This window comes from Phacochoerus africanus, chromosome X (genome assembly GCF_016906955.1).
Source record: "Phacochoerus africanus isolate WHEZ1 chromosome X, ROS_Pafr_v1, whole genome shotgun sequence".
Lineage (NCBI taxonomy): Eukaryota > Metazoa > Chordata > Mammalia > Artiodactyla > Suidae > Phacochoerus > Phacochoerus africanus.
The window spans coordinates 10,100,249-11,253,681 of record NC_062560.1 but is presented as its reverse complement, the minus strand read 5'-3'; the positions used below and the strand labels follow the sequence as shown (position 1 = coordinate 11,253,681).

At 43.3% G+C, this 1,153,433-nt stretch overlaps 4 protein-coding genes and 1 non-coding gene across 14 annotated transcripts; 2 read left to right on the top strand and 3 right to left on the bottom strand.

Annotated features, from left to right (window-relative positions):
- Positions 1-89,501: 89,501 nt before the first annotated feature.
- LOC125119067 (U6 spliceosomal RNA) lies at positions 89,502-89,609 on the top strand. Its single transcript, XR_007133021.1, has one exon. It is a non-coding gene; the product is annotated as a U6 spliceosomal RNA (small nuclear RNA).
- Positions 89,610-386,933: 297,324 nt separating this feature from the next.
- On the bottom strand, positions 386,934-402,888 carry MSL3 (MSL complex subunit 3). 4 transcript variants are annotated; one of them, XM_047764632.1, is made up of 14 exons: positions 402,614-402,846; positions 401,615-401,750; positions 401,251-401,333; positions 400,784-400,879; positions 400,342-400,442; positions 399,581-399,666; positions 398,595-398,717; positions 397,878-398,038; positions 396,921-397,079; positions 394,864-395,126; positions 394,114-394,223; positions 391,299-391,398; positions 390,610-390,694; positions 386,934-387,734 (listed from the first exon to the last, which is right to left on the bottom strand). In XM_047764632.1, exons 1-14 carry the CDS (start codon positions 402,784-402,786, stop codon positions 387,635-387,637), a joined length of 1,776 nt encoding a protein of 591 aa, XP_047620588.1. In that variant the 5' UTR covers positions 402,787-402,846; the 3' UTR covers positions 386,934-387,634. The 4 variants fall into 4 exon arrangements, with proteins under 4 accessions (XP_047620588.1, XP_047620589.1, XP_047620590.1 ...); XM_047764633.1 differs by having other exon boundaries at positions 402,685-402,814; XM_047764634.1 differs by lacking the exon at positions 401,615-401,750 and having other exon boundaries at positions 402,685-402,888.
- A 78,792-nt stretch (positions 402,889-481,680) lies between these two features.
- On the top strand, positions 481,681-1,018,455 carry ARHGAP6 (Rho GTPase activating protein 6). Of its 3 annotated transcripts, none has more exons than XM_047765256.1 (13): positions 481,681-483,129; positions 924,759-924,918; positions 951,697-951,768; positions 961,229-961,485; positions 964,289-964,484; positions 973,965-974,020; positions 975,734-975,884; positions 976,781-976,929; positions 984,648-984,827; positions 998,855-998,952; positions 1,010,750-1,011,018; positions 1,012,354-1,012,434; positions 1,016,429-1,018,455. In XM_047765256.1, exons 1-13 carry the CDS (start codon positions 482,554-482,556, stop codon positions 1,017,130-1,017,132), a joined length of 2,949 nt encoding a protein of 982 aa, XP_047621212.1. In that variant the 5' UTR covers positions 481,681-482,553; the 3' UTR covers positions 1,017,133-1,018,455. The 3 variants fall into 3 exon arrangements, with proteins under 3 accessions (XP_047621212.1, XP_047621213.1, XP_047621214.1); XM_047765257.1 differs by lacking the exon at positions 481,681-483,129 and adding an exon at positions 729,417-730,017 and having other exon boundaries at positions 1,016,429-1,018,453; XM_047765258.1 differs by lacking the exon at positions 481,681-483,129 and adding an exon at positions 807,583-808,037 and having other exon boundaries at positions 1,016,429-1,018,453.
- On the bottom strand, positions 864,645-872,493 carry AMELX (amelogenin X-linked). Of its 5 annotated transcripts, XM_047765262.1 has the most exons (6): positions 872,436-872,493; positions 870,629-870,694; positions 868,458-868,505; positions 867,062-867,106; positions 866,374-866,790; positions 864,645-864,799 (listed from the first exon to the last, which is right to left on the bottom strand). In XM_047765262.1, exons 2-6 carry the CDS (start codon positions 870,680-870,682, stop codon positions 864,794-864,796), a joined length of 570 nt encoding a protein of 189 aa, XP_047621218.1. In that variant the 5' UTR covers positions 870,683-870,694; positions 872,436-872,493; the 3' UTR covers positions 864,645-864,793. The 5 variants fall into 5 exon arrangements, with proteins under 5 accessions (XP_047621218.1, XP_047621220.1, XP_047621216.1 ...); XM_047765264.1 differs by lacking the exon at positions 868,458-868,505 and having other exon boundaries at positions 864,657-864,799; XM_047765260.1 differs by lacking the exons at positions 864,645-864,799; positions 872,436-872,493 and adding an exon at positions 867,163-867,204 and having other exon boundaries at positions 866,331-866,790; positions 870,629-870,682.
- Positions 1,018,456-1,034,615: 16,160 nt separating the features above from the next.
- Positions 1,034,616-1,046,416, bottom strand: LOC125118512 (holocytochrome c-type synthase). The gene is made up of 7 exons (XM_047765094.1): positions 1,046,262-1,046,416; positions 1,045,556-1,045,699; positions 1,043,165-1,043,316; positions 1,040,339-1,040,487; positions 1,039,263-1,039,382; positions 1,036,659-1,036,745; positions 1,034,616-1,036,061 (listed from the first exon to the last, which is right to left on the bottom strand). The coding sequence occupies exons 2-7, from the start codon at positions 1,045,665-1,045,667 to the stop codon at positions 1,035,863-1,035,865; spliced, it is 819 nt and encodes a 272-aa protein (XP_047621050.1). The 5' UTR covers positions 1,045,668-1,045,699; positions 1,046,262-1,046,416; the 3' UTR covers positions 1,034,616-1,035,862.
- Positions 1,046,417-1,153,433: the final 107,017 nt, after the last annotated feature.

Below are 1,153,433 nucleotides of genomic sequence, written 5' to 3'. Positions count from 1 at the left end.
TTCTTCCTTAAGAATTCACCAGTGAACCCATCTGGGCCTGCTGCTTCCTGCTTGGAAGGTTATTAATTATTGACTCAAAGTCTATAACAGTTATAGGCCTATTCAGATTGTATTTTTCTTCTTGTATGAGATTTGGCACATTGGGTCCTTCAAGAAATTGGTCCACTTCATCTAGGTGACCAAACCTGTGAGCATAGAGTGTTTCATAATATTCCTTCATTATCCTTTTAATGTCCATAGGATCTGTAGTGATGTGCCTTCCTTCATTTCTAAAATTAGTAATTTGTGTCTCCTCTCCTTTTTCTCAATTAGCCTAGCTAGAGGCTTATTGATTTTACTGATGTTTTCAAAGAAGCAGCTTCTGGTTTTGTTGTGGAAACCAAAATAAATTTAATGCAGTTCTGCTCGAAAGATACTCATACTTTAGAGTACTTGGAAACAACTAAAATACAATGCAATATGGTTGATCATGTAAAATATTTATGAAGGTCTATTATAAAATACATAGGAGTCAGGGAAGGTCCCATGAAAAAGTTACACTGGGATCCAGTTGAGAAGGACCTGCAGGAATAGCAAGAATGAGCAAGTGTATTCAAGGTGACAGGACCTAGGTATACTTCTCTCTCTCTTTCTTTTTTTTTGTCTTTTTTAGGGCTGCACCTGCAGTATCTGGAGGTTCCCAGGCTAGGGGTCAAATCAGAGCTGCAGCTATCGGCCTACACCACAGGCACAGCAACGTGGGATCCAAGCCGCGTCTGCAACCTACACCACAGCTCATGGCAATGCCGGATCGTTAACCCACTGAGCAAGGCCAGGGATCGAACCTGTGTCCTCACTCCATCTTTTCTTTTTCTTTGCCACACCTGCAGCATGACGAAATTCCTGGGACATGGATTGAAACTGCACCATGGCAGTGACCCGAGCCACAGCAGTGACAATACTGGATCCTCAATCTGCTGAGCCACCAGGGAACTCCTAAGTATATTTCTTGGTTACTCTCATGTGGTCAGTGTCTTCTAAAACAATCCCTCCAAAAACTAAATTTACTTATATTACTGCCACCTTCTCCACTCCGATATTTTCTTTCAACAACTGGGGGGGGGGGATTATGCTGTAATTTCCATACACAAGTAAGATAAACTCAGGTTTTCTAGATTTCTCCCCCACCCAACGCTCCTCAGTTGATGTCATCATACCCTCTGCTTTGCGTGGACTTGGAGGAGATACAAAGGAAAAGTTACAGGGAAAATATGAAGATGTGTTGACGTATCTGTAGACAGACTTTTCTCCCAAAAGTTGAAGAAAAAAATACTGCGCAGTGGTGCAAGTGGAGAGGGGGAACCACATAAAAAGACAGTCAGAACACAGTTGGTTTTTTCAGAATTTACTCTATGAATGGAAGCATTATTCTTTCTTTTCCTCTTGATGCAATTCTCTTTTTATCATCATGCCACATGCCAAAGACACATATAAGCCCGGGCTTTATTTACTACCTCATTGCTAGAAAGGCACCCTTAGCAATGCTGTATAGCCGAGGTATCAAAAGATGTTAAGTCCATCATCATCAAAAATGATGGAAGTCTTCTCTTTGGGATGCTACTGTCTTATTACATGACATAGAATAAGTAAGGCAGTAAGTAACAGCACCAAGAAGCACTTTGGGTGATTCTATTAAAAAATTAATAATTACATGGAGCCATTTTTTTAAACCAAAAGATCCCAAACACTCTCAAGTGAGACAGGAAGATGGTAGAACGACCTATGGCTGCTTTCTTTTTTTTTTTTTTTTTTGTCTTTTTGCTATTTCTTTGGGCCGCTCCCACGGCATATGGAGGTTCCCAGGCTAGGGGTCGAATCGGAGCTGCAGCCCCCGACCTACGCCAGAGCCATAGCAACGCGGGATCCGAGCCGCGTCTGCAACCTACACCACAGCTCACGGCAACGCCGGATCGTTAACCCACTGAGCAAGGGCAGGGACCGAACCCGCAACCTCATGGTTCCTAGTCGGATTCATTAACCACTGCACCACAACAGGAACTCCTGGCTGCTTTCTTACTTGATAACTGCTGCTGCTAGCTTATTAGCAAGAAGGAATCTAACTTCAGTTTTACAGTCAGAGTGTTGTATACAGTTGGTGAGATTTTTTTTTTTTTTTTTGTCTGGATCCACACCATGCACAAGTTCCCAGGCCAGGGATTCAGCCCATGCCACAGCAGTACCCAGAGCCACAGCAGTGACAATGCTGGATCCTTAACCTGCTGAGCCACCAGGAAACTCCAAGTTGCTGAGATTTTTTTTAGATATTCTACATGGAGTAGAGAGTTGACATGCCTTGGGGTGGAGGCAATTCAAGGAACTGTATGCAAACAATAAAAGACATAAAAAGTGCAAATTACTCGCCTTTAAAACTATTTATGACGTGAGACCCTGGAATTGTACCTATGGATTTCCTTCTACAATCAGTTCATCATCTTTCACATGTGAAGCAATAGGCAGCCAAAAACATCATCTCCAAGGTTGCAGATCATGTGTCATGCTTTGTCATCAGACTGGACTTGGCACTCATGATTTCTTCTTAAGAGAGAATTTTATGACCCCAGGTAATGGAATGCAAAAACTGCCAGAATGTAATGATTTCTGGTGAAGAGGCAGTGAAGTTAAAGAGATATCTGATGAATGGAGCTCCTGGGGATAAATCGAGTTCCTTCCACTATCTCCACCATTAGCATTCCATTTTTTCCCCCTTGTTTCTCATGTGAGGCCAGAAGTGTGATGACATTTAAGAAAAGGACTCAGTGAACAGTTTGCCCCTTGGAGATAGGTGTCTTCCACTCCAGGAGTTGTGAGAATGAGGAAGTCAAGGGAAAAGGAAAGAAGGCAGCGTGGAGGATGGAAGGAAGTCAAGGGAAAAGGAAAGAAGGCAGCGGAGTCCAATCGGAAGGAAGAGTCAGCTCTTCCTTAGGGTCTACCGGTGGGAGAGAAGACCTTGGCCTCATCTTGTTCCAGTCATTTCAAAGAGATTAACTTGTGGGTGTTCATTCTGTACCGTCAGAACACCAGCCCCAGAATTCCGGTGAGGTGGGCGTAGGCTGAGGGCTGGGCCCCTGTACTGTATAAAGTGTCCCCGACATGAGTTCCTTGCTTACCCGCGGAGGTCAATAACCACTACCATGGTGAATACACACACACACACACCCTTTATCTAAGACACGAACGAATCCTTTAAAGTAGGAGCTTAGGAGTTGGGTGCTGCCTCGCCTGTTGGGCCATGAAATACTCTTACACGTTGCAGATCTTCGTTTTGGCATGAGCATTTACTGGGGTAAATGGTCAATGCTCATGTGCCCTCGGGCTTGTGGAAGGAAAATGCATTGGCAGAAGTTTTTTTTTGTCTTTTTTTTTTTGTTGTGGTTGTTGTTGCTATTTCTTGGGCCGCTCCCGAGGCATATGGAGGTTCCCAGGCTAGGGGTCGAATCGGAGCTGCAGCCACCGGCCTACGCCAGAGCCACAGCAACTCGGGATCCGAGCCGCGTCTGCCACCTACACCACAGCTCACGGCAACGCCGGATCGTTAACCCACTGAGCAAGGGCAGGGACCGAACCCGCAACCTCATGGTTCCTAGTCGGATTCGTTAACCACTGCGCCACGACGGGAACTCCCATTGGCAGAACTTTCATTTGAGTATTTTTATAGATCTGGCTGAAGCCTTTTAGCACAAATTTGTTTCAAGGCTGAGCATGTAGTGGGGGGATTTATCCTTTTCAGTATTTGAGTGGATACCACCAAAGACAGAGGCTTGAACTTTGAAATCACTCTCCGTGGTTGTCTCCCATGCAATGTAGGTATGTCCAGGAATTCACAGGAAACTCAGTGACATCTCTACGTCTAGAGAGGCAAATATTTCTCAAAAGGCTTCCCTCAGGAGTTCTATTATGGCGCAGTGGGTTAGGGATCCAGCAGTGTCACTGCAGCAGCTAGGTTAGCGGCCGTGGCGTGGGTTCAATCCCTGGCTTGGGAACTTCCACGTGCAGCAGGGATGGCAAAAAAAAAAAAAAAAAAAGGTTTCCTTCAACTGTATATTTGTTTGTTCTTCAGGATTCTTATTCCTGTTCCCTAAAGCTGTGGTATATTTTAAATCAGCATAGTTCTGCTAGCAAAGATGGAAAAGCAGCTTAAAAAACATCCAACTGTGTTGCCGACTACTTTGCTAGTGAATACAAACATTTTTTTTTTTTGTCTTTTTAGGGCCGCACCTGTGGCATACAGAAGTTCCCAGGCTCGGGGTTGAACTGGGGCTGCGGCTGCGCACCTACACCACAGCCACAGCCACGCCAGCTCTGAGCTGCATCTGCGACCTGCACCACAGCTCACGGCAACGCCGGTTCCTTAACCCTCTGAGCAAGGTCAGGGATCAAACCTGCGTCCTCATGGATGCTAGTTGGGTTCGTTAACCACTGAGCCACGACAGGAACTCCTGTTTTCTTCTTTTTGTTTCTTTCACCCGTTTTTTAATCTACCCAGGTGCTAGGTTCCATTTTCAATATGTAAAGAATAATTAAAAATTATCGGAAAATTGTGCCCTTCTGATTTTCAGGGAATTTAAAGAGAACACTTCCTTGATTTGTCCCAGGAGACATGCCATTTCAGAGAAAACACCGCAAGACTTAATGAGCTAAATTCAGGCACCTCAGCCCAACTTTAATTTTTACCTTAGTTCAGGGAAGTCAATTTAGAAAGCTCTGCGAGTATTTTCAATGCTTCTATTTATATTCTGAAGAACACTAGACCAGTGTAGATGTCTTTAAAAGCCACGGACTGTGAATGCCCATCAGTGGAAAGACCTGCTAAAGACAGCAGGAGGGGGTTGAGCCCTTACACTCTACAATTTATATTAAGAATCAAGACCGAAGCTGAGCACAAACCTGTAAATGGGAAATATCCATATATTTGGGGGGGGATTATTTTATCTAATTATTACACCAGATTTCAATCAATCTCTAGGTGAAAGATCAGAAAAGGAAGTCTTCCCTGAAACAGCTTTTCCTTTTTTTCGGTGGTAGGGGGCGTACCCGAGGCATGTGGAAGTCCCCAGGCCAGGGATCCAACCTGCTGCATGGCTGTAACCAGAGCCATAGCAGTGACAACACTGGATCCTTAATCCACTGAGCCACAAGGGTACTCCTGAAATAGCTTTTCTTTTTCCTAAAGCTTTAGGACTTCTTTATTCTAGCAAGGACTTTTGTTTCAGATCACAAAAAGGAAGCAAAAAAAGACCATCCTCCTGGACTTTCAATTAATGTAAATTCACATCTCGTGGATTTGGGGAGGGTGTGCCCTGAAGGTTAAGGCCAGCTTGTGGATGGAAATCAACCAGTGTAAATATATATATTAATGTATGCTTGCCCAAGCATGTCACCAATTGATAATGTGTTTGTTTATCATTACCAGGATAGTCGTCAAGCCATCCCTTTCTCATTTTCTCTTCTGCCATCCTAGTGGAATGATCAGAAAAACATACCCTGTGAACCTCAGCAGGTGTGGGAAACCCAGGCAAGCGAGCACTTCCATTACGTTGATGGTGTGGGCTTAGACAGACAACAATGGCATTCCTACAGATGAGAAAAAGAAGCTCAGAGAGGTAAACTTGCCCCAGGAAACACAGCTCATGGGTGGAAGGACCAGGCATCCAACCCCAGAAGTCTCTCTCCAGAGATCTTGTGTTGATCTTTGGCCTCAGTACAGCCAACTTCAGAAAAGGGTTCACTGTGAGCTACGCGGAACCATGACAGAGCCCAAATGAAATTAATTTTCCCCTGCCTCCTCTGCTAAACTGACTGTAATAAAATAGTTAGTAATTCAGAGCCCCAAAAGGGTCACATTGGATGGGAAAAATAACGTCCAATCTCATTGGATCAGAATGAACATCTTGGCTGAACTGATGACCGCGGGTGGTCAATCCATTATAACTACACCTCTGCATGGTCCTGGTGCGACCTGATTCGCCTATGCTTTTTAGCCATTAGACTTATGATTCCACCAAAAAAGTCAAGTTCTGAGCAGAGCTTATCAAACAATATGTTGGTTCAGCAGAAGGCCTGACAGGGACAGAAAGTGATCACACACACACACACACACACACATTTCCCCTTCTGAGAAACCAAATAAAGTTTTGGATGAAAGGTGGGCCTGAGAAATATAATAAGGTTCCAGGGAACAATCTTTATTGCATTAAAAGAATTCTGAGGCAGGGCATTAAGTGTTGGATCTCAGAGTCTTGACAGTTTTTAAGTAGCTTGTGATAAGAACACAAACGCCATACTGAATATTCATGAGATAGGAAAACTCTCGCTTCCATACCTGAGAAAACTGAATTTGAAAATTTAGAAAACCCTTTAGAGTGAAAGGAATCTGCTTCCTTATGGGCACGATCTCTGGATGAAGACTTTTTCGTACTTCTTCATTATTGCTCATAGTTGCTGTTCGCTACATAACAAACAAGAGGAGATAGTTATTATTGCACTACGCTGTACCCATTCTCCCTTCGTCAGGTTCCTGCGGCCTGTTTTCCATTTTGAAGCTACCACTTTTCTCTCTTGGTCCTTACTGTTTGAGTAGAGCTGTTTCTATCCTTAGACACGTCACCCAGGCCTGGCCAAGAGGCGTGCCACTATGTATTTAGATTCAGAGACGAGAAAAAGCTTATTAGAAATTATCTGGTACCATGCGCTGGTGTCACCCGGGGAGAGGAACACTCTTTTCGAGCTGTAAAATACAGGTTTCGAGCTACCAATGAGGAAAGGGTGCCTGAAAGTAAACTAACTCAGAGAAAAAAGAGCTGAGAGGTAGAGAGACCATAACTTGACAACAGGATGGGCTTCATGGGCACGCAAACTGTGACACTTACAGGGCCATGTACTGGGAAGGGCCCTACCCTTGGTTTAAGGCTATACTGTCGCCATTTTGAAATTCTCGATAATTTTTGAATAAGGAGAGCTGTATGTTCTTTTTGCACTAGGCCTCACAAATCACATAGCCAGTCTTCCCTATAGACTTTGGTAAGACCTCTGGATCCAGCCATATCTGGGGCCCTCCAGTTGTGTGAGCCAACAGATTCTCTTTTTCACTTAAACTAGTTTGGGCTGAGATTTCCCTACATGCAATTTAGTTCTAATCTGATAATAAAACCACAATTTAGATGATCATCTTTCCAACCTTCCACCCAATTCTAGAACAAGTTCTTCAACCAGCTCATATTTATTCATCCTTTTTTCTAAAACCCTTCAGTTGTGGAAAACTAACTACATTGTAAGGTAGCCCATGTTGAAACAACTATAATATTCTTAAAGTTCTTCCTTTTATAAACTTGTACTTAGTACTTCTATTTCTACCCTCTGGAATTATTCAGATAAATCGTACCTCCTGCCACACTGTAGGACATCAAATACTTAAAGACAGCTAGAATCACTTCCCCCAATAATTCACTATTACTAAGTTAGACCCCAGTTTCTTCCATTCTTCTTTTATTCTGTTTCAAAATTCTTGAACATCTCGTGTACTATCCAGATTGTCAGCATCCAGACTGAAGGCAAACTCCTACTGTGAACTACAGTGGAATGTTTCCTTCCCTGACTTTGGATGAAGCATGTCTATTAACACAAACTAAAATGGCATTATCTAAGGCAAGTGGTTCAGGCCAAGCCACCAGCCAACTAAAGACCCCCTAGGACAGGGTCAAGCTGAGCTTCATCATATTGTACTTGAACAAATGACCAGGTGCACAAGTGAGTAAACTACGGTGACAAAAATCCAGCCCACTTCTTATTTTTTTGGTAAATTAAATCATACTGGAACACAGCCACACTCAATTTTTTACCTATTTCCTGTGGCTACTTTCATGTTCAATGGCAGAGTTGAATAGTTAGAACAGAAACTGGCTGGCCTGCAAAGTCAAAAATATTTATTATCTGGCTCTATACAGAAGAAGCATGTCAACCCCTGATTTAAACCAACATTATAAGCATTTACATTTGTTCTTGCTAGATTTTATTTCATTAGCTTTGGCCCCTCATTCCAGTTTGGTAAAATGCACTGTAACTCCACTAATATGCAACCTACATCTAAGCTTTTAAAATCCACAGGCAATTGGTCTCAAAATTGTGCCATATTCCCTATTCCTAGTCTCCTTCTAAAATCTATTTTAATTGATCCATAAGGCATTGCAACAGGTGTTTTAGATCACAAAGGAAATTACCCTTCACCCTTAATTCTAATCCACAACACAGAGATCTAACACAGGCATTACCGGTTTTATTCTGAATTGGACAAGAACTATTGGAGCAGTGCTACCCACTGCCACTCCACATTGATAGAAATGTTCTACACATCTGCGTCGTCCAAGATGCTAACAACTGGCCCTGTATAGCTATTGAGCACTTGAAATATGACTAGTTCAACTGAGGACGTCCATTTTTAATATGCTGTAACTCAAGGAATTGACAATTAAATATCAATATGCACATGTGGATAGTGGCTACCATATTGGAAAGGACAGCATTAGAGAGTTAAGAACGCTAAGAAATAGTAAAGTCCCATGCTCTCTAAGCAACATTTTCTTGTTCAGGCGCTTCCAGAGCTCTCACATACACATAACTGCCTCCCGAGAATTCTCTCATTTCTCCAGTATCCGATACCAACAGACGACTGGCAGGCTGAAGCCCATCTCGTCCATGACAGTTAATGGCAAATGAGGGCTCTGAAGCCAGCGCATGCTTGAAAGACTTCTGGGAAAGAACGAAATATACCGTAAAAAAAAGGACTAGGATAGCAAGGCAGCAGGCAAGCTAGAACACTACAGAAGTTATTTCGGATTTCATTAAGTTTTCATTTTATTACAAATTCTCTATCGAATATCATAAATCTCTGTGCGGGCACTGAACTTTGTGGTTAGGACTAGGAGTGAAAGGACTAGGAATGACCTAATTTACATGAAATCACTTCAGGAAGTAAGGCTGCATTCTTCTCTCCTTGGTATCCAGTAAATCTCACTTCCCTATGAAGCCTTCAGTGCTCTCCAGCGTTTTGAGGCATCTCTTTCTTGCATAAGAATTGCCATTATTGCATGTGGAGCATATAGAAAACTGTTCCCGTTCCACAGAGGAGTCCGATGTGCAGTCAGGATTTACAAGTCTCTAATCTAAACATTCAGAGTTTCCACTGTGGCACTGCAGAAAGGAATCCAACTAGTATCCATGAGGACACAGGTTCAATCCCTGGCCTTGCTCAGTGGCTCGGGGACCTGGCATTGCCATGAACTGTGGTGTAGGTCAGCAGCTGTAGCTCTGATTTGACCCCTAGCCTGGAAACCTCCATATGCCACGGGTGCAGCCCTAATATATATATATATATATATATATATATATATATATATATATATACATATTGATCACTTTCAAATATCTGTCTTCCATCCAATTACTCTTTTGAAATTCAGAAGCTTCTATGCAATGGTGGCAGATTACAAAACATGGCCACAGATTCTTCCTGTCCTATGTGCAAAGACCCTTTGCAAGGGGACTTTGCTGTTCTTCCCTTTAAGAGAATGAGTCAATTGCTCAATCCCACAAACATGGGCTGGTCTTGGGAAATGCTTGGCTGTAAGACTATGGCTGAAATGACATTATGCGTCTTCAAAAGCCAGACCTAAAAAAGGCCTTGCTTCTACCTCTGCAGCTTTGGGATGCTGCCCTGAAACCATGAAAGGAAGCCAGTCTAGTGTCCTGCAGGACCAGAGATCACGTGGAAAAGAACTGAGGTGCCCCAGCCAACTGAGGAGCCATGCCAAATAGGCACGTGAGGCTCTCTTGGACCTTCCAATCTAGCTGCTGTCCTGGATAGATGCAGCCGTGAGAGAGCTCAAGCAAAACCAGCAGTGGAACTATTCAGAAAACCCACTGAATTGTGAGCAATCATAAATTGTTATTTTAAGCCATTAACTTTTAGGATGGTTTGCTACGCAACACTAGATAACAGAAATGCCAACTCTCTCCAGGATGTCTCCACATGCAGGTCGGAAGCACATGAAATTTACAAGTCCCTAAGTAAATGCATCCCATCCCCATGCCCTTCTAGGTTCCACAAGCCTTCCTTGATTGCCCACCTGCAGCTTGATGAGGCGCCCTTGCAAATGCTTCTCCATCCAGGAGGAGTATTACAAACTCCTGTACCTACCCCTAGCTCTCAGGGCATATACCAACTAACATAGACCCTGTGATCCCAGCACCTAGAATGGTATTTGGCACATAGTAGGTGCTTAATGACTGTTAAATGCCAAATGAAGGAGTCGTGCATCTAGAGACCTCAGCGATCCAGAAACACAAAAACACAAATATAACTGGTGAGGCGGGGTAGGGGGGAGCAGTGGTCAGTAAGGCAAGACACGCCCAGTCACAACTCAGAAATTTACCCAAAGTCTAAGATAACTCATTTTCTATACATTTATAACAAACCTAGTGATCAAACCATGTAGATTATAGCAGCAATGACCTTTTTCTAATTTTTTTAAATTTGTATTAGTTGATTTACAATGTGGCACCAATTTCTGTTGTACAGCAAAGTAACTTAGTCATACACACACATATACACATATTCTTTTTTATTGTTATTATTGTCCATCATGCTCTATCCGAAGAGATTGGATGTAGTTCTCTGTGTTATACAGTAGGACCTTATTGTCTCTCCATTCTAAATGTAATAGTTTGCATCTATTAACACCAAACTCCCAGTCCACCCCATTTCCTCCCTCCTCCCCCTTGGCAAGCACAAGTCTGTTCTCCATGTCCATAAGTCTGTTTCTGTCTTAGAGTTTCATTTATGCCATAGTATATTCTACACATAAGTGACGTGATATGGCACTTGTCCTCTTTCTGACTTGTTTCACTGAGTATGATAATCTCTAGTTGTATCCATGTTGCTGGGAATGGCATTATTTCATGCTTTTTATGGCTGACTGGTATTCCACTGTATATATGTACCACATCTTCTTAATCCATCCATCTGTCCATGGACATTTAGGTTGTTTCCATGTCTTTGCTATTGTGAATAGTGCTGCTATTAACACAGGGGTGCATGTATCTTGTTTAATTGTAGTTTTGTCTGGATATATGCCCAGGAGTGGGATTGCTGGATCGTATGGTAGTTCTACATTTAGTTTTCTGAGGAACCTCCATACCGTTTTCCCTAGTGGTTGTTGTACCAATTTACATTCCCACCAACAGTGGAGGCAGTTTCCTTTTTCTCAACACCCTCCCTATTATTTGTAGATTTTTTAAATGATGGCCACTATTAACGGTGTGAGGTGGTACCTCATTGCAGTTTTGATTTGTATTTCTCTAATAATTAGTGATGTTGAGCATCTTCTCATGTGCCTTCTTGCCTTCTGTATCTCTTCTTTGGAAAAATGCCTAGTTTGGTCTTCTCGCCATTTTTTAATTGGGTTGTTTTTTCGTTGAGTTGTATGAGTTGTCTGTATATTTTGGATATGAAACCCTTGTCAGTTGAATCATTTGCAACTATTTTCTACCATTCTGCAGGCTTTTTGTTCTGTTTTGTTTGGTTTTATATAATTTTCTTTGCTGTGCAAAAACTTGTAAGTTTAATTAGGTCCCATTTGTTTATTTTTCTTTTTATTTCTATTGCCTTGAGCAACTGACCTGAGAAAACATTCGTAAGGTTGATGTCAGAGAATGTTTTGCCTATGTTCTCTTCTAGGAGTTTGATGGTGTCATGTCTTACATTTAAGTCTTTAAGTCATTTTCAGTTTATGTTTGTCCATAGTGTGAAGGTGTGTTCTAATTTCATTGATTTACATGCAGCTGTCCAATTTTCCCAGCACCACCTGCTAAAGAGACTTTTTCCCATTTTGTATTTTTGCCTCCTTTGTCAAAGATTAATTGACTATAGGTGTCTGGGTTTATTTCTGGGCTCTCTATTCTGTTCCACTGATCCATATGTCTGTTTTTGTACCAATACCATGCTGCTTTGATTACTACAGCTTTGTGATATTGTCTGAAGACTGAGAGGGCTATGCCTCCTATAGCAGCAATGACCTGAATGCTAGTCAAGAAGGCCTATATCGATTAATTAAAAAAATCACTCCCAGTAGGCAAACTGAAAGGTAACACAAGTGACAGCTGAGAAAGGGAAAGGCAATAAATGAAATTAACTAACAGAGAGGAGAGCCAGGAAAAGTGTAGGACTCTGAGCTATTTGGTGTCTCTTCTCATTCAAAGTCCTCACTTAAGCTACTCTAACCATCTCGACCACCACAAAAAAGTCAGGGCAAGGTAGGCAGGGATTTTTGTCTCCTTTGTTGAGCACTACACCCTCAACCTCCAGCCCACCGTCAGCACTCAGTAAACATCTGTGGAATGAATGAACAACCTTCAACCACCGGAGACGACACAGAACAGACTGATGTCTAAAGTGAGACTTGGCAGCTCCCTGGTGGCTCAGCAAGTTAAGGATCCATCATTGTCACTGTTGTGGCATGGGTTCAATCCCTGGCCCAGGAACTTCCACATGCCACGGGTGCAGCCAAAAAACTTTTAAAAAATCAAGTAGGAATGACCTTAGTCATCAGGAAAAGTTTCAGATATATTCATTACACCAAGTTTAAGAAGACAAGGCAGGAAGTAACGCATTGGAAAAAATTATACTAAAATTGCTCTTCAAAGTCTGGACACATAGAAGCAGTAACCTGCATTCATTTGAAAAATGTATGAACACGAACTGCCAGATAAGTGAATTAGAACATGTCTATTTTCCCCTGCATCTTGAGAGCTAGCCCTGTCTCTTGCATTTTTCTGTATTTTCCACTCTACCTAGCAAAGCAGGTATAAACAATAAAACTGTGATGAACATTTTAAACCTTTTGTTATGGAAAATATCAAACACATTAAAAGTAAAGACTACGTTAACATCTCTTCATGTGACTATCACCCTGCATCAATATCATCCACTCTTGGTCAACCTTGTTTCATGAAAACCACGTCTACCTCTCCTCCTCCACACTACGCAAATATTTTGGAATGAATAACTGGTTCAAGATCCAGTTAATTACTATCACCTATAATCCAGCAGGTGAAATTTCCAGATTTATTTGTATTTAATGGACACTAATTAATGGCATCTTTTCATTAGAGGTGATTTCATCTAAATATATGAAGAATAACCCCCTTATAATGGCTTTTTTATTTTTATTCATCCATAGAAAACCAAATGTCATACTAGAATAAATGATTCATTTTTACTTTAATCAATTTTTTATTTGTTGCTCTCATTAAGCCATTTTTCTTCCCAAGGATCTGAGAAACTGCATTTTTTCAAACATTACTATGGCAAGCCACATAAAAGGAGATTAGCTTATGGCTTACCTTTTTCCCTAGTACTAGATTTTTCAAAACCCTACATTTCTTTATATTTTCAGTGCCTTTTATGGATTATATATCCTACTGTCGTTTATTCTAATGTTGAGAATACAAAAGACTGCTGTTTTGTTCAAGTTCAGATATCACGTTAATTAAATATTGAGAATATTTGAAACCAACTTTAAAACACACGTAACACTAATCATTCTTGAAACACACTTGCACGGTGAGGAAAAATTACCTTGTTTTGAACGTAATATTTTATGATCTAAAAAAACTGTGATATAAATTATTGAAAATAAAGTAAATTTGACTCTATACAGATTTTAACAGCACATTTAGTCTTATACTTATGCAAACATTTTTTGAGAATAAGATTTGGGGGAATGCATACAATTATTACACATCTTTTTTTTTTTTTTGGCTTTTATTAGGGCCACACCCACAGCATATGGAAGGTCACAGGCTAGGGGTCGAATCAGAGCTGCAGCTGCTGGCCTACATTACAGCCAGAGCAATGCCAGATCCAGGTCACATCTGCAAACTACAACACAGCTAAGGGCAGTGTAGGATCCTTAACCCACTGAGTGAGGCCAGGGATCAAACCGAAGTCCTCACAGATACTGTTCGGGTTCGTTGCCACTGAGCCACAACAGGAGCTGCAACTTTTTTTTCTTGGTTTGAAAATCAGTGACTTCAATACAGAACCTGCTGTCATAGAATGGAAGAGACCAAACCAAACGAGCAGGAAGTATTCATGGCTGGGCAAGAGAATTAGATTCACTAAAAATTTACTTCATCAATACTCTACTACAGGGACTCTCAAACTTTGCTCCACACTCAAATCACCTGGGGCATTTCTGAAAAATCCTGATGCACAGGTCACAACCTAGACCAAATGATCTAGATCTCTGGAGAGACAGGACCAGTATGTGCTGAAGCCAGCTTGGCTCCCAGCAGCTTCTAAGAGCCCATATAATGCACATGTCTTCCCAAGCCTGTGTTCAGTGACACTTAGGTTAGTAGCCAGAAATTGGCAAAGGTGGGAGTATTTACAACACAGAAATGGGCAGACATTATAAATCAGGGCTCTTTGTCTTCCAGGGAGACAACTGTTAATCATTTACCAGCACATCACTGAAGTGGGGGTAGGTGGGTACACAAGCATCAATGTTTTTTAAAGCTCCCCAGATGGTTTCAATGCGCAGCCAAGTTTGAGAACCAATGCTCTAGACGTGGTGGTTGCTAAACTTCAGGGGTTATCAGAATCGCTTGGAGGACTTGTTAAAACACTGGCTGAGTTTCTGATTCAGTGGATCTGGGGTAGAGCTCCAGAAGCCGCATTTCTAACAGGTGAGGCTGATGAAACCTGTCCGTGGACCACATTTTGAGAACCACGGGTTCAGGGCATTCAATGAGCGTGAACCAACTACTGAGTGCAGCGATGAATCCTAGAAATTTAGAAGAGGCAAAATTAGCCCAGAAGGATCACTGCTCACAACAGAAGCTGGGAAACAAGACCTAATACTAGAAATCTCTACGTATCCATGTCTTTCATGTCCTGCCCATCCCTTAACACTTGTCCTCCATTCTCCGGGTAGGTACATTCATTCATTCTACCACCATCTTTTACTGAGTCTAATTATGTCTGGTAGAATAGGACTTTAGAAATAAGAGATCAGGGAGTTCCCGTCGTGGCGCAGTGGTTAACGAATCCGACTAGGAACCATGAGGTTGCGGGTTCGGTCCCTGCCCTTGCTCAGTGGGTTAAGGATCCGGCGTTGCCGTGAGCTGTGGTGTAGGTTGCAGACGCAGCTCGGATCCCGCGTTGCTGTGGCTCTGGCGTAGGCCGGTGGCTACAGCTCCGATTCGACCCCTGGCCTGGGAACCTCCATATGCCTCGGGAGCAACCCAAGAAATAGCAACAACAACAACAACAACAACAAGACAAAAAAAAAAAAAAAGAAAAAGATATAAGAGATCAAAGAAACAAGGTCCAGTCCAGAAGAGTACCTCCTGGCTGGGAGGACAAGCACCACGATATTGAAACAAAGTAAGGTCTGGTAATTGTGCCATCATAAAGCTGCTGCATATACGCAGCCTGCTTTAAAAACGCAAAGGAGGACAGAGACCAGGGGAGTCTTCCAAGAAGCACTACCAGTTGACGTACAGTTTTACAAGATAATTAAGGGTCAGGTTAAATGGACCAGAGGATAGCAGGAGATAAGCCAGCACAGGCGAAGAGAAAAGCTGGTTTAAGGGCAGGACAGCAGAAAACATACTGATGCCAATGGATCTCAAAATTGGGTGGGCATTGGAATCACCTGGGGAACTTGCTAAAAAAGACAAAGGATCAGGCCCACTCTAGAGGCCTCTGTGTCCTTTACTGGCTCTCCAGGGGGTCTGACACACACGAAAGTTGGAGGATCACCAACTCAGAGAATCGTGGCCAGATGTGATGCCCCAGAGTAGCATGAAGGGCCCTGAGGGAAGGAGGAGCTGGATTCAAGAGGAAGCCACGGCCAGGCTGCAAAGAGTGATTTGAAATCATGTTTTTTAAAAAATAAAGGAATGATTTATATCTTCTCCTGGCCATCTGGGCATCCACTATCTGGGAGAAGAGTCAAAAAAAAAGCTTGGGTTTTCCAAAGCAGGGCCCAGCAAACTACAGTCCTCGGGCACATGGGGCCTACCACCCACTTGTGTACCATGCATGAAGTGAGAATAGCTTTTATATTTTTAAATGGTTGGAAAAAATAAAAGAATAATATTTGTGACACATGAAAGTTATATGAAATTCAAATTTCAGTGCCCATGCAACAGTTTTATTGGCACACAGCCATATTTATTCATTTATGAATTGTCTGCAGCTGCTTGCTCGTGACAAGGGTTGAGTAGTTGCCACAGAGACTGCGGTCAGCAAAGCCAGCCTTTACAGGAAGGTTTGCTGACCCTGTTTCTAAAGGCTGAGCCCATGAAGGTCTAGAGCTGGAGAAGCCTCTAAAGGATGAGGAAGAAGTGAGTGACCCGGACCAGGAAGAGTTAGAGTCTCCCAGCTGGTGGCTTCAACATGTAATGGCACCCTGGAGACCCAGAGACTTGGTTTCAACCTCAGCTTGTGCCCCAAGGGTAACAGGTGTCTTCTGGGACCATCTGGGCAATGGCTTAGAGAAAGTCCATCAAGATCTGTGGCCTTGTGTGTGCTGCAAGGAAGGTGCAGAGGTCAAGCTTAACGGGAGGAAGAGTAGGCTGTCAGCAAAGGCACCCACGTTCAAACATCCACGTAGGCACCCTGCATCACAGCAGCAGTCATGATCAGCAGAAATGAAGACCAGAGGCCCAACGTGAATGGTCCTGGCCTCCTTCATCCCTGGAATTCTTTTTGTTTTTCCTTTTGATGGTTATACCTGTGGCTTATGGAAGTTCCCCAGGCCAGGGGTCAAATCGGAGCTGCAGCTGAAGCTCATGCCACAACCCCAGCAACGCAAGACCGTAGCCAAATCTGCAACCCATGCCGCAGCTTGTGGCCATGCCGGATCCTTAACCCACTGAGCGAGGCCAGGGATCAAACCCTCGTCCTCATGGATACTATTTTGGGTTCCTAACCAGCTGAGCCACTATGGGAACTCCCATGCCTGGAATTCTAAATGAACCTAAATGCAGGAGCAGGGCCCTCTCCCTTCCTCCTGTCAGGCAGGCGGTAGCTAAGGCAGGTTGGATTTGATTTAGGAAAATAGAGAAATGCGGCATTTCCTGATACACCTTAGTCCCCAACATTCTGTTCATACTTCAGATGCCCTTCTCTTTCATTGGCTCTCCTTGAATTTGAATATTAAAGCCATTTTTCTTTCTGGCCCCAGTGACATATGGCCAGAGGGGAAGGCTGGTGATCCCTGGAGCAAGATGTCTAAGCACACCTGTGGCCTGTGTCTCAGCACTGCACCCCACTGTGGTTGGTTGCAAGGAGGCTATGCCATGCTCCAAATATATCTGCTGGAGAACAGCCCAGATTTAATTTACTACTACGCTCTGGGTGCAGGATCTGTTAATATCTTCCAATTACCTGCCTCATACAACCATAGCTATTTTAAGCAGAAGTCACTTAAGGCTTCCTCACCATAGAAAACCTTCCCATTGCCAGAAACTGATGGTCAGAGAAAAGGTCAGAGAGACCTTGAGCTTGAGTTCAGCCCAAAGTTTGGATTTTATACCTTTGGAACCACGAGCGGGAGCAATCTGGTTCTACTGGGTAGAAAGGGAATACAGGCTTTGGACAGAGGCTTATTTTATTTGGCAAAAACTGCCTGAATGGACCATTTAGTTATGCAAATGCAAAGTGAAGACTATAATTAGTAAAGGCAAGGTTTGAAATGCTACAACTGCAATAGTGGCAAATAAGAAAGTGATTGTAGGTAGAGCTGCACCCCTGCACATAACATTTGCCTTAAAGACAGTTTGCTTTTCTTGTTTAGCCATGCCCATGGCATGCAGAAGTTCAAGGGCCAGGGAGTGAACCCACTCCACAGAGGCAACCCAAGCCATAGCAGTGACAACACTGGATCTTTGATCCTCTGAGCCACCAGGGAACTCCAAAAAATAGGTCTCTTATCCACGGTGGATTGGGCTGTCCTTTGGCCACAGATTCTAGTTTCAGCTTCTACAGGTCACCTACATTCCCTGCTCATGGCCCTTTCAAACCCAGCCACTGTGGGTCCTCTCTCACCTCCCAGTCTCTCACTCTCCTCTCTCCAATTCCTCCTCATTCTTTTCCTCTCGTTCTCCATTCTCCAAGTGTGGTCCTTAGAACAGCAGCATCAGCATTTTCTGGGAACTTGTTTAGATAACGGATTCCCAGGCCCCACCCCAGACCTACTGAATCTGAACTCTGAAAGCAGGCCCAAGCGTCTGAATGTTAACAGGCCTCCAATGTGACTTTGATGCCTTACAGGCCAAGGTCTCGTCAAAGCAGTTTCCAAGGATACAGCAGGAGTGAAGGTACTTGAGATGTGAACACCCTTCATTCTAGAGAAGAGACCTTAACAAAGGAACTGGAGCCTTCTGGTTCAGCATCAACCCAGACTATCCTAAAGATATCCTGAGTGTCGTTTAAGACAGGACTAACCCCAGGCATCAACCATGCATCTGTATCACACACCAGATGACCTGCTTGGGCAGCAGCTCTCTATGCCAGTAGGAATTCAAGGGAAGAGAGTAGCACTAAAGGGCATAGCCAGTGCATGTCTGTGTTTGGGGCGATGAGGAGGGAGTAATCGGCAATGAGGACTCACGGTATGACCAGGAGCGAAGTGGAGAGGGAGCCCTAGGGCAGGCCTCTTGAGCCCTGAGCATGGCCTTGGCCCAGACCCAGGCTGGATTTTGCCCTTGTTAGTCCCTTCTTTCATCTCCAAGTCTCTGCTAACTGCTCATAGGACCTTCTTTGTCTCCCCAAGTTGATGAAGCCAAGAAGCCTCTCTGGGTTACCCTTTGGCCATGGTGGCCAGGTGGTGTGAAGCTCTACACTCATCAGGTGCATGGAGAACAGCTCAACCAGGTTTTGGCTCCTGAGTGTACAACAGCTTCTGCTTGGATTTGTTGGGCTCTGAAAACTCAATCTGGAACCATTTCAACCCTGCAAACCTGCCTTTTATCTCCAGTATCTTGCCAAGTTGTAAAGGCAGCTCTTGAACAAGTTCGAAGCACACTCACCAAGCTCTCCACTAAAGTGCAAATGATTTTTCTGCTGTGTTTTTGCCGTGGGAAGTGGCCTCAGCTCTTTCAAAGGCCTTCAGGAGCCCACCAGAGCAGAATATAAGAAAATCAAAAGCTTTATTTCTCATTTTGAAAGCTGCTTATATAACAATATCTGACGTAAGGAAAAAATAGAACTTGCAGCCCAAATTGGGATGCATCATCAGTAGAAACGCCCTAAAGTCAATCCGCGGTCCTTCCGTGGCACATTTCAAGGCTTGGCCACTCCTGCTAGGCCCCTCATTGGCTTGACTCATTTGCCTTTTCAGTCTGCACGGTCTGTCTACAAGGACTATTAGAAAATGAGCAGCCCTTCCTCCACTGTACTTGGGGTTACATAGTATTAATGTTACTGTCCAGGGTTCTTGGCCTCCTTAATCAATAGAAACTAGTAAAGCAGACAAGAAAATTCAAGCAAGGCTTTACTGGGGTCCCTACTGCAGGGGGAGCCCAGGGGTGGGGGGGAAACAAGCAATGAGTTCCCTTTGGCACTCGCTCACAGAGCAGGGGTTGGGGGGCAAGCTGGTTCTTTATATGGGGGGAAGGCAGGGGCAGGTTGGGTGTAGGGCCAGGGGAGTAGCTCAGGTAGTTGGCCCACCCCTCTGGTGGTGTGTGCAGGGGCATACACAGTACCCTGCTTTTGCTCTTGGCTCTTCAGAAGCGCAGGGGGGGGGGGTTGGGGGGTTTTTTTTTTTTTGTATCTTCTTGTCCATAAATTGCTACAACTACCCATGCACACAGTTATTTTTAGCCCCTTATAGTTTCTTTGTATTTTGTTGCTCACAGAGATGTTTGTCCAGATGCAAGCACTGTAGCCATTGAAGCAAAGGGTCGCACTTCCCATTCTGTCTCATTATGACCCCAACTGCCCGGGTAATAAAAAAGGGGCTTCTGAACACCAAATGTTGGGATGCCCTGAGACTGAGAAGAACAGACCATCAGATGCCTTTTAACAAGCCATTCGCTGTGGGAAACTTCTCTGACCTGCAGCCCCATCAGCTAGAAATCTGAGACCGTGTGGAAACACCTGCTCATTAGGCCTAAGTCTTTTGAACCACCAGTGAATGGAAAGCCATGCAAAGAATGATCTCACCCTGTTAACCCAATAAAGGGTTTCTAGACATTCACAGGACACTGAAGCTATGCACAAGAAAGAGGAGAGGGATTAGTTCAATTGTGAAGTTCACAGTGGGATCCTGGGACTGACGAGGCAGGAGCCAGGTTTAGGCTCCAGGGCCAAGCTACCCAAGCCCAGGAGCCGAGTGCCCCTGTCGGAGCGGAGCCCTGCTGCCATCGATCTGAATTATTGCAGCCCCTGGAAGAGCAGGGTGGCTTAAAATCCAGGGACTCACGAGGACTATTTCTGGGCAGTTTCACTTTGAGCCTTGGTAAGAAGTCTATTTAGCTTGATAAAGTCAAGAATGAACAGAACCTTTCAAGTATACAGGTAATGCCTGGCTTATGAAAGACCTGCAGAAATCCATCACTAGATCCTTTTTTCCCTTCTCTCCCTTCAGTTAACCAGAAACCGAGCTGTTCTCCACCTGCTGGGAAACAAACCAGCTAACACATTTCGTGAGTTTTAAGAAGCACAGACTTTCGCATTTCAAACCTCCAGGTCCATCTTATAATGAATGGCATTTCTGAATCCCTGCCTTCTTGGAGGAAGCACAACTGGTTGATTATTCCCAGGGTCATGGCTGGACAACCACACTTCGTCCCCATTTCAGCCAAAATCTGTGCAAAGTCCATTTGAGGAAGGAAAGAGGAGACTTCATCATCACTGAAAAAAATTTCTGTTGAAAACTTCTGGGAGGATCAAGAAGGTCACGCAGGAGTTCCCATTGTGGCCCAGTAGAAACAAATCCGACTAGTATTCGTGACGATGAGGGTTCGATCCCTGGCCTCGCTCAGTGGGTCCGGATCCAGAGTTGCCATAAGCTGTGTTGTAGGTTGCAGATGCGGCTAAGATCCTGTGTGGCTGTGGCTGTGGCACAGGATGGCAGCTTTCGCTCCAATTCAACCCCTAGCCTGGGAACTTCCATATGCCGCAGGTGTGGCAGTAAAATGAAGAAGGAAAAAAAAAGAGGTCATGCAGAATGGGTTCAAGCAGCTTGGAAGAAAATGCTAGAAGCAATAACGAAGTACTCATTCAAGAAATGATGCATCACCAGTGCTTTCCATGGCACTGAGGAAAACATTTGGTGGAAAATCATGGACATCAATTACTGCATTGAAAAGTGATTCATACAGATCCAGCTCTGATTTATATGTACAAAAGTTTGAGGAGTAACTAAATTGTCTGCTTATTATTTCACTTTTTTGTATGCACCAGAGGATTATATGATTAAAATCTATGCCTAAGTCTAAAAGTTAGCTTAAGAAATACAAAAGTATAAAGGGTTGCCAAACTTTTTGTGTCAAGGGCCAGACGGTAAACATTTTCAGCTTTGTGGGCCGTTCATTCCACTGCTGCAACTACTCAACTCTGCCACTGAAGCAGAATGGCAGCGACAGTCAACACATAAATGAATGGGTGTAGATGTGTATCAATAAAACTTTATTTATAAAAACAAGCAGAGGGCCAGATTTGGCCTATATTCCAATTTGCCAACCTATGATCAAAGTGATAAAACATTATGTCTTCACTTCTGAGTGGACACATATAAAGATGTCTAGCAACTGATGAACCCTTAGATTGCATGAAATTGTATAATACATTATATATATATATATATATGCCAATGATACCAATTATTGCCCAGTTGAGAATAAAAACCCAACATCTTTGTTACCCACCACTTCTTTCCTTCGTATATAGGGGGATCATACATATAAAGTGCTTCCCCATTCTTCTAGATTTCACTAATCACTACTTACCTAAGCAATCTTCTCACATATCCATATTTCTAGCCTTCTTACTACTCTCCCTTCTAAACATTATTTTTTTTAAATTGAAATAGTTGATTTACAATGTTGCGTAGTCTCAGGTGTACAGAAAAAAGATTCAGTTATACATATATCTATATATATATTCTTTTTCAGATTTTTCCATTATCGATTATTACAAGATATTGAGTATAGAGTTCCCTGTGCTATACAGTAGGACCTTGTTGGTTTCTTCTAATATTCTCACACATTGGCTTTAGAAAGCTACCTCCATGAGTCAAAACGCAAGCCTTATCATGAACAATAAATTTAATAGTTGTATCAGGGATGTGCTTTGTCAAAGAAGATGAAAGAAACATTTTGAAGTGAAATAACATATATAAAGAATGTATTTACCTTCCACAATTCTCAAAAAGGTGTGAAATAACTTTCGGAAAGCTATGTCTCCCAATCCACAAAGAAAACCTCTTCTCCCTGCTTCAACATGAGCATTTGAAACGCTCTCTAAAATTTATTCTCACACTGTTTTGTCTCTGACAGCATCACGACGATTGTGTACCATTCATGTAAGTTGCAGGCACGTGGCATTGTGATCACACTGCAGGTTAGAGAGAAATTTTTTTCAATCTTTATCTACCTCTGAATCTCTATTACCAGGAGAGACTATTTGCCATAACAGAACAATCCCAAAGAATCAGTGGGTTAATTCAGCTGACGTGAGTTTTCACTATTCCAGTCTAGGAAATTACAGAGTGGTGGAGGAGGTGTGTCGGTATGGTTGGCTCTGCACAGTTGTTCATGGCCCCAGGCATCTTCTATCAGTGGGCTCTGCCTCCTCTAGGCCAGGATCTCTCAATTTTGGCAGTGCTGACTTTCCGGGCAAGATCATTCTTCATAGTAGGTAGCTGTCCCATACATTGTAGAATATTTACAAAGCCCTGGCCTCTACCCACTAGATACCAGTAGCACCCCCCGCCCCCATCCCACCGTCACAAACAAAAATGTTTCCAGATATTGACAAATGCGCCCTGGGGGCACAAGAGTCCTCCCTCCCCACATTGAGAAGAACCGTGACTTATTCAAAAACTTTACTATTGGAGTTCTGGTCGTAGCTCACCGGTCGTGGCTCAGTGGTAACAAACCTGACTAGGACCCATGAGGATGCAGGTTCGGTCCCTGGCCCTGCTCAGTGGGTTAAGGATCCAGCATTGCTGAGAGGTGTGGTGTAGGTCACAGACACGACTTGGATCTTGAGTTGCTGTGGCTGTGGCTGTGGCAGTGGCAGGCAGCTACAGCCCCAATTGGAATCCTAGCCTGGGAACTTCCATATGCTGCAGGTGTGGCTCTAAAACAAACAAGAAACAAAAAAACACCTTGGAGAGATTATGTGTTCTATTTATTTGTGAGAGACTAATTCACCTACTTTAAAAGTTTTTTTGAGGAGTTCCCACTGTGGCACAGTGGCTTAAAGATCTGACTCTAGGAGTTTCCATTGTGGCTCAGTGGTAACAAACCCAACTAGTATCCATGAGGATGTGGGTTCAATCCCTGGCCTCACTCAGTGGGTTAAGGATCTGGTGTGGCTGTGAGCTGTGGTGTAGGTCCAGACGTGGCTCAGATCTCGAATTGTTGTGTGGCTGTGGTGGATGCTGGCAGCTACAGCTCTGATTCGACGCCTAGCCTGGCAACTTCCACATGTGGCAGGTGTGGCCCTAAAAAAGAATCTGACTGCAGTGGCTCGGGTCACTGCGGAGGCACTGGTTTGATCCTGGGCCTGGCACAGTGGCTTAAAGGATCCCGTGTAGGTTGCAGCTATGGCTCAAATTCAATTCCTGGCCCGGGAACTTCCATATGTTGTGAGTATAGCCATAAAAAAATTTTTAAAGCTTTTTGAATGTGAAATTATCTTTGTTCATGTAGCACACATGGAAGATGATTCCAACAGCTGTTGGACACTAGGTGCTACAGCTAGAAAGTCCATTATATCATCTTCCTATAAAAAGCAAGTGTCCTGTCCTCCTGCCTTGAAGTATTTCACAAGCACTTCAGAACTTTTCCATTCACCGCAGGATCAACTTCTAGCCATGAGTCAGATAAGAAGCCTTTAAAAGCCTGAGTAAAATGGCTTCCGGTGGGAGTTTTTCCAGACCTCGGTAGGTACTCTTGACATTCATTTCCTCTCCCTTTAAAAATTCACGACCCTGCCTCCCACCTTCTCTTCATTGGGAAGCAAGAGTTGTTGTGCAAAACCACTTCCGAAGGTGAAAAAATATATAAAAATGACTCTTACAAGCCAAACACCAGGACTCCTGACAACTACTTACATTATCTGAATTTCCCTGCAATAGGACTACCTCTCATCTTGCTGACGCAAAGCTGCTAAAAAGCAATCAAAGGCAGGCCTGCGTCTTTTGCATGCACCCATCAACATTTCATGGTTACTGAGGAAAGAGTGGTATAATTACAGCTGACAGTATTTCCCCTACAACTGGCATGTGCTGGAGCCCTTGAATTCATTTTTTTGGCAAGTGCCATCTTACAGGAAAAAGGAACACGGCCTGGCCCTGGGCTCAAGCCCTCATGGCTACAATTCACCTGGGTCTAGAGAACTTAGAATGAAGGCTGCTATCAAAACCAAGCATTGAAACCACAAGGTCTCAAGCACCACTGTTTTCCTCCCCCAAGAGGTCCCTGGAATCAATAAATCCAATTGTGAAAAATTATGATAATCAAGAATGATCAAATAATGGGCACATAAGTGAAAACAGTAATAATAGAAAACCCTAAGAGTGGGAAGCATGGGGAGAAACACCACTCCAGAGAAGGAAAAGGCATAATTGAAATAGTTTATCTTGTTCAAAGTCCTGGGAAAAATCTCACCAACAAATATCATCAGATCCTAGATATCTCGGTTGCAGGCCACCCACATACTGGGGAGGTTCAAGTCCCTAATTGGAACCTAATGGCTCCATTTATCATTTGGAAACCATCTTCCAACAACCATCTATTTCATTTTCACCAGTGCACCAAAATGTGCCCTCTGTGCCCTCCCCTCTCTCTTCCTTTCATGATGGGACCCAAGGAGGAGGCACCAAAAGATGTTCCTAGTGGGAAATTTACAGTAAGATGAAGGGAAATTCGTACTTTACGCCATGAATCTAAGTGGTTCAGTAGTGGAGAAATTCACAAAGGTGAAGAGTGTAGCTGGATAAGGTCTAGGGCTCATTGTAACATCTGAAGTCAGCAGCAAAGAAATCTATCAAATATCACCATTTTGCAATATAAGGTCAAGAAGGCATCTCCCTGACCTGAAAATGCCATGTTCACCACAGGGACGGGGACATGCCACCCGCTAGGGATGGAAGCGGAGGAGTCTTCCCAGGTTTGCCTGGGACTAAATCCCAGATGCTGCTGCCAGGGTGTCTGTGGTGGGCAGTGAATCCCAAAGCATATGTTATCACCACTGTGACTCACTGTTACACAGACCAATTTTCCCTGGCACTTGTGGTCCTCAGTTTCAAGGGCACTCATTGTAAATGTCATCGAGAATGATAAACAGGAAGCAAGTCACCAAAAAAAAAAAAAATGCATCTGCTTATAGAACAGTCTGGATTCAATTTACTATTGCACTGTGAGTGGGGAAACTTACACGCCTCACAAAACCACATCTGTTCCAAGGAGAAGGTGCTGCAGTCATTTCAAAGCCTCTGTTCCTACAAGGCTCTTTATGTTGTTCTTAGAAACCACACCAGCACCTTTCCTGGGCTGGATATAGTGTTGCCCAAAACGGAGCGCGCAACTCCATCTAATTAATTCTGAGTTCTACATTATTCCCAACTGGATAAACACTGTTAAATATGAGAAACCTGTTCCCACTTTAAAGTTAATTATACATGCCACTGAGAATACTTAGTCAGACCCTCCAACAATTATTCCAGGAGGAAAATAACTAGTTTTACCTGTAATTTCAGGTTACCTCCACGATGCATACTTTTTTCTATTCACTGACATCTCATGACAGCTACTGTTCTTTTGAGTAGATTGCACTCATTTAGTTCAGAAACAAAATGTACAAAGGCAGTAGAGGTTCAAAAGAAAGAAGGGAGTGTGTAATGGGATGGTTATCTAGAAAGAGGGTTACTAGGGATTCGGGGCATGCCTAATTGCTCCATTTCCTTTGGTAGTGATGATAAACATCATACTGCATTAGAAGAGGGGGAAGGAACCACTTTCATTAATACCCACGTTGCTGGAAATGAGACTATTACCTCTGGAAATGTATAAAATACAACTAAGAATATACGTGTTTTTTCTGCCCTAAGATAGTATTATTTAAAAAGGCAGCTCCATGTGTGTGCAGAAGGTAAATGATGACAGCACATCAAAGTGGCCGGAGTTTCTGCCACAGACAAAGGAGGTGCAAGTGGGGACTCTGAAGCGGTGGTCAGATCCTGAGTCTGCCTCTTCCTTGGAGAAGTTAGTCGCTGATGCTCTCTGCCCCTCAGCATCCTCCTCTGCCAAGTGGGACCGACAGTAGAAGCTACCCCGCTGGGTTGTTGTGAAAAATCAAATACCTGAGCTACTACTGAGCAAATGCTTATCACAGTGAGGCCTCAAGACATTCTAGGTAGTGGTGGGGAACACAAGCAGCAGTGGTGGCAGTAGCAGTACTAGTATTAGTAAAAGCACTAGTAGTAGCAGTAGAAGACGACGGGAGTTGGGAATAATACTACCCATAGGTTTGGGAAGTGGTACAGTAATTAATAATACAACCTGTAAGATGTAATATTAGTAAAACTGCAGGACTAAGTAATAATATTAATGCCACTATTATTACTGGTAACAATATTAGGAATGGTCTTACTAGCATTTCTAATGGCATTGGTGGTTGGCAATACAAAGAGAATAGCTATTACCAGGACTCATAATTTTACTAATATTCTAGGTCCCGAAAATCACTGCATCATTGCACAGTCCATAAAAATAATGCAATATAAGACTGGTCTGTTTTGTACCAGAAATGATCACTTATTTTGGACACAGGGTAGTCTAAAGAGTGACACCCGTCCACTTTGCTTTCAAAGAAGATAAATGCACCTTGGAGCAGTATGAGGGAAAGAAAGAGTCATCTTCATGGAGATAAAGGGGAATGAAAGCCACAGAGGAGTCATTAAAGTAGGGATTATTTATGAGTTGTGTTGATTAAAATGAGGAGGAAAGGTCACTCTGAAAAGAATACAGCGGAAGACACCTGAAACTGAAAGAAATGAGCTTATTACACTATAGCAACAAGAGTTTCCAAATTACAGTTGATTCTTGTGGTTTTTTGGCCATGCCGGAGTAATTCGGAACTTGCCGGACCGGAGCTCAAACCCACGCCACACCAGTAACTAGAGCCACAGCAGTGACAGTGCCAATCCTTAACCACTAGGCCACCAGGGAATTCCCATGGTCAGTTCTTGATCACCTAGAAGCAAGGGACCTGGTTTGAGAACGACAGTGGTCAAAAACATTCTGCAGAAATACCCACGTACAAGAAGATAGGTACTACTGGGAATTTTCTTGCCAAGAACAGAGGCCACTTCGCATCTACCTGTTAACTACCTGCAGTATCCTGGTAGAGACGGTTCTGCCATTGCTCCCACTCCCTTTGTAAATGTGAGTTGGTTTCACTGAGACTGATGCATTAGAGAACTATTGGAATACAATGCAAAGTTCCTGTTTGCTGATGCACAATGTCATTGCTGACGAACTCAGAAAAATGCATCCAGCTAAGCAGAGCTGCACAGGAACAAACAAAATGTGTGTAGACGCACCCTCGAGGCCCAAACACCCTCAGTTCAGGAGTCTCACCCCCTGGTACAACCTCCTCCTTGATTTCAGATGGCATCGCCTCCTCCCCTGCCCAGTAACACACAAGCCGCAACCACACCCAACGCCCACTTCCACAAGACAACTTCGAGGCTTTTCAAGGGAAAGTGGCATCCGTATTGCAGTAGTTATGTATTTCCTAACCACTCCACTCGTGTAGGACGGTGCTAGCATTTTTATGAGGTTCTTATCTTTTTTTGATTGTGTCACTGACAACGTTTTTTAATATTCAAAGTGCCATGCCCTTCACCCATTTTCCCCACAGGCCTGGCGGGTTTTTATTACATGCCTTCGCGATCGTGCTGCAATTTCCACAACGCAGATGTCGCATTAGACCAGAAGGGACTGCATCTATCATCCACGTCTTCGGCAGCCTCCGAGAGACACACGACTGCGGAACATCTGTAAGGAATACAGAGCAAGGAGACACACTGCCGGGACCGAGAGCAACCGTCCAGGGGAACGACAGCCGTCTCCAGATCCAGATTTCCCACACCCCTCGGAGGAGGACAAAGGACGGAGACGACAGCGAGCGCTCAGAGGAGGAGGAAGAGGTGAGGACATGCTTGGAATTCCAGAGAGGAGTGTGCAGCAGAGACGGGGGGGGCCGGCCGGGCACCAGACGAGTGTCTCCGCTTCCTGAAACCCCCGGAACTCCGACTGCCAGCATCGGACATGGTGCGGTCAGCCTCAGCACCGCTTCTCACCACCGGAGCAGAAGGGCCACGTGTGCCCTCTCGTCCGCTCTGTCCTCCGTTCAAAATCAGCCTGTTTTAGGCACACAAGCGTGATGTCCTGGAAGCTGCATACTGAAGGTCACACTGAAGGTGACCAATCCAGAGACGGAAGGAACGTAGGTCCCTCTACCACTACTGAGAGGAGCCCTCAGGCCAGCAAGATGGACAGGATTTCGGTATTGGAGACACCTCACGTTCTGGAGTTTTTCTGTTACAGGGGCTGCACTGTAATGTATGACGTCCAGGCAGGCTGCTGACATGTCCCGTTCCCGATATATTTTTATGTATAACAGAATCACTGCGCTGTAAACCTGAAACTAATACAACATTGTAAAGCAACTATGCTTCGATGAAAAATAAAAGTAATTTTTTCAAAAAGAAAAAGAAAACATTGGCCCCCTTTAAAAAAATATTGAAGGGTTGATGCCGGAGCACTTACCAGAGGGTGTAAGAAGTCTGTGCCTTTGCTACGCAACATCTTTTCTACTAAGCAAAGGGTTTCTATAATGGTGAATAAGACCCTCTCTCCTTTCAAGGAATTCATAGTCTAGCAAGGTGAGAGGGAAACGGGAGTGACGATGAAAAGACAGTTACGGGAGTTCCCGTCGTGGCGCAGTGGTTATCGAATCCGACTAGGAACCACGAGGTTGCGGGTTCGGTCCCTGCCCTTGCTCAGTGGGTTAACGATCCGGCGTTGCCGTGAGCTGGGGTGTAGGTTGCAGACGCGGCTCGGATCCCACGTTGCTGTGGCTCTGGTGTAGGCCGGTGGCTACAGCTCCGATTGGACCCCTAGCCTGGGAATCTCCATATGCCGTGGGAGCGGCCCAAGACCAAGAAATAGCAAAAAGACCAAAAAAAAAAAAAGAAAAAAAGACAGTTACGGAGGCAGCAATTCTACTCTGAGGAATAGGTACCACAGAAATCTGTCCATCAGGTCATCATAGGGAGACACAAGAAGGATCAGGACAGCTCTGTTCAATAGAAAAACCAGAAGGTCCCCAGACAGCTATCAACAGTAGAATGGATACACCATGCGGGGGTCTTCATGTAATGGAACATTCTACGGCAGGGACAATAAGCAGACTACCACTGCACACGAGCACAGGTGAGTCTCGAAAACATTACTTGAGTGAAAGAAGCCAGGCGCACCCGTGTGATCCCATTTAGACTACGTTCCAAGACAGGCCAAACTGTGCTAGAGGTCAGGAGGGAGAGTGACTAACTTCAGGAAAAGGGTCCAAGGAGGGTTACTGGAGTTCAAGTTCTATTCTAATTCTGGAGTTCCCATCGTGCCTCAGAGGAAACGAGTGCAACTAAGAACCATGAGGTCGGGTTCAACCCCTGGCCTTGCTCGGTGGGTTAAGGATCTGGCGTTGCCGTGACCTGTGGTGGAGGTCGCAGACGAGGCTTGGATCTCGTGTTGCTGTGGCTCTGGTGTAGGCTGGTAGCTGTAGCTCTGACTGGACCCCTGGCCTGAGAACCTCCATAGGCCATGGGTACGGCCCTAGAAAGACCAAAAAAAAAAAAAAAAGTCATATTCTACTTCTTGAACCGGGTGGTTGTTACATGGTGTATTCAGTCTGTGAAAATTCACTGAGTCTACACACTTATGATTTAATTGTACAGAACTATGATGCTCAAATATACAGTTGTAAAAAATTACCAGTGTTACCTGGAGTTCCGCTGGGGGCGCAGCAGGTTAAGGATCCAGCACTGTCACAGGTTTGATCCCTAGCCCCGGAACTTCCGCACGTCTCAGGTATGGCCAAAAAAAATCCAAAGTGTTACTGATGCCAAGACAGAGGTTTGGAGAAGGTACCTCAGGGACTCAAAGATTCACTGTGCCCACAGAGTCAACTGCACTCATTTAGACAAGTGAGAGGCAAATAGATTTTTCCGGTGGGATGTTTACAACTGTTAGAACCTCTACCTACTTCCTCATCCTGCAGCCCCATCCAATAACTTTCAATTCAGACAACATTTTTTAAAATTTACTACCTAAGTACACCCTCAAGCCTTAGGAATCCTCAGGAGTCACATTTACACAGACACTACAAAGAGTCAAGCAGAATTACAGGGGAAATGGATTTCTCCGCTAATAAGAGCATTAGTTTGTTGTTGTTGTTTTTTTCAATAAATCTCTTCCTGTCTAGCTTCCCTCCTCTTCCCTCTCCCCCTCCCCATTTCTGCCCTGCCCCTCTCTACCTACACATATGAGCACATGCACATACATTCACACATACACGGTAGATTCTAATGCAGTCACACCTCTTGTCTCACTGAGGCAAGCAGTGGCTATAGGGTTCAACAGGCTGAGGCCACTCCAGATGCAAAAGAAGATTCTTTGCCCATCAGGTCCTGCTGTGGAATGAACACATGTCCATCTTGAGGGCTGACCACTTCCGTACTGGTTGATGTGTATTACTTAGTGCCCTTGCAGGACAGAAACCATCTAACCCTTGATTAAGGAAAAACGAAATATTGGCTTATGTTAGGTCAACCCACCAAGGTACACTAGCCTCTGGGATGGCTGGATTCAGAGCTCCAATTCTACCAGAGCCCTTGCTCCCAGCCTCTTCCTAGATACTGACTCGGGCTCTCAGCCAGAGGTCCCCTAGGACTGGTACCTATGACTTCAGGGAGCTCAAGGACTCTTAAAGGCTGTCACCACAGAAAAACAAAGCCCTTCCTTGTGGGCTCAAGTTCAAAAGACACTGGGCATGACCTCTCATTGGCTCAGTCTAAGTCATGAGGGCTGACAATCAGTAGCCCCTCCTACATATGACGCTTGGCGGAAAGAGAAGTTCCCAGAGAGAGAGAAGGTATGTTCCAAGAAGAGGGAAGAGTCCCAGGAGAGGAAAAAAAAATGACACAACCACAATCCTAGTGTTCTTCAAACATGGGCTGCAACGTATTTGCACGAGGAGGTCATGAAACTAATCCAGCGGATGCAATCGGCAGATTTTAAACATGAAAAAGGATAAAACAGAACAGAATTGGATTGTATCCAACTCAATATTATGTTGTGAAAATTCTGTTTTAATAGTGCGTGTGTGTGTGTGTGTACTGGGCAACAATGGAAAACAAATTTCTCCCATTATGGGTTCTGGTTTTAAACACCAAATAAATAAAAAATCAGAGCACTACAATACTCTAGGCAATCATCAAATATCAGGTGTGTTCCGTATGTATACCTACCCACTCAAGGGATTACTTAGTGTATATTTCATACCGATGAAGGTCTATGTCGTGCCTTCATTTAATGTGATTATGCCTAGAGATACACAGAAAAGTATAGCTGAGACATTTTTATTATGAACTATTACACCTTATTCAATTAATGAGAAAATGGAGTAAGAAATGCACAACTGTAGAGTTCTTTTCAACGACACCCAAACAAAAGTGCCTAATAAATTAACTGGTTTTCTCATAAACACTGAGAAAAATTACTTTAGATTTACTTAATTATTTATAATTATCTTTACAGACTTACTTTCAATCATACCATGAATACATTCCTGTTGGAAATAATGTGTTCATTACAGAACAGCATGAAAGGAAAGAGCTTTTCCAGCTCACATAAACTCAAATCCTGTAGTTTAAGAAACACAGGGAAGCACACTCCCCGCTCACGTAAAACTCCAGCCCTGTGAGCTGTCCTCATGAGGGCAACCACTGCCATCAGCCCAATGAGTCAGTCGGTAATTGCTAGGTATCCGTGAAACCATCCCTTTCTGGAGGTCAATTTGGCAAATCCTCTGTTCTCCAGAGCTGGCCTAACCAACAGTCATTTCCTCTCCTCCTTTCCTCCCAGAGTCTCAATTGTGCAGAGGTATCAGATGGCTCTGGGCTGGGCTGGGGGTGGGAGAGGGGTAGTGGGAACCTGGGTCCTCTCCCACACTGGAAATTGACTCACTTCATAGAAGCCAGTGTTCACCCCACTGCAGCTATTTTGAGTGGGGCGGCTCTTCACTATACACAACGGTTTTGCTCATGTTGGGATGCTTGGTATCCCCAGTCCTCTCCTGCTATGCTCACAGGATGCCATTCCCAACATCATCAACAGCTGCAACACTCAGGGGCATTGCCCAAGTGCTGCCTCCCAGTTAAGAACCACAGGACCGGTGGTGAGCACACTTCTTCTACAAAAGGCCACCCAGGATTTCCCATCGTGGCACAGTGGAAACAAATCCGACTAGGCGCCATGAGGTTTCAGGTTCGATCCCTGGCTTCGCTCAGTGGGTTAAAGATCTGGCATTGCCGTGAGCTGTGGTGGAGGTCGAAGACATGGCTCGGAACCTGCATTGCTGTGGCTGTGGTGTAGGCCAGCAGCTACAGCTCCAACTGGAACCCTAGCCTGGGAATCTCCATATGCTGTGGGTGTGGACCTAGAAAGCAAAAAAAAAAAAAAAAAAGGCCACCTGATAAATATGTTCAGCTTGTGGGCCATATGGTCTCTGGTGCAACTACTCGACTCAGTCACTGCAGCTCAAAAGCAGCCTTAAGTTATACGTAAATGAATGGATATGGCTGTGTTCTAATAAAACTTTATTTACAAAAACAGGCAGTGGGCTGCATTTGGTCCACAGATCAGAGTTTGCCAATGTGTGCAAGTCTAAACCAGCCACCATGGCGATTCCCCTCAACAGGTAGATTTAAGAAAAACAAGAGACACCGTGGTAACTCTGGACAACGCAAGACCAAGGGACTCTGCTCTGAGGTTTCAGGGCAAGTTTTCCACACTCTCAAATAAAGGAGGAACGAAGAAACCTATCCTGCTCCCTCCTCCTCATCCCCAGTCCTTTTTGTGTGAAGATATGATAAGTGGAGCTACACTAGTCACTTTGCAACCCCAAGAGGGGTAGCCTCCATGCTGAGATGGCACGTTACAAAAATAACAAAACCCAGAGCGCTGCAATCCAGTTAACTCACCCTGAAATGGCCTTACCTCTACTTTTCCTCTGTGACAGAGTAAACTGTCCTCTTCTTAAGGCTATTTTAATTGTATTTTCTATTACTTGCCGATGATAGCATCCGAACTCGTATGCTTTGAATTGGATCACAGAGCAGTAAGGGTCACACATTTCCACTGGAATGTGAGTAGGGTGTCCACATGGATATTTGTTAGCTACCTCCAAAATTCAAGTGTTTCTCTGGCAAACAACAGCCTTGCTGCTGTTTTCCAAATACAGCTCCGAATAAAAGAAAAAGAACTCCATGTTGAAGGCTCACTCAGCTTCTTTCTCCTTCTTCCTCCATGCATCTAGAACCCTGCTTCTGAGCATTTGGACCGCTGGGAAGGTAAGCCAGAAATGCACATCTCATTGCCCTCTGGTAGATGTGGTCGTGTGATCCATTCTGGTCAGGGACACTCTAAGGGAAGATCTTCAATTTCTGCAAAAGACATTCCTCCCTGATGGTTTTGTTTGTTTGTTTTTTTGTGTTTTTGTTTTTTTTTAAAGAGCAACACAAGGAAAATGCTCATAGTGCTCCAGCCATGTTCTGCTTCCTATCTCTGAACCCATATCTGAATCATATCATGTGATGATATGATGTCTGGAGCTGTGGCAACCACTTTATACCATGAGGCAATAAGCATGAAGCTGGTGAAGCAGGAAGAAGGAAAGCTCTTGAGTCAAAGAAGCTCAACCCAGAACTGCCTCCCTCTAGGAATCTATTGTTTAAGCCAGAGTTATCCAAGCACTCCTTTACTTGCAGTTAAAGTATCCTAACCGATAAACTCATATTAAGAAAGTATAAAGAGGATGACATTTTAAACCTTAAAACACAGACGCTATTTCGGCTATACATGAACTACTAAGTATGGGTGTCCCTAAATAAATTACCCATAGTATAGTGGCATTTTGATGTCCACTTCCTAGAGAGAAGACACAGGCGGATAACCCTGTAGGGCTGGCCCAGGGAGTCCACATCCTCTTCTGTTTCTTCTATCCTCTTAAGCAAGCCTACACTTCCCTTCAAAGCATCCACCCAGAAGAGAAGAGCAACAAGTGGACCAAGGGGAAAGACATCATCACCCTTTGGCTTCGAATCCTTTACTACACACCACTTAAGAGTGGTGCCATCTTCTTTGTGGGAAAGAAAGCAAGCATGGCAGGGGGACATAAACATTTACAACACAATTCCTATTCAAGTTGTTTAAAATCTATTTGGGAAGAAAAAAGACGTTTCACAGTCGGAATGTTTATACAAAGAATCGTCTCTAAGTGCAAAGTGATATTATCTAACTTTTATGCAGGATTTCCAAAAAATGCCCAGAAAGATAAAAATATTTCTATATCTAAATCTGTATCTACATATTCATTTGTGATTCTCTTCCCATCAAGAACCTTTTTTTTTTTTTTTTTTTGGCCATGCTCATAGCACACAGAAGCTCCCAGGCCAGGGGTCAAACCGGTGCCACAGCAGTAACCAGAGCCACAGCAGTGACAATACTGGATCCTTAACCTGCTCAGCCATCAGGGAACTCTTTAAAGAACTACTATTTTTTTTCTTTTTGGCTGTACCCACAGTGTGTGGAAGTTCCTGGGCCAGGGGTCAAACTCATGCCACAGCAATAACCCAAGCCACTGTAGTGACAATGCCAGATCCCCAACCCACGGCACCATAAGTGAACTCCAAAAACTACTTTTAATGATATTTGATGACATACGATGGGGTCAGAAAACTTTCTATAGAGGAGCACCTGTTTTCAGTTCTGTGGGTCATCTGGTTTCTGGAGCAACCACTCAACTCTCCCACATATTGAGAAAGCAGTCAAAGACAACACATAATGAGCGCGGCTGGGTGCCAATTAAACTTTATTTATGGGCACAAATTTGAATTTCATATAATTTTCACGAGTCATGAAATATTCTTCTTCTTTTGAGTTTGAGGAACCATTTGCAAACTTAAAAACCATTCTTAGCTTTATACACCCACAAGCAACAGGTTGAATTTGGCCCACAGGCTACAACCCATGATCCCTGAACAAGGACACAGGAAAAAATGTGAAATGACTTCTAGGTCAGCATTAAAACTAAGTTATGCCCAATGTAGTTTTTATTCACGTATCTCCTCATGTTCAGATCATCTTTTAGAAATGTTAACACGTATACCTATAATAGCCAGACTCTTTGATTAAACCCATCACCATATTCCAGAGAAATGGAAGTTTATGGAGTTATACATGACCACATTAGTACCAGAGTAAGATAAACTAAAATATTAACCAGTAGAGACGGACTAGGCACTTTATTGCCTCCTACGTGTGCTTCATCAACTTAGTTAAATAGCACTCTATTCTTCAGCCTGTCAACATGATCTCAACCGGAAAGCCGAATTATGAACTAATGGCATAATAATCAAATTACAGTCTTAATGGAAACATCCATCAATATATCCCCAGAATGTGGTTCTCAAAAGAACACAACTTGTCCTCTTTAGTGCATAGATTATCAGAGCACACAACTTTTAGGATTTCTGTCAAAATTTCATCAAATTTAAATTTTAAAACCATGACATATTCTTTGTTGGGTGGTAGGGAACAAAAGAAAAATATATTTTGTTTATATGCCTATCAGAGAAAGACTTACCTAACATATAAAAACTGAGGGAATTCTGCTTCAGAGTACTCACTTCTATCCGAAAAGAGATCATTTTTATGATGCGATCTTTCAGTTTTATCTTAATTTGAGAAGAAAAATTACCGTTAAAATTTTATAGATCTGAAATTTCTACTATACTTTTTGATATATATACTTAATACAGTAAAGTATTTCTTATGCTTCATGCATCCTAAACAGAGAAAACTAATTCTAGGTTAAAACCGTCTGAGTCAGTCATTTAAATTTTTATCCAGGGAAGATTTTGCAACGTTTCATCACAGTTTGAGGGATCATATTTACCTAATTTTTGTTCTTTTTTGTTTGTTGTTTTTTCTTTTCCCCCAGGTCCCCCTAATCTACACTTTTTTTTTGGCCCCGCCTGCAGCATGCACAAGTTGCTAAGCCAGGGATCAAACCTGAGCCATGGCAGTGACAATGCAGAATCCTTAACTGCTAGGCTGCTAGGGAAGTCCTAATAACGCTTTTATTAGTTTCTTATGTATCCTTTCAGTATTTTTTAATATAAATACAACTGTACTGTCATGTAATTTATGGCATGCACTTCACAATGGAGATGGTTTTGTACTGCTTCACAGAGTGTCCCCTTGTTCGCTATTTTTTATAGCTGCATAGTGTTTCATCTTATCTTAATCTATATTCTCATACTTAGACTTCTTAGATTTTGTTTATTCTATGGTAAAAGGATGGAGGCTGAGTAACGGCATTAAATTTACAGGGAATCTTGCATAATTTCCCTCTTTTACAAATGTGAGGAAACAGACATCTGACTTGCTGAAAATCCACCTGATATTCCAACCACCATTTCGCAAACCCTCCATCTCCAAAAGCCTCAAGTCTCGTCATTAGGCTAACTTCTATGACAAATGCTGCTTGTCAACTTTAATACCTTTGAGGAACTAGACTGCCCACAATTTTAGCACAGAATTTAAATATCATTTTAATGGCATCTCCAACTACCTTCTGACTTTTACGAGTTTTGAAATACTCAGTATGCTAATATTAATGTCATAAAAAATATGCTCATGAAATCCAAAGACTTCACTGTAAAGATTCACTTCATCGCATTACTATCCAAAGCAAAACACTGGGAAGGATCTAAAGGTTAATTAAACACGAAGTCACTCAGTAAACTGGTATATATAGTTGCTTATTTTATATTTAGAAAAAAATTTAATGATAAAAGAACATAATAGTTTAAAAATTAAGTACAGAATTGTGTATATAGGATATTAACTATGTAAAATAGATGGAAAGGTTAAAGACAATAGAGAAATAAGAGTGACTGTATCTGGCCGGTGGAATTCTGAATATATATATATTTTTTTCCTTTATCAAAACGTTCTACAATAAAGTTATCTTACTTTTACAATCAGAAAAATCACATCAAAGTCCTACTGATATTGTTATTTAAACCCCTGGACTTATGTGGGTATCCCATCACTTTTTTGATGTTCAAATTTATTTGCTAATACTTAATATATTCCTAGGGTTCAAAAATCAAAAGAAAATAAAAATACAAAGCATGGATGGGGGAGGGAGCGGGGAGGGAGTGGGATGGATGGGAGTGTGGGGTTAGGAGATGCAAACTATGACACTGAGAATGCATAAGCAATGAGGTCCTGCTGTGCAGCACGGGAAACTCTATCCAATCACTCGTGATAGACCAGGATGGAAGAGAATATGAGAAAAAGAATGTATTGTATGTATGACTGGGTCACTATGCTGTACAGCAGAAATTGGAACAACACTGTAAATCAACTATACTTTTTTAAAAAAGTGTGGATGGGGGCCTGGGGACCCCCCCTCCCCATATCTTCTATGTACCCGGTCCATCTCACGACATAATCCCTTGTACCCCTACTTTACAAAGTTAAGTACTCTTAGTTTTTTGTGTATCCTCCCAGTCATTTTTATGCAAACACAATAAATACATATATATATATTAAATACCCCTTCTCTTTTATATACTTTTATCTTTATTATTTTCACCAAACAATAAATATATCCAGAGAATTTTTTCTATCACTGCATATAGAGCAGTTCCTAGTTCTCTTTTCCCCACAGCCGCAATGCATTTCATGTTAATTTTTAAGCAGTTAACTCGTTCTTAAAACTTGCTCATTCAGTGTGATTTTTTTCTTATGGCCACATCTGCGGCATATGGAAGTTCCCTGGCCAGGGGCAGAATCGGAGCTGCAGCTGCAGCCTACAGCACAGCCATGGCAACACTGGGTCCCAGCTGCATCTGCAAGCTACACCGCAGGTTGAGGCAACGCCAGACCCTGAACCCACTGAGCGAGGCCGGAGATCGAACCCACATCCTCACAGAGACAACGTCAGGTACTTACCCACTGAGCCACAATGGGAACTCCCAGTGTGATATTTTAAAAGAGCAATATAAAAACCAGCCCTAGGTCAAACGTGTGCACTACCTTTCATTTAGTATAGTGTGGATTTCACGTTCTAGTTCTTTATCCCCTTCTCCCAATACTACATGCCAGACACTCTGGTCATGGGTTCTTTAGTATCACATTTAAGTACATAAAACTCTCATTATCAAATCTTTAAGTATGTTCCAAACATTATCTACAATTATCTGCTGGCAGTAGAAAAACAATGTGTGTATTTGGAGAAGACTAGGATATTCAGGACTACAAGAAAGGGAAAGAAAACAAATATGAGACACAGAGGATCTGGGCTCAGATGTAGGGCTGGGTCCCAGCCTGTTGGGTAGGGAGTGGTTCACTGCCAAGTGTCCCCCAGGTATAACAAACGAGCACTGGCACCCGATCCTAAAAATCAGGAGCCGTCTGATCTGCCGAATGACGTACGCAAGGCGGCCTATCTGTGATAACTGATACTTGACATCATGCGGAATGCAGTCAGCTTTCACTCTGATTCACTCATAACTCACCAAATACTCATCCAATATCTACTCTGAACCATCTTGCCCTCAAAGAGCTCATAAATGAGACACAATCCCAAAGTGGACTCAATTATGACATGTACCAGTCAACTACTGCCACAATAATGCTGCATAACAAACAAACCTCCCCAAACTCAGTGGCATCCACCAGTAAGTACCTGTTTTCATGCTCGCGGGTTTGCAGGATGGTGCTGTGCCATGAATCTAGCTTCTGGAACCGGGAGGCTACAACCCAGGCAGTTCTCCACACAGGAAGGTAAGAAGCAAAAATGAAATGCACTCTGCCTCTTAAAGCCTTCTACCAAAACTGATGCTCTGACTCCTGCCTGTGGTCTATTGGCCAAAGCAAGTCACCAGCCCAACGGCAATGGGCCAGGGAAGGACACTCCACCTCTAACAGGAGAAACTGTAATGGCACATAGAAAAGGCTTGGATCTTAAGACGTGGGAACAAAAGTGTGCTCCACCGCATAGTGAATACGTACTATTATAAGGGCAGAGCACATGATGCCGAGCACAGCTCCACTGAATTTCCCAGCCGTTCTGGCAGTTAGGTATGGCCAGGGTCTAAGGTAATGGAGTGTGAAGAGAATGATGTACTTCAGTTTCCAGGCATGGCCCTTCAAAGCCTCCCCCCCAGGCTTCCCCCATTTCTCTCTTCTTGAACCTTGATGGGCACGGCAACCTTGAGTCTCCTACTGAAGATGAGAGAACCTCCATCCTCCGGGGGCTCTGACTGAGTGTGTGTGGCAAGGCTCCCACACTCCATCAGGAGTGTCTGCTAGGGCTGCAAGGCAGCAAGAAATATGCCACTTTTTTTGGCCACACCCATGGCATATGGAAGTTCCCAGGCCAGGGGTCAAACTAGCACCAAAGCTGTAACCAGAGCCACAGCAGTGACAACACCAGAACCTTAACCCACTGAGCCACAAGGGAACTCATAGGCTACTTATTCTTAAATTGAGGGGGTACTCTGTTAAAGCAGTCAGAGTATCTTCACTAACAAAAGATGCTAGTCAGGCCAATGAACTCGGGATGGGGGTGTTTGAAAGGTTACATGGAACAAGCACAGATTATCAACTGAAACAAAAAAGACAAATGGTGGTTTTCCAAGCGAAAATGGGGCAAGGTAAAGATTGTTCCAGACGAAATGAAGAGTATATATAAAGGCTCAGAGGTGTGACACCATTTAGGACTTCTAGAAAAGTTTAACATAGTTAGAGGTAGGGAGGGTGTGTGTGTGTGTGTGTGTGTGTGTATGTGTGTGTGTGTGTGTCCCCACATGTCTGTTTGGGGGTTGAAGAGGAAGTTAACTAAGGCTGAAAAGGAGAAATAACAAGTTTCCAAAAATAAGATACCCAAAGGAAAAAGGGGCCAACCCCCAAAGGGTGGAGACGAAGGATGTGGATTTCTCCCGAGGGACATTAGGATGGACAGATGGCGAGGATCAGGCTTGGACCTTAGAGAGTTTCTAACTCCACCTCCAAGTGGCACAGTAAGTGGTAACAGGTCAAGATCCCAGAGGGGGTCCCCCAGCCACTTCCCCACTCCTCCTCCCAGCAAAGCAGGCGGAAACCCGGGGCACAGCTCTAGGCCCAAAGGGGAATTTGAGTACCGGGCAGAGAGCTCAAGGAAGAACAGTAAGCTGCTCCTGTCAAGTGCAGAGAGTAAATATTTCAGGTTTTCTAAGTCACATGACCACTGGCATCACTACGCAACTCTGCCAAAAGCAGCCAAGAACAACATGGAAGCAGATCAGCATGGCTGTGTTCTCATAAAACTTTATTTATCAAAACTGGCAGGAAATAAGCAAATAAAAGCAGAAGTAAACATATCAGGTGGGCTACAGTGTGCGAATCTGTGCCCTAGACCATGGAGGGGGGGGCACTGTCCTAAGTCACGGTGCCGCTGGGCATGGGAGGGGCTTGTGACAAGACTAATCCCAGGCTTTACCTGCTGTGTACCTGAGACGGCCCCCGCTTCCGCCCTGGGGTCAAAACTGGTGACCTGGACTGTGATTTTCCTAAGAGACAAGCACTCTGGACCCCAGTTAGAGGGCTGTTGTCAAACCACCATGGTTAGTTAGATGTATGAGCCAATGTAGAACATTCCTGAATCGGCCAGATGGCTTCATGCTCTCCACCACAGCAATATTCCACCAGCTGAATAGTCGTGCCAGTTAAATATATAAATACACTCCTTCCTACATTTGTTGGGCGAATTTTAACATTAATTTTAGGAACCCTGGCCTCTTGTGTTCTTTAAAGCTCATCTCTGTCAGATAATTATCACGTTCATATTTTCAGTTAAGCAAATCTCACACAGTCTAGGAAATATATGAAAACAACCAAAATAAACATTAAAACCCCACAGTAAATTGTAATTGTAGGCAAATTGCTTCTCCTTTTCAAATGCGAGAAACATTTCTTTCATTAAAATGACAGTCTTTGCCTATCATTCAAAAGGGACTTCCTAAAATAAAAACTTCCTGACATCGATAAAAACTCATTTTAGCATAATCATAATTTTGCTTGTAGAGCTTAGAGCACTAAAACACAGATTTCTTAGAAGTCCAAGTTGATGACTTTTTAGCTATTAATCATAGAAACAAACACTTCAAGATGTCAAAACAGAAATAAAAGTTGATCCTCTGAGACCCAGTCCAAGAGCAGGCCATTGATTTTTAAGTCGTACCCTCCTTTCCATTCCGGAGCATCATGGTCATTGTTCAGCTAAACAGATTCCAATAATTCATTTGCAAGACACATTAGAATGAGCTGTATCTGACTTTACGCACTTATTATTTAGTATGAAGTATTCGTCACATGCCAACGGCTATAAACCATACCTGAAAACATATTTCTAAGAGAAGAGCGCAGGAGGAAACCACCACATCTCTTTGCCAGGAAGCAATGGGAATGTTAACTTTGTTATCTAAAACTGAGGCTTTGATTTCTTCACGATACTCTGCAGAGCTTAGGTACGTAATGACCTAAATCGCTCCGACGCAAGGCCGCATACTTTGGGTACGTCTTTGCTGTGAAGAACCAAAGGCGGTCTACCGGTTTTCATTATGATGCTCTCAATCAGATCGTAAGAAAGCTGAGTTAAACTCACCTGCAGACTGGAGTTCCCGTCGTGGTGTAGCGGAAACGAATCCGACTACGAACCATGAGGTTGTGGGTTCGATCCCTGGTCTCGCTCAGTGGGTTAAGGATGCGGCGTTGGCGTGAGCTGTGGTGTAGGCTGCAGACGCGGTGGCTCGGAGCTGGCGTGGCTGTGGTATAGGCCGGGGCTACAGCTCCGATTAGACCCCTAGCCTGGGAACTTCCATATGCCATGGGGGCGGCCCTCAAAAGACAAAAGACAAAAAAAAAAGAAAAAAAAAAGAAAAAAAAAGAAAAGAAAAAGAAAAACTCACCTGCAGACTAATACAGCCTACCTCTGGCCCTCTGCCTACAATTAAATCCACTCAGCTAGTTTTCTTTCCATTTGGAAAAAGATTAATGAAGGTCATCAGCCACTAGGACCAGGTGGCTCAAATGTACTGTAAGGAAATACCAGGCCATCTCTGTGGACTTAGCAATTCTCGGCACACAACGGTTGAGGCTGTACAAGAACTGCTGCCCGTTCTTTTTCCATCCGTGTTAAACTAGAAGTTGAAAGGCTTATGGAAGGCGAGCATCACTCTAACAAGCATCTCTTTGGCCCAAAGAAAGTGCGCCAACTTAGTGACGAAAGAATAAGCACGCAAAATTGTCCCTTGTCCCCAGTGCAATACCACTAGGGCAATTATACTGGGGTTTTTTTTCTGCCTTTTAGGGCTGTACCCGCAGCATATGGAGGTTCCCAGGCCAGGGGTCTAATCGGAGCTGTAGCTGCCGGCCTACGCCAGAACCATAGAAACGCAGGATCCGAGCCGTGTCTGCAACCTACACCACAGCTCATGGTAATGCCAGATCCTTAACCCACTGACTGAGGCCAGGGATCAAACCTGCATCCTCATGGATACTAGCTAGCCAGGTTCATTAGCCATGACGGGAACGCCTGTGTTCACTTTTGATGCTCTATGTCCACAAAATTAAGTAAATAACCTGAGGTCAGAAGTTTAAATAAAGATAAGGGCTACATTAATTGTTACTGTACACTGGTGAAGGCATGTGTTTAATATGCTAAATGTAACATGTCAATACAGTTTCTCTCCTTAACCAAACTTTAGCCAGCCTCCTCTGAGCCACCCCTCCACTAGGCCTATAAGGACCTGAACAAACACCAACTACAAGGACCTCTAACAGCTCAAGGCAACATCCCCAGGATGACTCTAGCTCCCCTCAAAGTGTCTGTCTAAGAAAATGCAAAGCAGTAAAAGAATTGACTATTTTAGGAGTTCCCCAGTAGCCTAGCAGTTAAGGACTCAGCATTGTCACTGCTGTGGCTCAGGTTTGATTCCTGGCCCAGGAACTTCTGCATGCCGTGGTTGTGGCCAAAAACGGACTCTTCCTGCCACACCCGAAGATGGGCCCCTGTCTGCCAGGCGCTGGGGGAGGGCAGGAGCTGAACCCTGATAAGATTCAGTTCACAAACGCAGACGGCTTTCACATGGACCAACCCCCTTTCTGTTTGTTGTAATGTTCCCCTTCCTGCCCATACTGAGCCCCAGCTCTTTCTCTCCCCATCCCCTCATTCTCTCTTTAAAATGCCCAGTCACCTCTGCACAACTGGAAGTTGTGCCGTGTTCGCACATCGGCCTATTTCCCCTACTGCAAGAGTGTTTTACTGATTAAAATCTGGCCTTACCACTTGAACTAGTAGTTGGCTCTGGTGATCTTTGACAGTGTGTCTCTGGTTATACGTAAGTCCACATGCACATGCGGATAATGTAAAGAAGAGAATAGGAAAATGCACTGTTTCACCCAGGAGTCAGTAAACTGTTTCTGTAAAGGGCCAGATAGTATTTTGGCCATATTTGCCTGCCCTAAGGGCTCTGGAGCATCTACTCAACTTTGTGCTTGTAGAGCAAATGTAGCCACAGACAACATTCAAATGCATGAGCATAGCTGTGTTCCAATAAAACTTTATTTAGAGACACTGATATTTCATATTTTTCTCCTTTTGATTTTTGAACCATTTAAAAATTAAAAGAAAATTTAAAACCATTCTTAGTTCACAGTCTACATGAAAAGAGCCAGCAAGCCAGATTTGGCCCATAGGCCATAGTTTGTCAGTTTAACATATTAATAATTTTCTTTCTTTGCTATGATGAGTTTCCAAAGTTCAAGATCATTTGATGGTAAGAGCAGGAGATTTAAGGACTGTATTTCACAACAAACTAAAAAAAAATGCTCTCAATTTTTTCCCATTGAGCCAAGTATGAAATCAGTTTGTTTTTTTTTTTTTGTCTTTTGTCTTTTTTGTTGTTGTTGTTGTTGTTGTTGCTATTTCTTGGGCCGCTCCCGCGGCACATGGAGGTTCCCAGGCTAGGGGTCTAATCGGAGCTGTAGCCACCGGCCTACGCCAGAGCCACAGCAACTCGGGATCCGAGCCGCGTCTGCAACCTACACCACAGCTCACGGCAACGCCGGAACCTTAACCCACTGAGCAAGGGCAGGGACCGAACCCGCAACCTCATGGTTCCTAGTTGGATTTGTTAACCACTGCGCCACGACGGGAACTCCTGAAATCAGTTTTAAGTCCATTCCTTAAAAATAAATTTCTAGTTCGTCAATAATGGATATTCTCTCATAGCTAAACATCCATGGCAAACTCCAAATGGAATGATAAAGTTGCACTCTGTGTGTGTGTAAGTATGGAATTATTAGGGAAATGCAAGTCAAAACCACAATGAGCTATCACCTCACACTTGTAAGCAGGACTATCATCAAAAAGTCTACAAATAACAAATGTTGGCAACGATTTGGAGAAAAGGGAGCACTCTTGGTGGGAAGGTAAATTGGTACAGCCACTGTGGAAAACAGCATGGAGCTTCCTTTAAAAATTAAACCTAGAGCTACCCTATGATCCAGCAATTCCACTGCTAAAAATATATCTAGAAAAAAAAAAAACAACCAGTTATGCTAACTCGAAAAGATACATGCACCCCAATGTTCATAGTAGCATCACTTACAAGAGCCACGATAGGGAAGCAACCCAACGGTCTATTGACAAAAAAAGAAGGTGTGGGATTTCCCTTGTGGTGCAGCAGGTTAAGGACCCGGCATTGTCACTGTAGAGGCTTGGTCACTGCTGTGGCTGGGGTTCAGTCCCTGGCCCAGGAACTTCTACATGCTCGACCAAAAAAGAAAAAAAAAAAAAAAAGACGTGTGTGTCGTGCGTATGTTATGCACACGGCACACAAAATGGAATGTTACTCAACCATAAAAAAAGAAGAAAATTCTGCCATTTGCTGCAACATTCATGGACGTAGAAAATATTATGCTGTCGGATGCAGAAAGACAAATACTGTATGATATCACTTACATGCAGAATCTTAGAAAAATAAAACCAATGAATGTACACAGCAAAACAGAGACCCACAGATAGACCCAGTGGGGAGGGGTGAGAGAGGGGTATAGGATTGAGAGATACAAACTATGTGTAAAACAGATAAGCAGCCAGGACATGCTGTACAGCACAGGGAATTATAGCCATTACCTTGTAATAACTTTTAATGGAGTAAAATCTGTAAAAATACTGCATCACTACGCTGTACACCTAAAACTAATACAACACTGTAAATCAACCATACTTCAATGAGGGAGCGAGGAGAGCGGGGAAAGAGAGAGGGGATGAACAGCTGGAAGGTTCATAAGCAGAAAATGATCGTTTCCAAGTCATGCTTTTCAAGTATAAGTAAGTTTCACTTCGGCTGACAAGTGATATCAAATGCTGATAGCAAGAAGGTGAAAATGAACTTGCCCCAAACAGAGAGAGCGAGAGATGCTTGAAGTGGTCCATAGCCTGAGCCAGACTCCCTGCCCTGGAACTGCTAACGACTAGACTTTCACAGCTGCAAACTAGCAACCCCTGGCAAACCAGAGTTAAAAATTCCTAAAAGAGGAATCTAGTTCTGTTATGAAACTGTTCATCATTTCACCTCCTGACAGCCACGAACACCAACAGAACTCAGAAAGGATTCAGACGATGAGCAAGGAACATTTTTAATAACATTCAAATCCAGAGTCTTTGGGAGTTTTTTCGTCGCTAGCCTGCAGATCACTGTCATCAGCAACATTAACGCCATTACTTGGGTCAAAAGGGAGATGGGGAGAAAAACTGACCTTGGCATAGTTTCTTCCACTTCTCTTTTTCCCCGGGAAATATTTACTTCTGAGTAAGGTAAAGGCACAGAATAGAAGTTGAGAGGTCTCCAAAAAGGTTTTACACAAAATCTAAGGAAACTATAAATACATATTTTTTGTTCTTCTTCAAATGTAGGAGACTTGTAACAAAATCAGCACACTTGATTATTAGTCACTGCTATATACAAGATAACCCACGCGACTATAAGACAATCTAAAACAAAGCAGCCCTCCAATGTACCTACCACTACAAGGAATAATCTTCATATGAATAATTGGGACCCAATCATTACCTCAAAGTGTGCCATTTTGCTTAAAGAAATCTTCATTTTTTTTTTAATCCAAGAACACATTACTTAGTTTAACAACACCCCTTGGAGTGTGGGGTTTCCAATGACTTCCCTCAGGCAAAGGGGGCATGATCATATGTTTTTCCACCGAACTGCATTCTTCCATAAACATTTCAAAGAGTCCATCTGCTTTACAGATGAAACAGTTGATACAAAGAACAGTAACAATAAAAAAATACATATATGCCTATTTTTATACTATTACTGGTTTACAAGGCAATCATCTGTAATGCTCTCATCTACAAGGATGGGAAATGATATATAACTGTTACCAAGGAAACAGTGAAGTAAAATTGCATGTAAACTATCAAGCAGTTTAATAACCAGAAAATTAGAACAAGAAAAAGCATCTTCAGATAGAATCATGACACACTGTGCCACCCACGATGGACGCAATCAAGGGTCACAGCTCGAAAGATGATGCAAAGCTATTCCAGTGCCTGGTGGTGCTTTGTTTTGTTTTCTAGTCATGAGGGTAAGACGGGACTGGGTTGGCGAGGGGCAGCTGGAATTGTGAAGTCTCACAGGAGTAAAAGGGGCAAAGATTCTGGGAACAAGTGGTTAAATGCCGGTACGTTCAAAAGTCAAAACAGGCTGTGTATTAATTCCAGTGTGCATTAAGAGTCTCTTGGAATTCTCTGTAATTACCACTTTCTTTACTCACCGGTGGGACAGTTAGCAAATATCAGACAGCCAATGCTCTCTAAATTAACATTTAGAATCTCAAGTTCAACTCACTCTGGAACCAAAGGCAAGGCTACGGCCTGGGCTGTGTGTGCTCATCTCTAAACCGGGAGAATTTTAAGCACTCGAAAGTAACCATGCTGATCAAAGCTAAATCCTTTAGGAAGATTATCCATTCCGAAATCAGGAAAATCCTGCAGTGTAAGCACTTTTAGACTGCACCTTTGAGAAAAGAACTTGATTTCTGTAACAGTGTTTAAAACACACACACAAGACTTTATTCCTTCAAGGGCAGAAACAAGCAGCTGCAAACATGTGTTTTTGCATGCTGATGACCCTCTAAAGGTATTTCTATTTCAGCCTGGGGACCATCCTTGAGCTCACGCCGAGAAACAAGAAGAATTCTTATGGTTGGGAGATTTCTTAATCGGCACATAAGCTCAGAACATGTGCAGCTTCTCTCTTTAGAATAAACACTCTATTTGGATCACGTTAAGGATAGAAAGTGAAATTCACACTCATTTACTAAATTTTAACCTCTCTTTAAAATAAGATACTAATCACCCACAGCCTGGCTTGGGTTTTGCAAAAACTCAGATTTGTGAAAATCACGAAGGCATCCTAGAATTGAGGAAAAGAGAATGAAACATCTTTTCACTGATACCTAGCACTGTCTTCCCCCAAACTCCCAAGTTTAAGGACTGAACCTAGGCGCTAGGTGTTACCATCATCTTAACGTTTTCAGCAGCCGAGGCCACCGACATTCATCTTGGATCCTCTGAACCACCCTATCGGCTGAATTTCTCTTTCCCTTGGGCAAGCTCTCTGTCCATCCCAGATGGCACCAGGCAACCGCTAAACTATTACTCACAGCCGTTTCCCATCCATGGTTCGTGACTTGACAGCTGTTTATAATCCAGCCACAGGCAGCAGCACGCAGGAAAGTTAATAGAAGAGAGGTGTGAAGCCATGGCCCTCGATGATATCGGTGTAAAAGCAAACAACTGGCCACACTCCCATCATCCCCTGCTCAACTTCATAGTCTTCTGATGTGGGTGGCAACACCCCTTGGCGGGCTGCTCCCAGACAGACAGACTTACCCATCAGCGGTATGCCTCACGTCTATCCAGACTAGGTTACACTGGGGCCCTCGCCCTGCGAAATCTGCCTGTAACAAGTGAGTGGTGAGGGAAGACGGAGATGGGCAAGACCCGATCAAGACCTGTGGACGTCGGAGAGAAGCCCATCTGAATGACAACACCCCAACGCAAGGTTTCTGAAACGGTGACCGGGCAAAGTCCACATACATTTCTGATCAGGGCTACCTGAGGCTGCTCACGCTTGCCTGATGCAACTGACACCTCACCTGGCATGATTGTCTTAGGGTGGCAAGCAGGTCTAAAGTGCATCCCAAGGACCACTACAGTTCCCCTCCTTAGGGCCAGGCAGTAACTGCTGGAAAGAGCTGGGGAGGGAGGAGGGGGTGTGCGCTGAAGGCCAGGGCTTCCAGAGACTGGGGCAGAGAAGGGGGGGGCGCGGGCTTCTAAGAGTTCTCCTACCTGCCGGGCTCTTGCCTGTGAATGCCACACCGCCAGGAGCACAGACCTGCTTCCCGGGGTAGGGGTAGATGAAGTCTTCGGAGGTGTCACTGGGGGAGGAGACCTAGGAGGAGCGCTGGGACCAGGTTGCGCCTAGGCGGCCCCAAAGTGGAGGTGTTCCTGCTCTATCAACAGCGCCGGAGAAATCTGCCCGAACCGATGCTTTTTCTGGCGTTTCAACAACATGGCCACTTGGAAGCAAAGCTCCACAGCTCTCCAGGCTGAGAACTAGTTACCTCAAGAGAGGTTAAAGGTCTTTGTTTTCTGTCTCCAGGACTTCAGCCTCTGGGTCACTGCTGGGAACACCTGACGACGGGTTACCTGGATCAACCTACAAGCGGACTCTTGGGGGTGGGGGGACGGAGGCCTGATTTAGGGGCGGGGGGTCACTCTTGGTCCCTGCTGCTTGGAAAGCAGGAACCCAAGCTCTAAGCACTTCGGGCTTCCCGTAGCAGGCGCGATTACAAGCGTCTCTTAACCCAGAATCATACATGGGACCCAGGCACCACTGGGGCTTTTCCTAAGGCAAAACAAACTATCCAGAATGCTCGTCTGTGCCGGAGGGCGCGCGCATCTGTGTGTGTGTGGTCCACAGCCGTGGCTGCACAAGCCCCACGAACCAGTGGGAAAGAAGTTGAACGCGGCAGCCCCTGGCCACCTCGTTTCAGTTCTAGCTTAAGCCCCGCTCCTCTCTCCGGCTCCTGCTTCTCCCCGAGGCTCCCGAAAAATAAAGCCCCAAGTTGCCCGCGGCGGGGGCCCTGGGTGCACGCGAACCGGCGCGGCCCCTACCTCGAGAGCTTTGCAATCTTCACAAAGCTGAAGACATCCATGCAGGCAGCCGGGGACCCCGAGCGCGGCGGCTCCGTCGCCCCTTGTCACGCCAGCAGCAGCGGCAGCCTCGGCAGCCCCATGGCCGGCCGGGACCTCAGCGCGCCCCGGGGCTCGAGTGGCGGCGACGGCGGGTGGCGGCGGCGGCCCGGGAGAACCCGCACCTGGAGGCGGCGGCTGCTACCCCCCTCCGGCCGCGAGCTGCGTGTGCATCCCCGGGCAGGACCATGGATGGGCGCCGGTGTCGGGAAAACTCAACGGAGAGGGGGCCGGGCCGGGTGCGAGGGGCGGGGGCGGAGAGCGCGGCCCGGGGACCGCGGGGCGCCGCGGGGAGGCGAGGCCCGGACCTGGGGCGCTGCTCCTGCGCCCCGGCCCGCCGGCCCCAGCAGCCCCGCGTGCGGAGGAGGGCAGACTGAGCCGGGAGGCGGCGGGCGAGCCCGGCATACGCGCGCGCACCCCTCCCGGCACTGCAGCTGCCTCCCTGCCTCCTTCCCCGAGCCCAGTCCCTTCTCCTCTCCCCACCCCCAAGCCGCGGGGTTGTGGGGGGGGGGGCGCTCTTTGGGCACCCGCGGCGTGTGCCTCCAGATCCGAAAGATCTGATCCCACCGGCTCGGGCACACCGGGAACCGGGAACGCTACCCCCTCCCTCCCCAGACCTAGGGAGAGCCGGGCCACCGCAGATTGCCCAAAGCCTCGATGGGTTCCATAAACAAAACTAGCGACCGGGAAGGAGCGGGGATGGTCGAGGCTGGCTTGTTATTCCAGGGGAAGGGGAAGGGAGGGAGATGCCCAGCTCGGCGGGCTGGATTTGGAGAGCGCACAGTTCCCACTGCTCCCCACCGCACCGCACCCCCCCCCCCCAACCTCTGGAGCGAGACGTGACAGCTGGCTTGGCTGGGAAGGTGTGTCTTAGGACAGCAGCACCGGGAAAGAGTCGGAGAAATAAGAAAATAAGAACGGGAGGCATGGGGGGGAGGGGGCGGTGCACACGGCTGCTTCTTACTCGAGGGGCAAAGGCACGAGGGTCCCGGGAGCCAGCGGCGCGGAGACGATGAAGAACGGGATTCAGAATCGAAAGGCAGAGAAGGGACGGGAATGGGGGTCTGGCGGGCGGAGCAGCCGCCTTCGCCAGCTGAGCAGTGGGTGAAGAAGGGGGGAGAATAACCCATTCTCAGAAAACAAAAACACAAAACAAAAGCACAAAAACATAAACACTCACCTTAAGCAGAGTAAACTCCAAGTTGCAGCCATTTAGAACTCCTAGGCTTCTCTTTTACATAATTGTCTCGGATAATCACCCGTCTTCATTAACTCAGTTTTATCTCCCCGGAGGCTCCGGATTCTCCGGGGGGGGGGGGGGGGGGCTTTTCCTGTTTTCTTCTCTTGGAGACTCGAGGCCTCTTCTCCAAAATCCTTTACAATTTCTCCCCAGGCTCTCTGAAGGTCAGATGGCTGCCCAAAGTGTGCTCTCCCACCCAGAAGCGTTCACCTGCTGGCAGGGCCACCGCAAAGAAAAGATGCCACCCCCGAAATGTTGGAGGATCTGGCCAGCTCGCTGCTAGCTCTCCAAGGGGATTAGAGAAAAAGGAAATAGGTTTAAAGTTCCCAGACTTCTGCTCCTATGCTGGTCGGTTGCTGTATTTAAAGTCTTCAGTATTCAAGCCTAGCATTTCCACTTTTTTTTTTTTAAGGCGTTTCTTTCAAAAATTAAAATCAGTAAGAATCTGAGAAATCTAAATGACTTGAGACTCAGGCACACAATTACCTGATTTTAAAAATAAGGAGGATCAATTTTCCTTTAGCTTCTTATAGATAGGCTGGTTTAATTTCATGAATGGGCTACCACTCTTGATCAGAGGACCTTGGCTGTTGAACCCCCCTCTTGTTTGTGTAAAATAATTATAGTTTGGGTCTCCACGGTGCTTTATAATTTTGAAAGCGCTTTTGCATTTGAGTCTCATAGCAACCCTGTCATATAAGTAAGGCAACATGTTTAAAAAAGAGGAATCTTATTTTTACACGACAATCTATTCTCGAGGCGTTTTAATGTGGGTCAGGTAAGGTTACTGATCTAAACTCTGCGAGAACTCGTCCTTCTCTTTGGAGCTGAAGGAGCACTCCTCCAATGACCAACAAGGCCCTAGCGGCCTGGCCCCTGATCTCTCTGACCTCACCCATTGTTCTCACCTCACTCCCCGCAACAGGTTTACTAGGCCCCAGCAACACCAGCCTCTTTGTGTTCTTCAAACTCTGCAGGTATCCCCCCATCTCCCACCTTTGGCTCCTTGCAATGGTTGTTCCCTCAGCTTAGAACCATCCATTGCGCAGCCATCTCCTTCACCTCATCAAGTCTTTGCAGAAATAGCACTTCCAAAAAGCCACCTCTGAAAAGCCTATTTAAAATTGCAAGACCCCCACACCCGGAGACTCCAAGGCCTCATTAACTGGTTCTTCTCTTGTTTCCATAGCACTTATCACCCACTAGTATCTTATATAATTTATTTTCATTTCCGTTGCTTCTTGTCTGATTCTTTGGCTGGAATAAAAGCTCCACAAGGGCAGGGATCTTTTTTTGGTTTTGTTTCTTGGTTTGGTTGGGTTTGGTTTTTAGAACAGTTCCCTGGATGCAGAAGGACCTTAATAGATAACTGTTGAATGAATGAATTGATGCCTATTCGATTCACAGCCAAACCAACGCTGGCCAGGCATCCCCAGTGGCTACTGCTCCCTCTCTGCCCTCGTCGTCGTCGATGTTGGACCATCTGCCACCCCTCCGCCAACCCTAGCACCCTTCACCCTCCCTTAGAATCCTGAGGAGGACCGTGGAGGCCCTCTCCTCTTCTCCAGGGATTTTTCCCCTTCATCCCATCTTTCCCCAAGAGAGGGGCCCCCCAAACCTTGCCTCAGGTCTGAGTACACATCTGGCAGGACAAGACCAGCCCTTGATCAGGAAAGGGAAGTAAACCAGTGCCTCTGGAGAATGTGTTCTGAAAGAGCGCTACCTTCCTTCTACAGCAGAACTGCTGGGATGCCCTTTTAAAAAAGATACCCCTATTAATCAAGATTTCTTGCAGATAGCAACTAGCTAGTTACTCAACAGTGAAAGTGACAGGAAATAGGCATTGTGTTTACTTGCAGAGAGACAACCTCCCTTCAAGACATCTGGTCTACCTGGAACAGCTTGCTGTTGGGCTTTCAATCTGTGCCAGTTTGTGTGCTACAGTTATGAATGGTGCAGATGCCGACTCTCCACAGCCTAATTGCCACCAGGGGGAAATGACTGGCTTCTCCAGGTCTTTATATTTCTCTGGTACATTAATTATCTAGGATGTTTCCTAATGGATTGATTTTTTTTTAAAGCAAAGACATTCTCCTCCTCCTCCTTTGTTTGTCATGAACATAAAAATGGAAGACTCTGCTCCCTTGAAACGAACTAACACAGCCAGTTTATACCTTTAAGCTTTCTTGGCAGAAAGACAAAGATGTGAGCCGCTGGTCTCCAGGCTCTGTTCCGTCTCTGTGCCAGGTGTGCGCAGCAGAGGTTGGGATAGGTTTCTTTGTCTAGCATGGAATGGATCTGCCCCAAACAAAAGCCGCTGAGTGGCATTTGGGTACCTATGTGATTTTCTGAGGTTCTATCTTCAGCCTGGAAAAGCTCTAAGGCATCCTTCTACATCCTGTAGAGATTTACTCATTGAACATGATACTACCCAGCCTTGAGAATCTGTCGAATTTGCTTTATTTGGCTCCAAGTGACATTTCGTCACTCCTGAAAACAAAACACTTTCTTTTTTTGTCTTTTTAGAGCTGCACCCGCAGCATATGGAAGTTCCCAGGCTAGGGGTTGAATCGGAGCTGCAGCTGCCACCACAGCTACACCACAGCCACAGCAATGCCAGATCCGGGCCATGCCTGTGACCTACACCACAGCTCATGGCAAAGCTGCATCCTTAACTCACTGAACAAGGCCAGGGATCAAACCCAAGCCCTCATGGATACTAGTCGGGCTCATTGCCACCGAGCCATGATGGGAACTTCTGAAAACAAAACACTTTCACACACTGTTGAATATATTCACAAATAAGAGACTTAAGGGCATCAGATCCAGAGCAGTCATTTAACTTCTCTGAGACTCAGTTTCCCCACCTATAACATGGAAAGGATGATAAATTCCTACCTTACCTAGAATGAGCCCTCAGGTTGGACACCAATTCAGAGCTGAATACACGTGAACTGAAGCACATGGTTATTAACTCCAGAAGGATTTCTACAACTGGCTTGAGCCTTAGCAGGAAAAGTTTCAGCCTCTTGATCATTACTTTGAAGGTGAACACATTTGATTTGATTGATCAGAGGTGGGTGCTTTGCCTAAAAATCAATCTCGTTGCCTGGTCAGTCACCAAAACCCTAAGCAGTAGTATCTTTTCTGCTCTGAGGGCTTCTCAGGGAAAAGAGGGAGGAATTTCTTCGTTACTATCAAGACCTTATTTCAAGCTAGTGTCATGGATCTGCTTTGGGGCCAGATGTTCCACACAGGATGACAGCTGAGGATTCTTTTGCTGCAAATTACAGTAGAGAGAGCCCCATGCATTTCGCAGTTGGACTGTAGCATCTTGGCCATCTGGTCACAGTCTTGAACACAGAAGTGAGTAGGTAAAAGCAAGGTATCTGCTAATTCAATCATTATTTAAGGATTTTCTCCTATGAACCAAGCACCGTTCTAGGCACTGGGGAATATAGGAGGCAACAAAACAAGTTTCGGCCCTCATAGACTTTACATCTTAATAGAGAAGATAGATGATAAACAGCAAAATAAGAAAATAACATAAATAAGAAACACCAGATAGTGATGTGCCGAGAATTGAAGTCGTTTCAATTGAAAGGGAGTTCCCAGATGACTAAGAGGCAGTGGTCAAGGAAGACCTCTCTAAGGAGGTGCCATTTAATCTGAGATATATGACGAATAGGAAAGAGGCCGCCGTGCACATTCACAGGGAACAGCATTTCATATAGGAGGACCAGCAAGAACGAAACAAGAACTGAGTCTCCCAGTCCAGAACAACTCTTCTATGTTTGAAGACTCAGAATGCAGCCAGTGTGCCTGGAGGAGACAGTGTTAAATGGAGTAAGAGTGGGTGAACTTGCAGGGGTAGGCGGGGGCGCGGCCATGTGGGATGCGGTAGGCCGTGGTGAGCCAGCAGCCTCTTTCTGTGGGATGGGGATTCCCTAGGAGGCTTTCTAACATGGGAGGAGCGAGATCAGATTTAGGTTTTGAATGACCATTCCTGAGGGAAGTTAGCATGGGGACAAGGAGACAACCTAGGAGCCTAGGAGATGGCAGTGATCCAGAAAGGAACATTACAAGGATTTGGCGAAAAGTAGCCAGGCTAAGGATGTGTTTTGAACAGGATGTGTTAATGGATTGCATATGTGAAATAAGGAAAGAGACGAGTCAAGGATGACTCACTAATTTATGTTATTAAAAAAAAATACCTTGGTTCCCTTCCCTTTATTTAACATATAAAAACCAGAAGGGGTTGCCCTGCCTCTGGGCTCATGTACGCTGCCCTGCCTCCTGTTCTTCCCAGTGGTGTCTCAGGTGCTGGAGGGAGCCTCCCCTCTCTTCCCTGCTCAAGGCCCTCACTCCAGCACTTACCCTCTGTTTCTCCTGCATCAGCATTTTTCCTGAACTACTGGACAACTCCTATGTGCACTCAAACCTGCCGCTCTTTATCCCGTCTTTAAGAAAAGCTTAACACCTACCCCAGTCTCCCTTCAGCTATGTCCCATTCTTCTGCTTGTCTTTATCGCAATGATGCTTCAGAAAGTTATTTCTATTTGCTCTCTCTCACTGTATCAAATACACTCCATCTTGTTTTCTAACTACCCTTATGATCACCACTCCACTGAAACTATTCTTGTTGCCATAACCAGGGACATATATGTAGCCAAATCCAATGGTCAGTGTCTCATTTCTCACTGTACTTGACTCAGCTGATGACTCCTTCTTCCCTGAAACATCTTCTTCACTTGGCTTTGGGGATATCTCCTGGTTTTTGTCTTTCCTTGCGGCTTACTCCTTCTCAATATCTTCTCTGTTACTCTTCTGTCACTGTGCCTCATCTTGCCCAACTCTAAACATTGGAATGTCCCAGCACTGAGTCCTACACCTTCTTTTCGGACTGTCTATGCTTATTTCTAGGTGATCTCATTGGGTTTTACAATGTTTATACACTCTATATTCTGGTAACTCCCACATTTATATCTCTGGCCTGGATCCCTCCATTCCAGACCACCTACTTAACTTCTCCGTCTGATGTCTAATAGGCACCTTGAAACTAACATATCCTAAAACTAATTTCCATAGAGAGGACTCCTCCCTCCAGTGTTTTCCATCTCAACTAGTGTCAATTCTATTCTCTAGTTGCTTAGTTCCAAAACCTAGGTACCATTTTTGACTTTTTTCTTCCTCTCTTAAAGCTCACCTCAAATAAATCATCAAATCTTTCAGTCCTGCCTTCAAAATAGATCCATACGATTTACACATCTCACCAACTCCATCACAACCACCTATGTCCACGTCACCACTTCTCTCCTGGATAATTACAGTGACTTACTAACTGGTCCCCTTGGTTCTCCCATTGCCCCTACTCAACAACTAGCAGGCTCTTTTTAAAACAGCAGGTAGATCATGCCATTTTTCTGTCCACAACATCCAATAGCTTCTCCTCTCACCCACAAGGACATACGTGATATGGTTCCGTGATCCTCCCTGAATATATATCCTACCCCTCTCTGCTACTCACACCAAGTATTTCATTGCTCTAGTAGTTGGCCTTGGAGATCTTTGTACTTTTTCTCTCTGCCAGGAAAGTTCTTCAAGATATCAGAGAGACCTTCCAGAATAACACTCCATTTCAAGCAGAAATACCCTACCCTCCAAACAAAACTATTGACAAAACTTAGCGAATGGGAGAAAATATTTACAAATGATATGGCCAATAAGTGATTAATATCCAAATTACACACATAGTTCTTACAACTCTGTATAAAACAACCCAATTAAAAAATGGGCAGAAAACCTGAATAGACATTTTTTTGTCTTTTTAGGGCCACATCCACAGCATATGGAGGTTCCCAAGCTAGGGGTTGAATCAGAGCTACAGCTGCTGGCCTATGCCATAGCCACAGCAACGCAGGATCCGAGCTGTGTCTGAGACCTACACCACAGCTCGCGGCAATGCCAGATCCTTAACCCATTGAGCAAGGCCAGGGATCGAACTTACATCCTCGTGGATGCTAGTCAGATTTGTTTCTGCTGCGCCACGACAGGAACTCTGACATTTTTCTAATGAAGGTATGTATACATATGGCCAATAGGCACATGAAAAGATGCTCAACATCACTAATTATTAGAGAAATGCAAATCATAACTACAGTGAGGTACCACCTCACATTGGTCTGAAATGGCCATCATTAAAAAGTCTACAAATAATAATCACTGGAGAAAGTGTGGAGAAAAGGGAACCCTCCTACACTGTTGGTGAGACTGTTGGGGCAGCCACTACGGAAAACAGTATGGAGATACAGAAGGAACTGAAGTGCCCATCAACAGATGAATGGATAAGGAACAGGGGGGATATTAATCAGCCAGAAAAATAATGAAATAATGAAATTCTGCCATTTGCGACAATGTGGATGGACCTAGAGAATACTACACTTTGTGAAACAAGTTAGAGAAAGACAAATACTCTAGGCTATCACTTATATGTGGAATCTAAAAAAATAATACAAATGAATGTATGTAGCAAAACAGCAACAAACCCACAGATACAGAAAACAAACTAGTCGTCATCAGTGGGGAATGGGTCAGGGGGAGGGGTGAGACAGAAGTATGGGATGAAGACATAAAAAAACTACAATGAGTAAAATAAATAAGCAACAAGGCTATAGTGAATAGCACGAGGAAATACAGCCATTATTTATCTTATAATAACTTTAAATGGAAGATAACCTATAAAATATTGATTCAGTACGTTGTACACCCGAAACTAATATGATATTGTACATCAACCACACCTCAATAAAAAAAGAAATACCCCACCCTCCAGACTCCTCACTCCTCTTTTTTAGTTTTCTCCATAGCACTTTATTCCACAGGATAATTTTAATTTGTTTTTAATTTCCTATTTCCCCTACCAGAAGGTGAGCTCCATAAAGAGAGAAAAGGGATCAATAAATATTGTTGAATGAATCAATGGATGATTGATTGAATAAGCTAAATTCCATAAAGGTGGAATGTCCATCAACAGATGAATGGATTAAGAAGATGTGGTATACATACACAATGGAACACTACTCAGCCATAAAAAGGAACAAAATAATGCCATTTCCAGCAACATGGATGGAATTAGAGACTCTAATACTAAGTGAAATAAGTCAGAAAGAGAAAGACAAATGCCATATGAGAGCACATATCTGGAATCTAATATATGGCACAGATGAATCTATCTACAGAAGAGAAACGAACTTATGGACATGGAGAACAGACTTGGGGTTGCCAAGGGGGAGGGGGAGGGAGTGGGAGGGACTGGGAGTTTGGGGTTAGTAAATGCAAACTATAGCATCTGGAGTGAGGTCCTGCTGTATAGCACAGGGAACTATATCTAGCCACTTGTGATAGAACATGATGGAGGATAATGTGAGAAAAAGAGTGTATACATATGTGTGACAGGGTCACTTTGCTGTACAGCAGAAATTGACAGAACACTGTAACTCAACTATAATTTAAAAAATTTTTAAAAACACTCAGGGGCATGGAAGTATTGTGTGTGTAGGAATTGTGGGCAGTCTGGTGTTGCTTGGTCTTATAGTACGAAGAAGGGAGAAAGAGAGATGAACCTCGAGAGGAGGGCGGGTACCGGGTCATGGACTTTACCTTATGGTCAGTGGGCTTCCAATTTTAGCATCAAAATGCCTTTACCTAAAAGCAATTATTTCCTAGAATCTCAGAGCAGAAAGCAAATACAGAGTAGGCGCTCCTTGTTTGACGTGGGAACAAAGATCCCAGCTTAGATAGCAACGCCTTTGCCTTCTTCCACCTCTCCAGTTAAAGCTCCATATGAACTCCATGGGCTCCATATGAACCCATTTTGGGAACCATGGCTGCAGTGACGGGGTCATGGACTGGCCTGAACCAGGATATGATCTGGTCAGATAGATATTTTGAATGTATCCTTCTTGCCGATTTGGGAAGAAGAATGAACATAATAAGACTAGTTAGGAGAATATAGAGGGAGTCTATGGCAGAAGTGGAAGGGATAGAGAAATGTGTTTGGGATAAAACTACCAGGACTACATATTTGACCATATATGGGAGTAGGAAGGGAAGGGGTCAAGAAACTCTCCCAGATGTCTAATTTAGATGCCTGGGCCAATGGAGATGCACCTGAGACAGTGGTGCCCAAGTGGCAGTTTTATAAGAAAAGATGATGAATTCATTTTGTGACCTGTTGAATTTGAACGGATTGTAAAATACCCAGGAGATGTCCATAGGATGTTAGATGTACATGCCTGAACCCAAAAGGCAGTTGTGACAGGTCAAAGAGACACAAAAGATGATGAACTTAGTGCAAATGTTAATTCCCCTTCTCCAGGGGACATTGGGTGTAAATAACTGAGCAATGTTCTCAGAGATAGAGGGGCATGTATAAAGACAATGGAATTCTTCAGAAATGAGGTTTAAAAACGAATAAGAGTAGTAAAGGAAGACTTGCTTGTTTTTATTTTCTTTCTTCCCTCCTTTATTTTTTACTTTTTACCTTGCATGCATGTGAATTCTACAGAGGTGGGCAGTGGGACTAGAGGTCAGAAAGCAAAACAAACTGGGTTTTTTTTGGGGGGGGGTTGTTGGTCGCACCTGGGGCACATGAAGTTCCCAGGCCAGGGACTGACTCCAAGCCACAGCTTTGATCCACACCACAGCTGCAGCAACGTCTGATCCTTAAGCCACTGCATCAGGCCAGGGATCAAACCCACACCTCCACAGTAACCAGAGTCACTGCAGGTGGATTCCTAACCCACTGCACCATTGTGGAAACTCCAAAACAAGCTGGTTTTAAAGCTTATTATTTTTATTAGTATTAAATAAATGATGAATCATGCTGTACATTTGTAAGTTTTCATTTTTCTAAGTTATTTTGTACTCTTAGTTCTTAAAATAGTCCTGTAATTTAGACAAGAAAGTTATTCTCCCATTTGAGTGATGACAAAAGGTACGACCACAAAAGCAAAGCGATGACAATAATGTCTACAAAGTATGAGGATTATTATGTGAAGCATTGGTTCCTAGGGATAGGTCTGGCATCAGAAGGGTTATTTTTGAATAAAGATTTTGTGGAATAAAAGTCTCAAGTTCTACCACATTAATTCAATTTTTTCTCTCCTATTTGACTATCTTAAAGGAGATTCAGAAATTAAAGATGCCACATAGGGCACTAGAAAGAGCAGAAGACAAGGCACCAGAATTGCTCAGTTCTATTCCCAAATGTGTAAATGGAGATGACCTTTAAGATATCACTTAACTCTTCTTAGTGTTGACTTCCTCATCTGTAAGTTCCATAGGTTAAAATAAGCTTACGTGTTCCCATTCCCTTTCCCCTTTCCTGCAATGCAGATATACAAGTGCATCTTCCAAAAGGCCAAGAGAGCCCATCTACTTTGGTAATTCTGTAATCAGGGAGGCTAGGTTTTATAGGAACAAATTCAAGATCAGAGACTTTTGCCAGTCAATTGCAAATCTATAAAATAGAAAATTATTAGCTCATCCTCCTGTAAGCTGAACTTTATTCAAAGTTAAGAACCACATTTGCTACATGTACCTTCCAGTAGGCCTTACTAGGTCACTTAATTTCCTTTATATCTTTATCCCTGCCCTCTCTCATCCACTTTGCTCAGGCACATACCAAAAGTCTGTCAATGTAGGAAGGATTATAATTACTGCTTTCCCACTGAATCTCCTCCTGTCTGATACGATATGGGAAGAAAAGGGGGAGGAGGTCATTTAAAAGATGCTGCTAGTGTATAATTTTCAGACTATGAATTCTCACTGTGATATACCCTATAACAATATTTTGAATTCCTATGCAACTTTGTATAAAAGAAAACCATAAAGGCGCATATTTGTCAGAGACATATTTTAATATCTCAGACTCATTGTAAACCTTTCAGATCTGAACTCACTTTTATGCTGTCTTTCTAACATAATGTTCCTGCATCTTAGCCCCTGACTAGACAAAAACCAATCAAATCACTCTGAATAGCAGCACTTCTACTTGACGGATAAATCACCCTAGTTCTGAAAACCATCATGAGAGTGAACTTTAAGGAAGATATATGTATAAAAGTGCCTGAGTTGAGACTGGTTATTTCAGGTTTTTGAAATCTCAACAATTTATTCGTTAATTTATTAATTAACTCAACGAATATTTATTGAACAGCTACCATATGCCATCTACTATACACTAGGCGCTGTAGAAAAGAAATCAAGATGAACAAGACTTGATTCCTGTATCAAGGGCTGTAGCAGACACTTGCCTACTCAATATATATGCACTCTCTCTTTTCAATGCAAATGAAATCCCTTTTCAAGACCACCTGAGGGCCCGCCTCCAATCCAGTACTCCCCCCCCCAAAAAAAACACTGTTTCCTGTCTCTGAATGAGGTCATAAAGCCTTGAGCTGTGGCTATCATCTTGCAACTATGAGAAAAAAAGCATGAAAACAGAAAGTCAAGATATTGAAGGCAAACAAATACAACATTTTAAGTCAACTATACACCAATAAATACTGTTTCAATAGGGGAGGGATAAATTAGGAGGATGGAAATAACATACACATACTACCATACATAAATAGATAATTAACAAGGACCTACTATATAGCACAGGGAGATCTACTCAATAGTCTTCTTAATAACCTGTATGTGAAAAAATAGATATATGTACATTGCGGCTGATTCACTTAGCTCACCTGAAACTAATACAAAATTGTAAATCAACTACACTCCAATAAATTTTTTTTCAAAAATACATTGAAGACAGTGAGGTAGAAGCTGAAAGGAATTGAGTTGTAGAACAAACCCTGACTCCTGGCCTTCAAATTTCTTATTTTATGAAGTAGATAAGTCTCTTTTTTTGCTTAAGCCTGTGATAATTATGTATTCTGTTACTTGTACCTCAACACATGCCTAAGGATATAGGGGGTTAACACTGGTTGTGGGAGGATGGAGTAAAAATAAGTTCTCAAATAACTATAGTGTAGGAGATATTATAAGGCAATTATATAAATAACTAGAGTAGTAGATAATTGTTATGATATCCCACATTGGTATAATGCTTTCCAACTTAGAAAAAGTTTCTGTATATACTATCTTAGGGTTTACAACAATCCTAGGAGGCAAGGAATATTAGCTCCAACTTGGAAGATAATAATACAGAGGTCCTAAGAGGTTAAGTCATTTGCCAGAGATCACACACAAGCAGACTGGAAGCAGCAGCCCTCAAAGAGATGCATCCTAATTTCCAATGTACTGAGCTTTCACCTAAACCAGAGGAACCTCAACCAGCACGATGACCAGAGACCTGAAGAAACCCCAAGAGAGGTGGAGACAAGAGGGTAGGGTGCGGGGTTACAGTGCTAAAAGGAAGGAAACATACTGGGAGGGGAAATAAGAGAATCCTCCTGAAGAAAGGCCAACTTTTGTAATGGGCCTTAAAGGTTGGATGGGAATTCAGAAAAAGATTGGAGGGAAGACTCTTCCAGAAAAAAAAGAGAATATTATGAAGATGAAAATATGAAGATGTAACTTACAGTGAACAAGCATGTCCACTGAAGTATAAGCCCTGAGTTAGAGAGAAACTAAAGATACAAGGGATCTAAGAATTCTGAAACCAGGGCTTTGATTTCATACCAAGGATTCCATATTAGTAGGAGATGGGACTCCAGGAGCAACTCTAGAAGAGAGATCATGGAGGCAGTTACAATAGGAAACTGAGCTTTATCAGTAGAGCTCTGGGTAGATGAAGGAGAGGGAGAGCCCAGAGTGTAGAATCCAGGAAGAGGGCGTCTGCAATGGTTGATCCAGAGAAGAAAGCATGTGATGACCCAAACTAGGGTTGGGGCATCCAAAATAGAAGAGACAAGATGGAGTTGGAATGATGAGCAGACTTGCCTACTGAGTGAGGAAGACAGTATAAAATGGAGGAACCAAAGGAGACTTCGAAGACTTTAATAGAAGCTAGTTTAGGGGAATGATAGAGATGATTAATCCACTTTCTCCTTCACATCCCTGGAAGAATGTTTTAATTAATCAAATCAAACTCCCCCCTTCCCTGCCGAACCACTCAGGAGCTCAGAGTTTTGGAGCCATCGATCCAGTTTGCATATGTGAGGTGGGACCTCTAGCTCATGCTTCCTGGAATCACCACAAAAATTCTGGATCCATCCTTAGCTATGTACCTGGCTTTGTGAGATGCTAAAATCCACCTCTTACAGATTATCCTTCAAAGCAGGAGGAAGGAGGGAGATCCACATCCTCTTTCTTTCTGAGGCACTAGCTTTGTCTCTGATCAAGAAATGTAATCTTCTTTCTATGGCTTTTTGTTGTTATTATCATGGTGTTTTTCATTCTGGCTTTCCTCGGAATCCTTGCCATCATTGGGCAGACAGATGTCCTTCTGTATGGTTCTTCCCGTGTCCTGCTGTGTCACTGGCTAGTGACAAGCTGTGGCTAAGTTGTCAGCTCCCTAATTACAGGACAGTCTAATTACAGACATGTTACACTTGCAAGGTATTATTACTGAGGCCCTGTCTGCCATCACCCAGAAGTAATCTAGCAAAATGTCATCACAGTTGTTACGGGATGAGTATATAGAATGATGTAAATTCTCCCATGAATCATCAGTCTTGGGAATGCCCTTGGACCTTGGGGAGGGGACAGGAGCATGGGGAATGGAGAAAGGTCACTAAGCTGGATTCTTTAGGACTGTTCAGTGTGGCAAGGAAGAGGTTTCTGAGCCCCTCACTCTATTCAATCCATGTCCTCCTCACCCTAAGAGGACTTTTGTTTGTCTGTTTAAGCTTAATAGCATTTGAACTCATGTTATGAGAGGCTATCAATGTCAGCAAGTGGAAAGTTTGTCTTACGATCATTTCACTCTGAAGAGACTAAAGGACGTAAAGCTACACCCGTGGAGGACTTCACCCTCTCTGGACGGATGCACTGGATTCCTTTCAGAACAGAGTTGGGAAAGACAGCCTCCACCCACTTGACACCAAGGTGCTTGCCAGGAAGGCCCGAGAAAGGGAGCAGGGGGGGGAAATTAAGAGCAGGGTGGCCAGGGAGGGGAAAATTTTCAATTGTCCATCAGAGGCTGAGTGTCAAAATGGTAAGATTACTCAATAAGAAAAGTAATCTTGGGCACCATCCTTTGGGCTTCCTGTATATTTGAGATTAGCCAATAATGAGATTGCTTTCTTTCTGGTAACACCCTGGAAAGCCTTCCAGATATAGTTTCCTTCCAGTGTTGTAAAACCTAAGAGGTATCCTCCTAGGTCCAGATGTCTGATATCTCAGGGTTATGATGCTCTAGGAGGATCTTCCTGAAAATTAATACAAGGTATGTTGGTTCACAAACAAAAGCTATTGCCATAACGGAGGTATTAATACAGTGGAGAAGAGCTTTGGATACTCAGTATGGTTTTATTAGAAGGGCTGGTGTAACTTTTGTAAAGCCTCTGGGGCCCAGGGATGCTCTCAAGATCACGGATGCATCATTCACTCAATGATTTAAGAACCCAGGCAGGATGCAGGACTGCTCCTAGAGGCAACTACGTCTCAACAGAAATGAGGAAGAAAAGGTTCCCAGCCGACTTGAAGGCTGTAAAACATACCATGCAATGCAGAAATTAATTGGGCGGTGGGCCTTGGCAGTAGAGAACATTTGTTAATTTACTGATTCACTCATTCTTTCATTCAACAAATATTTATTGAGCATTTACTATGTGGAAGGCTCTGTGCAAGATGCTGTGACTACAACTGTGAGCCAAATAGATGCAGCTTCTAGCATTTTTACACTCCAGGGGTACTCTGCTTTGGAGCTCCACTGCCAACACCACCAATGCACATTATATCAAGCATGTTAAGATGTACACTCTTCATGCATTATATAGACATTGTTGCTATATAATTTTTGAAAAAAGAATTGAACAGCCCCTTTTAAAATTGCATCAAAAATTAAAATACATAGGAATAAACCTAATCAAGGAGCTGAAAGGCTTATATGCTGAGAACTATAAAACACTGATAAAGGAAACTGGAGATGATTCAAAGAAATGCAGAGATATCCAAGATATGCTCCAAGATATGCAAATATATGCTCTTGGGTTGTTAGAATTAATATTGCTAAAATGGCCATACTACCCAAAGCAATCTGCAAATTTGATACAATCCCTATCAAATTACCCATGACATTTTTCACAGAACTAGAATGAATAATCCTAAAGTTTATATGGAACCCTAAAAGATCCAGAATAGCCAAAGCAATCCTGAGGAGAAAAGAACAAAGCTGGAGGCATAACCCTCCCAGACTTTAGACAATACTATAAAGCTACAGTAATCAAAACAATATGGTAATGGCACAAAAATAGACATATGGATCAATGGAACAGAATAGAGATCCCAGAAATGAACCCACACACCTATGGTCAATTAGTCTTTGACAAAGGAGGCAGATAGTCTCTTCAGCAAATGGTGTTGGGAAAGTTGGACAGCCACATATAAATCAATAGAGTTAGAACACACCCTCACACCATACACAAAAATAAACCTGAAATGGCTTGACGACTTAAATACAAGATACAACACCATAAAATTCATACAGGAGAATACAGGCAAAACATTCTCTGATATAAACTGTACCAACATTTTTCTTAGATCAGTCTCCCAAGGCAACAGAAATAACAGCAAAAATAAATAAATGGAACCTCATCAAATGTATAAGCAGAGGAAACCATAAATAATATGAAAAGATACCCTGCATACTGGGAGAAAATATTTGCAAATAATGTTACTGACAAGGGCTTAATACCCAAAATATACAAACAACACATATAGCTCAACAACAAAAAACCAAACAATCCAATAAAAAATGGGTAGAAGACCTAAATAGGAATTTCTCCAAAGAAGGCATACAGATGGCCAGTAGGCACATGAAAAGATGCTCAATGTTGCTAATGATTGGAGAAATGTAAATCAAAACTACAATGAGGTACAACTTCACATTGGTCTAAAGGGCCATCATTAAAAAGGCTACAAATAACAAATGCTGGAGAGAGTATGGAGAAAAGGGAACCCTCTTACACTGTTGCTGGGAATGTAAACTGGTACAACCACTGTGGAAAACAGTATGGAGATTTCTTAAAAAACTAAAAATAGAATTGCCATGTGATCCAGCAATCCCACTGGGCGTATATCCAGAAAAGATGAAAATTCTAATTCAAAAAGACACATGCACTCTCAAAGTTCACAGCAGCACTATTTACAGTAGCCAAGACATGGAAGCAACCTAAATGTCCATTGACAGATGAATGGATAAAGAAGATGTGGTACATATATATACAATGGAATACTACTCAGCCATAAAAAGAACGAAACAATACCATTTGCAACAACATCAATGGACCTAGAGATTATCATACTAAGTCAAGTAAGTCAGAGAAAGAGAAATATCATATATTACTGCTTATATGTAGAATCTAAAAAGTAGTATAAATGAACTTATTTACAAAATAGAAACAGAGACATAGAAAACAAATTCATGGTTTCTGAAGGGGAAAGGTGGGGGAAGGATAAATTATGAGTTTGGGATTAACATATGCGTACTATTATCACTCAAGGAATAATATATTGTTCTTTCTTTCCTACTAAGGGCAGGCAATGATGAGAAATGCCACCGTGCATTGGATAAGTAGAAGTAACCAGGAAGAGGAACATTTAAAGAAAATCAAGCTATGACTTAATTACGTTTCCTAGGTGCATGCCAGTAAGACAGCTAGAAACCTGGGCTGAACTGTATTGACCAAAGGGAAGGAGTCCTTAGCCGGCATAAGGACAGGCCATCCTGGTACTCTGATACAGGACATGTACTGTATGATTTTAGAGGACATCACTCATATTATATTATTTATAGATATATATATTTGCTCAGAAAATTTTCTTGAACATAGCACTGAAGTGTCTTAGGAAAATAACATCTTTTCTAATTTTCACTAAGATGTTACATGGGCTGCTTAGCATTAGCTATCATATTAAAGTTTTTTGATTGTTAATCTCAGGCCCATATATACTTATATTTGAGGGCCTGGGCCCTGGAGGCCTTAAAGAAAGAACCTTCAGTGTCAGGGATATCGAATTATTGGGAGACTTTCTAGAGTATCAGGTGACCTGTGAGCTGAGACCCCAGCAATATTCCTCACATCTCCTCATTATTACTTAACCCAAAACCCTTAAGTGCTCATGGACAACTAGACCATATTTCCCAGCATCTGTCACCACTGGGCGAAACCATATGAGTGATTTAAGGCCATGAAATATAGAGGGAAATACTGACTTGGCCTATAAAACCCTCCTATATGCAGTTTTGCACTCTCCCCACCAACTGGCTAAAGAGAGAACTCCAAGGGCATAGAAGGATGGAGCCACAAGATGGAAAGATTCTGGGTCTCTCAGTGACCATATGGAACCCTCACCACCCCACGCTACACTGGAGTACAAAGGAACTACTTTGTATTATCTTTTGTAAGTTTTGGGTTGGTTGTTAGAGCAGTCAGTCTACCTTTCCTAGTACACTGGAAGAGGAAATTGTAGTCATCAAGCCTCTAGGGAAAGTGATACAATATAGTGTTTGATGCCTCAGAACCTGGAGCCAGAGGACCTGTGTTTGAATCTGACTCCTGCTACTTTCTACCTGTGAGCCCTTAACCACATTTATTTAAATGCATGCCTCAATTTCCTCAGACATAAAATTGTGGTGATAATTATACCTAACCCATGTGTTATAAGATTTAATACATATAAATCGCCTGGAACGACATCTCACCTGCCATGAACATCAATAACAGCTATTCTGAGGCTGATACTGGAACACTCTGATTATGTGTATGCTGAAAGACATACAGATGCTAATGGTACCAGACCAGGTTTTTGTCACCAAGTCCAGGTCTTCTCTAGGACCTTCCTTGAGCATAAAACGCCATCAATCTCTGACCCAGAGATGAGTAGCTTTGGAGAATCCATACAGCACGGGATTGGAATATGTTTTGAGGCTTGGATATGACGGTGTTGCCTAGGAAACCAAGCACACAGTTCAGCTTCATCTTGGGTCAGGTTGAAAGGGGTCTCAAATGTCTGCACTCTCTGAGGGATTGTCCCAAGGGACCATAAGACAACGGGAGAAGGAGGGAAATGCAAAGTCAACGTTACCGAGGTGAAGGGGTAGACCAGTGGTTCTCCCACAATTTTGTCTCAGGACTCTTATTATACTTTTAAAAATAATGAAAGACCTCAAAAATCTTTTCTTTCTGTGAAAAAATCTATTGATATTTACTGTGTTAGAAATTAAAACTGAAAAATGTTTAAGTATTTATTCTTTTTTTTTTTTTTTTCTTTCAGCCACACGAAAAGTTCCTGGGCTGGGGATCAAACCTGGGCTGCCACAGAGACAACACCAGACCCTTAACCTGCTGCACTACAGCAGAAACTCCAAATATTTATTCTTTTAAAATAAGAACAATAAACCCATTACATGTTAACATAAATAACATTTTAAATGAAAAAACAACCATATTTCCAAAAGAAAAAACTCAATAAGAAGAGTAGCACTATTTCATATTTTTGAAAATCTCTTTAAGATCTGGCTTAAAGAGGACAGCTGGATTCTCATATCTGCTTCTGCATTCAATCTGTTGAGATATCACACACCATGTAGCCTCCAGAAAACTCTACCAGGCATTCATGAGAAAATGAGATAAAAAAAGCAAATAAAGTCTTAGGATTATTAGGAAAGTAATTTTGATCTTGCAGTCCCCCTGCATGAGTTTTGGGGACACTTGGGATCCCAAACCACCTTTCAAGTAAATGTGGTAGCCCATGCCTCCGTGCCCAGGTCTTGCTCAGTTCTCATTGGTTCCTACCTTTGGGTGGTAGGAGTTGTGATCTTAAATTCCTATGTTTTCTTTTAAGTAATCATACATTATTGCATCCTGAAATAGAGGTATACACACTACCTTCATTTGAAGAAGAAATTAAGGAATAAAGAGTATCTGTTTATCCGAGCTCATATACTAAATCTCTCTGCAATCCCAATCTTGAGTTTTCTTCTACCCAATCAAAATTCTTACTTGGTCCCAATATTACATTGAAATGTCTATGTAGTTCCCTGTTGGGTTGATAAATACATATAATCTGAACAGGTTACACCTTCCACCGGTGACCTCAGCTCCAGTCCAATCCTACCTTGAGGCTATACTTAGCATCTTCTATGCATCCTAACAGAGATCCGACTCTCCGATTCGATAAGCAGAGACAGATATTTAGTGATGATTTTATGGAGAAATCTTTTTTTTTTTTTTAAGGCCGCGCCCACAGCATATGGAAGTTCCCAGGCCAGGGTTGAATCAGAGCTGCAGCCACCGGTGTACACCACGGCCACGGCAATGCCAGATTCGAGCCGCATCTGTGACCTACACCACAGGTCCTAGCAACGCTAGATCCCCTAACTCACTGAGCGAGGCCAGGGATCAAACTCGCATCCTCATGGACGCTAGTCGGGTTTATTAGCGCTGAGCCACAATGGGAACTCCTATTTTATGGAGAAATCTTGAGGGAGAGAGGTGGATCAAGATGACTCACACCACACACTACTTACAGGAAAGTTTGCTAACTTCTCTCACTGAAGTTTCTGCCATCTTTCCCCCATTTCTGGTCACGTCACCACTCCTTTCTCTCTTCTCTCACTGAGTCATGCAGGATGTCACTTCATTAGGAAGAAGAATTTAACTTTCCCCCTTAGTTTATAATTCCCACTCTACCAAGAAAAAAAACTCAGGGCTGACTACTGCTGCTCCTTTGAATGCCCCATAGAGAGCACAATTCATTTGGCCACATCTGGAATAATTCATTAAGAAAAATGTGATGACAAAATTTTTTTTTACTTCTGTCTTTCGTTTCTATTAAGTATCATAAAACTAACCCCAGGCTCATAGAGCCTGAGGCAAACTCAACAAAGTCCTCTAATTTATACTCCTGTGAATATGATACCACATCCTGCTCCTATAGAAACATTTCTGTATCTTATATAGAGAGTCCATGAATTTCTCCAAATGTGGCACTGCAGTCTAAAAGGTGGAATTTATGCTGTCATGAAAATCTCTATTCTGTTGCACATTATGTCAAGGCAATAGAGGGGAGCTCAACACATCCCTGTGTCGCCTTCAGAAGTTTGGGGAAATGCTCCCATCATTACTGTCCTCTCTTCTCCAGGCTAAAGAGCCGTATCACTTTCCTAAATTTGAAACTCACATTTTATTTGCTTTCTCTTTTATCATTTCCATAGCTTTGCAGAGACCCTTTCCAATGCTTCCATGTGCTCTTTTAGATTTTCAGGACAAAACTGCACCCAGCTTTTAACAAGGCAGACTTTGAGCCATGAAACATATGACGTATATGATTAAAAGAATTAATGCACAATTTTCCTCATTTCCTATTGATGACATCAGTAACATGGCTTTTTTGGGCCACGCCCGTGGCTTGTGAAAGTTTCTGGGCCAGGGATCCAACCCGAGCCACAGCAGTAATCTGAGCCACAACAGTGCCACTGCCAAGTCCTTAACCCTCAGGTCACCAGGGAACTCCCAGTAACCTGTTACCTTTAAGATTAAATTAACAATTCCTGTTCCATTATCATAGTGAACTAACTACTAAAATTAGAAGGTGGCAAAGCCATGGCCCGGGGATGTTATAGTGTCCTTCTTTTACACTACCAAACAGTGAATGTTAAATACATATGCAACATTGAACTCCTTAGAGTGGAAGCTTTGGGACCTATGTGTGACTCACTCAAAGCACCCTTGAAAGGACAAGACCAATTATTTACTTTTGTAGTATGTTCCCCCAATCCCAGACACAGTGCTGTGGACAAAGGATGAATACTTGGACTAAGGGCAATCATCATTACCAAGCCAAAGATTAGCCAAATCCTTTCCTTCAAGAACTTGAACTCACTGGAAATGCAGTCCGTCAACAGTGGGTGAGGGAGTAAGCCAGTAAGGTCCCATAAGTGGGGTCCTTTCGAGCCCTCTACAAGTGGCCAACATCTTTGGAGGGCAGAGACCAAGAAAAACAGAAATGGGAAAGGGTTTGTGGTTGTTAAGAGAAAAAGAGTTGAAGAGAGACAAAGAACTTTCAATCCCAGGATCTTCCCTTCTTCCCTTCTTAGGAAGCTCGACCACTTTTTTTTTTTTGGGGGGTCTTTGTTGTTGTTGCTATTTCTTGGGCCGCTCCCGCGACATATGGAGGTTCCCAGGCTAGGGGTCCAATCGGAGCTGCAGCCACCGGCCTACGCCAGAGCCACAGCCACGCGGGATCCGAGCCGCTTCTGCAACCTACACCACAGCTCACGGCAACGCCGGATCGTTAACCCACGGAGCAAGGGCAGGGACCGAACCCGCAACCTCATGGTTCCTAGTCGGATTCGTTAACCACTGCGCCACGATGGGAACTCCTCGACCACTTTTTAATTGCTGGGTCTGAGTGACTGCAGACTATACAGACACCACAACTCCCTTCTTCCCATGAGCTGGTTTGAGATTTCTACCTCTTACCACCAAATGGTTCTCAGCCAAGACCATCTTTGCCGTCTGACGACTCAGGTATGGGAGGCATGATGCTCAAGTCTGACACTACCCTGGCATCCAAGCCAACCCTGCCCCACCTCTTCTCCTCAGTGGCAGACATTCTCACTGAGCACCCCAGACACACAGAAGGCCTTTACGCTTCCACTGCCATGCCGGTGCCCCAGCACTGCCTTGGAAATGGTTTCGTTCGTCATGTGGTTTGTTAATAGCAGCAGTGACCTGCTGTGGATCTTCATATTTTCAAAACATAAAAAGTATTCAGCAATTTGGTATTTAAAAAAAGGGAAAAAAGTGGGGCAAGAATACTTGTCCTCTTTGCCATCCACTTAACTGCATACTTAGCAGATTAATTAATGGTTCTTGATGAAGAGAATTCCAGTGGATAATTCCACTTACTTGTATGTAGACAAGGCAATAATGGAGTGTAAGGATTAAAATTAGGAAACAGGGAGTATTTAGGTCAAAGAGAGTCAAGAAGGTTTTTGGAAGAAGGCAAACTTTGAAGTGGTACTAGGGATTTTAGAAATCCGTAACAATTAAGAAAAAAATTTGGGAGTTCCCGTCGTGGCGCAGTGGTTAACGAATCCGACTAGGAACCATGAGGTTGCGGGTTTGGCCCCTGCCCTTGCTCAGTGGGTTAACGATCCGGCGTTGCCGTGAGCTGTGGTGTAGGTTGCAGACGCGGCTCGGATCCTGCGTTGCTGTGGCTCTGGCGTAGGCTGGTGGCTACAGCTCCGATTGGACCCCTAGCCTGGGAACCTCCATATGCCACGGGAGCGGCCCAAGAAATAGCAAAAAAAAAAAAAAAAAAAAAAAAAAAAAAAAAAAAAAAAATGAACATTCTGTAATTTGCTGCTCGCTTATTTTTCCTAACCACTGTATGTGTGCTACATTGAGAACAAAGTATTTTAAACATGAAAAAAAGAAGAATTACCCAGATGAAATGTGATGTGGGGAACAGGAAAAGGGTATATCTGGAGAAAAAGAAGCAATGAATACGGCTTAATATGCTCAGGAAACAAGATGGTGGGAACACTGATATCGAGTGGAACATTTGGTAAGATCTGATCATTAATTTTTTTATGACCACACCCTTGGCACATGGACGTTCCCAGGCCGGGGATTGAATGTGCCACATATGCAGCTGTGGCAATGCTGGATCCTTTAATCCATTGCTCCTGGCCAAGGACCAGCAACCTGAACCATTGCAGTTGGATTCTTAACCCACTGTGCCATGGTGGGAACTCCCGGATAATGAATTTTTTTAAGTCAGTAAAATAGGGCGCAGCAAGGGAGGGGTGTTAGGCACAGCACAAGCAAAAGAGTTTCTACAGAAGAGCACTGGTTCTGAACGGAGTGAAGGGAAGCATGCTGGACAGAGAATACGGGGCCAAATTCAAATTCAAATAGGAAGACCTGAGTGTCAGGTTCATGCGTTTAACTTAACCCCAAAGCCAGTTGGTATGATACTTAGAAGTGGGATGATAAGGTGTCCTTCCTTTGCGGGAAAAATTGATCTGGGTTCAGTATCGAGTAAGGGGAAAAAGTGGAAGAGGTAAAGGCAGCATTTAGAGCTGACTACAGGGATGTGGGCTGAGACAATAAAAACCTAGGCAAGGATGGTGGGAGAGGAAATGCAAAGAGAGGGCCGACTCTCAGCGATGCTGTAAAGACTGATGTGTGTGGTAACTGATGGGGCGGAGGGGGAAAAGAAAAGGGAGACTTTTCAGTGGTGATTCATCCAACTAATTATTCAGCAAACATATACAACTGATGCTGTTATAGCAGAGAAGGGTCTTATTTGCTAGCAACCAAAACTGAATCTAGTTTTCTCAGGCACAAAAGGTATGGATCATAACGCCAGGTACTGGGAGTTGCCTGGTGGTCTAAGCAGCTAAGGATCCACCATTGTCACTGCTGTGGCTTGGGTCACTGCTATGGCACAGACTCGATCTCTGGCCCGGGGAACTTCTGCATGCCTCAGGCAAGGCCGAAAACAAAATAACGCTAGGTGCTCACAGCATCAGTGAGAGCTCGGAAGGTTAGGCTTAGCAAGAGGGCAGATCCAAAGACGCCCTGTAGCAGTCTTTCTAACCTGAGTCGCCCGAGAAATTGAAGCTCTACCCCCTGTAGCACGAATTACACATAATGATTCAACTTCTCTCCTATGCATCTACAATGGCACTAGTTATGCCATCTTGGGCAGAACTGAGAAAACTGTCACTCAAATCATTTTCCATTTCTGTAGTTCCAACGAGGTACCATAGCTGAGAAAGGCTGGCTAGGGGCTGAGCAGAACACACCGCACGATGCCCCTGGTCACACGCTATTCGTTGCCCTTATTCCCACATTATTGCTTCATTTGCTCAAGATGTAAAGTCCCAGGAGCATGAGGAGAGTTCAAGCAAAGCACCTGGGAGGGCTTTATAAAAAGATGCTTCAAAATAGATCTGGAAAAAAAAAAGTCAGTGGGGGCTTGTAAGTGCAGCGAAAAAGGGATCATCACGTGAAAAGCCAGAAGGCTGAAAGGGCTGGCTTGGCATGTCTGGCAAATGATAACAAGGGTGATGGGCTGAGGATGCGAGCCCGGAGGTCGATGGCAGAAGATGAGGTGGGAAACGGGAACACCCCGTGAAGGCCTGTTCTAACAGGGTCTGGACTTACCCTCTCGGCCTTGAAAAATCTCTGAAGTTAGTAAAGTTTGAGAGTGACAGGATCAGACTTGTTTGTCACAATAAGAATACTGATGAGGGCTAAGTTATAAGAAGGAAAGACTCGAAAAGTAAGGAAACTACTCTCTCTCGCGCTCTCTCTCTCTCTCTCTCTCTCTCTCTCTATAAGCTATGTCAGCAGCAATGGGCCATTCATCCATGAGCTTGGATACATAAATCAAGACTCAAAAATGTTTAAGAGGGAGTGGGAGGGATCGGGAGCTTGGGGTTAACGGATGCAAACTATTGCTCTTGGAATGGATTTACCATGAGATCCTGCTGTGTAGCATGGAGAACCACGTCTAGATACTTACATCGCAACACAACAATGGGAGGAAAAAGTATGTATACATGTATGTGTAACTTGGTCGCCATGCTGTACAGTGGGGAAAAAAAAAATGTTTCAGTGACCAGTGTAGACCAGCACAGCTTGTGAGGAAAGAGTGAGGATTGAAATCCCCGGGGAGCAAGGACACCAGCCAGGAATGAATTGAAATCGTCCAGGTGATAAATGATAAGGTTTTGCAAAAAGGAGGTGGGAGTGACAGCGGGGAGAAGACATTGTAGGAATGATAATAAGGTTAAGGGAAGGGTCATGAGTTCACCCCGAACCTGCAGAATTAACGGCTTATGTGCAACACAAAGGGGCAGGCTGAAGTAAGTGAGTGAGAGAGTGAAGAGGCCAGGGGATAAAGTGAGGGAAGGAGCCAGCAGAGGGATAGGGACAAAAAGACAAGGTCAAGGGTGAGCCACCATGGGGGCTGACACTGGAGGAAAGGGACACCTAAGAAAGAGAAAGTAGGGAGTTCCCGTTGTGGTGCAGCGGAAACGAATTCGACCAGGAACCATGAAGTTGCGGGTTCCATCCCTGGCCTCACTCAGTGGGTTAAGGATCCGGCATTGCGGTGAGTTGGGGTGTAGGCCAGCGGCTACAGCTCTGATTAGACCCCTAGCCTGGGAACCTCCATATGCCGCAGGTTGGGTCCTGAAAAGAAAAAAAAAAAAAAGGCCTAAAAAGGACCAAAAAAAAAAAAAAAAAGAAAAAAAGAAAGAGAAAGTAATCACAAAAGACCAGCAATATCCATGCCAAGGAGATACATCTTATTTCCTCCCCCCCAAATCCCTGAGATCCCAGTCTCATTAAAAACAAAAGAAAGCAAAACAAAGCACAAAACACTTCTTTAATTCTTGTTCATATGACAGAGAATAACCTCATCTCCTTGATTCTTCGTGCTAGCTCCCTTCCATCGAAATCTTATTTACTCTCCAGGGTTATTTATTCTGACAGCACTAAACGTAAACTAGAGATAATTAGTTATAACCATATTGCTTGGCCTGGTCTACTACCTTTAGGAATCTATCCCATGGAATCACTTAAAAAATGTATTCAAGACTGGTTCTAGCTGCAGTGTTCATAGTGCAAACAAACAAAGCAGAATAAAACCGTAAGAGATGCCCAACAAGGGAGCATGGCTGGGATATGATCCCATGCACGTCGCGATAACATTGTACTGCATTGTGGCTCAAGTAGATACGCAGAAAAATTTACATGAATTAAAGAAGCAGAAAATATAAACCCTGAATGTACCAGCCCAAGAACTGGAAATGGGTCATAGACACTTACAGAAAAATAAGATTACACTTTAAAGTTACTTGGTATTTTTACTGTCAACTACATGGCTATTTATATTTATTTTAAAGATGGCTAGGAGTTCCCGTCGTGGCTCAGTGGCTTACAAACCTGACTAGTATCAACAAGGATGCAGGTTCGATCCCTGGCTTGTTCAGTGGATGAAGGATCCTGCATTGCTGTGGCTGTGGTGTAGGTCGAAGATGCGGCTCCGATTCCACCCCTAGCCTGGGAACGTCCATATGCCGCAGGTTCGGCCCTAAAAAGAAAAAAAAAAAAAAAAAACCATGGCTAAATCGTGAATAAACATGAAATATAAACCCGTTATTTCTGGCATGTTAGTATAATGAGAAAAGAAATTTCACTTGTTGGATTAAGTTGCCATAGATAATACAGTTCAACGTCACTGAGTAAATAAGGGTCTTGTGCAAGGTACTTGACGGGGTTCAAACGCACTCCCCTAAAATATGGCATCTTGGCAGACCGAGCGGTTTAAGTGAAGGAATTTGAGCAAACCCTGGCAGCAGCAGGAAGGGCACTGTGACCTCCTCCCCCGGCCGTCTCCCCTGAATCTTTAGATCCTAAGACCCTCAGGTGAGAGATGCCTCTCCACGCCCTGGGCAAAGGAGCATCCTGATCTCCATAAAGCCAAGAAGAGTCTGAACAAACAGGCCTTGCTGAGGGTTCCAGTTTCCTGCCATTACCTGGTACCCCTGCCCGATTGTATTCCTCCACGACTGTCCACGCTTCCTCAGACCTAGCTTACAAATACACGGCTCTGCTTCTTTGGGTCTTCATGTCCTGATGAAGGCTGAAGCCTCATGTAAAACTTACATCAGAAGGCTCTTCTCTTGTTAATTTGTCTTTGTCAGTTTATTTTTCAGGCCCGGCCAGGGACATTCAGACGGTGATAGGAAAGCTTTTTCTTCCCCTATATCTATTCTTATGAGCACAAAGTCAAAATGCCCTGGTGAAAGCATATTTCAATTAAGGAAAAGAGAAGATTGAAATAGGAATGAATGCGTGCTTGAAGACTAAAAATACCATTTTATAAGCTTTTCAGGAAAGTACTATAGGGCTATGCTATTTACATAGAAACAGCAAAAAATAAGCACAGCTCTGGAAGCAAGAGACTTATTTATTCGTTTATTGTCAAATGGGAATTCTGTTTATTTGATACCAGCCATGAGAATGGTAACAAAACATTTTCTAGAACAACAGACGCACACAATTTTTTAAAAAAGCTTTTGGTCTATTTCCTGCCCCCAAGCAGATACAGAAAAAAAAAAAAATTCACAGAAACAGTGAACAAGGGAAAACAGTTTGAATTTAAGAAAGGCAAAGATGAATATTCTGAAAAACAAGAAGAGTGACAGTTGAGAGGAGAGAAGAAAAATATTTCAGAAAAGCTCTGGAGCATATAACAGGCTGTAGGAAGCAAGATATTTTAAAGGTGAACTTGAGTGAGAACAAGAGTATGTGAAAGAGAATTCCCAGTTGGTAGCATAACAAAAGTGAAAAAAGTATTTTAAAAAGGTACAAAGAGATTAAAGGACAGGAAAATATTGGAGTCATTTAAAGTTATACGTATAATTTAATGTTCTCTGTACAATTTTTTCATCTTTCAAAAATGCTTTATAACTCCAAATATCTATCTAAAAGGTCCTTAAATTGCTCCTGTATCTCATTTTCTTTAATACAATATTTTTCAAGACTCTTGGTTGCAAATAGCAGTATTCCAACTTAGACCAGCCTACACCGAAAAGGAATTAATTTGCTCATTGTGATAGGTCCCCAGAGAGGCTCGTGTCCTCATCCCCAGAAGAGGAAAATATGCTTCCTTACGGGGCAAGAGGGACTTCTGCTGATGTCATTAGGATTTTGAGATGGGGTGGTTATCTTAGATCATTTGGGTGCGTTCACAGTTATCACAAGAGGCCTTATAAGGGAAAAGAGGGAGGAGAGTCAGAGTCAGAGAAGGATGTGATGGCAGAAGCAGAGGCGAGTGTGATGAGGAGCCAGGAACCAAGGAAGGCGGGCAGCCCCCAGAAGGTGGAAAAGGAGAGCCATTTTAGACCTCTGACCTGCAAATTACAAGATAATAAATACGCATGGCTGGAAGCCATTACTTTCCTGATAAATCGTTACAGCAGCAAAAGGAAACTAATACACTCATGTAACCAAGAAGTTGAAGGAGGATAACGAACTTCCAGCCCATTCTAATCCAGTGACTCAGCTGATGCTGTGAACATATTACAAGAAGTTCTAAGCAATACACTCCTCTGCACTGTCTCATTTTCAGGCAGTTCCTCCTCACATCATAGAGAAGAAGATCACTGCTAGTTCAAGGCTTTCCTTGTCCTTAATAAATGAGGATTCCTTGAGCTACTCTGTATGGCACCCCTGCTCAAAACTAGCAACCTCAGAAGAAAAGCCAGAGCACCCTGCCTCAATTCCAAAAAAAGTCCACAAAGGGGAGATGACTGACTTGGCTCAGGCCACACCTTTTCCTCGAACCAATTATAGCTAGGGGTATGCAGTATTTTAGCCAGCTCTTGGTCCTCCTACCCTTGTGGGTTTTTTTGGGGGGAGGGGCAGCAGCAGGAGGGGTCAGCCCCATAGGAACCACGTGGACTCGAGTCCCTGCAAGAAAGATGGGTGCTGTGACCAGAAGAGGGGAAACGAAAGGATACTGAGTAAACAAGAATCACAGCTACCACTGAATATCGAACATACTATTTAAAAACCACATATTCAATATTGGATCAAAAATTTCACAAGTGATGACACAACTTCCCTTGAATACTGATTATAGAATTTTAAAAGCAATATTATAAAATTAAACAGGAAGTTCCCGTGTGGTGCAGCGGGTTAAGATCTGGCATTGCAGCAGCTGTGGTGCAGGTCATACCTGCTGCAAGGGTTCAGTCCCTGGCCTAGGAACTTCCACAAGCCATGGTTGCAGCCCCCCCCCAAATTACAATACTCCAAATTTTTATCACATGTCTGGTTTCATTAATGTCCTTGACCACGCCCCATGCCCCACGCCTAGGAACTTCTATATTAAGAAATGAATTTGGCAACTCAGCAGTAAGAAGGACAATTATTTTGTTAATAACAGGGAAAAACAACTGTAAAATGTAATGTCAAAGTGACATTGTACTCAACCCAGAGTGAGGCTGCCTCTACAAAGACATGGTCCCTGTTCAAATAGGGCTGGAGATACCAGGGTTTAAGAATTCCAAAGAGTTGGTGGTTGGCAGAATCTCACGGCAGAGTATCAGGACTCTGATTAGTGGGTCTCTTCCTTCATTTACTGATCTGTTATAATCACGTCTTCCCTTCCTGCTTTAAAGAGCCTAAATGTGCCTGAGGACAAGTGGCGAGGGTGGATCCAAGCAGATGAAGTGACTCCTCTGGATGCAGCACTCAGAGAAGTGTCTTAGAAAGACACCTAAAATGTGTTCACTCTTTCCACGATGTCTTTAAAAATCTCGGTGAGAGGATTTTGATTTAAAGACTTGCAGGGTGGCATGAAAGTTGCTCTGTCATCGGGGGGACCTCATCAGGGCACCGCGTCCCACTCGTGTCTTAGCACTCCGGAAGACCTCACTAACTAAGTACATCCCAGATGCATGAACTGCCTTCACAATGTTCCCCTTCCTGACTTGCTGAATATAAATTTAAGTCTCTACAAAAGGGCAAAACTCTTTTTTTTTTCTTTCTGGTTCTGTATTTTTACTATCATCAACGGGCATTTGATATTTGTTTCTTTCAGCTATTACATTTGCGTCAGGAGTCTGAAGTCAGGGGTTAAGCGAAAGATTAAGGGAGTTATACAGAGAGATAATTGTAATGTTACTACAACCACAAATAAACACACGCGCACACACACGAGGAGTATTCAAGTTAATGCAAATTCTCAATGTCTAAGATAATGCAGATTGGAATGCAGCCAGCAAAAATGTCATTTTCTGGCTTAATGGAGAGATTACTAAATCAAAACCATGAATTATATATGAAGTCTCAGCCAGGGTCTCGGGTATTTTTAGCACAGGAGAGTAACAGGACGCTGCAGGTATGGTCTGTGCCAACGCCATAACTGGAGGAGCAAGTACCAAGCAAAGCAGGGCTGCGATGTCTCAATCAACAAAAGCAGGGACAAAAACTCAGCATCCTCCAGAAGAGAGAGAAGGCTATTCTCCTGTGCAAGACCGAATGGCAAACGTGATGGAAGGAATCACAAGTGTGACGGGGGGGCTTCTCCAGCCTACTGACAACTGATGCAGAGAACTGACTCCGTCAAGTGTCTCTGCTTGTCAAGGGATGAAGGTAATTCGCGACTGGGATTTTAACCTCCCCTACACTAAAGAAGGCCACCGTCTGAAACAAAAACGAAGGCGGATAATTAGGACCAGACAAAGCTACATCACGTGTACAGAATGAAAAAGGGCAAGTAAGCCAGGAAAAAGACACCTATCATATGATAGTGTTTATACGTGGCTCTAAAAAAATGATACAAATGAACTTATCTACAAAACAGAAAGAGAGCTACAGAAATAGAAAACAAACTTATGGTTACCAAAGGGGAATGGGGAGGACAAGAAGGGATAAATTAGAGTCTGGGACCAACAGATACACACTACTATATATAAAAGAAGTAACCCACAAGGACCTACTTTATAGCACAGGGAACTATACCATACTCAGTATTTTGCTTTTTTTTTTTTTTTTTTTTTTTGCTTTTTAGGGCCACACCTGTGGCATATGGAAGTTCCCAGGTTAAGGGTCGAATCGGAGCTACAGCTGCCGGCCTACACTCCAGCCACAGCAATGCGGGATCTAAGCTGTGCCTGCGACCTACACCACAGCTCACGGCAACGCCGGATCCTTAACCCACTGAGCGAGGCCAGGGATGGAACCCTCATCCTCATGGATCCTAGTTGGGTTCGTTAACTGCTGAGCCAGGAAGGGAACTCCTATACTCAATATTTTATAACAACGTATAAGGGAAAAGAATCTTTCAAAGAATGTATAACTGAATCACTGTGCTGTACACCTGAAATGAATACAACATTGTAAATCTAGACTTCAACTAAAAAACAAACAAAAACAAAAAACAAAAAAAAAGAGGAGTCCACAGACTCAAGTTCAGATCCCTGGTCTCTGTTGTCCTGAACAAGTCATTCAACTTCCAGAAGCCTTAATTTACTTGTCTGTAAAATAAGAACAGTATGTCTAGATCATAAAGTTTGGGAAGGACCCAATGAAATGACATATGTACTGAGCGTGCTGTCTAGTATAGAGTAAGTGCTCAACAGTTAATAACTTTCAGACATATGTCTAACAAAATCAAAGATAAGTGCATATGTGCGTCTCCACATTAACTTTTAAAATCATTAAAATATCTATTTATGGATGCATATATAAAACGTAAGAGATGTGTGTTAAACGGTTTTAACAGATGTGCCACATCAGGAAATGAATCCAAGGCAGGCCCCATAGACACTGAATAGTTCTGGAACACCCAGCCTGACAATCACATAAGGAAGTTTTCGATTCAATGAAGAGAGAAGACAGCTCTGAGAGTAAACCTATAATATGTCATGTCACCGCCTCTCCCCTGGCCTGTAGTGCCGTGGGCACCAGACCCAGACAATAGTCCTACCCACTAATGACCATCATTAAACCTTAGCGTTAGGAAGGAAATCACTCCAAACTCCAGGAGGCCTCCAAAGGGAAGAGAGATTAAGAACATCTTTCTGCTGAAAGCATATTCATGAAATAGTCACCAAAATGTAAACTCTAGTTATCTCCGGGTGGTGGAATATAGTTGATTCTTATTTCTCAACATTTTTTTTGGGGGGGGGGTTTGCAGATAATCATACATTTTCTGATATATTCATACTTGCTTATGCATGAAGAACCAGAAGGTACTTAAGCAGTATCTCCTTAATTTACATAAAGGAGTGGGATTGGGGGGAGAGGCAGCGGCCTGCAAAGTACAGTCTGATGGTCCCTGTTTGTGCAAATAAAGCGTTGCTGTAACCCAACCACACCCCTTTGTGTGCTGTCCAGGGCGGCTGTGGCATCGCAATGGCCGAGGCGAGTAGGAGTAACAAAGACCTCAAGACCACAAAGCCTGACATGTTTACCATCTGGCCCTTTACAGACAGTTTGCTGACCTCAGAGTGAGAGAGTGCCAAGGAAATTCTTCAGCAGGGCCCACCCATTCTGCAACACTTATTACACGTGGGCCCCTCCCCACCTGTGATGGTTTGGACAAGTCATTAAACTCCGAAGTTGCCTTATTTGTAGAAACAAATAAATCAACATGAACCTTTATTGAGTGTTTACCATGCACCAGACACTCTTCAACTGCCTCCCATATATGAACTAACTCAGTCCGCATGACAGCCCTGAAACAGATTCTGTTATCATGATATACAGCAGCCAGTCACATTTGCAAATGGGCTTCTCCCCTATAGATTGATAGGTTAAACGTGCTCCAACGCTAAGGAAAAGCTTAAGTTGAAAATTAAGAAAAGTAAGTTAATTTCAAGACCTATATTTACATGTTTAAGAAAAGAAGCAGAGGCAGTTCCCATTGTAGCTCAGCGGGTTAAGGACCCGACGTTGGCTCCGTGAGGATGTTGATTCTATCCCTGGCCTCACTCAGTGGGTTAAGGATCCAGTGTTGCTGCAATCTGCAGTGTAGGTCTTAGATGCCATTCAGGTCCGGCATTGCCATAGCTGTGGCATAGGCTGGCAGCGGCAGCTCTGATTGGACCCCTAGCCTGGAAACTTGCCTATGCCACGGGTGTGGCCCTAAAAAGAGGAAAAAAGAAAAAAAAGAAAAGAAAAAGAGACACAGGACAAGGCAGGGGCCGGTGTCACTGCGGCTCTGCCACGGTTAGCTGAGCTTGGAACCCAGGAATGGCCTCTGTCAGTCACGCTTCAGAAAGGACCCAGATCAGTCCCCAGGTATCCATGTAACAGAGTGAAATGTGGGCATTGAGAACTATGTTCATGAATCTCACGGTAAACCCGCACTGTTCCCTCAGACACACAAAGCCTGGAACATTAAGGACTACAGTTTCTCAAGGATTTACCTGGGTAGTAGAACCGTGGGGTGATTTTTTTCTTTCTCCTTTCCTTCCTTATTTTCTTCCTTTCCTTTCTTTCTTTGGGATTGCATATCGTCCAAGGTTTTTACAATTAGTATTTGTTACCTTTAAAATCAGAAAAAAGGAGTTCCCGTCGTGGCGCAGTGGTTAACGAATCCGACTAGGAACCATGAGGATGTGGGTTCGATCCCTGGCCTCGCTCGGTGGGTTAAGGATCCGGCATTGCCGTGAGCGGTGGTGTAGGTTGCAGAGGCGGCTCGGATCCCGCGTTGCTGTGGCTGTGGTGTAGGCTGACGGCTGCAGCTCTGATTAGACCCCCAGCCTGGGAAACTCCATATGCCACAGAAGCGGCCCTAGAAATGGCAAAAGGACAAAAAATAAAATAAAATCATAGAAAAAGTTACACTTGGAAAAGAAAAACATTGCTGTACTGGAAGAAATCAATATAAGCAAACTTCACATAATAAAGGGTCAGAATCTTGTCTTAGGAGAGCCTTTTGCAGGGCTGTGCAATTTTCATCATGGAAAAAAAAATGAAGGCTTTGAAGGATGAGATAAGACTCCTCAAACACTCTGCAGAGCAGCCATGTGGAGGAGAGATGAGACTCTGTTCCTGGCAGTTTCAGAAAGGATGGACTTCCCTTTGTGGCTCAGTGGCTAACGAATTCGACTAGGAACCATGAGGTTGCCGGTTCGGTCCCTGGCCTCGCTCAATGGGTTAAGGATCCGGTGTTGCCGTAAGCTGTGGTGTAGGTCGCAGACACGGCTCGGATCCCGTGTTGCTGTGGCTGTGGTGTAGGCCGGCGGCTACAGCTCCGATTCGACCCCTAGCCTGGGAACCTCCATGTGCCGCGGGAGCAGCCCAAGAAATGGCAAAAAGACAAAAAAAAAAAAAAAGAAAGAAAATCTAGGACCAAGAGACCAAAAAGGAAAGGGAGGCTCACTACAGTTTAGTGGAGAGGAAACCCTTTCCCGTGAGGGTAGTGTGCCCACAAGCTTGACAGGGCTCCCTCTCTGTAGGTGCACCCGCAGAGGCTGGATGACTGCACTTGAAAATGCACTCTCGGACAGAGACCACATGATACCCCTTACATCTGGAATCTAATACACGCCATAAATAAACCTTTCCACTGAAAAGGAAGGCATGGATTTGGAGAACAGACTTTGGTTGCCCGGTGGGGGGGGTGGGGGGTGGCGGAGGGAATGGACTGGGACTCTGGGGTTAATAGACGCAAACTGTTGCATTTGGAGTGGATAAGCAATGAGATCCTGCTGTAGAGAGCTGGGAACGATAGCTGGTCACCTGTGATGGAGCATGAGAATGTGAGAAAAAGAATGTATGTATGTGTGACTGGGTCACTTTGCTGTACAGCAGAAAGTTGACAGAATACTGGAAACCAGCTATAATGGAAAAAAATAAAAATTAGTTAACGTTAAAAAAAAGAAAAAAGAAGAACCAAGAAAACGCACTCCCAGATGACAATGACCAGACGTGGAAATACACATCCAGGTGCCAATGAACAAAAAGGCACACACCCCAATGCTGAATGTCCTTCCTGCCCACAGTCCCTTCACTAGAAGGGACTGTGGGCAGTCTCTTGGGCCAGCAGATTAAGGATCCAGCGTTGTCACTGCAGCAGCTTGGGTTGCTCCTGTGGCACAGGTTTGATCCCTGGCCCAGGAACTTCCACAAGCCGTGGGTGCGGCCAAAATAAAATCAAAAAAAAAAAAGTGAACTGAAGTAGGTTTTCTACCCTTAAAGAAGCTTCTCAGGGCTGCAGATATGTCCTAAAATAATAAGCCATAAAGTCAGTAGTGGGTCTTTAGGGATGGCAGTGTTTTAATATGAAGAATACCTTAGAATTGGAGTTTCAGTTTTGGCACAGCGGAAACGCATCTGACTAGGAACCATGAGGTTGCAGGTTCGATCCCTGACCTTGCTCAGTGGGTTAAGGATCTGGCGTTGCCGTGAGCTGTGGTGTAGGTCGCAGCCTCGGCTCGGGTCTGGCGTTGCTGTGGTTCTGACATAGGCCAGCAGCAACAGCTCCGATTCGACCCCTAGCCCTCCACATGCCATGGGTGCGGCCCTAAAAAGACAAAAGACCAAAGAAAAACAAGAATGCCTTAGAAACAACAGCACTGGTGTCAATTAGCTACAGAAGAGTTGCAGGGTAATACGCGGCTGCTCCCTTCAACCACCTGCTTTATGGCTGCACAGGTGCAGGGGCTGCTCATTATCCTCTCACAAAAATGCTCTCAATGAAGAAAGGGCAGCTTCAAAGTGGAAGGATGGAAACACAGGATTAAAGAGGAGAAATGGGGGGTGAAAAAATATGGAGAACAAGGCAGAGAGCAACAGATTAATACAAATACAAAAGTGTTCAGAGAACAACCGACAGCAAACATTAAAAATAAATTTGCACTCTGGCCTTTGAGGTCTATTCACCTGCTTAAACCATCACCTACTTTTTTGAGGTGCTTCCAAAACTGTCCTGACAAAGGTCTTACAGGGTTATTTAAATGGGAGGAAGGAGAAAAACCAGAACAGCTGTGATGTTTATATTTTTATCACAATTCTCCTAATTAACTCCATGACCTGGAGGAAGTTGAAAATCTCTCTGAAATTCTGTTTTCCATAGACAAAATGAGAACTACCCCTACCTAGACTGTTGCAAGAAATAAATGTCTTCTTCCATGTAGGGATATACTCACTAGATGCTGAATGAATCCTAGCTTTAGTATTATTGCTGTTGTTTGAAAACAATTTACTGGGTCTAGAAGGGAATGGGTACTAACATTTTCCAAGATCTGATCTGAGATGAGATTTCCATATACGAACTCTATTTAAGTTCATCAAATCTTAGAGTTGTTGGTTGACAAACTCTTCGGTAAAGGGCCCAAGAGTAAATACTTTAGGCTTTGGCGACCTGCAGTGTCTGTCGAAACTACTCTGTTCTGCCTTGGTAGCACAAAGCAACTGGAAACAATATGTAGATGGACGAGCATGGCCGTGTCCTGATAAAACTTTATGTGCAAAAGCAAGGCAGAATTGGCTAGTGGGCAGTAGTAAGCCTGCATGGAAGCAAGCTAGCAGTCCCCAATTCCAAATGTAAAACTGGTTGCTCGAAGTGCTCAAGACACCTGTCCTGAGTCACTCGGCGTGTAAGGGGCAGGCCTGGGATCTCAATCTGGGACCGTCTGTCCCAGAACTCATGTTCTTGCCTCCAGGCTTAGTCATGTTTGGCATGGTACCTTGTGCAGTCATTTAAAAGCAGGATTCATGGAGTTCATCCCCACCCCCACTCCCCTGTGGCTCAGAGGAAATGAATCTGACTAGCATCCATGAAGACAAAGGTTCGGTCCCTGGCCTTTCTTAGTGGGTTAAGGATCTGGCGTTGCCCTGAGCTGTGGTGTAGGTCGAAGACACAGCTCCAATCCTGCGATCCTGCGTTGCTGTGGGTATGGCGTAGGCCGGCAGCTATAGCTCTGATTTGACCCCTAGCCTGGGAACCTCCATATGCCGTGGGTGCGGCCCTAAAAAGCAAAAAAAAAAAAAAAAAAAAAAAAAAAAAGCTGGATTCATGCTTCAGAGGAGAAACTGCGCTCAACTAAACACACAATTGCTCCATAACACAAACTGTGCCCAAATAACTCAAGCAGAACATATGTAGATCCCAGGCCCCATGCTCACTGTAAAATTTATAGTCTCCAAGGGCTTCTGGTATTATTTCAGTGAGAAGCTGATCTTGCTAAAATCAAGGGAAGAATTATTATAGGAATGTCAAAGAATAATTTAAACCTGCATTTCCTGGAAAACACGAGTAAACATTTTCTTGTTTGGGCTTTGATAACCCAGAGATTTGCCTCATTGTCACAGAGAGAGGAACTGAGTGACTGATTCTTTATAGAACAAGAAATGGGAATAAGAAAATAGCCACTCCTCCAATTATTCATCTTAAACATTAATTTCCTAAAAAGATGGGCCACAGGCATTTACAAAATACCCAGAGCCAGTTTTCAATTGGGTTGCAAAGAGAAGGAATGAAGAAACAGAGGAACAGAATCAGCTAGAGATCTTTATCACAAATACAGGGCCCAGCCATCACCCCCACCACCCCAAGACTCAGGACCCCCTGCACGGAGTCAGGGACTAACGCGGTACCTGCTTGTACAAAGCAAAATAAGGGGAAACCAACATTTCAAGTGATTCTAATTATTGCACCCTCAGGAGCATTGGTTAAAGCAGAGATTCTCCCGCTCAGTACTCTTGGCGCTTTGAGCTGGATAAGTCTCTGTTGAGGCAGACGGCTGTGCGTATCAGATGTACAGAAGCAGCCCTGGCCTCCACCCACTAGAGGTCACTAACATCCTTCCCCCATTCGGGACAATAACAAAGGTCTCCAGACATTGCCGACTTTGGTTCCCTAGGGGACCAAGGTCACCCTCTCTGAGAAGCACAGGGTTGGAACATAAACCATCTGATACTGACTTTATTTTAGCATTCAGTCCAAAAAACGGGAGAGGAGAAGTCCACATGAGATCAAGTCAAAACACTTTTCTTCTATTTTAAGGACCACGAGGCCACTCACAGCTCCACCTTTTTACTAAAGTGTAGCCATTATTTTGCAGCTTGGCTTCATCACAAACTCATGTGCACTAACTCAAATGTACTAACATGCATTTTTCATTCGTTGTAACAGGTTTGATATCAGTATTAATTCTTATTAATGTTACTCATATTAACTATTAGTAATAATATTATTAACGATAATATTAGTAAATATTAATGGATCAAACTTTCCCCTGACTTTTTCTTTTTCATTGTTTTTTACACATTTTAAGTGACCTTGAAATTTGCAATAACAATCTTGCAAAATTCATATCGCATTCAGCCTTCCATAACTAAAATTCAATTACCTGAAATATATAATAAAAATTAATCAGTCCTCAGTCATCAAAACAGTATGGTCCAGCAATCCTGGGCATCTACCCAGAGGAAAATCATAATTCAAAAAGATACACGCACCCCAATGTTCACTGCGGCACTATATACAATAGCCAAGACATGTAAGCAACCTAAATGTCCATCAACAGAGGAACAGATAAAGAAGATGTGGTACATATATACTACAAAATATTACTCAGCCATAAAAAAATGAAATCATGCCATTTACAGCAACATGGATGGGCCTAGAAATTATACTAAGTGAAGCAAGTCAGTCAGCGCTAAAGACAAACATTATATTATATCACTTATATGTGGAATCTAAAAAAAAAAAAAGAAGGACACAAATGAACTTGTTGTAGAACAGAAAGAGACTCACAGACTTTGAAAACAAATTTATGGTTACCAAAGGGGACAGGCGGAGGGGCGGATGGGCTGGGGATTTGGGACTGAAATATGCACACTGACGTATATGCAATGACTGGCCAATGGGGACCTGCTGTAGAGCACAAAGAACTCTACCCAATATTCTGTGATAGTCTATAGGCGAAAAGAATCTGAGAGAATGGATGTGTGCACATGTCTAACTGAATCACTTTGTTGAACGGCAGAAATTATCACAACATTTAAATCAACTACACTTCGTTAAAACTTAAAAAAGTGAAAAAAATTAATCAAATAAATGTCATTCTAGTGTCAATGAAAATATTACCTAGGTTTAGACAATAACAAATGTTGGACATGATGCAGAGAAATTGGAACCATCATACATTGCTGGTGAGATGGTAAAATGATGCATCTACTTTGGAAAATAGGTTGGCAATTTCTTTAAAGCTTAACATAATTTATCATAAGACCCAGAGATTCCACTCTGAGGTGTCTACCCAAGAAGAAGGAAAACATATGTCCACGAAAAGACTCATACCTCAAAACTAGCATTATTCATAATAGCCAAAAAGTGAACACGATCAAAATGTACCTTAACTGGTGAACAGAAAAACAAAATATGGTATTTTTCTCACACAACGGGATACTACTCAGCAATAAAAAGAAGTACTGGTACATGCCACAGTATGTATAAACCTTGAAAACATTATGCTATATGAACGAAGCCAAACACAAAAGACCACACACTTTGCTCACTTAGGCAGCACGCATACTAAACATTGAAATGACACAGAGACGACTAGCATGGCCCCTGCACAAGGATGACACACAAGTTCATGAAGGGTTCCGTATATTTTCATGACAACCACAGTCATATCATAATATAAAAATGTATCAAACAATACATTGCACACCTTAAACTTACACAATGTTACACATCAAATGTTTTTAATTTTAAAAAGACCACACCGTGCATTATTCCATTTATAGGAAATGTCCACAATAGGCAAATCTATAGAGGCAGAAAGCAGATTAGTTAGGGCCGGGAGTACATGGGGGAGGTGGGGACAGAGGAGAACTGTTAGGAAGTATTGAGCTGCTTTTGAGAGCGGATGAAAATGTTCTAAAATTAGAGCATGGTGACGGTTGCACAATTCTGTAAACAAACTAAAAACACGGAATTTCATACCTTAAATCAGTGAATTTTTTTTCTTTCTTTCTTTCTTTCTTTCTTTCTTTTTTTTTTTTTTTTGTCTTTTTGACATTTCTAGGGCTGCTCCCGTGGCACATGGAGGTTCCCAGGCTAGGGGTCCAATCAGAGCTGTAGCCACCGGCCTACGCCAGAGCCACAGCAACACGAGATCCAAGCCGTGTCTGCGACCTACACCACAGCTCTTGGCAACGCTGGGTCCTTAACCCACTGAGCAAGGCCAGGGATTGAACTCATAACCTCATGGTTCCTAGTCGGATTCGTTAACCACTGAGCCACGAAGGGAACTCCATAAATCAGTGAATTTTATGATTAGCAATTTGTATCTCATTAAAGCTACTAAGATATATATTGAACGCTTTCTTGAATGAAATTGAGGTTCACCTACCAGGCTAGAACCTTGGTTGGTAAGTTTCCACTGGCCTTCTGTTCATCAGAACTGAAAATGCAGGTCAGAACAATGAGAGATTTTTCCATAGTTCTATGTTCCCCTCTGTTCCAACGTTCTCTGCATCCTCAAAATTAAGGAGACTGAGACATGATATCAAGTTTACAAATAAGGATTCCATTGCTGCTATGACATCATGGAACCACAGATGAATTTACTCTTTCATATATGTGCATCTCAATTAGAAGGCAACCCTTTATTTTAGTAGAGTATGTGGTAGGTTCTCTCTGGAGGACTCAAGAGCACTTAAAGTCCTCAAACCTCATTGAGTTCCCCTTTCTGTTCCACCTCCAACTTTTGGCCTAGGCTTTGATTCTGATAGTTCCTGTCAAATGAATACTAAACCAAGTGTTAAGAGAAAGATTTGATCAAGATGGGGGCAAGATTCCAGTGGCTTGCCACAGGACCCTGTTGTCACCAACACCACTGAATACACAGACCTCCCCCTCAATTCAATTTGTTAGTTACTCAAGTATAGTAAGAGCAGAAAATATATTAGATTACAGAGGTAAGATTAAAAACTACCTCCATAAGCTGGAACAAGGTGCTGAAATGAACGAAAGTAAATAAGAATAGATATACTGGAAAAGTTCAATAAATCTATTTCACATGAACAGAATGAAGAAGACCTAGCTTCATAATCACTCCTTTAAGAGAAACTGGTGGGAGGTTAATTGGTATAGCCACTGTGGAAAACAATATGGAGGTTTCTCAAAACATTAAAAATAGAGCCACCATATGATGAAGCAATTCCAGTGCTGGGTACATAGTCAAAGAAACTGAAAACATTAATTTTAAAAGATACATGTACCCTGATATTTACAGCAAGCATTATTTACAAGAGCCAAGATATGAGAGCAACCTAAGTGTCTATCAACAGATGACTGGATAAAGAAGATGTAGTACATATATACAATGGAATATTACTCAAGCATAAAAAATGAAATTTTGCCATTGCGATGACATGGATGGACTTGGAAAGTATTATGCTAAGTGAAATACATCAGAAAGAGAAAGACAAATACTGTATGATATCACTTATATGTGAAACCTAAAAAGCAAAACAAACTAGTGGACATAGCAAAAATAGACTCACAGATCTAGAGAACAGACTAGTGGTTACCAGTGGGGCAAGGAGAGAGGGGTGGGGCAAGTTAGGGGCAAGGGATCCAAAGAGAGATGCAAAGTGCTATTACAAAATAAATAGGCTATAAGAATATATCATACAGCACATGGAATATAGTAAATATTTTATAATAACTACATTGGAGTATAGCTTTTAAAAACTGTGAATCACTATGTTATACACCTGAAACGTATAATATTGTACATCAACTATATTTCCATAAAATAAAGAAATTGGTGAGTTTTATATCCCAACAATTTTCATGTGAATAGGATACATTGTTTATTTATAAAAAGAATATTATGGTCATGGGCAGCAGTAGCAGAAGTGTAGAATTCAGCTGACATTTGAAGTATTACATTTCTTCTTTTTATTACTCAAAGCATTTATCACATCTGTAGTTACATAATGGTCATCACAATCCAATTTCACAGGATTTCCACATTTCTGAATGTAGGTTTTTTTGGCCTCGCCTGCAGGATCCAGAAGTTCCTGGGCTAGGGATCGAATCCATGCTACAGCAGTAACCCAAGCCATAGCAATGACAACACCAGGTCCTTAACCCACTGAGCCACCAGGAAACTCCTGAATGTAATATTTTAAGAGGTATATTATAGAGTGGTCATTTAACGACCTTCAACAAATAATTGAACCAGCAGCGTCAGACACTGTGTTTGCTACAAGAAAATATAGGAAACACAAGAAAATAAGGTCCTTGTTCTTGTGAAGCTTATAAGCTCTCAGGAAGGCAGGCCTTGAGTCAGTCCCTACCAACACAGCGAGTCCTATAGAGGGAGAGAGAGGTCAGCGCTCATGAGAGCAGGCAAGGGTGGACCTAGCCTGGATGTCCTTTCACAGGATGGCAACACAGATGGTGAAGAGTCTGGAAACAGCAAGGCATAGTGGAGACGTGTAGGGATGGATAATCTAGACAAGAGAGAATTGACGGGGTGTGGCTGAAGTGTAGTTATGTGGGTGAAGAATCAACCAGAGAAAAGAATTAGGACCAACAGGGAGAGATTAAGCAAAGGCAGGATTTCCTTGGGCAACAGAGGAGGTGACTGAATACGGTAGTGACCTCGCCGACACAAAAAGTGTTCAAGCTGATGACCTCGTGTCGGACTAGATCGGGGCCAGCAAACATCTTCGGTAAAGGGCCAGGGGGTAAATAAACATTTTAGGCTTTTCCGTCTCCACAGTCTCTGTGGCCACGCCTCAACTCTCTCCCTATATGAAGAAGCGGGTCACAGAGAACATGCAAATACGCGGCTGTGTGCTAATAAAGCTGTATTTATGGACCCCGAAATGCGGATTTCACATCATCTTCACATGTCATGAACCATTCTTCTTTTGATTTTTTTCCACAGCATTTTTAGCTTGTGGGCTGTGAAAACAGAGGCAGTGGGCCAGGTTCAGCCCACGGGTTGTAGTTTGCCAGTCTCTGGACAAGATGCTGTTGGCGTTAGTTTCCAGTTCTGTGACTTTGAGTAAAACCTAAGAAATACGGCACGCGCTTTTCAATCCTTCATCTCTTCCCAATAATGAGAACTACAGGTAACATCGACTGAGACGAGAGCATAGGGAATGCTTCCCAGCGATGAAATGGTGAACTTGGATTTGAAGCCACACAGCCTGGCCCCAGAATCATTTCTCCGTATATTCTTTCAGGTAATCTATGCGACAAACCCAGAAGGCAGGCACTGTGGGCAGATCTGTGCTGTAAGTGGAGAAACAAACACGGAGTCGTAATCCACCCAGATTCACAAGGAGGTAACTACAGAGTTCAATCTGACCCAGAGCCCCGCCCCTGGCTGCGAAGTTCCTCTAACAGCTGAGCTGCGTTCGTTCGACCACAGTTAGCGGAAAGATGGGCAGCTCATTGACTGGCCAGTCTGGGAAGTGGTGGTGGGCACATCATCGCCCCTCTGGAACTGGTGATACGGGGTGAATGTGGAAAGGCTGAATCAAAACGGGATCTTAGCACAGAGAATGCTACACAATACTCCGTAATCATCTATGTGGGAAAAGAACCTGAAAAAGAATGGATGTGGGTACGTGTGTAATGGAATCACTTTGTTGTACAGCAGAAGTCATCACAACATTGTAAATCAACTCGACTTCAACAAAGCTTTAAAAAGTGGGGAAAAAAAGGGAATCTAGAAAAGCAAGGAAACTCAACCATGCCTGTCCCCAAGTTTGGCCTAGGGAAGAGCCCTGCTTCAATTTCTCTTCTGTAAACTGAAGGAGAATATTAATATTCACCAGTCTTACCCAAGGGCGTTGAGTAAATTAATTAACACCAATAAACTGCTTGAGGTGTTTAGATGGGAACAAAAAAGTTAAGAACAAGTACAGCAGGGCAGTCGATTTGTACGTATTGTTGCATTTATTAAATCCTAACTCGCCTGGTCTTTGGGAGGCTTCATGAATAAACAACAATGTATTAATTATTCTCAGAACTCCTCCTTACCACTGTGAGAAAACCAAGCTTCAATGCCGGGAGGCAACGGCCACTGTGACAGAAGATTTGGAGAGGCAAAGAATTACAAACTTTGAAATCTCTTTACTATTTCTTTTGACCCATAATTCCATCACAGGACTGATAAGACCAATTTCCGCCTCTAGGTTGCCTTTTTCCTAAGAAACTGGCACATGAACTGCCTGCATTTAGGTGTTCTTATCACATGAAAGTAGTTTTCTGCCTCCTAGAAGGTACTATGTTGTAGAGACAGGGCTGGACAGAGGAGGCGGGAGAGCTGGTTGGGCTGAGGCCCTGGCATGGAATTTAAGCAGGACACTGATTTCTGGTCCCCTCGTCCAGGAGGTCTTCTCTGATTTCTAGGCTGAGTCGGATGTGTCTTTTCTGTACTTCAATCGTGCCAAGCGCATCTCTTATGATACTACATATGCCCTTCTGAAATTGCTGATTTGCTCATCTGGTAGATAGAACATTCCTCAACGGCAAGGCTTTTGGGTACGGTCTTGTCTGCAACCACTGCAACGCTGAGCAGATTGTGGGCTCCCAGTAAAGACTCAATGACAATAAACTGTCCTTGGTTTGCTCATCAGGAAGATGGGAGAATAGGATGAGGGGGGTGTTAATGTCTCTTCCAGTCTTGAGATTTGGATAAAGACCACTCTTCTGATGCCCAAACAGACTCTCATGAAGGTGGTTATTCTCTGGCTTGGAGGAAAATAAGGAAGAGAGTCTCAAAGGAGAATAACTGATATGACTAGACCCTTCTCTTCCTGTGGAACAGATGTTCCCTTCCCAACTCAGCATCCAGAGGGATCCATTTTCAAAGACTGCAGCTCTTATCATTCCTCTCTGCTCATAGCCCTCTGCACGATTCCCTATGTTGCCCAGAGTAAAAGCCAAATCCTCAGTCCATTGACAGAGGAAGGGATAAAGAAGATGTGGTACCTATACACAGTGGAATATTACTCAGCCACAAAAAATGAAGAAATGCCATTTGCAGCAACATGGATGCAACTAGAGATTCTCATACTAAGTGAAATGAGTCAGACAGAGAAAGCCAAACATCATATGACATCACTCATATCTGGAATCTAAAAATTGATACAAATGAACTTATTTACAAAAACAGAAGCAGACCCACAAATACAGAAGACAAACCTATGGTTATCAATGGGGCGGGGGGGAGGGAGGAATAAAAAGGAGTTTGGGATTAACATATAAACACTACCACACATAAAAGACATAAACAGGAGTTCCTGCTGTGGCACAGTGGGTTAAGAATCCACCTGCAGCATGGGGGTGGGGGTTTGATCCCAGGCCCAACACAGTGGGCTAAGGATTTGGCATTGCTGCAGCCTGTGGCGTATGTCACAGCTGTGTCTCTGATTCAATCCCTGGCCTGGGAACTTCCACATGCCATGAGTGTGTCAGAAAGAGAGAAAGAGAGAGAGAGAGAGAGAGAGACATAAACAGCAAGGACCTACTTTATAGCACAGGGAACTAAATCAATACTTGTAATAAACTATAATGAAAAAGAAAAAAAAAAAGCCACAAAATTCTTCCCATGACCTATAGACAGTGTACCGCTGATCTCCTCACTCACCTCTCCGACCTGTCCCCCTGTCTCACTCCAGTCTGGCCACACGAGCTTCCTCACTGCCCTACAACTTACCACGTGCCTTCCATCCTCAGAGTCTAAACTGTTGTAGTTCTCCCTCCTGGAACTTTTCCCCCTGAATATCCCAATAGCTTGCCCTCTCACCTCGTCCAAATCAGCCACAAGTCACCTTCACAGGCACACCTCTTCTGACCCCCTTACTGACAATTTGCAATCTTTCTTCCAGCACCGCCGTCCCCTTTGCTGATGTGTTTTTTTTTCCATAATGTTTGTTGCCTTTCATTCTACTATAAACGGTACTTTTACTTGATAGGCTCTATGAGTTGGTGCTTTTGTCCCTCTCATTGCTGCTGCATCCCAGCACCTAGAAGCCTGCCGGGCATGCAGCATGGGACTCAATGAATGCTCGTTGGATGAATGGACACAAGGCGGCACAATGAGACACGAGCGAGGCTCCAGGGCCTCAAGCCCCACTGATTTTTGTTTGGCCTTTGGGCTATTGCTCTAATCTCCTGTTTATGGCCTCCCCCAGAGGCCAGATTTGCTCTGTTCTTCAGCTCTCTTTCCCTTTTCCACCTGTGTCCACAGGTTACTCCCTTTCAGGTCAGCAGGAGCTCCATCCCAAGGCAAATTAAGCAGGAGGTAGAGCGCTGGAAAGGGAAAATGCCTGCATGCACTAATGGAAGTCAAAAAGCTATTATCAACAGGGAAGGCATGGGGTTGACCACTGACCTTGTTTCCTGACGTGGAAAAAGGAGACAAACATCAGTGTTTCAAGCCCAGACTCTCACAAAGGCTCTTTGTTGAGCTAATGATGGTTAAAAAGAAACTTGACACATAAGACTTGAAGACATAAATCTAACAGTGTTTTCTAGGCATAGCCGGTGTTCGTGGAGGCTGTCCAAACCTGGAAGTCCTACGTCCAGTCATATAATTCATTCTAAGAACTAGGAAGAGGCAGTGAGGTGGAATGGAAAGATCCAGGCTTTGAACATAGGCATGTGTATTTCTTCATGTGAAGAAACCAAATCACAGTCCCTGCTTCATGAGTTTATGTTAAGAGCAGCATCACTGTTCTTTGGAAGGGTTGATCTCTCTTGGGGGCAGCAAGGGAGAAGAGCACCATCAAGCTGAGAGAAAGAGAGAAGAGGGGACAGGCCATAGGCTGAAAGATGAATCTAATTCAACTAGTTGAGGGCTTCTCAAACTTGGCGCACTTCACCATTGGGATCACATAATTCCTTACTGTGGGGGCTACCCTCTACTTTGTCAGAGGTTTAACATTATCCATGGCCTACATACACACTAGCTACAGTAGCAACACCTCAGTTGTGATAAACCAAAATGCCTCTGGACATTGACAGATGTCCCCGGGGAGGCACAATCACTCCAGCCGGAGGGCTACTGATGTCTGACCAGGAAACAGGAAGTAGAAAGCAATAAAAAGCAGATCTGACTTAAAACTTCCACACACGTACCCTCATGTATCTTTGTGCCATTCATCTCTGTAGTTGACAGCAGAACTTGGCAAAACAAATCATGCTCCATGGGTCAAATCCATCCCATCACTCGTTTTTTATAAACAAAGTTTTGAAATCCTGTGAACCTGGATTGTTATGATCATTATACAGCTACAGAGGTGATGAATTCATTTGAGTAATAAAAAAAATAAATAACAAAGTTTTATCAAAACAGAGATATGTTCATCATTTACATATTATCTATGGCTACTTTCACACTGTAAAGACAGAGTGAAGTAACTGTGGCAGAGACAGTATGGCCTCCCAAGCCTAAAACATTTACTCTCTGGCCTTTTGTAGACACCGTTGCCGATCCTTGCTTTATGGCACAGATTGACTCTGGAGGCAGGATGCTTGCTTTTAAATCCAAGTTCAGCTAGTTATCACCAGGTGTTTTGCAGCAAGGTCCTTGAATCTCCTGATTCTTCGGCTTCCTAGTCTGTCATTGGGGCTGATGATAGTGGTGCCAAACTCACAGGGTTGTTGTGGGAATTAAAGGAAAGACATGGGACATGTCTGGCAATGTCGTAGGTACTCAGTGCATGTTTACTATTATAATACTCTTCAAGGGCAAGCCAAGAAAACATGGTGGTCTTCCCTTTTGAGGAACTGATGGATATATCTATAAATGCTCAGAAAAGAATAAAATCTCTCATGTCTTAGAAAACTTTTTGGTATCTGTTCTTGGATCATCTCTCACTAATATGTGATGAGCTAATTTCTTTCGTTCTTTTTTTTGGCCTGTGCCCATGACCATCAGAAGTTCCTGGGCTAGGAGATGAACCCGAGCCAGAGTGGTGACAATGCTGGATCCTTAAATGCTAGGCCCCCAGGGAACTCCTTGATTCTAATTTCAAAGAAAGAAAGAATCAAATGCCTTCGAAAAATACGAGTTTAAAGTATCTGACGAAAAACCCAGGAGGAGAAATACGAATGTGCAATGAAAATGATAGGGGCTTTATGGACGTTCTGGCCACGGCAGATTAAGAAAGGCTATGCTTTCTTTTTTCATCATCTCATTCCTCGTCTTATTTAAAAACCCCTGTAAAGGAAGACTCTCAGGTAACAACATACATTCCTGGGGGCCTGGATGTGTCTGTGTCCCCATCACCAATCCCCATCCTGACTAGACCTAGAACCTTACTGTACAGGAGCAAATGAAATTCTTGCCTGCCTTCTAGAATTAGCTCAGGTTGTTTCAACTTCTCCAACTTCTGTTTATTCCCCAGATGTCAGCATAAGTGCTTCTTTTGGCCTCATGGCCCTTGGCAAGCTCTCCAGACTGCTTCTTCAAATTCCAGAAGGACTCAAAGGACCTTACGTTTCAACAAGGCTTTTCATCGCACATTCACTGCAGCTGTTACTCAACTCCTGCTCATGCAGCTGCCTTGCTTCCCAACTGAATGTTAAATGAATGACTCGTGGCAAGGACCTTAACTTGTGTTCCTCATGTGGATCTCCTGGTGCACCATGCTGAGAGGGGGAGCTCTTGGTAAGCACCAAACTCACCAGGTAACTAAAAGTTATATTGCTTATAACGCACATATTGAAAGAAGGACTCATAATTAAATCGGGATCCTCACAACCCTAGGAGATAGAAAATACTATCAGACCAATGTAAAGATGAGGAAATTGAGGCTTACAGAGATCAAGCAACTTATCCAAGGCCACATTTCTAGTAGGAGGTAGAGCCAAGATCGGCACTCATGCAGTCTCTCTCCAGAAGTTGTACTTTTAGCCAATACATTATGCTACAATAAGAATAAATGTTCAGGAGCTCCCGGGTGGCTCAATGAATTAGGGATCCAGGGTTATCACTATTGTGGCTCTCGTTACTGCTGTGGCACAGGTTCCATTCCTGGCCCAGGAATTCTGCATGCTGTGGGCACAGCCAAAAAATAAATAAATGTTCAATGCAAAAAAAAAAATGACTGACATAAGTAGATACAGATATATAGATACGATCCTACAAATCAGTGAAGAAGCAAACAACATCATGGTTAAATGGATGGAAGACTTAAAGAGATACTTTACAAAAGTTTATCCAAATGGCCCACAGACATATGAGAAGATACTCAACTGCATGAGTTATCAGGGAAATGCACATGAAAACTTTGTGTTGCCATCATGACAAACCCACCAGAAAGTCTAAAATGAAAAAGACGGGAGAGTAAGGAGTAGAGCAACTGCAACTCTCACACACAAGAGAGGTTGCCACAGGTATTTTAGAAAATTGTTTAGCAGTATCTACAAAATCTCAACAGAAGCACATCCCATGACTCAGCAATTCCATTCCTCAGTTTGTTCTTCACAGAAAATGCATACAAAGGTTCATTAAAAGGCAAGTACTAGAATATTCATAGTAACACCATTCCTAATAGCCAAAAGCTAGAAACCACCTAAACGCTGATGGGCAGCAGAACGAATAAAGAAACATCAATATTCTTCTAATGGGATATGATACAGCAAAGAAAAGGTACAAAATATAATACTCTCGTCAATATGGATGAATTCTACAAAAGGAATGTTGAGTGAAGGAAGCCAGACAGAATAGGGTACTTAGCATATGATCCAACTGAATATAGCACAAAACCTAGTGAAACAAAACTCTGCTGTTAGAAGTTAAGAAAACAGCTATTCCCCAAAAAGGGAATATGAGCTGGTCTTCTCAGAGAAGGTTGCTAATATTCTGTTTTTCTAATCTGAGCATTGGCTGTGTGAATATGTTCAGTTTGTGAAGATTCATAGAGCTGTGCCGTTAACAAAATATATACCTCTTCAGTATGTAGATTATTCCTCCATATCAAGCTAAAACAATTTTCATTGACTTAAAAAGGAGTAAATTACCAATATTCTCTTTATTTCCGGGTACTGCTTTTTGTTTTGTACATCGTATGTAGATAGCAAAAGTCACCACTCCTGGCAGAGCGCAACCCATGATGAAAGAACCGTTTTTCTGCTCACGCTGTCACAAACCCTTCAATTCTCCGGCACCAGTTCACCACCTCCAGTCTTGCTAAACACACTAGAACATGTCATTCTTTACACAGAGCTTGGCATTTGAGAATTGGAAAGAACTTCATTTCACAGGCAAGCAAACAGACTCTTCAGAGTTGAGTGGTTGGCCTGAGACCACATGGCCAATGCACAGTTGAGGTGGGAGCGTGGTCCTGGAACCCCTCCCTCCCAGATGCACTCCTCTCTCCTCTGTTGGCCAGGAAGGAACAAAGCTCCATGGGCAAGGTCCACAGTTCACACTCTCCTGGGGCAGCTGACCATCTCTGGAGCACAAAAAAAGACATCTGCCTGCAGCCAGGGTACCAAGAGCTTGCCACCAACACTCTTTTCCATGAAAACTGGACAGGAATCTAATAGGAGAGGTCACATTTGTTTTCTTTGCAGCCAATTGTTTCTTTCAGACTATAAGTATGTGCTAATTTCTGAAGCTGAAGAACAGAATCATAACCTAGTACTTGGTTAGTAATTACATGGTACATTGTGCTGAAGGATTGATAACATGCTTTGGGGGGGAAGAAAGAGAATAATCTTACAAGTAGCAATTTTTTGCCTTGTCATTTTGAAAGCCAAAAAAAAAAAAAAATCCATATTTTGTATTCAAGGAAAACATGCTTAAATGAACGATGTGGGTATTTTTTGTTTCTCCTTGAACGCGGCTTTTGTATCTCCTCCCTGCTTAGTGCAGACTGATGCCAGGAGGAGGTGAAGCTACAAAAGAGGCCAAAGTATTACATAACTCAGCCTGGGTAAACAAACCCGTCTACCTGGGAGGCCTCCTGAATCTCGATGCTGACCCTGGGTGATATCAACAATGAGCAAGGAATTCTAAGAGGGGAACAGTGAGAGCATAAACTTGCACGTTAAATACAGGTTGCAGAGCAGGCCAGAAGCGAGCCCAGTTATGAAGGAAGGGAAGTTGGCTTGAAAAGCCTGGTGTGTTCTGAACGTCCCTCCTCTCTTTGATTTGCCCCCAGCCTCTTGGCCCCTACCCCTCACCCGCACCTCCCTTCCTTAGGCCCTTGGTGCTTTGGGGGGAGCCCTAAAGAGTCACACTTTTGCATAATCCCCTCCTTATGAGTGCAAGTTGGACTTGTGATTTTCTTCTAACCCACAGAATATGGCAAAGGTGGTGAGATGTCACTCCCTTAAGTTACATTACTTGGCAAATGTGATGGGATATCCGGTAAGACTCCATCTTAGCGGCTTGGAGTGAGAGATTGTCCCTTGCTGGCCCTGAAGAAGGAAGCCGCTCTGTTGTGAGAAGGCCTCATGGTAAGGCATGCAGGCAACCCCCAGGAGTGAGAGTGGCCCCAGCTGACAGTCAGCAAGAAACTTGAGGACCTCAGTTCTACAGTACCCAGAAACAATTCCATCAGCAATTAGGTGAGTCTGGAAGACGATCCCAGCAAAGTAAGGCAGCCCGGCTGATACACTGATTGCAGCCTTGGGAGACAAAGAGCAGATGATCCAGCTCAGCCACACATGGACTCTGGCCACAGAAACTGTGAGATACTACATGGGTGTTGTTTTAAGCCACTAAATTTGTGGTCATTTGTTACACGGCAACGGAAAACAAATACACAGTAACAGGAGAAAAGCTGTAAAATACACAAATACGTGAAGATTAAATAACGTGCTCCTCAACAACTGATGGGTCAGAGAAGAAATTAAAAGACAAATCAAGAAATATCTTAAAACAAATGAAAATGGAAGCACAACATATTATAACCTATGGGATGCTGCAAAAGCAGTTCCAAAAGAGAAGTTTACAGTGGTAAATGCCTACATTAAGAAAAAAATCTCATATAATAACCTAACTATACATCTCAAGGGACTAGAAAAAGAAGAAAGAACTAACTCCAAAGGTAAGAGAAGGAATAAAAAACAAAGATCAGAGCAGAAATAAATGAAATAGAGGCCAGAAAAACATTAGAAAAGATGGACAAAACTAAGAGGTTTTTTTTTTAAAAGACAAACAAAATTGACAAAATTTTAGTCTAACAAGAAATAAGGAGAGAGGATTCAAGATCCGAAATAAAAAAGGAGACAATTCAACTGGTACCAGTTGAATTGCAAAGGATCATGAGAGACTACTAATGAGGTATGTGCCTTCTATACCCAATCTGTTGAGAGTTTTTATCATGGAAAATATTGAATTTTATCAAATTCTTTTTCTGCTTCTATTGAGATGATCATATGGTTTTTACCTTTCATTCTATTAATGTGGTGTATCACATTTACTGGTTTTAATATGTTGAGCCATCCTTGTATCCCAGGGATAAATCCTACTTGATCATGGTGCATGGTCCTTTTAATATGCTGTTGAATTCAGTTTGCTTATATTTTGCTGAGAATTTTTGCATTGATATTCATCAGGGATATGTGGCCAACAGGGACATGAAAAGGCACTTGACCTCACTAATCATCAGGGAAAGGCATACCAAAACTACAGTGAGATATTATCTCACATCTGTTAGAATAACTATCAATCATTGAAAAGACAAGCGATAATGAGTATGGGCAAGGATGTGGAGAAAAGGGAATCCTGTGCACTGCTGGTGGGAATGTAAATTAGTGCAGCCACTATGGAGGACAGTGCGGAGGTTCCTCCAAAAATTAAAAATAGACCTGCCATATAATCCAACAATTCCACTTCCGGATATACATCCAAAGGAAATCAAAACAGGATCTTGATGAGATATTTGCATATCCATGTTCAATGCAGCACTATTCACAAGAGTCAATGTATGGAAACAACCTAAGTGTCCATCAACAGATGAATGGATAAAGAAGATGGAGTGCCATATATGTAAACACACATACATATAGACACACCTGGGAGATACTGAAGGTTTGGTTCCAGACAACAGCCGTAAAGCAAAGAGCGCAATAAATACGTCACAGGAATTTTTTGTTTCCCAATGGATATGAAAGTTATGTTTACACTACACTATAGTCTATTAAGTGTACAATAGCGTTAGGTATTTAAAAATGTACATACTTTAATTTAAAATACTTTACTACTGATAAGCAAAACACGGAAGCGACCTAAACGTCCACCGACAGATGCATGGATAAAGATGTGGTACGTATGTGCAATGCAATACTACTCAGCTATAAAAAAGAACAAAATACCATCATTTGCAGAAACATCGATGGACCTAGAGATTACCATACTAAATGAAGTCAGTCAGAAAGAGAAGGACAAATACCATATGACATCACTTTATGTGGACTCTAAAACAGGACACAAGTGAATTTATTTATGACACAGAAAGATAGAGAACAGACATGTGACTGCCAAAGGGGAGGTATGGGGAGGGAGGGATGGACTAGGAGTTTAGGATTAGCAGGTGAAAACTATTCTACCTAGAATGGATAAACAACAAGAGCCTACTGAATAACACAGCGAAATATACTCGATATGTTGTCATAACTTGTAAGGGCAAAGAATACATTTTTTTAAAGAATATATATATATATATATATATTCTTTTTCAGATTCTTATATGTATAATATATAAAACTGCATCGCTTTGCTGCACACCAGAAACACAACATTGTAAATCAACAAAAATTAAATATAAAATAAATTAAAAATTCTTTATTGCTAAAAAATGCTAAAACAATTACAATAGTAACATCAAAGATCACTGATCACAGATCACCATCACAAATATAAGAATGATAACAAAGTTGGAAATATGGTGAGGAGCACCAAAATATGACATAGCGACACAAAGTGAGCAAACGCTGTTGGAGAAGTGGTGCCAGTAGACTTGCTCAATGCAGGGTTGCCACAAACCTTCAATTTGTAAAAAAACACAGTATCTGCAAAGCGCAATAAAGTTCAATAAAATGAGGTATGCCTGCATAATGGAGTATTATTCAGCCCTGAGAAAGAAGGAATCCTGCCATTTGCAACAAATAGGATGAACCTTGAGGGCGTTACACTAAGCGAAGTAAGACAGAGAAAGACAGACACTGCATGATGTCACTTACGTGTAGAATCTAAAAAAGCTGAATTCAAAGAAACAGAGATGAGAATGGTGGTTACCAGGGGCCAGGGCTGGGAGAAATGGACAGATGTTGGTTAAAGGGTACAAACATTACTTAAAAGGTCAACAAGCTCTGGGAATCTAATGTGTAGCAAGAGGATTATAGCTAATAACACTGTATTATATACTTGAAAAGTTGCTGGGAGAGTAGATCTTAAGTGTTCTCAACACAAAAAAAGAAATGTGATTATGGGATGGGATGGAAGTGTGAGCTAATGTTATAGTGGTGACTATACATATCTAATATAGATATATAGATATATAGATACCTCTTTTTTTTGGCTGCACCTGCACCTGTGGCATGCGGATGTTGCCAGGGCAGGGACCGAACCCATGCCACAGCAGTGACAATGTCAAATCATTAACCACTAGACCACCAAGGAACTCCTTCAATGTGTTAATGTATCGACACATTGTAACACAATGTTATATGTCAATTACATACCAAAAAAGCTGGGGAGAAACAAATACAGTGCCTCGGGATTAGCCTGCATTTTCGGAGGCCCTCAAGTCACATCTGACCCAGACCTCCGTATCTTTGCCTCATCTTTGACACAGGCGCTCACATCTTTCCTCAAACATATAAGCTCTCTTATTTCTCCAGGGCCTTCAAAAGAATTGCTTGGAAGGAGAAGAAGTAAGGGGAGGAGAAGGAGGAGAGGGGAAGGAGAGGGGGAAGAGGAAGAATTGCCTGTTAATCTCTGATAGATTATTAATTAGACATTAATGACCCTGTCATCTCTCCACTCTGGGGATATAAACTTTTTAAAAGAAAATCACAGAAATTTTCCAGATAGGTTCCCTGAGTTATTAACTGCTGGAGAAGAAAACAAAACAAAACAAAGCAAAGCAAAAAAAAAAAAATCAGTTCTGTGCTCAAATACATTTGGGAAATGCTGAGCAAAGCAAAGTTAAGCAAGTTCCTTCATCCGTAAGAGGAAGATAAGCAGGTGGCGTTTCCATAACTTACTTAACTACAGAGCTATTTCCTCCTCCACCTTTCAGTGTGTGTGTGCATATGTGGCGTTTCACAGGATACCAACCCAGAGGGCAGACACACACACACACACACACACACACGATGAGAAGATACTCAAATAGAAAGTCTACAAATCATAGCAGATATAGCAGTAGTTATTCTATAATAATGGGCTTAAGGGTGTTTTCTACTCTATAATATTTATTGTTTGCAAAATTTTTTTTAAAGACAAAAAAGGTAAGGAGAATAGCTAACATGTATCCATCTCAACCCAGAAATTCTTTTTACAAAACTAATTAAGGGTTGATTACTCATAAAACAATCAGATCAATTAATTTTTTTCAGTGTTAAAAAGATGCCCACTGGTTCCTATAAAAGATGAATCTCCTCATATATTTAAACTATGTTTCAGCCTTTAAAAATTGAAACACACATGTTTAGTGTAGTAGCTGCGCTATGGTAGACCCACAAGAAGATTTCATTTAATTGAAATCTTCGAAGCTATGTTTAGTGGGTAAAATTTACCATCTGGTGGTATATCTGCTATTATGGGACATTCGTTTTCAGCATTAACAGAGTTAATTATTTAATTGAGATTAGCTGTCTCATGATTTCTTTGATCCCTGGCACTGAGTTTTAAACATACTGGGTGAAGACCACAAGCATTTCATCCATGCTGTTTTTATTTTAGTCTTTTAATTTTTTTGGCCATGGCACGCAGCGGCTTGCTGTGGGATCTCAGTTCCCAGAACGGGGTTTGAACCTTGGCCCCAGTGGTGAAAGTGCTGAACCCTAAATACTAGACCGCCAGGGAACGTTCTATTCATGCTGTTTTCAATTTTCTATTTTTTCATTATTTGTGATCTCCTGATGATATCCAACCATCAACACTTTTCCCCAAGTTTCTTCTGGCTCTACCTAAATTCAAGATGTCATATGTGAGTTTGTTTTAAGGCTCCAACGTTGCCCATCTGCATATCCTCCTCTCAGAATTTGTGGGCCACTGAGTCCTCCACACACAAGGGGAATCTCACGCTGAAGTCATTGGTCTTCCCAAAGATTCCACACAATGTGGTTTCTCTTTTCTGGCAGTTTTCTAAGCCAGAAAGAGTTGTTTTTATTTTGTTTTGTTTTTGTCTTTTTAGGGCTGCACCCGTGGCATATGGAGGTTCCCAGGCTCGGGGTCTAACTGGAGCTGCAGCTGCCGGCCTGCACCACAGCCACAGCAACGCCAGATCTGAGCCGCATCTGTGACCTACACCACAGCTCATGGCAACGCCGGATTCTTAACCCACTGAAGGAGGCCAGGGATCAAACCTGCAACCTCTTGGATGCTAGTCGGATTCATTTCCAGTGAGCCATGATGGGAACTCCCCAGAAAGAGATTCTTGAGTACCTATTATACCATTTTGCTTTCATTCACAGTAGAGAGGGAAGAAAAAAATTTAAATCCATTGCTTATTTGTTTTGTTTTTTTTTTTAGTTTTTATTAGAGTATAATTGATGTACAGTGTTGTGTCGATTTCTGCCTATTTGTTTTTCTGATATGTTGGATACTGTTCATTATTTTAGACAGAGAACCACCAAAAGGGCTAGCTCTCTTTGATGACCAAAAATAAGACTCAGTATTAACATCAGAAATCCCCCATCACTCCTTCAGAGAACTGAAATGATGCGAAATTTTCATATTTTTACTCATTGTGAAGTATAAGGCTTTTGCAAAAAGAAGAGTGCTTCAGAACACACACACACACACACACACGCACACAACCACATACAAAGACAATTAGATGTCCTCAAAGAAACAACAAATAATAAATAAGGAATTAATTGCATCTTTATCATTCCATGTGGTTAAAATTTCATTTTACTTTAACAATTAATTAGTCTCCTATAGAAAATGACTTGTGCTTGATTCCTGGAAGAAACAAATAAGAAATATCCTGAGTTGGGCTACATCATGTAATTTCAAAAGTATAACTCACCCACGGTCTGAATAATGTCACAATGAGAGGGAAGAATATTTACGGCAGCTCCTTCCTCGCATCATAAATTTCATAGGAATGAGGAAATTTGTCTCATACAGAGCAGAGAATACTGATGAAATTTTCGAAGGTAGGAGCTGTCAATTCTAGTGACATTAGGAGATTTCAAATGTAATAAAAAATGAGAAGCACAACTCCTAGGAGTCCACACACATATATTTCTCCCTCCCCATTAGTATCTAAAATTATATTGAAAGAATTAAATAAAAGAAACTGGCATTCTAAAAGGAGCAATCCAAGTGTCACGGGGCGTGGGAAAGGTGCGGGGCAGCTTTGCTGTTCCTTCTCAGCCTGTTACTGGATCTATGAGCTTCCTTCCTCTCTGTTAAGCACTTAGAAGTAGCTACGGCGATGGGCAAAATTCATAGCTGAGAAAGGAGCCCTGGAAAAGAGGAATCGCAAGCTGATCACCCAGAGAACTAAGACCAGAAGGCCCCTCTGCTTGCATTAAGCTGTAAGCCTTTCTGCAGTGGAGCTTCTGGGAAAATCTTGAAAAAATAAAGATACCGTTATTCTAGGGGGAAGAGAAATGGTGTCAGCATTAACCTCAACAGAGTTACGACATGCAGGTTGTGTCCACAAGCACGATAAAAATAACTGCAACAAAGCCAAGCTTATTTTCGTCCTCTGCGGTTTAGCATGTGAGGGGGCCGGGGTTTCACGCTGAGCAGCAGGCCCCGGTAGCCCGGAACAACTTCTCCTTCTGCTCATGGGCAAGTCTACTCCGTCTAAGGGGACATAAGGCATGAAAAGGAGGAAAGATTGGCTGGGATTAGGTTTCCTGTGGGTAGCTTTAAATAAGCAGCCATTTAAAAGGGAGGCAAGGCAAGCAAATAGGTAAATAATTCACAGGAGTTGAGTCTGACACATTTTCAGAAGGTAATAAAATGCAGTATTGATGCCTTTATAAAGAAATAATTCAGCTTTGCATTGTTTAGCTGGGTTGCTCAAGAAATCTATGACGATACTGCCTTGCTTTTGTACAATTACCTACAGAAGCAGCTGTAATCACCACTGGAAGGGAAATGCTCAGAAAGTGTCTTTGAATTATAATTCCCAAATAATCACACCATAAATAATTTCTGGAATTCTAGATGCTTCCTCTTATTTTTCTCTTAGCCATAGCTGTCTTCTGTTCCGTCTTCAGGCTCGGATATTTTCTGAGGTTTTCAGCAAAGACTGTGCTTTTATTTTTTGCTTCCAAGTTTTAGAAGTTCTTCTGAGAGCTTTGTGCCCAGCTGACGTCTTCTCACAGATATCCACGGGTTAGCTTCTCTTCTCTTTTTCCTAAAATCTGCCAGGAGAAAAAAAAAAACCTTCTCTAGCTGAGGAATGTAAGCCAGAAACAAGAGCACTCCCTGGTGGACATCCACGGCGATACCACTTAAAAAGAAACGTGGACCACTTTTTCTCCAGAGTCTCTCAATCAAGAAGGGATGGTTAGGCGAAGGAAGACCATATATATTATTTTTTTTTTTGGTCTTTTTGCTATTTCTTGGGCCGCTCCCACGGCATATGGATATTCCCAGGCTAGGGGTCGAATCGGAGCTGCAGCCACCGGCCTACACCAGAGCCACAGCAACGCGGGATCCGAGCCGCGTCTGCAACCTACACCACAGCTCATGGCAACGCCAGATCGTTAACCCACGGAGCAAGGGCAGGGACCGAACCCGCAACCTCATGGTTCCTAGTCGGATTCGTTAACCACTGTGCCACGACGGGAACTCCAGAAGACCATATATATTATTGCCTGAACTGGAATGCCTTTGAGAGTAAGTGGAGGCTTTGGAGATAATGATACCTGAAAAACAGACATAGACCAGGAATGTTCTGGGCAAACAGAGACGTATGGCCATTCCAGGCATTAAAGTTAAAAATAGGAGTTCCCACTGTGGCTCAGTGGATTAAGAACCCGACATAGTGTCTGTGAGGATTCGGGTTCGATCCCTGGCCTCACTCAGTGGGTTAAGGATCTGGCATTGCTGCAAGCTGCAGCGTAGGTCACAGATGCAGCTCGGATCCCATGTTGTTGTGGCTGTGGTGTAGGCCAGCAGCTGCAGCTCTGATTTGACTCCTAGCCTGGGAACCTCCATATGCCATGCGCGTGGCTATAAAAAGAAAAAAAAAAGTTAGAAATATTGAATTTGCCCCTTGGGTAAGTGAAGTGAAACAAGACACAGAATTTACCAACTTGTGGCAGGGAGAGGAAAGAGAGTCATCGCTGGCAAATAATACCGTCCTCTCCTCAACGGGGCAGGTGTGGTCATTCTCGCTGCACTCAGAGACTAAAGCATGTTGCTAATGAAGAGGATATAGTGCTCGAGCTCTAAGCTTTTCCAAAAGTCACTGTTTCAGTAACACCTGAAGATGTAAGAGCTTAATTTCGACGTAAACGCATTAATGATCCAAAAGGCACATTAAGGTATATCTTTGACTTCACTCTGTATTTCACTCTGGAATGTAAAGAGATACTCATGTTTCCAGCCAGTTTATATCGTAGCAACGGATTATCAGCAGGTCTTCTCTATCTTAAGAAGTTGGTTGCAGAATGCATTTCTAGGAACACAGCCGATAGAGCAGAATGATCTGAAAAGGTGGATCCAAGACCACAGATATTTACGAAATAAATGAAATCATCAGGTTATGTCTATAGAACTGACAGGACTTAATAATACCACAGCTGGAATGAAAAATATTACAGAATAAAACAAAATAAATGGAAATAATCTTTCATGAGTGCCAATAATTTAGATTTACAGGATCATCTACACAAATTGCAACTTCTAATGGATTGCCAAACATGTGTCTGAGGACTCTCATTTCCACTGATGTAGGTTTTATTATCATTTGAAGGGCTAGAAAATTGGAGTTTTAAAGGCAAAAATGGGGATATAAACAAACGTTTGGAAAATGAATCGTGTGCAGAGATTCAATAAGCAAACTGTATCTTTCACAAGAATTCTTTTTCTTTTTTTTTTACTGTTGTTTAATTATTTAAGTTGTGGAATTTCATTCTTTCTTCAGTTAAAAGAAATATCCCGAGACTGTAAAGGGTAAATATAGAAAACTGCCAGGCACATTGTTGAGGGGAAAGTGTTCAAAGGATGCAGCAGCACTTTCCAAATCCAAGTACCATTTTGTGATTACAATACCTATATTTCACAGATGTGTGAAAATACAGCTTAGTTATACAGGTGAAGTGACCTGGGCATAGAGACGTTAATCCAAACTAGGCCCAGAACCCTTTAGTCCTGCTTTAGGCTGCCTGCAGCATGACTGAATTTCCCACTGCCTTATATCACTAGTTGTAATGCAGCTGGATAGACTCACAGCTGTATTCATACTAATTCCATCCTAATTACGTTTCCATGAAATTACACTGCACGGATTTTATTGCAATCAGGAGATGCCCACTGTCTCCTTAATGGAAACTAGGGAAAGACTCCAGCTTAGTGGATCTCAACTGGGGTTAATTATACTCCCTGCAACACGGAACCCTTGGAAATATCTGAAGACATCTCCAGTTGATACAACCAGGGGCTGGGGGTGGGGGTGGGTCGGGTGCCATTGGCAACGAGTGACAAGAGGCCAAGGAGGCTGCCGAACACCCTACAACACACAGAAGAGTCTCCAACAATAACGAATTATCCAGCCTCAAATGTCAACAGTGTAACACTTAAGAAGTCCTGCCCTAGACATCAGCACGGTATTGTGAAGTGATTTCCTGGGCTGGAACCCACCATTCGATAACTCACCCGAGCCAATTTATGTGGAGGCCTATGGGCTATAAAATCAGATATAGTTATCATCAGTTTCCTGACTGTGGGGATGTGCTACATTTGGAGTTTGGTGCTCTCTATTCAAAAGGTTGCAACTTCTTTAGAAGGTTCCAGCACAGGAAGGGAGGGAGGAAACCTGAGGGTCCCAGCTACAAAGACATGGCAAGCCTTTCATTCTTTGTACCCTAAGGTGACCTCCAATGAGTCACACCCTTGTAGAATCCTACCCTTTTGGCGTGACTCGGACCTATGACTTGCTTCTAATTGATGGAAATTTGATGGGATGCTCTTCTCATAATTATATGCTACATTATAACAGACTCTGTCTTAGACTGGAGTGAGAAAGTGGCCTTGAAGAATGGAGCTGCCATGTTGCGAACTGTCTATGAAGCGGGTCACGTATCTAGGAACTGTGGGAGGCTTGCAGGGCATGAGGAGAGCCTCCAGCTGACAGCAGTAAGAAGCCAGGAACCTCCGTCCTACAACCACAAGGAGATGACCTGCCAACAAGCTGAGGGAGCTTGGGAGAGGATCTTGCCCCAGTTGAGCTTCAGATGACACTGCAGCTCTGGCTGACCCCAGAATCACAGGCTTATGGGGCCCTAAGCAGAGCACCTAGTTTAGATGGGCGCAAACATGACCCACAGAAATGGTGAGGTAACAACGGGTGTTGTTTTAAGCTGCTCAAATTGTGGTAATATGTTACACAGTACCAGGATGAACTCACCATGGAAGAGCAGTATCTGTGATGCTGAAGAAAAAGTGTGGGATCATGTGCTACTCTCGTTTATTGATCTGGCTTCCTAACGGGGGGGGGGGGGAGGTCTGGTGGTGATGCTTGGGATTAAAACAGCATCTAAAGGCCAACTGGCTGCAGTGGACCAAAGAGAGCTACAGAGAGAAAATTCCACCCTGTTTCACCATCAAAATTATAGAAAGACTCCAGATTTCACCTTCACCTTTTTGTTTTCTCCAAAGTGACCCGATCGGCCCTAAGTGGGTAGAAACACGAGATGCTTTTCCATGACAAACCGCCACGTGGTGGCCGGGCATAGGAAGCCCTGGGGGAGTTTTACCAGTGGGGAGGGAGATTTCAAGGAGATGGAAGACTCCATTTCCAGCTGCAAAAACCCCACACCCCTCCTCCTGTCCTTAGAAAACCAAGGAACTGAAAACACATGAACAAAGAGTAGTGTCCAGTTCCAAGAAGAAGAAGACTCAAATAGGGTTCAGGTAAAAAGAAAAGTGAATCAAGGAAACTCTGTCCGTGATACTTCCCGGGGGTGGGGGTGAGGAGGCATGGATGCAAGCAGAATTGTCCCAATTCAAAGCATGCATACACACACACACACACACACACAGACACACACACAGTAAAAAACCAATCGTGGCATTTAAACAAGAGTGCTTGTAATGGAAAGCATAAATACTGGATGGAGAAAGCAAATGATGTGGCTAATCAGGGGAAGATTTATTCAAGTAAACAACAGAGCATTTTAAGTGACTCAAACTCTGACAGAAATGAAAGAAAGCAGAGGTTCTGTAAAATCATAAGAAAAAATGAATTAATAAAAACACAATGAGAAGAAAAAGGTGCTGGCAGAGGTGAGGAAATAAATTAAGAAGAAAAACGATACACCGTGTGACAAAAAGAGAGCTAGAGGCATGGGTAGCAAGTGCAATGTTTACTGAGATAGCACAAGCGAGGTGACAGAAACTTATCCAAGGCCAGAGGCAGTGCAGATGGAAAAGGGTGAACACCGACTTAGGGGAGAAAGAAGGGATGCAGAAGAAAGGTCTGCTCAGAGAAGCAGGGAGCACATGAACACAGAGTCATTTTGCGGAATTCGAGCAAGGAGTTTCCAGATGCAAGCACAGTTAGGGTCAAGTGCTAGGTGCTAAGGAAAGGTCATCAGTGAGTAGACAAAGTAGGAGAAAACTTCCTCTCTACAAAGGCAGAAAAATCAGAGGACCTTCAATTGCATTGCCTCGAGGGTCCTTGATCTCCATGGCCTATCAAGGGGAAATCTCAACTTTCCAGATCAAGAGGAGAAGAGCAGGTGTCTGTTTGATCATCTGTAGTCTTCCATCGGGACTCTTAGGCTGCTAAGAGCCGCTCTTACCCAATCATCCTTCCTTCTGACATATGGACCTTGATTTAAGGGTAATTTTAGAGTCTTCTAGATAAGACTTCTGTCTTGATACAGTAAGCTTGCTTAGGAAGCCTGGCAACAGGTTAGGAGACTTCCATCCCTCCCTCCCTTCCTTCCCCCTCCCCCTTTCCCCCTCTCTTCCTCTTTCTCTTTCTCTCTCTCCCTTTCTCCTTCTTTCTGTCTCTCGCTTTCTCTCTCTCCCTCTTTCTGTCTCTTTCTCCCTGTCTCTGTCTCTTTCTCTCTTTTTAAGGATTTAAGGTACAGTTGATGCTTTCCTCAATATTATCCCATTTAAGGACTAGGAACCTGCCAATGGAAAATGGTACCTGGTGCTACTCTCTACAGGATAAAGGAGTCAGTGAGGAGGTACCAAATGCTTTATTTATGCATTTGACAGGCTTTAGCCACCCTCCGACAGAACTGAAAAATGTTCTTAAATCTCTGTATTCCTAATACAGTGCAGGGAAGAAAGCAGTGAAAAACATTCCTTGTGGTGATGTTTTTTTTTTTTTCCAAAAACAAAACAAAACAAAACAAGACAAAAGGCAAATGACAGTTTCAAAAAGAACTATTTTTTATGAAGCAGAAGGCAGAAGTTGGGGATAAAGTACTATTAGCAACTGGATAGGGGACGGAGAGAACTTGCCAAGTGGGAAATGTCTTATTTTGCAATTTCAGATTCAATCTCCCAGTGCTCTTTGCAACCAAGACCCACGGGAAGCTCAGTTTAGTCCAGGCAAATTAATTCTGCAACCACTGTGGTCACTGGCGGTTTTGCTGCTAATTTGCTGTTTTAGATAAAGTCTGAAAAGTGACTTGCTACTCTGCAATTATCATTTAGTTCTGGCCAAGAAAGCTAACTTTCCTATAAGGCTGGCCGGCTGGCACCCGTGGCAGCACCGTTGTACTGTGTGATACTTTACGTTGTACTGTATAGTGAGAGACAAATCTGGAACTGGGAGCACCACTAGCTCTGTTTCCTTTGGCAAGTCTCTTCAACGAAGTCTCCTTTTCCTTGCCTTTTGAAAACAAAGAGAGTAAAATGAAGGAAGAATAAAGTGGGATGTACCGCAGCATGTGCTTTAAAGCATGAAAGGATTAAAGGGCATACTTAAGACAGGACTGGGCAGATGATAAGTAGTTTAGTATATCAGTCAAAATTGTTGTTAATTCCATATAGAGTTAATTGTTTATGTTGATGATGTGACTGAGATTTTATTTTATTTTTATTTTTTTATTACTCAAATGAATTTATCACATCTGTAGTTGTATAATGATCATAACGATCTGATCCTGTGAAATCAGACTGTGACTGAGATTTGAAAAAGAAGACCATGGAGTTCCCATCGTGGCGCAGTGGTTAATGAATATGACTAGGAACCACGAGGCTGCGGGTTCAATCCCTGGCCTCGCTCAGTGGGTCAGGGATCCAGCATTGCTGTGAGCTGTGGTGTAACTCGCAGACTCAGCTCGGATCCCGCGATGCCGTGAGCTGTGGTGTAGGCCGGCGGCTACAGCTCCAATGAGACCCCTAGCCGGGGAACCTCCACATGCCATGGGTGCGGCCCTAGAAAAGACAAAAAAAAAAAAAAAGAGGAAGAAGAAGAAGAAAACCATGAGAGCTTTCAACACATCTTTCTAACCTGGCTATTTTGCCAATGGTAGGGTCTATGAGGAAAGAAGCACTTTTCAGGTGGGTGTGTAAGGTGGGGGCGGGGAATGGTTTAGAAGAGAGGGCAGGAGAAATCTTAGGAGCAAAGCCTGACAGTAGGCTCCTATCACAGCACCTGTCCCACCGGACTGGCATTCTGCGTTTATCTCCTCTTCCGGTCAGGGAGTTCACGAAGGGCAGGGTCTCAGGGACGATGTCTTCCTCTCCTTTCTTTCTCTCTCTCTCTCTCTCTTTTTTTTTTTTTTTTTTTTTTTTTGCTTTTTAGGGCCACATCTGCAGTATATGGAGATTCCCAGGCTAGGGGTCGAAATGGAGCTACAGCTGCCGGCCTATGCCACAGCCACAGCCATGCGGGATCTGAGACACATCTGCGACCTGCACCGCATCTCACCGCAAGGCCAGATCCTTAACCCACTGAGTGAGGCCAGGGATCGAACTGGCATCCTCATGGATCCTGCTTGGGCTCGTTACTGCTGAGCCACCACCAGAACTTCCTTTTTTTTTTTTTTTTTTTTCTTCCTCTCCTAACTTTCTTAATAATGGTGAGTCAGACAGACTGAATGGGAAGAAAGCCCAATTTTGGTGGAGGGTCAAGCCTCCATTTCAAAACCACATCTAATAATAACACTTGTGTGAATCATGTCTTTTGTTAAATCCCCGGATTACTAATAGAGGTCTTATCTTTCAAGGCACAGCTACCCTTTATGCAAGTTTCGGCAGCGCCGGTACTGTATTTCCTGCACAATGGAAGGTCTTGCCCAGCTTCCTTTGGAAATCATCCTTCGCCATCACCAATATCACCCACATTCTCACCATCAGAACCACTGGGAAACTGATACAGACATCACATCTAGACAAGGGAAAAAGCTTCCATTTCCATTTCTCTGACTTGTAACAGCCACTAAAAAGAGGACCTTCCTTCTTCCCCAGATCCTCAGATAGTTTTTGCCATTAACTTTATTTATATCTTGTTCAGATCCCTCCACCCAGGCTGCTGAGGCATCTGTGCGTCTCTCCTTTCCTTCGGGAACTCTCGGGCTGGAGAGTCTTGGTGTACTCATTCTCCGAGGTTGCCTGGTGGCATCCAGAACATCCTTGACCCATGAGAAGGAAAAAAAATCTCTCTGTATCTGCTTTTAGTTGTTTTCCAGACGGCCGTTCTTTATTCTCTCCACTCTGGGGTCCTGGGTTGTATTACTGCTCCTTCCTCAGGGGCAGAAAGTTACTTTAGAGTTTTCTGAAAGGTGCCTTTGGTTTCTTCCCCTGTCTCACCGTCACCTTCCTGTTTTCTTTTCAGAAACCTCCAGGTAGCAGCCTCTGAACTGTTCCCTGGCAGCCTGTGCCCTCCAAACCTGCATAGTGCAGTTGGTCCAATTTTTCTCCTCTCCGGAATTCCCTATATTTTGATCTCCAGCCACCTCTCAGATGCTCAGTGAACACGGGCATATAAAATAATAATTTCCAACCGAAAGGACGAAAGAGCAAAGTGAAGCACTGCCTGGTTCATTCCATGCCCAGGCAAAGCCGTGGACTGCCTCTAGGTCATAGCCATTCTCAGTCACTGGGCTCAAGGGTGGATGCAAATCACCGCCTGCGTAGGCATCACATCCACTCACTCCTCGGGTTCTGACACAATCTGGCCAACTGAATCGTCTCCTGCCTCCTGCAAGCTTCTTCCTCTTCAGTTTCTTTATCATTGGTTACAACCCTCTTCCCACACAGGCTGCAAACTCCTTCTTCCCTTTACAAACACTGCAGTTCTCTTTCAAGAGGCCATCATTTAAAGCATTTGGGGAAGAAGAGCTCTGAACACTGTGGCAAGAATTATAGGATAAAAGAGATTATCTTAATTATGTCACTCAACATGGTGCAAGATTCATGCAGAGCAAATATAGTTTCAATCTCTTGTCACTGGAGAAAAGCTAGCAAAACATGTAATACATTTTTGGAACACTTAACATTCTTATTATCTCAAATCTCATTAATAGACTATAAGAACCATATGTTGAATCAATAATGTGCTGTGTTGAAGGAATAATCTCATTTATCTTGCCCTGGTAAGGCAGGTCTATAGCCGTCTAACTTGCTTGATTTCGGGGCGTTAAGAAAATTCTTTTTTTTACTGACGGATGCCTGAAATTTTACACTATTCAATTATCCTTTTAGATTAATACATTGATCTCTTTGGAAAAAATCTCGAAGAAGGGGTCAGGGATCTGCATCTGAGTGGGGACCTGGGAGCAGGAGTTAATAGGACACGCAAGAAAACAGACACAGAGGGGTGGGAGGAAAGGGGCCATTCGGGGAGACGGGAACTGGAGGGAAGACACAAGTGAAAAATCCGGAGGCTGGGCTCGCCTAAGCCAAGTCTCGCCTCCCTCTCAGCTTGGGAGTGGGAGCTGTGGTAGTGGTCTTTCCCACTGACAGCAAGTCAGTTAACCTGGGAGTTTCTTCTACAGCCAGCACAACCTATCCATGAAATAGTGATGAATTTATATTAACTATTCCAGTCCGACAAAGACATGCCACAAACTGAAGACCTTTGCAATGTGGTGTTTCTATCTGTCAAAGGATTAGTATTCAGAATAGCTAAAGAACCCTACAAATTAGCAAGAAAAAAAAAAAAAAGGCAAACAACCCAGTAGAAAACTTGAAAAGGAAACAGACAGGGAAATCCATAGAAAAAGGAAAACAATGAGATATGGTCTAAAACCTGAAAGACTAAAAAGATGAAACTGCCAGTTTGTAGAAAAATGTCTATTGAAACAAAAGGGAGACAGCATTTCCCATACGTTGGATTGACAATACATTAAAAAGTCTGATAATACCAAGTGGAGGTGAGGCTACTGGGAAACGTGGGTCAGGCTACCAACTGATAGACCCATTTTGGAGAATAATCTAGCCTCACCTAGCAAAGAAAGAGTTGCACACCCCATCTGGTACAGTAAAGCCACTTCTACGTACAGGCCCTGGAGCGAGGGTCAGCAAATCATAATGAGGGCCAAATCAGGCCCAATGCCTATTTTTTTATGGCCCACAAGCTCGAAATATTTGTTGACATTTGTAAATGACCGAGGGAAAAAAACCAAACGACTAGTAATGACACATGAAAATGATGTGAAATTCCTATCGGCATCCACGAATACAGTTTCATCGGCACAGGGCCATGCCTGCTGTTTACATCCTGTCACGGGCCACTTTCTGGGCTTGGAACTCAGTGGAGTTCAGGAGTTGGGACAGAGGCCGTCTGGCCTGCAGAGCTGACAAGATTGACTATCTGGTGCTTTAAAGGAAAACAATTTGCAGACCCCGGCCCTAGAGAAACCAGGAGGGTGTGCAACAGTGTTCGCCAGAGTGTCATTTGTAAGGGAAAGAAACGGGGAGCTATGAGAATGTTCGGTAAGAAGTGACTGCCTATGGTAGCGCATTTGCACAGTGACCTCTGTTTTTGAAAAAGAAACCTAAATGTACAACTTAGCTAGAAACCTCAAAGACCTGATTCTGAATGAAAAAAAAAAGTACACCATGAAAGGATATGGTATAAGGCCACTTACATACATTCTGAAGAATACCCTAAATGATATGATAGATGATGTATGGATATAGACCGAAAGAGAGAGAATAAAAGTTGAAAACATGGGTAGGAAAAATACACATCCTCAGGATGCCAGTTATTTCTGCAGAGGTGAAGGGGAAAGAATGAAGGCTTTCACCTGCATCTATAATACTCTATCGCTCTGAAGGAAAAAAAGTCAGGGGAGTTCCCTGGCGGTCTAGTGGTTATGACTCAGTGTTTTCAACTCTGTGGCCTGGGTTCAAACCTAGTCTGGGAACTGAGATCCTACATGAAGCCAGTGTGTGCCAATAGACAAAAAAAAAAAAAAAAAAACCAACATCAGTAGCAAATGAAAAAGAAATTCAATGTGTTTAGTATATGTACACCCGTGTTTATTGCAATGTCCTCTAGATCTTTGAAATGTGTAAAATATTTTCATAATTTAAAATGATTATTTTGGAATTCCAACAGCTATTATATCTAATTGGTCATAGTTTCAGCTGACAGCAACCTCTTCTGTAAATGGCCTTTGAATTACTTAACACTTGGGAAAGGATGTCGAGCAGGAGGTTTGCTTAGTGTCAGCCCTGCATTGTCAGATGCTAGGAAATGCACACCAGTGGGCATGATTAATTACATAGTCCATAAACCTTGTTCTTTGACTATCCACCTAATTACCGTGACACTCATGGGTATGGGTGACAAAATAATTGCTGTAAGCTCAGACGAATGCCTTATGAATACTGGAACAGAGATGGAAATGGAAAAGAATTCGGCAGCAATATATGTCACGAGGAGTAAGCCATCTCCCAATGACCCTTCTGTTAATAGAGTGTGCATTTCCCAGACAGGCTGAGTGAAAAGCAGCTTCATTTCCAACCGAGGTATCAGGAAAAGAAATAGAGGCATGTTGTTCCGGACTACGAATCGAGAAGCGTAGTGCTATGAAGCACAATTAAATCCTAACAAGAATGATGTCAGATGCGGTGGGAAACTTGCACCATCTATCTTAACCCTGGGGAGTCTGAGGTTTGCTGCGGAAACCTCAGAGAGTGTCCATGGAAACTCCTACGCGTGCGTGATCCCTCACTACGAGGTCCCACACCTGCCTGATGGGTCTGTCCTTTGGCTCATAAGGGTGGAGGTGGAGCACTAGAAAAGTTTCCTCGTGCCTGTAAGGCAAAATTTATGGAGAAAGGGAAAGCAGGGAACAGGGACGTTTTGTCAGACTATCTCAGCTTCGTGTTTGTGTCTGTTTGCCTTCGCTGATGAGGAGGCAAGGCGGAATGGGGGTTACAGGGTATCAGAGCGAGCGTCTTAGAGTCGGGAGACCTGGATTTTGTTATCAACATGGCCACTTGCTCTCTGTGCAATCCTGGGTAAGCATCTTGTTCTGCCCAAGGCTGAATGAATGAAATTGTAAGCTAATAGAGGTAAATGTCTCTCTCACAGGATTGCGGAACGTTTTAAAGGAAAATTTCTACCAAAATGCTTTATACAGGGTTACTCTCTGTAAAGATATTAGCTGTTCTACCAGATGCTTTGATTTGTAATGTGCAGCTTAGTGAAACCACTTCCACTGATCTGTACAGTATATGCCTTGGTTTGTGGGATTTACAAAGGAGAGGGGATGGAGGGAGGCAGGCAAAATGCAGGAGGAAGGAATAGAAAGAGAAAGAGAGAGAGAGAGAGAGAGAGAGAGAGTGAGGAAGGGAAGGAGGAAGGCAGGAGAGAGGCAAGATAGAAAGGAAGGAGGGAAGCAAAGGGAAAAGAAGAGCCCAGACAGGAAGAAGGGAAAGCAAAGCCTGCCTACCACTCCCAAAGGAAAATCTTGACTCAGTCTCATCAGTACGAAGAGATCAGTTCTACCAGCACTGTGCATGGGTTCCGGGCAGGTAACTCAACCATCTTGCTGTTGTCGCCTCCAATGTGTAGATAATGTAACCAATGTCTCAAAATACTACAAAGTCATTTTCTAGGACAAGAAATTGACTCTCCAAAATATATCCAGAGCACACTCTCCCCTCTGAAAGGTCTTAATGACCAATACAGTCCAGGGCTGTGAAGAAACAGAATGGTTTGAAATGCAAATATCCAAGAAGCTCTAACACCAGCACTTTAAATGATTTAGTTCAATTGTATCTCATCTTTGAAAAGGCTGTTTCACTACACTTACAATATCAGTTTGACAATATATATCCATTTTTTGACCCAAAGGGCCATCTTTTATGTGAGCTAATGGTGCTGGCGCACTGTCATTGGACCTGTTTGGTTTTTTTTTTTTTTTCTTTCCAGCAGTAAGAAGGCTCCAACAACGAATCAGCTCCATGTGCTGATGCTCCCCAACTTTTCTTTACATGGATCGCATTAGTGGTGCAATCCACAGCTACAGAACAACTAGTTATCTGTTTTAGGGCTGGGAGAACTACACTGGCTTGGAGCCTTGAACCATGGCCTCAACTCAACACTCCCAACAACACGAGTTGAACAGATCAGATACAATTACTACTCAATTAGAGAGTTGCCTGTACAAGTGAGTTTTCGGTCCAAGTTAAAAAAAAAAAAATGTTCTGTCTTGTCCCCTCTAAACAATGAAAATTTCCCAATTTTTTTCCTATTTTTCTTTTTTTACATCAAAACCACATATTTTAAAATGCATCCCACACTAAAAAGTGCCATAAAAATTCTTTAAAATATATGTCCCTATCAATTGTTCAGAAAATATGTGAGCTGTTGATTTACCATTTTTAAGGCCAAGCTTTCCACAAGATCCTTGGGCCCCATGCCTCTTTTTGATCACTCGAGCACATCACATCAGCAATCACCACCCATCTCTCTTGGATCGTGAATCCCCACTTCTCCATTTGATCATTGCTATCCGAATTCCAACATCTTGTAATATCTCCAGTATCAAAAATAAAGCTTTCCTGGAGTTCCGAGGTGGCTCGGCGGTTTATGGATCTGCCATTGTCACTGCTGTGGCTTGGGTTGCTGCTGTGGCGCCTGTTCCATCCTTGGTCTGGGAACTTGTGGATGCCAGAGGTGTGGCCAAAGAAATACATTTTAAAAACACATAATGCTCTCCCGTGGTCCTACATCTCCTCCAGCTCTTGCCTAAATTCTTTGTTTTCACTTGCAGCTGCATTCTGAGAAAAGTATGCCTGTACTCATGGTCTCCACGTCTTGGCTACCCATTCTCTCTGGACCCACTGTGGTCAGGTCTTTGTCTCCATTATTCTACCTGAACTGCTCATTCAAAGACACCGATAACCACCCTGAGGCCAATTCCCAGAATCAACGCTCCCCTCCCATCTTTGTCATCTTACCCACAGATTTCACATGTAGCTCCCTCCCTGCTCTTCCAAATGCTTTCTTCAGAGTGGAGTGTAGGGACTCCACTCCTGGTTCTCCTCCCCACTGCCCCCCCCCCACCCCTGCCGTGGCAAATCGCTCTTGGTCCTTCCATTTCCTCTATTTCCAAATAGAGGGATGCGAGGGACCCAGACCTCTTCAAGCTGCACAATTACTCCTTGGGTCTCTGCTTCAAGCCTCTTGGCTTGGAACCCCATCTATCCACTGACCTTGCCAAAATTTAGGTCTTCGACCTGAACCTCATCTCAGAAGTCCAAACTCATATCCCATATTTGACATCTAATCCATAAGAAAATCCTGTGGGCACTTTCTTAGAAACACATCTCTAATACAGCAACTTTTCATCACCTTAGCCACAGCAAGTGGGATCTAAACTGCCCTCATCTCTAGCCTAGATTCTTATTCTCTCTGCTTCAACCCTTGCCGCCTACAGCCTAATTTCCATTTGGCAGCCCGAGTGCTACTTTGAGACTGTCAGATCATGATGCCTCCTGAAGCTTCCCATCACACTCAGGGTGAAAGTCCAAGTTCTAACCATGGCTCTCGGGACTGGCCCAATTTACCTCTCTGATCTGGCTGCCAACAGTCTTCTGTTTGTTTGCTGGGCTCTGTCCACAGGCATCTCTTTGTATCTCACTGAATATGCCAAACATCCTCCTGGCCCAGGGCTCTCAACCCTACAGCTGAGAGAGCGACACTGCTCACTTCCTCATTTTCTTTAGGTGCCACTCAAATAGCACCTTATTGGAGTGGCCTTCGCTGCTTCCCTACAGAAATAGCATCAACCCAGCACTCTCCATCTTCCATGCCATTTATTTTTCCTCAAAGTGTTAGTCACTGCCAGAAACACTGTATATTCACTCGTTTTGCTTCTTTCTTTGTTTTCTGAGTATCCCTTCCTAATGTAAGCACCTCAGGGCAGGAACTTCTTTATACAGTGCTTTGGATTGAGTCTGACACCCAATAGACATTCAGCAAATATTAATTAAATATTTCATTTGATACTTAATGAATATTTATAGAGTACTACATTTTATTTTAATAGCATTCCATCAATTAATCAACTAACCAATGAGTTCAGCAATTGCTGATTGTGGACTTCACTGTGTGTTAAGAATTTTGCTAAAAGCCAAGAGCTCGTAGTTAAGGGAATGTTAGAAAAATAAGCAGTCTAGTCCCATAGTTTAACTAAAATGCATTAGACTTTGACAGTAAGAAGTGAGGATAGGCTGAGGGTCAGAAGGTCTTGACGTAGATGGGTCTTCAGGAGGATGACTCTGTTCTCCAAGTGATGGTTTCTTTCCTCATTTTTTACTTTTCTGAAGAGTAAATATTTTTTTTTAATCTGAGCTTGTTATCACAATTAGGAAAAAATCAATCTCCCACTCTCTTGCTCTCTTTCTGTCCTGCCTCTGTCATGACATTTCCTTCTCTGACTCAGACCCTCATGCCTCCCTCTTAGTAAGAACCCTTGGGATTACACTGGGTCCATCCCGATAATTCAAGATAATCTTTCCATCTCAAGACCCTTAACTAAATCACTCTGCAGAGGCCCTTTGGCATCTGAGATAACATATTCAGGATTAGAACATCTTTGGGCATTATAGTGCCTAAAGCAGTTATTCACTATGAAAACAATAGGAAAAGATGTACTATTCTGAGTCATCAGATCAGGAACCTAGGCATGCCAAAACTACAGCAGAACTAGAAAATGTGGAAATTATTTACATAAAACATCCTTCACTTGGTGCTTGGCTTGGAGTGACCAAGGCCAGAAGGGGTGAACACAGACAGCCCTGACTGACCATGGGCCATTTCTCGGGCCTGGGCAATGTCTGCAAGCCAGGGGAGGGGGGCAGATCAAGGATGCGGGGCCACCTTCTCACCTCACACAAAAAAATTCACTGTGCAAGAAACATGTCACAGAGTTCAAGGCATCTTCGAAATCTTGAGGCCGCTGCTATGTTTGTGTTTCATTTTGTTCTGCTCCGTTTTTAAGGTTTTTGGAGTTATAAAATATAGGAACCAGAGTTTGAGTTTTACAATAGTGTTTCTTACTTTATGCTTCTTTAAAATTAAAATTATCCAGAATTTTAAAAATGACAATGAAATATTATTTGAGGAACTTAGGTAGTCTATAATATATGAATCCGTATCTTTAATGCTCTTCAAGAATCCTAAATATTGAAAAACTTACATGTTCCAAAATTAATTTTTCTGTCCCTATAAACAAGTCCGAAGTAGTTGTATTTGTTAAAGGTCAACTAGAACTCAAGTCGTTTAAAGGGCAAAAAGCAGAAAAGAAATGCTGACCATCTCATCAAATATATTTACTTAATTGATCCTTTCAATTGTTTCTGTGTACACCATGCTCACAAGACACATTCTTGGGAAGTTAAATTTCAAGGGTTCATCTCCAATCATGGACGATTATAGAAAACACAGTCTTAGAATTTGATTTGTTTCCTAGGTAACACCTCTTCAAATCTGGTATCTGCGCCTCATCATTTTGCTCCTACACATGGATAAAGATCCTGAAACTACATAGTGTAAATTTCAGGGACAGAGGATAATTTGAGCAGACATCCTAAAAGAAGGATCTGGGGTGGGTGTTATTCTTTGGAAGGAAATTTAATTCCTTGAAGTTAATAAAAATAGCAGGAAAAAGAAACAAAATTGGAAACTTGCTGAGACTTAATTCACTGCAAGATATTGTTATTCTAGCAGGTTAATCTTGGGCCCCAACCAAATGATCAACTTTCTGAAACCCATGAAATATCTCTTAGTTTAACCTGATGGCTGTGACACAATATAGCTCCCAGGGGAACAATACAGTTAGATTTAGTTAGATTTATATGTTTGAACAATTGTGGCTGATTTATGAACCTTAACAATGGGTTTAAGACTATAAATAGAGCAAAAATGAGATTTATGTAGACTGAAAAAATGAATAATCTCTCACCCAGTTTCAGCATACAAATGTGGATTACTAGACACAAACATCAAAATTACTTTGATACAAAGAGATCCATCCCTCCAGGTATGAGAATCAAGGGCAAAAAAACAAAACAGAAACAAAGAAAAACATAAGGTGTGTCTATGTCCTCATCTCTTACTGTAATATTAGTATTCAGGAAATACCTTGTTTCAAATCATCACCCAAAGTAGCCTTGAACCATTCAGCCAAAAGCAGAAACAGAGCAGCCACAGTAGGTAGCCTGCCGCAGCTATACATGTACAAATCGAGAAGGGATACTCACGTTCAATATGCTGCCTCGAGGGTGCGTATGGAAGTGAAGAGGAAGGAAGGAGTATCAGGAGCACGCAGCCAAGGCCTGATCCGTCTAGACGGCTGGCCTGCCCGATGGCACCTTTTGAATGGAACTGCCCAAGGTTCTGAAACAGGCGTTTGGACAACCCTTGATTCCCCTGATTCCAATATGAAATTGTCACCAGCCACTGCTCGGCGCTGGCTGAAGACACACTCTTTTTTGTCTTCTTCCACCATGAGTCACTGTGCATTTCCAGATACCTGCTTCTCACGGTGCCTCAACACCTGAACCTAGCCAGGGATAGCTCTCTTCGAAAGGGATAAATCAGAATACACGGAGTTGACACAGAAATCTGTTTAAAGGTTTAATAATTTCTTTCTTTCTAATATTCACTAGCTTTTTATGTCACAACACCCACTCAATTTGCCAATTGAGAATGATTTAAAATTCAATAGTATTTGCAAATAGGAATCATTACGGCCTTTTCTAAACTACAGAAGCCTAATTACTCTATTTTCATGTTAAGTGCCTAATCTTCATTTAGTAAATGGAGATTATTAATTATACACACCGACATTTAAAAACCATATGAATCCTCTGTACTTACTACTAACTTGAAGGGTTCAAACCATACCACTTCCACCACAAATTAGCTCATTTTTGTTAAGCCAAGCAGAAAAATTTTAGTAATCTGTATTAAAAACAGTTACGTTAGGAGTTCCCATCGTGGCACAGTGGTTAACGAGTCCGACTAGGAACCATGAGGTGGCGGGTTCGGTCCCTGCCCTTGCTCAGTGGGTTAACGATCCGGCGTTGCCGTGAGCTGTGGTGTAGGTTGCAGACGCGGCTCGGATCCCGCGTTGCTGTGGCTCTGGCGTAGGCCGGTGGCAATGGCTCCGATTCAACCCCTAGCCTGGGAACCTCCATATGCCGCAGGGGCGGCCCAAGAAATAGCAAAAAGACAAAAAAATAAAAAATAAAAATAAAAAATAAAAACAGTTACGTTAATCCACTGAGATGAACATTTTTTTCAAAATTTTAAGGGCTCTACTAATTACTATATCAAGACCTAGAATGTGTTTTCTCCCAGGATATACTGTCTGGAATGCCTATGATCGACTTGCACTTTTTTTAAAGCACTGAAGAAATCACCTATTAATGTGGATGATGGATTTTTTTATTCCTGGATAAATTAACCCCGTCATTCCAGACTTTTCATTCTTATGCACTTCACTTTGATGAACAATTCCAAACCTCCACATTCAAGTATCCTCAGTGATAGACTTAAAACATGCTTTGATTCAATTGGAGGAAAAGACACCTGACAAGTAATTCACACATCAGATACATTTCTTGGCTAGGTGTTTGTCAGGCTTGAAATAGGCCCAGGGAGGCGTATTCTGGGAATATAGTGATTTATCTAGATTCCCTAACAAATTCCATCACAATTAAAATCTGTGCCAGAGACATGGTCCTGAAAGGTACCAGATTATGCCACTCCAAAGTATGCCTCTTTGACTTATGGATTATTTTGAGCTAAAGGCCATTGAGAACCAGCCAAAGCTCTAGAAACAGGGCATACATTTTCCTTTTGTGGAAGAAATGTCCATTTATAAAAGAAGTTTCCATTTGTAGAGATGTCTCCCTCTGCCTAACCGAGAAAAGGGCTCTTAACAACACTTATGCAGTGAGAAGGCTCCGATTGACATCTGCATAACAGACCTTATTAAACAACCCTAGTTCACAATATTTTCCTGACCATCCTTCCTTAACTTGACTCCCACACAGAAGCCCCAAACTCCTCTTTCTTTTTTGGTATTTAAACACAAATTCTAACCACTCTTCTGGGTTATTCATAATTGAGTGCTCCTTTGTGTATACCACAAGGTAGATATTAATAAACTTTAAAAAAAAAATGGAGTTCCCTTTGTGGTTCAGTAGGTTAATGACCTGATGTTGCCTCGGTGAGGATGCAGGTGCTGTCCCTAGCCTCGCTCAATTCGTCAAGGACTGGGCCTTACCACTAGCTGCGGTACAGGTACAGGTCACAGTTGTGGCTTGGATCCAGCGTTGCTGTGGCTGTGGCGCAAGCCCCAGCTGCAGCTCTGATTCGACTCCCAGCCTGGAAACTTCCATATGCCATGAGTGTGGCCCTAAAAAGCAAAAAAAAAAAAAATTTTAATTAAAAAAATTAATTAAAAAAATCTACCCCAGGAATAGCAGGAAACTATTTTTATTTTCTTAGAGTATAGTTGATGTATAGTGTTGTGTCAATTTCTGCTATACAGCAAAGTGACCCAGTCATACACACACACACACACACACACACATATACATTCTTCTTCTCATACTATCTTCCACCATGTTCTATCCCAAGAGATGGGATATAGTTCCCTGTGCTGTACAGTAGGACCTCATTGCTTATCTATTCTAAAAGTCATAGTTTGCATCTACCAACTACAAACTCCCTGTGTACCCCACTTCCTCCCCCCTCCCCCTTGGCAACAAGTCTGTTCCCTACATCTGTGAGATTGCTTCTGTTTTGTAGATAGGTTCTTCTGTGCCATGTTTTAGCAGTCCTACTCCTAGGCATATATCTGGACAAAACTTTCATTCAAAAAGATACATACACCCGTATGTTCACTGCTATTCACAATAGCCAAGATGTGGAAATAACCTAAATGTGCATTGACAGATGAATGGATGAAGAAGATGTGGTATACATATACAATGGAATGCTACTCAGCCATAAAAAAGAATGACATAATGCCATTTGCAGCAACATGGACGCAACTAGAGATTCTCATACTAAGTGAAGTAAGTCAGAAAGAGAAAGACAAATGCCACATGATATCACTTATATGTGGAATCTAAAATGTGGGAAACTTTCTTAATTTGTGTCTACCAGAAAACTATAGTAAACTTCATTCTCAGTGGTAAAATATTGGCTGTATTCCCACTAAGCCATGAAAAAAAGCAATACTCTACTTTTTCATCTCAGCTAATCAATATTGTACTGGAAGTCCAATCTCATACAATAAATAAAGAATATAGGAAGCATAAATATTGGGAAATGACAAAAAAATCTGTCAACTATTTTTGTCATAACCTTCTGATATAGGAATATTCTAGTGGATCAATAGACAAACCAGTAAAACCACAAAAATCAGTAACATGCTGAGAGAAAAACCCTTATAAGACCAAAGTGCTTCTATATACCACCAATAACCAATGAGAAAATATAATTAGGAAAATTAGGGATGGCTTTTACACAAAGAAACCTCTGGTCCACACATTTATCCATATGCTCGCCCACCCACCTATATGAAGAAAAAGAAGAAACAACTACTAAAAAAAAAAGAAATTTGGAAGAAGTTTATGAACAAAATTATAAAATATCATTGAAGTACTTTTTAAAAAATTGTAGAGACTTGACCATATTCCTAGAAGACTCACTACTGAAAAGAATAGTTGCTTCTCACCAAAATAATCTATATTAATGGTTAAATTTGTTATATCCATATCTTGGAATACCATAAATCTACAAAAAACTAAAATAGATTTATATGTACTGACAAGACAAATAACCATGATATACTCTCAAGTAAAATAAAGTTTCCCAGAATGATTCTATTAATGCCCCCCCAATTGTTACATGCACGTTTGTATGTGGAGGTTGTATATAAACAGTAATATCACAGGGAGTAGAAGGGGTAGAATGAGGGCAGGGTAGCAGAACTGTATTTATTTTTATGACTGAACTCTTTGGATTTTTACAACAAGCTTTCTTTTTCTTTTTATATATACTTATAATGATTTTATTTTTTTCCATTATAGCTGGTTTTATTTTTCTAACTAAAAACTTTAAGGATATTAAAGACTTAATAGAACTTGTTTACTAGCTTCCAAATGCTTTCAAGTTCAAACTGTGTGTTTTTCATCTTTCTGAGTATAAGACCATTAATGTCCTCAAATTAGGTCAAAATATGTTTTAATGAAATCTCCCTAATCCAACAGCTCGACACACTTTGATTTATAATAAATGTATGTTAGACTTTGAGCTTTGAGGGGAACCAAAATGTTCCTCCGTACAATGGAACAGAGAAGTACATGAAAATAAGTATATTATTTTTATTTATTTATTTTAAATTTTTTTATGATAGTTGCAGGTATGTTATTTTTAAAATGGATTTTTCTTTGTCTTTTTTTTTTTTTTTTTTAGGGCTGCGCCCATGGTATATGGAGATTCCCAGGCTAGGGGTCCAATCAGAGCTACAGCCGCTGGCCTACACCACAGCCACAACAACGCGGGATCCAAGCTGCGATTGCGACCTACACCACAGCTCACGGCAATGCTGGATCCTTAACCCACTGAGCGAGGCCAGGGATCGAACCCATGTCCTCATGGAGACTGTGTCAACTCCTAAACCCCCTGAGTGACAATGGGAACTGTGAAATATACTATTTTAAACCAGATTCGAGATGAATAGAGAGAGGGGATGGGGAGTACACACAGCAGCTGAGGAAAGAGAAGGCAGAGGCTTCGTGGATTTACTTTCTCATTCCAGGCCCGTGATTGACTCAGCACCAACTTCTGTGTAAAATAATGGTCTTTGCTTAAACTTCGAGATAAGGGGGAAACAGTTTCATCCTTGAAAGACATATGATAGAGACAGCATGGAAAACAGGACTTTTTTCACTCTGTTGGAATCGTATTCAATATAAGTATGTACAATTACTTTCACTTCGGGCGCAGTTCCTACTGGCTTTGCCTTGTTAACTACTGGGCTGGGTAACTCTGTCGTGGAGTGACTGTCCTGCGCATCATAGGCTGTTCAGTGGTGTCCCTGGCCTCTATTCACTAGGGCCAGCAGCACCCCATCCCCTGGCTGTGACAACCAAAAAGGTCTCCAGACAGTGCCAAATACTTCCTAGCGATGAGGGGTATGTGCCAAACTGCTTCATTTTGAAACATCAGTGACTTATTGACATGATGAACATTCTCCTTTGTCATTAAATATTCTATAAATGCATCTCTAGTGATTTTAAAATATCACAACATGTAATAATTTCATTTAATCATTACAGATAATTAGACATTTTACTTTCATCACCTTTTATTTGTGTCACGATAAATAAGAAACACTTGTACAAAATTCTTTGGCTGAATACCTGGTGATTTCCTTAAGATGAAGTCCTCGGTTGAATTATTCAATCAAAGGGTATGATCATTTTAAAAATGCATCCGTGTGCTCAGCATCGCTAATCATTAGAGAAATGCAAAACTACGCTGAGGAGTTCTCACTGTGGCTCAGCAGTAACGAACCCGACTGGTAACCATAAGGACACGGGTTCTATCCCTGGCCTTCCTCAGTGGGTTAAGGATCCAGCGTTGCCGTGAGCTGTGGTGTAGGTTGGCAGCTGTAGTTCTGATTCAACCCCTGGCCTGGGAACTTCCATGTGCTAACAGTGCAGCCCTAAAAAGACAACAACAACAACACAACAAGCAAGACAGAGGCAGAAGAACTGACTGTCAACATAACTCAGAAGCTAATAACTAATAAATATTCATAATATTATGTGTGCATTTTCAGAAATATTAAATGAAGTATAATATGGTCTGTCTGAGAAAGCAGAATTCTAAAGGGGCCTCCATGACGGCAATGGGAGAGGCCCTGAGCAGAGGACCCAGCTAACCCACGCCTGGACTCCTGACCCAGGGAAACCAGGAGAAAACAAATGTGTGGTGTGTGAAGTCATTGCTTACAGTCACTCAGAAAAGAAAACTAACAGCGTTGCAGGTGACTAATACTGATTTAGGATAGCTTCCACTAAAATGGTTCAACGATGTGAGCCTGTGAAAAAGTAAACTTCAATGATCATATTTAGAAATTCATTCTCTTTGAATATCTCAGGCCCCAACAAAGGCTGGCTGAGAGGAAGACAGTTGTATTTCGCCACTCCTTAAAATATATCATTAATGCATAACCCAGGATAGTACACCCAAATCTATTTTTTTTTTCTTTTTAGGGCCGCACTTGTAGCATATGGAAGTTCCCAGGCTAGAGGTCTCGTCAGAGCTGCAGCTGCTGGCCTACACCACAGCCAGAGCAATGCCAGATCCGAGCCACATCTGTAACTTATGCCACAGCTTGCGGCAACGCCAGATCCTTAAGCCACTGAGTGAGGCCTGGGATCGAACCAGCATCCTTATGGATACTAGTCAGGTTCTTAACCTGGTGAGCCGCCATGGGAACTCAAATGATCTAAATATTCAAATATACTCCATTTACAACAAAGATAAGAAATGATACCAGAGAAATAACTAAAAGTAGTAATTCCGATTTTGACTCTTTTCAGGATGTTGATGAGACCAAATTATGCTCTGTTCAAAAACACCATCATCAGTAATGTAACTAATTGACAAATGAAAGCAGAAGGGACATCTGCCAAAATGTGGGTAATTAAAATAAACGCCTGTCTTCATTATGTACACATTAAATTTATCATACAATTACTGTATGGTGTTTGTATTCTTTGCTTCAAAGAACTTTATAGCATCAACATAGTTTTTCTAAAAATAAGCACTAGAAATTAAATTTATGCAGTGGCAAAAAAAAAGGAGGAAAAAAACAATTTACTCTCAAATTTTTCACTATTTTAAAGCATACTTTATAGAAGTCACTTGAATAGACATAAGCACATAATTGATAAAATATATAAGGATAACCATTACATTGTTATAATGAAACACAGAATCACGCCCATATACTTATCAATATGTGGATTGTTAAATATATTTTGGTATATTCATATCATGGAATGTTATGTAGCCCATTAAAAAGAATAAGTTTGTCACAATGTGCTGACATGGATAAACCCATGACATTTTATTGAATGAAAATGTTGTGATACAATACATGCAGTTGCATGTAGTACAATACATAGTTTTATTTTCTAAATATTATGTACATATTTATACTTTGTGCATAGAAAAAGGTTGTAAATATAAGGTTTGTGAAAATAAAATGACAAAGATTTAAAAAACCTAACTTCTAGAGTTCCCTGGTGGCTCAGTGGCTAAAGGATCTAGCATTATCACTGCTGTGGCTCAGGTCATTGCTGTGGTGCAGGTTCAATCCCTGGACCGGGAACTTCCGCTTGTCACGGGTATGGCAAAAAAATAAAAATAAAAACGGAACTGCTAAAAGAAGAAGAAAACCCTTGAGGAGAGGGGGGACTTCTTTTATTCACTATCATTCTTATGAATCTTGAGCCCACAAGGTCCACGCAAACAGAATAGTTTAGAAGGGTCTAAAATGGCTCACTTCTAATCTAATTGCCAAAACGTCTAATTATACCTCTTGCAAACATCAAGGCTGATTCAAATCCAAACTTCCAGAAAGGGAATTATACTCCCCTCCCGTCCTCTCCAAGTTCGCTACCCTTCTGCTCTGCAGCCTCTTACGGGCTGAAGGCAACCAGGCTGAGACAGATGGAGCTTCTTTTACCAAGCCTCTCCCTGCCCCCGTGCCTCAAGCCCTCAGGCCTCATCTCGTCCTCACTCTGGTTCAGTCCCAAAACTGCTAAGAAATTCTGCCAAGGGAGGCAAATTCCCTTCCTCTTTGAGTAAGCTCCGGCAGAGACTGGAAACATCTACACATTAATAAATGATGACTTGTCACATCACGCTTTCATATTTTTTGTAAATCAAACCTGTTCTAGCGAGGTGAATTTTTTTCCCATTTGCTTCTCGGGAGTGAGGTCTGTTCCATTTCAGACCTTTCCATTTTCATCTGATCGGAGTTAATTAAGCTTACTTGAACACGTTTTTCTTGACCACTTGGTGACCAAAATGAAGATGGCGACCAGATGAAGACGGATGGTCTCACGGAGACTGCATTCTAGGGAAAGGGGGCAAAGGCTTCGACAACGGACCTGATGACTCAGTAACTTGCATCAAGTGGGACGAGGGACAGGAGAGGGTAATGAGACGTGGGGGTGGGGAGTGCACAAGCCGATTAAGACTTTTAAGAACCTAGAGGAAGTGCTGAGGAGTCCAGACGAATCAAGGGCCCCCCACCATACTAAGAATGGGTTCAAGCTGCAGAGGGAGGGCGCTGGCCTGTGCGGGAGAGGAGATGTCTGCCATCCACTTCCACTTGCTTGTCCTTTATACCATTGTCTGTGGTCCTACAAGGGCAGACGGTAAGGTCCCGCACTGCAAAGCCCATAATTGGAAGTGAGTGGCAATTGGTCTCTGCTTCCCAAATGTCCTCATCAAGAGAGTTTGGAGAGGCTTACAATTAAGAACTGGCCACAGGAGTTCCCCTTGTGGCTCAGCGGGTTAAGAACCCAACTAGTGTCCATGAGGATGTGCGTTTGATACCCGGGCCCGCTCAGTGGGTTAAGGATCCAGCATTGCCACAAGATGCAGCATAGGTCTCAGATATAGCTGGCATCTCCCGTTCCCTAGCCTGGGAACTCCCTTATCCTACAGGTGTGCCCCTCCCCCCAAAAAAAAAAGAACTGGCCACAGTTAGGTTGCTCACCTAAACATTTTTCTTTTGGCCTTTTTCATTTGTAGTGTATAGGCCATGACAGAGCTTGCTCCCACCTGAAACTCTTTCCCACCTGAATCTGTAGCTTAAGCTCCATTCTTTTTTTTTTTTTTTTTTTTTTTTGCCACAGCATCCCACAGCTTTATGTGGGATTTCAGCTTCCAGACCAGGGACTGAACCCTGTACATCAGTGAAAGCACAGGGTCATAATCACTAGACCACCAGGGAACTCCCTTAAGTTCAATTCTTAAAAGACTGTTTCACAAGAATCTGCAATCAATCTTGCAATATGTCACAGATTTTGCTAGAGAAAATACAGTCTAAGTTTAGAATACCCTTATGTTGACAATCCTCTTAGACGAACTTTTCATTTCCCTTAAACATTCCTCTGTCTTCCTTGATGCCTAGATTCCTGGCCCTAAATACTGACATATGAGGGTTTTATTAATATTAATGCTAGGGAATTAATGTTAACTTATTATTATAGTTGACTTTTTGTTGGTGGTGGTTGTTTAAAGTAGTTGAGAGAACACCTAAGTGAGAGACTTGGAAAGGACTCCAAGTATTGGGGGGGGGAGTTCCCGTCGTGGCACAGTGGTTAACGAATCCGACTAGGAACGATGAGGTTGTGGGTTCGATCCCTGGCCTCGCTCCGTGGGTTAAGGATCCGGCGTTGCCGTGAGCTGTGGTGTAGGTTGCAGACGCGGCTCGGATCCTGCGTTGCTGTGGCTCTGGCGTCGGCCGGTGGCTACAGCTCCTATTAGACCCCTAGCCTGGGAACCTCCACATGCCGCAGGTGTGGCCCAAGAAATGGCAAAAAGACAAAAAAAAAAAAAAATATATATATATATATATTGGGGAAAATACTGTGTACATGGTAGTTGAGTGGCTATGGAATAAAGCAGATAAAGAGACTGAGACTCAGCGACTGCTTCGGGAGGCTGCTATCTGCCCAATGTCACAGACCAGTGGAACTAACCAGACAAGAGAATTTGTGTTGCTTGCTTTTCATTTTCAGTTCAGGGCCTTCCCACTTCGCCCATTTTGCTGTGGAGTCAGAGTATACATTCCTTGGCCCACCCAAGCAAACACCAAACATTTTAACTGTGGAAATCTGTAAAGACATTATTTGAGTACTCGGATGCCCTCTCCTCCTCCCCACTCCCTTCTGATTCTCTGGCTGAGTGAGATCAAAGCTGCAACCCCATAAATTTCTTTGATGTGTTGGTTAGACCATCAATACAGCAAGCAAGGCAGAAGACCAAAAGGGCATTTAATGACCACAAGAACCACTTTTACAAGCTTCCCTTCTCTATAAATCTGACAGTGATTTATATAGGACTCATTCGAATTTACCACCAACTAGCAGAAATAACCTCAAGAACATGGATCCTGGTAAAATCTTAATATCCTAATTTAGCATAACACATCAAAATGGAAAAATACCATTGGACCTTCTTGCTGTGTTTCTTCAACAAATCTTACAGGGTTCAAAACATTTGAAATATCTTTGCGGTATAACACCAAATATGTCTAAGTGATTAATGAACAACATCCCTGGCTCTATTTAATGCAAATAACTGTTTCGTATTCCCTACACAGCTGAAAACTGCCTCCACTGATCAAGTTGTTACTTGCTTCTTTTGTGCTCCTGGAGCATTTGGAATATATCTCTGCTAACATGGACACGTAACCACTTGCTTTCCTATATTTCTTCCTGCAAGACTTGGAGGAAAGGGACTATCATCCTAACCAACCCAGTGATTGAAGCTACACGGGGCATTTAATGGTTGTACGGTTGTGAGAGCTGTAATGTTTAACCACCACCACCATAAAAGATTTTATCCAACAGTTTTCCTTCTGAATTAGCATACACTTTCTCCAGCAAGGTCTCCTACGTTATCCAGTCTACCCCCCAAAGGTATGACGCATACGATAAAAAAATGCTTGTATAACCATCGCACACCTCAAAAAATATTACGAATATGTTTAAAGCTCTATATGTACACTTCTCCATATACCCCCTAAAATCTGCATTATTCTGAATGTATTGTTCACATTCCAGGCCCACCTTTATACTCTTTACTACACAGGGATGTATGCTGAAATCACGGTACTGTTTTGCATGATTTTAAACTTCATTCACCTCGATGGTATTGGACTATGTGGCTCTTTATGTAATGTGCCTTTTGTCTCTCAACATGAGATTTTTCCATGTTGATACATACAGTTCGAGCTCAGTCCTATTTCCTGCTGTGTAGTATCCCATTGTAGTAATATACTGCAATTTCTCCATTCTCCTCTTGACGGATATTTATGTTGTTTACACCAGGTGGCTCTGGCGATGTTAATATGAACATCTTGTAAAAGTAGTGTACTTGTGCACAAGTGTGAATCATTTCTAGGTAGGATTGAAACTACCAGGTCAAAGGAACTGAGTGCCTTTGACTTCACTAAATATCGCCACACTGCCCTCCAAAAGGACTGCACAAATTTATACACCCACCAGCTACCTGTGAAAGTTCTGATCATTCCACGTCTGCATCAAGACTTCATATTATCAACTTTAAATGTCTGCTCATCTCATTGGTATGTACTGCTACCCTTATTTTAATTTGCAATTATCTGATTACTCATAAGTATAAGCAGGGCTGTTGCCTTTGTAGCCTTCCTTTTTGTGAACTGCCTGTTTACACTCTTTGGTTATGCTGCATTGGTTATTTATGGTTTTATCCCATTAATAAATATATGCTAAATAATTTCTCAGTTTTATGTTTAATAAATATCTTTTCCAGGTTTGTGATTTTGCTCTTTTTTACAATATAATATCTTAATATTTAGAAGCTTTTAACATTCAGTGTAGTTAACACATCTATTCCTTTATACTTTGTGCTTTTTTTATCTTATTTAAGAGGCTCTCCCTACACTAAAGTCTCAAATCATGTCCCCTGTATTTTCTTCAAAATATAGAAGTTATAAATTTTAAAGTTTTGCTTTTTATATTGTAAAAACTGTTAAATTCTAAATGTTTTCCCTTGACCAATCTTACATGAATATATATATAAAATGTACATGCACATACACACATATATGTGCGTATATATATATTATAATATTTTGTGTGTGTTTAGTTTTTTTGAAGAACAAAATTTTGGTTTCGTTGATTTTTTTTCTACTGTATCTTTGTTTTCTCTTTCATTTCTTTTTATCACTAACTTTTTATTAGTTCTTCCTAATAGCTTTGACTTTATTCTAACATCGACTGAAATGCTTAGCTCTTTCATTTTTAGGTTATTTTTATTAGTATAAGAATTTAAGATTACTATTATTTAAGAACCACTTTAGCTATATCACTCAGGTTCTGAAATACAGTATTGTTTTGTCTTTCTTTAATTGTAATTGTTTTCTAATTCCATTATAATTTCTCCTTTGACCCATGGGCTAATTTAAAATGTGCTTTTAAATTTCCAAATGTACAATCCTCATAAATGAATGATTTATGGTTATGCTCCAATAAAAGCTTATTAATGGACACGGAAATACAAATTTTGTATCATTTCCAAATGTTGATAAATATTCTTATTTTTTCTTTCTTTTTTTCTTTTTTTTTTTTTTTTTTGGCCATGCCTGAGGCATGCAGAAGTTCTGGGGCCAGGGGACGGCAGTGATCTGAGCTACAGCAGTAACAAGGCCTGATCTTTAACCTGCTGAGCCACCAGGGAACTCCTAAACATCCCTATTTCTTTCTCAACATTTAAGAATGTAAAAAACATCCTTAGCTGTTAGGTTGTCTGAAAACAGACAGGGTACCAGATCTGGTCCATAGGCAAATGTTTGCCAACCCCAGGTTCAGAACATTTTCTAATACAAAGAAAGCAATGTCTATGTTTGCTATTATTATTAAACCAAGCAGCATTAATAACCATTATTTAATTTTCCCAGCAAACAAACTGGCCAAGAGAAGCCTCTTACTGTACCGTTTAGGGCAAAGTCAGAGTACTCATGGTATATGAGACCAGAGCCTCTTCTTTGTTGACTGAATAAGATGGTTGAGTCTGCATTGATCTGGGAAAGTAGAACTTTAGAACTAGAATTTAGATGAGTGAGGCTTGAAATGCTTAAGTGACTTAATCAGTTTGTGACACTGGGAGAGTAGCATAGAAAACTTCACTCATCTTTCAAAATCCAGCTCAATTTGCTCACCTCCTCACAGACCCCTCCCTTGAACTGTCAAGGTTAATGCTTCTGTCATCCGAACTCATTTTGCCCTTAGCACACACTCCCTGTAGCAATTCTCAGTGCACTGCTTTTCTCTCTCATTTGAGCATTCTTTATTTACCCTCCTATCTCTTATAACTAGACCTATGAAGCCAACACCTGGAAATGGCTCATTTAAAGATTATCAGATGAATGGATGTGGTCTCCATAGAGCAAAGCTTATGTATTTCCAATAAACAGGACCTAGCAACAGAGGAAGATGAACTTTTCATAGAATACAAGAAGAATGGAATGATACACAAATCTCTTGCATACCCATGCAAACCTCAGGATCTTTAGAATATAAGCACCGTGATAGGAACATAACAAAATTATGTGAGTATGACTCTGAATTGCTGATTACAAAGTCATCTAATCATTGCTAAATCAATCTTAAAAAGAAAGATTTAAGAACTATGGGTAAATTTCTTCCTAAGCCCAAATAAGATTTTATCATTCAGAAAATTGGTAAAAAAATTAGCTCGAATGGCTAAATTACACAGATGGGAAAGCAGTAATTCATTTTTCTTGTCAGTTATATAAAAAGCCTTTCTTATGAAGAACAAACTATATTCGAATATCATAAGATGATATTTTATTCTCTTAAAAAAAACTGTCTGAGTAAAATTGAGAAAAGCATTTAACTTCTCAGGATTTATAGTAAATTTCCAAAATGCTAGAGGATGATATGCAGTGGAAAACGTTCATTTTGCTGAATTAAGAACATGATGCAGCTACCCTTCTATTACTACTATTTCATAGAGGAGAAAGAAGACTTTAATACCAAAATACAGGAAAACAATGTTATGTTTATTAAAATATAGTCCTTTAAGTTAAATAGATTTAGCTTTCTTGAAAGCATGTTAAATTGTTACTATTTTTTAAACTGTGCTACATACTGGAGGAAAAAAAATTCACAGGTCCCAAAAGCCCTACTAATCTGAAACCCAGTGTTTGGGGACTCTGGATTAGAGATCTCTTTTAACTCTGATTTTTGAACATAATTAAATTCTTTTTTCTGCATCATTATATATTAAAGCTCACAATATATCACCAAAGATAATTCTTCCAGCGGCTCTTAAAATTCCTTTTATTTAAACTTGATATTGAATTTACTTTCTAATTTACATCTTTATCAATTTCAACTATCTTCCTGTTTGAATTACAGGCTTTCACCATTAGCTCACTAAATTAGCCATATATCATTTCTTTTATATATTTATCTATTTACACAACAGAAATGTATTGTTTCACATTTGGGGGGACAGGAGTCTGAGGTCAAGGTGCCAGCAGGTAGGAGGGCTGTGAGGGAGAAGCCTTTCCATTCGCCCTCCCCCGCCCCCACCCCGCTTCTGGTGGTTTGCTGGTGATTTTTGACATTTCCTTGGCTTATACCTGCATCACCCAGATCGCTGCCTTCACCTTCACAGAGTTATCAGTGTGTGCATCTCTCTGTCCAAATTTTCCCCTCCTTAAAAAAAATTCATGGATGTATAGCTGATTTACAATGTTGTATTGATTTCTGCTATACAGCAAAGTGACTCAACTATATGCATATATTTATTTCAGATTCTTATCCATTATGGTTTATCACATGACATTGAATATAGTTCAAGAAGATATTCTATAGTTTAAGAAGATATTCCAATGATAGACTTAAATGTAAGAGCTGAAACTAAATCTAAGAGAAAACATTAAAGAATATCTTTGTGAAGTTAAGTTAGGCAATGGTTTATTACATGTAGACATAAAAAGCACAGTATAATAAAAATCAGTAAATTGGACTTAATTGAATTTCTGCTGTATGAAAGGCACTGTCAAAAAAATGAACAACACTCCACAGATTTGGGAATAATATTTCCAAAATACTTCTATTAAAGGGTTCGAATCTAGAATACATAAAGAACTATTACAACTCAAATGAGTCGACAAGAAGACATTTGGATAGACGATTGTGGAAATTAATACCACAATGTTCCACAAATACACATCTCCTAGAATGGCTAAAATGAAAAAGACTGAAAATGTCAAGCACTAGTGTGAATGTGGAATAATTAAAACTCTCATTCACTGTGAATGGGAGTGCACTGTGGTGCAGCTACTTTGGAAAACAATTAACATGTGTTAAAATTTTTAATATGCATATATTAAATGTACACTTAATATATATCCCAGAAATCCCACTCCTAGATAATTACCTAAGAGAGATGAAATCATATGTCAAAAAGACTGGCATATGCATATTTATAATAAATGTATTCATAATCAGTCAAAAACTGGAAATGCAAGTACCCTATCAATTGGTGAATGAATAAACAAACTGTAGTACTTCCATACAATGAGATACTCTTCAGTAGTAAAAGGGAACAAATTACTGACATATACAGAAACATGGATGACTCTCAAAAGCTTTATGCTAAATGAAACCCACAGGTCACACACTAGATGCTTCCAATATTTTACACACTGGAAAACACAAGACAATAAGGACAGAAATCAGATCAGGGGCCAGAAGTGAGGAGGTGAGGAGATAAGGATAAAGGAACATGAGCAACCATATGACCCAGCAACCCCACTCTTGGGCATATATCCGGACAAAACTTTCCTTAAAAAAGACACATGTTCATTGCAGCCCTATTCACAATAGCCAAGACATGGAACAGCCTAAATGTCCATTGACAGATGATTGGATTAAGAAGATGTGGTACAAATACACAATGGAACACTACTTAGCCATAAAAAGAACGAAATAATGCCATTCGCAGCAACATGGATGGAACTAGAGACTCTCATACCAAGTGAAATAAGTCAGAAAGAGAAAGACAAACACTATATGATATCACTTATATGCAGAATCTAATATACGGCACAAATGAACCTTTCCCCAGAAAAGAAAATCATAGACATGGAGAACAGACTTGTGGTTGCCGGGGGGTGGGGGGGGAGTGGGATGGACTGGGAATATTGCCTTCAGAATGGCTAAGCAATGAGATTCTGCTGTATAGCACTGGGAACTATATCTAGTCACTTATGATGGAGCAGGATACTGTGAGAAAAAAGAATGTATACATGTATGTGTAACTGAGTCACCTTTCGTACAGTAGAAAATTGACAGGTCTATAATGGAAAAAATAGAAATCATTTTTAAAAAAAGGAACATGAGCAAGCTTTTTGGCATGATGGGACCGTTCCTTACCTTGATTGTGATGGCGGTTACATGTCTGTATATACTTGTTGAAATGCATCTTAAATAAGCACGTACAAAAGGGGAAAAAAGATTATCGACAGGAGTTCCCGTCATGGCGCATTGGTTAACGAATCCGACTAGGAACCATGAGGTTGCGGGTTCGGTCCCTGCCCTTGCTCAGTGGGTTAACGATCCGGCGTGGCCGTGAGCTGTGGTGTAGGTTGCAGACGCGGCTCGGATCCCGCGTTGCTGTGGCTCTGGTGTAGGCCGGTGGCTACAGCTCCGATTCAACCCCTAGCCTGGGAACCTCCATATGCCGCGGGAGCGGCCCAAGAAATGGCAAAAAGACAACAACAACAACAAAAAGAATCAACCAGCCCTGGAGGTAAACAGTGCCAAGGTGTGAAATCCTGCTCTAGGTAGTTTAATTCCATTATTTGATCAAGCTGAACCAGCAAATGCTGCATCCGCACACTGTATCAATTTAGCCCCCCATGGAATCAGAGTGCAGTCACTAGCTTTACCAATGCTTATTTTAGTGCTTGTGAATAGAGCAGCAATTATATTACAGCTGGACCATTTGCCTCTACCCTTCCTGGTTCTTTCACTGAGAACGTACACTCAGACAGTATTCTGGTAATTTATTCAAGAATTGGGGAAAAAAAAAAGGCACAATGGGTTAAGGATCTGACGTTGCTGCAGCTATGGTGCAGGCTGCGATGAGGGGCTGGCTCAGTCTCTGACCCAGGAACTTGCATGTGCCATGGGTGTGGAAAAAACAAACAAATGAACACAACAACAAAAGAATCAGATTAGATGAACACATAAAACAGCATGTAGACATTACTTAAAGGGGGTTCCAATTTGGTTAACTGATTTGGTTGGTTTTTGTTTTGGGGGGGTTTTGTTTTTTGCCAGACCATTGTGTGTATGCACGCATGCGCATATGTGCCCATGGTTGCACATGACTGATAGCAGTAGCCAGTGCTAGAGTGTTTCCCGTAGCCTTGTGTGTAAGCAGCTCTAGCATCACTGTAAAAGGTAAGCAGTAGGCTAACCCATGTCGGCAGCTGTTCCTCCTAAAACTGTCCTTCGCTCCCTGAAGTCAGCATGGCAAGCAGTCAGTCTCTTGAGCAGTTTATGCCTGGTTCTTGGCATCATTAAAATTCTGTTCTATTCAGTGTTTCTTCATTTTTTTACAGTCAGGATGCTCCATTTTCAGACATTTAAAACACTGGAAATTCTTGAATAAGTAGATTTTTATTTGGCATCAAATCCGAGTTGAATGATTTTTCATGTGGGAAATAATACCACTGTATTTTGGCTAACATTTGTAAGTGCTTTATGGTTTCCAGAGCTCTTTAATGCATGATAGATTTTCCTGCTTCTACAACCTCACAGAGTTGGTACCGTGAGCCCCACTTTGAAGATGAGTAAATTTTCAGAAAGGAAAGTGAGTTACCAAAGGCTAGGTTTACATGATGGGGTTAGGATAAAAACACTGGTTGTCTTCACCTGTACATATCTTTCTATTCTAACATATTAACTTTAAGCAAGTAGGGATTCTAGTGTTACCAGCTTATATTGTAACAAAGTATGTCCAAAGTGTGTCAAACTATATTTCAAGGTTAACGCTTTATAAATGGAACTAAATCACTGGAGCTTAGGCCAGGGCCTAGAAGTTTTATTTATTGATCCAGTCTGGCCTCGTGGACTTCTTGATATTTGGTGAGATGGTACATTTGTCAGTACATTGGAAAAGCATTTTGTTTCCTCCAGATGAAGAGCACTGCTCTTGAATTTTAAACAGGAGAAATGACTGCCCAACAGGACTCATGGGCACCAAGCATAAACAATATGCCTCATGTTGGTACAAAAGAAAACAGGCACTTTCCGTAGAGCGTTTCCATCAACATCTACTTAAAAATAACGCAAATATACGATAACCTCTGAAAAATCTGCATAGTAAGTAAATAGATCTTTCTCTTCCAAAACTGTATCTAGTGAGATTATTAATGGCTAAATGTGTTTATCTTAAAAGATATTATAATTTGCAATGGAACTAAGTTATGAACTATCAAAGTATGTCTACATGGGTTATTTGTTAGTTACAAAAGATAACAGATCCCTTTACCATAGAGAGCTCTGATGATTACGCTCTAAGCTAGTGATCCACACAAACGCCCCCAGTACCCGCAGGAAGGAACCTCCCCTTCTGATATGATATAGCAGGAAGGACAGTATGTCATGTCCGTGTGGGACCAGTCTAAAATGCTTAACCACGGTCTAATCACGAGAAATACCAGACACACCCTGACTGTTGTTTTTACAACAAAGCTGACCCTCCTCTTCAAAATGGAAATGTCATCCAAGAAAGGCAGAGGAGCTGCTCCAAATTGAAGGAGTCTGCAGAGACATGTTAACTAGAGGCAGTGAGTTATATCTGGATTCGAAAAACACAGTTGCCGTAAAGGGTATTATTAGGAAAATGTGCAAAATAAAAAATTGAACAAGAAAAACTAACAATATCATTGCAAGCAACTGAGAACGTTTTGACATGTCTTTAGAAATAATATGAATTAATTTGAATTTTTTGGAAAACAATCTAGAGCTAAGAAGTGAACAGCTTGCAGAGAAGCCTTTGAGTTTGCTTTATTATTACAAAATGCAATAAAAATATGAAATTCTGCCTACTTCAAGTGACACATCTGTCAGAGAACCTTATTTCAGCTCAGGCATTATCTAACTTACACAGATCAATTTTACTTGAATAGACTTTTAAGATTTGAGTAGACTTCTTTATTTGGATTCGTTTATCTGTTTTAATCCTTAAGTGAGTCATCTGAAAGTTATTTTGTTCTTTATACATGATCCCTCCTAAAGAGTGTTTATCTCTACTAATTTGTCAGTATGGTCATGCACAAAGAATCTAAAACAGTCATCCAGGTACCGTTGACAGGGTACTGTGGGCAATTAGATTAATTTATAGACTCCTCTGTTTTCACAGTTCACCATTTAATATTCTACCTCCACACCTGGCAGAGTATTTGAGTTTGGCCACGCATCTTTGTTAGAAACCACTTATCTGTCCATTTGTTATACCGATGTTTATTAAGAAGCCATGAGCGTATGGCACTTTGCTGGGCGCTGGGACTGATAAGTTGCACCGTGTCTTCCTCCTTACACAGGCAATGCACTGACTTCTGGAACTTCTAGGTAGTTCTCCAGTGTTCTCAGCTGGATTATTCAAGCTTTTAGTGTGAGAGGGTGAGGGGATCTATCTCTAAACCTTTCCTCTCATGAGGATATTTGTCGATAATTTTTTTTTTTTTTTGGTCTTTCTGTCTTTTTTGTTGTTGTTGTTGTTGTTGTTGCTATTTCTTGGGCCGCTCCCATGGCATATGGAGGTTCCCAGGCTAGGGGTTGAATCGGAGCTGTAGCCACCGGCCTACGCCAGAGCCACAGCAACGCGGGATCCGAGCCGCGTCTGCAACCTACACCACAGCTCACGGCCACGCCGGATCGTTAACCCACTGAGCAAGGGCAGGGACCAAACCCGCAACCTCATGGTTCCTAGTCGGATTCGTTAACCACTGCGCCACGACAGGAACTCCGGCTGGTTGATTCTTTTGTGTGGGAGCTGTCCTGTGCAACACAGGATTGTTGAGCAGCATCCTTGACCCCTACCCACTAGAAACCTATAGCGCTGCCTTTCTCCTCACCAGGTTATAATGAAAAAACAAAACAAAACAAAACTGTCTCCGCCTGAGGGGCAAATCCACCCCTGGTTGAGAACCAGTGACCTTGAGTAACTGAAAGAAAATGTCTCCTTAGCTTTCACCTTCTCAGTTCACCCTTTACACCAATCATTTCCACCCTGCACTGGCCTTGTGGGAAATTCATTATTAGGGACATTGCCACCTTCAACAATTTGAGCTTTCGCTGTTGACATCCCTCTGTCCCTCTGCTTTCCTTCTTAACCTGCCAAATACCTCTCGCAGATTTAATTTCAAAAGATTTTTATAAATAATTCTTTGCTCTGAATAGCATTCATCCCACAGACACAGATGATACAGGCTTTTTCTAGTCACTGTGTTTCCACCAGAAAACTGACCTCCCAGAGGAAAGGACAACTACCTCTGTGACTGAAAACTGAGCAGGCATGTGGAAACATGCTTTTCTACATCCACTTCTCCTCTCCCCAGTCCTCTCATAAATTACCGTGAATCCTGCTGTTGGTACCTTGTACTTTTTCCCTCTCAGGAGATCACGCTGTAGAATACTCAGGCTATTTCTTCTGCAACCACTGCAGGTTAGCATTTGTTATGTGCACTCATTATCTGCCAGGCATCATGGTAGGTACTTTACAAACATTATCAATGTTCCTCACCAAAAGGCATCTATAGCAGCATTAGTGGCATCTGTTAGTGTATCTTAGAAAAGCAGATGCTCAGTTGAATTTGGGGAGAGAAATAGTAGGCACTTGGCTGAAGAAGAAAATATCTACTGTCAACACGTAGCTTTCACTTCTCGCCCTTCTGATTCGTTTCAACTAACATTCTGGCTTTCCTTGTCTGGAGTGAGTCAATGGCTAGCTCCACCTAGATTTTTGGTTTCCTTTTCTTTTTCTCTCCTTCCTGGTGCAAATGAACAGTGCCCTCGCTAACAACTTTCACGCCCCTTTGTCTTAAGACAGTCCAGATTCCTTCTGGTTAGGTGACTGTGGTTTGTTGACATTTTCAGATTTGCCACAGAAAACATAAACTGTTTTCATTGTCTAATCAACGGGTGCTGGATTTGTGGAGACTTCAATGACCAAGAAATAAGGCCTCACTGAGTAGCTCAAGAGGAGGGTTTCCACGTTGACGGCCACAATCAAGAGGCTCCCAAACAATTAGAAAGGAAGAGGGGCTCACTTGGAGGATTACGCCATCATCTTGCATGTGGGTATCCTTTCTATTTACGGTGAGGCATCGTGCTGATGGTAGTGGCATTGAACAGGCTTTCTTAGAGGACCACGAAAGACACTGCAACGTAGATACTAACTTTTCCGGAAAGCCTATTCCTTTGAGATGATCTAGAAGATTAACATTCTCCTTCCAGGATGCCAGTGTGCCTCGTCAAGTCTGGGAAGTTTCCTATGATTCTATAAGTCATACTGGCTTCTATCTTTACCGCAATAGGATAAAGAGAAAGAGAGAGTTGCCGCTGGGAGTGAGGTCCTAATATCTAGAACAATTTTCATTTGATCTGTAACAATTTTCTTTTGACAGATGATCACAGGAGGCTCAGAAATATTAGGACCAGAAATGAGCAAATGGAATACACTAGGCTGAATTCTAAGACGACCCCCCACCAAAGGCTCCCACTGCACTGGTGTCCAAGTGCTATGTAATTCCCTCCCCTTAGATGTGGACATGATCTAGGAATACGATGGGGAGTTACTCCCATGATTAAATTACATTGTATGTATTACATTATATGTCAAGGGTGGCAGGGTTTTCAGATGCAATTAAAGCCCCTCACTAGGTGATGTTTCAAAAGGGAGATTATCCCGGGTGGTCCAGACCAAAAAGGTGAGCACTTTAAAGAGGGTCTAGAGCTCAGAGAGATTCTCCTGCTGGCTTTGGAAAAGTAAGAAATGGAAAAAAAAAAAAGAAAAGAAAGAAAGAAAGAAAAGAAAAAGTAAGAAATGTGAGAAAATCAAGACGGAAGGAACTTCCGGGGTCTCTAGGAGCTGAGAGCAGCGCTCAGCTGACAGCCAATAAGAAAACAGGATCGTCAGTCATACAACTGCACAGAACTGAATTATGTCAACAAACACACAAGTGTGGAAGTGGACTCTGAGCTCCAGAAAAGGAAAACAGCCCAGGCGACATCTTGCTTTCAAACTTGTGAGACACTGAGCACAAAACCCAGCTAAGCTGTGCATGGACTCCTGACTCATACAAACTGTTTTTTAAGCCATTGGCTAAGTTTGTGGCCATCTGATATGCAGCAGTTGAAAACAAATGCATCCTTAATGTTGAGAAGTAAAAGTCAATGTTTGGCAACAAAAGGAGACCAGTGGTCTACTTAATAAACTTGCTTTTTCCATCTTATGGGAACTTCAAAAATGTGGCCAATATTTAAACACCACCAATAGAAAAAAGATTATATAGTTTATAAGCAAGTGATTCCTATGTATTTAAGATGATGCTGACCATTAATCAGGAATAATTTTATCTGCACAGGTAACTTATCCCAGACATTAGCTTTACTAATATTTATTTTGACTGGAAAGAGAAGGCACAATTAGATACATACAAATGCATCACCAAGTCCAATGTACAAGAAGCAAAGCCTGAGATATGTCTGTTTGACCTTTTTTGCACTGCGACTATCTTTCTTACTTATTTACTGCTTATCTCATTTACATCCCAGCAAATATGTTTTCAGAAAGCAAGGACTAAGGAATGAGTGCTGACTCCCATGACCAGTCTTTGCTGATCATTCTGTCACACTGCACATAACAGGAAGGGATTGTTTCAGGCCAGTTCTAGGTTTCCTCACCTAGACTGCTTGTTCCCATTAGACGATTGCATCAAATGTCTATGTGATTGAGGAAATGATAGTTTTTCACAATTCCAGATTCGAAGATGTCTCTTGCTATAAAGAATCCATTGGACTGATGTAAGAGCGAATTGAGTTAACGTTGAGGACCTGAAAGTTATAAGCCATTGAAAAAGCCTTAGTCATGAGAGGTTTAAGTTTTGTGATATGAATTTACAGAGTAGCAAGGAACCCTAAGTTCCAATTACTCAGTTTTGCTAGAAGTAAACAGGCCCAAGAGACATAAATCAAAAAGACATAGAATTTGAGTCAATATGAGAGGTTACAGCAATCTCATGTTTGTAACAATTGAAAGAGCTGCCTTGTGCGATAATCATTTGCCAATTATTAGATATGATTATGCAGAGACTGCAAGATCACTGATCATGAAGGCTATAGGGCAAAATCTCACACTACACAGGAGAGTGAACCCAATGAACAAAAGAAGTCCCCATTTCAATTCTAAGACTTTTTATGATTCTAAAGAAAAAAAGACATAATAATTTAAAGAGATATAGCACATCATGACATGCCTGTATTAGGACATGATTTACGACATGATATGTATGTCACATATATTACAGAAACAAATATATGCCTTTTTTCCTTAGTATAAGGTAATCGTGACAATTTGCTTAAACTCTTTAGTGGTGAAAGGAGGAAAAACACCCAGTCGCAGTTTCCGGAATTTAACTTCCCATCCCTGGACATTCATAGATGGGGAGAGTAATTAAGGAAGAAAAGAGAATACTTAGTCAGATGATGGAATACAATGACATGTACATAAATTTATCAACCAGCACGTTTTGCATCACACTGGAAAATTCTGCCTCAAACAAGTTGGAAAGCACCTCTGATCAAGAATGATCCTCAAGGAGGCCCTTGGGGCCCCAGCGGTTAAGGATCCAGCATCGTCACTGCTGGAGGGAGGATTGTTGGGGACTATATTAGAAACTCTCTACCACAGATATAGACAGAAAAACTAGTTCCTCAAGATTGCCAAACAACCTGATTTAAAAATGGGCAGAAGAGGAGTTCCCATTGTGGGGCAATGGGATCCACAGCATCTCTGCAGTGCAAGGAGGCAGGTTTGATCCCTGGCCCAGCACAGTGTGTTAAGGATCCAGCACTGCTGCAGCTGTGGCACAGGTTGCAACTATGGCTCTGATCTGATCCCTGGCTCAGGAACTCCATATGCCACAGGGTGGTCAAAAAAGAAAAAAATTGGGGAGTTCCCGTCGTGGCGCAGTGGTTAACGAATCTGACTAGGAACCATGAGGTTGCGGGTTCGGTCCCTGCCCTTGCTCAGTGGGTCAACGATCCGGCGTTGCCCTGAGTTGTGGTGTAGGTTGCAGACGCGGCTCGGATCCCGCGTTGCTGTGGCTCTGGTGTAGGCCGGTGGCTACAGCTCCGATTCGACCCCTAGCCTGGGAATCTCCAAATGCCGCAGGAGTGGCCCAAGCAATAGCAAAAAGACAAAAAAAAAAAACCAAATTGGGCAGAAGAACTGAAGAGACATTTTTTTCAAAAGAGGAAATGCAGACGGCCAATAGGCACATGAAAAGATGCTCTACATCGCTACTCATCCAGGAAATGCAAATCACCTCACATCTGTCAGAATGGCTATCATCAAAAGGGAGGCAAGTAACAAGTGTTGGTGAGGATGTGGAGAAAGGGGAACCCTCATGCCCTGTTGGTGGGAATGTAAATTGGTGAAGCCACTTTGGAAAACAGTACGGAGGTTCCTTCAAAAACTAAAAATAGAGCTACCACATGACCTAGCAATTCCACTCCTGGGTATATAGCCAAAAGAAACCCCAATGTTCATAGCAGCATTATTTACAATTGCCAAGATATGGAAGCAACTTAAGTGTCTATCTACAGATGAATGAATAAAGACAATGTGGAATATATATACAATGGAATACTACCTGGCCATAAAAAAGAATGAAAATTTGCCATTTGCAGCAACATAGATGAACTTGGAGGGCATTATGCTAAGTAAAATAAGTCAGAGGAAGATAAATACTTATATGTGGAATCTAAGAAACACAACAAAAACTTGTGAGTATAACAAAAAAGAAGCAGACTTACAGAGAGAAGGAACAAACTAGTGATTACCAGTGGCGAGAGGGAAGGGAGAAGGGGCAATACAGGGTGAGGGAGGGGATTAAGAGACACAAACTATTAGGTATAAAATAAGCTACAAGGATATATTGAATAACAGGAGGAATATAGCTAATATTTTATAATAACTATAAATGCAATGTAATCTTTAAAAACTATATTATATAACTATAACTTACATAATACTATAAGTATTATGAAGTATAGTACTGTACAGAGACTATACTTAATTTTTAAGATGTCTTGACTATGAACTTGAGTGGTCTCTGAGATATCCATGAGGAGGTGTCAGTGGGCAACTGTCATGATTCATAAGTCTGGAACTCAAGACATGTGGGCAAGACATGGCACTTTGAGTATTGTCAGTTTCTATTTTAAAACAATTAAATAACGCCATTTGCAGCAACATGGATGGACCTAGAGATTATTATACTAAGTCAAGTAAGTCAGACAGAGAAAGACAAATATATGATATTACTTAATGTGGAATCTAAAATATAATTCAAATGAACTTATCTATGAAACAGAAACAGACCCACAGACAGAGACAAAAGACTTGTGGTTGCCAAGGGATGAGGGTGGGGGGCATGGATTAGCAGTTTGGGATTAGCAGAGGCAAACTATTACATACAGAATGGATAAACAAGGTCCTACTGTATAGCACAGGGAACCATATTCAGTATCCTATAACAAGCCATAATGGAAAAGAATATGAAAAAGAGTGTGTGAGTGTATATGTATATGTATATATGTATATGTATATATAATATATGTATATGTGTGTATATATATAATATATGAATATAAAAGAGTATACATATATCCAGTTATATATATATATATATATATATATATATATATATATACACACACACACTCAGTTTATAACTGAATCACCTGCTGGACACCAGAAACTAACACAATATTGCAAATCAACTGCACTTCAATTAAAAAAGGAACATGAAACAGTCCCAAAAACCTAATTTGTAAGAAGTTGAATATACATGTGTATATATTTTTCTTCCCTCAGATCTTTTTCCCTTACAGGTGATTACAAAATATTGAGTCTACTTCCCTGTGTTATATACAGTAGGTCCTTTTTGGCTATGTGTTTTATATATAATAGTGTACATATGTTAATCTCAAACTCTTAATTTATCCTTCCCTGCTACTTCCCCCTTTGGTAACCATAAGTCTGTTTTCTATGTCGGTGGGTCTATTTCTCTTTTGTATATAAGTCCATTTGTATCCATTTTTTTTAGATTCCACATATAAGCGATATCATATGATATTTTTCTCTGACTTACTTCACTTAGTATGATCTCTAGGTCCATCCATGTTGATGCAAATGACATTATTAGCTAACAGTCCATTGTACATATGTACCACATCTTTATCCAGTCCTCGGTCAATGGACATTTAGCCAAAAACATAATGTTGAGCTTAAAAAAAAGGCTACTGGAGGTCCCATCGTGGCTCAGTGGTTAACGAATCTGACTAGGAACCATGAGGTTGCGGGTTTGATCCCTGCCCTTGCTCAGTGGGTTAAGGATCTGGCATTGCCGTGAGCTGTGGTGTAGGTCGCAGATGCGGCTCAGATCCCACGTTGCTGTGGCTGTGGTGTAGGCCAGTGGCTACAGCTCTGATTCGACCCCTAGCCTGGGAACCTCCATATGCCACCAGAGTGGCCCAAGAGATTGCAAAAAAAAAAAAAAAAGGCTACTGTTACAAAGACAGATAATACTTAGATGTTTAAAAGAATCCAAGACTAACTACATATTCTTACAGATCCATTTGTATTTAGGAATAATGTAAAAGCAAGCATAGGAATTATTTCTAAAAATTCCCAAAAGCAGTGACATCTGGGGAGGGAGTAGGGGGAACGCAATCAGGAGAAAGTACACAATAGACACCTCCTCATCTGTAATGTATTATTTCTTTTTAAAGTTTGAAGCAAATATAGGATGATATATGAGTATTACTGATATACCTTTCTTTTTTGTCTATACGTTTTAAATATTTCATAATGAAAATTTTAAATCAACAACTGATAAGATGTGGCAACCTTTTAAGAGTAGTTTTAAATAGAGTAGGTTAAAACGGAGTAAAGAGAAAATGAGACATGAGGAAGGGTAAACTTTTCTTTTGAGAAATTTGACTTCACCCTCTGAATAGTCTTGGAGAAGTTATTTAACCTCTCTGAACCCCAGTTTTTTCATTGTTAAAGTGATGTATTTATGCGTATGTGCATGTGCATCATGAGTGTATATATGTGTTTATATGTGTACATATACACACATTCATACGTGCAAACACACACATATATATGCATACACCGATGAATGTATTGTAAGCAATAAATAAATCATAGCTATAACTCAACCTTCACAGTGAAGACTGAAAAAAGACAATCTTTCAGAGCTTAGCTAGAATGTAGATTACAGATAAAAGAAATGAAAATGGAAGGGGGAAAAAAATGGCAGGGAATACTGCCAAATGCTATTCAGATCTATCTGTGTCAGTACAAAGAAAGTAGAAAAAAAAGATCTTCAGAAGCCAGCCAAACTTTGTGGCCTGACTGCAGTTATGTGACTTTCAAAAGAAAGCAGTGTCCCAACCCTACCCCTTCCACCACTGCCCTCCCAAAAAAAGCACAAAGGAAGAAAGAGAGAGGGCATCTCTTCAGCAACCGCTTAACTAAAAAAAGACAGGCTGACACAGGAGCCTAAAGAAGATGATCATTGCAGTTGTGACTAGGATGGGAAAGGCAAACTAAAGCTTAGAGCCCCGGAACAGAAATTTAAAGGAAGTTGACACTGAAAAGGAGGAATGGGGCAGAAATCCTGAAGGTGAATTCAGGAGCACAAAGTCCTAAGAATCTTTTTCCAAGTACCACGTGTCCATCACTGATAGAGAGCCATTCAAAAACTCTTTCAAGTTCCTGACACATGCCAGGCAGGAGCATGTTGGTGCTAGGAAAACATGGCAGACAAGACAAACTCTATGCCTTCATAGAGGTTACATTCCAGTGGGAAGAGAATGAAAGAAATTATAAGCAGTGCTAATTTGGAAAAATAAAGCACATGGGCACTAGCGGGGAGGGGTTAGAAATTAAAAATCCCATGAGCAGGGACATGCTCCCTAATAAGGTGACTCATGACGTGTGATAAGTATGGGGATTAGATGCTAGGAAATGAAGGATGACTTGGGGAGTCTGAGCTTCTTTTGTAACTCCCAGTTCAAACAGGGATAAAGGACAAGATGAGATGGCTTCAAGACAGAATGATCGTGGCATCAAGCCATGAATGTGGCTCAAGAGCCTGGGGCTTAAGGCAGATGACCAAAGAGACAAAGAGATCTGGGCTTTCAGAGACATAATGGAGCTGATAAGGTCTGCAGTGTGCGTGAGAAGGCCTGGTGTGCCGTGTCTCAGCCCAGGTCCATGGTGAGTTAACCCCACAGACTGACCCAGGGGCAAGCTGCTCCTGGTAAGGGAGCAGGTGCTGAGTGAATCCACAAGGGTTTCATCTTCAGGTCCATTTCTGAGAGAAATTCCAGTGCTAAAAATCTTTGATATGTGTCTTTCAGCAAGGAATGAATAGGGCCTACCTACCAACCAAGGTTCAACTCAGCATTTCTCCTGTGCTACCAAATGGACTCATGACATACATGCTGCCAGCAGATGTCATGACTGCAGGTGGATTTTTAGTTAAAATAATAGCAGGCAATTGCTCAGTGCTTACATTGTACCAGACGCTTTCCAGAGTACTTTGTATGTATTGATTCATTTTTTTTTTTCATTTAAACATTTGAGAGAGGATTAGGACCTGCAGATTTGAATTTGAACAACAGAGAACCACATAATCCTTAGTTTCTATTCCCTAGGGACGGACGTATTGTCAATGGGAGATAAATTACAAAACAAAACAAAACAAAACCTAAACATATAAGATACTATACACCTATCGGAATGGCCAAAATCCATAACAGTGACAGCAAGGAATCCGGGCAAGGATATGAAGTAATAGGAGCTACCCATTGCTGTGAGACTGTAAACATTATAGCCACTGTAGAAGACCGCTCCTTATACAACTAAACACACTCTTGCCATATGATCCAATAATCATGTTCCATGGCATTTATCCAAAGGAGTTGAAAACTTATGTTTATACAAAACCTGTAGATGGATGTTTATAGCAGCCTTATTCATCATTGCCAAAACTTGGAATCCAACCAGATGTCCTTTAGTAGATGAATGGATAAATAAATGGTGGGGCATGCAAATAGTGAAATAATACTCAATGCCAAAAAGGGATGAACTCTGAAGCCATGAAAAGACATGGTGGAACTTTAAATGCATATCACTGAGTGAAAGAAGCCAGTCTGAAAAGGCTACATGCTTGATGACTCCAACTATGAGACATTCTGGAGGAAGCAAAACTATGGAGACAGAAAAAAGCTCAGTGGTTGCCAGGGGTTAAGAGGGAAGAATGGATGGACAGGCCAAGCACAGAGGATTTTTAGGGTAGTAAAAATACTCTATGATATAACAATGAAGGATACGTGTCATTATACATGTGTCCAAACCAAGAGTGAACTATAATGTAAACTATGGACTTTGGGTGATGATGACTTATCGATGTAGGTTCATCATCTGTTGGTAAATGTACCACTCTGGTGGGGATGCTGAGAATGGAGGAGGCTATGGATAGAGGGGGGATAAGGCAGGGGGTATATGGGAGATCTCTGTATTTTCCCCTCCAATTTGCTATGAACCTAAAATTGCTCTAAAAAATAAAAACAATAAAATTTTTTAAGAAAAATAGAGAAGAAGGTAATAGTTTTGTACCATAAACCTCTCCCTTATTTTTTGGCCAAGAGACCCTTGATCTTTCCTTGATGACTTATTTGGCCTGAATAAGTTCTTCTACGAAGGGCTGAGTTTGATGTTCTTTTGAGAGAAAAGTATTACAAGAAAAAAAAAGAAGAAGAAGAAAAGGAATCGATTGCTAAGGGCTTGAAATGTGGACATTTCAAATGAAACCTGTCCATAAAACCTGATTCCAGAAATTAACCAGTTCCTGACTCACTGAGAAAGGGATGCTCTGAACACAGCCACAGGCAGGAAGTGTGGTTTCTCCCACATGGCTGGGATAGGTGCAGGTTATGTGTTCACAAGAACTTCCTCCCTAACAGTCCATCTCTTCCTGCTTTTCTTCATTTAACCCTGCAAAAGAACTTGACAAGCTGTAAGGGCCTGGTCGAGGAACCGGGGATGCAGAGATAGAGTATCAGTTACTGATTGAACAAGTACTGGAAGTCAGAGCAGGGAGTGGACCAAAAGCCACAAGGTAAGCCAGTGAGGAAGTTTACACAATTATCCAAGATCAGGGCAAGTAAGGATTCCAAAGCTAGGTCAATCAGTGAGAAGCAAAAGGATATAAATAGTATTGCTATATGGGGCAAGCACTATTCTAAGGCGAACAATAGCCTACTGAACGGAGAAAATAGAGGAACAGCGTAAAACTCAGGAGGTTAGATGCCAGCTCTGGAGAAGAGAGACCAAAGTTTGCCTCCAATGAGGCTTTGGCCTGATTCATGGGAAGGCTGGGCCTTTTCCTAGTGTAGACAAATCTGGAGTCATTTGGGAAGATCTCTCCAGAGAGAGGAACTTGGGATACGGAGGAGCAGAGAGGGAGCCATGTTGTGAGCTGCTTAACATGGGTTGTGCTTTGGCCTGTAGATAGCTCACCTTCCAAGAGCAGAGTTTTCTGTTCTTTGGTAGTATACTCTATATATTTAGAAGTGGAAAAAACAGACCTAAATAGCTGATTTTGGAAGAACAGTGCTCAAGACAATTGTTCTTTTGAGGCAAGCCTTCCTTTGACTAATGGCCAAAAGAATAGTTGTCAAGGTCAAAGAAGTACACTAGGCAATCTATAACACAGATGAAAGGGATTCGGTAAAATAAATCTCCCTTCCCCAAAAGCTATTCCAGAGAAACACATTTGCAGGGTTGCATTAGTCATTATTTTGCTAAAAAGATGGCAGAGGATAGTTGTACAAAATCAATTCACTCCGCATTTAATGCACTCTGGTCTGCTTAATGCACCGCAATAAGTATACTAACCACACTGAGCCCCTCCTCCAGCTCAACCACACTTAATAGCAAGAACATTAGACGTCCCACAGACTCTCGCAATTTCCCTTCCACTTCCTTTGATTTGACTCATTCAATGAACCTTTCCCTTTCTCTCCAGTGGGGTCTTGACCTCGCCCTCAACTTCTTCTGCCTTCTTCAGTCACAAGTTCCCAGGAAGAAGCACACATTTTCCCTCATGCCACACCCCAGTTCAACGAAACTCAGCTCTCTTCTCTGGGTAAAAAGAGTCAACAGCACTCCTCCTTTGCTTATCCTTCTGTACTACTGCAAAAGAAATTGCAAAACAACAACAACAACAACAACAACAACAATGAACATCAGCAAAGCAGTTCTTTTTCTTGTGTTAAGGTCCCAAGGAGTATGGTGGCTCTGTAATGCCACTGGGGAAACTAGGCTGCATCTGCATTTTTGCTAAAACTAACATAACATGTGGCTTTCACTTACTGCTTGTTGCCTTATGGTCGCAAAGTGGCTGCTTCTCTTCCAGTATTCTAACTATGCCCTGAGTAGAAAAGAGAGAATGAGATGGACAAAAGCCACCCAAGTCAGCTGTGTCTGTTGCCATTTTAAAGAACATAGCTGGAGTTCCTATCGTGGCTCAGCGGCAACAAATCCAACCGGTATGCACAAGGACATGGGTTCGATCCCTGGCCTTGCTCAGTGGGTTAAGCATCCAGCGTTGCTGTGAGCTGTGGTGCAGATCGCAGATGCAGCTCAGATCCCGTGTTGCGGTGGCTGTGGTGTAGGCCGGCAGCTACAGCTCTGATGGGACCCCTAGCCTGGGAACCTCCACGTGCCAGGGGTGTGGCCCTAAAAAGCCAAAAAATGAAAATAAAAAATAAAGAACACCCCTTAAGCCTTATTGTATAACTTTACCTACATCTTAATTGTCTGTTTTCATGACCATCTATAATCACATGACCAGCTATAAATGCATGGGAGTCTAGGAAATGTATATTTTAGATAGGAAACTTTCTACTCCAAACAGAACAGAGTTATTTTAACAGAATAAAGAAGCAATGACACAAGCAACAGAAGCAAAAAAATCAAGCAGAACTACCTTAAACTAAAAAGTTGCTGCACAGTAAAAGAAGCAGTCAACAAACTTTAAAGGCAACCTATGGCATGGGAGAAAATATGAGCAAAGCAAACATCTGGTACGTGGTTAATACCCAAAATATATAAAGAATTCACATAACTCAACAGGAAAACAACAAACAATCCAATGTAAAAATGGGCAGAGGGACCGAATATATATTTTTCCAAAGAAGAAAAACAAGTGGCCAGCAGGTACATGAAAAAGTGTTCAACGTGACTAATCATCAAGGAAATGCAGATCAAAACCACAATGAGTCATCATCTCAAATCTGTTACAATGGCTACCATCAAGAAGACAGAAGATAACAAATGCTGGCAAGGATGTGGAGAAAAGTGTAAGAACCCTCCTATACGAGTGGGAATGTAAACCGGTGCAGCCGCTATGGGGAACAGTAGGCAGGTTCCTCAAAAATTAAAAATAGAACTACCATATATGATCTAGCACTTCCACTTCTGGATATACATCCAAAGGAAACAAAAACAGGATATGTAAGAGAAAACAGCACTCCCGTGCTCACTGTAGCACTATTCATAATAGCCAAGCTATGGAAACAATCTAAGCATCCATAAATGGATGAATGGACAAAGAAATTGTGGTATCTGGAAACAACAGAATATTACTCAGCCATGAAAAAGAAGGAAATCCTGCCATTTGCAACAACCTGGGTGGACCTTGAGGGCATTATGCTACGTGAGATAAGTCAGACAGAGAAGGACAAACATGGCATGATTTCACTTATATGTGGAATCTGAAAGAGCTGAACTCAAAGAGACAGAGAGGAGAATGGTGGTTACCAGGGCCTGGGGCTGGGGGACTTGGGTTGATGCTGGTCAAAGAGCACAACCTCGCAGTCAGAAGATGAGTAAGTTCTGGGGATCTAACATACAGCATGGTGAGCATAGGCAATGACACTGTACTGTACATTTCCAAGTTTCTCTGAGACCAGAGAGTAAATGTTCTTCCCACAAAAAAGAAATGACAGTTATGTGACATGATGGAAATGTTACCTAAGGCTGTGGTGGTAACCACATTACAATATGTAAACAGATCATATCAACACACTGTACACCTTAAGCTTATACACTGTTATGTCAGTGTATAGCCCAGCTTCTAAAAGCAGAGAGCAATAAATAGCAGCTACATGGTGACAGACCAAAGAAATCATTACAAAAATATACAACGACAAGCTTTGATAAATGGCAAAAAGAAAAAGGTCAACTTGATGCAAGAGCATGCCGTGAGGTAGAGTGATCCAGTGTGGGGAATATGAGATGACCACGAAAAACCTATTAGGTGAAACTTGAGAAATAAATCAGACGTAACTAGGTGAGGGGGCACTGGGTTCTCTCCTTGCTACCTTCAAACTTGGGAAATAGCCAAACAGCCCAAACTGGAAACTTAAGCTTTTAAAATGTACTACGAAATGAACTACAACATAGATGGGGGGAGCATATTTTTAAAATTCCTGAACTTGGAGCTGGCAATCTTTCCAAAGCTAGACTGCATCCAAGATCGATCCCTTTGTCTGAACTCGCTCTTGGAATTTAAAAAAAAGAAGCCAAGACTCTTTTTCTTCTTCTTTTTCCAAACCCAGCATAGCGCTGCTAGTTAGAGAAATGCAGCAAAGAAAACCCACGTACACTTGCTCTTCTTTGCATATCTCGGGGTTCAACCACAGAGCCCTCATTAAGCTAACGTATTTGTCCTTTACCATCTAGAAGGTGATTTTAGACTGTTACCTATTGGGAAATAAAGGGAGATTTGCAATTTAATCATCACAACGGCACCTTTACATCTTTTATCCCACTTCGCTGTCACAGCCTGCAGTACTCGTCCGGTTATTGCTTCCACGGAAGCTTACACTCAGTCAAATCAAAGATCACTTGATGCTGCATATTTGCTATTCTGGCCCAGGTCTCTCTTTCAAATTCCTTAAATGTGCCCATGCGTGTGCATGTGTGTGTACACAGCTCATAAGCACACCCAATTAAATACGTATACATTTCTTTTCTTGCATCTCTAGACTTTTGAAGTTCTGCTCTTTCCTCCTCAAAGTACTGAAAACTCTGATGGAAGAATACTACATTTTCTTGCTTTCTGACTTTCCATAACATCTGGCTTAATTCTCTGCAAAACAGACACCAGGCAGACAGGGAGGCCTATATCTTACCAGGCAAGGCAGACCTCGTCAAATATCTGAGATCGTAGATGTGAGCTTCCAGACTCACAGGATGACTGGAACGCAGCATCAAAAATAACTTGTACCTATTAAGCCAGGGAGCATCCACATGGCATTGTGACATCTCAGTGGTATAAAGACAGGACATTCACTACTCACAGGAGAGAATGGTGAACGCCCCGAGGGAGAGGGACAGCAGCACAGTCCCTCCTGGGCGGCAGACAGATGTCCTCTCTCTCATTTAAGCAGAGACTGACAGACCCTAAGGAGCCCCCTACTCCCACCCCCACCCCCATTTCCTCTGGCTACTCCTGCCTGTCCTGGGCAGACACCTTTCCCGGCTTGGCTTGGGGGACACGTGGGAGAAAAATGACCCCCGAGTCTAGGAAGATTTTTGATAAGGACATTCCATGCTTCTCAAAAAACTACGAAAACGATACATGTGATTTGATAATCATTTTCAAAGAAGTCCTACTACATGACCTGGATTAAGTCAGTTCTAAAAGGATTCGCTTTCAGGGCACCAGGGTGTTTTTTTGTGGATTTAGGTAATGGGCTGCAAAAGTATACTCACAGATTTTCCTACGTTGGAGGATGTTGCTGACAGCTAAAGAGAAGCAGCTGAAATAATTCTGACCAGTTGAAGAACTGCATGAGTACAAACCTGGTGCGAGTCGATGACAACTTATTTGGGTCAAATCATAAAGGAAAAAAGAAAACTAAGAACCTCAGAAATTGGCCTGTGGCAGGTTCACATACTATTGGTAATTGTAAATTGAGCACAGCAAATCCTGAAGAATTGATTTTATGGATTGTAAGGTTCTTAGCTGTTACCAGTGAGGATGCCCTCATGTTGAAGAATAGGCAGGAGTCTCCATGGGCAGAGCCAGGCGCAGCCTTGCTCCAAAATGTTGCCCTTGCTGCTTCTGCATATCTCTCCACCATCTGGAAGTCATTACATTGGAGGAGGTATTGTGCACTTGTATTAATCATTTATTTGTACATAACCCTTGCTTTGCTGCAAACACTGTCAGAGTTGGGCTTTTTTTTTTTTTTTTTTTTGTTTTTTTTAGGACCGCACCCGAAGCATATGAGGTTCCCAGGCTAGGGGTTGAATCTGAGCTGCAGCTGCCGGGCCTATGCCACAGCCATGCCAGATCTTAGCTGCATTTGCGACCTACTCCACAGCTCATGGCAACGCCGGATCCTTAACCCACTGAGAGCGAGGCCAGGCATCGAACCTGAGTCCTCATGGCTACCAGTCAGATTCGTTACTGCTGAGCCACGATGGGAACTCCAAGCGTTGGGCTTTTTGTGCTACAGACACATGAGCCTTTGCTTGAAAACAGAAGCAAATCACTAAGTCAGTCCTAAACTCAAGGGGAGGGAATCACACAAGTGAGTAAATGTTGACAGAGAGTTCACTGGGGGCCATGTCAGAAGCCGCCTACCACACTACTCCTTGCTGTCCTGTGTTAAACTGTGTGCACTCTGGGGAGAGATAACATAAGAAGCTCCTGGTAGCTTCGTGTAAGTACATTCATCAGGTTTCTTTGGAATCAAGTGGAAGCTACGTGAAGGCTGATACCCAGGAGGTAGAGGGAGCTGAAAAAAATGGTCAAAGTCTGCGAAAGGGGAGGTGAGCAACGCAGAGCGGAGGATCCTAGCCTTCCAGTGATACAGGAGTTAAAAGAATAGGTCTGATGCTGCCGGAGCTTGAGACAATAGTCTGGTCAAGTAAATTAAATATGAGGCAGCAAATTGGTACTGCAGCTAAAACAAAGGAAGTCTGACTCTGAGCTGGATAAAGAGGAAGATGATACATAAAGGTCCTGGAATGGTGCTTACTGGGTACTCCACAATGGTGAGATACTTGGGAGACTATAAAATCTCTCCTTGACCATGGATGTGAGGGGCTTGATGGCTCCTCAGACTGAAATGCAGAAAATAAGGAAAGGTAGGGGATAAAATGGAAAAACGCTACAGTAAAACCTGTTTATCTTTCTTGAAGAAAAGGGCTTTGAAACACTGAAATATACTGCTAACCTTGTGATTATAAAGAACTGGTGAGTTATTTTGTTTCTATTGAGAGACAATTTCCTTAGAATCCTAGACTATTTAATGACTCCCTCTCAACCAGGAAACCATTGTTTCCATGGGATTCCAGATCTAGAATTAGATCTGCCCACAAATTTAAGTTTTATGGGAGGACCTCTAGGACTCATGTGCTACCTACTTACGTTACAAAAACCCCTGATCTCATATACATAAGCTCAGTCTCCTCACTCACTATTCTTGAACATTCCATGATCATTTTCACTTCTATTGTCTCTGCTTACGGAGTTTCCCCAAATTCCTTTCCCACGCTTCATCTTATCTTTATTTTTTATCTTCGTCTCTTGTCTTCTTCTCCCCCATAGCAGACTATGACATAACAAATAAATTCCATTGTTTTTCATGCCAAAAAAAAATTATAAACATTAAGTGTATATGGTTCTTCTGTCAAGAAATAACATTTCCCACTCTGGTGGAACAAGAATTCTGCATTGAATCTCTAGCAGTAGCCTTAAAGTAGGTGCCATGGATTTGTCTAATGCATCCATATATTCTTGTCTGTCCTTCCTGCAAAAGAAATTCTTTAGGGGATGCTAGACACAGCCAGTCGCATAGCTGGTTTCCCCACCTCTAAGGAGCTAAGAGAGAAAACAATAATAAGTGAAGGAACTAAGAAAAGGTGATGAGCAAACTGAATAAGCATAAGGGAACAAGGGCCATCACGATTAAAAACAAAAAACCACCACCACCAACAACAAAAAAACCCTCAAGAAATTAGAAAAGAAGGGAACTTCCTCAATCTGATGAAGGACATCTGCAAATAACCTACGGATAGCTTCATACTTAATAGTGAAAGACTAAACTTTGCACTTAAGGTCAGAAGCTAGACATAAATGTCTGCTCTGTTTTTATTCAACACTGTACTGGAGATTCTAGTCAGTGCAATTGGGCAAGAAAATGAAATAAAAGGCACCCAGAATGGAAAAGAAAAGGCAAAACCATCTCTATTTGCAAATGACATGATTTTGTACATGGAAGCTAACAAGGAAAATAATGGGAAATAGCCTGAAGGCATAGAGGTGGAATCCTTGAAATAGCAGGAATGTCATATATATTTTTTTTCTTTTTAGGGCCACACCTGCAGCATATGGAAGTTCCCAGGCTAGGGGTTGAATCAGAGTGCAGCTGCAGGCCTATGCCACAGCCACAGCAATGTCAGATCCGAGCCTTGTCTATGACTTACACCACAACTCTTGGCAAAGCTGGATTGTTAACCTTCTGAGCGAGGTCAAGGATCAAACCCACATTGTCATGGATAGTGGTTGGGTTATTAACCTGCTGAGACACAATGGGAACTCTAGGAATGTCATATGTTTATGTACTGTTGTATAGCTTTCATAACCACCTATAAGATAAGTAATATAATTCTCCAGATCACAAATGACAAAATCAATACTTAGAAAGTGATGTATTTGTTAATGGAGCCAGTAGTTAAGTGTCGTAACTGTCACCCAAACCTCTAGCCCTAGGACTCTAAATCGATGTACAATCGTTGCTTGGTTTCTTATCTCTTAAGATAAGCATGGTGCAACAGAATTTTCTGTGATGGTGAAAATGCTATATATCTATATACTAGACACAAATGGGTACTGGACACTTGAAATGTGGCTAGCATGACCAAATAACTGAATTTTTAACTGTATTAAATTTAAATAACCACATGAGCCCAGTGGCCACCATGCTGGACAGTGTAGCTCTAAAGAGTTACTCTCTGTTTTGAATCAGACACTCCTCCTCATGGTTCTATCCTCATAGTGATCAGCCTTGGTGCAATTCTTCGTTAACTGATGAGGAATGTATACGGAAGCATGAAGACAGACAAACCACCCTTGGGAATAATTACAAGTTGCAGTATATCCTTAGAAATACCTAAAATGAATCTGCAACATAGAAACATGTATGAGTGCCCTCACCAACCAAAAATAGAAGAAAATCTTTCCCAACTAGGGCTTAGTATTCATTAAGGGGGTGGGGTGAGGTCAGAAACAATACAGCTTACGTTTAAGCGATCACATGTATTTTTCCTCTCGTACACCCACTCCATTGAATTCTCGCTTCTAAATCTACCACTACAGATCTGCCCCCCAAATTGCTTGTTTTTCTTTAAATACTTCCTTCAAGTTTCCATTTTATACCTTTTCTTAGGCTATCTTCTCTGCTGGGAATGTCTTCCATTTTACAAATCCAAACAGGACATCCTTCAAGGCCCAACTCAAATCTATAATCTCCTGGAAGACTTTCTCGTCTCAGCTAAATGATGTCCTCCACTCATCTATGTTGTCTGTAACACTCAGTACTCTGACTGCATATTATAGTTTTATGTGCACATTTTCTCTCCAATTAGACCCAGTGTAGGTAAACCACAGCTCATGGACTAAATCTGGTCCATTGCATGTTTTTGCAAATAAAGTTTTATTGGAACAGAGCCAAGCCCATTATTTTATATATTGTCTATGGCTGCTTTTGCCCTCTAACAGCAGAGTTGAGTAGCTGCAACAGAGTCAATCTGGCCCTCAAATTCTTATGTATTTTCTACTTGGCTCCTCAGCCAAGTTGATCCTGCATCACCGTAAGCTTTTGGAATGAACTATAGAAACCATATCTGATTTTTTTTTTTTTTTTGTCTTCTTAGGGCTGCACCTGAGGCATATGGAGGGTCCCAGGCTAGGGGTCGAATCGGAGCTACAGCTGACGGCCTACACCACCCATAGCAACGCAGGATCTGAGCCACATCTGCGACCTACACCACAGCTCACGGTAACGCTGGATCCTTAAGCCCCTGTGTGTGGCCAGGGATGGAACCCGCAACCTCATGGTTCCTAGTCAGATTCATTTCCGCTGAGCCATGATGGGAACTCCCACATGTGATTTTTTTTATTCCTCCCCAGACCTAGAATACTGCCCTACATATAGCTGTAACATCATAAATATTTTAAAAGAATTTTCTGTTTATAAACAATTAATAGTACTGTCTGCTTATGTATATCAATTTTCTATTTGCAAACATTATCCCATCCAATATCTCATTTACTCATCAAGATAACTTTCTGACACAGAGGAAATAAGTCTCATTATCTATATTTTACACCACAAGAAATCAAGGCACAAAGAGACTTTTGCCTATGGTCACAGTCAGTAAAGAGAGTTGCAAAATTGGTTTATAAACCCAGATCTTCTGATTTCTGTCTCTGAGCTACCTTACTCTGCCTCTTTGTGGTTACCTGCTTTCCCCTAAATTGAACGAAGATGCTGATGGAACCCCAAGTAAAAACATATAAATATCTACTTAGTCAAGTCATAATCACGACCCAGGTAAGTCATGTTTATTTTTAATAGAATTGCAACTAATTTATGAGAATTAGTCATTTCAAAATATTTTATGTTTTAAATCCAATAAATAATTTTAAAATTAAATTTAAAAACTCAATTAAGATGTGAAATGTTTCACAGAAAATAATTTTTTCCACCAAAAATGGAGGGAAAATTTTTTTTAAACTTTAAAAGATACAGAGAATATCTATTTCTCACGCTGGTCACACTGCTTCTTGCTGTTTGTCCTCCTCACATTTCATTCAACATATCAAAGCTACTAACTTCAAATTAGTAGATATCAGATTCAACTGTAAGTAAGAATCCTATGTCCACAGGTATGTGCAGCCCGCTCAGGCCAAGTTTACCTAATTCCAGTCCATTATCTGCTCAGCAACACCTCTTTATTATTCAGTATTGATTGTTTATGCAGCTGATATGAAACACTGGAATAAAGCAGAGTGGTGAGAATACGGGACATTTATTTTATGTCTTCCTGTAAAACCCTGTAACTTTATTCTGAATATGTTAAACACTAGACTCATGAATTTTTTAACAGTATTTGTAATGCCTTTGCACTTATATTGGATAACCACATTGTTTTTGATACACAAATAGGATTCTTTAAAGAAATATCCCTTTCTCTGAAATGGGTCAGATTCTTTACAGTTATAGAAAGCCTACTTATTTCTTCCCAGTGAGAAAAAATGGGTTCCTCTTTGAGGTGTTACAGTCAGCTTAAATTATGCATGCAATTTAATGCAAATGAAAGGTTTCAATATAAGCAGGTGGTTCTCTGAGCTGGAGGCTATCCCACTGGCAAAATATATATCATCAAGTATGCATTCACTTCTCTGCGGGCAGCCAATAAATGTCTATAAGACTAAAAAAACAAAACTACTTCTATTTTTTTTTTTAAAAAGCAAACATTAATATTTTGAAATCCACTGTAATCAGGGTTATCAGAATGTCTAGAAACTCAGGAGCACATGCCTAATGCAGATGTGACCTCATTTCCTGGTTCATCACCACAAAGACCACTGAGTTAGCTGGGTGATGGGCTGGACCCCCAAATCTTAATTCCTGATACACAGAGCTACTCTGTTGTCTTCTTTACATTTGCTTTTGGAACCTATCTTTGTGTATTTATTTATTTTTGCTCTGCCTGCTGAGAATGACTTCAAGCAGCCTACAAAGGCACATATGATATATTTGAGGTTAAAATGTGTTTAAAATAAGAAAGATGAATATAATACCTTTTAAAATTGCACCTCACAAAATCAAATACCTCGGAATACACCTGACCAAGGAGGTAAAGGACCTATATGCCGAGAACTATAAAACTTTAATCAAAGAAATCAAAGAAGATGTAAAGAAATGGAAAGATATTCCATGTTCCTGGATTGGGAAAATCAATATTGTAAAAATGGCCATACTACCCAAAGCAATCTACAGATTCAATGCAATCCCTATCAAATTACCCATGACATTTTTCACAGAACTAGAACAAACAATCCAAACATTTATATGGAACCACAAAAGACCCAGAATCGCCAAAGCAATCCTGAGAAACAAAAACCAAGCAGGAGGCATAACTCTCCCAGACTTCAAGAAATACTACAAAGCCACAGTCATCAAAACAGTGTGGTACTGGTATCAAAACACACAGACAGACCAATGGAACAGAATAGAGAACCCGGAAATAAACCCTGACACCTAGGGTCAATTAATCTTTGACAAGGGAGGCAAGAACATCAAATGGGAAAAAGAAAGTCTATTCAGCAAGCATTGCTGGGAAACCTGGACAGCTGCATGCAAAGCAATGAAACTAGAACACACCCTCACACCATGCACCAAAAGAAACTCCAAATGGCTGAAAGACTTAAATATACGACAGGACACCATCAAACTCCTAGAAGAAAACAGAGGCAAAACACTCTCTGACATCAACATCATGAATATTTTCTCAGGTCAGTCTCCCAAAGCAACAGAAATAAGAGCACAAATAAACCCATGGGACCTCATCAAACTGAAAAGCTTTTGCACAGCAAAGGAAACCCAAAAGAAAACAAAAAGACAACTTACAGAATGGGAGAAAATAGTTTCAAATGATGCAACGGACAAGGGCTTCATCTCTAGAATATATAAGCAACTTATACAACTCAGCAGCAAAAAAGCCAATCAACCAATGGAAAAATGGGCAAAAGACCTGAATAGACTCTTTTCCAAGGAAGATATACAGATGGGCAACAAGCACATGAAAAAATGCTCAACATCGCTGATTATAAGAGAAATGCAAATCAAAACTACCATGAGATACCACCTCACACCAGTCAGAATGACTGTCATTCATAAGTCCACCAATAACAAGTGCTGGAGGGGCTGTGGAGAAAAGGGAACCCTCCTGCACTGCTGGTGGGAATGTAAACTGGTACAGCCACTATGGAGAACAGTTTGGAGATACCTTAGGAAGCTATACATAGAACTTCCATATGACCCCGCAATCCCACTCTTGGGCACATATCCGGACAAAACTCTACTTAAAAGAGACACGTGCACCCGCATGTTCATTGCAGCACTATTCACAAGAGCCAAGACATGGAAACAACCCAAATGTCCATTGACAGATGATTGGATTCAGAAGATGTGGTATATATACACAATGGAATACTACCCAGCCATAAAAAAGAATGACATAATGCCATTTGCAGCAACATGGATGGAACTAGAGACTCTCATCCTGAGTGAAATGAGCCAGAAAGACAAAGACAAATACCATATGATATCACTTATAACTGGAATCTAATATCCAGCACAAAGGAACATCTCCTTAGAAAAGAAAATCATGGACTTGGAGAAGAGACTTGTGGCTGCCTGATGGGAGGGGGAGGGAGTGGGAGGGATCGGGAGCTTGGGCTTATCAGACACAACTTAGAATAGATTTATAAGGAGATCCTGCTGAATAGCATTGAGAACTTTGTCTAGATACTCATGTTGCAACAGAAGAAAGGGTGGGGGGAAAAATGTAATTGTAATGTATACATGTAAGGATAACCTGACCCCCTTGCTGTACAGTGGGAAAATAAAAAATAATAATAATAATAAAATAAAATAAAATAAGAAAGATGAAGCATCTCTTAGCCTGTGTGACATGATGTCCAACATGAGCCACAGACTAAAAGTGTATTACGGGAGTTCCCGTCGTGGCGCAGTGGTTAACGAATCCGACTAGGAACCATGAGGTTGCGGGTTCGGTCCCTGTCCTTGCTCAGTGGGTTAACGATCCGGCGTTGCCGTGAGCTGTGGTGTAGGTTGCAGACGCGGCTCGGATCCCGCATTGCTGTGGCTCTGGCGTAGGTCAGAGACTACAGCTCCAATTCAACCCCTAGCCTGGGAACCTCCATATGCCGCGGGAGCGGCTCAAGAAATAGCAAAAAGGCAAAAAAAAAAAAAGTGTATTACAAACTCCAACTGGGCTCACCAAAGCCTCTGTGCCTAGAGTTCTGATGTCAGCAGTGACAGATAACAGAGCCAGACCCCCCCACAACTGAATCCTGGCTCTGAATTCGGTTATGTGCTGCCATGCCATGTGACCTTGGCCAAGTGTCCTCTCCTCTCCAAGCCTCCATTTCCTTAGGCCTAAGCCAGGGATGCTAATAACACCCACCTTAATTCAAACAAGGTATTGCAACAGTCCCTGAGACAAAGAAAGCCCCGCCATACGATCCAGTGGAAAGAGCACTGGTATTAATCACAGTAATGTCTCAGCATCAGCCTAGCAAGCAGTGACTCAGAAGTACAGTCTCTCTTAGTCAGGGTAAGCCACCTAAGTGTATTTCTGAGGTCTTCCCCATTTCCTGTTTCCTTTTCGGTATCCTTCACCTGCCTCTTCTCAATGGTGAGTCTCCTCACCCTCCCAGCACTCTTTAGGGGGAGGGCCCCATCCTGTGGCCACTGACAGGTCAATATTGACTCCTAGCTGACTGTCGCCAATCCCTACTCAGAATTTAAAATATCACAGGTTTTAGCTACACTCTTAAGAGCATATTTATGTCCCCTAAGGAGGAGTCTAGAAGACTGAACACCTTTGAACCTTGATAAAATTCTTCTGTTGTTATGATGACTAACAGTGGATTGGAAATCTCCAGCTACTTCTGGCTCTTGACCCCAAACATGTTACTTGGTTAATCAGCAGGCTCTGAAGGAGAGAAGGCAATATTGTGTGGATGACAGAGCCGAGGGAAGGTACAGAGAGCATTCTGGACTACAGCACTGCCAGGGAAAAGAAGCAGAGAGACACATCCAAGGGCATTCTGGGTTTTGGAAATTCCAGCAGGACCCCTTCTGAAAGGCTCTGGCGTAGGAGCAATCGCCTTTTGAGAAAGCAATGGGAAGAAGTAGAAAAAGGAGATGCCACTTGTCCTGGATTGCCATGACTGCATAAGCAATGAGTTCAAAACTCAGCAGTTTAAAAATAATGACACTCCTTCATCTTGCCCCAAATCTGCAAGGTGGGCAGGGCCTAGCTGGAGGGACCGTCTCTGTACCACACAGTGGCAGCTGGGCAGTTCTACTGAAGCTGGGGGATCCCACTCCAACACAGCTTAATCATATGGCTGGAAGGTGGTGCCAGCCGTAATCTGGCCTCCGTTTCTCTCCATGAGAGCTTGCCACAGAACTGCTTAGGCTTCCTCCCAGCATGGAGGCTGGCTTCCAAGAATGGGTGTTCCAAAAGACAAGTTGAAACTTGTCTTCTCAAAGATTCAGGCCCAGAAACTGGCACAGCAACATCCTACTTTAGTCTACTGCTTGAGCCACCACCCAGCCCACCTGGGCATAAGTGGAGAGGACACAGAAAAGCCCTCCACCGGGAGGTGTGGCCAAGAACTTGTGGTCATCCTAACTGTCCTCACTCGAGTGAAGCAGAAGGGAAGACTGAGGCTAACATAATGGCTCTCTGCTCCTTCTCCACCACCCAAGCAAAGAGGAGGAGCTGCCAGTGGCTGCCTCAGGACAATGAGGCCCTTTTTCTAGCCTCAAGACCATAGAAACCCTGTGGATTTTGAATCACTGGATACTAGAATCTCTTCCCTTTGAGCTACTGATATCCCTTTGCAAAATCTACTTCCTGCTTTCCTAAAACTGATGGTCTCTGTTTCACTGAGTCAGATTAAATTGTAAAAACAAAATGTTATAGCTCTGGGGAGAGAAGGATGCAATGAAATGTATGGTGTCCCCCCTCAGGGGGTCCTGGGCCTGATCAGCCACCAGTGATGATGCATTTTTGATATGCTTCAAAATGGCGACCTTTTCAACTACATATTTACAGAGAGAACTTAATTAAAGAGAAATGGTGGCTATTTTGATGGCTTTTCTGGTAGTAAAACTCTCAACATGACATTTTTTTAGTCCAAGGCAATGGAAACATGTTAAAAGTTCTTGTAATAAAACCTTGAATTTAAAGCTATCAGAGAACTCTTGTTTTCAGTTATTTCTGCTTCAATATAGATTTGAGCTGTTAAATCCTTCTGTTCTTAAGTGAAAATGTGTACATACCTAAGCCAGAGGGCTATTTTGCTGAGAACCAACTTCCATTATGAGATTTTTATAATGGGCTTAAAGAGCAAATGTTCAGTGTATGATAAAATTAGCTTTTGAAATCCTGGGTTTGAAGGGGTGAGGAAATCAAAAGAGTCAGGGGGTTCTCAAATTAAGCTCAAAGATAAAGCTGATTTAGATGTAGGGACCAAGAGTGGTGAGTCCTATGAAAAGTCTGCCTTTGTCTGGCAGAGAGGCAAATGGGTTCATTGTACCAAGGCTATAATCATTTTACCATTTCATCTAACAGCCTGAAAATTTTCTTATAAAGCTCAGGTTCTTAAATTTTACCCAAAGGGAAAAAAGAAACACGAGAGAGTCTAATGACTAATGATTTCTCCTCTAAAAATAAATCCCACTTTTGAATGTGGCAGCCTGGAAGGAGACAGACCTGCTCCCACAAGCACGGAGGTAGGAGGCTTGAGTAATAGGGCCACAAGCCACCCCTTCCCTACTGTGGTACCAGCCACAGCGTTTTCTGGTGCACTTCTGGGAACCTGCCCAAGTCAGAGGTGCTGCAGAATGGGCATGGTGAAGCCATCGTTTCGTATCAGACCTAAAGGCATATCAATTCTTCCCTCTGCAGAGCTCAGAAGGATGACATAATGCATTTGGTGAAGGCTCACATGTCTGTTAAAAGATGATTCATCAGGGTAAAAACTAGGACAATAAAATTCTACAGAAGGCTCTGCATCTCCAGGTACTTAGGGATTAAAGGAAACATCAGAAACAAAATGGACACCGTCTACACTGTAAATATATATATATATATATACACACACATACATACACACACACACACACACACATATATATATATAGTGGTAAAATAAAGAGAATCAAGCAAACAATTAGCTTGTCACAAATTCTTCATACTGGGGAGCCTCAACAATGGTCAAGCTGAAGTTCAAATATAAAACGGTCAAGCCAAGATGGGCTGTCCATGATTTAGGCCAGTGCTATTCAAAGTGTGGTCCATGGGGCTAGCAGCATCAGCACTACCACATGTTAGAAATGCAAATTCTCAGGCTTCATCTCAGACCTCCAGACCCACAATCTCTGGGGGTGGGGTGCAGCAATGTGTGTTTTACTAGTCCTCCAGATGATTCTTAAGCACGTTATTGTGGGACAAGCCCCAGTTCAGACTATGGCTAGAGGAAAAACTATAAAATAGACATGTGGTTGACTTGGGCTTAGCTCTCAAGAATGCATAACAAAATGAGGCATAATTCACGTGTTCTTTAAATACTTGGGACATTGCTTAAGTTTGATAGGCTCTGAATAAATGCTAATACATGAGACATGACAAGTTCACAAATCAGTTACTAAAATTATTTGTCCCCAAATTACTAAGGGTATACTCCACACTGCAGGAAGTGGGGCTGCGGGTTTATATGTGGGAAGTTAAGGATCTGAACAATGTGAGGAAGAAGCCAGGCAGAGCACTGGGCCAGCAGAACACAGTTCTTGCCCCTGGCACGGAGCCCCAGGTCGCAGTACAGAGGCCAAGGGGCCTGGGTGGGCTAGATAGAACATGTCCCCCTGGCAGTGAGAGGCAGCAGAGTCAGGGGGTCCACAGAGATCACGGACAGCAAGCAGAAACACGCAATCAGAGGCTTCGAACCTAACCCATTCCAGTTTGGTCCTGTTTTTAAGTGACTCAACACCCGCGCGATAACCAATACAAAGATCTGGGGGCCTCCCTTTATGAGGTGCTGGTGCAGAATGCGGTGTGGGCCAGGCCTGAGGGGGACACAACCAGACAAGTGCTGTGGGTGCTGCATGGCGATTAAATGTGGTGATGCAAGCCCAAGGCCATATTGAAAACTGTTAAATAAGCCAGTGGCATGTTCAAAGTAAGGAAACTGCTCATCAGGCCCTCCACAACAGTGACTGGGCAAGTGCCAAGCACCAGCTGAATCATACCCCTACGGCACTGGGTTGGGAGGAAGCGTCACTGGATTACTCCAGCAGACCGTGGCTCCAGGAAGACGTTTTCCATCCACCAAGACCTAAATGGAGCTCCCCTTTAGGGAAGCGGCTCTCAGTCTATGGAGCTTTTAATACCTCATGTCCAGGCTCAGATCAATTGTACAGCAGAAGATGGGACCCAGGAGCATTTTCAGAAAGCTCACCCAGTCATGCTATTACAGCCAGAGGGGAGAACCAGAACCTAGGGGAAGGGAAGAGAGGGGAGCAAAAGCCAGACCTCGCCCAGCCTGTCTTGGGGAAGGTGGGGGAAGGAGGGATAGGACAGATGCAGGACTGGCACCTCAAGTGAGCTAATTAGGAGAGGTACCCACGTGTCTGAAATGCCCACACTCGGACATATGTCTGCCACCTGAGATAAAGGTTAATGCTAAGAACCTGTACATTTCATGTTAATGATGGATGTCTGGGTGACGATGGGTAGAAAAAAGGCCCAGTGAAAGGGGCCAGTATGGAGTTTCCATCGTGGTGCAGCGGAAACAAATCCAACTAGTAACCATGAGGTTGCAGGTTTGATCCCTGGCCTTGCTCAGTGGGTTAAGGATCCGGCATTGCCATGAGCTGTGGTGTATGATGGCAGCTGTGGCTCCATTTCAACCCCTAGCCTGGGAACCTCCATGTGCCACAGGTGCAGCGCTAAAAAGCAAAAAAAGGAAAAAAAAAAAGAAAGGAGCCAGTGTAAGGAACCAGGTGACAAATGGGATTGGGGACTAGCAGTTCCTCAGCAGAATCTCAATATATGCTTGTGGAACGAATGGAAGTGATGGATGGATATACACCAGGCTCTAAGTAAAGTGTAAGATAGCACCTTCCTCAGTCCGCTGACTGCTCCTGTTAATCCTATTATTCCCCTACTTTACAGATTAAGAAGCCAAGGCTCAAAGAAAATCAGTCCTTTCAGATCTCAGACCCTCTTGCACCATCTTGGGCTACAACACATAGGAGCGCCAGCGGTTAACTCAGCTCAAGCTGCTGCTGCTGCTCTTGGGCTGCTGCAGTTTAGGTTTTTGGGTTCGAGTTGCTGGAATGGGCCGGGGTGGGGGGGTCTCGATAACAGGAGTTTCATGTCAAAGCAGCTCCTAGAATAGTTGGTAGACACCTCTTCCATGCTTGATTATTTCACAAAAACTCTACGCAACAGTGTCTTAGGCCCTGGATCTCTGGGAGAGAACCTCCCATCCTCTTCCTCTGTTAGTGGGGCTGCTGAAATCTGAGTCTACCAGAGCAACTTTAGTAGGTGGATACAATGTCGACACATCTGTGTGTTCCAAGTCCAGCCTCTCTAGGCTTGAGAAACTCAAGCATGAAGGCCTCGGGCTTGCATCTCCAATGCCCAATGCTATGAGATACATAGTACCTTCTTGAGAGTGGTCTGTTGAATAACTACTGAGCTGACCCCACAGGGGATTCCTTCTCCAGTTTCCAAGGGATTTTTTTCATTCATTCAACACACATTTCTTGAGCACCTACTATGTACCACGCACAATTCCAGGAAGTGGGGATATAGCGATAAACACCAACAGGGGCTCTCAATTATCAACACTACCACACCCAGAATAAGGGCTTACAGAGTGGGCATGAGGTAGAGAGGAATAAGAACATACCATGACTGCTTCTGAATTCCAACATGATGCAATTTTCCTTGGCTTTTCTGTTACATACTTGCTTTAAATGAGCCCATCACATTGTCCTGTCATCAGAAAGGCAGACAGTTCTAGGAAAAATGCTATCGAGTTTCTTGGAATTGCTGACTTGATACATAACCAAAGCCGCCTGCCTATGAACAAATGTAGGAAAATAACAGATTCCCACACTCACATGAGCAGAAGCAGGCAGGCTACTGCTCCTGCGTATCATTCAAGCCACATAAAGTGGAGTGAGGGGCCCAAGAACTCAGTGGAGAAGTAGAAAGTAATTAAAACACATCCTTCATTGTCCAAAATGTGGGTAATAAATGCTTTATAAAATGCACTGAGAAGGAAGTCCAATGCTCTGCGGCCACATTTCGCATCTTCCTTTTCAGCATTATTAGAACAGGTCTCCAAGGAGCCACCTAATCCAGTATCTAACACGGAGCTTTGTATGTTGGTGGAGTCTCTGCTGGCCCTGGGAAGAATGAAAGCTACAGATATTACTATTCACTTCCTAGATCTGGTTACATGCAAACATTACATTCATGGCTCACTCCAGATCCCGTTTTCTGAAAGCCTAGGCACTGGTCCCTGTCTGCTAAGGATGGCAAGTCAATCTTTATTCAAAACCAATAATCTTTGGGAAAAAAGATGATGGGGAGATAATTAATTCAATGGCCATTCTGAACAATTCATTTACAGGGAAGACTTCCAAAAGTGTCATTTAATTACAAAGGTAAAAATGCATCAATTTTGCAGGTCAAGTCATTCCAGCAAGCCTCTAACTCAGGGGGAAAATTCAGAATTGAACATTGGTATTCCGAGTGTACTGGATGGCTTTCTCCCTCCTCTCCAATAGCTTGATTGTTGTGTTTGTTTTTTAACAACATCTCTGTGTTTGAGGCACTCTGGCCACGAGCACATGGTATGGCCCCACTGCTCTCCTAAATCAATATTTGTCCACACTCATGAAATATCTGAGAAATAGATGGTCATTTATATAGTCTCTTCTTTCTCCGGGTTGCCTTCTCTCTTAATGCAAACTATCTATCACCTAACACCTTCCTTTATTTCCAATTACGCTTCTGTGTGATCGCCAAGTAAATCATCAGAAAAGACAACTAACCGAAACCCATGCATTTCCAGCTCAGTTCAATTTCACGTGGTCCAGCTTAGAGGAATGTTAGGAGTCATATGCTGGACATGGTCGTCTCTCGGTCTGTATTACAGCAGCTGGCACAACCAATCTTAGCTAACGCAAATGCCTGCTCACTGAGTGCAGGTGCTATGCCAGGGAGCAGCGTGCTTGTAGAGTAAAACTGTTAGGGGTGGGATGCATGCCTGAAGTGATTCGTCTTCTGTTTTAGAAAGGCGAGCACTGCAAGTGCTGTTTATTACATAACCCATCAGGAGAGTCCAGAATGGCACCTGATCATTGAGCGTACACTTGTATTTCTGCAGCTAAATGCATGAATATTCACCCTGGGCAAGAGAAATCCAGACTTTATATAAAGAGATTTGGGTCAGGTTTTTAAATGTCTGATGAGTTACAAAGTGTCTCAAGGACAAAAGTAAGATTTACAGAACCATTCTTTCAACAAACTTTCTCGAAGCTAGGGGTTCGAGAAATGCAAGACAATTTCCCAGGGAAGGAATACCTCGGCGTGACAATGGAGCTGGGCAGAGGGTGTGAGAAGAAAAGACAGGAATCCAGTTTAGCAAGACTTTACAGGTGAGGGTGATGCCCAAGCTCAGTCTTGGAAAAGTGGGAACATAACCTGAAGAAGGGAAGAGGGGGAAGAATGTTCTGAGCAAGAAAATACACTCCGAGGCAGGCAATGTGGTCAGAAAGGACTGAGCAGAAAATGCTCAGAACAAGCTGAACTCAGCATCATGTTTGACAATTTCTCTACAAGCAAACCATCGGCTTTTGGTCTGTTAGGATACTGAACTTTTCTTCTGGTAAACACTGCTGTATATTTATGTCAAAGTTGCCTTTTATGAGGCTCTTACTGGACCTGATCTTTGCTTCTCCTGCATAATTCTAATCACTGCTCTGGGAATATTTGAAAGTAAGACTTGAAACCCAAATATGCTTCTTTGGTTTATGTGTCACCATACCTCCACGTAACTCAACATCTTCACAGATATTTTCACAGCTCTGCTCTATGCCAAATTAAGTGGAGAAAAATGATCCAAACTTGTATCAAAACCCACAGAAAAGATCTGATGGGGTAGGAGCAGAGAGAGGGCAGAGGATGGTCAAAGACCTCAAGTAGGCAAGATAAAAAGTAAAGTGAGGTTTTAAAACTATCATTGGAACATGTGGTTTGGTGTAATTCAAAAATAATAAATCTGAGGAGGCCTATCATTTTATCACTTCAAGCTTAACTCTCAAACATGGACCTTTTAAATGTCAGTAAAAGTTGAGTTCTTTTTCTCAAAGCAAAGAAGAGAATTCAAAGCATGGAACATCTTTTCAGGATGTGCTCTGAGTGTTGACAAGGAAAGGCTCATCTTTACCACTTTCTGAATATCACTGATGGGCTCCAAAGACAGACTCAGCCATCATCGGCGTGCACAGATGCTCATAATCATTTGAAGAAGAGGTTTTTAGTTGGGGGAGCTGGTGCACTCCATTTGCTAATTGCTTCCTCTGCCTGTTTCTCTTTAATCTCCCATTCAGATTTGCTTTCTGTCTTTTGAGCCTCTGATGTGATCAGCAGCGGGAGATGCAGAGCCAGTCCCGAGATTGGTACAGGTGTGCGCGTGACTTTGCTTGTGCTAACTCATCTGGCTGTGGTGAGTGTGTCAGGAACTTCTATAACTTCCGCCATCGAGTTTCCAACATCCTTTAAGGACATCTTGAGGCTGCAGTACACCTGATGTTATCTGTCTTCGTGTGCGTTCTTCCGTCAGTTGCTACAAGGACATTTACTGAACCTGAAAGTTCTCTGATCTAATTGCTAATGTTAGCGTTTCGTTATTCAAACTCGATGCTCATGAAAGGGTTGAGCCATTTCTGGATCTCTTTCTTCTCTGAGTTTCTTTAGAACACTTACCACAGAGAAGTTGCAAGGGAAACTACTCAGGTTTGGTTTGGTCCAGCTAGCAAAGTCTTTATTGCTTTTGTATTGAGTGGCAGGTCAGGGAAAAATATGGCGCCTTTCAAGGGAGCCTTGTGGACAAAGAGATGAAAGGCAGGTGGGTAGTTCCACAGGTGGCCAGCTCCTGAGGCCTCTCCAAGAAGCAGCAGGTAGAAGGACTTTTTAGATGAGATCCTTCTACACAAGCAGTCAGATGATCAACTGCTACTTACTGTGTGTCCCACAGACATGACATTATACAAGCTCGTGGCCCAGTTAGATAGGGAGCCTGAGCTATCCCTGCTGTAAAAAACCAAACAGTATATGTATGACTGTGTCACCTTGCTGTACAGCAGAAATTGGCACAGCATTGTAAATCAACTACATTTTAATAAAAAATTTTTTAAAAATTTAATTAAGGAAAAAGAAAAAAACAGGAGTTCCCTTATGGCACAGAGAGCTAAGCATCCAGTGTTATCACTGCAGTGGTTCGGGTCACTGCTATGGCACGGGTTTGATCCCCGGCCCAGGAACTTCCACATGCTGTGGGTGCAGCCAAAAAAAATAAATAAAAAATAAATAAAACCAAAACAGATTTCTCTTTTTCATTTTTTAAAAAAAGGAAAAACATCTTTCCACACAAACTGAAAAGCACTAGTCAACTAGCTCTTTGAAGTGACTGTGCAGCTGTTCCTGATGCAAGCTGTTTGGAAAGACAAGTTGTTTCCTGAAGAAACATTCAAAGTTTGCGTAACTTTTCATCAACACTAAGAAATAAAAGTTTTGGGGGTAGGATATATCAAGGTGATGAAACAATCATTTCTCCTCTGAGTATGAGCAATGATTTAGATAGGATGTGTGGATTGACCATAAAAAGGCTTTTTTTTTTAAAAAAAATCCCCTTTTATGGCAGAACTTTCAAAATTAGGATTTTAGATGCCAATTAGGCAGAAGAGATCATATTAGCGTAGTCAAGACTTCAATACAAGCTTAATACAGACGGCTGCCAAGTTGGATTTTCTACCCTAGACCTTTCGCCTTTGCTCCAGCTCCAGACTTTCAGCTACGGAGAGCCACCCAGATATCCTGTCCTCACCTCAAACCTGAAAAAGCCCAAAGGGAAAACTGCATTTTCTTATCCCTCATCCACTATGCAAAAACAGCAACAAAAAAACAAAACAGAGAAAACCTTTGGTTCTGCTTCCCAAGTTTCCAATTCCTTCTAAAGATACCTCCACTGGACTTCCCATCGTGGCTAAGCAGAAACAAATCTGACTAGCATCCATGAGGATGCAGGTTCAATCCCTGGCCTCGCTCATTGGGTTAAGGATCCGGCATTGCCATGAGCTGTGGTGTAGGTCACAGACCCGGCTCGGATCTGGAGTTGCTGTGGCTGTGGTGTAGGCTGGCAGCTGTAGCTCCAATTCGACCCTTAGCCTGGGACCTTCCATATGCCGTGGGTGCAGCCCTAAAAAGACAAAAAAGGAAATAAATAAAGGTACCTCCATTATCCTGGTCTCGTTTAGTCAACACATGCGAGGGAGATATAGATGGACAGGCTCTATGCTGTCCATCAACCTCTAGGGCACAGCATGAAAACGTGATAGGTGTTGTGACAGAGTTATGCACTAAGTATCAGGGAATGAGGATTAGCAGCATCGATCACAGCCTTTCAAGGAGGTCAGAAAGTCCTTTGAGAGAAGACAACACTCAGGTCGAGATTCGAAGGATTGAAATGAGAGGAGGCACATTTCGGGCCGAGGGGAACAATGTGTGAAAAGGAGGCATGAAATTTCATGGTGAATTGCAAATAGGTCAATGGAATCACAAGGCAAGACAGATGTGGGAACCTAGCAGAACAAGGCTGGGAATGTGAGGTTATGAAGAACTCTATTTACTATGAAGTTTGACTTTTATACCAGTAGGGAGCCACTTGAATGACTTGTCCAGATGCGTTTCAAAAAAATTACACCAGTTTTGAAAGTCTGGACTATTGCTCAGAAAATATTCAGTTAACCTCCCTTCTACTTGGAGTATTATACCTCCCTACTCCATTGCCTTGGGCTTTGTTGTGTGACTTACTTTGACCAAAGGAACATAACTCTAACAGAAGCTTCAAGTGTACTCTGCCCTGTGATGGCCATGAGAGGAGCATGTCCAAGGTAGCCTCTGTCCCTTCAGCCTGGGCCCCATGAGACCCTTGCTGTAGATATGAAGCCTGGAGCTCAAAGCCTGGTTCATGGACCTCAAAACATGGAACCACGTGCCACCATGTTGCAGCCTGAAAAAGAGCCACTTTAGCCAACCCAAAGACTTAAGGGCACAAAAAGTAGACACTTGTTGTTACAGACCAGTAAATTTGGGAATGATTTGTTACACGGCATTTCTCCAGCAACATCTGACTAATACATGCATATTAGGAAATATGACAAGAGTTTTTGCCTACCACTGAACTTTGTACCCCTTCCAAATCCAAAATACCAGGGAACTATTCTTTCAGGCCTTCTTTACAACCATATTCCTGGAACAGCCTCCTAATCAATATTCCTGAGTCTGTTTTGCTCAGTTCCCATCCATCCTGAACTCTACGTCTAGACTACTCTTCTTAAATACCATCTTCGTGTCATATCTCATCTCACAATCTGTAAGACTTCCCATTACACAGCATTTCAGATTCAAATGCAGATGTTTCCGAACACCACCAAATGGTCTTATTCCCTCACTGTTTGTACCCCAAATAATACTTTATGCCACATCTTTGTTCAGGCAGAAGAATCCACCCCCCTCGTCGCATTTAGAATATTTACTACTTCTTTTCATCTCATCTACAAAGCTTCATTTTAAGCCACCTTTCCTTCATGTAGTAATCACCTTTCCAGACTTCTTAGAGCTGCAAGGACTATGTGTTCCTATGACACTTTTAGTCCTCAGCCCAGGAGCATCTAGGATCAGTGATTTGTATATATGTGTATCTTATTTTCCCAACTACCTTGAAATCTCCTTGAAAGTTAGAACTACATCAAATTTTACTACATTCTTTTGTCTTCCCACCATTCTTTGCGAAAGAGCTAGACACAATAGGCAATGGATATCAGATACCCTAGAACAAGTTTTCATTTATTCAATCCACATTGATCAAGCCCTTACTATGTGCCAGGCACTGGGATAGGTCATCACAGGCTGAAAAAAGATGAATAACCATCAGCTATGGCCTCAAAAGCTTTACAATGTACAGCAACAAGAAATAAATATACAAAAGGAAGCGTTACTGTTTTCCTCTGAAGGAATTCCGTTCTATTTACTGCATATATTTTAAATGTTATATTAATTGGCGGACTAAAAGGATAAAAGAAGATCAGGCCAGATGTATTTCCTCAAGTCACAATCATGTCTTACCCAGAGAATTTTCTGAACCTAATTGCCACCACTCTGGGAACATGATTGTCAATCCTTATTTATTTTCTTCACAGAGGCAGTGAGGGAGAGCCAAAAGGGCATCTGGGGAGGGAATCTTCTGCTAAAACACACTATTTATAGTTTTCCAGTTTACCAGAAACAAATATTTAAATGCGTTTTCTTGATTTTCTCCTTGTCATCTATCTGACAGAAATGTAGCAACTTCCATAATTTATCAAAGAGGCAGGGCATCACTTTACAGAATCAATGCACTAACTAATGGAATTGCATTTTCTAGGTACACTGTCTGCTCTTTTCTTTGTTTCTTTTTCTTTTTCTTTTTTAGAAAAGGAAAGCATATCTAAATAACTGAATCTTCATACCTGGCACGTCTGGGGGAAATTTTAAAGTCTTATTATTGACTACAAAACAGAACTCAATAACAGAATTTAAAGCATCGTTGCCAAAAGATTCTGAAAAATAGCCTTGATGCATTAACGAAAAGTGAAATTTAATTGAGGACCACTTTCAGCCTCCAATACATCAGCCACATCTTAAAGAACAAAAGAGGTAGTGTGTTGGACATTTCAAAAGCAATTTGATACTAATTATGAGAGTGGATGTTTAACCACGTAAGTGAATAACTTTGCCCACACGTTTAGTCCAAGTTCACAATGGTCCCTGGGTCTGACAGATGCCAAATCAGAAGAGGAGTTGGTATCACCATCAGGTAAAAGCCTTCATGTGACCAAGAAGGATAATCACGTTAATTTACAGTGACAGACACAATGAGATTTTAATGAATTAAAGTATTAAGTTTCTCTTAACACTCAAATAACCGCATGTCTAAATATCAGACTGGTGAAAGAGCATCCAAGAATTCACTGTCTTCAATTCTCGATCTTTCAATCTGAAGGAGTATTTTCCAAGAAAAGTAGACTCTTCCCTTGCACCTGTTGGCGGGGGAAAGAAGTCTGAAATGTTGAGGACTGAACTCTATTTACAGATCACTGGCAACTAAAATAGGAAATCTAAGAAAATAAGGATAGCAAGACCCAGGCAAGAGTGGGAAAGATTGGGATGACAGAATTACATTTCTCTGGGACCTCTTCCAGGCTGATCTGTGACTGAAAAAAAAAAAATATCGAAGTGCTACAGTATGCCACTGTGAAGAAACAGATGTCAGGAAACCCAAATTTGAGGGGAAGTCAGGCCTCAAAGTACCACGCTAGAGTGTGACATCCTTGATGATCATCTTTGATCTTCCGATACTTCGGGAAGACTCTGCTAAACTCTTCATCAAATCCAACCTTCATTGTAAAGAACTGTAATTTAGCAGTGAGAAACATTTCAGTACAAAGACATAATCCAGGGGGAAGAGAAAAGGTCCAAGGACCACATATTCAAGCTGTTCTGAGAGAAAAAAGGAGAGCTATTGCAAGAATTTTGGAGTCTGAAGTGGAAAAGGGCCTGGGGAGAAAGGATTTTTTTTTAAAGTGATACCAGTATTTCAAATTATTCTGGGCCTACTTCAAAGCAGACATATGGCATTAAATATGCAATCATGAAAAGAAAGAACATAGACACAAAATGGGAATGAAAGATGAAGCATAGAGCTTCCTACAGAATTGATGTCTTCTAGATGTCTCTGAGCTTCTATGTAAACTGTGGGGTGCTTGAGTTATTGGGATGAGTATGTCCCACAATCACTCATTATCTGGAGAACTAGCAAGCACAGAATTCTTGATTTATACAAAAGATCTTTTAGATTTAATCTAAAATACGATTCCTAACACAAAATTGTAACTCAACTATACTTGGATAAAATAAATTAAATAGAACTCCTATCTACACACACACACACACACACACACACACACCACAGACACACCACAGACATACTCACACCCCACACTGAACACAGTTTGCCATTTTGTGTGTCTGTGAATTTAAGAACGCTTCTGAAAGCAATCAACCATAATGAAGCAACAAACAGAGTTCAACCTTCCAGACTCCATAGCTCCCTTCGGCAGCTGCTGTCTCATTTCACTACCGAACGCACTCCCCAAACAAAGGTGTATACTTGCTCTGTCCTGCCATCTTCCCATCATATGAGCAAATCCTCTGAGGGTTCTGACTATGTATTAGCACCTCCACATCTTACCTCTTCCAAGAGTATCTGTCTTTTAGAAGAAGAGAATGAGAGATGTATGCTAGATTCAAAGGAATGAACCCCATGAGCTAGGAGAAGAATTTGGGGGGGAAATAACTTTCCTGTGACCCTCCAGCCACCTTATGTAACGAAGCCCTCCTTTTCCATGTGTATGTGCCAGGGTCTCTCAACCTTGGTGCTACTGATGTTTGGGGCTGGAGCATTCTTTGTCATGGAAGACTGCTGTGCATTGTAGGATTTTAGCAGCATCCCTGGCCTCTACCCACTAATGCCAATGGCACCCCTTCGCTCAGTTTTGAAAATCAACAATTCCCCGATATGTCAAATGTCTCCCGGGTGGGAGGCAAAATCAGCCAGCTGAGAAGCGCTGGTCTGTGTGAAGACAGCCCTTACTTGCAAACACCAGTAATCTTAAATTCGACTCCTCAGATTTTGGTCTTTATCCCTGTTGCAACTGCTGTTAGAACATAACTCACTCTCTTGAAAAAAACAAAAACCAAACAGAAAACCTGTTCATCACAAAATAATTAGCAGAACTGGCCTCCAGTCAAGAGCTTTTGTTCCTGCTTTATCGAGGAAAAATCTACACATGAAACTGTCCTCAGGCAAGGACTCAACACATCATCACATTCTTTGCTCTCAGACTTATTTACAAATACCTACCTGAAAATATATGAAAGGGCACACGACGATATTCCTTTAGAGTCACTGTGGTTTCTGAAATCACTGCATTCAAAAAAGCAGATTGAACGAAAAACTAACTTTTAAGAACACACGAAGAAGCAGAGCTTTGTTTTTATAAAAATGCTAATATTAGATCCCCGACTTCTACATACATGTCTCTGGCTCAAGGTAGACACCTGTATCTATAGAACATGTTGATTTTTAAATAAATGGTTATTTTTCCTTAGCTTTTGGGGGCCACTCTCCATCTCCATTCCCTATGGTTTCCTGAGGTCAGGGGTACTCCACTGGGAGCAATTTTGCACCCCTGCTCTTGAGGGGGGTGGGTTTGTCAATGTTTGCAGATGTTTCTGGTTATCAGGACAGAGGTGGGGGAGGGAGGATAATGGCCGACATCTCGGGAGTGGAGGCCGGGCTGCTGCTAAACATCTTACAATGCACGGGACAGTCCCCACCACAAAGAATTATCCAACCACAAAAGTCAACAGTCCCGAGGCTGAGAAATCCCAGTCTAGACACACACTAAGAAAGCCCTATAGAGCCCTTGATTTGCTTACAACCTATGGGAAAGAGACGGTACTCGCATTTTCTCCATGTGATGAATGACCATGATGCCTAATGTAGGGCTACGTCTACTGCAGGTACCCCATTTAACGACTACCTGAAAAATGCAAATTTTTGGAAAGAGAAGACAAAGAAAGAACTTCATTCCTCTTGGTTAAAACATTCTTAGTAAACTAAAGAATTCAAGTATGGTTGGAAGAAAAGCCTATTTTGTTAATGGATGAACTGTAACATGTGCAAAAAACAGGGGCCATTTTGGAACACGGTATGTGTTGGTAATGCATTTAAACCTCCAGGGGGCGCTGAAGGCTCTTTTCCTCACCCGCTACCCCCTTGTCCTCTACCAAGACCAGGCAGCTCCCTGAGGGGCAATAATGCTGAAGGGCTTTCCCAGGGCACAAGGAGGCCACCAGGCTAGAGGGTGGGGACAGTGAGCAATAAAGAGAACACAGGTGAGGCTCGAATGTTCCTCCTCCTTTAAGTAAATCTCTTCGCCCTGAATTTCTTTTCTCTTTGCATCTCTTTTCAGGAATTCTAGCTAAAAATTTTGAATGAGAGCTCTGATCTGACTCAAGTTCTTTCTGAAGATTTATGTAATTGCATCTCATTGTTCCAAGTTTGCTAAAGGCAACAGAACTCAACAGCGGGCAATCAAGATAGTAAGGTACAAAACGCAGGTGGTGGTGAATATCCCACCAAATGCAGGCAATCTCCTTGGGACTCTGCGTAAGCCACACTACATTCCTATCCTGAGAGACTAAACACATGGCTACAGCAATAACATGTTGGTTTTTGTAATAATCCTTGAAAGTACATAAATAAACCAAACCTCTGCAAATAGAAATCCCACGAGCTCTTCTTACGATTAAGAATTTAAAGCACCAATCTTCTACTGGGCTTGGAGACTTTTAAAACAAAAAGTTTTAAGTGGAACTGGAAAACAGTTCTATATTACGGATGCATCCATATTGCTCATGGAATATTTATAAGCCTCAGAATGATCATTCTGATTATTCCCAGCTGATTTTAACAACAGATTTTTTTTCCCCCTCTCTTAATTAGGTGCCTGCGTGCAAACAAAAGCCTATTATAGAACGCAGAAAGAACACATTGAATAAAATTAGAGCAGATCTATCTTCTAAATCATTGGATAGTAGTCTAGATATAAAAATAAAATGGTTCCCTGTGATCGGAATGTGAGTGCACTTGCAATAAAACTGCAATACGATTTCAATTGCCACTCTCTGCAATCAGGGCAAGCAAAGGCAAAATCTACTCCAAGTCTGTATAATGCATCTCAACTGAGATACACGCTTTATCAGTATCAAAGGTAGAGTTGTCTCCTTTTCTGTTTAGAGGAGCAAATTTCTACACGTTCTCAGGTGACTGTAAGGTAAATGACTGAAATTTAAAGGAAATCATTTTTCCTATTGCTCAGAGCCCAGAAGAAAGATTTCAGATTCAAGAGGATGTAAGAAGGGTGGAACTTTTAGACGCAATTACTATCCTTAAGCTTGACTCTGATAGGCTATTCAATGGCAATTAGTGTCTAAATTTCAGTCCCTGGCTGTGGTTGGAACAGAGGTGCAAAGTGAGAAATTCTGCCGCAGTATGCACCTACGTGGTTTTTCATTGAGGCATCTTCTCATTTGCGTTTTGAGAAAAAAATAAAATAGATGCAAAGGCATGGGATCTTCGCAGGTAACAGTAAAAGTCTGGCTCCTTGTTTTACATGATCATTAGTTTACGAAATCGTAGCTCAGAAATGTTTACACTTGAAACACTGGACCTTATTTTGAAATGCTATCTATCAGGATTAGACCCTGTGATAGAGAGACCCTAAGGTGACTTCCAACGAGTGCCAACCTCCTGGTGTTTGCATATTTCACCATAATTCATTTTCGAAGATAGTAATAATTACCAAAGTGCTTAGTGCTACAAAAAATAAGGTACCATGGGAATAAAGAGGGACCTATTCCAGGGTGAGATGCTGGTGGGTGGGTGGAATGGAGAGAAGACGCAACAGGTCTATCTACACTGAGTTTCCAGAAAAAGCACTGATCCTAATATGAATGAAGATCGTGGAGATGTTCAAAGATGTTAGAAACAACCTAAGTGCTTACTGACAAATAAATGGATAAAGAAAATTGTGATACACGCACACAGAGACTTGTCCCTTGAACGAGTTGGAATTGCATGAGTCCACTTACACACTTTTTTCAATAAATATAAAAAAATACATGTAAAACATTGTGTGCAAGACGTATTAAATGGGAGAGTCCATTTTTACATAGAATAAGGTGATATTATAAAATTAAGTGTGGGAGTTCCTGTCGTGACGCAGTGGTTAACAAGTCCGACTAGGAACCATGAGGTTGCGGGTTCGATCCCTGGCCTTGCTCCGTGGGCTAAGGATCCGGCGTTGCCATGAGCTGTGGTGTAGGTTGCAGACGCGGCTCGGATCTGATGTTGCTGTGGCTGTCGTGTAGGCCGGTGTCTACAGCTCTGATTAGACCCTTAGCCTGGGAACCTCCATATGCCGTGGGAGCGGCCCAAGAAATGGCAAAAAGGAAAAAGAAAAAAAAAACATAAAAATAAAATAAAATTAAGTGTGTTAGTTTTCTTACTGTTTTATAACTTTGCTTTCAAAGAATTACATTACTGCACAGTCTGTCTGTCTCTCTCCTGTATCAGCCTATAACAAGTGGTTTTTTTTTTTTTTTTAATGTAAGAGGGTTCCAATACTGTGTTACGAATATGACTGTTGTACTGTGTGCCACAAAAATGGTATAACGGTTCATTCATTGCTGTACCGACTAAGCTACCGTATGGATGCAATCGAGCCATGGCATCGACTGCACGAGGCAACCATAAAGCAATCATATTGCTGCTTCTTTGTTATCAATTCATGAATTGTTATACCTATAAATAAATACAAATTTTTTCACATTGTCTTTTCAATGTGATGTTTAGTGTTAGTGAAACCACACAGGGCCCTGTGGGGCTTCTGGGCACCAAAGCCTATGTCCCCCATTGGTTTTTCAGGAAACAGGCCTCATTCAGCTTCCTTGAGCTTCCCTGAGTTCACACAGTTGCTAGTCAGGGAAGGGAGGGGAGGCAGAGACTGGGGAGGACCCCTCAATAGATTATAGCGCAGCCTTGGGGTGGGGGGTCCTGGCCCTCCTCAAGGAACATAGATAACAATATCTTTGAGTTCTTCCGCAGCACCAACCCCCCACCCCCCATGAAAGAAGGACCACCAGAACCAGTCCCGGGTCCGCTTAACACCAGCTGTGAAAAACAGTGAAAGTTTGCATCTACCCTGATCCTTATCTGTGGCCCTATCTGTCACTCCCCAAACTATAAAACCACCTCCTACTCTCTTCCAAGGTGGGGGCACAGTCTTCAGGGCATCAGTCTGCTGTGACCCTCCTTTGCTTAGCAAAGCAATAAAGCCATTTTTTTCTCCTTCACCCAAAACTCTGTCTCCACATTTCTATTCGATACCTGTGGACAAAGGCCGGGTTTTGACAATGTTAGTACTACGTATAACATCCAAGGTATTTTGTATCCTAGAAGACAATTCTGATGTAGGTACTGACAGACAATTCGTCTTGTAAACAGATGACATAAACTCAGAGTATCAATAACTATTGAAAGCATATTTTCTCTTATGATTTTCTTAATAACATTTTCATTTCTCTAGCCTTATTCTAAGAATATAGTATAAAACATATGTAACATATGAATTCTGTGTTAATCAACTGTGTTATCAGTAAGGCTCAACAGTAGGATATTAGCAGTTAAGCTTCGGGAGGAGTCAAAAGTTATATGTGGATTTTCGACTGCACAAGGCTTGGCACCCTAGTCTCCATGTTGTTCAACAGTAAACTGTACATACAATGGAATATTATTCAGTCTCGAAAAAGAAGGAAAGCCTGCTATATGCGACAATACAGATGAACAGAGAGGACACTAGGGTAAGTGAAATAAGCCAGACACAGAAAGACAGATACTAGATGATCTAATTGATATGTGGAATCTAAAAAAGTTGAACTCATAAAAGCAGAAGATAGAATGGCCAAGGCCTGGGACATGGCGGAGATGGGGAAATGTTGGTCAAAGGATATAAAGTTTCAGTTAGGCTAGCTGAATAAGTTCTGGAAATCAGATGCACAGCAGGCTAATGACAGTTAACAATACTGTATTGTATAGTACTTGAACTTTACTAAGAGTAAATCTTAAATGTTCTCACTACACACACACACACACACACACACACACACACACCACAAAACGGTAACTGTGTTAGGTGATGTATTCATTAGCTTGATTACGGTAAGAATTTCATAATGTATATCAAAATATCACACAGTACACTTTATATATACAGTTTTTATTTATCAGTTCTACCTTGATAAAGCTGGAAAAAAAATTTTTAATCTTAAAGATGTTCTTTTTGTCCCCTAGTTTTCTAATTGCTTCAAAACAAATTTTTGTATTTGTGGGATGTGATTTATTCTTTACAAACACACTCTACTCATTAAGATGCCATTTTTCCTAGTAGCCCTGACTTATGTTGCTCATAATAACCATTTCATTACTTCAGTGATTCAGCTTAGATTTCTCCTGCAGTAATTACCGGAAGGATTTCTTTTTCTTCCCCTTGAAGATGGATAGCATATACTCTTTGAATCAGTTTTCAATTCCAAATATATTGTTTCGCTTTGTTTTGTTTTTAAATAGGCAAAATGCCCTAGATATCTCAATCTTGCTAAATTAGCTATGCTGAACTATCTGTGGATACAGCTCTCTGCTTACTTCTCCACTTCACATCATTGAACACATTCTACCCTTTCGAATTACAGGGAAGGACGTCGGCTTTGGAGAGGTTTTCCAGGAGGAAAAAAAAAAAAAGCCAGTGAGAAGCCCCCAATGACATCAGATCATTCTGAGTACCCATCAGAGCCCCCAGAGAATAAAAACACAGGGGCTGACAGATGTCCTTGATTCTGCTCTGTCCAGAGTTTCCATTGCTGAGACTTAGGACCGCACCGGAATATTCTGGAAAGCAAATTTACACAAATGCAGCCATTTACTCAGTTTGTTTTCTGCTGTTCCAGCTCCTTTTTAATAAGAAGCAACAGCAAAATCTATTGACCTAAATGCCTTCCTGACATTTTTCACTCATCATACATGAGAGAAAAACCACTATTTGCTTGAGTTGAGTCCAGTTTGCCACTGTTTCCATGAACCAGGATTTACCCTATTTTGTTTTGTTGGCTTGCTTGATGAGAAAAAGCCCTCTGTGATAAATATGATCCCGTGCAATGGAAAATTAAAATAAAAATCTGATGCAACCCAAAAGAAAGGAAAAAACAAAGTGAAAATGATCACAGAACTGGTCCCATCATAGCTGATGAATCAGGGCAAATAAGGAGGAAATAACTGGGTCTAATGAAGATGCTGAATCATAGCTGTTCAGGGTCTTTTCTGAGCAAGGTCAGTCTCTTAAATTGGCTAGTCATTGGTGATTCTCATTAGGAAACAACGTGAATAGTGACAGGCTTGTTTGATACGGAACAGAAGTGTGTGATCTGAGGAACCACATTATATTTGGTCAATTGATCTAATAGTTAAAGCTATGTTTTCTAATTCCTTTGACAGTTGTAATTAACACATTCAAAGGTTCAATCAGACTGAGGCCCTTGCCGGAAAGTAGGTTTTCCTTTCCATCCAAATAAAAATCGGTTTACTGATCAAGGCCACAGCTTACCTGAAAATGGATGTACAGTCAAGAGTGTTGTGTTTTAAAGGTTTTTTTTTTTTTTTTAAAGGGAATCAGCACCAGATCAAGGCTGTATGATTTTTTTTAAAAGAAAAAATAGCTTTTAGAGGAAATACTTTTATCTTCTATGGTATTCACTATCAAAAGGCCAGTAGGCCCTCCTCTTTTTGTTCCTTACTTTTTCATGAAGAATCTGTCTTTACATTTTCTGTGTGATAAGCTACAGATTATTCAGATACCTCTGTTGCAAAACTTAAAATCTTAGGCCAGAAAACGGCTTGAGAAGAATCCCCTTTCCATCTCAACATCAGGGAAGTTTCAGATTAATTTGGCACGAGAAACATTCATCCAGAGAGGGAACATTCAGGAGTGCCTAGGAGAGGGATAGCAGAAAGTCCCCATGTTCCCAAACTGCTCTCCCATGGTTCTGCCACGGTGTCAACAAATTCCCAGGATAAGGGTTATTGCTTTGAACGGTGGCATTTTTCTCAGGAGACCCCTGTTAAAATCCAAATCATGTCTGGAAAAGGCAGGCTACTCACCTATACCCACCCATTAACTGCACATAATTCACCAAGGACATAGCAGCTCTTGGATTTAAGTTGAGAAGTTGGACAGCAGTCTATAGACATGGATTTTCAGGGCTAGCACCCTAGCTTCCCCCAGGCTCTGCACCCAGCTGTCAGGAAGCGAGTGGGAAATGAGGACTGATCCTCGTGCTGTACCATGAGCAGCTTCCAGGTTCAGTTCAACCTTCCTTCGATCAACTAGATTTTTAACCAGGATTACATTTGCCCACATTCATTACCCACCAGAAATAGAACTCTCATCTTCTTTGGGAGGTAAATGCCAAAAAAAAAAAAAAAAAAAAGGCAGTATCCCAAATGCAAAAAAAAGAACAAGGAAATGTCCATGAAGCGGCACTAGTGGGAAAGGGCTTGGGCAGCAGTGGGAGTGCTTTTTCTCTTCCCCAGAATGATGCAGTGGATCTTAGCAAGCCCCGTCCCCACCCCATCCTGTGCTCGGTGTTAGTGGGTTAGGTGTTCTACACGTTTTAAAGCTTTCCAACAAGCCTGCCTAGGAGGCAACATTTCCTCACTTTCATGGAAAAGGAAACTAAAGCTCAAAGATAATTTGCCAAAGTCCCAGCGTGTCTGACTGGTAGAGACAGCGTAGGCACAGGTCGTTGTAGAAGTCTCCACAAGGGACCACAGATAGAGAGGGAAACCTAGGGGACTGGGGGAGATCCCCATAAATTAATGACTACTCCAGAAGACCGGGAGAAGAAGGCAGGCATGCTTGACTAGTGAAGGCGCAAGATATGGCTCAGGTCACTGGGTGAGGGATGGGTGAGGCCTGCATTCTGGTTCTGGCCAAAGGCAGGAGTTGGAGGACCACCCTTCTGCTGATTTGAATAAGCACCTTGACCGGGTACCAAGGAGGGGCTACGACTCTGACAAAGAGGAAGAGGTGGTCTTTTCCGACCCTCACTCCCCTTGGATTAAAAAAAGGTGTAGCCCACTGAATGCTCAGGGCAGAGCCTCCCTGCCTGCCCGCTTGCATCTCTCACAAGCGTCCTATCTTAATAAATGTATTTCTTGCCTATCCTTTGTCTCTCGCTGAATTCCCTCTGCGCGGAGGCATAAAAAACCTGAACCTCAGTGAGTCCAGACACCGGGTGAGTGAGTCTAATTTAAAACTGTGGGTTTAAGTCCCAATCTGGGCTTAGGCTGGCTTCCAGTCCCGGCACGTGGGTTCAAATCCCAATCTGGGTTCTGGCTAGGTTCAAGCCATTAGTGCTATCAGTTTCATGACGGCAACGCCTGCAAATTTTCTTGCTGGCAGGCTTCCTCCTATATTCAGAATGGTATCTTTGGATGAAGACTTAAAACATCGGAAAATGCTAAGCTGAGGCGCAGAACCTGCTCTTGTTCTCTGCAAGCCTCTGCCCTCCTCTCTGATGGGATTTGTCCTCAGGGTCACCCGTGCCCATCAGGCTCTGTGACAGAGCAGAGAACCAGCGGTCAAATCTCAGCATCCCAGACCATCAGCCTCAGACACCTGACTCCTCTCACCATCTCTAGCTCAGCTGACCTCCTGCTGTGGTTTTCCGGACCCCCAACAACCCTTCGGGAACTCTGCTCCCCGGCCCAGCAGAGTGGGGAGACCAGGGCTCCTTCATGAGCCTACTCTGCCCTAGCTTCTCTAACCGCGGGAACTGCATCTTCCCCGCCCGCACTGCAGAGGTCGGCCTGGCTCATGAGCTCCCCGTCAGCATCAGCCTCTCTCTGTGACTCTCTCTCCTCACTCCAGCCAGGAGCACCCATGCAGCAACAGCCTGGATTCCTGGAGAAGAACACGCAGGACTCAAATCCTGCACTTACCCACAGCATCCCGCAGGCTCAGAAAGAGAGTCTCATTAGCAGCGCTGCTCAGAAGGCTACTGCCTCAGAACTCGCACGTGACTTTTCCTATCTCTTCAACTCCCACGGACCTCCCGGCTTCTGACGATCGCTTTGGACACTTGACCTTTGCCTTTGCTCTCTCCTAGGCCACTTGTAACTCTCTGTCTTGTGACCTCAGCTTTTTCTCTCTGCAAAGTTGTCACCTCCGAGCTGATCTTCCACTCCAGATCTCTAGTTCAAGCCTGACTCCTAGCTTCTAGCCCATCCGGGGGCCTGACTCTGTGCCAACCCCTCTGAGTTTTGCCCGGGGTCTGTCAGGCCCACCTGCCTTTCATCTCAGGATGTGCGGGAACTTTCGGTCACCGTCAGTCACTGACGGACTGAATCCTGATTCTCCTCAAGACTTGAGGCAAATTCCTTAGCCACCATCCTTGGAGCCTTCGAGCTTTCTTCAGCAGAAGACAAGTTCTACTGCCTTGTCCCTAGTGTTCTACAGCATTCCATACCACGAGTGGGTCGCTTTAGGCCCAGTTTCTTTCTTAGGGAGCAGCTAGCTTTCTCTCTTAGTGACAAAGGAGAATAATACAAAAGACAGAGGAAAAAATGAACACATCAGCCTCAATTCACACAGAGGCCTTCTTCCAATGAATGAGAAGACAGCTCTTCAGTCAAGTCTCCACCTTTATCCAGATGGGCTCTGGAGAGCTTCTCCAACTTTCGGAGTGTTGGAGACACCTGTTCAAATGCAGATTCTGCTTCAGTACTGCAGGGGGAAGGGTGCATTTCCTGCAGGCTCCCAGGAGATGCCCGGGCTACAAAAAGGCTGACAGAGCTCACAGCCTAAGAACCGAAGCCCCAGCTCTACCAATACCCGGCGACGGATTCATACCTGGCCTGCTCCTTAGGCAGTCCACGCAGGATTAGACCGTCCTGGTCTCTGACTCAAAGCACAGCCCTTTTCTTAGAAACATCACATTTTACAGAATACATTTAAGCAAAACCCAATGTTTTCAAACATAACAGTGATTTCTTTCTTCCTAGCTATGGATGGGAGCCTGAATTAATAGACACAGAGGGTGTTTCTTTCAACAAAGGGAGGAGAAAGGACAGGGAAGGTGCGAGTTAGCGGCACTGGAGCAGAGGTTACTGGGCAACCAGGCAAAAATAAAGTCACTGAAATTCTGCCGCTGAACAAATAAAAGAACCCCAAGGACAAGACCCCACGAGAGGGTGAGGCAATGTCAAGCCTTCATTTCAGAATGTTGCGCTGGGCCAACTCCGGAGAGGACATGACTGAATCTAGACAGATAAGAGTCTCACTTGTCTTATCTGTCTTGAGGTCTGGCAGCTTTTACTGGCTTAAAAGTCCCGCTCCCCCACCCTTTTTAATCAACCGAAATCCTTGAGCTTTAATATAAACTAATTTATCCTTACATACTCATAAGGCTAAGGCCACCTGATTACTATCTCTTCTGGATGTGGCAGATAATTGAAAATGATTTCCACATTTTCTCAATATCAATGACTAGCATTTATACGGCATTCACTATGCACTTTATGTGACTCCATCTCAACTAATTCTCTTAACAAAGCAAAGCGTAGTTTCTCTATCAGTCCCACTTGGCATCTGACTCTGGCCCGCAGTTTTCCACTATGCCATCCTGCCTCTTCATTACTACTTTTTTTTTTTTTCCCAAACTGGACAATTCCAACTTATTTTCTCATAAACGTTCCCTGCAAGACTTCTCTGGCATTCTAATGGAAAGTCCTCCAAGTGGACCCAAGAGCAGACACTAAGTATAATCTGAGAATCTAGCTCAAGTGGGAAGACAGAAGGGACATTTTACTCCACTTGCTGTGGTTCTTTCATCCACATGCTATTCCGTGTTATGGTTTGGATTTCTTTCCGGACAATTCTAACTGCTGCTCAGCGTATGGTCTCTCCTCTCTGAGCCCAGCATCCTTTATTAAAAGTCATACCCAGGATGCTTTAGGCTCTAAATTTTAAAAAATAAAACTGGAACTGGCTTAAATGATAAAGGGAATGTATTAATCCCCATAACTGAAGAACTCTCAAACTGGGGTAGGGGCAAGAATCCAGCGTCTTTTCAGTATTTCACATTGCCATTGCAACTCTTGGCCATATCTGGAGCCAGCCCCCGTCTGAGTCCTAGGATGTCGCTGGCCAGACACTCTCAGAGCTACTAGCTTCCTCATTTGCACTTGAGAGGAGGGCCAGCTCTTCCCCACATTATCAAAAAGAAGTCCTGACCTTCATTCTGATGGAATCAGCTCATTACTGGATCCATCATAAGATGCCTATTTTTTCACATTGTAACATCTCTGAGATAAAAATATATCTTAAAATAGATGTATAGTGATGCTGGGGGTTTTCCTCATTGTTTTCTTAGTGGTACCTAACATAGTATGCTCTTTTTGGTACCTCATACTGGGACAATAGGCCTACATCAGTCAGGAATTCTCCCCAGACTTAGGGCAGCCCCAATCTCTATAGCGAACACATTACTGTTACTTCCCATGGGGGAGGGTGGAGCGAATGTTGGGAAGACAATTGATACATTAAGTTACTAGGCACCAACTAGTAGGGAAAACCTAGTGCAAAGCCATCTTTTATCCCATCACTTATTTATTCATTAAACTGAAAGCGTCTATTGAGTTCCAACTACGAGCTGGGACTCTTCAGGGTGCTGGAATATAAATGATTGAGATACAGACCCTGCCACTGACCAGCTCATACTCTACACTGCTATTACCGTGCTAAAATTTATATATAGAAATGTTTCTACTTAAGTATTACAATTATAATCTTGTAACATCGCTGGAGTCATGTTCTACAAATAATATCCAGGTAACAAGCAGCTAAAGGAAATGGCTAGGCCATAGATAATATGTTATAAGGAATCTTATACTCAAAAAGCCTTGCTGGAAGTGCAGAAAGCATGTTTTGTTTCTAAGGCCCTAACAAAATGTGGGTCATGTGAAGCAGGAACTCAGATTCCGATTTTGGAGTAAGAATGGCAGCCTGGTCCATGGCTAAGATGCATTCAGTGACTCACAGATACCGGAAAGGGAGGAAATAAGGAAACACTGGGAATTAGATCATGACCTGCAGAAATTTAGGAAGCTCAGCGGAAAACAACCCTGACAAATTCAGCCATTATAAACCATGCGAGACACACAAATGATCTGGAAGAGGGAAGAACAATTGCCAATTACACATACTGACCACCAGATCAATACCACCTTTATTGGTAGGGGAGGCTTAAACCAGGGGACAATCAAACAGAACTGGATTGAAGCAAAGGATGATTAGCCAGTTTCTATGAGATTCTTGGCTGGGAATAAATTTTCTGCCTCAGCTGTGTGTAGTAGGAGATAAATAACAGGCATTTGTGACGAGAGCCCCAGTGAGGTCAAACCACATTAGCAAAACTAGCAAGTGCTTTAGGCAATCACCGAAACCTTCCGGGAAAAAAATCATTTCACCCAGCTGAAGTGGCAGAGATTTGCAGTCAGCAGAAATTTTACTCCTGACACCTACTCTTTCTGTTCCCCTGGTGGTTCTTATATAGCTCCTCTCCATGTGGAGCGGTGACATCCTGCAGCTCATCTGCTTAAAGCAGTAGTAGTTAATTTTTGTGATGGGGCCATAATTGGTTAGCCCTGAGACCACGTCCTTCTCCAGGCAGCCAGCGTGATTAGGCATTTACCCTGATTATGATGTGTGGATATTCGGCAATGGAGACACAGAAGTGATCAAACAGCTTGCACACGACGTGGCCACACAGACTCTATCTGGGAAGGCAAGTCGGATGGATGCAGTCATCCATGTATCACAAAGCACGAAGGGCCTTCGAGATCAGACCGCCAGATGGGCCCCAGGAAAAGCTCTCCTCTTTAGCCTCTCCTGATAAGCACTGCTTATCAAGGGATGAAGACTGTTATGGGGACAGGAGAGGTAAAGGTGACTGAGTTGAAAGGGAAATGGAGAAAAGCCCTGATAGACACATTTGGAAAAGCGTACCCCTTTGAGCGGGGCTGGAGACACAAACTGCCTACTCTCTTGGTGCCAATAGGCGTCATAAAATTAGCATCGTTTCCCTAAAGACAGCAGATCATCTCTCTCTCTGGTTTTGCTACAGTATCCTAGAAACCCCCAAACACCACAGCTATTGGATCTGAGGGTGGAGGAGGAATGTACTAGAAATAGTTGACTACTGTAACTCAGTAAGACTACTTGTACTTTGGATATTCCAGTGGGGGTTGATGGAGAGAGGCAGAAATGGGGGCGGGGAGCGGTGAAAGCAACTCTAAGTTTATTAAGCTGATTACCATGACGGATATTAGTAAGAATGAATTGACATGTTACATATTTTGAAATAACCAAGAAAATGATGTTTTATTAAATCATATAGATTCCAGGCTCTACCTCCCTAATCCCAAATTTAGCCAGCCTCTCACAGACCACAACATTTCACACAAATTTATCAGTGGGTTTATACCGAGATGGCCTTGGGCGTCTAACTGTTTGATCATCACCATCACTGCCATTTATCAAGGCAATTTTTAACCCAATCTCCAAGCTGTAGGACAAGCCCCTACACTTGGTTTAAGGCCACTGGGAATCTTAATGCCTATGATTTTTTTTATTCCATTTTCCAAGTCAGTGATAAAAGACTCCCAATTTTGAGATCTAAGGCCTAGCCCCATGGAAATCCAGCCCCACGGCACTGCCCCAACAGTAATGTTCTTGGGGCATGCCCCTTGGCAGCTGAATCCATCAACATGGACAGGAAAGTTCAATGATTCTGCCTTTACTTCAGTTAATGGATCGAGGCTGTGCTAGAGGTGTCACCCAAGAAGACTTTCAAGGCACTGTGCCATCCTGAGCGAGATGAGAAGGGACCCTCTTAGTAGCCCTGTCGCAAAGAGAAAATGTCCATGAGAAATAGCCTCTGTTTTCGGTCAAGTCTCCACTGACCCAATAGAGATGGAGATAAGATACCATTAGCCTGGTTGTTTGGGCCCAAGTTTACCGCCTTCACACCCAGTCACAGCCCGCCTGGCTGTAGACTTGACTTTGATAATAGACTTGCCTGAAATAGTCTCGTACACTGTCTTCCCACCACAGAAGCCTGTTAGAAGTTTCTTTACAACCGCAGGCTACTAACCACCCCCAAAACATGATGCCATCTCTTTGAGACTCTTGGTTGGGGATGTATGTCTCTGCTTCAATTATTGCAGTATGAGATAAATGATAGACATTTTGACCAAAGCACAATGAGTTCAAAACTAGCAAGTGGTTTGGGGAAAAATCATTTCAATTATCCTAAATTTCTTCATGAAACAGATGAGCTTTCTTTCCCTCAATAGGGCGCCGTCTCCTTCCTGCCAACAAACTCATGGTTATTTTGGTTTCCTCAGGACTACCTACAACATTTTAAAAAGAGTTCCCAGGAGTTCCCGCTGTGGTGAAGTGGGTTAAGGACCTGACTGCAGCAGCTTGGCTCGCTGCAGAGGTGTAGGTTCGTGCCCCAGCCCAGTGCAGTGGGTTAAAGAATCCAGCGTTGCCCCAGCTGCAGCTGGGATTCAGTTCCCAGCCAGGGAACTTCCATATGCCATGGGTGTGGCCAAAAAATAAATACATAAAAATACTTCTCAATAACAACTAAACAATAGTTTAATACCGCTTCCAGGAAACTTCCATTTATAGCAATATTTATGAAGGTAGCATGCATAAGTTGAAAGAACATCTGAATGAGAATGAATACAATACAGAAAGGAGACTAAACTTTAGCCTAAATATGTGAAAGTAAACCACCACTGATTCTTTATTTTCTCTGACCAGAGAATAAGAAAGGGGTTGAAATGGGTTTTGGAGTTCCCCTTGTGGCGCAGCGGAAACAAATCCAACTAGGAACCATGAGGTTGCAGGTTCGATCCCTGGCCTCACTCAGTGGGTTAAGGATCCAGTGTTGCCATGAGCTGGGGTGTAGGTCACAGACATGGCTCAGAACTGGCGTTACTGTGGCTGTGGTGTAGGCCGGCAGCTGTAGCTCCGATTAGACCCCTAGCCTGGGAACCTCCAAATGCGGCCCTAAAACGTCAAAAAAAAAAAAAAGCAAATGGGTTTTGGTTGGCCTATTTGTCAGGCCTCACGCAGCTGCAAATGGCAAAAATGAATAACAGCTCTATTGCTTCCCACGATGGACAGAGACGGCCTGTAACTGAAATGAGGGACAGCCATGTGGCTTTGTTATTGCAGATACCCAGCAGCCCTGCGCTGCAGCGTATCAGCTCTGGCGACAGCCCGTGGCTGTAGCGTACCAGCTCCGGCAGCTCTGTGGCTGCAGTGGATCAGCTCTTTTACCCCGCGAGAAACCAAGCCAGCACTCGGAGAGTTGGAGAACTCAGGTTTATGATGCCGGGGCTCAGACGAGATCGCTCTCCAGAGTCTGAGCCCGGAAGAAGGGTTTCACGAGGCTTTTATGGGCTACGTCTTCCGGGTCCAAGCTTGGCTGTTTGGACTGGAGTGACGTCAGGCAAGGGAGTAGATGCGGAAACAAATTTACAGAAGCAGATGCATGGGGGAGGACTGGTTGGGTCAGTTGGCTAGACTTTGCTTAGTCATCATGGCTGGGGTCTCTCCTTTCTACATTTTATTGGGACATTTTCTCCTACAGCTTGTTGGTTGAAATTGTGGGTGGTGGAGCCAGGCTGCCTGGGTTTGAATCCTCTCTGCCACCTATTACCCAGGTTTAAGCAAGTTACTTAACCTCTCCATGCCTTCCTTGACTTATCATGGAAAAAAGAGAGAAGAGGAGACAATTTTAACATCTCACTGGGCTGCTGCAAATACTACTACCGTGCCTGGCATAAAACAGTAGCTTTTATTGTGAACTAGACCCCAAGGCTCAAACAATGAGGGTTAAACCTCACACCCAAGCTACTTATTTGCTGAAGGCTGGGGAAATGGTGCCTGAAGTGAGCATAATTAGAAGAGAATCCGCCAGTGTAATCCGAGTAAGTGTAGCTATGCAGAATGTTTAACCTGTCCGACTTGAAAAAAACAATCAGCTGCATTCATACAAGTTAGTCTTTTAAAAATAAATGAAAGTGAACCAGCTATAAAGAAAAAAATAAAAATCATTATATTTTTGAAAAATAAATAAATGAAAGTGGAGATTTAAGGGATGATGCTTTCAGGGGGATTGTGGATCAAAGCAAGAGTCTGTGACCGAGTTCCCTGATAGCACAGTGGGTTAAGGACCCACTGTTGTCACTGCTGTTGCACAGGTTTGATTCCTGGCCCAGGAACTTTGGCATGCCGCAGGCACTGCCAAAAAAAAGGAGTCCGTGAGCCAAAGGAATTGTCATGTGGCATCACTGGAAAGGTTAAACAAGAGAAAGAAAGCAAAATTCAACTTAATGGGTGTTACTTACTGATTATGCTATAGAAAATACTAGCTTCATTAGGAAATTAAGTCTTGGTTAAAACATTTTGAATTCATGGATTATTTTTGCATATCCGTGCTATCTTTTCAACCCATTGCCATGGTAAATAGAGGCAAATTAAGGCTAAAATAACATCATGATTAGATGCAAATGTTTCCATGGCATAAAAAAAGACTTAATGAATTCTACTCTTTTTATAGAAGCTTCTTTCCTTCCACCTTTGTACATGTTTTTCACTAGATTTTAAGTCTCTTCTAGGTGGGATTTGTGTCTTAGATGTCTTTTGTCAAGCACAGTGCTTAAAAAATAATCCCTGATTGATCCACTAAATATAAAATAGGAAGCTGAGGAAGTATGACAATATTGTGAGAGACTGTGAAATAAATTTCATATTTTATGGCAAGACAAGAAAAATTTGTGAATAAAAAATGTTGCCTGCCTTATCAGTAAACAAAGGATGTCACAGCCATCAAGCCACAATAGCCACCCCCACAGTGAGCCCTGAGGGAACTCAGGGTGGAGACAAACGGGCTGCCAGCTGCCAAGTCTTCTGACCAGTGCACCCCGAGGGGACTCAGGATGGGGGAACAAACAGGATACAAGCCCTAGAGCACTAAGGTGCACATCAAAAGAATGACTTCACCGAGCCCAGACTCTTGCCTTGTCCGGTGTGTAGCAAAGCACTAATTTCATTTACTTGAGATGTCTGGTTTTCTTTTTTTTCAGGGCCACACCTACAGCATATGGAGGTTCCCAGGCTAGGAGTCCAATCGGAGCAACAGCTGCCGGCCTACACCAGAGCCACAGCAACATCATATCCGAGCCTCGTCTGTGACCTACACCATAGCTCACGGCAACGCTGGATCCTTACCCCACTGAGCGAGCGAGGCCAGGGATCGAACCCACAACCTCATGGTTCCTAGTGGGATTTGTTTGCTCTGTGCCACAATGGGAACTCCTGGTTTTCTTTCATTAACTGTAATCTTTGGATGATCTGACTACCTGGTCTTGGTCACAAAACTCCCATCTCTCCTGGCTCCTCCCTACCTTTTCCGAGCCTTCCCTTAGAGCTGAGAGGCTGTCCCCCAGCCTTAGGTCCCCAGAAAGTCTGCCGAACAAAGCATAACCCTCGGCTTTTCAATTGTGTACTTTTTCTCAGTTGACACATTTAAACATTAAAAATTTCCTCCGCCCCTTGGCCTCCTCTCTGCCCACACGGCGGATGTATATCTGCATTGGGCATCAACCAGAGCTCCCCAGCAGCAAACACCTGCCTAACCGGAAAGAGCAACATTCGCCAGCACCACCAAGACAGCTCCTTCAAAGATAACCTTCCTTCTCGACCTTGCAAGGGGCCACGATGACCCAGGACCCACAACTTGCTAGACTGTGTACGTCATTGAACATACAGCTCTCTGTCTCAAAAACCTATGTGTGGGGCTTTGGCTGCTAACGGGTAGAGCAGTTCTCAGAGCGTTGAGGTGCTGTTTCTAGGTTGTCATCCTCAATGTGGCTTGAATAAAATTTTCCATTTCTTTTCTTAGAGCGGATTTTTCCATCGACAAGATACAGGAAAACTACTATTTCCTCCTTGTTAGACAGGAAAGAACTTCTTGCCTTGCAAGACTGCAGAACAGAAGGTGGCTGCTTCTAGATAACCACCAAATCAAGATACTATTCAAGTTCCAAACGGGGGTGAAAACGGCTAATGCTATTTTCTTTTGTATTCATGTATTGTTTGATTTTTTTAATTTTAAATTTAAGGTGCTAAAGAGTGGAAAGCAACTGACAAGAACGATGTACAAGTGACACACGACTGCTGATTTCTATTCCCCAACGCATGGTTAAAGAAGAGGATGCTTTTGCTAGACTCGTCCTACCAAACACTGCAGGGACTCTGGAAGGAGTTAAACCTTTACAGCATGAAACAATGAGACGACTGTGTGGCCCCAGAGAAATGACAACAGCTTTGGTAGCACGTGAGTTGATTTAAATTAGCAGATAGGGGATCTTTTTGGACACTGAAATGAGTTACAGTGAGTCGATGAGTTTTATTCCGGGTTAAAATACACATAATAAAATTATTCTGGAGTATGAAGCAAGCAACAAAAAGGAAAAGAATCCTTTTCAGAGAAATAATACAACAAAATGAAGACACTTTCATTCAGCATTCAGCTCAATCCATCCAACCATTCAACAATTACTGAATTAATTACCTTGGCAAAACATCCTTCTAGTTTAAAAGAATAGTGTGTGATCCTGTCCTCTTGGGAATCTAATTTAGAGAACAGGACATGAGGTGGGCAGACAAATGTCCCCCGCAAAGATGTCCAAGCCCTACTCCCCAGAACCTGTGAATAGGTTACATTACACAGCAAAGGGAATTAAGGCTGCTGATGAATTAAATTTGCCAATCAGTTTACCTTACAATGGGGAAATTAGCCTGGGTTATCCAGGTGGGTCCAAATAGAATCACAACAGTCACACTAAGCAATTCTTGACACCAGCTGGGTGTCCTACAATTGAATTCAATTCTGACACTGAGATCAGATCCCACCATTTAAGGGCCTATGTCCCACCAGCCTGCCACCACTGCACCCGGTACCCAACCCTTGCACTTCAGACAAGTCCAGGCTGTCACCTGTGCTCCTGACGCGTTCCTTGAGTTGGGTTAATTTGCTAGAACAGCTCACAGGACAGGAAACCAGTTTTACTAGATTACTGGCTTATGACCAAGGATATTCAAGGACAAAAATAATGGGAGTTTCCTGATGGTGTGGTGGCCAAGGACGTGGCCTTGTCACTGCTGTGGCTCAGGTCTGATCACTGGACCAGGAACTTCTGCACGCCATGGGGGCAGCCAAAAAAAAAAAAAAAGAAAGAAAGAAAGAAAGGGACAAGAATAACAGCCAGATGAAGAGTTACATAGGGAAGGGTCCTGAGCACAGGAGCTTCTATCTTTGGGGAGTGTGGGCTGTGTCAGCCTTCAGACACTTGAATGCTTCTTTACCAACCTAAAAGCTCTCTGAGGCCTGCCCTTGTGGGTTTTATGGAGGCTTCATTACACAGGCAAGACTGAGTCATGAGCCAGTGATGACTGAACTCTACTCCAGCCCCTGATGGAGAGGTGAAGGGGGGCTGAAAGTTCCAGTTCTCTAATCGAGATTGGTTCCCCTGGCAACCAGGCACCCCCCCACCCCCGCCCCGCCTTAGGTTACCTGGGGCTTTCCAAAAGTCACTGCATTAAGATAAACTCAGGCATGCTTGAAAGGGCTTGTTGCAAACAATAAAAGACCCCTTTATTGCTCTAATCACTTAGGAAGTTACTAAGATTTTAGGAGCTCTGTGTCTGCAACAAGAACCAAATGTATGCAGTTTATATCTGACTGGGAAGGGGAGGGGGGGGATTCCAGCAAGTTCCAAAAAGCAAAACTTGAATTTGCCTCAAGCTGGTCACTAATTACATAATATTTACATTGTAGTGCAGTTACAATTATTTACATAGCATTTCCATTGTATTAGGTTCCATGAGTCATCTAGAGATCCTGTGTCTGTATGATATGCAAATCTTAGACCACTTATATAAGGGACTTGAGCATCCTCAGATTTTGGTATCTGCTGGCATCCTGGAATTATATACACATCAGGGGAGGATTGTGTTTCATATTCTAAATCACTAATGAGGATCAGGACATGCTACCCCCAAATATGGCATCTTGGCATACGGAGGGTGAAGGAGTTTGGGGAAAAGAAGCAGGATACTCGCTATCCTGGGGGGGGGGGAGGAGGTCGGGGAGGGGGACCAGTAGCCTTATCTCAGAAAACGAAGGGACAAGAAAGTGAACAGGCCTCGCTAAATCCCCACCCTCATCTAATACTCTGCTCTCACAGTTTCTTCAGGTCTTCATTTCCTTATGAGGGCATTTCTGAATCACAGAAAGCTTATGCTAAGTAAGTTTGGTTATGCTTTTTTCCGGTTAATCTCTTTCTCGGTTTCATGTTCAGACCTATTCAGGGACCCTAGGTGGGTGGAGGAAAACTTTCTCCTCCCCAACATCACAATATCATAAATACAACCTGTAATATTAAATAGTTTGGGCTTTTCATTTAGGATTTACTTTCAGGACACAAATCACAATTTTTTTTGGCATTATGATTTTTTTAATTGATTTTTTTTTTTTTTTTTGGCTGCTTGATGTGGGATCTCAGTTCCCAGACCCGGGATTGAACCTGGGCTCCAGCAGTGAAAGTGCCAAGTCCTAACCACTAGACCACCAGGGAACTCCCACATTATGATTTTTTAAGGCATATTTAATTAAACTTTAATGGAGACTAAAACTACCAAACATAATCTATATTTGCACACTGGGTTTTGGATATAGAATAGTATATGGGCAATAGAGAGAATTACATTCTATCATAAAATGCATCTTTCTAAAGTGATGCTAATGTTGGAAAAGCTATATTAATATGTCTTGATGACTTAAATATTGTAAACATGATAATGGCCTTACCACCATCCAACAAGTTGCTCAATGGCTGGACATCATCCTCAACTTGAGAAAACTCCTCCTCCTCCCCCACCATCCACTACAATATTCAATTTGTCACTAGGTCCCACCAATTTCACCTCAAAGATTCCTCTAGCTCAACACTCCCCTCCATCAAGACTGACATGGCCCCCTTTGGGGTCCCTTTGTTGCCAACCCAGAGTACATCCACAGACTCCTAATAAGAATTGTTGTTAAAGACGTATATGTCCTAAGGCTCCAATCCTTAAGAACTTGAATCAGAAAATCCAGAGAAGGGCCTGGGTGTCTGTATTTCTGAAAATCCAACTGGATGGTTCTATTCAATCAGGTTTGGGAATCAATGTCTTAAGTGCTTAATTTTAATTGCACAAAATAGCAATGGAGGGTTGCTTTTGTTTAAAAGAAATAACAAGTTCAAAATGGAGTCAACCCCCCCCCCCAACGACAGCAAACCATGATTTAATTGCAGTTCCAAGCCATTCGAGACGTGTACCTCAATCAATCTGAAGTTTCCTGAGGTAATGACGACAAGATACTGCCTTTCCCATTCCCCAGAAAGAAATGGCTTGGCCTGAAACAATCTTTACTTCCGTTAACACCTTCTTGTCCCACCTTCCTTCTGCCTATAAAACCCTGCCATTTTGCCCAGCCACTCAGAGCCCCCTTCTAGTTGCTAAATGGGATGCTGCCTGATTCGTGAATCACTGAATAAAGCCAATTAGATCTTCAGATAAACTCAGTTGAATTTTGTTTTTTAACACTTTAAATTTTAAAAGCTACTTCCTTAGGGTATACTGTTAAGGAAGCTTAGTTGGGAATGAAGAAGGGAGGGAAGAAAAGTATCTAAAGCAGACCGGGAAGAAGAGAGCAGGGCACAACCTTTAAAATAATGACACAGACATTGAGGAAAAACAGGATACAACAAAAACTGATTAGAACCAACTAGGTCCAAGATGGCGGAAGATTTGACTTCCAAGGGACCTTTAAGCCTCATTATGCATTCATTATAATACATTAACATGTTTGGTGACATGCCCACAAGCGCCATGACTGTTCTGAGGCTAACCCTAGAAGGCCAAAAAGAGGGCAGTGGCCTAATCCCTGGAAATCCCTGTTTCTTCCCCCAAATAGCTGGAATAATCCTTCCACTTGTTAATCTATGAAATTACCCAGCCCATAAAAACTAACCACCCCTACATCCTGGGGTCCACTTTCATTTTCTCAGATGGTCTGCATTCTGTCTATGGAATGTGTATCTCTCTAAATAAAGGTGCTTGCACTTTATTTTGGCTTGCTCTTGAACTCTTTCCTTTGTGAAGCCAAGAACCCTCTGCTTGGTAGTCCGCCCAAGGGCCCACACAGGTCCTGAGAGGTGGTATTTCCTTCTCCTGCACCATCAACACCAGGAGAAACCAGTTCTACAGCTGATCTTCAAGACAATGGCTGTCCATCGAAAGAAGGTATCAGACATGTTTACAAAAAAATATGGAACGATCGAAAAATATTACTGGGTATCTCCAATGGGAAAACTGCATTATGTATAACACCGCCTTCTGGATTATCCAATTTTAGCCTTTTATTTTCTTTGAGCTATTTTACAAGGGTAAATTCTAGATAACAGCAATGGAAAATAATTCTTGCCAACAGACACGCAAATAAATTGTATAATGGCAGTTGACCCCCGCAACCACACCCCTGGGGTAAAAGCCAGTTTTATCTCCATTTCTAAATTCACATTCACATTTTTTCACTCCATACAAATCAGTAGTTCATTAATCCTACTTGGAACTGGTTGTAACATCTTCCTGGGGCCCTCATTTAATTCATGAGTCACATAAAATATTTTATGTGCTCACTTTATATTTGTATGAGTCATGATTTTACCTTTTGTTAAAAATTATCCTTTAACAAGTTCTATCCGGGAGGTTGTTAATATCCAGGGACTCTAGAGGGAGATGATATCAGCCAGTGAGTTCATCTACCTCTTTTTTGTTCTGTTTCTCTGGCATGGCAAAACCCACAGCTTCTCTGTAAGGGAGAAAATGCAATACCAGATACAACAGGTATTCCAGTCTTCTTGCAAACTGGATTTCTCAGTGTGAACAAATAAATTATGCCTCTGATAATAAACCAGTGTCTGGTGGAGATGGTTGGGCTGACTGACATTGAGTGCCACACAATTTCCATTTCTGAAGCTCCAAACCTGAGGGTCAGATCCTTGAACATATGTTAGTACCCAGTCTGCCTCCTTCGGCAACAAGTCAACCTCAGTTCGCTAACTTTGACACAGGAAAAAAAAATTCTAATGCTCTTGAAACATTCTAAGTTTATTTTTTGAAGGGCCAAAGATGAAAAAGCTATTTTAAACTGGTACAGAGGAATGTTTCAAAGAGTTTTCTATACAAAAGAAAGCACAGTGATAGGAGAGGAATTGTTCGCAAGCAAGGGAGAGCTAGGTCACACTGGAGGCTAATTTAAAACCGTGCATACATGTACCACAGGACCACAGCACCCATGAATCCCACAAAGGGTTAATCTAACTGTACTAACAGTGAAGCAAGCTCTTGTTACTATATTTAGCATCTGCTGTGGAATGGCTTTCCTTTATTTTGCTTTATTTTTGCTTTTTTAGGGCCGAACCCCCAGCATATGGAGGTTCCCAGGCTAGGAGTCCAATCAGAGCAGTAGCGGCCGGCCTACACCACAGCCACAGCAACTCAGGATCTGAGCTGCATCTGCAACCTACACCACGGCTCAGGGCAATGCGGGATCCTTAACCCACTGAGCAAGACCAGGGATGGAACCCACATCCTCATGGATCCTAGTCAGGTTCATTACCGCTGAGCCACAACGGGAACTCGGGTTTTATGTTATTTTTGAGTAGCTCTCTGTCAGGTACATCTTTAATTGAACTTATTACACTATCGCCTTTTGGAAAGCAAGACATAGAAGAGTCAGGGTAGCTTCCAGTTCTGGTAGAGAAAAGAGCGTGTGAACAAGGACACTGAGTAGAACTGAGCAACGTGTTCTATGCACTCGGATTGCTGGGGAGGGTGGGGGCTTGGTAGACATGCCAGCGATCAAGCACATGGCAGGCAGTAAAAGTGCATCCTTCTTCCCATACTTCCCATCGGATGGGAAGAAAAATATCTTTTCCTTCTGCCCTTCTACTTTCTCAACTGGGGCCACCATAACAAAAGAAAGACAGATTAACAAGAGAAAAACACCCAAATCTGAGTTTTTTCTTGGAGGGGGGGGCACACCCACGGCATATTGGAGGTTCCCAAGCTAGGAGTGGAATCGGAGCTGTAGCCGTCAGCCTACACCACAGCCACAGCAATGCCAGATCCAAGCCACATCCGTGACCTACCCCACAGCTCACGGCAACACCGGATCCTTAACCCACTGAGCGAGGCCAGGGATCGAACCGGCAACCTCATGGTTCCTAGTCAGATTCGTCTCTGCTGCACCACAACGGCAACTCCCCCAAATTTAAGTTTTATGTGACCTGGGAGTCTTCACATGGAAATGAAGACCTGAAGAAATGCTGTCGAACCCAAGTTCATGGGCCCAACACATAAAGAAGCCAAACAAACCAAAGTGTCAGAGTGTGGCGCACAGAAAGGTTTATTGCGAGGGCCACGCAAGGAGAACAGGTGGCTCAGGCTCAAAAGACCTGAACTCCTCTGATGGGTGTCAGTGAAGAAGGTTTTATAGGAAAATCTGTGGGGAGGGCTGCAGGCCGTGTAACCCTCCTCTGCTAGGTGGGGAGGTAACAGGGCGATGCTCCAGGGATCACGACCAATAAACAGCCTTTTGGTCCCAAGCAGTCTGGGTCCAAGCACTTGAGCTCAGCTTTAAGTTACCATCCTCCACCAGGGTGGGGGCCTTAGTTCCAGCAGAAGAGCTCAGAGAGAGGCATCTGATTGTTAGGTTTATCCCTTGAGGCGGAACCAGGACGCTGCCCCGTGGCTGCACTATTGTTTCTTCCTGTGTTCTCTCCCTCTAATTAGCAACTGTTTGAATCGGCCCTTTGGAACTCAGGGAAGGTCTAGGAGGCTGAAATCTTTGTCCTACAAACAAGACTTGGTGGACACAGAAAGGCCTTTGTACTTGGGAGGGTACAAAGGGCAGGACCCACAGGGTCCTGCTCTGTTTGGGAAACAGTTATGCATTGCAGCCCTATTCACAATAGCCAAGACACGGAAACAACCCAAATGTCCATCACAGAGGATTAGATTCGGAAGAGGTGGTATATATACACAATGGAATACTACCCAGCCATAAAAAAAGAATGACATAATGCCATTTGCAGCAACATGGATGGAGCTAGAGAATCTCATCCTGAGTGAAATGAGCCAGAAAGACAAAGACAAATACCATATGATATCACTTATAACTGGAATCTAATATCCAGCACAAAGGAACATCTCCTTAGAAAAGAAAATCATGGACTTGGAGAATAGACTTGTGGCTGCCCAACGGGAGAGGGAGGGAGTGGGAGGGATCGGGAGCTTGGGCTTATCAGACACAACTTAGAATAGATTTACAAGTAGATCCTGCTGAGTAGCATTGAGAACTATGTCTAGATACTCATATTGCAACAGAACAAAGGGTGGGGGAAAAAATGTATACATGTAAGGATAACTTGATCCCCTTGCTGTACAGTGGGAAAAAATAAATAAAAGAAAAAAGAAAGAAAGAAAGAAAGAAAGAAGAAAGAAAGAAAGAAAGAAGAAAGAAAGGAAGGAAGGAAGGAAGGAAGGAAGGAAGGAAGGAAGGAAGGAAGGAAGGAAGGAAGGAAGGGAAAGAGTTAGGCTTGAGTGTTCTTGTAGTAGGTTTGATGAAGGGTGGAAAGTCATGGGAAATGTGATGGGACAAAGGGTATGAGCTAAAGGTAATCGACCAGCGGATACCCCCCAAGGCCTGTTCATTCCGACTCCCTGCAGTGTCCCTCCAGCTGCAGAGATAAGGATGCTGGTGTATGGATAGGGTACTTCTCACTCGAGGGTCTTCTGACCTGTCCCAGGGGAAGGTCAGAGAGTCCTTTTTGCATCTGCCATTTCTCACATTCCTTCAGCTTAAAATAGTCAATGTACCAAGGTACCCTATGTGGGGTAGAGCATCCTGAACCCCACAAGCATCACCACTCTGCTTACCTGCGTCAGAACTGATTCTGCAACTTGGCAAAGATGAGCCTAACATGCGAGGTCACTGAGGCCCACAGTGGAGAGAAGCTGTAAAGACCAGCCCTACCTTGACACCCTCCAGGACCCCTTCCTCATCCTTTAGAAATCTGGGCTCTTCTCTGCTAGACATTTTAGAAGTTTCCTGTAGTGCAGTGATAAGACTGAGACTAACCTTTCAGAAATTAAATTGTGCCATCTGTGGAGTGAAATAATATCCACCCAAAACACTGTGAGGTTTAAATGAAATTCAATTTATAAACTGCTATTTTCTCGGGTAAGGTAAGCTGGCTAAAGCTGAGTTGGAGGACTCTGATTAGTATTAGGTTTCCTGGACTGCGAGGCATTTCCTGTAAGTGAAGGCCGGCTTAGGTTTAGATTTGTGCCTGGGACCAGGCCACGAGGGTGGTCTCTATTTCGTGGGTCCCAATATAAGAATTAACTTTATCACTGCCTAAGAGCGTGTCTGGCTGATTCTTAATAAATTGCTTGCTTGTTACTGCTGTCATTACGGTTGTTTGGGAGGCATTCTAGACTTGTCCCTGGTGAGAAGACTTTCCTATGCTGCTAAAAAGCCCTCGAGGGCACCAACAAGGTACAGAACAAATCCTCAGTGGAAATCAGTAGTTCCTACAATCAGTTTATGATCCTATAATGAAAGACAGAAGGATAGAGAATGATGCCAACTGTAGAACCTATGGCAAGACTCCAGGATGATTTAAATAGAGGATCTGGGAGTTCCCGTCGTGGCGCAGTGGTTAACGAATCCGACTAGGAACCATGAGGTTGCAGGTTCGGTCCCTGCCCTTGCTCAGTGGGTTAATGATCCGGCGTTGCCGTGAGCTGTGGTGTAGGTTGCAGACGTGGCTCGGATCCCGCGTTGCTGTGGCTCTGGCGTAGGCCGGTGGCTACAGCTCCGATTCGACCCCTAGCCTGGGAACCTCCATATGCCGTGGGAGCGGCCTAAAGAAATGGCAAAAAGACAAAAAAAAAAAAAAAGAGGCTCTGCATTATTTTATAGAAGCTGTAGTCCGATGATGGTCAGAGTGGACCACGGCACTGAGAAATTTGGTCTTTAGAAAAATTAACCTTTTTTCCTCCCTCACCTCTACTTGACGATTCCCCTGCTCTTAGTTGGGTTTTTTGGTTTTTTTGTTAAAATTATTGAGCTTTCCACATAAAAAAAGCACTTCAGCCATGATGATTATTTTTAGGAGGTGCTAATGGGACAAGCTGTGAACCTCCTCTTAGCCACTGTTCTCTCATTACCCTAATTAATGACTTCCTAGCATTTGGTTGTTCGCTGAAGTCACATATTGGTGTATACCCGGATTCCTGACACAGGGAAAAATACATAGTATCTTTTTCAGTTGCAACTCTTCCATCCAGCTTTAAATAGACTCAACTCTATCTATCCTCAGAGTACGCTTTAAAAATCTATGCTATGTATTTGCATGTGTTTAATACTAAGTTTGGTTACCGGTTCATCTCCTAAAAGAGAAATTCAGCACTTATCCAAAAAAGCAAATTCTCTTTAATTACAAAACACATCAGTTAACCAAACTGAAGAAAACAAATGTGTTTTGTATTAAAGAGAATTTCTTTTTTTTTCCTTTCTTTCTTTCTTTTTTTTGGGGGGGTGGCCATACCTGCAACCCTAAAGTTCCCAGGATAGAGGCTGAATCAGAGCTATAGCTGCCAGCCTACACCACAGCTCACAGCAACGAAAGATCTTTAACCCACTGAGCGAGGCCAGGAAACGAACCCGCAACCTCATAGTTACTAGTCGGATTCGTTTCCGCTGTGCTGCAGTGGGAACTCCCAAAGAGAATTTCTTTATTAAAGAAATACTAAGAGGTTTGTGTTTCGTTTTATTTATTTATTGCTTTTTTAGGGTCACACCCGAGGCATAAGGAGGTTCCCAGGCGAGGGGTCAAATTGGAGCTATAGCTGCCGGCCTACACCACAAGCCACAGCAACGCCAGATCGGAGCTGTGTCTGTGACCTACACCACAGCTCACGGCAACGTCAGATCCTTAACCCACTGAACAAGGCCAGGGATCAAACCTACATCCTCATGGATACTAGTCAGATTTGTTTCCGCTGAGCCACGATGGGAACTCCAAGGTTTGTGTTTTTAAAAAATGCTCCAATGATATACAGTGACAAACAATGTTAGACTTTATCTGAACTCTGGGAACCTGGAAAACAGCAAAGGTTAAGAAATCCCTCCATCCTTTTGTATTCTGGGGAATGGCTTACTTGGGACAGAAGACTACCTTTCCCATATGACTTCCATAAGACTTTAGATTTACCCAGGACAAGGCCAGACACAGACCCTCCACATCCCGGCTCATGGCCATAAATGATTAGCTGGCCTGGTGGTACCCACTGACCAGTCTGGACAAGATGCCTGCTGACAGCATCAGAATGCCAAACAGCCATACTTCCTTACTGATGCCTCCTGAGAATCAGCTGACCCCATGCAAAGACATGTCCTGCTCAACAGCTGGATCCTACCACACGTTCATCTCTCTCCCTCATATTTGGTTCTCATATAAGAAAACTGCTTTCTCCCTGGCCTTGAGATGCTAGCCGATGTTATAGACAGACTGTTCTCTCTCTTGCTAAGTTCTTTCTCCTTAAAGCAATGGTTCCCTTCCCTTACTGCAATAATCTTTTTGAATAGACGTCTTTCCTTACCTAAGTCCGGATTTGGTTTTTATTTGACAATGGAAATCTGGGTAAAGTTTTTAACAGTATCCTGGTTATAAATCTTTGACTGCTAAATCCCAAGATACAAAAAAAACGTTTCTTTTCATGTTATGCCCTCCCCACTATTTTATTTTTCCTTTCTTAATGTAATCTATTTGCAATGAAGTTAACAATAAGCTTCTTGAAGGAAGAATATTAACACATAATAAAACAACAGAGGTAAGCAAGAGAGGTGAAGTCCTATGATAGAGAAGAACAAATGTGACTCCATATTAGATGGTTCTTTCACTTTAACCTTTGTATTCTATTGTTTTTGCTTGACTTAAGAATGTTGCCTATAGGAGTTCCCATCGTGGCGCAGTGGTTAATGAATCTGACTAGGAACCATGAGGTTGCGGGTTCGATCCCTGGCCTTGCTCAGTGGGTTAACAATCTGGCATTGCCATGAGCTGTGGTGTAGGTTGCAGACATGGCTCGGATCCCGCGTTGCTGTGGCTCTGGTGTAGGCCAGTGTCTACAGCTCTGATTAGACCCCTAGCCTGGGAACCTCCATATGCCGCAGGAGTGGCCCAAGAAATAGCAAAAAAGAATGTTGCCTATAGATACAGACTTCAGCCACAAGAGGGGCAGACACCAGAAGTAAGAGAGGCTACAATCTATTATCTGTAAAAAGGTCACTACACCAAAAACCTATAAAAATGAAAAGACAGAGAACTATAACTCAGATAAGGCAGAAGGAAAAACCCCCAGCAAAACAACTAAGTGATGAGGAGATTCTCAGCCTCCAGGAAGCAGACTTTAGACTGTTGATGCTGAAGATGATGCAAGACATTGGAAATAAACTGGAGGCAAAGATGGATAACTTACAGGAAACACTGAGCAAAAAGATACAAGATATAAAACTGAAACAAGAAGAGATGCAAAATACAATAACTGAAATAAAAAGTTCACTAGAAGCAACTAACAGCAGAATACAGGAGGCAGAAGAACGAATAAGTGAGGTGGAGGACAGATTAGTGGAAATTACGGATGCAGAACAGAAAAGAGAAAAAAGATTGAAAACAAATGAAGAGAGTCTCAGAGAACTCTGGGACAACGTTAAATGCACCAACATCCATATTATAGGGTGCCAGAAGAAGAGAGAGAGAGAAGGGGACAGAAAAAAATATTCCAAGAGATAATAGCTGCAAACTTCCCTCACATGGGGAAGGAACCACTCACTCAAATCCAGGAAGCACAACGAGTACCATATCAAATAAACCCAAGGAGGAATACACTGGGACACATATTAATCAAACTGACCAAAATTAAAGACAAAGAGAAAATCTTGAAAGCAGCTAGGGAAAAGAAACGAGTAACATACAAGGGAACCCCAATAAGGTTATTGGCAGATTTTTCAACAGAAACTCTGCAGGCCAGGAGGGAGTGGCATGATATACTTAACATGATGAAAGGAAAAAACCTCCAACCAAGATTACTCTACCCAGCAAGGCTCTTATTCAGATTTAAAGGAGAAATCAAAACCTTCACAGATAAGCAAAAGCGGAGAGAATTCAGCAACGCTAAACCAACCTTACAACAAATACTAAAGGAACTTCTCTAGGCAGAAAAGAAAAGACAGAAACAGGAAACAAAAATACCACGAATGACAAGGCTCACCAGTAAAGGCATATGTATACAGTAAAGATATGAAATCATCCATGCACAGTTATACCACCAAAATCAGAAATCATGAGAAGAGGTGGGTACAAATGCAGGACACTGGAGATGAACTTGCAATTAAGAGACCAACAACTTAAAACAATCTCATATACGTATAGACTCTTATATCAAAACTTCGGAATAAGTGCAAACCAAAAATCTACAATTGATACACAAACAAGGAATCTCTGAAGAAGAAATACATCTCATAGTAAATAAGTGCATAATCCACCATGAAGGGGGTCATTTGACATCATTCTTAGAATGCTGAAGTCTTCTTAGATCTGATTCTGATTTCCTCTCCATCAGAGAATTTATGATAATTACAATTAATTAATGCAACCGTACAATTAAATAATACAGCTCTACAATTGTATTATTAATAACCATTTCTCTCCATGGTACAATGTAAGGTCTATAATGTCTTGTTTATCACATCACCTAGAATGGTATAATGCCTATAGTGAAGAATCAATCAGATGTAACAAATTGTGAGGACATATTTATATAGTTACTCTGTTTTTTAATCAATTTATGCATTTTCTTTTTACTTATTTTCAGAGGGTGTATTATTTTTGTTATTCTTACCAGTTAAGTTATTCTTTTTATTATGCTATATAAAATATCTAATGGTATATAAGGCTTTCTTCTTTATAAATTTTAGTTGCATAATATACACAATTTTAATATAATGCTAATTTTTAAAGAAAAATTGAATGTAATAGATAATACTAAATAGCAAAGATGAAAGCCATACAAAATGGGATAAAGTATAGAATAAATTTCCTATTTGTCTCAGCATATTTTCCATTCCACTTCTCCAGAGGGAGTCACTTAATCTGTTTCTTAAGATCCAGGACATAATAATCTGTGTGAATGTAATTGTGTTTAAATATATGTATTTTATTCTGTAAAAAAGAATTAAAATTAAAAAAAATAAAAAAATAAAATTAGTGAGAATGTGGGGCTACTTCCGTCCAGGTTTCTCCCAGGAGTGGATGCGTTAATGACATCTGTAATACCTCAAGCTGAGGCAGGGAGGCAATGAGGTCTCAATCTCAGACTTCTATTGCCTCAAGTATGATTGCTAAATGAAACAGCTGGAGTTTTCATTGGTAAATTTGAGTTTGGGAAGGCTTAAAAAGGAAGTTATTCACTGATTATTTCTACATTTTCTTTTATCTAACACACTGAGAATGTAATATGTGGCTATAACGATATACCACTTACAGTGTTATTAATTTCTAAATAAGTGTCTATTCAAAACTGAATTTAAAACATGACAAAATGTAATAAATGTTATTGTTTATCTTTTACATTTTTTATTAAAGTTGAATTACCAAAAAAAAAAAAGGAAAAAGAATGTTGCCTATAGCCAGAAATATACAGGATAGCCCATTCTCAAGGCTCTGATTGTTAAGGGTATAACATTTCCCCATTCCTATAGGGAGAAAAAGGTGGAGAACAAAGAATTGTTGGACGTTGACAGGACCATCCTGACCTGACCTTTGTGGTCGGCGGCAAGAACAAAGGATTCTTACACCAAGACGTTTACAACAACCAAGCACAGCCCTCCCTCACCTTGCCTTTAAAAATGCTTTGCTGAAAACCTTCTGGGAGTCTGGGGGCTTTGAGGGGCATGAGACATCTGCTATCCTTGCATGGCCCTGCAATAAACCTTTCTCTGCTCCAAACTCAGCCATGTCAGTTTGTTTGGCCTTCCTGTGCACCGAGCACATGACAGTCTCATTCATTTTTAGCCTAGATGAAAATGGTACCACGTGCGGATATTTGTGGCCATGTATATACAAGCTTCAGAGGTTTGGAGTTGGTCACTTGACCTCTCTTTGTTGCTTTTGCACCAGCTCTCAGAGCCATCTCACTAAGTATGTCTTGTGTTCCGAGCCCCATCTGATCACGGTCTTCTCAATGTATTTCAAATTTTAATGTGCGCAAGAAAGTCCTGGAGGGTTTGTTAAAACACTGCTTGCTGGACATTATCCTCAGTTTCTGATTTTGGTGGAGCTTGAAATTTTGCATTTCTAACAAATTTCAGGGCAATGCTGGTGTTTGAGTCTATTCATTTTTCAGCCATCCTTGGCCAGGGAGTCCCTACCCCCCTGGCCAGGGAGTCCCTACCCCCCTGGCCAGGGCAGCCATCCCTAAGGGAAGTGCTGGTGTCAGGGGAGATGCCATATGACATGGGTAGGGTGGTGGCTGTAAATATGTCCTCAGAGTTAGCTTTTCCCCTTCTAGAGTCTCTAAGACAGGAAGAAATGCAAAAAAACCAGAGCCTTGCAAATACAATTCTTTGAGCTTTGAGTAACTGCTTCAATCTCAAGCAGCCACCTCCTGCAATGGGAGGAGAAAGGAGGCATTGGCTGGAGAGCTGCCAATTGCCACTGCTTTTCAAAGATTGCAATTGGGCTCTGGGGAAGGCAGATTAGGTTTTGCTCCCCTGGGATGCAAACTGCAGCATCTGCGATAAATTTGAGGAGGTGGTTACCCTGATAAACACGACTTCCCTTGTACAGCTCCAGCTGTGATTTAATGCTCCCATCCTGATGTACCACGAAGTGTCGATTTTGTAGCTTCAAGAAATAAAAGCACCAAGCTTAGCCTGACAGGGAAGGAGTCGTTATTCTCTCTCTTTTTTTTTTTTTTTTTTTGCTATTTCTTGGGCCGCTCCCGCGGCATATGGAGGTTCCCAAGCTAGGGGTCTAATCGGAGCCGTAGCCATCGGCCTACACCACAGCCACAGCAACGCAGGATCTGAGCCACGTCTGCAACCTACACCACAGCTCACGGCAGCGCCGGATCGTTAACCCACTGAGCAAGGGCAGGGAGCGAACCCGCCACCTCATGGTTCCTAGTCGGATTCGTTAACCACTGTGCCACGATGGGAACTCCAGTCGTTATTCTCTTAAAGCTCCCCTTAGGGGGATAAGGCTCCCATGGGCCCTGGGTCTACCCAAAACAGTGACCAGTGGCGGGGCTGAGTCACCCACTAGTCATAGAAGGCTTAGTGCCAAGAGCCAGATCTTGTGAACATATTAAACAGCACTGAATTGGACACTTTAAATGGGTGAATTTCATGGTATGTGAAATATATTTCAACTGGAAAAAAGAAACATTGCCTTTAATGGTTATATAGACTAAACAAAACAAAACAAACACACAAACAAACAAAAAAGCACTTTCTGGGAAGCTCAAAGTTTAATGTGACATTGTCTAAGCCAGCCGGCAACTCAGGAAACTTAAAGAAACCTCAGATTCTGCCAAGCCATGGCCCACTTGCCTCACTCAGATCTCGGGGTCAATATGAGTGTGTCTGTCCCTTCAAGCAACCATGTCTCTAGCCATTTAAAAACAGCCTAATTGGTAGCTTATACTTCTGTCCTAAACGTTACTTCATATGCCTTCCCTAGTGAGCTCCAGATGGAAAAAAACCCCACTTTTCTTAGCAGTTAATACCGAAGCGCAATACTGAAGAATCATACCCTAGAAAGAGTAGCCAAAAATTGGTTTGACAAACCAATGAAGCTTGATGTTATCGAACTCCACACTGAGGAGTCACGATTTCAGTGTTGTCAGGCACTAGACGTATCATCCACAGAATTACTACAATGGAACAGGCCATATTTTCAGTTGTATTTTAGACACGGTAATGATTTTTCTATGGGTGAGAAAAACAAATGGCAGAACTTGGCATTGGACATCCTGAGTTTAAACTCAAGTTTCTCATGTAGATGTTCAAAGTCACTTTCATCAACTATTATGTGGCAATGTTAATAATTACCACCAAAGAGACTTACAGTAAATAAGAGATGTGAAAATTCCTGTCACAGACTCCTTCCTGCATGGAACTGACTGCTTATTCCAAGAGTCCATTTTAAGCCCATTTGAGCCCAGGTTGCAATTTTCTCCATCTTATGATAATGTTGCATAAAGGGATCGTGGTCCAAGGCCAACCACAGTCTTCCCTGAGCCTATCCTTGACCTCAAGTAAACATTTAATGATACTGCTCTTGCTTAAGAATCCTGGAAATCAGAGACATTCTGGATATGAGAAAAGAGAAAAAGGAAAGAATTCCATCCTTCCCCTAGCTACCCTTCACCAACATATACGCACACACTTTTGCAGGGTTCACTCTCGAAATTTCGAAATAATCAGATATGTCTTTGGAAACTTGCCACCTCCTAAAAGTCTCTAAATTGGATGAGGTTTTCTAAGCAGCCCTTCTAACTCTCCCCCTTCTGAACAAATACTCTGAAAGTTTCAAGACTTTGTTTGTTTGTTTCCCCCATAAGGGCTCCCAGGAACAGGAATCCTTGACGTACTAATGACGAGGAAGGGTAAGGAGGAAAAGCACCTTCTAACGAGACCTCGCGCATCAGTCCGTCCAGGAGAGGACCTCCCACAACCCACACAATCCAAAAGCCAGACGGAGCTTTTGTTACGCAATGACATCATATTTATCACATAAATGGGGGACGTCAAAAATAGAATCCACTTAACAGCTTTTTCTCAAACTCCCTAACGACACCTTAAATCAGAACACTAATAGTGAGCCCTCCAGAGCCACTAATACGTGAGCCAAGGGGAAGATTCTAAGAGCTTTAAGCAATATCTCTTAAATTCTAGCTCAGCAGAGCTCCCTTGTGATTAACCTACAAATTCCAAGTCTATTATTTGATTTTTAAGGAGGCAGGTAAAAATGTTGTCAGGATCCACACGCGCATGCTTGCTACAGCAATAGATATTGTTTCAAATGTGATGTCAAAATGCTACATTAAAACCTCAATTAGCCAGAATACAAGGATACCATGAATAATTTGCGAATTCATTCATTCCAAAATGAAATTTACCAAAGAGCCTTGGTTTTCAACACTTGCTGTCAAAGGTCTCTCTAAAATGTGTGTGTGTGTGTGTGTGTGTGTGTGTGTGTGTGTGTGTATTTAATTAATTAATTTAAATTCCTTTGGCCACACTTGAGGCATACAGAAGTTCCTGGGCCAGGGATCAGAACTTGTGCCAGAGCAATAATGAGGATCACAGCAGTGAAAACACTAGATCCTTAATCCACTAAGCCACCAGTGAACTCTTTAATTTATTTTTAATTGAAATGTAGTTGATTTACAACATTGTGTTAGTGTCTGGTATAACAGCAAAGTGATCCAGTTACACATACAAATATTAAAGTCTATTATTTTAATGGCTTTCAAGGTTGTTTTTATCCATAGGACCCTTTCTTAAAACAAAATCCTATGTGGAAGCCAATCCATGATGGCTGCCAAGCAGACCTGTTGAGGTTGAGGTGGGTACTGATGATTCAGGCCCTACTCACTCAGCTGCCCCTTCTCCTCCCCAGGGCTCTGAGCTCCCACCCTGCAGATACTAAAGAATCCACAGAATACAGTAAACTACTATGTTAGCCCATTTCCCCTCTCTAATACAGTTTCAGGAGGATTGCTATCTATTTTTTAATTAATATTAATAATAGGTACACTGGAGCTCCGTTGTGGCTCAGCAGGTTACGAACCTAACTAGTATCCATAAGGACGAGGGTTCGATCCCTGGCCTCGCTCAGTGGATTAAGGGTCCGGTGTTGCTGTGAGCTGTGGTGTAGGGTGAAGCCATGGCTCAAATCCTGAGTTGCTGTGGGAAAAAAAAAAAAAAAAAGCTACGTTTACTACAGGTTAACTATAAACCAATTCTGTGCTGAGTCTTACTTGTTCAAATTACCTCAATTAATCCTGACATCCACCCATGAGCGTTTACTTACAGTCACTATATTGTCCTCTCAAACAGGATTTGCTCTGTCTCCGGTTCATTATTTGAACAAGGCAGAATCATGAACTAGATGCAATAGATAACTTTTGCCTTCACCTTCTCTATCCTCTTCTTTCACTCCTTCTCCTGGAGCCTCGAGCTCCAGGTATTAACTGCCTTTGTGCCATTAATTTTGTTTTTCATTGTCTATTTACCAAGTGTTCACTCCACATCAGGCATTGAGGCTACCAAGATAAATGAGACCATCTCTGACTTCCATGAGCTCAGTCCAGAGGACAATGCCCAGATGCTAGTTGACTCATTTCAGGGAATGGCTGTCCTCAAAGCAATGAAACAGTTCAAGTTTTCTTGGGGAGAAAACCCAATTTCAAATGTTTAAATAAAGATCCAGAGTCTCTCATCTGAAACCTTTGGTGCCAGATGTGTTTTAGAATTAAGAATTTTCCACATTTGAGAAAGGTAAGGTGGTACTTACATGGCTGTATCTATCAGGAGAGGCTAGACGATGCTCCGGGAACAAATAACTCCAAAATCTAAGCTGGTGGAGGCTCTGCTCTGCATCTCTTCCAGGTCCAGGCTGTCAGAGCAAAGACCTTCAGAAGCATTGCTGGTCAGAGTTCCAGAGGGAAAGAGCGAAAACTAATTGCAAACTGCTCCCTAAAACTTGTGCTCTAAAGTGACACAGATCATATCAACTTGCATTTTATTGGCCAGATCAAGTCACACGGGCAAACCCAACTTACAAAGGGAAGGGAAGCGCAAGCCTACAATGCGCCCAGAGAGTAGAGAGTAGGAGATATTTGGTACCTAGCCCTGTGGATTTCCAAAGCCATACATGATGTAGGAGTCCGCCACAGCAACAAGTAGGGAAACCCGATATGTGAATATTTACACTGGGGGCTGGTGGTGAACAGAGATGATGCATGAGCTCATACCCGTTCAGTTCAGGTCCTGTGCACAAATGAATTTGAGGGCCAAACTTACAAAACTCTCTGTTTTTCAAGCTTTGGGCATTTCAGACTTTAGATAAAGGACTGCAGACATGTACTATGGTCAGAGATTTCAATTTTGGCTCAGTTTCATATTTATTCTATTATAATTTGATCCTTTTCCATAAAGACATCATTTATTTGCAAAATTAAATGTAGAGGCAGTGTAGCCATGACCTTGAGCCCTGGAGATGCACTCCCCATTCCGCCACTTATTTCTTGGGTATAAAGAATCGGGGGCAAGGTCTGGGCATTAGGATTTTGTAAAGCTCCCCAGGCAACATGAATGTGCAGTTCCATTAGAAAGTTGCTGCTCTGATGGCATTTCCTGAAACATGGAACCAGCATTCTCTAATTGGAAAAAAAAAATGGATTTATTTTTCAGCTCTTTTTCCTTAGCAATAGCACACAAAACTTATGTTTTGTTCTAAGAGAGGAAAGGAGAGAACTTTGGCGCATACCCTGGTTTGGGGACATATGTGCTGCTACCTTTAGGTTATTGCGATGTGTTGGCTCAGAGAGTGGCTTCCTGTGGCTCAGGCTCAGGGTGCAAAGACTCGCAGTTGCTCTTGGTGGCCTGAGTTCTACCTCTGGTGGGTGGCCAGAGAAGCAGCAGCCTTCAGATTATCTGATCATATTCTGCTGGTACTGGCCTCTCCTTGGGAGAGTGGCTTTTCTCACCTGCCATTAGCAAGGCAGACTTACATATTGACTGCACCGCCTAAAATCTATGTTCTATTAATTTTACATGAAATTACAAACACAAAGATTCCACCAACTGCTGGAAATAGACTTCTGGATGAAAGCTGGAATGAGAGTGAGACTTGTATCACAGGAAAGGAAAACAATGATTAAAAGACGTAAATTAGAGGGCCCTGCAAAAAGCTGAAACAAGAAAAATCTTTTAAATGACCTACAGTGTCTGGGTCAAATTACAGAAATACGTAATGAAAACCCCTCACACTACCCTTCATTAATGCTTAATTGCAGTGTTCAGGTAAAGGTGATGTGATGGAAGAACAAGGTATTTATTTACTTTCACTCCTGAAACTCCAATAAAACTACTGTAAGAGTATTAAAAACATTTAGTCTCAAAATAACAAGAAGTGGACAGGGGGTGAACAAGAGGAACAAAATTGTGGAAGCTGGATAGCAGATGGGTAAGAAGGTGCAAAGTCAGCAGACCAAACGAAGCTGAATCCTAACTGACCGTGAGAAAAGCCACATCGCAGCTCAATTTATATCACAGACAAGGGGTCGGTGAAGTTTGATTGGAACATAGGTACGTCCATTCCTATCGGTACCGTCGACGGCTGCTTTCATGATTCAGCAGCGGAGTGGAGCAGGTGTGAGTAGTGGTGATTTTATAGTTGAGTGGTGGTATGGTCCACAAAGCCTGAGATGTTTATTATTTGGCCCTTTAGAAAAGTTTGCTGACCCCACTGTAGATTACTTCAAAGGTTCAAGTACGGGCAGTGTCAAGCACCTCAGCGAGGTGATGAGAAGGCGAAATCATAAAAATGGTGGTTGGTTAAAAGTATGTTTAAGAAGCAAACTAGATTTCCAGTTTCCCAGATGCTGTACAAAAGGAACATCCAGATAGTAAATACAAAAGCTAGGAGGGGGGATTTCATAGAAGTCAAAAATAAATAGCTCAATGAATGGGATGGAAGATAAGATTGAGCAAATGTCCCTAAACGAGGGGAAAAAATTACTATGGACCAGTCTAGGAGTTTAGTATCTGAATATAATAAGATATCTATAAAGTAAAAAGAAAATGGGAGACAGTAAATCATTGACGAAATTATTATATATATGTTTTTCGGCCTTTTTGTCTTTTTAGGGCTGCACCCACGGCATATGGAGGTTCCCAGGCTAGGGGTTAATTCAGAGCTGCAGCTGCCGGCCTACACCACAGCCACTGCAACACCACACTCCAGCCACATCTGCAACCTACACCACAGCTCACCGCAACGCCGGGTCCTTGACCCACTGAGTGAGGCCAGGGATCGAACCTGCAACTTCATGGCTCCTAGTCAGATTCGTTTCTGCTGCGCCATGACGGGAACGCCGATGAAATTATTTTTAAAATGCCAGGTACTGAAGAGCATGAATGTTGAGACTGCATTTGCCCAGTAAGTGCACAGCAAAACGAATGAGCCGAGACCCAAATGAAGGCCTGTCATCATGCAAGAGCAGAACAGAGATGATCCCTCCAGCTTCCAGAGAGAAAAACCAGGTCAAGGCAAGGGATCAAGAATCAGAGCGGAGTTCCCGTCGTGGCGCAGTGGTTAACGAATCCGACTAGGAACCATGAGGTTGCGGGTTCGGTCCCTGCCCTTGCTCAGTGGGTTAGGGATCCGGCGTTGCCGTGAGCTGTGGTGTAGGCCGCAGACGCGGCTCGGATCCCGCGTTGCTGTGGCTCTGGCGTAGGCCGGTGTCTACAGCTCTGATTAGACCCCTAGCCTGGGAACCTCCATATGCCGCGGGAGCGGCCCAAGAAATAGCAACAACAACAACAATAACAACAACAACAAAAGACAAAAAAAAAAAAAAAAGAATCAGAGCAGTTTGGGTTTTCTCAACAGTAGTGCTGGGACCTAAGAGATATACATGGAAGCAATGCCTTCAAAGTTCTGAAGGAAAATGGTTCCATCTGTTTGGCACAGAGAGATATTCAACAAATGTTTAAGAACTGCAACAAATTACCAACTTTATTCCAGATTCGTATTTTCTTTGTTTCCAAGTCCCCAAGGGGACCGTTATATGGACAACCTATTCCAGTAGCATGAACACCCATGCTCATTCCATCTTGCCTAGCACAACCGTAGGATTCCAGAGGTGATCACTGTAAGAACAGATGCATCTCCATCTTGCCCAGGCCGCCACTATCTTTTATGGGGACCTCTTCATTACCCTCCTATCTGGTCTCCCTAACTCCACGCTTGCCCCCTTAACCTTATCTTCTCTCAGCAGCAAGTAAATTGCATCAAGTCAGTCTCCTACCTGACACTGTCCAATGACTGGCCATTGCTTTTACAATAACTTCTACACCATGGGCTATGGTCTTCTACATGACTGGACCCTTGGCTAAGTTTCTGGTCTTTTCTCAGTAGAATCAGCTATGCTCCATCATGCCATAATGCCACTGCACATGTTCCAGGTTCCTTGGACCTGGAACTCTTGTGTACCACCTTCACACGGCTGCCTTCTTGGTATCCTTCAGCTCCTGACTTGAATATGACATCCTTGGAGAGGCCATTCCTGAACACTTCATCTAAAGGAGTTTTCTACAGCAATGATTTCTCACTCATACTATGGTGTTCTTCCTTCAAAACACCTGCAGCAGTGTAGCCACTTTTTTTTTCTTTTTAGGGCCACACCCATGGCCTATGGAAGTTCCCAGGCTAGGGGTCAAATCAGAGCTGCAGCTGCCAGCCTATGCCACAGCCACAGCAATGCAGGATCCAAGCTACGTCTGTGACCTACACCACAGCTCACAGCAACACCGGATTGTTAACCCACTGAGCGAGGCCAGGGATCGAACTCACACCCTCATGGATACTAATCGGGTTCATTACTCTGAGCCACAACGGGAACTCCTGTCGCTACTCATTTTATTGTGTGTCCACATGAGTGCAGACTCATGATGGCAGAGTTTATGCCTGTTCTGTACATCATTGTACATCCACAGTGTTGACCATACTATGTGCTCAATAAAAGCTTGCCTAAAAAAAAAGAGAGAGAAGAAGGAAGGAAGGGTAGGAGAGATACAGAAAGTTGCATTCTCACAGTTCAGCATGGGTAATTTCATGTCCCAGACTTAGGTCATCGTAACCATTTGAGATGCTACCGTGGAATTCTGTCCAGATTTCTGGCTTGGGTGCATAGGAATTCACCTGAAATTCTAGACTTTCATCTACAGTACCTAGGTATTCCAGTGTTGTTTTCTGCTCAATTATCAAGATTCTCTAGCTTGTTCTTTACTTCTGGCAGAAGGAAAGGTCCCAGATTGCAAAATCCAACCACTTGTTTCTTATCAAATGATGGCTATTGCTGGCCTAGATTTGAAAGATGGATCCCATTGATCTGAAATATTCAGAATAGGTAAATCCAAGGAGATGGAAAGCATATACTACTGGTTGCCTAAGTCTGATACTTGCTTGCAGGGGCTGGGAGGTAGGAGAAACAGGAAGGAACTGCTTAACAGATACAAGGATTCCTCCGGGGTGAAGAAAAAGTTATGGAATTAGCTTGTTCTGATGGTCGCACAGCAAGGTGAAGAGACTAAGTGCCCTTAACTGTGCCCACTTTAAAATGGTTAAGTTGGTGATTTAAAAACCCTCATTATTTATGAATTTTGCCACAATAAACTGATGCCATGCACTTTCCTTTTACTTATTCAAAAAAATAAGAGACCAGTATAATTGAAGACAACATAATCTTTAACATCCTTTGTTAGACACAAAAATCTGGTCCTAAATGGATAATAAACAACACAATGCTTGGGGGAAACTTCTATTTTCCCATTTCCACTTGATTTCATGAGGCGGGAGGTTACTACTCTTCCCTTAATTCTACCACAGCTAAAATTCGACTTGTGCTTCCTCTGTGCCTTAATTTTTGTTTAATGCTTTTTAAATTAAATACTGTTATTTAAGTAATGATACATTTTGAAATGTATCTTGCAACAACTAATCAACATAATTATCCAAAAGGTTGTCCATAGGATAAGAGTTTGAAGCAAAGTTACTATCAAAATGCAAAACCTAGCATAAATTCCTGCTATAACATAATTCTTTATTTTACATGCATCCAATCCAAAAGCCACTCTGCAATAGTGTTTAGCCTTTGTACCTCTCCAAAGCGTTAGCATTTGGATGCATCTGGCTGGCGTGCTTTCCTCACTTCTCCACTGCACACATCCTTCCTGGAAGCCCCAGGTCACAGCTGATGATTGGGGCTTGATGTTCAACAGGGTTCCTGTTGGCCCCACACGTTTTGCTTTAGAAAGGAGGCAGCACATGTTCTCAGCACAGGAGAAAAGCCGCCTCAACTTGCAGAGTGATAAAGATGTCCCTCCATAATTTTAACAGTGCTAAAAATAACTGCTATGGCTTCGATCTCCCTGGCCTAAGTCCTCTAAACCAGGGGATAAATCTAGAAGCTTGCTTGAAGCCAACTGGATTTCTTCAAACTTGGAACACTGGATTTATTCCAACAAAGGGGCTGCCCTCGTTCAGCTTTTAAATACTTGAGGCGGAAGTATTTCTTAAGCAAATGAAACACTGTCCATGCTTCCCATTTTGGAATGAGCTTTCACGTATGTGAGCTGTTTTTCCTTCTCAGAAGGGAGGGATGTGTAAGAATCACCTATGGATATGAGGTGGCATATGGCTAACTGTGGGGGAGAAAAGGCAGAATGCTTCTGTATTTCACTAAGTGCTGGGGGCCGTGGGGAATGCATTTACTAGCATATACCAGAATGGCCTACAGGTAAACATATGGCATTTCTCATAATAATCATCTCCGAAAACCTTCCGACAGTACTGTAAAACAAAAACAAAAATAAAAAAACACAAAACACCAACAGCTAGAAATTCAGTGTCACAAAGGACCAAAGTTTACTGACAAACTCGTATATATGGATGAACCTGACCTCAGCATTCACAAGAAAAGACCAATTGCCTATATTTGTCTTGCCCATGTTTCATCAGTCACATAATATAGAGATTGCTTTTCCTCTACAAAGAAATTAAACACCACCAACAAAAACTATCTTGGGTAATAAACTGCTACGAACTTCGAAGATATCATCCATCCCTTCATCTTTTAATCTATAAATATTTATTGACACTCTGTCATGTATCAGACTCTGTCATAGGTTGGGTCTATAGCAGTGGGAGAGGTAGACAGTGTTCATAATTTCCAAGAGTTTATAATCTTGCAGGAGCACAGATCTGTACGTAAGTAATTACAAACAAACGTTTTGGAAACGACAAAGCCTTCCTTCATCAAGCTATCATCTCAAAATACTAAATACTACCCAGTTACGTTTGGCAAGAACACATTACTTCCTCATGTAGGAACAGCAAACATTTCTCCGAATGCTCTCTTAACATTTATAATGAAGGTCGGTCTCCCTCATGAATTAGGTAAACCACCCTTACCAGGAAGACTTTCCTGGGAGGAGCCAGCAGTTTAGAAGCCGCTGTCAGAGGCAGCCAGAGAGATGCTTTCCATTTCTCATTAATTTGGAGATACAGAGTGTCAAGATGTTCCAGCGCTAAACCTCCGGTTTCTACGTAGGCTGCCATGCAGGTCGACAACTGCCATGCAGGTTGGCAGAGCCATGCTTATGCGTACACTCAAACATACGCTCCTATTTTACCAGTTAGGGAGGCCCAAGTAAGGCAAACAGAAAAAAATCCCAGCAACTTCGAGTCTTAGGACCTAGTGCAGTGACCCAATAAGCATGCAGTGGTCCTTTCATCTAGCCAGCACCGGAGACTAAATCCACATCGCTTGCGTGAAACCCTTTGAAAGTGAGATTAGCAGGTAGCAGACTGGTTGCCTGGCATTCTCATACCATCATGATAAGCTCATCCCCCTTTAAGTATGACTGGCAACAGGCCAGGAGAGCTGGGTGTATGCCATGAATAAGCCAGGACTGCTTAACTGAAATAAAAATTCCACACCTTAAGCTCTCTTCTGAAGAGTTTAATTTAAAAAGAAAATTAGCACAGAGGCAAACATAAACAAAAGGGCAAGGTTATTGCATGCTTAGCACCAGATTTATCAACTGAATCATAATTAGAAGCCCTGCCACCGAAATAATGCAATTTGATGCTACATTTATTCTAGCATTATATTGATTGTCCCTAAAGAAACAAAGCTAACCTCAATAATGTCACCAAATATTTTGGAAACTCAGTTTCAATCCTACAAATGCATACAATTATTCTCCCGGCCGAGAGGAGGTGGGTGGGCACAAATGGTTCCTGAAATAGAATTGACGGTGGAGGCCCTGAGAAATGAAGGTTTTGATCCTTTGGAATTTCTGGGCACTGATTTGGGTGTCGGAAGAAGTGAAAATCATTTTGCAGCAATAAAAAAATGTTTGATTTTCTGCTGACTTTTTCCTGGTTTACTGCAGCTCCACGCATCTGGAAAACTTTCAATGATCTAAATGAAAGATATTTCCAACAAATCATTTGAGGCTGCTGAGATGGCTCAGAGCTTAAATACAAAAAAGGAGAGCAGCCAGCGGGAGGAGAGGGGCCTGCCATGAAAGGCAGGAAGCCCGTTTTCATGAGGAGCTTCGCAAGGGTATGGTTAGCACAAAACAATAAATACTGCTGATGAGCCATCTTCCAAGAGGAAGAAACAATTCTTTTTTATGATCCATGAGTAATGAGGCCAATCTGAAACTGGCAGCCTTTTCCACAATTGGTGCAGATGGCTCCGTGTTAGAATCTGGGGTTGGGACTTCTGTTGGCAATGTTTATCTTTCTCTTTTGTGGAAACATGTACCTGACTTTGGAGTGTCTGACCCTCGACTCCTGTGCACTCCATCAAGCTGACATTTTGGGACTTGATCTTATGAATAATACATCAGTATTTACTGAGCAACTGCTATGTGCCAGGTAACATACGGTGGCAATGAGAAAGCAATGCCCCTGTTCTCAGTGGAGAGAGACAAATTATAAACAGGAAACCAACCACTCCATGCACATGTCAAAAAGAAATTTAGAATAATGGGGATGCTATTCTAGCAAGAGTGGTCAGGAAAAGTAACTCTGGTGAGGCAGAATTTGAGCACAGAATCAGGGGCAAGTCCTGCCGAAGATGGTGAGTTCCAGGCAGAGAATGCTATGGGGAAAGAGAAGGGTGGGCAAAGAGGTACCCAGGAACATGCTTCTCAAGGTCAAGTCATTTTTTTAATGCCTCACGTTGTATTCTTTGGTTCTTTTGAGATCTCCGTTTGTTCAAAGAGGACACCAGTACTTGCTTTGGGTATTTAACACCTGGCATGTGGTTTCAGACATTCAACTCAAGGCAGTTAGATATTGAAGAATTTCACTGCACATTATATAGCTGGAGATTTCTGCCTTAAAGTGACATAGTCATTTGGACAGTTGACCAATCTCTTAATCTGAATAACATTTTCCCAAAAAGTTATGAACGTTCCCCCAGCATTTTGATATACTTTTTGTATGCTGCCTGAATCATTAATATAATTGATAGTATTTCATTTATAATAGTAAAGAAATTACAGTATATTAAGTTAGAAAATCTCTGACTTTTAGGATTCTTATCATAGGAAAGAGAGAAAGGTAAAGGTCAGAAAAAAATTAAGCAATGGAAATAATATGACTTATGAAAGTGGAATTATTCAATAAAGATGAAACGTATATACTGATTTAAAAGCTTTTTAATTTTATGAAGTTTTTCAGTGAATAGCTCATCTTGACTTATGCCTATAATAATTTTATCTGCTAGACTGCAATTCATTTTTTAAAAAGGAACTAAATGCCATTAATATTTCTTTGTAACAAGTCTCCCACCTAAATGGCAAGGGACAAACAGTGTCTTCCTTGGGCTCAGCACTGTGGTACATACAACCATCCGGCAATTAACAACATGATTTAATTAATAACACTATTCCATGCTGATATTATACTCTTAACCAGACAAGAAGCTTTTCTCTTTTTTCTAATCTAATCCTTAAACAATATTTCTGGCCAATTTCATTACTATGTCCTTGCTATTATCAAATCTTCTTTTTAAAGTGATTTAGGAATTCTGAAACATCGCTGGCTGTTTGCATGTGTGCATTCATGTATTCATAAGTCTATTAATCAAACAGTCATTGAGTACCCACACTGTGCCTCTCCCACTCCCATTCGTTCTGCTTAAGGAAAATGACAAAAGCGCAACTTTTCCAAAAGAGCCTTGAGACAGATAAAAGATGGCCGCCGATTCTTTCTCTTCTCCCATCAAGAAATGGAAGGTTATTTCTCCTTCCCTGAAGCTGCTTTACTGCGACTGCTTTAAGCAACAGAATGCAGCAGAAGTTGGGCTGTCATGATCTCAGACCTGGCTTTTCAGAGCACTAACAGTTTTTATTTCCTCCCTCTCGGAATTCTGACATTTAGGACCCCCAAATCACCATGTAAGAAGTTGTTCCATCCTCCTCCTTGGATAGACCACATGAAAAAGCCATGTGGAAGGGAGAGGTACTGAGACCACATGGAGAGGGAGAGAGGCTAGGCCTCCTGGTGTCCCAGGTGAGCCTCCAGATGACTCTAGACCCAGTGTTCTCCGACTACAACCATGAGAAATCCCAAGAAAAGCCCACAGAAGAACTACACAGTTGAGCCCAGTCAACCCACAGAACTATGAAAGAGAATAGAAGGACTGTTATTCTAAGTCCCTGTGTTTTGAGATGGTTTGTTATATGGCGGTAAATAATGGAATAACCCTCAACGGAATCTGGGAACTCACCAGTGAGACACTCCCACACGTAGGCTGTACTCAGAGTATTTCTGAGGTCAGTATTCCAGAAGAGGCAATGTATAGCCAGATGATTACAAAATGTCTGCCTTTGACAGAAAGTAATCACTGAAAAGGATTCATTTCCCCTCCCTCTAGAAATGAACAAGGGTTTTTCTGGGACTAGATAAAGGCAGCCCATTACACATCCCTTGAGAGGGTGCTGGGGGAACTAACTGGTTGGGAAGAGACTAAGACCACAGGGCCAAGACACAGCTGGTGTCTCTAGGAGCAGATACCCCAACTTTAGCCCCACTGTACCTTAAGCTCACCCACAGCTCATCATCATTCCACTGCCCAAGCATAAGCAGACTGAGAGGCACGTCTGATACCCTTTAGAGCCACTAGAGGTACCTCTCTTTCTCTTATTGAGGTATAATTGATTTTTTTCCTTTTTGGGGTGCCTCCATGGCATATAGAAGTTCCCATGCCAGGGATTGAATCCAAGCTGGACCTACAACCTATGCCATAGCCATCGCATCACTGGATCCCTAACCCACCACACCACAGTGGGAACTCCAGAAGTATAGCTGATTTACAATGTGGTGTTAGTAGAGTTTCCTTTCTGATGTACAAGGCAGGCCATACCGGTTCCATCTTCGAGATTAGCAATAATGCCTTCCCTGCCCGTCCCCTCCTCCCAGGAGGATGTCCAAACTCCTCATCCTGGGAGGAGGGGATGAGGCGTGAGGACCTTCATATCCTCATGTATTAGTTCCTTTGGTTGTTATAACTAATTACCTATATATAAACTTCATGGATTAAAAACAATAGAAATTTATTCTTTCCCAGTTTTGGAGCCCAGAAGTCTGAAATCAAGGTATGTGCACGGCTGTGCTCCCTCCAAAAGCTCTAGGGAAAAATCCTTGCTTCTAGTTTCTGGTGACTCCAGGCATCCCTTAGCTTGTGGCTGCATCACTCCAGTATGTGCCTTTATCCTCACATGGCCTTCTCTGTGTATCCATGTTCTCTTCTTCTTAGGAGGACACTTGTCACTGGATTAGAGCTCACTTGGGTAATCCAAGATAATTTTATTTGGAAGTCCTTCATTTCTTTGCATCTGCAAAGACTCCTTTTCCAAAAAAGGTCATAGTCACAGGTTTCAGGTGAGCGTTTCTTTTTGGGAGCCACCATTCAACCTACTACACCACATTTCTCCATGGCCTCTCTTTCTCCCCCGTGTCCCTGGCCCAATGCATGCTGAGATTTGGGCACTCTTTGTCACCATGACACGCCATGCCCTTTCAGGTATCTGTATGCTAGTGATCATAAGACAATGTCCTTCTGACTAGAATGCCATCTGCTACCTCTCCTGGTGGAAAAAATTCTTTGGGGCCAGTTCAAATGTCACCTTTTCCATACAACCTTCTCAATACCTCACAGGCAAAATTAGTCACTTCTTGCTTCCCTTCCCACAGCATATGGTCCAGGGCACATGAGCACAGCTAAACCACTCAACCAGTTGGGTCTAGCTCGTCTTACAAATGGATACTTACAGGTTCTATCCCCATCTGTTAGGTAGACTACCAGAATTTTATTCCTTTGGGGTTCTTGAGGCTTTCTGATCTTTAAAGGCCCTTTGTTAAAACAGATGCGTATCCAACTATTTATGCCACAGTCACTTAATACCCTGGGGATGTTATTAACACCCGGAGGAAAGAACCTCTCTTAGGCATTAAATATTGAGGATTGGTGCTCAAGCAGAGGATGACAAAATGCATGCCAATATTTCCTTTACCTGGGCATTCTGGAAAACTATGTCTCTAAGCTTCCCATGCATTTAAGTTTGGATCATGAGATTACATCTCATCAAAGAAAGGAAGACATGGTGACATACTCCATTTCTAGGCTTCTCCACTAAAATCTCCCAAGAAATCATTGGCTTTTTCTTGTTTCCATTGTGTGTCTATAATTGAGGGCCTCAAGGTGACAGCACCCTAGGAACTTAGATTCTCGAGTCACTATTTGGAAAGAGTAATATAAAGGAGGGGTATCCAACCTTCATAGACTATAACTGAGTAAGAAATAAATTTTTACATTATTACATGTATCAATAAGTTTTCATTAGGTTATGCTGCGGTAACAGACAATTCCAAAAATCTTAATAGCTGGTGACAAAAAAAGGTTTATTTATAGTTCACATTATGTGATAACTGCTTTTTACTCCTTAAATATATATATATATATATTCCAGAATCCATGGGACATGCTGTTTTCATGGCACAGGGGAAAATGAACCAACAACAGAGACGCTATGCAAGGCTCTTAAAGCCTCTGCTCAGGAGTTCCCGTCGTGGCGCAGTGGTTAACGAATCCGACTAGGAACCATGAGGTTGCTGGTTCGGTCCCTGCCCTTGCTCAGTGGGTTAACGATCCGGCGTTGCCGTGAGCTGTGGTGTAGGTCGCAGACGCGGCTCGGATCCCGCGTTGCTGTGGCTCTGGCGTAGGCCAGCAGCTACAGCTCTGATTAGATTTCTAGCCTGGGAACCTCCATATGCCGGGGCAGTGGCCCTAGAAAAAGGCAAAAGACAAAAAAAAAAAAAAAAAAAGCCTCTGCTCAGATGTGACATCCATCATGTTCGTTCATGTTTCATTGGCCAAAGCCCATCATACGGCCAAGCCTCAGTTAGCTGAGTGGAAAACCCACTCACCCCCTATAATGGACTGAATTATGTTCCCTCAAACGTTCACTGGTTGATGCCCTAACCAACAATGTGACTGTATTTGGAGATAGGGCCTTTAAAGAGGTCATTACAGATAAACAAGGTCATAAAGACAGGGCTCTAATCCAATAAGACTGGTGTCTTTAAAGGAAGAGGAAGAGATGCCCAGAGTAGGCCCTGCAAAGACACAATGAGATGGTGGACAACTGCAAGCCAAAGAGAGAGGCCTCAGGAGAAACCAAATGTGCCAGCACCTTGATCTTGTACTTCCAGCTTCCAGAACTGTGAGAAAATACTCTATTCTATTCTATTCTAAGCAACTGGTCTGTGCTATTTTGTTAAGGCAGCCCTAGCAAACTAATACTCTTCCACAAAGAGGCATTGTAAGTTACATGGCAATGGGTGAGGGTGACAGTCTTCCTACACCGAAAGAGAGAAACCAGTGGGGACAATTAAACCGTCTATCACAGTATGCCATAGAAGTTGGAGGATGTTTGCTAGAGCAGTTGGCCAATGCTACCCTGACTTTTCAGATGCACTGGGCATGTCTAACTAGACACACGCAGAAAGGTAGTTTGGAAGGCACCAAAGATAAATCACCCTTCGTGTCTCCATTTGTCTTGGGTTAATGCTTCTCCTAGATTTCACAGAATGGGCAGCAGCTGGCCCCAGTGGAAGAGTGCCATAGCCAGCGCACTTTGTCCTTGGAACCTGGCTTTTAAATTATAGTGCTGTAGCCTTGGGCAAATTTCCTCACCTCTTTGAGTTTTACTTTGTCTGTCAAATAAGAATACTGATAACTGTGTCCCCGGGTTGATGGGAGAAGCAAGTGAGAGAAAATGCTAGCACACAGTAGGCTTTCATCAAATGTTATTTTGCTTTCTTCCCACATTCTTCTTAGGAACTGAAGAAATTCATCCTGAGGGGAATGTAAAGTTTAGCATGTATCAGTCCTGTCAAAAGAAACACTTCCTTTGTTCCATAAGTCATTATTTCAAATCAAAGCTCATCTTATAGGACTAATTATGGTACAGAAGATACGGTGATTAACTGTTGCAGAACTGTAAAGGGTGGAGATAGAAAAGGAAGAATGGAGGCTTCTGGGCCAACCTGCAGGCAAGAAAAAAGGTTCACTGCATTTATTTAACAGGGCCACCGTGCAGTCGACAGGAGTTTACTTGTCCTAACAATGCTGGCATTTAAATAAAGATATTAGCGTTAATCACCAATTTTGGTTAAAGCCCACAGTTACTGCAAAGGCAGAAAACAGATATGGCTTTTTTTCTCTCTCTTATTTTCCCCTTGGCCTTAGCAATGCAGCATTTCAGGGGTCCAGAAGAAAAATTCTGTTTTCACTAGAAACAAAATGAGGGTGGGGGTGGGGTGGTTAGAAATGAGATCAGGAATTTAGGTGGTAGCAGGGGGGAGAATTTGGTGTGTTCGTGTTTCATAAAAGGATGCCAGCTGTGTGGTTTTTAATTCAGGAATTATAGGGCTAAAAAGAGCTTTACTCACTAATAAATATCCACTTCCTTATGCTTCATTGCCATATTGTCCTTCAGTAATTCAGCACTCATTCCGGAACACTTTCATAGTTATCCAGCAGATCACACGCAGCGCGGTCACGGATGCTGAGCTCTACCATACACAAACCGACAGTCTCTGAGGAGGAGCAGGGAGGAGGAGGAGGAGGAGCAGGAGGAGGAGGAAGGCCTTTTTCTAAAGATGTTTTCTATTCAGGCTTTAAAACCCAGAGAACGGAATACAATGAGACAGCTTCGATTAATAGCTTTAAAGGGGAAACATACACTAGTGTTCACGGAGGAATTGCTTGATTTGGGCAGCACTGTCCTCATCCCCAATTTCAACTCTTGAACTAGGCAAGAACTGTCACTGGACCCCTCCAATGATACCTGCCAAGCATGCTTTCTTGGGGCCCGCTGTGGACCCTGACTCCCTGCGAGATTTCTGAAACATCCCACCAGCTCAATCATCCCTCTGTAGCACCCATGATGTCACCTGGCTCCCCTGTGCTCCTCCGTGGACCCTGTCCTCCCCACCATCCAGTCCTGTTTGATGGATTCTCACGTACTCCGCAGTGATTCATAACAGAGAGTTGTGTAGTTCTCATTATTTGCCCTTTAGATCTTGACATATAACCAAAGCATCTGTCTCGAACAGTGGTTCTCAACTGGGGCAAGTCTATTTCTCAGAGAACATGAGCAAGGGCGTATCTATTTAAAGGGGATATAAAGAGTCAGGGGAAGTAAGAGGAGAAAGGCAGTCCCTGCTTGGTCCAGGGCCTCAACAATATCAGGATTCAGTGTTAGTTTCCATGATCTATTCACACTTGCCTCATTGTGACAATATGGCGGCCATAATTCTAATTTCCAGGGAACAATGTTTTAAAGCAGGAAGCAGAGAGGAGCTTCCCATTTCAATACGCTCCTCTGTCAAGGAAGAAAGTTCCCGCCCAGCAGTTCCCTGAGTTCACCCTGGCCAGGACAGAGTCACACGCCCATGCCCATGGCCTTAGTGACAAGGGGAGCTGGGAAGTCAGGTTCTGGCATTGTAGTGGGAGGAGGTGTCTGCTGGCAAGAAAAAGGATGTGAGAGGTTCCACAAGAAGGTATGAAACAGTGTAAGGCTGGTGTCAGGGAGAATCTGATCAGCACAAGGCCGCTGCTGCCATCTAGAGCTAGAATGTAGGACCCACAACAGGAGCTGTCAGCACTGTCTGCAGAGGTCAAGGAAGGCTTCACAGGGAGATGCACGCCCAGCCTTTGTCCTGAAATCCCTGTTTTAGTAAGAGCATCTCCACCCAAGTCGGAAGGCCTGGGAGTTGTGTTCAAATCCCCCCTTTCCACCTCCCCACACGTAACTCTCCCTCAAGATTTGTCAGCCCTTCTGCCTCTCCTACCTCTATACCTTCTCAGCCTTAATTGGAGATCACAGACTTAGTTCAAAATCTCATTCCCCCTTTCCTTCCTGATTGCTGGACCTCCTCTTTCATCCATCTTCCACAATATCATCATGGTTATTGTTCCGAACCTTAGATATGGTCATGTCAAAATTCCCTGCTGGTTCTTTCCTTTTTTTTTTTTTTTTTTTGGTCTTTTTAGGGCCACACCTGAGGTATATGGAGGTTCCCAGACTAAAGGTCAAACTGGAGCCGTAGCCACTGGCCTACGCCACAGCCACAGAAATGCGGGACCCAAGCTGTGTCTATGACCTACACCACAGCTCATGGCAATGCAAGATCCTTAACCCACTGAGCAAGGTCAGGGATCGAACCTGCATCCTCATGGATAATAGTCTGGTTCGTACTGAGCCGCAACGGATTACCCTCCTTACTTTTTTTTATAAAATACAATCCTGCCACCTTAGTGTTGCGTGCAAAGCACCATAGTCTTTCTTCATCTCCCTTCCTAGCCTCACCTTCTGCTTTTCCCCCTTTCCACAGAGAAACAGGGAGATTGTGCCATTACCTAGATGGGCCACATAATGCCACGCCTCCATGCATTTGCACAGGCTAAATGCCCTTCTTCCTCATCCATGCCCCATCTTTACCTGTTAAAATTCATCCTTTTAGGTCCAACTTTTTTTTTCTTTGCATCTTTTATTTTTTTATAGTGAGTTTATTTTTTCCATTATAGCTGGTTTACAGGGTTCTGTCAATTTTCTACAAGGTGATCCAGTCACACATACATGTATACATTATTTTTTCTCACCTTATCATGCTCCATCATAAGTGACTAGATATAGTTCCCGGTGATTTTAGGTCCAACTTAAATGTCACCATTTTCATGAGGCTTCTTCAATCTCTTTGCGGCAGAATGAATTTGCTGCCTATTCCGAGTGCTCAGAATGTTCTGTTGAACCTCTGCTGAGGAATTCCCAACTGTATCTAGGAGACACTCCCTATGGGCCAGGGACACGCAAAAGGATTTTATAGGGGAAGCTCATTTAATCCTCACAGCAGCCCTCTTATAAGTATTGTCTCCATTTCACAGATGGGGGAAGCTGAGGCACAGTAATCTCAAGGAACTCTTCTTGGTTTCAAATGCAGTCAGTCTGACTCCGGAGGTGAGTCAGCATGTCTGCCACATTGTGCAATGGACGTGATGATGGACGGGTACCCTACCTCTGCTGTCCGGTTGGTAACTACCAACTACGGGGGCTACTGAGCGCTTGTAATGTGGCCAGTGTGACCAAGATACGGGATTTTAATTGAATTACTTTAATTTAAGCTTAAACAGCCACACATGACTGCTGGCTACCACACTGGGCAAAACAGCTCTGTACCATATTCCTCTTGTATAAGGGCAGGGACTATAGCCTGTTCACATGTACCCAGGACCCAGCTTCGATGCTTGTTACATTGAACTAGGTCTATTTCTTTGTCTGCCATAAAAATGTAGGGCAGCCTTTCCACCCTTACGACCGAGGGGCAAGACTCTTTTGCTGAGTTCCCGTTTTGTAGCATATGCTAAACAATCTCTATTATTAGAACATCTGGTTAACCACGCTAATCAAGCATGCTTCTCAAAAAATGGTTTTATTACTTTTGGATACTGCAAGCTCACAAAGCAACCTCATGCAGCTTGGAGGAGAAGCTGACCTCTGTGTTCAGAAATACGATTCAAGTTATTGACAATTCTTATTTATATTTACAGGTCAACGTCTAATAACATTTATAAGGTCAGCACACTGCACCAAGGAATAGGAAATAAAAGGTGACTGCAGTAAAGATGAGCATATCCTGAAAACGATTTGTTTCGTGTTGCTGGAAAGCTCGCTTGCACCCTCTCTCCCCCCCACCGCCACCCCTCTCTCTCTCTCTCCTCCCCGCCATGGAAATACATGCTTAACTTTGGCATATATCTGTATCAAGAAATTATACTAATTTAAATTTCTGAACACTATTCACAACTCATTGTGAAAATATCTAAGTGACAGAGGCAATGTATGTTTTGTCTACACCATGTTATTTAATGTATACACGAAAAAGGGTTCTTTTTCTCCCCCATTCAGCACAGTGCACAGAGAATAATAATATCCATAGAAACAGTTTTCCCCTATGTTTAGCTACAGTTTAAAGAACAGAGGGGGTTTCTTGTACGTTTTGAGCTTTCTTTTCTTTCTCTGGGAGAAAGGGGAGCCTGACAACAAAGTGGCTGTTAAAACTTGTAAAGAAGTTTCAAATAATTCAAAGGACTACGGCTTTAAAACTGTACAACATAAGCCTGCAACAGGTCGCTAACTGGTTTCGCTGGATCGGGGGTTATAAAGTAGTGGCCCTTGGATGGTTAGATATTTTATTCCGTCCACACAATGCTTTTTTAGAAATGTGTATTTGAATGCGTTCCAATTCACTGTTCACACCACTCCTTCTTGTTTTATATCTGCTCAGCACTCCAACTGAGTTTGCCGGCCTGGCCGCTGGGGGCATTTACGTTTGCAACACCTCGTTGGACAGTAATCCACTAACTCAGAGCACTCAGACATTTTCCTTCAAAGTCGTGTTCTTACCTTCTTATTCTTCAAATGAAATCATAACTGAAGGCCATGGTGCAGTGTGCTGTTTAGATGCAACACACCTTCAGTTCACCAAGGGAGAGGTACTGATACTTTACACAGAAAGGAAAAATTCACTTTCTGCATTTATGAACCTTCTCTAAAGCTGGAGGAATTAGTTCAGCCAGGAAATATTAGGGAATACAGAGCTGTACTTTATGGGACACAGAGTAGTAGACCCATGCTCTTCAAGTCACAGGTTCCCAGCAGAACTAGAATTCCAGGAAGTATCAGCAGCTTTCACTGTCTACCGTGGTTAAAATGACTATAATTCTCGAATCTACAAATACTACCATTCTCTTTCCTCCGTATCTGTTTTCCCCAGTGCTTGCTGAGAGTTTCACTGAAACAGGAAACTTGACCTGGGGTCTCATCGCCCCTCTGCTCACTCACTCTATTCACCACCTTCAGCCCTTGTCCTTCGCCTATTCTATTTCATAGCTTTGAAGAAATTCGTGATTGTTATTCTACAGGAAGTACTGAAACGAAATAAGATTTGAAACCTGCAAATATTGTTCTTCCTTATTTGCCAAAGGGAAAATGACACTACAATGTTTAATTCCAGAAAGCAACCGTATGTCCTATGTTTGGAATTTTTACTGAACAATGCACAGTGCATCCAGTATCAACTATGTAGTTTTCCTCTTGAAGAGATCTTAAGGGTAAAGTCCATGTATTAGTAAGGGTTCCCCAGAGAAAGAGAACCAATAGAACAGACAGAGATATATAGGAGAAGACTTATTACAGGAATTGGCTTATGTGGTTATGGCGGCCAAGAATTTACCCTTCCTCTTACCTTTTTGTTCCATCTGGGCCCTCAGTGGATTGGATGACACCCACCCACATTGATGAGGGTACATCCTCTTTACTCCATCTACTGATTCAAATGCTCATCTCTTCCAGAAACACCTTCACAGACACAATCTGAAATAATTTTTTACCAGCTATGTGAGCATCCCTTAGCCTAGACACAGAGAAGTAACCACCATAGTCCAGTGCCTTAGGAAGGGGCGAAGACTCTTAGTGATCGTGCACTGACTCAATGATGACACTGAGACCAGAAAAGGCTAGACCAGAGACTCACGACCTCCACTGTGCATCAGAATGATCGGGACTCAGAGGGGGCTGGACTTCACTTTTACATCCGATGCCTGCGCTCCACTCCAGAGATTCTGAAGTGAGGGACCAAGCATTGGTACTTTATAACCCTGGGTGATCAATGAGCACCCAGCATGGAGAACCTGAGGTCCAGACCAGCACTTCTCCAAGTATGGTCTTCACACACTCAGCATCACAATCATAGGGCATGCCTTGGAAAATGGGCATGTCTGACCCTGCCTCCAAAGGGCAACGGAATTAGGATCTCTGGGGTCAGGGTTGAGGAATCTGTAGATTCTCAGCTCTCTCTGGAATACACAGGCCCAATAAATATTGTGAACCACAGGCTAGGCAAGGGTAGAGAACTATAAGGCCCACTGGCTTTAGAGGCAAATATGGGTATTCTACTCATCTTGGCTACTTAGAAGCTATGGGCCCCCTTTAGTAAGGGTGAGTTTCTCTCAGGATTCCCTGGTGGCCTAGAGGGTTAAGGATCTGGTGTTGTCACTGCTCTAGCATGGGTTTGATCCCTGGCCTGGGAACTTCCACATGCCATGGGTGTGGCCAAAAAAAAAGGGGGGGGGAAGCTTCTTAACCTAATTTAGCACTAGTTTGTTTCTCTAAAATGGAGTAACGATAATAACCTCTGAATTAAATGAAATAATACAGAGTAATAAAACTACAGCATTGCAGAATTAGTGACCCATAAATTCTCTTCTCCGTTTTGCCACTATCTAGAAGCAGCCTCTTTTTTTGTAGTCTCCTTTATTCTGCTATAAATATCAAAAAATCAGCAATTTGTTGTCATGTTCTACAGTTGTGATTGAGCAAAAGAGTGCTTCCACATATAAAAATATTGCAAGACTTGATGGAGCATTTTAAAATTGTCTGTTTGACCAAAAGGAAGTCTGCGGGCAGAGTCCCAAATCCTGTTTTGTCATCATGTATACATAGGATTTTTTTCTCTCCGTAGGTCAAGATAAGTTCACTAGCTTGTCAGGCCAGTGGACTCATCTGTCAAGTGGTATTTTTGCCCTTGGAGGAATCTGAGCCTTTTTATTTCTTTTATGTGTTATTATCCCAGCAAGTCATTTGCTATCTAACCTAACAGAGCAGTAGTAAACTGAAATTGTCTGTCCATTGCGTCAATCATTTAGACATAAGACAGGAGGAAAACATCTTTCTGGTAAATGATCCCACTTTTGATCCTGAGAAGAGAATACCATTTGTCCGGTGTTGACCATGAGTTTCCCTTTCCAAGGGTAATGTTTTAAGGCTGAGCTACATATAAAGATGCGAGGCCAACCTGGTTACACTAAAACTGCCAAACTAAGAGGCAAAAAATAATAATAATAATAATAAGAGGCTGGGAGTGGTTTAGAGAAACTCACTTTCTCCTTAAATGTCAGCTTCAACTGAGAGGACCAAGGGGCATATTTTTGCTTTTCTTTGGTGGCTTCTGAGTAGGAGGGCCCAGCCTCTGCAGTTAATGTAGCCTGGGGAAGCCTTCCCCTCTCTGTATTGTTCATCCTCTTCTTGCTCAATAGCACTCATTTGTAAAGCGACTGGACTGAAGCCCCCAACTCTCCCTCCTGCCATTATCATCTCAGCACCTCTCAGTCCCATGTGTCCACAAAAATGTCTGCCAGCTACAGTCAATCCCAGATGTCAGCCTGGTCTTCTCTGCTCTTGCTAACCTGCTCTCCGTCCCCTGCCCACTGAGTCTCCAGGAGAAGCATCCCTTCCAGCAGCATGCATCAGACCCCATCTAAATTACGCCAGTTGCTCTCCAAGGGACCAGCTTTGAGTTGGAGGTCATTTAGAAGGATGGAAAGGCCCTTTGCCACAACACAGTGCCACACTTTGGCAGCTGGCCCCACAAAGCTTCTGTAATTGTGGTCAGGGTCTCCTAGAGTACTTGAATATTTCTGTTAACCTTGGCCTCTTTATTACTGCCACTGTAGGGAGTTCAAAACCGGGTCAAAGAGGAGTATATGGTTGAATTGCCTGAAAAATACGACTGAAGCTGAACCAATAAGGAATGTTTATGACTAAGGAATAGAATTATTAACAATGTGAAAATGAATATATTTTATTATCTCAATAAAAGAAGGTAGAGAGTTCCTGGTTTGATGCCTTAGATCAAGAAAATCACCAAGGCCCCATGATCATTTTTATCTTTCTAATTTGCCATCCTCGGCATTTGGCCTTGGTTTGTAACTTCATGGTTACAAGACGGATGCCACAAGTCAACCGTTACCTCTCAAAACCACATTCGATGCCGGAAGAAGGAGGAAAGTGCATGCAGAGGAGGTGTCTTTCCAAACTCCCTCTTTTGTCAGGGAGTAAAATGTCTCCTGGATATCCCTCAGCAGTCTTACCCTTATGTCTCATTGGTCAAAAGTCGCATGGCCACCTAGTTTGCAAGAGGGGCTGGGAAAGGGAGTATGCGTCCAAGAGAAAAGGAATTACCATGCACTTGTTTAGACCTATCTCCAGGTCTAAACCTATCTAAGTTCCTGGTGGCAAAGAAAAAGGGGAAATAGTATTATGAATACAACTAACTTTGTCTGCCACAGAACGTAATTGAAAAATAAACAGTCTTGGCTACTTGAGGAGTTACTTTCGTTATCGCCCAAAATAGATTTATTCTCTACACATCAATGTCAATAATACTGTTGTATCTTTAAACATAATCATAACATTAAAGTTCAAAAGCTATGAGGACAAGGTCAAGACTACAGAATCCTAACATTAAAATGAGAACAGCAATCAAGGATCAATTACAACTCTGTCCTAGTATGGTCAGTGTTGATATTTCTAAAAGGTGCTGATGAGTATTGACCTCCCATGGGAGTTGGAGGTCAAGACTGATGCCGAGTCAATTCCAACTTGCTTCCTGAGAGGGTGAAAGTGAGGACCAAGACAGGAAACTCAATATTGGTTTCAGCTAATTGTGTAAAACCACTTGACTTGATGTTGGTAGGGCAAAATTGAATGCTAAATTTAAAACCCAAATTAAGCTCCTGCCTCCCTTAAAGCCAACATTTTAAATGTTCCTTGTCCTTCAACTAAAAAGGTCAAGGATCAAGAGTATTTGATGAAAGAGATGTACACCCCCTTTAGCCTTGAGCTTAGTGGCAAAGTTTCTTGTTATGATTGGAGTTTAGCGAGATGAGTTCATGACATCTCCCTTTCATGATGGAGGGCTCTGCCTGGTTTTCACTGAAATTGACAGTGTAAAAACTAAAAATTTCAATGCTTTACAGCAGATAACTCTTTAAACCTACCCATTTGAAAGAGAAAGACAGAGGGGGATCAATGTGATCATTTCAAAATAAATTGACAATTGATCTTATCCAATGTGAATTTAGACTATATATCAAATGTGTTTTTAATTTGCCCTTCAGCCAAAGTTTCATTCAATTTTTCTTCAATAGGGGTGTCATATTAGCATAAATATTAAAGCTGAAATATTACAGTTTAGAAAACTAGGGCATTATATTCCATTTGAGGATTGACGTCTATGCTTAATACTGACACATAAACATACACCACTTATTTTGGCCAGCATTTTTCCTTTACTAGAAAGATATGGAAGACGTCCAGTGCTACATTAGACTAGTAATCACACTCAAAGACTGTAAACAAAATGAAAAATGGCAGCTGTCTCCTGCTCAATGCCACTTCATTCTTCCTGCCTTCCTCAGTTTCCTTTCTATAGACCTCCAAGAATGTCCTATCAACTACATTCTTCCAGTAATTGAGGCCAAAACCCTCAGAGTTATCTTTGACCCAAAACATATATTTATCCCACTGGCAAATCTTGGCGGGCCCATATTTAAACCACATCCAGAATCTACCCATCTTCCACCAGCACCACAGCCAGGCCAGTGGTGCCAGCTTCCCTATTCACTCCCCTGGATTCCTACAATAATCTCCATCCAGTCTCCTGGCCCTCCCGTTGCTCTTTTCTCAGCCACTCCTTTTCCTTCCAGCATTTCTCCCTCATAGTGGGTGTGAGAGAGAGGCAAGAGGCCATGGCCATTTCCACTGCAATTCCACTCTGAGAGATGATCTCCCATGCCAAGTATGAGTGGCCACAAGGACATTCCTACTAATTCTGTTTTTCTGGTGTGAGAGTTGGTTAACTAATCTCACTGAAAGGCAGTTTAATAATTTGTCAAATTATTATGCCTTTTACAAGAACATAAAATGGGAAAAAGAAAGTCTATTCAGCAAGCATTGCTGGGAAACCTGGACAGCTGCATGCAAAGCAATGAAACTAGAACACACCCTCACACCATGCACAAAAATAAACTCCAAATGGCTGAAAGACTTCAATATACGACAGGACACCACCAAACTCCTAGAAGAAAACAGAGGCAAAACACTTTCTGACATCAACCTCATGAATATTTTCTCAGGTCAGTCTCCCAAAGCAATAGAAATCAGAGCAAAAATAAACCCATGGGACCTCATCAAACTGAAAAGCTTTTGCACAGCAACGGAAACCCAAAAGACAACAAAAAGACAACTTACAGAATGGGAGAAAACAGTTTCAAATGATGCAACCGACAAGGGCTTAATCTCTAGAATATATAAACAACTTATACAACCCAACAGCAAAAAAGCCAATCAATCAATGGAAAAATGGGAAAAAGACCTGAATAGACTGTTCTCCAAAGAAGATATCCAGATGGCCAACAAACACATGAAAAAATGCTCAACATCACTGGTTATAAGAGAAATGCAAATCAAAACTACCATGAGATATCACCTCACACCAGTCAGAATGGCCATCATTCAGAAATCCACAAAGAACAAGTGCTGGAGGGGGTGTGGAGAAAAGGGAACCCTCCTACACTATTGGTGGGAATGTAAACTGGTACAGCCACTATGGAGAACAGTTTGGAGATACCTTAGGAAGCTATACATAGAACTTCCATATGACCCCGCAATCCCACTCTTGGGCATCTATCCGGACAAAACTCTACTTAAAAGAGACACGTGCACCCGCATGTTCATTGCAGCACTATTCACAAGAGCCAGGGCATGGAAACAACCCAAATGTCCATCCACAGATGATTGGATTTGGAAGATGTGGTATATATACACAATGGAATACTACTCAGCCATAAAAAGGAATGACATAATGCCATTTGCAGCAACATGGATGGAACTAGAGACTCTCATCCTGAGTGAAATGAGCCAGAAAGACAAAGACAAATACCATATGATATCACTTATAACTGGAATCTAATGTCCAGCACAAAGGAACATCTCCTCAGAAAAGAAAATCATGGACTTGGAGAAGAGACTTGTGGCTGCCTGATGGGAGGGGGAGGGAGTGGGAGGGATCGGGAGCTTGGGCTTATCAGACACAACTTAGAATAGATTTACAAGGAGATCCTGCTGAATAGCATTGAGAACTTTGTCTAGATACTCATGCTGCAACAGAAGAAAGGCTGGGGGAAAAATGTAGTTGTAATGTATACATGTAAGGATAACCTGACCCCCTTGCTGTACAGTGGGAAAATAAAAATAAATAAATAAATAAAAGGCACAAGGGGAAAAAAATTATTATGCCTTTTATATTGGATTGCTTACAACTGGAGGAAAAAAGAGAGAGAGAAATAAGGAACTCAGTTACTGTCAGATCTGAAAGAAACTAAAGAATATTGACCTCAAGACTATTGTTCAGAGGCTTGGACCCCTGAGCCACTAGTATTTCTCCAAAGACCAGGCATTCAGAAAATTCTTTCATATCCAATACTTTTGTATTATTGTGAGGTTATGGTAATAGCAGAAAATGGTTTAAGGAAAGATGATGCTATACTGAGAGCAAATAACAAATTGATGGGAAGGAAGTAATACTGTCCATTCGGAATTGTGCTCTCTATTATTGGTATAAAATGACCCATAAAAATTCTTTTTCATAATAGTCCATTTAAGTGAATGTGTACTCATGTTTAAAACTCCTCCTAAAAATGAGAGCATTATTGGATAACTCAGTGACTATAGCAAAATAGTCATTAACATATTACATTATCTATCATGTAAGCCTTAAACCTTGGCTCTCATGAGAAGAAAGAGAAAGATGTCAATGAGGTGACAATGAAAAAGCAAAAACAAAGAAATAAAAGTGGAGGGAGACAGCACAAAGTGTCAAGGGCCAAGAAAATCAACATCACTTCTGAGTCACAGCAAGTGAAAATAAGATTAGGATTGATATCAGGTTTTAGTCCACAATAAACTCTTCAGCCATTTTCTTCTGTCCTAATAAATTATTCTGCAATATTCCTCTTGCTACAGTCACCAGCCACAGCCTGGAAGGAAACAAATACATTCTCCATCACCCAGGTGCATTTTCGGCAGGAACAATTAGGGTGCCATACAGAGAAAGGTAGAGCATGATGCCGTTAGCTTCTGTATCATAGAAATGTCCTGCAGATTTATATTTCAGACTTCTCATATTCCTCAATACAATGCAAAAGCCATTTGTAGTTTGCATGCAGCTACTATACAAACAGAAGTCCATCTTTGGGGAAGGTAGATGTTATGTTCACTGCCGAGTGGCGGGTTTGACAAACGACTCTAAAGCTTTGCTCAGACACCCAAAGTGCTCTTTCCATCTCAAAGGCAACTCCGTCTTGCCCTTTACTCAAGCTCCAACCCTGGAGACCCCTTTGCTCACTGATCCCTTGATGGTCCCCACACTCAAGTCAGGAAATCCAGTCGGTCCTACTTTAAATTATTTCCAGAATCCGACTGCTTCTCCCTAACTCCAGAGCTTCCACTTTGTCTGACTCCCCCCACAGTCTCTGACCTGATTAGTCATGGGGCATCTTTGAGGCTCCTCCCAGGGGAGGTTGACGCTGCCGGGCCAGGGGCCACACTTGGGTAGCAAGGCTCTGCAGTGTGTTTTAAACTGCAGGACATTTGAGAGAGCGGAGAGACTGGAAAAGAGGAAGGTATCCCTCCCTGTGAATAATTGGATATGGAGCCATCTACATGCAGCACGAGAGAGAAGGCCCTGGGGACGGTCCAGTTGAGTGGAGTCACCTGCCTGCCTGTCCCACTTCCTGCTGCCCTTGCCCCCTAGAGTCTGCTCTCAACACAACACACAGGCGGCACCGCGCTCTGCTCCAAACCCTCCGGGGGGCCGCCGTCTCAGAGGAAGTGAACCATTACAAAGACAGATCTGGCCCCCATCTCTGGATCCTCTCTCTTCCTTCCTCCTCCCCTCCCCTAAAGCCCACTCCGTCCTTGCAAAGGGCCTCTTCCTTGTGGGTGTGAGCCTTAGGCTGCTCCCCCTGAGGCCTTCTCACCTGTTGTTCTTACCCTAGAATGCTCTGTCCCATTGTATGCGTGAGCAAAATGCTTCACATCTCCCAGGACTTGATGCAAATGTCCTCCTAGGAAGGCCTACCCGGAGCACCCGGCTCCTCAATGAGCCCTTCCCCCATTCGGGAGTCCCTGACCCTCTCCGAGTTTTCCCGCAGTACTTCTGTCTTACACACTCTGCAATCTCTTCACTTATTCATTACCTTAATTAGTTCCTGTCTGTTTTCTGCACCAGGACAGCAAGGACTTTTTTCGGCCGCTTCCTCCATTGACCGATCCCCATTATCCAGCACAGCGCAGGGCACAGAATACCTCACAGTGAACATATGTTGAGTAACTGAATGAAATAGGTTTTTTTTTTTGCCTTTTTAGGGCCACACCCGCAGCATATGGAGGTTCCCAGGCTAGGGGTCCAATCGGAGCTGCAGCTACTGGCCTACACCACAGGCACAGCAACGTGGGATCCAAGCTGCGTCTGTGACCTCAGCTCACGGCAACGCCGGATCCTTAAACCCACTGAGCGAGGCCAGGGATCGACCCCGTGTCCTCAGGGAGACTGGTCAGGTTCGTTACTGCTGAGCCACAACAGAACTCCAAATGAAAGTAGTCTTTGGTGATAACATCTCCTACATTTAGAAACAGCTTTTATCATGAGACAAAACATCCTAACGGAAAACACTGTTTTTAAAAAAGTTTGTGTTCTGGAGTTCCCATGGAGGCTCAGTGGTGATGAACCCAACTAATAACCATGAGGATGCAGGTTCAATCCCTGGCCTTGCTCAGTGGATTGAAGATCCAGTGCTGCTGTGAGCCGTGGTGTAGGTCTCCAGATGAGGCTCAGATCTGATGTTGCTGTGGCTGTGGTGTAAGCCGGTAGCTGTAGCTCTGATTCGATCCCTAGCCTGGGAACCTCCATATGCCGCGGGTGTGGCCCTAAAAGGCGCCCCCCCCCCCAAAAAAAAAGGCAAAGAAAAGGTAAAAAGGTTTGTGTTCTGAAAACAATCATATATATACAGAAGTAGAAAATAGTGCCATGAAGGCCATGTACCCAACAGCAGTTTCAACAATTATTAGCATGGCCCCTCTTTGTTTTAGCTTTACCTCCCACTCCCCCTCCCCGCAAGAGATTACTCTGAAGTTAGTCTTGGGAATTGTTTCACTTACTTGTAAATGTATCAGTGTTACCTCTACAACACAAGGACTATTATCACTTCTAACAAGTTCAGACAACCCTACCATCACCCCAGGCCCCAGCAACCACTGATCTAATGTCTGTCACTCCAATTTAGTTTCACCTGTTCTAGAATTTCATGTAAATGGAATCATGCTATATGTACTCTTTTGTGTCTGGCTTCTTTTGCTCAGCATACTGTTTTTGCAATTCATCCATGTTTCATATCACATCGTAAAGTAGAAAACCGGAACTGTCATTGTCAAGGTTTTCGAGGGAAGCAAGACGAGGTGAATGTAAAGTGACTTACACCCCTGATTAAGTCCGATGCTGAATTTTAGCAGCTTCTAAACCTCCAAGCGCAAGATGGGGTTAATCTTCACTATTCAATGTGGTCTGTCCTGGGGAGCATCAGCATTGGCAGGATCTGGGAGCTTGCTAGAAATGCAGAACCCCAGGCCCTGTCCCAGACCTGCTGAATTAGCAGCTGCATTTTAACAAGACACCCAGGTGAGTGGTGGGCCCATTCTGGTTCCGGAAATACTCTTGGGGGGAACAGGTCAGTGCCGCACCTGGACTGCTGTGTCGGGGCTCACTGCTGCTGGTCCTTTGATAGGAACTGAGCGAGGGCTCCTAATATTACCTTGGCCTCTGCGCAGAGAACAGTTTGGCAACCGGGGTGGGAGGAGGGGGTGTGGAAAGATAAGGAAGGAACCCTGCAGGAGAAAGCAACTAATGCAGTCAAGTTTGAATCCCCTTCTTAAAAGTACATCTGCTGCTGAGATGCAGGGGACGTAATTGGATTACCTAAAGAGCTCCAGAAGGGTGTCTGTGCAGCGACACAGGGGAAATCACTCAGAACTCAAGGGCTGGCAGCCTGAACTGGAGAAATCACATCCAAGAGCATCCACAAGGGACAGTTCCTTTACAGGAAAGACTCCCTCAACTCTTATATATTCATCTAAAGCAGAAGGGGAGCTTGATTACAGGGGATTAAAACAAAAATACCAGAGAAAGGATTGAGGTGCAAATATAAATAGTGACTTGTAAAATGGCTATAAAATCTCAGGGTGCTTACACAACTCTGTCAGAACCATAAACATCGACCCAGCTGTGGGAAGAAAACAACCTATGCGAGGTGGAACTCTCCCTATGACATGGTTGAGAGGTTTCTAGAACAACAAAGCCCGCAATCTCCGGGTAGTCACGAATGGAAGACTGAAAGGTAGAAGACGGCCCCCATCTTAACCTAGAGTCAAATGCACCTAGCTTCCCATCCACTGGTCTCTGCAATGCCACCAGCAGCAGCAGGCTATTCCCTTGTTTTGTTATCCTAAAACTTCCAGATTCTGAAGTTCAGACAAATTTTTGTTGATTTGAATAGGGTCATGCTTGTTAGGCTGGATGAATCCAAGGCCCTCCTTGACCAAGTGCTCCCCGTTCTCCAGGGCACTGATTATTGGATCTGTGATCATACATTCTCTCTTCCTAACAGTTTTCATCAGGTCTTAAGTATTTGATCTTGGAACCTGGTGCAAGAGCCCTGTGCTAACTTTCCGCCTATTCCAGCAGATATCAACTGGGGATGACTGTGTCCCTCGGAGCACATTGGGCAATTTCTGGAGACATTTTTGGTTGTCATAACTCGGGGGTGCTACGGGCATTTAGTGACATTTAGTGTAGGCTGCTAAACAGCCCACAGTGCACAGGACAGCCCTACAAAAAAGAATCATCTGGTCCCAAGTATCAATCAGTGCTGCTGTTAAGAAACCATGCTCTCCTATAATCTGTGGCTCAAGCAAGAGCAAGAATTGTCTTGTCCAAAAGAACCACCTGGGAATCTTGCTGGTCCCTTGAGTTCATACTTCTTGGACTGGAGTTGAACGTAGCCAAGTTGACACATCCAAAAACCCATGGCAGAGTTAAATGCCTTACCACACCCAACTCCCTGAGGACAGCACCTCACTCAGAGCTCGCACTCAAAAAGCATGACTATTGCCCTTATCAAAGCTGCAGAAGCTTATTTCACCAAAGACTCATATAGCAAAGTGCTTGTGCATAGAATGCCTTTTGATATTTTGAAATCAAAATCTCAATTTCAACTTTACATTGGCTTATATTAGCCCAAACATATTTTCATCCCTAACCAAAAATAGGTTGTTTGTCACCAAAATGGCATAGATCCTTGACAGGCAGTATGAAATTTTAGTAAAACCTTTAAGGACCCAGGGGAAAAATATATGCAAAATGAAATGTAAGCTCAAGCACCTGTATGGGGAGGCGCTGCTGAGAGCAGTGCCTTTCACAATCAGAGTCAAATGCAAACTTTTAACAAGTAAATACACTCCTGGCCAGGATTCCTCAAGACTCTTAAGGTCGTGGAAAACAAGGAAAGACAGAGAAACTGTCACAGACCAGAAAAGACTGGGGAGAGATGACAACTAAATGCAACGTGGTATCCTGGAAGGGATCCTTGATCAGGAAAAGGAGTAGGAGAAAAACTGGTGAAATCTAAATCAAGCCTGGACTTTAGTTCATAGAAATACCACTGCACCATGCAGATCTAAGAGGGTCGTTCACCTTGGGAGGAATTGGGTGCGGACCATATGGGACCTGTCTGGGCTCTCTTTGCCACTAGTTTGTAAATCTGAAATTATTCTAAAATAAAAGGGGTGCCTTAATAGGATAATAAATAAACATGCCCGGATGATCCTTCAGGAATTTTGATCCAAATTCTGAGATCCAGATATGTGTACAGAGCTGTCATGAATTCTGAAGCAAACTCCAGGACTGAAACACATCCGAGCTTCATTTCTTTTTCTTTTTTGGGGGGGGGGATGAGGGGTATGTCAGAGGCAGGCGAAGTTCCGGCAGCAGGGATTAAACTGTGCCACAGCAGTGACAACACCGGATTCTTAACCGGCTGAGCCGCCAGGGAACTCCCCAAGCTTCATTTCCGAAAGAGCAGATTCTATTTCAAGTTCTCGTTATAAAATCATCCCTTCAGGAATACAGAGGATACCTGAGGGACAAGAGAGCAACCACTGCTCAGGATCCTCGTTGGGCTCCCCTGACCTCTGACGAAAAGCAGCAGATGCCTAGGGAATGCAAGGCTAGTCTTCTCCTTCTTTCTTTTTTTTTTTTTTCTTTTTAGGGCCACCCCTGTGGCATCTGGAGGTTCCCAGGCTAGGGGGCCAATCGGAGTTGTAGCTGCCAGCCTACGCCACAGCCACAGCAACGCGGGATCCTTAACCCACTGAGGGAGGCCAGGGCTGGAATCTGCATCCTCACAGATGCCCGTCAGGTTCGTTAACTGCTGAGCCACGACGGGAACTCCTCCTTGGCCCTGTCTTTGACTGTGGAAAGGCCGCTCCATCTCCGCACCTCAGAACTTAAATATGGAGCAGAGCGACGCCATGCTCCACCCAGCAGATGTCTGTGCACTGATTCTTGGGCCTCTGGTTGTGTCCTCCTGCGCGTGTGTCTTTTTGCTCTTGCTGTCTTCCTTCCAGCACATGCAGGAGTGAAGGAGCAGGGGGCTGTCGGAGGCCCCCTCCCACAGGTCTCATTCACCCCGGGAGGGCTGCAGAAGGACGGCCCTGGCGCCTGGCTTGGATGACAACGACAGTAAGCACACTGCTGAAAAACCATCTTTAGAGCAGAAAGGTTGGACTGTTCCACTTGGCAAAGACCTTGGCTCTCTACCTGGGGTCCCCTTTTCTTCCCTGCTGTGAGGAGGAAAGCAATCTATTTAGCGATGCTCTGAGGCAGGATTTTAACGCCAAAGCCAAAATAAGACCAAGAAATAAAAAGGAAAGAGAGAAGGAGGGAGGGAAGGGAGGAAGGAGAGGAAGAAAGAAAGGGAGGAAGGAAGAAGGAGGAAGAGGGAGGGCAGTTACTTAGCTTCAGGAACTAAAAGCGGTATCCGAGTTCTCCGGTCGCCTAGCAGTTAAGGGTCTGGCGTTGTCACTGCTGTAATGCAGGTTTGATCCCTGGCCCAGGGACTATGGTATGCCATGGGCACTGCCAAAAATAATTTTAAAAATGCGGTATCATTTCTGACCAACTGAAGAGAGTCTGAAAAATCTGTCTATCCCATATGCATCCTAGATACACACACACACACACTGAAGCGTTCAACTGCCTACCTAAAGCCACTGAGTCCTCCGATCAAGCACAAAAATAACTGTTAGAGTATTATAGGATTTGGCCATTAAGTCAGTCATCAAATAATTCACTGATTTATCAAATAATTCGTACATACTATGTGCTAGAAACTGTCCCGGGAGCTGGGGCCACAACAGTGGACTAGTCAAAATTTCTACCCTCAGGAAAACTTCAGCATTACTATACAACATTGGTCAAATATATATTAAATGCCAGTTATTAGCCTATGTAATCCCTTTACATGTCTTTTCCCATTTATTCCTCACAGCAACCACGTGAGGAGATAAAATCATTATTACTCCTAGTTTCCAGATGAAAATCCTGAGGCTTATCAAGAGCTGGTAACTTAGCCAAAGGAAATAATAGCACACAGATTTTTAACCCAGAGAGGGTAACCACAGTGCCAGGGCTAATACCCCAGATCAGTGTTGGACGTCAGCTGCTAAGCTAGCCAGTGGTGGCATGAAGTGTGGCCGGGACCAAAGCAAAGATAAATGTTGCTCTCTTTACTGCGGGGTGGAAGGATTCTGGAGTTTTCTTTCTTGGCTCTCTCTTCCCACAGCTTCTGGGTCTAGGGAGAGGAGTGCCCTTGCTTGCACTTGGTCCGCATCCTTCATCCCTTCCTCTCCCGTCCCCGGACAGGGAACAGCAAGGAGGAAACTGCCTTTCCAGCCCACGCACAGCTGTTGGAGGGAAGCTCTGGCGGGCACGGTGCCCTCCCCAAGCGGGATTCCAGGAGGAGCGGCCCCTGCTCCCTGCCTTGGCTCGTCCACATTTGGATGAGCTGCATCCACCTGCCACCTGTTATGTGCAGCTCAAGGTCTGGCACTGGCTCCCAGCTGGAGCGCCAACAGGGCTCTCTGCTCCGGGCCCCGAGGAGCGGAAGGAAGACCCGTCGAAGAGGGAAAGTGGAGAAAAGGCTGGACGGCGCTCTCTGAGCAACGAGCCTTGGAGACACCTCAAGAGGCAGCAGCCCAACTGGCAAGGCCTGTGTCAGGCAGCTGTGCGCTCAGGAACGGGGAGCGACACACATATGGCAGAGTGGGGCTGCGCCATCTGTCACACGCCCGTGCCAGCCTCTTCACTTTAGGCAAGGTGGGAGTGGGCGGCATCAGGAGAAAAGCCACAGCTCACCAAGCCAGCCACACGCCTTGGCTCCCGGCTAACAGGCTCTTCCTCTAAACATTTAGACTCCTTCACTGCTGCTGTATGGCGGCTGCCAGTGGATACGCTCCTGTCGTCAAGGGGAGTTCGGAGTCAGCAAACCCGAGGTCTGAAAGCTGCTCCACCGCGTACAGCTACGGGTCTTGGAGCCTCCGTTTCTTCTTTGGTCAAACGCAAAGGATAATCATTATCCCTCCCGGTGCTCGTGAGGATCAAATTCAGGAGTGACTGTAAAACGCTGAGGGCTGTGCTTTAAAAAAAAACATAACACATATCAAGTAAACGAAGCCTTTTCCATGCTGAGTCAAGCCTCTGAGTGTAAAACATTCTTCTTTCGTAGGTGGTAGGTCTTCTGTCTCAGTTTGGGAAGTAAAAAGAGCAATGGTGCTTCTCAGCTCACTTCAGTGTGCATTCAGAGCCCCTGGGGATGGAGGGAAAAGGCAGATGCTGGTTCTGTGGGTGTGGGTGGGGCCTAAGAATCTGCATTTCTGATGGGCTCCCAGTCCTGTTGATGCTGCTGGTCCAGAGACCACACTTGGGGTAGCAAGGGGCTAGGAAACCAGCTGTGGTACCCTGGGAAAGCCATCTCACTTCTCTAGGCTTCGGCTTTCTCGGATGTAAAATTTTAAGTTTATCTGGACAATTTCACGTTCCTTTCATACTACCCTACTGTGATAGATGACCTGAAAACTGGCGGCATGCAGTTCCTCCCACACTACCTGCCCTTCTGCAATGTGACTTTGCTGTCCCTTTCATTGAGAGATGGAGTCCCTCCTCTTGAATCTGGCTTGGCCTGGAACTTGTTCGACCAGGAGAACGTGGCCCAAGGAAAGCTGTGTGACTTCCAGGTTCTGGCCTGAGTGAGGAAGCCCAGCAGCTTTCTTTTTTGCCTTCTTAGGACCCAGCTGCTATGCAAAGAAGCTCAGGTTAGACTGCTGAATGAGAAGATGGAGAGGGCCACTTGCCCCCAGCTTCAAGCACTGTGGCTGAGGGGCCAGACATGTAAGCATATCTGACTGGAACATTCTAGTCCCAGTTTACCACCTACCTTTATGCGGCCACACAAATGACAAGCTGAGATTCCATGCAGCAGATGAACCACCCTGCTGAGCCTAACCCACAGAATTATGAGAAATAACACATCCTTATTGTTTTCAGCCGTTATGTTTTGGAGGTGGCTTGTTACATAGCAGTTGATAGCTGATACACATATTTTACCCGCACAGGAGATAACAGAAACTTCAAAAGCCAGAACAGTTGGAAGAACTATGAAGAAACATCCCTACCAACTGGACGGTGGAATATACGCCAAGGATTCTTACATTTAGAGAGTTCTTAATAAAGATCTCTCTTCTGTACTCAATTCAATGTAATAAGTGCTTGGTCAGGGCTACTGTGAGAAAAATTGGAGACATAATTCCAAGAAACTTGCAATATATTTGGGAATGGTAGTATGTTACAAAGAAAACGGTAAGAAAACACACATCGTTTAATAATAGTACACTAAGCATATGTTTGAGAATCAAAATATTTTAACATCAACAATAAAATTCGATGGACACCTAAAAGGAATTCAATCAGTATATTCTGAAGTTATCAGAGAACAATTTATTAGAGGAAGCAAAACTGAGGCCTGGATAAATGGAGGAATAAAAAGAAGTATGTAAAAATTAAATTGTGGTGTTCAAACTTGCTACACTAAAATGAAAAACTCGGTCACAGTAGCAAATACATTCTAGAAAGTTCTCAAAGTCCTTTATACAGAGAATGACAATTTTAAATAGACTTTTGAAATCGTTATTTGCCATGGCACATGGCACACATATTTTCACTAAATGAGTAAATTGTGGAGATCCAAGATTATTATACAATGTATGTGACAGAATAGAAATAGTAGAATTTCCGAGATGTAATACAGGTAAAAGTTGGGAAGGTATAGTGTGAAAGCCAAAAGACGATGACATAGAACTTGAAAGGTGAAAAGCATACATAAAACCAAAGTGGGAAATAAATATAAAGATTCCATGTATGGAGTGATCATCTTTAGCCCTCTCATCTACATCCTGGTTAAAATGTACTTCATTTTGGAAAGTATCTTCTTTTTCTTTTTTTTTTTTTTCTCTCTTTGCCATTTCTTGGGCTGCTCTCACAGCATATGGAGGTTCCCAGGCTAGGGGTCGAATCAGAGCGTAGCCACCAGCCTACACCAGAGCCACAGCAACACCAGATCCGAGCCTCGCCTGCAACCTCCACCACAGCTCACGGCCACGCCGGATCCTCAACCCACTAAGCAAGGCCAGGGATCGAACCCACAACCTCATGTTTCCTAGTCGGATTGTTAACCATTGAGCCACGACGGGAACTCCTGCAAAGTATCTTCTATTTCGTGGTGGCTGCTGACAATGTGAAACTTTAGAATTTCAAAATTCCAATGATATTGCAATAAAATGATTCACGGTTAAGAATAAGATGTAAGAAAAATAAAATTACATGTACTTCTACAATATTTTTTATAAGCATTTTCTGTAAGAAAATCATGCACTTACAAATCAGGTTTTAACTGGATTGGATAATACATCAACCAATCCATTTTTTTTTTTAGAACAAGAAATTAATCTTGCAGGCACCTCCTCAAAACTCCATTTATCTACATTCTCATCTTGCTACCTCTTTTCCCATGAACAGCCACGGGGAAAGAACACAGTCCTGACATACTGGTAAGATGAGACCTCGGAAGAGGACTTATTTTAGGCGAAAGTTCTAACCTAAAATCATAGTCGAGTGTTCAAGTATTCACAAAGAGACCAAAGACTGGCTTAGTAAGGGCGTGATGTCACCTCCCACTAGCATATAGATGAGTGCCAGGTCCGCAGTTAGCACCCGACTGAACGTACATCAATGCACGCAAGCTTTCTCAAGGACAGCCTTGGAGAGAGACAGGGCTTTATTTTTTTCCACCTCTTGTAATTAAATCCTTTGAACATTCCTTCACTTCTCCATTTAACAATGAAGTTTTAACGGCTGATACTGCAAACGTTACAGTAACCTAAAATCTGAGCAAAGGGATGTTTATTTGTTGAGTACCTATAACCATCCTGAGGAAAAACAGACACTAAGCAAATACGCCGCCACAATGCTAGATGACTGCGAGTATTCTGAAGCGAATTCAAGCTGTGTCTAGAGGAGGGCAGCAGTGATCAGGAACAATTTTTAGGTAAGATATTCCGGAAGACTTTGTCTCTCGGAAGGATACACTTGAGCAGGGGCGTGAGAGGGGGAAACATTCCGGAGAAAGGGAGTCATTAGCATAAAAATCCTGAGTCAGAAAGGAGAGTTGCTATTAAGATATGATTAACAGATTGTCATACTAAAAATATTTTAAAACACTCAAAAAAAGAGATATAGAATAAGCCCCCCCCCCAAATTAAATTACAACAACCCAAAACCCCAGATGTGATTACCGCAGCTGGCTCTGTCTGTGAATGTGTGTGTACCTTCTCCGCTCTGGGGGTTTGAGTTCTGTATTGGGAGGGAGAGCTGGCATTCCTCGGGCAAAGAGATTAAAGACACAGAGCTTCCAAGCCATTAGCTTCAGTCCCCCGGGAGGATTCTGTTCAATCCTGTCAGCCATCATCTATAACACAGGATAACCGCCTTCACCTGAGAGCGGGCTCCGAAAGGGCAAAGCACAGCCCTGGCGGTGAAGGGTCCTTCAGTGCATATGCTGAATCGCCTGGGGAAAGACCTTCTGGCAACCCTGTTTACTTTTCAAAACAATGAGCTTGTGCTTTATAATCAGAAAAAAAAAAAGGGTTGACTAAATCGATAGCCTCTCTGTAATTCCAAAGTGTTCCCCAGCTGTTTCCTTCTAGAAATTCACTTTCTTGAGACAGTAGAAGACTCCCTAACTGTCATCTTAAAAATCTTCAGAAGTAGGGGTGCGTTTTGGAGAAAATTATGAATGGGGAGTACACACTGATTGTCTGAATTATTGATTACCACTGCATATACCTTCTTCATTCGTGGGGGGAGAGGTGAGAAACTAACACAATTCCTCAGGGCAGGTGCATCCTTGCAGAATAAAGCACCCTCTAAGCCGGGCATCTCACAGGGGCGCCTTGGTTTTATAGGTATTTGGCCATAAATTCATCCTAGCTACTGAAAGCGGAGATGGAATAATCAATCACGTAAATGAGCCTTAATAAGATTTTTCTTTATTTGAGTATATATTCAACTCAAAGCTTTGACATAATAGCTTTTGTGCACAATTAATTTAATAAAATCTATTGAACAGAGACAAGCTATTGGGCAGCACTTCTGAGCCTTTACTGGTGGAGAGGGAGCCCTATGCCTCTTTGAGAAACTGAAGAAAGCCATGGGCCCTTTGGCCCAGGGAAAAAAAAATGCTGTAAGCAAATAAGAATTTACATTAACTATGGAGGAGTTCATGGACCCCCTGGGTCTGTTGTTGGAGCCCCCTGTTTCAAAGACTCTGGAAGACAAAGAATGTCACAATGGTAGCAGCTCAGGTCTACTCGGCCCTAGAAGAGTTCTAATTTTATAGGTGATGTGTACACTGAAGCTGGATATGTTGACATACAGCTTTTCTTAACATCAAAAAACAGTTGTTTGTTAATTGTAAAATACATATAACATAAAATTTACCACCCTAACCATTTTTCAGTGTATAGTTCAGCAGTGTTAAGTATATTCACGTTGTCACACAAAAGATCTCCAGAAATTTTTCCTCTTGCAAAACTGAAATGACATACACATTAAACAGCTTCCCCTTTCCCCTCCCCAACTCCCAGCAATCACCATTTTACTTTCTGTTTCAATGAATTTGACTACACTAGGGGACCTCAAAGAAGAGTATTTATCTTTTTGTGTCTGCCTGATTTCACTTGGCATAATGCCTAGAAGTTCACCCTTGCTGGATCATGTGTCAGATTTCTATCCTTTTCAAGGCTGAATAATATTCCATTGCATGTATAGACCACATTTTGCTTATTCATTCACCTGTAATGGACACTTGGTTTGCTTCTACCTTTTGGCTGCTGTGAATAATTTTGCCATAAACATGAGTGTACAGACATCTCTTCGAGATCCTCCCTGCACTTCCTTTGGATGCACACCCAGAAGTGCAATGACACAATGATTTGGAGGGAGCCAGTTTTTTTTTTTTTTTGCCTTTTAGGGCTGCACATGCAGCATATGGAGGTTCCCAGGCCAGGGGTCAAACTGGAGCTACAGCTGCCGGCCTATACTACAGCAATGCCAGATTTGAGCCGCATCTGTGACCTACACCACAAGCTCACTGAGCTTAACCCACTGAGCAAGGGCAGGGATCGAACCTGCAACCTCATGGTTCCTAGTCGGATTCGTTAAACCACTGCACCACAACAGGAACTCCTGGAGGGAGCCACTTTTATGGGCCCCTTTGATGCAAGGAACCCTATGACTCAGCAATTCTTTTTTTTTTTTTTTTGTCTTTTTGCCATTTCTTGGGCCGCTCCCGCAGCATGTGGAGGTTCCCAGGCTAGGGGTCGAATGGGAGGTGTAGCTGCCAGCCTGTGCCACAGCCACAGCAACACAGGATCCGAGCCACGTCTGTGACCTACACCATAGCTCACGGTAATGCCGGATCCTTAACCCACTGAGCAAGGGCAGGGATCAAACTCGCAACCTCATGGTTCCTAGTCGGATTCGTTAACCACTGCGCCATGATGGGAACTCCTGACTCAGCAATTCTGAGTCAGGTCCCTCATCAAAAGGGACCCTCCAAAATGTGAGATCGGCTCCAAAATGTGAGATCGGCTTTTCATTACCAGGTTATGCAGATGACAGGCTTCCCTGATCTTTACTCCATCCTTAACCCCTCCTCAGTTATGTGAATTTCACTTTCTACTTTATTTGTTTCAGTTATTTTTTTAAATTTTTATAAGCATGTTTTAGCTTTATAATAAAAAGGCAATAAAGATCATTAAAAGTCTGTCAGAACTAAGTATATAGGGTATCTCAACTACTTCTTAAAACTATCAATTGCAAGGAAATTTATAATATGAACATTGGCAAATGAATTTTAGAGAGAGAGAATATATATATTATAATCTACATTAGAAGATCTGTTGGAAATATATTTGAAGACTTTCTATGCAGTACGGAGCTAAGAATAAGGACACAAATTCTTCGTCCTCTTTCCCCCTAGAGTCCAACACGACACTGCCCAATAAAAATTAGTATGCTCAAGAAGCCTTCAAATCCCAGATGTCTGTGCTTGAATTATCAATTGGATAAGGAAATAAGTTAAAATTTTAGTTGCATAAGTATAATTCTGGGCCGAATGTAAACGAGGAGAGCTATTGTAATTTTATAGGTGAACTTAATTAACATGAAGTGTAGACCATTCGAGATAGCTATGTTAGCTGTGGGAATGAGTGGTCACTCAGCTTACAATGACCTTTATGAGCTGAGGACAATAGCAGGTTAGCAGGTGACTCCCTGTTATGGGTGGTTTGCCTGCCAGAGGGTGCCCGAACCTACTCGTTACCTCCTTATTTCTAACTCCTACCTTCTCCCAAGCCCACCAGAGAGGAGGTGAGGCCCTAGCATGGAGAAAGAACATCCAGTGGTTTACTTCCTGGTTATCAGAACAGCTGGAATTTTAAGGATTTGGTCTTGGGGCCAGGTCAACATGGTGGCATCATTAGGTACCTAAGTCACAAGAGCTGTAAAAACACAGCTGGGTCAAAACTGTCTCACTAATCTCTTCGAAACACCAAGTGCTCATTTACATTAACCAAAGTCAAATCCAAGAACTTGGCTATGGCATTCCAAGCCCTTGTGGATTCAGGTCATCAATAATTGGCGTCAAAACATGCTGCTTTTGGAAGTGGCCTCAGTGATTGCTTTACAACTCTGCCTCTGCACTTATACCAGAAGATTCAGTCCCCTTAGCAACCAAGAATTTCTATTTGTTTGCTTATGGCTGTTTTCAAATACTCTGAGTATTTACAAAGGGTCCAAAGGCCCTCTCACCTTATAGATTCTAAGTGTTTTCAGAACAGATCCTAGGTCTACTCTGTCTTTTCCATCCCTTCCCTCCCCTTTCCGCCACCAGATATTAGTATAATGCTCTGCATGGCAAAGATATTTGTTCATTTTAAGACTTCATTATCTTCTAGAAAGATTAGAGAGCCCTTTACTAGGATGGAAAAAGGAATTGGATGGATGCATACCCTTGAGGTTGTGGCATTAGCTAAATGCATCTCTCCTTCTCTCACATAAGGACAAGTCCTGATGGCAAATCATAGAGAATTCGGGTGCAAAAATTAGATTTTTTTTCCAGCTTGATTAAGGGACATAAAATTAATTATTTAACCTATTTCTCAGGCTCCAACTTTCATCTTTGTGCCAGTGAGCCCCAATTTGTATTTTCAGCCCAGACTGCTCTTTACAGCTCCCATCTACTAGGTATGATTACCTCAGAGGTACTTTGCACTTCACAATTGTCCAAAGCTGAGCTCATTTAGCCTTTAAAATATCAGCTCCATAAGAGCTGGGACTTCTTTTTGTTCACTCCGGGATCCCCAGGACCTAAAATGGTGCCTCGCTTAATAAAGATTTGTTAAAGGAGTTGAAAATGAATGAATGAATGAAAATGAACGGATGAAAAGATCCTCCCAGAAGGTAGAGTCTCCCATTAATGCTCCACAGGTTCTACAGGACTTGACAGGATCAAACCCTATACCTCTTCCCATTATCTCATCCCTCCAGTCTCCTCTCTTACCAAATGGCCCTCTCTGCTGCCTCATCCACACTTGCCTCCCAATACGCTCAAAATCTACCATCATAAAACAGAATGTTCCTTTGTTATGCAAGGCTACCTATAAATCTGTTCACTTTGTACCCCTAACATCTTGAACACCCTAGAGCTCCCAACTTACACCCCACTCCTTCCCTTTCTTAGGCAAGGAATGGCTCCCTTGGAATGCCCTGAGAAGCCCTCCTAACTCTTTCCCTCCTACCCTTCAATTCCCACTGCAGGTATTATCTCCGCTGTGAAGCCCTTCCCAGTACCATCTCCTCCAGGCAACTAGGCAAAATGCTCTTTTTCTGTGTCTTCATAATACCCTAACCCAGGCCTTCCCAAACTTTTTCACATCATGATACACGTAGAAAATGCACAAAGCTGTGCATGGCCGGGTCTCATGTCATAATCTCTACATTCACCGTCCTGTACTATAATTATTTGTTTGTGTTTGTCCCTCGTTGCTCCTGTGAACCGCTCAATGGCAAGAACTCTGTATTCTCATTTTTTATGTTTTAAATTATCACATACTCAAATGGACTTTTTTGAATGTACAGCTTTAGAAATGTTATCACATGTGTAGATTCCCACAGCCATGACCGCAGTTAGGATACAGAATAGTTCCATCACACAAGGCACTATCACACCCTCCCTCTTCCTCTCACCCCTGGTCCCAAATGATCTGTTTTCTGTCACTCTACCTTTGTCTTTTGAGAATATCATATAAAGAGAACCACAGAGTATGTAACCTTTTGCAATGAGCTTCTTTCACTCAGCATAATGTCTAATATTCATTCAAACTGCTGTGCGTATCGCGAGTTTGTTCCTTTTTATTCTGAGCAGTATCTCATGGTGAGGACAGTGCGTTTATTCATTCATCCGCTGAAGGACATCTGGGTTGGGGCAATTTCGAACACAGCTGCTGTAAACATTTGTGAAAGGTTTTTCTGTGAACGGGAGTTTTCATTTCTCTAGAGTAAATACCTAGGAGTGGAATCATATGGGTTTTATGGCAAATGTATATTTAGCTTTATGAGAAACTAACAAACGGTCTCCAAAGCAGCTATACCATTTCGCTGCTACACTGTACGAGCAAAGTATATAAGACTTCCAGTTGTTCCACATCCTTCCTAGCACTTGGCATTGTATTTTTCATTTTTTACCTTTCAACTAGGTGTGTTGTGGTAGCTCACTGCAGCCTTGACCATTATCTCTGTACCCCAACACTCAGCACACAGGGAGATCCTCAATAAATATCTGTTGAACTGAAATAAATCTATCTCATTTTTGTCACTCGTATTTCAAATTCACTAATGTTTTCATTATACTTTTTACCAAGCTTTGCGTTTAAAAACTAAAGAAATCGCATAGACGTGCTAAACTCCCTCTTTCCCCAAGTCCTAAATGAATCACTCTTCCTATAAAAAGACTGATATAGCAATATAGTCTACAACTTTCACTCCAACTTAAACTGAACTTGAAGGCTTGAAAATAAGATTGTGTTTGAAAGGTGCTACTATCACTGCTACTAGTGCTAACAATAAGAATCACATCATGGGTAATTAGATAATTGGATGAGCCAGGCACAGTGCTAGGGACTGTTCCTACAGTAACTCACTTACCCCTCCAACCCCTCGAGGTAGGTATTACCCTTTTCTTTACAGACGTGGGGTCTTCGGTTTAATGAAGCTGATAAATGTGCCGAAAGTCATACAGCCAATAAGTGAAGGCACCAGGGTGCACACCCAGGTCAGGCTGGTTCCAGAAGCCATAGTCCTAACCATTCTGTGTGGCTGCTCTACTGGGCAAAGGAACCAGTTGCTCTTTAATCAGCAACAAAGACAATCTCAAGTCACTTCAATTTTGAAGGATTGCATTTGCAGTAACATGGATGGAACGAGAGACTCTCATCCTGAGTGAAGTAAGTCAGAAAGAGAAAGACAAATACCATATGATATCACTTATATCTAGAATTTCATATATGCCACAAATGAATCTTTCCACCGAAAAGAAAATCATGGGCTTGGAGAAGAGACTTGTGGTTGCCTGGGGGGAGGGAGAGGGAGTGGGATGGATGGGGAGCTTGGGGTTAATAGATGCAAACTATTGCCTTTGGAATGGATTAGCAATGAGATCCTGCTGTGTAGCACTGAGAACTATGTCTAGTCACTTATGAGGGAGCATGGTAATGGGAGAAAAAAGAATGTATACATGGCTGTGTAACTGGGTCACCATGCTGTACAGTAGAAAAAAAAAATTCGTAATGGGGAAATAACAATAAAATAATTTTTTTAATTAAAAAAAATTTTTGAAGGATTGTAAAACTGCAGGAAACTGAACTATTTTCCTCTTTACATTGGTCTTATGATAGCTCTTTCAGATCAGCAATGAACCGCATGGACAGGGGGTGGGCAGGGACCCCTAGGCTGGGAAGCCTGCACTGCCTGAATGGAGGACAGACTAAGAATTTTAGATCTTATTTCTGTGAAACCAGCAGCAGAAGTGGGACTCAACTGAGCATCACTTGTTGCTCTATGAAAAGTATCCCCATCCACTGAATCTTAAACCACATTTATATAGTCCTACACTTGAGAGCATCCTCCACGGAAGACATGAGCTGAAGTTACAATAATGCTTGCTTTTTACATTGAGTCATAAAAATAAAATAGTACTTTATAAACATATATAAAAGAAAATTAATAATATACTGACCTGAACTCTCTAATGACTAAGCACATCCAGGGATAACACAGAACTTCAGACTATATATCTACCACTAATTCTAATAAAACAAGACACACTAGACTTTCCACTGGATGTGTGGAGTAAAACTATGGCCAACCAACTGTCAAATTGGAATTCGGTGGTTTGGCTTAAGAATTTGATTTAAAATATTTCTTATCTCTTTTATTACCTATTTTCTCCCAAACTCATAAACAATATGCTTCAATGAGTGAGAAGGTGAATCTATTTCTTTTTATGTTATTGACCAGGCAAGCAAGAGACACAAGCCCCAGGACTCTATGTCTAAACAGGTCACTTTTCGTAGCTCAAATATTCAATCGTTTCATCCTTTAGGTACGAAATCAGAAGGCAAATGTGTGCACTAAAAAGTGAGTCAATGAAATTATGTCATAAGCAAACAGTAGTTTGGGGGGACTCTTAGTTGCTAGTTCCAAAATGGGTGTTTTGTACATTTTAGTCCCATAGAATGACAATATCCATTTCTAAATTTCCCTTACAATGAACTACACAACAGAAGGAGGTTTCATTTGCACTCATGCAAATGAGTTCAACTGTTTTAAAACAAATAGTGCCACCAAGTGATTACTGTCATCGAAAATTATGGCAACTCTAAAAAATATTTCACTCGAAGTCCCAAGTAGTGAAAGTCAAGAGTAATGAATTTTATCCATTTGGAGAGCTGCTTTTAACCTGTGGCTTTATACTGGGGCTTCCACATAATGTTCCTATCATGATGCTTAAATACTCAATAATCCTAGAGTCTACTGAAAGAATATCATTCAAACAAAGTCATAAGCAGCTTATAATACACAGTGCCAGTGATTAATGAGGAAGCATTAAGCAGCAGAATGGCTGGAAACTTTCCAATCGGCATTCCAAAATGTATTCATTACTGACAAATTTCTCATACTTGAAACTTCGACAACCTCGAGAAAGAATTCCCTAGTTATATAAACCGTAAGCCACTCAGCGACCATCTGAGCTTTCTGTAAAACTGTGGTTTTTCTCAAAGGAGGAAAACTTATTCAGCAAGACCACCGAACACAAAGAAGCAATTAAGCACAAACCAATCTGCACAGCCAACGCAGCATTTTCGGCTTCAACATCAAAACTTTTCACCCTGACAGATACATTTGTCTCTGAGAAGACACCATTTAAAAAATAAATAAATAAACAGCACAGTCCAACGTTCCTTGCAAAAAGCACAGTCAAAAGTTTCCTGAATGATAGCCTCTGGTAATATGTATATTAAGGATGAGCAGCTGAAATCAGGTTCTCTCTTCCCCAAAATGCCTCTGGACATTTAGTCTTCAGGAAATAAGCACAGTAGCATACAGCTGCGTACTTTTCTTTTACAGGATATTCCTGCCTCACCTCCAGTATTCTTTTTAAGTATTAGAATTGCCTGGACCGAAAACTCAGAAGCATCTCATCGCTTTTCCATCAAAGGCACCATGCTTGTATAATTCTGACACATGGCTTTCAATCCGTGTGCAAATGCATTCATCCAACCGAAAGCCATGAGCTAATCTCTGAAGCCAGTGATAAGACCCCTGACATTTGCACCGGAGGATGATTACTCACTGGCAGATGTGCGCTCCTTCATCCTCTACTGCCTTGCCGAAGCCCCAGGGAATGGAGAAGGTCTGCCAACTTTCTCCTTCGAGATCCTCATCCATGGTAGGAAGCCAAAACAGCCCACTTCTTCCTAAAGATGGAAAGAAAGAAACTCTGGTCTTGATTCTTTCATAAGACGAATGTGTGGATCCTAACAAACAACTGCTGGACAAGAAGAGTGAGAGAGGAAGGAGAGGGGGAATCGATGCCGAGAGGCCAATCATATTTCATCACTCGGCTACTTGGAAACCAGATATGTTGCGACAGTCACGTGCTCGGAGAGATTTGAGGATGCAAAAGAGGAGCGGCTTTGTCTTGTGTGAATTATTAACAGGGACTTTTCCCCTGACCGCGAGCAAAGAGTCACAGGTTACTCGTTTCAGAAAAAAAGCCATCAGGTTTGAAGGGGACATATAAATCGATGAGTCAAGAAACAAGATTTCTGATCCAAGTTCTGCCACTGACCCCTATGAATCAGGACAGCCTCGTGCAGGTAAAATCGAAGTGATGTTACACCGGGAATAAAGTGGCACTTTCTGAAGTGACCATAACTGCACCTTCAGCACTTGCCTCGGATGAAAACGAGTATTTGCTCCTCCCCACCTGGCTATCTGGCGCTATGAGCTGGCACGAAGCCACACCTGCCCACAGTTCTCACAGCTCTCCTAGATTTCCAAGTGCTCTGAACTTCTCTCATGGCTTTCTTGTATTTCATCAAATTTGAGATTTAACGTGTCTACCTGAAAGCCATTTGAAAGACGGCAATGTTAATGCCAGATCCACCTGAGTGGGAAAGTGCTGATCCAGAAAGCTTTCAGAAAGCATTGGCTTCCCATGGCACAGATGGGCACAAGTGGGGCCTGAAACTGTGCTGAGTGGTATGGAATGTCTCTCTCTCTCTCTCTCTCTCTCTCTCTAGAGCAGGATTTCTCAACCTCAGCCCTAGTGGCATTTGGGCTGCACACTTCTTTGCTACGGGGCTGCCCTGTACACTGGGGAAGATTTAGCAGCATCTCTGGCCTGTACGCACTAGATGCTAGCAGCATGTACAGTTGTGACAACCAAAAATGCCTCCAGGAGTTCTCTTGCTGTGCAGTGGGTTAAGGATCTGGTGTTGTCACTGCTGTGGCTCAGGCTGCTGTTGTGGCACAGGTTTGATCCCTAGCGTGTGAACTTCCACATGCTGCAGGTTCAGCAAAAAAAAAAAAAAAAAAAAAAAAAAAATGTTTCCAGACATTGCCAAATATCCACTGGGAGGTAGAATCCCCCCAGTTGAAATCACTGCTCTAGATCCATTTCTTTTCTTTTTCTTTTCTTTTCTTTTTTTCTTTTTGGCTACACCTGTGGCATGCAGTAGTTCCCAGGCCAGGGATCGAACCCAGGCCACAGTACTGACCAGAACTACACCAGTGACAACACCAGGCCCTTAACTCGCTGAGCCACCAGGGAACTCTTAGACCCATTCCTTTAGTGAGGTTTTTCAAAAGAGGAGGAATGTTATTTATACTTGAAATAGGCTTGTGCCAAAGACAGGTGGTAGGCAGAGTCAAAGCTGTGGGTGAACTCAGATTCATATGCTGGTGGCCAATTCAATTTGTCTAAATGATGACACATTTAAAGTGGGGAATCCAAACTCTCCATTGATATTTGCCAAACGGCTCACTACTTGAGATGGTTAATTTTATGTCAACTTGACTGGGCCAAGGGATGCCCAGATATTTGGTTAAACATTATTTTGGGTGTATGTGTGAGGGTGCTTCTGGGTGAGATTAACATCTGTCAGCAGACTGAAGAAAGCAGATGCCTTCCCCTATTCAGGTGGGTCTCGTGCAAGGGAATGGAGAGCAAAAGCTGAAGCAAAGTGGGATTCACCCTCCACCTGACAGTTTTCAAGCTGGGATATGGGCCTTCTTGAGCCCTCTGGAACTGCACCATGGGCTCTCCTGGGTCCCCAGCTTGCAGATGGCAGATCATGGGACTTCTCAGCCTCCATAATCATGTGAGCCAATTTCTTATAATCAAACAATCAATCAATCTCTCTGTATGTATACACAGACACAGACACACACACACACAGACACACAGACACACACACACACACACACCGGCAGACCTCAGGTATATTGTGAGCTTGCTTCCATATCGCTGCAATAAAGCAAATATCACAATAAAGTAAGTCACATGAATGTTTTGGTTTCCCAGGGCATGTAAGAGTTATGCTTACACTACTACTGTGATCTATTAGGTGTGCGATAGCATTATTTCTAAAAAAAAAAAAAAAAAAAGTACATACCTTAATTAAAAATACTTTATTGAAGAATTTCCACTGTAGTGTAGCAGAAACAAATCTGACTAGTATCCATGAAGATATGGGTTTGACCCCTGGCCTCGCTCAGTGCGTTAAGGATCCAGCATTGCTCTGAGTTGTGGTGTAGGTCACAGATGCAGCTCGGACCTGGCATTGCTGTGGCTGTGGCATAGTCTAGAAGCTGCAGCTCTGATTTGACCCCCAGCCTGGGAACCTCCATACACCGCAGGTGTAGCCATAAAAAGTAAAAAAAACAAACCACCCCAGAAAACCCCCCCCAAATTTTATTGCTAACCATCATCTAATAACACAGGGTTGCCACAAACCTTCTATTTGTAAAAAATGCATTATCTACAAAGCACAATAAAATGAGGTATACCTGTAAATACAATAATAACAGTCTATTTAAATTCAACACTGAGAAAATAAGGTGCATAGTTTCAAAAGCAAAAGTACAGATGAGCAAGTCCACAGGTGGTGGTGGACATCTTCTCATTCAGAAGAATGGCATACTATTATAGAAGACAGCACGGGGTTTCCTCAAAAAAACTAAAAATATAGTTGCCATATGATCCAGCAATCCCATTCCCAGGCAAAACTATAATGGAAAAGATACATGCACTCCTACATTCACAGCAGCATTATTACACAGCCAAGACATGGAAGCAATCTAGATGTCCATCAACAGAGGAATGGATAAAGAAGATGTTATAGACATATGTACATATACACACAACAGAACACTACTCAACCATTAAAAAGAAATAGATATTCCCATTTGAAGCAACATGGATGGACCTAGAAATTACCATACTAAGTGAAGTAAGTCAGAAAGAGAAAGACAAATACCACATGATATCACATTTGTGGAATCTAAAATACAACACAAATCAACATATCTAAAAAACAAAAACAGACTCACAGACATAGAAAACAGAGTTGTGATTGCCACAGGGAGAGAGGGGTAGGGGAGAGAAGGATTGGGAGTCTGGGATTAGTAGAGAGAGGCAAACTATCATACAGGATGGATAAACAACAAGGTCCTACTGTATAGCACCAGGAGCAATATTCAATATCATGTGATAAACCATAATGGAAAAAATATGAAAAAGAATACATATGCATAACCGAATCACTTGGTTATACAACAGAAATTAACACAACATTGCAAATTAACTATATACTTCAATAAATTTTTTCTTTCTTTTTTTTTTTTACTTTTTAGGGCTGCACTCATGGCATAGGGAAGTTCCTAGGCTAGGGGTCAAATCAGAGCTACAGCTGGCCAGCCTACACCACAGCCACACCCACATGTGATCTGAGCCACATCTGTGACCTACACCACAGCTCACGGCAATGCTGGATCCCCGACCCACTGAGTGAGGCCAAGGACTGAACCCACATACTCATGGATGCCAGTTGGATTCGTTTCCACTATGCCACAGTGGGAATGCCAATAAAATTTTTTAAAAAAGAAGACTGGCATGCCCAGGAGAAATCTTGCAATAGGCAAGATGGCTTGGGAGAAGGAGCAGCCTTCAGAGCCTCAGAATCTCGTTTCTGAGTAGGAGCAGGTGTGATCAAGAAGAAGGAGAGTTCTCCACATGGTACAGTGTGTCAGTACAGCTGTCTGTCCACTCCAGGGCTAATTTGGAAGTTAGTAAGGAGGGGGTCAGTCTCTGAAGGATTGAGGTTTGTGTTTCAAAGTTCCTATGAGAAAGGGTATTGAGTGGTCAGGGAAAGAGAAGTGCTGTATTCCATTTCCTTTGGAATAAGAAAGAGAAAGAGTTTTTAATAAAGTAGAACGGTGCTCTGAGATGGGTAAAATGTGTCCCCCTATATGGACTGCTCTATAGCAGGAGGATCTGTGTACCTTGGGAACTGTCCAGGGTGTTAAATGTGGCCTGCAAGGGGGAAGGGCCTTCCACTTGAGTGCTGGGTCATAGAAGCAGGAGCTTCAAGAAATAAAATATCTTCAAGAAATCAAAGAGGAGGTCAAACAATACACAGAGACAAATGAAAATGAAAACACAACGTTCCAAAACCTATGGGATGCAGCAAAAGCAGTTCTAAGAGGGAAGTTTATAGCAACACAAGCTTACTTCAGGAAATAATACAAATCTCAAATAAACAACCTAATCTTACACCTAAAGCTATTAGAGAAAGAAGAACAAGCAAAACCCAAAGTTAGTAGAAGGAAAGGAATAATAAAGAACAGAGCAGAAATAAATGAAAAAGAGATGAAGAAAACAATAGAAAAGATCATTGAAACTAAAAGCTGGCTCCTTGAAAAGATCAACAAAATTGATAAGCCCTTGGCCAGACTCATAAAGAAAAAAAAGGGAGAGGGCTCAAATCAATAAAATTAGAAATGAAATAGGAGAAGTTACAATGGACATCACAGAAATACAAAGGATCATAAGAGACTACTACAAGCATCTATATGCCACTAAAATGGACAATCTATAAGAAATGGACAAATTCTTAGAAAGGTACAATCTTCCAAGACCAAACTAGGAGGAAATAAAAAAAATGAACAGATTGATCACAAGTACTGAAATTGGAACTGTGATTTAAAAACTTCCAACAGGCAGAAGCAAAGTATTACATTTAGAATGGATAAGCAATGAAGTCCTACTGTAAAGCACAGGAACTATATCCAATCTCTTGGGATAGAACATGATGGAAGATAGTATGAGAAAAGGAATATATTTATGTATGACTGGGTCACTTTGCTATGTAGCAGAAATTGGCACAACATTGTAAATCACCTATACTTTAATAAAATAAATAAAAACTTCCAACAAACAAAAGTCCAGGACCATGGCTTCACAGGCAAATTCTATCAAACATTTAGAGAAGAGTTAACATCTATCCTTCTGAAACTATTCCAAAAAATTGCAAAGGAAGGAACACTCCAAATTCATTCTATGAGGCCACCATCACCTTGACAGCAAAACCAAAGATGCTACAAAAAAGAAAATTATAGGCCAATATCACTGATGAATATAGACACAAAAATCCTCAAGAAAATATTAGAAAACTGAATCCAACAACACACTGAAAGGGTCATATACCATATTCAAGTGGAATTTTTCCCAGGGATTCAAGGATTTTTCAATATCAAAAATCAGTGTGATATCCCACATTAACAAATGGAAGAATAAAAACCATATGATCATCTCAAAATATGCAGGAAAAGCTTTTGACAAAATCCTACACCCATTTATGACAAAAATCTTCCAGAAAGTGGGCACAGCAGGTACCTACCTCAACCTAATAAAGACCGTATATGACAAACCCACAGCTAATGTCATGCTCAACAGTGCAAAGCTGAAAGAATTTCTGCTAAGATAGAACAAGACAAAGATGTCCACTGTCACCATTTTTTTTTTTCTTTTTTGGCCATCTGTGGCATATGGAGTTCCCAGGCCAGGGATCAGGTCCGAGCCACAGCTGCAACCTATTCCCCACCTGCAGCAATGCCAGATACTTTAATCCACTGTGCCCAGCCAGGATTGAACCTGTGTCCTGGTGCTGTAGAGATGCTGCCAATCCTGTCGTGACACAGTGGAAACTCCTCACTCTCACCACTTTTATTCAACATAGTTTTGGAAGTCCTAGCCATGGCAGGCAGAGAAGAAAAGGAAATAAAAGGAACTCAAATTGGCAAAGAAGAAGTAAAACTGTCCCTGTTTGCAGATGACATGACACTATTTGTAGAAAATCACAAAGATGCTATCAGAAAACTACTAGAGCTCAACAATGAACTCAGTAAAGTTGCAGGATACAAAATTAATACACAGAAATCTCTCACATTTCTATATACTAACAGTGAAAGATGAGAGAGAGAAACTAAGGAAACAATCCCATTTACCATCACATGAAAAATAACAAAAAACCTAGGAACAAACTTACCTAAGGAGGCAAAAGACCTGTATTCTGACAACTCTAAGAAGCTACTGAAAAAAACAGAAGATGACACAAACAGATGGAAAGATATACCATGATCTTGGATTGGAAGAATTAATACTACCCAAGGCAAGCTACAGATTCAGTGCAATCCCTATCAAAGTACCAATGGCATTTTTCACAGAACTAGAACAAAAAAACCTTTTAACTTGTGTGGAAACAAAAAGACCCCAAATAGCCAAGGCAATCCTCAGACTATACTACAAAGCTACAGTCATCAAAAGAGTATGGTACTGGTACAAAACTGGAAACACAGAGCAACAGAAAAGTATAGAAAACCCAGAAATAAACCCACGGACTTTATGGTCAACTAATATATGACAAAGGAGGCAAGAATATACAATGGAGAAAAGACAGTCTCTTCAATAAGTGATGTTGGGAAAACTGGACAGCTACATGTAAAAGAATGAAATTAGAACACTGTCTAATACCGTACGCACAAATAAACTCAAAATGGATTAAAAACCTAAATACAGACCAGATACTTAAAACTCTTAGAGGACAACATAGGCAGAACACTCTCTGATGTAAACTGTAGCAGTATCTTTTCAGATCCACCTCCAAGAGTAATGAAAATAAAAACAAAAATAAACCAATGAGACCTAATTAAACATAAAAGCTTTACACAGCAGGAGTTCCCATCATGGCTCAGTGGTTAACGAATCTGACTAGGAACCATGAGGTTGCAGGTTCGATCCCTGGCCTTGCTTGGTGGGTTAAGGATCTGGCATTGCTGTGAGCTGTGGTGTAGGTTGCAGACGCAGCTCGGATCCCATCTTGTTGTGGCTCTGGCATAGGCCAGCGGGTATGGCTACGATTCGACCCCTAGCCTGGGAACCTCCATGTGCTGTGCTGCAAGAGCGGCCCAAGAAATGGCAAAAAGACAAAAAGACAAAAAAAAAAAAAAAAAAAAAAAAAGCTTTACACAGCAAAGGAAATCATAAACAAAGTGAAAAGACAACCCACAGAATGGAAGAATGCAATGAAGCAACTGACAAGGGATTAAGCTCTGAAATATACAAAAAAACTCATGCAGCTCATCATAAAAAAGAAACAACCCCATCAAAAAATGGGCAGAAGATCTAAACAGACATTTCTCCAAAGAAGACAGAGAGATGGCCAAAAAGCATGTGAAAAGATGCTCAACATCACCAATTATTAGAGAAATGCAAATCAAAGCTACAATGAGGTACCACCTTACACCAGACAAAATAGTCATCAAGAAGTCTACAAACAATTAATGCTGGCAAGGGTGCAGAGAAAGGGAAGAACCCTCTTACACTATTGGTAAGAATGTAAATTGGTACAACCACTGTGGAAAACAGTATGGAGGTTCCTCAGAAAACTAAAAATATAATTACCATATGACCCAGCAATCCCATTCCTGAACATCCATCTGGAGAAGGCTGTAATTCAAAAAGATACACACACCCCAATGTTCAGTGCAGTGTTATTTACAATGGCCAAGACACAGAAGCAACCTAAATGTCCACTGACAGAAGAGTGGATAAATAAGATGTGGTACATATCTACAATATCATTAAAAAAGACATTGTCCTTAAAAAAGTCATTAGAGGAGTTCCCGTCGTGGCGCAGTGGTTAACGAATCCGACTAGGAACCATGAGGTTGCGGGTTCGGTCCCTGCCCTTGCTCAGTGGGTTAACGATCCGGCGTTGCCGTGAGCTGTGGTGTAGGTTGCAGACGCGGCTCGGATCCCGCGTTGCTATGGCTCTGGCGTAGGCTGGCAGCTACAGCTCCGATTGGACCCCTAGCCAGGGAACCTCCATATGCCGCGGGAGCAGCCCAAAGAAATAGCAAAAAGACAAAAAAAAAAAAAAGTCATTAGGAGTTCCCATCATGGCTCAGTGGAAACGAATCTGACTAGCATCCATGAGGACGCATGTTTCATCCCTGGCCTCACTCAGTGGGTTAAGGATCCAGTGTTGCCGTGAGCTGTGGTATAGGTCGCAGATGTGACTAGGATCTGGTATTGCTGTGGCTGTGGTGTAGGCCAGTGGCTACAGCTCTGATTTGACCCCTAGCCTGGGAACCTCCACATGCCATGTGCGCAGCCCTAAAAAAAAAAAAAAAGTCATTAAAAAAGAATGAAATAATACCATTCACAGCAACATGGATAGACCTAGAGATTATTATACTAATAAGTCAGATCAAGAAAGACAAACATCTTATCATATTTCTTACATGTGGAATCTTAAAAAAAAAAAAAAAAAAAAGGGATACGACTGGAAGTTCCCTTGTGGTGCAGCAGGTGAAGGACCTGGCCTTCCTGCAGCTGTGGTACAGGTCACAATTGAGGCTTGGGGTCTATCCCGGCCTGGGAATGTCCACTTGCAGCAGGTGTGACCAAAAAAATAAACAAATTCAAATTTTAAAATGTAAAAGGATACAAACAAACTCATTTGCAGAATGGAAACAGACTCACAGAACTTAAACACAAACTTATGGTCACCAAAGGGGACAGGTCAGAGCTGGGGGGAGGGATGGATTGAGGGTTTGGGATTAGCATATGCACACGGTGGCATACGGACAGGTTAGCCAATGGGGACCTGCTGTACAGCACAGGGAACTCTACTCAACATTCTGTGATAGTCTATATGGGAAAAGAATCTGAAAAAGAATAGATGTGTGTGTATGTGTAACTTAATCACTTTGTTGTATAGCAAACATTATCAAGACATTGTAAATTAACTGTATTTCAATAAAACTTTAAAATTAAATTTTAAAATTTCTTTATTTTTACCCTATTTCTCATATTTATTTCTTGGCTGCATGCTGTGGATGTTTCTTTTCTTTTTTTAATTTGGAAACCTTCGCTGCTTCTTTTTTTTTTTTTTTTTGGCCATGCCCACAGAAGGCAGAAGTTGCCAGGCCAAGGATTGAACCCACACCACAGCAGTGTCCATGCCAGATCCTTAACCTGCTAGAGCACCCAGAAACTCAAACAATCACTTTAAAAAAAAAATTTGTTAGAGTATAGCTGACTTACAATGTTGTCTAAGTTTCAGGAGTACAGCAAAGTGAATACATACATCCATTCTTTTTTTCCCCATTTACGTTATTACAGAATATTGAGTACATTTCCCTGTGCTATACAGTAGGTCCTTGTTAGTTATATATTTTAATTAATGAATGAGTGAAATAAGTTTTTGGGCAGTGCCTGCAGCACGAAGAAGTTCCCAGGCTAGGGGGTAAGCCCATGCCAAAGCAGTGACAACACCAGATCCTTAACCCCCTAAGTCACCAGGGAACTCCTAGTTATCTATTTTATATACAGCAGTGTGTATACGTTAATCCCACCCTCTTAATTTACACCTCTCTCTCCACGGTATACCCGTTGTTGACCATAAGTTTGATTTAAAAAATCTGTGAGTTTGTTTCTGTTCTATAAATACTCTCTCGCTCTCTCTCTCTCTCTTTTTTTTTTTTTTTTTGTCATTTTAGGGCTGCACCTGTGGTATATGGAGGTTCCCAGGCTAGGGGTCAAATCAGAGCTGTAGCTGCTGGACTATGCCACAGCCACAGCAACGGCAGACCTGAGCTGTGTCTCTGACCTACACCACAGCTCACAGCAACGCCGGATCCTTAACCCACTGAGCAAGGCCAGGGATTGAACCTGCGTCCTTATGGATACTAGTCAGATTCATTTCCACTGAGCCACGACAGGAGTTCCTGTTCTAAAAGTATTTTTAAGAATGTCAGGAGCTACCAACTGAATTACTACACTTTGACATGATAGCTGGATACCAAGGATTCGTTAAACACCTACTGAATGGCCTGTACGATGGCAAATGCAAAAGTCTTAGATCACATGTTGCAACCCCCAAAGAGCTTATATTCTAGGATTAGAGAGAGATGATATATATCCAAGAACAGCAGATCTAAAAGATTTCATTGTACATTTTCGCTTTATGTCTTTACATGGAACTGGATAATTTTGCTTAGCTTAAAAACTAAAGGTACAGTTGAGTGACTTTAAAATTACTTATGAACATAATCACCTTTTTGACTAGCCAAGACACAAATAACACTCCTATTTTACAGTTATGCAAATAATTTTATAGTCCTCTGAAAGAAGGTGTTGAGAATTCTTTAAAGTTGTTCAGATGGTTCTTAACTCTGCATCTGACCTTCAAGGGCTTTGCCATCTCTTTCCAACCTTCCTTTCTGGCCCTGCCTCCCTTCTGCTCTTTCTCATACTCTCCATGCCAGTTATATTAAAGGATGCAGTGGGATCACTGTGATTTTCCACCTCCAAACATTTGGATTTTTTTCTCCCCCAGTCCCCGCATTAGAGCACCAACTGCCTTCTGTCTGACCAAAATCAATCTTTCCTTCCCCAAACACCCGAGTCACAGCTCATCTCCTACGATGCTTTCCATTTTCTCCAAGAGAATTAATCTCCTCACTTTGGTACTTCTAAAGGACAGAGTTCCCCAGTAAAAGCAGCTATCACATTCTGCCTTCCATTTCAGGGACTTGTGTTCAATTTGCTAAACTCACTGATCACTGCAATGCGCTTTTTGTAGCTATTTCAGGATTTTCTACACAGCTGATCTTGTAACCTGCAGATGAAATCAGTTTTACTTCTCCCTTTTTGAATTCTTCTCCCCACACCCTCAACTCCCCATATCCGCCCCCTTGCTTTAATGTACTGGGTAGATCCTCCGGTATCATGTGGAATAGAAGTGGTGAGAGTGGAAATCCTTGCCTCATTCCTGACCTGATGGGAAAAGCATTCTTTCTTTCTTTCTTTCTTTTTTTTTTTTTTTTTTTAGGGCAGCACTTGCAGCATATGGAGGTTCCCAGGCTAGGGGTCTCACCTGAGCTGCATCTGCGACCTACACCACAGCTCACGGCAACACTGGATCCTTAACCCACTGAGCGAGGCCAGGGATTGAACCCAAAATTTCATCCTTCCTAGTTGGATTCGTTTCCGCTGCGCCACGACAGGAACTCTGGGAAAAGCATTCTTAAGCAGTACAAAGAACTGACAAACTGAACTCTGTCAAAATGTTTCAAGTGTGGTCTTTGACCATGTGCAGTGTAGAGAAAATATTTTTCTGTTTCTGCCAAGTTGGGGATTTCTGAATACATTTCGCTGAAAACTTGGGATCCCAAGCTACAAGCAACCCTTGGGAAAGTATTTGGAACTATGTACACACTGAGTGAACTCCAGAGGGACAGACCTAACTCCGGAGGTATGTTTACATTTCAAGGGAAAATGAGGCACAGGGCCTTGGAGAGCCAGAGACATGCAGGCTTATCGGCTTCTTGAAAAGATGTCACTACATTTCAAAATGTTACACTTGAGAACCCAGGATCCTTTCATCCCATCTCCAAGGAGCAAAAGCTTTATTCCCTCCTTTTGAGACAGGAGGAGAAGGCAGCTGCCTCTTTCTCTTCTATATCAGCAGAGAAAATACCCGTTTTTCTCCCTTCTTCACCTATGGATTATCTGGCCCCTCACATAAGAGATTTTTCCATCTGGCTTTCCTTGTGATGCTCCAGGGGTGAGCACTGGGGCAAGGGGGCCACGTAGTGATGATCAGGTAAATAACACTAAGGATAGTCTGTCTCTGATTCCGAAAACCTCATTCGGATGAAATTAATGAAGAGGAATATTAGAAACCCAACAAAAAGACACTGGGCTTTGATTTTTGTCTCTCTCGCGGCAGGAAGCTGTAAAGACAACGTCCTACTTTTCTGAAAAATTGCACACGCCCTCAGGTCTAAAGCAGCTTCTGTGCTCAGATACCTCACAGTTCTCTCATTGTTTTTCCTTCACTTTTTTCCTCTTATTGTGGTAAAATATACATCACACAAAACTTACCATTGAAACCATCTTTCCGTTTACCATTCAGTGACATCAAGTACATTTACAATGTTGTACGACCATCCCTACTATCCATTTCTAGAACGTTTTCATCATGCCCCAAAGAAACTCTGTGGCCATTCAACCCTAACACTCCATCACCCTCTCCCCTCAACCCTTGGTAGCGACCATTCTACTTTCTGTCTCCATGAATCTGTCCATTCTAGGTACTTCATATAAGGGAGATCGAACAGTATTGGTTCTGCTGCCTTTGGCTTATTTCACTTAAGTAACATTTTCAGTGTTGATCCATGCTGTAACATGTACGAGAATTTCACTGCTCTTCATGGCTGACGATCGTCCGCTGTACGGCTAGACCACGTTTTGTCCATCCATTCATCTGCGGATGGACACGTGGGTTGTTTCCACCTTTTGGAGACTGCGGCTAAAGCTGCTAAGAATATTGGTGTACAAGCATCCATCTGAGTCTCTGCTTTCGATTCTTTTGAGTATATACCTAGGAATGGAATTGTTGGATCACATGGTGTTTCCATGTTTAACTTTGTGAGGAACTGCCACACTATTTCACATCAGCTACACCGTTTCGCATTCTCACCAGTAACGCCTAAGGGTCCCAGTGCTCCAACATCCTCTCCACCACTGGTGATTTTATTACATTTTTCTTCACTTTTGTGCTTGTGTCAGCTCTTCAGCAATTTTAAGCTTTTCAAAAATAGTTTATCCAGCGCATTTCTCTGAATAACTGACCCTGCTACTCTTAGAAGCGGGAGACCTCCTTTTACTTTAAAACAACAACAACAACAATAAATATTCATGACAATATCACACAGAGTCGGGAGAATAAATCTCAAAGTAATATCCGCAGCTCTTTAGCATCAGAGGAAACCTACAAGCACCTTTAAATTTACACTAAAACTTATGTTATTTTGAATTCTTAAGTTCATTTTTAGTACTTCTCCTTAGACAAATTTCTGCCTTTCTCATATGGCTGACATGGTGTTAACACAAAATGAACATGCTAACTCTAAAAATACATCATCTAAAAATACATCATAAACAGAATAAGTTATTCTAAGTTAAAACCACCTTTTTGGGGAGCAGCCTGCTTGGTGTTTTGTGGAAATGTTTCTCTCTAGTAACAATAAAAGCTGATTTTAATGAAAATTGAGGAAATGTGGGCACTACCTTTCTGTTATCTATATACTGTCATTTACTTTCCCATTTCCTTTGTTTTCTCTGTAAAAGCGCAAGGAAAGTATCACATGGCCTGCTGAGAATAAGACCAATCTTTTTCAACTTTGAACTTATAGTTAGAAATAATTGACACAGAATGAGATTTTATCCTTCCTGCAGAAAGAAAAGGAAATGTCATTAAAAACATAAATTGATGACAGCCTTTTGAAATTGAAGGGGAAATTTTCCTCCCAAAGCCTTTCTCTCCATTTAAATGCTCCCAGCAATATTGTTCTAGGTTCAGATAAGTTGGCTATTAAGTAAATTAGCTTTGAACATACAAGCGGCATTCAAAAACCTGTCTAGCCATGAAGGATTTAAGTTGAATTGTACCTGCGATGAAAAATGAGGGAAGGATTAAAAAAGCTCATTACTTAGAATTCACCTAGCAATTCATGTTTTCTATGCATCTATAATCAGATGCAAGTCATTCCTCAGAAAGGCTTTGTGCATTTTTCAGTGGGCACCATTCTCCATAAAACTCACAATGGCAGAATTTCCTATTTCCATCCATCTTCTTGCCCTATCATTCATTAGTCTACTGAGCACCAAGAGTGGGCCAGGCATTGTGTTAGGCTGGAGGGCTAGAGAAATGAAAATGTCTGGGCAAGTTCAGTGACTTCAGCAGCCCCCTCCCCACAATGTTGGAGGCTGCTGGCTCCAGTTTTGCCTCCCTGCCTCAGCCCTTTGAATTGACAATCCTTTATTCACCACCCCACATGCATCGGCTATTTGGTTCTTGACCTGGCTTTATCCCTGGCCACTGCTCTTTAGGTCTACCTCACTTCTTCCACATTCTGCATCTTTCAGGCCTGTCCCAATCACCCTCCACCTTCTCCCCAGATCTGGAATTCGGTCTAGTTGCAATGCACAATGTGCCCAATGAAAGCTGCGAGTAAGGATGACAGATAGGTGTTCCCATTGTGGCGCAGCGGAAACGAACCTGACGAGCATCCATGAGGATGAGAGTTCGATCCCTGGCCTCGCTCAGGGGGCCAAGGATCTGGTGTTGCCATGAGCTGCAGTGTAGGTCACAGATACGGCTCGGATCCTGTGTTGTTGCGGCTGAGGCTGTGGCTGGCAGCAGTAGCTCTAATTCGACCCTTAGCCTGGGAACTTCCATATGCCACAACTGCAGCCCTAAAAAGCCAAAAAAAAAAAAAAAAAAAGAATGACAGATAAAAAAGAGGACTTCTGACACATATGAATTTTTTATTTTAAGTATATCCCACAATATTTGGGATGGGGATACACTAAACAATTATTTGATATTATGTGAAATTCAGATATAGCAAGTCCTGTACTTGTATTTGCTAAGTCTGGCAACTCCAGTCAGGGCAGATAAAATACATTCCTCAGGAAACTGACCAGTGTAAATTAACACGCATGCTACTAGATGAATCCCAGTAGAACGTGTTCGTGATGGGTCCTAGGTTGGCTTCCCCTGGCAGCAGACCTTAAGGTAAGAATCTGAGTGCAAAGGGTTTGTTTGGGAGGTGACATAAAAGAGGGAAGGGAAGGAATCCAAAACAGCGTGCATTAACCAACAAGTTATTGCTGTGGAGACGTGAGAACTCACTTCAGAGATGTCTGCCCCAAGGGACAACAGTGCTGCGGTGCCTTTCTTCAGCTCACATTTAGCATTAGCTGAGGATCGCTCCTGGGGATTTTAACTCCCCTGCATTTCCAGCCAAGCATGTCTCAGCAGCCAGATGAGAGCCTCTGGCAGAGAGTGATAGGCACTTGCTGCAAAGCCAGCAGAGATGGTGGGTGCCAAGGAGATATGAACAGGCACTGCCGTGACAGCATCTGCTACAGTGATCACTCTGGATTGTGAGCCCCGTAGAAACGGAGTTAATTTGGGAACCAAATGTAAGTCCAAAAATCAAGGCAAGTAAAAATTGGGAAAGACCTCAAAGATAATCTAACTTATCCAAAGTCCAATTCCCTTATTTCACAGGTCAGGACGTTAAGAGAGTTTGTAATCTCTCGCAAAGAGAAAGAGTTAACCTTTTGGCAGATCTAAGATGCTGTTTCTATTGCTGTCAGGTCACCATCGACCAATGATGGATGATTTGCAAAGTATTTTCACAGTTCATAGACCCCAACCCTACCTCTCTACACCCAAAGGAGAGGAAGCTCTTGGAGTTTGGTCAGGATGGGTGCTGGGCAAGGACCAAAGATCTGGGTATGATGTCGACTCAGAAGGGGCCCCTCGCCGTGAGCTGAGAACCCCGCCTCCTGCTTGGATCTGGGAGACAGAGCAGGGTGTGAATTATGAATCAGTCCTCTTTTGGGCAGAGGTTGCCCTGTTCCAGAGCCTGCCTGCTTTCTGCTTCCCATCCTCAGGTCAACAAGGTGCTTGGCTTTCCCCAGATCACACTGAGATCCCGTATAAAGAAAGCTGCCAGCTTGAGCTCACCTATTCACTCTGTCATTCTGGAATGCCTTCAGAGGGATCTCACAGAAACCTCGGGGGTGGACAGAATTGTTGTTGATTCCCTCCCAAATTTGGGGTGAAAATCAAGTGGGATCATAGTGGGAAAATTCTATAGATTTGCAATCTATAAAGGATAACATAAAATAGATATTTTGGCTCTTGGCACAGAACTGCCACATAGTAGACGTTCAATAAATGGTTAATGAGTGAGGGACAGAGTCCCTGAATTGCAACTTACTGCTCACCCTTACTTAAAAATCAATGCATTCTACTTTTTGCTCAATTTGTTAGAAACCCTTGACTGCATGATTTGACAGTGATGTTCATATCCGGTGGCCTGGGATACAGGCTTTGGTCGACAGTATTAAAAGCAGCTAAAGAAAAGGATGGCAAGCATGGGAAGAAATAGTCACTGCAAACTTTATGACCTGAACAAAATTTTTACCGACCCAATGGTCTTTAAAAGGTAGCCAGGAGGCCTTTATCTATTTAAGCATTTAAACCAAAACAAGGAAACCAATCAAAACAATGTAATTGATTCTAACTTGGAATTTTGCTCCTGCCATATGTAGCAACTAATAATTTTCTTATCTGGCTCATAAATGACCTCAAAGAAGTTCAACTGAGATCTTAATGTCATATTGAATATTATTTTGTTCACCTCTTAACTCAATATGTCAGACCTATACTTAAAATATTACAGATTATAAACGAACCCATTGATCACAGTCACTTCACAAAATCTTTCCCTTGACTTTGGTAAAGTTGTTGAGGAAAAGCAGTGACATGGTACTAGGCAGCATAATAAGTGTCCAGGCACTTAAACATCAAACCATAGAAATGAACTCAACCCGTGATGCTGTATGTGTCTCCAAGATATCTGTGGTAATATAATCTTTGTCTATTTAAGGAGAACTTTATTTCTTGAAATCATATGTTTTCTAAGAAGACAGTAAGTGTACCCTTATTGCTTAAGGGTACCATTGCATTTTCTTTATGGGCATAGTATAAATTAAATTCCAGGGAATTCAGACATGAGCTCTGAAAAGGCTCTTGGACACCACTGAGTCCATTCAACTCATTTTACAAATGACACAATCAATGCCCAGAGAAGTTAAGTGATGATCTCTAGCCCAGGGGTCAGCAAATCTTTCCTATAAAGGGCCAGATGGTAAATATCTGGGCCATATGGTCTCCGCCACGCCTATTCAGCTCTGTCACTGTGGTGTGAAACACAATACAATTGGCCCTCCATATCTGCAAGTTCCACATCCATGGATTCGACCAACCACGGATCTAAAATATTCACACACATGATATTCCAGAAAGTTCCAAAAAGCAAAAAACTGAATTTGCTGTGCACTGGCAACTATTCACATAGCATTAAAATTGTATTGGGTATTATACGTAATCCAGAGATGACTTAAAGTGTATGGGAGGATGTGGGTAGGTGATACACAAATACTATACCATTTCATAAAAGGGACTTCAGCATCCTCAGATCTTGGTATCCTCAGGGAGCTTGAACCCAACCCCCCAAGGATACAGAGGGATGACTATACTTTGACAAATGAGCAAGACTGCATTCCAATAAAACTCTATTTACCAAATTTGGTGGTGCCTTGGAATTGGCCTATGAGCCAGAGTTAGCCAGATCCTGATCTAGATTGCACAGTTGAATAATGTCATAGCCAGGCTAGCTTCCATGACTGGCTCTGTTTATTTATTCATCTAATACCTATTAAGAATCTATTTAGGGAGTTCCCGTCGTGGCGCAGTGGTTAACGAACCCGACTAGGAACCATGAGATTGCGGGTTCGGTCCCTGCCCTTGCTCAGTGGGTTAACGATCCGGCGTTGCCGTGAGCTGTGGTGTAGGTTGCAGACGCGGCTTGGATCCTGCATTGCTGTGGCTCTGGTGTAGGCCAGTGGCTACAGCTCAGATTCAACCTCTAGCCTGGGAACCTCCATATGCCGCGGGAGCGGCCCAAGAAATAGCACAAAAAAAAAAAAATCTATTTAATGCCAGACATGAGGCAGGATGGTAGAGTACTCTGATATAGTTGAATAACTCCAAGTTAAAACCATAATATTTTTTTTACAGGGATAAAATTTAGCAGTCTCTACTAATTGTGTCTCAAGAAAACATCTTCAATTGGAGATCAAATTTCTCATCACGGAAATTGTCTATGGGGCACAAAAATTTGATCTCCCCTAGAGCTAAGAACATACTATATCTACAGTTGCAGGTCTCTGTTCCTCAAATGCTTAGGTGGCGTGATAATTCTATTTGCAGAAACGAGCCATTAGGATTTCCAGGATCAGCATCCCTACTCCACCACCGGATCATGAGCATTTCTTCCAAAGAGTCCTCTCAGCATTCAGCTCACCTACAGGCAACTCCTCCTTTCTAATACAGTGTCTCTCCCAAACGAGGTCAGGGGGAGGAACGGGTTTCATAGACCAATGAGAAGACTAGATCCAAAGGGACTGGCTCGGGAGGAGCAGAGGGACAGGAGAGATGTTAAGTCTTCTGCTTAATCTTCCCAAAAATACTTACCAGCCCCAACTATATTCTGGGCACATTGGGATGAACTATAGAGACAAAGTTCCATTCTAGAGGGGCTTATAGTAAAGTTGGGGGAGGCATTAAACAGATAGTGATAAGTTCTGTGAAAATAAATAAATAAACAAGAATAATGGAATAAAGACTAAATGGAGGTTATGGAGAAAGAGAAGGGAGCTATGTAAAATACAGTGATCACGGATAGAGAGAACAGACTTGTAGTTACCAAGAGGAAGAGGGGTTAGGAGAGAGATGGATTAGGAGTTTGGGATTAGCAGATGCAAACTATTATACAAGGGGTGGATAAACAACAAGGTCCTACTGAAGAGCACAGAGAACTATACTCAATATCCTGTGATAAACCATCATGGAAAAGAATATGAAGAAGAATAAATATATGTATAACCGACTCACTCTGTTCAGTACAGCAGAAATTAATACAACATGGTAAATCAACTATACTTCAAAAAAATTTGAAAAAATACAGTGATCGGGGAAGACCTCTTTAAGAGGTTATCTTTCAGGATAAGTCTTGCCTGATGACAAGGAGCCAGTCTCATAAGAATCAGGGAAATAAGAACTATGATTTTTATTATCCGGAGTTAATGTCCTAAAGCAGAAACTTGTTTGGTGTGTTCAGTGTGGTTAGGCTAGAGAAGGTAGGTAAGCCCAAGAATGGGGTGAGATGAGGTCAAAACAGAAGGCAGGGGTGGCTGCAACCCCTGGCCACCGTGGCTACGAGTCAGTGTCTACAAAGTAGGATACACACTCCACAGGGCATGACCCTTACAGGATCCACTGGGGTGAGGGATTAAAATATCAGCAGTTTAATTTAAAAGTATTTTTGTCAAAAATAATAAGGAAGAACTTAAACTTTACTAACAGGTCATATAAAGATCACCACTGGTGCTCTCTCTCTCAGGCAACATGCCTGAAGGTCGTGAGCCGAGTATGTTACTAGAAATTTCCCTAGGGAAAAGAACCATCAAAGAGTCTGTAGGGCACCTGCAATCTTTTTGTTCTGTTGCAGTTGATGTGTGCCTTGAGTGAATTTACAGATTACATTCCCCAGTTGTAACTAAATGGACTCTCATATAACACCTGAGCTCTGTGCAAAGGAACCAAGGATTGAAAGTAATACAAATAATGTTAAGTACAAAAGAAAAGCAAGAAAATGGTAAAGTTTACATTTCTCCTTCCCCTAAAATGAGCTCTTAAATAGCAACAACTCCTGGGTAAAAACAGTGATGACCTAGGGAGCTCCCTGGTGGTCGAGTGGTTGGGATTTGGTGCTTTCATGGCTGCAGCCTGGGTTCCGTCGCTGGTCTGGGAACTGAGATCCCACATCAAGGCCCTGCACTCTGTGGCAATCATCATCATCCTTATCAATTTTAATACTTCCAAAAGTGTGTGAATGCGACACTTCATATCATGGTTCAGTATTTAGATATCTCTATACAGACATGTAAATACAGATATATGGATATAGGTATATAACTGAAATAAAAGTTTCTCAAAACAATACTTATTAGTAATATACTCGGGCATTTTCTCATTTATTTTATTAAAAATATTAGTTATCATTCACATTATAAGCCACCAGGTTGTGATGTGCAGTTTGAAACATAGTGACACCATCAGATCTGAGGAGAAATCAGCCACACAAAATCGAAATTGAGACTATCTAAAAATGGATTAACATCCATTACTGTTAACCATCAATCTCACCACAAAAGCCTATTTTTCCCCTTAGAAGTTGGCTAATGGCAGCATGAAGTCATCAGAATTTACAAAATATTTAAAAAACTAAACATCCAGACCACAAAAACAAACCACTACCATGTTTTTCAGTAATATTAAAAACCATGAGACAACACTCATACATTACCTTACAAGATTTTACTAAAATGACAAATCTCTTTAAAGATCTCTTAGTAGATGCTTATAATCTATAAACATAGATAGATATACAAAGAGACAGGCATGTATGGACTGTCTTACCACTTTTTTGCTGAGGTGATATGTGAATAAGTTTGGAGACCACCATGATAGCTCACAGAATTTGTCTGTCCTGGATCTTCATTACCTGTCTATGGATTTCCAGGACCCTTGAACTAAGAACTATGCTTTTTCACCTTAATTCTTCTGCTACTATCTAAACGTCATCTTTGTACCCTGGAAATTGTCCCCACTTTGTGAAGTCCTTTACCCCAAAGCAAGTAATTGATGGACATAAGATACCATTAGACCAGGCCACATAGTAGTTGTTCCCATGCCAAAGCTTTGTGTTACTTGGCTCATTTTGATTCAACTTACTCTAAAATCTGGATATCGTTTTAGAAAAAATCAAATGTGAGAAAGGGCTTGGTATATCCCAATCACTACTCAGTTAACCAATTATACAATCTGCTCTAGTTAAGAGAGAACCTAGACTAGTCATAAAGGAACCTAGACTAGTCATATTAGATAGATGAATCAGTCAATGCCTTAGTGTTGAATATGGGACCTCAGTTTCCATATTCATAAAATGCTGAAAAACATACCTCTAATTAATCATCTTACAGGTATCCCCCACTTTCTGAAAGTTTGTTTTGTGCCACTTCACTCTTACTAAAAAACTACATTAGTATCTGGTTTCACTAACAAATAAATCTGAAGAGGATTTTTGCTTTTATGAAAAAAGCCAGTATGGTACTGGAACAAAAACAGACATATATATCAATGGAACAGTCATATATGGTCAATTAATTTATGACAAAGAAGCCAAGAATATACAATGGGGAAAGGACGGTCTCTTCAATAAATGGTATTGTGAAAACTGGACAGCCACATACAAAAGAATGAAACTTGACCGTTATCTTACACCATAGATAAAAATTAACTCAAAATGAACTAAGACTAGAGAACATAAAACTGGAAATCATCAAACTCCTAGAAAAAAACATAGGCAGTAAGCTCCCTAACATAGGTCTTGGTGATGATTTTTGACACAAAAAAAGCAAAAGCAACACAAGCAAAAATAAACAAGTAGGACTATGTCAAACTAAAAAGCTCTGCACACAAAGGAAAGTATCAACAAAATGAAAAGGCAACCCACTGAATGGAAGAAAATATATGCCCCTGATAAGGAGCTACTATCTAAAATGCATGAAAAAGTCAAACAACTCAATAGCATAAAATTCTCAGACAATCCAACTTTAAAATGGGCAGAAGATCTGAATAGACATTTTTTTCCCAAAGAAGACATACAGATGGCCCACAGGTACATGAAAAGATGCTTAACATCATTAATCATCAGATAAATGCAAACCTCGTCCATGAAATAGCACCTCACAACTGTCAGAATGACTTCATCAAAAATACAAGAAATAACAAGCGCTGGTGAGGATGTAGACAAAGGGAGCCCTTGTGCACTGCTGGTGGGAATGTAAACTGCTGGTGGTATAGTCTCTAAGGGAAACAGTATGGAGTGTCCTTATAAAATTAAAAATAGAACTACCATCTGATCCAGCAATTCCACTTCTAGTATTTAACCAAAGAAAATGAAAACACTAACTCAAAAACATACCTACTCCTCCATGTTTACTGCAGCATAATTTACAATAGCCAAGATACAGAAACAACCTAAATGTCCACGGATGAGTGAATGGATAAAGAAATTGGAATATAGGAGTTCCCATCGTGGCACAGTGGTTAACGAATCCGACTAGGAACCATGAGGTTGTGGGTTCGGTCCCTGCCCTTGCTCAGTGGGTTAACGATCCGGCATTGCCGTGAGCTGTGGTGTAGGTTGCAGATGCGGCTCGGATCCTGCGTTGCTGTGGCTCTGGCGTAGGCCGGCGGCTACAGCTCCGATTCGACCCCTAGCCTGGGAACCTCCATATGCTGTGGGAGCGGCCCAAGAAATAGCAAAAAGACAAAAAAAAAAAAAAAGAAAGAAAGAAAGAAATTGGAATATATATGAGATTACCAATACCTGGAACCTAGTAGAAATGATACAGTAGAACTTATAAAACAGAAACAGACTCAAAGATTTAAAAACAAACTGATGTTTACCAAAAGGGAAACACGGGGAGGGATAAATTGGGAGGATGGGATTAACATACATACACTACTGTATATAAAAGAGCTAACTAACAAGGACCTACTGTATAGCACAGGGAATCTACTCAATACTGTGTAATAAACTACATGGGAAAAGAATATGAAAAGGAATAGATATATGTATAGTATAAGTGACTTACTTTGCTGTACGCCTAAAATTAACACAACTTTGTAAGTCAACTATATTCCAGTAACATTTTTTTAAAAAAGAAACTGAAGTGTATATCCACAATGGAATATCATTCAGCCATAAATAAGAATGAAATCTTGCCATTTGTAACAACATGGATGGACCTTGAGGGCAGTAAGTTGAAAAAAAAAAGGCAAGAGAACAATAATAAATAAATAAATAAATAAGCATGTGTATCTATGTATATATACATGCATGAATTTAAATAAATACATATGTATATATGTTCGTAGATATAGGGGGTTGAATATTATATGAGTACACTATATATTATATAAAATATATAGTATACACATACACATACATTGAAGATTCTGGAGTCCTGGGTCCTAGCAGTGAGTAGGATCCCCAGCCAGCTGGGAGAGTTCAGTCTGTGGCACTCTGGTAGAAGGAAAGGCAGCAATGAGGTAGAGGAGGAGCAGCAAGTTCAGGGGCTGGGTAGGTGGAAGACCAGATAAGTGTGGCAGCCCACAAAGCCCAGAAGAGGCAGGGAAGGTGCAGCAGATGAGAGGAGAGCATGGCTGAGACAGAGAGTTCCCCTCTACTCTCTACCAAAGGCTCATGGAGGGGTAAGCCCAGGAGACCTGTGTCGAGACTGCCAAACGGGCTCACTGGCCTCCTGTCATTGGGGATGTAGCCCCATATCCCCCCAGCACACGGATCTGTACACTCTGTGTTCCATCCTTCAGAATATTGCAGCAAATGGCTCTCCTAAGGCCACGTACCATGGGAATGGGAGTGTCATATCTTGCCAAGCTGGTTTAATACAGTGTCCAGGCCAGGCAGCCTTCAGATAGATGGCCAGGCATTCACTGTGGGTGGTGAGGAAGAGGCAAGGACTGGGAAAAAACTCCCAGAACAGTTCGAATAAAGGAAGCATTGGCCATTTATTGCTGGCAAAATCCTACCCAGCCTGCCAACATGGCCCACCTCCTCCATATCCTCACCATTCTTCTTAGTTGTTGAGAGAAAAAAAAAAATCAAATCACAACGTTTTTCACATTCATGAATAAGAAAACAATACCATTCCAATTAGGTTGGCAAGAAAACTAAAACAATCTTTGCATCAGATCAGCCCTGCTGTCTTGGCCACTTTCCTGTTTCCACAGCCACCAGGTCAACTTTGAAAAGGATTCATAAACACTCACCTGTATTTTCCAAAGATGAAGATGCAATGAAAGGGCAGGGTTTGGAATCTTGCATTTTATTTTCCATTCTCTGGGTAAAAGTAGGTTATTAAGTTGCTTATTTTTTTCTCTTGGTCTCGTTTCCATCCACCTATAAGAGAAATGATCTTGTTTTTTACTATCTTTGCACAAAAATGCGTTATACAGTTTTAAAGAACAGTGTGATTCACTCAGTTCTACTCATTGGCAAGAATTCTCCTTCTGGGAAAGTCACAGATGGGTGTTCTTTAGACTTTTCTACTTCTACCACCCTCAGTTTAAATAATGATTAACTTTAGGAGACTACCGGGAACGATGACTTATAAAACTTCTTTCACATTTTCTTCTGAACAAGTACAAACATTTACTAGAGAAAAACCCATTTTACTATAAGCAAAAGTCAATATTGCCAACAACATCAAAGGGCAGGAAGGTCAATGGAAAGTGTCCATTAAACTCCTTCCAATTTTGGAATGCATCTTTGTTCTCAGGTAGTTAGCAGAGGAGAGGAAGTCTTCATGAATAAATGAGGCACCGATTTTCTAGAATATTCCCAGAGCAACAATGACAGGATAGCTGTATGTAGAAAGACAAGAGGCCCGACTGCTTTTGCGCTTGCTAAATAATCCCTCTGTCACCCAGGAGGAAGCACATCCTGAAGGTTGTTGAAAGCTTCTCTTCTCCAATAGTGCAGGCAAACCATACCCACTGCCCATTTGCCTCTTCCCTTCTACTTATCCTGTTCAAAGTGTTGGCTCACTCTCCCGAGCTCTGGATCCCCCGGGTGGCTTCCTCTGTCCTCGCCTTCTGGTGTGTCTCACCACCCATTTGATACTGTTAACACAATGCTCTGCGAGTGCCCTCCATCCGCACCCAGGCTCCTCCTGCTCCCTCATTCCCTCACGCTTGTCAACTCTCCAAGCAGTCTGAGTTTCGCTATTGCACGTATTCCCAGGATACATGATTTTCACAGATGCATATAATGCGTGCAGCTTGCCAAGGCTGCAGCCTGTGTGGGAATCCAGTTTTCCCTTCCCCCATTGCTGCCTGCCAGACTATTGTCTCCTCCCGTTAGCACCTGCAGCAAAGTCACAGCCTAAAGTTGTGACAGCACCGTGATATCCAAGGCAACCAGCGGCAAGGTCCTAAACATAGAATTATTTCAATGCAAGACAAGGCACAACACAAAATAGAGGAACACGCAAACAAAGCACGTGCTTTAATGTAGGTCTTTATTAATATTAAATTGAGTCAAAGTAATGTCTGGGTGTCACAAGAGTTCTTTCACAAATTATACCAAGAAAGAGTACTGTAAATTAAGAAATTGTATGGCCATGTCATAGTTCCTAATAAAATGTATTAAAAGCATACTGAGGGAAAAAGTTAAAGGAGAATAGAATTTCTAAGTTGTCTCTGTCAAATACATAAGACATCAGTTCTGAGTCAGAAGCACTGAACTAGAGGCAGAAATTATTATTATTCATTATTTTGAGTTTACACAAATTAACTAGAGTTGAAATAATGTTTTCTTCTGTCATACATAATATATATGACTTTAGTCATAGTTTATGACTGAACTATGAAATAATCTGTATCATCACTCCTGTAACAAGTCAAAAACGGTAAGTGACTCCCCACTCCCAACACGCAGGGTAGCCTAGGGGGTGCTACAGATCTCCATAACCTTCCTCGGTTCCACCAAAGTCTCCTCAAACACCCAGGAAATTGAAACAAAAACAGTGTGCTCGCCACATAAACACCTCTCAGAGACAATCTCCCTAACCACACACCTCCAATCAGGTGCACCTCAAGTTAATTCTGGTCCTTTCTCTAAGATGTAGACGTCAAGGTGAGAGTAAATGCAAAAGGATTTTATCAGTGAAAACACTTGTGGCAAGAGAGAAACATGGATGGATGGAGCCAGGCAAGGCTGAGAGAGTCGATGCACCCACCTTCACATAGGTGGAAGCATCCCAGACTCCCTTAAGGTCTACGGAAGGTTCAGTAAAGCCGTCTGGGAGTTCTTGAGCCAAGGGCAACCCACAAAGGCATTTGTGTCTCCTGGAACAGCATGCCTTAGTATGCCCACCCTGCTCAGACACCGTTAGGGGGCAGCCCATGGGAAGCAAGATCCACACTGTAGGAGCTGGGGGCCTGGGACAGCGACTCCTCAGTGTAGGAAGGTCTGCGAGGCGTATTCTCAGGGCTAACCCACCACTTCCACATAGAAACTCAAAAGCTTGTACCTATACAAGAAATCTTTAGTCTCATATCCAAAATTTCCTTGATCGCCACATAACCCGTATACAAACTTAATTTCCAGCATGTACTTTTTTAAGAAATTGAAGTACAGCTGATTTAAAATGTCATGTTAGTTTCTAGTGTACAGCAAAGTGATTCGGTTCATATATATACATATAATTTTTATTATGGTTTATTACAGGATATTGAATATAGTTCCCTGTGCTATACAACAGGACCTTGTTGTTTATCTATTTTATAAATAGTAGTTTGTATCTGCTAATCCCAAACTCCTAATTTATCCCTCTCCCACCCCTTTTCCCCTTTGGTAACCATAAGTTTGTTTTCTATGCATATGAGTCTGTTTTGTAAATAAGTCCATTTGTGTCGTATTTTAGATTCCACATATAAGTGATATCATATGGTATCTGTCTCTCTCTTTCTGACTTAACTTCATTTAGTGTGATAATCTCTAGTTGCATCCAGGTTGCTGCAAATGTCATTATTTCATTCTTTTTTATGGGTACGTAGTATTCCTTTGTGTCCATATACTACATCTTCTTTATCCATTCACCTGTTGATGGACATTTAGGTTGCTTCCATATCTTGGCTACTGTAAATAGTGCTGCATTGAACATTTGGGTGCGTGTATCTTTTTGAGCCAGAATTTTCATCATTTCTGCATATATGCCCAGCAGTGGGATTGCTGGATCATAGAATAACTCTATCCTTAAGTTTTCTAAGAAACCGCTATACTCTTTCCATAGGAGTTGTACCAATTTATATTCCCACCCACATTGGAGGGAGTTCCCTTCTCTCCACATTCTCTCCAGCATTTGGTATTTGTAGACTTTTTCATGATGACCATTCAGACCAGTGTGAGGTGGTACCTCACTGAGTTTTGATTTGCATTTCTCTAATAATTAGCCATGTTGAGCATCTTTTCATGGACTTATTGGCTATCTGTACGTCTCTTTTGGAGAAATGTCTATTTAGCTCTTCTGCCCTAGCACTTGCTTTTTTGACACTTGATAGGAGTCTAAGTGCCACCTTCCTCTGCATATGAGTCCCATAGGTGACCAAAATGCCAGTCCCTCCCTCTAACATGTCATCCACCTACAACCCTCTGTTCAAGATCCTACCTACTCTGTATGCCATTTGAACACTAAAGCTGTAGTCAAAATTCCTGCTCTCACTCCACCTGCTCAATACCCACCCTAGGAGACAAATTCTCTCCTGCCTAGGAACCTTCACAAAACTTCACCTACTCAGACATGGGCATTTACAGTATTAAGCACGACCCACTGTTTTACTTGTAAGTTTTATCTCCAGAGCACATCCCTGGAGACACTGCACATATTTCAAATTTGTATTCCTGTACTGTGATATAAATAGCAAATTAAATCAATGAATGAATTAATTAATGAAAGACCAATTCTGGCGTGGTGCATATGTATCAACCCAGGGCCAAAAATAAAGCTCAAATACCATCTTTATTCCTTATTTTCTTATTTTTCCTTTTGTGTAAAAATAAGATTTTTTTCTACATTATAAGAGAAATACAAACTATTAAGCCCAAAGTAATATTGATTCTAACATTTGAGGCAAAAAATCTTCACAGACCTGAGAAAGGACTGCTGTAGTCATAGAGAAAGACACTCAGTAGAATTCCCTGACACAGGAGGCTGACCCAGTAAATGACTGCTTTGTGAGAGATTTAAATATAGGATCCTGTTGAATTAATTAAACAAAGCCAGTAGACAGAGGTGGCTCTAATGCCGCAGAGCCCAATGTAAGCAAACTGAAATCTAAGCCTGTAAATGCCTCCAGGTTCCAAAATCAAAATGCTAAGAAGGACACATCACAAACAGCCAACTATGCTTGAAGCCACAGCCCAGCAATTATTTCCTTACTTGGGTCCCACCTTCTCTTTATAAAAGTCTCTCTCTGAGCTCCTGTCCATGGAATATTCCTAACCATTTCGGATTTGGCCCTGCCTGATTCAAACTGATTTGTGCTCAAAGAACCCCTACGAACGTTGAATATGCCTCAGTTTCTCTTTGAACAGTTCGGGTGTCAGAGCAGGGAGCCAAAGGAGCCCCCTGCCAGCCCCCAGGCGTCGGTACCTGAGGAGCCCCTCGACCGGCTGCTTGCCCGCTGCCTCTGCAGGTGGCGGGCGACTCCCTCGCGGATCCTGGGGTCCGGCTCCGGCTTCGGCGGGACGCGCTTTCGGACTCTTGAGCATTTCTGTTTCTGGGCCGGGCCTAGACACCGGCCCGAATCGGACTTGTTCCGACTTTAAAAACAGACCCGAATCTGTGTCCCACTTGCTGCCTGGACGAGGACCGGGACAGACCGGGTCCCACTGAGGAAACCGAGGCAGGTCCGCTGAGGAACTGGGTCCGACTTAGAAACCGAACCGGGTCCAGGGAAGAACTGGGTCCGAGTGAGAACGTGGACCTGGTCCCGGGACAAACGGGTTCCGACTTAGAACCCGAAGTGGGTCTGGGACGGACTGGGTCTAGGGTAGACCCTGGACCAGGGCCGGGACCGGACGGGCTTTGCCTTCGAAACCAGAGCGGGTCCAGTGTGAGGCCTCGGGTGAATGGAATGGTGTTTTAAGGTTATCCTTAGCAAAGATCACCTTGAATTACAGTGGCAGAGAACTTGGAACCCTCTTAGCTAACCTTATCCAGTTACGAGGTGCCCCAGAGGAGAAGGGGTCTCAGCCAGGCACTCACCATTGAGGGAAGAGAGAAAGTTATTTTTCCTCCCCTACAGTTGCCAGTGAACAGGGCGAGACCCACTGGGACACCGCGCTCGCTCTGAATTCTGCAGACAGCATCCTGGGAAAACTGGCAGACACCTGGCAAAGGGTAGGATTCCTTCCAAGGTCAGCTCTCCCAGATCTGTGGAGCCTGGGTGAGGGAGGAAGGTCAATTTTCTCGTTGTTCTTTCCTTTCCAAATTCACAATGGCAGGGAAACACATTGGTGATGGGTCCTTTCCCTCCCAGGGAGAGCTACTGCCTTCTTGTTTATCTCAATTTGTGTCCCGAGAACTTGGCTTGGCAACTAACAGGTTGCAGACCTCAAACATACAGCTAGACAGAAATACCAACTGTTGCCAACTGTCAAGGGAACTATCTAAATCTTTCTTTCTTTTGGTTATTGTAGGGAATGGCTCTGGATCCTGGAGGGTGGTGTTTTTGGTACCCTCTCTGAGACCTCCTCCTGCATCCATGTGGTTTTCAATACTGCCAGGAATGTTCACTGCTTGACCCAGCTGAAACTGGACAAGATCCTCAAAAGGATTTTTTTTTTAAGTAGCTGTATGGTTAGAAGCTGGCCAAATTGAAAGCTGATATTCAGCGCCTGACAGGCACTTTTTAAAGGCCTTCTGCACTAAGCACTATGCGCCAAAAGGGAAAGAAAAATATTCTGAAGCCATGGTGGAAGGGTTTACTAAAGTGTTCTGAAGACACAGAGTTCAAAATCCAGAACATAGCAATCTCTTGATTCCCATCTTAGTAGAAGATTTTCCCCCTAATGTAAAGATGCAAATCGAGGAAAATGTAGGTGGATGGCTGGGTCAAAGTCTAGATGCCATGCGGACTGCAACGCAATTCTTTGAGGAATTTAAAACAACTGTACTTGTCTTATAGATTGTGTTTTTACAAGAACGGAAATGCAGCTCTAGAAACAATTCAAAGCCTGCCTGGCCTTTTTAACCAATCCGCAGTCTCTCCTACTCACATCAAAAGGCTTGCAGATGCTCTAAAAAAAAAAAAAAAAAAAAAAGGTGGATTTGGAAAGTAAAAACCCTTCTTGGAGAAATGTGAGATATAAACGTTCTACCTGGTCTCTAGGAACCCAGAACCAAGTCATGGTATGCAAATTTGAGGCAGATAATTCTTATCAGGAGGAGGGGGAGGGGAGGAGAGGGAAGAGAGAGAGAAGACGAGGAGGAAGGGAAGGATAAACCGCTCTTTGGAACTGAGGTGAATGAAAAATCTTAAAGGTTTTCCCCACAAATATCAATACAAGCTTTAGCCATCTGAGCAGGTAAGCTTAACTTACTCTATCTGCCAGAAGTACAATTTGTATCCAACCATGCTTCTATAAACTAGTAGGCTTTGCATCACTGTATCTATCTCATGGCTAAAAATTTGAAAGAAAAGCTCTAAGATCTCTGCATCTGTCTGTCTTTTTATGTATGTATGTGACAGATGTGGGATATTTTTCTACCTCTGGATGGCACAGCTAAAATTAATTTGTAAGGAGCTCTATTTAATAGGCTTAAAAACAAAACAAATTATATACATCAAGTATATGCTCAGAAATACAAAAACCAACACTAATGTTTTTCAAGTTCATGTGATCTAGGACAATCTGTGATAAATGAAAGCTCGTTTAAGTTTGTTGGTTTCATTAAAACAGGCATGTCTTTAGAGTTATTACCATTAACTAGAATACTTTTATCCTCCCTAGGTTCACCAAAGTCAAATAAGGTCATATAATCTCTGTTACATAATTTGTCAGCAGGAAAGGTAACTTAAGATGACAGCTGGCTATTCAATGTCTCATGAAATTTTCATGAGTAATCTAAACATAATTGTTAAGAACAAGCCAATTAAAGCAGTGTTAGTAAGATAAAAGTTTGTAAATGTACTTTTCAGCAATAATCTTGCTTTATGGTATGTCTTCTTAAAAACAGTTTCCATAGTTACTGTGGAGAACACTATGGAGGTTCCTTTAAAAACTAAAAACAGAGTTATCACGTGATCAGCAATCCCACTCCTGGGCGTCTAGACAAAGAAAACTCTTAATTCAAAAAGATACATGCACCCCCAAGGTTCAAAGCAGCTACTTGCAATAAAGCAGCTACTTACAATAGCCAAGACGTGGAAGCAACCGAAATGTCCATTGACAGATGAATGGATAAAGATGTGGTACGTATCTACAATGAAATACTACCCAGCCATATAAAAGAACAAAATAATGCCATTTGCAACAACATGGATGCAATTAGAGATAATCATACAAAGTGAAGTAAGTCAGACAAAAACAAGTATCATATGATATCATTTATATGTGGAATATAAAAAATGATATAAATGAACTTATTTACAAAATAGAAACAGACTCATATATAGAAAACAAACTTAAGGTTACCAAAGGGGAAAGGGGTGGGGAAGGAATAAATTAGGAGTTTGGGATTAACAGGCACACACTACTATACATAAAATAGATAAACAACAAGGTCTGACTGTTTGGCACAGGGAACTATATTCAGTATCTTGTAATAACGAAAAATGGAAAAGAATCCAAAAAAGAATATATAGCATATACATGTATATACATATATATAATATCTATATACATATCTATATCTCTATATAAAACTGAGTCACTTGCTATACTCCAGAAACTAACACAACATTGTAAACAAACTATACTTGAATGGAAACGAAAAGAGAAAAAATAGTTTCCAAAATCTTTTTGGCAACTGAAAATTTTAAAGTTATACTGAGATTAGTTAAATGATGGCTATTCAATGAATATCTAGATCATTTCCAAGTAAGTTAAAATAGTGAAACGTTAATTACTGAGTATAGGTTTATCCACTTTGGGCTTTCTTTTATAGAGGAACTAAAGCTATTTGATTCTTTCAGTAAACATGTTTGTGCCACAATGAAAAATTACTAAGAGGAAGAATATACGTCTGGAAATTGTGAAACATATTTATAAATTTGCCAATCCACAGAAGGCTAGTGTAACAGACAGTCCACGCTGCTTACTTCTTAGTTTTCACTAGGAATAAAGGATTCCAAGGATTAAGAATTCTAATAAACATATGTGATGTAGTTAAAACTACTTGGAAATAATGGAGGTGAGAGGAAACAACTGTGACCCTGTAAACTGAACCGGGTCCCAAATTCTTCTGGTTTCCTCAAACATCTGGCTACAACTCTCCAAACTCGTGCTTCCAGTTTCCCCCCACCCTTCTGATGAGGCATCCGTGAAAACAACGGCTGCCCTTGAACCTCCTCGGAAGGGGTGATACCAGGTCCTTCTCACTATCCAGATGGCAGCCAGATTTTAGGGGACTGAACCTAGGTACGCATTCCCCATTTACAGAGGGCTTCTCCAGACCCCTGGAACTACCTACACACCAGCTGGAGATGTGACATTCAAAGTGACCAGGGAGGGTCCTCCCCGGAAGAGATGGCATCTTGAGGGGGACAGCTCAAGATCTTCATCTCCGGGATGAGATCGCCTCTTCATCTCGGGATTCCTTGTGCCTTCCCGCTACTGGCTTGTTCTCTCTGTCACTGCATGGGGAGGCAATGCCCCTTAACTCTGACAGTGATCGCTGCTAATGTCCTAGCTGCACAACGGAAGTCCCTGGACTTTCTTGCTGAGGAGGCTGAGACAACAGAATTGCTTTTGATTACTTGTTGGCTGAACAAGGAGGAGTCTGTGCCATAGCTAATACCCCCTGCGGTACCTGGATCAACACCTCTCATACCGTAGCAAATAGAGGAAATTAACAAACGAGCCACTTGGCTAAAACAGGTTGATGGCCCTTCAGGTGCATTCTTTGATTTATTTGACACTAACTGGTTTGATCCACGGGGCCCCGGTGAAGGAGTGTACTTTACTCTCTTGGTACCGTCCTCCTAAGAGTCATCACGGTCGACCCCCTGGCGTGCTACGTTCTCTCAAGGTCTCAAATGCATGTTCACGGCCGTCAGCAGTGCATCAGATGGTCTCACTGAGCTTAGAGAAACAGAAACAAGATAAAACACGAGGTGAGTAGCAAAAGTAATTCTTATGCAGATCAGACATCATAACCTACAAGTTTCACAATGAGACAAGAACAACTTAACTCTATCGGCAACTGAAAGTGGCACTAATACTAATTTTTTGGTCAGTATCTCACCTATGAGAAGATGATCAAAAAGGGGGAATTGCTGAATTAATTAAACAAAGAGGCCATTAGACTGAGGTGACTCTAATGCCTTGGCAACCGAGGTAAGCAAACCAAAATCTAAGCCTAAGGCTCTTACGTTCCTCAAGGGTATGAAATTAAAATGCTAAGGAGAACCAATCACAAACAGCCAACTAGGCTCTAACCAACAGCCAATAAATACTTTCTTTTCTCTGCGTCCCCTTTTCACTCTATAAAAGAGCTCCTGTTGGCGGAGTACTCCTAATCACTACCAGGTTGGCGCTGCCCTATTCCAGTTGATTTTTGCTCAAATAAACTCTTTAAAAATTTTAATATGCCTCAGTTTATCTTTTAACAATCCTAATAATATCTCTTCACCTATTTGTCTCTTTTTTCTCAGGAGTGCTGTAAAGTCAAAACTTTGCATATAACTTTACAGTCGGCCCTCCATGTCCACAGTTCCTTGTCTATAGAATCAACCAAGTGCAGATCATGCAGTACTGCAGTATGTATTTACTGGGGAAAATCCAGTATAAGAAGACCCACATAATTCAAACCCATATTATTCAAGGGCCAACTGTATATCCACAATTAATACCAAGAAATAAAATCATTAAATGTCTTTAAGTTGTTTGAGAGTCCCATGGCAGAGATTTAACTGTGAATAGAGAATCTTGTAAATTTTTCAATTTAAAAAAAAAAAAAAACCAGCAGTGAAAGATTAATCTGTTTTCATGCCCGAGAATAACCAGGAATTTGAGCTTTACAGAAAGCCCTTAAAGCTTATCCCACCTCACCTGCAGCAATGAAGAAAACATCAATTCCTGAGTTTCTTGAGGAAAAACCCAACTGACATCTAAAACTTTTATCTCTTTGGTGAGTTCATTTATCATCAGGTTTCAAGAACCTCATAAGATGCTTCCAAGACAGAAACATTTCTCCAAGACAATTCATCTCTTTTAAATATCATTAAAGTGTGACTGGCACAGAATCTTAAGGAGCTGACATCCAGAGGGAGAAGAACATATTACTAATGGCTACTCAGGTGCCAACTGACTCCAAGTTGCCAACTCTCTTTCCCAGGAAAACCAAGTATATCTAAGCAAAAGGAATTTTGATGATAATCAGGAGACATTCTCTGGCATCAAAAAAGCTGCCTGGCAAGAGATGACTCAGGATTGCAAATGTCACCTGAGTCAGAATGGCTTCAACTATGCAGTCCAGATACACCCTAAACAAAGGTGAACATCAGGCCAAGATCCCATAGAAAATTCTCCACCAAGAAGTTCTTCTCCTTACAACCAGACTTCAAAAGGTAAGTAACCCAAGAAATGGTAACCATGTGTGATCATTTGCTTAGAACAGACAGTCAAGAAACATGGCAATCTTTCCTAAACAGAAAACAATAAATTGAGAGACTATTCTTTTGAAAATACATGCCTAGTGTTGTAGGCATGTATGTGTTCTTAATTTTATTTTGTCCTGAGAAGAATCCCTGTTGCATTTAATTGCCAATTTCACTTATTTAAGTCAATAATAATTCTTGGAGAGACAAAAGACCTGTACTCTGAAAACCGTAAGATGTGGCTGAAAGAAATCAAAGATGACACAAACAGATGGAAAGATACACCATGATCTTGGATTGGAAGAATCAATATTGTCAAAATGACTACATTACCCAAGGCAATCTACAGATGCAATGAAATCCCTATCAAATTACTGATGGCATTTTTCACAGAACAAGAACAAAAAATGTTTCAATTTGTATGGAAACACAAAAGACCTCAAATAGCCAATCCTCAGAAAAGAAAAAAGAGGAATCAGACACCCTGATTTCAGACTATACAATAAAAGCTATGGTCATCAAAATAGTATGGTATTGGTACAAAATTATAGCTCAACAGAACAGGATATAAAGCCCAAAAATAAATCCATGCACCTACAGTCAACTAATCTATGACAAAGGAGGCAAGAATATACGATGGAGAAAAGACAGTCCATTCAATAAGTGGTGCTGAGAAAACTGGACAGCTACATGTAAAAGAATGAAATTAGAATAATCTTCTAACACATGCACAAAAATAAACTCAAAATGGAGTAAAGAACTAAATATAAGACCTAATTCTATAAAACCTTTAAAGGAAAACATACACAGAACACTCTCTGGCAATATCTTTTCGGATACACCTCCTAGAATAATGAAAATAAAAACAAAAATAAATCGATGGGACCTAATTAAACTCAAATGCTTTTGCACAGCAAAGGAAACCATGAACAAAGCAAAAAGACAATCCAAAGAATGGGAGAAAAATCTTTGCAAATGAAGCGACTCACGAGGAATTAATCTCCAAAATATACATACAACACATATAAGTGCCGGAGAGGGTGCAGAGAAAAGGGAACCCTCCTACACTGTTGCTGGGAATGTAAATTGATACAACCACTACAGAAAACAGTATGGAGGTTCCTCAAAAAACTAAAAATAGGACCACCACATGATCCAGCAATCCCATTCCTGGGCATCTATCAAAAAGCCATTAATTCAAAAAGATATGTGTATCCTGATGTTCAGTGCAGAGCTATTTACAATAGGCGAGACATGGAAGCAACCTAAATGTCCACTGACAGAGGGATGGATAAATAAGATGTGATACATATATATACAGTGATATATACAGTGATAAAAAGAATGAAATAATGGTATTTTCAGCAACATGCGTGCACCCAGAGATGATCATGTGAAGTAAAGCTAGACAGTGAAAGACAATCATCATATGATATCATTTATATTTGGAATCTGAAAAAGGGATATAAATGCACTTATTTGCAGAACAGAAGTAGACTCACAGACTTTGAAAACAAACTTATGGTTTGCCATAAGGGACAGGTGAGGGGGAGGGATGGGCTAGGGCTTTGGGACTGGCATATTCACACTGCAGTATGTCGAATGGTTGGCCAAAACAGGGACCAGTTGTCTATCAACTCTACCCAGTATTCTGTGATAATCTATATGGGAAAACAATCTGAAAGAGAATGGATGTGCGTATTTATACAACTGAATCACTTTGTTGCATACCAGAAATTATCAGAACATTATAAATCAACTATACATTGCTAAAACTTTAAAAATGAAAAAAACAATAATTTTTTTATTTTTATTTTTTTGTCATTTATTTATATATATATTTTTTCTACCATACAGCATGGTGACCCAGTTACACATAGATGTATACATTCTTTTTTCTCACATTAAGTGTGCAACACACAAGACAAAAGTTAAGCAAAGTTTTGTGGGGTTTTTAGTTTGGGGTTTTTTTTGGGGGGGGGTGTCCACACCCATGGCATGCAGAAATTCCTGGGCCAGAGATCAAACCTCAGCAGCAACCTGAGCCACAGCAGAGACAATGCCAGATCCTTAACCTGGTGAGCAACCAGGGAACTCCTAAGCACGGTCAATAGAAGTGACAATTCAAATTCTCAAGCGAAAAGACCAGAACAGGCACAGCTAACTATATATATATATATATATATATATATACCCAAAGTAGGAGAAGGGCACAGGCAGAGTGAAGACATCAGGAGCTGGAAATGAGGATTTCATTTGAAGTGGCAACAGCAGCTACTCTAAACCATGGGAAACCATTTAATATAACAAAGGCTAGAGGCAGGGTGGCAGAAAAGATAACCTCAAAACCAAACTCTTAAAACCTGTGAAGAAAAGAATTCCAGGAATTCCCCCTTGACCTTGAACCTCAACGTTATTTCCAAAACAGTGATAAACTGAATAATAAAGCAATCTTCATGGCTTAGCCTCTAAAACATGAAAAAGCATAAACTCGCAGTCTTGGAAAGAAGCCTCCCTTACTTTATGCAAAACAGAAGAACTCTATTGTTCTAAGACCGTTTTTACTTTTAAAAAGTTATCCTAGAAAATGTCCACCTCATCTCAAGATTCTGTCTCTAATGATCATTCCAAGTGCAAAAGAACGAAAGTAAATATATTTTGCAAAAAAACTTAATCATGTGAAAACCTGAAATTCCTTTTTAACGCGGCATAACGACTTCAAAACATTGCAAAATGCTGTACTTTGCTACTCTGAGCTTCCTGCTTTTAGCTCTAATCAACTTTGTACTAAAGAGAATAAAAATTGATGTCCCGAATAATTTTGCCCTTGTCTGCAAATGTAGTTCCTCCCATGTGCAATAAGTGAATAATTTTTTAATTAAATGTCAAATAGTTCAGTTCGAGCATAGAAATAGCCTTAATAAACTTATATTACTTACACAAATATTGAAGAACATAGTGAGGAAACAAATAATATTTTCACACCTTCAACTGTTTATTAGAACCAGGGATAGGAAAAAATAAATTATTTGACAGCTACATTTTAAAGGATTTCTGCAAGTATATTTGCTTTCTTAAAAATTTGCATTATAAATGTGCCTTAGCTTATTAAATTTACCTTAGGAGAAAAGGAAGATGCATTATTTACATAAGGTTATTATAAATGGATTCAAAGTACATTTCACAGAATGCTTCTTTTCAGAATAAACTTTTCTGTAAGTTTTCATAGTAAGTATTCTTTTTTTTTCTTTGTCTTTTTGCCTTTTTCTAGGGCCACTTCCGCAGCATATGGAGGTTCCCAGGCCAGGGGTCGAATCAGAGCTGTAGCCGCCGGCCTACACCAGAGCCACAGCAACACGGGATCCGAGCCGCATCTGCAACCTACACCACAGCTCACGGCCACGCCGGATCCCCAACCCACTGAGCAAGGCCAGGGACCGAACCCGCAACCTCATGGTTCCTAGTCGGATTTGTTAACCACAGCGCCACGAATACCACAGTAAGTATTCTTTTAAAGTACACATGGAACATCCTATAGGATAGACTATATATAGACTGGGCCGAAATACAAGTCCCCCAAAATTTGAAAACGCTGAAATCACCCAAAATATGTTCTCACCATAGACTCTGAGAAAGTACTACTGGAGTGTGTCCCACTTACTAAGGAACTTTGGTGCTTCCTCCTACTGCCACATAAATAATTCCCAAATGGAAGGTGTGATTGTGTGGCCCAGATGGCATTAAATGGCTAAACTGCAATAGCCCAAGGCCCACCTCATCCATCATCCATTTTTTAGCCTGATGGGCTAGACTCTTATTTTCAGCTAATCGCCAATGAAGAAACAAGTTTTGCCACCAAAACAAGGACTCTATTTAGGCATACCAAACAAAGGGATTTCATTAACTTCCTTGTGATAAAGTAGTAGAAGCTGGGAACAGAATCTCACTGTATATTAGAGAGGGTTTCTGGTATATATTTATACCTATGTTACTGTAGGTGAACTGCATATAATTCATATTCCAAGGTGTCAGTTTAGTTATGATCAAAAATTTCTAATGCCATCACTGTCATCATACCCAAGCTAAAGTCAAGTACTTCCCCAAGTCCTTTCTTAGCAAAATCCGTAAGAGGAGTTCAAAAATTAACAATTCCTTTCTTAGATGTTCACATCCAGAATAAAGAGCTCTTCTAACTAAAAAAATTAAAAGACAATCCACTTTTGGAGTTCCTGCTGTGGCATGGTAGGTTAAGAATCCAACTGCAGCAGCTCAGGCTGCTGTGGAGGTGAGGGTTTGAACCCCAGCCCAGAGCAGTGGGTTAAAGCACCCAGCATTGCAATCTATGCTGTAGCTGCGGCTCGGATTCAGTCCCTAGCCCAGACACTTCCATATGCCACAGATGTGGCCATTAAAAAAAAAAAAAGATAATCCACTTTTAAAAAATGAGTAGAAAACTTCAATAGACATTTCAGAAAAAAGATACACAAATAAATAATAGATGTATAAAAAGATACACATCATTAGTCATTTGGAGAAAGGAGAGCCCTTATATACTGCCGGTGGGGACGCAACATCGTACAGCCACTTTGTAAAATAGTTTGGCAGTTTCTTTAAAAATTAAACTTACCAGAGTTCCCGTTGTGGCACAGTGGTTAACGAATCTGACTAGGAACCATGAGGTTGCAGGTTCGATCCCTGCCCTCACTCAGTGGGTTAAGGATCCGGCGTTGCCGTGAGCTGCAGTGTAGGTCACAGACACAGCTTGGATCCCGCGTTGCCATGGCTCTGGTGTAGGCCGGTGGCTCCAGCTCTAGCCTGGGAACCTCCATATGCCGCAGAAGCAGCCCTAGAAAAGGCAAAAAATAAATAAATAAATTTACCATATAAACCAGCAATCCTACTTCCAGGAATCTACCCAGGAGAAATGAAACCATTATGTCCACACAAAGACTTGTATGCAAACGCTCATAAGAGCATTCTTCATAATAGTCAAAAAGTGAAAATAACCTAACTGTCCCTCAGCTGGTGACTCCACAAACACAATGTGATCTAGCCATACAATGGAATACTGCTCAGCAAGAAAAAGAAACAAACCACTGATCCATGCTATAAAATAAACGAACCGCAAAAACACTGGGCTAAATAAAAGCCAGGCACAAAAGACTGCCTATCATATGATTCCAGGTCTATGAAACCTCAGAAGGGCAAGTCCCTAGATATAGAAAGCAGATCAGCGTTTGCCTGGGGCTGGTGAGGTGAGGATGAGGGTGGGGGCAAAGGGCTGGGAAATGACTTGAAATGGCCTCAAGGGAAATTGTCTGGGTAATTCTAAAACAAGACTGGGATGATGGTTACATGAGTCTGCAAATTTACCAAAAATTAAAAAAAGAGGAGTTCCTGTTGTGGCTCAGTAGGTTAAGAACCCAACATAGTGTCCGTGAGAATGTGGGTTTGATCCCTGGCCTTGCTCAGTGGGTTAAGGATCCGGCAGTGCAGTGAGCTGCGGCAGAGGTTATAGATGTGGCCTGGATCCCACGTTGCTGGGGCTGTGGCGGAGGCCGGCAGCTGCAGCTCGGATTCAAGCCCTAGCCTGGGAACTTCGATATGATACAGGGGCCATTGAAAAAAGGAAAAAAAAAACTAAACCATTGGGTCAATTTAATCCAAAATCTTTATTTTAGAAATAAGAAAATGGCTTTCTTCGACCCATAAAAATGTATGTGTCTCATATTTGAACTCTGATACTGCTTTCTTTTTTTTTATTTTTTTTTTGATACTGCTTTCTAATTTTTCATGTTGAGGATCTTATTTCCCAAGGGATGAAGAATATGCCTTAGAATATAGGGCAAGAATTTGTGCTAGATTCTTGACGAGTGACTTTGAAACAAACTGACTTGATTTAAATTCATAGGAATCAGCTTGGCGAGACTGAGACAGTCTTCTGAATCAGATCTAACATAGTGGCTTTTCTACTCCTTAATTACTCAGCTTGTACTACTGCAAATTCCCCAAACATACACAAGGGGCAAACAAAAAATAGCCTCTAGGGTAAAAACAAAAACCAAACCACATACTCCTCGCACTGTGAATTAATGTTCCTTTCTGGTTTTTATCATTAGCGATATCAAGAGTCCTATACATAAAATGAGGGGACATGCCGGGCAAGCACTAAGATTCCTTCCAGTTCTAACATAAATCACAACCTCCTATTACTCCTGACTATTATTTATCATTTCTACCCACTATCACCCATTTCCGTAGTAGTTGAGCATGAGTCTATTTTTGTCACCAGCCTCTTCCACCACATCCTCAGGAAAGTAAGGTTTTTTTTTTTCAGATCCAGAATAGAAGAAACAAAATCTCAGCTTTGAAAAAAAAACTGAATCTAGAAATATTTCAAAATAATTTCTTAAAGATCCAACATCAATCTAAATATGAGATTACTAACTTAAAGAAATGACCAGTAGGATTTTTTAAATAAAAAAAGACATGCATTGAAATGCAAGTCTTTTTTTTTCAGTTTAAAAATGAAGTGAAATATAAGCTAAAATAAAACTAATGCATAGTCAGTAACATAATATATGGCCAGAAATATAATTCATAGTCAGAAACACAAGCTCAGCTCAACATGGCACTGAGCAGTCAGGATGCTTAAACTCTGTCTGGAAAAGCTATGAAGAAAGTGATGTATTATTCTAAGTATTAAATGTAGGCATTGTTGGGCTCATATCATTTTTTTAATATTTCCCAGTATTAAAGAACGAGTGAGACAGTGGGAAAATGGAAAAGTGATTCTCTCTGGGAAATGCTATTGAGAAGTTGAAAAATGAATGTGGATTTTGACTTTTCACTTTACTTTTTCAAACTGCCAGATATTTTTTTCATGAATATATATACATCTTTAACATCTCAAAACTCAATAAAAATTATTCAAGGAGTTCCCTGGTGGCTCAGTGGGTTAAGGATCTGGCATTGTCAGTGCTGTGGCTTGGGTCACTGCTGTGGTACAGGTTCGATCCCTGCCCAGGAACTTCTACATGCTGTGGGTGTGGCCAAAAACATTATTCAAGAACAAAGTAGGGCTTTTTTTTTTTTTTTGTCTTTTTGCTGTTTCTAGGGCCACTCCCACGGCATATGGAGGTTCCCAGGCTAGGGGTCCAATTGGAGCTGTAGCTGCTGGCCTACACCAGAGCCACAGCAACACGGGATCCGAGCTGCATCTGCAACCTACACCACAGCTCATGGCAACACCGGATGCTTAACCCACTGAGCGAGGCCAGGGATCGAACCCGCAACCTCATGGTTCCTAGTCGGATTCATTAACCACTGAGCCACAATGGGAACTCCAAAATAGGGCTTTTTAATTCCTCATATGCATTTCTCTTGGAAGAAGGGGAGTAGTTAACAGCAATAATGAATTTTTTAAAAGAAAAAGCCTAAATTTTGCTATCAAAAATATTAAGATTCAGGAGTTCCCATTGTGGCACAGTGGTTAACGAATCCGACTAGGAACCATGAGGTTGCGGGTTCGATCCCTGCCCTTGCTCAGTGGGTTAACGATCCGGCGTTGCCGTGAGCTGTGGTGTAGGTTGCAGACGCGGCTCAGATCCCGCGTTGCTGTGGCTCTGGCGTAGGCCGGTGGCTACAGCTCCTATTCGACCCCTGGCCTGGGAACCTCCATATGCCACGGGAGCGGCCCAAGAAATAGCAACAACAACAACGACAAAAAAAAAAATATTAAGATTCAAATTTCACAGCACCCCCAGCATATATTTGTCTTAAGCTTTCACCAGAGCATAACAATTAGGTTTATCTGTCTGCTACCTAGTGAGCAACACTATAGTTGGTTCTTGGTATTATTTACCATTTTCTGTCTTGTGCCTAGCACGCTGCTTGATATATACTAGTTGTTCAACAAATGTCCATTAAACTGAACTAATCCACTAATTTCCCGCCTCCTCCAACTCCCATCTGTGTAATCTTTGCTGAGTCAGCTTCCTCTATTCAAAATAGGAGTGATAATAATGACCTCACAGGGTTGTTCATTAAATGGCATGATGTATACACAGCACTGAGCACAGTGCCTGGTATGTAACACTCTCCATTCACCCTCACCTCTTTTAAAATATGTCTCTTCCTTGGAGTTCCTGTCGTGGCGCAGTGGTTAACAAATTCGACTAGGAACCATGAGGTTGCCAGTTCGGTCCCTGGCCTTGCTCAGTGGGTTAAGGATCCGGCATTGCAATGAGCTGTGGTGTAGGTGGCAGACATGGCTCGGATCCCGTGTTGCTGTGGCTCTGGCATAGGCTGGTGGCTACAGCTCCGATTAGACCCCTAGCCTGGGAACCTCCATATACCGTGGGAGCAGCCCTAGAAACAGCAAAGAGACAAAAAAAAAAAAAAAAAAGACACTTCCCAATGGGAAATGGTACCAATTTTCACAAGGTAAAAAAATCTAGTCAGTTATGATGGAGCATGATAATATTCAAAAATAGAATGTGTACATGTACGTGTAACTGTGTCACCATGCTATACAGTAGGAAAAAAAATCGTATTGGGGAAATAACTATTAAAAATTTAAAAAAAAAAATCTGCAGTCCTTCATCTGACTTTTAAATGCCACTTTAAAGGCAGCAAAGATGGGCCAGGAAAAACAGCCTTGGTTTGTGTATCAGGGGTCCCAAGACCACCCATCCATTCAGTAATTTGTTAGATGGGCTTGCAGGATTCAGAAGCAGTTGGACTCATGGTTATAGTGTATTACAGTAATCACCAAGAGGGAAAGACCCATCAGGAGGAATCTGAAGGAATCCGTGTCCAAATTTCCTCCATTCTTTCCCTAGCATCAGGAATGTATATGTTTCTTCCTCTGGCAATGAAATGCAGCAACAGGCATGCAGCATCCTGCCTAGCGAGGCCTGTCTGAGACTCAGAGTCCAGAGTTAATATTGGAGGTTTGTCACTTAGGCATAAGTGACCTTTAACAACTGCCAAACTTCTAGATTCCCAGAAGGAAATGGATGTTCAGTAGCCCACATGGACAAAACAACCTATTGCTTAGAGAGTGTTTCAAAGGCAAAGTGCCCAGGTGCCAGCTGAGGGCCAAGCTTGTAAAGAAGGCCATTTAAACACAGCAGCCCCAGGCCTGCTATGTTAACTCTTCCCTGTATGCATGGCAAGTGATAAAGTGGGAAAAGAGGGCAAAAGCTACAGAAAAGAAGAGTAATCAAAATTGGGGGTAGCAGAGAAAGGAGAAAATGGTTTGAAAGGAAGAGAGAAAATGCAGTAATGGGAGAGTGAGGAAAGAAAACAGGAAAAGGGGGAGGGAAGGCAGACAGAAGAGAAAGGCATCACCTGGCTGACCCAAGTGGCCTCTCCTCCGGCCGTCTGACCCTCTAGCACCCTTGCTCAATGCTGCTCCTCCCAACACTTTACTTCTCACTCCACTACATATGACGCCATGCCAGACATGCCTAGCTTTCATCTGCTTGGTTTATATACATATCCATTCCCTTGGTCCTGCTGCCTCCGTATAATCTGGCTGTTGTGATAGGAGAGAGAAGGGAGGTGGAGGGAAAGCCCAACAGTGATGAAAATAAATAGGAAAAGGCATTTGAGCTAAATGGAACAACAAGGCAAACACAGGCTCCCAGGGTCCCTCTGAACTTTGAAATAAATACACAGTCCTTCTTGTTAGAAGACAAGAAACACTGGGAAAATATCATGGCAAAGTAGTCTCTTCTGAGTGTATTTTAAATTACAGTGGCCTCTTTGATTTCTGAGAGGTCTTGGTTACTTCCCTCATTTAAATATCTAGAGTAAGTTGTTGTTTTTTAAGTTGAAAGGTTCTAGGGTTTTACTCTTCCTCTTTTGACTTTCTGAGTTCATGCAAAGGAAATGATGATAAAGGAAATATTCCTTGCTTTAGTGCTTTTGTAATTGAAAAAATATGACAGATCCTTTTCTCACATTCTATATTTTAAAAACTGCTGTCAGACTCGGGCTTTGCCAAGTTTCAACCCCAAGTGAAATCTAACCAAGAAAACTGAAAGATGTATAAAAAGCAGATGGGTTATAGGTATAATCATAAAGCCTATGCATGTGTTAGGGTTTTTTAGACAAGCTTCTCTTTCTTGCGTTAAACGTATAATATTAATTATAATGATATGTATATAATGAAGTATATATCTTTTTATCATTCCATTTTCTTACAATCAGGAAGGTTTCACTTTTGTGAAAACACATATATTTTCACCTGGATAAAATCCAACACCCTCGATAAGGGAAGAAATTAGGAGGAACATGAAGGCTTTCCATCCTCAGTGGCCTAGAAGTCTACCACACAGAAGGGGAAGATACATTCACAGCTCCAGATAATGGCAGTTGAATAAGTGCAAGATATTTGCATAAGGCACAATAAACTCACTTAAGGAGAAACGTGATGGCGGTCAGACCCTTCTAAAAATAGAATGTGCTGCCTCATTGAGTACTTGCCAAGTGAGGGGCACTGTTACTGAAGGAGCTCATGACTGGAGCCCTCGTGCTGGTGAGACTCTAAGAAACCAGTGGAGGGCCAAGGAGAGGCCTGGGTGGAAGAGCACACATAGATTCCCACCAAGTCCAAAGATGAAGAGTGAAGTGGGAGCCTGGGAAAGCTTACTGCCATGGGGTAGAGTCCAAACGCCTTATTGGGAGGGGTCCGGTTACCACATCTAACTAAAGACGTCTAAAGTTCTCATACTAGGTGAAGTAAGTCAGACAGGGAAAGACAAATATCACACGAGATCACTAAGAGGTGGACTGTTAAAATATGATACAAAGCAATGTATTTACAAAAAAGAAACAGACTCACAGACTTTGAAAACAAACATATGGTTACCAAAGGGGAGGGTGGTTGGGAAAAGATGGATTGGGGGTTTGGGATTGGCAAAGGCACACTTTTGTATGTGGAATGGATGGTCAACAGGGACCTGCTGTATAGCACAGAGAAATCTACTCAATGTGCTGTGATAACCTATTTGGGAATGGATATGTGTACACATACGGCTGAATCACTTTGTTGTACAGCAATTAATACAACACTGTAAATCAACTATATTGCGTTTTTCCAGGGCTGCTCCTGTGGCACATGGAGGTTCCCAGGTTAGGGGTGGAATTGAAGCCATAGCCGCCGGCCTACACCACAGCCACAGCAAGGCAGGATCCGAGCCACGTCTGTGACCTACACCACAGCTCATGGCAATGCCGGATCCTTAACCCACTGAGCAAGGCCAGGGAGCGAACCTGCAACCTCATGCTTCCTAGTCAGACTCGTTAACCACTGAGCCATGACGGGAACTCCAATAAAATTAAATTTTAAAAAGAGAGGTCTAAAACTCAAATTTAGCACAGGCATAGAAGAGAATTCAGACTGGGTGGGGAGAACTTGAAGGTTAACAAAAAGATGTGAACCAGTTAGTTTAGGCTAGACTATGTGGAAGTAACAAGTTAACCTGGAATCTCACTGGCTCAACACAACAAAGTTTCTATCTTTCTCAAAATACCCACATGTCTCAATGCATGTGGGTAGGGAGTCCTGGTCTACTCGGTCATTCCCGGCTTCAAGCTCACAGACGTCTGGCGCCTTCTAGCTGCTTCATCTGGGTCACGGAGGCTCAAAGTTCTCTGAAGATGAGGAACAGGGAAAGGCAAGGGCACGTGGACTCCTAAATAACTCAGACCTATAGTGAGGCTTCACCTCTTCTCATAACCCGTTGGCCAGAGCTCAGTCACATGTCCCAACTTCACTATGAGAGAGGCTAGGAAATCCAGGGGAGGGAGTGGATAGTTAATGTTGCAGGAGCATGCACTGCCCAAAGCCCAGCCAGAACTCTTTGTCCAGGAGGAGGTGCCACAAACATCCTTTATCTCAGTCCCCCAACCCTATAAGGTCTTCCTTGCCCAGGTATTTAACATGTTCTGAATTTTTTGTTGTTGTTGTTCTTTTTTTACGGCTGCATCCACAGCATATAGAGGTTCCCAGGCTAGGGGTCAAATTGGAGCTGTAGCTTCCAGCCTACACCACAGCCACAGCAAGGCGGGATCCGAGCCGCATCTGTGACCTACACCACAGCTCATGGCAACGCCAGATCCTTAACCCACAGAGCAAGGCCAGGGATCGAACCTCGTGGATGCTAGTCGGATTCACTTCCACTGAGCCACGGTGGGAACTCCTGTTCTGAAATTCTAAACTCCCCTTGTTTGAGGATTCAAGCAGAAGCCAGGGAACGGCCCAAATCCAGAACACTAACCACAGCACATGTGGGCAAGGAGGTGGAGCAACAGGTACTCCCCATCACTGCTGGTGGGAATACAAAATGGTGCAGCCCCTTTGGAAGACAGCCTGGCAGTTTCCTACTAAACCAAATATACTCTCAGGATACCATCCAGCAATTGCACTCCTTGGTATTTACCCGAATGAAATGAAAATTATGTTCACACAAAAGCCTGCATATAGATGGATATAGCAGCTTTATTCATAATTGCCAACACTTGGAATCCACCGTGCTGTCCTTCAGCAGATGAATGGCTACATTAACCATGGTACAGCCAGACAACGGAATATGATTTAGCACTAGACATAAACAAGCCATCAAGCCATGAAAAGAAGTGGAGGAAAGTTAAATGTGAACTCTTAAGTGAAAAAAGCCAATCAGAAAAGGCTACGTACTGTATGATTCCAACTAGATGACACTCTGGAAAAGGCAAACCTATGGAGACGGTAGAACAATCAGTGCCTGTCAGGGGTTATGGGAAGGAAGAGATGAGTAGGCAGAGCACAGATGATTTTTAGAGCAGGGAAACTGTTGTCTAAGACACTACAATAGTGGATACGTGTCATACATTTGTCAAAACCCATGAAGTCTGCGACCCCAAGCGTGAACCCTAATGTAAACTATGGGCTTTGAGTGATAATGATGCGTCAGTGCAGGTTCGTCAATTGTAACAAATGAGCCACTCTAGTGCAGGATGTAGATGGTGGAGGAAGCTGTGCAAGGATGGAGGAAGGGGGTTATGGGAATTCTCTGTGCTTTCTGCTCGGTTTTGCTGTGAATCTAAAATGGCTCTAAAAAATAAAGTTCAGGAGCTCCTATTGTGGCGCAGCGGAAATGAATCCAACTAGTATCCATGAGGATGCAGGTTCGATCCCTGGCCTCACTCAGTGGGTTTGGGATCCAGCGTTGCCGTGAGCTGTGGTGTAGGTCACAGACGCGGCTCAGATCCCGTGTTGTTGTGGCTGTGGTGTAGGCCGGCAGCTGTAGCTCTGATCCGACCCCTAGCCTGGGAAACTCCAATGTGCTACAGGTGTGGTCCTAAAAAAAAAAAAAAAAAAGTTCAATTATTTATCTTTTTGACTCATCCACAGCATGCGTTAAGTTCCCAGGCCAAGGCTGGAACCTCCACCACAGCAGTGACAATGCCAGATCCTTAAGTGCTTAGCTACCAGGGAACTACTAAAGTTTGTTCATAAAAAAAAAAAAAAAAAAAAGGTGGGGCATTTCGATCATGGCTCAGTGGTTAACGAATCCGACTAGCATCCATAAGGTTGTGGGTTTGATCCCTGGCCTCGCTCAGTGGGTTAAGGATCCGGCATTGCGGTGAGCTATGGTGTAGGTTGCAGATGCGGCTCTGATCCTGCGTTGCCCAGCCTGTGGCGTAGGCCGGCAGCTACAGCTCCGATTTGACCCTTAGCCTGGGAACCTCCATATGCTGCGGGTTCAGCCCTAAAAAGAGCAAAAAAAGGGGGGGGGGCTGTTCCTCTTCAATAAGGCAGTAGAAGGGATGTATTTTGGTGGGAAGTGAATCAGATGACCTATTCAAATCCCTTCTAACCCCGAGGATCTCTGATTTCTACGCTCTGTGATGTTGGGAGACCACTGAGTCTGAGGGCAGGAAAGGATTTTAAAAGTCATCAGACAAGAAGTTCCCATTGTGGCTCAGCAGTAACAAACCCAACAAGTATCCACGACAATGCGGGTTTGATCCCTGGCCTCACTCAGTGGGTTAGGGATCCAGTGCTGCCGTGAGCTGTGGCATAGGTCGCAGGGGCGGCTCGGATCCCACGTTGCTGTGGCTGTAGCATAGGCTGGCAGCTGCAGCTCTATTAGACCCCTAGCCTGGCAACTTCCGTATGCTCAGGCTGTGGCCCTAAAAAGGCAAAGAAATCAAGTCGTCAGACAAATGAACTCTCTCTTCAGCATGACCACTGAAAGGTCATCTAGTCTATGATGGAAGATCTTCAGAAAACGGAAATGTGGTGCCTCTTTGATTAACTCTTTATTTATTAAAAAACTTTTTTTTTTGGCTTTTTTAGGGCTGCACCCACGACTTATGGAGGTTCCCAGGCTAGGGGTCGAATCAGAGCTATAGCTGCTGGCCTATGCCACAGCCACAGCAATGCCAGATCTGTGACCTACACCACAGCTCACGGCAACGCCGGATCCTTAACCCACTGAGCCAGGCCAGGCTTGAACCTGCATCCTTGTGGATCCTAGCTGGGCTCATTTCCACTGCGCCACAACAGGAACTCCTGATTAACTCTTTCAATACCTCCTTGAACCACTATGTCTAAGAGTTAGCCTTGCAGTGAGGCAATCTGTCTTTCCAGAGTTCCCACCCTGTAGATATAAGCATGGGAATCAGCACAGTGGCGGGCACCTGGAGATACCAGTAACTGTGAAGCCCTTGCTATGGAGGGGGCACTGGAAGAGAATGAGGCGGGGATCAGGGACAGCCAGAAAGAACCAGAATGGATGGCAAGTCACTCAGTGGGACCCTGAGGTCCTGGAGGACAAAGGCAGGGGCTCCGTTTGGATGCTCGTGGCGTTATCACTGTGCAGAGCCAGAGGCAATTTGGGGCAAAGAGCACATTCATTGGTTTTTGCCAAGGTCATCATCCTCTTAGTGAATACCGAGTTGGTTTCAACTAAACATTCCTAGATCATGCCCTTCCCAAGATGTTCTTCTAAATTGTTTGCAGATGGAAAGATATCTATCTTCTAAAAGAGTTCACAGCCTTATTTAGGAAATCTAAAAGGATGTTGCTCAATCCAGTGGCTATTTCTCATCCCTTATTTCGCTTGGTAATCCTGTGAAATCTAGCACTACTAAATACTCTTTCCTTGACACCTGCCCCATCCCTGTCTTGACCTTCTTTCTCTCGCGCCCATTTCCGCTGAGCCTCCTGCAATGGATTCGCTCTCCTCCCTTCCAGCAGTGATGGTTTTGCCAGAGGCCAAGCCCTGTCCTTGCTATATGACCTCAAACACATTTGCTGGGCAATCTCTCTACTCCCGTGACTAGATGTACACGCTTATGTTGATGAATCCCAAATGTGCGTCTCTCCAAGAGCCTCTCTCCTAATGCTTTCACTTCTACCTAAACGGGCCACAGAGAGAGACAAGTAGGTGTGTTTCCAATGGATCCCATTGCCGTTCACTTACCTGTTCACGCATTGCCAACTTAGCACAATACTGGCTCAGTCTCCCAAGCTGGGAAACTAGAAGCCCCCCTGTACTCTTCCCTCTCCAGGAACTGCCATAATAGAGGCATGAGATCCCAACAACGCTACTTCCAGGCAGCTCTAAAATCTGCCCCTTACTTTACCAACGACATGGTTCAACAGCTCTCATTTGGATTACTGTAATATTCAGCTCTAACTTTCGCAATAATATTTTAAAGTATTTTCATAATGAGTGACAAATTTCTTGGCTCAGTCTTACCCTGTCACAGCCTAGCTTCCCATAAGCCACTAACTGAAACTACTACCAGTATTTGACCATGAAGTAGTTGCCTCAATATCTCTAGATAGTATGCTTTAGGTCACAATATTTTAGTTTATCCAAACCAAATTTCTATTAATTTTCTGCTACGGCAGATGAAGATTCAGCCTACTTCTCTCACCCAAATTTCCAGTAGCCCCTCTTCCCCAAATTCTGCATATGCCCAAACAGAAGGCAAGATTTTTCCTTAAAATCATCCCATCAAAAAAGAAATCCTCCATGCCAGTCAGAATGGCCATCATTAACAAGTCCACAAATAACAAGTGCTTTGAGGGGTTGTGGAGAAAAGGGAACCCTCCTGCACTGCTGGTGGGAATGTAAACTGGTACAGCCACTATGGAGAACAGCTTGGAGATACCTTAGAAATCTGTACATAGAACTTCCATATGACCCCGCAATCCCACTCTTGGGCATCTATCCGGACAAAACTCTCCTTAAAAGAGACACATGCACCCGCATGTTCATTGCAGCACTATTCACAATAGCCAGGACATGGAAACAACCCAAATGTCCACTGACAGAGGATTGGATTCAGAAGATGTGGTATATATACACAATGGAATACTACCCAGCCATAAAAAAGAATGACATAATGCCATTTGCAGCAACATGGATGGAACTAGAGACTCTCATCCTGAGTGAAATGAGCCAGAAAGACAAAGACAAATACCATATGATATCACTTATAACTGGAATCTAATATCCAGCACAAATGAACATCTCCTCAGAAAAGAAAATCATGGACTTGGAGAAGAGACTTGTGGCTGCCTGATGGGAGGGGGAGGGAGTGGGAGGGATCGGGAGCTTGGGCTTATCAGACAGAACTTATATTTACAAGGAGATCCTGCTGAACAGCATTGAGAACTTTGTCTAGATACTCATATTGCAACAGAACAAAGGGTGGGGAAAAAAATGTATACATGTAAGGATAACTTGATCCCCTTGCTGTACAGTGGGAAAAAATAAAAATAATAAATAAATAAGAAATCCTTATCAAGACTGTCATATTATAGGTGGTCTCTCAATTACTTAATTTTGAACAACAAAGTACTATTTGGGGAAGACATATTAGCTTGAAATGACTTCGGTCAAACTCAGTTTTAGCACTACGGAGGTTACTTGACACAACGGTGGAAAATAAATAAATTTAACACAGATGGAGTCACCGTTCCTGGAGAAACAACTTCAAAGTGCAGCTCTAGGTACCACTGCCTTCAAGCCTTTTTAAAACATCATCTTATTACAGTAGATTAAATACTTATGTTGTGGAGCTTACTACACATTAATGGGTGCACATGAATTACGGCATAATTTCTACTGGCAGCATCATGCTTAGATTCAAAAAGTGCTGCAAACAACTGGAAATGAGTGCGGTACTGTTTTCAAGCAGCTCTAGCTGAAGGAGACGTGAAGGTCCCTGTGTACGTATGGGAGTTTGAAAAAAAAACTGGATCCTGAAATGTGAGCGTGCAAAAGAGCAATTCTGTGAAACAATACATTTGATAGAATGTGAGGTTTAAAATATGTATTTATATAATTACAGTTCAAGTTAAATATGATAGGTAGACACTTGGCCATTTCAACCCTTTCTCTAAATGTTGGATAGTCACGTTGAAAAAACAAAAGTTGGGAGTTCCCATTGTGGCTCAGCAGGCTAAGAACTTGACATAGTATCCGTGAGGATGTGGGTTCAATCCCTGGCTTCTCTCTGGGGGTTAGTGATCTGGCGCTGCTGGAAGCTGTGGTCTCCAATTGGGCACCTAGGCCGGGAACTTCCATCTGCTGCAGGTGTGGCTACAAAAAGAAGGAAGGGAAAGAGAGAGGACGGAAGGAAGGAAGTTGTTTTCAACTTTTTCATTTAGGAAAATGACAGCTTCACATCTATTCAGGGCCCACTCCTATTTGGGCATCTACTCTAGTTCTATCTCTAGATCAAGACCTCCGGTGATCGGCGCTGCCAGTAAGCAAGCCCACCCCTGTGTCTCTAGTTCATGTTCCCTCCACAAAGGCTCCATCTCCTGGCCCTTCATTGTGTCGGGGGAAGCAGTAATGCTGCCTCTTTTCCCTCCACCACCGACCTGATTCCATAACAAAACTCGCCTGTGATTTGTCCAGCAAACTGTTGGCCCTTGAGTGAAAAATGACGTAGCTGTGTTTTGATTGATTTAAACAGAACTGTTGAAATGCAATTCATGTCTCTGCATCTGAAACCGAGAGGTCTCTCCTCTTCTCCTTTCTGGACTACATGACCTTCACCTTAGACTGCTCAGTCATCCAGCTGCCTGGAGAGAAACCAGAATCCATTTCGGAGGAAATTCAAAGAGAAAGTCCAAGGGAATATTCATCTTCTGATCTTTAAAAATAGGCTTATGAAGCAGGGCAGTAATCTTCTAAAACTAGCTTTTTTTTCTTGAGAGAGGATTGTCTAGATTAGCTTTAGGTCCCTCTTAAGTTTGCCAAGGGACAAGCTCGGAGGACCCAGGCCCATAGATTCCTACGGGAGCCTGACAGAAGGTAATCTTTCATCTCTGCCAAGTGGGCACAAGCTATGACGGTCAGAGTTGAAACACAGTCACCACACAAGCCTAGTTTGACTTGGACAGTTCCAGCCAGCACTTGTCCTTGCATCCCATTCAGCAAGTGTCTCCTTTCATTCTCAAATGTGGTCCAGATCAGATGATACATTTTATGACCAGCCTAATTATAATGGATGTAGAGGGAAGATCCTCCGTGATAGTTAACTTTATGTGTCAACTTGACCGGGCATGGGATGCCCAGATATTTGGTCAAATGTTATTCTCAGGGTTTCGGTGGCAGTGTTTTTAGATAAGATTAACATTGAAATTGGTAGACTAAGGAGTTTCCATCGTGGCACAGCGGAAATGAATATTTGACTAGGAACCATGTGGTTGCAGGTTCGATCCCTGGCCTTGCTCAGTGGGTTAAGGATCTGGCGTTGCCGTGAGATGTGGTGTAGGTCGCAGACATGGCTCGGATCTTGTGTGGCTGTGGCTGTGGCTGTGGTGTAGGCCAGCGGCTACAGCTCCGATTAGACCCCTAGCCTGGGAACCTTCAAATGCTATGCGTGCAGCCCTAGAAAAGACAAAAAAAAAAAAAAAGAAAAGAAAAGAAAGAAAGAAAGAAAGGAAGAAGTTGGTAGACTAAGTAAAGCAGATTGTCCTAGCTAATGTGGTTGGGCCTCGTCTAATCAGTTGAAGGCCTGAAAAGAACAAAAAGGCTGATCTTCCCCCAAGTAAGAGTGAACTCCTGCCTGATGGCATTCAAACTAGGATGTTGGCTTTTGCCTGCCTTTGATTTTTTGTTTTGTTTTGTTGCTTTTTTTGTTTTTTTAGGGCTACACCCGTGGCATACGGAGGTTCCCAGGCTAGGGGTCTAATCAGAGCTATAGCTGCCGGCCTAAGCCACAGTCACAACAATGCAGGATCCAAGCCGCATCTGTGACCTACACCACAGCTCACAATAACCCCAGATACTTAACCCACTGAGTGAGGCCAGGGATCCAACCCGTGTCCTCATGGATACTAGTCAGATTTGCTTCCACTGGGCCACAATGGGAACTCCCCTGCCTGCCTTTGGATTCCAACTGAAATATCAGCTCTTCTGGGTCTTGAGCCTGCTGGCCTTCAGATTGGAACGTACACCATTGGCTCTGCTGGTTCTCAGGCCTTCAGACTCAGACTAGAGTTACATCCGTGGCTGCCCTGGGTCTCTGATTGTCAACTCATCCTACAGGTCTGGGGACTTGGCAGCCTGCATAATTGGGTGAACCAATCCTTCCTTAAAGTAACTATATTCACACACACACACTCACTCTCTCTCTCCCTCTCTCACACACACACACACACACACACACACACACACACCCTATTGATTCTGTTTCTCTGGAGAACCCTGACCAGTATGCCCTCCCCTCTTCTGATCTGAGAAACTGTGAGAAGGAGAGAGAAAAAAGGAGAAGAGCAAAGTAGGCAGTTGGGTCTCCTCATTTCTTCTGTTCAGCCTGGGTCTGGCAAAGGAGAGACATGATGAGCAAATTGGGAGGAATCAAGAGGACCTGAGACGCTGACGTGAAGCTTTCTCATACTGCTCTGCAGTGCAATCATAACACACTGCCGGACAATGAAGTCATGCAAAAGGAGACCCTAAAAATCTAGCTTGTTCAAGTCCAAGTTGCCCTGGGTTCTGCCATGGAAAGTAGTTGAGTTTCTAGATGCAGTTTGTAATGGACACAGTCGGAGTAAGGTGGTGTCCACTGAAGGTCCTACAGGAGACCACCTGAGTCAGGGTTGCCATGGTCAGAATGTTTATGTTCCCCTGAAATTCATAGGTTGAAATCCTCCCTCCCACAGGTGATGGTATCCGTTAAGTAGGGCCTTTGGGGATGATTAGATAAGAAGAGTGGATCCTTTATGAGTGGGATTAGTGATCTTATGAAAGCGATCCCACGGGTCTCCCGAGCCCCTTAAATCAGGTGAGGATATAAGAAGTCTGTGACCCAGAAGAGGGCCCTCATGTGATCAAGTGGGCACCCTGATTGTGAACTTCCAGCTTTCAAAACTGTGAGAAATAAATGTCTGTTGTTATAAGCTTCCAAGTCTGTAACACAGTCATCCCTTGGGATCCGCACGGGAATGGTTCTAGGATCATCCCCTCCTCCCAGCCAATACCAAACTCCATGGATGCTCAAGTCCCTTAAAGAAAATGGTATAGTACAGTCGGCCCTCTGTATCCAGTTTCTGCCTCTGGAACCTGCAGAAGCAGAGGGCCAACTGTATTTTGTTCTAGCAGCCCAAATGGACTAAGAAAGGGTCAAGTGGAAGTCAAGGTCAGATCTCAGAGGGGTCTGAAGTGACAAACGAGCTGGTGCTAAAGCATTCAGAGCAACACATAACCCTCACAAAGTCAAGAGTGGCCAGGTCACCTGTTTGTCCATTAAAGACATGAGCCACATATGCCAGCCAAGCTGGCAGCACCCATGTGGACAAATAACATCACTTCAGGAGCTCAGAAGTTCCAAAGAGCCTAACTCTTCCCTCCTGCCAGGAGGTCATAAAAGCAACACCCTACCCCACCCTCAAGGCTCTTCTAGGGAGAAAAACCAGAGGCTGGGCATTTATGCATTCATTTGAACCACATTATTTGCCAATTTCCAACCATTTGTGACCTGCAAAATGTGCTAATAACATATACTTCAAAGTGTATAAAAAGCATACAACTCAATAATAAAAAAAACAAATAATCCAATTTTTTTTTCTTTTTAGAGCCAAAGCTGCAGCATACTGAAGTTCCCAGGCTAGGGGTCAAATGGGAGCTGCAACTGCTGGCCTGCACTACAGCCACAGCAATGCCAGATCCGAGCCGCATCTGTGACCTACACCACAGCTCAAGGCAATGCTGGATCCTTAACCCACTAAGCGAGGCCAGGGATCGAACCCGCATCCTCATGGATACTAGTCAGATTCGTTTCCACTGCGCGCCACAACAGGAACCCCCAAATAATCCAATTTTTAAAATAGGTAAAGGATTTAAATAGACACGTTTCCAAAGTAGATACACAAATGGACAATAAGCACAGAAAAAGATGCTCAACACTATCAGTCATTAAGGAAATAAAAATCAAAGCCACTGTGAGATACTACTTCACACCCACTAGGATGGCTAGAACCAAAAAGACAGACAGTAGCAAGAGTTGGCAAGAAAGTAGCAAAACTATAACCCTTGTACATGGCTGATGAGAATGCAAACTGGTGCAGACACTTTGGAGAATAGTTTGGCAATTCCTCAAAAAGTTGAAAAACAAGGTTCTCGTATGCCCCAGTGATTTCACTCCTAGGCATAGACCTAAGAGAAGTGAAGATGTATGTCCACAAGTCCAAAGACTTGTACACAGACGTTCCTAGCCGTGTCATCCGTAACAGTCCCAAAGTGGAAACAACCCAAATGTCCATCAAGTGAAGAGTGGATAAACGGAATGTGGTACAACCACACAATGGACTGTTATTCAGACAAAAAAAGGAATAAAGTATTAATCCATGCTACGCATGGATTAAACCCTAGAAACATTGTACTAGGTGAAAGAAACCAGTTACAAAGAGCCACATAATGTATGATTCCATTTATATGAAACATCTGGAGAAAGTAAATCCATAGGGACAGAAAGTAGATTAGTGGCTGCCAGGGGCTAGGGTAGGGGAGTGACTATTTATGCGTATGAATTTTCTTTTGTCTTTTTTTTTTTGTCTTTTGTCTTTTCTAGGGCTGCACGCGCAGCATATGGAGGTTCCCAGGCTAGGGATCTAATAGGAGCTATAGCCACTGGCCTACACCACAGCCACAGCAATGCGGGATCTGAGCCATGTCTGCAACCCGACACCACAGCTCATAGCAACGCAGGATCCTTGACCCACTGAGCAAGGCCAGGGATCAAACCCACAACCTCATGGCTCCTAGTAGGATTCGTTAACCACTCAGCCACAATGAGAACTCCTGAATTTTCTTTTTGAGGTGATAAAATGTTCTGGAGCTAGAGAGTGGACATTTTGTGCTCATGGCCACTCCTATGGCATACGGAAGTTGCCGGGCCAGTGACTGAATCCAAGCTGCAACTGCAATCTAGGCTGCAGCTGCTTGGCAATGGCAGATCCTTTAACCCACCGCACCAGGCCAGGTTTTGAACCCACACCTCTACAGCAACCCGAGCTACTGAAGTCAGATTCTTAATCCACTGTGCCACAGCAGGAATTCCAATAGCAGCAATTTGTACACAGCTTTGTGAATATACTAAAAACTACTGAATCATAAACTTTCAAAGGGTGAATTTTCTGGTATTTGCATGAAACCTTAATGATTTAAAAAAAGCAACACTTTCCAAATTTTCAGAGTGGACTAACACTGAGACAGGATTGACTTTAAGGTGGTGTTGGCGTTCTCTTGGGTTCTTCCTCTAACCAGCAGAAGGGAGATTGGGATGGGCTGTAATTATAGACTAAATAAAGACGTGAGGTTCTTTTCTGCACGTCTATATTGTGATATAAACAGTTTTTTCTTGCCTGGCAATATACATAAAGATCTAGTTTTCTGGTTTGCTTGAAATTTTTTTTCTTTTCTTTTTGGGGTCACACCTGCAAGCATATGGAGGTGTGACCCCATATGCAGGCTAGGGGTCCAATCAGAGGTGCAGCCAGAGCCTACACCACAGCCACAGCAACACCAGATCTGAGCTGCAGCTTCAACCTACACCACAGCTTGCAGCACCACTGGATCCTTAACCGGCTAAGTGAGGCCAGGGATCCAACCTGCATCCTCATGGACACTATGTCAGGTCCTTCACCCCCTAAGCCACAACAGGAACGCCTTGAAATTTTTTTAAATCTGGTAACAGTGGGCTGGCAAACCTGTATGAAAACAAGCTTCTCAGTTCAATAGCAGTAGCAGCAGCCCACTTTACATGGAGAACTCACTCTCCAGTTTGCCGTGCTCCCATCCTCAACCACTCTCACTCACTCACATTGCCTGTCTAGACATGAATTTGTGATTTCTGGCCAGTGAGTCCATTCTTAAAAGTTAAATGTCAATAAGCAGTGTTTACATTCACTTCAGTTAGGAATGCGTTTAGCTGCAAATAACAAACACCTAAACAACCATACCTTTAACCTCTAGGGGCTTCTTTCTCTTATATATCAAGAAATCTGGAAGAGAGTAGTTGCTAGAGTTGGATCAAGAACTCAGTGATAATAAGATCTCAGTGGTGCAGAGGCTACGAGCTGCCTACCAAATATCTATTTTATCTCTTCTGAGTTACAAGAACTTTGTGCTTATTTGAAAGGACAAATGCGACAAGCAGAAAATGAAATTTTTTATCTCCGTTACAACTCGGAGTATTTAAGAACGGTCCTGCTCAGTGAGATGTACGTAAAAGTCCCTGAAAGGAACTTCCAGGAAGGCAATTTCAAGGGGTTAACATAGTTGGCATATGCCTTCTTTTCCCTTTGCTCTTCTCTTTCTTTATGCTCGAAATGAAAATACAATGGTCGGCGCTCTGACAGCCATTTTGAAAATAGGAGGATCAGGCCAAAAAAGCACAAACTCAGAAGGAGCATGGGTCCCTGGTTAAATCATATAACCACCATAACAGCCTTGGAGTACCCAGCTGGACTTAATAAAACCATAATTCAAGCCATCCTTTTATGGCTTTTGATTACTAGAAGCTGAATGCAATTTCTGACTGATACACTGCCAGTGTGTCTATAGCTCTTTTGGCCTTTTCATTAAAGTAGTCAAATTACTGCTGCCTTGCTTATGACAAGAATACAGAGAAGGGAGAAAGGGTCTGTCACAGGTACAGCTTTTGTGTTGGCTTAAAGCCAGGGTAATAAGCACTGGACTATTATTCAGGCACTAAATGGATATCTTATCCAGTCGTGGGAATTAGGAGCACATAAATTTTTCATCAAATGCATACTACTACACTTCCTATTAAGGAAGTTTAGCTAGTTAGGACAAACATGTCATCTATGCAAACCATCCATTGGAACTCGGAACATGCCACTAATGCTCTAGTTTAGGTTCTTTGAATGCCACGTTCCCTACTATCCTGCACTCTGGAATGACACAGTTTTTGTATCCGCTTCCAAACTAAAGCAAAGCAGTCATTTGAACGGTATGGAGATGCAAATGCACTAAAACCACGTGGCCATGGATATTCAATGAGACACAGGCTCATCCAATTTACCATAACACAAATCATAAAATATACAGAAACAACCTAAATGTCCATAAACAATGAATGTCTAAAGAAAATGCGGCATATACATACAATGGAATATTACTCAGCCTTAAAAAATAAAGACATTCTGTAATATGGGACCACAGGCATGAACCTAGAGGACATCATGCTAAGCGAAATAAGCCAGTCACAACAGGACAAATATTATATGATTCCATGTGTATGAGGAACCGAAAACAGTCAAACTCACAGAAGCAGAGAGTGCAATGGGGCTGAGGGGAGGGGAAAACAGGAAGATGCTAATCAACAAACACAAAGTTTCAAACACACAAGATAATTAAGCTCTAGAGCTTTGCTGTACAACACTGGCTCAGAGTTAATACTACATTGTGCACCTAAAAATGTGTTAAGAGGGTAGAGCTCATGTGAAATCTTCTTACTATAATAAACAAGTTTTTAAGTTAGACTTATGAAGATAACTGGAAAACATATATATGGATATGTACATATGCCAACATACAACTTCCATCTGAATGAAAACACAAAAATTTTTAATTCCTGTAGTAAATGCAACACACCCCAAGAGCACATCTTTGTGCAGGCCCAGCTGAAGCCACGCTTTTCTAAAGAGTTAAGGACCTCCCCCGTCTATCTTTCTCTGAAAGGTGTATGTGCCCCCTCTTGCTGTGCTTGTCATTTTGTGACGCACTTGTTTTTTCTTTTTAGGGCCACACCTGCAGCATATGGAAGCTCCTGGGTGAGGGGTCAAAGCGGAGCTGCAGCTGAGGCCTACACCACAGCAACAGCAACACCAGACCCGAACCTACACCACCGTCTGTAGCAACGCCGGATCCTTTGCCCACTGCTCGAGGCCAGGGGTCGAACCTGCCTCCTCAGGAAGACAAGCCACTGAGCCCCAACGCAGGAACTGCTGTAATACACTTGTTTGTGTTCTCACCTCTTTCCTACTTGTCTGGGAGCCTTCTGAGGTCAGCCACTGCTCCCGTCTATTTCTTTACAGATAAATCTAATTACTTAACACTGGAGAAATGTTCTAAAAATACGGGCTGCTTTGAATGAAGCTCTAGATAAAACTCATCACACTTTGAAGGAGGCCCATCAGTAAGACAAATCTGAAATGAGCTGTACTGGCAATGTGGCCAAAACACAGAAAAGGAAACTCCCCTAAGAAGCGCTCGAGTCTTAAGAACTCGACTCTGACGACCTGCAAAGAAGACCAAAGAGAGCCTCTCGTCTGCCTTGACAGCTATTTGTTATTTAGCCTTCCCACCAGAACTCACAGATTTTGTTCACCCTTCTTGTTCAGCCAGCGCCGAGAGGCAGAAGGACGGTGAAAGGTCCTCAATGTCTTTGGCGCCCCCGTCCCAGCTTTTCCTATTTTAGGGCAGAGCCGATGAGCTCATTTACAGAAAGGCTTGCCAGGCTCTGCATATGGTTTGTAATATAAATAGATCACATCTTAGACATATCAGCAAGATAGAGGAGGCCTGCCCTCCCCAAAGTCTGCTCAAGTAGAAATTCTCACCAGAAAAGCAGGCAAGCCACCTCTGCTTTAGACTTCTCGGGGAATTGCAGGATGTGGTGTGTGAAGATTTCAATCTCTGGCAAATTGAGATGAATTCTGGACTATCCAAAAAGATAATATGCCAAAACTGAAGATAAATGGTAATCCTGTTTCATTTCCGACTGTGACCTATCGTGGGGCTTTGCGACTGCGTGTGTTCAAGATCTGGATTAGAACCTATGGCATTAGCCTCAACACATATTGATCAGATTCTCTTTTGTCATTTATAAATAAAACCTGAAAAATGGGCTTACTCATGCTATGAGTCTCCATTAAACCAAAAATAAATCTACACGCAAAATTGGACCAAAAGCTCCAATGATTCTGAGCAGCACAATAGTCATAAACAGGGGAGCGCTTTGCCATCTATTTCGGCATCTAATTTTTTATTTCATCTTCACACTTTTTCATTTGAAATCGTTCAAGACTCAGAGGAAGTTACAAAAATAATAAAGTTCTGTGTACCCCCGATTCAGCTTCCCCAAGTGAGAGTATCTTACATACCTATAGTTAAGTGCCCAAACCAGGAACTGACATTGATACAATACTATTAACTCAATTAGTAATCTTACGGGGATTTCATTCTTTTGCTGCATTTTTCTTTTTTGGTGGCGAGAGTTCTATAGAATTTTATTACATGTCTATACATGTATAACCAGCACCACAACCAGGACACACATTGGTCTTATTTTAAAAATTTATGGAAGTCCAACTATGCACAAGGCACCATCAGGCACTATTTTTTTTTTTTTTTTTTGCTTTTTTAGGGCCACACCCACAGCATATGGAAGTTCCAGGCTAGGAGTCGAATTGGAGCTGTCGCTGCCAGCCTACACCACAGCCTGAACCCACTCAGCGGGGACAGGGATCGAACCCACATCCTCAGGGATACTAGTTGGGTTTGTTACCACAACGGGAAGTCCTGTCAGGACCCTTTATAGAATAACTTCATGCGGTACATTTATCATCTCCATTTTGGAGAAAGAAGACATAAAGAGCCAAAGGCAGGTATTGCTCCTCCTTGCGGTCTTCAGTAGGATGCATGTGCCTGAGCGGCCCTCTTAGCTAACGACAGGACTTCCAGTACCAAGGATTCGTTTGGAACCTTTATATTGGGCCTTTACTAAATCAGGGCTCTTCGATTTTTCAAGTGCAAAAAGAGAGCGTTCACAGGATCTGTTCGCTTTTTAGAAAATATCTCCATTAGGCAGGAAGTGATGAAAAGATCACGAAACAAAGAGGGTGCATCCTACAGCTCAGGATGGCAAAAGCCCCAGGACTTAAGTCACTTTTGCTTTGCCTCAAAACCACCGTAACTCTTTCTATTCTTGTTTCTCTCCTGCACCCACACAGTAGTGTTTTTATCCTTGAGGATTATCCTAAAAATCCAAGGGGAAAGAAGAAGAAACACGGAAAGGCCTCTATGGCTTCTCAGTGTTACTTTTAACCACCTACTTAGTTTAATCCCCATTCCCTTGCAGAAAACGCTCTGTCCGTTGCCTGTCTTGAGGCTGCATGCAGTTAGAAAATGCGTGGCCTTAATGGTCCCTGTGCCCCTGTCCCTTCTACCACCACTGGGATGGGGGGGCAGGAAGGAACTGAGGTGGAGCTCGCCAGGGCTCAGCGCGGAGCTGGGCCGTCACTTCTTGTCTGCTTGCCACCGCTGCCTCTCAGCAACTTCTAAAGCACGTCCAGCCTAAACAGCTGTGACCTCACATAGGCGTTTTCCTCCTCCTTCAGGGCCCACTCTCTCTCTTCTCCCACTTCCTTCTCTTCTTTCTGACCTCCAAGGCCAAAGTCCAGGAGGCCCATTCTCGGCCTTTTCGCGAACACTGATTCTCTGCCAAGAGTGAGGTGCAACCCAGAGGACACTTGGCATTGCCTGCGGATATTTTTGGTTGCCACAGCTGGGGGCGCGATGGGAGGTGGGCGGATGGTATCCAGTGAGCAGAGGCCCGGGATGCTGCTAAACACCCTACGATGTACGCTGTAGGGCAAGACAGCTCCTCCAACAAAGGCTGATCCCACTCCAAGTGTCAGCAGCGCCCAGGTTATAAAATCTTGCCCTAGAGGTCTTACTCAGTGGCACGCTAAACCCGGGTTCAGTCTACATGCTGATGACCCCCAGGTTTCCATCTCTAGTCCTGCCTTCTCCTCCACCTCCAGGTTCTTGTATGCAATTGTCTCCAGCTATGTCTGTCAGGTACCCCAAACTTAACTAGTTCTCAGCCAAACGCGCTGTCATCCATAGAACTGCTTCTTCCCCACTCTTGCTCATTTTGATGACGGGTCCATTCAAGGGGGTCATCTTAGACCCAAATTCTGCTTCCACAGGCACCCTCTGATTAGAGTCAAAGAGCGGTGGAACTGTGAGGGGTCTCATTTGGGAGATGAAGACAGCAAGACACAGAATTTTTTTTTTTCTTCTTACAGCTGCACCTGCAGCAGATGAAGGTTCCCAGGCTAGGGGTCAAATCGGAGCTGCGGCTGCCGGCCTACACCACAGCCGTGATAACACCAGATCCAAGCCGCATCTGCAACCTATGCCGAAGCTTATGCCAATGCCAAATCCTTAACCCACTGAGCAAGGTCAGGGATGGAACCCGCATGCTCAGGGACACTGTGTCAGGTCCTTAACTGGCTGAGCCAAAACAGGAACTCCCAAAACCCAGAATTTTTGAGGTGTGCCTGAATCTACACGTTTAACTTGGCAAAAAGGCCAGAACAAGAACTATTATTTCCTACAGCTTTAAGTCCAGACAACTTTCCCAGAGCTGACTTGGTGCCCTCGGGTGAAATACATAGCTCAGCTGTATGCACATCATTATTTTCATAAGTCAATGTTAGACAGCTGTGCATCGTGCAGGGTTTAGCAAACCACAGCCTGTGGGCCAAACCTGGGTTTCCACCTGTTTTTGCATGGCCCGTGAACAGAATGATTTTACCATTTTAAAATCACTGGGGAGAAAAAAGCCAAAGAGCCATAATAATATATGGCATGCGAAAATGATCTTAAAAACAAGTCTTAGTGTCTGTGAATCAAGTTTTATTGGGTCACAGAGAGACTCATTCATTCTTGTATTGTCTATGGCTGTCTTTGTGCTTCAGGAGCTGAACTGAGAAGCTGCCACACTGAGCAAAGCTGGAAATATCTGGCCCTTTCCAGAACAAGTTTAGGGACCGCAGTATACTGACGAGGGCCCCAATTTTAGAGTTCAAAAAACAAACATGAATTTCAGTTTTGTCTCCGCTGGCAGGGTGACCTTTGAGTACGATCCAGGGCTAAAGTGGGACAACGCTACTTTCGTGAAGGATTTTTTAGGAGTATTAGACGTAGTGCCTGTATCAGTCTGAAGTACAGCAGGAGGAACTCAACAAATATTAGCAAGAATACTAAATATGTATCAATGGTATATTACCGCTAAGTGTACTCCTCAAAATTTCCCCTTTGGTAAGCTCTGAGAGATTCCATGTCAAACGCCTTTCTCTGAAATCCAAGCAAATACACAATGTAAACATCCTAGCCTTTTGCATCCATTAGTTGGGTGATGACAGACCAAGTTCCCATCACATTGTGTTTTGACAGCAAACTGGCTGGAGGTTAATATCTTTATAACTCACATGTCACTGTACCCAATCATGAATTCCCTGGGTAATTAGTTTCCAGGAACGCTGTCTCCTGAGTGATAAAGGTGACACTATCTGAAACAGGAAATCATCATGATCCGCCCAGTCCTCTTTCTAGCTTTCTCATCCCAAGACTGCCAGAAAATAAGTTTGTTAACAGAAAATGGGGAAACCAACATGAAGTTAGTGAAGAACAGGTAGAAACAGTCCCCAAACTCCCCATTCTTTCAGATTTTCTTAGTGTGGCCACAGAGGCAGATATTGGCTGGGGGGTGGTTTTTCGGTTGGTTTTTTTGGGGGTTTTTTTTTGTTTTTTTTTTTTTTGTTTTTCTGCCACACTCACATCATGAAGTTCCCAGGCCAGGGATCAAACCCAAGCTACAGCAGGGACAATGCTGGATCCTTAACCACTAGGCCACCAGGGAACTCCTGACTGTGGTTTTCGATGGGCATCCCCACAGGCCTCCAGAGATAAGAGCTGGGAGCATGCCTGACACTCACCTTGCCTGCGGCCTCCATCGGGGCCTTGACCTCGGCCCTGGCCACCTTCAATCCTGCAGGAGACTCTGCCATCCCTGGTGGCTTCTCGGCCTCAGGCTTGCCTCCTGGCTTACATCTCATTCCTGGAGTGGAAAAGAGGTCAAGTCTAGCTCTTTTTCTTTGTGCGGCCCCATCCTTTTCCCCGCTTGCACCCCGTCATTTTCTCCCGCTCTCCAGGTAGTTTGGGCCGAGCAAGAGTCCCTTCCAGCCTCCTTAGACTTCCTCTTCCCGCTGAACTGCCTTTTCTATGGTACCTTCTGGGATGATCCACATTTCTCACGAGTGACAAGACGTCATCTTGCTAATTAACATACGGCCTAATTATGGCAGTGTTACACTTTAGGAGACAGAATTGAAGTCTGAAGTGACCTCAGTAATTAGGAGAGGCAGACAGAGACAAATGAAAGCAGCGGCAGAACGGTGGGGGTGGACCATGACTTGGCCACGTCCTGGGAGGCTGAGCACGACTGGCCGGGACTCAGGTGCACGGACACCTTGGGATCGGCTCCAAGCAGGCTGCTGCTGTAAAAAGAGAGCATCCCTATGTAGGGCAAGATGGGATTTTCTTTCCTCCTCCCCCTCTTTATCCTTTCCTCCACCATCCCTGGCGCCGAGGTGCCGCTTGATAAGATAGAGCAAATGAATCAGAAAAATGCACGCCCACAAAGTTGAATTTTCACACGGTGCTGCAGGAGACACAGGACTGCTAGCTGAAGCGAGGGGCTGAGGATGGCATCGCTAGGAAGTGGTACTTACTCTGCTAGGACACCCGGCCGAGAATCGGAATCAATGAGGACAGGATGGGAGCAGCCTGGGTTCCCCCAGACCTTGACCTTGGGTCAAGAGCGTAAGCACAGGTTGTTGACTGGGGAGGAGAACCAGGAAACACTGGCGGGGAGCGACCACACGAGACAAGGGAGGGAAAAAAGGCAACAGAGAGAGTCTTAACAAGCACATCAGGACCGTGGGCCGCCTCAGCTCAATCCAGCGGGGGAACCGGGACGAAGAGAATAGACCAGAGGTCAGCCAACTTCTCCAGTCAAGGGCAGAGAGTACACATTTGAGTCTGTGGGAGCTACGCCGTGTCTGTCGCAGTGCCTTCATTCTGCCACTGCAGAAGGAAAATGCAGCCAGAGAGAACGTGTAAAGGAACAGGCATGGCTGTGTTCCAAGAAAACACCACTTACAAAACCAGGCAGCCAAGCCAAGGGCTGTCGTGGGTCAACCCCTTGCTATAGAAGAGTGTTTCGCAAGCTACCATGGCAAAGAACCATTAAAAAAAAGAAAATAGGAGTTCCCGTCGTGGCGCAGTGGTTAACGAATCCGACTAGGAACCATGAGGTTGCGGGTTCGGTCCCTGCCCTTGCTCAGTGGGTTAACGATCCGGTGTTGCCGTGAGCTGTGGTGTAGGTCTCATACGCAGCTCGGGTCCCGCGTTGCTGTGGCTCTGGCGTAGGCCGGTGGCTACAGCTCCGATTCGACCCCTAGCCTGGGAACCTCCATATGCCGCGGGAGCGGCCCAAGAAATAGCAACAACAACAACAACAAAAATAACAACAACAACAACAAAAAAGACAAAAAAAAAAATGATGGCCACTCAGTGTCCAAACAAGCCTTTTGTAAATACAACAAAAATGTATCACTAGAAACGCGAAATTAAAAAAAAAACAAAAAAAAAAAACAAAACCTGGCATACAGAATACAAGTCTTTTTAAATTATTAGAATCAAAGACACACCATATTTGGTCCAAGTGCTTTTCTAAATGCTCACTCTGAAGTTCTGCACCTCACCTACCCTTGATCTCAGCCAAAGCCATCACTAGGGTTCACAGCCCCGGGGGCTCTCTTGCGAGGAGAGGCGGCTGGGGCAGTTAGCCGCTGACACCATCCATCATTCTCAAGGGCTGCCTCCCAGCACAGTGACTCCCGGGCCTTCTGGCTTGTCTGGCAAATGGACCAAGCACATTTCCACAGTCTGAGAAGGTGGAGAGGCATCCGGCTCCCGGTAGGAAGTTGGAGGCATATATGGCAATGGTAAGAACCACAAAGTCATGAGCAGCACACAGTCAGCAGCGCTCCCGTGTGACAGAGTCGAAAGACCCCGGGCGTTGGAGGCAAAGAAATTGAGATAAAAGTCTTGGTTCCGCCACCGAACCTCTCTGTTTCTACATATCCTTGTCTGGAAAAATAAGTATAATATGATGAGGGTTGCACTGAGTTTGGGATTTGTGGGGGGTTCTTTTTGGCTGCGCCTGCAGCATATGGAAGTTTCCAGGCCAGTGATCAAATCCAAGCCACAGTTGTGACCTATGCCACAGCTGCAGCAATACCTGATCCTTAACCCAATGCACCAGGCTGGAATCGAACCCATGCCTCCAGAGCGACCCAAGCTGCTGCAGTCTGATCCTGAACCCTTTGCACCACCGCAGGCACTCCTGGGTAATTTTTATTTTAAAAAGACTGTATTTTTTAGAGTAGCTCCAGGTTCACAGAAAAATTGAGAGGAAGGTACAAAGAATTCCCAGATAGGAGTTCCTGCTGTAGCTCAGCGGGAGGAACCCCACATAGTATCCGTGAGCATGCGGGTTGGATCCCTGGCCTCACTCGGTGGGTTAAGGATCCAGTGTTGCCCCAAGCTGTGGTGCAGGTCACGGATGCAGCTGGGATCCGGTGGTGCTGTGGCTGTGGTGTAGGCCAGCAGCTGCAGCTATGATTCAACCCCTAGCCTGGGAACTTCCATAACTACAGGTGTAGTCGTAAAAAGAAAAAAAAAGAATTCCTATATATTTCCTACTCAGTACAGGCACAGCCCCCCCCCCCCAACATCCCCATCAGCTTATACTGATACATTGTAACCACTCCCAGTCCATAGCTTACATTGGGGCTCACTCTTGGTGGTGTACATTTTGTGGGTTTTGACAAATGTACAATTACATGTACCTATCATTACAATATCTGTTTTTTGTTTGTTTGTTTGTTTTTGTCTTTTTAGGGCCGCACCTACAGCATATGGAGATTTCCAGTCTAGGGGTCGAATCGGAGCTGCAGCTGCCGGCCTACACCACAGCCACAGCAATGCCAGATCCTTAACCCACGAAGCGAGGCCAGGGATCAAACCTGCATCCTCACGGATGCTAGTCCGATTTGTTTCCGCTGAGCCATGATGGGAGCACCTCATTACAATATCTTACAAAGTGTTTTTACACCTCTAAAAATCCTCTGTGCTCCACCAGCTCATCCCTTCCTCCCCTCAACCCTTGGCAACCACTGATCTTTTCACTGTTGCCATAGTTCTGCCTTTTCCAGGAATTCATCTAATTGGAATCATACATTACACAGCATTTTCAGATTGGTTTCTATCACTTCGTAATATGCATTGAAGGTGCCTCCATGGCTTGTAATGGCTTGAAAGCTCATTTCTTTTCTTTTTCTTTTTTTTGAAAGCACTGAATATTCTACTGGCGATTTGCCCATTCACCTACTGCAGGACACCTTGGTTTCTTCCAAGTTTTGGCAGTTGGCGGTTATGAATAAAATTGCTATAAACATTCGCGTGCAGGCTTTTGTGTGCACGTTAAGTTTTCAAATCTTTTGGGTAAATACCAAGGAACGTAACTGCCGGATCATATAACAAGAGCATATTTAGCTTTGTAGGAAATCACCAAACCATCTTCCAAAGTGGCTGTACCACTGTATTCCCACCAGCAATGAATGAGAGGGCCTGTCGCTTGACATCCTTGTCAGTATTCGGTGTCGTTAGTGTCCCAGTTTTTGGCCACTCTAACAGGTACATAGTAGCATCTTATTTTTGTTTTACTTTGTATTTCCCTAATGATTTATGATGCGGAGCATCTTTTCATATGCTTATCTGCCATCTGTATAATAACGCTTCTTGATCGGATGCGTCTTTTGCAAATATTTTCTCATTTTGACCTGAGTTTTAAATGGCCTCATAAGGAGTTCCCGTCATGGCTCATCGATCAACGAATCTGACTAGCATCCATGAGGACAACTAGTTCGATCCCTGGCCTTGCTTAGTGGGTCAAGGATCTGGCATTGCTGTGGCTATGGTGTAGGCCGGTGGCTACAGCTCTGATTTCACCCCTAGCCTGGGAACTTCCATATGCCACGGATGCAGCCCTAAAAAGCAAAAAATAATAATAATAAAATGAATGAATAAATGGCCTGATAAGAAGCTCTAGCACATGTGGAACATTTGGGCACATTAACAAGAACTCTCTAACTCCTTCTCCATAAAATCCCCAAATTATATAAAAACTTAGAGCTAGAAGGGATCTAACGGGTTGTCTCCACAAACTCCTATTTTTCTCCATTGCTCTCCATTCAACTGCACTCACTCACCGAGCTAAAGTGTGGGGAAGGTGGTAAGGATGAGTCATAAAGTGGATGGGGCTGCAGAGGAGCCTTGGAGAATGAGAGGGATTTTAACAAGACAGGGAGAGGGAGGAGGAAATTGAAGCTGTAAATGTTCCTTAAGCACCTATTATATTCTAGGTTCTCCGGGGTATCCATGTAAGAATAATAAACTATCCTTATTTTTAAAGAATTTATGGTTTAAGGAGAATGGATAATAAAGCCATAAGCTGAATCTTCACTGCTTGTCTACTAATTGCCAAGGATCTCACTAGATTCTTTGTATACATTGGTTATGATCCAAATGACGACCCTGCAAGGAAGGTGCCATTGACCTCATTTTAAAGAGCAAACTGACGTTCAAGGAGGCCGTGTGACACATTCCAGGCCACAAAGCTAGTAAGGAACAGAGCTGAGTGAGATTCAAGCCTAGGGCCGTCTGAGTCCAACGCTCACACTCTTCATACACCAAGCTGTTGAGAACAGCTCCTGCGACAAATCACAGATAATTTCACTGTGAGAAGTGCAACCTGGACTGAGAAAAGAATACACAAGGACCCATAAAATGGAAAAGAATTCGTAGGGACGGTACAAACGAAATGGCTTAATTATCATTGAAGCTTGTGAAAAATGGAAATAGGAAAAGTGGAGTCACACGATCCAAGGCTTTGACTGTAAGGCTAAGTGTTTTGAAGGTGTTTGCCAAGCCAGTGCACACCAGAGACTCTCAATGAGATTTTTCTAGGAGCTGGAACAATACATTAAGATTCATCTGAAAAAAATCAATTAAAAATTAAACGAACCCGACTAGGATCCGTGAGGACGTGGGTTTGACCCCCGGCCTCGCTCCGTGGGTTAAGGATCCGGCACTGCCATGAGCAGTGGTGTAGGTCTCAGACACAGCTCAGATCCTGTGTGGCTGTGGCTGTGGTGTAGGCCAGCAGCTACATCTCCGATTCAACCCCTAGCCTGGGAACGTCCATATGCCACGGGTGTGGCCCTAAAAAGCAACACACAAAAAATAAGATAAAAGAAATGGGTGGTGTTAAACAATACCATTTGGGAATGCTCTTGGAGAAACACTCAACTTCTGCTTTGAGGGCGGCTGTTATAGAGGTATCCTGTCGAGTGTTCCCTGCAAACGGTCCTACTTGGACTGAATACTTGGGACCAGGGAGAAGGGATCATGTCCCACAGCCAAGTCACCCACATCCTGTTGCAGTCGGAGGAGGCCGATTTGAGAAAAGCAAGGGCTTCAGAACTCCATTTGTGACACTGCTTTGTAAGATTTTGATTTAAATTTTTATTATTGAATATTTTTTCAGATCTACATGCTCTTTATAGAAAAATGTGAAAAACAGAAGTATAAAGAATTCATACTTCTTCATTCAAAAAAAAAGTGCAGTAAGACCTGACACTAAGATAAGACTCTGCAGTTCCTGCTGGGTTCTACAATGTTTTAGGTTTTAGGTCAACTGTACCTCAATACAATTTTTTTCTAATTCAAAATCAATTTTAAAACGTGCATACTATTTAAAAGTGGTGTACTAAGGGAGAAGACTAGTCCTCAAAGGAACTTACACGTATTAAAAAGCAACAAAAATCCAAACAGTGCAATACTGGCTCAAGAACAGACAGAAATCTATCAGGAGAAGAGAATCAGCAGCGCAGAAAATGAGCTTTTTATATAAAACTGAATATTTAATAAAGAAAGCATTTTAAAACAACAGAAAGGAAAAAATAATTTAGCATATGCTGTTGAAAAAACAAATTAGGAAAAAAGGCACTCTTACCTTTTTTTAACTGTATAGCCAGTTAAATTTCGAGTAGGTTTAAGAGCTTTTTTAAAAAAATTAAATATAGAAAATATTTAATTTCTGGTAGAATACACTTCAAAATTCATTTACGTGAAGAAAGCTATTCTCACATCTAAAGTTCAAAAGAGGGTATGGTTAAGGCATGATAGTGCTTCAGCTCCGTGGAATGATAGATGGCCATTCAAGTAATTATAAAACTATAGCAGCATTAAAAAAAATTTAGGCATGCTGTAACTATGAAAAATATGGTGTATTACTTTTATTTTGTTGTGGTAACAAATCACCACGAACTCAGCTGCTTGAAATAAACATATTTATTATCTTACACATTTGGAGGCTAGAAGTTCGACATAGGTCTTACTGCGCTACCATCAAGGAATCCTCAAGGCTGCCTTCTTTTCTGGAAAATACTGAAGAATCCATTTCCTTGCTTTTTGCAACCTCTAGAGGGCGCCCGCATCCCATGGCCGGTGGCCCTTTCCTGAACATCATCAAAGTCGGTGAAGGACAATTGAGCCCTTCTCCTATCGCTTTGCTCTGACTCCCTTCCAGAGTCACATTTTCCTCCGAGTGGTCTTCTGCCTCTCTCTTTTAAGGACCCTTGTGATGACTTTGGGCCCACCCAGATAATCCAGAAAATCTATTTAAGTCAGCAATAAGCAACTTCTGTTCCATCTGCAATGTTAATTTCCCTTTTTTTTTTTTGTCTTTTGTCTTTTTTGTTGTTGTTGCTATTTCTTGGGCTGCTCCCGCGGCATATGGAGGTTCCCAGGCTAGGGGTTGAATCGGAGCTGTAGCCTCCGGCCTACGCCAGAGCCACAGCAACGCGGGATCCGAGCCGCGTCTGCAACCTACCCCACAGCTCACAGCAACGCCGGATCGTTAACCCCCTGAGCAAGGGCAGGGACCGAACCCGCAACCTCATGGTTCCTAGTCGGATTCGTTAACCACTGCGCCACGATGGGAACTCCAATTTCCCATTTTTCATGTAGCCTAGCAAATGACTAGGTTGAGGGCATTAGGACACAGACATCTTTGAGGGGCCATGACTCTATCACATATGGCTTTCAACAGATGGAGAAAATATAGTGAAATATAACTATGTATTAGGCGGATGGCATAGTAAGTGAATCATTTTCTGTTCCATTTTTCAAAACTTTTGCACGGTGATAGTCCTTCTATAATCTTTTGCAGACAAAACCCTACCTGGCACATGCACGTCACCGCCATCATTTTTCAACCAGACAGTCAAGGGGGGGCAGAGACAGATCGAAAGGCCGCCGTCATCTCCAACGAGTCTGAAACAGAAAAAAAAGCCTTGCTACTCACAGTTCAGCCTGCGGGCCCCCAGTGGACTTATCACCTGGCATCATATAAAAATGCAGATTCTGATACAGGAGGTCTGCGTTGGGTCTGAGAATCTGCATTTCTAACAAACTCCTAGTTGATGCTGATACCACTGGTCCATAGACCAGACCACACCCTGAATAGCAAGGTTCACCTAGGAACTTGCAAGAAACGCAAATATTCATCCCATCTCTGACCTACAGAATCAGGATCTCTGGAGGTAAGACCGCCCATCTGCGCTTTTTTTTTTTTGTCTTTTTGCCTTTTCTAGGGCCAGTCCTGCGGCATATGGAGGTTCCCAAGGCTAGGGGTCTAATCAGAGCTATAGCCACCGGCCTACACCAGAGCCACAGCAACGCCAGATCCGAGCCGTGTCTGAGACCTACACCACAGCTCACAGCAACACCAGATCCTTAACCCACTGAGCAAGGCCAGGGATCGAACCTGCAACCTCATGGCTTCTAGTCAGATTCGTTAACCACTGCGCCACGATGGGAACTCCTCCATCTGCTTTTTTTAAGCCCTCCAAGTGACTCCAAGGCTTGCTCAAGTTTGAGAATCATCGGTACAGAGGACTTCAAGGCTTCTGTACAAATCCCACCCCACCCCACATTCACAGCCCCTGGGAGGGGGTTCTGGGACACAATACCACTGGGCCACATGACCAAAGGGTGAACACAGAGCGAGAGAGGACAGATGAACCTCTCCTTCTCCCTCTTCGGAGTCACTTGCAGTGAGAGCAGCAGCGTTTCAGGCCTTCAACATCTGTGTGCACTGCTGCGTCAGCGCAGTATCGGTGAGAGCAGCTGCAGGGGAGCTGGGTGATAGCCTCATTCTCCGCCTCTCATTCTCAGGCAGTTCTTGAGTGGGAGAAGGTGTGCTGCTGCCTCTGCACTTCTGCAGGTCACAGGCGTGATGTGATCAGTGCTTCAGCCGAAAGGGCTAGGAGCCGTTGAGCCCTAAGCAGTGGTCCTCCAGCAAGGCCTAATGCCCCAGGCCTAATGCTGCTCACACTTTAAGGTGCATGAATCCCCTCAGGGATCTTGTAGAAGAATCTTCAGTAGGTCTCGGGTGGGGCTTGAGATTCTGCACCACAAATAAGTTCCCAGGGGATACTGATCCTGCAGGTCCACGAAACACATTTGAATAAGTAGGTACTAAAACACACCCAATCGCTAGTTTACCTGGCTTCCAGAAAGATCCATTGATATGAGATGACCAACAATTCTGCTTTGCTTGCGAATGAGAGGGTTGCCAGGAGGCAGGACTTTCAGGGCAAAAGCCAGGAAGGTTCCAGACAAACCAGCATGGATTGGTCATCCCACTTAGGTGCCTACCTTAGCATGACATTTATTAGACAAAACAACAAAAGTCCTTGTCAAGTCTACTCTACTCCCAACTAATGTCTAATTGATCACAACTCTTCTCGAACGGAGCCTAGACTTGGCCCCACGATTCTTCTTTAGACTGAGTTCCAGCAATCACTACCAATCCATTGGAATTGGCAAAGGAAAGGAAACCCATTTCCAACTGAAGTTGGAACTAGAAGTCAAAACACCACGCTGCATTGCTTCTTGCTTGCTCCTGCCACGGAAATGATCAACACAAGGAGGACGATGATGATGACAACTCAGCAAAAATTAGGTGTGTGTCAGGCCATTTTTCATATCTGTGTAGCAGTAATCCTCAGTGAGAATAAGCCATTCAGATCCTAATGATTAATTATAAACACAGTTTGGTGTAATGGAGAAAACCAGATCTAGGAAAGTGTAGGTCGCGGTCTAAACAGGTAACATAACTGCCCTGAGCCTAGGTCATCCTTGGCGAAATAGAACCACAATGACTTTACTACTGTTTGGGTCAAGAGCTGAGCGCAGGCCTCGGCGAGCCTATATTCCATTTCCTTCTTTCCCTTCTTCCTTGACCACCAGATTCACTCCCCTACCTCCAGACTTAGCAGAAGGAGCTTCATGCCAGGAGGAATAAAGCATGATTGGTGAATGACAAACCATAGTCCCAAGATCAAAAGTCAGGCTAGAAGTTTTTCTCAGAAACCACAGCTCTCCTGTGGAGGATCAGGGCCCAGAGATCCTTGAAGTCACCCTCTGGGGAGGGGGGGGGGGTGCGCTGCTTGAACTCAGCTGTTACCGTCGCGTTCACTGAGCTCCAAGTCTCAAAAAGGAGCATTGCCTGAAACTTCCTTCAGGAGTGTCTCTCTTTCCTTCTTTCTTTTTTTTGGCCACGCCCACAGCATGCGGAAATTTGCAAGCCAGGGATGGAACCCGAACCACAGCAGCCAATGTGAGCCACATCAGTGACAACGCCAGACTGTTAACCCACTGAGCCAAGAGGGAACCCCAGCACTTCTTAGTTACCCATTACCCTAAAACTCAGTGTCTCCACACACCACACATCCGTTACCCCTCGTTTCTGTTGGCGAGGGATCTGGGCACAGCTGATCTGAGCGCTCTGCTTCAGGGTCTCTCACGGGGCTGCGATCAAGGTATAAGGCTCATCTGAAGGACTGACGAGGAAGAATCCACTTCCAAGCTCACGCAGGTGGTTGCTGGCAAGATTCATTTCCTCAAGCGTTGTCAGACTAAGAGCCTCAAGTCCCCCTGGCCGTTGGCTAGAGGCTGCCCTCTTTTCCTCACCATGTCGGCCTCTTCAGTTTGCTTCATCAGAGCTGGCCCAGGAGATGAGTCAGAGAGAGGGTGGAAATATTTTGTTTGTCCTTTATAAGAAAGTCCCAGATGTGACATCCAGTCACTTTTGCTGTATCCTATTGATGAGAAGCATATGAGTAGTTCCAGTCTACACTCAAGAGGAGACTGCAGGAGAGCATGAATCTCAGAATGTGGAGGTCGCTGGGGCTGTCTGAGAGAACACCTGCCTCATGCACTCCTTACTGCAGTCTCTGATTCCAGACCAGCACTAGGCATTTTATGCAGCCACCACAGAACAGTTTCCATTCCTGCTTCTAGAAATGCAAGTACATTTCCTCCACCACACCATTTAAGGAATAAAACACAAGATGTGTCCTTCAGTTGTTGCCATGGTGTAGAATCAAGACAAGAGATTGTTTGGGAAACATCCACTTAAAAAATCCAGTCAATGTTTAGTTTTGGAAAAACTGAATAATTTGGTCTGTGTTCATGCACAAGCCATGAAAGCCAGTGTTAGAAGAACTACTCCTCTTATCTGTTCCAGAGTCCTTCCTGACTTCCCAACTTTGCTAAAAACTCACCTCCTCCAAAAGTATGCCAAGGTTGACCCTCTACAGTTCCAACTCTTCTGCTCATTGAAAAACTTCAAATAATTCATGAATAACGCTTCATTTATGTCAAGAGTCACCCATGTAGCTTGAGAATTCCTTCTCCCGAAGAGTGTAAAATATTTTAATATTATGGATCATGTCAACCCAAATCACAGGCACTAAAAATAAAAACAGAGCTGGAAAGGATCTTAGCTGCAAAGGATCTGTTTACTAGTTCTCAATCTTGACTACATATTTGGAATCACCCAGATACCCAGAGCATATCCCAAAACGACTGCATTAGAATCTCTGGGGGTGAGACTCAGAAAACAGTGTTTGTAAAGCTTCCCAGCACCAGCGTCAGTGTTTAGAACCACTGCTCTATTCTAGAACATGGATGTCCAAAGAGGTAAAGTGACTTTCCTAAGATGACATAACTAAATAGTAGCAGAACCACTAGCACTGTGCTTTCTTTACAGCTGGGACTAAAAGACTGAATTCTTTGCTGGGCATGATCCAAAGGAGTGATCCCCATTCTTGGCTGCCTAACAGAGACATGGAAGCCTTTTAAAATATACAAATTCCTGTATGTATAACGGCTTTACTTTGCTGCACATCTGAAATTAACACAACTTTGTAAGTCAACTACATTCCAATCATCTTTATAAAAAGACTATAACTTTCCAAAAAAATTATACAGATTCTTGCCCTCACCCAAACACAGACACTGATCTACGTCTTTATGAGGCTCTGCAGGTGATTCTAACATGTAATCAGAGTTGAGCACTTCTGATCTAAAATTTGAGCGTATACTATAAAACATATCTGCTCATCTTACTTAACCACAGACCACAAAGTAGGAGGATGAGGCTCCTTCATGTCTGAAGGGCTTTATCAGAATGAAGTCATGTCTGTAAGCTCTTAATATTCAGAAGGAGACTGTAGAATGTACATAGTACACTTAGTCTACCCCAAAATGATAGGAATTTTTCTATGAAGTAAGAGGAAGAGCTCCAACAACATGCTTCAATTGTTTTAAGCTTTAATACCAGAAGGAAATGCACCACTGATCACAGAAAAATCAATCCAAGGCAGGACATAAGGAAGTTTGTGGTACAAATACTATGTTAAATACGAGATATTAAAAGGTGGTGGGAAAAAAGATATGTACTTAAGGAGCCTTGAGTGAGTCAGTATGAGCAGGAGCTATTTAGCAGTGAATGAAGATGTCAAGATGTGAAGAGGCTCAAACCGAGGATCAATCAAGGAAAGTGAATCCATCACTATTAAAAAAAAAAACAACTAAGCATTAGCAGTTTAAGACAACAAACATTTTATTATCTTGCAGTTTCAATGGGTAAAAAACTTGGGAGCAACTTAAGGGACTGGTTCTGGCTCAGGGTGTGTCATGGACTGCAGTCATGGTATTGGCTGGGCTACAGTCGCTGAAAGTGACTCGGGGCTGAAGGATCTGCTTCCAAAATGGCTCATGCGGTGGACAAGCTGATGCTGGCTACTGGCAGGAGGCCTCAGTCCCTTGCTACATGGACCTGTTCATAGGGCTGCTTGGGTGCCCTTATGACACGAAAGATGGCTTCCTCCACAGTGAGTGATCCACGAGTGAGAAAGGAGGAAGCCACAATGCCTTTTACGACTCAATCTCAGAAGTCATGCACCATCTTACAGGATTTATTAGAAGCAAGACATTTAGTCAAGGCCACACTTGAGGGGAAAGGAATTAGGCTCTAATTTTTGAAGAATGACTCCAAGAATTTGGGGGACGTATTTTAAAACATCACATAAGAGAGACTACACAAAGACCAGAGTGGGCTTGCTGGTAGACCCAACACAAATTCCATTTCCTGTAAAAGCTGATGACAAGGAACACATACTATTCCCCCTCTGACAACTGCCAAGAGGTCCAGCTATAGGCCTTTAGAACAGGCTAGAGCAGCCTCCGGCAGGAAACAGGGATTATCTGAGATTTCTAGGAACACTTTCTCTCTACAAATATCTTCCTGCCTGCTTCCTGAAGGCTGAAATTGTTTTAATATTGAGGCAAAAGCCACATCTGCAGAGAAGTGACTACAAATAAAATGAAAATTGAAATAAACACTAATACAGCTGAAAATGGAAATGCTTACTAACCTTGAGGTCACAGATTTCAACCTTTTTTTTTAGCACTGCAGGTGCTGCATATGGAAGTTCCCAGGCTAGGGGTTGAATGGGAGCTGTAGCTGCCAGCCTACGCCACTGCCACAGCAATGTGGGATCTGAACTGCATCTGTGACCTACATCGCAGCTCATGGCAACGCCGGATCCTTAACCCACTGAGCGAGGCCAGGGATCGAACCTTCATCCTCATGGATACTAGTTGGGTTCGTTACCACTGAGCCACAATGGGAACTCTGATTTAACCTTCTCATGTAAGGGGAGGATGACAGATTCCAAGAGAATTAGGAGAAAGGACTGTGGAGTGTGAAATAAAACAGTCACTTGCTTCAAGGGTTTTTTAAATGGAGCCAGGAGGCCATTAAGGAGGTGAATCTTACATACACGCTCACCAGGTGGAACCATGAACTTTGGAACTGGGTCAAACCACAAATACTCCAAGGACTCTGCAAGAACACCTGCAACTTGTCATAGTAACAAACTTTTACCTCCCTCTAGTAGTGGCCTTGATATTCAATATTCATGTTTAGCCAAGACTCGCTTCTGCCTCCAACCCCAAAATGACAAAATTCCTTGTCATGTAAACCTTCCTTCCTTGCCTTTAAAAGTCTCTCACTTTTACTCCCTAGCGGGACACTGTTTGTGTGCCCCAAATTGCGTTCTTTGATCCCGAATAAAAGGTTTCTTTGCTTGATTACTGCCTCCTCGGTTTATTTAGGTTGATAGGACACAAAAAGGTTAGGATGAGACCCAGGAGGCCTGGACTTAGATAATCGCACGACTTTGCCCAGGTAGGGTTTCCAGTTGTTCAGTAATTGATCAGCTACTTCTGTAATTTTGCTTCATACTCTATACAATGAGAAATCTTAAGGTAGAGAGTTAAGATCACAGTCTCTGTAGCTCTAAGGGTAAATCTCAGTTCTACTTTTTTTTTTTTTGTCTTTTCTAGGGCCACACCCACAGCATATGGAGGTTCCCAGGCTAGGGGTCGAATCGGAGCTGTAGCCGCCGGCCTACGCCAGAGCCACAGCAACGCGGGATCCGAGCCGCGTCTGCAACCTACACCACAGCTCATGGCCACGCCAGATCGTTAACCCACTGAGCAAGGCCAGGGATCGAACCTGAAATCTCATGGTTCCTAGTCGGATTCGTTAACCACTGAGCCACGACGGGAACTCCTTAGTTCAACTATGTGCTCACTATATTCTTCAGCAAGTCACATCAGCATCCGCCACCTCTCCTTCCTCCTTTGGACCATAAGGAGAATAACGGTGCCTACTTCCAAGGTTACTGGGTGTGTTAAACAAGTTAGTAGCTTCTCCCCATTAGAAAAAAACAATTCTCGGGAGGCGGATCAAGATGGCAGAGGAGTGAGACGTCTCACTCACCTTCTCCCACAAATACATCAAAAACCCACACCTACATGTAAAACGACTCGCACAGAACATCTACTGAATGCTGGCAGAAGATCTTAAACCTCCAAAAAGGGCAAGAAAAAACAATTTTTGATAGCATGGCAAGAAGCCCCAAGACTCAAACTCAATATTTCTTTTTTTTTTCTTTTTTTTTTTGGCCAGGCTCATGGCACGAAGTTCCCACGCCACAGCAGTAACCAGAGCCACAGCAGTGAAAACACCAGGTCCTTAACCTGCTGAGACACTAGGGAACTCCCTGAATTCTGAACATTTGCTGATTAGCAGCAGTAACCAAACTTCTAGAAATCTGCCTCCTCACTTGCTGCAGGTTTTGTACTTCTAACTGACCCTGTTGTACGAGGGGCCACTCAAGTGAGACTTCCTGTCCATACACATATGTTGAGAAACACAATCCTTGGGTAGCTCCTGACTACTTGAAAGCAGTAAGGTTAATTATTACAGGTCAATAAATGCTTTTTCGCTTTTCCTTACATCAGCCTTTACACATAAAAAATGCTTTAAATTACCTTTGATCTTTTTAAAGCATTTTTTTTAGGGCCACACCCATGGCATCCGGAAGATCCCAGTCCAGGGCTTGAATCAGAGTCACAGCTGTGACCTTCGCTGCAGCTGTGGTAACACCAGATCATTTTTTGTGTGTTTTTGCTTTTTTCGTTTTTGTCTTTTTGCCTTTTCTAGGGCCGATCCCGCGGCATATGGAGGTTCCCAGGCTAGGGGTCCAATTGGAGTTGTAGCCACCGGCCTACGCCACAGCCACAGCAACTTGGGATCCGAGCCATGTCTGACCTACACCACAGTTCACAGCCATGCCAGATCCTTAACCCACTGAGCAAGGCCAGGGATCGAACCCGCAACCTCATGGTTCCTAGTCGGATTCGTTTCTGCTGTGCCAGAACTCCAACCCTTTTTTAAAATCCCCTGCCCCTATGTTGTCCCTCTCCCCTTCCTTCTCGCCACTGGTAACCACTCTATATCTATGTCTGCTTCTTTTTTTTTTCACTTATTTGTTTTTGTTTTGTTTTGTTTTGTTTTGTTGTTGTTTTTTGTCTTTTTGCCTCTTCTAGGGCCACTCCCACAGCATATGGAGGTTCCCAGGCTAGGGGTTGAATTGGAGCTGTAGCCGCCAGCCTACACCACAGCCACAGCAACTCGGGATCCAAGCCACATCTGCAACCTACACCACAGCTCACAGCAACGCCAGATCCTTAACCCACTGAGAAAGGCCAGGGATCAAACCCACAGCCTCATGGTTCCTAGTCAGATTTATTAACCACTGAGCCACGACAGGAACTCCTATTTGTTGTATTTTTAAGATTGCACATATAAGTGATATTATACAGAACTTGTCTGATTTGTTTCACTTGGCATTAATGCCCTCCAAGTCCATCCATGTTGCTGCAAATGGCATAATTGCATCGTTTTTTTATGGCTGAGCAGTAATCCGTTGTATAGACGTACCATCCATTCATCTCTGGGTGGACACTTAAGTTGCCTCTGTATCTTGGCTACTGTATTGGGGTGCATGTATCTTCTCAAATTAGTGTTTTTGTTTTTTTCTGGATATATATCCAAGAGTGGACTTGTTAGACCATGTGGCAGTTCTGTTTTCTTGAGGAACTGCCATACTCTTTTCCACAGTGGCTGAAATCAACTTACATTCCCACCAACAATGCAGGCAGGTTCCCTCTTCTCCACGTCCTCATATTTGTGTTCTTTGTGATGGTAGCCATTCTGACAGTTGTGAGGTGATCTCTCACTGTGATTTTTTTTTCTTTTTTGGCTGCACCCGAGACATATGGAAGTTCCCAGGCCAGGGGCTGAATCCCAGTCACATCTGCGATCTACGCCACAGCTGTAGCAATGCTGGATCCTTAACCCACTGTGCTGGGGGCCGAACCACCAAAACCACAGAGACAAGCTGGATCTCTAACCCACTGTGCCACAGCAGGAACTCCTCGCACTGTGATTTTGATTTGAATTTTCCTGATGATTAGTGATGTTGAGTATTTTTTCATGTGCCTGTTGGCCATCTGCATTTTATCTTTGGGAAAATGTCTATTCAGATTTTCTACTCATTTTTTAATCAAATTTAGTTTTTTTGATGTTGAGATTTATGAGCTAATTATACATGTTGGATATTAACCCCTTATTGTCATATCATTTGCAAATATCTTCTTCTATTCAGTAGGTTGTCTTTTCATTTTGTTGATGATTCCCTTTGCTATGCAAAAACTTTTAAGTGTAATTAGTTTCCATTGGTTTATTCTGGCTTCTATTTCCTTTGCTTTAGGAGACAGACCCAAAAAATATTGCTGTGATTTATGTTAAAGAGTGTTCTGCCTAAGCTTTTCTCTGGGAGTTTTATAGTATTTGATCTGGGATTTATGTCAGAGTATTCTGCCTAGGCTTTTCTCTAGAAGTTTTAGAGTATTCCATCTTACATTTAGGTCTTTAATCCATTTTGACTTTATTTTTATATATGGTGTTAGAAAATATTCCAATTTCATTCTTTTACAAGTAGCTGTCCAGTTTTCCCAGCACCACTTATGGAAGAGACTGTCTTTTCTCCACTGTATATTCTTGCTTCCTTTGTCATAGATTAATTGACCATAAGTGTTTAGGTTTATTTCTGAGCTCTCTACTCTGTTCCACTACTTATGTGTATGTTTTTGTGTAAGGGCCATACTGTTTTTTTGGTTGTGTTTTGTTTGTTTGTTTGTTTGTTTGTTGCTTTTTAGGGCTGCACCCACGGCATATGGAAGTTCCCGGGCTAGGGGTTGAATCGGAACTGCAGCTGCCGGCCTACACCACAGCCATAGCAACTTGGGATCCAAGCTGCATCCGTGACCTACACCACAGCTCATGGCAACACTGGATCCCCAACCCACTGAGAGAGGCCAGCAATTGAACATGTATCCTCTGGGATAAATTCATTTCCCCTGCACCACAATGGGAACTCCCATACCATACTATTTTGATGACTATAGTATAGTCTAAAGTCAGGAAGCATGATTGCTCCATCTCTGTTCTTTCTTCAGATTATTTTGGCTATTCTGGGTCTTTTGTGTTTCCACATAAATTTTAAAATTATGGGAGTTCCCGTCGTGGCGCAGTGGTTAACGAATCCGACTAGGAACCATGAGGTGGCGGGTTCGATCCCTGCCCTTGCTCAGTGGGTTAACGATCCGGCGTTGCTGTGAGCTGTGGTGTAGGTTGCAGACGCGGCTCGGATCCCGCGTTGCTGTGGCTCTGGCGTAGGCCGGTGGCTACAGCTCCAATTCAACTCCTAGCCTGGGAACCTCCATATGCCGCGGGTGCGGCCCAAGAAATAGCAACAACAACAACAAGAACAACAACAAAAAAAAAGACAAAAGCCAAAAAAAAAATTTTTAAATTATGTGTTCTAGTTCTGTGAAAAATTCCACTCGTATGTTCATAAAAATTGCATTTAATCTGTAGATTGCCTTGGATAGTATGGTCATTTCAATAATAGTAATTCTTCCAATCCAAAAATACATTACATTTTTGCATTTGTTCATGTCATCTTCAATTCCTTTCATCAGTGTCATAGTTTTCGGAGTACAGGTCTTTTACCTCCTTAGGTGGATTTATTCCTAGATATTTTATTATTTTTGATGTGATGGTAAAAACTACCTTTCATATTTAAAAATAACTTACTAAAGTTTCCAATTAAAAAACTAATTCTGGAGTTCCCACCGTGGTGTAGCAGAAATGAATCTGACTAGCAACCACGAGGTTGCAGGTTTGATCCCTGGCCTCATTCAGTGGGTTAAGGATCTGGCATTGCCGTGAGCTGTGGTGTAGGTGGCAGATGTGGCTCAGATCCCACGTTGCTGTGGCTTTGGTGTAGGCCAGCGGCAACAGCTCCGATTTGACCCCTACCTGGGAACCTCCATATGCCAGAGGTGCAGCCCTAAAAAGACTAAAGACAAAAAAAAAAAAAAGAAAACTAATTCTGAGCCTTTACATTCAATTTATTAATCATATTATTATATTTATAAATCTACCAAATTTTAATAATCACTCCTGGGTGATCATTAATCAATGTTTGTTCCCAATCACCAATGTACTTGATTAGACTCTCTCTAGTATGTTAAACAGGATTTAAAATTTTAATATATTCTATTTTTTTTTACAGGCTTCAATTGTGTGAGTAACAAACCTTCCCAAGTAATCAATGTTTATAAATCTAACGAATTAAATTTTTAAATACACTGATAAACCTAATTTTTTCCTGAATTTTCTAATATTACTTGTAAACCTTGTAAGATTTCAAGCTAAAATCATAAGTTTAAATCAAATAACTCAAATATTCATTTTGAATGGGTATCGCAAAGCTGACTGGTTATAAGGCAAATTCTCTTAAACATTAAAACCACCTAAAATGCCAAATATGTATAGATTATTCTTAAGCACAAAAATATTAATGCTATAGTTTTGATTCCCTTAAATTTTTTTCTAAATTCTAACTTTCCCGTGGATTAAAATATATCTATGCACTAAGGAACCATAACTGTTTCCTCAAACACTGAGTATCTTAATGTTTTCTTTTCTCATTTTTTTTTTTATGTCTTTTTGCTATTTCTTGGGCCGCTCCCACGGCACATGGAGGTTCCCAGGCTAGGGGTCGAATCGGAGCTGTAACCACCAGCCTATGCCAGAGCCACAGCAACGTGGGATCCAAGCCGTGTCTGCAACCTACACCACAACTCTCGGCAACGCCGGATCGTTAACCCACTGAGCAAGGGCAGGGACCGAACCCGCAACCTCATGGTTCCTTGTCGGATTCGTTAACCACTGCGCCACGACGGGAACTCCTCATTTTTATTTTTATTAGAGTATAGTTGATTTACAGTGTTGTGTCCACTTCTGTTGTATAGCAAAGTGACCCAGTCATACATATATATATATATATATATATATACACATTCTTTTTCTCATACTATCTTCCAGCATGGTCTAACCTAAGAGATTGGATATCATTCCCTATGCTATACAGTAAGACCTCATTGCTTCTCCATTCTAAATGTAATAGTTTGCATCTACCAACCCCAAACTCCCCATCCATCTCACTCTCTCTCGCCTCCCCCTTGGCAATCACAAGTCTGTTCCCTATGTCTGTGAGTCTCTTTCTGTTTTGTAGAGAGGTTCATTTGTGCCATATTTTAGATTCCACATGTAAGTGATATCATATGGTATTTGTCTTTCTCTGTCTGTCTGACTTACTTCACTTAGTATGAGACTCTGTAGTTGCATTCATGTTGCTGCAAACGGCATTGTTTTGTTCTTTTTTATGACTGAGTAATATTCCATTGTATATATGCACCACATCTTCTTCATCCATTCCTCTGTCGATGGACACTTAGGTTGTTTCCATGTCTTGGCTATTGTGAATAGTGCTATTATGGACATACGGGTACAAATGCATCATTTTGAATGAAAGCTTTGTCCACACATATGCCCATGAGTGGGATTGCTGGATCATATTAATGTTTTCATTCAAACAGTTACCTCTCTGGTTACCTCTCTGGGTGATTTCAGGCTTGCTTCTAGTTCCCTAAAAATAGGCTCATGCCTCAGCCCCTAAAATAGATGCTCATACACAACTCTCAAGGGACACACTGAAGGCTCTTTTTAGCTGATACATTAATGCTCTCCGCATGGGGTGGCCTCACACCTCAATTCTGTGTAATCTGATTGTCGAGTTTGCCATGAGAGCCCAGAATCCCTTCCTGAAATTTAATGATGAGGTTTTGAATATACTTGGCTCATGACGATTCTTAATACTTTTTCTTTTAACTCTAAAGACTTGAGTGAACACTATAGCCTTTTCAGAGCCTTAGTATCTAGTAAAGTCGCATATTGTAGTTATTAAAATAACACAGAACTGAACAATGGATTGTGAGGGCAAATACAGAAGCAGGAGGAAGAGTGAGAGAAGTATTTCAGCGGTCCACAGGGGACATGATAGTGGCCAGGACCAGAGGGATGTAACTGAGCAGGACCCCATGGGGACTTTCTGAGACAGAGCCGCACCCCCCCCCCATGTCCTCTGCATGCCTGTTCTTGGTAGAAAACCTATGGTCGCCCAGAATTCCCCTGAGTCACAAAAGCCTGGCTTAAGAATTAATGACTGACAGTATCACAAGATAGAGAAGATTCACTGCATCAGAAAAAAGCTGGGTCAGGTCAGAGGAATGCAATCTTTAACCCTTTCACATAAGAAAAGGCTGAGCAATCATGGATCAACTCTCCAGGATTATGTTCTGATGCTTTTTTTGGTGTGGGTCAATTCAGCAGCTCCTGCATAGAATGTACTTGACAGTAAGACTTCCTTATACCACAATGCACTGAAGTATGTTTATTTAAAAATCCTAAGCTTTTCTGTTCGGTAAGTATGTATGTACTTTGCCAGATGAGTGTTAAGATAACATGAAGTGGAGAATATTGCAAAATAGCTAAAAAATTTGGAATAAATGAATTACGGTTCACAGTAAAAAAAAAAAAGAATTAATGATTGAAAGTGTGTGAATATGTAATGACAAAAAATCACAGCTGGGCCAGGAGAACTGGTGTTACAGATGCTAAAACCCCCACCAAATGGAAGAACGTAAGGACTTGACAGCCATGAGCTACTGGAGCCTGAGGATTGGTAACATTAACCCCTGCGACCCTGCTCTGCCACCTCACCACCAACCAACACGAGACCTGTGCGCCAGCTGATCCCACACCCTACAAGCCCCCGCCTCACCTCTTCTCTAAAAATGCTTCCCTGAAAGCCCTTTGGGAGTTCAAGTGTTTTGAGCCTGAGCCGCCCCTTTCTCCTTGTCTGGCTCGGCTCCGAACTCCCGCATTTCGATAGGTTTGGCCTCACTGTGAGTCGGGCACATGAACTTGGGTTCCGCAACGGTGATATTAGCGGAGATGGGCACGCTTGGGCAAATGAGGATGTGTTCTAGAGGCAACACTGGTAGGACTTCGTGATGAATTTTAACTGTTTGGAGGGGAGAAAGGCATTCGAGATCATGCCTACATATTTGCCAGAGTAGCCAGGTGGCTGGTGTATGGTGCTGTTTGCCAGGCTAAGGAAGACTTGCGTGCGAGGGGCTTTGCAGAGCAACTTCAATAGTTTTCTTTTAGACGCGTTAAGGTCGGGATGCTGTTATATTGCGATTTATAATAAGAGACAGATATATTTGGTCTTTGTCCTCATTTCAGGCACAAAGCTCCTAAAACCCTTGGGATTTCTTAAGTGTTGAGAGCTATCAAGGTGTCTTTTGTGCTGTTAATGAGGCAACTTTTAGAAAGTGCCTAAGGAGGGCGACTGGCTGGCAAAGGAGTAACCTTGGGATTCGAGGGCCAGAACTTTCAGCCCTACCCACTGACACCCTACATTCCTGAGAGGGGAGAGGAGCTGCAGATTGAATCAACTGCCGATGTCCAGTGATTTGATCAATCATGCCAATGTAATGAATCCTCCATAAAAATCGAAAGGACTGGGTTGGAAGACCTTCTGGCTTGGTCAACATGTGGACGTGATGGGAGAGCTGGACACTCGTAGAGGGTGTGGAAGCTCCAGCCCCCTTCCCCATACGCTGCCCTCTGCATCTCTTCATCTGGCTATTCCTGGGTTACATTCTTTTATAATAAACTGGTAAGCTAAGAAGTCAAATGTTTCTCTGAGTTCTGCCACGCACTTTAGGAAATTAGTTGAACCGGAGGTCAGCGACTGGGTCATAAGCATAGGTGACAGGCTGCACTTGAGACTGGCCGGTCTGTAGTAAGCGGAGAGGGCCTATGGGGCCTGATGCTATCTCCAGGTAGATGACATAAGAATTGAGTTCAACTGTAGGACACCCAGCTGGGGTCTGAACATTGCTTGGTGGTATAGGGAAAAATCCCTCTGCACCTACTGGAATCGGGTACCAGAGTCCTTAGATGCCCTTTAGGCAATCAAATGGCAATATGATATTACAGACTCCAGACTACAGGGCCGGCAAAAAGTCTGGGCTGGAATGATGCAGGTGTAAGTCGTGAGTATACAGACAGGAACTGAAACCATGGGATTGGATCAAGTCCCACAGGGGATTAAAAAAACCAGAGGGAGCCTTGGTGGCCACCAGAGATCCCATGGGGAAGACACGACCTCTGGAGAATTTTTGTAAGACGAAGCTTTGGTGGTTTCACAGACAAGGTGGAATTTGAGGTGCCCTGGGGCTCAGGGAGAGAAGCAAGGCGAGAAGGAACTCAAGTGCCAAGACAGAAGGCAGGTTTTCCATCAGACAGTCCAACAACTCCGCTTTATTTCCACAAGGAAAGGGAAGGCTTGGTTTATCTGCTGCTGGGCATATTTGCTGCCTGAATCTAAGAAAAAACTCTACTTCCCTTTTGTCATCTCTATAGAAAGGAAGCCAGGGACTTCCCGTCATGGCGCAGTGGTTAACGAATCCGACTAGGAACCATGAGGTTGCGGGTTCGGTCCCTGCCCTTGCTCAGTGGGTTAAGGATCCGGCGTTGCCGTGAGCTGTGGTGTAGGTTGCAGACGCGGCTCGGATCCCGCGTTGCTGTGGCTCTGGCATAGGCCGGTGGTTACAGCTCCGATTCGACCCCTAGCCTGGGAACCTCCCATGTGCCGCGGGAGTGGCCCAAGAAATGGCAAAAAGACAAAAAAAAAAAAAAAGAAAGGAAGCCACAACTTTATGTCTGTGATAGACACTGTTTGCTTTCAAGTGAGCAGGAATAGATATTTCCCCTAAACAGAGCCTTGAATGTAGGCAGTCCTCTATGACAACTACAGCACCATAAATCAACCACCTGGGTACTCAGGCTTTTGGGAAATTAGGATTATTTAGAAAATATTTTGGTTCCCAATGACTTATGAGTCAAGAATCTACTAAATATATATTATTGTCTTGACTAAATTTCAAGTGTCAACTTGTTGAGGCTATGTTTAGTTGTTTGGTCAAACACTAGTCTAGTGAAGATATTTTGTAGATGTGATTAACACCTGTGATCAGTTGTCTTTAAGTAAAGGGAATTTACTCTCCATAATGTGGGTGGGCCATATCCAATCAGTTGAAGGCCTTAAAAGTAACAACTGGGGTTTCCTGGAGAAGAAGGCATCCTGCCTTAAGACTGTGACAGAGAAGTCTTGCCTGAGTTTCTAGCTTGCTGGTCTACCCTACACATTTAGACTTTAAGACTACAATGCAACTTCTATCCAAGTCGCCAGCCTGCCAGCCTGCCATATGTATTTCAGACTGGCCAGGCCCTGCCATCACATGGGACAATTCCTTAAAATAAATCTCTCCAATGTACGTTTATAAGTATGTATGTATAATGTACATACACATAACAGATACATACACTTATATCCTATTGGTTCTATTGGTTCTGTTTCTCTAGAGTTAGAGAGACTGACATAGTTATCTATTCACAAATTTCAAGTAGGTAAAAATTAATAAGAAAATTAATTTTAATGATCACAAAGTATTCTTGGGGCTCCACTAATTCCGTATACTACCCTGGGTACATCAGAAATGTTTCAGGGAGTTCCTGTCATTGCTCAGTGGTTAACAAACCCAACTACATCCATGAGGATGGGGGTTCGATCCCTGGCCTCGCTCAGTGGGTTAAGGATCCAGTGTTGCCGTGAGCTGTGGTGTAGGTTGCAGACATGGCTTGGATATGGCGTGGCTGTGGCTGCGGTGCAGGCCGGCAGCTACAGCTCCAACTGGAGCCCTAGCCTGGGAATCTCCATGTGCCGCAGGTGCAGCCCTAAATAATAATAATAATAAAAAATAATAATAAATAATTTTTAAAAAGAAATGTTTCAAATCTTTAATGAATGGAAAGAGGAAGGGAGAGAGGGATTTCATCTGCAAACAGAGCTTTTCTGGAGTTTCTGCTTGGAAACAGAGCCCATTCTCAGCACCTCTTGGAGAGCTCACCATGTGCCACTCAGAAAAGAAAAGGGCTGATGAATTGTTCTGCATAGAAGCTGAGGAAAGAGAGTTCCAAAACTGTAACTATTACTCGAGACAATATGCCATTGATAAGAAATGATTTCAGATTGTGAAATGCATCTGTGTAAAAGAAATGTTGGTAAAAACCTGCTCATTCTTTTGTTAGCAAAACCGAATTCAGCTAGATAATCCTTCCCATATTATTACAAAAAGCGAATTTTACATTAATTAGCAAGCTCTCTCAAGATAATGAAAGGCAGATGATTTTCTAAATCACTTGCTTACTAATACATGATTACAATTTAATAGGCTACTATGAACAAGTTATTTTTAGGACATAACGTTTTGCATGCCATTATTTTCACAAAGAGATGTTTTGTCACATAAATTGTTTTTCATGTCCCTGACACATTTGTATACGAGAAGGAGGTGAGAAATAACCTTCATAGGCTCATAAGCCTAAATGTAAAAGCAAAACCCATAACATTTCCTAAGGAAATCATAGAAAAATATCTTCTTGACCTTGACGTAAGCGAAGATTTCTTTAAACAGGACCCAAAAGGTATTAACCATAAAACAAAAAGTGATAAACTGCAGTTCAACAAAATTACAAACTTCAAAAGACACCATCGAGAAAATGAAAAGGCAAACTACAGACTACTGTCAGACTTGCAATACCTAATCCATGACAAACTATACAAATCCAGATTATAAAAAGAACTGTTACAAATAAATAATAAAAAGACAACTAGGAGTTCCCTTGTGGTGCAGCAGGTTAAGGATCCAAAGTTGTCACTGCAGCAGCTTGGGTCACTGCTGTGGCATGGGTTTGATCCCTGGCCCAGGAACTTCCACATGCCACGGGTACAGCCAAAAAAATAAATAAATGAAAAATAAAATGGTTAACTTAAAAAAATACATGCACCCCAATGTTCATAGCATCACTACTTAAATATCCAAGGCACAGAAACAACCTAAATGTCCATCAACAGAGGAACAGATAAAGAAGACTGTGGTACCTGTATACAGTGGACTATTACTCAGCCATAAAAAAGAATGAAATAATGCCATTTGCAACAATGTGGGTGGACCTAGAGATTCTTACACTAAGTGAAGTCAGAAAGACAAAGACCAAAACCAAATGATATCACTTTTACAGAGTATCTAAAAAATGATACAAATGAACCTATCTACAAGATAGAAGCAGGCTCATAGACTTTTGGTTGCCAAGGGGGAGAGGGAGTGGGGGAGGGATAAATTAGGAGTTTGGGATTCGCACATACAAATTTGTATATACAACATAAACAACAAGGTCCTATCGTAGAGCACAGGGAACTCTATTCACTCCTGTGATAAACCATTACGGAAAAGAATATGAAAAAAAATATATATATATATAACTGAGTCAATTGTATAGCAGAAATTAACAGAACACGATAAATCAACTATATTTCAATAAAATACATTTTTAACACTGTGACATGTTACTCAGCAATAAAAAGGAAGGAAGTACTGATAATACAACGACATGAGTGACTCTCACGTAGAGTCGATGAAGTCAGATGAAGAAAGAGTACACAGTGTGTGGTTCTATTACATCGGTTTCCAAAACCTACAAGACTTCTACAGGGAAAAAATCAGAGTGGTGGCCCGGAGTTGGCAGTGGAAGAGTTGGGGGTAGAATTTCACTAAAAAGGGACAGGAGGGAACTTCCTGGGCAGGTGGAAACCTTCCACATCTTGACGGAGGCGATGGGTACGGATGTTTTCCTCTACTGCCTGAGCTGTGCACTGAAGATCTTTGCATTTTACTGCCTATATATTATGCCTCCATAGACATTTCTTCCTTGTGGGTCATATACATTGGTGCTTCCTGGCTTTCCCTATGCAAAAGAAATTCTCTAGAATCTTTATAAGATAGTCAAGATCTTAGAAAGTAAGTTTGTTTTCAAAGGCTCCACCTATGACAATAGCCTAAGCAATTACAGCAATTGTTCTAACACATTTTTCACTGAGGTTTACCCTCCATAAAAGAGGCAGGATGGAAGGAATACAACTGAATGGTTTGCGCTATGCTTCTGTGGGCCATGCTAGCATGCAGGGTGTCCAGGTATGAGGTCACATAAGGAAGAGCAAACAGCAGCCATGCTTTGCGGCTCACCTCGACTCATCATTGGCTCCATGAGTCATGGCATTTTATGTCTGTGCTCCAACATGACAGCTGCGTGGCTCTCAGTAGTCTGCTATGGGGCTCTGTGTCCAGGTGACCCGTGGTCCCCTCTGAAAACATTGTTGGCTGAGTGGTCCCCTTAGCCTCTCCAGTAATTCCCTCGGGCAATGGGAGCTTGCAAGCCTCCTACTCTTCAAGCTACACATGGGTGATCCTTGGTCCTTAAAAAAGACTCCTAGACTCAGTCCCCTCTCCCTACAACTATGGGGTATGTCTACGAACTGGGATTGGGCGGCAATTTTGAGAGCCGGCAACGGTTTCTCCATTCTGCCTCCCCCCAACCCTCTGATTTTATCCCTCCTGGAATGTGAACTGTCAAGTCTTGACCTCTGCCTTGTCCACCTCTAAACACTGGCCCTGCTGTTTGAGGGGAACTTCAAGGAGTTTGACCCTCAGCTGCTTCCCCATTGGCTTGGACCTTAATAGACCACCTGGCTCCCAGCATCCCACGTTCCGTGCTGCAGATACGAAACTTTGGTCCAGGTATTGGGCCAACCTCAGACCCAGGTACGGGGCCATCACTCCACCACCACCGACCCTTCTGGGTGGAGGTTGAGAAATGACCACAAGGGATAATCTGTTGATGAGAAAGCTTATATCTGAGAACAGTTTAAAGAACTCAAAGATGAGCAGGTTTCCATTAGCCCCAATTTACAAATCAGTTTTTCCTATTTCGTAAATGTAGCTGAAGAAATTCCTACCTTGCATAAAACTTTGGGCAGGCGGCTCAAATTGGAATTTTGATACACTGAAATCTTTTTCTCAGTTTGGAGTTTTGAGGTATATATCGAAATGGGAATTTCCCTCCCTCCCTTCCTTTCTTTGTCTTTTTATGGCCACACCAGCAGCACAGGGAAGTTGTCATGGGCCAGGGGTTGAATCAGAGCTGCAGCTGTGGCCTGCGCCACAACCACAGCAGTGCAGGATCCAGACTGCATGTGCAACCTACGCCACAGCCTGCGGCAACCTTGGATCCTTAATTGAGCGAGGCCAGGGATTGAACCCACATCCTTACAGAGCCAGTACTGGGTCCTCAACCCACCAAGCCATAAGGGGAACGCTGACATTTTCTTTAAAATGCTGTAATTCTACACACACACACATACCCAAATTTATGGGATTCTAATATATTTTCATAAATAAAGGACTGGATTGGGAAAATGACAAGTTTTTCTGTTATCTGAGGAAAGTATTTTCCTTTAGAAGCATGCATTGACCCCGAGTGAACCTGTGGCCTGAAAGCAACGAGGTTTTGGTCTCCTACTCAGCTCTCTGAGTGGAGGAACTAACCTTAGTTTATAGCCAACTCAAGGAGCACATCTTTATAGACTGAACTGGAAAGAACAGTTTCTGCAGAATTAAGTATGCGTCCCACTTGAAAACACTGATGTCAAAGAGAAACCCAGACGCTCTAAGGCAACTCTTTTGTGCTAGGCTGAAATGCAACAGACTGAAGTTCAATTTAGAAGGCTGGAACTCTCATCTATTATTTTGTACCCCAGCCGCTGCACTGCTAAAATGGAAGATGTGGCTAATCAATTACAGCAGCTGAGGTGGAATATTCCATAGCTCGTAATCTCTGAAGCTCAAAAGAAAATCCGTTTACAAAAATTCAGAGATACATCAAAATGACAGGGGGAATAAAAGTGCCTTCATTTTCAATTAACACCAGCCAGAGTTTCAGAAAGCGGCAGCATCCTTATTCCTCTTCTCGCCACCTCTTCTAACATCGGCCAATTTGATCATGACCATGTCGTGGAGCCAGAACTGATCGGGTGTTTACAAAACAGATGTTTTCAAGGGATGCTAATAATATATTTAAACTGAAGACCCACCTTCCAAGGGGACATAAATTACAAGTGACAGTGTGCAAGCTACGCAAGGACGCATTAAAATGTATACCACAGAGCAGACCCAATCACGGGCGATGTGGGCTAGTCAGTATGTACGGAACACCTACCATATGATAGAAAGTTCCCACAGTTCTCCAGAAGACTCGGTAATCTTTCGCTCTGTCAGATTATGGACAAAGCATGGTTTAGTAGATGACTCAAAAAGAAAAGTATAATATTTCACCATAGTCAGAACCACCAGTGGAAGAAGCAAGACTATTTAGGATGCTATCTTCTCATGAATGATGCAATGAAGGAAGAACCATGCATGTGAATGTGTATATATGCACATGCACACACACACACACACACACACACACACACACACACACACACATCTTTTTCCCCCCGATTTTATTTTTTTATTTTTATTTTTTGTGTTTCATTTTTATTTTTTTCCCCCAAACATTATATTTTTTTTTCTCCTGTACAGCATGGTGACCCCGTCACACATACATGTATACATTCTTTTTTCTCACATTGTCATGCTCCATCATAAGTGACTAGAGGAGTTCCCGTTGTGGCGCAGTGGTTAACGAATCCAACTAGGAACCATGAGGTTGCGGGTTCGGTCCCTGGCCTTGCTCAGGGGGTTAACGATCTGGCGTTGCCGTGTGCTCCATCATAAGTGACTAGACATGGTTCCCAGGGCTACACAGCAGGATCTCATTGCTCATCCATTCCAAAGGCAATACAGACACACACACATCTTAATAATGACGAAGTGCTTCTCCTTAACTCTGTTAAAAGTAAAACATGCCTGTACCTTTTGATGGTGAGTGCCCTCGAAAGGGAACTCTATGAGTGGTACAAAGATCCAGATGTTATTCAAACTTTGTTCTTCCTATTTCCTTCTTGCTCCTCTGCCTAAACATAACTTTCTCATACCAGATAGAGACTTTTCTAGACATAACGAGTGCTGGAGGGAGTGTGCGGAAAAGGGAATCCTCCTAGACTACTGGTGGGAATGAAAACTGGTGCAACCACTATGGAGAAGGGTATGGAGGTTCCTTGAAAAACTGTAAATAGAACTACCATATGACCACCAATCCCACTCCTGGGCATATATCCAGACAAAACTATACTTCAAAACGTTCATGCACCTCCAATGTTCACGGCAGCAATATTTACAATAGCCAAGGCATAGAAACAACCTAATGTCCATGGACAGGTGAATGGATAAAGAAGATGTGGTCCATATTGTGGGTGGGAAAAAGAAGGGCCACAGACCTTGAGCTTGAATGCTTGGTCATGAAAAATCATGACTCGCTCTTGGAATGCCAAGAGGGGTGTTCTAGGACAGAATAGACTCTGCCTTGCTAAGATAAAACAAGGGACTACTGCAATCCCTTTGCTCTTCTGCAAGTAGCTGCATTATGTCCTAGATAAAAGCTCCGACGACTTTGTTGCTAGTGGTCTTCTCACCAAGGGATGGCCTTGAAGCTGCCTGTGCTGGTTTAGCAAATTGGATCTATAATCTTTTCGAAAGTTCTGCTTCCCACACTTCTGCACGTAGCCTTTGCTCTCAATCCTAATAAAAGACACAATCCTAATAATTAGCCATCTCTGTATTTTTCTTAAACTAATCTCCAAGTGCAGCTTAAATTCTGATTGCCGAGAACAATGACAACGTATATGCAACAGAATACTACTCAGCCATAAAAAAGAATGAAATAATGCCATTTGCGGCAACATGGATGGACCTAGAGATTATCATACTAAGTGAAGTAAGTCAAAAAGAAAAAGACAAAAAACATAGCTCACTTATATGTGTAATCTAAAATTTGACACAAATGAATTTAAGTACAAAACAGAAACAGATTTACAGACATAAAGAACACACTTGTGATTGCCAGATGTGGAGGAGGATGAAGGGGGAGTTTGTGATTAGCAAATACAAACAATTATATCTATCTATCTATCTATCTGAATCACTTTTCTATATACCAGAAACTAACGCAACAATGTAATAAAACAACTATTCTTCAATAAGATATATTAAAAAATGAAACAAAACAAAAAAACCAGAAACAGACTTTTTAACTCTAACTTCATCTAGCACACCGAAGTGAGACGATGCTGGCAGCCCACCCTCAGTTTCCCTACCACCATTCTCTAAGTGGTTCTCCATCAGAGGTGACTGCACACCCCTTGGGTCTTGGGCAACGTCTGGAGCTATTCTGGATTGACACCCCTGAGGAAGGGATGCTCGGGCATCTCCTGCTGGAGGCCAGGAATGCTGCTCAATTTCCTCCAGTGCAAAGCCAGCACGCCCAAGACAAAGAATGATCCAGTCCCAAATGTCACTCGTGCTGAGAGTGGGAAATCCGCCTCCAGAGTCAGCTATTACCAGGCCTGCTACGTGATGGGCTCACTGCTAAGCAATTTTATTTTGGGTTTCAGATGCCGAGGGTTGAATTAATCAAACTCCCCAGTTTATGGCACATTTTTCATCATTAGACTCTACAAGGCCTGCTTTTATTTATTCTCTATCCTCATTCCCCCACTCCTCTATTCTCATATATTTGATGTGTAGCTTTTATTTGCATATGACCTTGTAGAGTATTTAGGGGTGTGTTTGTGTACATGTATTTGATGTTACATGCATGGCATTGTGGCACTGGGCTCTAAACCCACAGCACTCTCTGACTTTTTCTTTTCACACAGCACTCTTTTCATGATCTACCCACGTTGCTGTGCACCGATCCAGTATGATCCTTCTCAGGGCTAAGAGATATTCCAGAGAATACTTTCACCACAGTTGACTAATAACCTCCCCCACCCTCACCAGTGCTGGCATTTCCAACACTCCACTACCGTAAATGTCATGCTGAGCACCTCTGAAAACGTTCCGCAGGTGTGTGAGTGTGAGGATTTCCCTGAGACGTATATCCAAGAAGAGGGACTGCTCAGTGCTGTTTCGAACAGTATTGCACACGCTCTTCAAAGCAATGATGTGAGATGAGAGGCTTTGTTGTTTTCTACCATCAAGAAGGAAAAACTGAAACTTCCAGGGATGACATAAATTGCCCAAGGTTATCCAGCAGAGCTAGGATTTCAACCTCGATTTTCTGAAGCTCGCACCTCCCTTTCTCCTTAGAAGCCTCCAGGTGTAGACGATGTAGAAGCCCAGAGCAGAAATGACACTGACAGAAGGATGACACGGAGGGATGTGTGTGAGTCACACTCACATTCTAGAATTTTCCTCCTTTCCCTAGATGAGGTATCTTTCTCTCTAGCCTCTTATCACTCTCAGGATCTTCAGGAGTGATCCTCTCAGGGACAAATGGATCCCTCACAGGGAGGATGAGGCAGACCTGGTGGCCTGAGCTTCATACCCAAAGGAGACCTTGCAAAGAAACCCCAAACCTCCTCTAGTGTTTGAATGTCTTTCCCATTCATTCTTTCATTCACTTTTGATATTAAATAATCATTAGTTTCACCTATCTTCCAATGGAATCATGTTTAGAGGATTCAAAACTGGATTTGGCTGTGACTATTTGGACCCAGGTAGGCATAAATGGGGGAGGAGGCTACCTGGGGTCCAGATACCCAGGCCTGGGTCTAAGTGTTGTTGAATCGCTGAGCAACTGTGAGCAGCTCGGCTGCTGTGAGTCTCACTGAACTCCCCTGGGAAAGAGGTGAAGCTTCAGATTATGTTCCAGGGCACCTTCAGGGTCAGTGAGGGTCCCTCAAAAGCCCGTTGGGATGACAGGGTATTTGGGAATGAGAGCTCCAGCTCTCGCCCACGTTGACCCATTTTATATAAGGTTGCCCCTCGGTATCCACAGGGGATTGGTTCTAGGACCTTCCTCAGCTACCAAAATCCAAGGATGCTCAAGTCCCTTATACAAAATGATATACTTGTCTATCACCTACACACATCCTCCCACATGCTTACTGAAAATCATCCCAGATTACTGAACAACAGAAAACAAACAACTCAACTGAAAAATGGACGGGAAACCTAATTTTCCAAAGAAGACAGAAGGACGGCCAACAGGCACATGAAAAAAAAATGCTCAACAGCACTAATTGTTAGAGAAATGCAAATGAAAACTGCAATGAGGTACCACCTCACACCAGTCAGAATGGCCATCATTAATAAGTCTACAAACAACAAAGGCTGGAGAGGGTGTGGAGAAAAGGGAACCCTCCTACACTATTGGTGGGAATAAAAATGGGTACAACCACTATGGAAACCAGCATGGAGGTTCCTCAGAAAACCAAATACAGAACTACCATATGACCCAGCAATCCCACTCCTGGGCATATATCTGGACAACACTCTCACTGAGAAAGATACATGCAGCCCTATGTTCACTGCAGCACTATTCACAATAGCCAAGGCCTGGAAACAACCCAAATGTCCATTGACAGATGACTGGATTAGGAAGATGTGGTATATATACACAATGGAATACTACTCAGCCTTAAAAAGAACAAAATAATGCCATGTGCAGCAACACGGATGGCACTAGAGACTCTCATACTAAGTGAATTAAGTCAGAAAGAGAAAGACAAATATTATATGATATCACTTATATGTGGAATCTAAAATATGGCACAGATGAACCTTTCTATAGAAAAGAAACAGACTCATAGACATGGAGAACCCCCTTGTGGTTGCCAAGGGGGAGGCAGGAGGGAGTGGAATGGACTGGGAGTTTAGGGTTAACGGATGCAGACTATGACATTTAGAATGGATAGGCAACAAGGCCCTGCTGGCTAACACAGGGAACTCTATCCAATCACTTGTGATAGAACATGACGGAAGATAATATGAGAAAAAGAGAGAGCATGTGTGTACGTGTGTGTGTGTGTGTGTGTGTGTGATTGGGTCACTTTGCTGTATAGCAAAAATTGATAGAACAATGTAAGTCAACTATAATAAAATTTTTTAAAAAATAAAGAACTGAAAAGATCCTTTAGAGCCATGGAGGTAGCATGAAAAACTCTGTGTCTAAAAGTGAATTAGAATTCATTTTAGGGGATTTCCCTGGTGACACAGTGGGTTAAGGAGGTGGCACTGTCACTGCTGTGGCTCCAGTCACTACTGTGGTGTGGACTCAGTCCCTGGCCTGGAAACTTCCGCATGCCACAGGCATGACCAAAAAAAAAAAAAAAAAAAAAAAAAAGAAAAGAATTCATTTTGGGAAGTGAGCAGACTGTGTATGCATGTGTATTTGTATGTATGTGTCAGAGAGAGAAAGAGAGAAAGACAACAGGCGTGCACATATACACACACACACAACCAATTAAAAAGGAAACCAGGGGAGTTCCCATCATGGAGCTGCAGAATGAATCCAACTAGGAACTATGAGGTTGCAGGTTCGATTCCTGGCCTCGCTCAGTGGGTTAAGGATCCAGCATTGCCGTGAGCTGTGGTGTAGGTCACAGACGCAGCTCGCATCTGGCGTTTCTGTGGCTGTGGTGTATGCTGACAGCTGCACTCTGATTCAACCCCTAGCCTGGGAACCTCCATACACTGTGGGTGCAGCCCTAAAAAAATAAGTAAATAAAAAGAAAAAGAAACCAGGGTACAAGAGTGACCCAGGAGCCCATCCCCCACTCCCACCTGGATTGCTTGGACGGAAACCAGGCTGGGATCCTGCTTTATGTATGGAAGATGCTCCTACTTCTTCTCCCTGTGAAAGGGGCCTCACTTGAACACAACTCCCTGTAGGTTCACTGGTTCTCTTCCTGAGACAGAAGGGGCCATGAGTTCCTATGGATTCCAAAGGCCTTGAGTCCTAGGTAGCTGGCATTTCTGGAAAAGTCCTGCCCACATCTGGCACCCAAATCTAGACAACCTTTGCATTACTCCACCTCTGACAGGGTGGCTCTCAGGCTCTCTTATAAGGAGGACAACACACAAGAAGCAAGGACATGGACCTCTGATGCATACGCAGCAAAAAGCCGGACTCCTTTCTATTGGGAGCAGGGGGCGCCTCTTGTCTCTTGCCAACCCTGGTTTATAACTCTGCCCTTTTCCTATAGGACGCACTCCTTATCGCATATTACGTAGCATCCAGTTAATCCCAAATCTTGATCAATGACCTGCAGAAAGACAGGGGAATACCCACATGACAGATGTAGGCTGAAATACTGGTGCTACTCTTGTCACCGTGGTAGGGCTGAAGACAATGGATACTTTCTTTTTTCTACTTTTCTGGCTTTGTAACTTTTCTGCCTTACCCTTAGGATGGAGGAGGGGATCGTTCTCATCTAAAATGAACACAAAAACCACACAGATGGCAGCCCCTGAAAAGAAACAAATCCACCTGGCCATGTGGTCTGGAATTGACCAGTGTAACTGACATTGGAATTGACTCCCTGCAAGATGCAATCTCTGAGATACCGATATTAAAGGAAATCTAATCTCTGCTCCCAATTTATCACCCTAAGTGTTACAGAGAGAGAAGCTGGTCCATGTCTCTTTAGTTCAGGGGGTGACAGTCTTGGTTACAAAGGAGTCTTTCTTAGAAAACATCTTGTTGCATTTTTACAAGGTTGCTTTGCTCCAGGACTCTCAGGGAAAGCTATTCTTGTGAGAAATAATAAATCAAGAGAAATAAAATATGGCCTAAAAATGGATTTACATTTCCATTTACAAGAATCGAAAGTGGCAGTCGATGAGTCAAAGTCACCTCATTTAATTCACTGTCCTAACAAGGGTGGTTATCTGGCTTCACAGCCTACATGGAATAAAAGAAGTGAAATAGGAAAGGGATGGAGACAGAGGGTCAGAGATGTAGACGCTAAGGCTGATGGGGGGAGGGGGTGGGCAGCAGCTAAACACCTGCCAGACCCAGAGGGCAGAAAAAGAAGACGTATCAAGAGATATTTCAAAATCAGTTACAAAACATTTCAAATAAAATTTGAGAGGTGCCATTGGACCAAAAAAATAAATAAGTAAACTGAGCTTTTTGTTTTATGAACAGGGCCTGGCACATAGTAGGCACTTTAGAAATGTTTGTTGTACGGATAATGAAGGAATAAACAGCACAGATCCCTGCCAAGAATGTGAAGAAAAGGCCACACCGAATTGGCTGGTGCCAGGAGAAATTCTATTTTCTTTGTGGCAAGTAATTCGGAAAAAATGTATCACGTCTTTAAAATGCCATAACCTGGGGTTCAGCAATTATATTTTTAGGAATCTAATCTAACCAAAGAATCTTAAAGTCATGAAAAGCCTTATGCAAAAGTATCTCCAATTGATAGGCTATGTGCAATAACACTAGAAACAAATCAAACTTCCAACAAAGTGGGATGGTTCAATCAACTCAGTGGAATAGTACACAACCAGTATCACAGGATGTTCAGGACAACCTGTAAAAATGCACTAAATTCTTTAAATTTATCTATCAGGAGTTCCCGTCGTGGCGCAGTGGTTAATGAATCCGACTAGGAACCATGAGGTTGCGGGTTCGGTCCCTGCCCTTGCTCAGTGGGTTAACGATCCGGCGTTGCCGTGAGCTGTGGTGTAGGTTGCAGATGTGGCTTGGATCCCGCGTTGCTGTGGCTCTGGCGTAGGCCGGCGGCTACAGCTCCGATTCGACCCCTAGCCTGGGAATCTCCATATGCCGCGGGTGCGGCCCAAAGAAATAGCAAAAAAAAGACACACACAAAAAAAATTTACCTATCAACCTATCTTTTCACTAACTATCTACAAAATATGTATAATATGTGTGTGGGTGTATACAAAAGCATATCTATAGTATGATTATAATTCTGAGTTAAGAGAATAACTATAATTTCCTATGCCAGTAGTACCACAGAGTAATCAAATAGTTGAAGGACAGTTTCTCTTGATAGAAGTATTCCAGCTGATAAATGAAGAGTAAATGAAAGGATTAGGATAACATTGGATTAGTTATCTTTGCTGAGTAACACATTACCGCAGGATAGGGAAGCTTAAAATAACATAATTTCTATGAAGAAAAATTCAGGAGGGGCTGAGCTAGGAGTTCTGCCTCAGGATCTTTCAGGAGCTGCCATCAAGATGCCTTAGAAGACTTGACTTCCAAGCTCAGTCATGGCCCTACTGTCAGGAGGCCTCAGTTCCTTTCCACATGGTCCTCATGACATGACTGCTGGCTTGGCTCACAGCAAGCGGCCCAAGAAAAGAGGGGCAGAAGCTACACTGCCTTTTATGACCTCACAAGTGACATACTGTCACTCCTCCCTGATATTCTATGGGTCATCTATACCAACCTCAGCATGGTACAGAAGGCCATCATATGAGGGCCTGCAGATGAGGAGGCAGGGAGTGATGTGGGCCATCTTAGAGGCTGGCTACCATGAACACCATTGTGCAACCCCCAACGAATTAATGGGTCTATGCTATAATCATCAATGGCTGCTGACATCACAAGAGAGACAACCAGATCCAGTGCCACTTAAGTAACAATAGCAGCTCTGAAGCAGTCTGGTCAATCAGGCTCCCTGACTTCAGACTATACTACAAAGCCACAGTCATCCAAACCACATGGTGCTGGCACAAAGACAGAAATACAGATCAATGGAACAAGATAGAAAGCCCAGAATTAAACCCATGCACCTACAGCCAACTCATCTATGACAAAAGAGGCAAGAATATACAATGGAGAAAAGACAGCCTGTTCAATAAGTGGTGCTGGGAAAACTGGACAGCCACATGGAAAAGAATGAAATGAGAACACTTCCTAACACCACACACAAAAATAAACTCCAAATGGATGAAAGATCTAGATATAAGACCAGACACTATCAAACTCTTAGAGGAAAACACAGGCCAAACACTCTCTGACATAAACGACAGCAACATCTTCTCAGATCCACCTCTCAGAGTAATGATAATACAAACAAAAACAAATGGGACCTACTCAAACTTCAAAGTTTCTGCACAGCAAAGGAAACCCTGAACAAAATGAAAAGACAGCCCACAGAATGGGAGAAAATATTTGCAAATGAAGCAACTGACAAGGGAGTCATCTCCAAAATTTAGAAACACCTCCTACCGCTCAATACCAAAAAAACAAACAACCCCATCAAAAAATGGGCAGAAGATCTAAACAGACAATTCTCCAAAGAAGACATACAGATGTCTGAGAAACACATGAAAAGATGTTCAACATCACTCATTATTAGAGAAATGCAAATCAAAACCATGATGAGGTACCACCTTACACCAGCCAGAATGGCCATCATCAAAAAATCTACAAACAAGAAGTGCTGGAGAGGGTGTAGAGAAAAAGGAACCCTATGACACTGTTGGTGGGAATGTAAATTGGTGCAACCACTGTGGAAAACAGTATGGAGATTCCTCAGAAAACTAAACATAGAACTCCCATTGGATCCAGCAATCCCACTCCTGGGCATCTATCCAGAGAAAACCATGACTCAAAAAGACACATGTACTCCAATGTTCACGGCAGCAGTCTTTGCAATAGCCAAGACATGGAAACAACCTAAATGTCCATTAACAGAGGAGTGGATCAAGAAGATGTGGTACATATATACAATGGAATAGTACTCAGTCATTAAAAGGAAAGAAATAATGGCATTTGTAGCAACATGGATGGACCTAGAAATTATCACGCTAAGTGAAGTCAGCCATACAATGAGACACCAACATCAAATGCTATCACTTACATGTGGAATCTGAAAAAAGGACAGAATGAACTTCTTTGCAGAACAGATACTGATTTACAGACTTTGAAAAACTTATGGTTTCCAAATGAGACATACTGGGGGGTGGGGGGATGCACTGAGGGTTTGGGATGGAAATGCTGTAAAATTTGGTTGTGATGATTGTTGTACAACTATAAATATAATAAAATTCATTGAGTAATTTTTTAAAAAGTAGTCCAGTCAAAAAAACCTGAATCTGATTAAGCCTCTGGTCCCAGAGTTCCTGTCGTGGCTCAGTGGTCAACGAATCCGACTAGGAACCATGAGGTTGCGGGTTCAATCCCTGCCCTTGCTCAGTGGGTCAGGGTTCCAGCATTGCCGTGAGCTGTGGTATAGGTCGCAGACGCGGCTCGGATCCTGCATTGCTGTGGCTCTGGCGTAGGCTGGCAGCTATAGCTCTGATTTGACCCCTAGCCCAGGAACCTCCATATGCCGCAGGAGCGGCCCAAGATATGGCAAAAAAAAAAAAAAAAAAAGCCTCTGGTCCCATCTACTAATGCATGGGAACTAGAGGGCCCTAGGGAAAGTGTTAAACAATACCATATAAACACAATAGCAAGATTCAGACCGGGCAACTTTACAAAACAAAAAACTAATGTCTTCAAAAAATAAATTGCAAGAGGATTTTTTAAAAAGGATAGGGAGGAAAGAAGGAAACCTACAAATTAAAAAGAAACTAAATGAGGCGTTCTCTTGTGCCTCAGCGGGTTAAGCATCTGGTGGTGTCCCTGCAATGGCCTAGGTCGCTGCTATGGCACGTGTTCGATCCCTGGCCCAGGAACTTCCACATCTCACACAACCTAAAAAAAAAAAAAAAGAGCGAGACTCAAGGACATATTAACTGTTACAATGTTTGAACAGGGAGTTTCCGCCGTGGCTCAGTGGTTAACGAATCCCACCAGGAACCATGAGGTTGCGGGTTCGGTCCCTGGCCTCACTCAGTGGGTTAAGGATCTGGCGTTGCCCTGAGCGGTGGTGAAGGTTGCAGACACAGCTCGGATCCCGCGTTGCTGTGGCCCTGGTGTAGGCTGGTGGCTACAGCTCCGATTCGACCCCTAGCCTGGGAACCTCCATATGCCACGGGTGCAGCCCAAGAAAAAAGACAAGAAAAATGTTTGAACATTATTTCAATTCCAATCTGAACAGATAAATAATAAAAAAGAAGACTAAGCCTATAAATACAAGAAGAAACTGTAGTCAAATACAAAATACAACATCCTGAAATTATTCATTTTAAAGCGAAAGAGAATTCTACATACCTAAAATATGTGTTTTCTTGAGAAAACATTAGAGTAAGAACAAACATTCCTTTAGCCAATCAGTTAACAAATGCTCACTGAGTACCTAATATGATCAAGCCATGCAGTAATTATCCTGGACCAAAATAGAAAAGGTTATATTATGCTTGACACCTGGTGGCGAAGGCAGCAAAATGCAGGCTATATTTTTGAAAACTGTTATAAAAAGGATTGAGCTGAATAATCTGAAATTTGACTTGAGCAGAAGACAGCAAATAAATTCTCATATCTTCTTTGCTTTGCTTAATTTTAAAACAGAAGTTAAAATACAGCACCATTTTGCCTTAATGCTTAATAAGCTTGCCCTAACTCTTCGAGCTTTTGGTGTTAAAGTAGATCTATTTGCTTTCTTTTGGTGTGATTAGATATTCTTATTTCCGTTTCCTTATTTAGATGGAGATATTCACATAGCATAAAATTCACCCATTCAAAGCATACAATTCAGCATTGTTTAGTATATTTACAAAGTTATGCAACTATTACACTACCCAATTCTAGAATCATTTCGTTACCCTCATAAAGAAACCCCATTAGCTGTTAGCATTTTCTTCCCCGAGCCCATCCCCCACTGCCAGTGGCCCTCGCCCCACCCTAGGCAACCATTAATCTAACTTTCTGTCCCTACGAATTTGCCTATTTTGGGTATTTCATATAAAGGAAGTCATATAACCTATATGTTCTTTTGTGACGGGCTTCTTTCACATAGTATGTAATGTTTTCGAGGTTCATCCATGTCGTAGAGTGTATCAGTACTTTGTTCCTTTTTATGGCCAAACAATACCCCACTGTATGGATACACCACATCTGTCACATTTGCTCCTCTTTCAGCTGATGGCCATTGCATTGTTTCCACGTTGGGGCTATTATGAATAATGCGGCTATGAACACCTATGTACAAGTTTTGCTGTGGACACATTTTTTTTCATTGTTTTGTTTTTAGCCACGGTATGCAGCAGCTTGATGTAGGATCTCGGGTCCCAGGTCAGGGACTGAACCTGGGCCCTAGCAGTGAACGCGTTGAGTCTTAACCACTAGACTACCAGGGAACTCCCTGGTTTTTAATTCTTCTGGGTAGATGCCTAGAAGTGGAATTTCTGAGTCATGTGGTAACTCCGTGTTTAACCTTTTGAGTAACTACCCACACTTACATCTTCCTCCTGTCCACTCGGGCTCTTATTGGACTGGCCTGCCTTGATCACGTGTTCCTCCTCAACCAATCATCATGGTGGTCAAGGGTCTGCGAGTTGCTGACTGGCCAGTCGGCATCCTGTGCTCAACCTTGGAGCTGGAGAGGGACCTGCCCACCTCATGTACAAGCCACAAGGACTGGGAATGAGGAAGTGAGGGGCGCCCCCCACAGGAGATGTGAGGAAAGGAGAACAAAGAAGGAGGCAAAGATCCAAAATGCCTGCTGCTGTGCTGGCTTTCTCTGTGTACTGATCTAGCCGACCAAAACTAATCATGAATTGAGAACAAGACATAACCTACTATGATCTTTCTGCCTCCACCCGGCACTTTGTACAACAGCCGACATGCAGTCAAAATCATATTTAGTACTTTCTTTTTTTTATTTATAATGACTTTTATTTTTTCCATCATAGCTGGTTTATAGTGTTCTGTCAATTTTCTACTGTACAGCATGGTGACCCAGTTACACATACATATATAGATTCTTTTTTCTCACATTATGATGCTCCATCATAAGTGACCAGACATAGTTCCCAGTGCAATACAGCAGGATCTCATTGCTAATCCATTCCAAAGGCAATAGTTTGCATCTATCATTTTTAATACTTTCAAAACCATTTCCAAAGCAATAAATTTCATTGCAAGAATTTTGTAAACAAAAACAAACAAAAAAAAACAAGTAAACCAGACTCACTACTCTGAGCAACCGTAGTTAAAATTTAAGTGATTCAGAAGTTCCCGTCATGGCACAGTGGAAAGGAATCCTACTAGGAACCATGAGGTTGCGGGTTCAATCCCTGGCCTCGCTCGGTGGGTTAAGGATCTGGCGTTGCCGTGAGCTGTGGTGTACGTCGTAGATTCGGCTCGGATCTGGCGTTGCTGTGGCTATGGTGTAGGGCGGTGGCTCCAGCTCTAGCCTGGGAACCTCCATATGCCATGGGAGTGGTCCTAATATATATATATACACATATATATACATATGCATATATATATATATATACACAAAGTAAATAGTTATTGACCAACTAGAACATTTTCATTTGACTGGCTCTCAAGTTATACCTAATTTATTTATTTTTATTTTTTTATTATTTTTTTTTGTCTTTGTTGTTGTTGTTGTTGTTGTTGTTGTTGCTATTTCTTGGGCCGCTCCCGCGGCATATGGAGGTTCCCAGGCTAGGGGTTGAATTGGAGCTGTAGCCACCGGCCTACGCCAGAGCCACAGCAACTCGGGATCCGAGCCGCGTCTGCAACCTACACCACAGCTCACGGCAACGCCGGATCGTTAACCCACTGAGCAAGGGCAGGGACCGAACCCGCAACCTCATGGTTCCTAGTCAGATTTGTTAACCACTGCGCCACGACGGGAACTCCAAGTTATACCTAATTTATTATTTTGTAAAAGTCTGGTTTTCTGTCATAGGTTGACATTTAAATGCCAGACCTCATTCCATTTCTTGAAGGCATAAGAGCTATTATTACCTGTTACCTGTTTATACTTTATTTTGTCCAACATTTTAAAACACTTTCATTTGTCAAGGTATTTTTAAATGATATGATATCTGGAATTTACTTCAAAAAAATGTGATAGAAGTACAAGAAGTGGGCAAAAGTACAAATAAAACAGACTATGAATCGATAATGGCTGAAGCTGAGGTTCATTCCTGGCGCCTCCATATTCTACTGGGTTAACTTTTGTGTATGTTCAACATCTCCCATAACAAAACAACAAAAGATAAATATGTTTCCTACATGACTTTCATGGCTCTAAGTCATTTTTTAAGTACTGAATTTGTCATTTTCATTTGAGCTGAAACATCATTATACCATCCCTTTCTGTTAGAAAAGATAATACACATTTCATTGGACAAATTTTCTCTTCTCTTCTCGTTCAAGAAGTACCAAGAAGGCACAACACTGTAAAGCAACTACAATTTTTAAAAGATGAAAAAAAAATAAAAGTATAGTGAAAACAAATACACACACACACACACACACACACAGTTTGTTTTACGTTTTGGTTTTGGAGTCCATTTGGAAAGGATCTCCTCGTTAAACCAATGCAAAATGAATATTACAGGACCATGTAGCCATGACTGCTCAAGTTAAACCACTTAATTTAATGCCATGTAGAGCAGACTCCATGCGGACAAATTAGCTACAGAACAGTCAACTATGAAAAATGGGGCTGGGGTCAGAGGGGCCCAGGCATGGGTTGTTTTTCAACCCTGCCATCATGAAGCTCAACAGGAACCACGGCCCCTAAAAGCGTGGGATGTTAATCAAGCTGACTGGAAGCCAAGCCATGATTCTAGCAGTCTCCATCAAAAAGCATGTGACTGCCGCTAATTACTAGGAAATGACCTGTGTGATGCTGCCTTAAAGAATTTCCTATGAAGGTGACTTAAATGCTCAGACACTCTTTGGTTGACTCGACCGAAACACACAACTCAGTCATCGACAATGAAAACAATTTGCATCACATCAGTCTTTTCACATATCTTGAAAGCAAGCTGATTTTGTGGGGTAGCGGTGGCAAAGATTAGATTTGGTTCATTTAGATAAAGCACATCCGGCAAACAGGTAACTGTCGCTGAGAAAAGAATATCGTTCTGAAGATTATCATCGACAATGAGACATTAAGGATAAAATAATCAGTTTGGAAGTACTGAACAGTCTATTGCAAGAATAATTTCTCAAAAACGTAGACTGCAGGGAGTTCCCTTGTGGCACAGTGGGTTAAGGATCCCACATTGCCAACTGTCACTGCAGTGGCTCGGGCCACTATTGCGGCATGGGTTTGATCCCTGGCCTGGGAACTTCCACATACTGCTGGCACAGCCAAAAAGACCCATATATGTATACAGACACTGTAAGGTGTCCGTGGAATGTATCTAGATGTTTCTATGAGGGCAATTAGGCTGAAAAGTGGATGGTGTGTTGTAAAGTGTTCATTTTCCACCTGCCAAGGCCCACGTCTTTATCAGGTGGCAATTTACACAGTAATCTAGGAAATAGAAATGAAATAACTGTCATTTCTAAGTCTTCAAAAACCTCATTACTGGCATTTTCAAACTATTCTGCGCCTTACAGAAAATACAGGAAATGGGGTATTCTGTTTTTGTTTTTGTTTTTTTTGGGGGGGAGTTGTCTTTTTAGGGCTGCACCCACGGCACATGGAAGTTCCCAGGCTAGGGGTCAAATAGGAGCTGTAGCCGCCAGCCAGAGCCACAGCAACGCCAGATCCGAGCCGCATCTGCAACCTACACCACAGCTCACAGCAACGCCGGATCCTCAACCCACTGAGCAAGGGCAGGGACCGAACCCGCAACCTCATGGTTCCTGGTCGGACTCATTAACCACTGCGCCACGATGAGAACTCCAGGTATTCCGTTTTATAGTGGATCCTTGACTCCTTTCTCAAGCCTTGCGTCACCAACATCAGCCAGCAGCCTCACAAGCATATTTAACATCTCAATTTCTCAATTTCGCTATCTCTAAAGAAGACACTTCAACAGATGTTGGAAAAGGAAATAGGACAAGAATCAAAGGAGACGGCTTCAGAAGGAAGCTTAGAGAAAGGAACCCAATGCATGGGAACTTCATAGGTATAAAAAAAACAAGTGCCAGTCAGCTGACTGGTAGATGAACCCGAATAAGGTCTGTGCATCGCTGTGGATTCATTTTCCTTGATTTTCAAGGAAGCAGGAAAGAACAACAGCCCTTCCCAGAGACCCAGGCTCTGTGCTGGGTTCTAGAGGCCTGATCCCATCCCATCGGAGGGGGTGGAGGGAGCCGGCCTTCAGGCTGAGTGCTTTGGGGTAGAAGGGAAAAAAAATCCTGAAATGGAAAGAGAATACAAAGCAAGCAGCAATTGGAAAGGGCCAAAGAAGAAGGCGAAACCCATTTCCCGACGGAGGTGTGAGGCATGGATTTGATTTATTTTTATTTCATTTCTGAGACAGTTCCTGGAGTGCTTCGCGGTGGGTGCAGCAGCGGAGAAGGAACTTTCGGGGGCAGGAGGAGGAGGAGCAGCTGCTTGCATTTTCCACCTACAGCGCTTGCTGTGTGGTCTGCACCGAGCCACCACCCGAGGCCCAGTGTTGTTTCAATCCAACAGGGCCAAGGCAGAGATGCAGAGCAGAAGCGGAGGAATCCCTTCACACTTACCCAACAGACCCTTAGTCAAGGCGGCTCTGCAGGGATGTGTGGGTCTTCTCGGCCCCTCTGTGCACACAACACAGACACACACACACACACTCTTCTCCAAACCTCTGCTGTGCACCCCAGGGGGCAGAGGCCTGGAAGCAGGCCTGAAGTCTGCTCCCTCTGCAGCCTGGGGGTGGGTGACAGCCTGACCCAAGTGGCCAGCTGGACACGTGAGGACAGGACAACAGAAAGCAGCATTTCCATGGGAGCTCTTACAGACTGAGAAAAGGAAGCTGAGCTTTGCTGTCCTGGGGTCTCATTTGCACAAAGAAAATAAACTAAGAATGAAACCACAATGTAGCATCAGAGTTATAGGAGTTCCTGTTGTGGAGCGGCGGAAACGAATCCAACAGGAACCATGAGGTTGTGGGTTCGATCCCTGGCCTTGCTCAGTGGGTTAAGGATCCGGCATTGCCATGAGCTGTGGTGTAGGTCACAGACGCGCGCGCACGCGCGCGTGTGTGTGTGTGCGCGTGCATGTGCGTGCGTGCGTGTATGTGTGTGCACGCGCGCATGCATCTTTTGCTTGTTTTTTTGTTTGGGGCTACACCTGCAGTACACAGAAATTCCCTGGCCAGCGATGGAATCCGAGCCACAGCTGTGACCTACACCTCAGCTGCACCAACACCGGATCCTTAACCCACTGCACCAGGCTGGGGATTGAACCCATGCCTCAGTAGCCACCCGAGCCACAGCAGTGACAACATGGGATCCTTAACCTGAGGAGCCACCAGGGAACTCCCAGCTTCCCTATTTTAATTTCAAAAAGAAATACTTCTCTTTGGATTTAATGTAAGCCATATGACAGAGATAAGAATGCTATGTTTGATTTATATAATGCACATATATAAAAACGGATGACAGGAAGTATCTTTGGTGCTGAGGATGGAAATTATTTTCCCTGGGATCTTTTGTCCTTTAAAATTATGTGCATACTGATGGCAAAACTCTTCACAATGTCCACCCACATATGGGCATGTGTGGACGTGAAAAAAAAAAAAACACCCATCTGTGACCTCATAAAACACGAATGTATCACAAATGAAATATGAGATGCAGAGGGTTTACAGAAAAGTGCAGAGGTCAAGAAGAAATCACTCACACCAAAAAAAATGCTCAAGAGGGTTTTGAAATCATGACTTTCCTTTAGCTTCATTATTAAGAGCCCAAGAACTCAAATATGTGGAGTCATGGGAACATGAAGCGAGTAAATGTGTTTTGAAAATAGCAACTATCCCACGGTTTGCCTTCTGCTGACCAAATAGAATTTCACATTATCAAATATCCTTTCTCGGAGGACATTAAGTGATTTTATAGAATCTAAAAGGCAGTGGGGATCAGGTAAGGAAAAGGATGTGGGGGCCCGCATCGCTCTCAAGTAATAGATGCTACAAATGCTGCTTGATGCCATTAGCATGGGGTGGTGCTAATGGGACAAACATAACAAGCACAAGCTCACTAAGTGTTCGATATTATATTAACCTTAGTTTCAGATAGTTTCTGTGGTTATTATTAGAATCTGAAATCTCCTTCCTACATGATAAATTAAATATCCCTTCAGAAAGCAGGAAATGCACCACGGCATTTCTCTAGACCAGAGGCAGGAAAACACAGGCTGCAGGACAAATCCTGCCCACCGCTTACATTTTGTAAAGACACTTGTACTGGAACCCAGCCTTATCTGTTCATGTCTATATTGTCAGGGGCTGCTTTCTTTTCTTTTCTTTTCTTTTTTTTTTTTTTTTTGTCCTTTTGCCTTTTCTAGGGCCGCTCCCACAGCATATGGAGGTTCCCAGGCTAGGGGTCTAATCAGAGCTATAGCCACTGGTCTACACCACAGCCACAGCCACAGCCACGCCAGATCTAAGCCGTCTCTGTGACCTACACCAGAGCTCACGGCAACGCTGGATCCTTAACCCACTGAGCAAGGCCAGGGATTTGAACTCACAACCTCATGGTTCCTAGTCAGATTCGTTAACCAGTGAGCTACGACAGGAATTCTTTGTTTTTTTTTTTTTTTTTTTTTTTTTTTTTTTTTTTTGGCTGCACCCGCAGCATATAAAAGTTCCTGGCCCAGGGATTAAACCCATGTGACAGCAGTGACAATGCTAGATCCTTAACCCACTGAGCCACCAGGGAACTCCTGTGGCTGCTCTCATATTCTAATGGTGGAGGTTGAGTGGTTGCAGCAGAAACTGTGTGGCCCACTAAGTCTGAATTATTTACTATCTGAGAGTTCCCACTGTGATGCAGCAGAAACGAATCTGACTAGTATCCATGAGGACACAGGTTTGATCCTTGGCCTCACTTAGTGGGTTAAGGATCCAGTGCAGCTGTGAGCTGTGGAGTAGGTCACAGATATGGCTTGGATCTGGCATTACTGTGGCTATGGTGTAGGTAAGGAGCTATAGCTCTGATGCGACCCAAGCCTGGGAACTTCTACATGCCATGGGTGCAGCCCTAAAAAAAAGCAAATAAAACAAAACAAAACTTATTTACTACCTAGCCCTTGGCTGGCTGATGCACTAGACACTTAATTATTTATCCTCACTGTCCCCACAGCACAACGAATATCAGATAGGTAAAATTTCAATATCTCGTGTGTTATTATCCTGAATGTAATTCATGGGATTTACATTAGATTGTCTGCAAATACGGCTGCCAAGGAGTCCTCCCCTCGCTGTGCTGCATTCTGCTCTCTGCATGCACACACCGAGTTTGTTTTCTCTCCCTCTGCATCTGGAGGGCCCCTGTGACTTGCCCTGAAAGCAGAATACGGTGGAAGATGCCTGGTGGCTTCTGCTTTGCTCTTGACATGTGAAAGTCTGCTTCCCCTGCTGGAGAGGCCCCACCAGTTCCCTGACATAGCAGGCACCCCAGCTCCGGTGCCAGTCTTGAGCGAAGCCATTTGGGATGTTTCAGCCCCAAGGGAGTGCCCAGCTCAGTGTAGCCACAGGAGGGGCCACAGCCAACACCGCACAGAACAAACTGCCTGACTCAGCCTAGGTAGCCAACAGAGCAAGGAGAAGGAATGCTGTTGTTTTAAAGCAAGGTTTGTTCTTACACAGTGACAAATGCAGTCAACTTAAGGTTTTGATGTCCCATTTAGTATTTCAAAACTTTCTTTGAGATATTTAAAAAGAATTCTAAAACAAGCCAACTCCATCATCTGCTTTGACATCTTAAAAGCAAGAAACACCCTCTGTTCAGATGGCAGTGTGAGCAGGTTGGATGAAAAATGCCTCCCCTTGGGAGTTCCCGTCATGGCTCAGCGGAAACAAATCTGACTAGCATCCATGAAGACACAGGTTCGATACCTGGCCCTGCTCAGTGGGTTAAGGATCCAGTGTCGCCGTGAGCCGTGGTGTAGGTTGGACACGTGGCTCAGATCTCGAATTGCTGTGGCTGTGGTGTAGACCAGCAGCTACAGCTCCAATTCAACCCCTAGCCTGGGAGCCTCCCTATGCCATGGATGTGGCCCTAAAAAGACAGGAAAAAAAAAATGCCTCCCCTAACCTTTGGGTAAGACAAGGAGAATCATCTAAGAAAGAACAAAATGATCTGGCAACAGCAATAAGACACAAAATATAATCATACTCTAAACTCCAGAAAGATTTTCTTTTTAAATCCATCATCTCGGTTCAGGGGTTTCAGAATCATTGAGGAAAGCATCCCCCCCCCCCGCCCCCGCCCCGATTCTACTTATTAAACAGAAAACAGGTCAGCAGAAAGACAGACTGGACAGAAACCAAAACCAGAGTTGTTGAATTTAAGTCTACAATGCCTCTGATGAGAGGCAACTGGTAATTGACTCGTGATAAAAGGATCAAACAGCTGATAACTCCGCCTAGAAAAAAAGGAGAAAGCGGAGGAGGAGAGGAAGGCTGTGGAGAAGTAAGTGGACACCCACAGGAGAAGGAAAGTCCCTTTGGAGTCACAGAAACATGGAACAAGGGATTCGATTTCCCAGGCAATGTGGAAAAGGGCGCTCAGGCAAATTTAAATACCAAATGGCTTCAACCAGCCCTTGAAACACTCGTGTCTCAAAGAGGCGATTAGAAGAAGCAGCTCCAAAGTGATTAAGGCACCTGCTATGGTCTTGGGACAATGGACGATTTCCCCCCCCCCCCTTCTTTTAAATGTGTGCTTTGATGTGTTTGTGCCTTTTAGTTTTTAACTTGGCTCTGAGGGGCTGAAAAATATTAGTATCATGTGACTTTTTAAAAGAAATGGTGATTGGTTGGTTTAATAATATTAACATTTTTAGCAGATGATTTTAAACTTTAAGAAGAAGAAAATTATTAAAGCATAAAAGAAAATATATTAGAAAACAAAAACATAGCCTTATTGATAAATCCAAGAGCAAAATTCTTGGGGAGACATAAAAGCAGTCACCTTTGACAAACACAATCAATTAAAAAGGAGGAAAATGCCTTCCGGAAGAAGTTATAAGAATTAAAATGGGCCTGACAACAACTACTGGAAAATAACTCTGAAAATAAAAATAAAGAATTAAAATTAAAAAAACCAGGCAGGCACAATTGTAATATATTTGCAAATCTAGACCAGGTTTGGCAAACTTTATCTGTAAAGGACCAGGTAATACATATTTTCGGCTTTGCGGGTAAAAGATAATGAAGAGTTAATTAACAACAACAATTGCATGGGAGCGGGCTTTCTAGAAGCATTTTCACGCGGAACCAGTGGGGGGGGGTGGGTAAATCCCAATAATTCGTCTGGAAAGCAATTTGGCAAATGTATCAAGAACTTTCAACGTGTTTATAAGACGTGGATACCTGTGGAGGCGGGAGCGCTGCTACCCGGATGCTGCTGGGACCAGGGGTTTAGAGAAGGGGCTTCTGAGGAAGACGGCGCCTCCCACGAGGCTGCTTCTGGAAGCGCGGGAAGAAGGGGGAGGCTGCAACCAGCTGCGGCCGCCGGGCGAGGCGCCACCGCATCCGGGGTGGGCGAAGCCCGCCGGTCAGGAGGCCCCGCCTCCCTCCCTGGGCCCGCCCCGTGCAGCGCCCTCTGCCGGCAGAAGCGGGAAGCAAGCCAAGCTCCGGGAAAAGGCGGTTTGCAAAGTCCCCTTCTCGGCACAGCAGCACAGCAGAGAGCTGTGGATTTGCAACTGTCAGATCGTCACTGAAAAACTGGCAGCGCCTGAAACCTCTTTATAAGATTTCCCTTTAGGGGGCAAAATACGCCAGATATCTTCAAAACCAAAGCCCTGATGCCAAAAATCTTAAAGGACGTAACAGAAAACCCAGCATCAGATGTTCCTTCCAGAGTGATTTCTGGGAGCCAGCAGGAGTTGACTTTGTTAATATTATAATTTTAATGAACATTACAATTTAATATTATCATTTGATTCATGATTTTGTGATCGGTCTGGCTTGGGAGTTTTGACATGGATGTAGTTTTGCAAAAGTTTTATTTCTCATTTTTCCATACAAAATGCACGATAGAGTATTACTTCTACAAACAAGTCATTCTTATCACCAGTTATAAGGATTTTAAACAAAGAGCCGCCGCATTGCAGAGCATCTGTAATGTAACCTGACATAAATCAAAAACCTCAGGCGGCTCTCAGATACGGTTACACATTGAAAGCATGAGGGCGATGCTGACAAAGGGTATATACACAATTTTTTGAGAAGAACATTTATTGGGAGGATAGACTTCTTGTGTACTGACTCACTTTTGACAGGGGATGTGTAGAATCTAAAAACACTTAGCTACTTACTCCTTAAGCTACAGGAGGATTTTCTCCTCTTTACAGAAAGACTATTATTTGACCTTCGCTTTACCATATCCATGTCTCCGCATGGTAAAACACAGGTTGTAAACTTGACCTCTCAATGGAAAAAATCAAAAGGACTGATGTGTCTTATTAGCTAATGAAACTGTGACCCCTCAGAAATGATCTAATGTGGACCCAGCCATCCAACTCTTGGGCATATATCCAGACAAAACTTGCCTTGAAAAAGACACATGCACCTGCATGCTCATTGTAGCACTATTCACAATAGGCAAGACATGGTCCCGTCGTGGTTCAGTGCTTAATGAATCCAACTAGGACCCATGAGGTTGCGGGTTTGATCCCTGGCCTTGCTCAGTGGGTTAAGGATCCTGCGTTGCTGTGAGCTGTGGTGTAGGTCACAGATGCAGCTCGGATCCCGCATTGCTGTGGCTCTGGTGTAGGCCAGTGGCTACAGCGGATCCCTAGCCTGGGAATCTCCATATGCCACAGGTGCAGTCCTAGAAAACACAAAAAGACCCAAAAAAAGAAAAGCAAAAGAAAAGAAAATGTGGTGTGGAATACTACTCAGCCATAAAAAAAGAGCAAAATCATGCCATTTGCAACAACATGGATGGAACTAGAGACTCTCATACCAAGTGAAGTAAGTCAGAAAGAGGAAGACAAATACTTACATCTGGAATCTAATATAGGGCACAAATGAACCTTTCCACAGAAAAGAAAATCATGGATTTGGAGAACAGACTTGTGGTTGCCAAGGGGGAGGGGGATTGAATGGGATGGACTGGGAATTTGGGGTTAATAGATGCCAACGATTGCCTTTGGAATGGATAAGCAATGAGATCCTGCTGTATAGCGCTGGGAACTATATCTTGTCACTTAGGATGGAGCATAATAATGTGTGAAAAAAGAATGTATATATGTATGTGTGACTGGGTCACCTTGCTGTACAGGAGAAAATTGACAGAACACTGCAAACCAGCTATCATGGAAAAAAATTAAAATCATTAAAAAACATAAAAAAAGAAATTATCTAATGTGGTGTGTTTGCCCCATTCAACACAATATTTGAAGTATTCATTGGATGACCAACTCCTTTCTATAAGGTCATTACATAGTTGTCCCGGAAACCAGTTAGTGACCAAGGAGCAGACCGTCACCTCCTACCCTGCTTTTTACCCCTGTGAAGTTAATTATTTCTAATTTCTATGAGCCCATAATTAACAACCCCCAATTCTGCGGAAAGGCATTGGAGGGGGGGGTCAGTGTGCGATGAGGTGATGCGGAGAAGGTGTCAAAGACATCTCAAATGTTCATCCCGTTTTTCTTTTCTTTTAGCTCCCTGTGCCATACCTCTGTCTCGCAAGACAACTACCCTGAAACTTCATACCCAGGAGCTCTTGTAAAGCCAGGTCCCTGTCTAATGGGGTAATATCAGACTCTAGAAAATGTGGGAAAAAAATACATGCCCGACTATCCAATAATTCTGACTATGACCGAGAGAAAGACTGTCATTTGAATACAAGGAACTATATACAAGTGCCAATCTTTGCAGCGCTGTTAGTAAAGGGGGGACTTGGAAGCAATGCGAATATCCAACAATGGTAAAGGACTTAATACAGGGTATTATATCCACACAATAGACTGCTATACAGCAGTGAAAACAATTAAACTAAATGTGCGTCCATGTAGAAACAAATTGATGTAGTTAGGTATGTACCTATGTCTACTTACACGTGTATGGATGGATACATGTATATGTAAAATGCAGGCAATATATGTTAAAATATGATGAAGAGTATAAGAGCAAGAAGTTCCACGTGCACAGTATTTGTGCCCATTGCACCAAACTCAGAGTAGTACGGCCTCTGGGAGGAGGGCAGGGGACTGAGATTCAGGTAATGGTAAAAAGAATTGTAGCCAAATCCAAAATGTTGTCTTTTTCAAACAGTGGCTGCAAGCAAATTTTACAAAAGAAAAATAGTTACTTTTATGGTGAAAACGTATTTTATATCCTCCTTTCTAGCTTTCTGTAAACTTTCAATTTCTCACCAAATAAAACCCAGGTCCCAAAGATCCCAAAGATGTCTTGCTGTCTCTTATCCCTCTTCTCCCCTGGTACCTGAGTGGGAGCAAGAGCAGACACGCATTCCCTTGGTGAGCTGATGGCTTCTGAACATGCTAGATTTCAGCCAAGGCAAGGAAGTTTGAGTTGTTCCATAGACAGGGTGCAAAAGATACACATGGCAAAGGCACACCGCGATGTTAGCTATTCCTGCATAATCACCCCAAAATGCCGTGGCTGAAAACACTAAGCATTTACTGTTGATCAATAATATATGGATCGACTGGGTGGTTCTGCTAAACTAGTATATGGGTTTGGCAGATTTTGTCTGGCTTGTCTCTGCATTTGTGGTGGGCTGGTAGTTTGCTGGGGGTTGGCTGGTCTAAAAGAGTTTCACTCATATGCTGGGCATTTGGCTGGTTGTTGGCAGAGTGATGAGAATAACTAGCCAGCAAGTCACTGAACATCCCGCAGGTTAACCTGGGCTTGTTCACATCTCAGCAAGATTCCAAGAGACAGAAGGGAAGCGAATCACTTCTACTTCTATTTTCTTGGCCACAGCAAGTGCCAAAGCCAGACCAGTCGGGGTTTTGTATGTAACAGAGCAGCTCTCTTACTGAGATCTACTTAAAGTCAGTCCTACACAAGGCTAGGGGTTGAATCGGAGCTGTAGCCACCGGCCTACGCCACAGCCACAGCAACGCGGGGTCCGAGCCACAGCTGTGACCTACACCGCAGCTCACAGCAATGCTGGATCTTTAACCCACTGAGCAAGGCCAGGGATCGAACCCGCAACCTCATGGTTCCTAGTTGGATTCGTTAACCACTGAGCCACGATGGGAACTTCAAAACAGATCTTTTTTAAAAACTGAGTTGATTTACAATATTATGTAAGTTAGATCCTAACTCTTGATAAGAGAAACTACAGACTCACATTTCAGGGTCAGGGACGTGTGTCAAGATTTAGAAATATTTTTCAATGCACCTACCATACTATGACTTCTCATGGACCATCAAATTAAAAAAGGCTTTTATTACTATGACTGGTTAAGCTTTATACGCTAGAGAATATAAATATGGACTATCACATATCAAAAGAAAGTTTTACTAGGCTTTCCCTCCCAAGGAGTGTTTCGGTTTTCAAATTTTATGCACTGTCCATCCTCGGACTCTAAAAGGTATGTTTCTATATGGTTCACAAATCACTTCACCCGAAATTATTTTCTGGATAATAATGGACAACTAATAGAGGCTGATGACCTGAAAATGTCTCAAAAGTCACCTTTACAACAGTGCAGATTGAACAGTTAATAGGACATGCAGGCTGGTGTAATTTACTTTGTGCCAAACAGATCTCCAAAATGACGTACTAAATCATTCCACTGAAAGTTGTAAATCTGAATGAGAGAAGTACAAATCAATAGCAAAACAGAGTTGAGCACTTTACGACCTATGATTTTTCATGACCTTCTGGAAGGATGGAGATTGATGTTACAAAGAAATTCCAAAACAGCAAGACCTGTAAAGATGAACTGGCTAGAGTTTGCATTTTTCTTAAATCACATTACTTTTGCGGTCACTAACCTGCTTAACCTTTTTTGGTTTATATCAGAGTATCAGTATATAATTTATTCCTTATGCCTTGCCATGCAGAAGAACTTGGGAGTCAAGTAAGTATGAAGATCCACCAGGAAAGAGAGAGGTGGAGAATAGCATTGTTTTTACTGAAACTATATAAAAACAACAAAATTCAATCAGCTTAAAAATGCACTATCTAGGAGTTCCTGTCGTGGCTCAGTGGTTAATGAATCTGACTAGCATCCTTAAGGACGCAGGTTCAATCCCTGGCCTCGCTCAGTGGGTTAAGGATCCAACGTTGCCATGAGCTGTGGTGTAGGCCACAGACGCAGCTCAGATCCTGCGTTGCTGTGCCTGTGGTGTAGGCCGGCAGCTACACCTGATTCAACCCCCAGCCTGGGAACCTCCATATGCCGCGAGTGTGGCCCTAAAAAGCAAAAAAGAAAAAAAAAAAAAAGCACTATCTAAAGGTTCATCCCAAATGAACATCTGGAAGAATCTGGCTCAAGTATAAGACAAGGAAAAGCTCAAAAAAGGCGTCTCCATTGCATTCCTAAAAAAGAGAAAAAGAAAAAAAAAAAAAAAAGACTTGACTGGTGTATTGAGGAGTCTTATCTTCTTGGGGTGTAAATGCCATCTCCCCGAGTTACTGCTTTTAATTTCATTTTTGTCTTTTTAGGGCCACACCCACGGCATATGGAGGTTCCTGGGCTAGGGGTCTAATAGAAGCTGTAGCCGCCGGCCTACACCACAGCCATGGCAACGTGGGATCCGAGCCGTGTCTGTGACCTACACCACAGCTCACGGCAACACCGGATCCTTAATCCACTGATCAAGGCCAGGGATCAAACCCGCAACCTCATGGATGCTAGTCAAGTTTGTTAACCGCTGAGCCATGACGGGAAGTCCATGCTCTTCATCTGCTGAAACTCCTTTTCCCAATGGATATCAAGTCCCTTAACACCATCTTGCCATGTTTTATAACTCGTAAAAACTTAATTATCAAACCCACCTGACGTCTACACAACAGTTATAAGAACAGAATTATCCGTTCTTTCTTGGACAATGAGAAGATTAATTTTGGGAAATGTTGCCACTCATGGTTACATTATACTTTTTAAAATTTAGAACTGGTTAAAGTAAGACACTTTTTTTTTTTTTGGTCTTTTCTGGGGCCGCTCTCGCAGCATATAGAGGTTCCCAGGCCAGGGGTCTAATCAGAGCTGTAGCCACCAGCCTATACCAGAGCCACAGCAACGTGGGATCCGAGCCGTGTCTGTGACCTACACCACAGCTCACGGCAACACCGGATCCTTAACCCACTGAGCAAGGCCAGGGATGGAACCCGCAACCTCATGGTTCCTGGTCGGATTCGTTAACCACTACGCCACCACGGGAACTCCAACAAGAAGATTATTTTATAGAGAGAAAGGTTTTCTTTTCCAGGCCATAAATAATTCCTGATTTAACTTTTTCAACAATTCAGAGAACACTGCAGGTGCACCAGATTTAAACAAGCATTGCATAAGCCAAATGGAGGAGCCTAGCATGAACCCAAATGCTACTCCAGATTAGAAGCCAAAACCCGAGTTTTACTTAGCAACTCTGTGCTCTAAGATGACATCTACTTGACTCGGAGGTTCTGACTTTCGTGGGCTGGTGTATACAGAAGTCTCTCCGACGGAACGATTTAGAGACCTTTTAAAACTCCCCGTGGCCTTCGTCGTTCCTGTTCAGTAATCCTGGGAAGTTAAGGTTAACTATGCTGAGGTACAAGAACAGGCGGATGCTATGTTCAAGGCTTGTATGGTACCAGCATCCCTTAAACAAGAGTTGGAATGTTCTAAAACATCCTGGGGGGATAGGGATGGGGCAGGCATGTCAGAGACTGAGACGAGGATTAGAAAGGTGACCTCAGAGGCCATCAGCTGGTAAAAATGGAAGAAGATAAGTATGTTGGCCCCATACCAGGCCGGAGTGTGGCTAAAAGACAGCAAGGAGCTGTACCACCTTCCAGTATCCACCTTCTAGTCATGCTAAGGATACAAAATCAGAATAGGAAAGAAAAACAAAAGGCCTTAACAACAAAAAAAAAGGCACAAAGAGGAATTCCCGCTGTGGTGCAATGGGATTGGTGGCATCTTGAGAGTGCTGGGTCGCAGCTTTGATCCCCGGCCCGGCACAGTGGATTAAAGATCCCAGCATTGCTGCAGCTGCGGTTTAGGTCTTGACTGTTGGCTTGGATTTGATCCCTGACAGGGGAACTCCACATGCCACAGGGCAGCCAAAAATGAAAAAAAAAAAAACGACTTTAAAAGATTGTTTAAAAGCCTAAACAAAATAAGCATAAAAAGTTATGAATCAGGGTTACCTTGCTATTTTTCTGTAATAAAGAGAAGAGGACGAGGCCAGAGTGAAAACTCTCCTGGTTCTTTCCGATAAGACGGGCACCAGTTATTTATTTTGCTTTTTAGGGCCACACCCACAGCATATGGAGGTTCCCAGGCTAGGGGTCTAATCAGAGCTGCAGCTGCTGGCCTACACCACAGCCACAGCAACTCAGGATCCGAGCCTCATTTTCGACCTACACCACAGCTCACAGCAACACCGGACCCTTAGCCCACTGAGCGAGGCCAGGGATTGAACCTGCATCCTCATGGATGCCAGTCAGATTCATTAACCACTGAGCCATGATGGGAACTCCCAAATCATTTATTTTAGATCACCAAAAATAACATTTTACAGAAAGGGAATTATAACATTACACAACCAAGTGTAGCTGTAAAATCTCAAACATTCAGGCAATGCTTTATTTAGATCACCAAAAATAAGGTTTTACAGAAAAGGATCTGTAATAAGCAAATGTATAGCTGTAAATGTTCTTTTGCAATCAATATCAATTCCCTCTAAGATATGCTAGGATTACTTCATGGATTCCAAGCAAAATAAAATTTGTTGGACAGAGTTGCTTAGCCTCATCACAAGAATGAAAAGAGTTTGCAAAACAAATTTGTTTAATGCTAACAACTAAAAAAGGTGGTTACTGCTAACAAATAAATTCCAATATCTACTGAAACAGCCCAACCTATCCACACTTTCAGGAACATTTCATTGTGAACACAGCTACTCTTTTCCCACCATCACAGGTGACAAAGGCAAAGAGTTCCGTGGCAAGCCTCAGATGTCCGAGGCCGTTCAGGGACCTGGGAGGTAATCCGTAACAGAAATGACTACAGTAGGTAAGCAACTCAAATAAATGGGCCTGCCTCTGCCAGAGCCCCCAGGGTGGGCGTTGCATCTGCTCTGCCTGGAAAGAAGGCCCACCCACTCCCTAGTTCTTTACTGGGAACTGAGAGCACAAAGCTAGAGAAACTGTTCGTCCAGAACCATCGAAACCTTAATAAATCGCCCTGGGGTTCTTCGTGCTATAGTGCGCCTCACAGGCAGCAACATAGGCAGACTCTGGGAAGAAGTCGTCGTGGTATTCTGCTAAAAACCTGGAAAAAGAAAAAAAAAAAAAAGCCCTGATGAGCAGCACTGTAAAGACTAAACACCAGGAAGCAAAATCTTAACTTCCAACCACTCAAACATTTCACTCTTTTTTTTGTATTTGATAGAAAAAAATAATAACCACAATATTGATTTCATTGCAAATATCTAGCTTCTATGTTAATTTTTATGTCATCAGAATCCTTCCCCTATCAAGTGTACAAATCAAAACAGAACCTCAACTCCACTAGATGGCAGTCTTGACAATACAAACACTTCAGTGCAAAAAGGCCTCAGCGATTATTTCTACATTTTTCTGCTTTAAAAACAAACTATCAGAAATAAATTATAGGAGTTCCTGCCATGGCACAGTGGGTTAAGAACCCAACTGCTGTGGCTCGGGTCACTGTGGAGGTTTCAGGTTCGATCCCCAGGCTGGTGCAGTGGGTGAAAGGATCTGGCATTGCCACAGCTGCCATGTAGGTTGCAGCTGCGGCTCGGGATTCAGTCCCTGGCCTGGGAACTTCCATATGCCATGGGTGCAGCCGTAAAACAAAATTTTTTTTAATTATAAACTCAATAAATGTCACTTGAGAAATTCACAGGACTTATATAGGCTAAGTTAAACGACAACTGAACGGTTTAATTAGGACAGAGCATTTTGTGTCCTAATTTGCCCTGCCAAGAGATGCTACAGTTCCAGCTTACAGTACCAAAACAAATAGACAAGACTCATTCATGCCCAACTATGGATGGATGTTAAAATGGAGCCAGTCATTCAAGAATCTGCAACAAAGAGATACTATCTTGACTCTGAAGAATCAAATATTTCACCAGGAAGGGTTAAAACACTCTCACATGGGCCACATTAACTAGTCAGTTAAGTAATTAGCTTTGTGTTTATTTCCCCAGCCTTCTCCCAGCTGCCTGAATTCCTCAAGAAGGCAAGGATAAACCTCTGTGAAAGGTTCTTCAGGAAAAACTGAGTCAGATTCATTCCAACTCTTTCTTCTCTGATTGGATACAATTTATAACAATTATGGATCCACTGATTCTCTAGCTGATATCTTGGATACATTTTCAAAATCCATTACAACTGACCCTTGAACAATGCGGGAGTTAGGGGCACCAACCCTTTTTGCAGTTGAAAATCCTTGTTCAACTTACAGTTGGGCTCTCCGGATCCACTGTCCTTCCTAATTGGCAGGAACCAATCAACCAACCATGTGGACTGTGTAAGTACTATAGTATTTACTACTCTTAATTTATTTTTTATTTTTATTTTTGCCTTTCTAGGCTGCACCTGTGGCATATGGAGGTTCCCCGGCCAGGGGTCCAATTGGTGCTGCCGGATCCTTAACCCACTGAGCGAGGCCGGGGATTGAACCTGTGTCCTCATGGATGCCAGTCGGGTTTGTTAACCACTGAGCCACGACAGGAACTCCAACTATTTTTTTTTTTTAAATCCCCTAAAAGTGATGTGGGCAGTTCAAACCTGTGTTGTTCAAGGGCCAACTGTACTATGTTTGTTTGTAAATTTTTCTAAGTTACCACCTAAACCCCTAATTTCTATTTTGTATTGGGCATACCTCGAAATGAGCAGGCCTCCTTTGCTACCTTGCAACTTCCTCACTCTGGCATTCTTTGATTTTTGACTCACAAGATTTTACTGCCTAATAGAGTCGTGGGTCTGTTTGAGAGGAACGCCGGAGGGGAAGAGGGCATTTCTGAAACTTGTTTCTCCTAAAATGTTAACATCTAAGCCACTTGTGGATACTTTATTCAAAACGTCCACATGAAAGTATCTTTTAAAAACTCCCAGACTCCCTTCTCTGGCTGGAGTGTTCTCCACTCTGGTAAATCCTACTTGATTAGCTCTTGTGGGCTGAGGCCTAAATACAAGGCGAAGGTACTCCTTTAAAGAGAATGAACACACAAGGTCAGGCAGACAGAACAAGCTGGGTGAGGCAGGGTGACAACCAGCCTTCAATGCCGAGAAAAACGGATCATTAGACATCGGGGTAGGGGAGATGGGCCACAGGCAAAAATGAGGCTTCGGCCCACAGCCCCCCAGTACGGGGAGGGCAGAGCCTCGGGGCGAATGATCCTCGAATAAAATGACTGGCTCTGTCGGGTGAAGGAAACAAGACCTTTCTCTGAATTCACCAACCATCAGCACAGACTACTGGTCATCTATCTTAACTCCAAAGCAGACACCAAAATCCAACCTATAAATTTAAGTTAGTTTACATACATGCGACAAAGAAAAGCCTCATACTTAGGCTGCTCCTGAATAAAAACTGAAATTGAAAGTATGATGCATCTCGATCACTTCTGTAGAAAATAAATTTTGTTTACATTGCCATCTACCTGGATTCTTCTAGTGACACAACAAATACTCAGAAACCAGATAAACTACGACGAAAAGAAACAGCCAGGAGTTCCCGTCGTGGCGCAGTGGTTAACGAATCCAACTAGGAACCATGAGGTTGCGGGTTCGGTCCCTGCCCTTGCTCAGTGGGTTAACGATCCGGCGTTGCCGTGAGCTGTGGTGTAGGTTGCAGACACGGCTCGGATCCCGGGTTGCTGTGGCTCTGGCGTAGGCCGGTGGCTACAGCTCCGATTAGACCCCTAGCCTGGGAACCTCCATATGCTGCGGGAGCGGCCCAAGAAATAGCAAAAAGCCAAAAAAAAAAAGAAAGAAAGAAACAGCAGCCAAAACCCTCCAGGTTACAATCACTGTTAGAACCACTCAAACTTAGGCAGTACTGCTGCCATTTAGAATACCACAGAGCCAGCTCCCACGTCTGCTCAAAAGAAGTTCAGGGAGGTCATGCATAAGGTGGCAGAGGTAAGTTTTGACAAAGTAATAACAAACAATACCTCAGAAAGAGATCAAAGTGCTTCAGTAAAGCTTTCAGATTCTTCTCAGAAAAGGACATCTTTCCAAGGATTTCTGGAAGTTTAACTGCATTAAAAAGAAAAAAAAAGTAAAACCATTACAAGCGGCAGGACACAAGTTCTCCTCCAGGTCCCCATGTGTCCTTATTTGATCTGAAATTAACATCCACAGTACCCGACCAAACCAAAACTCTTACCAAACACAGAGGAGAAGTACAAATATTACAATTTTTATGAAATTCATTGGTTTTTTTTTAAGATTCATTCTGTTTTTTTTTAAGAGATCAACTTTTAATGATTTTTCTTAGACCCCGAAATTACCATGACATGTACATAAGCCTACGAGTGTTAAAACCAATGCAGAAGAGGAGTTTCCACTGTGGCTCAGCGGTAATGAACCCAGCTAGTACCCGTGAGGATGCAGGTTCAATCGCTGGCCCCGCTCGATGGGTTAAGGATCTGGCATTGCCGTGCACTGTGGTATAGGTCGCAGACTCGGCTCAGAACTGGCGTGGCTGTGGCTGTGGCTGTGGTATAGGCTGACAGCTGTAGCTCCAATTGGACCCCTATCCTGGGAACTTCCATATGCCATACCTGCAGCCCTAAAAAGGACAAAAAAGGCAGAAGAAAAAAAAAAGGGTAAGAAGAAAGCAGGGACCAGGATTTCTTACCAAACAATCGCAACAAGTGTTGCGCCCCATAAATGTAAGAGGGTGGAGGTGGCTGGTCACCTGGGGGGTAACTGTCGGGTACAAGTTTCCAGGAGAGGACCTGCGGAAAGCACAAGTGAACACTTTGTTGATTTCTCCTAACACTCCATTGCCAACAAATCTGTATATTTGGAATCCCAGCAGAAACACACACGCTTTGACATTCTTAGGCCAATAGGAAGGTATCATGTGTCACGTGTCACATTTCTACCCCCCAAGCTTCTCATCCCTCTGGCACCTCAGCAGCTGCCTCACAGCTGGACCAGAAAATGAGAGGAAACCCAATGTGGAAAAATCCAATGAGGAAGTTCTAAAGCCAACCCACCTTCCTTGGCAACATGGAGACATTTCTAATCACCTAAAAATTATGACAAATTGTATGCAGAGGAAAAAACATACCACTGTATCAAAATAAACACAAGCTTATAAAAATAAAAGTAGGGGGAGACTTAAAATTAGATTGGGGAAATACCTGATTTCCTAATTTTCTAGAGCTACTACCTATAAATTAGCTGTAACTGTAGGTCATTTTGCGCCCTTTCCTTTATTGGAAATTCTGTGGAATGAAGCTGCAAAAAGTCACTCAGAGATGTTCTGAGCAACGTTACCATTGTTTCAAGATTCTCTGACTTTCTGCTATGTTAGATTCACTTTGCAAACTCACGTGACCATTGAATCAAGTGAAACAGACTTCGACCCTGGCAACTGATCTCTTTCCCTTCACTTTGAATTTCAGAACTATGGGCGGATTGGGGGCTTGCGTTAAAGAGATGAATTTTAAGACTCTCTGAATGAACTTCCATAGAAATACTTCAGCGAATTATAGGACTATTCTACAGAGTGACTGCTTTGCTTTTGGGGATCTGTCAGGTTTAATCTGTAAACAATAGGGCCAAAGGTAACCTTCTAGAAGACAAAGCAGAAGGATGTCAAAACAACCCCAGAAAGGCTGATGGAGTCAATTTAAACAACTGAAATTGGAGACGTGAACAAGTACCACCGGGGTCTGTATGACTCCATGCCAAAGGTCCAGGCTTCAGCCACTGCCCCACTAAAACCACCCTTCTGTGCTCTAGAAAGCTCTGGGCAGGGCTAAGTTTCAGCATCGTTATCCTATCCCAAGCACCTTGTCCCATGGTGCACACAGCTGAAGCTTGGGAACTGTTCCAGCAGGGAAACTGCAGGTGAACACAGGGGAACCTGTGATCACTGGATGCATGAAGCACACATGTGTATGGGCAAGAGCAGGTCACTTAGCTAGTCAGCCAGCCAGTCTACCTCCCTCACTCAATTCTGCACCTCAGTGCAGTAAACCACCTCCTACTGATCAAAGTTGCATGGGTGGGGGGAGGAAATAATCGTTTTCCAGTGGAGGGATTCTCTGCTGGGGTGTGCATGGGCTGTGATCCCAGCCAGGAATGTGCAAGTCCAGACTTCCCCCTGATGCGATGGGGCAGCAAAGACCACTGGGAGAGCCTCAGGTGGTCAGTGCGCAGAGCCCTGGTTAAAAGCAGGCTGCAGAGCGGGGAAAGCACTAAGGTCTCGAGCATCACTGTGAGAGCCCCCCTGATTCCGACTGTTTACTAGGAAAATTCTACTTCTTCGCGAGCGCGTGCAGCTGTGCCTACAACCACTAGATGGTGGCCTTGCGCCAGTGACCAGAGCGGGAATGGCCCTGCCTCAATAGTCACACGTTGAGAAAGAGGATTCCCCTTGAATAATAGCACGGGCAGGGCCTTCTTGTCTCAAAAAACGGGACATTAGGGACTGCTTGTAGCAGAAATTTCCTAACCTTCGTTAAACACCACTGTAACACAAATTGGGTTTTCTGTCAGGGGTCAGCCAACCTAACAGCCCTTGTGCCAAATCCAACCTGCGTGTGCTAAAAAGTTATGTTTATAAATAGTTCAAAAAATCCAATAATATTTCACAACATATGAAAATCCTATGCAATTTGATCACCAGCATGCATGAATGAATTGGGGGGGGGGCACACAGAACACCTGCTCATTTGTGAACTGTCCACACCGCCTTCACACTGGTACACAACCCCGAAAATACTCACAATCAGACCCTTTATAAGAAAAGTTTGCCGAAACCGCGTCATCAAACATTCGGTGTAGCAAAGCCGTCTTTGTCTGTGTACAGAAGCAAGGAAGTTCCACCCCCTCAGTAAGATTAACAGGATAGCCCAGCGAATGAAGGCATCTCCCGAACTCCTGAAACGCTATTCGCTTCAGTTAACTGGCCTTAAAAATATTACTGTTAAGGATGGGTTTTATATTTTTAAATGGTTGGAAGAATACCCAAAGCAGAATATTATCTCATAACTTACAAAAATTATCTGATATTCAAATTTCAGCGTCCATCAATAAAATGCTATTGTGACACGACACACTCATTCACTTACATATAGTGTCTAGACCTGCTGTGGAGCTGGGGGGCGTCTTGACAGCAACTGTGTGGCCCACAAGCTTTAAACTATGTAGCCCCTGGCCTTTTGCAGAAAAAGTGTGCTGACAACTGTTCTATAAAATGAAAACACTCCTACTTCTCTGAAACAAAAGATGAGCGTTAAGTGTAGGGCTGGGGTCCTGACCACTGTTTCATCTTAGACACAATGAACACAATGTCACACTTCGTGTGAACCCTTCTGTTAACATCCACGGCAAGTGCGACAATGTTTCTCCTAAGGAGACTCCGTTTCCTCCCCGGGACTTGAGCAACTGCAGGAGCCAAGACTCGCTGGGATGAACAACAGACACGAACGCTTTACCTCATTGATTTCATTAGTTCTTCTGCCTTCAAAGCCAGCAAACACCGTGCTCCCTTCCTTGCTGGGGGTGAGAGGAACAGGCGAGGATGATCTGCTATGAACAGGCGTCTCTTCAAAAGGAAACAATGTTGGTTATTCACCTGTAAATCACAGGGCTGCTGCCCTAAGGGCTGCTGGAAGACTATTACCAACAACAGGGAAGGTAGTCATCTGTAACAGTAAGACCTTCCGATGAAAGACAGTCCCTGGACTATTATTTGGTGGGGAAAAAGGAAAGAAAACGCGTCGAGTGCGGATACATGCTACAACATGATGAACCCGGAACACGTTATGGCAAGAGAAAGAAGCCACAGACCAAAGGCCACATACTGTCTGATTCCACGGAGAGGAATTCAGGCCCAGAGGAGGCGAATCCATAGGAACAAGAAGGGAGGAGCGGCTGCCTCATGCGACAGATTAGGGCTGGGATGGGGGCATAGGGAGGGACTGCGAACGGCCTCCTGAAGGCGTGGGCGAGCTGCCTTCGCCCAGCTGACTGCCGATGAGGGCATGTGCCTCGTGAGCCTCCGGCAGGCCACCCTCCCGAGTCAGGTTCCCGCAGCCGAGCGGGCGCGTACGGCTGGGACCGCGTGCTCCGCCCGTGCTTCCCCAGCCCCTCCTGCCGCCGGGACTCCTTCCCGCAGCACAGGGCCAGGCCCAGGCCAAGCACGAAGGAGACGTCCGCTCTGTCCGCACGGGGGAGGGACCTACTCTTTTCCAGGTGGAGGAAGAGCTTGGGCATGCTGGCCGACGTGTCCTGCTGCCGGCGCTTGGGCTGAGGAGAGGCGCTGCTCTCAGACAGCCTGTCGCAGTTGGCGGAGTGGCGCGTGGACCGCCTCAGGGACTGCAAGGCTTCGGGCTCGGCTTTGCGCCTCTTGGGGGTGGCTGGCTCGCCGGTGGTTGGCTGACTCTCCGTGGACTGTGGTGTGGACGGATTCAACAAAGGTGGGCTTGGCGAGAGCTCCTCCTGGTTCCTAGGGAAGAAAGCGGAAAATGTGACACGTGCCTGGCCTGCCGAGTTGCTGCCAGATCTGGAGGGAATCCGCAGTGTCCTCCTCCAGACAGTAAGCGCACCTGCCACTCCGCCCCAGCAGGGCCAGAAACTCACTTCCAAATGGGCCAAAACAGGGATTTTTCTTAAAAAGTAACAGGACACACACTCTGTCGCTTGAATGCTCTCAGTAACTCTTCAAGGCACACTGGCATTCAAGACGGTGGTGCCCCTTCCTAGGGGGTCTCAGTAGGCAGTGATTCCGCTCTGCCAGGGACACTGACACCCTCCGAAGAGCTCGGACTGTCACGACCAGAAAAACGCAACCGGCATCCAATGCGGGAGAAGCCCGGCATGCAGCACAGCAGCCCAGAGTGCACAGGGCGGCCCACTGCCAAGGGCGACAGAGGTCAAAACACCAGGAAAGCCGAGGCTGAGAAAGCCCGGGCGAGAGAGGAAGAATTCCACACTGTCCCAGCGCCACGGAACCACGGAGAGAGGACGGGAGACGCCGCACACGCTGGCCAAGCTTTGCAGAAACACACAGTCCACCCCAGACTCTGGGAACCTCAAGGTTGGGAGCAGGGCAGAGGGACATCCACAGAGGTCCCCAGTGAGTCACATGGGCCTCTCCAAGGGGGCGGAATCAACGGGGAAGGAAAGTGGGCTGAGAAGAGACGGCCAGGAGACAGGCCCCCTGGGAAGGGGAGGGTGACCGACGCGGGGTGCGGCAACTGGGAAGGCGCCGGTGCCCTGGGGAGCAGAGGGAGGTGGGAGACAAAGGCAGACCCTAAACACCCAAGAAGAGAGGGCTGAGTGGCAATCACGAGACGGGACCACTCTCTCGCTCGGGAAGAGAGGACTCAGGCAGATAGGGAAGTAGCTTACTGTAGGTGGGGGGGACTTTTGTTCCCCCCCAAAGACTATAGAGATGTGGGCATGCTGGGTCACCGAGGGAAGAAAGTGGTAACACAGCAGAGCGGGAAGGAAACTAAGCCCTCCTTGAAGGCCAAGAGTGGCTGGACCTTCGCAAACTTCCTCATTTAATAACTATCTGCGGAAGCCAATGTTCTTTTTTTTCCTTTTTTTTTACAGGGGTACTTTTTATTTTATTTTTTATTTTCTTGTCTTTTTGCCTTTTCTAGGGCCACTCCCACAGCATATGGAGGTTCCCAGGCTAGGGGTCGAATCGGAGCTGTAGCCACCAGCCTATGCCAGAGCCACAGCAACGCAGGATCCGAGCCCCGTCTGCGACCTACACCACAGCTCACGGCAATGCCGGATCCTTAACCCACTGAGCAAGGCCAGGGACCGAACCCACAACCTCATGGTTCCTAGTCAGATTCGTTAACCACTGCGCCATGACGGGAACTCCGCCAATGTTCTTTCTGTTGCAGAAGCAAAAGCCAGAGGCTCAGAAGGCGACGGCCCCAAGTCACACAACCTGTAAGTGAGGGAGCCACATTCAAGCCCACATCCTCTAGCCTTCTCAGGCCGTGCTCTCTCCGCCACACTGTCTTTGGAAAGAAGGAGATAGCTACTCACAATCCAACTTCTCTACACCGGACTCCTGACTTGGTAAAACCTTTCAGAGCCACGTGAAAGGGCACGATGCCTTAGCTTACCCAGGGAAAGAGGAAAGCATCAGTATGGGCGCTTTGCAATCTACTTCCTCCTCCAAACATCTTGGCCCCCAGAGCATCAAATGGAAATCTTTGAAAACAGATGTAGCTATCTGACTGCTGATGGCTGATGACGGACGTGGAGGTGAACTTACCTGTTAGTGTTCGTGGTATTTTCCTTAATCGGAAGAAAAAATTTGGACGAAGTCACCTTTTTATACTGAACTTGTTCATACGGGTAGAGCAAAACCAGTGGGAGAGTGTAATCAAAGGTTATTCTTAATCCATCCACCATCTCCTTACAAAGGTCGACGCTGGAAGGATTAGAGATTAGAAATGCAATGATATAAGAGAACTTTCCAAAATGTCACAATGAAGTTGCACATTTTTAATAAGGAAGACTTTTAAATGCTATATATTACACCTATATATATGAAAAATCAAATGAGTTTGTAGATGCTAGCGATAAAGTATAAATGGGAACATAAATCCAGAATACAAAGCGCAGCACGCCAGCAACTGTAGCTTAGTACATGGGACACAAATGACGGCACAAATGACTACGTTCAGGGCCACACAAGGAACCCAAGCAGGCTGTGCTGCAGAAGGTGGGCAGACCCCACCCACCAGAAGCTCAAGGGGGCGGCCCTGATGAACTCCTAACACCTCTTTTAACTTGAACAATCTATGTGTCTGACTCTAGCTGGGCTGTGGGCACAAGTCAGGTTATGAGGCCAACTGCTCAGACTGGGATAAAGACCTATCTGTAAAGAAGCCTTGGTACAATCCTCACCCCCTATTGTGATGCTTCTCAAGGAAAAAAAAGACTGATCCCCCAAAGTTCCATCAATGAAAAAAACTAGTCTTAGTGTTGAGGTGCTGCATATCCTCGGTGGACCCATGCCGCACACCTCGAGAGTTACTGAACACTGCAAAAAAAGGGACAGTCCTTTGACATTCCAGCAAACTGGTTATTAAGCGAATCATTAAGCGCTACACTAAATGAATTCATAGTAACTGAAACAGCAACAGTGTTACCTGCTCTAAATGGAAGCCACGTCTCTAATAGCCAAAGAGAACCATGAAACACCAACCCTCCCTCCGGCACTTACTTCTTTTCTGCTGGGATATAATGCACACTCATGTTGGCATGTGGCATAGCGTGATGGTGACGAGGCCTCTCATTGGCCGAAAAGGCTGCATTGATAGCAAAATGCTTCACGTACGATTCCAAAATGGTGATGATGTTGGTTTGGCATGGGAGTTTCACTAACTGTTAACGAAAACAGAAACATCTGATGTGTCCCTTCCAAGAAACAGTGGCATTATTGACATCATTGCTCAAACTCAAAAATCAAGCCAATTCTGTTTAAAGAGAGGCTTTTGAAGAAATGTGCTTTGAAGCTCTGCTTCTTTTCTTCTACTGACCATAGCCCCATGGAGACTACAGTGATAATTTTTTAAATAAATACAAGCAGTTCTCAGCTTAGTGATCCACAAGAGCCAGCCGGGGAGCCTCTAAGACTATATCCACAGCTGCCGCCCCAACACCACAGATCAATTTTGTCTTAACCTCTAGGCTGAAGCCCAGAAATCAGGACCTTGCAAAGCTCCCTAGAAAACTGCAATGGGCAGCCAGAGCTGGAGAAAACTGTTCACACTTTAATCAGAACACAACTGTCAGAGAAGTTGAAAACGCGACTCAGCACAGAACTTAAACTATGAATTTCATTCCTCCGAGGCTCTCAACTGTTTGAGTCTGTGACTGCAAAATATGGCTAAACGGAAGCTCCCTTACAAGTGCCTATGTTATGTATCTCCCCGTATACCCGTTTCCTTCTGTTGATGTAGTAACAATCATCCTCAAGCTTCTTCTTCAGAACTTCGGGGATTTCTATAGTTATTGTTCTTTCTTCCATCTCCCTTTTCGCGTGCAGCTCTGGGTCTTCCTTCTGTAACATCACAATTCCATTTGTAACCACCTAAGACAGGTTCACAGTCCATAGCCAATTAAGGACGAACACAGGGCAGCCCACCGTAAAAGAAACCCGCTTCGCCTCTTGACATTTATGGCAGCAATGGTGCCACGTGTTCTAATGAAAAGTACATTCAAGACCAGAAGTTAACGTGTTTTAGGGCACTAAGCACACCGCAAATGCTTAGGTTGTTTCTTCCCGAATTAACTTTACCAGTGGGATTTACATTCACTTGGTAGGCAGGCAGGCAGGCAGAAGATGCCAAGCTCTGATACACATCATTTAAAAATTAATCACGGAGTGGATAAGCAATGGGATCCTGCTGTAGAGCACAGGGAATTATAACTAGTCACTTGTGATGGAACCTGATGGAGGATAATGTAAGGAAAAGAATATATATATATATATACGTATATATATACATATATATATACACACATATATGTATATACACATGACTGCGTTACTTTGCCGTACAGTAAAAATTAACAAAACACTGGAAAAAATAAAAATCATATAAAATAACAAAAAAATTAAAAATTAATCACTACTATAAAAATAAAGTGCACAATTTCATTAGAAAGGAAGGGTTAACTATGATTTGTGGCAAGAGTTTAAGGGTCTAAAGAGCCACGGAAGGCTCGTAACTATAAATAAGGATTATTTTCTCTTAAACATGAAATCCAACTTGATCTTTGGTCTTTAAAAATGTATACTTACAAAACATTTCACAACTAAAAATTTGACCGCATAATTCTACAACTGAATATACACCAAAAACAAAGAGATTTTACAATAAAAAATTTATACATACAAAAAAAGTAAAAAAACCTGTGTACCGTTTCCGTCTTTTCTTCAATATCACTCTCTTCACTTATTTCTTCATCCTTTTCTTCACTATTGTCATCAGAGGAACTGCTTATTGCTAAAACCCAAAAATATCAGGCAAACCTGCTTTACATACGTCCTTAACCTTTATATTTACAATTCTTTAAGATGGCATGTGTGTTCTACTGAGAGAAACAATAAACTGCAGTCCTGCATGTATTTTAAGTGCTAAACACAAATACTGCACCTCTCAGAAAACAAATTTATTTTGAAAAAATATAACACCGATTTTGATGGATGCAAAAATCACCCAAGTAACTGACTTTAAAGCATTTAATGAGTTAGGAATTTGGCATTGTCACTGCAGACGCTGGGGTCACTGCCATGGCGTGGGTTCGATCCCTGGCCCAGGAACTTCCACAGGCCATGGGGGTGGCCAAAACAAGGGTGGGGGTAAGAAAACAAGAGAATGGACCTCTGAGGAGTTAAAGACAACGGGCTGAAAAGGCAGCGGTAGTGCCCATGACTCAGGAGATCTAATTAGGAATTTACCGATTGCTACTTTGTCAAAAACAAAAGGAACAAATGTTGTATACAATGTGAAAATGTTTCCCTGTCCTGCTCCGACCCCTAGCCCAGGAACTTCATTAAAAAAAAACCAGTTTTCCTGTCTATAATTCTAATAAATCTTCCCCCTCGATCCTGTGGTAGAAAAGAACGAGGTAAAAAAAAAAATCCTTTTAACCAGAGAAAAATGAGTCAAGCCACTCACAGTTTTCATCATTTTCATCTTTTTCTTCCGCGGGGAGGCTTTTCAAGACAGAGTCCACCCCAGGCAACCTGCAGCGCTTCCTCTTTCTTCCTGTGCTTCTCCTGAAACAGATAAACAAAATTGAAATGTTGACATTGACCCATATGGGTCTGCAGGTAAAAAAGAGTATCTAATAACAATTATTCTTAAGTACCTAAGCAAATTCCACTGCAAAACCTAAGTGGTAATGTCTGTTTCAGAACACTACACAGTAAGCTCCTGAAAGCACAGCAATTACTTAGAACACCATAGAAACACCATTCACTAACAAGCTTTACCTATGCCAAATTCATACTCCATGCCTATGTCAGATTTCATCATCTTTAACTTTCACATCATAAAAATTCTAAACACTGCAAGAAAATACGGAGGAACATTGATATCAGGATGTTGGTATTCTTACAGGCGAGCTACAGCTTTTCTTGCCAATTTACGCTGTAATCTCCGATTTTCATCGGTATCACGAAGGACATGATCTTCAGCTGCCCATCTATCCCAGCTAATCAAACAAAAGAGGAAAAGCATGTAACATTCAGTATTTCAGTTTGATATGAAACAAATGCTAACAGCACATCAGAGAATTACTTCACATTTGAGAAAACTATTGAAATATTTTAAAATCACACAAAAGATGCAAATAAACTGAAAAAGGAACTCATTCAGACACAGAAGCAACTGGGGTTTCCAGGATTACCCAAAGAGAATAAAAATACAATCGATTTAGAAGTCATCATTCTTCCAAGGAGGCAAGGTTTGATTAAAAAACAACAACAACAGGAAATGAAGTGTTTCTAAAACTTAACAAAGACGTTTGCAGTGTGCCTGTGCAGAGATTATCAACTTTCCGTCCGGTTTAACAAGTACACTCACCTCCTGTTCCAACCATTAAAATGGATCAGATATTCTGGGATCTTTCTGCCTTTTTCGTCTTTCCCAACAATAACATCGACAATCTGAAATCAGGAAATGTTGTCCACAAACGACAGAACATACAGAATATTGGAAGCTGGATCAGGAAAACTAGATCATCGACCTTTTTTTAAAAGAAAAGAAAGCATTCTCTCCTTTTTTAGACAGAGAGCGGGGCTGAAACATTTTTCCTTTCAATTCCATTTTTTTTCCTGAGTGGATGCCTCAAAATAGGAAACATCCCTCCAACCAACCCCTGATTGGTCTCTGACTGTGAGAAAGGGTGCCACTTCTGAAGGCATTGGCCGGCCAATGTGTCACTAACCAGAGTCCAGGCCAGACCAGCGAGCTGCAGCCGTGAGACCTCTGGGAGTTGTAGTCTGCTGGGCTCCGCTGCGTCCAGGGCCAGTTCGGCTGGCGGATTAGGCCATCCCTCCCAGCGATGTCCCCAGGGGGAACGTCTGGGGCGAATGATGGGGCGTGTCACCCTTAAGGAGACTCCAGGCGGGGAGGGAGGAGGCACAGCTAACGGAGACGGGGGCAGCGGGGGGCGGAGCCCGAAAGGCCTGGGAAGTCCTCTCCAGGGCAGCGCCGCCCAGACACACCTGGGGCCTGGGGCCTGGGACCTGGGGCCCGGGGCCCGGGGCCGGACCCCACCCCCAGACTGCGAGGCCCACTCCCCCTCGCCATCCAGACCTGAGGAGCTGCAGATGTGGCTCAATTTCCCCCCAAGCCCCCGAGATTTAGGTGGAGTGGCACGGGGCGCGACACGGAGACTGAAAATGTAAATGTCGCAAGGCCCTGAAGGACGAAGACACCGGATCAACCTTGCCCTCGGGGTGAGGGGTCAAGGCCTAAGGGAGGGACCAGGCCCAGATACGCCTGGGTCCCAGGGCAACGACGTCGCCAGAAGGGGGCCATCGCGGTGGCGCTATGGATACGGGGCGGGGCGGGGGGGGGGGGTCAGGGCGTGGGACAGGAGCCCGTGGGGCGCTACACCGCGCAGCCTGAGGGGAAATTTAACCCGAAGGCAGAGACTGTGTGCGAGCGGCCTCCCGGCTGCGCGGCCCACGCGGCCCTCGCGTGGGCAAACGGGGGCCGCGGCCCCTGCCACAGCCTCTGGACACCGGAAGTGTGAGGTTTCCGATGGCGCCCACACCGCCACCGGCACCAGGCGGAAGCGGAAGCGCCCGAGCCCCGACTCCCCAGCGCCGTGCCCCGCGAGCGCCCCCTGCCGCCCGCGCGGCGCCGCGCAGGCCGAGGAGCCGCTAGCAGGGAGCGACCCAGCCCCGCCACTTCCCCCGCGCCGCGGCGCCATCCGCACCCGCATCCGCGTTCGCCTCCCGGCCCGGGGTCCCCGTCCCGCGCGTCCTCCCTGTCCCTCCGCGGCGGCACCTTGGCATCGTACAGCACTCGCGCCTTGGTGGGGTCAGGCTCGAAGCACAGCACTTTCTCCCCTGAGTGGAATTTAAATTTCATGCCCTCGCTCGCGCTCATTTGCTCATCGTGGCGGAGGGCGAGGCTCCGGGGCGGGCGGAGCGCGCGCGGTGGGGGAGGGGGGTGGGGGCGGGGAGGTGGCGCGCTGTGGCGGGGGTGGTGGGGACGGAGCGGGGACTGGCGGAGGCTGCGGCCGTCCCGCCCTCCGCCCCGCCTCTGCCCGCCCCGCGCCACTGCCGGACCTCGGAGCGGCCGGACGCGCGCGCTCCCGACCGGGCGCGCCTCTGTGAGTTCCCGCCGGGCTCCGGGTAGACGGCGAGTGGGGAGCCCGCGCCCGAGGTCCGCCCGCCCAGCGGCCCCTCCAGCCCTCCTAGGAAGGGGTCGCGCCCACGGGGTCATCGCGCCGGACGCGCGCTCTCCGGTCCCGGGACGGGAGATGCCCGGACAGAGCCCGTCTATGAGGGGGCACTGGCGGTGGGGAGGCCGGCGGCCGCCCTCTGGGAGCTCCTTGGCCACGCCGCATCGGCCACCTAAGCGGAGCGCGCGCCGCTAAGTAGGGCCAAGCGGGGAGGATGTAGGGCCGGAGTCGGGTCTAGATGGGCAGTGGTCTTGGGCGGGGGCGGAAGGTTGTAGGGTGAAGAAAGCACTGGGGCACCTCTGGGCCAGGAGGAGCAGGTGGCAGGCCTGGAGCCCTCCTGTGACAGCGGGTGAGCAGTGGGCGGCGAAGCTGATGAGTCCTTACCAGGTCTTTAACATCCTAAGTCTCAGCTTCCAGCGTTGTGTCTCAGCCCCCAGAACGTGCAGTGAGGTTCCGTTAAGGTCGTCTTCTGCCATACACTGAAAACTCCCTACAGTTGAGAGGTATTGTATGGCCTGTCCTAGCGGGTACCTACACAGAAGGGATGCCCAGGCGATATGGGATGAAGGAATGACAAACGCTGGGAGACGCTTTTTTTTTTTTTTTTTGGCCGCAGCCAAGGCTGGCGTGAGTTCTGGGGCCAGGGATCAAGCCCTAACCTGCCTCACAGCAGTGACCCGAGCCACAGCAGTGACAACAGCTGGATCCTTAACTGCTAAGCCCCCAGGGAAGTCCCTGGAAGACCCTTCTTGAAGGGCAAACCTCTAGAGACACGAAAGACGGTGCTGGGTGTGTTTTCCTTTGAGGAATGGGCAGTCTTAAGGCAATGTAGTTGGTGCATTGGGACCCACTGGAGACCAGCTCTGAGGTCCTAGTGAACTGCCAGGTCTCCACACTCTGGGCTCCGTTCCTGCTTCCAGAAATGTGCACTTGCTTCCGCCTTCACTGGGTTCCTGGTACACATCCTTCACACTTCAGTTTGGACACAGCCACGAGATAGATAGACCCCTCCGGGATTCCCTCACTGTTCTCCACTTACCCATTCCTTGCAGTTACTGCTCTGCAGGAGGAGGGCTTTTCATTTGCAAAATGCCCTCCTTAAGATGCCCAGCTCCTTGATGCTTGGGAAGGCAGGGCTGGAGGAACTCTCACCCAGTTCATCAGTGCATGCTCCTGGCACACAGTGAATGCTCCTGGCACACAGTGAAGATTGACTAACTGATCGATTGGTTGACTAGATTACAGATTTATGAAATAGAATCCACAAAACTCAGTGATGCATTGGATACGAAGGTGGAAAGGAAAGGAGGAATTCCTCTGGCCAGGTCAATTGGCCAGAATAAGGGCTGTCAGAGGAGGGACAGGTTAGGAGAAGACATGGAAGACCTGAGTCTGCGATAATACAGACTCTGCCAGAACCGGAGCCATGATTCCTCTTCCGGTTGTGGTTTGTCAAGGTGGGATATTGTGTGTGTGTGTGTGTGTGTGTGTGTGTGTGTGTGTGTGTGTGTCGTTTTGCCTTTTCTAGGGCCGCTCCCAGGGCATATAGAGGTTCCCAGGCTAGGGGTCTAATCGGAGCTGTAGCTGCCGGCCTACCCCAGAGCCACAGCAACGCCAGATCCGAGCCGCGTCTGCAACCTACACCACAGCTCACGGCAACGCCGGATCGTTAACCCACTGAGCAAGGGCAGGGACCGAACCCACAACCTCATGGTTCCTAGTCGGATTTGTTAACCACTGAGCCACGATGGGAACTCCTCAGGGTGGCATCTTGATGGTAGTGTTCCCATAAATGGCAGGGGGAGCTCTGGGGCACAAATAATTGCCAGTCATGCTGAAGCCATAACTAAAGAATTAATGTTTTTGTTTTTCTTGCTGGTGAATGGAGATTGCCTCTACAGACTCGAAACTTTCACAGCAAAACTTTGGGTGCTTTCTTTTGTTTCTCTCCATTCTGAGCCCTAATGTCCTTGAGCTTTGCACTTTTCCTTTTCTCTGTAAAAAGTCCAAGAATGCAAAAGGCTTCAGGGTCCTAAACGCTACCCGTACCACCTATGGCAGCACCCCTTTCGGCCCTCATCCAGTTAGGACCCACTAGAGAGGGTTCCATGTCTCATGCGGGTGTAGCATCCTTTTCCTTTTGGGGATAAAGGTAAAGAATGTAGTGGGTTCTGGGTTCCATTCCCACACTTGGCACTTCTTAGTTTGTGCGTAACCTTGGACAAGTGATCAGTCTCTCAGTGATGCAGTTTTCTTACATTTAAAGTGAAGATAGGAGTTCGTGATTGGTGAACCCGACTAGGATCCATGAGGATACAGGTTCGATTCCTAGCCTCGCTCAGTGGGTTAAGGACCCAGCGTTCTTGTGGTGTAGGTCGCAGATGGGCTTGGATCCCGTGTTGCTATGGCTGTGGTGTATGCCAGTGGCTACAGTTCCTACTGGACCCCTAGCCTGGGAAGCTCCATATGCCGTGGGTGCGGCCCTAAATGACAAAAGAATAAAATAATAAAGTGAAGATAATAGTGGTTTTTATGTCACAGGAGACTTACCTCAGTCTATTTAGGGTTAGATGCCTTTGTGTAGTGCCTGGCATAGTCAGTGCTGAGTAGAGGCTTGCTATAAAGAGTAGGCATTTTTTGACTATGTCTCCTTGCACCCTGTTCATTCAACAAATATTTATTGGAGGGTGGGGGGATATGCTTGGGCTGTGGGATGGAAATCCTGTGAAATCAGATTGTTATGATCATTATACAACTACAGATGTGATAAATTCATTTGAGTAATAAAAAAAGTAAAAACAAACAAACAAATATTTATTGAGCCTCCTGTGTGCTGGATGCCAGACACGCAAAGTAGGATACAGATGGTATCCCTGGCCTCAATGACACATTTCAGGAGGGGCGGAGCGGCATGCAAGCGAGTGCAAGCCTCTTGGGTGCTCTTTTAAAGTTGGTCCAGAAGAGAATAGACTAGACACAGGTGCTTAAATCTCCCTGGGAGGAGAGAGAAAGTGTCAAAAATTGTTCCAGAGTGGAAGTGTTCTGGTTGAACCATACAGGGACACATACAAAACATGTTAAGAGTGTGGGTGCTTTCTTTATTTCTCTGGAATCCTGCAGATTCCAGCATCTGGCAGCCCCAAACCAGACGTGCTTAGGTGTACTACGGGGTCAGGAGCTCAGAGAGAGGGTTTCATAGAGAGAAGGCAGAAGGAAGGAAAGTGCTGATTGGCTAAAGCATGAAGCCCAGCTGGCTGTTTGTGATTGGTTGTCCTCAGCATTTTGATTTCACAACCTTGAGGAACTTACAGGCTTAGGTTTTGGTTTACTTACCTAGGCTGCCAAAGCATTAGAGTCACCTCAGTCTAATGGCCTCTTGGTTTAATTGATTCATCAAGTCCCTCCTTTTGGAGGATGACCAAAATTTGATATCAGCGCTACTGTCAAGCACCAAAAGAGTTAAGTGGTTCTTGTCTCATTGTGATCCGTGGAAGAATTATTTTTGCTACTCACCTCGTGTTTTATCTTGTTTCTGTTTCTCTAAGCTCAGTGAGACCATCTGATGCACTGCTGACGGCCGTGAACATGCATTTGAGACCTTGAGAGAACGTAGCACACCAGGGGGTCGACCGTGATGACTCTTAGGAGGACGGTACCAAGAGAGTAAAGTGCACTCCTTCACCGGGGCCCCGTGGATCAAACCAGTTAGTGTCAAATAAATCAAAGAATGCACCTGAAGGGCCATCAACCTGTTTTAGCCAAGTGGCTCGTTTGTTAATTTCCTCTATTTGCTACGGTATGAGAGGTGTTGATCCAGGTACCGCAGGGGGTATTAGCTATGGCACAGACTCCTCCTTGTTCAGCCAACAAGTAATCAAAAGCAATTCTGTTGTCTCAGCCTCCTTAGCAAGAAAGTCCAGGGACTTCCGTTGTGCAGCTAGGACATTAGCAGCGATCACTGTCAGAGTTAAGGGGCATTGCCTCCCCATGCAGTGACAGAGAGAACAAGCCAGTAGTGGGAAGGCACAAGGAATCCCGAGATGAAGAGGCGATCTCATCCCGGAGATGAAGATCTTGAGCTGTCCCCCTCAAGATGCCATCTCTTCCGGGGAGGACCCTCCCTGGTCACTTTGAATGTCACATCTCCAGCTGGTGTGTAGGTAGTTCCAGGGGTCTGGAGAAGCCCTCTGTAAATGGGGAATGCGTACCTAGGTTCAGTCCCCTAAAATCTGGCTGCCATCTGGATAGTGAGAAGGACCTGGTATCACCCCTTCCGAGGAGGTTCAAGGGCAGCCGTTGTTTTCACGGATGCCTCATCAGAAGGGTGGGGGGAAACTGGAAGCACGAGTTTGGAGAGTTGTAGCCAGATGTTTGAGGAAACCAGAAGAATTTGGGACCCGGTTCAGTTTACAGGGTCACAGTTGTTTCCTCTCACCTCCATTATTTCCAAGTAGTTTTAACTACATCACATATGTTTATTAGAATTCTTAATCCTTGGAATCCTTTATTCCTAGTGAAAACTAAGAAGTAAGCAGCGTGGACTGTCTGTTACACTAGCCTTCTGTGGATTGGCAAATTTATAAATATGTTTCACAATTTCCAGACGTATATTCTTCCTCTTAGTAATTTTTCATTGTGGCACAAACATGTTTACTGAAAGAATCAAATAGCTTTAGTTCTTCTGTAAAAAAAAAATCCAAAGTGGATAAACGTATGATCAGCAATTAATGTTCAGTGTTTTATCTTATTTGGAAATGGTTTAGATATTTAATGAATAGCCATTATTTAACTTATCTTGTACGACTTTAAAATTTTAACTTACCAAAAAGATTTTTGAAACTATTCTTAAGTAAGCATACCATAGACTATAATTATTGTTGAAAAGTGCATTTATAAACTTTAATCTTACATCTCTTTAATTTTCTTGTTATGTTTAGATTACTCATGAAAATTTCAAGAGACATTGAATAGCTAGCCATCATCTTAAGTTACCTTCCTTGCTGTGAAATTATGTAACAGAGATTATATAAGCTTATTTGACGTTAATTAACCTTACTAGAAGAAAGGTATTCTAGTTAATACTGACACTCCAAAGAAAAGCCTGCTTTTTTTTTTGTCTTTTTGTCTTTTTTGTTGTTGTTGTTGTTGCTATTTCTTGGGGCGCACCTGCGGCATATGGAGGTTCCCAGGCTAGGGGTCGAATCGGAGCTGTAGCCACCGGCCTACACCAGAGCCACAGCAACACGGGATCCGAGCCGCGTCTGCGACCTACACCACAGCTCACGGCAACGCCGGATCCTTAACCCACTGAGTAAGGCCAGGGATCGAACCCGCAACCTCATGGTTCCCAGTCGGATTCGTTAACCACTGCGCCACCACGGGAACTCCCCAGATATGCCTGCTTTAATTAAACCAACATACTTAAACCAGCTTTCATTTCCACAGATTATCCTAGTTTGTGTGAACCTGAAAAACATTTTGGTTGGTTTCTATACTTCTGAGCCTCTACTTGATTTATATAAATTTTTGTTTTTTAAGCCTGTTAAATTGAGCTCTTTACAAATTAATTTTGGCAGTACCATCCAAAGGTAGAAAAATATTCCACATCTATCACATGCATAAACATGCAGACAAATGCAGAGGTCTTCCAGCTTTTGTGTACAACTTTAGCCATGAGATAGATAGAATAATAGAAAACTCGATGGTTTATGAAAGAATGTGTTCCCGGCAGACAGAATAAGTTAAGTTTAACTGCTCAGATAGCTAAAAAAATTTAAGATATTTTCATTTACCCAATTTCCCAATAGCTGCTGCTGCCACCCCTTCTTTTTTTCTCCTGACAAAAATTACCTCCTTGTACTCAGCCATTAAAAAAGAATGGCATTCCCGTTGTGGCTCAGCGGAAACAAATCTGACTAGTATCCATCGGGATGCAGGTTTGATCCCTGGTCTTGCTCAGTGGCCTTGCTCACCGGATCCTTAGATCCGATGTTGCCGTGAGCTGTGGTGTGGTGTAGGTCACAGACCTGGCTTGGATCTGGCGTTGCTGTGGCTGTGGTGTAGACCGGTGGCTACAGCTTCAATTCGACCCCTGACCTGGGAACCTCCATATGCCCTGGGTGTGGCCCTAGAAAAACAAAACAAACAAAAAAGAATGAATTAATGCCATTTGCAGCAACATGCAGGGACCTAGAGATTATCACACTAAGTACGTTAAAGACAAATATGATATGGCTTATATGTGGAATCTAATTTTAAATATGATACAAAGGAAACTATTTAGAAAAGAGAAAGAGAATCAAAGATTTTGAAATCAAACTTATGGTTACCAAAGAGGAAACATGGGGGGGGGGGATAAATTAGGAGGTTGGGATTAACATATATACACTGTATAAAATAGATAACTAAGAAGGACCTACTGTATAGCCAGGGGAATCTCAATATTCTGTAACGACCTATAAGGAAAATAATCTGAAAATGAATGGATATATATGTATATGTATAACTGATTCATTTTTCTGTACAACTGAATCTAATACAACATTGTAAGTCAACTATATTCCAATAAAATTTAAAAAAAAAAGAATTACCTCCCTGAAGTTTGCATTTCATGCTCTGGTTCTGGGCTCCTAGAAAATACCAGGGAAAACATTTACATTTCACAGCTTTCCCTGGGAGGGAAAGGACCCATCACCAATGTGTTTTCCTGCCATTGTGAATTTGGAAAGGAAAGAACAACGAGAAAATTGACCTTCCTCCCTCACCCAGGCTCTACAGATCTGGGAGAGCTGACCTTGGAAGGAATCCCACCCTTTGCCAGGTGTCTGCCAGTTTTCCCAGGATGCTGTCTGCAGAATTCAGAGCGAGCGCGGTGTCCCAGTGGGTCACCCTGTTCACTGGCAACTGTAGGGGAGGAAAAATAACTTTCTCTCTTCCCTCAATGGTGAGTGCCTGGCTGAGACCCCTTCTCCTCTGGGGCACCTCGTAACTGCATAAGGTTAGCTAAGAGGGTTCCAAGTTCTCTGCCACTGTAATTCAAGGTGATCTTTGCTAAGGATAACCTTAAAACACAATTCCATTCACCCGAGGCCTCACACTGGACCCGCTCTGGTTTCGAAGGCAAAGCCCGTCCGGTCCCGGCCCTGGTCCAGGGTCTACCCTAGACCCAGTCCGTCCCAGACCCACTTCAGGTTCTAAGTCGGAACCCGTTTGTCCCGGGACCAGGTCCACGTTCTCACTCGGACCCAGTTCTTCCCTGGACCCGGTTCGGTTTCTAAGTCGGACCCAGTTCCTCAGCGGACCTGCCTCGGTTTCCTCAGTGGGACCCGGTCTGTCCCGGTCCTCGTCCAGGCAGCAAGTGGGACACAGATTCGGGTCTGTTTTTAAAGTCGGAACAAGTCCGATTCGGGCCGGTGTCTAGGCCCGGCCCAGAAACAGAAATGCTCAGGAGTCCGAAAGCGCGTCCCGCCGAAGCCGGAGCCGGACCCCAGGATCCGCGAGGGAGTCGCCCGCCACCTGCAGAGGCAGCGGGCAAGCAGCCGGTCGAGGGGCTCCTCAGGTACCGACGCCTGGGGGCTGGCAGGGGGCTCCTTTGGCTCCCTGCTCTGACACCCGAACTGTTCAAAGAGAAACTGAGGCATATTCAACGTTCGTAGGGGTTCTTTGAGTAAAAACAGATTAGAATTGGGCCAGAAGTGGTTATGGGTGCTCTGCCAACAGGAGCTGGGGGGCAGGGGGGAACTTTCATTGAGAAAAGGCATCACCAAATTAAGGAAATTATTGATTGGCTGTAGTTTTAAACCTAGGTAGCCGTTTGGGGATTAGTTGTCCTTAGGTTTCAACTTGGTGACCTTGAGGCATTTACAGGCTTGGGTTTCCGCTTGTTCGCTTATAAAGGCCTCGGAGGTATTAGAGCCGCCTCCACCTAATGGCCTCCTGGTTAATTAATTCTGACCTGGAGCTGGTGTTCATAACGTGTTTTCCTCCTTTTCCAGTTTTTGCAGGGGATTAGAGGATGAAGAGAGCCATCAAATCTCTTATAACGGAAATCTTTTCTATTTCTCATTATAGGTCATCTAGTGGGTGACCGACCTGCAGAGATCGCTTCTCTTGGCTATAGCAAGGTATGTCCACATGGCAGATCTATTACTTGTTCACATGTGGTCTTTGGCTGTGCCCCGCTTGTTGGTTGGTAGCAGAGCCCCGGTTTTGTTCAGATGTTTGCCTTCCCAAATTCTCAGAGCAAACCTCCCACCAGAGATCAGGTGGGGTGAGACTTGATTAGGCTAATGCATCCGGGTTGGCATCGAGTATACATTTGTAACAGCTGAGGAACTTTTAAAACCTACTGTTGCCTACGGTGTAAACATTGTTTCCAAAGTTCCCGGATGACCGCACTGTGGTGGGGCCGGCGGAGAACCATTCCTCTTGCTGTGATTGGTTTCCAGCATAGACATGTGATACACTCCTGGCCAATGAGAGGATGTTTCACAGTGAAGGAAGGTGCAGGGGCGAGCGTTTCTAGAGAGGAAGCTCCCCTTAGCTCCCCGCCAGAAGGAGCTGGATGTAGCGTTGCTCACTGGGTTTTATTGTCTGCGTGGCTGTGCGAGTGAATGCCTTAGCCATCCTGGCACCTCGGAGCCCATCATGCTCCATGCTGTGAGGATGAGGGCAAAAAGGTTGGGCAGGATCGCTTGCCTGGGTCCTTGATACATTGTTGCGTCCTTGACACTGAATTAACCAACCATGCCGCTTAACATCCGGCTTCATGTTATGCGGTATAATAAATACTGATGCAACCAAAACTGCCCTGATTACACCCCTTCTGCGGTTGCAGAGAAGTAAGTTTTTGGCACCTAGCTTGATCTTTACTGTTCATTTATGTGTTATTGGTGAGATGGACCTCCCACTGACAATGCATTTTTTTTTTTAACCTGGACATGAGGACATATGTGATGGTGAGTTTGAAATAGTGCATCATGGAGTTCCCGTCGTGGCTTAGTGGTTAACGAATCCGACTAGGAACCATGAGGTTGCAGGTTCGATCCCTGGCCTTGCTCAGTGGGTTAAGGATCCGGCGTTGCCATGAGCTGTGGTGTAGGTCGCAGACGCGGCTCGGATGTGGTGTTGCTGTGGCTCTGGTGTAGGCCGGTGGCTACAGCTCCGATTCGACCCCTAGCCTGGGAACCTCCATATGCTGCGGGTTCGGCTCTGAAAAGACAAAAAAATAAAATAAAAAAGAAAAATAGTGCGTCACATGTATTCAGGGTTAAATAGGCTTTGGGGACAAAGGGTAAAGCTAATAACCATTTATGATACAGTTTCAATTGGAATCTCTTACGTTAGAAAAAAATTGTCTTTTTTTTTTTTTTTTTTTTTTAAAGGGCCGCAACCGCGGAATATGGAGGTTTCCAGTTAGGGGTCCAATTGGAGCTGTAGCTGTAAACCTACACGCAGTCACTGCAACAAGGATCTGAGCCATGTCTGCAACCTACACCACAGCTCATGGCAAGGCGGGATCCTGAGCAAGGCCAGGGATTGAACTCGAATCCTCATGGATACTAGGCTTCATTTCCAGTGCGCCACACAGGAACTCCTTATGTTAGCAAAATTTTAAATGAATTTCTCAAACAGCCCATTTATGAATCAGAACGATGCATAGCCTTAAAATTTTGACTTTTCAACTCGATACTTTCTATTTTGTTATTTTGATCTGAGATGATATGCAGACCTACATTCTAAGAATGTGTTTTGTGGTTAAGGAATATTGTGCTAAAAAGTTGCAGTGACTCTTTTACAAAAAGGTGCAGTGCTTCTTAATTCTGAATCCATGTTGGTGCTTCTCAAGTCAAGTGGGGATCTTGCTTTGTTTCTTGGCTCCCATGTCAAGTTTTTCAGATGATAGGGGGATGTAGCTCCAAGGTGAAATCCAGCTCTTGACATTGTTGCATCAGGAATAAAGGGCCCCAGAGTAAAACCCTCAATGTCTGCCAGCCGACAACCACCAGGAACATACTCTTTTGGCTGGAATGGGACCAGTTGGGCTTATTGCTTGCTGCAGCCAGGGAGAAGGTGCACCTTGCAGAGCTGGGGGGGCCCTCAGTGTGGGAGCGACAGAGGACTTGTTAGAGAACTTGGGTTCCTGTTAAGTGATTTGGGGAAGGGTTAAGGAAGTGGGGTTTTGTTCTTGATTGGGTACTGTCACGAAGATGGGGTCCTGTGATGGGGTATTCGAGTACATCTTCCCTAGGAGGGGACCAGGCTGAGGCTGAAGCCATAATTGGCAAGGAAGCAGCTGTCCCTCACTTGGCAGGAGAGGGACCGTTGTGTGCTCTGTGGACTGGACAGTATTTGCGTTTTGTCTGTGTTCAGGCATTATTACAGAGTGGGTCACTCGGTGACCACAGTCCCTAAAGTGGTCCTGTCTGACATTCCGTGACATTGTTTAAGGTCAGTCAGAGAATAGCCTGGTCCACGTGCGAAGGGCCTGACCAGCTCCTGGTGTCAGAGGTGCTTTTCTTTTTTCCTCAGTGGCTAAGGTGTATAGAGTGTTTATGCTGTGGTAGGTACTGTGCTAAGTGCTTGACATACTGGGATTGAATCAGCCCCACCACTTTCTGAGGATCATCCTTATCAAGCAAATGTAGAAACGGGGGCCCGCGTCGCTAACTGACCTGCCCAAGGCTGGGGGGTGAGTTCAGGCCGACACCAGAGCCCGTCACGCTCTAACCACTCCTCTCCACACAACCGTAAGGCTGAGCTTGGGTGCTAAGCCCAAGTCAAGGTCACTTTATCAGTTACAAGGCTATTGATACGTGTGATGTCTAGCTTGAATTCGAAGCCAGTCACAAGTCTGAAAACGATTACACGTCTATATTATGAAACCATTTGAAATTAAGGTGCATGAAGATATTTACTGACATGGAAACCTTATTCCTATAGCAACCCCAAATAGTATTACAAAACAGAATTTGGATTTCTGCTCACCCAAGGAGCTTTTTAAATCTACAGTTTAGACCCATTGAGCCAAAAGTTCGACAAGGGGCCTCCAGTGTGTGTGCAGCCAAGAATTCGATCTCTTACTCTACAGGCTAAGCCTCATGTTTTGAGGGGTTAAGTGAGGCAGGCCGGTCCTTGTCAGGCTTCCCTGTTGTGGGACCCAAAACATTCATGGGCCAGCACCCAGCTTACCGTTGGATTCTAACGAATCCCGAGCCGAGGGACGTGGCTGCTCGACAATCTCTCTGGACGTCACTTCCCTTGGGCCAGTCAGTGCTGTGGAAGATGGTGCTGGCGGTTCTCTACATCCGCGGGCAAGTTTGAGTCAAGCCACTGTTGACATCACATTTGGCCCTAGCAGTGAGTCCAAAAAATTAACCTTGGGTTCTCAACCTTGTTAAGATTCGATGTTCGAAGCTGAGGCTTCCTCCTTGTAACAGAAGCAAATAATAATAGCAGCGATTTATGAAGTGGCTCCATGCCAGGCTCTGTATGTGTCATTTGCTTTAGTCCCATAAACTGTCCTCCAAGGTAGGTACTATTATCTCCACCTAAAAACAAGAAAACTAAGGCTCAGTGACCTTAAGGGACTTGCCCAAGGTGGCACATCCACAGACCTACCTTCTCCTCTGCTTCCTGTTCCCATGTCCTGCTGCCTTCTCAGTTTACTTGGTAACTCCCATGAATTTTGCAAGCTTTGAAAGAGGCGTGCAAAAGGCTAAAGTGGTTTCAAATGTCTATGTCTTTATGCTGCCGCGTAATCCAGGCTCCCTGCACCTGTGATATATCAAGTTAGGGCCAGCACAGAGAATATCCTTTGCATGACAAAAGCACCCTGAGCTTATGGTCATAGAATCATTTCAGTCTTCATGATACTAAGAGGCAGATCAGTTCCAAGTGTCAGATTAGAAGAGTCTCCTTATAGTTAGAGAAATTTACAGAAAATAATTTTATGCAAGGTCTAAAGTATCAAATCAGGTTTTCTTAATTTGACTTCATAATGCCAAGGCCTCTGAACTATTACAGCCTGATTGAAGTTTTGTGTAACAGTTTCAAAGGGAGCACTGAAGGCCTTATTTATCTCAAATTTGCTTTACTTCAAGATGCAGACGATGTTTCTGAGTAAAATGAGTGTATCCTTGGCTAATTTCACATAAAATGACTTCGTATTATAAGCAATAAAACTACTTCTGTTAATTGCGTATTGCAAATTATCGGTGAACCTTGATTGGCAAACAATCCACACAGTCTGTAAATGGTGCTCGTAACCATATTCTGCAGTTGAGTAGTTTCTTGATCATTTGAGTGAATCCTGAAAACACTTTTCTTTGGTTTTGTCATATTCGAAAGCGGGCTCTTTGGTCTCTGTAATTTGTTTTTATTTTTTTTATTTTTATTTTGTCTTTTCGCTATTTCTTGGGCCGCTCCCGCGGCATATGGAGGTTCCCAGGCTAGGGGTCCAACCTACACCACAGCTCAAGGCAACGCCGGATCGTTAACCCACTGAGCAAGGGCAGGGATCAAACCCGCAACCTCATTGTTCCTAGTCGGATTCGTTAACCACTGTGCCACGACGGGAACTCCTGTAATTTGTTTTTAAAGAGTTTGAAGAGGGAATGCTAAAGAGAATTGAGCTGCAGTAAATATTTGTCACTAGCTTTCAGTCTTCCCCGGAATCATGGCTATAGGTATACTTCTCCTTTCCACCAGTCAGCGAGTAATGTTTATAAGATGTCACGCTGACATTGTTTTTAAGACAGAATCTCCTAAAGAGAATACCATATGAGTGTGTGATCAGTGGATCATGAAAAAAAGCACAGCACCAAATTATCCTTTATCACGCTTGTATTGCATGTAGTAAAATCTCAACTAAAATGGCAAATTTAATCTCAAAATGAATTAAAATGATTTTCCTGTTCTATTTTTCAGAGACTAATAATTCACTACAAATAGGACATTTTACAAACGTTCAAACTTTTAGGGATGTTCAGCCCCCAATCTTATTCTGTCTATGTGCACAATACTCCCCCCTGAGAATTTTCATTGACAACGATGATTCTGAGGTATTGTCACATCTTTTTTCATGCCACCTAAGAAGACTGAATTCTTGGCATCACTGTAGATTACATGGTAATGATTGTATTTGATCAGCTTCCCAAGATTTGCTACACACACACACACACACACACACACACACACGCATGCACGCACACACGCACGCATTTGGCTACACTTGCAGCATGTGAAAGTTCCCAGGCCAGAGGTTGAACCTGCACTGCAGGTGCAACCTATGCTACAGCTGTGGCCATGCCAGATCCTTAACCCTCTCAACCACACAGGACCTTCCGGACCTCTTCCTTATTCTGGGAGCAGATGTCTTCTTTTGGCCACAGGCTGGGCACATGCCCCAGGGTCGGCCCAATGTACTATCTCATCTCCCCACCAAGGTAATTGGACAAAAAGGCAGTCATCTCAGCAATGTGCAGGGCCAAAGAGAATCATTCCCTATTCTTGCTACCAGGCCACAGGGCCAGAGCTCCTTAAGTGGAAAGGAAGCAGTCACCCTGGAACTGGGGTGACATCTTGCCCAGTTCATGGAGAGGATGATCTTTAATAACAGTGTATGAAATGAACTCATAAAGAGCCGTAGAAACAAGTCGAAATCCCAGTGTGTAAAGTGCCCTGATGGTGGTGGTCCGTGAATTCTCAGATCCCGCAGGTTTTTTCTCTAATAGCTGGGTAGCTCCCTGAATCGAAGGCAGTAATTTTTTTTCTTTAATTGTTGAATGGGTTGCTCTTACTTGCAACTGAGAGTCCTAGTGACTGTAAGAGTGAACATGCTGAGTACCTGCTGATCAGGCCATTATTTTGTGTGTAGCGAACATGGGAAGGGAGCCAAATTATTTTAGACACATTTTTTAACAGGGTTTGACATATTAAGTGTTTATTCCATAAGCCTTGTGCCAAATGTAATTTTTCATTTTATTGGCATCCAATTAATATTTAATAATGAAAAATAAATATTAGCTATACTGCGTATTCTAATCTGATTCTGGCTTTGTATATATATAGTTTGCTGAGAGTGGTACACACAGTCCTGACTTGTGCATCTTGTTACATAAATGTTGGTGTGTTGTGGTAGGAGGCTAGAAATTCGGATGGTGAAAGACCGGTTCTCACATAGGAACAGAAGGATGCAAAAGAGGCGAAAATGTGAAAATAATTCTTTTGCTTTTCTTTGCTGAATACTTGGTTTACATTGGGAGGAAGGCAATAACTAGTGAATTGGATTCTTGATCACTGTGGAGGGCTGTAATTAAACCTGAAGTTGCACAGACAAGAATTATTTTGTGGCTATATAAACACGTGACTGACAGGAAGCTGGACTCTAATCCAAGTGATGCTCAGACTTGCAGCACGAGTTCTGTTTTATCTGTCTCTTTGCAATTTTCTTTCTTTTCTTTTTAAAAAATTATTTATTTTTTATTAAAGTATAATTGATCACATCAACCCTAGTTCTTAATGACGGCACTTCCCCAGAGCGTCACCTTGGCCCCACTGCTGGGGCCAACTGTAAACCGTAAAACTGTGACTCCAGACTTCTGTCTCTGAATTGCCTGCTTGCCCTGGAATACCCAACGTATCTCAAATGCACCAAGTCCAAGAGGAAGTCATCCCCTTTCTTCCTAAACGTCCTGCTGTGTCTTAGTGAATCTCAGGCCCAAATTCACCATCCATCTTATTATTCATGTCATATAGCTGAATACCACCCATTCACTTTCCTTCCTCATCTAATTGTTCAGTCAATTCTGTTTCCTAAATAGCTCTTAAAATTTGGAGTCATTCTTGACACCCCCTTTCTCTCAGTCCTCTCAGTAATCCTGACCAAGTTCTAGCACCTAAATAGCTGTCCAATGCATTTATCGTTTATTCCATCTGTGCTGCTGCCACCCTGGTCTCAGCCACTGTCATCTCTTGAATCAGCACAGTGTCCTCCTAACTAGATGCCTTGTATCCCACCTGGACTCTATACAGTCTTTTTTTTTTTCCATAGTGCACATGGGATGGGTTGTTTAATATGTAAATCTCCCATGATATGCCATTGCTTTCCATCTCTCAGGAACTTTCCTATGCTCTTGGATAAAAATGACATGGCTCACAAGGCATTGTGTACTCTGGACATGGCATTTCTCATGCTACTCTTCTCTCCCACCCTACACCACCCATGCTGATCTTGTCCTAGTTCCTTTAACATCCTATCCAGAATGTTCTTCCTTCATCCTTTTGTCTGGTTGCCAGCTTGGTCTTCCCAGACCTCAGGGATAGGGCCGTGTGCTCCATTGTAGCTCTATGGTCCTTTCATTTTTTTCTGAGCACTCATCTCAGATTATCATTATCCATTCATTTGTATACTAGTTGAGTTGTCTCTTCTTTCAAACTGTAACTTCTTCAAGACTCAGGTCTATGACTTCTTTTACATTATATTTCCAGAGCCTTAGTTCTTTCTGTTTTTTTCTATACACGTGATATAATAATGTTTCAGTATACTTGAAATAGGACTCTTCATACTTTACATCGTGTGTATTATGTGTTGGCTAGGCTTTGGGGACTAGAAGGTAAATCTAACCACCATTTATAATGCAGTTTCATTTACAAACTGTAAGAACAATCAAGCAATAAATGAATTTGAGACATCTTATTCAAAAATGTGAAACTTTCTATGCAATGATAGCCATTTATACACACATTATTGACTTTTAGTAATAGAATGACACACAGACTATGTTATGAGAACGTTTTTGGAGTTGAATGAATATTTAGACACAAGGTTCTATATATCTTTTTTTTACATGCTTCTTAACCTTCATGTCAGAGTTTCTCAGGAGACCAGAAATTACATCTATTTTACTTATTTGTACCTTGTTCCTGTTACAATGTCTGTGACATAGGAAACACTCGGTATTTGTTGAATGGATGAATGATGCTCTTCTGTTTGCTCCTCTGGGCCCTTTACTCATGATGCAGTGTTTCTGCCTCTACACCTCTTTTGCCGAATCAACTCTATTTATTTTTTAACCTTTAATTCAGACATCACCTCTTGTGCAGTCTTCCCAGATACCAGCTGCCCCTCTGTGTCTCATCATGTGCATGTCTGTCAGTGAGCTTCCCATGCTGTAGGATAAGGATCTCTTTATGTCTGTCATTTCCTGTTCAGTGTGACCTCCTAGAGAATACCTCTATATCTCCAGGGACTTCCACACTTCCAGGTACATCGTAATTTCTCCAAAAATGCTTGTTAAGTTAACTAATTAATTAGTGAATGTTCAGCCTTCAAAGTTCTCAGAGCCTAGTGTTGTTCTTGGTACGTTGCAATTGCTCCAGAATTGCTTGTTGAATGAAAAAAATGCATCAGTGGGTCTTTAGTCTTCAAAAGTCATCTTGATCCCAATTTAAATTAAAAACGTGTAATGGAATATTATTCAGCCATAAAAAGGATGAAGAAATCGCCATTCGTGCCATCATGGATGGACCTGGAGGGTACTAGGCTAAGTGAAATAAGACAGAGAAAGACAAATGCTGTATGTTGTCACTTACATGTAGAATCTAAAAAGTAAAACAAATGAATATAACAAAATAGAAGTAGATTCATAGAGAACAAACTAGTGGTTACCAGTAGGGAGAAGGGCAAGAATAAGGGTTGGAGATTAAGAGGTATAAACCACTACATATAAAATAAGTAAGATCTAATGCTCAAATAATCACTAATTATTAGAGAAGTGCAAATCAAAACTACAGTGAGGTACCACCTCACACTGGTCGAATGGCCGTCATTAATAAGTCTACAAATAACAAATGCTGGAGAGGGTGTGGAGTAAAGGGAGTCCTCCTACACTGTTAGTGGGAATGTAACTTGGTACAACCACTATGGAAACCAGTATGGAGGTTCCACAGAAAACTAAATATAGAACTACTATATGGCCCAGGAATCCCACTCCCCGGCAGATATCCAGACAAAACCACAATTCAAAAGGATACATATACCTGTATGTTCATAACATCACTATTCACAGTAGCCAGGACATGGAAACAACCTAAATTTCCATCGGCAGACGAGTGGATGAAGAAGATGTGGTACATATATACAATGGAATATTACTCAGCCATAAAAAGAATTAAATCATGCCATTTGCAGCAACATGGATGCAAGTAGAGAGTCTCATACTAAGTGAAGTCAGAACGAAAAAGAAAAATACCATATGATATCACTTGTATGTAGAATCTAAAATATGGCACAAATGAACCAATCTACAGAACAGAAACAGACTCACAGACATAGAGAATAGACATGTGGTTGCCAAGTGACGGGGGGAGGGAGTAGCATGGACATGGAGTTTGGGGTTAGTAGATGCAAACTGTGACATTTAGAATGGATGCACAATGAGGTTCTACTGTATAGTACAGGGAACTGTATCCAATCTCTTGTTATTGAGCATGATGGAAGATGATACAAGAAAAAGAATATTACTAGGTTACTTTACTGTACTGCAGAAATTAACAACATTGTACATCAACTATACTTGAATTTTTTTTTAATTTTTAAAAAATTTTTTAAAATTTATTTTTGTTTATTTATTTTGGTCTTTTTAGGGCTACACCCGCGGCATATGGAAATTCCCAGGCTAGGGGTTCAATCGGAGCTGTAGCTGCCGGCCTATGCCAGAGCCATAGCAGGACTTGAGCTGCATCTGCGATCTACACCACAGCTCACAGCAATGCCGGATCCTTAACCCACTGAGTGAGGTCAGGAATTGAACCTGCGTCCTCATGGGTGCTAGTAGTGGTTGTTAACTACTGAGCCATAATGGGAACTCCCTAAATTTTTTTAAAAAATAAAGTGATACGAGGATATATTGTATTGCACAGGGAATATAGCTCATATTTTATAACTTCAAATGGAGTATAATCTGTAAAAATATTGAATTACTATATTGTACACCTGAGACTAATATAGTGTTGTAAATCAACTCTGCTTTAATAATTTTTTCCTTTTTATGACCACACCCATGGCATATGGATGTTCCTAGGCTAGGGATTGAATCAGCTGCAGCTGCTGGCCTACACCGTAGTCACAGCAACACCAGATCTAAGCTGCATCTGCAGACGTACACCACAGCTTGTGGCAACACTGGATTCTTAACCCACTGAACAAGGCCAGAGATCAAACTCACAGCCTCATGGAGGCTACCTCAGGTTCTTAACCTGCTGAGCCACAGTGGGAACTCCTACTTTAATAAGTTTTTTAAAATGTGGCTAAGTGACCTGAATAGCTTTGATATAATCCCAAATCTATGTATTTTTATTTTCCTTTTATTTCTCAAAATGCAATAAAAAGGCTAGACCCAAGCAAGAAAATAGAAATAGACCCCTCAACAGATTTTAGTAAAAATTATATTGATACTCAGAATGGAAATCACATGCCAGAAATTTATCAAGTAATGAGCTGTTCTTTTAAAAAAAATTCCAAGATTATCAATTACCTTTTATAACAAAGAGATGGAATCTTAAGCAAACAACCCAGGTAATGAATATTAGAGACATAAGGATAAGAATAAAAATCATCACACACAAAAAGCAATTGTAGAACATTGCACTTAGCAGTGAATTATAGAAAACTTTTTCTCTGAGATGGGGAATGAGACAAGGATGCCTACTGTACCTCAGTGCTGTTCAATACTGAGGCCCTCACTGAGCACAGAGGCAAATAAAGAGGTGAAAAGAAAGCAAAAGTTTGAAAAAGAAGACATAAAACTATCGTTATTTTTGAATGACACTATTGTCTGTGTAAAAAAACTTCACAGCTCTGTTTGTAGTTAAACTAACTATAAGAACAAATGAGTAAAAATGAGTATACTTTGTAAGGTTATAGCATCGAAAGGAAGTTATATTTCAAAATGCCAGCAATAAGCAAGCAAAAACGAAATTTAAAATACCATTTGCAATAGCATCAAATACTTAGAATACATCTAATAACAATGTAAAAACCCACACCATTCTTGAGATAGATTAAAAAGACCTAAATAAGTGGAGGAATAGATCGTGTTTATGGATTAGGAGGTTTAACATTGCAAAGATGCCAGTTCTCCCCAGATGGATCTATAGATTCATAAATGAAGAGCAATCCCAGCAATTTTTTTTTAAGTTGACAGGTGGATTCTAAAATGAATGTATGGAAATGAAAAGGTCCAGAAATAGTTAAGAATATTTTGAAGCATAAGAACAAACTTGAAGGAATTAGAAGATACCACATACAGAGTGACTTACTGTAAACTACACTAAGATGCTATGGGATTAACCTAAGAATAGACAAATTGAACAGTATAGAGAGTCCAGAAAGAGATCCACACATGTCATTTGAATTATGTGAAAGGGATTGCATCAGTGTGATGGGGCAGAGATGATCTTTCTAATAAATGATACTGAGTCAACTGCATATCCACATGAAATAGGTATCTTGACTCCCTAACTCAACCTTATGTAAAACCAGTCTCAGGTGGATTGCAGATATATGTGAAAGGCAAAAACAATAAAACATTTAGAAGAAATCTTAGGAAAATGTCTTCATGACCTTGGAGGTAGCAAAATATTTTTTTTTAAACACAAAAAGCACTAATTAAAAAGAAAAAAAAAAAGTGCTACATTGAAATTAAGGGCTTCAAAGGGCAGCATAAAAATAGTGAAAAGCCAAGTCACCGTGTGGGAGAGGCTATTTGCAAAGTGATTAACTTAAGCAGGAAGACGAGACTTACTAAGATTTTTTTATATGCCCACGAGTGTCTTAAATAGAAAAGACAGATAAATACCAAATTTTGTGGAGGCTAAGGAACAAATGAGACTCTCATACCTTGCAGGTGGGAATATAAATTGAAACAACTTCTTTTGAAAATTGTTTGGAAGCTTTAGTCGAGTTTAGCATATAATACCCCCATTACACAGCTATTGTGTTCCTGGCCCTATGCCCTGCAGAAATGCATACCTAAGTTTGCCTAAAGACAAGTGCAAAAATGTTTGTAGTAGCACTCTTTGTAATAGCACCTGGACTATCAGCTATACAAATATCCAACTGTAGACTGGATACGTAAGTTATAATAATGTTAAAACAATAGAATACAATATATCACAGAAAACCAATAACATAGATGAATTTCTCAAGAATATTATTTTTTCCTACTTTTTAAAATTGAAGTATAGTTTCTTTACAGTATTGTGTTAGTTTCTGGCATACAGCAAAGTCATTCATTTGTGTGTGTGCATACATGTGATTAGTTTCCATTATAGCTTATTCCAACGTACTGACTATAGTTCCCTGTGCGATATAGTAGGTGCTATAATTGATTATCTCTTTTATGTATGTGTACCTGCTAATACTATACTCTTCTCATTTTCCCCTCCCCTTACCCCGTCTTTCCCCTAGGGTAACCGTAAGTTTGTTTTCTACGTCTGTGAGTCTGTTTCTGTTTTGTGTGCAGATTCACATGTGTTATTCTTTAGAGTCCACATATTATATAATATTTGTCTTTTTCTGACTTACTTTAATATGAGTGTGATAATCTCTAGGTCCATCCATGTTGCTGCAAATGGTAATATTTCATTCCTTTTTATGCCTGAGGAACATTCTATATTGTATGTGTATCACATCTTTTTAAACCAGTCACTTGTTGATGGGCTCTTTGGTTGCTTCCATGTCTTGGCTACTGTACATAGTGCTACTATGAGCATTGGTGCACATATATATTTATCTTTTTTTTTTTTTTTTATACGATTGCACCTGCAGTATATGGAAGTTCCCAGCCTAAGGGTCGAATCAGAGCTGCAACTCCTGGCCTACACCACAGCCACAGTCACAGCCACACAGGGTCCAAAATGCATCTGTGACCTATGTCACAGCTCATGGCAAAGATGGATCCTTAACCCACTGAGCAAGGTCAGGGATCGAACCTGCATCCTCATGGTTACTAGTCATGTTCATAACTTGCTGAGCCACAATGGGAACTCCTGCACGCATCTTTTTGGATTAGAGTTTTCATCTTTTCCAGATATATGCCCAGGAGTGGGATTGCTGGATCATACAGTGGCTTTACTCTTAGTTTTCTTTGGGCATCTCCATAGTGTTTTCCCTGGTGGCTGCACCAGTTTACATTCCCACCAACAGCATGGGAGGGTTCCCTTTTCTCCACACCCACTCCCTCCTTAATTTTTTTGTAGACTTTGTTTTGTTTCGTTTTGGGCTGAGTCCTCATAGATGCTAGTCAGATTTGTTTCTGCTGAGCCACGATGGGAACTCCTAGGGAAATATATTTTCAAACAAGTTTTAAAATTCAGATTCTGGGAGTTCCCGTCGTGGCACAGTGGTTAACGAATCCGACTAGGAACCATGAGGTTGAGGGTTCGATCCCTGCCCTTGCTCAGTGGGTTAAGGATCCAGCGTTGCCGTGAGCTGTGGTGTAGGTTGCAGACTCGGCTTGGATCCCGAATTGCTGTGGCTGTGGTGTAGTCGGTGGCTATGGCTGCGATTCAACCCCTAGCCTGGGAACCTCCATATGCCGCAGGAGCAGCCCTAAAAAAGGCAAAAAAGACAAAAAAAAAAATCCAGATTCTGAAGTTCACAAAAATGTAAAGTCTAAATAATACAATGTCCTGGTAAAGATAGCAAAAGATGAGAAGTCTCAAATTCTACTGGTGGGAGTGCAAGTGGGAGAAACCACTTTGGAGAACAATTTGGCCGTAGATGGTCAAGTTGAAAATGCACTCTCCTTGCTTCAACAATTCTATTCAACGAGTCCCAATTTTTAGGGAGATATCTAGAAAAATTCTTGACTTTATGTAACAGAGAAGTATAAGAATGTTTTTTATAAAATTGCTTGTTATTGCAAAAACTTAGGGAAATTATTCAATATATAATAAATGGAGAATAGAGAAAGATATCAAATGTTATACAATAGAAAATATACAGCACATTGAATAACAGAACTGTTGTATTGAAGCCATAATCATTAGTAAAATATAATTTTTAAAACATGAAAGACCATATTATATGATATTTGTATAAAAATGCATTGAAAAAATAAATTCATAACGATGGTTCTTTGTCCATGAAAGGAGAGAAACAGGATAAGGAATGGAGCACATGTCAGGGAGGGGCTTCCTAGATGCATAAATGTATAACTAATTAATTTTTTTATATAAAAAAAATAAACAAATAGGATACAGTATAAAAAATTGATAAAACATGTGCTAAGTATGCAGGTACTTGTTATTCTAACTTTTCGTGTGTTTGTGGTAGTTCATGAAGTTTGAACTGGAATAAGAGGTGAAACACTGGGCCATTTTCCACGAAAGTAAGCCCCCCTCAAAAAATATGTAGTTTTACATGTGTGCTGATAACCTTTCACTCGCTACATCTTACTGATCAATATCTTGTTCCTACTTTCAAACATACATCCAAAAGCCTGGGGCATTGCTTTCATGTTCTCACCTTTTTTTTTTTTTTTTTTTTCTTTTCTAGGGCCGCACCCGCGGCATATGGAAGTTTCTAGGCTAGGGGTCTAATCAGAGCTGTAGCCGCAGGCCTACACCACAGCCACAGCAATGTGGGATCTGAGCCTCGACTGCGGGCGTTGCTTTCAGACGGTGATAACCCACAACTAGGGCGGACTTTGTCAGGCTCTTCCTTTCCTTCCCCCACCCCACTTGTCTTTTTTTTCCCCCTTTCTCCCCTCTCTCCCCTCTTCCCACTCTTCCTTCTTTTTCCCCTTCCACCTTTTAAAATTGCACACGACCTATACATATATGTATAGCTTAACAAACCGATACATATATACATGTATATATAAGTTTATGTATATGTATCTTTATATATAAGCTACATATATGTATCAGTTTGTTAAGCTTATGTATTTGTTAAGCATGTATATATGTGTAACAAATTGATACATGTATATATAAGCCTATGTATAGGTTGTATGCAGTTAAGCTATATATATGTAGCAATTTGTTAAGCTATAGATTGTGTATATATGTATATATATATAGTTTAACAAATTGCTACATATATATAGCTTAGCTGCATACAACCTATCCATACATATGGCTTAACAAATTGATGTGAAGTGAATGCTTAGCTAACCAAAACGGAGGTCCAGGAACACAGCCCCGCCAGCCCCCCACCCCCAAGTCCCTTAGGCAGGTTCTATTCTGAGAGGCGGTTAGAGGCAGCCAGAGGTGGAGACTGCATTCCACCCCAGGTCACTTGGCTCCCTATTCCACGTAATGTGTGTGCACACACACACTCCTCGCAGTTTCCCCATCTGGAGATGAAGATAGTCGCATCTAGCTCTTGGATCGCTGGGAGAGATTAAAGGATGATATACTGTGAAGTACCTAGAACAGTGCCTAGTGCCTATAACTGTTTATTGTGATTGTCATCCTCATTAACCACTTCTTTACTCTGTGCCTTAGTTCGCTTTGTCAAATGTAACCCCCCCCCCCCCGCAAATAGACGTGAATGCTATTATCAAGACTTTCCTTTTCTGCAAGAACATATGGGCCAGCAAACTCACAAACGTGTGAAACAAGACCCATGTACACTTTCCTTATCTCATACTGAAATGAACACATGAAAGTTTAGGGGAGGGCACCCAGTTCCACAACTCAGAGCTTGAGAGTCTTAAAGAGACCTGCACCTTTTCTATGCACAGTAGTTTTACACAAAAGGGGAAACAAAGTATGTTTTGCAATTCATTTGCAGTGTAAATTCTGCATTTTGAAAGAGTTGTGTGTCTAAGGAGGGAAAATACGGCAACGGAGAGACTGTGAGGATAGGAGAGGACATTATACAGTGTGGTCATTGTTGATCAGCAATTTATCCAAAAGGTGTTTAATAAGCACCAGAGGAGTTTCTCGTGGTCTCGTGGTTCAGGACTCGGCGTCGTCACTGCTGTGGCTTGGGTTGCTGCTGTGGCATGGGTTCTATCCCTGGCCTGGGAACTTCCTCATGCTGTGGGCAGGGGCCCTGCTCCCAGAAAAGTAAGCACGAGATGCTAAAGGCGAGACTAAGGAGATGAGTGCACAGAAGCACATTCCTGGTCTCATGAAACTGGAGACTAGTCATCTACTGAGGTAGTAGATGAATTTACTACCTCAGTGAAAAAATTGTGGTGATAAAGGAAAAACAGAGTGCCAGAGGAGCAATTTCATGTCTGAAGGGCACAGAAGGGTCTTCTACAGGAGAATCTGCACTGGAAGAGAGGGAACTGGGCAGAAGACGCTGGTGTGGAGCTAAACGGAAAAGCATGTGCACGGATTTGGAAAATGTGCCCAAAGCCTGCTTTGCCTGAAGTCTGGACTTCGGAGGGAGCTTCAGGACTTGCCTGATGCCCAGGGTGACCGTTTTGACCCCAGCTGATAGTGGAAAAACATGGTTAATTACATCACATCCGCTCACCATGTTTCCTAAATCCTTATATTGGATTGTGGCTGATCTCAATCACTTACCTTAGAAACATCTTTGGGTCTTGCCACTGAGATTGATGGATTAAACGTGACAGACAACCTTATAGTTTATTGAATCTTTTCTACCAGTTTTTCATTATTTATATCCCAAAGGAAAAAATACAAATAATACTGAATTCTTTTTATAAACAGAAAGTTCCTAGATTCCCTATAAAGACAGTGTCTCTTGCCAAATAGATTGGTGCTATCAAACTTCCCTTTTTTGGAAATCTTTAAAAATTTTCATCTAATCATGTTTTAAAAAAAGTTTTTGGTATTGTAATAAACTGATGCTGTAAAATAGCACTTGGGGCAAGTCATGCATTCTTTACTCATTGTTTAAACTGTGTCATTTCAACTAGACCTAAATATTAATTCACTTTTATTAGTTTAATTAGATTCTCCAGACAACTTTAAATGGTTATTTTGTAGCTAGATCTCTTGCAGACCTGTGACCAATAGACCTTTGAAAAAGAGCATGAAAACGGCAAAATGTGTAGTGTCCTGATTTTTTTTCTTTCTTTTTTTTTGGGGGGGGGGGAACCCTGCAGCATACGGAGTTCCTGGGCCAGGGATCAGATCCTAGCCACAATTGTGACATACTATGCAGCTGTGGCATCACTGGATCCTTAACCCACTGTGCCAGGCCAGGGATCAAACCCGTGTCCCAGTGCCCCAGAGATGCCTCTGATAAAATTGCGCCACAGTGGAAACTCCTATAGTGTTTGGATTTTTAAATTTTTTCATAAGTGAGGATGACAAAGCTTATGGAATGGAATATATATTATATATGCTTTAACATACATAGTTTAAAATTTTATGTACCACCGACTATCCATATAGATGTTGTTTATAGTAAATCTTAAGTTCCAAGGGGCAAAAAATGTGGTTGATGAATTACTCTGAGTTATCTAATTCTGGAAGACAAACAAAAATGGTTGGCTTTTTTTTTTGTCTTTTTGCCATTTCTTGGGCCGCTCCCACGGCATATGGAGGTTCCCAGGCTAGGGGTCCAATCGGAGCTGCGGCCGCCAGCCTACACCAGAGCCACAGCAAGGCAGGATCCGAGCCGCGTCTGTGACCTACACCACAGCTCACGGCAACACTGGATCCTTAACCCACTGAGCAAGGCCAGGGATCGAACCCGCAACCTCATGGTTCCTAGTCGGATTCGTTAACCACTGCGCCACGACGGGAACTCCAAAAATGGTTGGCTTTAACATGAATTTGATGGAGAAATCAAAACAAAATAAACCCAAGACCCATGATATCACTGTTCCCTCCTAATGACTCTTTATCTTTGAGAACACTTTAACCCTTTGAATTTCATTTTCCACATACAAACTGAAGGTAGCCGTGCCCCTTATCTTCTAAATTACTAGCAATCACCAACCTCTTATAGACTTCATCAAGGCAGTAGTGAAGGACTAGGATGATAATTTGGAGACAAAAGGCCAGGTCCTCCTGGGTAAGTAAGCTATTTCCTAGGAAGCCATGTTAGGTGTGTTCTCAGTTTCACTCAATGTGTCTGCTCTGCCTAAGTGACCTGATTCCATTTAGCAAGCAACATACAGACATTTTAATCACAGCAATTTGTTAGTATGTATCATTAGCGGTGTGCGTGGGCTCTAAAAAGGTTTGATTCTTGGATTGTTGAGAGTCATCTGAATTGACTCTGAGCTTTTAAATATGCACCAAATAGCCCCTTGGAAAAAAATTACACTTTGTGTCTGTTCTTTCAATACAATAACCTCTTCATATTCCTCGGAGCCATGCAGTGTGCAGTTCATTAAAGTTTCCTTCTCCAAGTCCTCTGAGGACCTCGTTCCTACATCCAGGGACAGTTCAGTTTTCAGGCTTGCTCTTGTTGGCCCTGTCACAGCATTTGGCCAGGTGATGGCTTTTGCCTTCTTAAAATGCTCTGCTCCCTCTGCTTCTTGTTCCCTGTTCTTGCTTTTCCTCTGAACTCTCCGGCACTCTTCTGCTTCCTTCGCCTGTTTCTTTTCCTTTATCTATTGGTGTTCTTTAGGGATATAGGTATGTCTACATAGGGATATGCCATACTTTACTTAACCAGCCCTCTTGGATCAGACAGGGTTTAGTGCAGGGAGTAGAAATTCACTCTCTTTCTAGCACAGAGGTTTAAATAAAGATATTTAGGTGACAATGAAGTAATTGGAAGGGATAGAGGAGTGGAAGTCATGTGGTTGCAACTGTACTACTAATTTTAAAGTTATGCGACCATAGCCGTGATTTGGAGTTGGAGAAGCTTTGGTTGCCATAGCTACTAGTGTCACCGCTGAGTCATACCTGTGAAGCTGGGGAGTAGACCCAAGGAGGTGGAGGCCAGCAGCCAAACAGACTCATGCCTGTCTGTCTTTTTGCAGCTTGCATAATGTCTGAGAGATGGCCTTTGTCTCACTTTCAGCTTGGACACTTTCCAGCTTGGACTCAACTTTCTTGTTGTACAAGAGCAACTTATGGGAGAACATAAATAAAATAGAAAGGGAAGCGGAAATGGATACCAAGGGCTGATTGACAAGCACTGTCTACCCTTTTGGCTATTCAGCATAAATACCCAGCCTTCCACCTGTCCTTAAATTGCAACAACAACATGGTCGCACCTTATATGATGTAATTATAGCTTATGCTAGTGGAGGAAAAAAACACTCCCCGTTAAAAAAAAATTCAGTTCCACTATATGGGAAAAGAATCTGAAAAAGAATGGATATATATAACTGATTCACTTTGCTGAACACCTGAAACTAACACAACATTGTAAATCAACTATACTCCAATAAAGTTTAAAAAAATAATCCAATTCCATCAGTTGCAGAATCCATCTCTGGGTGATTTTAATATACTTTTAAAATCATTCACTATTGAACTTCTATGTAGTATAACACAGGGACTAAATGATTAAAAACAACCATTATTTACACATCTTGGTATAAAATAATAATAGAAAGGAGGAGTGAGAAAAAGGAAACTAATATATAAAGGTATACATAAAATGACAAGGAAAAAAATACCTATAGCTATTATATTCCTCACTGTGACAGCTAGTCATGAGATTGTATTTGGTATTTACAAATATCTTTCATAGCGTTCCATGTTCCTTTTGCCTTTGAATAGTATTTCAGCTGGTTGGGATTATTTATATGGTGGGATGATATAAGCCAGCATAGTGATGAAGTTACCACTGCCCCATGAAAACCACACTGGTTTGAATCTAATCCCAAGTCTCCATGTTGGTGCCAAATACTGTTTTAGTCAGAGTTACATACAGAAAACAAACAAAATACTCAAGGTAGAAAGGGATTTACTACAACAAATTAGGTGCTTGAAACTTCGTTGGAAACAAATCAGGGGCTGAATTCAGAAGCTAACTACTAGGCCAATGCTTTAAAGGTCACACCAGGAGTTCCCGTCGTGGCGCAGTGGTTAACGAATCCGACTGGGAACCATGAGGTTGCGGGTTCGGTCCCTGCCCTTGCTCAGTGGGTTGACGATCCGGCGTTGCCGTGAGCTGTGGTGTAGGTTGCAGACGCAGCTCGGATCTGGCGTTGGCGTTGCTGTGGCTCTGGCGTAGGCTGGTGGCTGTAGCTCCGATTTGACCCCTAGCCTGGGAACCTCCATATGCCGCGGGAGCGGCCCAAGAAATAGCAAAAAGACAAAAAAAAAAAAAAGAAAAAAAAAGGTCACACCATAATTGCTCTGATTACAAAGTCGGGAAGCTGCTGCTGTCATTGCTGCCACCCCACCTGAGCCTCTTACTCCTAGAGCTGGTGAGTAGACTCTGGAATGCAGGGTAAACTACTGTAAGCTACTGCAAATGCGCATGCCCACCTCCCATTCCTTCCTGAAGTCTGGGAGAGTTATGCCTCCTCCTTGGTTTTTGTTCCTCAGGATTGCTTTGGCAATTCCGGGTCTTTTGTGGTTCCATGTAAATTTTTAGATTGTTTGTTCTAGTTGTGTGAAAAATGTCATGGGTCATTTGATGGGGATTGCACTGAATCTGTAGATTGCTTTGGGTAGCATGGCCATTTTTTTTTTTTCTTTTGTCTTTTTAGGGCCACACACATGGCATGTGGAGGTTCCCAGGTTGGGGTCCAATCAGAGCTGTAGCCGCCAGCCTACACCAGAGCCACAGCAATATGGGATCCGAGCCACATCTGTGGCCTACACCACAGCTCACAGCAATGCTGGATCCTTAACCCACTGAGCGAGGCCAGGGATCAAACCCGCAACCTCATGGTTCCTAGTTGGATTCATTTCCGCTGCGCCACTACAGGAACTCCAGTATGGCCATTTTTACAATATTGATTTTTCCAACCCAGGAGCATGGAATATCTTTCCATTTCTTTGAATCCTCTTTAATTTCCTTGATTAATATTTTATAGTTCTCAGCATATAAGTCTTTTACCCCTATGGTCAAGTTTATTCCCAGGTATTTGATTTTTTAGGGTGCAATTTTAAAAGGTATTATATTTTTGTATTCCTTTTCTAAGATTTCATTGTATGCAGAAATGTGACTGATTTCTGAATGTTAATCTTATATCCTGCTACTTTGCTGAATTTGTTGATCCGTTTGGGTAGTTTTGGGGTTGAGTCCTTAGCATTTTCTATATATAGTATCATGTCATCTATCTACAGTGGCAGTTTTACCTCTTCTCTTCCAATTTGGATGCCTTTTATTTCTTTCGTTTGTCTGCTTGCTGTGGCCAGGACTTAGAATACTATGTTGAATAAAAGTGGTGAGAGTGGGCATCCTTGTCTTGCTCCAGATTTTAGTGGGAGGCTTTCAGCTTTTCTCCAATGAGTATTATATTTGCTGTGGGTTTGTCATAAATGGCTTTTGTTATGTTAAGGTATGTTCCCTCTGTACCCACTTTGCTAAGAGTTTTTATCATGAATGGATGTTGGGCTCTGTCAAATACTTTTTCTGCACCAAGGCAGTTTTGAATCTAGCATGTGCTTTCGTATGAGACTTTGTGCTCCTCAAAACTCATGTGTTGCAAATCTAATGCCCAAGGTGATGTTATTAGGAGGTGGGGCCTTTGGAAGGTGACTAGATGATGAGGGCAGAGTGCTCATGAATGGGATTAGTGCCCTTATAAAAGAGGTTCCAGAGAGTTCCCCATTCCTTCCACCACGGGAGAAAAGGGGAAGTCAGCAATCTGCAACCCAGAAGAGGGCTCTCTCCGCAACACAGCTATGCTGGCGCTCTGATCTTGGGACTTCTAGCCCCCTCCCACCCCAGAACCGTGAGAAGTAAATTTCTGTTGTTTATAAGATGCCTGGTTTATAGTACTTTATTAAAAAAGCCTAAACAGATCAAGACACCACTCATCTCTTGAAACTGGGGACCATCTGAATATCTCCTTTCCAAAGCCACACTCAAATAGTGTGGCTGTGACAGTATGGTCAGACTCCTAGACTCCAGCAAGGCAGAACTCTACAACCTGGATCCGCCTTCAACTCCAGCCCCTTGCTGCTCAGGGGAATCTGCAGAGGTGAAAACAACAGACTCCTTCAAGGCTATAGGAAAGGAGTAACTAAAGGCAACACTTATTTCTGAATATACCTCCCCTTATCCCCAGTCCGCTGCTCCTCTAAGCCAGAGAGTTCTATCATTCTCAAATTCTAGGCAAGGAAAGCATTTTGTAGAGGGCATAAACAGACAGCATTACCAAGCCAGGTGTATTTAAGTGTTTGGTGAGATGAAGATAGGAACAGACAATGCTAAAGGGATGTGGGAGGTCCAGAATGACTAAGGACAGTCATCACCTCTGTGGGGGAGCCTCCGAGTGGGCATAGGTGGCAGGAATATCAAAGGTGACTTCGAATGGAGCTATATGGTTGACCATCTTACAAATGAAGATAAGTTCATGTAGTCATCATATAATTACAAGTAAATTTGCAAAGGAAGTGTCGGGACTTGAGAACTGAATGCTGATGAGCTCAAGACTAAACAAGAGCAGACAAACAAAACAAAATTGACCATTGTGCATTCACAAAACAACCCAGATAAAAGGAAGCAAATGCCTTTACATGAGCTGCCTGATCAGCCTGGGTATGGATTATCAAGGGGAAGAGAAACATCAGACCTTAAGATGGTGAAAGAAGAAGAATCTGGAGCAGAATCAGGGTAGATCATGAATTTACAAAAAGAAACTCTGTCAATTGATTATCTTCGTTCCTCTGATCCTAGAACTGTGCCATGCCTGCATGCACGCACAGAGTAGATCTGTTTTCTTCTTTATTCTGATATCATGCAATACGTGATATAGTGACTGCATCACGGGATTCACGTTCTGGGATGTCAAGGGAAAGAGTAACATCCCCCTAGGACTTACCTCCTCCTTGGGAGAAGGAGTTAGTATGTTTTGGGTTGATACATAGGATAGATGTGTCATGTTAGGTGGAATTATTGTGTTTGGAGATGAAGTATGGTTTAAGGTGATGCATATTAGTGTCAAGTTGACAAGGTGTGGATTTTTTTTTTTTTTTTTTTGGTCTTTTTACGGCCACACTCATGGTGTACCGAAGTTCCCAGGCTAGGAGTCGAACTGGAGCTGTAGCCTCTGGCCTACACCACAGCCACAGCAATGCCAGATCCGAGCCACGTCTGCCACCTACACCACAGCTCATGGCAACGCTGGGTCCTTAACCTACTGAGGGAGGCCAGGGATTGAAGCTGCGTCCTCATGGATCCTAGTCAGACTCATGGATACTAGTCAGATTCGTTTCCGCTGAGCTACGACAGGAACTCCCAAGGTGTGCACTTCTGATGGGTAATTTGATATGACAACTTGCCTGGGACACAGGATACTGAGATAGCTGTTTCAACATTATTTCTGAGTGTGTCAGGGTGTTTCTGTAAGAGATGAATATTTGAATTGGTGTAGTGAGTAAAGCAGACTGCCCTCTCCAGTGTGGGTGGGCATCTTCCAGTCCACTGAGGGTCTGAATAGAACACAAAGGTGGAGGAAGGTTGAATGCCCTCTCTCGGCCCGAGTGCTCAAGATGAGACATCAGTCTCCTGTCTTTGGAGGAGGACTCACACCATAGGAGCTCTTGCTTCCCAGGCCTTCTGTTCAGACGGGAACTATACCCCTAGCTTTCCTGGGTCACTAGCTTGCAGGTGGCAGATCATGAGGCTTCTCAGTCTCCAGAATCACACGAGTCTTATAATAAATCTCAGTCTCCACCACTCCTTCTCTTGTTCTCTCTCTCTCTTCCTCTCCACAGTGATCGAGGCAGATGTCTAGAATGAGATGTATTATAAGGTTTACATATACCTCTCCATATCCGCTTTTGGTTCTGCTTCTCTGGAACACCCTGACCAATACAGGAGGGATGTATAAATCCTATACCTGGGCTCTTATAGTCGTTGTGGTCACTGCATGTCTATTACTATTCTCACGTCACTTATTCACTCTAGGAAGCTGAGATGTGCACCAGCCTATTGTGATCCCAAGGTTATTGAATTGAAAAATTATAAAAGGCCCAATGAGTCCTAATTCTGCCATTATGCTTTTATATCAAATAATTAAAGGGCCCTATCAAAAGAATTATAATTCGTTATCACTGATTGACTTTTAGCTAGAGTTGCCTTAGATTTTCTGTGCAGTTACTTAGAATTATCTTACAACAATGAGATGATAAATGCATAAGTATTTTTTTAAATTGTCTTTTTGTTTTTTTAGGGCCGCACCCACGGCGCATGGAGGTTCCTAGGCTAGGGGTCTAATCGGAGCTGTAACCTCTGGCCTACACCACAGCCACAGCATCACCAGATCCTTACCCCACTGAGCGAGGCCAGGGATCGAACCTCATGGTTCCTAGTTGCATCTGTTTCTGTTGCGTCATGACAGGAACTCCAATAAATGCACAAGTATTGGTAGAAGGGAAGGGATGTCTGGAACAGGAATGGCAGATCTAAGGCCTGTGCGTTTTCTTTCACTTCCCACACCCATGACCAATGTCAGACTCTTCATTTTAAGCCAGATAGAGCCTTAGAATCCTTGACAACCCAAAGTTCTAGGACACTCCTGCGGGTTCATTGGTGTTGGCAAAGGATGTGAAGCCTCTTGCCATGAACAGGGTGATGTAAAGGTACCATAGTGGAGGAACGTAAGCAGAGGCAACAGGACGAGGCTGAGTAGCTCAATCTGGTGTTGCCAAGGGACATAGCAAAGTGGCCGCCTAGATGGTCGCCTTTCCATATTCATAGAGCCGAAGAGCATCACTTCAGTCAAATTTAGTGTAATTGGAATCAGCTGGGGGTGTTGTTGAAATGCAGATTCTGATTCTGCAGTGGACCCCTCATTCTGCATTTCTAACAAGCTCATCGGTATTGCTGACATTGCTGCTCCAAGGATTGCATTTTGAACAGGGATCATGGGAAGTTAGGGAATGACAATTAGCACTTGTATGCTGGGCACAGGGACTCTGTGCTCTTCCTCTTTGTTGTGGAGGAGAGAGACTCGAGTAGGAATCAGAGCACACAAGTTCAAGTGTGAGTCTACCACTTATTTTGTGACCTCAGTCTTCAAGGCCCATTTTTCTTATTTGTAATATAGGATCAGAAATGCATACCTTATGCGAGCTCATGAGGATCAAATAGTTATTATCTGTGTGATATTTGGTAAGGGCTTAATAAGTGTTAGTTACCTTTAAACCAGCCACAATCTCTAGTATTCCAAGAAGACTCAGAAGTTCTGGCTACACACCACCAAAGTATCTAGAAGAAGAATTTTATCAGCCTTCCAGATGGCTGTCGACATGATGCCAAGCATTCAAATATTTGGACTGCATTCAAAACATATTCGACAAGCATTTTTCTCCCTTTCAGATGGGTGTTTTGGCCTCAGGAAGACAGAGCGAGGGGATTTTATGTAGAAAGATGTTATCTATCTAACTTCACTGGCTCTTTTGTATACTTTGGAGCAGCTTACAGATACATTGGAGAACGGTAATGCATGCAACATGGATAATCTCAATTTTCAGAAAGCCTTTGATAACGTGCCATCTAATAGGCCGCTTAAACCCAAGACAGCGGGGATTCTTGATAGAACCCTGGGAAAAGGAAAAACTGGCTGGAGAACAAAACAAAAAGTTTAGAATAAGACAGAATGGAAAATAGATAGAAGATGGGGTTACATTCAAAGAGCAGTGGAAGAAGTCCAGATGTTGCCATTGCAACTGTGACATAGGTTGGTATGCAAGTATGCGCCACAGGGAAAATGGCCTTAGGACCATGGCTTCGCCATGCCAGAGCATCAAGCTTCATGGTGACATGAACTTGATGTGACATTCTCTTTACATTATAAAACTTATGTGTTAGTTAGACTAGAAAGACTGTTAAGGATACTTGAAATGATAGGAAACTGCTTCTGATTTAAGAGTACAAATATCCAGCAGCAGCAAGATGCTTTTAGTAGAAATTGTGTATTTTTTATTACTTCATTGATTGTAACTCTGGGGAAATAAGACAAGCATATTCTGCTAAATCAGTAGTTCTCAACGGGGGACAGTTTTGCCCACCCCCACTTCCCAACTCCCAGGGGACACTTAGAGATGTCCGGGGACATTTTTGTCTATCTCATCTTGTGAGGAGGTGCAGCTGGCATCTAACTGCGATGAGGACAGGGATGCTGCTAAACATCCTACAGCGCACAGGGTGGTCTTCTAACAGTTTTGCAGCCCAAATGTTAATAGTGCAAGGTGAGAAACTCTGTTCTAAACCACCGGACTTTGAAGTATGCACGGGAGGGAAAAACGAACTAGATACGAATGTTCTGTGCAAAGCATTTGTCTGGAAAAAAAAATAGCTATCATTGTGGAATAAAGTATTTACTAACACTCAACTAAAATATGGTGACCTAAAACCAGAAACAGGAGCAAGGAGGAGAGACAGAAGAACAACCGAAAATCGAGGAGAAAGAGAGAACAGGCGAGAACAGAGAACAAGGGAGTTTAACCTCTACCATGAACTTTTGTGTCTCCCTCAGCCTGTGTTCCTCTTGGGTCTTCTGCTCAATTCACTTCAAATGAATTGCTCTGCAGTTTGCTACAGAACAGGATTCGTAAAAATCATCTTTTCCAGTCTGGCATCCAGATGTTTGAGTCTGTATATACACTAACCAGTCCGTCTTGTAGACATCATTCTCTTTTCGAGAAAAATGTAGGTCCAACTAGAGAATGAGGAAGGTAGTTGGAACGAGAAAATAATTCCAAAAGCTAAAAAAGTACACAAAACTGCCTATTTTCCTTTCTTTTTTTGAAATATAAATTGGAGAAGAAAGTCATTCGTCTAACTGGATATTCCCAAAGGTATATTAAAAATAGAAACGGGGTTCTTCAGTGGCCTAGTGGTTAAGGGTACAGTGTTGTCACTGCTGTAGCTTGGGTCACTGCTGGGAGGCAGGTTCGATCCCTGGCTCAGGAACTTCCACACGCTGTGGGCCTGGCCAAAAATAAAACATAAAAAATAAAAATAAAAACAGTTCAGCTGTTTGATAACCCCACGTTCCAAGACAAGAGGAAGAGGCAGCTACCACAGGGTGTACATGGCATGGTTTCAAGGGTTCTGGAGAGGACTCCAGGCCCTCTTGCTCACCCTAACTCTTGTCATTTTCCCATAATAGCCACCTTCTCCAGAAGTTTTGCCTCCTATTGTGGCACAAACATTCTGTTCAAGGTCCCCCCTTAATTTATTAGTTGACATAGAAGATGAACCAGAATACAGCTTGGAAGTGGAAGAGAAATAGGAGGAAAGAAGTCTGGCTGAAAATAGGCAGCAGAAGAAGCTGCCTTGGAGTTCCCGTTGTGGCTCAGCAGGTTAAGAACCTGACTAGTATCTGTGAAGATGTGGGTTTGATCCCTGGCCTTGCTCGGTGGGTTAAGGATCTGGTGTTGTCGCAAGCTGCAGTGTAGGTCACGGATGCAGTTCAGATCCAGTGTTGCTGTGGCTGTGGTGTAGGCCGGCAGCTGCAGCTCTGATTAGACCCCTAGCCTAGGAACTTCCATATGCCAAAAGCGTGGGCCCTAAAAAGGAAAAAAAAAAAAAAAGCTGCCTCAATTGCATTTTCCTTAAAATTCAGGCTTATTTGTAAGAAGACAGGCCCTTGAATCATTCAGAATTCCCTCTTATTTAATTCACTGGCCAGTAAAACATAGCTGTGTCAGGTCCTTGGCTGTCAAAATGATGCTTATTGACCACTGGCTAAGTCTCCTTAGGAGACTGTAACACATTCAGCCCAGAAACTTGGTCTGGTTTCCTAAATTGAAGGGATGTAATTATTTCAGGGGTCAGTTATGTTGAATAATATCATATCAGAGCTAAGGACTTGAAGCAACTTGAGGAGAACTCTAGAATGAAGCCCATTATATGCACAGATGTTCACACAGATAGTAGTGTCTTGAGTTTCAGCACCATTGTCATCTTTCTGAATTGTGTTATTTATAGAGATTAATTAGTGGAACCCTGTAAGTTAATCAATTTATTTTTGGAATTGGTTTGCAAGATGCGTGTGTGCCTGTGAACACACTCTATATACTTCAAGAGATGAATCAGAATATTTCATCCTTTTGTTCCTATTCTGTTTTACATTTATTAAGGTATTGGTGAATTTAAAGGTCTGTATTTGGTATCAAGTAGGGCCAGGTTTACTTCCCTTGATTCCTTACCTGTGGATCCCAGCCGATCATTGAGAAATCCATGTCTTTGTTCACAGATGGGAAGGAGCAAGACGACAGTGTGAGTCAGAGTCACCACTTATCCTCACCTGACCCCTTGGTGACAGGGGTCAGTAAACACACCTCCATACACAAAAGGGAGGTGTCTTGTATATATTTAATACACCAAAAATGGTTCTCAAAGGAGGCAGGTGGTCAGCGCGAGTTTCCTCCAGCCGCAACACGAAGCACTCAAGAATCTAGCTAGGCGCTAGTCTGTCTGGCAAATGCTGCATCTCATTTTATCAGAGTGGTGGAAGTCAGACCTTGGGGTGTCCTTCGTATAGAGACAGTTCCTCACTGGCTCTCCAAATACAGAGGGTTGTTCAGAAATGCATTTGGCATATGCATAAGCTTCCGGGCCATTTTCAATCACCTTTAAGACTCTTTTTCCCTCTCCTTTATTTCAGAATACTTAAAGGGGTCAGGAGTAACAGTGATAATATGGAAACATCACAAATGGAAGCTTTTCAGTTTGCACATGTGCGTTGTCACATTCTGTTGCACTCACACATCATCATCGCCACAAAGCATCACTTCCGTTTCAGTATGCGAAGATGACAGTTAACTTTCCCCATGCGAGGGATTTGCTTCATGACTTAGAGTCACCCAGTCAAAGGAAATGTAGAACAACATAGAGAAAACATGCAAGGATGAAGAGGGCTACAGATTTTTAGCAGCTTAAAGAGGAAGACTAGGAGTTCCCTGGGGGCCTAGTGGTTAAGGATATGGTGTTGTCACTGCTAGGGCTCAGGTTCGATCCCTGGCCTGGAAACTTCTGCATGCTGCAGGCATGACCAAAAAAAGAAAAAGCAATTAAGGGAGATATGTATTTTGTGCCTTGTTCTTTACTCGCAGTCGTCATTTTGTAAATGTTCTGTTGGCACCAGCCATTATACATATGTTTTTGCAGTTGATGCATATGCTCCGTGGAAGAAACTATCAGGGACCTACGCTGGATGACCCTTTGATAGAGTCTACTCATCATGGAATCCCATTGGGTGCACCTTACCATGTGTCAGGTCCCGACCTCGGAGGGGACAATAGATGCCTAAGAATCTGCTCCCAGCAATCTACATTAACAAGTATGGCGGCAAGAAGACATACTTGAAAAAGTTAGATGGCGATAAAAATGGTTTACTTTCACACCAAGACATGTCACTGGTGACAAGTACAGCCAATACTTCTGCACCAGGCAGAAAAATACCCACACCCCACCAAGACGCCTGCATCTTGATCCCTGAAACTTGTGAGTGTGGGACCCCGCGTGGCAGATCCCACTTGGCCGTTGTGGTCACATTAAGTCTCTTGACATGGGGAGATTATCTTGGGTGACCTGGATGGGCCCCGTGGTATCACAAGGGACCCTCTAAGATGGAAGCAGGAGGTTCAGAGGCAGAGAAGGGGACGTGAGGAGGGAGGCTGATCAGACAGAGTAAGGCAGGACCATGAACCAAGGAACTCGGGCCACCTCTAGCATCTGGAAGAAGAAACACATTATCCCCTACAGGCTCCACACGCGAGCGCTCCCACTGACTCATTTTGGATTTATCACCTCCACAACTATAAGATAAGAAATGTGTGTTGCTTTAAGCCACTGAGTTTGCAGCAGTGTGTTATTGCAGCCCCAGGGAGCTAATGCCGTTGCTGTAAGGCTCCGCCTCCTTTCAGTGGACCCCAGAGTCCACAGCTGTCAATGGGGGAAGGTGAGACTAAGTCAGTATTTGTCACATATTGACAAATCATACTCTTGACTAATTAAATACGCTGTTTTCAGAGAAGCAGACAGGAGCAGAGGAAAAGCAGCCGAAGTGCAGCGGGGAGGAGGTGGGAGGCGAGACTCAGCTTCTCTCTCTGGGCCTCTACTGGTTGATTTGCAAAGCAAGGCACCAAGATGGTATGCTTGTCAGGACTGCTCCGGTTTTAGCTTCGTATGAGGTGCAGTGTCAAGGAAGTGAAGCCAAGGCCAGTCGTGACCCAAGTCGGCTAAAGCCACTCATTGCCAGTTTGATTCTCCATGATGGACAAACATTGTTACTGCTTTTGCTTTGCCCCAAACCAATGTCGCCATTATCAGCTAAAATTGGGAGGTTGCAGGGGCACAGATCTTTTTTCTCACTATCACTCTACAGAACTTTGGTTTTTGTGTTTTTTTTTTGCAAAAGAATAAGGATTTTAGAAGACCTTGGGGGTGGTGGGAGTTGACACAAAGGATGCAAGTAAAGGCGCTTATCCAGGGATGAAGGCACAGTGAGGGCAGCCAGTTCTGTGAGCCAGGCATCCTTTCATGCTGAAATTCATGAGAACAAGACGGAGTAGTATTACCCCAGGCACCTTGAAAAGAAAATAAATGAAACAAGAAAGTCACTTAAGAGTGAGAAACCAGAGTTCCCGTCATGGCTCAGCGGTTAACGAACCTGACTGGCATCCATGAGGGTGGGGGTTCGATTCCTGGCCTCGATCAGTGGGTTAAGGATCCAGCATTGCTGTGAGCTGTGGTGTAGGTCACAGACACGGCTCAGATCCCGCGTTGCTGTGGCTCTGGTGTAGGCCGGCAGCTACAGCTCCGATTAGACTCCTAGCCTGGGAACTTCCATATGCCATGGGTGCGGGCCTAAAGAGACAAAAAGACAAAAAAAAAAGAGTGAGAAACCACTTGGTGTTCAATGAAATCTTTCATTTTTAGCTGCTGTCTTAGGGATGGCTAAGTCACATGGATTTTTCTTTCTTTCTTTCTTTTCTTTTTGATTTTTTTGCTTTTCAGGGCCACACCTGCAACACATGGAGGTTCCCGGGCTAGGGGTCAAATTGGAGCTGCAGCTTCTGGCCTACACCACAGCCACAGCAGTGTGGGGTCTGAGATGCATCCAGCTCACGGCAATGCTGGATCCTGAATCCACTGAGCCGGGCCAGGGATTAAACCCACATCCTCATGTCGGGTTCATAACTTGCTCAGCCACAAGGGGAACTCCGGGATTTCTCATTTCTTAAAGGCCCCGGGAGGTTCTAACCTCAAGACAAGGGGATAATAAAGAAAGAATTCTGTGCATATGGGATAGCAGATATCCAAGTGGCATTCCAAAGGAATACCTCAATAGTGATACAATACAGTTCTCGCCAGGGAAACTGGCCATGACGGGAACTCGGTGTGAGATGGCAGGGAAAGTGAAAAGAAAACAAAACACCCCCTCCAAAAGACAAGAGAGAGAAATTAAGACAAATAGAAATGATTTATGCAGGAACATTGTGGGAGAGAAGAATAACACTTCAAGAATCGAAGTGAAAAAAAAAAAAAATCCAAGGTCCCACCCTAGTTCCAAAACTAATTCCACACTCCAGTTGAGATCTTTCATGCGCGTCCTGCTTGTAGTAACAGTAACGGGTAAGGAGAGCCAGCCCCTGTGGTCAGTCCCCCCTCATTATGTTCCTGTGGAAGGTAGATGGACAGATGAGAAAAATCAAGGCTTAACGCTGTTTGCCCACGATCTCAGATTTCAAATATAGAACCATTATCATCAAACCAAAATCTGTCTGGTTCCAAAGTCCACACTTCCAAGGCACCCCCCCCCCCCATATACTGAAACTACATTCACACATGCCTTCAAGAGTATTTCCTGGAAATACCTCAGCCCTTCCGTTTTCGCCTCTCTCCCCTTCTCGCCACCTTTCCAGCTCTAACTCCCATCTGTTGTGTGCTGGCGCTCACCCTTTCATCTGTCCTGTTTCTTGGCTCCTGTTGAGCAATTTGCATATCTTTATCCTTCTGCTCTATGTATTCATCTTTTCCTTGGCTCTCTCTTGGACTTGACAGTTATCTAGTCAGCCATGTCCACCCTACTGTTCAGCTTACTGAATCCGTTATTTTCATGATCAAATCAGATTCATCTCTCCTTGTTATTTTTCACGGTGTTCACTTTCCTCACATGCATGGTACGTCCTATCTGTGAGCTCATCTTTAGAAGAAATTATTTTCTATAGGGGCCCTTTAATCAGCCTATTGTTTGCTTTTCATGGTTGTCTTTGTCAGGGCTCTATAAGTGTTCGAAGTTTCTCGTCCAGATGAAACATGAGTCTCAACAGCCCTCCATTTCTTTAATAGGTGGAGACAAAAACACAAGACACCCAGTGCAGGTATGCAGTAGGCTGCGTTCGCAATCATCATGAAGGAAGGCTGTGAAAGTGGTTTGTAGGCTAGACTGAGAGTTGGCAAACGATGGCCCCTAGGCCAACTCATGTCTTTTGCCTGGTTTTGCAAGTTGTGTGAGCTAAGCATGATTGTGGCATGTCAAAATGGTTGAAAAATGTGTTATTATTTTGTGATGTGAAAATGACATGAAATTCAAATGTCAGTGTCTATTAACAAAGATATATTGGAATACACACTGTGCCCATTTGTGTACATATTATCTGTGGCTGCCCTCGACCTACAATAGCAGAGTTGAGTAATTGCAGCAGAGACCGTATGGCCCACAAAACCTATCCAGCCCTTTAAAGAGAGTGTTTGCCTGGCTAAATCATCTGTGTTTGAAAGCAAAAGTATACTCCACAGATGAATGTGAAAATTCTCTGCTGCTATAAAGAAAAGCTCAGAGCACACCAGATAAAAAAGGACTGTGATTTCCAATACCTTAAGATACCAAGGAAGTATTGACCACCCTCCCACTTTCACAGTTAGCACTTCCTCCCAGGAAAACATGCCATGTTCCTACCGTGACCACCAGATGGCGATGTCAATGATGGCACAAAGGTTCCTCTAGGTTTACTTCTAAGATAGCTTGTGTATGTTATTATTTATAAAGAACACTTGTGACAGCCTGAATTTGATATCAGCTAAATAATGTCAAACTCAGAAGAGTCTCTGTGGGGAAACAGGCTTAGGCCCAAATCTTAGCTTTTGAGGAGGTGGAAGCACCCCAGGAGTAAGTAAACCATGTTTGCTCCGAGGCAGTGGTCACAGGCTGTAATGTACAGAGAAGCAGCTAAAATACTTGCTAAAAAATATTTTTACCCCCAAGACACACTGTTAGAAAATCTGCCTGAGCAATTTCAAGACCCTGCCTTTTCTTTCTTTCTTTCTTTCTTTCTTCTTTTCTTTCTTTTCTTTTCTTTCTTTCTTTCTTTCTTTCTTCTTTTCTTTTCTTTTCTTTTCTTTTCTTTCTTTCTTTCCTTTCGTTCGTCTGTGTCTTTCTTTCATTTATTCATTTCTTTCTGTCTTCGTTTCTTCTTTCTGGCTTTTCTTTCTTTCTTTCTTTTTTCGTTCTTCTTTTCTTCTTGCTTTCTTTTCTTTCTTTTCTTTCTTTTCTTTTTTCTTCTTTTCTTTCTTACTTTCTTTCACCAGTGCTATATTTAATTCTGTTAGAGGTGATCCGAGGACCATAGATGTAAAGATACTGATTTTGGGAGATTTGAGATTTGTTCCTTTTTAATGCCTGACTAGAAAGATGGAGATGGCTGATTATCCAAACACAGGGTCCCATGGGGAACAAGAACCTGGGGGCGCACTCTGCAGGCAGGAGTGGAGAGAGAGCGCTCTCGAGTCGGTGCCCCAGGAGACAGATGGAAAGGCTCGTCAAGGCCCCATCCAGATGGAATGGTCCTCAGGCAGGATTCCCAAAAGGGAGCTATGACTGGGGTGTAACTCGGGGAGATGCTAGAGGGACTGAGGACCTCCGTGTGGAGGGGCAGCTCATGCCATCCTAGGCCCGCATGCGCGCGGCTGAACTGGCAGATTGCGTCTTGAAGTTCCTTTACCTCTGCATGATGAGAGAGGCAAGAACAAAACTTCCTTATAGGCCTTTTGTCACTCACGATCTTCCAGTGGGTCTGTTCTTTCAATTTATTGATTCAAAACAATGTGTCCATTCCAAAATCTACGTAACGTCTTGTTATAAAGTGAAGCATAATCACACAGATTTGTATATCGCACGTATTACTGGTCCTCCAAAGTGCCTTCTCCTTTCTTTTCCAAAAGTAGCCTAAATTTTCCATCTTAGAACCACTGTGAGGAACTGATAAAGGCACACAACAAATGGCCATTAAAGTAAAGAATAAAGTTTGATTTTAAAAGGAACAAAGTCCAGGAGTTCCCTTCGTGCCTCAGCGGTTAACACACGGGAGTAGGATCCATGAGGATGTGGGTTCAGTCCCTGGCCTCGCTCAGTGGGTTAAGGATCCGGCGTTACCATGAGCTGTGGTGTAGGCCGCAGACGTGGCTTGGATCTGGCATGGCTGTGGCTGTGGTGTAGGCTGGCAGCTATAGTTCTGATTCAACCCCTAGCCTGGGAACTTCCATATGCACCGATGCGGCCCAAAAACAGCAGTAAATAAATAAATAATAAATAAAAGGAACAAAATCCATTATTTCTCTTGTCTCCTTGATCTTTCTTTTCACATCATTTTCTTCAGTAGCATAGGGAATAGAGGGGTCTGCATGACCTCACTGCGCACTTTTCGGTTCGTAATTCCTACGGCTTTATTTCCACAGTATACAGTATCTATCTATCCCTGTAGCTTGTCCAAAGCTGAGGTGACACATATATTGTTTTCCTTCTGTTAGTAGCTTAAGTGATTTTGAAGTTTAAAGAGATGTTTACCAGAATGTCAAGTTCCCGGAGATGATAATGAAAGGAAAACTCAGTTTGAACGGACACCCTCAGCTGGATCCGCACATCCTTGGTGATCACTTGTGGCAGATCCACACCAGAAGCAAGGGCAGCCGGAAGACATAGTCCCAGATGGGGCAGGTGCCTTGCAGGGGTCACACCTCACGATGGCAAGGGAGTACCATTGTTGGTGGACAGGTGACGTCCTGCCGTGACACGAACAAACTTCTTTAACTCAAAGCAGTTTGAAAAGAGAAAAGACTTAGTTCTAACCCCCAGTAGCTCAGCATGTAGCCTTTAGAGTCACTGCAGGTAGCATTACTTTCCCCCAACGGAAAAAGTCGGTATGTGTTCCAGTTATATTAGTTATTTAAGTGATTTAAATGGAAACCTAATTTTGTGATTACTTTTATGCTGCTGTTAGTACTGAAGTAACTCACAGCGTTATGCTGTGCTAATAAGGAGGAAGTAGTGTGTTCTTCATGGGTGGTTTTTTTTTGTTTGTTTTTGTCTTTTTGCTATTTCTTTGGGCCGCTCCCGCGGCATATGGAGGTTCCCAGGCTAGGGGTCCAATCGGAGCCGCAGCCACCGGCCTACACCAGAGCCACAAGCAACTCGGGATCCGAGCCGCATCTGCGACCTGCACCACAGCTCACGGCCATGCCGGATCCTTAACCCACTGAGCAAGGGCAGGGACTGAACCCGCAACCTCATGGTTCCTAGTGGGATTCGTTAACCACTGCGCCATGACGGGAACTCCTTCATGGGTGTTTTCTTTTCATTCATCATTCCAGCATCATGTGGTTCTCTCCTGGTTTTTGAATGCAACGGGAAGGATGTTTTAATTTCCAAATGCATAGACTTTCAGCTAGATATCATTAGTACATGACTTTTTGGTCAGTCGTGTTGACTCAGACATCTCTGATGACTAGTTCTGGTACCAGCCACATTTTAGGCTCTCAAGAACATGAGGAAGCTTAAGAGACTTCTTGGGGGAAAAGGCAGTTTTACCAGTATCGAGATTTTAGTATAAAACACTCCTGCCAATGACTTGGTGATGGCAGAAGTTCTTTATAAAAGAATGTGTGGGTGTATTCAGATGGACCACCTAGAGCAGAATTTCTCAACCTGGGACGATGAAGCCCTCTCCTCCCCCACTGGGAGGTTGACAATGTCTGGGGACAAATTTGGTTGTGATAACTGTGTGGGAAGTGTGCCACTGGCATTTAGTAGGTAGAAACCAGGGATGTTGCTAAACATCCTGCAATGAACAGGTCAACCCCCCAACAAAGAATTAGTTAGTTCCAAATTTCAGTCATGCCAAGGGTGAGAAACTCTGACCTAGAGTAACACACAGGAAAATAATTCATATTTAGGTATTCCTTTTATGGTGTTTGCTTTCTTCTCAAAGCTGAAGTTTCAAATAGAATAATCTCGAGAATTCTAAGAATAATACTGACTCACTTTCCTTGAAATCTGACCATGTGCCAAGCACTGTGCCAACTACTTTCTATAAGCAACAGTGATTTACATCATGGATACATAGCAAGGAATGATTTACAAATTCTCAGAGCTCACCTTTGCTTTGGATGTGGAAAATGGAGATGAGACTCTAGGAAATAGAGCATTCAAGACTTTTTCAACATTAAGTTTAGAACTTAATTTAAAAATCTTAGAAACACTGAACAAATTATTAAAGAAACTTAATTCCATGAATGCTAATGCTTTTAGAAAAAAAACCCTCATAAACACAGTTAAGTATAATGTTATTCCAACACGAACAAGTTGAGAATACTTTATCTCTTTGAAGACTATTTAGTCTCATGAGAAAATATGCACAATAAAATGTTCAATAAAAAAAATCAGCTATCCGGAGTTCCCTGGTGGCCTAGAAGGTTAAGGATCCAGTGTTGTCACTGCTGTGGTGTGGGTTTGATCCCTGGCCTGGGGACTTTTGTATGCTGTGGGCACAGCTAGAAATAAAAGCAACTATAAAACTTAAAGTATGATCCCAGTTCATCATTATACTTTTTTGATAAATGAGAAAAATAGTGGGGGGAAAAATGCTGTAATGAATGAAACATACTAAAATATTCTCTGTGTTCTGAGATAGGTTTTTTGTTTATTTTGGTTATTTTATCAGTTTTCCACTTGGAGCATGTATTATGCACTGCAAACAAAGGGAGGAGTAGGAAAGCGAAGAGAGACTAAATCTCCTTGGATGGAAGCTAGTTAAACATCATCACTGAACAGAACATATTTTTGATTGAACTATTTATGACCGTTAATATTTGCTTCATTAATTATATGGAATTCTATGGAAAATTGATTAATTGTACAGAATAGCTCTTGTAGGATAAATTATCCTATTTCCATAGTTAAGGCAATTTTAGCACATTAGTTATTAGTCTACCTAACCAAATGTGCTTCGGATGCCTTCATTTCTTTTATGCTGTGTTTATTTCTGTAGGATTTTCTTTTGAAAGCCTATGAAAAAGAAACATTTTGGGAGTTCGCATTGTGGCTCAGTGGTAACAAGCTGACTACCATCCATGAGGATGCTGTTTTGATCCTGGCCTTGCTCGGTGGGTTAAGGATCCAGCATTGCCACGAGCTCTGGTATATAGGTCACAGACACAGCTCGGATCTGATGTTGCTGTGGCTGTGGTGTAGGCTGGCAGCTGCAGCTCTGATTTGAACCCTATCCTGGAACTTCTATATGCCACAGGTGCGGCCCTAAAAAGAATTAAAAAAAGGAAAAAAATAGAAAAAAGCAAAATAAAAAAGAAACATTTCCCGTTAACTATAATGATTTGAAACATTCTTAGGTATTTGGCCAAACAGAGAAAAAATTCTTTTGTCTTTAGTATTTGTATTTACAGCTTCTTTTACCAGTGAATCTAACAAGTGATTGTGGAAAGAAATTATTTCCAACTTTAACCTACCTTTAAAAAAAAAAAATCCAGTGTGAGACCTTTCACAACTCAGACATCTTAGAACTCCAGCTTCTGACCACAAAAGCTTAAGATAAATAGTATGGAGCAGTTAAAAATATGTAATGCAGTATTTTGAGCTTTGTACTTGGGAATGCAGCAAGGCATACTCAAATTCAGGAATCTTCTCTGTTCAGTTACAAGTGTAGTTGAAAAGACTCTGACCCAAATATAGGAATGGTTCCCCCAAAGATGAGAGATCATTTTTTTTTCCCCAAAATGGAGCCAACTGGTATTTAAAACATAGTTACACATTTCACATTTAGTTAGCAGAGAGGCTATTCCAGTTAGGAATGGAAACAATAAGAGGCCCATTTCTTATTTCTTTTTATTATTACCAAAAACATTTAATCAACATTGTGCTCATGTGGTTTTAAAACCAAGTGAACAGTTTAGCATGTGTTCATACATTGTAGCAAAGCTGAGATGTGTCAACCTTTGAAAAAAAAGCCAAGAGGTTATAAGTCAGCACATGATATTCTTTTTCTTTTCATCTTGCTAAAAATCTCTGACTTTATGTAATTTATGCATTCAGAAATGATATCCTGTTGTGTAGGAAGTCATGAAATATGGGGAGCAATCATTAAAGTAGATGATGTGCTGCAAAGAACAGCCCGTTCAGATATGTTAGGTGGCTATGAGGGACCTGATCATGCGAACACAGTTTTTTTGAATAACTGTTATCCATAATAAAATACATTTCCCAGTGAGCTAGTGGGTGAGATGATCATAGGGGAATCTTTGACCCTTCCACTGAGTGTCTCTTGGTTGTTTTCCATGTTGTATACATTGGCAAGTCTTGAGGGCCATCAAGGCATGTATGACTTTTAATAGCTATCTGTAAGTCACCAAAATAGTCCCATTTAAGATCCAGCTTGATTTTTAAATGGAATTGATTTTCCTACTTTTAGCAAATTGGCATGAGAAGCTATTTTTTGAGAATTGTTTGTTTTTCAAGGTGGCCTTTGAAAGGAAACTTATTTTCTCTCCCTGATCCCCATTCAACACCTTTCACAAGTTCTTCTTTTATTGCTCTGTAACATTGCCCATATCACAAGGAACTTCTTCCTCGGGTCCTTGTAATTGTACCTTCTAAGTGTTCATTAGCTAATTCAACCTATTGTTCAGTTAATATCTTTTTTAAAAAAATCTCTTTTGGAAAAGCCCTATGCAATTTGCTGTTTGAGTAGCAAAGTGAAAAAACATATGATTGCTTAGTATACCTGTAGTATAAGAAAATAGTAACACGTGAAAATTTAAAGAATAATATATTAAACTGCTAATATGAAGTATACCAATATAAGAGGAGAAGAAGAAAGCAGAGAGCATCTGTGCTTGCCCAGTACATGGAAGGAACAGATACTGTGCAAGTGTTCAGAAGAGCAAGGTGTTTATGTGTGAGCAGAAGAAAAGAAAGTTACCAGGCATGGAGATATTCATCAAGATACCTTGATGAGGAAGAAGGCCTTCTGTTTGGGGGCCAATGACAGAGCAGGTGTGGCTGGGTCAAATGTGAAAGGGAAATAGCAAGCTTGGGAAACTGAGGTTGGAGTCAGCCAATGAAAATTCTCTGAGATTGGGAGTTCCTGTTGTGGCTCACTGGTAACCCTCCTAGTATGCATGAGGATACACATTCAATCCCCGGCCTCACTCCGTGAGTTAAGGATCCAGTGTTGCTGTGAGCTGTGGTATAGGTCAGAGACGTGGCTTGGATCTGACATTGCTGTGGCTGTGGTGTAGGCTGGCGGTTGTGGCTCCAGTTTGACCCCTAGCCTGGGAACTTCCATATGCCGCAGGTGTGGCCCTAAAAGGCCAAAAAAAAAAGGCAAAAAAAAAGAAAAAGTTCTCTGAGTGAGTGAGTGTGCAGTTTATCCTCTCTCTGCTGGACACCCTTCATTCATTCACCACGTGTTTATGGAGTACTGGGAACGGTCCCAAGGAGCTGATCATAAAGTGATGACTAAGATGCTCAGTGTCCCTGCTGCCCTGGAACCTGCACTGTAGAAGGAGAAGACAGAAGATAAACCAGAAAACAAATTAATAAGATCATTTTAGCTAATGATAATCATGAGGAAAATAATGAAACAGGGTGATGAGAAAGATGTTGACTGAAGGCTGGGGACACATTTGGATTATATTTTTAAAGTATTTTTTAAATTAAAGTATAGTTGATTTACAGTGTTGTTCCAATTTCTGCTGTATAGCAAAGTGACCCAGTCGTACATATATGTACATTCTTTTTCTCATATTATCTTCCATCCTGGTCTATCCCAAGAGACTGGATATAGTTCCCTGTGCTATACCGTAGGACCTCATTGCTTATCCATTCTAAATGTAATAGATTGCATCTCTAACCCCAAACAGATTATATTTATATATTTTTAAAGTGAAGAAATAACACTATTAAAACAATGCTTTAGGAGTCTGGCAGCTGTAGCTCTGATTAGACACCTAGCCTGGGAACCTCCATATGCTGATATGCCGCTGACGTGGCCCTAAAAAGACAAAAGATGAAAAGAAAGAAAGAAAGAATTGGAAGAATATATTGGAGTTCCTGTCGTGGCTCAGTGGTTAATGAATCCAACTAGGAACCACGAGGTTGCGGGTTCGATCCCTGGCCTTGCTCAGCGGGTTAAGGATCCAGCGTTGCCGTGAGCTGCGTGTAGGTTGCAGACACGGCTCGGATCCCATATTGCTGTGGTTCTGGCGTAGGCTGGTGGCTACAGCTGCGATTTGACCCCTAGCCTGGGAACCTCCATATGCCGCGGGAGTGGCCTTAAGAAAACAACAAAACAAACAAACAAACAAACAAAAACAGTGCCTTAGAAAGTTCCATTCATCTTGGCTTGATAAACGTGCAGACAGCAATGGGAAAGAGGACTCTCCTGGCCTCCTCTCCTCTTCTGAATTTTACAAAACATTTACTGAGTGTAGCTCTTCTGGGAATTGTTCTTCAGCTTGGTTTGCTAAGTTAATTAAGAAAATCTCTAGTGATGGAGATTTTGATCCAAGTAGAAAAGTGGGTTCCAGGCATATTGTCACCTTCTTAGTTATAGATCAACTGTATAGATCAGTTTTCTGGTTAAGGTTGGTTAATGTTGCTGAAGGGGCCAAGGATTCTTGGAAAAGGAGCCTTCCCTTGATCCATACACTGCCCTTTACTAAGTTCCCTCATGTTCATTTCCACTGAACATTATTGTTCTTAGGGCAAAATAAATATTCCTAATGCTTGTTGATTTCAGGCTGTGTTTGCATAGGTTATGTGAATCAACACTCTTTCAGAGAGTTCAGATCTGCCCAGATGAGCCCCCTCCCCCCCATGACCAGATGTGCAATGCTAAGCCAACAGCCTAGTCAGCAGAACTGCCTATGAATATGAACAAAAATGAGGGTTTTAGATAAGAGGTGATCTCCTGGATGTCATGGCAGAAAACGACTGTGTGAGTTTAGATTTCTTGCTGAGGATTTCTGAAGCAAGTCGATTTCATAATGTTGGTTGCTTCTTTATCCTTAAGTACTGCCTGTAATCTGTGATTCACAGTGTAAACTCCCTTTTCCCCTCTATTTCTCCATCTTGTTTTCTTTTCTCCAGGAGCCCATGATCTCCCTAAATTCCTAAATTCTGCCCAAAGATACAGACCCCAGAAGTTCAGTCTATTGGTCCCTTACCATTAAAGCACATCTTTTCCTTCCAAAGTTTTATTCATTTCCCATCTCCTTTCAACCTGTGGCCAGAAAATCTGTAGATGAGCTCAAAGAGGTGGACTTTGAAGTCAGGAGGATTTAGATTCTTAAAACAACTTCATTTGGGTGGCTCTGAAAATCCTTTCCCTTTTTAAAGCCTCATTTCCTCGTCCATGTGGATCACTGACTAAATGCTTACCCTATCGCAGGTTTAAATAATGTAATGAATATAAAGTGCAGTATGTATGTGTATGTACAGGTGTATATGTGTTTGTAAATGAATGAATGGCCCTGAGCTGTGGTGTAGGTCACAGGTATGTCTCGGACCCTGTGTTGCTGTGACTGTGGCATAGACTGGCAGCTGTAGCTCCGATTCGACCCCTAGCCTGGGAACGTCCATATGCTGCGGTTGTGGCCCTGAAAAAGGCAGAGACAAAAATAAAAATAATAAGTGAATGAATGAATGCCTAGCACCTAGAAGGTGATAAACAGACTAATGTTTAAAACGAAGCCCTTCGCCCCCCCTTTTCCCTCTGTAATTCCTTGTTTGGAAGAATAACTATTTTTCTATATGTGTACATGGGATATTTTTTAAATGATTTTAATTTTTTTCCCATTATAGCTGGTTTACAGTGTTCTGTCAATTTTCTACTGTACAGCAAGGTGACCCAGTCACACATACATATTATACATTCTTTTTCTCACATTATCATGTTCCATCATAAGTGACTAGATATAGCTCTCCGTGCAATACAGCAGGACCTCATTGCTTATCCATTCCAAAGGCAATCGTTTGCATCTATTAACCCCAGATTCCCAATCCATCCCACTCCCTCCCCCTCCCCCCAGGCAACCACAAGTCTGTTCTCCAAGTCCATGATTTTCTTTTCTGTGGAAAGGTTCATTTGTGTCCTATATTAGATTCCAGATATAAGTGGTATCATATGGTATTTGTCTTTCTTTCTGACTTACTTCACCCGGTATGAGAGTCTCTGGTTCCATCCATGTTGCTGCAAATGGCATGATGTCATTCTTTTTTATGGCTGAGTAGTAGTCCATTCTGTATATACACCACATCTTGTTAATCCATCCATCTGTCGATGAACATTTAGGTTGTTTCCATGTCTTGGCTATTGTGAAGAGTGCTGCAATGAACATGTGTGTGCATGTGTCTTTTTTAAGGAAAGTTTTGTCCAGATATATGCCCAAGAGTGGGATCGCTGGGCCACATGGTAGTTCTATGTATATAATACTTTAAAGTAATGGAACCATCCTGTTAGGCTCTCATGATCATCCCTACTATGCTTTCCCTCAAAGCACCTTTCTGATATTCTAATATTAGAAAACCAAAGGAGTTCCGTCCTGGCGCAGTGGTTAACGAATCCGACTAGGAACCATGAGGTTGCGGGTTCGGTCCCTGCTCTTGCTCAGTGGGTTAACGATCCGGCGTTGCCGTGAGCTGTGGGGTAGGTCGCAGACGCGGCTCGGATCCCGCGTTGCTGTGGCTCTGGTGTAGGCCGGTGGCTACAACTCCGATTCGACCCCTAGCCTGGGAATCTTCATATGCCCAGGGAGCAGCTCAAGAAATGGCAAAAAAGACAAAAAAAAAAGAAAACCAAGCAACAACAGGAAGAAGAATGGGTATTCTCTGAAAGGTACGGAGAAGAAAAGAACTTTTTTGTTTTGCTTTTGTCTTTTTTGCCATTTCTTGGGCTGCTCCCTGGGCATATGGAGGTTCCCAGGCTAGGGGTCACATCGGAGTTATAGCCACAGGCCTACACCAGAGCCACAGCAACGCGGGATCCGAGCCGCGTCTGCGACCTGCACCACAGCTCACGGCCACGCCGGATCGTTAACCCACTGAGCAAGGGCAGGGACCGAACCCGCAACCTCATGGTTCCTAGTCGGATTCGTTAACCACTGAGCCATGACGGGAACTTCAGAAAGAACGTTTCTGAGGGCTATTTCATGCTTGATACCTTACCTACATCCTCTCATTTCTCGTTCAGAGCAATCCTATTTGGTCAACCTTGGCAACAGAGTGTGGAAAAAGTCTAGGGTCAGATAGCTGAAGAAGGTAGAAGATGCATGTTTTAAACCTAAATCTGTATCTAAATCCAGAGTCATGTCTTTGCACATCATCTCTGGAAATGGATTTCTCTGTTGTTAATGCCATGCTAGGACACAGAGGTAATTATATTGACTTCAAATTTTAGTTTACAGCCTCTAATAGACTATCTGAAGATCTCATGTGTATTGACTAACTCATTAAGGAAAGTTGGTGAAAATGTCAATATAGTCTTGAATAGTTGAAATATGATTTTATTGTTGATATTTAATATTAATTAAAAATAATGTAATATTAATGTTACTTTGTTTCTCTCATTTCCAAAGAGTTTGCTCAATTTTCTTACACAGTAAATCTGCTTGTCTTTTCATATTGACTTATTTTTCATGTAATTTTGTTACACATCCACTAATTTATTTGCCACTAAATATATTACTATAACAAGTATGGTTTCTTAAAATAGAAGCTACAGTTATTTTTACTAAAATAATTCCTCCTTAGAAGCCCCATTCGCAAAAGTCTATTTCAGGCATGCCTTTTGAACTTAATTTTGATCTGTGTTTACTGTGTATCACTGGTCTTCTATTTATAGTCAAGGGATTAACATTCCCATGTTCCCATTGACCTATTATTCCTAGGATCTAATTCCTTCACCCAGACCTCGTTAATTGTAAATTAAAGTATTTAGAGTCCAAATTAATTAAGTGATATGGTCTGTGCTCACTCAGAATTTGGACATTTTCTTAGAGAATTAAAAGCTGACTTTACCCACAATTATATTTTGTGTAATATTGAAGATCCGATTAGTCTTGTGGGATATAAGAGCTCTCAAAAGCAGTTGACCAATTGGAGCTAAGTAAATCTTCAAAGAGTTGCTGTCTTAGTGCTGTAGGGCTACTATAACAGAATATCTTAGACTGGGTGGCTTACAAACAACAGCAATTTATTTCTCACACTTCTGAAGTCTGGGAAGTCTAAGATCAACATACCAGCAGATTCCATGTCTGGTGAGGGCCAGCTTCCTTGTTCATAAACGGCCATCTTTCTCTTCCATGCAGGGGAAGGAACAAGCAAGCTCTCTGAGGAATCTTTTTATAGGGGCACTAATCCCTTCCATAAAGGCTCTGCCCTCATTACCTAATTACCTCCCAAAAGCCTCACCTCCCAATGCATCACATTGGAGATTATGTTTCAGTTTACGAATTTCAGGGGAACACAAATATTCAGTCTATTGCAGTTACTAAGTATATTGTAAGTATATATTAAGAAGATAGATATCAGAGAAGGGCTATATAGAAGTTATTTAACAAAGGTAGGATGAACACAGAGCAGACACTGCTGATTGCCCACTCAATACCCACTCTGTCCTTCTTCCCAGAAGACTCATTTTCACAATCCACCTTAGTGCAAGGGTTGGCCATGTGACTTCAAGATGATATTTGGAACATAAGCCAAAGCTTTTGGAGAGTTCTGGGGAAAGAAAACCTGCTCTCATGACTAAAGAAAACAGCTTGGCATAAGCCTTTTTCTTTCTTACTGCCATGAATGTGAAAATGAAGTGTGAAACTGCAACATCCATATTGTGGGCATTCACCAATAAACCTGGGGGAAAGGCAAGATACCTCAGCACCACAAAAGCAATGCTAGCAACAATCTGCTGCCTCTGGACTTCTTAATGTGTGAAAGCAAATCTTGATAAGATACTCTTGGCTGTTGTATTACATGCAGCTGAATGCATTCCTAGCACTTGTCAAGTTCTCTGCTAAGACTTTGCCACTCAAAGCATGGTCCGTGGGCCAGCAGCCTCAGTGTCACCTGAGAGCTTGTAAGAAATCCAGAAGCTCAGGCCCACCTCAGACTCTCTCAATCAGAATCTGCATTATAACAAGATCCCCAAGTGATTTGTATGAAGGTTAAAATTTGAAAATCAAGGTTGTAAGACACTATGGAAACAAGGAGAGAAAAAAAAAATATCCCATGTAATAGCCAAGACATGGAAACAACCTAAATGTCCATCAACAGATGATTGGATTAAGAAGATGGGGTATATATACACAATGGAATACTACTCAGCCTTAAAAAAAAACAACAACAAAATAATGCCATTGCAGCAACATGGATGGAACTAGAGATTCTCATACTAAGTGAAGTAAGTCAGAAAGAGAAAGACAAAAACCATATGATATCACTTATATCTGGAATCTACTATATGGCACAAATGAACCTTTCCACAGAGAAGAAAATCATGGATTTGGAGAATAGACTTGTGGTTGCACAGGGGGAGGGGGAGGGAGTGGGGTGGATTGGGAATTTGGGGTTAATAGATGCAAACGATTGCCTTTGGAATGGATAAGCAATGAGGTCCTGCTGTATTGCACTGGGAACTATGTCTAGTCACTTACGATGGAGCATCATAATGTGAGAAAAAGAATGTATATATGTATGTGTGACTGGGTCACCTTGCTGTACAGTAGAAAACTGACAGAACACTGTAAACTAGCTATAATGGAAAAAAATAAAAATCATTATAAAACAAAAAACCACCCCCCCAACAAAACCCAATAAAATAAAATATTATGGTTAACCTAAAAAATAAGTAAGTAAAGTATTATAAGTCCCCAGGACATCTGAGATGAAGCCTAAAATAACACCCCAAAGCAAATGTAAATGATTTTACAATTCTACATTCTTTCATCATTTGAAAGTCTCAACATGTTGCACACTTTGCTGTCGCACAGATAATTAAGAGCTGGTGAGTTCTGTGGACTAGGTTAGGCTTAAGGGTAGCTTGTTTTGCTGCATATTTTGTTAAATAACATTTTTTACAAAATTCATGTCAATTAGTGTCTGAACTTGAGAAGTGCTATGGCAGAGAGACCTTGGGCAGCAAAGACCATTTCCGGAGAAATGAGATGTACCAATACTGCAGAAGCGAGAAGCAACACCACACTTGATGTTTTGGAGCCAAACTGGAACATTCATTATTACAGCAATGTCACACAGGCTGATGTCTTTTCTGTGATACAGTGATTGTTGTTGCCTGTTGTTTCTAAGGTCATAAAAAAGATTGATTGTATTTTTGATACAGGATTAAAACAGGCAAAGGATAGAGGTAAGGCCAATGTATTCACTATGTCCTGTGAGCGTATGATTAAGGTGTTGGGGCTTTTTAGGGATTTAAAAAATATTCGAGACATGAAATAAAATTTATGGGCTCAAGTATACAAAGTGAGAACTGTAAAATAAAATGAATAAATGTTTAATTAAATGTCCACAAAGCCTAACATTATGTCAACTTCAATAATGAATAAATTTAGTATCCATAAACATTTCATTACATTTGAAAACCACTGGTAAGCTATATTTTCTCACTTTGTGAGAGTTGGTGTGTATGCATGATGACTGCTGAGAAATTATAACCGGTTCATAAATCAAAAGTTACTTGTGGCCAAATATCGTAAAAACATAATTGTAAAAGCCTTAACTTTTTTTTTTTTCTTTGCAGCAGTGGTGAATTATGATTCCTGTGGGATATGGGTCTAGTTTTAATGTTTTATATAATGTAGAAGGGAGATTCCAAAATTAAGAGAGTGTATTTAGACCAGCCCTGGTGGTAAAGGCTTCATTGCATATACAAAAAGTATGAGCTTTTGAGCACCCATCTGATGGAAATCCTATGACTGAGTAATCTGATTAGTATTTGATGTGCAGTTGTGGCAATTATTGGCAGAAGAAATCTCTTAAGTTTTAAGCTTTAATGAAAAATTCATCTTTAAAATTCTCATTAGCCTTTCTTTTCCTCTCCAAAGTCCGTACTAATTCCACATTTTAAGACTTTTTTTTTTTTTGTATTTTTGCCTTTTCTAGGGCCGCTTCCGCGGCATATGGAGGTTCCCAGGCTAGGGGTCGAATCAGAGCCGTAGCCACCGGCCTACACCAGGGCCACAGCAACGCAGGATCCCAGCTGCGTCTGCAACCTACACCACAGCTCACGGCAACGCCAGGTCCTTAACCCACTGAGCAAGGGCAGGGATCGAACCCGCAACCTCATGGTTCCTAGTTGGATTCGTTAACCACTGTGCCACAAAGGGAACTCCTTAATACTTTTCAAATATGGAATTCTATGCTTGGTTTCTGTGGTGTGCCATAATTTACTCCTAATTGGCACAATTCTCTACACCTTTTTGTCCTCGCAGTGTCAACACTGCCCTTTGCCATTGCCCTTCTAAATAATCCTTCCCTGGAATGATGCCACTTCTGCTTAATCCTTATTCATTCACCAGTTCATTCAGCGTTTCTTGAGCCTAATGTATGCCAGGCAGTGTGCTAGGTTTGGGGACTATAAAGGTGAATGAAACGTGGTCCCTGCCTCAGGAAACTAATGATCCAACTACCTCGAATGACTCTCATGCAAACATAAACACTGTCCAAGCAGACGCACCCCAGGCCTGCTGGAGCCCTGCTTGCTGGGGGAAAACGAGAGGAAACAGAAGTAGTGGCCAGTGTGCAGTTCTCTGGGGAAACACACAGCAATCTGGCAGAATCAGGCCCTGGACCCTACGAGAGGGGAAAACTAAGCTAGAGAGCAAACTTAGTCGGAAGGACAGCAGATAAATAGGGCAAAGGGAAAAAGGAAGTGCATACAAGAAGATGGAAAAACGAACCCAGAGAGGATATAACCATAATAATTGTAAGTAACTCTCTCGATAAAAAGCCACGAACAGCATCAATTAAAAAAAAATCCTTTTTTAAAGTTATGCTGTTTATAAGAAACATATCTACAAAGAAAGAGCGGAGAACTGTTGAAAGTAAGATAATTAGAAAAGTTTTATCAGACAAATATTAATCCAAATAAAGTTGGTATATCCATGGTTATATCATTCAAAATGGACTTTGAGGCAAAATATATTACTAAGAGGGCCATGGCATATTAATACAGTTTAGTGAGTAAAACGCTTTTGACAGTTTGAAACTTGTGTTGTCTAATAACATAACTTTAAAAATCTGTCAAACAGTTATTGATGAATTTATAAGGAGAAACAGCAAACTTATAATCATGGGGATCACTTTCACCTTTCCTTCTCAGTAATTCCTAGCTAAAGAAAACCACAGTATAAGGGATGCCATAGGTAAACTCGAATATATGCGTGTGTGTGTGCATTTGTATATACATATATACACCTATATGCATGTATATATAATATATATATAGAGAGAGATGGACAGACAGATGGACTGATTCTGATTATACAAAACAACTGGACAATATATATTCTTCTCAAGAACATGTGGAACCTTAGAAAATTTGAGTTCAGACTGAAACATAAAATAATCTCAAATAGCAAAAAACCATTTTCATATATCTCATGTTTTCTGAGCACAACTACATTAGAAATCAAGAACAAACAAAAAAATAGAAAACAAAAACATACCCCACACTTTTGGAATTTAAGAAAAATTAAAATATATGTACAGTTCAAAGGAGAAATCATATTGGAAATTTGGAAATACTCTTTCTTTTTTGGCTTTTTGCCACTTCTTGGGCCGCTCCCGCGGCATATGGAGGTTCCCAGGCCAGGGGTCGAATCGGAGCTGTAGCCACCGGCCTACGCCAGAGCCACAACAAAGCGGGATCCAAGCCACGTCTGCAACCTACACCACAGCTCACGGCGACAGCTGGGTCCTTAACCCACTGAGCAAGGGCAGGGATGGAACCGGAAACCTCGTGGTTCCTAGTCGGATTCGTTAACCACTGCGCCACGACGGGAACTCCGGAAATACTCTTAACATAAAGGTATTAAAAGTGCTACATGTAAAATTTTGGAGATGCAGCTAATGTGGCATTTAATGGAAAGTTTAGAGACTCAGATGCTTATATTAGAAAAGAAATCTGAAAATAAGTGAAACCCCCAAATTAAAGAGCTAGAAAGAAACACAGAATAAGCTCAAAGGATGTAGAAGGATGAGAATAATAAAGATGACATGAATTAAAAGCAGGAGTCGATTAAAATAAAAACCAAGTCATTTCTTTTAGAAGATGGGCAATAGTGACAAAAAACTGATACAACTCACAAAATAAAGAGGTTAAAAAAATCAAAATCCCACAAAACGCTCTCAGGCATATAAAAAGGGCTAACTCCAGCTGCCGCAGAGGGGTCAAAGGCAATGAGAATGCCTGTATTAAGAGTGCTGACAACTCTTCGGCAAGCGAGGTTTGAAGGAAGGGTGCCTACTAGCATAGATTTAGTGCTGAGGCAGAAGGGAAGAAGTCCTCTGGGTCTCTCAGTGACACAGGAAGCCAGCACCTCAGTGAGAACGGGGAGGGCAGGCAGGGAATGTATAGCTCCTTAACTATCCTGCACATGACCGTGACTGACCTTTTCTCTACATGTTCACCAGAATCTACTCCTCTAAAAAGAAGTACAAGCATTCCCATGGACAAAGACTTGGGAGCCGTGAAACTTAACAGTGGTGGTGCCTTTGCCCAGAGCCTTTGGGTCCCCTCTCCTGCTTAGGACCATGGTGATGGGCGCCTTGAGAAAGTATTTAATTTCTCAACCCCACTTAAAGCCATTTGGATCCAGGCCGATAAGAAAGATGAGTCAAAGTGAAAAACATTTATTTTGAACCAAATAATATGCAACTTTATAGAAACAACTGTTATTTGATTCTTAACTGACTTTAGATACCCTTTGTATGAAGGATTTTCACATATTCTAAGCAGTAACAGCATAATACATACCGCCTCCGTAGGTGGTTTTCTTGGAATATTTGCTTAGCTGGCAGGTTTTTAAAAAGCATATCAAATTACCTTACTTATAATTACTCATTTAATATTTGTTTGAGTAAGGAAACCATGACTTTCCTCCATACTTTGTGGGTGCTCAAAAATAGCAAGTGTTTTTTAACCAATTATAATATCTTTAAATATCTTATATATATTAACTAAAACATATGCTTCCTACTCTGAAGAGTATATTTCTTGATGGTCCATTAAACAAAAATAGCAAAGACTAGGACATACAATATTATCTTTAGTTACTTAAGATTTAGCATCTGAATCATATTGAATGACATTGCACACACCTACAGCAATCATAAAAGATTCTTTCTGGGAGTTCCTGTCGTGGCGCAGTGGTTAACGAATCCGACTAGGAACCATGAGGTTGCGGGTTCGGTCCCTGCCCTTGCTCAGTGGGTTGACGATCCGGCGTTGCCGTGAGCTGTGGTGTAGGTTGCAGACGCGGCTCCGATCCGGCGTTGCTGTTGCTGTGGCTCTGGTGTAGGTTGGCGGCTACAGCTCCGATTAGACCCCTAGCCTGGGAACCTCCATATGCCGCGGGAGCGGCCCAAGAAATAGCAACAACAACAACAACAAAAGACAAAAGACAAAAAAAAAAAAGATTCTTTCTGTCCAATAAGATGATTGATTTCACTGTTCCTTATTATGAGCTTTTTCTGTGCTTGTCTTCCAAGTATTGGTTAACCTCTTGTTGATGAGTTGAATTAGATAAGCTGCGAACTGGAACTTTAGTTTTCCTCATACTGATGGTAAGCAAGGAATAACATCAATGGTAGTGGAGCCATGGATTTATCAAGTTCAGTTTATGCGGCTGCTGTTCATTCCCTGATGCTTTACAGTACAGAAATGTTTTTACTGTCAAAAGTGTGACTCTGCAAACCAAGTGGAAAGTAGCAGGTTTATTAATCACTTTAAGTTTATGGCATCATGAGGCTTGTGTACAGAAGGAATGAACACAACATCACATGATTATACATTCAGTCTAGAAACTAATTTGTCCAAGTACTGTATGCACGTTGGTAGACTGAGCATTTGCATCCCATCTTCATTTTTATGCAGCCAATAGCTCACAGAGCAGTGCTTTTCCATTTGGATTCCATCATTCATTTTGTTTATCACTTCCTGGCCCTTTCCCACGGGACAACACCAAACTGATGACTCAGGTTTCAGAAAGCCACTCAATAGGTCAAAGATAAAGTTACTTCTCTTCTCTCACTCGCCCCCTCCTCCTTGCTTGCTTTATCTTCATGTGAACACTGTTGAACTGCATCACAACACACACACACACACACACACACACACACACTCACACTCAAAGACAAAATAGGAACAAGCCTTTTGCAAAACAGAGAGTACAGTTTTAGCCTGAAGTTAGGAATTTTTGCATCAACTATTTTTGTTGTCGTTGTTCCTGCATAGACAGGATAATTGGTATCATAAAGCAACAAGTTCAACCCAGCTGTCTAAGTTCGAGTCAGCGTTTTGAGTTCTTGAAATCTAAGTCTTGTGAGTCATTTCACCAGTTTATGTTTTCTTTCCTTCAAGGCTTTTTCCACTGGTCCCTCACCTGCCCTTATGGCGCATGGCAAGTTACACAGCCATCTAAGAAGTGGTGTGTGTGTGAAAACAGTGCCAGATTCCCTGAAAGAAAGCTAATGAATGAGGCATTACCGGTAATAGCTCATGAGAAGACTTCCGTGTCAGTCTTCTTCAGTGTACTTCTGGAAGAGTTCATGTTTTTAACACAGCAGGTCAAACTATTAAGTGGTTAAAAATAGTATTGTTATCTTTGAATACAGTTAACTTTGGAGCTTGAAAAAATTAATTTCCCATATTTTATAAATATTTGCCTTTAGCCTAAGTTGTAGAACATGCTAACTATAAATTGTGTCAAAATAGCAATAATATTTAATAAGTCCAGACGCAATGCTTCATGCAAAAAAAATGAAGATTTTCCTTGTTTATGTTGGCAGATGAATGAAACAGGTGAACCTTCCATTCGGTCCCAACAAAGCAGTTCATAATTTCTCTTCGACCAAAACAGGAAGGAAATTACGAGGGCAACCCTCCTGTCTTGCCCTCGGGCTCTTGTAAAGGAGTCGCAGGCGGTTATCACATGACCTCCATCCAACCCCATTCTTTAGAGGTGAAATGGGGACCCAGGGTGTCCAGTAACTGAGAAGGTCCAGATATCAACCAGAGATCCTCAGGATCCGGATGACACCCCAAAGGCACACAGATGGCTAAGTGAGCTTTAACAGATTCAAAGACAACAGTATTGTCAGCTCGCTACGTCTGGCCCTTTCTCAGCGCTCTCCCGCCCGCCCTCAGTCCCACACAGTGGCTGCAGGCTTCTGACAACGGGTAGCAGGCACCCTTGTCCACCTGGGACCTGGCATCCCCACTGTTTACTGTAGTTGATACCTGGAGGGAAACGGGTTATTTGTAAGGCGCAGACCCTCCTGCTTGCTGTCACAGCCCTCTATGGCGCTGTTAGCTGGGACACTCTGATAAGGCTCAGAGGGCTGGAGCGGCCTGTCAGGATCCGCCAGCAAGTCCCAGACAGAGCAGCACCTAGAATTTTTTTTTTTTTTTTGTCGTCCACTTCTGGCCTGTTCTGCATCACTGCCTTCAGAACGGAGGCAGCAGCTGATTATCAGATGCCAGAACGGGCTGTGACACCACGAAGACAGATGCTCTGTTGCCCTGCACACCCATTGCTTCATGAGACGAAACTTTAAATATTCTTTTTTTAAGCTTTTAATTTAGACCTTCGATTCCCAAATGAGGTACTTCTATTCTTCAGTGCATAAGATATAAGCCCCCACATTACCATTTTCACAAGTTTATTTTTCTCCTTTATTTTCCTCTCACATGACACTGCCCTAGCCGTGTCAGTATATTTCCTCGAGTAGGAGCTTACCCTTGAAAAATCCGCCTTCTTAGTCCGCTATTAACATCCGTTCACATAAAGTCTCTTTCTTGTATTATTTTGTTAATTTTCTTCTTCATTCTAAACTTTGCCTTAGGTATACACCCTAATGTGATTGATATATGTCTTTGAATAAGAATGTATCCTGGGAAAATACTCATTGTTGTTTTTCATTTGTAGATTTATGATTTGCATTTACATAAATGCTCTTGTATTCTAAATCTGATTCTCTTGCTTAGGATCTTATTTAATTCTGTGTTTTTAAGACCTACATATTTTGTGTACTTTTAGTTCTCTGCTTCTGATCACTAGTTTGTTTTCCATGTGTGACTTTCATTTGGGGGTTTTTAATTCGAGGTCACTTTTGCACAATGGTTTGAGATAGTGATCTGAATTCTTTTTCTTCATGAATAGAGCCCATTTCCCACACATTCTCCAAGAAACATTATTGTCACTGTTTTGAATGAAATGTCGGGGTTTCCTCTATCCCCTTATTTTAAAGAAATGTAAGTTGAGGTTAATTACAAATGTTGAAATACCTTGCTTGCTCTCTTGATATGGCTTCCTGACACTAAGTCTGTTCAATTCCGTTAAAGGAATATTTCTCAAGCACCTACTCAGAGCTAAGTATCACCCTGAATACTAAGAAAGCGAGATGAACTGAAGCCAGTGTTCCTTCTTGCTGTACAGTCTAGTAGGGGAGGCCCTTCTATACTAACAAACTAATGTAGAAAAGGCAGTATTTTGAATTGCACTTTGACAGTGAAGAAGAGGAGACGCTGTGTGTGGAAGCTGGGGCAGAGTGGTTTGAGGACAAATGTAGTTGAGAAGCCTGGAGCGGTAACAGGATGCTGGGGCTCAGGAGTTCAGGTGCGGAGTGGTAGGTGTCCACCGCTGCAACGTAGACACAGCCGGAAATCCTTCAAATGCTGGAGGAGCGCTGTGGGATGGCGAAGTATAAGCGACCCTGGATTTCAGTTGCTTTATTTGGATACGTAAGGGAAGGGTAACCCAGCAGGTCAGAAGACTTGGGCATTCCAGTTATAAGATAACCCAACCATTCAGACCAGAACTCTAGATGTGAAGAGTCTGTCCCCAGCTCAGGGGGACTTTGTGGGACCCTAGTTTCCTCAGTGACTGAGGGAAGGAGGGTTATACTGGGTCTGAGATAACTGCTGGCTCTAAAACTCTGTTATTCTCAGCTAACCTGATTGGTTGCTTTGAGTGCTAACGTGGTAAGTCTTGCAAATGGTTTTCAGAGTTTTGTTCTGGTCTGCCATATTGTTGCCCAGTGTCAAAGGTGTGCTGTTGGTGTCTTCTTCGTCACTTAAATGGGGAAATGTACCTAATGAACACTCCAAATCTTTAATCAATTCAAGTATTTTGTGCAACCACAAAGAAGGAAATACCGTATTTTTTAAATTTCAAAATGGCTTACATTGTTCACTTCATGGCTGGAGGGGATTTACTCCTCCCTTTGCCAGGGGAGGCACGTCTCCCTGTGCTGAGCAGGGCCTCGTAAGCTCTAGAATAGAGAACATACCTTCCCCCCCCCCAGTTCCCCTTTAAGTGAATTGTGCTCCTCTATGACAGTTTTGAAATCATCAGCACCTTCTCCAGGCTGACTGCTTACTTCATCTCTGGTCCTTTGGGTCTCCTTTTTTTTCCTTAATCGTGGACTTGAGATTGCTCTCAAAATAGCTTTTATTATGAAGCTTATGTCCTCCTCATTGTGCCAAGTTAGATGGGCAAAATATATACCATTTTTATTTTCTAAATAAAGAAGTAGTTGTAGAGAAAAGTATTTGCTTGTACTTTTCTAGTCAGTGGTAGAAAGAAAATATACTTTTATTTAACATCTATAATTCCCATGAGTAGTTCTATTCCCTGGAGCACAACCGTTTCTATCGGCACTGATGGGTGTTCAAGAAAATAATTGGGATACATTATGGATTGTTCTTTAGAAGAGAAACCTATTATCTTTTCTTTAAATCAGTCTGTAAATTAACTTAATCCCTTTAAATCTCTAAGAAATTATTGTAGTGAAACAATGATTTTGTTCAGTTCCTTTGCTGAAGTTTAGTACAATTCCATTCAAAGTACTTTCTTTGGGGAAAAAAAATATGTGGCTTTAAAATATGTTTGAGGAGTTCCCGTCGTGGCGCAGTGGTTAACGAATCCGACTAGGAACCATGAGGTTTCGGGTTCGGTCCCTGCCCTTGCTCAGTGGGTTAACGATCCGGCGTTGCCGTGAGCTGTGGTGTAGGTTGCAGGCTCGGATCCCGAGTTGCTGTGGCTCTGGCGTAGGCTGGTGGCTACAACTCCGATTCAGCCCCTAGCCTGGGAACCTCCATATGCCGCGGGAGTGGCCCAAGAAATAGCAGCAACAACAACAACAACAACAACAACAACAAAAAATACAAAAGACAAAAACAAAATAAATAAATAAAATATGTTTGAGGAAAGAAAATTCATCAGATGTAAATCATTTACAGAATATTCAAATTGAAGGTGCAAGAATGCTGGGTAACTAGATAAAAGTGAGGTAGCATAAGAAACAGAATAATTGCAAAGAGTAGTATTAATTGAAAGTGTCTTTTCCAAAATGTGAAGAATAATAAAGCAGCTATTTTACACTTTGCCAAAACAGTTTTGTGTTAACAAGAGAACGTCTGGCTTCAACAAGGACCACCAGACTCGAAGCTAAAGATAGTGCTAAGAACACACTCAGTTCACCCAGCTCACATTTTTGTGGTGACCCAGTAACAAAGAAAAAGCTCATGGCATCTTTTATGTTGTTGCAAATGGATGTAGGTCTTAGCATTGAGGGCACAGCTCATTTTCCTATATATTCTAAGAGCACTGGTGCACATCTTTTATGGACGAATATATAAATATTTTGGTTTACTCTCAAAGTTTTCCTGCTCTTCTCTGTGATGTGTTATTTATATTTTCCACAGAATGACTGTATTCAACTTGAAAACAGCACTATTGATTAGAAAAGTTTAAGTAAAATCGCAAATGAATTCTTTGAAAGCCCCAGTGTGTAAGAAAGCAAGGCAAGTTCATAGAGAAGGAAAAAAATTCAGTCCCTGTAAGGCAACGCGTGTCCATGTTATGCAGGAAAAAAAAGTCGGGTGACCATCACGGGGATTCATCAACTTTCTCAAGACCGGTTTCATGCCAGAAACAAATTTTGAGGAGTAGGAATTTCTACGAAAGAATTTTTTTCCTGAATTGTAAAAATTGTCAGAATAAATAGAAATATTATAGCGCATTGCTTTTTCAAAAATGTATTGAATGATAGTTGGTTTACAGCGTTTTGTTCATTTCTGTTGTACAGCAGAGCAACTCGGGTGTGCATAGACACATATCCATTCCCATACAGGTTGTCACGGAATCCTGAGTAAGGTTTCCTGTGCTATACGGCAGGTCCCTGTTGCCCATCCACTCCACATACCGTAGTGTAGAACGTGTTACTCGTTATAGACAGAAATACTTGGAAAGAAAGAAATTGACGTCTGAATTATAAGCAGCCAAAAATACTTCTTGTTTTCTATCCGTTGATAAACCTACCCAAACGCAGGGTAAAAAGTGTTAGGTGTAATCGTACTTATTAATTTAAAAAAACCAAACACTCATTCGGTGTTCACTGGGTGTCAGGCACCATTCTAAGAATCTCACAACTATTGGCTCACTAATTCTCATAATAGCCCAGGAATAACGATGGCTATTGTCCCATTGTTCAGTGGAGGAAATGGAGGCACAAAGCTGGTAAGGAGTAGAGCCACAGTTCAGTCCTGACCCTGATTCCAGGGTCCGTGCTCTACTGCCTCTCAGATATGCCTTTGCTATTTGTCTTTTTTTTTTTTTTTTGTCTTTTCTAGGGCCGCTCCTGTGGCATGTGGCGGTTCCCAGGCGAGGGATCTAATCGGAGCTGTAGCTGCCAGCCAGCACCACAGCCACAGCAACGCCAGATCGTTAACCCACTGAGCAAAGCCAGGGACGGAACCGGCAACCTCATGGTTCCTAGTCGGATTCGTTAACCACTGCGCCACGACGGGAACGCAACTCCTGCCTTTGCTATTTGTGTTCTTTGCTAGATGGTTGCCGGTGAAGAAAACCTTGCAAACTCTTGAGCATCGTGGTACTCAGTGCAGCCGGCAATGCTTGTGACAGGGGAGCTGAGAGAATTTTCTCACTTGTCATCTCTCTCTGCGTCCCTCTGCACCATTCCCAGAGGGTGCAAAACCCCTTTGCAACCTGTCAGTCTGCAATTTCTGACCCACTACCCTTTTTGTTTCCCTCCCTTCTCATGTTTCTATTCCCAAAAGCCCAGGTGGGTAGAGAGGAAACCATTGGAGTTGATGGCATCCCCCTACCCCCTACCCCCTCACTCAGCTCTCAGTCTTAATTCTAAACTCTTATCTTGCCAGGAATGATGGATTTCTCTGAGTCTCATAGATAACCTGGCTGAAGAAGCTGGTACTAGGATGGATCCACCAATAGGCATAAACTTTAAATGTTCCAAGAGCCAATATCTTAATTAATCTTGCTTGGTTCAGCCCCAGTTTTTTTTTTGTCTTTTTTTTTGTCTTTTTGTCTTTTTTGTTGTTGTAGTTGTTATTTCTTGGGCCGCTCCCGCGGCATATGGAGGTTCCCAGGCTAGGGGTCGAATCGGAGCTGCAGCCGCCGGCCTACGCCAGAGCCACAGCAACGCGGGATCCGAGCCGCGTCTGCGACCTACACCACAGCTCACGGCAACGCCGGATCGTTAACCCACTGAGCAAGGGCAGGGACCGAACCCGCAACCTCATGGTTCCTAGTCGGATTCGTTAACCACTGCGCCACGATGGGAACTCCCAGCCCCAGTTTTTAAAAGATTCCTGTATCATCTTTACAGTGCTGCAGTACCCAGGAAATTCATTAAAAAGTTATTTTTCCGTGTGAGTTATTTGTATAACTGCTTAGCTCTTTTAGTTAATTCCCCTTGCGGTTTCTGTGGAAATAATGAGGCAACCGGCTTAGAAATTGTGTTCTACAAAATTTCCTTCAAAGCCTGACAAATAATGAAAGTTATGTGTTGAAGCTTTGCGTTGTAAAGCACACGTTTATTTTCTTTTAAAACTGATTTTACCACATTGGCGTTGGCATTTGATGTTTACGTGGTACTCACTTGCTAATGGTACATGAACCAATGAACAAAGGTGCCCAACACATTAGTGGATTTTTATCACGATCTGCATCATCAGACCAGCAAGCTAAAGCACTGCAGTTGTCTAGAGATTTGACCAAAGTGACATAGTTGAATCAGGAGGAGTTCCTTGAATCTTGGAGTCTAATCAGTCCATTTACTGTTGATCACGTGCATTCTTTTGGAAATTTATGAGTAAGACATTGTGACATTGGGGGTAATCTTCGTAGCCCAAGGTGAACTAGACTCTGGAACATACCTCAAAAGATGTGGGCATGGAGTTCCCATCGTGGTGCAGCAGAAACCAGTCCAACTAGGAACCATGAGGTTGCGGGTTCAATCCCTGACCTTGCTCAGCGGGTCAAGGATCCGGCATTGCCTTGAGCTGTGGCATAGGTCGCAGATGCGGCTCGGATCCTGTGTTGCTGTGGCTCTGGCGTAGGCTGGCACCTGCAGCTCCAGTTGGACCCCTAGCCTGGGAACCTCCATATGCTGCAGATGTGGCCCTAAAAAGACAAAAAAAGTTAAAAAAAAAAAGATGTGGGCAGATGAAGAATTCAGGTAATACTCATCAAGATTTCCCCCCCCCTCCAGCCCCACAAAAAAGATACTCCCCTTGAATGTTTGTTTTCCTTACCCAGAATAGAGTGTTTTATTTCCCCCTTGAGTTACTGGGATAATTGCAGCTCTGTTGACCTGGCCCCAGAAAACTGGAGAGGAGCCTGACTTCCATTTCAGCACCAGTTACTGGATCTTGTCAAATCTTGTATTTATTTAAAAGATGATATATTTTGAGGTCAAATTAGTCAAAGCACCCAATTTAGGATTTTGTGAAACAAACAAACAAACAAAAAGGCACAAGGGCAAAGGTTTGCAGAACCTAACATGAAGAGAAATGTTTGTGTAAGGTTTTTAAAGAATGAATGAAAACATGGGAGGTCAGCGAAGCCCTGCCCTTGCAAGGCTGCAGACCCGATGGACAGCAGTGTCTGAAAGCATGAGAACTAGAAAGTGAACATGCCCTTAAAGGCAAATGCAAGGCAGGGAAGTCAGCCAATGGCCGACGGGCCAAAACTATATTTAGTTTTGGAAACTATAATTTGAGTGTAACTGAAGTATTGTTGCAAAGACATTTTTCAAGTCACAGAAGTACTGTCTTTTCAGAGAGATTATAGATCTGTGGGTTGACTGGGAACACCTGGCCTCATGAAGGTACAGGCTACTGGATTAACCCCAAGGCAATCGATTATTTGAAGCCTCCAGCAGGTTCCTTAAGAGAAACCAGACTTGGCTTTTCTCATAAGGACAGTGAAATGAGCCTTTGGGAGAGCTTCAGATCTACTCAGGCTTACCCTTTCTATCTGCCTTGGTTGCTCAGGGCGTTTAAGGTCACCATCATTTGCCTTTCAGGGTATTGTTTTAGTCTGGGTTCTCTACAGGCAAATAGAAATCGAATCAGCGGCCACCTCCTCAGAAAGTGCTTTCTCATCACTGTAGCCAAAGCAGCCCACCAGTCCCTCTGTTTTCCACTCTTTATAGCATATGTTGGTTCTGGAAATGATGTATACACTTGTTTATGTATTTGCCATGTGCCCCCCTTTACAGTTTGGTAAGTTCTTGGAAGGCAGGGACAGTTTCTTTTCTGTTTACCACTTTATCCAAGATGGAGGCAAACTCCTGGTGCACAAGCGGTTGCACAATAAGTAATGCTTGACTGTCTGCATAGGGATATAAAGCCATGATGACCCATTTTGAGGCAAAATATCTCAAGAGATGCTTTGGCTAGAGCTCCGAGGTTCAAACCCACCTACTGAAAACAATTTGAGTTTGAAAATGATTTGACTAATTTGAGCCAGGTTAGTGAAGAGGGCTGTGCCAAAGTTTCTTGCCCTAGAGAGATCACATGTGAAAATCAGTGCTTACAGGGTGTTCTGTGGCTGCCAAACAAAAGGCAAAAGGGGCTACATGTTGGAGGACTTTTCATTTTCTTTAGCAATAGAACATAAAAGATGACAAAGGAAAAAAAGAGGAAGAGAAAAGGTCTTTCTCACTGGCAAGTGACTTTCATTTGGCCATCAATCTTTTTTTTTTTTTTTCTTTTCTTTTTCAGTCTCACCGGCATCATATGGAAGTTCCCGGGCCAGGGATTGAATCCAAGCTGGAGCTGCGACCTACACCACAGCTGCAGCAACACACTGGTTGAACCCATGCCTTGCCTCCAGAGAGACAAGCCAGATCATTAAACCACTGCACTACAGTGGGAACTCTAGGCTTTCAATCTGATTAAGTCAAAGTGTCATTGAGTCCAATGCCTACCTTTAAAAAGTTGATGGTGTTCTGTAGTAGACTAGTAATCTGAGCTCTAGAAGAGAACGAAGCTGCTTGACCATGCATTAAATCTTATCGAACAAAGAGAGGCACCCACCAAATAGTGCTGGGAGCACTAGGCTGTCCAGGGCTATAAAGGGGGGCTCCAGGTCATCTTTATCAATTATTCCGTCCCTCCAGGAGAGTTTGGGGTTATGTTTTATCTGGCCCTTATCATTTCCAGTGTTTTTAATTTGCCTTTTAAAACAACAGTAAATGTCAAACCAGGACACTGAAGCAATCTGTGAAAACAAATACTTTATCTTGCTGGAAATCGGTAATAATAAATCCATCTGGCTTCTCCTTAGAAGTCTTAGCCTCTGGATCTGGTCAATCATCTGAAAACCCCATGACTCTCCTTTGGAAGGTCTTTGTTTTTTCCTAGCAAGATTCTGACTCAAAAAAAGCAATCTCATCATTGTCATGATTTCTCCACTCAGTTAAAGTGAATGAAAAAAACCCTCTTTTAGTTATAGCCAATATACATTTTGGAAAATAGGCTCATTTCTCAACTGGCGGTCTCAAGGGATGCATTAACAAGTAAGTCAAGAGATGGATTCCAAAACTAGTTTTAGCTGTGCATATTCACCTTGTCTCCCAACAAATCTTGAAGCAGACTTTAAGTAAACACGTATGACACAGCATTATCTGGCTAAGTTGAGTTAAGATGATCTGAGCTGAAAATGGGTGAATTTTATGTATGCAACTTATATTTCAACAAAGACGTTTTGGAAAAGGAACTGAGGTAATTAATATCACAGATGCAATTCAGAATAACGTTGTGGAGGATGACCTGGGTATGTCGAGTGGCAAGGATTCTAGCTTCAGTAATCTCTCATTCATTTTCTCACCCATTTATTTCTTTTTCATTTTAATTAGTGCCTTTCTTTTTTTTTTTTTTTTTGCTTTTTTGCTTTTTAGGGCCGTACTTTCGGCATATGGAAGTTCCCAGGCTGGGGTCAAATTGGAGTTACAGCTGCCGGCCTACACCACAGCTCATGGCAACGCCGGATCCTTGACCTGCTGAGCAAGGTCAGGGATCGAGCCTGCAACCTCATGGATCCTAGTCGGGCTCGTTACCACTGAGCCACAATGGGAACTTCCTGATTAGTGCCTATCTTGTGTGAGGCATTGTAGAATGTTCTGAGGATTAAAAAAAAAAAAAAAAAAAGAATAGAACATAGGCATGTCACTTGGCATTTTTGTGCCACAGGTTTCTCCATTTCTTAGGTAAATGGAATAAGAGATGCTGTGCTTTTCCTACTTGTATGGAGTCTCATTGCTGGTAGAGATGCTAACAACTGGGTCAAAGAAAGACACAGAGATTTGAGGACATACTGAGCCTTGGTGTTGTCGAGATGTAAGGGCTTACTGTCAGTAAAGGATCTTAATATTTTTTTTAATTCAGGACGTTTGAACAAAAATCAAAGTTGATTATTTCTTCAAATCAGGCTCTGGAGTAGTTTGAGCATATTTTTTCTATTATCTTAATGATCTACGTTTTGTCACATGCTTGAGCCAAATAGATTCTTCCTTGGCCCTCTCTGCTTTATCAAGTCAATCTCCATTTAGAAAGACACACTTTGCTCCAGCATCGCTTTGGAAAAGCCCCAAGGATCATCTGGCTCAAGTCCACTGACTTTCCATTAATAAGAATTCATCTGGGCAAAAGGGGTTGTTCTGAACCATAAAAGAGAATTTAGTAATAGTAACTTCTAACCTTAGAACCCAATTTGTCAGGATCAGCCTCCCTTTACTTTATAGATAACAAGAATTCGATGAGCTTATCCCCACCCTAGGGACATCAGGCAAATCATAAAAAGTGAATAAAGGCCTTCTACTCAATGTCTTATTCAGTACACATGACTCAAACTAAATACAGCTTGTTTATGTCACTAGTAAGAGCACTGTGTCCAGTTTGGGGCTTTACACCTTAAGAAGAACATGAAGGAGATGACAAGTGTCCAAAAGAACATTTTTTTTTTTGGTCTTTTTAGGGCCCCACCCATGGTAAATGGAAGTTGCCAGGCTAGGGGTCGAATTGGAGCTGCAGCTGCCAGCCTACGCCACAGCCACAGCAACGCCAGATCCTTAACCTACTGATCGAACCTGAATCCTTGTGGATACTAGTCAGGTATCTGACGGAGACACAATGGGAACTCCAAAAGAACGTATTTAAAGTATAGATAGTGATATTGGGGAAACAATTTAAGATCCTAGAGCAGAGCCAGCTAGAACTCTTTTAATAACTGAAGAGGAGCTCCTGTTGTGGCTCAGCAGGTTAAGGTCCTGACATTGTCTCTGTGAGGATGCGGGCTCCATCCTTGCCTTTGCTTAGTGGGTTAAGGATCTGGTGTTGCTGTAAACTGTGTGTAGGTTGCAGGTGTAGTTCGGATCCAGTGTTGCTGTGGTTGTGGCATAGGCCTCAGTTGCAGCTCCAATTTGATCCCTAGCCTGGGAACCTCCATATGCCCTGGGAGCGGCCCTAGAAAAGGCAAAAAGCCAAAAAAAAAAAAAAAGAAAATTCTATTTTAAAAGGGGGGAAACCCCTTCTATTGGCTCTCTGATTCATAACCTGCTTATGACAGACTTTGAGTGTCTGATTTCCATTCCTATATCTTTAAAAGGGGGGGGGGGGGTTCTTTGGTATGTCTCTAATCTGTGTCATGCCACAGAGCAGTGAGCTGTGAAAAATACCTGAGGAATTCCCAGCAAATGGTAGAGGAGGCAAATGAAGGGCATCCAGCTCTGAACCTGAGCAGCCCTCCTGTTTCAGCTGGATCGCTGGAGGTTCTCTCTAGAGCAAACCTCACCAGGATTTGCGCCTACATGCCTTTGAGGACTTTGATCATCTCCTATCTGACCTTTTAAAGGCGTTTCTCTTGGGTCTTGGGTCCATTCTTGCGTCGCAGGTGTGTGCTCAGCCCCTTTAGTGGGGAGTGAGTTAAATACCCAGAAAAGTAAAGTAAAGCCTCTCTGGACTTCAGTGTCTCTTTCCGGCTTGAGCCAGTGATACACGTCACATGTCGCTGTGTTGCTGATCCATTGCAAAACCAAGCCCCATGTACCTTTCCTGAAACAAATACATGGAAGGGCAGGCGTTTCCTAGGGGGCAAAATGAATTTCATCTTGAAGGAGGGCTAGAACCATGTGTGGGACCCAGCTGCAGCTTAGCTGCTGCTGTGACAGTGATGTCAGCATGCTTAGCACCAAGGCAGAACGTGCCATTGATTGTTTTCCTTTCTTTTAAGATGAAACACTGAAAAAGCATTCATTAGCCATTCTCTTGCTCTGTTTTTAAAATCTTTGGGATTCCTTTGTTTTTTATTTTTATTTATTTACTTATTTATTTGACCATGCCAGTAGCATGTGTAGGCCCCTCGGCCAAGAATCCAGTCTGTGCCGCAGCGGTGACAAGACCAAGTCTTTAACTGCTAGGCCACCAGGGAAATCCTATTTTTTTGGGGGGCGGGGGGAGGTGGGCATTGCTTTTTGCTCCATGAATTTCTTGGCTCTGGGTTTTATTAAATCGTTGGAAAGAATGAGAATCAAACCGTGGCGTTCCGTGCTCAAGAAGTGTAGCAAAGTTCCCCGAACTGGGTGGCTTGAAACAACTGAAATGTATTCTGTCGCAGTTAAGGAGGCCAGAAGTCTAAAACCAAGGTGTCAAGAAGCCTGGTTCCTTCTGGAGGAAATAAGGGTTTCTCGCCTCTCTCCTAGCCTCCGGTGGTTCCGGGCAGTCTTTGGTGTTCCTTGCTTTGTAGACGCATCATCACATCCCTGGAATCTTTTTGTCTATATTGACTTTACTTTTCCTTAAGGTCATAACTGGTGAGGGATGGTGGAATTAGCCTCAAAGAGTGAGAGAAACGGGAGAAATATGAATAAGAATAGTCATTTAGGCTTCTGCATATAGTGTCAGAAGAAATTGTCGCAGATCTTAACTAGATGGGTATGAAGACCTCAACTGGGTGCTTGTTTTAAAAAGAGAGTTCATGGTTCCAATTCTAGGCAGTGTGAAATTGGTCCAAAGTATCGAGCCAAAAAACTGACCTCTGGGTATATAAATGCGGTAGAGGGCAAAAACCTTTCTACACTCTGTTCTGAATATAGGGAATACTAAACTATCTTTCGCTTAACTCAGAAAAGTGCCCTGCCTTGAAAGACCATATTGGTATCATTTCGTTGGTATTGAGAACAGCCCTCAGACTTAGGGAGGGTGGGGAAAATCCCTTGAGTCTTTTTCATATGGTTTTAAACAAAGGATTTCTTAGGAAATTAGAACGTTTTGAATAGGTCTTTTGGGTGTAAGACCAGGTGACATTGCATTAGGGACGGTCATTCAGTGCAGTTAGATTCATGAAGTACTTTTAATGACTTCCGTCGCTGTGGTCTTTCTCTCTAGGACGCTCTGTGCTAAGCATGTTGCATCCGTTAGGTCCTCTGCTCAGCTTGACAGCCTTCTGAAGTGAGCATGCTCTTGCACACCAGGAAGTGAGGAAGAGAGCTGTGAAGTGATGTGCCCAAGGTCCCACAACTAGAGAAGAAATCAACAAATTGAAATCCATCCAGAAATGGTCCCAAACCTCTTCCAAACTGAATAGCTTCTTCCCCCCTCCATGGTGGCTGTACAGTTTTATTTTATTTAAAAATTTTTTTCATTATAGTTGATTTACAATGTTATTTCAATTTCAGCTGTACAGCAAAGTGATCCAGTCATACATACATATATATATACACACACACACATTCTTTTTCTCATGTTTCATCATGTTCCATCACAAGTGACTGAACATAGTTCCCTGTGCTCTACAGCAGTTGAATGGCTTCTTTATCTGCAATTCTAGCTCTACAAGAGTTACGAGGTGGAGATTAGATCACCTGGATCTGGATACTAGTTCTGCCACTTAACTAGGGTGACCTGTGGGATGCTTCTGGATCTTGGTTTTCTTCATCTGTAAAACTGGGAGTTAAGTATTAATAGCTCTGTGTGTGTGTGTGTGTGTGTGTGTGTGTCTTGATTTGCATAGTGCATGCATAATTTCAGTCCATTGCCTGCCATAGAGGAAGTTCCAACAACTATTAGTTGCTCTTATAGTCTTATGAGAACAGTTGATTAAAGGATCAGAGCCAAGCTGTTTGAGTAGATGATCATAAGTACAACATGAAAATTTGAGGTAGCATATGGTATGGACAGGTTTGATGCTTTTCCCTTTAGCGTTGGCATAAAGAATTTTTTTCTGGATTTTTTTGGTGTCATAACATTAACTCTTCTCTAAGGTGGAGAGTTGAACTTATATCTTAGTCTTTTCACATTACAATACCAACTAGGACTCAATCTCTTAAATACTCTTTTATCTTGCCAATTATTATATTCCCCATCTCTAATTAAGGCACCATTTCCATCTTTGGAAAATGATCACTGTTCCTCAGTGCTGCATTGCTGTTTAAGAAAGGGAGTTTTTGGAGTTCCCGTCGTGGCTCAGTGGTTAACGAATCTGACTAGGAACCATCAAGTTGCGGGTTCAATCCCTGGCCTTGCTCAGTGCGTTAAGGATCTGGCGTCGCTGTGAGCTGTGGTATAGGTTGCAGACACAGCTCGGATCCCACGTTGCTGTGGCTCTGGTGTAGGCCAGTGGCTACAGCTTTGATTAGACCCCTAGCCTGGGAACCTCCATATGCTGCAGGAGTGGCCCTAGAAAAGGCAAAAAGGCAAAAAGGCAAAAAAAAAAAAGGAAAAAGAAAAAGAAAGGGAGTTTTTGCTAATCTTACCCCTTCAGGATTATCTAGTGAGATTTACCTCCACTGACATCCATCAATTGTAGTTTAAGTGCCTCGGCTATTATATTCATCAGGAAGATCCTAGAATAGGAATTCAAAGAAACACTCTTGGGTCCGTGCAAAAAAATCCTAGCTCACAAGCAAGAAATAGTTTAGGTATCAGGTAGTATGGCTCTTTAATGCAATCAGAATTCTTAAGTCCCGTATAAGTTCTCCACCTGTTTCTCATATATTCCACACCACGCAGATTTTCAAATTTCAGGAGCTTGGGGGCAGACCCTTTGACTTCTTCTCTGGGAGAGTGACATGCTGTGAACTGTTTACCCTTGATACCCCTGAGAATGTAGAAATGCTATCACAGGGCTCGCAGTCAGTTTGAGAGACCTGGGCAGGATGAAACAGAAATCAGTGATGCTGCCTGAGACGTGGGGGCCAATCAGATAGAAGACTGAAATATTATATGGCAATCAATCGGGAAGTTCATTGTGACTTGGGACTACATAAGCAATGGGATCATATAACAAACGAGGGCAAAATCGGATGCCTTAACCTGGAATATTGGACCTCAGGACTGAAAAGAAATAAGAAACTGGAGGGAATCCAGAGGAGATCATCTACAGTGATGGTTTTAAAGCAAAATATGAACTTTATAGTGTAGCCAAACCACAAAGTCAGACCTAAAGGGCATGATAGAAATCTACAGATAGCTTGAGGGTCTAAACACCAAGGGGAAAGAAGAATCTTGGCTGGAGTTAAGAAACATTTCAAGGGATAAAGTTAAGAAAAGGGAAATTTAGGTTTAACAGACTATATGCCTTGGTAGTAAGATGTATGTGTTTGTAGAACAGTGTCCCAAGGGAATCGAAAGAACAGGGATGAATTTTCTAGGATCCTTGATAAGAGGATACCTTGATATCACACCAAGGTCTCCGAACTTTCATTAGCATATTCTTGACCAGATGGAATAGGTAGATTTGTCTATCCTGAGTTTCTAGGATAATTATAACGGGGAATGAATAGAGGACACACTGTTCTTCCCTTTCATAAAAGGTATCCTAAGGCTTCGGTTAACTTCAGCTCTGAGGGAAAAAACAAAAACAAATACGGGCACGACGTTTCTATATCAACTGCCCCAATAAAGGAGCAAAGTCTTAGAAATCTGATTTTTACAGCGTATGTATTCAAAACCATTTATTTCTAGACTACCAGTTATATTGCTTCTGAAGTAGCCTGACGAGCTGTCGGAAAGATCCTGGGAATCAACGCAATAAAACCAGCCATTTTTGAAATTAGTAAATGAAACCCAGATCCTTCTTCATCAGGTCTAGCATAAAATGGCAATCAGTGAGAAAGGCCAGTGTGCGTTGAATCTATATAAGCAAAGGGATTATATAACAAACAGTAAAATAGGATGCCCCCACTAGGAATGAATGAAGAAGCCATTCACCGCAATGCCTGCAAAATAAGCCTAACAGCAGTCAGATTGGAAATCAAAATATTTTTTTAAATATCATTTAAAAAATCCAAATAATTTTCTTTGAAAAATCTTTCTTTCCGGAATTGCCCTTATATTTTCCCCTGTGTTTTAAAAGCATGTATACTTACACTGGGTTTTTAAAAAGGAACCAGAGCTTAATTTTATGAATATTTATTTATGAAACAATGAAGCAAGCTCCAGGCTAATGGAGAGTCAGGACCCACTGGAAATAAGATGATGAATGAACTGGGTGTGTCTGCTCTAAGCCGAAAGTGCCAACAGAAGAGTCCCTCTGCTCCTTGGCTCTCCAACATCCATGCCCAAGTGCCTGGAGGATGTTCTTACTGGTCCTACAGCATCGTGGCAGGGTTGCACTTTGAACCTCAGGGTCGTCATTTGGGTTTAGAGAATCAGAACACATCTGAATCATAAATTACATTTGCTCATCCACCTGAGTTATAAGTGGGCCCATGAAGTGTGACTTTGCTAAGCCTCTACTCACAAAATGCAATGACGCAGAAGCCAGTTCCAGGCGCTGGTATCCAAATCATAGAGATGTTAAGTGACTTCAGGACTAGGGGCGATTTGCAGGAAACTGTTAACTACGGAAAGGGCGGGCAACGCCCACCCTCTTTTACTTCTAGTCCGACTTATTTGAAGAGGGCATAGAGCGAAGACAACAATCCCCCAAATGTAACGTGCCTTACATAGTAGGGGAAGTAAGCAATGTTGCTTATCAGACACAACTTAGAATAGATTTACAAGGAGATCCTGCTGAATAGCATTGAGAACTTTGTCTAGATACTCATGTTGCAACAGAAGAAAGGCTGGGGGAAAAATGTAATTGTAATGTATACATGTAAGGATAACCTGACCCCCTTGCTGTACAGTGGGAAAATAAAAAAATTATTAAAAAAAAAAAAAAGGCTGTGTCTCTCCGCCGCACACCTAATCCTCAGCCACTGAAAACAACAATTGAGTTTCCCGGTGAGAAGAGATGGACAGCAGTGAGGGCGATGGCAAATTCACCCTCATTTTGTCTTCCTGCAGCAGATAGGTCACAAAGTTATAGGAGGGCAGCCCCTGAGCACAGGGTGTCCTCTGCATTTACAAAACAAAACACACACACAAACCCGTGTAGGTGAGAGACCCTGGGGTCTGATTGAAGCCCTTTGTGGAGGCGTTGGAACTCTGCTGTTAATTAGATTTCATGACGTGCCTCCTCCTAGACAGTCCAATACTAGGACCATCGGACACACTTTTTAAGACAAATTTCCCCCTGAAAATTTTATAGAGAATAAAAGAAGTCTTCGGGAATAAAAGTTGGAAAATTCTGATATTATACACAACAAGGTGGATGTTTGTGTCAAATACCCGGGTTTATGTTTATTGTAATTTTTTTTTTTTTTTAAGGAAGGTCACCTTTACATTTGTATAAAAAATCCTCTTCGTCCAGACGTGGTAAAAGAGGATACATGAACACAGTTAAATAAAGTTCGCAGGCATTTCCAACATTGTCTCTGCTCCGCTACTGAGACGGTGCTGAGATGCTTTGCAAAACTTAAACGTGACGTCCTAAAGCCCTCCGAGAAGCAGGCGAGACTTTGCACTTTATCATAGATTCTAGGGGTCGGACTGTAGCGGGGGAAGGTGCTCCCTGACTCTTTTTCAAGCAGGGCTCACTGACAGAGCCAGCGTTTTCCAGCGTCCCAGGAATGTGGCCGCTGCGCTCTGCGCCCAGAGGCGTCCCCGAGCCGAACCGGAGACCGATGGCTTTGTGAGCGCCAATCTCTGTAGCCTTCGGGTTGACGCGGCGCCGGGCGCCTGCCTCCTGCTCGGCCTCACTCACCCCTCCTCCTGCATTACGGTTAACGCAGGACCCTCCCAAGGCCAGGAGCCCTTCTTTCCCCCCCCCCCCCGCCCCGCTTTTCTTAGTAGGTCCCATCCCCAGCCCATTCATCGGCAGCCACAGCATTGGAACAGAATCTCTATCCTTCCTCTTTTAAAACAAAAACAGCAGGGGTAAAAAAAGGAAGACAAGAGATTTAACTCCAACTTCGGAGCAACCCGTCCTGGGCTGCCCATCTGACACCAGTGGGTGGGGTGCAATCTGACACTTCCTTTCCTTTCCAGAAACGTGAGTGGAGCTGGCGCCCCCTTCGATCTGGGGGAGGGGAGACGGGGGAGAAGGTCCGCACTTCCGTCCTCAGGACTTTCTCCCCAGGAGACCCAGTGTCGGTGGTGAGCTGCGCTCCCTCTGCGCCGCTCCCAGGTTCAGCGCCTGGAAAACTCCACGTTCTGCTTTCTCTTGCTCCTGGCTCCGCCCCAGCTCCAGACCTGGCTTCCCTCCCGCCCTACCCGTCCGGGCCGCCCCCTTCCCGCTGCCTCCAGCGTGAGCGTGCGGGGACACCTCCGCGCCTGCCCTGGGCCCAAAACTGGGCTGAGAATAACAAGAGCCCCTAGACAGCCGACCCTGGGGTTCACCTCTTCGCTCCTTGAGCGCAGCCAGCAATTCTCTCCCACAGTAGCTGCTCAGCCCTTGGGAGGCCCTGGGCACTGCGCGCTCCGTGTCCCCACTTTGTAGCAAGACTGGCACCCCAGGGGAACCTGGAGCTTGGAGACACTCTCGCGCCTAGCCCGTCAGAGGAGTGGGCGCAGCAGTCAAGTGGCGGCCAGACGAGCAGCTTCAGGGCCTCGGATACGGCGACGGTGCACGGGGGGTGCAGCTCGGGTGCCCGGCTCCAGCGCGGGAGGAAGTCCCTCTCGCCGCGTGGGGAGCGCGAGGGACGCGCCCTGGGCGCACACCCAGGAGGCCTCCCCGCCAGCCCTCTGAACCGTCCTTAGGGCGCGAGGAGGAGCTTGCTGGCGACCTCGCGGCTGTCCAGAGCCAGAGAGTGGGAGCACTGCGTCTCCTGCCTCAGCTGGGAAGGGGGAGTGGCGCTGGCCGGCCGGAGCCGGGAACCCAGCGAGCGCCTGACCTTCTTCCTCCTCTTTCTTATCCACTTAGGCTCCCAAGCAAGGTTGTAGCGACTGGAGAAGCCCTCCCCCCCACCCCTTTTTCCTAGAAGGCTGGTGATGGATCTCCTGCTTCTGCCCCCGCTGGGGCACTTGGAGCGCGCTGGTGGCGCGTGAGCCGGGAACTACCCTCCGCCGCCCTCTGCGAGCCTCGGGCCGACCCAGCCTGGCAGCCTCGCCTGAGCCCCTTTCCTTTCTGGGCCCCAAATCGCTAGCGTTCTGAGAGCTGGAAGAGGGCAGCTCCCAGACACAGCCCCGCCGAGATGTCCGCGCAGAGCCTGCTCCACAGTGTTTTCTCCTGCTCCTCGCCGGCCTCGGGCAGCGCAGCCTCGGCCAAGGGCTTCTCCAAGAGGAAGCTGCGCCAGACCCGCAGCCTGGACCCGGCTCTGATCGGCGGCTGCGGGGGCGAGGCGGGCGCCGAGGGCAGCTCGCGGGGCCCCACCGGAGGTCGCCTCTGCTCCCCGCTGTCCCTAGCCGAGGGTCTGGGGCCCCGCTCAGCGTCTTCTCCTCGAGGCCCACACCCCCGGACCAGCCGCCTGCCGCCCCCTAGACCCCTCTGCTCTTCCTTCTCCACACCCAGCACCCCGCAAGAGAAGTCGCCGTCTGGCAGCTTCCACTTTGACTATGAGGTCCCTCTGGGTCGCAGCCTCAAGAAGAGCATGGTGTGGGACCTGCCTTCGGTCCTAGCCGGGCCGGGCAGTGGCCGCAGCGCCATCCTCTGCTCCTCTGGTGGAGGCCCCAACGGCATCTTCACTTCTCCCAGAAGGTGGCTCCAGCAGAGAAAGTTCCAGTCGCCACCTGACAGCCATGGCCAGCCCTACGTCGTGTGGAAGTCCGAGGTAGGGTCCCGTGCCACGTGTTCTCGTGGCCCAGGGCTGGACACCTGGGCAGTTCTTGAGGTCCCTGTCTTTCACAGAGCTGGGGACCCATCGAGGGGTTTTCCTCTTTGGCCGGTTTTAACCGGGTGCCTGGAAATGGGGTGGCCCCAGTGGCCCCCCGCGCGTGTCTCGTTCGGACTCCTTGGCTCCGCTCTGGAGCAGTGATGGGGTGGAGGAAGACTTGCTTTCCTGTTTGTGCCACAGGCGACTTCGAAGGGTCATCTTATCACTGAACTCAGGGCCAATGTTTTTTGGAACTCGCACGATCTATTTTTAAGCCGTTCGTCAGGACTGGAGGCAATATATTTTGAAATATTTCTGCCATCTGGTTGTTTCACAGAGAATTCAGGAACATTCTTCTTGAGGGTGCTGTTGATATGAATGTGTAGGTCTGTGGTACTTGGGGAGTAACACTAAAATGCTCTAGTTTCGGTATTTTCTTCTCCCTAAAGGTCTAATTTCAGGAGTCTTTGGTACTGAGTACTAGTTTAATCCAGGAGGGGAAAGAAAAAAAACCTCTGCTTAAGGCTATGAAGGATCATGGAAATATGCCCAAATTCCAATAAGGACCACTAGCAGTTAGTGAAATACAGAAGAATTGGGAATCACTAATAAATAGGGAACTCAGAGGGAGTTATTTGGTGCCTTTATAATGTTTGCTTTCTGGTTAAGAAACAGTGGCGAACAGAGCTATTGGGAAACTGGTTGATGGGTAGTTGGAAAGCTACATGCTTTTAGAGAATAAATACTAGCTGTTCAAAAAATGAACAACTCCTATCTCTTTTAGTCCAGAAACTCTATAGATTTGCCTTGGATCTGTTTCCATAAGGGGAGATTCCATCCCTTGTAATTAAATATTTTAAAGTACAGTTAGAATTACAGAAATGAAATAAAATACCATGTAATTGCTGGCGATTTAGACTAAGTAAAGGCAACACAACCAAGAAAAACAGTTTGAAAATAGCATCTAACATCATACCTTGCTCTGTTAACACACGATAACTATAAAATTTCAGCTTTTATTAGACTGCTTTAGAAAAATAAGCAGTATTTATGAGAAATAATTGCATCACATATTAGTAAAATGTTAGTTACTGGGTCACAAGAACTGCTGCTCTCGTGTGGGGAGCATGGATTACAGAAACTAACAAACATTGCTGACTGTTTTGCCCATTTTCTTGAGGAAGATAAAAGAGATACAAGTCAAGTAAGAGAGCAAGAGCCTCTCTAAACCAGGGAACTCGGCATTAGAAAGAGGGTCAAGGAAGTTCTTGCTGTGGCTCAGCGTTGTTACCACTGACCCAACTAGTACCTGTGAGGATGTGGGTTCAATCCCTGGTCTCACTCAGTGGGTTAAGGATCCGGCATCGCCATGAGCTGTGGTGGTGGTCACATATGTGGCTTGAATGTGGCATGGCAGTGGCATCGGCCGGCAACTGTAGCTCCGATTGGACCCCTAGCCTGGGAACCTCCATATGCGGCAGGTGTGGCCCTAAAAAGCAAAAAAAAAAAAAAAAAAAAAAAAAAGAGAGAGAGAGAAAGAGGGCCAAGTACCTAAATGTTGAATTTCTGTTGGTTTCTAGAAGCACCTGGATCCCCACTCTGTATCAGAAGCACACATTATCAGGTTAATCTGTAGAAGTTGAGGGTAATGCAAAAGCAAGCCAAGTTCTTGGATTGGGTAGCCACTGACATTCCCATTTAAAACCAATTACATCACTAAGAATGTCTCTGCTTTTCTTAGCAACCGTGCATACTTGGAATACAGTGTACAGATGGTATTCGTTGCTATTATGACCAAAAGGCAGAGTCTACTGTAGATGATCCCAACCGGTCAGAACTTCTTCTCTGGTAACATCTCATAGTCAGTGGGCAAGTATCTGAATTTCAGCAACACCGGGTGGCTTCAAACAGTCCGCAGACTCATCTACCATGACTTTCACCATTTTGCAGTGGTTAAAACTAAGTGCGTAGCCATCTAGAAAAAGGACAGAAGTTTCTCATAAAATGTTCGTGTGTGTGTGTGAGATCCCTTTATTCTTGAGGCAGACATGGAATGATTGGATGGAATGCTGGCATGAAGGTCCAAGGCTGGTTTTGTTCAGTAGAGTCCCAGATAGCCTAACGTAACCCCAGGGTCTGGAATTTAATGGCCTGGATTACCTTTCAAAGGTTTAACGCCCTGGAACCTTCTCAAAAACTAAGGAAATTCATCCTATTGAGCACGGCTTGTCCTTCCCACTTGCTTGCAAGCTGGGCCCTCTGTCCTAAGAGAGAGTCTTTACTAATGATGTCAAAAGTCCATGGGCACATGGGCACCTTGAAGTTTACTCACAGGCCCTGAGGGGGAGATTTCCATCGTACAGATTTAGTTCTTATGCTTTTCCCAGTTGCTCTGGCTCGGGGCTTCTCAGCCTCTGCACAACCTACTGACACTTGTGGCCGAATGAGTCTTTGCTTTGGGCCCTGTCCTGTGCATTGTAGGACATTTGGCAGCATCCTGGGCCTTTGCCCACTAGATGCCAGCAGCATCCCTCCCCACCACTGTGACAATGAGAAATGCCTGCAGACACTGCTGAATATCCTCCAGGGGTCCAAATTGCCCCAGTTGAGAACGCTATCAGCGAGTCAAACCTAGCGCTACATGATGGCTCCCAGAAGTGCTTTCAGCTGGCCTAAAGTTGCCTTGGGGCCTCCTGATTCCAAAAACTGTGTAGCTCTCTCTTGAGTCTTGCCTGCAGACTCTGTGGATCTCTTAATAATTTATTCAAACTTTTATGTTTCTCTGCCATTGAATCCACAGGCAAATCTGAGAATTCACCTTCATTCAGGTTTAGCCTGTGATGGATCACAGCCATTTCAGCAGATTCTCTGGTGTTTTTTATTTGTTTGTTTTTTGTCTTTTTAGGTCTGCATCCATGGCATATGGAGGTTCCCAGGCTAGGGATCTAATCAGAGCTGCAGCTACTGGTCCACAGCAGAGCCACAGCAACGCCAGGTCCCAGCCACGTCTGTGATCTGCATCACAGCTCATGGCAACCCGGATCCTTAACCCACTGAGTGAGGCCAGGGATCGAATCCAAAACCTCATGGTTCCTAGTTGGATTTGTTTCCGCTGCGCCACTATGGGCACTCCATATTCTCTGGTTTTAAATGAAATTGTTCATGCAACAGCTTCTGCTCCCAAGACTCTCATAAATGCCTGTATCTCTATGCCTCATGCTCCCTCAAAGCTCACAAATGACAGTTTTATTGCTTAAACCCAGGTTGTGTTAGACAAAGTCAGCTACAACTCAGTATTTCCTTACTGTGTATTTTAGGGTTGCTTTAACAAAATCTGATTTATGGACATGCTAGGTAGATTATCTATTGAGTAGACAAAAGGAGAAGACAGAGGGAGAAATGCCACGTAGTGACACAACTGGTACACACATCTCCACTTCGCTCTTAGCAGCCAGGCTCCTTCCTTGACTCTGGTCATAGACAAGGGAGGAAGGCCTCATTCTAACCCCAGGGTTCTCCTAATTCCTTTGGATCAGAGCTAGGATAATGCTCATAGCTGACATGGAGTTTGCCAGCTTCCATCACCCATAGTTAAAATGGTTTCTATCTATCCATGACTTCTTCATTCATGCCCGGAGACTTCTTGAGCACAAGCATTTCTGGATGTACTAGAGATGCAGAGAGGCTAAACTGTGGTGTCAGCCCTTAAAGAGCTCACAGTCTACGCAGGAGGCTGGGTGAGTCAAACAATAGGTACAGTGCGGAAGGGTCAGCACAGTGGGGGGCCTGGGGTGCGACTGACTGTGCTTTAGGGCGTCTTGGAAGGCTTCACTGTGCAGAGAACATGAACTTGATCGTCACGGGTGACTCCCATTTACAAGGAGAAGAAGGGAAGTGATTCCTTCATGAAAGAGAAGGGAGTGGATCTGCAAAGGCAGAGGTGACGCCAGAGCTTCCAACTAAGAGCACTTAGAGGGGCTTAAGTGCAATAATCTGTTTGAAGGAAGAGTTCACGACACCTGCAGTTTAACATATATAGCAGCCAAGTCGCTTTTTATATAACCACCTAACGAAATGAGAAATTAGAGACTTATCTGGGGCATAATAACTACCTATGGACTTGGATAAAAATGGCAGGAAGGCCAAAGCACGTTGACCACCTTCCAAGGCACCTCCTGGCATCGAATCTGCAGGGAAGTGAAAGGACGTGGAATGCTTGCGAAGGCAGAAGTGTGGTTTGCCTAGAGGAGAGGCTGTCTCACTCTCTGTGTTGGATGCTGATATTGGACAGGTTGGGTAGCATTAATGGTGAAGGGCTCTGCGGTGCATGTCTCAGGAGTTTGGACTTGATGTTTTGTAGAGCGGTGGTTCTCAGCCTGGAGGTGACCTTGTTCGCCGGGCACGTTTGGCAATGTCCGCAAACTGTTTTGGTTGTCACAGCTGGGGGTTGGCGATGGATTCATTTCATTTTGTGGCTGTAACAAATTACCCCAAACACAAATTTATTATCTTACACTTGCAGAGGTCAGAAGCTTGAGTGGGTCTCCTTGGGCTGAAGTCCAGGTGCTGGCAGGGCTGTGTTCCTTCCGAAGGCTCCAGGGTCAGTTTCCTTTGCTTTCCAGTGTCCCCCTCCAGCCATGTTGCATCTCTTGGGCCCTTCTTCAATCATTTCTTCCTCAGACTCTCTGAAGGATGCTTGTGATTTCATAGGGCTCACCTGGAGAATGCAAGGTGCTCTAATTGTTTTAAGGTCACTTGATTAGCAACCTTTAATTCTATCTGTGGCCTTAATTCCCCTTCCCCATGTAACCTAACATAGTCACAGGTTCCAGAGATTGGGACGTAGATCTCTTTGGTGGGACATTATTCTGCCTACTTAAAGGGAAGGTGGTGCCAGTGGCATCTAGTGGGAGGAGGCCAGGGATGCTGCTCCACACCCTGCAATGCGCAGGACAGCTTCCCTGACAGAGAATTACCTGGCGCTCTACGTCACGTGTGCCCAGGCTGAGAAACCCTGTGGGGGAAATGGGTGATTTTTAAGCCTGAGTGTGTAACAGGATTGGATATGTGTTTTAGAGAGCTCACTCTAGAGTCTGTCGGGGCCATGCATCAGTAGTAGAGTGAAACAAGTGGGCGGACAGATCCTCCGAGGAGGTGGCCTGGGGAAACCATGCTGAGCACCCTATACATACATGGGAGTTGGCAGAGAAACATAATACTTCTGTATGTCTTACCTTCCCATTTTAGCAGATTGTTTTCTTACAACTATTGAACTGCTTCCGATAGGTCGGTCTCTGTAGACCAGTGGTTCTCAACCAGCGTGTGAGTCTGCAGCCTGGGCAGATTTGACAATACCTGTGGGCATTTTTGATTGCCGGAGGTGTGGCTGGGGCGGGGTGTGTGTGTGTGCTACCAGCAGCTGATGGGTAGAAGCCAGAGCTGCTGCTGATCATTCTACAGTGCACAGGACAGACCGCCACAACAAATCTCTACTCAAAATTTCACTAGCATGGAGGTTGAGAATCCCTATATAACGAACTACGTCATACAAGAAGCTGAATTCTAGGTTTTGCTTTCCAGTATCTTTTTCTCTCATGCTCCTGGCTTTATTCTTTGCCATTTCTTCTTCTTTCCTGGTATATGTCAACCAAGGCTTTGAATGGGATAAAACCACCTTTTCAAAAGATATTGAGGAGTTCCCGTCGTGGCGCAGTGGTTAACGAATCCGACTAGGAACCATGAGGATGCGGGTTCGATCCCTGCCCTCGCTCAGTGGGTGAAGGATCCGGCGTTGCCGTGAGCTGTGATGTAGGTCGCAGATGCGGCTCCGGTCCCGCGTTGCTGTGGCTGTGGTGTAGGCCAGCGGCTACAGCTCCGATTCGACCCCTAGCCTGGGAACCTCCATATGCCGAGGAAGTGGCCCAAGAAATGGCAAAAAGACCAAAAAAAAAAAAAAAAAAGTATTGACAGGAAAAAATTATGGAATGTCTGAATATATGTGTAGGAGAGAATTGAATCGTAAATATGTAATGACGGAGACCAGAATTAAAATTTAACACACGGACAGAGAAGAATATTGTGATTAAAAATAGAGGCTTACCCATGTCACCAAAGAGGAAGAAATTAGAGTAAGACAGATTCAAACAGGAAATTGACAAAGGGCATTTTACAAGGTATTATGTCTAAAATTAACATAATGCCATAAGAATTTATAACTTAGGAAAACAGTTGTTCCGTTTGCATATGCTTTCTCTTGGAGTATTTCTCTGGTAGAATTCGTTTCTAAGGTAATCTTTTTTTTTTGTCTTTTTTGTCTTTTTTTTGTTGTTGTTGTTGTTTTTGTTGTTGTTGCTATTTCTTGGGCCGCTCCCGCGGCATATGGAGGTTCCCAGGCTAGGGGTCCAATCGGAGCTGTAGCCACCGGCCTACACCAGAGCCACAGCAACGCGGGATCCGAGCCGCGTCTGCGACCTACACCACAGCTCACGACAACGCCGGATCGTTAACCCACTGAGCAAGGGCAGGGACCGAACCCGCAACCTCATGGTTCCTAGTCGGATTCGTTAACCACTGCGCCACGACGGGAACTCCTAAGGTAATCTTTAACTTTGAGAGAGAATAACGTGAAGACAAGTTCTTCTCCGATACCTTGGAATTAAGCTTCCATCAGAATTTTGGGATTTGAGGAGTTCCCATCGTGGCTCAGCGGAAACGAATCTGACTACCTTCCATGAAGAGGCAGGTTCAATCCCTGGCCTCACTCAGTGGGTTAAGGATCCGGCATTGCTGTGAGCTGTGGTCTAGTTAGCAGACGTGGCTCAGATCTGGAGTTGCTGTGATGTAGGCCAGCGGCTACAGCTTTGATTCGAACCATAGCCTGAGAACTTCCATATGCCATGGGTGTGGCCCTAAAAAGACAAAAAAAAAAAAAAAAAGAAAGAATTTTGGGATTTGAGGTTTGACAAGAGCAAATTTTAGACTCTAAAAGGACTGTGGGTAGCATCTAGTTACAGCCTCCTTACTGTACAGTTAGAGACAGGGAATGAAGGGGTTAAGTTCACACTTCAGAGGGCAGGTAGAGGGCAGCACCAGCCTGAGATCCACCTTGATTCTCCACAGGAACCACAGAACTTGGGGACGACGGACGTAAGCAACCACGGACACCTTGCACCTTGGCAATCCTTTTTCTATACCTGCTTTTTTTTTTTCCTTTTCTTTTTCTTTTCTATTTTCTTTTTTTGGCTGTGCCTGTGGCAGGTGAACGTTCTCGGGCTAGGGATTGAACCTATGCCACGGCAGTGACAATACCAGATCCTTAACCACTAGGCCACCAGGAAACTCCCTCCAGGACTTTCTTTGACTGCCTTAGGCTGGACTTCAGGGCAGAACGGACAGCACTGCTCTGCCCCCACCCCTCCTCTCCCCACCATTCACAGAAGATTCTCGATTTCCTCCCTGGTGCCGCCTTCTCATTCTCTTCCTGTCTCTTCCTGCTCTTCTCCTTCCACGCTTGTCATTGTCCACACGTCCCCACAGTTCAGTGTTTTTCCTTCAGATCACTCCCCCTTGATGATCTCATTCACTTTTGTGACTTGAGCCATCATCCCTCCCAGGGGACACTCCCAGCTCTGTGTACTTGAAGTCCTAACATCTATTTCTGATTTCTTGCAAGACTTCTGCTCACAGTGCCCACTGGACTCCTCACGTTCTACGTCTTTCTACGTGTCAGAAGCAGAACAAATCAGTCCCCCTTTCCTCTGACCGTATTTCATTTCCCATACTCCTTGCTTTTGGTTAGTGTCACCATTCTTTTTTTTTTTTTGGCTTTTTGGCTTTTTTCTAGGGCCGCTTCTGCGGCACATAGAGGTTCCCAGGCTAGGGGTCTAATCGGAGTTGTAGCTGCTGGCCTACACCACAGCCACAGCAACGCGGGATCCGAGGCGCATCTGCGACCTACACCACAGCTCATGGCAACGCCGGATCCTTCACCCACTGAGCGAGGGCAGGGATCGAACCCGCATCCTCATGGTTCCTATTCGGATTCGTTAACCCCTGTGCCACGACGGAAATTCCCTGTGTCACCATTCTTATGCCTGCTTAGTTTTACTGGGCCAGGGATGCCTTCAGTTTTCCCCCTTTTTTTTTTTTTCTCCTGTTGTCTCCAATAAGTTATCAGAGCCTGTTGTGTTGACTCCTCATTTGCTCCATTCTAGCAAGGATTTGAAGAGGAATGCATCCAAATGCTTCCATCTTTCTCCAGCTGTTCCTTCTCGTTGCCGCCGCCGAGTTTGGGTCCTCATTTACTGTGGCTTCCTGCTTGGTCACTCTGCCTTCAGTTTTTCCCTCTTCCCACAGGGCTGAGGGGCCTTCTGCTCCCAAGACACAACTGTAATCATGCTAGCTCCGCAAGTAAAAACCTTTGCTAGGGCGCTGTGTGTACAGAATGAAATCCAAACCGCTTAGCCAGTCCTTCCAGAGCCTCTTACACTATTATCTGAGCTGACCTCCTCCCCTTTCCCGAGGAATTCTGGTCCAACAAAACCAAACTGGCCACTCAGCCAGGTTGTCATGGGATGTTTTATCAAGCAGCAGCTCTGCAGCAGACACTGGGGATGTATGCGGAGTCAGCAGGCATGGCCTCGCAGGTACTTACCCTTTTGTGACATCTCTGCACTTGCTCAGAATGCTGTGGCATTAAAGACAGGAGGACTGTGGTAGACGGAATGATGTCCCGCCCCAACAATGTCCGTGTCCTTGTTCCCAGAACCCACGGGTGTGTTACCTTATATGGGAAAAGAGCCTTTGCGGATGTGATTAAGTTAAGGACCTTGCGAAGAGGAGGTGATCCTGGATTATGTGGGTGAGTCTAATGTAATCACAAGGATCCTTATAGGGAGGAAGCAGGAAGGTCACAGTTGGAGAAGAAGATATGAGGACAGAATCAGAGTGAGAAAGAGACAGATAGACACACATGCACGCACACACATACAGGCTGATTTTGAAGATGCTGCATTTCTAGCTTGTAGATGAAGGAAGGAGCTGTGACCCAAGGAATGGGGCAGCCTCTAGAGGCTGGAAAAGGAAGGAAATAGATTCTCCTCTAGAACCTTCAGGACACCAGCTCTGCCGTCTCCAGAACTGTAAGACAATAAACGAATATCGTTTTAAGCCGTGATACTTGTGAAAATTTGCTATAGCAGCCAGGCACTAAGAAGGTCCGAGATATCTCAGCTGGAACCTGTGGCTAAGGAGCCTTTTGCCAAACAAAAAGGAGGGATGTGGTACTTCGGCTAGAAAGAAAGGCCTGTAGGTAAGAGGGCCATAGTGTGCTTCAAGAACTTGGAGTGATGCAACTGGAAACACCTACAGGAGTGGGAAGAGGGCGAAGGAATAAGTCTGACTGGGCCTTGAGCTTCATGATCCAGCTAAGGATTGAGGATTCAATGCACAGGTTCTCTTCAGGGATTTTTTTCTCTCTCCTCATTCCCGCTTCTGATCACCTGGTTCCATGTCTCCCTGAGACAGCTCCATCACACGCTGTGGCTCAACCAGATGCTACTTCCAAGGAAATAAGTTTTGGCTATGGTTCATGTCATGACTTATTCAGGATTTATGGGAACGTGAGCTCAGTTTTCCATAGCCAGGTTCTGCTTCTTCCAATGTGGTACCTGCCTAAGAGAAAGTATTTCATACCGGGATGCATTTAATGACTGGGGGAATCTGTGTTCTGATGGTGGTTCTCCACCTCCCGGAGACACAGCTTTGGGGCATGTTGTCTTGGACTCAGGTCTCCTGCTTCCTCTCTAGGTCATTGGTTATAAGAACGAGACTGAGACTGTAGCGGCAGCTATGTACATTATGGCAAAAAATGGAATGCAGTGTGTTATTGTGTTAGCTAGTAAAGAATGATGTTTTCAGTAGCTATTAGGGAAATAGAAATCAAATCCACAGTGAGATACCACTTCATATGGCCATGCCATAGCCTTATGTATGGCTTTAATAAAAAAAAAAAAAAAAAAAAGACGGATGATAGCAAGCGTTGGCAAAGATGTGAAGGAATCGAAATCTCATGCACTGCTTGCTGGTGAAAATGTAAAATGGTGCAACAGCTTTGAAAAACAGTTTGGCAGTTTCTCAAGAAGTTAAGCATTGACCATGTTACCCCGCAATTTCACCTTTAGGTGTCTTCCCAAGAGAGCTGAGGATACATGTGTACATGAAGACTTGTAAGTTAATGTTCCCAGAAGTTTTTCGCGGTGGCCGAAATGGTGGGAACAACCAAAGGTCTTTCAACAGATGAATGGGGAGAGAAAACACGGTCTGTCTATGCGATGCAAGATTACTCAGCAATAAGACAGAATGGAGTAGCGACACAGGCTGCAACGTGGGTAAACCTTGAAAATGTCATGCTAAGTGAAAGAAGCCACTCACAAAGGACTATGAGTTATATGAGTCTCTTCATATGAAATGTCCAGAATAGGCAAACATGTAGAGACAGAGAATAGGTTAGTGGTTGCCAGAGGCTGGCAGTAGGGAGTGATGATGGATATACCATCTTTTTGGGGTTGATGAGAATGTTCTGGAACTAGATAGAGGTGATGGTGGCACAGCAGGGGGAGTACACTAAAAATCTCTGAGCCGTGTACTTTAAACAGGTAGATTTTCTGGTATGTGAATTCTAATATCCATTTAAAAAAGGCCACTGTTTATGACTTTTAGAAAATATATCAGTATTTTTGCCACATCATATTTTCAGTAGAATATAAACATAAATGTAGATGAGCAGAGTTATCTAGTAGGCCCAGGCCTAATGTGTATTAAATTCTGTCCTTAAAGATGCCACAAGGAGGTAGGAACGACTCTGGTAGATTCAGTGGAGGAGACAGCGAGCAGCCTGGGATTTTCTGAGATTGGTTACCGTGGTAATTGCATCTTGATTATTATGCTTTGGAAGCAAGCACAGAAAAGCTATTAAAATGTTTGTTTTTTTCCAAATAGGCAGAGACTTTAAAAAGTACTTCTCTTGAAAAATTGCCTGGACATACCACACTAGAGTTATTAAATAGCCAAAGATTTTCAGGAGCCATTAGAGCTAAAAGCAACTTGAGAAAACCACCCATCAGGTCATGTGGTGATGGACCCAAGAGAGAAGGCTGAGCCTGGAATGTCTGAAAACACTGGAAATGAACTGAGTTGGGTTGCCCATGGGTCAAGGGAAGTAACATGGCTTTGCTTCTGTATCCCTGGACACTCGTGGGAACAGGTGAATGAATACCACCTACAGGAGCTGAAATGTGAATAAGCCTGAAATCAGTTCTCACCTTGTAGCCCATAACTTCATCTCTCAGGGGTTGAGAAACTGCCACGCTGGTTCTCTGCGACCCACCTGTGGATCGGGAGGGGGTAAGAGAAACCTTAGGTGACAATAGCCACATTGCCGTGGGGTTTATTACAACAAGGCCTCTGCTATGGTTAATAATTCGGTCCATGGAATTCCTGAAGTGGGCCACCAGGTTTTCTGGCTTTTGAGCCAAGTAGCATTCTGCTCATATGGAAACTTCCAGTTGATTCCTTGCTCACTCATTTCAGTGGCTGGGTGACGATAATCACTATGAGTGAAGTAACAATTAGTGTTTGTAAACACGCAGCGGTTTTCTATTACAACGACTCTGCGGGGTGATGGTATCAACCTTGAGTCTGATTAGGAAGTGCCAGACTTAGGAGTTCCCGTCATGGCTCAGTGGTTAATGAATCTGACTAGGAACTATGAGGTTGCGAGTTCGATCCCTGACCTCGCTCAGTGGGTTAAGTAAGGATCCTGCGTTGCCGTGGCTGTGGTGTAGGCCGGCGGCTACAGCTCCGATTCGACCCCTAGCCTGGGAACCTCCATATGCTGTGGAAGCAGCCCTAGAAAAGGCAAAAACAAGCCGCCCCCCCCCCCCCCGCCCAAAAAAAAGTACCAGACTTAGTTGGAGAAGAAATGAAGTGAATGGGTTGGAGCTGGACTCTGATCTGGACCACCTGGATTCAAATCCCGGCTCTGCTCTGTGACCTTGAACAAATCACAGAGCATATTTCGTCTTCAGTTTCCTCATCTGTCAAATGGGGATAATTAAAGTGCCTACTTTTAAAGAGTTTTTATGAGAATCTCACAGCTTAACTACTTGGAAAGTGCCTAGCACATAGGAAGTAATAAAAGATTCTAAGCAGAGCAAGGTTAGATAAAATGGGAGACATGTCCAGGTCACACAGCTAGGAACCCACAAAGGCAGGGCTTGGATGAAAGTATTGGTTGGAAATACTTCCTCTTCACCTGCTGTTGTGTGCCAGCAACTGTGGCCTTTCCACCAAGGCACTCAAAGGGGACTTAGGTGATATGCAGTGAATGAGTAGAGCCGACTGAGTTGGACAGCAGCAAAAGGCAATTGGAAATTTGCTTCGTAAGCTGTTAAGTAAGGTATAGTTTTCGTGATAGGCACTGGAGCAATAGCAGACTGTCACCCCAGGCATTTGGACTCGTGACTTGGAACACAGGAATTTGCCAGACTTGCATTGTGGATTTGCTGTAACACAAGGCCTGCCAGCAAGCCGGGGGTAACCTTCATTCCCACACGCTAGTCACAGTAACTTCATGGCATCAGACGCTTTTTCTTCGGAGAATACTTAGCATGTTGGAAACGGGATCGCTCCCAGGCCAGCCCTGGTTCTCTGGCTGGCAAATGGCAGTGTGCTGTCTCACTTCCAGCCTGGTGTTCTTCTCACTTCTTCATGCTACCGCTGTCCTGTGAGATCAAGCCGACCTTTGTTTATGGCTAATCTCATCAACTTCTTTCCAGGGTAACAAGGCAGCATCACTAGACTGAAACTTTTTTTTGCTTAACATCTAACTGTAACTCCCATAAACATTTCAGCATTCTGTGAGCAAAACAGAATATCTGAATGGGAACGTCCTTAAAGCTCTGCTATCCAGTCCAGACATCCACATGATGCTTAAGTCCTATCTGCGACATCCCCGGTTTATGCCCAGCAACCCCCCTCCACCACCAATGGACACCTTCATAATTCTGCCTTTAGATTATAATGGGCACGGCCCTTCTTCCTGGAATGATCTTGAAAATAAGCCTCCCCGGGGAGTTCCCGTCGTGGCTCAGTGGTTAACGAATCCGACTAGGAACCATGAGGTTGCGGGTTTGATCCCTGGCCTCACTCCGTGGGTTAAGGATCCAGCATTGCCATGAGCTGTGCTGTACGTTGCAGATGCGGCTCCGATCCCGCGTTGCTGTGGCTGTGGCCTAGGCTTGGCAGCTCCAGCTCCGATTCGACCCCTAGCCGGGGAACCTCCATATGCCTCAGGAGCGGCCCTAGAAAAGGCAAAAAGACAAAAAAATAAAATTAAAAAAGAAATAAAAACAAGCCCTCCTGGGACTTCCATCATGCTACAAACGAATCCCGCCTCCCTTGTCGTGCGGGCAATCCCTAGTACTGCATTGTCATTGACACTAAGGAAGTTATGGGTTGGCTTATCCTTCATTTCTGAGCATCACCACAGAGTTTGGTCATATTTTCACTTTGGCAGAGAAGAATCGAAGAATAATTTAAACGAAAGTTAAACTCTTGACCTGAAATTATCTTGCAAACTACTTCTAGAAATCTGGGATTAGAACTCTCTGCCTCCAGGTTCTTGCTGCCGACCCAGTGAGTCAGGTTTCTTCCTCCAATGATTTATGAGCGAGCTCAAAGGCAGGTGCAGCTTTCATATCATATCTCAGAGAATGGCTCTGGGTCTCTCCGCACGCCCCCAAAGAGGCATGTCGAATCTGGCTAATAGTGGTAATACATTGTCAATAAATGGTATTGTCAGAATGCGTTTGTCAAAATGCCAGGAAAATAAATGTGAAAGGCAATATGGTGATGGGTAAGCAGGCTTGAAGGTCAAGGAGTGTGATATGAGTCCCAGACTAACTTCAGAAACTCTGAGTCATGAATTCAGCAAGTATATTATTGTCGTCCTGCTGCAGTGGCAATATTTTAATCTTTTAATTTATAATTAAACTGGAAATATATTACTTGTTCTCATACAACTGAGAGTGGACTGTTAAAGATCTGCAAAATGTTAGGCAGATGGTCAAAAATATTTAGGTCCTTGTTCAGGGCTCTCTTAGCCGAAATGGGTTATTCAGAGTCACAAGTTTTTTAGAAAGTGAAATAGTTCATTTCTCTCGGCAATATTATTCTGACTTTTGGTTATCCCTGGGAACCAGATGCAGAGAGTCAGTGAGTTAGGATTGTCTGTTGGCTTTTCCTCATCTAGAAATATCCTTTTTATAGGAAATGGTTAAAATCCTGCTATGTATTTTATTGTCCCCAAAAGGTGTGTAATATAAATTTCTAATTTACATATAATGATATGGTAGATAAATAGCTTATGTAAATGTTCATTTGAACCTAAAACCATTCTTTTTTTTTTTTTTTTTGGTCTTTTCAGGGCCGCACCCACAGCATATGGAGGTTCCCCAGACCAAGAGTTGAATCAAAGCTGTAGCTGCTGGCCTATGCCACAGCCGCAGCAAGGCCAGCTCGAAGCCGCGTCTGCAACCTACACCATAGCTTATGGCAACGCTGGCTACTAATCTAAAACCATTCTTAAAAGATAAAGTTATTTTTTAAAAAAAGTTTGCTGAATAAGAAATTTGAATGGTCAAGAAGAAAATTAACTTAGTATACCTGCAAGTTATACTACATTCCTGCCGTCATTAATTGTTTCTACACAATATTTTTATGATGCAGAAAGATTAATTTTTTCTTTTATTTGGAGTGACTTTTGCAGAGTTTTAGACCACAGTCTGTTAGTGTAATTTCTCTCTGTCTATATGTCTGTACATACAACTTCGTAATAGCATCTTGCATTAGAAGTAAAAATTAATAGTTGACTGTTACCATATTTAATTGGAACAATCTAGATAAAGCATTTTAATGAAGATAGAAGCGTTTAAAAAATTGTAGGCGGGGGAAAAACTCAGTTTTGGTTTGAGTTCCTTCAAAGGCAGGGTCTGGCTGAGTGCACTTTATTTGCGAGGTGATCTCGGGAAGCAGGAACGAAGGAGAAAGAATGAGGTGCCGTTATAAATTCATGTCGTGGAAGCCAGAGCTGTGAACAAAAGGACAACAACCAAGGACCGCTGGAAAACACACAGAACGCCTCTCAGGATGAGCTACCTGGGTTTTTAATGGTCTGTTGCCGTATAACCAACAGCCCGCAACCTTTGTGGCATAATTCTGGGGGTTGGGAAGTAGATCAGGGCCTCAGCTGGGCAGTTCTGCTCCATGTGGCGCTGGCTGGACGTAGTCATTTGGCTGCTTTCAGCTGATGCCTAGGATGCTTGGAAAGATCAGCATGTCTTCAGCTGCGTGTGTGGTGCGTTGCTGACCCTCCATGTGGCCCCTCTCTCCGCGGGGCTAGCTCGGGCTTCCTCAGGGCATGGTCATCTCGTGGTGTTTTGTCTGCATGAGTCACAGAGCCAGCCCAGATTCAAGGGCAAGGGAAATAGATTCCGTAGTTTGGCGGGAGAAGCAAAAAGCATTCGTGGCCTTCTTTGATCCCTAACAAGCTAAAATACGGGGAGCTGGAGAATGTCTCTGTTGGTTTCCGTCTTCCATTGGCTGAAATTCCTTCCAGGGTGTTTAACCACCTGGTAACCTTTCACAGAGGACTGAGTGTTCACTAGAGATGGATCACTAGCAGCACAAGGTCAGCGTGAGCTTGACCGGAACTTCCCAGCACAGTTCTAGCTGAATTCAAAAATTTTAGCATCAGCTCATGGGCAACAGCGTTTAGACTCGGTCACCCACACTCTTAGCTGACCGAAAGCATAACTGAGGGACAGTGTAATCATAGACTTTGCAGGTGTGTAAGCCTGGGGTCACGTCCCAGAGCCTCTGCTTAGAAGGTGTGAATTTCATTTTCTTCACCTTTAAAGAGAATATAATTGTATTCCCTTTTAGGAGGTTGTGAAATCAATTGGCGAATGCGCTTGGGACCCATGGGCTATGAGGTGTCACACAGAGGTGTCTATTGTTTATTACTCTGTCTGCTTCGTTCTCAAATGCTGTCATAGGCAGATGAACATAGATTTCATAATGCTTTCAGAGGAAAAAAGGCAACAATACCATGGTAAATGTAAGTAACTATTTTTTAAGACACAATTTCAGGCGTTTTAAACTCTTAAGGAAAATACGCAGTACCTGAGGAACTATGAAACTGTCGTTTTTCCCTCTACACTTAGGATTTTAAGATTCGTGTACAATTGTTGAAATTGTATTGAAACGCATCCTATTTGTTTGGTGTCAAATGTCAAACGCATACACCCATGAGTAAATGACAAAATAACCCCCTTTTTTATGCAGAGTTGGGGCAAAGAAGTTAAGACTGCACTTCCCACTCTATAGCCGTTGCTCCTTAGGTAAGAGTTATTATATTGATTTATCTGCTGCCCTTTGAGAATTTCCACATCATCTTCAGTTGCCAGTGACTGCAGCTCTTATGACCCCCATCGCGCAAAGCTACTTGTGCTTAGAACTTTTCACTCTCCTCCATGGAGAGCCTTCCAAATGTTAAAACACAGAGCAGCAGAAACAAGTATCTTGCGTGAGAACTTGCTTTCTAACGCTTCGAGACATGAGGTGGCAAGTGAAGACATTTAGTTTTTGATATCATTAGTTGATAATGATTATCTCTTTTAGCTGTTGGAATATCATCCATCATTCCTACCAGTTGATCCACTCGCTCATTCATTCATCAAACAATTCAGCATATCTGAAGTGTCAGACTCTGGGTTTAGCAGGATGATAATTATAACAACTAATCATTTTGAATGCTTGCCTTGAGCTTTAAATGCTTCAAAAGGCATTGGATCACTAAATCCTCAAAATAATCCGAGGAAGTCCAAAGCCAATAAATAAATGGCAAAGGTAGGATTTAAATCCAGCTCTGAGAATCCCACCAAGAAAAGTAAATATATGTGACATGTGGTCCTTGTTCTGAAGGTTGTCAAGCTAGAGAGACATGTAATAACCATAATAGTGGCTAACAATTACTGAGAACTTACTTGAATCAACCACTCTTCGAATTACTTTGTGACTTCATCTAGTTCTCACATCACCTCCACGAGTTATTATTATTAGCCTAATTTTATAGACAAGGAAGCTTGGCAGCTTGGACCCAAGCTCAGGGTTACGCAGCTGGTAAGGGATCAGATCAGGATTTGAGTCCAGGTAGCCTGGTTTTTACTTCTCTTGTTTGTAAACGTCCCTTCATATCGGTTACCTTCAGTACCTTATCACGGGAACTAAAGCAGAGGTTTGTAGATGAGGCTCTAAGGATGGATAAGAGGGAAAGTCAACCTCTGCCTGAGGAAGCCAGAGGAGATGACATTTGAGGTCAGTCTTAAAATAAGGAGTGTATCTGGGCAATGAGGATGGGGACGAAGGCAAGTAGAAGAAACAGAATGAGCAGAGGCATGGAAGAACTAGGCAGCAGGGCAAGTCCAGAAACTAAAAGTTGTGTGATGTGGTTGGAAGGTGGGTCATGAATTCTGAAATTATTTTGCACATGAGTTAATTTCGTACCCAAGAAGCCATTCAGATACAGCGAACAGGACAAACAATAAATACACACTATCTTTTAACTTTTTATTTTGAAATACTTTTAGCTTTTTGGAAGAATAGCACAGACAGTACAGAGGGGTCCCACATAGTCTTCATCCAGCTTCCCCTAATGTTAGTATCGTATGTGACCATGGTGCATTTATGAAAGCTCAGAAATAAACCTTGGTAACCGATTCGTTACCAAAGTAATCTGGGCATTGTCTTTGACTGAGGTGCTTTTAACAGAAATACAGAACTTGGATTTCATCGGTTTTTCCATGAATGTTCTTTTTCAGTTCCAGGATCCCGCCCAGCATCCCACATGGCATTTCGTTAGCATGGCTTCTTAGTCTCCTCCAATCCGTCCTTTGTGACTTTTCCGTATTCGAAAAGCACTGGCCAGGTATTTTGTAGAATGTGGTCCTTAATTTTGGTTTGTCTGACGTTTTCTCATGAGTCGAGTGGGGTGACGGGGAGAATACACACAACATTGTTTGAGCACCAAGGGTCACTGTTTATCTGCATAAGGCAAATATACTGTGTCTATTAATGATGATACTTTTCACCCAATCCGCCACATCCTCTGGCCTGTCTGTGTATAGACTCTGGTGAAGGGACTGAAAAAGCCACTTCATAACAGTGACCTCAGGAGCAACCAGCTGACTTGGTTGGCCCTTTAGCCAGAGTCTCACTCTGTACTTTGGATTCTCCTACCTTTCTTCTCCTTCACCTAAGAAACTCTCAGAGGGCACGGTTTGGTCTGCCTTTATTGTTGCCACCCTGGGCCATCAACAAGCATTTCTTTGGGGGCTGCATTTGTTGGCATGTGAGTCCGGGAGAAATCCCAGATCAAAATGCTCTCTGCCATTCCCCTATCAGAGGGGGTTGGAAGAGCTGGGCTTTGAGTAAATATTCATTTACATCAGCCGCATTCCTCTGTACTCGTTCAGTGCTTACTTCTCTCTTGTTAACAGTGCTAGAATAAACACATAATTCTAGCAAAATATTAGCAGTGTGTGCTGTTTTCTTTCACTTGCCAAGATTGTTTTATAATAAATACCACTGGAAAAAATACCATTGGCCAGCATCCTCAGCAATTATGTTAATATCTCCAGAGAGCAGAGTATGGATTTGGGAGGTACTTTGCAAAGAAATGCAGAATGTGCCTGGTTTATGCTGCACTACTTAAGTATCGTGATCTTGTTACCTTTGAGCTTGATTTTAACTTAAGATAGTTCTCGTGGTTGACAAAAGTTGATGTCATTATTTCCTGTGATATTCACTAATTAAGTGTCTTTTGGGAGATAAATCTAACATAAGGTTTCTTTTAAAACTGGGTAGTACTAAAACAGATGTTTGTAATGTGCTTTCATGGTAGAAATTTGTAGATTAAATCGGATGTTCATGTTTGTCAAATATAATTTTAGTCAAATGGAAGGAAATGGGTTTTCTTACAGTTTGGTTCACTTGGCTGATGCTGTGTCTTAGTTTCAACTATCACTTCTGTCCTTTCAGGGTGCAAATTGTTATTCCTCCCCTCACTTGAGCCCTAGTCCCCTATTTCCATTAGCCTACAGGACGGTTTCCTCGTCGGTTCCATCATCACTTCAGGCTCTAAAAGTTCAAAGAAATTAATGATCCTTTCTCCCTGGAAAGGAAAAGTGAGTGGATGAATAAGGAAACCCACAACTAGCTTCTTCTCTAAACTTTCCTGTTTTCATCCCTGATAACCGGTTTTTTGCAGCCTTGGAACCTTGAAAATAGTTTTGACTGTTCCTGCTCTTTTATCTTCTGTACTCACATAAGCCCACGGGAGGGAAGACCTGTGCCTCTTTCTCCACCATGTTCGTATTTATTTTTTCTCTCTCTGTCCATCCTGGTTCGGATCCACATCTCTCAGGGCCTTTAACTAGCTTCCTGGATGACAGATTTTCCTCATGTTAATTCATACTTTCTTCTTCCTTAAGCACTAATATCATCATTTAACTTCTTGTCATGCAGTCCCTGTTACCATCAAGCCAAAATACCATCTGTCCTATAGACTCTACCTATAGTCATCACCTGCTCTCAATGGTTTGTTCCTTTTTATTGCTGAGTCGTAAATTTCATGGTCTAGATGTACCGTGGTTTATCTCTCGACCTGTTCGATGATACCTGGGTGGTTTCCAGTTTGGGGTGAGCTGCTGTAAACACCTGTGTTTCTCTGTGAACAGAAGTTTTCCTTTCTCCAGGATAAATTCCAGGAGGGAGATGGCTGGATTATTACATGGTTGAGTATATGTTTCACTTTATGAGAAACTTCCACACTGGCGTGGTTGTACCCTTTTGCATTCCTGCCAGCAACACGTGAGAGTTCCAGGTATTCCACATCCTTGTCAGCCCTTGGTATTGTGGCTGGGTTCTATTTTTATCCATTCTAACAGGGTGCTCGCCTGATATCCATTTCCCTAACAGCTAATAAGGTCAAACATCTTTGCATGTGCCTCCTGACCTGCCTTATATCCACTTTGGTGAAGTGTCTTTTTAGTCCTTTACCCATCTTCTAATCAGGTAGATTGAGGTCTTATGAGAGAAAACGCTCCTAGATTTCTCTAGGTGAGGGCATAATGAAAGCATCCCTTTTCTAGCAGTAGTTGAGGCAGAAGCTTCTAGCTTTTGATGGCAGCAGTGTCAGAAAGCTTGAGTTTCTGGTGAGGGTGGCATCTATCTGGTGCTAGTGTGGTTGTGGCGAAGTTGAGGTTTTGGAAGCAACATAACATCTGGAGTTTGAGAAGGGTCAAATGTAGTTTAATTGTCAGGTCAGGTCTATGATGTGGTTTTGGAAATTGTTCTGGAAAACTTGGTTCTGAGCCTTTCCATGATCCTATTAGCTGGTCAACTCCCTTTCTCATTAGCTGGAGTCAGCTTCCAAGAACTTAGGCAAGAATTATGTATTCCATCAGTTATCTTACGGCTAGAATAAAACTGTGTAACAAGCAAGCACAACACTTGGCTTTATATGACAATGAATACTTATTTTTGTACATGATTCTGCAGGTGAGTGGAGTAGTTCTCTTGATGTGGGCCAAACTTGGCCATTCTCTGCTGGGCTTGCGCATGCATTTGTGGTCATGTAGCATATTGGCCAAAGGTGATTCACCTCGAGTCCCTGCGGTCTCTCATTGTGCAGCAGGCTAGCTCGAGCTTGTACTCGTGGTAGATGCAGGGCTGTGAGAGAGGGAGAGGATGCTCCAAAGCCTCTTTAGACGTAGCCTGGAAAGTGTATACCATCTGCTGTCACGAGGCCAGCCCAGATTCAAAAAACGGGGGCATAGACTTCATCTGTTACTGGAAATTGCTGCCATACTGCAAGGGCCCAATTCAGTAATCAGTGTATGTTACACATATGTGACTTGGAGTTTTTTCACTTCTTTTTTAAAAAATGTTTATTGAAGTATAGTTGAGTGTGGTCTTAATTTCTGTTGTACAGCACAGTGGTTTAGTTATACATATATATATATATATATATATATATATATATATATATCTCGTTGTTCATATTCTTTTCCATTATAGTTTGTCACAGGATGTTGGATGTAGTTCCCTGTGCTCTGCAGTAGGACCTTGTTGTTTATGCATCCTGTATATACTAGTTGGCATCTGCTAACCCCGAATTCCCATCGTGTCCCTCTCCCCCTCCCTATCCCCCTCGGCAACCACAAGTCTGTTCTCTATGTCTATGAGCCTCTTTCTCTTTTGTAGATAAGTTCATTTGTATGTTGGTGGAGTAGTTCTGTCGATGTAGGCAGCAAAGTTCATTTTTGTCATATTTTAGATTCTATGTATAAGTGATATCATATGCTATGTGTCTTTCTCTTATTTCACTTAGTATGAGAATCTCTAGTTGCATCCATGTTGCTGCGAATGGCATTCTTTTCTTCTTTTTATGGCTCAGTAGTATTCCATTGTGTGTGTGTGTGTGTGTGTGTGTGTGTGTGTGTGAATACACCACATGTTCTTAATCCATTCATCTGTTGATGGACATTTACGTTGTTTCTATGTCTTGGCTATTGTGAATAGTGCTGCTATAAAATAGGGGATAAGTGACTTGGAATTTTGAAGTGTGTGTGTGTATAAAAGGAGAATCCAAAAGGAAATACATCAAAGTATTAAATTTTAATATCTGTGGATGACTCGAAATCCTCTTTTTTGCATTTTTATATTTTGAATTCTTCTCAAATAAACAGGTATTACTTGAATAAGTTAAATAACAGTTGTAAGCATTTTAAAAATTGTATTATAGTTGATTTACTTTTCCAGTTTCGTTTCCGTCATAGATAATTACAAGATATTGAATATAGTTCCCTGTGCTATATAGTAGGTCCTTGTTGTTTATATCTACCTACCTACCTACCTACCTATCCATCCATCTGTCCCTCTATCTACCTACCTATCTATCTGTCTACCTACCTACCTATTTATCTATCTTATCTGTCTGTCTGTCTATCTATCTATCTATCTATCTATCTATCTAGTAGTGTGTATCTGTTTTAAAAGTGTGTTGGGGCATAAAAGAGAGAGTGGTTAACTTCTGTCTGTGATGAAGGTGCTAATATTTCTTCCCCAACAGGAGAATTGTAAATAGTAGCCCTCTGGGGAGTAAACTTGTGCAGAATGTTTTTGGAGTATGTGTGAAATGTTAAATGCATTACTTTTTGGATGGGAACCTTTGCTTTTAAACCAAACCTTAAGAGTTTTGTACTTATTTTTGACAGTAGCTGCCAGGAAGTAAGAATGTAGAAGGCGAGACATTTTCCTTCTAGCTCTTAAGTTTGAGAGGCTGGAATTGTGCAGGAGAAGGAAGTCTGTGTTGTGAACTGTTCTGTTGTGTTTTTGTATTTTGGGTGTTTTTTTTTTTTTTTTTTTAGGGCCACACCCGTGGCATATGGAGGTTCCCAGGAGAGGGGTCAAATCGGAGCTATAGCCTACACCACAGCCATAGCAATGCAGGATCCAAGCTGCGTCTGTGACCCACACCACAACCCATGGCAAAGCTGGATTCTTTTTTTTTTTTTTTGTCTTTTTGCTATTTCTTGGGCTGCTCCCGCGGCAAATGGAGGTTCCCAGGCTAGGGGTCGAATCGGAGCTGTAGCCACCGGCCTACACCAGAGCCACAGCAACTTGGGATCCGAGCCGCATCTGCAACCTACACCACAGCTCACGGCAACGCCGGATCGTTAACCCACTGAGCAAGGGCAGGGACCGAACCCGCAACCTCATGGTTCCTAGTCGGATTCGTTAACCACTGCGCCACGACGGGAACTCCCCAAAGTTGGATTCTTAACCCACTGAGCACGGCCAGGGATTGAACCTGTGTCCTCCAGAACTCCTCCTTTTTCCTTTCTTTCCTCTTCCTTTTTTTTTTTTTTTTTTGGTTTGTTTTTTGTTTGACTCTTCTTAGGGGAATGGCTGGATGGTGATTGGAGCAATGGCTAAGAAAACCACTTTTCTTTCTCAGTGCTTTCTACAAAATCTCAAATATGTCTTCGCAAAAGCAAAAGTAGGGAAGTACTATAGGAGAACCCCTTTATTAAGGAGATTTCAGTTATAGCCACTGTCCCCTTTAATTTTTGGGGAAAAGCTTTATTGGTATTTAGTTCACACACGATGCAGTTCCCTCATTTAAAGTGTAGAATTCACTGGTTTCTAGTATAGACTCAGAATTGTGCAACCGTCAATTTTAGAACATTTTTATCACCTCAAGAAGAAACTCTGTACCCATTAAGCAGTCACTCCCCCTTCCTCCTTGCTCCCAGCCCCTGGCAACCACTAATCTGCTTTCTGTTTCCGTCTCTTTGCATTTGCCTGTTCTGGACATTTCATATGAATACAGTCATGCAACATGTAGCATTTTGTGTGTGTCTCTCTCTCTCTTTTTTTTTTTTACTTAGTATAATTTTTTCAAGGTTCACCCACGTTGTAGCCTATACCAGGACTTTATTGCGTTTTGTTGTTGAATACTCTTCCATTGCATGGATGGAGCACGTCTTGTGTATCCATTCGTCAGTTGATGGACATTTGGGTTGTTTCTGCTTTTCGGCTCTTGTGAATAACGCTGCAGTGCACTCTCTTGTACACGTCTTTGTGTATGGACATAGAGTTTTGATTCTTTGGGGTGTATACCTAGGAGTGGCATTTCTGGATACACTAAGGTTTTTAAAAAATTCACCGCTTAGGCTCTTTTGGAAAATATGATAGTTGATATTGCTGGGAATGTGATTTTTTTGCCCCACCAAGGCATGTTCTGAGTAAACATCCGAGGAGACTTTCCAAAAAGCGGCTCTGCACATACTTTCAAGCAGCAGAACCAAAGCGGGAATAGGTGCTCGGCATCTTTCGGTGAGAATTGCAAGCGATTGTGCAAATTCTGCTGTTTGTTTCTAAGATGGACTACACACGTAAGAAATGAAATCTTACGTTTAATGCTGAATGTATGGTATACTGCTTATACTTGTTCTTACCATGCATACATGATGAACCAGAAAAGATGCAATGGCTCCGAGCTCATGGACTGACAGTGAGTAAAAGACAGTTATAATCTATCCATTGGCCTGTCAAGCAATGTAGGAAAAATCTGGATTTTCTTTTTAATGGTATTTTTCTATAGGGAGAAAGGCATAATGAGAAAAAAAAAAAAAAAACATGAGAATGCACGTGATCTTGTCAAGCTTTTGCCAGAACGATATGATTGATAACGACCTGCAGCTGAGCAGAAACCACGTGGGCATGCTTAGCATTCGCTTAAGCAGCTTCTAGGCTTTTTCCCTGTGGGCTGCGAAAATTCTGCAGCCTAAGAGCATTTATTCGAACAAGGAGAATATCGCCTTGTTCTAACTACGGGGTCTTCTTCAGGCATGCAGAATCCGTGTTTTGCTGAAAGGTTCCGAAGTCAGGTTGTGGAACTATTTATAATGTGCACGTCAGTTTATTCGCCTCATTTAAGCGCATACTCTTGTAATTTAAAACATTTTTTCTCTGAAGTTTTTGCGAGTCTCAAAGACCCAACTTATTATTGCATCATCTGCTACTTTCCTAAGATGTCACATGTGGTGTGACCTTTTTCCTGCTGAAAGCAACTGTTCAGCATATCACAGCTAGAAAGTTCTCCATAAATGCCGAGGCTCTGAGCTCCTTGCCATAATTGTAGCTATGCCAAATCCGAGGCTTCACGCAGCTCTTGCTGAAGAATAAGATAAATGGCTTTGGAAGATGTTTTCTCCCATCTGAGCAGTCTTCTTGGAACTATAAATGTCCCCTTGTTCCATGCAAGGGGATAGATTTTACATGACCCTCTCCCTGTAAGAATAGCTTCCGCAAATCCTTGTCACTGCTGTTAATTCAGAGGTGCTGCCCATCTGCCAGATGTGGTGAATGTGAAAGCAAGAGGCCACTTGGACCCATGCCTCCCTAGGCATAACAGGATTTTTCTGCCTCCATCCTTTGTGTGCAGTCAGATAATTAGGCGACCGCTTGTTCGAGAGACAAGTCTTTCCCCTACCCCTTCTTCCACGCACCAGCCAGGGAAAGGATTGCTCCATCAGTCCGTCAATTAGCAAGTATGTGTCAAACATCTATGCCCCTGTCACTGTCCAAAATCTTATGAAGTAAAGAAAAAATTTTCTTAGTCTTCCTACAGCTTGCCATTCTAGTTGGATACAGGAAAAATTAGAGACTAGCATGGATGTATTAACCTGGGGTAAAACTGTGTTGGAATCCCCGATACGTCCATCGGAGTGGAGAGAACGGAGGATTTGCAATGATGGGGGGTGATGACTAAATACCTCATAGAAGAGGGGGACCTTGAGCTGGCTCTGGAGGTAGGTAGAAGGTCGATACATCAAGTGGAGATGCTGTGAGGCTTTTGAGGTTGGGGAAGAAGTCTGAACAGTAGCTCAGAGAGAGAAGCCCCCTAAGCAGCAGCTCCAAGGAAGGAGCAATCACTGCAGTGATGAGATTAGGATTGGAGGCTCAGTTAGACAGGAAAGCAGCAAAACTAGAAAGGTGGTTTTTGAGCACCCGAGCAAACCTTTTATCTGCTTGAAGTCTCCTTGTTTGCCCCTCACATACTTTACAATGCAAGGTCCTTTAAGGCAAGGGCAGCCCCGTTCTCCACATGTTTATGTTGTTATGCATTCGATTTTAAAAACACCACGAAGCAAACAAAAGCAGAGTTAGGATGAACACCTGATTCCTGTGTACGGAATTTTCCTTCTTCAATTCCATGAAAAGATGAGTGTTTTTAGGTATCTGTTACATTTAGATGGGGAGCAAAATACAGACATCTACCTAGAAGACAGTGCAGATGCCAAGTTTACATTTTCTTGAGCCCTGGATGTGGCATCAGCAACTTTAGCCTGAGGAGAGAGCGGTGAGGATGAATTAGAGCGTGGGATATGCACGTTTGCTTTCCCAGGCCGTTGCTCTCATCTCGTCTACATTTTATTTGTTTTTAAAATGATAGGATCAGAAACTTATCAAAAATGTTCCTGTACAAGAACACATTGAGTAAGAGTGGAGACGGGCTTCATCCCTCCGTTACCCCTGCACGCATGCGAACACATGCTTTTTTCTGGCATAACATCAGAGCTGGGAGGAGGACCTTCTTGCTTATTAAAAACCACTTACATTTTATTATAAGTTGGCTTAAACTTAAAAGGAAGTTTAAAAATGGTTGGGGTTCCTCTCGTGGCTCAGTGGAAATGAATCTGACTAGTATCCACAAGGACATAGGTTCGATCCCTGGCCTCGCTCAGTGGGTTAAGGATCCGGCGTTGCCGTGAGCTGTGGTGTAGGCCAGCAGCTGCAGCTCCGATTCGACCCCTAGCCTGGGAACTTCCAGATGCTGCGGGTGCGGCCCTAAAAAGACCCCCCCCAAAAAAAATGTCAAGTATGGTTCAGTGTACTTTTAAAAATCAGTGGGAGTTGGGATGGCATATGCACATGGGGGTAGGGAATGGACAGTCAATAGGGACCTGCTGTGTAGCACAGGGAAACCTGCTCAGTGTTCTGGAATAACCTATATGGGAATGGATGCATGCGTATGTATAACTGAACCCCTTTAACCCCACATTGTAAATCAACTGTGCTTCAATAAAATTAAAAAAAATAAACAAAACTCTTTGGGGGTTGGGAGTTGGTGGCATGGCAGGTTGGTGATGACCTCTGTCAATAGCCTTCTGCCGCCCCCTTCTCTCTCTCTTGCTCTCTTACACACACACACACACTCTAAAATATGACCAAAATAAAATCCTGTGGAAATTTATTTCTAAGCCACAACATTGTACAGTTGTCTAATCCAGAAGGAATATTTTAATAAAAATTTACATTGTTTCTATAATCTGGACCAGTGTCCCTTTCCTGTTTCAGCCTTAAGTTTCTGCTCCCTTCCATTCCTGCTGCCTCGGCAGTCTTTTTCCCTTTCCCATTTTCTTAGATTCTGGGTTTCCCTTCCTGATTTTAGGCAGTCAGAAATCTCTTCAGATGAGACTTTCAGTTCATGCTTCCTGAAACCTCTAATTTTCAGATTAGCTAAATTTTAAACTTTCCCATTTACAAGTGTGGCATTCCCTGCAGCCTAACATTTGTCTAAAGATAGTGTTTGTTATCCATTAGATCTTGTTCATTCTAGTATACCAAATTCGTGCCTTAATCTTTCTTACTAGCTAATAACATTTTCAATTTAAAAATGTAAGTCTTGGAGTTCCCTCTTGGCTCAGCAGGTTAAGGATCTGGTGTTGTCACTGTTGTGGCTCTGGTTGCAGCTGTGGCACAGGTTCTGTCCTTGGCCAGGAACTTCCACATTCTCTAGGTGCGGCCAAAAAATAAAAATATAAGTCTTTTTGTTAGTCTGGGGCTATATATGATTTTGCTTTCATATGTTGGAAATGAATATTTTTTCCTTTGGGGTTGGGAATTAAAACTAGAATTTAATATCAGTGAGTAGTAATTTGACCCTGTTTTTTCTATATGCCAACTGACACCTTGTTCACTGGACAGATAGCAGGAAGGGTTACTGTTGCAATGGAAAACAAGTGAGGATTTTAATGGAGGGTACAGAATGAATTTTATTTTATTTTATTTTATGTTTATTTTTTGTGTTTTTAGGGCCGCACCTGCGGCACATGGAGGTTCTCAGGCTAGGCGTCAAATTGGAGCTGTAGTCACCAGACTACACCACAGCCACAGCAACGCAGGATCCGAGCTGCATCTGCAACCTACACCACAGCTTACTGTGATGCCAGATCCTTAACCCACCGAGCGAGGCCAGGGATCGAACCTCTGTCCTCGTGGATACTAGTCAGATTGATTTCCACTGAGCCACGACCGGGGAATTCCCTAGAATGAATTTTAAATGACAGTAATCACTAAAAATATCTAAACACTTCAGTCAGATTAGTTGTGTGGTATCAATTGGCTGAAATAAGGTCGTCTTCTCATTTTTTTTTTTTTCTTTTTCTGGGCCGCACCCAGGGCATATGGAGGTTCCCAGGCTACTGGTTGAATCAGAGCTACAGCTGCCGGCCTACGCCACAGCCACAGCAACGCAGGATCCAAGCCGCATCTGCCACCTACACCACAGCTCACGGCAACGCCGGATCCTTAACCCACAGAGCGAGGCCAGGGTTCGAACGAACCCACATCCTCATGGACACTAGTTGGATTCGTTTCCCCTGCGCCACGACGGGAACTGCCCTCTTCTCATTTTCTGTTTCTTCTCATGGTGCTTGTTTGCATTTTGCTTTCAAAATGTACCCCACCACTGCCGGACAGACAGCTTGTTAGCTGTCTCTATTGACCTCATCCTGTGATTTGCTTCCTTGTGGGGAGTGAGAGAAGGTTTTTTTCTGATTTCGTTGACGATTGTTCTTCTTATAGCTCTGGCCACATCGTTTTGACAGGAAAACAATGTATTTCTTTATTGCCCATTGTTTCTCACTTTTCTTTCTCTATAAGGAGAAATTAATCACGATTTATTACCTGAACATTGATGAAACTACTCAGAAACTAACCTCAGATAATGTCAAAGGAATTATTTCATTTTTAATTACACTAGAGTTGATGTACAGTGTCGTGCCAATTTCTGCTCTACAGCAGAGTGACCCCATCATACATACTGCCTTTCTTTTATTATTTTGCATCATGGTCTATCCCAAGAGACTAGGTGTAGTTCCCTGTGCTATGCAGTAGGACTTCATCCAAAGGAATCATTTTAATTTAAGCCTCCCAGCCATTGCTAATTAGGAAGATTAAAAAAATGTCAATAAAAACATTATCAAAATTTGCATTTCTTACAGCTTATACGTCAAAGAAGAGGATTAAAGCAATTGCGAATCAGTTTAATTAGGTTTGGGGAGAACTTGGGAAAAAGAGGCATTGAAACTCAAGGAGGTGATTTTTTGAGGCTTTCACATAGATATATTTGCATTAAAATTCTGTTTATTATCAAAAGTTAGTTTGGCCTTTGTTCTGTAGTAGTGTAATAGGCTTTTATTTTGAATGTGAGTTCACATAATTAGCCTAATGATTTTTGCTTCCATACATTATTATAGGAATAATCCAGATGGAATGAAAGTGAAAGCACAATTCAGAGTAATTTTCTTTTTGGCTGTGGTCGTGGCCTGCAAAAGATCGAACCTGTGCCACAGCGGTGACCCAAACCATTGCAGTGAACACTGGATCCTAAACCTGCTGCGCCACACAAGAACTCCCAGAATAATTTTTTTTTAATTGAGAATTGTTAAAATTAATTTTTTGTGATCCCAGCAGAGTCTTGGACGATTGCAGGATTTCATATCAAATATTACCAGTGTTGCTTTTTGTCATATTTTAATGGAATTGCCAGCCCTAAACATCAACTTGACCATTTATGTTTGACGTCTGCTGCCAGCGCAGTGAGACCATAATAAAACCTACGATGTGCTGAGTAATGAGTGCTATGCAATAAGGACTTTTTAAAAGTGACTTTTCTTCTTCATAAGATCTCTCTCTTGCTAGGGGTTCCCTGGTGGCTCAGTGAGTTAAATCTGGTGTTGTCACTGCTGTGGCATGGGTTTGAGTCCTGGCCGAGGAACTTCCACATGCTGCACGTATGCCCCAAAAAATCATCTCTGTCTTGCTGTTGATTGTGTATTGATTAATTGATTATATTTCCCCTTTGGGTCAAATTTTTCTGCTTAAATGTACAGCTTTTAGGTTTGTTAATAAGACACTGCCTTGAAACAACATTTTTATTAGAAGGCAGTTCAAGTTTGATGTTATAGAGCCTTTGAATTTCACTTTGCATAAAGTGAAGTTATGCAGATATTTTTATCAAACCGATCACGGCTGAAAATTTTCTGTAACATATTTGTTGACTGAAATTATTGTTAAATTTAGCCTGACTAAAATTTGTATTTCATATTCCATGGTTACCAGTGAACTCTCTGTAACAAGTGTGATTTTCTTGTGATGGCAAGAATGCTGAATGATTGTGGCTTTTATCTGGTGCCAGCCGCTCATACGATTTAGAACGTCCAGTTTCCATATTGTGCTGAGAAATGATGGTGCCCACCTGAGGTTTGATTTGATGACCCTGGAAATGGCAGCCCTTTCCCCAAATCTCAGTTGATTTCAGACCAGCAGCTCATTTGATTCTGTGAGCCTTCAATTCTATATGTAAGGAGAAACCTGGGAAAACCTTACTTCAATCCCTGTCTTGGAGAATCCTGGAAAATCTCCCTAATCTCCCCAAAGCCACTGGGGACCTCTGTTCAGTCTACACACTCTAGATCTGCCTGGTACCACGAAGCTTTAGGAATTTTCTAGTATCTGCTCTAGTTTCCTGATGGCTATATAGAAGAAAGAAAAAGGGGAAAAAACTATGCAGGAGTTCCCTGGCAGCCTAGCGGTTAAGGATTTGGTGGTGTTTCTGCAGTGGCTTGGGTTTGATCCCTGGCTCGGGAACTTCTGCATGCTGTGGGCCTGGCCAAGACCAACCAACCAAAAACAACCACAACCAACCAACCAAGCGAAACCTCCAAAACAAAAACTGTTCAAAAAAATACCCTCAAAAATTCATTTATAATCCATTCTTCTAAGTGTCTTTTATTCTGTACTGACGATAGAAAGCTAAAGCAAATTACCCGTTTACATTAAATTCACCTTGACCAAATGAACAAATAATCTGAATGAACAAAGGTTCGCTTGCTGGTGCTGGTAAAAATTATGGTTTATTGAGCTGATTGACTCAATTTGGTGAATATGAATGCACTCTACCTGGAGTATTGTGACTCTAAGTAAGGTGTTCATGTAATTTATTGTAAAAATTGGGATGTCTTGGAATGTGAAAAGTGGCGCTATTAATAATTACATCTGAGTAACAGGCATAACATGAAATGGTACTTGTCAAACCTCACCTGAACGTCGTCTTCTCCCTCCCACTTACATTCAAGTGCTACCCACTTGGGAAGGCCTGGATCCACTCTCCTCCAAGGTCTTTGCAGTACTCTGGCCTTCCTTGATCAGCTTATTATTTTTTTCTTTTTTGGGTCTGCCCTATGGCATATCGAGTTCCTGGGCCAGGGACCAGACCCAAGCCACAGTTGCAGCTTGCCCAGCAGCTGCAGCAACACTGAATCCCTAATGTACTGTACCGGGCTGGGTATCAAACCTGTGACCCAGCACTGCAGAGACACTGCTGATCCCATTGCACCACAGTGGGAACACCCCTTTATCTGAATTATTGAGGCATCAGTGATGCAAGCATGTCGGAAATTAGAATGTTTTATGTACCTCAAGGAAAGGATTGTGTGCTGTTATTTCATGTGATTTTGTACCAATTAGAATGTACCCTTCTTGAGGAGTTCCCGTCGTGGCGCAGTGGTTAACGAATCCGACTGGGAACCATGAGGTTGCGGGTTCGGTCCCTGCCCTTGCTCAGTGGGTTAAGGCTCCGGCGTTGCCGTGAGCTGTGGTGTAGGTTGCAGACACAGCTCGGATCCTGCGTTGCTGTGGCTGTGGTGTAGGCTGGTGGTTACAGCTCCTATGCGACCCCTAGCCTGGGAACCTCCATATGCCGCAGGTGTGGCCCAAGAAATGGCAAAAAGACAAAAAAAAAAACAAAAAAACCCCACAAGAATGTAACCTTCTTGAGCACAAAGGCTATGTCTCCTTGAAGCACTGACAGCATTTCAGGGCCCAAAGCAAAGGGAGAGGAAATTCCTGTTGAGTAGTTAACTGTAAATAAATAATACTGTGATGAATATCCTCATACATCCATCTTTGACTTCGCATCTTAATTATTACACTAAGAAACATTGCTAAAAGAGAAGTCAATGATTCAAAGGGTTATTAATAATATTAAGGATTTAGGAATATTGCAGAATTACTTCCTGGTAAGGTTAGCCCATTAAACATGCTTCTGTATATTTCCCTTGCCAACACTGAATAGTTTTAAAAAATTAGCCAACCTACAGTTCCCGTCATGGCTCAGTGGAAACGAATCTGACTAGCATCTGTGAGGATGCAGGTTTGATCCCTGGCCTTGCTCAGTGGGTTAAGGATCCTGCGCTGCTGTGAGCTGTGGTGTAGGTTGCAGATGCGGCTCAGATCTGGTGTTGCTGTGGCTCTGGCGAAGGCCAGTGGCCACAGCTCCGATTCTGCCCCTAGCCTGGGAACCTCCATATGCCGTGAGTGCGGCCCTAAAAAAGAATAAAATAAAAAAGAGAGAGATTTGACTTTGGAACTGTGTAAATATTCCACATAATTATAAAATTAAAAAAAATGTAAAAATTGGCCAACCTGAGAAAGAATATCACTTTGTTATTTTAATTTTTATTTCTCTCATTATGTTTTCACATTACTAATAGTTGGTTAAAGCTTACTAAACATTTAAATAAAACTAATTAGCTCTGTATATAGCTTAAACCACCAGATCTACAAATAAGCACATAAATGTGAGGAAGTTTGTAAGTGAACACATTTCAAGTGTTCCTCATGTCCTTTCTGAATATCAACTTAATTGATCCTCCTGACAACTCTGAATCAGGTTTCAATATAATCCTCATTGTATGGAAAATAGGCAATGAGCGACTCGACGGCCACACGCTAGAGAAAGCGTGTTTTAAGCTGTGCCTGGCACTGTGGTTGTCTTAGCTCAGGCTTCTGCAACGAAATACCATAGACTTGGTAGCTGGAGAACAGACACTTGGTTCTCACAGTTCTGGAAGCTTGGAAGTCCAAGATCAAGGTGCAGGCAGATAGGGTTTCTGGTGAGAGCTCTCCTGGCTTTCCAATGGCTACAGTCTCTGTCTTCCCCTGGTGGAGAAAGCAGTCTCTGGTCTTTGCCAATTCTTATAAGGACACTAATCCATTATGGGGACCCCACCCTCATGACCTCATCTAAACCTAATTATTTCCCTAAGGCCCCACTTCCAAAGACCATCACACTGGGGGTTAGAGCTTCAACACAGGAATTTCGGCAGGAAGGGGGGCACAATGTTCAATCCAAAGCAACAGTCTCTCGAGAGAATGAATTGTATACACTTAAATATTGCTTCCATTTATTTGTGAAAACTGGTAAGAGTTTTTAATTTGACATTTGCGCTACAGTTCCTGCCGAGTCTTAATGTACCAAGCAGAAGCAGAGAAATTATATTTAATTCCTTATACTGTCATCATTTAGGCAGAATCTGTGGGAGTTAGATTTAGGTCAATTAAAACCAATTTTCTAAGGGAAAATAAAGAAGAAGATACATAATTCCAAGTTCTAACTTAGAAGGTTAATGTTAAAATCAAATTGGAGCTTTGCAGATAATAATAGTTAGACTGTGATTGGGGCATTTAAATTCTCTGCCCCCAAAGGCAGTCTTAATAAGTCCCAGAAATAATAACTCCCAAGCTTTTCTGACAGCAGGGTAGGAAATTGCTGTGTATTATATTAGATAATGAAATAAGCTTTTCCAGTTGTTATCACACTGAAACACACTTCAACGATTGATCAAGCAGAGCCAGAAGAAAATTGTTTGCTCTTATTTTTATTTTCTAAACTTGATGTCTTTGCTGGGAAGAGTAGATGCTAGCTAATCTGTTTCCAGCCGCAAACGGCTCCATATTTTAAGTGTTCCCAAACTTCACTAATTGAGTTGCTTGCAAACAGTGCTTCATTTCTAGTTAACTATTAAATATTAATTATTTTAACCTTTCCTTTGGCTCCTCAGGAGAATATCAACCTCATATTTAAAGCAAATCCTCGGGGTTCATTAGAGGACTTCAGTCAATTATTAAAGTAACTGCTCGCTCTAGGCTAGCAGTTGGTAAATTATGGTCCATGGGCCAAATTCAGCCTTTTATGCATTTTTTTATGGCCCAGAGGAATATTTTGTGACACATGAAAATTACATGAAATTCAAATTTCAGTGTCCGTAGATGAAGTTTTACCGGAACTCAGACACACCCATTTATTTATGTATTGTCTCTGGCTGCTCCTGCGCTGTTACACCAGAGTTGAGTAATTGTGACTGTATGGCCCTCAGGCTAAAATTGTTACTATTTGATCATTTACAGAAAATATTTTCTGACTCCTGCTCTAGGCTTTTGTGCCTTCCTTTGCCCAGACTTTGTGATCTTTTAAAAGAGCACTCGGACAGGCACAATGTGGGGAATTATGAGATGTGAAAATAAAATTCATTTTACGTGTTTAGGGAGGAGTTAATTACAGTTTATCTTGATGCGCATTTTACTTAAAGACACACTGCTACAACACAGACACAGCGCAAGATCTTCTATCTGCATATTTCAAGTGATCATAGATTTCCAGGGGCCAGAATTATCTGTTCCCTCTATGAGTGACATGTCCCTTAGCACGGAGGTCACCCTCTACTCGCCTCAATTTATGTTTCCAGCATTTTAAAAACAGAAGGCCAGGTAGTTCATTGGGCTCTTTCATTGTTAACTCATTTCATCTTCTAAGCAACCCAAATAAATTTTGCTTATCAATTTTAGTGATAAGGAATCCGGTCCAAAAATGTGATGCTGTTTGCCTAACATTGTGCAGCTGATCAAAGGTCACTCCTTAATTCACCTAACATCAAAGTTCCGCCCGGAGTATTTTGTCTTATTGCCAAAGGAAGAATGTTGTTAACATGGGTCAGAAATCTTTCCCCAACTCGTTGACTTTTTCTACCCCTAACGCCGCCTCTCCCCATCCAGACAGGGAACGGTATCTTTGTATTCATCCATCTTTCCATCCGTCCATCTATCCATCCATCCATCCATGCATGCCTCCATCCTCTCTCTCATTAAGCATTTATTCAAACATCAAATGTTTATTGAGGACCTAGTCCATGCCAATTGCCATACTCATTGTACCAGGCATTAGGCAAACAGATGTGAACAGAAGAGACATGGTTCCTGTTCGTGGAGAGGTTACAGTCCTTTTTCGCAGGCTGGAGCCACATAGAGGATATGTTTTGTTTGCCCACAGATCTTTAGGGCCCACGCATCCTCATCACATGGAGTTTGATGTGTGCCCAGTTCACAGTCTGCCCTTTCAGAATTCCCTTGAATTGGACTCATTGAACATTTTGCTTTTATAAATAGTCCGACTAGTAGAATGAATATGTTATAATTTATTAAAATTTTTTTAATTACTCAAATGAATTTATCACATCTGTAGTTGTATAATGATCATAACAATATGATTTCACAGTATTTCCATCCCACAGCCCAAGCACATCCCCCACCTCCCAAACTGTCTCCTCCGGAGACCATAAGTTTTTCAATGTCTGTGAGTCAGCATCTGTTCTGCAAAGAAATTCCGTCTGTCCTTTTTTCAGATTCCACGTGTCAGTAAGAGCATTTGATGTTGGTGTCTCATTGTATGGCTGACTTCACTTAGCATGATAATTTCTAGGTCCATCCATGTTGCTAAGAATGCCAGTATTTCATTCCTTTTAATGGCTGAGTGCTATTCCATTGTGTATATGTACCACATCTTCTTGATCCACTTCTCTGTCAATGGACATTTAGGTTGTTTCCATGTTTGGCTATTGCAAAGACTGCTGCAATGAACATTGGAGTACATGTGTCTTTGCGAGTCGTGCTTTTCTCTGGATAGATGCCCAGGAGTGGGATTGCTGGATCCAATGGGAGTTCTATTTTTAGTTTTCTGAGGAATCTCCATGCTGTTTTCCACAGTGCTTGCACTAATTTACATTTCCACCAACAGTGTCATAGGGTTCCTTTTTCTCCACACCCTTTCCAGCGCTATGGTTTGTAGGCTTTTCGATGATGGCCATTCTGGCTGGTGTAAGGTGGTACCTCATAGTGATTTTGATTTGCATCTCTCTCATAGTGAGTGATGTTGAACATCTTTTCATGTGTTTTTTTGGCCATCTGGATGTCTTCTTTGGAGAACTGTCTGTTTAGATCTTCTGCCTATGTTTTGATGGGGTTGTTTGTTTTTTTGGTATGGAGCTGCAGAAGGCGTTTATAAATTTTGGAGATGAATCCCTTGTCAGTTGATTCACTTGCAAAGATTTTCTCCCACTCTGTGGGTTGTCTTTTTCTTTTATTTAGGGGTTCCTTTGCTGTGCAGAAACTTTGGAGTTTGATTAGGTCCCATTTGTTTATTTTTGTTTTTATTGTCAATACTCTAAGAGGTGAATCAGGGAAGATGTTGCTGTCGTTTACGTCAGAGGGTGTTTGGCCTATGTTTTCCTCTAAGAGTTTTATAGTGTCTGGTCTTATATCTAGGTCTTTCATCCATTTGGAGTTTATTCTTGTGTATGGTGTTAGGGAGTGTTCTGATTTAATTCTCTTATGTGTGGCTGTCCAGTTTTCCCAGCACCACTTATTGAACAAGCTGTCCTTTCTCCATTGTATATTCTTGCCTCCTTTGTCATAGATGAGTTGGCTGTAGGTACGTGGGTTGAATTCTGGGCTTTCTCTCCTGTTCCGCTGATCTCTATTTCTGTCTTTGTGCCGGTACCATACGGTTTTGATGATTGTTGCTTTGTAGTATAGTCTGAAGTCCGGGAGCCTGCTTCCTCCAGCTCCCTTTTTCTTTTTCAGGATGTCTTTGGCTATTCTGGGTCTTTCATGCTTCCAAACAAACTTTAAAATATTTTGTTTGAGTTCTGTGAAAAATGACCTTGGTAATTTGATAGGGATTGCATTGAATCTGAAGATTGCCTTAGATAGTATAGTCATTTTGATAATATTAACTCTTCCAATCCACAAGCACGGTATATCTTTCCATCTATTTGTGTCCTCTTTGATTTCTTTTGTCAGTGTCTTACAGTTTTCAGAGTACAGGTCTTTTGTCTCTTTAGGTAGGTTTACTCCTAGGTGTTTTCTTGTTTTGGATGCAATGGTAAACGGGACTGCTTCCTTAATTTCTGTTTCTGCTCTTTCATTGTTAGTGTATAGAAATGCCATCGATTTCTTTGTATTCATTTTGTAGCCTGTGACTTTGCCAAATTCATGATGAGCTCTGTTATAATTTATTTTTTAACTGAAAGATGAAAATAAACCAGACATCAGCTTTTTAAAAACCAAGTGTAACACTTTAATAAATATTTCCCTCAGAGCTACCAAACCCATGCCAAATTCTACTAACCACCAAATATATATTTGCTTAAACATTTTTCTTGATCCTATACCCAAAGATTTTTACCTATTACTTGTTTCGAGAGAACAGAAGCTATAGGAGGTAATTAAAAGATGTGACCTCCAGGGTAAACCCTGGTTGAGGGAGCCTTAGATTCTTTTCAGAGGATTTTCTGGTAAAACTTGGAAGTGCCATGTGGCTGCTGGGACAAGTTTTGTTTTGGTAGTAGTTACTGGTTAGGCTCTGTAAATTTTCCTTTCAGACATTTGGCTGGTTCTCAGAAATTGCCTTTAAGAATTGTATTTTGTAAGTTAAGAGCACACGCTATTATTAGCTGTGTGTTTGTGGTTGAAACATGAGGTCAGCTTTGGCAGGGAACTCTTGAGGGTGTGTGAAGAGGAACCTCAACCCAGCATCCTACTGCCACTTGGTGCCTTGGGGAGTAGCTTATTCCTGGGCACTGAAAGAATGACTTTGCCTTCCAATTTGTGGGAATATGGGCTTTAATAATGAAGTGCTTGCCTTTGGGAGTCAGGAGTGACTTGTAGGGATTTTTTTTTTTTTTTTCAGAATTCAGTGTCCTAAAGAGGAGATATATATCTCCATATTTCCATATTCATAAATGCTTTATTATTTCAATGACCATGTTGGTTTTGTTCATTATTTTACCTCCCAGTTCCAAGCTTGGCATAAATAATAAATATGTGTTAAATGAGTGAATTAGAAATAAACAGTAAAGATAAGGTTTAGAAAGATTAAGGACATGTGTTAAATGGAAGATTAGAAGTTTATAGTCAGAGAACATTTGTAGGTTAAGCACTTGCAAGAGATGGCAGATACCCAAGGTGAGGTGACCTTGGAGTAAATACAGAGTTCTCTGGACTGGAAGAAATGGAGAAACTATGAGGTTAAGGGCTGCACTGATGCTGAAGTCATTAAAAGTAACGGCAGAGAAGGAGGTGGAAATGGAGGAAAGTAGCAAAGTTCCTCCTTTCCTGGCTCTCTTGGGATGAGTCAGCTCGTTTCATATAGATGTATAAAGATGTAAGATGTGCAAGGCCCAGTCTGCAGTATCTGAAGTATCTGAGACGATCACGTGATCATAATTGTAGGCAAATGACCAAAGTTAGCCGTGGCTGGGAGCTGTGGACTGATAAGTACACCCACTTATTTTCTGCTGATAGCAAAACACAGTATTTATATGCATCTGAAATATTTAAACAGGGAGAAAACCGTTCTAGTTTTGCCTATCTCTCTATCCATTTTGTTGAAAAGGCTCCATATTAGGGAAGAGGCGTTCATCTCTTCGTTGCCTGCTTGCTCTGATGTAGCGTATTTTTGTTGACATTTCAGGGGAGCTTTGGAGGAAGTGGTTATCATTATTCCACTTTACAGTGCTACCTGAAATTGTGTACAGTTAGAATTTCTTCATGCCCTGATAATCAGCTTGCTGTAGAGTTACTACAGAAGAGAACATGGTCTTGCTGCTATTTGCACAGATGCAAAATACACAAAGAATATAGTGTTTTAAATTTTTTATTTTGGTCACACCCATGGCATGTGGAAGTTCCTTGGTCAGGCATTGAACCCCTGCCACAACAGTGACCTGACCCGTAGCAGGGGCAGCATTGGATCCTTTAACCACTAGGCCACCAGGGAACTCCAGGAATATAGTTATCTTAAAAGGGAGCTTGCTTGCTTGCTTGCTTGCTTGCTTTTTTTTTTTTTTTGGTCTTTTGTCCTTTTAGGGCCACACCCATGGCATATGGAGGTTCCCAGGCTAGGGATCTAATTGAAGCTACAGCTGCCGGCCTACACCACAGCCACAGCAACGTGAGATCCGAGCCGCATCTGCGACCTACAGCACAGCTCATGGCAATGCCAGATCCTCAACCCACTGAGCGAGGCCATGGCTTGAACCCACAACCTCATGGTTCCTAGTTGGATTCGTTAACCAGAGCCACGACAGGAGCTCCAAAAGGTTGCTTTTCTAAAAAGAGGCTAGGAAGACTTTCAATAAGAAATCCTTTAAATCCTCAACAGTAGACAATAATGCAATTCCTTTTTTACAGACTCACCTCTTTATGGATCAGAAAATGATGGCTGGGGAGAGTTGCTTTTCCATTGTAACAGTAGTGTAACTTTCTCTGTAGCTTTCAAATAATTATCTGTGAAATAATTTTGTGATTTCTATTTCAGAAGTTTAGCCATGACTGCAAAATCATGAATATTTTTCCCAATGTCAAACATTTTAGGTGACAGTCGGATCCACCTAGTACATTTTGTTTTTCTCTAAAATCTCAAATATTGCACAAGCCAGTCCTTTTCAAAGTTGTGGCTTAATAAACAATTGAGTAGTGAAGTGATTTATTGCAAATAAAATGGCTCGTTTTTGTTCCTTTTTTCCCCTCACACTTCCAGTGACTTTCAGTACACTTTTACATCACAGTGTTAGTGAAAGTTTACCTCTAGGTCTAAAAATAGACACAAAAGACAGTGAGTTGACTGGAGAAGTCATCGTTAGAATTGGAATTTTGTGGAATAAGTAGCTTTGTTCTAAAGGGGGCGTGCTACCCAAAGTCTCAGCGGTCGTGAGTGCTAGTTTCTGAACCCCGCAGGGGAAATGGTTTCTAATAACCATAGCGATCATCATTTAATGAAGGGTTGTTGCTTATCAGACTAGGTACTGAGTGAATTAGGTCAGTAATTAAATTTTGTCCTCCCATTGATCTTGTGTAAATTCTGTTAACCCTCCCTTTACAGATGAGAAAACTGCCAAGAGATTAGATAATATAGTCAAAGTCGTGAAGCCAGTAAGGGCAAAGCCAACATTGGAAGCCAAATTTGTGTTCCTAATCACTTTGACCTCATTACACTGTGTTGTTACAACTGGGAGAAATATGATAATGAAGGTAATTTATTCTGATGTGCGTATTTATGACAACTCAGCATTTTTGCATGTTTAAAAAAACCTCTATAAGTGGGATAATTTTATAGGTGTCATTCTGCATCATGTTTTATTTGCTCATCATAATTCTAATTACTCATGTTAACTGTTGTATAGTATTCTGGTTTGTGAGTATAACATCAATTCCTTTATGTCATTTCCTATTGATAAACAAGGTATTCTTCAAAATCTTCAAAATTTTCTTGGGTATTCTTGGGCCCTTCTTCTTGTATATAAATTTTATGATAAACTTAAGTTCTGGAGTTCCCGTCGTGGCGCAGTGGTTAACGAATCCGACTAGGAACCATGAGGTTGCGGGTTCGGTCCCTGCCCTTGCTCAGTGGGTTAACGATCCAGCGTGGCCGTGAGCTGTGGTGTAGGTTGCAGACGCGGCTCCGATCCCGCGTTGCTGTGGCTCTGGCGTAGGCCGGTGGCTACAGCTCCGATTCGACCCCTAGCCTGGGAACCTCCATATGCCGCGGGAGCGGCCCAAGAAATAGCAACAACAACAACAACAACAAAAACAAAACTTAAGTTCTGAGCAAGCATGTTGAAATTTTGTTTGGAATTGCTTTGACTTTTTAAATTTTTTATTTAAATCTTTTAAATTGAAGTATAGTTGGTTTATAGTGTTGTACCAATTTCTGCTATACAACAGAGTGACCCAGTCATAATATATCTGCATTCTTGTTCTTATATTATCTTCCATCATGGTCCATCCCAGGAGGCTAGACAGATTTCCCTGGGCTATACAGTAGGGTTTTATTGTTTAGCCATTCTAAATGTAGTAGTTTGGATCTACTAACCCCAAACTCCTAGACCATCCTACTCCTTCCCCCTACCTTGGCAACGACAAGTCTATTCTCCATGTCTGTGAGTCTCTTACTGTTATGTAGATAGGTTCATTTGTGCCATGTTTTAGATCCCATATATAAGTGATGTTATATGATATTTGTCTTTCTCTGACTTAGTATAATAATCTCTAGTTGCATCAATATTACTGAAAATGGCATTAGTTCATTCTTTTTTTTAAAAATTATTAAAGCTTTCTTGATTTTACAATGTTCCTTCAATTTCTTCTGTATAGCAGAGTGACTCAGTCGTACATATACGTACATTATTTTTTTCCATACTATCTTCCATCGTGTTCTAATCAAGAGATTGGACAGAGTTCCCTGTGGTGTAGAGTAGGACCCCATTGCTTATCCATTCTAAATGCAATAGCTTGCATTTACCACCCCCAAACTCCCCGTCCATCCCACTCCCTTCCCACTGGCAAACACAAGCCTGCTCTCCATGTCCATGATCTGTTTATGTTTTGTAAATAGGATCATTTGTGCCATATATTAGATTCCACATATAAGAGATATCATGCAGTGTTGGACTAACTTAGCTCACATAGTATGAGAATCTCTGGTTGCATCCATGTTGCTGCAAATGGCATTATTTTGTCCTTTTTATGGCTGAGTAGTAGTCCATTATGTATATGTACCACATCTTCTTAATCCATTCATCTGTTGATGGACATTTAGGTTGCTTCCAGGCCTTGGCTATTGTGAAGAATGCTGCCATGAACATATGGGTGCAGGTTTCTTTGAATTATGGTTTTGTCCAGATATATGCCCAGGATATGTCATATAGTAGTTCTATTTTCAGTTTTCTGAGAGGCATCCATACTGTTTTCCATAGTGGTTGTACCAATTTACATTCCCACCCGCAGTGTAGGAGGGTTCCCTTTTCTCCACACCCTCTCCTGCATTTGTTATTTGTAGACTTATTAATGATGGCCATTCTGACCAGTATGAGGTGGCACCTCATTGTAGTTTTAGTTTGCATTTCTCTAAGTAATAATTAGCGACGTTGAGTGAGCATCTTTTCATGTGCCTACTGGTCATCTGTATGTCTTCTTTGGAGAGATGTCTATTTAGGTCTTCTGCCCATCTTTTGATTGGGTTGTTTTGTTGCTTTGTTTGGCTTGGGGTTTTTTTGAGTTATATGAGTTGTTTGTTTATTTTGGAGATCATGCCCTTGTCATTTGCATCATTTGCAACTATTTTCTCCCATTCTATAGGTTTTTTCATTTTTTATGGTTTCCTTTGCTGTGCAAAAGCTTCTAAGTTTGATTAGATGTTATTTGTTTATTTATTTATTTTATTTCTATTGCCTTGTGAGATGACCTAAGAAAACATTTACACAATTTATGTTGAAGATGTTTTTCCTATGTTCTCTTCTAGGAGTTTTGTGGTGTCATATCTATGTTTAAGTCTTTAAGCCATTTTTAGTTTATTTTTTTTCTGTGTTATGAGCATGTTTTCTAATTTCATTGATATAGTTGCAGCTGTCCAGTTTTCCCAGCACCACTCGCTGAAGAGACTGTCTTTTTCCTATTTTATATTCTTGTGTCTTTGTGGAATATTGATTGACTGTAGGTATCTGGGTTTACTTCTGGGCTCTCTGTTCTGTTCCATTAATCTGTATGTCTGTTTTTGTACCAATACCACACTGTCTTGATTACTGTAGCCTTGTAATACCATCTGCAGTCTGGGGGAGTTATGCCTCCTGCCTTATTTCCCCCAGGATTGCTTTGGCAGTTCTGGGTCTCTTATAGTTCCACATAAATTTTTGGATTATTTGTTCTAGTTCTGTGAAAAATGCCCTGGGTAATTTGATAGGGGTCACATTAAGTCTGTAGATTGCTTTGTGGAGTATGGTCATTTTAACGATATTAATTCTTCCAATCTGAGAGCATGGGATATCTTTCCATTTCTTTGAATCCTTTTTAATTTCCTTGATTAATGTTTTATAGTTCTCAATGTATAATTCTCTCACCTCCTTGGTCAGGTTTATCCCTAGGTATTTGTGTGTGTGTGTGTGTGTGTGTGTGTGTGTGTGTGTGTGTGTGTGTTTTAAAAGGTATCATTTTTTAAATTTTTTTTTTTTTTGTATTTTTAGCACCACACCTGTGGCATATGGAGGTTCCCAGGCTAGGGGTCAAATTGGAGCTGTAGTTGCCAGCCACAGCCACAGCAATGTGGGATCTGAGCCAGGTCTGTGACCTACAACACAGCTCACAGCAATGCTGGATCCTTAACCCACTGAGCAGGGCCAGGGATCAAACCTGCGTCCTCATGGATGATAGTCATTTTTAGTTTCCACTGAGCCATTATGGGAACTCCCAGATACTGTTTTTGTTTTTTGGTTTTTTTTACATACGTTTTCTAATATTTCATTGTTAGTATACAAACATTCAACTGATATCTGAATGTTAATCTTGTTTCCTGCTACTGTGCTGAATTCATTTATCAGATCAAGCAGTTTTTTGTGGAATTACTTTGAATTTATATATTAATTTAGGAAAATTGACTTATGTGATAGTGAGTCTTCTTATCATGAAACGGTATACTTCCTAATTTGTGAAAGTGGTATTCTATATTATTAGCAGTATTTAAAATTTTTCTAAACATGCCTTGTACTAATTTTATTACATGTGTTCCTAGGAACTTTATAGTTAACACTGATATTTTGTATGATGTATTTTCTTCCTAATTTGGTTATTACTGGTATATGGTAAGGCCATTGATTATATAGTGTGTTGATACTGATTCAGCAAACTTACTGAATTCTCTTGTTTGTCTAAAAATGCTTCAGATTTTCTATGAAAGGTCATCATCTCATTACCAAAGTGTGCTATTTTATCTTTTTTTGCTTTTTAGGGACACGTTTGTGGCATATGGAGGTTCCCAGGCTAGGGGTCTAATAGGAGCTGTAGCCACCACCCTACACCAGAGCCACAGCAACGCCAGATCTGAGCCGCGTCTGCGACCTACACCACAGCTCATGGCAATGCCAGATCCTTAACCCACCGAGCAAGGCCAGGGATCAAATCTGCAACCTCATGGTTCCTAGTCGGATTCGTTTCTGCTGCACCACGATGGGAACTCCATATCTCTTCCTTTCTAATTCTTATGCCCCTTAACTTTTATTTTTAGTTTTTGTTTTTATTGATGATGGCATTCATAAAAGGTTGGAGTGACAGTTGTGATTTAACATTTTGTCTCGTTTATTTTTTTAATGGTTATCAAGTTGAGCGTCTTTTAAAATTCTTCTTTTCTAAGGGTATTTTGTTTTTGTTTTTCATTTCGTGGCCACACCTGCAGCATAGGAAGTTCCTGGGCCAGGGAATGGAATCGGAGACAGCTGAGACCTGTGCTGCAGCTGCAGCAATGCTGGATCATTTAACCCACTGAGCCGGGCCAGATGTCAAACCTGCACCTCCATGGGGACCCAGGCTGCTACAGTTCGATTCTTAACCCACTGTGCCATGATGGGAACTACAGAGGTTTTAAAATAATGGATGAATGATGAATTTTATTGATTTCTTTCCTGAATACAATGAGATGCACATACAGTTTTTCATCTTTAATCTATTGATGTGGTATATTATATTTTTACCTTTTTTGTACTTTGTATTATCTTTACATTATTGATATACATGCTAGATTTTAAAAATTCTGCTATATTTTCTTTTAGATTTTGGCATCTATGTTCATTGTCAGGTAGGTCTCCAATTTTAACTTTTCATAAGTTCTTATCCAACTGGTGTAAGAATATTCTAGTTTAATTCAGAGAATTGGGTAATTTTCCCATTTTATGAAGTTATTTGAATAAATTATAAAAATGTCTGGACCCAGGTGTCATTTTCAAGGGCATATTTCTAATTGCCAGTTAAATTTCTTTTTTTTTTTTTTGTCTTTTGTTGTTGTTGTTGTTGTTATTGTTGTTGTTGTTGCTATTTCTTGGGCCGATCCCGCGGCATATGGAGGTTCCCAGGCTAGGGGTTGAATTGGAGCTGCAGCCACCGGCCTACGCCAGAGCCACAGCCACGCGGGATCCGAGCCGCGTCTGCAACCTACACCACAGCTCACGGCAACACCGGATCGTTAACCCACTGAGCAGGGGCAGGGACCGAACCCGCAACCTCATGGTTCCTAGTCGGATTCGTTAACCACTGCGCCACGACGGGAACTCCCAGTTAAATTTCTTTAATGATTATTTTTTTGTTGTTTTTTTCCTCTTGAGCCATTTCCATAATTTATACATTTCTTTAAAACTGTCTATTTTACTGACATTTTAAAGTTTATTTCATGATTTCATATTATTCTTTCATGATTTAAATCTTTACTTGTATTATTAATTATTAATATTTATATTATTAATATAGTGTACCTATGTATTTTCTCTTGGTATTAAAGTTTTCCATTTTATTAGTTTATTTTTTTAGTACAAAAACTAACTTGATTTTACATGTATTTTATTATGTCATCTATTTTATTAATTTCTACTTTTCTCTCATATTCTACTTTTTCATGTAATTTTCTTTTATTTATTTTTAAAAATGTAGTGAAAGTATATCATAGATCAGACACCATTGAGATATTGGCATACAATTAGTACAAAACTTAAGGAGTTATTAGGAATTTTGTCATCAGGCTTTAATGACTCCCGTGCAATTTTATCAACAAATGTCAAAGGTAGCATAGAACATGTTTCTCCCCCTGGCTTATAAATATTAAGATTTTTATCTGGACCATTGATAAATTCTGGAACTGTTTTTGTTGTATTGTCTATATCGAATATCTGCTTTGGAAAACTTGGCAGAGAGCCATGAAGAAAATGCAAAATATTTTCTTGGAACAGCTGAAACTTTATTCATAAATATTTCAAGGCTAAGATTTTAATACTTGTGGTTGCTACATAATTTTTGCTAAGTTATAGAGCCAAAAATCTTAGTGATTTTTTAGGTAACAACTGCTTTGATCAAGGGTCAAGGATGTTGGTTTCCCTCAGTTCCTTATTTTGTAGATTAAGCAGTGGAAGTTGTCTTAGTTTTGTGGCAAGGTGAGGTCCAGGATACAGTAGTTCTCCCCATTCTCAAATTTTTTTTTGTCTTTTTGTCTTTTTTTTGTTGTTGTTGTTGTTGTTCCCATTCTCAATTTTTTGATGAGTTCTATTTCCTTTACCTTCTCCCCCACCCTGATGTTTGGTAACTTTTTGTTTGTTTGTTTGTTTGTTTTTTGAAGAGTTTCTGTTTCTTTGGGACACTTTTTTTTTCAATAATATTTTTTAGGTTTTTATTTTTTCTATTGTAATTGATTTACATTGTTCTGTTGATTTCTGCTGTACAGAAAAGTGACCCAGTCATACATATATATATATTGTGTGTGTGTGTGTGTGTGTATATGTATATTCTTATGTTCCATCATAAGTGACTAGATATAGTTTGCTGTGCTATACAGCAGGATCTCATTGCTTATCCATCTTTGGGACACTGTATCTGTATAAAATTGATTTTTTCTGGTCATTTAAAATTTCTTCAAGCATGTTTTTGCCAAAATTTTTTTGGTCTCCATACTTGAAAATAGAATTTTCTCCTTTAGTGAAATTAAAAGCAGTATATTAAAGTAGGGAGGATTTCCCATCATGGCTCAGTGGTAACGACCCTGGCTAGTATCCATGAGGACGCAGGTTCATTCCCTGGCCTTGCTCAGTGGGTTAACTATTCAGCGTTGCCATGAGCTGTGGTGTAGGTTGCAGACGTGGCTCAGGTCCGGAGATGCTGTGGCTGTGGTGTCGGCTGGCAGCTGTAGGTCCAATTGGACCCCTAGCCTGGGAACCTCCATAAGCCACAGATGCGGCCCTAAAAAGCAACTACAACAACAACAAAATAAAGTAGGGAGTATGAGGTAAAAGATTAAGATCACTGAACTCAAGGGCATTTGGCATTTTTGTGAGTGGTCCAAGCTTAACCACCACAGCAATGTCACTTGTTTTTCATTGACAAGAAACACAATACTGTTTCCTTTGCCCAGTGCCTTTCCTCTGAATTCACTTTGCTTCTTGTTGGAATAAATCCTTTAACAGTTCTTTTAGTGACTGCCTTTTAGTGTTAAACACTCCTAACATTTTATGTTTTATAGTATAATTATTTTGCCGTCAGTGTTGCACGAGAGTTTATTTGGGAATAAAATTCTGTATTAACAATTATCTCTCATCACTATGTTCCAGGATCCTCTAGTAACTTTTGCTGTTGATTAGAAATTTCCCCTGTGACAAAAAAAAAAAAAAAAAAAAAGGAGAGAGAGAGTTCCTGTCCTGGTGCAGTGGCAACGAATCTGACTAGGAACCATGAGGTTGCGGGTTCGATCCCCTGGCCTCGCTCAGTGGGTTAGGGATCCAGCGTTGCCATGGGCTGTGGTGTGGGTCACAGAAATGGCTTGGATCTGGCGTTGCTGTGGCTCTGATTCAACCCCTAACCTGGGAACCTCCATATGCCAAAAATGCGGCCCTGAAAAGACAAAAGACAAAAAAGAGTATTTCCCTGAGTCTTATACCCACTTCTTTTTAGGTTAAGCTACCATTTGTCTCTACTGGCTTTTGATCGTCATATTGTTCAGTTTTACTAAAATATGTCTAGGTGTGTGATTTATTTGTATTTATTGCTGCTGAGTATTTACAGAGCACTTTCAACTGAGGATTCTCTTTTTTCTTTGACAATAGAAAGAAAACTTTTGTATATTTATGCCCAAATCTGCTCTTTACTTGTTCCAGACTTATTTTTGGAATCTCTAATAAGAGGTCCCAAATCTCTAATTAGCCTTTGAAGTTTGGAGACTCTCAGACCATCTGCCCCGATTCTTACATGGTCTTTCACAAGTTTTAACTTTTTTCTCTTTCTTCTGGCTTCTGAGCAAAAACTTAATTTACTTTTCACCTATTTAGGTCTAAAGATTACACCATTCTCTGAATTTTTAATTTTAAAAACTATATTTTTTTCAAATTTTTAGTTTATTTCTTCTTATATTTACCTGTTCTTTCCTCCCTTTGGCCTGGTTTTGTGTCATAATTTCTTCTGTTTTTGCAGATGTGATTTAACTTTTTCTTTTACTAAACATTGTAAATACTTCTTTTGAAGTATTTGTCAAGCTAGCCTATAAAATTAATTTTGTCAAAGTGAACACATATTCTGAATATTTATATTATTGGCTGTCTTTTTTGGTGTTATATTTTTTCACATGTTTTGTAATTTTGGTTCATAGGTTAATTTTGAGTGGGATTTTTTTTTTTTTTTTGTCTTTTTAGGCCCGCACCCATGGCATGTGGAGGTTCTCAGGCTAGGGGTAGAATCGGAGCTGCAACTGCCGGCCTATGCCACAGCCACAGCAATGCTGGATCCGAGCCTTGTCTGCGACCTACACCACAGCTCACAGCAACGCTCGATCCTTAACCTACTGAGTGAGGCCAGGGATCGAACCTGCATCCTCATGGATGCTAGTTGAGTTTGTTAACTGCTGAGCCTTTGTGGGACTTTTAGTTTGTGCTTTTCTCACTCTCTCTTGCTCATTTGCTCTTATACTTTCATTCTCTTAGTCTGTCTCTCTCTTTTTATGGGCATCTTTTTGAGTCTGGCGTTTTTCACTGGACTTCTACCTGGGCCCCAGGACAGAACCATATCTAGTATGATGGTTTGGAGCTCCTGTGCCATAAAGAAATTAGAAATAACACAGAGCCAGGCTCCAAACCAGTCGCAGCTTGGTTCAGCTCTTGGTCTGGGCAGACCGTGTTGATGCCTCTTGCTTCCATAGGTCTTCAGCTTCATATAAACCAAGATTTCTCAATCGGAAAACTGTTGACATTTTGGAGCAGACGTCTTGTGCCTTGTAGAAAGATTACCAGCATCCTTGGCCTCTACTCGCTAGATACTCATTAGAAGCACTTCTTTCTTTCTAGTTATGACAACCAAACATGTCTCCAGATGTCGACAAATGTTCTTTGGGGAACAAAGTAATATATCCTTCCCCTTGATAGACGATAGTATAACCTGTAAATCCAGGAATCAATTGGCAGCGATTGATTTAACTTCCTTTACCAAGCCGAGTGTGTTAAACCCTGTCCAGCTCTAAGCCTAGAGACCAGGTTCAATCTTTTATGTTAAATAGAGGCTGTTAAATCCCCCACTGTATTTCTGCCTCCCACTGTCCTTTTAAGGCCTCAGCATCCAGTAGGCTATGACTTCATGCTTTCTGTTCCTGGTTCCTGAGGATGTATATCTCCCTTTGCATTTTGTTGTTGTCTTTTGGTGTTTTCTTTTGATTTTTTTCTTTTTTTTTCAGGAGTTGCCCATTTTAATTTAAGAAGTCCCATCTACTTTGCCTTATGCTCAGAAAGCTTCAGCCATTATCCAGGAAGTCCTGGTGTTTTTATACTTCATTTGTCACAACTACATGTATGGAATAGAGGGGACATTTACAGCGTAAACTTAAAACTTTCTTACCCAGAAGTCATAGAAGAAAGTTTCACAAAGACGTTTGAGGTTTTTTTCATTAAGTTTCTTCTTGATAGTTCAGTTCCTTTAGATGGTTTTTTATTACCTCCCTGCCCCAACTTGATTATGATTTTGTTTTGTCCTTTGTGTGTGAGTGTGTGCAGCGAAAGCCACTATAAACCTGCTTTACTTTCAGTCAAGTCCTGTATTTGGAGTATTGATCAGATAAACTAACACCTCTAGACACTTTTAATGGCTTGTACAGACCTGTCTCCCTGTCTTTCTGTATTCTCTCTTATTCCTTTGGGACTGAGGATAAGCATTGCACGTTGCAAATCAAGGCAGTGAGGAGACTGTGGAAGGAGGAGCGGAAAAGAAGGCGCTGCCTGGAGTTGTAACGCAGAAGGATAGTGAAGACGGAGGGAGAAGAGGGCAGCAGGAGGTTTCGACCTTGCTGGAAAGTCTTCAGGAATGAAGCAAAATGTAGCCAAGTTGGAACCTACCCCAGCCCTGTCCTTCCACGTTAAAGTTCGTTAAGTCAATTCCAGCACCTATTTATAGTTAAGCCTGGGTTTTGATTAATGATGCTGGACGGGGACAGCAGAGTGGGGGAGGGGACTGCGAGGCGGGACGGAGGAGGCAAAGCTGCCCCAGCTGAAGGGCCAATCTGTTGTTGGGACCCCACTCATCATCACACACAGATTTCTGGCCAAACACAATGAAAATTATTTTTATGAGAGGGCAGTCATCCATGTCAACATGTTCACTGCAAGCCAAGTGAAGACATCAAATCCCTAAGGACCGAATAAACTGTCGGGCAAATCGTGCTGCTCTCTTTCATTGAGTCACCGGACATGCGTTTGTCACGGACACGACCTACGGTTTAAATGTCTTTATAAAGTATGCTTTTATATGTTAACAAAATGAACTAATAAAACAAGCCGCCATTCATGTTTAAGCATAGATTGTTTTTGAGCTGTAAAGAGCCTTAGAGACACACCGCTGATCCAACACTTTCGTGTTGTCGAGGAGACAACCAAGATTTGAGAGCCCAAGGGACTTGCTTCAAGCTGCGTAGTATCTTGGTTCCAGAACAGGGACTAGATCCTGTGTCTTCCCCCTAATCCGGAGCTCTTGCTACTTCTGCCCAAAAGAGAATCAATTTTAATTTTGGTAGCTAGCCATAAATATTTTTCTGGTTGACTTAAGTTCTTTGCTTTTAAAGTTGGAAAAAGATTAAAGTTTATGGTTCTCATAAATTAGCTTCAGTTACTAAGGAGATTAGTGTATTATTAATCCCTCTTATTTAAAAAAAAATTCTTTACTAAAGCCCACCTTCCTTGAAAAGTGATATTATCCAAAGGATTAACTCTCCAGCTATGCACTCAAACACAGAGCATTGTGAATAGGGACGGTCTGCATTTAAAAAATCTTTGTTCGCCTGGTAATCACATGAGTTTGAATATTATACCGAAGTGGAGGGACTTAGAGTGACAATGCTTGCACTTCCACTTGGGTGTGTAGATGAAACGTCGTCTTCTTTGTATATTAATTGTTGTTCCCTCACAGCTGTCGGCTTTTCTGTTGGAACTTCAGTAGCATTAGATTGGGTAAAGAATGTTATATAGGACAATTAGTTTTTTATTTCTTGGCTTCCTCTTTTTCTCTTTAGTGGTTTCAACTTCTGGCAGCATGTATGTTGTGCAAATCAATTAACCATTGCACGGGCCCACTACAGTTTACAGTGATTCATTGGGTAAAGTGTCTTAGAGAACACGTTACAGTATAAATGTGGAGATGGGGGCCCCCGAATGTATCAGCTGTCAGTGAGTGCGCTTAGTCATAACTGTATGGATTTCCGCTTATTAACATGGAGTCATGTGTTTTGGTAGAAGCTTCAATTTTGGAGGAAAACTGATGTGCAACAGAATGCGTTTGTGTGTGTGCATAATGCTGCGTCAGTTCCTTATGGCTGCTATGACAGATTACCACAGATTTAGTGCCTCGAGACAGCACACAGTTATTACGGCTCTGGAGGTCAGATATCCGAAATGGGTATCAATGGGCTAAAACTAAGGCGTCAGCAGTGCTGTGTTCTTTTGAGAGCCCTAGGGGAGAATGCATTTCATTGCCTATGCTAGCATCTAGAAACTGCTTGCATCCTTGGCTTGTGGCCCCTCTCTCCATTTTCAACTCCAGCAGCAAGAGTATCTTCTGGTTTCTCTTGGATGCTCTTCTCTCATCGAGTTGGCTTCTCTGACCCTCCTGCCTCTCTCTCTTTTTTTTTTTAAGGATCCTTGTGATTACTTTGGACTCACCCAGATAATCCAGGATCATCTCCCCATTTTAAGATTCTTAACCTAATCATATCTGCAAAGAGCCTCTTACAATGTGGATTAACATAGTCACTGATTGCTAGTAAGAGGAATTGGCCATCTTTGGGTGGAGCGTTATTTTGCCTGTCACAAATTGGAAGACTCTTTGAAATAATCTGTTCTCATGCTACCCTGCTTGATGCGTATGAAGTAAACAGTTTCACCTGTTTTCTCCAGCAGTACTCTCTGTAGTACCAGTGTCAGATAAATACACTGCAAGCCACAGATGTGAGCCACATATGGAGTTTAGCATTTTCTCATAGCCACATTAAGTAAAAAGAAAGAAGTGAAATTAATTTTAATTGTGTATTTTGTTTAATTCGAATAAAATTAAATCCACAATGTTATCATGTCAACATGTAAGCCATATAAAAATATTGAGATAATTTGCTTGCTTTATCTCACACTGTCTTCAAAACCAAGAGTTACCTCTATGTGGACTAGACCCATCTTGTCATGTGCTCAGTACGTGCCTGTGACTCATGGCTCTTGTGTTGGAAAGCACAGCTCTGTGACCAAAGCTTTTATAGTTCCCTTCCTATTTAAGAGTCAGGTTGTCCACTCAAAGGAGTGTATCCTGATGGCTGACACATTAGGCCAGACCAGAGTTTCTCAGCTTCAGCACTGTTGACATTCTGGGCCAGGTAAATTCATGTTTTGCTATGGAGGGCTGTCCTCTAAATAGTCCGATGTTTAGCAGCATTTCTGGTCTCTCCCACTAGATGCCAATAGCACTTCTTCCCCAGCTATGGCAACCAACAAATGTCTCCAGATATTGCCGGATGTCCCTAGGGGGCAAAACTGCCCTGCCCTTTTTTATTTTATTTTATTTTATTTTTTTGTCTTTTTGCCTTTTCTGGGGCCGCTCCCTGGGCATATGGAGGTTCCCAGGCTAGGGGTCGAATCGGAGCTGTAGCCGCTGGCCTACACCACAGCCACAGCAACACGGTATCCGAGCTGCGTCTGCGACCTACACCACAGCTCACAGCAACGCCGGATGCTTAACCCACTGAGCAAGGCCAGGGATCGAACCCGCAACCTCGTGGTTCCTAGTCGGATTTGTTAACCACTGAGCCACGACGGGAACTCCCCTGCCCTGCCTTTTATTAAGAACCGCTGGATTTTGTAGGCATAGAAGGCCTGGGTTTGAATTCTTTTCTCCATACATTACTCTGCAAACTTGAGGGAGCCACTTGAACCTGTTAAAATACTTCCAGCCATTTAAAATGATGAAATATCATCATTTCATAATGATGAATAATATTTTAAAGTGTTATTTAGGCTGCCTGAGCCTCAGAAGAGACAGTATGCATAAAACAATTCTGTAAACCATAGATACTCTACAAGAAGAAGTCAGCATTGTTTATATTCTATTTATGTTTAGCCCTTGAGGTTAAGTATAGCTATTTCAGTACTGATACACTTTCTCATAATATTTGACTGTTTGTGCTTGTGGGAGTACGGAATTAAGTAGAACTGGGTCTTTTTAGTGGGAGACCATCTTTGAAATAACTAGCAGTTTCTTTGTGGCCTTCTCAGTTCTTGCAGGGTACAAATTGTCCAAAGAACTCGCAAAGATAGGGCATAAACTGCTTTGATTGATCTAGCAGTTACTGAATGTCTGTTCCTGCTAGGACCAGTGCTTGGTCCTGAGCGGCGAAAGGTGAAGGAATTCTATTCTTCAGAGTGTTTTCAAGAGTAGTAGACTAGGCATCGGCACTGTTCAGGAGTATTCCTGTGGCGCTTAGAAAAGAGGGGAATGTAAAGAGAAGACCCAATTTAGGAAACAAACAGTAGCTTGGGGGAAGGTCTGAGAAGGGTGCAGAAGGAAAAAGTGCACGGACCAGCTCACCATTCCCAGAAATGGTGCAGAGCATGGGAAAAAGAAAAGGAGCAAGTGGGAGCGTAGCCTGCCTGGTAAAGTGGGTGCCCTTCTGGAAAGGGCAGCTCTCTGGAAGAGTCAGCTGGGAGTTCTTAGCAGTCCGTACCCACAGAACTGGGAATGGGCCCCCCAGGGCGAGGGGGCCTAAAAGTGGTAGCACGGCATCCACTGCAGCCTCTGATGTCTCTCAACATTTTCCCCTAAGGAGCCTTTAAATGAAAAAAAAAATTTTTTTGTTCAGATGCACAGCATAGTGATTCAGTAGGGGCCTTTAAAAATTTTTTTATTGAAGTATAGTCGATTTCCAATATTGTGCCAATTTCCTCTGTACAGTGGAGTGATTCAGTCATTGATATATATATATATATATATATACATATATATGTATACATTATTTTATCATGTACCTATATATATATACACACACATTAGTTTTCTCATACATATTTTTTCCATCATGGTCTATCCCAAGAGATCAGATATAGTTCCCTGTGCTATACAGTAGGACCTCGTTGCCTACTATTCTAAACGTAATAGTTTGTATCCACTAAACCCAAACTCTCAGTCCACCCCACTCTCCCCCACCCCCACTTGGCAATCATAAGTCTGTTCTCTATGCCTGTGAGTCTGTTTCTGTTTTGTAGATAGGTTCATTTGTGACACATTTTAGATTCCATATATAAGTGATATCATATGGTATTTGTCTTTCTGACTCGCTTCACTCAATATGAGAATCTCTAGTTGTATCTACGTTGCTGCAAATGGTGTTATTTCATTCTTTTTTATGGCTGAGTAATATTCTATTGTATACAGGTACCACATCTTCTCAATCCATTCATCTGTTGGTGGATACTTAGGTTGTTTCTATGTCTTGGCTATTGTGAATAGTGTTGCTATGAACATACAGGTGCGTGTATCTTTTTTAATTGTAGTTTTGTCCAGATACATGCCCAGGAGTGGACTTGCTGGATCATATGGTAGTTTTGTATTTAGTTTCCTGAGGAACTTCCCTACTGTTTTCCATAGTGGTTGTACCAATTTACATTCCCACCAATAGTGTAGGAGGGATCCCTTTTCACTAGGAGCGTTTTTTAGACATTTTTCCCTAATTGAATTCCCTGTGAAATTTCAGTATCATAGGTAAACAGTTTGTTTATTTATGTAGTGTAGGTATACCTGTACTTCATATTTGAAAAAGAGTGATCTTTCTTCTCTCTACAAAATAACTTTTTACCCTCTTGGTGATGATATCGCCCCATTGAGAATGCATGCACTAAACCTTATGGATTGTGTTCTTGTTCTTCTGAGAAGTGCAGGGGCTATGATTCTGCTCGTGTGCCTCACGTCTTCCCAACTGATCCTTGAGGTAGCGGTTGGGGTGGAGTTGGCCATGTGGGCTAGGTAGAAGGTTCTGTTTGCCAAATTTGACGTGTAGGGAAGTGGGTGCTGCCAGCAACGTTTTCTGCCCTCAGAGGCCCCGTGCGTGCCTGTGGTACACAAGCCATGGGTGAGGGGCCATGTTGGCCTTGAGACCGAAACCCCTTCTAGTTTCTTGCCAGGCACTCCTGGCTTCGTTTGGGGTTATTAGAAATAGGTCCAACCAAATATAAAGTAGAATATGTTCTCTTTTGGTATATTTCTTAGTGCATGGAGCTCTCTCAGAAACCTGGGCGTGGGGGATAGAGGTGGATGGCAGGCAGGATTTAGCCCGGAGCTATCACGCACCACCAATCATAGATTCTTCCTAAAAGTGGTATTCTGTTTCCTCTTTTCCAAAGAATGGCAACCTGGCCACAAACTATAGTGCCAGAAGGATGATGTGTCTGATGTTCTAAAGCCTTACAGTTTAATTTCAGAGAGTGAAATACCAGTTAGGAAGTATAGGGAACCCTCAAATCTGTCCTTTATTACCTACTCTAAGAAACTGTCAGGGCTTCTCATTACTTGATGTGTTAGTTAAGGTTTTGGTTGCTAGTAACCTCAGGTGGCTGAACTAGCTCAAAGCTCCATTTTGTAAAAGTAGGTAGAGGTATCTCAGGATCCCAAGAGCAGGCATGTAGCCAGATCCCAGGAAAAGGCTGGAACCTAAAATTAGAATTATATATGTATTATTCTGTATACTCTCATCTCTAACATCTTCTTCATTCATCTTTTCCTGTTCACCATCCTCAGATACTTGGTACCCATCTATGGTGGCCCAAAGGCAGCCTACTCTCAGAGGTTATATCAAATGGACCCTATTTCTCCCAGAACCTGATATCAGCCCTTTGGCCTTGCAGTCCCTATTCCCAGATGCAGTGATATAACTGGCCTTGTTTAGGTGGAGTGAATGTTTCAGTTTGAGCAGCTGTAACCAAACAAATATGGATATTGGAGGCCAACCCTTGAAATGGGAGTGGGATGCATAGGCAAGCAGGGGGTAGGTCCCAGGGAAGTAAAGTGAATTTTTTATTCCTGAAGGTGTCTGCTTATAGGCAGTGATCCCTGATTTTGCCACCTGATATAAACCATTCAATTTCAGGAAATTTTTGTCATTTTGAATAATGGAAACTTAAGTGTTTTTTTTTTTTTTCCTCAGTGAATTTATTGCATTTATAGTTGTGCAATGATCATTACAACCCAATTTTACAACATTTCCATCCCACACCCCTAGCATCCCCCCACCTCCCAACCTCTCTCCTTTGGAAACCATAAGTTTTTCAAAGTCTGTGAGTCAGTATCTGTTCTGCAAAGTTCATTGTGTCCTTTTTTCAGATTCCACATGTAAGTGATAGCATTTGATGTTGGTGTCTCATTGTCTGACTGACTTCACTTAGCATGCTAATTTCTAAGTCCATCCATGTTGCTAAAAATGCTGGTATTTCTTTCCTTTTAATGGCTGAGTCGTATTCCATTGTGTATATGGACCACATCTTCTTGATCCACTCCTCTGGCGATGGACATTTAGGTTGTTTCCATGTCTTGGCAATTGCAAAGAGTGCTGCAATGCACATTGGAGTACATGTGTCTTTTTGCATCATGGTTTTCTCTGAACTTTAGCATTTAAGTTATTTTAAGCCTATAGCTGGTGGGCTTAGTTGTTTGGTACATAATCAAGGGGTAATAACTTGATTTAAGTTCTAGTTGCATACTTCATCCTTAGTTCTTAAATCAAAATTGTTATAAATATCTATTATGTATCCAAAAGAGAATGATTGAGAATGCAGAAGGGTTAGAAGCAGGGAGCTGAGTGGTTGTTATCAGGGCCTGGGGGTGATGGAAATGGGGAAATGTTGGTCAGAGTGTACAAATTTCCAGTTATAAGATTAACAAGTTTTGAGAATCTAATGTACAGCATTGTGGTTATAGTTAATAATACTGTGTTGTATACTTGAAAGTTGTTAAGTGAGGGATTATGAGGCATGATGGAAGTGTTAACTGATGCTGTGGTGGTATTCTCTTTGTAACATAAGTGTATCAAATCAACACTGTACACCTTAAACAATGTTATATGCCAACTGTATTTCAATAACCTGGGGAAAAGAATGCAAAAAAGGTATTCAGATTGGAAATGAAGAGGAAAAACTGTCACTATTTGCAGACATGATACTATAAAGTGAAAACCCTAAAGTCACCACACAAAACTATTAGAATAAATGAATTCAGCAAGGATAGCAGGATACAAGATTGATATACATAAATCTGTTTGCATTTCTTTACACTAATAAATATCAAAAACAAAAAGTAAAAATGAACCTGTTTAAAATTAAAAAAAAAACATACTTGGGAATAAACTTAACTAAGGAGGTAAAAGACCTGTATGCTGAAAACTATAAAATGTTGATAAAGGAAATTGGGGATGATTCAAAAAAAAAAATGGAAGGATATTTCATGCTCTGGATTGGAAGAACTGATAATGTTAAAATGGCCATGCTACCAAAAACAGTCTACAAATTCAATTCCTGTCAAAATACCCATGACATTTTTCACAGAACTAGAAAAAATACTCCCAAAACTTACATGGAACCATAAAAGGCCTAGAATTGCCCAAGAAAACCTGAGGAAAAAGGAGAAAGCTGGAAGCATAACTCTCCAGACTTCAGACAGTACTACAAAGCTACAGTAATCAAAACAGTGTGGTATTGGCTCAAAAACAGGTCAATGGAACAGAATCGAGAAGCCCAGAAATAAACCCACACACCTATGTTAAGTTAATCTCTGACAAAGGAGGCAGAATATGCAAATCAGAAAAGATAGTCTCTTCAGGAAGTGCTGTTGGTAAAGCTAGACAGCCTCACGTAAATAAATGAAATTTGAACACGCTCTCCTACCATACACAAAAATAAACTCAAAATGGTTTAAACACCTAAATATAAGATATGACACCATAAAACTCTTAGAAGAAAACATAGGCAAAACATTCTCTGACATTAATCATGGGCATATTTTCTTGGATCAGTCTTCCAAGGCAAAAGAAATATAAGCAAAGATAAACACAAGGGACCTAAGCAAAGTTAAAACCTTTTGCACAGCAAAGAAAACCATCAACACAATGAAAAGACAGCCTACAGACTGGGAAAATATTTGGAAATGATGCAACTGAGAAGGGGTTAATATCCAAAATATGCAAATGCCTCATATAACTTAATAGTGAAAAAACAAACAACCCAATCAAAAAACCGTCCAAAGACCTAAACAGACATTTCTCCAAAGAAGATATACAGATGGCCAAGAGGCACATGAAAAGATGCTCAGCATTGCAAATTATTAGAGAAATGCAAATCACAACCACCATGAGGTATCACCTCACACCAGTCAGAATGGCCATCGTCACAAAGTCTACAAATAATGAATGCTGCAAAGGGTGCAGAGGAAAAGGTGTTTGTAGGAATGTAAATTGATGTAGCCCCTGTGGAGAACAGTATGGAGGTTCCTTAAAAAACTAAAAATGGAGCTACCGAACGATCCAGGAATCAAACTCCTGTGTGTGTGTATCTGGAAAAAAAACAAACTGATTCAAAGAGATAAATGCACCCCAGTGTTCATAACAGCATTATGTACAATAGCCAAGACATGGAAACAACCCAAGTGCCCATCAGTAGTTGGTTTAAGAAAATGTACACACACACACACACACACACACACACACACACACACACAGGAATAAAATGATTGAAATATTGCCATCTGCAATAACATAGCTGTACCTAGGGAATATTATACTTAGTGAAATAAGTCAGACAGAGAAAGACAAATATTATATCACTTACATATGGAATCCCAAAATAATACAAGTGAATTTATATACAAAACAGAAACTGTCTCACAAACATAGAAAACAAACTTGGTTACCAAAGGGGAGAGGGAGGGAGGAATGAATTAGAAATATGGGATGAACAGATGTAAACTACTAAACATAAAATAGAATATCAAGAAGGATTTACTGTATAGCTCAAGGAACTATATTCAGTCTCTTACAATAACTTTAATGGGATATAATCCGAAAAAAATAACTGAATCACTTTGCTGTACCCCTGAAACTAGCACAGTATTATAAATCAACTATACTTCCATTTAAAAAAATAGAATGCAGAAGGATTAGCTGGATCACACCACGGGGCTTAGGGGTGCCTACCCTGTGCAGTCAGGAATTTGTGTATAACTTCATAGTTGGCCTTCTGTATCTGGGGTTCCCCATCTACAAATTCAAACAATGTGTAGTAGTATAGTATGTATTTAGTGAAAGAAATTCGCATATGAGTAGACCTGTGTGTTTCAAACCATGTTGTTTAAGGGTCAACAGTGAAAGAACAGCACTGGAATCACATCTCTGTGGACAGTGGGTTACGGTGGAAGTCTTCTCTGTGAGAACTTTTCTTTCCTCCATCTCAAGGGATGGGTCCCAACAGACATTTGTAGTTCGTGTAGTGACAGCTGGTTGCATCAGAAGGGGACATCTGGACCAAGATGGCCAATTAGGTTTTCTTTTCTGACATTTAGAGTTGGGATGGAGACACCTTAGTCAACTGGGGTGGCTGCACTGTGCCGGAAGCTAGAGGTTGGGTGTACAATGTTGAACAAGGGAGAGCTGGTCGCTCCTGTAAAGCTTGTGTTTTGGCAAAAGCAGTGATGCTCAGCCATGTGCAGGTGAACAGTTGCAGGGAATTGTGGTGCTTTTTTACATCGTAACGAAGCTGGCTGTACATGTGGCCCTTCTAGTTCTGTGAAACCGAGACACCACAGTATCTTTTCAAGGATTGTGTTTGGAGGACTAGGCTAATTTGAAGTGGATTTTGTGTGTGTACCTCTACGCGTAAAGTGATTTTGATTATTTATTTGTACACTGATTGATTAGCCCCTCTCTTGTTCTAAAAAGCATAGTTCTTTGAGGGTATGGGCCTTATCTATTTTTAGAATTTTTCTGTCCCCAGGATTTAACACCCTGCTTAACACATACTGGCTTTCACTTGTCACTGCGTGCTACTGGGTGCCCGTGAACACTCAGTAGTGTGGGCAAGTCTTAAGCGGAAACTGTGGGGCAGGGAGTGAAAGGAGATGTTAAGAGGGGATCGGGGAGTTCTCTCGTGATGCAGTGGGTCAAGGATCCAGTGTTGCCAGTGCAGTTTCACTGCTGTGGGCGGGGTTCGATCCCTGGCTGGAACTTACACATGCAGTGGACACAGCTGGGGGTGGAGGGTGGGGGGTGGGGCATCAGATGGTTGTTGGTTTGAACTGGGAAAACATTGCGCACCTATTTTTGGAAGTTTTTTCCTTAGTTTCTTGGCGAATGTCAAGCAGGTACATATACATGACTAGATCTTCCTTAGGTCCTCACCAGGTCCTTTGGGAAGATAAACTTAAGCAACTACATCTTTCACTGTAAGGAGAATAATCCTATTTATGACGCATCATGCACCATGTCAGAACACAGACTGCTGGATAACTTTTTCACGTTGTTATGTTCGGAAATGTATTTACACTGCATTTTGGCAGGGGTGTTAAGCCGTGGCTTCTTGCTGTTTCTCTTAAAGAGAAACAATTTTGTCCCCTTATAAAGGTCATCTATTCCCTTATAATGTGTCTTCTATTATAGTTTCCTATTAATTGTGCCCTTTACTGTTGGAAAAGTTGCGTTTTAGGGCTCTAGCTCCAGGGATCTTCCTGAATTATATGAAAACATCTGATAAAAAATAATGCATATTTGGAATTAAAACACAAAAACTTACACACAGATGTTCATAGCACCATTATTCATAATAGCCAAATAATGCAAATAGCTCAAATATCCATTGACTGCTAAATGGGTAAATAAAATGTGGTATATCCATGAAATGGAATCTTTTATGGCAGTAAAACCCATTGAAACACTGGTGGATGCTGTGACATGGATGAGCCTTGAAAATATGATGCTACGTGAAAGAAGCCAGATGCAAAAGACAGCACAGTGTGTGATTGCGTTTCTATGGAATGTTCCCAGTAGGCAAATCCGCAGAGAAGAAAGTAGATGAGTGATTGCCAGGGGCAGCGGGTAGGCGCATGGGGGAATGGGTATGACAGCTGATGAGCGTGGGGTTTCTTTCTGGGTTGATGAAATGTTCTTAAACTGAGTATGGTGGAGTTCCCGTTGTGGCTCAGTGGTTAACGAATCCGACTAGGAGCCATGGGGTTGAGGGTTCGATCCCTGGCCTCGCTCAGTGGGTTAAGGATCCGGCATTGCCGTGAGCTGTGGTGTAGGCCGGTGGCCACAGCTCCGATTCGACCCCTAGCCTGGGAACCTCCATGTGCCATGGGAGTGGCCCAAGAAAAGGCAAAAAGACAATAAATAAATAAATAAACTTAGTATGGTGATGGTGGCACAATGCTGAAGATTCTAAAATTCACTGAATTGTATACTTTATTCTTTTAATTTTTATTTTATTTGCATCAGGGTACAGTTGATTTGCAACTGTGTCAATTTCTGCTGTGCAGCATAGTGACCCAGTCATATATATATATATATATATATATATATATATATATATTCTTTTAAATGGGTGAATTATATCATATTTGAGTTATACCTCAATAAAGCTGTTAAAAAATTAAAGGCATGTTTCTCTGTGTGTGTATGTATGTGTACATACATTTACATATGTTTGTGACCTTTCAGATTTTGGCAAATGCACCAAGAATCTTTATAGTGGGCCTTTATTCCGTATGACTGCTGGACTCATTCAGAATGTGTATAAGAACCCTGGGCTCTGCCATTGGCTGTGTGAACTTGAATGTGTCCTTTCACTTTTCTTAGCCTCAGTTCCTCATCTGAAAAGTGGGAGAAGAAACCTTCTTTGCACGGTTTTTGTAAGACTTAAATAATAGATGGAAGTCGTCTGATCCATTAGGCATAGCACGGTGCCTGAGGCCCACAATACTTGTAATTTCTTTTACTCCAAAGGAAAAAAAATGTACTTTTAGGTCCAAGAAAATGTCTTAATGTATAATATTAATATACTCATTTAATACCAGTGTGGTTCTAAAATATATGTTATGTATTTTCTTATGGAGGAAGGCAAAAGTGCTTCACGCCCATGGCAGGCATCATGTGTCCCCTGGAAGGCATCATGTGGCAGCTCAGTGACCCAGGCTGAGTCTGTCTTACTGCTCTGCAAACTCAACAAAAACCTCCTCTAAAATTGCACCAGCGCTTTATCAACAGAGCAGCTCACCTGCACACACCTGGAGGCACCCGCCTAGACGTGAGGAGGAGCTCTGGATTGGCCAGACCGGATTCTTGGCAGGTGTTTCAGTTGGGTAGTGCTCATCCTTCTCCTGGGGGGGGCATCTTCGCCGCCATTACTCCCATTTCCCGAGTCCCTTTTCTGGACCAAACACTTGATGTTCCCGTTGCCGATCCTCACAACATCCCAGAAAGGTACGCTGTGTTTTTCTGAGTGTAGCGGATGCAGCTGTGCCCTTCCCCAGATCCTTGCTAACCCCCTGATGTCACCTGCAGCTACAGTATTTGCCATGCTGATGGGTTCTCACTGCAAAGGGCCTGCCACTGTCGTCTTCGTCATGTCTTCCTCTCTCTTTCCTCCTCCTTCTTGACATGTGCTGGAGGACTTCCTTTAGCATCCCACGAGCTTGCCTTGTTGCACGCGGAGGCGACCCAGGTGTGCCGAGAGGGACTGACATTGCACAGAGCAGCCCTCAATCGATGATGCATGGAAGTGAGCAGAAAATGCTGCAGCCTTCCCCTGTGTGGTGGGTGATTCTCAGATATGTTCCCTGTGGTCTTGCAGAGTGTCTCTGACAAGCTTGAGCTCCACCTGTCTATAGCAGGAACCCACTTGTTGATGCACCTGTCACTGGTTTTTCTGCCTTTTCTACCTAACTCTGCCCATTCCCTCTCTTGGGCTTCTTGAGATCACCTCCCATCTAAATGATCTTAATCCCCGTTTTTCTCCAGAGTCACCTTTAGGTGGAATTTAGCTTAAAATAACAAGTTCACAAATGCAAACACTAAGGTTTGGGAGAGATTGGAGAACTTGCCCCAGGCCCAGTGGCTCTACACAGTGGAGCCAGGTTAGCAACCCAGGCCTCTCTAGTCAGGCTTCCAGCCATTACCATGACTACTAGGAAAGGCCAGGACCTTCCTTCTTAATTATGATGGAGTCTGCCATTCGTGACGTCACATAGATACCCAGCTGTGCCCTGGGTGGGCAAAACCCACATAGCTGAAACAACAGGAAGTCATGTCTCACAACCAGACTTGTCTGGCTCTGAAGACTGGGTGCCTTCTCCTCGGACCCCATGGGAGACTCCTGGGAGTTGATGATGGTGACAGGTTTCGTGGTCCAAGTGTACTAGCTCACCAGTGTCCAGTGTGTCACAGCCATGCTCCTACATTGACTACATTTCACAGTTCGATTTTATAGCAAAGAGAAATAACACTGACATGTACCAGAACCGTCATTTTCTCACTTGTAATATCGTTCTGTTACTTAAATTTATTTATATTTATAGGGAGGGTGTCATTTCAGTCATTCTGCTCTCACGGTCCTGCCACTTTTTGTGTGTGTGTGTGTCTTTTTAAGGCTGTACCTGCGGCATATGGAGGTTCCCAGGCTAAGGGTTGAATCGGAGCTGTAGCTGCCGGCCTACACCACAGGCCACAGCAAGGCCAGATCTGAGCGGCGTCCACAACCTACGCCCCAGCTCACGGCAACGCCGGATCCCGAACCCACTGAGCGAGGCCAGGGACTGAACCTGCGTCCTCATGGGTGCCAGTCAGATTTGTTTCCGCTGAGCCGTGACGGGAACTCCAGTCCTGCCACTTTTGTATGAAAGTCCATTATTTCTTCTAGAATTGTAGCTGTGAAATGTCACTTCATAAAATTGAAATTTATTTATGAAATGGTAGTAAATGGGAGATTAATGAAAACCAGGCTTATCTGTTGTTTTCCAGTGAGGAGGTCAAAACATCTTTAAATAATAGTCTGTTTTATACACAAAACCTAATTTCATACAGATTTCTGATTTAATTATTAAATTAGTGTTTTTGAAGTAAATACTCTAAGAGGAACCAAAATGTGATTATTTTCCCTTATTTTTCGTTGTAGCCTCTAGTGTCAGTTGTGCCTCTAAGCTTTTGTCCTGGCTCACTCACAACTTGGTTGAAAGAAGCCAGAAGATTACAAGTTATTTATTAGCCCAGCTTTGGGGCTACCATTACACATAAATTGAAAGTAGAATACAAGGTCATTGTGACAAGCTATACTTTCTACCTAATTCAAAAGTAACCCAGCAGCCAGCAATAAGAACGAGATTACATTCCTTCGTGGCTATTTTTAAAATATATGTATACAAAGGAGGAGGGAGATTTTTAAATCCTGGACATAACCTCAAATTGTCAGCTACTTTTCCTTTAATTCTAATTTTGTTAGCTTCATGAATTTTTCCTCTGGGCGACTCAAACAGCACCTGACTCGTCTCTGAACACTAAATAACAGTGGGAATATCTCCCTGCTTGCTTTTAATTAAACAGAGTGTGGCATCAACTATTGTGCTGCAATCACCACCAGCGATCCTCTTTTGGTATCTACTCATTTCCAGATCGGAGTTTTCCAGGGAGCTCTGGAAAGAGAACGCTGCTATGCATGAGCTGTGGAAATTGTGCAGAGTCACTGTCCACTGTCTCTTGGGACTTGGGTTGGTTTTTTTTTATCACTTGAGATGGTGGAAACTCTGATGGTGGAAATGAGGTTCTTTCTAAGGCAGCACTGAATGCAGGAAGAGGTAAGAATTGTCCATTGTCAAAATGCAAAGGGGCGAAAAAGCATAGTCTGCCAGGAACACGTGTATACGGATGATGGGGCTGTCTGTAAGTGACAAGTGAGTGTTTAAAGATCCCAATGAAGACGCTTCCAGTGTTCTACATGTAGTACTTAAAACTTGCAGGAATTACAAATATAGTTCGTGAAATAGCAACTCTAAAAATAAAATCCCACTTAATTGGATTAATACTTACCGAGGGAGATGTACTTGAGCATTTTATTGTGGGAAGTAGGAGGAACAAAGGAAATAGGAAACAGACTGGAGAGAATTAGGCATTGAATGAGGTGTTTTGCAATGTGGCATTTTTCATCATTACATTTTGAGCAACATTTATGTTTTGCTAAGTGTCTAACATGTTTAAGCTAATAAATTACTACTGATAGCCAGTTTCATTTGAAAGGGAAAATGGCACCTAAATTAAAGAACGACTACAGGAGTTCCCGTCGTGGCGCAGTGGTTAACGAATCTGACTAGGAACCATGAGGTTGCCGGTTCGGTCCCTGCCATTGCTCAGTGGGTTAAGGGTCCGGCGTGGCCGTGAGCTGTGGTGTAGGTTGCAGACGCGGCTCGGATCCCGCGTTGCTGTGGCTCTGGCGTAGGCCGGTGGCTACAGCTCCGATTCGACCCCTAGCCTGGGAATCTTCATATGCCGCGGGAGCGGCCCAAGAAATGGCAAAAAAAAAAAAAAAAAAAAAAAAAAGAACGACTACACTTACTTGGGCCCAGATGGAGTTGTTAAGATTTTAAAAGTAAAACTGAGCCTCAAGAGATCTAAAAGCCATTTGAGAAATTGAAAAGATGCTCCCACTGCGCTTTGCCCTAATGCTCTCCGGACTAGGTTAAGGGAGATCCTGGTCATTGGTTTCATTTTCGCTTTAGCCAATGATGTGACTCCATCAGGATCCATCCATTCATTCTCCCTGATTTCCTTCATCGATCCTGTGCTCTACAGGGTCTGCTAATCACGTGGGATCGACATGGACCACCCTTGTCCTCAAAGAGATCATAAAGCATGCGCACACTGTGAATAAGTGAAATCAGCAGTCCTTCTTGGGATTCTCAAAAGTCAATAACAGTACAGATCTTGGGTGGCACTTGCACCAAAAATGCAAGACAACTCTTTGAGAACCATCACAAGGATACCCACTAAGTGTTGCACCTCGATTCTTGCAAATTTTTATTACTGCTCTCACTTCATTTGTGTAACTTGGATAGAGCTAAACCACTTCCTGTCCAGTCCAACGGTGTGTCACATTCAAATACACAAGTGCAACAACCCCCTAAAGTAGCAAAGCAACTTACATCTTTGTGACAGTCAAAGAATTAAGTTGCACTTTAAAGAATGTGTTATTTAAAGAATTAAAGTGAAATTAAATGCCGCGGCACAGAGAAAATCTTCAATGATCTAAAAATTCCTGAATCCTACTCATGACAGCGTAGTTTCTGTCCCTCCCCACTTCCCTCTCTTCCCTTCCCTCTCTTCCCACTCAGCCGACTTAGGATCATGTCTCTTTCACGGCATTGCCCACGTCCCCCGCTCAGTTCCATTCTGGGTCTGTTCTTTTCTCCCTGGGATGGGGTTGCTCCTGGCTGTCGCATAGATCACTCTGTCTTCTGCGGACTTCATGCTCTTCGCCTTTCTCTCCAGCATCTAGGTCAATAGAAACACAGGCCAGCCCTTGTACTCGCTAAGCATGCTGTTGGTTTCCACAGCAGAAGTGGGGAAGAGTGGACAGCTCCCCAGCTCTGTGTCAGTGGCTGTCATTTTGACCTGATGCTCGGGTGTGGCAGCTCTCCTGGAAATCTAGGGACCTAAACCGCAGAACTCCAACCTAGTCCTAGGGACCGAGTGGAGAATATGTCACCCATTTTCCTTCTCCTGTCCCTTGTGTACAATCACGAACTCTTCTCTCCTCCCCGGCTTCCTTAGCACAGGTTGCCAAGCAGATCGGTGGACACCAGCCGTAGGGGAGACTGTGGTGCTCCGACCAGGCCCCTTTTCAGGGACAACTCACCCAACCCCAGCTGCTGGGAGTGGTTCCTGCTGAAGGCTCATAGCTGTGCCTTTCACTGGAATTGTCCTCTGCTCCTGGAACTGACTCTCTCAAGGTTAAACTTCCCCTGAGAGGACCATCCATGGCCACTGACTGGCTGATTTGAGATCGAAAAGCCTGGCCTCCTTGCCTCCGAAGGGCCACTCCAGTTTGAGCTCCTTGTCTGGTCAACTGAGGCCTCCACTGCAGCTGAACTGCAGGTCAACTCTTTCCTCCACCTGATCCTTCCCTCCTCATTTTCTCTTAGGTTTACCCCTCTGGAGGATTCTCTAATAAACCTTCTGCACACAGCTCCCTAGCTCAGAATTAATCTAGGCAACCTAATCCCAAGACTATCGCAAATGCTGCTATTTGTTGAACATGGAAAACGTGGTGCGAAGCTCCAAATAAGCTGGGTTGGAGCCCCTCACACAATAAATAACAGCTGTGGCTTGCATGCATTGTGTAGATTTCATGTGAATGCTGGAAATTTCTAGATATCTGTAGAACATAGCTTTCTAACTCACACACGAAACTTGGAGCTGCTTTGTGATTTAAGCATATGTTTCCAGAGTTTCCGTCATGGCTCAGTGGTTAACAAATCCGACTAGGGACCATGAGGTTGCGGGTTTGATCCCTGGCCTCGCTCAGTGGGTTAAGGATCCGGCGTTGCCGTGAGCTGTGGTGTAGGTTGCAGACACGGCTAGGATCCCATGTTGCTGTGGCTGTGGTGTAGGCTGGTGGCTACAGCTCTGATTAGACCCCTAGCCTGGGCACCTCCATATACCGTGGGAAGCGGCCCTAGAAAAAGGCAAAAAAAAAAAAAAAAGCATAAGTTTCCCATTGCGGGTGAGCTCAGTGAATAAGTCATTTCTGCCTCACAAGTGTTCCTCATCAAAATGTGTTTTGAGGGCTTGAGTGTTTTGTTTTTTTTTTTTTCTTTTGGGTCATAGCGATGTGCTAATATAGCTGACTAATACATATCATTATTTTTTGACCCATGGTTTCACATTCTTCAGCTTAATTCATCCTAACCAAGTTTACCATCGTTCTCCTGTTTCATCCTTTTTCTCTTCTGAACTTTATGGTTTTTCCTTGGTTCATCCTCTGAGTGTCTCTGAGCACCCAAAGCCCTGTTTCCCCTTCTTGCGCGCGCATGTATTTTGGTGGCGGTGCCTTCGGCATCACCAAGGGATAAAGGAGAAGGTCGTTTTGGTTGGCACAGGCTAAGAAAGCTTTATGCACAAAGTGATGCCTGAGCAAGTCAGGGAAGATAAGGAGTATTTCAGGTCCTATGATGCATTCAGAAACATTGAATAAGCCCCTTCTGTGTGCTTGGCCCTGAGGAACACAATGGTAGGCAAAGAAGTCAGGTTCCCCGTTATCATGGAGTTTTTTACCGTCTAGTCTTAGAGGCGGCCATTGGTCACAAAGTGACACAGAGAGATACTGGCATGTGTGAAACTATGAGAAGCTAGTGATACATGCTTAGGGGTTCGCCGTCTGAAGCCTGACCAGGATGGGTCACCAGGACCTGAGCGTTGTTGGTGAGGAAGGAGCCTGGTGAAGCCATGCGCCTGGGCAGGGGTTTTAGAAAAGAGTCATCCACTCGAAGCACCAACGTAGTATCTTAGGCTTTGAATGAGAATCTTAGGGCTAGTCTCAAACAGTTGATAGTGCAGAGGTTTCTGGAGCCGGAACTTCATGTCCATGGCAGCTGTTGGTAGGAGAGCCATTTCAGGGGCCCTGCTCACCCGCCAGAACTCTATAGGCCTGTCACCTCCACATGGGGACTGAACATGCACCCCCGAATTTAAGGGTCCTTATTTGACACCAGGGTCCTCCACTGTCCCTTCATGCGGAGGGGGCTCTGTGTGGGGGTTTCAGGTGTCAAGAGTAGTAGCTGAAAAACTCTGGACCTCTCGTTCCTGCTGTCACCCTGTGAAGCTGAGGAAATGATCACACACATCCCACTTGGTTAGAGCTCTTTTAACATAGAAGAACTTTGGTTGGCAGCCAGAGTAGCTGATCCAAAGTAAGAAGTTGAAAAAGCGTTCAAGGAAAACATTTTTTTTCTTGATTTTAATCTCATGTTGGGGAATAGGGAGATGTTACAACACATGGGAAATGAACATTGTACTCTTAAGCAAGCTTCCCCAACCTGTGACTCAGTCAGAGGCGGACAGTTTTCACATCAGATGCTCATTGGCATAGATCCTCTGAATCTGAATTGCATTTGCTGTTTCCCGGGATAAAAGAATTTCTTAAATCAATGGATCGAATTGCTTGAGAGCTGATGTAGGAGTTTCACAACTTCTGCTCTGTTTTAAAGGCTGCTTGAGAGCCACTACCAACAGGATGGGCCAGACAGTCTCAGTGCTGCTTTCCAGGATGGGAACCTATCTCATTAACATCGTGATAGGGATTCGATGGAGGCTGCTCACTGCTGAAAGTATAGCTGCAACTCCGTGATTTAGGTTAGTATTTTGAATGGCTTCACCCATTGAAAAATCGTGAATATTCTTCATTTCCATTTGATTTATCATACTCTTTCATCTTGTTAAATCAGAGGAATATGATAAAGCATATACGCAATGGACTAAATGTTGATGTTCCCTCCTCCCCTCAACCCTCATGTTGAAATCCTGCCCCCTAAATGGTCATATCGGGAGGTGTAGTCTTTCTGGGTCATTGAGGGCAGACGAATAGGATTAGTGCCCTTATGAAAGAGACCCAAGAAAGATCCCTGGTTATAGAAAAAACAAAACAAAACAAAACCAACCAACCAACCCCAAAACACCCAGCCTTCTGTGAACCATGAAGCAGGTCTTCACAAGACACCCAATCTGCTGGCGGTTTGACCTTGGACTTCTCAGTGTCTAGAACTGTGAGGAAATATATCTTCGCCGTTTATAAGCCACCCAATTTGTGGTATTTTGTTATAGCAGCCTGAACGGACTAAGACAGTACGTATACAGGCTAGAAAAGTACCTTTAAGAAGATTTTGTTCTTTATGTATACACTTAAGTCCTCTACCCACAATTCTGCTTTTTTCTCTAAGTACAAATTGCATTCTTTTTCTCGGTAAACTGTATTCAAATATGTAATTCCTCTTTCCACACTACACAAATAAGGAATAAAGATGTTCTGTTAATAAACCAAGTAACATCTAGTGTTAGAGTTGCAGAAACTGTTGGCCATTTGATGTTTCAAGTCTGATTGGTGTATTTGTAACCAAAATAGCACGTGGCTGAGGGAAGACACATCCCAGAGTATATTCTTTTGTGCCTTTTTTTGTGTGTGAGAAGCAAAAAGACTTTCATGTTGAAGTTTGCTCAATTAAAACAGGACTAGAAATAGCTCATCTATAGATCCTCTTCATCTGAGGAGCATTTGCCATTTCCCAGAATAACAATTACACTCTTTGGGATTAAGTTACCTGAGAACTGATTTAGGGATTTCACAATTTCTGCTCAGAGTCTAAATGTTGCTTCGATAGTCACTACCAGTGGCATGGACTGGACAACTTTGGTATTAAATTTCAGGGCAGCAACTCCACTCTGTATTTCAGATCCAAGATCATATTTTTGGTCATTTCTTGAGCCCAGAGCCCCAGTCAAGTCTCCAATGAATGTGCATAATGACAATAAAGTCAGTCGCGCCAGTTGAGTGCCTCTCGATCTTTGGGAAGTTTTAATGCATATTGCTCTTTGATCTTACATGCATCCTGATTTTCTGGGCAAATGTGAGTTCATAAGCCCTCAGGTGGCTTGAGTTGACCCTGCTCAGTGGGAATTTTTGCTACTAGATGCCAGAAGAGTCAGATTTGAATCCTGGTGCTAATGCTTGCACATGACTGCTCTGATTCTCAGTCTCCTTGAATGTTAAATGGGGACAGTGGTAATTGACTGCCTAGAAGTTTCAGAAAGCTCAAAGAAGATGGTAAGTGCAGAGACTGAGCATAGAGCTGGCACATAAGCAAACCTGAAGGTTGTAGACAGTGGACTATGCCACCCTAGCATCCCTTTCCTAGATTTGGCAATACCCATTATGTGAGTCACGAAGTAAAGCAGATTCCCACCTTCCTCTGTGGGAGACTGAAGGGACAGATAGTCCCTCTCCCACCCCCAGGTATGCATAGCAAGGGCATGTGACCTAGACTCAGCCAATCAGATCCTTCTACCTGAGCTGTTCCCTTGAGCGAGTGATGCAGCGCCCGAACAGGCTTGGAGATAAGTGGTCGGAGGTACACTGGGTCCTGCGGCAGGGACATTGCACAGGCACTGTGACACCGTCAGGTTTCCAGGATAGACATTTTTGTTACCTAGCCTCCCTTCATTCCTGTGCCTTTTTCAAGTTTGACTCCCCAGAAAACGGACATTCTCCCAGTTTATTGCAACATATTCCTTTGCTTTTTAAGTTAGAGTCAGATGTCTGTTGTTTGCAACCAAGAATCCTGGCAGATAACCAGACATATATTTTGTTTGATAAGCTTTAAAACACTGTACTAATATGAGGTAGTGCTTTTCTTCTGGTGATATGTCATAATCTAAGGAACAAGTTAGAAATATTTATGAAAGCTTCAAGATTAGACTTTTTGTAAGTATCAGTTGCATTTTCATGTTACAGCAAAATGACTACTGATAGGGAATATTTATGATGTCCACATCTATGAAATAAATAGCTACAGTTCTTTTTTGATCTTTAATCAGCTTTTGAACTCACTGTATTTACATTTTTTGCTTGGCAACCTCCCCTGACCCCAGCCAGCTCAATACACACAGCACCACTCTGACCGGCAAAAACGACGTGGTTATGGTAGATTCTTTGGCGTCTTTATCTTCTTTGTATTTGTTTCTATTCCACTGGACATTTGTTCTTGGTTTATTTCAAATTCTTTCATTCTGTCATTGTTCCTCAGATATTGGGATTGTTCAGAGTTCTTCTTTTCCCAGTGTTGGCACTCTCCCTAGACGCTGTGGTTTCTGCCAACGTCTATGGCTGCTGTACTAAAGGCTCCAAGAGGGAAGGGACTTCTTCCTTCCGTATCCATCTCTACATATCTTTAGGGACTGGCATGGTGTAATTGATTTCCTTTCATATATTCTGATGGTATCAAATCTCTACGTTCAGCACAGATGGCTTCTGTGTTCCTGGCCAGTAACACTCACTTGGATTCTCCAGAGGCCTCAGTCTCAGCATGTTAGAAGGTTAAATTAGGATGCTTGCTCCCGAGCGTTAAGGAGTCTGTCCCTCTGTGTCCCCGGCATAAAGAGCAGTACCTTCATCTGGTCTCTTGCAGCAGACGTCTAAGAATGGCCTTCTTTCCAGGATTCTTTGCCTTCACATTATTCATCCTGCCCTCTTTATTTCACCTCCCGCCAGCTCTGCTTTCTCTTCCTGGCATCAAAGCGGCACTGATTCTCTCCCAGGTAAGTCCCACAGCCTCCCACCTAAGGGCACTCCTTCAGACGGACTCTCCTCCCACCTCCTGCCGTGTCGCTCCCACAGCCCTCCCTGAAACCCTGCTAGCACCTGCTTGTCCTTCAGGATGGACCTCCATCAGTTCCAGTCTGTGGGGCTTGCCCTTCTCGGTAGCAGACGGTGTGAGTGCCCCCGAACCCCTGTCCTTCCGTCTGCCAGCACGTGCGCTCTGCTTTGGCCACCAGAGGGTGGCTGGCCTCTGCGTGGTGCAGACGGGAAAGGCCACGCCGTCCACATCTGCCAGGATCAGCCCTTCGCTTAGTGACCGATGGACATTAGCACATAACCACACACCAGCGTCCTTAGCTTTGTTGGAATGACCCTGAGGCATATTCTACACTGCCGTTCTGAAGTCCCCAGTGGGACCAAACCCAAGTTACCCACAAGGCTACTCTGCACTATTGAGTACCTTCCCTTTCTTACCTCCCTTCCTGCTCCTCTACTAGTGTCCTGGGAACAATAAACAACATGCGCTTAAATGCTCCCCACTGCCCACAACTGGACTCGATCCTGCCAGAAGACTGGGAGACAGTACAACACCCCTCAAAGTTATCCCCACTGGGGGCCTAGGAGATGGATATATTTGCCTCTCAACACCTCATTTGTCTTCAGCAAAGGTTGCTTCCAGGGGCATTAACTTGCTGGTATTTCCAGCTTGCCCTGTGCAAGGAAGTCTTGTTCCTTCAGCCAGAAAAAAGCCCCGAGGCAGAGATTTATGGGTGTTCCTGGTAGGCAGCCTTCAGCAGGCAGAGTTGAAGGTCAAGGTCATGGGTGAAGCATCAAAAATATCTGCTCTAGGAGTTCCCCCTGTGGCCCAGAGAGTTAAGGATCCAACATTATCTCTTTGGTGATGTGAGTTTGATCCCCAGCCCGGGGCAGTGGCTTAAGGATCTAGCATTGCCACGGTTGTGAGGTTGTGACGTAGTAGGTTCCAGCTGTGGCTTGGATTCAACCCCTGGCCAGGGAACTTCCATATGTTGGGAGCGCAGCCACAAAAAAGCCCAAACCAAACCAAACAAAAAACACAACAAACAAACAACAAATACAATATCTGCTCTACACGTTTAAATTTTGTACAAGATTTTCTTATATTGCTGCAACACAAAGGTTTTACTGTTTGTTTCTAGGCCTGGAGTCTTGAAATAAAATGCAAGACTATTTTTCCCCCATGTTAAGCTCTGAGAGCATCTGGTTCTGTGACAGTTTCATTGAGCCGGTACCTTATCAACCATATATGCTCTGGGATTCTTATGTAGTCAGATTTACAACTCTCCTTTTGGATACTATTTTCCTCTGACTTTCCTTGGATTCTCACGAATTCATGCACGGGCCCCACCCTGGCCTATGTTTAGCAAATGGCTTTTGAAACTGCTCCATGGTATTTTGGCTTTTCACCTGCAAGGAAGTTTACAGGAAAAAAAAGCTGCCCTAGCACACAGAGCATCTTATCACCGAAAGCCTAGACGTATTACAAATTAACACCTTTTCTCCATTTAATTTCTGCATTCTTTATTTTGCATGAATGGAAACCTTTGTTTTGAAACCGTTTGAATGCGGGCTGTGTTCCTTGAATAGAAGTATCTATGGAGAGGATAAACGTCACACTCTAAACTGTTGTTCCTTTTAAGATTTTGTCCGTTTAGCAGCAGAATTCATCATCTCCCTCACCACCACCCAACCCCTACCTGTGAAGAGCACCAGGTCTTCTGATTGCTGAGGCCAAACCCTTGAATGTCAATTTCAGTCCTTTTTGCCACCTCGTGCCCGTCCCACATCCAGTCAGTTGTCAAGTGACATGTCTCCTACTTCTTAAACGTCTCTCCAGCCTCCTTCTCTCCATCATCACTGCCCTATATTCAATCAGGACCGAACTCTGCCTCTAACTTGACCCATTAACAGTACACTCTCCCCTTTTGTTATTCGAGTGATTTATCAGAAAATGAAAAGCTGACATCCGTTTCCCTTCTGAAATGCTTTGATGTCTCTCCATTGCTCTTCGAATCACGTCCAAACGTCATGACCTTGTTTGTGAGACCCTCTGGGATCCGAATCCACTGCCCTCCTTCTTCATCACTGGTCTATCGCTATCTAGCCTCTTCTCAAATTCGGTCTCCAACCAAATAAACTCTTAAGCTTCTTAAATACACTTTGTGGTCTCTCACTTTTAAGTCTTTACACACGCTCTTTCCTCTGCCTGGAACACTATTGCTTAGTCTTGATTGCTTGCTTTTCTCAAGAGCCAAGTTCAAGCCCTGACCTGATGTCAGCTTTTGATTAAAAATGTTGACTTTGGCTTTGCTTTTTATATTAACAGTGATAAACTCCATAATTCCTTACAGCTTACAGAATGATATTTGCTTCCCCCATGGGGATTCAAAGTAATGTTTAAAGTAATATATTTGAAAAGGAAAAAAAGCAGATTCACAGCCCTATCATTACTACCAAGAAGGAAGGTGGTAGAACAGATGTTGATCAGCTGTATTAATTGGCCCTAAACTTCAGCCCTACTCAAGTATTTCTAGGTAGTCGCAGATAAGCCGTGCGCCTAGATTCAGTTCACATCGATTTTCCTGGCTCTACCGTATTTTTCAAAGCTATTAACGTTTTGGCTCCGAACTTCTCCTCTTCTCTTCATGTCTAGGTTGCCAGGAACTGACAGACCATTTTGTCTAACTATGACAGTGCTTGGACCTTACGATGAATTCACAGAAAATCTCTTGTGAAAATGGCTGCTTAAAAAAACAGTGACACAAATGCATGTGGTTGAAATTAATCAAAAATATTTCTGAGTAAACATTATGCTCAAAGCCCTGTGTTAGGTCTGTGAAAAACAAGATAAGCTCATAATTTACATCCAAGTTTAGAGGATGGCCAACCATCCCGGTTTGTCTGGGTCTTGGGGATGAGGGGGAGGACTCTGAGACACAGGGTTTTTCAGTAGGAAAACCAGAAAGTCTCATGCAAACGAGTAGGAGTTGCTCCCCCTAGCTACATATCAGAATAGAGGTTCATAGCAGGAGTTGTTTTATGGGAAAAAAAAAAAAGATTTATTAAATGCTTGGAATCAGATGGGCAGAGAAGAGATATTAAGACCCTCACAAGCCAGAAAAATAACACCATCAAAGACAACATGGTGTGAAACCTTAGAAAGTGTCTTAAGAACTAGAGGACCTGGGCTCGAAGACAGGTGTAGGTCAGGAGACCAGAAAAGGAGGAGGCCAAAGGTGAATACCCTCCACATTCCAAGCCTGGAGAGGCCAGACCTCATTCACTAAGTGCCTGGGTGTTAATTTTGGCTAATTTCGATACCTTTTGGACAAGTTTGACCAAAATTGCCCTATAGTAAAAGTAATATTTTTGGAGATGTAGTCTAAGCTGTGTTTTGACCGTGCATTTCTAAGAGAATGGAGAAATCAGCCGGAAATTGTGTTCATCCAGAAGACAAGCAAGTATTCAGAAACCTGCTCTTCAGGCAGTGTGACAAGCTGTCCTGAAAACTACCAGGCTGCCTTGTTTATGTACAACTACTTTGCGAAAATATTTATTTACATATGTGTTAGAAAAAAAACCAAAGATTTTTTCTTTTCTTTTTTTTGGTCTTTTTGCCTTGTCTAGGGCTGCACCTGTGGCATATGGAGGTTCCCAGGCTAGGAGTCTAATCGGAGCTGTAGCTGCTGGCCTACACCACAGCTTCAGCAACACCAGATCGAGCTGCGTCTGCGACCTACGCCACAGCTCACAGCAACGCCAGATCCTTAACCCACGGAGCAAGGCCAGGGATCGAACCCACAACCTCATGGTTCCCAGTCAGGTTTGTTAACCACCGAGCCACGACGGGAACTCCCAAAGATTATTTCTTATATTAAAAAAAATGTATTTCTTGGAATATCCTCTGTGGTTCAGCAGGTTAAGGATCTGGCATTATCCCACCCCCCCAAAAAAGGATGTATTTCCTTCCTAGATTAAACAGTGTTTAAAGTAGTATTTTTATACACTTTTAAATTTTAAAAATATTATTTAATATGCAATGTAAACATTGATTTACTTAGTTTTCACTTCTCTGCTTAACCGAGCAACCTGCAGGATCAATAGCAGTTAGAATGATGAAAAACTGGGGAATTAAGGTCCAGGTAAACAAAATACACATAAAGACCCCGAGGCTAAGAGAGCTTTGGAAATTCCAGAAACTCTAAATGGCAACGTAGAAAGTAAGGTGGGGCTGTGAGAAATGAAGCTGAAGAGGGTGGGACTGTCCCCAAGGGCATGTGAAACAGCTAAGGACTTCAGACTTCTTCCTCGTGGTTTACTGGGGACCCTTAAGTGCTTTAAGCAGTAGAATGGCAAAATCACATGCTAAGGCGAGAGCCCTTCCACTGGCATGTGACCTGTGCAGTAACGTAGGACCCAGTGTTCAGAGGGGTGCACGCTCAGTTTAAGGCTCTCTTGTTGCCATCTTGGAATTCTTAATACTTTTCGAACGAAGGGCCCTGCATTTTCATCTCTGGGCCCTGCCAATTCCCCAGACGGCCCTGGCCAAGGCTCCAGGTAAACGGGCCTAATGAATTAACGGCTCCCGAGAGCTGAGAGGACCTTTTTTTTTCCTGCAAGCTGCTTAAAAAACTAGACTAATTATAAGGGCAGTTTTAGGTTCACAATAGAATTGAGGAGAAGGTACAGTGATTTCCCACATACCTCCTCCCCCAGTCTGTCGTCTCCCCTTCTGTCAAAATCCGGTACCGAAATGGCACCTGTGTTAAACGATTACATTGGCACATCCTCGTCACCCAAAGTCTGTAGCTTACATTATGGTTCGATCTTGATGTTGTATATTTTCTAGGTTTTGACAAACGTATGATGACATGTGTCTGCCGTTATAATATCACACAGTGTCGTTTCACTGCCCACCCATCCCCACCCCCTTTAAACCCTGGCCACCACTGATCATTTTACTGCCTCCATAGTTCTGCCTTTTCCAGAATGTCACATAGTCGGAATCCTGTAGTATGTAGCCTTTCACTTGGCTGCTTCTCCCTAAATTTTTTTCCCTGTGCAGCTTTGGCTAATTGTACAGGCCACTCCACAAGAGCCAAAGGTCACGTTTCTTTCTACTCCTCCTGGAATAAGCATGGGCATGGGAGGTTTTGCAGGAGCAATCACCTTTAGAGGGTTAGAGGACAAATAAACACCCCAGGCATGATATTCCTGAGCAATAATGTGAAGAAAGCATGGATGGATGTGGGAGTTTTTATTCTGGCATTTTCTTCAGGCATTTTTGTGTTTCCAAATTAAAGCATCTGCAGAGTTGCCAGATCTTCTCAACTGACTAGTCATTCATTGCAGAGCCTAAGGAGCTAAACTAGAAAAATACTAGCCAAAGATGTGGATATAGATAGAGATATAGATAGCTATATCTATCTATATAAAATCGACATAGATTTATAGATAGAGATATTATTGGATATAGATATCATATTTTTATATAGATCTATATCATATCTATATCTATAGACAGATATTTAAAACTCCTTCGATACCAGACAGTAAAACTACTGTGCTTGCCGAACGTTTGTCCGTAGTGACATCACTTCCGGGGTGTGACAAGAAGTAAAGGTGCCAACATACATTCTAACAGGATGCTGGCTGACCTTGAGGTCCATCTCCCACTGAACCACAACTTTACCAGAGGGTCTTCAAGCCAGGCTTCTCCCTGGGTACAGCCCTTGCCACCGACCGTTTTCCTTAAGCTCATGACTCCCTGCTTTCTGTGCCTTTTTGGACCTTAATTCTTTCTTCTTCAAAGAAAGCAGCAAGCTCATCTTTTTCTTTGGGCTTTTCTATACATGTTATAGCAGGTGTCAGAAGGACTGTCAAGCCTTTATTATTATGTCCATGTGGAATATATCGTTCATATACTCTGGTTCTGTACTTACTATATACTGTGAATGGTTTTGAGGTTTTATTCTCAAATATTTTGCTTTTTTTCTCCCTGTATAATCAAAGCATGCCTGCTGCATGTTGCCAGAGCTTCATCCATATTCTTTGGCATCTTTTCTCCAATTGCTGTGTACACTGACTCCTGGGGGCTCTCACTCCCAGCAGCCAGTACATGTGTCTCTTTTCTGGAGGATCAGCCCTGGGCTGTGGGTCGCAGTACTTAGCTGGCGCACAAAGAATCACAAGTTCCTGGGGATTTACTCCTCCTGGCAGTAAGGTGGGGCATAGTGGGGACAGCCAGTGGCTGATTGGTGCTGTGATGCTCTAAGTGCGTGTATGTGTTACAAACATTCCAGCTTCCGGATCGGATGAGAAATGCGGGGCCCATACTGTCTCCCTAACTTCCCCTGCTCCTGTGGATCGAGCATAATTGACCGCCCCAGGATCTTTGCCTGATATCGCATCTTTTCTTGGCATCTTTGCTTTCCTGCTCTCCCCTCCCCACTTTGCTTCTGCTTCATCCTGGGAATACGTCTTACGAATCACTTTCACACAGTTCGGCCTCTCAGGTTCGGCCTCTCAGGTCTCCTTTGGGGAAACCTAGGGTAAGAATTTGCTTATGTAGAAAATTTGCAAGTCATTGAAGGTGTTGGAAAAAAAGAACAAGAAAGAGATCACACAGCATTCTCCCACCCACCGCAAGACACTCACTGTCAGTCTTTTTCTATGAATAAAAAAATTTTATCCAGGCATATTTTGCATCTCATACAATCCACCCTTTCGGGTATATATTTCAGGGAGCTTTTAGTAAATTTGCTAAGTTCTCTGTCCGTCACCACAAATCAGTCTTAGAACATTTTCATGACCCCAAGAAGACCTGTCACACACGTTTGAATGACATTAATCTACATTTTCCTCCACGCAGGCTCTTGGCAACCACCATTCTACTTTCAATCTCCATGGCTTTGCCCATCATGGATATTTTATAAATAGTATTATATAATATGTGGTCTTTTGTGTGTGCCTCAATTCAGCGTAATGTTCGTGGGTGGGGTTCAGCCAGGATGTATCGTGTGTCAGTTCTTTATTCTCCTTTGTTGCCAAATAACATTTCATTGTATGCATGGACCGCCTTTTGTTTATCCATTCAGCAGTTGATGGACATTCCAGTTGTTTCCACTTTTTGGACTATTATGAATAAGGCTGTTACCGACATTCATGGATGCGTTTTGGCCATATGTCATTAGTTCTTTGGGGTATATACCTGGGAGTGCTGGGTTATATGGTAACTCTGTGTTTAAGGTTTTGAGGAATGGCCCAAATGTTTCATAAAACAACGGGACTGTTTTCCAGTTCGTCAATGTATGAGACTTCTAGTTTCTCCACATCCTTATAGAAAATTATGATATAGTGATTGACCTTTGGGAGACTCTGTCTTCGTAGGGCTGTGATCTAAATTTTTCTCAAATCTGAATGGAATTTTAAAACCTCCTTATTATCATTGCAGTGTATTTTAAAAATATCAGATGCCCCTTCAGGACCATAGAAACCTCAGAACACAGAAAGCCAGCATAGTTTGTGTTTTCTTTTATTCTTCTTATCTTCACCCTGCCCTCTGATTCTCTTTTCTCTCTCAGCCCCTCTCTTGCTTCAAAAATAAAGTTGAGTCTTAAAAGCATGCCTGATGAGCCTTGTCTCTTTTCTTCTCTTTTCAACAGCAGCTAATTCCTTTTTTTTTTTTTTTTTTTTTTAGATTTTCATGGGAGCATGTTGAGTGTATCTCATCGCTGAGTTTCAGGCTGATGTACTGGGTTCTCATAAGCTAGAGATAAGTTAACAGTTCACACAGATCAAGGGGGACTTGGGAAGTGAGGGCAAAAGTTTTTGCAGTGAGGTCAATTTTCTTCTGCAAGTCTCTTAATGAGACATCACCACATGATTGGGCTGGTCTGGATTCTGTCACTCTCATGTATCAACCTTTCCCCTCTGAACCAGCCTATCAGGTTCCTCATTAGATAATTTTGTTCAGACTCAGCATTTCAGCAGATAGTAACTAAATACCTTCTTTCCTTCACTCGGAAAAGCTCCCTGTTTGTATAGAAAACAAGAAGAGCTTGCTGAAATGCTTCTCAGAGGCAGACTTTCCAAGCGAGTGTATTTTCCCAGGCTTTTTATATTTTAATCTATTTTTCACAAACTCCTAGAAACATCCTCTGTCCCTTTCTAGGCAGTCTTCCACCTGATCTTCATGCATGAGAAGCTGCAGAGAAGATTGGAAAAGTTCTTCATTATTGAAAAGTGTAATAAAACAAGCCAATATAAATTTCAGTGCAGCAGGTGAATATATCTTATTATCCTACATACAGATATTAACAATAGGATTCAAGATCTACATCACAACACAGGGTTATTCTTATTATTTTTTTGTCTTTTTGCCTTTTCTAGGGCCGCTCCTGCGGCATATGGAGGTTCCCAGGCTAGGGGTCGAATCGGAGCTGTAGCCACCGGCCTACGCCAGAGCCACAGCAGTGCGGGATCCGAGCCGCGTCTGCAACCTACACCACAGCTCACGGCAACGCCAGATCGTTAACCCACTGAGCGAGGCCAGGGACCGAACCCGCAACTTCATGGTTCCTAGTCGGATTCGTTAACCACTGTGCCACGACGGGAACTCCAGGATTATTTTTTGATAGCAGTATTATGGAGATATAGTTAGCACACCAAAAATTCACCCTTTCAAGGTGTACAAATCAGGGGGGGTTAGTTAATCCGCAGAATTGTGGAACTGTCGTAACTATCCAGTTTTGAAACATTTTCATCACTCCCCAAAGAAACACTTTGTCCTTTAGCAGTCGCTCCTCGTTCCTCCTGTCCTCCCCAGCCCTAGGAACCCAAGAACCTACTTTCTGTCTGGATGCATTGACCTCTCCTGGACATTTCACATAAATGGAATCATATCATATGTGGTCTTTTGTGACTGGCTTCTTTCACTTGGCATCATGTTTTCAAGATTCATCTCTGTCGTAGAGTGTGACAGTGCTTCATTTCCTTTTGTTGCTGAGTCATCTCCCATCACGAGGGGCGAATACATTTCATTTATCACTTCATCATTTGAGAGACAGGTTGCGTGCACTTTTTTGGCCATTATGAACAATGCTGCTGTGAACATTAGTGTGTGAGTTTTTGTGTGGACATATGTTTTTACTTCTCTTGCGCGTCTATCTAGGAGTGAAATTACTAGGTCATGTGACTCTAGGTTTAAGTTTTTGAGGAACCAGCAAACCATTTTTCCGCAGTACCCACACCCCCTTAAACTCACAACAGTCATGAAAAGTGAGTTATCTACATTTGTAGCTGAGGAAATGGTGACCCAGAGAGCTTAAAAAATCTGCCTAAGCTAATGAACCAAACCCATATTCTTCAAAATGTTGGATCATCCCAGGAGCGAGGTCCTCTCGGATTCCTTGAAAAATGTCCAGCAATTGAGATGGAAGGCATGCGCTTCGGACCTAAGTAATGGGTTAACCATTTCAGACTCTGAACATCTCAAGGGCCGTTTCCTAAATGGCAAGACACATCTGTAACTATCACACTTCTGGGTTTTTTTATTATTTATTTTATTTATTTATTTATTTTTAAATTTTCCCACTGTACAGCAAGGGGATCAAGTTATCCTTACATGTATACATTACAATTACATTTTTTCCCCCACCCTTTCTTCTGTTGCAACATGAGTATCTAGACAAAGTTCTCAATGCTACTCAGCAGGATCTCCTTGTAAATCTAAGTTGTGTCTGATAAGCCCAAGCTCCCGGTCCCTCCCACTCCCTCCCCCTCCCTCCCCCTCCCATCAGGCAGCCACAAGTCTCTTCTCCAAGTCCATGATTTTCTTTTCTGAGATGTTCCTTTGTGCTGGATATTAGATTCCAGTTATAAGTGATATCATGTGGTGTTTGTCTTTGTCTTTCTGGCTCATTTCACTCAGGATGAGATTCTCTAGTTCCATCCATGTTGCTGCAAATGGCATTATGTTATTCTTTTTTATGGCTGAGTAGTATTCCATTGTGTATATATACCACCTCTTCCGAATCCAATCATCTGTCGGTGGACATTTGGGTTGTTTCCATGTCCTGGCTACTCAGCATCGCTGATTATAAGAGAAATGCAAATCAAAACTACCATGAGATACCACCTCACACCAGTCAGAATGGCCGTCATTAATAAATCCACAAAGAACAAGTGCTGGAGGGGTTGTGGAGAAAAGGGAACCCTCCTGCACTGTTGGTGGGAATGTAAACTGGCACAGCCACTATGGAGAACAGTTTGGAGATACCTTAGGAAGCTATACATAGAACTTCCACATGACCCCACAATCCCACTCTTGGGCATCTATCCGGACAAAACTCTACTTAAAAGAGACACATGCACCCGCATGTTTTTAAAAACAAAAATTGTTAGTTCTTTTCCCCGAAAACACATATCACTTTGGAAATCAGGGAGAGAGGTTAAACATATGGAAAACATCATGCCACTGAAATCATGGTACTATAAGGATTTTTCTCTATTAAATAAAGTTAACTCTTCTCCATTCGCTTTTTTTTTTTTTTTTTGCCTTTTTGCCTTTTTGCCTTTTCTCGGGCTGCACTGGCGGCATATAGAGGTTCCCAGGCTAGGGGTCGAATCGGAGCTGTAGCCACCCAGCCTACGCCAGAGCCACAGCAATGCGGGATCCGAGCCGCGTCTGCAACCTACACCACAGCTCACGGCCACGCCGAATCGTCAACCCACTGAGCAAGGCCAGGGATTGAACCCACAACCTCATGGTTCCTATTTGGATTTGTTAACCACTGAGCCATGACAGGAACTCCCATTTGCTCTTTTGATGAGGGTGAAGAATCCTGTGGCCCATATTTACAGTGTTCTTCATCTTGCAGCATGTTAAGGGGTTAATATTTTCAGGAAATCCGCTTCTGGGGAAGGACTCACGTTTCTAGCCTCTAGGGTTAGGGTTAGGGTTATGTTCCCTGCTGTTATTCCTAGCAGATCTCTTCTCAGGACTGACTCTATGGGAATCTTTTCTTGAAAAGAGCAAACATCCCAGATTTGTTTCCTGTTTTAAATTATTAGGAACTGATGGCTCAGAACCATGCAATTACTTACAACTACATTCCATTCTCCCATCCTTCTATGCCAATCTCACTTTTCTTTATTGCTGCTTGTAGTTCTTGGAACCCTTTAACCATTCTTGACATAGGGTTTTCTTTCAGGTTACCCTCTAGGCCTATAAGTACCTTCTCAATTCTTTTTTCCTTTTTTAAAATCGAAATGTAGTTAATTTACAATGTTGTGTTAGTTTCAAGTGTACAGCAAAGTGATATGATTCTTTCCCCTTATATGTTATTGCAGGATACCACGTATAGTTCCCCATACTATACAGTAGGCCCTTGTTGGTTATTTATTTCATACATAGTAGTGGGCATAGAGTAACCCCAAACTCCTAATTTGCTCCTGCTCCCCTTTCCCATATGGTAACCATAAGTTTGTGTTCTGTGTTTGTGAGTCTGATTTATGTTTCTAAGTCTGTTTCTGTTTTATAAATGAGTTCATTTGTATCCCCTTTGGTAACCGTAAGTTTGTGTTCTATGTTTGTGAGTCTGCTTCTGTTTTATAAATAAGTTCATTGGTATCATTTTTTTAAGATTCCACATATAGGTGATATATATTTGTTTTTCTCTGTCTGACTTCCCTTAACATGATAATCTCTAGGTTTATCCATGTTGCTGCAGATGGCACTATTTCATTCTTTTTATAGCTAAATAATATTCCCTTTTATAAATATACCACATCTTCTTTATCCATCCCTCTGTCAGTGGACATTTAGGTTGCTTCCACATCTTGGCTGTTGTAAATAGTGATGCTGTGAACACTGAGGTGCATGCATCTTTTCAAATTAGAGTTGTCTACAGATAGATGCCTAGGAATGGGGCCATAGGATCATAATGGTAGCTCTTTTTTTAGTTTTCAAAGGAACCTCCATACTGTTTTCCATACTGGTTTTGCCAGTTTACGTTCTCACCAACAGTGTAGGAGGGTTCTTTTTTCTCCACACCCTCTCCAGCACAAATTCTTACCTAGAGTCCTTTTCTCTTTGACATGCATGTGTTCCTCATGTGGGTTACCAAACATACTGCTTTCAAATTGGTGTAATTTCAAGCCTTCACCTGTACAATCATTACCATCATAACATTTTGGAGCTGTACACACCAAAGATCAGCCCCACAAAGCAGTTTTGACAGCAGACTAGTCTGAATATGTAAGAGACCCAGGTGGGCTCTGGCTCCATAAATGAAGTTATTTACACTCATTGAAACAGTAAGGCAACTCACTATACTCTGACACACCATAGCCTGCGGACACATCCTCCTCCTCGGGGTACTGCTGGCCAGGGAGGCATCACTTGGGCCTGCTACTCTCGAAGGGGCTAATAAACACTCCAGAGCCTGAAGATAAATGCCCAAGGGATGGTGTCTGCTTTTAGCTCTAAAGCTGGTCACATTGGTAAAATATCAATTACTTGGCAAATTAGATGCTGACAGCCACAGTGAATAATCCAGCATCTCTTGCGTGTGGGATTTTAGTGGCTGACATGCTCCCATCCAGTGGTGATTATTCATCAAAGTGATCCCCACATTGAATGGATTTTCATTTTTGTAAAATCCTCATGTAGATCTGGCACATTTCTTGTTAATTTTATTCCTCAGTATTACAGATTTATGTTTGTTTCTTGGTTGTTTTCCGTGTCTAGATGAAATCTACTTTTCCTGTTATGTTTTTAATTTGGTTTTTGGTGGCATATAGGCAATATATTAACTCGTATTTTGTTCTTATATCCAGTAACCTCATTGCTTTTGTATAAGTTTTAATAAACTTTAAATCCACAGGGTTGGATTTGTAGCTAGGAAATTATTTTCTGCCAATAATAACCATTTGGAGTAGTCCTTTCCCATATTTAAGGCTCATTTTTTTAATCTTCCTATATTATGTATCAGTGAAGACGCTCAGTACAATGTTGAATATGGCCGTTTTTGCCTTGCCTTCCGAGCATAATGGGACCACTTCGAAGTTTCTTCTGTTCAACTAGGATGATTTCTAGCAAGTTTTGGTAGGTGCCCTGGAGCAATGTCAAGCAGTTTCTTTCTATCTTGATTTATTAGTAGTTATATATTTCTTTTAACCTGGAAAGCCTTTGAAATTTTGTAAAATATATATTAGCGGCTGTTGAATTGACAGTGTTATTTTCCTCCCCCTTTACTATAAAATATGGAGAATTCCATTAATAACTCTCCTAATGTTGAACCTCCTTGAATTCCTGAGATAAAGCCTACTTGATCATGATTTATTATTATGGAGTTTTTTTTTTTTTATTTCCTTAGCTTTGTAATCATTCTCCATTAAAAAATACTTAGTGGCTGAGTATACAAAAATATCTAATGAACTGTGAAGTTGTTTGAAATGATTAGCAGGGAATACAAATAGGCTGACTATACTGTTCACTTTTTTTTTCTCCTGAATAATTCTATTCCATGCAGACATGAGCAGTAGAATTTGATCGTAAAAGAGGAATGACCTCTTGGCTGCGTAGACCGTATTTTTCCTGGTAATTCTTTGAATGTCTAACCCTGAGTAGCCTGCATGGCTTATTTTGTATGTTTAAACAACATGTTCAAGCTCACCTAAGTTGCCACAAGCATCACTTACTGACAAAACTCTTCTGAGCTTGTGAAAGTGATTACAAACATGAAATTTGCTTGATTTAAGTATGTCACATTAATCTTTGCCCAGTAATCTCTAGTCACAGAGGCTATAGCCTTTTCTTCTGTCATTCATCAAGAGCATTTAGGAAGGTGTAGCCGTTGAGTAAATCAACTGTCTCGTTTCACACCCAAGCTCTGCCTTTAGCTAGTTGTGAAACCTTAATTTCTCAGTTTCATCATTTTAATAATGGGACTGTTGGAAATATCTTATTGGTTATTGTGAATATTAAATAAGTAAATATAAAACTCTTAAAATAGTACTTAGGGTATAATGAGTATTATAAATGTGTTAGCTATGGCTTCAAATAAAATCAGAGTTAATTTGGCAGGAGTTTTGTTATAGATACTGGTATCTTATGATCCCACATGAAAAAAGTGTTTCTTATATATGACTCATGGAAACATATCCCATGCGGAACTCGACTAGTCCCTTACTCATTCAAGGCATTTCTAAAAGTAGGCAGTTCTGTTTGACTAAGTGTTTTCCAATAAGAAAAAAAGGGCTGGCTGATTTTTCTCAAATATTTTACGTTGTGGAAAATTCAGAAAGATGAGGTTGAAGCTGATTACCAGAATAAGATCATCTGTCAACTGATAGAGAGCAAAATCATTACACATTGGCAGCCTGTAATCAACAAGCAAACTGGCTTGGAGAAGTGAGTTCCGAGTGGCAGCGCGTAACCCCCACCTCTCATAGCTCCTGACAGGCTCTTCCTTACCTATGCCTGTGTGTCGACCAGGACAGGTAACATTCAGCCAAAGTATCCTGAGGTGGGGAAGAGGGCCAGGGAGGGAGGGAGGGAGAGGGAGGGAGGCGGAGGGGAGGGGGAGAGAGTGGAGAGAGGGAGGGGGGAGGGGAGAGAGAGAAAGACGGTGTTCAGGCTCTGTTACCAGACGGACCTCCTGGGTTCAGAGCTGAGCTTCTCCACGGCTCACCAGCCAGTTGGCCCTGCATGTGTTTATAATGCCTCAGTTTTCTCATCTGTCAAATGATGACGGTAATAATTGCTAACTCTCAGGGCTGGGGGGAGAATTTCAAGGGAAAATCCCTCTGTCACACCAGCGTAGGAACCTGCACGCAGGAAGTGCTCAATCTGTGATGTGCCATTTATCACCAAAACGTTTGTTATCCTTCCTATTTGTTCTAGTCACAAGGTAATCATATCTCCGGCTAGGCAGTAAGTTGCATATGGAAGTTCGGTAGCAGAGGAATGCAGTGGGTTTTTTTAAAAAAACAATTCACTAGTTTTTAGTATATTTACAGTGTTCACAGAGAGATGCAACCATCACAGCAGTCAACTTTAGAACATTTCAACCACTGCAAAAAGAAACCTCATACTTTTTAGCTCTCAGCCTCCCTCTACACACACACCCCATCCACCTGACTAGCCCTAAGCAACCATTCATCTACTTTCTATCGCTACAGTTTTACCTGTTCTATTGACTCATATAATATTTGGTGTTTTGTGACTCACTACTTTCATGTACTTTAATATTTTCATTGTTCATCCATGTTGTAGCAAGTATCAGTACTTCATCCTTTTTTATGGCTGGGTAATATTCCACTGTGTGGATGTAACATATTTTGTTTTTCAATTCGTGCCTTGATGGACATTCAGGTTGTTTCTACCTTTTGGCTATTAGGAATAAAGTGACAGTGGATGTGTACCGGTTTTTGTGTGGGCATGTTTGCGATTCTCTTGGGTATGTACCCAGGAGGGGGGTTGTTGGTTTGTATTCCCTTTGAGGAACCGTAAGACTGTTTTCCGCAGTGGCTGTGCTATTTCACACCCGCCCCCCCCTGCCCCCAACAGTCCATGAGGTTGCAATCTCTCCATATCCTCACCAACACTTATTATTATCTTTTTTGTTTTAACCATCCTAGCGTGTGTAAAATTGTATCTCTTTGTGACTCTGACTTGCATTTCCCTAATGACAAATGACGTCAAGCATCTTTTCATGTGCTTCTTTGATTTGTATATATTCCTTGGGGAAATGTCTATTTAGATCCCATTTTTAAATTGAGTTGTCCTTCCAGTTATTGAGGTGCAGCAACAGATCAATTTATTGAGCTCTTACGCTATGATGGATCACTGCTTTTCGCACGTCTGTGTACCTAGGTCTCCTGGGGTCCTGATTAAAACGTGGATTCTGCTCCTATGTGGGGCCCGAGAGTCTACATTTTCCATTAGCTCCCAGGTGGTTCCGCTGTCCGTGGACCCCACTTAGTATAAACCAAAGCTGTTATTGTCAGGGCCTTAATTTCCTCCACAGCGTGAGAGAGCTGTAGGAAACACAATTTGGGAAAAGAAGCTGGAAATGAAAAATGGAATTTAACGAGATTAATTGTGAACACCAGGGGTTTGTTCAAATGAGTTGCTTTTATTGGTAGCCATCACCCTTGTAGATTCCTCACCTACCCTACAGGACACATGATGTCACTTCTGAGGGGATGTTTCTGGTGTTTAATGAATCGTAGCCGTAGTTAAGGCAAGTGGCTGGTGGTATAGTTCGGAGACGCTTTCTGTTTTGCTGTGGAGACATTAAAATGGAAAATCTGAGAGCAGAACTGATTTCTCTGGGAATGCACATACATGGTGAGAGCTCACAGCGGACCTGTCAACATCTTCTTCTCTGCTCCTCCTCGGGGAGATTTTGTCTCCTGACGCACTTTTGAATGAGACTTCCACCAGTGCTGAGTCGCGTACCTTTTACAGTAAAATATTTGCCCAGATGAAGTAATCTCCTTTGGAATTTGAGATTTCTCTCTGAAAATGCATTTAAACTTGCAAGCTGTGAAGGATCATAATAAATTATTTACAAAGATCTTTCAGACAGTTGGAAGATCTTGGGAATTTTCTGGACTGTAGGTTTGGGGAAATCAGGCAGCCTGGAGATTTCTGCCCCCACATAGGTGGGCCTTGGGGGATTTGCCGTATCCTCAGGTGAGAGGGACTGTGGAATGTGCGTTCATTTATAGAGCTGCCTAATCAAGATCTTATTTCTGGGAGTTCCCACTGGGGCACAGCAGGTTAAGGATCCAGTGTTCCTACAGCTGTGGCATAGGTTGCACCTGCAACTCCGATTTGATCCCTGACCTGGAGACTTCCATGTGTCACAGATGCAGCTGAAAGAAGTAGATCTTATTTCTGGGACCTTTTAATAATTAACATTTATTGTACATACATTGATGAAACTGGAAAATAGTTACAGTGGAGTAGTGGGACTAATTTTAATGTAGCTTAAAAATAAAGTTTTAATTTATAATGTTATACTACGGTAATACTATAGTATTACTACACAGACAACACTGTGAGGCTAAGGGTCTGTAACCTTCAGTGTATTTCTTAGTTCCGAAGGCAAGTAGAGACGCTCTGTAATCAGTCCTTGAAATTCTTTACTCTTCCCAAGTGGACCCGTGATTGTCCAAATGTTTCTCTAAGGAAGGGCCCCTTAAATAGAGGCAGCATCTTCCGTCCTGAAAGCAGAAGAGATCCTCCATGTGCAGCGGCAGCCATGAGGTGGCATCCCTCCATTTGTGAAGCGATGTCATTCTCTAGGTGGTAGAATCTCCGCAGCCGACCTTAGGAGATTGGAGACGGACGCCGCGATGCCCATGCCGAGGCGCCGAGACCTCAGGGCCTCCTCTGCCCTGAGCACGGCAGCACTGCCTCTCCATCCTTTTCATACCTTTAACTACTCCTTTCAGAAATGTAAAAAATGCCCTGTTGTCCTTCCCATCCTCCTCCTCCTCCCTCTCCTCCCCTCTCTTCTCCTCTCCTTTCTTTCCCTTTTTTCTTCAAACGTGAGTGAGGACACTCATGCAGGCTGGAGAGCATATGCCAGACATCAGAACACAGGGCTCCCTTGAGACGGTGATCATGATGTGTTGAGACAGTCATGAGCTCTGGGCCATAAAGGAGGAGATGCGGGTGTGGGCTGAAAGATGACAAGTTCCATTTTTGCTGCACTGATCTTTTAAGAGCTGGGGAGCCGTTCAAATCAAGGCACCTTGTAGGTCTTTGCAAAGATGAGGAAAGAGGATGAGAACTAGAGGTAAACATTTGGGTTGCTTGATGAAAGGGCTGAATCTAACCAAATGAATTGTTACAAGGATAAATCAAAGTTCTTAAAGGTAGAGGCAGGAAAACCACCTGTATAAATCCTGATTAGAAGGGATGCAACTTAGAAGATATGTGTTTCAACTGAGAATAAGTTGGCAATAGAAGCTAACTTGTTCAGGCAGTTTGCAAAAGAATGGATGTTTTCTTGGATTATATTATAAGAAGCACAGCATCTAGCATTAAGGAGGTGATAGTGCTGCTGTATTTCAGGCTGGTGAAGAGTACAGCTAGAGTAATGCATTTAGTTCTCAGCTCATAAGCTGTACAAAAATAGGGGGCAGGCCAGATGTGGCCTGTGTGCTCTCATTTGCCAACCCACACTCCGTAGACTTCTGTTCCACCAAACAGCCGATTATTATATCTAAGGCTACTTCTAGGTGTGCAGTCTTGGCCAAGGTTGTTAGGACACTATTAATACTCACGTCAAAGGGTTACGGTGAAGATTAAATGTGGAAGCACAGGTCAATACCTGGATACAGTGTCTGACACATAGTAGCCTGAGATACCAACTAAATGGAAGCCAGCACGAGTGTTCTTCTTTGGTCATGTGACTACGGGTAATCTCACCACCATTCTGGGCCTCTGCTTTTCTGAAAAGGGATATGAGGCTGAATAAGATGATTCCAGAAGTCACTTCATCCTGATGGCAAGTGTCTGAGAAGAACACCTACAGATCTCTTCCTAGTTCTTTCTTTCTGGTCATGGGAGCCCACTGCCATCACAGGGCAAGCGGAAGTGTCAGTTACTATGGGAGCAGCCCTCACGTGGTGATGGGTGGGCGGTTGGTAGGCAGTCACCCCCTCTCTGGGATAACTCTAGAGCATGTCTGGCCTTTCTCATAGAGTGTCCCTGCAGGGCTGCGCCTCGCTTGTCTTTGGTGGTGGCTGCCTTGTGAATTCACATTTTACTGGCTTCTTTCCCTTCCCTGTCTCATTTCTTCACTCCCCTACCAGTGTTTTCTGATATTACCTCCTGTGGGAGGCAGAATAATGGTCCCTGCAAGGTGTCCGTGTCCTAAGCCAGAAACCGGTGAATATGCTACCACCCACAGCAAAGGGACTTGGCACATGTGGGTTAAATTCAGGTTCTTGGGCTGAGAGAGTGGCCTGAATTATCCAGGTGGGCCCAGTATAATCAATACTGTCCTCAGGGCTGAAAAAGGGAAGGGGAACGTTCAGATTCAGAAAAGGAGAGATGATGAGAGAAACAGAGTTTTGAATGTGCTACGCTGCTGTCTTTGAAGGTGGAGAAGAAGCCATAAACCAAGAAATGCAGATGGCTTCTAGAAGCTAGAAAAGGCAAGGAAATGGATTATCTCCTGGAGCTTCCAGAAGGAATGCAGCATGGCCAACACCTTGATTGTAGCCCAGGGAGACCCATTTTGTACTCTGACCTCCAGAATTGTAAGATAATAAATTTATATCATTTTGAACCAGTCAACGGGCGTAATTTGTCATAGTAGCAACAGGAAACTAATAACCCTCCTAAGTAAACTATTTGCCCATGAATCTTTGCTTCAGCATCTGCTTCTGGGGAAACCCAAATTAAGACACTTTTTTTTGGGGGGGGGGTTAAAAGTTTTTGCTTTTTTTCTCAACTATTATTGTTTTAACATAGTAAGTCTCTTACCCTTTTTTTTTTAATAATTTTTTTATTTTCCCACTGTACAGCAAGGGGGTCAGGTTATCCTTACATGTATACATTACAATTACATTTTTTCCCCCACCCTTTCTTCTGTTGCAACATGAGTATCTAGACAAAGTTCTCAATGCTATTCAGCAAGATCTCCTTGTAAATCTATTCTAAGTTGTGTCTGATAAGCCCAAGCTCCCGATCCCTCCCTCTCCCTCCCCCTCCCATCAGGCAGCCACAAGTCTCTTCTCCAAGTCCATGATTTTCTTTTCTGAGGAAATGTTCCTTTGTGCTGGATATTAGATTCCAGTTATAAGTGATATCATGTGGTATTTGTCTTTGTCTTTCTGGCTCATTTCACTCAGTATGAGAGTCTCTAGTTCCATCCATGTTGCTGCAAATGGCATTATGTCATTCTTTTTTATGGCTGAGTAGTATTCCATTGTGTATATATACCACCTCTTCCGAATCCAATCATCTGTCGGTGGACATTTGGGTTGTTTCCATGTCCTGGCTCTTGTGAATAGTGCTGCAATGAACATGCGGGTGCACGTGTAAGACACTTTTTAATATCATACTGTATACTTATTTCCATCTCACTTAAAATATTAATGCCTTTCAGTTGCTCGACAAACAGTTACTTTGTACCTCTCTCTGCTCGATGTTCCTCTAAGATTAGTCATAAAGATACGATAAAATCAGCTCTTCCCTGCATGGAGCTTACAATCTAACAGTGGAAATAAGTCACGAATAATTCTAGCATGTGCCGATTTAGTGCTCTTTCTCTCGGTAGTCACATAACCATAAATATTTAGGAAGCATCCACTTTGAACATCGATCAGAGCAGTAGTGTATATACATATATGCCATAGTCACTGCCAGAAAAAGCCAATTCTCAAATCTCATTTTTGATGAAATGACAGTATTGCCAAGAAAAGAGGCCAGTCTCATTTTGTCAGTAGAGAAAAAAAGGGAGAACAGGGAGAGTTCTAAGTGCAAACAATGCAGGGATCCCATTTTAGGGAAACTGAAGCACTGATTTCACCTTCTAGTTCCCGTAAAAAGCACAGAAAGTTTATTTTGTTCCCAAGGAAATACACTGTTGTTTAGCTCCTGAACCGTCAACACATTTACAGAATTATAACCCACTGCAGCATTTTGGCTGTGAAACATATTGAAAGTTGAAGTCAGATGCACAAGATATGAGTTCAAATCCTGGGGCTGTAATTTCATGCGGTCGTGTGATCTCGGGCAAAACCGTAGCCGCTCTGAACTGCATCTGTTAAATGAGTGATGCGAGCCTCCAAAGCTAGTTGGCGCGTGGAGGCCAGCAAATGCTAAAGTTCCAGGCCTTTCTCTATTTCGTATAGTTGGGCATCTAGAAGAGTGAGCTTCTCCAACCTTTTAGACACAAATTCTGGAAACTCTGTCATTCATTTCTGCTGGAAGAATTGAAATTCTCTCCTAGCCTCCCTCCCCTTTCTTGCAATCCCTTGCCCTAAATACAGTCCAAAGTATCCAATGGGTGCTAATACTTTTTTATTTTTATTAAAGTATAGTCGATTTACAGTGTTGCATCAATTCCCTCTGTACAGTCTAGTGACCCGGTCGTACATATACATACATTCTTCGGCTCATACTGTCTCCCATCCTGCTAACCCTTGAAATCGAGAGCTGTGTGGGCCCCCTTCCAGGTCATCACAGGTGAAAGTAAGAATTCCACTGCTGCATAGCCTGTCCTTTGTTTTCCAGCTGCTGATAGTTACTACCTCTCTGCCTGTTACCTGCTGGCTAAGCCAATTCCATGCACTATAGCGTTAGGTTTTGGCTACGGCAGCACTTCGTGTTCAAGTTCAGACATCACTGCTAGGCTGGCTAATAGCAGTAACAAAAAGCTAACTGCTAGAAAGAACAACAATCTGAACATCTCTGTGGCCGGACACATCAAAAGTTCATTTTTTGTTGGCATTGGAGTTGAATCAGGTGTTTGAAGGGCAGACTTCCATGTAGACACTCAAAGACTCAGGCTTCTTCGAACACCCTGTGGCACCTCCCTCCATGTTCAATCTGTGTGCTCCATGGGATGGCATGAGGGAATGGCAGATGCCATGAGCCTGGCCTGGAGGTGACAGGCATCAGCCCTACCTCCATGCCATTGACCCGAGCTTGATCACTTGGCCCCATCCGAGTGGCAAGGCGGGGGCGGTTTGGGGAGACTTGGACCCCCGGCTTAGCACAAATTCTCAGTCGTGAGCTTGCCGTCTCGGCTTGCCTGCGCTTTCCTTCAAATGTGGTCGTGTGGGTTAAAATGCAAAATAGATGTTGTTTTGAGAGTAAGAAGTGTGGCAGGAATGAGAAGGATTGTTTCCCTCAAAGAACCTTGTTACTCGTTAGGACTGAGTTCAGTGGAAGACATTTAGGCACCTAATAAGTTAATGGGGTTTAATGGACCTGAGCCCTAATCACCAGGTATTATTAACACTGTCCTTATGGGAAAATGCCTATCCAGTTCCAACCCACTGGGCTAAAACCAGCTCTTTGAATATATTTCACAAGCGAGTAGCTTCCTCTATAAGCTTTGTCAAGTGCACATTCATTCGGATTTACTTGCTCCTTTATCATCGTTTAATTCATATGTATACTTGTGGTTTTAGGTAATGTCATGTCTTGCCTGTGGTAAAGGGTGATTGCCCCTCAGCCTTGACTCCCTGAATCATTAGTGACATTTGTTGACGGCCTACTCTGTGTCACGTACACTCTAGTCCTATTAGGTACGTTGTCATTTTAAACCTCCTGGTAACTCTAGAAGGTATATGGTTACCTCTGTTTGATGATTGAGAAAACAAAACCTGAGAGGGTAACAATTAGTTTTCTGTTCCTCTGTGACAAATTACTGCAGACTTAGTGGCTGTGTTCTGTGCCAGAGGCTCTTGGGGGAGAATCACTGCTGAGCTCGTTCAGGTTGTTGGCAGAGCTCAGCTCCTTGTGGTTGTAGGGTTGAGGTCTTTGTTGCCTTGTGAGCCGTCGCCTGGGGGGTCTTTCTCAGCTTGGAGAGGCCATCAGTATTTCTTGGCTTGTGCTTCTTCCATCTTCAAAGCCAGAAATTGCATGTCAAGTCCTTCTTATGTTTCCAAGCTCTCTGACTTCTTCTGCCTTTTAAAAGACTTCTGGGGGTTCCCATTGTGCCGCGGCAACAACGAACCCTACTGGTATCCATGAGGAGTACGTTCAGTCCCTGGCCTTGCTCAGTGGGTTGCCGTGAGCTGGGGTGTAGGTCACCGACATGGCTCAGGTCTGGTGTGGCTGTGGCTGTGGTGTAGGCCGGCAGCTGCCGCTCCGATCTGACCCCTAGCCTGGGAACTTCCATATGCTATGGGTGTGGCCCTAAAAAGACCGCAAAAAAAAAAAAAAAAAAAAAAAAGGACTTTTTCTGCCTTTGAAAGATTTGGATAAATTCAGAGAACTACCACTTGCTCAGAAACCCTAAGCCTCGGTTTCTGCGCTGTAAAATAGGAGCAATACTAGTGTCTTATAGTCACAGGGGGGTTAGAGTAACCCCGTCCAGATAATCTCCGTATCTTGAGGTCAAGTGACTTGGGACTTCATTTCCATCTATAGAATTCCTTCATAGCAGTATCTAGATTAGTGTTTGGTTGTTTAACCATGGGTCAGGACTCTTGGGGAGCCATTCTTAGAATCCTGCCTGCCACATTAACGAAGTTGCCTGAATTTGCCCAGTGAGAGAGCTGGGAGGCAGGAGCTTGGAACTCAGTCTGTCTTGTATGCAAGGCTCTGCCTTTTCCATCTGCCAGGCTGCCCCTCTACAGAAATGAGGGGTGGGAAATATCCAAAGAGAATGTCCTAGAGGGCAAGCACCATCCCAATTCCTCACCTAGAGGCATATCATGTAAATAACTCTTATATTTAAAATTGTGGATTCAATGTTTTAAAATTGCGCATCAGAATAATACTGGCTCCTTCCAAAATGCCGCCACCAGAGAGGTGGTATGCGTGTGGGCTACATAGAAAGATCTGGATAAATTCCAAGAGCTACCACTTACTCAGAAATCCTAAGCTTCAGTTTCTGCCCTGTAAAATAGGAGCAATAATAGTATCCTCCAGTTGCATGGAGAGACTGAAACACTGACACTTCCGTAACGTTTATCAGAGTTCCTGGGACACTGTGAGCATTCGGTTGCTAAGAATCACCCTCACTGTCCTCATCATTATACGTTGTCATCATCTGCAGCCATCAGCCCAGATGGCAACTATGTACTAAACGTATTATGAAATATTTACAGTTTCATATCAGTAACATAGACAATCAATCATGTTTGTTCATCATATGAGCAGGAAATGTTATTATGCCTATAATCTCCTTTTTAGCTTGTATTTGCCTCTGAAATCTCAACTTCAGATTAGTCAATGCAGTTTTTTGGTCTCTTGGAGACTCAGAAAAGAGGAGGATGTGTTTTCTCTGCTTTTTCTATAATCGAGAGTTTGTCCACTTGGTTCTGATTCTGCCGGTAACTTAAAAGGATAGAAATTTCTTCTCATAGCTCAGGAGGCTTAGTGGCACTTTCAGAGCCCTCTTCTCACCTTGCCCTTCTCCTTTCCTTTGTTGATCTAAGACCCACTATTGGAAGGTCTCTGACACATGGTTCATTTTACTTTTGCTCCAGACTTGAGCTTGGTGTAAACAAGAAACTTATTTTTAGTTTTTTGCTCTGCATTTTCTTCAGAGCTTTCTTTTCTGCATTTTCACCACATTCCTAAGCTTCTGTCAAGCCAACTTTTTCAGTGTGAGAAAAATAAATGTCACAGAACGAAGACGTTGTGGCACCCAACAGAAGTGCCAGTTGAGTCCTCTGTGGGAGGGAGCTTGAGACCCCTGGGTGTTTTAAGCAGAAATTTGAATGAAGGCGTTTGAAGACGAAGATAGCAGGAGGAACCCCCAAGACCGTTTGTAAGCAACGTATGCTAAAGAAAATGTGGGGCTCCCCAGACCTCAGTTAGGATGGAGGGTGTGGTTGGGAGAGGCCACCACGGGGCAGACACCATCGTCCCAACTGCTGGAGAAATCAGCAATGGCATGATTTGCTCCGTGGTACAAACATGTCACAGTTGGCGCCAGAGTCAGAACTTTGATTCTGATCACCTTATGCAGATGCCATGTGTCATTGAAGCGCAAGAAGAGAGGAGTTTCTAATTCGCAATTTTTTTGGAAATCCTCCTGCTCTTGCTGCTTTCTTTCAACACCTCAACTAGCCACCTGGGACCTCCTTTAAAAAGGTCACACGCCTCTTTGGCTTTACCTGTGTTAACCTTTTAGCTTCCTCGTTGTCCGAAACAGTGTTTCTCAACTGCGGCGCTCTTGGCATTTGGGGTAGGTATTTGCTGCTCCTTCAGCACAAACTCTCTACCTGAAGGCTGATGACTGGGAGCTCCTGAAGCTCTGCTGCTGCAGACGGCTTTTTTTTTTTTTTCTTTTCTCCCCTCCTGAGAATGGAAAGTTCTGTGGAGTTAATGGCTATGAAACCATCCCTCAGCCAGTGAGGGCTGGGGCGTTGGGAAGTGGCTCCAGCTTCCTAGGCCCCCAAACAGGACCATTCTGCCTCCCAGCACGCCCCCAGTGTCCGCAGAAGCAACTGGTGTGATCACATACCTCTGCTGATTTCTTGCCCTGCTCTGACTCACCTCCCAAATACACTGTTTACACTCGGATCGGAGGCTGAGGGTCCACTTGCAGGGGAACCCAAACCAAGACGCTGTGTTCCAAACATGGCAATTCAATATGTTTGGGGAACTCTTGAGCTAATTCGCCGAGATTTGCCCAAGCAATGCTGTGGATCGCTGTTGTCACCAAGTGCTCCGAGGCCTACGTGCTGGGTGGGCCAGACTGTGCGGGCACGGGTGTGCACCGATGTGTGATGTGTGTGTCTGTGATGATGCGGACATTGTTGTTTCTCGCGGATTTGTTCTGAGGAAAGCTTTTGGGAATTGTGTTTTCCCACAAGTTCCACAAATGTTTCCACATTTTAGAAATTGTTTGAGCATGCTCTAAGCCATGACTTTGAAAGTCAAACAGTTTGGCTGGTGATATTATTTTTAAAGAAACAAAAACAGTTTTGTTTTGTTTTAAATTTTGGCTTTTGTTATGCTCTGCAATCTTTTTCTGCTCAAAAGGCCGTAACTTCCTTTGTTTAGTGCAGGGCTTTGCATAGGGCTCATGGAGGTATTTCATAGACATTTTTTGTATGGCTATGATTGCAATGAATTTTTACTGGTAATAATTTACATTCTAAAGCTCTTATCCATATACTATTTCACTTAATCCGCCCACGAACCCTGAATAATAGGATTAAAATCACAGTTTAATGAAAGAGGAAACCAAGTTCCAAAGAGTTGAAGCAAGTTTCTCTTTAGCACCTTATCTAGTCCTGAATTAACACAAAACTTTCATTAATGTGATCAGCATTCTGCAAAGACACAAAGGGGGAAAATGTACTCTTAAGGGAAGCATGACGCACGTTGGGAACGCTGTAAGATTTGGGGAGCTTGGAGATGAAAGGATATAGACCTCAGCAGTGACCCTAGATCTTGTCTTCCTTTATATGTTTGACTGGCTCTATTCTCACGTAGCCAATGAGAAAGAGGCACCGGAGGGAGAAGCAAGCACTTTTTGCCAGCCTGCTTTGATAAAAGTGATGCTAGTGAGTCAGAGACCAAAGCAACACGTTCCCAGGTGCTTTTCTCATCTCCTCGACATCTCCTTCATTATTGCCTTCAGTCTCCAGCGGCTTCTCAGCACTGGTAAAGCTATAGGCCATCTTTTCTGCATCACCAGCCAGGAGGACGCAGGTACCCCCGTGTCGGTTTATACGCTCTCTTGCTTGCACTAAATTTGTACCTGGGGTGAAGAGGAAGTGCATCACGCTTTCAAATATCAACATTGGATTTTGAGGTCGGGTCCAAAGCTAGCAGAGTCTGTTCCTTCCAGTAATTCGACTCTTGCCGCTGATATCCAGCTCTGACTCAGAGTCCCCACTGGCTATTGTTATCCCCAATGTTGAGCTTAATCTTATTTCTCGGACCTTTGCCTGTTACCCACTGTTGGTACCCAAGTTACTTCTATGGAACTCAGTTAACTCACTCTGGCCCTTCCCCAACAGTGAACCCCAGTTGTGACTAATCCATTCTGCACTAACCAGGGTTCAGCTGGGAAAACAGAAAACGCTTAGATTTTTTTTTTTTAAAGAAATGGATTTAATACAGGAGTTAGAGGCTTACTACAAAATGGAAAAGGACTGGAACTAGCATTCTAGAAATTAGGAAGATAGTCACATTGAAGAAAGAACCCCTGGTGATCTCAGCTACCTGCTGTACCTCGAAGCACCTGGCAGCACCTCTGTTTGGCATCTACCAAAGCCCACGTGCCTGCTTGCCGCTACCCTAGTGGGCTTTGGCTTCTATTCTGCCTCGTGAGTGTGTTTCCTTTGTGTGACCTCACTGTGAACTGTCATGGTGGGGGGCGGTCTGGAAAATGGAGCTCCCAGACTTCTAGCCCCTGGGGTACAAGGAACAGCAGAAAAGAAGAAACGTTGTACTGAGTAGCTGACTGATAGTTCAGGCTACATCCTGCCTCTGGGAATTTTCGGAAGCTGATTTGTGAGCCTGGGGCATTCAAAGAAGAGGCTGTTACTTCTCTAAAATCAAAGGTATTACGGGGAAACTATTTATGACCTGGGACAGGCCAACAGAAAAAAGGGAGAAGCAGCAACTGGAGATGTGGTGGCCATCACAATGAAGAGTCCGTAGCAGTTGTAATAGTTGATGATGTGAAATAGGGAGACGCTCATGCTTCAAGCAGAGCTACCGGGAAAATTGGGCAACTTTGTACCCGTGTCCTCACTATGCATGGTATAGTTGTAATGCGCAATTTCCTTACTTTCTGGTAAAATCGCTTATGCAATTTAATCGACTGGCTGGGTGTCTCTTCTACTCTTTTATTCTGAGGTCAGAGCCTTGGATCAGTCTGCTCCTCCAGAGACAGGCTTTGGAAAAATTCTCCAGGAGGCAGTGGGAATTGGCCATTGGGAATTGGTCATTTCCGGACACCTGCTCCATCCAACCAATTCCACAGGCCATGACACCTGGCCAGGAGGGATAGAACCACTATTTTTAGTGGTATATTCTACTTGTCATCTGACTCACAGCATTTGCTTCCAGAAGCTGTGCTTTTTGGCCTAGGTACAAGACTCCAAGGCTGAAGCATCCATGAAATTGACCTAATGTTGCTTAAAAATGTTGCTGCATGGTATAAGTGCTAACAGTCTGACTTATTCCTCATAGTACGCTGGTAGTCGGTTTTCTGTTCCTCACAATGTAAAGTAGTCTTTGTACCTTCACGATTAGGTTTTTGTGAAGGAATTTTACTCTATTTAGATTAATTAATAAAAAACATCGAACTATGATGTGTTTGTTTTTTTCTTGAGAACACACTATAAAGCCAGAACTCTGTAAAAACAAACTGTTCTTTTGGAAAACCAAATAAAAGGTACTGTACCTAAGCATGTAGGGACTCTTGATTTAATCCAACTAAACATTAACTTCAGATGTTGTTAATGCCTTGATATCTAATACTTCTCTATTTTAATAGCAAATTTGTACTTGAATTATAATCACTGTTATTCTGAAGATTTTAAAAAATCCTGATTGAGAAGTACTTCACAGATATCTATCTATCTATCTATATATGTATATAATATTGAAAGTTTGTTTCTTTGATAAGGATTAGAAAGCAAACCAAAAGGCATACAACTTAATAATGAAAGTATTACAATTTAAGATACAGGTCATTAACTTGGAAGCTGTATTTTTTCCTCTCTCTATATACTGAAGATGTCCCTTCGTGTTTTCTTGTCTCTCCTTTCTATCTTTCATTTTAAGTATTTTTTTCTTGGAGTAAAAGCACCTTTTATGCATCATATGATTGTTTTTCATTGACAATGATAGGAAAGCATGTAAGCAAAGTTTTTGTTAAGAGAGTAGGTTTGGGGGCTGCACCTGACTCTTTGTGACCTTTAAAACGTGATGTCTTCGGCCTTTAGAGTAATATAAAGATGATAAGTGAAAACTCAGAATGCCAAGAGACGTGTTATGGAAAAGGAGGCCTGCAAGAAATAATTCCAAGCTAATCAACAATAACTTACCAAAGGATATTATCTTTTAGTTGTAGGAGAAACCGAGACTACCAAATTTGTTCCAGAATTTCACTTCACCTTGACCTAATGTGTAAACGTAGATGTGAATTTCGGCCAATTCCTTCTGGACTTAAGTTGTGGTGTGAAATTAGAGACTGGTAGTTGTAATCAAGTTGCTAATTATTACAAATTAGGAATACGTGCAAAGCATGTTTTCAATCTTTTGTATAAATGCGTTATTGTTCTGGCTCATGGGAGTTTCTCTCTGGTTAACAGTGGGGCTGTATTTATTTGTGTGTGCAAGCATGTAGGAAAGGGGAGAGCTGCTTCCCCTTCTTTGTTAATGTGCTTCTGATTATATACATCTTGAGGGATTTCATAAAACTGAAAATTAGCTGGGAAGAACAATATTACTCATGTTTTTTCAAGGCACATTTCTGCAATGCCTGCTCTATTACCCACGTTATTTGTATACCTGAACATCTTTATGATTGTTAAATGGGGCTCTCTTGTGATATTTTTTTTAAATACGTGGGTATTCCAACTCTTGGCTCACTTATTTACAGTTGGTAACTAATTTCTTCAAGGAATTTTAATATTGAAACTCCTTCAAAAATATACTCTTTTCATATCCTTTTTGTTTTCTTAGGAGTTTCTAATGGAGTTTCGTTCTTTCTTCCTTCTCTCTTTTCAGCTCAGTCTCTTAAAAATGATGTTCATATTTGCTCATAAGGATCCATTTATCCCAGGTGCCCAATGATCATTATGTTGTGATTTTTACTTGTTGTGGCTTTTCTCACCAAAGCAGAAATCAGTCAGTTCAATACACATGGCATATAAATTTCACAATTAGGCAATTAAATTAGAAATGTGCCAGTTGGCGTATGTTCAAAGTAATAAAGTTCCAAAAATAGAAAGTGAATCAAATTAGCATAAAGGCATTAACTTTTTCTGGGTGGCGTGAGTTTGCACAAGTCTTGAGTCATTAGATTTGCTTCTACTCAGAATAGCCAGTGAACCTTGTGTGACCTTGCCTTTCAAAAGGTGGGAGCCAGAGGGAAGGTCGCTGTTGGTACTGAAGTGGCAGAAAAGAAGCGATTGCACTTTGGTTTTGTTCAGAGCTGGTAGGGCATTTGGGTTGGCCAAATATAACTTTGTTTCTTTGGAGTAATAGCCAGCTTTGATTTACTTGAATGTATCAATTTAAAAAATATTGTTTCCGTTTTATACTCTTATTCATGTTGAGCAGGTCACATGTACCCATGCTTAAAATAATGGAGATGACCCCAAACAGTCTGTGCCTTTCAAAGGTCTCCCACCCACCTCAGTCCTGAGTCTAATACTCTGCGTACCTGGAGACACCAACTGATACCGGTTTCTTTTAGTTGAACGCAAATTAAAGTTAAACTGAGGTATAATTGACATATAACATTACATTAGTTTGGGGTCTAGGACATGATGTTTCCATACTTGCAGTGCCCGGTGACATCATCACCAAGGTAAGTCTAGTTAACATCCATCACCGTCCAGTCTCTTGCATATATACACATTCTTCTGTGATAGTGTGCACATTTGTAAGCATGCGTGTCTCTCGCTCCTCTGTGTGTGTACATAAACACATACACACATACCAGCTGTAGTATGCTGTTTGTACGTAACTTCTTACGCTTGACATTCCTTGGACATACAGTTTCTTATCTCTGCAGGTCCTTCATTTTATTTAACTTTTTGCCCACCGATGTGCACTTATGTTATTTGGGGTCCTTTGCTTCTGGATTTGGACCCTGCGTTGGATGATCAGACTATTTTGAGAGGCACTGTCATAGCACCTAGCACTGTGACTGGCCCACAGCAGGTGTTTAGTGGATACTCGTTGATTCAAAAGTTGTTCTCAGCAGTAAGGAGAAGGCTGAACAATGAAAGACTCAAACAGGACACGTAGGTATCCAAAGAGAGTTAAGCGGAAAATGCACGACTTAACAGCATTCTACATTTTGGTGTTTAAAAACAAGGTTCCGGGTGGTGCTCTGACTTCTTTTTTAAGTGCAGTAAACAGAAACACGAAAACTATGTAATGGAGGAAGGATTGATCTGACTCCTCCTGGTACCGTGCCCTCTCTCTTCCTGCCCTGCGGACCCTCAGCCTCACCAGTAAACTGAATCACCTGCAGAACTGGGGCCAGTGACAAGGTCCGTGGTCTTCAGAGCCATTTGCTTTCGGCGATGGGTACATCTCCTTGAAAATGAGCATCGTCCCCATCCTGTCCGCCTCTGAATGTCCTTCCTGACTTTTCCTTTATCCTGAGTCTCAGGAGGGGTCCTAGATATCATGTGACAGTATTTCCCTTTTCGTTAGACACCAAGATTTGATCCTTTGGAATTATTTGAGGTTGGAGACTAGGGATCGGCAAACTAAGATCTGCAGGCCAAATCCAACCTTCTGCTTATTTTTGGAAATCTAAAGCTTTGTTGGAACCCAGCCACACCCATATCTTTATGTACTGCCTGTGGCTTCCTTCACAGTATTTTTTTATTACTCAATGAATTTTATTACATTTATGGTTGTACAGTGATCATCACAACCCAATTTTACAGCGCTTCCATCCCAAACCCCCCAGCCCCCAGCCTGTCTCCTTTGGAAACCATAAGTTTTTCAAAGTCTGCGAGTCTGTACCTGTTCCGCAAAGAAGTTCGTTGTGTCCTTTTTTTTCAGATGCCACATGTAAGTGAAAGCATTTGATGTTGGTGTCTCATTGTCTGACTGACTTCACTTAGCGTGATCATTTCCAGGTCCATCCATGTTGCTGCAAATGCTGGTATTTCCTTCCTTTTAACGGCTGAGTCATATTCCACTGTGCCTATGGACCACATCTTCTTGATCCACTCCTCTGGCGATGGACATTTAGGTGGTTTTCATGTCTTGGCTATTGTGTATGATGCTGCAGGGCACATAGGAGTACATGTGTCTTTTCGAGTCGTGATTTTCTCTGGATAGATGCCCAGGAGTGGGATCCTTCACATTATAACCTGAATATTTGAAGCAAAGACTGTAGGCCTCACACAGCTAAGAATATTTCCTCTTTGGTCCTTTATAAGAAAAGGTTTGCAAAACCTTCTTTTAGATTTTACTCTTCTTTTTTTTGGCTGAGAAGTTGGTGCTCTCTTCTCTAAAGTTGCGGGTGGCTACTGCTGTTTCTTAGGACGGAGACCTCGAAATAGGCTTGTTTCTTAGTTGTTAGAGAAGAGACACGGTCGTTTGGTTGATTTGTCTTTCCAACACAGTGGACTCCTGGTTTATTGAGCACACAATTATTGAACCCCTGTTATGTTCATGCCTGGGAATACAAAGGCAAAAAGATTGATTTCCTTTTCCAAAAAGTTGGCACCTGATGGTTGATACAGATAAATAAATCAGTGCTTAGACTGACAGACATTTGAAAGGATTGCTATGGTCGGAGGAGCCCCCATATTGTCATAGAGGACAGTGAAGTCTTTCCAATGTAGGAAGGTGAAGTTTGAGCTAAGTTTTGCTGGATGAGTAGGAATATATCTAAAGTTTTATCTATCTATCTATCTGTCTATCTATCTATCTATCTATCTCTGAATCACTTTGCTGTACAGCTGAAGCTAACACAATGTTGTCAATCAACTAGACTTCAATAAAAATTAAATTTAGTTAAAAATAAAGAATGTCAAGGTATACTTTTTAAAAAAGGAGGAGGAAGGCATTCCAGATAGGCGGAGTGTACACTTGGCATGCACAAAGGTGCTGAGGCCTGAAACCCCTCTCAACAGCTGCAGTGATGGGAGAAGAGCTGACGGAGAAAGAAAAGGACCGAGGGCATGGGTGACAGTGAAAGTCCTGCCGCCCTCTCCATACCAGCAGTAACGAGAAGGGGCCCATAACCTTGCAACTGCTGGATCCCGAGGGACTCTGATGTTTCGGAGGACCTGTTGCCACCTCTGAACTGGTCAAAGGAAGGGAAGATACGGATCTGTTTCTTCGGCTGAAAAGTCGTAGAGCCAGAGGGAGCAAGTTGCCAGAGGGAGTTTACATGCTTTCACTCTAGAAGGCTCTAGGGCTGAGGGGGAGCATCTTCCCGGAAGGGACAGTTTTCCTTGTCAAACGCCAGCTCAAGCTCTTTAGCTTAGGAGAGCAAGTAAAGTTGATAAAGGCTTCACAACCCTCTGCAGCCCAGTTCAAGTTAAAAGCCGGAGAGAAGAAAACAAAAGCAAATTAAGCCCATTCTTTTGCCAAGAAGAAGTGGTATTTGATTTTTATGTGCATCCTGAATGTTCCTTGGAAAAGAGCATGCCATTTGGCAATGTCCAAAAGCCTGCTGACAGTCCTCGGACATCATTTTCTGTTTCCATTGCCTCACTCGGCACGAGGGCCCTCATAAGCTTTCCAGTCAACGATGAAGCCCAGATGTTGTGGATAAACCACAGCCTTTGGGGGAGCGGGGGGAACAAGCAAACACCAACAATAAATAATGCCTCGAGGTCATCCCGCAGCCCCCTCTAAAGTGTCCTGATGGTCAGGCTTCATCATTCCCCAGGCAGATTGCTTGGATTTTGATTTTGGCAGCAAATAACATGGAGCACACAGGCTTGGAATGGGAGATCCAGCCCAGTAATTCCTGGTGATGGTCCCAGTCCAGCTTTCTGTAACGTGGTGCCTTGAGTGTGCACTGTGGTGGGTCAATAAGCCATTTCTGTCTAGAGTGATTTAGAGTCTGCTCCCAGTCTAGGCCATTTCTCATCCACGCAAGTCACTGGAGACCATATTAGCTTTACCTTTAACTTGGGAGTTGAGATTTTCTCAAAAGCAAGCTTGGCTTTGATGACTGGGTTGGAGGTTAGAAGCCTCCCTTCTTGTGATTTGATCCCAGGGTCCCAGTTTGTGATTTGGCACCCATGACGTTTTTCTAATTGAGGATCACTTGATGTTACTTACCTTGGGGATGGATTTTGGGTGAAGTTGCTCATGCTTATGGATTTTCCCATGATAATTAACACTGACTTGAATCACAAGACTCATCATTGGAAAAAGTCAGTCTCCTTCCCATTTTTTAAAGCATTATTCCTAAAGGGATGTCGTCCCTGCTTTAAACACGCTTGTGTCCTGTAATATCTCTGTTTGTTTCTCTTCATGGATTTTTTTGGCTTGCCTCTTTTCCCATATACCTTTTGCATTTCGGTAAAAATAAAGAAGAAACTGCTGAAATTCGAGAGACTCTTGTGGCTGTTGGGGGTAAAACTTGGAGTCTCTTGGTACCATTTGTGACCCCTGCAAGCTCTGAGAGTTTTATTTCTGTTGCAAGATTGGGGCTGCTATCTTTCTCATCATAAGTAATCTAGCATTCATGCTGCATTCTATTCATAGCTGTCATACTATCTCTGACAGCGTAATTTCAAAACTTTTGATCTCCTTCCAGAAAGGACTTTTGCATGGGTGATAGGATTTATAGAGGAAACTATCAACTGAATAACAGGTATTAACTCCTTGGAAGGAGCAAAACACCAAGCACCATCTCCTCTTCCTCCTTTTCCTCTTCCTTTTCTGTTAGCAAAGCATGGTTTGTGACCTTGATGTTTCCTTTTTATCACAGTGTCTTTGTTCTTGTCAGTAGCTGTGTCCTAGGGTAGAAAATGTGACTGTTGTTGTCAGAGGGAGAAGGGAGAAGAAACTTATTTGGATGACGATTTAATGAGCAGCAGCTCTGTGCCAGACACTGAGCAAGTTATTGGGGCACAAACGTGGATAAGACCTGCTCTCTGCCTTTGGGACTTTTAGTTCCTTGCAGGGTGGCAGTCATATAAATATAGTAAAATACAGGAAGTCATAAGCAGGATATTCTAGATGCACTAAAGACTCTGAAAGCAGAGTCATTTCTTGGAAAAGAAATTCAAGTTCTAAGATTAAATTCGTAAAAAAGGGCAACCTTAGAATTATACTGTAGTCCAATTAGCTATAGTTTGTTATCCTAGTAGTAATTGATCTACTGTTCTGGAGCAACTCCTTCACTTTAGTCCTCCAAAAATCCTACCCTTACGGGAAACCCCAGACAAGACACTGTATGTTTTGGGGGTGGGAGTGGGACTTTTTTTTTTCTTCTTCTTCTTCTTTTTTTAGCCATACCTGCAGGATGCAGAAGTTCTTGGGCCAGGGACCAAACCCACACCACAGCAGTGACAACTCCGGATCCTTAACCCGTTAGGCCATCACAGAAGTCTGTGGGACTTTTTGAGAAACTCTTGCATCTGCAAAGAATGGGTCTGTTGCAGGAAGTTGCCTAGCTGAGTGTTGGCTAGTTAGATAGCAGCCTTGCTGTGGCATGGCGCAGGTTAGCCAACTTGCACTGGCATGTGGCCTGGCCTCTTGAGTCTTCCTCGCAACTCAGATAACCTCGTGAGCCCTAGGAGCTACATGGAGGTCAGATGTCCCACAAGCTCTGTCCCCATGCATCCCACTCTCCTGGAAAGAAGGGTGTTGGATCTTAACCCATTACTCCGGCAAGTGTACTGAGCACTTACTCTCTACTAGGTCACAGCATCTGGCCCTTGGAAGAGAAGAGGAGGAAGAGGAGGGGGGAGGAGGGTGGTGGTGGTGGTGTCAGTAAGGATGATGGTGATAACGAGGATGGCGAGGATGCGGATGGTAACGGTGCCATTGCTGATAGCGCTTCTGCTGCCGGTGATCCTGATGATAAGGGTATGATAACAATTACAGCGGGGCAGGGACCGTTCCCTGCTTCATCTTACATGCCTAGTATTTGGCACAGAGTAGGGGATTTCAAAGAATTTGTCGAAGGGTGGAGTGACCATCGACTCTTTTAAAAGGTAACGCAGGGCGTGCTACCCCTCTGGTTCAGCGCCCTCCAGTGGACTTCCATTTCATCCGCATGGACACCCACATTTCTTGTCTTCGTCTCTGTACCCTGACACTGCTCTGATATCCCCCTGAACTGTGCCCTTACCATTCCCTAGACACACTGGCTTCTTTGCTTTTCTTAAAATATCTGTATTTGTTCCCATCTGAGAGTCCCTGCATATACTCTCCCACCTGCCTGGAGTGCTTTTCCTCCAAGTAGCGTTGCGGCTCACTCCTTTACTCGCGCAGCTTTGTGCTTAGCATTCCCCTTCTCAGAGAGATTTCCCCTGGCCACCGTGTGTAAAGAAGCATCACCCCTGCCTCCCTCCCGTGTCCCTTTATCTGATGCTGTGGACTGAATATGTCCCCCCTCCAATTCATATGTCGAAGCCCTAATTCCCAGTGTGATGATGTTTGGAGGCAGGGCCTTTGCGGGGTGATGAGATGGGGGCGGGGGATCCCTGTGAGTGGGATAGTGTTTTTATAAGAAGGGACCCGAGAGAGGTGATGTCTCTCTCCAACATGGGTGGACACAGCATGAAGACAGCTGTCCATAAGTCAGGAAGGGGGCTCTCAGCAGACACTGAATCTGTGGGCGTCTTGGTCTTGACGTCTCAGCCTCCAGAACTATGAGAAATGAATGTTTATTGCTGAAGCCGCCCAGTCGATGGTGTTTGTTACGGCAGCCTGAATGGACTGTGCTCTCTGGCTTTATTTTTCTTTGTAACATTTACATTTCATGCCTTATTTCTCTGTTTATTTACTGCTTGCCTTTTCTCTCCCACCATGTCTCCACTGACTGTAAGCCCCATGAGGGCAACTGCTTTGCTTCTTTAGAGCTGTTTCCCCCAGAACCCAGAGTCGGGCGCGGTAGGTAGGCATGTCAAGATTGAGGAGTAGATTTGAAACGAATTAACCAATTGTTCATACCATCAGAAGACAGGTTTCACAGACAGGCTTGTACTTCTAGATACCTTTCTGGGTCTGTATGAGCCGCTTCAGGACAGAGATCCCATCGGAAACTTGTGTTGTCCCCAGCGGAGCCCAGGGCAGGCGCAGAGTGGTTCAGGAAATTCTCAGTCATCAGTGGGTTGCCCGAAAGGCCCAGCTTATGAGGGTTGCCCTTCTTCCTTTCTCTGCTTCACCACATTTTCCAGTGTCCTTGTTTCCCCACCTCTGTTTTTGACGTGTCGTCATACTTTTTTTCATTGTAGATTTCGATGGGAGAGGGAAATGATACACAAGCATCTGTGCCTCTCCTCGCAAGTAAACGTGCTAGAGGCAGGCTCAATTTTGTATTATTCACACTACCACACTACAGACCAACTGCCCAGAAAGCTGTAAAAGTCAGAGAGGATTTTTTTTTCTGCTTTTGATGAAATGCAGGTTGTCTATTTGAAAAAAAAAAAAAAAAAAAGATACCAGATTCCTAACTTCAAAAGTTTGAATAGGGTGAACCTTAAAAAGAACTTCTAGCCGATTACATTTAGTCCATTCTATGGAGATTTTTGCCATGGTTTTTTTTTTTTTTTTAAGCATTTTCATTAGGTTTTGAGTATAGCGCATCTTCATAAACCCAGTGCACTAGAAACGTCTTTCTGAAATAGTTAAACCTGTGTTGAGATGCACGTTGAGTTCAGTGCCCCCGCCTCCCGTACTCCAAGGAGCTTGGCCAGCTACTTGCCAACTGAAGCTGGCCTGGTATTTGCTGACACATTTTTCAAGAACTGGTTGTGCAATACATGTTGATATTCTCTGTTCTTCTTCCTTTCCTTATTCATCCATTTGGCTCCTTCCTCCTCTCTTGACTCTGTCCATTCCCCCCCTCCCCCGGCTCTTTGGAATCTGTTATCGGCTCTAGTAAACGTAATGGTAAATCGCCTCAAGGATCAACATATTCTGCATTTCTGATCAGCAAGGACTGTTTTCCATGTTTCTCGAGAATCTCGTTCTGTCATAGGTCTTTTTTTAAAACGTTCTAAGCGAGTATTTTGCTGGCTTGTTTGTCTAAGATGGGATTTTTCTACTCGCTCGAGCCTGATTTGTCACAAATAAAGCTTGGAAAACATACTTTCTCACGTCCTTCCTCACCAACTGTAGTCTCAAGAAATAGTTATTATTTTCCTCAGTAGCACTGTCTTCCTTTTGCATCCCAGGAACTCCCCTGGGTTTTGATTCTGTGCAGATGATCTTAGGGTGTCGCTCCTTGTGTTAGCTTGCCAGGGCTGCTGTGACAAGGCAGCGCAGGCTGAGGGGCTGAGACAGCAGAAATGTATTCTCTCACCATTCGGGGGGCCAGAAGTCCGGTTCCTTCTGAGGGCTGTCAGGGAAAGTCTGCTCCCCATGTCTCTCCTAGTTTTGCTCGTTTCCTGGCAGTCGTTGGTTTCTCCTGGCTTGGACGTCCGTCAGTGTCACCTTATCTCTGCCCTCATCCTCACGTGGTGTTCTCCCAGCGTGTGTTTATCTCTGTGCCCACATCTCCCTCTTTTCCAAGGATACCAGTCATAGTGGATTAGGACCCACCCTGGGCACCTCATTTTCCCCTTGATCACGTCTGTAAAGACCCTGTTTCTAAATAAGGTCCCATTCGGAGGCCCCAGGGGGTAAGGACTCCAACCTGTCTTCGTACAACCCATTAACACTCATCTGAAAACTGAAAGTCTGGGTTGTGTAAAAAGGAACCCATTTCCTTCTCTGTCACATCTTTAGCTTTGACCCTCTGGATGCAGGAAAGCTGCACCAGATTAGGATGAAAGGCGATACCAGACGGAATTTCCTAATTTACTGAGAATTAGTCTGTCAGTGACATTGTGAGATGCCAGCTCTGATTCCTCCAGTAGAATCCGCAGACTTGAAGATTTGATGGGGAACAGTCTTTCAGTTTCATTTCCATCCTGACCTTGTGTGCTTCGTCCAGGCCCACATTCCGTTTCACAAGCCCACCGGCCCATAATGCAAAATCAAGGCAACCCGGCGCTGTCTGTGAGTTTTATCTCAGGCCCTTCTTCCTTGTTCTAACCCCTCCTCCAGCTCCTGCATCTTGCATCTCTCTCCTGCTTTTGGACATTCGTGTCTGTTCTCTGAATTTCTCCATTCACCCTCCCCTGAAGAATTTGTCTTAGATCTGCTCTACTGGCTCTCCTTGGTTCAAATCAAGTTGTTGGATGGGCCGCCCTCGCCAGCCCTTTGACCTCAGTCACCACTGCCAACACGTCCACCCACCAGCACACAGAAAAGGCTCCCTTAGTTTCTGCACAAAGTGGGGAGTGTGACAAGGGAATATAGTGTCACCTTGAGATAAGTATCGTGGTAGTCTCCTAGATGATTTTTCCCATGGCTTGTTTCTCCCTTGTCCGATTCGATTAAAGTGCAATTATTTGAACCATCTTTCTAAGGCGTAATTCTGAAGATTCAATTTGCTGCTCACAATTCATCAAGGTCCCTCCTTTGCCCATTCAACGAGTGCAAATTCCTCAGCCTGACATTTCACCTTCATATACCTGCCCGAGTTCCAAACCAGTGGTTCTCAGCCCTGGCTGCACACTGAAACCACGTGGGGGAAATTTACAATCTGCTGATGCCTGGACCTCACCCCCGGAGGTTCTGATGTAATTAGTTTGAGGTGCACCAACAATTTTAAAAGTCCCCTTAGTAATTCCAATGTTGAGCCAAGGTTGAGAACCACCTCTTTAGAGCAACGCGTCTTCAGTTTTAATGTATACGGTGATTGCCTTGTTCAAATGCAGACTCTGATTCGGCAGGTCTGGGACCAGCTGAGATTATGTATTTCTAACAACCACTAATGCTGCTTTGTTACACTTTGAGTCGTAGGGTGATGAATTGAGCTTTTTGAGATCCAGGACCACATTTTACTCATCTCTGTGTCTCCAAAGTACACTGTAGAGGCTCTCAGCAAATGTTTAAAAGCCAAATTAAATTTCAACCTACCCACAACTTTCCAGCCTTTTTTCTCTGTGCTTTGAAATCCATGTGAACTTAAGTCTACCTCCTTTTGGAAAATACCCTTGAAGACCACAACCAGAGGGCCAGCATTTCATTCATTCACCCAGCTAACACTTACTAAGTACCCTTTATGGCCAGGTACTGGGCATTCACTGCTTAATAAGGTGGCACTCCTGCCCTCAAGTTTACATGTTGGCAGAGGGGGTTTTGCTCTAGGCTGGCACTTTATGGATGTCCTGTGCAGGGAACAGGTGTTTTCAAATCTATTTTACTTTTGTAAAGTATAAAATTAGGCTCTTGGGTATCTTAGCAACATTGAATAAAAATTTCTAAGTGAGTTCCGCCCTTGTCATGGAGTGGCAGTAGGTAGTTTTCAGAGTGCCGTGGGCCACGGATCCACTTTGAGTCCCTCTGCTCTAGTGCCCTGCTGGGCAAAGTGGAGTCTGTGAACCAGCAACATCAGCAGAGCTCAGGCAGCTGCTAAGAAATGCAGACCCGGGGCCCACTAAAGGCATGCGGAGTCAGAATCTGCATTTTAGGGAGTTCCTGTTGTGGCTCAGTGGAAACGAACCTGCCTGGTATCCGTGAAGGTGTGGGTTCGATCCCTGTCTCACTCTGTGGGTCAAGGATCTAGCATTGCCATGAGCTGTGGTGTAGGTCACAGGTGTGGCTCAGATCCTGCATTGCTGTGGCTGTGATATGGGCCCGTAGCTGTAGCTCCAATTCCACCCCTAGCCTGGGAACCTCCCTATGCGTAACAGTTGGTGAAACTGAACAGGTTTGTCTTTAAAGGGCAGTTTCAAGGGTTGTTTCTTTTTTACTGAGCTGGGTCCTGGGAGTGTGCATTGAAGCACCCTGCACACATCCAATTGGAGGGGAAACCAGCAGCAACCCTTAAAAAAAAAAAAATCTGCATTTTAACCCGATCCCCAAGGGGTTTGTGTGCACATTACAGATGAAAAAGTGCAGCTCCAGCGCAGAGGCTCCCAACCTTGGCTGCATATTACATTTTTGCAGGAACTCAAGAACATTTCACTGCCTGAGCTGTATCCCAGTCAGATCCTGGACTAAAGTCTCTGGGGTTGGTACCCAAGCGTCAGGACTTTTTTTTTTTTTTTTTTTTTTTTAACAGCTCCTCAGGTGATTCAGACAGGTGGTGAGAACCAGTGCTAAGTGAGTCCAGAGTCTATGAGACCCCGGAAGGTAGTTAACCCATTGCTTTTACCCTCATATCTGCTCGGGTTCCCAGAGACCCACTTGTCACTCTCTTCCCTTCGCTTAGGAAACTCAGGACCAAATATAGGGTGTTGCAGGGTGGGCAGTTTTAGGAGGACTGGTTGGATCAGTGGTTCCCCAACTTGCTTTGCGTAACAGTTGGTGAAACTGAACAGGTTTATCTTTAAAAGGCAGTTTCAAGGGCTGTTTCTTTTTTACTGAGCTGGGTCCTGGGAGTGTGCATTGAAGCACCCTGCACACATCCAATTGGAGGGGAAACCAGCAGCCGTTCCCTTCCCTCCTCTTCCTTATGGCAGAGTGTGCCCCCAGCGAAGTGTCTGGAAACCAGATACTGTCTTTTCCAGCCTCCCTTGCAGCTTAAATCTGGCCCTGTGACCCAGTTCTGGCCAATATGACATAAGAGAATGTTGCTGAGGCTCTCTCTCCCTGCTAAAAAGGGAAGGTCCATGCTGATGCCTGCTCATCTGAACTTTTTAGTGTTTCAGTTGCGATTCCTGCAAGCTCAGATTTCTCAGTGGGTCAAACAAAGGAAAGGGACTGGAAAATAAACCCCAATTATGAATATTCCATTATTTTCCTCCAAGTGTGGGCCATGCCAGGGACCAGCAGCATCAGCTCCACCTGAGAAATCGTTAGGAAAGTGCAGAATCTCAGACCCCACCGTGGACCTGCAGAGTCAGCAAGATCCCCAGGTGATTCCTATGGACATGAAAGTTTGTGAAGTGGTGGCCTACTAAGGGTTTCCTTTCTGTAACAGCTTTCTAATGTCCCTGTGCCTTCTGTTGCCATGGAAGATGGGCTTGCCCACAGAGGGAAAGCCATCAAGACTCTAGGCAGTTCTTCACTTGGGAATCCAAACATCCATTTCCACACTGCAGTGTAACTGTTGCGACATGTTCTTTTGGAAAGTCACTACCTAGATGCCATCGTGTCAAGCCATAAGCTATTTTTGGGTTTTCTGGAAAGGCCAAAGATTCCGCTGCCCAAATGACTCCAAAGAACGCGGGGCTGATACATGTCAGATTTTCTTATAAAAAAATGTCATGGGTGTTTCCTCTTGAGTTCAGCTCCATTTTACTAACTACAGAAGCCCGTGTATGACTATGTCCCACTTAGCAGGTTGTGCTTTTCTGCCTCTTCATCTCAAGAGCTATGGCATGGTTCCTGGCACTGTTTTATCAGAGAAATATAACGAGGACTGGATTTGACATGCATAATATTTTACGGATGATTATCATCGCCGTCTCAGATTTTTCTTGGGGCTCGAGATGGCAAAGAACTTTGGATGGAGACCTGGAAAAGAGAGGGGTGGTGGAGGTGCACGTTTGCTCAGTTTCTTTTAGAGGAGTTTGGAGGCTGCCAGGAAGCGATTAACAAACAAGCAGGCAGCCACCTGAGGCCGTCCGTGGAGACTGGAAGACAAGTGTGAAGAAACAGACAGCAGCCCATGGTCCTTCAAAGGAAAGAAGAAGAAGAAGAAAAAAAAAAAGGCCATAGGAGCAAGAAATGACTTAAGTTTAATAGAATTAGTCCAAAGCGGTTTCCAAGTGTGCATCGTTACCCCTTTTGCTCTGTGACCCTCTGAACGCTAAACAACGATGTGATGGAACGTGGGAAAAAACAGATGTGAGTTTAGGCTTAATGCTTTCCTAATCCTCGTGCTATTCTATTTTATAGTGTTTGAAAGATACATATCTGAAAGATTCTTGCTACCGTAATTAAATTCTTCCCACTATGATCATTTTAAAGGGCGTATTGGATGGAGAAAGACATTCACATACAGTTAGTAATCTTTTATTGCAAACCCAATAAGTGCTGGGCATTAGGGATATAAATATAAATAATGTCCCAGCATAAGATGCTAAAACAGTATAAATCAGAAGTCCCACAGAAACAATAAAGTAATCCTTAAATCATAGTTCGTTTCTTAATTCTCCCAGGAGGAGAAGGCTCATGTTTCATATTTTTCTTTATTATTTAGAAGGCAGGACTTCAAAAGAAATAAAAACAGAAGGTCGGCTGCAGGGCAAGTCGCAGTGGCTCCATTCTTGCGTATCCAGAAGGGCGTTGCCCGTGTTTACCTTCCTAAATTGGGAATTCTTACGTCTTATCACAAAAACGTGATCTAGTATTACTTGGTTCCACTTCACCTTTTGAAACTGGAAGGAACTATGCTCTTGATGGTAAGATACTCTGTGAATAATAAAATTAGGAACATTCCCTGACTGCGTTTTTAGGTGTTACCTTGAGCCAACATCAGCTCATGCGGTGTTTGGAGCAGCTTTTATTCCTGTTTGAGAGACGTTGGGACCTAAGGTTGAAGGTATAATTTTCAACAAATCTCAGCTAGAAAGGAAGGATAGAGTCAGGGTGTCCATTTGACTCCTATGCTTAAGTTTCTCAGCGTTGGCTTGTACTCTGTCCATTTTGTCATCTGGAAGTCATAGTTGATGGGTCATTTTGAAACCCAAATCTGTTACCAAAAAAAAAAAAAAGAAAAAAAGTCTGAGTTTTATCTGAGAAAATTAGCTCCTACTGCGCCAGAATTTGGAGGAAAGAAACTATATAGTTACCCACATTTTTGTATTTTGAATTTAAGGGTTGTTGAAATTAACAGATATTTAATATTTACTGATAAGCACAACATCTCCTTGCAGCTGATCTTGTTGAAAGGCGTTATAGTTTGGGGAATTAAACATTGGCTTGCCAAATAGGATTTTTCGTATTGCTGAGAATTATGCCATTCGTAGTTCCCAAGAATAACTTCATGTATCATGTAGAGCCCTGCCTTTCTCCTTCATTTCATAGATGAGAAAATCAGAGAAGGAAAAGCATTTGCCCCAGGTCACACAGCTTGCCAGTGTCTAAGATGAGTTAAACGTGAGAGGTTGTTTGTTGTACCCTGCGATGGCCCTGAACGCCAGCTGAACATTTAATGTAATCATGAGCTATTTACATATTTTTGGGCAGGAAGTTTCAGGGTGGTGAGATCATTTCTTCAAAAGATTTTGCTTGTTTGTTTGTTGAAGATAATGTTTTGAGTTCTGCCAAATAGCTTCAGCTTTATTGGCAAACTTGCATTATGTAAGTCTAGAATGGGAGTTCCAGTTTTGACTCCGTGGTAACAAACCCGACTAGCATCCATGAGGACACAGATTCGATCCCTGGACCCACTCAGTGGTTAAGGATCTGGCATTGCCGGGAGCTGTGGTATAGGTCACAGATGCAGCTTGGATCCTGCGTGGTTGTGGCTGTGGCACAGGCCAGCAACTGCAGCGCTGATTCAACCCCTAACCTGGGAACCTCCATATGCTGCAGGTGTGGCCCTTTAAAAAAAAAAAAAAAGGTCTAACATAATTTTTAAATATCATTTCTTCTATTTGCTGAAGTGATTGATCTTATTACCACTGCACAGGAACAGGCTGGGCTCCGAAAGGCTGATGGAGAATCCATTTACTCACAAGACAGAAATCACACTGTTCAAACGATCAAGATGTCGGTGTGAAATTAAGTTCCACCAGCAAACTGACAGCGTGGTATTGACCCCTGCTTGAAACGAATAAAGACGGCAGAAGATGGGGAGAACCCCATTCCAGAGTGCCAACAATACAGTGAAGACCTTAAAGGACACTTATTCTGGGTGCCAGATTTTTCAACCTCAAAATAAAGTGGTCGTGAAGCCAATTTCAAAATGACACCCTCAAGGGCTGGTTAGAACCTTGGTCATATTCTTCAGGCCCCTCTGGCCTTGCCAGTGGAACTTCCCCAAACATGGATTTTAAGCACTCAAACATTTTGTGTTCTCCTAAGAAGACATTAATTAGGCTCCTAGATACTTGTGGACGACGTATATCCTATGGTCATATATTCACTTTTGATTTAATGTATTGTTTCTCTTCTCCTCTTATGGAGCATTATCCATTGCATGGACAGTGCATCTTTCACATGCCGTATGTATCATTTTGTATGCTTCATTATAGCCCCAAATGCCTAAAAGTATTTAAACCAGCTTAGATACAAGGAAGAGACTGTCGGGAGCCCTAAGGCTGAAGGAACCTTCTAAATCATCAAAGAGTGAATTACAGATAGGGTTTTAGCACTAAGGCAATTTCCTTGTATTCTTATCGGTTGACAATGGGTAATCCATCTATGAATATATGGTCTTGACTGCATTGCTCTGTCCCTTACGGAATCTTTTTTTTTTCCCTTTAAAAATTTTCATTGGAGTGTCATTGATTTACAATGTTGTAGTAGCTTCAGGTGTACAGCAAAGTGAATCAGTTATACATAGACATATATCCCTTCTTTTTCGGATTCTTGCCCCATACAGATTATTACAAAATATTGGGTAGAGTTCCCTGTGCTATAGAGTAGGTCCTTGTTGATTTTCTATTTTATGTATAGTAATACATGTTATCTAAAACTCCTAATTTATCCCTCTCCCCCTATTCCTTAGGGAATCTTGACTTCAACAAAGATTACCAAAATTAAGAAAAATTTTAAAATTAGGAGTTCCCATCATGGCGCAGCAGAAATGAATCTGACTACGAACCATGACATTGCGGGTTCGATCCCTGGCCTCGCTCAGTGGGTTAAGGATCGGGTGTTGCCATGAGCTGTGGTGTAGGTTGCAGACGCGGCTCAGATCTGGCCTTGCTGTGGCTCTGGTGTAGACTGGCAGCTGCAGCTCCAATTCAACCCCTAGCCTGGGAACCTCCTTATGCCATGGGTACGGCCCTAAAAAAACAAAAAGACAAAAAAAAAAAGAAAGAAAGAAAAGAAAGGAAAAGAAAAATTTAAAAATTAGCACTAGAATTTAAAATTTCCCTTTCCCTCTTTCTGCACACACACACACACACACACACACACACACAGTTATTTATAGGGTTTGGTGGCCGTGCATATAGCATACTGTTCAGGAGTACTGGCGTTGAAGTTAGGCAGTCTTGGGTTAGACTTGGCTTTGTCACCCACTTTTGATGTTGGCAGGCTCACATCCTCATGGGAACAGCAAAGGGGGGAGAATAATACTTCTCTCTTAGAGTGGTTAGGATTTAGTGAGGTAATTTGAGCAAAATGCTTTTGCATCTTCTAAACTAGGGTCTCTTAAGTTTGCTACTGTTGACATTTGGGGTTGGATCATTTTTTGTTGTGGGGCCATCCTGTGCACTATAGGATGTTGAGCAGCATCCATGACCTCTACCCACTCGAAGCCAGTAGTGCCCACCTCCCCCGTCACCTCTAATTGTGGCAATAAAAAAATGTTTCAAGACATTTCTACATCGCCTCTGTGGAGCAAAATTGCCCAGGTTGAGAGCTGTTGCTCTAGAAATATACATGATACCCCTCTTTTGGTAAAGCCAAGTCATCGTTAGTCAGCCCAAGACTCCGAAGAAGCACCTTGAAACGAATCAGTCTACTCAAGACATTTGAACTGCGAAGCTGCACAGCGCAGGGGCATTCACAAGTCCCTTGAGGAGCCCTGAGGGTCTTTTGTCTACATTCCCTCCCCCTCCCCCAGGAAGGTCTGTTAGTATCTGAAATGAATCATCTGTGTGTAGACCCCACTAGCTCCCTTTTTCTTTTCTCTTTTTTGTCTTTTTAGGGCCGAACCCATGGGCATATGGAGATTCCCAAGCTAGGGGTCTAATCGGAGATGTAGCTACCTGCCTACACCACAGCAAGGCCAGATCTGAGCCCCATCTGCGACCTACACCACAGCTCACAGCAACGCCGGATCCTTAACCCACGGAGCGTGGGAGAGATCAAACCTGCGTCCTTGTGGCTGCCAGTCAGATTTGTTTCCGCTGAGCCATGATGGGAACTCTCCTAGCTCCATTTTTCAAGTCATTGCTTCATCTCTCATTTGAAACCCAGGGGAGCAAAATTTGTCCTTTTTCTTTTTTTAAGTATAGTTGATTTACAATTCTATGCCAATTTTTGCTATATAGCGAAGTGACCCAGATATATATATATATATATATATATATATATATATACACACACATATAATTTTTCTTGTATTATTTTCCTTCATGGTCTGTCTCAAGAGATTAGGTATAGTTTCCTGTTCTATAAAGTAAGACCTTATTGTTTATCCTTTCTAAATGTAATAGTTTGCATCTACTAACCCCAAAGTCCCAGTCCATCCCACTCCTTCCCTCCCACTCTTGGCAACCACAAGTCTATTCTCTATGTCTATGAGTCTGTTTCTGTTTTGTGGATAGGTTCATTTGTGTCATATTTTAAATTCCATATACGAGTGATATCATGTAGTATTTGTCTTTCTGACTTACTTTACGTAGTATTAGAATCTCTAGTTGCATCCATGGTGTTGCAGATGGCATCGTTTCATTCTTTTTTATGGCTCAGTAGTATTCCATTTCATATGTACCACATCTTCTTAATCCATTCATCCACTGATGGACATTTAGGTTGCGTCCATGTCCTGGCTATTGTGAGTAGTGCCACTATGGACATATGGGTACATGTATCCAGAAATGGGGTTGCTGGGTCATATGGTAGTTCTATATTTAGTTTTCTGAGGAACCTCTATGCTGTTTTTTATAGTGGTTGTACCAATTTACATTCCCACCAACAGTGTAGGACAGTTCCCTTTTCTCCCCATCCTGTCCAGCAGTTATTTGTATTAGCAATGATGGCCATTCTGACCAATGTGAGGTGGTACGTCACTGTACTTTTCATTCGCCTTTCTCTGATAATTATAAAAGCTGTTCTTTTTTTATTACCCCCTATACATATTTTCTTTCCTACCTAAAAGAGACCCTTTCCGCTCCAGATCCTGATGTACCTGCTTAGACTTAACGGTAAATAAAGTGGTTGCTAAAAAAGATTAATATGTGCCAGCTGAACCTTGCTGCGTTTGCCTCCAGCAAGCCTAGAGGATTTTCTAACTTTGCATCTTAGACTCATAGACTCTTGAATCTCCAGGAGAGACTTTCCACACCACCCTGAACTTCAGGTGACAGATTGTGTACACTTGGGGCAGAAAGGAGAGGGGAGAGGGACAAGCAAACCCATTTTCAGAAAACGGAGTCAGCTCTCGTGCCCTTCCATCACACCTTTGTGAAGTTCCAGCCCCAAACTCCGACTTGAAGTTGGGCAGATGTCTTGAACTGAGGGGTTGGGGGTGGGAGCGTGGGCATCATGTGCATAAAGCGTAGGAGGTTTTTTCCCACCTCTCCCCTCCTCTCTCCCCCATTCTTCCTTCTCTGATTCCGTTGGCATGAGGGCTGGCTTCCAGGGAATGAGCTGACAGGAATAGGATTTATTTGAGTAGAGCTGTCTTCTCCCTTTGGGTGCGGGGGGTGGGGGATGAAGTAGTGATGTGCCCAACCAGTATTTATAGCTCCAAAAGACAAATACAGTCTAAATCCAAGTGGAGGAAATGCTCGCAACCTTAAAAGAGAGAAGTCATTCACAGAAAGCTCCTCATTTCCATCCATATCCCTTCAGTTCAGTTGACATTTTGAAAGCCAGACATTTACGTGGTGTTTACAGAGATTTTACAAATATGAACCAATTCAACCCTCATATCAATTGTATATGGTTGGTACTATTATTATTTGTTATCCTCATCCCACTCATAAGGAAACTGAGGCACAGAGATGTTAAGTAACCTGCCAAAGCTACGAAGTGGTGGCACCAGGAGTCAGATTTATTGAGCAGCTCCTAGACGGGTAAGTCCCATGTAACGGAGATAAGTAAGAAGCCTGTGGTTTTGTGGGGAGACCCCTCCATTGTTCATCCTGTGATCGGCTGTTAAAGTGCTATTAGTCATGCCTTTAAAAAAATTTAGTTTTATTAGAGTACAGTCGATTTACAGTGTTGTATCAATTTCTGCTGCACAACATGGTGATCCAGTCTCTCTCTTTCTGTCTCACACACACACACACACACACACTTTTTCTGATATTATCTTCCTTAATAGTCATGCCTTTTTATTTTCTCTGTTTCTGATGCTTTACCCTCTGGAGCCTTGCTGACCCTGGAGGGAAATGCCCTGCCCCCAGTCATCCCCCCCCCCCCCCCCCCCCCCCCCCCCCCCCCGCCCAGGGCCGGCCAATTCCTAGAGATACTCAACTACAATCCTACAGGCATGCCTTTCATGTGCAAACTAGCCAACCCGGAGCTCCTACCCCAACCGTCTCCTTTATAGGGCTCCCGTCCTCTAGGTCACTACCCCCCCTACCCTAATCACACCAGGGTAGGCACCAGACACTAGGGACAGCCCAGTCCCGGCCTCCCTGGGTCTGCTTAAATGATTCACACTAGCCGAGTCAAAGCCTGCTTATGCTGCCTTGCTTGTTCCTTCCGCTGGAAACCGCAGTAAAGGCTCTTCCCACATTTTCCCCTTGTTCTCTCTGCCTCCTGACCTACCCTAGTACCTTGCCATGTGGCCCCGTGTGGCATGGTGTACCCTCTCCTCTTGGGAACTGTAACAAGCTGTCTTTCCAATGCCGTTTTCTCCTGATCTGCTGGCCATACCATGAATAATAAATAATAATAAAAACTACATTTAAAAATAGTTGTGTGCCCATGGAGTTCCATACAGGTACGCAGGAGATGAACGTTGCTGAGCAGTTCTTTCAAGCCACTCACAGCAGGGCCACAGTGTGCCACAAAACGCAGCTCTTATGCCACGGCTGGTCCGCAGCAGCTCTCTGGCTCCCCACTGGCCTGGTTTGTGTGAGTGTAACTCACAAACAGATGACTTGCATGCTGCTCATAAGTTGCAGCCCCCAGAACCATCACTTTGCTTATACAGTACAACTTATGAACTGCTTCCAACACCATGTGATTGCTTTGGCCCGTCCTTATTTGAAGGTGCGCCGTGCCTCGTTTAAAGAAACGATCTTTACAGAACTTTCTGGGTACTCTCTCAGGGCCGTCTTGGTGTCAAGTAGCCATTTCCAACGGTGAAAGCCATTGGTGGCCACTGGGTGGGAGCTGATCGTGTAGATCTGAGTGCGATCTAGGACTCTCTGGAGCTGGACTCGTCCTTTGGCTGAGGAAAGACACTTATCTGTCAGATGGATAATTTAGCTCGTGGAACTCCCCCAGCTTCCAAAAGGTGACTCTTTAGCAGGATTGTTGAAAAGAAGATGCTAGAACTGGGTAAAAGAGTAGGAAGAAATTGGAGGTTTCTCGTAGCAGAGAGCCCCTTCCTCTTCCTACTAACTACTTTTCAAAGCTAAAATGTTGATCCTCATGGTGATTTTTCTAAATTAATTATTTTATTGCAGCGGTTGATTTTTTTTTTTTTCCCCTAGATACCCGTACGGGCCTATCCTGGCTAGCTGTCTCCCTTAGGCTTGTTGATTCTCATCCCACACAGGTTTAAAAGATCTGCTTCTAGACTCAGTCAAGGGCTAGTGACTCAGAACAGAGTGTGAGGGAGGCTTGAAGAGGTGGACACTGTGATTAGAGGTCTGTGCTTTTCTCCAGAGCGGGGATTAAGCCACATTCCTTTTTGTGTCTTCCGCACCTAAACAGTCAGTGATGAGGCACTCTGCTAACGTTAATTGCGTGAGGGTGTTTCCTGGTGGTAGATCGCTTAGGCTAGTTCAGAAGTGGGAGTTGTGGTCTGCGTCTCTGGGAAACATTTCCTGAGAGGATGGGAAGAAAATGTTCCCCGCCAAGTGTCCGAGTTGATGTGCATGTGGGTGGCTCAGAGGTCATCTGTGGAGGAGGGTAGCAGCTCGGCACAATCACAGATTGATTAACTTTCGCAGAATCAATGGCATGGTTTTAGGTTGAATTCATAGAAATGAAACGAAGCTCTTATGTGGATCTTGCCAAGAAAGTACAGAGTCATATTCCCAAGTCTTCTGCATTTGCTTGTGATGAGTAAGTCAATCGCCTCAGTGACTCATTTCTCATACAGTTGAATGGTCAATTCGTGAACCTGTATCAGTGGTTCTCTGCCAAGGATGATTTTGCAGTGTGTAGACATTTTTGGTTGTCGCCCTCAGGGAGTGCTGCTGGCATCTGGTGGGTAGAGGCCAGAGATCTTACAAACTATCTCATGATGCATAGAATAGCCCCCACAGCAAAGAATGATCTGGCTTCAAATATCAATAGTGCCAAGTTTGAGAAATCAGGATCTTTATTTACACAGAACAACTGGATTAGTTTCCAGGAATCTGTGCTAAAAGTCGAGTGTCCAGAATATTGTTTAAAACATAGTTGTTTAAAAAAGAATTACTTTCGTATTTTTAAGATCAGAAACATTTTTTGAAAAGCCAACTGTTTTTACTGAGTGATGTCTTAATGCTAAGATTATACATGTAGCTTTGTCTTTAGGAAGTTTAGTCATCGGTTACTATTGTACATATTCTTTATCAAGTAAAAAAAGTCATAAAAATATTGAGTTCTCCCCACATCTTCACTTAAAAAACCATTCTGGGTCTCCTCTCTGGGTAGTTGATATTTTAGGGGGAACGGATTGTGTTGCTCTTCGTCTCCTAGAGATAAATTTTATTGGGGGGGGTGGTGCTCGAATGCAAAGAGCTGGGAAAGCAGAGAAATATCATTCAAGATCGCAAAGTCCCTTTTCATTACCGGATTTAATTGAGTCTGGACTCTTTAAACCAGAAATCATGATCTTCTCATAGTTCCAGATGTCTCAGATTAGAAGAAATTTAGAATGATGGATTCTTTCCCCCAAATGATCTGCAGGACCAGTGAGCCAGTTCAGTGTACATACTCAATATTAAAATGCCAGAAGTCACTGTTATCATATTAATTTTTGTCTCTTTCACTTGTATATCTTTTGGGCTTTAGAGGGCTATGAGAAGGAACTCTTGTACCTTAGACGGGATGAGCAGATATTTACGAGAAATTCCCCTTTGTATGGCAAGGGGTGCTAGAATATTTAATCATGCCTTCACAGTGGGTTCTTTAGTCCTGTGGTCTGGGGAACGCTTGGGGGTTTCTAAGTCTCAGGAGTTCCTCGAGGTCAACATTATTTTCATTATAATATGAAGACATTATTTTATGTGTCCTTCTCTCAAGAGTCTTCAGTAGAATTTTCCTGGGATCACATGGTGTGCGGTGATTGATGACATCATCCTGCTGCCGGCTAATGGAATGTGTGCTTATGTTCTAAAACTTTCTCAATTTTAATTTCTAATCAATAAATAGCAATACATAAAAACATCCTGCATGCAAGTATTTCGAGCCCTCAGCCCTTTGGAGGAGCTTAAAGGGGTCCTGAGACCAGAAAGTTTGGAGGTCCACTGCTTTAGTGAATGACAGAGAACATGAATCAGGTTCAACAAAAATTCAGGACTCAGAATACTTCAAATACCATGGCTAATGGCACGAGCCAGCATCATCTCATTGCTTTGTGGATATCAGCGAAGCAAAAAGCACTTGGATTCTGTGCAGAGCCTGAGAGACCCATAAACCTTTGGTTCTGAGTTTTTGCTTCAAATCCAACGTCTGATTCAGAACGTTGACATCTAGGCACTACTGACAATTCGGGCAGGATCCTTCTTTGTTGGGGGCCGTCCTGTGCCTGGTAGGATGTTTAGCAGCAGCCCTGGTCTCTACCCATTTGATGTCAGTGGCAGCCTCCCACTGTGACAACCAAAAGTGTCTCAAGACATTTCTGAATGTCCTTTAAGTGGCACTTCACCACAGTTGAGAAGGTCCGTCTCTGAAGGCAATTCTCTGTTGTTGGAACAGGACATTGCCGCTTACATCCCATTGTCCAGAATTTAGTCACATGGCCTTTCCTGACTGTGAAGGAGCCTCGGTAACAGGAAATTTCTTCTAGCTGGGAGTATGCCCGCGAACATTGGATCCTCTATTCCTGTGGCAGAAGAGAATAAATATTGGGAGACAGCTCCAAATTTCCATCATGTATGAAAAGAAAATTCATGCCTAAAATACTTGTGATTGTGATAGCACATTCTGTCACCTTAAGAAAATGCCAAGACACTGGATTTTACGAAAGTATTCAGGTCTAGAAATTTGGAAGCTCTTCCATAGAAGCATTTATAACTGGGTGCTTTTCTTTTATGCAAAATCCTATTCCATTATTTGGGAGATTTAAAACACACCATTTATCCTTGGTACACATTGCATAGGACAAGATTCGAATATCAGGAACAAATATGAAAATAATTTTTGCAAGCTCTTTGCTTTCTGCTAGTCGCATTTTGGTCCAGAAACATGTTTTTCCTGTGCATATTTTCACACTGTAAGCTGAATTATTTTTCAACTTTCATTAAGATTTTATCATCTCTCTTGATGGTCATTGTTCACAAGAAACAAAATATCTATCCGTTCCTGGAAGTTGGCATGATTGGGGCGCGGTTCTCCAAGAAGTGGGATCTGAGTCTAGGATTCAAGTTCAAGGAGGTTATTTGGGAAATAGGAGTGGAGGAGTAGAGAAGCAGCAGATGACCCAGAGAAGGGAGAAATCCAGTAGAGTGTGCTAGCAAACAAATTCCCAGTTTAGCCAGTGAGCTACAGTCGCATTAGGGCACCTGGGAGCCAGTGTAGAACCTGTATCAGAGTTAATCCCACCCAAGGGCAAGGAAGCTGGGCTATTTATCTTCCAATTCCCATATGCTATTGGCTCAGGGCTACATCTAGGAACGTGAACTCTCTGGCACTTCTGGCCTGCCCTGTGTTCTCCGGCCAAGAGAAAATAGGATGGCATTGATAGGTGCTGCAACAGTGAATGCCTAGAGCATGTGAGGGAGCACTGACTGTGTCTCCTCCACCCTCTAAGCTGATTGGTTGGCTCAGCTCACTCACCAGCCTCTGGCCCACCAGCCTTGTTGGATGTTATGTTGTGGGATTATTGAGGTTGGCTAAGCAAAGGAAAAGCAGCTGAAACAGGACCTCAAAAGGATACTGACAGAATGCTTGCATAATGAAGAAATGAACAAATTTCATCAACTCGATGGTCACGAAGACACAGTTTAACAAAAATATGAAGCTAGTTTGCAAGAGCCGTAGCAATATAGTTAAACATTCCAGCCCAGAGGAGATCTGCAGAACAGCAATGAGAAATTGAATGTTTTTGCTGTTGTTTGACTTGAACATATCACAGATCCATTAATCAGGGACATCTTTGCACCATACTTACTGTCAGATGTAAGCCAGACCTCTGCTAATGAGCGTCTGGAATGCAGCCCCAGAATCAGTGTCTGCTTCAACACAGATGAGCATGGGGATGGGAGAAGGTGGGTGTTTCTGGAATTTGGAGAAACAATATGGTGACCCGAAGGAGGGCAGATGCCCTCCAAGCTTCCTTTTATAGTATATCAAAGCTGTTGGCCAGTGAAGAGAAAAGGCCCAAGGCGGGCCACTGTAGCCTGTTGGTTTCAGCAAAAATACTTATGATTATGAGTGTAAATAAACCGTGTAAAGGACCCAGTGCTCACTGGCAGATATTGATTGAGTCGACACTGTTTGCGGAACCTCACATTAAAGCTTGCTGACCCATCCCATAGACACTTTAAGCAGTTTCCTAAAGAAGACGGTGTGGCTGCCTTGAGTCCCGTGTAAAGGGCAATGATTTGAGAAAGCAGGGTTGATCAGCGAGCGGAGGCACGTGATGAAGAGATAAAGACTTCTATGGACAATGAGGGGCCAGAGGTGAGGGGCAGCATCTCAGAAGGACGTGGGAAAGAGAGTGGCAAAATTAAAGTTGTGTTTTAGGCCAATACGGATAGCAGAGGCCAGATGGTGGAGGAACTAAAGAGGGGCCGCTTGTTTGCAGTTGATTTCTATCCCGCTTCACTCCGCTTGTTTACAATTGATTTCTCTCACGCTTCATTGTGACAAGGAAGGAACCACTTGATCCTTACAGGAACATCTCCAGTAGTGATTAAAAATACAAAGCAATAAGATTGAGGGATATGAAGGAGAAAAATGGGGAAGAAAATAACAAGATCTGTAAATCAACTATACTTCAACAAAACTTTAAAAATAGGAAAACTTGGAGCGCTGTGATTTTAAAAGGTATTGTATTTTTGTATTCCTTTTCTAATATTTCATTGATAGTATACAGAAATGTGACAGATTTCTGAATGTTAATCTTGTATCCTGCTCCTTTGCTGAATTCGTTGATCAGTTTGAGTAGTTTCTGTGTCAAGTCTTCAGTAGTGTCATGTCATGTCATCTGCCTACAGTGACAATTTTGCCTCTTCTCTTCCCATTTGGGTACCATGTATTTCTTTTGTTTGTCTGCTTGCTGTGGCTAGGACTTCCCAATATTATGTTGCATAAAAGTGGTGAGAGTGGGCATCCTTGTCTTGTTTCATATTTTAGTGGGAAGGCTTTCAGCTTTTCTCCAATGACTGTTATATTTGCTGTGGGTCTGTCATAAATGGCTTTTGTTATGTTAAGGTATGTTCCCTCTGTACCCACTTTGGGGAGAGTTTTGATCATGAATGGATGTTGGACTTTGTCAAATGCTTTTTCTGCATCTATTGAGATATGATCATGTGATTTTTGACTTTTGTTAATGTGGTGTATGACACTGATTGATTTGCATATGTTCAACCATCCTTGTGAACTTGGGATGAATCCCACTTGGTCGTGGTGTATAATCTTTTTTTATATGTTCTTGGATTCAGTTGGCTAAAATTTTGTTGAGAATTTTTGCATCTATATTCACCAAAGACATTGGTTTATAATTTTCTTTTTTGGTAGTGTCTTGGTCTGGTTTTGTTATTAGGATGATGGTGGCTTCATAGAATGTCTTTGAAAGTGTTCCTTCTTCTTCAACCTTTTGGAAAAGGTTAAGAAGGATGGGTACAAGTTCCTCTTTGTATGTTTGGTAGAAGTCGCCTGTGAAGCCATCTGGTCCTGGACTTTTGTTGTAGGGAGTGTTTTTATGACATATTCAATTTCATTTCTACTGATTGGTCTGTTCAGTTGTTCTATTTCTTCTTGATTCAGTTTTGGCAGGATGTAAGTCTCTAGAAAGTTGTCCATTTCTTCTAGGTTGTCACATTTGTTGGCATATAATTGTTCATAGTATTCTTTCATGGTTTTTTTTTTTTTTTCCCTGCAGTATCTGTTGCCATTTCTCCTTTTTTATTTCTTACTTTGTTTATTCGGCTTTTTTCTCTCCTCTTCTTGGTGTCTCTGGCCAGAGGTTTGTCAATTTTGTTTACCTTTTCAAAGAACCAGCTCTTGGTTTTACAATATCACTTATATCAGTGGAATCTGATATATGGCACAAATGAACCCTTCCGCAGAAAAGACTCATGGACTTGGAGAACAGACTTGTGGTTGCCTTGGGGAGGAGGATGGAGTGGGTTGGACTGGGAATGTGGGGTTAATAGATGCATCTGGGGTTAATAGATGCAAACTCTTGCCTTCAGAATGAATAAGCAATGAGATCCTGCTGTATAGCACTGGGAACTCTATCTAGTCACTTATGGAGCAGGATGGAGGATAATGGGAGAAAAAGAATGTATATATGTATGTGTGACTGGTTCTCTTTGCTGTACAGTAGAAAATTGACAGAACACTGTAAACCAGCTATAATGTTTATAAAAAAATAAAAATAGGAAAAGAAAAGAATAAGATAGACATATACACAACTACACAGTATAAGGTCCTGTACCTGCCCTGTCCAATACAGTAGCCCTGAACCGCTGTGAGCATGAAGTGGGTACCCTGAAAAAAAGTCAACTATATCATTGATAATTTCTATCTAGATTATGTATTGAAATGGTAATATCTTGGCTTTGGGGGGTTAGGTAGACTATAGTTTAAAATTAATTTCATCTGTTTCTATTTACTCTTTAAATATGGCCACTAGAAAATTTTAAATTACACAGTACCTCTCAGTTGTGGTTCGCATTATATTTCATCAGACACGCTGTTCTATGCCATGACCTATACCACTGATTCTCCATCAGGGGTGATTCTTCCCTCTACGGGACATAAGGCAATGTCTGGAGACATTTTTGGTTGTCACAACTGGAGGGAAAGGGGTTTTGCTGACATCTAGTGGATCGAGTCCAGGGGCGCAGCTAAACATGCTACAGTGCAGAGGCAGGCCTGCAACAAACTATTATCCTGTTCTCAATGTTCTAAATTTGAGACACCCTAGTTTAGAAGATGCAAAAATATTTTGCCTAAATTCTCTCACTAAATCCTCAGAACTCCAAGATGCACTGGACTGCCCCCCTACAACAAAAAAATGATCCAACCTCAAATATCAGTGCCAAGGCTGAGAAATCCTGCCCTTTGCCATCACTGTAGGGTGCTGGGAGACCCAACGGGGTCTAGGATGTCAACACAGGTGTGAGGGTGTAAAGATTTCCTCTAGAGATGAGACAATGGGAGCCATAATACCATGCTCAGCTGTACGTCTGTGAATTGCCAGGCAGTACACTGAGCATCTGTGGGGGCTTTTTTATTGAATCCCCATGAGAGGACTAGTGAGACAGGCAGTATCTCCATTTTACTGATCAAACTGCCTGCAGTTCACAGGACTCAAAGAACTGGGCGGAGCTATTGCATTTAAGAAGGGCGGAGGCAGATTTGAATCTCCGCCATTTAACTCCAGTGTGTGGGCCTTAGCTACCATGGAGACAAGGACTGTAACCCCTTAGGTAAAGTTCAAGTCTCCAGACTCCCTTTCTTTCTGTCCATCGAGAGGCCCAGAACCATAGCCAAGGCCACCTAACTAGTTTTTAGTGTTGATCACTTCAGCCCTCCCATTCTCTTCATGCCAAAGTGGTCTTTCCCCCAAACCAAACCTTTCCGTATTTCTTTAATTACCCTCAGGAGGCCTTTCCCATTCTTTGTCATGGGCTAGAAATTATGATTTGGATTCAGTAATTTTTTTTAAAGGCTGTACAACGTATTTGGGGCTAAGTTTGGTAAGAATCAAAAAATAGTTGCCCGGTATTACACTAGTGACTCATGAGGAGACGTGCATCTCATATATCATATGGGGAATCTAAAGAAATGATAAAAATGAACCTATTTATAAAACAGAAGCAGACTCACAGACATAGAAGACAAACAAACCAAAGGGGAAAAGTGGGGGGATAAATGAGGAGTTTGGTATTAATATATATATACACTAGTATATATATAAAATAGATAATCAAGAAGGACCTACTCTATAGCACAGGGGACTCAATACTCTGTAATAACCTATATGAGAAAAGAATCTGAAAAAGAATGGATATATGTGTATGTATAACTGATTCACTTTGCTGTACACTTGAAACCAATACACCATTGTAAATCAACTGTACTCCAATATAAAATAAAATAAAAATTAAAAAAAGAAATGTATCTTAAGGACAGGGTTAATGACACTTCTCTCTCCTGCAAACAAAGATCGGGGGTAGTATTTTGCTTGTGTAGAGTATGATCCACGACCGTTTGGGTAAAAACGCATTTATAAGATTTAAATAATCACCAAACCAGCAGACAGTAGGTTGAAATAAGAAGACTTTAATTTGGGGTTTAGGGGGATATATGTTCTACTTTAAACATTTTTATCTTTAAATCTACAGATCTGTTTTACTCTACATCTACAAATGATCAGTACTTTGGAGGAAAGGGATCTGATTTATCTTATTCTGTATCTCTGGCAATAATAGTGAATACACAGCAGGCCTTGCAGCTATCAACTAAGGTGAAAACCTTGGAATGATCCTGAAAGAGATTAATTTTGAGAGTGTAAAGGCTCTTAAATGCCACCTAGTGGTCATGAGAGGATATATTACACAATATATTTTAGTTTTTCTAGTAATAAATCGTATACTTTTATTTGTTTCTATTTCTAGTAATTACAGCTTGGACAATTCACATTTCATCATATTAAATTTTTTCAAAACCCTATAGTATTAAAACTATGAATCCTCTTTTTAAAAAGTTTTATTTTAAGTGTAGTTGATTTACAATGTTGTGTTAATTTCTGCTGTACGGCGAAGCGGTTCAGTTGTACATATGCACATACCCATTCCCGTAAAGGTTATCACAGAACACTGAGTAGATCTCCCTGTGCTAAATAGCAGGTTCCCGTTGACCATCAACTCTGTATACAATAGTTACACAATATATTTTGAAATACGTTACTGAAAATTTGTTCTCTTCGCCCTGGTAGTCCTAGCATGACTTAAGACCTGTGAATAGAAAGCATAAAATGATATCTCCTTAAAAACATGCATCTGGAAATTGCTGTTGTGGCTCACGGAGCGAGGAACCCAACATAGTGTCTGTGAGGATGCAGGTTCGATCCCTGGCCTCGGTCAGTGTGTTAAGGATCCAGTGTTGCTGTGAGCTGGGGTATAGGTCGCAGATGTGGCTGGGATGCCATGTTACTGTGGCTGTGGTGTAGGCCGACAACTGTAGCTCTGATTCGACCCCTAGCTTGGGACCCTTCATATGCTGTAGGTGCGGCCCTAAAAGAAAAAAATGCATCTGCACAGCTTTGTCTTGTTTACCCGATGTAGTCTCACTCATCTGTCTGCGCCACCCCTTTGCCCTAAGCATCATATAAAAAGTCTGTATTAGTTGGGGTAAGCCCACCTCCTGAAAAGAACGAACTTTGAAATCTGAGTGAAATAATAACATGCAAATGTCCTTTCTCTGATGTCACCTTCCAGTGAGGGCGTTTGGTGAGGAAGCTTCCTTGTTTGACTCCGGGACCCAAGCTCCTCTCATCTTGTAGCTCAGCCCTAAAGGAGGACGAAGATCAGAAAACTTTTCCTGTGCAAGTATCCGTGGACTGTGGCGTCTCTGTCGCCGTTGCTCAACTCCGTTGTTGGAGTGTGAAGGCAGCAGTAGACAGCGTGCGCATGCATAAGCATGTGCCAGGACACTGAGATTTGAATTTCAGATAGTTTTAATGAAATATTCTTAATTTTTGTTTCATCTGAGAAGATATAAAAACGATGCTTAGCTCATGGGCCGTACAGAGCCAGAGGGCAGCTGTAATTTGCAGACCCCTGCGCCAGGGCTTAGGAATCCTTTACCTCCAGTCAGAGGCTGGAGAGAGGATCTTGCGTGGGGAAGTGGTGCACCATCCCTTCGGCGTCCCCTCTTGGTCAGAACCCAGTCACAGGAACACAGCCAGGGAGAGGTGTAGGTTTTGGTAAACACTTAGCAGTGTAGCCGCGGTATCTAATGCAGTTCACCCTGCTACTTAAAACATACAGTGTCATTCATTTATTCATTCATTCTTTAGTCGTTGATGTCATCTCTTGGCCATGTTCTTGATAATCCCGTTATTTGTATTGAGTTTCAAGACTAAAAGTCTTAAAGTAAATATGTTCTGGAACACCTTTTTGCTCTTATACCTACTAAATATTTATAATGGCTACGATATAGCATCAAACAGTAAAGAGTGCATGAGTGAATGCATGAATGAAATTGTATTTTTAAAGCAGCAGCATGAACTCACAATTAGAGATTGCGCCCCACTGCCAGGTATTCACAAGTCCTCTTCTAATGCCTACTTACTTGGGCACACCAGCTCAGTACAGGTCATCGCTTTGGTAGCATCCGGCCGGAGCCGCGTTTCTCAAGTGGGAATGTGTGTACAGTCTCCTGGGGTGTCTTACCCAGCACGGTGGGGCTCCTGAGCTTCTGCATCTTGAGTATCAGTGATGGGGATGTCGCTGCTGTGGGGACCGTACACTGAAGAGTAAGAGTTAGAGTGCTGGGCTAGAGGCAAGGTAGAGGCAAGGCCCGGCCTTTTCATCCCAATCCTCTTGTATGCATTTGGTTTTTAATAGTCTATTTATTGGAGTATAGTTGACTTTACAATGTTGTATTAGTTTCAGGTATACAGCAAAGTTAATCAGTTGTGTGTGTGTGTGTGTGTGTGTGTACCTACATTATTTTTTCCCACATGTATTTCTCCCACAGGTATTCCCTACATAGGTAGGTCATTACAGAATATTGAGTAGATTTCCCTGTGCTGTACAGTAGATTGTTGTTAATTATTTTATACAGCAGCATGTATATGTTATTCCCATCTTCCTAGCTCCTCTCTCCCTGCTCCATGGTAACTATAAGATCGGTTTTGAAATCTGTGAGTTTGTTTCTGTTTTATAAATAAGTTGTTTTGTATCAGGGGAACCCTTCCTACTGTTGGCGGGAATGTAAATTGGTGCGACCTCTATGGGGGACAGGATGGAGGTTCCTTAAAAACCTAAAACTAGAATGACCATATGATGCAGCAAGCCCACTCCTGGCATGTGTCTGCAGAAAACCATAATTCAGAAAGACACATGCACCCCAGTGTTCGCTGCAGCACTATTTACGATAGCCACCGCATGGAAATGGCTTATATACATTTGGCTCTAATGGCTGTGACCCTATGCAGCTGTGTGTCTAGATTTTGGACAAAGTGGGAATAGAAGAGGAGTGTAAATTGAAGTTCAGAGCTTGGGGTAGACATGGTTGTGGGTTTTGCCAGAGAAAAGCCAGTCTTCTCTTTTTCCTTCTTCATGCAGAGTTTTAAAAGCCCAGCCCAACTTAATACCACTGAAATGGTCAAGACAGAATTAATGAAATGCTCTGCTTTTTTTCTGATGCTTTTGGGACATTTGAAAACAGAACTATTTTGTATGGTAGCATTATTATCCCACAGCATGAGCTTCTTAAATACATCTCGTGTTTGCACATTTTCATTGGTTACCATAAGTTAGATCTTTTTCAAGAACCAGTTTTACTGTGTCATTGTCCCTTTCTTGTTTCTGTAACAATGAACTCAGTATTGCAGGGAATCCTTAGGCTGTTTGTAATTGAAATATAGGTATCTTCAGAAACGTTGGAAAACCTAATAGGTTGGTAAAAACTTTTAGAGGCGTGTGAGAAGGACTTTGTGCAGTGTAGACTTATGACTGATAGGAAATATTAGTATAATATGTGTCCATCTAAAGACAGCGAAATGAAAGCATAAGACATTCCTAGAATACTCAAGTAATTTTGAACGATAATGAATTTTACAGCCAAAATGACAGGTTTTAAAGCCAGTCTTATAGTAAGCACAAAAAAGTAGCCCCTGTCGTTAAGTCAATGACACACAGCAACAAGAAATGCATCCAGGGGAGCGGGCCAGGGTAAGGTGGGCTGCCCTGGAGGAACTAAGGAATGCTGATTTTTATTCCATGTTATTTCTCACATTGCCAGGAGAGGGCAGCCAGTCCCTAGACTGAAAACCACCTAACAAGTTAAGTAAGCTTGCAGCTACCATCTTCAGAAAGTGTTGGGCTACGTGAAAATTTTTTTTTTTTTTTTGGTAAAGCTTGCATCTACTGTCCATTCTGTTGACCATAATTGGAAACTTGATGCATACAAAGAGCACTAAAGCAGGAGTCAAACAGACAAATCTGAGCTTGGAACGTCCTTGCCGTAGATCTCAGCAATTCGGTGGCAAGCCGAACAGCAAGTTGGTGCCTATCCCAGAAGATTTTTTTTTTTTATCTGTGAAGCAGGTCTAATAAGACCAGACCTGCTTCCTCAAAGCATGGCAAGTAGTGAATGCAGTGATGTTCGTGAGAGCCCTGTGTTCATTCATTCATTCATTTGTTCACTTATTCAGTCAATGCATTCAAGCCTTAATATATTGGGGTTCGGGATGCCCAAATCCAAAGATGAGGATCCCACAGACTCTGCCTTCAAACAGCGCTAGTTTACGAATGGAGTAGAAATAGGATGCTGGCGCTCTCACCGAGCTGCAGACAGAGTGATGGGCCACGGAAGCTTGGTCCGAGCACCTGTCTACTCGTAAGGCTGCCCCGTTGTCCTCACCTCCCACTACGCTGCCCTTCGCTCACTCGGTTCCAGTCGTATAGCTCCCCCCACCCCCACCCCATTCCTGGCTATTGCTTAGATTCAACAAATGCCCCACTTCTTGGGAGATTTGTGTTTGCTGCTTCTTGCCAAGAATGGCCTTCCCTTCGTCATCCACATGATGCCCCCTTAGGCATTATAGTTTTGATCTACGCTCACCTGTGCAATCCTCAGAGAGGCCCCTCTGTGCACATTATCTAAGATAGCATCTCAGTCACTCTCTATTTTACTCTCTCTGTCTGAGAATTAAGACCTTATTCCCTAAGCCGTCTGTTGTGTGGCATGAATTAACCTCTCTCCTGTGTGTCTGGAATGCTAACAGTTATGCATCATCTTTAGAAAAATTGAGAAAATAGTCTCTCAAGTCCCCTTCTGTGCTCGGATGAAGGAAGCAAGCTGAGTTGAGTTTCTTCCTAAAACTTCACTTACCAGATACTGTATTATGAATATATTTGGCTTTTTTTTTTTTTTTTGCTTTTTAGGTATTTTTTATTTTATTTATTTTTTGTTTGGTTGGGGTTTTTTGGCCACACCTGCGGCCTGTGGAAGTTCCCAGGCCAGAGATCAAACCTATGCCACACCAGCGACCAGAGCCACTGCAGTGACAACACTGGATCCTTAACCCGCTGAGCCACGTGGAAACTCCTGGATGCATCTGTTAATTTGTTTTTCTCTCTTTTTTCCTTACTAAAAACACAAGCTTCGAGAAGATAGAACTATGGCTTGTTCACGGTTAGGTCTCCAGCACCTAGAGCAGTGCCTGGCAATATGCCTTTGTCAGATGAATGAATGAATGTATGGCAGAGGAATGAATGAATTTGAGAAAGCACCGAAGAGGTACCTTCTGATTTGGATCTGCTAAGACCAGCAGAATATTACTTGGGAGTTGGGAGCGGGAACGTTCTTCCAACAGTAGCACGGCATGGCTTGGTGAAATGGGCTTTAAGCTAGAGGGTACCATGTCCAGGTAAAGTAGTGGCTTTCTGAAGTAATAAATCCACACTCCTTTTAGCTTTACCAGGGTTTTTCTCCTTCTTTGAGGAGTATTCTTTGCTGTATGTGTACTCTATTGTTCACACTATATTTTTAACAAAAATAAATTATGTTCCCTGAGTAGACATCTCTCTGTTGTCAGTCTGCATGCTCAAGAAACACTGATTTTAACATTAACTTAAATACAATATATAATTGAAATTTAATATACCAGGGAGAATATTATTAGGTAAAATTTCGGACCTAACACGTTCCTTTGGCTCACCAGAATTTTTCTTCTCATACTAATAAAAGGACTGCATGTCCACTCGTTGATTAAAGCAGTAATAGTTTATTGGGAAACCCTGGTGTGCGAGTCTTTCTTTCCGTAGTGCAATGTACACGCGATGAGCGTTAGATCCGCGCCACGTAATGTGTGGTCCCCGGACCAGCTGGACCAGTGCCGGTCCTTGGGCAGTTCTTGCTGGTCTGCAGTGAGAAAAGCAAACTGAGTGAGAGGACACATTTAGGAACTTTCATGGAAGTTTGACAACATAATTTTCAATGTAATTTCCTTTATTCTTGTTACATTTTCCCAAAAGTTTGAGTCTGCACTGGATTAAGAAAAACAAAGTAAAAATCAGCCCTGCTTCTTCTGCTACTGCTTGTTTGAAGAACAGCACTCTACACTGTGATTTGTGGACTGCCTTTAGCCCCACAAAGTCTGCACTACGGGAGACACTGAAGACTTAGCTTGGGGTCCACTAGCCTCAAACTTGAGGCAGGTGGCAGTATCTGCTAATAGTGCTGAGAGCTGATATTTTTCAGGTCCTCCTCTGTTATAGGCATTATGCTAACAATTTGAAAGCTGTTCTTTAGAGTTAGGGATGGAGAAAAGTATAAGCAGATATGATGGCACAGGTGGTTTTTGCCCTGTGCCAGCCAGATTTCTTTCAGAGGTAATACTTGCCTATAGAAAATCTCAAGTGCCAGCCACTCTACTGTTCGTTATGTTGCTTTGACCACTCATTTGCTCTCAGTACTGGGTTGGTTCTAGTAAAGGTTTGAGAATTTAGGCCGTTAAACGCATACACGGGTACAGGAAAGGCTAAGCGTGTCAGGTTATATATGCCTTGGAGACCTGGTGGAGAACCCAAAAGATTCATAGAGCCTCTTGTTTCCAGCAACCTGGTATTCTTAACTCTGGGACAAAGCCATTTGTGTCCAGGGTCTGGGTCTTGTTGCATGAAGATCTTGCTGTAACCGGTTCAGTTCTAGGTGGGCAGTATGGTTTTTAGAAGCTCTGGCATTCACGACCTCATTGCCCATTGTGGTCTTTTCAGAGCATCCGAGAAATGTGCATGGATAACATTCTATACATTAAGCAACCTCTTAAGCAGTTTCCTGTGTTTGGAAACTCTGTGGACCATCTTAGGCATCCGTGCTAGTAAAACGCACACGGTGCACGTGTGAGGAGTGGTGGAACCTACGTCATGCCTGGACCAACTCAGATGTGTGCCTGAATGGAATGGGAAGATGTGTCCTAGCTAAGCCAGATTTCACTGGTGTATCATCTCACGCTGTGCTGAAAGGTTAGCAAATAGTTTATGTAAATGTGTTACAGAAAGGCTCCAGAAACACTATTGCTAGGATAAATAGCGCAATAGAGCATCTCTTCTCAAACAGGGATTCAGAAATCATGGCACCGGTTCTGCAGTGATTTTGCTCATGTAAGACTGTGACTCTGGGAGATTAAGGCTCCTGAAAGAAATCCAGCCATATTTCTAATAGAAATTATAAAACTGAACTGCAGCTCATATCCACAAACCCTTAAAGCTTTTATGCCCCTGTGATCAGGCATAGTCATGTAATGTAGCATTGCCGTATTTCACAAATAAAAATCCAGGACACCCAGATCAACTTGAATTTCAGTGAAACAGATAATATTTTTCAGGATAACTATATCCTATGCAATATTTGGTATTTAGTATAAGTATGCCTCATGCAATGCTTTGAAAAGACCACAATGGGTAATATAGTCGTGAATTCCAGGGCTTCTCAAAAGAATATTGCTCCCAGCCCACCTAGAACCATGCAGTATTTTGGACATACTTATATTAAAAAATACGCCTTGATTTTCTGCGATTCAAATGTACACTGAGTACTTACTGTCTACTAGGTTCTGAAATAAGAGTTTCCTACATATATCTCATTTAAATTTTACAACACTCATAAAAGAAAGTCTTATCATTAAAAAAGTTATTTTAGGGGTTCCTTTGTGGCATGGTGGGTTGAGCACCCTGCGTTGTCCCCGCCGCAGCCTGGGCCAGTACCATGGCACGGGTTTGATTCCTGGTCCGGGAACTTTCATGTGCTGCAGGTGCAACCAACAAAACAAAGCAGAACAGAACAAAACTTATTTTATAGATGTGGAAACTCAGTCTTGGAGAAGTAAGGTCACTTGCCTCAGGATCAGCTACTGAGCCATAGAGCTGGGAGTTAAGCTCACAGCTCACATTTAACTTCGCCCTGGACTTTTAAAACTTCAGTGTAGTCCAAGTGGCATTTAATAATACTTTGGAAGCAGATGGACTAAAACACACACACACACACACACACACACACACACACACACACACACACACGCCCTTCCTATCAGCAAAACATCAATCACTGGTTTCCAGACGATGAAGGCTCCCCTCCTTCATCTTAATCTCTCCTGGTTCAAGTTACTAATTGGGATACTTGTAGCTTTTGTTGTCTAAAAAACCCCCCACATAATGACCAAAAAATAGCAAATTAAGTTGTGCTTTGAAGTGAATTCATATATGATTTTCACAGTAGCAGCAAACAACATATGAAAAACAGGAAAATATCTAAGACCAATTATTTCTTCTACAAATGATGTCTGGGAGGAAAGAGTTTCGAGGATTACTTTATGTAATTTGAGGCTCCCCGCACTCCCACCTCCAAGCATCTGTGTCCCACTGGTTGGGATCTTTGAACCAGAGCAATCAAGTCTTAGGGGTAGACCCAGAAGGAATGAGCTTCCTTTCCCTGAATGCAGAAATGAGCTCAGAGGAAAACACTGCTGGAGTTGAGAGAAATGTAAGGGGCAGGGGAGTGGAGGGTCCCTGAGTGGATTCTGGACCATAGTAGGTGCTTCTGGTGCCCTGCCCGCATCCACCTGGAGGCTTTATACTGCAAACACCTGAAATGCTTTGCTAGGCGATTCTTCTGCCATCCCCCCCCCCCCCGCCCCCGCCCTGCTGTGTTCAGCCAATAACAAGGCGATCTGGCAATGGCAGGAAGTTCCGCCCAGAAATTAACCCTTTAGCACAACCTTCCTTGCCTCTTGGGTAGGAAGGTTCAGCGTCGGACCTTACTCAGTCTCCCACAGGGGCCTGGCAGGATTGAGCCCAAGTTGCCCGCTGTAGGCATCTGCTCATGAAGGCACTCTGCATTGGCCATCGCCCCTTCCCCGTCTCACTTCTGTCCTCCCCTCCAAGGGTTTCTTGGGACCTCCTCTCATTTAAACGATTTGCGTGCATTCTGATCTCACTATCTGCTTCTGGGAGATGCCAACGCTAAGGTGTGGATTAAGGAAGCTTTTATGTTTTCGAACTCCGTCATAGGTAGCAAAACTAGAAAAGACTAGTTTCCGCTCTTTTTCTGACATTCCGTGCCTTGAGAATGAGTCTAGCCTTTTGAGAGTTAGTAGGTTGGTGAGCCTGGTTAATATCAATTCTCGACAGAGGGGCCCGTGTAGTTACTAACAACATGTATAAATACAGCCTGACGCCAATTTTTCTTGTGTAGATTTTTTTCCCTCTGTAAATGTTGGCCATTGTAAATAAAGAATTGATAGATTTTTAAATATAGTACATGGTGAATAACTGGTGTCCTTCAGTGCCTCCCTCCTAGCATCTTTTTTGGTCATTTTCCTTGACTAAACTATGAAAGATAGATTAGATGCTTTCATTGCCTGAAAACGTTGTGTAATCATAAAACAGAACAGTGTAATTCACTCAGCCTCATGCCGGGCAGTGTGGGGTAGTAAAAGGAAAATTAAACTGAGAGTTGGGAGCCTTGATTTCTGCATGACCTTGGGAAGTCCTCTAACATCTCCAGGTCCTGTCTCCCCTAGGGACTGAATTCTAAGAACCCATACACCTGTAAATGGGTACAATCTCTTTCACCAAATGAAAGTCCCAGGGTAAATTGCACAATTGAACGGGAGGCTAGATCCCGGACAGAATTCAGCATCCCAAGCTTTCCTGTTCAGGTACCCCCGGAGAGAGGCCATGCATCCAGCATCTTAAATACCTCTGAAGATAGGTTACATGGTTAGGATAGGCTTGCTCCTCAGGGACTATTTTGCAGTATTTAGAGTGTTTTTGGTTGTCAGAACTGGAGAAGAGGAGTGCCAGTGGCACCCAGTAGTTGGAGAAGCTCTAAATATCCAGCTGTGCACTGGACAGCTCGCACGACCAAGCATTATCCAGTTCAAAATGTCATTGGTGCCAAGGTTGAGAAATCCTGGGCCAGAATAAGGTAACAGATAGAGCAAAGCGTCTAATGGCTCAAAATAACAGAGCTTTATTTATTTTGGCTTCCCTAGCAGTTTAGGGGACCTTAAGCTGGACAAGAATGGAGTCGAGGGAGTTAAAGGGGAGAGACCCAGGTCTTCTCTATGTGAGGATGCCATCTGATGACGCTCTTCTCATGCTCAGCACGTCATTTTCAAGGCCGCACCAGGGTCCCTCCATTCCCGCCCATTGGCACAGGGGAATGGTACGGAGGAGCATGTGTGAGGGGTTTCTATGGACTAAATCAGGCCGTAACACACGGCTCTTCCTCTCATAGTCCACTGGCTAGAAATCAGTCAATGGCTACTCCTGACTGCAAAGCAGGTTAGGAGACACGGGCTAATTATTTACCCAGAAAGAAGAGGAAAGGGCATGGCTGCCTAGTTAGCACTCTCTGCCCTAATGGGTAACGGCACCACTTCCTTTATCATAAAAATGAGAGTGAGGGGTTCCCTGCTGTCCTAGCAGTTAAAGAGCTGGTGTTGTCACTGCTGTGGCGTGGGTTCGATCCCTGGTCTGTGAACTTCTGCACGCCATGGGTGCAGCCAAAAAAAAAAAAAAAACCAAAAGAGAGAGAGAGTGGTAATCGTCCCCTTGGTTGTTGAATACTCATATGTTTTCTGAATTTGTATGCATTTTGTGCGTTTACCTATTCAATTCTCCCGGTTGCCTAATGGGGTACATCTTGTTACCTCCAGTTTACCTTTCAGGAAACTTAGGCATGAGAAGTTCGGTCATTTCTCCAAAGTATTCACCTAGTAAGTGTCAGAGCCCAGGTATGAATTCAGGCTGTCCGGTGCTAAGATCTGAACTCTACTCACTGCGGCGCCGTTCTCACTTTCTCCTTGAGGACCCTGATGAGTAATTCTTCCGTCGAACCAGAACCTGCCTTTCTGTAAGCGACCCCCACCCCCAACAACTTGCTGGCTATGCTTTTGTCAATGGCGTGAAAGAGGCAAATCATATTTGGAATTTCCAACACGTAAAAGTAGAAGAGTGGGTAGAAGTCCAGAGATGCCAGGCCAGGGTGGTGGCAGTGGGAATGCGAAAGAAGCAGGCAGGCGTAAGAGATGGACAGCATCTCAGCCAGTGAGTATTAGCTACAAGACGTAGCAGGCCCTTAATAGTTGTTTTTTATTTTTTTTATTTTTCCAAATGAAAAGCTGAACGTAGAGAGAGTTCAGAGTTCTCCAGAAATAGGATTCGAAATAGCTGCATGAGAGTTACAGAAAACCTAGACGGTCTGCGTCTACTCATAGAAGATCAGCTTTACCAGAAAAATGGTTAGTTTCCACTGGGAATTTCATGTCTGGGGGTGGCTTGGCAATGTAGAGGTTCCTGGGGACTTTTGATTCCATCTCAATAATTCCGTTTTTCTTGTTTTAGGAATACCAGTAAAATTTCACGAATCACATGAAGTTTTGAGATAAGGTTCAACTACATTTTTGAGACTGTTTTGAGCCAATAAATTGTTTACTGCTCCTGGAAGGGCACAGACTTCTTCCATTACTAATTTGTATGAATCACTTTTTAATAAATGAGAAGATGGTTTTGTGCCCACGATAAGGGCACATTTTGTTCTTTTAATACAAGATATGTTTTAAAAGAAAACGAAAGTAAAACATTGAGCAGGCAAATGTCCAAAAATATTTTAAGAATTATAAATTTCCATGGCCCCAAGTTTTTTCCCCTTATTTCAGAACTTTGTCCAAGATTATTAAGAGAGAGCTTTGGTTAGCCAAAAGGAGGAGGTATATTTTAATGTCCCAGGAAGTATATATTGTGTAGCTGCTACTCCAACTGGTAATTTGAAGCAATCAAAATGAAGCCCCCTATTACGACAGCGTGATTAACACAGAGCCTAGGGAAAGCCTGCATGAGAATGCAACTTCTCCTTCTTGATGAATGTATTTCTAAAAGGCTTAGGAGTGATTTCAAAAAGTTCTCCATGCCCTTGCTGACCAAAGAACTAATCTTTGATGGTCTGAGAATCCAAGAGAGTTTTTCCTCCTGTGTGAAACATTGGCCCTACTTTTTTAGGAAATTATAGCAGGACTAAGACAGACCAACAGAGTGGTGTGAAATAACACATCTAGGCCGGCATGGATACCCCCATTCTATTTCAAGTTCATGGTAGATACTGTTCATTGATTACAACATGCTGCTGCTGAGCCTGGGTGACACCCTCGCCTTCTCAATGCCGTGTTCCAAGCAGCCACTGTCAATTAGTTTTACTTTTCCTGTGAGAGGAAACCCATTGTTCACTCCATATGAGACACGTTTGTGGCTATGGGAATTTATAGAGGGGAGAGATCTGTCAGGCTGGGATCAAAACGCTTGCGGGAGGGGGTAGTGGGATACACAGAGGTGGCAGTGTGCGTGGTAGGTATGTGCAGTGCATACACACAGGAGAAGAGGGCAGTCTTACAGAGCCTTACCTGATGAATCGGGTGGTAATTATCAAGCACTTTGGTGGAAAACATTATGGAGGTTCCTCAAGAAATTTCACATCAAACCACCATATCCAGCAATTCCCACTTCTGGGTCTCTATCCAAAGCAAGTGGGACCGATATCTCAAAGAGAGGGCTGCACTGCTCCGTTCATTACAGCACTAGTCACAATAGCCAGGGTGTGGGATGAGTGGAATCTAGGAAAAAAAACAAAACAAAACAGAACTTTGGAAAATAAAAGTAGATCAGACGGAGAAGACATCACTAATCGCACCCATGACGTTAGGTTTCCAGGGGTGGGAATGGAGAACCGATGGCCTGGAGGAGAGAAACCTGTGCCCACTAAGGAGAGCAGACAGGGGGTCTCTTAGGCAGTATAAGACAATGGGTATCAAATGGAGGCAGTTTGGTCTCCCAGGGGATGTTTGTAATGTCTGGAGACACTGTGGCTTGTCACAACTAGTGCACGGGGTGATTCTACTGGCTTCTAGGAGTAGACCCCAAGGATACTGTAAATATCCTGTGGAGCACCAGGTGGTTCCCCACAGCAATGAACTTTCCAGTCCCATATGTCAGTGGCGCTGGGGTTGGAGGCTAATTGCTGGAAGAATTAACCCCCAATCTCAGTGACTTAACTCATCAGATATCTATCATGCTCATGAAAAGACTAAAAACAAGTGGTTTAGGTCAGATGGCAATCCTGGGAGCTGTTCAAGAAGCTACTCAGGGGTCCAGGCACCTTCCACTGTGTAGAGCCATTGTCTTTTTCTTTACAATTTTTTGTAGTTGATTTACAATGTTCTGTCAATGCCTGCTGTACAGCCTTTGTCTTTTATATGGCGGCACCGAGCCAATCATGGAAGGGATAGGAGAGTGCATTTGTAGAGAAGTCATGCTTGCTCTTATGTACCTATGACCACAAGTGGCCCATTATTTCCAGTTGGATCGTTTTGGTAGGATCTAGTCACTTGTCCCCATCTCAATGCAATGTGGCTGAGAAATGTGGTTTGGCTCTGTGCCCAAGAAGAGCTTGGTCTCCTTGAAGGTGGTCTTGAGTCTTAGGCCTCTTCGAAGTCTCAACTCACTTGTGCATGGTTCACAGTCCACATTTCATGCATGAATAAATGGATACACAGAAATAAAGGAAGTGGGAATAAAGCCTTTGTTGTTGCTGCTGTTGCTGCTGCTGCTGTTGCTGCTGCTGCTGCTGCTGGTTTGTTTTTTGCTGGGGGCTCCTGGAGGAGAGAATGATGATTGAAGATTTAGAACATACTGAGTTTTCAGTAATGTTAAAATGCTCTAATAGAACCAGACCTTAAAATATTAGGTAAGAGTATAGCATTGGAGATTAAGGTTGTTTTTTTGGCTCTTTATGGCCGCTCCTGTGGCATATGGAGGTTCCCAGGCTAGGGGTCTCATCGGAGCTGTAGCCGATGGCCTACACCACAGCTACAGCAACACAAGATCCGAGCAGCGTCTGCGACCTACACCACAGCTCACAGCAGCGCTGGATTCTTAACCGACTGAGCAAGGCCAGGGATCGAACCTGTGTCCCCATGGATGCTAGTCAGATTCATTTCCATTGAGCCACGACGGGAACTCCCTGGAGATGAAGCTTTGAAGGCGATTATCAGTTGAGTGGATTTCACTGCCATATCCCTGGAGCGCAGTTCAGAACCTGGCCCAGAATAGATGTTTCATAATATTTTGTCGAATGCATGGATCAATGTATGTTTCATTATTAGAAATGAGGAAAGAGTAGCTTTCCCTTTCTGTAGGATGGAAAGAAAACCAATGCTAATATATTTGTATATCGGTTAGCTTTTGATGCATAATAAACCACCCCAAACCTCAGTGGGTTCAAAAAAATAAACATTTATCTTTGGTCACATACCAGTGAGTCAGCTGAGTGGTCCTCTTGGTCTTGACCTGGGCTGTCTCATGGATCACAGTCAATTGCGGGTCCTCTACGTGCCTCTGCTGATCTTGGCTGCCTCTCTCCTGTGTTTAAAAAAGTTGGCTGGCCTGGGTTGGTGGTGGTGAGGTAACGGGGCTCTTTATGTATGGTTTGCATCAGACTCTTCTGGGCTTTTCTGGGCGTGTGGCAAGGATGCATGAGAGAGAGTAGACGCATTCGAGACCTGTTAAGGTTTGGGGTCAACACTGAAGTCTCATCACTTCTTCCACTGCCTATTAGCCAAAACAACGTACAGCACCAGCTCATATTCAAGGGTGGGGAGAGAGGCCCAATTCTTGTGGCAAAGGCTGCAACGTCGCACTTCAAAGCATGTGGCTCTGGAGAGTCTATTAATTGGCATCATCAAATAAAATAAATCTGTCGCAATGTAGACGGAAGTTACTGCCTAGCGTGGAAAGAGAGAACACTCATTTTGGGTTTGTTCACTTTTGAGCATCATCATCTCCAGGATAATAGGTGGGGTTCTTAGAATAATTTCAAGGCTATTGTTATTATTATTGATCCATATAAAGAATAATTTAAAGTTCTAGTGTATTCCCTGCACTTTAAAAATAAGTATCTCTCAGACTAAACTAATCTCCTTAAATCCAGGCTCAACCATTTTCATGTCATGGTATGTAGAGGAAATAATGGTAGTTTTGTGGCATATTGGAGTAAAAGGACCAGGCTGCTTGTGGTTGGAGGGGACTAGCCTTGGGGGCTCTGGCTACCCCAGGTCCAATTGGCTGGGCTGAAGGCTCCCCAGCTCTGTGCTTCTGTAGCCCAGCAGCGGGGGGATGGGGGGGCTGGTTAGGATGTTCTGTAGTGGCCCAAAATCATAATGAATACAGTGGCTCTCACCATTTATTTGCAGAATCCAGCATAGAAGACAGGCTTCTTGAGTCAGTCCCACGTACTTTGCATAAATCCGTGTGGTCTTTAAAGGTGTACCTCCCATCGACTCATTTATCAAGTACCCAGTCTTTGTCTTGACATGTGCCAGGTGCTGAGGGTAATGCAGAGAACAGGTAGGGCCTGGTCTTATCCTCGCTGGGTTAGGGAAGGAACTCTCACCCACCTATTTGGATCTCTTCTCTGGCCCAATGTCAAGTCTGACACAATGTAATGAGGCAAGTGCCAGGTGTTTCTGGAACTGCAAGCTTTGCAGAGTCTTCCTCCTTTGTTTTAGTAACCGCATTTCGACACAAGGTATTCCGCAGAAGTGCAGGAAAAACATTCCGTTTTCTTAGGAATCCCTGACAGTTTCCCCAACAAGAACGTTTTTTGTCCAGCATGACGTTCATGCACTTGGAACACAGGTAAACAGGTGTGCAAGGGCCTCTCAGCGGTGTCTTTTGTGAGTCTGATGGAGAGCGTCTCCCTCAATAGGAGGCAGGGTGAGGCTTGGGTAGCCCAATGCAGGAGATCCTCTGGTTGTGCTACTTCTGTGTTATTTTTATATGTCCATTTCCTGCGGCAACATTTCTACTAAATATTTACCGGTTTATTGTGAGGGGAGATCACTTACCTCTTGCCACACAGTAAGCCACTCCACAACTCAGTGACTCCCAGCAAGGTTGAACAGCCTTTTCTGGAAAGAGCCAGATGGAAATATTTTCAGCTTTGTGGGCCACATGGTCTCTACCCCAGCTCTCCAGCTCTACCACTGTTGGGCTGAAGCAGCCCCAGGCAATCCAGAAATGCGTGGACGTGGCCGCGTTCCAGTCGAACTTTATTTATGGACGTTGCCATTTGAATGTCGTATACTTTTTGCCTGTCGTGGCATCTTCGGGCGTTTTTTCCTACCCTTTAAAATTCAAGATCCATGTGTAGCTGGCTGGTGGGTGAGTTAGGCGGCAGCTGGATTTGGGGTCACAAGCTGTAGTTCACGGCCTTCGGGCCTAAAGGGACCATTGTCACCACTTGGTCGTCTTCAGGTTGTTGCTGTGTGGGGTCGGGTGGGGTAGGGATGTGGGGGCCGAGGTGAGCTTGGCCCGGTGACTTCGCTTTGGGCTCTGGATGCAGCCAGTCTTGACTGCTCACCAGGGGAAGGGTAGTGTTCTCATCTGCGCCTTCCTTCTGGGGCTCGGGCTTCGTGGCAGCAGCTTCTAGGGGAGGCCCTTTTCCGGGCCATGGCACAGACCCAAGGGAGCGAGCCTAGTTACCCAAACGCATTTGGTGCCTCATGCAGCCTCACAGTCCACGGGTCAGAGTAAAAGGCACGTGGTAGAATCCACACTCAGCAGGCAGAAAACATACTCTCCTGAGAGGAACCCCACGCACATACTGTGTGAATTCCAGAAACTGAAGAACTGGGGCCCTTCCTTTACTGCAAGGTGTAGTGATCGCCCTCCTATTTTACCTCCAGCTTTAGTGGAGACAGAAAAGAAAGGGATAAATCATCTGTCTTCGGTTCTTTCCGGAGAGAATAGCTTCCTGTGACTATGCCTCTTAATCATGTGCAGGAAAATACCATTTATAATTTTGCCCTCGTTCGATATCTCTCTTACTGGAAAGTACACATTGCACATTGTGGATACGCTAAAGGCCAACCAAATGTTTTCTGTGAGAGGGTTTCAAGCCATCGACTGCTGTCTGTGAACAGGCTTTGTTTAGCATCCGAAGGTTTGTTCTCTGTTACCTAAGAGCTCCTCTTCTGTCGCACAGGGGGAGAGGAGAGGAGTTTATTCCTGGAAGCGGGGCCCGTGAAACCATGGACCCTTTCCCACAGTGGCTGTAGCCACATCACTGATGAGGGCCTGTTTCACAGAGCCTTTTTTTTTTTTTTTTTTTTTTTTTGCCTTTAGCTACATTCCTTCCACTTCACCATTTGTTGATGCAACTTTTAACACAGGACAAAGTGTCTTATGTTTTTCTAACCGTTCTTACTTTCTGGATTTCTTTTCTGATAACCTTCTGGATTTTAGACTTACGACTTTAAATTCCTGAATAGAACATTTCTCAAAACAGCACCACTTTTTTTTTTTTTAGCATGCACCCTGAATTTTAAAAATAATAAATCAGTGAGTAATCATCTCCCTGCAGCAAAACACCAGAGAGATCTGAAAGTGGGCACCGTCCACCTGCCAGTCTGGGAGGGCTGCTTAGCCTTGTAAGACCTCAGTGTTTGTCTTTTAAAAAAGAAAAAGTCACTCCCAACTTGGAAATTATGTGATTCTTAAGTGCCACAAAAAGTGCAAAACTGGATGGATGTCTCCCCCAGACTCCTATATGGAAGCTGTAACTCTCAGTGTGACTGTGTTTGGAGTAAGGAGGTAATTAAGGTTAAATAAGTTCATAAGGGTGGGGCCTGATCTGATAAGAATAGTGTCCCTTAGGACAAACATCGGAGAGCTTGCGCTCTCATTCTCCCTGTGCACACACAGAGGACAGGGGACATTCCCCTAACTTTACATTCTCATATTTAATTACGTGAAAGCATCTATGAATCCCTTCATGAACATCCTACTGGGTATGCGCCAGTCAAAACAAATCCAGTGGAAAGTATACTTTCCCTTTGAGCTAGGTGATATTTATAGCTAACGTAAGACTTCTTGTGATCCGTTTAGTAGTCAAACCTTCAAGAGAGGCAGCGTGGTGGTTGAGAGGGGACACCCTGGAGCCAGAGCCTGGGCTCTCCTTCCCACTGACTGCGTGAGTTGACAAGTTGCCCGAATGCGCTGTGCTTGGTCTGTGAACGGGGGGATGTAATGACATCTATCTCAGAAGTTTGCTCTGAGGATTAAATGAATTAATATTTGTAAATTATCTAGCAAACCGTATTACAATTAGCATGATCTCAGTGTTTGATAAATAGAATAAAAGTAAGCATAGAGAGCCATGGAATATATTCATCTATACAAACAAAATTAGAAAAAAAAAAAAAAAAGGGAAGGGTGGGGGACATTTGGAGTTTCTGTGGTAACTTGTATATGGAATAGGGGAAGTCTGTGAAAACATTGCTGTTTCTCCCATGAAGACAGGAATGGTGGGACCATGACAGAGGCGAGGGAGGGGCAGAGAATGGGTGGCGTAGATGTCTGGTCTCCGCTGTAGCTTTGTCACCAGATGCCCTTGGACCAGCAAGTCACCTCCTCTCTCTGGGGCCTGCTTCTTCATCTGTCTAGAAACAGTTGGACTAGATGTGTAGAGTGGCTTATTCCGAGGCTAGAAAAGAAAGATCTTTTGTGATCCTAAAAGCACATTGGGCAATGTTGTTAGGTCTCACTGCTTATGGTTTAAAAGAAAAGGTTTTACTTAAGTGGGAGGCAAAGAATAAATGGTCCTAAATATTTTAAGTGGTAAGAAAAGGGAAAAAATGCAAGAAAATGTACAGAGATACTGGTACCCAGAAGCTTGACATATTATTCCAAGATGGTTTCAGTTCGGAGCCTTGGGCATGGGAGTGGGGGAATAATTTTTAAATCATTGAAATTTGCCTAATGACAACTTTATAACTGCTCATGGCAGAAAAATATTCCTAACCCGAGTCTACATATTCAGAGATTTGAAGACTGGGAAAATGGTGGCCATTATCACAGGGTGAAAGAATTGGACCTGAGGACCTTTAAGAGAATTATTGGTTAATATCCCTGTTTATTCCCTGCTCCCTGCTTCATAGAGTGGCCAGTGTTGCTTGGGGAACCACGCAGCCTCAAGACTTACTCTGAATTTATGCATCTTCCAAGCGACTCTCCAGGCTGTGGTTGCCGTGGCATAATGTGTTCTGTCCCAGGTGGCTTAAATGGTACCGATGTCAATGCCGCCCCGAGGCTGTGAGTGAGTGACAGAGAGAGAGGGAGTGTGTGTGTGTGTGTGTGTGTGTGTGAGAGAGAGAGAGAGAGAGAGAGAGAGAGAGAGATCGATCTAGACCAAGATTGCTCAGCATCAGTGCTACTGACACTCAGAGGCCCGCAAGACCTTGGTGCAGGGCCATCCTGTACACTGTAGGATATCGTAGGATATTTCACAGCATCCTTGCCCTCTACCAGCTAGATGCCAGAAGCAGCCCCATACACACACCCGTGGTGGCAAACAAAACTGTCTCCGGATGTTGTCATGTGTCCCTTGAAGGGCGCCGTTGCCCCTGGCTGAGACCCATTGCCCTAGACTGAGAATCAGATGGCCTGCTCTGTCACTCAGGGTCTGAATGACGTGAGGAAGGCCCTCAACCTTTGTGAGCCTCAGTTTCTCACCTGTAAAAAAAAAAATGGGGGTTAAAATCACTAACTCATGGATACTCTGAAGGATTAAGAATTAATACAAGTGAAAATGCATATTAGAAGTAATTACGTTGTGTTTTGTTAAAGGCGCAAGTGCAAATTTCCATGCCATAGACATAGGAGCAGCCGAAGAGAGAACTATCCCTCTCAAGTGAACAGAGAGCCCTGGTTTTACAGAGGTGAACAGTGAGATGGAGAATCTTTCACACCCGAGTGTGCCCTCTCATAACTGCTGAAAAGCCACGCGGTCTTCTGCATCCCATGTGCCCCCCTAAGGTCACTTCGTGGAGGGCGTGGGTGAGGGATGCCCTCTGTGAAGAGCAGCTGTCAGCTCCCTTTCCCTGAGCGTAAACCTACGTGTTCCCTTGCAGAGGATCCCTGAGTCACAGACGGCCAGCTATTTCTCAGGAACTCCTCTCCCCTCTAGGATGAGGCATTTCTCACCACTGAATAGCCAGTAGGGATTTGGAAGTAGATGAATAGATAAGGCTTAATTAAACAAATATTTTTTAGTCCTACAAGGCTCTGTGCTTGGTAAAAAAACAGCGATGAAAGCAAAGATGATTAATACATATTGTCCTGGAGTAGGGAGAAGAAGCTTAGACCTAGACTATGCTAATAAAAGAGTAAAAGACATGGGCTAAAGAGAAGAACTGGATACTTCAGCCTGAGGGCTGGGGATAATCAGGGGGAGAATTGTGGGAGGAAAGGTATGGATTGGGGTTTTATAGGTTACATGGAATTCACCTAATCCCCACTCAAGTTCTTCTGTATTCTCAAGTTCATGACTCTGTGCCATTGACTTGTTTAACTTACCCCAAGTATAAAATGAAGGGAGTGCAATCTCAGTTGTCCAGGCTACCTCAGTGAGTCAAATGACAGCTCCTAGGCAGAATGCACTGTATTGGTGGGTAGCGTTCTTATCGAGTGGCTTGTCACTCTGTTACTTCTTCCGTCATATGTTGCTCTTTGGGGGGAAAATGTTAGGGAAGCCTCCATGTTTCTTGAATAAAAGCCCACTAGACCCCTCAGTCATTTTCTTCTTTGAGAAAAAAAAAAAAAAAAGTCTCAACCTTCCTCTAGAGGTCTTAATTTACCAGGACTAGGGAGAAGTAGAAAAAGGAGCATCCCGCTAACTTGTGGGCTTACTCTTCCCATTAGGACTTTCCCAGCGTGGTATCTGAAATATCTTTGTAACATTGTCTTTAGCTGTTAACCGCCTCCATTCATTTTTTTTTTTTTTTTTGCTATTTCTTGGGCCGCTCCAGCGGCATATGGAGGTTCCCAGGCTAGGGGTCGAATCGGAGCTGTAGCCACCAGCCTACGCCAGAGCCACAGCAACGCGGGATCCGAGCCGCGTCTGCAACCTACACCACAGCTCACGGCAATGCCGGATCGTGAACCCACTGAGCAAGGGCAGGGACCGAACCCGCAACCTCATGGTTCCTAGTCGGATTCGTTAACCACTGCGCCACGATGGGAACTCCTCCATTCATTTTTTTAAACTATGTTGTTACCTTCAGGAAGGGCATGAAACTGCCCTCTTCCAGTCACTGGCCTCTACTGAATCCCTTTAGCTTTGTGTCTCCTGCTAAGTAAGCAATGAGTGTGTGTGTGTGTTCTCCTCATTTGGCTAAAGACCTACTTGTATGGCACTAAGTGGGGGTGAAAGATGTAGTTGAGTTTTAATCAATACTTTGTATTACATCTTGTTTAATAGCTACTGGATGAGTAAGTTTAGATACAAGGACTTAAAAGAGCCCTAGAATATTAAATTATGCATTTAAGACAGTGGTTCTTAACTGGGGGTGATTTTGCCCAAGAGGGAGCATTTGGCAATGTCTGAGGACATTTGTGGTTGTCTCAACTGGGGTGAGGGTGCTATTGTCACCTGGTGGGTAGAGGTCAGGAATGCTACTTCAAACAGTTTACAACGCATAGGACACCCCCATAATAACAAATTGTCTAGCCTAAAATATAAGTAGTCCTGAGATTAAGAAATCCTAATTTGTGTACTCTACCTGCTTTCCAAGGAAGCTTAGCAAATGAAACATAATAAAAAGGAACAACTACAAGTAAAAGTAGAGCTCAAAATACAGGGAGCAGAAGCATAGATGTCACCATGTTAGCGAAGTGACTTAATCATTTAGGGTAAATGTTTAATTGAGTTTGGAATTGCCTGACAAATGGGGAAAAAAAGAAGAAGAAGAAATATAGTTCTTGGGTTTCCAAAAGCAACCTTTAGAATACAAGTTCATCAGCAAAGACCACCTTTTTTCTCTGTCACTGAATTCAAAGAGAAATATATCTCATAGGGTTTTCTATATGGTGCATTGTGTAATGAAATAGACACATTTTCCAACTGTGGTTTTGCAGACAGATTGTGTGATTGTGTGTGCCTGTGCATGCACACAAAGGGATATTTCTTGTCTCAACGCTTTACCAGAAAATAACATTAGATCTTGTGAAATAAAAGATATTTCTTTATGACCTGAGTATTGGTCATAGAAGAGCAAGATGGCTGACACTTCCATCAGTCTCTGGGACTCTCCCTCTGGGTTATCAAGTGAGTTCAGTGAGTTTTGGACAAGGGCTAAGAGTAATTGGTTCGTGATAGAATTGTCTGATGAGCACCCAAAGTGCTTGCTAGAGCTCATTCAGCAGCATTCATTTCTGGTCTACTTTGGACCATCCAATGTGTTAGGCTTTGGGCCACACAAAGGTTATTAAAATATGCTCCCTGTCCTCGAGCAGTAAAGAGTCTAGCCCTGGCAAGAAGATATATAAATAGTCATGAGTTAGTACACATAGTAGAGGAGTGTGCAGTGTGTCATAAGAACTTAGAGGAGTAAGTGTTTAGTTTTGTCCCAGGGCTTCAGGGAAAGGTTCAGTGAGAAAGTGAGATTTGAACTGTGTGGGCTGTGGAAGACGTCTTCATAGGTCTTATTTACAAACATTTTATTCGTGTATAAAATACATAAAAAAACCCCCAAACAGCCCAATGAAAAAAAATGGGCAGAAGCCCGAAACAGTCATTTCTCCAAAGAAGACAAACAGATGGCTAAAAAACACATGAGGAGATGTTCAACATTGCTCATTATGAGAGAAATGCAAATTGAAACAGCTGTGAGGTACCCCCTCCCACCAGTCAGAACGGCCATCCTCAGAAGGTCTAGAGACAGTACAGACTGGAGAGGGTGCAGAGGAAAAGGACCCTCTTACACTGTTGCTGGGAATGTAAGTTGGTACAGCCACTATGGAAAGCAGCATGGAGGTTCCTCCAAACACTAAAAATGGAATGACCATATGATCCAGCAATCCTACGGCTGGGCATCTGTCTGGAGAAAACCATAATTGGAAAAGATACATGTTCATTGCAGCACTATTTACAATAGCCAAGACATAAAAGCAACCATTCCTGTTGTCAGAGGAATGGATAAAGAAGATGTGGTACATATATACGATGGACTATTACTCGGACATAAAAAGTGTGAAATAATGCCGTTTGCAACAGCATGGATGGACCTAGAGATGAACATACTAAGTGAAGTTAGGCAGTGAAAGACAATCATCATGTTATATTAATTACGGGTGGAATCTGAAAAAAGGATATGAACGAACTTATTTGCAGGACAGGAACAGACTCACAGACCTTGAAAACAAACTTCTGGTTACCAATTGGGACAGGTGGTAGGCAGAGCGATGGACTGGGGGTTTGAGATTGGCATATTCACAGTGTGTATGCGGAGTGATTGGCCAACAGGGACCTGCTGTATAGCACAGGGAACTCTACCTAATATTCTGGAGTTCCCATCATGGCTCAGTGGTCAACAAACCTGACTGGGAACCATGAGGTCGCTGGTTCGATCCCTGGCCTCGCTCAGTGGGTTAAGGATCCGGCATTGCCATGAGCTGTGCTGTAGGTTGCAGATGCGGTTTGGATCCCGCATTGCTGTGGTTGTGGCGTAGGCCGGCGGCTACAGCTCCGATTAGACCCCTAGCCTGGGAACCTCCATGTGCCACGAGTGTGGCCCTAGAAAGACTATATGTGTGTGTGTGTGTGTGTGTGTGTGTGTGTGTATATATTCTGTGATGGTCTGAAAATAATCTGAAAAAGAATGGATGTTTGTACATGTATAGCTGAATCACTTTGTTGTACAGAAGAAATTATTACAATCCTGTAAATCAACTATACTTCAATAGAAGTTTAAGAAATGGAACAAAAATTAAAAATAAAAATACATGCAGAAAAGTATGTAAATCATTATGCATCCCTGTCTCTGTTTTCACAAAGTGGACCCACACATGTAACCGGCACTTGTTCAAGAGCATCACCAGAAATAGAACCCCAGAAACCCCTTCACACCTCCTCTTCTAGTAATTATCTGCCCCCAAAGGTAATCACTGTCCCACACTGCCAACCGCTTAGATGAGTTTGTGGTTTACATAAATGTAATCACATGCTACATATTATTTTGTGTCTGGTTTTAACAATATGTTTGTGACATTCTTACAGGTTTTCATCTGTAAGTGTAAGGCATTCCTTTTCTTTGCTGTATAGTATTCCATTGCACGCATATACCACACTTTATTTATCTTTTCTATGACTGATGAACATTTGACCTATTTCCAGTTTTTGACTATTATAAGTTGTACTTTTATGTCCATTCTTAGTTTTTAGTATTTTTTGGTGAACCCATTTATATGCTGCCATGTATATACCTAGAAACAGAATTACAGAGACTTAGTATACATACATGTTTTGAAAAAAATGCTTATTTTTGCTTCCAAATCTCAAGTTGTGGCATTTAAGAAAAAGTTGACAAAGTGTTCTTAGGAAAAGAATATTTCATTCTCGGGGAGTGCAGTTATGTGGTGGTGGGGGCACAGACAGAGAGGAAATCTGCACAGAAGAGGCCAGATTATTTTGACAGTGATGATGGAGAGTCTTGGGAAGTCCTTTCAGAGAAAGAAAGGGCCCAATGAATATTTATTACCTGAGTAAAAAGAAGACAAGGTTGATCAGGGGACTCAATGCCCTTTCGAATTCTGTCATTTAAAAAAAATCCCCTACAGGGAGGTTTTTGACATCGGAGCAGGCGATTTTCGCCCTTCTTCAGATACCCTCCCATGCTAAAGACTTTGTTGGACAATAACGTTACTCTGCCAATGAGAAAATGAAGCAGATAAATGAAACAACCCACAAGACCTAGGTCTGAATTGGTCTTTGAGAAGAAAGCCAATGTGCACACATGTGAAACTGCAGCATCTAGCCCAGTAAATCTGCCTGCTTCGAGATTGTTTCCAGCTGAAGTCACGCTTGGCAAAGCCGGATGCCTCAGAATGTAAAGATGGCCTGTGTCCAGGGGCAGATCTCCATGTGGCTCCTTCCAGCCGTGCTGGGAAGAGGCTGGGATCAGTGTCCCTTCAGGCAGTGAGACTGAGATGGATGAAAAACACGAGCTTTCACACTGGGAACCAGAGGTCAGGGAACCTGGAGCCCAGGGTAGCACGGAGATGTGAGAAAACAGGTCATTTTATGAACACGTGAAAGTCGGAGGAGCCTTTGTTCTCTGGAGAGGAATTCCTGAAAAAAGATTCAGAGGATCTGTGAGTCTTGGAGGCCCCTGGAGGGACGCTGAGAAGGAGAATGAGGACACGCCATTTTGTTTCAGGAAAAGGAAAGCAGTGGAGACGCACAGGACTGCTGCTTTGAAAATCCATGAATTCATAGGAGAAGAATCCTCTGATGTTTAGAGGGAAGAAAAACTCTGCTTGATGAACTGAAGAAAACATTTCCATAAATGTAAACTTCACAAATAGCTTCAGATCAAATGCATGACTGACTAAAGACGAATGACCCCCAATTCAACTCTAAACACCAAGGTTATGTCTACACACAAAAATGGGCTTGACTCAGTGCATTAGGAGGAGAGAAGATTAAGTCCATAAAACAAGCAGATCTCAAAGTGCCAGGTACCTGCTCTGCCTGCGCATTTTAGTTTGCACTTGTTTTGGCATCCTGTAGACACAGCCAGAATATATTATGACAACAGAGATATCTCATCCCAAGATGTTATTTTAGTTACTGGGACCGGGAAAGGGACAAGTGCATTCCTAGATATAACTCAGTTGACGGATACCCCGGGTTCGCAAACTCTTCAGCAGAGGTTTCTAGACACCCTCCCCAAATGCAGGTGAGTATGTTCATTTCGAAATGCTTCCAGAAAATACTATTTTACCAACTGGCTACAAAACGTGGCCAGCAGTATTGGAGGTCACTTTTTTTTTTTTTTTTAGGGTCTACTTTTATTTCAATGAAAACAAAATCTTCTTTGAGCACTGGGACAATACATGATCTTTTAAAAATTTCTTTCCCCTCACAAATGTGTGGATATAATCAAACTTTGATCTCTTTTTATCATTTACTCTGTGGGGTGAGGGTTTTTGCATGATGATTATGATGACACAGAGTTCCAGGAAGTGAAATGAGTCGCCTAAGATCTTGAGGCAGAGAGAGTATAGACAAGTCTTAAGTTGGGTCTTACAGCTTTTTCTTTTTTTAACCCTGACACCCCCACTGGGCTTGGACCCAATTACGTGCATTTCATTAACACAAATGTGGATGTCTGTTTATGTGAGAATGCTATGAAAATGGTATTAATAAGTACTTTTTGCTAGTTCAAGATCATCAGAATGCATTTAACCCAAATGAATCATTCTCAAATGTCAATGCTAATGAAGAGCCCATGGTGATTCTGCGAAGCTCCCTCATTTGTCTGAATGTAAACTTTGCAAAGTAGCTGTTTTATGAATCTTTGAATAGCAGATATAATAAATCTTATAATAAGCAGTGGCCTGTTACTATGTTGATGAAATATTACAAGTACAAAAGGATAAGCTTTGCATAAACAACCTCCCTGTGGATCAGCCAGGCTGCGTTTGGCTTCAGGTAACAGAATATATGACTGAAAGTTTCTTAAACAATAGGGATTTTTTTTTTTTATCTCACATAGGCATTCTATTAGTTACCTACTGCTATGTAACAAATGACCACAAACTTAGTGGCCTAAAACAATACATAGTATCTCACAGAGTCTGTGGGTCGGGAGTCCAGGCCCAGCTCAGCTGAGTCCTGCACTTCAAGATCTGTGACAAGGCGGCCGCCAAGGTGGCAGCCTGAGCTGGAGTCTCACCTGAAGGCTCAGCTGGAGAAGGATCCATTCATAAGCCCACCTGCACTGGCAGAATTCACTTCCTCAAGGGATGGTTGACGGAGGGCCTGTTTCGCATTGGCAGTTGGTCAAAGGCCATCCTCAGGTCTTTGGCACGCTGGCCCCTCCGGACACTCAGCGAATGAAAGAGGGCATTTACACCTTTGTTTTTCTCAAAGGCAGTTTTTCCTGGAAGTCCCCTGGCAGACTTCCCCTCAGGTTTCATTGGTCAGGATTGGGTCCTGTGCCCACAGATGTTGCAAGGGAGTCCGGGAAAGTAAGTGGAAGTAGGTGGCATTTTTGCCCTTAGTGGGAGACAGGGCTCTGCCAGCAGGGAAAGGCATGTGGACAGCAGGAGTTGAGGACTTGCTGTTGAGGAGGCGATAATCAGCTCCCATGGGCACCGACTGATTGGTAAGGGACAGGCTTTTGAGGAACACTTGTCAATGCTCCCCTTTCCCGTGATGGCTGACTTCTCTGTCTTGTCACTCTGGTCTTCTGGCTTGAGACATTTATTCATGTAGTGTGCTGTAATGTCGCCGAATTTTTACTTGGCGCAAAGATTACTGTAAAACATATGCAAACATAGGTTCTGAGGCTGCCCGAAGTTCCCTATCATTCTGATGATTTTTATCCCCATGTTTCCTAAATAAATTATTAAGCTGTCTATAGAATTCTCTTTTTTTGCCTTTTCTTGGCGGGGGGTGGGGTGGGGTGGTGGTGGTTCCCTAGATAGGGGTTGAATAGGAGCTGCAGCTGCAGGCCTACACCACAGCCACAGCAGTGCCAGATCCGAGCTCAATCTGCGACCTACCCCACAGTGTGTGGCAATGCCAGATCCTTAACTCACTGAGCAAGGCCAGGGATGGAACCCGCATCCTCATGGACACTATGTCGGGTTCTTAATGCGCTGAGCCACAACGAGAACGCCTAAAATTCTTATTCTCAGATCTCTTATCTGTAAATGTTTGTCTGTTTTTTGTTACTTCACACCAAAAAAAGACTGGTTCTCTGATGGGCCGTTCGTTAATACATGCAAAGGGAAATTTTGCTCAATACTGCGTAAGAACCTATATGGGAAAAGGATCTGAAAAGGAGTGGATATGTGTGTGTGTGTGTGTGTGTGTGTGTGTGTGTGTATTTAACTGATTTATGTTGCTATATACCTGAAATTAACACAACTTTGTAAGTCAACTATATTCTCATAAAATTTGAAAAACAAAAATAGATGGTAGTATGAGCCTTTGATCTACCCTTAGCTCCTCCCTCTTCAGCAAAAGGCCCCAGATAAGCACACAAAAAGGTGGGTTGGTTACCAAAAAAACAAAACCAAAGCCAAACCTCTCCTCTGTAATCAGAGGTGGAGCCTGTGATGATCAACCCCTTCCAGACCTCTTTGCAAGTCCTTCAAAGCCTGGTGACCATCTGCCACAGGGGGACCTAAGACCAGCCAACTTGACCGGCCAAGCTAGCCAATAGCCAGGGATTTGCATAAAATAACTCCAGCCAAGGATTTTCATAAAATAACTCCCCTCCTTTTGCAGCACCACTCCCTTTGGTAGTCATGTTATAGTTTGCTCTGGCAAAACTTCTTTTCACACGTGCAGAAGCTAAACCATGTCTCTTTCCATCCTCTACGTTGCTGTTGATGGTCTGGACTCAAGTGATTAAGCGCTATTTATCCCTTTCCAATGGACTCATGTGTATTAGGCCCATTTGTGATGTCTTTCTGAATCCTGCTTCCATAATCTCCCTTAATTACTCTCATGCTCAGCATTGTGTTAGCCACAGGTGTTACAGCATGTGCAGGCATATGAATCGACTGAGCCGGTGCCCGGTTATGTCCCAAGGGGTCTGGCCATTTTGTGGGATTTTAAAAGACAACATGCTAGAGGGAAAGCAAGTGATTTTTATTAGCTCACTTAAAGCAGTGGTTCTCCACCTGGCTGGCAATGTTGGGAGACATTTTTGGTTGTTAGAGTGGGAGGGAGGGCGTGCTACTGGCATCTAGTGGATAGATCCCAGGGATACTGATAAATACAGTGTCTAGGTTGCCACCATCCCCACAACACAAAGGATCTGCCCCCAAAGGGCCGTACTGCCAGGGCTGATAAATCTTTGATTTAAGAAATGGCCTCTAGTTTAGCATGGGAGGTTTTATACAGCCTTTTTTTGTCCATTCGATATGAATTTCTATGAAGTATTTTTAATGTTTGAATGTAGAGCCCAAGCCTTGCCCCACTTGCCTACGTCTTTGTCTCATTTCTCTCTTGAGCAATTCTTCTTGCTATTACATCTGGACCCCACAGCAGAACTCCATGCCAGCAGTCAGGAATCTGACCCTTTTCCCCATATCCCAAGGCATTGGGAGTTGAGAGTACAGACACGGTCACAGCACAGAATAGTCAGGTGAGACAGCTGTATCTGTGGACACTTGCCACCACTCTTGTAAGCGTCAGTGCTACTTTTGTCACCATGAATAGTATCTTCTTGCCCCGGGATCCTCTGTCACTTTCTACAGATTCGAAGGGCTGATCAAGAGCATCTGACTGGCTAAGCCTGGTTCCCAAGACTGAGTCTGAGCTCTGGGGATGGGCTCTGGACCATGCGATTCACATACGTCTTTAACCCGCCCAATAATGCTCATCCCTTCTCACCATGTTGATGCCCCAGAAATAATTACGGTTAAGAGTTTTTTTTTGACTATTTTTGCAAACGTACTCAATGGCATATACAGATGTATATCGTGTGATATACTTTTTACATTTTTTTTTCTTTTTAGGGCCACACCTGCAGCATATGAAAGTTCCTGGGCTCAGGGCTCAACTGGAGCTGCACCTGCCAGCCTACGCCCCACAGCCATGGCAACACCAGATCTGAGGCGCATCTGTGACCTATGCTGCAGCTCGTGGCAGTGATGGATCCTTAACCCACTGAGCAAGTCCAGGGATCTATCCCGCCTCCTCATGGATATTAGTCAGGTTTTTAACCCACTGAACCGCAGTGGGAACTCGAATATATTTTACTATTATAATGCACATGTAAGTTAGGGTTGGCTAAGCTGCAGTGAGACTCCCGTAATTCAGTGGCTTAAAGAATAATGAGATTTATTTTTCCTTCGTGTCCGTGCGTGATATATGTGCCCAGGTTGGTGAGCAGCTTTGCCCTGGACAGTCACCTGGGGGCCCAGGACGACTGTGTCTTTGCCATCTTCAGCACGGGGTCCTCCAGGTCACTCTGGCGGTTACCATTCCACTTAGTGAGAGTGAACTGCCGCGTGAAAAAGGCACAAGACCTGACATCCAGGACAGGCTTGGGCAAGAACTTAGTTGCATGGCCATACCCGACGGCCAAGGGGGCCAGGAATCGAAGTGTAGCCGAACGTGTTGCCCTTCGCTCGCTCTTTCTCTCTCTCTCAACATAAACAGGACCACGTTATGTATAAACTGTGCTTTACCTTGAGCGTTGGCCATGCTAATACATAGAAAGACGCCTTTTTTTAAAAAAGAGCTATATTAACTTCAGTGCATGGAATGTGTATTCTTGGTTCTCATGAGGCAAGTGTATCATTTTTCCCCTGCGAAGGGGCTCTCTTGAGCCCTACAGTCGGTTTAGCTGCCGGTGGAATGCTCAGGACATGTAGGATCTGGTTAGTACATATTAGTGCTCTGTGAGCGCCGAGTTAGGATTTTTTTTCTTCAGTCATTCTTTCCTAATAGAGAAATCTGCATTTCTGATAGCGAGTGTTTGGTTTGCTCTTCTCCAAAATCACATATTAAAGAATTGTTCATTTGCTCTGTTTATGTTACACGGTTAAGTAACAAGGGTAATTAAGATGATGCCCAGCACACTGGATTCTGTTTTCCAAGAACTGGAGACAAGACCGAATTCCTCCGATGTCTGTTGCTGGTTTGCTTTTACACTGTTGACATACCTCAGAAGAGGCCTATTTCAGTTCCGACCTTGACTGCTTCATCCTCGCCCTTCACTGTTCTTCTTTGGCATTACAATTTCAACAGTGAATATTCTTTTAAAAAGATATTGGGATAGAGTTTGACGTACAAAGTCGTGTTAGTTTCAGGTGTACAGCAAAGTGAATCAGTTATACATACCTATATAGCCATTCCTTTTCAGATTCTTCTCCCATATAGGTTATTACAGAGTATTGAGTAGAGTTCCCTGTGCTCTCCAGCAGGTCCTTGTAAACTGTTTTATATATAGTAGGGCGTATATGTCAATCCCAACCCTAAATTTATCCCCCCCCCCATTTTCCTGTTGGTAGCCTTAAGTTTGGTTTCAAGGTATTTGAGTCTGTTTCTGTTTTGTACGTTCTTTTGTATCATTTTAAACAATGAGAGTCCACATATTAGTAATCTCATAGGATATTTGTCTTTGTCTAACTTACTTCACTTAGTATGATAATTTCTAGGACTATCCATGTTGCTGCAAATGGCATTGTTGGCATCGTTTTTATGGCTGAGTAATATTCCATTGTGTATACGTACCACATCTTCTTCATCCATTCTTCAGTTGATGAGCATTTGGGTTGTTTCCATGCATTGGCTATTGTAAATAGTGCTCAACACTAAATGTTCTTTTTTTGAAAAATTGATAGGGTTTTTATTTGATACCTCCATGTTGATATTCTATGAATGAATCTTACTGGCTACAGTAAAGTCAAATCTGTGCTTAAGCAAAACAATTTTAGTATGGTTTCCTTCCACCTCTACTAGTCATTTGTAAAGAAAGAAGCAAAGGTAAAAAGCTTGTAAAACTTGAGGTATTTCTAGGCTGGGGTCTTCCAAAGACTGTGAATAGTCATAAATTGGCAAATAGAAGGACCTGGACATCAGTTGCCATCTGAAACAATGCCACCATCTGGACAACCTTGTTTCAAGTCATCTGTATTAGTTTCCTATTGCTGCAGAGCAAATTACCACACATCTAAAGGCTTAAAGCAGCACATATTTATTAGTTTGGTCTCCCTGAGTCTTAAGTCCGGTCATAGCTTAACTGGGTCCTCCGCTCGGGGTCTCACAAGGCTGCAGTCAAGGTGTTAGCCAAGCTGCATTTCTTTCTGGGCCTCAGAGTTCCCTTCCTACTCAGGATTGTTGGCAGAATTCAGTTTCTTGTGGTTGTGGGACCGAGTTCCCTGTTTCCTTGCCGGTGGTGGGCAAGAGATTATGCTCAGCTTCTGGAGTCCACCCACCCTCCGTGCCACACAGCTCTTTTATAAGCTCTTTACAAGCCTCCTAACATGGCAGCTTACTTCTTCAAAGCCAGCAAGAGACAGTCTATTGCTCCTCTGCTAAGGTGGTGTTTTATATAGTGGAACATAATCATGGGAGTAGCATCCCATCACCTTTGTCATACTCAGTTGGTTCAAAGTCCCAGGTTCTCTCCACACTCAAGGGGAATGGATTATACAAGGATATGACTCATTAGGGGTCATCTGAGGTGATGTCTGCCCCATTGCTTTTATGGTTTAACTCACAGCCTTCCTTCCACTTAATCTCCAAGGCGCCTGTCTGGTGCCTGGTTTCACACCTGCACCTGTCTGGTCCACACGTTGTATGAGCTCTCGCCCGCTTCCTGATTACCTTTTACCCTGCATTTCCAACACCTCCACAAACTGCATCCCTCTGCCTCTCCCCCTGATCCTCTCTTCTCGATTATCAAGTATCTGATTCCTCGACCCCAGTCCGAATTTGGTCTTCCACTTATTCTTCCTCTTAGCCCTCAAACACAACATGGGTAAGAGGCAGCGGACGGCCTTATTTGAATACCTCCTCCTTCTGACTTTTCTACTCATCTCAGTGGTGTGATCGTTCTTCAAGTCATCTGAAGTCAAAACCAGAGCGTTATCTTGTACGTCTCTCAACCTGGGGTCAGCAAACTGTGGCCTCTGGGCCATGTCTGATCCACATGCTTGTTTCTGTGCATAAAGGTTTCCTGGGGCACAGTCATGCTTGTTTAAGTGTGGCCTGTGGTTGCTTTTGCCCTGCAATGGCGGCATTGGGTAGTTGGCTATAGAGACTGACCTACACAGCTGAAAATATTTACTAGCTGGAAATATTTGCTCTCTGACTGTTTATAGAAAAATTTGCCCACCTGTGCTCTAGAATAAAGAAAACCAAGTTTGTTCTTGTTTTGCTTAATATTTCAATAACCCCCATTCTTTCTAATCTGTTCCTTCTGCCAATACTCACCCTAACTGACTCTTTCGTTGTCCTATACCTGGACTGACACAGTTGTCCCCTAGCTGGGACCCAGAAGCTAATTAGACCTTCTCTCCTTTGAAGCCTTTGTTGGATTGCTCTTGTTTGAGCATCTAAGGTTTTTCCCTGTCTGGTTCCAACTTCTTTTTCCTATCTCTTTACCTGTGTTCTTTTTTTTTTTTTTTTTTTTGTCTTTTTGCTATTTCTTTGGGCCGCTCCCGCGGCATATGGAGGTTCCCAGGCTAGGGGTCGAATCGGAGCTGTAGCCACCGGCCTACCCCAGAGCCACAGCAACGCGGGATCCGAGCCGCATCTGCAACCTACACCACAGCCCACGGCAATGCTGGATCGTTAACCCCCTGAGCAAGGGCAGGGACCGAACCCGCAACCTCATGGTACCACTGCGCCACGACGGGAACTCCTTTACCTGTGTTCTTTAATAGAAACCCATCTTCCCCAGGAAGGCTGACAGCAAACACTAGCTCAAAGACTTACCCAGTTTTGCCTGTGTTGGGGGTGTGATTCATTTAACACTTCTCACAAATTGCCCAGATTCGATAGATTTTTCTTACCCTGTATCAGCCCTCGTTCCTCTATAGATTGTAAGATCATTGCACATAAGAATGTGTCATACACTTTGCAGCTGATGAAATGCTTAGTGTTAGATCGAGCTGGACAAGGAGGTGTAGCCAGGACACACTGTTGATAAGTCTGTGTGACAAAGCGCCTGACTATTTAAAACATATATTTAAAAAAATTTTATTTTGCATCAATACAAACTTCCAAAAAGATCACAGTGCATGTGTCGTATAGAGAGCTTTTCCCTAAACCATTAGAGAGTATGATGCCCTGTCACTCCCTGTACTTTAGTGTGTGATTCCTGTGAGAAGTGACCACAATACAGCCATCCGAATCAGGGAATTAACATGAATACATTACTTCCATTTATTCCCCGGGCCCTATGCATGTTTTACCCACTGTCCCAGTAATCTCCTTTGTATCAAAAAGATCCAGTTCCGAGATCGCGAGGTTGCATTTAGTCGTCACGTCTCTTCAGTCTCTTTTGATTCAGAACGATTCCTCCATCATTTGTCACTTACAGGAAGGACCTTGAGCCTTCGGAAGAGAACAGGTGAGCTGCGCCGTAGAACCTCCCTGCATTCGTGGCTGTCTGATGATTCCTCATGCTTACGTTCAGGTTTTTTGGTTTTTATCAGAACTGTCGCATTCGAGGAGAATACCTCATTTCTCGTCACACTTTTACTCTCTCGTTTCGGCATCCATTGATGTTTCTTGGCTAAATTATTACTGTGATAATTGCCATATAATACCTTTCTATTTTCATCACTCCTTCTGCAAATATTTGGCATTCTGCCATAAGGAAACACTTTCTACTCTTCCTCTGTGTTTATTGATATCACTGTAGTCCCATGGATTCCTGTTTTATTCAGTGGGTTATAATCCATCCCTCTCACTTACATTAATGCTCAAAGAGTCATACATCTAGGCCAGACGAGATACAGGACACTCAGCTAAATTTGAATTTTTCAGATGAACAGTGAATAATTTTTCAGTACAAGTATGGCTGAAATACTGCCCAGGTATATTTAATATTGTATGGATATCCTTAAATTATTCACAGATTATCTGAAATTCATATTTAACTGGGCATTCTCATTTTTTTATTTGGTGAATCTGGCAAACCTCAAGTGGGAGACCCTTCAAGTGCTTTCCCTGTCCTTCTAGTATGTCCCCATCATTCTTTGATCCCTTCCTTGCTTTCTGACCCAACAAGATGGTCTAAGATCATCTTGTATTTCCCTGCTCTAGCACGCACATCAACTACTGGTTCTGAAGAGTATAAAATGGTACTTAGAAACCAAGATCTCAGGGCAAAGTGTGCTCCTTGCTATTGTGTGTCATACATAATTCGTAGACCCCTTTGGTGGAGGGATCTAGGACAGTATATGCATCTCTGTATGTATTTACTTCTATATCTCTTTTTATATATTGAAAATCGTGGGTTCACAGCTATGTCTCCAGTTGTAATCCTATGTCTCCAATTGTAATTCTGGTTCTCTTCCTCGTTCTACTTCTCTGACAGTGAGGAATTTCAGCCTTGTATCATCAATAAATCGTAGTGGCTCAGTCTCCCCTATGTGTATTCAGTCTCCCGTTACCATCACCAACACCTATACCTCCTCATGGACACCTTTCTCACTTCTCTGGACTTCTGACAGCCCACCCTGGCCTGTCTCTTGCTTCCTTGATCTCCAAAGCTCCATGCCAAGCCTCTTCCACTGCCACTTCCCCCATGTGGCACATGGACGCCCTGTTTATTCATCCCTTTGTGGCTCCACAAACCCATCCCAGGCCAGCACTGTTGCCTCCCAGTGTGGGCGCCTTTCTCATGCCACTTGAGCTGTAACCTCCAGCAGCAGGCCACCTTGAGCAAGTGTTCTCCTCACCCTGCTTGGGCTCTGATACACTCTGCTGGGTCTCCATCTCTACCTTATCCTGTGCAGATACCTACCCTGCATGGCCCGCCTCATGGCTTTTAGATTGGATTATTTAGAAAGGAAGGAGAGAGGGAAGGAAGATCTTTAAGCTCATATATAATTATATGAAATTATAATTGCTTTCTCTTTGATTTCTCTTTGTCTGTTTCTCTTTGTTTCTTTCTCTTCCTCTTTGTCTATTCCCCGCTCTTGACCTGCCTCATTCACTGGTATATCACCAAGACCTAGAACAGTGCCTTCCCTGAGATAAGCACTCAAACAGCCATTGAATGAATAAGTGTTGAATGAATGAGCAATGAATACATGGAGATTAAAATTTGTTCACCCCCCCCCAATAAATCCTAACATCCTTAAAATTTTCTTTTCTTTTATCCCTTGAACACATTTGACTTTGGATGTAGAATTCATCCATGGTAACCCAGTGATTGTTTTGGGTTTCTTACTTGACCCAGCATGAAGTTTGGGCAAGTTTATTTGCAGGTCACTATAACCCAGTCTTTTCCCTTGCAAGAGAATGGCCAAAACATCACTTTTCCTTATTAGGAGGTGGCTCGTGTGTTTGTGTTTGGCTCTCATTTCGTGCCTCCCAGGCTTCTCTTGCTTGCATCTCCTCTACAGGCTTAATAGTATGCCTAATGGATAGTTCGATATACAGAGATCAGAATCAATCAAAATCAACCGCTGCTTCTGTCTCAGAATCAAAATGTTATCATATAAGACATCTGCTCAGTAAAGCTGCTTCTACACATGAAAAGAAAGAATTGAAGACCATTTCTGTGCTGGGTATGAATAAGGAGTTGGAGGGAGGGAGCAGTGAGGCATCTAGATGCACCTGGGGATCGGGAGGCACATTCTCATCCTTTCACCAGCTGGGTAAATTCTCTGGTGAAAAGCCCTTCGTCTTGAACCTGCCAGGTGGGGAGGCGCAGCAGGCTAGGCTTACTGCCCCCACCTCAAGTTATCACAAGGAAAATGAGCAGTGCATGGGAAGGAGCGTTACAGTTTTAAAATTCTGTTTTCATTCAGCACCTATTATAATCCATTCCCTGAAAAATCACCCCAAAACACTATAAAATGCTGTATAGTTTCAAAGTTTATTTGACTTATGTGTGTGGAAGAGAGAACAGGTGGGCGGGCCTTTAAAAATAATGTTTGTTTCATTACTGAGAATTGCCTCAGGGGCTAAGAAGAGAGATGAATGTCACGTAGGCTCAGAATATTTTTGGAAGTTACCTGGCGTTTCCTACGATTTTACTTCTTCTTCTTTTTTTTTTTTTGTCTTTTTGCTATTTCTTTGGGCCGCTCCCGCGGCACATGGAGGTTCCCAGGCCAGGGGTCGAATCGGAGCTGTAGCCACCGGCCTACACCAGAGCCACAGCAACGCGGGATCCGAGCTGCGTCTGCAACCTACACCACAGCTCACGGCAACGCCGGATCGTTAACCCACTGAGCAAGGGCAGGGACCGAACCCACAAACTCATGGTTCCTAGTCGGACTCGTTAACCACTGCGCCACGACGGGAACTCCCCGATTTTACTTCTAATGCAGTCAACTGCTCACCTCTCCGAAAACACCTTGTGCCTTGCACACACTTTGGGAAGTTTCTTTCCTTCTCCCCCCTTTTCTTCCACCACCTTTCCCTGATAAATCCCCCGAGGAGAGAACATTTTTGCTGTGGAACTTCCAGCAGCTCTCCAGTGAATTCAGAACAATTATCATGCAATGAAATGATGTTATTTACAGTCTGTCTCCACCACGGGCTGTGAACTTCCAGATGGGGAGATGTTGCATTTCGTTTTGTTTTATTTTATTTATGTTAAGGATCTCAAGTGTGCAGAATTGAAGTAATTACACTGGCTAGCTCATGCCAACCCGAGTGATGTGTTAGGTGTCTTTTCATTTTTAGGAGCTGGCCTTTAGACGTTGGCCAAGAGCAGAACTAGGCACACCCGGGCTGCATTCCTTTGCCACTCAGCTGTGCGACGCTGAACAATTTATATAACATTTCTGAGCTTCTGTTTTCTCAAATGTAACATAGGGATAATAAAAGCCCGTATTTCATAGCTTTTGCTTTTCTTTTTGACTGTTAAATATAGTACTGAAGAATCAAATGCTACAGAGGGTTTTTATGACAGGAAGCAGTCAAAATTTTAGCCTTTTCTTTTTTTTTTAAATGGCATGGGGCTGAAAAGATCCTTGATGAATGAAAGCCCCGTGAAGCTCTTTGGAATTCCAAAGCTTTTTTGTAAAAGCTTTTTTGTAAAGCTTTTTTCCCCCTTTTTCTTCCTTTTTCTCCCCCCCCCCCCCCCCCCCCCGCTCTCCCCCCCTTCCTTCCTTCCCTTCTCTTCCTTTTTTTTCTTCCTTTTTTGGATGCACCCGCAGCATATCAAAGTTCCCAGGCCAGGGATCTAATTGGAGCCAAGCTACAGCAACGCCGGATGCTTAACCCATTGCACCAGGCCAGTGATAGAACCGGCAAAGCCACAGAGACAAGCGGGCTCCTGAGCCCACTGCACCACAGCGGAACTCCCCTGCTCTTCCTTTCCTTCCTCTCGCTCCCTCTCTTCTCTCTCTCCTTCCTTCCCTCCCTACCCCACCCCCACTTTTGCCATCTCTAAGCACAGCTGCTGTACAAACCAAGGCCGAGTTGGATCAGGGGCCAAAGCCTTTTTCAAGGGAAGCCAGTTTTCAAGCTCAGGCACTCCCTACTTCTAGGCTGCACCCCAAACACCATCACATCGCAGCATTAAGCTTCTTTGCAGATAAGGCTGGGACACCTCATTATCCAAAGTTTTAAATTTAAGGGCACTTTACAAATGTGAGTTCAAATTAATCGCATAAGAGTCCAGCATGGTAGGAATGATTATTCCCAGTTTACAGATAAGAGAGGCAGACGCAGTGTCCCTGTGAGAATTAACTTTATTATAGGTGCAGTCTCTCAGTTCTTTTCCCTTCCCTGAGGATTTGTTTTCTCCTACTACAGATGTCTTTCTCCCTGTAGCCATGGAGGTGATCACTGGCCAACAAAAACATCCATCTTTTATAGCCCCTGGCCCCAAAGAGAACGGAAGCCTCTCTGTGACGGCATCCAGTTTCTTAACCAGTTTCATGGGAAGACTCTAATTGGGCTTGGTCTAGGGATATTTTCATTTGCAAGCCAAGGAGCAACATTGGTGGTTTAAGCAAAACAAAATATTTGATTATCTCACAGGTCTAGCGGTCTGCAGGTAGGGTGCTCTTGGGTTGATTCCATGACTTAACGAAATCAGGAGGCGGGCAGTGTATTGTGCATCTTTTGAGTTCATGGTCATAGTGGCAGGTAATTGTTGCTGCTCCAAGCATCCCTTCTCCATGTCAGCGTCATAAGGAGGAAGGAAGGATCGTAAAGAGGTCCTTCTTTCCACAACACCCTTATTTTGGAGAGTAGATCTCTACCCTATAAAATGTCTGCAGACTTCTCTTCATGCCCCAGTGGCCCAAAGTGGGTCACAAGTCCGTCTGAGACCAGTCCCTGGCATGGAATGATGGGGTCACCATGAGTGGCTTGGAGCAGGCGTGACTCGGCCTCTGAGGCTAAGGGAAGAAGGGACAGCTTTCCCTGACGTCATTGCTTCTGGGCCTTCAACCCGATTGCATTGCCGGTTCTCCGGGCAGGGCAGGAGGGCGGTTGGCAAGGTGGTGGCCAGTGTCTGCCGCAGCCCGTTTTGGCCACATGTTCCTCCCTCAGGTCTGCTGAGGACAGTGGATGAGTTGTGCCTTGGCTTGTGTGTCCTCGCTGTGGCCTCTGAGATGGGGATTAATGTGAAAGGGGTCCATCAGCAAACACTCATGGGAAAAACAGGAAGGGAAGCGGGATAGAGAATGAAAGGAGGCTCCACGAGGGTTCAAGTGCCCAGTAAGTCCCCTCCAGGGAGCAACTAGCTCAACCCCACAGACAAGCCCTAGGACCCGTGCAGCTCCCCCTCGGCACTGCTGTCCCCGCCGGGGCTTTGCCCCCCATCCCTGGCACTTTGCGCTCTCTACGTGTGCAGGCAAAACGGTTGTGGGAACTTGAGTGTGGTCCTCTAACTGGGAGACTCGAGATGGGCTGTTTGGAGTAACAGCGTTCCAGAGCCACTCCGCACCACGCTGGGGAAAGGACGGGAGAGGGTGTGAGCCGGGCCCCGAGCGCATGTGCCACACGCTCCATGACCTGGGTCAGGTCTGCGCCCCGGAGCCAGACTATGGGTGGCCTTTGCTCGGTGTTTGCCAAGCGGGCGACCTAGAACAAGGGGAGCGGGAGAAGGCAGCCCCCGCGGAAAGGCGAGTGCTGCGCGAAGTCAGCATCTCAGGACGCCCCCTCATCCGCCCTCTCTGCACATCCCCTCAGCTCAGTGAGAGCACCTCCAAGGGTCTCGTGCAGGCACAGAAACCTTGGCTCTGCAGGTACTGTGTGTGGGGTCAGTGCGAGTCCCCTCGGTCAACCCAGCCGCCGCCGCCGCCGGGCGCCCCTGCCGCCGTGATGCCATCTGCCGAGGCGCCTCTTCCTGCTGTGGGTGCCTCTGGCTCTTCGTTTCAGAGCAGGGTTTCTCGACCCCAAGAACTGTTGCCCTTTGGGGCTGGATCATAGCTCATGGGGGCGGGGGGGGGGGGCTGTCCTGTGAACTGTGGACCTTCTAATGGCATTGCTGGCCTCTACCCCCTTACCGCCGGGTGTCCCCGGACCTTGTCAAAATTGCCCTCACCTGAGGGCCACTGGGCTGAAACCCTGGCCTTCTGGAACTCTGGCTTCTGAGTTCTCACTTGCGATGCCTTCCAAATGGTGTGACTCTGCGAACTTCGCGGGAGTGTGTCAGCTTTGGTGCCACAGCTCTTTCGTTGTTTGTCATTTCGTGAGTTACTGTGCTATGTGCGTCTTGCCTCTCCGGTGCCAAGGGAAGGGTAGCGTTGTTGTGTTCAGACTCTCCTCTGGCCAGATCCTTAACCCACTGAGCAAGGCCAGGGATCGAACCCACGTGCTCCTTCACACACTCACTGCCTGAGCTGAGGCTTTCTTCCCTTGGAATTAGAGTTGCCAGATTTAGCAGGTAAATTTGAATTTGAGAAAACAAAGAGCTTTTTAGTATAAATCTCTTCGTGGCCGAGTTCCCCTTGTGGCACACTGGGCTAAGAACCCCACTAGCATCCATGAGGATGCGGGTCCGATCCCTGGCTTCCCTTGGCAGGTTAAGGACCCAGCGTTGCTGTGAGCGGTGGGGTGGGTCGAAGTGGTGGCTTGGATCTCGCGTGGCTGTGGCTGTGGTGTAGGCCGGCCGCTGTAGCTCTGATTCAACCCCTAGCCTGGGAACCCCCTGTCCTTTGCAGGATTGCGGGTGTATTTATAGTATAGAAGTATGTGTTCTCTGTCTGAGATGCAGGTTTAACTAGGTGTCCTGTGTTTTATTTGCCATCTCTACTCGGATATACTCTTTGTCCAGGGATTCCACCATGAAAATGCCCGCTGCTGCTACTGATTTCTGGTGTGCTCAGCCTATCCTGCCACCATGGAATCCTGGCTCTGCTGGCTAATTAGTTTCTGCTTCCCGCACCGCAGCCTCACCAGCCACTGACACTGTTTCCATCACAGCACTTCAGTTGCTGCTCCCTCCCAGAGACCTCTGTGCCTTCCTTCCTGCTTGAGCTTTTGTGAGCAAACTCATCGTAATGGGCTTGGGTTTTTAAGGCTTGATGCAGTTGTGTGTGGATGTGCATGTGTGTGAGAAAAAATGATTACAGCCCCTAAGAGAAGCTCATGGGAATGGAATAATTGAGTAATACAATCACGGAGGATCCTGGGGAAGGAATTCTCTAGCATTCCACAGTTGCCCCTGTTTTGAAAGCCTCCAGTCAGTATAACCACGAAAATAATAGAGTCAGAGGAAAAAATCCTCAGTAAATAATACCACTCCAGAGCCCATCCTAGTAGTTTGTATTTTTAAAGACTAGATGCAATTAACCTTTAGTATAGTGTACTTACTTTGGGTAATTTTTCTAGGAGATATTGATGGTTAATACTCTCAGGGCCTAAAGAAGCAGCCGAATTTGGAGCTATTTGAATAGAGCAAATCAAAAAATAAGGGGAGAATGTTTTGCTTATCATCTCCCTTAGATTTGCTCACCCTGTGTTAGACGCGACAGCAGTGAGCTTTTGGTGGCTGAGGGATTTACCGCTGAGGCAAAGACGCAGGAGGCAGCAGCAAGGTAATCCAGTCCCACCCAGGAGACTCAGGTAACTCACAGCCCTTCCTTTAGTGGCCCTAGGGAATTGGGCTTGGGTTAGAGTGTATGTATTTCTGTATTCTTTCTGGGTATCTTGGTTCATTCAACACAAAAAGACTGGGTTAATGTGCTAAAACTTTAATGACTACTTAAACATTACCTAAAAAAAAAAAAAAAACAGATTTATTGAGACATAATTCACACGCCATAAAATTCACCCATTTAAAGTGTACAGTTAAATGGTTTTTTGCATATTCACGGAATGATGCAGCCATCACCACAATCAATTAGAACATTTTTATCACACCCAAAAGAAACCCCCTACCCACTAGCTGTTACTCCCCCTTCCCCAATCCCTACTTGCAGTCCTGGGCAGGCACTAATCTACTTTCTGGACTTGTTTATTCTGGGCATTTCATATCAAAGGAATCATCCAATATGTGATTTGATTTGGGGGGGGGGGACTTTTTCATTTAGCATGATGTTTCCAAGGTTCCCCCTGTGTAGTACCACACTTCAGTACTTTGTTCCTTTTCTTGCTGAAGAATATTCTATTATGTGCACTACAGTTTACTCTCTGCTTAGCAGTTGATGGACGTTCGTATTGTTTTCACCGTTCAGCTATTATGAATATCGCTGCCATGAACACTCATGTACGAGTCTGTGTGTGTATATATGTCTTCGCTTCTCTGGGATAGATACATGGGAGTGGAATTGCTGAATCATGTGATAACTCCATGTTTAACATTTTGAGGAATCACCAAACCATTTTCCAAAGTGGTTGCATCATTTTACATTCCCAGTAGCACTATATGAGGGTTCCAATTTGCCTGCCTTCTTGCCGACAACTTGTTCTCATCTGTCTTTTTGATTACAGGGTGCCTGGTCGGGGTGATCAATGGTATCTCATTGTAGTTTTGATTTCTGTTTACCCCATGGCTAATGACATGGAGAATCTTTTCTCATGGGTTTGTTTGTTTGTTTGTTTTTGGCTTGTTGTTTTTTGATTTTTCGGACCGCACCTGTGGCCTATGGAAGCTCCCAGGCCAGGGGTGCAATCGGAACTGCAGCTGCCAGCCCGTGCCACAGCCACAGCATCACAGGATCTGAGCTGCATCTGTGGCCTACACCACAGCTCACGGCAACACCGGATCCTTACCTCACTGACCGAGGCCAGGGATCAAACCTGCATCCACATGGATACTAGTTGGCTTCATAACCCAGTGAGCCACAGTGGAAACTCCAGAGACTCTTTTCACGTGTTTATTGACCGCTCGTATATCTTCTTTAAACTAATGCCTGTTATATCCTTCGCACATTTTCAAATTTCTTGTCTTTTTATCATAGCATCGCAAGAACTCTTTATATTTTGAACACACAGTCTTTATCAGATATATGATGTACAGATATTTTTATCCCATTCATTGGGTTATCTTTTCACTTTCTTGATAATGGTCTTTGAAACACAAGAGTTGTAAATTTTGTTGAAGTCCATTTCCTCCATCGTTCCTTTGGTCGCTTGTGCTTTGGATGTTACATCTGTGAAGGCTTCGCTCGACTCGAGGTTGTGAACATTGACTGCTCTGCTCTCTGCTTGGAGTTCTGGGGTTAGCGCTTACATTTAGGTCTGTGATCCACTTTGGAGTTAAACTGTCGTGGGCCCCGTGCACAATAACAATGCGAGGCTCCTTCTGAAGGAGATTTTAGCATTTTAACATGACGGCATTCAGGACCCTTCCAAGCATGGAGCCCTGTGGACAGGTTTTACACCCAGGAAGCTGGCCCTGAATCGAGTTCCTGTACGTGTGAGAATGTCTGGATGACATCTGCCGTACACTACCACCCTACATGCCGAGTTACACACCCGCAGGTGCTTCCTGAGCAACTGAATTTACACCATGGCCTACGGATCAGAGGGGCGCGACCCTGTGTAATGCGTGTGCAACTCGGTGCCTCCAAGGTCCAGTCTCTTTGGCCCAGTCGTTGGAGCTGTGGTGTGCTGTTGCCCTGGTTTGGGAAGGCCCTGGCTGGTGGCGCAGTCACGCAGCTTCGTATTTCATGACAGCAACAACGGGACGCCACAGGCAGTGCAGGGCTTCTTGTGTGGCAAGCTCTGCTTGTCCAAAGGCGTATGAGAAATCTTCTGACACACATGGCCCTCGAGCTCAGGACTCTGTACGTCAGATTAACTGTGACCGCAGAGAGCATGGGTTGTTTTGAGTAACTCTGGGAGAAAGCCGCCTTTGTTTAAAGTGGGCACCGATTGATGCTGAATGCGTCTGGAGGGATCTGGGACAACCAGATCGCTGGTTCGGTAGCCTCGGTGCCTGCCTGAAGCTTTGCCGTGCGTGAGTGTTTTTGCTAGGAGACAGGAAATGTTTGGGTTCCCAAATTTAGAATTCCTTCTTTTGTGAGTTCAAAGATGTGGGGCATCCACAAAGGATGCTGGGAGTGCTCAGCAGGCTCCTGTTTTTGTTTCTTTGGGACCTCAGAGGATTAGAACTCTGTGTCACTTTGCTCCAAGAGGAATTTTGTTGTTTATGAAGGGTATTCTTGATATGTAGCATGTTTGGAATCTCCGAGAAAATGAGAACATGAGTACAAATGAAGACAAGTTCCAAAGAACTCGCCCCCCCCCCTTAAATCTTCCTGGCTTTGAATTTTATTTTTATGTTTTAATACTTTGTCAGGGCCGAATTTATATGCTGTAAAATACACCAGGGTTCAAGTGTACGCCTTGATGAGTTTTGAGAAGCGCGTGTACCCATTGCCCAGACTGAGATAGAAAACATCTCTGTCACCCCAGAAAGTGTCCCCACGCTCGCTTCCAGTTAGTTCCCCTGCCTGGAGACGACCACCCCCCTGACTTGGGTTCACACGGATTAGCGTTGCCTGTTTTGGCAAATCCACGTGCATGAAGATGTACTGCTTTTACTCTTAGGGGTCCTTCATTCAACACGTGCTTTTGGAAATTTGTCCATGTCGTGAGCATCACGAGTTTGTTACTTTATTGGCGAGTAGTTTCCCGTCGCACGGACACGGTGTGATTTGTTTCTCTCGTCTCCTGTCGATGGATATTCGGGTAGTTTCCCGTCTTTGGCTGTTGCAAATGAAGCTTCTGCGAATATTCTTGAACACATCTGTTTGTGGACAAATGTATTAATTTCTCATGGGTATAAAGCTAAAAGCAGACTTGCTAGGCAATAGAAAAGCTATTTATCTAGCTGCGACTGCCAAAAAAGGTTTCCACCAATATATAAGAATTCCATTTGCTTCCTGTCTTTGTCAATACTTGGTATTGTCAGTTTGTAATTTTAGTCATACTGGTGGGTGTGTAGTTGTATCTCATTATGTTTTTTAAAAATTGGCTGTATATATATGTATGTGTATATATATATAGCCACCCCAACAATCAAGATAACAGTTATTTCTGTCACCGCAAAGAGTCCCTCCATGGCCCTTCCCAATCAGTACCTTCTCCCCTCATACCAGGCAATCACTGCTCTGTTTTCTGACCCTATAGATTAATTTTGCTTGTTCTAGAATTTCTTATGATTGGAATCATATGGTAGGTACACTTTTTTTTTTTTTCTTTTTTAAGGCCACACCTGCAGCATATGGAAGTTCTGGGGCTGTGGGTCAAATTGGAGCTGCAACTGCAAGTCTGTGCCACAGCCACAGCCACAGCCACGCTGGATTCTTAACCCACTGACTGAGGCCAGATATCGAACCTGCATCTTCACCCAGACTACCTTGGGTCCTTAACCCACTGAGCTACAATGGGAACTCCAGTATGCGCACTTTTTTATCTAGCTTCTCCTGCTCAGTGTATTTTTGAGCTTCATGCATGTTTTTTGTATGTTGATAGTTGTTTCTTTTTATTATTGAGTCATATTCCATTATATGGGCAAGTCACAATATGTTGTACCTGTTCATCTGTGGATGAATGTTTGGCCAGTTATAAACATCACTGCTCTAAACATTATGTACAATTTTGGAAGGGACACAGGTTTTCATTTCTCTTGGGTGAATATCAAGAAGTAAAACAACTAGGTCATATTGTCAGTGTCTGTTTAGCTTTATAAAAACTGCCGTATAGTTCTCTAAAGAGCTGTCAAATTTCGTACTCCCATGGGCAAGGTATGAGAGGTCTAGCCCGTCTACATTCTTGCTGTTTGTTGTTCAATACTGTAATCGTACAATGTTTCAGTGTAATCGGAGGTTTACACTGGTACCTCCTTGTCATTTAATTTGCATTTCCCTGATGGCTAATGATGCTAAATATCTTATCATGTGCTTATCAGTCATTCATATATCTTCTTTTGCAAAGTTGCCAAATGTTTTGTCCATTTTAAGAAATTGGATAGTTTGTCATCTTATTTTTGAGTTGTGAGAACTCTTTGTATATACTGGGAATAAGTCGTTTGTCAGATATAAGTCTTGTGGATATTTTCTCCTTGTCTGTGCCTTGCCTTTTCATTTCTTAATAAATGAACATCTCCTCAGAAAAAAAATCATGGACTTGGAGGAGAGACTTGTGGCTGCCTGATGGGAGAGGGAGGGAGTGGGAGGGATCGGGAGCTTGGGCTTATCAGACACAACTTAGAATAGATTGACAAGGAGATCCTGCTGAATAGCATTGAGAACTTTGTCTAGATACTCATGTTGCAACAGAAGAAAGGGTGGGGGAAAAATGTAATTGTAATGTATACATGTAAGGATAACCTGACCCCCTTGCTGTACAGTGGGAAAATAAAAAAAATAATAATAATAATACTTTTCCAAGAGCAGGGGCTTTAAATGCTAATGGGGTCCAATTTTTAATATTTTAACCTATGCTTGTTGCTTTTTGTTTCTTCAGAAACCTCTGTATGATAAGATCACAGATATTCTTCTGTATTTTCTTTTTTTTTTTTTGTCTTTTGTCTTTTGTTGTTATTGTTGTTATTGCTATTTCTTGGGCCGCTCCCGCGGCATATGGAGGTTCCCAGGCTAGGGGTTGAATCGGAGCTGTAGCCACCAGCCTACGCCAGAGCCACAGCAACGCGGGATCCGAGCCGCGTCTGCAACCTACATCACAGCTCACGGCAACGCCGGATCGTGAACCCACTGAGCAAGGGCAGGGACCGAACCCGCAACCTCATGGTTCCTAGTCGGATTCGTTCACCACTGCGCCACGACGGGAACTCCCTGTATTTTCTTTTAAATATTTTATAGTTTTAATATTTACATTTAGGTCTATGTTCTATTATATATTTTACATATATATATATATATATATCTTTCTACCTATCTTGTAAAGTGAGCTAGTTTCATTTAAAAAAAAAAAACAAAGTTCTGGCAATTACTTTTTTTCCTTTTTACGACCACATTCGTGGCATATGGAAGTTCCCAGGCTAGAGGTCGAATTGGAGTTTCCACTGTTGGCCTACACCACAGCCATGGCAACACAGGATCCGAGCTCTGTGTATCTGGGACCTAAGTTGCAGCTTATGGTAACTTTGTATCTTTAACCCACTGAGAGAGGCCAGGGCTGCCAGACCTGCATCCTCACAGAGACAGCATTGGGTCCTTAACCTGCTGAGCCACATTGGGAGCTCCGTGGCAATTACTTTTTGACACTTACGTTGAAGATAATGGACTACATTATGTGTGTTTGTTTTTGAGGATTCTCCATTCTGATCTATTGTTTTATGTCTTTCTTTATGCAATATCACCATGTCTTTTTTTTTTTAAATCCTAAAAAGTGTTTAATAATACTTGATTCTGGGATTATGTTATTAAGGTACATTTTATTTTATTAATTTACCCAATACATTTTTTTTCCTACTGTACTGCATAGTGACCCAGTTACACATACATGTATACATTCTTTTTTCTCACATTATTATGTTCCATCATAAGTGACTAGACAGAGTTCCCAGTGCTACACAGCAGGCTCTCATTGCTAATCCATTCCAAAGGCAATAGTCTGCATCTATTAACCCCAAGCTCCCAATCTTTCCCACTACCTCCCCCTCCCCCTCCCCCTTGGCAACCACAAGTCTATTCTCCGAGTTCAAGATTTTCTTTTCTGTGGAAAGGTTCATTTGTGTCCTATATTAGATTCCAGATATGAGTGATATCATAGGGTATTTGTCTTTCTCTTTCTGACTTACTTCACTTAGTATGAGAGCCTCTCCTTCCATCCATGTTGCTGCAAATGGCATTATTTTGTCCTTTTTTATGGCTGAGTAGTATTCCATTGTGTATATATACCACATCTTCCTGATCCAATCATCTATCAATGGACATTTGTTTTATTCAAATATATTGATTGATCTTGGCCCTTTGCATTTCTATAAAATTTTAGAATAAGTTTGTCATTTTTTGCAAGAACTGATGCTAGAATTGTGATTGGGATTGACTGAACTTATAGATCACTTGAGGTCTTTTTTCAGTAGTATTTTTAAGTTTTGATTTTTTAGGCTGTGCATATATTTTGTTATTCATCCTTGAATGCTTTATGCATTTTTATTAAGTTCTAAAGTATACTGTTTTCCTAATTTCTTTTCCTAATTTTTCATTGATAGTAAATAGAGATATAGTTGGTTTTGCACCCTGAGATTTTTCTAAATCCACATTAATAGCAAATGGGGGTAGGTTTCTGGATTTTCTTCCTACATAATTAATACATGATTATGTTTTCTGAGAATAAATTTAGTGTTTCTTCTTTGTTTCCAACATATATGTCCTTTATTTCTTTTGCTTGTCTTGTAATATTGTCTAATTGAATCTCATTACGCCTTTGCTATGAATTTCCTTGTTGAATGCCTTCCATATATATATATATTTTTTTTTTTTGGTCTTTCTTTGCTATTTCTTGGGCCGCTGCCGCGGCATATGGAGGTTCCCAGGCCAGGGGTCGAATCAGAGCTGTAGCCACCGGCCTACGCCAGAGCCACAGCAACGCGGGATCCGAGCCGCGTCTGCAACCTACATCACAGCTCACGGCAACGCCGGATCATGAACCCACTGAGCAAGGGCAGGGACCGAACCCGCCACCTCATGGTTCCTAGTCGGATTCGTTAACCACTGCGCCATGACGGGAACTCCCTTTCATATTTTTTATTGATCATTTGAGTGTTTTATTTGGAGAATTTCCTGTCATATATTTTTTATTCATTATTGGGTTGTTTCTCGTCATTATTTACTTATAGGAACTTTTAAAAATACATAGATATCTGAATACAAGCCTTTGTTAGATATGTGCTTTGTAAATATTTCTTCTAGTCTACGGCTTGTCTTTTTTGCTTCAGCAATGGTATCTCTTCATGAGAAAAATTTTTTTTTATTTTATTAAATCAAATTTTTCAAATTTTATATCCTAGGAAATGTTTGCCTTCTCCAAAGTCAGAAAGATTCTCTTATGCTTTCTGCTAGAAGCTTTTAAGTTTTAGCTCTCACAGCTATATCTGTGATTATTTTTTTGAAAAAGCTATATGCTTTCTCTTTAACTTACATAGTATTCAAAGGCCTTATTACCGTTTTTTTGTGGGTAAATGTGAAAAAGGTAAAAAATGTGTAAAACACAGTGTTGGTACTTGGGTAGGGACGGGAACATATAGATATGCTGTTGGAGGTAAAACTTAATGTTTTTAAAATTTTAGTGTGGGTAGGGGGCAGTTCTGCAGTAGGACTCAAAGATCTTAAAAACGGTAATTCCTGAGACATCACAGGGTCAGATCCAGAAATTTATCCTGGGGAAATAATCCTAGATGTGTGCCAAAATTCAGCTTCAAGTCTGTAGCATCAAAGACTTTAAAAAAAATAAGAGCCAAGGAAGAATGGAAACAGTATGTAATAGTGAATTGTTGAAGTTATCACGCACCACTGTTATGAAACACCGCTTAACCCTCGTCGAACATTCGGTGGCATAGATGATACTCATACACTGTTTAAAAGGAAACCCAAATTATAAAACTGAGCTGATAGGTTGATTGCCTTTTGATCTATGTGTACCTGCGGGATTTTGTGCACACCTGTGTTTCTAAAGTTCTTCCCTTGCGTGTGTTTTCCAGGGAAAAACATTATGTGTTGAAGATTTTTGACTCTAGAGGAATAGAGAGCGTGCAGGACGGGGAAGCATTGAGGGGAAGGATAGCTGGGAGTGAATGCGTTACACTGAGAAGTGCGGGGTCACGTTATAAAACGTTCTTAAATTGCCATCCATTTGCTTCTTTGATACTTTTAATTTGTTCCTTCGTCTTTATTCTTCTGTGTGACTAAGAAAAGGGGCAGCTAGTCCCCTGCTTACGAGTTGGAAAGCATGACAGACAAGTGCTACCATCCAAAACATTTCTCTTACTGCCTAGTGTTCTGTCCTTGGAGCCAGAGTGCCTTGGGCCATATTTTATAATTTGGGGAAATTTAGATCTTCATTTAAATTCCCACCGGACGGAAGTGGATGTAGGTGTAAACAAGAAACACTTACTGATCCGGGGGGGAGGTGGGCGCACCCAAAGGAGCACCAGTAAGCAAGGCTGTAGATGGACCTTCCAATGCTCTGTGTTGCAGCTTTTCAGCAGAAAATCCCCATGTAAATAGAATGTACCTTTCAGCCCAAATTGTCCACAGGAGCATGGCCTGCTGTATTTGTTTCCTAGGACTGCGAAGACCAATGGCCACACCCAGCATGGTTTAAAACAACAGAAATTCGTTCCTCTCCCTTCCAGAGGTCAGAAGACCAAAATCAAGGTGGCAGCAGTGCCACACTCCCTCTGAAGGCTCTAGGGTAGCTTCCTTCCTTGCGTCTTCCTAGGTTCTGGCAGCTCCCAGCTTCCCTGGTGTTCCTTGGCTTGTAGCCGCATCACTCCAATCCCCGTCTTCGTCGTCACGTGGCCTTCTTCCTTGTGTGTGGCTGTCTCTGTGTGTGTCCTTTCCTCTTTTTATGAGGATGCCAGTCCCTGGATCTGGAGCCCACCCTCATCCAGTGTGATTATCTTCACTAATTACATCTACAAAGACCCTATTTCCAAATAAGGTCACATCCACAGGCACTGGGCCGTAGGACTGGAACATATATTTTAGGGGAACACCGTTCAATCCACTGCAAGCATAGGCCCTGGAAAAATCTCTTTAAATGTCCTCCTTGGCTGCAAATCATTCCTCTTTATTGCATGTCTGACTCCCTACGTCTCCTGTGTCTTTTGTTCATAAGACGATGCTGAGAAAACCCATAGGCCCTTCTCCGGAATTCTTAATGGGGATAGTGCGTGAGTTTCAGTCTTCAGAGAAACGGAATGTTCAGTTTTAGCTCCCAGAAGAATGAGGATTCTCTCAGCCTTTGGAGGGCAAGTAGATCGAGGGAATGGCCCGGAGGCCCAGGGAAGATGAGGCTCCTGGACCTGGCGCTGAGCTAGGCGAGGGTCAAGGGGCGACCTACTGGAAGATGAGGGTACAGAGAGAGACACGGGACCAGAGCTTGAGTCCAAGCAAAACAGAAAAGCGGCAAGCCTAGCCTCGTTGGAAGTGGGGTCGTCTTCCAGGAATGTGGAAAATGAGGCCACCTTGGCAGACAGCCAAAGGGGAAGGGCATTTGTTGCCCGCATCTAGTCCACCAGCCGGGCCTCTCAGCTCTGCAGCTCCCAGGGCCGAATCTGTCCAGTATCTCCCGTTTCCTCCCCTGAAGCCCTGTTCCCACTCCTATCACCTCTTTCCTAGATAACCGGTCCCCCCAGAGAGGGGAATTAAGTTATCTTTTTAGATAAAAGCAACAGAGCAACTAAGTTATCTTTTTAGAACATAAAGCACAAGTCACTGTATGATCTGGTCCCTGCCCACCCATCCTCTGTCCCTGCACTTAGCACCCTGCCTTGTCTATGTTCTTGTCACATACCAAGCTCCTCACCACCCGACAGCCTTTGCGCCTGGAACCCTCTGGTTCTCTGGAACAATGCACCGCCTGGAACTCTCCCCTCGGCATGTCATTGTCTGCTTCTTGGCCTCTCCTTCTTGGAGTAACCGTCTGTGATCCTTCAGTCTAAAGCGGTGCCTCCCCATCCCGCTCCATCCGTAACCCAATTTTATTTGATTTCATTGGTCTCTTATTACAACTTGATGTTATTAAGTTTGTTTGTTTCACTGCTTCTCAGTTGGGGCCACTTTTGCCCCCAGGTCATTTTGGCGATGTCTGGAGATGTTCCGGGTTGCCATCTCTTGGGAGTGGGGGTCAGGCGCTACCACATCTAAGGAGTAGAGGCCAGGGGTACCGCTAAACATCCTGCAGTGCCCAGGACGGCACCAAAATGAAGATCTACCTGGCCCCAAGTGTCAGTAGTACCAAGGATGAGAAGCTGATGTATTTGTTGCTTTTCTCTTCTCTCTCTCTGACCTCCTCTTCAAATGTGCATCCCTAGAAAGCCAAGACCCATTCTGGCGTGTGTTTTATTCACTGCTCTGTCTCCGGTCCCCAGAGCAATGCCCAGGTGCGCAAAAGAAAAATCACTGATGGATGAAAGAATGAATGAACGAGTAGCTTCAAGCTCTGAATCTGCCCTTTGCTAGGTTTTCAAGCCCGGGAACATCGCTTCACTGCTTCAGGCTTCAGTGGCCTCATCTATAAAATAAAGATGGTAAAGTCCCTGCTTTAGTGGAATGGGGAAGAATGCTCCTGGGACACCGAGCATCATTGTAGGAGCTCTTGCGGCTGCCACATGCCCCTTGCCCTAACTTTTTGCTTCCAGGTCCTTTTTCCTTTCCCATGTTTAGAAAAGAAAAAAGTTCTCCCAGCGACCTTGGCCTGAGGTTGCCATCTCAACTCTGCACACTCACTCTCTTTGCCGTAACTCCGGAGCCAAGGTCAAATTCTCCCTCTGGCTCAAGTGCGCACTTCTTGCAGACAAGGACGTGGGAATACTCTTCCTGCTGCAAACCAAAACACCTTTCTTAGAGCTCGCTCACATAAGAGACACTCAACCAAATGGGTTCCTAAGTGAAATAAGCCACCGCGAACCTAGCTCAGCTCCAGTGTTAGGCAGGCTCTGTGTCCCTGGGTCTCAGGGGTCAGACTGTGACCTTGCCCTCCCCCCGAACGATGCTTTTCTGCATCCCCACCTCTTAAGGGGATAGAGAGGGTTTTCTTTACCTTCTTTTTCCCAGATTACTAGGAGAATTTATGTATTGATTTGGGGAAGACTGATATTTTTACAAAATTAAATCTTGCCATCTAGAAAGAGAGTCTAGCTCTTCATTTATTCTTCTTTAGTATCTTTTAGCCAAATTTTGTTGTCTGTTCGCACGCATGTATGCTGTTAGTGGAAATTTCTTATAAACATGAGTCATAGCTCTTTCATCATTTCTGTGGCAACTGCAAAAGGGATTTTCATTTTTTGCTATTGTTGCTGGTTTAATACACCATTGATATTTGAACGTAACTTTGCTATGTCTGAACCTTTCAATTAAATCTTTTAATAGTTTTTAAAATAGCATTATACTGTCAGGTTTGTAATTTCCATTTAAAATTTTTCTTTGATCCACTGATTTTCTAGAAGAAGGTTGTTCTTTCTTTCTTTCTTTCTTTTTTTTTTGTCTTTTTTTTTTGCTATTTCTTGGGCCGCTCCCGCGGCACATGGAGGTTCCCAGGCTAGGGGTCCAATCGGAGCTGCAGCCACCAGCCTACGCCAGAGCCACAGCAACGTGGGATCCGAGCCGCGTCTGCAACCTACATCACAGCTCACAGCAACGCCGGATCGTGAACCCACTGAGCAAGGGCAGGGACCGAACCCGCAACCTCATGGTTCCTAGTCGGATTTGTTAACCACTGCGCCACGACGGGAACTCCCGACAGTTCTCTTTTTAAAACCATTATTTTACTTTGTAAATTTGTGATGAGCTGGCATTTTTATTCTGGGATAAGTTTAAATTTATAGAAAAGTTGCAAAAATTGTACAGAGAATTCCCACGTATCCCAAACCCATTTCCGTTCCCTCTGATGTTATCTTTTCACATTACTATTCTTTGATTCTCATTTTCATCCTTCTAATGAGACATACCCTTCAAAGAGATACAACTGCTGAAAAACAAAAAAATGATTTAGTATGCATAGAGAACATAGCATATGCAAATGACAAGAACGAAAGACATCTAGAAAGAGGGTAGAAGTAAAGGCACAGTGCTGGTTCCAGGATTGTCACATAATGTGGGAGGCCCAGTGCAGAATAAAAATGCCGAGCCTCCTGTTGAAGACTTATTAGGAATTTCAAGAGGGCAAGAGCAGAGTATTAAATAAATCGTGGAGCCCTCTGCAGTGCAAAGCCCTGAGGACTGCCCAGGTTGCACACTCGTGAAGTCAGCCCTTGCTTTTCCTCCCAATATTTCAGCTTCCTCCATGGTCCAAATAGCTAGTAGGTTAAAGGAAAGTCTTCTGCATGGCCAGGCCAAATCTACTGATACGCGGTGAGTTTTTCTAGAACCACACTCAACGTCACAAACTTCACAGCTTGCCCATCTTCTAAATCTCGGTTCAAAAGGCTTTGAGGTGTTCGCTCCCCTTGACATGGGAGCAGAGCTAATTCTAAAGTAACATCCTCATTAGCTCACACAGGCTGCTGTTTTCTTTGCTGAAGATCAGGCAGATGTTTGTTTTGAGCGCCTTCCAATAGTACTTATAAGTAGCCAAGAATGCTTGGGCTCTTGGAAATCGTACCTTATGCCCAGAGGCTCTTGGTGGATATATTTTTTTAACCAGGTTTACTAGTTTAACTTGCCCACATGGGGCACTTTCACAAGGGAACCCAACCCAGCCAGTCATTTCTGATGAAATCACAGAAAATATCTATGAGGAAATGAACTATGAAAGCGCCTGGTGAACTGGGCTTTTGAAAGTATCTGGGAAACACACGGCTGCACATTGGCTTAGCTCCATCCTTTATTTATCAAGCAGCAGCAGCAGCAGCACTGCGTTTTGAAATTTGACGGCATGATGTCCACTCGTGGTATTAGTTTAGCTGAGCGAGCCACGCCGTCTGTGCACCCAAACAGCTGCACACCTCTGGTCAGGCCCTCCCTCCGCCTGCCCTAGTGTCCCGTTCGTCACAACAGAGACGGCATCCTGGACCTGGGGCTGCTTTCTCCTGTGTGGACAGCACAGGCACGGGCTCCTCTGGGAAGCAGAATCGCCCCGGATAACGGAGATGCACCCTCTCCCTCTGTCCTCTCTCTTGTGGTGCCCAGGGGGTGTTCCACGGGCTTCTGGGAACCGACTTGCTCTGTGGGCCTCTGGCGTGCAGACCTAATGCTTTGTATCCGGCCACCCTTGGACCTTAGTAATTCCAGGGCTAGAAAGAGGTCACTCCTTTTCCCCCAGGAACTCTGTTTCAGGCTGTTTTAATTTAGTTTCAGTTTAGTTTAGCTGTTTTAGTTTAGTTTAGCTGTTTAGTTTTAGTTTAGTTTAGTTAAGCTCTTTTAATTTAGCTGTTTTAGTTTAGTTTCGGGATGTGTTTTCGTGGATTGGAATTGCTACAAGTTTGCAAGACCCGTGAGGCAAGAGACTCTTAGGAGATTATATCAGCAGTCTATGGAGAGGATAGAAACACAAATTAAATATATATATCAGAGAACTTTTAATATAATGTTATAAAACGAAATATATATGTAACTAAATACATAAAAGTTCATAAAACGAAACGTATACATTATTCTATGTAAATCAACACACAAATTCAAAATATAAGTGATATATACTTATAATTAATCTATATAAACACACACACACATGAGCAAACACCGCAAGGGGATATCATGCCCTCAGGTTTTAAAATACAGTGCTGCTGCCAGGCGGTGGCTCATCATGTCTCTGGCCCACCCTCTTCAAGGGTGACTAATATTCTGATGTGCATTACCATGGATTCGCTTTTCCCATTTTGTCTTTTCTCTAAGTGGAATCAGACGGTCTGTGTTCTTTTGTGCCTGGTTCTCTTGCTCATCACTGTATTTGCGAGGTCATCCACGGTGTTTCGTTCGTCTGGAGTCTGTGATTCCTCGCTGCTCGCTCACATTTCCTTCTCCGTGTGTAGCACAGCGTACCCGTTCTGCTGGTGATGACCCTGGCTTGAGGTAGGAGGTTTTCCTGCCCATGATTGGAGAGGGGGTGTTCCCCTTGCCACAGGGAGATATGCTGTTGCAATTCCCGCCCTATGGGAAGGAATATCCCATTCACCTGGCCACCTGCGGCAGACCCTGCAACTTGCATTTCATCCCTGAATCCATGAGGCAAGGAAAACTAGAATTTGGGTTCACTAGGTTCCACAAGTGCCTTCTGGGCAAACCCTGGCTCTAGATTTAAAATACGTTATCTAGCATTCCTAGCTATTTCCCATGGAAGGTTGTCTGACTCTTTATTCTGCTTTGCTGTAAGAAACATATATGAGTATGTATGCTTACAGTTTCCCTTGGTTTTGAAGACCGATGCATCTGTTATAAAACTTACCAAAAAACGAGGCGCACAAATATTCCTTTTATCCATATTCTTTCTCAACTTACAGAAGGACACCAAAGGGATTATGATCTCTTACTAAAGTCATTTTCTTCTGGGTTTGTTTGTGAAGATAAATATGTTCATGTCAAAGGTTTAGGCCTGCTTCTTTTTAGTGCTTCCTTCATAAATCATTTTGAGCAATTCAGGCAAAAAATGTTTTTGAGCAACTGCTTTTTTACGTAGTTGTGAGGCAGGCCAGAGACGGTAGTACAAGAGACAGGAATCAAAGGAAACATCCATTATACAGGAGAACTATGATGGTTGCCATTCAGGAGGCCCAGAGGAAGTGCTCTGCAAGTTCAGAGCAGGAATGGAGGTTTTTGATTCCTTTCGAGTGAGTCAAGAACGTCTCAGTGTCGGAGGAGGATCTGAGCTGGGCCTTGCGGGATGGGCAGTGAGGAGCTCTTCCTACGGAGGAGGAGACACACTCGCTGCATGAGCTCAGATGGGAGCTTTAGTCGAGTTGCCTGTAAGGACACAATCCATGGCTTTAGAGTCGTGCTGTCCAGCATGGCAGCCACTGACCCCCGTGGCTACTGAGCACTTGATCTGTGGGCAGTGCGACTGAGAAACTGATTTTACTTTTATGTAATTGTAATGAAGTTAAATTTAAACTCTACTTAAAAGAACATTGCGTTCATGAGTTCCCGTCGTGGCGCTGTGGTTAACGAATCCGACTAGGAACCATGAGGTTGCGGGTTCGATCCCTGGCCTTGCTCAGTGGGTTAACGATCCGGCGTTGCCGTGAGCTGTGGTTTAGGTCGCAGACGCGGCTCGGATCCCGCGTTGCTGTGGCTCTGGTGTAGACTGACAGGTACAGCTCTGATTCGACCCCTAGCCTGGGAATCTCCACATGCCGAGGGAGCGGCCCAAGAAATGGCAAAAAGACAAAAAAACAAACAAACAAACAAACATTGTGTTCAGTGTTTGGAAAAATTTTTTTTAAAGTGTGTCTCCTACAACTTGGGTGTGTGAGTCGACTTTTTCAACTGTATATTTTATGAAATCTAAAGCCAGATCAAGCATTTTTAATGAACATTTATTGTCCAAATTGAGATATGCTACAACAATGTAAAATATTTTATTAATATTAATTTTCACATTGATCACATGTTGAAATGAGTCTATTTGGGTATTTGGGTTGGATAAAATACGGTTAGGGAGTTCCCTGGTGGCTCCATGGGTTAAGGATCCAGTATTGTACCTGCTGTGGCATGGTTTTAATCTCTGGCCTGGGAACTTCTGCATGCCTCAGGTGCAGTGCCCCCCCCCCCAAATATATATGAATATAAATATATATATATATATATAGTTATAATCAATTTTACCAGTCTATTTTTACTGTTTTAATCTGGCTACCGAAGCATTTAAAATTACATGTGTTGCCTGTGCGTATTTCTATTGGACAGTGCTGCTCTAGAGAGAAGAAGATTGGAGCATAAAGTGGAAATGTTTTGGGAGCTTTAGCATGTTAACTTCTCTGGGCCTCACTTCCTTTATCTCTTATGATTCTTTTTTTTTTTTTTTTGGTCTTTTCTGGGTCGCACCTGCGGCATACGGAGGTTCCCAGGCTAGGGGTCTAATCAGAGCTGTAGCCGCCGGCCTATGCCACAGCCACAGCAATGCCAGATCCTGAATCCACTGAACGAGGCCAGGGATCGAACCCACAACCTCATGGATCCTAGTCGGATTCATTAACCACTGAGCCATGACGGGAACTCCCCATCTGTTATGATTTTTAACCTCGTTCAAGTGTCGAGAGGGCAAAATTAGATTTGCATGCAAAGCCCATGTAAACACAGTAACAGCTGGCTCAGTAACTGGGTGTCATTGTTCTTCTACTTAAAGAGATAAAGAGGAAGAGAACCAAGCTCTGCAGAAATGGGGGAAACAATACTGCTGCCCGATTTTTAGAGAACACGCCGTGGCTTGGGTAGTTAGAAGCATCAGTCCGTACAGGAGAGTGCTGCGTGTTGCGTTGGCACAAGGGACTGAGAAAGCGGAAGGAGGATGGCTGGGGAGGGATGAAAGTGGTGGAATGAGAGGATGGTTCTAGGCTTGGAAGGTCGTTTTGACTTGGCCACGAACAGACAGGGTGAAGGTGGGGAAGCCAGCTTGCCTGCCGTGCCTCTCGTTAGCATCCACAGAAGGACACACTCCTTTGGGGCCGATTGCTTCATCTGGTGGAAGAAAGTGGAGAGTCAATTGTTCATAAATGTTGGCTTTGCCTTGTATGTGAGGCCTGCTGTGGTTAAATAAAACGAGGCAATTTATCTAAAGGTAGGTCTATTGAAACATGGAAGAAAAGGAGCAGTGTGTACAGAAAGGAGTGAACGTGTAAAAGAAAGGACTGGCGAATTCTTTAGCCTTGCAGTTGCACTTGCTTGACAGCTACTGGAGATACGGAAAATAAGGAGAATTTGGCTGAGCTTTGTTCCTTTTTATAAACAGGTAGGAACATCCTGTGCCTTCTTCCCTCTAATTATAGTTTATGAATAATTGTTTGGGTGTTAGGACACCTGTCTCTTTGCCTTTTCATGTATTTTCTCTGTACTCCTTGTTTATCTGCGATTCAGTTTCAGTTTTCATGTCTGTGTGCTTTAGACATCAATAAAATTAATCACATGATCTTAGAATGCTAAGCAAAAAAAGCTCAGCAAGCAACATTTGGATTGAACGCACAATGATTTCTTTCAAAATAAAGAAAAGTAAACAATTCACGCTTATCTGGAAGTAAAGCAATAACTTCGTGAATCTTCTTCTTTGGGGGAAAAGTTCCACTGTGATCTGCCACCATCTTCGGCTGGAAAGAGGGCACATGCTCCTTCTCTCTCAAGGTGGAATTAGTTTGACATTTAAACAGTGTATAAACGGAGATGAGAGGTAGCTGAGTATTTCTGAAAACTCCAAGTAACAATAGCTCCTAGAGATAGGAGGTTGGTTGGTGTTGCTTTTTTCCCCCTGATTTAAAGGAGGCAGGCATGGTGGATCCATGTTTACCTGGGACCCAAGGTCCTTTTTCAGTCTCCCTCCTCCTTTTTCCCAGTACCTGTCTTTCTCCTTAAAGGCACTTCATGGTCCAAGATGACCACTCCTGCTTCTACGGGAGCATTATGGGGCCACAGCACAGGCAGGGAGGGAAGTGGCGGCAGTGGTAGATTTCTGGGAAGGCTCAGCCCGGCCGGAGAACCCAGGTCCAGAGCCCAAGACCGTAGCAAGGGTTACCCCTGTGAGTACAAATGGAGAACTCTGATCCTAGGCTGGGAGCCGCCCCCCCCTTTTTTTTCCCCCCCGCCTTGTTTCTACTGCCTGCTGGTGCAAGTAAATATATTTATAGGGGTACAGATCATGGTAGGAGGAGGTAGACAGCAATGTGCTAATAATAGCTAACCTTTGCATATAGTTCCTACATATCAGGCACTGTTTTCAACAATGCATATTTACAGATGTGTTTGATCTTCACAAGAACCCTCTGAGGTAGGTTATACATAGGGAAACAGAGGCACTCAGGGGTTAGGTAGCTTGTCCAGGGTCACTCACCTCTAAGGAATACAAGTAGGAATTGACTCAGGGCCGTCTGGCTGCAAAGTCCATGGTCTTATCATTCTGCTGTATTGCCCTTCACGTTCCTCTGCTGACTAAGAGACTCTAGGAGCGCTTTGCCTCAACTCAGGTTTTAGATGCTAGGATCGGGAAAGCCAGCAGGACGATCAGAAGAATCAGGTGAGGATATAAATGGTCAGTTCCTGGAGGACGAAACAAACCAACCAACCAGGAGAGAGGGGGAGAGGAAGGGAAGAAAGGGAAAGGGGGGGGGGATGATTATCATTAAGCCCGTGAAGACATCCTCAAGCTCATTTGTTCTTAGAAATGCAAATTAAAACAACAGTGGGATATCACTTTAAATGCAACATTTTGGCAAAGTTAGAAAGCCCCCCCCCCAAAAATGTCAAGTTTCGGTGAGGACGTGGAAATCTAGAACTCTTCACACACTGTCAGGGTGTAGACTGGTGCAGCCATTTTCGTAATACGTTGTCAAATTGAAGTACTTTGCCCCTATGACCCAGCATATCTGCTCCTGAGTGTGTGTGTGTGTGTACAAGTCCGCACAGGGCAACATAAGAATGTTTCTCGCAGCTTTTTGTGGCAGTGGGGAGTTGCAGGCAATCAGGTGTCCATCACTGGGGGCATGCATAGATGAAATGTCTTAGACAAACACTATGAAACATGAGACAGCTGTTAGGAGCACCAGGCCGCTGATGCATGGAACAACATGGGTAGATGATTTTTTAAAAGCATTCAGTCCTCTTCTGTTACTCCTTAATTGAACTTGACCATTTGTTCCAAACGTTTGTTCCTTCAGAGAGACTCTCAACTGCAAAACTACTAATTCCCATGCTGATCTCGGGGTCTGAAAAATGAAGGGCCTACTGGAAACATTGAACTCCCTGAAGTACACCAAAGGCCATCCGATGTGCCACTCCTCCTGCTTCACCTTCTGTCACCAACTCAACTGAACCTTCTCTGACTCTCGCCTGGGTCCATGCTCTTCCTCTTTTGTCTGCACAGCCCCTGGTACGCACTCCCATGGCAGGTAGCCGCCGTCATATTGTGCCATGATCGCCTGTAGGGCCATGTCTCCCGCTTCGTTCCCGGCTCCTTGCCTAGTGACTGGATCACAGTCAGCTGTCCACAGAGGTTTTCTGAAAGAGCGCATGAATAAATGAATCAAGAATGAATGAGTGAATGACTGAATGGCTGGCCTAGCTAGGACCCTTCCCACAAGGAGTTGCACTCTGTTGCTCATATGCTACCGGCCAGCACCTAGGGACTTTGCACTGCCCAAGGATAAGAGAAGCTGGAAAATGAAAATATTTTGGCTGCACACACTGTTCTCTCCAGAGGATAGTGAGGCTCTCTAACCAAGGAAGCAGGCGAGAGCGAACAGCCAACAATCCCTTCCACGTAAATTAACAGTGACCTCTTGCACGTGAACCCCTGGGAGCACATTCTGCCTCAAGGGTCACATCCTTTCTCAGATCAGTGACTGCTCAGTCACTTGGTGTGTTCAGGTCCTTGCCCCCAAAGTCCGATGGCTAATCTACTTACAGCTCCTCCTGCTCTTCCTGACTCAGCTGGAATTGTCTCTCTCTTCTGCTTCTAACCACTCTGCCAGTTTCTTTTCTTTTTTTTTTTGTCTTTTTTAGCTATTTCTTGGGCCGCTCCCGCGGCATATGGAGGTTCCCAGGCTAGGGGTCGAATCGGAGCTGTAGCCACCGGCCTACGCCAGAGCCACAGCAACGCGGGATCCGAGCCGTGTCTGCAACCTACACCACAGCTCACGGCAACGCCGGATCCTTAACCCACTGAGCGAGGGCAGGGACCGAACCCGCCACCTCATGGTTCCTAGTCGGATTCGTTAACCACTGCGCCACGACGGGAACTCCTGCCAGTTTATTTTCTGATAGTGGAGCTCACCTCACGTTCTTTGGTTAAGTGCCATCTGAATTAGTTGGCTTCCAGCTGGGGGCTGTGTTCTATGCTGTATTTACAAATGGGTGACTTTAAACACTGAATCCAGCTCAGCTTGGTGAGCCGCTCCCTCCATGGGAAGCATGCAGAAACCATCATGGAGGGAACAAAGTCAATTGTTCTGACTCGGGAGCAGCGACATCTTCTAACTTTTGTGTACTCCTGGAGGGACACACTCATTGGGTGAAAAGTAGTGTGGAGTCAATATTTAAATGATGGCCTCTCTCCCTTCTTTGCCTCCCTCATCCCTTTCCATATGCCCTTCCCACGTCTTTCCCGGAGCACCCATAGTTGAACTCCAGGCAAATTCATTGCCCTGCTATGTCAGGCCTGCCTGTCTCTTCACTCCCCCAGTACCACCGTCCACCCAGCCCAGGTTCTTGTGGTCGCAGCTGTCCTGACCTAAATGCAGGAGGAGAGCTCCAGGCACATCAGTAGGAAGGTGCTGCCGTCACACGGTAGAACACGGGCTGTCCGGATCGCAGGCAGGCACACACCGTGGATTTCTCGTCCACTGGCCAGACAGGAGGGGAGAAATGGAAGCATATTCTCACACACTCTCAGGAGCCTCACCACTACATTCAAACAAACAACGAACCATCGCAGTCAGCCATGCAGCTGGGAGAAATGCCTCTGAGAGTTTGGCAGGATGCTAGGCCCTTTCATCTTCTGCTGTGTCCCCATGGGGTTTTGGTTAGAAAGTCGGGAGAAAACATATCGTCCAGTCTTTGCCACACACAGTTGTCAGTTTGAATTGGGTCCTGGCACAGATGTTCTAGTTGACTGGGGGGAAGACGTGGCTACTTTCTAAGATCTGGGAGATCGGAATGTCATCCTAAATTTCATAAGAATTCAGTGAATCGGCTTGGAATGAATTTTTAAACCCAGCGTGTCGGTAATGTTTTCTTTCTCGATTGAGTCATCTAAACGACACAATTGCTGTATTCCTGTTGTGCCGTTCCTTGACCAGGCCTGAAATGAAGTCAGAAAGTGCTTTCAGAGGGTTGCAAAGGAGGAAGCACAAGGACACCGTTATGCACCATACAAATAAAGCCGAAGGTCATTTCCCCACATCATCCCAAGGTTTAATCTTAATCTGGAACAAACACAGTGTGATATTTCTTTTCTTTTCTTTTCTTTTTTTTTTTTTATGGAGAGGACACTGCTGTGGGTGGAGCAGAGAGGAGGCAGTTCCCTTTGACTCAGACATGACTCAGCTCAGGTCACATCTCTTGGCCTTAAATCTCAGAGAGAATGAGATGTGTGTGATTTTACAAGTTGGACGTTCTTTGTTTAAAACCGTTGTAAAGAGCACAAGAAGGAAATGTGCAGCCCCCCATGTGCTGGAAGGCCAGCAGATACTGTGGCTTTCTGTTTGCCCCTGGTTTGTTTTGTGTCTCATAAATAAAATGTTTCCACGAAAATATGGAAACTAGCCTTGTCCTAAATTGGGAAAGCAGTTTTGCTTTAATTTCCTTCCCTGCAAGTTGGCAGATGGGAAAAGAAAATATTTTGACTTCCAGAGATGCTCTTGTCCATCTTCCAGCCTTCCTTCTAGCCCTGCGGTATGGGCAGCCTGCAGGGCATCTGATCTGGCCAGTTCCTGGTCAAGCCTGATCTGTTTCTGCTTAGCAGTGCCCCCTGGTTCAGATTTTTCTGCCTGCAGGAAGTCTAAACTCCAGGCGCAACTTGCAGCTCCATCCTTGGTTTCCTTGCTAACATTCTGCGGAGCTGTCCTGCTTGCAAGAAAATTTCTTTCTTCTGCTCCGAGATAGGTTTCCAAAGCCTGGTTGTGGTGGTGAAGAAATCTGTCTGTACCTTGGAGAGATCTGGGGGAGAAAAGTCAGCGAGGCACATCTGTCAACGCCGCCACTTCCTGCGTGTAGTCCTTCAGTAAGTGGAGCTTCTTGGAGCTGCTTCTCTGTGCCCAGCGCATGTGCTAGGCAGTCGGGGTGTAGCGGTGAAAAACACAGGTACCGCCGGCTTTCACAGTGACTGGTCTAAGGGGCAGCATAGGCAGCCTCCCCCGCCCCTTCCCTCTCTCCCTTTTTCTCAGTCACTCTTTTTAAAAACAGCTTTATGAGGGCAGAACACATGTAGTGTAAAAGGCACTCATTGTAAGTGTACAGTTCAGCGATCTTTAGGAAATTCACAGACGGGGGCCGCTCTCGCTGTAATTAAGTGGTAGAGCGTTTCCATCACGCCGGGAACATCCCTCACGCGCAGGCAGCTGTCACTCCCCTTTCTCTGTCTCAGTCCCCGGCGACCCCTGGTCTCCTTTGTCTCTCAAGCTTTGTCTCATCTGGACATTGTGTATAAATGCAATCATCCAACACACGAATTTTTTTTGTCTTGCTGCTTCTCCCACTTCCCGTTAAGTCTCGAAGTGTATTCTGTTGTCGCGTGCTCCCGTTTATTGCTGAATAGAATTCCATTCTGTGAACACGTCACATCTTGCTTTATCCAGTTACTAGTTGATGGACATTTAGATCATTTCTGTGGGGGTTTGGGGGCTGTTCGGAATAATTCTGTTATGAATATCTGTGTACCGCTCTTTGGGAGGACACACATCTGCATTTATCACATAGATACCTCGAGGTGGACTTGCTGCGTGAGATACAGACATTGAAACAAGTATTTCCAACCAAGGGAGTGGCTTAGGGGCAGGAAGGTTCAACCTGGAAGCTATCACACAGGTTATTACCTTTCGTCCTAGAAGCCAGAGTAAACACTGGTCTGCACATCTGAAAGCACACATTCCGATTCTTCTTCTCTCCTTAGGAATTGGATGAACTTGGGGCAAAGGGCTTGACCTCATCTGCAGCAGGGGGATGGTAATATCCACAGTCGCTCTTATCATGCAAACACATTTCCATAGTTTCTTGATTGCCTGGCCCGTATGTGATATTCGGGGATGTCATGTAAAGTGTGGTGACTATACTTTATAATACTGCATGACGTATTTGAAAGTTGCTAACAGAGTAGAGTGTTTCAAAGGTCTCACCACAGGAAAAAAAAACCTGGGTAACTCCGTGTGGTGGATGTCAGCTAGACCTGTCGTCGTGATTATTTGGCAATACATACAAATGTCGAAACGTTATAATGTGCACCTAAAAGGAGTATGGTGTTGTATGTCAACTCTGTCTCAATAAAAAATAAAAAATAAAACAGGCTTGAGGACGGACATTCTGCTCTAGGAAAGTTCATCTAAACTAAGCGGATCGTAGGCAGTCTGGCTTTCTTCAGGCAACTGTGTTTGAAAGACTCCAAGGGAAGAAAGTTTGGACTTGCAGTTACTCAAGGGAGGCGGGTTTCCTTTTGGTTGAGGGCAGGCCTGCCGGAGGATGAATGTGGCTTCCAGAATTGATCGTGGCCTCTGAGACCCGCCGTACTAAGTCGGATTAGCCACCCCCGGAAGAGCCAGCGGCCACTCAGCCCCAGGCAGGCCTGCTCCTTTATCTGGCCCGGAAGCACCGTGGTTTTCAGAAGTGAGATGCAGATGTGTTTCCTGCCATCAGTTTGTATGAGGAGCTACCGTCTCTACAACGATTGATGCCTACAGGATCTAAATGGAAAATTGATCTTGGAATGGCCTTCGAGACCGACCGTACTCATCAAATTTGATGTATAGAAGAAACGTCAAGTGACACAGCCATTCGTTCATTTAGTCGTTCACTGAGCGTTCATAAAGTCCATTATTAGGCACAGATACTATACTAAGTGTTGGGTATAGAATGAACAGGACAGGACTCTCTGCCCTTATTTTACCCTCTAGCAGGAGAGACTGGAGGGAAGCAGTAAGAAATACAGGATGTAGTTGCATGGAAGTACCACGAAGGCAGCTAAAGGAGGCTGGGGAACGGAGGGTGACTGGTGGAAGGGGAGGCTGCTTTAGGTAAGACCGTCAGCAACAACTCTCAGAAATGGAGAACGGTTTCTGAAGAAGGAGCAACCGCCCTGGGGATCACGGTGAGACCCTGCGCCATCTCAGCCCGCCCTGCCCCTCCACTGGTTTCTTCTGCAGCTCTTGTCTTTGGTCACCACACAGCTGTCACAGGGGGCCCCTTACTCCTCCTTGCATGGGTCCCTCCTTCCTTCCTCAGAGCCTCTGTACTGGCTCCTCTCTCTACCTGGGAAGATTTCCGCATGGCAGGCTCCTGCTTCGTTCACGTCTCTTCCTGACCAATTGGACCTAGGTGGGGCTTTATGACTGGTTTTAAAGCACGGGCTGTGAGCCTAAGGAGCACGTGTTACTTCATGCCCAAGGTGGTAAATGACCCTCCAGCTCTCTCTAGGCTTATGTGTTGACATGGTGGCATCATAACAATTTGTAGGACCTGCCATCAGCTGAAGCCCACGAGTGACTATGAGAAGCAGAGGCCCCTGAAAACCCAAGCTGAACACCTAGCGTGAGCAAAAAATGTATTTTCATTGTACTAAACCGCTGCAGTTCTGTGGTTAATTTGTGGCCCCAGCATAACCTAACCTACTCTGACTAATAGGACCCATTTGAATGGAGTAGAACCTATTATTATCTCCCATTACAAGCAAAAAAACCCCAACCCTGAGGCTCAAAAGGTAATGTTTTCCCTAAGATCACACAGCTAGTAAGCAGAACTGAGATTTGAACCCAGGTAGTGTGGCTCCTAAGACTGTATTCTAACGCCCATGATCAACTGCACCCAGAACACAGAGGGATGCACTTAAACACAACTAGCAGGTTACACCAAGGGAAGAATGGTGGAAATTACCAGCCCAGGGAAGTTGTTTTGGGGCAGTACACACAGCAGGGGCTCAATAAATGCTAAATGAATGAGTGGATCTTTTTAAGGAGTGGTGTATTCAATTTCCATGGCTGGGCAACAAAGTACCACACATGTAGGGGCTTACAGTATCACCCATTGATTATCTCCCAGCTTCTGTGGGTCAGGAGTCCGGAGGGGCCTAACTGGATCTTCTATTTTGTATCATAAGGCTACGAAGAAGGTAGCCTCTGGAGCTCGGGATCTTCTGCCACACTCAGGTTGGAAGAATCTAGTTCCTTGTCATTTCACAGCTAAGGTCCCTTGTTCTTGCTGGTTGTCAGCCAGGGCTGCCCTCAGCTTCTGGAAGCCCCATGCCATGTGGCCTTCTCACAGGCCCTCCCCCAACATGGCAAAACATTTCTTCAAGACTAGCAATGGGGAGAGTTTCTCCGGTCAGCTCCTCTGGTGTCTTATATAATGTCCTGTAATCAAGGCAGTGGCAGCATCTTTACCATAAAAGGTCACCTGATCAAGGCTTACCTTGTACGTCCCCTCATATGCCAGGTCCCGCGCATGCTCCGGGGGTGGGGGTGGTACAGGGTGTTTTTCTCAGGTGGTGGAACATGCCAGGCTGATTTGGAATTCTGCCCACCACAAGCAGCGAACAAAGAGAAACTGTTAGATGCTTTTTGGTCAGTCAGATTCACTGGCAGCTGTGGGAAAACGCAGATTTAATAGGTTATATAAGTGTAACCTCGAGGAAGAAGAAGGGAGGCCTGAGAGAGCTCACAGATGACACCTGCCCATGCGTTAGCAACATGGCTCAATAAACCGCAGTGTTCCGTGGGCTACTTGGGGTGACTGGAGTTGGTGATTTCAAGCTATGAAACACTAATTTTTAAATCAATTTTATAGAGGAATAATGTATGCATAATAAACGGCATCTCTTTCAGGTGTGCATTTTGCTAAGCTTTGACGATTGTTTTGAAAGTACTGCTACCAAAAAAGAGCAAAGCATTTTTCCATTACTCCCAAGAGACGCCGTCATACCCCTTTGCCATCCGTACTTCTCTCCACACCCCCAGTTCCCACCCCAGGAAGCCTGTCCCACACCCCTTTAACTCTCCTTTTCATTGTAGAAAGGCAGTAGCGGGGAGCGGGTGAAGGCCCCGTAGCCGAGCCAGGAAGGAGCCTTTGTTTGAGTCCTCCCTTGAACTCTTCCTGGCTGTGTGACCTTGACCAGTTGACCAATTTCTCTCTGCTTCTGTTTTATTGTCTCAGCATAGGATAGTACCTCTCTCAAAAGAGTCGCTGTGAGAACCAATTTGGTTAATATAGGAGAAGTATAAATAGTGCTTGGCCCATAACGAGCGCTAAATAAATGTTGACCGTGTTCCGTTCCTTGTTATCATCAGCCTGGCTTCCTTCGGTCAAAGCGCCGCTTACAAAGACGGCTAACGCAAGCTCCTCAGCGCGCATTCAGGTGTGTGCATGCCTCTGCCCAGGGCACGCTTCCCCCAAGTATCTGTGCTCTAGCTTCCTCCTGTCCTCCTCCTATTTTCTGCAATCTCAACCTCTCCCTGAGAACCCCGACCACCTTAGCTGACTCCACACACCGCCCCGCCCCGCTTCCTCCCTGCTGCACTTTCTAAAAATTGAGGTCTAGTTGCTGTATACTGTGGTGTTAGGTTCTAGTACACAGCAAAGTGACTCACTTGCGCATACGCGTGTATCTTTTTCAGCTGCTTTTCCATGCTCGGTTATTACAAAGATACTGAATACGGTTCCCTGTGCGACACAGGAAGTCCTTGTTGTTCATCTGTTTTTTACATAGTAGCTGGTTTTTGCTAATCCCTGATTTATCCCTCCCTTTCCCCTTTGGTAACCGTAAGTTTGTTTTCTATGTCTGAGAGTCTGTTTCTGTTTCATACGTAAGTTCATTCGTGTTCTATTTTAGCTTCCACGCATAAGTTACCATTTGTCTTTCTGACTTACTTCACTGAGGATGGTATAACATCAAGGTCCGCCCATGTTGCTGCAAATGGCATTATTTCATTCTTTTTATGGCTGTGTAACATTCCATTGCAAATATTTACCACATCCTTTATCCATTCCTCTGTGGATGGACGTTTAAGTTGTTTCCATGTTTCAGCTGCTGTAAATAGGGTTGCCGTGAACCCTGGGGTGCATGTATCTTTGCAAATTAGAGTTTTCTCTGGCTGTATGGCCAGGAGTGGGATGGCTGGGTCATACGGCAGTTCTATTTTTACTTTTTTGAGGAACCTCCATACTCTTCTCCATAGTGGCTACACCAGTTTGCATTCCCATCAACAGTGTGCCCTTTCCTTCCTTCCTTCCTTCCTTCCTTCCTTTCTTTCTTTCTTTCTTTCTTTCAAAATCATCATTTTAGAATTAATTTCTTTTTTTTTTTGCTTTTTAGGGCCGCACCCCTGGCATATGGTAGTTCCCAGGCTAGGGGTCCAATCAGAGCTACAGCTGCCAGCCACAGCCACGGCCACAGCCATGTGGGATCGGAGCCGCATCTGCGACCTACACCACAGCTCACGGCAATGCTGGATCCGTCACCCACTGAGCGAGGCCAGGGATCGAGCCCCCACCTTCAGGGATACTGGTCAGGTTCGTTAACTGCTGAGCCATGAAGGGAACTCCCAGAGGATGCCCTCTTCTTCACGCCCTCTCCATACTGTGCTGTACTTTCAAATTTCCCTAGCATTTACCACCATCTAATAGTCTAAATAATTTACTTGTGTATCATAGTTCCTATTTATTGTCTGTCTCTCCTGGCCAGAATAAAAGCTCCATCAGGACAGGCATCTTTGTCTAGTTTGTCTGCGATGTATCCCAGCCTCTTCGAACAATGCCTAGCACGTAAACAGCATTCAATAAACACTTGCCGACTGAAAAAAAATGGGCACCTGTGATGTGACCTTGATATATATCATTGCATAGAATCCTCACAACAAAACCACGAGGTGTAGATCTTATCACTACCATGTCGTACACGAAGAAAGCAAATCCTAGAGAGCTGGAGTGGCTTGCCAGAAGACACACACTTCACTTGGGACACCTCCAGGACAGACACTGTTAGCCACGGCGTGCCATATGGAGGAGCCCTCGGGCAGATGTGGCGAGTTCGGAATTACTGCCCGGCTCTAAGAACCCGTGAGCAACTTGTATGTTTACACACATCGGGTTTTAGACACACTCGCTTGTGCCAAGCCAGTTCCTTATCCCTGCCCTGCCACATTTCAAAATACTGGAGAGGCAAGAGGCAGAGGCATATTTCTGAAGGATGAGCTCACTCCTTGGCCTGCAGCCTCGCCAAAGTCTTCAGTAAATCCATTGCAGAAGGTCGGACTCCGCCAGGCTTAGGATTATCTTGCTTTACTACTTCTCAGACCTCAGGAGAATCAGGATTAGGGTTATCAGAGTGACTCCATGAACCGGGGACCATCCTGAATTTCTCTTCATGCCGGGATGTGCCAAGTGTGACCTCCTCCCATTTTCGAGGCTGGGTCTCCACGTCATACAGGAAGGATGCCGGCTATGGACACTGACACCTGAGCCTGCCTTCATGTCGTTGCCCTCTCTGTCTTGGTCTGGATTTTCCAAAACCAGACTCTGAGAGCAGGACTGGAGTACAGGGAGTTGGTTTGGGAGGTGATGCCAGGAGCACAGTGAGGGAGTAGGGACGCGATGCAGGGAAAGGGAGAAAGCCAGTAAATGCTGTGTTGATGAGCTGATCACGCTTGTGGGAACCCGGGGCACGGTTCTGCTGAGAAACTGTCCAGAACGTACCTCAGAAATGTCCCCACGGGGGCCGATGAAGCAAGGGGGCCTATTGCCACCCTCAGGGATCCCTTCTGGTCCCCGAGTTTCTCTGCACTTCCAGTCCGCCCTGTGGGCGTGAGACCAGCCTGAGGCAGAGGCCGGAAGCGGGGCGAATGTAGGAAACTGTCTGCAGGTGACTGTCTGCAGGTGACCGCTGGTGAAAGCCCGGTCTCTCCATGTGTCTCGCATGACGTACGTCTTGTGTGCGTTTGCGGAGGGAACGTTCTTGCGAGATGAAGGGCACGTCGCCCTCTAGAGGGCAGGGCAGGTCTGTTTGCTGTCCAGCGTAATAAAGATAACGTCTCCCCCCCGGGACCACGTTCAGGCAGGCTTCCTGGCCATCATGGAAATGGATGTTCCCTGAGCTCAGGGCTCCTCTCCTGCAATGCGATCCATCACGCGTGCAGGTGTCAGCTGACTCTCTTTAGGTCACCTCGTGGCACTTGGTGGGACGCGGAACTGGAGCCAGTGCCGGTCCTCTAGCTACTGCTATTGCTGTGACTCATAAACTAACCATGACACAAGTCCAGTCTGTGCGTCTCTGACTCACATGTCTGATGGCTTCTGCCAGCATCCGTGAAACTGTGGCCGAAAGACTTGTTCCTCTTGCAAGCAGTGTGACATCTCAGACATTTCAGGGTTCTTGAGGATCCCCAAGGTGGACTTAGGGGATATGGACAGGGTTCAGACGGTGACTGCTCCAAGCTCTGCTTCTCCCTATCGATAGTGGTACTACCCTGATAGAACTCAATCTCTGTTTTACTCTGTGTGTTTCGTTGAGCCTCGGAGCTAAGCACTGCGTTCCTCTAGGTAGTACTAGTCCCCTTTAAAAGATAACAACAAAGGTTTTAGGGGAAATCGCTGAAAATGTCGAAACATATTGCCAGAGTTCCCTTGTGGCGCAGTGGGTTAAGGACCTGATGCTGCCTCAGCGAGGATATGGCTTTGATCCCTGGCTTTGCTCCGTGGGTTAAGGATCTGGTGTTGCCACAAGCGGCAGCATAGGTTGCATGGATCTGGTGTTACCGTGGCTGTGGCTGTGGCCCCAGCTGCAGGTCCAATTTAAGCCCTGGCCTGGCAACTTCCATATGCCATATGCTGTAAAAGAAAAAAAAATTGCCTATTGAATGCTCATTACATATTTCATTTTTTTAAGGCAAAACCACCTTTTCTAGTTTTGTATTACGTGGATTCACTAATTTGTGAATGCCATAATTATTCTTTTTTTCTGAATTATGTTGAACACATTAGCAAATTACCAGGATTATCTTTTGTAGTGAAGGTTTGATGTTGATCCCACTTGCAAAGCGTGCTCCCATATTCTGTGATATGCAAAGAAGGTTCATCTTCTGCTGGGTCCTAGGAGACATGAGGGGTCTTACCCCATTCCCAGCCCCTGCCACTGGCCAAACTGAGTACTTAAAGTTCTTTATTCTAAGATGCCAGGTCTGCCGTATATCAAAATTCCATAAATATGTAAATTTCACTCTGTTTCCAAGTTTTCTTGTCTATTCTGTCACCCTTGCCACATTCTCTTAATGACTGTGGGTGGAGCAGGTCTCTCTGCGTTTGTTTTGTTTTTTGAGCCTTTTCTTATCACCTTCCATTAAAAAATAGTTGGGATTCTGATTGGAATTATATCAAATCTATTTTAAAATTTGGGGAAGATTGATATGTTTACTCATATTGTGTCTTTATGTGCTATTTCCATGCACTCTGGACTTCTTTAGCGGCTTTCAATGATGAAAAAGTATAATTTTCTAGCTAAAGATCTTATACAGTCTATATTATTATCTTGCTATTATAAATGGCAGAGTTCTTCATGTTACAGTTTATAACTGCTGGCCACACGTTTATCAAAGTGCAGTTAGTTTTTGTATATTGAGTCTGGACATGATTGCAGCCACCTGTTAATGTCGGTAATGTATCTGTAGAGTCTCTTGAGATACCGGTCTAGGCAGTTACAGCATGTGCAGATTATGCAGCAGGCTAGCATTTTCAAATACTTTCACCTATATGATGCCATCAGATTCTCCCAGAGCAAATTTATTCTTACCCCCATCTTAGCAACAAGGCAATAGACCCAAAGATTTGAGGTGATCTGCCATGGGTATCAAGTAACTGAAGTGGAATAAGCTGGTCTCCTGTCTTCTTATTTCAATATGCTCTGATGCCTCCTGAAATCATTCACCATGAAAAGGAGATGAAACTTATGATCAGAGAGACGTCACAGATAGTGAAGGCCAATGAAAAACAGGAAAACCATTTCGGTCACCAAGTGAACATCAAAATACAATGAATTGGCCACGTCTGGGTTTATTGACCACAGGGATTTGCAAACTCTTTTTCTCCCCCCTCCCAGTTTATCAGGTTTAATACCATTGCTATGTTGAGTTTAAAACTTTAGCATTTCACTTTTGTCCCAGGGCTAGTGGGATTACGAGGTCCCTGGGGGCGTTTACACAACCATGGCAAGATCAGGCTGCTACAGTTTCAGATGGTCACTTCATAAGGGGTAGGAACTGGTTTCATTATCTCTTCTCCCTCTCATAATGGTTTGGAGGGTGACAAAGATGTCACCAGCAAGTCTAGCCATGTTTATCTCATCCTAACCATTATTCCAGGTGGAAAGTCACAATTCCTTCTTTTGTCCTCACTCTGCAGAGTCTGCAAAAGTGCTTTAGAGTTTGGATTCTGAAAGAGTGTATCCCATTTCTTCCTGTGGTTATTTTCAAAAGAGACCTGGAAAGCAAATGGAGGAATTTCCATTTGGTAAATATAGGAATTTCTTCCACTGCCTTGGAGAATATGTTTCCTCTCCAGTGTCAAGAAGATATATTGGAATCTGCCCATTGAATAATGAGGAAATAGAGGCCAGGAAAACTCATAAAAGATTAAGTGTTGGTTTCCATGTTTACAGTAAAGATCTGGCCTCTCCCCAAGTTGTGCTTGAAAAAAAATGTGCTTCATTATAAAGCCAAATAGCTCCTATTCCTATAGGTGGTGCGGTATTGATCCATAATCTGCAGTAATTCTAATCATGAGACCACACTGGATTGAGGTGTTGGTACTGAATAAAAAATATTTTGCATAATATGTGGACTGCGTCATGAATTCCCTCCCATGCCAGATGATGTCTAAAGCGCCCAGTATGGACCAAGGACGTCTTCGGTTCCCCGGCTGTACCATCTGTTTCACATGGAAGTGGAAATTGAGAATTTGTAAGCAGGACTTGCAGCTGTGACTCACAATAAGGCAGGGCTGGACTGGCTGTACAATCAGTAAACAGAAAACAGCATAAGCCTCATCAGATCCAAGACCTGAAAACTACACTCCTTGATTCTTGCCAATGCAGCCCCATATGGAAACTTACTATAGGAAATACTCCAGTGAATTCAGATGCCAGATTGTTGGAAAGCCTCCTTAAGAAAAATAAATCCCTCTTATTCAGGCGGTTACTTTCTTTAAAAAAAAATTTTTTTAAAGGTATCCCCCTTAATTTTAATTCAGGGGCTGCAGATGCAGCATCCTTTCTCTTTTTCTGTGCTCTGACTGCTTCAAGGGAAGTATTCCAGAGCTTATATTTCAGAAGTGCAATTTGATAAAGAAGGAAGTTCATCATGGAAGGTTCCATGAGAATCCACCCATTTCAGAAATCAGCCTCCAGAAACAGCTTGCCTCTGAGACTAACTCTTTTTCTGGCTTCAGGGACAGCATGAGACAAAGCCAAAGAAGGATAATGAAACACATCTGAAGTGCAAAACCACAGGTGATGGCTCAGGGAGATATATAATTAAAGCACATTAAAATGAAATAATTACCCCAAACGAGAGTTGACCCATATGCTTTACCTGCTACTTTGCTTAGTCTTCTTTTGGAAACGCTAAAATAAAAACGTGGATTGACAGGCTTTTCTGAGCCTTGCTGAGCAATGACATACCTTCAGAGAGCTGGGGCATGTCGTGTTTTGGAAGAGGACAAAGAATACTCTCAGTACAACCGGAAGGGATTTTGAGATAACTCCAGTAATTTACTTGAACTTCTTGGAGATAAACAAGAAATACTGCTTAGTGTCTTTCGCCCCCTCCTTTCCACCATCCTCAAGCACTATAACCAGATCCATGCCACTTTCAAGTGCTCAGAAACTCCGTAACCACTTTCGTGAGTCTGAATCCCTCTTGGAAGCCCGGCCAGACACATATGGAAGCTGGACAAGCCCGAAGATCTTTTGTGTGCTGGGGAGGGCACTATCTAAGAACGTTCTTTAAACTTTGTAAACCAAACCAAACCAAACCAAACCAACCCCAAACCCTAGTCTATCCTACATAAAATTGCAGCAAATAAGTTTACTATATCCGCAAAGAAACTGTAGTTTGCCCATTCCTAGGCTCTGAGTGACCAGAGTGGGGCTAATTATTTCTGGACTTTTCAAATCCCACACTCGTAATACCTTATTTTGAACGGGCTTTTATAAATGCCCATGTTCAGTGCCTCCCGGTTGCCCTTTCAGAGTATATACTTGGTGAGGAGTAGTCTTGGAAAACTTGGCTTTGACGATTTTGCAAGGCTAAGAAAATTTATAGAATTCATTTAGCTTCTGCTTAGCTTCCCTTTGCTATTTTATCTTAATAACCAAGTGAGTTTCCTGCCTTTGGACATAGCCCAGGGGCCTTCACCACAAAGCGAGATTCTTGTGTGCAAATCGCTGCTTCTGTGACAAATCTCCTTAGAGTAAAACTCTCTTTAACCAGCATGGTTCTGTGTGAACTGGATGTTGAACGTTTGCAGGTTGAGAATTTTAATTATTATTTGCTTATTGAGAAGCATAACATTCTTCAAAGGTATTATTCTGAATAGAAATATACATATAGAAAGCGCTCAGCATGGCACTAGTCAAAGAGGTGGATCTCTCACTTTGTATGATCTTGGGAGTTTCTGGGTATTCCTTTGATTGGATTATGTGGCCGAGACTGTTCCATACACTATAAAACCTTACGTGAGTATAAACATTATTATTCTCATCTGCTGCGGGCCTAGCACACTGTTGACATTCCGTTGATATCCCTTGAATGGATGGATGGATGGATGGTGTAGGTACTCTAAACTCAATCTATAGAAAATTTAGAATTCCAGATGGCATCTCTACCAACCACAAATCTCCTGCTAGAAGTCTGAGCGCAGGGGTGGGGGTAGGGGGGGGGTCCTAACTGTTCTTTTTCTTGGATTTCTAAATTTCTGTGTGAGTTTCTTTTATTATCCTTTGATTGTCATCTTAAGTGTCAAACCAAAGAGTCCGCTCACTTCAGCAGGCGTTTATTCAACTCTTAGTAAGTGCCAGGGAAGTTAGCAGCTCTACCTTCAAGGAGCCTCCAGTCTAGCAGTGAATTCAGAAATGTAAAAGAACATCACAGCACTGGGGCAGATTGTAAATGGGTGCTGTGGGGTCACGGAGAAGGGGCATCGCCCTAAGCTGGGGGAACAGAGGGGGTGTCACCTGTGCAGGATGAAGGCCGCACTGTAGACAGAAGTATCAAACAAAAGCTGAGCTGAGAGCACAAGCTAGTGAGGTTGTAAGTCGCTGGAATTTTGCTCTTCAGAACATTTACTTGGGTTCCTAGATTCTGCCTTCATTCAGGATTGAAGTCAGCACTCCACAAAGAGCCTCCAGGCTTGGTGCTTCCCCTTGAGATGGTCTCCAAATATAGCGCCCCCTTTCAGCTAGAGGAAGCACACATATTCTTTTTTTTTTAAAAAAAAAAATCGAAGTGTAGTTGGTTTAGAATATTATGTTAATTTCAGAAGTACAGCATAGTGATACATTGTGCAGATTATATTCCGTTATGGATTATTTCAAGATAATAGGTATAATTCCTTCTGCTATACAGTACATCCTGTTGCTTATCTGTTTTATAGATAGTACTTTGCATCCGTTAATCCCATACACCTAATTCCTCCCTCTCCCACCCCTCTCCCCTTTGGTAAGCACAAGTTTTTGTTTTTGTTTTTTTTTCCTACGTCTGTGAGTCTCTTTCTGTTTTGCATATACATTCACTTGTATTGTTTTCCAGATTTCACACATAAGTGATAGCATAATATTTGTCTTTGACTTATTTTGCCAAGCATAATATTCTCTCTGTCCATCCATGTTTCTGCAAATGGCATTATTTCCTTCTTTTTATGGCCGAGTAATGTATATATACACATTACATCTTCTTAATCCAATCGTCTGTTGATGGCTACTTGGATTGCTTCCATGGCTTGGGTATTGTAAATTGTGCTGCTATGAACACTGGGGTATGTGTATATTTTCGAATTAGTGTTTTTGTTTTTTTCCAGATAAGTGCCCAGGAGTGGGATTGCTGGATCATATGGTAGCTTTATTTTCAGTTTTTTAAGGACCCTCCACGCTGTTTTCCACAGTGGTTGCAGTAATTTACATCCCACCAGCAAGGTGCAAGAGTAAGGAACCATTTATGCGAATACTCATCATCGCTTTTAACTGAAATTTTATTTCTTGAACTGTAATGCCTGAGCGTACTGATTCCTCTATTAAAGTGATTAGCAAATCGCGTCTGATAGCCCTGGGAGCCCGCACTGCGAACTCAAGGGTTCCAGGAAATGCACCTTGGTTCTGCTGCTATGGCAACAAGTGGTTCTGCTTTTTGGTTCCAGCACAGGCCATAGTGATAACATTTTCTCTTGGAGTGATTATGAAAAAAAAAAAAATGAAGAAGAAAAAAGGCAATATCTTGGGGTTTGTCCCTGCATTTAACAGCTAAATTCTATTCCTGCGTGTACTGAGGGTATCAGCATGGACCTTTGGAAGGGGCAACTCTTATTGATAACTCTTCCCTGAGGCTCTGCGTGACATCAGCTTTAGGAAGGCTTTTGCTGTGCATACGGTGCAGGAGGGTCCTTGCTGGGTGAGCCTTGCTGCGCAGTGGGATCCATGAGTGGGGATGCTTGAGTCTCTCCCCTGGGGTCTATACCAACAGCCCCCTTGAAGAGTCCCCAGCAAGATGCCATCCTTTGGACCACTGGCTCTCGATGGGGGGGGGGGGGCAGATGATTTTTGCCCCACCCCCACCCCCGGCCGGGAGACATTTGGCAATGTCTAGAGGCGTTTTGGGTTCTCGTTTTTGGGTAGGAAGGAGGTTGTATTGATGGCATTTGGTGGGTAAGAGCCAAAGATGCTGTTACACCTCCTGCAGTGCACACGACAGCCCTCACCACACAGAGCTGTCTGACCACAGGTGTCCATAGAGCCAAGGCCGAGGAACCCTCCTTTAGACCATGAATTTCATGGTTCGGGGATGGGTGGCATTCAGGACGTAGGCATGGTCAGTGTGTGAACCTGATGCCAAGAAATGGAGTTCTTCAGGGTGAATTTTCTGGGCTCCTTGCAGGGGGAAGCGGGTCCGAGGTGCTGCCCCTTGGAAGAATGTCCATGAGCAACGGCGGGCTCGTCAGGGCCCCACAGTGAAGTGTTCACCCGGAATCTGGCTCAGACGCTGAGAGGCTCAGGGGCTCGGTTCTCGAATTAAATTCCCTCTTGCCTCCCAGTGTATTACTCGTTTAGAATTTCACGCAGGTAGCAGCGCATATGGAAAGGACACGTTTGTCGCGCTTTGTTTGAACACCATGTGTTGCGATGGCTGCGAGAGCAGCAAGCCCTTTTCCAGAGAATGTCATTCATCACCCTTTTCATCCACCCGGGATCACACACACACACAGGAGATAACAAAAGAAAACACAGCTAGTGAAGACAATGAAACAGAAACGGACTCGCGGGTATAGAGGACTTGGGGTTACCAGTGCAGAGAGAGACGGGGGAAGCGGGGAGCGGTGGAGAGCGGAGAAAGAGGGACGGACTACCGCATACACGGTGAATACGCCGCAAGGCTGTATTCTACAGCGCAGGGACTATAGCCACTGCTTTATAGTAGCTATAAATGGGATATGACCTTTAAAAATTGTGAATCACTGCGTTGTACACCTGAAATTTCTGTATTATTGTACAGTAACTCTACCTCAATACGAAACCCCACATACACACACACAGAAGCTTGCTCTTTGCTCTAGAAAGGGGATTTCAAGTAGAAATCCCTCACCAAGCCCTCTGTAAATATCAACCACACGTCGGCCTAGTTCTTCATAGTCTGGGAAAACCGTCCTTAAAGGAGCAAGAACAAACCGCCTTGTGCTTGGCATCTGGGGACCGCTCCCTTGACCCCTGTGAGTGTACACAGCTCTGGGTGTGCTCCGGCACCCGTCACAGGGCAGTAATGTCACACATGTGTGTCTTCAAGTGTTCCCAAGGGCACTGTGGCAGTTTACAGCCTGTCCTTTTTTTTTTTTTTTTTTTCTGAGCCAAGACTTTTCAACACACCCATCCACGAGTGTTTACTCGCATATCTGCCCGAGGCATTTGCAGTCATCCAATACAAATCTCGTCCTGGAATCCTTCTGTATCCTGGGACTTTCTTGAATCCGTTCACTAAGGCTTTGTTAGCACATCTCCTGCGGTGAGCCGAGCCGGACCCTCGGCTCCAGGCTGAAGATCTCGAGGTCAGGGAGGTGTGGTCCCTGCTCTCAGGAGAACCCAGTCAGGGGAGGAAGGGACATAGGAAGAATAACTGATGAATTTTCATCCTCAAGAACACATGTCCAGGTGCAGGGGTGACCCAAGGAGGGAGGGGTGTGTGGGCCCGTGGGTGTCAGAGGAGGTCTGCCTTGAACGCTCAGCCATCAAAGCCCAGGGAGAATGGACCTCAGCAGAGAGAAGAGCGAGAGGCAGACATGGAAACAGAGCAGCGCCGTGTCTTCCAAGAGCTCACAAGCAGCGCCCAGTGGCTGCCCAGAAATTTGGATCCCATTGCTAATGGATCTGAGACTGGTCTGCCTAGCATCGCAGAGAGGCAGTTCTGGAAGTGGGGAGGGGCATTGATGGATTAGACCTTGGGAAGGCGAGGGGGGAGGCTGAAGCCAGGGAGATCAATGGGGAGACTCTCTATTGGTGGTGACAATAAAAAGTAACGGGCTCGAGAGAGGTCTCGGATGTAGGGCCACCTGGCCTTGGTGCTGTGTTGGGTTGGGGTGGTGGGAGTGGCGGGCGTCTTGGCTGGCAGTGGCAGCAACAGGCTAGTGGAATATCTGGCTCCTCATAATTTTCAAAAGCATCTTGTTCCCAACTGCCTCAGGTAAGCGAAGAAGCCAAGTCAAAATAGCTTGCTCCCAGACTCCTGTCCCAAACCAAAGTGTAGAAAATTCTGGAGCCATTGCTGGCCCCCTGGTTTGGAAAATTGGGTAAAGGTGAGGCTTCTCAGTAAAACAGACACTTTATTGCTGGGATAGGGGTGTGAGTAATGTTTGGTATTTCACATGGTAAATTAAAAAAAAAATTTTGGGGGGGTGTAACTTATTGACAAGGTTGTGTCAGTTTTCTGCTGTACAGCAAAGTGACCCAGGCATACCTACCTATACATTCTTTTTCTCATATTCTCTTCCGTCCTGGTCTGTCCCAAGAGCCTAGATACAGCTCCCTGTGCTGCACAGTAGGATGTCATTGCTTATCCATTCCCAATGTCTTCATTGACATCTGCCAACCCCAAACTCCCCGTCCACCCCACTTCCTCCCCCTCCCCCTGGGCAACCACAGTCTGTGCTCCATGTCCGTGAGTTGTCCATCGACAGTGGAATGAACTAAGAAGATGTGGTCCATATACACAGTGGAATACTAGTCAGCCATAAAAAGACACAATAATGTCATTTGCAGCAACGTGGATGCAAGATTCTCATACGAAGTGAAGTCAGTTGTAAAGAGAAAGACAAGTCCCGTGTGATATCGCTTGTATGTGGAATCTAAAATATGACACAAATGAATCCATCCACAGGACAGAAACAGAATCACACGGTAAATTTGAGATGCCTGTGGAATGTCCATGCGAGGGTGTTGAGGGAGATGAGCCGGACCTCAGGAGAGACGGCTAGGATTCATTTTGGAGGAATTATGGTCTGGGTTGGTGGTTCCCAGCCATGATGGTGTCCCCTGGGGACCCTTTAAGAATCCTGATGTGCAAGCTGGCCCCCCAGACCAGTTATATGAGACCCAGGCATCAGTATCTTTGAAGCGAAGAAGCAAGAGTTCTCAGTAATCACCCTGGTGCCTCGGTGAGAGAAGAGGAAACTTCTAGTGGCGCGAGATCAGATGAGGGCTTGAGAAGGGACGTGGATGGTAGGCTAAGAGCTCAAAGGACTAGACAGGGAAGGAACACAGTGGGTTTATGGCCACCCGGGGCTCCAGGCCCCTCTGAAATGAAAACCATGGATTTGTGTCCAGCCCGCACAGGTTTTTTTGGTTTTTTTCAATTGAGGTGCAGTTGACAGACAACACTATATATTAGTTTCAGGCGTACGACATGATGAGTCAACATTTGTTTATATGTTGAGATGATCACCACAGGGCTAGTTATCCATCACTATTCGTAGTTACACACTTTTTTCTTAGGATGAGAACTTTGGGAGTCACTCTCTTAGCAACTTTCAAATACGTGATACAAATATGCAGCTGAAAATATGCAAATCATATGAACTGTAGTTGCCATGCTGTACATTGCATCCCCACCACGTGCACACGATAGGTACAGCTGTATCGCAGAGATCTAGCGGGTTGGGTTCCGGGCCACTGCACTAAAGCGAATATTTCAATAAAGAGAGTCCTGCCGATTGTCAGTTTCCCAGTGCATGTAAAGGTCATGTTTACATTATCCTGTAGCCTATTAGCTCTACAGAAGTAGCATTTTTGTCTAAAAAGACAATGTACATGCCTTAATTAAAAAATACTCTTGATAGGAGTTCCCATCGTGGCACAGTGGTTAACGAATTCGACTAGGAACCATGAGGTTGCGGGTTCGGTCCCTGCCCTTGCTCAGTGGGTTAACGATCCGGCGTTGCCGTGAGCTGGGGTGTAGGTTGCAGATGCGGCTCGGATCCCGCGTTGCTGTGTCTCTGGCGTAGGCCGGTGGCTACAGTTCCGATTCGACCCCTAGCCTGGTAACCTCCATATGCCGCAGGAGCGGCCCAAAGAAATAGCAAAAAAGACACACACACACAAAAAAATACTCTTGATAAAAATGCTAACCGGCCTCTGAGCTTTCAGCACATCATAGCAGTAATATCAAAGATCACCGTCACAAATAGAATAACCATGAAAAGGTAATTGTGAGAATTAGCAAAATGTGGCATAGTGACCTGAAGTGAGTGAGTGAGCAAATGCTGTTGGAAAAACGACCCCTGTAGACTTGCTCCCTGAGGGGCTGCCGCAAGCCTTGGATCTGTTAAAAAAAAAAAAAAATTAAATACAACGCCATATCTGTGAAGCGCAGTAAAATGAGGTCTCTTCTCTTTATCTGTCAATCAGCTTGGGGTTTGGTTTTGGTTTGGTTTTTTTTAGATTCCACATATATGTGAGACCATGTGGTGTTTGTCTTTCTGCTTCTGACTTATCTCACTTAGCGGAATGCAGTCTGCACGCTAGCGCGGGTTCTTCCCAGTGTACTTAATATCCACTCTAAGGAGGGGTGTGCTCCGCTTGATCAGGAGTGAACTTTGCTGAATCACAGCAGGAAGACAAAGGAAGGGCAAGAAGAATTTCTGCTGCTGCCCCCGGGATCCGGGCTCCATAACGCAGCTGAATCCTTATCAGAAGTTGAGAGGTTGAGAGGAGGCTGATTACCTGGAAGGAAGTCAAGAGAGGAGAAAGGATTGGCGATGGTGCTCAAAGACTGGAATATTTGAGCTTAAGGTTCCAAAGTAGGGAGTTCCTGTTGTGGTTCAGCGGGTTAAAAGAACCAGACAGAGTGTCTGTGAGGATGCCGGTTCGATCCCTGGCCTCGCTCAATAGATTAAGGAGCCGCTGTGGCCACAAGCTGTGGTGTAGCTCCGATTCAACCCCTTAGCCCAGCAACTTTCATATGCCGCAGGTGCAGCTGGTTAAAAAAAAAAAAAAAAAAATCCATGGTTGTGCAGTAGTTAAGGTGGAGGCATGAGAGAGGGTGGCTGGGTTTGCTTGGAGGTGAAAGCCGTGACACGTGAGGTGGAGCACACGAGTGTGGAGATATATGTCTTCATTCCTCTTGTACTCCTTTCTTCTGGAAGTCTCTCTTGGTTACTGCCAGCTTCCTTAGTGTGAAAGCCATCTCACAGTGACCCTTCCAGCATTTTAGCACACTTAAATAGTCTGTGGAGTAGATATATTTACATTATTTAATAACACTCGCCACAGCAAATCAAATCCCCTCCCTCTTGCATCAGGAAATGTACATATCAGCCAAACGCTTTATTTCAATCACAACGTATTTATGCAAATTATATTGCTTCAAGTGAGTGCTTTGCAGGGGTCCTTTACAAATATCCTTCTTGCTAGAACTATGTGTTCTTAACGTGTTTGTTTGTATGGGTTTTTTTGTTTGTTTGTTTGTTTTTCTTTGCTAAGTCTATAGATAACATATTTTCTTGAAGATCATTAATTACATACAAATACCCTTTATAAAAGTGGTCATTTGGAAGAGGCCAGGGACCTAAGGCGGAAGTCAGCAAACTGTTTCTGTAAGGGGCCAGAGAATATATATTTTTGGTTTTTCAGGCCAGAAAGTCTCTGTCACGACAACTTGACCTTGCCTTTGTAGGCCAAAACCAAACATAGACAGTACATGAATGAATTGTGGCTGTGTTCCAATAAAACTTTATTTACAAAAACAAGCAATGGATTGCATTTGGCCCACCGGATGTAGTTCGCTGACTCCTGACCTAAGTTAGTAGAAGACTCTACCAGGTTATGGAATTTTGTGGGAAAGTCTCCTTGAGTTCATATTTTAACTGGTTTGGCTTTTCCATTTTGACTTTTTCTTTAGCATTTCTACCATAGTTTGTTATGACTCTATAGAAATGAAATAACTTGTCAGTAATGATAACCCATCAGAGTTCCCATCGTGGCTCAGCAGAAACGAATCTGACTAGCATCCATGAGGATGCAGGTTTGATCTCTGGCTTCGGTCAGCAGGTTAAGGATCTGGCATTGCTGTGAGCTGTGGTGTAGGCGGACAGCTGTAGCTCTGTTTCGACCCATGGCCTGGGAACCTCCATATGCTGCGGGTATGGCCCTAAAAAGACAAAAAAAAAAAAAAAGAAGGACGCATGGAAGGTTCTGACCGTGGATGGATTTATGGAACCCTAATAGGTCATGATCGTCTCTTGAAGCCAGTCATCAAGTTTGTCATCTTTTTTTTTTTTTTTGTCTTTTGTTGTTGTTGTTGCTATTTCTTGGGCCACTCCCGCGGCATATGGAGGTTCCCAGGCTAGGGGTTGAATCGGAGCTGTAGCCACCGGCCTACGCCAGAGCCACAGCAACGCAAGATCTGAGCCGCATCTGCAACCTACACCCCAGCTCACGGCAACGCCGGATCGTTAACCCACTGAGCAAGGGCAGGGACCGAACCCGCACCCTCATGGTTCCCAGTCGAATTCGTTAACCACTGCGCCACGATGGGAACTCCCCAAGTTTGTCATCTTAACTTGCTTTCTTGGACCCTCAAGCATGTCCTCCCTGGCCTTGAAGAAGTGTGGGTGTCTTGACCCTGCCGTGTCATTTCCTTCCACCATATACTCCATCAGCAGCAGCCAAACAGTGTGGTTCAGGGTTTGCTGTACCGCTGCCGGTATTCTAAAATATTTAGAAATTCGGGGTTTCGGACTGAAAAATTTGTTACCAGCTTTTAGAGACTCCTCGTTAGTCAGCACCTCTTTTTGGTAGTAAAATACAGCTTGACCAAAAATATCTCTGGTAAGATGTTAAGACTTAATGTTGCTCTTAGGACGTCGCAAACCTAATGAAGAAGAAATATTCTTCAAATATCAGGCAGAGTCATGTGGTTTCATTGTACCCTGAATTTATTTAAATCATATTGAGGCTTATTAAATATTTACTACTAAGTTTGCCACTCTCTGAGATGATTTGACGTTTCAGTCAGAGCCCTGAAGGGCTGTTTTTGATCAGTCATTCTTTGGAGTTAAATGTATGTACGTTGGTAGGACTGGAAAAGAATGGAATGTCAGCTCTCTGCCAACGACTCTCCTGGTTGAAAGAAAATTTTTCTTTTCGGGGTGAGTCACGTAGAGAATTTGTCTCAGGAGGGCATCAAAAAAAAGAGGTGAAAAGCAATTAAGGAGAAAAAAAAAAACAAACCACAAATGCTTCCATCTATGTTGGTCCTATTCCCACTGGAAAATAGGTACCAAATAGCAATTTTTGGTTACCATTTTTTCCTTTTTCAAGCAAAGTGGAATTTCCTGAGTTGTTCATTTGGAACGTGTCCCGATGGAAAGGGCCTTAGTCAGGTCTCGCCAGGAGAGAAGAGAGCAGAAAACGTGGTCTGCTTGGCTCACTCCGAACAAGGGAGTTCTCATCAGAGTGGTCAGCCCGGGGCAACTTCGGGGAAGACTCTCGGAAGGGATCCTCTTCTTCCAGATCGTGGAGCCAAAACGGAAAGCATCCATTAGGAAAGATTGACCTCTGGGTGGAATCAATTACATTTACGCCTTATTTTGAAATGTTACTTGCACACACACAGTAACGAGACTGACGCTAAATTTATTCATCCCTTTGCAAGAAGCCGCCGGTGAACCTCGAACATGCTGTGGTGGAAAAGTAACTCTGCCCAACGTGTGACACGATCTCCCTCCCACATGTTCATTGGGCATCGCAGGCAGTGCGTATATTTTATTTTATTTTATTTTTATTTTTTGGCTTTTTGCTATTTCTTTGGGCCGCTCTCGCGGCATATGGAGGTTCCCAGGCTAGGGGTCGAATCAGAGCTGTAGCTGCCAGCCTATGCCAGAGACACAGCAACGCGGGATCCGAGCCGCATCTGCAACCTACACCACAGCTCATGGCAACGCCGGATCATTAACCCACTTGAGTAAGAGCAGGGACCAAACCTGCAACCTCATGGTTCCTAGTCAGATTCGTTAACTACTGCGCCACGACGGGAACTCCAGTGCGTATATTGTAGATCTCAGGCCAGCATGCTTTGGAATGGGCACGGCCCAGCCTAGGTCTTGCTCTAGCTTCTGCTCACTCGCATTCAGGGTTTCTTACCCTCGGCATCTCTTGATGTCTGGGGCCGAGGATTCTTGGCGGTGAGGGCTGTTCTGGGCAATGCAGGATGTTTAGCAGCATCCCTGGCCTCTACCCACTAGATGCCAGAAGCACCCCTCCACTTCTCCCACTGTGCTTCCCTCCCTGTTGTCACAACCCGGATGTCTCCAGACACTGCCCGATGTCCCCTGTGAGGCAGAATGGCCCTGGTTGAATAACACTGCCCTAATTTGATATTGCACAACCCCAGGTTTGATATCATCTAACTGCTGTTCTATAATGCACTGTCTTCAGTGCCGCTGGGGGCTTCTTTCTGCATGTCTGATCCAAGTTCTGCATTGAGTGGGGGAAGGAAGGGGCTACGATGTGTGTAAGGTGTCCGCAAAGATAGATCTGTCTAGGATAATTGGATTTTTGTCTGTTGCCCGGATGTCAGTAAGTAGCATGCCCTAAGGAGTGTCCGCATACGGGTGAAAATTACCAAGCCCCCTTGTAATCGAGGTGTTTTGGCTTTGAAGAATGGGTCTGCGTTTTAAGAGCTCCTGCAATCTCAAGAGGCTTTTCTCTTTGCAGAAGTCTTGGACTCCTTCCTATCCTATTTTGGGGCCTGGATGTTTAACCATTTCATGCCCACATGGGCTACCTACCCAGGCCTCGAGCCTCAACTGCTAATGACTTCCAGTTTTGACCAACTAGGCAAAGCGAGCTGACAATAGGGAAAAGAGTAGTGCTTTTCAAAACTGTTTCTTCTCTCAGCAGGGAGAGTTTAAAGTTGTAAGTAAAGAAAGACTTGCTACTGACTTTATAATGGCTTTTATACCGGCTTTTACAATCACACGGATTACTGGGATCAGGCTTCCTGCTTGGAAAAGTGCTTTGCAATACTTCAGCCAAACGAGAGTGAGTTTAGAACAGCCTGCGTACAATAGAAGGGAGGTGAAGAAATCAGAGGTGGTTCGAAAAGCAATCATTCCTTTGGTCTTAAGAATAAGGAAAAACATTTTTTTTTTTTTTATTCCTCAGTAAATCCTGTCACATGTAGAACAGCCTGCTTGTTAAAGCCTCGAGTGGACGTTTGGATTGTGTGATTCCTGGCATGTTCTTGTGCTTTAAAAAAGCACACAAAACCTCTCCAGGTAGTAATATGCTCTCTAACCTGTAATCAGAATCGGCCTCCCACCTGAAACTGTGAAGACAAGCTCTTCAAACCCAGAGTGAAGGCAAGATAATTATGTGAGAACACTCCATTCACAAGGTCAGCATTAATTTGGTTATCTGTACTCAGTGCCAGCTGAGATGTGATTTTTAAAGTGATACCAACTCATGGAATCTACTGGAGATTTGGGACATACAATCTCCCTTCTTCTCCACACTGTTCTTCTTTGGTCAGCCTCCTAGACCTTGTCTCCTCTCTTGGACCCAGACAAAACCCTCTGGGTCTGCAGGGCCGACCTTCCAGATCCCTGACTGGAGAAACATGAGGCCAGATGGCTTCACCTACTAACAATTCCTTGTCCCAGTCCCCTTGACTTCATATGGGGATGTTTTCTGCCCGCGCGTACCCACATCACATTTGTAATAGATATTGTCTCTAATGCTTTAATGAAGGTTGTGTCTTTATCCTCAGTTGGATTTCAGCAGATTTTTTTTTCAGGTGTTTCCCGAGTCTTGTTGTTCTTCCATCTCGGCTGTGAAATAGGAGTTGGCACCTGTGCTATATTGCCCTGTGGTTCTCGGTCCTGTGGTCTTCCATTGAAACAGTTACCTCCCCCCAAAAATGACCTTTAGCTCAAAATAATAGCCCCTTGTGAACGCAGGGGAACTGACTACAGAGACCATGACGGAGGTGGCTATTTTGAATTCGATTATGCTTTGCAAAGTGCATCTCAGATGCCCAAGTGATGTAGATTACTGTTTCAGGATGTCATGTTTTAGGAGGGTGTCCGCATGACGCTACACACCTGCAGGGGACAGCAACCAAGGCATGTGAGCCCTCTACTCTGCCTTGGAAGAGAGCATTCTGTGATCACCCGAGCCTCAGCTTAAATGCACTCAGAATATAAGGAAGAAATCTCATCTCGTGTGCCAGGAGCCTAAACATGCCACAAAAGAGGGTAATTTTGAGTTGCCTAAATTAAGAGAATTAATATTATGGGGCTAAGTATTAGTATTAAGAGAATGAGTATTATAGGACTAGGCTTATCAAGAGGCTACTCGGCTCTTCGCTTTGCCTACGGATCCCAAAGTCACCTTGCTTTAACTGTTTCTGACCAAAAACCTGCTAGCAATTTGCGTGATGAAGGATGTTCTTCACCATATTTGACATAAACATTATCACTGCAAAGAGCTATTTTTTTGAGCACCGACTCCACATGACCAACTTTTAAGTACTGTGGACACAGAGAAAGATGGAATATTTCTTCTCCATGGAGGAAGCAGGACAGAAACACAGAGAGAAAGAGAACAGAAAGGTAAAAGAGCATGTGCCAAGTGTTGGGTGAGAATGGTTGAAACAGCTAGACAATGAAACTGAAGGTTAAAATTTCAGGAAGGAATTAGGAGGAATAAAAATATAATCAAACAGGATGGGATTTTCTTTTATCCGTTAAGAATTGCACTTCGTGGAGTTCCCATCGTGGCTCAGCAGAAACAAATCTGACTAAAACCCGTGAGGATGCAGGTTTGATCCCTGGCCTCGCTTACTGGGTTAAGGATCCCGTGTTGCCACGAGCTGTGGTGTAGGTCACAGATGCGGCTTGGATCCTGTGTTGCTGTGGCGGTGGTGTAGGCCGGCAGCTACAGCTCTGATTCAACCCCTAGCCTGGGAGTTTCCATATACCCTGGGTGTGGCCCTAAAAAGCAAAAAAAAAAAAAAAAAAGAATTACGCTTTGCTTCCAGGAGCAGAACTGAAATCAGAGTGTCTTAGACAATGTAGGTGGTAATTTTTTTCACAGTTAAAACATGGTAGAGAATTGGGTTAGTACAGCAGTTTAGCAATGTCCTTTGGTGTCTTGAGTTCTCTGTTTTGCAATTCTTAGTGCCACCACTCCTATTCTAGATTGTCCCATGATTGCAAAATGGCTGCTTAATATCCAGCCATCATGCCCATGTCTTAGAGAGAAAGAATAAGGAAAGAGGGGAGCTCAAAGAGCCATCCTTGCTGAGATAACTTCCCGTTAACAATTTTCGAGAAGCCCTCCACCCAATACTTGGTTTCTGATATCTTTAATTTTTCCAGGCAAGTATTATGGGCACCTCCTCCAGTGTTATGGTACCAATAAATGATAGAAGCATGATATTGGAGAAACAATTAGCAAGCTCGGGTATACAACTTAACTATCACTAACATTTAAAAAACAAAAGCACATAGATCTCTTAAACTGGAAGTAAACAAACTATGGCCTGTGGGCTAAATTCAGCTCACTGGCTTTCTGATAAAGAAGGTTTTATTGGGACTCAGCCATACCCATTCATTTATGTCTGAATGAGTGTGGTGTATGACTGCTTTTGCACTATCCCAGCAGAGTTGAGGAGTTGTGACAGAGACTGGCCTGCAAAGCTAAAAATATTTTCCATCTGTCCCTTTGCATGAAAACGTTGCCAACCCCAATTCTAGACAGATAACTCAATGGAAAAAGGGGCAAACGACTGGAGCAGACAAAAGGTATAGCCAAAGACTAATACATATATGAAAAGTGCTCCAGCTCGTTAGTCATCAGGGAGATGTTAATTAAAACCACAGCACACCAGCACTCCTTGCCCATCTGAATGGCTGCAATTAAAGAAGAGAGGGAGAATCGGCAGAATCAAGCGTTGCATTAATCTGGGTCAACTGGAATTCTCATACATTGCTTCTGGCAGTGTATGTTGGTGCAAATACTTTGGGAAACGGTTGGGCAGTATCGACTAAAGCAGAGCATGTGTATTCCCTCTAACAGAGCCATTCTACTCCCAGGTACATACCCGACAGAAATGCCGACCCACGTTCACCAAAAAGCATTTTCTAGAATGTTCCTATCAGCGCTATTCATTAGCAACCTCCAGACGGATAAACTGTCTCTCGACAGTAGAAAAGGAACAGTCACATTTTCTTCATAGGATAGAATGGTTCTCAGCAACGAAGAGGAAGGATCGCATGCTCTAACATTCAGTAGTGGCAAAAGAAGCCAGATGATGGGGAAAACGGAAAAAAAAAAAAAAAAAAAAAGATTGTGCACTGCAACATTCTATTGATCCAAAGTTCAGAAAAAGGCAAACAATATCTATGACACTGGTGGTCAGGATAGTGGCTTCTTTACCAGGGTCAAGGTTGGGAGAGGGCTTTTCTTGTTCTGTCGTCATTATCCAGGGTAGTCATCATAGGGGGGAATTCACTTTGGCAAAATGCACTGACTTAAGCACTCCTGGATTCAGTACTGTTCAGCTTGCATACGTGTTATATTTCAGTAAGGAGCCCTGTGCCCCCCCACCCCAAAGAGAAAAAGAATCCTTGTCTCTTGAATGGGGGAGACCCTGCAGCGGTGCCCCCAGGCAGTTTTCTATTGGAAATGTTTGCCTGTGGTGATGTTCTTCCTACGACAACCACAGGAGGCTACACAACAGGTCTGGGCCTTTATTTCAGTCCATGTTTGCATTCTCGTCTCAGCAACGAATGGAACATATTTTCTGTTACCGGCTTTCTAGATTAGACTCCATCCACCCTGACAGTGTGGCCACCCTAGGTGGTCTCAGCTCCCAGCAGGCCCCTGGCGAGGATAAGAAGGTTGTATCTAAGCTGCACTGGATCACCCCACTGCGCAGCCCCCGTGCCCCTGGGCTTTCAGGCCAAAGGAGAAAGCGAAGGCTGCAAGGTCAGCTGAATGCGGAATTTATGGATCCTAAGAGGCCAGTTTGGAAGGAGGGTCCCCCCCCCCATTTCTGTTTAGTCTTAACTTCGTGAACTTGTAAAGAGGTGCTGGACACTGAGGAAGCTGTTCGCATGCTGCCTCGTCTGCCTCAATTGCACTCTTGAAGTTTGGCTGGCCGCCCAGTCTTGTGTGGGAAGCTGATTAAGATGTGTGCACTTCTCCAAAACGTCAATTTTAGATTTTATGAAAGGATTAAAGTATTATTCCTCCAAAGCCAGGAATTGAGACAGATTTTAAAGGAGAAGGTCAGAAGAAAGAGCCAGGTCTTTTTAAAGAATTCCCCAAACTTTTGGCCAGTACGTTGAATTAAATTTGTTCCTTCTCATGGATACAAGTGAGACGCTATAAAAGAAGGAAAAACACTAGGAGTTCCCATCGTGGTGCAGTGGTTAATGAACCATGAGGACTCGGGCTCGATCCCTGGCCTCGCTCAGTGGGTTAAGGATCCGGCGTTGCCGTGAGCTGTGGTGTAGGTCGCAGACACGGCTCGGATCCCGTGTGGCTGTGGCTGTGGTGTAGGCCGGCGGCTACAGCTCCGATTCGACCCCTAGCCCCTGGGAACCTCCACATGCCACAGATGCGGCCCTAAAAAGACAGAAGACCAAAAGAAAATAATAAATAAAAGAAGGAAAAATATTAGATGTTAAAAATGAATAAAAGGGATGTAATAATCGAAGTCCTAGAGTAATTGATAACCATACTTAAAAAAAGACACTGCTATAAACTATTTAAATAATCGAGTATTTGTATAGAAGTTATTTAAATAATTGAATAGTTGTAAATAAATCTAGGTCAGCAATCCAAAAGTCCTGTTACATACATAAGATGTACTTCTTTTCATATCTCATAACTATCCAGTCTTTAATTAAAAAAATAAAATATTTTTACTTATCTTACTGACATTTGAGACAATATATATGTCTATAAAATATATATAATCATATATATGTGTGTATATATAAATATATCTGCATGCATATGTGTCGAAATTCATGAGATTTTAAAAATTACCTTCCCCCAAAGGAAAGAAAAAAAAACAAGTAGTCCTGAGAAGGGACCGGAGCCCACTGCTTATCAGAATCTCAGAAACGTTAGAGTATCTTGATGTTGCTTCCCAGGTTTATTCTCAAAGAATAATTTTTGAAAAAAAAATCCAATTATGAGTTTAGGAGAAACCCCAGAAAATCTCATGCCTTGTATTTTTGTGGAAATGAAGGTCTGGCCCCTGGAAGGGAGCGTGTCACCCCCCCAACTGCTTGGCCGGTGTTTGGGTTCCTGCTGCTTTCAGAGGGGCTCCTCGCTAAGGGAAAGACTCCCCTGTTCCTTCTCTTTTCCTCTTAGCAGTCCTAGGAGGAGAGCGGAGTTCGAGGGCTGAAGGTGTCGGACCAGGAGTGCCGTTGCCAGAAGTTCAGTGGGCTTCTTGCTTTGCGGGCCAAAGCATTTGGAGAGCCCCGTTGTTCTGCCCCCGCGTGGTCCCTCCCTCAGAGTGGAACCACCAAGGAGCGAGGTCTCAGTGTCTGGTAACAGAGCTGAGCAGGGGGACTGTGCCACCATGGGACTCACAGTTACCCAAGCTCAGCCTTTCCACGCAATTCTGAGTGGATTCCGCTTGTTTCATGAGAAACCCAAGTGAAGAGCCCAGCCTCCTAGACCCTCCATAAATTGCTGTGTCCTTGGGAAGCTCCCCTGGGCTGTGAGTCCCATGGACCTCTCGGTCATGCCGAACCCCCTGGGGGACGGAGGCCCTCGCGTCTATTTGTTCTATAGCCTAAAATGATGGTCCTGAGATGGGCAGCCTCCCTGGGATTTCCTGTGGACTTGGCTTTTCTGGAGAAGTGGTTTATTCTTTCCTAAGGGCCAGACTTAGGATTTTAAAAGGTTTTTTTCTTCAATACTGCATCGTCGTGTCTTGATCATTTCAAGCCATTGGCAGCATTCCGTATCTGGGCGTGGGCGTCAAGGCCGGTGCAGGGAAATGATGCTGTTGGGTAAATCACCGGGTTACTCCAAGCAGCAGTCGCTGCCGTCATAGCTGATTCCACGTCAACTATGGGTCTTTCTAGACTTGCCAATGCCATAACCAGCAAATGCTGGTTGTTCTCTCTTGAAATCATTTTTATTTTTTTATTTTATTTTATTTCTTTCTTTATTTTTACCTTTTCTAGGGCCGCTCCCACGGCATATAGAGGTTCCCAGGCTAGGGGTCGAATCGGAGCTGCAGCCACCGGCCTATGCCAGAGCCACAGCAACACAGGATCCAAGCCGCGTCTGCAACCTACACCACAGCTCTCGGCAACGCCGGATCGTCAACCCACTGAGCAAGGGCAGGGATGGAACCCGCAACCTCCTGGTTCCTAGTCGGATTCGTTAACCACTGCGCCACGACGGGAACTCCATTGAAATCATTTTTAATAACAGCATTCCCCAAATCCTTCTCCAGTGGTTACTGTAGAGTGGGAATGGGACCAGACTGTGGGGATAAAAATATGACTGTGACAGTGCCTGTCTTCGACAAGAACAGTACTTCAGGAGGAAACAGGAAGTGTGACTGGAAGGCTAGTAGAGCCTCCTGGAGCAGGATGCTGAGATGGATCTGTAAGGTCCGGGAAATCTAGAGAGGCTAGTGGAAGTTACACAGGCAAAGGAGAAATGGAAGGCGTAGGGGAGGGAGCTGATGGATGCGTCAGAGAAAGAGAAGTGCTGCGGGTGGAGGCAGTTTACCCCTTGAAGACAAAGAACTCATATTCTTTTACTTTAGGATTCAAATCCAGGTGTATCCTTTTTTTTTTTTTTTTGGTCTTTTTGCCTTTTCTTGAGCCGCTCCCACAGCATATGGAGGTTCCCAGGCTAGGGGTCTAATCAGAGCTGTAGCTGCCAGCCTACACCAGAGCCACAGCAGCTCGGGATCCGAGCCGCGTCTGCGACCTACACCACAGCTCACGGCAACGCCGGATCCTTAACCCACTGAGCGAGGGCAGGGATCGAACCCGAAACCCCATGGCTCCTAGTGGGATTCGTTAACCACTGAGCCACGACGGGAACTCTTCAAGGTGTATCTTTTTTAATTGAAGTGTAATTGACTTATGGTGTTGTTTTAGGTACTGGTGTCCAGCAAAGTGATTCAGTTACTCGTATCTACTCTTTTTTAAGATTCTTTTCCATTATATGTTATTATAAAATATTGAGTATAGTTCCCCGTGCTACACGGTAGGTCAGCAGAGGACTCAGTGTGTGACCTAGGAGTTCCAAGGGCATCTCCCTGGCAAGAAGCCAAGAAGGTGAATGGCTGCATTTTGGAATGTTCCGAATGTGAAAAGGTTGCTCTGGGCATCATGCTAGTTGTAGCCAATTGGTTGGGTTACTGAATATCTTCCAGAATCTCGACCAGTCTGAAAAATCTTACACGAGCCCATTTGTCTATCCAGTGTGGCATGACTTTGAAGCCATAGCCTGTTGAACAGTTTGTGCTAGAAAACTAACAATTCAAATTTCCTCCCTCTGCATGGCATAAGGGTTTTAAGACAGGACAAAACTGTCAGACTAAGGGCCAGATACAGACGTGGATGTTTTGGAATCTTCTCCTTGACTGGTTTCAGAGCACGTGGCGTGGTGTGTAATCAGATCCAGTGCAGACGTGTGCAAACTCTGTTCAGATTTGGAGTGGGGGGGGGATACCAAGGAGCAGCATGCGTCCAAAAGCAGGGTCACACTTGCAAGGTGAGGGCACACGGAAAGCTTTCCTTTCTGAGACTTAGAAAACACCGATCAACGAGAGGAAGACTGTGACAAATAATTTGAGGCTGGTGAACACAAGCACGACCAGAGTCTGTGTGGTTTTGGTTATAGTCGAAGAAACGGGGGGTGGGGCTGCCTTCTGCAGACCAGGTGAATCCCATATCCATTTACCTGAGCCATCTGGAAATAACATAGGTGTGACTCTAGAAGTTCAGATACGTGGAGCAGCAGAATCCAGTTTGGAAGCCTGCCTGCCCTAAACAGGCCGGTTTATCTTAGGCGAGGTGTCTGTCTCCTTCAAGGCTATAAATGAAACAAAATAATTGAGATATGAATAGAAACAAATATATGGGAGATATATATATATTTTTTTCCTGTCGACTGGTAAAACTCCAGAAGGGAGAAGATGAACAGCAAAAGTAGAAAAAAAATCTCACGGAATAAAGTGCTATTTTAGTTTTCTAGATCAGGGGTCGGTGCACATCTTCCATAAGAGAGGGAATATATGAGGCTGTGGAAAGCAGCCGTAGACAGATACATCCACGAATGGACATGACTGCTCCAGTAAGACCGTATTTATGGAGGCGAACGTTGGAATTTTACATAATTTGCATGTCATGAAATATTCTTTTGATTTTTTTTTTCAACCGTTTAGAAATAGAAAAGCCATTCTTACTAACTCCTCTGCCAGATCGGAGACAAACCTCTCCCCTCGTTTATTCTTCCAGAACAAACAAACCAAAAGTAAAAATGCCGAAGTGCGACATGCTCTCTGTTTCAGGGTTTTTTGGTAAATTACTGACGTGATGGTCTTCCACCTTTGGCATTTTCCTGGAGTTTTCCAGAATGCTTTATGGCCCTGCTAGAATACTCTGTGCCCCCGTACCACTTTTACCATCAGTTGTCATGCCTGTGTGAAGTGCTCCCTATGAACTGAAATCCTGGGGACAGATGTCAGAAGGAAAGAAAATATTGGCAAAAGAGAGCTGTACAGAAGCTCCTCTATTTATGGAATTTCAACTTGTGAACTTCCATAGATACAAGCAAAACCATACTCTGGAGTAAAGCCCTCTGGCTCTCTCCTCGGCGTCCCAATATGCGTGAAGAGGTTCTGGGAGCTTTGTTTCTGCCTCCCCACCCCCGCCTCCAGCCTTGTTTTTCAGTTTACCCAGTATTTACAGTATTTCTCTTTGGTGCTCCGGAGTTTTGCCATTAACCTCATCTTGCGTGATAACCTCAGCGGACATGAGAGACGAAAATACTAGGAAGATGTCGCAGAAAGGAAGGCAAGATAGAAATGAGTTTTCAGAATCCAAATAGATGAGAAAAATTGTCGCAAGTCCCTTGGCAGGAAAAAACATTTTGAGGGTGAAAACCTCATACAACCTGAGGGTTCTGCACCGACATGCTAAGAGCCAACTTCGGCATAAAGCTTCTTTATGCCCCGAAGTTCCCAGGCTAGGGGCGAATCAGAGCTACAGCCCACACTGTTCTAACCGCTGTGCGCGCGCACACACACACACACACACACACACATATGCACACATACACACACTAATTTAATCCCCAGAAAAAGATGGTAATCATATCAACAAATGATGTCATAAAATGATTGATCCAGCAGAGAAAAAAATTAACCATGTGTCTGGGGATCCACCTGTTAGACCGCTTTTATGATAGCCGGGGGAAAGAAAAACATCCAGTAAGGAAAGTAACCTAGGCATGGATGAGTCCATGAGTTTGCAGCTTTTAGACTCTACCCAAACGGAAGGCCATTGGCGCAGCGGACAGTTGGAGATGCTGAAGCTGATGTCATATTCCCTGGAGTTCCTCTGGGCAGATTCACCCCTTGCGAAGATTTTCAGCCTACGAAATGCAATAGGTCTAGCGTGGGCAAGGATGCCAGGTAAAGCAAAGGCAGTAAGCTGGAGTGGAAAGTCTCGCAAGATCAGGTCACACTTCACATGGCTGGAAGTACGTCGTGGGGGCTGCACGCCTCCACCTGCCCAGGGTGTCTGGACACACACCGCCTTTACAGCTGAACAAGTTTTCGACCAAAAAGTGTAGTGGACGCTTGCTGTCGGTGCCCTGCCCAGAATATCTCAGTTCTTTGACCAGTTCTGTGTGTCTCCTCCCTCCTCCAGCTTCTGTGTGGTTTGCTTCCAAGGACCAAACATTTTTGAACTTCTTCAGAGGATTTCCCTTGGGGTTCTCCAGCCCTTTCCCGGTACCCCCAAAGAACAGGAAACGCCTGGGCGTTTGCCTCACCCTGGGCCATCCCAGAGCCCAGCATTGGCAGATGTGTGACTATTTAAGCTCATCTCCTCTGGCTTGAGGTGGGACAGGTCCAGCGCTCCTCCGCAGGTGGAGACTGAGACTCTGCCAGAAATCACGCCGTTACGGGGCTTCCTCTCCTGTCTCTGTTTTGCTTCCCCCTTGCCAGTTACTCCTGGGAACATATCTTTAATGAATCCCTCGCCCAGCAATCCTTATCCTAGGGTCGATTTCTGAGGAACTCGACCTCAAGCAAGAAGCAACTGTATTATTATTCAGAGAGAGAAACAGCATGAGGCCTTCCGTTGGCATTGAAAGAATGAACGAAAGATAGGACCGAATGGATGAATCGAAGGCGGTCCTTACCTTGAGCCACCCCTCTTGCAGTCAGGGCAACGCGAAAGGGATAAACCACTGATTATGACGTTTTAAAGTTGCAGGTCCCGTGGTGAACCTGCTCACATAGTGCAGCGTCTCTAGCTGGTGGTCATCCAGGCGCACCTGGAATATTGCCCCGACAAAGACACCGCCGCTTCCCGGGATAGCCGCCTTCTGTCTGTCGCACTACTCATGTCCTTTTCTTCGCTCCCTCCCTCCCCAGTCTGCCCCCCTCCCCTTTCTCCCTCCCTCCCTCCTTCCTTTCTCCTCCTCTTTCTCTGTCTCTCGGTTTCTCTCTTTCTCTTTCACAGCCTTATGGAGGGAGAATTCACATGTCATGCGATTCACCCATTTTAAGTGAATCATCGCATCGTTTTTAATATACTCAGAGCTGTACAGCCACCCCACAGTCAATTTTAGGACACAGTCATGACCCCCCCAAAGAAACGTTGTACGTTTTAAGGATCCCCTCCTCAACTCCCCCGACCCCCTCATGTCCCCAGCCCTACACAACCATGGATCTGCTTTTGGTCGCTGTGGATGTCCCCATTCCGGACATTTTGTATAAGTGGAATCACGTCATATGTGGTCGGTGCGGACTGGCTTGTTTCACTTAGCATCGTGTTTTCCAGGGTCCTCCGTGCTGTAGCATACACCAGTATTTCCTCCCTTTTTATGGCCAACTCAGCTTCCATTGTATCCACTGACCCCGTTTTGTTTATCCACTCATCACGTGATGGACATGTGAGTTGTGTTCCCCTTTGAGCTGTTAGAAATAACACTGCTGTGGACATCAGTGTGCAGGGCTTCGTGTGGACATGTGTTTCCATTTATCTTTGTTACATACCTGGGAGGGAAATTGTCAGGTCACAGGTAGAAAGTTCTTTCTTCTGCTGAGCCGACCTCTGAGGCTTCGTGCTGTCCGCTCTTGATCCTCACCCAGCGTCCTGGAGAAAACGGACAAGGCTTTCCTTTCTGCCACATGACAGCCCTTCAAATCGCTCATCTTTGTCGTCAGGGTCCTCTTCAACTTTCCCAGACTGCATTTTCTTTGTTCTTCTGATCATCCCATTGTAAACATGGCACTTAACAGAAAGGCGCCCTCAGAGCCTGGAAGTCGTCCTCTCGTCTGTTGTGATGTACAGACCAGCTCTTTTTGGTCCCAGATCCTGGACGGCCCCCTTGGACAGAGGGAACGAGTGGCTGACACCTTCATTTTGCCAAGATGGGAAATAAAGAATTATTTCCAGGTAGGAAGATTTTTTTCCCATAGACTCTGAAGGGATTTCCCCCTTTGGAATATCTAAAAGGACTAATAACTTGGGCAATTTCTACACATTTGTCATTTCTTGACATGTTAATGTGAGAAAACGCGTTCCATGGTTTTGAAAAAGAGAATGTGATGGAGATCAGCTACCCCTAAGAGCTTTGAGAGAAATCACGTGTCGCATTCTTTCTACTCTTAGTCGTGAAGACAATGGGGAGAAGACTTGACAAAACCGTAGGAAAATGAAACGCGTCACTTACCAGGCCCTGAGCTGTGATGAACTGGGCCAAGTGTAATTACAAATGGACCTGAGTCTTGTTTGTTCGTCATACCTTTAGAGTTATTTTCCACCTTCTTTTAACATTCCATGCAGAGCTCTGGATGGACCCTGCCATTGGCTCATGCTAGCTGCATGACCTCGAACAAGTCCCTCCGCCTTTCTAAGCATCATTTTCTGCATCTTACTCCCACGGTATTAGTGCTTCTCAAACTGTATTGTACATGGTAAGCAATCAAGGGACCTTGCTGAAAATGTCGTTCCTGAGGCGGTGCTCCAAGAGATTCGGATTCAGTGCCTTCTGGGGAGGTCTTCACAATTTATTTTTATTCGGAAATCCTACCCCAAGTGATTCTGATGCATGTGTCCCTAAAGGCCATATTTTCAGAAACACCGATAAGCTTTTTTTTTTTTTTTTTTTTTTTTCCTGATCCCCTTTCCTCTTGTCCTGTCTTCTGCTGAAAAGGGAGAGGAAGTCTTAATCTCTCCAGGTACTAGCTTTCCATTTCCATATATGTTCGTGGGTGAATGTGAAGAAAGATGGCAACCAAATTAAAATAAGCAGATCATCACCCTAGTCTGATGCTTAGATTCTGATGTATTTGGGTTGCTTTGACCAGAAGAACAGTTTTATCCACAAAATCGGGAAATCGGGTTTCTCGACCTTGGCACTCTTGCCGCTTGAGGCCAGATATCTCTCTGTTGTGTTGGGGGGTGGGGGTTGGCTTGTTCATTGTTTGGTAGCACCGCTAGCCACCACCTGCTAACGACCACTGCCGACATCCCCGAGTGTGTCTCCAGTGCCAGATGTCCCCAGCAGTCAACGCTGCCCCTGGTCGAGAACCACTTTCATAGAGCATAGTCCCCCCCAAAAAAAGAATCAAGAAATTAAGCTTGGCAAAGAAGGCTCTTGGTCTCATTGCACAGCCAGGCGAAGAAGGCCCTGCTAAACTGTTGATGTTTGACCTTTGTTTGCCACGTGTTATTGGGGATCTGGAACTCTCTGGCCCAGGCTCTGTTTGCTGAATTAACGGGATACAAAAAGGTCAAGTGACTCGGCGAGCAAAGGACCTTCTGTTTCATTCTGCTCATTTTATTGCAGTCCTGACAACAAATTCCTAACGTTTGCCTTATATTTTCTGCTCCCTATTACATACATTAAAATCATAATCACAAAATAGATTAATTTGGGGGGGCACCGTTACATATGAAATTGCTTTGAAATCTCCAGGCGCTAGAGTAATGTCAGGTGTCATCATTCAAAATACCGCTGAGCCTCCAAAACAGGGGGTTTTTGAGGTTCTAACAGTGGTTTCCTCAAGTGCTCCAAATGACTCCATAGCTGCCAGTCTCAATCACACAAATGGCTGGTTTTTGCTTGGTTAGCCCTTTGATATGCTGTATTGGGTGGAAACCCACCTGCCTAAAAGTTCCACAGCTTGGCCCTACTCTTCTGCTCTCAGGAAATTCCGCCTTATTTTCTTTGTCGCCGTAAGACCCTCTCCACTGCAAGAAAACGTGTTGTTGCTGTGAGATGCGCTGCTAAGAGCTCATTAGTAAAGGGTGGATTTCTCATGTCTATGAAGGCTTTGTTTCTCAACTTCTGTACTCTTGACATTTCGGGCAGGATAGTTCTTTGCTGTGGGGGAGGCTGTCCTGTACATTGTAGGGTGTTTGGCAAAATCCCTTGCCTCTACCCACTGGATACAAACAGCACCCCTCCATGCGCAATTACGACCATAAAAAAAAAAAGAAAAAATCTCCAGCCATTGCTGGGTGTCTCCCTGGGGGAAAAACTGTCTCTGTTGCCAAGCACTGGCCTGGGAGATGTGATTGGGACCCTGGCAGTGTCTGCCTCCCCCTTTCGCAAGGAGGCACCACAGCGATCTCATGAATGAGCATGCCTCATCAGAGAGTGCCTACTCAGAAGGGAACTGCTGGAACGGCCCGCAAAGAGATCTGGCCCAACTTCATTTACATCCCACCTCCACCCTTTACCAGATGTGCAAAACAAGCTACCTACCCTCATGAGTAAGATGGAGATAATTGTACCTTCCTCACACCGTTATCCCGAGGATGCAGATTGGCTGTTTGCAAAGCATCTAGTTGAACAAAAGGCCAGTGACATAGGGGCTCAATAATGAGCCGCATCGTTATCATTCTCCAAATAAGCATTTTAGCACCTGTGGCCTTGGTGTTGTCAGGAGTCCAGCAGGCTTTACAAACTTGCAGCACCATGCAGAGCAAAGGAGGTTTGAATCGGTTGAGTAGAGGTAGAAGACTGACATTAGCTTATGGGTATGATGAAAAGTAGTTTCTTGACTCTCCAACTGTTTTTTTTTTTTTTTGGGGGGGGGAGCATAATTAGAGGGAGTACAATCTGTTTTTTTTCCCCAAATGAGCCTGAAATAGAACATTTATTTTAGAAACATCTCTCCATAGTTACTTTTTAATGGCACTCTCCTTGGCTCCAAGGCATTGAGCAGCAATACTTCAGTGAAAATATCAAAGTGGCAAGAAAAGGAGAAACCCAGTGATACTAAAACTAAACCTATTGTAATGGTAAGTTTATTCTCACTCTCTCTCCCTTACCTTCTTTCCCTACATCCACAGATGATCAGATTCTCAGTTCTAGGTGATATATAAATTCTTGATATTCTTTGTAGTAGGGGTCCAGGCTGAGGGCAAGAACACTGGGTGACAGTCTTTTCTGTCCTGTGTTACCATAGCACCAGGCACCATTCTAGGGACCCACGGGACTTCCTCATTCACTGGTCATTGGGCCAGGTCTGTCTTCAGGCTGGGGGTTGTCTCCCTCTAACTTATCTGGAGAAAGGAATGGGACTCCCTCATTCTTGCTTGGATCCTTCCCAAAACACTGTTTAGGTTAAAAGGAAGGGGAGAATTGTGGCTGTAGAGCAAAATGGTAATTTCTTTTTTTTTAATTACTCAAATGCATTTATCACATCTGTAGTTGTATAATGATCATAACAATCTGATTTCACAGGATTTCCATCCCACAGCCCAAGCACATCCCCCACCCCCCAAACTGTCCCCTCCAGAGACCATAAGTTTTTCAGTGTCTGTGAGTCAGCATCTGTTCTGCAAAGAAGGTCAGTGTGTCCTTTTTTCAGATTCCATGTGTCAGTGAAAGCATTTATGTTGGTGTCTCATTGTATGGCTGACTTCACTTACCATGATAGCTTCTAGGTCCATCCATGTTGCTAAGAATGCCAGTATTTCATTCCTTTTAATGAGTACTATTCCATTGTGTGTATGTACCACATCTTCTTGATCCACTCCTCTGTCAGTGGACATTTAGGTCATTTCCATGTCTTGGCTATTGTAAATAGTGCTGCAATGAACATCGGAGTACATGTGTCTTTGCGAGTCGTGCTTTTCTCTGGCTAGATGCCCAGGAGTGGGATTGCTGGATCCAATGGGAGTTCTATTTTGAGTTTTCTGAGGAATCTCCATACTGCTTTCCAGAGTGGTTGCACTAATTTACAATCCCACCAACAGTGTCATAGGGTTCCTTTTTCTCCACACCCTCTCCAGCACTTATTGTTTGTAGACTTTTGGATGATGGCCATTCTGGCTGGTGTAAGGTGGTACCTCATCGTGGTTTTGATTTGCATTTCTCTACTAATGAGTGACGTTGAACATCTTTTCGTGTGCTTCTCGGCCATCCAGATGTCTTCTTTGGAGAACTGTCTGTTTAGATCATCTGCCCATTTTTGGATGAGTTTGTTTGGTTTTTTTTTTTTTTTTGGCATGGAGCTGCAGAAGGTGTTTATAAATTTTGGAGATGAATCCCTTGTCAGTCGATTCACTTGCAAAGATTTCTCCCATTCTGTGGGTTGTCTTTTCGTGTTGTTTAGGGGTTCCTTTGCTGTGCAGAAACTTTGAAGTTTGATTAGGTCCCATGTGTTTATTTTTGTTTTTATTGTCAATACTCTAAGAGGTGAATCAGAGAAGATGTTGCTGTCGTTTATGTCAGAGAGTGTTTGGCTTATGTTTTCCTCTAAGAGTTTGATAGTGTCTGGTCTTATATCTAGGTCTTTCATCCATTTGGAGTTTATTTTTGTGTGTGGTGTTAGGGAGTGTTCTCATTTCATTCTTTTCCATGTGGCTGTCCAGTTTTCCCAGCACCACTTATTGAACAAGCTGTCCTTTCTCCATTGTATATCCTTGCCTCCTTTGTCATAGATGAGTTGGCTGTAGGTGCATGGGTTTAATTCTGGGCTTTCTATCTTGTTCCACTGATCTGTATTTCTGTCTTTGTGCCAGCGCCATGCGGTTTTGATGATTGTTGCTTTGTAGTATAGTCTGAAGTCCGGGAGCCTGCTTCCTCCAGCTCCATTTTTCTTTCTCAGGATGTCTTTGGCTGTTCTGGGTCTTTCATGCCTCCAAACAAACTTTAAAATATTTTGTTTGAGTTCTGTGAAAAATGTCCTTGATAATTTGATAGGGATTGCATTGAATCTGTAGATTACCTTGGGTAGTATAGTCACTTTGATAATATTAACTCTTCCAATCCACGAGCATGGTATATCTTTTCATCTATTTGTGTCATCTTTGCTTTCTTTCATCAGTGGCTTATAGTTTTCAGAGTACAGGTCTTTTGTCTCTTTAGGTAGGTTTACTCCTAGGTGTTTTCTTCTTTTGGATGTGATGGTAAACGGGATTGCTTCCCTAATTTCTCTTTCTGCTCTTTCATTGTTAGTGTATAGAAATGCCGTCAATTTCTGTGTATTGATTTTGGATCCTGTGACTTTGCCAAATTCGTGGATGAGCTCTAACAGTTTTCTGGTAGAGTCTTTAGGATTCTCTAGGTATAGTGTCATGTCATCTGCAAATAGGGATAGTTTTACTTCTTCCTTTCCAATTTGGATTCCTTTTATTTCTTTTACTTCTCTGATTGCTGTGGCTAGGACTTCCAGAACTATGTTGAAGAGCAGTGGCGAGAGCAGACATCCTTGTCTTGTTCCTGATCCCAGCAGGAATTCCTTCAGCTTTTCACCATTGAGAATGATGTTTGCTGTGGGTTTGTCATATATGGCCTTTATCATGTTGAGGTAGGTTCCCGTTATGCCCACTTTCTGAAGGGTTTTGATCAGAAATGGGTGTTGGATTTTGTCAAAGGCTTTTTCCGTGTCTATTGAGAGGATCATATGGTTTTTAGTTCTTCAGTTTGTTAATGTGGTGCATCCCATTGATGGATTTGTGGATATTAAAGAACCCTTGCATCCCTGGGATAAATCCCACTTGATCATGATGTACAATCCTTTTAATGTATTGTTGGATGCGCCTTGCTTGTATTTTGTTGAGGATTTTTTGCATCGATGTTCATCAGTGAATTTGGCCTGTAGTTTTCTTTTGTTGTGGTATCTTTGTCTGGTTTTGGTATCAGGGTGATGGTGGCCTCATAGAATGAGTTTGGGAGTATCCCTTCCTCTGCAATTTTTTGAAATAGTTTCAGAAGGATAGGTGTTAGCTCTTCTCTAAATGTTTGATAGAATTCGCCTGTGAAGCCATCTGGTCCTGGACTTTTGTTTGTTGGAAGTTTTTTTTTTTTTTCTTTTGTATAAAAGTTTTTTTTTTTTTCCCACTGTACAGCAAGGGGATTGTTTGTTGGAAGTTTTTTAACCACAGTTTCAATTCCAGTTCTTATGATAGGTCCATTCATCTTTTCTATTTCATCTTGGTTTAGTCTTGGAAGATTGTACTTTTCTAAGAATTTGTCCATTTCTTCTAGGTTTTCCGTTTTATTGGGGTATAGTTGCATATAGTAGTCTCTTATGATCCTTTGTATTTCTGTGATGTCTGTTGTTACTTCTCCTTTTTCATTTCTAATTTTATTGATTGAGTCCTCTCTCTTTTTTGCTTGATAGGTCTGGCTGGGGGTTTATCAATTTTGTTGATCTTTCCAAAGAACCAGCTTTTCGTTTCAGTGATCTTTTCTGTGGTTTTCTTTGTTTCTATTTCATTGATTTCTGCTCTGATCTTTATGATTTCTTTCCTTCTACTGACTTTAGGTCTTGTCTGTTCTTCTCTCTTGAGCTGCTTTAGATGTAAAGTTAGCTTGTTTCTTTGAGCTTTTTCTTGTTTCCTGAGGTGTGCTTGTATTGCTATAAAATTTCCTCTTAGAATAGCTTTTGCTGCATCCCATAAGTTTTGGAGTGTCATATCTTCGTTGTCATTTGCTGCTAGGTATTTTTTAATTTCCTCTTTGATTTCTTCAGTGATCCATTGGTTGTTTAGTAGCATGTTGTTGAGTCTCCACGTGTTTGTGTTTTTTGCAGTTTTTTTCTTGTTGTTGATTTCCAGTTGTATAGCGTTGTGGTCGGAAAAGATGCTTGATATGATTTCAATTTTCTTAAAATTACCAAGGTTGGATTTGTAGCCCAGGATATGATCCATCTTAGAGAATGTTCCATGTGCACTTGAGAAGAATGTGTATTCTGTTGCTTTTGGATGAATTGCCCTATAAATATCTATTAAGTCCATCTGGTTTAATGCATCAGTCAGGGCCTGTGTTTCCTTATTGATTTTCTGTCTGGTTTATTTGTCCATTGCTGCAAGTGGGGTGTTAAAGTCCCCCACTATCATTGTGTTATTGTCAATTTCTCCTTTTAAGGTTGTTAGCAGTTGCCTTATATATTGTGGTGAACCTCTGTTGGGTGCGTAGATATTTAAAATTTTTATATCATCTTCTTGAATTGATCCTTTGATCATTATGTAATGTTCTTCTTTGTCCCTTAAAATATTCTTCATTTTAAAGTCTTATTTTGTCTGGTATGAGCATTGCTACTCCAGCTTTCTTTTGATCCCCTTTTGCATGAAATATTTTCTTTCATCCTCTCACTTTTTTTTTTGTCTTTTTTTTTGCTATTTCGTGGGCCGCTCCTGCTGCATATGGAGATTCCCAGGCTAGGGGTCTAATCAGAGCCGTAGCCACCAGCCTATGCCAGAGCCACAGCAACGTGGGATCTGAGCCGCGTCTGCAACCTACACCACAGCTCAAGGCAATGCCGGATGGTTAACCCACCGAGCAAGGGCAGGGACCGAACCCGCAACCTCATGGTTCCTAGTCGGATTCATTAACCACGCTGCCACGACGGGAACTCCCATCCTCTCACTTTCAATTTGTATGTGTACCTAGAAGTGAAGTGGGTGTCTTGAAGACAACATATATATGGGTCTTGTTCTTGTATCCATTCAGCCCATCTATGTCTCTTGGTTGGGGCGTTTAGTCCATTAACATTTAAGGTAATTATTGATAGGTATGTTCTGTATTGCCATTTTATTAATTACTTTGGATTTGTTGTTGCTGCTCTTTTTTCTTTCTTTCTTCTCTTGTTGTTTTCTGCTTAGAGAAGTTCCTTTAGTATTTGTTGTAAGGCTGGTTTAGTGTTGCTGAATTCTCTCAGCTTTAGCTTATCTGTGAAGGTTTTGATTTCTCCTTCAAATCTGAACAAGAGCCTTGCTGGGTAGAGTAATCTTGGTTGGAGGTTTTTTCCTTTCCTCACGTGAAGTACATCATGCCACTCCCTTCTGGCCTGCAGAGTTTCTGCTGAAAAATTTGCCTGATAAACTTATCAGGGTTCCTTTGTATGTTACTTGTTTCTTTTCCCTAGCTGCTTTCAAGATTTTCTCTTTGTCTTTAATTTTGGTCAGTTTGATTAATATGTGTCTCGGGGTGTTCCTCCTTGGGTTTTTTTTATATGGTACTCGTTGTGCTTCCTGGATTTGAGTGAGTGATTCCTTCCCCATGTGAGGGAGGTTTTCAGCTCTTATCTCCTGGAATATTTCTTCTGTCTCCTTCTCTCTCTCTTCTCCTTCTGGCACCCCTATAATACGGATGTTGGTGCATTTCACATTGTCCCAGAGTTCTCTGAGACTCTCTTCATTTCGTTTCAGTCTTTTTTCTCTTTTCTGTTCCACATCCGTAATTTCCACTAATCTGTACTCCACCTCAGCTTATTCATTCTTCTGCCTCCTGTATTCTGCTGTTAGCTGCTTCTAGTGAATTTTTAATTTCGGTTATTGTATTTTGCATCTCTTCTTGTTTTAAGTTTTATATCTTGTATGTCTTTGCTCAGTGTTTCCTGTAAGTTATCCATCTTTGCCTCCAGTTCATTTCCAGTGTCTTGCATCATTTTTATCATCAACATTCTAAAGTCTTTTTCTTGGAGGCTAGCTTACCTGATTTTCTGGGGATTTTCCTTTTTCCCTCATCTGAGGTATAGTTCTCTAGTCTTTTCATTTTTGTAGGTTTTTGGTGTGGTGACCTTTTTACAGATAATAGATTGTAGCCTCTCTTACTTCTGGTGTCTGCCCCCCTGTGGCTGAAGTCGGTATGGGGGGGGGGCTCGCTGTAGGCTTCCTGATGGGAGGGACTGGTGCCTGCCCCCTGGTAGGTGGAGCCGATTCTGATCCCTCTGGTGGGTGGGGCTTAGTCTCTGGATGGGATTAGAGGCAGTTGTGTGCCTGAAGGGTCTTTGGGTAGCCCATTTACTGAGGGGCGAGGTTGTGATTGCTCTTGGGTTGTTGTTTTCCCTGGGGCTTCTCAACAGCTGGCTGATGGGTGGGGCCAGATTTTCCCAAAATGGCCACCTCCAGAGAAAGGCAGCTGCTGAGTATTCCCAAGAGCTTTGCTTTCAATGTCCTTCCCTCACAACAAGCCACATTCACGCTTGTTTTCCCAGGATGTCCTCCAAGAACTGCGGTCAGGTTTGACCCAGATTTCCACATGGAGATTTTGCTTTGCCCTGGGATCCAGTGCACGTGAACGTCTGTGTGCGCCTTTTAGGAATGGAGTCTCCGTTTCCCCCAGTCCTGTGGAGCTCCTGCGCACAAGCCCCACTGGCCTTCAGTGCCGAATGCTCTGGGGCTCTTTCTCCCCGTGCCAGATCCCCACACAGTGAGCGTTTGATGTGGGGCTCAGAACTCTCACTCCTGCAAGTGAGTCTCTGTGAACCAGTTAGTTTCCAGTCTGTGGGGCCTCCCACCCAGGAGGTATGGGGTTGTTTATATCACAAAATCGCCCCTCCTACCTCTTGATGTGTCCTCCTCTTTTTCTTCTGGAGTAGGGTATCTTTTTTAAGGTTTCCAGTCCATTTGGGTGAAGAGTGCTCAGTCTTTCGTTGTGAACTTTATTGTTTTTAAGAGAGAAGTTGAGGTCCAGTCCTTCTATTCTGCCATCTTAATCCCTCTCCAAAATGGGTAATTTCTTATATGGCATTTTTTTTTTTTTTAGTTGGATATGCTGAGATTTCCTCCCTCCACACATACAACAAATGCTGAACTTCTGCCTTAAGAAATGTCCTCCCTTGAAAGCATAGCTGGTACATCCATTGCGCCTATACGTATGTGTGGGTGGAGGCAGCAATGGCATTTCCAATGCTATGACCCTACGTAGGGCCGATGGGGCTTTCTTCACTTACAAGACACATGCGATTTTGGACAAGCAGGACCTTAAGCTGCTTCCCCATCTCTCTCCTTCCTGATCCTGGAGTTTGATTTCCTGAATTATTTCTTTGTCACCCCATGAGAAAACCTAGAAGAGCGACAATTCTAAACTATGTTCCGTCTTTATATAAACTGTGTTCAGTCTATTTATACTATAGTGTAAATAAAGACTCGAATTGAGTACAATCAGTTTGGAAAACTGTTGGGCATTGTCCAGTAAAGTTGCAGATATGCAGATGCCTATGACCCGGCAATTCTGTTCCCGGGTTTGCACCCTATACGAATGCATGTCCGTGTGTACCAGGAGGTGTGTAGTCCCAAAGTGGAAAGGACACAGATGTCCACCAGCAGTTGAAAAGATAAATATGGGTAAACACATCCGACGGAATACTAGACAGCAATGGGAATGAACCAGCTGCAGCTACATATGACAACATGGAAGAACCTTCGACACATGCTGAGGGAAAGAAGCCAGGAGTAACAAAACCATAGTTATGAATCCATTTATATAACGTTAGAAAGCAGGCAACGCGAAGGTCCTGAGATTTGTGGATACACGACTTTCTAAAAAGCAGTGGTTCTCAAATGCGGTGATTGGGCCTCCCCACCCCCAGGGGACATTTGTCAGTGTCTGGAGATAGCTTTGGTTGTCACGCTTGGGAGAGGGCAGTAATGCTTGCATCCAGTGGGTAGATGTCAGGGATGCTGCTAAACATCCTATGATGCGTGGGACCGCCTCCGCCACACAGAATTATGACGACACCAACATCACAAGCAGCAAAGGCAAAACCTCATGAAACTGAAAAGCTTCTGCACAGCATGATAAACAAGCAACAAAATGAAAACGCATTCTAAAGAATGGGAGAAAATGTTTGCAAACCATATATGTGATGGGGGGTTAAGATCCAAAACACAGAAGGAATTCATACAACTCAATAGCAAAAAATCCCAAATTCTCTGATTGAAAAATGGGCAAAGACCTGAATAGACATTTTTTCAAAGAAGACATGCATACACTTGGACAACAGCTATTTGAAAACATCCCTGATCATCAGAGAAATGGAAATAAAAACCAAGATGAGACATCACCTCACACCTGTTAGTATATCTAGTATCAAAAAGACAAGCTTGGACCCCTAGCCTGGGAACCTCCATATGCCCTGGGGGTGGCCCAAGAAATAGCAAAAAGACAAAAAAAAAAAAGACAAGAGACAACAAGTATGGGTAAGAATGTGGGGAAAAAGTGGTGTTCCCGTCATGGCACAGCAGAAATCCAATTAGGAACCATGAGGTTGATGGTTCGATCCCTGGCCTCGCTCTGTGGGTTAAGGATCCGGCGTTGCCGTGAGCTGTGGTGTAGGTTGCAGATGAGGCTCAGATGTGGTGTCACTGTGGCTGGGGTGTAGGCCGGCTGCTGTAGCTCCAACTCGACCCCTAGCCTGGGAACCTCCATATGCCGAGGGTGTGGCCCTGAAAAGAGGAAAAAAAAAAAAAAGAATGTGGGGAAAAGGGTATGTTTGTACACTGTTGTTGGGGATGGGGATGGGAATTGGTACAGTCACTATAGAAAACAGTATGGAAAATTAGAATTAAGCATGTATACATGTACGTGTGACTGGGTCACCTTGCTGTACAGTGGAAAATCGACAGCAGCTGTCAACCAGCTAGAATGGAAAGAATAAGAATCATTATAAAATTAAAAAAGAAACGAAGAAAATTAGAATTAAAAATAAAACTACCATATGATCCAGCAATCCCACTTGTTCCCAAAGAACTGAAATCAGGAACTGCAAGAGAAATCTGCGCTCCCATGTTCAGAGCAGCACTACAGCATAATAACTGAGAAATGGAAACAACCTAAGCTGTCCGCCTGTGGCCGAATGGGTAAAGAAAATATGGTTTATAAACCATATGTTCACACACACACACACACACACACACACACACCGGGATGTTATTCAGCCATTAAAAAAAAAAATCCTACCATTTGGGACAGTATGGATAGACCCTGAGAGCATTATGCTAAGTGAAATAAGTCAGACAGAGAAATACAAACTGTATGATTTTATTTGATTTGATTTTTGTCTTTTTAGAGCCGCACCCACGGCATACGGAGGTTCTCAGGTTAGGGGTCGAATTGGAGCCAGCCTACACCACAGCCACAGCCATGCAGGATCCGAGCTGTTTCTGCGACCTACACCACAGCTCATGGCAATGCCAGATCCTTAACCCACAGAGCGAGGCCAGGAATCGAACCCACATCCTCATGAATACTAGTCAGATTCGTTTCTGTTGAGCCACGCCAGGAACTCCAAACTGTATGCTTTTCCACGTGGCGTCTAAAAAAGCTGAAGAATCTGGAAAAAGAATGGCTGTGTGTCCATGTCTAACCAACTCACTTTGTTGTACAGCAGAAATTGTCACAACCTTGTCAAGCAACTCGACTTCAATACAACTTTAAAAACTGAAAAAAAAAAAAATTAAAAAGGTAGAAAAGCTTAACTCAGAAATAGCGAATAGTTTGGTCATTCCCTAGGGACCGGTAGTGGGGCATGAGGAGCACGCTGGTCAAAGGGTTCAAACTTCCAGTTGTGGGAAATGAATGAATTCTGGGAGATCCAAGGACCAGCTCGGCGACTGTAGGTAACAATACTGTATGCCGTGCTGGGACGTGACTAAAAGGGTATGTCTTAAATGTTACCATCACACACACACACACACACACCCCCACACACCCACACACACACCCACAAATGGTCACTGTGTGAAGTCATGGGAGTATTAACTAATCTGGTTGTGGTAATCATTTCACAATATGTATGTGTATCACATTATCACATCGTACACCTTAAACTCACACAACGCTGTATGTCAATCATATCTCCATAAACCTGGGGAGGGTGGAAAATTGTGAGTCCCCACGTGTCCTTGGAGCTGGCATGGAGAAACCCTGCTGTAAAAGACTGGGTCACTTTGCTCTCCAGCAGAAATGGGCACGACCTTGGAAATCACCTATAATTTAAAAAATGTAAAAACACAACCACAGCAACAGCAAAGGGAAATGAGTCCGTGAAGCCCATAAAAGATAGGGCGGTGTCTGCCCCTGGCTTGGCCCGAGGGGAGGGTGTTACGGGGCAGCTGAGGGACACCAGCGGTAGTGTCCTTGCCCTTAGCCCTGCTGAGGACCAGGTGGGTGTGTGCCGTGCAGTAATTCGTGGAGCTGCACTGTGTGTATGGTCAATATTTCTGTTTCAAAAATCAGAAAGTCTTCTTGGAGGGGGCTTGACAAGATCGTAGGATGGAAGCCTATGGGCCCTGGGTTTGGGGGAAGAGGTTCCCCGAGCCACTCTTGTCCACAGCGGCAGAGCCACGTGTGCGTGAAGAGCCTCATTCTCATCTCGGCGGGTTTTGCTTCGCACCTGCGCCCTCGCGCCGCCTAAAGCCTCAAGCTGCGTTTGCTTCCGCAGATTAAGGTGAAATGGTTCTTAAAAAAAGTAATCACCCTTGGGTTGGCCCTAAATGTGGAAAATATTAACTCAGCTTATAGGCCGGCGGAGTAAATGCAAACTGGGCTTTTAATTTAAATGCCCGGGGCGGCGGGGACAGCCTTCTGTTCTGGAAGGGCTGTGATGTTTGGGGGCAGGAAGTCATGGACGGGCCACTGTGAGCATGACATGTTGTTTTCTTAAAAGGGACGCTGGCAGATGGTGTTCCCGTTGTGGCTCAGTGGGTTATGAACCTGACGAGTATCCATGTGGATGCGGGTTCCATCCCTAGGCTTGCTCAGGGGTTAAGGCTCAGCGCTGCCGCGAGCTGTGGTGTAGGTCGCAGACACAGCTCGGGTCTGGCCTTGCTGTGCACGTGGTGCAGGCCGGCAGCTGCAGCTCCGATGCCACCCCTAGCCTGGGAACCTCCATATGCCGTGGGGGCGGCCCTAAAAAGAAAAAGAAAAAAAGGGATGCTTGTAGAGGAACTCCTAAAGAGTAGTCTTGAATCCTCTCTGGGGAAAATTAGAAACACCAGAGAAATTTATTTAAAAAAATGACTAACCGTGAGAGAACCCGAGCCAAGCAGACACTTAATCTAAGCAGCGAGTGACAGGAAGTTCAGCCTTCTCTGAAGGGACGTTTTATTGTCTCTCTCCATTACCCCAAAAGATCAAACCTGAATCTTGAAAGCTCCTGCCATTTAATGCAGAGTTGAAATGACCTAGAACAATGCCTGCGAATTGTATGCACTTAAAATATTTACTGAATAAGTAAACAAGTGAATCGTTAAATACCATGTGAAGGATGCCTGGACGTAGAGATGTGCAGAAAAGAAATTCTTATGAGAGCGGTGTTTAAAAATACCGTGAAATAGAATAAATACATGTGTGGAATTCAAATTGTTTAAGTTTTTTATGGAAGTATAGTTGATTTACAGTGTTTCAGGTGGACAGCACTGTGATTCAGTTTATATATGTATTCTTTTTCGGTTTCTTTTCATCACCCGTTAGTACAAGATATTGACTATAATTCCCCGTGCTACACAGTGGGTCCTGGTTGTTTATCTATTTTCATATATAGTAGTGTATACCTGTTAATCTCCAATTCCTGACCATGGGAATAACATATACACCCTACTGTATAAAATAGATGGTTAACAAGAACCTACTGTATAACGCAGGGCAATCTACTCTGTATTTTGTAATAACCTATTTGGGAAAAGTAATGGAATATATATATATATATATATATATATATATATATATATATATTCACTTTGCTCTATACCTGAAACTAACACAACATTGTAAGTCAACTACATTCTAATCGAATTTTAAAAAAATCCCCATTTCCTAAATTATCCCTCTCCCTCTTTCCCTTCGGTACCCACAAGTTTGTCTTCTGTGTCTGGGAGTCTCTTTTTGTTTTGTAAGTGGGTTCATTTGTATCCTTTTTTAGAGTCCACATAGAAGTGATATCATATGAGCAAACTGTTTAAGCTGTAGCAAGCCTCTTCGAGGTCTGCCGTCTTCTAGATCCCTTGTCAAGACTCGAACAAATGGAATGAGAACTGAAGCCATGTACGATTCACTCCAAGGTGAACGCAAGAGTCTTGCAGCCCGGACCGATCATTTCTTTTTCTGAAATGCTTTGTCCTATCTCCTCAAACCTTTGAAGCAGAGAAACAAACAAACAAACAATCCCTATTGCCCTTGAAAATTTAACTCCAACTTAGCAATGACGATTTAGCAAGAAATAAGCTAGCAGGCAGAAGTCATCCCACACTGAGGGAATGATGGGTTATTTTTGGCTTACAGTAATACCATTTAGTGACTTCTTAAATTTTCCCAAGGCAGAATACAAACAAACAAAATCTCAGAGGACCCAATTTTAACATGGAGGTGACATACTCAAGGGTAATGATCAAAGGATATATTTAAGGGTCTTTTAAATCCAGAGACCCACCGCGAATGGTTTATATATATTAATCATGAAATAGTTGTTCTAGGAAGAGGGATTTTGAGTTTGGAGGGCTTCATGACCGGTATGACAGGGAAAGAAGTTCTAAGGCTGGAGAGGTCTTATTTCTAAATCGAGCACAGGGAAGCAAAGGTGCCCAAGTCGGGGCATTTGTGTACGCGCGTCCTCCTTTGGCTGCTCCAGCTGCTTTTTCTGAAGGCTGCTGTGTGGCGTGGCGAGGCCCGAGCTGGTTCTCTGCCTTATTCTAAGGGTCTCTGCTGATGTAGCTCCAAAGGTTGCTTTCAGCTGCAGAGCAGAATGAAAGTGAAGAGGGGACTTCAGTGTGTCATTTTTCCAGCTCTGCCTGGACATGTGGGGGAGCAGGAGGGTCCTCCTGCAAAGTGAACGGGTTCGCTCTCTTCTCCCACTTTGCAGAGGGAAAGGCAGTCTGGGCAAGGCAGGCTATAAGGAGAAGGAAACTGGAGAGTTTGAGCAAACTGTTTTAAGACTTTCTCTTAAAACAGTAGCATTCTGGCGGGAAGTTCCTGTTTGGGGCAGGGGATTGAGTTTGAATTTATTTTTGCCCTTGTGTTGTTGCAGTACAAAATACACACAGCAAAGGGTGTAAATCGCACAAATCTGAGCTGTACCACTCAGTGAGTTTTTACGTATGGGTGTTCTTGGGTAACTGTCCTATAGATCAGGATACAACCATTTCCAGGACCCGAAAACCTTCCCTTGTATCTCCTTCCCCGCCAGGACCACCTCCCCATCTTGGTAATCACGATTCTGGCTTCTCTCGCCATAGATCATATGTGCCTATTTCAGTCCAACATGTGAATTCCGGCTCCAGAATTAAATAAATGGAATCTGACAGTATGTCCTCTTTTGGGTCTGCTTTCTTTCTCTGGACACAGCATTTGCGAGAATAATCCATGTCGTCATGTCCATCAGTCCATTTTCCTTTCCGTGCTGAGCAGTCTGTATTCCACTGTGTATGGAGGGGCCACGGTTGGCCCGTCATGCACCCGCTGATGGGCATTTGGACTGTTTTCATTTTGGTGATTCTGCTTAACGATACTATGAACACCCTTGCACACGAGAAGGTCATTGGCACTCATTTCTCTATACGTCTAGGAGTGGATTTGCTGGGTCAGAGGGTCGGCATATGATCAGCTTTACTAGATATAATCTTACAGTTTTCCAGGGAGAGGAACTGTCATGGTGTCTAGTGGTAGATTCTTAGGATACCTTTAGCCCTGGCTTCACGTTCCCATGCTGTTCAAAACTATGCTGCCAAGTGTTTTAATGTACCCTCTGCTGGGAGTGGTTAGCCCACTGAATTGTAAGCAGTGAAACGCAGGGGTCCCATCCTCTTTTCCTAGTGCGCCCCCCCCCCAGCAGGTGGATGGCCACCCAGGGACTCCCATACAGTGAGACCCTTAAATTTGACACAAGGCGCCCACAAATCCATCTTCCACTTGATAGCCGCCCCTCTTGGACTTGGATTGATTGATTTCTCTGTATCGGGAATCTCTACGCTGGGCCCAAACCTTCCCTTGGTCTGGACTCAGCCTATGAGAGGCTCATGGAGGGGCCCCGGTGCTCTCCATGATGTCTTAAAGCGAAGGCGTCCAGGGGCGCAGAGCAGAGCAGAGGCCAGTGTTAGGTGGCCTTGTGCATCTCCAGTGTGTGCTAAACTGATTTGGTGTATCTGACAGCGTTTGCAAATAGTATAGGTTTCTTCTTCATTTTCCAGGTCCTTTGCTGTGTTGTTCTCCGATTTGTTGAGACATACACAGGAGGGCTTTGAGCGAGCTCCTGCCACCCCCAACTCAGACCCAGCCTCGCTCTAAGCTAGTGCTCACTTGCAGCAGAATTGCAGCAGATTTTCCAGAACTCCCCCTTCCAGTGGGATTTCCTAGACACACGCAGGTCCCGCAAGCCCTCTGGGACTCAGTTTGCCCAAAGCATGCCGCCCCACCTCCCTCTTCTCCGCAGCCCCCCCTGCCCCCCGGCCTGCCCTCTCCTAGGGTTCCCGCCCTTGAGACTCTCGCAAAGGAAGGCTTTGCGGAGACCGAAACTCCACCCTCGCCGGCCGGTTCCGAATTGTCTCTTGGCGTCAGGCTCACACCCCCGGCTTCAAAGTTAGTGGAAGTCTCTCTTTCTTGGAAACCCAAGCTCGCCCTCTCGCTGGTACTGAAGGCTTCAGCAGCCCCAGCGCCGGTGTCCAGGGTCCCTTGGGCCTGGGCAGGGGCGGGGTGGCAGGAGTTAGGAGCGCCGGCCGCCCTGACACCTGTCGTGGGCGCACTCGGTCGCTCCGGCCCCCAACAGCTGGCGGCGGCGATCGCGACTGGGGCCCGCCAGGGGCGGAAGGAATTAAACGCCCGCCCATCGAATCTGACTCGGCCTCTCCCTCCTCCCCCCCACCCCCTCCTCCTCCTTCCCCTTCGCCGTCGCCTCCTCCGTGTCCCCGCCGGCTCCGCGGCGGGACGCTGGTGCCCGGGACGCTTCGCACCGCGCTTGGGGCGCAAGGAGCAGGGCTCGCGTCCGGGGTCCGCCCCAGGATGGCGGTCAAATAGGGGGACCCCGGAGAGGCGCCACGACCCTAGGCTGCGCCCGGGGGCCCGCCACTCCTCCCCGGCGGCGACATGGGGGACCCGGTGTACCGCGAGAAACCGCAGCTGCACTACGCGGTGAGTGTCCCGGCGCGCGCGGAGGCGACAGGGGGCGCCACTTGGCCGGCCTGGGAGGGGGACCGAGCGGGGTGGAAGGGATCCGTAGCTCCCCAGAGGTCCTCGGTGTGTGTGGGGTGGGGTGGAGAGTGCCGCGTGCACGAGTGTCACCTGCTCAGAAACTCGAGAGCCCCTTAGAAGGGGACCCCCACCCCGGAGCCGTGGTCCTTTGCCCCGCGCAGAGGTCAGGGCGTTCGCGGCCAAGGGCCGGACCCTGCCGCCGCCTCGCTGGCCAGGGCTGAGAAGTGGGGCTCCTGGGGCTGGGCCCAGGTTGGGCCACTCAACCTTCGGTCAGAGACGCTGCAAAAACCGACATAGAACTGAACGGGAGGCAGAGCCGCTGGGTGATCCCAGCCTCCGTGGCCAGTGGACTCCCGAGAAATGCCGCAGGGCGCGCTGGGGCGCAGCGGGTTTGCTCCTTGGGAAAGGGGGCGTGCATTTCCCTGTGAGTTTGTAGCGGGCCCCGATGTTGCACATTATCTGATTAATCAAAGAAGGTGCCAGGGGGTCTTCTGTCGGCGGCCTCTCTTCTTTCTCCCTGTTGCCTCAAATATTCTCCTGTATGCCAGGCACTGCCGGGCCCTGGGGTCCGCAGGAGACACCAGAGAAAAAGCTCACGGGGTTTTTCCTTTAAAGAAGGAGGCAAGCTTTCAAGAGTAATGACCGACCGACCAAATCCAGATTCTAGATTGAGTTTATTTTTGAGAAAGAGCAAAGGCGTAAGAAAGAAAAGTAGAAAGAAAATAGATGTTTCTGAGCAATGAGTACTACTTCTAAAGGCTGTGCCGCCTCCAGGAAGCCGGCAGGCATCCGTGTTCGTTTACCCCAGTCCTCGGACATTCCTCTTTGTAAGATGTATCGTTTTGAGCTGGGGCGCTGCAGTCGTTGTGTCATCTGCTACTTTCCCGAGTTTTCCTTGCCTGATTTGCACTATAGAGATTGGACCTGCTGAATGCCAACTTTAAAAACTGGAGAGTAGCAGGCAGACACTTAAGACAAGAATCATCAATAATTATAATCAGGCGGAGACAGTTATCTGTCTGGAATTCGCATCTTCCAAAATGCACTCTCCATGTTAAAACAATTTTTTTTTTCAAGGAAGGAGTCGTCGAGATGGACTGGGGTGGTAGGTGGGGAGGTCCTGGAGCTGCCCCAACTAGTTCCTTGGCTGCAGAGTGGGGTCCTAGATCCTCTGGGGGGCCATTGGGCTAACCTTGAACTTCTGCAGTTTCACTTTGCTGCGCCAGAGCAAAGGGGCCGGTACTAGAAAAGCGTGAAGATTCCTTCTCAAGACGCTCATTCTAGGAACCCAGGACGGCTCTTTCTCTAGGTTTGCTAGAGTTCCTTGCCCTGAAAGAAATGCCAAGTGAGACACCAGTAAGTTACTAATGCCTCTTGTGTTTTTTTTTTTTTTTGGAGGCACTAGCGGCTCAGTGATTTGCCTTTCAAAGCGGTGCTAACGGCAACCCGCTTTCAGCAGAGGTTTCTTTGCAGTGAGGAATCTAGCCTGCGCTCCTTGTGCCCAATCGCCATCTCACCCCACTACCTTTTGCAGATTTTGAACTGCGTGCTGGGGCTCTTTGATTTGTAATCCGAGATGTCAATGTGATTTTCGAGGTGGGGGAGGAAAGGTGAGAACTGGCTCCTTAAAAAAAAAAAAAAAAGTCTATTCATTGTACCTTGGACCCTTGCCTCACTTATGCAGATGATACAGCCGATGCATCACAAAACAATTGAGCAGTTATTTTCAATCAGCTTGCTCATTCTCCTAAGACCATAAACTTTTAGCCAAGCTGATGTTAATGTCTCCTCTTGCAGGCTGAGGATTCGCTGGTGAAATAGCCCTTTATTATGGCACAGCCCACCACACCCATAGTTTTTGATTTAAGACTATTAAAGGGAAGATTCCAGAGGGAATGTGTTGGCTCTCAGGTTGGAAGAAGTTACCCAGGTCCTCTGAAGTTTCCTCTGCATACTTTGGAATGATAAAGCAGCAGCATTCAGCAGTGCTCTATCAGTCCCAAGTCAAAAGAATGTTCTTTATTAAGTGTGACCCATTGTTTTTCATATTGACATAACCCTTTATGGCTTAAGATCTATCCCTCTTCATCTGCTTCCCCCACGTGGGTTTAGATAATTCCAAGAGCTCGTTTGGCCTTTGAGCATAAATATTCCACTTCTTTCGCTCAATGTCGTCTTGCCCCACTGCGTATCGTCCTGGAGTCCTGGCCGCTCTCTCGGTCCGAATCTTCGTGGAAAAGAATTAGCCTTCACATGTCCTCGGCACCTCTTACCTCCTCTGACATATAATCTGGGGGCAAGTATGTAATATCTTCCTTCAGTGCTTTTCTCATTTGTCCAAAGTCAGGCTACTTAGAAGAAATCAGTGGCTCACATTTTATTTGTTCATCCAGCATTTGTTGAGTGCCTGTTGTGTGCCAGCTATTCAGTCACTTTCCCAAAGATGATTAAATAGTGAAAATGTTAAGAGTGGCTTTGACCTCTTCACTCATCTTTTTAAATGGCCCTAATGGTCACAAAGAGAGACATACAAACACTGAAGTAGATAAGAGCATCCTGCATTTATATAATCAGTGAACACTCTCCTGAAGTAGAGCACAACTCTCTCCTTGTTTTAGCATCGTAACAAAAATGTGTGTTAGCAGCTAATGTTTTTTCCTCCCGACCTTTTCCTCCCACGGTTTTCCCACATGGAATTTATGGCGACTCCATCCTTCCAGCTGGGTGTCATCCTTGACGCCTTTTGGTGACTTGATCCGATTTGCATTTTGAAAATCCTGCTCTGGCCCCAGGATGGAGTTGGGGGTGGAGAGGAGCCAGAGTGTATCAGGGCATCTGGGCCGGGGAGAGATGGGAGGAGATGACCTGCGCTTGAGCTCGACTGGAAATTGAGAGCAGTCAGCACATTGGAAAGATGCTTAGGGCACTGAACCAACCCGGCTGCGTTGGGATGGGTTATGGAGGTGCTGGAGGATGAGGGTCACAGATAAAAGGCACAAATCAACGATTTCCTGGCAGCCCTTCTGGGAAAATGCAGTTTCTCATTATTAGTTATTGTCTTATACCAGCGGCAAAGTGTTTGGACACAGTCTGTATCAATTGCAGCTTCAGATCCAGCTGGTGGGTTAGCTAGGTTTTCTGTTTTGTAGCTGAAGAAGCCCAAGCTTAGAGAGCTAGAGATCAAGGTGGCACAGGTGTAGTGGGTGACAGAACAGGGAGCTTCATCCAGGGGTCCTGACCCCACAGAGCTCACCTGACTCATCTAGACAATTGACGTAGATGAGCTGAATCATCCTCCCCCCTTCCTCTTTGGGCACCATAATAAACCAACAATCAACTATTGTCCCTTCAGCGACTTAGTGTAACCAGCCATACTGTTGTGTTACATGGTCAAAGAGCTCCTTCATTGGACTGGTGTAGACAAAGCCCCTAATTTAAATATGCATTAAGTTCAGAGCCATCTCTTTATGTCTTTCTCAGGGTTTCTCAGCCTCAGCCAAAGGAGTGTTTTGAGCACGGTGGTTCTCTGCTGTGGGGCTGGCCTGTGCGCCGTACAATGTTCCGCAGGACCCTTGACCTCTACACCCTAGACGCCGGCACCATAGCCCTGCCCCACACCCAACCGTGATGACCAAGTATAGTTCCAGACAGTGCCACATGTCCCCTGGAGGGCAGAATTGCTCCTGCTTGAGACCCCTCCCCCCCCCAGTCTATCTGATGTTCATGTATGTTTTTAAGAAGGTGTGACAATTACTGGGTCGTAAGGTTGGGAAAGCGCAGACATGGTAAATGTTAGGAGTGTTATGTATAGTCTTCGATGAACAAGCAGGACTTCAGAGAGAGACCCACACGGAGGTACAGAGAGAGCCTCGGATGCAGCACAGGTGCCGGGGGTAGACAGATGAGTCACTCCAGCTCCAGTGATCATGGCTTTAACGGTGTTCTCCCACCTATGTTGGCTCTCCTCAAGTCAGGTCACTTAGCCTGCGTTAAAGATAACATGCACCTGCCCTCTTCCCAGCAGTCCCCACATGCTTTGTCCCATAAACCCCAAAGAGCATCTTACAAGCCGTGCTAGTCCACCAAGATCTTGTAACACACGTCTCCTCTCATGACAAGCTATGCAATGAAAGACGGGGATTTCTCCAGTAGAATCACTGCCCTGAGAGTTAGTTTTCGAACGCATTATCAGAGGCATTTTGGAACAGCTGATGAATACTGTTCTCCCCAGCATCTCCCTGGAGGCACACGCTCATTGTCACCCCTTTCTCTGAGAGGGAGACATGCACATTTCACCCTGCCACTGGCTAAGGGACCTCTCTGGTGGGTGACGGGTGTTCTGTACACTGAGGTGTGGCAAAAAGCAGGGGGCTTCGATTCTGATTTGGGACTGCTGCCCATGGAGTCCAGCTGTCAAGATGCAGCCATTCTTGTCCCTTGGACTGGTCTCCTTCTGAGCTCCTCGGTTGCCGGTGTCACTTCCTGCTTGGGGCAGTTGCCTCACAATCTGTGCTCTTGACCACAGCCTCGTCATTAACTTGCTGACTGTTTCCCTGCTCTGCTTAACCCCTTCCGAAGGAACCCACTAGAAGGGCTAAGCTGCCCTGACGGGGGCCTTTCTTCACCCAAATCAGTTAAGGTCTTAATATGGATGCTTCCAACTTTGCTCTCTGTGAACCTCGGATTTTGGAAGACTTTAAAGTCGTTCAGCCCACTTAATAGTGCAGCGGTGTTGATTACAGGATATTCTTTGGTAATTCCGAAGACACCCAGAACTGGGCACCATTGCAAACCAAGCTGATAGGAATCAGTTATCACTCATCAGCACTGCCTGCGTAGACAGACATCTTAGGAAATTCAGCGGAACTTGTGCTGCCCTGCTGCATGGCCCGGAATGCACTTTTATAACACTCTTGCTTGTCATTTGTCTCCCCACAAAAGCCAACATTTCTCAAGTTGCGAATAAGTCAGAGATGATGGCATCACCTTCATCAACACTTCTACTAAAATCTTGGATGCTTTTTCGACCTTCCTCACGCAACCCCACCCACTTCCCAACATGCTTTCTTTTTTGGCTGCGCTCAGTTTTCCCTGAATGTGGCCTCTTTGGTCTGGAACTCTCATCGTCTTAGGAGGCCACATCTCCCATCCTTCAAAACACTTCTTAAGCGCCACTGTTAGTTGATAACGTATTGGATTCGTGTTGGCTGTTGCGTAGCAGAGATATCTGTCAATCATAGGAATATAAGTACTACCCTTTCCCTAGTCCTTTCTGATAATAAACTTGTATTATTTACTTTTCCTGTCCCCCCCCCCATTGTGCTAAGCCAGCACCAGATACACTTGAGTCTCACCTTGGTTGTGATATTACTGGAGGTGATTCTGATGTCAGCCGTGTTTGAACACTACCAGTTGATTTACGTGGTGAACCACTTACTGTTCAAGAAGCCTCTCCCAAGTCTAAGATTCAGCAGCAAAGTGGGTCCAGAGAGTTCAATCCAGCACTTTGCCTGAGGTGACCCTGAGGTAATAGATTACAAGTTTTCAGAAAGGTCTTTTGTTGCACGACCTAGCATTCATTTCAACGGCACCCACTAAGGATACGAGCTTAGGAATATGCTTCCTCGACATAGCGTGGTCTGGCCCTATGCCCCTCAGCATCCATTTTCTAGGTACTCTAAGCCAGTGGGACACTAGGAAATGTCTGGAGGTGTTGTTGGTTGTCACAACTGGCAAGGTGTTCTACTGGCATCTAGTAGCTAGAGACCTGAGAAGCTGCACAACATCCGACCGTGCACAGCACAACCTAATAAAGAATGGTCCAGCCCAAATGTGCATGGTGCTGAGACTGAGAAACCTTGACCTAGCTGTGTCCCTGCGGACGTCAAAGTCTTTGCTGTTTTTGAGATTCATTTTGTGTAGGGCTCTGTGAAGTGAATTAGACACATTTCCCTGTGGCTTCAGCGATGGACAAAATGTGAGTTACCTGTTCCAGCTGTGAGTCATGGTTACGAAGAGCATGTTTCACACCGTGGGGGAGTGGGGCGATTACTCTGGGAAGGGTGATGGGGGCCCTTCTGAAACCTCATTGCCTTGGGCTTCGTACTTCTTCCCTCCTTGATGCTGTGCCCTTTGGAATCTTGGGCCTTGTTTTTTTAATGTTTCCTGTCTTCTCTCCTGTGTGAGACTTCAGCTGACTTCTTGAACAGCCTTATCTAAATTCACTACCTCCGTTCTGACTTAGCTGGAATACCACTTCATTAAATCTGATCGTCCTGGGTTGAAAATTAAGAATCATCATCTCCAAACTAGGCAATGAAGGGTTTCTCAGAGAGCCTGCATGCTGGGGTGTTGGATCTGAGACTGTATGTGAATAAGGAGCTAGGGCCCGCTTCTGTCCAGCAATTACTCACTGAGGATGCAGTGTGTTCTGGCCTGCCCTGAGGAACAGGTAAAGGCTCTGAAAGAAAAGCAGAGGGGAGGAGGAGGAAGACAGCTTCTCCTAGCTCTTCTCTCTCGCTGTCATCCTGGTCCAAAGTCTCCAAGTAGCCCAGGGTGGCAGGTGTATCTGTGGTCTATCTCGTCTGCCACTGGCAAGGTTTGTGGGGCCCTTTCTCAAGTCCTGGCTCTATTAGTGGATGTTAATTAGCGTGACCTGTTTTACATCGTAAGCTCTGAAAATGATGGGGCGATATAAAGGTCTTAGATGCTTGCAAAATTTCAGACCATCAGCAGCGATTACAAATACGGTTAATTTAGTAGCTTTTACTGTACCTTCTCAGATTTTCTAGCTCCACTCTTATTTTCAAAAGGTAGACTATGCTGATTTCTTTTATTTATTTATTTATTTATTTATTTTGTCTTTTTGCTATTTCTTGGGCCGCTCCCGCGGCATATGGAGGTTCCCAGGCTAGGGGTCCAATCGGAGCTGTAGCCACCGGCCTACGCCAGAGCCACAGCAACGCGGGATCCGAGCCGCGTCTGCAACCTACACCACAGCTCACGGCAACACCGGATCCTTAACCCACTGAGCAGGGGCAGGGACCGAACCCGCAACCTCATGGTTCCTAGTCGGATTCGTTAACCACTGCGCCACGACGGGAACTCCTGATTTCTTTTATTCTTAAATACTTTCTGAACACTTAAAACTTAAAGAGATCAAATAAAACAATAAGGGCTGCCACCCCTCCTTATACGGTACTGCTTTTTCTGTCTTTATGGTGACTGCTTGGATGTGTTTATGGGATGTATCTCAGTTTGGATAAGTTATACACAAAATATAAGACTACTTTGTTCGCTCAAATATGATCAGTGTTACCAAGGGCTCTTTCCCTGAAAGACGTCATGACCCTTTGAAGTGAAAATCAGTCAGGATTTTCTCCCTGTTTCTTTAGTTATTTGACACATTCTTAGAACTCTTCTCAGTTAAATTCTTATAGTAAAGTTGAGTGTGTGAAGTGCCAAGTAAATTAGATTTCTGAGATGAAGTTTTCAGAAGAATTTGAAGTCATGGCTTAGGGGAAAACTTGCCATAGAAACAGCAAAAGATTTTCAGAAGAATAAACTTAAAAAAATTTTTTTTTGGCTCAAGGCAGTAAAAATAAAAACAAAAATAAACAAATGGGACCTAGTCAAACTTACAAACTCTTGCACCATAAATGAAATGAAAAGACAGAATGGGAGAAATTAGTTGCAAATGATGCAACTGACAGGGCTTAGTCTCCAGAATATGCAAATAATTCATACAACTCAACAGCAACAAACAAACAACCCACCCAACTGAAAAATGGACAGAAGACCTACATAGACATTTCTTCAAAGAAGGCATATGAATGGCCAGTAGGCACATGAAAAGATGCTCAACATCACTAATTAATAGAGAAATGCAAATTAAAACTACAAGGAGGTGCCACCTCACACTGGTCAGAATGGCCGTCATTAATGAGTCTACGAAAAACAAATGCTGGAGAGGGTGTGGAGAAAAGGGAACCCTCCTACCCTGCTGGTGGGAACGTAAATTGGTGCGACCACTTTGGAAGACAGTATGGAGGTACCTCAGTTCTAAATATAGAACTACCATATGATCCAGCAATTCCACTCCAGGCATCTATCCAGACAAAACTATAATTCAAAAAGCTCCATGCTCTGGGTGTTTGGGATTGGCATATGCACACTGTGGTATATGGGGTGGTTGGTCAGTGGGAACATGCTGTATAGCACAGGGAACTCTACCAATATTCAGTGATCGTCTATATGGGAAAAGAATCTGAAAAAGAATGAGTGTGTGTACATGTATAACTGAATCACTTTGTCGTACAGCAGAAATTGTCACAACATTGTAAATCAGCTCTACTTCAATAAAGCTTTTTAAAAATGAAAAAAAAAAAGTATACATGCACCCCTTTGTTCATAGCAGGACTATTCACAATAGCCAAGGCATGAAAACAACCTAATTGTCCACCAACAAATGCGTGGCTTAAGAAGATGTGGTATATGTGTGCAGTGGAATACTACTCAGTTCTTAAAAGAATGCAATAATGCCATTTGCAGCAACATGGATGCAACTAGAGATTAATATTGCAAGCGAAGTAAGAAAGAGAAAGGCAAATACCATATGATACCGCTTATATGTGGAAGCTAAAATATGACATGAATGAACCTACCTACAAAACAGAAACAGAGTCGCAGAACATAGAGAACAGACTTGCGGTTGCCAAGGGGGCGGGGCCGGAGAGTGGGATGGACGGAGGGTTGGGGGTTAGTAGATGCACACTCTGGCTTTCAGAATAGATAAGCAATGAGGTCCTACTGTCCAGCACAGGGAACTATGTCCAATCTCCTGGGATAGACCATGATGGAAAAGAAGATTAAAAAAGAATGTACACACGTGAATGACTGAGGCACTTTGCTGTACGGCAGAAATTGGCACAACATTGTGAATCAAGTATATGTCAATACAAAATAAAGAAAACCCGTGTTTTTGAATGCCCCCTTTCTGTAGCTGACTGAAATCTCTGGTCTGTTTAAGTGAAACACAGAGGCTTAAAATCTGTCATTCGTGTGTGGAACACCTCAGGCTTGCATTTGCTGAGCAACCTGTGCCAAGTGGGTGCCACCCATCACGAACAGGACTCTGACGTCGCTCTAAATTCCTTACTTGGTGGTGCTGTTGTAATTTGGTCCACAGAGTAATGCGAATTTAGCAAGAAAATGGAACGTCCAGTTTTCTGGAGGAATTTGAAAATGGCAACACATAGTATTATGTCTATAAGTGTCTGTGCACATGACCTGTAACAGTCCCATTATGATGTCATTTTGATGTTCTAAGCAAAATGTAAGACACAGTCTTAACTTTGACCTCAAAAGATGAGGTATTCTCATATCTTAACTCCTGACTCACAGAGAAGGGCATGGCATCCATGAGGATGCGGCCGGAAGCAGAGGGCACGCTCCAAAGAAAAAGAAAGAAAGGCTTAACTTAAGCAATGAACTGTTAACCTATCAGTGATGGTCAACAGGTTTAAGAGAATCAACATCAACAAGGGGGTGGTGAGACGCACAGCAATTCGCAACAGGGCAGCTGGTAGCCCATGGGCACAGGGAGGGACCCATATTACCAGAACCCTGTGATTTCCAGCCTGGGCTGGAAGGGACCCTGGAACTATCGCCAGCGAGGATGGCAGCAAGGGCAAAATATGGAGAAGCAGGGATGGAGCGGGGCCATAGGCAAACACCCTGACCTCTTGGTCTTCCTGCTCCCTCAGCTCCTTCTGGGTACCAAAATCAACAAGTCCATTGAGATGAAATCCATTGAGCTCAGTCTCAAAGGGGACAGATCAACACCGAGAAGGGCAGAGATTTTTGTGTTGTTTTGGCAGAAGCAGGGGAGAGTTGGCAACCAGAGAATTCATCCTATGCACTTGGAGTCTTGTTTGGGATTTAATTACATTATGAAAGACCCTTAATTCCTGCGTATTAGAGGACTCCCACATGGCTTAGAACGTCTCTTTCCTCTCCCCTGTGGGTTCGTCACTACATTTAAACTCCTAATGTGTCATGCCAACTCCATCCCTACATGATGTGCATGTCTTAAGAATATTCACACCACATGCCTGTTAAAGTGCTTACGCTTCATGAATTATTATGATATATGTGGTCATTTACTACTGAGAAGCTCCAGGCTTAATTCAGAAATGCCTTGATCTTAATGTATTTATACAAATTTAAACTATAATAGGTTAATAGATTTTTTTTTTCCCCCTCCTTAGCTCCTTTGGAGAGGCTAATGTAATTTATTTTCCAAACAATGGTAAAGGAAGACCTGGAGTAGCTTTTCCTGGTTGGCGGGTAAAGAGTTTTAACCCTTGACGTTACACATCAACACAAACGGGTTCGCCCGCGCTCTCGTCTCATTTATCTCTGGCGGAAAAGGTCAACCACCCGGCTCCTGCAGCGAGCTGAGCAGAGAGCAAAGTCCCATTTTAACCTTGACTGCCGAAAAGTGCCTCTCATTCTTAAGCTGGTTCCTCCTTGAGGCCCCTGTGTATGCACTTTCATAACTTCCATCTTGCGTGCGCTTACATCTTCAGAAAACCGTGGTCATTGCAGAACTGAGAACTCCAGAGGGGCAGAGGCCAGATTTGGACTCAGTGTCTTTGATCACACAGGAAGCCTGTGCCTGACGCTTAGTGGGTGTTTAAACATCAGCAACATTAATCGGTAACCTGGAGCTCTTAGAAATATTTAGGCTGACTTACAGTCTTAATCATAAAAGCCAATATTGATGGAAGGCTTTTCACGAGCCCTGGGCATATTACATATATTATCTCATTTAATCCTTAAAAGAACCCTGTGAGGGTAGGTCCTACTATCATTCCCATTTCTAAGATGCAGAAACCATGGTACTGAGTTTAGATGTGTTTCAAGGTCACGCAGTAGGAGTTCCTGTCGTGGCTCAGCAGAAAGGAATATGACTGGCATCCGTGAGGATGCAGGATCGATCCCTGGCCTTGCTCAGGGGGTTAAAGATCCAGCGTTGTGAGCTGTGATGTAGGTCACAGATATGGCTCGGATCTGGCATGGCTGTGGCGGTGGCATAGGCTGGCAGCTACAGCTCTGATTGGACCCCTAGCCTGGGAACCTCCCTATGTCGCAAGTGTGGCCCTAAAAAGACCAAAATAAATAAATACATAAATAAAAAAGCTCACGCAGTAGTAAGTGGTGGGACTGGCACGCAAACTCTTGTCTTTCAGCAGGTCTTGGTGCTTGAACCACTGCACGGTGGTCGACTGTTAAAATGGCATTGGCTGGACGTGACCCCTTTGAAATGCCATGTTAGAAAACTTTGCATTTTGTATTCTAGACTCACAGGAAGTTGCCAAAGTAGTATCAAGAGATCCTGTGTACCCTGTATCCAGCTTCCCTCCGTGATAGCATTTTACATAATTATAGCACAATATCAAAACCAGGAAATTGACATCAGTATAATACCGTTACCTTGACTACAGACCTTGTGCACGTTTCACTGGTTTTTTTACACGCAGGCTTCTTGGTAGTGCGAGGCAGAGCAGGAGGGGAGGAGGAAGGGAGGGAGGCCGAAAGCGGAGGGGGAGAGAGCCAGGCAGGTTTATCAGCCGTATAGATTGACGTGTCTTCCACCATATTCAAGATACAGGACTGTGCCATCACCACGAAAGCACTTCCTTACGCTCCCCCTTTATAGACACACCTGCACTACCTCCTACCTCCACCTAATCCAGTCACCCGCTGACCTGTTCTCCCTTAAATGACACCATTCACATCACTTCCACTGTCCTTCTGGCGCAGTGAGAACCTTCCTGCCTCTGGTGATCATTGATGTCAGAAACGTTCCGAAACCTACCAGGAGACAGTTCAGGTGAATGGATAATGAGCTCAGAAGGGACACGGGTGTTCTTATTGTTACTAATACATACAATCACAAACAAAGAACATCCTGCTTGCTATTTTTAGTCGAGGGTTGCGGTGATTTTGTGATTCCAACTCTCCTGTTTTCTCTGGCGAAGTGCTTTGGATGGCAACACCGGAGAACTTAGCTCCTGCCTGCACGCTCCACGCTCCCTCTTTGCATGGCCGTTCTAAGGGAACTTCCATTTCAGGAATGACAACCGCGTGGTTGAACTTGCAGCAGCCTGGAAAAAGGACATGAGAGCTGGCACTCTGCCCTCCAGAAGTATTTGTGCACGGGGATAAACACAAGTCCCACATGTAGTTGTGGTAGCCATGATCCGCTTGTGCTCTGGACGGCACAAGCGTTGTGTGAACCCTGGCGTTCGTGGTACACATGCATTTTTATTCATTCATTTCAGAGGGAGTGGCTGTCCGTAGACCTCTCTTGGGGAAAAGTTTGAACCTTATCAAGATTAGCTGGTTCCAAAAAACCTTAATAGCTGTTTTTATTCAGGATGGCTGTGGAGGGAAACCTTATCATCGGGACACAGTTATAAAGACTTCCTGCCTTTATTTGGTTCCCACTATTAAAAAAAAAAAAAAGGTGTAAAAAGAGCTGATGCTGTCTAATTCTACCAACAGAGGTGCACTCCTGTTAGAGACTTCACTTATCCAAGTCTGACTGTATGATTTGCTTTGATCTTTCTTAGAAAGGGAGAATATTTTTTTTAAACCTAGACATTCTTAGACCAACCTCTGGCTTTTTAAAACTAGATAGGCAGGGAATATACCGATGGAGATACTTTGTGTCACGCATTGTAGGGGGTCTAGAGAGAACCTGAATGTGAAGCACCATAGGACCTTCCATGACATTTCTGTGCTGGGAAACAGTTTAAAAATTTTTGGATAACATTTAAAAGAAATGAAATATGGAACTCTTGGCAAATATGCACATATACCCACAGGCACACAAAGTGATGTTTTACTTTGGACTGTGTTGTCTGAACTGTAGAATTGTGTTTGTATCAGTTAGCGACTGCCACACTGATGCCGCATAACAAATTGCTTTGGAATTCAGTGGCTTAAAACAACCATCACTTCTCGTGTATCTGTGGGTCAGCTGGAGTTGGTTTCTCTGGGCTGAGCTCAGCTGTTTGAGCTGAGGTCAAGCTGCCAGTCCTGCAGGGCTTGGCTCCTCAGTCGTTTCCATTCATCATGGGTTTATTCTGGGGCCAAGGTTGGTGGAGCAGCATTAGGGAGCACAGTCACACTATGCCGAGTGGAATTGACTACGGATTCTGAATGCATGGGCAGGACTCGGGCACACGCCCATCTCCACCCACATGCCACTGGCAGTTCACCTCCAAGCCTAATGTCACTGGGTAGGGAAGTACACTTCCTTCATGATGGGGCCATGGCAAGGGTGTGAGTGCAGGAAGGGGTGAAGACATAAGGCAAGTCATTCACTTTGCCACAGTAGGTAATCAAATTCTGAAAACACTGGCATTTTTTTGGTCTTTTTTTTTTTTTTTTTTTTTTTAGTGCTGCCCCTGCGGTATATGGAGGTTCCCAGGCCAGGGGTCGAATCAGAGCTGTAGCTGCTGGCCTACACCACAGCTCACGGCAACGCTGGATCCGTAACCCATTGAGCAAGGCCGGGGATGGAACCTGTGTCCTCATGGATACTAGTCAGACTCGTTTCCACTGAGCCACGATGGGAACGCCGACACCGGCACTGTTGAGAAGGTGCAAACCTGTCTCAGTTTTTTCCCAGTTCGGTCAATGAATTCTTTTGGTCATTGATATCAATATGTATTAAACAGCAAAGGCAAGAAAGTGGGGCCATCTCACTGATACTGGTCCCCACAAATCCACATTGATTGGCTGTAGACCGAACAGATATCAAGGGACTCTTATGGAATATAGTCTGAATATATTAACATTTGAACAGAATCATCACAGTCTTCCCCTGCTTCCTGGTGCTCTGGTCCCTCAATATATCAAAAGGAAAGCCTTCAGAATCTCCAGGAGATGTTTAAGTTTGCTTTAATTTACTAGTGTCACTTTAGAAACATTTGTAAATTTAGCTCCCGTATTTTTCTGTCTTTTTAGGGCCGCACCCGCGGCATATCGAGGTTCCCAGGCTAGGGGTCCAATCAGAGCTGCAGCTGCCAGCCTACCCCACAGCCAGAGCAACACGGAATCTGAGCTGCATCTGCGACCTACACCACAGCTCAGGGCAACACCAGATCCTTAACCCACCGAATGAGGCCAGGGATCTGCCCATGGATACTGGTCAGATTTGTTTCCCCTGAGTCACAACAGGAATGTCACTCCTGTTTTTTAGGGTTTTTTTTTAATTAAAGTATAGTTGATTTGCAGTGTTGGGCCAATTTCTGATGTACAGCAAAGTGACCCAGTCCTGCGTGTGTGTGTGTGTGTGTGTGTGTGTGTGCGTGTGTGTGTGTATTCCTTTTCTTATGCTATCTTCCATCATAGTCTATCCCAAGACATTGGATATAGTTACCTATGCTGCACGGTAGGACCTCATTTTAAAACCTTCTGAAATTGTGCATGAGGTCATTTACAATTGGAAGAAAAACATATTAATCCTTTAGTTGGCAGAAATCAGAGCCGGTATTTGGAAATTAGCTGATTACTTTGATCCATTTTGCCACGGAAATGGATAAGCTAAATTAAAAATAAGACACACACGACGTCACCTCTCTGGGGTCTAAAACCTTTGCCCTGTCTTCCTCCATCGAACCAACGGGTTGGACAAGTTGCCACATCCTGTATTGTTTCTCCGTTTGTTCTGTAGGTGCTCACCCCTAGTAGAGCACCTACCACATTGCAGTCCCTCAGCTGCCCAAGTCAGGGATCAGCGAACTGTGGCCCGTGGGTCCAAATCTGGACCCCTGCCTGCTTTTACTACAGCCTGCAAAGAGCTAAGAAGAGGGAAGTACTACATTTTTAAACAACAGGGAAAAAGGCAAATCGAAAGGAGACTCATTCATGACACGTGAAAATGATGGACAATACAAAACTTAGTGGCCTTAAATCAGGTTGTATGGGAAATAACCGTGTCTCTTCATTTATATATTGACTAAGGCTGCTTTCATGCTACAGTGACAGAGTTGAGTCGTTGCACCAGACTACTGACAGACAGTTGCATGCAGACTCCAAAATATTTACTATGCTGCATGTGGGTCTCCTGTTATATAAGAAAGAGGGCAAAAGAAAGGGGACACACATGGTTAGCGTGGAGAAGAATGTCGGGTATGGTTCAGGTGAGGGTAAAATGTCACTGAACATTCATTTATGCGCCAGCATGTGTGGAGAACTGGGTGTGTGTCCCGGGTGGAAAGCAAGTTTCCAAAAAGACAACATCTAGTGTCTACCCTGAGGCTGCTGGGAGAAAAAGTAAGATGCATCCACCTATAGGTTATAGTGTCTGAAACCTACCCTCCCCACCATGTCTGATTCTCTCAGTCACCAGCGAACGCTTTGCAATTTTTAAGTTAAAAGGTGCAATTTTTTCGTAGCTTATTTTGTCAGTCGTCTAGGCAGAATACTTTTTGTGGGCCTTGCTCTTCTTACCAGGTCAAGGTGGAGAATTGAAGCCTGAAACATGTCCTTTGCTCATTGGTTTCAAAGGGCTGGTTCTTCTTGGAGTTCCCATTGTGGCACAGCAGAAACAAATCCGACTAGGAACCATGAGGTTGTGGGTTCGATCCCTGGCCTCACTCAGCAGGTTAAGGATCCAGCATTGCCATGAGCTGTGATGCGCGTTGCAGACTAGGCTGGGATCTAGCATTGCTGTGGCTGGGGTGTAGGCCAGTAGCTGTAGCTCCAGTTAGACCCCTAGCCTGGGAACCTCCGTATGTCGTGGGTGTGGCCCTAAAAAGAAAAAAAAAAAAAAAGTGCTGGTTCTTCTTGTTTGGGCTTTGAGATGTTTGCTTGAGTGTATGCAGAACTCCCTCGGAGGGAAGAATGTAAAGGGGCCTCCAAGGGCTGACCCTGAAACACCACTGCCCTTTTCTTTAAACTCTCAGAGCTTGCTGAGCGCTTTGCCCCGGGAGCTGGGCGGAGGGAGTGCTCTGGGTCCTGCCAGGGCGGCCCGTGTTTTGCCAAGGGAAACGGCTCCGTCTTAGGCTTGGTGATGTTTCTCTTGGCTGACTCTTCCTCATTCTTGTGACCCTTTGAACGGAGCCGTCTTTACAGTTTCAGCCCTACATCGTGGCCGCCCGCTATCATTTCCTGCAGGTCTCGTCTTAGAGCTCAGCAACTTCCTGAGTAAATAGCACCCAGGTGCCTCCTCACGGGAGCTTGGGAGGCTCACAAAACCCGCTTCCCAGCATGCAGGCAGCAGAAGGGCCCCGAGTCATCTTCTCCCTGGACCCTGCTGGAGGGTGAGCCTGGGATTCTCTTCGGTTCCGAAGCCAGGGGGACGGTGGGGCACTGCACAGAGAAGCAGGCAAATGCCCCAGAGACGGGGACACAGATCACCCCAGCGGAGGAAATTCCAGTTGAAAATAGAAACCGGGTCAGCACCCTTGTGGGAGCCAGTGCATCAGACTCGGGGACCGGCCATCTGTGGCCGGCGAAGGCTGCTGTCCGAAGGCTGTGGATTGACCTGAACGAGGCTGCTGCATTTTAGGGCCGTAAATTGCCTGGTACAGACTCAAAGGGAACATGATTTATCTCCTTTCACTGTGGGGCTGGGCTGCAGAGATGTGAGGAAATGACTCACTTTCATATATTTGTCATGGGGACCAATGGTCAATTCTTTAATAGAGAAAGGCAATTCGGAAACACTAGTTTCTCGAGAATTATGATGTCTGTATATACGGCAGAGGCAACTGCTCGCGTACCATGATAAGAATTTTTCCCATTGGTCGTTAAGGGACGAAAGGCTGTTTTGTAGAAGCTGTATAATACCCCTTCACTAATTAAATGAAAAGGCTCTCAATTGATGATTGTTCCTTAGAATAACAGATCTATAATTAACTGGGAACTGCTCACAATATTTCAGCGTTGCTAAGGAAGTTAGTGGCTTTTTGACTAGTCGGATGAATTTCCAGAGTATCTGTAAGGAGTGTTTGATGTCTTGAAACCTTATCACAGCCCTGAAAAAGCTGCAGAACAGGATATCATTTGGGGAAGTTTCATTGGCTCGCTTCAGCTAGTCATCCAAATTTGGAGGAGACTAAGTCTCGCCAGGGTCTTGTCTGCAAATAAAATTAAATGTATATGCTATCAACTCTTTCCCCTGTTAGAAGTTTAATTGGGGGGGCAGGGGTGCTGGCAGAAGGTAAAGCGGACTCTTGTGGCTTTAATGAGGAAAATGTTGCCTGATGGAAAAATGCTGTCTATTGGTGAGTTGTCACAAGGTTGCAAACAGTGTTTTACGGTGGAAAGACATGTTCGTAGGTTTGTTTGGAGCCTTCACATTGTTTACTAAAAATTTTAAACATCACGGATGCCGAAATCTTGATCTAGAAGTAGGATTTTATTAAAGGGAAGATAGCTTTTGTTTGAGAGGTGTTTTTTATTTATATTTTGCCTGTGTGTGTGAAGAGCTAATGCCTTCCACAAATCTATGGAGACAGAAAGTAGATTAGTGGTTGCCTGGGGCTGGGGGTGGGAAAGGGGGATGCCTGCTCTTGGGCACCAGGGATGCTGTTATTAGGGTGATTGAAGTGTGCTAAAATTGGATTATGGTGATGGTTGCATACGTTGATAAATTTATAGGCCTCTGTGGAACATATATCTCAAAAAAGTCGTTTTTAGAGAGTATGCGTTAATAAGAGAACCAGCAAGTGTTTGTTTGCAAATGAAGAACTGAAATCAATCTTACACAACCAGACTTGAAACACGGTTCCTAAAATTATAGTGTATCTTCTTCCATTCTCTCCCACCCTCTTAGGAAAATCAAGATGTGATACATTAGAGAAAATACCATTTTTTTACTACTTCTTCAGGGTTGACAGTAATCTCACCAGGCATACAGGCGTGGTTAGTACCGAAACATCCCACTGAACTAGACACCAGACTTCTGAGAAATTCAACTTTCTAAGTGACGTGTTATCTCAGTTGTGTTATAATGTTAGTTTTAAACAGAGGCACGTTAGAAGGGGATTTCTTTGCTTTACAGCGCTATTGTCTGTAGTGCTTTTTTCACATCACAAGGTCACCTGTACATGTAAAACCGTATTCTTAAAAAAAAAAAAAAAAAAAAAAAAGCTCACTGCAGTCTGCCCATTGCAGCAGCATCCATTACAAAAGCAAAGCGCACACGAAAGGGTCCCTCATCCTCTGCTTGCCTAGGAATGTGTCTCCCCGAGTTTGGAGGCCCAGTGCTACCTTTGCACGTCTCTTGGGAGGAGGTGGCAGGGGGTCCTCCAGCACCACAGCTCTCCAGCCCTGGCACTTGGCAGCAAGACTCTGAGAGGACCCCTCAGAGAGGGGGTGGCCGCAGGTTGCTGCTTGTGCTTCTGAGAGAACCCTTGGCGTGGATATCCAGTGAATCGTGGGGTGCAGTTCAGAGAGTCCCACCCCCACCCCTGCTTCCCGTTTCTTCAGGGCTGTAGAACCAGATCAACCTGGCTGTGGCACTTGTATGTTTAATGCCTGGAGAAGTGAGGTTTACGGTGAGGCATCCCAGGCTGAAGAGGTATTGGGTTGGTGGAGAGAGGGCGGAAGCGCTCCAGGAAGAAGGAATCGTTTGTGTAAAGACTCTGGGGAACCAGAGGACGAGCAGGTTCAAGTAGCCGGATGAAGACAGTTCAGAGTGAGTGAGGGGGAGAGGGCGTAAGAAACACTTGGAGAAATGGTCGTGGGGGAGCGAGAAGAATTTCAGGGTCTCATAGGCCACAGAGCAGAGATATTGGATTGTAGTCGAGGGGCAGAGAGCAGCTATTGAAAAGTTTTAAGCAGTGTGATGGTGTGTGTGTGTGTGTGTGTGTGTGTGTGTTGGGATGGATTTCCTCGTCCATAAAATAAGACATGATGACATTGTGCTATAGCCTCTTGGATACTCAGGATAAGAGGTCCTTTGTTGCCAGGATACCTGTAGGGTCTCCATCCCTTGATATGCCTGACAACCCTAATAGGAAGAATCCATGGATGACTATTCTGGGATCTTAATACTTTAAAATCTTCTTTTCTCTGTTCCTGGCTCTTTCTGCTCTAGCCCCCACGGAAAAGCAATTACTACATCTCTCAGCCAATAGCAACAAAGAGAATGCCATTAGCTCAGTTTGGGCTGTGGCATCCCTGCTGGGAAAACCATCTCAGCACACCTCCTCATAGGCCCCTACCAGTTGGGTGACTCTTGGGTCATTCACTGCCCCTGGGCCAATCAGCTCTGGGTAAGGGTGGGTCTATAGTACCTACCTGGAATTTTATGCTCAAGGAACTCCCAGTGGCTGCTGACCTCAGCAAGAGGCAAATACAGAAGGATTTTTGTTGCCCTTCTCAGTAACAAATAAGCATACCTCTGCCAAGAGCAACAAGTAAAAAAAAAAATCTTGCAGAGTTGTGGCAAGGATAACAGGTATTGCAGGTGAAACTTAGGCTCTGCTTTCCTCTCTGTTTACAACAAAGCTTGCCAGAGAGTATCCTGAGAAGTTGGTTGTTATTTTTGCTATTAATCATCCCATTCCTCCCACCCCCCCACTTACTTAAACATCACTTCAGTAGACTCTGCTTGACAGGTTATCGGGCTGGGGTCTTAATCTTTGATACAAGAGGCAGTGCTAACACCTTTGACCAATGGACAGATGACTTACAGTTCTATTTTCATAGTTTTTTTTTAAAGTTATGGTATTGAAGTCATTTGTTTTCTTTAGTTATTAATCTTACTGCTTCCTTCAACATTTTGTTGAATAGCATTTTGTCTTGTTTTGGTTAAGTGATTTATGGTTAGCTCACAAATTCCAGTCTCAAGATTAAAGTTCCAAATTCCTTAGGACGTTCATTGCGCTAGCAGAAAAGTTTTTTTTTAACAAAAGAACTATAGAGTATCATTCCTGTATCTGATTCCTCCAGGATTCTGTTGAATTCCATCACATACCTTCACCCCATGTACCTCCAAAGAAAGTATATGGAACATACATACGGTTGGCCAATAAGGACTTGAAGACATGCTCAAAATCACTGGCCATCAGAGAAATGCAAATCAAAACTACAGGGATGTACCACCTCACACCTGCTGGGAGAGTAAGACTCAAAAAGATAGATGATCCCACGTGTTGGCAAGGAGATCGGAAAATGGGGGCCCTCATACATTGCTCGGGGGGAATGTAAAATGGTGCAGCCACTTTGGAAAATAGTGTGACAGTTCCTTGAAAAATTTAATGTAGAATTATCATTTGACACGGCAGTTCTTTTTCTAGATATACACCCAAGAGAAATGAAATATGTGTCCACATACAAACTTGTATATGAGTGTTCACAGCGACATGATTCAAAATGTAGAAAAACAGAGAGACAATCCAAATGTCCATAAACTGATGAATGGGTAAATACAAGGCGGCACACCCCTATCATGGCAGGTTATGCAGCCGTAGAAAGAATGAGGCACTGATCCTTGCCACGGCATGGATGAACCTGGAAGACAGTACGCTAAGTGGGAGAAGCCAGGCACAAAAAGTCATGTATCGTATATTCCCGTTTGATTTTGAAATGTCCAGAACTGGCACACCTAGAGACTGAAAGCAGATTGGTTGGTGATTCTCAAGGACTGTGTGAGGGATGAGGGGGAATAAGTCCTAATGGTTTTGAGCTTTCAAGGTGATAAAAATGTTCTAAAATTGGTTGTGGTGATGGCTACAAAACTCGGTGAATATACTAAAAAGTTTTGAATTGAACACCTTGCGTGCATGGACTATATAGTATGTAAATTATGTCTTCATAAGGTAGTTATAAAAAATAAAGCCAACCAATGCTAGGTGCAAATGGTGTCTATTCCACTGTAAGGTCATTGTCTACGCACAATTTACTTCGGAAACAAAAGCTCCTCAGCCATCTATTTATGAGCTGGTTTGCCATATATGTACTTCAGAAACTTCTCGGTTTACTTACAATACATATGTGACAGCCAGTTTATTTTATGTTGTGGGAAACAGAAACAGAATGAGCAGGGACTGTTTACGTGAGCAGTCTGGCCTCTCACTGAAGGCTTGGGTATATGTTAATGCCCCAAACCCACATATCCCGCACATTAATCAGGGCCAGCATGCTGGGGGCACCCATGACTGCCAACCACAGGAAACTAGGATGCATTTTATGTGGGCATCTGTAGGCAAATGTAGCATAATCGACTTAACTGGTGTGGTAGTTGTGGCGGTGGGGTGCGTGTGTATGTGTTTACATTCTGGGTGTGTTTACAGCAAGCTCAGTCAGAAAGCCCTAGGCCAAACAGTACCATGAACCTCTCAAAAGGAAGAAAGATTAATATCTTGGGAAATGCATTCTTGCTTGCTCTAAATTGTCCAAGGATTGCTCTCCCCTGCTGAGGCCCAGTTTAGTCTTCTGCTGCCAGAGGATCAAAATGGGAAAAAGATGTTTCCCCCCAGTACCTACTCTGTATCAAACATTTTGCTCTATACCTTACATGTGTACCTTGTAATCCTTCCAACAGCTCTCTAGTGGGATTTATTTATTTATTTTATTTTCCCACTGTACAGCAAGGGGGTCAGGTTATCCTTACATGTATACATTACAATTATATTTTCCCCCCACCCTTTCTTCTGTTGCAACATGAGTATCTAGACAAAGTTCTCAATGCTATTATTCAGCAGGATCTCCTTGTAAATCTATTCTAAGTTGTGTCTGATAAGCCCAAGCTCCCTATCCCTCCCACTCCCTCCCCCTCCCATCAGGCAGCCACAAGTCTCTCCTCCAAGTCCATGATTTTCTTTTCTGAGGAGATGTTCCTTTGTGCTGGATATTAGATTCCAGTTATAAGTGATATCATATGGTATTTGTCTTTGTCTTTCTGGCTCATTTCACTCAGGATGAGGTTCTCTAGCTCCATCCATGTTGCTGCAAATGGCATGATGTCATTCTTTTTTATGGCTGAGTAGTATTCCATTGTGTAAATATACCCCATCTTCCGAATCCAATCATCTGTGGATGGACATTTGGGTTGTTTCCATGTCCTGGCTCTTGTGAATAGTGCTGCAATGAACATGCGGGTGCACGTGTCTCTTTTAAGTAAAGTTTTGTCCGGATAGATGCCCAAGAGTGGGATTGCGGGGTCATATGGAAGTTCTATGTATAGATTTCTAAGGTATCTATCTCCAAGCTGTTCTCCACAGTGGCTGTACCAGTTTACATTCTAGTGGGATTTATTTATCCCATCTTATAGATGAGAAAACTGACCTTTGCAGAGTCTAGGTAACTTTCCTGAAGCCACAAAGATATTAAGTGCTGGAGCTAGGTTTTGAACTCATTAACTGATTCCAAAGACCGTATTCAGACTCCTACATACTAAGCCGCTTTTCATCTTCCCAAGGGGAGATCATACCCTTTCCTCTTTTGCTATTGACTTAATTATAATCACTAACGAAACCGAAGCAGAAATCAATTATTTGACTAGAAGTTGATATTAAAGCAATTCAGTATTTGGACTAGGAACCAAAGATTTCCAGTGTCCCTGCCAGACTTTATCCATTCAAATTCTGAAATTGTTTTTTTTTTCCTGTGAATATATAGAATCATACAGTAAATCCTTAGTTTTTAGGATACCAGCCTGCAGAAATGACTAACAAGAAAGAAAGAAAGAAAGAAAAATAAAGCGAGAAAGAAAGAAAGAAAAGAGGAAGGAAGGGAGGAAAAGAAGAAAGAGAGGAAGGAAGAGAAAGAAGAAAAATTCTCTTAAAAAGTAGAGTTGGATAGAGTTGGGATCCAGTTTTGTTTTCCTTCATGGGTTTTGTCTTATAGAAGGAAAGACACCTGCTTAGCCCTTTGGTAATAGGTGCGTGAGAAACTCATCTTGAGAACCAGTAGGTGTGAAAAGGCAATTTTAGACCAAGAAGGGGAAAGCAAAGAGGAGCAAGACGGTAGAGGTTGCCTGGTGGCAACATTCTGGTCACCTAGGGCTCCCGAGTGGGCATCCATGGCCACGTGGTAGCAGAGGTGAGTATCATCACTGGCTTAGCCATTTGTCCATACTGTTGACAAAGGGAAAGAGAGAAGGCAGTGAAGAGGTAGAACCGAAAACTGCTCTAACATTTGCAAGAGAGGCAGCCAGCAGCCCCTCACACCTGGCGTAGGGACACTGTATGCCACATTGAGAAGACCCTCTCAGTGACAGCACCTGTGTGGATGGCTGGAGACGCAGTCACTTCACAGGGTGATACTGTGACAGAATCAACCTGCTCTGTATGTGATCTGCATTTTCACCTATAATTATGCCTATAAGACTAACTGGTTCAGTGGTTTAAAAAGACAAGGAAATGTCTCCATGAGAAAAATAAAAGCTCTTACAATAAGGTGGTTAGAGCATAAACTCTGGGCTCTCCAGGATGTGTGCTTATCTAGAATGACTCATTCCCAGATGATCCAGGGTCGTTGAGGATTTACGGTACCAGGGCTTAAGAGTTGTGACTTACTCCTTTTAAAAAATATTTTTGGAGACATTTTTCCTTCCTGAGGTTACCCACAGCAGTATCCTTTGACCACATTTTATTTGAGCTCTAGATTAGGGGGGAAAAAAAAAACCTATTAACCACCCACAAATGCAGCATTTCTTAAGATGAGGCTTTCGGGGGCATAAAACTTATGAACTGGAAAGAAAATTTGGTTCCTGTTGGCAGGCGCTGTTCCCTTCATTGAGTTCTAACTATATGGAATAGTTTTTAGACACGTTGAACAAAGGCAAAGCAAAAGGATTATGTTCATCATTTTATTTATATGTTGTATTACAAAGACCGCCGATCGACTTGAATAGATTGGAAGTCTTGACTCTTCATGAGTCTCGCATTCATCTTTGGACTCTTGCTCAGGTAGGTTAGGTGGAGTTAAATTTTAAGGCTTTGGTTCAAGCGTGACCCTGTTTCTGACCTGAAGACTCCTTGCTACTCTGATAGGTTCTGGAACCAAAGGTTAGAATGGTTTCTAATGGTGGAGTACGAGACAGCTTAGGAATGGGAGATGCAACGAGTGGAGAGGCTCATCAGAGAAACGAAGAAAGTGGCTTTTGCCTCTGACCCAGGTGTGAATCAGCCAGGTGGTGTTGGTGAAGATGCAAAGAAGATGCCGAAAAGCAGGTAGTACCTGCAAAGCATAAGGCTGCAGACTTCCGTTATCTGTAACATATTTGCGTTCATATATTCAACATTTTCTTCCCTCCTGCCTCGTGCGGGCCTGGCCTTTCTCCATCTATGTGTCTTTTTGAAACACTGTAGGATATTCAACATTAGCACCTAATTATGAGTCCATTTCGATGTTAGAGCCTGTTTCATCTCTGCTTTAACATGATTCAAGTATGTCTGCAAAGGAAGAAAATTTGCTTACATAGTTAACCATCGCTTTTCATGTCTCAAAGCAGCAGATTTGTTTACCCCGCAGATTTTGCCAAGAAGGCAGTGAATGAAATTTTAGTTTTCAAGGATGTTTGAAGTTAACAATGTGCAATCGAGAGCCAAGCTCGGTCAAGCAACACTTTCCTATGAAAGCGTCTTTGAGCTCAACATAAATCACGCCTTAAAGTAACGTTCAGCTTTCAGACCAGTACCGAACAATAGAAATGCAATACAAAGCTCATAGGTAATTTAAAATTTTCACCTTTAAGTAAGTTTTTTTAAAAGGCAGAAAGAAACAGTAATATATTTTGTTAGACCTAACACATCTGAAATAGTACCATTTTGATATATTGTCAGTAGTAAAATTAATAAGGAGATATATATATATATTTTTTTTTTCCATTTCAAGTCTTTGGGATACAGCATGTATTTTTCACTTCGATTGCATTTTAGTTCCCACTGGCCGCATTTCAAACACTCTATAGCCACAATGACTAGTGGCTACTGTATTTTACAGACACTAAGGCTTTAGAGGACTTAATTAGAGGCCAGAAGACACCAGATTTGACTCAGTTCTCTGCTGGGGAAGTTTTCCTATCAATTAGTAGGATGCTCCCCTCTCCCCCATGCCTACAGCCCAGCCCTGGGCACCTCAGGACTGCATTTCTCTTCTCCCACCGAAGTGGTCAGGATGTCTGATCTCAGTAGCTTAGATGGGGGTGGAACCATGTTTTCTCGTCGCAAGGTAAAATCCAGCTGCTCTTCTCTGCTTGTGTTCTACTCAGCTGTGCATCTCAGTCCGCTGGCTTTCCCACTCGAAACAGCCAACGCAAACCATTGTTTGCAATGATACCCGTTCCTTCTCTAAGACAAGCCAACAATAATCAGATTTGCACCGAGTACAGGGTGTTCAAATGAAATTACCTTCTTGTTTGGGCAATCCCCCCTCCCAAAGTGCTGGGGTGTATCTTCATCAGGGGTTATATAAATAGGAATTGCCCACCTCCTAAATCGAGTGTGTAATGCTGGAGGTAACCTAGGCATCCTCCCACAGCCTGCCACAATTGACACCCAATTATTCCCCAGAACACCTAAGCCTTTATGTAACAGGGCCCTGGGAAGAAGGGAAGTGGCAGGCAGAAGTGGAAAGATGTTTCAAACATCGCGCATGTGAGAAACATGTAGATCCAGCATTCAGGCTCCTTTGGCTTCCAGTTTCAGCATTTGTTACATTGCAGATGTGGCTCGGTGTTGCCAGGGCAGCGTCTCGGAGCTGATAGTCAGAGAGAGAGCCGGTGTTTACTAGACCTCCTGATAACAGGCACCGTTAGAGACGGAGTCATCCCAGAAGAGAAGTGATTCCTGTGTGATACAGCCCAAGTTGTATGATGCATCTCCTCATGCTAAGTGGAGAGCGCACTCTTCTATTTTGTTAATTCATCTGCTATATAAAGCTTTGCTTAAATTAGACATGGGCTCAAAGCATGACTCACACTGTCTTTAATGTTTGGAAAACATTCAGAGACGACAGAGTCAAAATGGTTGGGAATCTTTGACCATAGAGTTTTCAGAGAAGCTGTTTACCAGGTTTCTCAAGAGCCGGTTGAGAAATTAATTTTTGCAATTTGAAGTAAACAGGGTTGCCTGTTTGTTGTCGTCTTATGCTTAATGACTACATGCAGCATCCACATTCATGTGTACAGGTGAAACAAAACCCAGGAGGATCTTTCCACCACATGCAGGTAAAATGTTCATCACTTTGCCTTCTTGCAGCCAGGGCAGCCATCGATAGAAACAGTTGCCACTTGTGGTCCAAGAGGACGTCCGCATCGCCTGGTGGGGCAGCTTATAGAGACATGGCCAGAAAAACCACTTAAAAATGTGAAGTGTCACTATCATTCATTCAGTATTAATAATGCATAAATCTGCTCCCCCGATGTCAATTACACTATAGACCATTGGTGCTCACCCAAGCAGTTTCGCACCCCAGGGGACATTTGGAAATGACTGGGGACATTTTTGGTTTGCACAGTTGGGGTGGAGGTGGTATGCTACGGGTACGCAGCGGGTCAGGAGCAGTGGTGCGGCTAAATATCTACAATGTGCAGGACAGCTTCCACCACAAAGAATTCTCTAGCTCTAAATGTCAGTAGTGTGAAATTGAGGCGCCTATGCTAGACAGTGTGTGTTTTTCCAAAGTCTATATAGTCTTTTTTCAAGCAAGATTTCGGCTAAGCTCTTAGGACCATCTAGGTACAAACTGTCTGGTCATGAGCTGGCTGGACATAAAACTGATTGTCAAAGTCAAGCTGATACCTATACGTAAGGGTGAACAGAAGGAATTCATTTATTGGGTGGGAAGCTGGATTAGGTGCCCTTAGACGTCCTTCCGATCCCAAGAATCCCATGCTTTCTCTATTTTGCCCCACTGAGCTGCGTTTCAGGAGGAATCCCTCTCAAACCTTGTGGTCATCGTGACCAGCCTGTTCTCAGATCCCGCCATCAGAGCCAAGCAGAGTATTTTGGGAATGTTGATGAATGTGCTGAGAATGTTATTTTTAAATAGCATTCTGCTACGCCGCGCCATGGTGCAGTCTCCTGAATGGAGCTGATTCCTAGTGGAGCCATGACCTGTAATGTCTAATAGTAAACTATTGAAAAACCTATCAAAACAAATAGCCCAAGGGGTTTCCAAATCTATTCACATGACTAGGGGCTGCCATTGCTGCCCTGCTAGACCCCTAGACATCCCTCTTCTTGAAACTCAGACCCTCAGATGTTGGAAAAGAACGAGAATATTGCACTGTCATAGGACAAGTATTATTATACAGTGGAAAGGTCAAGCTAGGCTAGTGTTAAACCTTGAGTCTAATATTGAAATATTTCTGGAGACAATAAGAGAATGTCTGGGATTTCTTTCAATATCATCTTCTGGGGTAGAAATCTAAAAGTCAGTGTCTTAAAAGGAAAAGAGTCAGCCACGGGAGTGAAAATAGAGGCTTAGGTGCTTTGCATTTTGGCTGCCTGACCTTTCGCTGTGAATTCCACCTGAAGCAGAGGCAGATGTACTTCTCAGCAGCGGAAAGCACAAGCTCACCGACAATACTCTTGCAACACAAGTTGGCCTTTCTTTGCACGATCGGAATAATAACCAGCCTCAGTTTGTCATCGTCATCCTTTCATCCAAAATGCCTTCTCTCCTCCCAGCTAAGCCCCGTGCATTCCTAAAGACCTAGCTCAGCTCTCACGTTCTCCTGGAAGACTCTGAAGATTTTCTAAACTTTTTAAATATTTCTCTCTCTGCTAATTCCTGTACCCATGACTCTTTGAGCATCTTTAAAACAGAGAGCTGGAGTTCACATACAATTAAATTCACCTTTGGAAAGTGTTCAATTTGGTGGGTTTTGGTACATTCACAGAGTTGCGCATCCATCACTACGTCACTTCCAAAAGAAATGCTATGACGGAAAATAGTGTGAGAAAAAAATATGTATGTGTATATATGAGACTGGGCCACTATGCTGTACAGCAGAAATTGACACAACACCGTAAATCAACTACACTTTAATTTAAACAAAAAAAAGGCTGCAACCATTAGTAGTCAACTCCCTGCCATTTCCCTTCGACACTCCCACCCCCACGGCCCTGACAATGACTAACCTTCTTCCTGCCTCTATAGATTTACCTTTTCTAGATATTTCCCACAAATGGCAACAGGCAGTATGTGTGTGCCTTTTTTCACTCAGCGTAATGTTTTCAGGGTTTATCCATGTTGTATCATGTATTGGAACTTCATTTCCTTTTATGGCTAAATAACCTTCTGTTGTGTGGTTGTACCGCATTTTCTTTATTCATTCATCACTTGATGGACATTTGGGATGGCTCCTTTCTTGGAATGTTAGGTATAATGCCGCTGTGAGCATTGTGTGCAAGGTTCTGTATTGACACACGCTTTCATTTCTTTTGAAAGGAAACCCACCTAGGCGTGGAATTGCTGGGCCGTATAGTGACTCTATCCATTGAAGAAACTGCTGGGCTGTTTTCCAAAGTAGCTGCACCATTTTCGATTCCAACCAGCAGCAGAGAAGTGTTCTGACTTCTCCACATCCTCTTTCCTATGTTGATCTGCACAAGTCTGTTGATGTCATTGTTTGTCTTCAGGATGGATTATGTAACACACGTTAGTCTCATTTCCCCAATTCAGCTGCAAGCTTCTAAAGACAGCAGTCCATTTGCTCAGCCCTTATCCCAGCCAGTGTTTCTTCGTTCCCTACTGTGTGCCAGGGACGACCACGTGCTCCGTCTCTGAGGACGAAAACGCTCCCTTTAGTGGAGGAGGCACCTAAAATCACAACAGCCCATTTTTGAGCAACAGGTGCAGTAATGACCACCTCTTCAAGGAACAGCCTTTGCTTTTCCCAGAATTCACATTGATTGTCTCCCTCCCACAATGTCATACTTACAAATACCACTCAAGCCTACTATTGAATATATCCTATTTTAGAGAAGGAACAGATCTCTGTGTGTGTCCTCCTTTTGTCCAAATGTAGAAGGTCTGATTTTTCTCTTGGGCTTTTGTGTTTCAGTACCACTTAACAACTATGCTTCAGAAAATAAATGCCAGCAATATTTCTAGCGGTAACTTTGGAAGTACAATGTGAGTTATTTTGAAACAGTGAATCATCAAGAATGTTAATCTGTTGACTTTTAAGTATAAAAGCTGCTTGAGACTCTAAGTGAAAGAGAGAAAAGGAGCCTTCTAAAAGTTTCATTCCTCTGGACTCCAAAATAAACTGTCCATGCGTTGCTTTCACCTGTAGTCAGGCTGCTTTTGTGTTTGTCTTTCTTCAACGACCAGTCAGAGTGGTCAAGAGAAATTAAGATATTTGGAATCCCTAAACAATGTCAAGAATGCAAAGAATCAAACTGCAGACTGTTGAAATGAAGGACTTATGTCACATGAAGGTACAGTTAACCAAATATAAGAATATGATGATTAAAATACACGCTATAGCGTGCCTTTTAGGGATTTAACAATAGCATCAAGCTGTTTTCACCTGAGTTCTTTTTGGGTGTTTTTGTCTTTTTAGGGCCGCACCCATGGCATGTGGAGGTTCCCAGGCTCGGAGTCGAATCAGAGCTGTAGCCGCCGGCCTGCACCACAGCCACGCCAGATCAGAGCCGCGTCTGCGACCTACGCCGCAGCTCATGGCAACGCCGGATCCTTAACCCACTGAGTGAGGCCAGGGATCGAACCTGCTTTCTCATGGATCCTAGTCCGATTCGTTTCTGCCGAGCTACGATGGCAGCTCCCTCGTCTGAGTTCTTAACTACCTAATATGAACATGTCAACGTCAGCCATGGCAGAGCAAGTGCATAAGGAAATTGCTTGCATTTAGGGAAAAGATATTGATTACCTGAGGAATATAAGGAAAGAGACTGACACTTTTATTCCAGTTTGTAAATCACATAAATTTTAAAAGTGACTTAAACATTCTTCTGTGATTTGTTTGGACTCTGAAAAGAGGTTTTGTTTATGCTAAACAAAAACTAAGCAACTAAGAGCAAATTGTGCGTTCACATTAGGTATAGGTGAATGAAACTCTAAAACAATTAAAACTAAATCAAAAGGACATTAACCAAATAATATTGGGAAAAAATAGAGCCTGAAAATATAGACTGGATATAGACGAGTGAAATTCTCAGTGACTCTGTGAACGGAGAAGACCAGTGAGATTCTCCCATGGGTTTGAGATTTTATAAGCACTGCCACAGCACTTACTGTTTACCAAGAGCTGATTTCAGGTTTTTTAACAAATACTGACCTCTTTAAACTTCATAAAAACCCTAGAGAACTCATAGAGTTGTTGTCCCCATATGGTAGCTGAGGCAGCTGAGAGTTTCAGTAATGTGCCCCCCGTCACCCAAGTAATTAGTGTAATCCTGTGCCATTGTCACCAGAGTGTCTGCTCTAGTCTGTCTCTCAAAGAACGCAATCACTGGAGTTGACTATATGTGGCAATTCTGTTGGCCTCACATTATTCCAGGTTTCAGGGGGCAACTGGCTGCAGGTTTTTTTCCTACAGCCTAGAAACAGCCCTGCAATTATGTATGTGAGACAAAATATATACAGTGTAACATATCACATCATAGATCCCATACATTGCATTTTCATATGACATTTATTGATGTGCCTTATACACGATGCATCCATATGTATACATTGCACCCATACGTACAGACATGCAAGCTTAGCCCCTTCTAGGCATCCCTTTCCCCTGGGTCTCCGTGGCCTAAATACCAACCCCTCCTCAGTTGTCCCTCTTTTACGTAGAGGCAGCAAAGGGAGGTCTTGGGTGATGGCGCCCTTGCAGTAGCTGCTCCCTCCTCCAAAGTAGACAGGGGTTGAAGTCATCTTGTTCTATTACCTGATGAAACTGTGGTCAGGCCATTTATTGTTTTCAAAAGTATATACCGAGTGCTTATTCTAACTGGACACGGTTCTGGGAAACATAATTTTGTCCTCCTTGTTTAGGTCCAAATTCAGAGGCAGTCCTTGGAAAGCAAGGTAATATATTGTGCCCCCAGTCAGGAGCCCATTTTAAAATAAGTTCTGGAAAAAATGCCAAGATGAGAAACACTGACACATTAGAGAAGCCTGTACACCTGTCATTATACTCATTGCGTCTGTTTAACATTAAGTTCTATTTTCTTTTTCTTTTTTTTTTTTTGTCTTTTTTGTTGTTGTTGTTGTTGTTGCTATTTCTTGGGCCGCTCCCGCGGCATATGGAGGTTCCCAGGCTAGGGGTCGAATCGGAGCTGTAGCCACCGGCCTAGCCAGAGCCACAGCAACGCGGGATCCGAGCCGCGTCTGCGACCTACACCACAGCTCACGGCAACGCCGGATCGTTAACCCACGGAGCAAGGGCAGGGACCGAACCCGCAACCTCATGGTTCCCAGTCGGAGTCGTTAACCACTGCGCCACGACGGGAACTCCAAGTTCTATTTTCAAAACTATCTCAGGGCCTATACAGAAAGTATTAGTTTTAATCCAGTGTCTTCTCTGCCTCTATAACTTACTGTTATGAGCAAAGGTGATATCCTACTTAATTTGACATCCTCTAGGCAGGGAATAATAGAACATTTGATAGCATTCATTATTTGGGCCCACCAAAATACACACTCACCCATGTGGGCTCGCGCACACACGCACACACACACCCTTAATGGTTACATGAGGCGGAGCTACTGACAGTGGGAGCTGCTCATAAATGGGGCCTTTCTTTGGGACGTCACTGCCGAATACAGGGTCTCCTAGGCGCTACAGCTGGTATTACAGGTAACAGCCGTGAGATGCCCCCTGCATGTAAGCATCATGACAGGAAAAGCCGCAGCGCATGGCAACGCTGGATCCTTAACCCACTGAGCAAGGCCAGGGATCGAACCCGCCACCTCCTCGTTCCTAGTCGGCTTCGTTTCTGTCGCGCCAGGACAGGAACTCCTTTTTCTTTATTTATTTATTTGGGGTGGGGGGAGGGCTTCTTGCCTTTTAAGGGGCTCTAATGTCCTCCTGCAGTGGGAGCTGTAGCGCGGGTTAGGGATGCTTGACATAGCCTATGGTGATGTGAAATGTTGGCATTTCAACGTCCCGTTCACCCTCTTTTCTACTGGAAACTAAAACTGAACTAACACTAAAACTGATAGTGAAGTCTTGGGCTTTTGCTATAAAGAGTGAGAGTTCCGTGGCTCTGCTATGGTAATACTCCTACAGGGTGATTCATAGGTTAAACTGTTAGGACAGAAAAGAAATATTTTTACTTGGCTATGCCCTCCTTTTAGAAAAAAAACAAACAAAAAACCCCCACAAATATTACTTTACTGTGTTTTTTTTAAAAAAACCCTATCACTGGCATAGTTTTCAGTTTTTTCACAGTTGATTATCTTTAAGCATACAATCTTTAACTGGGAAATCATTCAGAGATAATTATTTGGGGAAGGAAGATGGCAAGGGAAAGAGTTAAGTAGTCAGTTTTTGATTATCCGTGATGATTTTGCCACTGGAATTAAAATCCTATTTTAGCAAATAGCCACGGTTACCTTCTCTTTTTGCTCACCCTTAGAACAAAATGTTTTATTAGGAAACAGAACGGCTTTTTATTTCTCCTCCGGAGCCCTGGGCCTGTCTTGTATTTTTACTTTCTGCGGCACCTGCTGTTTTCCCCATTTCGGCAGTGTGCTGCAGCTGGCTTGCATTGGATGGAAAACCAATTGTGCCTCTCCTTCCAGCACCACGTTCTCTTTCCCCACCTTCGTACCTTGACGTCTGCCGCACTAAGAGCATTTACACCAGGGAAATTGACAGAGGCAGCGAATCAGGGCTTTCCCCCAGAGGCGATTATTGGGCCTTTCACCAGCCCACTATTGCCCTCTTCAGTCCTCTTAATTTTTGGATGCATATTCTCTAAATTATATTATATGTTAACCTTTTTGCAAGCAGAGGTTGTGATGGAAAAGGTTGCTCTTTCTTGGCCTCATTATAATCATGCGTATACTTACATCTGCATTTTAGTGTCTCTTTCTTCATGTTTCCCATCAGAAGAAGGCTTCTTCCTTCTGGAAGCCTTCCCTCGCTTCCTGTTTGCTGACTCTGAGTGCCTACAGTCCGTGCCTTAGAGAACCAAGTCCACTAGGTATGCGTACAGTAGAAAAACAAATGAGGGTTTGAAGAGTTTTGTAAAAGAATAAAGTTCTTGAATAAAGTGCATAGCCTTGGCCCAGAGCTTTTATGAAAAACAGCTTGATGCCAGGACTTGTTTTAGGGACATTGGATCTGTGCAGTCACTCAGGGCTCCATGCTGACAAAGGCCTCGTGCTTGGTTTAACGCTCTGTAGTTACCATCTTGAAATTCTGAATACTTTTTGAGCGAGAGGTCCTGCATTTTCGTTTTGCTCTCGGCTCCATAAATTACGGAGGCAATCCTCATAGCTGTTCAGATGTCTTCTTTGCTTCTGATATTAGCAAGCTTCATTTTCTGGGAAGCCTGGTGTCTCAGTCAGTGGGATGTTTCTGTATGAACTACGGATGAATGCTTGGTCAGATCACTGTGAATCCTGAGTGAGTAGTCAAAAAAAAAAAAAAAAAGGTGGTGTTCTCATTTATTATATTTTGATTTTTTTCCACAGGAATGTCCTAGAAACAAAAAATATAATGTTGCATAGTTTAGTTTAAGTTTGAGTATATATGACTGATTTCCATCCCTCCTTTGCAAGTAAGCACTTTTGGGTTCTCTTATTAATGCACACTTTTAAAATAATTGCATTGAGGAGTTCCTGTTGTGGCTCAGTGGAAACGCATCTGACGAGCATCCATGAGGATGCGGGTTCGATCCCTGGCCTCACTCAGTGGGGTAAGGATCTGGCATTGCTGTGGCTGTGGTGCAGGCTGGCAGCTATAGCTCTGATTTGACCCCCAGCCTGGGAACCTCCATATGCCGCAGGTGTGGCCCTAAAAAGACAAAAATAAAGAAAATAAAATAATTGCGTCGTCGATATCTTCGTTGTGTATCACAAAATTCACCCAGTTTAAGTGTACAATTCGGTGCCTTTTCATGAAGGCACACAGTCGTGCCCATATGCCTGCGATCTGTTTCGGAGCATTTCTGTCACCCCGGTGTGATTGTTCCTGCCCATTTGCATTCATTCCCTGTTCCCACCCCCAGTGCCTGGCAAGCACTCATCTACTTTCTGTCTCACAAGATTTGCTTTTTATGGACGTTTCGTATAAATGGTCCCATATGTGGAGTTCCCCTGTGGTGCAGTGGGTTAAGGATCCCGCATTGTCACAGCAGCAGCTTGGGTCACTGCTGTGGTGCAGGTTTGATCCCTGGCCTGGGAACTTCTACTTGCCATGGGTGTGGCCATACATAAATAAGTAGACAGACTCATCCCATAGGTGACCTTTTTATGACTTGCTTCATTCACTCAGTTTCACCTTTTTGAGGTTCATCCATGACGTGGTGCGTAAATGCCTACTTTTAGGCAAAGATTCACAGGATGTGTGAGGTCGATGCAGGAGCAATGATGCTCACGTACTGTACTTACTTGTGAGTATGCATTCATTCAGATTTCCACCTAGAATGGAAAGGTGAGCCCCATTTTCAGCATCTGTCCCCAGATCATTTGGCACCTCCGGATTAACCACATCACTCTACCTCCTCAAACCGTTTATATGCTATTTCCGAAGGTCTAGATGAGCTTGGTGGGTTTTTTGTTTTTGTTTTTGTTTTGTTTTTTTGTCTTTTTAGGGCCGCATCCACGGCATATGGAGGTTCTCAGGCTAGGGGTCTAATCTGAGCAGTAGCCGGTGGCCTGCGCCACAGCCACAGCAACGTCAGATCCGAAGCGCATCTGCGACCGACACCACAGCTCACGGCAACACCGGATCCTTAACCCACGGAGCGAGGCCAGGGATCAAACCTGCAACCTCATGGTTCCTAGTCGGATTCCTTTCTGCTGCGCCACGATGGGAACTCCCTGTGCTTGGTGTGTGAATTCAGTTATTACCAAGTACACTTTCTGGAATCACTCACTCAATTACAAAGATATTCTGGCAGTTATAAAGAAGTATTTTTTAGTTAATGTTCATCAATGTGAAAAATACGTTTTTCTGGAAGTTGGTGCAGCAGGTTAAGTATCCGGCATTGTCACTGCGGTGCTTTGGGTCATGTTCAGTCCCTGGGCCAGGAACTTCCACATGCTGCAGGTGCTGCCCCCGCCCCCCCTAAAAATACCAAGAGTTAGAATTCAGGCTCTGGACTCAGACAGCCATCAGCTAAAACCCTAGGTTTATCACACAAAGCTGTGACCTTAAATAAGCTACTCAGTCTCTCCAAGATTCACTTTCGCCAACTAGATCATGAAATAAGACTAGACCCTACCTTAGAGAATTGTGAGAATTGAATAAGTCAGATAATGCATTGGACACAGTGCTTGGCACAGATGCTGCTCTGATCCCGTGTTGCTGCAGCTGTGGTGTAGACCAGCAGCTCCAGCTCCGATTTAGCCCCTAGCTTGCGAACTTCCATATGCCGCGGGTGTGGCCCTAAAAAGAAAAAAAAAAAAACAAAGCGAAAAGAAATTAAAAGTCCATTTCCTTTAAATAAAAAACCTAGTGGTTGCTTTATAAAGCATGAACGATACAAGTGAACTATTTCCTGAACTTGGTAGTGTCTTTTTCAGAGAATACTTTTTAAAAAAAGAATACATAGTGATTTTTATTTTTTTCCATTAGAGCTGGTTTACAGTGTTCTGTCAGTTTTCTCCTGTACAGCATGGTGACCCAGTGACACATGCATGTATACATTCTTTTTTCTCTCATTGTCATGCTCCATCCTAAGTGACCAGACATAGTTCCCAGTGCTACACAGCAAGATCTCATTGCTCATCCCTTCCAAGGGCGATATCTTTTTCCAAAAATTCTCAGTGCTTTCCCCTCAGGCAATGGAAGGGACCCCTGTCAACAGTCACAGGGAGAAAGTAAGGCGAAGGGTTGAGATGAGCACCCCAATGGGACTGGGCTCGTGGCCCTTACTTTCCCATTGTTAGATGGTTGTGGGCTCAATGTACTTTCAGAATACTGCTTTCAAATGTATGGTATCCTTGGGTCTTAAGAGCGTGATGAAAAAATAAAGAAGACATCTAGTTACACTTGGAATCCAGAGATCTGTCTTTGTTTCTATTTCTGTTATTTTTGTCCTCTGTGGCACCTCAAAAAACTCAGTTACCTCATCTTGAAAATGGCTGTAATTCCCACCCTACTTCCTAAGTTTTTCCTAAGCATTGAATGAGATAATTGATGAGAGATTATTATATAAATGTAAAGACTGCCCCCAAATATGAGCCAGTATGATTTCTAAGGTCATCTGGTACTTTTTAATCCCTTTAGGATTTCTCTCCCCTACCTCTCCTCTCCTGACCAGTAGTCAGGATGCATTCATGTTTCAGCAGGGCTTGGAGTGGCTGTAGGTTTCTTTGAGCTCACTAATCATTTATTGTTCCTGATTAATTAATCAGTAAGCAATACCTGAAGAAAAAAAAACCCAAGATAAGGAAATGAGAGTGATGGGGTAGGGTTGAAAGTAGGATCTTGGGGGAAGAGCTGAATGATGAGAAGGAGCCTGCCATGCAGATCTCTGCTGAAATCAGCCTTCCAGAAGCAGGAACAGCAAGTGCTAAGTCGAGGGAATGTGGCTGGCATTGATAGAAGATCCGCATGGAATGGGCTGCCCTTCCACAGGAGTAACTGGTTCACATTGGTAGCTAAGATAATGATATGTTGATAGCATGACAGTGAAAGCTCTGATTTAGGATGGAATAATGCTTTCTTCGAGGCGTTCTTCTCTCTACTTTCTGTTTCATTTCTCTGCCCACATAGCACCCAGCCCAAAGTTAAGGACTCAGTCATCAATGGATCTCAATGCTGGCTGCATTTTAGAATCATCCAGGAAGCTTTTGATGCTTCACTCTCTGACGTGCGGCCCTTAGAGCAGCATTGTTGGTTTCAAGAAATGCAAAACTTCGACATATCCAGACCCACTCCATTGGAATCTACATTTTAGTAAGATCCTTAGATAATCTACATATACATTAAAGTGTGGGATGTGCTGTACAATACTACACCCGAGGCCAGGCCCCACCCATGGAGATTCTGATGTTATGTGGTCCAGGAAGGAGCCTGACTATCATTGAAAGAAAGCGCCCCCAGTCTTCAATTGATCAGAGCAGACTCTACCGCCAAGGATGACAACCAGTGGCTTGATCGTTCCCACTCGTAGGCTCTCAATAACCGATGCCTGTCAGTTACTTGGTTTCATCAGTTATTGAAATTGCCTGTTTTCGAGCTCCCAGTCATGTTTCAGTGTTTTCTGACACATAAGAAATGATCTTAATAATTTGTAAGTCTTTCTCAGAAAGAGTCTTCTCGTTTCCATTTAGCACTGCTGTTATCAAGGATCAGGGCTGGAGATGACTGATGAGTTTTCATTGTCTTTAAGCCAGGTAAGACTCTTTCTCCAGCTCTAAGCACATCCACTTGCCATGTTTGGAGTCAAATTATTTCTGGGTCTACTTGCTTTGCCGTCCTGAACATATCATCTCATCATCCCAATTTGTTTTGATTTCTATAAAATGAGTACACTTACTGAGGGGTTTGGTAGAAATAAATATGTGTATAGCTTTAAAAGCCTTTTTTCCTACAAATATATGATTTGAGGAGTTTAAAATATAATATTCAACATGGATATATACAGGAACCATTCGTTAAAGATTGATGATAAAGCGTGCTCTTTAGAAGTCTTCATTTGAAGGGACTCTCAGTTTATCTTCATGTAAATTCAACTCCAACAATCAAATTCAGCTTGAAATCCACTTTTCCTTTCAGCATACTGATTCTCCAGTCTTCCATCTCTCATTGTGGTAAACCCACAAAATAATTTTTATTAGTGGTTGCATGTGCAGTGGGAGGCTTTTTAAATTTTTCTTTAACTTGGCATATAATTTGTACATGTTGAAACTTGTTTTATTTGTGTTGAGGGTAGCAAATACTACTTATCATTTGCGGAAATGTTAACTGTATTATTTAGATCAGGGTTTCTCAGCCTTGGCACCCTTGACACTTGGGGCTGGATCTTTCTTTGTTGCCATTGGTGCTGTCCTGTGCATTGTAAGCTGTTTGGAAGCAGCTCTGGATTCTACTCAAAGATGCCAGCTAGCATACCCCCAGTTATGACAATCAGAAATGTCTGAGACATTGCCAAATGTCCCTGGAAGTGCCAAAACTGCCACTAGTTGAGAACCACTGATGTAAGGCAGAAATGAAAGAAAAAGAATCTCGGTTCCTTAAAAAAAACCAAAAATAGAGTTGCCATCTGATCCAGCAATCCCTTTTCTGGGCATATATCCAGAGAAAACTCTAATTTGAAAAGATACATGCACCCCAGTGTTCACTGAAGCACTGTTTACAATACCTAAGACATGCAAACAACCTAAGTGTCAATTGTCAGATGAATGAATAAAGAAGATGTGGTATATATGTGCATGTGTACACACACACACACACACACACACACACATTGGAATACTACTCAGCCGTGAAAAGAATGAAGTAATGCCCTTTGTAGCAACATGGATGGACAGAGACATTATCACACTAAGTCAAGTAAGTCAGAGAGAGAAAGAAAAGTACCGTACATCACTCATATGTGGCATCTAAAATATGGCACAAATGAACTTATTTATGAAACATAAACAGACTCACAGACATAGAAAACAAACGTATGGTAGCAAAGGGGAAAGGGAGGGAGGGATAGATGAGGAGTCTGGGGTCAGCAGATGTGCACTGCTATACATAAAATAGATACCCACCAAGGGCCGACTGTACAGGGCACAGGGACCCATGTGCAATATCCTGTCATAAACCATATGGAAAAGAATATGTCCATAGATGTTTAACCGCGTCACTTTGCTATACACCTGAAATGAATACAACATTGTAAATCAACTATATTTCAATTAAAAACAAACCCGACTCTATAGCTATTTCGTGATCTAAATAAAACACTTTATTTCTCAGTGTTGCTAGTTTCTGTTTTGTAGCAGGGTGAACTGCTGCCCGTGTGAAGGGCATTGGTACACAGGCTCTCTATTCAGAGATAGTTACACATATTTCAAATAGTTAGTTGCGAAAACTTCCTTCGTTCTGAATTTGAAAGCTCTTTAAGCCGAGTGGAAAATCAAGCCACTTGTCTGCCCAGTCCAAATCAGGAAATAACGTTGGCCCCCATGCTTGGGGTGCCTCAGGTGCAAGCGGCTGTTTGCGCTTGCTCATCTCATGGTGGGAGACCTCACGCTTTCACTCCGGCCGTGCAGAGCCCTGGGTCTCCATCCTGGCTGCCCACTGCAGGCACGTGGGAGCTGCCCAAATGGCCCGCTCGAGCCCCACCCCCCAGCGATTCCAATTCGCTTGTCAGGGGCGGGGCATAGGCAGTTCCTCAGGCCACCCGGGTGATTCTAGAGTGCACCCAGGGTTGGCACCGGCTGATGCAAGGAGGTCCAGCTTCACTGCCTTAATCTTGCATCCATCACTTCTCCACGGTGACCCGGGGCCTGCTTTCTCGCGATCTGCAAGGTGCAGGTCCACCTCTTTTGCCTATCCCGTCTTCTGTTTTTTAACCAAATGATTTTTCTTCCCAGTGTTTTTCCTTTGCTCAGATGTGGACTCGCAAGGAAACTGGTGGCTCAATCTCGTCCACTCAGGCCATAGCCCTCTTTTGACTGCTGCCTTCATTTCAACTGTTAACCTCTTTCCACCTTAAAAAACCTTTCCTATTTTAAAACGGGTATGGCTTCTTCCGCCAGCATATCATTACCCCCAATTCCCACTAACGTTTCCCATGATGACTTGCCTCCATTTTTCTCTTGCTGCTGTTTACAGCTTGCTTTTCTTTCTTTTCTTTGTACTCCCTCTTACTCATTTCTCCATCCTTAAACAAGTTGCTCATATTTTGTGAATTTTATTTTATTTTTTTAATTTATTATTATTATTTTTTTCGTCTTTTTGCCATTTCTAGGGCTGCTCCCGTGGCCTATGGAGGTTCCCAGGCTAGGGGTCCAATCAGAGCCGCAGCCACCGGCCTACACCACAGCCACAGCAATGCGGGATCCGAGCCGCGTCTGCGACCTACGCCACAGCTCACGGCAACGCCGGATCCTTAAGCCACGGAGCGAGGCCAGGGATCGAACCCGCAACCCCATGGTTCCTAGTCGGATTCGCTAACCACTGCGCCACGATGGGAACTCCCCATATTTTGTGAATTTTTAAGTGTGTTTCAAGATGCTGGGAGAGTATGTTTCACTGGACACTGATCCCTTTGCCCTCTTGATCCTCACCTGCCTGTTCTTTTTTTTTTTTTTTTAATTTTATTGGCGTACAGTTGACTTACAATGTTACATTAGGTTCCAGTGTACCGCAAAGTGAATCAGTTATACATAGACATACATCCATTCCGTTTCAGAGTCTTTACCCGTGTCGATTATTAGAGTATTGAGTAGAGTTCCCTGTACTCTCCCGCAGGTCCTTGTTACTGACCTGTTTTATATACAGCAGTGTGTATATGTTAATCCCAACCCCCTAATTCCCCCACCCATGTCCCCCTCAGTGAGCCTAAGTTGGGTTTCAAAATCTTTGAGTCCATTTCTTTCTTTTTTTTTCCCATATTAAAAAATTTTATTGAAGTAGAGTTGATTTACCAGCTGTGATCATTTCTGGCGTTCAACAAAGTGATTCAGATGCACATGGACACACATCCATTCTTTTTCAGATTCTTTCCCCATATTTCTGTTTTGTGAATAAGTGCTTTTGTGTTACTTTTTATTCGAGTCCACATTATTCGTGATCTCCTGGGCTCCGTCTCCCCTGCCTGTTATTTTTAACTTGAGACCCGTGTGTTTTGTTTGTGCCCTAGTGATTTCAAAACGCATGCTCTTATGTCCCCGTTTGCCCCCACCTGAGCTTTTAAATGTGACACCTCATGTCTGCAGGGCTGCCAGGTTCCTATTATGGCTGGTGGCTCTGGGCCAGGGAAACCAACCCAGGCCTCAGGCGTTTCGTCACGTCTGGATTCACCTCTCCCCTTCCCGCAAGACGGCTCACCTGCCTTAGAACCCGGTAGCCAGCCTCTCCCTAAGCCCTGTTGTCTCTGTTGCACTTCTCAATAGTATCCAAACAGTCTTTATCCTTGGCTTGCTTGAGAATTTCTTCTAAGCCCCACCAGCAGCTTTCATCTTGTTGTTTTCAGAGAGTTCTTCCAAAAATAAATCATAAATCATCTTGTTGCTAAAGCTTATGCCACATGTTCTCAATTCTAGTATCTGAATCACAGCAAAAAAGGCTCCTTGGGAGTTCTCACTGTGGCTCAGTGGGTAAAGAATGTAACATAGCGTCTGTGAGGGTGCAGGTTCCATCCCTGGCTTCGCTCAGTGGGTTAAGGATCCGGCGTTGCCGCAAACTGTGCGGAGGTCACAGATGTGGCTCAGATCTGGTGTTGCTGTGGCTGTGGTGTAGGCCTGCAGCTGCAGCTCCTATTCAACCCCTAGCCTGGAAACTTCCATATGCCTCACATGTGCACCCCCCCCCCAAAAAAAGGCCTCTTGGATTCATCCCAGTGATTTTGCAGTGGAGGCTCCTTCAACACAGTGACGTGTGGGCCCCTTTTAGCCTTTGCATTCAGACTTAGGGAGGGCGTCGCTGTGCCTGCTCTGTCCTTTGCCCTCTAATATTCCAGAAATTGTCTTTACTTTCTTGTCCCCTCTGAGGCCACAACACCACACCTGTTGCCGAAACATCACCCCAGGGGATTTTCAGAGTCTGAGCTTTTGTTTGTGTGGGCACGTGTGCAAGGATATTGACTGCCACTTTGTGTGAGACCCGTATATCCGTATCAAGTTGTACTTTGCAAAACACCGCTTTAAGCCTTGACGCTTGAACAACAAATCTCATTTTGCTTGTAAATCTTAACAGGTTTGCATTAATGCAAAAAGGAAACACATTTCTGTTGATCCTCCAAATACCAGCCAGCAGATTTTCACATCTCACCCTTAAAAGTTTACTGAGCACCTAAACATTCCACACGAGGTGAACAGCGATCACAAAGTCAGTCATTAAACCCTACGTATTTGAATTAAAATCACAAGTTTCATATGTCAGCTTCCCCCAAACCCTTCAAAGGACCTCAAAGAACAAATGAAGTGTGCATCTCCTAACATACTGACCCCAGAACATATCAACCCAGCTCAATTGTATTAATATGAAAGTTCTAGTCATTTCTTTATAAGCTCCATGTATCTTGTAGTACCAGTGCCTATATTCGTATTGGTACTAGTACCAACATTAGCAATAGCATTTGTGTTAATATTAAAGTTAGCATTAATACTGGCGCAAGTATGCATGCTCATGGCAGTACTGGTATTAGTGCTAGTATAAGTCCTAGCACTGGCATTAGCACTGGTATTCTTATGGCAAGTTATTATTGCTATGAACTCCAATGTTAATGCTAGCACTGGTACCAGCACTAGCATGAATACTAGTCCCAGCACTGGCGTTAGTATTTACAGTAGTATTAGCATCAATACCAGGATTCAGACTAATCTTAGTGCGTTGTTATTAGCACTCGGATCAGCACTGGCGTTAGTATTAGTAGCACTACTGTTAGTAGCATCGTGCCTTCGCATTAGCATCAGTTTCAGTTGTACGCATACATATCGCTATTCCTTTTCAGGTTATTTTCCCGTCGAGTAGTACATTGGTACCCGTTTGAACAGCAGTACGAGTGCTCGTCTTAGTCTTAGTTCCAGTAGCATCGTCAGCATTAGTATTCATGTTAGTGCTACTAGTAGAATTACCATTACTAGTAGTCCCAGTACCAGCGGTAGCATGAGCCTCAGCCTTCGTCTTCGAATCAGTGTCTGTATACTTTGGAGAGTTGCGAGGTTACAGGCCCAAATGAGGAAACCAGAGACTGTGGATACAGAGTTACTGGGTGCGAATGTAGTTTCAGCGTTACAAGTTCAGCTTTTTCAGTCAGAGATTCTTGGACTGAGACACCAAGAACCAGAGCTTGCCAGCCCCATGCTTCAAACTCACTGGGCCTTTGTTGAGCTAGGCATTTGTCGAGCAGCAGTGGTTTCCAATCCTCAACCTTTTCTTGCAGTCTGGCAAGTCATGGTCACTTCCATTCAAGAATTTGACTTTAGATAAGTCTTGTCTTTTCTGAGTCCTCTTGAAAACGTTTGTGATCATTCTTTTATCACAAAAATTGCCTGAATGGAGACAGTGATCTGTCATCCTTGTTTGCCCAGGACTGAGGGGTTTTCTGGGACTTGGGGCTTTCACTGCTAAAACTAGGAAAATACAGGTTGGCTGGTGGCCCTAGATTATCAGTCAGTGGTTCTCTGCCCTCTCTGGAATGGTCTGGGGAGCTTTTCAAACCCTCAAGGGCCCAAGTCCCACCTCCAGAGATTCTGATCGAATTGGTCTGGGCATGGTGTCCGGGCACTGATAATTTAAAAAATCTCCCCAAGTGATTTTCACGTGTCGCCAGGGTTGAGAACCACTGTTCTCCACTCTCTACCCAGTTGGAAACATCTGGTGCAGTATTTCACTGTTCACTTTGACTTAATGGAATTTAACAAATCTTGAATTTGGTAAGCATGTGTATGGGTTCGTTTGCAGGACACATTCCTGCAGGGAAATGATGTGCACGTTTCTTGGGCAGATCGTGTTATTTGTTGTTTTGGGGTAAGATTGTCTTCTCATGGTTCTTCACAGAAGTATTTGTTTTGATGCTTCAAGTGTCATACCTTCATCTGGGAGAACGCCTTTCAGCCGCCCTATGTGCCCATTTAGCAGCATCCTTGAAAGCATTCCTGTTTCTTGGTGACAACAAAGTGTAACAGATCCAGCCTCATTTTTCCAGCTTCAGGGCATGCATTCAGTTGCTCTCCAAAGACCCCTGCTTCTTTTGAGCGGGGAAAGTTTTCGTGCCAAAATCTTGGCTATGGTGTACATCACGTTGGGGTTTTTTTTTTTTTTTCTTTTTCGTAAAAGCACTGAGAGCAGCTAGATCTATGACCGTATCTGCTATTGAAAACACTAATTCTCTCATATGGATTTTGTGCAGCTCATTGGCCAGCCTGTAACTTTTTTAGCCCTTTTAATCTTTTTTTTCTATAAACTGATATTACAGGGTTCTTGGCATTTTTTTCAAGCATTAAAATTCCTTCACTCCTTTATTTACTAACTTTGCAAATTTCAACTATGTTTGAATCAGAAAAATATGCGAATAGGCTTTGAGTATTTTTTAATTAATGCTCAGAGGCAAAGGGAAACGCCCTGTTCTCTTTTCCAGGTCCAAATTGTCTTTCCTTTTATAGTTTGATAATTTCTCTCTTCTTCAGTCCTCGTATTTTCTCAAGTTTCATGACTCCTCTGCTTATTTCTGCATAAGCCATAGCTTTTATACTCAAAGGGGAAAATGGACCTTCCTTTGAAACAAGAGGAAGTAACTGTTTTGTTACCATTTTAAGAGAGGTGGGATCGAATGAGCAGAGCTGCCCTCTCAGTCCTCATAGTGGCTGGTAATTTGTGTCTGAAGGTACAGATTCAAGATATGGGTCACAAATTTGGGATGAGAATGACAGCCACTAGTGGCCAGGACCACAGACAAGAATCAACAATAAAACCACATCAGTGTTATTTTTAGTGAGTTTCCTACTCACCCTGGATTGTTTTGTAGAGAAGGTGAAGGAAGAGAGAGGGAACATCCAGAAAAGCCCTTGTGCAATCTTCTTGAAGATTCTTTAAAAAAGAGTAAGTCTTTTGAAAAATTGAAGTATATTTGATTTACAGTATACCATATTGTGTTAGTTTCAAGTATACAGCAAAGTGATTCATATATGTGTATGTGTGTGTGTGTGTGTGTGTGTACACACACGTCTATATTCTTTTTTCAGTTCTTTTCCATTAGAGTTTATTATAGTATATTGAACATAGGTCCCTGTGCTATACAGTCAATCTAAAATCCGTCTTAATTTTAGAATGACTGAGAAGACAGTAGGCAAACCCTTACTGTCCAAAGGGTTTCTTTCCCTCATTTGAGATTCCAAGTTTCGTCAAGTCACTTTAGATCAGCAATAAAATCCACTTGAGAGTTTCCAGATTTTTCTCCACAAGGAACCATGAAATAGGCTGTTTATTTGTGGAACTCCCAGTTCTGGTTCTTTAGAACTCCTTCCTTTGCTGACCTAAAGATAGCCAGCAAAAAAAGACTCTTAAAAATACATGCTTTATTGATTTTGGACTGTTCTGGTAAATGCTAATCTGACTGATGCCTTTTGCTTAGGGGTGGCTTTGGCTCAAGTCCCAAAGTGATTTTAGCCAAAGAGGAAATAGAGAATCTAATAAATATGTAGAGTTTACATATCCAGACACAAAATAGTAATTGTTGCTAATAATATGACTAGAGGCGCTGCACCCACCATCTCCAATTAGATACGTTCCTAAGAGATAAATCCAAGTGAAATTTGATGTAAGTTTCTTTGGCCTTATTATTTTTTATTTTTATTAGAGGTGCATTTTCAGTTTTTGTTAGTTTCATTTGTACTTTGACTTGTTTGGGTGAAAACCTGGTGCCTCTTTTGTCACTTAGGAAACAGTTCAAGAAATATGCACATCCCCGTTTCAGACTCATAAATACAAGTGATCGTTCTGAGCATATCCTTGGAAGCTACGTCTTTTGTTTGTTCTAAGATGACAGAGCTGTATTGGTTTGGGTTGTACATATAACACATGCTCATTGTAAAAATGTCACAACTGTAGCGAATATTATAAAGAGTAGATTGTGGTAGGAAAGAAGCTGTGCAGGATCCACCTGGTATGCGTATTCCTGCCTTATTTTATGTGGACATTGATGAAAATGAGCCAGGAACTCACCAGTGAAGAGGCAGCCCTCACAAATACAGCTCTGTGGACTTTTATCTGAACATAAAAGCATTTCCTATATAACAATCATTAATTTAATAGTGATTTACCAAAAACCTTTATATCTCTATAGCTTTCTGTTTGCTTATTTATCTTTGTGTTTGAGGCCATTGAAAGGCTTCTGAGAATGGCCTGAAGGCTCTAACCTTAAAACAAGTAAATGGGAGTTCCCGTGTAGCTCAGTGGATGAAGTATCTTGATGTTGCCACTGCACGCTGCCCTGGCTCAGGTCAACAAGTTCGATCCCTGGCCTGGTAAACTTCCGCCTATTATTGTGGCCAAATAATAATGATGATGATGATAAAAAAAAAATAAGTAAATGAAGAAATCTCCATACTTTCCTCCTAGAGTTGGGAGAAATTTTAATTACCTACTAGTGTTAACTGTTTAGCCCAGTATCTGTCCTATAGCGGTGGGCTTTCAGGAAATTTAGCTAAACTCTCCATCGCCTTCATCACTATTGTCATCCTCTTCACTGTCACCACCCACCGTCACTGCTACAGTGAACACGCCCAACACCGTCATCATGAACAGTCATCAGTCTTAGTGCTTTTCCTTTGGCAGCAGAGACGTTCAAAGCCATTTCAACTTATTATGTGGACATTGGGATGTCCTGAAAACCAATTTTTTTTTCTTTTGTCTTTTTGGCTTTTCTAGGGCCGCTCCCACAGCATGTGGAGGTTCCCAGGCTAGGGGTCGAATCGGAGCTGTAGCTCCGAAGCCGCCGGCCTACGCCAGAGCCACAGCCACGCGGGATCCGAGCCGCGTCTGCAACCTACACCACAGCTCACGGCAACGCCGGATCGTTAACCCACTGAGCAAGGGCAGGGACCAAACCCGCAACCTCATGGTTCCTAGTCGGATTCGTTAACCACTGCGCCACCACGGGAACTCCCTCACTGCACCTCTTTCCATCCTCTTCCACATAGAATATTATTGGGCGCTGGCCGCGAACTTTTCTTGTTTGTAAATTGCAGAACCTTCTCTTCCATAACGTTGTTTTTTACTTGTATTCCTAATTCTTCATCTTAAATGTAAAGAAAGCACCCGGAGACAGTTAACTTTGTCATCTCTTGCCTCCCAGGCTCAAAAATAGCTGTTGCTGCAGTGTTTGGAATAGAAAGGCTTAAAAGAACCTTATATACAGAAGTGGTGCGTACAGCCTTCTCTGCTGAATTCACGCCAGGAGATATTTTTATCCGGCTCGGGAGTAACGAGAAGCTTTATTCAATTCCACCAGCCTCTGTAATGCATAGCTGACAAGTGCTGTGACTGTGTGACAAAGTTCTGTACTCCTCCTGGTGGTGAAAGAGAAAAACTAACAATAGAACTCCCTATAGGAAGGACAGTGTGGATTTGGACATGAACCACGTAAATGTGACCTCAGCCTTGTCGTCAATTTCTTGGGAAACGGTTGCCGCAGCGCCTTTAGCTTCTTTTGCTCTTTGGACAGTCGTCGATTTCTATCTTCTAAGGTCATTGGGATGAAAGAGATTTGACACGTGGGCATAGCATTATGCTTTGGAGACAACTTGAGAAACACAGCTATGTCTTAGGGTTATTTCAGGATCACAACAATATATGCAGCTTATTAGAGAACTAGGTTTTAAGCCTCATGACAATAGAAATAGGTGCGGGGCTTCTTTCATTGTTATTGCCTCTGAATGCTCTAATGTCACGAATTCAGTAAGTGGAAACTTGCCCTTCGGTGACAAACTGAATTTGGAGGATGTTGGCTCCTTCTAAGACTGTCCTTTAAAAAAAACACACTCACTACCCCTTATGGAGCCCTGCCTTGGAGCCGAGCCCCATGCTACCTGATCCCATACATCGTGGTTTAAACAGTCCTTACAGCAGCACCGTGGGGGACGCTCAGTCCCACTCATGATGGAACAATTTGGACGCTGCTACCCTGAATCACATGGGTAGTAAAATGGTTCAACCAGACTTCAACGCAGAGCTTTTAAAATTCAGAACCCATCCTCCAAGCCAGTGGTTCTCAGTGGAAACAGGGTGGCCCTCTGAGGACATTTGGCCATATCTGGAGACATTTTTGGTTGTCATAGCTGGGGAGGTACCACTGGCATCTAGTGGCTAGAGACGAGGGATGCTGCTAAGCATCCTGCAATGCTTATCTGTACCCCCCCCCCCCAAACAGAATTATCTGGCTTCAAATGACAGTAGTGCTGAGGCTGAAAAAGCTTGCCCTGAGCCAGTGCTACTCCAGATGTGGTCCCTGGACCATCAGCATCTGCAGCACTTGGAAGCTCATGAGAAATACAGAATCACAGATCCTATCCCAGAACCAGTGAACAGGCAACTCTGGATGTGGGGCCCAGGGATATGTGTCTTAACAAACCTTCTAGGTCCTTCTTGCACCTTCAAGAGGGAGAAGCTCTGCTCTAAAACACCAGGCCATTCTGGGTCATATTGAGCTGGACACAACTGTGTGGTTTCCTCATCACTTTCCAGTGTTCCATTGTTGAGTAGAAGTTTCTCTTCAGGCATCCAAAAGGGGAAAGTCTGGCATTTACTAGGAACAAGTGTGACTCATGGGGAAATCAGCACAGTTACAAATCCAGGAACTGTGCCCAGCTGAAAATCTAGGGGGCTTTTTTTTTTTTCTTTCTTTTTTTCTTCCTTGTTTTCCCTGCCTAAGGAGGGAAGTCTTGGAGACCCAGTCCAGGTTAACAAAAATGCAACGTAGGCACCAATTTTGTCTGGGGTTTGATTATCTAAAATTAAGCTTACCATTGAATTTAGTAAAAGTCCCTTTTGAAGAGGGTAAGAGCCAGAGTGCTAAATTGAGAACTACATTGAGTTTCTAATTTATTCACAGCCCCAAACAGATCTTCCACTCTCTGTGAACTGAGTCATGCATTGTGTTGTGGACAACCAGGGGAATAGTTACTATGATGTGGGTCTCTCTTCAAAACATGGCTCATCACTTGGTATTTTATGTGATTTTCGTGGAGAATACATTACAGGCAAGGATGCATCACAAAGAATCCAAATTTTAAAAATTAAAAAATAATCATTACATAAAGTAAAAAAATAAAAAACTGTAAGCCAGCTATAAGGGAAAAAAATAAAAATCATTATATAAAATTAAAAAAAAAAGAATCAAAATGTCAAACAAAATATATGTGTTGAGGTAAGTTGTGCCACAGTGCCGCACCATTCGCTGCCTCATCCCTTAAAGAACACTGGTGTGACCTAAAAAAATAACATTTGTTTAAATTTTGAAAAAAAAAAAAGACAACAATATCTTCTCAGTTAGAGTCACTGTGTTGAATGACTCCTTTGACTTCAGAAAGTTAAACTATTTGTAAAACCTCGAGAAAGTTTTCTAACTTGTCTATTTTTTTCCTTCACCCCCTAAGTTATGGTTGTGGAAAAAAAAAATGAGTATTCTTCTGAAGTTTTCTACAAGGGTTGGCTACACTAAAACCATCCAGGGTGGCAGACAAATACTCTGATCCTCTTCTACTGGGATCCAGATTCAGTGGCTCAGAAATCTTATATGTATTTAGCTTTTTAGGGCCATACCCATGGCATACGGAAGTTCCCGGGCTAGGGGTTGAATCAGAGCTGTAGCCACTGGCCTATGCCATAGCCACAACAATGCCAGATCCGAGCCATGTCTGGGACCGACACCACAGCTCACGGCAACACCAGATCCTTAACCCACTGAGCGAGGTCTGGGATCGAACCCGCATCATCATAGGTGGTAGTCAGGTTCATTACTGCTGAGCCACAATGGGAACTCCTCAGAAACCATATTTTTTTTCTTTTTTTTTTTTCAGGTTATCCTTACATGTATACATTACAATTATATTTTTCCCCCACCCTTTCTTCTGTTGCAACATGAGTATCTAGACAAAGTTCTCAATGCTACTCAGCAGGATCTCCTTGTAAATCTATTCTAAGTTGTGTCTGATAAGCCCAAGCTCCCGATCCCTCCCACTCCCTCCCCCTCCCATCAGGCAGCCACAAGTCTCTCCTCCAAGTCCATGATTTTCTTTTCTGAGGAGATGTTCCTTTGTGCTGGATATTAGATTCCAGTTATAAGTGATATCATATGGTATTTGTCTTTGTCTTTCTGGCTCATTTCACTCAGGATGAGGTTCTCTAGCTCCATCCATGTTGCTGCAAATGGCATGATGTCATTCTTTTTTATGGCTGAGTAGTATTCCATTGTGTAAATATACCCCATCTTCCGAATCCAATCATCTGTGGATGGACATTTGGGTTGTTTCCATGTCCTGGCTCTTGTGAATAGTGCTGCAATGAACATGCGGGTGCACGTGTCTCTTTTAAGTAGAGTTTTGTCCGGATAGATGCCCAAGAGTGGGATTGCGGGGTCATATGGAAGTTCTATGTATAGCTTTCTAAGGTATCTCCAAACTGTTCTCCATAGTGGCTGTACCAGTTGACATTCCCACCAGCAGTGCAGGAGGGTTCCCTTTTCTCCACAGCCCCTCCAGCACTTGTTCTTTGTGGATTTATTAATGATGGCCATTCTGACTGGTGTAGAAACCATATTTTTAAATCAGCTAAGTTTAGGAACCAGCACTAGAGCATGAAGCTTTAGCATCAATCATTTCCTGGTATGAGGGCACGAAACCGATGCATCCTAGTTATGGTTTTATTGTTTTGGTGGCAGAATATTTACTTTTATTAGTATTTTATCCTGTTGTTAAGTGGTCAAAAGGATAAATCATTCAACCCACAGGCTCACGTATGTGTAGAATTTCAATAAGGATTTAAACAATTAATTCGCGAAGCCATTTGTATCATCTCTGTGCAAGGTTGCTGTGACTTAGCTTAGTGAAGAAAAAAAGGAAAAAAAGGCCAAACCGTGTTGCAGGCTGAGGATTCAGGGCAAGCAGCATCCCTCCCTGATGAATTTAATCTAGAATGATCGTAGATCAGACATTGCTAAGGAAGGCTGGGAAATAGATGCAGGAGCTTTCCAGACAAGTGAAGTTTTACCCTGCATGAATCGACTGCCATTTCCCTCGAACTGATTAGCATAAAAACCTAAAAGTGTGTGAAGCGTCATTTTAAGTAGAAGCGCGCATCCACCCTACACCCAGAGCTGAGCAGAGCCGTGACTAAGCTCCCCACTTCCGGCCTTTGAGAGGCCCCTGCTCGCAGGATGAGACTGGTGTGTGAGGCCCTCATCACAGGTCATGGGACGGAGTCTGCTCTGTGTGAGCGCAGAGAATAAGGGGCTGCAGCAGGCCGCCTGGCAACACAAGGTCTCTGAAGATCGCATCGCTTGGTCCCAGGCATCAGCTTCTGCATCGTGGCTGTTACTTGGCCAACTCCGCCGCAGTCAGGAGGTCTTTGGAGAGCCCTGAGCTGTGTAGGAATGAATGCCTGCGTCGTCCCAAGGGGCTCTGGACAGTCCAGCTACTCTAAGGGGTTCTCCCCCTTCCCCTTATCCGTCCCTGTCCTCCAGCGCATCACACAGAGTCCTCTGCTTGGCTCTGAGGGCAGAGTTTTAAGGCGGCCCCAGGAACTCAGATGACCATACTCATTCGGTGACCTCAGCTGAAAACACAGTCTAGGAGTTCCCACCGTGGGTGAAGGATCCGGCCTTGCCACAAGCTGTGGCGTAGGTCGCAGGTGCGACTAAGATCCATTGTTGCCCTGGCTCTGATGCAGGCCGGCAGCTGCAGCTCCTAGCCTGGGAACTTCCATATGCCACAGGTGCAGCCATACGAAGAAAAGAAAAAGAAGCTTAAGAACAAAAGGCATGGGAGTTCCCCTTGTGGCTGAGTGGAAGAGAATCCCACTAATATCCGTGAGGACGTGAGTTTGATCCCTGACCTCGCTCCATGGGTTAAGGATCCGGCGTTGCGTGAGCTGTGGTGTAGGTTGCAGAGGCGGCTCAGATCCCCAGTAGCTGTGGCTGTGGTGCAGGCCTGCAGCTGCAGCTCCAATTGGGCCCCTAGTGTGGGAATCTCCATATGCCACGGGTGTGGCCCTAAAAAAAAAAAAAAAAAAAAGGCATGCCTCAACATACTTTTAGGTTGCTCCTCGCCTGTGCGTGTGTTTGAGATTTCTGGTGTTCATAATACTTGTTTTCTTCTCCCGGCAGACAGAGCCGGGAGAAGCCCTTGGTGCTGAGAATGACACCTTAGGCTGGTCCAGGTCTGCTCTCTTAAACGAAGGTGCTCTTGATGTGATTTTAGTGCTTGCCGTTGGAGCTTCCTGTGAGGCGGGGATCGAGGGTGAAGGCAAGGTAGGGAGTGGGAGGCGACAGCGTGACCCGTCAGAGTTCCTCGGCAGCCAAGTGGCAGAGCCGCATCTCCCTGGGCCTTGGTGCCTGTTTCCCATCATCCCATCGCGCTCTCGCGCCGACAGACCTCGGCTGGGGGAGGTTCTGACTTGCACAGACCCATTGGGATTCCACTGGGCCCGCGCGCATCATTCAGGGTAAGGGCTCCAGCTCAAGGTCCAGACGCTTCATCACATCTGCCGAGTCCTTTTACCCTGTAGGGGGACGTGTTCATAGGTTCCAGGGGGTCGTGCGTGGACCTCTTTGGGGCACTGTTATGGTGCCCGCCACATCCCATTAGTCAACGGAGGCGTTTCTGGTACCCCCCCCCCACACTCCACCAGGTTCACGAGAGTCGGCGCGTGACCACCTCTGCGTTTTCTTCCTTCTGTATTTATATACATATACTTTTTTTCTTTTGTAAACTTTAATTTTATTGGAATGTAGTTGATGCACAAAGTTGTATTCGTTTTAGGAGGGTGGGAATAACAGATGCGCACTACTGTATAAAAGGATGGTGAATGAAACCCTCCTGTATGGCGTTGGAAAACCTACTTAATGGTTTGTAATAACCCATATAGGAAACATGAGTGGATACATTCACCTATGCTGGATCTTATGTGTGTTAAAATCCCTGCGTGATCGCATCCCTTTACACCTATGGAATCTTCTGTATGGACATATATTTTGTTTTTTCTTTTCATGATGTGTCATTACCCCCTTTTTGATGTTCTCTTTTTCCTTTGCTGCGTATTTCGTTTTTCCTTTGTTATTACAATCCTTTTCCCCTCCTCTTTACCATTTTGCTTGTATTTCTTATTCATGTAGCTATTTACGGCTGTTTTGACCTTGTTTTGTCTTCCCGTTCTTTTCTCTCTAATTTAATTTTCTTATCTCTTTCCTTGGAGCCCATTTGGTCTCTATGTTTTGTACTTCATTGACCCGATCTTTTTCTGTCCTCCGACTTCCTCTCCTAACCCCTGCTCTCATCCAGAATTCTTATCTCCGCGCACACACATTGTTTCACTTCTGTGTCTCGTTCAGCCCTGACTATGCAGTTTATATTTTAGCAGACAGGATAGGTGGGGAAGCAGACAGAGCCGGGAGAAACCATTGGTGCTGAGAATTACAACTTAGGTCTGTATAGGTCTTCCTCCAAGTTCCCCACCCAGACTTGACCCTCTGGAGCTCCTGCTAAAATCTCTTAGGGAAGCCTTGACAGACAAAAAGTACATAGTCATTGATGACGCGTGGGTCACTGTATCCATGTGTTCAATAGGAAGGATCAGAATAGAATTTGGAGTGATCTAAATTACTTAGTGTGGATTGAATTCTTTCTGGTGTACATTTTACTATTTTTACAACAACAATGACAGGTCCTAAAAATATAAACATTCTGGAGTTCCCTGGTGGCTCAGCGGGTTAAGCATCCAGCGTTGTCACTGCTGTGGCTCAGGGCACTGCTATAGCACAGGTTCAGTCCCTGGCCTGGAAACTTCTGTATGCCACGGCCACAGGCAAAGAAATAAGTCAAATATAAACATTCCACATCATTGCTTTCTCAGTTTCTCTTTATTTTGCATAATTCTAGTGAAGTGAGCATTTTATCAGCTGCAGAGTTTTCATTTGTGGACATTGCCAGTAATGATGCTGCTGATAATGAAATGGCATTTTACATGTATAAGTGAGGTTCTTAGTCTTTTTAGACCACAGAGCTAATCTGCACAGAATAAGATCTAAGTTACCCATTTTCTCTCCCTCGAAGTGCACATGCACAAAATTCTGTATCCATTTTCAGATTCCATCCATAAATTCATTCTACGAGTATTTACTGAGCATATACAAAATGAGCAACACAGAAGTACTGCTCTAAACCTCATGGATACATCAGTGAATAGAATAATTCGATACATCCTTTTTAGAGATTACACAGAATAGAGAGATTGACCACAAACCGATAAAAATAGTACATGCTAGGAAGTTCCCTCGTGGCGCAGCGGGTAAGGGTCCTGCCTTGCCACATCTGTCGCACAGGCCACAACAGTGGTGTGGGCTCGATTCCTAAAAATAAAACCACAACATGCCAGGTTGTAATAAATAAGAGAACAGAATGATGGAGCAGAGTTGCCAGGATGGTAAGGGAAGCTTTCTCAGAAGGTCATTTTTTCTTAAATTTTCTTAAGTTTTATTGTATTTTATTTTGGAGTCGAGTCGACTTAACGACGTTTGTGTTGGTTTCAGGTGTACAGCGGGGTGAGTCAGTGATACATAGACATAGATCTATTCTTTGCTCAGATTCTTTTCCCATATAGGTTATTACAGAATATTGAGGAGAGCTCCTTCAGAAGGTGATATTTAATCAGAGATGATGGAGGAGCTGATATTTAAAGGATGAGTCAACCATTGTAACACCTAGCTATCACTTAGGTTCCTGTGTGGGAAGTCAGTTTCGACAGTCAGACAAGCCCTTCTTGTCTGTTAATGTGAAGAGCAGGTTTTAGTTTAAATTCTTCCCCATAGTCATGAATAACTCGACATTAGCACATTCTGGAGAAGACATACTCTTTCCAAAGTTATTTGGTTTCCCAATTCGACTAAGCAAACGTGTGATTAGCTATTGATACTATAGCTCCAAAGATGGGGAACTGAGAGAAGAAATCCTTGCAGATAAATTTTGAAAACGAAAACTGTAAAAGCTGACACCTTAAATCTTTAAGGCATCTAGATATACAGCATTGTCCAAGAGCAATGCTCGCAGTGCTGGAAGGGTTGTAAATTTCCTCTGTCCTGGTGAATACTCTTCCTTAGAGTTTTCCTTTATAGCTACCAAGCCCCTGTTGTTTGAAATGCTGGAAAGACCGAGTCTCTCTCCTGGAGACAGGTTTTTCTTAAGATCTAAATGGTGGTTCCCAAAGGCCTGGCCAAGGAAGCTACAGTCCTTCTGTATCCAGTTTGGGATTTTACAGCTGCTCTGTCCTGGTACCACGGAGAGGCTGCCTAGACTGTGGGGATGCTGTGAGGAAGGGCTCCGCTTGAAACCCCAGGCCTTTTTCTCCACAGGCCAAGCTGTAGAGATGTCTCTTCAGGCTTGTGTTTATATATCTTTGGATAATTTCCATGGGTTATTGGCCTTGATTCTGATATTTTACGTTATACAGCTCAAAACCAGATGATTGCTGGGTCTCGATTAATAGCACAACATTGTTTGGCCATGGGAATATTAATCAGAAGGGCAGATGCTACTATTTTTGTAGAATGCCAATCAGCTCAACCTGGTTGTGTTTCCAAGAGGAAAGAAGTTTGGTTACCACACTGTGTTTTATTTTCAATCATCGAGAGTCCCACCGCAAGGGAGATAAATCACGAATCAAATTTGCCTCCCTAATACCGCCTGTGTCCATGTTGCCGTGGTGTTCCTAACGGTTCAATCAGCCCATGCCAGGGAAGCCCAGTTGGGAAAAGCTGCTTAAGTTGGAGCTGTGCCCTTTGCTTAAATTTTATCCTCAAAGGGTGCCCCTCAGAATGTCCTTTTTTGGGGGGTATATAAGTTTTCATAGTGAAGGCACAATTCCTTTATGTCATTTATATATGTAAAATGCAGACTTTCTCTCTTCCAGATCCAGAGACGAGGATTTAATTTTCAAAAGTTAGGAATTCTCAGGTCAAATGTTAGCCCTTGTGCTTTAGAATTCTGGGTAAATGTTACTACCATTTTCTTTTCTTTCTCTCTTTGTTCTTTTTCTTTCTTTCTTTCTTTCTTTCTTTCTTTCTTTCTTTCTTTCTTTCTTCCTTTTCTTTCTTTCTTCGAAACAGTGTCTTTATTATAAACTTGATAGGGCTAGTGATGTGGTTTTGTTACCCCCCACGTAGAGAAAACACAGATCTCTTATTTTACATTTTACTTTTTATTTTACCCAGCAAGCAGGAATTTGTTGGGCTGGTTTCTCACCTACTAACATTCATGTATCCTGGGATTGAGGATTGGCCACCACAAGCTCTTTAAAAGGTCAATACTGTTGGGCAGAGATTTAGCATCCTAATTATAAAAAATATATAGAAGTAAAAAATTAGAAAACATGCATATAAAAATTCAAAATTATTGGAACCTTTAGTTTTAAGCTTAGCAATTTTTATGAATAATTTTTATTTCAATATCTCCATACGGTAAGCATTTCTTGAGTAATTTCTTTGCACCTGATAAGGAAGAAAAGAATAAAGCACTATCAGTTGTCTTGGCTTTTGAATTTCCAAAGTCTTCTCTTAGGCTTTCAGTACAATTAGAATTGTAAATCATTGCTCCAATTAAGTTATTAATAATCTCTTAACTATTATTTAAGATGCACATGAGGAGCTCCCATTGTGGCACAGCAAAAATGAATCCGACTAGTATCCATGAGGAGGAGAATTTGATCCCTGGCCTCACTCAGTGGATTAAGGGCCCACCACTGCCGTGAGCTTTGGTGTAGGTCACAGGTGCAGCTCTGGATCCTGTGCTACTGTGGCTATATGGTCGGCAGCTGCAGCTCTGATTCGATTCGACCCCCTAGCCTGGGAATTTCCATATGCCGTGGGTGCAGCCCTAAGAAGCAAAAAAAAAAAAAAAAAAAAAAAGATGCACATGAAATGAGGAATATGAGATTAATACTCTAAACATGGAAATTTTAAACAATGAAATCATTCTTTATCACTACCCACTTAATACAGTTATATATGGTATATAGTTAATCACACATTCATTCATCAGAAAGTATTGTAGTTAAAAAAAATGCTATCTAGTTGTACATATTGGCATGAGGAAGTAAAATTAGTAATAAATATAGATATTAGGTACTTCATTTACCTAGAGAAATTTAATTTTGTTGAATTTGCTGTCAGATTATATTGACACATCTAGATACTGTGCAAGTAAAGCTATAGCAGATAATTGAGGGCCTTTGAAAGAGAGAAGGGACATTTCAAAAGTAGGTTGGACATAAGTTGCGAATTATTTATGGCAGATCATCCTATTTCCCTTTTTGTTTTTATCACATTAAGCATTTATGTTCTTAAAATTAAAAGCAAGACACAAAGATAGCTCTTGTTTCCATTTAAAAATATAATTTCTTTACTGACTGTAGGTCCCCAGATAATTGCACATTTGCATTGTTTAAAAATATATAATGAGGTACACTAAATCAAATTTAAGGTAATACGGGGTGTTATATTTTTATGTTCCTTTTCTAATATTTCATTGTTCGTATATAGAAATGCAACCGATTTCTGACTGTTAATCTTGTATCCTGCTACTTTGCTGAATTCATTGATCAGTTCAAGTAATTTTTGTGTGGAGTCCTTAGTGTTTTCTGTATATACTATCATATCATCTGCATAGAGTGCCCATTTTACCTCTTCTCTTTCATTTTGAATACCTTTTATTTCCTTTGTTTGTCTGATTGCTGTGTCTAGGATTTTCAATACTATGTTGAATAAAAGTGGTGAGAGTGGGCATCCTCCTCTTGTTCCAGATTTTAGCAGGAAGACTTTCAGCTTTTCTCCATTGAGTGTTTGTTATATTTGCTGTGGGTTTGTTAGAAAAAGAACATAAAAATTCCATACCTTTTAAAATCACACCCAAACAATTAAATACCCAGGAAGAAACTTGACCAAGGAGGCGAAAGACACATATGATGAGAACTATAAAACATTCGTCAAGGAAATTAAAGAGGATTCAAAGAAATGGAAAGAAATTCCATGCTCCTGGGTTGGAAGAATTAATATTGTAAAAATGGCCATACCACCCAAAGCAATATACATATTCAGTGCAATCCCTATCAAATGACCCATGACATTTTTCACAGAACTAGAACAAACAATCCAAAAATTTATATGGAACCATAAAACACCCAGAATTGTCAAAGCAATCCTGAGGGGGGGAAAAAAAAAACAAGCAGGAGGCATAACTCTCCCAGACTTCAGGCAATATTACAGAGCCACAGTCATCAAGACAGTGTGGTACTGGTACCCAAACAGACACACAGACCAATGGAACATAATAGAGAACCCAGAACTAAACCCCAACACCTGTGGTCAATTAATCTTCAACAGAGGAAACAAGAATATAAAGTAGGGGAAAGACAGTCTTTTCAGCAAATGGTGCTGGGAAAACTGGACAGCTGCATGTAAATCAATGAACCTGGAACATACCCTCACACCAAGCACAAAAATAAACTCAAAATGGCTTAAAGACTTAAACATAAGACAAAACACCCTAAAACTCCTAGAAGAGAACACAGGCAAAACATTCCCTGACATCAACCATACAAATGTTTTCTCAGGTCAGTCTCCCAAGGTAACAGAAATAAAAGCAAAAATAAACCAATGGGACCAAATCAAACTGACAAGCTTTTGCACAGCAAAAAGACAACCTATGAAATGGGAGAAAATAATTTCAGACAATGAAACTGACAAGGACTTAAGCTCTAAAATATACAAACAACTTATACAACTCAACAGCAAAAAAACCAACAACCCATTTGAAAAATGGGAAAAGGATCTGAATAGACATTTCTCCAAAAAAGATATGCAGATGGCCAACAAGGACATGAAAAAATGCTCAACATCACTAATTATTAGAGAAATGCAAATCAAACCTACAGTGAGGTACCACCTCACACTGGTCAGAATGGCCATCATTAACAAGTCAACAAATAACTAATGCTGGAGAGGGTGTGAAGAAAAGGGGACCCTCCTACACTATTGGTGGGAATGTAAATTGGTACAAACGCTATGGAAAACAGTATGGAGATACCTCAGAAAACTAAATATAGAACTACCGTATGACCCAGCAAGCCCATTCTTGGGCATTTATCTGGAAAAAAACTTTCACTGAAAAAATACATGCACCTGTATGTTCATCACAGCACTGTTCACAATAGACAAAACATGGAAACAACCTAAATGTCCATCGACAGATGAATGGATTAAAAAGACGTAGTATATATACACAATGGAATCCTTTTCAGCCTTAAAAAAGAACAAAATAATGCCATTTGCAGCAACACGTGTAGAACTAAAAGACTCTCATACTCAGTGAAGTAAGTCAGAAAGAGAAAGACAAATACCATATGATATCACTTATATCTAAAATCTAATATAAGGCACAAATGAACCTTTCCACAAAAAAGAAACTCATGGACTTGGAGAACAGGCTTGTGGTTGCCCAGGGGGAGGGGGAGAGGGAGGGAGTGGGGTGGACTGGGAGTCTGGGGTTAATAGGTGCAAACTATTGCGTCTGGAGTGGATAAGCAATGAGATCCTGCTGTGTAGCACTGGGAACTATATATCCAGTCACTTGTGGTGGAACATGATGGAAGATAATGAGAGCAAAATAAATAAATAAATAAATAAATAAATAAATAAATAAATAAATGTGTGTGTGTGTGTGTGTGTGTGTGTGTGTGTGTGACTGAGTCACTTTGCTGTATAGTAGAAATCGACCGAACACTGTAAGTCAACTATAATGGAAAAATAAAAAATCATATTAAAAATGATACAGGGGCATTACAGGGGCATTTCATATGTTACAGAGGAGTCTTTTGGATGAGTTTTTCTATTCTAAATTATTATGTATATAATCAGGATATAAGCATGACCTCAAGTACTAATATTTACTTTATGATGTACTTGCAGAAGTCACAGATGCTGAATATCTATGTTATTACTTATCTTCTCCCACTTGAATTCCAATATGTAAAACTGAGACAGTCTGGGAGCCGGGACTTGAAACACTTTGCTGTAGTGCTTTCATCTGGACAAACATCTCGTTGAGCAACAGATAGAAAGAAAATATAAGGGACTAAAAATTATTGCATGCACAACTGAGGCAAATTATGAGCAACAAGGTTCAAAAAGGTCAAAGCTCAACTGCCACTTTTGAGGCATTCCACGCAAAAGCAGTGTACTGTGCATGATCCCAGCATACAGCATCACCAAGAGGGTGGGCAGACCACCTAAGCCACCCCTTTGACCCAACCCCTGGACCCACCCTGACCCTCACCCCATTTAAGGGAGTAGCTTACCCCCACCCCGCCTTGGGGAGTGAGCAAGGGAAATTGTTACTTATTTTCACTCCCTCTTAATGCAGCTCAAGGCCCAGTAAAGCCTTCCTGAATTTCTCATCTGGCCTCTTATCCATTAAAGAGTCCAAGAACCTAGGTTGGTAACAAAATTAGGCATTGTCTTTCTCATAAATAACATTTAATTCATTTGTTAGTGGTTAACTATATACCAAAGAATATTGGTAAAGAAAATTTTACTGAAAGTGTCTGGATACTAGCTTTTTAAGGTCTCTATTAAGGATTATAATTATTTTAATTATTAAAGATGTATGAATTCTTCACACTAAATCAGTTATTTGTCAGGGAGAGCCTAATTTTTTTTTTTTTTTTGTAAAGCACATAATATTTTAGTTATGGCCAGCTAGTAAATATTTTAGGTTTTTCTGGCCATATGGCCTCTGTTACAACTCTGTCATTTTAGCACAAAAACAGCCCTAGAAAGTATATAAATAAATGTGCATGGCTGGTTCCAGTAAAACTTTATTTACAATAATGAGCCATGGGCTGGATTTGGTTGGTAGATCATATCTTGCCAGCTGGTAGCTTAGAGAATAAGAAGCTTTGTGCCCATAGAACCACTTTGGTGAGAGAAACACTTGAATGACCATGTTAATTATGATGCTGCCCATGTCTTTGCCACCAGTTCTTTAGGAAACAGCCATCCTTCCGATAAGATAATGGAGATGTGCTGGGGATTTCTCTCCCTGTCTACATGGCGATCTTCTTCTTTTTTTTGTTTTTTTGTCTTTTTGTTGTTGTTGTTATTGTTGTTGTTGCTATTTCTTGGGCCGCTCCCGCGGCATATGGAGGTTCCCAGGCTAGGGGTCCAATCGGAGCTGTAGCCACCAGCCTACGCCAGAGCCACAGCAACGCGGGACCCGAGCCGCGTCTGCGACCTACACCACAGCTCACGGCAATGTCGGATCCTTAACCCCCTGAGCAAGGGCAGGGACGGAACCCACAACCTCATGGTTCCTAGTCGGATTCGTTAACCACTGCGCCACGATGGGAACTCCTTCATGGCGATCTTCTTAAGGCATCTTTGGCATTTATGCACCAAATAAGATCTGTCAATACCAAGTACGACCCTGGTGGAAAAAATATAAGTTAATTCTACTTATCATCTCAATAAACAGGCGCCCTTTTTCAGTCATTGGCCCAACTGGGCCATTTTCTGTTATGAGTATATTTCCTATTGTCGATTTCCTTTGAAAATGACTTCCCATCCAAGTACCAAGGTCGTTATCTCAGCATGGAGCATGATTAGCCTGTAGATAGGAACTGGTCTCCGAAAACATGCTCTCGTAGTTCTGTGAGCTCTCAGTGGGAGAGCCGTTTTCTTACATTCTCCATGTGCTAAAAATACTGTGGTCTAGTCAGACATTAAGTAAATAAGTCAATGAATGAGTTTATGGACAAGCATCGTCTCCAGAGAGCTTTGAATTGTCGGAGGTAAAAATATAGCCCATTGCGATTTCCTACTCAGCATCCAGTTTTACATTGACTAAAGAGAGAAATTTTCTAGTGAGAGAATTACCCAAGTTTCTGATCTCACCTTTCCCCTTTTATTGTTGACTTTCCCCGGAGAGAAAATATTGGTCGTGCATTAGGACTGACATCAGAGGAAAGAGAAATGTTTATAGCTGCAGGTGGCCTTAGAGATGAGGAAGAGGATAATAATTTTCATGACTACAATGATTGTGGCCCTGTTGATTAAAATAGCCTATTATTGTTTACAAGATGCTATTTCCATCCTATTGCTTTATGATAGTAAAAACGAAGATTCCGGTTATGTGACTTTTGAAAGGGTAAGGGAAAGAAAGCGAAACCGAAATACTTGGATTTGTGCCTCTGGATCCCCAGTTGGGAAAACGAGGAGACAAAAGTGTGAAGAGTCTGTTTGTTCAACTCTCTTTTTTTTCTAATATTCACTGTTTCTTCTGCTGTTAATACTGGGTTTTAGCGTAGCAATACAGTCTGCTTGCTCATGCCTGCCACTATTGACACATGCCAACTAGAAAAGCAGCCACAGCACAGAGAACTGAATCTGCCCAGGGCAAATTGAACGTCCATGAACTGGACTTAATCACCAACTTTCAGCTCAATGTTTGTTCCTGCCTTTCCTGCGGATCTGTCCAAACTCGGATTGTAACCCATGCATGTACTGAAAACTTGATAATTTAGCATGCTCAAATGTTCTTTCTTTCTTTTATTTATTTTTTATTTTATTTTTTTTTTGTCTTTTTGCCATTTCTTGGGCCGCTCCCTCGGCATATGGAGGTTCCCAGGCTAGGGGTCGAATCGGAGCTGTAGCCCCTGGCCTACACCACAGCCACAGCAACGCGGGATCCGAGCCGCGTCTTCAAACCACACCACAGCTCACGGCAACGCCGGATCCTTAACCCACGGAGCAAGGGCAGGGATCGAACCCGCAACCTCATGGTTCCTAGTCAGATTCGTTAACCATTGAGCCACGACGGGAACTCCCCAAATGTCCATTTTTAAGGAACCAGTCACAATATGACTGTACTCATTACCCTCTTAAGTTTATCTTAACAAGTGTCCTCTAATGTGAAGCTTGAATAAAATGAGGGAAATGGCAGGAAGGTGCCGGATAGAGTGAAATGAGGCAGAAGGCAAATCTGCATGTTGATGATTATGATGACAACAGTTTGAAATACCCCCATTTTTATGATATTTACAATGGGTGAGGACAGTATTGTTTTATATTTCTTAGCTCATTTCATCCTCACAACATTCCCCTGAGAGAGATATTATTATTTCTTTCTTACAGAGAAAAAAATTGAGGCTTAGGGAGGTCGAGGTCACACAGGTACTTAGTGGTAGAGGCAAGATTTGACTTCCGCGCTGTGGTGCCAGAGCTCTAGGAGCTACTGTGTCTTAATGGCTGGGCTATAAATTGTGGCTAATTAGGAATACTTGCAGACCCTTGCCATTCAAAATATGGCCATCAGACCAGCAGTACCAGTATCACTGGGGAGCCAGTTAAAAATGCAGTGTCTCTGTTCCCATCCCAGACTTGCTAAATCAACCCGAATTTTCACAACAGCCCCAGGTGATATATATGTACTTTAAAATTTTTAAAGTGCTGGCTTAAACTTTTCCTAGACAATCCCTATTGAATATTCAGATGACCCATGGAAACACTTTATCATCAGGAAAGGGACTGGGAAATGAAACAAACAGAAACTATTGCAATATACAAGAAAGATTTCACCTGTTCCTGAAATACACGTGTAGAACCTTAGAGAGGGTGCCCAGGGGAACAGTGGATACAGTTTCATTCAAACCAGGACACTTTATTGGCCATGTCCACAGCGGGGATCAAACCTGCACCATAGCAGTGACCCGAGCCACAGAAGTAACAATACTGGATCCTTAACATGCTAGGCCACCAGGGAACTCCCCAAACCAGGACACTTTTGAAAGGGGAAAAGTCGCTAGCAATAATGACACTGGGACATTAGGCATAAACTGGAATGGCCCGAAGCAAGCTGGGACCTCAGTTATAGCACCTAAGTCTTGTATGGTGAGGATCTGTGAAAACGTTGGCATTCTCTCTTCTGTAAAAAGGGAAGGCAGGGGGATGGGAAGTTTCAAGGCTATAGATTTTTAAAGGGTGGCAGTTACTCCTTTATGAAATTTTTTATCCCAGAAATATTTATTAAGCCCTTTCCTTCTTTGTCAGGTATTTTTTTTGTTTGTTTGTTTTTGTCTTTTTGCCATTTCTTGGGTGGCTCCCACAGCATATGGAGGTTCCCAGGCTAGGGGTCCAGTCGGAGCTGTAGCTGCCGGCCTACGCCAGAGCCACAGCGACGCGGGATCCGAGTCGTGTCTGCAACCTACACCACAGCTCACGGCAATGCCAGATCCTTAACCCACTGAGCAAGGGCAGGGACTGAACCCGTAACCTCATGGTCCCTAGTCGGATTCGTTAACCACTGCCCAACGACGGGAACTCCCTTTGTCAGGTATTTTTATAGGCCATGGGGATACAGAAGTGGACATTAAATACAGTAGAACTTAACAGAATCCATAATACCCTTTAAGCTTGACAAAAGCAACATTAGGAAACATGATTTTAGAATAAGAGTTAACCTGATGGGAGTTGTAACTTGAAAGCAACTTTTTTCCTTTTTCAATCCTATATCCTAAGAAGTGATATCATCTAACATTTTTTAATTTAGAAATTTTAAAAAAAAATTTAGGAGTTCTCTTATGGCGCAGCAGGTTACTGTTCTGGCATCACTGCAGCACCTTGGGCCGCTCCTGCGGCGCAGGTTCGATCCCTGGCCTGGGAGCTTCCACATGCTGCCAGTGCAGCCAAAAAAACCAGAATTTTAAATAAATTAATGAGAGATGAATCCCAATGTGATAATTGAGGCGATTTAGGAATTAGTATTGGAGGAGGGATAAGAATGCTGTTTTAGATGATAGGAAAATAAACTTGCCCTCTCTAACATGTCACCTGGATCTTCTGACAGATACGGAACCATGGGCCAAATGGGCCGTGTTGAAAATTTGACCACATGTAAGCTTTGGAGTTCATTACCTTTTGTGGGTTTCAGAATGGAGTGTTTATTTTAAGGATTTGTCCACCCTGAGCTGTACCTCGTAAATGAAAAGTACAACGTGTGCATCTTCCATGCTGAAAAGTAAACAGCAACCTCCTCTTTTGTAAACAGTAATGCAGTATGCTTAGTGACATTTACAGATGCATCCGTTTAGATAAACCACGAGAATCCTTATGAATCATCAGGCCTCATGCAAGACCCTACGGCCATATATGCTGCATAGGGCATTTGTTTTATGACCACCACTCCCTTCCAGCATCTAGAACAGATTCTAGCACAGAGCAAGAGGTTCGGGTCATATCTGTGGCCTGAGTAAATGAATCAAATGGCACGTCAGAGATGTCCAAAGAGGAAAACAGTATTTGTCGATCCTATTTTAGTTCTTTGCTCAGAATGCAGAATTGCTCCACGGCGGCTCACGTGGATAGTCCCAGGTCGGTGCAGGAAACCAGGAAGGAGAGGGCAGAGACCGTCCTTGTGGCTTTGCCAACTGTCTCTTCTATTTTTGTTTTGCTTCCTTCATTTGGAGAAGCAGATGTGTCTGCCTGATAGGGTGGAAGCCTGAACGCTTCAAGATCTGGAGGTAACAACATCCTGGTCTCTCACACTTCCTGGGTGATTCATAGGCTAGCCACAACTGTAAGTTTCATCACTTCCAGAAACCCAGCCTGATCAGTGCTCTTATGACTGAGCTTAGCATCCAGAACAAGTAACAATAATTTGCAAATTATAGCCATAGTGTTTACATATAATAGTTCAGAACTTAAAACAAGCTAATGTAAAACTTAAAATACTCTTTTCTTACAGCTAGTTCCGTATGAAAGTTCTGGGTCAGTTTGTCTTGCGGCAAAAGTTCTATCACAGTTGAAATTCAGATAAGCAGCACAGGCCCCTTTTCTTCCCATCTCAGAGGTGAAGGTATTTGGCTTACTCTCCAAATCCTATGCAGTCATACTTCAAATAATATCATCTTACTCTCCTCTAGCTTCGGCTTCTCCTCTACACACTTAATTATCTTCATGTCAAAACGTTTCCTTGAGCAAACATCTCCTGAAAGACATCTCTTCTGGTTTTTTTTGTTTGTTTGTTTGTTTGTTTTTAAATAGCTAAACCTTGCATAAGGGTAGTCTATACTCAAAGCTACTTCAAATACTCATCTCTATTCACTCCTCAACCCTCTGCCAGCTGGCTTTCACCCCACCACTCTCTTGAATCTCCTTTTTCACAAGATTACAGAAGACCTCATCACAAATTCAGGAAGATGAGTCCTTATTGCATATAAACTGTGGGGCCTTTGACTCCAACTCTGTTTCTCTCTGGCGACCTCTTTGCTTTCATTTTCCATGAGTCCTTTTTTTTCTCCTCCTACCTCCCCAGGTAATACACCTTGATCTCCTTTGCAGATGTCTTTTCCTTATCTGCTCCTTAAACATGTTTCCATCTTAGCTCTGTTCACTTATCATTGTACACACATTCCCTTCATCCCGTGGTTAATTCCAGAGCTCCTGCTACCATTGACTTCATTTTAGGATCCCTCTCTGGTGGCAGAGAACAGACATGTTTGGTTATTTCAAATAGTAGAAATTCACTGGAAATTTACAAGAGGAGAGGTAAGAGGAGAAGACCCTCTTAGCCCTTGGGAAAACTGGAACACCACTCCGGGCAGGACCCAGAAGGAATTCATTATTGTGCAAAATTTGAGGTTTTGGCAGAGGTGGACCTTTACCAGGCTGTAGACTCAACTTCACCCATTCCCTCACTATTTCAGTCTCTCTCTCTCTCCCTCTCTTTCTCCCCCTCTCTCTCTCTCCCTTCCTCTCCTCTCTTCTCTCTCTCTCCCTCCATCCTCTCTCCTCTCTCTTCCTCCCTCAATCCCCTCTCTCTTCTTTACCCATTTCTTCTCTCTAGTTTCTCTATCTTGACTCCTTCTCTTTCCCTCATGGTTTCTGCTCATTTGAGTCATCTGCTGTTGCCTGCTTTCTGCTCTCTTTGACTACTCATAGTTCCTTGAAATATACACTTTATCCTATAATTTAAAACATTGCTGTAATTCTTATATTTGCCTTCTGGCTGCTTTTGGTACCTTCTGGAACTAGGTGGAATATTTATATATGTACATATGTATGTATAAATGTAAAAAGGAAGGCAGAAGTGCAATTTTGAACCAGATCTACTCATGTCACCTTTGTGTCCCCAGGAATGCCCATGACAAAATAGTTACCAATTATCCAGCACTTACTGAACATCTGACAGTATATCATTGGTATGTGTTTCTGACCTTCATGCACTCCTAAAAAGAGATGGTGTTTTCCCTTTTTGTAAAACATGTAAGGAAACTGTGGCTCTCAGAGACTACACTGCTCTCCATCACCATGCCAGAAATGATGAAGCCCAGATTTCACAACAATTATGTTTTTAGGAAAGATTTGAATACCTGAGTAAATGAATACAGTATGGTTTTTTGCATTCATTTTTGAATAAAACAAGCAGTTACAAAGGTGTATTTTGATAATAGTGATTAAAACAATAATTGGTTGGCTTTTATAGCTCTAGAATTTTTAGCTTGTGAAAATGGAGACCAAGAAGGAGAAATAACTGTCTTCAAATTTGGAAGGCCGTTGGACAGGTTGAATGAATTAGAAGGGATTTGATTCCAAGTAAGAGAATATCCCGTCTCCCACAGAATTAAATAGCAATGGAATTGCCTGCTAACATAATAAGAAATCCAGAGTGGCGTGGGATCCTTGCATCGAATATTGGAGTGGTAGGTCTTTCTCCCTGCAGGCTCTGTCCTGCTCTGTGTGTTGGCTTTACTCTCAGGCTAGTAGCAAGATGGCTGCATCAGTTCCAGACATCACCGTCCTTGAGAGAGGACGGTGGGTGACCCGAGGAAGAAGTACCAGCCATCTCTTCCCTTTTTCCTTCTTAGCAGGAGACTTGTCTATAAGTTTCTTCCTATCTCGTTGGCTGAAATTGGGTCACATGCTCTGGCAATGACTGCCAATGGCTGCCCCCTCTCCCTGCCTTCCCCTGCCTCCCTTTCACTGCTTCCCACTGAGCTAATTATGGCCATGTGACTAAGTCCCCACCAATGAGGGTTTCCTGTTGGCTGAAGTGCAAACATATTGTTCAGAGTTCAAGCAGCCATGTTGGACCTAAGACAGCTTAGCAGAACGATGATTAAGGAAGCTAATGTAGCCTCATCATTGATGCCATTGCAGTGCCGAGGTGGCCTGACACCTGACTTCTTTCCCACGAGGGAATTATACTTGCATCTTATTTAAAGCCGCCATCATTTTTATTTCTAACTCTTTTTTCTAATTGCTGTGCAACTAAACTTAATCTGACATCCATTTCCCTTCTTGAAACAGTCCTGGAAAATGGAGTGGTATAACTGCAACTGACTAAAAATACTAAGGATCTATCATTGGAACCTGGCTGGGTCATCTACCCTTTGTCACATGGGGGATGGTTGAATAGCCAAACAACGTCAGACCTTTTTGTGGAGGGACGAGGGAGGGGGAAATGACTCTTGGGCAGGCAACTAACAGAGCTGCTAACCAAGTTAAGTAACTTTCCTAAGGACACATGGCTAATTATTGGTAGAAGACAAATAGCAACTCAAAGCAAGTTGCCTAAAAGCAAGTTCAGCTGAGTTTAGTTGATGATTTGTCATTGGTATTATAAAGGAAATTCATATATCTGTGAGATGAGACCCCACCTGGTAAACATCTATTATTTCATTAATTCCCTCTTACTACTATGCACATGGTTAGCGGTTACCTGTTAAATGCACATGGAAAAATAGCAGGCAGAGCAGACCACCTCAGAGTTATATACTTGGCCATGTAGTAACGTGAGAAAAATTTGCCTGGCTAATGTTGTTTGCCTGAGGTAAATATTGAAAAAGCCTTTATTCCTAGATGGGAACTGGGCAGAAAGAGGATTGAGGTGAACTGGGATTGTTTTGAGTGGTGGAAGCAAGGCAACTCTAATGTGTCTTTGTGGTCTTTTTAAAACGTCTGGAGCTGGAAGTTCCCTAGTGGCTCACCGGGTTAAGGATCCAGCATTGTCATTGCTGTGGCGCCAGTTGATCCCTAGCCCCGGAACTTCCGTATGCCGCGGGCATAGATCCCCCCATCCCCCAAAAAAGTCTGGAGCTAATTTAAAAACAACCTACACTGCACCACGCATATGGGTTCTCTTGTCAGCATCATCTTGGTGCTGACCCTAGAAGTTTCATTTCCCTTAACATACTTAGCACCCATTTGGGGGTAAGGCATAGCACTTGGATTTTAGGGGTGGTGGCATCATTAGCGTTTGTGGAACCCAGTAGCCATCTCAAAAAAAACAAAACCAGTAGGAGTGACACTGCTTGAAAATCTTGTACCTCAACTCAATTTCGTACGATTTTATTTCTTCTTCTTCTTTTAAGAGGATCTTCAAGGTGAAGTATCAGAGGAAATGTATTTGTACATTTCTCTTAGTCAGTTGAAAAGGTGGGGAAAATATTTTGTGTTTGCAGGCAGTATTTGTATAAGATTCCAAGGCCAATCTTATCTGCGTGACTGATTGACAAGTTGCTAATGGTCTTCAATTCCAATCAGTTTTGCAAGATGATTTCACTGATGCTGAAGGAGACAGGAGAAAGATGGCCAATCTAAAATGTACAAAATCCTTGGAGAAGCATCTTCTTAGGAGACAGGGGAAGGAATAGTTTTTTAAGTGTGAAGCAGTATAGTATACAATCACAGTGTTTAATAATACTTAGGCTAATGTGGTTAGGAATTTCGAATGTAGTGGAATGTGGTGATAGGAAGTTTGGTACTGATACACATTTTGAACAAGCCTTTTAGGATAGGTTAAGTCAGATTTGGAAGGTACATTGAAATACTTGTGAGCACGACTGTTTGGTGACCTTTAACCTTCCTTCGAGGGCCATTTACAGAATTAATTTGTAAATTGTAAAGAAGTTCTTGTTATTTTCTAGTTAAGTTTCTTCTTCTTTTATTCTGTGTGATTTTGTACTCCTGAATATATTAAAAAAAAAAAGTTGTATATAAAAACGTTTTTTCTGAGAGTTCTTGTTGTGGCTCAGCGGGTTAAGAACCAGACATAGTGTCCATGAGGATGTGGGTTCAGACCCTGTCCTCGCTCAGTGGGTTAAGGATCTGGTGTTGCCATGAACTGTGGTATAGGTCGCAGATACAGATTGGATCTGGTGTTGGTGTGGCCTTGGTGAAGGCCTCAGCTGCAGCTCTGATTTGACCCCTAGACCAGGAACTTCCGTATGCTGTGAGTGTGGCAAAAAAAAAAAGGGGGGGGGTTTCTGATATCACTAACTCAGGTTGGTCCATTTGTTTTATTAATGAATGGAGAATTTGCCCAGTGTGTTATGTACAGAACTTTTCTAACTTAGGATGAATTTGTTTTTAGGAACATAAATACCTAGGATTTAATTTTGATTTTCTGTGAGACTTTGCATTAAACTGTTACCAGACATGAGTGGATGAATTTTATGATGATAAAATAGAGCGAAATATCCCCAACTGGTTTTTCTCTTATAAGAAAGCAATAGAGTTCCTAAGTTATAGGAGAATTTCCACAAGAATTGAGATCACTCATGGCTATGTGAGGAAAACAATTGAGATATACTTAAGAATAGAGTTATCATATGACCCAGAAATTCCACTCCTGGATATCTTCCTAAGAGAAATGAAAAATGTATGTCAATACAGAAACATATATATGAATGTTCATAGCAGCGTTATGATAATAGCCAAAAAACAGAAAGAATCCAAATGTCTATCAACTGATGAATGGATAAGCAAATGTGATATAAGCATACAGTGGAATATTAGTCAGCCATAAAAAAGGAACGATAAATGCTATGACACGGATAACACTTGAAAACATTATGCTGAGTCAAGAATCCAGACACAAAAGGCCTGTACTGTATATTGCATTTATATGAAATACCCAGAATAGGCAAATCCATAGAGAAAGAAAGCAAATTCTTTGCCAGGGACCAAGGGAGTGTGGAGTGTGGAGTAACTGTTTTCTTTCTGGGATGGTGAGAATGTTGTAAAATCAATTTTGGTGATGGTTGCACAAGTCTATGAATATACTAAAATCCATTGGGTTGCGCACTTTATTTATTTACTTGGGGCTGCACCCATGGCATATGGAAGATTCTGGGCCAGAGGTCAAACCCGAGCCTCAGCCGCAACCTACACCATAGCTGCGGCAACACCAGATCCTTAACCCATTGTGCCATAGCAGGAACTCTGGCTTGCACACTTTAAAATGGTGAACTTTATGGTATGTGAATTATATCTCAGTTTTTTTTAAAGTCATAAGAAAGACCCAAGTTTGAGAGAAAGCAGACCTGGTTAGTATTTTCAGCTCCTCTATCCACGTAGCAGATATTTATTTAAAAAATCACTGTGTCCCTAGTGCACTGCTGGTCCTGACTTGCATGACGCCCAAGGTGATCCCTGGGCTTTGAGTGATTTATTAGCACAGAGGAGAGATGCTGTCTGTCATTCAGGCAAACCTGTGCAGCCAGCCAGAGAGACTCCATATCTGAAAAGTGCGACAACTTTGGGGGAAGAAAGGAGAAAAATGTACTAGAGCTATTTTGGATGCAATGGATAGAACTAGAAGTTTGGTCAACTGACCAAAAGACATATCAGATTTGGAGACCAACAAAGATATGAGCCAAATCATGAGAGTGTAGGGTGCACATGTCTCTAACTCTGTCCCTCATCTAACTTGACAAAATAATATCCCACCGACTGAATGGGAGAGAAGCCAGGAATCCTGTGAATCAGAGCCGCTTGGATTTCATCCATCCCCATTGCTCTGAGAGTGATTAAGTCCCATGTTGAACTAGTGTTGGTAAAGAATGATGCCTTGTGTGTGTGTCTGTCATTTCAGTGTTAATTATAGAAGGTGAAAAAAGACTTCCTAATTCTATGCAACTTGGAGTTAGGTCATAAGCACAAGACCACTGCAATTAAAATCCAGAGTGAAATACTCAGAGACTCCAGGAGTGGAAGTGGTAGCATTCTCAGTTGACCTGAACTATCATCTGCTGGCGGATAAAGTAGCTGTGAGGAGATTCCCCAGCAATAAGACGTGAAAATGGGGAGTTCCCATTGTGGCTCAGCAGTAATGGACCTGACTAGTATCCACGAGATTGAGGGTTCGATCCCTGGTCTCGCTCAGTGGCTTAAGGATCTGGAATTTCCGTGACCTGTGGTGTAGGTTGCAGACGTGGCTCAGATCCCGCGTTGCTGTGGCTGTGGTGTAGGCCAGCAGCTGCAGCTCTGATTCGACCCTTGGCCTGCATATTCCACACGTGCAGCCCTAAAAAGCAAAAAAAAAAAAAAAAAGTGAAAACTAGTTAGAGGCACTATTTTCGTGAGTACTAAGTGCATTACCAACTTAGTAACAAAGAGGCAAAGGGGATATTTGAAGATAAACTCCCTCTAGCAAATATGCCCTACAAGACAATAATGTTCTAGATTTCATTAACACTGTAACATCATTTTCCCCATTTCTGGGTCAAGGCAGTGTGGATATTTTGTGTTATTTAATTATGTGATAAACTCTGAATTTGTTTTGGTGTAATTTATATAGTGATTGGATGGATATAAATCTTCTAGAAAGTTTTATTAGATATTGAAATATACACATTATAAAATATATATGCTACATCTTGGAATATCATATCAAATAATTATATTAAATCATTACAGTCTTGAAGCACAGTCTAACGCAATTCACTAATGTCCCAGCAGATAGAAAAGTATAACAATATTTTTCAAAAGACAGACACATTAGTAGCAATGAAAGTATTCAAGGAAAAAAACCCCATATTGACACTATGCTATTTCGCCACAAAACAACCAAAACCACTTTTTTTATCACTCTGACGTCCGAATACTTCCAATGAGATTGGGGTCATATACGCTTGTGAAAACAGTCGAGCAAATAGCGACTTTGCCAAACTAGAGTTTCCACTGTTGACTAATTATTCCTCATCCTTTAACTTGAATCCCCTGGAGCAAAAGTGGAATGTTAACCAAGCAGCAAGTGGTTGGTAGGTACCTGAGGTGTTGTAGGGAACACAAAAGCATGAAGAATCCTGCCATTCTTCAGCGGGGGTGGCTTAGTCCATAGGGTGCTGGCAAAGCTGCTTTCCACTCATTTGTCTTCAGAATAGGCCCAGCTTTAAACAAAATTCTGCAGTTGGGTTCAGACCTGTATAAATTAATTAGCACGAATCCATTTCTCATGGAGACTATACCACCTGCTACACGCCTCAGTCACCCAAAGCCATCTCTTAACTTCGTGCCTGTCATTTCTAAGCATCTTCTTCTCCCTTGCCTCTTCTTCATCTATCTCATCAAAATTTCATGCAGCAGAATTGAACCACAGTGTGGGACCTCCAAGGCCAGGTATTTGGCCTCTTACCCAAAGCAGGAGTCCTTTTTCTCCACACTGGGAATGAAAGACCAAATGGTTATTTGCGTGAACCTCTGAGGGTTAGAGTCCTCGTCCCCCTGAGCCACTCATCCTCGGGTCAGTGTTTTCTTTAGAAAGGATCTCCTTGGGAAAGGCCCTGGCCTACTCCCTGCAGTTCCCATTTGGTCATTTGAAGTCTGCCCTCTTGAAAGATAGTACAGATCTACTGCTAAGTTCACCTGAGGGCCACTCAAATATTTTAAGTCAGCTGCCAGTTCCCTTCGTGGCTCAGTGGAAACAAATCTGACTAGCCTCCATGAGGATGCAGGTTCAATCCGTGGCCTTGCTCAGTGGGCTGCGGATCCGGTGTTGCCATGTGCTGTGGTGTAGGTCACAGATGCGGCTCGGATCCCGCGTTGTTGTGTCTGTGGTGTAGGCGGGCAGCTGCTGCTTTGATTGGACCCCTAGCCCGGGAACTTCCATATGCCGAGGATGCGACTCTAAAAAAACCAAACAAAACAAACGAACAAACAAAAGTTGGATTCTAAAGTTATTTTCATGCTCTCCAAGTTTCCATTACCTGGTTTAGCACTTTTGTCAGACTTCATTTGAGCTTAGTGGACAACTTAAGAGTTCTCCCTCTTCCTGAAATTGCTTCTCTCTCTTGGATTAACTTTGTTGCAATTTGAATGCAAACTTCTAATTTTTTGAATCTCTTTGCTTTAGTCTCATAATAAAATTTTATTAAAATAAATTATTGTATATACGTTTCAGCCATGTTTTAAAACCCTAATTCTCTCTCCTATATTATTTATTCTTTGTAGCTCAGTGTCACCTGCAAATTTGATAAGCATGACTTATGCCTTTATGTTTTTGATGAAGATGTTGAGAGAGGTGGGGCCAAGTGCCTGCCGTTGTAGCTTTGCCCTCTTTGTTAATTAGTTACCTTATAATTCATAGTTCTTAAGTCCATCTGGATGTATAACCATTTCTGCTTACATTTTGTATCCGGTGAGATTCCAGAAAAATTTGTTCAGTACTTCCCTGAAGTTGGTCATTTACTTAAACCTTTTGGTGTCAGGCTCCATGGTAATGAAAGAAGAGTGAGCGCATGGTTCGAGGGGGGGAAACATATGGAGGCTAATACACTGCCGGGACCTCTTTCTAGATGACAGACCTAGCTATTGCTGTGTTGACCGTTGAGTTTATTGTAGAGCACATTCCTTTCTTCGCTACAACTCTCTGATTAGTAGTCACGGTTTCGCAATAGATGGTGGTCGTGGTGGTGGTGATAATGATGGCGATGCTGGTTACGACGAGAGTGAAGATGGTGGTGGTGGCAGTGGCGGTGGTGAACACATACACAGCTCTTTCCAGATGCCAGGCTCTGTCTTAAACGCTTTCCAGGTATCTAATGCAATCATCACAAGAGTCTTCTGGGATGGATGTTGTTCGCTGACCCTGACCCGTTGGGCCATTCACCACTCTTAGGTTCTCTTTGGTAGGTAATGGAGACCACTAAAGAAGTGTGACGTGGTGAAGATTAGGCTACTGCTCCACCATGTTGCTAGTAGGTTTTATGAACACCAAATTCTCCCACATATGTATAAAACCATTTATTAGCCTCTTGGCACCACAAGTCCAATCTGTTTCGCTAGCTTGACAACCACTATAGAAATGTTAGGCTCTCTGTCCTTTCAGGTGTTCTGAGCATCCCTTTGCATAAAAAGTTTACCTGATGCAAGATTGTTGGCTCATTAGCAATCCTAGCTAGGCACTTCATTGGAGAGGGTGTGCCACTTTATGGGGACAGCCTTTCCAATGACGCGGTCAAGGAGAGTGACCAGAAAGTGCTGGAAGGAAGTGAAGCAATTAGGAAAGAGAGAATTGAAGCAAGGAGTGAGGAGTCAGGCAAAAATTCATTTGGGCCACTTGCCACATATTCAGACTTGTCCTAAACTGGGTGCGATCAACTATTGAGAAATAGGTGTGGCCCTTGGGATAACTTAATCCAGGTTGACATACCTGCCATCCATTTCTTTAGCATTACTCTTGCCTGGAACAGACTGATTCTAGCCAAATGAGGATGCCCCAACAAATATAATACTAAAGACTTCTTAGCACTGGTCAAGACAGGTAACTTCCCTGAGAAGAAGGAATTTAGTTCTCAGGCTGACTTGAAATCAGAACATTTTCCCCATTGTTTTTATTTTACAATCCTTTTGTCTGGGAGACAGCACTATGTAGCATTAATATTTTGTTCCATCTCCAAAGCACCATGCAGGTTAATCTAACTTGGTTGGGGAAGTTCTTTCTTGCTGTCTTTACAGATGCCTCTAGAAAACACTTTTTTTTTTTTTTCCTGGGACTTACCTCTATGTATTGATCAGACCAAACAGTCCAAGGAGCAGTGGTTACCCCGGAGGGCAAATTTTCTGGTTGAAAGTTATAGCACAGTGCAAAGGATAATGCTTTTCTTCTTCACAACCAAAGCAGATGTTCATACTTGTAACTTACTCTTCGTTTGAAAACATGTTAGGGAAGGAGATGGTAAGTTCTAATTAGCTGCCCACAGATGGATGTGGTGTGAGTATGCTGCAACTCAGTAATACCCTTTGAAGGCAATTTTAAAGGCTAGTTAACATCCACATTGTATGAAAAAACACCGTCTGTATATATACACATGTACACAGTATATGTGTCAGTCTGGGTGAACATAGTATGTATACACAGAATAAAGTGTGTGTATATATGTGTGTGTGTGTATTGATATTTTATATGCCAACTTGAAAGATCATTCTCAGACATTTATTTTAAGAGGTAAACCTAAATCGCCTCTAACTTCATTTCAGGGTCTCCATAGGTGCTAGAATATTTTATCCTTTGGATGATTAAGTCAGAAAGACATAATACTGAAGTGTCATTTATGGTTCTGTCCTGGAGAATTAAGGGAGCTGATTCAAATATGCTGAAATTTCTCTTCTGGTCCCCTCTCTGGAAGACAAGTCACTACAGTGAGCTTGGTCTTTGTCTCCGCCCTTGCCTTTTGATTAAAGACTCTGATCAAGTGACTTAAGAGGACCTCAGGTTTGGAAGACCCTCTGCTCGTTCATTCACTTCTCTGGTCTCCAGTGGTTCCTGTGCTGTCTTTAAGTAAATAATAAAGACCTTGGCTTCCTTTGCCAAGGAAGGTCTATACCAGATGTACCTGCTGCTTCGGCGTGACCATTGCTTCATTTAGACTCGTTAATGTTAGTGTTTTTAAGGCTCCAAGACAGTGAATGTCCTTCATCTCCTGGTAGATTATAATCGGCTAGTGTAATCATCCAACATCTCCTCTGTTGCCTCGTTAGCTCTGCGGGTATGTAGGGACTATTTGAAATTGTAATTAATCAACTCGTACCAAACTCTCTTTGCCATTGGTGAGAGCAGTAGCCTTTTCACATGTAAGTTTCACTAATTCAAGAGGCCTCTTTGTAACAGTGAGCTGCTCAGTTGATTTGAACATGTTTCTTAGGTCCCAGGTCTAATCTTGATTGCAGATCTTGCACTTCCTGTCCCATGGCTGAGCATCTCCATACTTTGACCGGTTGTCCCACAGTTGTCTTTTTTTTTTTTTTTTTTTGGCCTGGGAAAGCCAGTTGAGAATGTGAATAAACAAGTACAGATCAATTCCCAGGACAAGAGAACAACATTTAAAGTACAGAGCTCAAGCCTAGATTATGGTTCATTTTTTCTCCAAGAAAAAACAAAGACATTTCTGTGTAGGTCAACACATATCTGCACGGAGCATTGTATGGTGGGGTGTGTGTATGTGTGCATGTGTGAGATGTGTCTATATGCATGGGTGAGTATGTGTCAGGGAGGGGTAGATCTGTTGTCATATTAATGATGGCAGCAAAAATACCTATTAGTTACCATGGAGCAGGTCATGTGCCGAGGGTCGGACCCGTCATATGTTGATTTGTGCAAGCATTTACTATAATGGTCACCCAAGCATTTCCAGAAGGAAAAGGTGATGATTGATTTGTTAATGCCTAAGGGTCTCCCAACATGTGCTCTACAACCTGTTTGTCAGTGAGTTGTTTGGGCTTCGGCAGGAATTTTCCCACAGAAAGGGTGTTCTAACTGGCAGGCTCCCAGGACCGCCTACAAATCCATTTAACCATAACAGAGCTGATGAGCACTGTCAGGGCTGGAGTTGGCTTCCAAGTGGGAAGTCAGCCTAGTATTAATAGCACAGCTCCAGCTGCACTCTGGGTCCAGCGGACTTCTGATGGACCGGCCTGGGAACCGAGGCACTCTGTGTAACATTTAGAAGAAATGGATTCCTTGGTGAGCATGGCGGGACGGGAGTGCTACGGTGGCATGAGAACCATGGCTTCCCATTTCCCCCTTCTCTGATCACCATCACCGTTGGCGTCCAACAGGAAGAGACCAAGGCGAATCCTAGGGTAATTCTTCTCTTGCCTTCTAGTCTGGGGAGAGCCTGCCCTGGGGCTGGTCCAACTCACTTGGGTTGGCTGTTCCCATGTGTAGGATATTTTGTAAGTTGGGCTTTTCTAGGTCACCCGTATTTAATTGTGTGATATAGCTGTTTATTCAGGTAGAACTTAAGGTTTATATTTATTTGAAAAACTTTTTATTCATTTTGACTAATTTCAGCCATGACTATGTTCTTGTGCTTCTCTAATGGGTTAAAGCTTTTTATTTTTATGCAAATGGAAGAGTGTATACGGTTACAATAAAACATTCTGTTTTCTGGTTATAGGAGGAAATGAGAAAAGTGGGTGGTGCAGTGTGTGTGTGTGTGTGTATCTATAATTTGAATTTGACCCAAGGTTGTGTAATTTGAATGTGACCCAAAGGTGTGTTGTTCAATCCAAGATATGCTTTAGGATATCAAAAATCGTATTTTACTAAAGGGAGCCCTTTTTCACTTGCGTATTTGGAAATATTTCAGGTTATTTTTTAGAACAGAAGTTATAGAACGAAAAGACTTTTCTCCCCAGGAGCTCTTTGAAAATGTAAAGTTTTGAAAGGATTTTTAAAGGCCAAACAGCAACGAGTAAATTATTTTCCTCTCATCCTAAGCAAATATCTCTGTAATGTAAGGGCTCCATCGAAGTTACCTTATGGGATGCCTATGACCAGAGGGAAAAGTATCTGCTTAGTATCTTGGTTTTCTCCCCCCTCACTTTTTTTTTTTTTTAAACAATTCGCACGTTGTCAAATTCATCCTGTTTAGGGCAGTATAAATGTGAGAATTTGTAAAAGAATAGCAAATTTAAAGTGGAAATCAACAGAACTATCTATGACATCCTGCAGGTTTCTTAGGAGGTCTCTTGATATTTCCGAACCACACTTCTCTCTTCCAGGATTCTGTTTGGAACACACAGTCATAAAAGCAAAAGGAAGATTTCACCACCCAGTGACATTCATCTTTTTAATAGTGGACTCCTTCAGCCCCTCCCAAACATCAAAAAATCTATCTGAGTTTGAATTGCTGGGATATGGGAACCTTTCGTTCCAGAAGGTTTTTGTTGTTGTTTTGGGTTTTTTTTTTTTTTTGTCTTCTTAGGTCCGCACCCGTGGCATATGGAAGTTTCCAGGCTGGGGGTCTCATCAGAGCTGTAGCTGCTGACCTACACCACAGCCACAACCCCAAATCCGAGCCGCATCTGCGACCTACACCACAGGTCTCAGGAACACCAACCAGATCCTTAACCCACTGAAAGAGGCCAGGGATCGTACCCGCGTCCTCATGGATACTAGTTGGGTTCATTACCACTGAGCCACAATGGGAAGTCCCCCAGGTTTTTTTTTTTAAGAAAAAATTATACTTTAAGGTTATGTATATAGAATTATAACACAGACAATTCATAATACTTACTAAGCCTCTCTAGATCAGTCTAGATTTTCTCTAACAGGCCTATTTCACCCAGCCCCATACGTACCAACTTGGGGAAGTAAAACTGAGTGTACAGGACTTTCTGAGTGGCAGATCTAGTTGGACTTATTCTGACCCAATCGTTCATTTTGTCGGAAAGGGAACTGGAGACCAAAGGGATTAAGGGACTTGAGTAAAGCTGTTGCTACAGAGGGCGGAGCTGGAAGCAGGCTGGTAAGCAGCAGTGGGAATGTCTGTCACCTGGCAAAGGCCATCTATTTCCTGGGTTTACTTAGGTCTTTTCATTTTACCCTCACCGCAGTTTTGCAAGACATGGATCCTTTCACAGTTTTCAAAATGACAAAACTGAAACGTGGGAGGTTCTCTCACTGCTCAAAATCAATAGGCATGAGGAGGCAGAGCAGGAATTCAAAGGCACAGCTACTGATGCTGAAAGTCTGGGGTCCCCTGACTTGGGCTGTTTTCCACTGTGCCAGTTTGACTCCCAGGCCTCAGTACAGCCTAAAATCCAGGCCGCATTCCTCTTGTATGCATGTTTACAGGCGTACATAACGCATCTTCCTGCATTTCCCTTTGTTGCGTTTCACTCATACTGTGTGTTTTTCAAATTGAGGGTCGTGACCACTCTGCGCCAAGCACGGTAGACTTATTGGCATCATTTTCCCAACCCCATTTCCTTGCTTTGTGTCTCCGTGTCACATTTTGCTCCTTCTCACAATATTTCACACTTTTTCATGGTTTTGTATTTGTGATTGTGATCTCTGGTCAGTGATCTTTGATGTTACTGCTATGACTTGTTGAAGGCTCAGGTGATGGTTAGCATTTTTTAGCAATACTTTTAATGAAGATATGTACCTTTTAAGACATAATGCTATTGCATACTTAATATGACTGTAGCATATAGTGTAAACTTAACTTGTTTGCACTGAGAATTCAAGACATTCATGTGACTCAATTTATTGCAATATTTTTTTATTGTGGTGGTTGGGAACCGAATCTATCATATCTCTGAGGTATATCCCTGTATAGATGATCTGTCAAGAGCATCTTTTTTCTTTCTTTCTTTCTTTTTTTTTTTTTTTGTCTTTTTAGGGCCGCATCTGTGGCATATGGAAGTTCCCAGGCTAGGGGGCAAATAAGAGCTGCAGCTGCTGGCCTACACCACAGCCATGGCAACACCAGATCCTTAACCCACTTAGCAAGGCCAGGGATTGAACCCACATCCTCATGGACACTATGCTGGGTTTTTAGCCCACTGAGCCAAAAGGGGGACTCCCTAGCATCTTTGTCTAAATAATCACTCTGGTTACTGAATGTAGTAGGTAGTGGTTTGGGGTATCGGATCTCCTTATCCTAGTTTTTCTGGCAAAAATAATTATCCCTGTCCTCCTAGATTTAGCAATATTCCAAAATTTGTCTTCAATTAATACCTCCTTTTCATCTTTGGAAAAGATATACTTTAAAATGTCTAAGTCCTTTATTTAGGCCTACAGAAGAGTGCACTCCTTTCTCTCATTCAGTGATTTATTCCTTTATTCATTCAATAACTGTGTATTGAATGTCTGCTGTGAGCAGACACTGTTCCAGGCTTTGGAGATACAGCCCTGAACAAAACAGACACATCCCTGCCCTGCTCTTACTTTCGTTTTAGTGTGTCTGGGGATAGCCAGTAAATAGACAGCAGAAAAGAAAGTGCACTTATATCTGGAATCTACTATATGGCACAAGTGAACCTTTCCACCAAAAAGAAACTCATGGACTTGGAGAACAGACTTGTGGTTGCTGAGGGGGAGGGAGAGGGAGTGGGATGGATGGGGACCTTGGGGTTAATAGATGGAGACTCTTGCCTTTGGAATGGATTAGCAATGAGATTCTGCTGTGTAGCGCTGGGAACTATGTCTGGTCACTTATGATGGAGCCTGATAATGGGAGAAAAAAGAATGTGTGCATGGATGTGTCACTGGGTCACCATGCTGTACAGTAGGAAAAAAAATGTATTGGGGAAATAAAAAAAAGAAAAAGAAAAACGAAAACAAAAACAAACAGAAAAAGAAAGTGAGATGGTGGGAAGTGTCCTAGAATCAAAATTAAAGGAATAAAGAAAAAAATCAGGGAGAAGAGACACCAGAAAAAAAAAAGCATTGGAGTTACTCAAAAAGGACTTCACTGCAAGGGTGTATTTGGGGAGTATTGGGTATTATCATCACATTACTGGTTAAGTGAAAAATACTGGTAGTGTCTGGTTTTTTTCAGCAATTTCCTTTCCAAAACCAGAGCAGTCCAGTCTCCAGCAGAGTTGCCCTAACTCTGTCTCCAGCCTCACGATCCATCTTCCCATATACCCCTTGTGGAAACCATTGTTATCTGTATAGTACAACACACCCCCCCCCCTGCAAAAAAAAAAAAAAAAAACAGGGATAAAATGAGTTGCCGGTGAATCCAAGGGGCATATAAATGGAGAATAAGTAAGACAAGCATAGAGCCTGGGCTGCTCTTCCCAAACATCTTATTAACAGGGAAGGAGACCAAATCTCAGAAATGCTAGAATGACCAGCCCAGAATCATATGGCAAGGTGCTCATTATTTCATTTATGCAGCATGTTATGGATTGGATTTCTACTGAGATGGATCCAGGAGATTCAGCAGTACTCGCAGGAGAGGGTCTCTCGCCTAGAGGCCCATCCAGGGACCTCTGTCCCCCAGCCACTGTTCATTCCTGTATACCATGCGGGAGAGTCTCCTCTCTTTTCCAGGCTCTGAGAAGAATGGTGCTCCCATTTATATTTATATTTCCCACTCTGCCTTTCTAGCGTGTTATGGGTTAAATGAGACCGTATCAGCTGGCCCAGGGACCAAAATAACTATGTCTATCATTGTTTCTATGGGAAAATGCGTTTGGACTTTCCAACATCTAGCCATCTTGACACACTTTCAGGTTGGGGAGAGTCTGAGTTAGAATATATGAGCAGATGGAATTCCCGCTGCGGCACAGTGGGTTAAGAATCCAACTGTAGTGGCTCGGGTGGCTGCAGAGGGGCAGGTTCGATCCCCGGCCCGACCCGGGTGGTGAAAGGGTCCTGTGTGGTCCCAGCTGTGGCTTGGAGTCAGTCCCTGGCTGGGGAGCTTCCATATGCTGCAGGTGCAGCCATAAAATTTTTGGATTAAAGTATAGTGGATTTACAGGGTTTCTTCAATTTCCGTTTTACAATAAAATGACCCAGTCACACCCAGTTCCCTGTGCTGTACAGCAGGCCCCATTGCTCATCCATTCTGAATGCAACAGTTGGCATCCAAAAGTCTCAACCTCTCCGTCCATCCCACTCCCAAAATTGAAAAAAAGTAAAAAAAAAAAAAAAAAGAAAGAAAAAAAAAAGAAATATTAGTAGAGATTGTTGAGGGTCCATCGAGGCAAATCTCTGGCTGCCCAGCCTCTCAGATAGTGGCATCCCCTGGAGCAAGCACCATGCTCTCGGCCCTGAAGACAGCATCAAATGAGATACAGATGAGTAGTAATCGCTTCCTCAAAATTGTACGGAAGAGATGCTCTTCTCGTCACTACGCAGACAAACTGATGATCGTCACTATTCACCTTTAAGAAAAAGGGGTTCAGGAGAGGGGGGAGGGAGTGGGCTGGACGGGGAGTCTGGGGTTGGTAGATGCAAACTACGACATTGAGAATGGATAAGCCCTGAGGTCCTCCTGGACAGCACGGGGAACTCTGTCCAATCTCTTGTGATAAAACCTGATGGAAGATACTATCAGGTAAAGAATATATGTATGTATGTAGGTATGACTGGGTCACTTTGCTGTACAGCAGAAATGGACACATTGTAAATCAGCTATACTTTCAAAAAATTAAAAAAAAAAAAAAGAAATAGGGCTTCAAATAATGATCTGGATTGTGCATACCAGCCATTCTGTGGTTTGTTCTCGTTCTCTAGGGCTGTGGGGATCTGCCAAGGGATCGTAGCTCATTTGATCTGTGTTTATGACGTTATCTACGGATGGGACTCACACTGCCATACGGCAGTAGCCCGCAGAGTACCGCAAGTGTGTGTTGTGTGGAGTGGCGTGGAAAGACATGTTCTCTTGGCCATAGCGTGTGCTAACAAGTGTCATTTCCCCATCTTTCTTCCATAACGGGAATGCCAGGGGCGTTTCAGTTTCCTCTTCTCCATCTCTGTCATCACCTGCTGGCTTAGACTGATACTGCTGCAGATATTAGGGACTTTGAATTTATATAAGCTTCCTAAGGAAACGTGAACTTAAACTGAACTGCAGTGGGTGCTACACTAAAGTTCAAAGGAAATATGATTATGGTTGCCTTGGCAACCATAGCCCTGCATTCTCTTTGTTTTATTACTTACCATTTTCCTACTTTGAGTCATTTTGAGGATATCATTAAGGCCTCATTTTCAGTTTATGAGGCTGGCGGGAATGATACAATTCTAGGGAGCTACAAAAGTACCTCCTTTATCTTAAAATTTCCCCAAACATTGGAAAGCCCAGGCATGTGAAATGAACTGAAAATAGGCTCTTACTTATGTTGACACCTAAATGTCACCTTTCCTCTCTATTGAGATCATTATTTTGAAAAGACTGAAAGAAATGCTGACTTTCCTATTTCTCTGTAGCATAAAAAATATGACCTTTTGTTTCTTTAAAAAGGGGAGAATTTCTTGGTCCGTAAATTTCCATAAATGTTTTTCCTTATAACGCAGTTACTAAGCTGAAAATGGCTATCAAGAAGATAGTTTTACTCTAGGAAGGGTCGGTTTGAGAGATTGTCAAAGAGTGATGTTTTAACAACGTGTTGAGTAATGAATTAATCATCAACACAGTCTCTGTTAAGTCGTTTGGCAGAGCTCATCCGTTTTTTTAAAAGAGAAAACGTGGCCATGGATACTTTCATTTTCCTCGTTGGTTTACTGGTATTAAGAGAAAAATAAATGCAGATGATCACATGACTGCAATATAAAAAGTCATTGTAAAACATTTATTTTGTCCAATTACTTACCATTAAGTATCTATAAGAAGATTAACACTCTAGGACAGGAGTTAGGAAAGTTTGTTGTCAAGGGCCAGGTGGCAAATACTTTGGGCTTTGGGGCCACACAGGTTTTGTTGCAACTACTCACCTCTGAAATTGTAGCTTAAAGCACCCAGAGGCAATATGTAAAAGAACAGCCCAGGCTGTATTAAATTAATACCGTATTTACAGAAACAGACAGCAGACTAGATTTGGCCCTTGGGTTATAGTTTGCCAACTCCTACTCTGGGAGAAAAATTGTTTTGCTTACTTATCTGATGAAGCCAATACTTGTGTCTAGGACTTCAAATAAATTGGTTCTTTTAAAACATGTGCCCCAGAGGCTGTCCTCTCACCGTCTTGTGTAAAATGTCACACGTGCCACCATATTGGTTTCTAGAGATATTAGAGAGGCATGCAGGGGGGTAGAAGCAGGTATTTCGTAATAGGTTGCTTAGGGTAAAAGCTGGTAGAACATTCGACAAAAAATAAGCTAATAAGATTTCCTTACAGGTTGGGCAAGTTTGAAACTGATCTCGAATGTCAAAGGTCTAACATTCCCTACCTACAGATGCCGGCAGTGTAAACTGAGCCGGGCACTGTGGCATGGAGCCCCTTTGCCTATAGCTGCTTTCTCCCTCCCTGTGGGGTCTCTTTGATCACCTGACACCAACTAAAACATGTTTTCTTTAGAATATTCTCTGGTGCTTTAAAAAAAAAAAAGATTGTTATTCTTTTATTACAGTTGATTTACAATGTTCTGTCAATTTCTGCTGTACAGCACAGTGACCCAGTCATACATACATTCTTTTTCTCGCATTATCCTCCATCATGTTCCATCGCAAGTGACTAGATGCAGTTCCCAGCGCTCTACAGCAGGATCGCATTGCTTATCCACTCCAAATGCAATAGTTTGCGTCTACTAACCCCAAACTCCCAGTCCCTCACACTCCCTCCCCTTCCCCTCTGGTGCTTTGTTCAAACTGATTTTAGCATCTTCTTTTAGTTTTAATCAAATATTTTAAACAAAGTATAGAAAAAAATTCAAAAAATCTGTCACTCAGATTTAATAACCATTAACATTTGATATTGTTCGCTTCAGATATCATCTGTTGATGGACATTTGGGTTGTTTCCATGTCTTGGCTATTGCGAATGGTGCTGCAATGAATACGTGGGTGCATGTGTCTTTTTCAAGGAAAGTTTTGTCCGGATATATGCCCAGGAGTGGGATTGCTAGGTCATATGGTAGTTCTATGTATAGTTGTCTAAGGTACCGTCGTACCAGCTTACATTCCCCCCAACAGTGCAGGAGGGTTCCCTTTTCTCCACGCCCCTCCAGCATTGGTTATTTGTGGACTTATTAATGACGGCCATTCTGACTGGTGTGAGGCGGTATCCCATGGTAGTTTTGGTTTGCATCTCTCTAATAATCAGCGATGTGGAGCATTTTTTCATGTGCTTGTTGGCCATCTGTATATCTTCCTTGGAGAACAGTCTATTCAGGTCTTTGGCCCATTTTTCCATTGGGTTGTTGGATTTTTTGCAGTTGAGTTGTATAAGTTGTTTGTATATTTTAGAGATTAAGCCCTTGTCAGTTGCATCATTTGAGACATGGAAACAACCCAAATGTCCATCCACAGATGATTGGATTAGGAAGATGTGGTATATATACACAGTGGAATACTACTGAGCCATAAAAAAGAACAAAACAATGTCATTTGCAGCAACATGGATGGAACTAGAGACTCTCATACTGAGTGAAGTAAGTCATAAACAGAAAGACAAATACCATATGATTCACGTACATCTGGAATCTAATATACGGCACAAATGAACCTTTCCACAGAAAAGAAAATCATGGACTTGGGGTTACCGGGGGGAGGGGGAGAGAGTGGGATGGATGGGGAGCCTGGGGTTAATAGATGCAGACTATTGCTTTTGGAATGGATTAGCAATGAGATCCTGCTGTGTAGCACTGGGAACTCTGTCTGGTCACTTATGATGGAGCATGACAATGAGAGAAAAAAGAATGTATACATATTATGTGTAACTGGGTCACCATGCTGTACAGTAGAAAATTGACAGAACACTATAAACCAGTTATAGTGGAAAAAATCATTATATAAAATTAAAAAGAAGAAATAATACATATAGACACAGTTGAAGCCTATATAAGACTTTTTTTTAATGGCCACACCCCTGCCATATGGAAGTTCCCAGGCCAGGGATTGAATCTGAGCTTCAGCTTCGACCTATACCACAGATCTGTCAATGCTGGACCCTTAACCTACTGCACTGCCCCAGGAATCGAACCCACACCTCCACAGCAACCCAAGCTGCTGCAGTCAGATTCTTAACCCACTGCGCTATAGCAGGCACTTCACCAGTCTTTTAATGTATATGATTTTTCCACATTCTAACAAAATTTTTAAAGAGGGAATTCATTTTCAGATGAATCTTCATTCCTTCCTACTTATGAAAAATGAATTCTTGAGAGTCAAGAGGATGGAAAAATTAGCGATATGATTTTACATGTGTACATTATCATTGGTGCACAGTATGACCAGTTTGATCTGCGTTGATACAGTTTTCTGTCCATCCAGGACTAAATAATGCTGAGTTTACTTCCAAGAGAGACTCTGTGAGTTCCCCAGGTCTTTTCCCTATTGTAAAGAAGCTCTGTACCGAGAGACAGTGAATATAAATCATCCTGATTCATAACCAAGGGCTGAACACAGCTTTTTATTTCCATGGCGACTTTTTCAGATGCATTATTTTTCTCTGCTGCCCTTACCATAGATAACGCTTTGCGGAGCAAGTGCTTTCACAAATGTTCCCTCGTTCGATCTTTGGGACATTTATGTAGTGGTTAGAACAGAGAGTATGGCACTCATCTCCCAGGTAAAGAAATTAAGGCACAGGGATGTCAGTGCAGGGCTCTTAGTTTGTGATCGCCCCTTAGTCCCAGTGTGGGTCCCTGAGCCTACCCGCAGAGATCCAGCACAACCAGGCTGGGGTGGACAAAGGACACTGGTATTTTTAACTGATTCTGCTGTGCAGCAGGTATTGGTCCAAATTATTTAGCCCTGTTATTCTCAGCTGGCGGCTGTTTGAGACACTTTTGATGGCCCAGCTTGGTTGGGGGTGCTCCTGGCTTCTAGTGAGTAGAGAGACCAAGAACACAGCCAAAACATCCTGCAGCCCTATCTCTCGACATCAAACGATTCCTCCCCAAATGCCATTATGTTGATAGTGCTGACATTGAGAAAACCCTCCCTAACCTGCAAGTGCAGGGCTAAAGCCCCTCTGACTCTAAGCCATTGTTCTTTGTTCAGTCCCAAGTTCCTAGGTTATTCAAATTAGTCATCCTCTTATTATTGCTCTACCAATGCTTCTTTTAAGTAGGTTGCTCTTTGGAGCTAAAATGTTTCCCATGACTTTTAGTTTTTTCAGGACCTAGAAAGTCTTATGTCATAACCAGACTAGGATGGGCAGAAATCCTAGTTTTGTCAGAATACCCAAAGTAACATAAACAAGCAAATAGACAAAAAACAACGTAATATCAAAAAGAAGAAAAGGGCTCTTTCTCAACTTAAGTATATATATAATCCCAAGTAAGAAAGGCGTACTCTGTAAAGCAGTGGTTCTCCACCCCGGGCGTGCGTTGGAATCCCTCGGAGGGCTCGTTAAAACACAGACCGCCGGGCCTGTCCTCCGGAGTGTCTGATTCCCTGGGTCTGGCGTGGGGTTCGAGCATCTGCATTTCCAAACTTCTCACAAGTTTCCAGCTAAGACAGAAGCTTCTTGCACTGGGAACACACTGAGAACCACTGATGCGAAGTGCGTTTCTGGAATAGCTTTTCAAATGCCGTTGAGCCTCAGATCTTTTAAGGCAACATCATGATATTCCTAAGAATGCAAACTCTGCTTCGTCATAGAATACATAGAACTTAAAAATATGATTCATTAATAAGTACAAGAGCCTCCTGGTCCTAGTGATATGAATGTATAACTGTTCACTTGATCATTAATGCAAAGATGACAATTCCCAGAGACATCTTAAAATGCATCTGGGCAATGAGAAAGTCGATATTACCTAAGATACCCAATGCACATTCTTCACATTATAAGTAGATGTTTAAATCAAAAAATGACTTGAATAAATTTTTCCTAGTTTTAGATACGTTTAGGTATGATCGTAGAAGTGTGGGTGGATACTTAAAATTTCAGTGAAATGGAGATGCTGCTGTGTGGGACAGGGAACTGTATCTAGTCACTTATGATGGAACATGATGGAGGATAATGGGAGAAAAAGACTATGCATATATGTGTGTGACTGGGTCACTTGGCTGTGCAGTAGAAATTGATAGAACGCTGTATACCAACTATAATGGAAAAAATAAAAATGATTAAAATGAAATAAAATTTCAGTGAGATGTATTGCCTCTCTATAAATTAACCAATCTTTGTTTTTTAAATTTGTATGTTATGGCCGCATCTGTGGCACATGGAAGTTCCCGGAACCCACACCTCCATAGTGTGACCTGAGCCGCTCGCTGCAGTCGGATTCTTAACCCACTGTGCCATAGTGGGAACTCCTATAAAGTAATAAATCGTAATTCCTTAACTAAGTGGAGTATCGGCACAGGCACCTAAATAATCTTATGGTTAAGTGTGGCATCTGAAACCTATTTCAAATGTTTTGTGAACAAGTCAATTATTCTTCCAATCTACCTGCCACGGGAACTTTAAAGACAGCAGTGATTTAGATGATGTGGTTTGTGATTTTCCAAAACCAGCCTTAAGTTAAATATTATAGCATGTTTTGTAGGTAAAAATCCTAAACTCTAAAATAGCCGAGTACACGTCCCTTAGTTTCTACTGCAAGAGCTCCTAGAAACTAGAGTGTGCGCTTATCTCCGCCTCTTAGATGTTTTCTGAATCCCTTGATAGTGAAGCATTCATTATCTCTTTCTAGAACCTGGCATACTTCCTAGTACATACCAAGGGATAATTAGGCTTTCACTGAATTTACTTAAAAGGGTTTGTGAGAAGCCCATGAATTTCTGTATTTCATGAATTTCCAATCATATATTTCTGGCCCATTTAAATGTAGGATCCTCACAAAGAAAATCCTAAAGAGGATCTAGTCTGTACTGTCCAAAGGACAAGCTTTTCATAGGGATTGAGAAGAATAAAGGGAAACTATGGGAGAATTTTCCAGAAGTAAGCACTTCTGTTGTACTGCTATTGATGTTTTGTACATGACAGTCAGCAATGATACAACTGGAGAACTAAATAACCCTGTACTATAAAACATCATATAAAAATTAAACTTCTAAGAAAAAATAGAATCTAAGAATTGAAAAAAATGTACCTAATAGCATCGTTCTGCTGTAATGTTTAAGAGCAAACCCACGAGTTGCTATGGCATCGACGTCTGCGTGCATAGCAACAGAGCAAGCTCAGTGATTCAGCCTGATAAAAGAGGAAATTAGCTCACCATTTCCCTTTCCCTAAATCAGAGTCAGATATCCAAATATTTCATGTGGAAATGGTATATCCATCAACATGTCCTAATGGCAAAAAGTCACTAATGGGGGTGGGGGTGGAGGGTCACAAAATGAAATTTGTATGCCATGTGCTTACTTTAGAGAATGCAACTCATGTCTAAAGAATCTATTAATATCTCTGCATCCTGCTTTCCCCCGATTGGCTGGGGTTTGTCAGTGGCTTATATTGGGTGAATATACAATGATGAGTAATGATCTGGCAAAAGGCAACAATTTATCAGCCCATATAACTTTGTTCTAATGAAAGTTGGTCATGATATATTTTGAGGCTATGAAACTGTAATTCCCTGTGTGTAACAGCCCTCCAGGGAAGAGATAGATTATGCCAGCATAATATGTGAAGTTTAGTCATTATCAATTGCACAAAGCAGAGGTCAGCCGTGGGTGTATATGTGGGAGGCACAATTATGAAATCAATCCACAGCCTCTCCACCGCTGGGGTGAGCCAGTACAAACAGAGCCAAATGTTACAAATAAATGCTGACATTTTATCACATGATTATATTAAGTATCATTTTACCCAACGTGTCTTTTCTTGTATTGTTTATAGTCCACATCTTTATTTTGTTTCCGGTTTCCTCTCTTTAAACCGATAAATGGGAAACGGGGAAGTATGGTTTGAGTTAGTGCTTGCCCATAAACTTGGAAAGTGAACCGACCCCACGGAAGAGCCCCAAATCTGTGAAGCTTGGATTCTTAGATTTGTTCTGGGTGAACTAGGGTTTCATAAACATATCATTTGATTCGTTTATTTAATTTACGTACAGTAACATTCATCTTTGGGGAGTATAATTCTTTTTTGTTTTTCCATTTTTATTTATTTATTTTTTTAAATTCAATTTTATTGGAGTATAGTTGAGTTACGATGTTGTGTTAGTTTCAGGTGTATCGCAAAGTGAATCAGTGATACATAGACATATATCCACTCCTCTTCAGATGTTTTTTTCTGTATAGGTTATTACACAGTATTGAGGTAACAAATACTTAAAGTTGTGTAACTACCAGCACAATAGGGATCCAGACAAGTTCTGTCATTTCCCCCACACCCTGCAAATTCCCTCATGCTGCCTCTTCATAGTTAACCCTTCCCTACACCCACAGGACCGGTCATCTGCAAATCTGTTGGAGCTGATCTGTTTTGACTGGTTTTTTTTCTTCTCATTTCATTCATGCAACAACTGTCTATTGAGAGCACCATGTGCTGGGCTCTGCTGGAGGTACTGGGAATGATATGGTGAATAAGACTATCATGGAGCTTTCCATGCAGAAACAAGGTAATAAACAAAAGTAAGTCAGTAATTCCAAATTGTGGTAAATGCTGGGTAGAAAATAGATTCCTATGATAGCCAGTCTCAGAATACAGAACCTACTTTTAGATAGAATGTTAGAGAAGGTTGCTCTAAGAAGCTGGCATTAAATCGAGGACTGAAGGATAAGAAGGAGCCAGCTATGTGAAGTGAGCGAGTGCTGGGGCCCCATGAGCAGTCATTTCAGGCACAAGGAACAGCATGTGCCAAACAAGAGTCAGGAGTCTAGTGGGAGGAGGGGGCGATGGTATAAGGTGCTGTGGACAGACAGGCAGATCCTAAGCTAAGGTGGATCTACTTCACTCCGTTGCAGCAGGAAACCATTGGCTTAAGTCTGTAACGTGGGATAACTTGATTGATATTTTGAGTTCCGCGTAGAAAGTTGGGCATTGGAGAGCAAGAACGGACACGGGGTGGCTTTGGGGCCATGGCACTCAGCTAGTTGACTGTTGATGGAGGAGGCTTAACCTTGGGCAGTAGCGGTGGAGATGAAGAAGGGATAGATTTGAAGTGCATTTTAGAGGTAGAAGAAACAGGACTAGGTGATTAGATATGGGATAAGGGGGTGGTGAAGAAAAAGGAGGAATCCAATGTGACTCCCGGTTACCTGAGCAATTGGGTGGGTAATGCTATTTACCGACATGAAAACATTGAGAGAGAAACGAAGCTGTGGGGGTGGGGATAAGAATTTGATTTGGGGACAGTTTGAAATCGAAAAACCCAGTAGAATCCCCATGGAGATATGAAGCTGTTAGAAATGATACACACACACAACATAACACACACACACACACACAGACACACACACACACACACACACACACACATATATATACACATATACATATACACACACACTCATATTTAGAATTCAGAGAGCTTGGAGCTGGGGAGATAAATTTGTGTCATTTAACTATTAATTATTATATCCTTAATGTGTAACTTAAACATATTTTGCATATTTACTATTAATATGTTATATGCTAACATGAATATATTAATCCACATTACAAATACTAGTTTATTCACTGATATTCATTGAGAGCCCCCTATGAGTAAGAGTCAGATAAGGAAATGGGGCTACGATCTGAGGCAGTTCGGGTGGTGAGCTAGTACTTCGTGAAGTAGTCTCACATGGATGTGTAAAATGCGCGTGACAAGAGGTTTCACCAAGGAGAGGGCAGAATGGGGAGACTTGACTCAGTCTGAGTGGAGGTGGGATTGGGAAACGTCTTCTCAGAGTACTGGACAATGAGGAGTGGGGAAGAGGGTGTTGGGGCGAGGAAAGGTCACGTGACAGAAGACCAGCGATGTGCGTTCTCAGAGGTCAGATGTACTGTGATTCCACTTTAGAAGTGTAAGGGTACGTCCCCGGAGCAGGCATTTTCACCAGCACTTCAGGCAGTTCATCTTCTCAGCAAGTATTTATTGAGCACCGAGGTATGCCTGGTACTCTTGCAGCTGATGGGAATTCCGTAATTAATGGGAACATTTTCCTTCCTCCATGGAGCTTGTTTCTCGTGAGTCTGATTTAGGAGGTTCACAGATCCTGGGCACAGCTTGAGAAGGTGTGAGTTAAGAGGTGTTAGCCTAGAACAGAGCCGCGAGAAGCACCTTCATCTAGAGCTTGAAAGGTGGAAGGGCACACAAAGAGGCTTAGATCAAGTGGCTAGTGACGGGAGAAGTGAGGAATGCTACCAAGTCACCAAGGACATTTGAGGAATGTCTCAAAGGTTACCAAGAAATAGTTTTTGCAAAAGAGGGAAAATAGCTAATAGCAAAAGCTGGGAGAGGAGATGGCTTCAAGATGGCTGAGAGAGAGATTAGCTAGGGATGCCGAAGGATCAAGCGGAGGGAAGACAGAACCGTCCCCCGTGAATTGTACAGCCTGGCATCGTCGGTGATCTTGACCAAACCCGTCTTGTTTTCTGAAGAGTGGAAGTGTAAAACAGACTGAGTTGTGTGAAAGTGTGACTGGCAAGAGAAGACCTGGAAAGTGAGAAGACGTTAGCTATTGGAAAGTAAGAAGTTGCTGATGACTCTAGAGACATTTGCCTTCGACTTGGGACTTCATTGTTGTCCTGCAGGAAAGAGTCTTGTGGCAGTGGTGAGGTCAGTCAACTTCTTTCAGCCTAATCCACCTGTCTAAAAGGAGAAAAGTAATAATTCCTTCCAAGACTGAGATTGCAAAGGGTGAAACTGGGTAGTATATGCATGCAATGAATCCTCATTAAAAGTAATGGAAGGAGTTCCCGTCGTGGCTCAGTGGTTAACAAATCCGACTAGGAACCCTGAGGTTGCGGGTTCGATCCCTGCCCTTGCTCGGTGGGTTAAGGATCCGGCATTGCCGTGAGCTGTGGTGTAGGTCGCAGACGCGGCTCGGATCCCACGTGGCTGTGGCTGTGGTGCAGGCCGGTGGCTGCAGCTCTGATTGGACCCCTAGCCTGGCAACCTCCATATGCTGCAGGAGCGGACCAAGAAAAGGCAAAAAGACCAAAAAAAAAAAAGTAATGAAAGATGGTATTAAAAAAAAAAGAATGTGTAAGATTCTGGGTTGCTTTGCTGTACAGCGGAAATTGAAGGACCATTGTAGATCCACTATATTTTAATAAAATTTTTTTTAAAAAGTAATGGCTTTGAGTTCCCATTATGGCTCAGTGGGTTAAGAACCCAACATGGTGTCTGTGATGATGTGGGTTCAATCCCCAGCCTCACACAGTGGGTTAAGGACCTGGCACTGCCGCAAGCTGCAGTGTAGGTCCCAGATGTGACCCAGATCCTGCGTTGCTGTGACTGCGGCGTAGGCTGGCAGCTGCAGCTCAGATTTGATCCCTAGCCTGGGCACCTCCACATGCCACACATGAGGCCCTAAAAAGAAAAAAATAATAATGTCCTGGATAGGTAGATTGTTTTAAGTTTAGTACACATTCGTTACACATGATATAAAATTCTCATTACATATCTTCTCAAGTGAAAGCAAAAATAACATCGGAATTATCATTATTGTAACTGATTTTCAAGGGAGGAAATAGGAGAAGTCAAGCAATTTGACCCAATCACACAGCTGGTAAGCGCTGGCCCCTAGAGTTGGAATCTGTGCCTTGGACTTGGTTCTATGCTTTGTTTGCTCCACTCTGTGTTATAATATTCCTTTCCAGAGTTGCGCCCTGCTCAAGTAGAGACTGAGTTCTCATCATCTTCGTATCCCCCCTGCCACCACCAGTGCATTTAGCCCAGTGCCAGGCACAAGGAAAGTTCTCTATCATGAGTGGCACCAAAGTGAAATTCCTGGACTCTTGGCCCACACTTCTTGGGCTGCTATTGTTTCTGACCTTCCACTTTGTATTTAGGAGAAATGCTTTTGCCTTTGGACACCCAAGCTAATTCGGGTGCACATATCAGCAGTGAAGAATTCGGGATAAACAGAGGTTGAGGGTGGAGAAAGCACTTGATAGTGACACGAGAGATGGATGGGGTTCGCAGAAAAACAACATGTGTCTGTATCTTATTGACCAATACATATACTAATAATAACACATAAGGAAGCAAATAAAACTGATTATTGTTAGGTGTCTACATCTGTCTGTCTGTCTGTCTGTCTGTCTGTCTGCCTATCTATCCCTATTCTGGTGCATGTTTTCCCTCCAAAAAGAAGTACTGCTGTCGTCAGAGGGTACCAGTAGGAAGATTCCCTGGAGGACCAGACATTAGGAAACATTCTCAGGACCTGTTAAGGAGCCTGGGGACAGTGGGCTCTAGGAATCCGGGGGAGAGCTGGAAAGCTGTCTGTCACCTCTTGAAAGCAAGGGCTGTAAGATTGAACGAAGTCTTCCTCTGTGTCTCCCGGGGCTCTTACCTACTGACTCAGAGAACAAGCATGGAGACGAGGTTCAAGGTTTGGACTTGGTTCCATTGCTTCCTGTAATGGCACGAGTGGCCGGCGGAAGCTGTGCCTTCTGGGTCATCGCTAGAGATTCAGTGGGTGTTGCCTGCAAACTGGAGACGGGAGATGGAACCAAACCATCCCCAGATTCCTTCCCAAATCTTTGGAGTTGAATCATATGAAATTGCCATTTTTATAGGTCCAAAATAGTAAAAATAATAATAATAATAATAATAATAATAATAAATAAAAGAAAAAAAAGCTAACCATTTCATACAGTTCAACCAAAAAGTATAATCCTGATACTACAGTGCAGAGGTACGGATGGTAGGCACCCTTCTCGGGTTAAGGTTGATTAGTTGGAAGTCTGGGACCATATATTAAAATAAAGCTTCTCAGCTTTGTGAGCCCGACCAAAGGCATTCTTCTTCTTGACTCTACTCGGATGGTATATTTGATGCGAGAGTGCTAGCATCATCTATTTATTACCTTCCATGCTCAGTGATTATGTGAAAGGAAAGGAAAAGACCTTTAAAGCTGGGGTGATTGTCTGGAAAGTCCTAAGATAGCTGCTCCCAGGTGCAAAGGAAACAGTAAAATGCAGACAAAGCACGAGGGTCCTTTGCCAAAAATACAGTGTGTTTGAACTTTCACAGGCTCCCTGTAAATTCTGAAGGAGAAAATGGCCCGAAGACTAAATCCCAATAATTACGCTCGCTAGCTACTGTAGGGTCCCACCACTTCACACAGAGGCCTTCTCTGCATGCTGCGTACATTACATAGACTTTTCCTGAGATAATTGTTTGGATAATTTTGTGCTAAAATAATCCAGGCTAAGATATTTAGCTGGCTGAAACACCTGTGCAAGCTTTCATTTAAATTATACAGAAAATTGGCTTCATTTTCCACTTCGCAGTGGAGGTCTTATCATAAACAAGATAGTCTATGTAAGTCCCCCGTCAAGACATTTTACATTCTGTAACACTGGTGCAGTTAATAAAATTACATGGAATCCAATATGCATTTCTGGTTAAACAAACTGGCATTGGGTCATACCATAGAAAACAATTCAACAATAAAAAGGACTGAGCTAGTGATACACTAGCTCAGCTTGGTGGATCTCAGGGACATTATGCTGAGTGAATAAAATGTGTCCAAAAAAGCTACATGATCTATGATCTCATTTACATAACATACTTGAAATGACAAAATTATAGAAGTGGAGAACAGATTGGAATTCTCTTGTGGTGCAGCGGGTTAAGGATCTGGCACTGTCACTGCAGTAGCTTGGGTTGACCTGGGAACTTGTGCATGCTGCAGGTGCAGCCCAAAAACCCCAAACAAACAAACAAACAAACAAACAAACATAGATTAGTGGTTGCCAGATTTAAGAGGGTGGTAGATTGAGAGGGAGGCGAGAGTTCCTCTAAAGGGGTAGGTGACCTGAGGGACCCTTCTGGTGACAGACTGTTCTGTGTTTTGACTGTTGTGGCAGTCCTATAAATCTATACGTCTGATAAAATTGCATAGAATTAAATACACATACACATTCACACACAAACGAGGGCACGTAAAACTGTTAAAACCTGAATAAAGTCCTCCTGTGGTATCAGTGTCAGTTTCCTGGTTGTGACAGCCTATTACAGTCATGCAAGCTCTTCCCACTGGACAAGCTAGAGGCCTTAACCCAAGTGCCTGTGCCCGAAGCACAGTGAGGCCAAACAAACCGAAATGTCAGAGTTTGGAGCAGAGACAGGTTCATTGCAGGGCCCTGCAAGGGGACCAGTGGCTCATGCCCCGCCCCAAAAGCCTGAATTCCCCAAACAAAGCATTTTGAAAAGTCACGGTGGGCGCACATGGGGAGGGGGGTGTGCCACAAGGTAAGTGATCAGCTCGTGCACAGTTCTCTGATTGGCTGATGGTGAGGTAACAGGGCAGCGTCACTGCATTTAACCCTATCAGTCCTTAGGCTCTAGGAGGCCCGGGGGGCTCTGTGGTTCTGGTCACCAAGTAGTTACATTTGGTGGGGGGCGTGGGGACTGTCACCTCTGTAAAACAACTCAGGAAACGCGCATTGCGCGTCAGATGCTGTTATCCGTACTTTAGAGAGGAGCTAACGTAGAGGAATGGTGGAAGCACCTGCCCAGGGAAGGCCCCATAGGGTCCTGCTCCCTTACAGAGGAAGGGTCTAAGAAGGCTCTCTCCCTATTATGTCTTAAAAGCTGAACTTGAATGTACAATGATGTCAAAATTAAAAGTTTAACTAAAAAAAAAAAAGTGTTTTCTCAAAGCCACTGAAATTGGGTCAAACCCTGCGTATTAATGTTGGAAGATGGGCTCTTTGATGGACTCCCTCCACTAGATATCGGGATGAAGGGGACCTCTCGTATCACCAGCAAGCAAAGCCCCCCATACATCAGTGGGCGAGCTTCCTGCACAGTGGACAAAGGAATGTGTGTGTACCTTTTATAACATTTTAATTTGCTTCGTGTTTTTTGCACCCTAAAGATTTGCAAATGAAGGTGAACATATGAATGTATCTCTAAGATTCATCAGCACTCTAAATATAGGACTAAACCAGATGTTGTTGGGAGGCTCTCTAGTGGGAAGTACCCCCAAAAAACACCCTGGGTAATTTGAGCTTATTCAGAGAAGGCCTATTTTTAGGGGATGGATCTAAGAGGAGCTTGTTGAAAAGAATGATAGCAGAAAGAGGGCCACTAAGTGGGAGCAATGAGTCTAGTTCTTGTAAGAACACTTAGCTGCACCTTGAAGATCTAGGGACTGAAATGAATAGATTAGAATGAGAAGTAAATATATTTGGAAATATTCTTGTACTTAGGTACATGACTGTCACTGATTTAGCAATATGCCTAATTTTCTTAGTTTATACCCAATGTCATGGTTCAAGGTAGCCGTAACCAGTTTTGGCTAATCACTTTCATTCGCCCATGGAAGTCCAGTCAACAAGCAATTATCAATTATCTCCCCCATGACAGCACTGGGTGAAGTGAAATACTCGAATTAGATCAAAAATGCTTCTCTATGATGGCTTCAGACCTCCAAAACTCATAAAGTGGAAGCATAACACATAGTCAACAGCAGCCAAATATGGCATTTGAATGCACATGGGGAGCTCTTGGGCCTAATTGCCTTTATTTTGCAGCTCACAGAACCCTGTGTTTCTCCTACGTGTCCTCATCAGTTTCACTCATTTAGAGTGTGAGCAACTGGCTCATTTCTTTTACTTATTTTATTTAATAAGCTCTTGTAAAATATTGACCAGGCACTATTCTAGGAGTGTAATAAATGTTCATTTTAATACTCAAAGCAAACCTAGCTGATTTTGCATTTTGAAGATGAGGAAACTTGAGGCACTGCCAGGCTAAGTAACTGGCCCAAAGTCACATAGCTGGTCAACCATGGTTTCCTTTGGGGATTCACCTGCAGATACCAGGCTCAATGATCAAGCCGTTGACGTATGTTCAGCTAGAGTCCTAAGTTAGGCATGATTGATGAAGCAAAGGAAATGCTTAGGTCTGATATAGTGACTCTATTCATTGCTTCATTTGGCTTTATTCCTTCATTCTTTCACTCAAATATTCTTTGAATGCCACCTGTGTTCAAAGCATTATGACGGGCAATGTTGGCACGATGTAATTTTGGCTCTCATGGAATTTACTTGCTATGCAAGAGATAAGAGATAAGACTCTCTACCCAAGTCTTTAGGATGAAGAGCCTTTGGGACAAAAGTCCTGGAAATGGCCCAGATAAAATGTCTAGGAAGAGCAGATAAAGCAATGATTGTCTCCCGTTGGGGAAAGGAAGGGCGGATCACTGAAGTCAGCTGGAAAGAGATGGCATTGGAGTGGGTCTCCACGAGAGGCAGTGCTCATACTTGGAAGGAACTTTCAGCTTGCTGATCTATTAGAGACACATTCCTAAAAAAGAGGGCGGGCTCTCGGATTGAAGACTAGGGCAGTGGCATGGAGGAGTGGAAAAAGGGGAAGAAAGAGAAAGTCCAAGGAGGAGGAAGCGTACACTGAGAGGTAGGTGGAGGCCAGCACGTCGGGACCAGCCCACGAGGCTGTCCACAGTCCTGAGGCATTGCCAGTTATCCTTTTCCGTATTGGGGAACTGATGGAAGTTTGTACCCCGTGGGATGGCATCCGTAGACTTCTGCTGGCCGTGAACAGGAGGCATTAGAGAAGGGGAGGCTTCAGGGAGGGAGACTGTGACGGTCTTAACACGTGAGTCCATCAAAAGCCTACGAGGGGTTCGTCAAAAAGGTAAACCTAGAATCCCCACATGACCCAACAAACCCACTCCTAGGTGTCTACTCAAAAGGAGCAATTTTACTCTTAAGGTTATGTTCCTAAAGCATCGAAAACAGATATTACAAAATTCTTGTACATAAGTGTTCATTGCAGAACACTTTTGTTGTGGATAACCGGACAGTGATAGCACCCCAAATGTCCATGTGCAGAAGAATGAGCAAGCAGAATGGGCTACATCTAGGCAATAGAACGCTGGTGGGCCATGACAGGGAATGAAGCACTGATTCATGCAACGTCATGGCGGAACCCTGAAAACGTTACGTCGCATATTGTACGGTGTCCTTTGCAGAACACATCCAGGAGAGGCGAATCCATGGAGACAGCAAATGCAGTAGTGGTTTCCAGGGGTTGGGGAGGAATGGACTACTTAGTGATACTGCTGGCTTTCTTCTTGGGATGGTAAAACTATTTGGGAACTAGATAGAGGTAGTGATTGTATAACACTGCGAATGTACTGAAGGCCACTGAAGAATACACTTTAAAATAGCTAATTTGATTTCGTGTACATTTCACCTCAAAAAAAAAAAAAAAATAAGTCCACATGGGCTTGCACCAAGGCAAGGCTGTGGGACTAGAGAGAAGTAAGGGACAGGACAGAGACGCCACTCAGGAGAATTGGCTAGTTTTCTGGGGGTGATAGAGGGGAGCAGGAAGCGGGGGAAATCCTGGGGTTTCCAGCTTGGGTGGGTGCTGAGATGAACGGTGACACCATTTGCCACGTGACCTTGTGTGATGCACCACTTCTATTCTCTTCATTTTGATGCCGCCACTTTCTAGCTGTGGCTCTGTGAGCGTTTATCCATTTTTGTGCCTGGACCGAGTGAACTTCTCTGGAGCATAGTGCTCAGTGCCTGGCACACGGGAGGCCCTCTGTGAATATTTGTGGAATGTATGAAGGATTATGCTTATTTGTTTTCCAGCATCAGGCCATCCTCTTCAGAGATGCCCAAATGGTAGTTGCTATGCTTTCTGGAATTCTAAGACACATGTGTAGCTTGTTAACCCTTGAGCTCTCTGGTTGGTAGGTTTTCGGATTAGGATTTTTAGCCAGCATGATGGAGTGCTCTGTACTTTTGCACAGTAACTGGCCTGTAGGAAGTCGTACAGTAAGTTATTGTTAGCTTCTGTTGTTGGTCTTGTGGTGGTGCTGGCTATAAAATAATGGCCAGAATCTGCATGTGAGTATGTTTTAACACAGATGCAGTTCTCAACCGTCTTGTTGGAAAGAAATGAGATAGATAACAGAAATACAGGTTAGCTAGTTAGACTAGTTACTAAACTGAAATGTTGAAAAAAATGGCCACCCCAATGTAGGTGCATAAGATCCTTACCCTCAAAGAGAATGACTGACTCACTCTCATAGCACCAGCTCCAAGAACTTTGCATAATGATCTCCTAACCCTGGCGTCGGCATTGCCCAGTTCTGTTAGACTTCCTGAAGCTCATTACTAAAGAGAGGAATCCATTCTTGTGTAGGTGTAATGGGATTAGTTGAATTACAAAGATGCTAGAGCTGCCATTTGGAGAAAAAGCTCATTTCTAACACTTGCCTGTTTTTAATGAGTCCCTCTAATGCCTCTATGATTATCAAATCAATTGCCTTTCACAGAATTAGCTATTTCATAGCCCTGGGAGAATTTGATTAGAACATTCAGTTATCTGGTCTGAAGAACAATCTAGCTGGGTGTTAATATTCTTTGGATTGAATGTGTTGCAAATTAAATTGACATCAGAATTTTTGTACCCGAAAGCCTCAGGTTCCTTTGAGCAGTTTCAGGGCACCAAAATAACTTTAGACTTGGAGATGAGTAGTACTAAAAGGATTTTGTACTTCTCCCCCACCCAATCCAGTCCACTCAAGCTGGCCCACCGAATGACTCGGTACATTCCGGAACCATAGCTATACTAACGCATGGGATAATACCACTCAGATATTTGGGGATGAACGCACGAAGTTTGGAATTAACCTTTAGACACCTTTTTATTCTTCCTTCAGTAAAATGAGAACCTTATTACCAATCTAATAGCAACCCAAAAAGAATTCACGACCCAAAAAGGAATTTTTTGTACTGTAAGGAATGCAAGATAAACTATCTCTGCGTGTTAGAATGGATGCCATGTTAATGCCTGCCCACAGCAGCCAGAAATGGCTGTGTTCGTGCTTTTGGCCATCCCTGTCGAGTGCCTTCTAAGGGAGTAGATTAACCAAAAATTTAGGCTAACTTCCATGGTCACTAGACCTGTTGTAAACGAAGTCCTTTTGTTTCGATAAACACAGTCTGTTTTCCTCATTAGTGCAAGATCTTACTCAGAAGCAGGTTGTGTCTGATCCAAAGTTCCTAGGTAGCATTTTGAAGGGAGACTCCGTGTCAACTATTCCTATCTTTTTATCCCAGTACCCACATTCCTGGCATCTGGTAGAGAGGTTGGTACGTCGTCACTAAATGAACCCACAATGTCTATGTTTTGGTGGAGTGATTGATGTTTCCTGCTTTCCTTTTGGTACCCAAATGCCTCTGTACTCGCCAACAGTAATAATACCTCAGGAATATGATGCTCACTTGTTGTACGCTTCCCAGAGGTGTTTACCTTTCCAAAGTTATTTGGTACTTGGCAAAACATCCAGCGAGATCAAATCTTTCCCAATCTCAAAGGGCTGGACTCAGTTTGACTTTAGAACAAAAGAATCTCATGATAGTAATTCAGACTAAAGGCTAAATGACTGATACATTTTGTCCTGGAATATTTGCAATGCAAGAGGAAACCTTTTTTTCCCCCCAAGTCTTCACAATGGAATGTATGAGCAAGTCTTTGTTTCTTTCTTAGCAGGAATGAATGCCCAATGCCCTTTGCTTACCTCAGCTCCTCACCCCTAACCCATTCAGAAAGTTGACATCTGTCTCCTGAAAAGCTGATGACCCACAATCCAAAGAATCTCATAGACACGCAGGAAAAGCAAACACACAGGAATTTTTTTTTTCCCTTCACAACATGAAGTTTCCTCTTTTTCTTTCCTTTGGGTGGGGTAAAACGTGAGTAATTTTACTCAATGCTAGTCACTCATGTGCAAGTATAACATAATTTATATTTAGGAACATAGGGTTTTTTAAAAAAAACTTCATGTGCATTTATTGTGTAATCAACAGATTATTTGCATCCAGCATATTCATGACTTAATTAACGGGTCTACGATGGCATTCTTTAATGAGTTCGTTTTTAAAAATAGTTTTATTTGGAAAAGACACTGTAAGCCACTGAAGAGAAATTTTAGCCCAAGTTTAACAAGTGTTTAGCGCCAATGAGGTATTTGCAGCTGTAAGCAATCATATTACTCGGCCATCACTTAGGTCTGTGGAAAATGAAGATGTTTACTTAGGGCTGTTAAAAGTTCGATTTTAATAGTGACTCCTAGGCAATACAGCGTATCACTTATAGCTGACATCAGGGTGGGGAAAAAGACAGTTATTCAAACTCTCCGCTTAAGCTTTAGCTATATTCATTTTTATGATGTGTTTTTCTTATCATGTGAAGTGATTCCTGTTTTACAGTGAAGGCATTGCTTTGACTCCATATCAAAGTGCGTACTTTCTGCTCAAAGAAGATACATGCAGTTAGAGAACAGCAGTGCAAGAATTGCTCATTTGGGGCTGCTTTTCCCGCCCCGTCAATCTTCTGTTTTGCTTCCTGCTCTGCAAGATGCCAACAGTAGCGAGAAGGGATAGTTAAAATGCTTTGGGGAAATATCACAAGCTCTCCAAAAAGCGATTCTCATCACATTTGGATTGGGTGCTTCTTGCTTTGTGGCACAAGTTAAACCAGAAAAAACTTCAGCCTCATCATTATTAACTTTGGAACCAGATTCTTCTTTTTTTGGGGGGGGGGCGGCTATGGGGCATTAAGCAGCATCCTCCCTAGTCTCTATCCACTAGATGCCAGTAGTGCCCTCTCCCAGTTGTGACAACCAACAGTGTCTCCATATATTCCCAGTGTCCTATGAGGTGGTAAGTCAACCTAGTTGAGAACCAATAATCTAGCAAGAGAGATATAACTTTTTTTTGTTCAAAGAAGTGGGGAGTTCCTCTGTGGCTCAGCATGTAAAGGATCCAGTGTTGTTACTGCCATGGCTCTGGTTGTTGCTGTGGCTCAGGTTTGCTCCCTGGCCCGGGAATTTCCACATGCCTCGAGTGCGGCCAAAAAAGGTTTTTAAAAATGTTTGATTTGGGAGTGTGAGATATATTTTAGATCCTTACAATTTTAGTCTTTATAATTTCAATAATAAATGTCAGATAATTACAGAATCAAAATTTAGATTTGAATCAAAATTTAGATTATCTCTGTGGAAATGTGAATAACATAGTGACAATATTTTTTGAACTGATAATTTATTTGTGCAGACTAACAAAGATATTTTTTTCTGACACGCATTTAATTATATGGAATGTTTTTGGTGATATGGTAATATGATTACATTTAGTGATAAATGAATCATCTTCAGACAATTACTAAAAGAAATGAGAAAGAAATAAACAATTTAGAAAAATAATAATGGCTTTCATATTTTGTCTTTTATGATTGAAGTAGGCGTGTTGTTACCACTTGACTTGCTCAATAGTTACTCTTAAAATTTTCCAACATTTCTTGTCAAATTGGGATAATTGCTCTGCATTGTCAGTGGATATATCATAATGTTGGTAGTTGTTGATAAGCATTTGAGCTCTGGATTTATTATCATTCAACAGTGTCGTCACATATTTTTAAATAAATTTAGCCAGGAAAATTTGCCCATTTTCCTTATTTGGAGTATTAATTTCTCCAAATTAAAACATTAAGAACTCTGAGTCAACCACCGTTGACCTGCATACGCTTTTTCTTTGCTCATTTTACTAGCAAATTCTACTAAGACGAATATTAAGGACGAAATCTCACTTGAATGGTTATTGCAATTGAATGTTTCTGAAATTCTCTCTCCGGGGATGATGTTTTTGCCCTGCTGATTCCTGAGTAATGGATCCGAACTATCAATATTTATGGAAGATATATCTGTTAACAAATACCAAAATCTTAAGAATTTCAGGGCATACCATCCTCAGTAATATTACTCTGCGATTCTGTCCAAACAGCAGGAACAGATTGTTTTCCTTCATCTAAAGTGTAACATAAGCAACATTGTTCCCATGCAGTTTCCAGTAACACAGTCTGTGCTTCCATTTTGGAGAGAACATTATGCAAAACATGTTTTGGTTGAAGCCCCAAATCACATATTCTGGATGAGAATCCTTAGAGATTTCCAGAAGATGATCAGAAGTATTTTAGTGGATTTTAATAATGTTTATGCCTAAGAAGCATTCACTCCAGATTCATCAGTCTGTTGGGATTAAATATGAAAATTTGTATACAGCATTTCGGCAAAATTCACCAAATGCGTTCTGTGTGTACAAAATAAAATTGTGCACAGTTTTATAATGTTTATGACATCAGTTGATCAAACAAGTTTATGTAAAGGTGTGCCATTGGTGTGCTTAACTGGGAGAAGTCCCCCATCCCCACCCCAAGAGACTTTTGCCAGTGTCTGGAGACATCTTGGTTGTCACAGTTGGGAGTGAGTGCTTTGCTCCCAGCATCTAGGGGTGGAGACCAGCGATGCTGCTGAACTTCCTTCATCGAAAAGGACAGCACCCCCCCGCCCCATGACCTGGCCCCAAAAGTGAATACCAAGGTTGAGAAACTGTGTACTATAGATGATTCCCTGAAGTATTTTATTTATTCTCCAACAATTTCTTGAAATGTTCCTCAGACCTGGGACATTTTGCACCTCTAAAATTGGCAGCAGTGTTTCGGTGAGCATGCCAACAGTCGTATTCATGTCTGTCTCATCACAATACAAAGAAAAGATAATCCCTTAATTGGTCCCTTATCTCATTTTCCAGAGCTGTCTTTTAATTGCAATTCCCTCAGAAAGATTTCGAGCCAAGATACCGGCAGCTTTGATATTTACGGTCCGTTTATATTAATGATGGGAGTAAAAGTTTTTCTCTATTCCTGCGACAAATGTTTTTGAATTTCGGATGCAAACTTGTTTTGGTAACTGCTTCGTGTTTTAGTGTGCTTTTAAAACCCGAATTTGAGCAATATGGAAACTGCTATAATGGCTGTAGCTGAACTGTGGTGTGTGATGGGCAGTTATAACTTCTTTTGGCATGATTTTGTTTTTCATAGGATTATAGTCAATTTGAAAATGATTGTGTGTGTGTGTGTGTGTGTGTGTGTGAGATATCTGCTGAAGTTCTGGGAGCTAAGATCTGAGAACCAACAGGTTTTTTAAATGTATTCGTTCATCCATGCAATCATTCATTTTGTTGAGAAGTTACTTGTGAGTAGCATTTATTGCACTCTTCTTTATATATAATGTTACATTTCTTTAGAAAAGCTCTTCATTTTGGAGAATGTTCACTTATCCCATCTTTTATACTATTTTTTTTACTTAAAAATAACATTTTGTAACTAGACTCCTGCCTAATGGAACAAATATTTAAACCAGTTAGAACTCCAGGGCAGTTGTTGCATCTGAAAACCCTCATTAGAGACAGTCACCATTTCTCCTATTGTAATGCTTCCAGGAAATTCTCTTTATAGCACAATTTGCGTTGTTATCTTTTTATTGGCCATGTCTTTAACGCAAAAAAAAAAAAAAAAGAAGCCATCAAACACATATCCAGCTGTAGATGCGAAAATGCAGATTTTAATATTATGACAGTCTGTGAGTTGTTCCCTCTGTTTTGTTTTTTTTTTCTTTTTTTCAGTGACAATTTTATTTCAGTGTTGCTGATGACATCATTCATTCAGTGGCTATTTGCTGAAAGGTTTGCAATTAGGGGAGTTTTAAATGCTTGATGGGAACAAGGGGATCTCATATATAAATTGGAATTATTCCATAAAGTCTCAATATGTCTGCGCATGTGCACACACGTCAGTCCATCTACAGATATGTTAAGAGGGAAAGAGATTTTCTCTGAACTGGTCACAGCACACATCTTCGTTTTCTGCATTAACGTACAAGTTTTTGCCCTCTTCTTCTATCAATTCTGTTCTCCCACCATAAAAGACATTCGCGATAAGTTGCAGGGGGCTGTATTTTGTAATCATTTCGCGGGTGAAACTCATCATTCTCGGGATTATTTCCTCTCGTGTTGCACATTAACTCCTCGCTCCAGACAGTCTTTGCTTTGACTTCACCTGTAAAAACGTGTGTCCCTCTTCAGTGCCTGAAATTCGCTTGCTGGAGAAATAAGCTTTGTTTCTCAAGGATGTGAACAAACGGAATATGAAGTTTCCCCCAACAGCACCAGCGCAAAGTGACTTGTCTTTTTCTCAATCCTGCAAATGTTTACCCATTACAATTACCGATTACATTGCCTTGTGTATATGTTGTCTCCTGCACATTGGCACCCGCTGAGGTCTGAGGGAGGCAGCACAGCCCGTGGTCTTTCACTTGACCCTGAAGAGATACAGGCTTAGCTTTTATTTAGGTTAAGGTTGGCATCTGGGGACCTGTGATCCCATTGCATGTGGCAAATGTGAGCCAGCACAGCCCCTCCATCAAGCGCTGTCAGACTAACATGAGGAAGCAGGTCACAGAGCTGTTTCTAAGAAGCTTTGTTCTTTGACTCACATCTTGAGTATAGCTAATATGGTTGACATCCAGCAAAACCAAGATTTACTTGAAGTAATATGGTTAGTTTGGTACTGGGGACAATGATTGTCAACCTAAAAAAAAAAAAAAAAAGTTAGGAGAATAACATCTGCTTTTCCGTGTGATATTTTCCCCCAACTGTTTAGAGAGTTATAAATTGCTCTGTCAAGAGCTTGTTTACAAGAGCTTGGCCAATTTCAAAATGAAGCTGCCTTTGAGTCGTCCCTGTTTCATCTCACTGTTTGGAAAATAAATCTGAATCATTAAGAAGTAAATACATCAAGTTAAAAAAGCCAAAGGCAATGAAAACCAAGTAAAAGCAAGAAATATACCCCAATTTAACTGTTCTCCTGGAGGAAGACGATACATGGTAATAACGTTTATATCTTATAATTTTTTAAATAAATTAAATGGAGAAACTTTGGAAGCCCCACAATCCCTGCTTTGTATAGTATGTAACGCCATGGTTTATATTAACAGTTGATAAGGAACGTTCAAGTATACGAGGGTAACCGAATGTTCACTAAAATATGGATTGGTGATGAGATGGAGATAGAAAGATAAAGATAGAGGACGGGGTGCAGGCAGCACTTCTCAAAGTGTAGGCTCCACACCAGCCGCATTGCATCATCACCTGAGGAGATATTAGAAACGCAAATTCTTAGACTGTGTCAAAGACATGCTGAATCAGAAACTCTGGGGATGGGATGAAGGAATCTGTAGTTTAACATGCCCTCTAGGGGATTCTGACGCACGATCAAGTTTGAGAACCACTGATATGTAGATGGACGGGTGGATGGATGGGTTGGATGGATAGATGGATGGTTAAGTGGATGGATGGATATACAAGGATGGATTTTATATATATATATATATATATATATATATATATATATATATAGGCATAGATATATAGGATTATATATATAGGCATAGATATAGGCATAAATATAGATAGGAATACAAATGTAGATATAAATACAGATGTGTTGATACATAAGTAAATTAGATATTTGGAATTTCCATCACAGGATTTTTTAAAGAAGAGCAAATTATTTATATTTACATTTATTTATTTATTTATTTGAAGTATATAGTTGATTTACAATATTGTTTTTTTTTCTCATTTATAGCAAAGCAGTTAAATTATACATACATATATATATATTCTTTTTCATATCCTTTTCCATTATGGTTTATTGCAAGATATGGAATATAATTCTTTGTGCTATACAGTAGGACCTTGTCATTTATCTATTTTATATAATGTAGTTTGTATCCGCTAATCCCAAACTCCTCATTTATCCCTCCCCCACCCGTCCCCTTCCCCTTTGGTAACGATAAGTTTGTTTTCTATGTCTGTGAGTCTGTTTCTGTCTTGTAAATAGGTGCATTTGTACCATATTTTGGATTCCACATATTAGTGATATCTTATGGTATTTGTCTTTCTCTGTATGATTTACTTCACTTAGTATGATAATCTCTAGATCCATACATTTTTTTATAGCACAGTAATACTCCATTGTATGTATGTACCACATCTTTATCCATTCCTCTGCTGATGGACCTTTAGGTTGCTTCCATGTCTTGGATATTGTGAATAGTGCTGCTATGAACATTGGAGTGCATGCATCTTTTCCAGTTAGAGTTTTGTCTGGATATATGCCCAGGATTGCTGGATCATATGGTAACTCTATTTTCAATCTTTCGAGAAACCTCCATAGTGTTTTCTGCGGTGGATGCTCTAATTTACATTCCCACCAACAGTGTGGGAGGGTTGCCTTTTCTCCACACCCCCTCCAGCATTTATTGTTCCTAGACTTTTTGATGGTGGCCATTCCAGCTGCTGTGAGGTGATACCTCATGGTCATTTTCATTTGAATTTCTAATCATGTGCTTGAGTACAGCCTGTTCTTTTTCTAGGGCATGGCTCTTTGACTTACAAACTGAGCAAATCTGTTTGGGATTCATTTGTTGAATGTTTCCCCATTAGTTTCACTTCAAGTCTTCCCTGTCGTGTCTGTGGCAGGGGTAGTTTCCTTTGCAGCAAAGCTGTTCTCCTCCTCTTTCCCGTTTCCCCTCTTTGAGGCTGTTTTCTGTGCTGGGATGTGCAAGCTAATGGTACCCGAATTCTGAAGCCAGCGATAGAGCCTAAGCATTGGGCTATTTTGCAGAATTAGTTTGTTACATTTTTGTTTTTGAGAATGTACAACCTGTTTTCAGCCAGCCATTCACGTGAAGCACTGTTTACAACACAGGGAAGTTAGAAACAACTGAAACATCTGATAAGAGGAACTTTTAAAATGCATTATATTAGATTTAAGATATATGGGAAGAAAGATCTCAGTATACAAGAAAAATATTTGGCGACTCTTCACTCTGCCATAATCAGTAATTGATTCTTGGATTATAGATGACTTAAATATTATTCACTTTGTTTACTTCTGATTTTGTGGTAGTAAGCTTGCATTGCTTTTATAACAAGCAAAGCTATGACAAATGAGTATATATAATAAAAGTAATAAAAGATAGATTGTAATTTCTTATCTTTTCCTCTCCACTATACCCTGAATTTAACAGTTTACCAATTACACCAGCTCCATTTGTGCATCAGTGTTCAGATTAAAAATACACGGCAAGATGGTAAAATTAAATGACAGATGTGCCCACAGAAATGACAGGAAGTCCACTGTAAAGAGATAATTGATTAGTCATTAAAACCATGTAGAATTTCTATTTAGGGAGAAGGGAATATTTAAGTGTATGTAGCCATAAGAGAATGTCTCCCGTTGCTTTTTGCGCAAGATGTATGGTGACTCGTCATGCTCAGGAAGTGTTTTGAAGTGGATAATGGTTCTTTTCCTGATATTTGGAGGCACATGGCTTAATCCTCTTTTGAAAGCTTTCCTTTGAAGATAAACATAGACATTGGGTTTAGCTTAATTCTCCTTCCCTAAAATCACTTCCTGCTTTGAAATTATACAATTCCCCAACAAGTGTGGATAAGCAGCAATTAACAAATGGGAAAATGAGCCATTTTACTTCTGTTCTACATATAAAGCTGAAACCATACAAAGGTGCCCCACAGTGGCTCTCAGATGCCCTGGAAGAGAGCAATGTACCATGAACTGCAACGATGGACCCTGGATCACTTTGATGCACCTGGGGGATAATAACAGCCAAACCCACTTAAAGAGCTGAAATAATTAGGAATTGTTGAGGCTCGAGTCACCCAAACGCATAGATATGGTGGGTTTCATCCAGTGTCTCTGGATCTCTTTCCTGCAATTCTCTTGACTTTATTTTCTTGTAAGCACCTCCAAACCGGTATTGAGAGAACCTGGGTGGCAATTTGGGGATAAATCTGACAATGGTCAGGTGACTGGTTCCCAACTTGGGTTTATCTACCCCCAGGAGACATCTGGCAATGTCAGGAGACTTTTTTTTTTTTTGTCTTTTTCGGGTTATCCCTGCAGCACATGAAGTTCCCAGACCAGAGGGCGAATCAGAGCTGCAACTGCAGCAACACTGGATCCCACCCACATCTGTGACTGACCCCGCAGCTTGCAGCAACACCAGATCCTTAACCCACTGAGCGAAGCCCGGGATTAAACCAGCAGCTTCAGAGAGACAGCAAGGGGTCCTTAACCTGCTGGGCCACAACAGGAACAGCAGGAGACATTTTTGGTTGTCAGAGCTGAAGACATGCTACTGTCATCTAGTAGGCAGAGGCCCGTATTGTTGCTAAATATCCTCAATACGCAGAGTGGTCCCCACAACAGATGGCCCCCAATATCGATGGTGCTGAGAATGAGAAACCCTAGCATACATCAAGGAAAGGTTTTTGTTCTCCTATGTCTCTTGCTTACAGTCAAGGAAACATTTGCAGAAGCCGCCACACACCTTTACCTCATGTACCTCTGGCTATAAGGAAGGCTAATGGCTTTAGGTCTGGATTCCAGGATTAATCCTGGGCAGGAAGGGTGCTGTTATCAAGATTAGCTCATTCAGCCCCCAAATGCATGGGAATACCCACTCCACACACTGTCCACAGGAAGAATAAACACATACCTTATTATGAGCCAGAAAGGGTAGTTCAGGCACCATTAAGAATATTGTGAACTGCTAGAGAATAAGCCGCGCTCTCTAGCAATTCAGGTCCTCACAGTGGGGTTTGGGGAAGCTTTTCCACACCTGTTTTTTTTTTTTTTTCCCCTGGGTCGTCTGCATTAATATCTTTCTAGAAAAAGATAAGACTTGGAGTTCCCGTCGTGGCGCAGTGGTGAACGAATCCGACTAGGTTGCGGGTTCGATCCCTGCCCTTGCTCCGTGGGTTAACGATCCGGCGTTGCCGTGAGCTGTGGTGTAGGTTGCAGACGCGGCTCGGATCCCGCGTTGCTGTGGCTCTGGCGTAGGCCGGTGGCTACAGCTCCGATTGGACCCCTAGCCTGGGAATCTCCATGTGCCGCGGGAGCGGCCCAAGAAATAGCAAAAAGACCAAAAAAAAAAAAAAAAGACTAGAAGTGACTCACTGACAATCCTAAGATTTTCTCAAGGAAAATTATCTTTAATAAGGAGAAATGAGTATTTTTATTTATTTATTTATTTATTTTGCCTTTTTGCTATTTCTTGGGCCGCTCCCGCGGCATATGGAGGTTCCCAGGCTAGGGGTCCAATCGGAGCTACAGCCACCAGCCTACACCAGAGCCACAGCAACACAGGATCCAAGCCACGTCTGCAACCTACACCACAGCTCTTGGCAACGCCGGATCGTCAACCCACTGAGCAAGGGCAGGGACCGAACCCGCAACCTCATGGTTCCTAGTCAGATTCGTTAACCACTGAGCCACGACGGGAACTCCCAGAAATGAGTATTTTAGGGAGGGTGTGCAGAGCCAATTTCTATGCTGAGTCATGTTGAAGTTTTTATTGTTAATCAACATGAGAGATGCTTTTAGCTTGGACCAGAGTGGAACAGTGCAAATGATGAGAAAAGGTCAGACTTGGGCATGCTTTGTACACGGGATGTACTAATGGATTGGCTGTGGGGTGCAATAGGGAGGCAGAGGTGATAGGTAGTCAAGGCTTTGGGATGAGTCCCTGAAAGGATGAACTTGGCATTGACTTAGGTGGGGAAAACCACAGAGGAGTGGGTTGGGAGGAAGTTGAAGAACTTAGGGAATTCAGGAAAAAAAGAAAGGTCTTGGTTGGAGAGAAATTAGGGAGCTATTAGTGCATGGATGTCATTTAAAGCTACAAGACTTGTTGAAATCACAAGTGGAGTGATTGCAGATGAAAAATTAAAGGAAATCCAAAGGCAGAACTATGGGAAGTTCTAACATTATGTTACATTCAGGGAGATGAGGAGAAAACTGAGAATCGGTGGCTCATGGGCTAGAAGGATACCCAGGAGAGTGTGGCATCTGAAAAGCCAGGAGTCGGAAGTGTTTTAAAGGGAGAGCACAATGGGCTCTGATAGGTATAGGTGATGCTTCTTATGAAGAGATGACGGTAAGTCTGTGTGCCAGATACCGTCCTAGGTAATGCATCATTATTAATTCATGTCCTTGTCGAAATTCCCGTCGTGGCTCAGTGGTTAAAGAACCCGACTGGTATCCATGAGGACGCTGGTTCGATCCCTGGCCTTGCTCAGTGGGTTGAGGATCCGGCGTTGCCTTGAGCTGTGGTGTAGGTCACAGACGCGGCTCAGATTGTGCTGCTATGGCTGTGGCTGTGGCATAGGCCGGCAGCTACAGCTCCAATTTGACCCCTAGCCTGGGAACCTCCATATGCCGTGGGTGTGGCCCTAAAAAGACCAAAAAAAAAAAAAATAGTTTACTTGTCCATAGTGCCCACTTGGATTCTCAGAAGAGCTTGGGTTTAGATACGTTACAGAGTTTTCTGCACATCGGTCAAGTAAGACGAAGAGTGAGGACTGATCAGAGGATTTAGCAGAGTCAGGGTTCCTGGTAACTTCAATAAGAGCAGTGTTGATGAGTGGCGGAGGCAAAAGCCTGACTGAAGTGGGTTCAAGAAGGACTGGGAGGAGAGGCCATCGAAGGCCGAGTGTATGAACACTTCTTTGAAGGATTTTTTTTTTCCTTTCAAAAGGAGAGAAATGAAGTGGTGGCTGAAAAGCTGAGTGTGATCAAGAACTTTTGTGTGGTGGGAGTTAGAAGAGTATGTTTTAATGCTTACTTTTACTTTAATGGAGGAGCTGAAAGGGGTGGAACCTAGTGCACAAAAGACACAAGCAAGATGTACTGACTGATGGGTATTTAATGTGTAACGACAGGGTAAAGGGAGCAGCTCTGAAGAGGGCAGATGACAAAAGCAAAGAATCTGAAAAGCATGGAGTGAGCAGTTCTGAGCTGGAGTGCAGGGATGGCTGGGAAGAAGGGCAAGAGAAGGATTTGGGAGTTCCCCAGTGGCTCAGGGGGTTGAGGGCCCAGCATTGTCAGTGATGTGGCACGGATTCAATTCCCTGGCCCAGGAAATTTCCGCAGGTCCTGGGCACAGCCCAGAAAAGGAGAGAGAGAGAGAAGGATTTGGAGGAATGGATTGGGGTCATGTCACAGAAAGCCTGGGATCTGGTGCTGCAAGATCTCAGTTAACTGAAGAACAGCGGAAGGGTTTTGAGCAGGGAAGGACATGTGAAGAGAGGAATGTCAGAGCAGACCAGGGAGAAGAGCATCCCCAGCATCTGTTCAACACTCATACTGGACGCCCTAGAGGTGTCAAGAGAGAGAAATCCCGTGGGGAGATCCTCACCACAGCCTCCCTTTGCTTTTTGGACAAAGGTTTGGTTTATTACTGCATTTCTTCACTTGAGATCGAAAGCAGGGCTGGATGTCTTCTTGTTTGATTCTCGTGGTTAACTTCAGCTCTTCTGCCATATGCTGGAATTTAGGTATTCTTCCCTAAAAGACAAAAAAAAAAAAAAAGGCTTCTTTTGTCTCTTGAGCAGGCCAGGCAACCTCTTCCTGCTTTCAGTGTGAATTTTCTTAACATTATCCGCTAAAACATAGTCAAGTTCTGGGCTAAGGCACTTAGCCTCTGCTGGCCAAATCTGGCCAAATGCTCTGTCCTTCCCCTCCAACGTGACAAATGCCTGTCCCTTTCATCCACGTAGACATGGAGGCTAGCAAAAGATATGTCACAAAGATGATTAATTTTACCAATAAGATTATTGATAATCTACATTTCTGGACATTGAGTGAGCTTCACGTCAATTATTAGTGTGTGTTGGAATTCCTGTCGTGGCTCAGTGGTTAACAAATCCGACTAGGAACCATGAGGTTGCGGGTTCGATCCCTGGCCTTGCTCAGTGGGTTAAGGATCTGACGTTGCCATGAGCTGTGGTGTAGGTCGAAGACGCAGCTCGGATCTGGCGTTGCTGTGGCTGTGGTATAGGCGGGTGGCTACAGCTCTGATTAGACCCCTAGCCTGGGAACCTCCATATGCTGCGGGCACAGCCCTAAAAAGACAAAAAAAAAAAAAAACCCAAAATTATTAGTGTGTGTTTTTCCTTTGTGGGAAACATTATATTGGAGTCTTAGAATTAAACCATTAATTAATTCATGTATTTATTTATTTAACTGGAGTATAGTTGACTAACAAAGTTGTGTTAGTTTCAGGTATACAACGAAGTAAATCAGTTATACATGTACATCTATCCATATTCCTTTTCAGATTCTTTTCCCATGTAGGTTATTACACAGTATTGAGTAAATTTCCCTGTGCTCTACAGTAGGTCCTTGTTTCCCATCTCTGTTAAATACATTAGTGTGTATATGTCCCTCTCTCCTAACCCCCTAATTTCTCTCCCCCCCAACCCATGTTTTCCCTTTGGTAGCCATGAATTTGTAAATCACCAATTTAAAGAGTGGACCCTGGATCTCTGGTGTATATTTTTCTAAAACAATACACAGACGTCTAGATAAAGAGAAAAAGTAGCTTTCAAATTTTATTGGCATAGGAATTTCCTCGCAAGTTTCTTTAAATGCAGATTCCTGAGCAAGAGTCCTATTGTGACTGATTCAGGATAGATTCCAGCTGGCCCATTTTGTCCATTACACATCATTATCTGATTATGGCACCCAGGAGCCCACACTAATGTTTACAGGCTGAAAAGGAAATTATTGGCTCCTAAGGTAATTATGTAAATTCTTATCTAGATATCTAAAAACATAGGAGACATCAATTTCATTGTATGTTTAACAATCTTATCACATGTGAGAGCAATTTGTGATATACATTTTTCACTCCTAGCAAGTATTCCTAAAAATCCACAGTGATTACTTAAAAATAGCGGCCACACAAGAATTCTATGAGCTACTCATTGCCAAATCATGTCAAAATCAAAAGTATAAAAATTCTTTCAGGGAGCTCCCTGGCAGCTTTGTGGGTTAAGGATCTAGCATTGTCACAGCTGTGGCTCAGGTTGCTGAGTTGATGTAGGTTCAGTCCCTGACCTGGGAACTTCCGAATGCTGTGGGCGTGGCCAAAAAGAAAACTACTCATTTATTTACAAAACTAGGTGATAGGCCTCAAATGTAAGTGCTTAAAAATAACAGATTCCTGGGACCTTAAAAACAGTTGCGTCCAAGTTGACTTACAAAGGTGCATTAATTTCAGGCATATAGCAAAGTGAATCAGTTATACGTATACCTATATCCATTCCTTTTGGCTTCTTTTCCCGTGTGGGTTATTACACAGCACTGAGTAGATTTCCCTGTGCTATTCAGTAGGTTACCCATCTATTTTACATGTAATAGTGTGTATACGTCAATCCAAGCCCCCTAATTTATCCCTCCCTCCCTCCCACCCACATTTCCCCTTTGATAACCACAAGTTTGGTTTGGGAATCTTTGAGTCTCTCTCCGTGTTGTAAGTTCTTTTGCATCATGTTCATTAGATTCCACATATTAGGGACGTCATGGTATTTGTCTTTCTCCGACTCACTGGGACTCTACTTTTGATCAAGCCGCCCCAGGTGATTCCAGCCCCACTTGGAGACCCGAGGACTATGCGGATGTTTCCTCTCACCAAAGCATTCTTGTCTTCATCCAGTCATTTAGCCCATCTTCTCAGCACCCACTGTGTGCAAGGCAATATGCTAGACGGTAGAAATACAGTGGTAAACAAGCTTATCATTGCAAAGCCTCCAGACCAATGGGAGAGACAGTCAGTAGACAAATGGACAAGCATATGAAAGCAATTACAAGCTGAGATAAGTGCTGAGAAGAAAAGCAATGGAATGTTGAGATCAAGAAGCCAGGGAACATTGATTTCAGATTGGGAAGGTCGGAGAAGGCTTTACTGAGAGACTGGAATTAAAGAATAAACAAGGAGGAGCCAGCCCTGTGAAAATTCCTGGGAAGAACAGTTCAGGCAATGGGAACAGCACAGGCAGCCTCCCCCCTCCCCATGCAGCCCCCAGCTTGTCTTGTTTATGAGCGTCCGGAGAACAGGAGGAAACAGAGACACGAGGGGGAGACCGAAGAGGTCAGCCCAGAGCCTCTCACGCAGGGAGGTCCCGTGCAAGTCGATTTTATTCTAAGTGAAGCCAATCGAGCATCTCTGCTGGCTCGTTTGTAATTTGTTCAAGCCTGGGTGTGGCACGGTCTGTTGTGTATCGGTTGAACACGCCGCTCTGGACTCTGCCGGCTTGAGTGTGAATTCCGGCTTTGCCTCTTCGAACCAGAGTGAGCTTGGTCGTATCCCAGCCTGTCTTGGCTCAGTCCTGTACCCATAAAACAGAACGAATAAGAACACCGGCTTCATAAGGATGGTTCACCTCTTTGATAAATGCATGATAAGCATTATCTATGTCTTGGTAATGAAGACTGGTGTTTAAGGAGATCAATTCTGGTTTCCCCTTTGGATAATTAATTGGGCACGGGCAAGCGTGGGCATGGTTCGGTTGGTTAGAAGGCTGTTAAATTTGTTCAGGAGACATATGATGGAGCGGGAGGTGGGATGATGAAAGCAGAGTTGGTGAAGAGGGGTCAGATTCCTGAATTTTTTTTTTTTTTTGGAAGTTGGGAATGGCTTAAATGGGGGGACGTGAAATGAAGAAAAGAATTAAGAAAAACCATTGGTTTCTGGCTCAACTAATTGGGCGCCTGAAAATCGCCATGATCTTCGTGGGCATCATTCATCGTCAATATTATCATCATCATGAACCTTTATTGAGCAGGTGTGCATGCCAGGCACTGAGATAAATGCTGTAGAAACACCTCTTCCGATGCTGGAGGCTTAGGTACAAAGACCTTTGCCAGAAAAGGAAGGTCAGGGGTTCAGCTTTGGGTAAATGAAGTTGGAGATGCCCCGAAGATACCCGACGGAAGGGTCAAGGAGACAGTTGGACAGCTGACTCTATAAAACCCAGAGATGACTGGTTTAGAGTCGTGACCTTTGCAGTGGAATTCACCACCGTGTTCTTTTATATTTTAATGATTTGGGCTGTTACAGTAATGTTTTCTTTCTTTGGGCCTCTTCCTTTTTGCGTTCAAGACCTGCTTCCGAACAGCCTTCGTGTCATGGACTTTTTAGTCAGTTCTCCGTGGTGTGAAATGAAGTCCTGCTTTAGAATTTCTGGTTGTGCAAGTAGAACTCTACTGAGCCCACCTTGCCTGGGCTGACGTTCTCGTTCGTGAAGCAGTTCCTAGTGAAAACGCAAAGAAACTTTGGTTCAAGTTATGGTCTGAAATCCAGAGAGTCGTGTTAATTCGTATGGATATAGAAAAGCATGTATTTACAGTGTTTAAATTGACATTTAAATTGACATTTGAACAGTTTTTCCAGTCCCACACAGTTAGTGGCATAAGGTCTTGAGAAAGCATGAAACATTTTTTTTATCAGCCTCATATTTCGTCAAGCTTGCCAAACACAGTTCATTTTCCATAGAAATTCACAAACCTGAGCGGTGGCCAAATTTTCAGAGTCGCTGAATATAAGCCAGTGAATAAAATTGTTAAACCCTTTGATTCCCCCCACTTTTTTCCCTTAAAAAGTAACATAGCGTGTGCCTCTGAGTTTTATTATTTGACATCTATTACCCACAGCACTCAAGTGTGTTTGAGAAGAAGCCTGTATGAACATTCCAGCACAGAATGCACACAGGCAGGGTCTTGGTGAAAAATTCATTTGCAGCCTTGCTTAGCCTCAGATAGGAAAGCCTCCTCCTTCAGAGTTCCGCCGACTTCCTTCAGAGGGCAATGGTACCAGCTTTTGAAAATGAGTCATTTTAAGGACTTTTAAAGGCTGAGGAGTTCCCTGGTGGCTCAGTAGGTTAAGGATCTGGTGGTGTCACTGCTGTGGCTCTGGTTACTGCTGTGGCACGGGCTCAGTCCCTGGCCTGGGAACTTCTGCATGCCACGGGTGTGACCAAAAAGAAAAAGACTGAAAAACTTCCACACAAATCCGGAATAGGCAGAAGTTGGTCCAAAATGTGATGAATTCCAGACACTGTGCATGGTGGCTAGTTGGGGCCACTAGTGAACCTTTCTCTTAAGATTTTAGTGCTCATATCAGGATGTGCTGATTCAAACAAAATCTTGAGCATGGGGAGGGTTAGGACTCATTATCATTAAGAAAATAATGGGAGTTCCTGCTGTGGTGTAGGAGGTCAAGAATCTGCCTGCAGTGGCTTGGATGGCTGCAGAGGTGTGGGTTCAATCCCTGGCCCAGCGCAGTGGGTTAAAGGATCTGGCGTTGCCACTGCTGCAGCTCGGATTCGATCCATGACCCAGGAACTTGCATGCGCTAGGAGTGTGGTCATTAAAAAAAAAAAAAAAAAAAGCGATAGTGTTCTTGGGCGTTGGCACATTTTGCCCAAGAATAGTTTGGAAAGATACAGGTTATGGAAACAAATAACAGTAATGATGAGTATCAATAATTAACATGTGTCAGTAATTCTCGGGAAGTTCTCTTCCTGAAGGTTGAAATCATAAAAGGATGTTGGATTCCTTTAACCCGTGACCACCGCGCTTTTCTCTTCATGAAATTGCTTGCTGCCTTGGCATCACCTGCTGATTTTAGTTTTCCTTATGGTTGTGCAAATGCACACTAGCCCCTTATTTTGTAAATGCGCAAAAACAGCTCCGTTCCAAACTTCCAAACAAAACATGGTGAAGGGTAACAACTAACTCCTGAATCTCAGCCATGGGAACGTCACTGAGCTGTGAGGGGCCACCGTGCTTAAGTCACAGGCCACCTCTTTGGAGAGGGCGGCTCCGTGGACCCCGGAGCCACTGGTGAGTTTGAAAGGACTCCCACAAATGGGAACCATGGGTGTGCTTCGAAGGGAGTCACCCCCCGGGGGGTGAAGGAGTCAGGGTGGACAGGGGCTGGAGCAGAATCCTTGTCCATAGTGACGCCGAGGAGAAGGGTCCCGATTTGCCGGGAGCTGGTAGTTGCAGCCTCATGCTTGACGGAAGCCCTCTCTCACCGTGGCCCCTGCCAAGCCACATACAGGAATCTACAGGAGGGCTCGTGCCCTCAGAAGAGCCTAGTGTAATTGGGGAAGGGTTGTGGCAAGGGAATAAGAGCTGGTATTTACATTTTTACTGTAATGGCTTCATTGAGATGTAATTCACTGGCCGTGCAGTTCACTCATGGGACGTGTATAAATTAATGGCGTCGTCAGAGCTGTGCAGCCATCACCACAGTCAATCTTAGCAGTTTCATCACCCCCGGGAGAAACCCTGTGCCTCTTAGTCATTACTGCCCCCAGTCCTCCCATCTGCCTCAGCCCTTGGCAACCAGTAATCTTTTGCCACTCTATGGATTTGCCTGTTCTGGACTTTTCACGCAAATGGAGCCACGCTACGCTTAGTGTTTTGGGTCTGGCTTCTTTGACACCGCATAATGTTTTCAAGCGTCATCCGTGTCTCAGCCTGTATCAGTTCTTTGTTCCTTTCCATGGCTGAATAATCCCATTGTAAGGATGTGTCCCATTTTGTTTAGTCCTTCATTGATTGATAGACGTTTGGGTTGTTTCCACTTTGGGGCTATTAGGAAGAATGCTGCTGTGAACAATTTTGTGTACAAGTGTTTGTGTGGACACGTCTTTTCATTTCTCGTGGGTTTGTAACTGGGTGCAGAATTATTGGGTCATATGGTAACTCTATGTTTCACCTTTTGAGAAACTGAAAGCCGTTTTCCAACGCCTTTTGCATTCTGAGCAGCACTGTAGGAGAGTTCCCATTTCCCCGCGTCCTCGCCAGCATTTCTTTTCATCCATCCTAGTGGGTGGAGTGTAGGGTCTCCCTGTGGGTTTGATTTGTATTTCCCTGGTGGCTCATGAGAGCGAGCATCTTTTCATGTGCTCCTTGGTCCTTTGTCTATTTTCTTCAGAGAAATGTCTATTCGGAGCCTTTGCCCATTTAAAAGTTGGGTGATTGGGGGTCTTTTATTGTTGAGTTGTAAGATTTCTTTATAGATTCGGGGTACACGCCCCTTATCAGATATATGCGTTAGCGTTTCGTTGCAGTGATCAGTTCCCTCCAGCATTCACATCGCATCTCCACCATTTACTGTAAACTCTGATGCATCCGTATCACCATGTACCTCCGTTTTGTAACTTTCAGAATTCCCCCCCCCCCCCGCCCCCCGGTAAGTTCTCGGTGCCTCTCTGCCTCGTGTGCCAAAGGAGGCCTTTCAGAGCTGAGAGTTCCCCAGGGTGTCTGACTCAGAGGATCACAGTGACCCCAGGCCTTCTCCCTCCCAGGGCCTCTAGCTGCGCATTCCAGCCGGGGAGCCTGCCTGCTCAGCTCCTCCAGCCCTTTGAGCAGTATCCCCGTCTCGGGGCTCCTCTCTGTTCCCACACTGGCCAGGGGGCTCTGTGTGGGGAGGATGGGAGGTCACTTTTGCCTGGAGCTGCTGCTACTGCTGAGGTGTAAAGACCCAGGAGAGGTAAGAAGAGACGGTGCGTACCTTTCAGGCTCTGTGTCTTGTGCCTCCTGCCGGAAGCAAGGCAGGACCCAAGCCATTAAGATGCAGGCGACTTCGGGGGGGTAGTGATCCTGGAGCTGCATGGGGGGAGGTAGACAGAAGCAGCAAAGAGTGAGAGAAGCAAGAGCTTTGGAGGGATTCACTCTGCTTGTTTCAGTGCCCCGGTCTCTTTCAGCTGCAAAGTTCGGAGGGTTCAAGTGACACGTAAGATGGCTCTGCCTGTTGCTTTAGGAGAAGGTTCAGACAGAGCCTTTGAGCCAGGCTGACTGGATGGAACGCTGTGTATCATTGCCGAGATACTCAGATTTGTATTGAACGCTTAAAGCGAGGCTCAGGAAGGACCTGCCATTTCTTCTGCACCTTTCCTTTTGGCTATTTTCTCACTCTTTAAAAACGGATACAATTGGACCTGAGGCATGCACGTTGGCTTCTGTTGGTACTGTTGCGTAGGTCTTAGGGGCCTTCTAAAGGCATATTTTTCTGAGACAGATAAAGAAACTGAGACTAGGAGTGGATCAGGTTATGGCAAGGTCACCTGGCTAGTCCATGACAGAACTGAGACTGAACATCACTGCTCTTGAGCTTCTCTTTGGATCTTGATCCCTGGGTACCGATATCTGGGACAAGGGCAAGTGGTGCCCTTCCCCTCGGTAAGATGGAGGATGAAGATTCTGTGACCTCTAGAAGCAGGATACCAATGCAAATGTGCAAAATGTTGCCCAGCTCTTCCACGCAGCAAAGACAGATGATTGAGAACGTCAGAAAGCTTTGGTTTTGCTGCTTGTGACCTCTGGTACAAACCTTTTTTTTAAAAAAAAATCATGTTTTAAAACTATTCAACCTCATTTTTTGTGATTCCAGGTTTTTTAATGACTTCATAGAGAGAGCTCCAAATTCACCTTTTTCTTAGTATTAATTTAGAATCTTACCAAAGTATTCACAGAGCTTAGATCCTGACTGGTTTTAGATAGTTACAAGTGAAGGTTTCTTTGGATCCTTCCTAAAGGAACAGACAGCATCCGATTGAACAGCAGCTTGTTTGGGGAATTGTTTTAATCACCAAGAAGGTGAAGTCACAAGCTTTCGTGCAAATGGGCAATCCTTAAACTGTGGGACCATCCTCCTCCGCCAATTCATGTGCAGGTGTCTTCCTCTCTGTCTCTCGTGCGCGTGCCCCCATCCGTATAAAGCAATTTCGATATGTATTAATTCTTTATTTTTGTTAAAAAACCAAGTTACCCTCGGAGAAAACGTATTGTGCTTCAGTCACCAGCATTTGCAGTCTGTTGAATGATTCCATTCTGAAGGACGGTAAAGACTTAATATCGTGACTCTGATTGTTTACAGGAATAGCAACTATAAATAAAATAAATCCGCTCAGGTCGTAGTGACGGCAGGTTCCTAGATACCTAGCACTGCTCATGAGGAACATTCGTCTTCTACCTGTGGGGAAATAAGCCACAAAAGCGGTAAATCCCCTCTTGATTTCCAACTCTCTTTGTAAAGCTTGCTCATGGGAACTGCGCACTTCAGCAAGGTTCAATAAGTACTTTTACAAAATCTATGGCTGGCTTTTCAAAAAAGATCCCGAAGTTGCTCACTTGTGCCTATTTTCAGATGAAGAAATAATTATTTGTGGAAACCAGGTTGAGCCCAAGTTCCTCATCACAGGGTGAAAATTGGTTTCCGAGAGTCTTCCGAGCCTGAATTTGTTATCGCAGGCGGGTCTGCAGAGTCACAAATATCAGGACCCTGTGGAAGAAGCCAGTTTGAATGGCCACCTCGATAGCTAGCATTTGTGGAAGCTTCAATGCAAGGAGCTGTTGAGGTATTTGACCCTTTTTCTGTTTTTTTGTTTGTTTGTTTTGGGTTTTTTTTTTTTTTTTTTGCTTTTATTTTTAGGGCCGCACCTGCAGCAAATGGAAGTTCCCAGGCGATGGGTCGAATCGGAGCTGAAGCCGCCGGCCTATGCCACAGCCACAGCAACTCGGGCTCTGAGCCGCGTCTGTGACCTGCACCACAGCTCATGGCAATGCCAGATGCTTAACCCACTGAGTGAGGCCAGGGATCAAACCCGCAACCTCATGGTTCCTAGTCGGATTTGTTAACCACTGAGCCACGATGGGAACTCCCTTTTCATGTGTTTTAATCTGGACCTCATGTGACAGGTAGAGAACTATGCCAGCCAAATAGTTCTGATTCAGTGTCATGCTAAGAATCTATCAGCAGCCTTCCTATTCTGATCATTCACAGTGAACGTCGCAGTGTCACCTGAAAAGGCCTCTCCGTGTGCGTTGAGTATGCCTGTAGTGGGCTGCCTGGGAAGGAAGATAATGCAGGGCCAAGGCCTGGGCTTTCTAATAATATAACCATTAGGTCCCACTGTAGCTTTCTCTGAACAAATAAATCAATGGAAGTCAGCACTGTGCTGCTCTTGCAAGGACCGGACTGGTGTTCATTTGTTTTCAATCCATCTTGTGGAACCAAGGAAGGAGTGGGGGCTGTTGATGCTCAGGTTCACACCCACAGCTGGGATGGATGGGTGTCTCCTGGTTGTCATGGCAACACTGCCCTGGAGTGGTGATAACTTGCCCATCTTTGCAGAAATTCCCTCCTTCATCTGTGACAGTTGACCACAACTGCTGAGGAGAGGAGTTATTGGGTTGGGAGGTCTTTGGCTTTCTTTACAGCGAGCGCCTTATCACATCCTCGGGAGGTCAAATGGGCCAGAAAAGTTAAGTGACCAAAAGAGGCGAGCTTTATGACTCCTCCCGTCGAATGTATATTTACTGTTAGAAATAGATACAGGTTGTTTGAATTAGGATCCTAGAGGCAGATGACAAATTAGTTTACCTTGAAAATGGCCCTCACCAGACATGGGGCCGAGGCTGTGTGTTTTAAGAAATGCCTCATTTCTTTTTAAAGTTTAGACAACCCCTCATCTGTAACCGGGGGACAGAAGACAACTTTTCCTCTCTGGGATTGCATAAATTAAATGACATGATACATGTCATGTGCTTAGAAAGGTGCCTAGAATATAATGAGCCCAGTAATTGTTCAGTATTACCATTACCTTTACTTTCATATGACAGTGTGGTGGCTTTTTAATGCTAATGATGATGCCTTGAGCAGATATTAGGCACACCGACCAGTTTCCAGGTATATTTCTACGTCTTCCTCCAGGAGTTCACCAGCTAGTGGGAAGACGCAAATAGAAACAAGCAGTTGCTTGAAACAGAGGCATGCCCAACATATCCTGGGAAACTTTGAATACTCCAGCCCATGCGGGCCAGCAGGCAAAGGTCTCTCTGTAGGAGATATGCACAAGGAGATATGAACAACAAGGAGCTATGAAGCTGAAGCTCATGGATGGCTCTTCTCCTGATAGGTGGTGGACGGGGCCAGGGGGAGGAAGTTGCTCTCAGTTGAACGTGTCTACATTTTGGCATTTGGATAGACAGGCTGTTCTGTGTCCTTGGGTCCATCAGATATGGTAGGTTGCCAAGGTCTGTGCTTATTCAAGGTAGGTCTCTTTTACCTACAGCACACTGCTTTCTATTCTCCATGGCTGTCGGAGTTCTTTTTCTTTTTTTTGGGGGGGGGTAATAATTGTGTAATAAAAACTTTATTATATTTATCAAATATTTTCAGAGTGATGGTTCTGAAAAGTCCTGAGAATTAAGGCATCTTAAATCCCTGCCCACTCTGTGGACACAACTACTTATTTCTCGACCTGCTGCCAAATTCGAGAAAACTCCCAAACAGAACTCTTCCCAGAGAAACTATGTGAGCTCTAATTCAGTAATTACTCTAATGGCTAAAGGTCTTGGTTATCTTTCTCCTCTTTATTACTCAGTTAACACAACCGCTTTTAAGTAACTTCAAAGAAGTGAGTAACTAGCCTCATTTCTGCAGAACGGCTTTGATTTAGTGACATCGGCCGACTTAATCCTGGAGGGACCATCTCTTCATCTTGCAAATTGTCTTGAACAGCCTGGTCACTCCCCGAGCTCTTTAGATTTTTCTCATGCAGTTGGCACAGCAAGTGAAAAGCCCTTCACGTGCGGTCCTGTGTCACGTTTCCTCAATTTAAGATGTGCGATTTTGGTTTTTCTTTCTCCGCGATGTTTTTGCAACGCACCGACTTCTACATTTGTTCAGAGTCTCGTCCCCTCTGTGTGTTAGGTTCTGAACACAGGATGATTTCTTTTTTAAAAAATTGTTACTTAAAGTATAGTTCATTTACAAGGTTGTGTCAATTTCTGCTGTACCGCGACATGACTCAGTCGTACATACGTATACATTCTCTTTTTATATATTATCTTCCATCCTGGTCTGTCCCAAGAGACTGGATACAGTTCCCTGTGCTACACGGTAGGACCTCATTGTCTATCCTTTCGAAATACCGTAGTGTGCATCTGTTAACCCCAAACTCCCCGTCCATCCCAATCCCTCTCCCCTCCCCCTTGGCAGCCACAAGTCTGTTCTCCGTGTCTGAACACACAGTATGATTTGAACAGCGGCGTTGTTTTCCAGGGGAGGGTTTCTGAACTTGAGCAGCGTTGACATTCGAGGCTGGATCCTTCTTTGCTGTGGGGTCTGTCCTGTGCATTGTTGGATGATGAGTGGCATCCTGGTCCCTCACAACGAGATACCAATAGTACCACTTGAACCCCCATCCGCACACCTTGCATCGTGACACCAGACATTGCCACATGTCCCCTAGAAGGCACAGCTGCCTGCGTGAGAACCACCGCTCTAGAGGAAAACAGTTTGGTAAAGAAATCCCTGACGTGGCCTTAGCTGCGTGACCAACGCCGGCGCGACAGGGTTGGAGGTCGTAGACTCGGGGACCAGGCCTTACAAAGTGGGTGAAGGGGAGATATTCAGAGGGAGGCGGTCCCAGGCTCTGGTCTCCGATAGGCCTTGTGCAGCCCATGCCACCATCCTGGTGAATTTACTCTCCTCTTACCCTTAAGGCGGCCTTGGGGAGAGCGAAGAACCGCCTCTAGGGATGTCACATAGGGGAAGGCAGGGGTCATTCCGGGTAGCCATCAGCAAGGGTGGAGCTCAGGTGGCTCTGTGTCAGAGAGGGCACATCGATAAATGATAGGTGTATTCAACTTCAGAGCCTTTGGCATAGAAAACTTTCATGTTGGGAGTTCCTGTTGTGTTCTAGTGGGTTAAGAACCCGACTCGTGTCCATGAGGATGCAGGTTCGATCCCTGGCCTCGCTCATTGGCTTAAGGATCCGACGTTGCCCCCAGCTGCGGTGTAGGTCACAGATGGGGCTCGGATCCAGTGTTGCTGTGGCTGTGGTGTAGGCCGGCAGCTGCCGCTCTGACTTGACCCCTCGCCTGGGAACTTCCAGACGCTGTGGGTGTGGCCCTTAAATGAAAAGGAAAAAACAAAAGAAAAGAAAATTTTCCTGTTCTTCCCAAATTCTGTGCCACCCCTGCTTCCAGCTGTGTAGTGCTCCCTTTGTGGGTCGGCAGAGCCAGGAGAAGGCTGCTTTTCTGAACATAAGAATGGTAGCCAACATTGATTGTGCTTGGAGCTCATTGATAGGAAGGGACCCAGAGATGGATGTTAGTAGGGTTTATAGATGAAGAAATCGAGGCCCTGAGATGCTAAGGAGCTTCTCCAAGTTTCCACAGCAGGTAGGCACAGGCCGGTTGTGATCCCAGACAGCCTGGTTGCTGAGCCTGCATACCCCACGACCCAACGGGGATGCCATCTTTGCCCTTGTGTGGTCACGTAACTGACCCCAGAGCCCCCACATTCCACAGACAAATTCAGAGCATGGAAAATTCTTTGGAGAGGAAAACAAGATTTGGCTGTTCTGAGGAAGATATTTAACATTGTTGTAAATTTTTTGATTAACAAAAAGAAAATAAATCCTGGACCCTGGGCTATTTTTTTTTTTTTTTTTGACCATAGGGCATGTTATTTGTAAGAGGGCTTCGCTAATCTTGAGGGTTTGTTTTTTTGGATTGATTATTCATGCATGATTTATTGAGGCAGATATTTGGGGGCCCAAATGAGCATTTCTTTCCTCTCACCTCAATCTCTTCTCTTCTTACCACCACTCCCAGCCCTGTCTCATTCCTTAAGTATCATGTATCTGCGAGGAGAGTCAGGTGTTTCACATGAAGCCAGGATGAATTCTTCCCAGCCCATATTCACTAAATATCAGCCAATGACCCCTGCTGATAAGGCTCCAAGCCCAACGGGGGCAAAAGGAATTATAAGCCAAATCACGAAATAATAAGTAAAAACCCCAAGTTAACAAGAATTTTGCACCAAACATAGGCTGCTGACTATCCTGTTAATGCAATGCGGAGCACAACTAGAGGCCACCAGGTTCTGGAAACATGGGAAATTGGTTGAAGTCATTTTTCTCTTGTGATCCCATTTAAGCTAGTCACCGGTGGATGTCTTTTTTTAAAAAGCAATACAATTTTTTGCCATTTTATATCCTTTTGAAAGTCTTGGCCTTAAACTCCGTATTTTCAACAATTATTTACTACTCAGGAGCCCTCTTCAGATGTAGGGGAAAAGTCAAAGATTTTGTGTTGAGTTGGGAGAGGAAGTGGCCAGCTTGACATTGCTTACAAATAAAAGGAGCAACTTGACCTTTTTATCTTGATAGAATTTTATATTGAAAGAAGTGTGATGTGCCTTGGTGATGACAACTAATTCAATAGCCATTTAGCCTCTAATGATTAGAATGGAGAGAAGTCTTATTTAAAATTTCAAGTTGTTCCAGTGGTATATGTATCCACAGGTAAACTCGGTGGGCAGGTATGCATGTGTGTGTGTGTGTGTGTGTACGCAGCCACTTGTCCTATGTTGCGCTCTTGGCTGGAACCACAAAAAAGGAAAGAATGTAAATATTTTCTGATGGTTACAGGCAGTCAGCCACTCTCAGGGTTGGACAAAAGTTTGTTATTTTTTCTTTTATCTTTCCATCAGCTTACACTTCAGCCTATTTCCCACTAAAGCCCTCTGTCAAGACAGCCCCAGTATGAATGTGGCTGGTAGACATCTGAAAATGAACGCCCATTTCTTTGGAACTAAAATAGGTTCTCTTATAAGCAGAAAAATTAATTTAGTGGTTCATCTGTTTTATCTTTCTGTCTGTCTGTCTGTCTTTTTAGGGCCGCACCTGCAGCATATGGAGGTTCCCAGGCTAGGGGTGGAATTGGAGCTACAGCTGCAGGTCTACACCACAGCCACAGTAATGCAGGATCCAAGGCTCATCTGCAACCTACACCACAGCTCATGGCAATGCCGGATCCTTAACCCACTGAGCGAGGGCAGAGATCGAACCTATGACCTCAGGGATAGAAGTCAGATTCATTTCCAATGAGCCACGACAAGTTTGTCTATTTTAAAAGAAAACTTAAGGGAATTCCCTTTGTGGCACAATGGGTTAAGGATCAGGCATTGTCACTGCAGTGGCTCAGGTTGCTGCTGTGGTGTGGGTTCGATCACTAGCCTGGGAACATCCGCATGCCGGTGGCATGGCCAAAACCAAAACAAAACAGAAGGAAAACTAGAGAGGAAACCCTTTGGTGTGTGTGATTTGACCTGATGAAAAGAAAGGCACTTCTGCATTCTTAGAAAATTTCCATACAAGATCATGATTCCTGGAATGCTTGGGAAATGCCTTATAATGGAGAATTGAGATGTTCACTTTTAAGCAGCGTATCTGTTTTGCTTCAGCCTTGTTTCATCTTTAGTTTGAAATCTTGGAATTCCTAGGAGTTGTTTTTCTACATCCGGAAGTAGTGCATAGAGCAGCGCTGTCTACTCAAACTCGTGGCGGTGGTAGCGATATTGTGTGTTTGTGCTGTCCACCAGCCCCATGTGGCCTTTGAGCACTTAAAATGTGTCTAGTGTGACTGATGAACTGAATTTTAAATTTTAGTTCATTTTAGTTTTTAAAAATTTCAGTAGCCACATGAGGACGCATACTGACCCGCGCAAGTATAGAGCATCATTGCCGGTCAGTGCCTATCTCTGATTTCAGATATTCCATTCTGCTATTACCCTACATATCTAAATTTGCAGTTGGAAAATGGGACAACTATTACTGTCTCTACCAAAGTCAAGATTACTTCCAGGGAATCCTTTGATTCCCATCTTCAACGCATGCTGTCAAGAGAGGCAGTTAGGACAATAGAGCCTGGAAATTAGCTGGTTAGATTGCATTTTTCCTTTGTCCTTCCTAACAAGTGAACTGTGAGCATCGTCTCGTTATTTCGAGTTGTTATTGCTTGAGGTCGAGCTGTTCGGATGGTTTAGACCCAATGTAATTACACATGGCAGGGAAAAAATGTACATTATGGCCAATTGAAGCCCAAGAGTAAAATTAGATAATTCATGAGTTTTAAGTCAATAATAGTCCAGGCATTATTTTAATCACAGGAGAATGCATTTAATGTGAAAAGTCACCACAAGGCTCCAGCTCTTTAAGGGTTTAGGGCTTAGACATTGTGTTTTTCCTTTGACCTGCCTACTCTTTGAATCCAGTTAACTCTCAACAGAATTTCAGCAGGAGCTGCCTTGTTGGTTATTTCTGTTTTATTTTGTGTTTCCAATTCTTCTTCCTTAACCTTATAATGCTCCTATGTTCTTTGCTGTTTGATTGTATCATTCCTTTTTGTTCCTGCTAAAGCCTTCACCCTTCTTTGGTCAAAATATTTCTCTCAAAAACCAAATACATTTCTGCTCGGAATTTACCTGAAGGGGACCCATCAAGATACAAAACTCACATCAAAGGCAACTGAAGGAAAGAAATGTGTCTGGATTAAAAGAGAAGAAAGGGACAGCAAAGTTTCAAAAAACTGCAATTTGTTCCTGATTACAGAAGTAATTTGTTTTTGGTAGAAAAATTAGATCTTCATACAAACGGGTGTATCTTCCTCCTACATTTTTTCTAATACACATTTGTGTGGGCGTGTGTGTTTAAATTATTTTAATGTTATGGTCATGTGTGATAGTCACATATGATATAGAGTCTTGGCCTTAAATTTTACTTTGTCACATGTTCTCCACTAATGAATTTTCCTCTAGAGCATACTTTTTAATCATAGAATTCCTTCAGATACATAATGGAAAAATTTAAGTGAGGTCCAATTTCTCACTGGTGTGCATAATGCTGTAATCAATATATTTGAATGTATCTTTCTGTGCATTTTGATGACTCTCTAGGGGTAATTCTTAGACATGTATTTGCACCCTGGGAAAAAAAAATGATACACTTTGAAGCCCTCACCAGCAAGTAGTGAATGACACGAAGGCAGGTTTCAAGTGTATTAGTGACATGGGAGTAGTTACGGTGAGATGAGAATTTCCTTGAGGTGGTCTGCTTAACTTCGTCTGTATCTTTCAGCTTAATTTCAAAAACATGGCATAGCTTTGTAAATAATATACTTTTGATTTTTTACTGATTTAAGAATTCTTTATGTATAAATTTTGGTTTATTAGTGCATTTATGGTCAGCATTGCTATTTATTTCAGCCTGCAATTTGAGTCTTGATCATTAGTTTCTAGTGATTTTCTTCTGAATTTGATTCCGAAACATACAACATTGGGCAGCTGACTCAACCTGAGTTTTAATGAATTAGAAACCCTCTGTTTTATTCACTTTACATCAGTCGTGTTACACTACGTGTCCGAATTTTGTCAGTTGCAGCCATCTGCCACAGTTACGGCATCAGGAAATAAAAGAGTCTCAAAGTGACTGTGGAACTTCTGGAATAACAATCCAAAGGTCAGCGTACTTTATTTTCTTAGGAAGAGTATGTATACAAAGTAAGCTATGTATTAGAAGATGTAAATATACATTAGCGAAAAAGAAGGGATAGCCAGGCGCGGAAAGGAATAGTTAGAATGACAAAGTAGTGGAGGGCTGTGTGCAACAGTCATAAGAACACTATTACCTCTGAATTTCCAAGACCACACACTTCACTGGCGGATGTTCCCAAGTCTCATTCTGGGCCATGAGATAGATGCTATGTTGTGATTAATATACATGTCCATTACAGACGACTGCATGGAAAGCGATTATGTTAAAACATGTTTGTGCATTTAATACACAAGTAAAAGAGTCTCAAGGTGACTGTGGAACTTCCAGAATAAATGTTTGTGCATTTAATACACAAGTTTCAGTTTCCCATAAAGTTAACTTATGCAGGACATCTCATTCTATAGCGAGTAGTCTTCAGAGTCCAAAGCCTGACTTTCCCCCCGTAATTCAAGATGTGATTTGAATATATACCTATGTTTGTGTGTATGCTGTTTGAATTATTATAAAAGAATTACTTTGTTCAATGACTTTTCCAAATAGAGAATTCTCTTACATCCGAAAAATTGAAAGCGACTCCAGTCTGACTCCAAAGTTTGTGTTCTCCCCAATATCACACAGTCTCCAAGTAACATCATTTCTTATACCCTTACCCTGTTTCTCAGTAAGAGTTAACACAATGGCAATATTTTCATGAGCTCGTGGGAGGCAGATCGTGGGGGAGGTGTATATTTTGGCGAATACACCAGGATATATATTTCTATCTATCTTTCTATTGGATTTTTTTTTTTTTGAAGGAAAGCCATTGACAAAATAATTCTCCTTAGTCCTGGCCATATAAGCTTTACATTGTTGGAAGAGAAACTTTCTTGGCATGACAAAAGCGATAGGGGTCGTGATATGGATGTCATGACCCACTAATCAGTTATGACGTATAATTGAAAAACACGAGCACGGAAGTAACAGTGTATCATTCAACCAGAGGGAGATGATTCCAAGGTTGGTTATTTCAGGGGCACAGGGATGTCACCCAGGACATAGGGACTGTCCATCTGTCCACTTACCCCTCCTGGTCACAAGATAGTAGATACAACTACAGGCATCACTTCTTCCAACAAATAGATCCAAAGACCCAAACAGCACTTCTTCCATATATATATATATATTTTTTTTTAAATTAGAGCATAATTCTTCTCCGCAGAAGCTCCTCCTCTCCTAGTAGACTTCCCTTTTCACCTCATTCATAGTTCAGGTTCCATCACAGCCCATCCCTAAACCAACCACCAGCAAGGGAAGTGGATGCCACATTTGGTATGGATACGGTACATGGTAATTGATGCCATAATTGGAGGAGGGAACATTCCTTCCCTGTGACAGAGAAGGGCACTCCTCTCTCCTGAGTTTGTGAAAGGCCAGATGCTGGGATTAATTCCAGCACCGCCAACAAGGACTGAGTGCGGAGGAAAGCTGTTGGACGCCTAGCCGATGCTGCCTGCTGTATTCGCCAAAGCATTGTGACTATACTTCTGTCATAGTGTTAATTCTACGAGGCCTTCTCTTGTCATTATTTGTAAGCATATTTTATCCTTTTAGTAGTTTCTAGAGTCCTTAGGGTTGAGGATTTACCATTTTTATCAGAACATGGAATAATGCCTTTCCCTAGAGGGTGATTAATATATATTTACTAAATTGATTAGAATTGGCCTATATGGAAGTTCCCTTTGTGACTCAGGGGTAACGAGCCCGACTAGTATCCGTGAGGACATGGGTTCGATCCCTGACCTCACTCAGTGGGTTAAGGATCCGGCATTGCCATGAGATGTGGTGCAGGCCAGTGGCTATAGCTCCGATCGGACCCCTAGCCTGGGAACTTCCATATGCCGCAGGTGCGGCCCTAAAAAGAAAAAAAAAAAAGTTGACCTTGCCAGTTGACTAAAAGCCTTCTTACTTTTCAAAAATTGAATCTGAATTCTTTAAATCAAGTTATTTGTTTGAATATCAACACCCTCCCAGTAACGTTATGTTTATTCATTCCCGAAAATGATTAAGGGGCCTTAATCTTAAAGGTACTGGAATAAAGTTACTGTGGCTAGTGTGTAATATAAACCCTAAAAAGACTGTTTACAACTCTGTTTGGGTGTAGGAGGAAAAAAGGATTCGAATATAAATATAAGTGGGGAAGAAAATTTGTATCGAGTCCATTTTATGCATCTGTTGACATTTTGAAGACTACAACAGTTGGATTTATCATCTTAAAAATGATGAAGTCAAAGAAATGACTTGTGTATCAACTCACTATGATTTTCTCTTTGAAGCTCCATTCAGCAAAAGTTTTCTTAGAAAAACAAATTATCTCCATAATTTAAAATTTAGTCCATTATTATACCTCTCACATAATTTCATTTAAAAATCACTGAGTAGAATGAGATCAAAAGACTAGATTTTGGTTACTAATGTGGTGCGAAGTCTAAAGCCAGCATTCCAAGTCTTAACTTGTTTTCTAATATAAACATTTCTCAGAGGCTTATCGTTTTCAATGTAAAGAATTCTCCATATAAACGTCCCTTCATTTGGTTCAGGTTCGGTGACTGTACGTGTTCATTTTTCGTGTTATCTGCTATTACAGCTACTTATAAACTTTGTTTTTTAAAGATTTGAAATGGTGTGATTTAAATTTTCTCTAAAAAGAAAAATAGTCCTCAGAGGTCCCGTCGTGGCGCAGCGGAAATGAATCGGACTGTGAACCATGAGGTTGAGGGTTCGATCCCTGGCCTCACTCAGTGGGTGAAGGATCCGGTGTTGCTGTGAGCTGTGGTGTAGGTCGCAGACACGGCTCGGATCTGGCATTGCTGTGGCTGTGGTGGAGGCCAGCGGCTATGGCTCTGATTCGACCCCTAGCCTGGGAACCTCCATGTGCCGCGGGTGCGGCCCCAAAAAGACAAAAAAAAAGAAAGAAAAGAAAAAAGAAAAATAGTCCTCGTTTGCCTACAGAATGGTCAATTCGTTGCTGTCTTATTCAAGAATAGTCCTTTCTATTGGAGTTCTTGCCATGGCTCAGTGTGTTAAGACTCCAACTGCAGTGACTAATGCAACTGAGGAGGCACAGGTTTGATCCCTGGCTTGGGGCAGTGGGTTAAAAGATTTGCAGCTGTGGCTCAGATTTAATCCCTGGCCCAGAAACTTCCATATGCCATGGTGTGACCATGAAATTAAAAAAAAAAAAAAAGGGGAGTTCCCGTCGTGGCGCAGTGGTGAACGAATCCGACTAGGAACCATGAGGTTGCGGGTTCGGTCCCTGCCCTTGCTCAGTGGGTTAACGATCCGGCATTGCCGTGAGCTGTGGTGTAGGTTGCAGACGCGGCTCGGATCCCGCGTTGCTGTGGCTCTGGCGTAGGCCGGTGGCTACGGCTCCGATTGGACCCCTAGCCTGGGAACCTCCATATGCCGCGGGAGCGGCCCAAGAAATAGCAAAAAGACAAAAAAAAAAAAAGAATAGTCTTTTGTTTTTGTCAAGTGGGGTGAAATTTTAAGTTTCATTCAACACAAAGACAAGAATAATTTTTTAAAAATTTTATTCTTTGCTAGTGGTACTTTTTTCAGTTACAGAATTTACTAAGTGATGGTAGGCACGAATCATCCAGTTCTTGTAGCATTCTGAAAGCAACTGAAGTATCTCTTTCAGTTCTCTTCTCATTGTCTGATCTTTTAATCCTGCGGGGGGGGGGGGGGGGTAAAAAGTGGCAAAAGGAGCAAGTAAAATAATTTACAAATATTCACAGTGAGAACCATGTACAGTAACACATGTGGCTTCAGTTTTGCCAAAACTGTCATTTATAGTCATTGAAGTTGAACTCTATACTTTTCAAACTTTCTTTGTTATCTCATTGTCATATGAGGGGTCCAGGGTAGAGCCTTCTGCCTCCAGAACACTTAAAACTATTATTTAATAATAAATGAACAGGTGTTGCCTTTTGCTGAGTGCTTTCTGCATGCCCAGCTCTGAACCCATTCCTTTATTTTATTTTCCATAAAACAACTGTAAGAAAAAAATCACTATGCTCCCGTTTTACATGGGAATTCTAAAGTGTTCAAACTACCTACCCAAAGTCACCTTTCCACAAATAGCTCTGGCAAGGGTTAGACCGTTCATGGCTTTAATTATTAATAAAAAGGTAAATAAATGCATTTTCTATACAAAAAGAGAACAAATATCTTAGACTAGAATAATCAACTAGAGGCACCAGGCTATTTGGAATATAATCAATTTTTTAAAAATTCAGCTACATATTCTCCACAAATATGTCCATAATTATGAAGCCACATGGAACTCATAATTTTTTATCGGAAAACTATGGTGTTTGTCCTTGGACAGAGGCTTGAAGGTGACCTGATTTAGTTGCTTTCTCTCATTTTAAAGAAGGGAAAACACCCATAAAGGTGAAATAATTTGTACAACACCATCTCCTCTCTGGGTGCAAAGCCAGAGCTGGAACCCAGGTAGCTTGGCTCCCTGTCCAGCTCCTTTCTTACCTCGCCCCTCGCCTTCTCAACAGAAAACCGTCAATAGCATTTATAACTTGGGATTCCATTTTTCTGCACACACGCAATGGAATTCTGTCATCTCATATGCACAGAAGTAAGGGTTTATGGGTAGGGCTGAGGGTCCCTTATTTTATTGACTATTTCCCATTCATTTGGAAGATCTTTCTGGAATAAAACAATATGTCGTGCCTAACTCTGAAGACATCGTGCCGAAAGCTTAATGTATAGAATCCCAAGCACCGAGAAGGAATCTAGCAGTCTGTCTAGTTGAGCTTCCTCCAAGTTCGATGAAAAACCACCTTAGACAAGTAAGTTTCCTTTCGGTTTTTAAAGAGATTTCCAATCTGCCTGTTCAAATATTTACATGCCCTCACTGTCAAAAATTGCCGTCCCCCCTTTTTGAATCTTCAGTGCACTTCTAGCCTATTCCTACTGGTCAAATCTTCGAAAGACAAGGAGAACGGATATTCCCTTACAGTGTCCTTAAAATTACCAGGCTTCGATAATATATATTGTGGGGGGAATTCAAAGCAATGTATAGATTAATCAGTGTGGGTTACTAAGCCATGTAGATAAACTCATTGATAATATAAACTTACAACACACGCTTGTACTAAGAGAGTCATTGAACTGTAGCTGCTGAGACGCTAAGCCTGGGATTGTGTGAGAATGTAGAAGGCTGGGGGCCAAGTTTGCTTTCCCGTTTCTCAAAGATGCTGGGGGGGGCTTCAAGGTATACTCACCACTTCCTCCCGCTTGGTCTTGTCTGTTGCTGGCCAAGCTTCCAGAGGCAGGTCAGGAAGCAGAGACTGCATGGAGAACATCGGAGGCAGAGGTGGCTGTGGCAGCAAGGGCTGGATGGGGTGCATGGGTGACTGGGGCTGCAGGGGCTGGTGAGGCTGGGGCTGGACGGGCTGGGGCTGGAAGGGCTGCTGGGCGGGCAGAGGGAGGTTTGGCTGGTGGTGTTGGGTTGGAGTCATGGAGTGTTGGCCAGGAAGTGGCATCATTGGCTGCTGGGGGATCCCGGGCTGTTGAGCTGGCACCATGGGGATGTGGTGATGAGGCTGAAGGGCATGACTCTGGGGAGTCTGCTGCGACACCACGGGAATGATTTGGTGGTGCAGCCATCCACCCATGGGTTCGTAACCATAGGAAGTGTACTGGTGAGAAACAAAGAGTCAGGTTTACCATCCGCTCCTTCGACTTCCAACTAGAGAAGTAGCAATGCTTTCTTTGTCATGATGACAATATTCATATTTATCCACCTCTTCCTGTGCAAGACTTTCTAACTGTGTATACGGATAGGACCTTTTCCAAGCTAGATTTCCCATTAGTGTCTATGTGTGGCATAGATAAGTTACCTGTCTTCAAAGGGAAGTGAAGTGCACGCTTACTATTTTAAGGGAAAAAAGAAGAAAAAAACCTACATACCGGATGTCTTATCATGTTCTGGTACCACTTCAGAGGGGTAAGCACCTTAAGAGAAAGAGACATTAGAAGGCATTTGTTTTAGTTTAGCTCCATAGACTCACGAATGCAATCCTGTCAATACGGATAACCTCCACGTGTGAGTCCTACGGCAGAAAGCACGAGGCAGACACTGGTCAGGGGCTTCCTGTGTGTCAGGCACTGCTTTACATCCATCACACACAGTTTTCACGTGTTCTCACATACTCTGGGGCAAGCTGCCTCACCCTCCGACAAGGTCAATGGCGAGTTAAAGACGGTTCCTAACCTGCACGGAGCTTACAAAAGCAGTAAGTCTCGCTCCCCAGCGCCCGCTCTTCTTTGCAAGAGAAAAACAAAACAGAGAATTAATGTGACCTCACAGGAATTGTAACCTCTTTTGATCTGATGTCACAAAAATATTAAGGAGGCCAAACCAGTTTCTCATCCTGGAAACGCATTTGCCGGTTACATATGTCAACCTTTTCAGATTTAACAGAAAATCTTTCCTCGGATTTTTGTTAACCCTTGTCCTCAGCTTGTAGGAGTCAACATACCCATGGGTTGTCATCTGAACGGAGGAAAGAAGTCAGCGTTTCCTTCCTTCCTTAACCGTATATACTTGAGTAACCTCAGGTCCAGGGACTCCTTCAGACAGTAATAAGCATTTGATAGCAATACCGTAATTACGACCTTGCTCAAGGCAAACTGAACAAAGCACCTTTTATGTTGCTTAACTCTTTCGCTCCCCAATCAATATTTTAAATTGTTGGGTATTATAATCATTTCCCTTTTCCAGATGAAGAAACCAAAGTTCCAGAGAGAGACAATGATTTGCCCAAGGTCCCATGGTTCGTATGGGCTTGAGAAGCGCCTCAAACCCGATTTCCAGCCACGTCATACTCTCCCTTGCTCGGCAGAATGTCACACAGCCCCCTTGGTCGCTCATCTTTCCAAAAGACCAGCGAGGGAGACACGTAGAGTGTGCACGTCTTAGAACCAGGAGTGGTCTGGCTGGAAAGGACCTTAGGTAGATAACGTCTTACCTGAGTCCCCATATTTTCCAGGCCGGGATAGAACTCTGTTCAGCCAGAGTTCAGTTTCTGCCCTACCGTGCCGTCCCCCCTCCAGGGGGTGTTCATTTTACAGCCGTATAAGGAGGAGAGACTGAGTCGGGGGTTGGGGGGGGGCAGGTAGGAGGGCTCCGGGGCAATGCAGGCTTGAGGTGACCCATCAGGGCTTAAACTAGGAAGCTGGCAGTGAGAACTGAAAAAATGGGACTGACAAACATCCTGAATGAAGAATCCACCCACTCTTCTTTACAGAGCCCAGGGCATTGTTAAGTCAAACAATGGTCAAAATTAGTAAAGAGAAAAATTACCTCATAGCTGAAGTTGATATAACCAGGGTGCCCAGGATGAGGTGGTAGCTTTTATAGGAAGGGGGAAAGGAGAAGAAGAAGAGTGAGGGGGTGCAAGGGAAGAGGGAAGGGGGGAGGGGGAGAGAGAGAGGGGAAGAGATTAAGTCAATATGCAATTTTCACATTAAGAGAGACTGAAGCTACTTTTACAAAATCTATATAGTGCAGAATATCTTGGAGGTCTACTTTTAGTTGGAACATGTATGCTGGGTAGGAGAGGAGCCCTCTTATCTTAAAGAGGGCCAGAGCAACGAAATGGTTTTCCCAGAGGTTGTAACCTTACAGCGGAAGCAGAAACCAGCATGCAGTTATCCTCCGGTCATCCTCAGACACCCCTCCCACCCCTGTGCTCAGTTAATCCTACTCTAGCCCACCCATCATTTTCCTTCTGTCTGTCTGTCGGTCTGTCTGTCAGCTGTGCCCAGAGTCTGTGGACGTTCCCGGGCCAGGGATCAAACCTGCACCACAGCAGAGGCCATAGCCGCTGCAGTGACAGCACCAGATCCTTAACCTGCTGCGCCACAGAGAACTCTTTTTCTTTGTTCTTCTATTTTTTTGTTTCCTTTTATTTCTTGATGAAACTCAGTCCATGTCGGGAAGAGCAATATGTTTCCCTCACACCAGCAGGAAATACCAGCAAGAAGAGAACTGTCGCAGAGCCTTCCCTTACAGATCAGGAGGTGCATAAGCTTAAGTACCAAAGAGATTCCTCGTGATTGGCATGCAAAGTAAATGACACCTCAACAACAACCCAAGAAACAACTATGCGTGAATTATCAATGGAGGCGGAAACAAGACGGGTGCGGTATAGTGGAAATGTTTTAAATCCCATGGAAAATGAAAGAGTTGATTGATTAAGTTTAGGCTGATTCCTTTTATGATCCTGTCACTGTTTCTGTGGCAGGAAAATGTTAAAGCTCCAAATAAAAAAAAAAAAAAAAACCTGAATAATTATCTGCTCCAGGACCGGCTTGTCAAAAGGAGAGGCCGAGTGACTGATGCCTGCATTGTGGCATTCGGATGAGCCCTGGCGGCTGGTGGCGGGGGAGGGAGAGGAGAGAGAGGCGTACAGATCCTCTCAGACAGTGAGCTGATGAAGGCTTTGGTCCTTTAAAAAGCTCGTGTTGCCTAAGAGGGCTTATTCCTCTCATCTGAGTGCGATGATTATAATCCAGTAACTGCCTTTCCTTTATCTTCTTGATGCAAGCCCTCCGAGAAGAGGGGTGTTGAGTTTAGGAGGGGAAAGCGGACTGAACTTGCAATGCAGGGGCCCTCGTGGGGACGAGGAATTGCCACAATGCAGGACTTCAGGAAGGCAGAGCACAGCATCTTGGTCTTGTGGGCGAGAGAGGAGGACAGGAGGCAGATATGCAAGCTTAGCTGGCTTCTGGTTGTATCAACTGCCCTTTGTGCCCCCGAAAAACAGACCGATCCTGCTTTGCCTGCATGTGATCTAACCTCTACCTATGTTTTGAGAGAAGGGGTCAGACTTCCTGGTCCTTGGAACACGTGAATGTGAAATACGTTCACAAGTTGGGGCTAAGCAGGCTTCCAGGCAGCCCCACGGAAGTCACGTGCTTCTTAGCAGGTGCACTCAAAGGATGAGGCTTCTGAGAACAGAAAGATGGTTCAAGAAAGAAATTCCTAACACAAAATCTTACTCTCTGAAGAATAACAGCGATGGGGTTTGGAGAGCAAGAAGATATTTGGACACTTGCGAGAAATTGGATTTTAGAGAAAACTGACATTTTTGTCCTATTTGCCTAAGGCTGCTTCAGTATTTCTCTGGAGGCCTCTCAAAGGTCACTTCCAAAAGTTCCCACCTTCTAGAGACAGGTGATGATACTTACAAGCTAATTGTTTCAAGAGACTCTCCTGGGGTGCTTGTTAAAATGCGGAGTCATGGGCCCCACCCCAGCTATACTGAATCAGAATCTTTGGCAGAGGCATCTGGGAATCCTTTTTTTTTTTTTTGTAACAAGTTCTTCAAAGTGTTTCTTAAACACTGAGTCATTTGAGGAAATGTGATCTTCTACTGTTTTCATCCCTAACGTGTATCAACTCGGGGGTAGATTTTTATTTCCAAGCGTATGACATTGGACATTGACGTACGAAGGGGGTGCTTTACTTACAGGCATAGAGAAGGCTGCTCCCAGGAGGCAAGCAAACAAAATCCAGGTCCCCATTTCTTGATGGCCCTGAAATATAAGTCAATAGCCGCTTTTCTTATGTCTTCTCAAATATGGACATAGGTAATGCTTCATAAGACCCGCATAATCCCTCCTAGTCTGTTGCTGATAAAATGGGTGGGAGCATTCCTCGTGAGCTTACTTCATTCGTAGGCGATTTCTAGTTCTCAGTCTACGGTGCTGTTTCTGGAATTACAGTGGTCGCACAGAAGCTTTTCCTTTAGGCTGAGAGCTGAAGAGCTTGTAGGGACACGACTAATCTATCTTTACATGTCTTTGCACGCCATTTCCCTATACCTGTAGGGTCCCAGAAGCCAAACGTAGCTTGTAATTCATGATTCAAAGAAGAGAGTTGGCTCTAAAAGTCAAGACCCTCAAGGGAGACAGTATTGGATACTTTTAGAGCCAGGAGGCACACAATGTTTTCTTGTCCCGACCACCTGAGCATTGCTTCTGGTAAAAATAAAGACTGGGGGGTGGGGGGATGTGCTTGGGCTGTGGGATGGAAATCCTGTGAAATCATATTGTGATGATCATTATACAACTGCAGATGTGATCAATTCATTTGAGTAATTAAAAAAAGAAAAAAAAAAGACCAGGGATCTGAGAAAATCGCTTAAGAAAGGAGTGGAGTTAATTTCACTGTGGGATGGAAATCCTGTGAGATCAGATTGTTATAATCATACAACTACGGATGTGATCAATTCATTTGAGTAATTGTAAAAAGAAAGAAAGAAAAAAAATAAATAAAGACCAGGGATCTGAGAAAAATCGCTTCAGAAAGGAGTGGAGTTAATTTCACTGTGGGATGGAAATCCTGTGAGATCAGATTGTTGTAATCATACAACTACGGATGTGATCAATTCATTTGAGTAATTGTAAAAAGAAAGAAAGAAAATAAATAAAGACCAGGGATCTGAGAAAAATCGCTTCAGAAAGGAGTGGAGTTAATTTCACATGCTCTGCCCCATGGGGCTTCAGGCAAGACCCTCAGGTAATAACCCTGAGCTCCAGATGTGGTTGAACAGGGAGAGGATGGTGCTAAGATGCTGTGATTAGTCCATGAAGTTTGAATGACTTTCACTTGAAAGAGTCCCTATTTAGTAAATGACATCTTCCCTTGGTTTGACACTGCACTCCCATGATTCCCCAAATAAGACCTTTGGAACAGGAAGCAAAACAAGCCATCCTAAAATACTGCACACTTCTTTGTAGTGCAAAGTATTGACTCAGAGCTGTTAGAAGAAAGACCTTAAATTTTACATAGGCAGTACATGTCGTGTCTAATGTTGCCCACTATGAAACACACAGACATTTTCTACCACCTGCCTCTGTTTTTTCAAAGTTTGCATTTTTGAGAAAAGCCATTTAGTTGATGGTTCTATGTGATGTAATGAAACGAAATGTTTTTCAAAGTAGTGAATCACAGCCTGTGAAAACTTATTTTTCCCTTAATTGAGAAGGAATTAAGATAAATGCTTTGATGTGAAATTTGGCCCTCAGAAGGGCTTTGGGATTCTGGACCGAAAATCTAAAGAAATATAGACAAATATTTTGCTGCATTAGAAAGTAGCATAATGCATTTAAGTAAGTAAAGTCTAATTTAATTACGATTCTACTGAAGTACCTGAATATTGACAGCATCAAGTGTTAGAAATGCAGAACACATTTGCATCTTTTGAGCATAAAATGCAGAAAAAGAAATAAGTATGATAGAAAGGATGCCAACTTATGAATAAAACCCACATACCTTTGAATACACGTATTCAGAGTAAGTTTGTCTGAAACTCAGGGATGTTTGATCCTTTAGAGTTCTTCCACCTAAGAGCTCATTTTATACCATTCATGGCCTCTGGAGCAACCAATCAGGTTTCCGAAGGAAAAATGTGTTGAGTATAACTCAAAATCCCTGTATCATGATTTTTAGAAGCTGTGATCAACTGTTAGGCTGTGTATGTTGTCATTAGCGCATGCGGAGTCTTTCATTACAGGCAATAATAGGTTGAACAGGCAAAAAAATTCGTCAAGCTGTTTTTAAGTCAGCAAATGAGTTGGCTGCACATGCTGATATATTCAAATTTACTTTTAAGTGGCCATGTCATTGTCTGTTCCCTGGTTCTAACAACATAACATTGCTCTTTACGTCCCGCCCCCCTCCCCTGGCCCCGCAGATGTTCTATGGTTGAGTTTATTAGTGTCGTCAGTGTCCTCGAGGGTTCCCCAGCCCTTTCAGGTCAAGATAAATCGACTCAGTTGGAGTTCCGTTGTGGCTCAGTGCAAACGAACCTGACTAGTACCCATGAGGATGCGGGTTCGATCCCTGGCCTTGCTCATTGGGTTAAGGATCCGGCATTGCCATGAGCTGTGGTGTAGGTCACAGATCCCACGTTACTGTGGCTGTGGCTGTGGTTGTGGTGTAGGCCGGCAGCTATAGCTCTGATTCGACCCCTAGCCTGGGAACTTCCATATGCCACAAGGGCAGGCCTTTAAAAAAAAACAAAAACAAAAACAAAAAACAAAAAACAAAGATAAATGGACTCAAATCCCCATGCTGGTAAAACCCCAAAGCACTTGTCAATATTTCTCTGAGGGATTATAATTTCGGGGTCGCCCCTGATCTATTTTCTCCTTCCATTGAAAGTATTTTCTCTGACCCCTAGTGACTCTTCCTTTATCATCATTCTGGTGTCCACCAAAAAGAGGGACAAAATTTCTTCTCTCTGGCCCCATCCTGCAACGCATCTGCCATCTAAGCAACCATGAGTTCAAGGTTATCGCAGTAACCAAACTCTTACCGATGATCTGAAGGACAAGGTAATGGCTGGAACATCGCACATACCACACCACACCACACACACAGGAGTGTATTTCGATCCCTGCAAACATTTAGGTATCACAGGGGATGTTGCCCTGGCTCCCCTACCCGACATAGCAACTCAGCCTATCTCAGGGTGATGACCCTTCTTTGCCTGCATCCTTCTGACTCCATCCCACATTCTCTTGGAAGCAAATCCAAGTTCTACTCCCTTGTATTTTCAGAGCCTCTTCACTGCCCCTTTCGTTGTCTCAGCCCCATGTTCCTCTCCTTTGCCTGAACAACAGCAACCAAAGCCCTGCTCTAGCTAAGAGGACCTCTGATCTAGCTATTCAGTTCATATGTCTTTTACCCTTCTACCTTAGTAAAGCATATGGATGTTTAAATTTTATTCCAAAATCCAATCAATTAAAAAGCAAAATTTGTGACTAGTGGTAGGAGGTAGCTGATGAGTGTCAATATTAGATCAATAAAGGAAAGAATGTATACTCAGATACTATTGGTAGCTCAGCCCGATCTTTTGAACTACTTAAGTAATATTTTTTACGTTTGCGCGTGTGTATATATTTTTATACTGATGCTCCACATTGGCTGAATTAAGTTCAAGGAGCAAATATCCATGAAAGCCACTGGAGTATTATTAAGAGCTACAGGTTAGACTTACATGGCTTCTGAGCCCAGCTTCACCCAGGATAGAGGGACCATCGACAAGATACTTAGCCTCTCTGTATCTGAGCCTCAGTTTTCTTGTTGGTGAAAGGTAAAATGGGATCACTACAGCACCTCCTGAAGTTGATTAGGGTGAAAACTAAATGAGAGCCATCTCTAGGAGGAATGGAAAGTCATCCCCCCCCCCACCCCATCATTTGGCACATGGTTAATGTTTAAAAATGCTAATAAATAAGATTCTAAGATGCTCTTTGGGAATGAATTCATAGGGAATGAAGAACCATCATGAAGATAGGTAAGGTAGACCTTTCAGTGAGAGAGAGAGAAACTACAACGAAGTGAAAAGTTATATAAACAGGCAAAATGTATGAATGAAAGGGAACATAGAATAGGGTTCTAAAAGCCACTTGGGTCCATATTTGGCATTTATTTATGAATGTCTTTATTGTTCAGCAGAGACAAGAAGGGTTCCTTTGGAAGAAAGTTGCGAATGGATTTTAGGAAAATTGGAATCAGCTTCCTGGGAGGGAGAGGAGGTGATGGGTGCATAGCAAGGTAGTAAGGGTGAGTAGGAGGGGAAGGAAAGAAAATGGTGATCCCGTGACATTATTTGGCAATCTCCCTCCCCCCCCCCATTTTATTTAACTACATGTATTGAGGTAGCTGAAAAAATTCAGGACGAGCCACTGGTGAACCAAAAGGGGTCTTGTCGTTTTACAAAATTTATCACATTGCTTTGCCTCATCTTTCATGAGTCATCTCTCTCATGACGCATGAGCGAGTCATATTATTTGGCCACAAGGATCAACAGAATGGTCCCTTGTTGTGGCATTGATTTCTCTGGTCCACTGGATAGTGAGCTATTGCCAGTTCACCATGGGCCGTTGTTCAGGCTTTGATGGCAAATACAGTAGAAATGGTGTAGCCCTTTCTATTTATCTTCCTCCACTGTATATCCCAGGGTACAAGGTACCAAAATATAGACCTCTATGCTTGAAATCTTTTCCACTAATTTAGGTCCCACATATACAATTTAAAAGTTACTCAATATTTTGGGGAAAATTTTTCAATTACATTTTTTTTTCCTGGAAGCGGTTGTTTCATTTACGAATAAGTTGACTTTGCAAAGGAAAATAGAATTGACTTGATTGACTACTTATTTTGTTACAAGAGGCCAAAGTATTCGTGTTTTTGTTTTTCAGGCTCTTTGACATCAGAAATTTTCTTTTTTTAAAAAAAATCATTATTTTAAAAATGGATCATAAGCAGAAAATATTTTCCCCTCTAGCAATATCTTGGAACTAACTGTGGCACGATGACCCCAGAATGTGTCTTTATCACATAGGCATTCATATCCATCCAACATATATGCTCTGTACTTACGAACCTAAGGCCATTTGTGTTACTTAGGGGACAAATACGTGCATGCTTTCACTGCTGTTTCAAAATGATGAGTGAAAAAAAATGCCTTTTTGAACTATAGGGTTCGGTTCTTGCTTAATGGGAAGGAGAAAGGGCTGAGCAAAGGTTATAAAAACATGACCTTCAGGTACCTTCTGGCCCCGAAACAGCTGTTTTAAGTCCCTCCTGATGTTTGTCGGCTCAGTCAGGGCTGCAAAAAATGCAATTCATGTGGAAGGACCTCGGGGTGGGATTGTGGCACAAATCGAGAGCCAGATGGTCTTTGGCTGTCGGTGGTCAGAGATCAGGCCAGCCTGGGTTACTCGCAGGCAGCTGGAATCGGACCAACTGCCATTTTACCTGTCCCTCCAATCAACTGCTTTTAACAAAGAAAAGCCATAGTGGCCCAGAGCCGAGGCACCCCCAAGCTCCGGGAAGAAGCATCTTCATCTCCGGCAGTGCCTGGCCTCAAACGAAAAGTAGGCACACAACAACAACAACAACCATAACAACACATTTATACATATAATTGTATATATTTGTTTTCTTTTTAGGGCTGCACCTGCAGCATGTGGAGGTTCCTGGGCTAGAGGCTGAATTGCAACTGCAGCTGCAGCCTACGCCACAGCCCCAGCAACACTGGATCCCTAACCCACTGAGCAAGGCCAGGGATGGACCCCGAATCCTCAGAGAGACAATGTCAGGTCTTTAACCCACTGAGCCACAAGGGGAGGTCTTAATTTTTATCTATGTATTTATTTGTATTATTTTTTTTTATTTTTTAAATAGTTCTTTCCCCAATACGATTTTTTTTCTCCTGCACAGCATGGTTCTTCTGCCCATTTTTTGGTAGTAGTTATTCTTTTTCTTGACTTGCAATCCATCACATTTTGCTGTGCTCGCATTGCTTATGCTAGCAACTTCTCCCCTTCTCATTTGTTGCTTCTGACTTCTAGTGACCTGAAAAATGACATGCCCAAGCTCATGTGTGGGCTGCAGGTAAAGCGATACTCCAAGCAGAGGTGGCCTGGGAGGCTCACTTGGGAGAAAAATTCAGACATTTCAGTCTTGTGGCCTTGGTTTTCGAACCCTGGGAGGGTGTTTTGCTTCGTTTTGGAATTTCCCCCCTTTGCTCACCTTCCTGGTTCTCTGCAGTGGTCGGGGTATGTAGTTGGTCTTTGGATAAGTCAGGTGTTAGGAGTTCCAGAGCCTTTCTTATCGTCCATAGGAATTCAACTCTTGAATCTTCTTTTAAAGCAGGTCTAGGACTGTCTAGTATTCTGGAATAATTTCAAGAGTTGGGCTTCTTTTTTGGCTACATCCATGGCACGTGGACGTTCTGGAGCCAAGGAATCTTTAAACGAACCACGGCAGCAACCCAAGCCAAAACAGTGACATTACGCCAGGTCCTTAACCCACTGAGCCACTGGGCAACTCCAAGAGTGGATTTTCTGAAGTAGCTGAAACCAAAGTTGCTCTAACGTATTTCCTCTGTGGGAAATAGAGGAAAGATATTTTCCTCTTTTGCTTAGAAGAAAATATCACTCTCCAGGCTGTTGTTTGTTTGTTTGTTTGTTTTGCTGGAGTGGGATTGTACTCGCCTCAGAATTCAAGGTCACCACCACTAATTGATTCCAATAAACACACTGACTTCCCTTGGCAAGCTTTAAAAGTCAGGTATTGTGTCTTATACTTCCTTGGGAACTCTTTGGTACCTAGAAAAATCTCTTTTACAAAGTGGGTGCTGGATAAACGTGTCAATTCATTGATGAAAATGGAGAGACGTTATCCATGACATAAAGAAAATCTTTGAACTGTTCTTGATCTCTGTGGAGCCTCCCTAGGCAAAGAAATCTTGCAGTGATTTAGATGAGCCTTCTCCACAGCTAGGATGATACGCAGCAGCGTTGCTATCAACCGCTCCTGTGGACTTTCATGCAAATAGCTTCTGATCAGGACCTCATCAGGGAGATGCTGTAAAAGATTTAACAATTCTCCTCACCTCCTTATCACGTTTGGCTCTGACCTGTTAGTTCAAGTCGTGATATATCACAAGCAAATGTACTATCATAGATGCAATTGATTTTTTTTTCTTATTTGGGACTGCGTTTATTGGCTTAATATAGTAAAGCTTTGTTATTATTAGCTACTTAGGCTTCCGTCCACGGTGTAATTTGAAAAAATAAGAGCAGCAAACCCTCTCTCATCTACATTTACACACTACAGCTTGCAGACCATGAGCACCTATTCCAGAAGGCACTGGAATTAACTGTGTTTTGTGGCTGCCTGTTTGAAGCTATAGGGGGAAAAAAGGAGGACTCTTCTACTGGCAAATGACATTTAATAAGTGAGTAGATTTGGGACAGGAAGCAAAAGAAAAGCAGTAAGAGAAGTAAGGAACAGAAAGGAGAAAGGCACAAAGAAGAAGAGGGAAATGCATGTGGGTGGTACTTGTATTCTGGGGGGTGATAAAAGGTGGTAGCAGGCTCAGCAAGCCCCAAGAGTCCTGAAAAGAGAAAAGGAAACTTATGAATAAAGCAGTGGGAAATGCAGCAGCTGTGCGGTAAAGGGAGCTGCTCCCGGGGTCATAAGCTCCGAACATAGCCCTCAAAGGCCAAAACTCTGAAATAACTTCAGCAGCCATCACTGAGCACTTAGTCCATGCCTAGCACAGTCATTGGCGCTGGGGGACAAGATGAATAGGCCAGTGACCCGCTTCTCAAACTGCTCACAGCTCCTGGAAGAGCTCTTCACTGAGGTGGGGTGGAGAACGCCGGGAGCGGGTGTTGGAACAGGGCATCCTGCTCACCTGCAGGAAGTTCACACACTCTCTGCCTGTGTCTGTGTGTGCGGGGAGGGGGGAGGAGAGGGGCGAGGCTGATGCCAGAAGACCTGCGGGCTGTGGGAAAGGTGGGCCGTCTAGAGTATTCCAGTGGTTCTTTGGCTGGATGGGGAAGGGGCATATGAATTGTATATAATTGCTATAGTTGTAATATAATATTGTATATTGTAACATAATATTGTATATTGTAATATATTGTATATTATGATATATGATATTTGTATATTTTGTAATATGTGCAATGATGCAACATATAATATATGCAATTATACAATATAACAATATATATAATGTGTAATATATACAATATGTACTATATAACAATATATATAATATGTACTATATACAATTATACAATATATACTATACTATATCATATATTATAATATGATATTACATAGGAATTGTACATAAGACCACTTCGGTCTTTCAGCCTAAAGTCCTGTGGTTTCTGCTTCTCGCAGTGACCGTGCGTTAACGGATACACACGCGCTGATTCACCAGGGACAGATTCGATTATGGGCAGTGCCTGCCGTTGCCAAGGACAACAGAGGTGTTTTAGGAACTGACATCTAAATCAAAACATCTACCCATAAGGAGACTGGGTCAGATGGGCTTTAGCATATGTATGAAGGGTATCCGTCTGTATTTGTGAACTTAGAATGATGCTTATGATACCCAGTCAGGTGGAAAACATAGCCATCGGGAGACGTCTGGCTCTGCAATAAGTCTTCTCTTCCCCTCCCCCATCCGCCTCCCCCTCCATCTCTTTCCCCCTCCCCCCTCCCCCTCCATCTCTTGCCCCTCTCCCCCCCCCCCCCCCGCCCCGCCGTGCCAGGCTTCCTCCCTCTCTCCCTTTCTCCATTTAGAGATACTCAGGAAAATATTAACAGTAGTTGTCCAAGGGATTCATTCCTGAAAGCCTCTGGGAAGCTAAGATTTTATTTCTTTTCAATAATTGGTGAACGGAGCAAAGAGAGGGGAGAGACAATAAGGGTAGGCTGTAATATTTCAAGTTCAGTGGGAGTGATGAGTGATAGTGCTGGATCTTTCCGAGGCCTTAGGTTTATTTTGTATTCATTCTCCGGGGGAAAAAACACTGAACCGAAAACTCAAAGACAAAAAAATAATTTTCTAAAAGTGATACTGTCCCTTTGAGCTCAGCAGAAGAGCATATAAGCATTCGCAGAGAGAGCTCACACAGCTTGTAATTTGGAAGGTCTGTAAGCATTTGGTAAATGTCTGGTGGAGCAATTTTGAATGAGGGAAATTATATGCAGATGGATAGTACGTTGTTTGGGTTATAATTAACGGGTAACTGTCGGGAGTGAAAATGTTACGTCTGTGTTCACAGACGTAACACAGTAATGTCAGAACAAGTGTTTTTACTTCTGCTTATTGGGCAAAACACAGCAAAGTAAGTTGCACTTTTCTAATGGAGTTCAACATACACACATGCAGATGGGTGGCTTCCAAACAAAAAGCCATATTCGATAGCAGAAACAACTTGTCTTTGGCAAAGAACAGCGTAGGTCAGAGTTGTGGTTTTAGGCTGTTGACCTATGATGCCTGATCTTAGCCAGTGTTCTTTGTTTTTTTAAGTATAGTTGATTTACAGTGTTGTGCCAATTTCTTCTGTACAGCATTAGCCAGTGTTCTTGACTCTCTTTCACGCTTACCTTACCTCTCTGGAAAATGGGGAAATACCAGTAAGGGGGAGTCCGTAATGTCTTCATTATACATTTGACGCTTCCTAAACGTGATTTCCAACATTAAGACTGACAATTTGAGTATTTGTGTGAGGAGGGAAGAGAGAAAATTTAAAAAACAAGGGAAAGGAGTTCCTACTATGGGGCACTGGGCTAAGGAGCTGCCAGTTCTATCCCCGGCCCAGTGCAGTGGGTTGAGGATTCGGCGTTGCCGCAGCTGTGGCAAAGTTCTGGTTCGGATTCAAACCCTGGTCTGGAAACTTCCATCTGTTGTGGATGCAGCCAAAAAAGAAAAAAAAAATAGTTTAAAATCACTGAAAAACAAAGGAAATAAGTTTGCCACCCCAAAGGTTTGAAATGGTCACTCTCACATATTTGATATGCAGAATTTGTTCTATTGTTCTTGGACAGAAATTTCTTTCATTGTTACAGTTTATTAGCATAGCTTTCCATCTCTTCAGGAATTACCCATGGGCACATAAATGTAAAATGTCCGAATACTATTTTCATACGATCTGCTAATTTTGCAAGGTAACAAGAACTACATGGTAAGACCTAAGTACTGGTCCCATCACCAGTTCTGGCTGTGTTGTTGTTCGTGGCATCCATTCCAGTTACTGTTTTAGCTGCTGTCCCTTTGTCCATGGACAGAGCCCTGAGCAGCTTCTCAGCTAGTATCCTCTGCACCACATCCCTTCAGTGATATAAAATTCCACGAAAGCAGTAGAGAATTATTTCCAAATCTCGATTGAAAAAGCCCGATCATGAGTGATAGGTCTGTTTGGAGGATTAACTCGATCTGAAGTTGGTATAATTCCGAGGAAATGCGTAACTCAGGAGGAACACCAGAAGGTAATTTCATGCTGCCCACATTTTTGTTACAGGACATTTTGACCTGAAATTCAACACATGCCATCAGTGGCCGGTCACAAAGGTCTGTGGACCGAGTGCAAGTTCGTTTGAATTGTAGATGACATTTCCCCCAGGGTAATGCTGACAGAGCTGGAGAAGCCTGAAATCTCTATTTTTCGGTATCATCTTTATCATCATTGTGCTCTTAGAGAACCATAGTCCTGTGCTAAGTCTATTCTCAATAGCATTCCACACCTCTTCAGAATTTTTAAATCATTGGGACAAAATATGTATTGAGGATCTGGAATGTTGCAAGCATAGCACACATATACATATATGCCATGAGATCTATGCAATATTATTCAGCAGTAGAAAGAGTGCAATACTGATCCATGCTGCAGCATGGATGAGCCTGGAAAACATTAGGCCCAGTGAAAGAAGCCAGGCACAAAAGACCCTGTATTGTGATTCCATTTCAGAAATGCCTAAATAGGCAAATCCACAGAGATAGAAATTAAATTCGTGCTTGCCAGAGGGTAGGGGGAGAGAGGAATGGGTACTGACGCCTGGTGGGTTTGGGGTTTTGTGGAGGAGGGAAATGTTCTGGGATTAGATGAGGGGTGATAATTGCCCAACCCGGTGACTTCATTAAAAGCCACTCAGGAGTTCCCTGATGGCATACTGGTTGAGGATCTGGCATTGTCACTGCTGGGGCTCAGGTCACTGCTGTGGCATGGGTTCCATCCCTGGCCCAGGAACTTCCGCGTACTGTGGGCATGGGCAAAAAATAAGACACTCGGAGTTCCCATCGTGGCTCAGTGGCGAACGAATCCGACTGGGAACCATGAGGTTACGGGTTCGATCCCTGGCCTTGCTCAGTGGGTGAAGGATCTGGCGTTGCCGTGAGATGTAGTGTAGGTTGCAGACGCGGCTCACATCCCGCGTTGCTGTGGCTGTGGTGTAGGCCGGTGGCTACAGCTCCAATTCGACCCCTAGCCTGGGAACCTCCATATGCCGCGGGTGCGGCCCAAGAAAATGGCAAAAAGACAAAAATTAAAAAAAAAAATAAAAGACACTCAATTGTACACTTTCAGTTAAAGTGAATTTTATAGTATGTGAATTATATCTCATTCTAAAAAAAGCCATATGAAAAATATATACATGTCGTTGGTCTCTCCCCTCATGAAGCTTGTAAACTATACATTATAATTACATGTTATGTAAACTATAGAAACACGAAAGGCTTATACAGCGGTTTAAGTACAGTACGTGGAATGAAAGGGCAAGAGATGATGACAGGTGATGACAGTTGGTGATGATGAAACTAAATTTTTTTTTTGTCTTTTTTAGGGCCACGCCTGTGGTACATGGAGGTTCCCAGGCTAAGGATCGAATCAGAGCTACAGCTGCTGGGCTACACCACAGCCACAGCCACAGCCACGCAGGATCCCAGCCGCATCTGCGACCTACCCCACAGCTCATGGCAGTGCCAGATCCTTCACCCACGGAGCAAGGCCAGGGATCAAACCCGTATCCTCGTGGATACCAGTCGGGTTCTTAACCCACTGAGCCACAACGGGAGCTCCCAAAACTAAAGTTTTTAAATGCCAGCCCATGTTCTAGCATTTTACGTTTAAATAATTATTGATTACCTTCCACGTGCCAGGCATGTTCTAGGTTCCTGGCCCGGGACTGTCTCAGTGTGTGAAAGATAAAGATCCCTGCATGCAGTCTCACAGGGCGCAACTGTGAGCAATAGACATCATAAATAAACGGTATGGTAAAAGCTAAGAAGGGCCAAGGAGAAGGAAAAATTGCCAGGCCAGGGATCACACCCATGCCACAGCAGTGATGCAGGCTGCCACGGAGGCAACGCCAGATCCTTAATCTGTTGTGCCAACAGGGAACTCCCTGGAAATAGATTAGTTTAAGAAAGAAAAATCTTTAATGTCTTGCCCATAAAATATAGAGCTGCCCTTTAAAAGTGTTTCCACACTCAGCAGAAACGAATCTGACTAGTATTCATGAGGGCACAGGTTCGATCCCTGGCCTCCCTCAGTGGGTTAAGGATCCAGTGTTGCCTCAAGCTGTGGTGTAGGTCACAGATGCGGGTTGGATCCCACGTCTGCTGTGGCTGTGGCATAGGCTGGTGGCTGCAGCTCTGCTTCAACCCCTAGCCTGCGAAGCTCCATATGCAACTGGTACAGCCCTAAAAAGACAGAAAATAAAGTAAAAAAATAAAGCGTCGCCACAGGAGAGTCTCCAGTCAAACCTAGAGCTATTGCAAAATTCGGTACAATATTACTTCTTCCATAGTAAGAAAGAAAAACTACTTAGTGAAAGGTCTGTAAAAATAATTTTAATAACTTTATTGGCACATGATTTACGTATCATAAAGTTCGCCTGTCTGGAGTATACCATGGAGTGGGGCTTAATATATTTTTGGGGTATCTTTGCAAAGTTTGTAACCCACCCACAGTCTCGTTCCAGAACATTTTCATCGCCTGAAAAGAGATCCCAGACTCTTTAGCGGCCAGTCTCTAGTTCCTTCAGCCCTAGACAACTAACCACCCATCTTCTTTCTGTGTCTATGGCTTTGTCTATGCTGGACATTTCATGTAAATGGAATCACTCAGGAAGCGAAGCGGTGGGAACATGAATCTCTGAAAACCTCTACAGCATCGCCTCTCGGTGTTAGCCTTCTTGGCATTTCAGACTAGATGATTCTTTGTTGGGGGGGACGGTCCTGTGTACCATGTGTTAGCAGCATCTCTGGCCTCTGCCCTCTAGATGCCAGTCATAATACCTCCTCCCCCAACCGTGACAACCCAAACTGTCTCTAATCGTCTTTTTTTTTTTCCTTTTGTCTTTTTAGGGCCACACCCATGGCATATGGATGGTCCCAGGCTGGGGGGTCTAATCAGAGCTGTTGCTGCCAGCCTACGCCACAGCCTTAGCAATACCGGATCCTTCACCCACTGAGCAAGGCCAGGGATCGAACCGGCAACCTCATGGTTCCTAGTCAGATTCGTTCACCACTGCGCCACGACGGGAACTGCCGAAACTGTCTCTAGTCCTGGCCATGTCTCCTGGGGAAGAAGGGGAACAAAGGCTCCCATCTGACAGCCACACAGGTACACTTACCTAAGCATTGAGCTGGCTGTAGAGCGGGATGGGTGCCTGGACCCAGCAGCTGTTGTGCAAAAAACACTGTTTTCAGGGTCCTTGAGACCTGAATGGTGAACTCTTGAGTTCTAAACTTCCCTGATTCCTTTTAGAAAATGCTGAAGAGATACACAGGGGAAAGAAAGCACAATAGTTATTTAGAGAAAATTATCATTCCAAGTCTGTCTGGTGGGAAAAACTGAATACCCATTTTTCAGGGGATTAAAAAAGCTATAACCGCATCCCTTTGTTGTACAGCAGAAATTATCACGACATTGTAAATCGACTATACTTTGATAAAACTTAGGCAAAATGAACAAAATTGGAAGTTTTAACGATGAAATGAAATGGTATGTGCCCATGGCCTTCATCTGCATTTTAAAGGATTAGAACCATCGTGCCAATCACTCAAAAAGTTTATCAGTTTGGGAGTTCCCGTCGTGGCGCAGTGGAAACGAATCCGACTAGGACCCATGAGGTGGCGGGTTCGATCCCTGGCCTCGCTTCGTGGGTTGAGGATCCGGCATGCCGTGAGCTGTGGTGTAGGTCGCAGACGCGGCTCCGATCCTGCGTTGCTGTGGCTCTGGCGTAGGCTGGCGGCTGAGGCTCTGATTGGCCCCCTAGCCTGGGAACCTCCATATGCCACGGGTGTGGCCCTCGAAAGCCAAAAAAAAAAAGAAAAAGGTGTCAGTTTGGATGTGGCATGTTCTGTGCCCCAACCGTAAAAGTGTATTAATGGTTCTCAGAGAGTTTTGCTTAATTCAGCTTTAAAATTACTCTGCCGATGATAAGCACCCCTTGAGCAACAAAAAGAAGCGTGAGATTTGATTTATACCATGGCTAATGAAAACAAGCATGCAATCACAGATTAACCAGATGCTACTAATCTTAGTCTAAGGACCGGGAGAAAGAGAGGAAGCACGTAGGCTTCAACAATGATGTACATTTCACAAAGCCCGTTCATAAGCGTGACCTCTTTTCTGTTCCGACAGGCGTGAGGGGAGGCGGCCCACTTCCTCCCTGGTTTGTAAATTAATCGTGTCTGTGGGTGGTTCTAGTTCTGCAGGTTTGCCCGGCTCAGAGTGGCGATCTTAAAATTCTGGAGGTCAGGAGCTCCCGTCGTGGTGCAGTGGTTAACGAATCCGACTAGGAACCATGAGGTTGTGGGTTCCGTCCCTGCCCTTGCTCAGTGGGTTAAGGATCCGGCATTGCCGTGAGCTGTGGTGTAGGTTGCAGACGCGGCTCGGATCCCGCGTTGCTGTGGCTCTGGCGTAGGCCGGTGGCTACAGCTCCGATTGGACCCCTAGCCTGGGAACCTCCATATGCCGCGGGAGCGGCCCAACAAATAGCAAAAAGACAATAAATAAATAAATAAATAAATAAAATTCTGGAGGTCACAAGTGGCACGTTTCCTGCTCTCAATTTTGATGAAGTGTTTGCTCACACTGCCTGCGGCCGTCTAACCTTGACTGTGCAGGGCGCACATCCCTGTGTGTGGTAGCACTGTCGGACCAAAGTTGGGAAACTCAGATTGTGTTTACAAGAAGGTGGTTGGTATGCAACAGCTTCTCTGTGACTACAAAACGTACATTTTCCTATTTCTCATGGACTCTAGCAATTCCAGAATGTTGCTTTCACCTCGTGTTTATATCAGGGCTGTTACAGGATGCCTTGAACTCCTGCCGACTTAAAATGACTTCGAAAGTTTGTTGAGAAACATCCAAAGATGTTTTCCAGATTTTCAGTGCACGTATTTATAAGATTTTTTTTCTTTAACCTATTCTCCCACCCTGTCCATTGGGCGTATAATAGATAGAACATCTAAAAGACTATACATTTTACATATATTTAAAAAAAAATATATATAGAAGTATAGTTGATTTACAGTGTCGTATTTCAGGTGTACAGGAAAGTGATCCATATATACATATATATTCATATTTGTGTGTATAATGTATATATACACACACATATGTATATTCTTTTTCAGATTATTTTCATTATGGTTTATTACAGGATATTGAATGTATTTCCCTGTGCGAGACAGTAGGTCCTTGTTGTTTATTTTATGTATGTTAGTGTGTATATGGCCATCCCAAGCTCATCATTTCTCCTTCAGCCTCCTTCCCTCTTTGGTAACCATACGTTTCTTTACTATGTGTAGGGGTCTATCCCTCTTGCGTATGTAAGTTCATTTGTATCATTTTTTAATCAGCTATTAAATTGAGTAAAAGCAAAACTAACAGGAAAAAAAAAAACAACCTGTGTGGTGGTTCGTCTGGAAAACCTATTCCCACTCAGTTCTTTATAAAATTGGTGTGGGGATTACATGAAAGGATCTAAATCGAGTTGCGGAGCAGTGTTTTAAGCCTCATCAGCGCCTAACAAAGTGGGAGCTAATATTAGCTGAAACATCTGAAACCATAACATGGTGGAATATCACCTTGTAATCAATTTTCTAGTCCAACTGCCACAAGCTGAAACCAAGCAAGACTGGGTCTCTTCACAAAATGCTTCTACAAGGGCCGCCTCTGAGTTCTTTTATCATATGAATTTAGAAGACATTGGCCTCAATGCAGACTACGCTTTAGAGCCCCTCGTGCCTCTTTTAAATAATACTCCTATCTGGGTTCCCATCCACCCAGCTTCTGATGTAATTGGCCTGAGCGATGGCTCTACTTCATTGTGGTTTTGAATCACCTGGGGAGCTAATTTGAAAACTGTTGATGCCCAGGCAATTCTCTTGTAGCGCCACAAGTTAAGGATCCAACGTTGTCGCTGCAGCAGCTCAGCTCGGGTCACTGCTGTGGCGTGGGTTCAGTCCCTGGCCCGGGAACGTCCGCATGCTATGGGTGTGGCCAAAAAATAATAATAATAATAATAATGAATGGCCAGGCGCCACCTCTAGAAATTCTGTTTCAGGTAAATATAATGTGCAGCCAGTGTTGAACTCCATGGGACCCCCAATCTGGTCTACCTTAGGAATTGTTGTGTCTCTCGGACCTTCAGTGCATATGAAAAGTTGTAGTTTTATCAAGTTTTCCCAAATCAGTGTGTTTTTCTCTTTGAAGTGAAGTTCCATTCAGTGTCATGGGTGGAATTGTGTCCACTCACAACAATGGTATTTGCAATTGATTGTGAAATAGAAGTAGCGGACCCACGGAGCTTTAGCATGATGGCAGACCCATGGCGAGCACTCAGAAAACATTTGCTGATGATGGGCAAAAGAAGTGTGTTTCACGGTCCCTCGGTTTATCCACGAGTATTTCATTTCAAATGGAATCTCTTAGAGCGTCCGCATGAGGCTGCTAAAATGTTGATTCCATGAATGAGTGCATTTCATGAACCACCCATCTGAGTCGGTTGCTTTGGGTGTAGCTGTTTTGATTTTCCCTTTCCTCTGAATATACGGTTTTGTTCATTGAATCCAACAAAGTCAATTGTTTTGCTGTTCTGTAGACACATTCTTTGTGTGGCCAAGAATCCTGTTTTGCGGTGGCCACACCACAACTAGATTTGAGTGGGGAGCAGCCCAGCAAACAAGTGTTCATTTGAATCAGTTGTTAAGATTGCCAGCAACAAACTAACTTGACCTCCCTGGCTGGGTTCAGTTAGCAACCCTGCGGGCTAGGAACTTGGTTTATTCTATTAGCATTTCCTTCATCCAGCGGAACCCCTCATCTTCCCGAATGATGGCATAATAATGACCTCAAATGGAAGGCATATTTTGTTCATCTTCATTTTCTCTGTGTCCTTTTCCTCTGAGCACAAACATAGTACACGTTTGTAAACGAATTCAAACAATACTGAAATGCATTAGGCAGAACGTTCAAATCCCTAAAAATCCCTTCCTCAAGTAATAACCGCGGTTAACCATTTGAGAATATAATTTCTGCTCTTTCTAGGCTAACACGCATGCATGTTTCCTGTAAAAATTGTCACTCCCATATTATGCTCTTCTGCAACCTCCTGGTTTAACTCTATAGCTAGCGGACATCTTTCCACGTTTATACAGAGAGACGTACTTTATTTTTCTTGATGGCTGCCTGGAATTCCACTGAGGAGATTCTGGAAGTCTGTAATGCTGTAAGTTGTGTACTAGTCATCCACGGATGGATGATGATTAAGTTGTTGATGTTTATATATAATAGAAAGTAGAATATTTTCTATATTCTATTACTAGGACATTTATTGGTAAATATTTGTAGGGAATTTATAATTAAGTATATTATGACATAATGTATTAGAGCATATTTAATCTAATATTGAATGGAAGGCATGCGTAGATAAGGGCACATATCGTAAGCTTCCAACTTCACGAGTTGCCCCCAAGTGAACACACCTGTGCCAGATGAAACGACCTGGCCGGCGCCCTGGAGAGCCCCTTGACCCCCCTTGCAGTTGCTTCTCCCCACGAGGAGCTCTGATGTGTCTTTTCACAGCACACATTTGCCTATTTTTATACGTTGCATTAATTGATTTATGCAGTATGTTCCCTTTTGGGTCAGGCTTGTTCTGTTCCACATGATGTTTGTGGAATTCCTCTCTGTTGGTGGCGGTGGTGGGAGTTTGTTTATGCCTTCTCATTGCTTCACTGTATTCCACTGTGTAGATATACCACAGTTTATCCGTTCTGCTGAGGAATCGTTGCTTCGTTTACAGCCTCTGGCTGTTGCAAATGAGGCCACTGTGAACCTTCTTTCGTGTTTTGGTGAACGGAGGCAGGCATGTCTATGGATTCGATTTTCGAGCGTATGTTTTGCCCTCCGAGGTGGTGTCGAAGTGAACATCTTTGTGAATGGATCTCGCGCATCCTCTGTGTCTACAAAAGACATTCTTAGAATTGCCAGGTCAAATGGTATGCACAATTATATTTTGAGTAGATATGCAGAACTGCTCTCTCCCCCCAAAATTTAACTTCTAAGTCAGTCTGCATCCCAAGCAACCCATTGTGGCTGCATCCCTTTGCTACTATCTGTGACTCGGACACTGCTGTTTTATAGCTTCTGGACTATAAGGCAAGGAAGGTTAATGAAAACCCCAATCTTCTTTCTGGCCCCTTTCAGACACTCCCTAGTGGGCTACTGGCTCTCTTACGTGTCCACTGAAGGACAAAACTTAAAATGACCTAGTGTGCCAGGATGCCAGGGCATAGTGGGAACGTACCAGCTGAAGCTCTTGAGTCAGATGATGCTATGAGAAGAGGCACCAAATGGACAGCATGGCTCCACCCACCCTCCAGCTGAGATAACCTCATTTTCCAGATAGAATCTAACCTGGAAATGAGAATCACACATCTTACCAGCAGCTGGCTCATTCACAATGCCCTGTCCTTGGGAGGGATTCGGCTCGGGCAGCGTTTCCTAACTTTGGAGCGCCCAGCACTTAGGTTGGGATCATCCTTTGTCTGGGGGGCCGTCCTGAGCACTGTAGGACCTTAAGCAGCATCCCTGTCTCTACTCGCTAGATGCCAGTAGCACTCTACCCTTCAGCTGTGACAACCCCAAGTGCCGCCAGGCATAGCCCCTTGTCTCCCGGGAGGGAGAATCACCCCTAACTGAGGACCCCTGGGCTACTGCTTCATTACCTCTGATAGGTAAGCCTGACCCTGGTTCTCAACCCGATTATGTTCACATTCTGGTGCCACCACTCCCTGTGGTGGGACCTTGGACAAAATACCCACATTCTCTCTGCCTCTGTTGGCTCATCTCTAAAATAGGTATCAATAATAACACTTAACGTCCTTGGTTGTTGCAATTAATCTTTACCACACATGTGAACGCATGGGAAGCGCACAGGAGTCTTTGACCCAAAAGAGGTATTCCAAAATGTTAGCTTTAGTAGTCATAATCTTTGCCGTCACTATTATTTAAAAACTGAGGTGATGAGGGAAAGAAGTGTTGGGTGTCTGGAAAAGGATAGGGATAATGTATATCTGAAAAGCATCAAGGGAGAATGCTTTCGGGGAGTTCCTCCCGTGGAGCAGGGAGTTAAGGATCCAGCAATGTCCCTGAGGTGGCTCAGGCTTGATCCCCGGCCCTGCGCAACGCGTTCAAGGATCCGGTGTTGCGGCATCTGTGGTGTAGGTCACAGCTGTGGCTCAGATTCGATCCCTGGCCTGGGAACTCCGTATGCTGGGGGTGCAGCCAAAAAAAAAAGAAAGACAGTGCTTTTGGAACAAGCAGTGGGAAATATGGAGAAAGCATTGTTGAAGTGCCACAAAGGAAAGCAGTGACATGTGCTTGCACCTCCGTTCCTCCTCAAATTAGCATTTATGAAAACAGGATTTGTGGAAAATGGACTTTGGCAGCAATGAGGCGTTTTTAGGAACATGCTAAGTCACCGTGGGGCAATGTTTTATTGCGTTCTTCTCATTAATATGAAATTCGTAAGTTTTGAACTGTTTCTTGAACACTTTTATTGTACACAGCAAAATACATGTAGTGCTAAAGCAGCCATATTGGTTTTGATATTAGTGAGCAGAGAATTTTTTTTTAATATTTATTTATTTATTTATTGCCTTTTTCTAGGGCTGCTCCCGTGGCATATGGAGGTTCCCAGCCTAGGGGTCTACCCAGAGCTGGGTAGCCACCAGCCTACGCCAGAGCCACAGCAACGCAGGAACCCAGCCATGTCTGCAACCTACACCACAGCTCACGGCAATGCAGGATCCTTAACCCACTGAGCAAGGCCAGGGATTGAACCCACAACCTCATGGTTCCTAGTCGGGTTTGTTAACCACTGCGCCACGATGGGAACTGTGAGCAGAGAATTGTATCTGTTAGGAGGGTTGATTCTCACCTCAGCCTCTTCTCCCACCAGAGGACTGAGGGAGAAACTTGGGTGCCAGGAAACGTCGCCTTCTTGTCAGTGGGCAGAGTGGCATTCTGGATAGGGTTCTAGACGAGGCGTGGTGCCAAGGTGCCCATGTTGGCAAATCGCTTCTTCCCTCTTAGGCCTCAGGTTCTCAACTGAGCAGTTGGGATTAGTTCAGCATTTCCCAACGAGGGTCTGAGGGATCTGAGGGCTGTGAAGAAATAGTCTGAAAAGAAAAAAGAAGAGGAGGTGAAATTACAGCAAGTGTATTAATTCACAATTTTTCCTCTGCAGGATCTCTCAGGTTTACCGTAATTATAGTTATTATCACCCTTCAGCGAGGGGCCAACATGAACCGCCTTCTCAAACACACTGCTCTTGGAGCAGTTTGGGAAATCCTGCATTCAGGAGTTTATTTCGGAGTCCCTCTAGGCACAGAAACGTTGTGATGTCCTCTCTATTCATTTCCTGTGGCTGCAGTGACAAATGACCACACACTCAATGGTGGAAAACAGTACACCCATCAGCTTACAGCTCTGGAGCTTAGAAACCCTGACACAGGGTCTCAGCCGACGAAAACCCAAGCGTCGACAGGGCTGCATGCCTTCTGGGTGCTCTAGGGGAGAATCCATGTCTTTGCCTTTTCCAGCTTTTAGGAACCGCCCACCTTCCTAAGCTCCAACTTAAAGCCAGAAGTATTGCATGTCTCTGATTAATTTTCCGTAGTCACATCTCCCTCGCCCTCAGCACTCTGCTGAGAAAGGTGCTCCCATTCCGAAGGCCCACGTGTTTATATTGGGCCCTCCTGGGTACTCGAGGGAATTCCCACATCTCAGAGTCACGAATTTAATTGCATCAACAAAGTCTCTTTTGCCATGTCAGGCAATATCTGCTTGAACCGTGAACAGTGCTGGGGAGGGGGATTAGGGGTGCCCATCACCACCCCGTACGGGTGCAAATTTGCACATACCTTACAGTGGTCTTTGGTAGATGGGGTTCCTCTGCATATGGGCTTCCATATCCGCAGGTTCCACCCCCTGCAGAATGTGCAGTAATGTCGTATTTCCTATTGGGAAAAAAAAGTCTGCATGTAAGTGGACCCACACATTTCAAGCCAGCGTTATTCAAAGGCCAGCTGTATTTCCAGGTTTCAGGGATTAGGGTGTGAACATCTTTGGGGGGTGGGCATTATTTGGCCAACCGCGTTATCTCAGTGACTTCTCAGTGTCTCAGCCCTGGAAGCTGAGAGATCGTGTTCTCGAGAGCCAAGAGAAGCTCAGGTGATTATTTATGCTGCTTATTTGCTTCCGACCCTGTTAAATCTTAGAATATGGGATGACTCTCTTGTAGGAGGTCGTTTTCCTCACCTGAAGAGCAATAACATCAAAGAACACAAGAGTAATTAAAGCAAGGCTGTTGGAGTTTCTGTCGTGGCTCAGCGGAAACGAATCCGACTAGGGCCGGGAACTATCTGCTAATAAACATAGACAACACTTTATGCATAAAAACGGTAAGACTCAGAAATCCAGAGTTCAGGGGCGTTCCCATCGTGGCGCAGTGGTGAACGAATCCAACTAGGAACCATGAGGTTGAGGGTTCGATCCCTGGCCTCGCTCCGTGGGTTAAGGATCCGGCGTTGCTGTGAGTGAGCTGCGGTGTAGGTTGCAGATGCGGCTCGGATCCCAAATGACTGTGGCTCTGGCGTAGGCTGGCGGCTACAGCTCCGATTTGACCCCTAGCCTGGGAACCTCCACATGCTGCGGGAGCGGCCCAAGATAATGGCAAAAAAAAAAAAAAAAAAAAGCCAAAGAAATCCAGAGTTCAGGATGTCAACCAAAAACCATACTGTACAAGTCTGGGGCACATAAGCACTGTGTTGACCTTTTGGTGTGTGCTCAGCTGTTGCAACCTAACAACATGTTCCAATGTTATTTTCAGTCCCAGGCACTAGTGATTGATGTTCATATTTTCTACATGGCATTTTGCTGCCTTCTTCCCCGTTAAATAACCATCTATGGCTAGAACACAATTTTCATGTAAGAAAATATAAAATTACAACCCGTGAGCACCACGAGACTTACCAAGGGTAAGGACTGCTTGTCAAAGACTCACAGCACAGATAAGATAAGCTGAGAGCTATGCTCCACCCCCAGGGGGTTTAGCTCAGTGAGGAATAACTAACATTTCTGGTGGGTATAAATAGGTACCCCTTATTCTTCCTGGCCCTTATGATGTACCCCCTGCTTTGATCATTAAACAGTTTTATGCTGTAAGGTACATTAGCAATAGGTACCCATTTCACAGACAAAGAAAGACATCAAAGCACTGGGAGGCTAACTGTCCAAGGACACAGATTGTAAGTGGGATTCAAACGCATGGGCCTTAACCCTAGAGCTTGGGGTCTTAAACACCATCCAATGCCACCTCCCTGTGAGTGTCAAGGTATGGCCTGGTATGACTCAAAAAGTACATCAGAATGACGGGGTGAAATAAAGTTCTGACATTTCTCAAGTATCCATCACCAGGAGCAAACTACTTCTAGCATCGACTGAGGTCTGCCTTGACCTTGAAGGTGGCACGTGTTGATCTAGAGCATGAGTGCGTAGACAGACGAGAGCCCTGGCCCTATTTAGCCCGCTGCTTGTTTTTGTCAGTTACAGCCCAGCCAGACCCATTCATTTCCACCTTGTCTAGGGCTGTGTCTTGATGCAACGGTAGACTTGAGTGATGGCACTGGAGATGTATGACCCCCAAGGCCTATCATATTTACCACCTGGCCCTGCGCAGAAACAGTTTGTTCACCCCATTCCGTAACCACTGAAAAGAAGTCACCAGACATGTAGCACGGGAACTGACAGAGTTTCATGGAGAGCTTCTCTCCGTGACACCGCAAAGGAACCACATCTTTTAATAGCTACCATTGCAACATGGGCGTACGTCTGAGCAGATGACTCTATAATACAGATCGCTCAATAGTGTATTTTTCCTTTATGTTTCTTTAGAGGCTCCCAATGACCTAGACACTTGGGATATGTAGGGAATAACTTGCGGTGTCTCACTGGGGGAGGAAAGAGGAGGACTGGGGATGTTGAAATGTCAGCGATTTTCCCAGAAAACTCTAACTTCATAAGACACCTCCCTCCTCTGCCACCATCACACTCGCCACTCCATCCCTCTCATTTCGGCTCTTTTCTTGACTTATTGAAACACTGGAAATCTATTTGATTCTTTGCATCTGAGCCTTTTCACTCTGGCTAGATTGCACATTCGAGAAGAATAGACCCGGCACTTAGAAGAAAGAGCACTTAACATTTTGTGCTTTTGCGTATTTGTGGGTTGAAAGCAAGCTTTGGGCAAAGTGTACTTCAGCGTCTATACTGAGACCCAGTTGTGTCTATTAGCATGGAAACAACAAGACCAGCGGGTAATATTTATATTTAGGACATTTGTTCCAAAGTAGCTAAAATCACTTCCAGTAAAAATGAAAAAAAAAAAAATCTTGCTTCCTGGCTTTTACTATTAAGTGTTAAAACATGTAAAAGCGGTAAGTGAAGAGAGAAGCTAATTTGCAGGTGACACAAAAGGCCAAGTATGACGTAAAAACAAGCCCTCTGCGCTTAGTGCCACAAAGCTGATTTTTTTAGTTGCCATTTTTCAGACTCCACCCCCCCCGCGCCCCCTCCCAGAAAGGTTTTCTCTTCAATATATCACTTTTAAAATGATAATTTAAAAAGTATTTCACAGACCTGGCTCAATACGTTTGCTTTGACAGAAGTCAAATAATGTTCCCTTTGAGCAATGAAGCGTATAGAAACCGAAGTTTAAAAATATAACAGTAAAATATTACTGGGGCTTGGATAATGGATGCATTTTCTTTTCTTTTCTTTTCTTTTTTTTTTTTTTTTAATTTGATGGCCTCAGCCGCGGCCTGTGGAAGTTTCCTGGACAGGGACTGAATCTGAGCCACAGCTGTGACCTACACACTGCAGTCCTATAATGCACTACGCCAGGCTGGGGAATTGAACCTGCACCTCCGCAGTGACCCAAAATGCTGCAATCGCAATCTTAACCCACTGTGCCAGAGCAGGAATTCCGGTGCATTTTTAAGAGATGTGATTTCTTAGAATAGTTTCGCTTTCATAGCAAATTTGAGTAGAAGGTTCAGAGGTCGCCCATGGACCCCCCTGCCTTCACTTACGCGTGGCTTCCGCCACTAACGTCATCCCCAGTTGAGTGGCATCTGCTACAAATGATAACCCTGCACTAACACATCATCATCATTCAAAGTCCCCAGTTGACATTAGGGTTCTCATTTGATGTTGTATGTTCTCCTGGTCTGGATCGAGGTGTCATGACATGGATTCACGATGACAGTGTCACACAGAGTAGTGTCACTGCCCTAAAAATCCTCTCTGCTCTGCCGACTCACCTCTCTCGTCTCCCAAGCCCTAGCAACCACTGGGTTTTTTTTCATTGTCGCCATAGTTTTGCTTTTTCCAGAATGTCATCTAGTTAGAATCAGGCGGTACCTAATCTTTTCAGATTGGCTTCTTTTACCAGGCAATTAAATCTTCATCATGTCTTTTCACAGCTTGCTGGATCATTTCTTTTCAGTGCTAACAGTCTATTGTCTGGCTGTACCGGAGTTTATTTATCCATTCACCAACGGAAGGCCATCTTGGCTGCTTCCAGCGTTTAGCAGTTAGGAACAAACATCCATGTGCAGGTTTTTGTGTGGCTATTAGTTTTCAACTCTTTTGGGTAAATACAAAGGCGTGTGAATGTGGGATTGTGTAAGAAGAGTCTATTTAGTATTGTAGAAACTGCCAAACTCTCTTCCAAAGTGGCTGTACCATTTTGTATTCTCCCCAGCAATGTGTCAGAGTTCTTGTCACCCCACATTCTCGCCAGCACTTGGCGGTGTCAGTATTCTGGATTTGGGCCATCAGAGTAAGTGTGTAGTGGTATCTCGTTGTTCTAACTTCTCCATCCCTGATCGTGTATTCGTTGGAGCATCTTTTCATGGGATTATTTGCCATCTGTGTATCTCCTTTGGTAGAGGGTCTGTTACAGTCTTTGGCCATTTTTTTCTTTTTTGCTTTTTAGGGCCACCCACGGCATATGGAGGTTCCCAGGTTAGGGGTCAAATCGGAGCTACAGCTGCCAGCCTACCCCACGGCCACGGCCACACCAGATCTGAGCTGCACCTGTGACCTACACCACCGCTCATGGCAACACCGAATCCTTAACCCACTAAGTGAGGCCAGGGATCAAACCTGCATCCTCAAGGATACTAGTCAGATTCGTTCTGCTGCACCACAAGGGGAACCCTTGCCATTTTTTTTTAATAGGGTTTTTGTTTTCTCATTGTTGAGTCTTAAAAGATCTTTGTATATTTTGAATATATATACGTTCTTTTATCAGATGTGTCTTTTGCAAATATTTCCTCTCGGTCTGTGAAAGCTTTTCTCATTCTCTTGACATTGTTTTTCACTGAGCAGAAATTTTCAATTTTAATAAAGTCCCGCTTGTCAATAATTATTTATTGGTGTTGCATTTAGAAAGTCATTGCCATACTCAAGGTCACAGGGGTTTTCTCTTGTGTTAAGCCTCTGGGAGTTTCATAGTTTTGCATTTTACATTTAGGTCTGTGATTCACCTTGAGTTAATTTTTGTGAAGGGTGTAAGGTCTGCGTCTGGAGTCAATTTCTGCATGTAGATGTCTGGTTGTTCCAGCACCATTTGTTGAAGAGACTATCTTTGCTCCATTGTATTGCCTTTGCTCTTTTGGCAAAGGTCAGTTGACTGTATTTATGTGGGTCTCCATCTGAGATCTCTAGTCTGTTCCATGGATCTATTCTCCTGCCGGTACCACACTGCCTTGATGATTGTCTTTTTTTTTTTTTTTATGGCCGCGCCCATGGCACATGGAAGTTCCCAGGTCAAGGATCAAATGTGAGCTGAAGCTGTGACCTATGCCGCAACTGTGGCAACACCAGATCCTTAATCCACTGTGCTGGGCTGGGAATCCAACCCATGCCTCTGCGGTGACCTAAAATGCTGCAGTCAGATTCTTTTTTTTTTTTTTTTTTGTCTTTTTGCCATTTTCTAGGGCCGCTCCCGTGGCATATGGAAGTTCCCACACTAGGGGTCGAATGGGAGCTGTAGCCACTGGCCTACACCACAGCCACAGCAATGCAGGATCCGAGCCGCGTCTGCAACCTACACCACAGCTCACGGCAACGCCGGATCCTTAACCCACTGAGCAAGGCCAGGGAACGAACCGGCAACCTCATGGTTCCTAGTCGGATTCGTTCACCACTGCGCCACGACGGGAACTCCTGTAGTCAGATTCTTAACCCACTGCACCACAGGGACAACTCTGATGACTGTCATTTATATTGTCTCCAAATCAGGTAGTGTCAGTCCTCCAGCTTTCTTCTTCTCTTTCAACACTGTCTTGGCTCTTTTGAGTCTTTTGCCTCCTCATATAAACTTCAGAATGAGTTTGTTCGTATCCACAGTATGACTTGCTGGGATTTTGATTGGGATTGCCTTGAATCTGTACATCAAGTTGAAAAGAACTGACATCTTGACACTCTTGAGTCGTCCTATCCATGAACATGTGGTACTTCTCCATTTATTTAGTTCTTTGGGGGGGGGGTGCACCTGTGGCATGTGGAAATTCCCAGGCTAGGGATCGAACCCCCACCAAAGCAGCAACCTGGGCTACTGCAGTGACAATGCTGGATCCTTAACCTGGAACTCCACTTCTTCTTTGCTTTCATTCATAAAGTTTTATAATTTCTCTTATATAGATATTGTACAAATTTTGTTATATTTGTACCTAAGTATTTCATTTTTGGAGGGGTGCTCATGCTCACGGTGGTATGACTTTCAAATTCTGTGTGTTCCTTGCTGTATTTTATGAAAACAATTGACTTGTGTATATTAAATCTGTATCCTCCAATCTTACTATAACTGCTTAGTAATTCCAGGAGGGTTTTGTTGGTCGATTATTTTAGATCTTGTACATAGATGACCACATTACCTGTGAACCTGGTAGAGATCCAGGAGGTAAAATTTGCAAAAGTGGGGGGGGGGGCTACCTGATGATTGAGTTTCCCTGAGTTTTGTAACTGTCCGTTGTCCACACTGAATCCCCAGCAATTCATCAGTTACAGTTCAGGTTCCCCTCCCCGAGCACTAGTTCCTTTGGAGATTGCTGCTCCAATAAGTTGTGATTCTCTCTATTCACCTGTTGGTCTCTCCAATTTTTGGCAGCATCAGGGTGCCCTGTGACCTCCTTTCTCTAATGGATCTAGGGAGAATTACGTTTCAGTTTGTTCAGAATGGTACTTGTTAGGTGGAGCGGTATCTTCCAAGCGTCTTACTTGCCAGACCAGACACCCTAAGTTCTGATGCAATTTTTTAAAGATAAAATTGACATACCACAGAATTTACCATTTTAATTATATGATTCACTTTTTAAAAGTACATTCACAAGTATATGCAACCACTACCATTAGCTAATTCCAGAGTATTTTAATTACCCCCAGAAGAACTTCTGTATCCATCACCAGTCATTCTCTCGCTTCCCCTCTCACCTCGGGTCCTGATTACCGCTAATCTACTCTGTGTCTGTAGAGATTTGCCTATCTTTGACTTTTAATACAAGTGGAATTGTACAATACATGGCCTTTGGTTTCTGATTTCTTTCTTTAAGCATGTTTTCAGGGCTCATTCATATTGCGGCTTGCATCAGTACTTCATTCTTTCTTATGGCTGAATAACATTCATTGGATGGCTATACCAAGGTGTTTTTTGGTTTTGGTTTTGTCTTTCCTAGGGCGGCACCTGCAGCCCATGGAGCTTCCCAGGCTGGACGTCTAATTGGAGCTATAGCCGCCGGCCTAAGCCAGGGCCACAGCAACTCAGGATCTGAGCCCCGTGTGTGGCCTACACCACAGCTCACGGCCACGCGGGATCCTTCACCCACGGAGCAAGGCCAGGGATGGAACCCGCAACCTCACGGTTCCTGGTCAGATTCATTAACCACTGTGCCACGACGGGAACTCCTATACCAAGTTTTCCATTGATGGATATGTGGGTTGTTTCTACTTTGTAGCCATTATGAATGCAGCTGCTCTAAGTTTTTCATGTGCAAGTTTTCATGGGAACATGTTTTCAGTGCTCTTGCGTGTATGCCTGGGCGTAGAATTGCTGCATCATATGCTAACTCTAAAAATAGCCCAACAAAAGCAACAGCAGAAACATAAATGACACGAGTCCCAACACCAAGATTTTCAACTATTTTTCGTTCAAAACTTATTTTCCACCTCATTCCTTTCATGTAAGATAAAATATCAAGTACAATCAAACCCATACAATGTTTCCATTTGATGTAGCCTGGCTTTCAGGGCTTTTAGCAGCCAGTGAGAAGGAACACAGCTCTTCGGGTTATTTTCTTTTTACAAGCCGATGATCATGAGTGGCTTGAAAAATTTAAACGTTTGCAGTGCTCGTTTTTTTAGAAATTGAGTCAGGTAATGGTTACAGCAAAAAAAAAAAAAAAAAGCAAGTACACTCTCATAATCCCTTTATGTTCACCTTTTAATTTCAATGACTAATTATTGATATCGAGCCTGGCAATTTTACGTGTTAAAATAAAGTACAGTTCAGAGCCTAGTTCCTTAAAAGGAGATATTCTTGTCTCTATCAGGAGAGAAGCTAAAACCAAAATGCTGCACAGAACAGTTCAAGAGCCTTACCTGTTTGTTTGTTTGTTTGCCTTTTTTTAGGGCTGCACCCGTGGCATATGGAGGTTCCCAGGCTAGGGGTCGAATCGGAGCTGCGGCCACCGGCCTACGCCAGAGCCACAGCAACGCGGGATCCGAGCCGCGTCTGCAACCTACACCACAGCTCACGGCAACGCCAGATCGTTAACCCACTGAGCAAGGGCAGGGACCGAACCCACAACCTCATGGTTCCTAGTCGGATTCGTTCACCACTGCGCCACGACGGGAACTCCCCTACAAGACTATTTTAAACTCCACTTACGGAGCAGGTACCTGAGGCTTAGACTGTTTAGATATGCACATGGCTAGTTTTGGTGCCAAAACCCCGGCCCTGTCCGCCAGTGCCAAATGGAAACAGAGACAGAGGTTTAGGCGAAGGAGAAGTGAGTAGCTTTTATTGCTTTGCCAGGCCCAGGAGGCCACCGCAGCAGACCAGTGCCTGCAGACCAGTGCCTACAGGCTGCGCTCTCCGTTGGGAGAGAATAGGACCGGGTCTTAGTCTGGGGAGTGGAAAAGGGGCCACGGATAAGGATCAGGGTGGCTGCAAACTTGAATGCTTCTTCACAGCTGGAGTTCAGCAATGCTGGGACTGGTTCGGGTGGCCCTTAAGATTATTGGGACCTTCTTTCTGGAAAGAAGAAGTTAACGTCTTGCTTGTGTGGCGGGTGTTCGTTCTGCAGAGGAGCGCAAAAACAGTGTTCTGCATATTCCTTAAGGGGGAGCCAGGACCCCGCCCCAAGGCTGCGCTGGTGTCTCTTGCCTGCTCCTCCCTGGTCTCTGCACCCCCTCCCTTCCCTGATTAGTAACTGTTGGAACTTGTCCTTTGGAACTCGGGGAAGGTCACGGAGGCTGAAGGAGGCCCATTTCCTACACACTAGGAATGGGGGACACCAAGGCTTTTGAGCCCAGGAGCCCCACAGGGCGCTGCTTGGTTTCAAGTGCACTTTTCACGCGGGAGAGGGATGGGATATTAGAAAGGAGATGCGGAGGTAGGAGAGAGACAGGGAAAGGTGCCTCGCAAATGCTTCGTGAAATTTGGGGAAAAGTACTGCCTTATGGAAAAAATGCAAGGAACTTGTCACCCCTGACGCTCCCCTTAATCCCAGGCCATTGCGATGGTTCTTTTCTTAAGAACCCCCTGGAGAGCTCTGTAAACCTACCTAAGCCCCAACCCTAAAGAGTCTAACTGGTTCGATCTGTTCCCTCACTAGCCACAGTGGCTACTTACATTTAAATCAGTGAAGATTCAATAAAATCAAAAATCTAATGATTGTGTTTTGCTGGCCATATCTCAAGCTCTCATTAGCCTGAGTGGCTAGTGGACAGCAAATCAGTACAAAAATTTCCAGAGGAGTTCCCGTCGTGGCTCAGTGGTTAACGAATCCGATTAGGAACCATGAGGTTGCCGGTTCGATCCCTGCCTTTGCTCAGTGGGTTACAGATCCGGCGTGGCCGTGAGCTGCGGTGTAGGTTGCAGACGCGGCTCGGATCCCACGTTGCTGTGGCTCTGGTGTAGGCTGGTGGCTACAGCTCCGATTCAACCCCTAGCTTGGGAACCTCCATATGCCGCAGGAGCGGCCCAAGAAATGGCAAAAAGACACACACACACAAAAAAAAAATTTCCAGAATCACAGAAAGCTCTATTGGACCTTGCTGGTCTGGAGAGGGTAGTCAGCATTTTTGAAAACTGCATCAGGTAATTCTTTTCTTGTTTTAATTGACATATGCACCTAGTAATTCTCAATGTGCAACCAGGGAGTTCCAGTTGTTGCTCAGCAGTAATGAACCCCAGTAGTATCTGTGAGAAGGTGGGTGGAATTCCTGGCCTCACTCAGTGGGTTAATGATCTGGTGTTGCCGTGAGCTGCGGTATAGGTTGCAGACGCAGCTCGGATCTAGCCTGGCTGTAGCTGTGGTGTAGACTGGTGGCTACGGCTCTGATTTGACCTTTAGCGAACTGCTGGTCCTTGTAGAGGGTGTTCAAAAATTGATCACCCCTTGGTTCAGATGAACTGATTTTGCTTTTGTAGCAAATATTCCAAGAATAGTGGTAAAACTAGACTTTTTTTTCCTGCTGTCTAGTAGTGTAGAGGCATATACTTTTATTTAAAACAGCTTGCTGGAGTTCCCATTGTGGTTCAGTGGGTTAAGAATCCGACATAGTCTTTGCAAGGATTCGGGTTTGATCCCTGACTTCACCCAGTGGGTTAAGCATCTGGCGTTGCTGCAGACTGCTGTGTAGATCAGAGGCAGCTTGGATCTGGTGTTGCCATGGCTGTGGTGTAGGTCGGCAGCTACAGCGCCAATTCGACCCCTAAACTGGGAACTTCCATATGCCGAGGGCGTGTCCCTAAAAGACAAAAAGACAAAAAAAAAAAACCAAAACCAAAAACCAAAAACCAAAACCAGCTTACCTATTCACTTGCTATACAAATAAAGATTTAGGTGAATTAACTACTTCGATTGAAATGTGTAAGTTGCCTTTTCTCACTTAGATGGAAGTATTACAACAATTCATGGCAATTTTGAACTACCTATTGGAGCACTTTATGAAGATAAATTATCTTTTTTTTTTTTTGTCTTTTTGCCATTTCTTAGGCCGCTTCCACGGCATATGGAGGTTCCCAGGCTAGGGGTCTAATTGGAGCTGCGGCTGCCAGCCTACGCCAGAGCCACAACAACGCAGGATCCGAGCCGTGTCTGTGACCTACACCATAGCTCACGGCAACGCCAGATCCTTAACCCACTGAGCAAAGCCAGGGATTGAACCCGAAACCTCATGGTTTCTAGTCGGATTCGGTGAACCTCTGCGCCACGACGGGAACTCCGAAGATAAATTATCTTAAACGGAAAGATTTGTTGTTACCACCTCACATCTTGAGCAATAAATTAGAAGTGATTGATGTTCATATATTTTGTGATACTCAAAATTAATTCATTAAGGTAATAAGCAGATAAAGCCTGATGTAATTTTTAGCGAGTTTTTTTCCTTTCCTTTGAGAAAGGAACCTCATTGAAAGGAGACTTTTGGAAATTGTTAAGTGCAAGAGATGACACAAAGTGTTGGCCCAAGCAGCACTGAAGGTAGAAAGGAATTCACTCTGGGTTTTTTTGTTATTGTTGCCGATTTTGTTTTGCCAGAGAGTTTTCAGTATAGATTTTTCCATCATCTAAATTTGATATGCATCTACCCTTAAGGGTTGCTTTTACTTCCTGCTGATTTGTAAATATCTAATTTGGGCTTGAGTTCTCCAGTATGGGGTCCCATTTCTTCTGCATCCCTGTATCTTTTATATCATCTTGCTCCGAAATCCCTTTCGTGATTAAGGAGCAGTGAATCTGCTCATATCTGAATAAATTACCTGCTCTTCAGAGAGTTCACACGACCCCTCATCCATAATGAATGTCCTCTCGTCTGAGCGTCCTTCGTGGGCGAAACCTGTAGCATCGACCCTTAAAGCTCAGCTTTCCTCGCGACGTGGGTAGAAAGAGCAGCCTAGGAAAGAAATGCCATCTCCTGCATCCTGCTGAAGCCAGCGACGTCATACCCACTGGCCTCTATGAGGACCGTCTTTTCCGGGTCCACCCTCCGCAACACATAAACTGAGATGCGAATATCGCACTGTGCCCCTGAAAGTATTTCTCCAAGTATAATATTGGCGAGCCGACTCTCTGGATGTGCACATGTATCAGTCGGACTGAGGGGCTTTGTTAAAGAAAGCAGCCCTAAGGGATGCTTGTTTTATTGCTGCCTGAAGTCCTGTTTTGTCGGCTGAGGCCCCACGCGGCCCCTCCCCTTACCACTCACGTCCGTCGTAGACCTCAGTGTTTGCTTCCTCTTGCTAGCCCCTTCCTATTCGTTCTGAACCACTCTGCCTCCCTCATTCAGCTTTCCTAAAACACCCCTTTCACCGGGTCCTACCTCTACCCCCAAACTGATGGTGCGTGCAGGCCTGCTTGTAAAGGCTAGGACACTTGGGAAGTTTTCTCATATACCTGTTTCTCTTTCTTTAAAACACACACCAGGAGTTCCCTGGGGGCTCAGTGGGTGAAGAATCTGGCATTGTCACTGCTGTTGCTCAGGTCCAATCCCTGGTCCAGGAATTTCTGCATTCGGCAAGTGGGGCCAAAATAAGAAAAAAGAAAAGAATAAAATAAAATAAAATAAACCAGTCCCTCCATCCTTACTCCCGGAGGTAATTGCCCCATTAGCTTTCTGTTCTGTTTCCTCCCGCTGCCCTGCATCTTTTTGTGCACATTTCTGTGCCTCTGTGCCATAAAGGCTTTGGGCACTCAGCTGCCCTCTGTGCATTTACTAGATTCCTCCCCGTTGCAGAGAGGACTTTCCAGTCCTTGCTGGGGGCTCCATGTCGTACTTACTTGGCACACGTGTCTTCCAAAGGCCTCATTGAGGAAAAGGTGCCTGGCATGTTGTGATATGGCCTAAGGGCTAAACCCATTGCATTGGGAACCAGACTGCCTGGGTTTGAACCCCTTACTCCCTAGTTGTGTGACTTCAGGCCGGTTATTTTCTTGCCGGCAACATGAGAACAATCCTAGTACCCACCTCCTAGAGTATAGCATGGATTCCGTAAGCACTACTTACATGTTAGAGGGTCTTTGTTGTGGTTTTGACTGTTTCAGATTCATGGCCTTATTAACTTTCCAGTTACCTCATGCTCTGCTTTGATGACAGATATTTAGATCTGAAGGAGCTAAGCGTTACTCTCTGCAAGTGGGTTACAGTAGCAGCAGTAGGATACTAGGAATTAGACCAAGGTCAAGTGATGGCAGTGGAGAGAAGACAGATAGCTATGGTTAGGGAGGCAAATGACAGCAGCAAGAGAATGCATAGTCATCCTTTTGTGCTTTTACCTGTCCCCGCACTTCTGCAAGTTCTGAACAACGCAAAGGTGGAATCTGATAGTTAATCTAAAAGACACCACATTTTTACTGTATTCTTTAAGGCATCAGAAGGATTAAAACATCCTTCACGAGGAAGATGTGGTACATACATACAATGGAACATTATTCAGTCATAAAAAAGACAAACTAACGCCATTTGCGGCAACATGGATGGAGCTAGAGATTCTCACCCTAAGTGAAGCAAGCCACAAAGAAAAAGACAAATAACATATGATATCACGTATTTGTGGAATCTAAAATATAAAACAAACAAACAAGTAAACAGAAAACAGAAACAGATCATGGCCAAGAAGAGCAGACTTGGGGTTCCAGGTGGGGAGAGGAGGGAGTGGGATGGATGGGCATTTGAGGGGTTTGGGGGATGCAAACTGTTACCTTTGGAATGGATGGGCAATGGAATCCTGCTGTACAGCGCGGGGAAATGTGTGCGATTGGGTCACTTTGTTGTACAACAGAACTTGTCCAAACATTGTAAGTCAACTAACTGTAATAACAATAAAAGAAGCCCCTCACATTGTTTCCACATTTTTTATGCGCAAGCAGAAAAAGAAAAATTAACCCTTCAAATGCCAATTCTGTGGCATTGGTCAAGAGGGTCATTGGACCAAAAAATGGTTTATCCATAATCAATGGGATCTAGATAAAATTTCACTGTGCCCTTTTATTAGATTAAGTCATATTTCGGAAAGATAAAAGCATCACCTGTATCTAAATGTTGACCATACATTATTTAAAACCTGACGAATGTCATTAAATACACATTTATCCTCTTGTGCATCAAGCAGTTTCTACACAGTCTGCAAAATGACTTAGAAAGAATAGTTTTGAGTTTATCATCCAGTCGATCAGCCACTCTCTCTCCTTGCGAAAATGTAGAGTGTGAAGGAGTGACCTGCAGGTGGTTCAGTGGGGAGAGGTACAGGAGCGGTTCCAGGGGTAAGACTCCAGATCCAAACTGTTTCAATTTGTGATCTGTGTATACCAAAGAAGTTAGGGAAGGTGAGGTTGGCTGCTCTCTCATATATCCCCAGATCGCACTACACATGTTCATATTGTCATAGGAGCTACGATGGGTGGGACAGCTGTTTGCCAAATAAGCTCTAACCAATGGACTATGGGAGAAAGTGATAGGCTGTATTTCTAGCCCTGGCCCATAAATACCTGGAGACAACACCTCTCAAAGCCACATGTGGTCGTTCCAGGCATTGACCACACCTCTTAATATTCATGCCCTAGTGACTCTGCTCTTCAACCCTGACTAGCTCTGTGATCTGCTTTAACCAATCAAATGCAGCAGAAATGATGCTGAGATAACTCTAGACCTAAGACTTAAGAAGGCCTGGCGATTTCTGCTTTTCCTTCTTGGGACCTTTGAACCATGGTGTTATAACTGTGGCTACTCTCCTGGAGAGACCCTGTGGAGAGGCCACACAGAGAGTGAGGAGAGCTTAGCTGTCCCAATTTTTCAGCTAAATCCAGCTCCCAGACAGCCTTCCTGTCGAGGGAAGCCTTATGAGTGACCAGTGCCAAGGCCAGCAGAAGTGTCCAGCTGAGCCCAGTTCATACTGCAGCACCATGAGGGCAAGGACCATGGTGGGTGTTTTAAGCCGCTAAGGTTGGGGTGGTTTGTTATGCAGCCGTGACTATAACCAAATCAACACCTTCTTGTGTTGAAGATAATGGAGCCACAGGAAGAAAACCGCCTGGGTCCTTGAGTCCTTATTTGGTTCGATCCCTGCCCTGGGTCAGTGGGTTAAGGATCCGGCGTTGCCGTGAGCTGTGGTGTAGGTTGCAGACGCGGCTCGGATCCCGCGTTGCTGTGGCTCTGACATAGGCCGGTGGCTACAGCTCCGATTCGACCCCTAGCCTGGGAACCTCCATATGCCATGAGAGTGGCCCTAGAAAAGGCAAAAAGACAAAAGAAAAGAAAAGAAATGTGGCCACCCCAAAAGTTTGGCAGAGTGGTTCTATAATATTTTCGTCCTGAATGTGCAAAGTATCTCCAATGATACATACAGAAATAATCCAGAATAAGAGGCAAGACAAAGGTAGAGTGAATGCTTAATGGCATAGATTCTGAGGCTGTAAACAGTTTCTTGGTATCCTTGACTAATCAGGAGTTAAATGGATAAAAGAGCACCGTGTTCCTGGCATTTTATTCCTGGTTAGCAAAACTCTTCCGTGAATTAGACCTTTTAATTGCATCCTGAGATTTATTTCAAAGGCTTTTTGGGTCACTTTCAGGCCCCTTCTTGGTTCTACTTAAAGAGTATTTGAATCTTAAAGATTCCTTATCATCACCTTTCGTTTTTCTGGCTCAAATGCATTTTTTCCAAAGAATGCAAAAGATAGGCAACTTCTCCCTTATTTCTGCATTTCCTCTGGAGGCCTAACTTGATTCCACTCTTAAGACAGACTATGAATTTCACAAGGCATTGTCTCTTAAGATTATTTGAGATTATTCACTTAAAAAAGTGGCCACTTTCTCATGAAACATTCATTGACCTGACAGTGTATGTCTCCATCAAATGAACAGTCCACTCCCGTCTTAGGTAATTATTCCTATTAAATTGTGTCGACTTCTTATTGGACACTCATGACAGGGCTCTGACTACTGCTGGTTGTGGGCTATGGCTTTGTCCTCTGGTTAATTTCCTAGTAAAGCCTCTCAGTGGTTGGGATCACAGCTGCCTCACTTAGGAGCTGCGCATTTGGGGGCGCATTCCTTAACCTCTCGAGCCTCTGTTTTCATCTGTAAAGTGGGGATAATAATGTAACCCACTTTTTATCATTCTTTTATTGGTAAGATGAGTGAATGCCCAGAAAATCTTAGAACAATGTCTGACACTTAATGAGGAGTCAGTGACACCTGCATGTTGCTTTCATCTCTTCAGAAATGAAAAGGTCATTTCCCTGCCAATGACAAATGAATTGCGTATATATCCATTTCATGGGAAATAGTCTATTAAGTACCTTACGTTCCACTAATGAGTATCCAGATTACATGAACCATATTCGTAATCTGCTGGAATCATGCCCGTTTTCAACATCTGAGTTTTGAGGGTCGCGGAGGTGGAGGTATATGCAGCAACAGGTAAATTTTCACTCTGAATTTTCTCATTAAGTGTAAGTGTTCTAGTAAAGAAAACCATCCGACGTATTTTATTGTTTTTAAATTATTTCCTCTTAGTAAATAAATACCAGCAGCAACAGAAGCTGTGTGGCTTACGCCGTGTGATGATTAACCTCACGGAATCCTGGTAAAAAAACATACCGCGTCCCTAAATTTTGAGTCAGAAAGCTGTTCCATGAAATAATTTCTCAGTTTGTCAGTTCTGATCACAGTGATTCTTTGGCTGGCATTCACTCGCGACCACCAGAGAACTATAACTTTCATATCGACTGGCAAACAAGGATGTCTTTTTGAGTTATTTTGGGGTCAGCGCCATGTGGTATATACGTGGAGGTCAAGGTAGTTAGTGATCAGGATACGTGTTTAATCTTTCCTTTTGTCCCTGCTTTTCCTGGGTGTCTCCCAGCCCCCCACCCCCACCCCCAACCTGCTCCCTCTTACACGTGGCCACGCGGTTACAGCCGCTCTGACCTCCACACGCTTTGGGCAGGAAACAACTTCTCAAGGACTATTGTTCCACAAAGAGCAGAAAATTCAGAGCATGTGCTATGCTTCAGTATAAAAGAGAACGAAACCTTTTTGGTTCTTGGTGATGGCTTTTACTAGTGTTAGAAAAAAAGCAGTTGGCGCTTTTAAAATAGAATTTAAGAATGGAGACTTTTTCCGAAACAAAGGCCGCCCCCTCTGCTCTTGATGCTCTCAGGGGTTTTACCCGAGGCTTCTGACATTCTTGGGTTGATTCCTAATAAGGACAGTTTGCACAGTTACAATTCAATTACCATTTGTAGATCCCTGTGGAAAAGGGGATTTTTTTTTTTTTTTAGAGGCATCCTTTTCTAACTCCAGGATATCTCTTCAACATAGTCTTATTAAAATAAAAAGCAGGAAATCCAGTTGCAATTTCTCTGCATTCTTTTTGTTCCTGCCCTTGAGCACTCTTTCACACACACACACACACACACACACACACACACACACACGCACGCACTCACGCACTCTCACTCACACACTCACTCAGCGACACAGCCTGCCTCCGTTCTGAAGGGACAGGAACTTCTCAATGATCCGATGAGAAGATTGCATTATTTTGGTCCCAAGACGCATGGTAGCGGAGGTCTCTGGCGGCAAAAGGTATCGTGGGAGTCACAGCTATGCCAGCTGGGCCATTTCGCAGACACTGGCTGCAATCTGCCGTTTCGGGATGCGTTCTTCACCAAAAAAATAATTTTTTTTTAAAACAGACTCAAGGTCCCACTCCAAGTTTAGTTCCGTGAAATTAGAGGGGCCGGCAGACACAGCTGAATGTAATTCATGGGTAAGCAATATAAATATCTATACTTCTGCCTCTTTTCCAGATTATTGTGATAAAACGCTGTGATTCTTTCACATTTGTCTTTTGCTTTGGGAAGCAAAATAGATTGATGAGCATCTGAGATGTGTGACGGTTCCGTCCTTTCTGTGCCAACAGAGACTTAGGAGAACGTTATTTCTAGATTGATGGATAATATTGGAGCAGGTTGAAATGAGCAAACTAGACCAGGAGGAAACGTGCCATGATGAAATGGAACTGGGCTGATAGCTCAAAAGATTCAGCACAGGCTGTTTTCCGATCTGAAAGGGTAAAGTAGCCTATCTTCCTCTGAGACTTCTTGAACTTGGGCCACATTTTGGTTGCCGTGGCTGTGATAAATACGGGCTTTGGAGAACAGCTCAGATAAGGCTAATCATAGATCTAGTGTGCTGTGCTTTATAAAAGAGGACAACGTTAAGCATCTGGAGTTTTAAATACTCTCTGCTTTATCCCATCATAAGGGTGTGTCTCATAATGCAAACACTCAGAGACCCTTGAGACCCAGCTTCCATTCTGCTGCTGCAGGAGTCACCTGTTTTGGACGTTACTCTGCTCCTTGGTGGAATACATACAGTAGTTTGGGTCTAGCTTCTGGAACCTACAGCCCAGCTTCAAATTCCAAGTCTACCACTTACTAGGTGCAGTTTTTTGGTTTTTTTTTTTTTTTTTTTTTTTTTTGCCATGCCCATGGCAACTGGAGGTTTCCAAGCCAGAGATCGAATCCCGGCCACAGCAGCGAACCTAGCCGCTGCAGTGACAATGCCAGGTCCTTGACCGCTGCACCACCAGGGGAACTCCCATGAGGTGCATGATCTTGGCTAGTTACTTAAGACTTCCTCATCTGAAATGTGGGGACAATAATGGAGGCATAGTCCTTAGAGTTGCAAGAATCACATGAGTTAATATAAAGGACTTAGAATAGTAGCGAGCAGAGTGAACAGTGTTAGCCATATCTCCAAGGTCCAGTCACTCTCTGGAAGTCTGTCTTCTAATTTCAGTGAACTAAATTTAATTATAGAAAGACAAACAAAACTTCAGCTGCTGGCCCTGTCATTGAGAAGTTTCAAATTCTCCCAAGTGTTTCCATTTTCCACACCCCCAAGATCCGAGGAGAATCTTTTACCTCTTCGCCATCCAAGATTCAAGGGACACTTAAAACTCGGAATTAAATGCGTGGCTGGTAGACAAGTCCACCATTCAACTAGGGCTAAACCGAAATGAAATTGGCCTTTTGTTCTGACATTTTTGCCTTTGGGGACTTGCAGTGTGTGGCTGGTATCTCCTCTAGGCCAACCAATGGGAAGGTTCTTGCCCCTGGAAGCAAGATGTGAGTGGTGTTTGCGTTTTGGGTTTTGTATTTTTTGAACGCTATTAGCACAGCCCTGGGTTTGACAATTTTTAGGCCGTTTGCTGATAACCACTTTCATTTCACCCTGGATTTTACATACTTTCCAATACCCCCAAGTCTAGTGTGTTGTGTGATCTCTTGACAAGTTCTTTGGGATGTTGCCCAGAGAAACAAAAGCTTAGGAGAGGAGGAAAATGTTGATCCCGAAGACAAATCCTAATCAGAGAGGAGTCTCGTCCAGGGGTCCGCAGACTTTTCTGTAAAGAGCTAGATAGTAAATACGTTCAGCTTTGTAGGCCAGATGGACTCTGGTACAGCTACTCCCCTCTGCCACTGCAGTGTAAAGGCAGTCACAGCCGGTCCCTAAAGGAACGGGTGTGGCTGTGTGCCCGTCAAACTTTATTTACAAAAACAATGAGTAGGTGGGATCTGGCTCCCAGACAGTAGTTTGCCCAGCCCTGGCTTGTCATCCTCTCCATTTCCGTGCTGGAAAGTGGCAGAGCTGGGATTCAAGCTCAGGCAGCCTAGCTTGCCAGCCTTTGGTTTGAGCCGCTGCCCCAAGCTGCCCTTGAGTCAGCGCATCCCTGCCTGGGATGCTCATCGCCTGAAACCGGCCTGGCTCATGACCTCACCTCCACGGGAGTGAGTTCCAATGTCACAGCCTCAGTAACATTTCCCTGAAAACCCTCCCAAGGTTCCTGATTGCCCTCCCCCACCTCTACCTTCTCTTTTTCTCTAGGGCTTATGACCTTGTAACTGGCTGTGTCATTTACGCATTTATTATGTTTGTTTCGTATTAGTTTCTTCCACAGGCCTGGACGCTCCCTGAGGGCAGGGCTATTTGTTTTGTTTGCCATTGAACCCCCCAGTACCGACAACAGGGCCTGGCCTATAGAAGGTGCTCATTAAATATTTGTTGCATGGGCGAGGCGCATTTTTCCATCATGTTACTCTAACATATTTTGACACCTCTCCTGCAGCAATAAATAGCTACTATTCTAAGGCAAAAGGTCAAAAACGGACTGCTCTATCTACGAACCTTTCAGAATTTCCCAAGATTCCTGCTTTAAATAAAAGGACCAGGATAGAGAAATAAAACATCGAAATGATAGAGACATAAAAGTGTGAAATCTTCCTAAAGATTTGTTGAGGAGTGCCTGAAGAATCAAGAGACCTGTTAGCAATTGTCGTGTTGAGCTCATAAAGGAATTACCTCTTTTAAGTGTCCCGGCAGGGGTGTGAGTGACAGCTAGGCAAATGTCCTAGGCTTTGCCCGGAAGCTCCTGAGGAAGGGAGTTCCTTGTCTTTGGAGATGTGTTTGTTTTGGAGTTAGGAAGAGCTAGGCAGCCCCTTTCAGAAATGTTGGTTGTGAGCCTGGTATTTAAACTTATGGCATGCTTCAGCAGTTCTTAATTATTAATAAATGACAGCTGGCCACAGTAGAAAACAGTTAAAAGAAATTCAGCCTCTGGCATGGTTTATCTAAGTGACATGCCAATTTTCAGGCCTTAACTTAGTGATCTGGTCTTTTCTTCTGCTTCTCACCTATATGGAACCACAATACAGCTGGCTGGCTTGTCAACACCTAGAAAAGGTGTCTTATACATAGTGGAACAATTTATTCGTGAATTCAGCACACATTTCTTTTTTTCTTTTTTTTTTTTTTGTCTTTTTGGGGCCATACTTGCAGCACATGGAAGTTCCCAGGCTAGGGGTAGAATCAGAGCTGCAGCTGCTGGCCACAGCCATAGCTACAGTGACACCAGATCCTTACACACAGCTGCGTCTGCAACCTACATCACAGCTCATGGCAACGCCAGATCCTTAACCCACTGAGCAAGGCCAGGGATCGAACCCACATCCTCATGGATACTAGTTGAGTTTGCCACCACTGAGCCACAATGGGAACTCCCTCAATTCACATTTCTTAAAAGAGTTTTTGGTGTCAGTAAAACTGCCAGGTTTTAAAAAGGGACATAAAGGAGTTCCCGTTGTGGCTCAGTGGTTAACGAATCCGACTAGGAACCATGAGGTTGCAGGTTCGATCCCTGGCCTCGCTCAGTGGGTGAAGGATCCGGCGTTGCCGTGAGCTGTGGTGTAGGTAGCAGCCGAGGCTTGGATCCCGCGTTGCTGTGGCTGTGGCATAGGCCGGCGGCTGCAGCTCCAATTCGGCCCCTACCTGGGAACCTCCACATGCTAAGGGAGCAGCCCTAGAGAAGGCAAAAAGACCAAAAAAAAAAAAAAGGACATAAAGGAGTTCTCCTCGTGGCTCAGCAGAAACAAATCTGACTAGCATCCATGAAGATGTGGGTTCAATCCCTGGCCTCGCTCTGTGGGTTTAAGAATCTGGCATTGCTATGGCTGTGGCGTAGGCCGACAGTGCAGTTCTGATTCAACCCCTAGTCTGGGAACCTCTACATGCCTTGAGTGTAGGGCACAAATTTAGAGGAATGATGATTAAGATTAATTATAACTTCCACTGCCACATATTCAGGATTTGCTGAGAGCTACTAAGCACTCTGCAAGATATTAACCTGCATTATCTCATAAGATCACTACAGACCTGAGAGTTAAGGCTTGTTCTTTGCTCCATCATACTGATAAGAAAACTGAGGCTCAGAGATGTTCTCAATCTTGCCAAAGAGTTCCTATCTATTAGGTCTTCCTTATCATACCAGTGGCTCTCAGTCTTCCTTGTGCAAAAATAAGAATCACCTGAGGAGTCTGGTTTATGATGAAGGTACTCGGGCCCCAGTCCTTGTAACCCGAATTCCCTAAATCTGCCTTAGAACCCAGAAACCTGCATGGTTACAAGAATCATCTGCCCAGGTAATTCCACTGCCCCAGGTCTGCAGGACATATTTTAAGCTGCCTTGCCTCTCTCCTTGCCAGCTCGCTTGGCCTTGGGAAATTTACAGTTGGATGAGGTTAAAGCGATGCTGCCATTTTGAGTTCCCATTGTGGCTCAGCGGTAAACAAACCCGACTAGTGTCCATGAGGACGAAGGTTTGATCCCTGGCCTTGCTCAGTGGGTTAAGAACCCTGCATTGGTGTGAGCTGCAATGTAGGTCACAGACACCGCTCTGATCTCGTGTTGCTGTAGCTGTGGCATAAGCTGGCAGCTACAGCTCTGATTCCACGCATAGCCTGGGAACCAACATATGCCATAAGTGTGGCCCTAAAAAGACCAAAAAAAAAAAAAAAAGAGAGAGAGAGATGCTGCAATTAGAGACTTGTCTGAAGGACATAATAAAACAATGTGGTATAGACCAAAACCAAAATTATTTCAATCAATTTTATTTCATGGGAAAATCAAGTCTGTTTGTAAGGATGCAATTTAGCTCAAAAGAATGGCCTTTTCTGAATAAAACACAGATATCAGAGTTTGGGCTTTTCAGTTTGCCTTTGGCTTCTTTTTGCTCAACGTAGAGAAAAAACGTAGAGGAAAAACGTAGTTCCCGCGCTGAGGGACCGGAGCTGTCTTTAGTCGGTGCTTGTGGTGAATTGTTCTCCGGTTAATCAAGCTCCTATTGAGACTTTTTCTGTTTGCCTCTTTTAAACTGGTTTGTGGTGTTTGTGCTTCTTATTGCCAGTTCTCAATAACCTCTGATTCTGTTTCCTTATCGACATACATAATATAACATACAGAATACATAACGCATGCATAGTACATAATAAGAAAGAATAACGTGCAGAATAATACATGTATAAGATTCACAATCATGCATAGCACGCCTAAGCGTATAGAGTGTATGCATTTGATAAGTAAAACCTGAGTGTTAGTACCTTCTGACAGCAGCATTTTTAGGGAGATTCTATGTAATGTGAGCCTGTGCTATGCTAGGTTTTCTCCACCTCTGCACTATGGACATTAGGAGCTAGCTGGGTCTTTATGTGAGCATCGGGGGCTGACCTGTGTGTTGTAGGATATTGAGCTGATCCCTGACCACTACTGACTAGTTGCCAGCAGGAAACCGCGCCCTAGAGTCATGATAGCCAAAACTGTTTCCAGACACTTCCAAATGTCCCCTGAAGGAGCAAAATCACTCCCCAAGAACCCCCGTGCTATGTCCTTTTGTTTTGCGTCGTTACTTTTTATGAATGCTGTCCTACAGGACCCCAGCATAAAAGAGTATTTTTATCACTGTTGGAACCATTGGGTCAGTTTCAGCCCGGCTTGCGTTTATGAAGTTGAAACAAATTAGCAATCATCCACTTTCAATCTTTAAAAAAATAAAAAAATAAATAAAAGACCTATGACAACGACTCAAAAACTGGATGCAGAAAAAAGCCTTAAAATGAGTCATCTATTTATGAGATAAACAGTCACCAAAGAAAAATGCTGGCCTGGAGGGTGCGCTGACGAATTGAGGAAGAGCCAGCGACACATTCTGCACTGAGCCAGTGGGCTTTGGCCCCTCTTCTGGGTGCTTGTTTATTACGTGGGCCACGTGGTGAGGGTCCCAGGGCAACATGGAACTTCGGTTTGTCTTCCTGCTCCTAAGAGATCGGACGAATGCGCTTGAGGGTCAGGGAGTCACTATTCCTCAGGTCCGATATTTTTACGTTTATTTTCTGCCCTCATGTACTAGCATTTTTTGGCTCCTCCACAGGCTCTGTTTCAAAAGACTGTTCTTTGGCATTCCCGTCGTAGCGCAGTGGTTAACGAATCCGACTAGGAATCATGAGGTTGCGGGTTCGATCCCTGGCCTTGCTCAGTGGGTGAAGGATCCGACGTTGCTGTGAACTGTGGTGTAGGTCGCAGATGCAGCTTGGATCCTGCGTTGCTGTGGCTCTGGTGTAGGCCGGTGGCTCCAATTTGGCCCCCAGCCTGGGAACCTCCATATGCCGCGCGGGTGCAGCCCTAAAAAAAAAAGACAAAAGACAAAAAAAAAAAGACTGTTCTTTGCAGTTTATTCCAATCATTCTCCCTCATCGATATGCTATTTCCTGAGTTGGTTAATTTCCAATTTCTTATTGAACTCATGATGTACCTGATTCATTTAGTCCCCACATTGCCACATGTTTATCATTTGCGAATTATTTATTCTGCAATGACAATTAATTGCCAGGTGCGATCTTGGATACTGAGGCCACCACGGTCAGTGAGCCAAAGTTCTTGCTTTCATGTATCCAGCTGATGTGTATAGTTCACGATAGAGGGTGCTGGGACTGGCTCGCTGCCACGTGGTAATAGATGCTAAATAAATACGTTTAGGGTATTAAATGACTCCTGTCTCTTCATATCACAGGTTGGCAAACTACAACCAGTGTGCCAAATGGAGCCTGCTACCTGTCTTTGTATGACCCTCATGCTTAGACTAGTTTTTACATTTTAAACAAATTTTTATTTTATTTTTTTTATGGCTGTACCCGCAGCAGATGGAAGTTCCCAGGCCAGGGATTGAATCCGAGCTTCAACTGCAATCTACGCCGCAGCTGTGGCAATGCTGGATCCTTTTACCTACTGCGCTGGGCTGGGGATCAAACCTGCATCTCCCCAGTGACCTGAGCCACTGCAGTCGGACTCTTAACCCACTGTGCCACAGCAGGATCTCTGGTTTTTACATTTTAAATGGTTGGAAAAAAAATCAAAAGAATAATATTTGGGGACATGAACATTACATGAGGTTAGACTCTTAGTGTCCATGAGTAAAGTTATACTGGAACTTTTGTTTCCATGTGGTTCATGGCTGCCTTCGTGCTATATTGGCAGAGCTGAGTAATTGCACTGAAGACTCTATGAACCACCAACCTGAAATATTGACTGTGCATAACTTCCTATAATTCTGTGTAGTGGGAAGAGTGCTTTCAGAGTTCCCACCTTGGAACGTCTCCAGCTCAGCTCATCGGTGGTGGTACCTGTGGTCTAAGGCAGCCCTTTTGCACCAGGAAATAGGGCGAGAAAAATCTGATGGGAGGTCAACACCTACTTTCTTAAGTGTCTGGGAGCTTATCCTCATCTGAACTCCATCCCCTGGACCTCACCAACCTTCTCGTCTCATGCTCCCTCCTACTCCTGCTGTATTCATTTCCTATGGCTGCTGCAACAAATTACCATAAACTTAAAACATCAGAAATGTAATGTCTTACAGCGCTGTAGGTCAGAAGTCTGGCAGGGGCCTCACTTGGCTAAAATCAGTGGCTGCATTCCTTCTGGAGTTTCAGGGTGGGGGCAGGGGGACTCGCTTTTTTCCAGCTTTTAGAAGTTGCTGGCATTTCTTGCCTCATGGCTCCTTCCACCATCTTTAAAGCTGGCCCTGTAGTATCTTCACATCCTTCTCCCTCTCCCTCTCCCTTTCTCTCTCTCTCTCTCTCTCACACATCCCTCTGCTTCTTTTGTCACATCTCCTCCTGTAACTCTGCCACCTCTGCCTCCCTCTGGTAGGAACTCTCGTGATGAGGTTGGACTCATCTGGATGATCCAGCACAGCCTCCCTAGCTCAGGATCCCTTAGCCTAATCACATCTGCGAAGTTCTTTTTGCCAGGCAAGGTAACATATTCTTGGTTCCAGGGATGAGGGCGTAGCCATCCTTGGGGCAGGGGGTGTTAGTCTGCCTGCCACACCTATCCAGTACCTCCATGCTCTGCAGAGCAACGTGCAGGCTGAAGGGCATCTCTCAAGCTTTGTGTCCGGCAGCCGGGATACTGACATGGCTGAGAGGAGAGGCTCTAGACTCTGAGCATCAGGTCTAGGTCATTGGTTGTTACAGAGTGAATGAGTAGGGATTATGGCATCGCTAGGTTTGGTCAATAAAGGAAAGCAGGACATGCTTATTCCTGGGTGTCTTCAAGTCACATTTTGTTTCACAAAGTAGCATCTTCACTATTACAACTCTATCATAGGACTAGCCTGATTTCTCGTGGTGGATTTGCATCTTTCTTGGGTGGGGGAGAACTTGAGTGTTCAAGGAATGGGAGACTTACTGCAACCAACCTGAACGATGGGGTGCAAACTCAAACCTGAGTCTGATCAGTCCTTGAGTGCAGTGGCTGTCAATCCTGGCTGCGTGGGCCAGTCAATCAGGAAGCCAAAAAAAAAAAAAAAAAAGTGGTGCTCAACTGCACAGCAGACGCCTGCCTCAGAACCTCTGTAAGGTCATTAGTCTAATCTCTTCCTTAGCCTCTATTTGGCAGTTTTCATAATACAAAGGCAAATGTATTTATGCACGTAGATACTGTGACCCCTGGGAGCTCTAGAAAGAAGCAACTGAGGAGATGTAGAAACTTCATGGATTTGCTTGGTGACAACCCCCCACCGCCTCCCCACCCCCCACCCCGGCATCCCGCCACCCACCAACCCTGGTCTGTGTGGTTCCCATGGGTATCACATCTGGGGACTCCATCCTCAGCTATAGAAACCCAGAATGGAGTGGTGGGGAGGCAGGAAAGGAACTGGCTGATTTTAGATTTTAGACTTCTAGGTTCTCCATTGCCAACTCTCTTGAGTCGAACCTTGTGACAATTTGGATAAACTTTGGGTGAATATTTTAAGAAAGGGCTCTTTAAACAAATTAATTTTAAAAGATGACATGGATTGAAATTAGGAAGGTGGATGCATTCGATGTGAGCCAGCACTAAATTATCATGCCTTAAAGGCAATACAGCTATAGCTTTAACACATGTTTGCGGAATTTCCCAGCCATCGTGTGGTGACATTTCCTTGACTCTATGTGTGCTTGGCTCTGAAACTAGGCCTCTTGATTTTCCAAATGTCTGTATTGCATTAAAGATAAAAATAAAAATGGAGACCACTGCTCTGTGTCATTTATAGCAGTCACTGATACCTTCTGACTTTATCCCAATATACTAGGAATAAATACATCTTAGCCTGTGAGTTAACTGTGTTAATTATATAATTTCCCAATAGTGGACCTCACATATTTCCAACTTTAAAAACATATTAATCAATATTATCAAAATGACTATGCTACCCAAGGCAATCTACACATTCAATGCAATCCCTATCAAATTATCAAGGACATTTTTTTCACAGAACTAGAACAAACTATTTTAAAGTTTGTTTAAAAAAACATGTTTGGTGGAGTTCCCATTGTGGCTCAGTGGCTTAAGAACCCAACACAGGGTCCGTGAAGATGCGGGTTTGATCCCTGGCCTCACTCAGTAGGTTAAGGATCTGATGTTGCTGTGGCTGTGGTGTAGGCCTCAGCTGCAGCTCTGATCTGACCCCTGGCCCAGGAACTTCCATATTATGCTGGTGCAGCCATTAAAAAAAAAAGTGTTGACGTGCATGTACTTAATTTTTAAAAAATTATTAAAATTCACAGTGGTGGAAATACAGATTGGGAGTGATAAGGAAATTGGGACGTAGGGGAAGATGCAGATCATTTGATGTATTCATGACTGCTGATTGGCAGGTAGCCAGAGACAACCAGGTGGTGGAGGGTGGAGCGGGTGAGAGGATGGAGGGTGATGAACTGGAGTTGCCCATACAGACTTTTCCAGGTCAGTAGGAAGTCTTGAGGCTTCAGCTATTCCAGTTTGTGGTTTCAAATGGATTCCGAAACAACTTGATATATTACCCCAAATCAAAAATGTAATCAAATGATATGTTTAAAAGGCCACACCTTTGATAATAGGTAGGTTTGGAGGTACCTTTGAAGTCACTCTTCATTTATTATTTGCTAACCTTCTCCCCTAAGAAAGTAGTTTTTTTTGACCTGTGCTAAGGATGAGTTTCACGACCAGTTGGCTCTGGGGACAGTATTACCTACTTTGAAATGACTCTTCCAAGGCCTAACCAATGCACCTGCCCTGCTTTCGAGAAAGCGCCACACTCTTTACTATTTCTAGGGTTTGGCTGTAGCCTTCTCTTGAGCCATAAGCTACTCTAAGAACTAAAGTCTTAGGAGAGAAGCGTCTGTCAATTCAAATCTTTACGTACAAACCAAGCTTTTTATCTTTTGGGGCTAATTAATTCCCAGTTTACCAAAGAAGTTAAAAAATCTATAAAGCTAAGAGTCACAGGCTGTGATGTCTAATGGACCCAGGGAACTTGAAAGCATCACTCTTCACTTCTTATGTGAAGTGTAGTCATTTGCGTTGTGAACGGTTTCCAAAACCATGTGTTGCTTGATTGCATTGGGACTGTTTAGTTGGGAGAAGAAAACGAAGGCTTGAGAAAGATGCAAACTGGCCTGATTCTGTGTGGCCAGATTTGGGAAGGTGTTTTATTTATTCATTTTTCAGAGATAAAATAGCACTTTCGACATGTCAACTATGAACATCTTTCTTCTCCCTGCCACCAAACCTAATTCCCTTCTGCTCTTGCTCATCCTGGTGACAAGAGTCTACCATCCTCCCAGCTGCTCAAGCCAGAAACCTTGAAGCCATCCGAGATTACTCCTTCCATCCCCACTGCATCCAACTTGGCTGCAAGCATCTGGGAGGTTTTTAGCGTCTCCCTGTCTGTTCCCATTTGCCTCAGTGTCGTACCTAGCCCAGTGACTTCTCTGATCTCGGCATCTTGGACTTGTTCTCCCCCTAAATTCCTTTAGAAATGTGTTTGCAGTCATCTTTCCCATATGCAAATCTAATCCCCTTCCTCTCTTCCTCAAGGTTCCCGAATGGCTCGCCCTCACCTACGGAGGAGAATCCAATCTGTTTCGCAATGCCTGCGGAGAAAGCCCCTCCAGGATCTGGCCCTGATTTCTGCTTGGCTTCTCCCCTGCTATTTCCTCCCTTCTAGCCTCGTAATTTCCCCCCAGACAGCCTGTTCTCTCAACTTCATTTGCCTTGACACCCACGGCCTTTTCCAGTGTTGCATTTCTACCGAGCAAAGCCTTAACCCTCTTGTTCGGCTTTCTGGTCTCCGGTGAAACGCTGCCTTCTCTCTAAAGCCTCCCTTGATCCCCAGACAAATGTCAAAGCCTTTTCTCCTGGGCATCCCATTGCATCTGGTACTTACTGCTAGGACCATCATTTGTGTATGTTATGGATTCCAAGTGTTTTTCCTACCAAAGTTTAACTGCTTAAGGGCAAAGACTGTGTGGTCATTTTGATCGTTCCAAGCCTAGTCCTGTTCTTAGCATGTAATAGGTGCTCATGAAATTTTGTTGGAATGAATTATGTATCTTCTAGGGATGGGTTGATTTCATTTGTAAGCTGTTGTTCAGAAACTGGCAAACTACAGCCCACTGTTCAAATCCAGCCTTCCACCTGTTTATGTCAATGGCGTTTGATTGGCACACGGCCACACCCATTCATTTATGAATTGTCTATGGTTGTTTTCATACCACAAAGGCAGGTCTGAATAGTTTTGACAGAGACCACATGGCCCCCAAAGCCTGAAATATTTACTATCTGGCCTTTTACAGAAAAAAGACAGCCAACTGCTGCTACAGATAATAGAGTCCCCCCGGAGGGCATATTTTTAAACGCTTTTAAAGATAGATATAGGAGTTCCCCTTGTGGCACAGCGGAAACGAATCCGACCAGGAACCATGTGGTTGCGGGTTCGATTCCTGGCCTCGCTCAGTGGGTTAAGGATCTGGCCTTGCTGTGGCTGTGCTGTAGGCTGGCAGTAACAGCTCCGATTCAACCCCTCGCCTGGGAACCTCCATATGCCACAGGTTCGGCCCTAAAAAGACAAAAGACAAAAAGACAAAAAAAAAAAAAGAATAGGTGTGTAATTCCATTTTGACACTTCAAATAACAGTTGGCTCCCTCGGATACCTAAACTTCATATTTAAAAATCACCAACTCCTCTAAGACTTCTCCTGTGGGGTAGGAGGAAATGAATTCACTGATAATATGCCTTGTGGTGTCCTAAGCTTAGAGGGTGTGCTTGAGGGGTCCACCCAAGGCTTGAGTCCCCAACTCCCATCTAAACTTGTAACTAGTCCAGGGATACCAAAAAAAGAAAAAATCCAAAATACACTGGACCTCGAAGCATTTTCTTCTGTTCACCGAAGGTGCCTACAGCCTACCCACCTTGCCTAGATTTATTTCCTCGCTCCCCATTCCTGACCTGTTTCCACGTCCTGCTTCCTGAGCCCCTCCAGGGCCCCTGGCCGCCTTCATCATTGTCTGCGCGATGCACGTTCACACGTGTGAAGACAAGCAAACACAAATTCCTAACTTTCTTTAGCTCCTGTTCAAACATGGCCTTTCCTGGGAGGTCTTTCCCGATCTCTGTATCTACCGCTGTAAATCCCTGTCCTGTGCTCACACTGCCAGGCCCTTCCCCGCCCTTTTTTTTTTTTTTTTTTTAATGAGTTTTATTTTTTCCATCATAGCTGATTTACAGCGGTCTGTCCATTTTCTCCTGTACAGCAAGGGGACGCAGTCACACACACATATATACATTCTTTTGCGCACAGTATCCTGCTCCATCCTAAGTGACTAGATATAGTTCCCAGAGCTATACAGCAGGACCTCATCGCTTATCCATTCCACCCTGCGGCATATGGAAGTTCCCAGGCTAGGAGTCGAATCGGAGCTGTACCTACCAGCCTATGCTGCAGTCACAGCAGCTCGGAATCTGAGTCGTGTCTGTGACCTACACCACAGCTCATGGCAATGCCAGATCCTTAACCCGGTGAGTGAGGCCAGGGATCGAACCCATGTCCTTATGGATACTAGTTGAGTTTGTTAGCGCTGAGCCGCAATGGGAACCATGCAGTCACTTCCCTGCTTTTGTATTCCCTTCATAGCAATCATCATCATTTGACACATTCCTTTATTTACCCTTGTTTATTTTCCACCCCTACTAGACTATAAATATCTCCATGCGTTCAATGAATGAACACACAAATCAGTGAAATCCCAGATAAAGAGGATAAAATATCCAAGAATCTGAACATTCTAGGCAGGAATTTGCTACCAATAGGGACCAAAGGTGTCTCAATAGTCGGTAGGACCCGTCTTCCGGTCTCTCTTCTTTTTTTTTTTTTTGTCTTTTTGCCTTATCTAGGGCCACACCCGTGGCATGTGAAGCTTCCCAGGTTAGGGGTCGAATCGGAGCCTACGCCAGAGCCACAGCAATGTGGGATCCGAGCCACATCTGCGACCTACACCACAGCTCACGGCAGCGCTGGATCCATCACCCACTGAGCAAGGCCAGGGATCGAACCCTCAACCTCATGGTTCCTAGTGGGATTCGTTAACCACTGAGCCACAACGGGAACTCCTTTGTCTGTCTTCTTAAAGGGGAATGATGAGATTGGTGTTCCCCACGTCCAAACAAATCCCTGGCACTGTCTGTGGGACTCAGCACTTTTCATCGCCCCAGAACTTGTCTTGCCTGTTGAGGAAACTGTAGGTACCTCTTCAAAGCTGTTGTGCCTGGTGGTTATCTGTGATTTATAAGGATTCCTCCTAAGTCAGGGGACAGTGGGCTTCAGAAGATTGCCAAGTATTGCTTCTTAGGCCATCACGTTCTCACCGTCTGCCTCCAGCGTAGCGATACTCGCTCACAGTGGAATCAGAGCTGTGTATGCATGCACGCAGATGAACTCAGGATTGTGGGACTCTTTGCCTAGATTCTTTGATGTGGGATATTGTAGCAGCAAATGTCTCCATAAATATATACAGCTTTGTTGTTGTTGTTGCTATTTCTTGGGCCGCTCCCGCGGCATATGGAGGTTCCCAGGCTTGGGGTCGAATCGGAGCTGTAGCCACCGGCCTACGCCAGAGCCACAGCAACGCGGGATCCGAGCCACATCTGCAACCGCCGGATCGTGAACCCACTGAGCAAGGGCAGGGACCGAACCCGCAACCTCATGGTTCCTAGTCGGATTCGTTAACCACTGCGCCATGACGGGAACTACCCAATATATACAGCTTTTAATGATCACATCTCTGTACTCCTCGTGATCAAAATAGCTCGTTAGAGTGCTATAAATAGAAACTCAGTGGTTACAATTTAGCATAGAATTTTTAAAATTTTTGATTAGCGTATAGTCGATTTACAGAGTTGAGTCCATTTCTGCTGTACGGCATGGTGACCCAGTCATATATATCACATATTTATATATTCTTTTTCTCTTATTATCTTCCATCATGGTCTCTCCCAGGAGACTGGATATAGTTCCCTGTGCTGTGCAGTAGGACCTCGTACAGTTATGTGTAAAAGAATGAAATTAGAACATTCTCTACCACCATACACAAAATGGATTGAAGACCTAAATGTAATATGCCAGATACTGTAAAACTCCTAGAGAACTCATAGGTGGAATGCTCTTTGACATAAATCATAGCATAGAATTTTAAAGCCTGGTGTTTTTAGCTTGAGTCCTTGTTGGTTTCAAATCTTGTAAGTTTTATGATTTGGAGAAAAAATTTTTTTTTGTCTTTTTAGGGCCGCACCCATGGCATATGGAGGTTTCCAGGCTAGGGGTCTAAATGGAGCTGTTGCCGCTGGCCTAAGCCACAGCCACAGCAACGCCAGATCAAGCCGGCTCTGCAACCTACACCACAGCTCACGGCAACGCCAGATCCTTAACCCACTGAGCAAGGCCGAGGATCGAACCTGCAACCTCATGGTTCCTACTCGGATTCATTTCCGCTGCGCCACGACGGGAGCGCCCTATGATTTGGATAAAATTGCTTGACCTTCCAAGCCTCAATTTCATCTATATTATTTTGATATGCACTATATATTACTATCATATCAATATAATATATCATAAGTCTATATTGTAAGGATGTATCATAAGTGTATAGTGTATGTTAAAATAATGTCACATAAATATACTAGATGTATTATTATGCAAAGTTTTTATTATTAGATATTATTTTATAAGATAGGTAAAAACGGTAACTAACTCATAAAGCTGTTGCAGGAAGTAACTAAAAAGCCCTTGGCACAGTTGCTGGTACTTTATGGGCTATCAATGTACACTTATCCTCCTATGTCTAGTATGCACAATGGCAGTTAGCTGTAGTTTTTCCTGTTACTGAGAAACAACTGAAAAGTTCCCGTGTGCCTCCATAAAAGAGAGGAAGCAGGACCCTTGAAACATCTTTCCACAGTTTTCTTTGGCCTCTGTATGCCTCACTGCATGGGATCAGGTGACCTAGCAGATACTCAAGTGTTTGATATTTGCAACTGATGGGAAAAAATCCGCAGCTAACAAAGAGAGGATTTGATTTCAGGGACTGCGAGCCAATTTTTGAACCCCAAAATGAAGTTCCTTTGCCTTTATTATCAATCCAGAGAGGGGCTGAGCTTGGTAAGTCGTAGATCAACCGTATGACCCTGGATGTTTTTCCCTTTGGTCTGCAGGGTGATTTCACCTGGAACAGTATGTCCGGCCGCAGCGTGCGGCTGAGGTCAGTCCCCATCCAGAGCCTCTCAGAGCTGGAGCGAGCCCGACTACAGGAAGTGGCTTTTTATCAGCTGCAGCAGGACTGTGACCTGAGCTGTCAGATCACCATTCCCAAAGGTAAGGCCCCATCTGCCATTCCGTGGGGGATGCTGCAAGTCAAACATCTCTTCTGCCAGAGCCGCAAGCTGCAGACTCCTCCCAACCCCCGACATTAACAGCTTCTGGGCCGTTGGCTGGCACTGCTGTCCGTTTTGAAACACGTGTTCAAGTGGTTAATATGTTTATTTAAAGCGAAGATCACTTTGGGGCGCTAAAGGGGAAAGCCATGTGTATTTCAACAGTCTGCATGGCTTCAGCACAACCGATTCAAAAGGCGTTTTAGAAAGGTCAGTTTAAAGGGCTAGAAGAAAAACCAGGTCTCTCTCGATATGATTTCAAAATAACCAGTTGAAAGGAATATTTTAGCAATGGTTAAACTTATCAGTTGACCTTATGCAAACCAGAATCCGTGCTTATACCAAGGTTACCTCATTTTTATCCAGTCTTGCACCAGGCGTGTCTCTGTTGGGGTTCACCATGAGGGCACTGGAGCCCGTGCAGACCCAGTTGTCTGATGTTTTTGCAAACACAGATCTTGATTTTGGTAAATATGAGAAGCAAGTATCTGAAATCCTTTGATCTGTTTACTGTCTTCTATGCAGGCACTTTGTAGTAGTGTGCAGCAGAAAGGTAATTTGAAGTGGCGTGAAAAGACATGACCTTACCCAAACTGAGTACACCTGCCGTAAAAAGCAACCTTGGCTGACGTGTCTGAAACTTAAAGGAAAGCAGCGAAGCGATAGATAGCAAGCCTCTAAAAGCTAGAAGTATGCCTAGGAAGATTTCAGTAGCTACAGAACTTCTCCTTTGTTTTCTTTTATTAGGGGGTTGAGGGGATGCTTCATGAATATTTATTTATAAAATAATTCATGTCCAATATATACACAAACACATAGGTGATTCTCAACCCGGGATGGTTTTGCCCCCCTCCCCAGCTACGATATAGCAACATCTGGCTCCGCTTTCTGTTTTCACAGCTTGAGGGGAGGAGGTAGCTGGCATCTAGTGGGTAGAAGCCGGGGATGTTGTTCAGAATCCTATAACACAAAGGACCTTCCCCCACAACAAGCATCATCAGCCCCCAAGAGCCCAAGTGCCAAGGTTGAACAACCTTGATATATACATGAACACGTGCTCACATTCTAGCAACAGCAATGCGGGTGAGGACTGTTTTCCTGGCTCAGCTGTGGCCCGTGGACGGGACCCTGGCTTGGGAGTCTAAAGATCAGGATACGAGGATTTGTCTGGTCACCCCCCTCTCCACATGTGAACTTGGGACATGCATCTCTGTAGTAGGAGGCTTCGTTTTGTTGCCTAGAAAGAGGAGCACAAAAACATGGACCACACCGAGCTTTTCATTGGATGAAATGGATGGTTTGCATTTCATTCTTAGGGCCACTTTTATTCTTTTCTTTTCATTGAAGTATAGTTGGCTTACGGTATTATAGTAATGTCAGGTAAACCTAGTGATTGAATATTTTGACAGGTTATACTCCATTAAAAGTTATTATTACAAGTAATGAGTATAATTCCTGAGCTGTACCATATATCCCTATTGCTTATCTCTTTTACACATGCTACTCTGTATCTCTTAACCCCATACCCCTATATTGTCCCTCTTCCTACCCTCCCCCCCAGTGGTAACCACTAGTTTGTCTTCTATATTTATGAAACTCTTTCTGATTTGCTATATATATTCATTTGTTTTATTTTTTAGATTCTACGTATAAGTGATATCATACAGTATTTGTCATTCTCCATCTTATCTCACTCACTGTTAATAAGTCCATCCACCTTGCCACAGATGGCAGAATATCATTCTTTTTATGGCTGAGTAATGTTCCATTGTAAATATGTACCACATCTTCTTTATCCACTCACCTGTTGATAGACACTTGGATTGCTTCCATACCTTGGCTACTGTAAATAATGCTGCTATGAACATAGGGGTGTATGTATCTTCTCAAATGAGCATTTTCATTTTTTTTTCTGGATATATACCCAGGAGTGGAATTTCTAGATCATATGGTATTCTCTTTTTACGTTCTTGAGGAATAATCTTTACACTATTTTCCATACTGGCTACACCAATTTATATTCCCACCAATTGCATGCAAGGGTTCCCTTTTCTCCACATCTTCACCAATATTAGTTATTTGTAGACTTTTTGGGTTTTTTTGTTTGTTTTGTTTGTCTTTTTGCTATTTCTTTGGGCTGCTCCCACGGCATATGGAGGTTCCCAGGCTAGGGGTCGAATCGGAGCTGTAGCCGCTGGCCTACACCAGAGCCATTAGTAGACTTTTTAATAAGGGTCATTCTGACAAGTGTGAGGTGACATCTCATTGTGGTTTCAATTTGCATTTCTCTAATAATCAGTGATGCTGAACAACTTTTTATGTGCCTGTTAGACATCTTTATGTGTTCTTTGGAAAAATATCTATTCAGGCCTTCTTCCCATTTTTCAATTTATTTTTGGTGTTGAGTCGTATGAGCTGTTTATGTATTTTGGATAGTAATCCCTTTCAGTCTATCATTTGCAAATATTTTCTCCCATTCCATAGGTTGTCCTTTTGTTTTTTCAATGGTTTCCTTTACTGTGCAAAAGCTTTTAAGATTAGTTAGGCCCCATTTGTTTATTTTTACTTTTCTCTTTTGCTTTAGGAGACAGATGCAGAAAATATTGCTGTGATTTATGTCAAAGAGTGTTCTGCCTCTGTTCTCTTCCATGAGTTTTATGGTTTCAGGCCTTACATTCATATCTTTAAGCTATTTTGAGTTTGTTTATTTATCTATTTATCTTTTTGTCTTTTTAGGGCCATACCACAGCATAGGGAAGTTCCCAGGCTAGGGGTCTAAAGGGAGCTGTAGCCACCGGCCTTTGCCATAGCCACAGCAACGCCAGATCTGAGCCACGTCTGCAACCTACACCACTGCTTACGGCACACGGGATCCTTAACCCACTGAGCAATGCCGGGATCAAACCCGCAACTTCATGGTTCCTAGTCGGATTCATTTCCGCTGGGCCACAACAGGAACTCTTTTTCGAGATTGTATGTATCTGATGTGAGAAAATGTTTTAATTTCATTCTTTCACATGTAGCTGTCCAGTTTTCCCAGCACCACTTACTGAAGAGACTGTTTTTCTCCATTGTATATGCTTGCCTGTTTTGTCATAGATTCATTGACCAGGGGTACGTGAGTTTATTTCTGGGCTCTCTGTTCTGTTCCAATGATTTATATTTCTGTTTCTCTGTCACTGCCATGCTGTTTTGATCACTGTAGCTTTTTAGTATAACCTGAAGACTGGGAAGGTGATACTTCCAACTTTCTTTTTTCTTAAGATCGCTGTGGAAATTCTAGGTCTTTTGTAGTTCCATAAACATTTTAGGATTATTTGTTATAATTCTGTGAAAAATGTCATGGGTATTTTGATGGGGATTGCATTAAATCCATAGATTGCTTTGGGTAGTGTGGCCATTTTAACAATATTAATTCTTTCAATCTAAGAACATGGGCTATCTCTCCATTTCTTTGTATCATCTTTAATTTTCTTGATCAGTGTTTTATAGTTTTTACAGTATGTCTTTCACCTCCTTATTTAAACTTATTCCTAGGTATTTTATTCTTTTTGATGTGATTTTGTTTATTTTATTTTTTATTAAACTATAGTTGCTTTACAATGTTGTGCCAATTTCTGCTATGTACTATATATATATATACGTATATACATATATGTATATATATACACATATATATGTGTATATGTATATATGCCTTTTCTTTTTTTTTTGCAATTTACAGCTCTTTATATTTTTTTCCCTGTACGCTCTTGTTAATTTTTATTTATTTATTTTTTATTTTTATCTATTTTTTTATTTATTTTTTTATTACTCAAATGAATTTATCACATCTGTAGTTGTATAATGATCATAACAATCTGATTTCACAGGATTTCCATCCCTATATGCCTTTTCTTATGTTATCTTCCATCATAGTCTATCCTATTTAGGTGATTTTAAAGGAGGGTTTTTTTTTTTTTTGGTCTTTTTGGTGCATCTGCACCCATGCATATGGAGGTTCCCAGGCTAGGGGTCCAATCAGAGCTGTAGCTGCCGGCCTACACCAGCCACAGCAATGCCAGATCCAAGCCGCATCTGTGACCTACTCCACAATTCACAACAGTGCCGGATCCTTAACCCACTGAGCGAGGCCAGAGATGAAACCCATGTCCTCATGGATCCTAGTCGGATTTGTTTCCACTGACTGAGCCACAGCAGGAACTCCAAGATTTTTTTTTAACTTTCTCTTTCTGGTAGTTTGTTATTAGTGTATCAAGTAATAACAGATTTCTGCATATTAGTCTTGTATCCTGCAGCTTTACTGAGTTCATTGATTAATTCTTATAGTGTTTTGGTGTTGACTGAAGGGTTTTCTATATAAAGTATCATGTCATCTGCAAATAGTGACAGTTTCAATTCTTTCCTTCCAGTTGGGATGTCTGTTTCTTTTTCTGGTCTGATTGCTGTGACTAGGACTTCTAATACTAGGTTAAATAGAAGTGATGAGAGGAGCCACTTTTAATCTTTAAGCTGGTATCTGGGGCTCTCTTGGAGGTCATGAAAGAGTTCAGGAGAAGGGAGAAATAGATTAGGTCAGGGGACGGAAGGGACAGGCACATTTCACTGACTGATGTTTGTCTCCTTTGGCTTCCTCATCACACTCTACTTGACATCAAAACCACAGCCAGTCCCTCCCGGGAGGAAATACCTATCCCTGTTTTTTTCTTTTCATGCTAATGTAATGCAGAGACCCTCAGCTCAAGTGAGAGGAAAAGCCCTTTGGCAATTGGTGAAAAATGAGTACTAATCACCAGAGTGCCATGTTGCTGTTTCTCTCTAGGACAATCTCATTCTGCTTTGTCTGGTCTTGGTTTGGTTTTAGGGTGGAGATGAGGCCTTCCCTTGCCTCCTCATGGACTCACAAGGTGGCCCAGGTAGGGCCCGAGACTCCTGTCTGCCCTTTGCAAGAACAGATGTTCTTTCAGTTCCTAAAAAAATTTAATAGCAATGTTGTTGGCAAACCCAATTTCTAGTGAATGCAATGATGACTCTAAAAAGTCATGTGAAACCCAGATTGGATGCACATCAGATGAGATATCAAGGAACAAATTTTCTTTGTAGATTTGTTTTCAAATACCGCTAATTTGATGTTTCTCTTTGTTCCTGCTTTTTAGAGTCCGCTAAATAAATAACCTTTACCAGACAGTTTTATAAAGCTTATGTGCTAGAAGCTCTGTCTTCATTGCTTATTTCTGAGACTGTGTGGGTCCTAGCACATTCAGGGAAAGATTTGTTCTCTCAAGATGTTCAAAGATGTTTATATTTCCTATAAAAATGGGAGATAATGATTTTTTTAAAATTCCTTACTTATGGAGGAGAGAAGAAATTGTGTCGCTGGATGGAAAACAAAACAAAACAAAACAGACATCACCCAAGAGTTCTGATGCTATTGTTTTGGCAGATCATCATAGACATTAACTATTTACTGAGATTATTCAAAAGTTTGGCCATTGCTGAGTGCTATGATGGCAGCTTTAGGCTGAGGGTAGACCCTTGGTTCCCTGCAAACCTCCAAGTGGAAGTTCTAAACAGGGTCAGAGTAACTGTCTGAATAATTTAGTCAGAAAAATAAATCCAATCACCCGGGCCTAGAACCTCAAGAAATGATAGCAAGCCTAATGAGACAGTAGGTATAATGAAAGTACACACATGCTCAAGTTCACATGTTTGCTCTTTGTCACTTTAGGATGACTGTAGGAATTTATTTATGAGTCTCTGTTTGAAAGACCCTCTTTCTCTATGCAACTGGTGCTTCTAGGACTCAGATGAATGACAATATAATAATTTGTCAGCTGCTGGGCTTCATCACAGAGATGGAAAAAATTGAGGATTGGGGGGTTGGGAAATTATTGGGGTTATTGCCTAGAGCTGACTGCAGGGATGAGATCCAAAGCACAGGTAGAGGGTTTAACCTCCTCTTGAGCTTTAGAAATAGGTGGACATTGGTTATATGGATACAGAGGCATGTAGATTAAAAGATGATGGGAGAGTAGGTAGAATTTCACTCCAGATTGCCTCTCCTCCCTCAGAAAAATGGGAAGTGTTTTCATCTGCTCAGAGTGAGGATAAGAAGGAGGTTCTAGAGGTTTGAGGAAAGAGGAAAGGGATGGAAACTAGGAAAGCTGGTGGACCAGCAGTGTCACAAGATGGTAGGGCAGCCTAAAAGGCCTGTTCAAGATTAGTAGCTGGGAATTTAAAGTGCCAAATAAACCTCTGGGCAGCTGAACACTCCTAAAGCTAACACACCATTTTGCACTTTGAATTCCCCAGTAGTGATTAATCTAAATCTCCTTTCACTGAGTTAGGATTTTTAAGGTGAGTTCAGTAATGACAGCAGGGGACATATCAGCTAAGAATACTTCTGTGGTAAGCAAAATATTGAACCCCTCAAAGACGGCCGTGTCCTAGTCCCTGGAATCTATGAGTAGTGACCTCACATGCCAAAAGGAACTTTGCAGATGTGATCAACCAAGGTCTTTGAAATAACCTGGATGATCTGGAAGGTTCCAAGCTAATCACACTTAAAAGCAGAGAAACTTTCCCAGCTGTAGTCAGAGAGAGGTATGACTTTGGACGAATGGTCAGAGAGATGCATTGCTGCTGGCTTTGAGGATGGAGGAAGGATCCATGAGCCAAGGAATGCAGGCAGACTCTAGAAGCAATAAAAGGTAAGGAAACAGATTCTCCCTAGAGCCTCAAGGAAGAATGCAACCCTGCTGACACCTTGATTCTAGCCCAATGAGACCCGTTTCAGACCTCTGGCCTCCAGAAATGTCAGGTAATAAATTTGAGTTGTTTAGGTCACTAAGTTTGTGGTCGTTTGATACAGAAGCTAGAAGAAACTAGTACAGTATCCGAAGGAATGAATATAATCTCAGACCATGGAATCTAAGCTGAAGAAGAATGCTTAGAAATAAATGTAAAAGACCTCTATTTTCTTGAATAAGAAGACTCAGCAATACGAAGATGACAATTTTGTCATAAATCGTCTATCAACCGAATGTGATTCCAAAAAGCATACTGACAGAATTTGTTTTTGTAACATCACTAAATTGATTTAAACATCATCTGGGCAAATAATTATGTGAGAATAGGTAGGCAGGGGAAAATTGAAAAAAGAGGCCAAACAGAAGTTATTCTTATCCATTTATTAAAATGTCACAAAACAAAAGCAATTAAAAGAATATTGTGCTGCTTCACAGCAGGCAGATCAATGAGAGACAGGAGAGTTCAAAATTGAGATAAAATAAATACGAGAAGTTATGACATGATACACATTGCATTTCTTCTCAGAGGGAAATGATATATTATTATTGTATTTGTGACAATGAGACAGCCATTAAGGAGAAAATTAGGATTCTGACCTTACTCCTTACATAGAAATAGATTGATATGGAAGAAAGATTTGAAGATTTTTAAAAATGAAACCCTACATGCACCAAAACAAAACAAAGCTAGGTAGTAATATATTTTTACATTGAGGAAGGTACTACCCAGAAAACATAAAGAGTGACACATTTCACTACCTTAAAAAAAAACCATCTCTGTGGCAAACAAACATATAAATAAATGGAAATTTACAACACATTCGACAAACTAGAGGCTAACTTCTCTACTATATAAAGCTTTATTACAAATTAATATGAGAAAGGAAATAATTCAAATGTGGACAAATTATAGGCAGCTCACAGAAAAAGAAATTTAGGTGGTTTATAAATATTTGTCAAAATGCTCACCCTCATAGTCACCCAAGATAAGCGAGCTAAGCAACAAAGAGATTTTTTTCTCTTAGACTGGGATGGCTCCACAAGTGGGACAGTATAATTCATGAGAGAACAGACACTCGTATCCTGTTGGTAAGAAACTAATTGTGGCAGCAACTTACAAGGCATTTTGGCAACATCTAACTTTTAAATGGCCCCCAAATGCTACTTGTAAGAATGTACCTCCCAGATATGTACTTGTATTAGTTGCGATAGGTTAACCACTTCATGCCTTCATACCATAAAAGCTTCTTTCTTTTTCCAACACCGTCTAATACAGGGGGGCCATAGGGATCAGGAGAAAGGACTCTGCTCCACACAGTTACTCAGGAACCTAGGCTTTCTCCAATCTCGTGGCTCCGCCCTCTTCAGCCAGGAGACATAAAATAAAAATAGTAAGATTTCCAGGAACCTTATAAGATGACCGATGAACGTGATTTGTTACCCCTTCTAAACTTAAGCTGTTGCAAAAAGGGAATTTTAAAGATGCTTAGAGATATAGCAGTAGTGGTCAGGAGGCCTTTAAGTGGGAGGGACCATGTCTATCAATGGGGTTTCCTCTGTGAGCTTGAGATTGCTCCATGGAGGCAACCATGGAATCTTTCTACCTGACCAAAGACTGTTCTTGGCATAGGCTCTTGGACAGACTTTCTAGTCTGTAAAGGGCTCAGTCCTTAACAGCAGAACGGGGATGCAAAGGCAGAGCTCATGGCTGAGAAGTGAAGCAACACCTAATGGCCTTCATGAACTTGTCATTTATTTAGACACATCAACTGAGTACTGTTTGTGTATCAGGTTTAATTAATATTATTTTGATAGTGTTTTAATACAAATGGTCTAAGGCAGGGGTTAGTGAAAAGGCCCACTGGCCAAACCCAGCTCACCACTTATGTTCATAAATAAAGCCTTATTGGCACACAGCCATGCTTATTCATTTACGTGTTGTCTATGGCTGCTTTTGAGCAACGGTGGCAGAGTTGAAAAGTTGTGACCGTCTGTATGCCTCACAGAGTCTCAAACTTTTACTCTCTCGCCCTTTATAAGAAAAAAAAAAAAATTGCTGGAGTTCCCATTGTGGCTCATTGGTTAACGAATCCGACCAGGAAACATGAGGTTGCGGGTTCAATCCCTGGCCTTGCTCAGTGGGTTAAGGATCTGGCGTTGCTGAGAGCTGTGGTGTAGGTCGCAGACAATGCTCAGATCCCGTGTTGCTGTGGCTCTGGTGTAGACTGGCAGCTACAGCTCCGATTCGACCCCTAACCTGGGAACCTCCACATGCCGTGGGTATGGCCCTAGAAAATACAAAAAAAAAAAAAAAAATTGCTGACCTCTGGTCTAAGGCAAAATGAAAGAAAATGGCTGATTTATGCCCAATCTGTAAAGCAGGTTAGTGTAGGCTTTACATCACTCGAATGGAAATTAAGTATTTAAAGCCGAATGGTTAAACAAGAGAGAAATGCACATTCGAGTTTTCTTTAGTGCTCTTTTGATTTCTTCACTCAATTTCTGATATCACAATTGAGAAAGGCTTTCTATATTTTGAAACAGAATCATGGAATGAGGACTAGCTGATGGTTTAAGAAAATGCGAACAATAGTCTAACAAAAAAGTACCCTGATGCCTCACAATTGCTCAATTACATGGCTTCCTTATAAAGCCGTCCTTTACCATTGTCCCTTAGGCAATGGAAAACCCAAGTAAACAGCTCAATGGAATCAAGAAAACGATATTCTTGGTTGGCTCACACTGCAGCTGTCTTTGGTTTGTGAATTAACTGTGGATTTAACAAGTAAGGGCCACCTGGTGGGCAAGGCAATCGAGCTTGGGTGTTTTTGTGACAATGCTCAACAGCAACTGTCACTGTCCAATGTCTATTTTATCCCTGCTGGCATTGTTCGGGTAAAGAGGCGAAGTGCTAGAACTGTTTATCAAAGCTTTTTGTGTAAGTGAAAATGCCGTTGAAAGCGGGGGTAAAATCCACAAACTCCAGTGTCGGTAGAAATAGGCATCGGAAGCAAGTATCACCAAACGGGATGATCAAAGAAGAGTGTTAGACCGCGGTGTCCACGGTCACCATTTCTGAGGTCTCCCCAGTGTCGCCAGACATGTTTCTACAATATTTTCTGAGCCTCTTTGCTGAAAACTCCATCTTGTCCTTCTTTACTTTGTACCATCGTCCTGCTTAAAAAACAGTCACCGTGCTGGTAAATGACTTCAGCTTAAGAACAAAGACCTAAAGGCATAAGCTAGTTTGTGCCTAAAGGTCAGAGTAAAAGCTGAACCTTTTGCCAGCTACGTGGCTTTTAAAACAGTAAAAGAACTTACAAAATAGGAAACAAACCCTATATCCTCCACCCACGGCCCCTCCTCACTTGAGCTCCTCTAAAGAGCACAGTCAAAGCGGTGTGGTTCCTTGAGGCAGGGCTCTTGGTCCCTGAGACCCTGCGTGCCCCCGGTTCCCACCTTTACTGTCTCTGTGTCTTGTTTTATGTTAACTTTTCTCCTTAAGTTCCACAGCGCCCGTTTTTCAGCCCCATCCTGCTGAGCTGGTCTCGGCTCCCCAGACGATGGTGATATTCATAGCTATTGCTTATTTGTCTTTGAATCTGGAACACCGAGTCCACTGCCCCGCGCTCCACTGCCCCTCCGCAAAAGCTTTGAGACACGAGTGAATGCAGGTACGCATACCTGCTTATTCACCTTTGGGGTAGTTAGGTTTGCTTAGGGAGGAACGGAACGTGTAAGGCCAAGTTGGAAAACCAAGAGAGATTTATTAAGACATCCAAACCGGATGGACTGAGCTCAAGATGGCGCCAGCACTGACTGTGAGAAGATTCTAGGCTTATAAAAGATCTGTGGCGGGAACAGTGGAAAAGGAGGAGGGGAAAGTCAGGGGAATGGTCGGGGGGTTGGGGCACGAGTCCCACAACAGAGGGCAGTTAATCTTTGCAGGTGGTTAATCTACGCAGGTAGTTGTTTTCTGCAGGCCATTGTTTCTTGCTGCCCAGCTTGAGCATCCACATTCCAGGAGAGGATGTCACTCTCGTGTACCCGTGTGGGCAGCAGATCTTCAACGTGAACAGCCACACTGGGGGCAGGGCCGGGGGTGGGGAGGCTCTATCACCATCCTCCTGGGAACCTATCAGGAATCAAGCTCCTTCCTTCACTCTTCCCTGTCTCTCTAAAGACCATCCATCTCTCACTTGCCCCAGTTTCCTCAGTAATGATTTTGAAACACCAATGCTTCCCTGCTGCTTCACCACATGCCCAGTTTCCAACTTTGACTGATGATCTCATTGGGTTGGTGTGATGTATAAAAAGCGTAATAGCCATGATGAGCGTCAACCATCTCCTGACATTTTATATTCTCAGTAAAAGTTACCCATCCCCGCCACCGTCATCATTATCATCATTTCCGTATCACTTTGTCTTGTATCTGCCCTCAACCCTAGCTCACGCCATCATTATTCTCCATTTCATTATAGCCATAGATTGCCCCCCACCATCTGCTTTCTTCAATTCAAGGTTTCTCCTCTGTTCTGCCCACTATACCTAAAAACATCAGAGTGATCTTCAGCCACAGAATCTACTCCTTTGTTGGGAAAAAAAACTTCCCGAGGTCCCTGTTGCCTACTGGTGTCACTATCAAAGCCATTTATCTAGAGCCCTACAGTGGAGTGCCACCCAGAGACTTACCACGCTGCTTCCCTGCTCTCTCTCTCTTAATCCCAAACTGGGCATTTGGCCTAGGGGAGGTAACTATGCGGAGCTTTAGGTTCTAAAGAGGCAGAAACCTCTGATGGAAGTTAGGCTGTCCTGTCCAAAGGCCTCCACACCTGCAAGGAGCTCTTAGCAGACAGGGAGAGCACAGATACATCATTGTATTCAAACATGGAGCAGTGGATCTCATCCTATCCAGGTGGCCTTTGGTGACCTTTACAGATAGATGCCGCCTCATCTCCCTATACCAGGAAAACCCAGAAATGACAGAGAGGTCTCCCTGCAAGTTCTGTTGAAGTTTTCTTCTTGGATTCTCTGCTCTGTACCCCAGGACTTTTGCCATGTCAAGTTCGAAAGTATACTGCTGTGTGAGTCTTTTCTGGTGCCAAGCAGGCAAGCCAGTGCAATAGTATATGTTTATTTAAGCCATGTGTTCCGTGCCTTCATATTCAAGAATGGCTTCTTTATGGTTCTAAGACGATATAGTTTTCTATCTGAGGTCTTGTCCCTCCTGGTCACATTTACATATATTTCTATTTCTTTGTTGGAGTGGCAGCTATTGTTGCACAAGTTTTTGGCATCTTGAACAAAACTTTTGTCACTGTTGTTTCTGAAATATTCTGGCACCTTTCAAAGATTTCAAGACTACACTATTCTCTCTGTTGGGATCATGGCCCAGAGGGAAACTTGATGGTTATAAAGAATGTCCCATCCTTGAAATATGAATAAGAGCTTCCATTCTTGCTTTTTCCTTTGTTTCCCCATGGGCAAAACAAAGGCAAATGTATATTAATTGAAATTAAATACCAAGTTTTTTTAAACAATCAAGCTTTCTAGATAATTTTAAGTTGAGCCCTCAAGATTATTTAAAAAGTTAATTAGTGTGTGTTTATAAAATTTTTATGGGTGGAAAGCTCTGGAAAAATAGTTTATTGGGGGGGAGGAGTCCTCACTTAAGGTAGGAAAGGGCGAACTACAGCCGGAAGGCCAAATCCAGCGCATTGCCTGTTTTTGTAAATAAAGTTTTATTAAAACACAGTCATACGCATTTGTCTTTGTATTGTTGAAGTCTACTTTAGTGCTACAACAGCAGGATGGAGTGGTTTTAACAGAGACCATATGGCCCCCAATGCCAAAGCTCTTTGCTATCTGGAACTTTACAGAAAAAAGCTTGCTGATCTCTGATTTAAGAGATTAAGATTAATTTAATATAGTAATTTATAGTTATTATCCATGCAGTTGATCAAGTATACCATCCTATTCATTTCAATTTCTTCAGTATCTTAGTTTCATTTGTTAATAATTGACCTTCATAACTCTCAGATATTTTAGTGTTTGTATTATCTGTGATCAGATTTTTTTCAAAGTAAGTAACAAATTGCCTTGGTGGCACTAAACAAGAAAGAAATGTCAATATTGCAGTGAGTTGCTTTAATGATTGATGTCATCACGCAAGTTATAGAAATGTAACTTATGCACCAGCTGGGTGATTTTAATAATAAGTCAGTCTCCAGTATGGGTGGATTACTGGCTTTATTATTACCATCTGGTTTGATAACTGAGAATTTAGCTATCTTTATTTTTAAGGACTTTACTTGTTTACAAATGTATAGCTCTTTGTAATCTGATCTTCCTTTTACCCTTCTTGCTTATATCTTAGACGCCACCCAAAGCACACAAATGCAAATCTTCTAAGGATGGTTTTCTTCAGGCTACCTGGCATTGCCTGACAAGGCTGGTGCAAATGTAGGTAGACAAACAGTTCTGGATTATCCACCACTCAGATGCTTTAGCTGCCAAGGATGGAAACCAAACCAAAAGTGACTTACATAACAAAGAAATTGATTGTATTTCTTACCGAGAGGCCCACAGATAGGCTGGTTCCAGGACTCATTAATTCAGTGCACTTCCATCCTTCTTCTCTGCCATAATCATGAGGCACTTTGTTCTTTGGCTGACTGCCCTCATTGTCACAAAATGGCTGCAGCAGCCACCGACATCACTGCTTCTGTGGCAGCACAAAGAGGCAGAGAAGAGCAGTGACTCTTCAGCAAGTATCTTGTTAATAACAGAGAAGGATTGTCACTGCTGCCTCCTAGCATGCGTCCCTCCTTTCTTTAAGCCCTAGAATTACACCATCTGCCAGGGCCCAAATCAATACTGGCAAGATTCCTTTCCTGCGCCCGGAGTGAGGACTCTTCCCAGGGTACATGACCCCAGGGAGGGTGAGCACCTACAAAATAGGGAAAGAAAAAATTGGATGGAGGGTATAGTAGGAGAAAGATGAATTTAGATTAGAAACTATTGGTGTACATTATAGCAATGTCATCTTCTTCCACTGCAAACACGCAATTGGGAGGAAACTATTCTTACATTTAAAAAATGTTTTTATTAGTGTGTTCTGTCAGTTTCTGCTGTACAGCAAAGTGACCCAGTTATACACACACACACACACACACACACACACACACACACATATACATTCTTTTTTCGTAACATTTTCCATCACAAGTGACTGGATACAGTTCCCTGTGCTCTACAGCAGGACCTTATTGCTTATCCATTCTAAATGCAATAGTTTGTGTCTCCTAAACCCAAACTCCATTGATTTGCACTAGTGTCTAACAGAGTGCTTTGCTTTTGCTGCTCAGGAAATATTTAAGGAATTGAATGGAAAGGATTAAAGTTCAGTAATAGCCCGTTTATTTATATGGTATTTCTCTATCGTAAAGAATTGTTTCAAATGGCTCAGGGAAGAAGAAGAAGGAAAAGAATGAGAGTTCCCTTGTGGCACAGCTGGTTAAGTCTCTGGTGTTGTCATTGCAGCAGCTCAGGTTGCTGCTGTAGCATGGGTTTGATCCCTGGCCTGGGACCTTTCACATGCCCTGGGCATGGCCCAAACCCAAAAAATAAACAAGAATGAGAAAGGAAAGGATGAGGAGCCTAATAGTTTTCATCGAATTGCATCCGTCCAACTTAAAGAATGTGTGAGAGCTGCTGTTTTTCATGGCAAAAATTTGGGGGAGTTTCCAAGGCTTAAAGTCTATGACTTAAAGACAATTTGATTCCTTCTTACTTGTTCATTGTAAAACAATGTCTGTCCAAAGAAGGTCGGTGGCATTAGCCCCTTGCACAGGTCAGAAATCACACCATGTTTAGACACCTTTGTCTGACTTGACCTTCTCAACTTGAACTGCAAGCTTTGGCTTTGAAACGAGTAATGAGTTTCATTTCCTTGAATTAACAATCCAGGGTATTTCTTGGGATCTTGGGATGAGGGCCTTCTGTCTTTTTGTCCTCCTACCTGCTTTCTTTTCTTCACGCTCCAGGAAACAAATATAGCTTAAGGAAATGATTCGCCAAGGGTCATTTTTCTTGCTCCGATATTTGGAAACTTCCGTCTCTGCAAATATAATAGCTACATAGACGAAGTTAAAAATACAGTTTTCACCTTAAGGAATGTGCCATAAGAGATGCAAATTCAAGAGCCTGGAAGGACAAGCTAGCTCCTAGTTTAGGAAAAGGTAACAGCAGGGCTGCTCCTTTGGAACACAAGCTTGTAGCCTTTTTTTTTTTTTTTTTAACTCCTAGCACTTGAAAGTGGAAAAAATGACAGCAAGGAAAAGATCCTTCTAGGGCATAATTTGTTCGCCACCCGTTATTACAGTAAGCAGTGATTACGAAGAACGCCTGGTTAAGGAGAAACCATAGCTGGGCTCTTAAACCCATGGCATCCAAGCCATGCAAACAGCTTCCCTACCTCACATTTTGGTAGAATAACAAGCCATGCTCAACAAATCAAATCTCTCAATGATTTTTTCTATAATAGAAAAACACTTGCTCTGTGGGTCAAGAGTCTACAAGGCCTTCTTTTTCCCTCTTGAGAAAAATTTCAGAACTAATTACCTAGCCAAATAAAGTGTACAAAATGGAAAAGGTTTCTTCGTGTTTAATTGAGCTGGAAGCATGGTGACCTCCAAGAGCCGACTCGCTTTACAACCGTGAGAGACTCACAGAATGTTCTTATTTTCTGACCACAGCCTTGATACTTTCACCACCACTTCAACGTGTAAACTGTGGGGATTAGTGCATTTCTCAAGTACTTTGGGGAGCCTGGGCTTTAAAGAGAGGCATCTGCATTGCTTAAGAATACCATAAATATTTCCTTCCCCAAGAAACATAGAAACTTGGGAAACAGATTTGGAAAACTCTAATCCACAAGGTGCTAGCAGGATGAAGAAACAGTGTTTAATTCACTGGGATTTAAACCAAGAAGGACTCAATCATCCTGTTTCTACCTGCTTTCTCCTTCAATCAAGGGTAATGGAAGAATGGCTGAGGATGAAGGGATACATAAATGGAAACTTTGACCTTAGATTTGATTCAATAACCAACAGTCTATAGCATGCAAGGTTTCTTGAAACTTACATGAATATCTACATCTTTAGTGAGCGTCAATGTTGACTGAATGATCGAATCAGTTTGGGCTTGAATGCAGTGTTTTCCACTTTTCCCGGGTGGATTGTTTTCTTCCGGAATTCTTATTTGTCACTCTCTTGAGGCCTAGTTCCCACTAAAGAAGCTATCCACCCACCCCTGAATGTGTGACTTTCTCATCTTTTTTTCACCAGTAGAATGCTTGCTTGATAAACGTGTGGATTACTAGGAATAAAACATTAAGAGGCTTAGGATAAGAAAGGATTTCCTAGACTAAGCAGTCGCCATGTGATTTATTAAGAGAACCCCCCCACCCCAATTCAAAGGCCCCTGAGAAGGGTAACGTCATCCTTTAGGACTGAACTTGAACGTGAGCCTATCCACGCAGAGCTGAGGACCACCACCTTCCTGCTTTTGATCTCCCGCCTAGTAGCCCCCTCCCCTGAAGCATTGCTTCATTTTGCTATAGTGAGGTTTCCGTGTTTCGATTTTTGGCACTCAACTCTGAGTTTCTCCAAAGCAGAGAGAGTGCGTATTCATCTGCGTTCATAACACCTAGCTCAGCCTCACCTACAACACGTCCTTTGTCAATGGTGGATGGAGGCAGAGAGGACGCAGTGGATGGATCCACGTATGGGGGACGATGAAGCTACTTTCTAGGGGGAGGATGCCTTTAAATGCATAACTATTAGAGTTACAAATAATATGCCCCAAACAACGAATTCATCATGTTCATTGGCAAAACACCCCTTAACAGAGATTACTTGTTATTAACGGAGAGAACCCTGCCTTGGCTCCTGTCCTAAATCTCTGAGGTTAATCCCAGTTCAGCTCTTAGGCTAGAGTATTGCACTGGTCTCTTTGGTTCCCATGTCTGGGGATTGTTTCCACATTTCCTGCCAGGAAACAGAGGTGGCCACTTTCCTGGTAACTACTACTCCTTCCTGTCAGGGCTGTTCTCCCTTCTGTCTTTGAGGATGCATCTTGAATATGAAGCAGGCAACTCAGAGTAGCAGGGGCAATTTTGAATTCATTCCACTGAGCATGGGTATGGCAGTAACTGACTCCAGTGTCCAGCCCGACTTCTCCTGGGATATGAACTTTTTTTTTTTTTTTTTGGCCGCACCCATGGCATGTGAAAGTTCCCGGGTCAGAGATTGAACTCACCCCACAGCAGTGACCGTGAGCCACAGAAATGAAAATGCTAGGTCCTTAACTCACTGGGCCACCAGGGAACTCCCTCCTGAGGTATGATCTTGACCGGGGGTTTGGTTGTCCAGATCTCATCAATCCCTATCTCTTTTCCAATAGTGATTTATTTGGCTACATTAACTTGCATTGATGATATTAGTTATTAGAAAACACAAGAAATAGAGTATGGGTCCATGAATGGCCCTCCAGTGCCAGGGGCCATTAATAATATTATTACTTCATTGATAAATCTGCTCCAAACTAGAAATAAAATATCTGGTTTAGTCTTTTTCTTGCCTTATTTTTGGGAGCTCTGTGTCTTGAAAGCCATCAAAAGGGCATATAGATGAGACTAAAGGATGAATTTTAGTTTTAGTAAAGGATTAAATATAATTTTAGTAAACCCTTAATAAAACATCCAGAGATTATATAACTCACCTAATGAGGAGTTCCCATCATGGCTCATTGGAAACGAATCTGACTAGCATCCATGAGGACCGCAGGTTCAATCCCTGGCCCCGCTCAGTGGGCTAAGGATCCAGCATTGCCCTGAGCTGTGGTGTAGGTCTCAGACGCGGCTCGGATCTGGTGTTGCTGTGGCTGTGGCGTAGGCCAGCGGCTATAGCTCTGATTCGACCCCTAGCCTGGGAACCTCCATATGCTGTGGGTGCAGCCCTAAAAAGACAACAACAACAACAAAAAAACCTCACCTAATGTACTTTCATAGATGTAATTTCAAAGCTATATTTTGATTTATCAGAATAGCCATGGGAACATGAAAAATAAATAAATGTCTGTACTCATCAGTGTTCTCGGAGACAAATGACAAGTACCAAGTCTGGATAACTTAAGCAGAAAAGGGATTTAGAGAACCTAAGACATAGGCGGTATCCTAAGATAATCTAATCAGCCACATATGAAAACATCACCAGAGCCATGAAAACAAATCCAGTCAAGCTTCTCAACTGTCCACTCCCTTTCCAGAAAACATGCTATACAGAATGGCAGATATAATGGATGCTTTCTATTGGCCTAGACAGTGTTTTCTTTCAGGTCAGGGAGATGAGAACAGGAAGATTATTTCAATAGGTTCAACCAGGTCAGAAAATCTGGCTTGTGAGTCACCTTCTTGCCAGAAAGTTCAGCCTCCACTTTCTCACATGCTTGACAAATGAGTCTTCAGCCTTTACTTGAATACATCCGGTGCCTGGGTAGAAAAAAGGAATAATGTATTGGGGAAATAAAAAGGAAATTTTAGTAAATAAAAATATATCCATGGGGAAAAAAATTTAACAAAAAACCTCTGTAAAAAAAAAATAAGATTTTCATTTTGGAATAATTTTAGATTTACAGAAAAGTTATAAAGATAATACAGAGTTCTCTGCTGCCCCTCACCCAGTTTCCCCTAATGATAACATCTTTTATAACCTTGGTACACTTAACACTCCTAAGAAACCAACATTGGTGCATTAGTATCAACCAAACGTCAGGCTTTGTTCATATTTTACCAGTTTCCCCACTCCTATCCTTTATCTGTTCCAGGATCCCATCCAGGATACCACATGCACTTAGCTGAGCATCTTTTTTTTTTTCTTTTCTTTTCTTTAAAAAAAATAACAAAACACTTTTTTTTTTAAAAAAAATATATATAGTTGGAGTTCCCACTGTGGCACAGCAGGTTAAGGATCCGGTGTAGTCTCTGCAGTGGTACAATTTGATCTCTGGTCCAACGCAGTGGGTTAAGGATCCGGAGTTACCACAGCTGTGGCATAGGTTGCAGCTGCGGCTCAGATTCAATCCCTGGCCCAGGAACGTCCGTATGCTGCAGGTGCAGCCTATAATATATATCTATAGATAGATAGATAGATAGATAGATAGATAGATAGATAGATAGCCTATAATATATATCTATAGATAGATAGATAGATAGATAGATAGATAGATAGATCGATAGATAGATATTGATAGATATAGATATAGTTAAAGTATAGCTGACTTATGATGTTGTGCTAATTTCTGCTGTACAGAAATACATTCTTTTTTCAGATCATCCCCCATCATCTTCTATCCCAGGAGATTGGATAGAGTTCCCTGTGCTGTACAGTAGGACTTCCTTGCTTATCCATTCTCAGTATCATAGTTTGCACCTACTACCCCAAACTCCCCATCCATCTCGCTCCCTCCCTGCTCCGCCTGGACCACCACATTTCTTATCTCACACAGTTTCTGGGACTATCTTAGCCTGGTGGTTCTGGTTCGGATTCTGAATCATGAGGTTGCTGTTAAGCTGAGCCTGGGCTGCAGGCATCTGAAGGCTTGACTGGGCTGGAGGATCAGTGTCCAGCTCCCGACATGGCTGCTGGCTGGAGACTCCAGTTCCTCGGTACATGGCCCTTTGCAAAGAGTTTCTCCCGACGTGGCTTCCCCCAGAGTGAAGCAGAGGGCAAGCCCAAGAGCAGCCAAGATAGAAGCCACAACAAACGATGCTTTTTTGCGAAGCAGTCCATTCCCTTGCTGAACAGTTCCAGTTGCTGACAAAATTATCTTCCTCCAATTTCCTCCTGAATCCTTGTTGTGGCCAATGGAGGGCTGGCCAGTAAGTCTCTTCATCTGCTGTGTTTGGTTTTCTTTAAAAAAAAAAAAAAAGTGGAAGAAATGATGGCTTCTGTGTCTTCCCTGAATGCTGAAGACACTCCATTCGCAATCCACATTCATAAAACTCTTCACCCTACTCAAGACTTTCATACGGAGTGACGTAAGTCAGAAAGAGAAAGACAGCTACCATATATCACTTATATCCGGAATCAAATATATGGCATAAATGGACCTTTCTACAGAAAAGAAAACCATGGATTTGGAGAACAGACTTGTGGTTGCCAAGGGGGAGGGAGAGGGAGTGCGATGGACTGGGAGTTTGGGGTTAGTAGACGCAAACTCTTGCATTTGGAGTGGATCAGCACTGAGATCCTGCTGTAGAGCACAGGGAACCGTATCTGGTCACGTATGATGGAACATGATGGAGGGTAATGTGAGAAAAAGAATATATATATGTGTGACTGGGTCACTATGCTGTATAGTAGAAATTGACAGAACACTGGAAACTAACTATGATGGCAAAAATAAAAAACATTTAAAAAAAAAATGTTCACCATGACTCACTCTGGCGCCCCACACCTAAAAGAGAAAAAAACATTTCCAATAAAGAAATAGAAGGCTCCGAGTTCTCCTGTGGCACAGTGGGTTAAGGATCTGGCATTGCCGCTGCTGTGGCACAGGTTCAATCTCTGGCTCAGGAACTTCATATGCTATGGGTGTGGCCGAAAAAAAAAAAAAAAAAAAAAGAAAGAAAGAAAGAAAAGGAAAGGAAAGGAAGAAAGGAGTTCCCATCGTGACGTAGCAGCGGAAACGAATTCGACTAGGAACCATGAGTTTGTTGCAGGTTCGATCCCTGGCCTCACTCAGTGGGTTAAGGATCCGTCGTTGTTGTGAGCGGTGGTGTAGGCCGGCAGCTGTAGCTCTGGTTAGACCCCTAGCCTGGAAACCTCCATGTGCCACGGGTGCAGCCCTAAAAAGACAAAAGACAAAAAATTTAAAAAATTAAAAAAGAAAGAAATAGAAATCTGTTTACTCAAGGAATATTCCCCTACCTGCAATTAGGCATTTGGCAAAAAGATACGTATAGGCAGACTCACAATTCTTAATAAATTGAAGGAAATTGTTGCTGTGCACACAATTCAATGTAATATATAAAGGCTCAGCAATTGAGAAACATTTTTAGATTGTTCTGTTTATAACAGAAACTGAGGTTGGGTACAAACTGAGCATTGTGACAAGTGGGAAAATGTGAATGTTTTATAGTTTGGGTTTCACATGGTTTGAGCCCATAGCTGTTCTCTAGGTAGAGTTATGCATAAACCAGTGGTTCTTAACCAGAGTGATTTTGTCCCTGCGGGATATTTGGTAATATCCAGAGGCATTATTGGTTGTCATACCAGAGAATGGGTGGATGCTCTGGCATCTATTAAACTGAGGCCAGAGATGCTGCTAAATAGCCCACCATGCACAGGACGGCCCCTCACCACAAACAGCCATCCAGCCCCACGTGGCACTAGTGCCACGGCTGAGAAACGGTGGCATAAATTGTATGTAGTTTCTAAAGGGCCACTTCCCATTTTGCCACACAAGTGTCTCTTTTATATCATTTTTTCCTCGCTTTGTAACGGAGCTTCCCTCACTGCCTGTGAATTCCTTTGGTTTGAGTTCCCTGAGCGTCTGTTTTTCTGCTCCAAGTGAATAGCAAGGCAGCTGTGGTTGGGAAAAGTGGGAGAGGTAGTGCCAAAAAGCATTCCTTCAAACTTCTCTCAGCAGGGATTTTTTGAAGGTTCGAAACAAGCTAGACCCTTCTTTGGAGGCTAGGATGGAGTTGCAGACTCCAAGGCTGGCCAGGTGTGCCGTAGCCCAGGGTTATAGGTGTCTAGGCTTGGAATGAGTGAGAGCAGTGTGGGACCCAGTGCTGTCAGCTCTCCCGCACTTCTCAAGAGGGTAGAAATCCTGGTATGTATGTGAACTTACCAAGATTGTGCATTAGAGCTCGAGTTTTTATAAATCACCAGCCGGGCCAAACACCGCCTGAAAAGCAGGTGACTGAATATGGTCATTTTGCACCCACTGGGCTAGTGCTGTAGAAACATCAAAACCAAGCGTAACTCTGGCTTTGTCCCCAGAGTTACACTTGGTAACTTCTGTTTGACTTCCTTTCATATCTCAGTGCAGGAGATCTCTTCTTTCCAGTGATGTAATCTTTATGGAGCTCTGCAAGTGAGGGGGTTTAAAGGGAGGTAAATGCTGATGCCCTGTCCCATATCCAGGTGTGCCTGTGAATTTCGCCTGTCTACACCCATTCTCTGCTGCTGCCTCGTGAAGAAAGGAGCCTTAGCCATCTTCTTGTCCATCCCTCAGGCTTCGGGGGGTCAGGGTGGGGTGTAAAAGACCCTCACAAGTGAGCATCCATTGTTTTCCAAACACCTCTAGCACCATCTCTCATGATGCAGAGGCAAAGTGACCTTAAACAAAGGATTTTCAGCTTCTCATCACAAGTATCTGGATTCTCCTTTTAGCCACCCCTCTCAAGACAGAGCCAGGCTCCTTGGAAAGAGCTGGAATTTGGGGGTTAATTCCAGCTCTACCACATACCAGTACTGTGATTTGTAGACGGTTTGCTTAGTCCTCTGATTTTAATTTCCTCCACTGTAAAATGAGTCAATCAGACGGCTACCTCAGCGGATTGTATGTCGATGTGTGTTAGATAATATCATACATGAAAAAATGACTCATGCCAAGCCTGGTCAGTGTTTAGAGCTAAAAATTGTGCATGTCTCTTACCTCTCTAATTCTGTATTACCTTGGACATGTTGGTCCCTCTGTCTGGCCTTAAATGTCACTTCTGTCAAGTAGGCACCACATTTTCCTCGTTACAGCACAGGTAGAGGTTAAGAGCACCACTTAGTAAGCATTCGCTCATCACCATTTGCCCTGTAAAAATATCACTGTGCAGTATGGATAGTTAGCAATCTTGAATTTCTTTTAAAGGAGGAATGGCCCTTATCACACTTACTGACATCTGATGAATTGGTTGAGCACAAACTATTCTGTGTGGTTGCAGGCCCATAATACGGCGGTCTCCTGAGAAGATTTTCTACGCCTTATGGGAAGAAAAGGCGCTCTTCAAAAACTGGAGACTGAGTTCCCCTTGTGGCTCAGCGGGTTATGAATGCGACTAGTTATCCATGAAGATCAGGGTTTGATCCCTGGCCTCACTCAGTGGGTTAAGGATCCAGTGTTGCTGTGAGCAGTGGCTCACAAAAAAAGAAAAAAAAAAGCTGGAGACTCAATCAGCAAACCACTGGGAGAAGAGAAGGCATGAGCAGTTTTATTGCACAGCTCTAGATTTTTTTTTCTTTTTAATGGCTAAACCTGTGGCATAGGGAAGTTCCCAGGCTAGGGGTTAAATCAGAGCTGCAGCTGCAGCCCACAACCACAGACATGCCGGATCTGAGCCGTGTCTGTGACCTACATCGCAGCTGTGGCAACACCACATCCTTTACCCACTGAGCAAGGCCAGGGATCAAACCCATATCCTCATGGACACAAGTTGGGTTCTTAACCCACTGAGCCACAATGGGAACTCCCCATTTTCCTGAGGATGTTAAATGAGAAAATGGCATCCTAAAGCGGTGCCTTCTTACACATTACTGCACATGACCCATCACTTCATCTAGTTGCCTATTAGTAACATTCCCCTTTGTTTAATTAAGTAAAAAGTATAATATTTGGTGTAAATAGCTTAAGTATTTTTTATGCTAGGTCAACCTTCCCAAAGAGCACATTTTTCCTGTAAGGAGGCTTCAAGATATGGTTTGGAGTTTGGGAGTTTGAAATACACATTATCCTCACGGCGCTACGTAAACTCTCATACTGGTGGGACTATAAGTTAGCAAAACTACTTGGAAAAGAGTTCAATGTTACCTGCTAAAGCCTGAGATTGCATACACCCTGGCCTGGATATGCAGCTTCTCCATATATACCCTAGAACCTTGGTTCTCAGACGGCTTGCTGGCCCACCCCAGAGTTCCTGATTCAGTAGGTCTGGGGTGAGACCATAGGATCTCTGACTCTAACAATGTCCCAGGCGATACTGATGCTACTGGTCCTAGAAGCACACTTTAAGAACCACTGTCTTAGATTTTTGTACACATACATAGGAAGACATGAACAAAAGTTTTCTTCTTTTCATTAGAGTATAGTTGATTTACAATTTTGAGTCAATCTCTACTGTACAGCATGGCAACCCAGCCATACACACACACACACACACACACACACACACACACACACGTATATATACACACATAAAATAATGTATATATATATATATATATATATATATATATATATATTCTTTTTCTCATACTATCTTCCATCGTGTTCTACCCCAAGAGATTGGACATAGTTCCCTGTGCTGTACAGTAGGAACCCATTTCTTATCCATTCTAATTATAATAGTGTGCCTCTACCAAACCCAAACTCCCCATCCATCCCATTTAGTCTCTAGCTAGAAACAACTCAAACTTCCGTCAACAATTCAATGGGTAAAGGAAGTGTGGTATATTCATTCGGAAGAACACTGTATAGCAATCACCTATAGTTTCCTGCCTCAACAAGATAAATTTCAGAAAGGACTGATGGAGGAAATAAATGAGGCAAGAAAGAATACCTACGTTATGATTCCATCTCTGTGAACTCAAAACTAGGAAAAACAAAATTATATTCTTTTTGTAGTTTTACCACACATAGATGGTAAAACTATATAAAGGAAAGCAGAGAATGGATATTGCAAAAAGTCAGACCAGCAATTACCTGGGGGAAGGGGGGGGGAGGTGTACAGAGGGCTCCTCAGGTACAGTAGTCTGTGTCTGAATTTGGCTGTAAGTTATGTGAGAGGTGACTTCCCAATTATTACTTAAACTGTATGTTTATATTTATACACATCTCTATATATCATACATCCTCTAATTTAAAAGAAGTTTTCCAAAATCAGAGTTCCCTGGTGGCCTAATGGGTTAGGATCCAGTGTTGCTGCTGCTGTGGCTTGGGTCACTGCTATGGTGCAGGTTCAATCCCTGTCCTGAGAAGTTTCACATGCCCCAGGCACAGCCAAAAAAAAATTGTGGTATCTTTAAAAAGTGTCCCCTAGCCTACATATATCCTGGTTCTTCGACAACTTACTTAAAATTTAGTATCTGTCCACTGGTTATGAAAAAATTTCTTAAGCCGTAATATATGGCTTAGTTATTCTTCTGGGTCAACTATTAAAATGAAGAAGTGACGGGACTTTTTAGAGAAATATACTCTTGTTACAGTCAAATTTATTTGGGAGTATGAACTAGTGATGAACGCAGTATTACGAAGTAAAAGACCTGCCAGTCCTATTTGGAGAACAGCTTAGAATCTTGTGCAGTTCGTATGTTTATTGTCTATCTGTATGTAATCAGTCACAGCAGGCCCTATAGTGAGATCATCTGTTTTTTTTACTCAATGAATTTTATTACGTTTATAGTTGTAGAGCGATCATCACAAGACATCATCTTTTAGGCCGTGAAGTTAGGAACATACACAAATGATGAAAGAGACCAATGGCCCTTTGCTGCAGCTCAGCTGATTTATATAATCTTCACCTGCACAAGTCTCACGCCTGCAAGAATAAAGACTTCTGAACTATTCCCATTTTGTGGGAGGAGAATCATTTTTACAACATTTCTTTGCTTTTTGAAAGGAAGAAGGGATTGAGTGTGCCTGTTGATTATCGTGTGATGTCCTTTGCCTCCAAAAACTCTGAGAGGAGGCGTTGGGAACATCTGGCGCCCCATGAGGATGCTAGGAAAGCCCATTTCTGTTTAAGGATGCTTAGTCTGTCTTTTCCTGGTATCAGTCTGGCCTTTAAGTTTTATTGGGCTGAATCGCTTTGCTACACGTTTAAGTATTTCTTGGGGAAAACAAACAGCAATTCTTAATCCCCCACTGAAACATGAGTTTTCTTGTGGCATGGGCGGCCTCTCTCCTGTTTGATAGCAGTGTGGATTCCTGATTTGCACCTCCCACACATTAAGTTGACAGCTGCAATATCCCAAAACGCATTCTTGCAGTGATGCCTGCCAATGTCTTATGATGACATCCTAGGAATTCAATTGCAGCTGCCTACTGATATGAGAGGTATCTATATTATTTGGTGAGTTAACCAGTTAAGGACATCTGTTGCAAGTACAAAAATGCTGAAAGGACTACTGCCTTACTTATTCTAGAAAAAAAAATTAGAAACAACCCCAATGTTCATTAATGGGGCTTAATTAAATTATGGTATAGCTATACCATGGAATACCATGCAACACCCCAAAAGAAATCAGGTATGAATTTATGGACATGTGTCAAGCTCCCCATTAAGCACTTTATGTGCATCATTTCATTTAATTCTCACGACTCCACGAAATTCCCTTTTTATAGATGAAGACACTGAGATTTGTCCAAAGCCACATAGTCTTTAAATGAGGCAGCAGTAATTCTATTTGAATTCTTTAGACCTCAAATTCATTTCCTTATCCAGTTACTCTCTACTAGCTCATGAATATCGAAGCCATATGTGCTGTTGACTGTCTTCTCATGGAGATTTAATTCAAGATGACATTGGTTTGCATAAGCATGGAGATTAGGAAGAGACTCATATAATAGTAAAAGCAAACACATCTAAGTGTCAAAACTAAATGACTTCTGAAGGAGGTAAGCTTCCTGTACTTTCCATGATTGAAACAAAATTTAAGAGCATACACCAAGACTTGGCTTATGTGTACAATCCAAGGCAAGGATTTTCGTGTAGTTTCAGTCATTACTCTGTTTAAAATGCCAGATTAGGAGTAAAATGAAAAGTCAGGCTTTTGCTCAAACTTGGTTATCAGTAATGTAAAATACACGTATATACTTGTTTTTACAATTTCTCTTTCTTTTACTGTTTACAGATGGACAAAAGAGAAAGAAATCTTTGAGAAAGAAACTGGATTCACTAGGGAAGGAGAAAAACAAAGACAGAGGTAAAGGACAAAATGGACTACAGCAAATGCACCTTCCATGGAACATCATGGTTGAATTTGGTGGGGTTTTTGACTTGCATAGATGTACGTGGTTCAACTCTATAATGGAAACTGGATTTCTATGATGGAATGTCATTAAAGGCTGTTTTGGTCTACTCTTTTGTGTTTGAGCAGCCCTGTGCTGAAGTGATGAGCTCAACTGGTTTGAGCAAAGTATGACTTCAGCCAACTTTATGGTTCCAATTATGATGCCGGCCAATCAGCAATGCACAAGGAAAACCTGGTTGAGTGGCCATGGATAGCATCTCTAACAGTAACCAGCTGTCTGGCAACTCCAGATAGTTAGGCAGGGCTAGTTGAATAAGAACGAGTTTGGATTCCCCAGCCATGACTACTGGAAAGAAACAGTCACATCCTCATGGTTCCTGAAGATGGGCCATTCTCAGCATTTTAATATTAGATCACAGCGTGCTTAATTTTTTTTTTTTTTTTTTTTGCCCCGTGTGTTTTGAGAATGGTTGACTCTCTTTGTAGTCTCCCCTTTTATGTCTCTTTAGGAAACTGACACATGAACCATTCTTTCAGAGGTATTTGTGGTCATTCTTTTTTTTTTTTTGTCTTTTTGTTGTTGTTGTTGTTGTTGCTATTTCTTGGGCCGCTCCCGCGGCATGTGGAGGTTCCCAGGCTAGGGGTCGAATCGGAGCTGCAGCCACCAGCCTACGCCAGAGCCACAGCAATGCGGGATCCGAGCCGCGTCTGCAACCTACACCACAGCTCACGGCAATGCCGGATCGTTAACCCACTGAGCAAGGGCAGGGACCGAACCCGCAACCTCATGGTTCCTAGTCGGATTCGTTAACCACTGCGCCACGACGGGAACTCCTGTGGTCATTCTTAACTAAGGTTCTCCGAGCCTGCATAATGGGCACCGGGCCCTGTTAGCTCAGTCCATCTTTTTGTGGCTTGTTTCTCTGGTCCCATATGAAATGGGTGCCAAATGGTGGGGTCTTATGAACCTGTTTCCATTTTATGTGACAGTGAACGAGTGTTGAATGAGGAGAGCGTCACATGTTTCACCTTTGAGTTCTTCAACATAATGACTGCATTTCTGCTGGAAAAGTAATGAAAGGCAGTGAAACCGAAGGTAGAAAAATACCTGCATGGTGATAAGCATTAGAAAAGACCGAGGCACACCACAGATCCCAGACTTTACGCGCATTATTCTGAACTGTGCCTCAAGGGTCATGACATGTGGTTCTTGGACCAAAAGGAGATAAAAGATTTCCGAGGACTGGAAAACCAAGGTTTTAGTTCTCTTAGAGCATGATTTCTCAGCCTGGGGACTCCTGATGTTTTAGACTAGATAATTCTTTGTTGTGGGGGGTGCCGTGTACATTGTGTGAGGCGTTTAATAGCATCCCTGGTGTCTACCTCTCAATGCCAGTAGCACTACCTCCAGCCAAAATATCTCCAGACACTTTATTTTTATTTTTATTTTTTTTTTGGTCTTTTTGCCTTTTCTAGGGCCGCTCCCGCAGCACATGGAGGTTCCCAGGCTAGGGGTCCAATCAGAGGTGTAGCCACTAGCCTACGCCAGAGCCACAGCAATGCGGGATCCGAGCCGCATCTGTGACCTACACCACAGCTCATGGCAACACCAGATCCTTAACCCACGGAGCAAGGCCAGGGACCAAACCTGCAACCCCATGGTTCCTAGTCAGATTCGTTAACCACTGTGCCACAACAGGAACTCCTCTCCAGACACTTTAAATAGTTACCTCAAACTGGAGAAAAGGAAATGAACATGTCACCGATCCCTGCCCATGACTGGATAGTCGAATAATTTGTGAAACCTTTAAAAATTCCAATACCCAGACCTCCATCCCAGAAAATCTGATCCCATTGGTCTGTGGGGGCACTGGGCACAAGTCATTTTATCAACTACTTATGTGCACCTTCTTTTTTTCTTCTTTTTTTTTTTTTAGGGCCACACCCACAGCATTTGGAGTTTCCCAGGCTAGGAGTGGAATCAGAGCTGTAGCCACTGGCCTACACCACAGCCACAGCAATGCCAGATCCGAGCCATGTCTGTGACCTACCCCACAGCTCACAGCAATGCCGGGTCCTTAACCCGCTGAGCGAGGCCGGGGATCCAACCTGCGCCCTCACGGATGCTAGTCAGATTCGTTTCCGCTCAGCCACAATAGGGACTCCTTTGGGCACCTTCTAAGATGAGACCTCTGGTGCATTCCTAACCAGTGTACTCACCAAGGCACATGCTAGCGCAGCAGAATCTACTGCCGACATAATAAATGCAAAGGACATTAACTTTTGTCCAGCTACTCTTACTGTCTGATATATTATATTCTCCTTCATTGGTTCATATGTTCTTGCCCTTACTTTTAAAAGAATATTAGTAGCCAGAGTAGCTTTTTTGAACTAGAGTCGTAACTTGTTCTATTCCTGCCGTGGATGATGTTTACCCCGTTAGATTATTACAGTAATTCTCAGTGTTTATAGAGTTATTCAAGGGATCATTCGGACTGATATTAGTAATCTTTAAAGTTGTTTATACTAGGATGAGGATATTGGTACTTCGATCTGAACACTCATAAAGTAGACTTTAGGGGATTCTTCAGAAATGCCCATTTGGGCTAAACTAAGCAGAATGAGCGTCTTTTTTTTTTTTTTTTTTTTGCAAAAGATGTTGGAATTTCCTCAACAGAGGGAGATGTGTGTGTGTGTGCTTGCTTATTTTAGAAAACAGCTGGGGAGTTCCCGTCGTGGCACAGCGGTTAACGAATCTGACTAGGAACCATGGGGTTTCGGGTTCGATCCCTGGCCTTGCTCCGTGGGTTAAGGATCTGGTGTTGCCATGAGCTGTGGTGTACGTCACAGATGCGGCTCGGATTCCGCATTGCTGTGGCTCTGGCGTAGGCTAATGGCTACAGCTCCGATTCGACCCCTAGCCTGGGAACCTCCATATGACGAGGGAGCGGCCCAAAGAAACAGCAAAAAGACAAAAAAAAAAAAAAGAAGAAGAAGAAAAAGAAAGGAAACAGCTGGAAGTAAGGGTAGGGCAGGAAGGGCCCGGAGAAGTAAACAACCAATGTGCCCTGTGCTATTATACATTTGCAGACCAAATCATATTTTATATATTATGTAGGCTCAGTGAAAACTTGATAGTGGTTTTTTTATTTCTTTGATTTTTTTTTTTTTTTTGGCCCTTCCCACAGCATGAGGAAGTTCCCAGTCCAGGGATTGAACCTGCATCACAGCAGTGAGCCGAGCCACAGCAGTGACAATGCCAGGTCCTTAATGGAGTACCAGGGAACTCCCGGTAACGTTGTATAATGCTGTACAGGGTGCTGGCTGGGAAAAGGAAGGCAGATCCTACTGGTGCCAAAGAAAAGACACATCACCCATCCAACTAAAGAGAGAAATATCAGGATTGATGGCAAAAGAGGGTTTTTTTTAAAGTAGCTTTGATCGTTAAAAAGACAGTTTCCTAGGCTTCAATGAAGCTAAATCCATGGCATCTTTTCTGAGCATAAAGTCCTGTGTATGTCATTGCATCCATTACATGGATGTCCTGGGAAGCAGGGTGTGATGGAGCAGCGTGCAGGTCTCCTATGCTTGTGATTGGCGCACATTGTTTTCTTGCATTTGCATATTCGCATTTGGGTTCATAACAGCTGCACATGCGAAAAAATGAAAATCATTTGAATCCAAGAGTGAAAGAAGGAAAACAGGAAACTCTGAATGACCTCTTGGGTTAGACCATCTAAAAATAAATTGGAACAGCTTTTTAGAATCGAATTGCTCTCCCGATAGAGTGATTCATTAAATGTTTGATAGGCTGCTATATTAATTGATTCACTGAGAATGACTCATGCCCTGTGTTTTATTTAATTGCTTTGACATAATATACAGCAGATCATGTGACACATCTGTGTCCCTCCTGCCACTTAAGCAGTGTCCTCATGACTTGTGATTTCCACATGGAAGTTAATTCAGGATTGATGCTGGTGCAGAAAATGTATCTTCACACAGAAAATGCCCAAGTCCTTAATTTCTCTTAGTTAAACTACTTGGCCACCAAAGAGTATTTTTTAAACTTTCAGAACCTCAGAAAATTTCCTTCTTGTGTCAAAAAGGAGCACTTTGGGGGGAAAAGGTTCAAAAAGAGCTGTTTTGTTCCAGCTTCTGGGGTTCCTCGTCAGAGCACAAGGGGAACAGGTTTTACTGCGGCATAAGTCTGAGAGTTAGGTTCCCTGCTCTGCAGGATATTTTCAGATTATGCCATATATTTATCAACATAAACTCTGGTGATGGTTCAAGTCTAGCACCTTTCTTTATGCTGAAATTCCATCATGCTAACATTGTATTGTCCCTCGCTGTCTAAGTAGGTTATTGTGTGTGAGCTGTTAAGTAGCACGGTGCAGGGATAGTTGGTACAGCTTTATTTTGTGTCATATTAAATAACAGAAAAAGCAAGTATCAGTTATGGGCATTTAGAAATTCTCAAATGCATGGAGAGCTCTTACTGGAGATGCGAGAAACAGAGGGCGCGTGATTCCAGAAGCGCGTGAGCCCAGCTTCTGGTCTGCGTGCTAAGAACACTGAGACACATCATGCGCTGGGGTTGTGGGATGGAAATCCTGTAAAATTGGATTGTGATGATCATTGTACAACTATAAATATAATAAATTCATTGAGTAATTAAAAAAAAATTTTAGGGAGTTCCCGTCGTGGCGCAGTGGTTAACGAATCCGACTAGGAACCATGAGGTTGCGGGTTCCGTCCCTGCCCTTGCTCAGTGGGTTAAGGATCCGGCGTTGCCGTGAGCTGTGGTGTAGGTTGCAGACGCGGCTCGGATCCCGCGTTGCTGTGACTCTGGTGTAGGCCGGTGGCTACAGCTCCAATTGGACCCCTACCTGGGAACCTCCATATGCCGCGGGAGCGGCCCAAGAAATAGCTAAAAAAAGACCAAAAAAAATAATTTTTAATTAAAAAAAACAAAGTGTATTAAGGAGGGAGTGGTGTCCTTAAGTGGATTGTCACACCTCGGTGTAAACTTGGACTTGAGGTAGGGGTGGGAGTGAGACAGCGGTGGAGGGAGGAAGCCTGATTCCAGAGGCCACATCACATCTGGTGACGTTAAGGTCCAGGGTAGGACCTAGGGAGCTGGTGAAAGAGGTGGGCTGCAGGAAAAAGGAAAGGAGAACGTCAAGGAGATGGGAGGACTGAGAATCAGATGGGTCACTTAGGCGGACACCCATGTCACAAGGGATGATGGTTGACGGGGGTTTGGGCTGTGATCACAAAAGATAGCAGGGACGGGGAAGACCTGGAAATTTCGGGAGAGAGCCAGGAGGCCAGCTAGCAGCATGTCCCCTGCTGACCCTGAGGATCCTGGGAAGGAAGCAGAGACAGTCTCTGCCAACGGGGACAGCAGAGGATGCAGTCCCCTTAGTCAACACATACTACAGATGAGAACCTGGTACACACAGTCCCCGGCCCCAGAACCCCGAGTCTTGGGTAATGCTTTAATGGTTTTAAAAACCCATCCTCAAGTTTATTAGCTGCTATCAACACAGTGTCTGTAGGTTCCTTTGTCGCCCTAACACGAGAGCTTTGCACCCACAGATGAGCATGTGCGCCCAACATTTCATTTACACATAAAGGAGGGTTTTGCTCAACAGGCTTGTGCTGAGTCCTCAGTTTCACAATAGCCGTATTTTTTTTTTAACTGAAGTGTAGTTGATTTACAGGGTGGGGTTAATTTCTGCTGTACAGTGAAGTGAGTCAGTTATATATACTCTTTTTAGAATGTTCTTTTCCATTATGGTTTATCCTAGGACATGGATTATAGTTCCCTGTGCTCTACGGTGGGACCTTGTTGTTTACCCTCTCCATGTATCAGAGCTTACATCTGCTAGCCCCGACCTCCCCACCCATCTCTCCCCCAACTCCCTCCCCTCGACAACCACAAATCTGTTCTCCTTGTCTGTGCGTCTGCTTCTGTTTCATAGATAAGTTCATCTGTGCCATAGTTTAGAGTCCACATAGAAGTGATATCATAGGGTATTTGTCTTTCTCTTTCTGACTTACTTCACTTAGTATGACAGTTTCTAGTGGCTTCCATGTTGCTGCGAATGGCATGATGTCATTTTTTGTGGCTGAGTAGTATTCCATTGTGTACACGTAGCACATCTCCTTAATCCAGTCACCTGTCATTGTCATTCTTGTTGTTTCCATGTCTTGGCTATTGTGAATAGTGCTGCTATGAACATACAGGTGCGTGTATCTTTTTGGATTGTAGTTTTATCCGGATATAAGCCCAGGAGGAGGCTTGCTGGATCATACGGTAGTTCTATTTCTAGTTTTCTGAGGAACCTCCGTGCTGTTTTCCATGGCGGCTGCATCAATTTACATTCCCACCAACAGTGTAGGAGGGGTCCCTTTTCTCCGCACCCTCTCCAGCATTTGTTATTTGTAGACTTTTTACTGATGGCCATTCTGACAAGTGCGAGGTGGTACCTTATTGTACACAACAGCTGTGTTTTGAGAAGCAGTCATATTCATGGAACCCTGCCTAGAACTTTCCAGACACTAGACACTGCCATACACGTTTAGAGCATTGACCCATCTGCCTCCTTTCTGAAGCTTGGGAGAGTTCTCAGGAGAAAGCAATGAGAAATGAAAGAGACTTGATCAAAATATTACCACTGAAAGAATAAATAATCTCAGCCAGGAGAGAAAGCCTATTAGAGAAAAATAAGAGTCTATTATAGGTGGCTACATATCTTGAAGGGAAATAAAAGAGAAATTAAAGAGCCGTGTGAGGAGAATGATTTCATGTATTCCATCCATTTAATTTGTATTCAGTTATCCCAATTTCTAAGTAGAGTGGCTGACTTTTAGATATTAAAAATGACAGATACCCAAGGAAACCATTTTTCTTCTTTTTTCCAGGGATATTAGAAATCTCTAACAGAGTCTGGTTGGTTTTCTTTATGTGGAAAAAATATCTAGGAGAGGAATCAATAGTCCTCATGTCATACTGAGTCCCTGCTGTGTGTATGCCTGCAGACACATGCCACTTGATGCATTTGTCAATGTCCTTTCTTCTATTATTGTCCCCCAGCAGTTTTTATATATTCCGAGTAGCTCTCAGCCTTGCCTAGGTTTTCCCCAACCTTTTGGAAGTAAGACTCTCTGATTATTCCCATAGACAAGATACCAGTGATTTACACAGTAACTCCTGATGTGTCCCCCTTGATTTTTTTTTTTTTTTGGTCTTTTTAGGGCAACACCCACAGCATATGGAGGGTCCCAGGCAAAGGGTCGAATTGGAGCTACAGCTGCCAACCTACAGCACAGCCACAGCCACAGTCACAGCCACAGCAACGTGGGGTCCAAGCCACTTCTTCGACCTGCATCACAGCTCACAGCAACGCCAGATCCTTAACCCGCTGAGTGAGGCCGGGGATCCAACCTGCGTCCTCATGGATGCTAGTCAGATTCGTTTCCAGTGAGCCACGCCGGGAACTCCCCCTTTGATTTCTAATTTTGCGAGGAGGGCGAATTTCTAATTTTGGCAGTAGCGAGTGTTGGATCTTGCTACACCATCCACATTGATCCCTCAAAACCCATACCTGAATTATTTTTTGTCTGATCATATGCCATCTAGCTTGTCGATAGAGAATGGTAAGCATCCTCTGAAAATCCTGAAATGCTGAAGTTTGGATTTTTTTTTTTTTTCACTTCAAAATGAATTACATGTTTTGATAGAACAAGAGGTGGAGACTTTTCAAGTGCCATTTCTGCTTTTAATGCAGACTTGACTATTAGCCCAGTGATGTTAAAAACGTCGCCATGGATCAAAGACGAAAACCTTTTAGAGCCTCTTTCCACCTGATCTAATGTTAGATTTTTTCTTTCGAAGAACAGATTGTTTTCCCTTGATCATTCTGCTTTTATTCATAAGGGTTATAAAAACGAGGGAGAGGCTAGGCTCCAGTTTTCTGCTGCTAGGAGAGGTAATGTTGAGTCTCAAAGAAATCATGCACTTCATTTTTAATGCTTTTTCGCGTGCATTTAAAATACTACTGATAGGAGTTCCCGTCGTGGCGCAGTGGTTAAGGAATCCGACTAGGAACCATGAGGTTGCGGGTTCGACCCCTCGCCTTGCTCCGTGGGTTAAGGATCTGGCGTTGCCGTGAGCTGTGGTGTAGGTCGCAGATGCGGCTCGGATCCCGCGTGGCTGTGGCTCTGACATAGGCTGGTGGCTACAGCTCCGATTCGACCCCTAGCCTGGGAACCTCCATGTGCTGCGGGAGCAGCCCTAGAAATGGCAAAAAGACAAATAAAATAAAATAAAATAAAATAAAATAAAATAAAATAAAATAAAATAAAATAAAATACTACTGATAAAACGTCCATCCCTGAGGTTCAGCAGGTGTACGGGGTATGTGTGTACAAATGGATTTACTCTAGAGTTCCAGAATGCAGCTCTGTATACATCTCAAAGAAAGCCGTGGATTTCTGCATTGTGCTCATTTCCCCAAATTGTCCTTTCTAGAAGGTCTAACCAATTGTATCCTCGCCCCTCACCAGAGTATTTATTTTGTGGTGAGCGTCCACGTCTGCATGTGGCCCAGAGAATGGCTTGAGTATAGGTCCTGAGAGTGACAGCCCCAACCCAGCACCTGGAGGCAGCATGTGGGGACAAGGCACACAGAGGAAAAGGAGCAGACTTCATCCCAAGCTGCTCCTCTGCCTCGGGAGTTCTCATGTCACCCGCTGGCTCCTCTCCTGGGAACCGCGAAGTGTGGCCACTTCGTTGCCGTCTCTCTATTGCGGGGTTTGACCAGCGCTGTCACAGTTTCTTACGTATCTGCCTCTCCAGCCCCCCCCCCCCCGCCCCCGCCCCATGCTCGGAACCCTTCAAGAGTGAGGACTGGACCTTCTGTAAGCTTGGGGCTCCCCATCGCACAGCTTGACACAGCACATGGCAGGGGTTAAGTAAGTCCCTGTCGAATGAGGGTATACATGCAGTCTTCTCGGGCCATGAAAGCTTTGGGGGCTCTTGAGACATCCTCCAAGCCTAACGGCTTGTACGCATGAGAATGAAGTGTCACACCCATCCCATCAAAAACGTCGCCTTTCTCTCTAAAGTTATTTCCTTTAAAACATCCTGGACACACATGGAGAAAACCCGGGGCCTAGACCCCTAACACCCATGCCCTTAATACATAGCGGCTCTCTGGACGGAAATAGAAAACTTTGGCCACGCTGACAAACACAAAAGCCATGTCCAGATTTTGTCGGATGAATCGGTTCTTCAGAAAACGGTCCTTTGAGTATGTGTGCCCTGGGATCTGCCACGTTGGCTGAGAGGCTTCCGGGGGGCCCAGGCTTTCTCTGAAGGTGCGTGTTTGTGTTTTGATTCCAGAATTCACCCCCCAGGCGTTTGGAATGCCCTTATCCCAGGTCATCGCCAACGACCGGGCCTACAAACTCAAGCAGGACTCCCAGAGGGATGAGCAGAAGGACGCGTCTGACTTTGTGGCTGCCCTGCTCCCGTTTGGAAATAAAAGGCAGAACAAGGAACTCTCAAGCAGTAACTCATCTCTCAGCTCCACCTCGGAAACACCAAATGAGTCCACATCCCCCAACACCCCGGAGCCGGCTCCTCGGGTCAGGAGGAGGGTGAGTGGGCCCGTGTGTTCTCTGACACCGATGTCAGGACAGTTGAAGAACTGGAAATGTGGCTTGCGTCCAGGTAGCTGTGCACAGGGCCACGCAGGGAGGGTCTGCCCCAGCCCTGAGCCCCTGCCACGCCCTCACGGCCTCTCCCTGACCCCTTTCCAAGGGCTTGGATGCCTCTCCGCGGTTCCCCGGGAGATCCTGAATGTTCTCCCACACCTTCTCCAACTAGTGTCCTCTTCTGTTGAGGTACCAGAATGTCCCCCAAGAGACTGTGCGGCCCCAGGGCAGAGCCAGGGGTTTTCCTTAATCGCTTCATCTCATCCAAGAACCACGCCTGGCTGAGGGAATTTGCTCCATAAACAAAGGGATTTTTTTTTCTCTTATCAAAGAAACCTGGTTTTTGCTCAAGCGTAACCCTAGAAACACACACACACACACACACACACACACACACACATGCATACATGCACACGTATCCTCTTTCTTTCTTTTTTTTTGTCTTTTTGCCATTTCTTGGGCCACTCCCTCGGCATATGGAGGTTCCCAGGCTAGGGGTCGAATCGGAGCTGTAGCCACCGGCCTACGCCAGAGCCACAGCAACGCGGGATCCGAGCCGTGTCTGCAACCTACACCACAGCTCATGGCAACGCCGGATCCTTCACCCACGGAGCGAGGCCAGGGATCGAACCCACAACCTCATGGTTCCTAGTCGGATTCATTAACCACTGAGCCACGAGGGGAACTCCCCTCTTTCAAATCAATATTATAACCATATGGTACCATTTATTGAGGGCCATGGTCCAAGCGCTGTGCTATCATTTGGCATAACGCATTTCCCATTTCAATCCAGGAAAGCTGACTTTCCAGGCAAACGAGTTGGTGATGAGCGCAGTCAGTTGCTGCGCATCTCTGAAACTTCCTAGGTCACTGGAAGATCTTGTCTCCATTTCCTCTCACCTGGAGGCCCGCATCATTGCCACCTCCAGCCACAGACCACGACCCTCAAACCCCAGACACTTCCCAGTTCAAATCCGCACTTCTTTAACGAATCCGACTAGGAACCATGAGGTTGCGGGTTCGATCCCTGGCCTCGCTCCGTGGGTGAAGGATCCGGCGTTGCCGTGAGCTGTGGTGTAGGTCGCAGAGGCGGCTCAGGTCTGGCGTTGCAGTGGCTGTGGGTTTAGGCTGGCAGCCATAGGCTCCACTTTGACCCCTAGCTTCAGAGCTTCCATATGCCGTGGGTCCGGTCCTAAAAAGCAAGAAAAAAGAACAAAACCAAAAACAAACCGCACTTCTCAGCCCGCCTACCGCATTGAGGACCCCTCGCAGACTGAGGGGTCCCTGCGCCACCACTGTTTTCAAGGCTTCATTCACTGTGTTGAAAACAGAGGAAATGCCTATATCGCGGAGGATTTGAATTTGCATGACGGATTTGTTCTTCTGGTCCTGCCATCCATCCCCTTCTTAGATGGCACACATGAGCCTAGACGGCAGTGACACCAAAATGCCAGACAGGAGCCTTCAGAGAATCCCAGGCCCAGGCAGTGGGCCTCCCAATGCCTTCCCCTCTACCCAGGCCTTGCTAGGACGCCAGCAGCCAGCTTCTTCCTCTATGCTTCATCAAAGGGTGGGTGGTCCTAGAGTCATCGTGGGTATCCTTCCTCTCAGCCGTCACCATGCCTCGCATGCCAGCCCGCCTCCCAGCTGTCATGACCTTAGCTCTTGGCAGGGGGCGGGGGCGCTTTCTCTGATGGCCAGCGGCACCCACTATGCAGGCTATGATAGGCTGTAAGGAAGAAGGCATGCATGTCACCTTTGTATTTCTACCAGAAGCTGCCTTTATTGTATTTCATTTTTAGGGCCACACCCTCGGCATAAGGCAGTTCCCGAGCCAAGGGCTGAATCAGAGCTGCAGCTGCCAGCCTACAGCACAGCCACAGCAAAAATGGATCTGGGCCATGTCTGTGCCCTACACCACAGCTCACGGCAATGCTGGATCCTTAACCCACTGTGGGAGACCAGGGATCGAACCCGATTCCTCATGGATACTGGTTGGGTTCATTATGGCTGAGCCACCACGGGAACTCCCCAGAAGCTGCCTTTAAGCAATGGCTCTTGAGCCTTGTGATATAAATACCCCAGCTCCCTGACCTCTTAGCAGAGATAGCTCGGAGATTCAGGATCTGCATGGTCTCTCCGAGGTCCCCAGGGCAGCTGGGCTGCAGCTGCCCACAGGCTCGCCGTGGGCGAGGTGGTGCTGCCTTCTTCAGTTGGCTGTTTTCGCTTCCCGTTCTCATTTCCCCACTCCGCTACAGCCGTCTCCTGGGACTCTTCCCCTAATAAAGTACTTCTGGGGAAACCAGGCGTGTTTATGGAATCCTCCTATTTAAAAATCTACTTCCTAGAGTCGGGGTTGAGTTATTTTTTTATTCACAAGATTTCTCTGACTTGACCTCATTCATCAAATATGTGATATTTTTTCTTGCTTCAGGGAATGAAGCGGTTGGGTCAAAATATTTTAATTGTATGTTTGCCATCTCTTGTCTCGCATTTGGAAAAAAAGTGGTCTCTGGCTGAAATTGTAACTGTCATTACCTTACCCTATGTTGTGGAGGCTTCCTACCTTTTTCAGAAGGTGGCTGGTTTTTTTCATTTTAATATACACACAACGCGGTTACCACCAAACAGTAACATTTCAAGTGTCACGAATAGTCACGGGCAACCGTATGTATTGGATGGCGTTGGAGGACGCTGTCTTTTGTATTTTCTGCACTCTTGGGTCATGGCTGTGTGTCGTCTGCAGGGGGCGATGTCGGTGGATTCCATCACTGACCTTGATGACAATCAGTCTCGACTGCTGGAAGCTTTACAACTCTCTTTGCCTGCCGAGGCTCAAAGCAAAAAAGAAAAAGCCCGAGATAAGAAACTCAGTCTGAATCCTATTTACAGACAGGTCCCCAGGCTGGTGGATAGCTGCTGTCAACATCTAGAAAAACACGGTAAGCAGACCTGTTTGTCAGCGATCGAATCCCAAAGACTTGCCTTTATTCCAGCATCATTCCTTGAGGCGTCCACTTTCAGTTCTTTTTTCCTCGGGTCAGGCGCTCGGCCAAGATTTTCTTTGTGAAAAAAGTTTACAGATAGGAGTGTTCGCGTCCCCCCAGAAGGGCCAAACAAGATGGTGTGGGTTGGGAGACATCAACTTGACTGGTATGCACACTCCCAGCCCCAAAGGGTCCTTAGAAGTGACCTTTGAGGCCAAGGAACTGAGAGGAGGGCCAGATCTGTGGGGCTGATCTTGCCTCAGGCCCCCCTTGAGACAAAGCAGAGCCACTTTTATCTTTTTTATACATTGAGGTCACTCGAGGCTTCCTCACGAAATAAGAGTCTAAAAAAATAAATAAATAAGAGTCCGGCTTCTTTTTTTTGGTCTGTCTTTTTGCCTTTTGCTAGGGCCGCACCCACGGCATATGGAGGTTCCTGGGCTAGGGGTCTCATCGGAGCTGCAGTTGCTGGCCTACACCAGAGCCACAGCAACGCGGGATCCGAGCCGCATCTGCGACCTACACCACAGCTCACGGCAACGCCGGATCCTTCACCCACTGAGCAAGGGCAGGGATCGAACCCGCAACCTCATGGTTCCTAGTCGGATTCGTTAACCACTGAGCCACGACGGGAACTCCAAGACTCCAGCTTCTTGAAGAGAAAAAAAAAAAGATGAGAAAACCATTCCTTAAGTGAATAGGAAAGAAAGAGTTTGGGACAACAGGTTTCTGCATTGCTGTTTGCATTCTTACGAAAAGATGTCCACTTTAAATTTGTTCACAGTGACTCTTTTGGCAATCAAGTCCCCCTTAATATGCTGACTTTAAAACAATATACAGGAGTTCCTGTTGTGGCTCAGTGGTAATGAACCCACCTAGTATCTATGAGGACATGGGCTCGATCCCTGGTCCCTCTTAGTGGGTTAAGGATCTGGCATTGCCATGAGCTGAGGTGTAGCTCTCAGACAAGGCTCGGATCCGGAGTTGCTGTGGCTGTGGTGTAGGCTGGCAGCTGCAGCTCCAATTTGACCCCTAGCCTGGAACCTTCCACATGTCATGGGTGCAGCCCTGAAAAAAAAGACAGAGATAAAAAAATATAACGACATAGATCTTTAAAGTTTTTGCTGAATTTGAGACTTTGGGCTCATCAAACTGCCATTTCTCCAGGCTGAATTGGTTTGCCGTAGTGTTAGCATGCATTTTAAACCCATGAGAAGAGTTTATTAATTGCGTCTTTTTTCCCAGTTTTATTGAGAAATATTTGAAGTCCATCACTGTAATTGCTAATTTTTTTTGCTATAAAGATAACACATTGATTGTAATGAATAAAAAAAGAAACAGAAAAGCAAATTCTGAGGCTATCATGTAGACATAACTACTGGGGGGGGAGGTTGTTTGGTTTTCTGCATGTTGCTATTTTTTTGTTGTTGTTTGTTTTTTAATTTTATGGCTGCACCTGTGACATATAGAAGTTCCCGGGCCAGGGATTGAATCCGAGCCACAGCTGCAGTGTGGCTTTAACCCACTGCCCCGGGTTGGCGATCCAACTCGGGCCTCTGCAGTGACCCAAGCCGCTGCAGTCAGATTCTTAACCCACTGCACTACAGCCGGAACTCCTAGACATAGCAACTGTTAACATACTCATCTATTTCTTTCTTCTTTCATTTTATTTTTTATTATTCAGGCCATACCCATGGCATATGGAAGTTACAGGTTAGGGGTCAAATCGGACCTGCAACTGCAGTCATAGCAATGCAGGATCGGAGCCACACCGGTGACCTATGCCACAGTTTGCGGCAACACTGGATCCTTAACCCGCTTCGCGAGGCCAGGGATCAAACCCGCATCCTCATGGACACTAGTTGAATTCTTAACCGGCTGAGCCACGACAGGAACTCTGTTCTCCTCTATTTCTTTCTAATGAAAGCAGGACTTCATAAGAATTATAAAGGATATATTCTTTGTTATAAGGATATATCCAAATCTCTTCATCAACTCCATTATATATGGTGTCACTAGACAGCATATGGGTACCTTAATAAAATTAATATATATTGAAACTTTATTTATACAAATTTTCAGTGTGTGTGTGTATCTCCTTGGAAAGTACACTGGAGGTCTAGAAAAATGTCTTAGTCATTTTGAATTCCCAGTACTTAGTATCATGATAACACAATGTAAATATCCAATCAATATTACTTGAACAGAATTATGTTTTTAAAATGGCTTAGCAGCTCAAGAGTTTAGTACTATGGAAATCTGGTATATGGAAATTCAGCCTAAACTTCACTACGAGGTGGAAAATGGGACTTATGCATTTAGAACTGTAATATTTCTCTGTCAAGAATGTAGAGAGGGAATTGTCAGCACTCGAAAGAATTCTAAATGAGAAAATTCTACTCCAGTCATGCAAAAATCCAGTGCCAGGTTGAGTAGCTGCTTTCGTGAAAGAAAGCCTGGCATGTCCTTCTATTTTCCTTTTGAAAATAACATTTCATGAATACTACTTTGTAAAATAGCATTTCCTTTAAGATCACTAAAAAACAGGGCAGTTCATTCTTTTTTGGCGGGGTGGGGGGGCTAGATATTCCAGTGCAGTTTAGGGCCTGAAGGACAAAAGATAACCCGAGTGATCGTTCATGACCCTGATTATTTTCCGAGTTTCCGTGGTGTTAAGACCAAATGGTTCTGGAAAAATCAGAGACATGCTCAAGTTCAGACAGATATTCATCCTGGTCCCTTTAACCCAATGAGAAAAAGAGCCAACTTCAAAAACAGTTCTTTCAGGACAGACGGAACTTCTTTGCAGAACAGATGCTGACTCGCAGACATTGACAAACTTTTGGTCTCTGGAGGAGTCAGTTTGGGGACTGGGGGGATGTGCTTGGGCCGTGGGATGGAAATCCTGTGAAATCAGATTGTTATGATCATTATACACCTACAGATGTGATCAATTCATTTGAGTAAAAAAAAGAAAAGAAAATTCTTCAGAGAATGTAAAAAAAAAAAGAAACAAAACCAGTTCTTTCATATGACTCTATTTGCCAGGTTTTGAAATGGGTGGCCGAGAGTTTGATTTGACTTGAGCCTGACCATCATGCATCAAAGCTCATTTCTTTCTCTGCCGAATTGGCTGTGGGCAGTGAGCTTGATGCCATGCCTGCGTGTGTTCACTACCGTTCTTCGCTGTATTCTTCCTCCGATGCTCTCTATACCATAAGGCCAAAATTGCTGAAGCATCCTTACTTTCCCCAAGCACACAATTCAAACGAACACAAAAGCAGCAACCCAGACAAGCTAACAAAGAGTCAAGCTCTATTATATTTCCGGGATTTAGGCTGATTTTCGGGCGGGGCCTCCTGCTTATCATGCCTGCCCTCATTTCCTGAAGGCTCTGAGCCTGAGATTCAAGTGCCCTGGGTCTGATGTCCATTTTAGTTGCTGACGAAAAGGAGAGAAAGGTGATCGCCTCCATTTCCGGGCCAAGGTGTCCCAAAGTCACATTTCTCGGCTGGATCTACGCCTTTTTTCATGCGCACCCGTTTTTATTAGTAGCTGTCTTAGGTCAAGGTGACGGAATGCCTAGACTGTATCTTCTCTTTCAGGAAAATGGCTATAAAGCCTTATGTCAGAGCTTGGCATTGGCTGTCTGAAGGCTGTCATCTGCTGTACTGAAAAATGAATTGCTTTCGAAAACTGAAAACATCATAATCAATTGGCATATGGGAATTATAGCAATCATTCACTAGCTAGTTAGTTTTGAAATCACAGTCATTTTTACTGAGTAGAAAAACACTCTATATGAGGAAATGATGACATAGGAATGGGCATTTCTGAACAGACTGGAGGAATTCAGCCAAAGGCATAGTCTCACCTGGGAAGAAAGAGCCCTTATGTGATATCTCACTTTCCTGGAAATCACTGGACCAGCAAGAAAATTAATGCAGCCAAAATTAAAATTACTAAGACCTACGATTATTTTCAGGTTTTCTGTTTTGTGCAAAAAGACTCATTTCGTTCAGCCAGGACCTGCCAGATACAATTCTAAGTATTTTATGTACATTCATTAATTGCATAATTGAACAGCTTCTGAGGTGGATAGTTATTATGCTCATTTTGTAGATGAACACATGTAATTCTATGTTTGATTCTAATACTTTGATTATCCTGTTTTCAAGCTCCCAGAGAGGCAGAAGCAATAAATTAGCCTGGGGGTTGGTATCAGTTATAAGGCAGACGAATTGATGGCAGCAACAAGGAGGGAACAGAAGTCTTTTGAAAATAGATGCAAAGCAAAATTCCATCTAAGAGCAAAATACCCAGATGTACTTACGCAAATCAGCAATGACTAGCCTTTCAACATGATTCTCTCGAATTATTCTAGAAATTCAGGATAACACTTATAAGATGTAGAAGTGATGAATGGGCATGTATGGATATTATCTTTTCTAACCGAAAAGCTCTAGAATACCAATTTAAAAGTCTTCTACTTAATATGCAGCATGGCAAGACCATACAATAAATATAGAAAAAGATATATATGTTTATTTAAGAGCAATAGTTATTACTATAACAAAAATAATTCATTTATATTAATATAAAAATGTAATAAACCTAGAGATCTGTAATAAGAAGAAACTTTGAAGAAAACTGCAAAGCTTTCTTTATCAAGACATATTAAGAAATTAAGAAACAAATTAAGATGTCTACTTTGCTTCTGGATGGAAAGAATGTTATAAAGATTTAAATTCAAAGTTCCCATGGTGGCTCAGCGGAAACGAATCTGACTAGCATCCATGAGGACTCAGGTTCAACCCCTGACCTCGCTCCATGGGTTAAGGATCCAGCATTGCTATAAACTGTGGCACAGGCCAGCGGATACACCTCTGATTTGACCCCTAGCCTGGGAACTTCCATATGCCTTGGGTGCAGCCCTAAAAAAAAAAAAAAAAAAGAAAGAAAGAAAGAAAGATTTAAATTATTTCCAATTTAATTATGTATTGGACTAATCAGAACTCTCAGTGGCAAGAGAGAAGAAATCAGATAAAACCTGATTAAGCAAAGCAAATCCCCCCTCAAAAGGAAGTCCCATTTACATCCCAAAAGTCTGAGTATCATATCTAGATGTAAGCACAAGTGGATTCAGAAAGCACATGATGTCATGAAGGCATGAGTGTGTTTGCTGGTCTGTTTACTGAGATGCATGGTCTCTACTCTCCGACCAGCTCTCTTCGTGTGGCTACAGAACGACCATTGGCAGCTACAGTCGGGCACCACCCTTGTAACTGATGATCCCAAATGAAGAGAAAATGAGCCACGAATGAACAATAAGTACAGACAGTGATCATCAGTGGCAATGATGAATGGCTCGCATAGAAAAAGGGGGTGTCATTCAGACATGCTGTGCCCCCTTAAGGCAGTGCACAATTCCTCCCATGGAGTATTCTTGCCCCCAAGTTCAAACTTGAATCATACAAAACTCTGTCTGTTACTCTCTTTAGAGGAAGTAAAGTGGAGAAAAGAACATATAAATGTCACCATGGAGTGTCCACATCCAGACAGGGGAAATCTATAGTGGGAAATCCATGCTATTTCTTTTGTTTTTTGGTGTTGGTTTTTGGTTTTGGTTTTGCTTTTGCTTTTTAGGGCCGCATCTGAGGCATATGAAGGTTCCCAGGCTAGGGGTTGCATCAGAGCTGTAGCCACTGGCCGACACCACAGCCATGGCAACGCAGGATCCAAGCCGAGTCTGTGACCTACATACACCACAGTTCACGGCAACGCCAGATCCTTAACCCACTGAGCTAGGCCAGGGATCGAACTCCCATCCTCATGAATCCTAGTCAAGTTCGTTAACCATTGAGCCACGAAGAGAACTCCCGTGCTATTTCTTTATCAAACCAACTATGGGGGAAAAAGAGAGAAATATACACAGTAAGAGACTATACGGCACACAAGTCTCTTGCAGTTTATGAACCTTATGTGAACATTGACTATTTAATGATATTGGGAACTGTTGTCGAAATTTCTAGTTGGAGATAGATGTATTATTTTTTTTCCTTGAAGAGACCTAATTTTTTAGAGCAGGGTTTCTCTACCTTGGCACTACTGACAGTTTGGGCTAGATAACTCATTTTTATGTGTTGGCTCTAATAATCCTATTTCTAGGACATGATCTTGAGAGACTCAGAAATGTAAGCTGAGGAGTTCCCGTCGTGGCGCAGTGGTTAACGAATCCGACTAGGAACCATGAGGTTGCGGGTTCGGTCCCTGCCCTTGCTCGGTGGGTTGACGATCCGGCGTTGCCGTGAGCTGTGGTGTAGGTCGCAGACGCGGCTCGGATCCCGCGTGGCTGTGGCTCTGGCGTAGGCTGGTGGCTACAGCTCCGATTTGATCCCTAGCCCGGGAACCTCCATATGCCGTGGGAGCGGCCCAAGAAATAAAAACAAAAACAAAAAAAAAAGGAAAGAAATGTAAGCTGAGACCTATGTACAGAGTTGTTATAATAGGATATTTACGGTATCAAAACAAGTGCAGGTATGTTGAGGGGACCTGTAATGCCATTCAAAGGAGAAGATGAAGTGAATTGCAGCACATTCACACAATTGAGTACTTTGCATCTATTATAAATGACATTTACAAAAATTTTTACTGACATAAAAATTCTTGTAGCATAATATTGAGTGAAAACAGCAGTATTTCCTCCCTATCTCTCTCTCTCACTCCCCTCTCTTCCGCTCCATATGTATATTTTTTTCATGGAGAAAAAACTGCATAGAAATAAACCAGAATATTAAGTGATTACTTCTGCATCAGGTATTTTTCTAGTATCATGTTTTTTACATTTTTCTGTGCCTTATAGATTTTCTTTAATAAGTGTGTTTTGATTATGATCAATAAAATAAGAAATAACTTTTTTTTCATTATTATTTCCCCAATACAATTTTTTTCCTACTATGCAGCATGGTGACCCAGTTACACATAAATGTATACATTCTATTTTCTCACATTATCATGCTCTATCATAAGTGCCTAGATATAGTTCCCAGGGCTACACAGCAGGATCTCATTGCTAATCTATTCCAAAGGCAACAGTTTTTGCATCCTATTAACCCCAAGCTCCCCATCCATCCCACTCCCTCCCCCTCCCCCTTGGCAACCACAAGTCTATTCTCCGAGTCCATGATTTTCTTTTCTGTGGAAAGGGTCATTTGTGCTATATATTAGATTCCAGACATAAGTGATATCATACGGTATTTGTCTTTCTCTTTCTGACTGACTTCACTCAGTATGAGACTCTCTAGTTCCATCCATGTTGCTGCAAATGGCATTGTTTTGTTCTTTTTTATGGCCGAGTATTACTCCATTGTGTATATATGCCACATCTTCCAATCCAATCATCTGTCGATGGATATTTGGGTTATTTCCATGTCTTGGCTATTGTGAATAGTGCTGCAATGAACATGTGGGTGCATGTGTCTTTTTTTTTTTTGTCTTTTGTCTTTTATTTCTTTCAGGGCCACACCCACAGCATATGGAGGTTCCCAGGCTAGGGGTCTAAACAGAGTTGTAGCCGCTGGCCTGTGCAGAGCCACAGCAACACCAGATCCAAGCCGAGTCTTCAACCTATACCACAGCTCACAGCAATGCTGGATCCTTAACCCACTGAGGGAGGCCAAGGATCGAACCCACAACCTCATGGTTCCTAGTTGGATTCATTTCTGCTGCGCCATGATGGAAACTCCAGCATGTGTCTTTTTTAAGGAGAGTTTTGTCCGGATATATGCCCAAGAGTGGGATTGCTGGGTCATATGGTAGTTTTTTTTTTTTTTTTTTTGTCTTTTTGTTGTTGTTGTTGTTGCTATTTCTTGGGCCGCTCCCGCGGCATATGGAGGTCCCCAGGCTAGGGGTTGAATCGGAGCTGTAGCCACCGGCCTACGCCAGAGCCACAGCCACACGGGATCCGAGCCGCGTCTGCAACCTACACCACAGCTCACGGCAACGCCGAATCGTTAACCCACTGAGAGAGGGCAGGGACCAAACCCGTAACCTCATGGTTCCTAGTCGGATTCGTTAACCACTGCGCCACGACGGGAACTCCCCTCATATGGTAGTTTTATGTACAGATTTTTAAGGTACCTCCATACTGTTCTCCATAGTGGTTGTACCAGCTTACATTCCCACCAACAGTCCAGGAGGGTTCCTTTTCTCCACACCTCCTCCAGCATTTGTTATATGACTTATATGCTGAGAACTATAAAACATTAAGTAAATTAAAGAAGATGTAAAGAAATGGACAGATATTCCATGTTCCTGGGTTGGAAAAATTAATATTGTAAAAATGGCCATACTCCCCAAAGCAATCTACAGATTCAATGCAATCCCTATCAAATGACCCATGACATTTTTCACAGAACTAGAACAAACAATCCAAAAATTTATATGGAACCACAGAAGACCCAGAATTGCCAAAGCAATTCTGAGGAACAAAAACCAAGCCGGAGGCATAACTCTCCCAGACTTCAGGCAATATTAAGGAGCCACAGTCATCAAAACAGTGTGATACTGGTACCAAAACAGACATACAGACCAATGGTGCAGAATAGAGAACCCAGAAATAAACCCAGACACCTACAGTCAATTAATCTTTGACAAAGGAGGCAAGAACATAAAATGGGAAAAAGACAGTCTTTTCAGCAAGTATTGCTGGGAAACCTGGACAGCTGCATGCAAATCAATGAAACTAGAACACACCCTCACACCATGCACAAAAATAAACTCAAAATGGCTGAAAGACTTAAATATAAGACAAGACACCATCAAACTCCTGGAAGAGAAATATCTATTTTAAAATTGACAAAGGGCTGGAAATTCATTTAAAATTCGTGTTTAATTTTTCTGGGTAGGAATTCCCATTGTGGCTCTGTGGGTTAAGAACCTGACCTCATGTCTGTGAGGATGTGGTTCGATCCCTGACCTCGCTCAGTAGGTTAAAGATCCAGCGTTGCCACAGACTGCAGCATAAGTCGCAGATGTGGCTTGGATCTGGCGTTGCTGTGGCTGTGGTATAGGCCAACAGTTGCAGCTCCGATTTGACCCCAAGCCAGGGAACTTCCATATGTTGCGAGTGTGGCCGTAAAAAGACATAAATATTTTCTGAGTGATGAAGATGTTACATCATTTTTTTTAATATGGAGAAAGTGTGAATATATGTACTATCCCATGAAAATGCTTTCACCAGAGACAGTCACCACAAAATGATCCTAGTGCTTGCAGAGCTGGCTCCTAGGTGCCTGGTGAATAGAGTGAAGGATAAATATGCATCCGTGCACGCTGTCAAGTTACTATGGTTCTGCATTCTTGTTTATGTCTATTTTGATTTCCTCCAGTTTCAAGCCAGGAGATAGGACTGACAATTTGTTGGTTTATTTGCAGGCCTCCAGACCGTGGGGATATTCCGAGTTGGAAGCTCAAAAAAGAGAGTGAGACAAGTAAGTGAAAAGTGAAGATTATATTGTCCATGTCACTTGACTTTCAGTTGAATCACCTCGCGCAGAGTTCAAGCTTATGCAAAGTCATTTCTGAGTAGCTTCTCTATACGCTCCCACCAGTCACAGTATGATGGCGTCTTAGGGGGTGTTTGAATGATCACAGGTAAGACAGGTGCCAATGGAAGGCTTCTTCCTTCTGAAGATACACACCGTCTTCACTAAAGACAAGTTGCGTGGAATTGATGAGTGAATCAGGACAGTTAATGGGCATTCTCATCAGGTGGAGAGGTGGCTAGTGTCAAAAATGATTCCCCAGTTGTAGCTGGATCCACCAAACGGGAAACCGCTGCATGAAGATTTACTGAAGGATTCTCCCCAAAATATAATGAGTGGTTAGATTTCAAGTACGAAATATGCTCTAATTCACCATTTTATCTTGGGATATCGCTTCTTAGCACCCTGCACTTTTTCTTCAGAAGGACTGTCACAATATTAAGAGCTAATTACTCATTGGTAGGATGGCCAGTTTCTCACCTGTCTGTCAGCCTGAGAGCTGGAGGAGGCTGAGGGCTTTGCCTCTTAATTCATCACCATGTTTCGAAGACCTGTAGCCAAGCCAGGTACACAGGAAGTGTGCCGTGCATCCGGGGTGAATGAATGGATGAGGGAATGAATGAGCAAATGAACGCTTACAGAAGTTTATTGCATAGAGTAGATTTGTGAACTCACATAATTGTTTTTACAGCAGAGAACAATACCGAAGAGAAGTTGAGCCGTCTGTGATGAACATAGGGTGTAGAGTTACGACTCCCTTCTTCTGGCTATTGTGTTTTCCTACTCTTACAAATGCTCAGGGACCCAGTATAATGATTAAGGCAGGGAGTCTTCCTGGGAATTGTGAATAAGGCTGCTCTGACGACCCTAAGGCCGGTTTTATTTAGTTACTGTCATCTTTCAAGCCCTAGCCACAAATGGTCTATCAGAGTTTTACATTTCATTGTTGGCAGAAAAATCCCTTCACCACCTTGGCGAGTATTTCTGTGCAATGTCAAAGTTCCAACGTGGTGAATTTGCTGACAGGCAAAACTGCTGTTTAGTAGATGAATTCCTCTCTCCCACATTGATAGTTGACCTGACCCCTGAGCTCTTCCTCCCCACCTTCTGGATGTCGTTATCAAGCCCTTGTGCTTGCATCACTAACCGTACACCCACAGGTACTTTTATTGAATAACACATTTAGGAGTTCCCGTCGTGGCTCAGCAGAAACGAATGTGACTAGTTATCCATGAGGACGCAGGTTCGATCCCTGCCCTCGCTCAGTGGGTTAAGGATCCAGCGTTGCCGCGAGCTTTGTGGTGGAAGTCACAGACGTGGCTCGGATCCCACGTGGCTGTGGCTGTGGTATAGGCTGGCAGCTGTAGCTCCGATTCGACCCCTAGCCTGGGAACCTCCATCTGCAGCAGGTGCAGCCCTAAAAAGAGCAATAAATAAGCAAATAAAGAAATAAAACATTGAAATACATACATACATACGTACATATACGGCTGGATTGCACAGACCCTGTAGATCAAGGAGACGTAGTTTTTACTTCTCCTTCTCCGGCTGTGGGTAAACTTAATACCAGAGGCTAAATGTCACAGCACTTGTTTTGCTGGGCACTGAACGTTGAGGCATAGTGTTGTAAGACTGCCCCCCGAACCACTGGTTTTCCAGCTGCGTGAGGAATTTGACCGTGGGGTTGATGTCTCCCTGGAGGAAGAGCACAGCGTTCATGACGTGGCTGCCTTGTTGAAGGAATTCCTGAGGGACATGCCGGACCCCCTTCTCACCAGGGAGCTGTACACAGCCTTCATCAATACTCTCTGTGAGTAATCCAGCCATTTGTAGGAATGCGTCCCTGGGTTACTGGGCTGTCCAACTCACTCATCAAAACCTTGTACATGTGTTTCCTAATGTTTTGCCCTGACTTATTGGTCACGAATGAGCAGGCTCTTGGGGGAACTTTCTGAGATTTACCATGGGGGGAATTAGCCAGAAGAGAGTTGCAATAAAATACATGGAAGTAGCCAAGAAAAAAAATGGCATGCTTGCAAACGACTCTAGGATAGTAGAGAGTGCTATAAATTGATGCTCTGGAGTAGAGAGTTTATGTTGTCTATGCCTAAAAAATGAGCCCAGGGAAAGCAGGATGGCATAGCCCAGTGCCAGGGCTTTCAACATGGCTGCCTCAGGGCTCTAGAAACAGATCCCGTGGAGGAGAAAAGGAGGGGGAGGCAGAACAGGCCAGAACTGTGTTGGCCTCCATGTATTTCTTCCTCCATGCTGCCATCAAGATAGGATCACAAAAGAGAGAGAGGACACTGGCATTGTGCTGTGTCTTGGTTACTGCCAACCCAAAGTGTACCTCTTGCATATTGCTTCACAGAAAAGTCTGTTCTAAACTCACATTTACGGACACCTACCAGTTCTCAGTCATTGTTAGCCAGTGGCCACCAACCATGAACGAGTGACCCATAAAAGTATGTGATGGTTGACGAAAATAAGGGAAGTTAAGTTACCTTTCTAAGCTGGGTTATAGTGATTTCTCTGGATGTTCTATTTCCCCCATTTATCTGTACATCCTTCGTAGACCCTTACTGCTAAGTTGTGAAGGAATGATACTGTGACTTGCCCTGCTAATCCCTTTCTCAAGACAGCGGAGCCTGAATGGTATGAGTTCCCCTTTGGCATCCTTAGAGCTCCTCTTTTTGCCTTACCTAGTGTTGGAGCCGGAGGAACAGCTGGGCACCCTGCAGCTTCTCATCTACCTTCTACCTCCCTGCAACTGCGACACGCTGCACCGCCTGCTGCAGTTCCTCTCCATCGTGGCCAGGCACGCCGAGGACAACGTCAGCAAGGATGGGCAAGAGGTGCGAACCCCGCCGCCGCGACCCCTGGCTCTGACTCTTCCTTTTTCCCCCTGCGAAGGGGAGAGCTAAGTAACATACATGGATGTCTACACAATACGGAACAGGCTCACAGACCTAGCAAACAAACATTACCAACAGGGAGAGGGGTGGGGGAAGGACGATTTAGGAGTGTGGGGTTAACAGATACACACTACGATACATAAAAGAGATAAGCAACAAGGAAATACCATATTGCTTGGGGAATTATCCCCAGTGTCTTGGAATAATCTATAGCGGAATGTAATTTGCAAAAATGCTGAATTACTATGCTGTACACCAGAAACTAAAGCAATATTGTAAGTCAACTATTTTTCAGTTTTTTTTTTTTTAAAAAAAAAGAGTTACCAATTTGATCAAACTGGAGAAAAATGATGCCTCCCTTTCCTGACCTCTCTATGTAGGAAGACAACTGATTCAGGGTTTTCTCCGGAGGGATAATTCCTCAGCGCGCATAGGCCATTAAACTCCTTGTATGTTTCAATGATGCTGCCAGGTGAGGCTGCCATTTTCCACGCTGACATTTCACTCAAGGCCCTGAATTTCCACTTGTGTCAAGAAGACAAACCATGAACTACAGAAGCGCATGCAATCATGAAAAAAAAAATGGGGTAATGGAGATGGGGAGGGGAGAGATTGCTATCCGTGTAACTCATTTGATCTGCTTCTTTAACTTGGAACCCAAATGTAATGCGACCACTTCATTCTTCCAGTTTGTTCTGGAGTGCCCATCTGCCCTGTGGCTAGAAGTGCAGGGTCTTCCTTTTGGGAGGTCCTCTTTCTCTCCTTCAGCCCGCCCTCCAAAACAGGGACTGGCCCAATGCAACCAAGGGTGGATCCTGCTTCAAAACCAGGTGTAGACGGAACTGAAGAGGCATACCTACTGACCATTTCCATGCATCTCAATGCTATGTGGTGTCAACTTCTAGAGACAGGTTCTGCACAATCCTATGGACCACTTAGGAATGTTCTTTTTTTTTTTTTTTTCTGCAGTAATACCTGTCCTTCCCATGATATATTGTATAGTATACATTTTTTTTTTTTTTTGGAAAAAGCTGCTTAACATACCTAGAAATTTTATCTGAGTAATATGTGCTACATTTTAAAAAGACTATGAACTAAATTATTATGAAGATGAAAATACTTTTTTTTTCATTTTGGGATGTTCTTGTTGGACTTGGCCCCCCACCTGGGGTATTGGGCCCTGGTTCTCTTTGGTCATACTCATGTGCTCCACGGTGCTTTTCAGTTTCTCCCTTGGATAAAGGAGATGCTTGTTGGTCTCAATGTTGAGTGACATATTTGCAAGCAACCTATTTAATCTTCACCTTAACAGGAGACCTGTTTCCCTTTTTTTTTTTTTTTTTTTTTTTTTGTCTTTTAGGGCCACACCCGCAGCCTATGGAGGTTCCCAGGCTAGGGGTCGAACCAGATCTACAGCTGCCGGCCTACATCACAGCCACAGCAACTCGGGATCCGAGCTGTGTCTGTGACCTACACCACAGTTCATGGCAACGCCGGATGCTTAACCAGCTGAGCGAGGCCAGGAATCGAACCTGCATCCTCATGGATGCTAGTCAGATTCGTTTAACTGAGCCAGGACGGGAACTCCTTGTTTCCCTTCTTTGATATCATGCAGTCATACTTCTCCTTGACCTTGGATCCGCATTTTAAATCAACGAGAAGGCGGCATTCCAAACTTACTCACTTAACCCAGAAGCTTTTATTTTAAATCCTGTTAGGCAGAACTCGGATGTGTGATGGATTCCTTTCTGTGTCTGTCAGATTTATGTCCCAAAAGCCATAGACACATGTAATTTTTTTTCACTTTGATCCGGAAAGGCAGTTGTGCATTTCTTATCCTCCATATCAGTGTGAGAATGGAACTTTCCCGAGTTATCCGTTTATCTCTATAGTAGTTATTGGTGAAACCTCTGCTGACCTCAGGTTTCATACTATGGCACAGACACCTTATCTCAGCAGACACAGCTCTTCAGTAGATATAATTCTTATAATTGTTAAGGAGCTATATTACCTGTCTGGGTGTCAGCGTTTACTGAGGATAGAAATGAGAGAAGCTGTAGAATCATCTGTCTAGTCATTGCGTGAAGGCAAAGCCTTGTATGAATTCCTAGGTACGTCTAGTCGCTTCTCTGCCATTGCTTACGTGCTGTGTGAGAAGAGCGCTGGGTCTTAGGTGATTACGAAGACCTTGAGGAAAGCCAGATGTCCAGCTGAACTCATTTGTGCCTGTTTAAAATCATTTGGGGACGTTTTTTCAGTTCAAATGTTGAACAAGACTGCATTGCCTATGGCAAAGGGAAGAAAATGTTCTTGGCGAAGTACACATGGCACTTGGCATGCCAACCCACTAGCTGCCATTTTTGTATCTCCCACCGCGTGTGCTTTGTGCTCGGGGCTTTATACAAGTAGTATAGCCGACCCTCCATGAAGCAAGAGAGATATCATTGTCCTCATGTTTCAGAGGTGGAAACGGAAGGCTGGAGGGGTTAAGTTATTTACCCAGTGTTCCCCAGGGAGCTTCCACTTATGGTCGTGCAAGTTGTGTATTTGTACATTCACAACTCGGGGGCGGGGGGGGGCATGGACCCCATAGTAGCTGCAGATTTGCAGTTATCAGGACAATATCCCAGCAGATGGCAGTAAAATATCTTGAAGAAGGGGTCGTTTTTCTAATGCACACAAAGGTGTCAGATTGGCTAGTAGTCAACTTGGTCCCTTGAGTGGCAACGTCCCAATTGTGCCTCCAACCCAGACTGGTCTAAATTACGGCAAATAGAAAAAATAGAATAGTAAGTAGGAAAAAAAAACTCTGTTCGGGAGTGGGGGGGGGATCTGCCTCACAGTTTCCAACTTCCATATGATGGACCAGGTAATCTTGCATTGTGGGGGCTGCCTAGTGCGTTGTGGGATGCTTAGCGCTACTCACTCGATGCGAGTAGCAGCTCCCCACTGGTGCTGCCCTGGGTGTGACAGCTGAAAGTGTCTCTAAACATTGGCAGGTTTCCCCAGGGAGGAGGGGGCGCCCTGAATCACCCCTGGTTGGGAACACTTGCTAGCTTTCTCACTCACTGATCATGTGTTCTTGAACAAAGCTATTAACCTCCCTAAACCTGGGTTTCCTTATCTGAATTCTGGAGATAAGATTGCTTCAGCTGGTCCTGTGCAGTCATTGAGAAAACGAGTTTATATCAAGGAATATCAAAATATTCTGACAACAGCAAAGGTGTCCAGGAACCAAGAAATGACAATGGTTTCTAGACACTCTTGTTCCAAACCTTGAATCAAAGTGAAGGACTAGTAACCAAAAATGAAAGCAACAGAGGAAATGTGAGGAGAGGAAGGCTTCCGTGAAATGGTTAGAAGTTACAGGGAGACAAGTGGCACCGCCATCTTGGGCTGGAATTAAGGCTGCAGGGTGGGAACATACTGATGAGGTCTGGGGGGACATTGGGCTGTGTTCCTAGAATCCCGAATGCCTTTGTTAGGGGGTAGGTGGCTGATTCTTTCTCACTATGAATCTTTGGAAGGATTCGTCTACAGTGATATAATCCATGTTGTAGATGGGTTGGAGATAGGGGGAGAGTGAGGTAGCAGGTGTTTGTAGGAGCAGCAATACGGAAGAGGGCAATTCACATTATAAATCTTTCCATGTAAGAATGACCTTGGTATTTGAATCACTTGTGTTCTGAGCGCCAACTCTGTGTTCCTTTAAACCAGTGAGCATTGGTCAGGAATTTTCTGGTTGCCGTTCCCAGGATGCTGTGGCATCTAGGAGGTGGAAGGGGGTGAACACACAAGGAAAATATAGCATTAAAGCACGCAGCTCAGCATCACTGCAGAATGTCAAAGTGGTGACTTTGTGGGCCAGACAAGTTAGGAATAGCTCTGTGGAGGAGACTGAACTTCAACTGCATATCCAAGAGTGTGTAGGGATTGAGTCTATGAGCCATATAAGCATGGCGTGGGGATGGGAGCTAGCTGAAAACCCCTTCTTGAAGAAGTGAGGCGGGGAGGGAGAGGACTGAGAGAGGTTCTTTGTTCACTGTTTTTGAAGTTGGTTTGGCATGAGCAGGGAGAGAATTCAGAATGGGAAGACTGGGCTGAGACAAACATTCCACTGTCAAATATAGTCAAGAAACGAAGCATTTTCCAACGTTTGCTCTTACGTGTCTGTGTGTCTGTGTAGATGTGTCACAAATTTGCTGGGTGCTTATTACAGCTTGCAACAGGGAGAAAAGTGAACCAGAGCATCAAGGAGCTTGGGGGGCTCACCCAAGGCTCTGCCAGCACCTTGCTTCGTGACCTTGTTTGTATGAAATAGAGGAAGTGGAAGGAAAACAGGGTTGGGGTAGGGGCAGGTCTGAGCTTCCTCCTTTATAAAATGAATAGAATATTTCCTTTCTCATAGCTGCTTAAACTTTGATGCATCCCTAACGAATAGGATCTTAAAGACGTCTCAACGAAAGGCATGAGAAAAAATGATTGACTGGTCAATCACTGCTTTTCTTGGGGGAAAAAATAGTGGGATTTTATCAAACTGTGGCGGCTTGCTGTCTTGCGCTTGTTTTGTTTTATTCCATGTTGTTTAGTTTGCTATTTGTTTTGCTCCTTAGGGAAAAGGAGGAATACCCCAGTGTAAGAAAGCTTTCATTTCTTCTAGAAAGAACATTGCAGGATCATAATTGAAACCTCTTGAGCAGTGGTTTTTCAGGTGGTCTAAGAACCCCCTGGCGTGGCATGGAAAATGTGGCGTGAATGTAGTTTTGGGGGGAGAGTGTCCAGAGCTGGCCTTTCAGTTCATCAGAGAGTCTATGAGGCCAAAAAAAAAAAAAAAAAGTTATGAACCAGCAACACAGGGCTGGGATTACTGACCTTGGAAGAGATACACGCCTCCAAGAAATGAGAATCTGGCTTGGGAACTGTAGCAGGACCTAACCCGAACCCCGACCCTCCTGCTCCTCACCCCGCTCCGGGCCCGGCTCTGGAGCCAAGTTTTCCCACGTTCCAGCTCTGCCGGCTCTGCCAGCCAGAGTGAGTGGCGGGGGGTGCAGGGGGCTGCCTGGAGCCGGGCTCTGCACTTCACTTTGCTCATCTGTAACATAAGGACAACAGCAGCAGCGGCTTCCCAAGCGCACAGTGAGAAGGCATTGAAACAGCCTGTGCAGAGCCTCCAGCCCAGGGACTGTACGTGCTAAACGTTTTTTTAAAAAGGTATCTTGCTGAAGTATAGTTGATTTACAAGGTTAAGTTCTGTGGTACAGCCAAGTGACTCAGACATACATATATGTGTATGTATATATATAAATATATATATATATATATATATATATTCTTTTTCACGTTCTTTTCCATTATGGTTTATCACAAGCTATTGAATATGGTTCCCTGTGCTCTATGGGAGGCCGTGTCGTTGATCCAATTCCATGTATAATAGTTTGCCTCTGCTAACCCCAAACTCCAAATCCTTTGCTCCCCCACCAACGTGCTAAACTTGTAATCACTGTGAGGCTTGGAAATGATCCACGATGCTTCTTGAGTAGCGATAAATGTTTTCCTTGAATTGGCTGATAATGACATCATGAGCCAAGTCCAAGTACATGTTATATTACCCAATTATAAGTATAGAGAGATAGATGGGTAGGTAGGTAGATAGATGGGTAGATGGATGGATAGATAGATATGCTGAAACAGGAGGTGCAAGAGTGGATGCCCTCTATGACCGAGTCTCCTTTCCAGTTGAAGAAAACAAAACAAGGACTTCCCGTCGTGGCGCAGGGGTTAACAAATCCGACTAGGAACCATGAGGTTGCGGGTTCGATCCCTGGCCTTGCTCCGTGGGTTAAGGATCCTGCATTGCTGTGAGCTGTGATGTAGGTGGCAGACACGGCTCAGATCCCGAGTTGCTGTGGCTCTGGTGTAGGCTGGCAGTTACAGCTCCGATTGGACCCCTAGCCTGGGAACCTCCATGTGCCGCGGGAAGCGGCCCTAGGGGGAAAAAAAACAAAAACCAGTGAACCCAAAGCAAAGTGAAGCATAAAAGCGTTAACAAAAAAAAAAAAAAAGCGTTAACAAAGCACAGCAGCATGGTCTGCAGCTGGACTCTGTGCAGTTGTTCAGAGGGATTGTATTGCTTTCCCGGAATAGCAGCAGGAGAAGGAGAGCGGAAACAGAGTTCTGGAGTGTCCTCCTATTAAACATTCTTTTAAAAGAAAACAAATCTTCGACTTGATCCTGTTTTGAAAAAGAGAGAGACCCCTGATACTAAGAGGAAAGGGGATAGCCTTCCAGACGCCTCTGAGTTTGAAAGGGATGAATTCGAAAATGGCACATGCTTGATTTTTCTCCTCCGCCGTGAAGTTCCAGGAAGAGAAATGAAAAACAACCCCCAAACTTGTCGAGTCTTACATCCCTGAGCTGAAGCGAAGAGAACAGTAGTGGAAGCGTCACTGTATATAAAGGGCACTTGCTTGGAAGTTCCCTGTGTTCGCCACGGGAAATCAGTTCCCTTGGCAGCAAACCTGAAAACAGCCTTGCCTTCTAAAAATAACACACCCCATGTGCCATGCTGGGCGCGCAGGGATGGGGAGCCACCAGCTCCGGGCTCCGCGGGACAAAGTCAGGACTCGGGAGGTGTTGGCCCAGCTGTGAGTCAGGAATTGATTCTGGGCGTGAATTTTTTTTTTTTTTTTTTTTTTTTTTTTTTTTGCTGTGCACCCAGATGCCTCTCAAAAGCTGTGCAGATCTTTAGGCCAAGGATCCCCACCAAGCAGCTTCAGTTCCCCTGCTTACCTGGGCAGTCATAGATGTTCAAATAATTTCGCCAAGAGAACGAAAAACATGCCTGGACCGGTGGTTCTCAACCAGGGGCAGTATGCGATGACTTTCACCTGGCCTTTGTCTGCCTCTCCTGCAGCTGAGCTTTCCGGGTTCCCTTGGCGTGCTGGACACGTTTCTGTCTTCGCAGATGGTGTTCTCACCACTGTCACATTGCCCCCTGCGAGGCAGCAACCCTGCTTTTCAGCCCGGAAATCGCTTTGCTCCTTCAGGCTTTTGTACCAATGTCGCTACGTCTTTGGAGTATCCCTGGGACCTTCAGAGTTGGTAGTTTCGTGCTTGGTACTCACTGCTTATAATATAGAAGTTTACTTCGCCCCCTAGAATGTAAACTCTTTAAAATAAGGACTGAGTTGTGATCATTGTTGGGAACATTTAAAATAATTAGAACCCTAGTTATGCCTAGCCTATGGTGTGCTGAGTGGATGGGTTAACAGATGATGGATTGATGGATGAAGGGCTAGATGGATGGATGAACAGGTGCACGGAGGATGGATGGTCAGTTGGCTGGAGGGATGAATGGATGGATAGACATTAATATTTTTTAAGAGCGGACAGGATAGAAATTTTGTAAGTACCAGTTTTACGATAAAAGAGTTATAAAATTGTAGTCAGTAAGCTGTTGAGATGACCACTGAGCCATGAACTTCAATGTAAGATGTGAAGCCCCAGGGCCATGATGGTGCTTCCCATGCATTCCGACAGAGCTAATGTAGTCCTTGCAGAAAGAAAAGGGACAGGAGAAGGACTCTAGTGCTTATGGGACGACTCAGCATCTTGAAGAGCAAAACTAACAAGCATCCTTGTACCCTCTGCTTCTGTAGGTCACTGGCAACAAAATGACATCTCTCAACTTGGCCACCATATTTGGACCCAACCTGCTGCACAAGCAGAAGTCGTCAGACAAAGAATTCTCGGTCCAGAGTTCTGCTCGAGCTGAAGAGAGCACGGCCATCATTGCCGTGGTGCAGAAGATGATTGAAAATTATGAAGCCCTGTTCATGGTAGGTGGCCCCTCTTTGGTGGGACATCTGGGCTGGCAGCCTCTGGGCTGCCTCTCAGTGGCGTGATGAAACTCAGGCACGTCTCCTTGTGGTCCGCAGTGCTGGTCACTGATTAAAGTCCTTGGAAGCCAGGCCGTCTCCGTAGGAATAGACATGTCCCTACCTATGGTGTCCCTGTAAATTTGCGATTCCGTGTTTCAACAGACAGATGCACATGATACATTTGCGTTGTCCCCTGGACAACGGTCATGCTTTGGAGTCATGTAATGATTTATATAGCAACCTCCTCACCGCTCCTCAGGTGAGAAAACCTTTCTTTTTGGAATTATATGTGGCCCTCATAAAGTCATGTATTTATAACCCTCCTCCGCGGAGGTACCCCGTCCAGGGTCAATCTGGATATTTTGCTTCCTGCGCGAAGCTTTACCTGTCTTTCCAGGGTCCTTCTCACGTCACTTTCCCATGTCACCTCTGTGTCCCTTGAGCCCGATTACCATTCCTATTGACATTTGTGTTCCTCCACATTGCGTTGAGGTCTTTTATGACTGCTTCCCCTGGTAGCATATGAAGGCACTTCAGGCACAAGCTGCGCCCTTGTTATCTCCTGCCTGTATCCTCTGTACATTTTTGGAAGGTCCCCCGTCTGGCAGGCACTCAGTAAATATTTTTTTGATTTGTATTGGATTACCAGTTCCTGTTTTCCTTCAGAAAACTGCGTTGCTTTTGCTCCAACTTCCCTTGAATCATTAAAGCAAATGCCAGCTTTCTTGTGTTTCTGTTCACCGCTCACATTGCATGGCAAAACTGACGAGAACTTTCTCCGTGTTCCGTCTCTTATTTCTCTTTTGAATTTGTAAACGCTCACCATAAATCTTACCTGCTCCACCAGCGCCTTATAAGGAATCGTTTTTCGTATGCCTTCTTTTAGCTTCAGCGCCATCCCTGTCCTATTCGGTTATTTTGTGTACATTTGAGAGCCCATGGTGTGGAATATTTGCCCTGTCTCACCTCTGTGATTATGACCAAGGCATTTAGTCCCCAGTAAGCATCACTTTCAGCTTTTGTGAAATGGGAAGAAAAATTAAAATATTTCTTATTTGCCAGGGTGCTCCCCAGAATCCTTTGATATGCGAAAGCATTCTGCAAATGTAAAATTCCATGCAGATGTTCAATGATGATTATACTGGTTGGGCACCACATGCCGTCGGTGCAAATCTCAGGACTTCACCACAACAGACATAAATATATGATTCACATAAAGTTTAATCAGATGCTTAGCAGACAGCCCTTCAGGTGGTGATTTAGGGACCCCAGCGCCTTGCATCTTAAGACTCTGCAATCTCCTAGGATGTTTTGGGCCAAACCTAGAAGGGATATGCGCCATGCACATCCCATTGGCCAGAACTTAGCCACAGGCCATACTGAACTGCAAGGGAAGCTGAGAAATGTATTCTTGCTGGATGCCCAGGAGGAAGAGAAAATGGATTTACCACAATGAAAAGTTCACTGAGCTAGAACGGAGGCTTGCTCCTCTTTGAGTCTCTGAGGCCCTGCCCGTGTGTTGCACGCAGTAAGCTCTCAAAAAACCTGGAAATTTTCATTAACTCTATGTAAATTTCACCCTACAGCCCAAATGCTCGTAATTATTTTCATATTTGGACGAATCAAATGTCTGCATTTTTCAACATTTTCATCAAGTCTTAAGTCGTGTATCATCTTGCCAAGGAGTGTTGGCATTGTTTCAGGCTTTCTGGATTTTCTTTAAAAAACAAAATCATACCTCTTGTCAATCTTAATTCCATTCTCTAAATTCTGTTTTCTAGGCAAAGTTCTTCACATGAAACCACAAACCATCAGGCACTTCTTTTCACCTCAGATTCGGGCACGTCTCTTCCCGGCCTCCCTGAAAGTTCATTTGCCCCCATTTTTTTTTTTAATTGTACCCTTCCTCTCCTTCCATTTCAGACTGCCCGGATTACTAAGAGCAGCAGCCGAGCGGCAATATTCCATCTTTTTGAATATTTTCCAAATCCGATCTTTGTTTTCCACGCCCTGTAGAGACAGACTGATGTCGAGCTTATCTTGGGTAGCCACTCATCTTTGCCTTCCCCAGTTTGGTCTGTGCTTCTCAATGAGGCCATCTCTGGCCACCTTGTCTAAAATACAGCCCCCTCCCATGGCCTCCCCTCCCATTCCCTTTCCTTGCCTTTTCTTCTTCGCACTCACCCGTCCTAATAAGGGCTTTACTAATTTCTCTTGTTTGTGTTTCCCTCTGCAAATGTCAGCTCCCTGGCAGTGCGAATTTTTGTGCATTTCCATGTCCTTTCTTTACCGTATTACCCGTGGGCCTGGCCCATGGGAGAAACCCAAGGAATATGGGTTGAGTTAATGAGTGATTCAGTGGTGGCTCTATGACATCTGATCTGCATATTACCTGTGCTTACTCCTTATTCCTATGGAAAGGTTTGGGAATGGAGGAATTAAGGATACTTTTCGCAGGGTAAGTTCACCATTAATGTAAGCATTCTTGATCTCCTTAGGCAGATGATGCGACTTTTGTACTGAGAAAAGGGATAATCAAGTAAGAGGAAAGGCAGGAGAAGATCCCCAGCCTGCATCAGGGAAAAGAAAACTGGCTCTGGAACCAGAAACTTTGCTATAATCTTATCTTTGCTTACACATTAGCTGTGTGACCTCATCTTCTTAGATTTCCTTTCTTTCGTTAGCAAAGGACTAGGTTAGCATGAATGATAACCAGGATCCCTTCTAATTCCAAAATCTGCATGGTGGAGTTCCCGTCGTGGCGCAGCGGTTAACGAATCCGACTAGGAACCATGAGGTTGCGGGTTCGGTCCCTGGCCTTGCTCCGTGGGTTAAGGATCCTGCATTGCTGTGAGCTGTGATGTAGGTGGCAGACACGGCTCAGATCCCGAGTTGCTGTGGCTGTGGTGTAGACCAGCGGCTACAGTTCCGATTGGACCCCTAGCCTGGGAACCTCCATGTGCCGCGGGAGCAGCCCTAGAAAAGGCAAAAAGACCAAAAAAAAAATCTGCATGGTTCTAGGCCCTAGCACTAGCTCCACTTCTTTTATTAATCAGTCTCATCATTTTGCAGAGTCTTTTGGCATATTTGGCATTTCAGAGTCTAGTTTGTTATACCAAAGCCGGTGGCTGGTGGGCAAGGGCGGTCTGTGTAGCTGGACAAAAATTCAGTCATGTGTATAGCTGTTTCATTTTGTTTTGTTTTATTTAGTTTTGTTTTAAGGAGCTTTCAAAATTAGCACAGTCATTCCAAACAAGGAAGGATGAAGCTAGACAGGACCTGGTGGTTAAAGGTACCTAGCAGTTGTTCTGTTTCAGTCTTGGAAGGGCTTTTGCGCTTAGAGAGGGAGGCATCACTTCTCATTGGCATTAGCAAGGAAGACTGGGAGTTCCCTTTCTGGCTCAGTGGATTAAGAGCCCAACTAGTATCCATGAGGATGCAGGTTCAGTCCTTGGCCCTGCTCCGTGGGTTAAGGATCTGACATTGCCAGGAGCTGCCGAGTACGTCACAGACATGGCTGTCAGATCTGGTGTTGCTGTGGCTGTGGCACAGGCCAGCAGCTGTCGCTCCAGTTTGACCCCTAGCCTGGGAACTTCCATATCCCACACATTGAAGCCTTAAAAAAAAAAAAAGAAGAAAAAGAAAAAAAAAGAAGAAGGGAAGACTCATTAGAAAAGGTGGCTGGGAGTTCCCGTGTCGTGGCTCAGTGGTTAACGAATCCGACTAGGAACCATGAGGTTGCGGGTTCTATCCCTGGCCTCACTCAGTGGGTTAAGGATCCCGCGTTGCTGTGAGCTGTGGTGTAGGTCGCAGACACGGCTCGGATCCCGTGTTGCTGTGGCTGTGGTGTAGGCGGGCGGCTACAGCTCCGATTCAACCCCTAGCCTGGGAACCTCCATATGCTGTGGAAGCATCCCAAGAAATGGCAAAAAGACAAAAAAAAAAAAAAAAGAAGAAGAAGAAAAAGAAAGAAAAGGTGGCTGTAGCTTGTCCTTGAAGGCAGAATGCACCCTGGAGGCAGCGAGTCCACTGAAGAACTGATGGAAGGGACGTAAAACCCCCACCGAGGCCTGGCGGGGACTCAGCATTTGTTCTGCGTGTTAGACTGTCCTTCATCTCCTCGTGTTGAGACTGCCTCTCCCAAGTGGCCAGTGTCTGACTTAGTGGGAAAGAGCAGAAAAGAACCTGGCTTTTTTCCACAATCCCGAAGAGGTACCCGATTTCGTAGGCTGACACACCGTTCAAGAGTGTGGCTAGGATAGTCTTTTGTGCTGGTTGCCAGCTTTTCAGGCCCTGGGTTAGACATCCCAGAGCTGGAAAGAGGTCATGATAACAGCTGTCATGATCACTCTATCAAAAGGCCAAGGCAGCAGGTCGCAATAGTGGTTCTCGAACTTGAACAGGCAGCAGAGTCAAAAAAAAAAAAAAAAGTCTGACATTCAGATTCCTGGGCTACAGTCCAGAGAATCAAACTGAGTAGTACTGAGATGGGGCCCAGCATTGTAAACTTTTTTTTTTTTGTCTTTTGTCTTTTTAGGGCCACACCCATGGCTTACGGAGGTTCCCAGGCTAGGGGTCCAATTAGAGCTGTAGCTGTTGGCTTGCGCCACAGCCACAGCAACGCAGGATCCGAGCCACGTCTGCGACCTACACCACAGCTCACGGCAACGCCAGATCCTTAACCCACTGACCCAGGGCAGGGATAGAACCCACAACCTCATGGTTCCTAGTCGTGATTCGTTTCCGATGTGCCAGGCCGGGAACTCCAGCATTGTAAACTCTCTAATGAACACCTCCAGGGCATTCTGGCAGTTTCCTAACCACACCTTAGGAAACCACATCTTGGGAAATTCCCACAATGGTGGGGAGACTGTAAGCTTTGGAATCAGCTCCCAGAATTCAGATCTCTGCTCCGCCTCGCATTTGTCCTATGATCTTGGCCCTACACTTACTTACCTCCCCTAAGACTTCGTTCTTTTGGGGAAAAAAAAAATGAAATGAAGCTTTCAGGATCATTTTGAGAATTAGAAATGACATTTTAAGGCACATCGGACAGGAGTTCCCTGGTGGCTCGGCAGCTTAAGGATCCAGTGTTGTCACTGCTGTGACTTGGGTCACTGCTGTGGCACGGGGTCAATCCTTGGCCTGGGAACTTCCGCCTACCACAGTTGTGGCCAAAATAAAATAAAATAAGGCTCTTAGGACAGAAACTGACATACACTAGGCCCTCCAAAAAACAAAAAAAATCACTGTGTTATTATTACATGAAATTGACCAGGCGCCTGCCCTACTAAAGCACCTTTAGGTGTCATCTTCACATGAAGCCCACCCCAACCACACGGTGTAGCACTGTGACCTGCTCCCACACATACAGACACCCAGCCATTCACACGTCTGTTTCTTTCAGCCGTAGCACCTATCACGTTCAACTCACTATATAATGTATTTATTATGCTTGTTGGAACCTAACAGAATGCAAACCATATGAAGGCTGGGCGGGGGGGGGGGGTCTGTTGTATTTACTAATAGCCACAGCACCTAGAAGATACTTGGCAGAAAACGGGTATGGAGTAATTATCTGTTTAAAAAATACTGCAATAATGCATGGCTAAAGAAAAAAAAAATGCATCTTTGTCGTTTGTTGTTGCTTCACCGCCCATACTCCAAAGATTCCCTAACCTTTAAATCATAAGCCTCCGTTTCTGCTCTCAACAACTATTTGCATATGAGAAGACATAAAACAATACTGTCTCTGGGAACCCTGGAAATAAAAGAGAAGAATCGTGCCTATCTAGAAAGGGTCACTGGTGGTGTAAGGCAGAAAGCATTCACGGACTAAATCGGGAACACATTAATTGTTCCGAAAATTGTGGCTTCCATCCCTGATGTTGGGAATTCCAGAGAAAATTCATCGTGGCTCTTGGAATGAATAAGAGCTTCAGAGCAGGCTGGAGAAAAGCATCAGCTGAGTCCCAGGACTGACACTTCTAGGGCTTCTTTTTTGGAGAGAGGAAAAGAAGAGAAGGCACGGCCCTTGTGGGCTGAAGAAAAGTGCCGAGCACCCTGGAGACGTGGGAACACCAGCGCGTTCCCACCCTGCTGGTTGGTCAGCCTGAGCTGGGGCCCAGCTTAGTGCACGTGGGAAATTTCGAATGAGAACTACTGGGAGCAAGGGTCAGAGGCTGGGATGAGGATTCCAAGCCCAGAAGCCAAGCTTTGCTCTCTGTTCTCTTCTTTCCCGGCACAAATTGCATCTTTCCTAAGGCTTCTTTTGCATGCCAAGTCCGAAGGACTCCAGCGGTACCCCAGGTCATCAAACAAGAAGCCACCCCGTACCGACACATCCAGATAATTATATATGATTTCCGTTTCCCTCTTTTCTGTAACCACTGTGTTTTAAATAACCACTGTTTATGTGCCAGGGGTCACATCATTGGCTTCTTCTAAATTTCGCCACCGTTTCACGAGGAGTCCGCCAAGACAGCGCGTGCAAGTGATGCAAAAACTAAGAGAATTGTTTCGCCAGCACAGTGCCTCCCCACACAAAAGACGAGATGCTTTAATGTGATGTCACAGATGGGAAAAAAACCATTTGGCCAGGTGGGAGGAGGAAAAAGACTATTTTAGGCAGTTTGAAATGGAGGAGGGGACAGCTTTCACCTCTCTGGACGAATCATAACCCCGACCCATTCGATGTCCAGGTATACGTGTTGCTGCTGGAGCCTGCTCGCCTTGTCCCCGTCTGCAGCAACAGAACGCATGTGCACTTGGTGACACATGCAGGTGGAGGGGAGCAGAAGCATCTGATACCCGAGCTCTTTCCTGTCCTTCGACCCATTCCCATGTCGCAAAGGCGGCTCGCTGCTTTCCATCTCCCTCGGGTCATCATCCGCCCTCAGGGCTTCCCGGCAGAGTCCTGGGCTCTTGGACCACACTTGTTCAGTCCCGTGGCCCAGCTGCCCAGAAAGGCTGCCTGGCACCTATTAGGCATGTGAGAAAATCCTCTTAAGCTTCATGCATTCCGACCCTTTCAGTGCACCCTGACCTCCTTACCTGCTATTCATCCATCCTCCACCGCAGAGCGTCACAAAGGTTCTAAGCCAGCCCTGCCCGTGTTTGAGCTTCTGCTCCCGTAAACAGCCAAAGTGATTTCTTTCAAGGTGTTTGGTAGCCGAAAAAAATGTCCTCGTGACTCTCTGTGACATTTACCTCCGCAGGGGAGTATCAGAGTTTTAAAGGCAAAGCATCCTTCTCGGTCCAGTGCCAAGTGGTGGCTCGGTGTGAAACCCCTCGTGGTGAGTCCAGCAGGGCTGGGTCCTGGGAAGGGCTCTTCGACGTGCCCTCAGTGGTGACCAGAAGTGACTTAATAAATGGAGAAAAGCGTTTTTCCTTCTCTTTGGTTTTTGGAAGAAATTGCATCCTAGCAGTTATACCCTAGGCAATCATTCAGGGTTTCATTTTTAATTTGATAGGGTGGATTTTAATTGTGACAGTTTTATTCCTTCTTGTGTGCAGGGTTTACATTTTTTTCTCTGGAGCAGGAGAGTCCAAAGTTCTTTGGATTTTTGAAATAGCATTATGATTTGAAGGAACACATGAAAATCGAAGGAGTTGCGTCTCCAGATAAACACAGCCATAAATGGTACCCTTAGAATACATCTAAGGTTACTGAATAGTCGACTAAAACCCAGTAGAGATTTTGACTTGAAACAGTAAGTTGCCAGTGAAGAAGGACTTTGGGATGGGTTTTGTTTCTTCATTTAAGTGTCCAGAATCGGTTGATTTTTTTTTTTTTAAGTAATGTGTTTTTCCCGACCTTATTCCTTAGTTTCCATTTCGCTCTCTACAAAATCCCAGAAGAAAAAAATGAAAAAAAAAAAACCCTGTTGTTTATTGAATCATACTTTTCGTTTTTAGAGTTTTTTATATTGATGGGAACAGCAGTTTAAGAACTCGTTAGAAAGCAATAGAGATCCTCAGTTGGGAAAGGAAATTTCTTTTCCAACTCCAGAAATGAGTAGCAAGGAATTTTGCTAGAACCTGACATGGGTACTGCTTACAAGTAGAGAGAAGCATCTAGACAAAGGCACCATAACCAGTGTATACCGTAACGACCAATAATCCTGGCTTCTTTCTTATTAGCCCTTATTAGTAGCCATTCCAACATTTGCTCAGCATCCGTTGGGTAGAAAGCATCGCCCTAGTTTGTGTTCTGGAAGAACGGAAAATGGAGTGCATGAGTGAGCAAGTAGGTGAAGAGTCATGGATATGCAGGTAGGACGTTCAACTGTAAGGTGGAGAAGAATCAACTATAGGCGGCTGCAAACATCCGGATTTATTATCTCACATAAGAAGAAGCCGGGGGGCGCAATTTTAGCCGCTCACCTGCACTGACACTCTCCCTGCTCCGCCATCTTTCGCTGTGAGAACAGTCATTTCCAGCACTTCTTGCAGCCATTACCACATCCAGTCACAAAGAGAGTATTTTCAGAGTTCCCTGGTGGCTCCACAGATGAAGGATCTGATGTCTCTGCTCTTGACTGTCCCTCAGACTGCTAGAGTTACAGCCTGTAACCTCTTGGTCCCTCAGCTGCAATGGTCTTGAAGCCAGACATGGCAAGAGGGAAGTCCACAAGCTAGTTACCCGCCAGAGGTGTTAAGCAAAAGAAAAGAGTGATGATTCTTTGCCAGCACACAGGCTAAGATGCAGAAATTGATGCCTGTGAGTCAAGGAAAAAAGAAAACATTGACCCACTCCACATTGTCTGCTTTTATTTTCGTTTTTTTTTGGGGGGGGGTCGTTGCTTTTTTTTTTTTTTTAGGTGTTTAATTGATCATTTTGTCTCTTTCCAATAAAACCTTTTATTCTAAACTTCTTTGCCATGGGTAAAGTACTTTCACATTTGTTAGCCTTTTGCTCCCTACAACATCTGCATAAAGGCCAATGGGCCGGATAGGAGGTGCCTGGATTTTCAGATGCAGGAACAGAATCCTAAAGAAGAGGGTTGATCATAATTATAAGCAGCAGAGCCAACCCTGGACCTCAGGCGCTATCAGTTCTTGGTCAGATATTCTTTCGACAGCATCCTAAGTGCTGAAAAGAAAACGCATCCGTGAATGGTCTGCCTGGATAGTTCTTCTCCCTTAATGTAAAGCCGCTGCTTCCCGTCAGCTCCTTCCCTTGACTTTTGTTTCTCTGTTAAGTACCTAAATGAATAGAAAATGAATGCTCATCCAATTGAACTGAGCCAGTAGCTTGAAATTTTTGTTAAATAAGAGGAAATGAAATGTGCAAATGTAGACGACGGTAAGAGGAATTATTGGGAGAACAGCACTGGGGGCTGTTGTGTGAATATTAAAAGTCACTTCCCGGCCTCGTTTCAAATTCTCTACCCTCATTTTCCCACTGGCTCCAATTTTCTGAACCTTCCTTTATTTAAAAATTGGTTTTATCATGTGAATTTTGGAAGCTGCCTTGAATCATTTTGTAACAAGATGGCATAGAAATTAATTAATTAAAATAACGGATTATGTACACTGTAGTAAGTCTGGCATAATACGTAGCAAAATATTGTCAACCCTTCCCGCAATACACAGATCCACATTTTTAAGCTATATCTTTTTACTTATTTGTAAATAGTGTCTCCCAGCCAAAATGGTATCATGGGTCTTTTAAAAAGAAATCGTAAATAGGTTTATAGCACTGACTCTATTTGCACTTGTTACCAAGCAAGGGTCATGTATACTATACGTAAAATAAACCTCAGTCGTTATAACTGGTTGGGAATCAAGCCAAGTTGAATCAGTGAAAACTCTGAATTGCAGAATAGTTTGGGGTTTTTTTGTTTTTGTTTTGTTTTGTTTTGTTTTTGTTTTTGTTTTTTGGCCACACCTGCAGCATGCCGAAGTTCCTGGGTCAGGGATGGAACCCGCGCCATAGCCATGACAACGCCAGATCCTTAACCGCTGGGCCACCAGGGACTCCCCAGAACAGTTTTTTTTTTTTTTTTTAATGTATGGAAAGTTATTTTATTTATTTATTTATTTTTTTGTCTTTTGTCTTTTGTTGTTGTTGTTGTTGTTGTTGTTGCTATTTCTTGGGCCGCTCCCGCGGCATATGGAGGTTCCCAGGCTAGGGGTCGAATCGGAGCTGTAGCCACCGGCCTACACCAGAGCCAAAGCAACGCGGGATCCGAGCCGCGTCTGCAACCTACACCACAGCTCACGGCAACGCCGGATCGTTAACCCACTGAGCAAGGGCAGGGATCGAACCCGCAACCTCATGGTTCCTAGTCGGATTCGTTAACCACTGCGCCACGACGGGAACTCCGGAAAGTTATTTTTAAATGATACTTCCTGTAACCTATTCTAACAATATATCCAAAGTGATAATTTATCATTAGACACACCATAGACTCAGAGAACTAATACTGCCACGTGTGCACCAGTCCGAAGGCCATGCGCTCCAATTGTTTCTTCTTAGTAGGAATGGATTGGGGCTTGGAGCAAAAATTTTTATTACATGTCTCAGCTTAGAAAATTTTCAGTGAAACTAACTGGACAAAAATACATGTGTTTTCCTAATTTGCTCATGGGAGGTTCTTTCTAAAAAAATAAACAGTACATACATCTTTGGCCTATAGTATTTTTTGCTCTGCTGTTCATTTTTTTTTTTTAATGAATTCTCTGTCATCTCGTGTTCACCCTTTGAATATGAATTTCTGAAAAAGCGATGGAATCATGCGTATCTGTTGGATCGCGTTGTTTATACAAAGTATCAGTTGTTGTTAAATGGATTGAATGTAAAGAGAAGGGACTCTCTCAGCCTTGACCTTAAAGCCCCGCCCTTTCTCTTCTCCTTCCCTTCTCACTCCCAGGCCACTGCATCGGATCAGAGAGCTTTAAATATCATCCCCACGGGTCTCCCAGATGTCTCTGTTCAGCCCGGGACACCCCCTGAACCCCAGATCCTTTTCCTGACCACCTCCGCGCTCTTGCCTTTGTTTGGTTGTCTCACCGGCCTTGGGGATACCAAAGCCACGCTCCTCACCTTGACCCCCGGGCTCCTCCTCCTCCTCCTCCTCCTGCAGCTCCTCTACCCCAGTGAGCAGCAACCCCCTCCTTCCTGGTGCTTAGGCCTCCGAGGCCAAAGTCCTTCCCTCTCCTTCTTCCTCTGCAGCTCCCTCTCCCGCTGCATCTCTGGCTCCAGCCAAGCCGTTTGCTAAGGTTGTCGTCTCTACCTTGGCCGTCTCCAGGATCCAAATGCCACGCTGACTGGGCCCCTAGATCATGTCTCTTGTGGATGCTTCGCGAGCACATGTCTCTTATGGATATCTGTGTGCACCCCTGGTTTTACCCCCTGCTTCCCTGCAGTCTCTTAGCAATCCGCCAGCCAGGTTAAGGACCAGGCATCGCATCCTCTGCTCAGAACTTCCAGTGGCTCCCTGCCCACTGAGAGTGAGAGCAGAAGGCCTCGTCGTGACCCCTGAGACTCCCCCACATCTGGTCTTGGTTACCTGGCCTCCTTCCTGCCGTTTGCCTGCTTCCTCTCGCGTCTCTTCCAGACTCACCCGCCTCCTCCCTGCTGCTGACTCGAGACCTCGCTAATTCTTTCTTCCTTCTGCTTGGAACGATTTTTTTTCCAACTCCTTCATCCGTTCACGGCTCCCGCGTCCGTTTCTCTGACAGTCGTGTTTACATTGCACCCCAGCCCCACCCCAGGATTCCTCAGTGCCCTTCGTCACTTCATTTTGCTCCTTGCCATCCATGGTATTCTTTCCGTTCCTTTCTTTACCGCCAGTCTTCTCCTATTCACTGTCAGCTTCAAGGAGACATGCATTCTCGTCTGTTTGGTTTGCAGCTAAATCCTAGCATCCAGTGCCTGGCACTCAGGAGGCATTCACCAAATATTTATGTCATGAATTAAAGGAATGAGGTGGGAAATGGCCAGAGTGGGAAGCACAGTGGTACCAAAGTGTGTGGGGAAGACTGCCAGGGGAGAAGGTGGGAAGTACAGATAGAAGCAAGACAGCAAGTGAAGGACTTCAGCTATCGGGCTAAAAAAGGGTTTTGAGCAGGCAAGTGTCTTGATCAGAGCCTTCTGCCAACCATGCAGAGAAGAAATTTGATGCTTCTATTGTAGGAAACAGCACGCAGGTTTGAGAGCTGTTGCAGCAAAGGCCCATCCAGGAGGCATCTTTCAACTAAAAGCTCAAACTACACGGGGTGCCAGGGGGGGGGGGGCTCACTTAGCTAAACAATCCAAGGGCAGGTATGGCTTCAGGCATCGCTTTACCTAGGACTCGAATGCTGTCCATACCTTTCTCTCCGGTTCTCGGAGTTGTTCCTTCCATTGTCAGCACCATCCTCAGCCCCTGTGTCCTGTCTCTTCGAGGTGTCTGGGAAATTCTCGCAGCTTTTCACTGCTTCTAAGGAAGTCACATGCTCATGGCGCAAGCAAGCCCGGTCGTCTGGGAATGGAAGGATCCCTGACTTCGGCTAGGGTCCCCCTCAAGCTAGAGATTGGGGAGCGGGTAGTTCTGCAGGGGGAACGTGGGGTGTGACTGTTATAAGAAAAGGGAACTGGAGTCTGGGAGTGACCGACAGATGACTGACTACAAAGGGGTGATGAGGGCTCAGACGTGGACCAGTGCAGTCGGAATGGAGCAGAGAGGAAGGAGGTAACAGGCATCACAGAGCTGAAGTCAAACTGGGTCTCCTGGCTCTGAACATGGAGGGAAAGGACCCAGAGAAGTTTGAATCCAAGCCAGGTTTGGGGCTTGTGCGACTAGGGTTTGGCCATGGCATTGATGAAGATTCAGAATGAAGTAGGAAGAGCAGATTTATGAGAGTAGGAAAGCATCTTGTTGCTGTCTCATCCCTGTTTTTCTTAATAAAATTGTTTCCAGCCTCTTAGAGCTCAAGAAGAATTGAGCTCTGCAAGAGACAGCAGGTCAATTCTTCCACCAACGACTTATCCTCTGAAGACTTGGCCCCACAGTTTTTAAGATTCTTGTCTCCAAGCCCACGTGTGAGAGAATCAGACTGAAAATGCATGTTCCCCTCTCTAGAATTTCCTTGGGTTGAGCTGGCCGCATCTACAGAAGAGAAAATCACTGGAGCCAAGTTCAATCTCTTCTCCTAGGAAAGTCCCAGATGAGGGATTTAGGGCTGGAAGGCCATCGAGGGCATGCCTCATCACACGGTGAAGGGAGAAACTTCTCCCTGTGGATGGTCCAGGATGCAAGGAAGTAGTGAAGGCAGGCATCGAAGGCCAAAGTGACATGTGCCAATGCAGGAGTCAGCATTTTTTTCAGGTGTTTCCTCTCTGCCAGGTGCGGTTCTAAATTCTCAACATGTAAGAAGTCCTTTAGTCACATTATTCACCATTTGTGCTGAGCACTCTTTTTTTTTCTATTACTCAAATGCATTTATCACATCTGTAGTTGTATAATGATCACCACAGTCCAATGTCACAGGATTTCCATCCCACAGCCCAAGCTGTGGTGGGTACTCTTATTATTTCCAGTTTACAGATGAGGGCACGGAGACCTAGAAAAGTTTATCCACCTTGCCAGAAGTCCCACAGCCAGTGAATGGAACTGGAACTCAAATATGCCTGTTGTCTTGGCAGAGTTATAAATCTGAACTCCAGAAAGTGTCCCCACGTGAACGCTATATTACAAAGGCCATTCCTCTTAACCACGCGATTTTGCTTATTCAAAGCCAAGACAGTCAAGTCAGGGCAACAGAGGTCCCCACATGGGTAGGGGACCTCCAGTCACAAGTGGGATGACAATTCAGATTGATTGGATAGGACTCTTCGGTCATCATCCAGCTTGTGCTAAGAAGTCAACAGATTGTCTGATGCTATTCTCTTAAGAACTTGTAAGCCCCCCTTTAATGCTCTTGTCAAGTTGCCAATGCCCATAGTTCACCTCTTTCGGGAGTGGTTTTATTTATGCCTCACCCTTTGACCCCTGCAGGTTCCCCCGGATCTCCAGAATGAAGTGCTGATCAGCCTGTTGGAGACCGACCCGGACGTGGTTGACTATTTACTCAGAAGGAAGGCTTCCCAATCTTCGTGAGTAGACCAGCTTTTTGATCTTCTAAAGCTGCCCGGGGGATTTCTATTTTCATTTCCAAGGAATCAGAAAAGTTGACATAACTCCATGCAGAGTGACTCGAAGTGGAATTTTGGAAGCTTCTGGTGAATCTGACCCGTCCACCTAAACAGGAAGTGCTTCAGCCTTAGCCATGCACTTAGCACATTAGACATGGCTTGATGGGATTTTTCTGGTTCATTTTTGTCTTTTTCTAGCCCCTTGAGATCCTTTGGACAGTGTTTGCTGGGAGAGGGAAGAAACCCCACTAAGTCACTGGCAGGAAGCTCAGGTAGTGGCTGTGATGTGTATCCGTGATTCCACTTCTGGAGTCTGAAAACCTGTGTTTAGGGACCGCCAAGGCTGCACCTAGATGCATCTTGTGCCCCGTGCAGTTTACCAGCAGGACAGGTGCCTTACCAAACCATGACACAGACCTCAGCCAAGGCTTAGGGACCCACTTGAAATTCGAGGTGTTCACCCTCTTGACACTTTTTTTGCTCTTTATAGCTAGTGTCCTTTTGATAAAAATGCACTCTGCCCTCGACATGGACCCATGTTTACAATGAGGAGAATACAAGCCTTGCTGAACGCTGTGGTTGTCCCCTCAAGGAGAAGCACTGAATTTTTTCATTCATCCGATTGCATTATTTATCTCAACCATTTGCCATAGAGACACAGTGTGTGGGGGTGCTGAACGATTTAACCAAGCCAGTTAAGGGATCATTAATTTGCATCATTAACCAGGACCGATGTTGCCACTGTGACCCTCAACCTTAAATTTGCCACAGGAAACGTCTCCCTCCGTAAAAGTGTCATTTATGCCATGCTTGCTCTCTCCCGGAATTTCAACAATTCTAAGACACACTTCCCCCCAGGTTTTATCTTCTCTGAAATTGAGATTAATCTTATCATCGGTTGACGTGTCTTCCATCAATTCATAGCATGTTTTTCTCTCTTAGTCATATATAAAATACTCCAACGGTATGAGTTATTCAAGGGTGTCTCAGAAATGCGGACACCCATTAAATTGTTCTTTTCTATTGAGGTCTAATTTGATGGACTCATTTTCTCTGAAAACGATTTCAGACATTTAAAAAATTATATCCTTTAGAGAAATGTGACAAAAAGGAATTGCACATGGTCCGGAACTCCTTCTTTCCTGGGTCATTACGTTAATAGCCCTGCAACGTTCAGCTGCACGCCCTGTCCTCAAGAGCAGGGAAGAATTTTTAAGTGGATCATCCTTGCGAGAGTGCTTTGTAAAATCCATTTCGGTGCCAATCATGAGCAAGATCAATTCTGGTGCAAGTAAGACATTCCGCCTGGGTTCAAGCCCCAAGAGCCACCGGGGGGGGGGGGTGGAATAAAAATGTATTCAAATTGATATAAGTGGCTTGGCATTTCATGGGCTTTCTTTTCATGTCAGAGAATTGAGCTCACTTACACTTTTCCAAGATTTCTAACTGTCATCAACACGTGGGTTCTAATTCAAACTAACAAATGGCCTTTCTTCACAGTAGATCTTGTGTCACCAGAATCTAAAGGAACTCTTTTTTCCTCCCCTTTGCAAGAAAACAGACATGCTGGCCCTTCTATTTGTGAATCCCCATTAAGCTGCATTTACAATCCTTCTCTTCAGGGAAGGCTAGAAAACACACACCTGAGAAAAAAAAAACAACCCACTGGTTTTTGACTTGCCGGATTTCTGCTTTTATATGGCCTTTTAAAATATGTAAATATTAATACTTTGAAGAATAGGTGCTCGAAGGCATTTTTATGTGGTTTTCAAGTACACTCTTGGCATATCAATGCCAAGACGTGAGCCTTTCTTTCTCTCCTCTTAGGAAAAGGAGGAAGCCTACATATTAAGCCTGTCCCAAACATACAGTTGTGCAGCATCTTCTGCTCCCCACGCCTATAGAAATAAGAATTGTAAGGTCTAGGCAAGCTGACCCTACACCACGATGTTAGGGCTTCAAGGAAAGGGAGGCGAGCTCGCAGGAGCTCTGCAGATGGCAGGGACCTGTGTGCCCTAACAGAAAACACGTGGAGAAGACTGGCTTAGGAAGAGGGAGAAGGGAGAGTTATTTTGTTTCCCTCCAGGTCCAGGGCAAGCCCAGAAGTTTGATAATGCTATCATGAAGTAGAAATACATCCGTTAATAAATAAACATTTATTTGTAACGGCTGGAAAGTCTTAACCCTCTAGCTGTAGGCGGTCTTTTTGTGCTTTACAAGCATGCTCCTCCGAGTTCCCTGGTGGCCTAGTGGTTAAGGATCTGGCGTTGTCACTGCTGTGGCTGGGGCATGGGTTCAATCCCTAGCCCGGGAACGTCTGCCTGTGGTGGGCATGCCTAATAAAATACGAAATAAAGGCATGCTTCTCAAACTTTCCCATGCATATGATCACCAGGAAATCTCACTAAAAGGCTCTTTCTGAATCCATAGGTGAAGGGAGGGCGTCTCAGAAACTGCATTTCTAACAAGCCCCCAGACGATGCTATGATACTGCTGGTCCATGAGCCACAATTTGAGTAGCAAAAGCTTCAGGTCTCAAGGCCTATTTCGGCCGTAAGAGCTTGCAGACTTGTTGAAGGCGGCCTGCAAGGGTGAAAACAGCAGGAGGCATGTTGTTATGTGTGTCGCAGAGTGCAAAGTCCATGCTGAGCCACTCGTTCTCAGCCTTGCCTGCCCATTTGAATCACCTGGGGAGCTCGAAGAGCCACACCGCCTGGGTCCCACCTCTAGAGACTGGGACTCATTCATTCTGGGGTACGGTCTGGACCTTGGGGTTTTTGAAAACTCCCATGTGATTCTCAGGAGCAGCCAGCCGGGCTAAGAACCGTCATATGGGGGCTCCAGGTGGGTGATTTTTTTACATTGCGAAGAGGTTTTTGTGTTGACAAAAGAGGGAACCAGTGCCCAGACTGTAAATCCATGTGGCATTTGAAGAAGACAAAGGCATGGTCCCTGCAGTCTTAGGGAGAGCCTCTGGGATGAGCAAAGATTTGCAACAAATTTTGTAAGCTGGAGAGGCTGTCAATAGGCGTGGATGTTTGGGGAGCTTGAACCAGGGCCTGGTCATAAAAGTAAATGTGTCAGCTGGCTGGGAACACGAGAAAGAGGCTGGCTAGCACAGAGGGCAAGAAGCCCTTAAATGGCAGGCTTAGCGGTGCTTCTTAAATCAAGAAGCGGTGGCAAAGAATTACGGTGATGATAGATTATGCTAATGATAGATTACAGGGGTGACAAATTACAGTACCCCAAATGCCAGATGGTGCTGGCCACACTGGCAGGTCAATCATCCATCAATAGCACACACTTGTGTGGTATAACACGTGGGTTATGAGCTTTGGATCCAACGCCAGATTGCCTGAGTCCAACTTCCATTTCCACTGCTATTAGCTGTGCAGTCTCGGGTAAATCAATTCATCTGGCTCTGTCTCAGTTTCCTCATCTGTAAACTAGAGATAAAAATAGACCTCACTTCATACAGTCCTTTTGCTATTAGAATAGTAGCTGGCGTCTAAACAGATGCTTCGTCCATGTTAAGGATTATTGTCATATTACTTGAATTTCACCGTCCTGGTCATGTACAACTACTGACCAAAGGCTTGGATGTCACCAGATCCTACTCTGTTGTCCCCGAGATAGCAGCCCATAGAGGCAATCTGACGTGAGCAAACCCATCCGCGTTGAGTTGTGTCGAAAGGCAAAGCTCGCAGGATGCCATTAGCCCCAGGATGAAGGCAAGATTCTGGACCAGATGAGGGGCGAGGGTAAAAGGCACTGAACCTGGGAACACGACCTGCTCGCCCCGGGCCAGGTAGATTTCAGAAGGGCCTGGAAGTGAGTACATTTGCAGGTCATGAGATGAAGACCTTAGCCCAGCTGTGGCGCGATGGAACCAGACAGAATTCTTGTTCTGAAGACTTTATTTAGTGAAAACTCGGCTGCAAGGGCTATAAAAGGTAAGACCTGAAAGGATTTGTAGGAAGACCACAGAGTGGGAGGCAAGAGTAGCTTCTGCAATGAATACCGTAGGTGCCGTGATAAGTACCGTATCGCTCATTATTCTCTCCCGACCCCTGGATTTATCTCCTGAAGCTTCTGTTCTTTGCCAACAGTTGACATCCCTGCATGAGGCTCTCCATCCCTGTGCCCCACATGGAAACTGCCGCAGATGTTATTTGGAGTTTTCACAAGAGTGTAAAACTAAGAACAAGAACGGGTTTATCACAATTTCTGTTTGGAAAGAGCAAACTTTTAGTGATATTGGGGGATGGAGTGTTTGGAATTTGTTTCCCTTCTTTATGCACCAGCAGAATCAGGGGAGTGGAAGGAGGGGGCATTATTTGTTCTGGGGCTTGTCTGCTTACTTTTTTGGCTTCAGCCAACATGGGACACCAACAGGAGCTTAGAAGAGATTGATGTTGCTAACGATGCAAGGCTTCCAGGTTTTTAATGGCTTGTCTGGTCTGTGTATTAGCATGATGTGCTCTTTTCTTCAAAGATACTTAAAATAGATCCACCCCCCTTGATTTAGAGACGGAAGGCAAGAGGGGATGAGAACAGAAGGCAAATCAAAGAGGATAAGGTATGTTAAAGGCAGGCATTTGCAACAGAACAGAAGCGTCCTAGCAGAGCTGGGAATAGAATGAGGGGTGAAGTGTAAATTTTAAGACCGTCCTAAAATGGTCATCAAAATGAACCATACTGGGAGTTCCATTTATGGCTCAGGGGGTTAAGAAATGGACATAGTGTCCGGGAGGATGTTGGTTCGATTCCCAGCCTCGCTAACCCACTGAGTGAGGCCGGGGATCGAACCTGTGTCCTCGTGGACGCTAATCAGATTCGTTTCCCCTGAGCCACGAGGGGAACTGCGACATGTAGTATTTAAAAAAAAATCAAAGTCGATGCCCAAAATCTATGATGAATGGAAATACTGTAAAATTGAGTTGTGATGATGGTTGTACAACTATACGTATAGTAAAATTCATTGAGTTAAAAAACAAACAAAACCCCCCAAAATCTATGATGAACAAAATATCAAAAACTGTGAAAAGATTTTGGCTCATGCCAAGCCACACTGAGCCTGAAGCAAGAGGCAAAATAGGTGTCTCCGGCCTAAATGGAAATCAACTCATCGATCATATTTTGGAAATACATTTCTTTGCTTATGTCATTTTCAACCGAGAGTGGCTATGTCTGACAGTTTCTCTGGGCCAAGTGACGATCTTAAATAATGTCTAATTAAGTTAACCCGAACTAAAATAATAATAAAATTCTGTATTGGGGAGGTCCTGTCGTGGCGCAGCAGAAACGAATCCGACTAGGAACCATGAGGATGCGGGTTCGATCCCTGGCCTTGCTCAGTGGGTTAAGGATCTGGCGTTGCCATGAGCTGTGGTGTAGGTCGCAGACACAGCTCAGATCCGGCATTGCTGTGGCCGTGGTGTCGGCTGGCAGCTGCAGCTCTGATTCAACCCCTCGCCTGGGAACCTCCATATGCCGCAGGTGCAGCCTTAAAAAGACAAAAAGACCAAAAAAAAAAAAAAGCCTGTATTGCATAAATAAACTTTTAAAACTCAATAGAATATTTAAGTTCGAATATACCTACTTTTCAGTTTTTTGATATTTTCACTTGCTATAATGTTCTGGGGAAAATAACCATTAAAAAAATGACATAAAGCCATGAATACATGCATGGTATACCTATACGGGCTACAAGACTAAATAGAGCATTTTCCCTTCTCTATTCCAGAAACAAAATCAAAATCAAACACGTTTAGGAGTGCCCTTGTGACACAGCAGGTTAAGGATCCAGCATTGTCACTGCTGTGGTGTGCGTTCGATCCCTGGCCCGGGAAACAGCCACATGCCGTGGGCGTGGCCAAAAAAAAAAAGTCAAACAAAGTTTAACTGCATTTCAAGAGAAGGCTGGTATGGATAAATTAAACCCATACGTAGATGTCTTTTAATTTCATTGGATTTAATTCTGTCCTTGGCCTTCAGAAAGTCGTCGTTTTGCTGAACTAGTCGTTGCTCCCATTGAATAAGCTTCCTTCTTTATCACAGAGGAGCATTCAGCCTCAGAATTTCAAGGCCGCATATTTAAATGAGCAAATATCAGAGGTCCCTGGTGGTCTAGTGGCTTAAGGATTCAGCATTGTCACTGCTGTGGTGTTAGGTTCAGCCCCTGGCCTGGGAACCTTGGCGTGCCACGAGCTCAGCCATAAAAACATCAGCAGATATGATGTCGCTAATTTATTTTACTCTTTCAAAGATTGTCATTAAAAAGGCTTCTACACAGCCACGGAGTGTGTCACGAGATGGACTGTGATTTCGGTGCTGCCCTTCGCAGCATTTATAAAATCAGAAACGTTTTCAGGACATTTTCCAAGGCAAGAAATTAGGCTTGACCCATATGGTATAATAGCCATGAATCCTTCTGACCGACAGTAGCTGGAGGCTTCATCTATCCTTCTGTTCCAGGTCCTTGGAAATGAGGGAGCATTAAACACACACACACACACACACACACACACACACACACGCACACACTCAGTCCCCTGAAGAAAGCCTTTTCAGCCAGACAATTTTAGGAAAACGTTATGTGGACTAGAGAATTCCTTAGTGAAAGATGAGAGAAGTTACAAAAACGTGCCTTTAAAAAAAAAAAATCGTGCCTTTTATGGAGGGACAATTCAAGATGGAAGGAGAATTGATCACATCCCCCTCTCTGTTCGAACACCTTTGACCGTGACTCACAACTTCTTTATAAACTTGCAAGGGATTCATTTGGAGGTGTTTTAGCGGGTGTACCGTAAACAAAATTAAGAAAATCATCACTGTTTTCTCGTCACCTGTCATGAATGCCTCTCTATGCCAGGGCGGTTCAGGGGGAATTAATAAGAGCTACAAAGTGAGGGGCGACGTTTCCCCAAAGCCCCGGGCAGGTTCCGGTGGGAGTTTGGATCCGCGTCAGCTTCTCTTTGGTGTCAGGTGCTTTTGACCTTAGGATTCTGCATAAGGGAAGCTTGGCAGAACCGAGCCGCTGTGACAGTGGATTCCTCTCCTGGTACAATGAATAGCATTCGAGATGCTTCTGTGCTTCGAGTTCCAGCAGAGTGAGGTTTGTCAGTGAATGGCGGAGCCAAGCCTGACGCCGAGGCGAGTTTGAAATCTCCAAGGATGTTTCTCGCTGGGGTAGCTCAGTGAGGGGCTGGGCTGGCCACATCCGGTGATTGAACCGGAGTTTTCCGTTTATCCACAGAACAAGTTCTGTGCTCCCGGCCGCAGGGCAGGCCTGCCCACAGTACCCTGCCACCGTGTTTACACCCTGACCTGGAGGGACCAGCTAAGGGTGAGAAAGCCATTCGCTCTCTGTGTCCATCTCATGCTTATTTGGTTAGTGGAGGCCGGCCATGCATGCTGTGGATGTTCCTGGGGCTGCCAGGTCTCCTGGGAAAGGTCTCCATTCATGGAGGCAAACCCATGTCAACTGGCAGTGTAGCCTCTCAGCATTCCCAAGCTCATCCATGAAATTCCAAGACATGGAGAGGCCATTCTGTGCCTCTAAATCATTTCTCATCTGGTGAATCACTGGGTAGAGTAAATATTTTATATAACAAAATACATGACCTTTTTTTTTGCCTTTTTTTTTAGGGCCCCACCTGTGGCATATGGAAGTTCCCTGGCTAGGGTCGAATCAGAGCTGTAGCTGCCAGCCTACACCACAGCCATAGCAACACCAGACCCTTAACCCACTGAGCAAGGCCAGGGATCAAGCCCACATCTTCATGGATACTAGTTGGGTTCATTACTGCTGAGCCACAATGGGAACTCTAATGAAGATTTTATTGCCTTTCCTTGGAGTGCTGAACTTAAAATTGTGTTCCGAGGGAGTTCCCTGGTGGCTCCGTGGGTTAAGGATCTGGTGGTGTCACTGCTGTGGCTTGGGTTGTTGCTGTGGTGTGGGTTCGATCCCTGGCCCCAGAACCTCTGGAAATTCCAGAAAAAATTATCTTCTTAGAGTTGAGTCGTCTTAGAAGCAAACCTTAGAGAAGCCATGGGTGGCTGCTTGTGTCATTGCTCAGTGGTACCCAGAGGGAGGGTCCTTCCTAGATTTGTTTCCAGTTAATTTAATGATAAAGCAATGGAATGACCCTAAAATTTTTAAAAACCCTGAACTTCCAATATTATAGTGAGAGTTCTGGCCACTCTTGTAGTCTCCCTCCTAACTTGACTCTCAGTAGACCCTTAGTCCGTTGTCACAGCCATGGGTTGAGGGAGGCTGGTTTGATATCTGAGGTTATCAATCTTCCGCAAGTATCAAAATTTCCTGGACAGCTTTTAAAGCCCTGCCCCCGGAGCTTCCCCTTCAGTAAGCCAAGGCAGCTTCATGGGCTGAACCTCCTACTCAGAAGAAGCACACAGAGTTCTCTCAGGGGGCGGCAGGTTAAGGATCTGGAGTCGTTGCTGCAGTGACTCAGGTCGCTGCTATGGCGCAGGTTCGATCCCTGGCCCGGGAACTTCCACCCACTGTGGGTGCACACCCCGCCTCCCCAAAAAAGCAGCAGCAGCAGCAGCAGCAGCAGCGCCCATTTGGCTTAAGGATCTGCTTTCACCATCGTGAAATGCTCATGATTTTAAAAATTGGGGGCCCCAGGTGTTCATTTTGCCCCAGTTCCCACCAAGGACAGCCAGTCCTTCAGGAGGTCCGGGATGGAGCGTGAGAATTTGCATTTCCCTCGTGATGGGAACGCTGCGGCTCAGACACACTGAGTGAGGTTTTGCAGAGTCAGCCTGAAGAACAGAGGAAAAGGACAGTGAGCCTGGCCCTGCTCCTCTCTCACCTCTGCTTGGTCAGGTCCGATCACAGCTGTGAAAATGGAGGGGGAAAAACGCAGGCAGATTGTTTTTATTATTGCGATCATAGTTCTTTGTTTTGTTTTGACCAAACTAAATACTCTCATGACGCATGCTGCCTTGGCAATGCCCCCAACATCATGGGCACGATTTCCCGGGTTGTGCGGCAGCCCGAAAGCAATGTATTGAAGCAGCCTGCCAAAAACACGGCAGGTGGAACAGCATCATAGTAAGGAGTTCGAAAGATCAGGGAAAGAAAACCAGTGGAAAGAGTTATAAGATGACGCTGGGGTGTGAAACACACAAAGGCTTCACACAAGCTTCGATAGCACTCAGGCTCCAATACACCAACTCGAGGGGAGCCCCAGTTCCTCGCTGCAAAGAGAGATGCGTTGTTTATTACAAGACACGTGGCTCCATGCGGAAACATAATTTTTACCTCCAATGAAAATAACTTGCTCGCTTGGGAGAAACCCAAACGTCCTTAGGACAGAGATGTTCAAGAAATTTCTGGAGTTCCCACTGTGGCGTAGGTCGCAACTGCAGCTCCGGAGCTGATCCTGGGCCTGGAAGGTCCATATGCCGTGAGGCAGCCACCAAAGAAAGAAAAACAAAATTTCTCCCATAAGGTATCTTTATGCGCATAAGTCTTGGCTGAATCTGCAACTTCTAATATTTTGTTGAATGCAGTCTCTGCTATATGTTTTGTAAGACAGATGAGCAAGATAGGAGGCAGAACTCTTGTGGTCTCCAGGAGCTCCAATCCGGCCTTTCCAGAACTTTCCTCGCATTGTAAGGGGGCCAAAAAGCACTTGAGGCCCTGATAACTATTTTGTTTTGGCAAATGAATTGGCTTGACTCTCTCCCTCTCTTTTTTTAAAGCAATTCTCCAGAGAGTAGTTTTATTTTTATTCATAGCTTTTTTATCTTTCTTTAAAAATTTTATTCACATAGAGTTGATTTGCAGTGTTGTGTTTATTTCTGCTGTACAGCAAAGTGATTCAGTTAAATGTACATTTTTCTCATATTCTTTTCCGTGGTGGTTTATCCCAGGATACCGACTTCTGGTTCGCTGGGCTCTACAGTATGCTCTAGCTGTTTACCCGTTCCATATATACTGGTTTGCATCTGCTAAGCCCAAACTCCCAGTTCTCCCCCTGCCCCGGCCCCCCAGGAACCACTGTTCTCTATGGACTTAACTCTGTTTAAAACATCCCATAAGGCTTTATGTGCTCACGATTCTCCGTTCAAGGTTCTGACAACTCTTGTTGACATTTGCATTAATGAATGGAATGAACGGCAGCTAAACAAGGGACACGATTGCACCTAGTGCAGGAATTTGATTTCTCGCTCTGGTCAGAACATAGAACCCCGATTCGACACTCCGCTCCATGTCCCTACCCGTTTAACACATATCTTCTCATCTTCCTAATAAAGTGTCAACGAGAGTTGAACCCACGACGACAGACAAGCGTTCATTGGTTTGGTTTTGCGTTCCCTCCCCCGGAATTAGAGAGGTCGCCCCCTTTTCATTGGACATGGAGACTGACTCCTTTTTTTTCCCCACTTTCCAGCAGAAAAGTGAAGTGCCTTTTATTTTCCCTTCCTTCATTGGAGACCTAAAGTTTCTGGAAAACCATCCCCAGGGTTATCCTCTGGCTTTTTCCCATAAGGTTGTCAGTCATCATCAGTTTCAAAATGTCCTACGCATATGGAATAAATAAGTCCTTTCTTTGCTTCCTTGCTTCACCTGTCAGAGGAAAGCAGCGCAGCATCTGTGACATGCTTCGCCTGTCCCCGAGGCAGCCCGGGGACCCCCTGGGAGCGAACCTCCTCTCTGGTGCATGCCTGGAACCCACTGCTTAGGAAGGGCTTGCTGGGCTCGGGTGTACCTTCTCTAAGATCACAAAGGATTTTGTTTTGCAAAATTAAACCAGAGGAAAGCAGAGAGCAGTAAAGAGAAGAGAAGGGGTGGGGGGCGGGGGGTGGGGGACAGAGGCAGGTTGGGGAACTTTTAATCAACCTGTGATCATTTCCCTTTAAGATGTCAGGGCCACTGTTTTGAGGAAGGTAGAAAATACAGATGTGCCCAGGTAAGACTTTGAACACCCTCTTCATGGTCCTGGTGTTTTCATTTTTCTGTTCCGCTCACATTTCCACTGTCGTTTCTGTTGCTGTGACAACTCATGCACGTAGCAAACCTTAATGGATATGCGAACGATCATGTTTGCTATCAATTTGGAAAAGCTCTAGTGCCTTCTGGAATCCTTTTAGGTGTATTTAAATACAAGGGCCTCTAATGATGGTCAGGCATTTATCTTTTTAGCCACCATTTTATACAGGAGACAATTATCCCCCACCCACACATCACCGTCATTGTCGTCATCGTCATTACAGGAAAGATGATTCTCTTTGCGGGGAGTCGGGGGGGGGGGGGAGGTGTCCATAAAGCCGGAATGAACTGCATGTACACTTTCATTCAGTTTCATCGGAATTGTTCTTAATTCAGGATACTGAGGAAACGTAAAAGAATTATCTGCAGTCTGTCCTTACTGAGCAGAGAGTGAGCATCAGACTTTCGTTTTAAAACGGCAACAGGGGTTAATCCAACAGGCATTTCAGCCCTTGCACCTTGGAAAATACACGGCTCTATGTGTTTCGTCCCCACCGCTTCGCCCCGCTGGTTCCTGTCCCATTTGTTGGGGTTTGCTGCCCTCTGCTGGCCATTTCGTGGAAATGCACCCACTGACATCGAAGTCTTGAAACCTGGCCGCGAAGGGTCTTTGGGTTTCAGCCCCCGTGTCCAGGGGTTCTCCTCCTGTCAGGCGTGCAACCGTCGCATCGCGCGACCCTGGTCCCTCGTTATCAACACACTCACACACCGGTCATTGTTTCCTTGTTCCAGAAGCCCTGACATGCTGAGATCAGAAGTTTCCTTTTCCGTGGGAGGAAGGCATTCGTCCACAGACTCCAACAAGGCCTCCAGCGGAGACCTCTCCCCTTATGACAACAACTCCCCAGTGCTGTCTGAGCGCTCCCTGCTGGCTATGCAAGAGGACGCGGCCCCGGGGGGCTCGGAGAAGCTTTACAAAGGGCCGGAGCAGTATATGCTGGTGGGCCACTTGCCATCTTCGAAGTCGAGGGAGAGTTCTCCCGGACCAAGGCTTGGGAAAGGTAACTGGAGACCGGGCGGCGCGGGCCGAAGCCGTGCCTCTGATTGCAGGTGGTCTGGCGCAGGCGCTTTGGACCTTCTTTCCATCCCCTCGTCGTCTCATGTTTCTCTAATTCAAGCAGCCTTGATCGAGGGCCTGCTGAAGGGCTCCTCCGGGTCCGGATCCCTGCATTCTGGGAAGCAGGCTCCCGCTCGGAGAGCGCCCCACTTTCCCAGCTGACTTTTCCCCTCCAGCATCCAAAGAACTTTCTGTGTCCTGGCCTGGGAGTTTGGGAGCATCTTTGCTAAGTCTCAGATGTCACCCGACTAACGCTGTGACTGTTATAGAGGACAAGCTGAACTGACGATACGAGGAGCCAGCAGGTTCCAAAGAGGTCTCTGTGGGAAATGATGGGTTTTATCTTATTGTTATGTATTTATTTATTTTACTTTGTCTTTTTTTAGGGCTGCACCCGTGGCACATGGAGGTTCCCAGACTAGGGGTCCAATCGCAGCTGCAGCTGCCGGCCTCCACCACAGCCACAGCAATGCCGGATCCAAGCCACGTCGGCGACCCACACCACAGCTCACGGCCACACCGGATCCTTAAGCCACTAATCGAGGCCAGGGATTGAACCTGCATCCTCATGGACACTAGTCAGGTTTGTTGCCACTGAGCCACAATGGAACTCCGGAAATGATGATTTTTAGACAAAATAAGGTTCCTGTGGTCACAGATATTTGGGAAATGCTGGGTGAACCAAGCCAACAGTTTCTCCACAAGTTCTCAAAATCTTCACAGTGCTGGTGGGCATCTTGATTTGGACGCTATGGTTTGCTGCTTTTCCCAAATTTCTTTGACCACTGAACGTTTCCTTCTGTTCTCTCCCTCCACAGAGTAATTCCTCAGGGTCGGGACTCATCAGGACACTTTTTTTTTTTTTTTTTATGGCCACACCCTTGGCATATGGAAGTTTCCAGGCTAGGGATGGAATCCAAGCCACAGCTGTGACCCACGCTGCAGCCCAGCAGAACACTGTTTAAGTAATCACTGGAAGACCCAGTATAAATTCTTGCTATCTTATCTCGGATTTATAGTTAAATCCGAAGAGCCACTCTGAAAAGCCTCCCTTTTAAAAATGTTTGCCATCTTGGAGTTCCCGTCGTGGCTCGGTGGTTAACGAATCCGACTAGGAACCATGCGGTGGTTGTTCCTGCTATTCTGTCTTGTATCCATCACAATCTCAAATATAGTACTTAGAGCCAAACGAACGTTATAAAAAACATGTGTTGATTGATTTTTGGGGCTCTTCAGTTTTCGTTGTGAGTTACCTGCCTTTTTATATACTTTTTCCTAGATATGGCTGAGGAGGCTCTCAATATCTGGGGGACTTGGCATTCAACACTAAAAAGTGGATCCAAAGACCCAGGCATGACAGGTGAAGTACTCTTTTTAAAAACCAGTATGGCATGTACTTTTCAACGTCAGCGTCCGTTAATTTTTGCCTTCCTCTCATCATATCACGCGCTTGTCAAATAGTATTTGGAAAATGTGATTCCGGTGAAAGAGAAAGAAAAGGGGGGGGGATAAGGCTGTACTTAGGCTTCCCACCAAAGTACATCAAGCTTTGACTATATATTTCACTTCATTTCATTTGCAAGAGTTTTTTTTAATTGCTTAATGCATTTTATTACATTTATAGGTGTACAGCAGTCATCACAACCAAATGTTTACAGCATTTCCCTCCCAAACCCTCAGTGCAAGACTTTTTAAAGAGGGTTGCAGACATTCTGTCAATGCGCCCTCATGTCATTCGTTTAACTTCCGTTCTCCAGTTATTTGCCCTTATTATTGGTAGAGCCATGGAGTATTCCAGGTGCATACTCATAGTTTACAGCCCAGTATTGGGACGTCCAGGTTGTTTCTACTTTCATCTACATTGTGCTAAGGTTTTAATCTATGTTGTGATAAGTTATGAACCTCTTTTATGTACTCTTTTTGTGTTTTATTTTTTATTTTGTCTTTCTCTCATGTTAGGGCAGCCCCTGCGGCATATGGAGGTTCCCAGGCTAGGGGGCTAATCGGAGCTGTAGCCGCCTGCCTATGCCAGGGCCACAGCCACGCGGGATCCGAGCCGCATCTGCAACCTACACCACAGCTCATGGCAATGCCGGATCCTTAACCCACTGAGCGAGGTCAGGGATTGAACCTGCGTCCTCCTGGATGCCAGTCGGGTTCATCGCGGCTGAGCCACGACGGGAACTTCTTCTTTTTGCATTTTACATTATTAACAGAGGCACAAAATTTTAGAGAGCCAGTTGTAAATCCAGAATAGGAAAGTGGGTCAAAAATTAGGAACCTTTCTGGAGTTCCCGCTATGGCTCAGTGGGTTAAGAATCCAACTGCAGCAGCTCAGGTCGATGTAGAGGTGCGAGTTCAGTCCCTGGCCTGGGAGCTTCCATATGCCATGGGTGGGACCATAAAAAAAATAATGACTCTTTCCAAGAATTCAGAGGTACGGTCACTTCGCATTCCACACAGGATGCATTTGCTTGTGCTCCGCAAGCCATAGATGGCAGTGCCATTTACTATACTGTCCCTGTCACTTTCATCTCATGGGTATTGCACATTGCTGGGTTTGCCTCTCGGCTTATGTAAAAAAACCAAATGAGAAAACAAAATGGTATGTATCATTTTCCTTTGCCTTTCTCTGTCGCCAGTGTTTTTCCATTTTTCTCTTGATCAGCTGAATTTCCCCTACTGAAATTCAGTTCTGGTTGGCTGTTTATGCAAGCTAGAGTTTTTAAAATTGCTTCTCACCAACTCTTCCTAAAATAAAGACATTAACCCTTTGGCCACATTGTTTGCCAGTGTTATGATTATCCCTTGCATTTCCCCCCTTTTTGGATATCTGGAAATGTTTTACAAGGCATTCCCATCGTGGCTCAGCGGTTAACGAATCTGACTACATCCATCAGGACACAGGTTCGATCCCTGGCCTCGCTCAGTGGGTTAAGGATCTGGCATTGCCGTGAGCTGCAGTGTAGGCCACAGACTCTGGTTCGGATCTGGCATTGCTGTGGCCGTGGTGTAGGCCGGCAGCTACAGCTCCGATTCAACCCCGAGCCTGGGAATCTCCATGTGCCTCGAGTAAGGCCCTAAAAAACAAAACAAAACAAAACAAAAAGTTTTACTTAATGAAGTCTATCATTCTCTTTGTGACTTCTTTCACAAAATTAATCTCTATTTTTACCTAAGCATGGGCTAGCCAGTCGTCTAGACACTTTTTGCTTTCATGGTATTTCATTATTTGAACCCTTCATTCTTTCATCCATGTAGAATATATGTTAATGTATGGCATGAAGTGTGTACATCGTTTTATTGTTCCCCCAAATGTGTGTGTATGTCTGTACAGGTATATGTGGGTGTGTATATGTTTGTAAATACGCATATATATATGTATAGGTATATATATATATTTTTTGCTTTTTAGGGCTGCACTTGGGGCACATGGAAGTTCCCAGGCTAGGGGTCCAATCGGAGCTACAGCGCCTGTGTCCCCAGGTTGTCGTTTTCCTATGCATTTGCCCTATCCAGTCATTTCTTAAGAAGTAGGCAAGGAACAACAAGATTATTTCGGAGGAAGAGGGGGATCTGAGCGCTTGCGCAGGGACAGAGCCGAGTTGAACCAGCAGAAGGAACACAGAGCAGAAGATCTTGGAAGAGGTGATCCTTAGGGGGAAAGGGCAGCGAGGCACTTCATGGGATCCCAGGAGATGTCGTTACATAGTGGCCTCTAGTCAAGCACTTCAGCTGGATTAGAGGCCATTAAATTCAGGATGCACTGTGCTGAACAAATGTAATACGGGAGCTGCTACAAAAAAAGGAGAGGCGTTCCCGCTGTCATGGAGCAGCAGAAACGAATCCGACTAGGAACCATGAGGTCGTGGGTTCGATCCCTGGCCTCGTGCAGTGGGTTAAGGATCTGGCATTGCCGTGAGCTGTGAAATGCACTGCTTTGCTCTCCTTTGAATTTCCTGGAGAAAGCCGTATCCCTTAGCGAAGGCGAACTGCTGTAACACACATCCCCGAAATGTCAGTGGCTTCATCTCTCCCATGTTGATTTCTCCGTTTCCATCCAGGCCAGTGTGGATTGTGCAGGATGACGAGGGGTGGGAGCGCTCTGCTGCACAGAGTCATTCAGGCGCACAAGTTCCATCTAGCTGGGGGCTCCCCTAAGCTCAGTGGCCTCCGAGTCTTGCATGGTTTCTCCATCCTGGGCTAGAAGTTGAGGCAAAGAGGCGAACAGGGAAGTCTAGAAGTACACTTGTTTTGTTTTGTTTGTTTCATTAGAACAGGCCCAGAAATGGCTCACATCCCATCACCGCACATTTGGTAGCCAGACCTCATTTACATGGCCCTCCTAAGTGCAAGGGAGGCTGGGAAAAAAATGTCACCCGGGAAGGAATGGGGACGATTTGGCGAACAATGAGCCAGTGTCCCCCACAGTGGCAGTGATGGGGTCTACATTGCGGCTGCTGTCTTCATTATCCTCTGGCACCAAATAGGGTACTTTTTTTTTTTTTTTTTTTTAGCAGCCACACCTGTGGCATATGGAAGTTTCTGGGACAGGGGTCGAATAGGAGCTACAGCTGCCAGCCTATGCCACAGCCACAGCCACAGCCACGCCAGGTCCTTAACCCACCGAGTGAGGCCAGGGGTCAAACTTGCATCCTCACGGAGACTAGTTAGGTTCTTAACCCCCTGAGCCACAATGGGAACTCCCAGGGCATTCACTCTCTCTCTCTCTCTTTTTTTTTTCTTTTTTGGCCAGCCCGAGGCATATGGAGGGCCCGGGTCAGGGATCAGAGCTGAACCACAGTTGCGACCGACACTGCAACACTGGATCCTTAACCCACTGTGCCAGGCCAGGAACCCAACCTGCACCCTAAGGCTGCAGAGACCCCACCAATCCTGTTGTGCCACTGCAGCCAGTTCCAAAAGGGGCATTTTTCGATTTGATGTATTCCTACAGCTTTTATGGACATAGTAGAACCGTGGAAACATTATCATTTGTGTCTCGTCTGGATTGCACGTTGCACTGAACGGAAAGGGAACGCTCCTTTCACCTTCTAGGTTCAGAAAAGTTTCCATAACCTCGCAGAGAAGGGCTCTCCCAAAGCCTCGCTTAGCGCCAAGGCCTCCTTCGACCCATCTGACCGCTAACGTGTCCGGGTCCAGGCATCTGTCTTTGGAGCTGCTGCAGGAACTGTGCCAAAAATCAAAAAGCACTTGTCGCTTCTTGTACGTTAGTCGGCAGCCGCTAAGCGTGTCCTGTGTGTTTTCAATTTCCCCAGCTGCCCGCGGCAAGGACGTCCCCACGGGGATGCCACAAACTCATGCCCTTTCTCGTCCTTCTCTCCGGCCTCCAGGTTCCTACGGAGACATTTTTGAAAGCAGCTCCCTCCGGCCGGGGCCATGCTCCCTCTCTCAGGGGAACCTGTCCCCAAACTGGCCCCGGTGGCAGGGCAGCCCCACAGAACTGGACAGCAGTGCGCAGGTCGCTCGGAGGACTCAGGCGGCCGGCGCCGCGGCGGCGTGCAGGGCGCATGCGCCGGTGGCCCGCGTCTGCGGCTCGTCCCACGTCCAGGGCGCCGAGCAGCCCGCGCCACGGCCACGGCCACGGCCACGGCCGGAGGCGTTCTGGACCCCGAGCGGCGCCCAAGACCTCGCCGAGAGCGAGCTGGAGGTGGCCTGTCCGCACCGGAGCGCCAAGCCTCCGGCCCAGAGACCTGGAGAAGGTGCCAGGCACGACCAGAGGCCTCCTCCTCCTTATCCTGGTCCAGGGAAGCCAGCCGTCGCAGCGGCCCACCAGCCCGCGGAGTCACCGCTGTGGAGGCCTCAGAGGCCAGGAGAAGGCTCCGGATCAGCGTCGCAAGAGGGAAGCCAAACAGGCGATCGAGAGCCTCAGACCGCCCAGCAGCCGGTGAGCAGTGCCTACCCCAGTCCGGCCAGCGATCAGAACAGTGAGACCCTGCGGGAACCCAACTGGCTCGACTGGCAGAGGGAGCGGTGGCAGATCTGGGAGCTCTTATCCGCCGACAACCCCGATGCCCTCCCGGAAACGCTGGTATGAGCCCCGTGCGCTCGAGCCCTCCGGCCCCAAACAGCCTTCTTCCACTCAGCAGGGGAAAAAGTGGGTATTGGACAATTGGGCACTTACTTACGTTTCTTCTTTTACACCTTAAAAAAAATAATAATAACACAAGCGGAAATTCGGTTCACTTACAGATAGAGAGCACTTGTACCCTGGCCCTTTATAATAAGATTCTATTGCATAGCCAGCATTCAGACAAAAGAAAAACAATCGGGGACGCTCATAGCCAACCTAACAGCTCTTCACATTGGCTCTGCATAAGATACAACTCTCGCTTTGGTATTGCTTAATTGTATTTATGTGTCTTCAGTTTTGACTCTTGTATATTCTGTAACAGATTATGTATGATACTCGTATATGTTACATTCACAGAAGACAGAAGGAACACATTTTTAAATCACTTATTCTAAGTAAGGAGATTCTATAGAATGTTCTAGAACTTGCACAAGCGGGTGTCTGTGCTTTTGCGATAGCTTTCTAACTGGGGACAGCCCTTCCTTCAATGCCTAAGAAAAACACTAACAAGACAGAATACAACAGAGTATGAGAAGCCATATTTTTATATAGTAGCGAGATACAACAAAATATATCGTCACAGAATGCTTTTTCATATTGAATATGTTTTGAGGAAATATTAAATTTGATACTTATGGAATATATTTTTAGAATCTGTTTCGAAAGGATTCAGGTTAATGAAACAGGAGAAAGGCCGTGCCTGACAAAGAAAGAAGAAGAAGTTGCCCTGCCCATTCTAGGTCAAATTCAATTTTATATAGACCATATATAATATATATTTATAATGTACGATTTTTATGTATTTTTCAAAACTACAAACTGGAATCCAACTATAAAGCATTTAAAAATCAAAATAGAGTATTCAAATTACAAAACACAAGTTTGTCCTTATGCCCCCAAAGCAGTATTAACCAAATTATATGCAGTGCTTTGTAAAGTAAATCATATTTGGGGGAAAAAAAATTAAGCTCTGTATTTACAGTGTGCCAAAGGCTGAGGAAATGTTTTTTTTGGTAATTCTACGTATCGTGTAAAATGTTCCTACTCCTTCAGTAGTCCATTCGAAGTTTTTCAGCTGCAAAACAATTTTTGACCAGTAGGTGGCAATTCGCTTCAGTATTTTATGAGATTTTTTTTTTTTTCACTTCATAAGGGAATGTGTATTATAGACAAAGATTTTTTTTTTTTTATAAAACATGCTACTCTTACCTTTCATGTTGGCAATGACCTTTTCAGTGGTGTTTCTTAAAGTTCTTACTTGTGCCATAATGAATAAAAAGTTAAGCAAAGGTTTCATTCCCTGGCATTCCATTGAATGAATGAACTCACCCCCTATTCCGGACGTACACTTCCCTCGCCACAAGTCCAGGTGTCCTAACAAGTGGCAGTGCTATACACATACAGCTAAAGAGCTAGTGACAACTCGCACGTTCCTTGGGGACAGAACCCAGTGACACTGAAGCATTTCAAAATTTGTATTTGTTGCAAGTGAAAGCTGATTGTCATCAGTCGCAACTCAGTAGTCAAGGAAGAGGTGGTTTGTTCCAGGATGGGAACTCGACTCGGGTGTCTCACCTGCGGGACAGGTGTTGCCCGATGCAATCCTTGTAAATGACACCCGCCCCGTAGGCCTCAGCTGCTGCTTTTGCTGCAGGGCTGAAATAATGAATCTAGAAATGGTATCTGACGTTTCTTATTGGGAGAATGATGGGGATAGCTTCAGGCTCTGCCATCAGGCCCAGCCAGCACTTCTGCCACTGTGGGGACTCAGGAAGGATTTGGCTGCCAGCCTCTGGTTCTTGCTGGCTGCCCTCGCATAGCCTAAAGCTGCAAAGGAGAGCAAACGCTGCCTGACTGGATCGCAGGTTGCTTTCCCGTGCCACCTCCTTTCATCCAACCCCTGCTGATTCTCGGTTTTCTTGGCTCTGAATGTGACCCTGGTCTGGCCAGTTTGCACCCTCCTTTCTAGACTCCACTGCCTGATACATGGGCCTTCCCCCTCCCACCACATTCTTGCCCTCACATGCCCTCATAGTCTTTTTCTGTTGTTTTTTTAGGGCCACACCCACAGCATATGGAGGTTCCCAGGCTAGAGGTCAAATTGGAACTTCAGCTGCCGGCCTACACCACAGCCACAGCCACTCAGGATCCGAGCCACGTCTGCGACCCACACCACAGCTCAGGGCAACGCCAGATCCCCGATCCCCTGAGTGAGGCCAGGGATCGAACCCGCATCCTCATGGTTCCTAGTCGGATTCGTTTCCACTGCGCCACAACAGGAACTCCCATGACAGCCTCCATTTTCAAAACTTCCAGATCACATGACCCTGAAGTTGATGTCTGTGTCCCAAAAGGTAATGGAAAAGTTTGTCCATCTATTACTAGACCTAGAATAATAGTCCAGAAGCCATGGCTCAGAATATTTTCCTAAATAATTGTGTGTATGCGTCCTGTGCCTGTCGGGGTCCATGTGTGTGCGTGGAATGAACAGTCTTCACTCTCCCTTTTTCTCTGGATGGTTGAAGCTCTCTGGCCATGTCTTCAGCTTAGGGAGTAAAACCTCGTGTCTTCGGTGCCTTGATCACATTGGAAATAAGCTGTCTTATGTAAAACACACATACGTCGACAAAACTTTAGAAAATGAAAAAAAGAAAAAATAAGCTGTTTTACAACCCACGGTCGAGGAGTTCCCGTCGTGGCTCAGTGGTTAACGAATCCGACTAGGAACCATGAGGTCGCGGGTTCGATCCCTGGCCTCGTTCAGCGGGTTAAGGATCTGGCGTGACCGTGAGCTGCGGTGTAGGTCCCAGACGCGGCTCGGATCTGGCGTGGCTGTGGCTGGGGTGTAGGCCGGCAGCTGTAGCTCTGATTAGACCCCTAGCCTGGGAACCTCCATATGCCGCGGGTGCGGCCCTGGAAAAATAAAACACACACTCAAGACCCAAACTCCTGAGCGGAAACTGGAGTCATTTCAGTCACACCCTGTTAGTGATACAATCGCGGACAAGAACAAAGTAAACTCCGAAGTGGGACAAAACCATTGAAAAGGTTGTTGAAGTCACTTATCCCTGGGAGCAAAGAGATCCTGCAATCAAGAAAAGGGCTCTGATGTGCCACAGAGGCCGCTGCATCTTTGAAGACTCCATCATCATTTTTGGGTCTCTGACAACGGGGCAGAATGGTGCCAGCACAAACAGCCAAATAGGAATTTGTCTTGATCTGTCTACGTAGCTATTAACATACGTTTGTTGTGGGTTTTTAATGGGGGAGGAAAAAAATCTCCTGTACCAATGGGGTTTGTGCAAATTAAAGACATTTCTAAGTAAGCCCAGCTTGCTGCTTTCCTTATGCACATTTTCATACACATCTGTGTGGCAGAGAGACCACGTTGGGATGAAATGTGAGGAGACGGAAGAACCAAGGCCAGGCCTGCGGTGCACATAGCTCTGATAAGCAAACTGCAGGAGGTGGACTCTACTGAACTGAGAAGAAAGGCGACAAGTGAGGAAGAGTGACACAGAGGTGAAAGCGGGACAGTGCCTCCACCGGACAGAATTTTAAAACAGGACCAAATGGGCAGCAACTGCTCTTCCAGAGGAAAAAAAAAAAAAATCCGAACCAAAGGAAAATTCCAGTAAAGGTTGGAATTCTTCGGCGCAGTCAAGGCAGCGGACAGATGTGGAGGTACCTACCGACTGTGGTTTCTGGGCTGTGGCCTCCTGGCCTGCTGTGGCCTCCGGGTCTCCACCATGCACATGGCACCAGCCCCAACAGAAGGCCCCTGGAGGTTGCAGAAGGTCAGAAGATTCTCCCAATCCAATGTGGCCAACATCTGTTCAGCCTGCAGTGACCAGCTTGTCCTGGCCTGCCTGAGCCACCCCAGGTTTCATAATAAAAGCCCCATATCCTGGCATGGGGAGGAAAGGTGGGCTGGGAATCAGAGCACTGCACCTTGGCACCTCTCAGGTAGGGTCACCAGACAAGATACAGGAAGCCCAGTTCAACTGGAATGTCAGATAAATGACTAATCCTAATTTAGTATAAGTATATCCTACGTACCATCTACAAATATGCTCACACTTTCAAAAGATTCGTTGTTCCGGGAGTTGCCACTGTGGCTCAGCAGGTTAAGAACCCGACTAGTATCCATGCAGATAGATACTACATATCCATGAGGTTGCGGGTTCGATCCCTGGCCTCGCTCAGTGGGTTAAAGACTCGGCCTTGCCATGAGCTGTGGTGCAGGTCGCAGATGTGGCTCAGATCCTTTGTTGCTGTGGCTGTGGTGCAGGCGGGCAGCTCCAGCTCTGATTCAACCTTTGCTCTGGAAACTTCAATATGCCACAGGGGCAGCCCTGAAAAAAAAAAAAAAAAAGGGAAGGAAAAGAAAAAAAGACTCATTGCCCCAGATATTCAGTGGGACACACACATTCAAAAAGAATTTGTTGAAGTTCCCGTTGTGGCACAGTAGAAACGAATCCAGCTAGGAACCATTCGGTTGTGGGTTCCATCCCTGGCCTCACTCACCGGGTGAAGGATCTGGCATTGCTGTGATCTGTGGTGTAGGTCACAGATGTGGTGTGGCTGTGGCTGTAGTGTAGGCCAGCGGCTGTAACTCCAATTTGACTCCTAGCCTGGGAACCTCCATGTGCCACGGGTGCGCCCCTGAAAAAAAAAAAAACAAAAAAAACATAAAAAATAAAGGATTTGTTAAGACACAGATGAACTTATTTACCAAACAGAGGCCCACAGACATAGAAAACAAACTTAGGTTGCTAAAGGGGAGGGGGGGGAGGGATAAATTAGGAGGCTGGGATTCAGAGACATAGACTACTATGTGTAAATAACAAGGACCTACTGCATAGCAGGGAACCATACTCAACATTTTGTCATAACCTATAAGGGGAAAGAATCTGAAAAAGAATATGTATGTATACGTATAGCACAGAGAGACAGATGTGTACGTATAGCATATATGTGTATAAATAACGTCACAGGGCCAATCACTGTGCTATACACCTGAAACGACCCCGCTCCTGTGAATCGGCTATGCTTCCATTTCAAAAAAAAAGGATTTGTTGTTTCTCTGGCATTGCCATTGAACCCAGCGTCTGTTTGCTAAGTCTGGCCCCCCTCACCTGTGGCCCTGAGATCCGCCCGTCCCCAGAGCGCCCGCTCGGCTTCTGCGCTGAAGGCCCCGCGGTGCCTCCGCGATCCTGCAGGACCCGCTGCAGCCTCGGCTTCCGCGTGGGCTCCAGCCCCGCCCACCCCTCGGTCCGGGGCGCCTCACCGGCACCCCCGGGGCTCCCGGGCTTGTGGACTCCCACACGTGTCTCCAGTTTGCGCAGCCTCACCAGCTCAGCTCCGGCCCTTATCCCCCTTCTTGGGTTCCAGCCGCAGCCTTCCATCTCCACCTCCCCGCCTCCTTCACACGACCCCCTTCCTAGCTCAGAAATCACATCTTGTCGCAGGCACGTCCCTGCTGAGAAGCTACGGATGCCCTCTTTTCCCTGGAGCCTGCAAGACAAGGTCCACCTCCTTCACGATCCCATCAAAACACGCCACAATCTGGTCTCCATCTGCCTCCTGCATCTCGTCGCTCCCCACCGCCGTATCCCGTGCTCTGGCCGTGGGCAGAAAACCCTCCCACGAACCCCCCGCCCCGGCGCCCAGTAACAGGACACGCTTTCCCGCCTCTGTTCCCAAGGCCTCGAGTGCTTTCCCCATTCCATCAAACGCTAACTGTCTTGGAAAATTGGCTTGACTCTTCTTCCCCCACAAATGTGTCGAATCACAACTTATTCTGGCACCTGGCGCGCGTGACCTTGTTAACGGGCTTCGCTGTGCATTGTGGGCACTGCCTATGTTTTATCTGGAGGTCCTTCCCCTCGGTCCCCGAGGCCGGGCAGAGGTCGGACACACAGTGGGCGTTTGGCAAAGGGTGGCTGAACGCGTGCCTCTGACAATGATGGAGCAGTTTGCCACGCAGGCAAGACGAAATAGAAGGCCATCTACCTCCAGGCAAATACAGAGGTAAGGCTTTATTTTCCAAATAAAAGGGTTGTGGGAGAAAGGAGACAGTCTGAGGAAAAGCTGGTGGCAAGCACAGAGACCGCGTCTCCTAACCAGCCATGACCCACAAAGACGTGGCCACAGCTCTGCACGGTAGGGGACACAGAGGGCGGGTGGCTCGTGATGCCTTAACTTTTCATTCCTAAGATTTAAACTTGAATGGTAAACTTGGAAAGCGACTGTGGATCTCCATGCTTCCTGGTGGGTGCTGAACAAACATTTAGTTGTCGAAGAAGCAGGGATGGCACAGTGTGGGCTTCAGCGTCAGAGGGAACGTGGCTTGAACCCTGGCTTTATCTTTCGGGATTGTCCTAAGGGTTAAGTGAGAAGATACCTAAAGCAGCACCAGCCATACTACAAATAGTCAACAACGGGAACTTTCATTGGTGTCCCATGTGAGGCCGTTTTAGAAAAAATAAATTGGGACCCTCTGCTGCAAAAGGCGGGCACTAGGAGCTGACATTTATTAAAGACACCTGTTCTGGTCTAAGTGTTTCACAGTCACTCCTGCAACCCCTCACAAGCAGCGCACAGGAACTGTGACTGTCCTCATTTTCCAGGGTGGGGCACAAAAGACCCAGAGTCACGTCAAAGGAGTTCCTCAAATGAGTTGCCCAAGGTCGCACAACAGAACCAGGCTTTGGTGGCCGGCCATCCAACTGTGTTTTCCTGCAGTTTGGACAGAACCTCCCAGTGACCACCAGGGGGAGCAAAGCTGTTTCTTGTTTTCAAACAAAGGAGATGCTCACATTTCCTTAGAGGGGGTGGGGAAGGAAAAGAAAAAAGAAAAAAACCCTTTCCCTGCTACCCGCTGAGATAAATCCCCGGGGGCCTATAAATTAAACTGACAAGAGACAGTTTAACAGGAGAAAATGGTTATTTTCCTATGCATACAGGAACCAACAAAAGAACTGTCTGGCTCTTTAAATGGTTAAAGGTTTACAGACCTAGCCTAGTAAAGGGAGGGGGTGGGAACAGCTTCTTTAGGAAAAACAAATAGGTTTATTTAAGAAAAACAGACGGGTTTTTAGAAGACCAGGCAGGAGATAAGAAAGTTTGTGAGAATGATCATCCATGCAGGTATGAGCAGTCTTTCTGTCTCCATCAGGACCATAAAACTCCCCCGAGAGGGAATTTATGGTAGCTTCATTTCCCAGAAGTTGCTTTTAGTCTGATAAGGGAAGCTCAAGAAGGCTTTTTTCCGTATCTGTTGAATCTCAAATGTCTTCAGTTTAAAATCTTTATGCCAGGTCTGGGATTTCGAATGGGTCTTTTCCACAAGGGTAACATGAATTAGAGGAGGAATTAGAAGTCTTCTTAATCCTGGAGTTCCCGTCGTGGTGCAGTGGTTCATGAATCCCACTAGGAACCATGAGGTTGCGGGTTCAATCCCTGGCCTCGCTCAGTGGGTGAAGGATCTGGCGTGGCCGTGAGCTGTGGTGTAGGTCGCAGACGCGGCTCAGATCCCGTGTTGCGTGGCTCTGGAGTAGGCTGGTGGCTACAGCTCTGATTAGATCCCTAGCCTGGGAACCTCCATATGCCATGGGTGCGGCCCTGGAAAAAGACCAAAAAAAAAAAAAAAGAAGTCTTCTTAATCCTGCAAAAAAGAAATGTAGCAGGAGTTCCATTTGTGGCTCAGCGGTTAACAAACCCAACTAGCATCCATGAGGTTGTGGGTTCGATCCCTGGCCTCACTCAGTGGATTAAGGATCCGGTGTTGCTGTGAGCTGTGGTGTAGGTTGCAGATGCAGGTCGGATCTGGCGTGGCTATGGTGTAGGCCTTGCAGCTACAGCTCCGATTGGACCCCTAGCCTGGGAACCTCCATGTGCTGCTGGTGTGGCCCTTAAAAAAAAAAAAAAGAAAGAAATGTGGCGAGTCAATGTTCACAGTCCTCTTAAAGTCCAGTCACTTTACTTGGTCAACGACCAAGGCTCTGGGTCCAGGATCTGCTTGGGAAAGTGGCTTCTCAGAGGAGCCTGCAGGCAGATGAGTCGCCTTTTTTCCTTCCTGCTACTTTGCAGGAGGTGGGCTGGTTGCCTTGCCCTTCCCCTGGCCTCCGCCACCCAGAGACTTCCATCAGCCACTTATCCCATCTGTGCGGGGGGCCGGTACCCTTGTGGTCACGAGCACAGCCGAGCTTGGCAGAAAGGCAGAGACTTTCTAGGGACCAAGCCAGTGCTGTTTACCCAAGTCGCTGCTGGGCAAAATGTGCAAACAAAGGCAGAAGCAATTCAGCGGTGCCAGAGTTCAGACACCAGAGGGCCAGGCAGGCTTGGCCCCAGCTGAGATTTCCCACAGCCACGAAGGGTAAGGGTTGAACGGTGTCCGCCAAAAAGATGTTGGAGGCCTAACCCCCAGGACCTGTGAGCGTGGCCTTATTTGGAAAGAGGGTCTTTGCAGACAACTGGGTAAAGATGAAGTCATTAGGGTGGGGCCCGATCCAGTCTGACTGACGTCATAGCAAACAGGGGAAATCTAGACGCAGAGACAGATGTGCACCCTGGGAGAAGGGCACGCACAGACTGGGGTTCTGCTGCCACAAGCCTAGAGCTGCCGGAAGCTGGGAGAGGGGCTGGAACAGACCTCGTGCCTCTGGAGGGGGACTGGCTCTGTCCAACATGTTGCTCTTACTCGTAGCTTCCAGAATAGGGAGAGAATGCCTTTCTATTCCTTAAACCGCTCAGTCTGTGGCACTTGGTTGGGCCCTTGCAAACAAATATGGTTAAGAAAGTTCAGGTAGCAGAAATAACCCAGAACGCTTCTGCAGCTCAGGGGAGGAGCCACCAGGAAGGCATTTGCCTTCTTCTTCACATAGAAGAAGCACCCGGGGAGTTCCCGTTGTGGCTCAGCAATAAGGAACCTGACTAGTATCCATGAAGACATGGGTTTGATTCTTGGCCTCTATCAGTGGGCTAAGGATCCGGTGTTGCCATGTGCTGTGGTGTAGGTTGCAGATGCAGCTCAGATCCCTTGTGGCTGAGCTGTAGCACTGGTTCGACTCCCAGCCTGGGAACTTCCATATGCCGCACCTGCGGCCATGAAAAGCAAAAAAAAAAAAAAAAAAAAAAAGCACGCAATATCAGAGGGGTTTTCTGTGACCCAGTTGGGGAGCCACTGTCTTCACCCCACTGTCATCTTGCCTCACTGTCATCACTTAGAGAAGTGATGTGAGATGCATTTTATTTTTCACTTTTTAAAAAATTATTTTATTGAACTCGAGTTGATTGGCAGTGTTGTTTCTGTTGTTCAGCAAAGTGATTCCATTATGCGTATATACATATTCTTGTTTGAATTCTTTTCTATTATGGTTTATTACATGATATTGAATATAGTTCCCCATGCTGTACAGTAGGACCTTGTTTATCCATTCCATGTATGATAGTTTCCATCTACGAATCCCAAACTCCCAATCCATCCCTCCCCGACCCCCCTTCTGCCTTGGCAACCACACATCTGTTCTCTATGTCAGTGAGTCTGTTTCTGTTGTGTAGATAGGTTCATTTGCGTCATAGTTTAGAGTCCGCATTTAAGTGACATCACATAGTATTTGTATTTCAGACTTAACCTGGTATGGTAATCTCTAGGTCCATCCATGTTGCTTCAGATGACATTATTGCGTTCTTTTTTATGACCGAGTAATATTCCATTGTATATATGTACCACAACTTCTGTATCCCTTCATCTGTGGATGACATTGAGGTTTCTTCCATGTCTTAGCTACTGTAAATAGTGCTGCTATGAACACTGTGGGATCTGTTAGCCTAGGAATCTACCAGCATGTTTTTTCTGATTTTCCAAATAGATTTATTGAGCTATAATTATATACCATACACTTCACACATTTAAGGTATACAATTCAGTGGTTTACAGTACAGTCACAGAGCTGTGTTACCAGCAATTTTCTAAAACATTTTCATCACCCCTGAAAGAAAACCCCATACCCATTAACTCCCCCTTCCTCCCTTACCCCAGCTGTGGCAGCCACTCATCTACTTTCTGCCTCTAATGTCTAAAAAAATACAACCTGAAAGTTGAGAGTTAAGTTTTATGTGGAGTGAAATTAGGACTTAAGCCCAGGAGACAGCATCAAAGGTAACCCTGAGAAACCACTCCCAGGAGGTGAGAGGGGAGCTAGGATATATGAGTTTTTGCAACAAAAGGAAGGTAGTAGGAACAAAAGGTTTACCAATAACTAGATTTACAGAAGAAGATGTACAGAAAACCAGTTTCTACGGGAAGACATGAAGGTCTGGGCTTACTGGAATCCTCCTTCGCTTCGCCCCACGGCTGTGGGCGAGTCTTTGTTTCCTGAGTTCCCTCAGGGCTCACTGGCCGCCCTTGGGAGGGGCTGTTCTCACCGGAGACCACGAGATCTTTTGTTTGGTCTGCTTAACTGCAACCCAGGAAGCAGTATTTCAGATAGCTCTGACAAACCTCCCCAAAGAGGAGAGGGGGACAATCAAGATACAAGTGCTAAAGGGGAGGGGGGAGAGGCATGCAGCCAGGCACACATTGTGCAGAAGCCTTTTCCTTCTTTCTTTTTTTTTTGTCTTTTTGCCATTTCTTGGGCTGCTTCAGCAGCATATGGAGGTTCCCAGGCTAGGGGTCCAATCGGAGCTGTAGCCTTAGGCCTACGCCAGAGCCACAGCAACAGGGGATCCGAGCCGCGTCTGCAACCTACACCACAGCTCACAGCAATGCCGGATCCTTCACCCACGGAGCGAGGCCAGGAATCGAACCCACAGCCTCATGGTTCCTAGTCGGACTCGTTAACCACTGAGCCACAACGGGAACTCCCTACAGAAGCTTGCTGCTGGTCTCATGAAGGTTGCTACTAGTCACAGACATCAGTCATCATTGAAGGATTTTAGTGTTTTTCTGGATATGAGGAGATACAGGACCCAGGCTCATAAAATCTTCTCCCCAAAACATCTAACTATCAGAAGACCTGTTCTTCTAGTTTTCCCGGAACACAGAGTGCCTCCCTCCTCGTCTCCACCCCGAGCTCCACTCAGGGGATGTTGCGGCTCAGCAGCTGCAGTGGCTCATGTTTTACTCCATGTAGAGGCTGATGGCAGGTGCCAAACTAAAGTTCACACCACTATAGATGAACCTATCCTGGATATGTCTATCAATGGAACCATACAGTATTTGGCCCTTTGTACTGCTTAGCATAATGTTTTCCAGATTCGTCCATATTGTAGCATGCATCACTATTTCATTCCTTTTTAGGGCTGAATAAGTTTCCATGGTGTACGACAATTTGTTTATCCATTCATCAGTTGATGGACATGTGGGTTGTTTCTAAGCCAGTGCATTCTATAGAGCAAAAGGAAAGCACTGGCTGACCAGGAATTCGCTGAATGTAGCTCTTTTAAGAGTGCACCCGCTAATGTATTTGATGAATAAACTAGTTTGAAGCAGGTGTTCACACCACATGATTTTCCCTTAGCTTGAAAATATTCAGGGAGTTCCCATTGTGGCTCAGTGGTTAACGAACCCGACTAGTAACCATGAGTTTGCAGGTTCGATCCCTGGCCTCGCTCGGATCCACTGTTGACGTGAGCTGTGGTGTAGGTCACAGACACGGCTTGGATCCTGCATTGCTGTGGCGTAGGCTGGCAGCAACAGCTCCGATTCGACCCCTAGCCTGGGAACCTCCATATGCCCTTGGGCGTGGCCCTAGAAAGACCAAAAAAAAAAAAACCAAAAAGACAAAAAAACAAAACCAAAAAATAGGGAGAGAATCTATGGACTGTGAGGCTTGCAGACCTAAAGTGATGGTTCAATGCAGAGAATCAAAGAGAATCAATACAGAAATGAGGCTCCCCAATCCTGTCTTCCTCCACTGCGCAAGCCACCATCTCCAGATTTGAAACACCTAAGAGCATAAAAGAAACAGACTTTTATGAAGTGACAGCTAAGGGTGGGACCTTTAAATTAATAGTGATATAATTCCCTAGTGGGCCCTGCACTTTCCAGGTTCATCTCCTGGAAATGTAAAGGGGGACGGGTAGCAGGACACAGGACACAATTGGCCAAATTGGCCCAAATCGATGAGAGAGAAACCCGACTTTCCACTGGATGTGGGAGACTTCCCCCTTGCCCCTTCCACCCCACCTGCTACCTTCTGGCCATAAACAAGGATTCTAAAGCTCAGACAGCAACTGGAAGCTGTCTGATGATGATGATGAAAGGAATCAGCCTATGAGGATGAAGTTGAAATTGAGCACAGAAGGAAAAGTCATCCAGGGAGGTGAAACTGACAAGGCACACACCGGGTCTTGCACTTGTGGTGCTGAGTCCCAGAGGGAATGGGATTCTATGGCAGCCAAAAGCATCCTGATGCTATTCCATACCCATCCACTGAAGAGCCAAGGAAATCCATCTCGTTCATTGACCCTAAATGTGGAAGGAACAGCAGCGTGTCAAAATGATGATTCTGCACAGCTTCACAATGATAACCTTTAATCAATCCTTCAGAACTCTGCTCACCTGTTACTGGGAAATCTCTCTTCTCATCACTGCCACATTTCACCGCTCGATGTTTTGTGCCCTGCTGCCCACCCCATGTGACAATGCATTTGTTACAGCATGAAGTAGAGGCTAATTATAAATGTAAGACAGCACCTGTCCGTCCATGCCTCATGCCCCGAATAGATGGAGGCTCCCCAAGAAGAAACTTACCTTAGAAACTTTAGTGTCCACCCCAGCACCTGCTATGATTTCCCCAAAATGTGGGAATACTTGCTAAGTGATGTGTGAACCCAGGTTAAATACTTGGCAGAAAGTGCTGTTAGCTTTCTCTTCAAGAAAGTAGTGTGCAGAAAGAGGAAGTAGGTATTTTTACCACATATATAAATGGCGGGGAATTTTACTTAAGTTACAATGGCTTCATCTCCACTGCAGCAATAAAATGGATGGTTTCTTTTATGAGGAAGCCATGGATAACTGAGATGCATTGCTTGAATTACACTCTGTGTCTAAGAAATGGGGTAGTTTTGAAAATTTTCCCTTGAGTTAGGAGGAATATGTTTCTTTGCCATGATTTGTTGGTACCCATTTAATTGCGGTAAACATGACCGTGTAATAGCCATTTTCGATCTGGATACATAGTAGGTTTTCATGGAGGGGATACCTTCGTGATCCTGAGGGCACAAAGAACTACATTTCAGATTTGGAAGCACAAGAGTCCACTGAGAAGCTTTATTTTTGTCAAGTGGCTCTTGCATATTAAGTAAACCAAATGTCACCCTGTCATATTTATATTTTTGAAAAGGTCAGAGGATATTTCCCTTTAGCGACTTTAAATAACCGGAGCGGGGTTAGAGCAAGCACCCAAGTGCCTGCTAATTTTCACAATGAACCAAAACCAGGAGACCCTGCTGTTCCCCCTCTAAACAGATTTTTCTTGGGAAAAGTAGGTCAGAGGGTGGGTATTATTTCTCAGTACCTGTCTTATGTCCTATCCGTGCCCTCTCCTCCCTGGTAATGAGGAGGCGGTGGTTGACATTCCTCAAGCATTTCCCCCACTGCGGGCTCTGTGCTAATCGCTTTCGGGTGCGGATACTACAGGAGGACCCCTGAAAGTGCTTAGAGTGGTATCTGCAAAACAACTGCGCTAGGTCGGCACCTCTTTGGTTTTCTTTCTGTGTCTCCCCTAATTCACATGTTGAAATCTAATTCCCAAGGTGAGGGGACCAGGAGGGTAGACCTTTGGGAGGTGATAAGGTCATGAGGGTGGAGCCCTCAGGAATGGGATTAGCGCCCTTATAAAACAGACCCCAGCGAGCTCTCTCAGCCTTCCATCATGTGAACAAGACAAGATGCCATCTCTGAACAAGGAAGCCAGACCTCCTCACCAGACACCGCATCAGCCAGTGCCTTGATCTTGGACTTTTCAGCCTTCAGAACTGTGAGAAATGAATTTCTGTTTATAAGCTACCCAGTTGACAGTGTTTATGATAGTACCCTGAAGAAACCAAACCCGTTTTCTATTCCTCTTTTTATGGCCAAGAAAGCTGAAGCCCAGAGATACGAAGATCACACAGCAAGTAAAGGGCTGAAGAGTGACTCTAAGCCAGCCACCTGCCTCCAGGACACTCATTCTTTTTTCTTTTTCTTTTTTTTTTAAATTGAGGTATCATTGACGTATGATTTGGGGTTCAGGTGTGATTCAGTATTTGTCTGTGTTGCAAAGTGGTCACGACAATAAGGCTAGTTAATACCTGTCACCTTGCAGATTTTTTTTCTTGTGATGGTGACTTCCTCTCTTAGCAACTTTCAAATATGCAATACAGTTTTATCAACTGTAGTCACCATGCTGTACATGATACCAGGACTTCCTTGCTCTATAAATGGAGATTTGTACCATTTTATTTCTTTTCTGCTTTATGGGTGGGTGGGTTGTTTCTTTGGTTTTGTTTTTTTGGCCATGTCCACAGCATGCAGAAGTTCCTTGGGCCAGGGCTTGAACCCAAGCCACAGCAGTGACAGTGCTGAATTCTTAACCACTAGGCAACCAGGGAACTCCGAGATTTGTACCTCTCCACCCTCTTCATGAGTTTCCCCCAGCCCCACCTCTGGTAACCACGGGTCCCACCAGTCTGTTCTATGAGTTTGGGTTATTGAGTGGTCATGGGCATTGTTTTTAGATTGCACATATGAGATCATATGATGTTTGTCTTTCTCTGACTGACTGACTGCACTTAGCATAATACTCTCAAGATCCTGCCACGTTGCAAATGACAAGCTCTTATTCTTTGGGCTGAATAATAGTCACAAATATAGCATGTATTCTTTATCCATTCATCCACCAGCAGACACTTCGGTTGTTTCCATGTCTTGGCTCTTGTAAATAATGCTCCAGCAAATATGGGGGCGGTGGTGCATGTATCTTCTTGAGGACAAGCATTTTTGATAACTACACATGGCCCTCAAGCTTATGGTGACAGTGATCCACAGAGCAAGTCCCATAGGCATTGCAGAGGTGAGGCTGGAAATGAGCATCTGCTTAGGCTGGGGAGGAATAACTCTGGTGTTGGAGACTCATTAAAGAAATTGGTAACTATGGAGCTCCCGTCATGGCTCAGTGGTCAACAACCCGGCTGGCATCCATGAGGATGCGGGTTCGATCCCTGGCCTCGCTCAGTGGGTTAAGGACCCAGCATTGCCATGAGCTGTGGTGTAGGTTGCAGACATGGCTCAGATCCATCGTTGCTGTGGCTCTGGCGTAGGCTGGCGGCTACAGCTCTGACTGGACCCCTAGCCTGGGAACCTCCATATGCCGCAGGTGTGGCCCTAAAAAGACCCCCCAAAAAAAATGGTAACTGTCCATTCAATATATATTAAAAAATGCTGAAATAAACTTGCACTTAACCCTTGGATTAACACAGGGCTTTCAAGTCAAAAGTCGAGGACCTTACGGCCATTTCATTTAGACGTTCCTCCCTAAGACTACGCAGGTAGGGGCTGCACCTTTTGCATTTTTGTATTCCTGGAGTGACGCAGGGGGTACCTGAACATTTCATGAGTAGACGTGAGCTAGGACATTCCTAGGCATACTACATTTTAATCCCAAGTCCAAGTGTGAGCCCCCACCTGTTGCTAACCCTTAGCCTCATGTGCAGTAAATTTGTTGTGATTCTGAATAGTCTGTGACAAGAGACTTAGTTTAAAACCCTGGAGAATATCCAAAACGAATTTCAAGTTGTAAATGAAATCTAGCAGAGCAGAGAAGTATTGATCCCCATATGTGACCAAGTGTAATTGAGACACCAAGCAAGCGGGTCTCAAGTCCAGTAGCTACAGCCTTCTCCCAGAGTAGGAGAGAGGCACATAAACAGGATCTTGTCATCAGGTTCACGCGCCAGCCTACTGTAGAGGTGGTTTGTCTCTCATTTTTATTTAATTTTTTTTTTACTTTTAATTTTTTTTATCATAGTTGCCTTACCGTGTTGTGCCAATTTCTGCACTACAGCAAAGTGACCCAGTCGTTCATATATATACATTCCCTTTCTTGTATTATCTTCCATCCTGGTCTATCCCAGGAGATTGGATATAGTTGCCTGTGCTGTACAATAGGACCTTATTATCTATCCATTCTAAGTGGAATAATTTGCATGTACTAACCCCAAACTCCCAGTCCATCCTATTCCCTCTCCCCTTCCCCTGCACAACTCTAAGTCTGTTCTCCATACCTGTGAGTCTGTTTTGTATAGGTTCATCTGTGCCATATTTTATTTTATTTTTTTTGTCTTTTTGCCTTTTCTGGGGCTTCTCCCGCGGCATATGGAGGCTCCCAGGCTAGGGGTCTAATCAGAGCTGTAGCCACCAGCCTACACCACAGCCACAGCAACACGGGACCCGAGCTGCGTCTGCAACCTACACCACAGCTCACGGCAACGCGGGATCCTTAACCCACTGAGCAAGGGCAGGGACCGAACCCACAACCTCATGGTTCCTAGTCAGATTCGTTAACCACTGAGCCACAACAGGAACTCCCTGTGCCATATTTTAGATCCCACCTATGTGACACATAGTATTTGTCTTTCTCTGTCTGACTTACTTCACTTAGTATGAGAATCTCTAGTTGCATCCATGTTGCTGCAAATGGCATTACTTTGTTCTTTTTTACGACTGAGTAGTATTCCATCGTGTGTATGCACCACATCTTCTTTATCCATTCCTCTAGATGGACATTTAGGTTGCTTCCATGTCTTGGCTATTGTGATTAGTGCTTCTGTGAACAAAGAGGTGTATGTATCTTTTCAAATTATAGTTTTATTCAGATATTTGCCCTGGAGTGGGATTGCAGATAATATAGTTAGAGGTGGTTTTTCTCAAGAAATACTAGAACACTGGAAAAGAGGTGAATTCCTGCCTGTGGGTCAATTTTCAGTTACAACACTTGGTTTCTCATAACAGTGCCTTAACTGGTACTTAACTCAGTGGCACTTAGGACTAGAAACCATGCCAAGAGTAATTATTTCCCTCAGTAGATTTCAAAATATGTGATTAACAGATGAGAAAATGGCTGCCTCCAGCAGGGAGACCATAGCCATTACTTGTATAGAGGTTATTTCTATCTGGGAGTTCCCATTGTGGCACAGCGGAAACGAATCCAACTAGGAACCAAGAGGTTGCAGGTTTGATCCCTGGCCTTGCTCAGTGGGTTAAGGATTTAGCATTGCTGTGGCTGTGGTATAGGTCGGCAGGTGCAAGTCTGAATCGACCCCTAGCCTGGGAAACTCCATGTGGTACGGTGCGGCCCTAAAAAGCAAAAAAAAACCCCAAACCAAACCAAACAAAAAAAAATCATTTCTGTCTGATGAGGTGATTAGGTATAAAGTTACTCTTAAAGGATTTTCAAAACTTGTTAACTATCAGCTTTATTTTATTTTAAAATACACAAATATTTTGAACCATAGAATTTAAGGTGATTGGGTTTTTAAAACTCCACACAACAGACAAAGAAATTCATGCCAAATCAATCGCTCCAGACTGCTAAGTCCATCTCCTAACATTATAATATTCAGGGTAAATGAAAAGAGCAATTATTAAAACTTCAATCAGAACAACCAACAGTCACCTGTAACATGCTGCTGTGATGGGCCAGTGGTACAAAGAATTTCAATGGCAAATGTAGAGCTCCCTTCAAAAACAAATCTGAATGGAGACGGCGAGCTGATACAGACATTCTACACCGGGGAAAAATACTCTCTTTGTGAATTGCGACAACCAACGGAATCAAATCGTGTTTTAGGGCGGGATGGGTCCCGAGCATGGTGACTTCGGCCAGACCTTCCAAGTCCAGATTAGACCGGGCTAGAGGGAAGGCTTCGGGCAGGGGCAGGAATGGGACTCGAGGCTGGGATAAGATGTCACATGCCAGGGACAGTGAGACCTGCTTGCGGGGAGCAGAGCTCGCTATCGGAACCACAGGAATCAGAACGAAAATACTTCAAGTCAGAACACAGACTCCCATGCACATGCATCATAGGGAGCCGCCCCTATTCTCTAAGAAGGCCCAGTCTGAGAAATTCACATCAGCACGAATCTGGAGAGCCAAGCTCCACCTCGGGTTGGGCCGAGGGCATCGGCAGCGTGCGGCTGCATTTTTCTTCAGGATCCCTGCTCTGCGGTAGGAACTTGAGCAGCGCTGGCCACTTTTTAAAAAGCCTAACAGAACACCTGCCACTGGCCCAGGTCAAAGCTCCTGAGCACATCCCAAGGGCTGTCAGGTCCACGTGTCTGTACTCCTGAGAAAAGAACAAGGGAAAAAGCACCTCTCTTCATATTTGAAGCCGAGTCCTTTCTCAGAGGTTGTTCAGACTTTTCTAGGCGAAATGCACAGGAAATACTACAGTTAAAGGAAAAACTAAGGTGTGCTTCTCCCCTCCCCAAGTGGAAAGAGGACTTAAAATGGTCAAGTGCAAGATGAAAATGGAACGCAGGAGAGCAAGTGCGGGGCAGCCTTTGCTAAGCGAGGTGGAGGTGTGACGAGCCACCTGCCGTTCCCGCGGCATCACGAGTGATGTTCAGTTTGGGGGAAAGAGTTTAAGGTATTGCTTAGGAAACAAAAAACTAGCTGCTGTTTTTGCATCTCTACCAAAGCAGTGGTTAGGAAGTCCAGCGCCACCAGGCCACCTTCATCCTGTCCCACACGGCCGAGAGCGAATCCAAAGCGGGCCGGACGTCCAGGATGGTGAACTGGTAGTCCTGGTTGACCGCGCCGCCGTCGTAGTAGTCGATGACGTATCTGACTTCCGTCCCACAGCGGTTGACGATCCAATCGTGCCTGTCGAAAGGCAGCTCGTACCTGGAATGCAAACAGGCCGGCGAGTGTGACAAAGCTCGCTGGGCGGGCGTTCAGCTCGGGTTGAAGCCGCAGGGAAGACGGCGAAGCAGCGCGCAGAGAGGCCCCGGCAAGGGGCGACGTCTCATGGGAGGTCAGACCAGTCCAGGAGCTGCCGGACTGCAGGGCCGGGGAACCTGAGCTCCGATCATAGGCCCAGAGGCCCAGAGGCCAGCGCGTCTGCTCTGAAGCGATCAACAACGGGAAAGACAGCCAGGCCACCGAGGCGGGCTGGGGTCCGGCCGAACCGCAGAGGGGGAGCCGGGAATCCCGCCTCCACAGGGAGCGCTGAGCGCGCAGGTCAGAGAGCGAGCACGGGGAAGGGCAGGGGACAACTCGGCCCCATCCCGAGAAGGAGGCGGGAAGCAAGCCGCGCCACCCTTTGAAAGCCACCCACTGGCAGCGGCGGCCGCATCCTTCGGGGAGCGCACGCGGCCTGCAGCTGAGAACCAAGGCCGTTTTTCAAGGTGGCACTGAAGTCCTTCGACTGTTTGGTTACAGTGCCAAGAGAGGGCAGACCCTGGCCAGGGGACTAGGGGACACTTCTGCACCGACACTCACCCCATCCAGGAACGAATTCTTGCCCTTGGTGAATACTCTTTCGCCTTCCCTCCAAACCGGAGCAGTGACGGGCCGCAAGGACACTCCCTAGAAATACCCCCATAAGAAGAGTCTATTAACACCTGTTTTTTCCTCTGGAAAACACGATGTTGCAGTTGCTCAATAATACACATTTTTTTTTTTTTCTGTATGCATTTTACAAAATAGCACATTTATAGAGAAAAGTAACTTCGAAAACTCAAAGAACTCCTATTTGTTGCAGAGCGTTCCATTGCTTCTGGATCAGTTCCACTTGCTCCTGAACCTTCCACATCTCTGCGCTGCTCTTTGCGGGAGCCAGGAAACAGGGCTTTCCCCCATGGTGTGGCTCGGGCGTACCCTCAGCAAACAAAGGCGCCAGGGACTGGGCATCCCGCTTCTCCCTGGCAGAGAGCAGCTGGGGTTTTTGCAGACGAAAACCCTATGCTCTTCTTTCATTTGAAACCAGTGAACAGCCTTCATGAAGAAAGAAAACTGCTGGGATGCCCAAAGAACTAAGGGCATCAGAGTTGAACCAACTCTTTTAAGTAACTGCGCACACGCTGCCAGTGGGGGGTGGGCGGGAAGGGGGTCCTGCCTAGAAAGCCCACTGGTCCTCTAGGCAGACCCTGGTCTTGGACATCTTGGGTGCCGGCCAGCCCGCACCCCAGCTCAGGACCGGGCTAGCACGAGGCACACAGCAGTGTCCCCCCGGGGAGAGCGGTAAATACGGGAGGTCACGTATCTGGGCAGCTGCTGTCCTTGCTAGGCCTGGACGGGTCTCTCTGATGAGCTGGGAGGGAGAAAAGCCCCCAAGCGTGACAGGCCCCCAGGTGAGGACTCAATGGGAACCATTTCTCTTCTCGCTTTAGGAACTGCTCGTGAGTGCCTCTTCCCAAGGGTCACAGCAAAGAAGTCAGCTCAGCCCGGGCAGTTCTCCTGCAGGCCGTGGTGTGTGTCTTTAAAAGGCTGACTGGAGGGAGTTCCCATCCTGGCTCAGAGGGATACGAACCTGATTGGTATCCACGAGGATGCAGGTTCGATCCCTGGCCTCGCTCAGTGGGTTAAGGATCTGGCATTGCCGTGAGCTGGGGTGTAGGCTGGCGGCTGCAGCTCCCATTCGACCCCTAGCCTGGGAACTTCCATATGCCTCAGGTGTAGGTGTGGCCCAAGAAAAAAAAAAAAGCCAAAAAAAAAATAAACAAAAGCTGACTTAATTTTACAGACGTCTGGAAAATGACTCTAAATTGAGACTGAAACTGAATTTTCCTTTCCTCTCTTCTCCTTGCTCACAGTCAGGCTGCATGTACTTAGCAGTGGCCTCCGTGACAGCGTGCTTTCAGCACGAGTGGCTACAGGTACTTGTGGTCCCCTTGTGAGCAGGGCAGGAGGACTCTTGGCAGTTTCGGGGACAGAGCAGAAACGTGGTTGTGGCGCTGAATCTGTCCCAGGCCCAGGGCCCAGCCAGTGCCACCCAGACAGTGACCTTCAGGTTCCAAATATGAAAAACAGCACACTTTAAAAATCATAAAGTGGATTTTAGCCAAGAAATGAATCAATCACATTCTGTCATGAATTGAAAACGTGAGCTGCCAACGCTGATAGGATCTGGCTCTAGAGAGATGTGCCTTGCCCCCGGCCTTCTCCAGGAGAAGCCCCCAAACTGGCATCATTTTGGAAATGCACAGCCTGGGCCCCGCCCCAGACGGACTGAGTTAGAAACCCTGAGGGTGGGGCCCAGCACTGGGAATTTTAACAAACCCTCTAGGTGATGGTGATGCAGCTCAAGCATGAGGCCCAGGGCTCTGCACACCGTGGTGGCCCATCAGCACACACTCACAACTGCATTTAGCCAGCCTCCCCCAGACGAAGGACCGCGTGCAAAGACAGCTCCTTGGTGCCAAGTCCTAATGGGGATCCAGTAAATGCTGCTAAGTGAACAAAACTTTTTCTGAGCTTTCTCGGGGCAGATAAGATTTTAGAATATGCCATCCCTCCCCGTGCATTGCTCTCGGGGGACCGTGGCTCCCTGGCCCCTCCCCTTGAATCTGGGCAGGCTTGTGACACTATGGGACTTCCCAGGCCAGGTCATCAAAGGAGATGCAGCTTCCGTGGAGGTTTCTGGAACTCTAGCTCCGGGAACCCTGCCACCATGGTGGGAAGAAGCCAAAGCAGCCACATTTAGAGGCCATGGGCAGGTGTCCTGGCCGCCAGCCGGCATCACCTACCAGGCCAGTAAAGGAGGCGTTCAAAGGACTCCAGCCCATGGCTGTCAGGCCATCCCCGACCACTGAATCTTGGTGGCTGAGACCCCACGCATCAGGGAGCAGAGACAAGTCATCCCTGCTCTGTCCCTTCTGCCCTTGGGACTCACTGAACTCATGAGCACAATGAAATGGCTGCCGTTTGACACGACTGAGTGGGGTCGTGTGTCACACGAGTCACTGGAACCGGCCTGCTGTTTTATTACAATAGCACACTGAATAAAACTGTGTCTGTATTTCTTTTCATAGAAAGCGTCTGTGAAATTAGAAAGGTGCTGGAAGGTGTTTTTTTTTTTTTTTTTAAGATCTCAAACACACTTACGTGGCGTGAAGGGCTTCCCACTTCAAGATCTCCTTCCAAGCCTGCTCGTTATTCTGGTTGTGAATTCGGATGATGTTGTACATGTCTTTCTGACTAATGTCCTCATCCTTCCACTTCCACCTAGGAGAGAACGGTTGGTATCACGTGCCAAACATTACTGAGCAGGCCATGCAGTCAGTTCACGGAGTCGCCAAAAATCAGGTTTCCACAAATATCAAGGATCCATTGCTTTTTTAGGGGACACTTTTTCAATTAGTATCACGGACTCCTTAACCTGTTCTGAGTATTTTAACTCGTAGTGTTACTTTTCTTTCTTTATTACTGGCTGTGATGGGTTAATTCTATATGTCATCTTGACGGGGGAGGGGGGGCGGCAGATGTTTGGCCAAACCTTATTCTGTATGAGATGAACATTTACGTGGGCAGAAAATGTCCACATCTCATCAGCCAAAGGCCTGAACAGAACAAAAAAGGCTGAGCCTCCTCCAAGCAAAAAAAAAAAAAAAAAATTCTTCCTGCCTGCCTTCCAACAGGGACAATGGGTTTTTTTCCAGCCTTTGGACTTGAATTGAAAGACCGGCTCTCCTGGGTCTGTGGCCTGCAGAGTAGATGGTGGGACTTCGCGGCCTCCATAACTGTGAGTCGGTTCCTTGTCATAAATGTCTTTATACATATAGAGAGATGTATAGATCCTGTTAGTTCTGTTTCTCTGGAGAATACTGACTAATATGGTCAGAAACATCAGTTATTATAACCTGCGTAACTGGGAGTTCCCGCTGTGGCTCAGTGGTAACAAACCCAACTAGTATCCATGTGGAGGTGGGTTCAATCCCTGGCCTTGCTCACTGGGTTAAGGATCCCGCATGGCTGTGGCCGTGGTGTAGGCTGGCAGCTACAGCTCCGACTGGACCCCTAGCCTGGGAACCTCCATGTGCTGAGGGTGTGGCCCTAAAAAAAAAAAAAAGAGAAACTTATAAAAACTTACTGTACATTTGGGGGATAAAAACCTCTGTGGCATGTAATTCGCAGATGAATCTACCCAGCACATCTGTATTCACAGTGGCCCGTTCACTCACCCTTTCCTTAACATCGCATTCCAGAACATCTGCTCGGAAGGATAAACCCACTTTTTATCTGAATCTGCCCTCGGGATAGACGACTCCTCTCGCACAGTAGATAGTGCAAACGGCTGATCAGGGGCTGGCGTCTGATTAGGTGGTGGCATCTAAATAGAACAAGCGGGTTTAGGCAAAAAAATGGTGGAGGCACAGAGGACGACCAAGCAATATAACTGACTCCTTCCTGGAAAGGAAAGGGTCACGCAGCCAGCCCAGGACTCAGTCCTCTTAGATGGGCCGGCTGTGTGGAAGAGTCAGGCCTAGAGCTGCTCTCCCTTGTCCTTGGAGTTCTCATGCGTGGTAAATACAGCACTTACAATTTTGGCCTGTTTCTCCTCAAGGATTAGAAAGTAAAAACTAAGAGTGGGACGGGCCGGCAGGGTTGCAGAGCTTTCTAGGCTGGACTCTTTGACAACGTCCGCTCTTCCGAGGACGAGTCTCATAGAATATGGGCACAACACTGTCCCCCTCCCCCACCCCCCCTTTTTTCAGAATTTTTCTTTTTGGCCGGGCCTGGGAGATTCGCGGGCCAGGGACTGAAGCAGCAGCACAGCGTGACAGCGCCAGATCCTTAAAGCACTGCGCCACAAGGGAAACTCCCATCCTCTTCTCCTGCATGGTCTTTACGTTTAGGACCCTGCTTCTGCTTTCAGCCTTTGGGCTGAATACGTAACGGATGACTATGGATGTCCCAACACTGGCACCGAAGCAGGGGCAGCAGATCACCATGGCAACACCTGGACTCACCACGACATTTGGGGCCAGACGACTTTCGGTTTTGGGGGCCCCGTGTGAGAGCACGGTAGGAAACTGAGCAACATGCCTGGCCTCTACCCAACTCTCGCTCTCCTCCAGATGGGACAACCCCACGAGGCAAAATCACCCGAGGCTGGGAACCAACCACTGACCTCGAACTCCTTCCTGGGTTGAAATTTGGGAGTTCCCATTGTGTGGCTCAGCGGTAATGAACCTGACTAGATCCGTGAGGATGCGGGTTCGATCCCTGGCCTCACTCAGTGGGTTAAGATTCTGGCATTGCTGTGCTGTGGTGTAGGTCAGCAGCTTCAGCTGATTTGACTCCTAGCCTGAGAACCTCCATATGCCGCGGGGGTGGCCCTAGCAAAGCAAAACCAAAAACAACAAGGCTCTTCTAGGAGATACACATTCCTGCCTTCCTGAAGCCTCCAGCACAACAGAGCCTCAGAGCCCCCGGCTGGATGACAGCTGTGCTTTAGAGCCGGGTGTGCTGGGCACGCCCAGCACAGCGTTAAGCACACAGGCCAGAGGCAAGTGCGGATTCCGTCCAGACTCCGCCACTTCCGAGTGGAGTGACGTGGGGCAAAATGCTCCCCACCTCTCAGCATTGTCGGCTCCAGAGCGGGGACACTGCCAGTGGCGGATGCATGGAGCTATGCGGATGGCAGGAGCCTGGGTGGTGCCAGGCGGGAGGGCTGCACATGGGACCAAACGAGAAGTTAGTTCAGTCTTGTTCACATCCTTGCTTCGTGGAACCACCCCGTGGGCTCGGAGCCTGGGTCTGTAGGATTGCAGAAGGCCTGTGTTCTGGCCTAAAGCATCATCTACCAGTCTGCTTTCTGACAAGATCTGGAGACATTTCTGGGTAGAGGCCAGGGATGCAGGGATGTGGCTCAACCCCTCCACTGCCCAGGACGGCTCCACAGGGACCATCTAGCCTCTGTGTCAACAGTGCCAGAGGGGAGAAACCCTCAGCTCCTCCTTCTTCCTCGACATGGCAGCCTCCTCGTAGCTCGGGAAGGTCACTACTGGTGGCAGAGATGAAACGTGTGTGTTCTCCCAGACCCATCGAATCTGCCGGCACCTTGATCTTGGACTTCCCAGCCTCGAGAACTCTGAGGAGTCATTATCTTTTGCTTAGAAGCCATGCAGCCTATGGTATTCTGTTATTTATACACATACACACATATTTGGCCCCCCCTTCTTTTCCAAAAATAATTTTTCCAGTTCCCTCAAATGCTGCTTGGTTTGCTGAATACTTTGGATAATCCTGTGGCCTTGTAAAGGACAGGTCTGAGTCTTGTCTTTCCATTAATTAAAATGTGATTCAAAACAGGAAGCATAATTCCCTCTGCTGTCCGACTACCGCACAACATAGTGAGGCCACTGCTGGCTGCCACGGGTTGCTGTGCTGCATTGCTGGCTGGCGCCCGGCTGTGCCTTAAGATATGCCCCGGTCTTGTGGTGTGCCTGCGAGGTTTCCCAAGACCAGAAACACCTTTCTGGGGAGTTCCCGATGTGGCACATTGGGTTAAGAACCCGACTAGTGTCCATGAGGACGGGTTCGTCCCTGGCCTTGCTCAGTGGGTTAAGGATCCAGTGTTGCTGTGGCTGTGGTGTAGGCTGGCAGGTGCAGCTCCAATTCGACCCCTAGCCTTATACCTTACGGCACATGAAAATTCCCTAAAAAGCAAAAACAAAAACAAAAAACCAAAAAAAACCCAAAGAAAAACCTGCCACTTTTCTGAACCCTAGCTGCATTCCTAATTGAATTTCCCCCTTGCCTAATAACTCAATCCCCAAAGGACACGTCCTCTGGCATGGTCTTTAGGATCCGCCTGCTCTGGCACTTCGGGATCGCCCTTCATTTGCCAAGGTGCTCTCTGAAACTACAACTAGTGATGTGCTCTAGATTTTTCACTGTAGATGGGAAGCCGGACAGAAGAATCAGCCCAGCTCTTGGTCCTGGGAGCCTGTCAAAGCCTCTCTGCATCACCACTTTAGCAAGGGGGGGGGTGTCCGGATTACCAGGTTGGAGGGATCCAGCTTGTCCCTGTTCTCAGCCAGCGTGCCGGTGATGGGACACTGCACGTACTCGTAGGCGCGATCCTGGTGTGCAGGCACCGAGTTCGTTGTGCTCCCACAGGCTGAGTCCGATGGCTCTGTGCTCATTGGACAGCCTGAAACAAATCCAGGTTAAAGACAGCATCCCCACAAAGGCAGGACATCTGGCTCTCTCAGTCTGGGCCCCGACGAGCTGAATGTCTCACCAGCGAGCACCAGCACAGGCACGGCCACGTTTCTACCCTTCACAGCTGCCAAGGGCTCCGCGAGCCGACATTCCAGCATCCTGAAGACCAGGAGGAGGTTCGACACATTTGCTTTCCCCTTGAAAGAGAAGGGGGTCCGCGTTCTCTCACGGTGCCCTTCCCCTGGTGAAAATAACCCCCGGAGTCTCAGCATTGACAAGGGCAGGTCCTGCCCACACCAGGGCTTTAGGAAGGGGTGGAAGGGAGCTGCTGGGAGCTGCTGCCGAGGAACCTTGCTGGGGCCTGGGCCACAGTGCCTGGGTCTCCCTGACCTTCTAGTCCTCAATTCCAGACAAGACCCAACTCCAACCAAGACACAGGAGGCCAGGCCTTCACTGCTGATGCCTTTTGTCAGATACTGGGGACGGGAGAGGAAAATGAGCAGTCAGAATGCCATTCTGCTTGTGCTTTTGCTCCAGGACAAAAACAAGGCACAGAAAATGACCACCTGGCTGAGGCCCTATTCCCTGTCAGTAGACAGCAAGGTCTTGAAGCAAAGGCACGCGTTAAAGAAAACATCCCCCAATCCATGGAGGATCCGGATGTCACTTAAGAGGAAAGGTCTGCCCCTGCGAGAACAGCATTGGAAAGACCAGTCAATGGCCAAGGATCCAGGGTGCTGATGGAAGCAAGCATGCCGACCTTCGGAGAAGGCGGTATAGACCCAGGAGAGGGGGCAGGCATCGGGAGGGCTACCGCCCAGGAAGACAGCCGCTTGTGCAAAGAAAGCCTTATCTTAGGTGGCAGCAGTTAACAGCAGGACTGCACTGAGTGCCGGATGCTCTATGTGAAAAAGATGAGTTTCCTCTTCTTCTCGCAGACCCTCATTCCTAGGACCCTGTACCGCCATCTACTTGAGGGATGGAGGGGAACTCACACCCCTGCCCCCCACCGCCATTCCAAGCGCCAGTCTCTTCTGGGTCACTGAGCCCAGCTGGGTGTTGGAAAGAAAGTCCTGTTTATGCTTTTCAGAGTATATAGCCAGGAACCCCTTCAGTCCCCTACCAGTACCCACATTCTTTCCTAATGCAAAGTCACCTGACAGCTCTGCCGGATACCCAGCAATGAAATCAAACCATAGACAGGGCTCTGTGCTTTCCCGGGATGCTCAGAGCAGGCTCCCACCTGCTTCCTCTCCACTCCTGTATGGAGAAACCCAGGGAGAGCACCCCACTGGGCCTTTTCCAAGGCCCCAGAGTTTTCTCTGGCTTGGCCGTCTACTACTAGCTGTGGGATGTGTAAGTTTCCTTAGCTATAACATAAGGGAAAGCCTACCATGCAGGATTAGGAGAACGAGGATGTGACCTCGGTTAGGTAAAGGATTTTTGTCTCTTTTAGACACTGCTGTTCATCCAGTGCAAAACCAGACACATAGAACCCAGCAGTGCTTGGCACAGAGCGAGCAAGGAGCACATCCCTGATGACTGACCGAGGGAATGAACGAACGCACCCCAAGAAAGTGGCTCACTCAGTATAAGCAGGCTACTCTGCTTCCTCCCCTCAAGTCTGGAAACAAGTCGCCCGTCAGGCGGACTGAGGCCGGACTTTTACAGAGACCATCAAAAGCGGAAAGTGGACCCGCGAAAGATGAAAGGCAGCATTTCCATTTCTAACCTTTGCACCTAAAGAGTGAGCAGCACGTCCATCATGCAGTGACTTATTTTTACATAAAGAGCACCCAGCGGATGAAGGAGTAAAGCTGTCCCAATAAAGAAAGACAGCTGGATCTAGACCAAGGTTTTTCGGCCTGGGCAATCTTGACATTCAGCGCCGAAGGATACTGTGTGGTAGGGGCTGCACTGTACAGTTATTAGCAGACCTCCTGGCTTCTACTCATTAGATGAACCCTCTCCAATCAGAAGCATGGTGTCGGGGGAAAGGGGAAGCCTGCCTCCTAGGGAGAGACGCCCGCAAACTCTGAAGGTGGGAGCCGATACATGGAGCAGTCCCTACCCTCGCATGCGCGATCTCAATCATTACAATAACATAAGGACCGGATCCAGGTCGCCTTGCCTTGCCCCTGGGCCTAGGAGCCTCACTAGCATGCTCCATTGCCTCTAAATTCTTTTGCGAGTTCTCTTTTGTCTTTATTTTTTAGACAAACGATTACCTTTCGTGTTCCCTTCATGCATTGGACATCCTGAAGGCGGGGAAGCTGTCTGATGATCTGAAGCATTTGGGGTCTGAACTGCAACGGCTGGGGTAGATGCAGACAAACCCATGGCTGGGATCGCAGTGCTGAATCCAAACAGTTCTAAAAATCACATGTCAAAGCAAAGCGACAGATTAATGCTGATGTCTGGGCTCCAACTACTCCCTTAGTATTCTTAATCTGGCCAATCCTTGTTTTTCCTCCTTGTCATCCTTACGGAAATACACTGGGCAGGGAATCCATTTCGAGGGACAGCTTTAACATATTTGCTCCCTTTGGGAAATACTACTGTGAAATCTAACCCACCTTTGGGGACACGTTTCTGAGGGGGTGCGGATTTTGGTGGTGAGGTGAGAAGGTCCCTGAAAAACCGCGTCACATCAAGGGAGTGTAGTCCGGGGGTTGGGGGGAAGGGGGTTCTAGGTGGTGATCCGATGGGAAAGAGGGAGCCCAGTTGAGTGCAGACTAGACCCCTCGGCCCAGGGGCTTAGCGAGAGGTAGGGGTCTGGGAAGGGTCTGGCGCAGAAGAGGAGAGAGAAAGGAAGGAAAGGACAGTTAGCGTGCCAGGCGCAGCCCAAGTCTTCCTCGCACGGTCCCCGCGCGTGCCACCGTCCAGTCCCCGGATCCCAGATCCCACCGGTCTCAGCCAGCCCGCCCTGCGCACCTGACTCCTGTCCCGGGCTGCTGGCCCCGATTCTAAAAGCCAACTCCGGTCGGGGCTGGCAGCTACCCGCCGCCGTAACCTTCCCGTCGTTGGGTCACCGCTGTTACCCGGGTCACCGCCGGCTCTCCGCGCCCCGCTACTTCCTCTTCCGAAGGCGGGACTTCCGGGCGCGTGGGCAGGTGGCGCGCGGACTAAAGAGGAGGAGCTTTCGTCAATCACGATGGTCAGGCCCCGCCCCTCCTTCCTCGGCCTATGAGTGCGAGCCCCCACCTTCCGGCCCCGCCCCTCCTGGCCAGACCGGGAGGAGAGAAGTTGAGGTTGGGCCTGAGAGTCGCCCGAGAGCAAGGCTTTCTGCTGTAGATGTTTTAAGCCACGGTGGCGTTGCTTTAGAAGAATTTTAAAATGTCTGTCTTTTAAATAGTCTCCAGTCAGCTTAAATTATAGTGATGACTCAAGAAACATCAGTAGGTGTGCGGAATTGTGGCCAACTCTGGAGATCCAAAAATGAACAAAATAAGTCCTGGCTCCCCAGGTCTACCTAACTGGGTGTGTGGATTTGAAGGTCTGTATTTTCGCTTCCCTCTAACGGAAATTTAGTATTTTTTTCCCCATCAAGAGTGCAGTAACAGATCCTGGTAGTGTTAGCTATGTGGGGACCGACAGCAATCACAGAGAAATTTCTGTCTCAAAGTACCGTTCCTCCCTCTTTGGAAATTAAAGTAGGTTTATCTTGTTATTTAAAGTGTTGATAAAAAGCATTTGTCATTCTGTATCACCATAGTGGGTCTGTGAAGTCTCTGCCCAGGAATTGCTCTCTGCCTAAGAGAATTGCTTCAGGCAAAAATCACATTCCCTCTCTGGGGACCAGCTGCAGCCTCTGAGGATGTTTTTTTTAAAACTTCATTATTTCCTTTATTTACTTATTTCTATTAAAGTATAGTTGGTTTACAGTCTTGTGCCAGTTTATGCTGTAGAGCATAGCGACCCAGTCATACATATATATACATTATCTTTCTCATACTGTCTTGCATCGTGTTCCATCCCAAGAGACTGGACATAGTTCCCTGTGCTGTACAGTAGGACCTCATTGATTACCCATTCTAAATGTGATAGTTTGCATCTACCAACCCCCAATTCCCTGTCCATCCCACTCACTCTCCCCTCCTCCTTGGCAACCACAAGTCTGTTCTCTATGTCTTTGAGACAGTTTCTGTTCTATAGATGGGTTACTTTGTGCCATATTTTAGATTCCACATATAAATGATATCATACGGTATTTGTCTTTCTGACTTCACTTAGTATGAGAATTTCTAGTTCCATTCATGTTGCCGCAGATGGCCTTATTTTGTCCTTTTTCATGGCTGACTAGTATTTCACTGTGTATATGTACCACATCTTAACCCTTTCTTTGTTGATGGACATCTTGGTTGTTTCCATGTCTTGGCTATTGTGAATAGTGCTGCAGTGAACATAGGGGTGCATGTATCTTTTTGAATGAAAGTTTTCTCTGGATATATGCCCAGGAGTTGGATTGCGAGATCATGTGGTAGTTGTATATTTAGTTTTCTGAGGAACCTCCATACTGTTTCCCATAGTGGTTTTATAAATTTATATTCCAACCAACAGTGAAGGAGGGTTCCCTTTTCTCCACACCCTCTCTAGCATTTGCCATTTGCAGACTTTTTGGTGTTGGCACTTCTGCCCAGTGTGAGCGGGTACCCCACTGTAGTTTTGATTTGCACTTCCATAATAATTAGTGATGTTGAGCATCTCTGATGTTGAGCCCCTAGCCTCAAGGGGCCAACTCAGAAGGACTATCCCAGCTTCAGAGCTGCTCATAGGATCAGCTGAGGTTTCCATTGTGACTGCAGCACAGTTCAATTACTCCCTTTGCCCAGTCTTTCCAGCACTCTCTCAAAGTTGTTCATGAGAGCATCTATAGGCACAAATTTGTAGAGTCTCAGCCATTTTAATAAATGTAATTATTTAGGTTTAGTAAGGCCAGATTAAGAAACAATTGCCGTTAAAAAGATAGTTTAGGGGAGTTCCTCTTGTGGCTCAGCAGGTTAAGGACCTGACTAGTATCCATGAGGCTGTGGGCTCAATCCCTGGCCTCGCTCAGTGGGTTAAGGATTCAGCGTTGCCGCAAGGTGTGTTGTAGGTTGCAGACATGGCTTGGATCCTGCATTACTGTGGCTGTGGCATAGGTCAGCAGCTGTAGCTCTGATTCGACCCCTAGCCTGGGAACCTCCTTATGCCATGGGTGCTGCCCTAAAAAAAAAAAAAAAAAAAAAAAAAAAAAAGATAGTTTAGGCGTTCCCTTGTGGCAGAGTGGGTGAAGTATCTGGTGTTGTCATTGTAGCGCCTTGGGTCACTGCTATGGCAAGGGTTTGATCCCTGGCCTGGGAACTTGCACATGCTGCAGGCGCAGCCAGTGTGAATATATATGGTTTATTCTATTCACAAGTCCCAAGACAGGGAGTACACATTACACCCTGGGGCACCGTGGGCAAGGCAGGGATAAGCAGGTTTAAGATTGGCTAATTTGAGTAATTTCAGTTGTCTAGTACCTGGCCCTGGAGTGATTAGGGCAAGTATATAGTGGTCCAGAGTATGAGATCCAATAAGGGAGGTGGTTGGAGTGTCGGGGTTTAGTTGCTCAAGTAAGAGAACTGACCAACCTCTAGCCAGAGCCTTAAAATGGGGTCAAGACAGCATTTAAAAAACTATATCATGTTGATGTATATTTCCTGGGGAACCTAGCCTTTAACAATCAAATCTTTTTGTTTAATATGTTGGTAACTATTACTTGAGTATACCAATAGACCCTTGAACAACATGGGCTTGAGTTGCACATGTCCACTTGTATGCGGATTTTGCTTTCAATAAATACTACAGTACTCCATGGTCTGGGGTTGGTGGAACCACGGATATAGAAGGCCAACTATGGGACTTGAGCATCTTTGGATTTTGGTGTCAGTGGTGGGTCCTGGAACCAAGCCTCCACGGATGCGTAGGGGCGACTGTAATTGATTTCTTTTGTAATTTCTTGTATTTCGTTTGTGCATGTAAAAATATCATTCCAAAAAGATACTCAGACTTCACCAGATTCCCAGAAGGCACATGGCACAAAAAGGGCAAACCTTTGGTATTGAAGAGTCAGGCATGCAAACAAATAACCATATTTATATCTCAGTATATGTATGTGCAGACTCTTCCTGGGTGAAAGGGAAGAAGTGACAGTTGTAAGGGTGATGGGCAGGAAGTGGATAGAAAGAAAACAGTGAGTAACAAGAAGGCTTTATAGAGAAGAAGCTACTAATGCCGGGTGTTACAGGAAGAGTGGTAGGTGGGTGAGAAGACTGTGGCAGGGCCCTTTCAACCTCAGTGTCAGCTCTGTGAAGGCAAAGAGTTACTGCTTTTTGTTCCTTGTTTGTCCCTTCGTGTTCCAGGCAACAAGCTCACAAACATGCATGCACAAACAAACATATCCCTCCCCTCTGCCAATAGTTATATGCAATTTTGGGTAAATCATGGTTTATTATTTACAGGTTTTAGCAGGAAAGCCATCAGCTTTTCTCTATTGAGCATTACATTGGCTGTGGGTTTGTCATAAATGGTTTTTATTATGTTAAGGTATATTCCTTCTATACCCACTTTGATAAGAATTTCTTTCTGTCTGACTGTCTGTCTTCCTTCCTTCCTTCCTTCCTTTTTTCTTTCTTTCTTTCTTTTTCGGGCCGTACCAGTGGCATGTGGAGGTTCCCAGGCTAGGGGTTGAATTGGAGCTTCAGCTGCTGGCCTACACCACAGCAACACAGGATCTGAGCTGCATCCGCGACCTACAGCACAGTTCATGGCAACTCTGGATCCTTAACCCACTGAGCGAGGCCGGAAATGGAACCCACATCCTCATGGATACTAGTTGGGTTCATTACCACTGAGCCACAACGGGAACTCCTGTATGAGAATTTCCAGTTGCATCCATGGTGGTGCAAATGGTATTCTTTTGTCCTTTTTATGGCTGACTAGTATTCCATCTCACATATGTACCACATCTTTTTAATCCATTCTCCTGTCAATGGACATCTAGATTGTTTCCATGTCTTGGTTGTTGTGAATAGTGCTGCAGTGAATATAGAGGTACGTGTATCTTTTTGAATGAAAAATGTCTCTGGATATATGCCCAAGAATGGAATTGCTGGATCATGTGGTAGTTCTATATTTAGTTTTCTGAGGAAGCTCCATTTGTTTTTCACAGTGGTTTTACCAATTTACATTCCCACCAAAAGTGTAGGAGCGTTCTTTTTTCTCCACACCCTCTATAGCATTTATTTGTAGACTTGCTAATGGTAGCCGTTCTGACCAGTGTGGGGAGGTACCTCATTGTATTTTTGGTTTGCGTTCCTCTAATACTTAGTGATGCTGAGCATTTTTTCATGTGCCTGTTGGCCTTCCGTATGTCTTCTTTGGAGAAATGTCCATTTAGGCCTTCTGCCCATTTTTTTTTCTGTTGAATAGTATGAGTTGTTTGTATGTTTTGGAGATTAAGTCCTTGTGGGTTGCATCATTTGCAACTATTTTCTCCCGTTCCATAGGTTGTCTTTTTTTTTTTTTTTTTCAATGATTTCCTTTGCTGTGCAAAAGCTTGTAAGTTTGACTAGGTCCCATTGGTTTATTTTTATCTTTATTTCTATTACCTTGGGAGACTGACCTAAGAAAACATTTGTATGGTTGATGTCAGAGGATGTTTTGCCTGTGTTCTCTTCTAGGAGTTTTAGGGTTTCTTGTCTTATGTTTACTTTAAACCATTTTGAGTTGATTTTTGTGCATGATATGAAGTTGTCTTCTAGTTTTATTAATTTACATGCATCTGTCCAGTTTTCCCAGCACCACTTTCTGAAAAGACTTTTTCCTATTTTATATTCTTGCCTCCTTTGTTTGTTTTTTGTTTTGTTTGTTTGTTTGTTTGGTTGGTTGGTTGGCTTTTTAGGGCTGCATCTGCGGCATATAGCAGTTCCCAGGCTAGGGGTCAAATCAGAGTTGCAGCCACCAGCCTACACCATAGCCTACGCAACAGCAATGCCAGGTCCAAGCCAAGTCTTTGATCTACACCACAGCTCACCACAGCTCACAGCAACCCACTGAGCAAGTTGGATCCTGCCTGCATCCTCATGGATCCTAGTCAGGTTTGGTAACCGCTGAGCCACGAAGGGAACTCCTTGCCTCCTTTGTTGAAGATTAATTGACAGTAGGTGTCTGGGTTTACTTCTGGGCTCTCTTTTGTGTTTCATTGGTCCATATGTCTGTTTTTGTACCAGTACCACATTTCTTGATTACTGGACCTTTGTAAATTGTGTGAAATCTGGGAGAGTTGTATCTCCTGCTTGGTTTTATTTTCCCCCCTCAAGATTGCTTTGGCAATTCTGGGTCTTGTATGGTTCCATATACATTTCTATTTTTTTATTTTTATTTTTATTTTTTTTGTCTTTTGGCCTTTTAGGGCCACACCCGCAGCATATGGAGGTTCCCAGGCTAGGGGTCTAATTGGAGCTGTTGATACTGGCCTATGCCACAGCCACAGCAATACCAGATCTGAGCCACGTCTTCGACCTACACCACAGCTCACATCAATGAGGGATCCTTAACCCACTGAGCGAGGCCAGGGATTGAACCCTCAACCTAATGGTTCCTAGTCAGATTTGTTTCCGTTGTGCCACGACAGGAACTCCTCCATATAAATTTTTAGATTGTTTGTTCTAGTTCTGTGAAAAATGTCATGGGTAATTTGATAGGGATTGCATTAAATCTGTAGATTGCTTTGAGTAGTATGGCTATTTTAACGATATTAATTCTTCCAGTCCAGGAGCATAGAATATCTTTCCATTTCTTTGAATCTTCTTTCATTTCCCTGATTAATGTTTTACAGTTCTCAGCATATAAGTCTTTCCACCTCCTTGGTTAGGTTTATTCCTAGGTGTTTAATTTCTTTGGGTGTGATTTTAAAAGGTATTGTATATTTTTATTCCTTTTCTAATATTTCATAGTTAGCATACTGGAATGCAACCGATTTCTGAATGTTAACCTGTGTCCTGCTACTTGGCTGAATTTGTTGATCATTTCAAGTAGTTTTTGTGTGGAGTCCTTAGAGTTCTATATGCAGTATCATGTCTTCTGCATATAACAACAATTTTACCTCTTCTCTTCCAATTTGGATACCTTTTATTTCTTTTGTTTGTCTGATTGCTGTGGCTAGGACTTCCAATACTGTGTTGAACAAAAGTGGTGAGCATGGACATCCTTGTCTTGTTCCAGGTTTTAGTGGGAAAGATATCAGCTTTTCTCTATTGAGTATTATACTGCCTGTGGGATTGTCATAAATGGCTTTTATTATGTTAAGGTATATGCCCTATATACTCACTTTGAGAAGAATTTGTTTGTTTGTTTGTTTGTTTGTTTTTTAGGGCCGCATCAGTGGCATGTGGAAGTTCCCAGGCTAGGGCTCAAGTTGGAGCTACAGCTGCCAGCCCATGCCACAGCCATAGCAACACAGTATCTAAGCCATATCTGTGACTGACACCACAGCTCATGCGCAATGCTGAATCCTTGACCCACTGAGCGAGGCCAGGGTTCAAGTCTGTGTCTTCATGGATTCTAGTTGTGTTTGTTTCCACTGTGGTGCAGTGGGAACTCCTGATAAGAGTTTTTATTATGAATGGATGTTGGATTTTGTCAAATGCTTTTTCTAAATCTGTTGAGATGATCATGTGGTTTTTGACTTTTCTTTTGTTAATGTGGTCTGTGACATTGATTGATTTGCTTATGTTGAACTATCTTTGTGAACTTGGAATGAATCCTGCTTGGTCGTGGTGTATGATCTTTTTTATGTGTTGTTGGATTTGGTTGGCTAAAATTTTGTTGCGAATTTTTGCGTGTATATTCATCCAAGATATTGGCCTGTAATTTTCTTTTTTGGTAGTGTCTTTTGTCTGGTTTTGGTATTAGGGTGATGGTGGCTTTATGGAATATTTTTGGGAGTGTTCCTCCTTCTTCAATCTTTTGGAAAAGTTTGAGAAGGATAGGTATGAGTTCTTCTTTGTATGTTTGGTAGAAGTTGGCTGTGAATCCATCTGGTCCTGAACTTTTGTTTGTAGAGGGATTATTTTTATTACATATTCAATTTCTTTTCTAGTGCTTGTTCTGTTCAAATGATCACTTCCTCTTGATTCCGTTTTGGGTTGTATATCTCTAGAAAGTTGTCCATTTCTTCTAGTTATCAAATTTGTTGGCATATAATTGTTCATAGTAGTCTCTTATGGTTTTTTGTATTTCTGCGGTATCCACTTGTATTTCTCCTCTTTCATTTATTGTTATGTTTACTTGGGTTTCCTCTCTCTCCTTCTTGGTGAGTCTGGCCAGAGGTTTGGCGATTTTGTTTACCCCTTCAAAGAACCAGCTCTTGGTTTTATTGCTTTTTTTTCTATTTTTTTTTAAATCTATTTTATTGATTTCCTCTCTGATCTTTATGATTTCCTTCCTTCTGCTGACTTTAGGTTTTGTTTGTTCTTTTTCTAATTCTTTTAAGTGTGAGGTTAAGTTTTTGATTTAAGATTTTTCTTCTTTTTTGAGGAAGGCCTGTATCGCTATTAACTTCCCTCAGAACTGCTTTTGTGGCATTCCGTAGATTTTGTGGGGGTTTTTTTTGGGGGTGGGCTTTTTAGGGCTGCACCTGTGGCACATGGAGGTTCCCAGGCTAGGGGTCGAATCAGAGCTGTAGCCACTGGCCTACACCACAGCTACAGCAATGCTGGATCCGAGCTGCATCTGCGACCTACACCACAGCTCATGGCAATGCTGAATCCTTAAACCACTGAGCAAAGTCAGGGATCGAACCCGCAACCTCATGGTTCCTTGTTGGGTTCATTGACTGCTGAGCCATGACAGGAACTGCACATCCCATAGATTTTCAAAGGTTGTGTTTTCACTATCATTTGTCCTGAGGTATTTTTAAATTTCCCTTTTGATTTCCTCATTGACCCATTTGTTTTTTAGTAGCATGTTGTTTATTCTCCATGTATTCAGTTTTTCTCATTTCTTTTCCTGTGATTGATTTCTACCTTCATGCCATTGTAGTCAGAGAGGGTGCTTAAAATAGTTTCTATACTCATAAATTTATTGAGGTTAGTTTTGTGCCCCATTATGTGGTCAGTCCCAGAGAATGTTCCATGTGCACTTGAAAAGAATGTATATTCTGTTTTTTGGGTATGTAATGTCCTGAAAATATCAATTAAGTGTAACAGTTCTATTGTGTCATTTAGGATCTCTGTTGTTTTATTGTTTTTGTTTTGTTTTGTTTTGTTTTTGTTTTTGTTTTTTTTTTTTTTTGTCTAGAGGGTCCGTTCATTGATATGAGTGGAGTGTTAAAAACTCTCCCACTATTATTGTATTCCCATTAATATTTCCTTTAATGCCTGTTATATTTGTTGTATATATTTGGTCTGTTCCTGTATTAGGGGCATATGTATTAACAAGTGTACTGTCCTCTTCTTGAATTGATCCTTTTATCAATAAATAGTACCCTTCTTTGTCTTTATTTATGGGCTTTATTTTAAAGTCTATTTTGTCTGAGTATTGAGACTCCTGCTTTCCTGTCATTTCCATTCACATGAAATATGTTTTCCATCCCCTTACTTTCAATTTATATGTGTCCTTTGCCATAAGGTGAGTATCTTGTGGGCAGCATATTGTAGGCTCTTGTTTTTTTTATCCAGTCTGACACTTTGTGTCTTTTGATTAGAGCATTCAGTCCATTGACATTTAAGGTAATTATTGATAAATGTGCATTCATTGCCATTTTAAGCCTTGTTTTCCAGTTGATTACATGTTTCTCCTTTATTCCTTTCTTTTTTTTTTTTGGTTGGATGGATGATTTCCTTTTATTTTATGCCTGTGTCCTCTTCTTTTTAGTTTTTGTGAATGTACTGTTTGGTTTTGATTTGTGATTGCCCTGTTTTTCAAGTATGTTAACTTCTTCCTATATCTGCTTGGTTTAGCCTGATAGTCATATAGGCTCAAACACATTCTAAAAACAAAGAGCCTTGAGTCTCTTATTTTCCTTCCTCACATTTTATGATTTTGCTGTCCTTTTTTACATCTTAATGTTTATCCTTTTCCTGTTCCTTACGTTTATCATCACTTTTGCAAATAGTTTTTAAAATTTTCATTTTAGATCTGTATACTGGCTTAAGTGGTTACTTTCCAGTTGTGATTTCCTCCATCCTATATCTTCTTATTTTTTTCCTATTTAGAGGAGACCTTTCAGTATTTCTTTTAGAATGGGTTTAGTATTACTGTGTTATTTTAGTTTTTGTTTGTTGGAGAAATTATTTCCCCTTTTATTTTATGTAATAATCTTGTAGGTAGAGTATTCTCTACAAATTTTTCTCTTTTAGAACTTCGAATATATCTTACCACTCTCTGTGGCCTGTAGTGTTTCTATAGAGAAAACAGCTGACAGCCTTATGAGGGTTCCCTTTTAATTAACTCTTTGTTTTTCTCTTGCTGCCCTTCGAATCTTCATCTTTAAGTTTTGTTATTTTTATTCTAATATGTCTCGGTGTAGGTCTGTTTGGGGCCCTCTGTGCTTCCTGTATCTTGATATTTGTTCCCTCTAGATTTGGAAAGTTTTCAACCATAGTTTCTTCAAATATATTTTTAATACCCTTTTCTTTGTCTTCTCCTTCTGTAATCCCTATTATGCATAGATTGGCTCACTTCATATTATCCCATAGATCTCTTATATTGCTTTCATGTTTTTTTCATTTGGTTTTCCATCTGCTGTCCTGATTGGGTGATTTCCACTATTCTACCATTCAAGTCACTTATTTGTTCCTCTGCATTATTCTTTCTGCTCTTCAAAGCCTTTAACTCAGCTTGCATCTCTGCAAATGAATTTTCTATTTTTTTCTTGGCTCCTCCTTATAGTTTTTAGTTCCTTTCTAAAATAATCTGCATTACTGTTCATATCTGTTCTTAATTCCATCAGTATTTTCACTATCTCCTTTTTGAACTATGTCTGTTAGACTGCAAAGGTCTGTTTGATTTTTGGCTATTTCTGGAGAATTCTCCTATTCTTTTAACTGGGAATGGTTCCTGAGATTCTTTAATAGCTTGTTTTTTTTTTTTTTTTTTGGCATGAGGGCTATTTTTGGTGTGGTTGTTACCGTCTCTTTCCTCAGTGTGTGCAGGCTATTATTCCCCTTGATAGGGGGTGTGCTTGTGTATGGCCTGCGTGCTTCCACAGAGATGGAGGCAATGGGCAGGGTCTGTAGTCAGTGCCTGGTTGTTGGGACCTTGACAGTGGTGAAAACCCACAGGGAGGTGGCACAGCTGCTCCTGGTTGCAGGGTCCTGGGCAGGGGCAGTGACCCTCAGGGAGGTGTAGGTGGCACCCAGAGCATTTGGCAGCATCAACAGCAGGGTGTGTGCATTCCCAGGGGAGTGAGGGCAATGGGTGTTGCTCAGTGGCAGTGTCCTCTTGTCTCAACCCCTGAGGCCTGAGGTGACTGGGTCTACAAGTGGTGCCTGTCCACAGACCCCTAGTCTGGAGTCTGCGATGGCTGTGGCACTTTGCCCCCACTGCCTGTAGCCCATGCAAAAGGTGCCCCTCCACCTTAGAGCTGGTGTGTGCGCTGAGAGAGGTATTCCTATGGCAGTCTGCCCCTCCTCCTCCTGCCCTGCCCTGTAATGGCATCTTGCTTCTCCTGAGGGCCCAGCCCTCCTCCCACACTCCTTCGGCTATGTGCCTTTAGCACACCGCTCCCTAACCCCTAAGGCTGCCTGCACACAGCCAACCATAGTCCTTTCCCTGGAGCTGACCTCTAAAGCCCAAGTATAAGCACCCAGCCCCCTCCCAAGTGTCTCAGGTTGTGGTGTCCAGGGGAGGTGGTACCAATGGTCTGTATGGCTCTCTCTCTGCTTTGCCCTCCTCAGTCCAGCTGCTGCACTTTTCTCCAAGGCTTTAAGGTTTCCCCTCCATCCTGGTTGATCTTCCTGTCACGTAGGTGGCCTCCCAGGGTGTGGGTTCCTTTCCTCTTTCACAGCTTCCTCTCAGGAGTGCTGTTCCATCCCAATTCCGTTTCTTCCCCATCTTTTCTCTCTCTGTTTTTTCCCCTTTTGTTCTACCCAGTTATGTTGGGGGGAGGTTCTTGCCCTTTTTGGAGGTCTAAGGTCTTCTACCAACATTCAATAGGTGTTTTGTGCCAATTGTTCTCCATGTAGATTTTGTGTGTGTGTGTGTGTGTGTTTGTGGGAGAAAGTGAACAGCACATCTTACTTCTCCACCATTTTGATCCCACTCCTGGGGATATTTTCTCGTATTCTTCATTTTCTTCATAACTTTCTCCCCTCCTCTTTCTTCATTCTATCTTTTAAGGAACTTCTATTACTTGTGTGTTGGATTCCCAGCCTGGCAGCCTAATCTTCTTAAATCTTCTCTCATTTCTATCACTTTTTCATTTTCTTTTATTTCTTAGCAGATTTAAAATTTTTCCCAACCATTTTGTTAGGTTTATTTCTGTTCCTGTATGACATTTCCAAGATGCGTGTATATGTATGTATGTATGTATGTGTGCATTTGTGTGTGCGTATGTGTGTGAGTGTATATGTGTGAACTGTGTGTGTGTGTGCTTGTGTGTACATGCACATATACAAGGCAGTGCATTAGGGTTTGCCAACCCATGGTAATGTGATATGAACTGCTGCTGTCAGGCCCAGCTTTTAGCAGAGAAGAAAAAATGAATCTCTTTTTAAGTTACAAGCTGAATTTATGATTGGTCCTGGTAAAATAATTCTCCTTTCCAAATATACAATTGCTTTTGTTTACAAAGTGTTGCTTTTGTTCTCAGAGCTCTCTCAATTCTTTTTCTCTTGCACAATTCTCCTTTCCTTCTCACAATTCCCTGTTTCTCCTATAATCCCCTATCTTTTCCACAGTTCTCCATTCTCTCTCACAATTCTCTGTTCTCTCATAATATTCTGCTCTCTTTCACAGTTCCCCAGTTTCTCCCGTAATTCCCTCCCCCGCATTGTGTTTTCCCCACAGTTCCCTGTGTCTCCAACATTTATTAATCCTTTCCCAAAGTTCTCCATGCCTCCTGCAAGTCTCTGTCTCATTCATAATTCTCTTCTTTCCCATAGTTCTCTGCTGCTCCCATAATTCCCTCTTTTTCCCACATTATTTTGTGATAGGCTGTTGTTTTGCTTTTTTTAAAAATTGAGATATAGTTGATGTATCTTATATTAATTTCAGGTATACAAACAATGATGTGATATATGTGTTCATCGGGAAATGATCACCACCAGAAGTCTAGTTAATATCCATCACCACAGTTAGTGACACAATTTTTTCTTGTGATGAGAACTTTTAAGATCTACTGTTAGCAACTTTTCAATATACAATACAGTGTTGTTAACTATAGATGCCATACTGTATATTATAACCTGAGGACTTGTTTATTTTGTAATTCGAAGTTTGTATCTTTTGACCACCTTTACCTATTTCACCCCACCCCCAATCTCCAGTCTCTGGCACCACCAATCTATTCTCTATATCTGTGGGTTCATTTTTTTTTAAAAAGAGTCTACTTATAAGTGAGATGATGAGGTATTTGTCTCTCTCTATCTGACTTTTTTCACTCAGCGTAGTGCCCTCGAGGTCCTTCTATGTTGTCACAAATAGCAAATTTCTGTCTTGTTATGGCTGAAAAATATACATTTTCTTTATCCATTCATCCATTAATTGGCATTTTTTTGGTCGTTTTAGGGCCACACCCATGGCATATGGAGGTTCCCAGGCTAGGGGTCCAACCGGAGCTGTAGCCACCGGCCTATGCCAGAGCCACAGCAATGCAGGATCTGAGCTACATCTGCAGCCTACACCACAGCTCACAGCAGCACTGGATCCTTAACCCACTGAGCAAGTCCAGGGATTAAACCCATGTCCTCATGGATGCTAGTCATGTTCGCTAACCACTGAGCCATGACGGGAACTCCCATTGATAGGCATTTAGTTTGCTTCCATGTCTTGACTATTGTAAATAATGCTTTAATGAATTTGGGGGTATACATATGTTTTTAAGTTAATGTTTTTATTTCCTTTAGATAAATATCCAGAAGTAGAATTTCTGGGTCATAGTATAGTTCTGTTTTTAATTTTTGAAGAACCTTCATGCTATTTTCTGTGTGGCTGTATCCCTTTTCATTTCCACCAACGAAACACAAGAATTTCCTCCTCTAGGGAGTTCCTGTTGTGGCACAGCAGAAATGAATCTGACTAGCATCCATGCGAATTTGGGTTTGATCTCTGGCCTTGCTTGGTGGGTTAAGGATCTGGCATTGCCGTGAACTGTGATCATAGATGCAGCTTGGATCCTGTGTGGCTGTGGCTGTGGCTATGGTTGGCAGCTGTAGCTCTGATTCGACCCCTAGCCTGGGAACGTCAATATGCTGAGCGTGTGGCCCTAGAAAGCAAAAAAAAAAAAAAAAAAAAGACAGAGAGTTTACTTTTCTCCACATCTTCATCCTTATTTCTTCTTATTTTGGTAGTAATCATTCTAACAAGTGTGAAATGCTATCTCATATGGGCTTATTTCAATTTCCTTGATGATTAATGCTGTTGAGCACCTTTTAATGTATCTGCTTATATCTTTGGAAAAATTTCTGTTCAGTTTATCTTCCCATTTTTCAGGTTTTTTTTTTTTTTTGCTATTGAATTGTATGAGTTCTTTATATATTTTGGATAGTAATACCTTATCAGATATATGATTTATAAATATTTTCTCCCATTTGGTAGGCTGCATTTTCTTTCTTTTCTTTCTTTTTTAGGGCCACACGTGTGGCATATAGAAGTTCCCAGGCTAGGGGTCGAATCGGAACTACAGCTGCCAGCCTATGCCACAGCCATGCATTTTAACTTGGATGAGTTTTCTTTGATGTGCAAAAGCTTTTTAGTTTGATGTAGTCCCATTTATTTTCACTTTTGTTGCCAAATCCAAAAAATCTTTTCCAAAAGCAATGTCAAAAAGTTTACTGCCTTGTAAACTTGTAGTTTTCTAGTAGGAGTTTTATCATTTCAGGTTTTATGTTCAAGTCTTTAATTCATTTTAAATTAATATTTTCATGTGGTGTAAGAGAGTGGCTTAGTTTCATTCTTTTGCATGTGCGTATGGAGTTTCCCAACACTATTTATTGAAGAAACTGTCCTTTCCCTGTTGTATATTCTTGGTTCCCTTGTTTTAAATTATTTGACCATATATGCCTGAATTTATTTCTTGACTCTATTTGTTTCATTCTTCTGTGTGTCTGTTTTTAATGCCAATAGCATACTGTTTTGATTACTGTAGCTTTGCAAAATAGTTTGAAATCAGAAAGTATAGTGCCTCTGGCTTTGTTCTTTTTGTTTGTTCTATTTCTGTGAAAAAAAAATTGCCATTGGAATTTTGATAGGGATTACATTGAACCTGTAAGTTGCTTTGAATATATGGTCATTTTAACAATATTAATCCTTCCAACCCCTGAGCATAGAATATCCTTCCATTTTTTTGTGTGTTTTCCTCACTTTCTTTAGTCGATATCTTATTGTTTTCAGTGTACAGGTCTTTCAACCTCCTGGTGAATTTACTCCTAGGCATTTGTTTCTTTATGGTGCATTTGTAAATGAGATTGTTTTTTTAATCGCTCTTACTCTTAGTTCATTGTTCGTGGAGATGCAAATGATACCCACAATTCCCTGTCTCATACACAAGGCTGTCCTCTTCCACAATTCTTCAACTCTCCCATATTCCCTGTTCTATCCCACAATTCCCCCATCTCCCACACTCTGTTTTTATCCACAATTCTGTATTTTCACCCACAGATCTGCCTTCCCTCCCATAATTACCTATGACTTCCACAATTCCCTGTCTTCCACAATTATCTGCTCTTTGCCACAATTCTATTTTCTCTTTCCCAATTATCTGTCATTCCCGCAGTTCTCCATCTCCCAAAGTTCTTTGGCTTTCCCACAATTCTCCATTGTTTCCCACAATTTTGTGTCACTCCCACAATTCCACATATCTCCCACAAGTCTCTGTTCTTTCCTGCAATTCTCTATCTCACTCAAAATTCTGTTGTATCTCAGAATACTCCTTGTCTCCCATAATTATTTATGCTTTCCCAAAAATTCTTGCTGCTCCCGTGATTCCAGTGTTTCCCACAATTCATTTTGTCTTCTCTCCCACAATTCTCCATGTCTCCCACAATTCCCCATGTCTCACATAGTTGCCTTTGTCTTCCACAATTCTCTCTTCTCTTCCACAATTCTTTTTTTTTTTGCCTTTTTTTAAAATATTAATGTTGCACCTGCAGCATATGGAAATTCCCAGGCTAGGGGCTGAATTGGAGCTGCATCTGCCAGTCTTCACCATAGCCAGATCTGAGCTGCATCTGTGGCTCAGCTCCACACCACAGCTCACAGCAGTGCTGGATCCTTAACCTACTGAGGGAGGCCAGGGATTGAACCTGCATCCTCATGGATACTAGTCAGGTTTGTTACTACTGAGCCATGATAGGAGCTCCTCTTTCCCACAATTCTTTGTCATGCCTATAATTCCACATGTCTCCTACAATTCTCTATTGTCTCCTGTAATTCCTTGCCATTCCTACTATTCTCCAGGTTTCCCATAATTCCCCATGTCTCCCATGATTTTCTGTTCTTTCCCACAATTCCATGTGTCCCATAGTTCCACATGTCTCCTACAATTCTCTGTTCTATCCCACAGTTCTCCATCACTCCCACAATTCCCTTTGTCTCTCATTCTATTTTCTGCCCACAGTTCCATGTCACTCCCCCAATTCCCCTGTCTTCCACAATTCTCTGTTCTTTCCCACAATTCCTGGTCACTCCCACAATTCCTTTTGTCTCTCATAATTCTCTTTTTCCCCAAAGTTCCATAGCTCCCACAGTTATCTGCTTTCCCACAGTTCTATTTTCTCTTCCACAGTTATCTGTTACTCCCACAAATCTCCATCTTTCCCAAAGTTCTTACCTTTCCCACAATTCTCCACTATTTCTCACAATTCCATGGCATTCCCACAATTCCATATTCTCCCATAAGTCTCTGTATTTTCCCAAATTCTGTGTCACTCCCACAGTTCTCTATTTTCTTCCACAATTCTCCATGTGTCTCACAATTGCACATCTCCCATAATTATATTTTCCCCCCACAATGCCCTGTCTCTCCCACAATCCCCCATGTTTCCCACAGTTCTCCATTCTTTCCCACAATTCCCTGTTACTGCCACAATTCTCTCCCAGTCCTTGTTGTATTGCCAAATTCTCTCATCTCCCATTGTTTTTTCACACCATTCTCTATTTTCTCCCACAATTCTTCCTTCTCTCCATGATTCCCTGACTTCCACAATTCCATATGTCTTCCACAATTATCTGCTCTTTCCACAGTAATGTTTTCTCTTCCAAAATTATCTGTAACTCATAATTTTCCATATCTCCCCAAATTCTTTGTCTTTCCCACAATTCTCCATTATTTCCCACGATTCTGTGTCACTCCCACAATTCTGTATGTCTCCCACAATTCAATTTTGTCTTCTCTTCCACAATTCTTCATGTTTCCCACAATTCAGAATACTTACCGCAATTCACTGCCATTCCCACAATTCCCCATGTCTCTCACAGTTCCCTCTGTCTCCCACAATTCTCTGATCTTTCCCACAAATTGTGATAAATATGGTAATATGGAAGAGAACAACAACTATGGGGGAAATGGAGAATTGTGCAGAAGAATAGAGTATTGTAGGTGACATGGGGAATTGAGGGAAAAAACAAGGACTTATGTGAGATGAGGGGAATTATGGGAAAGAACAGAGACAAGGAAGACAAAGAGAACTGTAGGAGACATGTGGAATTGTGGGACTGACATGGAATTGTGGTGCAGAAGACAGAATTGTGGTAGACGTGGAAATATCAGAGTGATGGAGAAGTGTGATATAGAACAGAGAATTATTGTATTTATCAATTGTTTTTTCTCTCATAATGTTCTATTCTTTCCCATAATTAATTATTCTCTCTCACTGTTGTCTACTTTTTTCTTCTCACAATTTTCTTGTCCCTATAATGTCCCAGTGCCTCCCACATTTCCTGTCACTTTCATAATTCTTAGTCTCTCCTACAAATTTGTTCTATCCCAGAATTTCTCTAGTCTCCCACAGTTCTCAGGTTTTCCCCATAATTTCCCAAGTCTCCCACAATCCTCTATTCTCTACCACAATTCCCTGTCATTCTCACAATTCCATATGTCTCCCGTGATTCTCTGTTTTCCCACAATTCTCCATTCTTCCCCAGAATTCCCTTCCTCCCACCAATCTGTTTTTTCCCCCAATTCTCTGCTCTCCCCCCAAGTCTCAGTGTCTCCCACAATTCTCTGTTTGATACCAGAATTCTCTTTTCTCTCACAGTTTTCACGTGTTTCCCATGATTCCTTTTGTCCTCCATAATTTCTGTTTCTCTCTTGAGTCTTTGTCTTGTCCACAATTCTGTGTTCTTTCCCCAAATTCTCTCTTCCTTTTAGCAGTTCACCTGTTCTCCCACAATTTATTCTCTTTCCCCAAATCCCATTACCTTTCACAGTCCCTTTCTACTATAATGCTCTCTCCTCTCCACAGTTCTTTGTTCTCACAATTGTCTTTTTTTCTGCCATTCCCACAATTCCTTTATCTCTCACAATTTTCTGTTCTCTGCCACAGTTCTCAATCACTCCCAAAATTCCATGAGTCTGCACAATTCTCTATTTCTCCCCCAATTCTGTTCTCTCTAACTGTTCCCCTTGTTTCTCTCAATTCTGTTTCTGTCACAATTCTCTTGAGTATAGTTCTTTCTTCCCCCATAATCCTCTCTTATCTCCCACAACTTTTTGTTCTTGCTCACAATTGTCTATTTTTCCTTCTCATAGCTCTTTTTTTCTCTGACAATATCACAGTGCCTCCTCAAGTTTCTCTATGACTCCTGCAATTCCTTTTCTCTACCACAGTTCCCTTTGTCATGCATCATTCTCTGTTCTTTAGTTTCTCCCACGATTTTCTGTTTTTTCAACCTTCCCTATTCTATCCTGTTTCCTATTCTGTTTGGTTTTTCCCAGAGTTTCCTTTTTCTTTCACAAGCCTCTGCTTTTCCCCAACAGTTCTCTATCTCTCCCACAATTCTCTGCTCTTTACCCAAACTCCTCTTGTCTCTCACAGTTCTTCAACTCACTCACAGTTTTCTGTTCTTTCTAATAATTTCCTATTTCTCTTCCAATTCTTTTTCTCCCCAAGTCTCCATTTTCTCTCACAAATTTCCATTCTCACAATACTCCATTGTCTTTCACAGAATTCTTTTTTTTTTTTTTGTCTTTTTGCTATTTCTTGGGCCGCTCTCGCGGCATATGGAGGTTCCCAGGCTAGGGGTCGAATCGGAGCTGTAGCCGCCGGCCTACGCCAGAGCCACGGCAACACGGGATCTGAGCCGCGTCTGCAACCTACACCACAGCTCACGGCAACGCCGGATCGTTAACCCACTGAGCAAGGGCAGGGACCGAACCCGAAACCTCATGGTTCCTAGTCGGATTCGTTAACCACTGTGCCACCACGGGAACTCCTTTTTTTTTTTTTTTTTTTTTTTTTTGTCATTTGGAGGCTTTTAAAAAGAGGAATTACTGACCTGACAACAGGGAGAACTTACTTTTCTTAACTTTGCTCTTCACCACTCTCCAATTATGCCTGGGGACCTTCACATGGCTCCTGGCCATCACTGCCCATGACCTTTACTGTCTTTGCTATGGCCTGAATGCGTGAAAGCAATTTTCTAAGACACAGCCAGCTGGTGTCCTTATAGCTCAGAGTTCCACAGGATCCTCACAGATTCACCAGGACTCCCCACATCTGTACTCAGAGATCTATGCCATGTCTATATCAGGTCTAGATCATGTCTATATCAAGGGCCAGGGCTGCTTCTCACTTTGAAATAAATACCACTTTTCTTCAAGGAATTTGTTGCCAGTAAAATTAGATTACTAGCAGGTAGCATTCTATTTAATATTTTCAGTACCATTGTAATAACGTCAGAGGATATATTATTGCTAACAAGTAAGTTTTAAGTTTGTATGTCTGTGTGCATGTGTTTTATTTATTTATAATTTATGATGCGACTAAGGTCTCAGTCTAAACCTCTAAGAATGAATTAGTTTTAATTCACTGATTATAGATAACTACCTTTTATTGTAGGTCACTCCCAGCTTATCTGAACCCTAGTTGCGTGTCTCCAGATTTACACAGGGCATCACTGACAAAGTTTAATTTATAGCCTAACTTATTTAAGACTGAACTCTCCTTGATACCTGCCAAGTGGGGCTGGAAGGGCACCGACAGGTCTGCCATGGAACCAGTTCAGAAAACTGCAGGTTGTTCTCATTGAATGCTGACAGGGAGATGCACAGCCTATTCTTCTGTTTGGGAATCCATCCTGCATGAGGTTTGATTAGAGGCAGAGCCTTGCTTCTCTGTACAGTGGTGATTCTCAACTAGGGGTGGGGGTGGGATTTTGTTACTCCCAGCCCATCCAGGAGGCATTTGGCAATGTCTGGAGATATTTTTGGTTGTCACATTGGAGGCTGCAATTGTTACTGGCATCTAGTGGATCAAGGACAGGGTTGCTGCTCAACACCCTGTATAATGTACAAAGAATTATCCAGCCCAAATGTCAGTAGTGCCAAGGTTGAAGAACCCTGTTCTAGGCAAACCAAAGGCCATAAACTCACTGTGCTTGATCCCTGGCAGCTAGAGCATGGGCTTCTACCTCCTTAGTTTGGGCACTATGTAATATACACACATGTGTTCTTGTACATGTATGTGCATGTATGTGTGTATGCTAAGGAACTACATTGGGAAAATTTAACTTAATTCTTCTTATTTCCATCCCAGTCATTCTGAAGCTGAAGTGGGGCAGGGAGAAGCTAGTGTTTAGCAGTAAACCGTTGTTGTTATTATTGCAATTACTATGTTATTGTGATTGAGTTATTAGGTCAGTCATTGCCACAAGGGGGCCATTATGGGTGAGCAGATTTAACATGGTGGACTGTAAACAATGGGAAGACCACTAGTAACGAGGGGTAAAGTGCAGGAAACACCAGAATAATCTTGCCTAGAGGAGTGGGAGACTTCATCCTTTCTTCCCTATGGAAATAATTGGTAATTATTTGGTTTGCTAAAAATTACCATAGTGAAAGAGAAAGGGAGCAATAATAGGGTTATGTTAATTAAATCTCCAGCAAGTATTGGATTTGCCTTTTACTTCCTAAAGTATGAACTATAGCCAAGGACTTTCCAACATGATTTTTCTTTTGAAGGGGAGCAACATTGGTAGACTCTGTCTGAAATTACCATCTTACTGAATAAAGACAGAGAGTTCCCACTGTGGCTCAGCAGGCTAAGAAACCAACATAGTGTTTGTGAGGGTGGGGGTTCAATCCCTGGCCTCGCTCTGTGGGTTAAGGATCCAGCGTTGCTACGAGCTGCAGTGTAGGTTGTATATGAGGCTTGGATCTGGCATTGCTGTGGCTGTGGTGTAGGAACTTCCATATGCCCCAAGCCCAGGAATTTCCATATGCCTCAAGAGGGGCCATTAAAGGGGGGGGAAAAAAGAAAAAACTACAATGAAACAATGAAGCAGGTAAGAAGAAACAGCGTAAGAGAGGGGCTGCTAATGGACTTTTTTACTTCACGCTGTTATTATGTACATGAACACACCACACTAGTTGAAGCATTGGGGCCATCTGTCAAATCAGTCAGTCTCTTCTTATTCTTATTTTTCAGTATTTTTCTGGATACTTTTGCTTGTTTATATTTCTGAGTGAAATTTGGAGTTGGCCAGTCAAGCGTTTTTTGTTTTTGTTTTTGTTTTTGTGAAATCTGGGTGGTAATTTTACTGGGATTATGTTAAATTATATATTAATTTAGGAAAACTAGAGCTCTTTGAAGAAATATTCATTCATTCATCTTATGCATGATTATGCAGTGCTCTCCCAAATATTCAAGTCTTCTTTTTGTGTCTGTCAGTACAATTTTATTTTATTTTTTGTCTTTTTAGGGCTGTACCCATAGCATTTGGAGGTTCCCAAGCTAGGGGCCAAATCGGAATTACAGCCACCGGCCTACCCCACAGACACAGCAGTGAGGGATCTGAGCCACGTCTGCGACCTGCACCACAGCTCACGGCGATGCCGGATCCTTAACCCACTGAGCAGGGCCAGGGATGGAACCTGCGTCCTCATGGATACTAGTCAGGTTTGTTAACCACTGAGCCACGACGGGAACTCCCTTCAGTACAATTTTATTTTTTTTATCAGTACGATTTTAAAGTGTTTCTTAGACTCATATTAAAGTGTTGAGTTTATTCTTTGGTATTTAAGTTTTGATTTTGCGGAGTTCCCCTCGTGGCGCAGTGGTTAATGAATCCAATTAGGAACCATGAGGTGGCGGGTTCGGTCCCTGCCCTTGCTCAGTGGGTTGACGATCCGGCGTTGCCGTGAGCTGTGGTGTAGGTTGCAGACGCGGCTCGGATCCCGCGTTGCTGTGGCTCTGGCGTAGGCCGGTGGCTACAGCTCCGATTGGACCCCTAGCCTGGGAACCTCCATGTGCCTCGGGAGCGGCCCAAGAAATAGCAAAAAAAAAAAAGAAAAAAAAAAAAGGAAAAAAAGAAAGAAAGAAAGAAAATTTGATTTTGCAATGTAAGTGAAATCTTACACTTTTAAAAAAATCTTCACACTTATTATTGGTGTATTTACGAAAGCTGTTTACTACAGTTACCTTAGCTTCTGCAATGTTTTAAATTCACTTATTGTCTTTAGTTTTATTTCTTGTTTCTTTATCTTGGATTTTCCAGGGATTCGTTCATATAATCTCAGCTAAGAATAATTTTACTTCCTCATTTCTAACTCTCATGCCTATAATTTCTTTTTTTCTGTGAATTGCGTGGGTTAGGACTTTCTAGCAAAATGTTAACTGTTAGCAGTAGTTGTGGACATTCCTAATTTTTGTGGGAACGTTATCTAATGTTATTTATCCATTAAGCACTGGGTTACCTTTCGGATTTAGTTTTCTTTTTTATCATGTTCATGAAATATCCGTCTCTCTGTTTTAGTCTGAGTTTTAACAACATCAGCAAATACTTTGGTGAATGGACTTCCATAGAACATGATAGATGAGCTGATTTTCCCATCTGGGTCAATGTGAACTGAGAAACACCATATAACTAAGGGAAACTTGATTTTTCTAAGGACCTGAAGATTCAAATGAATTGGTTCTTGAGCTCCAGAGGGTAGAGAGGCCAGGCCTAGTTGGCCAAGGCTTATGCTTTGCTTAAAAGTGAATCTATGAAATAAACAGTGTACAAAGTGTGGTGAGTTGATGATAAAACATTCTCTAGTCTTAAAGTTATATGTGTGTGTCTGTACAGTTGCTTTTGATTTTCTAGTTTATTTTTCTTTTAGCCACGTCCACGGCATGCAGAAGTTCCTGGGCCAGGGACTGAACCCAAGCCGCAGCAGTGATAATGCTGGAGCCTTAACCCACTGAGCCCCCAGGGAACGCCTGTTTTTCTAGTTTAGACTAAGGCTTCTCACACACTTCCCTCAGGGATCCTGTTAAAATGCAGATTCGGATTCCCTAAGTGTGGATGGGGCACAAGGGTCTGCGTTGGCATTTCTCACGAGCACCCAGGTGATGCCAGTACTTCTGGTCCAAGGAGCATACTTTGACGGCAAGCCTTTTGAGGACCCTACCTGTTGGCCATAGAAAGGACAGAGGTTGAAAATAAGCGTCTAGAAACTTTTGTAGCAGGTTAAGAGAGTAATTTTATATCTCGTGAATCTGATGGTAGAGAAATTTGGCTTACATTTTCTATGTTTGCTTTTCATTTCACGAGTAATTTGTTTTTGTTTCTTAACAAAAATACCAGTTGGCAATTGATTAGAAATTAAAAAAAAAAAACCAAAAACCCACCCAGTTCTTCACGACAGATAATTCAAGAAGCACTACTTTAAAGTACCTCATAGTTGCGGAATGTTGATTATCTCTCTTCTCTTATGTGGGAGCAGAAATCTTTGTCTGTAAAGTGTTCAGTTACCCCAATTAATTCAGCATTCTAAGATATTTAGTGAGGAGAAGAGATGGGTATGATTGTTCCGCACTTTGTAATATAATTACCCTCTAGCTTTATTTCCATAATTTCAATAACAATGGTAATGATATACTTGATATAGTTTTTTTCACATTCCATTATAATTTTTCACAGGGGCCTCATAGTTCATTGCACTGCCTTTGTGTGTGTGTGTGTGTGTGTGTGTGTGTCTTTCTAGGGCCACACCTGTGACATATGGAAGTTCCTAGGCTAGGGGTCAAACTGGAGCTACAGTTGCCAGCCTACACCACAGCCACAGCAACACGGGTCCCGAGCCGCATCTGTGACCTACACCACAGCTCATGGCAACACCAGACCCTTAACCCCCTGAGCGAGGCCAGGGATTGAACCTTTGTCCTCATGGATCCTAGTCGGGTTCGTCCCCACTGAGTCACAACAGGAACTCCTATTCCACTGCCTTTTAGTGTGGTAGTTCTGAGCCCCTGGGATGATAAAGAATTGTTTTGCACTGATGCAGCTTGAGGCTCACCAACGATGGCTCCCCGTCCGAATAATATTTATCTTCAGGTGAGTCTGCTATGGTGCCGGCAATTCTAACCACGGAGGAGTGACTGCTAGAATGAAAATGTGCTAGTACTCCTTGCGAAGCATCCTAAAAATATATTTTCTCATATCAAGTGAACTAGAAACAATTGATTGCATATTACACTAGCGGTTAAATGCTTAGAAGAAATCCCATTTCTGGGAACTTCCTTTGATTTTGTGTTGTATATTCATATATGCTTTGTGAACACTTGATAAGTTAGATGAGAATTGTACGGTGGAAAATGGGTAAAATTGAGAATGTTCTTTTTAATTTAAAGATTTCTTGAAAAGTGTGTGTGTGTGTGTGTGTGTGTGTGCGTGTGTGTGTCTATTATTTTATTTTAACAGGGAACAGCTCATTCTGGCCCCCAACCTACCATGGGAAAACACTGGTAAACCATCACTTTAAACTATTAACTCCAATAGAGTCCATTTCTTTAACGTCACATCACTGAGCAACACAAACTTCACAAAACAAACTTCAAAAGTGCGCTTCGGACATTCATTAAGGACAAGTGAATATTTATTTAATTGGCGGGTCATTTTTATTAAAGAGATATCGTGTCCTCGTCAAAGAATGACTTTCTGTATTTTTTTCATTGTTCTCTCTTCTCTCTCACTCTCTCCCCTCCTCTGTTACTTCTCCCTCCTCCCATCCTTCTCTCCTCGCTATTCCCCCTTCCCTTGCTTTTGACAAAGTATTGAGCACCTACTATGTGCGAGATAGTGTGCTAGACACGAAACAGAGAAGATCTATTTGGACACTACTCATGAGGCCCCCAGAGCACCAGGCTTTAGGATACGTGAGCAAAAGAGAGCTGATGACATTTATCCTCCAAAAGTGAGGGAAGAAGGGTGGCCAGAGGAGGAGAATATTCTGGCCGGAAAGGAGTCAAGATCTGAGTAAAGGAAGCTGAGGGATAGGCACTTCCACTCCGGATTTAGGAGTGGCAGGAATGCTCGGTGTGGAGAAGGCCAGCACCGGGTTAGTATTATTTAAAGGACCGTTAAGTCTGGTCTCTAATTTAGAAGGGGTGTGGGGGTGGGGGATAGCAGCTGGTGAACCAAAAGCATTTACTGTCATCTGAGAAATAAGCTGAAGCAATAACTCCATGGCGGGTGGGGAGGCAAGAACCTTCTCTCTTTTGAGCTGAAAATAAGCCTCCTCCGCCTGGACGTGCTTTCCTACCTTCTCCTTCCTCCTTTCCTAGAAAGTGAGGTGAAATACTTTATAGCAGCCACCAAAAAGCACGGACTATATCTAACACGAGTCTGTGAGCTTATTATGCTATAAAAGCGTTCCTTGGCTATTTCCTATGTACACCTGTTCTCTCCCTCAGAATCGTTTGTGTTTTTGGCATCCCACCTAGCCTACATTTTGCTTCCCAGAGAAAACATTGAGTGGCTGAGGCTGAATGAGTTCTTATCTCTACCCCATGCCATCAAGGCCAACTAGGTCTCTAGGCCGTCTTGATGCTACCTGCTGAGAGACTTTTCTGGATTTCGTGATTTGCTCCTGGCTATTTCCACTTTCTCTGAGAATGAGGCCTCAGAACAGACATCATACCGAAAAGCATCTTAAAAGCCCCCTTTGCTTTGAGAACCATGAAAGCAGGTACCGTATCTTTTATCCATCTTTTCTTCTTGGTACCTCACACAATGTCAGCCACAGACCTAATGTGGAGAGGCATGGATGGAGATCACTAGGAAGGAGAAATGAAGCCCACAGCACCCTCTCAAGTGGTTGCAAAACTATTCTTGCAGTGAAGAAACACTTTTTTTTTTTCTCGGTTTTTCGCAGAGCATCTACCTAAACCTGTCTAAAGGGATGGTTGGGAGGATATGGCCTGGCGGGGGGTGGTGAACGGATCCCGGGAAGGGATGATAGCTGAGTGGATGGGTTGTGGATGAATGAAATGTTGTCTGTCAGTTCCTTCTGACCATTGAGACAATTCAGCATCTTTATCTGATGACTTAGGGCAGCTCTATCACCTATTTCTGAGTTGCATCCAGTTAAAGCTTGAAATCACCAGAACTTTTATTCATTTGATTCTGCCGCCTTGTGGATTAATCTGCTGCAGGTTTTGACAACCAAACAGTGCTATTTCTACTTTTTTGGGTGCGTTCGATGTTGGCTTTTGCAAAGTTATGGGAAATTTTGTGTATAACATATATATGGTTTATAAACCTTCATATTTTTCATATTTATATATATTTCCTATACATGTAACTTTGCATATAACATTATATATATCTATAGAGTTTATAAACCTTCATATTTTTTGGCCTTAAGTGTTTTTCTTACCTCCTCGGACAATGTTACAAAAAATTTTATGGTGGAAAAGTTTACAAAGGGCTAACATGACTTTAAAAATGACAGTTAATGACAGTGGTTTAATTGAGCCATGAAAATGGAGGCCCAGCTCTAGAGCCTTTAAATTAAAAAAACTCATGGTAATCCCTTTGTATTGGACTCTACAGCTCTGATAAGGATTTTTTTGCAAAGGGCACCCCAATTCCATGATTCTTGTCAATTGCATGAATCTACGACCTCGTGAACCAGCAGCTGTGAACTTGACATCACCACACCCCTCCACACAAGCATTTCCTAATCTTCAGTGTGAGAATTAAAAAAAAAAAAAAAATTTTTTTTTTTTAGACCGCTTTGGAGGGAAGAATCAGAACCGAAGTCCTTTTGAGTAAGAAAATGCCTGACAAAAAGACTTCAGAAATTGCCACTGGGGGGCGATGGAAGTTCAGAAACCGTCCTGCTAAGTCCCTGAGGCAACCGAGCACTTCAGCTGGTTTATTTATTCAAAGCTGGAATTTGGACTAGCAAACCACCAAGCTCAGGGAAATTCCTGGATAAGAAACACAGTCCTGGGAAAAACCTACCAGAGATGGAATTAGCACCTTGGCGGACTGCCTTTCACGCAAAGAGCTTTCCTTCCTAAAGAGCGACTTCAGTTCCCATCAGTCTGAAACGGAAGACGCCAAGTTAAACTGCATCGAAATGAGACACCCAAGGAGGGTGGTTGTTTAGCATTACCTGCAAACACGTGCAAGCGCGCAGTTCAAACGACACCGAGGCATCTCACAGCCACTCGGAACTGAGTTTTGGCTGGAGAGGGTGGGCCTCAGTCAGGAACTTTCTCCGGGGAGGGAGGAGGGAGGTTGTAGAGTTTATCACAGGAAATTCTGAGTCATAGCTAATGCTGTAGGTGACAGTTAAAGAATCCAGTAAGGCAGAAGTTAGGCAGGTTTAGAAAGGTATCTTCTGGAAAACAAAGGAGAAAAAAAAAAAAAAAAGGCTTCCCGCAAAGGATAATTTTGCAGCCATTTGGTTATGACTCTGCAACTCTGGGTTTTTTAATTTTATTTTTTAATTTTTTATTTTTTACTTTTTTGCTTTTGAGGACCGCACCCGCAGCATATGGAGGTTCCCAGGCTAGGGGCCAAATGGGAGCTGTAGCTGCTGGCCTGCACCACAGCCACAGCAATGCAGGATCCAAGCCACGTCTGTGACCTACACCACAGCTCACAGCAATGCCAGATCCTTAACCCACTGAGCAAGGCCAGGGATCCAACCCGAAACCTCATGGATCCCAGTTGGATTCATTTCCACTGTACCACAACAGAAACTCCCGAAGCTCTGGGTTTTATTTCTCCTTCCTGATTACCTCTGTGGTGCTAGGGAGCACTGGTAGGATTGGGGTCCAACCCTGGCATCACATTTTGGCCAGCCCACTCTGTCAAGCATTATCATTGGTGGGGGTCCAGCCACTAATCCTACTTGGTTTTTTCTTTCCTGAGATTAATTCCATCAGTGTCATCAGCACAAGGATTTTTGTCCTGATACCCCTGCAAGAAGGGCAAAAGAGCAGGGAGAAATGGAACTGAAGAAATCAAGTCCAGAATGCAGTTTTTGTCCCTAAGAGATGGCATAACTATATCCAAGACATTGTGTTGCATCTCACGTCCCATAGGTTCTCCATTTCTAAAGCCCTTGAACCTGGCAGAGACATGGCCTGGGGGCTCTAAAGTTGCAGCCAGGATGAGGACTGGCTCAGTGCCCTGTGAGGACATTAATAATGAGGACGTTTTGGGTTTTGAGTCAGAAGCCCAACTTGAATTAGTTAAGTAGCAAAAAGGAATTTATTGGTTCAAATCCCTAGGAAGTCCAGGAGTGGGTGAAGCTCAGGAAGGGCTGGATCTGGGGGCTCTGCCTCCCTTTCTCAGCCTGGTGTCCGTGTGACAACCTCTGTCACCACTTTTTTTTTTTTTTTTTTCCGGCCATGCCCATGGCATGTAGAAGTTCTGGGGCCAAGGATCGAACCTGTACCATAGCAGTGACACCGTGGGATCCTTAACCCACGGAGCCACCAGGGAACTCCTCTCCCAACTTCTTGAACATCCTGGGTCATCAGCTCCTATTGAGTCACATACTTTCTTTGGGATCATGTACTAAGTCTAGGAGTAGAAGAGGGTAACGTGATTTGTGCGGGCCTGGACTGTTGCCTTTGATGGCACACCTTGGACCACATGAAATGGAAGAGATACTGGACGGAAGACTAAAGCAGCAGGAATCCACGTGCAGATGATGGTCAGGAAGATCACTAAGCCACAAGCCTTACGAGATCTGTTAGCCAGCGCAGATTAATCCCAATTGTAGTGTTGCTTCCTTAAATTCTACCATAGGCCTGATGAAAAGGCTCTGGATCCTCGAGTAAATAATTTGGGGGAATGTCTCTACTGACTCAAAGAGGATCTAAGAACTGTTTTCTGTTGGCAAATGCCTCTATAAAAAGGAACCCGAGTTGTAATCAATACAATAAGGAAAGCACCATGAGTTCAATATGGGATGCTGAAAAGGGAACAGTCTGTCTAATAACGAAAAGGAGCAACAATTGCATTTGGGACCAACAGTCCCAAAATTATCCCTGGAAACCCCTTAAGGTTTCTATAATTATTTGCAAGGCTCCCTTAAGGCAAGTGATCTGCTTGCTATGTAAATCCTAATCATATGAAACACACGCAAAACATAAACGAACCGAAGTAACAGGTCAAGAAACCGAGCCGCCTAAAGTAGCCCCCAGCACATGCTGATAAGGTGTGACTGGAGACCGGGGGCCTGGGGACCTGAGGGCCTGAGTGACAACGGTCTGCGAGACTGAGAGGGTTGTCGGGTTGTCGGAAACCCCAACCCTAGTGCTGAGGGGACGACATCCACACACAGTTCCAAGGTCTCAGGGAAGAGCCCTAGGCCCTGCGGTGGGGTGGCTTGTTCCCATGTTCAAGTTCTACCCTCAGCTTTCTCCCTGCAGGGCTGTGAAGAGCGAAGTCCCCTCTGCTCTTAGAGCCTCCACTGCCTCATCGGCGACATGAAAGCAATACCAACCCATGGAGTCCTCTTGTGCGTAGAGTATACCAGTCTAACCCAGGAGCTGGCACACTTTTTATAAAGGGCAGGGGAGTAACTCTTCCGGACTGTGTGAGCCATAGTCTCTGTCTAGAAAGTACTCGACTCTGCTCTCCTGGCCAAAAGCAGCAGCAGGCAGTCCACGTGATGAATGGGTGTGGCCGAGCACCAGTGCAAGGTTTGTGACAAAATAAAGGTGGCCTTTGAAATGGGCTCACGGGCCACAGTTAGCTGACCTCTGGTCTAATTGTTGCTTCCTCCTGGTTCTCTGTGTGTTAGCTGCTCCTTGTCCTTGTCTTCACTCGTCTGTCCCCGCCCCTGCAGGGAACCTTCTTTTAGGGACTGAATTGTATGCGAACCTCCCCCCCCCCCTTCATAGGTTCATGCTCTAGCCTCAGGTGTGACTGCACCGTTCCTTGGGAGAAGGGTCTTTAAGGAGGTAATTAAAGTGAAGTGAGGATGTAGAGAGGGGCTCAGTTATAAGAAGAGGAAGAAATGCCAGCGCTTTCTCTCCCTACCAGGTCAGCCCCCAGCTAGGTGTGCTGTCTGCAAGCCAGGAAGAGCGCTTTCACCAGAAACCAACACCGATGGCCCCCTTGATCAGGGACTTTCAGCTTCCAGAACTGTGAGAAGATACATTTCTGTTGTTTAAGCCCCCTTATCTGTTTTATATATATATATTTGCTTTTTTATGGCCGCACCCACGGCATATGGAGGTTCCCAGGCTAGGGGTCGAATCGGAGCTGTAGCCGCGGGCCTACACCACAGCTACAGTAACACAGAATCCAAGCCGCATCTGCGACCTACGCAACAGCTCACGGCAGGGCCAGATCCTTAACCCACTGAGTGAGGCCAGGGATCACACCCGCAACCTCACGGTTCCCAGGTGGATTCGTTTCCGCTGCGCCACGGTGGGAACTCCTGTCTGTGCTATTTTGTAATGGCAGCCCCCGTAGAGCAATACAATGACCCACAAATAAGCTATGAATGCCGTTGTCGCCTTACATTTCTTCTCTGCTTCTCCTTCCTTCTCTCCCTTCTTTGCTTCCTTTCCTTTAAAAATCTTTTTAGGAGTTCCCATTGTGGTGCAGCAGAAACGAACCCGGCTGGGAACCATGAGGTTGCGGGTTCGATCCCTGGCCTCGCTCAGTGGGTTAAGGATCCCGCGTTGCCATGAGTTGTGGTGTAGGTCGAAAACGAGGCTCGGATCCTGCGTTGCTGTGGCTGTGGTGTAGGCCGGCGGCTACAGCTCCGATTGGACCCCTCGCCTGGGAACCTCCATGTGCCACGGGTGCGGCTCTAGAAAGACAATAAAAATAAAAACCTTTCTACCTCACTTAAGTGGAAGTCAAAACATCTGCCCTGCTTATCTGACAAGGTTTTTGTGGAGCTTCAGTTAACTAGAACACACGAGGTACAGATATGCTACAGGCCAATCCCGAAGCGTTTCCGTTGCAGCTGTCACCTCTATTTGCCAATCCGGACTCCACTGGTGAGGCCTCCCTGCCTCACTTCCAGCAAGATGACTGGGTCGGTGGAGTGTTTCCTTGCTTGTGTGTGTTTATTTTTTGAGAGGGGTGTTGCAGGGAGGCGAGAACACGCTGGAAAAGGACGCCGGCTCACCGTGCTTTTCCTCCGCCCTCTGATGCTTCCTGGCTAGCAGGGTGCGCCCCGCGCAGGTGGAGGGGCTCAGACCAGAGAACAGTTGCCAGAAGAAAATAATTACAGACTCTGAACAGCGTCACAGAGAAGCCCAGCAGGGTCATATGGGACAGAAGTTACAGGCCTGGGACTGGCCGTAGACGAAATAAAGTCTCTGTGGCTTTTCATCTGCCCTGCTATCTTTTCTTCCCTCACCCCTCATCTCCAGGGCTTTCAAGTTCCTAGTTTCTCTGGAAAATGTCCAGTCAAGATGCCGCTGTTTTCTTTGGGCTCTTCCAAACTATACGGTTCATAGTATCAGTAATAATGATTGTAAATGGTGTACCTCTAACCTGGGCACTACCGTGCTAGGCCTTTTTTATAATAAACTTTTAGAGTAATCGGAGATTTGCAGAAAAATTTCCAGGGCACACAGAGAGTTCCCATATGCTCCACACTCAGTTTGCCGCATTAGTCATGTCTTACATGTGTATGGTCCATTTGTCACAAGCAGTAAACCGATTTTTTTTTCTTTTTCCTTTTTTTCGGCTGTGTCTGCGGCACGGGGGAGTTCCTGGGCCAGGGATAGACTCCCGAAGCTGTGCCACAGCAATGACAATGCCTAATCCTTAACTGCTAGGCCACCAGGGAACTCCCAAAGCAATTTTTTTTTTTGTCTTTTGTCTTGTTAGGGCCGCCCCGGAGGCATATAGAGGTTCCCAGGCTAGGGGTCTAATCGGATTGGAGCTGTTGCTGCCGGCCTACACCACAGCCACAGCAACACCAGATACGAGCTGTATCTGCCATCTATACCACAGCTCACAGCAATGCCGGATCCTTAACCCACTGAGCAAGGCCAGGGATCGAACCTGCAACCTCATGGTTCCGAGTCGGATTCGTTAACCACTGCACCACGACGGGAAAGCAATTTTGATACATGAATATTGACTAGCATTCATCCTTGATTTGAATTGTTAGTTTTTACCTAATGTCCTTTTTTTAAAATTCCAGGATCGTCCTGTCTCCTTGGGCTTCTCTTGGCTGTGGCAGTTCCTCCGGCTTTCCTTATTTTTGATGACCTTGACCGTTCGGAGGGGTACTGGTCAGGTATGTTGTAGAATGTCCCTCAACTGGAATCGGATGCAGTGCGTTATTTTTAGTCTCACGGCTGAGCGTCAGTGGTGGTATAAAGTATTCATTTCATCATTACAGGTGAAAATGGTGTGACACAGAGAGGTCAGGGAACTTTCCCAAAGTCACACAGCTAGCAGCTGACAGAGGCAATGATCATACTCAAGGTTGACATGACTTCAGACAGGAACTGCCTCCCCAGTTCCTAATCTGCTGAATTCTTGACATAGAAACAGTTCCCTTCAGTTACCAGGGTGACCCTTTGGTAGTTGTTCTTACGTACGGTTTTAAACAATTAACTGGTGTGTTTAATTGGGTTAGACCCTTTCCCCAGTCAGTTATTTGCTGAACTATTTGTTTCACTTGAGTGGCTGCTTTCTTAGGGCAGTTGATTAATCCAGAAACAGCATCACTAAGTATTCAACCTGTGTTTCTAGGCGTGGTTCTCAAACTGCGCTCTGACCTGGAGTGCCCGGTTGTCACTTGGGCTGCTCATTAAGCATACCCTTCACCTTTGAATTGAGGAATGATGGGAGCGCTTTAAAAGATGCTCCCAGGTCCTTATGAAGTCATTATTTATCAGTTGGGATTAATGATTCTCTAGTACCCTGGGGCGGTGGTTCTAAACTTTGGCAGTTCAATAGACTCATGGGGGTGGGGGGGGGGAGTTTAAAAATCCTAATGCCCAGGTTCACCCCAGACCAATTTCATCAGAATCTCTGGGACTGGAACTCAGGCACTAGTAATTTTATGATCAGAGAACCGTGGATTTAAAGCAGTGATGTCCAGTAGAAATAATACACGAGGCGTTATTTTCTGCCAGTCATTTTCAAAAGTAAGAGAAGCACATGCACGTTACGAATATATTAAATTTAACTCAGCCATCTGAAATGTAATTTAAACCTATAATCATTACAAAGATTATGACATATGTTGCGTACTTTTTTCATGCTAACACTTTGAAGTCTGGTGTGTATTTTATACTTAGAGCACTTTCTCAATTCAGATACTAAATTTTCATTGGAAATACTTGGTCTGTATTTAGAAGCAAGCATCTGAGTTGTTCCGGCATATTTAAAATTATTTCACTAACTGAATCAAGTAAAATGTACACTTTAATAATTAAAAAATTCCTGGGAGTTCCCGTCGTGGCTCAGTGGTTAACGAATCTGACTAGGAACCATAATGTTGCGGGTTCGGTCCCTGCCCTTGCTCAGCGGGTTAACGATCCGGCGTTGCCGTGAGCTGTGGTGTAGGTTGCAGACGCGGCTCCGATCCGGAGCTGCTGTGGCTGTGGTGTAGGCCGGCGGCTACAGCTCCGATTCGACCCCTAGCCTGGGAACCTCCATATGCCGTGGGTGTGGCCCTAAAAAAAAAAATAAAAAAAAAATTCCCTTTCTCAGTTTCACTAATCACGTGTCAATTGAGTAGACATGTGGCTTGTAGTTTTTGTTTTTTTTTTTTTTCTTGTAGTTTTGATAGTGGGTAGCATGGATCTAGGCAGTGCTTCTCAAAGTTGAATTTTGACGTCCGCATCCCCGGGACATCTGGTTAACGTCCAGTCCAGGTGCTGCTGATTCCGGAGGTGTGGGGTGGAGCCTGAGTTTGGGAATTTCTAACAAGCTCCCCGGTGATGCCGATGGTGTGGCTCCAGGGCCCACACTTTGAGCAGCAAGGGACTAGCAGAATCTTGAATGAGGGCTGCCTCCACTGATTTCTCCACTTGCTTAGTGGTATTCTCTTGTTTCGAAGGCTACGAAATGCATTTGTGTGAATGTATATAAAACAGACAGGTATGCACACATAGACACATGGCCACGTATCTGGAGTGTACCTCTGCGTAGACGTGTAATGTCCGATCATGTCTAGACACATGAGTAAGCTCTACAAATAAATCACTTCAGCACTACCTGTAGTGTTTACCATCGTCACTTTCTTTTACATTCAGCTGGCTCTTTTTTGGTTCACTGGAACTGAACAACAGGTGAATATTTAATCTTGACCGAGGTCCCTGTAGTTCCTTGTTTGCTTTTTTAAAATGAGTGCTGTAGGTTTCTGCATTGTGTTTCAGTGTTTGAAGGTATTTAAAAAGTATTTGATGACCCCGGCTCTTTCGTTTTCTGTACGAGTAAATCCAGTTCCATTTGTTTCCTTCATATTTGTACGTGTGGAAATTGTGTGCCTCAGTGCTTGTGTTTCTTTCTGTAGATGCTTTTTTAGTCTCCTCTAGACATCAGTCTGGAAAGGTTATGTATTACTTCTAAAGGTTGTTTCAACATTTATTCAGTTACTCAATTCATTTGATTCCTCCAAGCCAAAGCTGATTTGACTCCTATGCCAGGTTCTAAAAAAACAGGTAAATAAAACCAAAAATTCTAATAACCAAAACCTAAAATTGTTTTCTTTTTGATGATTTCTAATCTGAGGAAGTTATATGAATATAAGTAGCAGCCAACGTCATAGTGAAATTGGAAGGACTGGTCATGCTTCTCCCTTTATTATCCTTGAGTTTCTTTTTTTTAATATATTACTCAATGAATTTATTACGTTTGTAGTTGTACGATGATCATCACAATCCAATTTTATAACATTTCCATCCCAAACCCCCAGCATCCCCCCACCTCCCAACCTCTCTTCTTTGGAAACCATAAGTTTTTCAAAGTCTGTGTGAGTCAGTATCTGTTCTGCAAAGAAGTTCATTGTGTCCTTTTTTCAGATTCCACATGTAAGTGAACACATTTGATGTTGGTGTCTCACTGTCTGACTGACTTCACTTAGCATGATCATTTCTAGGTCCATCCATGTTGCTAAAAATGCCGGTATTTCATTCCTTTTAATGGCTGAGTGATATTCCATTGTGTATATGGACCACATCTTCTTGATCCACTCCTCTGGCGATGGACATTGAGGTTGTTTCCATGTCTTGGCTATTGAAAAGAGTGCTGCCATGAACATTGGAGTACATGTGTCTTTGCGAGTCCTGGTTTTCTCTGGAGAGATGCCCAGGAGTGGGATTGCTGGATCAAATGGTAGTTCTATTTTTGGTTTTCTGAGGAATCTCCATACCATTTTCCACAGTGCTTGCACCAATTTACTTTCCCACCAACAGGGTAATAGGGTTCCTTTTTCTCTACACCCTCTCCAGCACTTATTGCTTGTAGACTTTTTGATGATGGCCATGCTGGCTGGTGTCAGGTGGTACCTCATCGTGGTTTTGATTTGCATTTCTCTAATAATGAGTGATGTTGAAATTCTTTTCATGTGTTTTTTGGCCATCCGTATGTCTTCTTTGTATTATCCTTTAGTTTCTTTTAGGCTACACGTTTTTGTTTTGTTTTGTTTTGCAGGAAAACATTTTCAGCAGTTACCGAAATCAGACAAAGGAAGATAGGAAGGATGTAGCTATTAAAAACTTCTGGGGAAAAAGACAGAGAATAACCCACTAAAATTGAAAGAAATAAAATGAAGATAATAGTTGGGTCTGTCAAAGCAGGATGGAGAGGAAACTATTAATTTTTACTTTAATCCCAGTTTTAATTTTATTGTCTACTATTGGCCATATGAAGTGGGGAAATTCTTTTTTTATGACAGATTCTTTATTCTGTATACAGTTATAGATCCCAATAATTATAAGGTCTTGTGTCATCTGTGAAAATAGCTATTAATTCAAAAGCTTAATTCACTGGGCTAGATTCTAAAGGAGTCAGAAGTCCCCAGGGGAGTCAAGGTGGAGCTCAATATTAAGTGAATAGTCTCTTTATTTTACTTCTTCTTTTTTAGCTGCGTAAGTATCTCTGGGTGAAGTTTGGAGTATGCTTTATTTTTTTCTTTCCTGTGCATCAAATGGCATTTAATTGTAGCTCATAATAATGGCTAACATCCATTAACTGCTTAATATATGTCAGGGCCTTAGTGATTACTTTATTTGCATTATTTTGTTGTAACAACTTCATGACCTAAGTATGGTCAAAGTATAATTTTTAAAGAGCTAAAAACATGAGTCTCACACAAATATAGAATGAATGCATTCAAGGAGTTTCCTTCATGGCTCAGCAGTTAATGAACCTGACTAGGATCCATGAGGATGCAGGCTCGATCTCTGGCCTCAGTCAGTGGGTTGGGGATCTGGTGTTGCCATGACCTGTGGTGTAGGCTGCAGACGTGGCTAGGATCTGGCATTGCTGTGGCTGTGGTGGAGGCCAGTGGCTACAGCTCCGATCCGACCCCTAGCCTGAGAACTTCCATATGCTGTGGCTGTGACCCTAAAAAGCAAGAAAAAAAAAGAATTTATTCAACTTGCCAGTGATGGGGACCCTAAGAGGGTTAAGATGATTCCAAGGGCATTTTGAAGAATTTGGTATTTATAGACATTTTCAGGGGAAAAATATGGCAGAATAATGTCTCTAGGCTAGATTCAAAACTAGTTAATGTCTACGGGGCAATAAAACCACGACCTTTGAGGGTACCTTTACTACTGGACAAAAATCTATGAATTAATGTGTGACTTGAGAGCATCTAAATTTGAATCAAATAAAAATGCATTCCGTAGACAATCAAATAACTTCAACAGGCAGGTTAGTGTCTCAGTATGATTCGGAAAGGTCATGCCATAGCCCATTTCACCTCATTTGAAGTTGGGTATAATTTTCTGAACAAAATTGTAATTTTTCACATTTTACCATTGAGGAAATTGATGCTTAGAGATGTTATGTAACATGATAAGGGAATCACAGTAAGGGCAGAGATAATTCTTTGATTATTGTTTATGTGGGTGTATATACATGTGGGGAGAGGGAGAGAGATTGAGAGAGGATTTGGAGACTGTTATTGTAACCTGGATATTTTAACTGGGGGCTTTTATTGACAAAGCTTATTCCGATAGCGTTTTCATCATTTGTTCCTTAAAAAAAAAGAAAAAGCCCCTCATTATCCTTTGCCCATTCAAACATCTGTTATTAAGGAGAAGTCATCTCTTTTGGTTTCTTAGGGATGGGGTAAGGCTTGCACTGAACCGTCATACATATTATCCTTGCCCTTGACCACCAGCACACATTTGAGAACTGGCTGGCTAGGGGAGTTAGACTTTGAAGTCCTGAAATAGGCTCTTCCTTGGTACAAAGCAAAATGCATTCATGGAGAATCTAAATCCATGAGCCCAAGTCTATAATCAACTCAGCTACCCAGCTTAGATCAAAGAGAGTTAATACATGCCTTTTAGGTGTAATTTGAATGAACATATTCTCTCAAAAATCCAGTAGATTTCAGAGAAAGAGGGAGGGAGAGAGGGGGAGAAATGGAGAGAGGGAGTGGGAGAGTGAGGAAGAGAGAAAAAGAGATTATATTAATTGAAGGCAAAGTTAAATTCTGTACCCATCAAGAAGGGACCAGATATAGAGGTTAAAACATGGGGAGTTGGAGGTAGGAGGGGTGTGTGGATATGGGAACATGGCAGCATGAATGGGCTCTGCTCCTTTCCTTGACATGCCCAACTCTTAATTTCTTTGCCTCCCTTGAGCCAGGCAGTTGCCAAGAAGTGGGTCACTAGGATGGGTGAGACTGTGGGCTCTGTTGGGGTCCCAGGAGTTGGAGAGACCTAGGCTGGACTCCTGCACAGAGGGGGTCATCTGATAATGACCAGTAGGTGACAGATCCCAGCGTGGTGTTGAGAATGGATGATGAACCCCCTTCGGTGTTCTGGGTAAATGTGATCCCCATGAGTAAAAAGAGAAGAAAGCTATGAAAACTAGCCTTGGTCACGTGACTGGCTGTTGAAACAAGGTTTACATTGAGGCATTTCCCTTCCTGTTTTGATATGGATATATCTGTACATATCAGTAAAATATGGTCCTTCCCTCTGTTTCTCATGTAATATAAGGAGTGAGTCAAGCCCTGTATTTCAATATTGAAATCGCAGAATAGGAAAGAGCTATTGTGACTGAACTGGAAGACAACCATCAACCATTTATGGATAAAATAAGAAACAGGACTTTGTGGCTCCACTTGGGGAAAAGCTTATGTGAGTTTTGGATGGATAGGGAGTAGTTACATCAAGGAGGACAGAAGTTTTAGGTTTTTTTCTTTATTTGGAAGTTAAAAATGAGTAAAAGGGGACCATATGGGTACTGCGATGACCAAGGAGAGGAATGTAGTGGCTTCTTCATTTTCAAATAGGTATCTCTACCTCCCCTTGGTTTTGTGTTTTTTGTTTTGTTTTGTTTTTTTTTTTTTTTTTTTTTTTTTTTTTTTTTTTAGGGCCGCACCTGTGGCATATGGAAGTTCCTAGGCTAGGGGTCAAATCGGAGCTGCAGCTGCCGGCCTACACCACAGCCACAGCAATGCCGGAACGTTAACCCACTGAGCAAGGCCAGGGATCGAACCCTTGTCCTCATGGATACCCGTCAGGTTCATAACCCGCTGAGCCACAACAGGACATCCCTTACAGTCCCTTCCCTATATGGTCCTGAGTTAGTTGGCCAAAGAGAGTAGCATAAGATTTTTTTTTTTTTTCAGGTGAAAGGAGTAGAAGCTATTACATTCAGGGGTGGTTGCAGCTGATGTTGGGCAGGCAGGAGACTCTGGCTTCTCAGGGAGTGACTGAGAACCAGATGCTTAGCTGGTGCAGACTGAGACAGTTGCTAAGAAGTTTCTCGTAGACTCTTACAAGCTGGAGCAGATTTCTGCAGAGCTTTGGATAACCACCCACCTTGTGATGATGGGCTGATGGAGTTAGTCCCTGCTTCCCTGCTCTTTGGTAGTGATATTTTTATTGTTGCTGCTGCTGTTGTTTGTTTTTTCTTTTTGTTTTTCCTAATTCAGCCTCTTTACTTGTTACAGGTGTATTCACAATGCCTATATCTTGAGTCATTTTGTATCTTTCTAGCAATGTCCATTATATCTGGGTCATCTAATTTGTTGGTGTTTCATTGGTCATAGGTTTTTTTTTTTTTTTGGTCTTTTGTCTTTTTAGGGCTGTGCCTATGGCATGTGGAAGTTCTCAGGCTCGAGCTTGAATCGGAGCTATAGCTGCCGGCCTACGCCTCAGCCACAGGAATGTGGAATCCAAGCTGCATCTTCGACCTATATCACAGCTCATGGCAATGCTGGATCTTAACCCACTGAGCCAGGGATTGAACCTATGTCCTCATGGCTACTAGTCGGGTTTGTTAAATACCGAGCCACGACGGGAACTCATGTTTTTCTTTTTGCTGGTGACTTTCTTGACCCACTGCCCCAGATAGTCCAAGTCTGATGTCAGCCCTAATTTATATTTTGAAATCTTGACTCCTGGGATGTTTAGAATGACTTGATTTTCTTGATCGAATCTAAGCTTATGTAGATAGTTTGAGAAGATGTGCATCTCGGTGATTTAAGGCACATGGTATTGGAAGGCACATGACATTAAGATCCCCACAAGAAGAGGAGGTAGTGCTGAGCACGTTACAAAATACAGGGAATGAAAAAAAAAAAAAACCACATAATTATCAATTTGACCTAGAGGTTTGAATCTTCAGTCTGCTTAGGAGAGCCATCTATGTATTATTCCAGAGGTCGGAAAACCATGGCCTGTGAGCCAAATGCAGCCTGTCGCCTGCCTTGATAAAGTTTTTTGAAACACAGTTAGGCACTTTTTTTTTTTTTTTTGACTGTTGCTGCTTTCACCACAATGGCAGAGTTGATTATCTGTAGCAGAGAGCATGGGGTACACAAAGCCAAAAAATAGTTGCTCTTCGGCCCTTCCCAGAAAGGTTGCTGCCCCTTGTATTCTTCTAATCCCTACTACCTTCAAAAATTGAAGCTTTCCTTCTCTGTCATCGTCAACCTGACTCACTTGGTGGGACTGGACTAAATAAAGATACTAATTTTGTTGGCCAAGAGATGGAGGACGCCTGAAAGGACCTTTCAGCTGGCTCAAAGTACCCCCTTACCAGTCCTTCGAACTTGGCGTAGCAGCATGTCATTTTTAATGTGCTCCATTCCTCCTTAATCATTTTGACAGCCTTGGCAGTGTGTCCGGCCTTGCATTGCTTAAGGTTGGCACATAGGCTCCTGCTGTCTTACATGGTTCCCAGAGGTCCAGTCAGCACCAGGGTTTTTCTGAAGGCCAGCTCTGCCTGCTTTCTTTCTTTCTTTTTTTTTTTTTTTTCAAGTTTTTATTTTATTTATTTATTTTGTCTTTTTGGCTTTTTTAGGGCCACACCCGACGCATATGGAGGTTCCCAGGCTGGGGGTCCAATTGGAGCTACAGCTGCTGGCCTACGCCAGAGCCACAGCAATGTGGGATCTGAGCTGCATCTGCAACCTACACCACAGCTCACGGCAACGCAGGATCCTTCACTCACCGAGCGAGGCCAGGGATCGAACGCGCAACCTCATGGTTCCTAGTCGGATGCATTTCCACTGTGGCACGATGGGAACTCCTGAAGGCCGGCTCTGCCTTCTGGACCGGACTGGTGAGCATCGCAAATACAAGGAGGGTTGCTCCCTTCCGTCTTAGTCTTTAATAAAAAGAAAGGTTTAGATGTGCAAGTGGAACATGTCGCATCTTAAACTCGACATTTTAGGGGCAGTTGGAGAGAGATTTGATAAATTACTGGAAGTAGAGGGGAGCAGTGATTAAAGTGCTTCAGAAACAAAGCCCTCAGTGAATCTATTTGAATTATTAGTTTTTTTTTTTTTTAAACCAACTGGCCATGCTAATCTCTTCTCTTTACTAAGTAACAAAACAGAGCTTGCCCTCTCCTCTAAGAAGTGCTATTGAAAAGCAACTCTGGGGAAGTGTAGTTTGGCACATAGCACAGCCATGTTACGGCTTTCAGAGAGGGTACTTCAGTTTTGGTGAGTGTCTGCTAAGATCCCAGGAGCCTGCAAATAGGCAAGATAATTAATCTCTTGATAAATATAACCCATGTGCACATGTCATTCTTCTAAGTCGAGCCCCAGCTCAATTAATTTATTTTTTCAAATGTGGGTGTACATGTAGGTTGGTAAGCATTTAGTTCCTACTACGTATCAGGCCTCGCCACAGTTCCTGGGCGTAGAGGGAAGGGAGGCAAATAATGAGAGAAAGGAAAGTTCTGGAAACCTCTCTTGCACTCATCCTCTTGGGGCGAACTAGCTCAGTTCTGCAAGCCCTGCGTTCATGGCTGTGAAACGATCAGCTCTAGTGTGGCGCAGTCAGGCGGCCTCCTCCGCCCCGAGTCCTGGCTTGTGTCCTCGTGCTACGTTAGCTCTGCTCACAGAGTCACTGAAAACGCACAGAGGAGGATCCCTCTGAATGGATTTTTTTGTGAGGAGTCAGCTCTCAAGTTTGTATTGGACCAGAGTTAAGATGGAGCAGCGGGAAGCCTCTTGCACTTCGCCTTCCAACTCCATCATCTGATATTTATTCTTCTTGACAGGAAGATAGACTGCCAACTTTGTTTTTAATTATTTGAATAAAATTACATACATCATTCTCCCTTTTCTCATGCCTCCCTCTGAAATCCCATCTTCTGTGTAGCTGATGCTGATGAAATTGCCGGTTTTGGCATTAGTGCTTCTGTCAGCCAAGGGAGACGAACTGAGTTAATATCCACACCCTGAAATGAAGCCAGGAACATTTTCCCCCGGCTTCTCCCTTGCTCCTCTCACTCTCGACTTCCTCTTTTACCTGTCACCCTGCCGACGCACCGCACGTCTGTCGCATCTAGCCTGGCACCTGAACAAACATTTTCTAGTATCTTCCAATTCCCTACCTTCACATACCCCTTTTCATTCTTCTGGTTTTTGTTTTGTTTTTTTTTTAAAACAAATTAGTTGAATCTTCTCTTTTTGTATTCTAGTGTAAACATGGAACAAATGTGTAACTCATCATAATGGACCTCTGTTACATGAATAGTGGCGGGTTCATATCTCTGAGATTAATCACTGTTTCTATTCATTTGGAATTAGCAACCTGTGACTTCAAGCAACTCCCTGATGAAACAGAACACACATTCTTTTCACAGATGTCTAGAAATAGGAATAAATCTACAATTTGGCAAGGGCTCCAGGTGCGGAACACAGCGCATACTTATAATAAGAAAATATAAGAACTGTCTTAGACTAATACATGGTAAATCTGACAAAGAGGAATTTATATCTTCAAAACTTCTTGAAAGCAGCCTCACCTGCATAAGTGTTTTCTAACCTCTGGCCCTGGGGGCCTGTAGTTTCCTGACTAAATTTTCTCATGTTATTTGTCCTCCTTGGAGACTTGAAATTCCTCATCACGTCGAAGCAAGATAGAAATTTGGAGGCCGTGAAGCATAACGGAATTATCGTCTGTAGGAGCCAGGGTCTTACTGGCTACCCTTCTTTGTCAAGGTATGTTTTCAGAAAGAGCGCATTTCTGTGTGCTAGGACTGTGTATCTGAGACATCTGTCATACACGGGCCATTGGGTAATTGAGTCTGCGAACACTAATGATTCACAGTTGTATCCCATTGCACATTGAGCTGGAGTCTTGCACCGAAACCAGAATAAGGAGTGTACAGCGTAAAGTATTTGCTGAATTCATTGACGCTATGAGATACTGCCAGCTTTCATAACGAGGTCATTCGTTCCTCCCGTAATCGTTTATTGAGTACCTGCTGTTCTGATCCTGATGCTGCTCTAGTTTGGGCGATAAAGACATGGACTTTTTTCCTGAAAAAAAAAAAAATAATAGTGCAGTGAAGGAGACGTATAGGTCTATATCACGATAGATCCTTGGATAGGCATCTGTACTGTGGAATGGTTAATCTCTCTTCAGTGGGCTGTAGGCAGTGAGAAGAAATTCAGAGCAGACTAGCAGGAGAGGGTGGGGGGGTCTTAGCAGAGTCCTGAAAGAGGGTTGTTTATCTGAGGCCTTGGGGACAGTATTGACCATAGGGTGGGGACAGAGTGGAAATGTTGCTGTCCTCCTTAGGTTGCATCCTGTTTTCTGTTTGGCGTCTGTAAGCAGACTTTGGGAGTCGGAAGATACAAGTTGGGAGATTATATCATAGGGTCAAGGTTTGAGTGCAAGAGATAAGGAACAACATAGGCCACTTAACAGTTGTTATAATTGGATGGTGGGAGAAATGCCATGTAGTTCACCTATGGTTTCCTGCAATTGACTATGCTGACAATAAACAAGATCATAAGAAAAGCGTAGATCAAAAGGCCAAAAGTTGGTAGTTTCATTAGGTTCAGTCTCATAGGTATCACATTCATGTACATGGTACCAAAATGCCAAAAAAAAAAAAAAAGAATGAAACATGTTTCAATTCTGTCCTTCTTGGTTGCCTCTCCATTTCCCTGCTCAGGGAAGACCAGCATTGGAATTCTTTCAAAAGATAACTCTTAGCATATTCGAGCATTTCCATAACATTACATGTTGTTAATATGGGGCTCTGCCATGGTCAGTTTTGGCTGAGGAATGAAGCCAGGGGACATCATGTTCTAAGAGCCACCAGGATAGTCACTCTAAGAAGGCCACGGCAAATCTGACTCACTGACGTGGAAGACGAGAGTTGGGAGGGCAGAGAGGAAAGACATGTTTCTGAGGGGACTGCCTTGGAGGAAGTAGCACTGAGAGTGCCACCATTCCTTACTCCCAAGAACATGGAAACGGTGGGGCGGAGGGGGGACTTCTACCCCTAACCTCTGTCCTAGTGAGGAGGGCACCTGTGGGACTCGTGCTGAGACACGTGAAGTGTCTTCCTTGCATCTGAGGCCCCCAGAGGGCTGGGGCTGGTGCCTGACTCATCTGAGGAAGCCCAAATGCCTTAGGGCGGAGGAAGGGGGCTCCATCTGGAAGGAAACTACCCTCCCTATAGGTTGCATGGATTTGGAAGACCATATGTGCAGTTCGTGATGGGAGTATTGGCTGAGGGCTGTTCTAACGGGGATCTTGTAGCAGAGTGATGCAAGTTGGCTTCTCCAGGAAGCACACGACGAGAAGGAATTCAGTGTACACATGGCTAATAGGGATGCCCTGGGGATCATCACCTGGGAAGGGGAGAAGAAGGAAGCAGGATTGAGTAGAGGGTGAGGTTGAGCTGCAGTGCTTCTGTCAGTCTTGGCCACCCCCATGAGAGACTCTGGTGTAATAAAATGGACCATTATAATGGTTCTGCCTTAGGTCAAATGGAAGGGATTTTATACCTTCGCTTTGACCAACCATCATTGGGTGTACACCACCCTGGGAAGGGTGTGACCTTGGCTTTGGCAGCCCTCTGCTGATAAGTTACCAGACGAAGGATGTGGGCCTGTAGGGCTCTAGGCAGGTGGGGCAACAAGCTCTTTCTTAAATGGGAATCCAGATAGCACATTTCAGTGCCCGTCATACTGGGCAAGGGTACCTCAGCATTACAAGGCAAGTTGTATGCTGCTGGGGGTAGAAGCTCAGAGGGCACTGGGAAAAGTGAGTCAGGGGACAGGCCATGTCACATCATAGGGACTGCTGCTAGAGGAATCTCCTGAGAACCTGGGTACCTGCCTCAAGAAGGCAGCCATCTTAGCCTAAGTCCATCTCACCATGGCGGGAGTTAAGTCACAACTTTCCTGACCACTTGGATGAGTCAAGATGTTAGCAGGAAAATGATGGCACCTTCATGTTGAGTACTTTGCTGAGATTTTATTAAAGCGTCTGGCTACAAAGGTATGGAAGTCTCAAGGGAGGGCACAGTACCCTGGGGCTGTTAACATCCTAAGCCAGAAGAGTGAGAGAACAGATTCTAGGACCCAGAAACAAGGAGAGCTCAGTCAGGGGGGCCAGCTGACAAGGCTGTGACCTTCAGCCAACAAGCAGAGCCTAGTTGAGATGACCCCACAGCGAGGGTGCTGGGGGGGGGGTTGTTCTTAGTTCAAACTCATTCTTCTCGCTTTCTCTGATATTTTGTTAGGACACCCCACTAGGGTGCTGATTCATGCAGTCCATAGAGGTCCACGCCAGGGGTACAGAGTTGGGCTATAAGAGTGGAGTATGCAAATCTTCTCTTCTCCCATTGGGTCCTGGATGGGGTCCAAAGCTTCAGCATCAGTAAGCAGATTAGATCAGAGAAAGAGAGGAGGAGAGGGATGGAGGGAGGGAAGGACCTTGCCTGCTCTTCCCAAGCAGCAGGCAGCTGGATTGCAGCCTGTGGTGGCTGGGGAGAGAGGGTGGGAGAATGTTTTCGGCTAAGAGCTCGGACCACCTTGCATGTCTATATACCACACCACCCTGAAATCACACTACATCAGTACAGCTTCTTAGTTGAGATACAGAATAAAGTGAAACCCATGGGTCTTGTTGAATCATAAAGTGGGTAGGAGGAGGTGAGGAAGTAATCTGCCCCTTGGTGTTTGTTCTGGGAAAGAAATGGATACCCCTTACCCATCACCCCCTCCCCATATCGAGGCTGCTCTTTTCATCCTAGGTCGCATGTTTGGGGATGGCTTTCCTTTCACTGAAACTTCTGAATCTAGATGAAAGAAAATCCCAGAATTTTAACCCTGGGCCTTAATTGAAGAAATTAGTCTTGGGATATTTGAGCCTTGGGAGAAAAAGACATCCTAGCGTTGAAGTTTCTGTGGTTTATTTTGTTCCTAGAGATGGATGCTTGATTCTGCTTTGATGGTGATTGCTCTTCAGTTGTGGGGAGAAAAATGCTCACAGTCAAATTCTTGGTTATGCCAAAGGGAAGCTGTAACTCTAAGCTATCTATATCATGGTTTCTTTTTTCAGCTATGCCCACAGCATGTGGAAGTTCCTGGGCCAGGGACTGAACCCACGGCACAGCAGTGACTTGAGCCACTGCAGTGACAATGCTGGATCCTTAACCCACTGCAACACAAGAGAATCCCACCCCCCTCTTTTTAACACGTTCCAATTCTTCGTTGCAGGCCAGAGTTGTATCCTCACGGGAGGGGAACCTGAGGCTGGTAGTCAAGGATGAGCTGTTGATTTATCTAGGTCCTCTCTCTCTAGGTCCCAGGCAAGTTTGGGCTTGGGGGGGAGACAAAGGTCAAAAGCTTTCCAGGGATGAGTGGGTAAAGGGAGGTGGGCTCTACTCTGTAATATGGTGGACACCAGAAGCTACACTGTTTCAGAATTTCTAGTTTAAATGTTCTTTTCTGCATTATAGTTTCTTCCTTTTAGCCTCATGTGGTCAGTAAAAACTTGATTAACTTCTAGAGCCTGGTCTTAGCAGTGCTTTGTGAAATTAAAGGAGAGATAGGGTTCCTGGTGGGGGCAAAGCTGCGAGAAGAGTTACTGCAACCTGGGAAAGGTTAGGAGACTGTAAGGCATTGAATTCTAGGACTGGCTACAGCCCCAAGGGTGCTAGAATGAACTCAAGGAATAGTCTGCATGTCTTGAGGGAGCTCCATATTTGGAGATGCTACGGGTGGGAGAACATCCTGCAGCAGTGAAGCAAGGATTTGACCACAATTACAGGGACATTAAAGGGAAGCGTCCCCATGAAGCTGGAGCACTTGGTGCCTCTGGACACCAGTATTGGAGGGACTTCGGTGGTTTCTCTAATATGCCCTCTTGTCTAGCTGGTGCTTGGGTGTCTCTAATCATCCTTTTGTATTATTGCATGGAGCTACTTAGTAGAAAATCCATTGCAGTGAAGGTTGAGTTCAGGTTTCTTTACCTGCTTCTTCCAAGCTGTCTCCTCTTTTCTCGCTTCTGCACACTTCTCTTTAGTTAATCATTGCTTTGGTTGAGGAGCTTGGTATATAGTAGAAGCATCTCTTTGGAGTCGTGAAAACTCATAGCACCGACTCAACTTCTTACTGGCTGGATATTCTTGGACAAAGTATTTGATTTCCCCAGCCTCAGCTTCTACAGTTACTATGCGGATACTCAACTGCAGTTCCTCTATTTAATGCTCAGATTTTCATAGATTTGGCTACTGGGAGCCTCTTTAAGCTGGTTCCAGCATCCTTTTAAAAATGATTCTATTTGTCTTTGAAATCTTCCTCGATTTCTGGCACCACAAAAATGTGCCAGGCTCATCTTGTATCTTCCCTGCCACTGAACCAGATCTTGAATTGGCCATATCTCCAGGAAACTCTGATACCTTTCATAAGGGGGAATGGAATCAGAGGCCAAAACCTAAGGGCTTGGGTATTGATTTCTACTGGTCATTTTCCTTGACAGAGCCAGAACGTGCATATTTTTAAAACTTAAGAGTTCATAACATAACCTCTTTCCAACTCAAACTGACAATACTGATTTTCCACTTCTTTAATTTTATTTTTCTTTCTTTTTTCTTTTTTTGGTCGCTTGTCTTTTTAGGGCCACACCCAGAGCATATGTCGGTTCCCAGGCTAGGGGTCTAATTGGAGCTGTAGGCACCGGCCTACGCCAGAGCCAAAGCAACGGCGGATCTAAGCCGCATCTGCGACCTACACCACAGCTCACGGCAATGCCGGATCCTTAACCCACTGAGCGAGGCCAGGGATCGAACCCGCAACCTCATGGTTCTCGGTCGGATTCGTTAACCACTGAGCCACAACGGGAACTCCATCCACTTCTTTAATTTTATAATCATGACTTTGTTCTCTTATATGGGTAGTCTTTTTTATAATATTGATAGCTTACTTCTTTGCTTTATACTACAGAATGAATAAAATATTTCAAAATAACAATGCACAAATTACTATAAAAATCAATAGCATGAATGGTAACTAGAACATCAAACTACTAATTAAAAAATACCAAATTCGTAGGGTTGTAATGAGGATTTAGTGTTCTGTGCCAGTTTCTGAGAATAACACCCCGAACAACAGTTAGTACTCAATAAATTTTAGTCTTCTACCCATGCCCTACCTACTTGCTGTCTGGATCAAACTTTTTATTAGCAATCTTTTAACTGTTGGGTAAAACCTAAATATAGCCTGGCATTTTGGCCTTCTCCAAACTTAGTCCTGTCTGCTTTCTGTCATCCCCAGCCGCTCCCTTATATTCCTGCTCAAGTTCGTTTAACCCTTTGAATATGCTAAATGCACTTCTGCTTTCTATTTTTTTTAAAGTCTTTTGAACACTTTTATTTCTTTTACAAGTGCAGCATAATATCTCACTTTGAATTTTCCCCGCCTTATGTTTAGTATAAGCATTTCTCCAAGTTTCTCTGGTTTCTCCTCTTTCTTTTCTTCTTTCTTTGGTTTTTTTCTTTCTTTCTTTTGCAGTGTTCCATTCCCCTTCTTCTCTCCCTTCAAAATACATCATCTATTCTTTCCCTGTGTAATTGAAGCAGTTGCTTTAATAGACATTAAATTCTTAAATATGTATTTGGATCTCTCTGTCTTTCTTGTGTTAATGTTACACCCTTTTGGTATAGTAACTTTAGTATATGCTTTAAAACATTGTTTAGCAAATCTTTCTTATGTTTTGAAAATTTCTTGAAATTTTTATAAAACTTTATAATCAGTTTCACCTGATTCAACTTCTTCACCTCTCTGCCCCTCCCCAGAGTCTCACAATCCAAATACACTTTGCTTGGATTCTTCTGGAAATAATATTAAATCAATAGATGGGCCTGTTTATGATGTTCAGTCTTCTAGAAAAGGACCCTGGTATTTCTCTCCCATTAGAAGATCTTGTTTTAATAATTTTAGTATAGTTTTGTCGCTTTCTTCATGTAGATTGTATGTCTTCTTTTAAAAATGTTATTTTGAAGTATCTTGTATTTCTTGCTATTATGATTTTATTTCAATTTCCAGTTTAATTGTTATCCTAGGAGCTATTTTTTTAAAAGTAATAATGCTGTTATCTTAGAATATCTTCACATGTATAGAAAAGTTACACAGATAATTCAGAGCTCTGATATACTCCACACCTGGTTTCTCCTACTAACAACTTACATTCATATAGAACTTCTGTCAAAACTAATGAAATGATACTGAAACATTATTAACTGAAGTCCATTGTTTATTCAGATTGCCTTAGTTTTTACCTGATGTCTTTATTCTATCCCTGGATCTTATCCAGGAAATTATTTTAATCATTTGTTCACATTTAGTTATCCTGTCTCTTTAACATTCTTTTGGCCAGGGCGCTTCCTTGGACTTTCCTTGCTTTTGATGACCTTGACAGTTTTGAGGAGTGCTAGTCTGGTATCTAGTAGGATACCCCACTATTGAAGCTGGCCTGCTTTTTCTTTTAATTTAGACTGGGATTGTGGATTCTTGAGAGGAAGGCCACAGCGGTAACGTTCCATTCTCATCGCAGTATCTACAGTACATGCTGCTGACATGCCTCATCACTGTTGATACTGACTGTGATGACTTCTTAGGTAGCATTTGCAAGTTTCTGTACTGTAAAGTTAAATTTTTTTTTGCCCCTTTTTTATACTACAGTCTTAGGCAAGAAGTCACTACACCCAGATCATATTTTAAGGAAGGAGGAATTATCCTCTCCTTCCTTGAGGCAGATTAAGTACATGAATTATTTGGAATTCTTCTGCACAGAAGATAGGTCTTGTCTCCTTAATTTATTTATTCAATTACTTCTGCACGTATGGATTCATAGATAATTATTTTGAGTTTAGGGTTATAATTCAAAACTATTTTGTTGTTCAAATTGTTCCAGGCTCATTTTGCATATTGCCTGCTCTAGCCCTAGACTTAGCCATTTCTGCAAGGTTCCCTTGTTCCTTTTATTGGAGGATGGTACTAGAAACCAAGAGCAGGTGCTAAGTGGGCTAGTTGCTATTAGGCCCTTTAAGTTGACAGAGCAAGGAAATGGATGTTTGTAAATTAAGGTATGTGAATGCACCTATCTATAGTTCTAGATGTGAGTGTGTGTTCCTTTATTAAGCTGTTCCTTTGTGAAAAGCTATTGACTTTTGGCAGCGTCTATTTAATTTTAAAATGTACATCTATTTTTAGCCAGTATTCCCAGTTTGGAAGCTTGGTTCTACAGAAATAAAACCACCAATAGATAAACATATATGCAGAGCGATGGTTATTGTAGCACCACTTGTAGTAGCAAGTGACTAGAAATAGCCCACATGCCTTTAAAAATGGGAACAGTTGAATAAACTTTTGCATATTCATACTCTGAGACATCATGCAATTATTAAAATAGAATGAGTGTTTTCATGTATTAAGCGTAACATTGATGATTTATTAGTGAATAAGAAAAGGAAAAGGTGGAATAATGTAACCCTATTTTTTGAAGAAAATTGAAATAAGAACATATTACAGTGAGCTTGAGAAAGATATAAAGAGATATATACCAAAGTGCTAACAAAATTGTGGGATTTGGAAAGACATAGATATATAGATATATATATACACACACATATATATAATCTTAATACTACATGATTTTCTACAGTGATCATATTATTTTATAGTCTTAAGATCTATTAAGATAATTTAAATTGTGCACACAAAAATATGGAGGGGTGGAATCAGACCTACATAGAAAAAGTGTGTGGACTTTATTCTAATTTATTTTGTCTACTGTGAGCTCTACCTGTTGCTGCAAATCATCTATTTATCTTTGGGGCTAATTTTTTGGGAAACATAGATGGTGGAACCCATAACAGATCTTCATTCTTAGAATTATGTAAGTCACCATAGCATTTGAAAACCTTGCTTCAAATACATGTTATTATTTGGTAAAAAGATACCACATTGACATCCAGTGAGAATTAATGTTTCAAGCACTTATGAAAATGCTTATTTACACATACTTTCATATCTCCCTATTCAATAAAAATAGCTTTTTTATGTATATCTTTTTTTTTTTTAAATCTTTTTAGGGCCGCACCCACAGCATATGGAGATTCCCAGGCTAAGGGTTGCATCAGAGCTACAGCTGCTGGCCTACACCACAGCCACAGCAACGCCAGATCTGAGCCGTGTCTGTGACCTACGCCACAGCTCACTGCAATGCCAGATCCTCAACCCACTGAGCGAGGCCAGGGATCGAACCTGTGTCCTCATGGATACTAGTCAGATTCGTTTCTGCTGAGCCGCAATAGGAACTCCAAAAATAGATTTCTGTCAGATTCTTAAGTTGGTGTACAAGCCCTTCCTTCTTCTCTTGGGTGCGGTCCATCTCATTTTTCACGTTTCACCTCTGTGAGATACTGGGGAGAGGGGTGAGGTAATGAATTCAGCTGTTATGAGCTGATGATACAGTGTAGCCACATTAGGTAACTTGACTGAAACATTCCCTGTAGCTCCTCCTGGATGGCAGTAGGGTCTACTGGACAGTGGTGGCAGGAGTGTGACAGTTTCTTCTCAGGTTGAACATTATTTCTCCCTTAGTTTTGTCTTGCGATAAATTGCCAACTTCTCTCTGCAGTACAGAGGATGACAGGCACAAGGATGATGAGAATGTGTCCAGTTTCTTGGAGGAAATAGTTTTCAAACTGAAGATAATTATTTTATTGAGAAATTCCAATTTGTGTACACTTCACCTTTTTATTAACAGGTATTAAATGCTGTATTTATGAAAATATTGTCAAGCACTTGATTAAGATCTTTTCAGAAAGGTTAAATTGTTAGGTAAATGTAAATAATGGAATAGTAATGATTTAGGATTAAGGGGGTGTAGATCTAACTTTTTAAAAATCTTGTAACTAGCATTTTGGAAAAGGTCTTTTCTCTGATATAGTTTGTTCTATTTATCTTCTGTAAACATTTAGATGGTATTTTAATTAACTAATTAATTAGTTTTATTTTATTTTTTTGCTCTGTAGGGCCGCGCCTGCAGCATATGGAAGTTCCCAGGCTAGGGTTTGAATCAGGGCCATAGCCGCTGGCCTAAACATAGCCATAGCAACACCAGATCCAAGCTATGTCTGTGACCTACACCACAGCTCACGGTGATGCCAGATCCTTAACCCACTGAGCGAGGCCAGGGATTAAACCCGCATCCTCATGGATCCTAGTTGGGCTCATTACCACTGAGCCACGATGGGAACTCAATAAGTTGGTATTTTAACTTAGTCTCCCTTTTGTTATTTGGCTGCTTCACAGCATATATGGAAATTCCTGGGCCAGGGCTCAGATCTGAGGTGCAGTTGTGACGTATGCCCCAGCTGTGGCAATGCCGAATCCTTTGACCCACTGTACCAGGCAGGGGATTGAACCTATGTCCTGATGCTGCAGAGACACTGTCCATCTTGCTGCACCACAGCAGGACCTCCTAAGTTAGTCCTCTTTAGAGTGGTATTACCAACTTCTTTCAGTTGGAGAAAATATAGCATAGTGAAAACTGCAGGGCTCTGGCGTTGGTCTGCATTTAAATGCAGTCTTGGCCACATTATCTAACACCTCAGGGACTTGCTTTCTCATCTGTTAATAAATGGAGATAAAAACATTGTCTCAAAGATTAAATTAGGTAGGAGTTCCGTTGTGACTCAGCAGTAATGAACCCAACTAGTATCCATAAGAACGCAGGTTCGATCCCTGGCCTCACTCAGTGGGTTAAGGATCTGGCATTGCCGTGAACTGTGGTGTAGGTCATAGACGTGGCTGGGATCTGTTGTGGCTGTGGCTGTGGCTGTGGCTGTAGCTTCGATTTGACTCCTAGCCTGGGTATTTCCATATGCTGCAAGTACGGCCCTAAAAAGATACAAAAAAAAAAAAAGATTAAATTAAGTAATATATAAGTAACTTTAGTTACTATTTAATAAATGAGAGTTACTAATATGTGCATGTAGCAATTTTACAGCTCTCAGCTTCTAAAGAGTGAGCCAATGAATGGATGCAGGAAATAATTTCACAAACGAGAAGATAAAAAGCTGCACCAAAGAAACTAAGACTTTGGCCTTGAATTTAAATGGATTAAGTTGTTAAAATTTTTTTTTTTGTACTGCTCTGTAACATTTTCTTTTTTTTTTAAATTTATTTATTTTTATTTTCCCACTGTACAGCAAGGGGATCAAGTTATCCTTACATGTATACATTACAATTACATTTTTCCCCCCACCCTTTGTTCTGTTGCAATGTAATTATCTCAAAATTTTTAATACGATGTTACAGTTATCCCAAACTCCTGGCTATGCTCCCCGTGTTGCACAGTACATCCTTGTAGCCTGTCTTACTCTCAGTAGTTTATGCCTCCTCCTCCTCCACCTTTGTATTGCCCTTCCCCTCTCCCCAGTGGAAACCACTAGTAAAATGGAGGCTTAATAAAGAATCCAGCTCCCAGTAACACCTTTAATTATTATAGTCTAATATTACAAAGGAAATGTCAGCACTGAAGTAAGCCCCGAAATTTGTCACAGAACTGGGCCATGAATTATGTATAACTCTGGTTCATACTTTAACCGAAACAGAATAGATTTTCCTGTAGAAGACTCAGAGAGAATATGTCCTTCTCCACATTTAATCATATTTTCTTCAATCCAATTTGACGAATTGTTGCCAATTCACAGGAAATTCGGTTTGAAGAAAACGTCTGTAATTTGAGGCTGCCATTCGTTGGAATGCCGCAAAAGTAGAACACCAATTAGAGAAACAGTTTCCAAACCAATGCCTGGGATTTTTTTTTTTTCTTTTGGGAAATATCCTCAAAACCCCAATTCTGGAGCGTAACTGGTGATATCAAATGACTTGCCATGTCAGTCATTCCTCCTATCCCCTCCTTGTCCCGCATTTCTGCCAAATCATTTTTTTCCCTCTAACTATGGCATTATTCATTCACTTGCACCTCCGCGAATGTGAAGCAGAGCGAAAACTCGCATGGTGTCACAAGGGGCAACATCAGCTCATAGTTTGGATTGTGTTATAAGGAGGTATGGACTCTACATTGGAGTCCATTCATGTTACTTCCTTAGCCAGCAGCAAGCCTTCCCAGAGTTGGACACGTTACATATTTCAAGAAGCAGCGCTTTGTGCTAATATTTGGACCGCAGGCTCCTTTGCGTGGTGTGCCACCCCACCCCATTACTGGTATGAAGCTACATATTTCAAAAATGTCTTGCTTATGAATACCAGGCAGAAAAAGCACCCACATAAGCATTTAGAGGGGAAAGAAACAGACTGAACTGGTTGAAGAGAGGCATAAATGAAGTTGGAAAACCCTGTTTTTCACAGGACTTTCCCTGGTTTCTTGGCTCTCCCCTCCTTCTGGTCCCCTATGGAGTTATTTCAGAGCCAAAAATCCTGGGGTGGGGTGGGGGTGGGAAACAGTGGAGTGAAAAGCCTTCCATCATGCTGCAGTATTTCTTTCCTATCTTTTCATGCTGAATAGATACTCTCATTGGTCTTGGGGTTTTAAAGTATTTTGTGATAAGATATACATAAAATATGCCCTTTTAACCATTTTAAAGGAGGTAATTCAATGGTATGACCTGCAGTAACAGTGTTGTATATACATTACCACTCTTTGTTTCCAAATCTTTTCCATGACCCTAAACAATCGCTATGATCACTGAGTGGGAACTCCCTATCCCCCTTTCCGTACTGCTCCTGGTAACCTCTAATCTACATTCTGTCTTCATAAAATTACCCATTCTAGATAATTCTTAAAAGTGAAATCAGACGTTTGTCCTTTTGTGTCTGGCTTTTCTTGCATGGCATATTGTTTTCAAGGTTCATCCATGTTATAGCAGGTATCAGTACTTTTTATGACTGAATATTATTCCACTGTATGATATGCCATATTTTATTCATTCATCTATTTATGGACATGCATTTCCATGTTTCGGCTATGGTGAATAATATTAAACGTAGGTGTACAAATACCTTTTCGAATTCCTGTTGTCACTTCTTTTGGATCCATCCCTAGGAGTGGAATTTCTGTCTATCTAGATTTCACTTTCTTCTTTGTTCCTTCATCTTCGGGCAGACAAAGATACCTTATTGCTTACTCGAGTGACTTCACATCTCAGGTAAGTTCAAGATCTTCTCTTTTATTTGCCAATATTAACCCCTAAAGAGAAATTCTTGTTGCTCATATTCTGGTCTCCATCCCTGGATGGGTCATTATACCTAGGGAGACGCTCCTTGTTTAATTAGCGGTTCTTGGATGAGTGGAGTAACTTAAGAATGGCATGGTTGGGGTTCTGGCCAGAATGTGAGAAAACAGAAACTGTCAATGCTTCGGATTGGAATATGAATTGCTCTCACCTCTTGGCAGAGCCTTTTGGTGATCTCTAGCATGGCTGAAAGTGTGCAGACATTCCGCCCCTGCGCTTCCGTCCTTGATGTTGTCGTAAGAAAAACTCTTTCGCTACAGCCTCTGGAAACATGAACAAGACGGTCCTTTACAGCATTGTTTTTAATCGTGAAAAGTGGAAAACACCTGAAGCTTTTATCAGCTGGCTAAAAGACACTATAGTGTTTTTATAGACTGGAGTGTGATGCTGCCATTAAAAATGACCTAAATCTGGGAGTTCCCGTCGTGGCGCAGTGGTTAACGAATCCGACTAGGAACCATGAGGTTGCGGGTTCGGTCCCTGCCCTTGCTCCGTGGGTTAACGATCCGGCGTTGCCGTGAGCTGTGGTGTAGGTTGCAGACGTGGCTCAGGTCCCGCGTTGCTATGGCTCTGGCGTAGGCCGGTGGCTACAGCTCCGATTGGACCCCTAGCCTGGGAACCTCCATATGCCGTGGGAGCGGCCCAAGAAATAGCAACAACAACAACAAAAAAGACAAAAGACAAAAAATAAAAAAATAAAATAAAAAATGACCTAAATCTCTATGTATAGATAGGCTCATAAGTGTAACACTGGATGAAAAAAAGGTCAGGTTACAGTATCATACGTACTGTATTGATAGCATTTATATGGCTATTAGAAAACACAAGACTATATTAGCATCCTTTTAGAATATATGTATATAAAAATAAAAGTATAAACCATGTATTGGAAGGGTTCCCAACAAATTCAATGGTTAGAGGCGAATAGGACAAGGACAACATCAAGGGGATTTCCATTTTTTTCTACACAGCTCCTTTTTTTCTTTTTTTTTTTCATTTTAAAATTAACCCTGTCAAATTGGCTAAAAGTGAATGGCTGTTAATTCAGGTTGGTTGGCACTGTATTGTTTTATTCACCGGTCTGTATTTTTTTTCGAGCTTTTCATTATTAAAAAGTAGCACGTAGTTAGAGTCCAAATGGAAATCCAACTTATTTCTTTAATCAGAAAATCTGGAGATACGTATGCAGAGAGATAAAAGAGATAGTTGGTAGGTAACATTTGCGATTTTTTTTACTTGGTGTTTTTTCAAGCAATCATAAGGACAGGCTCTTGCCAAAATCTCCCTGCTGTGCTGTGCTGCTTCATGCCATTTTATATCATTTATGTGTTAGCATTTTGTCCTTAATCTCCGCCGTGCCCTAGTATTCCCCTAACTAGCAAAATGCCCAGGGTGTTTCCCATTAACCTCCAAATTCCGACTAGGATTTAGTCTTTTGGCCCTGAAATGCCTCCTATCATTCTAGCAAACATTCAGCCTGCTCCTTGAATGTCAAAAGCTGGCAAAAATAAACTGCCCAAATTAGTATTCCTGGGAGAAGAAAGTCCTGGGAGGTGAAGATAGATTTCAGAAATCCTATTCATACCATGAGGGAAAAGTCATTAAATAATTGTGCACGAGGCAGCTGGTGACAAGCCTTGTCTCTCTCGCTTTTGCAAAAACGCTAACAGAAAGATTTGCAACATCTTGCTTGATTCCGAAGTGGTTAAAATTTTATAATAGGAACCTTCGTGGCCAGAAAAAGCATCTCAGAGTGAGCGTTGCTCGCTGAGCGCTGACATCACCATGTGGGAATGAGTATTGTCTTACACAATGGAATGCACTCTGTCCCTCCTCCGAGAGGGAATTTGGCTTGGTATGCAAATTAAAATATTGTTTTGAAAAATCCGTTGCCTCAGATGACAGAAAACATTTTTTTCCTAATCCAGTTCTTGGGTCCTTTGTTGGCCAAACACTTGACAGCAAGCTCATCTAGCCAGTTCGTCTGGACCATGCGTTTGGATTTTTGTGATAGAGCCCAAGCCAGGCTTGGATTTCTGCGATGGCAAAGAGGCAGAAAGCCCTAAATTCTTGGGGCCTCAAAGAAAGGAAGGATAATTCACTTGAAATACTTGCAAGCCCTTAAAAGCATTTAGAATTTGAGTGTGGCTTTGTTCTCCCTTTGCTGGAAAGCTGGCTGGTGAGATAGGGAGAAGCTGGATGATTTTGATAGGCGGCCTTCCTCTTCTCCTTTCAAGCTCACTTGAAGGAGATCTCCCGCAAAATGAAGTCTTCCATTCTCAAGTTCTGCAGCCTGGAGACTATTTGAAATTATTCAAAAATGGTACGTGGTTCGCAGCCCTGCTGTCCATTGTTGCTGGACTGGGATTGAGCCCGAGTTCACAGATAGGGATTCAGGGAAAGAACAGTACCATCACTCATGCTCATGGCTCCCGCATCGCTTGGGGACTGTGTTTCTCGAAGAGTGGTCCAGACAGCATCATCAGCATCACTTGGGAGCTCGTTAGAACTATAGCTTCATATTGGTTCATAGAATCCACCTTAGATCTCCCGGGGGTGGGACCCAGGAATCTGTGGTTGAATTAACAAGCCCTCCAGATGATTCAGATACACACTCAAGTCAGAGAACCACTGCTCCGGGGAAATTTGTCTACTTGGATGTAGAGAAGCCCAACTCTGAGCCCTTTTACTCCGCCTCCTCCTGCTGTGGCTAAAATAAAAATGCTAAATTTGTCGTCGAATTGTTGTGAAATAATTTGGAATTGTCATCGTATGGGAAGGACTTTTGGTGTTACCGTTTTGCCATTGACTGGGAAATGTTTTTCATGAGAAAGTGTGTCGTCCTTAGTTGTGAAGAGGGGAATGGGAGTCTGGGATTCGTGCCCTTACAAAAGAGGCCCCAGAGAGCTAGTTGCCTTTTCCCTTCTGCCACATGAGGTTGTAGTGTCCAATTAACACCTATATGTATCCCTTTTTTCCCCCCAAGAGATAAAATTGAAATTAATGTTGAAAGTCTTTCCCTGAGAGTGTACTCTTGTAATGGCTTCTTTCACTTGGTTGTGTTGCTTTGTACAGGACTCATTTCAGAAAGTAATTTGGCCTTTGAGATAACAGTCCTCAGACAGGGACATTTCTGGTTGCAGAATATAAGTACCTTATGTAGATAGGAACGCCTGGATGCAAGTAATGGAGAAATGTATCTAGATACTCCACCTTCTAGTTTTCTTGGCACCTATCTTTTAAAAGGCTCCATATGGAAATAATGCTATAATTATTGATGGAGGGGGTTGAGGAGGGAAACTGACACTTATTAAGTAGCTAGTATAAGCCCAATGCTATCTCATTCAGTGTACCAAACAATTACAAGAATAGATCATTTGGTTCACTTTACAGATGATTGAACTAAATCTTCAATTACTTATTGTAGCAGCTCTTCGGCTGTTCGGTGGTGATTTCTTTTGTATTCTCGTTAACCAAAGAGCCCAGAATTACTGTGGGTAGCCAGTAGTTATGGGCTCAGGGAAGGCAGGCTCAGTCTCAGGATATCAGATACCTTTGGGCTTAAGTCAAACATTATTCTCTGTTTCCCAGTGATCCATTTAAGGGATTTGAGCCATGTGACCTGGTTCTGGCCAATTAAATGTAAAGGGAAATTGTGGAGACTGCTTTGAAAACCTGTCCTCCCTAATATAGTCCTGCATATATAAAAAAGCTAATTCCTTCTTACATAGGATGTGGTCTCTTATTGGAGCTGCAGCAACCATCTTGGAACTATGAGGTCAAAGCCAAGGAAGTGCTGTTGAAGCTGTCCTCCCTGGCACTGTTTTGCTCCTAGATTTCTGGTTGTGTGAATGAAAAAAAAAAAAAAAAAAACCCTATCGTCGAGGCTGTTTTTTTAGACATTATGTTACTTGCTATTGCAAATATACATTCTGAGAACATACATGCTTATCAGGTACTAGAATATGGATTAGAGTCCATGTTTTAATTGGTGGTAGACACCATTCTGGTATGTCCTTTCCCACCATCTGCTTTCCTAGCTTTTCTTTGAACAAAAATAAACTTCGTCTACCGCTAGCATATAGAATTTGAATTTCTTGAAAAATGACCAACAACGAGATGGTATTTGGAAATGTCCTATTAAGTACAGTTTATCCTAAACCAGATTGTGACAAGTAATACTTCATTACTGTTTTTCAGGTAGCATGGTAAATTTTAAGTATGCACATGATAAAGACATTCTTCTTGTACATATTCAAATATTACAAGGCAAACATTGTCCATGACTTTCAGTCCCACTCTCCTTTCTAGAAGTAATCATCTATATCCTATTAGCAAGATATCTTCTTAGATTTTTTTCCTTTGCAATTATATTTTTACATGCTCAGATCAAGATAATTTTTAGGAAACAAATAGCATTATATTGCATATATTGTACCATGATTTTTTTTTTAACTTCGCAATGTCTTGTAGATTTTTCCACATTGGTTGATTAAGAATCTTTTATTCTTATTACATGCAACCCAGTGTTTTGTAGTAGGAGCATACCAAGGTTTTATTTAGTCATTCCTTTGGCTAAAACAGTACCTGGCATGTAAGAGCCACTTGATAAATATTTGTTAAATAAATTTGTCTTTGAAATTACTTAGGATGTTTGGAACTTTTCCTTGTTTCAAGCAATGTTTCTATGTAAATTTTAGACTCACCTTGTCAATTTGTCCAAAATTAATCCTGTTGGGGCTTTGGAATTCGATTGGTGAGAAGTGAGATATATATATATTTTTTCTTTTTTCTTTTTTCTTTTTTTTTTTAGGGCTGCACCTGTGGCATAGGAGGTTCCCAGGCTAGGGGTCAAATTGGTGCTATAGCTGCCAGCCTACGCCATAGCCTCAGCAACATCAGATCCAAGCCGTGTCTGTGACCTACACCACAGCTTACGGCAGTGCCAGATCCTTAACCCACTGAGCGAGGCCAGGGATCGAACCTGAAACCTCATGGTTCCTAGTTGGATTCCTTTCCACTGCACCACAATGGGTACTCCCTTTTTTTGCTTTTCTTTTCTTTTCTTTTTTCTTTTTTTTTTAGGGATGCACCCGTGGCATCCCTGGAGGTTCCCAGGCTCGGACTCAAATCGGAGCTGCAGCTGCCAGCCTACACTGCAGCCACAGCAACTCAGCGTCCAAGACGTGTCTGTGACTTACACCACAGCAACGCCGGATCATTAACCCACTAAGTGAGGCCAGGGATTGAACCCACATCCTCATGGATCCTAGTCATGTTCGTTAACTCCTGAACTTCAAAGGGAACTCTAAGAAGTGATATTTTTAATAAGTTTTTCCATGCATTTTTGGGCACATATGTATTTCTGTAGGACAGGTACCTTGGAGAGAAATTGATGATTCAAATTTTTAAGATTTAATAGTTACTGCCAAAATTATGTTCAATAAGGCTTCTACAGTTTTAGATGCTATCATAACACATGACGGTGGCAATAACGGTGATGATGATTATAATGATGATTATAATGATGATTATAAATGTGACAGTGGTGATTGCAGTGAGGGTGGTGGTGGTGATTACACTGTATTGTAAAAGAGCCCAGAGCTTCTCTGTAATAATTCAGTTTAGCTCTGACTGTCCTCAGGTAGCTGATCACCTTCAGATTTTATCACTCCTCTTTGTGAGTGTGGAGAGAAATCCTGATTGTTCAGCTAAAGCCATGTTAGGAAAATGAGGCTTGACTGATAGGATACATTTTGTAATTGCCACCAAAATATTGGGCCGTTGCTTCTAGTATTACAGTGTTGAGTTATTCCAAATTACTTTTCAGGAATAAAGGCTCTCATGAACCGCAGTCATAAAATGTCCCAGGATGGCAGAGGAAGATTTCTAGAAGGGAAGGCAAGCAGTGAAAATAAAATAGTTGACTGCTGGTTCATGCTTATGTAGTTGTCTTGCTGAGTACAGGGAATCTCAGCTGAACTCCTCTAATGTTTCTGCTTTTGAATAAACACCCACATGTCTGTATTTGGGTGGATTCCTGAAGCGTAGAGACCACGCTTAACTGGATGTCTCCATTTAGAGGCATTTTATGTACATTTATTTATACATTTTAAGCTCGCTATGCAAAATCTAGAACTCCTAACCTTCATCACACTGTGATTAGCTCATCTGCTTAAACTAGCAGAATTATGGGCAAGTTGAAGACTTCTTTTGCTGCCATGTTGTGTGTGCATGTATGTTTCAGTTGTATTTCTTTGACAAGGTACTCCTATGCTCAAGGATAATGCTACTAGTCCAGTTAAACCTCATCAATTGCAGTAACTTACCCATCATTCTATAGTAAACATTGATATTTCTTGTTTTACATACAAAGTTTCATTCTGAATGAGGAATCAAATGCTTAAGTAAAATAGTTGAGGGATTTATAAATATTCTGAATTACTTAGACTCAATGACAAGTATATTTTTCTAAAAGAAACAGGGATTTTTGTGTAGAGATAAAAATCTTAAATATTTTTTTGAAAGATCCAAGACTTGGATGCCAGATATCATACTGTCATTATAATCTTACATCTCTTACAGTGCCATTGCCAAAAGGTCAAAAATCTCTTGTCCTTTGTATTTGTCTGAGAAGCAATGTTGTACCCAGCAGAGTCACTGGGGGAAGGAAGCTGTTGGCCCCACATGATTATGGAAGCAGGCTCTGGCCCACTCCAGAGGGAGACTTAACTGACCTGCATCCTTCCTTCCCTCCTTGGCTGTCAGGCAGAGTGCTCCTGCTAACCAATGTGAGCTGAAGTGCTCATGAAGCTTCTGCATATGGCCCATTGCTCTGGTCCCAGATGATTCTGGAAGGTCTGCTGCCTGCTCCGTGGAAGCCGCTGGTCAGTGGCAGCCACACAGACTGATAATGGGGGTACATCAGAGGAGATGCACTAATTTTTTAAAATTTTATTATAGTTGATTCATAGTATTCTGTCAATTTCTGCTCTACAGCAAAGTGTCCCAGTCCTACAAATAAATATACATTCTTTTTCTCACATTACCCTCCATTATGTTCCATTGCAAGTGACAATAATTCCCTGTGTTATGCAGCAGGATCTCATTGTTTATCTACGCCAAATGCAACAGTTTGCGTCTATTAACCCCAAACTCACAGTTCATCCAACTCCCTCCCTCTCCCCTTGGCAACCACAAGTCTGTTCTCCATGTCCTGAGTTTGTTTCTTCTCTGTAGCTAGGTTCATTTGTGCCATATATTTGATTCCATATATAAGTGATATCGTGTGGTATTTGTCTTTCTCTTTCTGACTGACTTCACTCAGGATGAGAGTCTCTAGTTCCATCTATGTTGCTACAAATGGCATTATTTTGTTCTTCTTTATGGCTGAGTAGTATTCCATTGTGTATTTATCTTAATCCATTCATCTGTCGATGGACATTTAGGTTGTTTTTATGTCTTGGCTATTGTGACTAGGAGATGAACTAATTTTGAGTTAATATATGAAAATTAAAATGCCTTTCCAGAATGTTTATTTTGAATTCCAAAGGCTATCTTTTGTCCACAGCCGGGACCCTCATTTGTGTGTTTGAACCTGAAGCAGTCAAATGTTGAAGTCTGGACTGACAATTCACAATGGAGAGAGGCACCTTCTAAAAACAGAACTTAACCATAGAAAAAAGAAAACTGGTTCCTTAAAACTCAAACTGTGATCGAACCCGCATCTTCATGGCTGCCAGTCGGATTTGTTTCCGCTGAGCTGCAAGGGGAACTCCCAGATATTTCAGTTTTAGATTATGTGAAAATGTATTTGTTATAGTATTTTACTATTTTATACTTTCTCAGCCTGCTTTATTCATTTAGCATGTTTCACAGATTTATCTGTAATGGTTGATATAGATCTATTCATCAGTTTAAAATTGTGTTATATAAATTTTGGAATGATATTTATTCATTTCATGCTGACCAGATAGTTGTTTTCAGCATCTCACTATTAAAAATAATGCTTCCATGAGAAAAAAAACAAAAAACTCAAACTGTGGTCCATGGACCAATGATACCCTACAACCTGGGAGCTTGTTAGAAATGCGGAACCTTAGGCTCTCCTCCAGACCTGCTGAATCAGAATCATCATTTTAACAACATTCTTTGGTGACTTCTTTGCACATTAAAGAGGGAAAAGTGCTATTTTAGGCAATATTAAGACTATGTTTTCTTACCATACTGCATAATACCACTTTGCACCACAACAGCAGTAGTCATTTCTGAGCATGTTCTAGGAGCCTCACAGGAAAGGGTTTGCTCAGACTTGTATAGAGAAGGTAAGGTCAGCGATGGCAGCAACAGAATAACGAAGCAGTTAACGGTAGAGCTCTAGCAAGCCATACATTGATAAGCTTTGTGATTAGAGTGGGAATACCCAGTGCTTTAAGGGCTGACCCTAAACAATTAAAGGCTGACACGGAGAGATTATGGCAGTGACACATCAGCAGGTTTTAGGTGAATCAGCATAAGATAACATTGGATAGAGACACATGAAAGGATAGGCTCACTCATTAGGTGTGTGGTTGTGCCTTTTTTAAAATAGCAAGTCCAGTCCTGTCTGTACCCAACTGTTAAATGCTCTGAATAAAAGAAGTGCTGCAGTTGTTTTATACTGACCTTGGGTGGCCTGTAGGACCTGGCTTCTAACTCTTGTATCATGGACTAAGTTTGGAGCTGACTCATTCTAGTATTCTGAAAGGATGATATTTAACGTTGTACATTTTTAAAGTGAGGCATAATTAAGCTATAGTAAATTGCACAAGCCCTCATCTCAAATAAGTTTTGACAACTGCAGGTATTAACCATCCAAACCCCAAATAGAGAACATTTTTTATTATCCCAGAAAGCTCCCTCATGCCCCTTTCTGGTTAATTCAAATATTGTTTAGGTTTTCATCACCATATATTATTTTCCCTGTTCTAGAACTTCATATAAATGGATACTTACATATGTACTCTTGTGCTTGGCTTCCTTCAGCATAATGTTTTTGAGAATCATCTGTGTTTTTTTATTGCATCAGTAATTCATATTTATTACCTGAGTAGTATTCTATTGTATAAACATAGGACATTAAGAAAAATTATTAGAGTATAGTTGACTTAAAAAGTTGTATTAGTTGTATACAGGAAAGTGAATCAGTTATACACATATCCATTTCCTTTCAGAATCTTTTCCCATATAGGTTATCACATAGTATTGGGTAGATTTCCCTGTGCTGTGGTAGGTCCTTGTTACCTATCTGTTTTATATATAGTAGTGTGTATATGTCAACCCCAACCCCGAAATTTATCCCCTCCCCATGTCTCCCCTTTGGTAATCATAAGTTTGATTTTGAAATCTTTGAGTCTGTTTCCATTTTGTAAGTTCTTTTATATCATTCTTAAATTAGATTCCACTTATTAGTGATCTCATATGATATTTGTCTTTGACGTACTTCACTCAGTATGATAATCTCTAGGTCCATCCTTATTGCTGCAAGAGGCATTATTCATTCTTTTCATGTCTGAGTAATATTCCATTGTTTGTATTTATATGTGCCACATCTTTATCATTTCCTCTGTCAATGGACATTTAGGTTGCTTCCATGTCTTGGCTGTTTTGAATAGTGTGGCAGTGAACACTGGGGTGCATGTATCTTTTTGAATTATGGTTTTCTCCAAGTATATGCCCAGGAGTGGGATGCTGAATGATCTGGTAATTCTATGTTTAGCGTTTTAAGGAACCTCCATACTTTTTTCCATGGCGGCTGTGCCAATTCCCATCAACAGTGTAGGAGGGTTCCCTTTTCTACTACACCATCTCCAGCATTTATTGTTTCTAGACTTTTGATTATGGCCATTCTGACAGGTGTGAGGTGATACCACCTTATAGTTTTGATTTGCATTTCTCTAATAATTAGCAATGTTGAGCATCTTTTCAGAGCATACAACATTTTATCTACTTACATGTTGACGAACACGTAGGTAGTTTCCAGTTTTGAGCTCCTAAGTAAGAATGCTTTGATCATTGTTAAATAAGTTGTCTTGTGGACATGCATTTTTAGCTGTTTTGTGTGTGTGTGTGTGTTTAGGGCCGCACCTGGGGCACATGGAGGTTCCCAGGCTAGGGGTCAAATCTGAGCTCTACCTGCTGGCCTATACCATGGCCACAGCAACACCAGATCTGAGCCACATCTGTGATCTACACCACAGCTTGTGGCAATACCAGATCCTTATCCCGCTGCGTGAGGCCAGGTGTCAAACCTGCGTCCTCATGGATACTAGTCAGATTCGTTTCTGCTGAGCCACAATGGGAACTCCAACGTGCATTTTTATTCATCTTAATTACCCAGGACTGGAATGCTGATTCTTAGAACAGATGTGTGTTTAACTGTTAGAAACTGCCAAACAGTTCTCCAATGTGGTTGTACCATTTTAAACTTTGATCAGAAATATATGAGAATTCTAGTTGCTCCATATCCTCACCAGTATTTGATATCAGTCTCTTAAATTTGGATTTAATTTGCATTTTCTTGATAACTTTCCTATCCTTATTGTTTTTGTTTTAATTGCTGACTTGTTGGAGTGTCATAGACGGATTGCTTTCAATTGACCAGCCTTTGGTACCTCACTGCACTGAGGGCCGGGGATGCACTGTTCTCATTTCTGCTTTTGATGGTTGGAGATGGCTTGCCTTGCCCTTGGGAAAAGCCCTATTCATCTCACAAGGAAATCCCTCCTCTGTCATGTCCCAGCCTTTGGCTCAGTATCCTTGAGTATCCCTTGGTAACAAGCTCTGGGAATGATTTGATGGATTAGCACAGACTCGCTCTGGCTGAATCCTTGGTGTTCTCCTCTGTCATGCCAGACCACATGTGACCATTGAACTCTCACCGCAGTCTTGGCCACTTTCTCCTTATCCTTCCCATGTGGATTTCTTCTCCACTCATGATTGTCCTCTGAGTGAGAGCAGTTAAGGCTCGCTTCTCACATAGGACAGGCTAATTCTTTTCTGGAAACTTGTTCTTTTAGGGTTCTTGGCATCCCCCACTCTCAGATGGAGTTATACAACTTTGATTTTGTAGCTTATTAGGCTTGTTTTGGTGGTCAGGGTGAGAATGATGCTCTCTTAGGACTTTGTACTTTCGAGCCAGAACCTGAAATCCTGCTCTTCCCCGCCTACTCCATGCTCGCCTGTGACATGCCAGAAATGCTCTCTGGACTAAAGCCTAAAGAGTGACATTGTCTTAGACATTGTGAGCCAAGAGGCTTATAATAACCCGGCGTAAAACCCTGCAGTTAGTAGAAGAACCAAATTATTTTATACTTTGATGCTAATAATTTAAAGATTAAAATAGCATCCAGTAAACCATGATAGCTGTTGACACTAGTACATTCCTAAACATTGCTATGATAAGTTTCCTTGTCTCTAAAATGGGAATAAAAAGAATACTTGCATCATGGAGTCACTGTAGGACTAAACAAATTAATATATGTAAAGCACTTAGAGGCATACTTTGCACATAGCAAATGCTTGATAAATGAAACCCTAGATATTATTAATGTATTAGTACTACTGATAGTAGTTATAGTATGGGACTTTTTTCAGCCAATTGCTTTTGTATCTTAATTAAACCTTAAATTAAAACTTCCTCTAGAGATTAGAAGAGTTAACAGATACAGCCAACCAACACTGTAGTCAATATTCCAGGTCCATGAGCAAGGAGATCAGAAAATAGTGGCTTAAAAATTGGTGCCTGTGGTTAAGATTATTTAGCAATATTTTTGGTTTTCCTACCTTTGGGTGGGATTGTACCTTTGTGCTCCTTTACATGAGGGAAGAGCCTCTGAGGGAAGGTGTTTTGGAGCAGAGTCATAGCTGGGCCATGGTGCACATATAGAATAAGCCAAAAATAAACTTTCGCTTTAGAGAATTTGTAGCTGTTTGTTACGTAAGAATCACTAAGTGTATCTTGATTGACTGACACAGTACTTTCAGGGTATGGTTCAGACTGGTGTCTTTGCTCTTCTTGGGCATAATTGAGTCCAGTGGATGCACTGGCCAAACAGAAAACTCCTGGACACCAGAGTTTGGATGGAGGGGTAGCCAGAGCCATGGGTGCTGGACACTGAGTTTTAAACCATATTAAGACAAGGTGCCAAACATCCAAGTATCCAGATCTGCCCAAGGTTCAGGTGTGGACTGTCTTTGAGAGGCAGAAAGTTGAGCTGAAAGGTTTGGAGATGAATAAAGGCAGGGATGGAGCAGGAACTGAGGAACAAACCTTGGAACTAGGTAAAAGGGTCTGTCCATGATATTTGATTGTGTAGCAGAGGGAGAGCCAAGCCAAAGTCTTCTTGAGTGGAGCTGTTGGGTGTGTGGTAGACTGCCCGGCGGAAGGTCACAATGTCAAGTCAACAACTCCTTGGGATGATTTCTCTCGGGGTGTACCCATCTTCACATGAGCAAGATTGCTTGGTACCCTGAGGTCTCAGGCACAACACAGAAATTCACTTGGTTCTGGACAGCTTTTACGCTCATGCTCTTTCTTATGCTGAGGGTCTCCCCTTCCAAATTTTAAAGGAGATCAGTCTCTGATTAGCTGGAGAATCACACCCACTCTGCCAGAGAGAATCAATTCTGGAACATCAGAGGACATATCTTGGCTCCCTTTTAAGGTACCTTGTCATTTAAATCATTCAGAATGTTACAAATACAGAACTGTCCATGTCTGTTTTTAATTGGGTCAGCTATGTTAACATAGCAGCAGTGTAAGCAGAGTATTTAGAAAAATTTTTTCGAGTCCTTTTGGAATTCAGCTCATGGGCTTAACAGACATGTATTGACATAACTAACTTGTTCAACATGTCTTTCTGTAAGTTCTAAGTGAGGGGAAAGTAAAGCTTTGCACTAAACTAACAGATGAGATTTTTTTATTCGGGATAATACACTAATATGATATACACTAAGAGGATACATAACCCAAAGTGCAGTTTTATCATTTAATGCAAAATTACCTCCTACTGGGAACTAAAGATGATTTTACAGGAAATAATAAATAACGGGAAGACTTTCTGGACACGCAGTAATAACTTAGGATGTGAAATAACATGACATGTGCCATTGGCCATGTGTAATATTCTTTTGTTAAGGATGATCATCGGCCTTCTATGGGGAATGGATTATCACGGCTGAAGAGTGGACAATTCCTGTTACAACACACCAGGGATCATGCTTTCTAAAAGCTCGTTTTGTTCTCACTTGTCCCCTTAATAAACTAGAAAGGTAGAAAATGGTTGCTTAAGGCTATTTTTATCTGTGACTGTGAAGTTTTTTTTTTTTAACATTACTTATTAGTTGTCTGATTTTTTTGAAAATTGACTTGTCATGGTAATAATAGACATTGACATACACCAGCCTATCCACCTATACAGACTAGGTATTTAATAAATGCTTGTTGAAAGTGATTATATAGGTACACTTAGAAAGTTTGAAATCTGCATTGTCAGAAAGCTGAGAACTCTTCTGTAAGAAAAATATTCAAAGCAGTAAGAAACATTTCAATAGTTTGTAATATGTGTGTGTAGAAAATGTATTATGTATACCTTATATATGTGTAAACACACACAACATTGGAAATACCTCTAAAGAAATATTATCAAATAATCTTTAGGTGTTTAGAGGAAGATTTGTACAAGAAAGGTAGATTCAAAGAGAAAAGCTGCCTTAACTTACTTATTTTATTGCTTCTTCGTTAAAGGTATTTATTCATAACATCAGAAGTAAAGCTTTAAAGTCAAATGTCTAGAGAAATTTAAATATATGTGAATGCATATGTTTAAATTGAAAAAGAATGCTGACAGAAATAAATCACTTTAAGAGAGAATTCCCAGGACCTAGTCCCTTTTAGGAAAGCTCTCTTGGTCTTTGTGCAAATACATGCTCCTTTAAAGTACTAGCCCACGTAATTTATGGGTTTATGTCTGTATGCCTCTGTTTATTTTTGGTATAAAAATCCTTGCTTCTAAAAAGGGCAGTTAAGTATGGTACTACATAACTGTGATCCCTTTTGCCTGACTTAAGAGTTTGTACTTAAGGAACATAAACTAAAGTCGGAGGTAATTCAATTAACATTCTGAACACACAAAGGTATGCTTGCTTCTCAGCTTTAGGGCACAAAACAGCCCCGTTAAATTATAGCAGTAATTACACCATGCATACACATTCTTAAACATTTCATGAATCGCAAGGCCAAGCTCTAATTTGGGATGTTTGTCTGTCTCTGGGGAATCAACTGAAATAGAAAACTTGAAGCCAAATAGCTCAACTCCTTGTCCAACTTCGCAAAAGAAAAACCATCACCTTCTATTCTCAGACACATACCAGCTCCTCCGTTTTCTTATCACTCACACTAATTTATCATTAAACTCCATGGATACTAATTCTGAAGTAGCTCTTGAATCTACTTCCACCCATTTTCCTTGCCATTGCCCTGGTTTAGGACGCCATCTTATCTTGTCCATAGCAGTGTCATTGGTCTTCTACCTATTCTCTCTGTTCCCATACTATCTTCAGTCTCTCCTCCACTTTGCATGGGTCTGAACTTTTAATAAAATAAAATCACACCAAGAGGGATGTTGCAGCATTCCAGGCCATCCCTGGTTTCAACTCCTTTATTCTGCCCTCCTGTAGACCTTATAATTTCTATCATGAAAGTGTCATATTTGATTGTGACTCCTGGGGTAGTTGTCTTTTTCAGTAAATTATAAAGTCTGTGAGGGTAGGGACTGTGCTCATCTTGTTTATTCCAGAATCCTTGGTTTTCCAGCCCAAGGTGAACTCTCAAATTGTAGAGAAATTTTTCATAACTCTTTAATATTAGACCAGTTTTCAGCCAAGGCATGTACCAACAGTCCTTAATGTACTAATATATTGTTTTTCTCATGCTAGAACATTTTTGGCTCTAAAGGAAAATTCCCCAGGGTTTGGTGTATCCCAATAGGCTTTATTTTCACTAATGAAAATAGTAAAATGTTATAAAATTTTTCTTGAACTAGAGGCACCAACTTAAATTCCTTCTTTTGACTTTGACTGAAATGCCAGTAATGAGATGTTAAAGTATTTTTATTTTAGGTATGCTGTAGTATAATCAGTGTGAAATTATATACAACAATGGTATAAAATGTGATACACAAACCTGCACATTGAATGTTGGAATGGAGTGTGACATTGATTTCCTTAACCATTAACATCTTAGATGACTTTTCATGTATTTTTCTTATTTCTTCCTTTAACACCTTACTTATAGCTGTTCTTTTCCCTGTGACCAAAAAAAATCTGGTTTGGTTTAGGCTAGAAGAATGTGATATAGAAAGAAAAATTACATGTGTCTTTCTGTGTGTATTCGTATGTATTTATATATGATGGTTGATTAATGACTATTATTAGCGATAAGAAAAATGGAACGTGTGGGAGTTCTTGCATCAGAAACTCATTCACAGCTCTATTGTTAAGGAAAGGTCATTGTCAGTTCAAATGAAATCTTTTTTTTTTTTCTCAGCTTTATTGAGATACAACTGACATATAACATTGTGTAAGTTTAAGGTCAAATGAAATCTTGTCTTCATTGCAAATGTTAAAAATGAATAGCATTGAACAGACTCAGTCCCTCTTATGAAAATAGCAGGAATAGATGTATTTCTCCTTGCAGAGGTCAAAACAAATACTCATTTTTAATTTAGCCACTGATAAAAATTGGCATAAAATCTCACACAAGAAATATAATCTTCAATATAGATGTATCTACGGAGATAAACATAGGTGAAATGATGATAATCCAGGGTGAGGAGGAGAGGGAAAAGTGGGTAAGGGTATAGAAGAAAATAAGGCCCTGAGCTGATAGTTCCTGCAACTGAGTGATGGGTAATTAATAGAGAGTTACTATATATTCTTATGTTTGAAAGTTTCCATATATAATATTTTTTACAAAGGAAAAGAGTAATTCTTATATGTTGAAGTAGAAACATTCTGAAGCTCAGAATGTTTAAGCCTGAGGACCCGCCTCTGGATGGGTCCCTTCTAGAAAGCTGGGAGCAGCCTCTATTTTAAAATGTTCATACACTTCTGTAAAATTTGCAAAAGTGATATAATTCCACCACAATGGGCTCAAACTGTTGTCTCTTCCCATTTCAAAATCCCCATCCATTATAATCTCCTCATGATGAGAGGTGTTAGGCTCGGAGCTTTGGTGGGGTCAGGGGGCGGATCTAGCAAAGGGAGAGTTAGTTTGGGGATACAAATAGCTAACTTTTGGTATATTTACTTATGGATGAAAAATACGGATTTAAAATTCCCAGATGGGGGAGTTCCCTTTGTGGTGCAGCAGAAACCAATCTGACTGGTATCCATGAGGATGCGGGTTTGATCCCTGGACTCGCTCACTGGGTTGGGAACCCTGTGTTGCTGTGAGCTGGGGTGTAGGTCACAGACGTGGCTCAGATCCTGCATTGCTGTGACTGTGGCGTAGGCTGCAGCTACAGCTCTGATTCAACCCCTAGCCTGTGGACTTTGATATGCTGCAGGCACGGCCCTAAAAGCACACACACACACACACACACACACACACACACAAATCCCACCTGGGACATGCACTTTGACACCCCATAATGACTGATGGAATGTATTTATTTTTTATCAGTCTCTTCTGTGTATGTTACCACACTAGTTGGACTAGTGTAAGAACGGCTTCCAGGAAGACTCCTTCTGTCCACTCAGCTGACTCACTCTGTGTTGTGACTTTAAGCACTGGACCACAGATTGTATTGGGGTCTGAGTGTGCCCTGTGGTATCTGGCACCAAAGTATGTAGGTAGTTAAGGAAAAATAAAATTTAAAACCTATGAAGCCAGAAGTCACTCTATGGACATTTTTTTTCCTAATCAACAGATATGTAAAATTAGTAGGCACTGGATTTGGTTTTCATTGTTACCTTGTTAAACTAGAAATCTTCTCCAGTCAGAAATACACTCAGTGCTACAAATACCATTATAAATGACATAGACCCCTTTTTTTTTGCATTTTCAATAGAAATCAAGAGAAATATAATTTATTAAACTGCTGTGTTGATAGTATGCAGAATTCTACCAGAAACACAAATTTGAGTTTACTCAAGTTTCTTCAAGTTGACTGTGTGTAGCTGCTTGAATATCCATTCACTGTGTATCTTAGCTTATCTAATACATTTTTTTCTCTGAAGCAGTGTGGGATTCCAAATGTAAAGAAACATACAACTGCCTCTGATGCAACAAAATGACCTGAAGCGCGCACACACACACACACACACACACACACACACACACACACACACTGGATTGAACCAGCAATGGGTGTTAGAAGCATTCAGACATTAGTAAGTGGACGAAAATGTTGCAGTCTTGTGAATGCTCTTATGAACTGAAAGATTTTTGGAAGATGTTTGGTGACTTAAGATACATCATGTGCTCCTTGAGGATAAAATTTAAAATAAAAAGAAATCAGATGCGTTTTTAGGTTTGAAACCAGAGTTTCTTACTACTTCAAATTTGAGTCCTTTGTAAAGATGGTTTTGAAGATAACGAAGTTTTGGTTTTTTTTTTTGTTTTTTTTTTTTTTAAATAGCGTCCCTCCAGAGAACTGAAGTCTAGCCAAATCCCTCAACATAGAAAATTCACTTAAAAGAGAAAAGCAAGTCATCCTGTTTCACTTGGTTATTTTCTCTCCCAAGTATGGAATACAGGAATCTAGAAAGCAGGGTAACAGTGAGTTAATATTCATCATGTTTTGTTTATCTTGGCTTCTAAATTACACATTTCTTAAATTTCTGGTTCGCATAATTTCTGTATTTACTCAACCAGCCTTCTATCTTATCCAAGTTTTCACGTTAAAGTGAAAATCCTAGTTCATTTTCCTCAAGTTTTCCTTCTCTCTTCCCAGACATTGTTCATCATTTTTTTCTAAGAGTCTGTTTACCCAGCGCATGATGGCAGGGTATTTTGTTTTTGAAACAAAATTTAAACACATTAACACACAATCAACGATGTGTATAATACGTATGGGTGAATGCAATTACATGATCCGTTTATATCATCTATAGCTAAATACAGGATGCCAGTTGTTGGTTGGTGTGTAAGTGGTTATGCCTTTGATTAAATTATCTCCACTAGTTATGCCTATAACAGCATAGAAATCTTCTTTTTCCCAAATTTTCTAGGATATTATTATGTGTAGGATTTCTGTGATACAAGTTTCCTCAAATATCAATCTTTCTCACAAACCTAGCTCTTATAGTTGCATTCAGATAGAGCTGAATCAATGTGTTAAGTTAAACAACGCTATCAGCAGTGACAAGTGACTTGCACATACCTGTGGCATAACCTAAGCATGGTTGATAGGATGTGGTGGAAGGCTCTACTACATTCAGCCATTCAGGGGCCCAGGTTCCATATATTTTATGGCTCTTATGCTCCCCTGAGGCCTTAGAATTTGACTGAATCATTTACAAGTAAATGGTAGAAAAAGGAAGAAAGAATGCATGGAGAACCGTTGCGGCTTGGGGGGTGAGGGATGTAGGTTAAGGACCTAGTCTAGCAGTGGCAGATACCTCTTGCATCCACATTATGTGGGCCAGGATTCAGTCATATGGCCTGGCAGTATCACAGAGGAGACTGGGAAATCTCAAACATGGCACCGAGGTGGAAAAGAATATGGAGTTGGGTGAGTTCACAGCATTGTCTCTGCCACCACACAGGTCGACCTGCTATGATTTCAGAGATACTCTGAAGGCCCCTGATGTTCCCTCGCCATTCTCCTATGGCAAGCTGATTCCTTGATTTAGCTTGCATTCAGGTTGAACAGCAACACTGATTTCTGTTAGGTGAGACTTTTAAAATATTATCAGTTGTTTTAGCTCCTGTGTGGATTAGGCTTTGAAAGCAGGTCTTGTTTGAAGGTGGGTAGAAAAAGTTCCCAGGGTTGTGGGGTACCAGCTGGGTAGTGGGATGAAATACTGCAGGGAGAGCAAAGTGGTTGACCAGTTATTCCGTACCTTCTTACAGTGGCCTAACTACTGACTGCCCAAGAAGAATAGTTTTAAAATCTCCTGGACCCTGTCTTTTCTCATTCCCACCACTGTTGTTTCTCTTCCTCTCCTGTAGTCTTAGTTGGGTTCTCCAAAAAACAAACTCTGAAATGGAGATGTGCATGCAAGTAATTTATTGGGGAATGCTCATAATGTCCTTTGGAGGAAGGACAGAAGTAGGATGGAGAGAGGGGAGAGTTGAAAAGGTCATGGGTTAGAAAGCTTTAGAGCTTTGATGAATTGTCAAAGTTGCCCTGCCTTGAGACAAGGGGGCCAGGCCTTGATAATATCTCTCTCCATTTGGCAGTCGTTGGGTGCTTGCTGCACTCAGAGAAGGGGGTATTAGCTAGGGTCAGGTGGCTCTCTTCAGTGATGGGTAATGCCTAGAGAGGAAGTCAGCCGTGAGTAGTCACTGTCTAATCCTCCTGGCAGTTGGGAGTCTAGGCATCACACTGTAGTATCTACTACACTAGTGACGTCCATCTCTAAGAAATAGATTCATACCCAAGTTCTGTTTCAGAGATGATAATGCCTAGGCTTCTACCACTGCTTTTCTATAACCACCCCCCCACACCTCCTCAGGATACTTTATGAGGAGTATGAAAGAGGGGCCCACCAATGTGCTTTCAAAGGCTGTAGTTGTATTTGGCAAAATGCTTTTGCAAAGACCAGCTTTGTTCAAGCTCTGGGTTTCACATCTACCTCCTACCAGCCTAGAATCACCTCCTCAATTTGCCTAGCATATAAAAAAATATCCTCATTCTTTCAGGTGTATATTTTCACTTTGATGAGGCACTCTTTGCTTTCCTGCATTTTAAGGGAATTCACACTCATCAGAGATCTTTTGTGGTAATTGTTATCTGAGTTCTACCTCTGGTACTCATTAGGTCCTGTTTTACATCGCTAACTATCTTTTCCTGTGTGTATCTTCACTCTAAAATAGAAGTAGTTAAGAGGAAAAGTTATGGTTTATATTTCATGAATCATCATCATCCACATTTGGTACAAGTCTACAGTTATTTCATTAGTTTGACTAATATTTATTATGCACCTATTATGTTCAAGGCACTATGTAGGATCCCGAGGAGACTTAAATGAGAATTTTCACACTCAAGAAGATGATTCTTGTGAGCAAGAAGGACACACCTTTAGTTCCAATGCAAATAGTACTAATAGACGTTTAGGGCGGTATGGAAGGATCTAAACTGTGTTTGGACAGAGTTGGGCTAGGGGTGAGGGCATGGGTCTAGGAAGGTGTCAAAGAGTTTAGTAACCAAAATATGATGGTATAAAGAACTCTGAAGCCCACGTGCTTGCTTCAAGGATGGTTATTACAACAGAAGATCGGAAAGTAGAAACAGACAGAGCCTAAGACTTCATGGTAGTGGGCATTAATTTATGGAACTATGGGATGAACCTAGGGTTTCTTAGTTTTGTTGCTGTTGACATTTTGGGCTTCATAATTCTTTGTCCTAGGGGGATGTCCTATACTATGTAGATGTTTAGCAGTATCCCTGGCTTCTACCCACTAAACGCCAGTAGTGCTCCTCGGATTTGACAACCAAAAACAAAATCTCTGGATGTTGCCAAGTGTCTACTAGAGGTCCATATCATTCCCAGTTGAGGACAACTTGGCTAGCAACTTTAAAAATAGGCAGTACTTGCCATGACAGCAGCTTCTCTGTGAGCAATGGACATTTCTTTTGTGAGGTAGAAAAGTGAGGAGTGTATTTACTGCTAATGGAAGTCCAGATGCTGACACACTCTCTTGGGAGTAATGTGCTTGAGGTGGGTGTTTTACTGTCTATTCTCGATGATCTGTCTACCTCACAAAATATCTCTACAGTTGAGTTCTGGTACATGGACCCGATTTTCCCCAAAGTTAATAGCTCAGCTTTTTCAAGTGTTTCTTGTGGAGTACATGGTCATGGAATAAAGAGATCAGAGTTAATAATCATTTGTTTATTATTTTTTGGAAACTTTGACCAGCAGGGAAGTATGAGGATTTTTAGAAATCACCAGGGTACAGTGAAAGTTGCCAATAAAAATGTAAAATAATACAGATGTTGTTATGAAGCAGAAACATGTTATGTTTTAAATAAATCAGTATTCTTAACTATTAGCAAGAGAACTTGAGTTTTTAAAAAAGAACAATGGTATTGTAATTTTATTATCTTTTTCCTACACATCTGGAATTTTGAAAAAAACTTATTGAATAAAAAAAAATCCCATTAGATTATTTAAGTCATTCTTGAGTTTAATTGTAGTTTTGAGAATATATAGAAAAGTTCTGCCTCAAATCCCTTCTTCTTTTACAGAATCCTTTTAATATTTTGTAAGAATATTGTGAGTTATTGCCTGATATACGTAGACAAACTTTCAGAAGTAGTCTACAAATTTTGTTTTAAAATCACACATTACTTTTGTTATGTAACTATAAGATTTGAAAAAGAGACCAATAAGAAACTACATGTAATTGATAATATTATTTATTATTTGTAGACATTTTTCTTACTATATTTTAGTAGCCCCCAAACTTTAATGGGCATAAGAATCATAGTGAGAACTTGTTTAAAAAGCATGTTCTACATACACTAAAAAAGAAGGATCAAGTCTGGGGCTTGGGAAACAGCATTTTCACAGGTACCTGAGATGATCTTGATTCAGGTGGTCTATAAAAAGCACTTGGAAAAAGTGATATGCATTCTTACGTTGCCGTCATCTCTGTATTATTCACTGACTAGTTACAGGAGGGAAGAAACTATGGATTTTTACCTCTGCTTTGTCTATTTTAAAAAGAGTCCTGCCCTTTTTAAATAGTAATTCTTTCTACAACAGTTAGCTTTTATTTAAAGAAACAACATTCACTTTAGTCTTGCGGTAGCCTTTTAGGGTTATTTTCCATGGATTAGTAATCATTCCATGTTTCTTGCGTTGTGTTACTTGGAACAGATATGTGAGTAATCCATTTAAGAATTAATCATCTCTAAGCAACTCAAACACTTGACTTGTATTGTGATATGTTAATGGGGGAGCATGGTGTGAAACAGCGTCAGTGGAGAAGGAGAGGAGTGGCTTAGACCTGGATGAATTTGGGAGGCAAAATCTGTAGTAATTAGCATCTTAACATATAAGGGTGAAGGATAAAGGGGTGTCCTAGGTGACCTCAAGTTTGTGAGCCTGGGCATCTTGATAGAAAAGCCACAGAGAGGAGGTGTATTGGGGAATTTAGGGGTAACAGGACAGGGAATATAAGAAGGGAAGTATGATACAAAGTTGCAGGGGTCAGTGAGTCATCTATTAGCCACGTGTACATGTTCGTGATGTATATGAGCAACTCAGAAATGTTGAACCATGCTGAAGCAATTGATCAGGCTTTGAAACAGGAAAAAGAGATGGAGTTCCCATTGTGGCTCAGCAGAAACGAATCTGACTCGTGTCCATGAGGATGCAGGTTCGATCCCTTGTCTCATTCAGTGGGTCAAGGATCTGGCTTTGCCGTGAGCTATGGTGTAGGTCGCAGATGCTGCTCAGGTTTGGCATTGCTGTGGCTGTGGTATAGGCCAGCGGCTACAGCTCTGATTCGATCCCTGGCCTGGGAATTTCCATATGCCATGGGTACGGCCCTAAAAAGACAAAAACCAAGCAAACAAAACATAAAGAGAGGAACCAAAGAGTGAACAGACTAACCCAAAGAGAGTTCATATTAAAAGAGGGCTAATGATAAATTAAAAAAAAAGAGGGCTATAAACTAAGCTGCAAGGTATGCCTTCATTTAGAAACCTGAGGAAGAAAAAAAGGAATAAAGCAGATAAGAAGCAGAAATAAGTAGGAATGCCATAAAAAAACAAACAAAATCCCCCCAAAAAAACCTGTCCTGAAATAAAGGGAACACTTGGGGAGGAAGATATGTCCAGTAGGGGCAAACCTGGAAGAAGTGAAAGAGGGAAATGATTGAAACAAAATAGTTGAGCTTGGTGGCCAGGAGTTCATTGGTGACCTTTTATCAAAGGTCAGTCATTTAAGTAGGCTTAAATGAAGTCAAAAGCCAGGGGCTTACGAGAATTTAAACCTCAGTCACAGCAAGAACCTGACTCTTGGTCATGAGGTTTCTTGTTTTTGCTGTTGATTTCTGCAGGGTAAGTATTTCCCTGCAGTCTTCACTTAGTGAGCCCTTCAATGTAATCAGTTGAGTATTCTGGTGCTCCTCTGTGACCCTCCTTTGAAGCTCTCTGAATTAGGTGGGACATTTCAGTGGAGTTAATTGAACTGGCATTTCACATTCAAGGCAGCTTGTCATCTCCCAACCAACCTCTCGATGGAGTATACCAAGAAATGAGGGGGGAGTTGAATTAATCATCTATAACCCTTTTATTTACTACCTTTTGCTCACCTTGAAAGTACCCAGTTTAATCTACCATACCTCTAAAACAAGTTAATAAAATGATATAATTCAGACATTTGAAAAAGGCACATGGTAGACTTGATGTGTTCCCACTTTCATTCCTTTCTAAGGTTCAAAACACCTTTTTAAGAAACCAGTTAATTTTCTTCAGTGACTCCTATTTCATTGTCAGCTTCTCTACTGGCGTGGCTTCTAGCGTGGCATAAAGACGTGAACCTTTACTTAGCTTTGAGAAGCTAAGTAATGTGGAAATTGCAGAGCTGAATTTGAGCCTTGTTACTTTGACTCCATTTCCAATAATATTTCCACCATACCATGCTACCTTGATAGATCTTTTTTTCAAAGTTTGCTTTATAAGAATGGAGAGTTAATATTTTCTTTCTTCTGCCTCCTATGGTACATAAATAAAGTTAAGAAATAAAACCAAGAACACATACATTATCAAATTGATTATGTATGACCCAAATGCTTAGAAATAAAAAATTTAGCCTTATACCCATTCATACTGCATGTGCAACTAAAAACAAGTCCCAGTTTCCTAATGTACCTCTTGATGAGCTAAAAAAAGGTCCATAATGAATTTATCTTCTATAACACATCTCTCATGTTTAAATATTTTATATAAAGTCAATTCACGGAGTTAAACATCTACAACCAGATTATGGGACCTGACAGATCCCATCTTTTAAAAGGCAGAAGTTGAAAATGTCTAATTCAGAGGCATCATAAATTACTTATATGTAAGTTAAAGTTTTTGAAGTTTCATTTTTGAATTGTCCTTGTTTTCAGGGAAGGAATGAGTTGGGATAGCAAGTTGTAAGTATAGCTATATGAGATATCAATATATTGCCTGACATAAGGATGTGGAAAATGCCATACAGCATGCTGGGGAGCTGTGTATTTTATTTATGGATGTGGATGCTCTGAGGCGAGGACTAGAGTGAGGCTGAAGGCACCAAGTCTAGGAAAGATGAGTTTGGTTCTGGATGATGGATGTGTCCAGGGTAATGTGCTCTGACTGCTGGGTCAGCGTGGTAGTCACTGAAAGGGAAAATTTTATGATCATAAATGAGTCTCTCAGAGAAGGACCTCAAGCAGTAGTTGTAGGTTTATGGGAAATGGCACCCATCCATCGCTCAAGGGACTAAGTTGGCAAGAGTTGGAAATGGGTAGGGATGGCAGGATAGTTCCAGGCTATCTAAGTGGAGGACCCAGAGGATAAAGATGATTGCCATAATGGGAGTTATGGGGATTAGGATGGTCAGCAATTGGGTAGCACTGTATCCTCCTGGTGATAGGACTTGGTTCTCCATGGCTGCATTGTCACAGGAACCCCATGGCATTGCAACTACAATGATAACTCCAGCTGCAAGGGGCTGAGAAAAAGGAAAGCTGACAACTTCCAATCTATTGGTCTTTTTAAAATATGATTTTTATTTTTTCTGTTGTAGTTGATTTAGTGTTCTGTCAATTTCTACTGTACAGAAAAGTGACCCAGTCATTCATATATATTCTTTCTCACAGTATGCTCCATCATATTCCATCACAAGTAACTAGATATAGTTCCCTGTGCTATACAGCAGAATCTCATTGCTATCTGCTCCAAATGAAATAGTTTCTGTCTATTAACCACAAACTCCCAGTTCATCCCACTCCCTCCCCCTCCCCCTTGGCAACCACAAGTCTCTTCTCCAAGTCCACAAGTTTCTTTTCTGTGGAAGGGTTCATTGGTGCCACATATTAGATTATAAAGCTACAGAAATCAAGGCAGTGTGGTACTGGTATCAAAACAGTCATACAGACCAATGGAACAGAATAGAGAACCCAGAAATAAACTCAGACCTCTACGGTCAATTAATCTTTGACAAAGGAGGCAAGGATACAAAATGGGAAAAAGTCTCTTCAGCAAGTGGTGCTGGGACAGCTGGACAACCTCATGTAAATCAATGAAACTGGAACACACCCTCACACCATGCACAAAAATAATGAATTTTATCTATGAATTTCATCTATGAATTTTAGAATCTACTCTCAGACAACTTTTTGGCATGTTATTTACTGAGACTAACCTGGAATCTAGCATAGATTATTAAGTGTTTATACCAAAATAATAAAGAAAATGCAAGTTATTCTATATGTTAGAAATCTCTGAACAGACTGCCCAATTCCTAAAAGAAAAAAAAAATCACTGAAAAAGGCAATTGCTAACTTGTCATGGGTATATTTGCAAAAAGTGTTGTCATGATAGAAAATCGAATGATAGAGCCTCCACAAAAATTTAGCTAAATGTGGCTGCCGAGATAGTAATGTTGCATTTAAGCAATAGCATGGCTTGTTCTTAGTTCAAACAAAAACTGTGATCTATTATTCTATAAATGAGTTCAAGAGAGCAGTAATGTACAAGTAATTTACTTGGAAATAAAACAGAAAATAATTTCCTACTCCTTTCATTATAAGTGTTTATAGGTTGTCCTTATTTAGGCAAAGAAGATGTTCTGATGGATCATGTGCTAGTGGAAATGGAATTACACTGAACCATTCTTTTTTTTTTTTTTTTTTTTTTTGGTCTGGTTGCCCTTGTTAGCAGTATCATTTATTTTCAAGGTGACTGGCTCTAGTGAAGGACCTATTCAGTGACCTTGAAGCAAAGCAGAATTAATTGATGCAGCAAAGGATTTGTTAGCACTTGTATCTCAACCATAAAACCAGATGGGCAGGGTAACCTAACTGAGAAATTAACTGTATCTTTTCTTGCCTGTGGTCTTTTCACACACAAATAAAAGAAACATTTTTTCCTTCCTCTTATTTTTAATGTAAAAAAGCAGGTATGGAAAATTATATTTTCTTAAAATTGCCACAGCGGCATATCCAGTCTTTCATGGTCCTCTAGAACCATGTCACACTTCTGTCAAGAGGTATAATCAATTTCTCCTTCTTTGAGCCTTAATAGAACTTTGGGACTGGCTCAACAAATAGAATGTAGTGAAAGTGACGTTATGACTTCTGAGACCAGACCATAAGTAGTATTATGGCTGTACCTGGCTCTCTCTCTTTGGGACACTTACCCTTGAGATCCAGCCACCATGCTGTGAGGAAGCCTCAGCCACATGAAGAGACCATGTGTTCATTTCTAATTGGCAGCACTAGTAGAACCCCCCTATTGGCAGCCACGATCAGCCACCAGAAATGTTAATGTGCTAGCCTCCAAATAATTCCATATGCCAGTCCTCAGCCTTTGAGCAGCCCCAAGCTGCAGAATTTAAAGCAAAATAAGAGTTGTTATTGCTTAAGGTGTGAAATTTGGGGATAATTTGTTAATAAAGATGAGAGAACTGCAGAACCCCCAGGTCTCCTTTCTGGAGGCATGTATAGATTTTGTGCTTTGAGGGACAGATAAGAAGCTCTTATTTTCACAAGTCAGGGAGAACAAGATCAGGGCTCCAGGTCTTAAAGAAGTGAGGGATCAGTCCAGCCCCTAAGGAGTAAAATGGCTAAGCCCCATGGATAAGAGCCAGGAGTTCTGAGAGCAGTAGAGATGGTGTACCACTCCCAGCTGGGCCTTGTGGAAGCAGCAGGACCTCTGATGGGGCTGGCAGTGTGGACCAAATACTGAGCTCAGTGATCTTGGGAGTAATAGTAAAGATTGGCATGATCTCTTAGTGTGTGTGTGTGTGTGTGTGTGTAGCAGGCAGGTGGTATCAGAAAAGCCAGCTGCCTTTTGATGGCCCACAAGAACCAGAATAAAGAGAAATGGTGGGGCTACAACCACATACTGAAAGATACCCTCTCAGCCCCTGGGACCCTTGTCTGATCCTGGGAAGGGGCAAGGAGTCCCAGAATTTATTCTGATGTGGGCTTTGTACATAAGTATATGAAACTTGTTAGTCATTTGTTATCACTTGTTCATTTGCTGGTCAATCCTTTTGTCACCATTTTGGAATAGAACATTATCATATACCAAATATTTTTGTGTGTTTGATTTTGCTCTGTTTTGCTCCATTAATTTCCCTCTCTCTAAGCGCTAAAAGGACTCCATTTTAGGAAATATGTACTTACATTCCAGTATCTTGCAATGGCTCATCATTATTTTTTTTCAGAAGTCTCTTGGCTTTCTCATAAGTATAATCCTCCAGACAGGCTCTCAAATCATTTGGTGAGATAACCCCCCAAAACTTTGATTGTGCATGTAAAGAGTGGAGAATGGCAGATTGAACATGGAAGTGCTTTAACTCTTCCTCTTCCCAGAATCTGACGGAGAGTAAAGGAATATTTAAAGAATATGTAAATAGACAAGGACAAAAATGAGGTAGAAGCCAACAGTGACAAAACTTTAGAGGTTGGTATGAAGGTAGATGGGAGTTAAATGACTTAACAGATATGAGAAAGCTGAATCCTAAGGTGGAAGATGGGAAAGAGAAGACATAACCTAATGTACATTGCAGAATCCTCCAAAGGAGCAGAATTTGGCAGGTGGAAGAAGTGGTTGAAAGTCTGTTTAAGAATTTAGTCCCTTCTATCTCCATTCCAAATTGAGGCAGCTGAGCAAACATCCCTCCCCTATTCTGGCCAGAGACTTGAGGTTTATTCTGTAAAGAGGATAAACAGATGATCTTTGAATGAGACAATACCAGGCACAGCTAAAACGCAGGGACCAAGTAGAAAACATGGGGATTAAGATAAACCTTATATATGAGACTTGAGATCTCCAGCCTTCTCCTCTCCCATGGCTGGAGAATTCTGGCAGCCAGACATGTACCTTCTATTCAAGAGGTCAGAAGTATCTTTTCTGGAAACCTAACTTCCAAGAGAATTGAGCAGAAGAAACTCAAATCAGAGGTCCTGGATATATTATCCTAGAGAGAAAGGTACCACTGACAAGCATTGCCTTCAAGAGCTCCCAGTCATCTTTTTAGTGCCCCCCTCTTAAATCTGATCAGACAGTCAAGGACTGCCAGATAGATATTTTGTAAAAACAAAAAACAAAAAACAAAAAACAAAAACCTAACTTGAAATACCAATACCAATGGGGAGAAAAAAAATCTATGATAACTTTTATTAATAATATCTTCAGAGAATATATGAATCTATAAAGAAGTAGATACTATTAAAAATGCAGTAAACACAAAAACTTCGACATTAAAACATAACACATACTGTTAGAAGACAAAATCAAGGGACCCGCTCTGAATGTCAAATAGAAAATAGAGAAGACAATAAGACAAGATTTTTTAAAAAATAGAGATTCATCTAGAATGTTCTGGAATAAGTGAAGTTCTATGAATGGAGGACAGAGATGGGAAAGGAAATGGTTAATAAAATAATTCAAAAAGTATTTCCCAGAATTGAAGAACATGAATGTCCCAGTTGAAAGTGATTAGTAAGTGTCCAGTACAATGGATGAAGGAGACCAACTCCAAGGCACATTAGCAATGAATTTCAGAAATCTGGGGGTGGAGAACAGATTCTACAAACTCTCACAGAGGGAAAAAAAAACCAAGTTTTATATACAGTATTAAGTATTGGAAGACCTTAGTTACCAGCAGCAACAGTGAAAGCTAGAAAGCGATGGAGGAACACACGTTGAAAAATTCTGAGGAAAAACAACTTTAGGAGTTCCCGTCATGGCGCAGTGGTTAACGAATCCGACTAGGAACCATGAGGTTGCGGGTTCGGTCGCTGGCCTTGCTCCGTGGGTTAACGATCCGGCGTTGCCGTGAGCTGTGGTGTAGGTTGCAGACGCGGCTCGGATCCCGCGTTGCTGTGGCTCTGGCGTAGGCTGGTGGCTGCAGCTCCGATTCGACCCCTAGCCTGGGAACCTCCATATGCCGTGGGAGCGGCCCAAGAAATAGCGCAAAAAAAAAAAAAAAAAAAAAAAAACCCAAAACACTTTAAACTGAGAATTCCATATTCAGTGTCTAAAAAACAAAACTTAACTTCCCATGAAGCCCTTTTCAGGAAGCTGTTTGAGATGTGCTTCTACAGGTTTACGGAGTTAATCCAGAAAGAAGACATAGGGCCCAAGAAACGGGGACTCCAGCCCAAGGGAAAGGCTAAGCTAACCCTCATGATAGTAATGAAGGAAGGTATCTGGATGGTTTCAAGTTATTCAGTATAATCACAGGCAGAATTCTAGGGCATGCCCCAAGTTATGCAATCCCTGATATACATGCTTTGAATAATCCCCTGTCTGTCCCAGAGTCTGGAGTGTGAGAAGGGCCTCTGAACATGATGGGATAGCACTCCTATGCTTAAGTTATGTTTCATGGTGAAGATGAAGAGGTTTTTCTGATGAGATTAAAGCCCCTAACCAGTTGATTTTAAGTTAATCAAAAGGGAGGTTATTCTTGTGGGTCTGGCCTGATCAGGTGAGCCCTTTAAAAGAGGGTCCAGAGGAATTCCCATCATGACTCAGTGGGTTAAAAACCTGACTAGTGTCCATGAGGACGCAGGTTCAATCACTGGCTGGGCTCCGTGGGTTAAAGATCCAGCGTTGATGCGGCTCCGATCCCTCGTTGCTGTGGCTGTGGCGTAGGCCAGCATCTGCAGCGCTGATTCGACCCCTAGCCTGGGAACTTCCATATGCCATGGGTGCAGCCCCAAAAAGACAAGAAAAAAAAGAGGGTCCAGAAATTAAAGAGTGAAGAAGTCAGATCTGAAGCAGCATGTATTCTCTCCTGTTGACTTTGGAGAAGCAGCCATTTTGTGGAGGGAATCACATGTCAGGGAATGGTGGGTGGTCTGTAGAAGCTGAGGGCCTCAGTTCTATAACCACAAGGAACTGAATCCTGCCAAGAGCCACATGAGCTTGGAAGAGGACTCTGTGCCTCAGATGAGAATGCATCCCTGGCCATCGTCTTGATTTCAGCTCCATAAGACCCTGAATAGAGAAACAATTATGCCATACCTGGGCCCCTGCTCCAGAGAAACAGTGTAATAATAAGTGAGTATTGTTTTAAGCCACTAAATTTGCATCAGTAGGTAACTAATGTGGGTATAGATGGCAAGCAATGCAAATTGGAGTAGCTCAGAAGACTGTGGAGGGATTTATCCAGAGGTGTATGTCCTAACATCTTGCAACATGTACATAGCTTGAGGATAATTGGGAAATGGGTTGGTAGTGAGTACACAACAAAGCCAACATAAGAACAATGGTAACTTTAAGAAAAACAAGATATTGCATGGGAAAATAGTCATAGTATATATAACGTGACTCAGTTATAAATAGGATTTACAGAGTCATAATAATGTAAAAACCAAATGACAGTCTAAGCTCAATTACAGGATGAATACTGTGCAGGAGGAAAAGGTTTTCCTCAATCCTCTTTGGGTCCCTGGCTGAGTCTGAAAATGAGACTGACAAAAACAGGTTGACAGAAAAGCATACAGATGGATTTCACACAAGTCTTATGTGACCCTGGAACCTTCATAAGGAAATGAAGATTCCAAAGAAATGGTTGAAATGGTTGTGCTAGATTTGATGGTGAGTAGAAAGTCATAGAAAGATATGATGGGACAGCTGCATGCAAAGCAATGAAACTAGAACACACCCTCACACCATGCACAAAAATACACTCAAAATGGCTGAAAGACTTAAATATACGACAGGACACCATCCAACTCCTAGAAGAAAACATAGGCAAAACACTCTCTGACATCAACATCATGAATATTTTCTCAGGTGAGTCTCCCAAAGCAATCGAAATTAGAGCAAAAATAAACCCATGGGACCTCATCAAACTGAAAAGCTTTTGCACAGCAACGGAAACCCAAAAGAAAACAAAAAGACAACTTACAGAATGGGAGAAAACAGTTTCAAATGATGCAACTGACAAGGGCTTAATCTCTAGAATATATAAACAACTTATACAACCCAACAGCAAAAAAGCCAATCAATCAATGGAAAAATGGGCAAAAGACCTGAACAGACATTTCTCCAAAGAAGATATCCAGATGGCCAACAAACACATGAAAAAATGTTCAACATCGCTGATTATAAGAGAAATGCAAATCAAAACTACCATGAGATATCACCTCACACCAGTCAGAATGGGCATCATTAATAAATCCACAAATAACAAGTGCTGGAGGGGCTGTGGAGAAAAGGGAACCCTCCTGCACTGTTGGTGGGAATGTAAACTGGTACAGCCACTATGGAGAACAGTTTGGAGATACCTTAGAAGTCTATACATAGAACTTCCATATGACCCCGCAATCCCACTCTTGGGCATCTATCCGGACAAAACTCTACTTAAAAGAGACACGTGCACCCGCATGTTCATTGCAGCACTATTCACAATAGCCAAGACATGGAAACAACCCAAATGTCCATCGACAGATGATTGGATTCGGAAGAAGTGGTATATATACACAATGGAATACTACTCAGCCATAAAAAAGAATGACATAATGCCATTTGCAGCAACATGGATGGAACTAGAGACTCTCATCCTGAGTGAAATGAGCCAGAAAGACAAAGACAAATACCATATGATATCACTTATAACTGGAATCTAATATCCAGCACAAAGGAACATCTCCTCAGAAAAGAAAATCATGGACTTGGAGAAGAGACTTGTGGCTGCCTGATGGGAGGGGGAGGGAGTGGGAGGGATCGGGAGCTTGGGCTTATCAGACACAGAATAGATTTACAAGGAGATCCTGCTGAATAGCATTGAGAACTTTGTCTAGATACTCATGTTGCAACAGAAGAAAGGGTGGGGGGAAAAATGTAAGTGTAATGTATACATGTAAGGATAACCTGACCCCCTTGCTGTACAGTGGGAAAATAAAAAAAAAAAAAAAGGAAGATATGATGGGACAAAGGGTATGTGGTGAGTAGAGTGAAGTGGGGGAAACTTAGCAAGACCTGTTCATTCAGATTCCTCCCTCTGTCCCTTGACTGTGGAGATAAGGATGCTCCTTTCCTCTCAGTATAGGGACGGTACCTCTCAAATAAGGGTCTTCTGACCTGCTTCAGGGAAAGGTCACAGAGTCCTTCTTGCACATGCCTTTTCTTAAATTCTTTCACCTGGAAAAATGCAGTATGACAAGGTGTCATATTTGGGGACAGCGTGTCCTGAACCCTGTCAGTACTTTGGAGGGTGGGAGATGAGGAGGGGCAAGAACCAAAACCTTCATTTTTCTTAATAGAAGTAATAGATAATGACTAAAATGGAAATGAGAAATAGCAATATATATCTACCATAGTGCCTATGGGAAGGGAAAAATTACAGTCGGGGGACAGATAATTTTTCAGTGAATGAGAAACCTGACTAAAACCTTGTGGATGTAGCTGACCCTTTAAAATATGTGACTATACAGATTGGACAATAGTGAAAAGGAATCTAAAGCAAAGAATTGAAGTTCAATAGATTAAAGCCACCAAAGATTGGTTCTTGAAATGGTATTTTCATTTCATGGCATTTTCAAATCCTCTCCCTTATGGGTTGTTTATAAAATGAACATGATTATAAATGGTAAAATTCAATTAGCTTCTTCCATGTGTGAGCAAATGCCGCAAAATAAAAGGATTTCTTTCTCTCCCAGTTACCTACATTGCCCTTGAAAAATGACCTTCAGGAAGCTAACCTCACCAAATAATGTAGAGGGGCCACCGTCTCAATTTGCAATACATCGTAGAGTAAGGGAGTTGGCTCTGTTTACTCTTTTGTTGCTGAGAATAATTAAAGCATTTGTGATATATTAACACCCTCATGAAAGACGTGGTTTTCACACACCTCTTCTTCAGGGTGTGTTTCTTCAACAGTCAATTTCTTGTTTGGAATGGCAGGACTCTTAATTCATTTTTCTCACACTTGTAACTCTCCGGAAGCTGTGATTTACCTCAATCATGAAGGACATGTGTTGTGGTTGTATTTTTTATTGAATAGGATTCACTAGTATGAACCAGCAGTGTGCACCTTTTTCCATACTTGCACTTGCGGTACAAGTTCCTAAACTTTGTTAAGCAGCTGTTTCCATTTCCGTCTAAAGGAGACAGTAATAGCATCTGTGATGCAGGACTTTCGAGTGACTGCTTTGAATGTAATTTGGCCGAGTTCTCATTGCTCCTAAGATCCTGAACTAGGCATTTCCTGACTTTTGATTTTATAAATTAAATAAGTGGGCAAAAGGGCTTATTAGCACAATAACTCCTACAGAGTGAGACATCAACAAATGTTAGCTGTCGTTACCTTTGTTATTCAGGAGAACAGAATTGTTAGTAATGATCACTTATATTTGTGAAAGTGAAATCAAATTATAACTTTAACCAAATAGGATTTTTTCAATTCTGTTTATGGAATTTTCCTACCCACTCCAGGAGATAAATGGTGGATTGATTCATTCCTACCTATCATCTTTCTGAAACGAAACTAAAATTATGAAGCGGGGTCATTCACAAACTTATTTCATCCATTTGAATCTATGCAATTCAAAAGAGCTTTTGATGCCAGGGGTATAGTGACCTTCATGAAAAATGTGATTTTTCAGACTTAGCACTTAATAACAAATTTTGTTTAAAACTTCTCAACATCTTCAGGAAGTTGGTGGGGAAATTATATTTAGAGAGCCACTGATCTCTAATTCTTAGCATACACAGAAGGATCAACAATCTTATCTAGAAACTACTATCTGTGGTTACTACTGGCGTAAATGAAGCAATAGAAGTGCTAAAGATTTATCCTTGTGAAAAACTTGATTCTTATTATGGCTTTGGTCAGGAAGAGATCAGGGGGCTGGAGAGAGAGAGGGAATTAATATGAATGATGGTTTCTGAGTTCAGTTTTTTCCATCACTTTTACTCATTTATTTATTGCTCAAAGAACAAATCTTATTTATTTTTTCTCTTTTGGCCACCCTGCTGAATATGGAGTTCCTGGGCCAGGGATCAGATCTGAGCTGCAGTTGCGACCTATGCTGCAGTTGTGGCAATGCCAGATCCTTAACCCACTGTGCCAGGGCCAGGGATTGAACCTGTACCCCAGTGCTCCAGAGATACCACCGATCCTGTTGCACCACAGCAGGAATTCCCAAAAAACCAATTTAAAAAAAAAAAAACTAGTCTATGTAAAAAAAAAAAAAAAAAAAGCACAGTTATCTGTGCTTTCATATTTATGAATGATAAATTATTAAAAATTCACTTTGACAGAATGATCATCATTTCTCAGGAAAAATTCTTACTACAAATGTAAAGAATAAAAGCCCATAAAGACATATCAATCTTTTGTTCTGATTTGTTGTTACTATTGTTCCACTGAAATCCCGTAAAGACACATGAATTAAGAATTTTTGGGTTAGGGACTGCTAAATTGAAGATTTCTCTAGAATGCTTTCTTCCTTTAATAAGCCCATGGAAATGAAATGCAAATATTGTTACCACAACATCTATGTGCAAAGTCCAATTTTTAGAACAGTTGTCAGGAAATTCCAAAAGTTCTGCAGCCCAATTACGTGGGTGTTGTGGCCTGAATGTAATTTTTCTATTACTCTCTCCCTTGTAAATTTATACTTTCAGTGCAGTTCTGTTCATGTGGTAAAATCTGTCAGAATTTGCTCAGCGTATGTAATGTGGCCAAGTTCTCATTGCTCTTAAGATCCTGAACTAGGCATTTCCTGACTTTTGTTTTTTACCCTTTAAATGATTTTACATTAATGCATACCATCATACAGAATATCAGCTTGGAGAGAAGAGGAGGAAACTGAGGAAGAGGAGGTTTATAAACACGTGGCACTCACAGAAAAGAGTTCAATAAGACCATGATTGCTGATGGAATAAATACACTTTGCGGGGAAGTCAGCTTGTCCTTCTAAGCATAAGAGGAAGAGAAAGACAAATTTTGACTTTGTATTTTGTACAAAAGCCTCATTTATCATTCAGCTCCAAAATGGAAACTTGGCCTTTGTTCGCTCACAACTCTTAATTTTTCAAGCAACTGTGCATAGACTTGAGTAACTCCCACTTCTTCTGAATAGTCAATATGAAACCCTAAGTTTTTAAAACTTAGGGAAAAAAATTCAACAAGATAAAATTTTTATTTGGAGATTCAAACCATTAAATAAGGGGAAATCTAGAAAGGGACTGGGAATCAAGAGATCAGAGCTGTACACCAACCACAGTTAAATTGGTTCCAATGTGGTGCAGAGTCAAATTGATGTGAACATAATTAATTAATACCATAGTGGCTTTAAGGAATACATTTTCTGTGCAATTGTAGGTAACTATGATTGCTATATAATTTTTCTTCTTTTTTTTTAATTGGGTTATTTTCCTGCCTCCTCACTCCCATCCCTACCCCTCTGTATCCCGTCTCTATTTTACTGTTCCGAGTGGACAGAGTTGGCTAGAAATGGTGGTCCCAGCTGCATGACTCTTCCATTCTCTTTTCTTCTCTAAATTCTTCTACCTCAGAACCCCAACTCTATGGATTCACATTCTTTTGGCACTTGGGTCTCCCTTTTGCCTTTGCCACATAGCCATCTAGCCACTGTCGGCTCTCAAATGGTGCAGCTAGCAAGGAGAGGAGCCATCACCCCCTTGATTGACAGTTCTGATCATTTAGTCAGTCATTCAACAATGGCTTACTGCATACCACCATGCAGCTGACACGTCGTGGATTGAAGGTTCTCTGAGGAATGGTGTTTTTCCAACTGACCTTGACTCCTACACTGCAGTTCCTCATGGTCTTGTTCCACAGCCTGGCATGGTTAGCAGGCTCCCATTCACTTTGGTGATTCCACCCTCCCAATTTTGTTCCCCTAGACTTAGGAGACAGTCAGAAGTTCTACTCAACTTGTCAGCCTCTCATTCTATTTGTTTGGACTTGACAAATGTCCCTAAAGGAGAAGGAGAACCCAGTGGCAAGGTTACCTCTCTGTGATTCTCTTTCTAGTTCCTTGAATTTAAAATGATTTACTCATGGGGTGCTTGGGGTTGATAGATGCAGACTATTACCTTTGGAATGGATTAGCAATGAGATCCTGCTGTGTAGCACTGGTAACTATGTCTGGTCACTTATGCTGGAGCCTGATGGAGGATAACATGAGAAAGAGAATGTGTATATGTATGTGTGACTGGGTCACCATGCTGTACACTAGAAAATTGACAGAACACTGTAAACCGGCTATAATGGAAAAAATAAAAATCACTATATAAAATGGTTTACTCCTTTGTTAGTTGTTCAGTGCCATAGATCAGCTGTTTCTAATATCTTGTTGACTTTTCCTTAGGAGGAGGGGTGTTTCCAGTGATCTAGTCTGCAATGATCACCTTTTAGATTCATTTTGCTATCATTGCTTTGTGATGTTCTCTGATACCCCTTCCTTTTAGGCAAAATTCATCATGTCATCCTCTGTGCCAGCAAACTCCTGGGCACATACTTGATTAGAGAGTGTGTCTATTTTATAATTACTTATTGAGACATATAGTTCTCCCAATAGACAGGTCCTCTGTAAAGGGCACCAGTTATACTAACTTGTGTTCCCAGTGCCTAATGTTGATGCTTATAGTAGGTGCTCAGTAAATGTGTATTGGTGAAAATTGTTGGCATTTCATGTAAGTTTCATGTGTTTACAAATGCAGTATCTCAAGAATCCTTTAAGAGATATCCTTCCAGCACAAGAAGAAAAAATAAAGAAGGAAAACACAAGACAAAACATGTCTCTTTTGCTTAAGGACGCTTGAGCTACAGAAATTTTCAAAAGCAAGTGTTGCCTTTGGTTTTATCAAAGGAAAGATGGAAAAATAGGAAAAGAGAAGTACAGTAACCTCAAGGTTAGAAATGAAAGAAGGAAGAAAAAGGTCTTTGAACACAGATTTAAGGGATGATTTGCCAAATGCTAGCTTATTTACATTGTTCAGCCACTGCAGGTATGCCTCTGTCCCCAAAAGCAGACCCAAATATCTGTCTGTAACATTTTGCATTTACCCAATGCTTGGTAGAATGGAAGTTCAGAAGTTATTTGGACAATTGTCCTCAGAGGTATCCATTTCAATGTTTAGGTTTTCAGAGTGAATATTTAATCAATGAATTTTGTAGAAATATTTAAGAAGACAGAAAAAAAGTGTATTTTTGGCAGAAGATGTGAATAGGAAAGAACTAAGGAAATATTAATTTTTCCTCCAAGTGGAAATTGTTTTATAGTATAAGAAAAATTGCTTTGCTTACAATAGATTAATTACTGCACATGGCTTAAGCAGATGGAATTTGTGTGGAATTCTCTATCAAATAGTATGAAGAAGTTTGCCATGAAGAACCATTGCCAGATGTGATATTTTATTTCTTCACCTATTAGACTATGAAGCAAGTATAAAAACATGAATAAGGGTAAAAGAATGAGAACTTGTCTTTAAAATGAAAAATTTAAAGTAGCAGAGAGTACATGTAACTGGGTCACCATGCTGTACAGTAGAAAAAAAATTGTATTGGGGAAATAACAATTAAAAAAAAAGAGTTTACAAAGAACTCTTAAAACTCAATATATATATAAAAAAAAAACACTTCCATTAAAAAATGGGCAGAGAGGCGAGGATTAAGATGGCTGAATAGAAGGACTGGAGCTCAACTTCTCTCCTAAAAACAACAAAATTTACAACTAAAGACTGAGCAGTCTCCACCCAAATGGACTGGAAACCTTAAAAAAGATACCCTACTCCAGAAGAAAAAGAGGAGGCTACATCAAGAGGTAGGAGGGGTGATTTCACGATATAAGCAACCCCATACCTCTGGGGTGGGAAGCTCCACAGACTGAAAACTAACTGGTTCACAGAGACTCATCTACAGGAGTGAGAGTTCTCAGCCCCATATCAAACCCTCACCTGCGGGGATCTGGCACTGGGAGAAAGAGCCCCTGGAGCATCTGGCACTGGAGGCCAGCGGGACTTGTGAGCAGGAGCTCCACAGGATTGGGGGAAACAGAGACCCCGTTCTTAAAAGGCGCACACAGACTTTCACGTGCACTGGGTCCCAGGGCAGAGTGAGGTCTCCATAGGAATCTGAGTCAAACCTGACTGCAGTTCTTGGAGGACATCCTGGGAAAACAGGGGTGAATGTGGCTTGTTGTGAGGGAAGGACATTGAAGGCAAAGCTCTCGGGAATATTCAGCAGCTGCCTTTCTCTGGAGGTGGCCATTTTGTGAAAATCTGGCCCCACCATCAGTCAGCCTGAGAAGCCCCAGGCCAAACAACAATCCAGGTGGGATCACAGCCCCGTCCCTCAGTAAACAGGCTACCTAAAGACCCCTCAGGCACAGTTGCCTCTAATCCCATCCAGAGACTAAGCCCCACCCACCAGAGGGATTAGAATCAGCTCCACCTACCAGGGGGCAGGCATCAGTCCCTCTCATCAGGAAGCCTACAGCAAGCCCCCCATATAGACTTCAGCCACAAGGGGGGCAGACACCAGAAGTAAGAGGGGCTGCAACTCTATTATCTATAAAAAGGTCACCACACCAGAAACCTATAAAAATGAAAAGACAGAGAACTCTAACTCAGATGAGGGAGAAAGGAAAAACCCCAGAAAATCAGCTAAGCAAGGAGGGGATTCTTAGCTTCCAGGAAAAAGACTTTAGACTGTTGATGCTGAAGATGATGCAAGACATTGGAAATAAACTGGAGGCAAAGATGGATAACTTACAGGAAACACTGGGCAAAGAGATACAAGATATAAAACTTAAACAAGAAGAGATGCAAAATACAATAACTGAAATAAAAAATTCACTAGAAGCAGCCAACAGCAGAATACAGGAGACAGAAGAATGAAAAGCAAGGTGGAGGACAGATTAGTGGAAATTACGGGTGCAGAACAGAAAAGAGAAAAAAGATTGAAAACAAATGCAGAGAGTCTCAGAGAACTCTGGGACAACATTAAACACACCAACGTCCGTATTATAGGGGTGCCAGAAGGAGAAGAGAGAGAGAAGGGGACAGAAAAAAATATCCCAAGAGATAATAGCCGAAAACTTCCCTAACATGGGGAAGGAATCACTCACTCAAATCCAGGAAGCACAACGAGTACCATATCAAATAAACCCAAGGAGGGATACCCCGAGACACATATTGATCAAACTGACCAAAATTAAAGACAAAGAGAAAATCTCGAAAACAGCTAGGGAAAAGAACAAATAACATCCAAGGGAACCCCAATAAGTTTATTGGCAGATTTTTCAGCAGAAACTCTGCAGGCCAGAAGGGAGTGGCATGATATACTTAACAAGAAACCTCCAACCAAGATTACTTTACCCAGCAAGGCTCTCATTCAGATTTGAAGGAGAAAGCAAAACATTCACAGATAAGCAAAAGTTGAAAGAATTCAGCAACACTAAACCAGGCTTACAACAAATATTAAAGGAACTTCTCTAGGCAGAAGAGAAAAGATAGCAACAGGAAACAAAAATTCCACCAATGACAAGGCTCACCAGTAAAGGCATATATATGCAGTAAAGATACAAAATCATCCATGCACAATTATACCACCAAAATCAGAAATCATAAGAAGAGGTGGGTACAAATGCAGGACACTGGAGATGAACTTGCAATTAAGAGACCAACAACTTAAAACAATCTCATATACGTATAGACTCTTATATCAAAACTTCGGAATAAGTGCAAACCAAAAATCTACAATTGATACACAAACAAGGAATCTCTGAAGAAGAAATACATCTCATAGTAAATAAGTGCGTAATCCACCATGAAGGGGGTCATTTGACATCATTCTTGGAATGCTGAAGTCTTCTTAGATCTGATTCTGATTTCCTCTCCATCAGAGAATTTATGATAATTACAATTAATTAATGCAACCGTACAATTAAATAATACAGCTCTACAATTGTATTATTAATAACCATTTCTCTCCATGGTACAATGTAAGGTCTATAATGTCTTGTTTATCACATCACCTAGAATGGTGTAATGCCTATAGTGAAGGATCAATCAGATGTAACAAATTGAAGATATATTTATATAGTTACACTGTTTTTTAACCAATTTATGCATTTTATATTTTACTTATTTTCAGAGGGTGTATTATTTTTGTTATTCTTACCAGTTAAGATATTCTTTTTATTATGCTATATAAAATATTTAATGGTATATAAGTCTTTCTTCTTTATAAATTTTAGTTGCATAATATACACAATTTTAATATAATGCTAATTTTTAAAGAAAAATTGAAATGTAATAGATAATACTAAATAGTAAAGATGAAAGCCATACGAAATGGGATAAAGTATAGAATAAATTTCCTATTTGTTCTAGCATATTTTCCATTCCACTTCCCCAGAGGGAGTCACTTAATCTCTTTCTTAAGATCCAGGATATAATAATCTGTGTGAATGTAATTGTGTTTAAATATATGCATTTTATTCTGTAAAAAATAAAATAAAAATAAAATTTCAAAAAAAAAATGGGCAGAAGGAGTGACCATTGTAGCTCAGCAGTAGCAAATCAGACTAGTATCCATGAGGATGCAAGTTCGATCCCTGGCCTTGCTCAGTGGGTTAAGGTCCAGCATTGCCATAAGCTGTGGTGTAGGCCGCAGACATGGCTCAGGTCCTGCGTTGCTGTGGCTGTGGCATAGTCTGGCAGCTATAGCTCCAATTCAACCCCTAGCCTGGGAACTTCTATATGCCAACCCCTAGCCTGGGAACTTCTAAAGCCAAAAAAAAAAAAAAAAAAAGCAAAGGCAGAATACCTGAAGAGACATTTTTCCAAAGAAGACATACAAAGGGCCAATAGGTACATGAAAAAATACTTGACATTGTTTATCATCAGGGAAATGCAAATCAAAACCACAACCACAGTAAGATATCACCTCACAATTGTCATAATGGCTATTATCAAAACAAGTATAAATTAACAAGTGTTGGAAAGATTGTGGGAACTGGGAACCCTTGTCCATTGTTAGTGGGTATGTAAATTAGCACAGCCACTATGGAAGACAGATGGAGATTCCTTAAAAAATAAAATAGAACTACTATATATGCTCCAGCTATGCTACTTCTGGGTGTCTTCCAAAGAAAATAAAAATATAGAAAAGATATATGCACTCCCATGTTCATTGCAGAGTTAATTACAGTAATCAAGATATGGAAGCAATAAATGAATGAATAAAGAAAAAAAAGTAGCATAGAATTAATGCCAATTGTACTGTTTTCTATTATGAAATATGTAAAGGAATACAAACATATTGCACCCATTTTTACCATTTTCTTCTTGTCCCCTTCTCATTTTGTTCTTTATACCTTCCCTTATAAAGTCAAAGAAAATAGGGAGTTCCCTGTTGACGTAGTAGATTGGGGATCTGGGATTGTCACTGCTGTGGCTCGGGTCGCTGCTGTGGTGAGGGTTCAAAACCTGGCCCAGGAACTTCCGTGTGCTATGGGGACAGCAAATCAAATCAAAGAGAATAGGCAAATGGACAGTTTCCCTGTGTTTAAGGATGTTCCATTCTCAGAACAGCAACACTCTGCCACAATAATGTTTCTAAATCCAAATTTTACAGTAAAACCAACAAAAACAAAATTTAAGTCCCTCCCATGTGATGCAAAATAATACCAAACTCTAAAATAAGTACAAAAATGTCCCACGAGGTTTTACATTTTCCCCAGTATTTAATATTGTGTTTAGCTATTATGAAAATATCAGTAAACATTTTTTGTTCTTTTTTTGAGCCATGCCCATGGCATGCAAAAGCTCCCAGGCCAGGGATGGAACCTGCACCACTGCAGTGATGTGAGCCGCCGTAGCAACAATGCCAGATCCTTAACCTCTAGACTACCAGGGGTCTACCCAAATATTGTCAAAGAGCACCCCTTCCCTCTTTCTCATCTCTTTCTCCTGCTTTAGTACGATGATAGCACATGCTTTGTTTTTCACCTGTGTGACATGGTACAAGTCAGGGTAGCAAAACTTCTCTGTGGTGCATAGCTTTTCAAATGAGGTTAATGAACCACTAAGCAGCCAGTAGGTGAACTAAAGATGTCAATGAGAGCCCCGAATATTGTGCAAAGTATTGTGTATATGGACACTTTTGTAGGGTGAAGGCTAGAGCTTTTGTTGCTATCCTCAAAAGATGAAGAACCAGTGCTCTAGGAGTTCCTGTTGTGGCACAGTGGGTTAATGATCCAGTTTATTACTGTAGTGTTGCAGTTCAATCCCTGGCCCCATGCAGTGGGGTAATGATCTGATGCTGCTGCATCTGTGGCAGATGCAGCTTGGATTTGATCCCTGGCCCAGGATTCAATCCATATGCGGCGGGTGCAGCTGAAAAATGAGGGAAAAAAAAAAAAAAAAAAAAAGGACCAGAGTGCTCTAAAAAGTTGGGGATGCTAGGAATTCCTCCAAGCAGGAGAGGAGACTGAAGAACAAATAAAGAACAAGTTTTTCAGATTGCTTTGTTTTCATTTAAAAATTTTTTATTGACATATAGTTAACTTAGAATATTAATTTCTGCTGTACAGCAAAGTGATTCAGTGATTGCTTTTTTTACGCAAAACGGTAGACATTTCATTCGTCTATTTTGAAATTAAGAACAAGGATTATAAAATTCAAGAGCTACCAAAAATAAAGATAACTTTCACTAACTTAAAGGTGCCCAGCATAGTGTTCTAAGCATTTTGTATACATTAACTAATTTGATCCTTGCAAGAACTCGAAGTTTGTACTAACGTCATTTTCATCTTATTTAAAGTGCAAGGTATTTTATAAATAAAAATATCTTGCAGTTCTATATCACTGCAGTACATAATGGCGAAAGAAGAGGGGAAGGGAAAGATAAATAGAAAGAAATATAGAGCAAAGACGGAATGATGGATGAAATGGTGAGGAAGAGAAATGTAGTAGTGAAATATTATAGGAAAAAAGAAGTCATAACTGTGTAGACGGCTGAGACCATAGTGAAAAACAGGATCCTGCTTTTGCCAAAGCCACATGCATTAATAGATTAATCATTTTAGAAGAAAAAAGAATACATAAACGATTAGATTAAAAACATGTATAAACACTGTCAAAATTTATTAGGAGAAGTGTTTGAATTTCAGCCTAATATTTGGAAATACAGACATTTCTGAAATGTTCTCTTTTCTTCATTTGATGGAGGAAAAATCCTTACTCACACAGTGTGGAAACAGACTGAGAAAATAATAGTTTCGTTGAATATAAACATCCATCTTCCGCCTGGTCTTTTGGACTTTAATTAATGGCCTCTCATAGCTCACGCTGTACGTTGGTGAAATTAAGCCAAGAACTGTATGGAGACCACAGATGAGTGCTAGTCCATCCTTTCTTGCTCGCCAAGTCTACCATGAAATTGAACCTGGGCTGTCATAATTGGAAAGTAAAGTATCTGTATTGTAATGAAATGCTCTCAGTATGGTTTTTTTTTTTTTTTTCTTTTCTTTTCTAGGGCCGCACCTGCAGCATATGGAGGTTCCCAGGCTAGGGGTCTAATCGGAGCTGTAGCCACTGGCCTACACCACAGCCACAGCAGTGCAGGATCCAAGCCGCGTCTGTAACCTACACCACAGCTCACGGCAACGCCGGATCCCCAACCCACTGAGCAAGGCCAGGGATCGAACCCATAACCTCATGGTTCCTAGTCAGATTGGTTCACCACTGAGCCATGATGGGAACTCCTTTTTACTTTTTTTTCCAAATATGTTTAAAGTAGCCCTGTATACTGCTTGTGATAATAAACATACTACTGTGGGGATTTTAAACTAGGTTTTCACTGAATTCTTTCTGCTCTTTAACAAAAACCCCAGGAATACAGTGAATGCATTTAGTACAGGGAAGTTCATATGATTTTCCTATCAGATTAAAGATTCCTTATATAAGAGGGAACAGATGATTTGGCCTCAATGTCACATCTCTCGCTTTCATTTTTTTCATCTTTAAATATGTGGAGGGAATATTAAAATTATTTAAATTATTTGATATTAAATACTTGAACATTTACAAATATTTGAATATTAAAATTGACTTTGGGAGTTCCCTTCGTGACTCAGCAGTTAACAAACCCGTCTAGGATCCATGAGGATATGAGTTCTATCCCTGGCCTCGCTCAGTGGGTTAAGGATCCAGCGTTGCTATGAGCTGTGAGGTAGGTTGCAGACAAGGCTCTGATCCAGCATTGCTATGGCGTGGCTCTGATTTGACTCCCAGCCTGGGAACTTCCATATGCCACAGATGTGGCCCTAAAAAGCCAAAAAAAAAAAAAATTGACTTTGTCTGTCTACTTTTAGTCTCAATGATCAGAGTAGCCCTCAGATGTATCTTTTTGGAGCGTTTTCTAAACCATTTGTGATTTGTTGCCTTAAGCTTCCCTCTAGTCCATTCTCATCCACTGTCTACTCTATGAGACTGTAGCGCCATGGAGTTGTACAACTTGGGGGCCCAGGTTGGGGACCCACCATTCACATGCTCTGTGAATTGTCCCACTCACTGATCTGGCTGAGTCATGACAATTTCAACTAAATGACTGTCAAAGATGGATGTTAAATACTTTGAATTGGCTCCAGATGATCAATTTTTTTCCCTAAAATTTGAGCATATATATTTCAAACATAAAAAGGGAACTTGATTATTTGCTGTTCTCTTTAAGTTCACTTACAAAAAGTATGTACTCTCTACTTGCCTATCCCTCTCATTGGATGTAGGCTCTTGTCACAATAGCTCATGAAGCTGTCAGCAGGTCCACGGAGACCACTTTATGATGTCAAAGTAACACTGAAGCAAATCCCGTGGGTATTAGCAAAACAAACAGAATTCATTTTAAATGACTTTTATAGTTGAGGTCCCCTCTCTGGACTCTTCCCCACTACTATGTCTTCATTTCTTATTTTACTTTATTTTGTTTTTATTTTTATTTTATTTATTTATTTATTTATGGCTTTTTAGGGCCGTACGTGTGGCACATGGAGGTTCCCAGGCTAGAGGTCCAGTCGGAGCTGCAGCCGCCGGCCTACACCACAGCCACAGCAATCCTGGATCCTTAACCCACTGAGCGAGGCCAGGGCTTGAACCTGCAATGCCATGGTTCCTAGTCAGATTCATTTCCGCTGTGCCATGACAGGAACTCCTGTCTCCATTTCAAAGTCACATCTTTGTTAATAATATCATGGGATCCTGAATTCAAATGGCTTGTGTTTTGCTAAGTCTTGGGAAGACTCATGCTAGGGTTCTAATTTCCCTTGGGCACATTAGAAAACCGTGAACTATTTAAAAGGTTTTTAGTGTTAAGTTACACACATTGTGCATTAGAATGCTATATTGTTGCAGCAGAATTTAGAATCTTCCCTTGAATTGGGGTTACCCAGTAAATGAAAATTCAATTAATGGTATATCACAGAACTATTTGCAGGTAGAGTGCTTGAATTAGGATTTCTTTAGTTTTTTCCTCATTCTTCCAAGAAGAATACTGAACTTACTATACTTACCATGTGCCAGACATTGTTTATGTGTTAAATAAGGAGAAGAATGATGCAAAGCAGATCAAGAACACCCATCAAGTTCATGGGTTTTATGGAGTTTATGAGTCAGGGAAACAACCACACAATCCAATGCCGCATGCCACAGGATAGGTATGCTCCATGAGATTCAGAGCCCATTGCCTGAGGGAGCCTGGCGATGGGTCTTGGAAAGAGGGTATGAATTTGGTCATGAGGGAGGAAGGATGTAGTTGGATGATTGTTGCCCAGGTCCTTTTAATCACCCTTGTAATAATTGGGGAACTTCTTATTTCCCAAAATAGAAGGCAGAAACTCTCCCCCAGCCTCATTTGGAGCCAGACACTTGTCCATGACCTAGATTTCAGCAGTCAGAAGTGCCTAGAGGAGACACTGATATGGAAGTGAGCAGTGTTTAAGTGTATGGGATTTGCCTTCTGAAGACAGAAGTAGAGTGTTTGTGTGAGCTACACAGGGGTGGGAAAGCTGTTGGTGTTGGCCTTGTTTAGAAAAGACTAGAGTGGTTGGGTATTGTTCTTGGCTTCAGAGTAAACAAACTGGTCCCTGGTTTTCTGGAAGAGTCCATACATTTCCTCATACAACTCAATACATGGTGTGAACTACTAATATCCTGTAAGTAAGACAAAAACTTTTCCCAGGAGATAGGCCAAACAGGAGCCTTCATGTCTAATTCCTCCTTTTCTAAGTGCAGCTTTCCTCCCCATGGGAATTGGTCTAGGGCACAGCAGGGTGATCATCTATTGGATCTAAGATGGGTCCACAACTCAGAGGAGATGACCCTCCCACATGGCCTCACATGAAAAGGAGAATCAAACCAGTCAGATTCCTGCGCCTTAGAACTTTAAATTAGGAAATGCAAAAAGAAGGATTGGATCTTCCTTCCAGCTCCTCTTTAGGACTGATCAAAAGCCTAAGGTAAAAAATAGTGAAGTAGAAGGAGGGCCATGAGCAAGAGCCCCAGAATTGTGCAGGGCAGAACCTGGGCAGCCATACTTGGCAACCTTGGCAAAGAAACATAGAAGCTGCTGTTAGGAGGATTCACAGGTCATGGGTTAGTAGAAGCTATGAAGTACTGAAAAGATAGATGAAGGGGAGAAAAAGAATGAACAGCCATGATGACTGCAGGGGGCAGTCCACCCTGGGTCTACACGGAAAGAGATACATTGTATATAGATAAGTTGAGAAGAATAATAAAACTGGCTAAAAGTTGGTCTTATTTTCATTATTACCATGCACCTGTGATTCTAAACAATGTCAGTGATTTAAAAAAAAAAAACCCACTAACTCCTCTTTCCAACATTTTGGTATACCACTGGTCAGTGAGAAGCAAGAGAAGGGAATAGAAATACAGAGTAAGTGTGAGACTTTACAAGAAAAGGACTCTGTGGGAGTGTGTGTAAGAGAGACAGACAGACAGAGGCAGAAACATACAGAAGTAGGCATAGTGGACAAATTGAAAATTCCCAGGAGATCCAAGGAAATGACTGACCCTAGAGTCCAAATTGGGAAGGGCAATTTACTTTTTTAAACGATTTTTATTTTTTCCATCATGGTTGGTTTACAGTGTTGTGTCAATTTTCTATTGTACAGCAAAGTGACCCAGTCACACATACATATAACTCTTGTTCTCACCTTATCCTCCATCATGTTCCATCACAAGCAACTACATCTCATTTCCAGCACTACACAGCAGGATATCATTGCTTATCCATTCCAAATGCAATAGTTTGCATCTATTAACCCCAGATTCCTACTGGGAAGGGCAATTGATAAATTTATTTATTCCATTAGCTGATTACTTTGTGTCTGGTCCTCACCAGGTCCCAGTGATCCTTCTATCCCCAGATTTCTGCTTTTTTAAGGAAGAATTTGACAAAGGAAATGACAGCCTTCAAGCCCAACTCCTTAAATCTATGCTTTCCTAAACTCCCTGTCACTAAGACGGTCTGCAGTCTCTCTGGCCTCTCATACTCCAGTCTGAGAAGCATGTGATTTTTCTGACTATTTTCTCTACTCTGTTAGATGAAGAACTGTAGTTGTTCCCGTGCCTTAAATTCTTTTTTGGCTTAGGTCAAACCTTCCTTCTCAGATTTACTTTGTACTGGGTGTTCTGTTGGATAAAGAAGGAAAACATCAGTTACAGTTGGTTGGGGTAGGGAGGGGACAGAGTGGATGAGATGGGAAGAAGGAAGAAAAAATGGGGAATGAAGACAGGAGCAAGAAGAAAAAAGAAATTTTGAGAAGCTTGACACTGATACAATTAGAGAGTTACTTTTGGCTGGGGAGAAAGGTCATTAAGGAGTCTTTAAGATTTAAAAAATCACATCCCATTCTGGAGGGGTGAAAAGGGCATTAAGCATTGCTGGGGGCAGTATAGATTGGCATGGCTCGTTTGGAAAGAGCCTTAAACTTGTTTATACTATTTGGCTCAATATTATACTTTTGGGAATATATTCTAAAAAATATTTCTGAATTTTGAAGGAAAAAAATTTAGGTACAAAATTTTTTTCTTAGTAATGTTTGCATAAGTAAGTAATTGGTTAGAGCCCATGTGACTAACAATAGACACATAATTAAATAACTTTAACGAGTAATTCTTTTTTTTTTTTTTTAGGGCTGTACCTGTGGCATGTGGAAGTTCCCAGGCTAAGGGTCAAATTGGAGCTGCAACTGCCGGCCTACACTGCAGCCACAGCAATGCCAGATCCAAGCTGCATCTGTAGCCTACACTGAATGCCTACACAAGCAATTCTGGATCCTTAACCCACTGAGCAAGGGCAGGGATTGAACCTGCATCTTCATGGATGCTAGTCAGGTTTGTAATCTGCTGAGCCACAACGGAAACTCCCAACAATTAAGTAATTCTTGTCACTTGATTGAATATTAGGTAGCCAATGAAAATGGTGATTTTTGAAGACCATGTAATACAGACAATACTTACATTAAATTGTTATAATAACAAGCTACAGTAAGGCCCTCTGATCCCATTTAAGTTTACAAATGAAGGAAAAAATGTCTGTGATAAATGTTAGGGAACACATCAATATATTAATAGTGGTTGTGTTTGAGTAGTGAGACCACAGGCTGGATTTGTTTTTCCTTTTTAACAAAGTGCAACAAGAGGGAAGGGGCCAGGGCACAACCCTGAAAAGAATGACATAGTCCTTGAAGATATAGCAAAAAGTGGTTAGAACCAACTAGGTTCAAGATGGTAGATGATTTGACTTCTAGTGGATCCTGTGCCTCATTATATGCTCATTGTAACACATTAGTTGAATGACATGGCCACAGGCACCAGACGTTTTTCAGGCCAACCATAAAAGGCCAAAAAGTGGGTGGTGGCCCAATTTCTGAAAACCCGTGCCCCTTTCCAGAAATAGAATAATCCTTCCACTCATTAGCCTATGAAATTGCCCAGCCCATAAGAACTGCCCCCCGCCATATTTTGGGGCCTCTTGCCTCTTGCCTTTAGAAATAACCCTTTTGTCTCTCTCTCAATAAATCTACTTCTTACCTATCACTTTGCATCTTGCTGAATTCCTTCTGTGCTGAGACATACAGAACCTGAACTTCACTTTAGTAAGCCTTGGGACCAGGTGTGCGATTTTAATTAAAAAAACAGTGGGTTCAAGTCCCAGCCTGGGTTTTGACTGGGTTTAAGTACTGGCCCATGGGTTCAAGTCCCAGTTTGAGGAGGGCAGTTTCAAAAGCATTTTAAAAAATTAAGATATTGGGAGTTCCCGTCGTGGCACAGTGGTTAACGAATCTGACTAGGAACCATGAGGTTGCGGGTTCGGTCCCTGCCCTTGCTCAGTGGGTTAACGATCCGGCGTTGCCGTGAGCTGTGGTGTAGGTTGCAGACGTGGCTCGGATCCCGCGTTGCTGTGGCTCTGGCGTAGGCCGGTGGCTACAGCTCCGATTCGACCCCTAGCCTGGGAACCTCCATATGCCGCGGGAGCGGCCCAAAGAAATAGCAAAAAGACAAAAAAAAAAATTAAGATATTATTTATTCATGATAAAATTAAGCCATTTTATATATAGTATGATGAATTTTGATATTATATACAATCAGTTATCCTCATCCCAATCAAGAAGTTTCTCAATGCCCTTTCTCAGTAAATCTCCTCTCTGCACACAATTGATCTTTTACTAAAATTTTGCCATTTCTAGAATTTCACATAAATGGGATCATACAGTATATAGGACTATAGTTTTAAAGCTTTAATTTACTTTTAAAATGTTTCTTCAATGAACACATTAAAACATGATTTAAATCTAAAACATACAACTTTTAACTGTCTTTTTCCACTAAAGGCAAAACAGGAAAGAAATGAGGAAACTGGATTACTTAAGAGATAGTTAAAACAGACCTGAATTATCAGGGAACTCATAAAATCTGACTATAAATAGATCCATACTCACCAAGTGCTGGTGTGAGACTGACCTTCCTTCAAGTCTGACTGAGATGAAGTAGAAGATACCTTTTTAAAAAATCATTTGTAATTAAAGTATAGTTAATTTACAATGTGTTAGCTTCAAGTATACAACAGAGTGATTATGATTTGTGTGTGTGTGTGTCTATACACATAATCACTCTGTTATATATACACACATATCACGTTTTTTCCATTTCATTTCATTTTATTTATTTATTTATTTATTTATTTATTGTCTTTTTGCTATTTGGGCCACTCCCGCGGCATATGGAGGTTCCCAGGCTAGGGGTCGAATCGGAGCTGTAGCCACCGGCCTACGCCAGAGCCACAGCAACGCGGGATCCGAGCCACGTCTGCAACCTACACCACAGCTCATGGCAACGCCGGATCGTTAACCCACTGAGCAAGGGCAGGGACCGAACCCGCAACCTCATGGTTCCTAGTCGGATTCGTTAACCACTGCGCCACAACGGGAACTCCCTTTCCATTTTAGGTTATAATAAGACACTGAATATAGTTCTCTGTGCTATAGATTAGATCATTTTTATATACCTATTTTATGCATAGTAATGCATATATGTTAACCCCAAACTCTTAATTTATCTCCCTACTTCCCACTATCTCCTTTGGTAACCATAAATTTGTTTTCTATGTCTGTGAGTCTATTTCTGCTTTGTAAATAAGTTTATTTATATCATTTTTTAGGTTCCACATGTATGTGATATATAATATTTGTCTTTCTCTGACTTACTTCACTTAGTATGATAATTTCTAGGTCTATCCATGTTACTACAAAATAACATAATTTCATTCTTTTTATGGCTTAGTAATATGCCATTGTATATATGTACCTCTTCTTTTTTATGCATTTCTCTGTTGATGGACATTTAAGTTGCTTCCATAGGTTGGCTATTGTTAATAGCACTGCAATGAACATTGAGGTGCATGTCTTTTCAAATTATGGTTTTCTCTGGATATATGCCCAGGAGTGGGATTGCTGGATCATATGGTAGTTCTGTTTTTAGTGTTCTTTTTTCCATTTTTTAAAAAAATTTTTATTGTTATTTCCTCAATACATTTTTTTTCCTACTGTACAATATGGCGACCCAGTTACACATACATGTATACATTCTTTTTTCTCCCATTATCATGCTCCGTCATAAGTGATTAGACATAGTTTTCCATGCTAAACAGCAGGATCTCATTGCTAATCCATTCCAAAAGCAATAGTTTGCATCCATTAACCCCAAGCTCCAATCCATCCCACTCCCTCCCCCTCCCCCTAGGCAACCACAAGTCTCTTCTCCAAGTCCATGATTTTCTTTTCTGTGGAAAGGTTCCTTTGTGCTGTATATTACATTCCAGATATAAGCAATATCATATGGTATTTGTCTTTCTCTTTCTGACTTACTTCACTCAGTATGAGAGTCTCTAATTCCATCCATGTTGCTGCAAATGGTGTTATTTTGTTCTTTTTGATGGCTGAGTAGTATCCCACTGTGTATATATACCACATCTTCATAATCCAATCATCTGTCGGTAGACATTTGGGTTGTTTCCATATCTCGGCTATTGTGAGTAGTGCTACAGTGAACATGCGGGTGCATGTGTCTTTTTTAGGGAAAGTTTTGTCTGGATGTATGCCCAAGAGTGAGATTGCTGGGTCACATGGTAGTTTTATGTATGGTTTTCTGTGTATGTTGGTTCTATGTATGGTTTTCCTCCACACTGTTCTCCATAGTAGTTGTACCAGCTTACATTCCCACCAACAGTACAGGAGGGTTCCCTTTTCCCCACACCCCCTCCAGC

Coding starts and splice junctions, on each gene's coding strand:
- ARHGAP6 (XM_047765256.1), top strand. CDS start 482,554: ATGTCCGCGCAGAGCCTGCTCCACAGTGTTTTCTCCTGCTCCTCGCCG. Junction 483,130..924,758: donor ACGTCGTGTGGAAGTCCGAG/GTAGGGTCCCGT, acceptor TTTGGTCTGCAG/GGTGATTTCACCTGGAACAG. Junction 974,021..975,733: donor CAAAAAAGAGAGTGAGACAA/GTAAGTGAAAAG, acceptor CTGGTTTTCCAG/CTGCGTGAGGAATTTGACCG.
- AMELX (XM_047765260.1), bottom strand. CDS start 870,682: ATGGGGACCTGGATTTTGTTTGCTTGCCTCCTGGGAGCAGCCTTCTCT. Junction 868,506..870,628: donor GAGCAGCCTTCTCTATGCCT/GTAAGTAAAGCA, acceptor TTCCTATAAAAG/CTACCACCTCATCCTGGGCA. Junction 867,107..867,162: donor GTATTGACAGGATTGCATTC/GTGAGTCTATGG, acceptor CTTTCTCTTAAG/GTGCTTACCCCTCTGAAGTG.
- LOC125118512 (XM_047765094.1), bottom strand. CDS start 1,045,667: ATGGGTTTGTCTGCATCTACCCCAGCCGTTGCAGTTCAGACCCCAAAT. Junction 1,040,488..1,043,164: donor AGCTGGATCCCTCCAACCTG/GTAATCCGGACA, acceptor TGTTCTATTTAG/ATGCCACCACCTAATCAGAC. Junction 1,039,383..1,040,338: donor AATGCGATGTTAAGGAAAGG/GTGAGTGAACGG, acceptor GTTCTCTCCTAG/GTGGAAGTGGAAGGATGAGG.
- MSL3 (XM_047764632.1), bottom strand. CDS start 402,786: ATGAGCGCGAGCGAGGGCATGAAATTTAAATTCCACTCAGGGGAGAAA. Junction 399,667..400,341: donor AGATGAAAATGATGAAAACT/GTGAGTGGCTTG, acceptor TTTGGGTTTTAG/CAATAAGCAGTTCCTCTGAT. Junction 395,127..396,920: donor AATACCACGAACACTAACAG/GTAAGTTCACCT, acceptor TTTCTTCCCTAG/GAACCAGGAGGAGCTCTCGC.